Below are 1,095,314 nucleotides of genomic sequence, written 5' to 3'. Positions count from 1 at the left end.
ACAGTTAGGCTAACTCTCCAGCAAATGGTTAAATATATCCAAAAACAATCTCACAAACAAAAAGTGGGAGTGTATCAAAATGTAAAACAAAATGTAGGCCCGGTTTCATAGACAGGGCTTAGCCTAAACCAGGATTAGGCCATAGTTCAATTAGGATATTTAAGTAATTTTTATAAACATGCCTTAGAAAAAAAAACATTACTGGTGTGCATCTTGAGACAAAAGTCAGAGCAAGTTTCTTTCATTTGAAACCACTCAGACTTACATTTTAGTCTAGGACTAGGCTTAAGCCTTGTCTGTGAAACCGGTGGGTAGGCTATCAAAAAGTGGAAGTCAGGATTAGGCATAAAGTTATGTATTCAGAATCATTTATACATGAAAATCAACTGAGAATTGAACAAATAGTTGTAATCTCTCAGAGGAAGACAGGAATCATGTCTTTGTGGCAGTTTTTCTGGTGATTAAGGGATAATACAAGGCTTTTCACCTTACACATCAAAAATGCTATAAATACATCATGATATTTTGGGAGAAACTATGACTGCTATAGAGCAGAAGTACTAATTTTGTGATCAGCACCCCACAATTAGTATGAAACAAGTATTGGATTTCATTCAGCAAAAACAAAAAACAAAACAAAAACAAAAAAACAATGTTTTATGGGCTTTTACGCGCATGTATTGCACTCAACTGTCACACTTCTTACACGGGACACAGAAATGGATGTCACCCTTCTTTTTGTTCTTAGCTGTTAAGTCATGAAAAATGACATGGTAGAAAGAAAAGAGCTTTCTGCATTATTTTGACCTGAGGCACTTTTATTTTAACCCGTTTTTTTTTTTTTGTCTTTTTTTTTTTTACATTTTACATGGACATTCACATGTATTTCATTTCATTAAGAACATACAGTTTGAAATGAACACAAAACGCACACTGGCCATCATACACATGTGATGATGACACACTACTACAGTCAACTGAAGGCAATGGTTCTGTGGTAACATAGGCAGAGGGTGAACCAAGCCCAGAGTGAGGTTAAAAGTAGCCAAATGTTATCTATTAACTAGGTAATTTATTAACTAGGTAATAAACCGTGTCATAAAAACATGAAAAGATTCCAGGATCAAGGATGGTGGGCTCTGCATCTGCATAAACGATGACTGGTGCACCGATGCTAACATCATAGGCAGTCACTGTTCTCCCAATTTGGAGGCTCTTCTGTCTGCCTCGGGAGATTACCGTTGTTATGGTTACAGCTGTTTACATTCCACCGGATGCTAACACTAACACAGCCCAAAGGTACTTGCTGCATGCCATAAACTCCAATCAGACTATCCATCCTGATGCCATTCACATCATAGCAGGGGATTTTAACCATGCCGATTTAAAAATGGTTCTTCCCAAATTTCATCAACACATCAAATGTGTAACAAGGGGGAATAACATCTCGGCCAAGGCCTACTCAAATGTCAAGAAAGGCCACAGGTCAATTCCACTGCCTCATTTAGGACAGTCAGACCACCTTTCTGTGTTCTCAATCCCAGTTTACAGCCCCTTAAGAAAGAAAATTCCCACCACTACAAAGATTGTGAAAAAATGGCCGGGAGCCTCCTCTCAGCTCCAAGACTGCTTCAAATCAGGATCAGGTGTATACATCAACAATACTCTGCTATATTAAGAACTGTGTTGACAATGTCACTGTAGACAAAATGCATACAGGTTTATCCCAAATAGAATCTTTTTCTTATTACAAGCCAATTGTGCAATAATGAGTGCAATACAATATTGCGCTCTGTATCGCTCTGTACTGGTTTTTGTGTGTTGCTTGTCTTTGTATTGTATCGTTCATGGCACAATCTTAATTGTTGTTTGTATTGCAGACATGGCTCACATGGTATCACAGTGGTTTTCAAACCTCTCCATGAAGTACCCCCAGCACTGCACATTTTATATGTCTCCCTATATCTGACACACCCACTTCAGATCTTGTAGTTTAATGAGCTGATGAGTTGAATCAGGTGTGACAGATGAGGGAGACATACACAATGTGCAGGACTGGGGGTACTCCAGAACAGGTTTGAGAACTACTGCTGTATCATATCGTTAATGGTATGCGTTTTATTGTTGTCTGTATTGCAGACGTAGATGTTTAGTTGCACTAAGCTATATGTCAGGGCACTGTAAGGATTGCTCTAATTTCTCCTAAAGTCTCCTGTCCCCATATTGGGAGAAATCGGAAGTGCAGAGGTGTTGTGTGCACTGTGTGAACATGATGTTACTGTAGTTCTAGACTAAATGTGAATGTGCATTAATTCATCCCACTCACAAAAAACTGATTTAGTATATGATCCTCAGAATATGAGGCAAACCTGCAATAATTAAATATGTTAAATAACACAAATGTATCTAATTACATTTTATTAACCAATGTCTTTGCTGCTGACCTTTGATGATCCAGTTCAACCATACTAATAAGCAAAAATTACTTCAGATAAACTAACAATTGTGGTTCATTGTTTTTTTTATTGATGAAGAGTGTTGAACCTTCTTCCTGCGTTCTACTGTACAGACGTTAATTTACTTTTCCTTCAGCCTGAGGTTTACATATGAACTTCTTATATTAAAAACAATCAGGCTTTAAAAAGTAACGCGAAAGTACCGCAAAAGTAACGTAACGCATTACTTTCCATAAAAAGTACTAAGTAACGTAAGTTACTTTTTTAGGGAGTAACACAATATTGTAATGCATTACTTTTAAAAAGTAACTTTCCCCAACACTGTACAGTGACAATAAAGAATCTTGAAAAATATGTTTAATAGGACTGAATTTGCATTTATCTTGATCAAGTTCTCTTGATGAAGTTACCAATTATAATGCTTTCATTTCCAACGGTTATTCAAACAGCGAATAAATTATACAGAGAATGTGAGAAAGAACATTATACATTATTATAATTATAGCCTATTATTTATTTACATTATTTACAAAAAACATGACCATTGACTTCAGTTTAGCGCGAGTATCCATGGGTACCAAAGGCGTCACTTCCGCTATGCTCACCGCCATATATTTGTGTCCGATTTGACAACGAGCACAGCACATCATATGAGATTTAATAGATAATATTAATATATTAAAATAATAAATTACCTTTTACTACCGTTTCCCACAACACTGTCACAGATCCCTGGACTTGATTGACAGCAAATGTAACAGTTGGGCCATGTAAGGTCCTGATTACTTGAAAACTTAAAACTGACATTAGCTCAAAGCACTTTTGAGTCAATGATAGTGTAACAAGATAACGTTAGCTAGCTTACTACACAATCTGAATAATGTCAATTTAGCTAATATTACCACAATTTATAATTATTAATTCTTTCTGGACAAATTACTGTTTGAATAACGAACGTAGCTGCTCAATGAAGACTTTAAGACTGGCTAGTCTCGCTTCACAGTGAGTGAGACTCAGCTATTCCCTTCTCAGTCCTCCGTTAGCAAGTCAGTTTGGGTTAATGCAAACAACGCGATTACTGATCATGAGCCCAACATCCAGCAAGGAAGAATCTCCCTGAGGGAAGACGTCTTTCACTTCTAGTGTATTCTTAAACCTGGATTTCATTATTGAAGCACAGATTCAGGCACCAAAAGCAGCCCACACTAAGTTCTCTTTAATTAAAAATAAGCATTTTCATGTATTTATAGGCTACATGGCTGCAATAACATTTTAGTTCAAAATTTTGCCAAAAAATGCTTTACTGAGCATATATACTGAATAACAGTATACACTTAACTGCCGACACGGAAATAGCCTATGTGGTACAATACAAATATTTTAACGTCCTTTATTCTCCTATAAGGAATCACAATAGTCAATTATAATCCTTTTCTGAAGTTGGCAACCGTATGTTAGCTGCCAGTGGTGCCTTCTGATTTAAGCCAACAATTTATTCCGCCGATCTAACCTCTTTGGGATCGAATAAAATTGTAGTTCAGGGTTTTTCTGATGACTGTTGTTACAGCACAACATATCGGGCATACTGTAACCTTGTGAACCTTCTGGGAGCGTTTCATTTATCTTCCTCTGATAGTTGTGGCTGCTGTGACCATAGACTGACAGTTCGTGCAGCTGTGACTTGGACACAAAAATGGTGGCGATAAAACACTGACGTCACATGGAACCTATGGATAAGCACTCTCAAGAAAACCTCCTGTTATAATCAGTGAAGCTATACACTGTTTGATTAGTAAATCTCTTATCTATATTGTACGTACATCTGCACATTGTTGTTTATGATTAGAGAATTTGTGAGAGTCACCAGAATTCATTCATAAATGCAACAGAATCGTGTGATTGGTTATAATGCGCAACCTTGTAAACATGCATAAAAAGAAATATGATGCAACATCAGCAAATCCAAATTTAATGCCGCAACAGACACTTGTCATTTTATTCATGATAGCTGTAATGCATTTTGTTTAATTGTGCAGGAAGATTTTGTCCTAAGCCCCTGTTAATTTCCGAACCATGGCCAGTGGAAGGCTAAGCCTTGCCCAGCCTTACACAAGCTCTGCCTATATATGGTAACCTACTTTGCATTCACTCTTTTTACGCTTTTGTTCTTTTCCATCAGGACGAGTCTTTCTGAAACATTTACGGAAAAGGAAACAGCATGTTTTAATAACGAACGTAGCTGCTCAATGAAGACTTTAAGACTGGCTAGTCTCGCTCACAGTGAGTGAGACTCAGCTATTCCCTTCTCAGTCCTCCGTTAGCAAGTCAGTTTGGGTTAATGCAAACAACGCGATTACTGATCATGAGCCCAACATCCAGCAAGGAAGAATCTCCCTGAGGGAAGACGTCTTTCACTTCTAGTGTATTCTTAAACCTGGATTTCATTATTGAAGCACAGATTCAGGCACCAAAAGCAGCCCACACTAAGTTCTCTTTAATTAAAAATAAGCATTTTCATGTATTTATAGGCTACATGGCTGCAATAACATTTTAGTTCAAAATTTTGCCAAAAAATGCTTTACTGAGCATATATACTGAATAACAGTATACACTTAACTGCCGACACGGAAATAGCCTATGTGGTACAATACAAATATTTTAACGTCCTTTATTCTCCTATAAGGAATCACAATAGTCAATTATAATCCTTTTCTGAAGTTGGCAACCGTATGTTAGCTGCCAGTGGTGCCTTCTGATTTAAGCCAACAATTTATTCCGCCGATCTAACCTCTTTGGGATCGAATAAAATTGTAGTTCAGGGTTTTTCTGATGACTGTTGTTACAGCACAACATATCGGGCATACTGTAACCTTGTGAACCTTCTGGGAGCGTTTCATTTATCTTCCTCTGATAGTTGTGGCTGCTGTGACCATAGACTGACAGTTCGTGCAGCTGTGACTTGGACACAAAAATGGTGGCGATAAAACACTGACGTCACATGGAACCTATGGATAAGCACTCTCAAGAAAACCTCCTGTTATAATCAGTGAAGCTATACACTGTTTGATTAGTAAATCTCTTATCTATATTGTACGTACATCTGCACATTGTTGTTTATGATTAGAGAATTTGTGAGAGTCACCAGAATTCATTCATAAATGCAACAGAATCGTGTGATTGGTTATAATGCGCAACCTTGTAAACATGCATAAAAAGAAATATGATGCAACATCAGCAAATCCAAATTTAATGCCGCAACAGACACTTGTCATTTTATTCATGATAGCTGTAATGCATTTTGTTTAATTGTGCAGGAAGATTTTGTCCTAAGCCCCTGTTAATTTCCGAACCATGGCCAGTGGAAGGCTAAGCCTTGCCCAGCCTTACACAAGCTCTGCCTATATATGGTAACCTACTTTGCATTCACTCTTTTTTACGCTTTTGTTCTTTTCCATCAGGACGAGTCTTTCTGAAACATTTACGGAAAAGGAAACAGCATGTTTTAATAAAGAGGAATGTGATCAGTGCAGCAACTGAGAGTAAGAAGGCCACTACATCCAGGCAGTGGTACTGATACCAGCTCAGATCATGTGCCTGAACTCGGAGATGTTTAGCTCCTTTATGCCGCATCACAAATTCAATCCAGTAAACTGCATGGTCCAGGGGCTTCATTGGTTGATCATGATGAATTCTGGACAGTCTCATGATGCTCTCCTTGTACCTGAAGAGAGAAGAAATGGAAGCACTGCTTAACACAAAAGCTCTGAAAAATGACAAACACTTCTAAATTTATTATGTGACAAGCCATGCTTTGAACTAGAGACTTTTTCTATGGCATCAGGATTAAAGTGAATACTAACTGTGGTTGTTGTTTTCCAATGACCAAAAAGAAAACATTTATATACTCTAACAGACGCTGCTCAAATAAATTAAGGGAACATTTAAATCACACATTGGATCGCAAACTAAATATTCAAGCTGAACAACTTAATTTATATACATTGTGTACTTTGTTGAGAGCAAAATTATGTCACAATGAGTCAGTGGAAACCAAAATCATCAACCCATTAAGGGCTGGATTCAAAATCAAAGTAAAGGATTGTAATTACAGGCTGATCAAATGTGTGTTCATTTCATCAAAGTAATTCAAAATATAAGTCAGTAGTGTGCATGGCCCCCATGTGCCTATATGCACTACCTACAATGTCTAGGCATGCTCCTGATGAGATGGCCAAAGGTGTCCACCCTGTCTGTTGTCCTCTCAATGAAAAACACCACTTTAAGATAGCTAAGCTTGTTTCTGGAGCTTATCTTTTATTAAATAGAAAACTAAGCTTATTTCAGATTTATGAAATGTATGTCTTAACTCACAATGGATTATTTATGACAATCTTGAGAGCATCCACCAGGTCTTTGGACTGCATTGTGTCAATATCAAGAACAACAGCAGCTCCTTTGGTTTTCATGTGCAATAAGTTATCAGGCTGGTCACCCCACAGTGGCAAACCCACTATTGGGACACCATGATAAATAGCCTCATACAGTCCATTTGTCCCACCATGGGTAATGAAGGCCTTTGTTTTTGGATGACCTACCAGATAGAATAAAGTTTGTATCTATCAGACATCAATTAATGTTCTTCATGTATAATGAGCACAACATGAAAACATTTTCCTTACCAAGCAAATCATTCTGTGGGATCCAGTCATAAAGTCTTGTATTGGCGGCGAGAGTTTCTGGTGTTGTCCCATGATAACGCCAAACAACCTGTGCAAATGCACACATGGGGAATTTATTAACAGTTGCTCTAGGACCCTGAGCATAAAACACTGCAACGGGGCCTGTACCATGAAGCCGGATTAGCTGGCTAGCCAAGCAAGTTTCAGTTTAGTTTGCACCAATCCTGGGTTTTAGGTACCATGAAAGTGGCTTGGCTTTTAGCCGCGTTCATTGCCATAGTAACGTACACTCCACAGCTAACCTGCTCTGGGGTAGGTTATGTTCTGAGTTAGAGATCTCAAACTGAAATTGGACCAATCAGATGTGAGCAAAAGTGACACATGTCTGACACAAAAAAGTCACTCCCGCAGTTTCTCTTGCTCCAAATTAAAGGTCACTAGCACTAAAAAAGTTTATCTGGTCAAAACCAAAAATTTAGTTATTTTATATAATTATGATTTATATTATTATTAATCCATTACACACAAGCAATTTTAGTTTAACAGTTATTATAAATCATTTATTTTAAATGAATGTTAATATGTACAGATCGCATATAATATAAATAAGCTGTAGAATCAATAGATAACACTTTAAAAATGACTGTGACCTTACAGGTTCAAGTCTCTATCGCTGTATATTTCCAACTACATGAACAAACTTAACAAGTTTCACTTGTGACTGCACTGATAGAGCAAGATAATTTATTTTATTTGTCCTCTTTCATGAACAAGTACTTTTTTCATTGTAAATGCATTTAAATTCATCATATTCTTCAATCTCTTAACCTTTAGCAAAACCTTTAACCAAGGCTCGTGATTGGCTATTCCCCAGTGATGTCACACATTCATGTGCACATGCTCTACAAACTCAGGATCAAAGCCTGAGTTGACAAAGAAAGTTGATGATCAGCATCATGGTACCAACAAAGCCGGATTGGAGTGGTTTGGTTTTGTCAACTCGAAACTAATCCTGTACTTTGTTCATCTACCATCATGGTACAGCCCCAGGTTTATAGAAAAGCTGGGTTTTGTAAAATAAATAAATAAATAATAATAATAATAATTAATTGGTGATTGTTTCTCATGTGGACGTCTGTAAAAATAAATTTACATGGCACCTCAGTGATAAAACTCATGGATTCAGAGATAGTGATTTATTCACAGCGGAGAAGCGACCTCTGTGATCCTATGAACATAGGAATGCGCTGCTCACGTGGCCAGTCACATGATTGTCTGCTGTAAATAAAATGTCATATGCTTGGAATAATAAGAATAAATTCATATTTAATAATATCCTATTTATTATTTGATTATTTATATCTCCTGTTTAAAAATAGGAAAATTCTGTCTTGCATTTTATCTCTCAAAATGATGGATGTCATTAAAATTGAGATTAGCAGGAATAAGTTAATGCAACCTCTTATTTACAAAAGGTAAACATAAAGCTGCTTGGTTTATAATTTTATGTATGTAAATGTATGCCTATATAATACATATTTTAAAATTGTATTGCATACCTGTTGCTGACATAATGTCCCATTTCAAATGTTTACGCGCTTTTCTTCTCTTTCTTTTTGTTCTTAACAGCTCCCACTCACTGTGGTGGAGCAGTTATGAAATATTATTCTTATAAATACTTCACAGTGTTTGGCAGCGGTCAAAGGGGATTTAAACAATGAATTTTTAATCAGTTTCTTCTTGTAAACTCAGAGATGTGGATTTGGACGGCAACTACGGATTTGGATTTGGACGGATTTGGTGTTTGTCAAAAGCAGTAGGTAATTTCGAGATTTTTAGACGGGTGGTTGGCGAAAAACACTGGCATTCTGGATTTGGGTGGCAATAAAATCACAAACTCACCCCTGTAAATGCTGAAAATTGCCCCCATGATGTCCCCATGAGAAAAATTACTGTCCGAATCGACACAAGCCGAGGTCTCTATGCGTTACTGCCGGTTTACATTGCTGACAGAATGCAGTGTTTTATAATCTAGATTGTGAAAAGGGTGTAGCAAGCACACGCACTGTCGAGTCCAGTGCCAGTGCATTATGGCGCTTTTCCACTGCATGGTATGGCACGGTATGGTTCAGTACGGCTCACTTTGGGGGGGTTTTCCACTGGGTACAGTACCTGGTACTTTTTTTAGTACCACCTTGGCTGAGGTTCCAAGCAAACCGTACCGTTAGCAAAACATGACGTGTAAACTCTGCTGATCACTGATTGGCCGGAGAGAATCGTTACTGCCTGCGTCATTGAACTTGTGGCACAAGACACAACAGACCCGCTAGATTTAAATCAGCACAGCATGCGAAGGATCGAACGCAACTGTTTTTGAATGAGCGCACCTTTCTTTTAATAACCAAAAAATGGCTGTTTCATTGTCTGTTGAGGAAGTACAGACTGTCCTCTCGTTGAGAGCCGAGGAGCGGATCCAGCGAGAGCTTGATGGAGCGACGCGGAATTAAGAAGTTTTTCAGGAGTCACGGCAGTGCGGCTACGGCAGTAGACGTGGCACGACTATAAAGACACGTGAATAATCCCGCCCACTCTAAAGCGGTACTAAACTGCAGTGCAAACGCAAACCGAGCCGAACTGAACCGTGCCGTGCCGTTCTGAACCGTGCCGAGTCGAGTCGTACCACGCAGAGGAAAAGCGCCATTAGAGACCCACACTCCCACGAGACCAAATGGGCTGGTGGGGGCAGGTAGACACTCATGTGTGTGCGCGGGCGGGAGAATAAAATGCTTGCTTTAGTTAAAAATAACAGTGTTCTGTGAATGTTGATGCTTTAATAACAAATATTTATTGGGAGTTTTTATGCTGGGATTTCATGTAAATTTCATGGATGTAGCCACAGAAAAAAGTAACGTAACTAGTAATGCAACTAATTACTTTTGAAATAAAGTAATCTGAACAGTAATGCAATTACTTTTAAAAGGAGTAATCAGTAATCAGTAATTTAATTACATTTTCAGAGTAACTTGCCCAACACTGTTCATAATGAACTGTTTATTGCCTCATAAAATAATTATAAAATATATTAAGTACACGTGGTTTTAGAATTTGTGATTGAAATCTTTATAGACAAAACTGGCAGAAAAATATTACCGTGGTAGCTGTTCCATTGCTATAAAAAGGTAGTTACACACCTTTTGTGGGATCTGACCAAGAGCAGAAGCAATAGTGTTTGCTCTTTCCAATGTCAGGTTACCAAGCATGGAACCCAATGAGAACACAATGATGCCATGATCTCCTGAGCTCTGAACAAACTCCTCCATTTCCTAAAAGACAAACAAATGAGCACACACAGTCACAAAAAATGAAGTGGCAGTTTTAAGTGACTTAAACGTAACTGATTTTCCATTAGAAATGTCATGTCCAAGTGTGCCATGCATCTCACTAAATGGGACTGACACTGCAAATCCATTGTATCTGTTGAAGTCAAAGGAGCCAAATTAGATCCCTCTCCATTCATACATTCACTGACATGAAGTTTCAATGTTACTTGACGTTAACATTTAAAAATTATGAATGTTACATGTTTTAAAGCAAAAACATGTAAAAGGCATCAGGACTTTTCTAGAAAAGCATACATTTCAAAATAATATATAGCAAAGTCATTACCTTTGGCAGAGGTTTGGCAGGTTTGCAGTGTAGTCCTCCAACAAATTTAAAATTAGGCAGCAGTGGGCGAGGATACTCAAAATCCCAGTAAGTTCTAATCAATACAATGTCGGTTTTTCCAATGGTTTCACAAGCAGTTGTGGGTTTTCCTGTGACATCCAGAGATACATGGTGCTACTCAGTTGATGTACAGTAGGTCAAGTGTTCAAACATTTTGCTTTCTTCTGCTTTATCTACAGACTTCTACAAAGCTGGATCGTATAATAAATATTATTTATTAAAAAAAAACTTTGCTTAAGTTTTCAATGAATTATGAAAGCAGCTAGATGCAAAAATATAAAAGCCTATTTTTTTTTTATTTTTTTTAGTTTCTGAGTAAACAGCATCTCTAGAACAAGACAAACTATTGCAAATAAATAAATACTGTGAGTGAATGAATGACTGAATAATAACCCACCCAATATTTCAGTGTAGAGCCGATCCAAAGTAAATGTCATGCTCAATGGAAATATAGTCGTATGTATGATATAAAGGAGCATGTTTTCAACTCTCTCTGTGAAGCTCATATGATCGGTGAGGTAATCTCGCAAAGCGACCGCTGGAACGTAGGACGGCGGCGCAGGCATCTGACCGCAAAGCCGCTCTACTATATACGCGAACGTTGCACGCATCGAGAGGACGTGAGGGATATTCAGCTTCTGTGCCATCAAGTCAGAGAATGGCATCATCGGATCAGAAAAAAGTACATCATACTGGGATTCCTGAAGCGTGTGTAAAAGATCCTCATGAAACATGCCCTTGGATATATCAGCAAGGAACGCCATATAGTTGGAAATCACTCGCCAGATCATGAAGTCCCCCTTGTATTTGGTGGCTGTGTCATTCGTCCCGAGATGAATCATATCTCTCAACACAGCATTGGCCTCTTCTTTCTTCGTATTGACTTTATACACTTTGAAATCGAACCGCTCCTTCCGCGTGTGCGGTACAGTAGGTGATGCAGAACTGACCAGAACCGTCACACTGTGGTTACGATCGACCAGCGCGTCAATGATCACATGCATGTTGTGCCAGTGGCTGTACTCGCCTGGCATCACCAAAACCTTGCCAGCATGACCAGTTTCTACTCCACACAGCAGTACAAACACAACCAAATTTCCAGAAAGCATTGTAAATTATTTCTGCTTCTGTAAAAGTGCAGTGTGAGCTGGTGAACGAGGATCCAAATGTATAGGCTATGTGCACAACGGGATTTGAGCAAAGGTCACGTTTCATTATTGCTTTATCCTAAGTCCACCTTTTTGCTACACCCCATGACGCTTTGCACAATAGTAACCTCCATTTAACTGTAAACAATCAGAGAAAGCTGCCTTCTCATCTTCTTGTTCTTTTAGTTTCACGACTTGTTACAGACCATCGTTAAAGGTGCATGTACCGCCACCTACTACACTGGAGTGTAAGGTCAGTTGCATGTAAAAAAAATAATTACTGATTATTTTATATTTCTAAAATACATTTAATATCCAATTTCCTTAATGTTTTGATCATATTTTTTAATTATTTTTTGTCCTAAATTTCCTACATTTTCTTTGCATTTACATATCTCACATTTTTCTGTATTTTACCTATTCATTAGAAATAGCTTGCACTTTATTTTACAGTATGTGCTCTTACATGTACTTACAGTGTACTTACCTAAGAACGTACTGGAAAATATAAGATAATTACATCTGTTAGGTTAGGTTACAGGTATAGATTCAGGGTTAGTACCTAGTATGTACATGTGGAACAGGACTGTAAAATAAAGTGTTAACATAATGTGTTGTTAAGTCTAATGCATCTGAACCATAGCCTTGTATAAATAATTTATTCCCTTGTTTCAATTCTAAATGCTTTAAACTTAATTGATTTTTTAATATTATAAAGTTCTCCGCCTTTAATGTCTGAATCCAAGTCTTCTGCCAGTTTGTCAATGTTGCTTTTTAATTAATTTACCTTATTTAAAGACTGCCCCCACTGCGGGGATATGAGTCTCCGGACTCTCAAGCTCCTTGTGGCCATCGTCCAAGGCGATAGACTCGCCCAACTAGCTCTGCTAGAGTGCCTTCCTCTGCAGCCTCTTTCGAGCCAAGGAGGAAAGTGCAGCGAGTTTCTAATGCGGATCTGTCAGGATCAGGTGACGAGCCCGCGCTGGCTCAGTGCCCACGCGTTTCTCACCCCCTGCTGCAGGTCCCCTTCCAGTGCACTTCATGACTGCTGATCTCCACCCCTCCCCCGACGTTCAAGAAGTGGTGTCTTTCGGTGCCATGGAGGGCACTGAAGAGGAGGAGGATGCCATCTCGGTGGCAGCGTCTGTGAGAGAGGAGTGGTCCAACAGCCTGCTGGATTACACTGCACCCCACGGCAGCGACGTGGGGGACCTCCATCACAGTGATGTCGAGCTCCTAAGCGTCCTGTCCAAGGCAGTGGATGAGCTTGGTTTGGAGTGGGCGCCTCCTGCTGAGCCGGCCAGAAGCTGTCTGGACGAGTGGTACCTCCAGTCGGATCGCGGCCGAAAGGACACCCCGCGGAGGCCTGGCCCCTTTTTCCCCGAGGTGCACAACGAGATAAAAAGTCATGGAATGCACCACTCACCAGTCGGGTGCATAACACGGGATCCTCCCTCCTGTCTTCTGTGGACGGAGCTGAACAAGTGGGGTATGTCAAACTCCCCCCCGTGGAAGAAGCCATCGCTGCCCATCTCTGTCCTTCAGCCGCGGCGAACTGGAGAGTGAGAAACAACGTGTCTCTCCCCTCTAAACCTTGCCGCACCACTGCAAACCTCGCCAGCAAGGCTTTCTCCGCGGCGGGCCAAGCAGCTTCAGCACTGCACGTGATGGCGATACTCCAGGTGTATCAGGCCAAGTTGCTCAAGTCTCTGGATGAGGATGGGCTGGACCCTTCTGGGCTGGGCCCTTCTGGATGCTCCCGTGAATCCTTCAGGTCTCTTCGAGGCGGCGGTGGAGACGTTCACGGAGCGTTTCATTGAAGCGCAGAAGCAGTCGAAGGCCATTAGCTACTTCCTGTTCCCGCTCTTCCTCAGCACACCACGCAGGAAGACCACACGCCTCTTCAGCTGCTGTTCGGCACGAACATGAGCCGGCGGTGAAATCAAGACAGCTGTGGCCGAAGCGCCATCAGGGCTCGAAGGGCTAGAGACCCCGCCTGACAGAAACGGCGGGCCACCGGCACCGGAATCAAAGCCGCGTTCCTGATGCTGTCTCTCGGAGGAGGAAAGCTGTACCCAGCGCCGAAGACGAGCCACTGAAGAAGTCTGCTCGCTCCGCTGTGTGTGCTCACCACGCCCCCCTGCCTATTGCGGGTGGCGAGAGCAATTGTCATGTTTGTGTTTTGACTGTTCCACTATGCAGTGCAATAAAGTCGAAAAACATACAAAACTTACCTCAATATCAGGGCAATTTTCCTCCTCTCACTCCCCTCTGCCCCATCACTCACTCTCACACTCGTGAAATCAATAAAGAACGGCTACACGCTTCAGTTATTCTGCAGACCGCCCCGTTTCAACGGTGTGTAAATGTCCACCATACGGGAGCGGAATGCCTCAGTTCTGCGAGAGGAAATACACAATCTTCTCGCAAAGCACGCTGTAGAGACAGTGCCCCTCATAGACCGCTAGAGCGGCTTCTGCAGTCGTTATTTTCTGGTGCCAAAGAAAGACGGCGGACTCTGCCCAATCTTGGACCTAAGACTGCTGAATCGCACGCTTTCAAAGTGCTCGTTCAAAAAGATTACGCTGAGGCAAATCCTCTCACACAACAGACCGGGAGATTGGTTTATCTCCGTGGATTTAAATGATGCTTATTTTCACATTCAGGTAGCCCCCCGCCACAGGCGCTTCCTGAGATTTGCATTCGAGGGAATAGCGCACCAATTCACGGTCCTGCCTTTCGGCTTATCCCTAGCCCCTTGTACGTTTACGAAATGCATGGATGCTGCTCTCTCTCCTCTGAAGCAGAGTGGAATACGCATCCAGAACTATCTCGACAACTGGCTAGTCTTAGCCCGATCAGAGAGCGCGCTGCTCAGCGACTAGTTCAGATTCGTCGCTCATCTTCAGAGCTTAGGGCTGACTGTAAATATGCAAAAGAGCATGTTGGTACCAAGCCAGAACATCTCCTTTTTAGGAGTGGAGTTGAACACAATCAATATGCGAGCATGTCTGTCGGAGGGGCCCTCACAAAAACTGATCAGCTCTCTCGCAATCTTCAAATTAGGGCATTCTTCCCTGCTAAAATGCTTTCAGAGGACGCTCGGCCAGATGGCTGCCGCCTCGACGGTGTGCAAACTAGGGCTCCTACATATGCGACCGCTTCAGCTCTGGCTAAAGAGCCGGGTACCACAGAATGCATGGCGCACATGCACCTTGTGCATCAAAGTGACGCGCGACTGCTTGCATACTGTAATATCTTCAGCAATGACTGAACTGATCACACAAGATAACGGCACTGGTGGTTTATTAACATGGTTGTCAGAACAGAGCATACATGCACCATAGCGTTCTCTGACGCTTCTTTTTTGTGTCTCTCTTGTTACAGCACCCGCGTGATCCCCCAGGACACAGCACCTCCTGTGGTAGGGAGCGGAACTACTACACAACATCAGGATACCACATCCCTCCCCCCTTAAGAGGAAAAACTACTCCAGAGGTAAGTCACATACGTTCCTTCCCCAAAACTCACAAATGTACTGTAAAGATGACATTGTACTCAATATTGTCAACCTAGGGAAACAAAAAACAAATCAACAGGAACTGTTCTAGACAGTCTGATCACGTATTGAACAGTTAACACAGACATACATCTCTCATAACTCTTACATATTTTTTTTTTTTTTTTAAACTGATGCAACAAAAACCAACTAGGAAGGTGGGTAGACTACCATCCTTCCAGTGAGTCCCAGAGCTCATTCTTGCTCTGACTTGAGGGATCTCACTACTATGTCACAAAGTCTTTCAGGTAAGTAGGAGTCTGTTTTGTGCGTTCGGACCTGCGCAGTACAGGTAGTGGAACTACTCCTCTTTGTTTCTTGTCACCAACTGAAGGGTGTGCTTGGACTGTCTCAAGCACTCACTTCCTCTCTGATTGAAGTGGGGACATTTGAGTCTGCAGGCAGGGCCTCCACTGCTGTCTCTGAGACTGGAAAACTGGTAGACTCCTCCATCCACTCTGACATGCGCATCTCACTGCCCACAATAGTATGCCGTTTTCTCATTTGATCGACATGACGCCTAATGACTCGGCCATCTCCTGTCTGAACGGTGTAGGATACAGGTCCGGTGTTATCGACAACGACCGCTGGTATCCAACGAGGTCCATGACTGTAGTTTCGGTGTACACCTCATTCCCAGGAGAAAACTCCTCCACTTACTGTGAGTGTCATGTTGATCCTTTTGCTTGAGTTGTTTCTGACGTATCTTTGACTTCACATCAGGCAGCAGAAGATCCAATGTTGAGCGCAACCTCCTGGACATAAGCATTTCAGCGGGTGACAATCCAGTCGTAGTCTGTGGTGTGATTCTGTAATTGAACAGAAATCTAGCTAACCTGGTCTCTATGGTGTCTCCCTTTATTTTCTTTATTCCTGCTTAAGCGACTGTACAGCTCTTTCCGCCAGACCATTCGACCGGATGGAATGGTGCAGATGTTATGTGCTGTATGCCATTCAGTTTTAGGAATGCTTGAAACTCCTGGCTTGTGAAACAAGTTCCATTGTCCGATACTAGGGTCTGGGGCAAACCATGTATGCTAAAACACTGCCTGAGCTTTTCAATGGTAACTTGACTCGTGGCTGTACTTGCTGGGTACACATCCATCCATTTGGAGTGTGCATCCACAATGACAAGGAACATTTTTCCTAGAAAAGGGCCAGCGTAATCCACATGCAGTCTGCTCCAAGGTGTTTCTGGCCACTCCCATGGATGTAGCGGGGCTCCGGCTGGAGAATTCCTGTTTTCCTGACATGTAGCGCAGGACTGCACTTCCTTTTCAATTTCGGAGTCCATTCCTGGCCACCAGACGTATGAACGGGCTAAGCCCTTCATTCTAGATATTCCTGGATGTGTGTGGTGCAACTGTTTTAAAATGGCTTTCCTACCCCTCTGTGGAACGACCACTCTGGCTCCCCAGAGCACGCACCCATCCTTCACACTCAACTCCAATTTCCTCAGACTGTAGGGCTTGTACTTTACATCCACCTCCCGTGGCCAACCCTTCAAACACCAGACTAGCACTTGGGAGAGTGTTTCGTCCTTAGCTATCCACTGTCTCAGCTGCTTTGTTGTGATTGGTGGATCCTCCAGGACATCCAACATGAGAACCTGCTCTTCTACCTCCTCTTCCTCTGTCTGTGGCAGTGGCAACCTGCTCAACGCGTCTGCATTTGCATGTTCTTGCCCAGGTTTGTAGATGATCTTGTACTCATAAGCTCTGAGTAGTGTTGCCCACCTCTGCACTCTTGGTGACCCCATCTGTGGCACTGGCTTTTTTTCGTGAAAAAGTGATATCAGTGGTTTGTGGTCAGTGCTAATGGTGAGCGTTCGACCGTAAATGAATTTGTGAAACCTCTTGATTCCGAAAATGATGGCTAACCCCTCCTTATCGAGCTGTGAGTACCGCTTCTCGGCTGGTGTTAGCGTGCGTGATATGAACCCCAACGGCTTTTCACTACCATCTTCCATGACATGTGACAAGACCGCACCTAATCCATAAGGCGAAGCATCGCAGGCGAGCACTAAGTCCTTGTCCGCTGAATAATGACCCAGGACCTTTGCTGACTTCAGCAACTGTTTTGAGTTCTGAAAAGCTTCTTCCTGCTCAGGATTCCACGTCCACTGAACATCTTTCCTCAACAGTTTGTGTAATGGAGCTAAGCGTGTTGCTAAGCTAGGTAGGAACTTATTATAGTAATTCAAAAGACCTAAGTAGGCTTTTAACTCTGTCACGGAGGTTGGCGATGGAGCTTCCTCTATGGCTCTCACTTTGCTCTGCACAGGGTGTAAGCCTTCAGCATCGACCACATGCCCGAGGTATTCCACCTCTTTTTGCAGAAACACACATTTGCTCCTATGGAGACGCAGGCCAGCGTCCTTCAGCCGTCTGAGGACCTCTTCTAGGGTTCTCAGATGTTCAGCTTCGTCTCTGCCCGTCAGAATAATGTCATCTAGGTACACAGCTACTCTTGGAAGGCCTTGTAACAGATTTTCCATCGTTCGCTGGAAGATGGCAGGAGCTGAAGAAACTCCAAAAGGTAACCTATTGTAGGTGAAAAGGCCTCGGTGCGTGTTTACTGTGAGGTATTTCTTTGAAGCCTCATCCATCACAATCTGCAGGTAAGCGTGACTTAAATCAATCTTGGAGAACTGTTTCCCTCCTGACAGTGTATTGAACAGGTCTTCAACACGGGGAATGGGGTATTGCTCGAGTGAGGAGGCACGGTTAACCGTTAGTTTATAATCTCCACATATTCTGACCGACCCATTTGGTTTTAAAACAGGAACGATAGGCGGCCCATTCGGGCGCATTTGACGGGAGCTATAATGTCCTCTTTCAACAGACGCTCTAATTCCTCTTCTACTTTAGCTCTCAAGGCATAAGGAACTGATCGAGGCCTATAAAATTTAGGCTGTGCGTCAGCTGACACCCGAATGGTTGCTGTCATGCCTTTCAACATCCCTAACTCCTGCTTGAACACATCTTCATATCTCATGAGTACTTCTGGTAGATTCAGTGCCTCTGTTCTCACATTTTTTATTTCCTCCCACCTTAGCTTCAGAGCTTCCAACCATCCTCTTCCCAACAAACTAGGCCCAGTGCCTTCCACTACCACCAGGGCAATTTCCTTACTTGCTGCTCATAGTTGACTTCCACTTTTGCCACCCCACGACTTTGATTTTCTCCCGGTGTATGACTTAAGTGAAAGTTTAGTTTGCTTTACTTATGGACGTTGCTTCTCGCTCCACATCTCCTTGAATTTCCTCTTATTCATTATGCTTACACTACATCCGGTGTCAATCTCAAAATTCACTGTCTTCTTATTCACTTCCATCGTCACTTCAAACGGTTTTATCCTCTGAATTGAGGTCTCCGTTTCCATGCAGTTTAATGTGAAAACATCCTCTTCAGATCTATCACTATCCTGCTTGTCCCATTCTACATTATGTGATCGATGTGGACGTGAACACCGCCTGCTCTGTATGTTTTCTCTGCTCTGTATGCTTTCTTTTCACTGGGGTATGCACTTTCTTTCTTTTTATTACGGCAAGCCTTTGCTATATGCCCTATTTTCCCGCAATAGTGACACTTTGCCTCCTTAAATTTACACTCAGCTGCGCTATGCTGCTTCCCATGACATCTGTAGCATTCTCTTCCTGTCTTTTCCATTCCCCTCCTTTTTCCGTGCACCTCTGTCTTCATGCTGTTACACGCTAACGGTGTTTTATGGAGGTCTTGAACATTTTACTAGCAGCTTCCGCAGCCACTGCAATTTTGAACGCTTTCTCAAAAGTCAAATCTGTTTCGGACAGCAAACGTCTTTGGATCCTGTCATCATTAATACCGCATACTAATCGGTCTCTCAACATCTGTTCCAATGTAGTACCATAGTTGCAATCATGCGCTAATTGTCTCAATTCTGCTACGTATGCACTGACGGTCTCCGTCGGCTGGCGAGCACGCGAGTCGAATTTGTATCGCTGTACTATTTCGCCGGTTTTGGGTTGAAGTGCTCTTTCATTAAAGTTTTCAACTGGCCATATGTTTTCGAGCTGGGCTTATCTGGACTCACCAAGTTCCTTATGAGCTTGTATGTGGCTGGTCCCACCACGCTGATGAGGATAGCTCTTTGCTTCTCTCCGTCATCAATTCCGTTAGCTTCAAAAAACTGCTCTAGTATCTCACAATACTCTTCCCATGTCTGCTCCTTAACGTCAAAAACCGACAGAGAGCCTATCATCGTTGCCATCTTTGCTTTTTTTTTTTTTTCTTCGAACTAATGCTAACGTCAGCCTCTCACTCTCTCACCATCAGCTCACTAAACACAGTCAGTATCCTCCGCCTTTTAGATCGACACTTCTCTCATCCTTCCAGGATCCTCGTCGCCAATATGTAATATCTTCAGCAATGACTGAACTGATCACACAAGATAACGGCACTGGTGGTTTATTAACATGGTTGTCAGAACAGAGCATACATGCACCATAGCGTTCTCTGACGCTTCTTTTTTGTGTCTCTCTTGTTACAGCACCCGCGTGATCCCCCAGGACACAGCACCTCCTGTGGTAGGGAGCGGAACTACTACACAACATCAGGATACCACACATACGCTGACCCCTTGGCGCAATATGGCTCTGTATCGCCGGGGTGTTCTTATTCGCCAAGTGATCAGGAGAAAGAATGTTATGACAGATGCATCGAGCACGGGCTGGGGAGCCGTATGCGATGGCAGACCAGCCTTCAGGACATGGTCAGTAACGAAGAAGTCACAGCACATAAACTGTCTGGAGCTCCGTGCTGTACACCTAGTGCTCGAGTGCTTTCTCCCAGACATTCTTCACAGTCACGTTCTCATCAGGACGGACAGCATGACAGTGGTAGCGTTTATAAATCACCAAGGCGGTGTGAACTCGCGACCACTGCTGCGGCTGGTCGAGAGACTTCCTTCTGTGGGCAGATCGACACCTCCTCTCCATCCAGGCAGTATATGTCCCCGGACGCCTGAACTACAATGCGGACTTACTGTCGAGGGGCGGGGTAATCCATGGGGAGTGGAGATTACACTCCTTGACAGTCAATATAATTTGGAGTGTTTTCGGCAGGGCGGAGGTGGATCTCTTCGCATCAGTGGAGAACACTCACTGCCCACTGTTTTATTCACTGACTCACTCTCCCCTGGGAGTGGATGCACTAGCTCACAGCTTGTCGAAAGTACGCAAGTATGCCTTTCCTCCAGTGAAACTTCTGCCTTGCGTGCTTTGCAAAATCAGAGAGGAAAAGGAATCTGTTCTGTTAGTGGCACCGAAATGGCCCAATCAGCCGTGGTTCCCAAAACTGGTGGAGATGCTGGTAGCCCCCCCGTGGACTATCCCACTAAAGAGAGACCTCCTCTCTCAAGCACAAGGAACGATACGGCACCCAAATCTGGAGTCATGGAACCTTCATGTCTGGCCGCTCAACGGAGCTTGCCAGTAACAGATGCACTTCCTCAGCACGTGTTGAACACTATCTCTGAGGCTAGGGCTCCTTCCATGAGGCGTCTTTACGCACATAACAGCCTTTCACGCGCACGTTGAAAAACGCCCGATCGGCAGAAATGACCTGATCATACGATTTTTAAAAGGAGCAAGAAGGCTGAACCCTCCACGCGCTTCTACTCTACCCACTTGGTACTTGGCGCTTGTGCTTGATGCTCTCACGGGACCCCCGTTCATTCCCATACAATCAGCAAGCTTGCGAGCGCTCTCTCTCAAGACAGCACTCCTGCTCGCGCTGGCCTCTTTTAAGCGAGTTGGAGACCTGCAGGCGCTTTCAATTGACGACTCATGTGACTGCAGACTCACCTTGAAGCCTAGAAAAGGTTATGTGCTTAAAGTGCTTTTGACTCCATGTAAAGCACAGGTCATAACACTATCTGCTTTCCGCCCCGAAACACCGGTCAGGACAGAGCTGCTTAAAACACTCCTGCTGTGTCCTTTACATGCGGGGCACATTTATATCGAGCATTCTAGACAGTTCAGACTCTCGGAGCAGCTGTTTGTATGTTTTGGTGGACGTATAAAAGGCCTGTCTGTGTCCAAGCAAAGGCTGTCACATGGATCGTCAACACAATTGCTTTGGCTTATAGCTCTAAGGGGCGTGGAATGTCCTATAGGAGTTCAGGCCCACTCAACCCGCGGACTTGCATCCTCGTGGGCCTGGGGAAATGGCATATCTATTCAGGACATTTGTATGGCGGCAGGCTGGTCGTCATCCAGCACTTTTGCAAGGTTTTATAGCCTAGATGTGTCGTCGCTTGCCTCGCATGTGCTGTCAGTGTGAGCAGCATACGCGCCTACTCAGCCTCAGTTATGATCTGAGATGTGTATCAGTGGTTTCGACTAGTTCGTATACACCCTGTATTGATGCACCACCAATTCAATGCTGTCCCTATCAGTTTATCACAGTGTTATATATAGTTCACCACGTCTTTTAAGACTTGATCACCATCATACTTTGCTTATTGAGCACCGGTACGACCGTTGCATCATAACACATTTATTACAAATTAAACAATTTCAACTAATCTATATGTGAGAGCGCCGAAGCAGCCGCCATTTCACATTCTCTGTTTCAAAGGAGTTAACTCCGCCCCTGGTGTGACGTGGCATCGTATAGTTGCCCCCTGACTTTTACATGGTTTCAACTAGGTCCTGTAGACCTGAGCTGTGTTTACCATATTGGCGCTCTCATTATGGCTCCGAATGTGAAACTTGACATAACTTAGTCGAGTCAGGCTCCATCGCTGTGACAGCGGGATTTTATACGTTTCCATAGCAATGTAAAGTGACCGAATTGATAGGGAATGCTCTCAGTTACTCACGTAACCTCGGTTCCCTGAGATGAGGGAACGAGACATTGCTCTTATTGCCATGTCACCTAGCTCAGGATCTTAGAATGCCAAGTTGCTTCAGTCAAAGTTTCTGAATGGATAATGTACAATCGCTGCCTTATATAGAGTGGGATTCCCGCTCATATTTCACGCGCTTGAACGCCATTGGCCATAGCAATGTCTCGTTCCCTCATCTCAGGGAACCAAGGTTACATGAGTAACCGAGAGCGTTTCCCAGAACTCAACGCAGCGTTACATCACATTGTCATTCTCTATACAACATATTTTCGTCAGTGATAGAAATGATTTAAGACTGTATTTTAAGCAAGTTTAAGCAAGTTTAGTTTGAAAAAGTTTAATAGTAAATAAGACACAATTAGACTGTATTTGAATAAAATAATAACAATAAGCAGAAATATTCATTTGCAACAACTCGCAACGTTGTCAAGGTAACTTTTGTCCGCCATTCCCTTCGCCATGGGAGTTCCAAACGTTTATAGGAGACAGTAATGCCCTACACCTGCTTGAGCAGATGAAAATTGTAACTTAATGAGTGTATGACAACCAGAAAATGAACGTTTTTGTCTTCATTTGTATTGGGGTGAATACTTAGGGACATTTTGCTTTGTTTTGTTTGGATTCAGGAAATGTAATAAAATCAATTATATTGCCCATCCTCTCAGGATACCTGGAATGAGTGTTACAAGTACCCCAGGCACATCGTTTTTCCATTTTTTAAACATAAACCCCATAAAACCGATGCAAGCTTTGGATCTTCCAATGTTTCTCTATGGCGCTGAAACCTAAAGATGTCCAAGTTCCACTTCCCGTGCAACTGATACTCGACTGCCATTGGCTAGTCTGCGTTCGAGGGGAAGGGCTTAGCGATAGTTCAATTCAGAGCCAAAAGGTGTGTTCGACTTCATGCAGCGCCGCACAGACCTATCGGCGAGAGCAGCCGCTTGCAGTCGGGGGCGGAATTGAAAGCGGAGACGTGAAGTCGGACTCTTTCTGCTCCCGGTAGTGATGCTCTCGCGGTGTTTGGATACTCTTATCACAGATGAAGTGAATAACATGCAATATTTGTCAAATGCACGGACGTTTCAGAAATGTTTTCATGAGCAACAGAAACACTTTTTATATACTACTTAATACAGGGCCATCTATTCAAGAATAAAGTTCAACATAAACATGTACTATTTAAATACCAATAAGCCTTTATCAGTGTTTTTTTTTTATTATTAAATGTGACTCATTATAACATTGTGACTATACAGTAAAAAAAGCTTTTACTGTTCTAAAAACAGATTTGTGGGCAGTATTTATTTTATTTTTATGCAAAAATTATACAAAGGTTTGTACAAGCATATACAACTCACAACAAGTACAAAAACAAATAAACATTCATAAGAATATGTAAAGTGAAACAATTCATGCCAAGAGTAAAATTACAACAATTTAAATTAACAAAAAGCTTCATAGGTCTTTCTTGCTTTTTTATTCTTAATTTTCTCTAATGTAGTAGTACCATTTGTTTAAAATGTTCAAAGTTTGGCTTAGCTTCCATTTTTTCACACGATTGTGATATTTTCCTAGTAAAATAATATTTGTGAGCTGTATTGGAATTGAAGATGTTAGAAACACACATCATTGTTGTCATGTGGTGAATTTGGCCAATGGTGAAGCAGCTGTGTCGTCATCAGCGCTCCTGCAGTTGCTCTGGAGAAACTGGGCGAGCTGAGTCAGCCGGCTGCTCTCGAAACGCTCTCGCGGTACTTTGATGCCACACGTGACTGACGTGGCGTCGGCGCCGGTTCAAGTCGGACAAATTTTCTAACCGGCATGCACTTCTTCAAGTCAGCCGCCGATCGGTTTTCATGGCGCCGCATGAAATCGAACACACCTATAGAGAGAGACCACGATGTCTTTTACATTTAGTCATTTTGCAGACGCTTTTATCCAAAGCGACTTACAATTGGGGAATACATAAAGCGATTCATCTTGAAGAGGCAATCAGACAGACGAAGTGCTTGCAACACCAAGTCTCAGGCATTGTTCAAATAAATACAAACTACCAAAGGAAGGAATAAGTAAAGAGAATTTTTTTTTTTTTTTTTTTAAGTGTAGGATGAAGTCGAGTGCCGTCGAAAGAGATGAGTTTTCAGTTGTTGCTTGAAGATTGACAGGGATCCAGCACTCCGGATAGGGGTGGGAAGATCATTCCACCAGCCAGGAATGGTGAACGAGAATGTTCTGGAGAGTGATTTTGAGCCTCTCTGTGATGTTACCACGAGGCGTCGCTCACTAGCAGATCTCAGATTTCTGGAGGGGATGTAGTTTGTTAATAGAGAGTGCATGTAGGCGGGTGCTGAGCCTGTGGTTGTTCTATATGCAAGCATCAGTGTCTTGAACTTGATGCGAGCCGCGACTGGTAGCCAATGCAGGGAGATAAAGAGAGGTGTAACATGGGCTCTTTTGGGCTCGTTGAAGACCAGTCGTGCCGCTGCATTCTGAATCATTTGTAGAGGTTTGACTGTGTTTGACGGAAGTCCAGCCAGAAGAGCATTGCAATAGTCCAGCCTAGAAATGACAAGGGCCTGGACAAGAAGTTGTGCAGCATGCTCCGTCAGAAAGGGCCTGATCTTTCTGGTGTTGTGTAGTGCAAACCTGCAAGATCGAGCAGTCTTTGCAATGTGGTCTTTGAAGGTCAGCTGGTCATCAAAGATTACACCAAGATTTCTGACCGAAGTTGATGGGGTTATTGTTGATGAACCTAACTGGATCGTGAAGTCATGCTGTAGAGTCGGAGTGGCAGGGAGGACAAGAAGCTCAGTCTTTGCCAGGTTGAGCTGCAGGTGATGTTCTTTCATCCATGCCGAGATGTCCGCCAGGCAGCCTGAGATCCGTGCAGCTACCGTTGGATCATCTGGTTGAAAAGAGAGATAGAGCTGTGTGTCATCAGCTTAGCAATGGTATGAGAATCCATGTGCCTGGATGATGGGACCCAGTGATGTAGTGTATGTGGAGAAGAGGAGGGGTCCAAGAACTGATCCCTGAGGAACCCCAGTGACCAGTTGATGTGCTTCGGATACCTCCCCTCCCCAGGCCACCCTGAAAGACCTACCAGTGAGATAGGATTCAAACCAGCGAAGTGGAATGCCAGTGATGCCCAGTGATGAGAGGGTGGACAGGAGTATCTGATACACTTTTATGTAACATGGACTTTTACAATGGTAACTTAAGCCTAAAATATGTTAACAAGGCAGGTAAGGATAGCTGACCAAATTAATCCTCAAATATTAGTGGATTTGATCTTTTAAAAACAACACTGATACAGCTACATATGCTAAGTATACGTTATTTTATAAATAATGTAAATAAATTATTTTATTGTCTACCAATTACCAAAAATCGCAGTTCTGTCTCAATGTATTCCAATTGCCCGCTATGAACTTCCTGCAACTATTTGAGGTCTACGTGAATCACGTGACGATCGAGCGTTTTGAACTTCCGTTGTCGCAACTCTGTTTCTCAACGGCTCTGGTTTAATCTCGGCTATTCGGCTGTTTAAGGAAGTGACGTCTTTGGTCCTCGGACGTTTCCGGTTAATGTTCGAGCGCATTCAAAACAATGGCGGCAGGCGCTTGATACACAGTAGGATTGCGATAATTTATTTAATCCTGCTGTTTAAATTGTCAAAATTCAAATTGAGATCCTTGTTGCTCAGAGGTTCGGTGCTCCCTCTGGGCTGGAACTAACATTCATTTATAAATAATCGGAAATTAAAGGGTTAGATTTCCGAGAAACGCGCCTGGATTGCAGCAGTGAAGCGAGAAGCAGAATAGCAACTAGCAACTCTAGGATATAAAGCGAACATTTCCATTCAGGTAAGGTTAATATTGTCGTCGTCTCCCCATTTGATTATTTGTATTTCTTTATGTTAACTCTTCAAGTATGATGCAGCATTGTGTTTCCATCATTGTTTACATATACGCCTAGCGTTTTGATTCTTTTTTTAGTGAAAAAGGCCAAGCTTTATTTCCGTTTTATTGCAAGCGTTATGAGGGCTTCAGCTATCTTGTCAGCAGATAAATGCAGTGCGTAACACATTATAGAAATGTATACTGTATACTGTAAACTTGAATGTTGTATAGTGTAACAGTTAACTGCAGTAGTTTACAAAAGGTAACGGTAAAAAAAAAATGTCATCACTTATTAAGCTTGTCTTATGTTAATTCCAACATGTACTGATGTATTAAACAATAATATAATTATTTTTAAATATTGTGCATTAAATTAAATAATTGTTTTTCTACTTTTGTCTTTATGAAAGCCATCATCTGTAATGTCACAGTGCTACAGGGAGACAGGACAGTGCCAAACCACATGTGACATATGAACACTCAGATGTGTTTGAGAACATGAGAATGAAATGCAATGTAGTACTTAAAGCTGCTCATGGCCAGGCCAGATACTGACTGCTTCTTTTGATATTGATCACATATTAATAAATTTGGTGGAAACAGTTGAAAGTGAGAGTATGTCTGTTGTTTATATGCAGTATTGGTCAAAAGTCACACTATACATTACTATTAGTATTAGATTTATTACTATTAGACACATTACTATTTTTAATGTTTTTAAAAGACGTCTCTTATGCTCATCAAGCCTCCATTTTATTTGATCAAAAATACAGACAAAAACAGCAATATTGTGAAATATTACATTTTAAAAAAATGGTTTTGTTTTAATATTCTTTGTATTTATTTCTGTGATGCAAAGCTGAATTTCCATCAGCCTTTACTCGTCTTGTCACATGATCCTTCAGAGATCATTCTTATGTGCAGATTTGATATTTGGTTATTGTCAGTGTTGGAAAAAATTGTGTTGCTTAATATTTTTCTGGAACCTGTGATACTTTATACACAATTGATTGATTGAATCCTGGCAGGGATTTTCAAAATATAGAAATCTTTCCTAACAGTATGTCCTTACTATCACTTTTTTAATCAATTTAAAATCCTTGCTGAATACATGTATTAATATTCTTTCAAAAAATAAATAAATAATAAATACTGATCCCAAACTTTTGAACAGTAGTAGCATGTTGTTACAAAATATTTATATTTTAAATAAATGCTGTTCTTTTATTCTTCAAAGAATCCTAAAATTATAACAGGTTATAAAAAATATTAAGCAGCACAATTGTTTCCAACACTGATAATAAGCATATTAGAATGATTTCTGAAGGATCATGTGACACTGATAACTGGAGTAATTATGCTGTAAATTCAGATTTGATCACAGAAATAAATTATATTTTAAAGCACATTAAAATAGAAAACCATTATTTTAAATTGTAATATTTCAAAATATGACTCTTTTTGTCTGTATTTTTGATCAATTAAATGCAGGCTTGATGAGCATTGGAGACTTCTTTCAAAAAGTCTTGTTTTGTTTTTCCCGTCTGGTCGACGCTACAGAGCTCTGAGCACCAGAACGACCAGCACAGGAACAGTTTCTTCCCTCAGACAATCCATCTCATGAACACTTGACAATAATTGTGGAACACACACTATTTATACACTTATTTATCTAACACACATACTTGGTCTACATTTCAATTTGCACATAATATACCTGTACATATAACTGTCTATTGTAATATACCTGTACATGCAATTGTCAATTTGTATATTGTAATTCCTTATTTACTTGTTCTATTGTTTAATTCTTCTTTTTATTATCTGTTTTTTGTCCTGTCTCTGTCATTCTGTTTCACTGTGGAAGCTTCTGTCACGAAAACAAATTCCTCGTATGTGTAAACATACCTGGCAATAAAGCTCATTCTGATTCGGAAAAACATTAAAAATGGTAATAGTGCCCACACTTTTGACCAGTACTACTGTATGTGTATGTGTTTACAGTAAATGTGCATAAAAACATTTATACCCACATATATACTGTATTTAGTGTGTGTGCATTTAATAATCTGTTAATTCCACAGCAACAAACTTAACCAAACTAAGCACACATTTTAAAACGAATAAAATAGTAATAATGGCATGTAGTGATTAGTTTATTAGCATTCATATAGCGTTGTAATATACATGCATGTTCTTTAAAGCTGCAGTGAAACTATGTATTGTGAAAAGCGCTATACAAATAAATATGGAAAATAATATTTGCATAGATATACAGACTGACCCAGCAATGCAAGTGAAATGTCAACTAATCAGCTCCCCGGACATCTTGGCGACAAACCATGATAAGTACGGAAGTGACACTGTTTGTCTAGCTTCAGTTTAACCAAACATAAGACTGATGTCATCCATTGTACGAACAAATGATCCCAAACTTTCCGCTATGGAGTTAATTGTAAGCATCCAGACTGCGATACATTTACCACCATCTCTTGCATACACGCACAGGCAGCATCAGTCAGAGCCGCTTTGAGCTGTCCGGAAGACTACTTTTAATGCTCTTTGTAGGTTTGCACCTCAGAAATATTTAGGGTATTCCAATCACCGTTTATTTATTTATTTATTAAATAACTTAAATATTACGTTTTCGTTAAGACTAAAATAGTACGCGCTTGTTTTGAGAGATCTGAGATTTAAAAATGGCGCTACCGGAAATGCTTAAGGGTCAGACATACGCAGTAGAGTTCCAACGCCTTTGTTATTGTTTACGTCTTTGAAATGGTCTATAGGGATTGGGCTGCACTGATAAGCAACTCTGGTACCCCCTAAAAGACATGCCTAGGAATGCAGTTGTTTGCCTTCTCCAAGCCCACAAGACTCAAGTAGACTGGATAAGGAAACTCCCATACCTCTCCAGGATCCTTTTTAGGGTATAAAGTTGGTCCACTCTTCCACATCCAGAATGGAATCCATATTGTTCTTCCAGCAGTCTGGTATTGGCTGAGAAGTGTGATCCTTTGATTATTGGAAAACATCCTCCAGTCATCTGCATCCAAGGTCTACATGGGCCCCCCTCTCCAGCTGCCACCCATTGTGTAACAAGTGGTAAGTCCACAAGGAGGTGGCCCATGTTGTTGTTTCGGGTTGAAACCAGCCACCAGGTTTTCTCCCAGACCTGCCTCCAGGAGAGGACTCTGGTATCCCTACCGTAATCAAGGTTCCACTCTCTTTCCTGGTCATAAGCGACAGTGTTTGTCTGGCCTCTAACCTGGAACCAATTTACTTAGAAATCCCTACCAGGAGGCAATGCTCCAGACAAGTTCCCAGGGTTGCTGAGGCACTCAAACCACTCAACTACAATATGTTTATTTAATTTTAGCAAATTAGTGTGTTATCATTGAAATGTATACAGGTGCATCTCAATAAATTAGAATGTCATGGAAAAGTTCATTTATTTCAGTAATTCAACTCAAATTGTGAAACTCGTATTAAATAAATTCAATGCACACAGACTGAAGTAGTTTAAGTCTTTGGTTCTTTTAATTGTGATGGTTTTGGCTCACATTTAACAAAAACCCACCAATTAACTATATCAACAAATAAGACCAAAAAGACCAATTAAAAAAAAACATTTTTAGTGAATTGGCCTTCTGGAAAGTATGTTCATTTACTGTATATGTACTCAATACTTGGTAGGAGCTCCTTTTGCTTTAATTACTGCCTCAATTCGGCTTGGCATGGAGGTGATCAGTTTGTGGCACTGCTGAGGTGGTATGGAAGGCCAGGTTTCTTTGACAGTGGCCTTCAGCTCATCTGCATTGTTTGGACTCTTGTTTCTCATTTTCCTCTTGACAGATAGATTCTCTATGGGGTTCAGGTCTGGTGAGTTTGCTGGCCAGTCAAGCACACCAACACCATGGTCATTTAACCAGCTTTTGGTGCTTTTGGCAGTGTGGGCAGGTGCCAAATCCTGCTGGAAAATGAAAACAGCATCTTTAAAAAGCTGGTCAGCAGAAGGAAGCATGAAGTGCTCCAAAATTTCCTGGTAAACGGGTGCAGTGACTTTGGTTTTCAAAAAACACAGTGGACCAACACCAGCAGATGACATTGCACCCTAAATCATCACAGACTGTGGAAACTTAACACTGGACTTCAAGCAACTTGGGCTATGAGCTTCTCCACCCTTCCTCCAGACTCTAGGACCTTGGTTTCCAAATGAAATACAAAACTTGCTCTCATCTGAAAAGAGGACTTTGGACCACTGGGCAACAGTCCAGATCTTCTTCTGCTTAGCCCAGGTAAGACGCCTCTGACGTTGTCTGTGGATCAGGAGTGGCTTAACAAGAGGAATACGACAACTGTAGCCAAATTCCTTGACACGTCTGTGTGTGGTGGCTCTCGATGCCTTGACCCCAGCCTCAGTCCATTCCTTGTGAAGTTCACCCAAATTCTTGAATCAATTTTGCTTGACAATCCTCATAAGGCTGTTCTCTCGGTTGGTTGTGCATTTTTTTCTTCCACACTTTTTCCTTCCACTCAACTTTCTGTTAACATGCTTGGATACAGCACTCTGTGAACAGCCAGCTTCTTTGGCAATGAATGTTTGTGGCTTACCCTCCTTGTGAAGGGTGTCCATGATTGTCTTCTGGACAACTGTCAGATCAGCAGTCTTCCCCATGATTGTGTAGCCTAGTGAACCAAACTGAGAGACCGTTTTGAAGGCTCAGGAAACCTTTGCAGGTGTTTTGAGTTGATTAGCTGATTGGCATGTCGCCATATTCTAATTTGTTGAGATAGTGAATTGGTGGGTTTTTGTTAAATGTGAGCCAAAATCATCACAATTAAAAGAACCAAAGACTTAAACTACTTCAGTCTGTGTGCATTGAATTTATTTAATACACGAGTTTCACAATTTGAGTTGAATTACTGAAATAAATGAACTTTTCCACGGCATTCTAATTTATTGAGATGCACCTGTATATCAGTAATACATCAGCAATTAAAAAAAATTATATTCATAAGATAGAAGAGCCTAAATAGTTCACACAGTAGTTTATTATTCAATTAAAAAAAAAAAAAAAATACATATGACAATGCACAGCAGCTGTTTATTTACACATTCTCAAATCAAATTTAAACTACCTTCTTTACAGGACGGATCATTTACATTAATAAAACAAATCTCTTCACCACATTAATATTTCTTCGGTTTTCAATGTTCTCTTAGTGTTACAAAGTCAGCCAATGTCTGCAGACATATAAGGAACACTGAAACATTCCCACAGGGGCTTACTTTCGACTTTGTAGTAGCTTATGGCAACTGTAATGACCCATATTAACTGGAGCATAACTAAATACTTTAACTCCCATGATGCTTCAGTAAACTTGGATGACATCATCCCATTCCCTCACAGGCCAGACGCCATTCTCCTGTACGTTGAACGGAGAGGTCTTCCAGTCCCAGGTTTTCACAGGAACATTCCAGGTGGGTCCATAGTTGGCCATCACATAGTCCCCAGTTTCGCAGGGAACTCTGACCTTTAGCTCCATCAGCTCAGTCCAACACAGACTGAATCGTGGGAACACATATCTGTGAGGAAACAATACAAATAAAAGATATATTTTTTAAAAACAGAATTTCCACGAGTTCTAACAATGTTCTGCAACAGGTCCTGGGGTTCCAGAACATGCGTGACATAAATGACCAACACAGCTAAATTAGAAATTTTTTGAGCGTCATGAGGTTAGGGCTAAACTTTGTGTTTGTAGAAACAGTAACCCGACTTTGTATGCCTTTATTTAAAGTGCAGGGCAACTCTGCAACCCACACATCCAGTCTCATCTTCTGAAAGTTCACCGACTTTTTCCAGCTTGCCCTGTCAAAGATCATGTCTTAATAAAATTTTGAAAAATGTAACTTTTATATTGTATTTGACTCTTACCGGCGAGTTAAATTAAGATCCATACTTTTTGAGTGCTGGAATCCTGATATTGTCAAAGGGTTCACAAACTTATTTTTCCCACTACATGTGTCACTTACTTATATCTTTAAAATACTTCAATAAATCAAAATTCATTTGAAATCTTTGTTATGAGACATGGATTTAAGATAAAGATAAATGATTCCCTGAAAAATGTTACGAAAGGCATTTTGTAATTCAAAATTACCAACAAGCAATCAGAAAACATTGATGATTTTCACAAAGTTCTAGAAAAAGAAAAAAACAGACCGCAAACCCTGTAAATAGTAGAGGTCTTCATGGGTCCACTTGGATCTGAAAAACCTGAGATCTAACCCGAGACCTGAGCAGGTTTGGGTCCAAAACTTCCACAAGTGCTTCGGACACAGGTCGGGGTTCGGTATTAGTGGCCTTGGGTCTCGGCTAATTTAAAATAAATGTGCTTTTTCCAAATGGACCAAATAAGACCTGAATTCTTTTCAACTATCCCGGATGGCCAGCAGCAACTGAGATTTTAGCAGAAATACATAAGCAGTGGGTCCGGTGTAGTAATAAATAAATAAATAAATAAATAAAAGTAATGGAGCAGCGGCCAAATCAGTCAGCAGGACACCAGGGTTTTTCCTTACTGACTGCAGGCTGTGCACACATCAATGCCATTTACCTTCGGGTCCAGTCGGATTAGAAAATAGATGCCGTCGGGTTCAGGTCAGACTTGGGTTAAATTTGATCAGGTCTGTCTCAGGTCTGCATTTTCTTTAAAAAAAATAATTCATGCACGTCGAGTTCGGGTAAGAAGTGATTCGGGTCGGGTACAGATTTTAAAAAATGAGAAGACAATAAAACAAATAAGACATCCATTTAACAAAATTGTAAAACCTCTCTTATCTCATCACAGAGGACAACTGACAGGTTAGTAGGTGGTCTTTCACTGCTGACCTGAAATTGACAGTGATCACGAAAATGTACGAGACAAAACCTCTACCAAGCCATTATCAAAATAAGTGTTGTAGTGTAAATGCAGACTAATAGACCTGCAACATAGACCTAATATTTAAAATATTTTTTATTCGATTTAAAAACATTTAATGCATTATTTATTTATACTACTTATTATTATCAATAATAATAATTTCCTTATTTAATTTTATATATATATAGTGAGGAAAATAAGTATTTGAACACCCTGCTATTTTGCAAGTTCTCCCACTTAGAAATCATGGAGGGGTCTGAAATTGTCATCGTAGGTGCATGTCCACTGTGAGAGACATAATCTAAAAAAAAAAAATCCAGAAATCACAATGTATGATTTTTTTAACTATTTATTTGTATGATACAGCTGCAAATAAGTATTTGAACACCTGTCTATCAGCTAGAATTCTGACCCTCAAAGACCTGTTAGTCTGCCTTTAAAATGTCCACCTCCACTCCATTTATTATCCTAAATTAGATGCACCTGTTTGAGGTCGTTAGCTGCATAAAGACACCTGTCCACCCCATACAATCAGTAAGAATCCAACTACTAACATGGCCAAGACCAAAGAGCTGTCCAAAGACACTAGAGACAAAATTGTACACCTCCACAAGGCTGGAAAGGGCTACGGGGAAATTGCCAAGCAGCTTGGTGAAAAAAGGTCCGCTGTTGGAGCAATCATTAGAAAATGGAAGAAGCTAAACATGACTGTCAATCTCCCTCGGACTGGGGCTCCATGCAAGATCTCACCTCGTGGGGTCTCAATGATCCTAAGAAATTGTGAGAAATCAGCCCAGAACTACACGGGAGGAGCTGGTCAATGACCTGAAAAGAGCTGGGACCACCGTTTCCAAGGTTACTGTTGGTAATACACTAAGACGTCATGGTTTGAAATCATGCATGGCACGGAAGGTTCCCCTGCTTAAACCAGCACATGTCCAGGCCGACTTAAGTTTTACAATGACCATTTGGATGATCCAGAGGAGTCATGGGAGAAAGTCATGTGGTCAGATGAGACCAAAATATAACTTTTTGGTCATAATTCCACTAAACGTGTTTGGAGGAAGAAGAATGATGAGTACCATCCCAAGAACACCATCCCTACTGTGAAGCATGGGGGTGGTAGCATCATGCTTTGGGGGTGTTTTTCTGCACATGGGACAGGGCGACTGCACTGTATTAAGGAGAGGATGACCGGGGCCATGTATTGCGAGATTTTGGGGAACAACCTCCTTCCCTCAGTTAGAGCATTGAAGATGGGTCGAGGCTGGGTCTTCCAACATGACAATGACCAAGCACACAGCCAGGATAACCAAGGAGTGGCTCTGTAAGAAGCATATCAAGGTTCTGGCGTGGCCTAGCCAGTCTCCAGACCTAAACCCAATAGAGAATCTTTGGAGGGAGCTCAAACTCCGTGTTTCTCAGCGACAGGCCAGAAACCTGACTGATCTAAAGAAGATCTGTGTGGAGGAGTGGGCCAAAATCCCTCCTGCAGTGTGTGCAAACCTGGTGAAAAACTACAGGAAACGTTTGACCTCTGTAATTGCAAACAAAGGCTACTGTACCAAATATTAACATTGATTTTCTCAGGTGTTCAAATACTTATTTGCAGCTGTATCATACAAATGAATAGTTAAAAAATCATACATTGTGATTTCTGGATTTTTTTTTTTAGATTATGTGTCTCACAGTGGACATGCACCTACGATGACAATTTCAGACCCCTCCATGATTTCTAAGTGGGAGAACTTGCAAAATAGCAGGGTGTTCAAATACTTATTTTCCTCACTGTATATATATATATTTTTTTTAATAGTTTGAAATTTTGTTTGTAACTACTTTGAAATTTAAATAATTAAACCTTCTAGGCTGCTGAAGTCTGGGCTTTTTTTATTTATCTATTTATTTATTTAACTTGAAATGTTCCCATCATCTACATGGCATGAGACTTGCTATACTCCATACATCAGTACAATAAAAGCGCTTTAAATGGTTAGAATAGTAATTTTATGAACTAAGCCTGAAACGAAAAACCTATATCAGGGAGTGGAAATGGCAAATGAGCTGATGAATGATCCTCTGCAGCCATCTACTGTTGTAGTGGTAATTTCATGTCATTTTCACAACCTTTTTTCACCCCTGAAGAGTTTGCATCCCTGATCGAAAATAAATGTTTAATTGATACTAGAAAACTTTCTAATACTCACTTGAATTTTTTTCCACTCTTTGCCTGTGTGCCTCCATTCCAGACAATGTCACCTTCATCATAAAAAAAGAAAATGTCCAGTTTCACATCATTTCCCTGAAAGGAGAGCTCCAAACTATCCTCAACCTGAAATTGAAATAAAAGAAGGATGAAAATATGTCAGCAAATATCTGGGTCTTGATTCATCCTCAAAAGCAATCCTACTGACAGAATTTACATTTTGCGTAAACTATCACTTTAATTGTCAAAAATCATAATATATATATATATATATATATATATATATATATATATATATATATATATATATATATAATTTTTTTTTTTTTTAAATATTAGAGTTACATCCAACATGACTAATCTTGTTAACTTCAAAACTGAAAATCAGCTCTATAAATACCTTGCTGATGTAATTTAGTAATGACAATGCCTTACATATGAAATAATTGAATGAAATCAAGGAACACATGAATAGGCACTTAGACACACAATGTAACTTTACAGTAAATTTATACATATTCTGTCATGTGAATAGTTTAGGTTGGTTACTAGTTACTAAAACTGTAATTGTGAAAATTCTGAGAGCTGCAGGATTAAAGTTGATCTAGGTTTACACTAAAATTAAAAACAAGATTAAAAACAAATTTTTTAAACATTTTTAGTGTAACATAATTAGAAAAACCATGATTTAAATTGAGTTTAAAATCTTTAGAAGTACAACCCATTCATAGAATTTTTACTGACCAAATATACACATTTATAGGACAGCAACATTGTTTTCTTTACAGCTACAGTTTTGTGAAAAAAAAAAAATGCCCAATGAGCCAAAACACTAATTTCTTTATGTTTTATTTTTAGAATTCAAAAGTCTACCTGTCATGGTACTGCCCCACTGACAAGCTATTTTTGCACAGTTGCATAATTACGTCCTGTGCTTACAGTGTTTCTATGATGAATCCATCCAGAGCACCCAATATTGAATGTTTGGAGATTGAGATGGATTGTTTCTGCAATTCTGAACAGTTTTAAAGCAAAAGAACTGACAAAGCATTCAGAAATGTTATTTTCCAGGTAATAAATCACCCCTTACCTTCCCAAACTTGTGTTTCAGTGGGAGACCAGCCTTCTGAAATGCCGGCGTAATGTCATGCCTGTAATCTTTAATCCAAATGCCCAGATCAACGTCTTTACTGTAAGGAATGATGTTACACTGCCTGTACCAACCTGTGGGACATGGGACAGAAGGAGTTAGATGGGAGTTATTCAATCTAATTACTCACCGACTTAGTCTGCTCTTAAAATCTATAGCAGACCATAGAACCAATAGGAAAGTTAAGAAATTTGGCACGCAGGTCAAGGACAGCCTGAACATGTTACTTGGCATCACAAATGCAAGTGCAAATGGGATTGCGCTTCCATTTGAATTTTGTGAGGGTTGGGGCAGATCGCAGACAAAGTGAAACAGCAAATGGGTGACTTTCTATTGCCATTCCAAAATGACAGGGTCATAACTCAGAAGACATTGGAAATGCAATTGCAAATGGACTTTGCGTTTCCTTTTGAAATATGGCAGACAAGTTAAACACAGAAAAAAGAAAATGGAAACATAAATGCCTCATAATGCGTCATTATCATTCCATTATCACGCTATAAAAATTAAAGTAAACTTACAAAGATCAATACACAGGCTGCGATCCATTGTATTGTGAGTTTGACATATCAATTGATGCAAGTCTCATATTTTCAGTGTTGGGGGTAACGTATTATGAGTTAGATAATCAGATTACTTTTTTCAAGTAACTAGTAAAGTAACGCATTACTTTTTTAATTTATAAGAAAATAACTCTGAGTTCCTTTTTACTGTAGTTCTACCGTAGACTAAATGTTAACATGCATTTACTCACCTCACTTGCCCAAAAACAGATACATTACTCAAAATGAATAAAAACAGTGAAATGCAAACTCAGAATATGACGCAATAATTAAATGTTAACACAAATATCCCTTAATTTTTTTTCCCCCATTTAATTAACCAATGTCTGTGCTACTGAATCCAATTCAACCATACTAATAAGCAAAAATTACTTTAGATAAACATAACATTTGTGTTTAATTTTTTTTATTATTGCTGAAGAGTGATGAACTTTCTTCTCCTACATCTTATTCTTCATGCAATCCAGAACGGCAGCACAGCTGAAAGGTTTGTTTTACATAAAAAGTAACTAAGTAATGTAATTAGTTACTTTTATAGGGAGTAAAGCAACATTGTAATGCATTACATTTAAAAGTAACTTTTCCCAACACTACATACTGTATGTTGAGAGCCTCTTACCAAGACAGGTTCCACTGCTGAGCCAGAAAGGAACTCCAAGCACAGAGAGGACTTTGGAAGCAAGATGAAGCAGACTTTTAGCCCTCATCTTAAAGTCCATAGCCTCTGTAGAAGTGTCTTCTGGATACAGCTGCACAAAATTATTTTGACTTCCAATTAGTCCAATTAAGACATTCAAACACCTAGACATTTGGCTTTTATTTCCCATTAATCAACAGTACCTGGTAAAAGGCCTTGGCTTCTCTGCAGCGACACTCCAGAAAGCGACTGCTAGAATGCTCATGGAGGAAACGAGAGTAGTTTTTGGGGATTCTTACGTCAAGGCCATCAAGAGTGGTTAGAATGAGCTCTGGCCTGAAAAAAAAAGTCATGAAATTAAACAATGTATGTCAAATCTCCTAGAATTAGCTTTGTTTTGTTGTTTTTTTACATTTTTGTGGAAACTGTGGAGAAATGTAGCATTACATCACTTGCTCACCAATGGATCCTCTGCAGTGAATGGGTGCCGTCAGAACAAGAGTCCAAAAAGCTGATAAAAACATCACAACAATCCAAAAGTAATGTGTTCGTAAAACAAATCCATCAAGGCGTTTTAACTTTAAATTGTCACTTCTGGCCGGTGAAAAGTTCATCCACTGTTGTCCTCAAATCAAAATCCACATATTTGTTCAGGGATGTTTTGAACTGTTTTGGCTTGTTCAGACGGAATGACTTGAGAACACAATAATATAGACAAAGGACTCTTAGCAACGGTTTGAAGATGATGGATTTGTTTCTTACAGGCATCCTTCGGCTGCAAGATGTTAACTGATGGCCTGGAGTGGTGTGGATTACTTGTGAATTATTGTGATGTTTTTATCAGACATTTACTTAACTTGACATTTGTGTGTACATGCAATAATCATGACGTCACCTGTCATAGGCCCCAGCATGACGGCCAAAGTCCAGTTTTCCGAAAGGGGCAAATGTCCTGTCCATACTGCCTCTCAGTCTGAGAGGGCCGTGCCAGAGGTAATTCCCACTACGCTCGTACAGAACGACCACATGAACCAGACGGCTGTTAAAGCGGAACAGGAAGTGCAGTGGTATTTCTTTTGCCGTCAGATCATCCATGCTGATCAGTCTGGGGTCTTTCCCATGAATCTCCAGCAGCTCCAGGCCTCGCTCTGCTGCTGCATCCAATAAGGCGGCCTGCATATGTATAGAGAATTAACAATGTGTGTTGGGAAAAAGGTGAAGATCTAAGTCAAATCTTCCTTTAATGCCTAAAAGAGGCAATTATTTGCTTTTTCTACAATAATTCTATTGATTTCCTCACATCATATTTCCAGAGGTTTCCGAGAAGCGCAAAGGTGGTGAAGTCCCTGTGTGTGCAGAGGAAACTGCAGTGGGGCTCTTTCAGCTGACTGTCCCTGTAGAGAACTGCATCCTGGGACAGGAGGTTCAGAGATGCTGTGTCTACCAGAAACACAGGCAATTTAAACTTATAGACCAGTCCCAGGAACTTCTTCAGCAAATGCTAGATTAAAAAATAAAACGGAGAAAGCGAGACAAAATATTAGCAAATGACAGTCTCACACATCCGAGATTAAAACATTCTGCTGCCTTGTTGACTTTAATGTTTGAAATTGTTAGCTAAAAGTGTGGTGAGTTTTCTGGCTTCAGAAGGCAGGAGTGAAGTAAACAGTCAACATAGTTATGAAGTTCAGAGCGCATTTTATACAGTAACAGGCAAATATGATGAGGGTAGGCAGATTTTAGTCAGACTAACATAAAAAAAGATCTGACACAGGGTGGAGGAAAAACATTTACATCCCAGATGTGACAAGTGTGTTATAAGGGCTCTATGGCATATGATATGCGGTTCGATGTGGGTTGCTTGCTGTACTCACTTTATGAGAGACTTTTCTGGTTATATCATTTTTACTCTACTGTTCATTCTGTTTAGACTGCTGGGTCGGACGTATGTATATTCTTACTTCAGACTATATATTTGACTGAGATACCATAATTGTTTGTGGAGAATGATGTGTATTCTGAACTGTTTATTGAATTTGTGTTTACTGTTGATTGTAAAGCGCTTTGAGCTTTGGAAAAGCGCTATAAAAATTACACTTCTTCTTCTTCTTCTTCTTCTTATTATTATTATTATAAGGATGACGTAGGTTGTTGTATCCCTCTTGTCTTTCTGGCTGGTGAGCAGCAGCTACAACATTAACCCTAACAACACAGATTTCGAGCTTTTACAAAAAATCTAAATTTCACTCACCCAATGTGCCTCTTTTCCAGACAGATATCCTTTACTACCCAACGCGTCAAATCCATTCTGCAGTGACAGAAATAATTTCACTATATGCAAGACATCAATCAACAAAATTAGGTGCATCAGCCTTTAATTTATGATGACTTTAAAAATTAAATTAATTATAAATTAAGCACACGCTGTGACTCTGTGTGTGTGTGTGTGTGTGTGTGTGTGTGTGTGTGTGTGCGTATAAATAATATAGTATTACAATATTTTTATTAAATACAGTAATCAGTGCAATACAGTAAAGAAAACTGCCATTAATGGGAATATTCGTCACAAAAAAAAAATGTCACAATGAAAATTATATGAATATATACAGGTGCATCTCAATAAATTAGAATGTCGTGGAAAAGTTCATTTATTTCAGTAATTCAACTCAAATTGTGAAACTCGTGTATTAAATAAATTCAATGCACACAGACTGAAGTAGTTTAAGTCTTTGGTTCTTTTAATTGTGATGATTTTGGCTCACATTTAACAAAAACCCACCAATTCTCAACAAATTAGAATACTTTATAAGACCAATAAAAAAAAACATTTTTAGTGAATTGTTGGCCTTCTGGAAAGTATGTTCATTTACTGTATATGTACTCAATACTTGGTAGGAGCTCCTTTTGCTTTAATTACTGCCTCAATTCGGCGTGGCATGGAGGTGATCAGTTTGTGGCACTGCTGAGGTGGTATGGAAGCCCAGGTTTCTTTGACAGTGGCCTTCAGCTCATCTGCATTTTTTGGTCTCTTGTTTCTCATTTTCCTCTTGACAGATAGATTCTCTATGGGGTTCAGGTCTGGCGAGTTTGCTGGCCAGTCAAGCACACCAACACCATGGTCATTTAACCAACTTTTGGTGCTTTTGGCAGTGTGGGCAGGTGCCAAATCCTGCTGGAAAATGAAATCAGCATCTTTAAAAAGCTGGTCAGCAGAAGGAAGCATGAAGTGCTCAAAAATTTCTTGGTAAACGGGTGCAGTGACTTTGGTTTTCAAAAAACACAATGGACCAACACCAGCAGATGACATTGCACCCCAAATCATCACAGACTGTGGAAACTTAACACTGGACTTCAAGCAACTTGGGCTATGAGCTTCTCCACCCTTCCTCCACACTCTCGGACCTTGGTTTCCAAATGAAATACAAAACTTGCTCTCATCTGAAAAGAGGACTTTGGACCACTGGGCAACAGTCCAGTTCTTCTTCTCCTTAGCCCAGGTAAGACGCCTCTGACGTTGTCTGTGGTTCAGGAGTAGCTTAACAAGAGGAATACGACAACTGTAGCCAAATTCCTCGACACGTCTGTGTGTGGTGGCTCTTGATGCCTTGACCCCAGCCTCAGTCCATTCCTTGTGAAGTTCACCCAAATTCTTGAATCAATTTTGCTTGACAATCCTCTTCCACACAATTTTCTTCCACACTTTTTCCTTCCACTCAACTTTCTGTTAACATGCTTGGATACAGCACTCTGTGAACAGCCAGCTTCTTTGGCAATGAATGTTTGTGGCTTACCCTCCTTGTGAAGGGTGTCAATGATTGTCTTCTGGACAACTGTCAGATCAGCAGTCTTCCCATGATTGTGTAGCCTAGTGAACCAAACTGAGAGACCATTTTGAAGGCTCAGGAAACCTTTGCAGGTGTTTTGAGTTGATTAGCTGATTGGCATGTCACCATATTCTAATTTGTTGAGATAGTGAATTGGTGGGTTTTTGTTAAATGTGAGCCAAAATCATCACAATTAAAAGAACCAAAGACTTGAATTACTTCAGTCTGTGTGCATTGAATTTATTTAATACACGAGTTTCACAATTTGAGTTGAATTACTGAAATAAATGAACTTTTCCACGACATTCTAATTCATTGAGATGCACCTGTATATGTTCCCTCCATAAGTATTGGAACAGTAAAGACAAAATTGTTCTGTTGGCTGTGGAGTCAAGCTATTTGCAAATATGATTAAAAGATGAATGTGAGACAAAACTATAGAATGTCACTTTTTATTATTAGCTGTCAACACATACATGATTTACCAAATAAAAAGAACAGCACTTTTAGAGTTCATCCCACTCATTGATGTGAGCATAAGTATTGGGACAGCTGAAATTAAGGTAGATGTAAAAGATTAAAAGTAACTATTATTTAGTTGCAGATCCCTTGTGCACAATCACAGCAGTGAGTCTGCAACCCATAGACATCACCAGACTCTTGGTCTCATCCTTTCAAATACTTTTCCCAGCCTTTAATGCAGCCAATTCCAATTGTTGCTTGTTTTGGGGAGTTTCTGCCTTTACTCTCCTCTTCAGCTGGTGAAATTCATGTTCAATCGGATTTAAATCTGGAGATTGACTTGGGCAATCTAAGACTTTCCATTTCTTTGCCCTTATAAATTCCTTGACTGAACTGGCAGGTGTTTTGGGTCATTGTCGTGATGCAATATGAAGCACTTTCTGATGAGTCTGGTGGCATTTTCTTGAATATTGGTAGCCACGATGATTTTGTACCCTTCCAAATTCATTCTGCTACTGTCAGCATACATTAGGTAATCATTCAAATTGAGAAGACCTGTTCCAGAGACAGCCATGCATGCCCATGCCATGACACCACCTCCACCATGCTTTAAAGATGAGGCTGTATGCTTGGGATCATTTGTATTTGCCTTTTTTACTCCACACCTTTGCTTTCCCATCACTTAGATAAAAGGTTCATCTTTGTCTCATCGGTCCATAAACACAGTTCCAAAACTCTTCTGGCTCACCTTTGTGCTTTTTTGCAAACTCTAATCTTGCCTTTCTATTTTTGGTGCTGGTCAGAGGTTTGTATCTCGCTGTGTAGCATCTGTTATTCTGTGTCAAAGTCTCCTGAGGACAGTAGATTGTCAGAGCATCACCCCAGCTTTCTGGAAGTTGTTGGTGATTTTACAGACACATATTTTAGGGTTCATTTTCACAGATTTTATGATTTGTCTGTCATCAACTGTTGTTTTCTCAGCCGATCAGGTGGTTGCTGGTGTCGCTGGTGGTTTCCAAACTCTTGATTTCTCCATGCCCTTTGTTTTTGCTATAGCTCTAATTGCCTTCCTCTTTTCTTTTAGCAGCCAAATTGCTTGCTTTTCTCTCAAAGTCAGCTCCCCCGTCTTCATCCTGGTTTGTGTGTGTCGTCACCGAATGCAAGATTCAGAATACAGAAGCAATGGATATAACGGATACGACACATTCCCTGCTTTTAATATCTGAAGAATTAATGCAACAGGACACAGCTGATCACTCAGAAAGACCTGTGAGGCAACTGTTCCAATACTTCTGCTAACATCAGATAGAGGGAGGAAACTCTAAAAGTGCTGAACTTCTTAGCTGGTAAAATATCTGTGTTGTTGAATCACCCAATAATAAAACGTGACATTCTGTAGTTTCGTCTCATATTCATATATACAGATTTCTTGACTCCACAGCAAATGGAGCAATTTTGTCTTTACTGTTCCAATACTTTTGGAGGGCACTGTATGTATGTATAGATGTATGTATATGTATATATATTTATGACAGTAAAGTAAAATATTTTAGTTTTTGTGGTGGTTTTGTCTTGTCACCTTTGACGAATACTGTCTGTAGTTGAAGAGCTGGAAGAGGAGGAATATAGAGCTGGCAGCGATGAGGAGAGTCAACACAAATGTCCTGTTTATTCTAGCCATTAGTCCTGCTGCAGACATCTGACACACACAGGAGGATCATATCTGTGCTCATACAGACATAGCTGAGAGCAGAGGGATGAGAAAAACAAAAACGCATACCGGGTGACAAATCTGCATAACGTGGTATTAGAAAATATATTGTTATTATACAAAATAACTAGATTCTGCATTCACATAAATAATTAATGGCTTCTTATGCTTACCAGGAGCAGGAAAACGCTGAAAATCTGCTTTATCACAATCATTTATACAGTTCTTTATTCTGCCTGTGTTTTTGCCTCAGATTCACATACACTGCGACTGTGCGCCAGGAGGGACATCTGTAAAACGCGTTGCGAAAATAATCTTAATAGCCTGGAGGCGAGCGAGCTGTGCCAGAGCCTCTTTAAAGGTGAACTTTCAAGGTTTGTTAAAAATAAATAAATAAATAAATGAAAAGACAGTTTTTCATGGATGTCAACAGAGAGTAGACTTAATTAAATGAGAACTTGTGTGTTAATATTTAGTGTGTTTGTCATTAAATACTTACTTTTCATTAAGCAACATTATGAGATCATAAGGGAGGGAGGGAGGGAAGGGGGCACGGACAATTTTGCGACAGGTAGTGTTCAGTTTACGGCACTTCTCATTCATTTCTATGGTATCTGCAAACAGTGCTTGACAGTCGTAAAACGCCGAAAGATATTCAGTGAAGTCAAGGCTATAATGTTATTAGTTTATGAGGCACATGTGATCCATGACGCTCTCCAACGAGAGAGCCGTGGAGGTTGGTGTCTTCTTGCATAGTAAGAGCTCTGGCATTTCTTCCTAGGGATAAATACATCTTCTTTAGATTTTTTAGCAATTCACTATTAACTTGTCACATACTGAACTCTTCGCGATTGTTTATTCGTTTATTCCATTTAATTATTTCTCCTTAATCTCATACCCATCTCATCCGTAGTGGGACAAAATCCTTAAAACCTGACTCTAGATCTATCAAGGATTCACTACTGTCCTGTTTATAGCATGAAAATCTACATTTGTTTTTAAAGGTTTACATCCCTGAAAGCGATAATTACAAACTGGCACATTCATAGTTAATTTGTAACAGTAAGGATGTCGTGTGATCCACTTTATTGCTGTTTCGGGATTACAACACCAGATGGTGCCAGAGGCAGAAAAAGTCAACATTGAGTCAAACAGAAGTCTTTGGTGAGCTTTAATGTTTGGATTTAAGCTCATTAAGGATTGTTACATAGAAACAGACGGAGGTTTGATTATTAGTTTCTGCACAAATGCTTGACAAACTCTTAATTTATTCAAAAAAAATGAGACCTAAAATGACTTAGAAATCAACATAAAGCGGGATGACACATTTATACAATAAAATGTACAGTCCACATCCAAAATGATCCAGATATAATAACAGTTTATGACCGTGAGGGGACATTAAAAGCAGCTTTTATCATTTTTACAATTGTGCAAAGTTTTCCAGTTTCAAAATCAACAGCTGAAGGATGATCTACAGAGTTCAATATCAGTAGGAGTACAGTTAATGTAAAAAAGAAAATACCATAGAAAGGAGTTAGCAAACTCACACTAAACAAAACAAAACTAAAATGAGAATCAACTAGTGAAGGACAAACAACTCAAAAAAGCATGTCATCATTCAAACTAAAATCAGTAAAGAAAGTGCACTCAACTATTCCCTGATAAAGCGACTAGCTTTCCTGATGCAAACATCTCCTGATGAAAGCAAGTGTCTGTCAAAGAGAATGAGGTCTCTCTTCATAGGAACGTGAAGAGAAACATCTCTCCAAATTCTGCCAGTCAAAGCTGCGGCGATGATCTCTTTGTCCTGGAAGTCTACATGCCTCGGTCATCGGAAGTGTGTCCAGTTTTCAGAATGGTTTCCTGATTAGTTTTTCAGGTGTTTTGGGAAATCAGGTCACGGCATTAGGGAACTGTCTACTGAAGGCAGTTTATCATAGAAGCAGATATCACAGGCTACTGAGGCGTCCTGCTGAGATATACTGCTGTTCGATCCTCCCAGCCCATTTTCTGTCTTCTGGAAGCTTCTTACCGCACTAGGTATCTGCAGGCCTGTAGACAGAGTCAGACCGCCACACCACACCTGAAATACAAACACAGGCATTCAGGACACTCAGCCAGTCTTCGTTTAGCAGACCCTTTTAAAGAGATAGTTCATGAAAATTTGCTGAAAATCGAATCACCCTCTGGCCATCCAATATGTAGGTCATCAGAAATGTAGAGAAATGTAGCATTCCATCACTTTCTCACCAATGCAGTGAATGGGTGCCGTCAGAATGAGAGTCCAAACAGCTGATGAAAACATCACAATAATCCACAAGTAATCCACACCACTCCAGTCTATCCACTAACATCTTGTGAAGCCAAAAGCTGCATGGTTGTAATAAAGGAATCCATTATTAAGGTATTTTAACTAAAAAATATCCCCTGTTGTCCTCTCACATCAAAATACAGCTACATGTTTGCTGCTTGAGCTGTTCATATTTCTCTCCTGATTCAGATGGGATGACTTTTTAGCTGGAGGAAGTGTCATCATGGATTATGGGCTCATATTTTATCTGAAAGTAATGAGGTAGCACTTTATTTTACAGTCCTGTTCCTCATGTACATAATATGTACTTATTATAGTAATTTCAATAACTAGGTAATAACTAGGTACTAACCCTGAACCTAACCCTACCCCATGTAGTTACTAGGTATTACCAGAACTTTCTTAGGTATGTACACTGTAAGTACATGAAAGTACACATACTGTAAAATAAAGTGCAACCAGTAATGGTTTAAAGTTAAAAAACACCTTGATGGACTTATTACAAATACTCAGCTTTTCACAAGACATTGAATTATGTACTTGAGTGGTATGGATTACTTGTGGATTATTGTGATGTTTTTATCAGCTGTTTGGACTCTCGTTCTGACGGCACCCATTCACTGGATCCATTGGTGAGCAAGTGATGTAATGCTACATTTCTCCAAATCTGTTCCCAGGTAGAAACAAACTCATCTACACCTTGGATGGCATGAGGAAGAGTACATTTTCAGCAAATTTCCATTTTTGGGCGAACTATTCCTTTAATATAATTTATAACTTATAAAACACATCTTATATCTTAAACACATCTTTGAACATGTCACTATTAGTACATAAGCCTAGATCTTTAATCACAAAGCCACATGGCTCCAGTATGCTTGGTTTAAGATGCCAGTTTGTTTCTTTGTTGATAAGAACAACAAGAATGCAACTTTTTTTTTTACCTAGGCGATAGTATAGATACAGATCATATAACAACTTTGACATGAGCTGTGCGATAATGTATTTTTAGATTTTGCAACAATACAATAATTAAAGCAGTTGAGATTTGCTATGTAATATATTTATCTTTACGTGAGTATACTGCATAAAACTGGAAATATGTTTATATCCAACTTAATTTAACAAGCTGGCAGATTTTGAATGAAAAAAAAAAAAAGATCGAGCATTTGAGATCTGCTATGTAGTATATTTCATTTTAACACTGTGACACAGACTGATGTTGATATATTTTGTCAGGGAGAATTTGCGTTTCGAGACATGCACATGCACAAATGTGTGATCAGTTTCACTGAGGTCTATGGGAGTGTTTTAAATTTGCATGTATTTATTTAGATGCTTTTATCCAAAGCAACTCAACAATGAGAAATATTACAAGCAATTTTTCATAAGAGACTACAATGCACAATGCCAAGTTTACAGTATAAACTAGACTATTAGACAAGCTAGAGCAGACAGGAAATGTGGAAAATAAGAAAAAGTTATTTCTTTTTAAATTAAAAACATTTTATAATTAAATAAAATATTGTCAAAATTTGTGTATTTCTTTTTTCATTGTGGTGAGGGGGGCATGGTAAAGCGAGGTCTGCAGTGGGGGAACGAGTGCGAAGACGAGCGGTGATAAGGTCAAATGCATAATAACTAAGACCTGTCTCAAATTCCAGTGAACTCTCCGCCAATCTCTTGGCCATTCTTCTGCCGCTGGGGCAGCGGGGAGGCCTGGGCTGGCCTGCTGGAGATGCGGGGACCCGGGTCATTTCCAGGACCGGTGTCCAATGATGATGGAGGAGGGAACGTTTATCCGGGTCCCCGACTCCCCGGTGGCTGCCCTCGATCAAGCTGGGCAGTACCAAATACCTGTGAGTATTAAAGGGGGTACATATCGGGCTTTGGTGCATTCAGGCTGCAACCAAACCTCCATGCATCAAAGCCTGATGCAGCAAGGGGCATTGGATATGAGCCGCAAGGTTAAGGTGAGGTGTGTGCACGGGGATGTAGTGGACTACCCTTTGGTGCCTGTTAGTATTCAATTTCGGGGGAAAATGCATAGAATTAAGGTGGCGGTTAATTCCCACCTTAGGCATCCGCTGATTTTGGGTACAGATTGGCCAGTCTTTACACAATTATTGGGAGAGAAAGTGCTTGTATTATTTCCAACATTTAGTTCTAAATTAGTGTTACTCTCGAAGTGGCAAGGACCTTTCGTGGTTATACGGCGAGTTGGGGATCTCGATTATGAGGTAAGGTGAACGGACAGGGGTGATTCATGTCAGATCATCTCAACCTCTTAAAACGCTGGAATGAGGTGAAATCGGTTGAGTTAGCAGCGGCCATTTCGGTAGAGGAAGATCTCGGACCAGAAGCAGCTGTCAAAACCAATCCATTCGCTCTGGTCCCCGGGGGAGATCACCTCTCGCCGCTGCAGCTCACTGATGTAGCCAAGTTGCAAGCAGATTTTGCGGATGTGTTCTCCCCCCTGCCCGGTCGCACGGACCTCATACAGCACCATATCGAAACGATCTGCGGGGAATTGGTGCGCAGCCATTCCTATCGTTTACCGGAACACAAGAAAAAAGTGGAACAGGATGAATTAAAGGTCATGCTAGAGTTGGGAGTCAAAGAAGAATCGCATAGTGACTGGGCGAGCCCGATAGTTTTAGTGCCTAAAACGGACGGCTCGGTCCATTTCTGTGTGGATTACAGGAAGGTGAATGCAGAATCGAAATTTGACGCTTATCCAGTGCCCCGAGTTGACGAGCTGCTTGATTGGTTAGGTTCGGCTCACTTTTATTCGACACTGGATTTAACAAAAGGGTATTGGCAGATCCGCTTATCGCCATTACCCAAGGAAAAAACAGCCTTCACCATGCCGTTCGGATTACACCAATTTATAACTCTTCCGTTTGGGTTGTTCGGGGCTCCCGCCACCTTTCAGCGTCTCATGGATAAATCCTCCGGCCACATAGCGCATTTGCCGCTGCCTATCTCGAGGATATCATTATATACAGTAATGATTGACAGTGGTATCTGGAACATTTGCACGCTGTCTTGAGATCGCTGAGAGTGCCTAGACTCAAGGCGAACCTGCAGAAGTGTGCAGTTGGGCATGTGGAGGTACGGTATCTGGGTTTCCACTTGCGTCATGGGCAGGTGCATCCCAAATTGATAAGACTGCTGCGATTGCTGCCTGCCCAATTCCCAAGACGAAAAAGGAGGTGAGACAGTTCCTGTGGCTGGCGGGATATTATAGAAAGTTTATTCCTCACCAGCCCCGTTGACTGATCTTACTAAAAAGGAAGCACCAGATCCGGTTCAGTGGTCAGAGCTGTGCCAACAGGCCCTAACCAAGGAAAAGGCTGCCATGTGTGGCAGGCCGCTCTTACACTCTCCTAACTTTGATCTCCCTTTTGTTGCAGACCGGAGCGTCGTACAAGGGGCTGGGTGCAGTCCTGTCTCAGGTTTGTCGGGAGAGAGGACTGGCTGGTGCTGTATCTGAGCCAGAAGCTCTCAAATAGAAAGACCAGATATAGCACCATTGAGAAAGAGTGTCTGGCCATTCGGTGGGCTGTCCTCACCCTACGTCATTAGCTCCCGGGACGGGAATTCACTCTGTTTGGACCACGCTTCCCTCCAGTGGCTCCACCATATGAAGGATACCAACGCACGGATCACCCGTTGGTATCTAGCTTTACAGACTTTTAAGTTCAAGGTGGTCCACACAGGCCGGGGTGGGGGCTGCAGGCCGGATGGCTCTACGGCCTGAGTCAGGCGGTGGGCGTATGTGGCAAGGGGGGCGTGGTAAAGCGAGGTCTGCAGCGGGGGAACGAGTGCGAAGACGAGCGGTGATAAAGGGGGTCAAGTGCATAATAACTAACACCTGTCCCTAATTCCAGTGATTGGCGGAGAGACGGCTTTTAAGCAGCTCCCACACCTGACTGAGAATGATGGGAGGCAGCACCAACAGTGGACTGTTTGTTTTGACGTCGGCAGTGTGCCAAACGACTTTATTTTGTTATATTGTGGGACAATAAAACCTGTTTTCTCGCCACCCAGACTTCTTCGTCATTTCTAATCTAATGAACCCGTTACATTCATATTCACTTACAATACTCAAAAATGTCATGCTTATTTCTGGTTAACAGCATGAAAAACAAAACTTAAATATAACTGAACAACTGAAGGATTAAGGTTTCTGAAGTACAGTCCATGTGTTTTATTTTCTTTACATTTTTTGTCACTTATTCATTTATAACTTTTAATCATCTATTCATGTCATTTAATAAAGTGATCTTGTTGAGTGAGTGATTTAATTAATCATTCATAAAATGCCTTTTGGGAGTCACAACCACATTTAAATGTAAGAGTGAAGCCCTTAAACTATGGTTCAGTTTGTTCAGGTATTTAGTGCTGTGAAGAAGACTATTTAATCTTTTGACAAAGAAACATTAGCAACAATCAAACACAACCAAAGATGTATTATGTCTGGCAATTACCAATGTATGACACTACCACTACTGTAGTCATAAAGCAGCTGCAGCAATGCTTTATTTTACTCTACAGTGTCTTTGTTATACATGTTAAATGGACTTACAGTAAATTAACTAAACCAAACCCTAATAGTAATAATGACATGTCATCACTTAATTGTATAATTACACTGTAACAAGGACATGATGCATCAATGCATAGAGTATAATTTTCAGTGCATCATTTCTTTAAAAAAAGCTTTGAGAAGAAGTGGTGTTAATACTTCAGCACATGACTATTACAAGCTTATACTATTACAAACCTATTATTTGTAAACAATCAACACTCACTTTCAGTGTTTTTCATTTTTTCCCTCTTGCCTGATTCTATTACATCATCATCTTTTTTTATACATGAAAAATGGGGCATGGTTTGCATTAGAATAACCCATATTTGCATGTGTAAATAAAATGTTTGTACTCTAACTCACCATGAAAGCTGGCACAACAGGTTGGGTGAACTTCACTTTAAAAGTATGAAGCAATTGTTTATTTTCAGCATTATAGAAGGAAAGTTGGCCTGGAGAAAACAAACAAAAAAAAAAACATTAAAAATTAAGCTATTAATAAATAGCAGCAGTCACATTTACTTGCTGCAGTTATTCAGCACGAACCAGCTCACAAGAAAAGCATGAATGGAAATGGTGGAAACTCAATCTGTAGGTATCTGATTGCACATGTGAGAAACCTGAGGGTGGGCTATAATGTTCCCTATAGACTATGGCAGTCGTAAAAAATGGAGCATGACATGAACATACAACACTTAAGCTACCCATAATATCACAGAAGACATGGATAACAGAACCAAGGAATCAGGTGTGAGCTACTGAATCAATTTAATCTGACAAAAAAAATTATATATATATATATATATATATATATAGTGTTTGACCCTGTAAAGCCTGATATATGAAAAAACAATAGGCAGATTTTTTTTTTAAACAGAACAGTTTCTTGAAAATCTTTTTTTTTTTTAAGTTTGTGAAAAAAATTTAAAGTTACTCTTATGTTGACTTTACAGAAAAGATTTCACAGCAAAAAGGTGAACATTTTTACGATTATACTAAAAGGCCTTTAACTTGCCAAAAATTTAAAATTTTCAATCAGACGACAGAAGGCATGAAGTAGATTGTGTACAAAAACATTTCCAGCAAAAGTTTGATCATGTTTGTCATTTAGAGGCCTTAGAAATACGCCACAAAATATGATACAGAAGGCTTTATTGGATTAAAAAGTGCTATAAATTTTGCCATTTTAGATCAGATTTTGTTCATTACCCCGATCAAAGTCACAGTAGACTCCTATGCTGTCTGGTACCGGGATGTCCAGATTCTTTGCCTTATTGTTGTGTTTGGCCGCAAATGAGTTCTGCAGCCAGTTGTTGACGTGGATACACCAGGTGGTGTTGGTCTTCCCCAACTGGTCAAATTTCCCAAGGTTTCTGTAGGCCAAACCAAGACTGTAGGACTTACAGTCTTTCTGAGGCTTCACTTCCCAGTAATGTTGGCCAGACTCTATACTGGTGTCACCTAAACATGCATACAAACACACAGGTTTAATTAAAACAGTCTTCAAATTATTACAATGTCAATAAAGTGGCGTTATTCCAGTAGCCACTGTTCTGTGGATGTGTATTATATGTTGGTTTGAAGTCAAGTCACATATATATTTTAGAGCTTTAGGCAATACAGATTGTTTCAAAGCAGCTTCACCATAATAAACAAAAATAACAGTGTTAATGTTCATTAATTACCATTAAATTCAATTGAATTGAATTCAACTCAGCCTGTAAAGCAACTCTATAGAAGACAAGTGTCATTATTCAGCTCCATTCGGTTCAGTGTTGCAAAGTTAAATCATTCTTAATTAAATTCAATTTCAACTACACAGCAACTCTACAGAAGACAATACTGTCATAATTCAGTTCAGTTATTAAAAGCTGAATAATGACACCATTGTCTTTTGTAGAGCTGCTTATATCTGAATTAATCTAATTTCATAATTTGATGAACTTTGCACTTATCTAAATCGACACTGAATTGACTTTAGGTGAATAATGACACTACAGCTGAAACTGTATTTGCTTCATCACTGAAGAACTTTATACAATAAAAATAGTTTCAAATCAGCATCACAAATAAGTAAGATTGTTGCAAAGTGCTATATAAAAATATAGCTTGATTTGACAATTTAGAGTCAACGTTGATTCAATTTTATTCAATAACAGCGTCAGTGTTGCAAAGTTAATACATTATGAAACAAATTTGATTCAGCCAGTAAAGCAGCTCTACAGAAGACAATTGTCATTATTCAGTTCAAATTAGTTCAATGTTGTTTCAAAACAGTGTCACTGTTGCAAAGTCCATTAAATATGAAACATCCTCCATTTCAACCACAAAGCAGCCCTACAGAGTGCAATAGTGTCATTATTCAACTATTCAAATCCATTCAAGTTTTTTTCACATCTGTTTTCAGTACCATCAAATTAATGATATTACTGAATATTAATAGCCTTTTAAACCCCAACTTTTAAGAGACAGGGATAGTTTTTCCAAAATTGATGAAGAGAAGCATCAGTTTCCTTCAAAAACAAAGACATTCTTCCAAAATGATTCCAGTCTTTTGAATAGCATAGACACTTTAGGATTTCTAAGGCTGTTTTGGTACCCAATACTGTGTAGGACTCTCCAGTGAAGCGATCCCTGGCTCCTCTCGGGGCGGGTGAGCGCGTCACTGATGTTCTTTTAGGAGATGGAGTTCCACTTCTGAAACCATCAGAGAAACACAGACAGTCACTACACACACACTTGGGTTGAGGACAAAGATCAATCATCAAACATGCGCAAACACAAACTCCAAGTCCCACAACACACAAAGAGCAAGAGGAAGAGAAGAAAGTCACTGTCAGTTAGTTATCAAACACAGCATGTCCCTGTTTGTGATGCCTACAGCCGATGGGGGTGGGAAAAGAACTATGAAAAATCTAATGGAGAAATGAATGGAAAAGCAGTACATAACGTTAGCCACAGCAGCACAAATGACGCAATGCTACTCAATACATTTATTGCAACAAAAAACAGCAAAACTGCTATATATCTATATATCTATATACACTAATGGATGTGCATACTATGAATGGCTAGTGTAGATCAATTAGGCAAGAAAACTATTGGCAATTGATTGTGTATTTTGTTGTGTACTTGATGTAGGATTCAACAAAGTGCACAAATAAGTGTATTATTATTTAACACAAAATAATTCTGAATATTATGAAAAGGAACGATTAAACCCTTTGTGCAGGGCTCATGATCTCCCCTCCTCCATTAGCCATATGTCAGATCCCACATATTAGCATATGAATAGCTGGCCGGTGAAGGACGACCCACACATTGTAAATGATGGAGCATTATCACAAGGTTCTTGGCATACCAGATGGTTTAGTTACAATGCATGACCGGTGTAATTACATGCAAAATTGATGTTGTTCAGTGCACTTTGTTTGCCGTAATGGAATGACTGATGAGAAAAGCATAAGAGCGGTGATTTCAGACGAAAGCTTACTCACCACGGTCATAAGGATGTGAGCATGGAAAAGCAACTTTGTATTTAGAATTAAGTTGATTAAATGTTGCAAAACTAATATTTAGGTCATCATTTGATAACATTTCTTTTAAACACAGTAAGAAGTAGCCAAGTTTTAAAGAGAGAGGAGATAGCAAAGATGTCAGGTACAGGTGAGTTTTTGGTCAGAATCATTGTCAGAACTGATGATTATATATAATATAATTCTATTGAATCTACTTTCAGTAACACTTACAGCCAGCACATGCAAAATCCATAAGAGCACTCAGTTTAGAAACACAGAAAAAACCCTCAGAAGAAGACATTTCATAAATAAGGATCACAAGTAAGATACTGAATTTAGATTAAAATTGAAGATGCATTTCTTTCAAAATGATCAATAATTCATATTTTGTAAGCTTGGAACTAATATGTGAATTTCCTGAAAGATACAATGTAGATTAAAGTTATGCAGTGATCTGTAATCCTTTTTCATGAAACGCTTTGCTCAGATCTGTCTTTGTGAACACAATGCCTGTAGAGGAGCTGGTCTAAAGGGCTCTAGCTAGGCCAGCAGTAGCGCTTGGTTTATTGCTGTCAGAAAGAGCTAAAGACCACTGCTAAGAGACACACGGTCACCTTGACATATTCTTCAGATTGGTGAAATGTGCACTGCTGATTGTAGAAAAGGAAAACAAGAGCAGGGAGTTATTAGGGATGCACTGATGTTAAAAAACGAATTATTTTTATGTTATTGCCAATTCTACACTACTTTGTTGAAATAATTTAAACACTGTAAACTAAAATGCTAAAAGTGAATTTAGACATTACAATATTAAAATGTAGAGTATGAAGCATATTTATTTTAGACTAATTTTAAATTAGCATAGAAAAAAAGAAAAAAGTATTCTTGTAGCTTCATAACATTATGGTTGAACCACTGATGTCACATGGACTATTTTAACAATGTCCTTACTACCTTTCTGGGCCTTGAACGTGTCAGTTGCGTTGCTGTCTATGCAGGGTCAGAAAGCTCTTGGATTTCATCAAAAATATTTAAATTTGTGTTCCAAAGATGAATGAAGGTCTTACAGGTTTGGAACGACATGAAGGTAAGTAATTAATGATAGAATTTGGGTGAACTATCCCTTTAACAATAACAACACATTCCAGATAGGGCCTTACACTAACTGATGTGTTGATTAATAAATTACTAACAGCCAAAGTACTAGCAGCCGAACCTGAAAACCTCCCAACACACACCAGGTTTCAGTGTGATGAAGCAGAATTTTTTAAACTATATTAAAATCTCATCAAAGAGTACAAGAACATGTATGTTTCATCTCATCCATTGCTGACTCGATGAAAGAAAGATGCTGTAGCTTAAATTTCTTACCTGCCCTTGTTCTCCTTCCCTTTGACTTTGCTGTCTACTCCTTTTCCTCCCTGAGGATCCCATTCCACGCTCCTGTCCTCCACCTTCAGATTCAGATGAGATGACGTGGAGTCAAAGCCGAAGTTAAACGCTAACACAGAGAAGCACGACCATCAATATCACAGAAATACTAACAGGACAGTTCAATAACATATGTTTTTACTGATAAAACTACTGTTTAAAGGTTTGGGTTGGTAAGGTTGTGAAATAGATTTTAAAATTTAAAATAACTATTCTATTGTAATAAATGTAAAAAATAAAATAAAATCTGTGATCAAAGCTGAATTTTCAGCATCATTACTCCAGTCTTCTGTGTCACATGATCCTTCAGAAATCATTCTAATATGCTGATTTGATGCTTAAGAAGCAATGGAATTTTTTATGGAAACTGTGATCTTTGATGGATGTAAAGTTCAAAAGAACAGCATTTATTTGAAACAGAATTTTTTGTAACATAATAAATGTCTTTACTCTCACTTTTTTATCAACTTAATGCATCCTTGATTTATAAAAGTATGAATTTCTGTTAGAAATCTTTCTGACCTCCAGAATTGTACGTGTACATACACATGTACATATGATTTTACGTGCTTTAATACCTCTAGTTTCTAAGGTGACCGGATCCGAATAATCCCCTGCGGCTGCTTTGTTACATGCTCTTACCCGGAAGTTCATGAATTTGTTGTCAAATCTTAACCCTGTCAAATGAAAAGAGCAATCAGTTTTCCTAATGCACAAAAGTGGGAAATGTAAAATATTTTGAGCAGAACAGTGCTGTCAGCACCTTGTAGGGTGTACTCAGTGGTCTTGATGTTGTCCACCACCTCCCAGCACTGCTCATCCTTCACACGCGGCAGACCCTCGTGGTTGGTTTTTCTGTACTCTAAGATGTAATGGTCAATCTTGCTGTCCTCCACTGGCATTCTCCATGTTACGGTCACCTCATTATCTATGACCAGACAGTCCCCGAGCACTATCTCTGGAGCTCTTGGCACTATATGCAGAAAATCAGAACAGGGCATGCAGAATTTTGATTTTGATATTACCTTGAAGGAGTCATATCATACATGTTTTTGTCCACTTACTGGCATACATATTTATGTCTTGTGTTTTATGACCTATTTTCACCATTTAATAGGCAGTGTTTTATGCAGTGCTCAAAGAGTTGCAATGCTCAAAGCAAAAACAGCAATTTACTTGTACACTGCCGGTTTAAAGGCATTACAGGTAGGTAACATCTTATTGTCATTTATTCTGGTTTTTAACAACGGCATGTATTCTACTTGCTCCTTATTACAACAAAGTGACTCAACAAATATGGGCAGTCGTGTGCTTAAATGCATGTAACAACTTCATTTAATTAGATTGTCTTTTTGAAAAAGGGAGTAAGGTCTGAGATGTAAAAGCTACATTAAGCTGTTTTAGAATATTTACAGACAGGAATGGGTCTGGGTTACAAGATCTTTGTAATTCAACAGCAAATTACTTAATGCACACTTAATTTCCAAAAGTCTTAGATGCTTAACGAAAATATTAGTTTTAAGAAGGTTATTTTTTATTTGCTTGAAATGAAATCTGTTTTATTTTTCCCCAAGTTCTTTTCCATTTATTTTTTAATTACATTTTAATAGTTTAATTACATTTTAATAACCAAAAAGCATGTCTAATCAATTTAATTCATAAACTTTAACAATTTATTAATAATAATAGGGCCCTGAGAAATGTTTTGCAATGTTTTGTTTTCTCAACATCACAACTATATAGCATTTAAAATCAATTCTTCATGAACACATTTCAATTTAACCATGTATTACTATGTTTTTAGAAGGCATATGTCTTTTAAACAAATTAAAATGCCAACTGATGCCGTATGATACATAATTGGATTCTCAAACTTTATTGTCAGCCAAACTTTTTAGACATATTTACTTGAAGTAGCCCCTTTAAAAACAATCAATTATCCAATTCAAATCAATGTGGTAAACTAAAGTAACCTAAAAGTAATCAAAAAGCAGTCTGATTATATTAACTTCAATGTTTAATGTTATAGATTATGTTACTGACCAGAAGTTTTGACATATAATTTGCAATCAATAACTGACCACAATTTGTAAGTAATCAGCACCTACATCAACTTATTGGTTTGGAAAATTGATTACTTTTGCACTTAAAATTTCCTTCATTTTTCATTTGAAGACATGAGTAGTATGTCTCTCAGTAGTATGTCTCTATAGAGAGTCAAAAATATACTGCATATGAGATTGTCTTGTATCCTAAATATCCTGTTAAAGATCCCTGTCCAAAGATAACATCCAGTCATAAATAGCACCACTCTTCTCTTCTTCTAATGCAGCTACGCTGTACAGTAACTCTGATCCTCTCTCCATGCTTCTCAGGTTGGCTGGGGACAGATTTGAGTTTTATGTTTCTAAATTAACTCTGCTCAACCCATCCGGCTACACGCAAAAAACACGCTGTCAGGTCACCAAGTATCAGAGCAAAATACAAGGAGCCAGGGGTGCCAGTAGTGGGTGACCCACTTTTAGCCCACATGCTCATCTGCTAATACAACCCGAATTCCGGAAATGTTGGGACATTTTTTAAATTTGAATAAAATGAAAACGACAAGACTTTCAAATCACATGAGCTAATATTTTATTCACAATAGAAAATAGAGAACATAACAAATGTTTAAATGGAGAAATTTTACACTTTTATCCACTAAATTAGCTTATTTCAAATTTGATGCTTGCTACAGGTTTCAAAAAAGTTGGCACGGGGGCAACAAAGATTCAGCTGGGAGAACATCTAGCAACTAATTAAGTTAATTGGCATCAGGTCTGTAACATGATTAGCTATAAAAGGGATGTCTTAGAGAGGCAGAGTCTCTCAGAAGTAAAGATGGGCAGAGGCTCTCCAATCTGTGAAAGAGTGTGTAAAAAGATTGTGGAATACTTTAAAAACAACGTTCTTCAACGTCAAATTGCGAAGGCTTTGCAAATCTCATCATCTACAGTGCATAACATCATCAAAGGATTCAGAGAAACTGGAGAAATCTCTGTGCGTAAGGGAGAAGGCCGAAGACCTTTGTTGGATGCCCGTGGTCTTCGGCCCCTCAGACGACACTGCATCACTCATCAGCATGATTCTGTCATTGACATTACTAATTGGGCCCAGAAATACTTCCAGAAACCACTGTCGGTAAACGCAATCCGCCGTGCCATCTGCAGATTCCAACTAAAGCTCTATCATGCAGGGAAGCCATATGTGAACATGGTCGAGAAGCGCAGTCGTATCCTTTGGGCCAAGGCTCATTTAAAATGGACTGTTTCAAAGTTGAAAAGTGCTCTGTGGTCAGACGAGTCCAAATTTGACATTCTTGTTGGAAATCACGGACGCTGTGTCCTCCGGGCTAAAGAGGAGGGAGAACTTCCAGCGTGTCACCAGCGTTCAGTTCAAAAGCCAGCATCTCTGATGGTACGGGGGTGCATAAGTGAATACGGTATGGGCAGCTTGCATGTTTTGGAAGGCACTATGAATGCTGAAAGCTATATAAAGGTTTTAGAGCAACATATGCTCCCCTCCAGATGACGTCTATTTCAGGGAAGGTCTTGTGTATTTCAGCAGGACAATGCAAAACCACATACTGCAGCTACTACAACAGCATGGCTTCGTAGTAGAAGAGTCCGGGTGCTGAATTGGCCTGCCTGCAGTCCAGATCTTTCACCTATAGAGAACATTTGGCGCATCATTAAACGAAAAATACGTCAAAAACGACCACGAACTCTTCAGCAGCTGGAAACCAATATCAGGCAAGAATGGGACCAAATTCCAACACCAAAACTCCAGAAACCATGGTAAACATGCCCCCGTCCCAACTATTTTGAGACCTGTAGCGGGCATCAAATTTGAAATGCATAAAATTACATTTAACTTAATTAGCTGCTAGATTTTCTCCCAGCTGAATCTTTGTTGCCCCCGTGCCAAGTTTTTTGAAACCTGTAGCAAGCATCAAATTTGAAATGAGCTCATTTAGGGGCTAAAAGTGTAAAATTTCTCAGTTTAAACATTTGTTATTTTATCTATGTTAAAATATTGGCTCATGTGATTTGAAAGTCTTTTAGTTTTCATTTTATTCAAATTTAAAAAACATCCCAACATTTCCGGAATTCGGGTTGTAATAAAAATTGATTTTTTTTTGTATTAAAAGCACAATTCTGTTATTGGCTATTATTCAATATAGTTTTATCAGCCGATAGCATTTCAAACAAGGAAAAGTGCCGTTTTTAAAAGGAAAAAGGCAGATGTGTGGAAAATGTGTAATGGTAAAACATACTGAAGTAAACTTCACATTTGAGTTTCTGTATTCTGGCTGGTTATCAATATAAGCTGTTAAATAAATTGTTCATTTATGCTTGTGAAAGAACGAACGTCACACAAATCACAACTTCCATTTTATTAAGAAATTTTATCTGTTTAAATGGTTTTGTGCATTTTATCTAAATTAATCATGTCTTGAGTTTTGACATATCAGAGATGAGCTCTCTATACAGACTCAATCTCTAAATGACTGTTAATATTAACTTAAAAAAATATCCATGCAAATGTTAAGCTAGCACAGTCTTGGAAGATTACCTCAGTGTCAGCAAATTAATATTCATGAATTTTGTCTTATAATGGTGTCATATGACAAAGAAGCAGAGAGATACTTAAAAGCAGATAATTAGAATATAATCTAGATCAGGGGTTGTCAGACTTAGGCACATAAGTGATTAGACAGAGAGAAGAGTTATAATTTGTCTTGATTTGATATCTGAAACACTTAGTTTAGTATATCCTCTTCTTGTACTGTGATGATAGAGCTGAGAGGGGGTGTTATTTTTCAGTGCTATTTTTAAAAAGATTTATATGTCTGGATTTGGTGCATTTGTAGACCCGAAAGCCAGAGTGACTCACAAAAGTGCAGAGAGTCATCCTGACGCATGATTACACACACGTGAACAGCAGATAAAACAAGCAGTCAGTTCAGTGCAGTCACTCCACGCAATGAACCACAAATCAGTAGAGCTTATCATAACACATGCAAATATAAGTTAGGATACTGAATCATTTGACAGAGCAATTCTAAAACTAACACTGAACATTACAAAACAAATGCTTATTATAAAACGGATAGTTCCGGTCCTTGATTTTGATTGGTTGAGCCGCATTAGAAGCTGTTGTAAATTACTCTACAAACATACACCTTTGTTTACATCTGTGTGTTGCTCTGCAACCACTTTGTTGAAACCACAACCGTTTCTGAGGAACTACATTGTTTGGCGGAAGAATAATGTTTTTATTAATACCATTATGGGTGCCGTCAGAATGAGAGTCCAAAAAGATGATAAAAACATCACAATAATCCACACCACTCCAATCCATCAATTTTGTGAAATGGAAAACTGCATGTTTGTAGTAAAAAAAAAATTCACCTTTAAGACATTTTAATGAAGGATTTGTTTCTTACAAACACTCAGCTTTTCACTTCACAAGGTGTTAATAGATGGACTTGAGGCATGTGGATTACTCATGGATTATTGTGTTGTTTTTATCAGTTGTTTGGACTGACTCTCATTCTGACGGCGCCCATTCACTGCAGAGGATCCCCTGGTGAGCAAGTGATGGAATGCTACATTTCTATGATGAAGAAACAAACTCATATGTGACCCGTGCTGGCAAAATGAGTCGGAATGCGCAAGGGCTAATTTTAAGCTACAGACAAAAAAAGTGAAAAATGTAAATTTTGGTTGAATTTCAGGTCTTCACAAAAATGAGTTCATTAAGCCCTCGTCTAGTAATCCCAATGTTCCAAATAGAAATTAAACATCTAAAATGATCTTTATTTGTACAATTTCTAAGAGGAGTATCTTTTTCTCTGCTGCTCGCTTCTTGCGCTGCTGCTGACTCACATATGAATGACGCACATAAAGGCGCTTCCGCCAGCGTGCGATCCCGAAAAATATACACATACTGTATACACAGAATTACAGTATTTAAGTAGGCTATTCATGCAAACATAATCTGTTATGTCTTAAATCAACGTATGGGGAACTGTTGGGGAAAACGTGATGTGTAACATTATATTAGATCCGTGCAGTACAGTAGGACTTACTGTATATTCATTATTTCCATTTTTGGGTGAACTATTCTTTTAATAACTCTTTAATAATGCAAACTAAGTTTTGTACTGAGTACCTGTGAAAAGTGACAGGGTTTACTTATTTAGCTGGCACGAAACAAAAGATTGTAGGTAACTTAACAGGTTTTTAAAGTAGTCACGCCAACACATCAGTCACATGTAATATCTGAGTGTTACGTTTGTACTTTTAATATGTAAAATGGCATATTTTAGATGTTTCAGTAAACATAACAATAACATTCCTTTAAATGAATGTTAATATCCTTTGGGTGGGGAAACATTTGTATGATGATAAGAATTATAATCATCATATTTACAGAACAGATTATAGTAGATTCTTCTATGACAGGTTTAGTAACATAGGCACAGATGGCAGATGCTGCGTTGGTAACTCATAGGTTATATAGGTTCAAACTCAAGATGGGTTGATCCTGTAATACAAGCAGTTAAATAACATTAGTAATTAGCTTACCGGGGAGGAACTTGAGGCCCTGCAGAAGCTGTCTCTCTTGACTGAAGTCCACCATCAGGTAGGTCATATTATCTGTGGCTTTGGGCTTCATAGTCAAGCGGAAAGCAGGAGCCATTGTGACCCTAAAAGCAAAATATAATAGTTTAGATATATTTGTTATAACTACAGTTATAAGCTGAGTCGTTTCACTGCTCAGAACTTCGGGATCTGTAGAGTGCTGTATGGATGATTTACTATTGTAGGCCAAAAACCATAAAATACTTGGCATTTTACTGGGTTCATCGTCCCAAATCAATAAATTGTTTAATGGGTTTTTGGTTAAATGCCTGAAAAAAGGTCTGTGGTGAAAATTAGCTCAAGATATTTTCATGTTTTATTCTATGACATAAAATACATCAGTAATACCTTATGATTTTTTTATTTATTTATTTATTTTTTTCTTGTCTTAAAAAGGCGTTTGCTAACAAGTGTCTAAATGGGACAACCAGTCACCAAGCAGGTAAAATCATCTACTCACTAGTTCGCTTTAACAGCCTCATTGTGTTTATGCTCATGTCCTGCAAACTATTCTAACTCAAACTTTCAGTGAAAATGTTTTTAAATAAAGACTGAAAGACTTGTTGTAAGCTTAACTGGTGGTGAAACTGAAAAGTCATGTAACTGTGGTTTAGTCTGTTCGGAGCACAGATGTCCAAACCCGGGCCTAAGGGGCAAAGCTGACCCAAGATGACCATTGATTTGGCCCACCATACCATATCATGCCACACTGGAATAAAAAACAAGTAATTGGAGCATTTCTTCACTTCTAAATTTTCTTTGCTTTTTAACATTAGAGAACATACTGACCAACATACAGAACAAATAAATACATTTTAATATATATGGATATAATGCAACATTTACTTTTAGCCCTCTGCCTTTAATCAAGTTTGCTTTTTGGTGAAAAGTTTGTGCACCTTTGGTTTACAGCATACATTTAGTTTTTTTACTTCTGGCGACCGTTGGTAATTATCATGATAAACAACGTGTAAGAATAGGCCAATGGAAAAATCCCGAGGTGGTGCTAACATACTGGTTGGCCTACAAAAATGTCATCGCTGCAGCACTCTATGACCTATGTTCATGTTATTTTCACATTTTTAAGTACTCTGCGACATTTGGATCCCACTGATCAAGTGATTCATATTTGTGCTTCAGATCTCTGCGGCAGTTACAAACTGTATAACTTTCCTTGCATTTTACAAACCTTCGCAGAAAAAAAACTACTTATTTGCATGCTTCAGAGTCACTATATTTCATAAATCCATAAGCAGTGTGTATTCATTTCACTTCCCGTATTACAGCCTTCACATAGGTTGGGGTCTATGGAAATTATTTACCAATGTGGTGTAAGTAAGGTCTTCACCCTCAACAAATTATTTCATGAGAATCAAATTTGTAGTAGTTCCAAAAATTATCCCATTATAAATATATATATATATATATATTATACCTTTATATATATATATATATATATATATATATATATATATATTAGGGCTGCAACTAACGATTATCTTAATAATCGATTAATCTGTCGATTAATTTTTCGATTAATCGATGAATCGGATTTTAAAAAGAAAAGAAAAGCATTCATTTCCAACCCTTTATTCAAAAACAGAACTAAAATCTTTAGAAAATGCACAAACATGTTGCTCCTTGAACATCCCTGAGCGGTTATAATAATAATAAAATAAAATAAAATGGACTAACACAAAAACATTATCCTTTACTAACATAGTGTTTGAGTAAAGAAAACGCTGTACTATTCAAACACCAATTATTTATTCACCCTTGCATTGCGAAAAAGCAGAGATCTCATCTTCTCCAGGCTGTGCGCGGTGAGTCAATCTGAACGGAGGCGGGGTGAAGTTACGAGGTCTCGCTGAGAGCTCGATGATCCAATGGCGTTACGAAGTTTTACTGACAAGTTATTTTAATGCTTATCATTGGTTTACTATTTTTAAAACTCTCTGATTTAAAATAATAAAAACCAATTATAAGCGACTCAAGTTTGGATAATTTTTCACAGCACCTGACTGGGCTAGGGTATGGCAACTGCCATACTCTGCCATACGCAAACGCCGCCCCTGCTCCCACACCTTGATGACTTGGGTCGCACTGATTTCTCTGCCTCCGCTATGTATCTTTCCTCTACCGCCGCTCTTTTTGTTTTTTTTTTTTTAATAATCAAACGTCTCCGCGTCGCGCGACACAACGAATCGATTATGAAATTCGTTGCCAACGCTTTTAGTAATCGATTTTTATCGATTTAATCGATTCGTTGTTGCAGCCCTAATATATATTTATTTATTTATTTATTTTTGTTATTAAAGACTATGGCAGTTTCCCACGCCAAATAACTAAAGCTACTCACATCCTGCTCATGCCTCGCTCATGCAGTGTGAAACAGGTGCTGGATAGCAGTAAAATATAGTCTGTTAGCAGATTTTATTTCATTCATCTTACTCATTTTAGCACACCATAGTTTAGTTGACATCCCCATTGCATAAATGAATAATTTCATCACAATTTAGAACTGTGTAATAAGCCTTACCACTTCCAATAATCAGGCTGTATTAGATTAAATCCCAATGAATGTAAAGCTACAGCAGATAGGCTATATATACATACATATTTTTTCATCTTGAAGGAGAGTCTCTGATTACAAAGCATTGAGGCTGATTACACACACACAAACGGTATACACATAATGTGTATGGCAGAGGTGTAGATCTTATTTATGTTGCTGTATTTAATGCTACCCCTTCACTAGCAGGTAAGCTTATTGCTACTAAGTGTCTGAGGACCAACTGTGAACACAAAACGACAGTGTACATCCTATAGATATTCAGTGCATACATCACAAATAAAGCATGGCTAAAGTGTCTGGATGACCTACTTAAAGGCACATAGACCAACCTAGAGTCAGACACCTGCACACACACACACACACGGGTTGATCAACAGTGCAAAACAAACAATTTGAATGTATGTGTCATGCAGTGGTCAAACAAACCACATACAGAGAGTGGAACATATACTGTACCTATCTTTGATCTGTTTGGCAGCCTTGAGGATGAAGATAAAGAGAGGAAAAAAGAGCAGGTCGTTAGTATCGCCATGCAGGTGAAGTGTAAGCATGCAATTCGACTGGATATACATAACCACAGAAACGCACACACAGAGGGTAAATCATAAAGCACAGGATGATGAGCAGTTTATCAGATTGTTTTTATATACACATTAGTTTTTAATAGATTCACGTTTAATTAACAGATCATAGAAATATAAACTTCTGTTTTTCATTAGCATTACTTAGGTGAAAAATCAAGTTCCAGACAATAAGTAGGATTAGTATGTGTAGTTCTTGTTTAATTCTTGGCATTCTTTGCTTGCAGTTTTTAAATGAGCCACAGAAAATTAAATGGAAATTTGAAAAGACAACAAACCCAGCATTTTAATAAATTAAATAAATGATGCCTTAAGTTGCAAGTATCCTTTATCAAAAACATCAAACATCTACCTTTGTGAATTCCCCCTCATCTGTAATGTGCAGCGCATTATTAGCAAACTCCAAAAGTTCCTCTGCACTCTCTAATGCATTGGTGCTTTGGGTCAGCTGGTTCTGAAGAAGAGACAAAGGTTGATCATTATAAGTGTTTTTGAAATGATTTGTGTTAGCTGAATATATCTGGGCTTATTTTTCTAATTCAGAGAGTGTAATCTTTTCTATACAAAGCTTCCACTAAAATAATTAAAACTGGAAAGAAAATTAATAGAAACTAGACAGATATTTTTAAAAGCAAGTTTTGCACCAACAAAAAATGCTCCAAAAAGCCCAGCAGCGGTGTTCCTGGGATGGTACTCATCATTCTTCTTCCTCCAAACACGTTTAGTGGAATTATGACCAAAAGTTCTATTTTGGTCTCATCTGACCACATGACTTTCTCCCATGACTCCTCTGGATCATCCAAATGGTCATTGGCAAACTTAAGTCGGGCCTGGACATGTGCTGGTTTAAGCAGGGGAACCTTCCGTGCCATGCATGATTTCAAACCATGACGTCTTAGTGTATTACCAACAGTAACCTTGGAAACGGTGGTCCCAGCTCTTTTCAGGTCATTGACCAGCTCCTCCCGTGTAGCTCTGGGCTGATTTCTCACCTTTCTTAGGATCATTGAGACCCCACGAGGTGAGATCTTGCATGGAGCCCCAGTCCGAGGGAGATTGACAGTCATGTTTAGCTTCTTCCATTTTCTAATGATTGCTCCAACAGTGGACCTTTTTCACCAAGCTGCTTGGCAATTTCCCGTAGCCCTTTCCAGCCTTGTGGAGGTGTACAATTTTGTCTCTAGTGTCTTTGGACAGCTCTTTGGTCTTGGCCATGTTAGTAGTTGGATTCTTACTGATTGTATGGGGTGGACAGGTGTCTTTATGCAGCTAACGACCTCAAACAGGTGCATCTAATTTAGGATAATAAATGGAGTGGAGGTGGACATTTTAAAGGCAGACTAACAGGTCTTTGAGGGTCAGAATTCTAGCTGATAGACAGGTGTTCAAATACTTATTTGCAGCTGTATCATACAAATAAATAGTTAAAAATCATACATTGTGATTTCTGGATTTTTTTTTAGATTATGTCTCTCACAGTGGACATGCACCTCGATGACAATTTCAGACCCTCCATGATTTCTAAGTGGGAGAACTTGCAAAATAGCAGGGTGTTCAAATACTTATTTTCCTCACTGTATATGGGCGCTTAGTTTTTTCTTGTTTAATACACTTGGCCAAAATCTCAAATTAAGCGCTTATGCACATAATGCACAGGATATTTAAAACGTATATAGACAGCAAATAACTAATTCTTCTCCACTCTTCAAACACACAAAAACATTATCCTTTACTAACATAGTGTTTGAGTAAAGAAAACGCTGTACTATTCAAACACCAATTATTTATTCACCCTTGCATTGCGAAAAAGCAGAGATCTCATCTTCTCCAGGCTGTGCGCGGTGAGTCAATCTGAACGGAGGCGGGGTGAAGTTACGAGGTCTCGCTGAGAGCTCGATGATCCAATGGCGTTACGAAGTTTTACTGACAAGTTATTTTAATGCTTATCATTGGTTTACTATTTTTAAAACTCTCTGATTTAAAATAATAAAAACCAATTATAAGCGACTCAAGTTTGGATAATTTTTCACAGCACCTGACTGGGCTAGGGTATGGCAACTGCCATACTCTGCCATCATAACGCCGCCCTGCTCCCACACCTTGATGACTTGGGTCGCACTGATTTCTCTGCCTCCGCTATGTATCTTTCCTCTACCGCCGCTGTTTTTTTTTTTTTTTATGAGGCGCCAAACTCTGCTACCATCCGTGCGTGAGAGAGACCGAGTGTGTTCACTCCGCGCTCAACTAAAGTTTTTTTTTTTTTTTTAATAATCAAACGTCTCCGCGTCGCGCGACACAACGAATCGATTATGAAATTCGTTGCCAACGCTTTTAGTAATCGATTTTTATCGATTTAATCGATTCGTTGTTGCAGCCCTAATATATATTTATTTATTTTTTGTTATTAAAGACTATGGCAGTTTCCCACGCCAAATAACTAAAGCTACTCACATCCTGCTCATGCCTCGCTCATGCAGTGTGAAACAGGTGCTGGATAGCAGTAAAATATAGTCTGTTAGCAGATTTTATTTCATTCATCTTACTCATTTTTAGCACACCATAGTTTAGTTGACATCCCCATTGCATAAATGAATAATTTCATCACAATTTAGAACTGTGTAATAAGCCTTACCACTTCCAATAATCAGGCTGTATTAGATTAAATCCCAATGAATGTAAAGCTACAGCAGATAGGCTATATATACATACATATTTTTTTCATCTTGAAGGAGAGTCTCTGATTACAAAGCACTGAGGCTGATTACACACACACAAACGGTATACACATAATGTGTATGGCAGAGGTGTAGATCTTATTTATGTTGCTGTATTTAATGCTACCCCTTCACTAGCAGGTAAGCTTATTGCTACTAAGTGTCTGAGGACCAACTGTGAACACAAAACGACAGTGTACATCCTATAGATATTCAGTGCATACATCACAAATAAAGCATGGCTAAAGTGTCTGGATGACCTACTTAAAGGCACATAGACCAACCTAGAGTCAGACACCTGCACACACACACACACACACACACGGGTTGATCAACAGTGCAAAACAAACAATTTGAATGTATGTGTCATGCAGTGGTCAAACAAACCACATACAGAGAGTGGAACATATACTGTACCTATCTTTGATCTGTTTGGCAGCCTTGAGGATGAAGATAAAGAGAGGAAAAAAGAGCAGGTCGTTAGTATCGCCATGCAGGTGAAGTGTAAGCATGCAATTCGACTGGATATACATAACCACAGAAACGCACACACAGAGGGTAAATCATAAAGCACAGGATGATGAGCAGTTTATCAGATTGTTTTTATATACACATTAGTTTTAATAGATTCACGTTTAATTAACAGATCATAGAAATATAAACTTCTGTTTTTCATTAGCATTACTTAGGTGAAAAATCAAGTTCCAGACAATAAGTAGGATTAGTATGTGTAGTTCTTGTTTAATTCTTGGCATTCTTTGCTTGCAGTTTTTAAATGAGCCACAGAAAATTAAATGGAAATTTGAAAAGACAACAAACCCAGCATTTTAATAAATTAAATAAATGATGCCTTAAGTTGCAAGTATCCTTTATCAAAAACATCAAACATCTACCTTTGTGAATTCCCCCTCATCTGTAATGTGCAGCGCATTATTAGCAAACTCCAAAAGTTCCTCTGCACTCTCTAATGCATTGGTGCTTTGGGTCAGCTGGTTCTGAAGAAGAGACAAAGGTTGATCATTATAAGTGTTTTTGAAATGATTTGTGTTAGCTGAATATATCTGGGCTTATTTTTTCTAATTCAGAGAGTGTAATCTTTTTCTATACAAAGCTTCCACTAAAATAATTAAAACTGGAAAGAAAATTAATAGAAACTAGACAGATATTTTTAAAAGCAAGTTTTGCACCAACAAAAAAATGCTCCAAAAAAGCCCAGCAGCGGTGTTCCTGAATGAATCTGCATTTTTGAACAAATCAGTTGAGTGAATTATCCAAAGACACATTCAGTCAATTACTGAATCCATGAATTAATCTGTTTTTCAACAAATTAGTTGAGTGCATGATACAATGACTCGCCTATAAAGACCACCTACTGTATTAATGCAACTCACTGAAAAATCCTGACCATTAAGGAATCTGTTAAGACCTGAATCTACTTTGGGTGATCTGATCCCAAGTGAACAGCTGTAAACCCTTGGCAATTGCATTTGTCTCCAATGCATCTTCAGTGACCACTTATGCCTGGATTAAAGACCCATCTGATATCTGCTGAGCACTGAAACTGTCACTGTTGTTATTGAGCAAGATCAATTTCATGTTTGTGATACGAGTCATCCAGCTGTCGGTGAATGTTGTCAAGGCAGCATAAAGGTTGCTATTAAGAATTCTCAAATCCTTCAAGTGTGAGATTTAAGTGGTCTGATCCATAGATTCTTGCTTTACATTTCACTTTTACTTGCGCATAAAAATGAGTTGTAGAGAAACATGACATAACATAAAAAAGCTTTACCCTAAATGACCACTGAACTGGAAGAAATCTGCTCACTACACCAGAGGTTTGTTCAGCTCAAGCTCCCTGACCATCACACACTACCGCATTCTCATGCAAACTCCTATTTTAAAAAAACAAGGATACACAGTGTAAATTACAGATTTACTGTGCAGTGTAGGACACTTAATTGATTAAAATGGGAGTATTCGTGAAAGTGCAGAACTCGGATGGAAAGTCAATTAGCTCACATGTAAACCGACAGTAACCTGATTGACAGCTTCAGTAATTGTAACTATAGAAAATGGTTTAATGTTATCATTTTGCTCACTTTCTGTGTATAATTTATTTAAAATCTTTGTTTGTTGATGATGCAATGAGGGCCAATATGAAATCAACCTAATTCAACAATAAAAATACTGTACAGTGGTGTGAAAAACTTTTTTTCATTTTTTGCATATTTGTCACATTTGAATGATTCAGATAAATTTTTATATTACACAAAGATAAATACATAATGCAGTTTTGAAATAATGATTTCATTTATTAAGGGAAAAAAGCTGTCCAAACCTGCCTGGCCCTACGTGAAAAAGTAATTGCCCCCTAAATCTAATAACTGGTTGTGCCAGCCTTAGCAGCAACAACTACAATCAAGCGTTTGCGATAACTGGCAATGCGTCTTTCACATTGCTGTGGAGGAATTTTGGCCCACTCTTTTCAATCTCTTTGCAGAATTGTTTTAATTCAGCCACATTGGAGGGTTTTCAAGCACGAAAGGACTGTTAAAGGTCATGCCACAGCATCTCAATCGGATTTAAGTCTGGACTTCAACTTCGCCACTCCAAAACCTTAATTTTGTTTTTCTTGAGCCATTCAGAGGTGGACTTGCTGGTGTGTTTGGGATCATTGTCCTGCTGCAGAACCCAAGTGTGCTTGAGCTTGAGGTCACAAACAGATGGCCGGATATTCTCCTTCAGGATTTTCTGATAGAGTGCAGAATTCATGGTTCCATCAATTATGGCAAGTCATCCAGGTTCTGAAGCTGCAAAGCAGCCTCAGACCATCACACTAACACCACCACATTTGACTGTTGGTATGGTGCTCTTTTTATGAAATGCTGTGTTGGTTTTATGCCAGATATAACGGGACACACACCTTCCAAAAAGTTTAACTTTTGTTTCATCAGTCCACAGAATATTTGCCCAAAAGTCTTGGGGATAATGAAGATATTTTTTGGCAAATGTGAGACGAGCCTTCTTCGAGTGTTCTTTTTGGTCAGCAATGGATTTTGCCTTGGAACTCTCCCATGGATGCTGTTTTTGCCCAGTCGCTTTCTTATTGTTGAATCATGAACACTGACCTTAATTGAAACAAGTGAGGCCTGCAGTTCTTTAAATATTGTTCTGGGTTCTTTTATGACCTCCTGGATGAGTCGCCATTGCGCTCTTGGAGTAATTTTGGTAGGCCGGCCACTCCTGGGAAGGTTCACCACTGTTCCAAGTTTTCGCTGGAGTCCCAAAGCCGTAGAAATGGCTTTATAACCCTTTCCAGACTGATACATGTGAACTATTTTTTTTCTCATCTGTTCTTGAATTTCTTTAGATCGCGGCATGATGTGTTGCTCTTTAAGCATGCTACACTTTGTCAGACAGGTTCTATTTAAGTGATTTCTTGATTCAACAGGTCTGGCAGTAATCAGGCCTGAGTTTGGCTAGTGAAATTTAACTCAGCTTTCTAAAATAATGTGAAATAAAAATAACTTTATTTCGATAGTCCACTTTAGACATTCTACTAACTTTAAGTAACTTTGTAACTACATGTCAACTAATTCTCATTAATTTGCAACTACATGTCTACTAACTCTCAGTAGGGTAGGTTTAAGTAAGCTGACATACTTGCAAAGTTTCTCATAGTCAGTATGTTGTATGTTGTGGACCCATCAAAATAAAGTGTTAGAAGATATTAAGCACACAGTCTACTAATACTCTAATGACAGCTTGTTGACATTCAGTTGCAAAGTTACTTACTGTTAGTAGAATGTCTAAAGTGGACTATAGAAATAAAGTGTTACCACGTTAATTTAGTAAACATAAATAGTAAAACATATCTGCCATCACACTGGTAATCAGAATGTTTATACCAGTGCATCCTTAATATTAAATGTTCTGAAATAGGTAAAAAAGAAAAAAAGGCTATTACAATAATGGTCAATTTAGGAAGAGGAAAGCCATGTCTAGCTTTGCTTCACTGTCAATGACAAATATTAAGACAGTGGTGTATAAGATTGATTCATGTGGACAAAAAAAAAAAGTGATAAAACATATGTACAATTTGAAGAACTTTATGATTAAAATGAAAGACACACAGAAGCTACAGATAAAAAGAACCCTATAAAGGTTCCCGCAGCTGTCAGTAATGAACAACAGCCGGCGTGTTTACGTACTGTTACGCGGTTAAGGATGGGAAGGGTGCTGATGGCTAATCACTTATCTGAGCTCATTTCTCTCTCTGGTATTGTTCCTGTTCAGTGGACTTAGGCTGGGCACAATACTGCCATTACAGCACCATGACATCACCAGCCCAACCAAAGCCAACTACACACACACACACTTACCAGAAACTTAAACAAAAACACTGACTGCATGCACATGCAATCAAAGTTATGTGAAAACTAAGTCTATGATCCTGCTTGCAATATGAGAAGTGCTGGTGTTATTTTATAAGCATATACGCATAGGGCTGGGGAAAACAATGCATTAATTTCTGTGATTAATATAAGCTCCTTAAGTCTTGAAAATAATTACAAATACATCTTTCCTGAGAGCAGGCAACTGATAATGGTGTGCAGGTGTAAGTGCAGCCGGTACAATGAAACAGTGAATGGTTTATTAAATCATTAGGGATTCACGGACAGATCCTAAAGTGTTGATCCTCCTAATACTAATGCTGATCTTCACATAAAAAAAAAAAAAATAATAATAATCTAATAGTGTGACAGAGCAACAACACCTGGAATTAGTTCAAACTACACAAAGATGAAGCTAAATGTGGCATCTATTATAATTTATTATAATACGTTTACATGACGATTGTTATAAATTTATATAAATCAAAGTTATTATAAGATTAATCCGTTCTCTAATTGTCATTAATAAATGATAAACAGAAACAGTATACTACAAATAGACGACTTGTGTCTATTAAAGTCTAAAATTTCATGGATAAATGAGTGATTAAAAACCTTCAATTTAAAGGGATACTTCAGCCAAAAATGAAAATTACCCCATGATTTACTCACCCTCAAGCCATCCTAGGTGTATATGACTTTCTTCTTTCAGACAAATACAATCAGTTATATTAAAAAAATGTCCTTCCAAGCTTTATAATCCCAGTAAATGGTGGTCAAGATTTTAAAACCCCAAAAAATGCATCCATCCATCATAAAAAGTACTATACATGGTTCCAGGGGTTAATAAAGGCCTTCTGAAGTGAATCGATGCATTTGTGTAGGAAAAATTTCTATATTTAAAACTTTATAAACCGTAATCTCTAGCTTCCGCTATCTGTCATGCACACATTCACAAGAGAGTGGTGTTCATGGGGTAATTTGAATTTTTAAGAATTTTTTTTGCTTTTAAGAGCAATCGGTATTAGAATCGATATTAAACAAATATTATTTGAATTACTACTTATGTTGATTCTACATTAGTTTGGGGATTTACTACGTGTAAATACATGTGCCATTCCCAAAGTTGTTTGAGATAGTTACCTGAAGCTCATGTGATTTCCGGACTGTTTCCTGTTTGATGTTGTTTGTCATACTCTCCTTCATCTCATCCAGGATGGAGTAAAGCGTGTCAAATTCCTCCTCTAAATCCGACACCACCTGTGTGGAGTTGACCTGAAACATGACAAAATTTCAAAATGAAGGGAAACCAAAATCAGTTTACCACCGTTACTCTTAAAGTAATAAAAACTTGAAGGATTTGTTTGCCATCCCCACTCACACCACCAGCGACCTGCAGTAAAAATGTGACCTAAACTCATTCATGTTCAAAAAGGCTAGGCAACTTTCCAATGCTGCTAAAACGCTAAATCTATGGTAAATCATAGTCATCATGACATAAAAAGTTGAGATGCGTATTCATAATTATGATATAAAACATCATCAGAGATAAGAAGTTAAATTAATAGACATCATAATTATGACAAAAAGTCAAAACTATGAGAATATGGGACTCTGACATAAACTTGTTTGGTAATGACATTTGTTACTAGCCACCAGGATTAGAAATACCTCCAAGCAACTCTGGTGGTGTAAACCAGATTTGCTGCTGTATACAGTAGCTAATGTATACAGTGGAATACAGTGTTGCTGAGTTTGTATATCGTAACTTCATTTTAGAGTGCTTTTAGAGTACTCACCTGAACTTGACCCAAAGTGTGATTCAGCGTTTCAATGAAATTCTGGAGTTCTTCATTTTTGTTTGCTAATGTGGCAATTATCCTCTGTAAGGCATCCTGCAAAAAACAAACAAACAAATCATACTGATGCTCATTTAGCATTTGTCTCTTTGTTTTGTTGTATTTACTGTATCAGTCCTATTGCTTGTCATTTGTTACTTAGTGCTTATTTTATTGCTGACTATTTAATTGTCTTCAAAAATTCCTTGAGAATATTTTACCTACATTAGTTAGCCTTTTATTCATGTTCCACATGATACTAAAATTGGCATCAAGAATTGTGAGATTGCTCAGATATCTAAATACCAGATGACTATCACGATTAAAGATTCTGACTACAGAATCAGCCATATTGTTCATGCACCAATAAGGGCGTAGAACAGTGCCAATTACAGTGCCATGAAACAACATGAAACAAATTTTAATATTACACAAAGATAATGCAAGTAAATACAAAATACAGTTTTTAAATGATGATTTCATTTATTAAGGGAAAAAAGCTGTCCAAACCTACCTGGCCCTACGTGAAAAATTAATTGCCCCCTCCTGTTAAATCATGAAAGATCTGTGATTAATCACATTATTTTAGAAAGCTGAGTTAAATTTCACTAACCAAACCCAAGCCTGATTACTGCCAGATCTGTTGAATCAAGAAATCACTTAAATAGAACCTGTCTGACAAAGTGAAGCATGCTTAAAGAGCAACACATCATGCCGCGATCTAAAGAAATTCAAGAACAGGTGAAAAACAAAATAGTTGACATGTATAAGTCTGGAAAGGGTTATAAAGCCATTTCTAAGGCTTTAGGACTCCAGCGAACCACAGTCAGAGCCATTATCCACAAATGGAGAAAACTTGTAACAGTGGTGAACCTCGCCAGGAGTTGCTGGCCTACCAAAATTACTCCAAGAGCACAACGACAACTCATCCAGGAGGTCATAAAAGAACCCAGAACAACATCTAAAGAAATGCAAGCCTCACTTGTCTCAATTAAGGTCAGTGTTCATGATTCAACAATAAGAAAGAGACTGGGCAAAAACAGCATCCATGGGAGAGTTCCAAGTAAGGCTGCACGATATATCGTTTCAGCATCGATATCGCGATGTGCGCATCCACGATAGTCACATCGTAGGATGCGTGATGTTTAGTAGGCCTATACTGATCGTTATATTTATACTGATTGTTATCTTTGCTCACACACAGACACTGCGTCTACACAAGACGCGACAGCTGTACAGAGATATCCATTTTTAAATAAATTTAGTAGCAGAGCTACTGCAAGTGATTTTCAGCGCTGGAAATCCATTTATCCTTTGTTGAAACTTCCGCGTCATCGAGGAGAGCGCAGTTCACGGTTGCTTAGCAATGGCAGATGCCACGAAAGTGCAAGCTCCCGAGCACTTTGGAAGGAAGGAGAATGCGGTGCGGCTGGCGTTTTCCACGTGTTTTTAGGCAAGCCATGTGAACGGCCCCAAAGTCTGTCTGCACTGGACACGACAAAGCGACTCTGTGTCAGTACGTCATAAATAGAACGAGGCAGCATCAGTTTACTCGCAGGGATTTGTCATGTCGTGCCGCATCCAGTGTAGTCAGTCACACAGCATCACTGATTAAAATGGGTTCTATTGTATTTTGTTGCGTCCTGAATACTGTTAGACTTGCCTTAAAAATAGAAAGTCTATTTCATTTGTATCTTTGTTCTATTATATTTATCTATGCTTGTAATTTATTTCCTAATCTGATTTACTCACCTACAAAATCACCCCAATCATCGATTTTTTTTTTCTTTCCAAATAGAGCTATTTAAGTCATCTGGTGATTTTTTTTATCGCAATATATATCGTAGAAAAACTAAATATCGCGATGTGAATTTTTTTCCAGTATCGTGCAGCCCTAGTTCCAAGGCAAAATCCATTGCTGACCAAAAAGAACACAAAGGCTCGCCTTACATTTGCCAAAAAATATCTTGATTATCCCCAAAACTTTTGGACAAATATTCTGTGGACTGATGAGACAAAAGTTGAACTTTTTGGAAGGTGCATGTCCCGTTATATCTGGCGTAAAACCAACACAGCATTTCATAAAAAGAACATCATACCAGCAGTCAAATGTGGTGGTGTTAGTGTGATGGTCTGAGGCTGCTTTGCAGTTTCAGAACCTGGATGACTTGCCATAATTGATGGAACCATGAATTCTACACTCTATCAGAAAATCCTGAAGGAGAATGTCCGGCCATCAGTTTGTAAGCACTTGGGTTATGCAGCAGGACATGGATCCCAAACACACCAGCAAGTCCACCTCTGAATGGCTCAAGAAAAAAAAATTAAGGTTTTGGAGTGGCCAAGTCAAAGCCCGGACTTAAATCCAATTGAGATGCTGTGGCATGACCTTAAACAGTCCTTTCATGCTTGAAAACCCTTCAGTGTGGCTGAATTAAAACAATTCTGCAAAGAAGAGTGGGCCAAAATTCCTCCACAGTGATGTGAAAGACACATTAGCAGTTCTTGCAAATGCTTGATTGTAGTTGTTGCTGCAAAGGGTGGCACAACCAGTTATTAGATTTAGGGGGCCAGGTAGGTTTGGACAGCTTTTTTCGCTTAATAAATGAAATCATTATTTCAAGACTGCATTTTGTATTTAATCTGGTTATCTTTGTGTAATTAAAATTTGTTTGATGATCTGAATCATTCAAGTGTGACAAATATACAAAAATTAAAAAACAGGAAAGGGGCAAAAACTTTTTCTCATTACTGTATGTTGCTAAACTGCCAATTTAAAACCGTGATAACCCATTATTCTTTTGTGTGAACACTGTCTCACATCTTTCTACTTGCATGACACAAGTCTTGACAAGGTCTCACATTGCCTGGACAATGCCTTGCAATGTGGACAGCTTTTTAACATGCATTGCACTTCTTGAACCTCCAACTCTCTTATTTCCAGTTCCAGCCCCTCTTGTTTGCACTGGTGCTATGGAGAACCTCTGAGAATTTTGCCTCTGACCTTTCTTGCAGTTATTGCAAGGTCCTTTTTTGAACATTTTGTTTATTGGTTTTTTTTTTTTTTTAAGTTAAACACAACATACAAAATACACTGCCCTATAACATGCCCCAGACCTCCAAGTGCAACAAATAAGCGGTAAATAAAATTAAACAAGAAAACATAAGGCTCATCCATACATTTTCAATCTCTTTCATGTTCTCTGTAAGTCAAAAGCACACTACTTTTGTGTTATACTTGTAAACAGAATACCTTGTAATGTAAATCTGATTTAATGAAATTGTGCTATTTCAGTTATCAAGTCTAATGACCAAAGGATACGTTGCTTGTCCGCATTTATTTGATGGCACATCAATCTCAAGCTAATTGTATCCCATATCACATAACTGCATTATCCAAAATAAATCTATTAAATCTATTTTAAAATTGTATATATTTAAAAAAATAAATATTTAAAATATATTTTAAAACATATAAATTCACATATTCCTATTCATATGCCTTTGCTATAGCTGTGCTATTATAAAGCAGAGGAATTTTGACCTATTTAATATATATTCATCTCTGTCCTCTAAGGCTTGTTCACTGTGTCCCATATGGCAACTCATGTGGAAACTTCTCAGATGCTCTACTTGAGGAATAACACTGGTTTTTATTTGCTATGCAATACATAAATACAATAAAGATCGTCTTTAAAAACCAATACCACCAAACGGAGATCAATAAACCCTGACAGAATTGACAAATTTGGATACCAGGTCAATAACTGCCACCACAGACAGGGAGCCATAAGAGATGGGAGTTGGTCATTTGAAGTGTGCAGCACAGATGTATTATTTTATCTGATTGCTCTCTAGTGAGTGCCACCGCTGCAGGTTTCTATGACATGGCTATATGCAAAGATAATCAAATTTCAGTGGAGGGACAATCCTCTGGTCAAAGGAGGAAAATAAGTGAAAAGAAGAAGCTTGTGATCCAGTAACTTTGTGGATCAGGTAAGTCGCTGTAATTCAGAGCAGCTTAAAGGGGACCTATTATGCAAAATTCACTTTTCCTCTCACTCCTTTTTTATTCCCCATAAATCAGGTGTCGCAGAACAAGGCTTCGTTTGCAGAATCTATACAAAGTGACGTCACAAAGACCCACACACAACTGTTGACGGACAATGCCCTATTAGCACAGAGAACTTAGTTTAGTACTAGACTAGTACTAGACTACTAGTACTAGTACAGGACTAGATCTGCTAAGCACGCTGCTGCTGCTGCAGAGCAAGTATGTACTTGCTACTGTTAATTCATTTACAGACAAGCTGTTGTGAGAATGTAAGAAATGCTGTATGAATAGCCATGCATAAATCCTGTATCAGATCTAGACAGGTGGAGCTGGGGGAGGTAGAGGGTTGCTGCAGGACCAGCTTACAGTGAGCACTGAACCTGACTAAAAAGCTATTTTAATTAAATCAGAATCTCCACATATTTCTAATTAAGTCAGAATCTCCACAAATTAGAATGTGGTATTGTGGTATGGTCCGAAATTTTCACAGGTTGAAAAATAAATACGACCTCACGTTGTGTCAATCATGTTTACACACTGCCTCCAAAACTTTCGTCCGTCATAAAAAAATTTGGATTGCGTTCGATTTTCTTTGTTTTTCACATCCAGCAAGCATTTTGGCGATTGTAAAGTTCATCCACTTCATCTCGAAGCACAAAGCACTGGAAAGATCCTTGCACACTGAGTTCACAGAAACTGGTGGTCTTCTTTTTAATATGTGGCTCTATCACAAGCAAAGCATCAAACTGAGCCACTGACATTCGGAAGTAAACTTTGAATCACCCGTGATAATCCCACTGCTCCTTAATAAGGAAGGGGGACTCTCTTTCCTCTCTATATCTCAGGATTGGATGGACCCAATATTTTCTTATTTTCTTCTACTTTTTAAGAAGCAAGAGGACAACAAAATCATCCTCTCTGCTTGAAGACTACATATAGTACTGTTTTGCGAATTTTATCGCAACAGATTAATTAACACGCAATATGCAAGGTTTCTGTGCATGATAACATTTTTAGGATCACGAATACGAAAAAATGCATGAGAAAATTTCAGACTCAGTGTGCAAAGACCTTCACAGTGTACTTACACAAGAAAATAACTTTGATATAATATAGGTCATGGTTATCTTAGGGTTACTAAGTTATTATAATAAGTACACTGATGTAGAACAGGACTGTTAAATAAAGTGCAACCACTGTATTAGCATTTGTGAGATTCTGTGAGTTTCAGTTTGTGACCCTGGCTTTTTTTAATATTTTAATACAGTCATTCCAATTTAGAAAGTGTCACTACCTAGACTATGGTCTCTTTAGAGATGTTAAAGGACATGTGCTTCACATCCTCACTGAGGGCTATAAGCCTGCTAATGATGAAATCCTAGAACCTCATCACACTTGGCTGCAAACCACCCAAGTGCATGCTAAGCCATAAGGACAGCATCATCGACAAATAGCAGCTCAACAACATCCAGAGCCTTCTAGAATCTTAAGGTGAATATAATCCACCCCCTGCACCTTGCCACTCTTTTAAATTTTTAACTACCTCAGCAACTTCAGCCAAGGAAATGGGCAATAACTGCCCTGGGTCTTCCATCCCAATCTTAGTGTATGTATCAAATCAAACACACAGCCTTTCAAAGTATTCTCTGTTTGATAGTGTTTGCACTACTTCTCTCCAGAAGTTATGACCAATTAAAATAAACCTATTTTCTGCTCCTGGAGACCCACTGAGTTTAGCTCCAACCTTAATCAAACACACCTGAACCATTTAAACAAGGTCTTTAGGATCACTTGAAAATTTGAGGTTGGTATTAAACCTTGTAGGGCAATAGCTCTCCAGGAGCAGGGTTGAAAATCCCTGCCGTATTCTTTGAATTTGAGCCATCTGATGTTTTGCCACAGCCTTTTTGAGGCCAACCACAAGGCCAATCTGGGAGTCCTGTGGGTTAACCAATCAGAGACATTCTGTAGATGTTTGCAAAAGATGTTTTTTAAGATCCACAAGAAAAGGCACAAACTATCTGTAGTGACAAATGACCATTTTGTCCCTTAGAGGTGGTGTATTTCATTATTAATGTATCAAAGCATTAATGAATGCAGTGTTAAAAGTTGATGCTGTGTGACCCTCATGGAGGACGAGCTGAGCTATACTGTTTCATGTCTCTGTTGTTTTCTGTCAAGCAATAGCAATTATACGCATACGTACAAGCATACGCATATCATATGCATTTGGAACAACATGAGGGTGAATAAATAATGACAGAATTTTCATGGAATTTAGGGAAGAATGTTAAACAGAAATGTAACTAGTACTTTTAAAGTTGTTGTTGCTTCTGCTGTATACCTGTACCCTACCAACACTGAATTATTGATACTACATCCACAGGTTTCTGTATAAAATTCCTAGTGCTTGCAGGAGTGGCTGGTCGAAGAAACCTAATATGCATGAATAACAGAGAGGAGTAAATGCTTATCAGATCAGATGCTGTGAGAAAGAAGCATGCCATGATTAAGCAAGCTGAGGGATTAGTTCAGCAGAAAGGACTAATGATTTATTTCTTAAATACAAAATACCTATATACTATACTAAACATATGGAGTCAGTCATAATATTATCAGTATAGTGTGTTGACAAATTTCAATATATTTTAAGATTTGTGAATCTGCATTTGCAAACTTTCACATATTTCTCCGAAATTGTTTTGCTGAGGTAGCTAGTTGTTTTGTTTAATGAAATGATGTATGTTGGAGATCACACCATTATGCAAAAATCAAGGGCAGCATGAAAAGGTAGCACAAGCAAGATATGAAATGTAGGCTACCACGTATGTTAGGCTATGCCACTATATAACTCTATTATAATGTACTGCACAACTATTTCCTCTCAATATAATACACAAAAAGATAAACATTCACAGGGGTTAATAAAAAAAACCCTCTTCACAGAGATGACCATTTTACACATACACAAAGTCAACAATAGGGTTGAGACTGGATGACGTAGAGCATACTATTTTGGTCAGATGGTCCCTAATTCCCTCAAATCCACACCACACTCTATAGTCTGTGTCCAGAAGAGAGTGCTAGTTAAGGATAAAGGCTTCTGGGCCTAATCCAAAGACACTGCTCTCAGATTCAGACTCTAATCATATAGACACATCAAATACACAACCTTGCATTAGTTGGGTTTGTCCCAGCTTGCACTTCCTAAAACACAAGTAATCGACTGTGTTGTTGTCATTATCACAGCTAGGAATGCACAAGACGCATCTGAACTTACTCTAAAAGCTTATCATTAGGGCTGAATGCATCAGGTGCTCAACAAACCATTTTAGGTGAAATCAACACAAAATCATGCTTTTCAAATTAAATTAATTTATTGTTATATGAAGAACACAGTAATACTATCTATAGCAATACTGAATTTTTCATTATGCCTTCATCCTACACTTTTCTACTCTTCAGATGCTTTTATTGATCTACCTTCGTATCAGACCCAAACTTGTGATCTTACTTCAACTATGAAAATCAATCATAAAAATATTTGGTTACACTTTATTTGAAGATGTCCTTGTTACAGTGTAATTACACAATAATAAATACTGAGCGATATTAATTAACAACATGATAAACTTCTCAACATGACTCGCATTTAATACTGCTGAGGAGAGCATGTCTGTTACTATTGGTTAGGATTACTATTTGGTTTAGGGTCAGTTGCATTTAATTATGCATAAACGACTGTTAGTTCTATAGTACATGCAACATGTAATAAAAATAAAGTGTTACCAAATATTCACTATTACATGTTTAAAGTAAACAGAAGTAGTGACAGATCTTGTAGTGAAGAACATGCTTGAGATGAAATATGAGACGATGAGACATGTGATGTGTGAAGAAACACAAAGAAATAACCAAATAAACATCATGTGAGCAGGCCCTTTATAGGAATATTGGCACTGGTGTTTGTCTCGATCTGTTGAGGATGTTTGCCATTCAGATGAGTTTTAAAATCGCTAAAGATTTCGGTAACACTTTCTATGAAGCCTGTTTTTATAATATAAAAATAATGAGAGAGATATAGTAAGGTACTGTGCAGATCTTAAATCTTAAACAATGTCAAGCTATGATATAGCCCATTATAAATGAAGTAGATTTAATATGGTGTTCATTGTGTGTTATAAATAATCATACTCTTAAAAGTTATAACCACAAATACGTAAGTACTACAATGTATTATAATTATTGTTATGATTATTAATGAGATTTTATAACACATTACAAGGTTTTTTATAGTGCATTATGCATTCATTATAATGCCTTAAGAATACCCTTATAATGTATTATAAATGCTGGCTTCATAGAAAGTGTTACTAAGATTTCAAACACTTGAAACTGTCTGTCAGTTCCACAACTCTAAGCTTAGTCAACACAAAACTATTGAGAGGCAACTGCAAAGGGAAACATGAGAGGGTATAGCTGACCTAGTTCAGACATATAAGTCAGATTTGATTCTAACTATCTGTAATTTGCTCTATGACCACCCCAGATCCACACCTTGAAGTGCAGAATTAGAAACCAACAAACAATAAGGTCCACCTTTGTAATAGATTCACATGCTTACACTTTATCACTAAGGAGTTTATGGAGGCCAGTAAACCTGATCTAACTTTCAGGAGCTGCAATCTGATCCCCTCACGTTTCCTCTGACTGCCGGACTCCAGATGAGATGGATTTTGCATTACAGGTGAATAGAACGGCCACCCATTGAAAAGTCCAATGTTACACCCTGCGTCGCCTTTGAAAGCTGACTCCTTTGAAGACCCACAACGGTATGACCCACTTCCTGACAATACAGTCAGATTGCACTCAGATCATGTGCTATTCCCTGCCTCGATTAGACCCTGATATAGCAAACATGCGCATATGTGTATTTCCATGCTTATTTATATACAATATTCTCCCAAATCGATTCAATAATAAAAACATGACCACAATGAAGCAGCATTGCTGCTTAGTCATTACACACACACCATGCTAAACTTCTCAACATGACTTGCATTTAATACTGCCAAGGAGAGTAAGAACATTCACTAATACACAGAGATGCAACACACCCATGCGAAGGTCCATCACAGCTATCATAACATAACATGGAAGAATAACATAGAAAGTAGGAATGAAATGTCCTGTGTGTGTTTAGAGATCTGTTTCTGTTCATGTGCACATTGTTGTTTATTCCTCACTTCCCCTCTCTTTACTTCTACTTTTACTAAGTAAACATGGGAGCGCAGGTGCTATGCAATTACAAAAACCTATGACATACAATACTTACTACTCTTATGTAACCTGTATTTTCAGTAATGCTGGTTAAATGTTAATATATACAGTCATTTTACTCTCTCGTTATATAATCTGTATCGTTCATCAACATAACACATTTTTACAGAATGGGACACAACGTTGAGCTACTGTCATTTATATATAGCATAGAATATATTGGTATTATGTAACAAGGGCTCAGTCCAATGTAACGTAACACGCGACATTAAGGTAACATTTTCACAACCGGCAACACAAAACACATGGGTGCCAGTTTCAGTCTAATATAAATCCTCTTCCTCAATATAGCTGCCTACAGCTACAGGTCAAACACTATTTTTAAAACGCCAATGTCAATTCATAAAGGCCTCAAGAGCAGTTTTCACCAACAGTGAATATAGCATATTTGTTAGCCTACGTTTCATTGGTATGAATGTAAAGCAGGGTCTATTTACAGAGCCGGGCGATTATTAACGGTGCTGCGCATAAAAGCGATATGATAGAATAATAAACACATGATTCCATCACAATGGACCGCTGCGACATTTCAGCTCTTCGATTCCATCTAAACACTTTAAATGTTTGCCACTTACTTTCTGAGGGTCCATTACGAGGATCGCAGAAGAACTGACTTCAGCTCATGAACTGTTGAAAACGTCGCCTGCAATGAAGGCGCTCGCTGATTCCCTCTGGAACGAGGAGGATACTGAGCATGCGCAGTGTGTGTCTCTCACAGAGGACTACTATACGGCAATCTATGCGGCATTGCGTCACCAAAGTGTGTGGACTCGTCTCGGAGGAGGACCAAATGACTGTGACTACAAGGAGCCTGGTCGGGTTACACACCAGAGGACCTTCTCCTCTGGCTCTACACATAAAACATAATGTCAATAACCAGGTAGCTACGTTAAAATATTGATTGAACTATATGATTAAAGGGATAGTTCTCCCAAAAATGAAAATTCTGTAGCTTAATCATTTAGGCTACTCAACCACAAGCTGTTCCAAACCTGTGTGAGTTTCTTTTCTCTGTTGAGCACAAAAGAAGATATTTTGAAGAATGTTAGTAACCAAATAGATGAAGGTAGCCATTGACTTCCATAGTACTGAAAAAATAGTATGGAAGTCAATGGCTTATTTTATAGCTTATTATTCACATCTGCAGGATTTCCACCTATAGCTATTCAAGTCTGGAGGTCATGAAAACTTTTTTAAGGTGTTGCCTTGAGCATCACTGAATGTCACGAGTTAAAAAGTCACATCTCGACAGGCACTGTCACACTGTAAAAAAGAAAAGAAAAAAGAAAAGTTGAGCCAACTTAAAATTTTAAGGCAACCAGCTTCAGCAGATTTTTGAGTTTTCTCAACTTGTCGTTTTAAGTTTATATACAACAAGAATTTGAGAATCTCCCACAAAAATAAGTTGAGCAAACTCAAAAATCTGCTGAAGCTGGTTGCCTTAAAATTTTAATTTTTTTATTTTTTTTACTTTACAGTGTAGGAGTGAAATGTGCAGAAGATGTTGGATTAGCCAAAAATTACTAACAGCTTCCAAATGGTCAAACTTTTCCTTAATAAAAAACAACCAGAGTTATCCAACAATAAATATAAATTATCCAACAATGCACAAAAAATAAAGAATAAGCTACTGTCGACACAATAGCATGTTTAAACAGCTAAGGATAGTCTTACCACAAATAAGGTGACTAAATCTACACAGCACACAATTAACTTGAATCAATACACAAAAACACACCGGTCTGGAACAGAGTAAAAACAGCACATGCTTTAGTGAAGATCAGTGAGCATTCATTCACTCTTCCTCACCTCGAAGAGCAGTCGAGGAGTCCCGATAGAGCAGTGATGAGACCTGATCCAGAGAAAATGAACATCTACTGCCACACAGTGGATTTACACACACTAGACACACCAAGAAGAAACTTACGAACCATATAATCTTGTACATTCAGTTATTATTTTGTGTTTTGGCATAATATATGTAAACATCTGTGAAATATCTTCCGTACTAAATAAAAAAAACAAAAAAACAGTCTTATTTATTTTTTTAGTGACAAACATTGTGGTGTAAACTTGGCACAACTGTATATAATTCATAGAAAGGTGTTTTTAAATGTGTTTACATGAATTCTGTAGCCATTCAGTTTAAACTGAATTGTAAAATTACAGAATAGTATTTTACCCTTTTCAGAAATATTAATAAAAGCGATACCAGGTGTATTTTATATATATTCTACATATAAATAAATAAAAAGTTTGTGCCTTTTTTTAAAAACTTTTTTACCAAATCGGAAAGCATATTTATTTCGTCATTTAACACACTAGATATCATCCTGCTAAAAATCAGATCTAGATATGTTATGATTTAGCAGTAAATGCACACTATTATAAGCGAGAATATACTCTCATCTCCCCTACAGTATATATATATATATATATATATATATATATATATATATATATATATATATATGTAGGATAAGATGGGAAGAATCTCCAATTAAGAACAATGTCCGTAAACTGTAATACATTTAAGTTTAGCATGTAGAGGATAGTTATGCATCACCCAACACACACACAATACATTGTGGGAATTAAATGGAAACAATATAAAATGTATGTTGTAATGGCACAAAAAGGACAAATGTGACAAATAAGCTTTCCATTGATGTATGGTTTGTTAGGATCGGACGATATTTGGCCGAGATACAACTATTTGAAAATCTGGAATCTGACGGTGCAAAAAAATTTAATTTAATTTAAAATGAAAATATTGAGAAAAACGCCTTTAAAGTTGTCCAAATGAAGTTCTTAGCAATGCATATTACTAATCAAAAATTAAGTTTTGATACATTTACGGTAAGAAATCTACAAAATATCTTCATGGAACATGATCTTTACTTAATATCCTAATGATTTTTGGCATAAAAGTAAAATCGATAATTTTGACCCATACAGTGTATTTTTGGCTATTACTACAAATATACCCCAGCGACATAAGACTGGTTTTGTGGTCCAGGGTCACAAATATGAAAGGGGGCCATCTTGCCACACCACTGGGAGCATCTTTACATAACATTTTATCTAAAAGGCAAATTAATCCTAATAATTTTGTTTTCTTGGAAAAAAAAATAATAATAAATGCCATTAACTAAACTGGGAAAACTGTGCATCTTGGTAATGCAATTTTAATGAATTTACTGAAATGGAATATTTCATAAAGACAAATAGAAGCTTACAGAGAGAGGAAAGGCAGTAACTGTTACAATGCACGTTACAATATATATTATAACGTGCATTGTTGTAGGCTAACGTAATATTGAGATTTATTTATTGCCACTTGTCACTTTTGGTCTCTTTGTGTGGTGAAACTCTGTTTTCATACTGAACTAGGCACGGGATTTTTGGAGAAAATGGAGATACATATGGAGATATCTGCGGAATATAGTAGAAATTGTCGGCAGAGCTCCAGGCAGTCTCGCCCATTGAGCGACTCAGCCATTGGCTGCTTTACACGTCACTCAAACGATCAAAGTTGCAGTAAAGTAGAGGATCCAGTTTGGAAGAGGAAGTTGTCGGATAATTTGTGAATGCATTGGGACGGTGAACTGGAACTCGCCATATCTGGGAAAGATTGCTTCTTTTTTTTTTTTTTTTTAGCAGTGATTACATAGTTCGTCTTGGATCAGAATGGAAGGACGGCACGACAGTTCACCCATGGAGGCTTTCGACAAGGACGTTTTGGAAATGACTGTTGAAGATGTTTATGACATTTCTTACGTGATCGGCAGAGATTTATTAAAAGTCAACACAGGTAGCCGGGAATTCTCGGATTTACAGTTCAAGATCGTCCGTGTGCTGGAGATGTTTGAGACCATGGTGAACAAGTACAACCTGTCGCTGGAGGAGCTGAGGATGGAACTCGATAATATGAAGCGAGAAATGGAAAGAGTAGCAGAAGGTTCGAGTGGTGATGTTAACAATGTGAGTGGGTTCAAGTGGAGTTCAGTGTTTGTGCATCATTCTTGATGCTCCAGCAGGGTTCCTCTTAAATGAATATTTCCGGTTCAATACAAGTTAAGCTCAGTCGACAGCATTTATAGCATAATGTCGATTATTAAATTTAGTTTTTTTAACTCATCCATCTTTAAAAAACAACAACAACAACAAAAAAAAAACTACAATGAGGCGAGTGGGGAATAGTTCACTCCAAAATGAAAATTTGCTGATATTTGACTCCCCCTCAGGCCATCAAAGATGTATAAGTGTTGAGTGTATGAGTTCATTTCTTCATCAGAACAGATTTGGAGAAATGTAGCATTGCTCACCAATGGATCCTCTGCAGAGAATGGGTGCCTTCCAAACAGCTGAGAAAAACATTACAAAAACTCCACACCACTCCAGTTTTTAGATGAACAACTCCTTTAAAAGCGCAAATGTGAGACTTAGCAGCACTTGCATCAGTTGTTCTATTAAAACATTTGTGTTACTTGAATTGTAAAGCTGGTTAAATCATCATTTTTACAGTCGTTTTGGGGTTTATTATTGTGACACGTGGTTCTACTATTGAAACTGAGTATTTCAAAGTTTAAGGATTGGCTCTGTTTACTTCCATTCTAAATGCCTCATTCTAACCCAGATTTTTTGCTTTTTTTATCAATAAAAAAGGAGGAATGAGTGGTAACACGCTGTCAACATATTCCTTTGAATTTTGTATATTGCTTATGAGCTGAACCCCAAAAAGTCATCTAGATTTAAAGTAGGCATGAAATCAAAATTAACCCTATTTATTTTCTTAATGCATGTTAATGGTCTTAATCTTGTAGCTATGCAAGACTTACTATTTGACTAACTTAAATAGAAGGCTACAGTCTATAGTTTGTACAAACAGTTATTTATACTTAGGGCAGTATATAATATTTTATTCTTTTAAAGCAGACTGTTGGTCCAAACAAACTAGTCGTGGACTTAAAAGACCCAAACCGACCACGATTCACCATGCAGGAGTTAAAGGAGGTTCTGCAAGAGAGAAACAAACTTAAAGCCCAGCTGCTGTTGGCCCAAGAGGAACTACAGCTCTACAAGAGGTAAAAACATGGTTTCAGTGCTCAAATTATCAACTCAACTCATGTCTCTTTTATGTAGTTACCAGTAAACTGCTGTGTTTGAGTTACTCCATTATACAATGTGTTCTTTTCTAAATTTGTGCAAAAATGGAAATTTCTGACTTGTGTGTTGGTTTGTTCTAATCTCAACAGCAAATAAAACAATTCTGAGAGAAATTACATCATGCAATAATTCATTTGATATGAGTGGTCTCAGTCAAATTTAGCATCTACTGTGCTTGCAGTGGAGTCCTGGGCTCCAAACAGAAGATGGTGGAAGTAAACCTGGAGACCCTTCCTCAGTCAGAACCTGCACCCTCCAGCGTTACAGAGGAGCACAAAGAGAAGAGCACCATTCAGAAACTGTGAGTGCTTTTAAATAGTTTCGTCATTGTCAGAGCTTTGTGCAATTCCAGGTCAGTCATTTTGATATTCAAAGCATTATACTTATACGTTTATTCATCTGAAAGTAGGAGTTGGCTGACACACTGTTTTAACCCTTATGATCTTAAATAAATAAAATTTTAGTTCAAATATTCAGTTACGACATTTAGAAACTATATAGCCTATTTAATACTCTTTTTGACAATTACTTTTTTTTGGGGGGGGGGCAAATGGAACAGTCTGATTTAGTGGAACTTAGAATGATTTCTGATGGATCATGTGACACTGAAGACTGGAATAGTGATGAAATTCAGCTTAGACATCACAGGGATAAGTTACATTTTAAAATAGAAAGCAATTATTTTAAATCATAATATTTCACAATGTTACTGTATGTTTAATAAAAAAAAAAAACGTAGCCTTGGGACTTCTTTCTAAATTCTACATTTGATTTATTCCAAACATTCGATCAGTAGTTTAAATTGCTACTTAAAATACATATGTCAGTATTGTAAGGCAGGTGTGTGTACCTGTAAACCTGTTGTGTCTTGTAGAATTTCTGTACCTTTTTTCATTTATTGAAGACTCATGTGAGCTGGAAGGTGCAGCAGGTCTGGAGTCCTGCCCAGTGGAGTTTACCCTTCCACCTTGAGTTATACATTTGTCAAAATCATACAAAATATATTGCTTTAAAGCAGCTTTACAGAGGTATATGTTTCGGTGTCAATAGATTCACAAGAAATGTGCTTTAATGTCTTTGAGTGTCCAGTTAGGAAGCCAGAAATGGATTTAGAAAGGAAAAACTCCTGAAGATATCTAGGTATTGGAGAGAAAAACTTTGTTAGTTTGAGATAATCATTCTATTGCTGTATCTGTTCTGTTATATGTGACCCTCTCTGTGAAATCCAGGCTAAAGTCTCAAAATCTAATTATGAGATAACAAGCATCAAAGTTTGATTTCAACCATTAATTTCACTATGATTTCAATCTTTGACATGGCTTTACTCAGTCAGTATTAAAGATATAAAGGTTACATTTTCACAGAATGTTCTTTACCTTATGAAGAAACCAGATTTTATGCTGAAATCAGTAAATCACAAAAGAATGACTTTAGCTGGGTGTTCACAGAGAGGTTCACATAGTAATGTCTTCCAACCTTGGCACCCTTGATAATATGTATAATAATATGTATGTTTATGACATTTCTTTTGTGATTGGCAGAGATTTCTTAAAGTCCACACAGGTGCTCGGTAAACGTATGTCCACAACTCTGCATTAAGCCATGTTAAGCTGTTCTTTCTAAAGCTTTTCTGCTCTAAAGAAGAATGCTGTTTTAGATCTTATCTAGGTCTTTGTAACATTGACCATATTTTATGATTCTGTGTGTCAATGCTGCTGACAAATGGTCTCTCTCTTTTTCAGGTTCTCATTTCGACAAAAATAGTTACCAGGATTTAGTGCAAACTAAAACACATTTGAGACATGCAACCCTTCCAACAGGGTGAGGAGAGATGGGAAGTGATCCTTTTAATACTTCCAATTTCTGGCTGGAAATCCTTCACCTTACTCCTGCTCATTGTTTTTAATCGTGTACATTTTTAACTCTGTGATTGTGACAGTTCTCACTTTGTTCATCATTGAGTGTGAATGCAAACATGAATGACAAGATATCAAAGTAGCAAATGTCCCTCTAAACACCTCCCTCAGCTAATTTTCTGAATATTTGAAACACATATTTTCATTAACATTGTTCCACAGTATCTTTTACTGTAATATATGACATTAATAGAATCAATTTTATGAATAGTACAATGACACATTTAGGGACTATTTTGATGACAGTACTAAACCTAATTAAACTGGCTGAAACACATTGATTTGGTGTTTATATGCCATCTGAAGCTCTAAGACCTTATTTGAGAGCTTACTGAATTAGAAAACATCTTCAGACTGTATCTGTCGCAGGTGTTGACAAGCTTAAGGACAGAAACTATCCATATGATTATGCACTTTCTAGTCTTAATTTTAATAAACATGGGAACACAAGGAATTGTAAGGTTAAAATTGAGGTACTTCAACTAAAACACAAAAAAAGGCTGCTGTATGAAGTAATGTGCAGTGCACTGAATCTCATTAAGGTATGTGAAGTGGTAAATTGTCGGCCATATGAATGGAATAATTCACTATTATTGGCTCGCAGTATTCATTGTAATTAAGTAGTAGACTGGACAAATTTTATGACAGCAGAGACTTTTTCTGCAACACTAGGTATTAAGAAATGCTACTCTGAGTACATGGACCCTGTTGTTTGTACACAGATTACTGGAGTTAACTGGATTTAACGTGTAGTTGCGTAACAACATGAGATTGAATTATTTAAACTATATTTGGCCCTCTTAAATAAAAATAAAGAAAATGTACAACTTCTTCCATCTAACGTGTCTGATGCCGTCCTTTCCTCTATTTGTTTGTATTGGATGTTTCCTATGTCCTATATTTCCAGTATCCTTTATAAAAATGTTTATGTCACAAAGTTTTTTTTTTTTTTTTGTTGAAAGTATAATGGCTCTCTGAATTACATTTTAACAACCAGTAATATAAATTCAGTCAATTGTGTTTACAGAACTCAGTTTTCTAGTGTTTTGCACCTATTTTATGGTGGTAACTGATGTGTTTCTTGCAGCAAGTTACAGTATAAAAAAATTAGCAAGTGCATCACTTAGCCTTAGATTCTTATGATTGGAATTACAGGAGTTGTCATGGTTTTATGGTATAAGATTTGACATGTTATGCTTTTAAGATTTATTCATTACTTACAATTTATTTCAATTATAAATGTATTGGTGATCAAAAGAAACGGTCTAAAAACAACCATTATGTTTTTACATAAAACAAAAAGTTAAAGACAAAAGGATTCAAAACCAACAATTTCTTAAAAACGTGGTATAATTGCTTTGCGAATAAACTCTTAATTTTGCAAGTGTACAGCAACTACACCTATTTGAATATACTCATATCTTTAAAGTCAGAGGCTGGTATTCTTATACATGCCTTATTAAAATTAATAGTCTACCCAAAAAAAAAAAAAAAAAAAAAAAAAAGAAACTTTGCTCACCCTCATGTCATTACAAACATCTGTAACATATCTTTCTTGCGCAAAACAAGATATTTTTATCCATTGCTTTCCACTGAATAAACAGCTTAAACATACTTCAAAATATCTTTTTATCTTCAGAATAAAACAAAGTCCTAAATGTTTGGAATGACATGAGGGCGAGTACATTTTAATTGAGTAAAAGTTTCCAAACTATAAAAATGTTAAACACTTAGCTCAGAAGGTTCACATCATGCAGCCTCAACCCAGGATGTAAAAGTCATTTAAAAACAATTTTACATGTGCTGTGGGTCTTTCAAAACACCACACAATTCATTTTATGGTGCCACTTATTGCAGTGAAAGGTAACTCCAAACATCATTGCATGTCTATGTTATTCCATTAATTTAAATGCTATCAGAACAAGACAACTAAACTGAGTGAATTAATGCTTAAGCCAAGGATGAGCAGCGATGGCTTCTTTACTGCGGTCACCGTAATCATAAAGCAGCTCCTCGTCTACTTTTATGTCTCTGGAAGCCAGGAAGATGAGGTGAGGTGTGCCATTTATTTCATGCAGTTTGGTCCGAAGGTTGCCATTCTTACTGTGGTTGATCAGTCGGCCCAGACGGTCGGTTTCTTTGGTAGCATCCACACTAGAAAAGGACACAAACAATAGATTTATTAATATGTCTCTCCATTGACTCTCAGTTTCTCTCAATTCCAAGTAAAGGCTCGGACTAAATTGTGGAGTTCACGTCTATTCATACAGATTGCAATGTTTACCTCGACTCTTGCATTAAAGCATATCAATAGCCAAAGTAAAATTCAAAATCTTCACACCAGAAGACTTTTATGAAAAGTAAAAACATACCAAAATACTCACCAGTAGGTTTTGTCATGGTAGCGGAAATAGTACATGTAGCAGCCAGTGGTCGGGTCTTGAGCATATTGAGACTCTCTTGCTTTAGCATCAGCAATCTCTAACAATTCCCCATGGTACTCTACTACAAACTGGTCTTTCTGAAATGCTAGGTCTGCAAAAACACCTCTTCCTTTTCCATCAATACTTTTCACCTGATTTTGAAAATAAAGATGCTTAAACCAAAGCAATGAAAAGTTGTCAAGTTAAAATGTAGAACAACTGCTTAAAAAGCTTACCTTGAGCCCCTCTTCAACATTGTTTTTGATGAGATCATCAATGTTCTGCTGCTTTTCACACTGTTTGAACACAACATGTCCACATTTAGCTCTGGATTTAATAGAATAAACTTGGTTCAATGCATCAGTTATTGATTGGTTATCGAGATGGAGGTGTGGCCATCAATGTTCGCAGGGGCGGAGTTTTTGTGCACTAAGGGTATGTTTACACGACAACGATTGTACTAAAAAGCGAAACCTTTTTCCTTTGCATTTTTGAGAAGTTTCGCAAACAGACGTCAACTCATTCACATGGATCCCTATAGACTGAGCTAATATGCTTGGCATGATGTCACCCTTATCACAAATGTTTGTAGTTTACACAGAGATGATAAACTTGCACTTTGAAAACGGTCTGCACTTTCAGGCCTCCAAAATGCAGTTGACGTGCAAATTAATAGCCAAAGCGCATAAGTTTTCGAATTTTATAGAAAATGATTTTGCATAAAAGCCCCGTGAATGATTGAAGTAGTCTTGCTCGTCACCAGAAGGAAGTCTGACATTTTTACCAGAAGATCCAAGTATGTAATTATGATTTCAATTTTTTAAAGAAAAATACATTAATGAATCGTTCACAATAAGCTCTATAACATGCATTTTGCCCACTTCAAGAATAAATCATTTAAAAAAAAAAAAAAACACTTCAGATTCTGTTTACAGACCTTCAACTCAGCTTTGCTTTTCCTGCAACTTCTCCTAACAGGAAAATAATCTGTGACCTTTCGATTGGATTCAGACTCTTTGTTTTTCAATCTAAAAAAAAAAGAAAAACATTGTAAGAAGATTTTACTTCTCAGTGAAAAATTTTTTTTTCCCACTTATAAAACCAGAAAACACACAGACAATATTTAACTAAATCAAATAATAAATGACTGAAACAGTCAACTGTTTACTAGATATTTAAAACTAGACATACTTCTTGTCTTTTGACTTTTCACCATTTATCCTTTGCCCAGATTTTGTTTGCTTTTTTGTCCCAGACTCTTTATGAGGCACATCAGTCTGCTCATTATGTCCACAAATAAGGCTCTGTTTGGCAGTGTCCCCTTTTTTAGGTGCATTCGGCTCTACATCTTTGACTAAGCAAAGAAGGAAGAAAGCAGTCAAAGTAAAACCAACTCTGGAGAAAACAATCTGGGTGAAATCAAATGACAAATAAGTATATCGTTATTACGATTTAAACAAATACCTTCACTCTGTTTGCTGGTGTCTTTAGGTAAACGGTCCGTCGCTGTATTCTCGTCTAAAATAAGGGTAAGTGGGTTATTCCGGAGCGGCTTGTTTAGATTCAGACAACTATGTATTGTTGGCTGCCCTTGGCATGTCTGAAAGACAAAGAGACATAAATCAAATTAATTTATGAGGAAATACATTCTTAACGCGTTTAAGGCGAATAACGTTAGGTACACAACATCGCTCAGTAACAGTCATACAGTTCGTACCGAACGAATATAAACGCATTTCTCCTACCGTGGGTTTCCCGTCTTTGTTTTCTTTAGCTTCTTCTATTTTCTCGTTTATACTGCCGTCCACTGGTCTTCGTTTGGCAGAAGAGGACTTTTTGCCTGATGAGTACATGAACAATGCTTATTACTCAAAATTATTATGTTACGAGTTCGGTAAACGAATGATTGTGTGTGAGTGTCAGGCTAATTTGCAAACTTTTTTTTTTTTTTACCTTTTCCCATCTTGTATTGGATTTCTCACAACAAACGAAACGGATTATAAACACTACAGCATGCTGAGACAAAAACTCAGTCAGGCTGCCTGGGTTTTTAAATATCATTCGCAGCGTTCATTGGTCAAGCTCTTGAACAGTCGGATTGTGATTGGTTTACTGAAAGCGGAAGCAGTAAACTACTTGCGTCGTGCCACGTGACGTACTTCCGACATGAAATATTCGCTATTTTCCAGTTATGTAGTAAAACAGTATTTATAAATTGTGTATGTATACAAAGAGTACAAAAGAGAGTGCTTTTTTTAGTTATATTTTTTTAAACACCTGTCAACGTACTAATGATTTACAAATGTGGTAACTGTATTACTATGAAATTTTTTTTTTTAATAATCGAAAACAAACCACAAGTTTTGTACACATGCAGTCAAAGAAAAATTGCACAATGCTGTTATTTTAAAAGTTATTAATGTACCTAAACCTTGCAACATATGTTTAACAGGGTGAATTCTGCAAATAATTTTCATAATGCTATTTTTCTATCTATAGTTCTTCACTATAATTCTATACTTCAAATGTAATACTGAAATCAAAATGTGAAAGTACATGGTCTAACCATTAAGTATATTCAATATTTATTACATATTTAATTATAAACTACAGTCGCATAATTTCTGATGGACACTAATACATATTTTCTGAATAAGTGCAATTGTGTCACTAACAAAATTATATATATATATATATATATATATATATATATATATATATATATATATATATAGTGATCAATGTTTGTACTGTTTTAATTAATTATGCTTGAACATAATCACTTATGATAGTAACACCTAGCCGTTTATGAAAATGATTAATGAATGAATGAATGAATGAATTGAGAGTCTGCTGACATCAAAATTACTAAAAAATAGCAAAAAAAATTTTGGACATAATACCTTTTAAATTAATAGTATTTTGAATCCAACTGACAATAAGGATAATATTGGATGATTCAAAATCAAGTCAGTTTAACCCACCTTACTTGGGTTAAATGAATCTGACCAGAGAGGGATTGGTATCCTACAGCTGGACTGGTATGTGTTTCTGTTTCCTGTACAATCACACAAGTCACTGCTTATTCGCTGTAGATGCACTGTGTAGATTAGATGCAGATACATAAATCATCAATCAGCCTTTCTGTGCTCTTTGCATCTTTGTTTATTAACCAGATGTTATGTACTCAAGCTATGGCCTCTCACTTTACAGAAACCTTAGTTTTCATTTCAACAAAACCATGGAAATAAGAGCGATTTGCTCACAAGCTTAAAAGTTATTTATTAAACACAAAGTTAAAGGTTAATTGCTATAACAGAGCCAAGCACTGTATCCAGTTCTCCAAATCATACTCAAGTCCTCAATATCTTCATTTACAGCATACACTGTTAAAGCGATCCTGTCCACAGTGTATAATTAATACTAAAAGGGAAAAAAAGGTTGAAATCATGTGCACCTCAGCGTTTGTCATCTTGGTCTGAGTACAGCATCGCCTTGAATCGTCTCTTTTTTTCCACGTTTTCATTTACTTTTTGCCGTTTTTCCTGTTTCCTCTGTATGGATTCCTTTTTCATTTTCAGCAGTTCACTTTCCTCACCCTTATATGCAATTTCCAGTTTCTCGCGTAAAATCTCCCGTGCTCGTTTTCTGTTCAAATCCACCGATCTGGTCTGGTGACACTGCAAGAGAACATGAGATCTTTTTATTAAAGTAGTTTGGAATTGATAGATTACACAAGACTATGTTGGCTTGACACCAATGCATCATGGGTGCCATTCTCTGAGGGTTTTGAGACATCGCAACTTTGTCAAAAAATTAAAATTAGATATACAATTTTATTACTTAAATAACTTTTGATTAATAGGGGTTCAACTTATTCTATTCGTCTCTTTATTGATGGCCCATTTGTCAGGATCAACCATATTAGCTAAAGCTTTTTATCCAGTAATCCTAATTCAAAACCATTCATCCTCACCTAACAACAACACAAGTCAAATTCAAACAGCAACACACAAAACGGCCATCCTATCTTTTCAAGATTATTAAAATTATTTCCAATTTTCACAGATTTTCAGTTTAGATCTACTTATAACCACACTAGACTTTTTGTACTTTAGTTTTAATTAAGGAAATAATGCACTACTAATTTAAACCCGAAGTAAACATTTGATTGATCAACATTACAAATACAGTTTGATGAAATTAACAAAGAAAAGGCAAAGGGAGCATATTAGATCATCCATTTATCAATATCAATTAAAAACATACTCTGATTGGCACTGTTACGTTTTTATAGAGTTTTCTTGCTTGTAGAATATGGGAATTACTATTATTGTTATGCTAATCTCATCAATAAATGGGAAAATATATATCTATGCAGCAACGACCTCCGCATATACAGCAGCAATAAACTTACAGAGTAGTTGAACACCCACCAGATAACTAGTCAAAAGTTTAGCAACAATTCATACTGAATGAACTCACCTTCACGACGATACCCGTGGGAATATGCTTGAGCACCACGCAGTTGCTGGTTTTGTTGGTGGCTTGTCCTCCAGGACCAGACCCACGAACAAACTGTTCATCAAGGTCTTCCTCGTGGACTACTGGCAGGTCAATTTGGTATTTCTTACCAGCAGCGAAAACACACGGCCATCCTGTTACCCACCACGGCTGATGGAGTATGAGGCTCGTCCCTGCGTTCAGCGAGCCCCACTGCAGCTTCCAGACAGCGAAAAAGCGCTGGTGGACTAAAAGAGGCGAAGTCATCCTTCAAAGTTTCCCCTTGCAGCCACATAGAAGGCCACGGTTATACTGGTCGGAATATAAACCACGCATTCAAGTTACATCCCTGAAAATAAACTAACACAAAACTACCAATCTGACAGAAATACACAGCATAATGCACTGCCTGAACTTTACGAATTACTTCTTCTTTTAGTTTTAGATGATTCACAGACTGTGTTCATTCCGCCATCTACTGGGCTGTTGTCTGTTACGCAATCAGATTTTTTATTTTATTTTATTTTAACAGAACAATATAGACTAGCATATGTACAACTGTAAGTCCTTACGGACTGAGACATAGCTACTTAAAAATAATAATACTTAAATAATAATAAATAATACATTTTACAAAAATATGCAAAAATACAATACAAACAGGAAAATAATAAAAAATAAAATAAAATAATAAATAAAATACATAAACATTACAGATGGTTAAGCAAAATCAGAGTGATTAAACAAATCAAATTATCCTAGCATTGTAATTTTGCAATCAGGATTATGCTACTGCTGTTAATAATAATAATAATACATTTAGTATATCAATTTATTTATAAATAATAAAACTTAGAATTACTATATAATTGTGTACTGTGTAAATAATAATAAATAAGTCCAGTATTATGCAGTTAATGCAAATGATTGTAACTTTGCCAGCATAAAATAAATAAATAAACACGTGCAGTGCCAACAATGCAAGAAAAATCTATAGTTTATGTTCAAGGTCAAGGTCAAGTTTATTTATATAGCACCTTAAAAGCAACAAGTGCTGACCAAGGTGCTGCACAGCCAAAGACATCAGAAATAGCAACTAACAAAAACATTAAGACAATATAAAATTTAAAATCATTAAATATAAAAATAATACAAAACATCACCAAACAAAAGAAACAAACAGAAACAAAACAAAAAAGTATTTTCAAATTAAGCAAAAGCCTGAGAAAAAAAGTATGTTATAAGAGATGATTTAAAAGAAGATAACGTAGAGGATGATCTGATGGATAAAGGCAAAGAGTTCCAGAGTGTAGGACCAAGAACTGAAAAAGCTCTGTTCTCTTTAGATTTTAAATGAGATTTTGGGACAATCAATAACTTCTGAGAAGACGATCTAAGCGTTCTCGCAGGAGAATAGAAATGGAGAAGATCTGAAATGTAAATTGGGGAAAGACCATGAAGTGCTTTAAAAACAAAAACTAAAACCTTAAAATCAACTCTGAATTTAACAGGTAACCAGTGAAGTGAAGCCAACACAGGGGTAATATGCTCCCTCTTTTTTGTCCCTGTCAAAAAGCGAGCAGCAGCATTTTGTACCAGTTGTAAACGTGATAGTGAGAACTGGTTAATTCCGGCGTAAAGAACGTTACAGTAATCCAGGTTGAAATGAATGCATGAATAACAACCTCTAAATCGTTAAAACTGAGAAAACTTTTCAGCTTTCGAAGCCTTAAGCTGCAAAAAACTGGCTCTGACTACAGAGTTAATTTGTTTATCAAATTTTAATTCAGGATCAAAAATAACTCTGTTATGTTGTCTTCAAAAGGGCCCAGAGTAGGTCTTAAGTTTTGTAAAAGGTGAGAAGGACCAAACAACATAACTTCAGTCTTTTTTTGATTCAACTGTAGAAAATTATTTTCCATCCAATTCTTGATGTCCTCTAAACAAGCCAGCAAGGAGGACACTGAATCAGAACCTGGTTTTAGAGGAAAATAAAGCTGAGTATCATCTGCATAAATATGGTATGAAACTTTATGAGACTCAAATATAAAATGAAGAGGGAGCAAATACAGGGAGAATAAAATTGGACCCAAAATAGAGCCCTGGGGTACCCCACAAGTGATGGGAACTGATCTTGATGAAAATTCACCAATTTCCACCGAAAAACTCCTGTTTGTGAGATACGATGCAAACCAGTCTAGTGACAGTGTTAGGTCTTTGTGGCCTAAAATTTGTGTAATAAATTCTATGTTGAATTCAAACAAAATTTCTTTCTAAAGCTCCACTTTTTTTCTCACAATGATGGCTTTAAATCATATTTTGGGGGTAATTTGTACCAAATTTAATGTCAGATTAATTTGCGATGTCTTAATTAGTTAATACATAATTAGGGAGAATGCAGATGTGGGCCACTTTTTGTTAAACGTAATTTATTATGTTTAACTTTACTTTTAACGGTCCAGCTGTAGTATTTAAATTTGTATTCAATCAAAAAATAATAATTTGCAAGGTAGTCTTTTCTTTAAAAAATGATTAATGGCTGAATTTTTTTTTTTCCTCAAAATTTTATTTGAACATGTAGTACATTTTAGTAGACAACATGTTATGTTGCAAGTCACCCAACCAATATTTTTGTTTAAAATCTGGTTTGACAAAAATTGGTGAAATGATTTGTGCTTTTGAGTAATTTTTGAACATTTCCAGCACATTTTGGTCAATAGCTTTAATAACAATAACTATGTAAAATAATTTAGGCCAAAGAGGTTCAGTTGACAAAAAAATGTTCGAAAGCCTCTGATTTAGAGAAATAGTGTCCCTTTAATTAAAGACCAGTTATGCTCTGAAAGAGTAAACCCTCTGAACACAGTTCAATCAAGCTTAAACAGCCCACTTTACCTGCGATCACCCAATCTTATCTGAAAATCTTTATATAGATTTATTATTACAGATTCATTCTGTTTATTAGTACACTAACTTACATATGTAATTCAAAAAAACATTGAAAGCAGTTAAGATAACATTAGTTTGTTTAACATTTCATTAAACAATGTATACAAATAGCACATAATTCATGTTCGTCAGCTATTTTTGTTCCCCGGTCTGAACTTATAAAGTGGATGTTAGTCAACAAGATCATTAAAATTAATCTTGCATGTTCCGACTGATACATTGCATTGGGTCAGTAGGTCAAATGAATGCACTCATCTACAAATATCCTATTTTTAAGAAAGAAAACCAACATAATGTTTAAGAAAGATATTTTATTGATGTTGCAGCAGTCCTCTGTAATACCATCAGTTGATATTTAAGAGATGCTGAGCTTTAGTGGTAATGAATACTATCAGACTGCAAATGACCTTATTTACAAATAAATTAGCCATTAAGAAAGTCTTTCTATATTAACAGATAAACGAGAATCTTCCTGCTTTGACTTTGAAGAAAGGGGTTAATTAGCCTCATTTGGCTGCACTGTTACAATGAATTTTCTGCCAAAACTAAATATCGTTCAGCTCTGTAACCTTTCGGTTAGACCAGCACAATGATTATGCCTTGAATGTACTCCTTCCTGTACGATGTCTGAGAACAAAATGTCGTTCTGGAATCACATTTCTGTGACATTTATTCAGTGGAGAGGAATATAAAAGAACTAAGAAAGTAAGAAAATGGTTTAATTCTCGTAGAAATGCAGGAGAAGGCTTTGGACTGCCGTGGACTTGTCTTAAAATTGACACCTTGCTACCTATTGGTACCCAATCTCTTCTGGAAGGCATCACCATCTCCCTTAGTGGCTTTCTGTGTAAAAAACAAGAAAAAATGACAAATTTAAATACTTTTCCTATTCACAAAACATGAACAGAATGGTTCCCAAAAGACGCACCTTGTTGATTTCCTTGTGCCGATCCTTGCTGACAATTTCTTCTAAAATTTCCCCTTCACCTCTTACAAGCCTGCATGAAAGTTTATCAAGTTAATTAGTTTATTATTATTATTATTATTATTATTATATGATTTATTTTTGGCATTTTTTGCCATTATTGTGACAGGACAGATCATAACCGACACGAAGCGAAGTGGGAGAAGGGGGAGATCGGGAAAGGTCCCCGAGTCGGGATTCGAAAACAGGATGCCAGTAGTGCAATGGCACTGAATGCTGTATCAGCGCTGAAAATGTTTTCTTGTCTTGTGGATGGAGCAGGCTGATAGAAACATAAGCATTGTTCAGACTGTCAGTCCAAATCCACTTTTTGTGCATATCTGGTTGAAATCAGATCTAAATGACTGACTGTCCACAGTGTGTATCGCGACTGTTCATGTTTTCTACAAAAAAGCGTGAGAAAGTGGCATAAGTAAAAAAGCTACGCAAAATCCGATCTGAGTGGTCAGACTGAAGCGGATTTCCAGAAATGTGATTTGAATAAGATTTCAAACCACATATCCCTGGACCCTTGCTGGATAATCTTCAATTTGCGTACAGAGCAAACAGGTCTGTGATGATGCAGTCAACATGGGACTGTATTACATCCTGCAACATCTTGATAGATCTGGGAATTACGCAAGGATCTTATTTGTGGACTTCAGTTCGGCCTTCAGTACAATCATGCCTGACCTTCTCACAGACAAACTGACCCAGCTCTCCGTCTGTCAGTGGATCACCAGCTTCCTGACAGACAGGCAGCAGCTAGTGAGGCTGGGCAAACTCACATGCAGGACTCTCACCATCAGCTCTGGTGCCCCTCAGGGATGTGTTCTCTCCCCACTGCTCTTCTCCCTGTATACAAATGAATGCACTGCAAAAGACCCCTCTGTCAAGCTCCTGAAATTTGCAGATGACGCTACCATCAATCGAGATGAGTCTGCTTACAGACAGGAGGTTAAAGAGCTGGCTGTCTGGTGCAGTCACAGCAACCTGGAGCTCAACACGCTCAAAACAGTGGAGATGATCGTGGACTTCAGGAGAAACCCCTCTGCGCTCCCCCCACTCACCATCATGAACAGCACTATGACTGCAGTGGAGTCATTCAGGTTCCTGGGAACCACCATCTCTCAGGACCTGAAGTGGGACAATCACATAGACTCCATTGCTAAAAAGGCCCAGCAGAGATTGTACTTCAGCGGAGGAAATTCAACCTGCCACAGGAGCTGCTGAAACAGTTCTACTCGGCCATCATTGAATCTGTCCTGTGTTCATCCATAAATGTCTGGTTTGGTTCATCAAGAGGCTACAACATTTTTTTCTTTCTACACTTCTACGTCTGTATATAGTGCATTATTTAATTTTCTGCTTTTCTTATATTATTGTCATATTCCATCTCTACTGTGTTATTCCTATGTATGTCTGCACTATCATGTTTGCTGCACTATGTCCGTATTTTCTTCTGCACTGGAAGCTCCTGTCGTCAGGTCAAATTCCTTGTGTGTGTAAACATACTTGGTAATAAAGCTCTTTATGACTTCTGACTTCTGATATGAATGTAGCTTGAAACGGATTTGGATTTCATGTGATTTTTTTTGCTGTTCACACTTGCTAAATATGATCAGATTCCAATCAGATATGCACAAAAATCAGATTTGGACCGACAGTCTGAACAAGGCTTTAGACTAAGTAGGAATTTAACACACCTGGTTCGTCCAGTCTCGGGGTCCAGGACCCGACGGATGACGCTTTGCCTAGCCTCATATTCTTCCTTTGTCATTGGTCTCTTGGTGCAAAAACTTTCCTTCTGTTCATCAGTCATGACTACAGTGAGAGAGAAATGTCATTTTATCTCCAGCAAATTTTCAGTAAAAACATTTAAATTATTTTCTTTTTTAGATATTAAACAAAATATTAGATATGTTACTTGTGTATTTCCAGTGTGTAATAAGCAGGTGTGCACATACCGGGGCCGTGTTCTTTAGCTTCTTCATTCTGCCAGGTCTTCAGGTATGTTTGGGGAGTTTCATCAGAAACAGCATTTGATACGGAAGCTGCTGCTCTTTCAGCTTTCAATGCTAGCTTCTTTTGCCGCTTCTTTTCCTTTTTCTCCTTTTTCTTTTCACGCTTCAGTTTCTTAACTTCTTGCCGTTTCTTTTTTTTCTTGGCCTTTTTTTCTCTGGATGGGGAAGTGGAGCTGGAAGATGATGAAGAGCTGGAGGGACTTCTCCTTTTCATCTTTTTTCTGTCTAATTTAGTATCAGAAGTTGGGAGACATGTTATACGTGCACATACCGTCGCCACAAATATAGTATATGCAATAATTTATGAATACACAATCTATTACATGCCTTCTGTTGTCTGATTGACAGTTCTTTTTTTTTGAAATAAAATAAAAGTTTAGTTCTACTGTACAAACATTCACTTTCAGGTTGTCTTTGCTGTGAAATGTTTAGGCCTACTAATTTTATGAAGTAAATGTAAGAAAACCTGTAACATTATTTTTAATGTTTCAACATGAACACTTACTGGACTAAGGCAAATTAGGTGTACTTGATTATCCGTACATAATAAATTATGTAAAAATGTGAGTATACTATACTGAGAGCAGCACTTTCCCTTACCAGAGGAACGTTCATGTCTCTTTTGAGGGTTTGGACTGGATCTCCTGGCACTTGATGATGACAAGCTTCTGGATTTGCTCTCATCTCCGTGTCTGCTCTTAGATCTGCTATCAGCATCACTCCCTCCCATGAGTAATAATTTACTTGTGAAACAGTCAGGAAAGCTGTCCTGTTTTGTTACTGTTTAAAAGCAATATGATCTTGTTAAAAATTCAAATGCAACTGCTATCAAAGTGCAGATGAAAAACAACATAATAGTGCAATGTATACCAAATATAGAATGCTGGTAACATAATCCTGTTTCCACCATGGGATAAAAATGAAAATAATAATAAAAATGGGTAATTGCTATTTTTCCCCCACCCTTTTTTTTTTTTTTACTTTACTTTTTTACAAAACTGGTTCTAATGAACTAGTACGTTTGTCACACCACAACATTTTTAACATAATAATAACAATATTTAATTAATCACATTTAAAAAAAAAAAATTTATATAAAAAAAAGTTAATTGCAACTTTTTATCTTATAATTCTGACTCATTTTGCAATTGTGATTAGTGACTCTGGACCACAAAACAAATCATAAATTGCACGGGTATATCTGTAACAATAGCAACAACAATACATTGTATGGGTCAAAATGATCGATGTTTCTTTTATGTCAAAAATAGGATATTAAGTAAAGATCATGTTCCAAGAAGATATTTTGTAAATTTCCTACCGTAAATATAGTAATATGCATTGCTAAGAACTTAATTTGGACAACTTTAAAGGCGATTCTCTCAATATTTTGATTTTTTTTGCACCCTTAGATTCCAGATTTTCAAATAGTTATATCTCAGCCAAATATTGCCCTATCCTAAAGATTATTTATTCAGCTTTCAAATGTATCAATCAATAATAACAATAATAAAAAGACCCTTATGACTGGTTTTGTGGTCCAGGGTCACATTTTTTTCTCATAATTGTCTCTATATCTTGCAATTCTGAGAAAAAGGAAGAATTGTGAGATAAAAAGTTGAAATGACATTTTTTAAGTTTACCAGCTTCCAAGTATTTCATAAGAGATATACCATCAATTTACTTATTCAGGTTATACATTCCTGCAACAACCAAGCCAATGAGAGCAGTTGTGGGGCGGAGCAACGCGCGTAGACACATCCCAAAATGCAACCCTCCCTGTTCCATCGATGAATTGAGCATATACGAGTGCATACAAAAAAAATAGTATTTATCAATCTGCTTAGCGGCCCCTCACATTATGAAACAGCCTACTGCAGCTTGTTACAAGAAGAAATTGTGAATATTACACCTGGCACAGTTAAAAGTAAAGTCCAGTATGCCTCTTCTGCACTGCCACCTATCGTTTCGGAGACAAGTGCAACGGCGGGGACCTCGCTAGAAACTCGGCTAGTGTTTGGCGAAGACAATTTAAAGCATAAACAAAGTTTCAGAACCGCAGCACGACCGCAAGTGTGTACTGAGACAGACCCTGAGCTCCAGACGTGCTGAGTATTACATCTCTTCAAGTCTCTACTAATCGGACATCAAATGACGCCAGCACATGCTTCATTTTTCTTATAGTGACTGTATTAATGAACGTAGCCAATTAATACTTACTTGTTCACCAATCCAGAACGCTCTCTTTCTGCTTTTATAAGACCTTTAAACCAGTAGCTTGTACTTGTGCACTCTGCAGTCACATGAAACAACAGCATGCCGGAAATCCGTTTTCGTCGTCTTTTCAAAATAAAAGATCTCGCCCGTTCATTAAAAAAATAAAATAAAATACTTGCATAAAAACGGATGTGTTAAATACACTGTATTATATATTTAATGATGTGCTTTAAATTTATATGTATGCATTTGGCGGACGCATTTATCCAAAGTGACTTATATTGCATTCAAACTATGCTTTTTACCGGTTCATGCATTTCCTGTGAATAATGCTGCATTCACGTGCTATCGGGATTATCATAAATACGAGTTTCCTAGTCGGAAATTGGCCATATAAGGCCTCTCTAAGGCAGTTCATGTCCAATTTCCGACTAGAATGCTTGTATTTACGATAATTCCGATAGCAGGTGAATGCAGCATTAAATCCATAACCTCGACGTAGCGCCATGCTCTACTGTTTGAACTAGAGGAATAATACCAATATCACACATATTCATAAAATAAATAAAAATGCAACCATACCAACTCCCAGATTTTAACAGAAACTTAATTTAGCGATTCAAATATAAACAGGCTCACAGGATTCAAATAATACATCAGTCTACATATGATACATTTATTGTAGTGCTTTAAAAGGCATTACATGTTAATATGCAAAACAATTGTGATTTCAATAAGACTTAGTATATCAATATACACACAGCTAAAAAAAAAGCACCAACCTAGCAAAGATTTTATCTGAATTCAGCCAAATTTCCTCTCATTATCTGAGAATTCTGCATTTCCTTGACTATGGCACCATCAGCATCGCTCTTTGCACTCTCAAAGTCCAGACAGGGGGAATAAATAAAATAAAGCGATTGGTCAAATCAGTCACAAATATTCCTTAGATGAATAAACTGCTGCAAAGGTTATTTGGTCTGTTATCTTGTATGCTGATTTGCAAGTATTGACCAGTACTGAACATGTGACTCATTCCACAGATCCACATCAGTGCTGCAGGAACCTGTAGAAACACTGACTTCCGTTATTTTAGATTGTTCACATTTCTTGTGTTTCTTTACGAATATGAAATTGAAATGAAATATGCTGCAAAATGTCTGGCAATCTCCTATTATACTTAAACATACAAAAAAGCAAAGCTGTAACAGTGAAAACAAAAGTGAAACGTGTTTAATGCTTGGCCATGTAACTGAAAAATATACACTAAGTGTATGTTTTGTTTAAGATCTGAATGAAAAGAGCACATTCATGTTCTTAAACCTTTAAATATATTTAACTAGACTATGGAAAGCAAAAATAGCCATTAAAAATTTTGATTTTCCACTAGAAGACCCTCAAAATGAAGTCGGAGGGAAGCACAACGTGGAATGTGGAGTGAGCTGAGAATGAGGATGTTATGAGGACGCTGCCATTCGAACACGTTGAGGGGGGGTTAAAATTAAATTTTTTGCTGCCTTGATTGTATTTTTCATTAGCATGGCTACGGTCATGGGTCCAACACCACCTGGAACTGGAGTAATGTAGCTGGCCTTCTTTCTAACACCTGTGGAGACATAAAACAAAACTAGATGAGTAAACTTTGATGTAGGCTTGAGAAAGCCTTGTCTAAAAGTTTGAAATAACTCTGAAAAGCTTGAAGTTTAAAAGTTTCTCTGAGAAGTCGGAAAAAGTCAATGAAACCAGAGGTGTCATGCCCATTCAAAGTGAGGGGGCACGTGCCCCCTCAGATTTCTGAGCCAAGTGAGCCAGCTGCTGAATTCAAATCTGTGTTCGCGCTTTGGCTGGCACTGAGCCAGAGACAGACGCGTTTTTACAGCGCTGCATTATAACCAATCACACACGATTCTGTTGAGCTTATGAATGCAAAGGCCAATCAGAGATGTTCAGATGAGTCGTCGCTGAAACGCGGTGTTTTGTTCACTTGCTCGCTGACTGAATTATCTGGCGAATTCTCTCATCAGAAACAACAAAGTGCAGATACGAATGCAAGTAAGATATTCATTTCTCAGTGATTTTATGGGAGTTTTTGAAAGTGCCTGAACTCTGGCTAGACTGAATGAAAATGTTCTTTGATAATGTAAATGTTTTTTGCCCTCTGTAAAATGAAAGTATTATAATTAGTAACTTACAATATTGTTATTAAATTCACATTAAATACAGTCAGTCGTATTAAAAATATTTTTAATTGCATGACACCCATATTTGGTCCCCAAGTAAAAAAAAAGTCAGGTTTTTATGTGTAGTTAATAGATTACACTATTAGTCTACTTTGCCCATCACCCATTATAGATCAAATAACAATCTATAATGGTGCAAAAGGCATTTACTTAGGCCTACACATATTTGAAAATTGAGCTATTTCCTGATTGGAAAGATTTCGAATGAAAAGGAAAAAAAATAAATAAATTAAAACATAAGCCTATATCATTAATATACAGTACTATCGTGGCTGCTGTGTGTCACATCGCTACCATTTTTCTAACATGATTAAGTACATCGTTAACATGTCGCTGACATCATTTAACACATTGTTTGCATGATTTAGCACGTAGCAATAATGTTTCTAGCCCGATTTAACATGCCGTTAGCAAAACCGAAACGGACTCCCAAGATGCGGTTCAGGCTAAACCAGGGGTATCAAACTCAATTCCTGGAGGGCCACAGCCTGCAGAGTTTAGCTCCAACCTAGGGATGTAAAGATTACCGGTTTGAAGATAAATCATGATAAAAATCATTATCATTAAAAACATATTCGATTACCGCGATTTGAGCAACTCACGATAAATAAATATACTGTCCAGCATAAAGCAGAGTTTTAAGTAACAGTCTCACATGCGCACATTTTGAGTGAAAATAGGGTGGAAAAGCTGGGACGTTTTAAAAGAGTGCTGAGGGAATTATACACATGAATATACGAATTAATTAATTATATGAATGAACCTCTGAAGGTTCTGATTGACTTCAGAAACGATTCGATGGCATTTTGTTTTCATCTTCGCTCCATGTAATACCTAAAGGAAGTGTTCTTAATCGCAATACTGCTTCGTCTGCGGAGTTTACACAAAACAGCTGTAATTCAGCTTATCCATCAGTGCCACCTGCTGTCAGTGAGTGGATTTACAGAGACTTATATTTACATTCAGCCTGTGTGCAGTTTCTGTCTGGCCAAAAACGGACCGAATTTGCCTGCCCTGCTGTAAATTTTGACCGGTTGAGGAAAAACAAGCTTATGTGGATTCTACACATTTAAACAATTCAGATAAGTTATCTAGAATTATTTATGGAGCAGATAAAATACATATTAATCACTTATCATTTTGACTTAACCCTTTTCTTTATTTAAAGGCTGAAATGTGAGGTTTACCTTTTTATGAAGCTTTATTTGAACATTTACATTAGATATTTGAACATGCTATTAAACTGTTGTCAGTCAAGTTGTCATTTAAAATCCGAACATCATTAGTAAAGTTATTGTTTTAGTGATTATGCAAACAAAAAGTCATTTTATTTGTTGTTTGTTGATTTTTAAATATATGTGAAGGGATTTGTGCGTCTGTACTTTTTGAACATCTCCAGCACATTTTAGCAATACCATGATAATACTGATAATTTTGGTCACTATAATCATAAGAAATTTTCATACCATTACATCCCTACTCCAACCCCAATTAAACACACCTGATCCAGCAAATCAAGTCCTTCAGGATCAATTGAAAACTACATGGGTATGTGTGTTGGAGCAGGGTTGGAACTAAACTCTGAAGGGCTGCAGCCCTCCAGGAACTGAGTTTAACACCCCTGGGATAAAAGCAGATATTCAATGTTTAGAAATCCCAAACTAGAATGTCTTAAGAATATATGGTGAAGTGCAAGCACAACAATTCTTCTAACCGAGAATCTCAGAAATGCTTTTATCCCATTATTACACCAATAACAGTACTAGTTGCGCTTCCTTCTTACCTTCGAAGTCCACATCACCAACAAGTCTGTTTTTCCCAGTCAAGGGGTCCAATATTCTGTTGATTCCAACATCTATAACTGCTGCACCCTCCTTTATCATATCAGCAGTGATGAGGTTGGGAATACCTGAAGGGAGTTAACAGTGTTTATGAATCTGGGTCTCTATGAGCAGTACCCAATGATATACATAACGGTAAACATGCATTAAATGGATATTAGAAGAGGGTTTAATTAGCAAATTTAAATTTGAACCTGCAGCAGCGACGATAATGTCTGCGATCTGCGTGTGCTGACGGAGCTGTTCTTTGGGAGTGTAACGGTGGGAGATGGTCACTGTGGCATCACCTAAAACAAAAAAGGCTTTATAATAATTGCCTTGCATGACCAAAGCTCATCAGAACTGCACACAAATGTTTCTGCTTTGTCTCTCCTCTCCTCACAGACTCACCTCCTGGCCTTTCATGTCTGCCGTCTGTGTGTAGCAGCATTGCAATGGGCATCCCAACGTTCTTGGAGCGACCAGCAACTACCACATTCTTACCCAGCGTCTGTATGCCTATGAGAAAAGACAGGTTCAGTCAACATAAACATTCACAGCCACGTTGAATAAAATACCATCTGACATCAGTACAAATACAACAAGTTGTTCTCCTTGTTCTATTTCAAGTTGCCATCACAATGCTAGGTTGTTGTGGGTGGTTGCGAAGGTGCTCTAAAATACTTACTTGAAACACCCCCTTGGATTTTCAATAATTTAACAACATATTTGCATATTCACGGTTCTCTGATGTTGGTAAATGACATGCAGGTAGATAACGGATAAAATATTTCATCTTTTCTCAGTAAATGTTTTATTTTGATTGTTTTAATTTTTTAAAATTTATTTATATATAGGGCTGCACATCTTGGCCAAAAAATGTGTTGCAATTATTTAGTCATATCCACCTTTTTCTTGCTGTAAAAATGGGCGCGGCCATTTGTAAATTCTATGGGTCTAGCTTCTGGTCTCATCCATGTCCAGCTATTTTTAGCTGTACAAAACAGTTTGTTTTGCTGCTTGATATTGAAAATTGGTGTCTTACCGTATTATTTTCATGTATTATATTAATTATGAACACACTGGTTTGTTTACTGCACGTTGTTATTCTTCTCTTTATTTACCTACCTTTACCTTCTCTTTATTTATTTAGCAGCAAACGAACCGGAAGTCTCACCAATAGGCTTACTTCCGCGTTGAAGAAAAAGGTGGATATAGAGATTTCAATAGCAATTTGACATTTCATCTCAAATGAAAACCCCTCATAGTTGCTGCATATAAAAAAATATTCAATAATTATAAAAATAACTATTTTACACTACAGGTTACCAATGTTGATGTCTTAAATTCTTCACGTTCAAACATTTCAAATCAAAGTTAATTTGGTCGAAAAAATTCTGTTAATTCCATAAAATGTTGGAAATGATGTACATTTGTAAATGAAGCAAATGCACATTACATTTCTGAAATGCATGTTAAACACTCAGAGCAGAGATGGAGTTTGTGAAAAGAATTTACTGTGAACTGAACAGCATCAAAACTGCACAAACACACAGCACAACGGACCATACTTCGCTAAACTGCAGCCTTTTATTTAATAACTGTGATTTATTTCCATTGCTTTTTCATCACAATCCATGTCTATGGGATTTGTTCACAGATTTTAATATCTGCATCTGATTGCTTACAAAAGGTAATATAGCACACCATTCCTCAACAATCCACACAGTTAGATGTATCATTTAACCCCAAATAAAAATACAACATCCAACAGCTCCCAAACTAACTGCTGGGGTTCAAATGATGCCTTTATGATCCATTGGTTCAGTAATGGGTTTCTCACCTGTGCGTTTGATAATCTCCCAAACCCCCCAAGGAGTGGCAGGCAGCATAGTTGACTGATCCAGACACATGCGACCAACATTGACCACATGGAAACCATCAACATCTTTCCCTGGGCACACAGCATTGCATATACGTCGCTCATCAATGTGATCTGTGTATGAGAGGAAACCGTTTAAAACAACTTGACAATCCCATATAATTGGAAATAATATTCAAGTCTAGTCTTTTATGTCCTCTTTGGAAACTCTAGATCAATCTGGAATAAACAGAACTAAACAAAACTAACTGGTCAAAAATAGTTTGAAATGACCATAAAGTCTCACATTAAGCCTTAAACCAGGGGTGTCAAACTCAGTTCCTGGAGGGCCACAGCACTGCAGAGTTTCGTTCCAACCCTGCTCCAACACACATACCCATCTATTTTTCAAATAAGCCTGAAGGACGTGATTAGCTGGATCAGGTGTGTTTAATTAGGGTTGGAGCTAAACCACAGGGCTGTGGCCCTCCAGGAACGGAGTTTGACACCCCTGCCTCAACCTAATGCAATTGTTTCTAAAACCCATGTAAAATGTCCAATAACCAACAACTATGAGGGACTACATCAGCACAGCTATAGCTCTTCTGTTAACCTACCAGGAAGTGGTAGCTGCACCAACAGACCATCTACTCTGTGGTCTGAGTTGAGTTTCTCAATAAGGTCAAATAGCTCCTCTTCACTGATACTAGAAGGTTTCAGGATGGTCTCGCTACTAATGCCTACAGAGAATAAGAGAGAGCAGTGATACAACAAGCAAATATGTGTATTAAATAAAAATGTATAAATATAATATATGCGATTATAAAAAAGCATTTATGCCAATAGGCCCCAAAGTGCCACTCTAGTTAGATTTGCTTGTTTGAGTTTGTGTAGAGCCAAAGTGTAAGGTCCTGTAAGGAGTCACATGTATACTCAAAATAGACTTACATACTGTATATACAGCCAACAGTGGAAAGCGACACCCATCGCTTACATACTACAGCAATACTGAAGACAAAAACAGACTCATGGCTGCTTTTCATTTTCATTGACTATACCTTCCAATTCACCCATCTCATAATTTAATTTAATTTACAAATCTCATTTCAAGCATTCAATCTTAAAGGGATAGTTCACCCAAAAATGAATATTCTGTCATCATTTTCTTTTTATCAAAGCACAAATGAAGACAAAACCTGAGAAGTTTCTGTCCCTCCACTGAAAGTCCACACAACCAAAAATTGGATGAGTCAGAAAAAAGATTGCAAACGTAATCCGTATTAATTGAGTGGTTTAATGAAGAGAGAATTGCTTTGAACAGATTTAATTTATGGTTTTATTCAAATATAAATATTGATCAGCACACATAGCGCACATCAAATATGGGTTTCAGAAGTTTGTTGATCTTTCATCTTTGAAGGGCCAAATATGGGTGGAATGGGATTTCAATGGAAAGACAAAGATCTCTCAGGTTTTATGAAAAATATCTTAATTTGTTTTTGAAGAAAGCCTTGAATTAGCAAGGAACAACTTGGAACAAAGGTCATTGGTTTATAAGGACATGAGGATGAATAAACAATGACAGAATTTTCATTTATGGATGAACCCTTTAATCCTTTATGTCAAAAGTTTATGAAAAATCAGACAAGCATGTTCAGAATTTTAACTGGTAGATACACCTCATTTTACTTCAGTGAGCTGTGAAGAAAGGCTCTTCTCTCTAAATACTATTTTACAACCGATTTTGTACGAACAGGAAATTACTCCCATCTGGCACTGGAACATATCTTACCCACTTCTGCTGCTGCTCGGGTTTTATTGAGAACGTACGAGTGACTGGCTGGATTGTCACCCACTAACACTACACTCAGGTGAGGCCGTCGATTTCCAGCAGCGACCCACTCCTCCACGTCATCACGCGCCTCGTTGCGGATCTGCCGTGCCAGTTTCCTGCCTGAGATTATCACAGCCTCTTGTCTGGAAAATAAAACATTGAGGATTGGAGTGCATAATTTCTCAGCAGATAACTACAAATCTGCTTCTGCCATGGCTAACTTTGACTCAAATAAGTATGGAAAAAATAGTTTTTCTGCAGAATTTATCCGTTCATACAGTGTCCTCCAACAATCCAGATACCTACAATTGATACTGGGAGTCATAGCTGCGGTCTAAAGATAAGCACTGTGCTGGTGTGATAGACTAGTCTAAATGAAGACATACGGACAATAACTGAAGACAACATGACACTTTGAAGAATGTCAGAGCATTCTATTTGTAAAGTGCTTTGGAGAAAAGTGTCTTCTAAATTATTAAACAAATGTAGGAGCCTTGTTTGTATGTCAACAAAAACATCAATTTTAAAGAGAATTCTCAATTCAGACTTACTAAGGCATAAAATAACAATCCATGCTAATTTAGTATGAACATTTTTACTATTCTCAGCATTCATTTACAAAAGCCTTGAGCGCCGTGAAAGTGTTCATGTGCCTCCCTGTGTACATTCATTGACTTGACAATTATCAGTAATTATTATTATTTGTGTTCATTTTTTGAATGAGGTATTACAACTGATCTGGATATTCTTGAAACATTAAACATTTTGTGTGATTCTTCTACATAGCATGTTTTATTAAGAAGAAAGTGCATTTGAAACAGTGCTGGTCACGCGAAGCTTATGGGTTCGAATCCCAGATAATGCATGAACTGATAAAATGCATACTCTGAATGCAATCCATGTCGATTTTGCATATATGTAAACAATAAATGAATGATCTCTAGCCTTAACAACAACTGCTGACTATGGAAGATTTAAAAAGCCACACACTGTTTTTCCTGTGGTCAAAGGTGAAGAAGTTGGTTAGTTCTAAGGTAAAAAAGACAACATTAATATATGCATACTGAATGATACATATTTTCTTTTTTAAACTTAGTTACACAGGGGGAAACCTTAAATCAATGGCTGCTTGTATGCGGCTTAATTGAAGACGTCTCAGTCAAGTCATGTGTAGAAAATTTAGTCAGCACAGTTAAATTAATCTCATAAAATCACTGACCACGCGGAGCATAAATGAAAGCGGGTATGTGCTGAATTTGAGCAATCATGCACAACGATTACTTAAAAGTATGAGGAAACTCAACACATGAGCACTGAAATTAGAAGAGGAGTCCCTCTGTCGAAACTTGACACCGGCAGCGTGCAAGCGGTTTATGACATTACATCAGCCGGGAGCTCCGGGAGCCGGCGAGCCGCTCGGGGGCGCACAGCGAACTGAACAATTAAACCGGCGTTTGTTACATAACTGAAACATCGAGAGAGAAGTCGTAGATGACATGCTTTTATAAGGAAACTAAGTGTAATATAGTGACATAATTACACCAGAGGTATTACTGATAAAGAGTTACGATTCCGCTGTACATGACAACCGGTTTAACGAGAGCGGATCAGACCGCAGTGACATTCGTAGCCCGCGCTTATTCTGTCACTAACGACAGTAACGTTAGACAGCTCTCGGACACTTACCGTGAAGATGACAAATGAAAACTACATGCCTGATGGTGAGAATGCCGGCATAGTTTCCGCAATGCCCGGAGTGTAGCCATTGGTGGTTGATATAAATAAGAATAAAATATAAAAAAAAGATTGAAAACAGCTAAATCGAAGCTATGCGACCCAAAACAGACCGGGTGGAAATAAGGCAGAAAGGTGTGCACACTGTAATTCAGTATCGGTTTATAACGAACGTTGTCCCGTGCGTGGCTTTAGCGTCACTATATGATCCGCGAGGACAAACTAACGTTACCGCCCCTTTACCGAAACGCGCATGCTCGGTGTAACTACAAGGTTTTAGCTGCCAGGGGCTTTTTGATGTATAGTTTCACTAATAATTGTTTAGTAAGTGTAGTTATAAGTACCGAACAATTATAACAATATTATTCGCTCCGTATAAATGAGGAAGTTTGCACGTAACCACCCTCTTTATTTCTGTGGTTACATGGCACTCGCAGGGAACCAATCGTAGACATTTCCTGAGTCGCTACTTTCTACGCCTACTTATAGCTTTCGTCTGTGAAACATCGAACTTCGAAGAGTACTTGTAAATGGTGTTTAGTGGCCTTTGAGAATTAACTTTATAGCAGTAGCAGTTCGCATTGCCTTCTAAAAGTTGTTTTGAAGAGGGAAAAAACCGGAGATGAGTTTCTTATTGTAAGTATTTTAGTCGCTGCAACAGTGTGTTAACCTTTTCTTTCTTGCCACAATCGTGTATTACTGATATATTACCAAGCAGCTGTATATTCCCAGAATAATTAGTAATATGGAAGCACGTCCGTCCAAAAAAATGAAATAAAGCGAATAACATCTGCTCGCGCAACGTTGAACTTTCAACATTTCCGGTTGACATGTCTGTTCCTGTGTTTAGCATGAAAACTTCAACTCAGCTAGTTTTGAATTTTACTTTAATTTTTTTTCTTTTAAATTCTTGCACTCGTGCTATGTGGATGTGTTGTTTGTAGTCCGTTTAATCTCTGCGTTTTTCTAGTAGACTTGATTGGTGTGACACAATATGTGACTTTGTGTTGTAGTGGAAGCCGTTCATCAAAGACTTTCAAGCCCAAGAAAAATATCCCAGAAGGCTCTCATCAGTATGAACTGCTGAAACATGCAGAGGCCACCTTAGGAAGCGGAAACCTTCGAGCTGCTGTGATGTTACCAGAGGGAGAGGACCTTAACGAATGGATTGCTGTCAATAGTGAGTTTTTTTTAATTAAACAATTCAAATTTACATTAACTAGCATATGGAAGCCTAAAATACATATAATTACATCCCCAGTCATATCTCTAAGTGCACATGTGTTTACTCATATGTTTCAAGTAGCAAAAATAAAAACATTAAAAAAGAACAATAACAAAATGCGTATAAAATGCAGGTTGAAATAGAACAACACAGGCTTTTTAAAATGACATCTAATTTATCTTAAGAAGAAAGAGATTTGCTTCTTAAGATACATAAAACAAAATTGTGCGTTAAGGCGGATTTATACCACTTAAATTTATGTGTATGATACGTACCCATAATAATGATTGTTGACCATCTTTGACATTCTTGAGAGACCATCCACATAAACCAAAATATAAATAAATCAAACGAAGGATTACCAGTCTCAGTGCTTAACCAGATATAAAGAACCTGCCAGAACTGCAGTGTGACTGAACCAAAAAAGAAATAAACTCTTGATAGTTTCGGGCTCTTTTAAACAGAATCCACAAAGATTTATTTCAAAATGAAACCTTTTTCCATAAAATTTCAGCTGCTAGATAAACATTATTGATTTGAAACTATGTCCTTAATTTTTGGTAAAATTGGTCATTTAAAATGCCAATATTTATTTAATAGTGGAAGTGAAAGTGAAGTGAGGTGTGGCCAAGTGTAGTGACCCATACTTGGAATTTGCGCACTGCATTTAACCCATTCAGGTGTATACACACAGTAGTGAACACGCACCTGCAGCAGTGTATCAATGATAACAATGTATCGGCATCAAAAACGTTTGATGGTACATTTAAATCAGAAAATGACAATACCAATTACATTGTTTTACTTTTTATCACCAATGAACATGTCGCCAATCTTCAACTCGGATACCTTTAAATTGTGTCAACAGTGAGTTTGTGTGAGTAAGTATTTTTGAGAAGACAAACGACTACATCAATTAATTCATATGCCTTTATTTCAGCTGTGGACTTTTTCAACCAGATCAACATGCTCTATGGCACAATCACTGAATTTTGCACAGAAACCAGCTGTTCTGTTATGTCTGCGGGGCCCAGGTAAAATAAAATAGCTTCTTTTCAATGCTTTAGAATTTTCACTTAACCTTTGTGCTGTGCTGAAAATCCTTCACCTGTTTGGTGTTTCCAGTTAAAGATGACCAGCTTTTAAAAGATTTCTTGTAAATGTCTCATTATGCTATATTATCACAGAATGTTGGATTCAGTCTCAACTTGTTTTTCTTTCAAATAGCACAGGATTTGTATCTCTTTTTGGAACTGATTGATCGTCCGCCTTATTGATATAAGTTTATGCAAGTTTTTGAGTGAACATTGCCAAAATAATCCACAAATAATGCTTTATCATTCAAAAACTGAGGTGCACAAGCTCAGATCAATGAGGCAGCCAATCAATCAGTTCCAAAAAGAAATACAAAACCTGTGCTAATTGAAAGAAAACAAGTTGATGAACACCAAAAGTGTTACAAGGCAGGAAAAAAATTGAGATGTTGTTACAATGTCAAAGTCAGCAAGTTTTAGTCCAGCGTGATAATATTCACTAGCATTTTCAGGAACAAGTAAATCCTCTACGGATCAGAATGACCAGAATACAACATGAGGTTTAAACAAAATATGACATTTAGAAATTGAATAGGTTGAAAAATATGCTGTTATTATAAAAATAGTGTTGTTTTTGTCCAAAATTGAATTGCTTTTTCCTTAAAGGTATGAATATCACTGGGCAGACGGCACCAACATCAAAAAACCCATCAAGTGTTCTGCTCCCAAGTACATTGACTACTTGATGACCTGGGTTCAGGATCAGCTGGATGATGAAACTCTCTTCCCGTCTAAGATCGGTTTGTTTGATTCATTTGTTATTAATCGTTATACAGTGTAAGCTTGTCATACAGGCTCTCTCATTTCTTGAACTTTTTACTCCCTCCAGGCGTTCCTTTCCCAAAGAACTTCATGTCAGTGGCAAAGACTATACTGAAGCGTCTGTTCAGGGTTTATGCTCATATTTACCATCAGCATTTTGACTCGGTCATGCAGCTTCAGGAGGAAGCTCATCTTAACACCTCCTTCAAGCATTTTATCTTCTTTGTACAGGTCAGTGCATTAACACACATGTGTAGGTCATGAACTGATTACAATTTATACAATTTTTATTTTTATTTTTTTTATTTTTTAGGAGTTCAATCTCATTGATCGCAGAGAGCTGGCACCCCTGCAGGACCTTATTGAGAAACTAGGCAGCAAGGATAGATAGACGCTGGTATGAATACCGTATTGGTCAGCCTTAATGCATTTTCCAGAAAGCCTTTATTTGTCCTGTCTACTTTTTGGAGTCTGAATTTGCTTTGTGCACACTGATCGTCTTCGTTGTATCTCAGCTGTGCTTCCTGAAGCTCATAGAAGAAGTCATCCTGAAAAACTCTTGATTTATGTGTGGATTTTCTCTTTGTGTTTGTTCTGTTGTCAGTATTACACTGTAGCTTTTTTTTTTTTAAATGTATTTGTGATGTGGATATAAAACAAATATCACAGTTTAGTTTTGATGGAAGTAAAAATAAAACCAGCATTTGTAGTCAGTACTTTTATATAATGTGTGAGGGGAAAAAAAAAAAGATTAAGATGTATTGGAGGAAGGGATCAATATTACATTTTATTTTATACAAGTTTGAAAACAAATTATTTTTGATGTTTTCATTTTTATGTGATTGCATATTCAACAGTGAAGATTATTACAAGACTTTTAACAAAAATTTTGTTTGTAGGCGAATCTCGAGATTTTATATTCAGACTTTTAAGCAGTATTTCATGCATATTGGAAGCGTCAGGTTAATTTTATTTTTCCTTTTTTATTTTATTTCTACTCACAATAATGACTCTCTACCATGTTCATAATCAGATTTTCTAAAGCATTTCGTCCTGTTAATGTTTAGGTTATAGCCAGTGAATGTTAGTAAAAATTATCATTTGCCAAATGTCATTTTTAAACAACAAAATGGTTATTTTGTTTTTTCATGAATTACACTGTATTTTGCATTATTTGTATTAGACATCTTTTAAAAGATGCACTATAAGATGTATTGCAGTAAAATAATTTTATTTTTATTTTTTTAACGATATTGTGAGGTTGATATTTTTTACAAAATGGAAAAACCCCAACTTTTATTTTGAAACTGAAACTTTCCTCACCCGGAAGCACGTTTCTGCTGAGATGCTTGATGCAAATAAAATGGTCAAAAAGGTCTTATACATATATGAATGATGTAAATATTATTTTTGTGTGATGTCAGGGATTAGTATGAGAACGATAAAACGCCTTTTCTCGAGCTCTGTTTTTTACCGTTTTGCCAGCAGCCACATGAGTAGAAGCAATGAAATAAAGAGAGTCTCGATCGAAGGAAACATTGGTATGTTTTGCTTATTATAGTTTTTTTTTTTTTTCTCCTTCTTTTGCACATGATTCATGTTTACAATGGTTATATGAGTGTAATGAAATTTGAAAAATAATAAAGTCACAGTTATCCAATATCCAAGTTTAGTTGGTAATATAAGTGTGTGTCTTCTGAACATCCAAAGCGGTCGGGAAGTCAACATTCGCCAAGCTGCTGCAGAATGCAGGACAGGACTGGGAAGTGATAGCAGAGCCCGTCAGCAAATGGCGAAATGTGGACCAAACGACTCCGGTCAGTGTCACTACACTACTCCTAGACGACAAATCAACACTGAGACAGTGGAGTGAAGTGATATTTCACCCTCATAAATGAAGATCATATAGTGGCCGTGTATGCCAAGCTCCAAAAAGTACATAAAATAGTTAAATAGAGCCTGTATGATTTCACATAAGTCAATTTGATTGTTTTTGTTGTTAATTGTAACCAACTGGTTTATTTTTCAGCTATTAATTACAGGTGTACTTCATGATTTCAGTAACGTACAAAAAGCATCCATATAGTTCAAGTGTGCTGTTTTTAAATGCCACTTGTTTTAATGTTCTTTCTGCTCAATATGCAGTGAAATACGTCCAAATGCCTTTTGGAAGCTTGACTCACACAGTATGTTATGTGTTTTTTCTCTTCTGTGTAGCAGACAGTGGATGGTGCTCAGCCATCATCCAGTAACCTGTTAGAGATGATGTATCATGATCCAAAGCGCTGGTCCTACACTTTCCAGACGTTCTCCTGCATGAGTCGCATGCGCACACATCTGCAGCCCCTTGCTGCCAGATTAATGCAGTCCACAGGTACGCCGGTACAGGTGTACGAGCGCTCTGTCTACAGCGACAGGTGATGGATTCAAATTTTCATTGAGGCGTATAATTCATAGTTGTTTATATTGATCAGTAACTTTTTTTTTTTATTGATAATTTGCAAAAAACTTCAGTACTTCTTTTGATGATCTTTTTTCTTTGAATCAGATGAAACTTTGTTCCTGATTTTACATGGAAAAAAAGGTTTACCTTTGTGAAAAGTACACTTTAGCATACTTTAGCAATTAGTTGAGTGCTTAAAGGTTTTTTGACCCACTTAAAGTACTACTGAATGTACTGACAAGCAGTTGTTGTAAACTCAAATATATTTTGATGTTATTTCTAATGAGAATTGTTTAAATATATTTGTAATTACAAATTTTTAATGATTAAATTTCAATTCAGTACTTATAAAATATATTAACTTTAAAGGGATAGCTCACCCAAAAAAGAAAGTTTTGGCATTATTTACTCTCCCTCCACTTTTTCCAAACCTTTACGAGTTTCTTTCTTCTGTTGAACAAAAAATAATATATATATATAGAAGGAAATTGGTAACCAACCAGTTGACGGCAGCCATTGACTTGCGTAGTATTTTTTTTTTTTTCCATGCTATGGACGTCAATGGCTACCGTCAACTGTTTAGTAAATGACGAAAGAATTTTCATTTTTGAGTGAACCCTTTAAATTTAATATCAAACAACTCACTACATTTTATAATTGTAATCAAGTACTTTACCCCCCGGTTTCACAGACAAGGCTACAATACTAGCTACAATAAAGCTCTTAAAGCTACAATACTTTAAGATTTGAAGTAAACTGCAAATGCAAAACAATTAAGCACAATTCTTTTAGACAAGGGAATTATGATTCAATATGTTCATTTTCTTGGTTATATTTCCATTCTGAGTTTGTATATCCTCCTCTCTCAGGTACATCTTTGCTTTAAATATGTTTGAGCTTGGCTGTATAAACTCAACAGAGTGGGCTGTGTATCAGGATTGGCACTCCTTTCTTGTTGAGCAGTTTGGTCATCGAATTCAACTGGAGGGCATCATATATCTCCGAGCATCTCCACAGGTGTGCATCGTTTTCATTAATCGACTTGAATAATTAAATATAAGTTGATGCGTTTTAATGTTATGTTCTGCAGACCTGCATGGAGAGGTTAGGCAGACGAGGTCGAATGGAGGAACAGGGAATTCAGCTTGACTACCTTGAGAAACTCCACACAAAACATGAAGACTGGCTCATCAACAAGAGTACAAAGTGAGTGCTCTTACTTGTTAGTTGTATCACCATGCGCTAGCTCACTGATGGATCCTCTGCAGTGAATGGGTGCCATCAGAATGAGAGTCCAAGTAACAGCTGATGATAATATCACAATAATCCACAAATAATCCACACCACTCCAGTCCATTAGATAACATGAAATGAAAAGCTGCATGTTTGTAAGAGATAAATTCATCAAGATGTCTTTAAAAATTTTGCTTTTGGCCAAAATATGAGTCTATAATTAATAATAATGCTTCCTCCAGTAAAAAAATATATATTTTTAGAACTGTTTCAGACTGTTTAAAACAAATATTATTTGTCTTATGTGTATTCAATCAGTACCACTGCTGATACATGATTTTATTCAATTTGGATGAATCACGAAATCATGTTTTTGTTTTTTTGTTTTTTCATATATACACGTGTCAATAAACTACAGCGATATTCAGTATTTATGTTTATCCTTTAATAAATCACAACTGGATGAATAATACAAAGTACACCTTTGCATATTTCTTATGCTGATTTAGACCCTACAGTGGTGGCCAAAATGAATACAGTGCTAGTATTTTCACCAGCTAAAAAATGGTTTTAAGTCCGTTATTTCTATCTTTTGCTGTAGTGTGTCAGTAGGAAATATCAGTTTCCATTTCCATTTTTCCTGTAATTGTAATAATCCAGTGAGATTTTTGTCTGACAACAGCCAGTGCTCCACACAGAGATCTGATCTCATCATCATCCAGTCTGTCTGGAATCGCATGAAGAACCAGAACAAACTGAGACAGACTAAATCCAGAAGAACTGTGGCAATGTCTCCAAGATGTCTCAAGAAACCTACCTGCAAAGCTACCTGAAAAACTATGCTTAAGTGCACCTAGGGCAAAAGCTGCTTTAAACGCAAAGGACGGACACCAAATGTTGATTTAATTGAGTTAATAGAAGTTAAAGCTGCAGTCTGTAACTTTTTTTTGGTTAAAAATGATCCGAAATCAATATTTGAGCAAATACATAACCAGACCGTGTTGAAAACTATTGCCTTACTTTAGCCCGATTCACAACGGTTATCTTATAATAATGTTTTCTAACTTGAGTGGTACGGGTAGGTTTTCGCGGGAAATTCGAGCATGGCACTGCGTCATTACGTCTGTAAACATCACGATTGAGTTCCGGCTAGTAGGCTATCGCATGTGAGGATCCTGCAGGTGGCGGATCGTTTGTAGCCTTTTCTCACAGCAGCTGGAATAATTAAATGTATCATTTTGATGGTGGATTGTAATCCAGAAAGAATTATTTGTTCATGAAACACATGTGAATGAAATTAAATTATATTCCAGTTTTAAATGTGCTTCTGATTACAGATAGCCTGAGTTTACACAAGATTTGTATTTTAAAGAAAACCAGTTTGAACGGAACATAATTAGCTTTTTGGGTTAAAAGAATTTCTTAATATGAAATTCGAATTGTATGACTGTACAGAAATTGAAATCTACACGCTAATACACACTATACTCTTAGTCACGCAATGCTGGTGTTGTTAACATTAATAATTTGAGAATAAAGTATAACAATAATAATAATACTTTTCAAAACATTAGATTCATCTGCGCTGGAGCACAACCCACGCAAGGAAGATAATTCCACACACAGCTGCAATTCCAGGTTTTCAAACAGAGATGGCAACAAAGAGGCAAAACTTAGATTGCAGCTTCAATTAATAATGAAAATCTATGATATGACACTATTTTTGACAGCAACCTCATTTTACAGCATTTTTACACAAGTGCCTAAAACTTTGAACAGTACTGTAGCTTTGCAGGAAGGTTTCTTGAAGCATCTTGGAGACGTTGCCACAGTTCTTCTGGATTTATTCCGTCTCAGTTTGTTCTGTTTCTTCATGTCATTCCAGACAGACTGGATGATGATCAGATCAGACCTCTGTGTGGAGCACTGGCTGTTGTCAGACTCCTTGTGCAAACAAATATCTCACTGGATTATTACATTTAATGGCAAAATGAATGTTTGGAAATGTAAACTGATATTTCCTACTCGCACACCACAGCAAAAGATAGAAATAACTGACTTAAAACTATTCTTTAGCTGGTGAAAATACTAGTGTTCTAATCATTTTGGCCACCACTGTATTTTGCATATAAACCAGTGATGATGACTGCAGCCTGTAATTGATTTGTGCTCTTCTCTTCCCCATCATAGGGTTCATTTTGAGCACCTGGTGAAGCTGCCAGTGTTGGTTCTGGATGCTGAAGTAGAGTTTGAGAAAGACACTAAGGTTCAAGACGATCTCTTAACAAAGGTATGCCTTCCTCAGAACATCTCTTACGGGTTTTTAGCAGGTTTTTTCTGTGCATTACCTAAACCGTGTGTTTGCATTCGCTTTGCATAAAAGTGTTTGCTAGATGAATAAATGTACAAGCATTCTTTCTATTTCTATGCATGTTGACACCACATAAACAACATATTGAGTATATGTTTCCACCCTGATCCAGGTGACAGATTTTTTCAGAGTATTATAAATGACATCATGGGACTGAAGCACAAGGACCATTTCTTGACGACAGTAAACATCCACTAAGTATCTTGGAATGTTTGACCAAGTGGCAGATAAAAATGTTCTTTGCAGCAGAAGACCGTCATCTCTAATGCAGTTTTCTGTACATTCACAGTGGAGATGAAGTTGGTCTGTGGTTGGCAGTAGAGCACAGAAAACCCACCACGACCAAAAACTAGTTATATAAACAAGAAGTCATTTTGTTAGTCAATGCAGTGAAGAGTATGTGAAGATGTTTTGCAATACTGGGTAATAAAAACTGTACTGTGATGTGTATATGTGTGTATATGTATATATTTATATTTATATATATGTGTGTGTATATATATATATATATATATATATATATATATATATATATACACATATACACTATATATATGATATTTAGTTTGAGACCTAACTTGATAAACGGTTACTATTTTTAATAATTTCAATACATCTAAATACCTCATTTGTAGTAAAATCCACTCGATTGAAATAAGACATGAATGTGCTGTTAAACACACTGTAGTTCACTGGCTTTGATTCACTGATCTTTTATTTAAAGTGTTGGCTTCAATACCAAAACATATTGTTCAAATAAACATATAACATTATTGTTTTAAACAATTCCAAATTAAAAAAAAGTATGCTATTCAACAAAATACTAAATGGGACTTTTTAAGTGCAACACACATTTATTGATGAGGTCAGATTGCAGTTTTAACTTTTTTCTTCTTTGTTTTAGCCATCTGAGGCAGTGGCATTTTAAAGGCAGTCCTATAAACAGAAGAACACGGTGTTAAAGGTTGACTAAAAAAAATGGCAGAAACCATGTTATCAGACACAGTTCAAAACAAATGTTAAAAAGACTCACTCGCATGTTGTGCAAATTGGACTGAAGTTACAGAATACTGGTGAATGAAGAAAAGATGCAACAGTTAAACCACACATTATAACAATCTCTTCGCTATGTAGGATCTTTTGATACATTGCAAGGTCACAAAAAAGCAAAGGAGTTAAAAAGAAATATAGTTTGTACATTTTAAAAAGTTCAAGCTAATAAAAACTATTTCTTATGGCTGCAGCATGTAAATGACCATATTATCAGTTCACAGTGTTCAGACTGTAAACATGAGCAGTGCATAATATGAATATTTCCATTTTAAATAAATGCTTATTTAAACTTTCTATTCTTCAAATAACACTGAAAATCTGTTTTCAACATTGATATTAATCAGAAGTGTTTGTTGAGCATCATATTAGAATGCATTCTGAAGGATCACTGAAGACTGGAGTAATGATGCTGAAAATTCAGCTTTGATCACAGGAATACATTACATTCTACCATATATTCACATAGAAAACAGTTTTAAATTGTAATAACATTTCACAAGATTACTGTTTTTACTGTATTTTGATCAAATAAACGCAGCGTTGGCCAGCAGACGGACCTTCTTTAAAAACCTATTTAAAAATGTCACAGACCCCAAACTTTTGAACGGTTGTGTGACACACATCTGTGGTGAAACTCACATGCAGTAGACACAAGAGTCTGAAACAAGCCTAAATCTAACAAAAATACAATTTAAACACGTTTCTCCAAGCTGATAATCAATAAAGAGTAGATGACATACTTGACAGGCACACTGAACAGACATAGCCAATTTCAATCAGGTTGCGGTGGCAGAAGCAAGCGGCCCTGTAGTCTACGTGTACCGGAGGAGGCAGTAACAGCTGGGATCTCTGGTCTGCGTCTGGTAAAAATACCCACTGGCACACAACCAGCAGTTACAGTCTCAGCAAGAGAACATTTGAAATATAAAACACCATTAAATGACCTGTTAGGATACAGTTTGGATTGGGATAGTCCCAAGTTCAAAACTGCACAAATATCTCACCAACAAATACTGTGTGAGAGCGATCTTCTGAGGAATTCTGAGATACAAGCCTCCAGTTATGTCACAAGCCTGTTGAGAGACAAACAGAAGTGTGAATTGTTTCACACTTAATCAAACCAAATAATCAATCACATAATGAAAATTCAAATGTGCATCATGAATGCTGCGAATAAAAATAGCCATATTTAATTTTGACAGGAATGGAAAAAAAAAAGTCTGTGAAGGATAGAAGTACAGTGTTTTCATATTGTTTAACAACATACTGACTGTTCAGCTGACAAAAGTTTTAAAAGTTGTGAGTTGGTTTTAAAATGACATGATCCAGGATCTTTATACATTGTATGCCACTTTCTCTCATAGGCTCATTTTCATCCATGTTAAAATCAATATGGCATCTAACCTAAGGTCTTTCGTCAGATACAATCTGTTTGGCCATCAGGAAACAAAGTTTTGTTACCAGGATGTCACAACAAGCACTTACGAGAAAGAACCAATTAATGCACTAGCAAACAGGTCAACAAATGTTTGAAAAATTGACATTAATTTAGTTTAAAATAGAAACAAGTGCCGCTATAAATGATGATACTTGTTTCTACTTTAAGGTGAGACACTGCAGGCAAACCATTAAGACTGAGATTTAACATTTTGGACTATTTTGCCTCCATAACATCATTTCAGACTAGTGGAAAGAAAACATGCAAAATACACATTTAAAGGGATAGTTCACCCAAAAATGAAAATTACCCTATGATTTACTCACCTTCAAGCCATCCTAGGCGTATATGACTTTCTTCTTTCAGACAAATACATTCAGAGTTATATTGGGAAAAAAATGTCCTGGCTCGTCTAAGCTTTATAATGGCAGTGAATTGGTGTTGATATTCAATAGTCCAATAGAAGTCCAATAAAGTGCATCCATCGATCCATCATAAAAAGTGCTCCACACGGCTCTGGGGGGTTAATAAAGTCCTCCTGAAGTCAATCGATGTGTTTGTATAAGAATAATGTCCTTATTTACCTGTGTCCTACATCATCCACTGGAACGCCACTCTCTCGTGAACACGTGTACGACATTTAGAGGAAACTAGAGATTATGGATTATTAAGTTTTAAATGTAGATATTTTTACTTAAACACATCGATTCGCTTCAGGAGGACTTCATTAACCCTTCAGAGCCTTGTGGAGCTCTTTTTATGATGGTTGAACGCACTTTATAAAACTTCTATTGGACTATTGAATATCAACACCCATTCACTGCCATTATAAGGCTTGGAAGAGCCAGGACATTCTTTAATATAACTCAGATTTTATTCATCTGAAAGAAGAAAATCATATTCACTTAGGATGGCTTGAGGGTGATTAAATCATGGGGTAATTAAAATTTTTGGGTGAACTATCCCTTTTAAGTGTTTATTTTATTACACTATCAATTTTCATCTGTAGATTTTAATTACAACACATATCTTTAAAATCTTTGAGTTGTTTTTTTCTCATCTTCAGAAGCACTGACCTCAAACTTTACAGTTTTATACTTATCTATATTTTGCAGGATTTTATCGAGCTGTTTTTTCATATCTTTTGCACCATTTAATTAAACATTTTATTTCTAAAAATATGGATTTTTTTTTCTAACTGTTGACAGTATTTATTGATTTAAGGAGTGATAAATAAAGAGAAATCCAAAATCCCGTCTGGAAAAAACTTTAGTGTGTTGCTTTATCCAATGTTCAGGTTTTTGTTCTGGAAACGTATGCAAACTAGTGCATATTTACTTTAATAAGGCCTAATTTGCATTTCAGAAAACTCTTAATCAACTGGTGAAAGTATGGTGATATTTATTAGTTAACATTTTCACCCAATTCAGCTGCAGTGTCTTGCCTTCAACAAAACTGCTTCTGAAATAGTCAGTGCTTAAACCTTGTAGAAAGATACATAATCTATTCATTTGTGTGTGTGTGTGTGTGTGTGTGTTGTCTGAACAATCATTTGCACCATTATTTGAACGAGTTATCACTTTGCTACACATTAATGTATTATTTTTTGTGGTATCATCATCATCTTTACAACTTTCTCATGTTTTATTTCATATAATCTTAATAAAATACATTATATTTATCCACTATGATCAAACAAAATACCTGCTGCAGTAGTCCTGAGTCAGCGTCCAACACACAGGCATCAATCAGGATATTCTTTGAGAATGGAGAATCGAAGTTAAATAATGGAGGCATTATCCTATATCTAAGAATACAATCTATGATGCTAGTTTGTTTTTATTCCCACCTTCTTCTGTGCTGCAAAGATCACATTCATGAAGTTCATGTACTGTAATGTAGAATCCTCAGCAGCTTTTATTACCTGAAAAACAATGAAAAATGGTACTGCAGTTATACAACTAAACATTGCATGTTTCACTGTTAAACCCAAAGATGTTCTTACCAAGATCCTTGATTTCACGTCCTGTCCAGCTGTAAGTAAAAGCATGAGAGTTCAGCCTAAGAGTTAAAATACTGAGATCTATTTAAAACAAGCTAATTAAAACAGTTAGGAAAGGAGGAGTACCTTACTTTGCATTGCTTTACATAACCGTCACTCTAAACTATGGAACTTGTGTACAATGTGCTTAGATTTTATCGTATTGTGAAACATAATCCAGGGGAAAATGTGTATACCTTGCACATCCTTTGAGACTCGATGAATATCTGAGAGTCAAAAATTAAAGAAAATCAGAGTCTGTAGTTTAAATATCTAATTCACAAAACACTTTTAGGTCTAAATTGAAATAAAAAGAGAAAATCTGAGCTGCTGATCTGCATAAACCAAAAAAAAAAAAAAAAAAAGAGGTTGAGGATACAGCACAGAGCTTTGGCGAGTGATACGGCCAACAGGCTCTCTGTTTGACTGCCACTGACCTCTGCTGTTAATAAAGAAAATAAAAACATAATTATTCGCTTGTAATATCATCCATTAAAACAATACAACACACACACAAAAAAAAAAAACAGTCAAGAACGGCATTAGATATTAGGCTAGATGCATCAAACCAGCCAGCACAAGTAATACATGTATGAAACCAAGACATTTAGTTTAGTTAAAGGAATAATTCTCCCAAAAATGAGAAAGCAAAATGATGGAATAGGGACTCATATTCTAACCAAGCAATGACGTGAAGTTAAAAAAACACCTTGATGGATTTGTTTCTTGCAAACACACCGTTTTTCACTTCACATATGTGAATTGATGGACAGGAGTGGTGTGGATAATTGTGATGTTTTTATCAGCTGTTTAGTCTCTCATTCTGACGGCACCCATTCACTACAGAGGATCCATTGGGGAGCAAGTGATGCGATGCTACATTTGCCAAAGTGTGATTAAATTTTCAGCAAATCTTCATTTTTAGCTGAACTATTCCTTTAACCTGAATAATAATAATTAATTCATTAAATAACTTACTTCTGTCCATAAGATTCTTGATCTCTTCCGCAAAGAGATCATTGGTAACTGACAGAAGTTCATATTTGCCATCGCTACTTGTAGATATTTCATCCCCTAATTTCCACTGCTTACTTGGATATAGAAAGTGGCTTAAAAATAAAAAAAAATGATAGTTTTAGAATATGTTTCTTAAAATTTTCTGAGAATATATATTTATATGAACAGTTAACCGTTTACCTATTTTGATACAGGTTTGCAATGACGGCTAGTTTGTTGGTTCTTGACATCACTAAATGGGCATTTGCCAGGACCATCAAAGAGTCCAGGCATGTTGAAAGAGTGAACTATAAAAATTAAGGGCAATGAGGATAATCGTAATCACGAGGAAAAACATTATGGATTAGGGTTAAAATGACATGATATATTAATGAAAGTACCTGAGGTTCCCGCTGAGCTTGCTGGCCCCACCAAATAGGGTTGACATCTATCACAATGACCAGAATATTAATTTCGTCGTCTGCAAACATTAGTGACCGTGATTAGTGATTTTCACATACGACATAATGTTTTACATGTCTACTTTAAGAGCATCACAATTCATGTACTCCATTCAAACACTCTTCCATATATTTATAAGAAACAAATAACACGTTAAATGCACAATTGTTTACTTGTTAACACATTTTTAAAACATGGTCTATTTGATTTTACAAACCAGAGGCCATTATTGCGATTCCTTTATCTCTAAATCGCTATGTAAATTAGTATTTTCTCCAATATGTTAAAACTTGTGTTGTTCCGCCTCATAATGAGCTCTTCTTCTGTGGATTCACTGAAGGGTTTGCGAAGCAACTAAATAAGTGCACCCCGCCACCTACTGTGCTGGAGCAGAAAATAAGTTACTCTTGTAAAATAAATAACCACCCTTATTTCTCACCTTTTATTTCATATAATACTAAATATATCTATCGAAATAAATCGATTTATTTTGAGAATAATATTACATCTTCACATTAACATAGCTCAGAGAGAGCTATATTAATTCTCCATGCTGTTTTGCTCTAGTCCTGTAAGCGGCGGTACACACCAAAGATGGTCCATCCGTCATTAAGTAAGGAAGAAGAAGAAGAAAGTGCAAGTCCACTTGCTTACTGCATAGCGTTGATCATTCAAAATAAATTCATAAAACAAACATTATTCTGTTGACAAAGTCGCTCATTTGAAAGGAGTTGGTAGGATAAACCTTATTCTGTTGGCAAAGTCACAATATTTCATCGGGTTCAGTCTCATAAAGTGTCATGAGAGGACATTGCATCAGCAACGCGTTGTAAGAGAATATTTGCTCGTGAATCGCATCATTAGTCAACAGAGACGTATTGAGCAGTTTTAATATGGAAGAAGGAGGTGAGTTTTGAGAAAGACACAACGCAAAGTAATATATAAGAATTACAATAATGGGTCATGCCATTTTGCTACTAGCTGTGGTCTTCTGATCATCTTCTAGATTACGAATTCATAAATTATTCCGTTGCGATAATCAAGATTTTTCCATCTAGAAAAATTGGTAACACTTTACAGTAAGGCGAGGTCTCACATAGCATCAGTTAATGCATTGACTAATATGAACAAACAATGAGCAATATGTAATATATTATATGTTAATAATATGTTTACATCTTAGTTAATAGAAATGTAATTGTTAATTGTTTGTTAATCTTAGTTCACACACTTCACAGTGCATTAACAAATGTTAAAAATACAACTTTTGATTTTAGGAATGTGTAAATGTTGAAATTAAGGTAGTATTTATAACTGCTATAGAAGAACTGTTCGTTCATTGTTAGTTTGTGTAAACTAATGTAGGTAAATAAATTGAATAGTTAACTAATGGTAGCAAGTTAAACCTGTACTGTAAAGTGTTACAGAAAAAAACAACAACAAAAAAGCCCAGAATGTTAATGAAGTATTTATTATGTTTTGTAATATGCTTTGCCTTCCCATTCTCACAATGGGAATTTAATGTTGTTTACTTGCAAGCTCCATTTGGCCTGAATTGTGTTCATTTATTAATTGTTTTCCTCTCAGAACTGGTGGAATATTTCCGAGCGCAGATCAGAGAAGACCCAGATGTGGCTTCAGCGGTGGCTGCTATACGATCGCTGCTTGAATTCCTCAAGAGGGATCAAAGTGAGCTTTGTCTTGTTTTCAGGAAGGTGTTCAGGGTTATGAAATGCACATGTGAATCGATGCTTGTCCTTCTCTAGGTGAGACGATCCTTGGCCTGCGAGAGAACATGACAAAAGCCATACATAGACTAGAAGAGACGGATTCATCGGTGGCGGTATCATCTGGAGGAGAGCTCTTCCTGCGCTTCATCAGCCTCACCTCACTGGAACATCCGGTCGGTCCAACATTTCAGCCAGTCTAGTTGCTCTGTTTAATATTGCAGCTGTTTAGTGAATTAAGATCACATCACATTCCAGGGTTTAGATCTCACTGGCACTGCAGAGGTTCAAAAGAGACAAGTGTATTGAAATGTGAGAGCAATACTGCCTTCATCTGCTTGTCAGAAAATGCTGCTTCTCTTTTCGAACTTCACAATTACAAACGTGCCACGCAGTGTTCAATTACGTTTACATTGATGCATTTAGCAAACGCTTTTATTCAAAGCACTGTACAAAAGAAAATCTAAACAATTTATCAAAGGGCTAGCCAAATTCGTAGTATTCAGTGCTAGATTTATAAGGAAACTAAAATCTAGAGAATCGAGTATCATTAAGATGCTATCATTTTAATTTAATTATTTAGTAATATAGTTTATATGAATATAATTTGATTTAGTTTTTATTTTTAGATTTTGCATTTTCTTTTTAATTTTTTGTTAAGGTTTTAGTAATTCTGTTGTGTTTTTATTTGTATTAGTTCTTTTTAAAAATGTCAATATTTGTAATATGTATTTTCTTCATAAATAACTTTGTTATTTTTATTATAGTATATCAATTTAAACTAATTTTAAAATGAGAAATATTACCTTGGAAACTTGCTGGAATAAAATAAGTTAAAGTTTTTTAATATTTCAGTGAAATTTATTTCTGTTAACGTTTATTTCGTCTAACACATTGTTTTTATGGTTTTAGTTTTAGTTAATTATAATAATCCTGGTGTCACATTCAAGTGCATTGCAATTCAAGAGAATCGAAAACATAGATAATAATGAAATAGTATCATTAAATATCCATTGTTTTAAATGCTCTTAAATCACTGTAGTTGTTTTTATTTTATTTTAAGATGTTACTATGCACAATTGGCACTTCTGTTTTTCTTCTATCATGGCATGATCAACCTTGTTATGGTGATGGTTGCTGTTTCTTCCTTTTTCACAGGATCTCTCACAATGTAAGAATGTGATGATAGAGCGAGGTGAACTCTTCCTGAAGAAAATATCCCTGTCTAGGGGTAAAGTGGGTAAACTGTGCCACACCTTTATCAAAGATGGAGCTGTAAGTATAGTAGTAAGAGGAATTGGGGCATGTATTTTTGTCATTCTTTTGGTGACGTTCTGCTCATTTCTACCTTCCATCTGCAGAAAATCCTGACACACTCATCGTCCCGAGTGGTTTTAAAGGTTCTGGAAAATGCAGCAGCTGATAACAAACGCTTCACAGTATACGTCACTGAATCACAGCCGGATTCAGCAGGGTGAGTCTTTACAACACTGCTAGAGTTTCTCTTACTGTCTACTATTCTGCCCTACAAAGATAACATGCAGTAATACTGGAACTAAGCACAATGGCTTCAGATTTTTTTTTTGACTGAGTTTATAATTTAAGTAGTTTTTGCATACATTTTTAGCCTAGTAGTTTTCTATTAATGTACAACTATAGAGTAAGACCTTTTAGAATCATTATTGATACTTAAAACAGCAGTTTCTTCAAAGCTGTAAAAGCTTAAAAATCGTGAGGAGTATTCACATAAACAGTCTTGTTATACCTGTCCTGAACATAAACAGTTTATTAGAAAGTATTAGATCCATGCATTCGTTCTTAAAGGGACAGCTTGCTTTGAAAATATGTGTGCATTTTAGGGATGCACCATATATATCGGCCACCATATCGGTATCGGCCAATAAATGCTCATTTTTTCTGTTACCGGTACCAGCCCGATAAGAAAATTTGTCCGATATCTTAAAGCCGATAAATAATGCACTATTTCCTTCAGAGCCAATTCAGATGCGCGCTGTTCGCCATGATGGTTTTGAAATGCTTGAAATATAATTGGAATCACTTCGAAAAGGACAATACACTTAAATGCAACATGTGCAGGGCAAGTCTGTCATAAAGGCTACATAAAATTATAATGTGAACATTACTGTAAATAATGTTGTTGAATCTTTGTTCACGGGCGTGTTTTGTGCGTGCATTGAGCGCGCCCACAACAGAGCTGCACCTCTATGACAGTTAATTTCGCTTTTGCATTTGCAGCCTTTTGTGCAATTGTACGTTGTAATATTGTGTTTATTTTATGTATATGTGATTTAGCCTATCTCATATAGAATGCGTTTGGTTGAGTTAATAGTGTGTTAATAGAGCGCTTCAGTTTAGCGGCTCAGCGCATGCAGCTCAAACAGCACAACATTAAAAAGCTCAAACAGCACAACATTAATAACTACGATTGGGAATGTCATATATATATAACATTCTAATGAGAACATTATTATAATAAAACGTGAATTCTTTGGGTTTATTTGCCGTGTTTCAGCGCGTTGTTTCAAGAGCGCTTCCACAAGAGGAGTTACACATTCTGTAGCATGTAATAACTGTGTCATTTGTGTCAAGTTGTAATATTATGTTTATGTTGTATTAATATCAGATTAATCTCATAGGACGCATTTCCTTGAGTTAAATAAGCTGCCAGCAAAGCACAGTTTACCGTATTCATTCAGCTCTTTAGCTTCAGTGCGCGCAGCTTGAATGGCAGTACACAATATTAATAACTATGATTGGGACTGTCATATACATGACATTATAAGGAGAAAACTACTGTAATAAAAATAATTTTTGGGTTTATTTGCCGTGTTTCAGTGCGTTGTTACGAGAAAAGTTACCACCACTTTTATTTTTCTCTTATTATTTTCATCAACAATATGGTTTACAATTAAAATAATTTCATTATTGTCCGTGCGGAGGCTATTCCCGTTTTATTGATCCACGGTGCATGCATTTTGATTCTTTACACATGTAATGATGTCCAATGACTTATTATTTAATTTATTTGTAAAACTTTTTATGATGAAATTTGGTAATGGGAGAGTAATATTATTTTTAAAACGTACACTGTTCAAACTAGTCTGCTTATGTTGAAGTGTTTGGGATGCAGCTTTTAATAATGAGACCTTTTTGTGATCAGGCTTTCAAAAAGTATATAAAAATTTGGATATATCGATTGAAAGCCAACATATCGGTTAACGGCTTTCAAATATAAAGAATTATCGGTTATTGTATTGGCCCAAATTTTCATATTGGTGCATTCCTAGTGCATTTGTATATTGTTTACATAGTATTTTTTTATGTTAGTCTTTCTTTTCTGAATGTTTTTTTCCCCTTTTTGCTCCTTAGTAAACTTATGGCTCAAAAATTACGCAACCTCAATATACCCGTCACAGTGGTGCTTGACGCAGCAGTCGGGTAAGTTTCTACTTTTTTAAAAATTGTTTTTATGCCAAATTACCAATGCATTAATTCTTGTACTACTCAAATCAGCGTTCAATAATTGGTCATTCCAAAAACTATTAATCAGAAATATCTCTCATTCTCTTGATGGACCGTTTTAAGGTGAGCTTCAGCACCAAACTTTGGTTGTCGTGTTGTGGCTATACAATTAAAATGATTTGTTTTTGGTTGCATATAAACATTTGCTGCTTATTTTGTGTGATTTTTAAGGTACGTAATGGAGAAGGTTGACCTGGTAATTGTCGGTGCTGAGGGCGTTGTGGAAAGTGGAGGTGTTATAAACAAGGTTTGAAACATACATACTTTTGCTTCGTGTCTTGTTTAAAAAAAAAAAAAAGCATTTAGCTGTTATGTTATTATTGTTGTTGCATTCATTTAATAGATTGCTAAAAATATTTCATTTGTATTGCAGATTGGAACCTATCAGATGGCTGTGTGCTCCAAGGCGCACAACAAACCATTTTATGTAGTGGCAGAAAGTTTTAAGTTTGTGCGACTCTACCCTCTTAACCAGCAAGACGTACCTGATAGATTCAAGGTAAGCTAACTGAAGCGCTTGTTCAGTTGCACATATTATACATAATAGATGCATAATATTGCTCTCGTTTCTTGTCTTTCAGTATAAAGCAGATATCTTGAAAACAGTGAAAGATCTGAACCAAGAGCACCCCATGATTGACTACACCCCTCCATCCCTCATCACATTACTCTTTACTGACCTCGGTGTGCTGACGCCCTCTGCTGTCAGTGATGAGCTCATCAAACTTTACTTATGATGATGATGATGATGACGATGACTGCTATTCATAAAGCATTTGTATCATTGACACCAATCTGTATAAGACCACAAATGCACCATTAAATGAGAGACCTTTTATTGGGAAAGTATGTCACAATCCTGAAGTTAAGATTAAATTATCTGTTAAAAAATAACAGAATGGACAATTGATTATTTTCATGCAGCGTCTTTACACAGAAAACAATTTAAAGAATTGCTCATATTTACATATCAGTGATGGATACTGATTATTTAGAAACTTGTAATTACTAATAGTTATATGTAAATAATAGAGATTATAAACAGGTTAGGTTCAGATTCAGAAGTATTCAGTGCATGTGTGCACTTTTGATGAGGCTTCATTGGGCGTAACAATGGATGATATTATGAACAGCACACTGCATTATAATTATAAAGAATTATAAGGATTAATGAAAATTTTAAAAAAATATATTGTTTAATTGTTTAACTTATGCTTAAAGTTAATTATGGGTGTAAATCGGATGGTTCACCACGATATGATACGATATCGATTCTCATACCCAGCGATACGATATTTGCCAATACCTTATAAATTATACGATACGATTACGATTCAATTCGATACAGGAGTATATCGATCAATATATCGATATTATATAACTATTTAAATGCTATTTAAACTCACAAATGCAAAATATGTAACATGAACATTTATCTGAAATTTTTACATCCTGTACCTCAATTGGGACATTCACAACAACAACAACAAAAAAATAGGCCTACACTTTTATTTATTTATTTTGAATAATAAACAATTGGAAAAACAATTCTGACGGCTTCTATGGGCTCAGTGCTATTTTCTACAGATAACCAAATTACAAGCAATAGCAGAAAATACAATAGAACAAAGACAAGTTCAATAAACAGTGCTTTTCAGGGTTTTCAGCTCAGTCTAAAATACATTTTCAAGTACGCTGTAGAAATGTAATAATCAAATGTAAAATAACTGCATAGTCTTCACTGTATAAATTAAATATAAATTAATTTGATGTTACAAAGGTTATTTAGTCAGGAGCAGTAAGCACTTGTATTTTTCTTTGACAGCATTAGATTTATTATTGCTTTCACTTTATGAACGAAAGCACGGATTTAATGATACACATGCATTTTCTTTCTCAACTGTTCACGTTAAGACACATGCCTAACTGACTATGTTTACTAGGATATTCGTAAAAATATTGTAATTTTGTCTGTATTTATTCATCCATGCACAAAAAAGCGGAAGAGAGCTCAATTTAGTATTCGCGCCCGCGGTGTAGACACGGCTGTCTGTGTGCGTGCGCTTCAGATGTGTGCGCAGAAAACTTCTCATACAGCGCTCGACTGTTCCGCCAATAATCCCGAGCGTCTTTATGCTCGCTTTGTGCCTTCGGGCAGTCCTTATATCGAGTCCTGATACACTGTAAAAAGTGATAAGTTGACTTAACTTAAAAAAATTGAGGAAAACCGTTGCCTTAAAATTATTAAGTAAATAATAATAATAATAATAATAAAAAGTTAAGTGAACTTGACGATTCACTTAACTTATTTTTTAAATTATAATTTACTTAATAATTTGAAGGCAACGGTTTTCCTCAATTTTTTTAAGTTAAGTCAACTTATCACTTTTTACAGTGTACGTGAGTTTGAACGAGAATGCATGCCTTGGCGTTAATGAATAAACGGACATTATGTGAAAATGTGGACAGTGCCAAATTAAAGGTGCCTATTTATACTACAGATATCGATATTTTACACATGGCATCGATGCATCGTATTGTTGTATCGATCCATATCGATGAATCGTTACACCCCTATTAATAATGTACAACTAGTTAATTTAGCTTGATGCGTATTTATTCATTCTTATAACTATTTTGCAACAAATGTGTGTTATGGCAAGTTAAAACTAGGGTATTTAACGTTTTTTCATTAACATTTTTGTTATACGGGTTGAAAGTGTCAAAGTGCAATAAATACTTTGCATCATGCTACGCCATGCTATAAGCGCAGAACAAAAAGTGGTCCTGTGTGCCCAGCCCTACAGCACCTGGGGTGAGGACCCTAAAATAACATGGGCCAGTAAGGGCCTAAGTAACCCAGGCCAGGGTCCTCCGACAAATTGCCCTGATCATCAGCAGGGTCACGAGACGGTTAGGCAGACAAAATCCATGCCTGACGGGCGTCCAGTTTGTAAAACCTAGCAAAGGCAGACGCCGAAGACCAGCCAGCTGTGGCACAGATGTCTCCAATGGAGACTCCACTGGACCAAGCCCAGAAAGGAAGTCATTCCCTCGGAGGCCTTGACTCCAATAGGGCACTATAAGCCCACTGAGGCATAAACCAGTGCTATGGCATACACTATCCAGTGGGATAATCTCTGCTTTGTAACTGGTAGCCCTTTAGAGCAGCCTCTAAATCACACAAAGAGCTGCTCTGATTGCCAAAACTGGCTAGAGCACTCTATATAAACTCTAAAGGCCCTGACTGGGCTGAGAAAACTAGCCCCCAGATGGGTCTTTGTTCTGGACTGCACACCAGTCAGAGAATACAGACCATTTGAGGGCATGGAGGCATCTCGTAGACGGGGTTCTAGCCTCTTGACATGGTTTTGGCGACCCTCATGGGGAGCTGCAAAGGCTCCCATCGAGGGCCCACAGGTATAGTCTCCACAACTTGGTTTGGGGGTGCCAAATTGTCCCTCTCGCTGAATAGAGAAGGTCCTTCCTTAGTGAAAATAACCAAGGGGCTTTAGACAGCAGCTGAATCAACTCGGGAACCATGATTGGATCCACCAGTGTGGGGCCACTAGAAGTACTGAGCATCTGACCTCCTTGACTTTTCTGATGACCAGAGGTAGCAGAGCAATCGGGGAAAAATCGTATAGGTGCGCATTGGGTCATTTGTGGGCCAGTGTGTCTCGCTCCTTTGAGAAAAATATTGGGCAATGAGAGTTGTCTTCTGAGTCGAAGTGGTCTACCTCTGCCTTCCAGAAGACATCCCAAATCATCTGAAACCTTTGGGGGTGGGGTCTCCATTCCCCTAGAGGCACACTGCCCTGTTACAACATGTCTGCTCAATTTGTTCAGTTTGCCTGGCACATGTACAGCTCTCAGGGTGTGCAGGCTGCATTGTGCCCATAGAAGGAGGTGTCTCACCATTCTGTATATGTCTATGTCTCTGACCCGAGACTGCACTGGCTATTTATGAAGGCCACCACTGTCATGCTGTCCAACCAGACGAGGATGTGGTGTCCCTTCAGGGCCGGTAGAAAGGTTTTTAGGTTCAGAAAAAAACGTTATCATTTCCAGGAAGCTGATAAAAAGGCATTTCTCCAGGCTGGACTAGGAGCTGAACGCTGGTCTGCCCTCGCACAGTGCCCCCCAACCTGAGTTGGAGATGTCTGTCATAATTACCTTCCTTCTGAAGGTCAGTCCCAGTTGGACACCTGTCTCAGGTGAGGGGCCTTCCAAGGGGCCACAGTTCTGACACAATGGTGGTCATCTTGAGGCTGAGGCATCCCAGACGCCAAGCACGGGACAGGACACAGGATTTTAGCTAGTATTGTAGGGGCTAAATGTGGAGCAGGCCCAACAGAACCACAGAGGTGGTGGCCGCCATCAGGCCCAGCATCCTCTGGAATACTCTGAGAGGAAAAGAAACCCTTACTTTGAATGACACTGCTAGATGCTGAATTTTCAGTGAGTGCTCCAGTGCAAGCCAGGCCCACATCTGGGGAATTATACCCAGGAAAGCAACTCGCTGGCTGGGAGACAGGCACGGATAGGCACAGACCTCGAACTCTGATCAGGCTGTGACTAACCAGTCGTCGAGGTACTTCATGACACGCACTCTCTTCTGTCTCAGAAGGGAGAGGACAACGTGCATCCACTGGTGCCAGAGACAGTCCGAATAGGAGGACTGTATACTGGTAAGCCACCCCTTCGAACACGAATTTCAAGAACAGTCTGTGCTGGGGGCTATCTGGATATGAAAGTAAGCATATTTTATATCTACCAATAAGAACCAGTCCCCTAGGAAAACCTGCGTGAGGATCTGTTTCACAGCCAACAACCTGAATGGCTGCTTCATTAGGGCATGGTTCAGGTGCCTGAGATCGAGGATGGACCTGAGCCCACCGTCTCTCTTTGGAATGAGGAAATTGCGTCTGCAAAAGCCTGACTCGCTGAGCACTGGCGTTACCATTTCTATGGCGCCCTTCGCCAGCAGATACTTTACTTCGGATCGGAGAACATGAGCTTTGTCGTCCTGAACCAAAGTTTGGATCACATGCCTGAAATGAGGAGGTCTGTGAGCAAATTGGAGGGAGTAGCTTTGCAGGCTTTGAGTCAGTGGAGCCTTCAGAGCTGCAGCGTTTGGGCAGGAAGTGGCACATAACTTGCAACAACTGCGCTGTAGTGAAGTGCTCGATGGGGGAGACTGGGGAGTCGAGAAAGGCGACTTTGTCAGCGTGAGGTTTAAATTGAACATGCTATGGAGCAACATCCACATCTCCCAGTCCTGGATACATGCATACTCACGCTACTACAAACACACGTTTATGTACCCAAACTATTTTGAGTATTACAGGCTTTCTTTTTCACAGATATGAACTTTATCATCAGATCATTGAGGCCTATGAGAATAAATAGTTTTATTACCTTAGAAAGTCTATTGTTACATTACAAGACACTGAAAGTCCCTAGAGACACAGCTGGCACTTTTTTTAAAGTTATATTTATGGGCTTTTGCCGTTTTTTGATAGGACAGTAGAGAACACTGAGCAAACAGAAAAGCATTGGGTGAAGAGAGGGGAGTGGGATCGGCAAAGGACCTTGAGACAGGAATTGAACTCGGGTCACTGTAGGCACAGTTGTGCTATATGTTGGCACACTAACCACGAGGCTATCGGTGCCGACCAGACCTGGCAGTCTTAAACATAATTTTAAAATGCGTTGTACCATGAAACATTTCAGGGTGTTGAAGAAAAAGCACAATATCATAAAATGTTTGATTAGAGCAATTAAAAAACCCTCAATTTATGCAAGATGACCCGATGAAAGGAGGAAAAACTATTTCAATGCAGAGTGTAAGAGGAGCACTAAACAAGCATGTCAAACTACTTTGCTGGACTCCACTCTTGACCAGGAAGAAAATAAGTGGCTTCAATATGCTAAAATTAAGCAGAATAGACCTGTGGAGCATGTTTATGGAGTAATGAGAATATGTAGTCACATCAATATGTAGGCCTAGTCATTATTGCACACTGTTTCATAATGTACTACAATACACTGAGGTGCAAACAGTTTCTTCCAATTATTAATAGAACTGAACATCATTTACACTTATTGTAAAGAAAATACTATTTTCATTTAGCGTAAAAATAGCATTTTAAGTATATGCATTTAATGCAAATAGCCTTTTCATTCTTAATTTGGAAGAAAATATTTTGCAAACAGTTTCCGCCAATTATATTTAGAACTAAACACCATTTACACAGTGTAAAGAAAATACTATTTTCAGTTAGCGTAAATAGCATTTTAACACTATATGCATTTAAAGCAAATAGCCTCTGCATTTATAATTTGGAAGATAAATATATTTTTCTTCAAATCCTATAATAATAATTCTTCAAATCCTATAATAATAATTAAATACATGTATTTTCTTAAAATAATACAGAGAATAAGATGGAGAATAAAATGACAGCACAAAGTAATGCTATACAAGTTTGAAGATTTTAATTATTTAGTATTTTTTGTTATTTAGACAGACTAAAAAGAGGTATATTAGTTGCCATAAAAGACAGCACCACACTTAAAACTAAACATTTACATTTCTCAGGCACTGCAAAAAATATACCAATATCCCTCAAATTAATTTAGAAGATTGTACATTCAGTTCGAAAATGACAAATTAACAAAAACAGCTTTTATCAGTAGTATCAACCTGCAGTCACAATTTATAATAAGCTTTACAGTAACTAATTAATATTACATTACAAAAATTACCAATTCACAGTACAATATCAACAATAAACTCCTAAAAGTTACACTCAATTAAAACATAGCAAATGAACAAAATATTCTCCATTAGCAGAGTGGACTTGCAGTTACACTTAATAAATCTAAAAAAACATACCACACAGCTCAACTACTATCAGTTCAAATAAAGAAGTGTGTCAAGAGTACTACAGCTGTGGCATTTCAGAAGCTCTCTTTAACAGTTTGCCAACAGATGGACATAAGAGAGCCACATCTTCCAAAGCATCTTTGGAGAGTATGGCAATATCCACATAGTTTGCAGCTATGGCAGTGTCACGGTGTTTACGTTCCCATAAAAAGTAATCACCAAAAGCTGCTCCAGCAGAGAGACGCTGAAAAACGTTTTTACCTCTTGTGTCCAGGCACAGATTAATCTTGCCAATTAATATCAAGTACATTCCAGCGGCAATGTCTCCCTTTTTGTAAACAAATTCTCCTTAAAAAAAAACAACAACAGCAATATTACATCAAAATGTAAGAACAGGGGTGTATTCCAGAAAGCATGGTTAACTTACCGTCAGATAAACCCTGAACTTTCGGTTGATTAACCCCAAACCTTGCTTACTCGAAGGTATGTGGTTCCAAAAATGCATCCGGGAGTAAGTTCATTCAACTCAGAGTATGTTCCTGGTTAAGACTCAAGACATTCTCAACAGAGCGACGAATCTACGAGTCACTATGGAAACGGACGCTAAGAATAAGCACGCCATACTGCTTCTTTCTTCTTCTTCTGTTCAAAGGTCATGTAGGCCTGATGCTTAGTGCATATCGCCACCTAATTGATGGTTTTGCAATCATTTTAATTTTTTTTCCGTTTAATCTTTAATCTTTGAGAATAAGAATTATATTGTTTGTTTGATGCTAATTATATATTAAGTCATATCAGATATGTATTTTTATTATAGAAATACATTAGAGAAAATGCCGATCCATGTGTGAGATGATAATATAAAATGTAATAAATTATATTATTATATTAGCCTATATATATACTGTATATGTATATAGGCTAATATAATAAATTAAACATTACATTTTCATAATAGTGTTTTATAATTTATACAGATAACTGTTATATATGCCAATAAAATATAATAACCATATTAGAGCAATATATAGGCTAACCTTATTTATTACTTATATTAGCGCTTTATCATTAAAATAGCATACAACTATATATATATATATATATATATATATATATATATATATATATATATATATATATATATATTAGTAGGCTATATACATAACTGTATTGTAATAATATATAATATTGTGCGCCTATCTGTCACGCCCACTGAAGGCTCGTCAGTAGATCATACGTGCTCTGATAGCGCTGAAGTGAACTAACCCTGGAACATAACCTGCTCCGGAGCAGGTTATCTTCAGAGAGCAAGTTGCTATGGTTAAAGTAACCTCCGATTTTGGAACCGAAAGCTGAGGTTATCCGCTCACTTATCCTCAAACATATCCGGGTATGTCACATAACCTGCTTTCTGGAATACACCCCAGTTCTCCAGTAAAGCTGGCTATAGGCTTGGGACTGATCAAAGATTTAACAAATGCTCACCAACAGGGAAACACTGGAAGATAATTCTTGTTGAAAGCTCCCTCATGACAGGTTCTCTTAGGTGGGAGAATAAATGATGCTTCTTTAAATGCTGCATGCAGATTCTAAATGAAACACAAAATAGTAACAATGTGTGCAACATTAACACCACATGAGTACACAACATGGCCTTTGGACTACTGACTAGGAACATCTGTCTACTACCAGATAGGACATGACCTTGCAACCTGAGTTTTAAAGGGGTGGTTGACTTTTTTATTCTAGGCTTGATTGTGTTTATGGGGTGCAGTCTAATGTGTTAATGCTTAATTTAAAAAAAAAAAAAATTACCTTTATTCTACACCGCTCTGTCCCTTCTCCTAAACGCACTGATGATTTTCTGTTTTCATGAAGTCTCTCCCTCAGAAACATGCAATGGGCTCAGATTGGTTAGCTGGCCCAGTGTGTTGTGATTCGCTAAACCGCCTATAGTGCGCATTCAGAAATGTCACGCCCCTCACCTCAGTGGCATGCACTCTGGTTGTATTGTAAACAATGACGTTATCAATATTGCTTATCAATTTAAGCCCGAATGAGACCCAGAGAATATTAATGAAGAGGATCGCGCACAACCTGTGAAAGCACACAGCTCAGCTTTTGTTTGTTGTTGTCTCATACTTTTAGATTTGTTGTTATTTGTAAATGCTACTGTTTATGTTATGCTGCGTTCACGCCATTTCGTAATTACCGTAATTCCAAGATGACAACACATGATGTTCAACTCCGTGCTGTTCACGTCCTCGGACTGGGGATTATCCGTTTCTATAGCGACAGTCAACAAAATGAACCCGCATGAAAGAATGTTGAGAACAACAACAAAATAATAACAGTATGAACACTTACATAATATGTTTTTTTTATTATAGTACATTATAGTATCTATATATATTCATCTATTTCCTCTTTTTTATGAATGAATGAATGAATGATGCATTTATATAGCGCTTTATTGTGTATTGCAATACACCCAAAGCGCTTTACAATCATGTGGGGGGGTCTCTCCTCAACCAGCACCAGTGTGCAGAATCCACTTGGATGATGCGATGGCAGCCACAGGACAAGGTGCCAGTGCGCTCACCACACACCAGCTACAGGTGGAGTGGAGAGAGAGTCATAGAGCCAATCAAGTGGATGGGGATTATTAGGAGGCCATGATTGATAAGGGCCAGTGGAGGGAATCTGGCCAGGACACCGGGGTTACACCTCTACTCTTTACGATGAGTGTCATGGGATTTTTAATGACCCCAGAGAGTCAGGACCTCGGTTTAACGTCTCATCCAAAAGACGGTGCTTTTTTGCAGTATAGTGTCCCTGTCACTATACTGGGGCGTTAGGACCCACACAGACCGCAGGGTGAGCACCCCCTGCTGGCCTCACTAACACCTCTTCCAACAGCAACCTAGTTTTCCCAGGAGGTCTCCCATCCAGGTACTGACCAGGCTCAGCCCTGCTTAGTCTCCGTGGGCAACCGGTCTTGGGCTGCAGGGTGATATGGCTGTGGCCATATTTTAGAGCAGTAATAGCTTTCTTGAAAGCGCCGGCATTTTTCTCTGTTTCCGCGTGAGGTGCAGCGGTCACGAGATACAAGCAGGGTACAAGCCGTAGCTTTCAGAAAGCTCCCAGTTCACAAGTTGAAATTACGAGTTCTACGAGGACGTGAAGGTTTTTTCATGTTTGGCATCTCGTAATTACGGTAATTACGATATGGCGTGAACGCACCTTTAGCTTTTAATATACGGTTTTATCCTGATTAAAGTTGTAATAAAGTACGGCAACCACGTACGCATCCATGTTTAATGCTTCTCAGAGCTATGTGAAAATGATCTGTCTGTCTATACACATAAAGTGTATAATTGGAACAGTTCATTGTTGAAGCTGAGCTGATTAGCCGATGATCTGAATGAGAGAGAGAAAGAGAGAGAGATGCAGAGCAGGGGGACGTGAGGAACAGGATTAGAACATTGATTTTGAAACTTGTGAATCCATTAAAATCGTTAGATGACAGAATTGCGATTCATATATGAATAGATTTTTTCGTGCACCCCTAGTTTTGACGGCATGGCAACAACTCGTCCTCTTCACTAAAGCAGTGCAATATGGCCTCGCCCCCTTTGTTGCGGGTTCCTGGGACCAGGATTTATCAGGGTTTGTGATGTCACAAACCCGGGAAGTAACTCGTTGTAGTCCCTACGAGCGTAGTTGTAGGCATTAAACTGCCATAATTTTAAAAGATAATATCTCCGTTTTCTTTGAACTTTCAGCTTCGTAACTTTTCAGATATTGTTTATGCTCAAACAGCAACATTACACACTAACTAACCTTAAAAAAGTGAAAATCGCAATCAACCAGCCCTTTAAGGTAAAATTCCAGGTTATTTTACAAATGTGACCCTGGACCACAAAACCAGTCTTAAGTCGCTGGGGTATATTTGTAGCAATAGCCAAAAATACATTGTATGGGACAAAATTATAAATTTTTCTTTTATGCCAAAAATCATTAGGATATTAAGTAAAGATCATGTTCCATGAAGATATTTTGTAAATTTCTTAGCGTAAATTTATACAAACATTGCTAAGAACTTCATTTGGACAACTTTAAAGGCGATTTTCTCAATATTTAGATTTTTTTTGCACCCTCATATTCCAGATTTTCAAATAGTTGTATCTCGGCCAAATATTGTCCGATCCTAACAAACCATACATCAATGGAAAGCTTATTTATCAGCTTTCAGATGATGTATAAATCTCAATTTTGAAAAATTGACACTTAAGACTGGTTTTGTGGTCCAGGGTCACAAATATGCTTCAGTGTCAAAGCTCTTTCTTTTCCCCACCTTCAAAATCCAATCCAAATGTATTTGTTTACACAGTATTGTTGAGATTTTCTGTCTATGTCTCTTTTGTTGAACTTTATTCCTTTTGCCTTCCTGACTGATTGTTTCTTTACCTTCTTGGTTTGCTTTTTCATGTTTTTGCCAATTTAGAGAGTCAATGATTATTTTTGCTACAGCCAGTAACCAAATTCAAAAACATTTTAATGAAACTTTCTATCTCCTTTCATCATAATGCAGTTGATTACCACAGACAATAGTTTTGATTGTCTATAAAAATATTCTACCCAAAAAAAACTAGGTAGGCTTGTTTACCTTGACACAATGTCCATTTTCAGACAGCGGGGGACACCTTTGAACAAAACCTCAGCACATGTCCCTTTAGTGCGGTTCCACTGATAACTGTAGAACTGCGTCACTCGATTTTGTAATGTAGATGGGATTCTCTCATGTGTCAGATGTGCCTGAATAGTCTGGAACAGATGACAAGGTTATTGAGAAATACATTATTACAATAAATCAAACCCTCTACAAAGTCATACACACGTTAAATACAGTAACACTGTTCTCAAAAAAGCAGTGTTTACAATAACCTGCAATTTTTCCTCAAAGGCTTCCTGCCGTGTCATCTTGTTGGTTTGTGTAGCGACGAGAAGTCCCATTTTATAAATCACTTGAATTTTAGATAGAATCATTATCATGACACATGCAATCATTTCTACAAGGTTTGATGCAGTTATATCACCATAACCTGTTGTTGTATAAATCTGTAATATCCAGTAGGTGGCGTATCTATACATTTCAGTGAAGTCATAGACCTCTGTAAAGGAAAAAAAATTGTGCAGACATATTATTATTTTGATTGTAAAATATAAATTACAAAACAATTAAACACAATTCCCTACAACTGAGTCAGTTTGCAGCTTTTCCCATTAAGCAATGAGTTATGACAGACAGTGTTAAAATGTTGAATGTTCTGTGGCGAGTTGCCAGCAGCTCATCATGTGTTGCCCCTGGTAACACACACAAAAACCAGCTGAGGAGCAATCACCAAGCCCAGCTAATGGCAATTAGTCAATCTTCTAGACAAGGATTTAATCCTCAGTGGAAACAGAAGAGGGAGAAGTTCTTTTCTGGACTGAAGTGGCTTTTGTTTGCTTTGCCAGAGAGTGACTGAAAGCTGTTGAGTGTTATGGATCATTCACAGGTAGATCACTGCATATACTGATTCCTGCCTGCCCAGAAGACTCTTACCCACTCTCACATGGGCCTCAAACACAATCTCAATGGGAATACCCAAAAACAGTAAGGAGATATTTGAATTATTTATTAATAAACCAGTGTTTTCTGAGTCAGTGTCACAAAGATGAAGTTGATGATTCTGACTTGCCATCTCCTGATTGGGCTTGGGACCTGGGGCCTCGTTTATAACTGTTGCGTATGCCCAAAATCTGCCCTGAAAGAGGCATACGCCACTTTCTACTCAAAAGGTGAGATTTATAAAAACAAACTTGAAGGGAAAATTTGCACACATGCATGCAAACACTGACCCATGCGTACAAACTCTTTTTCCTGGAGTGAGAAAATTAATGAAGTAAACAATGATTTTAAACTCTGTTTTCATGTTGATATACACATTTTTATTCCTCTCTCATTAATTGAAACGAGGACTGAAATTACAAAGTCATTATGCAGAAGTTAAACCAAAATTATATGAATTTAGAAATATTTGTAGTGGATGCGCTTGATCGCTTTTCCTGTGGCATGCTATGTTTTAATGACAGCGAGGAGTGCTATAGGTGCACAATAATTAATCTTTAAACTAAACAACAGATCTCATGTTATGAGAATTTTTAGCAAGATCAATGATCAATGATGTGCACTTACTTCGATATTATGGCAGACACTGCTGGATTCGGTGGTCGAACAGTCCATTGTCTGATTTGAATCGGTCTAATGATAATAGCTTACTGTACAACCACAACTGCATGGAGGTGTACATCATGTGAAGGCATCTCCACAACATTATGAAAAATAGGCTACTACTGTATTTGAAGGATACAACGAAGAAAACGGTAAGATTTGCATGTTTCCTTTTTAAAATAATTTGTCAGTGATGCGCCAATTGTAGACAATTGTATTTACACTGCAATAAATATAGGCCTATCTGTTTCCACTAAAAATAGCTAAAAGATGTTCACTTTAACAGCAAAACTACATAAATTTAATTTGATTTGAATTGTTTCTAACAATTGAAATACTATTTGGCCAGTGGAAAGAATGAGATCAACTACATTCTAAAATATTTATCTGAGAACTATTTTAAACAGTTTTGTTTTTATGGATATTTTGATATATTTATTCTAAAACATAAGAATACTGGATGATTTAGCAACAAAAATTAATGTGTATGGCACAAATGGCATTTATAGTCCGTATCTCATATTAATGTCTTGTACCTTTGACGGTGTTAAACATGGTGTCACGTGTATGGGAATATGCATGCAAATTATATGCAGATGAGGTTATGCATAGTAAAACTAAGCTTTGTAAGCTCCATATATGGTGATTTCGGGGAGGAGACGGGGTGGAGATGCACGTACACACTAGGGATGTGCGGGACTAGTCGACTAAACGGTTCAGCTCCTGCTAGTCGACACTGAAATCAATAGTCGATTAAACGAGAGAAAAAAAATACCATCATTTTAACGTTACATTTAAAACATTTTAACAACAAGCTAAAATAAAACTTTTGAAAAATAATAAATTTCAAAATATTTAAATATTTTTAAAAGCGTATCGGCGGAAACTATATTTTTACCTCAGACGTCGCATGCCTTTTCTTCTCGTCAGTTGCGTCGAGATCAAAATGACCAGCAAAGAACCAGTAAGGTGTGGGATTATTTTGAATTAGAAGGAAACGGAAAAGTTTTGTGTAAACTGTGTAATGTCAAATTGGCTTACAATAACTCTACTGGAGCGATGCGTAATCATATTCAATACAGGCACGTATGTGTTAGCTTGAAGACAAAGCCAGCAAATGTCAATCATGTCATACACTACAACCCGCCGCTGAGGTCCGCGATCCCATCCGCGCCGTCTATTCCTCTAAGACCCACTTCGGTGGTGGTGCGGGATTTCCAGGCTCTTTTCGAAACGGTCTGCTTGCTTGTAGTTATCTCTCTGCATGCCTGTGACTTCAGTTCCTGCCGAGCGCGGTTTTTTTTTCAAGTGCAGAATCGCCTCTAGTCCCGTCTTTCGCCAGACCACATTAACATGTTAAATTCACTGAACAAATGCGCATGGTCTGAGTAAGTAAAACGAGCATTGTTTTGTTTTTAGACAATATAGCCAACATGAAGTACATTTTTAAAAGCCGTTTTAATGCTATTCCTTGATAAATGTTCCTTTTTTTTTTTTTTTACTTGTGTTTTAATATGTTGGCTAACGTTATATGAAAATGAATAATTCTGTCAGTCTATTTTCCATTTCTGCATTTCTCCAGCTGATCTGAATAAATAAGCTATGCACTGGTTTATGTTGAGTTATGCTCTTCCTTATTTTCTGTTTAACGACCGCCTAAAATTAAATGATGATAACGTGAGGCAACCATACGGCACAATCGTGACCTGTTTTTAGCAGATTTCATTGAGGGATTTGACAGTGTGATGCAAAGATTAAGTATATCAAGTGTAGGCTGTTATACACGCACAGTTTTTTTTCTTTTGCCATTTTTTGGGGAGTTTCTAGCTTTTAGACTAGTCGACTAGTCGGATACAAAACTTCGTTTAAACGACTGTCAAATTAGTCGTAGCGCACATCCCTAGTACACACAATCTTCCCCTGACTGGGATTTATAAAGGGATTTTTGCGCAGATTCTGGTGTATGCATGGTTTTATAAATCTGAAAACTTTTGTGCATACACAAAGAAGATGACATAATGTCGACTGCAGCCTCTGGTTCGGGTGACTGGTCAGCCTGCATGGAGTGTGAGGCCTCCCACAGTAAAGTGCGTGAGCCCCCAGCCCCAATTGATGAAGAGCTAGTGAAGATCCTGTCTGAGGCTGTACAGGATTTGGGCCTTGACTGGTTGCCCCCTGAGCAACCAGCCAAGAACAGGTTGGACATGCCGTATCTGCAGCCGGGCCGCCAGGTTGCCGCCCTCCAGAGACCTGCTCCCTTTTTCCCTGACGACCACGAGGAGATCTCACGGTCTTGGCGCTCCCCCTATTCGGGCCGAGCCCAAGCTGCGGGATTATGTATGTTCTCCCCTCTCGACGGAGCCAACCGCTGAGGTTATGCTAAGCCGCCGCCCATCGAAGAGGCAGTTGAGGCGCATCGTTGTCCATCTGCACACGTGTGTGTAAATCTTCGCCATCGCTTCCTTCGAAGCCATGTTGAACCATGAGCCACATCGCGGATAAGGTTTATATGGCAGCCAGCCAAGTGGCTTCCATGAGTCACACTATGGCCGTTCTCCAGGCTTTCCAGACCAAGATGCTGCAGAGGATGAGGAGGGGCCAGACTCTGCCGCCTTCAAAAAGCTGTGTTCGGCCACCGACTTGGCGCTCAGGGCCACGAAGAAGATGGCCCAGGGAATCGGCCACTGTATGGGCAGCCTCGTCACACTGCAGCAGCATCTCTGGCTGACACTGACTGAAATGAGGGAGTTGGAGAAAGCTCAGCTGCTGGACATGCCCATATCCCTGTGAGGCCTGTTCGGTGATGCTGTGGGCTCATTTTCTGAAAAGTTTCTGAAGGCCCAGAAACAGTCAAAGGCAATGAGCCACTTCTTGCCAAAGAAAGATCAGTCCAGATCCTCTCCTTTGCAGCGATCTAAACAGCTGCTCCTTCCTCGAGTGTGAGGATTGACCCGGAGCCAGCCGTGATACTGAAAGCGAAGCAGTTTCAGTATCCTAAGAAGATGGAGCCCTGTCCTGCAAGTGTTTTGCCAGACCCACAGCAGAGTTCCTGAGGGGGTGGTCTGAGGGGGAAGAGGCTGTCCGGGAGACAAACAACAAGTCGCTTTGCAAGAGAGTTTGTCTTTCTGTGTTGCACCCACCTGTCCCCTCGCGTGTTGTAGACTACAGGGGGAAATGTGTCAGTTTGTTGCCAATAAAGTTTGCACAAAAACACAAACCAAACACTGTTCAACAAAAGAGTTATTTTTCTCCTCACGATTGTTCCCAATTGACCTATCGGTAAGCACCGCCCCCCCTTAGTTACTGTTGCTCCCTCGGACAAACAAACGGAGTTGCTCACTGTCTTTCAATGACAGTTGCAGTGTGAAAACCTTGTCCCATGATGTTTTTGCACAATTTTGGACACAGAAGGCCACCAAATGGGAATTAAATATTCCATGGAGGGATTTATAAAATATTTTAAAATATATACGGTGGGTAACTCGAAGCAGGGTTTATAGATCACAATGCAAGCGGGAGAAGTCTCATATTACGGTCGGTCATCACGATCGCGGATGACAACATGCAGGATCAACACTGTTCATGTATCGCAGGGAACAATTAAATTAATGTATATTTAACCAGTTTAATATGGAGAGGCACTGAAATGTAGACCTTCGTTTATGTGTTTTTGACCTACACTGTACAAGACGCGAGAAGAGTCCGCTATTTAGGTTTGTACGTTAGCATGGACTCACTAACTTTAAAGTTAGCTAGTTTTAGCCAGAGATACCTTGCTAAAGCACAAAATAACATTAACGTTCTGCTTGAGCAAATGAAAACTGTAACTTAATGAGTGTATGACAACCAGAAAATGAACGTTTTTGTCTTCATTTGTATTGGGGTGAATACTTAGGGACATTTTGCTCTGTTTTGTTTGGATTCAGGAAATCTAATAAAATAAATGATATTTCCCATCCTCTCAGGAGACCTGGAATCAGTGTTACAAGTACCCCAGGCACATCGTTTTTCCATTTTTGAAGTATAAACCCCTTAAAACCGATGCGAGCTTCGGATCTTCCAATGTTTCTCTATGGCGCTGAAACCTAAAGATGTCCGAGTTCCGCTCCCCGTGCAACTGATACTCGACTGCCATTGGCTAGTCTGTGTTCGAGGGGAGGGGCTTACCGATAGGCCAATTGCATGATATAAGCAGAGACCTGTTTTCGAACAGCGCTCTGCAGGGCGCAAGGTCCACACACTCTCACAGTCTGAGCACGAGTGCTCCCCCAGCTCATGCCGGTGGACCAGTCAATGCAGAAGACATCAACGATACCACTCAAGTAGGGGTGGGCGATATGACCAAAATCTTATATCACGATATGACTAATTTTATATCACGATAACGATATATATCACGATATAGTATTTCACGAGTTCACACTTACATATATTTAGCACGAGTAACGTAATGCGTATTTGGCGAGTATGGTAATACGTTGTTGGCGTGCTGTCCTGGGGAAGGGCTCCGAGCTCGGGAATTGCCCGAACCCAGAGTACCCCCCTAGTGTGTTGAGAACTTTAGTGATAATAGTGGAGAAGGGGTGGTGGAGGGATGCTGATTAGCCGTCAAATGAATGGAGGTATGTCAGCTGTATTTATACCCGTGTGTTGATTAGCTTGATGGCGTACCACTTGTGTCTAATTAGGCTAAGTATCTGACGTGCTCCTCCCGAACTTTGTTAATGAAACATCATTTTTTTTCTTTTAAAAAGGTTTTTATGATATTAAAATATTTGATACCATAGAATTTTCATAATCCTTGTCACCAATGTCAATATCAAACTAATACAAACCTAAAAATAGACAAAAAAAAAAAACTCAAGCTCACTGAAAATAAATAAACAGTCAGTGATGAAATAAGTATAAGAAACTAATTGCAAGCAATAGGACAAAAAACTACAATAAATAAGAAACGCTAAATACATTGTGTAAATTAATTAGTCTTCACTGTGTTAATTATATCTATCTATCTATCTATCTATCTATGATAGATATAATTAACACGTGTATTATGTATAGATTCTATACACATATATATGTATATACACACACACACACACATATATATATATATATATATATATATATATATATATATATATATCATTATTTTTATTATTATTTCTTATTATCAAAGTTACAAAAGTGATTTAGTCAAGAGCAGTGAGAGATTTTCTAGCAATGTGCTATGATTAATATGAATGGCAGACAGAACGAATATTGGACAGCTTCCCCTTTAAGACCGAAGTTCGGATCCAATATACTGTTACATATGCGTTTTCTTTTAGCTGTTTCCTCTTTCTTAAGACCTAAATCACTGTCTTTATGAGGATACTTGCCAAGACGGGGATTGTGACACATATAAGTGTGTTTATGTAATCATTCAAAGTCAATAAAATAAAATAAAATGCGCGGTCCTCTCTAGAAACGGAGACGGCGCATGCATATAGCTCTGTTGTTTGTGTTTCAACGGCTTAAAATCGGTTGTTTTAAAACTGCAGTGCTTAAAAATGCGTGTCCTTGCTACAGATGTAGTCCCTCGTTTAGGAACGAGCTCCTCGTTTTGTTCTGGTCGTTCTCCACCTGGTTCTGTCTCCCCTTCACGCCCCGTGGGTGGCGTGTAAAGATCGCACTCATCCAAATGATTAAAAAGTATTACCATAAACAATGTATTTTGCGACACCACGAAATAAACGATAGAACATAATATGAAATTATAGACTTTTTATTTCGTCCATCCGATATATATCGTCATATCGCACAGCCCTACACTGAAGTGGTGGGAAGTTCCCCGTCATCAGACAGCGAGCTGTCCCGGACTTGTCACAAGGCACCTCAACCCCTCTCTCACTATACGGATGTGTGGCGCGCACTTCCAGGAGTGTCAGAATAGGTGCTGAACACGGTCACAAGCAGGTATAGGCTTCAGATTGCACGTAGACTACCCCGCTTCAGCGGCGTGATGTCAGATGTGACAGACAGGGATGCACTGATTCTGCGAGCAGAGATTCGCTTTCTTTCTTGGCAAAGCAGGCAATAGAATGTTGTGTGTTTGTTTTTGGCGCGATTATGATGATGTCACGGCAGTAGAGGCGGCGCAACTATAACGACACGTGAATAATCCCGCCCACTCTAAAGCAGTACTAAACTGCAGTGGAAACGCAAACCGAGCCGAACCGAGCCGTGCTGTACCGTGCCGAGCCGAGTCGTACCATGCAGTGGAAAAGCGCCATAAATGCAGTACTTTCCCCTCTCAGGCAGAGTGGAATTCGCATTCTGAATTATCTGGATGACTAGCTTGTTATAGCCCAGTCGCGGGACACACTGGAAAACCACATATGTCAGCTTCTAGAACATCTGAAGCATCTAGGACTGATGATCAATGTGCAGAAGAGCAAGCTTCACCCCATGCAGAACATCACATACTTGGGAATGGATATGGATTCGCAATTGAGAGAGTGTCTCTCTCAAGATCTAATTCAGTCTTTGGTCAGCTCTCTCACCTCGTTCAACCTGGGGAGAGTGGTGATTCTGGAATGCTTTCAGAGACTGTTAGGGCATATGGCGGCAGCAGCAGCTGTGGTGTGCCATCTCAGGCTTCTACATATGAGACTACTCATATTCAGCTGTGGTTGAAATCTCGAGTGCCACGCGGAGTGTGGAAGAATGGCCAGTTGTGCATCTTGGTGACTCGCAGATACACGAGGACGCTAACCCCCTGGTTCAACACGAGGATGTTCGAGCAGGGCGTCTCGATGGGTTGTCAGTAGAAAAGTCATCACTACGGATACGTCATTGATGGGCTGGGGAGCCCTTTGTGACAGCAGATCGGCTTGGATAATTGCACAAGTGAAGTGGCATATAAACTGCCTAGAGTTGAAGGCAGTGTATTTAGCTTTGCAAGGCTTTCTTCCACTAGTAAAGGATCAACACGTACTGGTTCAGACAGACAACACAACAGTGGTATCCTATATCAACCATCAGGTTCATGCTCTTTGGGCCGACAGAACTGCGGCGCCGACATGCTGTCCAGGGGTGGCCCAGTCAGGGTGAGATAAAAGAGATCTTTTATCTCAGGCAAAGGGCTCGATGTGGCACCCCAGGCGGGCTATGGAACCTGCATGTTTGGCAGGTCAGTGCGAAGGGCGGACGCTAAACGTATCTCAGCGAGTCTTGGATACAATTGCAGAAGCGAGAGCTCCATCTACCAGATGCCTATATAGTCTGAAAGGGAAAGTTTTCGCTTCATGGTGTGTGATGAAAGACAAGGATCCAGCCAGCTGTGACGTGTCTGTCATTTCTTCAGGACTGCTTGGATGCTCGACGCACGCCATCTACTCTAAAAGTTTATGTGGCTGCTATTTCGGCTTTCCATTTGCCTATCGGTGATCGTTCGGTTGGTACCCTAATATGTTACCAGTGTGGGATCTGTCCTTGGTGCTCAGTGCACTCTCTGAGCCACCCTTTGAGCCCCTGCTCTCAGCAGAGTTGAAGGTGTTCTCATTCAAGATGGTGCTTTTACTTACTTTGGCATGTGGTAAGAGGGTGGGTGACAAACATGCACTGTTTACGAGCACTGCGTGTATGGAGTTCAGTAAAGATGACTGTATGGTTAGACTGCAGGCTAGACGGGGGGGTATGTGTAGGCTGCAGGGGGTATGTGCCTAAAATGCTTTCTACGTCATTTAGAGTGCAGGTCATCACGCTACATGCGTTTGCTCCTCTGGATTCGGAGCTAGCGATACACCCACTATGCCCAGTCCGTGCTCTGCAAGCTTATCTGGAGAGGACTAGTCATTTTAGACTAGCGGAGCAGCTGTTTATGTTTCAGGGGCCGTATCAAAGGACCAGTGTCGAAACAGCAGCTGTCACATTGGATTGTGGAAGCGATCGCGTTGGCGTATGCTTCTAAGAACGAGGCCTGTCCGTGGGGAGTACATGCCCACTCCACAAGAAAAATGGCTTCATTGTGGGCTTGGGCTAAAGGTACCCAGGTGAAAAACAAGTACACTTCCATAATAAAGTACTAAAGGATCATTTTTAGTATATTAAGTACAAAATTAGTGCGCGAAAATAGAGCACTTTAAATACATTATGGAAGTGCACTTGTTTTTCACCTGGGTATATCGATTCAGGATATTTGTCTGGCAGCAAGTGGTCTTCACAGGACACCTTTGCCAGATTTTACAACCTGGAGATTACGTCATTCGCACCGCTCATTCTGTCTGTGCAGTGGACAGCGTTAGAATGTTACAACTACTGTAGATGTTTATCAACAGACACTCAACAGCTTGCCTCATATTCACATGCATATTGTTTACATCCTTTATGTAAACACTTTGCATGCTGTGTTCATCCAATCAATAACACACCGCAAATATGCAAGTAAGAGCATTAACCCAGGGTTTTGGAATGTACAATGTTTATCATCAGTTTATGAATACCCAGGATTAACTGTTAGCCCCAGGTAAATGTGAAATGTGAAATGTTAAACAAGATAAGCCAGGATTTAATTTATCCAGGGTATAGAATAGGCCCGGTTTAAATATTTAAAGAGTGAAAAGCCCAAAAGCCAATGATATTCTGGTGGTGATTTGAGAAGTAATGTAACAACCTACAGTATTACAAAAGGCCCAGGCATGGGAGATGGGAGTAAATCTGGCAGGAAGACTGCAATTCCCCCAAGTAGACCTGACAAGCCATACATAATGTGGTTCTGTGGTCTGATGATGCAAAGAAGATTATATTGATCAAACTTCCCAATGGGAAGAAAGATGCCACCAAGACCTTGAAAATATCAAAATCCTTTGCAAAACTGTCAGGAGAATGGGTGGCAGCCATGGCTTTTCCCTTTAGAGGTTGACTGTAGAGGATTCCTGGCCCAGTAGGTATGGACAATGTTCACAGCAACTGGACTAACAGGAAAGCAGAAAAAGGTAGCAATCCACAGGATGAGGTAGGCAACAGAAAGAGCCTCTTGTTGGCTATGGAATAGGAGAGAGAAGCAAAGCTGGAATCCAGGAGAAGATGGACAGAGATATGGCTGTGATCCCTGCAACCCCAATAAAGGTGTTACAAATGTTATACAATACAATATTACAAACTGGGGCTAATGGTTAGAGAGTCGGACTCGTAACCTAAAGGTTGAGAGTTCGAGTCTCAGGTATGGCAGGAATTGTAGGTGGGAGTGAATGTACGCTCTCTTCCACCTTCAATACCATGACTGAGGTGCCCTTGAGCAAGGCACCGAAAACTGCTCCCCGGAAGCTGCAGCATAAATGACTGCCCACTGCTTTGGGTGTGTTCACAGTGTTAGTGCGCGTTCACTGCTGTTCCCTGCACCCTGTGTGATATCAGCTCCTTCTGGCCAAGGCTACATACATGCAAGGTGAATGTAAGAGAAGCATCTCTCAGATTTAAGTATTCTTATGAATTTCTGGGCAACCAACGACTTCCAAGGAAGTCTGGATGGTAACCGAGGACGTTCGGTGACACTGGAAAGACTCCAGGAAAGATTGACGTAGGTGTATGAGGCCAAGAGGGCAGCATGCAATGACTGTGGCAACTTTAACATTTGAAAGGATACTATGGAAAATGTATTGCTTTTTTTCATGAATATATGGTTGCCCTGAAAAATGAAAGCTATATCATACAGTTGGAAAATGATGAGCTATATCACTGCTTAGTGACAATACACTTAGCTCACGAGACAATATTTTAACACTATTTTTAAGAAATTTTCAATTACAAAATATTTGTCTTTTAATCACAAAAAGTAAAAACAAGGCAGTTGTATTTTTAAATATTTTAACTAATCTAGGGCTATTGATGTATTCTCCTGTGTTGGCAAAGGTTTATAAATGCTTTACGTTACAAATCTAGTGAGATAATGCACACTGTTTTCCCAGATGAACGTTAAGCAATTCAAATTCACAGCATATGCAGAGGAAGAGTTTAGCCCCTTTCACACATACAGTCTTTACCGGTAAATTACAGATAAGTTACCATTAAGAGATCATGTGTGAACAGAACCTTTTCAAAAAGAGAACCAAGAATGGAATCGGGAATCTGACAACCCCCAATAAGAGGTTTAATGGATGATCTTACCGTATCAACCACAACCTATGTGGAGGCAAGGTGGGTATTGACAGGTCTTGACCATATGGCAACGTGGGCCAGAGTGAGGTTTAAAGGGGTCATCGGATACGAAATCCACTTTTACATGTTGTTTGAACATAAATGTGCGTTGGTAGTGTGTGTACACATCCACCCTATAATGATAGAAATCCACCCAGTGCTTTTTTTTAAATCCCCAATAATAATGATCACTTTCTCAGATCACACACCCGGAGCAGTGGGCAGCCAATGGGAGCAGTTGGGGGTTCAGTGCCTTACTCAAGGGTCTCACCTCAGTCGTGGTATTGAGGGTGGAGAGAGCGCTGGTTATTCACTCCCTTCAGCGACAATTCCTGCCAGACCTGAGACCTTTAGGTTACAAGTCCAACTCTCTATCCATTAGGCCACGACTGCCCCCAAAATACTAAAACGGCTTGCTGTGAACAGAGCTTTTTTTCCACCAAAGAGCAGCATGATTACAAATGTGATATTAAACCATGTGTAAATGCATCTAAATGCCCTTTCTAATGCAGCTTCTGTGTTTTCTCTGCATTGCAAAGATTAATTTTGTCTATATTGATTTAATTTGCTTGGTAACAGCCCAAATGACATATTATTGACTGATTCAATTTAAGAATTTGACTGAAAAGCAGTGTTAATTTAGTCAAACGAAGACGACGACGAAAAATATTCGTTAACGAACCTTTTTCTGTGACTAAGACGAGACATTGACGAGCTAAAACTAATATCTGACGATAAAAACTATGACAAAATGTATGCCGCGTCTTCATTAACAAGACGAGACGGGACTAGAATGTTATTTGAGGACTACCGGACATTCAAAATACATCCTATAGTTGTAAATTAACTCTTTTGTCTTTCAAAATGTGGATCCCTGTCACTAGATTGCAATAGGATGACGAGTTTGCATATCTAGTCTCAGTATGGCAGCCACAGTGGACGGATAGGCTACCAAAACGCGAACTAGTGATCTGAAACAATGGGTCTCAGCACCTGAGGGGTTAGGGATAGGGTGACCCAGGAGTCACAATTCATTGTCGTTTAACTTAAAGTTAGTGAAGGCGCGATAGGCAGAATCGCGCTGATAGAAACAGAAGTGCTCTCTCTCGCGCACGCTCCACTTCAGTTTTCATACAGCACATGATCAGTTCTCAGTGCTCGAATACACACACAGCAGTCCAAATGTCTATCGTGTAGAGTATCTCACGTAAATACAGTCGGTTATGGCTTAAGTGAACGTAAACAGGTGGGTGAAAACTGAATGTGTGTCAGTATTACATGCATATCTTCCATCTTAAAGGGACAGCATTCCTAATTAAATACCTATTTGTGTCATCAATGTTAACCAACAAAAAATGTATACTTAAGTAAACTTGCTGTATCTGAAAAATTAGTTTAATTTGGATTTCTACCAAAAAATGAAAATTGTAATAATTTATTCCAGTTTTTCCAAATTCAAACCTTGATTCAAATTTCTCATAAGCTCAATTGATTTGGTCTAAAGAGAGAATAATTAATGACTATTTTTGCTACCAAAATAAATGTTGGTAACTGCAGTTTGACTAAAACTAAAAGTTGACAAAAATGCAATGACTTTTCGTCGACTAAAACTAGATTAAAACTATGAAAGACTCAAATGACTAAAATGTGACTAAGACTATTAAGTATTTTCGTCTCAAGATAAAGACTAAGACTAAATCAAAAATGCCTGTCAAAATTAACACTGCTGAAAAGATGATGCACACTTTTAGAAAAAAAAGGTTTTATAAAGGTAAAAATGCCCATAAAAGGTAAAAATCAATTTAAACTTACTGGAAAAGATTAATTTCCATCACTGCTGTGAACTGATCACCACACAGAATATCAAAAACTAGGAGTCAGCTGTCCACGGTAGTCCTTAAGATCAGCACAATAACACACTCAGCAAAATATCATCTAATTATTGTTATCGATAAAATCCCAGAAAATATTGAGATATATTTGAGTCAATATCGCACACTCCTAATATATTTAATGTTTTGTTTAGAAAAAGTTTTAAGTGCCCTTTTTTCCACTTGTCCCTGCCCCTGCCCCTCAAAATGTCTGTGCACATCCCTGTGAGGAAGTACAGAACCTGGAAGAGGAAGGACAACGATCAAGAGCTGTGAAGCTAGCATCATAGGGAGCCTGGACCAAATGGGATCTTCAAAAGAGGAAAATCACATGGGCAGACCTATGGAGGCTCAAACCTTTCTGCGTCTTTTTCTGGCACACTTTCAACCCCAACAAATTTGCATAAGTGAGGATTGAGGGTGAGCCCACTATTAGGGTGACCATATGTGCCATTTTTCCCGGACGCATCCTGGCCAGGATTTCAATATTGCCTTAAATATCTAGGTTTTGGCTTTGTTTGCGTGCGGTTATGACATCGGTTCCTTATGTTTTCGAAACGCTCTTGAGGTACTTTGAATCAAAGCAATATAGAAATCCTGGCCAGGACGCGTCTGGGAAAAATGGAACGTATGGTCACCCTACCCACTATGTAAGCTTTGTGGAGAGCGGGGCACCATGGCACACATCTTGTCAGGGTGTAAAACAGAACTTTTCCAAGGATGATAAAGATGGCACCATGAAAGGGTGCACAGAACACTGGCTAATACTCTGGGACAAGAAAGATGCAAGAAATGGCAAACACATCAGAAACCAACATGAAAAACCTTCTCTCAAAATCTTTTGCAAAACTGTTAGGAGAAAAGGTGACAGGCATGGCTGTTCCCAGTCAAGGTTGGCTGTAGAGGATTCCTGGCCCAGTTGATCTGGAGAATGTTAATTGGACTAACAGGAACAGAGAGGAAGGTAGCAGTCCACAGGATTCGGGAGGCAGCTGAAAGAGCCTCTTGTTGGTTATGTAATAGGAGAGAAGAGCAAAGCTGGAAACCTGGAGGAGACGATGGGCAGTGATTTGGCCACCATTGCCAACCCACCAACAGGAGAGTGTTACAGTTCAGGGTCAAAATGCCCAAGGTGTATTGAAAACCATCTGATGACATTAGCTCCTTCTGGCCAAGGCTACATTCACGCAAGGTGAATGTAAGAGAAGCATCTCTCAGATGTATGTATTTTTCTCATTGGTAGAAATTTAAAGACATTGTTCTAACTGTGTGCTTTAAGGTCGTTTCACATTGAGCGTGATGCGAATCAATGACAAAAGGTGCTTTCACACAGTGCGAAACAAGCACGAAACAAAAACATCTGCGCCAAATTTTCTCAATCAGTGTGAAAGGGCCTTTAGATTATTAAAATCAGTTTCACAGGGGAAGAGGGGTGGGCCACACTGTTTGCCACCTCTGATGCCAACAGTCAGTCATAGCACTGGAATGAAGAAGCACCAAATTGCAATCTCCTCCACATTGGAAATGGATAAATGTACCCTTTCAACAGACATTCCTTGTTCTTTGTCTCCAGCCTGTGCAGTGGGACAGTAATGGACAAACCATGATCTTAATCTCTGGCCTGAGCAGTGAGAGACAACAGCAGATACAGCACATCCCAAGTAATTTAGTTCTTATGAGCATTTTCCACATTTGAGTTCAGTATGTTTTTAAACCGTGATTCCTCATGAGCTGACTCCTTTAAATCATCTTATGTTTTTATATATTTTTCCCTCACCTGTTTCATCAATCCATGACATTATTCCATGACTCTCAACAAATGAAATGCAGAGTACTGCTGCACAGTGGATGAAGAGGAAGGAATGTACAAAGTACTTGATCATCCTAATCCACATAAGACTGAAAACACAAAAAAAAAAAAAAAAAAGCAAATGTAACTGTTTTGCAAATGAAAAATTTACTATAATGCAATATTTTAATTAAATGTAAATCAGGTTAATGGACAAATATCACTAAAATACATACTTGTTTGTTAATGATTGTTCTTCTCTCCACATAAACACTAATAGTGAAATAATGCGTGGCAAGTGAGCAATCCGGACATAAATAATCATAGGCAAGAATGTCACCGGCTCCTTTTTCATCTGGCGAAAAATTATAAGACCATATGGAAATGAAAAGACCATATCAAAGACAAATCCCACTTTGCTCTTCATGTAGTTACGGGACGTTGATCTGTATTCTGAAACATAGGTTCCACTATCGTCATAATAACAAATGCGAAACTTCAGGATGATCTGAAAGAAATGTGGGAGAATTAAATTTCATGAGGCCTACATCCTTATAGTATCTCGGTTGTAATGTATGTGTGTTATGTTAGGGGAATAATCTGAGATTGAATGTAAATAAGTTATAATCTTTGGCTCACCTCAATTATCTGAAGGAACTCAACAACCATTGTGAGCAAGTATAAATAATAGTCAACATCAAACACAGTGGGCTACAGAGAGAGAGAGAGAGAGAAAGAGATGAGAGCCTTTTTCATATTTAGCGTTTGTGTCAGTAATTGATGTTTAACATAGAGGATCCTCTGGAGTAAGGAACTGTACAACAGACAGCGTAACTGTATGTAATAATTAGCTTAAAATAAACACCAATTCAAAAAAAGTCTCAAGAGTTTTGAATGAACCATTATAGGGCTTTTCACACTGTGCTTACCAAGGGTTATCATTGTTCTAAACTCACTTTTGCAGTGTTAACCTTGCATTGCGGTGCCAAATGTGTACAGTGTAAATTAATTACAATGTGTTACAATGTTCTGACTAGATGCTTAGCAACCACTGGACAGTGCACCAATCAATGCAACCAATGCACTGGACAGTCACAGAAACACCATTTGTTGTATAAAAAGTTGTTTCAGTGTTTGGGGGCAAAAATATCAAATGGTGACATAAAACATGTCAATCAGACCTTTTATAGTCCGAAAAGTCCATTTAGGAAAAACTTGACAGTACAGTCAGTCAATATAGCCTATTGAGGATGCACAATGCTAGAGCCTGTAAACAGGTCATGTGTTGCTTTCATCCAATCAATGATACTGACACCACAAAAATGTATATAAGAACGTTAACCCAGGGTTTAGGAATGTATAGTGTGAAACATCAGTTCATGAATATCCAGGATTAATTGTTAACTCCACATAGATAATGAACCATGTGAAATATGAAGCAACATAATCCAGGATTATGTTTTCCTGGGTTTAGAATGGCCCTGGGTTAACTATTTCAAGTGTGAAAAGCCCTTGTGTTTAATACACAGAGTTAAAAGTTTGTTCATATCCCTAATCCTAAAGGCCGCTTCACACCAAGAATGAAAACTAAAACCTATAATATATATTACACATTTAATATATGTTCTATAAACATAAGTGCAATACATGTGTTAAAATAGGAATGATTTTGATTGGTTGTCAATGTTTTTATCATTCATCAGCTAGAAAACAAATTCCAACAAGATTGTTTTTCTGTGTTGTCATCATTTTAAACCTCATATTCATATAGTTCTCAGTGTGAATGAGCCTTAAGAATTAGCAATAGTAATATGTTTAATGACTGAAGTGCAGCTTTGATAGGAAAAAAATCCCTATCTCTATCTGTCATATAGTGGCCCCAAAAAGTATTTGGACACTTTTGAACACTTTTGTATTTCACTGTATTACCTCTAACTAAGAGAACTGCTAAAATGCACAAGAGATACCATACACACCATGAATGTTATTGACCAGAAAAAAACTGTAATCAGCAGACAGGATGTGTACTGATAGATCACTCGAAAATTGTTCTCAGGATCAATGGTTTTGTTGTGCATTCTTCTCATGGTGTTGAAATTCTTCAGGAAGAATTGGATGAGCATGGATGAGATTGATGTGCATAGTCTAATGCCCAAAGAACGAGAACGGAGTTCAGCTCTGTGTTCTTCCTCAGCCATGTGTTCCCTATAAAGTTTTACACCTATAAGGACAGAAACACCATATTACATGTTGTGTTCATCAGATGAATGCAGATAATGCAGTCAAGAGAAATTTACTACTGGGATGTTATAGCATACTCATGACCTCAAGACACCTCTCACCACATTGGTGCTTCGTGGTCTGTGTTACTACTATTCTGCAGAAATATTTTCATGTACAAGATCTGCCTCCTTTCTGTTTTTTCTAACATTTGCTAGTCAGTCAGTGAGCAAAAATTTATCACTCTTTAGGCATCAAAAACTGAAGCATGACAAGTGGACAGAATGCACCAGACGACACTCAAACATATACAAGTATATGATGCTTCTGCTCCTTTTGCAACTGGCTCTGCATGAACTGTCGTAGTACATTTGCTCAAGTGCCCGTCTCCAAGCTCTAAAGAAATGTTTGTTTTATGCTTGCCAAATTATTAGAGACTCTATGATAAAGTGACATGGGAAAGAGTGGTAACCAGCGTGCTTTTAAGATTTCCTAATGAGCAGAGTGCCATTTTGCCCGATTTTACTCAGCAGAAGAGCACTTTTCAGCCTACAAAACATTTAAGAGAGCATAACTAAATAAAACTGTACATTTATTACAGAAATTTCCATGCCTTTTCCAATCATTCAAGTTTTCCATGACCATAATGTAAAATAGTTTTCCTGTTGGTTGAGGTTATCTAAGCCAAATGACCTAATGAGATTATAAAAGATTAACGCTATGTATTTATTGTGAGCAGTAAAGAAATTCTGGTAGTTTGCATGTCATGAATTGTGTGCCTGAACTTACATAAATTAAATGCATCAGTTCAACATTAAACAACTTACATCCAGTCCGAAGGAAAGTCTCTCCTGCAGAGCCAGGCTTTGTAAATGTGTTTATCTGAAGATCTCCTTTGTGTAACTGGTATTTCATCTCATCAGCTGCACTTTGCATTTGCTCAAAAATGCTAGGGTAACATTTCAATGCTTCATCAAGGCTTTTCTTCGATAACACATACAACTCACAGTTTGTTGCAGCTCTGAAAGAAATGGGAAAAATCAACAAGTTACATATACAGCATATTTGCTAAATATTTCATTACACTTCTATGGCATCTAGGGGTGTAAGGAATTAACAATGTGGATAAATAATGTGGACCCAAGCCATGTAATTCTTTGTTGTCATCATTTTAAACCTCATATTCATATAGTTCTCAGTGTGAATGAGCCTTAAGAATTAGCAATAGTAATATGTTTAATGACTGAAGTGCAGCTTTGATAGGAAAAAATCCCTATCTCTATCTGTCATATAGTGGCCCCAAAAGTATTTGGACACTTTTGAACACTTTTGTATTTCACTGTATTACCTCTAACTAAGAGAACTGCTAAAATGCACAAGAGATACCATACACACCATGAATGTTATTGACCAGAAAAAACTGTAATCAGCAGACAGGATGTGTACTGATAGATCACTCGAAAATTGTTCTCAGGATCAATGGTTTTGTTGTGCATTCTTCTCATGGTGTTGAAATTCTTCAGGAAGAATTGGATGAGCATGGATGAGATTGATGTGCATAGTCTAATGCCCAAAGAACGAGAACGGAGTTCAGCTCTGTGTTCTTCCTCAGCCATGTGTTCCCTATAAAGTTTTACACCTATAAGGACAGAAACACCATATTACATGTTGTGTTCATCAGATGAATGCAGATAATGCAGTCAAGAGAAATTTACTACTGGGATGTTATAGCATACTCATGACCTCAAGACACCTCTCACCACATTGGTGCTTCGTGGTCTGTGTTACTACTATTCTGCAGAAATATTTTCATGTACAAGATCTGCCTCCTTTCTGTTTTTTCTAACATTTGCTAGTCAGTCAGTGAGCAAAAATTTATCACTCTTTAGGCATCAAAAACTGAAGCATGACAAGTGGACAGAATGCACCAGACGACACTCAAACATATACAAGTATATGATGCTTCTGCTCCTTTTGCAACTGGCTCTGCATGAACTGTCGTAGTACATTTGCTCAAGTGCCCGTCTCCAAGCTCTAAAGAAATGTTTGTTTTATGCTTGCCAAATTATTAGAGACTCTATGATAAAGTGACATGGGAAAGAGTGGTAACCAGCGTGCTTTTAAGATTTCCTAATGAGCAGAGTGCCATTTTGCCCGATTTTACTCAGCAGAAGAGCACTTTTCAGCCTACAAAACATTTAAGAGAGCATAACTAAATAAAACTGTACATTTATTACAGAAATTTCCATGCCTTTTCCAATCATTCAAGTTTTCCATGACCATAATGTAAAATAGTTTTCCTGTTGGTTGAGGTTATCTAAGCCAAATGACCTAATGAGATTATAAAAGATTAACGCTATGTATTTATTGTGAGCAGTAAAGAAATTCTGGTAGTTTGCATGTCATGAATTGTGTGCCTGAACTTACATAAATTAAATGCATCAGTTCAACATTAAACAACTTACATCCAGTCCGAAGGAAAGTCTCTCCTGCAGAGCCAGGCTTTGTAAATGTGTTTATCTGAAGATCTCCTTTGTGTAACTGGTATTTCATCTCATCAGCTGCACTTTGCATTTGCTCAAAAATGCTAGGGTAACATTTCAATGCTTCATCAAGGCTTTTCTTCGATAACACATACAACTCACAGTTTGTTGCAGCTCTGAAAAAGAAATGGGAAAAATCAACAAGTTACATATACAGCATATTTGCTAAATATTTCATTACACTTCTATGGCATCTAGGGGTGTAAGGAATTAACAATGTGGATAAATAATGTGGACCCAAGCCATGTAATTCTTTGTATGTCAGCATCATAATTTTAAAATCAACATGAAACTTGACTTCAAAATAGGAGCAATATGCATAGCCTGGTCCCAGTCAGGATCCTGGCCACCAAGTAGTAAGTATTGCAGCTTGTTAAGTGTTTAATTTGATCAACTTCTCTGCTGTAGGATGCAATCTTGCTATTTTTTCAAAGATGAAAAAAGGATGCTTTAAATGCGTTCTTTACAAAATGATCAAAACTGGCATTAAAGGTAACTCCAAGCTTCCTCATTTTACTTTTAGTCTCCAAAACAGAGCCATCAACAGACAGAGCCAGGGAACCAGCTTTAAATATTTGATGACAGGAAACAAAAAAGCATGAATTCAGGTTGACCACTTTTCAGGAAAAGGAAATTATTCTTCATGCATGTTTTTACCTCAGAAATACAGTAAGAAAGATAACAGACATCAAGGTTTTCACCAGGTTTTGAATACAGATATACTGTACATAGATGAGAGTATCATCAGCATAGAAATGAGAGTGAAGAACGAGCGATCAGAACAGATGTCTAAGAACAAATAAATATTTAAATTTGAATTTTGAAAAGTAAAGGGCCTAAAACTGAGCCCTGAGGAACACCATTACATACAGAGCTAATCTCAGATCTGTAACCACCCAAAGAAATGAACTGCGAACAGTCCGTACAATTTAAACCACTTTAAAGCTGTTCCAGACACACCAGACAGACTTTTAAGACAAATGACCATTCGCAAAGACATGCCCACCCTTAGTTACTGTTGCTATCGCCGACAAACAATGCCGCTGTCACACTACACATCATGTTCTCACACAAACAACATTTGTGTTTAAGGTTAGAAGGGATACAGCTGCGGCTACTGGACATGCGAACATAAATATAGCGCAGTTTTTGTCATACTCTACATCAATAATTACTGTTTTTGCATTATTGTTTAGGGTTGGGGTAGGTGTAGACGTTAATAAAACACAATCTAATCCACCATTTTCTGAATGCGGACGTCTCTCCCGAATGGAACAGTGCTTTACATTTCCGGTCTCTGGTGTTTCTAGTCACATTGACATATTTTCCGAACCGATAATATAATGTGAAACCTGCGAAAATCGTTTAAAAAAAAAGCACATGCCACCATAGTTTCATCACTTTACAGTGTCACAATGACTGTCTTTTTGCAGTAAAGGACCTGTCATAGATTAATGAGTGGGAAGATGACATGAAGCGATGCGAAGTTAGCTGCATTGAAAACAAATGAAAGTTAGCTGCATTGAAAACAGATGAGCGTATATGTGCATATACAGAAGTTCATGGGATTTTGTCCACAGAATGATAAGAGCGCACATTATTTTAACATATTATTTTATTATTTCACACTCTGTATTTTAACGTAAGCACTGCAAGCCATGCGTTGAGAGCCTGGACATGGACAGATTTTCTGGTATGCAAAACAAGTACTCTAAAGGGGTCATTGGATGCAAAACTCACTTTTGTATGTTGTTTGAACATAAATGTGTGTTGGCAGTGTGTGTACCCAACCACCCTATAATGATAAAAATCCACCCAGTGGTATTTTTTTTTATCTTTATAAGTAATATCCCCTTTTTCAAATCAGGCCATTCTCAGCTTCTTGTCGGTGTGACGTCACACCAACAAAGGCCGCTCCCACGATAGGGGGATAGCGGCTAAATGGGGGCTCTTCCAAGATGGTGGTCGGAACAGACATTCTTTTTTAAGTGGAGTTAACTTTCCCGGCCTTTTCTCTTCTAACATTATTTTTATTATGTAATGACAACAAGATTTATATTATATGTGTTACGAATCCTGGGCCTGCTCTTCTGTCCGACTGCCACAAGAGGTCGCCCTACCATCATATTGACTTTCACACCACACATCACATCACAATGGACTGCATTTCCCATCAGCCATCTCACTAATCACACGCTCATCTGATCACACGCACACAGCTGTATCCAATCAGACACTCTTTATAAGCCTTGGACTTTCTTTCCCTCACTGCCAAGTATTGTATGCATTTATCGCTGCCCTACAGAGCCCCTGTTGGCTTCCCTAGTCTTGCCTTGCCTTGCCTCGCCTTTGTCGGATTGTGTTTTTCCCTGCCTGGACTATCGCTTACGTTTTGGATTACCTCTCCTGTCTAGCCCCTTTCGATACTGTTCGCCGATCATCGACCCATGCTTGTCTTTGTTTACTCTTTGTCTCGCCCATGTTATACCTGTTTGCCACTGTTCAACCCTGCCTGTTATGACCACGTCTCTTCTCATTAAAAGCTTGCATATGGATCCGCACGTCTCACGTCTCGTCAGTCCCGTAACAATATGAACTTTGTGTCAAATCACTGAATAATATTAACTTCTACGCCATGATTTTATTTCTCCAGACTTTTGACTGAATTGTGTAGAGTTCGGCCTTCAATGTTACCACTGCCATGGCGGGGAATGTAGAACAAAGTGCACATACAAAGTGAAGTACATTGCGACGTCAAGGATACTAATACTGAGAAGAGTAAGAGAGACAGAACAAGTAGCCCTGAGAGTAAGAAAAGAAAAAGTTCTCCTTGATTGATTTCTATAATTTAATTAACGAAAGGTCCGACAGAATTGAAGCAAGGTGTCTGAAAATGCTGTGCTCGTCGAAGATCTGCGGAGTAAAGTGGAATGCATTTACAACGAAATGGATGGTATTCGCATTGAAATGGATCATCATAAACAGAAACATGAGGCTTATGAACAAAAAATTGCGAAGTTCTATCTGACGTGGAGCACTATGGAAGGAGATGGAGTTTACGGCTCTATGGGTTATCGGAGAACAGCAAAGAGGATGTCAAGGCCAGAGTCAAGGAGGTGTGTCGGGCTGTAGTTCCAACCTTCAACACAAGCACAGTTGATATAGCTCATCGACTGGGCAGGATCAACAGTGAGAACCAGCGAGCGAGGCCTGTGATATTTCGTTTCATTTCACGTTCTGAGAAAGAAATTCTCTGGAAGGCAGCAAAAAACAGCAAGTACTTGAAAACTAGCAAGTTGCAGTTCAAGGACGATTTGACGGCCACTGATAGAGCAGCGAGACTGCAGTTGTGGCCAGAGGAGGAGCGCGCCAGAAAAGCTGGAAAGACGGCGTACTTTGTTGGAGCGAAGGCGTATGTGGATGGGATTCAGATTCAACCAAAAGACGACAAAATGGAGCTCTGATGAATTTACTGTTTTAGAAACCAGAGTAATACAAGAGAGGGAAAACTGTTGACTGTTGGCACGCCGTTCTAATGAAATTCCGGTGTTCAGGTAATGTTAATTAAAAAAGAAAAAAAGAAAAAAAAGTCATTTGTTTAAACTCTTATACTTTAGGATGTTCTGCACACACACACATATACACACATATATATATTTTTTTCTTCTCTCTTTTTGACATATCCTTCACTTACAATATATAAACTATATAGAATGTATTTTTTTTAATAAGTTCATATTCATTAACACAGAAGGGTCGACCGGGAATTGTTGTACTTTTTGCTTAGTAAACTAAGTTGTTCAATTTATTTTTAATCCTGACTTTTTATTTAATTTCTCTTAATGTTAGAGACATCCGCAATTTAAATAAAAGAAAGGCTATCTTTTTGTTTCTGAAAGATAAAAGGGCAAATTTGTATTTATTACAAGAAACATAGTTCAAAGGCTGATTATAATTTTTGGAAGAATCAGTGGGGTCAGGACATTTGGTTGAGTCATGGTTCAAATAGATCAGCAGGGGTCGCTATACTCTGAGGAAATTTCAGGGGAAAAAATTCTTCACAATGAGAGTAATAATAATGGAAGGTGGATAATGCTCATACTGGAGGACTCACAAAGCAATATATTATTGCAAATATTTATGGTACTAATTGCAAATCTACAAATCAGTTTTTACTTCATGAATTAGAAACACGAATTGCAGACCAATCAACTAAATACATGACTGCAAAATTTATACTTGGGAGTAATTTTAATGTTGTCCCAGATAATAACTTGGATAGATGGCCTCCCAAAGGAGTAAAAGATAATGCTAGTAATAAAATAATTTCTGGATTATGCAATAATTCAGGATTTATTGATGTCTGGCGAAAAATTAACACTCAAAAACTCTTATATAAGTGGCAGAATAGTGACTTGTCTTTGTGGTCTTGTATAGATCTATGGTTAATATCAGAGGAGTTGACACCCTTGGTAGACAATGTTACTACTGATACTGCAGTTTTTGCAGACCATAAATCTATTCGCATTTCTATTACCACTAATGACAGTGGAAAGCACATGAGTAGAAGTCGGTTTATTATTAAATGATGAATTTAAGTGTGATGTCTTAAGGATAATTGAAAAATACTATAAACAGGGATTAATTACTAACCAATATGGACTGCACTGGGAACTTATGAAATATAAAGTTAGGAGTTTAGCCATTAAAATGAGTAAAAGAAATTGCCAGAAATAAATAGACCAAAATACTACCCATCATCCAAGAGTTTGGTATCCTGTGTGTTAAAACAGATTTAACAGAAGAAGAAGCTCAAAATCTCATTAAATTACAAGAGGATTTAAATAAACATTATGAGGAAAACGCAAAAGGTGCTTTCATACACTCCAGAAGAAAGTGGCTTGAGCATGGTGAAAAAAATATATTTTTATTCTCTAGAAAAAAGAAATGGTGAAAGATTATCAATTAACAAATTATGCATAAATAATAATGTCACAGATAATTTACCTACAATCTCAAAACATATATCAGAATTTGATCAAACGTTATATTCCAGCTCTGAAATACAGTATTCCTTAATGGAATCCTTTTTTAGAAAACTTGGATAATAATACCTTTGTTAACAATGAATTTGGTAATATTTGTGAGAAAGAACTTAGTATTAGAGAAACGATTGACAATATTAAGAAAGGCATCAAATCTCCTGTTAATGATGGTCTCACGAATGACATTTTTTAAACTTTCAGAGATGCCCTTTCCCCTTTTATTTTAGCTATGTTTAATGAATCTATAATGAATGGAATTTTACCTCCTTCTCTTAGACAGGGGGTAATTACCCTAATCCCGAAGCCAAATAAGGATAAATTATCTCTAGATGGGTGGAGACCTATAACTTTATTAAACACTGATGCCAAATAGTTTTTTCTTATCTTTGCCAGCAGGCTAAAATTAGGGTTGGATTCTCTAATTGATCAGTCTCTGTCTGGTTTCATGAAAGGGAGACATACATGTAATAATATTCGTCTTATTCTTGAATTTATTGATTACAGGCACCTTCTCAAATGATGTCAACCTAATACTATTTATTGATTTTAATAAAGCATTCGATACAGTGGAACACAAATTCATGTTGGCAACATTAATTATTTTAAATTTGGAATTTTTTTTAGAAATGCGATTACAACCCTATACACAGAGTGCAGCAGCTCTGTTAAAATGATCAGGTGAGATTCTAGTAGATTTTTTTTCTATCTAGGGGCATTAGACAAGGTTGCCCGATCTCTTTTCTTTTTTTTGCTTGTCACACCGATTCTTTCTCGCTATGTAAATATGACATTTTTTTCAAGGTATCAACATTTTTGGGAATTTTAAACAATTCTGCAGAGGTCAGCAAAGCAATTAGTACCATAAATAATTTCTCTAAGGTATTTGGTCTCAAGCTTAATATTAATAATGTTAACACCAGCTCACAATTCAGTATGAACACATGGGAGTCTAGCCTAATGGTACACAACTTATAAAGTATCATGTTTTAATTAAGTTGTTATTTATTTATTTTTAATGTATGTGTACTTTAAAAGTACCATTATGGCAGTGAGAACGATCCTGAACTAAATCAGGAACTAATTTGCGATTTACACCTTTACAAAGCTTCTCTTGCACATGCAAATTTAATTTATGCTTACACTTATGTACACTTCCACAACTCTTGGCCAGTTTCTCACCCCCTCACGCAGTATTCGTTAAGTAAATGAGAAAGTCCTGAACATAACGTAACTGTTCAAGGAAGGCTGCAGAATCCTCTGCCGGCTGGTCGCTCCTGCTTCATAATAAGCGGTGCTCATGCTAATGCCAATTCTGTCCGTGTTTTGACTAAAGTAAATTTCTATTTTGGCAAATACAAACAACGTGATTATTTTTCATGAGTCCAACATCTCACTAATGCTCCTGCAGTATTTCAAGCTCTCATCAATGATGTTCTCAGAGATATGCTCAACCAATTTGTGTTTGTCTACTTGGATGATATCCTCATCTTCTCGAGTTCCCTACAAGAGCATGTAAAACACGTCAGTAAAGTTCTCAGATGCCTTCTTGATATTTATGTTAAACCTGAGAAATGTGAGTTTCATGTGACCGAAGTTCAGTACCATTTGTATCTGGCCATGCTTGATGATGAACCCTCAAAATGTTCAAGCAGTTGTGGATTGGCCCTCCCCCTCGTCGGTAAAAGAGGTACAGCGTTTCCTTGGCTCTGCCAATTTTTATCGCAAGTTCATTCTGAACTTCAGTACTGTGGCAGCTCCCTTTTCTGCCCTCACCAAGGGGAACACAATCAGCTTTTATTGGGGACCTGAAGCAAAGTTGGCCTTCAGCAAACTCAAAAGCCATTTTACCTCTGCACCTATTCTCATTCTCCCAGATAAACCCTTCATCGTGGAGGTCGATGCTTCGGATGTAGGGGTTGGAGCTGTTCTGTCTGGGGAGGACAACAAGCTGCATCCATGTGCATTCCTTTCCCACCCCCTTACACCGACTGAGAGGAACTATCATGTAGGGGATCAAGGGTTACTGGCAGTTAAGCTAGCACTTGAAGAGTGGAGGCATTGGCTTGAGGGGACCAAACACCCATTCCAAGTACTCACGGACCACAAAAATATGGAATACATTCAGCAGGCAAAGCGACTCAACCCCCGCCAGGCACGTTGGTCCTTATTCTTCAACTGATTCCAGTTCATCTTATCCTACTGCCCCGGCTCTAAGAACCTAAAACCTGATGCGTCGTCCTGAGTATATGTAAACACTCCTCAAGAAGATTCCATTGCATCGATTATCCCCAGTTCCAAAATAATAACTCCTATCAGGTGGGATCTGGAAAATCCTGAAACAAGACCAAGCCCGAGAACCTGACCCAGGAGGGGGGCCAAACCACTGTCTGTTTGTCCCAAAAGCTGTCCGCTCCCAGATCCTCCAGTGGGGACACTCCTCTCGTCTCACTTGTCATCCTGGTACTTCTCGCACTCTTGAGTTCCTCCAAAGATTTTGGTGGCCAACTATCAAAGAGGATGTGACATTTGTAAACGCATGTTCCACATGTAACCAAAGTAAAGTTTCTCACTGTTCTTCTCAGGGGCTATTGCACCCACTATCCATACCTCATAGACCTTGGTCTCATCTTTCCATGGATTTTATTACTGAACTTCCGCTATCAAAAGGCAACACCATTATCATGGTCATAGTTGATAAATTCTGCAAGGCTGCCCGATTTATTCCTTTGCCCAAACTACCCACCGCTAAAGAAACTGCTGAATTGAATTATGAATTATGAACCACGTCTTTGAGTCTTTGGCATCCCACAAGACATCGTCTCTGGGGGGCATTTTGTCAATCTCTGGGGGCTACAGTGAGTCTATCTTCTGAGTACCACCTGGAGTCCAATAGGCAAACGGAGAGGTTTAACCAAGATCTTGAGACTACACTGAGGTGTATGGCAGCTAACCCATCCTCTTGGTCTTTATTCATCATGTGGGCAGAATACGCTCACAATACCCTTCGCTCCCCTGCTACAGGCATGTTCCCTTTCGAGTGCCAGTTTGGGTACACCCCTCCACTATTCCCTGAGCAAGAAGTGGAGGTTGCAGTTCCCTCTGCTCAACAGTTTGTTAAACGCTGCCGCCAGACATGGAAAAAGGCCAGACTCAAGCTCCTTAAGTTCTCTCAGCAGTACCAGCACCAGGCTAATCGCAGACGCAGACCTGCCCCAACTCTGTGCCCCAGCCAAATATTCTGGCTCTCCACTAAGGGAACATTCCCTTGCGGGTGGAATCCCTTAAACCAGGCATCCTCAAATCTGGCCCACTCCTGCAGAGTTTATCTCTAATCCTAATCAAACACATCTGAGCATGCTAATCAGAGTCTTCAAGATCATTAGAAAAATCACAGGTAGGTGAGTTTGATGAGGGTTGGAGCTAAACTCTGCAGCAGATTGGCCCTCCAGGGAAATATTTGAGGAACCCTGCCTTAAACTTTCCCAGAAATTCATCGGCCCCTTCAAGATTGCCAGGAAAGTTAACCCAGTGACTTATCGTTTATACTTGCCTAAGTCTTTGAAAATAAATCCCACTTTTCATGTCTCACCATTAAAACTTGTTTTGTCTTCTTTTCTTGCGACAGGTAAACCTCCCCCTCCTGGTATCATCGGTGGCCAGTCAGCTTACACAGACCACAGAATACTGGATGTCCGTCGAGTATGTGGGTCCCGGCAGTATCTTGTGGACTGGGAAGGCTATGGCCCTGAGGAGCGCTTCTGGGTTCCTGCCAAGGACATCTTGCACCCCAACTAATTCAAGAATTTCACGCTCTCAAGCCCAGTCATCCTGGAGGGAACGTCAGGAGCCTTTCCTTTGAATCTTTGCTTGGTTATTGTTGTTCCTAAGCCAGTTGCTGCTGTAAGTCTGCTCTAGTTCTAACTTGATTGTTTTCCTGTTTATTTTTTATCTTTTCCCTGAGTTTTGGTTTTGGAGATTATTTTTCTCCTTTTGGATCCTTTTTTGACTGAAGATTTTTGTTTTGTGGCTTTCATTAAGAAAATGATTTTTGTACCCTTTTTACTATTTTTGTTAAACTCTTCTGAGTTAATTTAAGAACTCATTTTGACTATTGGGTTCAACTCCCTTCTGTGGTTCAGTGGTGGAAATTAAGACTCTTGCGCCAGAGACCCAAGTTCAAATATCGGCTCTGACAGCATTTAACCTGTAGTTACAAATGCAGAAATAATGTTTTGATATCTAAGATATCTAAAATGTTGAATACTCATTTGAAATTATAAAAAAAAAAAAAAAATCAAAAGATGTGAATGTGAAATGAAATTAAATGTGAAATTAAAACTGCCAATAGGTGTCAGTAAGTCACTGTTAATAAGTGAGTCATTGCGATTGAACCGAATCATTTAAACGGTTGATTCATTCAGGAATGAAACACCGTCATTGCTCAGAGACTCAAAACTGTGCTATGGTGGCTGTGTTTGGAACAATTTTTGTTGTCGAAATAGAGCAAAAACAGGCAATATGGTGTCTAAAACGTAAGTCTCTTAATTCCAGTTTTAAATGTGCTTCTGATTACAGATAGCCTGGGATTACACAAGATTTGTATTTTAAAGACAACCAGTTCGATGGGAGCATAACTTACTTTTTGGGTTAAGAGAATTTCTTAATATGAAATTTGAATGGTATGACAATTAGAGATTAGACTACATAAATTGAAATCTACACGCTAATACACACTATACTCATAGTCACGCAATGCTGGTGTTGTTAACAAGTACAGTAAATATCCACACCGGTGTGGTGACTGACAGCCACACATTCTCCTCAAAACAACAGATTCATCCGCACTGGAGCCATGCCAGAGCACAACCCATCCAAGGAAGATAATTCCACCAACAGCTGCAATTGCAGGTTTTCAAACAGAGATGGTGACAAAGAGGCAAAACTTACGGACTGCAGCTTTAACTTCTTGTTTATTTAACTGTTGTAAAAAAATAAATAAATCTATAAGTAATCATGCTAATTTTTGGAGAGAGAAAAAACCGCACTCTTCGTGTGATATTGATTTACTATATGAAATTACATATATATATTCTGCCCCTATATCTTCAATTTTGTGATCATTCAAAATGCATTTTAAGAGACTGAATCACACAGTGAAAGAATGCAATCTAAATGTGCGCGCGCCTTCCAGGCCACTTTCCTGCAGAGATTTGATCCAACCCTGATAAAACTCACCTGCCTGTAGCCTTCTAGTAGTCTTGAAGACAATGATTAGCTGGTTCAGGTGTGTTTGATTAGGGTTTGAGCTAAACTCTGAAGGAAAGTGGCCTGGAAGGGTCAAATTTGCCCACCCCTGTGCTAAACTGTCAAAGCTTCATTTTAACCACCAATACAACGATGCAAGTATTTACCTTACATCTACATGCTTGCGAAGGGTTGATGTCGAGATTTTATAAGCAGCTAGTTTGGTCTCCCTAGGCAAACACAGCTTACACTGCATAATAGAGCATAAATATGGCCAGGGGTTCACTTCATTTCCTTCGACTTCCACTTCAGCAGAATACGACAGAGTTTCATTTTCAGCTGGGTCTGCACCATAATGCCTGTCTTGTCTGTCTTTCTTGATTTTAGCCCCAGTTTTTTCTCCTGCCCATTATTTACTGCAGTAGTTTCCAGGGAGTGATTTTTTATATTTATTTTTTTTTACTCAGTAATTAATGTGTTTTAAAATGTAGCGAAGTACAATACTTCAAACAAAATATACTTAAGTAAAAGTAAAATTACAGATTTTAAAAATTACTTTAAAAAGTAGAAGTACACAAAAAAGCGACTCAATTACAGTAACTCGAGTAAATGTAATTCATTACATTCCACCTCTGCTTAGTTGGTATTGTGTTACAAATAAAACCAAAGAAGTGTCCTTTAAAATTGCTCACAGAATATATTCTGTTAAAGAAATAGTGTTTTCTTCTGGATATAGATTCATTTTTTTTTTGGAATGTCCCTGTTTATCTTTGTTTTGGTCTGAAATGTTACAATTTCTAAGTGTTAAAATGAACTGCATCCTAGTCTTAAATTTATCATTTGTTTTACTTCATTCAAATGAATATGACTTTTCTAAAAGGAAAATATTTATTGTTGATCTGTTTTTGCTATTAGGAAAATTTTATATTCATCAAACTAAATGGAGTAACTTAAAACCCAATTTTGCTCATTTTCAAACCACCTTTAAAGCTATAAAGAATCTATAAAGTCTTTAAAAAAAATCTTAAAGCCCAAAAAACTGTCTCTAATAAATGAATTTAAAATATGCTTGTGATGCCCTTTAATTTTCTTTCTCATTTTATTTTATTTTTATTATTTTATTAAAATTGTCTCAATAATATTGTCTTGTCAGTCCACAGAAGAGAGGGGCGGGGTGAGCAGAGCTCATTAGCATTTAAAGGCAAATGCAACAGAATGGTTCGCTCTAAAAAGGGCTGATTTTGACAAGGTAAAAGGAGTGTTTTTTTTACACTACCACTGAGAAATTTTAACTTAAGAATGTTATAGACTTCTCATTAAGACCCTACAGAATCATATCAACTTGTGGAAAATGGGCATCCGATGACCCATTTAAAGGAACTCCTTTAGCTTATTGCCATTACTGTGGCAGCCAACAACAGCACAGTTTAACCCTGTGCACATTTTATAGTTATATTGAAAAAGTTTCAATTCAGTCAATCTTTTTTACCCCGTTTTAACATGAATTTTTATGGAGACCGACCATAACTGTCGGGCAGTGGCTCTAAGGTCAAGAAGGATGAAAATGGAAATTGCACCAGAATCAGAAGCCAGATCACTTAACTTTGATAACTTTGCTCAAAGCCGTTTCGATACTGTGAAATTTATGAAAACCTGACTGAAGGAGTTCAAAGAGGTTACTGATGGTAAAATGGTTACACAAATGAGAGGCAACAACACGCTCAAGTATTTTTGCCCAAAATGAAAGATTTTAAATTGTCTAAGGCATCATTTTCTTTTTTCGGCATAGGATTTAAAGCATTTCTTAATGCTGCTGGAACAACCCCAGTCTGCAATGAATCATTTAAAATATTAAAATAGTAAGTATAGTAATAGTAAAATAGTAATAGTATCATAGTAAGATTTAAATAAACTTTGACATGAGCACTTAATACTTAGCCTTTCAGAGTATACACTATTTGATAGCATGTGCTAGGGCTGCACAATGAATCATATTTTAATTGTGATCATGATTTATGCTTCTCTGGATTTATTAAGCATAATCGCTTACAATATTTGGGTTCTGGTTATTTAACCTGAAAACATTTCATTTTAATTTTGCATTTGTGTTGTCTTGCATTGGTAACAAGCCTCCATAAGCTTTAATGATTTTGATCGCCAAATGTCAAGTTTAAATCTCTCAATAAGAGCTTTTCTTTTAAATGGATACATTTTATGCCCAGTGGTTTAATAACTCTTCCCAAACTGCCAAATATGCTCACGTGGCCTCTCTGCATTGCAGAAAAAACACTGAGCTGAAAACACCAGCAGATAGTAGCGATCTCCATTGAGCTATTCTGTTGTTGTTGTTTTTGGCAAAACAATTGATTGATCAATTAACCATTATTGTGCAGACCTAGAGTGTGTGAACACAGACGCTTATATGCACACAACAAAATTTCATGCCTGTCCAGTTTTTGTGCTATTCCTCTTATGGGCATCTATGTTGCCATCCGCAGTGGTGTTGTTGTTCAGTCTATATATTTAAAACTGTGAAACAGGTCTGGGCAATGAATGAATGAATGAATTTTTTTGCCGTAAAAAAAATTCTGACTGTGTGCGTCACATGCACTATACACATACAGTACCCTAGCATAGGGCTGGGCGATATATCTCATGCGATATGCATGTGCATCTTGTCAGTAAAGCCGGTTCCTTGATTAGCGGTAAATCTCCATCACCTGTTTTCAAATGGAGCGGCATTTAATACACGGAGCCGTAGATTCATTCATTATCGCAGATGAATCGCCTTCGATAATGAACGTGATATTGCGTAGCTTGTAAGTGAACTACGGCTCTGTGTATTAAATGCCGCTCCATTTGAAAACAGGTGATGGAGATTTACCGCTAATCAAGGAACCGGCTTTACTGACGAGATGCGCATGCATATCGCATGAGATATATCGCCCAGCCCTACCCTAGCATACACATTAACCAAAGTATACTTTGGGCTTACTACTTTAATGACCCTGTTGACACTTGGAAAACTTCCAACATGATTGAAATGTTCTCTGGCTGATGTTGGTGGATATGAAATGCCAATCCTGCCATAATTAGAAATAAATAAAGAAATGTACAAAGAAATGTAAAAAAGCAAAAATAAATAATTATTTATAATTTTATTTCCTTATTTATGTATTTTTTTTAATTTAATTTTCCACATTTATTTTTTGTAAATAAAAAAAGCAGATGTTCATATTAACAACTTCTTTAACTTGAGCAAACGCTGCTAATACACATATACATTTGTTAATAAAATGAAAACATGCATGTTTTAAAGCTAGTGAATAAAAGGAAACGATCCACCCGCATGCCTCTGCTCAATGACGGTGCCTGGATCAGCTGTGATCTGCGTCTCGGGCCAATGACGTCACTTCCAGGGAGGCATGCCCAGGCCTGTTGGACACGCCCCCGTCCCCTGACTCCACCCCCATGTCAAAACAGCGCCACAAAGTGAGATGCGCAGAAACGTGAAGCGCAAAGGCGAAAACGGTATGGCAAGCTCAAACTTGACTGAAACGCAAAATAAAAGCTGCATTGCAAATAAATTAGTAGATATGGCCATGGAAAATATGTATTGCAAAATCATTGCTTTTGCTCTGTTTTATTTATATTTTGCAATTCTTTATTTTTGTTTGCAAAACTTATTTTCTTTTTGCAATACTTCATTTTCTTTTGCAATTCTTTATTTTTCTTTGCAAAACTTATTTTCTTTTTGCAATACTTCATTTTCTTTTGCAATTCTTTATTTTTCTTTGCAAAACTTATTTTCTTCTTGCAATACTTCATTTTCTTTTGCATATATATGCGGCATTAAATTGACTCCATAAAAACCCGCCCTCCTCATTACCTTAAGGACAAAGAAATATATAAATAAATAAATTTAGAAATAAAGAAATGTGGAAATAAAGAAATTAATACGTAAATAAATACATAAATGTGAAAATAAAGAAATGTAGAAATAAAAAAAAAATTAAAAAAAGAAATAAATGTGGGGAAAAAATACATAAATAATAAAATTATAAGTAATTATTTATTTTTGTTTTTTTTTACTTTTCTTTGTATATTTATTTATATATTTATTTATTTGTGCTTTTTGACATTTCTTTGTACATTTATTTCTAATTATGGCAGGATTGGCATTCCATAGGTGGACTCCTGTGGCTTTTGGAGTGACCTATTCTTCTCATAATCTAGAGCGGTTAAGGAACTGAACCGATGGCATCTTACACAACTTCGCAAAAGCACCTTTAAAAAAATTTAAAGCAATACTAACCTTACTGTGGCAGCTCTTGGTTCTCCCAACAGCAAACTTTGCTCACCAAAATACTGTCCAGCTGTTAGTTTGAAAAGAACTGCTGTATTATCCTTTGATAAAACATCCACTTCTCCCTTGTGGATAAAATACATCTAGGAAAACAAAGCATAATTTTTAAACATAATTAGGGTTCAAACTGAAGAAAGGACGTCAAAACATGATTTGGGGGATGGGAGGCTTTACTTGTAAATATATATCAATAACTCTGCCTAATTCTAAATCGTAATGCATACCCAACATTATGCAAGAACATTATGTAAGTGTCTCCATAAATTGCACCCTGAACATAAACATTAACATGCTGCTACCCTTTCAGGCTTATATGGCCATTCAAAACTTTCAAATTTTCAAAAATCAGATGCACAATATGTTTCCAATGTTCTTGTAATAATAACCTCTGATCCGTAGTCATTTTTCTTATATATGAGATCATTGGCTCTGAACAGGGATTGGGAAATTCTTCTGGCTAATAAGCGAATGAAGCATCCATCAGTTTCTAACTCCTCCAGACACTCCTTTGTTAACATCGTCTCAAAAAATGGTCCCTGCAAACAACACCTTGTAAGTCTGAGAGTGACGGATAATTAGATCATTAAAATAATTTCAACATGTATTTAATTCCAAAAAAAGGAAAAATAGCAACACAAGCAAATTAAGTTGTCATTGAAGTTATTACACTGAGTTTCCCTGCTTTGGTTATTGCCGCAGGAGACAAAGGACATGTCTCAGATTCGAGCGTCTTCTTGATCTGGATATTAAGACCAAACACCTAGAAAAGAGATGATGAATTTACATAATTAAAGTGCCATTCTATAGTAATCTTTACATTAATAATAGTACATTTGGTCCCACTTTATATTAGGTGGCCTTAACTACTATGTACTTACATTTAAATTAATAATTTGGTACAATGCACTTATTGTGTACATACATGTTTTTACATTGTACTTATATTTTTAAAAATACCTACATGTAGTTACATCTGTAATTAATTTCTGCACCTTAACCCACCCTTAAACCTACCCATACCACCAAACCTGTCCCTAACTTTACCCGTATCCCACCTCAATAGCAGCAAAAGTGTTTTGCAATACAATAAGTACATTGTACTTATTTTTTGATGTAAGTACATAGTACTTAAGGCTACCTAATATAAAATGTGACCGTACATTTTACCTTTGCTATAAAATCAGCATAAAGAACTGTTGATATATCACCAACTAGTGAAGATGGCAAATACTCAGTCAGTTTATCCTGGTCAAATCCTTTTGTGAGTTTCCATCGAAATATGTAAAATCTAATTACACTGTCATATAAAGCGCCAGTTATTTTGTGGCTCTTACAAAAAAATAGAGAAAAGAAAAATTAGTTAATACAATACATACAATATACAGAAACATTCCAATCATTCCAACATAAATACATTATTATGAATAATTTCATTGATCAAAAGTTATAAAGAAATTTATAATGTTACTAATAACTATTTCCATTTCAAGTTAATGTTGTATTCAGGCTCTCGGTTCTTAAAAGAATCCTGTGCAGCATTGACAGCATTTGCAATCTAGCAGTCAGATATTCAGTTTCATCTTAGGCTTTTTTGCCCAGTAGTATCCATCTGCAGTCATGCAGTGCCAGATGTTTCAGGACACATGAGCCAGGCCACCCATCTAAAGGCCTGTTCACACCAAGGATGATAACTATAAAGATAACGATAGAGATATAGATTTAAAATCATTCTTAATATTAAAGAATAGCAAAGCCCACCCCACAGCTAAAGGCACAGAGAAACGATATCATTGGAATCACTTTCAGAACGTTTTTTTTTTTTTCCAGCTGATGAACGATAAAAACACTGACACCCGATCAGAATCAAAACTGCTATAACAAGATTGAAAATAAAGCAGCAGACACACGTGAGCTTAGAATAAACAGATGATATCGTCTGCTGATGTGGAAGCTAATATAGTTATCTTTATAGTTATTGTTCTTGATGTGAATAGGCCTTAAACCTGGAAGTGAGGGGCAGAGTTATTAAACATAACATGGCCACTTTATGTTTTAAATTCATTTATTATATATTTAATGCTTTGTTCTAATTCTATTACATTTATTGTTTGTGGGTTTATGCTACGGTACTCCAGAGCACTTTATGTTTGTTATTGGCTTGAGATAATGTGTGTTATGCATTTTTCATTTCACCTCTTGTAGGAACACACTACAAAATCTCATCGAAAATGTGCAAGATTCCAGAGACCCTTTTACATTTAATTTTTATTTGGGGAACACACAGAGACTTTTTTGATCAAATGCAATGAAAAAAGGGGACTAAAAGTGAACTATTCTTTTCATGAGTGATAGTTATAATAATTTCAAAAGTTGATAATTATTTGCTGTTTATTATTTCTAGTAAAGTTTAGTCATAATTTGAGTGATATTTTTGTTGTTGAAATGTCTTTTTAAGAAGTAGGTTACAGTTTTTTTTAACGTTTATTTTGAATTTAAAAATAAAAAGTATACTTGACATTAAATGTCCATTCTCTATGTCTTTAAAGTAGTTCATAGAATAGTTCACCCAAAAATGAAAATTCTGTTACTAATTACTCACCTTCATGTCGTTCCAAACCTGTAAGGTCTTCGTTCATCTTCGGAACACAACTTAAGATATTTTTGATGAAATCTGAGAGCTCTCAGACCCTGCATAGACAGCAACACAACTGAAATGTTCCCAGGTCCAGAAACATAGCAAGGATATCGGTAAAATAGTCCATGTGAAATCAGGGGTTCAACCGTAATTTTACAAAGCTACAAGAATACTTTTTGTGCGCAAAGAAAACAAAAATAATAACTTTATTCAACAATTCTTCTCCTCCTCATCCCATCTGCTGTGGCGCGCCGCCATTGTGGAGAGGGTCACAATGCACGTGCTTGCTTCCACTTCATGTAAACAATGCATGCACATGGCACTGCTGCTTATGTTAACACGCACATGCGTCAGCATGCATTTTACTGAGTCATTGCTAAGTTTCTGGACCTGGGAACATTGCAGTTGTGTTGCTGTTTATACAGGTCTGAGAGCTCTCATATTTCATAAAAATATCTCAATTTGTGTTCTGAAGATGAACAAAGGTCTTACAGGTTTGGAATGACATGAGGGTGAGTAATTAATAACAGAATTTAAATTTTTTGGGTAAACTATCCCTTTAAGTATTGTTACAAAATGAACATTAACTAAATATTATCTCGTAATAGCCTACAGTCAAATGGAATTCAGTATGCTACATGATGCTACATTTATTAACTACATTTATCTAAATGAGTATCAATAAATATTTTCAAAATCCATGTAAGAATAGCTTGTATTACGTCAATCAAAAGAAAGTTACACTACAAAACTGGAGGTGGTGTGACTCTAATATTACCAAATCTGTCCTAAACCATATGGTTCGCCTCACTTCCAGTTTGAGACAGGTGGCCTGGCGTGTGTGTCCTGAAACATGTGGCGCTTCTGCAGCATTTGTCCATTGATTGATAAAACTCTTTTCTAAAGGCCAGCTGCATCTTTGAGTCTTCTCTTCACAGTTAAAGAGACTCTGTACTCCCCATCTTGTTGTGGCACTTCTGGAGTGCCCAGTTCTCTCCCTGTCCATTATAAACCAAAATACTCAATACTTCAGCAACTGAAAAAAGTCATTTTTCCACCCTTCATTAAGCAGCACAATCACTTTCAGCCTTGCTAATAATAAGAAAGATTAAATAACACAAGGTATTCTAAGTAGATTGGCGTAATAGTTTCTGAAAATGAGGCTTTTCCATTAAATAAAAACTATTTCAAACAGTACTAATTTACAATATTACTGTTTTTGATTGTGGAAATTAATCAAATGATACACTGGTTATCAGTAAGATGAAACAGATTTTGTATGAAAATAAATACCTTCAAGAACAGTTTCATGCTCTCAGTTTTCTCTGTATAAGCAGCTCTCATAGCATCTGTGTTTGCCAGCATAGCAGTAACAGTGCCTGATAACCAGCCAGTAAACAGCATCGCAGCAATCATAATGAAACTCATGCCAGCTTTCTAAAAATGTGATTTATGCACAAAGAAAAGTCAGTGGCTGGAGATGCATAAAGCAAGCAGGGAGTCTCTATACATGCATAGCACATAGAAACATTGTGTAATTTATGGAAAAATAGGCTTTGTTTTATCAGTTAAAAAGAAAAGGCATAAAACCTAAACTGTAAAGTAGAAAATTGCAAAACATATTGTCAAAAACATACTATGCACTATTTCATCTCAAATCGAAGGAAAAATAGAAAAGATATGAATTATTTTCATGACAATTAACCATCCCGATTCTAATGACCATAAAGTAAAAAGCTTAGACATTTTTAGTTAAATTCATCCAAAGTTTTCCTGATTTAATACTTACCATTGCAGTTAGAGATGGATGGATGTCCCCAAATCCAACAACACATATTGTTGTGGTTGTAAAGTACAAGCTCATTAAATACAACTGCTGGAAATGAAGAGTGCCTGAAAGAACAAAAATCATCTGTTATTTTATTTTTTAAACATATACAGATTTATTTTTAATCTATCAGACATATGAAAAAGGATAAAACATATTCAATGGTCAAAGCTCTGAAGAACAATACGTACCAAAATCGACATCAAATGATTTGTCCAAGTGCCTCACCCAGGACAATAATGTACAATTGTGCTTTGTCACTGGTAATAAATAGTCACTTGTGTTTCCATAAAGGTCTGCAGCAGGGCATGCGCTTGCAAAGACGATACAAGTGGCGAAGTGCACAAAAAGAGCAGAATATACCAACAACTTCAAAACAGTAATGGTGTTCCTTTCAGCAGCAATGTCAACTTGCAAGAATGAAAATGCAAAGGGAATGCGATATAACTGGAAAATATGTGGAATCCTAAAGTATGCATAAATATGCAACGCTTCATTATTGGCATAAAATCCATTCTCATCAAATGGTGAAATCACAATCCAACCCACAAGTTCCCAAGGAAAGCAGGTTATGAAATCTACAAGGAAACCGGTTTTGACATAATGATGTGCTGTTTCCAAGGTGTCAACTTGGAGATCATTGTCTTCATAGAAAGCAACATGCATGCGGATATAAATGTCCACCCAACAACACAATCCAAGTATGTAACAAACAATCCACAGCTCCATTCTGAAGTGTAAAAATGCAGCAAGCAACGAGGTAATGATGCTGACAGCGATTGCTAAAATGCTCCGGAAAAATTCCCATCTTATATAAAATGCACTGCTGGGCAAAATGGCTTTCCTGCAAAAGTATATGAAGAAACATCATATTCATCATATCATAAATCATATTACTCAATAGATAAGTACTTGGATACTTACAATATTAGGGTGCTCAATTCATTTACAATTCAATATGCTAAAGCTTCCAATTTAGTGGAACAAGCAAATTTTATGATGTGAGGTACTGACATCTTTAAGAGTATCAGTAGTATTAAAACACCACAGTAGCACTGCATTTACCTCATTAGGAAAGGTGATGGGCATGACCACATGAAGAAATATGCAATGTGTCCCATTAAAGTCCTATGAAATCAAAAACAATAATGTACACTTAAAGGAATAGTCCACCCACATTATGTATTCAATCTCATTAAAAAAAAAAAAGTCATTTTTGTATGAACTATTGCTTTAGTTTATCAGTTTAATGCAAAAAAAGTGCAGACTACTTTTTTATGGAGAGCTTGGTTAACCCAGCCAATAAGAAATCATTAACTACAATTCTTCCTTTTTATTATACAGATGTTTTGCTAAACACTGACCCGATATCAGGTAAAAACTACAGAGACACAGGTTCATGGGTTCTCAGAGATCACCCCCAGCAGAGGAATTTCATAATGTTTTGAAACAGTTATGACGTAACGAAACCTCGTTACACTTGGCAGTTTTATACATGCTCCGAATCACTGGATCTAAACAAAGGATTTGCAAAGGTTTCAAAGCTTCATGAAGGAGTGCTTTTAATAGCACCCATCCCTAGCTGAACGTGTGAGACCAGAGTAATGCTATTATTGAGAACAGATTTTAAGAACCTTTCTGTTTTAATAAGATATTACTACTTACTGAAACCAGTTAGGAGGTGGGTGCCATTTTGTTTGGAAGAACAAAATTTTCTCTTTCACTTCGCAAGGAATTAAGGGAATTATTATTTTTTTTAGCTTATTATTTTGGCCTGACTCCCACCTTAATTATTTTGTGTTTCCGTTATTTTCTCTTATCAATGAATCTGACTTTGATTTATTTCAAATTAAAGTGTTGTTCCAAGTGCTGGGGCTGGGGCATTCTTTCCACTTTTTGTTACCTCTGTCCTCTAGACAAGAGGATTAGATCACAGCAAGTCAAAGCGTCTAATTTAATATATAAGGCATATGGAGGGAATGTGCATATTTTAAAATAAAAATATTACCTGCAAATACTTCAAGTAGATTATTGTACAATGAATTCTAATTCTTTTACTATATTACTTTCTTTTTCCTTATATAAATACCTTTATTATTTATACCATTAAATTACATACACAGGAATTGGACAAATATGGGAACACCCATTACTGTAGAAGTCAATCATCTTTGTAGTGAAAAAACCTTGCGAAAAAATACAGTGAAAAAACCTTGCGATTTTCTTTTATTTATCTTTTTGTTCTATATATTCCATAAGTTGTATATCAGTGTGATGTAAGTTTTGTTCAGCAGTGTTTAGTATGTGAAATGGGTAACTTGTCAGACATGCAAAAGGGCCAAAGAAATATTGCCTATTTCCCAGGTGTTCACATTATTTTGTCAAACCCCTGTACATGTTTACATTTTCACATCATCAAAACAATGTTCTGCTTACTTTGGTCTGTGTCGTTTCATTCGTCCCAATGGAACAGTTTCCTCCTCGGATCCAGCATACATTGGAATGTTTCCAAAGTCCTCCACATCTAGAAAGGTATTTGTATATATTTTATCACTTCTATTTTAGCACAATCCTTAAAGCCCTTTTACTCCAAAACCAGAATGGACATTCATCAGCGCACGCCACTGTTGCAAAGCACATAATGTGTATACCCCCTCGTGATAATAGTTTTTCCAGCTGGCAATGGCCTCTTTCAGCAGGAAAATGCAAACTGCTACTGCAAAAATTGTTCAGGAATGGTTTGAGGACCATGATATAGAGTGTTAAAGGATTTAAAGGATCTGCTGGTACTAAAGGATCTGCTAACAGAAACTGTTTTGTTTTATTTTCTGCGCCAGCAGAAGACAGTGTAAAGAAATACTCATTGAGAGAAGCAGTCTATCAGCGGAAGTTAAAAGCAGCTCGTAAGTGTATTCACTTATCTCATTAGTGTTTAGCGCAGTTGTCATTGCTAAGAAATGCTTGTTTTGTTTACTATGTTAAGATTTGCTGAAATCGCGTTTGGTCTCGTACTGTATCGCGTACCTTGTCAGTGTCGTGCACTTGCTTAGCCATTTGTTGTGATAAACAGGAAAGTGTGTCCAGCTGAATTAAATTAGTGTGTTGTTAGACAGGTATAAAAAGCTTAGTATACCACAGCAGCGGTCGCGGCAGCCGTCGTGTGAAGACCGAAGAGTGTAAAGACCATCGACTCTACCGAGCGACTCCACCGGGCAGGGACACCCGTATCACTACAGGTGCTGGTCATATAATTAGAATATCATCAAAAAGTTGATTTATTTCACTAATTCCATTCAAAAAGTGAAACTTGTATATTATATTCATTCATTACACACAGACTGATATATTTCAAATGTTTATTGATTTTAATTTTGATGATTAGAGCTTACAGCTCATGAAAGTCAAAAATCAGTATCTCAAAATATTAGAATATTACTTAAGACCAATACAAAGAAAGGATTTTTAGAAATCTTGGCCAACTGAAAAGTATGAAAATGAAAAGTATGAGCATGTACAGCACTCAATACTTAGTTGGGGCTCCTTTGCCTGAATTACTGCAGCAATGCGGTGGCATGGAGTCGATCAGTCTGTGGCACTGCTCAGGTGTTATGAGAGCCCAGGTTGCTCTGATAGTGGCCTTCAGCTCATCTGCATTGTTGGGTCTGGTGTCTCTCATCTTCCTCTTGACAATACCCATAGATTCTCTATGGGGTTCAGGTCAGGCGAGTTTGCTGGCCAATCAAGCACAGTAACACTATGGTCATTGAACCAGCTTTTGGTACCTTTGGCAGTGTGGGCAGGTGCCAAGTCCTGCTGGAAAATGAAATCAGCATCTCCATAAAGCTTGTCAACAGAAGGAAGCATGAAGTGCTCTAAAATTTCCTGGTAGATGGCTGCGTTGACTGTGGACATCAGAAAACACAGTGGACCAACACCAGCAGATGACATGGCAGCCCAAATCATCACTGACTGTGGAAACTTCACACTGGACTTCAAGCAACATGGATTCTGTGCCTCTCCACTCTTCCTTCAGACTCTGGGACCTTGATTTCCAAATGAAATATAAAATTTACTTTCATCTGAAAAGAGGACTTTGGACCACTGAGCAACAGTCCAGTTCTTTTCTCCACAGCCCAGTTAAGATGCTTCTGGCGTTGTCTCTGGTTCAGAAGTGGCTTGGTAGCCCTTTTCCTGAAGATGTCTGAGTGTGGTGACTCTTGATGCACTGACTCCAGCTTCAGTTCACTCCTTGTGAAGCTCTCCCAAGTGTTTGAATCGGCTTTGCTTGACTGTATTCTCAAGCTTGCGGTCATCCCTGTTGCTTGTGCACCTTTTCCTACCCAAATTCTTCCTTCCAGTCAACTTTGCATTTAATATGCTTTGATACAGCACTCTGTAAACAGCCACACCTTTCAGTAATGACCTTCTGTGACTTACCCTCTTTGTGGAGGGTGTCAATGTTCGTCTTCTGGATCATTGCCAAGTCAGCAGTCTTCCCCATTATTGTGGTTTCAAAGAACAAGAGATACCCAGAATTTATACTGTAGGGATGGTCATTTATTCAAACTCAAATGTAAATATTCTAATATTTTGAGATACTGATTTTTGACTTTCATGAGCTGTAAGCTCTAATCATCAAAATTAAAAGAAATAAACATTTGAAATATATCAGTCTGTGTGTAATGAATGAATATAATATACAAGTTTCACTTTTTGAATGGAATTAGTTAAATAAATCAACTTTTTGATGATATTCTAATTATATGACCAGCACCTGTATATCGCGGGAGCGGGTGGGTGCGGGATATAACCTCACGGGAGCGGGCCTTAAAAAACAGTCCCGCGCAGACCTCTAGCTGAGTCCTTAGCCATCTTCAAGAAACAGCTAAAAACACATCTCTTCCATCTTTATTTGACCCTCTAACTCTACCACTCTCTGTTCTAATTCTATTTTATCTGTCTTCTTTGTATCTATCTGACCCTCTAACACTAGCTTTCTTTTTTTTTATTCTATCTACTTGTTTTCTTTATAAAAACCCAAAACAAACAAACAAACAAACAAACACTTGCTACGTGTACCGCTTGCATATAGTTGCTCTTTTGTTGGTTTGATTGCTTCTATTGTCCTCATTTGTAAGTCGCTTTTGATAAAAGCGTCTGCTAAATCAATGGTTTTCAAAACTGTCCTGGAGGCACCCCTGCCCTGCACATTTTATGTCTCCCTAATCAGACACACCTAATTCAGGTTTTGCAGAGTTGAATCAGCTGTGTCTGATAAGGGAGACATACAAAATGAGCAGGGCAGGGGTGCCTCCAGGACAGGTTTGAAAACCACTGTGCTAAATAACTACATTTAAATGTAAAACATACCAAAATTCTAAATATGACTGTTATTTATTTGTTTTAAACTAAAGTGCATAAAATTATAAAATCAAAAGATTTGTAAAGGCTTCTCAGGCCAGTTGCAGTGCTAATGCTTTGTTTTAGTCATAATTTTTGTCCTGATGACAATATCCTTCAGTCAAATTCCTTAATTTTACTCAGTTTAAGTCTAAAGTGGCATCTACTTTTTGTTACAGCTTCAAAATTGCACTGGACAATGGGGGCCTTTAAAGTGTCATGAAATCCTAAAACACATTTTTTAAGATGTTAATATATATGCACAGGTTTCACATCAGTGAAAACAACAATAGCACTCATTATGTCTATTATTAAGGTAAAAGTGGTTATTTTTTGGAGCAATTTTGTTCTTCAGGTTCAAAAAGCAAAGTTGAACCAACGTCACAAAAAGTGACATATATGCGTTAATTTGCAGTGGTGATTGGCTGCCGTGGCTGGGGAGTACGCATCTACATCATCACTTTCCTGTCCTTTTCTGAGTATTATTCATGAGAATGAAGTCTATCGATCCAATCACTGCACTGTATTATGCATGCGGTTGTATTACAGTGGAGAATTCAAATCTCATGAAAAAGCTTCCGCACTGTCAGTTCATTTCTGTAAGCATGACCATAACAATATTTAATATGACAACACGTGGAGCTTTTGATCATGAATGCAATGACAAATGGATTATTGCACACAGCAAATGATACAGACCAAAAATTCAAAGAAGAGTAAACAAAAAGTAACTGGCTTTATTCTTTCTGTTTTAAAGGTATTTTAATATTAATTTGTCTGTGTAATGAGTGTGTTGTAGGCAGTGTTGGGCACGTTACTTTAAAAAAGTAATTAGTTATAGTTACTAGTTACTTCTCACAAATAGTAACTGAGTTAGTAACTGAGTTACATCATTATAAAAGTAACTAATTATCAGGGAAAGTAACTATTGCGTTACTTTAAAAAAAAAAAAATTCAAATGTCAAGTAACTTTGGATGCCCCCAATATTAAATATGTTAAATTAATGAAATGGACACTAAAAAGAATAAATTATTATTATAAAACTTTGTACATTAATCTACACTATTTATCTACTGACACTTAGTATCAGTCAGTCATGTATTATAATATAATATTATGATAATTTAATATTATATGATGATATAACTTTTGTAATTAGAATAACCAAGGATGAATGCATATTTGTCATCAATATAAAACGCACTAAGGATTAATGAGCTGCTGGGTTCATGAATATTAATCACGTTGTCTGCATTCGCTCGAATTTATTTGCTGAAATCAAAACAGGGACGATAATAGGTGAGCGCCAGCCAATGAGATTGTCGTTTGCGCATTAGCTCCGCCCACTACCAGAGAAACCGGCACTTTTCATGACACTTTAAGTCAAAAAAGGCTGAGAACCTTTATATCTTATAAAAACCTTGTCTTTCTTTGCCTACTAGTTAATTTACACAATAAATGTATATATTTATATAATATATGCTATGCATTTTTACTGTATTTTTAAATCTTGTTCCCATAGTTACTTAGTTTCACTGATTCATAAAGATAGGTAAGTGTTGAGAATATATATAATGTATGGAGTTATGTTTCTCAAAATACTCACAGCATTTTGTCTTCTTGGAAAATCTACGTCCTTGAAATGCCAATGTGAATTTTTGTCTCTGTGCAGCATCAGATTCTTTGACTTGGGATTGCCTTTTCAGTATTTTCTCTGCAGTCTCCACCAATGTCGTATAGCATTTTGGCTCTGATTGGAATTCATCAATTTGCCTAAAAAAAAGAAGAGTTTCCTGATAAAATGTTCTTTATCGTTAAAGAGATTTTACTCTAACATGTAATTTGTTTCTTAGTTTGTAAAACATACCTTTTAAGCAGGGGATATTTCTCAAGAAGTACTCTGATCTTGTCAAAATCAATGACTACAATTTCACAGCATGTCACAGCACGTACTGTCAATGTGGCTTGTTTTCCAAACAAAAAACCTGCCTACAGGAAAAAAAAAAAACAAAGAAAAGATTATTTATTTAAAAGATGTACACAAAATATCTAACACTACAGAAATTTGCGGTATACTGTTATTGACAAAAACACTGAAATTAAAAACATGAAATATTTATGTTGAGTAAGAAAGATTGTGGGTATTTGGACAGGCCCTGAAAATCTGAACAAGGTGTAACACCTATTTGTATGTTGACGACACCTCAAAGTGCAGGGCCTCAAGTGCCATTTGCCAATAAACTGGCATGATTTTATCCAGGTTTCAGAGTTCCTATAGCATCAGCCACTGATGCAGTGTCAAAGTGATTGATATTAAAGGGAACGATGTATTTAATTGTTACCTCTCCAAAATGCATTCCCTTCTGATAATGTCCAACAACTTCTGAAAGATCATCATTCAAAATCTATAAAATATTCAGTAAATAAATAAATGAATAAAATACAATTCTCAATGATTAAACAACAATGATTAAAATAATCAAGCCATAGGCTATAACCTATTTTGAGGTCTGCACTGAACTGCTTAATTTATGCTTTAATTTTAAAACCTAAGTGCATACAACTGAGATTAAATGTTTGTAAAGAAATAAACTTTATGAAAAATACTGACCTCACATGTTCCTCTTCGAATGCAAAAGAGCTCCCTTATGATAGTTTTACTGTACTGAATGATTTCCCCTTTAGGAAAAAAGTACATGACTGAAGTTAAAGCAAGCTCCCGTATAAATGACTGCCCAGCTTCTGCAAAGTAAGGAATCTGTAAAGAGGGAAAAAATGGAACAGTTTAGTTTATTTTGAACCAGCCCTCATCATAATATTCTTTGGCAAATGTGTAAAATGATTCTTGCCCCTCAACTTTCCAGAACAATAGTTTAAGGCTGTTTCTATACGTTATGGGCCAATAAGTAACAAAACATGGCAAATGCCTTTTTTTTTTTGTCAGCCACAAAAATAAATTTGTCCATGCCTTTATATCACTACTTTTCACTACTTTTATATCACTACTAAATACTGACAGTAGTTTTTTAACACCAAAAGAGGGTTTGTACTGGCCTAAATCTGGCCCTATGTCTTTAAACTAGATTATGATCAGTATTATCATTTAAATGCCAATTCCAAACAAATTTCTTTACACAGACTCCTCCCAGGAGTGACAAACCCAAAGTCTGAATGGAATTTTATGCATTAATCTTTAGACTTAAGCCCCAACAGGTTTTTGTGAATGTGCATATAACGCTGCTGGTTCAGATTTTCATGAACCAGTGAAATGGTTTTCTTATCCTTTCTCCTAAGGATTCAGGAGATCATTTATCACATGATTTGACCCTGCTCTTTTCATTCTCTTTCATGGAAGCCTTTGCGTCTCAAGGAAGCACATTTAGAAGCATTTATGAACAACAGGTTAGGTGGGGCTTTAGAGACATCTACCAATATATTGATGTGGCCTTATTTGGGTCTCAGAGGTCATCACTGCTGGATGCAATTCCCACAGCATCAGTTGCTGAAACAGCATCTTGGTCCCTTATTCAGGTAACTCAAACCTTTTTGAGTTTTTTTTTTAAACCCACAGACATTTAGTGGTTTAAGACATACAATTAGGTTACTTTTTGAAATAATTTAAAAAAAAAACACTGACCTGTGACAGAAGCTCCCCTCTCTCTGCCACGAGGACATTCTGTTTCAGTTCAACTGGCAAATCGTGCATTAAAAAATGTCCTCCTGGAAAAGCTTCACCTCTGATATGATGAAAACAAAAATATCAACAAATAAGGCTAATCAGTGTTGTAATCATTGCTGCTATGATTTTCCATAGTCATTGGACACATTTCAAATTTGCACCAGCTCACCAACTGCCATTGAGAGTAATTGGAATGCTAACAGATAACCATAATTCTAAACTCCTTAGCTATAACCAATGCTGCAGAGATTTACAAATATAGCAGGGGGAAAAGGCAAAATAAGTTAAATCATACTGATATTTGGCCCACAGGAGATCCATGTAATTCATGACTCTGTTCTGTAGGAAAACTGTGAGGTCATGTCGCTTCATGAAGTGACGCATTTCTGAAAATAGATTCTGGAAAGCCACCCTATGCAGAAAAAAAGAGCATCAATATGTGCATAAATTCAACTGAGAATTTAATAAATTTTCACACCACATTTTCTCTGAATTTCAGCATAGGTATCCAACCTGTCTGTCACAGGACAGACCATAGTCCAATTTCAGTCTTTCAGGCAATTTTAATAAAATATGTAACAACTGTTTTTTGCCTTTCTAGGACAGAATACTATTATCATTATTCTAAATTTAATTTTCTAAAATTCAGATTTCCATGGACATGGACATCTTTAATCAGATTTTTAATCAGATTAAATTTAGTGCATTGAAAAACATTTACCTCTTAGCATTTTCACCAGATAGAGTGGCAGAAAGCTGGCTAATAATATAGTTAAAAACCAGCAAGGCAATAATACCAACAACTGCTGCAAGACACTGTTCTACCAAAGAGCCAGGTACAATGTCTCCATATCCTGAAAAATAAATGTTGTGTCATAATGCTTAGTCCAATTTTGTATCATCAAAAAGAAGCCTATCCCAATCTCACAGGGATCATACACAGACAATTCACCTATACTACATGTCTTTTGATTGTGGGGGGAATTAACATGTCACAATTAACATTTTGGTTTCTTTTATAATTTTGTCTTCTTCAATCAGACAATGGCAGGTGGAGATTGAGAAAATGCTGTGCTGAAAACTGCTCAGAGTACTTATTCCCAATTCTATTTCATACCCTCTCACCTACCCCTTCCCCTTGTCCCTTGAAACAGAGCGTCAAGGGGTAGGGGTGAAAATATTGCCCTAAGAAATGGGACACCACTACTACACTGTTACAAGTTATCATATGTCGTCTAGCTCCTACAATACACACACCTATACTGGTGTGCATTAGAGTCTTTATTATTAATTTTACATATTAGAATCAGAATGAGCTTTATTGCCAGGTATGTTAAAATTTGTTTTAGTGACAGAAGCTCCACAGTGCAACAGAATGACAGCGACAAGAAAAGACACCGATAATAAAAAGAATAATATACAAATATATAAAATAGCAAAAAACACAATATATAATATAGACAATTATGTATGTACAGTTATGATATGTGCAAATTTGAAATGTAAATATGTATGTGTGTTAAATAAATAATGTATTATAGTGTTGTGTGTTCCGAGTTTATTGTCAAGTGTTCATGAGATGGATTGCCTGAGGGAAGAAACTATTCCTGTGTCTGGTTGTTCTGGTGCTCAGAGCTCTGTAGTGTCGACCAGACGGCAACAGTTCAAAGAGGGAGTGTGCTGGATGTGAGGGGTCCAGAGTGATTTTCCTAGCCCTTTTGCTCACTCTGGATAAGTACAGTTCTTGGAGAGTGGGGATGGTTGTACCAATGATTCGCTCAGCAGTCCGGACTACCCTCTGTAGTCTTCTGAGGTCAGATTTGGTAGCTGAGCTGAACCAGACAGTTATAGAAGTGCAGAGGATGGATTCTGGTATTGATTCCTAAACATATAGGGGGCTTTACCGATTATTTTCCTGGACATTTTCTTCGAAAATGAAATTTAACCACATTGTCCTCAGCAGCTCAGATGGAGGGAGTCTATGGAGACTCCTATGTTCATTGGTGCATCCCTAAACACAACACTTGTAATACCTCTTTGGTGCTGACATTGTATCTCCAGCAGCTACAGCAAGAATACAGAAATGGCGGACTGCTGTTTCTCATTCAGGGCTGTGTTTATGCTAATAGGGCAGAGAGCATCACAAATGGATGGGACATTTTTCCCTATGATTACGTGTACATAGAGAGAAATCTGGAACTGCTCCTTTGGAGAGACTGTTTATGATTTATTGTTATTATAAAGAAATAAGTGGGTGGATTTTTAACATTATAGGCTGGTTGTTTTCACACACTGCGGCCACACAACTGTGTTCAAACACCTTATAAAAGTGTTTTTTGCATAATAGGTCCCCTTTAAAGCTTAAAAAGACAGTCAACCATTCATTGCCATTACGTGAATGAGCACAAAAACATTTGTATGTGTTTTTGGAAAAAGAAAAAAGATATACTAACACACATCTTTAGAACAATTAATTATATTAATTATAACAACTGTAAAAACTGGAACAATGTGATATAGCCTTGTAAACAAAACAGTGCAGTCACTAACCAAATAATAATAGTGTTTTGTCAAAAATTATTTTAGAAGAGGAAAACCATTCTAGATCAGTCTGAAGATGAAAACTGACTGCAAGTAGTTTTTGTACTTTTATGTTTATAAATTTGGCCCATATATGCACAAACAGACACAAACATGCATGGTACTTACCAACACTTGTCATGGTCGTAATTGACCAATATGTTGCAGATATATAATGTTCAAAGTGGGACTCAGTAGATTTAAGCCCAGTATTCCACGCCCATGACTCCTCCTGACATCTTAAAAGTAAATAAAAGAATCAGTTCAGAATCAGAATGAGCTTTATTGCCAGGTATGTTTACACGTACAACAAATTTGTTTTCGTGACAGAAGCTTCTGCAGTGCAACAGAATGACAGTCACAGGACAAAACACAGATAATAAAAGAATAAAAATAGAACAAGTAAATAGGGAATAACTATATACAAATTGACAATTGTATGTACAGGTATATTACAATAGACAGTTTTGTATGTACAGGTATATTATGTGCAAATTCGAAGTGTAAACTAAGTATGTGTGTTAGGTAAGTGTATAAATAGTGTTGTGTGTTCCACAATTATTGTCAAGTGTTCATAAGATGGATTGCCTGAGGGAAGAAACTGTCATGTGCCTTGAATAAAGGCTTGAATAAATAGGAAATGTCTATAAAATTCTATAAATACTGGTATTTTCTTCCCTGACTTATAGGCTCACACTCTTAAAACACTTATTAACACCGTGTCTACACTGGATGCGACAAAGTCACCGCTGCAAGTCATTTGAACTTTGTGTCAGTATGCCATAAATAGAATGAGGCGCCACATCGAGTGTAGACAGTATCACTGATTATAATGAGTTCTATGGTGCACAAGATGGAGTCGGTCAGCTTCAGGCGATGCGAGTGTGTGCATGCTTCCGGTCTCTGCGGCGTTCACATTTACTGTAAGGGGAAACTTGGCTAGATATGTATAATTAATGTTTTTCAAAATAAATAGCAGATAATGCTATATTAAAGACAAGAGCAAATATCCTCCTTATATTATTGTGTACCTCTGTGTGGAAATTCATCAATATACAACGCGGAGATTACTTTATTCTTTCTTCTGTTGATTATGCGGTTCAGCGCCAGTGGTTACGGGGATCTTTTCATTCAAACACAAACCACTCAAATGTGCAATGCTTGATTTTGTTCCGTTTCCTGTGGACATGGCCTGTATTCTCCTTGTGTTTAGAACAACTCTATCTATAAGATCTGATAAGATCATGAGGTTTGCGACTGTCAAAGAGACGCTCAGAGATTTCAGCATTATGGACTCAATGTATGTTTTATTAACTTCATTTCGTAACCATATTTGTAACTGTATCTGTACATTTTAACATTATTTAATTATAGTATTTGCATTTAATAGTACAATTCCCTACTGTGTTTTTATAAATATATATCTGTTTTGTGAAAATGAGCATCTGTTGCATAAATCATTATCTGTCTGGTGTCTATAAGCAGCGCATACAGTACATTTTTACAAATTATTTACATTTATTAAACAAAACAAAACTTTAAATTAGTCATAACTTTTGTATCTTTTTACAGCCCACGTTTTCATCTAAAATATATTGATGCAAAGATAACTGTGTAAATGTAAAATATTAAAATATGTTGTGAAAAAGTTCGATGGAACAAACTGATTCATGTGCAGAATTGAGAAACGGATATTTATGAAGATCAATTTATGTCTCACAAAACCAATGTATTTTAGTAAAAAAATAAAATAAAAAAAATTGTAATGCAAACATTTTTGAGAAATAAGTCATTTGTACATTTACATAATCGTTAAGGAAAAAAGTCATTGTGTATGTATGTGAATGCACCATGAGTTCATCAACTTTCATTTCGTGAACAGTACAGATTAGTGTATTTCATTCATTCACCGAACCCAAACATAGATAAGTTTCAAATGCCTTCTCAATTAACAAACAGTATAGTAATAATATTAATGTAGACCTTAGTTGCATTTTACGTGACATTATAAATCCTGTAAACATAAATAGAAGGTAATCTTTGGATTTCTCTGGCTCTCTGCACTGGCGTTTAGCAAAACCGGAAGCAACTATGCGTACAGTTACTTTCTAGACCGGAAATCCAAGTTGGCAGAGATATGCAACTAGTCAATAGTATTTTGTCACGTAGCGCCGCTCGTGTCCAGTGTAGACATGGTGTAATAAGTTACACTTACCTTTCTTCATAGCAGGCAGACAGGTACAACAAGCCAGCACAAAAATGCACAGTGAAAATCAGGAGGAAGAGGCATTTTGTTGTCCTTTCTTCAAACAAGTTTTTATGTATGTCACATTCTTTTTGGCAGAAATACTGATAAATCTGTAACCACAAAACTATCGCTGTGATCAAGTACAAGCATAACAACACAACTACCCAACCACAAAGATAAAAGTCAGCATTAAGGTTCTGAAAAATGAATTTTCATATTAAAGTATTCAGTGTTGGGGAGTATTTAAATGTAATGGAATTACGTAATTTAATTACAAAATAAATGTAACTGTAATCTGTTACAGTTACTGAGTAAAAATGGGTAATTAAATTACAGTTATTGAACATGTTAACGATTACAAAGGAGGTTACAGCTGAATATTTTCACACACACAGATTTAATTGATTTCTTTCCAAAATTGCATTGACTGCTCTAAAATATGAGACACCATTGTTTCAGCACACAAAATATAGGACAATTTGATAACTGTTTTATTTCCTGGTTGACTTTATATATATGCTTTATTTTTTTAATTAACTGTTGTTGTTGTTTTCCAAGGCATTATTAGATGCTAGTGTTTCCTGTCGTAACTATGCAGAGATTTCAAAAATGGTATCAGAGCTATTAAACTATATCTTGTTATGATTTTAAATCTGTATTTAACCTCAGAACAATCTCAAAGTAAAAAGAGGTGATAAAGTCTGATTTAGTAGTGGCTGTGCTTTAACATTAAATTATAATCTTAATTAAGTGATGATGGATTCTGAAAGTCTGATGGTAATCAGGGTTGAGTCCTACTATAAGGTTAACCCTCCCTACTTTAAATGTTTGAAAATGAGTAATAGTTTAGAAAAATTTTGAACAATTTTCAAATCAAAAAGTAATCAAATGTAATCAGTTACATTCCTTTAATAAAGTAATTGAAATAGTTACACTATTTATTACATTTTAAATAGGGTAACTTGTAATCTGTTACCTATTGCATTTCTAAAGTAACCTTCCCAACACTGTAAGTATTACAATTTATTATTAAAAAAATTAAAAATAAAGAGAAAAAGGAAGGAAGGAGAAAATTTGTATATAGAAAAATATCTAACATACCCTGCGAATCCAAATGAGTCTATTCAGCCTGACTAGGCCTGAAATTGTCCAATGTTCTGCATCGCCGTAAGCAAAAACAATCAAATCCAAAGGTAAAATTGCAAGGACATCATAATACAAGTTCCAAGACTTTCGATACACTTGAAATATTGCTGCTAAATCTGTCACATGTCCTGGAGAACAACGAAAAAGATGAAGGAAATTTTAGGCATCAAACAATAACATTGCAAGTAATTATTAAAATGTAATTTTTAATACTTCATTTTCCTGTATATTACTGATTATAAAATTATAAAATGTCTATTATAGGAAACAACAAGCTACTGTGAAACACTTACTATACATGTCCACTGGCACAGAGAGGGAGCGCAGCTAAGTGAGAGTTGTCAATACTGTACTTTCAAAAGCCATTTGGGCTCATCATTGTGACTGTGGCTGATTTAGCAAATGTGAGTGACACAAATAGTGCAGCATGTTAGGGTGTATCTTAATCAGCTTGTGAATCAGTATATCATGTATTCAAAATTGGGACCCTGGGTACCCTGAGACACTGATTACTAAATTTCTGATGACATGACTACATGTGTTTTAAACCCTGACCACTGATATCTTTCTGATACCTCGTTTTGTTCTGTTACATATTCCTAAAATATTTTAGCTGACTTTTATTCATAAATATTATCTATATTATGTTTAATGCGTGTAGCAATGTGTGTTTATAAGGAAATACATGTAAATAGTGTTTTTCAGGTTTTGCACTTCAGAAATGTGAACATTGTGAGCTCAGTGCTCCCTGTTTTTGTGGTAATTTGTATTATTATTTTTTTTTGAATGAATGAATGAATGAATGTTTCAGTACATTGGAAGGATTCTGCGATTGACATAACATAGCCCTTAACATAGCTCACAGCCCTTAAAACCTCTGACTCTAAGCAATATTGCAATTTCAGTTTTATTTTGATTCATTTCAACTTTGAATTTATTATTTTTTTAATATTAATTTAACTAAAAAAAAAAAATTCAACCAATATGCCAAACAGAGGTCAGTCTTTGTTTTTTCTCATAACACATTTGTTCTGCAATGTTGTGCTTTGTGTTGTATTTGGTGTTAAGGGTCTCTTAGTTAAGTCACGTACCATGATTTTAAATAGAGTAATAGGCAACAATGCAATTTATGCTTTGATATACTCCTGCCATATACTCCACACCAGTGAACACATACGATTAGTGTTAAACATATTTTTCTGTTCACAAATGAAAATCAGTTTTAAGTTAACACATTTCTGAATAAACAATTTACCAAGATATATTAAATGTGCCTTTATTACAAAAATGAACATGTACATTAAACATCAACCTACCATCTTCCATAAGCACTCCAGTACGAAGATTTACTAGTATGTCAAATGCTGCAACAATGTAAATCAGGCCACTAACAAACAGGTAAAATGCAACCCAGCCTCCACTGAAAAGCCCTTAACAGGCAACAACAAAAATTACTAATATTAGACAAAATATTAAAAAGCCTAAGCACAGGACTTTGTGCCTTTAATTCACCAACAGATTAAATGTACTAGAATATTAATTACAATATTTCATTTTTACCATAACAAAACTGAGGCGTGTTCTACATTTATACTTTTTTTTTTTCATAAATGTTTTTTTTTTTTCTGAGTCAAATATGAGCATAAAGTCAAACCAAAAATAATTCAGACACCAGTGAACTACCAGTAAAATTGATTAAAAAAAAAATTGGGAACAAAAATTATTCAGACACTTTGACCTGACCATGTTTTGCTGAAGTGTTTTTTCTTTAATTGCTAATGCCAACTTTTTACACCACAGAATGAACAAAATTAAGCATTGCTTGGTAATTGACTGTTCGCAAAGAACTTGATTGACAGGCGATCTGACCAATCAGAACGTGTATATTATGTGCCACCATTGCTATCCGCCATCTTACCCGACAGCTACGGCCGGTCTCCATAGAAATCCATGTTAAAACTGGGTAAAAAAGATCGACTGAATTAAAACTTTTTCAATATAACTAATTATAAAAATGTGTGGAGGGTTAAGCTGTGCTGTTGTTGGTTGCCACAGTAACGGTAAAAAGCTAAGGTATTCCTTTAAAGTACTTGTTTTGCATACCAGAAAACCTGTCATGTCCGGCGCTGTATTGCACATTGCTTTTGTCACGAATCCGGTTCATGGTCTTCCGTCCACTCGCCATCGGAGGTCGCCCTTCCATCATATTGACTCTCGCACCACACAGACTGTTGCACGTCACACTGGACTACAGTTCCCATCATCCATTGCACTGACACAGCTGAATGCACTGATCACACAGCTGTCACTAATCACACGCTCACCTGAGAGCTATTAAACACTCTATTTAACACCCACTCAGATCCTGTTCAGATTGCCGAGTATTGTCTTGCGTTTATCACTCACCAAGTGATAGCTGCTTTACTGAGCCTAGTTTCTAGTTCTAGTTTAGTCTTATCATTTCATTTCATGTTGCCTTGTTTCCCGTTTCTTATTCCTGCCTGTGTTCCTTGGATTAACCCTTGTTTCACCGCTCGGACTCTGTTTGTTCCTCGTCTGGATTATTGCTCACGTTATCGGACTACCCCTCTTGTCAAGCCCTCTGGATGTTGTTTGCAGATCGAAGACCCACGCTTTTCCTAGGAATACTCGCGTCTTGCCGGTGCCATACTTGTTTGCTGTTGTTCGACCCTGCCTGTGTTATGACCATGTTTCATAATAAAAGCTTGCACATGGATCTTCACGTCTCACGTCTCAGACAGGAGATCTCTTCTCTGTCGGTGTGTTGTCAGTTTCCTCTTTGCTCTGCGATGTATTTTTCACTGCGTGAGAACATGTGTGTAGTGTATGGAAGCAGAATAATGACAATAGTTTTTGAAACATAAAGCATGCTGAATTCCACAAATCGAAAAAAAGATGCATTGCAATTAACAGTGCTTGCATTTTTAGGTCCTGAAATTTAACACAGTTGTTTATTTAAGCTGTGAATATTTCAATTCAAAATATTTCACACACATTTTCATAATTAAAAATTCAACAATTCATATTCACCTTCCAGAATTCACTTCCAAAATATTCAGTCTGTTTAAAAATACGATGTATAATATTCAACAGGCAAATTTCGGTCATTTTATTTCACTTTCCAAATTCGCTGCCACAAATTCAGTGGTTAAAATTCGGCAAATAATTCAGCGTTGCACATCCGGGAACCGCAGGAATAGCAGTAGAGCACCAATGCATGATCTTCAGCTGATGTCAGCCTCTCACCAGCAGGTGGCACAAGCCGCTGTTGATGAAGGCCATATGTGGATCAAGTCATTCATTTACAAAAACTGATTTGCAGAAATGGAGCAAGCGCTAAGTAGAAGTTTTGATTATCGGGGGCCAGTATAAACATGTAGAAATGCTGATTGTGTGTGTTTAATTCAACATCTTCGCTGTTTCCCGTAGCCTACATGCAAGCAGCTTTCTCTACCACAAAGGAGATTATAATGCTCTTTTACCCAACGCTGAAGTACAGAACTAACATTACATCTGAGGAAGACATATATTGCTTTCGATTGTTTAGTTTCTGTAACTTTGTATCATGGCTTGTGTGACGCTGTGATGAACAAGACACCCAAAGTGCTTGCTATTTAATACAAAAAGGCATACATTTCTACTTTAATATAAACATGTATTTTAGATTTTTATAGAAATATGACAACAATCACATATCTCACACAGAGATCGCACAGTCATAGTATTTGGGAATATTCAAGCACAATTTAAATACAATCACATGAAATCAGACTGGCATCAGGAAATCAGGCATGCATCTCGCGGTGATCGGTTCTGCGCAGATTTTGCTCATCTCCAACAAGCCTATTAAAAGACCAAGCTCAGATCTTACTGATGATGCAAACAGACGAGGATATGAATACAAGTTAAGGAACACGCACGTTAAACATTTGTGTCCAAAATTGTGCAAAAACATCGTGGGACAAGGTTTTCACACTGTAGCTGTCATTGTAAGACAGTGAGCAACTCCATTTGTTTGTCTGAGGGAGCAACAGTAACTAAGGGGGGCGGGTCTTACTGATAGGTCAATTGTGAATTGTACATACAGTAAGGGAGATACTGGCAAAATTTCACAACTTACTACAACCTGTGGAACATTAAAAAAAACCCTTTTGGTGAATTACTGTAGTTTTTAAAAATATATATTTGTGTACTGTACATACCATAAGGGAGATATTGGCAAAATCTAACCTGTAGTAAGTCAGTTTTGTATCTAGCAACGTACTACAACCGTTGGAACATGAAAAAAACCCTTTCCAGGGATCTTTTATAAGTAAATAATTGTGTACTGTACATATAAAGGAAGGTATTGTCAAAATCTCATCTGTAGTAATTCACTATGAGCAATACAAGCTTTACAATTTGACAGTGTGTTATTTTAAATGTTAAAAGTAATTTTAATTTAAATAAATTGGACGGTTTAACCCAGTCGGTGGAATTGTCAGACGGCCCCTTGTTTGCGATAGCGCGTCAATGTTTTCTCCGGTTTACATTTGCAGCATCAATACACCTAGACGGTTTTGAACAAATTTTTATGTCCATATAAAGTGGTTGCTTACTGTTAAAACTAATCGTGGTATTGATATGTTTGTAGGACTGTCGACTCTATAGATCAGTGGTAAGGGAAAGCAACGAAAATGCAGCGCGTTGAGTTCTTCTGACCTCATTTGCATGCCTGTATATAGTTCGCATAATCTTCAATAAAGTGTATTCTGAGATCTGAGGTCTTATATCACTGTATTAGATTGATCTCGTTGGTATCTGTTCCACTTTGAGAGGGCAGAACTACGTTCGTCTTGACTGCGCTTATTTCACTCCTCCCTCACTGCAGCCACCTACATTTTAGGCGAGGCGCATCTCAAACAAGTTTAATAGCTGTTATTGTGTTAGTGCACTACTGAGCCGCGTAATGTATTTCCTTTAACCGATTTCTGAGGGAAACAGCCTGAAACCTTGCGCGTTCGTTCATATTCTACATCTGCTTAACTGTCGATATAGTTCGCATAATCATCAATAAAGTGTATTCTGAGATCTGAGGTCTTATATCACTGTATTAGTTCACTGAGGCGCGTTACGCGTCGTTGGGGAATCCTGGAGTGTGACGTATGAGGGGAACCCCAGTATTACAGCACAGCGTCACACAAGCCATGATACAAAGTTACAGAAACTAAACAACCGAAAGCAATATATGTCTTCCTCAGATGTAATGTTAGTTTTGTACTTCAGCGTTGGGTAAAAGAGCATTATAATCTCCTTTGTGGTAGAGAAAGCTGCTTTCATGTAGGCTACGGGAAACAGCGAAGATGTTGAATTAAACATATACACAATCAGCATTTCTACATGTTTATACTGGCCCCCGATAATCAAAACTTCTACTTAGCGCTTGCTCCATTTCTGCAAATCAGTTTTTGTAAATGAATGACTTGATCCACATATGGCCTTAATCAACAGCGGCTTGCGCCACCTGCTGGTGAGTGGCTGACATCAGCTGAAGATCATGCATCGGTGCTCTACTGCTATTCCTGCGGTTCCCGGATGTGCAACGCTGAATTTTCTGCCGAAATTTAACCATTGAATTTGTGGGAGCGAATTTGGAAAGTGAAATAAAATGACCGAAATTTGCCTGTCAAATATTATATATCGTATTTTTAAACAGACTGAATATTTTGGAAGTGAATTCTGGAAGGTGAATATGAATTGTTGAATTTTTAATTATGAAAATGTGTGTGAAATATTTTGAATTGAAATATTCACAGCTTAAATAAACAACTGTGTTAAATTTCAGGACCTAAAAATGCAAGCCCTGGAAATACAAGGCATTAAAATGCAAGCACTGTTAATTGCAATGCATCTTTTTTTCGATTTGTGGAATTCAGCATGCTTTATGTTTCAAAAACTATTGTCATTATTCTGCTTCCATAGTAGTGTGAGAGCGGCATTGTTTGTCGGTCATAGCAACAGTAACTAAGGGTGGGCGGGTTTTGCGAACGGTCAATTGGTTGACCTAAATTTGTAATCCATCACATACCTTTCTATCAAATTTATCTGACATTATCAAGATGAATTTGTTCTGACACAGTTTAACTCTGAGTTATTGTCATATTTTATTACCATTTTCTAAACTATAGCGAATAAACTGTGATAATGTGAGAAATGTTAAAGGTGTCTGAATCAATTTTGGATTGACTGTATGTAATGCTGTTAACCTCTCACTAAAACAACAATGCTCTAAATTAAAAAGACACATACCCTTTGATTCTGCATTGCTGGTGAAAAAAAACACCCATATCTCCAGGAAAACTGAAACAGTGATGCACCAGAAAAAAAAAAACCTCCAGATCTTTACAAAAGCACTTTCAGGGTGTAAAGTTCTCTTCCAAAAAGACTAGAGAAACAGACAAAGCAAGTAAATATCGAATGGAATAACAATTCAAATATACATACATACATTCACAATACTCACATCAAATTGATGGGGCTGGTTTAAAACGTATTCCAAGGATGCTCCAAAAATCCTCTGGTCTTTTGTCTACAACAAATGTTTTGCAATCATACTTAGTATATCTGTACAATTATTAGAAGAAAAAAAAACTCTATTTCAAAAATATAGTGGGAGAACTATCCCGTCAAATGTGGTTTTTCAAAAATATAATTAAAGCGTGTGGTAAACATAACATGACGTTGATGTACATTGATGTTTTGTTTTCCAACGTAAACTGCTCACATTTATAACCCAAACTTTCTCGTCTAGTTACTTATTGAAAACATATGTTTTCAAAAATGAACATAACTGCTTCAAAATGTGGGTTTTGGGTATGGATGTGTCAAAGTATGGCCACATTATGTTTACCACAGGCTTTATTTTACTCATAAATTGAAAAACCCCATTATAAAACCCCATTGGAAAATCTCAAAGGAACCAGCGGCGCATTACACTTCTGGGTTCTGACGTCATAGTTCCCCTAGTCATGCGTAGCCAGACCTTCAGACTGACGGCAGAAGGTCTGGGAACCTTGGCCGCTTTGAATGGCCAAGGCCCACCCAAGAGGCCATATTTCGATTCGATTTGTGCCGCGTCATGTTTAGGGGCGTGGAAATGTTGCCACAGACCAGTGTGTAAAACTCTGACATATTTTAAAGATTCTATGCCGCGAACTTTACATTTTTCACATACTTTTGAAAATCCAGCGTTTAGTTGATCCTGATAAGCTTTCTTCTTTCGTGAGGGGGTTTGGTGCCACAGCATTTTTGTTTCCAGGTGGAACGTTAAAGAACATGACACACGCGTCTCCCGGAAATCGTCTCAGGTTACGTATGTAACTAGGGATGTGCGCTACGACTAATTTGACTGAAGTTTAAAAGTTTTAAAGTTTTGCATCTGACTAGTCGACTAGTCTAAAAGCTAGAAACCCTCAAAAAATGGCAAAAAAAAAAAAAAAACTGTGCGTGTATAACAGCCTACACTTGAAATACTTAATCTTTGCATCACACTGTCAAATCCCTCAATGAAATCTGCTAAAAATAGGTCACGATTATGCCGTATGCTTGCCTCACGTTATCATCATTTAATTTTAGGCGGTGACAGCCTATGACCTCATTAACCAGCGCGACCACAGTATAAAAGGGTGACGGGAGAACACGTCATTCGCTTCTTCGTCTGAAGCTTGCATCCGATGCATGGCAAGGGAACTAGAGGACACAGTGTCTCGTTCCCGTCTCAGGGAACCATGGTTACATTTCGAACTGCGTCCTCTAGAGGTTGCTATGGGGAACGGTACACCCACGCCGCCATGCTGAGGGGAGTGCCTGCCAGAAACCACGGCGAGCACTAAGTACCAACTCTACCATAGTTATTGGAGTTGGCCCTAGGACACCTTGAAGGCTGTCAGTTACATTATCCCCTTCGGCCAAGAGCCTGAACTGCATACCCAAAACAACTTACCTGTTAAGGGCTAAGCCGGGAAAGCTCGAGCCTAGGGCAGTGCTCAAAGGCTTGGAATCAGAAAAGAGACTCCTTCAAGGGGATACGACCAGGTGTCTAGAAACCAACCAGACCCTGGCCTGTCACCTAGGGGGCTACCACCTTGCTCAAAGAACTGACTCGACAGATCCTTGGTATCAACACCCTGCTCAGAATGTATCGACAGGGATACATAAGTTGAGTGGAGCCCAAGGTGAAAACCGGGGCCTAAACCAACTCAGAGAAAGGGAACAAAGCTGACAGCGCGTAACCCTTACCATACAGGATTTTAGAAAGTGCGCAGAATGCTTAGCTTGCACACTTACCACAACGTAGATTTTTAGAAAGTGCACAGAAGCCCAGCATGTGCACTTACCATAGCATGGATTTAAAGTACCGTTACTTAAGCGGTAACCAAAGCTGTCATTAGACAAGCCTAGGAACCTTATGTGACTGTGGCACACTCAGGGAGCGGCAAATAATTCAGTGGGAGACCGCGTGCTCAGAGCGCATGTAGATTGAAAGGCGTAACTCATAAAAAGAACCCACCATGCGAGGGGAGTATCGCCAGCTCAACCATGGCAGTCACAGAACAGACTCCAGAGCATCTGGTCACAGATGCCCAGAAGGGAGTGGCGTGCTTGCAAGAAACCCTTCATGGTGAGGGGAGCACAGCTAGCTCACTCAGCAAGTAACTCAGATGCTCAATCTGGGAGCGGTGTGCTCATAGGTGACCCTCTAGGGTGAGGGGAGCACTGCCGGGCATGACCCAAATAGAAGCAGTTTATCAGGGAGGCAGTGAGCGGCCCAACTACCTGATGTCACTTCCATGGAGCTCAAAAGAGCAGAGGGTTCAACCCCTAGCGAGGAGAGAGAGGAACCCAGCTCGACCAAAGTGAGAAAAAAAAATAGCCAGTGGCAGAGTACCTAGCTCTAAAGTAGAGAGGAGGACTCACACAGTCTGCCCAGGACCGGCGAGGTCAAAGGGACCCTCCTGCAGTGAGGGGAGCACAGCCATGTCCGGGGGGCAAATGGGACATCAGAAATGGGATCCAGCTAGAAGGGGATCACATATTTCTACAGGGAACAACAGGGTCCCAACATAAAGGCAACTGACCAAGGAGGTGACAGAGACGGGCCTAACAACTAAGTATTGTTGTAAATTAAGTTTTCAGGACCAGCGCTCTCGGCTCTCAAGCTGAGGTGGGCCATTAAAGCGCACACTGGGAAAGACTCATAGCTAACCCTCACAGAGAGGGGAGCACTTCTCAGCTCGACCAGAAGGCGGCACTAGATTAAGAGGAGTAATCCAGCAGGGCCCAGTAAGAGACGGTCAACTGGTGCAGTTGGACGCAATATCATGCTCTCAATCTTGATAGAGAGTGTAGGTCCCGTATAACCAGACCCGATCGGATCAGAAGTAGCGGGACCAAAACCATTCACGCATTCAGAACTACTGCTCCTTAAAGCCGAAGCAATAGGAAGGGTTTCCGCAGAAATACAACTCACTCTTACCTCAGGGAACGCAGTGTGCTCAAGCCCACTCTGCGGGGGGCGATAACTGGTACGACCATAAGGGCAGTGTGACAGGGAGGACCCATGGGCCTGACCGTTTATCGAACTGCAGAGTGGAATTAAGGAGTGTTGAGTCATTCAATGCCTCAGCAAGAAGAACTAGCTCAGAGAACATGTATGAAGGTTCAAATCCCAGGAGACCCCTCAGGGTGAGAGATGAGTAGCACAGGGGACCTAGCCAGGGGATAGGGAGCACGTCACAATGGCGAGCTCAAAAGAGACACTTCTGCAGTGAGAAGAGCACTGCCATGCCCGGGGCGCAGATTGACCGCAAATGGGACATTTAGAAATTAGATCCAGCTTAGAAGGGGATCACACATTCCAACAAGAAGCAACAGGGTCACACCATAGAGACAACCGGCCAAGGAGGCAACAGGGACGGGCCTCACAACTCAGTATGATTGCATATGGAGAGTGAGTCCCATTTAACCAGACCCGAAAGAGCCTGTAGCACAGTGGGACCCAACAACCCATTCATGCATAAAGAGCTACCGCCCCTTATGGTCAAGGCAGTCAGGAAGAGTTTCCGCAGAAACACATTTCACTCATACCTCAGGGAAATCAATGTACACAAGCCCACTCCACAGAGGTGCGACTCACTGGTTCAACCATAAGGGCAGTGTGACAGGGAGGTCCAAGTGGGCCTAACCATCTATCAAAACTGCAGAGCAGAGTCCTGCACACAGGTGGGTACCCGCGGGTACCCGACAGGTGAACCGCAAAAATTGACGTAACGGGTGGAATAATATTGACGTGTCGGGTGCGGTGCGGTGCGGGTCGGGTCGGACTGGTGACAAGCACGGGCGGGTTGCGGATACAATTATAACCAAGACTATTTCGACTTAATCCAGTACACGCTGATAGGCAGCTCCTTTCAAATTGTCCCGTGCTTGTGTTCACGCTCTGTCTGAAGACCGGGCTTCTACAGCGGGATTTGCAAACACTGAGCACTGTAGCCAATTGACAGCTGTATTGACATTGATTGACAGCTAGCCTTTTAGTCCTGTTTAAAATAGATTGGTCACATGTACGCAATAGTTTTATATTGTTTTTCACGTTGGATGTTGTGCGCTCTCTCTCTCTGTCTCTCTCTCTCTCTCGACACTGCTGCCAGTCCTATATATTTTTATGCAGTCTATAAAGTTAATTGTTTTTATAGGTTATAAAGGAAAAACTCATATTTGGCTTATTAATGTAAGCCCTTTAGACCTGTTTACAATATATAGTTCACATGTTCGCAATAGTTTTATATTGTTTACACGTTGAATGTTGCTTTCTCTCGCTCTCTGTTAACTTGTTGGGCTGCGTGTGTTAAATGTTATTATTAATTTTTAAACGCGTTAACGCATTAACTCAGAATGACTTGTTAACTGCTTGTTACATTAAAAATAAAACAAAAGTGTTTTGTCTGCCTTGTGTAGATTTAATGCGGGTGCGGTTCGAGTCGCGGTTTTTATGTCAAAAGGGTTGGGTCGGGTTCGGAATTAAATTAGTGTTGCTGTCGGATAACAGGTCGGGTATTCGGTTAACTACTGCAAGTGCGGGGCGGGTGCGGGCTTATCAAACAGGACCCGTGCAGGACTCTGCTGCAGAGTAGAGTTACTCGACGCCTAAGCGAGAAATTTATTACCTCGGAAATCAAGCCAGAACAGAAACCGCTGCCGCGACCGCGTCACTATTCTCGCGAGAGGCGAACACACTCATGCAAATGCTATCTACAAACTCGGGTAAATGGTGAAGTACTCACGCTCCGCCCACACACTAGATACAAACGCTGCTTTATCCGGCATATTGCATGCAAGATGAAATGGAAATGAAAATGACATTGAACATTTTCTAAAGACAGAAATACAGTGATATAAAAACACCCACGCCTCGTTTTGATTTTTAAATGTGCTCATGTTTATTCAACGAAGCCTTTTGGAAAATCGGTTTTGATATCGAAAAAGAAAAAGAAGTTTAGATATCGAAAAAGATATCGGTTTTGATATCGAAAAAGAAAAAGAAGTTGTTTTTTTCAGAGAGAAAAAAAAAGTAGGTTGTACAAGAATAGCCTATTAGTTATTTTATTCGTCTTGTCAAAATACTAAATTCGTTTAACATTTTGCTGTTAACATAGCAGGAAAAGTGTCGCAGAGAAAAATAAATAAATAAATAAATACGACACCTGTCATTTAAGCAAAATTGATATTTTAGTTATTGCGCTGTCTGTTTGGCAGAGGACAGAGCATCCTCACTTTGCTCCATCCTTATTCTGCTCTGTCACTCATCGACAACCTGCCTGTTCTGTCACCACCGGTAGGCTACAACCTGCTCGTTATGCACATGTTGTGCGCACAGCCCCTGCAAATGAAACACGTGATGCAGCGAGCATCGGTTCATGCGTGCAGCGCGTGCATAGCAATCATGAGGGCAGGCTGTACCAGTGGTCAATAAGAATAAAGCACAGATATGCTGTTCTGAAAGGACGTCGGGAACAGGATATTGTTAAACCGCCCGCTCCCGTTCAAATTACACCAGAGTTACCAACCGCTACCGTGTTATATTCGGGAATTTAATCGCGCGTCGCAAGAAATCTGGTCGGGAAAGCAGACCTCTAGACTTAACTGCTGCGGAGAAAGTGCATCATACAATTTGTTTTAAACATGTGACAAGCTTTATATGAAGGGCTTTAAAAAACTAGTAAGAATAGTAGCTTATAGTTTCAGTTTAAAGCGGCTCTTGACAGAAAGGCTGCATGTGAGGCTGACAGAGATGCTACTCGCCCTGTTTAATGTGTTTGAGATGTGCTGTTTTCCTTAATGCATAACTTACATTTCACAGGTATGTTCTCCATCTGATAATGTTTGAAAAGCCATGGAAATATTTCCACGTTGATGTCAGAAGTGTATGAGCTTTTGCTTTGCAATTCTCCGCTAAACTTCACAGACTTCGTTTTAGAATGAGCGCCGCAGTGCGCATGCGCGCCAAACAGACAGAGCGCAATAACTAAAATATCAATTTTGCTTAAATATTTGTAGTTGGACAATAAATGTGACATATGTAACATTTTAAACCAACAATACAAGTAAGTGTATTTGTATGATAGCACAACTGTAAAGTGTAATGGGGTAATCAAAATAGTCTTTTAATGAATTAGTCTGTGCTTTTTTATTATTTTCATTTTTAGTTTAGTAAATTTAACTTCTGCTTTAAAAGCATTATTTTTGTTTTTAGATTGCAATGTTGCAATGTTATAATGTAATGCGATTTTAACAATTTTTTGCACATAATATATGCCTACATGCTTACATTCACTTTATTTGTTTAATCCAAATACAAAATACGATATATAGCCTATACCGTATACCGCATATCAACCAAAAAATACTGAGATATGAATTTTTACTCATATCACCCAGCCCTAGTGTGATGTCTGAGGTGAGACTATAGTTCCCCCACTCTATAGCCAAATCAAAGCAGTCACTCAGTCACTAACCTCAAGGTTGATGCTTTGTTCCTTTTCAAATACAGCATTTTGTGGTACAGAGGCAATTCCATATGCACATGCTTCTCGTAGGGGATGCCTGAAATTTTGAAGATGTTTCTTGGCAGCTCTGGCAATCTCAAGAGCAGCTTTAGAAAAAGATATGAAACTCTAGTGTACTGTAATTTAAGACTCTTATAGTAAAAACAAAACATCATAAATCACAACGATTTAGAAAATGTTATTTTACCTTCAGGGTAGTCAGCAAAGAGTAAAAGCAAATCCTTGCGTTCCAAAATGATAATTTCACATTTTGTTAATGCACATATTGTAACATTTCTAGGGATTTCATACAGCAAATGGACCTGAAAAAATTGTATTGTATTACTGATGGTATGGCATTTTGTTCCTCTTTATAGTTCATCTTTTTTAGGTTTCATTTCCACCCTGAAATTGTGATATTTATTAACTTTCATTAAAGGTGAAGTAGGGCTGTAAGGATCACTGTCACAACCGAGTTTCTCACATGCCTTTGGGCAAACAGAAATTGTTATAGGGGATTACATTATTTAAATTAAAACCACAAATCCAACAGTGCGTCTGCCTATTATAAGAAACATAAAAAAAATTCACATAACTGCAGTTTGTTTGGTCACCATCATTTAACTTGTAAGAGATTATTATTGTTCACTGTAAAAAAATAAATTAAAAAATTCTGTAAAATTTAATACCGTAAGTAAATATGTTGGAGGTGCACACAGTGTCATTCACACAAATGTGACATTCCACATTCTCCATTAAAATACCTTCGAAATGATGTATGATTTGTTGGAATCGGACGAAAATGGACTGAGCTACACCTGTTTGAAGTTGACAAAGTCAGCAAACTCAATTCTGAGAAAAATCGAGTTAAAGTTTTCTGAGGGTTCCAAAGCAAAATTACTGCGCAAAATTGCATCTTTTCCTCCAGTTCTTTTCTCAATAAGAATTACTATATTACTAATCACAATATTGCTATTTTTATTGTATATTTGTTATTAAAGGGATAGTTCACCCAAAAATGGAAAATGTGCTGTTAATTTACTCACCCTCAGGCCATCCGAGATGTGGGTGACTTTTTTTCTTCAGTAGAACAGTAAAGAATATTTTTAGGTGAAACCGTTGCGCTTGGTGATTCATAAAATGCAAGTCAATGGCTACTGGTTTTTTAGATAAAAAAAAACATAAAAACAAGACCAAATCAATATCAGTTAGGGTTGCTTCGATTGATCGGGTACCGATCATTATCGGCCGGTAATCGCTTTGGGATGTTTGATCAGTGGTCTCTCAAAAAATTTCAATCTGCGTGCCGTGAGAGGTTTGGCACAACATGCAGCAGCACCGTCTCAGTCTCTGTCTGGCGCAGGTGAAATAATTATAATGCTGAAGGTGAGGTACAATTCATATTTATTCATTAAATAACATATAAAGTAATTTGAAACTTTGTGTGAGACATTTCATAAACAGCATGTGTGAATCACCGCGCGCGCTTTCCTTCTCAAAATGCACAAATGCTTCAAATCACATCGCATCTGCACTATAAGCGAGCTGCACGCTGCATAGTTGACACACAAATTGTCACTTGCACAATAGAGGCAGTGTCGCATCGTTACTAAAGTTTATAAATTGCTTTTCTAGTTAATTCTTGCAAGTGTTTAACCATTCAGCGATCGCGCGCTCTCCTGGAAACTGTGCGCTCATGCACACTCGTAACGCACACACATAATGCCAGGTTCACAGAGGTTACTCCATTTGCAGTGCGTGTTACAGTTATGTTATGCAGTTATGTTCGTGATAACATAAGAAAAGTAGTTTAAATGTTTTGCCACATGCTTGAGCAACTAAATATATAAATCTAGCAGTGGCCTAAATGCAAAAGTAAAAAGCATTGAATAATGTGTTCCTTATATTTATTGCATTTAAACACATCTACAAAGAATGTATTACTGTAAAAGAAAAAAAGAATCACAATGAAAAAGCATTTTCAGTAAAATGTGTGATAAAATAATGAGTAAATGTTGTGTTTGTGGTAAACAGATGGATCAGTAGTGGACTCCTGTGCTGTGTCTAAGCTTTTCTGCAACAATTGCACAATTGTAAAAACAAAAATGCACTGAATGATCAAACATTTAGGTGAGATAAATGTATATTTTTGAAAAAAAAATTTGTCTAAAAAAAGCCCCCCCTCCACCCCTCAAATTAAAAAAAATACTCTCTCACAAGAGTCACCTAAGAGGGGAATTCCCCCCATTTTCAAAAATGAAATTCAGACACTGAACAAATTCTAAAAATACTGATTGGAGTATCACTATAAATAATTCTACATGATAAAAAGATGGCTTTAAAAAGATTGGTATCGGTGATCGGATGGGCAGATACTGCTTTCTGTGATCGGCAATCGGTGATCTGCCTCAAAAATCCTGATCGGAGCACCCCTAATACCTATGGCTCCTGGCGATACATTGAGGTCTAACGAAGCGAAACGATCGGGCTGTACAAGAAACTGAACACTACTTACAACAGTAATACCTTTAAACCACAGCCTGGGCAACTGGCATGTTCACGACTATCTGTCGCATGACGACGGATGAGCAGGTGTATACTAATGTGAGCTGATGACGCTGTTTCTTCATGAGATAGAGGACATGTGTGTTTTATTATTTGTCAAAATGGTACTTAACTGTGCTGATCCTTGATGCTGGAACAAGTTTAAAAAAGTAAAATTACATCCGCGGGTGTGATCCCAGAGCCCTCTGTCTCACTGCTATTGCTCTTAGTTGGTACCCATAGGAAAAATGTATAGACCAATTTCATGCAGACGTCACAGTTACGTCACTCGCAGCTGCGCGCGCATTGTGGTGACAGAAACACACGGTAACAAGCAGAGTGAAACGGGAAAGATCCACACAGAATAAGAGATAAAATGTACTGTTGTGCCTTTGGATGTCAGAATCGGAATGCAAATAATTTTTTATAGAATACTGTTGTCAAAAACGCCATTTTAAGCTAAACGCAGCCGTTTAAACGGACAGACTAATGAATGAAACCTGCTATGATTACTCTACCTGTAAAGCATAAATTTGATTTAAACAATTGGTCAACATAATATAATATTATATTATATACATAATATTCACTTATACAGTTCAGAGGGAATATATTATATTTGTCCTACATTTACAGCATGAAATAGTATTTAAACCTATACCAATTTACATCACGTTACCTATTTTATCCCATCTTTTTTGAGACTTTTTTTTTTTTTTTTTGAGACTTTATATTTCGTATTTTGGACTTTATAACTCGATTTAACTCAACAATAGCGAGTTTGTCCATTCTGAGGGGAAAAAAGCCAGATGTGTGGGATATAACTCAAAAGAGAGAATGACCAGTTGATTTTTCTTATCAGACTGTGAGATATCATCTCGGAATTGCAAGAATAAAGTCAGAATTTTTAAATATTGAAATTTAAATTTGAACGCTGCTGCCACTTCCAGACAAAATAAATAAATAAATAATAAATAAAAATAAATAAACAATGACAGCTGTGGTTAAACGAGATAAAGAGCGGACTGGACAGAAACAATCATCAGAAAAGCTCGCGTTTGTAGCGCACACTTCTTATCAGAAAAGGTTCAATAAAGTATTGTCTTTTGTTGTTATGGGCGCGTCTAAAGATTTCTTATGGATCTCAGTACTATGTCGTGTATGAAATAATGTCTTCGTGCATGTGTATAAAACAACAAACTGACAATTTATATGCTTAATCATGTGCAATTGTATATACATTGTTATGAGTAATTGTGGCTGGAATAATAATGTAGCTTTAAAAATAGTTGCCTGCTGAAATTGAAATATATATTACATCTTCATAGATACACGGTGAGTTTGTCTTCACTATACACGTTATTTGTGATCACTCAAGCGGAGGTAATCCTGTCAGATCGTCCATCCTTTGAGTGAGTACAGGTCGGCCAATTTCGTCCGTTAAAGTTAACCTTTTTTAAATAACGCAGTCCCGGACAGTATGCAGGTATGCAGCCCTTACATATGCAGGTAAAATCGGAATTTCTCAAGTTATTGTTAAAAAAACAAGCTAACAGACTTCATAGCTAGCGTTAGTGAAGCGGTCAGGGAAGCTCCGCCCACAGAAAAACGTCACAATGTTTACTAACAGGAAATTGGTCTATTGCTCAGTGGTTGCTTTTCCTAAGACCACCAGAGTCTTTAGACTAGGAGAAAAATCTGAGCACAGTGTGTGATGTTGTTGAGATATTTTCTAAACTTTTGAGGAGACACATGTGAGAGATCCATAGTCTCTAGCTAAGGAGAAAAATCTGAGCGCTGTGTGTGATGTTGTTGAGATCTCTTCTAAAGCTTTAAAAGAGACAAATGTGAGAGATCCAGATTCTCTAGCTAAGGAGAAACATCTGAGCACAGTGTGTGATTGTGAGAATATTGTGAGAGTGTTAGAGTTTTTGTCTCAGGAGAGTTTGAGAAGCAGGAGCCTCAAGCAAAAATCTCCATTCGATCTTAATGTAAACTCATTTCTGTCTAGGAGAAATATTTGAGATGTTAAAGAGATCTCACTTTTGATTTTTCTTTCCTATGGGCGTATTCTGGTTCGATTAAGTACGGCTGTGCATAAAATTCCATGTCATCTTCTTTCACGTCGAAATCATCAGCCATTGTAACTTTTACTTTGTGAACTTTAAACATTAGCTCTGTTGTTGAAGCTCTCCACACGAGTCCTCTCACTCTCTCGTAAACAAACAGCATCAGCTAATGTGAGTACACGCCCGCGCATGCGTCGTCATGCAACAGAAAGGTTGTTCTCTAGTCTAGACAGTCATGAACGCGCTGACAGCCGGTTGCCCAGGCTGTGGATTAAAGATAATACTGTTGTAAGTAGTGTTTAGTTTCTTCTACAAACTGATCGTTTCGCATCATTAGACCTCAATGTATCGCCAGGAGCCACGGTATTGATTTGGTCTTGTTTTTATGTTTCTTTTTTTAGCTCAAAATCCAGTAGCCATTGACTTGCATTTTATGAATCACCAAGCGCAACAGTTTAACCTAAAAATCTTCTTTACTGTTCTACTGAAGAGAAAAAGTCACCCACATCTTGGATGGCCTGAGGGTGAGTAAATTAACAGCAAATTTTCATTTTTGGGTGAACTATCCCTTTAATAAGAACAAATGCAATAAAGCAGTAGAACAAATATAAGAAAGAAACAAATAATGCATTACCTTTTCCATTTTACATCTAGACAAAAGCATTCAATACTGAATATTTAAATACTGTAATACTGTGTATATGTGTATATTTATCGGGATCGCGCGTTGGTGGAAGCGCCTTTTATGCGAGGGTTCTGAGGGTTCAGAGAAAAGGTACTTCTCTCAGAAAACTTACAAATAAAGATAATATTAGATCTTTAATTACTATTGGAGCACCTCAAATTCGACTAAAATCAACATTTTTCACTTTTTTTTGCTGTAGCTCAAAATTAGCCTGTGTGCATTCCAACTTATTTTGCCAGCATGGGTCACAAATACTTAACACTATCATGGGAACACACAACACTAAAACAATGCAAGAATCATGAATTTAACAACTTAGATTTAACCTAAAACCCTAATGTGTTGATAACTGTTAAGAAAAACATTCATGTTAGCCAATTAACAGGTTTTTACTGTAGCATTTTATAGTCTTTTACAGTGATTTAAATTAAATATTTAAAAAAAATTTAATAAAAAAGCAAGCATTTCAAAATAAAATATATTTTAGTATATAATAATTTAGTATCTTTTAGTACATTTCAAACTACTATATTTTAGTGAATAATATATATAGGTGTTGGGACAAAAAAATGTGAACCACAATTAAACATTTTTAAAAGAGCTAAATGACTGTAAAGAGTTGTGAGAATATCTGAAGTGTCAGATCCGCGTCAAGTGCATTAGGTTTTAAAGTGAAACCTGCTGCAGTCTGTGACATTGATAGAAATAAAAGAACAAAAGAAAAAGAGAAATCACTCACTGCTCTGCTTGCTGATTAAAGGGGTCCTATTATGCTCTTTTACAAAGTCTTGATTTTGTTTTGGGGGTGTACTAGAACATGCTTTCATGCTTCATGGTGGTTCAAAAATCGCATTATTTTTCACATAATTTACATTATTACAATACCTTTCTCCCCAGCCTGGCACAAACGGCTAGATTAGTTCCGGGTTTGATAAGGCCCACCTTCCGAAAAACGAAATGTGTTGTGATTCGTTAGCTGTCCCAGTGCATTGTGATTGGCGAACAGCTTAGACAGTGTTTCAGTACTGCCCCGCTGCAAGTTTGTCAATATTGCCATATCAATTCAGATCCTGAGAATATTGAACAAGAGGATCGCACAGAACCTTTGCACGCTCGGATATTGCAAGACATATTAAAGTGGTAACGTATTGTTGTTGTTTTTTTGGCTAAATCACGTTTTAGATAAGATGTCAACAACAGCTTAAAAATAACTGCATTTACTATGTACAGATAAGTGCAATGATAATATGTATTATGTTTATTGTTCTTTAATTCTAACATTATAACATGAATTGCAGTGAAACTGTTATACAGTTGAATTTATTTACACCATAGTCCCACAGACTTACACTATCTGTGGCGGCATATATATGCAAATTAATTCTCTGCCAGCAGGAAGCGCTGTTGGAGTGGTAGAGAACGAGGTTTCCCCGGTAACGCTGTACACAAAGCAGCGCTCCAATCACAAACGCTGCTTTATCAGACATTACATGCAAGATTAAATGAAAATGGCATCCAAAATTTTCTGGAGATTTTCTCCCCACCCAATAACCATTCAAATTTCCGTAGGTGGGATTTATTTTAATGATATTCTAATGGGCCGCTTTGTGATATCACAAACACCAGAAAACAACGCTGAAGTCCAAACGAGCTGTTCGCTGTAGTTCTTGAAAAGGGATTTTTTAAAAACGAAATATCTCCCTTTGGAGTGGACTTTGAGATTTGTAACTTTGTAGATCTTTTTATCCCCAAACATGCACACTGCACACTGACTAAAATTCAAAAAGTGAAAAAGCATAATAGGACCCCTTTAACTTTTGTTGCTTGAATAAATTTATATTAAAATTATAGTTTATGCATATACAATTTATAGTTTATGTGAAGCTTTGTTTTAAGTTCTCTAACATTAAAAGTTGTTACATTTTTCAAAGCCTATTAAATGTTAAAAATAATAGCTTTCAATTATACTGCAATGTTGAATGGTTAATGGCTAAACTTAAGGGATAATGCATTTAATAGAGACATCAGCAATATTGGTATAAACTGACAGCTCCATTATTATGGCAACGTGAAATTGCTAAAGTAGAAAAAGTCGCATTAAGTATAAGTAGTGTTTAATTTACTCCTATTTACATACTGCATACTGCGTTTGATGAAACTATAATTATTGGTTAAATCAAGCCCAAGAGTATGGAAGGATATTCAGGGCAATTTTCAAAAGGAATTGCAAATTGTATTTTCAATTGCGTCTTCCATTTGTGGACGCATAAATCGTGACATAATCCAATGCAATTCCAAATCACCGTATGCGTTTTCGCGAATGCACAGTGAAAAGCGTTTGGTTAAAAGTGAACATTGACCTATTGTGCATACTGTTGTGGCTCCCGCTGCTAGCAGGGGATAAATGCTGCATTTGTGGTAAAAAAAAAAGACAGAATTATTTAATGTGCCAAGAAGGTTGCACTATCTGTTTGTTCACACAGGCATGAACTGATTGACAGCTGCCTTTCATGGAGCCTTTACCGATTACCTCCATTGTTCAAATCATTCGTCTGTGAGTGACGTCACCTCCCAATACAAACATGCCCCAAAGTATAGTCCCGCCACTGATATTGACTGACAGGTTTCCATTTAGAAATCGGAAATTCAAATGCAAAAGAATTGCAATTCCATTTGAGTTTTGGCAAGTTACATGCGCGATGCAGAGAGAGGGAAAAGGCAGACATGGTAATTAATATTGCTATTTAAAGGGGTCATCGGATGTGACATGCACTTTTACAAGTTGTTCAAACTGAAATGTATGTTGGCAGTGTGTGTACACAACCACACTATAATGATAAAAATCCACCCAGTGTTTTTTTTTTTTTTTTAATCTCGTTAAATCATTTCCCCTTTCTCATATCAAGCCATTCTCAGATTTCTGTCTGTATGATGTCACACAGACCCAGGCCCTCCCACGAGTGTTGATTCACACTAGCGTTTTACCTTAGTCAAAGAGTATAGAAGCCCAAGAGTAAACTCTGATGAGAAACTCATCAGCCAAAATGTTGGGCAATCCACTAAAAAAACTATTAGTGTGACAGTATAAATCTTACCTTTCATCATTTTCTCAAAGACAATTACAGGTAATTATTCACAAAAGTGTAAAAATATTGTGTGTTTTGAAGTGGGATGTAGCGCTATCTTATGCACCTGCTAACTTCAACTGTTCTTATTCTAGTAGTAAACTTAATTCCTTTTAGGAACTGCAGATCCATAGAAACCATAATAATGATTTATCTGGATATGACACCAAGTTAGAATGAGCTTATGCAAGTTTACACATTTACTATTACTATATAATTAGTTAATATTACTCCACTAGGTCTGAAATATATATTGTACATTTTAATCCCCTGGAACACACTACAAACATGATGCATTGCTGTGTCTGTCATAAAAAAATAATTACAACCCGAATTCCAGAAATGTTGGGACGTTTTTTAAATTTGAATAAAATGAAAACTAAAAGACTTTCAAATCACATGAGCCAATATTTTATTCACAATAGAACGTAGCAGGCATCAAATTTGAAATGAGCTCATTTTGTGCATAAAATTGTAACATTTCTCAGTTTAAACATTTGCTATGTTATTTATGTTCTATTGTGAATAAAATATTGGCTCATGTGATTTGAAAGCCTTTTAGTTTTCATTTTATTCAAATTTAAAAAACGTCCCAACATTTCCGAAATTCGGGTTGTAAATAATTCTGGAAAAAGTGGCTGTACATGTGTTTTTTTGTTGTTGTTTTTTTACATAAAGTTTTTTGTTTACAGTCTTCCTTTAATGGACATTAATATAAGACAATACAGAAAAAAACACTTATTGTCAAGCTGTTATATTTATTGTCCAACATCCTAATTTTTCTGTCATTAATTTAATTTCATATGTTGGTATTAATTCAGTGTTTATAATGCTAATACTTGAACTTAAAATAATTTCAACCAAAACTGACGGAGCTGCAAAAATGGTTACACTCACTAAGTGAATGAATCGTGTTTGTACCGAACTCTTATTACAAAGCAAAAACAAACATTCTCCTTCGATCCATGAACGTTTCTCTCAGTTAATGTGCGCAATCTCAAAGTCTGAAGCGTCTGTCATAGCAAATCAACACAAGCTGTTGTGAATAACTAAGCGAAGAGTCTTCTCATAGGATAAGAACACGCAGTCTCATGAATAGTTAAATAGACACCGACGCGTCATCGATGTACTATAGTCCATTGCCATGTCACAAACTGTGACGTCAACACAATGTAGATTTTAAACCTGGAAGATGAAAATAGCACAAAAAAGCTTAAAATTAACCAGTTTTCTCAAACAGTTAAAATTATCGGATGCTAATATTGTCTTCTATGATGTGCAACATAAACACCTCTGCTAAAATCTCAGAAAAAGTAGTCTGGGGTTTCATGACCTTTTAATTTACGTTTTTTTTAAACAAAGTAGCTGATATTTGTTATAGCGACAGCAAGAAGCTAGTGGAGTGCCGAGTCGCTTTCACTCCAAAATGGCGGAAGCGTAGGGCTGCTGCTGTTGCAATGGAACATTCTATTGGCTTTCACTTCTTGTCAGTATAAGTTCTTTGCCTTAGACCTGCCCTGAGTGAGCTGTCATTAGTCCACCATTGTTTCGATGCCGGAGCAGGAGTAGACAAGAATGGCTCCTAAGCGATTGAGGTGTTCTGTTGTTGGATGTAATAATGAAGATAGCAGTCGTCATTTACTCACGACATCTGAGCCACTAAAGACGCAGTGGATTACCTTTGTTTTTGAAGAGAATGCATACGCCGATCTACCTAAATGCATTTATGTTCGCACGGATCATTCGTGACCCGGCTTCACCTACAGAAAAAGTGAGTATAAGGTTTTTTATGAATCTTTGCAAATCGCCTTTCCTAATAACGTGCTAGTTAGCAAGTTCTGCGGCTAAAGTAAACAGTATCATGAGAACGGCTCGTCACCCCATGGAAGAGAGGGGCAGGGTGAGCAGAGCTCATTAATATTTAAAGAAACATGGACTAAAATGGCTTGCTGAAAAAAGATCTGTTTTTGACAGGGTAAAAAGGGTGTTGTTTTACCCTACCATTGAGAACCAAAGTATGTTATAGACTTTTCATTAAAACCCTAAAGAATCATATCAACTTGTGGAAAATTTGCATCCGATGACCAGTGGTGTATAAAGTACCTGAAAGCAATACCCAAGTAAAAGTACAGATATCTTACCAAAAAATGACTTTGGTAGAAGTTGAAGTCACCGTTTAGAATATTACTTCAGTAAAAGTCTTAAAGTACGTGATATTTATTGTACTTAAGTATGAAAAGTATTTATTAACACCTTAACTGTCACTCACAGTTTTGAACATAGACATTATAGTGCACTATCCAAACTTAAATTTTTATAATTCATGAATGAAAACATTTTGTAACATGATTTTGATGTACCATTTCCATGGTAATGCAATGTCTGATTTTAAAATGGGTTTCAAAGGAAGAATTTTGAGATTTTAAGTTTTCAACTGATATATAATTTCTTATGATTTCTAAAGTGTGATAGAGAAAAAGGCAACTAAGAAGACTTTCTGTGACAAAGGTCAGAACTCCTGTTATGATGTACATTTTTCAGGTCCACTCTTGTCATAAATTAAACTATTACTTTTCCTACATAATTTTTTATCCAAAAAAGTGGTAAAATACCTATTTAGGAGTCTTAGACCTTTCCAACGATATATAGTTTGTCATGATTAGATAAGTAAACGTAGGCGTCCCACAGAGGGGACGGTGACAGTTAAGAGGTTAAATCTTAAACGTACTTAAGTATTGAAAGTAAAAGTACAAGTAAATGCAAAATGGAAAAGAAGCAAATGAATATATATAAAAAAATATTCATTCAGCTTGAGTAGCAAGCCTGTGTTCAGTTTTAACTCTTTCTTCCATTTTGTATTTTTGGATAAGAATAAAAAGCACTTCACCCGGTACTTAGTGTCTTTCATTCCAACATAAGAAAATATTTCTGGAATCTGCATCTGAAATAGCATTTAGATGTATTTACACAGTTTATGTAACTCAGAGGGAACATGGATGTATTTAAACTGCAGTTACTTATGCATAAATAGGCCTAATGTTTTGTTTTTAACATAAAACGTTGAATACTGATATTTGAAATAATTTAAACATGAAAAAAAAAAATAGTCGAAATGTGAAATTAAAACCGCCAGTAGGTGACAGCAAGTGACTGTTAATAAGTGAGTCATTGAGATTCAACCGATTCATTCAAACGGCTGATTCATTCAGAAACAAAGCATTTGACTGTGTTAATGAGTGAATCATGTTGCTTTACTGAACTTGTATAAAATGATTATTAAATGTGTTCATGCTGATATCTGCAGAAAAACAGTACTCTTTGTGTGATATAGATAGATATAGAAGTTAACTATATTAAATTATATATAAAAAGCATACAGAAGCATCTTTGCCATCTACAATTTAGAATGCCTGGAATTTTGAGTTTTAATAGACTTATAAATCAACGTGCGTGCACTCTGTATGTGATTTGGTGATATAGCCTACTTGAAAATGTCAGATGGTGCTGTATCGCACACCCCAGACTCGACGGATGCTTCAGGGAAATGTATCGGAGTAAACGTATACATTTTAATTAGGAAATGTAGTGGAGTAAAAGTAAAAGTTGGCTGAAATATAAAAACTCAAGTACAGATATTCCCAAAAGATACTTAAGTACTGTAACTTTGTTACAATACACCACTGCCGATGACCCCTTTAAATATGACAGTCTCATAACTAGGGATGCACGATATTGGATTTTTGCTGATATCTGATATGGTGATATTTTTCAAATCATTTTGGCCAATACCAATACCAATATATTTCCTTTTTGTTTGGAAACAACACCAAGTCTCTCCTGTGCAGAAATTATAAGTAAAATATTTTTAATTTTGGTTAGTTTTTAACAAGAACTTATTTGTTAGAATTAAACCATTTTAATTTATTTTTGACAGCACATTGAAGCTTTGAAAATAACTATAAATAAACTACATCTCAATCGCTGCATTCCCCCCTCCCCCCAGAAAGATGTAGTGTTAACTCTAACACAGGTGAGTTAATGTATTCCTCTTATCGGCAAGAAATATCGGCATAATTTTTAATATCGGGCCGATGCCGATATTTACATAAAGCCATTATTGGCCGATTCCGATATCAGTCTGATAATATCGTGCATCCCTACTCATAACTCGTAAGATATGGGAAATACAGTTGCGAATGGACTTTGCTATTTTATTAGAAAATTTGCCAGTCACTGTGCGTTCACGAAAGTGAAAACGCAAACAGTAATGCAAGATTTGCAATTGGATTATCCAAAATTAAAATAAAATTGCCCTGAATATCCTTCCATACAAGTGCCACCAACAGGCCTATTATGAGAAGTGTAAGCAATTCAAGTTCAAAAACACGTGAATGACTTTATTTTTATAATAATGCATATCATTTTAGGACAGTAATTGTTCAATTGGAATTACTCCATTTATACTGTAAATGACCCTTTCTTTACATTTGAGCCCCTGCCCCCGAGGAACTGAGTGTCATACCTCTCCAAACAATGAGCCAGGTAGCAGTTTTGCCATTTCCTTCCCAGGGTTCTTACCAAGAACCTGAAAAATAGAACAAATGATGTTCAAAAATCCTCATACTTTGAAATACACTAAATTCTCAGTTGACCTCAAAGATTTATATTCAGGCATACCTGTACAAGTCCTTGCTTAATGTAATACAGTTTTTGATTAATTTCTCCAGTTTTAACCAGAATTTGTCCAGGACTGTATGTGCAGGCTTTTAATTTCAGTGCTAGAGCCCTTTTGAAGCCATCTTCTGTTTTTCTGAACAACTTAGCCTAGAAAGAAAGACAACCACTTTAAGATATACATAAAAGTCTTTGTAATCTTATTAATAGTTAATCAAAAACGTTATTATTATTATTAATATTATTATTATTATTATGGCCTAAACTACAGTAATTCATTAGATGACTCACATTTTCAATAACAGATTTGTAACAACAACTTGAAAGATCTGAATGCAGGACAAATGGGAGGTCATCCATAAGTCCTGCAATGTTGCGGCCCTTCTGGTGGAACCAAAGATTGTAATAATGTTTGTGCACCCATTCCTGGATTTCCTCTGGTAATCCCATTTGTCTCTTTGATTAAAAGAAGGAAAATAAAGATGATATTACTAGCAGAAATGACAGACTAATAATTAAAATCTTCTTATTACAAACCATGTAATGAAGAATAGCATCCACTCTATGGTAGAACCTTCCTCTTTGTGCAACCATATTGGATATAACTGAGCTCATGTCAGACATGCTGATTCCAAAGGAAAGCAATCCGAGGACCATCACAAATGATGCAACTGTGGCCTCTTCCAAATTTGTGGCATGTATATCTCCATAGCTGTTCAATATATTTCATGAGACAATATGATAAAAAATAATCTCTTATTACAAACAAAGAATATGTAAAATACAATATTTAAGGTACACTATGCTATGGCAATTTAAAAAAAAGCAAATAATCCATTCAAAATTCTTACAGCACCTTTAAATGCTCTATTTTAACACTCATTTGGGGTAACACCATGTCCTAACTACATGCGACGCAACTAGGGTGACTACCTGGCAACAGATCTGTTGCGGGACAGTAAGACAAGGCAGGTTTATTTATATAGCACATTTCATACGCAGTGGTAATTCAAAGTGCTTTACATAAAAGGAAGTAAAATAGTCATAAAAAAAATAATCACAAGAATAAAAACAAGGAATTAAAAATAATAATAATCACAAGAATAAAAACAAGGAATTTAAAAACAAACATTCTCAAGCTTTGTTCAAACTCTTCCGGGCTAAGTGAAAAAACCTTCCAAAACACCTAACTATTACACTACTTCACCCCCTACTTACTTTGACCATCATAAACCAAACAAATAGAACTCAGAGGTCCTACTTTTTAACTAAACCAACACACTTGTCTTTCTTTGCCCACGGTCTCTTTACCATCACAACACTTACTTTAGCCTTCTGTTTAAACTTTTAAAATGATATAAAACAGTTAAGAATAGAAAATGATTATACATAAAATACAGTGCAATCAGTTCGGACGTAGCACAGTGCTCATTCAACAAATGCACAGCTAAACAGATGAGTTTTGAGTCTGGATTTAAATGTGGCTAATGTTTTAGCACATATGATCTCTTCTGGAAGCTGGTTCCAACTGCGGACGGCATAATAGCTAAAAGCGTTCTGGATGAGCTTCAGATGTCTAATGGTCTTCTTTGGAAGGCCAGCGAGGACACCATTACAATAATCCACCCTACTTGTGATAAAGGCATGAACAAGTTTCTCCAACTCTCCAACATCTAATTCTTGCAATGTTTTTGAGATGATAGTATGCTGATTTAGTTACTGCTTTGACGTGACTACTGAAACTAAGGTCTGTCTCCATTTTTGACTTGATTTTTAGTTGTTTGACCCCTAGAGTCAAGGTATGCATTCACCTTGAGAACTTCATCTTTGTTTCCAAATGCAATGACTTTTCTCCTTGTTTAACTGAAGAAAATTCTGCCACATCCAACTGTTCATTTCATCAATGTATTGGAAGAGGGAGTCAATGGGGCTATAGTATAGCAATTTGGTTCTTTCTCATTATTTGACTTAGTGGGAGCATATACAGGCTAAACAAGAGCAGTGCAAGAATTGAGCCTTGTGGGACTCCACATGTCATGGACGTCCACTTAGACTTATGCTCTCCTATACTCACATAATAACCTCTCCCTTCTAAGTATGACCTGAACCATTTGAGTACCATCCCAGAAAGCCTGACCCATGTATCGCACCATGTTATGATCGACAGTGTCAAACGCAGCACTAAGATCTAGTAGTACCAGCACTTATATTTTGCCAGAATCAGAATTAAAGCAAATATCATTTATTATCTTAATGAGTGCTGTCTCTGTGCTGTGATGCACTCGGAAACCAGATTGAAAATTGTCCAGGTATCCATTTGAGTTTAAGTAGTTGTTCAGCTGATTAAAAACTACCTTTTCAATAATCTTATCTACGAAAGCAAGATTTGATATTAGTCTATAGTTGCTCAATATGGTGTTATCAAGATTGCGCTTTTTCAGAAGGGGCTTAAGACCTGCAGTTTTCAGGGAGTTTGGAAAAGTCCCAGAAGGAAGTGAGGTGCTCACCACTTCTAAGAGATCTGCTTCTAAACAGTTAAGCACACTTTTGAAAAAAGATGTGGAAAGTGTGTCAAGATAGCAGGTTGACGATTTAAGGTGCTGTACTATTTCTTCCAAAATTTTGCAATCAATCGCTTCAAAAACAGACATAGTTACTTCTTTTTTAAATTGCGGTCGACCTTGTGTGACCTCTGCATAACCAGAAGATGTGCCAATCGCCTTTCTGATATTATTGATCTTCTAAGAAAAGAAGGAAGCAAACTCATTGCATTTGCTCTCGGAGAGCATTTCACTGGGAATCTGACTTGGGGGATTTGTCAGTCTCTCAACAGTAGCAAAAAGAGTGTGAGTGTTGTTTAACTTACTGTTTACAAGGTTTGAGAAGAAGGTCTGTCTAGCTGTGGCTAGTTCCACATTGAAAGCATGAAGGTTGTCTTTATAGATGCTATAGTGAATATCAAGTTTCATCTTCCGCCACATCCGCTCAGCTTTTCTGCACTAGCTGCGTTTACATGGACCCTAATAATCCGATTGTAATAGGACTACAAGCACAATTGGAATAAAAAAGTCACATGTAAACACTTCAATCGGATTGAATTGGCCAGATCTGATTAAAATTTTGATCGGATTGTAAGGGGGGGTTTATTCCTTTTGTAATCCGAACGAGAGGACATGTAAACACTTGATCGGATTGAAAACTGAAACTGGAAAGTACTGCGCATGTGCAGTGACATAAAAATAGCGTAATGACGTATGACGTGCGGAACGAGCTGTTCTTCCTGGTGAATAAAAGTGTCATAAATGAGTGTCCAGTCATTCTAAAACGATGCTTTTGCTCAGCGTATGTGAAGTGGAGCAGGACAACGTCCCACCAGTCCTTGTTTAAGACTCTCATCCACAGACGACTGGTTTTGGGCACGGGAAGGGGCACTTTTACTGCTTTCTAAAGTAAGCAGCACTGCACAATAGTTAATGTGCTGGTCGTCGACTAATTAGGACCCAAAGTAAATAAATATCAAGTGTGCTTTTTAAAACAATACACAACAACAGCTGGAAACTCTGAATATTCATGCAGTGTGCGCATGTCAAAAGATTAAATCCGATCAGAGGCTTGTGACATATAAACACTCACATCAACCCGATCACTTTAGCGTTCACGTAAATGCTACGTTCGGATTCGTCAATCAGAATGAATTCATTCCGATGGAAGCAAAAAGTGTCCATGTAAATGTAGCAAATGTCTTTTCATACTCTGAACTGCTGTTGATTGTTGATTGCTGTAGATGTGATTTTGCAGTACAATGCGGGACACATTCATTTACTACTGTTATGCTATGTAAATACTGATTTACATCTGTTGTCATATGCACCAATTTATGTTTCACGAGTTCACACTTACCTATAATAAACTGAGTAAAGATAATGCGTATTTGGCGTACTGTCCAGGGAGAGGGCTCCGAGCTCGGTAATTACTCCCGAGCCCAGGGTACTCCCCCTATCCGAGGAGAGGGGTCCAAGTTCGGCATTTAGCCCGGACCCAGAGCGTTCCCCCCGAGTGCTCCTCCCCATGATGGGGTAGAAACGGGCTGAAGGTGAGGAGTCGGGGTGGTGGAGGGATGCTGGAAGACGAGAGATAATGAAGGTAAGACTGCGTTGATTATTTATAAGGGTTCTCTCTCATGCTGATTGGATAGGTGGTGTAATTACTGATGATGAATTGGCCGTGTTAATTATCTGTGCGTGCTCCTCCCGAAATTTGTTAATAGAACATCACTTCTGAACGCACACATGTAAGCGAGAGAAAGCATATCCGTTTTGTGTGAGAGTGAAGAGAATCCACCTGCGAGAGAAGAGATTTGTGCTCACGCATTTTGATTGCCCTCGCATTACAATAATGCGCTCTGGGCATTTCTCATTAAAATAACGCCATAGAAACCACCTCAAACGAACTATTAAAATAAGAAGAAAGTCGTGTCTGAAAGCAGCATCGATTTTTTAATTGGTTCAAATGAATTGAGAATATCGTGTTTTTCAGTGTGCACTCTACCTTTTCCCGTCGGTGGTGCTAGATCACTTGATGAGGTCCGCACATCCTTTGTGCGGAAACTTCTCCACCAAGGAATAAATAAAAAACTTTCTTAAAAAGGCAAAAAGAACGCATGCATGTTTTCTTAATATGACAATTAAAAACCAACAGACTGATGAAAATGCAGGACATTTTCTCAATATGCGACGCGCGGGACAAAGGGTGAAAATGCAGTGCGACAATGCAAAGCGGGATGGGTGGTCACTCTAGACGCAACAAGATTCCACACCAGATGTGACGCGACGCGACAGGATCACTCAAATATCACAGCCATTCAGAAGCATGAAGCGCACTGCACACCCAACAAAATGAACAAGCTTATAATCTAATTCATAAATATTAAAGTTTTTTAACCTTATTAAAAGTACATACTGAGTGACTCATAACATCTTTGATATGGAATACGCTTGTTGGTTCGTGTTGAGTTCAGAGTTTAACATACATGTTTTCTTTCATTTATTTTCAAGATCTGTTGTTGCTTTCAGTATGGCTATAAAGGTCTAACTGTCACGGTGCACACACACGAGGGAAGCGAGGAACACGGAGATGAGGATAAACTCAAATATACAGTCTTTAATCCAGACAAGACAGGGCAGACACACAGGAACACCGGGAGTAACAAGTAGACCAGATGAAAAGCAACTGAACAGGAAGGAACTAAATACCCAGGTTAATCAAACACACAGCTGAACGAAATCATATTAACTAATCAAACTAAACAAGGACAGGAAAATAACCATATAAGAACACAAGAGGGCGGGAAACACAAGTCAGAACTGACACTAGCAAAATAATATTTAAACTCACATTAAACACTTTTAATGAAGCACATTATCAGTACCTGAGATAATAGTATGAATGTTGTTGTTCCAGCCATGACGTTGCATAAATAGAAACGTTTCTAAAATAGAAATTCCGTGTGTTGCATTGTGGCTGGTTAGGACATGGTGTAAAGGGGCAACTTTGGCTAAAATATAACATCTGTCCACTATATCTCTCATTATTAAATTGGCAATGAAATGCAAGTAGCGTCATATCTTTTCTTGATTATTGAAAAAGAAGAAATGCAGGGCAGGGAATTCTGTCCGCTTGTTGACTGAATTTGGAGACGTGAGCATTAAAACATATAATGATGGGAGAACTTGCATATAAAACTTTTTAAACAGTACTCACCCTATGGAGCATAGTGTGATAGTTGACCAGTAAAGTGTTGTAGCAAAGAACGCCATGTCCGTAATTCCTGTCGAATTGGTTGAAACTGTAGAAATAATTATCCCATATTAATTAATATTATCCAAAATTATATCACTAAGAGATTTAAGCAGACATTTCACAAAGCACAAAATATGTCTATAAGGTGCAGTATGTAATATTGACAGCTTGCTGTTCAAGTGGCTACTGCAGTCCAAATGTAAAAATACTGGAGACTCTGCAGACTCAACGCTCATGTGGGTTACCAAATCGAAGACATGCAACTGGAACGAGCAACTTCCACAAAAGTTGATGAGTTGATTTATCCACATTTTAATATGTCTCTGGTCATACAGCTTTTTAGATGGATGGCATTTTAGTTCGGGGAGAATATGGAGTCTCTGACCCAGTCTCATTTTCTGGCTTCTACGGATGCAATATACTGTATTATCTGCCAAGGCGCCAACTGGCAACCCGGGGTGTCGAAATACTATTGGGTAAATTAACAGTGGGCAGAATCACATGGACCAAAACAGAAACAGACATTCTGACATGGAACACACATTTCAAAGTCGAATAACTTGATGTAGCATTGCTTTTCGGAGAAGTGTGTGAACTTAGTTTGTTTCCTCCATATCTGCAAACATATTATGGCATTTTTACACTTTAGCACAGTAAAAAAAATTACATACAGCACTGTGACGAGTGGGGCGGGGCCGATAGCCGTGGGAACGGAGTGAGGTTAATGATAATGAGTGACACCTGCGCCACTCACCGGTCTCGAGTCCCACGGAGGAGCTCCGGAAGGATAAAAGGAGGAGTGACGACAGTGGAAGACGAGAGAGGACCAGGCCTGGACTTTTATTTGTGTTTTGTGTGTGGCAGTTGTCAGTGAGGGGCTGCCGCTTTACTTTTGTGTTTGTTTATTTTGTTATTAAATTATTCAAATGTTCACCGGTTCCCACCTCCTTCATCCCGTTCTACGAACTGTGTTACAAGCACCTTTAGAGGGGTCCTATTATGCTCTTTTACAAAGTCTTGATTTTGTTTTGGGGGTGTACTAGAACATGCTCTCATGCTTGGTGGTTCGAAAATTGCATTATTTTTCACATAATTTACATTATTACAATACTTTCTCCCCAGCCTGGCACAAACGGCTCGATTAGTTCCGGGTATGATGAAGGCCTGCCTTCCGAAAAACAAAATGTGTTGTGATTGGTTAGCTGTCCCAGTGCATTGTGATTGGCGAACAGCTTAGATGGTGTTTCAGTACTGCCCCGCCCCCGCCCAGCAAGTTCGTCAATATTGCCAGACCCCGAGAATATTAAACAAGAAGATCACGCAGAACCTTTGCACGCACGGATATCACAAGACATATTAAATTGGTAACGTTATTGTTGTTTTTTGGTTTTTTTGGCTTAATCACGTTTTAGATAGGATGTCAGAAAGCAGACTAGCCAATGGCAGTCGAGTATCAGTTGCACGGTGAGTGGAACTCGGACATCTTTAGGTTTCAGCGCCATAGAGAAACATTGGAAGATCCGAAGCTCGTATCGGTTTTATGGGGTTTATGCTTCAAAAATGGAAAAACGATGTGCCTGGGGTACTTATAACACTGATTCCAGGTATCCTGAGAGGATGGGCAATATCATTTATTTTATTACATTTCCTGAATCCAAACAAAACAGAGCAAGTATTAAACCTCAATACAAATGAAGACAAAAATGTTCATTTTCTGGTTGTCATACACTCATTAAGTTACAATTTTCATCTGCTCAAGCAGAACGTTAATGTTATCTTGTGCTTTAGCAAGGTATCTCTGGCTAAAACTAGCTAACGTTAATGTTAGTGAGTCCATGCTAACGTACAAACATAAATAGCGAACTGTTCTTGCGTCTTGTACAGTGTAGGTCAAAAACACATAAACGAAGGTCTACATTTGAGTGCCTCTCCATATTAAACTGGTTAAATGAACATTAATTTAATCGTACCCTGCGATACATGAACAGTGTTGATCCTGCATGTTGTCATCCGTGATGGTGATGACCAACCATAATATGAGACTTCCCCCGCTTGCATTGTGATCTGTAAACCCTTGCTTCGAGTTACCCACCGTATTTATTTTAAAATATTTTATAAATCCCTCCATGGAATATTTAATTCCCATTCGGTGGCCTTCTGTGTCCAAAATTGTGCAAAAACATTGTGGGACAAGGTTTTCACACTGCAGCTGTCATTGTAAGACAGTGAGCAACTCCGTTTGTTTGTCCGAGGAAGCAACAGTAACTAAGGGGTGTGGGGCTTACCAATAGGTCAATTCTTACTTTTTAATGGAATACTGTAGTGTTTATTATAAATAATTTATCCGTGCACTTCATTATTTTTTTTTTAATTCATGTGCCTTTGTAATCTTTAATCAAAAATGTTAACCTCCCCTCCCCCTCAAAACGACTCATCTTCTCTTCCGGTCACAAGCGATGGCGCAAGGGCCGAGCTAGTGACATAAGGGTTAAACGCTGGAATAAACGACAGGGGGAAAAGCTGCTGATGCTTCACTTTATCGAAATCAATGCATTGACCAGTGCTGGCATGAGCCATGGGGGAATACACTACCCTTAAAAAATTTAAAGGATATTACCACAACATTACTCTTAGGACATCGCAAACTATTTTGTTTATGAATATGACTTAACCTGATGGAGGACGCGCTCGGTCATTCAGGCAGTCTATCTCTCTCTCTCTCTCTCTCTCTCTCTCTCTCTCTCTCTCTCTCTAACAGCGCGCTGTTAGGCGTGTTTTGTGCCGTTGATCGTCTTCGTCGCCGCCATTCTCAATAATGCGGTGAATCCAGTGGAGAGAAATCCCCCCACAACTAACTGCAAACTGGCATTCAGATCTGCCTCCATTTTGTTAGCAACGCCCCAACTTCCAATGATCCAATCAATTCTCACAGTAGAGAAAAAAAGACAATCATTACTTCCGTTTCATGCCGACTTTAAAAATAACTGCATTTACTATTTATACACCTTTATTTAACAAGGAAAAGTTTCACTGAGATTAAAATCTCTTTTCCAGAAGTATCCTGGCCAAGATAGGCAGCCGAGTTTGCATATACAAATAAGTGCAACGGTAATATGTATTATGTTTATTGTTCTTTAATTCTAACATAACATGAATTACAGTGAAACTGTTATACAGTTGAATTTATTTATACCATAGTCCCACAGACTTACACTATTTGTGGCGGCATATATATGCAAATTAATTATCTGCCAGCAGGAGGCACTGTTGGAGTGGTAGACTGCGAGGTTTCACCGGTAATGGCTGTACACAAAGCAGCGCTCCAATCACAAACGCTGCTTTATCAGACATTATATGTAAGATGAAATGAAAATTACATCCAAAATTTTCTGAAAACAGTCTGTTTCCACTGGGTTTCGATTTTGAGCCGTTCGTTGTAGTTCTTGAAAAGGGATTTTTTAAAAACAAAATATCTCCCTTTGGGGTGGACTTTGAGATCTGTAACTTTGTAGATCTTTTTATGCCCAAACATACACACTACACACTGACTAAAACTCAAAAAGTGAAAAAGCATAATAAGGCCTTTAAGGCCTAACACCTTAAAAAGGTGCTATTTTCACTCTTCTCAAATTCCCAGGTTTTACATTCAAATGTAACATTGATGGTACATTCAAGAGACAGCTGAAAACTCTTCTCTTCCAAGAGCACAACTGCATCCTACTGAAAAAAAAATGCTTTCACTTTTCCTTAATCCCACACTGTTCTGACTTGCACTATTCTGAACAATGTCTGAAGCTTTGTATTATTGGCACTTCTTCTGTTTATTTGCATGCATTATGGTGAATCACTTCTTGTATTGCTCATTTGTAAGTTGCTTAGGATAAAAGCGTCTGCTAAATGAATAAATGTAAATGGTACATATCAAGCTTAACATGGTGAATGGGTTAAGACGAGAATCCAGATGCTACACAGATTTTTTGTTTTACTTGCTTAATTAAATTTTATAATTTTTCAACCAACAGTCTTTTATACAAATGTTTAAATGGAGAAATTTTACACTTTTATCCATTAAATGAGCTCAATTCAAGTTTGATGCCTGCTACAGGTCTCAAAAAAGCTGACATGGGGGCAACAAAGGGCTGAAAAATCAAGAAATTTATAAAAGATTCAGCTGGGAGAACATCTAGCAACTAATTAAGGTAATTGACATCAGGTCTGTAACATGATTAGCTATAAAAGGGATGTCTTAGAGAGGCAGAGTCCCTCAGAAGTAAAGATGGGCAGAGGCTCTCCAATCTGTGAAAAAGTGCGTAAAGAGATTGTGGAATACTTTAAAAACAACGTTCCTCAACATCAAATTGCAAAGGCTTTGCAAATCTCATCATCTACAGTGCATAACATCATCAAAAGATTCAGAGAAACTGGAGAAATCTCTGTGCGTAAGGGACAAGGCCAAAGACCTTTGTTGGATGCCCGTGGTCTTCAGGACCTCAGACGACACTGCATCACTCATCGGCATGATTCTGTCATTGACATTACTAAATGGGCCCAGGAATACTTCCAGAAACCACTGTCGGTAAACACAATCTGCCGTGCCATCTGCAAATGCCAACTAAAGCTCTATCATGCAAAAAGGAAGCCATATGTGAACATGGTCCAGAAGCACCGTTGTGTCCTGTGGGACTGTTTCAAAGTGGAAAAGTGTTCTATGGTCAGACGAGTCCAAGTTTGACATTCTTGTTGGAAATCACGGACACCGTGTCCTCCGGGCTAAAGAGGAGGGAGACCTTCAGCGTGTTATCAGTGTTCAGTTCAAAAGCCAGCATCTCTGATGGTATGGACCATGGACCATGTTCACATATGGTTACTTTTTGCATGATAGAGCTTTAGTTGCTGCTTTATGTATTCCCCAATCGTCTGCAAAATGACTAAATGTAAATGTAAATGTGTAAATGTATGGGGGTGCATAAGTGCATACGGTATGCACCCCCTATATCAGGCAAGAATGCGACCACATTCCAACATCAAAACTGCAGGGCCCGGTTGCATGAAAGCCCTTAAGCTAAGAAATCCCTTAGTTATAAGGTTAAGGCAACCCTTAGTGAAACTTGGGTTGCAAGAAAAATCCTAAGGGTCAACTTAGGGCTGGGCGATATATCGCATGCGATTGTCACGCACATCTCGTCAGTAAAGCCGGTTCCGTGATTAGTGGTAAATCTCCATCACCTGCTTTCAAATGGAGCGGCATTTAATATACAGTGCTGTAGTTCACTGACAAGCTACGCAATATCGCGTTCATTATCGAAGGCAATTCATCTGCGATATTGAAAGCAATATTGCGCAGCTTGTCAGTGATCTACGGCTCTGTGTATTAAATGCCGCCCAGCCCTAGGTCAACTTAAGGAACCTTAAGGCTGTCATTAAGTGTTCCCTTAAGCGTTGCTACAAAGTCCTTAGTAACTATTTCACCTTGATAAATTTAAGGGACCAAAACAGTTCGCTTAAGTCATCTTAAAATCAGTATTTTTAAGATTTTTAAGCTCAAATGTAAGACTTAAGAAATTTTTAAGACCTGCACAAACAAAATACCATATGAGCGTAGTAGGGCAATGACTATGGTAACATATTAAACTCTAAAATGACTGTAAAAAGCATGACTTACAGGTTTTCACAAAACAATGTTTTATATAATTTTTTAAAGAAAATGGATGAGTTGTATCAATTATTATATTAAAGCTGCAGTCAGTAAGTTTTGCCTCTTTGTCGCCATCTATGTTTGAAAATTGCAGTTACTTGCGGAATTATCTTGCTTGTGTGAGGGAGGGGAGGGGGGCACAGTGGCACAGCTCCAGCACGGATGAATCTAATGTTTTGAGGAGTATATGTAGCTGTCAGTCACTGCGCCTGTGTGGATATGTACTGTTCTTCGCAATCACACATTAGTCTACGTCTTGGAATATATGACCCAAATAAGAATTTTCACCGTATATTGCCATCTGAACAAGTAAGTAACAAGTCAGTCACGTTTGTTCTGACCAACAAAAAGCATTACAATAAATCGCGCTTACAATGGTGATTTAATCTAACGATCGATTAGCTCGTCACATCAAACCGTGCAAATTATTATTATTGTTATACTTTATTCTCAAATGAACAACATCAGCATTGTGTCACTATGAGTGTGTCGCTATGTGTATTAGCATGTAGATTTCAATTTCTGTACAGATTAATCTAATTGTCATACCATTCGAATTTCATATTAAGAAATTCTTTTAACCCAAAAAGCAAACTATTCTCCCTTCGAACTGGTTTTCTTTAAAATACAAATCTTGTGTAAACTCAGGCTATCTGTAATCAGAACCACATTTAATATAATTTAATTTCATTCACATGTGTTTCGTAAACACATAATACTTTCTGGATTACAATCCGCCATCAAAATGATACATTTAATAATTCCAGCTGCTGTGAGAAAAGGCTATAAACGATACACCACCTGAAGCATCTGCACATGCGATAGCCTGAATAGTTTTGCTAATCTCTCAAATATAATAACCTTTCTATGTTATTGGGAATGAAATAAGAAAATAAAAACTTACATTCTGGCAGTAGCTGCAGCCAGTTCCCCGCTTTGGGGCAATACCTTACATTACCAGCATAAGTGGGCTCACACACCTGATGAAACCTGAAGGCACAACAAAACAATGTTACTTTTAGCTGTGCAATGTTTTATTCATGAGATATCTTGGAAGTAAAAATAACAAAAATTATTCTGTTCTAAAATTTTGTGATAGAAAAAAAAAGAGTACATTCCTGATAACAAAAAAATACAGTTCCATGCCAATACCTTCAGATAACCCAAGTGACAATGAAAAGAACCCATTAATAAATAGAATACTTGTCCATTTATCAGGCTTACCAAAGGCATGCTGAGGCTTGTATACATAAGGCCATGATGGAAAACACTTTGAAAGCTGTTAGATGAAGTTTGTTGGTGTCTGGTTCCTTACTGAACATGGCTAGAATCCCACAAAAACCATTAGCAGGTGTATACTGTATATCTGAATTATATAATTAATTATTTAAAGTATATAAATAAATAACTTACCTATTATACCAAACAATCGGACCACTCTCAGACATCTATTGGCATGCACAAACTTCGGCTGGGAGAAAGCCATTGTTAATGTTTCAAGAGGTAAAACGGACAAGAGATCCAGAAAAAACCATGTACTAAGGTATTTTTTCCGGACTCTTTTAGGGTCTGTTATAACCACTCCATGACTTTCATATCCAATGTAAAAGCGTGAAATGATGTTAAAGATGAAGATCAGATCAAGAGAGTATCTCGTGAAGATGATCCCTGGGACAGTAGAGTTGAAAAACAGCTGGAAAAAAAAAAGAATTGAAAAAAATGATTAGCTGTTATGTCGAATAGATCTAGAAATGATTAAGTAAGAATGATTCTCGGCAGCTTACTTAAAAGCGAGACTCATCAAACCACCGAGACATAGTGTAGACCTGTTCAGAATGAGTGTGTCTAATAGAGGATGAATTTGATATTATAGTTAAACCGATTGGAACACACCAATAGGGGGGATTTAAATAAGATTTGGGCGGCAAACTGCAACTGACTGCAACTTTTTTTCTGTCAACTGATATTAAATGACAATTGCTTCAAAAGCATACATACCTAATACAAATAACATGACAAAATGTATCTTCATACTTAGTTACAAATAGCATGAGAGAGGTTTATCTTTAATGTTACAGTTTTGTTTTTTATATTTTGCTGTCACAAAAGGCTATAAACGATACACCACCTGAAGCATCTGCACATGCGATAGCCTGAATAGTTTTGCTAATCTCTCAAATATAATAACCTTTCTATGTTATTGGGAATGAAATAAGAAAATAAAAACTTACATTCTGGCAGTAGCTGCAGCCAGTTCCCGCTTTGGGGCAATACCTTACATTACCAGCATAAGTGGGCTCACACACCTGATGAAACCTGAAGGCACAACAAAACAATGTTACTTTTAGCTGTGCAATGTTTTATTCATGAGATATCTTGGAAGTAAAAATAACAAAAATTATTCTGTTCTAAAATTTTGTGATAGAAAAAAAAAGAGTACATTCCTGATAACAAAAAAATACAGTTCCATGCCAATACCTTCAGATAACCCAAGTGACAATGAAAAGAACCCATTAATAAATAGAATACTTGTCCATTTATCAGGCTTACCAAAGGCATGCTGAGGCTTGTATACATAAGGCCATGATGGAAAACACTTTGAAAGCTGTTAGATGAAGTTTGTTGGTGTCTGGTTCCTTACTGAACATGGCTAGAATCCCACAAAAACCATTAGCAGGTGTATACTGTATATCTGAATTATATAATTAATTATTTAAAGTATATAAATAAATAACTTACCTATTATACCAAACAATCGGACCACTCTCAGACATCTATTGGCATGCACAAACTTCGGCTGGGAGAAAGCCATTGTTAATGTTTCAAGAGGTAAAACGGACAAGAGATCCAGAAAAAACCATGTACTAAGGTATTTTTTCCGGACTCTTTTAGGGTCTGTTATAACCACTCCATGACTTTCATATCCAATGTAAAAGCGTGAAATGATGTTAAAGATGAAGATCAGATCAAGAGAGTATCTCGTGAAGATGATCCCTGGGACAGTAGAGTTGAAAAACAGCTGGAAAAAAAGAATTGAAAAAAATGATTAGCTGTTATGTCGAATAGATCTAGAAATGATTAAGTAAGAATGATTCTCGGCAGCTTACTTAAAAGCGAGACTCATCAAACCACCGAGACATAGTGTAGACCTGTTCAGAATGAGTGTGTCTAATAGAGGATGAATTTGATATTATAGTTAAACCGATTGGAACACACCAATAGGGGGGATTTAAATAAGATTTGGGCGGCAAACTGCAACTGACTGCAACTTTTTTTTTCTGTCAACTGATATTAAATGACAATTGCTTCAAAAGCATACATACCTAATACAAATAACATGACAAAAATGTATCTTCATACTTAGTTACAAATAGCATGAGAGAGGTTTATCTTTAATGTTACAGTTTTGTTTTTTTTATATTTTTGCTGTCACACCACAGGACACATTGATACGTCAACTACCCATATATACACTGAACAAAATTATAAACACAACAGTTTTGTTTTTGCCCCCATTTTTCATGAGCTGAACGCAAAGATCTATGACTTTTTCTATATACACAAAAGGCCTATTTCTCTCAAATATTGATCACAAATCTGTCTAAATCTGTGTTAGTGAGCACTTCTCCTTTGCCGAGATACTCCATCCACCTCAGAGGTGTGGCATATCAAGATGCTGATTAGACAGCATGATTATTGCATAGGTGTGCCTTAGGCTGGCCACAATAAAAGGCCACTCTAAATTTCTCGCAAATGCAACTTTATATCTCGTATTTCTGACTTTATAACTCGATTTAACTGAACAATAGCGAGTTTGTCCATTCTGAGGTGGCGGTGGGGGTGGGGGTGGGGGGGGGGGGGTAGTGTGGGATATAAACTCAAAAGAAAGAATGACAAGTTGATTTTTCTTATCAGGATTGTGAGATATAATCTCGGAATAGCGAGAATAAAGTCAGAATTTTGAAATATAAACTCAAATTTACCTTTTTTATTCTATTCCATGGTTTCCATAGACCGCCACTTGAAAACTGTAATTTTCTGCCACCAGATAGGATCCGCCCACAAAAAACGTCATCACTGTTTGCAAACACCAAATTATAGTCATGTTGCTCAAAATGTATTATATAGTTCTCTGTGCTATAGTCTTACCGCAAAACCTCAAGTCATTAGTTCATCGTATAAGTCAGCGTTTCCTAATCCTAGTCCTCATATTTTGCATGTCCCTCTTAGTTAACACACCTGATTCAGATAACCAGCTCGTTAGAAGAGAGCTACGTGCATGAACTGTGTACCGATTGATATGATCCCTACACCGTGTTCATTGCTTCCTACTCCCTGAGCAGGGGAAATCTGTTGAAGTTTACTTCACTTCGGAACATTCATTCATGGATTTGCGCTTTGCAGCGTCTTCGCACACAGACGAGTGGACATCATATACCTCTGTAAATAAATACAATTTAAATTCACGTCTCGCACACTTTAATGCCCTTTGAATGGAACGTATACACTCGTTTTAAACTGGAATCACGGCGGAGTATCCAATGATGTCCACTTCGCAGGGCACTTATGGTCGAATAGAACAAACGTTGTACGTGATAAGAGATACATACGAAATATGCAGAGCAGGGGGGGGCGTGAGGACTGGGATTGGGAAACGCTGGTATAAGTCATTACGGTAAATGCAAAATGGTTGATCTAATTGTCATAAACTGTCAAGCATATTTTCTACACATTTCTATTAGACTTTTTATAAATTTGCCATGCATTGTTCAAGTGCATCTTGACTTTCACTAATGAAGAGATCAACCAATGACAAACCAGTTCTCTGAAATAGTTCAAAGTATCTCATGAACCTTCAATTGGAAAGCATATATAGACAGAAGATAACACAAGAGTTATAAATTCTGACAATGGTCTTTCTAATTTTTATTTTTGCCTTTGTGCCCATATTTCTTTTTCTTTTCTATTTCACAGTGTGTAGGATATCAGAGTGAATCAGACAATTTAAGATTCGATCAGAAATTGAAACATGAAAATTCCACAAAGAGGCCCAAGACAACAGGATGTCCATAAATCAGATCCCTAGCGCCAGCCCGTCTGAAGCAAGCCTAACCAACAACTCTTTCACAGAACAGCTTACAACATTAACACTAGGGATGTGCGGGTCTAGTCGATTAGTCGACTAAACGGTACAGCTCCTGCTAGTCGACACTGAAATCAATAGTCGATTACACAAGTGAAAAAAAACCCCATAATTTTAACGTTACATTTAAAACATTTTAACAATAAACTGAAATTATACTTTCGAAAATTTATAAATATCAAAATATTAAAATATATAAATATTTTTAAAAGCGTATCTGGGCGGAAACTACATTTTTACCTCAGACCTCGCATGCCTTTTCTTCATGTCAGTTGCTCGAAATGACCACGCAAAGAACCAGCAAGGTGTGGGATTATTTTGAATTATAAGGAAACAGAAAAGTTTTGTGTAAACTATGTAATGTCAAATTGGCTTACAATAACTCTACTGGAGCGATGTGTAATCATATTCAATACAGGCACGTATGCGTTAGCTTGGAGGCTAGCCAAAGCCAGCAAATGTCAATCATGTCATACACTACAGCCCGTCGCTGCGGTCCGCGATCCCATCCGCGCCGTCTATTCCTCTAAGACCCACTTCAGTGGTGGTGCGGGATTTCCAGGCTCTTTTCGAAACTGTCTGCTTGCTTGTAGTTATTTCTCTGCGTGCCTGTAACTTCAGTTCCTGCCGAGCGTGCTTTTTTGCAAGTGCAGAATCACCACTAGTCCCGTCTTTCGCCAGACCACATTAACATGTTAAATTCACTGAACAAATGCGCATGGTCTGAGTAAGTAAAACGAGCATTGTTTTGTTTTTAGACAATATAGCCAACATGAAGTACATTTTTAAAAGCCGTTTTAATGCTATTCCTTGATACACTTTCCTATTGTTTTTGACTTCTGTTTTAATATGTTGGCTAACGTTAAATGAAAATGAAGAATTCTGTCAGTCTATTTTCCATTTCTGCATTGCTCCAGCTGATCTGAATAAATAAGCTATGCACTGGTTTATGTTGAGTGTATGCTCTTCCTTATTTTCTGTTTAACGGCCGCCTAAAATTAAATGATTGCCTAATAAAATTAATACATTTTTGTCTCATTGAAAAACTCAATGCGAGGGTTAAATAAGTGATTGATGGTTGTCCAGGTCTATGCAATAGCACATATTGCTATAAACTTGGGATTTCACATTTTCATTCTCTGTGCAATGGCTCGTAGACACACAGTCGTTCAAGCTTTTCAGTTTGACCCAGAATCTGATCCGGATGGAGAAGCACCTGATGAAGAAGTTGCAACTCAGCGGCTACAGCAGGACGTCTTCGAATGGTTAGTTTAAAATATTGTGTCTGGATACGGTACTTTAGTTGGTTTATTTATGTATGCTGTTACAGTTATTATCATGTAGCTAATGCTAGCCATGCTAGGCTCGAATGAAGGAACTAAAAAAATACTTAGGTGTTCATTTGTACGTCCAAACACCGAGCAACTGCCATGCTTTGCTCGTTTGCAAGCCATGATGTCTCTCGAGGAAAAAAAAATATATTGCACTCGCCTCGCACGGCAGTAGCTCATTTTCTCATGGGCGGGCAAAGCAGAGAAAGGGGAGGTAACCTTTCCCCGTATGACAACATAAAAGGAAGATTCCAGATCGGGCCATCTAAACTTTCATTTTCTCAAAGGCGAAGCAGGATACCCAGGGCTCGGTTTACACCTATCGCCATTTCTAGCCACTGGGGGACCATAGGCAGGCTAGGGGAACTCATATTAACCCTTTAGGCGCCAGGGTTTTTTTTTAAAAATGGTGGATTTTGACATCAAGATTTCAAAAGCTTGTAGCTTGAAAGGGTTTAAAGATAGAGATCTACTGTAAATTAGAAAAATGTTGGGCATGACCTAAAGTTTATGTGGGGTGTAAATATACTCATCTAATTTGCATATTATGATGTCATCAGGGGGCGGTCCTCTTGAATTTCATAATATTCAGGAAATAGTAGATATTGAATTGATATTTGAACTTATTTGCATGTTTTTTTTAGTTTTTTTTAGTCTTTTTATCCTCATTCCACATGATCAGGAAAAGAGGAAACCAACAATAAAACAGGAGAAAGTACTAAATTATTACTATATTACTATACTATGTGTAAAACGCATGTGAACAGTAGTCTACTTTTTGATCAGTTCATCAGTAATATTCAGGAAATAATAGATATTGAATGGATGTTTGAACCTCATTCCAAATGATCATGAAAAGAGGAAATCAACAGTAAAACAGGAGAAAGTAGTAAATTATTACTATATTACTGTGCCATAGTAAAATACATGTACCTATTTTTTTTGATCAGTTGACCAGCTATCTGCCCAATCAGGTATCTAGGTGACAGTTTATAGTTCTTGAGAGTATGTACCTCTCATTGCATGGCACAGCGCACAGACCTGCCCCTCACTGACTGCACCTGTACTGTCTGCGGCGGCCCTTTGGTAGCGATCAGAAAAAGTCGCAATCTGGCCGACCATCAGCAACGCGATGCCTCTCCTATGGACACTAAGACCACGTCCACCCCTGCCACCCTCATCCCCGTTGGGCAAGTCTCGAAATTATCACTTGATGGTGCTTTGTGAACACTCTCGCCATTTACGGCGGCGCCATTGCGCATGTGAAGATGTACCAGGAGATGCGCGATCATTAGATGGCCGATCGTCATTTCCAAAGGCAAATATTCCCCTTCAGAGTCAGAATAGGCGAATAACATTTGCAACACGTCCTCACGGTACAACTTTTTATTAGCCATTTGGAGATTTTCTCTCACAAATCTCACAATTTACTCAGACGCTAAGAACTGAACTGCTTCCGCATCAATGACACGATAGCTCACTTGCTCTGCTATTTCCTCGAACAATTTTGGTCTAGAATCGAAGTACTACATGTCTGCCATCTAGTGGTAGGGAATACAAATGAGATACTACACCATATTAGGAACTACAGTCTGTTTAATGAAGTATGACGTCTTGTCGCAATTTTGCGACTTTGGCGCTTAGAGGGTTAATGTAAAAATTTCATGCCATGGGACCTTTAAACTGCCAATCTTGTTACTGTGCTATTTAATAGTGTTTTCACTATATTTTGGATTTTAATATCCAGTGCAGAGTTGACGTTATACTTATACCGTTCAGTGATCGGTGATCAGCCGTAAAACAGTGATTCTGTCCAAATTCCCTATAAACTCATAAATGATTCCCTTTGAGCTAAATTGACCTGTTTCCCTTACAGCTGTAATGTGTGTTTTTTTTAGACCACTAGTAAAAGTGTAACTGTGATAAATCATATCCAGTCTTTTTCAATAAATATCCCACATAGAGTAATGTGTAAATTTGTACTTTTGAAATGGATATAACAGAGTGCACTGTTATACTGACAGCATTTTGCATCTTGTATGTGAACAGTGAGTGCGTTTACATGCACAATCTCTTAATGCGATTATAATGAGATATTGACAATATTGCGATTAATCTTTACCTCATGTAAACGCAATACTTCGATCTAAATAATGCGATTAAGCTCATAATCGCAGCAAGCATAATCGTATTAACATACGCCGATTTTAATCGAAATATACAGGCATGTAACCACATTAATCGCAGCATTGCTGCTCTGACCAAAGTGCACATGCGCTTGTGACATACATTAATGATGTGACACGCACCTGTAATAATACGCAGATTAGAATTGATGGTGGGGAAGAAAGCATCGCATTCTGGGGAAAACACAACTAGCTGCCACCAGTCTTTGTTCCTTACCCTCATCCACAAACGGCGGGTAGAATGCGACGGCAGTATATAGGCAAACAAATTCTATCACATTTCTATGGCGCAGAAAATGCATGGAATACAGCCATACATCATTATGCATTAGACGTAAATAAAACAGCGGCCAGTAACACGCCTGCTCTTTCTGAGTCCATCATTTTGCTGTGCAGTGGGGTATGTGAATAATGGCAGTAAAAAATTAACCACAATTCTTAGCGAATAATAAGAATAAAGGAAATTGCATGTAAACGGGAGTGAAGAGCTTTGCTCTTGACATGTCAACATCATAATGCAATTAAGTCCTTACTCTGATTATTGGAAATAATCGCATTATTCATGCGCATGTAAATGTAGTCAATGACACAAGGACAATGTTCATTGACAAATACTTACTTCTGAGAGATGAACTAAAGATTTTGAGTAAGTTACAGGCTTTTGCAGGAAAAACATTGTGTGGTGCTGTTTGTACTAATTGTTTTAAGAAATGCACTAAAGCGACAGATAAACTGCATTCAGGTTTGAAACAATGGATCCAGAGACGTGAAGGAAGAGGTCAAGGACACCACAGAGGAGGAGGAGAAGGAGTAGGGAGCGGAGAAAGAAATGAAGGAAGGAAGTAGGAGGTGGCGAGGGAGTACGGAGAGGAAGAGGAGGAAGAGGAAGAGGAGAAAGAGGAAGTGGAGGAGGAGAAAGAGGAGGAGGAGGAGAAAGAGGAAGAGCAGGAGAAGAAAGAGGAGGAGGAGGACAACATGGAAGAGAAAGAGGAAGGGCAAGGACAAGCAGACAGTCTCATATACAGTGAGGAAAATAAGTATATGAACACCCTGCTATTTTGCAAGTTCTCCCACTTAGAAATCATGGAGGGGTCTGAAATTGTCATCGTAGGTGCATGTCCACTGTGAGACATATAATCTATAAAAGAAAATCCAGAAATCACAACGTATGATTTTTTAACTATTTATTTGTATGATACAGCTGCAAATAAGTATTTGAACACCTGTCTATCAGCTAGAATTCTGACCCTCAAAGACCTGTTAGTCTGCCTTTAAAATGTCCACCTCCACTCCATTTATTATCCTAAATTAGATGCACCTGTTTGAGGTCGTTAGCTGCATAAAGACACCTGTCCACCCCATACAATCAGTAAGAATCCAACTACTAACATGGCCAAGACCAAAGAGCTGTCCAAAGACACTAGAGACAAAATTGTACACCTCCACAAGGCTGGAAAGGGCTACGGGAAATTGCCAAGCAGCTTGGTGAAAAAGGTCCACTGTTGGAGCAATCATTAGAAAATGGAAGAAGCTAAACATGACTGTCAATCTCCCTCGGACTGGGGCTCCATGCAAGATCTCACCCCGTGGGGTCTCAATGATCCTAAGAAAGGTGAGAAATCAGCCCAGAACTACACGGGAGGAGCTGGTCAATGACCTGAAAAGAGCTGGGACCACCGTTTCCAAGGTTACTGTTGGTAATACACTAAGGCGTCATGGTTTGAAATCATGCATGGCACGGAAGGTTCCCCTGCTTAAACCAGCACATGTCCAGGCCCGACTTAAGTTTTACAATGACCATTTGGATGATCCAGAGGAGTCATGGGAGAAAGTCATGTGGTCAGATGAGACCAAAATAGAACGTTTTGGTCATAATTCCACTAAACGTGTTTGGAGGAAGAAGAATGATGAGTACCATCCCAAGAACACCATCCCTACTGTGAAGCATGGGGTGGTAGCATCATGCTTTGGGGTGTTTTTCTGCACATGGGACAGGGCGACTGCACTGTATTAAGGAGAGGATGACCGGGGCCATGTATTGCGAGATTTTGGGGAACAACCTCCTTCCCTCAGTTAGAGCATTGAAGATGGGTCGAGGCTGGGTCTTCCAACATGACAATGACCCGAAGCACACAGCCAGGATAACCAAGGAGTGGCTCTGTAAGAAGCATATCAAGGTTCTGGCGTGGCCTGCCAGTCTCAGACCTAAACCCAATAGAGAATCTTTGGAGGAGCTCAAACTCCGTGTTTCTCAGCGACAGGCCAGAAACCTGACTGATCTAGAGAAGATCTGTGTGGAGGTGGGCCAAAATCCCTCCTGCAGTGTGTGCAAACCTGGTGAAAAACTACAGGAAACGTTTGACCTCTGTAATTGCAAACAAAGGCTACTGTACCAAATATTAACATTGATTTTCTCAGGTGTTCAAATACTTATTTGCAGCTGTATCATACAAATAAATAGTTAAAAATCATACATTGTGATTTCTGGATTTTTTTTTAGATTATGTCTCTCACAGTGGACATGCACCTACGATGACAATTTCAGACCCCTCCATGATATCTAAGTGGGAGAACTTGCAAAATAGCAGGGTGTTCAAATACTTAATTTCCTCACTGTATTTCAGTTGATGCATGCCAGGGTTGGATCAGGCATGCAAGAGGATTTTACCCCCGCTGCCTGGCCAGGGCCAGTATAGCCTGTGATGTTGAAGATGTTCTTTGGCCTGACCCAGACCAAAGACGGGATGCTGGGGAAGAATAATTATTTTTGTTGTTGTTTGGTGTATTGTACTGAACTCTACAGTACATTAAATTAAGGAATAAAACACTTGGGGAGTACCACAAGTAACACTTATTTCCGGTTTTTGTAGTGTTGTTTTGAGTTTATCTCATCAGTGTGTAAGACTGTATTGTAGTGTGTGTGTGAGTGTGTGTGTTTTTGAGGGTTTGTGTGTCATGTCTGAGATCAAAGTTTGTTTTTTCAGCAAGATTGAGTTGTTTTGAGTGGAGAGCTTCATTTTGAACTGAATATAGGACGTTTGGGGAATTGAGGTAGAAGTTATGGATTTGTGTTTAAAGTTTTGCAAAAAAAGAGGCATAATTTCAAGAAATGTGTTTAAGCAATCGAGAAAAACTGTAATTATGAACACACTGGTTTGTAGTGCAAACAGTTTTACCGTTTACTGCACATTGTTATACTATCGTTTATATTGAATTTATTTAAAATATTCTTTTATTTATTCTTTTTTAATTAAGTATTGCTTTGTTGTCTTGTATTTTTGTGTACGAGTCCTCTATAGGAGGTAGAGCAGATCTTTGACTGCACTTACAGGAGATGGCATGCAAGAAAGGGCAGAGTAGAGGCCATTAAGTTTATGCTTAATAAACTTACCAACTTGTAAAAAAGCATTCATGTCCTCGTAGAACTTGTAATTACAACTTGTGAACTGGGAATTTTCTGAGAGCTACAACTGTAATGCCTGATCACCTCAGATTTATTAGGCACTGTTTAGGCATCAATAGTGCTGTAGTTCAGAGTCCAGTGTGTCCAAGCTCCAAGTAGAATATCACGTGTTGTCATCTCGAAATTACAGCATATTTGATTACACACACTACGCAATTGTCACACGTTAATGAGCACCGTTTTGCCTCCTATTTTGGGCATTTGATGATGTTTTATTAACAAAGTTCGGAAGGAGCGCGTCAGATACTTAGCCTAATTAACACAATTAGCACTCAAGTTAATCAACGATAGGTTTCACGAGTTCACACTTACATATAATAAATAGAATAAAGTTTATGCGTATTTGGCATGCTGTCCGAAGGGAGAGGTCCGAGCTACCCACCTATAGGTTAGGACAGGAATAGTTGTAAGTGCGGAGAAGGGGTGGCAGAGGGATGCCGGAAAACTGTCAAGGAACAGAGCTAAGTCTGCTGTATATATATACACACCTCTTATCTTGTTAACTGGGTTGATTACTGATTGATACTCTCGTGTTAATTAGGTTAATTATCTATCACAAGACCTGGCTCTCCGTGAGCGTCGGGTCGCAGTGGCAGGCCTTCAACGAGCCTGGGCCGCACCCCAGTTCTCACCGCAGCAAAGCCTCACTTGCTTCCCACTTCGGCTCAGCCTTTCACCGCAGCTCTTCCGGCTCCATATGCAACCGGGCCTCTAGCTTCTGTTTCCAGATGCTAGCGCGAGGCCGCCTCCGCTAGTGGCGCAGACCACCAGTGTTGACCAGTGTGATAAGATTAATTTTTGTTTTCTGGATAAGATCAACAGTGGAAGAGGAAAGTTTCACTGTTGATCACAGTGGACCAACAGTAAATGATTAACAATCATAGGTACAAACCAAATCTACTTTATTCTAAAGTACAACAGACTCCTCTCAAAGACTGAAAAACAAACGCAGTTCATTATGCAGAATGTCAGAGAGCACTGAAATCTGTTTCCAGGTCCAGGTTCTACAAGGACTTGTAGAAACTTCATAAATATCTAGGCCTAGACCAGATCTCAGTTTTGTTCCATGTTCACTTTTTTCACCAATACAGTCATTTCACTTTTTAACATTCTGCTTCTACATCTGCAGGAACTTTGCGGCTGATGGACATGTCAGATTGTCATCGCAATCTAGATCAGATCACAGTTTTTCAAAAATCAGTTCTCATCAACAGCGTTGTTTGTAATTTACATTTTTTTGTTGTTGGTGTTTTATGACTTTATTTTGATAGGATAGTAAATGGACAGGAAGCAGACAGGATTGGGAAAAGTCCACAAGACGGGACTCGAACTTGGGAAACCTGAAGCACAATGGCGCAACATGTCAGTGCGCTGCCCACGAGGCTGTTGGCACCAACGCAATTTAACATTTTAAGACTAACAACACTGTTCTGTGTTCTCATTTTTAACCTAATTCAGTTTAGTAATGGCACTGTATAATTATTAATTACGTGTTTTTATGGCCATTAAGACTATTTCAATTTTGTTGAGCACTCCCCAAACAAAGTCTAATCTCAGTGAAATTTGGTTTGTTTCCATTTTTCGTTAAGGGGAGTTGACTGGGTGAGAGCAGAAGGTTTCAAAAGTCCACAAATAAGGGCCACCACCTTATTGTAGAGTGCAATATATTACATTACTGAATTATATTATATCATATTGTGTGCAATATAATAAACCAGGGGTTATCAAATTGGGGTCCATGACTCGTAGCCAGAGGCTCCACGAAATGATTTCCATGATGTGGAAAATTTGGACAGAATTACAGAATCCATTCAAAAGATCTTCTTGACAACCCGTCATAATATAATACTATTGTACAATAGAATGTACTTCTCAAGTAATAATAATAATAACAATAATAAATTAAATCACAATTTTTATAGTAAACGTCTGCTGTACAGCACTTTGTTTGCCAATAATTAAAAGAAATTGTTACATTTTCATTTAAATTTCAAAAGATTGCATTTTTAATGTTTTATGTCCTTATTTGATTATCACAGTTTTTGATAATAAATTTGTATTAAACATAAATATAGAAAAATAACATCTGAATTCAGGAGGCACGTTAAATTAAAAAAAAAAAAAAAACATTTCATATGGCTACATTATTGTAATAATTGTAATAAAATATTAAGTTGTGAAAGTTTTATAAATTCTGTTGATTAGACATGCTTTTAGATTATTACAATTTAACAACAATCTCACTGAATTTGTAAATTGTATATGTTTTAATATTTAAAATAATTAAACAGGCTTTTTGATTACTACAATTTAATTTAACCATTAAAACAGACTCCAGTGAAATAAAAATTAAACATAATCCAGAATTTTTTTTTTTAATTCCTTACAAAATATTGCAAGCATATGCTTAATCACTGTTATAATTATGAAATTACAAAAGTCATTTATTTAATTGTCCTATTTTTGCATTTATTTATATTTCTGCAAGTTTGATCCTTTATATTGTCTATTAACAAGCGACAGACGTGCGAATAGCTCAACTGAACTGAAAAGGCTCATGAAGCCGATTCCCTTTTAATGGAATCGATTCCCAATTCCCAACACTTCGGAATCGATTCTTTTTGGAGTAAACTTAAGTCATTAAAGTTTTCACAACGACCCTAAGGTATTGACTCACACTAACAGACAAATGTCTGAAAACATCTTACCTCATACAGACACAGTGCTACTGATGCCAGGCATATTATGGAAATGAACGCATTCCACGCGCGGACGTTGTGCTGTTTGGGAGAATTAACAGACACCTCATCCTCCAGCTCCTTGGTCTCATGCGGGTCGTCGAGTGTCATCTGCAATAAAATCTGCGCTATTATTTCTGGAACACCATAAGATTAGCTACACCTATGTAGATGCAAGTTTTGACCAGTAAGTTAAGAGGAAAAAACAGTTAGTCCACCGTCCGTTTTCTGATACTGAATAGCCAGCAAGCGATAACTTAAAACCTTTCGGAATCAATTAAAAAAAAAAAAAAAAAAAACATAAATACATATAGCTACCACTGTTATGATAATTTGTCTGTATTTCACTAACTTTGCTTAGCTTGTACGCTTGAAAATCCTCATTTCTTCACATTTCGATCGGCAGTGACCGTTAAATCAGTTGGAAGTTTTGATTTATTGAATTAGATTGGTCGACGAACGTCACCACTTACGTCACACACATGGCTGCAAAAAGACAAGACTAAAAAATAAATAAATGAATGAATAAAAAAAATAAAATAGTTTTGTGATCGTGACGATGAGCTAAACCACCTATCACCACATATTAGTAGTAAGTGTGACATTATAAACATGTTAAACGTTAAACATTTAAAATAAAACAATTAGTATTGTCATAGTACTACAGATAATTAAAATAATACCTGGAATATATTATTACGACATACAAAATAAATAACAACTAAAAAAAAAAAAAGTATTTGTAAGCCTGTATGAGATGCCTGAGAAAGAGCTTCTGCAACTGAAGCGAAGTTATTTAGTGACCAATGGCTGTACTTATATGATTTATTTTGCAGATTAATTTGATTCATTTTAAGCTGTATGTATTTGCAGGCCTAATGTCAGCCAACTCCTATAGGAGGAAAGAAGAACAGTGCAGCCTCTAAAATGAGTCTTTATGAGAAGAGAGAAGAAGGGGTTTCAGATCAGACTAAACAAGCAGCAATTCCAGAACCCAGCTGTGTGTTTATGAAGAGTAACATACCTCCTGAATTCAGTGGTGGAACAGTGACCTCTGACCTTGAGTGAGACATGAGATTAAATCATAATAGCTTTTGCAGTACATAAGGATAAACAAAGATATGCTGGTTCCTTACATATTTTCACATCTTAGTTTGCTCTATCAATCAAAGGAGCATCTCCAGTTCATCAATGAAAAGTGACAATTCAATGAAAGTACATTTGACACAGTAAGAGAATTAGCAAATTTGCTCATTTAAACATTCTCATGAACTTTTATACTGTGAATGCTTCACTAATGTTTTTGCCATATAACATTTCAGGTATCTCTGCACTGACAATCAGACCCAGGTTCATTACAGATGAGTTTGTAAGCAGGTTCTGATTGGAGACCTAAAGAGAGTCAAAGACCTGCTCAAAACCAGCATGAAGAATAAGAGTTTATTTGAGGGAATTTCAACACAGCTGTACATCATACAGGGAGAGAAGGGGTGAATGGTGAAGAACATGAGGTTTTACAGTTGGAGAAAACAACCAGAACACAAGACACTCCAATCCACTGCAATGGCATCTTTAAACCCTTGCTTGAACCCGGATGGGAGAAAAAAGATCAAATCCAGACTTTTCTTACTAAAAGTATGCCTGGAAACAGAAAAACAGTCTCTGTACAGAAGTTTTTTCTGGACTGGGCAGAGGGAAAAGCCAATCAGGATGTTGATTTAATGATTCAAGATCATCAGTACAGTCTTCACAGGCTTCTACTGGACTTTCATCCTGAACTTCAAGATCTGTAATCAAAGTTATGAGGTCTGTAAAGTTGTGTTCATTTTTGATGGTCTTGATGAAAGCAGAATCACACTCATGTTTTCGTCTTTTTTTACAGTTTAAGTCACACTGTAAAAAGTGACTTAAAAAATTTTAAAAAATTGAGGAAACCCGTTGCCTTAAAATGATTAAGTACATAATTAAAAAAAAAAAAAAAAAAGTTAAGTGAACTTGACAATTCAATTAACTTATTTTTTTAATTATCATTTACTTAAAAATTTTAAGGCAACGGGATTCCTCAATTTTTTTAAGTTAAGTCAACTTATCACTTTTTACAGTGCAGACAGTGAGAAGGTTTGTGATGTGAATGAGTCTTCATCAGTGGGCGTGCTGATATCAAACCTCATCAGAGGAGACCTGCTTCCCTCTGCTCTCATCTGGATCACCTCCAGACCAGCAGCAGCCACTCAGGTCCCCTCAAAATACATCAACCATGTGATAGAAAATCAGGGATTCAATGACAAGAGTTTTGAGAGCACATTCTGTGTTTTTCCTCAAATGTTACAGTAAATTAACTGTTATAATATACTGTATTTTAATTCTTAACTTCAGCATTTGGTGTAAGTTGTTTATGGGCAGTGGTTTGCAATCACGTTCCTGGAGTAACATCTTTAAATTTCAAGACATACTTGTATTTTGTTAAATTTGAATTTACAGGTTTGATACCTCACTTCAAAATCAAGAATTGAGTTGGTATTTATTAGGCATTCAAATGGGAATTTTTGTTTATTTATAACCTTTTATATTTGTCTATAAAACTCACTGAATAATGTGCCTTGCTCTCTTTCAGTCTTGTAAAGGAGTTCAACATTTAATTCACTTCGATAAACAAATTATTACACAAATGTGCTAAAGCCAACATAGTCTTTTTTTTAATATCTTGACCTGGAATGCATTATTTAAAAAAAAAAAAAGTTACCAATACATGCCAAAATAATTTATGGTGGTTTCTGGAAATAAATGCTGTCTGATGAAGCAGGTTATATATCACATTAGTATGTTTATACACTGCATTGACTCTGCTTATAACGCTAACGCTGCTTATATTAGATGCAGGTGGCTGTTTTCACATACGTTTTCTCATAAATAAATTAGTATCGCAATAGGCAACAGCAATTTCAACCCCTCTCATAATCATTAAAAATGATCAGACAAAACAGCAACAACAGTGTGATGTAACTTGCATTCTATATGTACACAATACATTAAAGTCTGGGTTTATGACAGACAAGATAACAGGATCCGTGAGGCCCTACAGAAAGCGTGGCAGCTTTAAGGTAAGTTTTCCTCAGGATTGTCCATGAGAGACTTTATCCAGCTGGTGCCATTGATAAGTTTGGTGGTTGCGATAATGTACTCAGTCCCACTATCTTCCATATGAGACAAAAACCGCAGAGCAGCGATTTCAGCATACGTCACACCGCCAAGAAAGAAGACAAGGGTGGTTCTGTTTTCTCCTGGCTGACCTGCAAATTAAATAGAAGGAGAATGGTCTCTCAATCAATTATCAAAATAGAGAAATGTTACAACCATATGCATCACAACCTATTTATACACACTACATGTTTCAAAGCAGATTTACAGAAATAATATATAATAACGTCATAATATCCTGATAACTTATGGTCAAATTTCTGTGTGATAATATAGTTTACATTTTGTGACAATACAAGCAAACAGGCAGTTGAGATTTGCTATACAGCATATTTAACTTTAATACATGAATCGGATAAAGTTGTACATAATATATCCAACTTTATATAGAGAGCTGTATCCTTTTTTATATATTTGCTTTAAAGAATGTTATAAGGTGGGCCAGACACAATTCTATTGTATTTACGTAAATAATTATAAATAAATAATAAAGATAAACAGACGTATAAAAATGACAAATTTATTTAGTGCATCACAAATCGAAATGTTCTGTTCATGCATACTAAGATGCATACTTCAGTCTGCTCTTTTGTTGCCTTTTGCTTGTGGGAGCCAATTTTACAAGCTAGCTCGTTTATTACTATAAGATGGTTAAGACTATGATGGTTTTACTGATCTGGAATGACCATCATTTATGAAGTAAATCATGTCAACAGTCATCACTTACGTTTCTTGTGAAGGCCTGTGGGAACCAGCTGTCTTTCTTCAAAGTGTGGACCAGGCAAAATTTTCAGCACCTCCTCTATGCTCCTCCAACCAGGACGCGCGAGCACTTGTGTCAGACGAACACTGAGTGGCGCATAGCCACTGTACACATACGAGATGTCATTGGGGTTCTAAAGGACAGTTAACACGCATTAGTCATTCCCAAAACCACAAATAACATGCAGTCCTTAGAAGTGGCACAGTAAACTTGGAATTCAAACGGCTAAAAACAATAGGCTTTTGTGTCATCACATCAGGCAAATGTGTAAACTGTGCACTTATACCTATGCAAATATACATCCCACACAAATGCTGCTGTAAATCATTTCTCAAAACTAACTGCAATTTTCTAAAACATTTTCACAATCACTTTTAACTAACTGCTCACAAGGTCATTTAATGAATGTATGATGTCAAGTTCACCCTAGTAAAAAATTTATTGTATAATATATTTGAAATCCATTTATTTCATGCTAAGTATACTACAAATACATTTATGTATTTATGTACTTAATAAAAATACTTTTCAACTGTACTTTTAGTATACTAAACTGGTAGGCCTATACTTAAAGTCTGCTAAATTGGAACAACTAATGTTATACTTGATGCACTTTAATTGAGCGCAAGTAGTGCTGAAGTCCAACTAAAGATGCACTGAAGTATATTTGATTGTGCTAAAGTGGAACTATTGCAAGTACACGTTAAATATCTTGCATTTAAAGACTGATATTATTTAAAGATCATACAATCCTCATCAATAGTAACAGTAAAACACATTTTAGGCTTAATATTAAGAAATGTGTATTGTGCACTAGTACTCCAAATAATGTTTAAATATAACTTTTACATCAGTAAATCTAGAGCGATAGGTCCGTAAATATTTTAATAGATTTGAACCACACTTAGCATGAAATAAGTTTATTTTAAATACATTACTTTTTACACACAGGTGCCCTTGCAAAATAACCATAAAGTGTAGATCACTAAATTATTAATTTAACACTTGCCAACCACAGTGTGTCACAATATTTTCTGTATTAATTTTAAACAGTGTATTTTCATATTAGTAAGGTTTAAAACCCAGCATACTTGTGCTTGTGAAATATTTAGCTTTTAAAGTGTGCATGCACTAAATACGCTATTTGTTTTGATATTTTGTAATCTAACATAATGCCCTTAATAAATAAAATATGGTTTTCATGCTTTTAGGAGCTACTACAATATTATTATTATTATTTTTTTTTTTTAAATGACAATTTCTGTTTGTCTGTTTATTCTGAACAGCCTGAGATTCTGTAGCTACATGGACCCTTTACACTGACTTCGATGATGCATTTCCAGTTATTAACACCATAAATCTAGTTTTGTTTATTATTTTGTTGATCTAGTTTTATTATTAATGTAAGTTTTTCTAACACAACGGCTGACAGTGTGATAGCATATTTGACATCTTTCTCTCTTTTCACAGTAATCAATATCTCTAATTTGTCTTTTTTTCTCTCTTTCTTTTGGAAAGTCATAGAAACACTAATGTGGGTTTTCTCTTTTGCTATTGGAGCAAATAGGAACACAAAAATAGTGTTTCCACTCTTAAAAGTTTACCCAACTATGACAACTTCTGAGATCCAAGGAAATGTGAAAAGCGTCCATTAGTTCATAGCACTGGTTTGAATTTGGGTGGGGAACATTTGACCAGTGCCGGCCATTTTCAGTTATATAAACACCGAGAACCTTACTAAAAATAAACGACAGTTCAAACCTGTTCGTTGGCATCCTCCATCCACAGTTTGAGTGTTTTCCTGATTGTGGGGTAGTTGTTTCTCATGGTGCTTTGAGGTTTGAGTAACCCAACCTTTTCGATGTTCTTGAGGGTCAGAATGTGCTTGTAACCATATGTCTAATCCAACAAAACACAAACATGATAAATGTTTATGGCATTTATAATTCACTGCTATCATCACCACAAATACTGACTGACTGTTTCACAACTCTGATAGAAATTCAGTGATATCAGTGTTGCAATGTGATTGTTATCAAGGCACACGTGATTCAAATTCACTGTTATGGATTCACAAATCCATCTAAAAGGAAATAAAAGCAAACCACAAAGAAATTTCCTCTATCCAACCTGAAGGATCTCCTTCTTATAGTAGTCCAGGACTTTCTGTTTGAGGCCGTTGTTGCAGACAGACTGCATGCACACCAGTCGCAGGATTTTTATCAGAGGGTCTTTTTGTGCTATGCAGTCTTCTATATATGTGCTGACCTGAGAGTAAAATCACAATAACAACACGCTGAACAAAAAAAATGAATCAAACCCAAAATATTATCTAACCCCAGAGAATTTAAATGTACCATGAAAATTTTTTATTTTTCTCATAGTTCTAAAATGATTTCTAAAATATTAGAGGATGTAAGTGGACTTGTATATTAAACTTCATTCTTTTCTGTTTGAACAACAATTGTGGTCCATTGTATTTACACATGTAATATTTTGGACAAAGTAAGTACTCCCTCTTGCAGGACATTTAGTTCAATAGATCCATTGGTGAGCAAGTGATGTAATGCTTAATTTCTCCTAATCTGTTCTAAAGAAGAAACAAACTTATCTACATCTTTTTTTTTTTTTTTGCTATTCTACTTTCTAAAAAAAAAAAAAACCTTGCTACGTGTACTGCGTTAGGCTAACTGAGACTTATAGCACTTGCATATTGTTGCTCTTTTGTTGGTTTTGATTGCTTCTATTTTCCTCATTTGTAATTTGCTTTGGATAAAAGCATCTGCTAAATGACTAAATGTAAATGTACATCTTGCATGGACTGAGAGTGAGCACATTTTCAGCAAAGTTTCATTTTTGGGTGAACTGTTCATTTAACACAACAAAAGAACAGGGCTTTTCTTTTAAAGTTGTATAAATCATCAAAAACTAAAATAATTTCTTAAATTATACTGCATTCACATTGGAATCATAAACAAAACAAGGCACCTTGTCTGTGTCTACTCCAGTCATAAACTCTTGTTCAACAGTCAGACTGTCAAAGAAGTCTTCTGAGGCTGAAACACAGGAAAACAATGAAAGTTTAAGAAAAAATCCAAAACTGGCAAGTAAAAAACAAAACGTGAACTCATGTCAGGTCTCATAATATTATCATATAGTTTACCATAGAACTCCTTCAGTTTGCTAAAATTACTGGGAAACACCTTTACACAGTACAATGGAAGTCCAGCAACCACATCACATTTTGTGTTTTACTAAATGCTAATTCTTGATATCAGCAAAAAAACGATTACTACTTGTTGCAGAAATTCTAAAAATAAACATCATTGGTAGAATAAGCAATTGCACTTAAAGGGTTACTCCACCTCAAAATGAAAATTTTGTCATTAATCACTTACCCCCATGTCGTTCCAAACCCGTAAAAGCTTCAATCGTCTTCGGAACACAATTTAAGATATTTTGGATGAAAACCGGGAGGTTTGTGACTGTCCCATTGACTGCCGAGTAATTATCACTGTCGAGGCCCAGAAAAGTATGAAAAGCATCGTCAGAATACTCCATCTGCCATCAGTGGTTCAATCTGAATTTAATGAAGTGACAAGAACACTTTTTCTGCGCAAAGAAAACAAAACGACACAGAAGAGCGTATGCTGCTTGCGTCCAGCGGATATTCTCCAAAAGGGCGCTACGCTGAACCAGAGGAGACGAATTGTTGAATAAAGTCGTTGTTTTGTTTTCTTTGCACGGAAAAAGTGTTTTCGTCGCTTCATTAAATTCAGATTGAACCACTGATGACAGATGGAGTATTCTGACGATGCTTTTCATACTTTTCTGGGCCTCGACAGTGATAATTACTCTGCAGTCAATGGGACAGTCACAAACCTCCCGGTTTTCATCCGAGTTTGGAACGACATGGGGGTAAGTGATTAATGACTAAATTTTCATTTTGGGGTGGAGTAACCCTTTAATACTGGTTAATCCTCTAAATTTAAAGCATGAAAGGACAATAAGAAAAACAACAAGGCTGTACCAACAGCATTTCTAACCAGGCCATGTTTATAAATATCTATTGTTAAAATTAATATAGAAATTATAATTATAAGTTATAAAAAAAAGTATGTTATTAGTTGGTCACTCTATATTACTAGTCAGAATTCTCTTTTCTGTAAACTATAAACTAATAACTCTAAACCATAAACTAGTTTAAAATAAAATCAATTCCTTCTTTTTTGTGTACAAACTGATTAATGAGCTACAGCTGTTGTCTGTTGTAATTGACAGCGTTCCATAGACCTTAAGCAGAAAGTAAACAGAAATACTTCTTGAATTTCTGAACGTACAAATGATTGGTCTCAGACTTACTTGTTATGTCCTTAATGAGTTCAGCAATGGAGGTGTGATTAGCCAAGGAACCCCGAGCCGCCTGCATGTGAGGCAACTGGGAAACAAACTGTTTAATCTCTCCAACAGTTTTTGCATTGTGTCGCTCCTAGCACAGAGACAAGAATACCAGATCATTAATGGTAAACACTAGCAAATCAGCATATTAGAATGATTAGAGGATATTAGAATGAAAGGATCAAGTGACACTGAAGTTGCTTTAATGACACTGAAAATTCAGCTTTGATCAAAGGAATAATTATATTAAAAAATAAAACAGTTCTTTTGAATTGCAATATTTCACAGTATAACCGTTTTACTGTGTTCTTGATCAAATAAATGCAAACAGTTCACTAAAATCGTGAACAAGGGAAGTGGGAGGCTTATTTTCTTGCTAAATTTATTTAAAATCAGTAGTTCTTGGTTTGTCTCAGCCAGCAGACTTACAAAAGCAGCACAAACCTCAAACGCAGCTGATATAATCTTGGCTTTCTTGCTGAGAGCCGCTCCCACAGCATTGAAGTTCTTGTCCCGTATTTCAGCATAAAGCTCCTCGGCTGAGTTGAGCTGCAGTTTTTTTGGCTCAGTGGGGAGATCTTTCCCACCTTCTCCCTGTTTCTTCTGTGCAAACTTCTCAGGCGGAAGCTTCACATAACCTGCCAAAGCAAAAAGGGTATGACTACTGGAGAAAACAAGAGCTTATACAATCTTTATAGTGTTATAATTATGCATTTCTATTGGAAAAAATAAATCTTATACAATCTTTATATATATAATCTATATATATTTAAGTATTTCTTTTGTCTGAACAAATTTAAAACTCATTTACCATTGGTGATGCCAAAGATCTCATCGATAAGACCCTCATAGGTAAGTTGGGTGGCTAACGGTGTAAGCAAATCCACGTTGCGATCCAACAGGAGGAGGGTATCAAAAACAGGCAGGATTTGAGTATGACTCCCTGCAAACTCTCTCTTCATCCGCAACATCATGTTGGCCACATGCTGAGAAAGACACAGCCCAATACCACCATGCAACAAATTTTTTAAAATAAGAGAAATAAAAAGAAATAAATCAGTGCAATGTAAAACAAAACTACAACAAATGAGTACCACTGAGGAAGAACTAGATGCTAGACGGCATCAAATGTTTGAAAAGAATAGGCACAATTAGGCACAAATGTTTGAAAAGAGAAGGCAATGTTGACACAAATGCTTTTCTACTCACCCTTGCACACTCGCCTTTGCCAAAGATTTGCGGTATTGTTCCATAAAGTGCTTGCAAAGTCATGAGGCCCTTGGCAGCGTGATACAGGCTCGTCTGGTCATTCTCTAAATAACATTCCTTCATAATAGAAAACAGTTATGTGAACATCACAATCGGCTCATACATATGTCAGCACAAAGTTTGGCAAATATTTGATGTTATGAAATCACAGAATTTTGAACGAGACACTTTTGCAGCTTAACTTCAATAAAAATATAATCATATTTGATATGCACATTTCTAAGACCTCTAAGCCATCAATATGATCAAAATTTTACTAAAAAACCTGTTGTATACAATCTACTACATGCCCTCTGTCATCTGACTGATAATTTAAAATTGTTTAGCAAATGGTACAACTGTAAAAACACCCCATTCATGTTCACGTATTTTGCTGTGACATTTTTATTGATTTTTATAAAGTAAACACAACTTATGTTATTAATATTTCAAGATGAATGAAGCAACTTACTTGATTATCCATACACCATTTTTTAGAAAAATCGTGTTAAAATGTGAGGCTTTTATGGAAGGTTTATTTGTTCTACTCTCAATTATCATTGTGTTGCATTGCATTCAATGTTTTGAAACTACACAGCTTTTATCATCAAACTAAGAATTTTAAATATGATCTTTATAAGACACATTATTAGGAGATATACAGTGACAACTGATAGTGATAACATGATTTTATGTAAGTAGTCTGTTATATTGTTATAACAATGTCGCTGATTTAAATTACAAGCTATCAGCATTTCATCTTACTTTTTACCAATATAAATATTAGCATCTGCACTAAATTGCATAACTGTGCTCAGGCCTGTGAATAAATAAACTGTTCCATAAAAAAAATAAATAAATAAAATGTTGTGGTCTATTATTTCATGTGTCCGGCTTTACTCTATTAAGCTAAATATGCACAGCATTTGTATGAATTTAGAACTATCCTCTATGTTCCATAAAACCTTATTTATAATAATGTTATTTTGCATGAATATTTCTAGTCAAGGTCTGACTAATGCTGAATCAGAAATCCTTTAGAAGATGAATACAAATCCATAATAAACTTGACATTCAAACACAGTCTTACTCTAAAGGAACTCTCAGACTCCATGGAAAGAAGATCTCCATCATAAGGTATAAGGTCCAGAATGTATTCATCGATGTTTGTGAAAGAGTTCAGAACCCCTTTCTCTTTCAGCCGCTGCTCACACAGGAGACTTCGGCGAGGCACAAACAGGATGTGGAATTCTCGTGGTTGTAATTTATCCTCACTGCAATGTAAATATTAAAATGTAATATCATCAGCAATCACTGACTACTGCCAGCAGTCAATGCACATTATCAAAACTACCTTATTATTTCCTTTAATCAAAATATCTGTTTTTGTGGAAGCAAACATCCTCTCAAAATTAAAAATCAGAATATTCCATAAACAGCTTACAGTATACAGAACAAAAGGTGATGGACCCTATTGTATTTGTTCAGATTTTGTTAAAAGCTTATACTCGTCCCAGACCATTTGCTGGACTGTTCAGTTTAGTGCTAGTCCTGCCAAAAGAAATAAGATCTGTCAAATTTGATATGCTGTTTTGTTGACTTACTTTGCAACATTTTCTGCAATGATGTCCATCAATTCCAGCCTCGGTCGAACAAAAAAAACAATATTCTTGACGGCAGCGGATGGTATACGACCACCTTTGAGGGTGAACATTTTCTCGACTTCATGTTCCTTTTTAAAAATGAAATTAAGAAAATCACCTTCTTGAAAAAGCATTAAATAATCATTAAAGTAGCCTCCAGTGTCTTTGAAATATGAAAGTATATTTTGTCTACTATATGTGTATTTTTTGGTACAATTTCTCTCACCTTCAAAAGAGAATACTGAGCAATTAAGCCAAAAGGTCCAGTAAGATACTCGTCCCAAACAATGGCCTTAAAACAAAACAAAAAAAGCGAAAGCACATAAATTAAAGGATAATAAAGCTCTAAACGTTCCGTGTCGACCGACAGCATAACTGAACAATATTTGCATTTGTAACCACAACATACAGTACAGTTCACATTGTTTTAACACGATCAGTAGGTTTTGAGCAAATCTGAGAAAGTGACAGGTGTGACAGCAGTTAGAGACTAATCTGCATTAATATAAAAGCAAAGAGCTTTACCTTGCTTCCCGAACATTTATCTAAAAATTCGCGCAGGTCTTTACGTGCAGCTTCTCGTAAAATATTAAGGTTTACTCTGCCGCAAAACAAATGTGACGCCATATTTCCTGAGCCACAATCATATGACTTTCACGGCCTCAGGATGTCACATGATTCGTCTTTCAAAATAAAATCCAGCATATGTACATTTTATTTCAGTATTTTCCAATGTAATTTAACATAATTTCAATATTTAAAAATGTTTATATTTTATTATTTTATTAGTTACGTTTCGCGAAAATGATTTTGGATTTATCACGACTTTTACACACGCATTCTCAGCGTTTGTTTGTTGCCAAATCCACGGATTTGCGACCTATTTTCGTTGCTTGACATTCCGAGTTATTTGTTGTAAACGCCGCTAATTCTGGTAATACTGATATAATTCTGCTGTAAATGGATATACACCGATTGTGAATAATTATAGTGTCTTACGTAAACGCGCGGAGGTTGATTGGTTTTATGGCATTATTTTGCTCGCAAATATCTGGCAACAAGCGAGCGCATTTCTGCTCTTAAGTCCGAGCTCCTCAACAGTCTCTTAAAGGCAAGTGAGTGAAAATGTTGCGCACCGTTTTTTCCAGAACTTTTCCACAAGTTTTCCGTATTTCAGCATGTCAGCATTCAACGATTCCTGCACCGAACGTTCACCCAGACGTTCACTATAACAAGGTAACGACCAAATTCTGAGACTTCACATGTTTATTCAAACATGTAGAAAATGGCATGCATGTATGTTGTTCATAATATAATTCACATGTTTATTAAATTGTTTGCAGACTTATCATTACTTTAAAGTAGCATGACATAATTATGATCCTGTAATTGCTCTGCCGTAGAGTTATGGCGATTGCATTTAATGTAAATGACATTTTGCAGCAGGTTAATGAACTTGGCATGTTTTCAAACCCCGCTTCCATCGAGAAAATGCCATTCCTGGGGTTTATTTAACATATATAATATATAATACAAATTTACTTAATTTTACAACGCAGTGCCACAAGTGTCATAACTGGACATACTTGACAATCTTTTTATGAAACTTGTGAGGTGTGATCCATATTTTGCTTGTATAATACATTTATAAAAAGAATGGATATCATTTGTTTGCAAAAGGAAACATAAAGCTAAGACAGGAAGTGCATTTTTCAACTGACTCTAAAGCCATATCATTCTCACAGTTTTTCTAGAAATCGCATTTAATATGCTTATTACTGACTAAGAAATTATAATAAATTAAAATTACACCAAAATGTAAAACATCATTTCTATTATTTTACTTAACCTGTTGCATTATGTGCCATTGGTGACCATTCAAATATGGAAGAAACGGCACTTTTCAAGTTTTTTTTCTTCAAAGTTTGCATGCCTGTAAGTATTAAACATATCTCAATGCCCTTTTGGATTTTGGGTCTTAAAAAACTTTCCTTTTTGTATCTTCATTTTTAAGGCCCTATATGGTTTGGTTCCAGAGATACTGGAATTTTAATATGGCTCCAGGAGTAAGTTGTTAAAAATGTACACATTTTCAGTGGTCAAAAACCAAATGTGGGTCAATTTGGAAAAATATGATACTACTTTTCTTTTAAAGAGGAATTTCTGAAGAACAAATAATGTTGAAACTAGAGGTGTATCTCATTTAGTTCTGTCAAACAACTGCATTGAACATACCTGTCTGAGTGCCATAAATATTCTTTTTCCAAAGTTTGCATGCCTTTAGCTCAAGAAGGATTAAAGATATCGCAATATGATTTTAGATTCTAGTTCTTAAAAAATAAAAAAATTTTCTTTTGGAATCTTCATTTTCAGGGCCCTACATTTAGTCACACAGATCTGGGGATCTCAAAGAGGCTCCATCTTCAGATTGTTGAATTTTACCTATTTTTGTATATAGTCTCCCATAGCCAGACCTTCAGACTGACAGAACTTTGGCTGTTTTGAATGGCCAAGGCCTGCCCAAGAGGCCATATGACTGACAGGTAAAGCAACCAATCACGTTTAGTTTTGCGCCGGGTCATATTTAGGGGCGTGGAGTGTAAAACTCTCGGACATATTTTAAAGATTCTATGCCGTGAACTTTAAATTTTTCACATACTTTTGAAACTCCAGCGTTTAGTTGATCAGGATAAGCGCTCGTCGTCACCGTTGTCAGCTTTCTTCTTTCGTGAGGAGGTTTGGCTCCACGGCATTTCTGTTTCCAGGCGGAACGTTAAAGAACACGACACGCACGTCTCCCGGAAATCCTGTATAACTCAACCAATCCGATGGCGACTTCGAAACTCCTGAAGTGTTTCCAGATAAGTGTGCCATATGCATCCAACGTTCAGCCAATGTTCCGTGGTTCCTTGTATTATATTTAAAGCATAATATAATTTTTTCCAAAATTTGTGTGCCTGTAGCTCAAACTGTTTTTTTTTTTTTTCTAGGCTTGATTGTGTTTATGGAGTGCAGTCTAACATGTGTTCATGCTTCATTTTTTTTAAAAACGCATTATTTTTCATATAATTTACCTGTATTCCACACTGCTCTGTCTCTTCTCTGACAAACGCCTCGATTATTTCCAGTTTTTAAGCCCCTCCCTCAGAAATACGTGATGGGCTCTGATTGGTTAGCTGGCTCAGTGTGTTGTGATTGGCTAAACCGCCGAGCGTGCGTCTAAATGTCCCGCCCCTCAGCTCAGCGGCATGTGCTCCGGTTGTATTGTAAACAATGGCGTCGTCTATATTGCTTATCAAGTGACAGGACTAATCTGTGTTCCACATGTGCACATAACCAATCTGTGGGAGCCAAAATTCCTGCTGGTTGGTAGGGGATCAAATGCTTATTTGACTTACTAAAATGTAAATCTTTTTTTAACATTTGTATTCTGCTTTTTTCAGGATTTTTTTGTTTTTGTTTGATATTCTGTCTCTATCAGTTAAAATAAACCTACCATACAAATTATAACCCTTCTTTCTTTCTTTTTTAAGTGGGCAAACTTACAAAATCAGCAGGGGATCAAATAATTATTTTCCCCACTGTGCGTGCATGCGTATTTTATTTTATTTTAAATACATTTTATTTCAGCTATTTTTCCAAGCATCATTTCTCATTTTCATATAGCTTAACTTGAAATAACTAAAACAGAAAAAAATTGTAAAAGCAACACTGTAAATAAAAATAGGTGGAAACAAATTTTATTTAGAAGCTAGTCAATTTCACAATTAATTACAGAGAAATAGCAAGTAACGCATTGAATTAAACAAAAGATTTTGAAGTAGAAAGACTGAAAAGTATTTTCTTAAAATGTAATCCAATAATCTGTTTTTTAACTTTGAAAAACAAATTTAATAAAGTGTATATAGACATATTTGAAAAATGCTAATGCTTGACAAATCTAATAACACACAAAATGTTAACTAAAATTAAAATGACAATGGAAAATACAAAAATAAAATGTAATACAATCTCAATGATACCAAAACTAACACTGATTACATGAGACAATTTTACAGAACTGTTAAACTTATTGTGTAGAGTTTTTTTTTTTTTTATTAATCATCATTAATTAAAGTTATAGGTTCTTAATCTAGTCTTAATCAGGATTTGGAATTACAGTTATTAGTTTGTGTGTGACAAAACACCCTGAAAAACGGATACCTTAAAAACAGATTTGCATTACTTGATTCCAGTATGTTTGTATTGTTTGAAATTAACAATTAAAAATTATTGTTTGATTTCACATATCTTTTATGACATATTCATATTTTTATTATTCTGATTAATACAAAACTGAATTAAAGGGATTAGTCAGTATTTTGATGGTTCAATGAATGCCTTGTTTGTCTTCTGTTCTAATGAATTATTAAAAAAAAAAACTGAATCCTGACTCTTTAGACTAATCCCATACTACTCCTAACATACTATTTATTTTTTTTTTTTCTGGAATATACTTGTAACTATGTTTTGACACTTATCATAAGATTATTTCATGATATAGTATCACATTATCCATATTCATATTGTATTTTTCCTGCATATCATGCAGCCCTAGTTTTAGCTGTTGTAATTTATTGCCAGTGGCATGTAAATACTTGCTCTCTTATGTTTTTGTCCATTGATCTGCAATGTGAAAAAATACCAGTAAAAGTTGACTTTGACTTCAACATTTTCAAATGCCTGAGCATGTCAATGTGTCTCATTTTCTCTGCAGATTTTCATCAACAATGAATGGCACGATGCAGTAAACAAGAAAACTTTTCCAACCATCAATCCTGCTACTGGTGAGGTTATCTGCCACGTCGCAGAGGGCAACGAGGTAGGTGTTTGAATTTTGAATTTTAAATTCAAAATCCAAGTACATCTGTGCCAAATAAAAATGTCTTAAAGCAGCTGGTCTCAGCTGGTAAACTCTTGGGGTTTTGGACTCTTTTCAGCTGGTCAGGTTGAGAGACTGGCTGACTATCTGGTTAAACCAGCTGAGCATCAAGTTTTTTTTTTTTTCTCTATACAATAAATAGAAAAGGGCAAAGTCTCTTGAAGCAACATGATAGCTTTGTATGAGGAATAGACCTAAATTTAAGTTTCACTCCAGTGACGAATCAAATATGACAGGCCAAGGGCTGATTATTTTTAGTTTTACTGTGGTTAATGTGTTAACACATGCCAGGTGGTCTATAGAGTTTTGCACCTTTGCACCTAGATTGCACCTTTCATGACCTTTCAGCTACACTGCAAATCTGGATATAGAAGAACAGAACCATCCCATACCATACAGTAAAACTGCACATTTTAGAGTGGCCTTTTATTGTGGCCTGCCTAAGGCACACCTGTGCAATAATCATGCTGTCTAATCAGCATCTTGATATGCCACACCTGTGAGGTGGATGGAGTATCTCGGCAAAGGAGAAGTGCTCACTAACACAGATTTAGACAGATTTGTGAACAATATTTGAGAGAAATAGGCCTTTTGTGTACATAGAAAAAGTCTTAGATCTTTGAGTTCAGCTCATGAAAAATGGGGGCAAAAACAAAAGTGTTGCGTTTATAATTTTGTTCAGTGTGTGTATATATATATATATATATATGTGTGTATATATGTATGTGTAATTTTCTTAACTCAAATAATTTAATAAATTTTTAAAATATTGTAAATTTATTTCTGTAGTGAAAAAATAAATTTTCAAAATCATTGCTCCAGATTTCAGTGTCACATTATCCTTTAGTAATCATTTTAATATGCTGATTTGATGCTCAAGAAATATTTCTTATTATTATCAGTGTTAATTGCTTCATATTTTTGTGGAAACAGTAATTTTTTTTATTTTCTTTTTCTGGATTCTTTGATGAATAGAAAGCTCAAAAGAAAAGCATTTATTTTAAATAAAAAAAAATGTTTCTTGAGGAGCAAATCAGCATATTAGATTGATTTCTGAAGGATCATGTGACACTGAACACAAGAATAAAATATATTTTAAAATATACTCCAATAGAAAAGTTATTTTAAATGAATATTTCATAATGTTACTGTTTTAACTGTATTTCTGATTTTAAAAAAATGCAGCCATGGTGAACATAATAGACTTCTTTAAAAAACATATATATATATATATATATATTTCACCCACAAAAGAAGTAACAGTTGACAATAGCTATTGACTTTTATAGTATACTGTACTATGGAAGTCAATGGTTACCATCAACCATTTGATTACCAACATTTTCAAAATATCTTTCAAAATAACTTTAATTTGATTTGATTCCTCACCTGTGTTTGTTTAACAAAACCTCCTCCCTGCTCTCACTGATAAACATGCATCTGCTTGACTTTCCTACGCCAACATGGCAGATATAAACCAGGAGCTGGGATTAAAAATAGCTGTGCATATTTATTTAACACATCCCAAATAGCCAGCCTTAACTGAACTAACGTTACCTCACAAATATAATGTAATAAGCATAACTCAATAAAGACACTGCACAAAATACAGATATCCTAATGAGTTCATTTCAGTGCCAGTGTATATAAAGTAATGCTGCCAATGAAGTAATATGTCCTGATAGGGCAAAGTTGCATTAGATGGCCTGAATCATTCTCACATCAGCCATGGCCATCCATATGGAGTCTTGCATGGCATTTTCATGTTTCTCTCTCGTGTTGTTTTTGTTTTGTTTTTGCTTGCAGGCGGATGTGGAAAAAGCTGTCAAAGCTGCCAAAGATGCCTTCAAGCTTGGGTCTCCCTGGCGGCGCATGGATGCGTCCCACCGTGGGTTGCTCCTGAGCCGATTAGCAGACTGCATAGAGAGAGACGCTGCATATTTAGCTGTGAGTCACTCAAACAACCTTTGTCCTCGTTGACACTGAGCTGTTTTATCAAATGTAGAAAACAATGCTGTCAGTATGATTCAGCAAAATGAAAGACCAACAACAGAATCAGAAAAGGGGCCCAATTATATGAATTATACAATTTACATCTGAGCATTTCAGCACATTTTTTCTTACTCTTTCACTCACTGCTTGCTTAACTTCATTTAAGAATTTATTAAGAAATGGTACAAAATTCCAAAAACGTATTTGAATAAATACATGGATGGCCATTACAGAACACAAGGAAATATTAAAAATGAGAACGCCAACCAGATTACATATTCAACTGCAGACAAAGCTGATGAATGCCGAGAGTCTAATAAGAGTCTAAATACTTTGTACTAAGTACAAACTGAAGTTGTACTACTTCAGTATTAAGTTACAAAGTATTGTGTAAATTTGGAAAATATAATTTGGGGAGTCCATGTGATTTTTGATATTTTTGGTTCCTTTCTATAATTTCCACACTGTTAATTCATGGGTCCTGTCATTTTGAAACGCATCGAGTATATACAGTATATCAGCACTGATTTATACTTGATCTACAATAATACCACAAGATGTTAATATTACTTGTATTTCATTTAAATAGGAACTAGAGACTCTTGACAATGGAAAACCATATGCAGTCTCCTACACTGTGGACGTGCCCATGGTGGTCAAATGCTTGAGGTGAACTTGATATGATGAATATCATAATATGAAATCAATATGATGAATTGTCCTCCACAGTGTTTGCTAGTTGAAACTGAAATTAGTGTATGACATTTCCTTAATAATTGCTTTACATTAATATCACATTGCATTTTAGTCTAATGAAACCCCTTTCTCGGAGTTGCATAATTAGTGTCTTGCTTTTGCAAATTATTAATCACATCTGAGCAGTTCCAGCACTAAAAAAATATTTAGACCCAAATTTAAGATTTGTGTAGGCCTATTTAAATTGCAAGATGACACAGTTTCACCTTACATTAATGAACTTAATGTGATGCATATTTGTCAGTCATACATAAATTAAACAGGATTTCTGGGATGGTACTAATAAACTAATAAAATGTGCTTTAAATACACAATAGCCAGATTTATCTATCAGTATCATACATATTTAACTAATTAAAATTACAGCTGGCCATAATTGAATCATGTTCAATACTTTTTGTGTAACATATTTATTGAGTTTTTACAAACATCTTTCCCAACAACGTATCCCAGACAGGTAAAAAATAAATGTTCAATCCTTTGAATTAAATAAATGTAACTCTTTTCACAATGAACAGATTTATGCTGATTCTAAGCAATTTTAATTGCATTAAATGCATTTTGAAAATATAAATGTTTTAAATAAAATCAAATAGTTAATAAATTGATTTTAGTGCAGAAATAAATATTTTGTTTCATTTAAGTGTTACTGACAAATATGCATCACATTAAGCTTGATTGTTTGTTAAAACTGTGTAATCCAAATGGCTAGAAGTTTTATATGCAATTCAAATACATAAATCTTTAATTTAGGCCTGCCTTTTTTTTTTTTTTTTTTCTCTGTTGGGTGTTGGTTGGTCTGTAGGTATTATGCTGGCTGGGCAGACAAATGGGAGGGGAAGACCATTCCCATTGATGGTGATTACTTCTGCTACACCAAGCATGAGCCCATTGGAGTCTGTGGCCAAATTATCCCTGTAAGTATATGCTGTGGAATTTTAGAATTGAATAAGTATTTGCTGAGTAATACCTTTTTTTTTTTTTTTTTTTTTTCCTTCTTTCTTTCTTTCTTTCACATGTCATCTTTGTTTCCTCACACCGTCCTCCAGTGGAACTTCCCACTGTTGATGCAGGCCTGGAAACTCGGTCCTGCTCTGGCCACAGGAAACACAGTGGTGATGAAGGTGGCAGAACAGACGCCTCTCACTGCGCTCTATGTTGCCAGTCTGATCAAAGAGGTGAATGGCTTACCTACAATATATGTGCACTTAAAATAACATTATACATAACGATAAAAGTGCAAGAAAATGTGTTGAGCGCTGCAGTGATGATATTTTTGTAGGCCAGCAGTAGTTCGCATCACATTGATTCCTCTGACTGGATTTTTGCATTGGCTTTTGGATTATTGGAGAGAATATGCTCTGTGACTAATGAAAGTTTTACTCTTACATGCTGTTGTTCATCATGATAATAACAAATAAGCACAGCTCTTATGAATTTTGTCAGTCAGTAGAACTAAATAGTCAGTAGAAGTAAAAGGCTAAATGTTGGCTATAAACAAACTACACCACAGACCCATATTACTTTAACATCACCACTGTATTCTTTTGATGGTCAGACACGTAGACGAGCTTGATTAGTTCTTTATTCCACCACCGCGTGCTCTCCCTTCAACATGGGACTACTTTCGTCACATAATAGGAAGTCCGTGACTTCAAGGAACATGCCACATAACTCTACATCCCCCCCCTCTTTTAGTAGGGAACAAAGTAACAATGCAAAAGACAAAATTAATTCTGACCAACAACATAACATATGAATAGCAGAGAAACGGGTGCAAAAGGGGGGAACACCTGACTGCATAATATCACCTAACATGCATAAAGGAACAGAGATTTATAGCACATTTCAGTCAGGTCATAACATAGTCTTTGAAACGTTGGTTAGGACGGCTGACTCTTCCAGAACGAGTCACCACTGAACATTTGCCATCTGTGGCATTGTAACAGTCCATTTTAGGGGACTGCAGTTGCTGAATGGACCCCTCAGAATTGGGTGGTGTTGCGAGTGCCCCAGCATCGGTCACTACTGGGAGATCATCTTCAAAGTCAGCTGGAGGGGATTCTGAAATGTGGAGGAGATGTCGCCTGTTCCTGATATACTTGGCACCTTGTGATGTAATGACATAGCTATTTGGTTGCTCGGCAGGGGAATTCACGATTGCTAGTCTGTAAGAACCACGTGCTGTCTGCATCCTGACGGTATGCCCTGTCTTGAGTGCAGGGAGCTGGTGAGCATTTCTGTCATAATAGACTTTTCCCCTCATTCTCTGTTTTGTGATGGTTTCTTTCATGTCTGTGTGGACAACGGGCTGAAGCATTGGCTTGGTCACCGGGAGGAAGGTCCGTGTTTGCCTAGAAAAAAGGCGTTGTGCAGGGGACGGTAAACCATCAAGTTTACAGCAGCAAGTCATCATGAATGGTCAGCTTATCTCTCATTGAGAAGAAGGGAGGAAGTTCTTTCGAGGTGGCTGGCCAGCCATTCCTAATCATATCAGAAAGCTGTTGGCATGTGTCATCTTTTTGTACAGCAGCCCTGAGTTCATCTATGCGACGGGAGGAGAGTACCTGAACAGTCATGACCTCCAGTAGGTCATCTGTGAGTTGTGGGTCAGATGTAGAGAGGTGGGCTCGGGACAAGGCATCAGCCACAAACCACTCCTTGCCACGTTTGAAGATAATATCCAGATGGTAACAATGCAGTTTCATCATCATACCCTGTAAGCGGGGTGAGGCCGTGTGGAGTGGCTTCCTTAATATAGTTATCAAGGGCTGATGATCGGTTTCTACAGTGACTGGGCGGCCGTAGATGAAGTCATGGAATTTTTTTGTTGCAGACACGAGGGCCAACATCTCTTTTTCGATCTGAGCGTAGCGTGATTCAGTGGGCGTGAGGGCTCGTGATGCAAATGCTACAGGCCGTCCTCGCTGTAAGCATACTACACCAAGGCCATGTTGAGAGGCGTCTGCCAAGAGGACCACTGGTATGGACGTATCAAAATACTGCAACACTGGGGGGTTTGTCAAAACTTGTTTCAGTCTTGCAAAAGCCTCATCATGAGTCCCATGCCAGCACCACTCCACATCCTGATGAATCAATTGTCTCAAAGGACCGGTGATGTCACTGTACTGGGGAATGAATTTTGATTGGTAATTTGTCATGCCTAAAAACTGCTGCAGTGCATGTTTGTCCTGAGGTGTTGGCATTTCACATACAGCTTTAGTTTTTTCAGGGTCAGGTTTGACACCATCAGCAGTTAGCAGGTGACCAACGTATTGCACCGAATTGACTCTGAATTTGCATTTGTCAGGGTTGAGTTTCATGTTAATGGTACGAATTTTGTTCAGTACCTGCCATAAGCGATCGTCATGTTCTTTGTTTGTTCGGCCCCAGATGAGAATATAGTCAACTACAATTTCACAAGGCAGTCCAACAAACCATTGCTCCATTGATCTCTGAAACGCCTCACTGCCTGTTGAGATTCCATATGGCATCCTCAAGAACCTGTAACGGCCAAACGGGGACATAAATGTGGTTAATTTGGATGACGCTTCATCAAGGGGGATTTGCCAGAAGCCACATTTAGCATCTAAAATGGTAAACACCTTGGCACCAGGCATATCTGCAATGATCTGTTAAATTGTTTTTAGGGGATGCCGCAGTCTGAGGAGGGCTTGTTAAGATGAACTGGATATATGCAAATCCTCACTGAGCCATCTTTTTGGCTGCAACCATGGCTGATACCCACTCTGTTGCCTCGGCTACAGGTGTTAACACACCCAGCTCAGTCATGTGGTCCAGTTTTGCTTTGACTTTTTCCTTCATAGCTATTGGTATTTTTCGGGGTGCACAGACTACAGGGGTCACTGTATTATATGAGACTGGATGATACACAACTGGCAAGCTGCCAATGACATCACAATCAAAAAGATCTCTGTATTCACGTACCTCTGGTGCTTCTTGATGTAGCATGTGCACATCAGGTCCCAGCTGAATGAGTCCCATAGCAACGCTATCCTGCAGACCGAGAAGGGGTTTTACATCCCGATCCACTACATGCAATGTAAATTCCCCACAGATGCACTGCAACACTATGGTTCCTTCAGTGTCAATTGTCTCTCCTCCATAAGCCACAAGATTGACTTTCTCTGCTGTGTTGATAGGGGTTGAAGGATTCAAACCATTCAGCATTCGTTTGGATATGACATTACATTTAGCGCCCGTATCAACTTTTACTTTCAGTTGGCCATTTCCATTTTTCAATTTTAGTGTTGTGAAAATCTCACCCTTTTGACTGCTGAGATCAACAGGGTCACAGTAGAAAGTGTCCTGCAAACTGTTATCTGGTTGTGCATCCAGCTCATGCATTTTATCCCTTTGCTGGGTCCTAGGCTGGTAGGAAGTCTTAGCAGCTGTTGGCTGTGCTGCTGACCTGCAGCATCTTGCGAAGTGGTTTAGTTTACCACAGTTGTTGCAGCGTTTGTATGCAAAACATTTACTTTTCTCTGAAGAATGATGGTCATTGCAGTTTGAGCAATGTGTTTTCTGCAGAGCACATACCTGTGTCTTTTCTAAGCTCTCTCATACTCCTCTCTGACTGTTCGTGCAGCAAGCATAAGTTAATAGCCAAGTCCAGGGTGAGGTTTTTTAAATTTTATTTAAAAAATTTTCACAGAGTAACTGTTTGCAAACCGTGTCATTTTCTATACCGCAAACTATGCAGTCTCTAAGGAGATCATCTTGCAGAGATCCGAATTCACATTTCTTTGCCAGGATTTTCAGCGTTGAGACGTAAGCTTGTACAGATTTGCCAGGTTTTTGAACAGCGGTATTAAATGTGTCTATCCATGATGATGTTTTTTGCGGGTAAACACAATTCAGAGAATTTAGTTAAAAGTACTTCTGGATCCTCATGATCTTCCCCATCTGCATACACAAATGCTTCAGGACCGGCTAGGTTTAACAGCGTGTAGGCTTGTACTTTCTTTGATTTATCTGACCGGCCCGCATAGCAGTAGATGTGCCATTCCTTTTCAAACTTCCTCCAGTTATCGGCGACGTTCTCATCAAAAACCAATGGGTCTATACGGCGAGGTCCCTGGGCCATTTCATCCCACTTCTGACACCATGTATTCTTTTGATGGTCAGACACGTAGACGAGCTTGATTATTTCTTTATTCCACCACCACGTGCTCTCTCTTCAACATGGGACTACTGACGTCACATAATAGGAAGTCCGTGACTTAAAGGAACATGCCACATAACTCTACAACCACCAGCTTTTGACAACTTCTTCAGTCTTTATTTTAAAACATTTTCCCTGAAAGTTTGAGTTAGAATAGATCGTAAGTGTGTGATTATAAACACAATGAGGCTGTGAAAGCGACTAGTGAGTAGATGAGTTTACCTGTTCGGTGTGATGTTTGATGTCCCAACAATCTATATAGTCACTTGTTAGCCACCATCTTTTTCAACACTAAATCTGATGTTTTTTATGTTGTAGAATAAAACATGAAAATATCTTGAGCTTGTGTTCACCACAGACTTTTAGGCCATTCAATGACTCAGTATTTCAGAACCAGAATTGCTAAAATGTGAACTTGTTTCCAGATTTTAGCCTACAAAAATAAACCATCCCTGCATCATCTCTTAAGACCGTGTACAGTATAATTAATGATAAGAAGCCTATAATAGTGAAGCCATACTGAGTGCACTGTTGAAACACTAACAAGTGCACATTGTTAACGTGCACAAGATCACTGTCATTTTGATGATCATCTTGAGTGGTTACAGGTGGGTTTCCCTGCTGGTGTCGTCAACATTGTCCCAGGAATGGGTCCCACAGCAGGGGCAGCCATCGCATCTCACATGGATGTGGACAAAGTAGCGTTCACTGGCTCCACTGAGGTGAGAATTTTCTTCAGTAGTGGATATTTCTTGTAAGTAAAGTAGTATGCAAAAGTCTTCTTTCTGCACTACAGAAATTATACTTAAACCAGTTAACAAATTTCTGTCAGCATGGGCCATACCATATGTTGCTTTATGATATTTGCAAACTTGTCTAGAAATTTAAAAAGTGCACACTAAAGTAAAATATATAAATAAAACGAATGTTTTTTGTGAATAATCTACTGCGCCTGAGACTAATTTATGCACTTTTTAGTCAGAATGCCCATGTGATTATTTTGTTATGATTATTCTGTCATGTCATTCCGAATCCAAAATCTTGGAAGAAACATCACTTTCAGTGGAGGGACAGAAATCTCTTAGGTTTCCTTAAAAATATCTTCATTTATGTTTGAAAAATGAAGGAAGGTCTTTTGGGTTTGGACATGAGGGTGATTAAATGATGACAGAATGTTTTTGGGTGGACTGTCCCTTTAATGTCAGTTATGACTTAATAAATAACAAATGTCACCAGGTGGGAAAAATCTGATTTGTTTCAAAATCTTGGTTCTGTGTGGGGTAAAGGCAGCCCAAACATGTGACTGTATTTTGAATGTATGTTAATATTAATCAAACAATAATATTGTCTTAATTAACTTAAGTGTTCATTATTGCTATTTACATTTAATAATTTGAAGCAATGTATATTTTTAATTATTTATTTAAAGTTATATTTATGGGGGTTTTATGCCGTTAATGTGAGAGGACAGTGGAGAGCTGACTGGAAAGCATTGGGTGGAGAGAGGGGAGCGGGGATCAGCAAAGGACCTCGAGGCAGGAATTGAACTCGAGTCGCCGTATGTCGACGCACTAACCACTGGGCTGAGTTATTAATACTGAGCTATTTCAATGCTAAGAATCTAATAATTTTTATGATAATCTAATCTTTTTCATTTCGAAATAAAACTTGAAATGACTTAAAATATGCCAGTGCCATTGTTTTGTCTCAGATGCATGCTAATAATGTGTGGGTTTTTTTTTTTTTTTTTGGTTTTTTCTCAGGCACATTTATAAAAGCTACTTAATTGTCCTGATTGAAGTATGGCATAATCATGGCTTAATATAAGCCCTGTATATGAAACCAGGCCTATTTGTAATACTTAACTTTAATAATGAAATAAACAACTGTGCTCATTAGCATATTAGCAGCTACTAAATATCGCTGTGGTAGCAAAGATGGCATTTGGTCAGCATACCTAGGCTTTCGAATTATATTTGCAATTTACAGTAAATTTGTTTTGTTTACTGGAGTGTTTTACTGTCGTTTTATAGGTAGGTCACCTCATCATGAAAGCCTCAAGTACCAGTAATCTGAAGAAGGTCACACTGGAGCTGGGAGGAAAGAGTCCAAACATCATTCTATCAGATGCTAATAGTGAGTTCATGCACCTACTGCATTTTATTAAACTATTGGTGTTTTATATTTCTCTGGCAAATTAAAAGGGTCATGATATTTTATTATTTTCCAACCTAGGTCCACCTATAATGTTGTATAATTTTGGTAAAGTTTTTACAGATGTTATTATTTAGTAGTACATAACCATTTCCACCCTGTCTCTATCTATCTAAAGGCAGTGCTGGCCTGTCCCACAGGCTATACAGGTGGCCTGAGGGGAGATATACATGTAACTGCTGAATACACATTCTTTGTTCACCATTGTCAAAATGCAGTCAGCACACGGGCGACAGAGTTTACAAACAAACAAACAGACACGCAAGGACCTCATCCTTCAACACACAAACCACACTGACGGTGACGACCACAAATAAATATAGCTTTCAGTCACCAAATAACTTCAATCACCAAACATCAGTATAAACGCATACAGTGAAATAATTAAATTATCTGCATAATTTATTCATGGTGCATAGCATTGCTGGTATACAGAGTACTGTATTGTTCAGCAATTTCAAACCTTTTTAGAAGTGCAGAAGTTGTCGGAAATGCACAAAATGGGTCACAGAAATTATTTTGTGAGCACTTGTGATGGGTTTTTTGTGTTTAAAGCTCATTTGGATAGCAGAAACTGCAGTTCTGTTGCCAACGGCTTGTCACGTTTTCTCTGGGCAATGAATTCAGAGACTGTCAACAACATAAAGCCAAAGTGTGCAGTGAGTTTGGTGGGGGGTTATGGAGAATTAATGGGGGAAAGTCACGTGAGAGGAGGCAATGCCTCCATCGTGATATGATTCGATATGACTGGTTATGGTCTGCTGTGATTGGTTCATGCGATAAATCCCGCCTCTTGAGGACTTTGCTTGTTGATTTATTCACATTCACATCGTCCCAAACCTGTATGGCTCTCTTAGAAACAGTAGAACACAAAAGAAGATATTGAGAAAAATGTTCAGCTGTGTTAGATCGGGTCTCCATGCCAGATAATTAGTCAGCAGCGTTGTTAATACCCAAACCCTGTTAACAGCAAGTCTTGTCTGGTATCCAAAAATACCTAAAACGAGTGTCATTCAAAAAGTTGACAGAGGAAAGCCCAAAGAAGAGTAGAAGCAGGAGACGAAGTGATGGTAAAAAAAGTAACAGTTTATTGAACAATCTTAGTTGCATATGTCTCAATGTTCAAACTTCGTCTGACCAACAATAAATTCAACATGTACTGTTATACCAAAACTGCTTCACAGCAACATCCCATTAACCTTGGGTTTCCATAAATATTCCCTCTTATCTATCTCGTATTCATGCAGACAAAACAGTTCATGAAACCCCACAAACATGAGATTGGACAACAATGAAAATGCATAAGCTAGGGAAAATTAATAAGAAATATGAAATATAGAAACATCATAAGTGAATAAACAACAAAAATACTTAAATGATAAATTATAAAAAATAAAAAAAAATCATATGAATGACTAATGATTATGTAAATAAATGATTATGAATGAATTAAAAAAACATGAAAATAAAAACAACACACACAATTTGCATGTGAGGATCTAAGGATCCTTCAGCTGTTTTTGCCAATAAAATCTGTACAGTCCAAAACAATGATGGACACCAGTCACTTTCATTTTATGGACCAAGACCTTTTTCAAAATACCTTCATTTGTGTTCCACAGAAGTAAGAAAGTCATATAGGTTTGGAATGGTAAAATGTAAAGTTTTATTCCTCATGTCATGACCCTTTTGATCATTTTAATGAAACTATATTTGCGTTTGCAGTGGAGGAGGCAGTGGAGCAGTCCCATTTTGCCCTGTTCTTCAACCAAGGCCAGTGCTGTTGTGCAGGCTCTCGCACGTATGTACAGGAGAGCATCTATGATGAGTTTGTTGAGCGAAGCGTAGAGAGAGCTAAGAAGAGGATTGTGGGAGATCCCTTTAACTTCAATACGGAGCAGGGCCCCCAGGTACAGTTCAGTCATAAAGCTATGAAGCTTTTATACTGTGTGAAGGTGCATGCGTGTTTGTGTAAGGACTTCCTGTTGACTTCTTTTGTTCTTCTAAGAACAAACGCATAACTAATGTATGAAGCCCTCGGTCAGCGTAGTGCACTAATAATTATTTCCTCTCTTTGCTGAAGGTGGATGAAGAACAGTTCCATAAGATTCTTGGCTACATCAGCAGTGGGAAGCGTGAGGGCGCTAAGCTCATGTGCGGCGGCGGACCGGCAGCTGACCACGGCTACTTTATCCAGCCTACTATCTTCGGCGACGTTAAAGATGACATGACAATTGCTCGGGAGGAGGTGTGTGTGCTTTAATTAATGCATTACTATGGAAAAGGCCTTTCCATTCACTTCATAATCAACTTTTGAGCTCAACACTAAACTTCTAGACGAGATCTAGTAGGATTCCATTCATCGTGCTTTCCGTAAGCCTCCAGAAATGTTTATTTAATATTTCCTGAATAAATAATCAGTCTTAACTAAACAATTAGTATTAACGACAGTGAATAAATATTAACATAAGTAATTAGTGTTAACTAAACACATTTTGTGATTGGTAAATGACTGGAAAGGTTGAGATTAGGAAATTAATATTTATTTATTTTTTGGGAGGGGGGGATTTTTCATTTTATGTCTTGTAGTTGTCTAAAGTTATTTTTATTAATTTTTATGTCAGTTAAATAAGTTTAAAGTTGTTGTTGTTTTATATAATAATAATAATAATATTATTATATTATTTCTTTTAATTGCTTTTAGTTTAAGTAAACTATAATAATCCTGGTTCCAAATCTGTATAACTTTCACTCATCTTCAGAACACAAATAGAAATGTGTTTTCTCTCATTTCTGTCCATCCCTTGAAAAGGTTCATAAAGACATTGTAAACATAATCTACATGAATCGAGCAATTTTGTCCAAATCTTCTGAAGATGTGATAACTTTGATTAACGGATTTAAATTTAGGCTTTTACTCTCTTAACATCAAATAAGGTAATGAATTTTGATAACAGGAAAAGGAATTTAAAGAATTTATTTATTTATTTTTTGATTGTATTAATATTACACGGATGCATACTTCATCAAATGCAGTACAAAGTTGACGTTACACAAATTCAGACATGGCATCACTTAACAACCCCGATATGTTGGGAAGATCACCAATCACATCTCGCCACAAATCACAATATAACCATAATAATATGAATAATATTGTTAGTCTTTTTTTCAGATTTACCTCAAAGGAGCTACTGTATATCTGCCATTTTACATACACACATAATATAACAATATGGCACAATTTATGCCATGTACACAGGGAGGTGAATAGATGCATTTCTATTTATATTCTATCTATTCACACCATTTTGCCGTAAGATTTTCATCCAGTAAAATGATATATAACATGCTATGCCCTTTTATTACTGTCAGATCTTTGGACCTGTGATGCAAATTCTGAAGTTTAAATCTTTAGAGGAAGTGATTGAGAGAGCCAATGACAGCAAATACGGCCTTGCAGCTGCTGTTTTTACCAAAAACATCGATAAGGCTCATTACATATCCAACGGCCTGCGCGCCGGCACTGTGTGGTGAGCATGTGATGTGCTTTATTATTTCAAGGGGATATTGGTATATCAGACAGACACCTTTGCCGTTTTCTGAAATGTGGTTTGTGCTTATTTTATTTTCTTAGGATTAACTGCTATGACGTGTTCGGAGTTCAGGCTCCATTTGGAGGATACAAGGCCTCAGGAATTGGTCGTGAGTTAGGAGAGTACGGACTGGACAACTACACAGAGGTCAAAACGGTAAGCTTTTGCTATCAGATACATAAAAGTGCACTCATTATTCATAATTCGCTATTTATTGTAAACCATAAATGCTACACTTGTATCTGTCTTATAATATCCATTTGCCCAAACTGATTTCCCACTGTGAATGATTACTTATTTCAAATTAAAAGATGCCAAGTAGATTATGCTAGTTTTAAAATATTTATTTATTTATTCATTGTTTGTTCATGTAGTGTTTTAAATGTATATTTAGTCAACAATCTCCATATTGCAGCTCACTAATTCTGTCTTTTATCATTTACTAACTCTATTCCTCCACAGGTTACAATTAAGGTCCCTCAGAAAAATTCGTAAATGGATGAATTCATTTAAGGAAGCCATTTCCTAATTATAAGAGCCATGCCAGTCATTATTAAAATGTACTATGATTCTCATGCATTAACACAATTAATGTGTTCATTTCTACTAAAAAATCATATGCGTTTAGTACAAATTGTTCTGTAAAATAAAGTTCTAACAGTCATGATTGGTTAGTCACATACAGTATAGTTGATTTTACAAAAGATATTGCTTGATTATCCACCAGACAAAAGGAGGGAAAATGTGTATTGGGCTGACTTCATTCTGTTTATTTCAAGCATTATATAGGCAGCATAATTACTACAATCATTTGCATGCATGTGCTGATTTGTGAAATAAATGCTTCAGATTTTTGGTTTTGTTCATTCATTCATTTCTTCTCAATGTGCATAAATATTTGTCCTTTTCTGATCAAACTTTTTGTAATAATATACAGACAAAAATAAATGGATCAAACATATTTGATGTGTTTCTCATAAAACAAGACTTGCATCGTTTCATTTTGCTCAAGTAAATGTATGTTGATTAAATAATCTTTAGACATTTAAATAGACAAAAATACTGACGAAGAACATCACTTTTTTTGCAGCGTGATAAGAAGGTACAGTAAAAATTAATTCCGTGTGTAAAGTATTTGTGAATCTGTTTTTTTTTTTTTCTATTTATTTTTGGATTAATATCTGTTCACTTGAAATTATGAAACAAATCTAACCTCATACTATGGTGAAGACACGACACAAGGCGACCGCTCGAATTATAACTACTAATTTTCATACAGAAAATTTTATGAATGGCATTTTAATACCAAACAAGACACAAACCTCGCATTATTTTCAGTGAAGGTCGGCCTGACCGAGCTCCTCTGCATTAGGTGGCGGAATGCGCCCGCATAGCTGCTCGCAGAATGTGGCGTATAATAAAGAAGAACAATCTTCCCCAGCTTCGGATCAAAGGTAGCACTAGCACCTTAGCAAACAAACCCAGGATAGTATTTGGTCCCTATGGTGCTTTTCAAAACGCTGTTAATCGCTGAACGCTGGATAGGCGAGAGAAAATCGTAGAATCAAAGAGGTCGTGCTCGCGTGTAATGCGATGAGCGCGAGAATTAGCATCTGCTGTGAACGCGAGCTTCAGAGCTAACGGCGGCTGCTGCTGCTGCTGATGATAACGGGCAGCCGACAAGGAATTACCGCTTTTATCGTCCTTCGTCGGTTTTGTTGCTCTCTTGTCAAGAACACGGTTGGCAAATAGTGGCTGGAGGAACAGTAACGTAAACGGTGGCTAGTCTGCGCTAACGTTACTTTTGCCTGTGAAATGCATGCGTAACTTAAGATGTTAGCCGAGCACGTATAGCCTCAGAAACTCGCGTCTTCATTGCTTTCCTACTGTCTTGTGGAGTTTGACAGTGTAGTGCATTTAATGCCAGTTTCGCATTCAACAAGGAAAGGCGCTGGTGTTCCAAAGTTCATCGGACAGCATGGAAATTGTACATAAGAAGGTATCTTAGCGCTTAGACCTCATTTAACGCCAAGATTTAGGTAAGATCGCACCTGTACGAGCTTGTTGAAGCCAAAGAGTGAGTGTGTGTCACAGTCAACATCATGTCTGAGGACACCAGCATGGACAGATTCATAAAGGTAAGGCGGCTAAATAATAAACTAAAGTCTGTAGTTATGTCTTTTGTGTTTCTGCACTTTGCGGTAGTGAACTGCAGTCTGTAAGTTACATTATGCTGCTTGTCAAACGGCTACTAATCGAAAAAATACAGATACAATGCAAAACAAAAGAAATATCAATTTGGATTGAAAACATATATGCATATAGCATATTGTATTGAAGCTCCCACTATAAAAAGGCAATTTCAGTTAACAAAACAGTTGACCTAATAACAGTCGAACACTGTGTTCTGATATTACAGTATTTTTAATAATGAAGTCATTTTAGGTCATTTTCACTACAGTACATAACTGAGACGCGCGATGGCGCTATTTGTGTTTAAATGAAACTAGTGAAATGAAATGCTATTTAATGATTTTAGAATATGTAGCAAATAAAGAGCTAGGCCTAGTGCAAATATACCAGAATTTGCAACATTATAATAAGTAACATGAAGATATACTATAATAAATTAATACTAATAAGTACAGAGTACTTATATGTAATTTACTGTTATTATTATAGTAAGTAGATGCAACATTTGTAACGAGAACAAAGTGTTACAGAAAAAGCTAATCACAAGTCTGTCTATATTACAAATAAACAACAACAACAACATTACAAGATTATGGGGTACATGAATAGAGGAAATATTTCTGATCTTGCTCTTGTTTTTCTCCCTCTGTTTGTAATGTAAACAGGGATTCGGCAAAACATTTTCTCTCAGTACAAAAGTCTCTCTAGATTTGGAGATATGATATTTCCACAACAAGCACAGGAGTTAAAACAGCAGTCCAAAGGGACAGAACCAGTGTTACAAAATATCAACAGGACCATTTCTCCTATGATGATATTAGGTTATTGAAACTAGTAGTAATGAGATCTCAGAACAATATGAGACTGAATTGGAGTGTCAAAAAATAGGTGAGGCACTGATTGAGAACCACACAATGAACATTCTGGTTGAATTTCCAATAATTTAGATAACAATAAAGTGTGTAGTTTACTGTGTGGTTTGTTGAATGTTGTTCATTGCCAAATGAAACCCATACCGTAATTACTTTTATATAAAATTGCAGTAGTTATACCATGGCAAGACACCATAGGTTGATTAATCATAGTGCGTTAAGACATTTGGTTTGATTTACAAGTTTCCTGAAGTGTTATCTTGAAATCTGCACAAAAAGGCATTATCTAATTAGATATGCACTAATTTGCATACATTTCCAGAAAAGAAATGTGAACACTTGATAAATCGAGGTTCAAAGTTATTTCATTTTGAACAAAACAGTCAAAAATATTAAAACTGACAAGTACATGAAAAACACTCCGGTTAGTAAAGTTCCCAGAGAATAACAGGGACGAGCATTGCTTAAAACGCTTTGGGGAAACTCCTGTCTACTCTTAATATGCTCTTTAGTTACTCTGATAGTTCTCCCAAAGATTAAAATTACCTCATGATTTACTCACCCTCAAGCCATCCTAGGTGTCTATGACTTTCTTCTTTCAGACGAATACAGTTGGAGTTATATTAAAAATGTCCTGGCTCTTCCAAGCTTTATAAAACCAGTGAATGGGGTTTAAAATTTTGTCCATACATCATAAAAAGTGCTCTACACAGGGGTTTAATAAAGGCTTTCTAAAGTGAATCAATGCGTTTGTGTAAGAAAAATATCCTTATTTAAAACTTTATGAACTGTATTCTCTACCCTCCGCTAAGTGTCACACGTACGTTCACATGAGAGTAGCGTTCCAGCGGATGATGTACAGTCGTTAGGCCCAAACTTGAGGCAGGATGTGCTGACTAAAGGCAAAAGGAGAGCAGTCTTAAGTGACAGGGCCGTAAGTCGGCCAACTAGAGCGGTTCAAAGGTGGGGACCTCAAAGGTCTCTGAGGACCGTTGATAAGTCACAGGTCGGCACAGTATGAGGACAAGGCAGATTCAGTGTCCAAGCTCTCCTCAGGAATTTACTGACAAGGTCGTTTTTGCTGACTGACAGGGTAGTGCGAGAGCGTGATTCACCACGATAGCTGCCCCATATACTTTGATTGTGGAAGGGGTGCACCCCTTATCCATCAGAAAGGCTAGAATGGATGACCCGTCACATGAGCATGGGTCTAATTTCCAGACTGCACACCAGTCAGAAAATGCAAACACCTTAAGGGCATAGAGGCATCTCGTAGACGGGGCTCTAGCCACCATAATGTTGTTAGTTACCCTCGCTGAGAGCTGTAAAGACTCGAGGCCAAACATGAGGGTTCCACAGCTCAGGCCGGGGATGCCAGATCTTGTCTCTCACTTGGGAGAGGATGCCCTTCCTCAGTGGGATTTGCCAAGGGGATGCCAACAGCAGCAGAATCAACTCAGGGGAACCACATCTGGTTCCTTCAAAGTGGGGACACTAGGAGAACCAAGCATCTTGCGCCATCGAGAAGTAAGTTGGGCAACGAGAATTTGTCTTCTTAGGTGAAGAAGTCCATCTCTGCCCTCTCAAAGACCGACCAAATCATCTGAACTACTTGAGGGTGTAGTCTCCATTCTCCTGGAGATACATTGCCCCGGGACAGCATGTTCAGTCTGTCCGGCATGTGAGCTGCCCTGAGTGAACGCAGGTTGTAATGTGCCCATAGAAAGAGGTGTCCCACCCTCCTGTCGAGGGAGCGTGATGCGAGACCGCTGATTTATAAAGGCTACCACCGCCATGTTGCCCGAATGGACAAGGATGCGGTGCCCCTTCAAGGCCAGTCGGAAGCTTTTTAGGGCCAGAAAAACCTCCATCATCTCAAGGCAGTTAATGTACTGGGCTCTTCTACAGCGAAACAAGGCTTCTTCGTTCTACTTCAGAGTCCAGTGAGGAAATGATCTTTACGCTAGAGGAGAAAATTCTACCCGATGAAAATTCAGCGTCGAGATATAGGCAGTTGGCTCCGCCCGGTTTGACGGGCTGAAATGCTGTTTGTTCGTGCAGCTACACAATTGTGTACAAATCAGGCTTCTGTATTGAGAGTAAACGGGAGTTTCCCCAAAATGTTTCACTGTGGTTTTCTTTGAATTTATCATTTTCATTAAGGGCCTTAACTTCCAATGTAGTATTACCCCACTCAGAATATTGAAATATACAGCTTGCAAATCTAAAAGCACTTAATCAGTTGGCTTTAAGTAAATAATATTTTTAACAAATGCAGTAGGTAACACTTTACAATAAGGTTCATTATTTAAGATTAGTTAACAACATTAGTAAACATGAACTAAGAATGAACAATACTTCTACAGAATTTATTAATCTTAATGTTAATTTCAGCATTTACTGATGCATTTTTAAAATCACAAGTTGTTTGTTAACATTAGTTAATGCACTTTGAACTAACATGAACAATGAACGACTGTATTTTCATTAACTAACATTAACAAAGATGAATAAATAGTGTAATAAATGCATTGTTCATTGTTTGTTCATGTTGGTTAATACATTAACTAATGTTAACAAATGACACCTTATTGTAAAGTGTTACCATGCCGTATGATAATTTCGAATGGCAACAAGACCATTGAATGCTGAATTCAGTAAAATGGCAGTACATTTGACTAACGTAGTAATTTACTCTTTGACTTTGACTCGTGAGTCTGACTTTTCCCATTAAATACATGTTTTTTCTACTACATATTGTGTCGTTGACTTGTACATCATAACTCTTTTAAAACTGCTAGTCATGTCTATTTATATCTAACGTAATATGCATTAAAGCCTTTCAGTTTTATGCATCTCATGATGCAAAATGCAGAAACCAACCATTTCCAAACAGAGGCAAAGTAATCAATTGCATGTATGATAATTATGCATACTGTTTAAAAGTCATGCCAATGAATGAGTGAATTGAATGAACTGTTCCCAAACACCGAATGTTCTTGTTACAGGAGACATCAATCCTGGAAGAGTATAACATCAATTGGACACAGAAGCTGGGAGCTGGGATCAGTGGTCCTGTGAGGTATGCTGTTATGTCCAGTTTGAAGGTTATATTGAAAGGTCATTTTTGCATTAAAAAATATTTTAAATAAGAATTACATTGATTCAGCTGCAAATCTCCACTGGCAGAAGTAGTTAATAGCCTCTTTCCTGCAGTAGGAACTAACCTCTGTTTAAGGAAATATTTCTGAATCCTTTCATAAGCACCAGAACAAAAATCAACTACAAACATTAGGAGGAAAAGTTTGATGTATCAAGGAATTATTTAGGATTAATCTGTCCAGCATGTTCATCTCTCTATCATCATTGTATTGCATTGCATAATATGTTTTGAAACTATCATAAAACTAAGCATTTAAATCTCATCTTTCCAAAACATTATTGGGAATTGGTAATGTAAATAAAACTGAGGTGTTTTTTCCTCCATATTCTCACTATATCATACTATATGAGCAATAAAATAATTTTGATACGGTCAACCACCAGATCCTCCTGTCAACCCTATTGAGAAAGGGCATCTCAGGAACCGCACTCCAGTGAGTCTTACCTCTCAAATAGGTCCTTCAAGGTATCTTGGAGAGGTGAGGTATCCAAGTCGCAACATCTAGCTACTGGGGTGCCTCAGTCTACATGGCATCTTCTCTGTCTACATGGCATCACTAGGTTCTGTCATTCAGAAACATGGCTTTTCATATCACTGCTATGGTGATGACACTCAACTCTACCTCTCATTCCATCCTTATGATCCGACGATAGCTGCTCGCATCTCAGCATGTCTAACAGACATTTCTTGCTGGATGAAGGACCATCACCTTCAACTCAACCTGGCTAATACAGAACTGCTTGTAGTTTCAGCAAACCCATCACTTCATCACAATTTCACCTTACAGTTAGGCTCATCAACCATAACTCCTTCAAAAACAGCCAGAAACCTTGGAGTTGTAATTGATGATAAGCTGAATTTCTCAGACCACATTGCTAAAACTGCCCTGTCCTGCAGATTTGCTCTATACAACATTAGGAAGATCAGGCCCTTTCTTTCGGAACATGCAACACAACTCCTTGTTCAAGCTCTTGTTCTGTCCAGACTGGACTATTGCAATGCTCTCTTGGCAGGACTTCCAGCCAGTTCCATCAAACCTCTACAATTAATACAAAATGCCGCTACAAGATTAATCCTTAATGAGCCGAAAAAAACGCACGTCACACCTCTGTTCATCAATTTGCACTGGCTACCAATGGCTGCTCACATAAAATTCAAGGCATTAAAGGGATAGTTCACCCAAAAATAAAAATTCTGTCATTTACTCACCCTCAAGTAGTTCCAAACCTGTATGAATGTCTTTATTTCTGCCGAACACAAAGGAAGATATTCTGAAGAATGTGGGAAACAGAGCAGTTCTGGGGCACCATTGACTTCCATAGTATTTTTTTTTTCCTACTATAGAAGTCAATGGTGCCCCAAAACAGCCAGGTTACAAACTTTCTTCAAAATATCTTCCTTTGTGTTCGGCAGAACAAAGAAATTCATACAGGTTTGGAACTACATGAGGGTGAGTAAATGATGACAGTATTTTCATTTTTGGGTGAACTATCCCTTTAATGTTTGCCTACAAAATCGCATCTGGCTCTGCACCTCTTTACCTAAATTTAGTACTTCAGACTTATGTGCCCACTAGAAGTTTGAGTTCTGCAAGTGAACGACGCATTATTGTGCCATCCCAAAGAGGCACAAAATCACTTTCACTGATTTTTTCATTAACTGTTCCCTCCTGGTGGAATGACCTGCCCAACTCAATCCGAGCAGCTGAATCCTTAGCCATCTTCAAGAAACGGCTAAAAACACATCTCTTCCATCTTTATTTGACCCTCTAACTCTAGCACTCTCTATTCTAATTCTATTTTATCTATCTGTCTTTTTATTTTAAAAAACACACACACTTGACCCTCTGTCAATTGCATATTTATTCTCTAACTGCTAGCTTTTCTGGAAAAACTAATACTAGCTTTCTTTTTTCTATTCTATGTACTTGTTTCTTTAAAAAAAATAAATAAATAACCTTGCTAGGTGTACTGCGTTAGGCTAACCAAAACTTGTCATAGCACTTGCATGTTGTTGCTCTTTTGTTGGTTTTGATTGCTTCTATTGTCCTCATTTGTAAGTCGCTTTGGATATGTAAAAATAATGTAATGTAAATGTAAAAGCCTGATGGATCAAATATGACACTCAACAAATATACACATTCAAACTTAATAAACCTTTCAATAAACTGTTCCATTAAAACGATAGATATTCCTGCCTTACTGAGTTAAGATGTTAACTAGATTCATCAGTTGGCTATATACTAAAAGCCAGTTGATGCAGTGCATTCATATTCTTTTTTTTTCTTCTTCAGGGTATGTGTGAAGAAGTCGACACAAGAACGGTTTGCCCTGAAAATCTTGATTGACAGACCCAAAGCCCGCAATGAGGTAGTTAGTGTGTACCGTGTGCATGGTTTAGTTTCTTTTATTTGAAGAACGTCTCTTTTGTTTGGTGTTAGAGGTTAATGAAATGTCAGACTTTACAGAACATCTCCAAGTGCAACTTTAAATTCTCTCTTGTGATTTTTAATTGCAGGTCAGTCTTCATATGATGTGTGCCTCTCACCCCAACATTGTGAAAATAATGGAGGTGTATGCCAACAGTGTACAGTTTCCCCATGAATCCAGTCCAAGGTAGTGTAGTTCAACAGCTTCAGTGCACACAACACAGTGTTTCCTACACGTACAGTACAAGAAAATGTTGGCTAATGCTCTTAACCATCTTAAAATATAAATACTGTTTTCTGTGCTTCTCTCTGATAGGGCAAGGTTACTGATTGTCATGGAAATGATGGAAGGTGGCGAGTTGTTCCACAGAATCAGCCAGCACAAGCACTTTACAGAAAAGATGGCCAGCCAGGTCACTAAACAGGTACTGTCTTTACAGTTAAAGGCCGTACTGTTTAGGTAGCTCAGGTCTGGAGAGAAGGCACGCTTTTGTCTGGAGGTAATTTATAATATTCAAACTAATATAGTTTGTTTTGGTAACATAGCAGCTCATTTGATGGTGAAAGAGTAGCTAATAAAGATACTATTAGCAGCGGTTACAGTCCAAACCTCCAACAAAGCCTGATTGGTTGGATATTTGAGACCAGTGTCTAGGGCTGTGTGATAAATTATATCAAATATTGAGATGGTGATAAAAATTTATATGAAGAACAATAATAAGTTCTGGACATTTTCACTCAATATGGATTAATCACACAGCAGAAATAAAGGCGACAGCAGCCAGTCAGTTGCATGCCGTTAATAGGTCTGCATGTTCTCTGTGTCTCTGTGAATTAATGGCGTGGTTTTGTCACGGTTGTCAAACTCAAACACGTGACGCTCACAGTGATTTCAACATCCGCATTTCAAAGGACATGAACACATGAACTTCATCTCCAGAGCAGAATAATAGTAATATTTTAAAGAAATATCTTACAACTAATTTCTTTTTCTTCCATTTTTTAATTTATACAGTTATGTTGTGCAGCATCTTATTTGACATAAAATTAAAAAAATACTTTTTTGTTGCAAATTATATTCTTATTTAATTACATTTTAAAAGATCAAATTCTTTTATTAATCAATTTTATTAGACACCATTTTTAAAGATAAATTTGAATTAAGTCATTCAAAAAATGAAAAAATTAAATAGATGGGAAAAAATACAGAATTCAGGGAAAAATAAAATAATAAACCACAGCCATATCACCCTGCAGCCCAAGACCGGTTGCCCATGGAAGCTAAGCAGGGCTGAGCCTGGTCAGTACCTGGATGGGAGACCTCCTGGGAAAACTAGGTAGCTGTTGGTAGAGGTGTTAGTGAGACCAGCAGGGGGTGCTCACCCTGTGGTCTGTGTGGGTCCTAACGCCCCAGTATAATGATGGGGACACTATACTGACAAATGAGACGTTAAACCGAGGTCCTGACTCTCTGTGGTCATTAAAAATCCCATGATACTCATCGTAAAGAGTAGAGGTGTAACCCCGGTGTCCTGGCCAAAGTCCCGCCACTGGCCCTTATCAATCATGGCCTCCTTGTAATCCCCATCCACTTGATTGGCTCTATGACTCTCTCTCCTCTCCACCTGTAGCTGGTGTGTGGTGAGCGCACTGGCGCCGTTGTCCTGTGGCTGCCGTCGCATCATCCAAGTGGATTCTGCACACTGGTGCTGGTTGAGGAGAGACTCCCCACATGATTGTAAAGCGCTTTGGGTGTATAGCAATACACAATAAAAGCGCTATATGAATGCTTCATTCATTCATTCAAAATGTATTTCATAGGACGCTAAATTAAAGAGCCATTCTCAAGGTCTGACAAACAACAAACAAATGTGGAAAGCATTTCCTTCCCCATTAATGGTAATGGTAAATGAATTTCATGATAAATAACAGTATCATATGATGTGGAAAAAGTATTGCGATTTTAGTATTTGGGAAATATCGCCCATCCCTATCAATGTCCAAAACATGGAGAGAATAACCTTATTAAATCTATGGATGAATAAATATGTGCGATGCTGGGGAAAAAGGATTGCGTTTACAACTTCATGACACGTTTATTGACCAATGTATGACCTGACATGTTTCCATCAGTATGACTTACTTAGGGGTGCATAGATGACCAAACGATTGTTTTGTTTTGTTTTTTTCACTTATGCTGGTGATTTTATCTGTTAACAACGTAAATAACTTTTCATTATAAAATGAATAATCGCATAGAGTAAACATGGAATGTTTGACATATGACTAACTTTACAATAAAGTAAAACATGGGCCCTTTAAACAAGTACAGTGTTATTTTCAATTACATTATGACTAGTCTATTGTTTTTAGTAGACATATTGAAATAATAGTTGGTTAAAATTTACATCAAAACTTGTATATACATTAAGTAATTTCTTCTTCTGTCATTTACAGATAAGCCTTGCATTACAACACTGTCATTCATTAAATATTGCACATCGAGACCTGAAACCAGAGAACCTGCTCTTCAAGGACAATTCACTGGTGAGATCTGACACCTGAATAATATTCCATAAATTCATTTTATTTAATTGATTACAGTGTGTGTGTGTGTGTGTGTGTGTGTGTGTTTGTGTTATTTAGTAAGGACATATTTTGAATCATGTTTCTTATGTCTGACCCCATCAGGATGCTCCTGTAAAACTGTGTGATTTTGGTTTTGCCAAAATCGACCAAGGGGATTTAATGACCCCACAGTTCACACCGTACTATGTAGCACCGCAGGTAAGACCTTAGTGACTTTTTATAGATGTAAAAGTTGACCGTTCATAATTCTTACTTTCAAAGGGGTCAAATCATGAAAAATCATATTTCCTTGATCCCTTTTTCCTTGATCCACATTTCCTTGTCTTGATAATAAAGGGACAAAATTGCAAAACTGAACTTTTAATCAATTTATTTAATAGATGTCTGAACTGAATAGTGGAAGGAAAAGCCTACTGTGTCCATGGTCATGTTGTTTCATGGATTATTATAATTCTGGGACATAATTATGATGACAAAAATTTGTAAACATCCAAACTTTTGACTGGTGATGTGATATGGCCCCTTCAAAACATAAATTGGTAATGTTTTCAGTGTTTTTTCCCTCTTTTTGATGATGATGATCAATAAAAACATCCATCTTGACAGCCACGCATGAAATCTTTAATCAGTCCGAAACTTTGTGACCTAATTGACAAATATGAACTAACGTTCTTCAATAGGTGCTGGAGGCACAGAGACGCCACCAGAAAGAAAAGTCTGGAATTATACCTACCTCACCCACACCTTACACATACAACAAGGTAAACTTTGTTACTCAGTGTTATGGCTCATTCTTCAAAAAAGTTTATCCAAAATTCATCTTATTATATTAGTGCTGTCAAACGATTAATCGCATCCAAAATAAAAGTTTTTGTTTACATAAAATGTGTGTACCGTGTATATTTATTATTGTATATATAAATACACATGCATATATATTTAAGAAAAAAGTTTATATATTAAGAATATTTATATATAATGTAAATTTGAATATGAATTTAAATGTATACATGTAAATACATTCAATATATGTACATGTAAATATTTTCAAAATATATACTGTGAGTGTATTTATATATACATTATAAATATACACATTATGTAAACAAAAACTTTTATTTTGGATGTGATTAGTTGCGATTAATCATTTGACAGCACTAATTATCATCTATTTGATGTCCACTGGTCATTTTTTACAGTGCAAATACTCAGATCTTATTCTTCCTGTAGAGTGACAAGAATACGTTTTTGGATTTCAGCATTTATTACTCAATCATTTTGGTCTACATGCATGATTGACTTTTTTTGCTCTTTGATCTGTGCAATAATTAATACTTTTGGACATTTTGTATGTTTCCCTTCAATAATACAACTTACTTAGATGATTAAATCATTAAGAGAGAACTTTGTGAGGTGAACGGAGTGTGTTGAAGAAGATAGACATACAAAATGCGCAATGCTACAAGTGCTTGGATTGAAGACTGCTTTGCCATTATTTAACTTTTTTCCACATCAGTGTTATTTATTTCAGATAAATCATCTGCGATTATGTACGCAGTTTTGTGGCTCTGTGCAGTAAATGCTGCTCCATCTGAAAGCACGTGATGGAGATTTACTACTAATCACAGAACCAACTTTACTGACAGGATGTGCATGACTATCGCATTCGATTAATCGTGCAGCCCTAATTTGGGATTTGTTTTCAAATTTTTTAGTTTTGTTATTTGTCATTCCAATTTCACAAAGAAACATGCAGCATTTTGTCTGAGAAAGGACAACTTTTCATTTATAATTTGTCTCATTATAATTAAATCTCATTTTGTTAAAAAAAAAAGTGAGAAAATCGTATCGTGAAATCAGTATTGTGAATCGTATCGCATTGTGAGTTGAGTGACTCATTACATCCCTAGTTTCACATTGCCTTGTCACAAGAATTGACTGAAGGTGCTTAGCTTGCTAGCTGTGAAGTCAATGCATTCTTTCTTCCTTTTATTTTCCACTCTTTAGAGCTGTGACCTATGGTCCTTAGGGGTGATCGTCTATGTAATGCTCTGCGGATATCCTCCATTTTACTCCAAACACCACAGCCGTACCATCCCAAAAGATATGCGCAAAAAAATCATGACTGGCAGCTTTGACTTCCCAGAGGAGGAGTGGAGTCAAATATCTGAAATGGCCAAGGACATTGTCCGCAAGTGAGTGTCTTTCCATTTACTTTCTGTTTTGTAAAAAATACTTCCTTACTTATTTAGGGCCAAGAACAGAATGTACATAGACAAGTATTGAATCTTTTACTCTTGTGGCTGGGAGTCTATGGCATCCCCTAGATCTGTATGGTAAAACGGTTTGAAATTTGGCAGAACATTTAAGGTGAGTTTTAAAATCTTTGTTGCCAATTTTGATGCAGTTTGCTCAAATTCTCAAAAAATTCAAAAAGGCACACATCTGACGGGCAACAAAAACCTCAATGAGGGTGCTCAACTATTGTAAACAATAAAAAGAAGGAAAGGTTAGCACACCACAGATAATTTTTTATGTTTTCACAATAGGTGATGTTTGAGCCCTATGGCTCTTCATCAGACGGTTGTGACTTGAAGGGATACAACTGTGGCCGGAAATTAACATTAACGATATTAACGTTTACACTTACCCCCAACTCTAAACCTACCCCTTAAATAAAAATGTAATTATTTATTGCAAAAAGTAATTGCAGTGTGACAACAAATTCAGCTATATTGATGTGCACATGCTCAGTAGCCACAGCTGTATCCCTTCTAGCCTTAACCTCATCAGACTGATACGAAACGTCACCTGTGGTGAGAACATGAAATAAACATTTTTGCATTTTTGGACGTGTGGTTTGCCAACCTTTCATTCTTTTTAGTTGCTCAAATTCTCTAACGCCACTATGAGTATAGGATTTACATTGTACATTTATGCATTAAGCAGACGCTTTTATCCAAAGCAACCATGATTGGCGACTATTAACTATCTTTAGTCTATCTTGAAAAAATAATGTAGCTATGTAAATTTAGGTAAACTGCTGCTTAATTTCAGTGGTGTAAACCAATGCTTTTGTTACTCAGATCTAACATGTTTTGTTGCATTAAGGCTACTTAAAGTGAAGCCAGAGGAGAGACTAACCATAGAGGGAGTGTTAGCCCATCCCTGGCTCAACTGCACTGAAGCGCTGGACAATGTGCTTCCATCTGCTCAAATGATGATGGACAAGGTGAGCTCCAACTAAAGACAACATTTAAAAGCTTAGTTGAGTAGTGTCTGCCCATGTTAATGCACTCGTTGTAGACACAGTCCCCCTGGAGCAACATTTTCATTTTGTTTTTAACTTTATTATTGGTACATTTTAAATGTGGGTGGGAAAATGTTATGTTTAGTTGAACTTTAGCATCTTAACTTGTTCTGGTGTAAGTTGAATTTACAATCTGTAACTTTTGGCAAGCATCTACCAGAATGTATCTCAGAAATCTCAGAAAGACTTGTCTTGTAAAGCTGTATTGTTGCTCAAATAGTGCTCAATAATACTGAAATCCATTCAGATAAAGCCTGTGATTGGCCAGGAATTTGCTGTACCTATTCAGAATTTTGTGGAAGCTTCTATTTGCTCTGTTGTATTTATTTATTTATTTATTAATATATCTATCTTTTGGTGTGCAGAAATCCAAGCTTAAGGCTGTGAAGGGAGTGCAATTGTGTAGTATGTTTGTGCATGTTACTGGTAGGGGTAGGCGATATACCGGTAGACAAGATTAACTGGTAAAAATTTGTCAACCAGTAGAGATTTTGGACTATTGTCTCTATTGTGGTTACAGGTTCACGTGATGTTGCTGAGCTATGTGATCATGAAAACTTATCGTTTTCATGCATTTTGAAGCATTGCAGTTCCGGGCAGCTCTTAAAGTGACAGAGTCTTATATTTCTGCTTTGTCATTCATGTTAATCAAACAACAAAAGAAAGAAAATCTCTCACTGCTTATACAGTGTTTTATTACTTCATACAATGTATGTACCATTTCTTATTTATTTGTTCTACTATAGGTTTTTTTTTTTTTTTTTGGTTCTGTTGCTTGTAATAAGTTCCTTATTCTTATTTAATCTGTTTACTTGTATTCAGTGAGCTTGAGGTGTTTTTTTTTTTTTTTCCAGGCTAGTGTTAGTTTTTTGTGGTATTGACACTGGTGACAAGAATTATGAAATTTCTATGGTATTAAAATTTTTGATATCATACAGACCTCATTTAAAGCAAAAATAACTACATTGTAATATATATTGTTACCATGAAAGAAAATTACTCATATCGTGATATAAGATTTTTGGTCATATATCCCACCCCTAGTTACTGGTATTTCCGAAATATCTGAATTTGTTGTGCTAGGATTTCATATTTATTGTTTATATAATGCTTTAAACAACACAGATTGTTTCAAAGTAGTTGTATAGAAGTAAACAGTAAAATACCAGAGTTAATGGTGAAAAATTAATCAATTATGAAAATTTCAATTTCAGAGGTTAAAACTTGAACTCTGAATCGACTCTTTGTACAAAGAAGCATGAATGATTTCTCCTCATATCTGCTGCACTACCTTCCATATGTTGAATACTGTTGCTGTATATGCATAATCAATATAAAAGTTATGTGTTATATTGTTCATTCAGGCAGTTGTGGCCGGAATCCAACAGGCCCATGCTGAACAACTGGCCAACATGAGGATACAGGACCTGAATCTCAGTCTAAAGCCACTCAACTCGGTCAACAACCCCATTTTGAGAAAGAGAAAGCTACTTGGGTGAGTCTCTCATTTTTGTTGTGTTCCTTTTCAGTTAATTGACATTATTCTGTGTCTTTTATTAGCAGAATGCACTTATAGATCTGTGTTTGATTTCTGCTTCATGCAGCACCAAACCTAGCGATGAACTTTTCATCAATGATCCTGAGAATGAGGCTGAAGACACCAACGTGGCTCTGGAAAAACTTCGGGATGTAATCGCACAGTGCATCTTGCCACAGGCTGGTACGTATGGATATGCATTGTTGGTTTGTGGTGTTTATAATCCACAGGTTATTCTTCAATAACTCAAGACTGAGACAGAAGATAATTGTTTGACACTGGTCGTAATATTTTTCACAACGGTCCTCAAATCCAGAAGTGTTTGCTTTGAATGTGTAGCTTTCATAAAAAAATGAAGACACTAGATTTAACAATTTGCAGTATCTTTGTGCTGTTTTTACAGGTGACAATGAGGATGAGAAGCTAAATGAAGTTATGCATGAAGCGTGGCGATTCAATCGAGATTGCAAACTACTTAGAGATGGATTGCAAGGGTTAAGTTGGGATGGTATGTGTTTGTGTCTGTAGTTTATTTACTAGTAGCTTTACTGTGGTTGAAGGTAGAATAACATCCAACTTTTTACTATAGACTAAAATTTGAGGTGAGAGCTCATATCAAAAAGATTGAAGTTTGTCATTTGAATCAGTGGATTTTTAATTGCTAATAACCTAAAATGGTATCCTAATGTTAATATGTTGGTTATAAACAGTCAAGAGCAACATCAAATAAATGTCAGAATAGGTATTTTTGGTCAGAATGCTCTTGACCTTTTGATGACAGGATGGATAAAAATTAAGACTAAAATTGCAGTTCATGAAGGAAATACTAGTTACGTAGCAGCTAAACAATAGATTTACAGATTCAGGGAAGAGCTCGTAGGGTTTGGTTCTTTGTAAATCAAATGTAGGATTAGTGCTTTAGTTCAAAATCTCAATTACATTTTTTCTTTAAGCTTTCAAGTGTTTAAGATGCTGAATTGGTTATGAAGAAAGAGCTTGAAATGCGTTAATTTTGAAAGTGAATAAAAACGAAAATGGGAAAAATGCCTAACCAGTACTTGGCAGTAGCAGAAAGATTTGGTCAAGTCAAATGAAATGATTGTCAAATTAAATGTGATGTTGTAGACAAGTTGTTTTAAACTAACACTGGAAAAACACAAGCAGTAAGTATTACAAACTGCCGTCCTTGACTAATTAATTGCATGAATTTGATCAAGTATAATATCAACCTGTTATGTTTTTCTTTCTTCACAGGTAGATCATTTTCAGACAGAGTAGATCGCTTAAAGCTGGCTGAAATTGTCAAACAGGCCATTGAAGAAAAGACAAATTTACAGGACTCCCAATAGCAAGTGCTGTCATTTTAATCCCTTTTATACTGTTAATTATAATTGTCATTAGGCGTATGATTGCAAAACATGTTTTTGTATTAAATTGCAGACCTTTTTCCACGGTCATACTGTAGTCTGTTGTAAATCTCTAGCTGAAACCAAGTTGTTGTTGGTATGATTTGTTTTCACTACAGACTGCAGTAAAGAAATGTGTTTTAAAGAAATTGCACTGTTTTCATTTCTGCTTTTCATAATGAAAAATTTGAGAAAATATCTATATTAGATAACATTTTCTAATTCACCTTAGCTCAGTTAATTTAACTGAATCAAAACATGTTGTCACTAATTAAAAAGAAGAAAATAAGATAATGTTACACATTAAAAATTGTGGGATGCTAAATTGGTGTACAGTAATTCATGATTGGAATGCAAAATTTCATAAAAATGGATAAGTTAGTTTGTGAGTTAATTTGTCCTAAAATGTTTACCTTTTTACTATTAGCTGCACTGCCAGCAAACTTATGTTGTATTATCAGAGGATGCTTACAGTGGCACTTACAACGTCTGTCAGGTCAATGAAGATCCAATGAACGCTGTAGGAATAAAATAAACTTCTGTCATTTTGAATATTCTTTAGAGGTCACACTCTTTATGATGAATGGGTTTGTGTTTGTTTGTAAATTCTAGGATAAAACTGTTTTTTTGTTTTTGTTTTATTTCACAAATAGCAAATTCTCACCAATTTCTGTCTGGTAAAGCATTTAAGAACTTGCCATAACTGCAAAAATGTATATTCATCATAGAAATAGTTCCAAACATCTCCGAGCAACAGTGCAGTGTTTCATTCCTGAATGAATGTTTTTAAACAAATCATTTGATTCAATGATCCATTCATATAGACAATCGGCTCTTTTTAACAAATTGTTTGAATGAGTGATTCAGTGAATCCTTCATTAAGGTAGGAACCTGCCACCACCTGCTGGTTTTAGTGTCAGATTTACAGTATTCATCCATTGGCAGGCCTAAACCAGCCAAAGTACCAGCACAAAAACACACTCAAGATCATTTTTAGTTGCCGTTATCAAAAAAAATCCCAAAAGTATTGAGACTTTTTTTTTTTTTTTTTTTTGTCATTATCGTACCCATACATGTCACCTATTACAGCATTTAAAGCCATGAAAGTCATTGTGTAGGTAAAAGTTTCGGAGTATCTAGTAAATGATAAACAGTTTTATCATGGGACAACAAAGTTCACAACCAAAAACGGCGATTGATATGGGGTACATACACGAACGTTGTATACTACTCAAATACACCACCAACACAGCGGAGAAACATCCTCATCGGTCTAATGAGACGCCTTTTGGGCTTGGTAAGACTGATGGAAGGAGAGAGGAGAAGAAGAGCCAAAAGAGCTTCTGAAAGAGGACCGATCTCCATTTTCTTCAACCAGAGCCGCTAAATCTGGTTTAGGCTGAGAAGGAGAACCAGAGTGAGACAGAATGGTACAAATGCATCAGCAGTGTTGGGGTAATACAAGTTGAATAATAAGATACATTTTTTCAAGTAAACAGTAAAGTAAAACTTTACTTTTTAATTTACAAGAAAATGTTACTTTTTCAATTAAGTACCACCAGTTACTTTGTTTTCCCCTTCACTGACTGTCAGCTTTCCTGTTCCCATGTTGAGTTGCATTGTGTTTGCTGTGTAAACATGATGGTTATTCTGTAGTTGTAGACCAAATGTGAACATGCATATACTTGTCTCGCTTGGACAAAAACAGATTCAGTATTCCTCAAAATGAATAAAAGCTATGAAATGCAAACTCAGAATATGATGCAATCCTTTAATAATTCAATGCTAAATAACACAAATACTTTTTATGTGTTTAGTCCCATTTTATTAATCAGTATCTTTGCTGCTGACCTTCTAAAATCCAATTCAACCATACTAATAAGAAAAAATGACTTTTTTGTCAGAAATAGAACTTTTTATACTATAAACAAACAGGCAAGCCCAGCCCAGCTGAGAAATGTACTGAATTGCTTTCTATAAAAAGTAACTTAGTAACACAATCAGTTACTTTTTTAGGGACTAAAGCGATATTGTAATGCATTACTTTTAGAAGTAACTTTCCTCAACACTGTGCATCAACATGTCATGATGATATAAGTACTGATTAATGACTGATTCTTTAATTGCTGAAGCTTCTGTTCCTTTTACTATTTATATCAAAGAATAACTGTCTCATATACTGCAGCCATTATCACACCAAGTATTTTCTAGTGACAGTTTAAAGACCAGAAATGAAATCAATTTGAAGATTTTTGATCACAGCGTGATTTGAAAATAGCTTTTATTAGGTGTCATTAACAAAGTATGTGAGAATTTAAATTCACAAACAAATCAAATTGCATTATGTAAAGAAGTTTTTTTTTTTTCAGATGTCAAGTCAAAAGTGCTTGTAAATAAAGAAACACTCCAATTTGAGGATATGATATTTTATCAACGTTATTTATTTATTTGATTTGATTCATGTTATAGCTCCAACATCTGATGTCCTGGAGTAATAAGAATTAGAAAATGTTATTTTGAATTATAAACGTAAAAAATTTGTAAAACTGTATTTCATACTAGCTACCATTTGTTTCTTTTCATTAGGCCACATTTTGAGGCATAATTAAATCAGCCATAAAATCTGCTGGTCAATCAGGACACCATGGAGGTCAAACTGACTGACTTCGGGTGCGGTGCGCTCATGAAGAAATCACACTTTAAAGTCTTCTCTGGTATGTGTTACAAACTGTTAACTAGCTAGCAGAAACGCTTCCTACATCTAGTCAACACGCGGTGGAAATGAATTAAACATCAGACAACATATCTTTTCTTTAGGCACAAGAACATACTGTCCTCCGGATTACAAAATCAGTGGCAAGTTCCGTGCAATGCCAGTGACAGTGTGGTCACAAGGGGTCAACAAGGGAAATGGTGTGGGGCGATTATCCCACAGCCCACGACCTGTACATGATCACTGCCAACATCTGGAACAGTCCTGGCCTGTCACAAGGTGAGGTCTTCAGCAAAGTAGAAACCATGTGAATTCTAAATCACACACAAAAAGACCAATAGCTTTAAAGATCAAAAGGATTAACAATGCAGATTTATTTACTCCAATACAGACAATAAACTCCTTACTTTCAGTAAGACTTTAGTTTTCCCTTCTAAGGCCAGTTGCTGCAAGTCTAGTTGTTTCATTTGTGTGTTGCTGGCCATTACTGTTCTCTGAACTTTTTTTACTGAAAGTGAAAGCATTATTAAATCATGATTTGTAACAATTTTTTAAGTTTTTTTTTTTTTTTAAATATATCTGTTATATGATAACCTTTTGTGATTTATTTCAAAACAAAACATAATTAGCATTTTGTCTAATTCTTTAAAAACCACATGCAAATGAATCTCAGTTTTCTTAAATATAACTTTCTAAAAACCCTTTTAATATCATTTAGCTCCTCCCCTGTGCAGTACTTCAGCAACAGTAAATGCTGTCACTGTATGTGTGACACTCCACTGCTGTGAAGAAGAGGCATGGACGGCTTGGAAACATTTACTTTCCCATAGGATTGAACCATGTTTTAGGAAGAATCTTTTCTTTCTAATAAGACCAAAGGTTACTGAAAGAGGTAAGCTAACATTGCGTGATATTGCATATACATACAATTTTTGTCTTCAAATTTAGGACAAGGTAAAGCGGTAAAGGAACTGGAGTGAGTCCAGTTCTCACTATAAATTAAACTATTGAAATACATGACTTTTGCCTCAGTAAACTCCTAATTTGTTGCTTATTAATAGTTAGTACATAAGTAGTTAGGTTTAGGTATGGGTAAGGGATCTAAAATATGATCATGCAGAATAAGGCTTTAATATATACTTTATAAGTACTAATAAATAGCCGATATGCTAGTAACATGCATGCTGTTTAGTAGTGAGAAATGTTCCTTAAAATAAAGTGTTACCAGGGCAAGACCGTAAAGAGAGCACAGTGTTTTAGAAATTGTAGACTTTTCTGTATGTATTTAGTCATTTGACTTTAATGGTACACTGCAGAAATGGTGTTACACTTTATTTTAAGGTGACATTGTTACAATGTAAATACTGCGTACTATTAATAACTACATGCACTTACTATAGGGTTAGGGTTTGATTTAGGCTTAGTTGCTTGTAATTATGCATAATTTATTGTTATTATAGAAAGTAGATGTAACATGCAACTGTCATGTTAAAATAAAGTGTTACCAAAATGGCTTTTTGTTTGAACGTGTTAATCCAATAAATATATATATTTGAGACAAGATATACTTGATATATTAAGATACTACATCATTAATAACAGGATTTCCTCAGTGTAACAGGTGAATAATAGTAAAGAATCATTTTTTTTATTATTAATCATGATGGCATGGGGGTAAAGAAATCCAAACTTAATGTTATCATTTAAATGCATGCCATTCAGTTGAAGATTAACATATTTATTATGAAAACTGAATATGTTTTTGTGTTTCAGGTTATTATCAGCATGGTGACACATGCAAGTCTAATGGCAGAAAGTAACAGGACCAATGAGGTTGCAGAACTTATCTTGTGCAATAATGAAGCAAATATTTATGATTGCAATCAATCAGATCCCATGGGATCTCAAAGCCCAATCCCACTGACGGACGCCTGGCTGGTGCCAGTGTTTTTCACCCTTATTATGTTTGTTGGTTTGGTGGGTAACTCATTGGTCATCTATGTAGTCGTCAAAAACCAGCAGATGAAAACTGTAACAAACCTCTACATAGGTATAAAAGATTCCTTGTTTCTCCAAATATCATATTTACTTACTTGACATTAGTGAACAGTCTTTGTTTCTCTTCAGTTAATCTTGCCACCACAGATATGCTTTTCCTGGTCTGTTGTGTTCCTTTCACTGCCACTTTGTACAGTCTTCCTAGCTGGATATTTGGGGACTTCATGTGTCGACTGATCAATTACCTGCAACAGGTGAGAGCACTTTTACTCTCTATAATGTTTCTAGAGGAGAAAGACAAAATGTCATGCATGAAATGTCATATTTTTATGATTTACTACAGACAGAAAAATAGAAAAACAGATTTGCCCCACACACTTAATGGAGGAAAATGATAAATGATAATGAACCTAAGAGGAGGATTTTCAGAATTCAGAATTCTGTTAATGGTAATGTTAAGAACATCCAAATAGATAAGAAGTCTTAATAATTTAATGTTCAGAATTATATTAATGTGAGTTAAGAATGTTAATGTGAATAATGAGTTGTCTGTTTACAATTGAGACCAATTACTCTGAAACATTTTGATATTGAGATAATTTACCTTTCTTCGGAAATTGTGTAATTAGCATTCATTTGAAACAAAGTAAAAATAGAACCACCAAACACATGACTACATACAACGTCAACGGACAACATCCTACTGAACTAGGGAGCTGATTGAGAAGCACCCTAACTAATTTTCTAAATAAAATATGCAAATAGATTTTCAAAATGTTCCAAACCCAACAATCACTCAGAAACATGCACCTTGTTGCTAGGAGACATGTGAAAAATGTAAACAATATGTGTTCTAAAACTAGCTCATGTTTTATTTCCTCTGACACAAAGAAATCTAAGTCTGAAGTTTAAAAAATCAGAGTCTGCATGCATTATGCACTGTGATTTTGCACTATGCAATATCTGCAGACTGGTTCTAACTTTCTCTGACTCTGACGCAATTAGCGTCAAAGCATACAGAATACATCAAGGCAAAAATCTGGGCAAAAGTCGAGCATTCCTGGATAGAGTGGATTAAAGCACATGGATACTGGACTCTGGAGCAGTGGAAACCTGTTCTGTGAAGAATCAAGCTTCTCTATTTTGCAGACAGATTGTCAGGTCTGGGTTGGTGGATGCCAGAAGAACGTTACCTGCCTGACTGCCAACTATAAAGTTTGATGGAGGAGGGATAATGCGCTAGGGCTGTTTTTCAGCTAGGCCTCTTACTCCCAATGAGGGGAAATCTTAATGCTTCAGCATACCGAGACATTTTGGACAATGGTATGCTTCCAACGTTGTGGGAACAGTCTGGGGAAGACCCTTTTCTATTCCAGCATGACTGTGCCCCAGTGCACAAAGCAAGGTCCATAAAGACGTGGTTGGATGAGTTTGGTGTGGAACCCCCTCAACCCCACTTAACACCTTTGAGAGATTGTGAGCCAGGCCTTCTCGTCCAACATCAGTATCTAACCTAACAAATGCTCTGCTGGATAAAATGTTCAAAAATTCCCACAAAATCATGTATAAAAACTTCCCAGACGGGTAGAAGCTGTTAAAGCTCCGAAGGGGGACCAATTCCATATTAATGCCTATGTATTTACAATGCAGTATCATCACAGTCCCTGTTGTTGTAATGCTCAGGTGGCCCAATACTTTTGTCCATATAGTGTAGCTCTGAAAAAGTACTTATAGTTGAATGGAATGAATGGCTACAAAAGTGTCTAAACTGCTATATTATAGGCTACCTATACCATATAGGATGTGGAATATGGTTATGTAGTTTAGTCTTTTAAGCAGTCTCTTTGAATGATTTCACAGGTAACTGCACAGGCAACCTGCATCACTTTGTCTGCAATGAGTGTGGATCGTTTTTACGTGACCGTCTATCCACTACAGTCCCTCCGTCATCGAACACCACAGATGGCTCTGTCTGTATGCACCACTATTTGGATATGTATGAAAATCATTCCAATCAGTTTAAGTAGAATCACAATTTCAACGCTTTTGATATTTGTTTGACAGCTATTCATCTTATCATACAGTAGTTATACACTTTTGAAAATAAAGGTTCCAATAGTGGTAAAATATACAATTTTATTATCTTTCAACACAGGTTCGTTGCTGCTTTCAGTGCCAATAGCATTGTATCAGCACACAGAGTCTTCGTTCTGGTTCGGTCCACAGACATACTGCACCGAGGCATTTCCCTCTCTCATTCATAAGAGGGCTTACATTCTTTACTCCTTCTTGGCTGTTTACCTGCTGCCCCTGATCACCATCTGCATGTGTTACACTTTCATGTTGAAACGTATGGGTCAAGCCACGGTGGAACCTGTTCATGGCTGTAACCAGGTACAGATGTGATACAGTAGCATGGTTGCATTATGGAGGTAAACTTTTCAATGTAAATTCCTTATCAATTAAACATGCATAGAATTTTACGATATCGTCCCAAATTAGGCTATATTCAGAATTAAAGGGGTCATATGATGCTATTTCAAGTTTTCCTTTCTCTTTGGAGTGTTACAAGCTGTTCATGCATAGATAAGATCCCTGAAGTTGCAAATGCCCCCACATGTCTACGTCACGGTGTGGGGAGATTTGCAAAACACCGCCCAAACGTATATGCAAAGAAAGAGGGCGAGACCTTTATTCTCGCTGTAGCATTGTTGCTGCCACCGGCACCATGTCCTGGAGACGCTGTGTTTCGTTGTGAAAGCGAAACTACTTTGTTTGGGCTTCCAAAAGAGGACACAACTAGAAATCAGTGGTTAAGCTGTATTTACAACACTGTTCCAGAACAGTTCAACCCAAATATTAGAGTGTGTGCAGCGCATTTTACAGAGGACTATTTCCTGAAGCTGGGAGTAGCCTGCCAGCTGTGCTCAAAGGCTGTTTCTATAAAGTGGGGCAATTCCAACTTTGCAAGGACAGTCTGGTGCTTCTGACTCACAGCCTGTAAGTATGTTTTCATATTTAAATAATTTGCCACTGACTATTCAAACGCAAGTTTTGAGCTGTGTAGAGTAGTGCTTGTTGTTTGTCGTTTCTCCGATCACAAATGCAGACATGGTAATGTCTAAAAAAGACAGTATAAGTCATTATAATCAGTAATTATGTCCCCACTGGATGCAACAAATGCCTCGTTTATAATGGGTTTTATTGTTTTTGTGTTGTCGCGCCGGGACACGGCATCACAATGCGGTAAGGGGCAAAACATTTTCGTCTCACGCTTGAGGTATTCGGCCAATCACAACGCACTGGATAGCTGGCCAATCAGAGCATGCCTCGCTCTGTTTCGGCAAGTTTCAGAAAGGCGGGGCATAGAGGAGCAATAATAATGTACAGTATGTGGAAAATAATGTGTTTTTTGAACCTTAAACCGCATAAACACATTGCATTACACCAAATAATGTTCTTTTTAGCAACATCATATGACCCCTTTAAACTTTGTGAAAGTGCTGATCAAATTGTGGTAACTTTCTGAATCAGTGCGGCAACAATAAACATTAGCTGTTCTTAATGTTGTGAACTTTCAGAAGGGTATTTAAGGAAAGGTAGGGAAAAGGAAAGGATGTGACGTGTGGCCAAGTATGGTGTCCCATATTCTGAATTTGTGCTCTGCATTTCACCCATCCAAGTGCACACACACAGCAGTGAGTAGTGAACAAACACACACACACACACACACCGTGAACTCACACCCGGAGCACAGGTGCCACCCAACAGCATAACTTGAACTTGAATGATGAAACACCTCCACAAAAAGAATTATAGAATGAGTTGCATCACATCACTGACCACCTTTTCTGACAGATCCTAAATAACCAGTTTATCCTAAACCCTAAATAACTAGTCTACATTCTACCCTATATATCCAATAGTTTGTGGAGATACTAAATATTTTCATAAGTAATAAGAATTAGCTAAATAATTACATAAGTTTTATCAAACTATTCCAAATATACTCAAAACTAGTGATTTTAAACTGGTGGTTTGTGACCAATGAAGGGGTTACTCCTGACTTTAGCTCTGGTAGTGATGTGCAGGTGGGAAAAATGAAGAATGCAAATTTAAAAAATGAATGTGTGTTTATTTAAAAAAAAAAAAAAAAACTAACCCATGTAGTTGGGATAGCAAAAACAATAGACTTTCTGTAATGGTATTTTGGAACTAGTTTATGTGTCATAAGACAATATTGATAACTGTAAAGTTTTAATAATCATTCTAATTCTATGAAAATAGGTCAACATCACAGCTACAATGATAATGACACAGAAAAACGTTATTATTGAAATTTCTGAACAATTTCTTTCAGCTGATAAACAATAAAAACATTGACAGCCAATCAGAATCCATTCGACTTTAAAGAGTTTGAGCATTGTGGTTATTGTTCTGTGTTTATTGATGTGAACAGATCACACTGTTGTTAATGCTTTTACAAAATGATCAGTTTTCTTTTACAGCAATAATTTAGAATCACTGCACTTAACCAGGGAAAGAAAATGTTTTACATAAAACCATAATGAACATAATTTGTCTAAGACTGCTGTTGGTTTTGTAGCTGCAGACGTCAGCAGAACGGGTTGAAGCAGTGCGGACCAGAGTATCCAGAATGGTGGTTGTGATGGTGCTGCTGTTTCTGGTCTGCTGGGGTCCAATCCAGATACTGATTCTCTTACAAGCATTCTGTTCTGAAGATGTGAGTCACAGCTATACACTCTACAAACTAAAGATCTGGGCTCACTGCATGTCCTATTCCAATTCCTCCATAAACCCAGTGATCTACGCCTTCATGGGAGCCAACTTCAGAAAGGCCTTCAGAAGTGTGTTCCCTTTTATCTTCAAAAGGAACGCAAGAACAACCGAGCCTCTCCCCACCTATAACAGAGAGATGAACTTTCTTTCATCCTGACCTTAGAGGATATTTGGACTGGTTATGCATCATTATACCTTTGAAAGACAAAATCAGTAACACTTGATGAAGATGCACTCGGACTGAAACTAACAATTCAACTGGAAAATTCAGGTGATCAGTTTATTCAGTTTTTGAAACAGTTCTTTGAAATGATGAAGGACTTCAGCATACACTTCAGCATACTTTTAAAAAGATTGCTTCTTATGGAAAAACTGTATGTTTTCAGACACTTAATTACATGCTAATTGCAATTACCGTAAGTGAAAATGTATTATAGCTTAATTTTTCATTAAATGCAGTTAGCTGAACTTTATTTAAGTACATCTTTGTGTAATTTCATAAAAACTTCTATTGTCTTTAAAATATGGTTTAAGTGTATTGCAGAATATACTGACAAGCATTTATATTGAACTAAAACACTTTAATGTCATTTGAATTGAAAATTGTCATGTGTTTAAATAAATATTTGTAATTACAGATTTGTATTGACAAAAAACTGTAAAAACACAAACACTTTAAAATCACACTACAGTTAAAATTATAATCAAATACTTTACATGTGCTTTAGTATGTTAGTCAACACATCAAAATAAGTGATTTCTTTAAAGCACAACAAAAGATTGTTCAAACATACTGATTTAATGTACTTCAAAGTCAAATTATTAATTTGACATCATTACAAAGTGAACTTTTAAAAATCACGCCAAGAAATGTAGCTATGAAATTGTCTCAGTACACTTAAGTGGCCTTTTATGCCATTAATTGATATTATCTGCAAGTACAGTGTTTTAAAAAGATACTTTTGAAATTTCACTACAAGTGCACATTCAATGCAGTTACGCACACATCTTCTTTTTTATTTATATTTTTTAAAGGGTACTCTTTCATACAGATAAACAAAATTCAATGACAAAAGTACACACCAACATAGTTCTTTCTTAGAGGATATAAGCATGGATCATTTGAGTTTTCATCTCATGGCCTCTAACTATAGTGTCAGTTTTCTGCAGTCCATGCAAGATAAAAAAAAGTAGACTACTTAAAAGAAAGAGAAAAATGTAAAGACCCTTGTATTACAGTGCCAGTTTTTTGTAATATTTCTTTTCCACCCTCTCTGATGGATGGGGCTTTTAACATCTGGAGAGAACATGGTTTAGCTACAGTTGGTCAGTATACATAGCTAACAATTTTGCATCCTTTACATAACTTCGAGAGAATATGACTTACCCAGCTCCCATTTATTTAGATACTTTCAGATATGGTAACTTTATTCGTAAGCAATTTTCTAACTTTCCCTTTTTGCCAAATAAAAATATACTTGATGATATTTTAGACCTATATACCTCTTTGAAAGGGGTTATTTCTCAAATTTATACTATAATTAACACGAAACAATCCCCCTCAGTGCGCCCACTGAAGGCGCTCTGGGAGGAGGAATTGAATTTGATGCTTGAGGAGAATACCTGGGATCTAATTCTTGCCCGAATACACTCATCATCCATAAATGCTAGACACACTCTCATTCAATTTAAGCTAGTGCACAGAGTCCATTGGTCTAGAACTAAATTAAACTAAATATTCCCTGATTTTGACCCTACCTGCCTTCACTGCGCAACTGAACCAGCTATGTTATTGCATTCTTTCTGGACCTGTCTGGGTCTGATTTCTGGAGGAAAGTCTTTAGATGCTTTTCTGTTATTTTTTCTTTACCATTACACCCCAACCCCTTAACAGCATTGTTTGGCATTCTGCCAGAATCTGTCGATTTAAACACATTACAGGCTGACAGTGTAGCCTTTGCAACTCTACTGGCTAGGCGACTTATTCTTATGAATTGGAAGTCAGCAGCTCCTCCTCCTTTTCGCCAATGAGTTTTTGACTTGTTACTGTTATTTGGCAGTTTCGTTTTTGGCGTTTATAACTCTCAACGCTAGGTGGCGATGTGCTGTTACAGTTTCCAAGCCGCATCGAGTAGAAGAAGACTTCATCAGCTGCAGCCGCGCACAGGTAGGTAATCATATTATTGCTCATATTTTAGCACTTTTTGCAGTTATAGCCTACTAATAAAGATTTTAAGGCAATCCAAGATGTATCTTTTATAATGCAGCGTAAACTATTGATAAATACACTGACTTGAAATGTTTATCAATGCACTGATAAAGAGCGGCGAATCTAGTATAATATTTTACAATCACAAATCTCTGTGTGCTGTATAGACTGCTTTATTATGTTGTACAAACGTCCTTTTAAAAAAAATCCCAACCCATGGCCTAGGTTTTAAAGTCTGGTATCAGTCTGTCTGTCTGGTATCAGTATATAGTGCTGGGTAACTGACATGTGATCTGGATTAAATAATCAGAATCCATAAATTAAGTACTTGTAATTAGATTATATTAGATTTTAAAATACTCCTACACTTACTCAGACTACACTTACTTTTTTATTGATTGTATATTATTCACACAATAGCATTACATTATTTATAATGTATTTATTTGCCATAATTATTCTTTTTCATCTTTTAAATGTACCTTCTGCAACTTTCAGAAAGTCTTCCAGTTTTATTGACATCCACACAAAGACCAGTCACTAGTCAGGTGGCTATAATTACACAGAAAACTGAGAGGCCACACAGCACTGGATTTAAAAAAAAATGTTTAAGACAGCTTTTAATGAACGCATTCATTTTTATTTTAATTATTATTACTGTCTTTGTAAGAATTTTTCAAAAACATTAAAATGCACTAATTCATGTTATTTCTTATTTACATATGGGTCATTCCATGAAATCGGTGCCTTTTCCACTTGGAAAAATTGAAAAATAAAATAAGATTAATCAATATTTTTTAAATATCCATAAAGTGAAGACACCTTAAAATGACAAGAAATTGTATTGTGCCATCTCAGGCTGTTATAATATTTATTATTTTATGACTATTTTTCTACCTCGTGTGTTGATATTTTTGTCAACCCTGTTACTGACACAAGCATCACTAGATACTATAGTTTAATTAGAACTCATATGCCACTGAATGATACAGGCATTAGCTCAATAATATATAGAGGGTGACCTTTAAAGTGTTTGAATTTTACACAGACAATCTTTAAAAACAGGGTCAAACCTAATCAATGTCATCCCTGTTACCCACGTGTCAAAACATGTTACTCTAAAAAGTAACAGGTTTGACGATTTCAAACAAATTTGTTAATTGCTAGCTAATAGTCAAGTTCACAAAAGCACATAATGTACATTTTGAAAGGATTTTACTTGTAGATATTGATTATATTAAATGTAAAAAATAATTGTTTAAATTTACATTTTAAAAAAGATAACAGGATTGACACATTTGCATGTTCTCTAACTCTGGTTAATATTTACATATTTTTAGTAAGTTTTTTATTTTGATTGTTGTTCTACTAAAATTATTTATTTTCATTTTAGATATGATTTAATTAATTATTAGTTAGTCATTAAACTCACAAACTCCCTGCAGTTTCGTCACAAACATTTGACGTAATGTAATGTGTAATGCACTTCATGTTGTTAACAGCAATGATTGGAAAATATTTTCTTTCTCCTTGTAGTTTTATATCAATATTGTTCATGATTATCCTATAAATCAATGTGACAAACAACTTGGGTCAAAAGTAATCAAAAAGTATTCCAATTATATTACCAAATGTGTGTAATGTAATGGATTACATTACTAATTTTGTCATGTAAATTGGAATCATTAATGGATTACAATTTACAAGTAATCTACTCAGCACTGTCCTAATCTACAGTGGGGGGGAAAAAAATTATTTGATCCCCTGCTGATTTTGTACGTTTGCCCACTGACAAAGAAATTATCAGTCTATAATTTTAATGGCAGGTTTATTTTAACAGTGAGAGACAGAATAACAAAAAAAAAAAAATCCAGAAAATCGCATTTCATAAAAGTATTTGATCCCCTATCAATCAGCATGATTTCTGGCTCCCAGGTGTCTTTTATACAGGTAAGGAGCGGAGATTAATCTCAGTTTGTTACCTGTAGAAAAGACACCTGTCCACAGAAGCAATCAATCAATCAGATTCCAAACCCTCCACCATGGTCAAGACCAAAGAGCTGTCCAAGATCGTAGACCTACACAAGGCTGGAATGGGCTACAAGACCATCACCAAGCAGCTTGGTGAGAAGGTGACAACAGCTGGTGCGATTATTCGCAAATGGAAGAAACACAAAATATCTGTCAATCTCCCTCGGACTGGGGCTCCATGCAAGATCTCACCTCGTGGAGTTTCAATGATCATGAGAATGGTGAGGAATCAGCCCAGAACTAGAGGTCTGCAAGGGCTAAACTGAAGCCCGAACCCGGCCAGTACACGAAATTATCTGACCCGTCCCAAGCGGCACGGTTAAATTTAGAGCCCGAACCCGAAATCTTTTTTTTTCCACAACGAATAGACAATTAAAACATTTTTTAAAAAGGATGCTGTATTTCACGATTGCATGAAACGGTCAGTAAGCAAATACATGTAAAGAAACAGATTCATCAAGGCTCTGCCACTTCACAAGGTAAAAGAAAAACACCAGTTATGAAAGTTTATGAACATCAAGTGCAGCGGTCACACAAATTCTGCCGAGTTTTGGAATGGTTGTATAGGACAACACGATAATTCTTCCACCTTATGGTCATTTCCGTCGGTTAAGGCTCGTTAGCATTTGGCCTGCTTTAAATCAGACACAGAGATGTAGTGCAGTAAGATCACGTTTATTTGAATGAATTAATCATTTATTTGAATTAGTGAGTGAGAGACAGAGAGAGAGGGATGAAAGTTGCGTGTGTGAACCTACTTACTTCAAAAACAGCGATTTTACCCCCTCATTGCAGAGAAATAACGTTGCGAGTCAGTACCCTATCAAAGCTATTTTACTAATAAAAGTTTCCTTAAAACTATATGCAGTTGGCTTCGCTGCTTTCATAGACGCACGCACACACACATTATTGCACACAGATAGAGACACAACTCAACTCGTAGTGTTTGGAGGAGGAGGAATGCTGCCTATGACCCCAAGAACACCATCCCCACCGTCAAACATGGAGGTGGAAACATTATGCTTTGGGGGTGTTTTTTCTGCTAAGTGGACGGGACAACTAAGGGGACGGGACAACTGTAATATAATGCATCAAAGGGACGGGGCATTGAAGCCAGCCAGGGCATTGAAAATGGGTCGTGGATGGGTATTCCAGCATGACAATGACCCAAAACACACGGCCAAGGCAACAAAGGAGTGGCTCAAGAAGAAGCACATTAAGGTCCTGGAGTGGACTAGCCGGTCTCCAGACCTTAATCCCATAGAAAATCTGTGGAGGGAGCTGAAGGTTCGAGTTGCCAAACGTCAACCTCGAAACCTTAATGACTTAGAGAGGATCAATTTATACCTTTTTTTGAAATGCGTTTTTCTGGATATTTTTGTTGTTGTTCTGTCTCTCACTGTTCAAATAAACCTACCATTAAAATTATAGACTGATCATTTCTTTGTCAGTGGGCAAATGTACAAAATCAGCAGGGGATCAAATAATTTTTTCCCCCACTGTATATCTATCCATCTGTCTATCTAGTATCAGTATCTACTGTATCTGTATGTCTGTAGTCTCAACTACTTTGAACTACCTGGAAGCTGCCTAACAACCACCCAGAATGCCTTAGCAACACCCTAGCAACAATCTAGAATTCAGTGCCAATTGCCTAACCACTCAGCAACACTCAGTCTGTGTATATCACCGATTGTATGGTCTGTACCTTCAAACAAAAAGCTTTTGAAAGTATTTTAGGGCTGCAAAATAATTAATCGTGATTAACTGCATTCAAAATAAAACTTTATTTTTACATACTATATGTGTGTGTACTGTTTATTTATGTATATATATAAATACACACTCATATATGTATATATTTAAAAAATATTCGTATGTATATTTATACTTGTATAATTTATATAAATATTTTATATATCAATCTAACATGTTTTTCCTTAATATATACATATGTGTGTGTATTTATACATAATAAATATACACAGTACACACACATATAGTAGCCTATGTAAGCATAAACTTTTATTTTGAATGCGATTAATCGTGATTAATCGTTTTACAGCCCTAATAATCGTGTAAGCAACATTAACGTTTGTCAGATTATGCTTTTTAGTTGTGATGTTTGCAATACTGACACTTGCACATTTTCCCCAGTATTCATACCATGTCAGGAAGAGCTGGTGGACTCGGTGGGTTTGCTCAGATAACGGACTGTTTGTACATCGGCAACAGCAAAACAGCAAGCGACTCTTCGGTCATTCGTTCTCTCAACATTACATGTGTTATTAACACGACTCAGGACATAAGCAACACAAACATTCCCACTGTGGGTTACATGCACGTGCCTGTCTCTGATGATCCCGAATCCAGACTCTGTGACTATTTTGACACCGTTGCTGATAAGATACAGCATGTCAGTGATGAAGACGGACGCGTGCTGCTTCACTGTAACGCAGGCGTCAGTCGCTCGGCAACGCTGTGTCTGGCGTATCTGATGAAACATCGCCGCTTGACGCTAGCGGAGGCGCACGCGCTGCTCAAATCACTCAGACCCATAGTGAGACCCAACAGCGGCTTCTGGAGGCAGCTGATCGAGTACGAGCGCAAATTACATGGCAAAAATACAGTCAGTATGATAAACTCGCCTGTCGGACACATTCCAGATCTGTATGAGAGAGAAACAAGAGGCTTGATTCCACTTTAGGAAATGAATTACTAACCAAGATGTCTTTGTGTTTCCTGTCATTTCATTCATATGATTTGGGACATTTTTGTAGTGGATTTATGTATTATATTTTTGTCTGAAATGTATTTTTTTTTATATAATAAAGTTTTTGATGACCTGCAACAAAATGCCACAAGATGGCAGAAGATTTCACATTTAAATCCTGTGGCCTCTAAAAAGATTTTTACACTTAAACTACATTTCAAAATAAAAAAAAATGAAAGATTGCTGAAAATTTGCACACCCCGGCTCAGGCCATCCAATATGTGGATAAGATTTTCACTGGAGAAAGCATTATTATGAATCACGGACTCGTATTTTGGCCAGAAGCAACAGTTTAACGTTAAAACTTATTAATGATGGAATAGTTTCTTACAAACGCAAAGCCTTTGGCTGCACAAGACATTACCTGATGGATTGGAGTCGTGGATTATTGTGATGTTTTTATCAGCTCTTTGGACTCTCATTCTGACGGCACCCATTCACTGCATCACATGCATCCATTGGTGAGCAAGTGATGTACTTGACTTCATACATCCACTAAATATCATCTTGGGAGCAGATTATAAAAATTAATGCAAATATAGCTTAAAAAGTGAGGTTAGTTTTGATCATCTGGTTCTATATTTTTGTTGGCCAATACAATGATATTCAGATATTTTAGTCTGGCTTAAGTGTTCCAATACGTTTTGGGCCAGTGTATTATCAAAGATTGTTGTGGTTTAAACAAGAATGTTTTTATTACTAACAATATCCGTCAACAAAGTTCTCTTGTAAGTCCTGAAAGGCAAATACCTCCAATGAAAAAAAAAAAGTGCTACGTCACTGCGTCAGTGAACATTCAGTTTGGGGAAAAAAACATGGGCATCCTAAATTAACTTCCCATACACTGTGAAGTTGTAAATAAAACAAACATTATTAGAGTATGTTTTACAAGAAAAAAAAAATCAGTCTTTCCATTTAAAAATGTCATGTTTAATTCAGTGTGTTACTTGCTGTTTAATTAACTGTGAGACTTGCTGGCAATTTGTGGGTGAAAATCAAACATTAGTTAATATTTTATACAATTTCTATATATATAATTAATATTTTATATATATATATGTTATTCCTGTATGTATATATATAAAAGTTATTCCTGTGATGTAAGGCTGAATTTTCAGCACCATTACTCCAGTCTTCAGTGTCACATAATCTTTTAAAAATCATTCTAATCTGCTGATACATGCTCTTATGCAGTCAGCTACATACTTTTATCATAATCACAATACACACTTTACCCAAAGGGAAGTGAATACGGAAAGTTTTGAAGTTAGTAAGTATAAATTACTTTGCAATGGAGATCTACATAAATGGGAAAAAAGTTGATTTATAAAACATGTTTGATAGAACATTTATGATCTGATTAAATTATATATCTAGAATGTTTTTGTGTTTGGAATGTGTGTATTACCAGCAGCATTTTTACGGTGGCATGTGTTGAAAACTCGCACACCCTGTATGTGAATATTTGATATGTGGCAATAGTGTGATTGGCATGAAGATTGTTTCCGTGTTTAAGGTTTTTCTTTCTTTCTTTTTTTTTTTTAGTTTATGTGATCATGTGCTCTGGGCATTGTTAAAATATTCCATGTCTGTCCTGGAAATCAGAAAGCCCGGCCGTGAGGCTGTTAGGGGTTTTCCTTGTTCCTGAATCTATGAATATCAAGTCTACACAGTACTTTTCTACTGTCTTGTTTCCTGAGGCAAAACACACACACACACACACACACCCAAATGAAAGTTATTTAGTGAAAGTTATATAACTGTTATCTAATTTGGCTAGAAGATAATATATTATGCCATATTCCTTATCAAATTTAACATTCAAGTACAACTGACCTCACAAAAAAGAGGCCTGTGCATTTAATTTGTGTTTCATAGCAAATCTACCTTAAATATAGCAATAGCTTAAGGCCATCCAATACATTTCATTTTATTTTTCATACTGCTTCTTCCAACTCCCAGATATTACAGTTACGCTTGTAAGCAACACCAGGTCAAGCTGTGTATCGTGACACACTTATTTCAGTGGAAATTAAAAGGGGAAGAGAGAAAAGGGGTTTTTATTTTGCTATTTCATACAAACATATCTGTTTTGGATTCGAAACATCATGATAATGCCCCACAGCTTGAGGCCAAAGCATCTGTAATATCTTTATCCTTAGTATTATTTATTTATTGTTAGATATGCAAATGATATTGTATTTTTGTTAGTAGAAAGAAAATATACTGAATTTCAATAAAATAAATAATAATTAAAAAAAAGAACTGAAATACAAAGACTCGATCTCCACGTTACCTCCAAACACAGGTTTTCTGGATAAACCCTGCGGTCTGGTTGATCCCCATAGTACATTTTGGATCAGTTATCTGGAATGATGCATCAGATCACAAAGATACTAGCTAAAGTGTCCATTATAGGATTAGTTCACCCCAAAATGAAAATTTACTCTCCCAGGCCATCCAAAGTATAGATGAGTTTGTTTGCTCATGGGAAGAGAATTAGAGAATTGTAGCATTACATTACTTGCACTAATGGATCCTCTGCAGTGAATGGGTGCCGTCAAAATCAGAAAACAGTTGTGCTGCTTCATATTTTTGTGGACACGTGACGCATTTTATTTTTCAGGATTCTTTGATTAATAGAAAATTCAAAAGGACAGCATTTATTGAAATCTTTTGTAAATGTCTTAACTGGCACTTTTTAAATGCATAATTTAATGCACGGTTATTGAATAAATGTATTAATTTCTTTACAAAAAACACATGTGAACAGTAGCGTATGCACATGAAATTAAAAATCAAAGACTGAAAGGTGACTATTGTGTTAGAGCAGAGAACCATGTTCACCTTTCACCTCTGTGTCTGTCGTACGATGCTTAATTTTCTGCGTCCTGTTTATATTTTCATACTTCTGTTTTCCAACTGCATGAAAGATCATAGCTACTGTAGATGTGCTCAGATGAAACAAGTTTGTTTATGGGCTTTTTATATGCGTTTTAATGGACAGGACAGTGGACGGAGAGAGGAAGGAGGAATGCCATGACGATCTGGACTCAGATCTCACCTCCACTGAAGCAGCACATTAATAATGAACTATTCCCTCACCTCAAGTGCAGCACAGTTCATGGCTGATATGAAGCGATGACGTAAACTGTATTAGACAGCTCTTATAGGCAGTCCTTGTGCTCATTGTTCTCAGGCATACTGCCATTAATGAAGCAGGACAGTGTTTGATGATGCAGTGCTCTGATGCCGAAGTGACCTGACAGACGAACACATAAACATGAAATGTTATGGACATATTTGAACATCAGTCACGCATGTACTGTAACTCTTCCTTCCAAACTAGACAAGACAGAAAGTGAAGATGATTGAAGTTTGATACATACTGAGCAATTAGAATGGAAACATTCATAGGCTATTTATGGAAACTGGATTCAGATTAAAAACACGTCTGTGTATGCACATAATATTTCACAAATTCAGTCTGTATCACCATGTCAACTTTGTTCTTACTAAACAGTGAGCTACTTTTATTATTTCATGGCAATCACGATTATGATAATTATGTCTCAAAAGTATAATTAAAAAAGGACACTAATAGGTATAAGTAATTTATAGCTGATAAAATAACGCGATAGTTAATGAGACTTTCAGTTTTGACTAAATATTGCCTGTGTTGGAGCACAGCCTAAAAACCTTGATGCATGCTGACTGTCATCACAACGGCAGTTTAAACGACATTGTTACGGATAGTTTGGCATAGTTTCACGCATAATTTGACAAAATGTAAAATATTTCGGTCCAAAACAGGATGTCCTTGCTAATACAGACGGTTCTGTGAGCCAAAACAATGCGCCACTATTTTGTCATGCGTATGGTGAGGCGAGCGGTCGCTTTGAGCGCCGAGTATACATTAAAACATGACGAAAGTGTGACGCAATCGGGACGTAGCCAATTAAAATCGTTTTGTGATAAAGTGGGCGGGGCGTGCAGCTTATTATTTACAGTACTGCAATTCGAAAGCGCAGTTTGTTACTCCAGTGTCTCCTGAATAAGTCATTATTACTATTTTGGAATATTCTGGTAGCAATTAGAAATTTGTTACAACAGTTATTTGCTGTTGTTACATAGGACGGATTTCGAGAGGAATAGGGTTAATGTTAAATTGATTAATATATTTTTACATTTTACAATATGGACATTTTTGGCCAAAATAAGTCACAGATGAACACCACCATTCCGACTGAAAACTGGACATCTGTAAGTAGTTTTACAACATTTTACACAAACCAGAGCATGTCTCATAGTTAAACTATGCTGCAGACGCACACATGGAGATGTTTTCTTTAAATTATCGTTTTAAACTGCAAAATAATCACAATTGTTTAAAATACTTGAGAAATAATTCAAACACGCTGATAATTCTTTAGCATATTAATGAATCACGGACTTTCGTGAAGTATGATATTTCCAGACGCTTCATATCTGGGTCATGTTATCATAAGCTCATAAAAATAGGCTGTTGTCTTATGTTTTATGTTCTACATGCCTAAAATAAACACAGCCAGATTAAATAAACTACTTTTCTTTTCTTTTCTTAGATATACTCTATAGTTCGATGGATTCAAATAACAATGGCCGTCCTAAGGTATCTATTCATTTATTTTACTTTAGTTTTGCAGTCATTTATTAAAGAGACACGTATTAATAAATGTTTATGTCTTGTATACTTATTTATATTTACTAATAATTTGCCTTCCAGCATTTTAGGTGCTGGCTCCATAATCTTATGTGCCTGTTTAAAAGGACTAATAAGAAAACCAGAGGTAAGCCTCCATCTAATTTATATACACTGTGAATTATTAATAATATGTTCAAACAAACATGTCATTTTGACCACTGAAACAAACCTCTGTTTCAGGTGCTGCCGTTATTCTTGTTAAGTGTAACAGACCTGCTGTTAGCTTTGAGTTGGATGTGTGGAGGTCTTCTCTTCACCCAGTCCTGTAAAGCTTACGCCACCTGCTACAACCTCCACATAGTGGAACAGGTACAAAACCGACACAATATCATACAGAAATAATACTTATCACAGGCAGAAGAAGAGTACATTTATGTACATGCCATGTACACGCTTCTACTTCCACAAATAAAGCCACGTGCACAGGAGCAGTCATGTTTGATTGACTAGTGCATGTTCACAACCTTTAAAGGAATAGTTCACCCAAACATGAAAATGCGATCCAAATGTACTCACCCTCAGGCCATCCAAAATGTGGATAAATTTGTTTCTTCATCAGAACAGATTTGGAGAAATGTAGCATTGCATCACTTGCTCACCAATGGATCCTCTGCAGTGAATGGGTGCCGTCGGAATGAGAGTCCAAACAGCTGATAAAAACATCACAATAATCCACAAGTAATCCACACGACTCCAGTCCATCAATTAATGTCTTGAGAAGTGAAAAGCTGCATTTTTATACAAAACAATTGTTAAAATTGTTAAAATTAACTTAAAATTGTCACTTCTAACATTATAACATTGCTTTCTCTAGTAAAAAAAAAAAGTATTCTCGTCTGAATCAGGAGAGAAATATGCACAAACCAAGCATAGTTCCCAAGCCGAAACAGTTCTAAACAAATATTTTAGATATTTAGTATGATGTTAGACGACAACAGGGGATGGACTTTTCACTGGAAGAATTATAATGGACTATGTACAAATATTTTGGCCAGAAGCGGCATTTTAAACTTAATATTGGATTTATTTCTTACAAACATGCAGCTTTTCACTTCACAAGATGTTAATTGATGGACTGGAGTGGTGTGGATTACTTGTGGATTAATGTAATGTTTTTATCAGTTTTATCAGCTGACGGCACCCATTCACTGCAGAGGATCCATTGGTGAGCAAGTGATGCAATGCTACATTTCTCCAAATCTGTTCTAATGATGAAACAAACTCATGTACGGCATGGATGGGGGACTATTCCTTATTCATTTTAAATGCCATCAAAAGAATAATCACACACTTAGATGAACATTCTTTTCAAATGTTTAACAAGTCGTTCATTGTCATCACTTTTATTTTAACAAAAGCATGTTTTTTAATATCCATTAAAAACCATGCCATGTTACCAAAAAGTCATTTGTTTGGACAAGGTCATATCATGATATTCTTTGAAGCACCCTGGAGTATCATATGACTGCCATGACATATGAATATTGTAATTATTCAGTATGATACTGCTATTTGGGATTGCATAAAAATGGAAAGAATATGTGCTAAAAAAGAAAGAAACACAAATGAGGGAGGGACCATTCTAACCCTGTGCTTCCTCCCTGCCAATGCACTGCAGGCCTGAACATTTGTCTCTCATTATTGAGGCCTGCTTGTTTGGCATTTAACTAAAAAAATTCACAGGGAATAAAATCATGTGTACTTGGGCAGTTTCACTTCAAAAACAAGTTGTTCTCAGCTCAGACGCTAAAACCAGTTCGTTCTAAAGCGCAAAACAAACATGGAACTGGGACGAGTCTGAAAAGGAAGTGGAGCAGCAAATTTGATTCATATTCTTTGCCCAGATAAAATTAGTTCTGCCCCACTTTTTAAAGTCTGCACATGTTTGTTTATAACAGTGGATTGTCATGGGTGTGAGTGAACGTCATAGCTCAGTAATGTGTAGAGCCAAAGTTTTTAATTGGTTTGGTTTCTCAAGACTGGTAAGGCATTGCACTCAAAAATCTTCTTTATTAGATTTATTATGAGATTTGCTGTCATGAAACTGACCCAACTTGAAATGTAAAATGCCATCAAATGCCTGTGCTGATTTTGGTTTGTCTGTATCCAACAATTAATATTATACTAAACTGAATAAATTTATTGCAGTAAAAACAGTTTTAATAGTTATACTATTTCATTTAAAATAATTATTAACTAACTTTAATAACCTAAAATTAAACATTTAGCCACTTCAGCATTTTCCCCATTACAAAAAAGTAACATTGCATGAATGTGTGGCACAAAGTAACATCATTTGGACCCTTAAATAATCATTCCTTTTTCTAAATTTTTGCAAATATTGTTGGCTCCATTTGTCAAGCCCAGCTATTTAACACTGTTACTTACGTAAATGTAAGAATCATTTATTAAACAAATAATAGGTTTAGCCCCTATTTAAACCCCTGTTGTCTGTGGGAAAATGCCCAGTTTTTGACTTTTGAAACTGTTCGTCAATCCTCCATGTGGAGAAAACGCACTGAGGTTTGGAAAACCCTGTCTGAGCTCATGTGACACACTCACTGGTGACTCCACCTGAGTTTATTACAAACGTTTATATTTTTAGAACTCTAAAATAATCAAATGAATGATCAAAATGATCTGGTTTTATCTGTTTAGGTTTTCCTCTTCCTCGAGCATTTGTCTCGTCACAGGCAGCCACTGCATTGTGAAATATGGAAAACTAGCCTATATTAACATTGTCTCAATGTAATTTTAATCATGCATTGTAACATAACATTATAGCATTTTGTATGAACTGGTGTTATAGGATTTTTATGGTGCTGGGTTTTTTTTTTTTTTTTGTCATTTTTTAAGCTTATCGGCATCCATTCACTTTTTCATGAGCTTAATGTATTTCACTCACACTGTTAATGCAGTATTGCACTGAATATGATGCAGTGCTCTACTTTAGCCCACTGACGCATTTCACTGTGCATTTTTTACATAGTGCGAATCGTGTACATTTCTGTGACTGTTAAAATCAGGCAATACACACCCTGATCAAATATAACTAACAACTCTTGCAGTCAGCTGAGTTCAAACAAAACAGAAAGGAAAACCATGTTGGCATTTCTAGGAGAAAGATATGTTATCTTATCTTTCAGAAGTTTCTCAATCCTGGAATGTCATTCAGTGCATTTGCATTGCTTTGACATGAATGTCAACAAAGGTGCCAGAAGTCAAAGTCAATTTGCAACCCTGGTCTTGGATTGGTCCTGGATTGAAAAAGAAGTGTGCTTAATTGTATTGAATGTGCACTTGTAGTGTACTTCAAATCTTTAGTTTTAACTGTAGTGAAATTACATTTAAAGTTCATTTTTAAATGTACTAAATTGCAGCTTCATTGCTATAAATATATGAATATATATATATATATAAATACATGACATACAAGTTTCAATAGAAATGACATTAAAATAATATTTGAGTTCATACTATTAATGCTTGTCAGTTACATTCAGCAGTACACTTTTACCATATTTCAAAGGCAATAGAAATAATTATAAAATTATATATAAAGATGTACTTGACTGGGTCAAAAAAGCACTGTAGTTCAGCTAATTGCATTAATATAAATTCAAACTGTAATTAACATGCAAATACATTTCTAAAAACATTTCATTTAGTTCGTTCTTAAGTATATTCTTTTGAAGTACATTACGTCTGTATGAAGTCCTCATCTTATTATGAAAAGTTTGCTGAAGCGTACTTCTTTTTCACACGGGGAAGCCCCGACTGTACTCATTTACATGTCTCTCTCATCTCACACAGCCAGCTGATAACCTGAATCAGGTGTGTTCGATAAGAGAGAGATCAAATATAACACTTAGTACAGGGACCAATTCTTACTATTAACTAGTTGCTTATTAGCATGCCTATTATTAACATATTGGCTGTTTATTAGCACTTATAAAGCACTTGTTCTGCATGACCATATTCTACATCTTTAATCCTACCCAATATTACAAACTTAACAACTACCTTACTAACTACTAAATAAGCAGCAAACTAGGAATTTACTGAGGCAAAAGTTGTAGTTAATGGTTTGTTAATAGTGAGAATTGGACCTTAAAATAAAGTGTGACCAAAGTATGCCGTGTTGTGGGTATCAGGGTCAGGGTTGGAAAGCACTGCAATCACACAAACAAACAGTAATGTGAAAATCGTGGCTTACAGTATTGCGACAGCATGGTTAGAATGTGGATGTGAACTGTTACTAAAATATCTTAAACTTCATTAACTTCTCCATTTGACTTTCACATCCTACAGACGCTTTACATGGCCTCGTTCTTCTATACGCTGCACTATGTTTGGGTGCTCTACACCGGACTACTGGGGAAGTACAAGAGACTCAACGGTTTCCCTGGCGAGGTAATCAATTCACTATTATGAACACATTCATAATGGTAATAAAGCAGCATAAGATATTCTGCATGTAAACACTGGCAATGCTGACTAGCTTGTTTATTTCAGAATCCAGCAAACACAAGAAGCTGCAGATGTCTTGGTCCTGTACTGTCATGGTAAGAACATAAATTATATGAAATATCATTCAAACCGATATTAATTATAGATCTATAAACATGAATTTGTGTAAAGAAATGGTGCTGAAAATGGTGCATTTTACCCCACATTTGCAGTAAAAGCCCTTCAGTCTGGGGCAAAAGGCCTTAGTGTAGATATTGACAAACAAAAATTTACCACCATATCAAATAACCACAGCAGTTTCACTTCTTATTAATTCTTTGTATTTCATAACCTTTTAGCTAAATATTTTTTTATTGAGGATTGTTTATTGAAATGAATTCCGCATTGGAATTTCTATCACTATCTATTTCTATCACTGCAGTTCCCTTTATTGTTTATTATCATTAGCTAAAACTAAAATTATAAAGACAATTCAGAATTCATTACTTGAAACAAATGTTAACTGAAATAAAAATAAAATTTGAATTGCTTATTTGATTTCAGCTATTTGCCATTTCTCTTTTTTTTTTGTTTAGTTTTCACTTTAGAATAACTAATACTAAATAAACTAAAATTAACAACTAAAAATGATATACTGTGTACTTACTGATTTTACTGATTTATTTACATTTTATGCATCCAAAATCCAGAAATAGTACATATGCATGCACATTTGGAATATTATTTACAATAAACCCATTACTTGTAACCTTGCATACTATTTAGGGCAAATAGCATGCAAAATAGTTGAAAATTAGCAGAAATTATAAGCTTTTGGTTGACTGACTATCTGTCATGATCTCTCCATACAGTCTTTTGCCTTTAATGCTCACAGCGCCCGTGTTTGTAGCAGGAAATGTGTTTCAGTGTTACACAAACTTCACCCAGCCCTACAGGTCAGTGGAAATATGTTCACACATGCACATGAAATGATTAATAAACTGTACTTTCTTATTATTTATTACTTGGTCATCGTAATTTCATCAAGGCATCTTATTTGAATAAACGTATTATTATTAAAAGCGTATAGCATTCAGTTCAATAATTGCATCTAACCGTAGTTTAGTTGTTTGAATGCATTCCAGACAGTTGTTCAATATGATGTTAATTCAGATGTGATTGTCTTCCAGATGTTTGCTGATGCATACGGGGGCTGTGTATCTCACCTCAACTGTAAATACAGAAATGACAGCATGTAGTGTCATTCAAGACTACTGCATGACCATTTTCCTTACTACCTTCCTCATCACCTTCATTGGCATCACGGTGAGCCGTCTTTAACATTGAACATATCTTGATCTCATTTTTGAATATCTCTGTAATGTATGATTTAAATGTATACTACGGTTCAGAGGTTTCAACAGTAATATTGTCAAATATTTTTTCTTATGTATCATATTGTAAAATGTAATGTATTCCTGTGAATTTTCAGCATCATTACTCCAGTCTTCAGTGTCACATGATCCTTCAGAAATCATTGTAATATGCTGATTTGCTGCTCAAGAAACATTTCTGATTATTATCAATGTTGAAAACAGTTGTGCTGCTTTATGTTTTTATGGAACTGATACATTTATTCCAGGATTCTTTGATAAACAAAAAGTTCAAAAATGTCTATACTGTCACTTTTGATTAAATTAATGCATCCATGCAAAATAAAAGTTTTTTTTTTTTTTTTTTTTTAAATCTACTGAATCTAACTGAATTTAAACACACTACAAATGTTAAGTTTAGTTTTATTTAATTTGATCATGATTCAATGACAGAAAAAAAGACCGCTACAAAAAGATTTAATATGGTAACATTAGTAAATGCACTAGCTAACATTAAATTGCAATGTACAATACTGTAATTTTAATTTCCACATACTAATGTTTTTGAACATTTCAAGTTGATTAAAGCTTATTTTCAATGAAATCATGTTGTGATGGTAGAACATTAACCTAGATTAATAAATGCTGCAAAACATCGTATCACTATGTTCACAAAACTATGACGCAGCACAAATGTTTTCAACAATGATAATAACCAGAAATATTTCTTGAGCAGCAAATCAGCATATTAGAATGATTTCTGAAGGATCATGTGTCACTGAAGACTGGAGTAATGATGCTAAAATAAGAGGTGAAGCAAAGATCTACAGTAAATGCAGCATCATTTAATAAACACTAAACAAAGAAAATCCAAAAAGGCAGAAATACATTAAAAGCAATGAAAACCAAAACAACACATCACCTATACAATGGGAAGTATACACAACAACCGACAAAGGACTGAAACACGGGAGTATAAATACACAGGGTAACAAGAGGCTAATAAGTAACAGGTGAGACTAATGAATTATCATGGGACAAACAAGGGTGACTATGGAGACAAAGGCAACAGAGGACATGAGAACTAAACACAGGAAGACAGAACACAGGAACAATACTACAAAATAGGATTCAATAAAACACAAGACAGGGGAAAATTTAAAATACATTCACACAGAAAACACATTTTAAATGAAAAAATTCAAAAATCTCACAGACCCCAGACTTTTGAACGGTAGTGTAAGTGAATGTAAGGCTAATGATATATGATTCTCCGGTCATAACCTAGTTGTATTCCTCGTTTTATTTTTAGACTCTCATGTGTAAAACTCGCTCCCTGTACAAGCGTGTCATCACGTCTCAAGGTTTCTTTTGTGACAATCATTGGGAAACTCTGCGTCTCCTGGAACGGCGTATGCTGCTTTATCCCTCAGCCTTCTTCTTCTGCTGGGGACCAGGTGAGCACACATTATTATGTGTGTATATATTATTATGTATATATAAATACACACACATGCATGTATATATTTAAGAAAAATATGTTATATTTGTATTAGTGCTGTCAAATGATTAATCACGATTAATCGCATCCAAAATAAAAGTTTTTATTTACATAATATATCTGTGTGTACTGTGTATATTTATTATTTATATATAAAGACACACACATACAGTATATAGTTTGAAAAAATAAAATCGCACCCAGGATGCGATTTTATCGTGATTAATCGTTTTACAGCACTAATTTGTATATTAAATAAATTTATATATACATAAAAATACACAGTACACACACATATTACATAAACAAAAACTAATCACAATTAATCGTTTGACAGCACTATTAAATACATAACCAAATCTATATATAAATTCTCAATAAATCAAATTTAAAAAAATAAATAAATCTCATACATTCTAATTAATTAATTATTGCTTGTTACAGAGCTGGCCATATTATAACCATATTCATACTTTATGACTGAATACATTTGTTTTCACAATGAATAGGTTAGCAATTTGAATAAATGCATCCTGAAAATATGATTATTTAAAAAAAAAAATCAAATAGATGCAAATAATTTATAATAAACTTTGCCAGGAACTTACTTCTTTCATTTATGCATGATGGACAAATATGCATCACATTAATTTACTTAGTTTATGTTACAGCCGTGTAATGCAAATAGATGGAAATTTTCATATAATTCAAATTTAGGCCTAACTCTTTTTTTTTTTTTTGGAGTGAAATAAATCCACAGCTAAACACTCTATTTTCCGTGCTTTCCCTTTATGTTTTTTATGATCTCTTGTTTATTTCAGCAATATTTCTGGCCGCTATGATGTTGGTGAAGCCGGACATAATAGAGGGAAGGATGGGAGTCATTCTCTACATCCTACAGGTTCGCCAAAACACATCAAACTCCTAAAAAACAATGGCTTTAACCATACTAAGTTGCGAATGTAAAACGTTCCTGTTCTTTTTCTCGACAGGCCTTCACCTCTGCTTCTCAGGGTCTGTTAAACTGCCTGGTTTATGGCTGGACGCAGCAGCACTTTCGCTCTCTCAGCGGCAGCAACACCGTACAGGACGCCAACACCCAGACTCCCCTGCTGCGCTCCCAGAAACGAAACTACGCTGCTTTGCGATCTGCTGCATCACTCACCAATTTTGTCTGACAGAAAGACACGCAAGAGTCTCTGTAGTGCATTGCGAAGATGCTTTAAACCAAAGTGACTGAATCGAACCCATGACTTGGCTGTTGCGAGCGTCGTGCTCTACACATCGAGCTACCAGAGCCAATACAGCACACACTGCAGTGTCAGAAAAACTGAAGACTGAAACAAGCAAAATATCTGTGCTCTGTCATGCGTGAAGCCAACAGATGCGTTTGGTCTTGATGAAAGCAAACAAAGCAGAAGCCGTTTGTTTTGCTGTGGTATTACCAACACCAGATGAGAAGCTCTACTGAAAAGGGAGCTGAACGTTTCTTCTTCTACCTTGGTTTTGTTTTGAGATTTCAGATGCTGCACCTGCTGCTAGTTTCATCGTTCACCGTTTCATCATCCAGCTTCTATAATACTTGCTTTTGCAATGACACGATCGAGACTTTCAGATCGAGACGCACTGCTGAGCTGTCAAAAAGGGAAAGACCTAGGGGGATTACAGCCAGAGGGAAATAGCTCTGAAACAGGATCTGAGAGGACAATGCTGCTGCTTTCCATCCACAAAAAATGCGCTGAACCCACCCACACATAGTGGGTATCAATTACTGCTAAAGGAGCATGAAATAAATCATTTCCTCTTAATAAACAATACAGCTGTGAGCAGACTTCTCAGTGGATATTATTATTGAAGAATACAGCTGATGAGAAATATAAGTTGCAGGAAAAGTACCTTGTCAAGATAGTAGCAATAAAATAAGCATTTTTCTTTACAGTCACGGAAAACCTGGAGATGTAAGGGAAATATTTAGATTTTTAGGCTTGGTTCTTGGTTTTGTCATCAGTTACCCACCCTTGTGTCATTTCAAACCCATAAAACTTTTCTTTATCGTTGAAACACAAAGATAATGAAACTTGACTGATTTCTGTCCTTCCATCATCAGAGTAATCCAGTAATCCAAGCTTTCATAAGAGAAACAGTTACCAGAACAAACCTCATATGAATTACTTTTATGATGTCTCTATGAATTTGAGTCATCAAAGTTTCGTTTGTGTGACCTTTCGTTGGAAGGACAGAAATCTCTTAGGTTTCATTAAAAAATATTTTCATTGATGTTTCAATGAACAAAAGTAGAGTGACATGAGTAACTGATGACAGAGTTTTCATATTTAGGCAAACCCTTTAAAATATCTGTGGGAATTTCTGTAGTTGGTAACATTTTCTAGTTATGCTTTGTAAAATATGTTTTTGAATATTGGAGTGCAATCCCTGTTACATTTTAAAACTCCTTGTTTTGTTATTACAAACAGTTGGAAAAGTCATAAATGACATGTTGCACCGTTTTCCCCTTTTACTTTGACTTACATTTGTCCCATGACACAATGACTTAAAGCATTACTTTCATTTCCGAGCATTTTGTTGCATTTCATGTTGTGCGTGTACATAGTTTTTACACATTAAAAGTTGTTGAAAATGTATGAAACATTTTATTAAAAATTCATTAGGTGTTGATATTTTGGGGTGGTTGATTTCAAACAGGGTTCTGTTTGCAGATTAGCTTTTTTCGGAAAAAATTCAATGAAAAATGTGACACATTGAGACTACAGAAATTTCTTGATTACAGATTGCTTATAACTGACCCTTGTGGAAATCAGGAAGAGACACTTGTAAAAAAAAAAAGAAATCTTATTTCTCCTTCAATTTTCTGCAAAATACTGCCACCTGTTGAAACAATCCAACATTATTATAGGGCTCTCTCGAAACGATTTCAATGTTTTATTCATATAACAACAGTGTTTACATATGGAGGACCAAACCTGCAGAAATTAATAATAAATGAATGAATAAATGTAACAATGGGAAAATAAATATGGATGCATACAAGAGAGAAATATAACAATAAATACAAACAAATAAACAAACAAACAAACTAATAAATAAATTATGTTTAAATGAATAAAGGTATAAATAAATATGCGAATAAAGATAAAAATAAATAAATGTATAATTAAATAAATAAAAAATTAATTTAAAAAATAATAAATATAAAATAAAAAAATCATGAAGGAAAAATAAATCAATAAATAATGACAAAATTTATTAAGTTATTTATTGAAATATCTGCAGGTTTGATCCTCCATATTTGCAAAACACTTTACAGAAAAGAAATGAAAAGGCCTAAGTAAAAAACAAAAAAACAAAACAAAAACAAAAACAAACAAACAAAAAACAAAAAAACAAATATACAAGTAAAATCGGTCCGTGTACGTTGCGTTCATTCGTTTTTTGATTTAACATTGAAAAAAGAAACACGAGAAAACCGCACCATTTTCGTTTTTCGTTTTTTCAAAAAAAAGAAAAAACAAGAAATTGCCTTGATTTGCCGTTCTTACATTCAGGGGTAGAAAATGGATAAACAGCTTGAATGTTCGATTTCCACGTGTGGGCGGAAATGAAAAGCCCCTTTCCACTGATTGGTCAAGCAAGGATCAAATGGTGCCGTCATCATGTCGTCTTCAGTTTTGTGCAACAGAATAAAAGTGTTTATTGCAACTCCTACGTTCATCTCCCTCTCATCAAACAACCAGACTAACAAATGGCTTGACACAAACCATACTGGGGCAGCGCCTAGACAGGGCTTTACTCCTGTGTAGGCATAGATTCTATCTGACAAATATTAGGTGCTTATAGCAGAAATATGTATGTATCTCAGATCTACAGCCACGTTACCCTTTTAGTCTATTTCTTTGGCGCACGGCACATTTTATTTAGCCGTCCAGTTTTCAAAATCTGTGTGGCAAAGCTGCGTGACATTTACATTATAGTGAAGTGCAGACCAGTATCGATTTTAGTGTGAATCGATTTTAGTGTATCTTATCGTTTTGATTATTATTTTGATTTATTTATTTATTTTCATAGAAGTTTATACGATACTGTCATATAAATGCATTAACACAGCAATTTCATTATGGAATTAGGTTAATGTTTTAAACAAAAACATTTTGAATAGCCTACAGAAATATGGAATGAGTGACAAAATGAAACAATTGGATACTTGAATTATGAAGGTTACATCGCCAGTAGGTGGCGGCAAGTCATTGTGTTGATGAATGAGTCATAGAGTCATCAATTCAACCGATTCGTTCAAAAAGCAAATGGGTCATTGAACCACTCGCTCAAACGATTCATTCAAAGACTCGGATTCATTCAAGAATGAAACGCCTGTGTTTTGTGACTGTTTTGTGTCTAAAATGAAATCAATTTATACTCATTATTAATGAAACTGTACTGTCTAAATTAAAAGTTATGACTGCTGGATATACTAAAATCAATACTGCTCTGCGCTTCACTATAATGTAAATGCATTCGCCCCGTGTTGTCCAGTGCGTCACGCAGCATTGCTACACAGATTTTGATAACTGGACAGCTAAATAAAATGTGCGGTGCGCCAAAGAATTAGACTAAAAGGGTAATGTGGCTGCAGATCCAAGGTACATACATATTTCTGCAATAAGCACCTAATAATTGCCATAGAGAATCTATGACTACACAGAAGTAAACCCCGTTCATTTGTTAGTCTGGTTGTTTGATGAGAGAGAGATGCAGGAGTTGGAATAAACGCTTTAACAGCGGAGGACTCTTATTCTGTTACACAGTACTGAAGACGACATCATGACGGCACCGTTTCATTTTTGGCTTGACCAATCAGTGGAAAGGGGCGTTTAATTCCCTCCCACACGTGGAAATCGAACATTCAAGCTGTTTATCCATTTTCTAACCCTGAATGTAAAAACGGAAAAACAAGCCGATTTCTTGTTTTTTCATTTTTTTGAAAAAACGAAAAATGAAAATGGTGCCGTTTTCTCATGTTTTGGTTTTCAATATTTAATCAAAAAACGAATGAACGCAACGTACACGGACCAAAATCCTCACGGAAAGTCACTAGTGAACAAATGTGTTTAGAAATGTTCAATGAAAGTCAATAAGATCCAAAACTACAAAGGTTCCTTCAGAGAGAGAAAAAAATAATATCATGAAGACATTTATCCTAGAGTTTCAGAAGATAACTAACACTTTTCAATTTGTTATCAGATTTGCAAAGAAAAAATAAAACACGAAAAAGTAAAAACTGACTGGCTTTTATGCATAGGAATAGTAGCATTTGAATATTCAGAAACTCATGAATATTTAATGAAGCGAAACGCACGAGTCAATCACAGCAACGTCACAAACACATCATCCAATCAAACAGCCGAAAGCAGACGTTCCGAATACCGTGAGCCAATGAAAACGAGCAGGAAACTTGCACATTAGGTGTAATCATGTGTGAAGAGAATAATAGTGTCAGTCCAAATCACTTACAGAGAAGTAGGTCAAGTGGAGGAGTTTCAGAAAGATTTAAATCCCACGGCCATAATAAACAGTTTTATTGAAAACATGGAGAAGAAACAGACCATCAATTTCGGAGCGGGACCAGCTAAACTTCCACAGTCGGTAAGTGCATCCACAGAATATTGCTAAAAATTATTACACAGTAAAAGTTGATTATATTTTTGCAACACATTAGTTTCTGCGTCATCGTATTGAGAGTAACGTTAGCGTAAATAATGCTGCGTGATCATAGATCAGTACTCTGTACGATAAACGTTACATCATCTATCTGTCATCTATCAACTACAAACCACCACCAGTGTACATGCAAAACTGTTTTACGATGCTGAAATGTGCAAAGTCGTTGTGCATGATTTGGGATGCAGGTTTTGGATGCGTTATAAGCATTACAACAACACTCTTGCGTTTTGCTGGTCTGCATGTGCCAATGTTGCATCAGCCGCAACTTGGCATTCGGGTTCGCTGAAGAGTGCAACTCTGAGCAGGCTATATAAATCAGCAAGCATGCTAACATAAAGTACACTTCGTATATAGTACTACATATGTATTATATATGCATATAAATTAAATCGGATCAGAGCGCATTTAAATAACACAGAAATACATGTTTAGACTTGTTAGAAAAAACGTGAAAGATCAGGTTCTGCGCGTCTCTGAATAGTTTGCTAGTTGAATCGTTATTAGTAGCATGCCATTTCTCATTAGATCTAAGTCGCTAACTCTGGCCGAAGTGTTGCTGGTTGTTTAACAGAAATTCAGTATTTTATTTTATTTTTTAGCTTCGTCTCTTCATTGCTACCTGTAAATGATGAAGATGCTGAAAGATTTTCCTGATTGCATGGATGATTTCACATTAGTTTCACATAAGTCGTGTCCAGCCTTTTATCTTTCACTAAGGTTGATTTGGAGAAATGTAGCATTACATCACTTGCTCCCCAATGGATCCTCTGCAGTGAATGGGTGCCGTCAGAATGAGTCCAAACATCTGATAAAAACACCACAATAATCCACAAGTAATACACATGACTCCAGTCCATCAGTTAATATCTTGTGAAGTGAAAAGTTTTGTGTTCATCACTTCTGGCCAAAATATAGCCATAATAACGCTTTCTCTGGTGAAAAAGTCCACCCCCCTTTCCACCAACATATTTTGGCTTGTAAACAGTGCTTGGTCTGTGCATATTCCTTTCTTGATTCAGAAAAGATGACGATTCTTTTTTTTTTTTTAACTGGAGAAGGCAGTATTATGGGTCAGAGGACTCCTATTTTAGCTGGAAGCAACATATTGAAGTTAAAAGCATCTTAGTGATTAATTTGTTTCTGGCAAGCATGCAGCTTTTCACCTCACAAGACATTAATTGATGGACTGGATATTACTTGTAGATTATTTTGATGTTTTTATCAGCTGATTGGACTTTCATTCTGACGGCACCCATTCACTGCAGAGGATCCATTGATGAACAAGTGATGGAATGCTACATTTCTTCAAATCTGTTCCCATGAAGAAACAAACTCATCTAAATCTTGGATAGCCTGAGAGTGAGGACATTTTCAGCAGATTTTCATTTCTGAGTGATCAATTCCTTTAAAAGCCAGTTCTAAAAACCTTTTGTTTATGGTAGTAAAGACGAAGCAAACCTGTTTTGGATACAAAAAAAAAAAAAAAAATTAATAAATTAAATAAAATGTAATGGATATATTTCTATTCTTAGGTTTTGCTCCAAGCACAGAAGGAGCTGCTGGATTGCAGTGGCACTGGGATAAGCATTCTTGGTAAGGATCTGCATTTTTAATATATTAATTTCTGTGTGTAATGCAATGTTTCTGAGGTGTTTATTTCTCTTTTGCATCCAGAAATGAGCCACAGATCGTCTGATTTCTCCAAGATTATAAACACTACTGAAAACCTTCTCCGTGAACTTCTGTGAGTGTTTACATCTGTCTTTCAACTAGAAATTGGAGATGTCTTCATTTTAAAATCCATAGCAAATGTATACTTTTCATTCCCTCTGAACAGGAATGTCCCTGAAAACTATAAGATACTGTTCCTGCAAGGCGGAGGCTCGGGACAGTTCAGCGGGGTTCCTCTCAATCTGATTGGTCTGAAGGAGGACAGGTGTGCTGATTATCTGGTCACAGGGACGTGGTCTGCAAAGGCAGCCAAAGAGGCAGAGAAGTATGGAAAAGTGAACGTGATTCATCCAAAACTGGATAGCTACACCAGTAAGTAATTAGAGTATAGCTATATTTTCATTGCTGAGAGGTGCTTTATGAAGAACAGATGATCTTTATGAAAACAGTTAGTACAGTCTTGTGAAATCTGTTCAGTCTATCCTGTATGTTTTCCAAAATAATTGGTGTCCCTTGTGAAGTACACTTTAGCATACTTTTGCTTCGTATGGACACAGTATACTTTGAATGAATATACATAAATCAGCAAACTTGTTAAAATTTAAAATGCACTTCACTTAAGTAGGACTTTAGCACATCTTTACATGCATTTTCATAAGTGACTTTATTGTATTTGAAATATGGTTAAAGTTATTGCTTAATGTACTGACAAGCATTTATGATAAGCTAAAATATACTTTAATGCCATTTCTATTGACATTTGTGTTATGCATTTAAATATATTTGCAATTACACGTTTTGTAATGGTAGTTGCAATTTGAATTCATTTAAAATATATTAACTTCATATTTAAATTTATTTAACATTTGTTATTAAGTGGTTTACATGTCTTTTAGTATGTTAGTCAACACATCCAAACAAATGTACTTCTTTAAAGCATGACAAAAGATTATTAAAACATAAAGATTTCAAATCTACTTTAAAGCTTTTAATTTTACATTATTCCAAAGTCCACTTTTTAAAAGTCTACTTAAGTTCACATAGCCGTGAGAGTACACTTAAGTGGCATTTTATTTCATGAATATTATATCTGCAAGTACAGTTTAAAAATATACTAAGATGAAATGCAACCCGAATTCCGGAAATGTTGGAACGTTTTTTAAATTTGAATAAAATGAAAACTAAGACTTTCAAATCACATGAGCCAATATTTGATTGACAATAGAACATAGAGAACATAAGTGTTTAAACGGAGAAATTTTACACTTTTATCCACTAAATGAGCTCATTTCAAATTTGATGCCTGCTACAGGTCTCAAAATAGTTGGCACGGGGGCAACAAAGGGCTGAAAAAGCAAGAAATTTTGAATTCAGCTGGGAGAACCTCTAGCAACTAATTAAGTTAATTGACATCAGGTCTATAACATGATTAGCTATAAAAGGGATGTCTTTGTAGAGAGGCAGAATCTATCAGCAGTGAAGATTGGCTGAGACTCTCCAATCTGTGAAAGAGTGCGTAAAAAGATTGTGGATCATGCAAAAAGGAAGCCATATGTGAACATGGTCCAGAAGTGCCGTCATGTCCTGTGTGGGCCAAGGCTCATTTAAAATGGACCGTTTCAAAGTGGAAAAGTGTTCTATGGTCAGATGAGTCCAAATTTGACATTCTTGTTGGAAATCACGGACGCCGTGTCCTCCAGGCTAAAGAGGAGGGAGACCTTCCAGCGTGTCACCAGCGTTCAGTTCAAAAGCCAGCATCTCTGATGGTATGGGGTGCATAAGTGAATACGGTATGGGCAGCTTGCATGTTTTGGAAGGCACTATGAATGCTGAAAGGTATATAAAGGTTTTAGAGCAACATATGCTCCCCTCCAGATGACGTCTATTTCAGGGAAGGTCTTGTGTATTTCAGCAGGACAATGCAAAACCACATACTGCAGCTACTACAACAGCATGGCTTCGTAGTAGAAGAGTCTGGGTGCTGAATTGGCCTGCCAGCAGGCCAGATCTTTCACCTATAGAAAACATTTGGCGCATCATTAAAAAAAAATACGTCAAAGACAACAACGAACTCTTCAGCAGCTGGAAACCTATATCAGGCAAGTATGGGACCACATTCCAACACCAAAACTCCAGAAACTTATGACGTCGATGCCCAGACGTCTTCAAACTCTTTTGAAAAGAAGAGGAGATGCTGCACAATGGTAAACATGCCCCCGTCCCAACTATTTTGAGACCTGTAGCAGGCATCAAATTTGAAATGAGCTCATTTTGTGCATAAAATTTTAAAATTTCTCAGTTTAAACATTTGTTATCTATGTTCTATTGTGAATAAAATATTGGTTCATGTGATTTGAAATTCTTTTAGTTTTCATTTTATTCAAATTTAAAAAACGTCCCAACATTTCCGGAATTCAGGTTGTATACTACAACTGTACCTTTAAAAAAGAAATTAAGCGCACATATTTTTCAGAAGGAGCTGCACAGCTTTGATCATCACATGACTTGTAGTAATGAAGCAAACTTTATTTTCACAGAAATACCAGACTGTAGCACTTGGTCACTGAATCCTTCAGCATCTTATGTCTACTACTGCTGCAATGAGACTGTGCACGGCGTTGAGTTTAACTTCATCCCGGACACTAAAGGAGTGGTTCTTGTCAGTGATATGTCATCCAACTTCCTCTCCAAGCCGGTAGATGTGTCGAAGGTTGGTGATACTTCATGTTCGTCATCTTTATAATAAAACTAGCACAGTAGTTCATTATACTTACTACTATGGTATAGTAAATACTGTAGTTTTTCACAGATATCATGATTTTTAACCTAAATGGTTATTAATGCTGAGTCTCTGTTCATTTCTATAGTTTGGTCTGATATTTGCCGGCGCACAGAAGAATGTCGGGTGTGCTGGTGTGACAGTTGTCATTGTCAGAGAGGATTTGATGGGCAAGGCTTTGAAAGAGTGCCCTATTATACTGGACTATCAGGTGCAGGCTGGCAATAACTCACTCTACAACACTCCTCCATGCTTCAGGTATGGCTTTTCTTTGTTCATCATACTGTGCCTCTGTAGTCTTCATTTAAATTACTAACATTATTGTCAGTTCGCCAATTCTAATTAGCTGTAATCATGAAAAACAATTACTATAAAAACTTATATAGAAACTTATTATAGAAAACGGATTTCACAGTGAATGATCTAATTTTGAGCAGTAAGAAAATGTGTTTTAAGCTTGTTGTTTTGTAGAACATCACAGTTCTATATGATATGAGAACAGTAGGGCCTGTAGATGGGGAATACGTGTTATTTAATAAAAATATAATTATATTTTCAGAATGACATAATTTTTTTTCTCAAACATAGTGTGTGGGGTAAAATGCCCCCAGGGGGCAAAGGGCAATTACTGTAGTTATTCTGTTCTGAACATCAAATCCTTTTTCCATCAAATGTTTTCTAAATAGTTGGTTGACTAAAAATATTTGGACTTTATATTTAAAAATCACGTCAAGTTAGCATCAGGTAGCTAATTAGCTAGCCAGTTAGCATCAGCTAACATTTTTATTTTTTTCAAATAGGCTATTATAATTTTCTAATTCATAATTATTGATTATATTCTTTTTTTATTTTAAGCTAAAGCTGGCTGTACTCTGATTTTGCTGCAAATGTTTAAAGCAAATTGCTTTGTCAGACTGGGGGGCATTTTACCCCACCCATGGGGTGTTATATATTGACCACTTTTTATATATATATATATATATATATATATATATATATATATATATATATATATATATATATATATTGACCACTTTTAATAAGGTTTCATGGTTCTGTTTGCATCGTACCTAACACACTCAAGCTTCATATATTCGCTAAAACAAACAGCCTCGTGGCTTATTTCAAGATCTGTTTGTAGATCACTTTTCCAGCTTACTGGGATGTGAGAGAGAAACTTAAAATGTTACAAGACAGTACTCTCCTTTTCTCAGTTTTTTTTTTTTTTTTTTTCCAGGAACCCTTTTATAATTTTAGCGTTCACCTATTTTTCATTAACATTAATATGAACCGTTTTGTAACTATGACATGCTTGTTTTTCTTGCAGTATTTACATTATGGGTTTGGTTCTGGAGTGGATCAAGAACAACGGAGGGGCGGATGCCATGGAACGACTAAACAAACAGAAATCCGACATCATCTATGACATTATCAACCACTCCAATGGATTTTACTCGTCAGTGATTCCGTCATTATCTGTCCTAATGATCCTAACATTTCTAACTTACTGGATCACAATTTTGCAGATAAAAAAAATACTGTAGCAGGCAGAGCAGCCCTTACGAAAATTAACCGCGGATTTGTAGTAAGTGTAGTAACCATTGGCATATTGATTACCGTTTGTATAACCACAGTTTTACAACAAATACCATGGTTAAACTATAAGCTCACTGTTCACGATGAGCAAAATATTGGAAGAAAATTCTAAAATCCTACTGAATTGGGGGTGGGGGTTTATTTGACTATCTCTGAGGGAACTGACTGTCTTCAGAAAGTTTTTAGATGGTATTTTCTTTTCAACCTATATATTAATGTAGTATTTATAAGCGCAGCCCTACTTTGTTTACAGCGGTAACCAAGGGAGTGGTGTATTGCTGCTGTTCCATAAGCGCCACCTGGTGTCAAAGAGTGAATTTGTGTTCTTATTCAGTCCATGTGCTGTTTTTGTTTTGTGTAGTTGTTTTATTTAGCATAATTTCACAAAGTTAAAGTCAGACCATTCTGTTTTTGCTTTAAATTTTAACACAATCCAATTTACATCAAAAACTATCATGTAGCATGTTTGTTTGAATCGTGATTAAAATGCAGTGGTTCTGCAAATGTTCCATGCATTCTGATTAATATAAAGGTACAATCAGCGGGGGGGAAAATGTGATAAACTTCAGAATCCCATCACAATCCTAAAAAATGCGATGCAGATTTTTGGTCAAACCGCCTAGAACTAAATGCAATATTTTTGTCTACATTATAATCTCCCATACTCACCTTATTTATCACCTACCATACGGACTCTTTCAGATGCCCAGTTGACATGGCGTGTCGAAGCCGCATGAACGTTCCGTTCCGCATCGGAAAGAAGGAAGGGGATGAAAGTCTTGAAAAGGCATTTCTTGATGGTGCTTCTAAACTTGGCATGATCTCACTTAAAGGACACAGGTGTTGTATGAAAATTAGGAAAATATTACGTCTGTCTTTGTAATTAGTGATAATGTAGTTTGCATAGCTTGACAGAAAACATTTTCATTGGCTTTAATGGAAGAGTAATGTTGTACAAACTGCATTTAATAACTACTTATGTGTAATTTCTACATAATATGGACAAATTGTTTATGAACAAATCGGTGCTGGTCTGTCTGGGATATATCAGTTTACTTTATACACCTTATACAGTGAATAGATTCTGTTTCCTGCTTTATGATTGTTTCACTATGCATTTTCAGATCTGTGGGTGGCATCCGGGCTTCCCTGTACAATGCAGTGACTGTTGAAGACGTGAAGGCTCTTGGCGCCTACATGGAAGAATTCCTTAAGAACCGCCAGTAGCTTAAAAGCCTTTTTTTGAAAGTAGTAGTTTTTACTTGCATTGAAAACTGTTTTCTATACCTTTAAAATAGAGTGACACTTAACGAATTTGCAGCATTTATTGCAACAAGTCGTAGCAGATGAATGGACTATAATAAAACACTAATTCTCCTCTCATTTCAATAGCTAATGGTTGTCATTAAGTAAAATTACTTTTTAAACTAACAATTTTATTCAAATTGTAGTTGTGCCTTAATACTTGTAAAATTGTATTTGAATTGTTTTCCAAAACATTCCTTGTTTTACTAATATAAATGTGTGTTATTAGTAGCTGAATGGACCAAATACTGTGATACAAGCAAAAATAAAATAAAACACTACTAAACTCTACTACAATCACTGCAGTGTTTATTCCTGAGTAGAGATGGTATTCTAAAGACAAAATCAACATGCATTATGAATATTGATACAAGTATGTGAACTAATATTAATTCATTTTGGAGTATAGAATTATAATTTTCTCTTTTAGCATTAATGAATCCATACAGTAAAAGTGTCTGCCCAGGGTTGCCAAGTCTGATTTTCTGCAGCATTGGCCTATTTATAAAATGATGCAGCGTGTTGTTTTTTCCTAGTTTAACTAGTTTATACCACCTTTTTCTTCAACGCGGAAGTAAGCCTATGGGTGAGACTTCCGGTTCATTAGCCGCCATAGGTAAATAATGAGGAGAATAACAACGTGCAGTAAACGGTAAAATGTTTTGCACTACAAACCAGTGTGTTCATGATTAAGATAATACATTAAAATAATATGATAAGACACACTAATTTTCGATATCAAGCAGCAAAACGAACTGTTTTGTACAGCTAAAAATAGCTGGACACAGATGAGACCGGAAGCTAGACCCATATAATTTACAAATGGCCGCGCCCATTTTTACATCAAGAAAAAGGTGGATAGCTAACATAACTTATATTCAACTAAAATGTAAGTAAGTAGGTCATGGTCTAACCACAAGTAAGGATATTTTTTTCTGAAGGATGAGCATTGGTAGGGGCCTTTGAATGCTTTTATGAAATTGCTTGTAATGCATAACTGTGAATAAAATATTTATTTTAGGTATTGGTGTTTTTCTATAATTGGTCATTGGTCCATTTTAGCTAGATCTGGCAACCCTGGTTGTGCAATGCTGCATGTTTCAGAGAAATAAAATCCTGTCAGATGGTATCATGTGTAGGTATGTGTGTTTAGGATATGTGCCACAATGTATTAAAGTATTTTGTATCATGTAAATGTAAATACTGTGGTATTTCAAAGGTACCATGCACGTAGGGGAACAGCTTCGTTTACAAGCACGACCGCAGGTCGTAATTTAAAAGGTACTCTGGAAATAAATGAAACCAAGTTTAATAAGTGGCGATTTTTACTGGAAATAGGCACTGTCGTTTTAAATCACTAGAAGCAGCTTTTATTTTGACGTCACGTAGGACCCGGAAGTGGAAGATGAAAACAACTGCATATCGTGTGAAACAGCGATTTCAGTATTAAACGTCAAGTTTGTCACTTAAAAAGTAAAGTATTACCATTTTTCTTTATTTGTGCTTAATTAAGAGCAGCATGGTTAATTTTATTCTCTTAATCATTTCAGACAGATGAACGTTAGCTGATTTGACAGAAGTCTAGCCGGCGGAAGTGAGTTTGGGTCAGTATCAGACTTGTTAATGCTCTGGCACCTGCATGTTACGGTTATCAGGAAACTCGCGGGAATTTCACGGGATGTCGCGCTCACATTTATAAAGCACGACTGATTTTAGATTGGGTGAGTTCGGCATGTTCACTTTATTTAGGCTGTTGTGTTGTTCATGTAACATTTGACTCGTGCATGACACTCCTTCCGAGCTGCCCTTTGTCCTCGAGGGAAAGCAGTTACACAGCAACTCTGCTCGTTTTTTACTTCAGTGTTGTTATTTTGACAACATGCACGCATAAATGCTACGCGACATGTTTCGCTTTCTTTGATCCATAAAAATAATTCACACTGTCACAGTTAAAACAAAAAATATGTGCAAAATGGGAATTTCTGTCATTCTTTGCAACTAATATGAGATTCAAGTAATGTTACTAAACTTTGCGTGATCAGACCGGCGGCACGACAACATTCCTAGAGAATTTGTATGAATTACTTAATATTAACGATTATTACGCAGCTCTGCATCTTTAAAAATGCTGAAAGCTCCAGTATTTTACCTGATTTGATGATGGTAAAAAATAGTTCGACCACGTATATAAATGCATTTTTTGAAGTAACAAAAAGAGTCCAATGTCAAAATTTTCTCTTTTAATGACAAAAATAATTATTCAAAATGTATAATTTACCTTAAAATCAGCAAAGGATTAGAACAATTTATTAAAATACTCCATTTAATGTCGAAGACCTTTACATAAACACGTGCATAATAAACTAGCTTTTTTTTCTTCCACAAAATCTGTATTTTCTGTGGCTGCTGTTTTGATGTAGTAAAACACCCACAGATGTGGCAGAAAATTTCTGGGTCATCTTTGCAATTTCTTCTGTCACTGGCCGTAATTCTAACCTTAAGGAGATTAGGCCTAAAATGCCTTTGGAATCTTTATTATGTATGTGAAAATCATTTGAGAATTGGACAAATAGCTGTAATCTTTCTCAGAGGAAGACAGGAATCATGTTTTTGTGGCAGTTCTTCTGCTGATTAGGGGATAATACAAGATGTTTTCACCTTACAAATGGTTGTCGAAAGCAAAATTGCTACAGAATGCATCATATTTGATTTTGCTATTGAGCAAAATAGGCATCCCAAAATTAATATGAAACAAAGTGTCTGATTTCATTTAGCAAATATGATCACCTCACTTCACTTTATTGATTTGGCAATCCTCATAATCAAAATGACAGACAGTTTAGTGACTGTGAAGGGAGCGCTTTCTCATTACGTTGAGATTTCAAAATCTGTTTTTATTCTTCATCAAAATGATATTTGTTCCCACCCATTAATGCAGATCGACAATGGCTGATAAAGGAAACAGGAAGTTTTCTCCACGATACAGGAGACAGAAGGAAGCAGAAGAAGCTGAGAGCTGGAGGAGCCCATTGGGACGGGACAATGTGAACCATGAACGCAGTTACAGTCCTAAAACGAAGCGGGGTCACGGTCGAACCTTTGAAAGTGATGGCAACAGAAGAGCCAAAGCCTCGCTGCCGTGCAGCTCTCCTGAGGGACAAGCGTTCGGACAGAGTCCTTCTCACAAGGACCGAATCCAGAAGGGTTCACCTGCTGACCGGAGGAACTGGAGAGAGCGACAGCGAGATGGACAGAAACATGACAGGCTTGGTAAAATGCATTATAACCTGTCATGTAATGGAACAGTGAGATTAAAAATGTAGCTAATATCTGTCTACATCTTGTCTGTCTATCAGACAGCATGCAGAGCTGGAGGGAGAAGAGCAGAATTGTCTCGATTGAAAGCTGCCTCACTAGACGGGACATTTTACAGCTGTGCTTGGAAGCAGAAGGCCGTGATTGTGACCCTAAAGAGGTTTGTATAGTTAGAATAGTTGTATAGTTTGAGTAGTTCACCCAAAAATAAAAAAAAGGGCTGAAAAAGTATTCACCCTCAAGACATCCAAGATGAGTTTGTTTCTTCATCAGATTTGGAGAAATGTAGAACTGCATCACTTGCTCACCAGTGGATCTTCTGCAGTGAAGGAGTGCCGTCAGAATGAGAGTCCAAACATTACAGCAAACCACACCACTCCAGTACATCAATTAACATCTTCTAAAGGGAAAAACTGCATGTTTGTGTGAAACAGACACATTATTAAGACATTTTTAACTTCAAACTCTTGTTTCAAACTAAGATCAGTCCTCTATTGATAATATTGCTTTCTCCATTGAAAATGTTTTCTGAATCAGGAGAGAAATATGCACACATCAAGTACTGTTTAAAAGTAAAAAGAGTTCTAAACAAATATATGGTTGTATTTTGATGTGAGAGGACAACAGGAGATGGACTTTTTTTTTTACTGGAGGAAGCGTTATTATGGATTATGGACTTGTATATTAGCTGGATGCAACAATTTAAAGTTAAAATGTCTTCATGCTGGATTTTTTTCTTACATACACAGCTTTTCACTTCACAAGATGTTAAATGATGGACTGGAATGGTGTGGATTACTTGTATATTATTGTGATGTTTTTATCAGCTGTTTGGACTCTCATTCTGACGGCACCCATTCACTGCAGAGGATCCATTAGTGACCAAGTAATGTAAAGGGCTTTTCACACTGAAAAGCCGAAAGATCGGCTCTGACTCCATTTTATTATGATCTCGAATTTAAGTTGAAATACAAAATGGTTGTTTGTCCATTTTAATTGTTATTATTCTCTTTACTTTATATTTACTCGGTTCATTAGGAATCTATGTCGGTCAGGGTGCCTCACGTCGCCTGTTTTACGTAGAGCCCACAATCATAAACTCGCCCTCCCATAATAGTAATAGTTAATACAACTGAGTACAACTTAACTAAAGTCAGAAATCTGGAATCTCACCTGATGTGCCCCATGCTCCATCTAACCTGAGATCTAGTATGTACTTAACCCTGGACACAGATTTGCAGAAACATGCGCCTTCACTTAATCTACTTGAGAAAATAATTTCAAAGTCAGAATAAATCAAATGTAACAATTTATTATCAGTCAGGTAAATATGTATTATGCCAATTACATGGTCAATTCAAAGATGTCAAATCAATACAAGACATCAAATTCTTAAAGACATTTTCGGACATAAGGTAATTTGCATGAAAAACACTAAGAAATGACACCGTAATCAATTTATCTCTAAACTCTTAGGATCTGTATTACCTTTTTATGGCTGTCTGTCCTATTGTTAAGAGAATGAGACCTTTTTACCAGACAGAGACTGTGTCCTGTGTTTAGATGGAAATGAGGGGAGAGTGAGTGAAGGAAATGGATGGGTGAGAAGATGTGGAAACAGATGTCTGTATTTGAATACATTATGCGTGTACTGTCCGTGCCTGAGGTTCTGTAATTCTGACACGGGGTACTTTAAAGAGTACCGTCGTATTAATGTGCTACATATTTGCAATTATTAGTGCTGTGTATTTGTTACCATCGTTATATCATACAGTAGCTAAATACACTACCGTTCAAAAACATTTTGTAAGAAGTTGGAAAATTTGTTGTAAGAAGTCTTGCTCACCAAGGCTGCATTTATTTGTTAAAAAAGGACAGAAAAAAACAGTAGTATTCTGAAATATTATTTCAATTAAAATTTTTTGAATTTATTGAAAAACGATCCTGTGATCAAAGCTGAATTTTCAGCATCATTACTCCAGTCTTCAGTGTCACATGATCCTTCAGAAATCATTCTTATATGCTGATTTACTGATCAGGAAACATTTCTGATTATTATCAGTGTTGAAAACAGTTGTGCTGCTTCATTTGTTTATGGAAACCATGATACATTTGTTTTCAAAATTCTTTGGTGAATAGAAAGCTAAAAAATGTTTTGTAACATTACGAATGTCATTAGTCACTTTTATTCAGCAAGGATGGAGTAAATTAATCAAAAGTATTACAGTACTTCCTTTCACAAAAAAGTCTCATTGACCCAAAACATTTGAACAGTAGTTTACACTACATTGATCATATTTCTTCACATAATCTGATTTGGGTTCTTTTTATGCGTTTTTATTAGTTGGACATCAGTCTGAAGTTCAAATGTGAGAAATGTAAGGTGTGCTGTGAAGACATGTCACCAGCGCTCAATCACATCAGAGAAAGAGCCCACAGGAAGAAAGCCAAGGTAAGGAATCACATGTTACCAAATTATGATCAAGATGTTGGCGTACTCAAACATCTGTGCTTGGCATTTATAGTTGAAATGTGTCTCCTCTTTACAGGAACTGCAGAAGCTGACGCTGCTGTTGAACATCCCACCTCCTGGAAAACCCCAGTGTCATTCAGTCAGCTCGGCTCTGGAAAGTGTGGTCGCGGAGTTCGGTCTAAACGATCAGGATTTGAAACAGCGGCAAAACGTCCTCACTCTCATTGAGAAAGTCCTTCAGCCTGTCCTTCCAGGTGTGTGACAGCACAGCAGTAAATTCAAAGCTCACTGAATCCTTTATTCAATACCTCTGTATTCACGTTTTCTCTGCAGATTGCCAGTTCAGATTATACGGATCTTCCTGCACCAAGTTTGGCTTCAAAGACTCTGATGTAAACATTGATGTGAAGTTTCCATCCCATGTGAGTAGAAAGTGCTTATCACAAATATTCTCACAGCTTACATTTTAATATATGCTATTTTGGCCTATGAGTTTGATGTAAGTAAATGCTTTTATATTTATATTTTTTTAGGTTGGGTTGAGCCAACCTAAACCTACTGATTTACTGTTTAAGCTGCTTCTTCTTCTTTGTCTTCTGAGACTAAATTTTAAAATGTGTCTCCTCTTAGAGTTTTCAAGCTAGATCCATCAAACTCAGTTCAGACCTTCAGACTGGTCTGGCTTGTGTTGCTATATCTCTTCTAACTCACCGGATTTTCATAAAACGGATGATCAAAACCACTGAAAGTCCAATAGACTTTCACTGAAGGGGTCAGAACTTTTGTACGATAAGACTTAAAGGCCCGGTTTCACAGACAGGGCTTAGATTAAGCCAGGAATAGGCCATTGTTCAATTAGGACATTTAAGTGGATTTTGTAAAAAACACATATTTTAAGATATGTCAGTGTAATTATTTATTTATTTATTTATTTTTTCTTCAGTTAAAACAGCTCAGACATGCATTTTAATCTGGGACCAGGGCAGGCTTAAGCCTTGTCTGTGAAACCAGTGGATAAAGTGTTTAAACTGTCTATCACTAGCAAAGCTTAATGACTATCTTAGGACAACATGCTAATAAAAACATGCCAGCAACATGCTAATCATGCAAAAAACACATCAGCAACATGCTAAACATGCAAAAAACACATCAGCAACATGCTAAACATGTTAACAATCATGTTAGAAACATGCAAACAACTGGCTAGAAACATGTTAATCATGTTAAAACATGCTAGTAAAATGCCAACATCAATTTAATAATGCTAACATGTTAATCATGCTAAAAACACTTTAGCAAGATGATAAACATGCTATACATGTTAACTACAGGTTAATCATGTTAGAAACATGTTAGCATCATGCTAGAAACATGCTAGCAACATGCTAATCATGTTATGAACATGCTAGTAGCAACATGTTAACAATAATTAATCACATTAGAATCATTTAAACAACATGCAAATCATGCTAAATCTTGTTAGTGTTCTAGCAACATGTTATCAACATGCTAATCATGTTAAAACATGCAAGCAACATGTTAACAACCATGTTAAACATGGGTCACCAAACTTGATCCTGGAGGGCCGGTGTCCTGCACAGTTTAGCTCCAACTTGCCTCAACAAACCAGTCTGGAAATGTCAAGTACCTAGTAAGACCTTGACTAGCTGGTTCAGGTGTGTTTGATTAGGGTTGGAGCTAAACTCTGTAGGACAGCGGCACTTCAGGACTGACGTTGCCTATCCCTGATCTAATCTATCAAACTTTCAGTCTAGGCGTCCTCAAACCAATACTCATCTAATTGTTGTTTACTTATTTTTTAAACATTTGTGTCTGCATTATGAAATTCTAGCAAGACTTGCAGTGCCACAACAACTTGATTCAACCTAGCATGAAGTGAACTTTAGACTTTTCAGTTATTATAGGCATTACACAGTCTGTGTAATAAAGTGGAATGACACAGGGAAAAAGTATTGAACACGTGAAGAAAGGGAGGTGCAAAAAGGCATGGAAAGCCAAGACACCAGCTGAAATCTAGCAGTAATTAGAAAGCAATCCTGCCCCTTATCAGTGGAAATTAATATTAGTTGGTTCAGTCCCAACTGATGGCCTATAAAAAGGTGTCTCATGACCAACGTGACACAGAAGAAACATTTCATGATGGGTAAAAGCAAAAAGCTCTCTCAAGACCTTCGCAACTTTATTGTTGCAAAACATACTGATGCATTGGTTACAGAAGGATTTCTATACTTCTGAATGTTCCAGTGAGCACTGCTGGGGCCATAATCCAGAAGTGGAAAGAACATAATTTCACCATAAACCGGCCACGACCAGGTGCTCCTCGCAAGATTTCTGTAAAAATAATTTTCAGAAGAGTTGTCCAAGAGCCAAGGATCACTTGTGGGACTGCTTCAGAAAGACCTGGAATTAGCATGTATAATTGTTTCAAAGAAAACAATAAGTAATGCACTCGACCGCCGTGGCCTTTATGCACGCTCACCACGCAAGGCTCTGTTGCTAAAGAAAAAGCATGTTGAAGGTCATTTAAAGTGTTGCTGCACAACATTTAGTCAAGCCTATGAAATACTGGCAGAATATAGTCTGGTCAGATGAGACACTAATTGTACTCTTTGGATGCCATAACTGGAAACTTTCCATGGGAATTAACGGGAATATATGGGAATTAACGGGAATTAATGTAAATAAACTGGAAATTTGCTAAATTGCAGGAACTGGGAACTTAAATGTGGTTGAGAACAAAAACTTGCAGCATAATCTTGGTTAAAACAACCAGATTTAATGCAATTTCAGTTTAATTTCTACTCTACACATTGCTCAATCGCACACAGCACACTGCTTACTGCAGGGCTATCGAGGCCACGCCCCTTACATGCATTGTGCTTATCTACCATTACATGCACAGATCATTTCTTAAATCCTGCACACAAAATATCAAAATGTCCATCTTGGCAAGTATTCATATAAATTACATGAATATTACAAAAAATGTTTAAAACTTCCTTGTGCTGTGTGTAATATACTGTGCAACTAAATTAGGCTATACCATAGTAAAAACAAATACACTGATCGAACAAACATTTAGGTGAGATAATAATAAAACAAAAGTCTAAAAATGACCCTCCCCCCACACACAATCCTCTCTAGTCACCTAAGAGGGGGATTCCCCTCCATTTTCCATTATTTGTTATCAATTTTGGAAACAGTTGTGCTGCTTAATATTTTTTATTATTATTATTATTACTACCTGTGATTCTTTTTTCAGGATTCCTTGATGAATAAAGAGTTAAAAAAAACAACAACACACATTTATTTAAAATAGAAATCCTTTTTTAACAATACACTACCATTCAAAAGTTTGGGGTCAGTATCTTTTCTCTTTTTTTGAAATAAATTAATACTTTTATTCAACCAGGATGTGTTAAATTAATTTTAAAAAAGTAGTAGCAAAGACTTATATTGTTAGAAAATATAAAACTGTTTTAAAATATATATAAAATATATAAACTGTTCATAAGTTTTTATTCATCAATAAATCCTGAAAAAAGCATCACAGATTCCCCCCCAAAAATGTCATTTTTAAAATTTGTATTAGTTTGCATGCAAGTGAGCCTATGATCAAAAAAATATATATATATATATTTATGTTTGTATATGATTCAGTTTTATAAATTTCCAATTAATTCCCATAATTTCCTGGTAAGTTTCAAATTTGGAATATTTCCAAAGTTCCCCAGACGTAGTTCCCATGGAAAGTTTCTGGAAAACCTCCGGAAATGTACCGGAAATGTTCCGCCCCTTTGCAACCCTAGCCATAATACACACCATGTTTGGAGGTCAAATGCCACTGCACATCACCCCAAAACATCATGGTGTAGCACTGGCAAAATTCATATAGTTGAAGGAAGGATGAATGGAAAAATGTACTGTGACATTCTTGATAAAAATCTGCTGCCGTGATGAAGATGAAACAAGGGTGGACATTTCAGCGAGACAATGATCCCAAACACACAGCCAAGGAAACTCTCAATTGGTTTCAGAGAAAGAAAGTGAAGCTGCCAGAATGGCCAGCCAATCACCTGACTTGAATCCAATAGAAAATTTATGGAAAGAACTAAAGATCAGAGTTCATAGAAGAGGCCCACGGAACCTTCAAGATTTGAAGACTGTTTGTGTGGAAGAATGGGCCAAAATCACACCTGAGCAATGCATACGACTAGTTTCTTCCTCAGGAGGCGTCTTGAAGCTGTCATTACCAACAAAGGCTTTTGTACAAAGTATTAAATCAATTTCAGTAAGCGTGTTCAATACTTTCCCCTGTGTCATTCCATTTTATTACACATCATTTCTGAACTTGTTTGTATTGTTTTCTTTGTATGTATGGATTACTTGGGTTGTTACCGACATCTGGTGAAAATCTCATGTCAACCGCCCCTTTAGAAATATATTTAATGAGAAAAATGGTAACGTGTCAAATACTTTTTACCCACTGTATGTGTTTGAGATCCTTTAATTAGATTCCTTTCTCAACCCCCAAAATGGTCTACAGTTTTTGAGAGCTATTTGATCACGTTTTACAAAAATGCACAATTTTGAAGTTTGGTCAATTGTGTTTTGTCAAGTGTTTTCTAAACATTTCTCATCAGTTCCAGCATCCTGATGTTCTGCTCGTGGCTCAAGAGCATCTCTCTGAAAGTGGTAAGTTTAAAAGTGAAAAGCAGTGAAACAATGGACAATTGTAAAGTGTAAAAAGCATAGACTGCAGAAATACATTAGTAAGGAACAGTGTTTAAATTGGCTATGGTGAAAAAAAGAGCAGGGTATAGGTATCAGTTACACACTGATACTTTTTTTGCTATAGCTGATAAGCAATATGATTGTAATTTCATAAATGTATACTTTTTAAGTATTCAGAATAAAGCACCATCAATATAGAATATTTAACAATTTCCTTTTTTTGCAGCTCTTTTTGTCAATGTCGAGGGTGACTTCTATAGGAGGATGCCTGTAGTTGTGTGCAAAGAGAAATCTAGGTCTGTTTCCTTGCTTATTGCTCATTTACAAAGTTTATGTATGAAGCTTCTTAATGTGTGTATACTTAACCATGTAAATGTTTGGGGTCAGTAAGATATTTTTATAGATATTTTTTTTACTTTTACTCTGCAAGGAAGAAGACATTTATAATGTTGCAAAAGATTTCTATTTTAAAGAAATTATCAATTCATCAAAGAATCCTGAGAAAATTGTTTTTAATCATGGTTTCCACAAAAATATGAATCAGCATAAGTGATTTCAACATGGATAATAACATCACATGAATAATGCATTATTAAATATATTGAAACAATTATTTTAAATTGTAATATTTCACAATATTACTGTTTTTACTGTATTTTTAAGTATGAAGTTTTAAGTAATGCAGCCTTGCTGAGCAAAAGAGACCAAATTGTTTGACTGTAGTGAAAAATTGTATGCGGTTTTATTTATTTACTCTTTTTTTTTTTTTGTATCTCTAAAGTGGTCTGATCTGCAAAGTCAGTGCAGGCAATGAAAGTGCATGCTTGACAACAGCATATTTGTCTGAGCTGGTGAATCTAGAACCACAACTTGCTCCGCTGGTCATATGCTTTAGATACTGGGCTAAGGTGAGACTGGCATGTACACTTCCATTATTTTCAATAGATAGTTTTTAGGTTAAAAAATAGTGTCTCTTTAGGGTTTCTTTGTTTTTTTTTTTGGTTTTTTAACTTTCATGTTAAAATTCGTGTTTTAAATACAAAAATAAAAAAAATAATGATTTAACATGTGATGTTTTTTTTGTGCATGTGAATTAGGTTTGTTGTGTGGACCAGATGGAAGAAGGTGGACTTCCATCCTACTGCTTTGCCCTCATGGTCATCAGCTTCCTTCAACGACGCAAAGAACCCATCTTACCTTCATACCTAGAATCTGTGGTGTGTGTGATTTCAGCATTAATACATCAACTGATAAAAGTTTATAGGACCAATGCCTGATTATTGCAACTGGAACCTTATGAAGTGGTAAAATGAGACAATTTGCAGACAGCCGATCATTATTGCAAAATAAAACCCAACACAGTGATCAGGAACCAAATGCAAGTATTTCAGAGAGCTATGTAATAAACAGTATAGCATTTACTTCCATGAAGAGATCACCCATGAGACACAAAACTTAAAGGGATATATCACTCAGAAATGAAAATTTGTGGTTAATTTACTCACCCTCAAACCATCCAGAAAGTAGGTGACTTTTTTTGTAGAACGGTAAAGAAGATTTTTAGCTGAAACTGTGGTCCTTGTTTATTCATAAAATGCAAATCAGCGGCTGCTCGTTTTTTTGAGAATTAAAAAAAGCATAAAATGGAACACAAAATTAATACTTGTGGCTCCTGACGGTATGCGCAGGTCTGATGAAGTGAAATGATCAGTCTGTACAAGATACTAAATATTATTTACAACATTATTACCTGTAATCCAGAGCCTCAGGCACAAGTTCTGGAGTGACGTCTGGTTTGCGAACTAATCGAAAACGAATTCTTTTGAACTGGTTCTTTTTCCAAATTGGACTGAATCGTCTGAAGCAGTTTACGGCTCGAACAACACAGAGCTACAAGTTACTCAATCAAACCACACTTTCAGACACCTGACAGTCACTCCGACTAGAAATGAGCCAAAAACGGCGTATCTGTTCCTATGATGAATGAACTCATTCAGCGCTCCAGTTCCTCCAACAGTCACTGAACTGAGAAAACAGTTTGACTCGGACCGAAGACCGATGAGCCGCTGATATGCGCATGCGTGAAATTAAGGTTTTTATGGTTTCTCGTTGCTTACATAAAAAGGTGAGCTTAAAAAGACAAGTTTATTCACTTCATATGCTTTAGACAGGCGCTTTAAGAATATAATAGCGTATATGTTATGTCTTTGCGTGATTAAATAAATGAACTGGTGAATTGATCCATTTCATTGAAACAAACTGTCCGAAAGAACCAGTTCATGGAAAACAATCGGATTTACTGGTTTGCCTGAGGTTCTGGATTACAGTTAATAATGTTGTAAATCATGTTCGGTTTCTTGCACAGACCAATTATTTCACTTCATAAGGCCTCAATGTTTCATCAAGAGCCATGGGTATTAATTTTGTGTTCTCTGATATGTTTTTTTTATATTCAAAAACCTGTAGCCATTGCCAAGTTCCACGGTTTCAGCTAAAAATCTTCTTTACTGTCCTACTCGAGAAAAAAATGTCAACTGTTGGGTAAAGTTTCACTTTAAATTTACATTTAAATTAGAAACTTAATAGAAACCTTGTTTTCAACGTTTATTGTGCAAATTCCTGTAAGAACTGGTTTTCATTGTGAGGGAGTTTAATTCGTTTGATCTTTGAAGCGGCCTACAGTAAGATATAGAGACTGATGTTGTGTTCTGTTTTAGGTTTTGCCCATGAGTAAACTGAAGAGTTTCTCCTTAATTGGAGTTGAGAAAGGACATGTGCTTTGGGTCCATGATCAAACCTCAAATGATTCCTCTCAAGATGGAGACAAAGCTGTCAAGAAGGGAAAGGTGAGTATCTTCCCACTTATTCCTGATCTGTATATCACAGGCTTTAATTTGAAGACAACTTTGAGGTCAAGCCAAAAGAAAGTAAACAAAATTACTGCAAAATTTGTACATGTTGGTTCATAGACCTGATTTTATTTTTATTTTAAATAGTGTCCACTGGTTTTCAAAGGCCGTAGTCCTCCTGTACAGCTAGGGAAGCTTTGGGTTGAGTTACTACGATATTATTCACTGGAATTTCAAATACCTGAGAAAGTCATTAGCGTGCGCACAAACGGTGACCTGTGGCGTGATCAGAAAGACTGGCCCAAAAAGAGGATTGCAATAGAAGGTATGCAAGACATCATGTGATATTTTTTTAATACACTTCCTAGATATGAAACGCATCAATATTCATCCTTGTTTTCTTCTCAGATCCTTTCGCCGTTCGGAGGAACGTGGCTCGGACGTTGAATAGTCAGATGATGTTTGACTATATGTTGCATTGCCTCAAAACAACTTACAAGTACTTTGCTTCTCCTTCAAAAAGCACAGCAGGGAAAGTCAGCTCAAACAGTCGAACTGACAAATCTGTGAATGCTGTGAATCACGTTGATTCGGTGAAAAGAAGCACAAAAGTGCCAGATGTGAGATCCAGTCCGCATAGTGCAGAAGAGCTGGAGGACTCGGACTGCATGATTGAGCTGGAGCAGGATGAGGAGGAAGAAGCTGACTCTGACATGGAGACTGAGGTGTGTGATCGGAGTGAATGGATTGATTGTTATTATTAGGGATGCAACAATACCTTTTTTCAGAACCGATACGATACCAAAAATTCGGAGTATCTGCCGATACCGATCTGATTCGATACCAGCACAGTTTTCTTTAAATCAATGTAGAATTTCTATACCTTTCTATAATTTATAGGGTGAAGAAGAGGAAGATGAAGATGACATAGAGCTTGATGGATCTGGATGTGAACATTCCGGCGATGAGATCTTCCCGTTCGAGCGGGAAATGAGTGACGATATAGGGTCTGATGTGGCCGATCCAGAGGAAGCAGCGTCTATCCCAGCCAAACCCAAAGCTGAGTTTACCAAATCTGAATCTCCCATTGGAGCTCAGGCAGGCCCTGAAGGCTTTCAGTATGTCTTCAGCAAGCGCTTTTTCAGTAATGGCAAGGTAAACATTCATCCTTTTTTTTTTTTTACATGCATGGCTACTGAGTGTCAGTTTGCTATGTGAATCCATTAAATCACGTAATTACAGTCATGGCCAAAAATATCGGCACCCTTGGTAAATATGATCAAAGAAGGCTGTGAAAATTAATCTGCAGTGTTAATCCTTTTGATCTTTTATTTAAAAAATTCACACAAATCTAACCTTTCATTGGATAATAAGAATTTAAAATGGGGGGGAAATATCATTATGAAATAAATGTTTTTCTCAAATACACGTTGGACACAATTATTGGCACCCCTAGAAATTCTTATGAGTAAAATATCTCTGAAGTATATTCCCATTCATATTCACAATTTTGAGCACTGCAGGGTGATTCTGAACATGAAATTATCCAGCCATGGCTTCCTGTTTCACAGAAATATAAATAGGAGGGAAAACAAAGCCCAAATTCCCTTAATCATCCATCACAATGAGAAAAAACAAAGAATATATTTCTGATGTGCAGCAAAAGATAATTGAGCTTCACAAATTAGTGAAGAAAAGAGCTAGAGCAGTGAAAATTCCCATTTCCACCATCAGGGCAATAATTAAGAATTTCCAATCAACATAAAATGTTACGAGACTGCCTGGAAGAGGACGTGTGTCTATATCGTCCTAATGCACGGTGAGAAGGAGAGTTTGAGTGGCTAAAGACTCTCCAAGGACCACAGCTGGAGAATTTCAGAAAATAGTTGGGTCTCAGGGTCAGAAAACCTTTCTGACAAGAAATTGTCAAACAGCACCTACATCACCACATGTTGTTTGGGAGGGTTTCAAGAAAAATTCTCCTCGCTCATCCAAAAACAAACTCCAGCATATTCAGTTATCAGACACGACTGGAACTTCAAATGGGACTGGCTTCTATGGTCAGATGAAACTAAAAATGAGCTTTTCAGCAGCAAACACTCAAGATGGGTTTGGTGAACACAGGGATAAAAAGTACCCCATGTGTACAATGAAATATACTGCTGTATTTTTGATGTTGTGGGCCTATATTTCTGCTGGAGGTCCCGGACATCTTGTTTAGACACATGGCATCATGGATTCTATCAAATACCAACAGATTAAAAAAATCAATAAGTGACCGACTCTGTTAGAAATCTTATAATGGGCCATGTTTGGATCTTCCAACCGTACAATAGTCCAAACACAAACCTCAAAAACAACACAAAAATAGGTCACTGAGCACAAAACCAAGCTTGTGCTGGCCATTCCAGTCCTCTGACCTGAACCCTATAGAAAATGAGTGAACTGAAGAGAAGAAGCACCAACATGGAGCTGGGAATCTAAAGGGTCTGGAGTGATTCTGGATGAAGGAATGGTCTCTGATCTCTTGTCAGGTGTTTTCTAACCTCATCAGGCATTATAGGAGAAAATTTAGAGCTGTTAAACTGGCAAATGGAGGTTTCAAAAAGTATTGAATAAAAGGGTGCTGTTAATTGTGACCAATGTGTATTAGAGAAAAACATTTATTTCATAATGATATTTCCCCCCCATTTTAAATTCTTATTATCCAATGAAAGGTTAGATTTTTGTGAATTTTTTTTAAATAAAAGATCAAAAGGATTAACAATGAAGATTAATTTTCACAGCCGCCTTTGATCATATTTACCAAGGGTGCTGATATTTTTGGCTATGACTGTAGGGGTGTGCGATATCACAATTGTTGTTTTAATGATGTACGAGCTGACATGGTGTATGTCATTCAATTTGCAAAAAAAAAAAAGTAAAATAACCAAAACAAAAATAGTTACAAACAAACCTGGAGCAGAACATTTGTGTGTCTCATGGCAACACTGTAGTGTTTAATTCCTGAATGAATCTGATTTTGAACAAATTATTTTGATCTCATCTGATATATTATATATATATGTATGTATGTGTAAAAACCATAGACTGTTTAAAAAATAAAATAAAAATGGGCGACGCACTTCCTTCCACTATAGAAAAGTGAGGCTAAAACATCCCAGTATGGGCACTGTCAGTCTGCGCAGTAGTGATAGTGAGGTGGGTCTGCGGTATCAAAGTCCCGCCCAAACGCCCACAGAACCAATCGCAAGCTCACAATCATGACATCACACCATGTTTATATCGTCAAATAACTAGCTAAAACAAAAATTATTAGAAATGAACATTTGAACATACACCAGTGTTATAAGAATTACATAAAGTTAGGGGTGTGCGATATGACGATTTTTGATCGTGGACGATAAAAATGTCTCCACGATCTGTTTTTGAAGAAATATCGTAGTATCGTGCTACAGCGCACATTCTGTCAGCTGCAGTTCTTATTCCTCCGTCTCAATATACTGTACATTATTCGGATCTGCTTTAAAGTCTTGCCGGTTAAACGTTTTATTCATGCGTCGGTCTGACGTGCGCTTTTTCTGAGCCCGTACACCCGAAGCACGAGTGCTAAAGCCTGTCAAAAAGCGCCTGATTACTGAACTAAGTTATCTTGTGCACTAATACTGTCAAAACACACAAGGTTTATGTATAGACTCCGTTGCTTATGTCTAAAATGAGTAAGTAAACAGCTGAGAGAAAACGGATGCGTGCCTCTGTATATTAGATGCGTGCATGTCTTAAAGGGGCAGTACTGAACATGCTGCCGACTGTCATTAAAGGGATAGTTCACCTTAAAATTAAATTTCTGTCATTATTTACTAACTCGCATGTTGTCCCAAACCTGTATTAATTTCTTTCTTGTGCTGAACACAAAAGAAGATATTTTGAAGAATGTGGGTAACCAAATAGTATCTGGTCCACATTGACTTTTGATAGAAGGAAAAAAAAAAAAATTATGGAATAAGTCACTGGGGACCAGCAACTGTTTGGTTTTCCACGTTCCTCAAAACAGCATTTATGTTTAGCAGAAGAAACTCATTCAGGTTTAAAGAAACTTTTGAGTGAGTAAATGATGGTATAAATATAAAACACTTTTTATTTTGGGGTTAATTATTCCTTCAGTGTTAATAAAACACCAAAACACAAAGAGAAAAATCACTCACTACTCTTGACTGAAAAACGTTAATACAGTTGATTTAATAGGAATCAATCTATATAGTGTTTTATTTTTATATTTGTTGATTCAATTTCTCGAATGCTCCTGCTAAATACACCTATTGTACCTGAAAATAAAACAGTGTTTTATTTGTATTTGTATAGTATGTGTATTTGTAATGTGTAGCTTTGTACTAATTTTTTAATAACAAAGATAAAATAATGACAAAGATTTTTATCTTCGCCCACTTTGGCCTAAATACCCACCATTCTTTTTTAATATTTTTGTTATCTTGAAAGGTTTTGTCTTTATAATAGGGAAATTAGTTTGGCTGTAATGCTCAGACAACTTGCAAAATAGTAAAACCAACATGACAAAGAATCGTGATAAAATCGTGAATCGTGATTTTTCTTAAAAATATCGTGATATTATATTTTTGCCATATCACCCACCCCTACATAAAGTGATGGAAACTGTCTTTGGGAAAAAGAGATTTAAGTTTGACTCCGGTCCCATTCGTTTACAACTTTACATGAAGAGGGTGGGGTTTATAACCTATACTGCAGCCAGCCACCAGGGGGGCCAGCAAAATGTTTTGTGTGGCACGCTTGTAGAGAATGTACTCTTTTTGCAGTTGCAAAGTAATTACTTATTCAGATAAGTACCTACTCAAGAGAGTATGCAATTTTGGACGCATCCAGTTGATTGCTTACTTTCTAAATGATTCAGCTATTTTGAATGAATCATTTGATTGAATGATTCAGTGAATCATTCATTTATCCATTGGCAGGCCTAAACCAGCCAAAGTACCAGCACAAAAAAAGTCAGCAAAATATCATTTAATTATCATTATCAACCGTTATCAAATATCGCACACCCCTACCTGTAATTAGTGTAAAAAAAAAAAAGGTTTGTCATTGATGTCAGGCATTTAGCTGTCAAACAATTGTTGAGTAAGTACATTAAATATTTCTGCTGACATTTTTAAACTTTAATAATTTTGACGCTTAATAACTTCCTGCACTGACAATTACAGCACTTCTTCTGTCTTATTTTGTTTAATGTGGGTGATAGTTACAGACTAACCTTCGTTTTCTTTATTAGCCCCCTGTTCTGATATGCAGCCTTTGTAAGAGTGATGGACATTTGAAACAGGACTGTCCCGAGGACTTCAAACGAGTGGAGCTGAAACCCCTTCCACACATGACTCTAGACTTCATCAAGCTCCTCAATGAAGTCTGTGAGCAATGCTACTGTAAGTACAGGTCAATATTTCAAACATTATCTTCAAGACATTTCTATTTTTTTGATGTTGTTATTTTTGAGAACTAAACCAGAGGATGAAGAATATTATGGGTTTATGCAGACACATTTATTATATTGTAATAAGGGTTGCCAAGCATTTAAATATTAAATCTCATCAATTATGTGATGTGCTGATTAATTAATGCAATTAATTACAAATAAATAAAAATAATAATTTTGGCTGAGAAATTACCCCCAAAAACAGTATTTTATGTCATTTATGTGTTAGATGAGAAGTAGCTTTAGAAATAAATATTTTGATTCCGTATTGCATGAAGTATGATAGTAATTTATTTTTTTTTAAAGATTTATTTTTTGCGTTTTTGCCTTAATTTTTTTTTATAGGACAGTATAACAGTGACAGGAAGCAAAGTGGGAGAGAGAGAGGGGGGCTGGATCAGGAAAGGTCCACGAGCCGGGACTCGAACTCGGGATGCCTGTAGCGCTATATGTTGGCGCGCTGCCCACAAGGCTATCGGTGCCAACAACAACAAAAAAAGAATATTGATATGAAATGATTTAAAAAAATTATTCTCTCAATATGAAACGCATCTCCAGAGGGGGTTATTTATTTAATAAGAAAACATTTTTCTTAAATGGATACATTTTCTGCCCAGTGTTTTGCCAACTTGACAACCATGCACACGCTCTCTCCACACTATGGAAAAAGAGCAGAAAACACCGGCAAACCTGTAATAAGAAGTTTAGCGATCTCCGTTGAGATATTCTGCTCAAATAAAAGTGTAATAAGTTCAAGTTTATTTCTAAAGCACTGAATAAAACAACAACGTTGACCATAGTGCTGTACAAACAGTAACACAATGAGCAGGAGACAACATTTAAAAGGGATCATATCCATCTAAATGAATAATATAGCAGAGACCTTAAAAAACATTCATAATACATTTTAAATAAGATCAGAAGAACCATATATGACACTAGCAACCTTCGCACTTATCTTAGATCGAACGCTATCATAAAAAGGTATGTTTTTAAATGGCTCTTAAACTGACCGAGTGTCGGTACGTCCCTAATATAAAACGGCAAGCTGTTCCATAATTTAGGTGCGGTGACCGCAAATGCACGATCCCCTCTAGATTTCAACTTAGACCGAGGAACAGCAAGACGTTTCTGTGTTTGGGATCGTAAGGATCTCGTTGTCCTTTGTTCCTTGATTAGATACAGCCAGCTGTTTTCTTTCACACAGTTGTTTGTGCTGTTGGCTGTGACTGAATCGGCGAGTTAACCATATGACTTGATGTTCTCTTTATTTCTTAATAATTCTGATGAAATGTTAAAAAAAATTAAAATGACAATATTTGTGATTTAATAATAATGATTATATTTTGGAAAATATAATCATGATTAACCGTTTAACCATAATTGTAGAACCCTATTATGAAAAGTGACATACAAATAAATATGAATTGATCCATGTATATTTGACATTAGTACATACATCTAGATTTTTAATTGCTGTTTAACAAATGTTGAAATCTTGCTTGCACTATTTTTTTTGCATATAGTTTCAGTGATTCATAACAATGGTTGCATTCCTTTAGGTGACTTTGCGCCAGATGATGTGGAGGTGAAAGTCAGAGAACATATTTTACAAGATTTTGAGAATTTCCTGAGATGTCAAGTGCCAGGTAATGCGTCTTCGTCTAATTGTTTAAAACCTACGTATCTAAAAAAAAAAAAAAAAATTGGTAACGCTTTACTTTATGAATACCTTTATTTTGCATTATACATAATGTATGTTGTAATGCATTATACCTTTTCATAAATAAGTGTAACCAAAGTTAAAATGCATTATATTTATTATATTTTATTATATAAGGTTTGTTTGTCATGCGTTTAATGCATTATACTGTACTTTCTAAAGGTGTAACAATGAATAGATGAGTCTTATAATGTATTATATTTGTGGTTAGAAGTATTCATGAGATCATATAATGCATTATCAGGTGCATTACAAGACAAAATGAATGCATCAAAACTACTTTTATAATGCATTATACATAAAGGCTTACTAAAATAGTGTTACCAAGAATTTCACTTGGTGTTGTCATACACTGACATATTTCTTATGTCTACATACTACATTGCTGCATGACACAATGTCGAGGGATAATGCTGCACAAATCTCATAACTGTACATCTGTAAATATCATATCTGTATATTATAGTTATGTCTATTGTGAATCTTCATTTATTACAGTATTGTATCATATTTCAGTTTTATCCAACTTTTCCCTACACCCCATGATGCTTTGTGTAAATTTGAAGCTTTAAACAATCAGCTCTATAATAAGCTGCAGTAATAAACATTTTCAAATCTAGATGAAATGAGGTGACCTTATTATTCTACTCACTCTTTAACCATCGAATATTAAAAATAAATTATATAATATATATTAGGGCTGCACCGCGATTAATCACATTCAAAATAAAAGTTTGTTTACATACTGTATGTGTGTGTACTGTGTATATTTATTATGTATATATAAATACACACATTTATGTATATTAAAAAAAAATAAAATAAAAAAAAAAAATATATATATTATTCAAATACGCTTCAAAACGATTAATCGCAATTAATCACATTCAAAATAAGAGTTTATGTTTACCTACCATACATGTGTGTACTGTGTATATTTGTTATGTATATATAAACACATACATGTATTAAGGAAAAATTTGTTAGATTTATATATAAAATATTTATATATAATATAAATTATATACAAGTACAAATATATATATATATATATATATATATATATATATATATATATATATATATATATATATATATATATATATATATATATATATATATATATATATATATAATATTTATATTAGAGCTTCAAAACGATTCAAAGTTATTTTGTATGTCATAGAAGGACAGTACAGATGCTTATTTGTTAATGTGTATTTTTTAAACAGGAGCCAAGTTGGTTTTGTTTGGTTCATCCAAAAATGGGTTTGGTTTTAAACAGAGTGACTTGGACATCTGTATGACCCTAGAAGGCCAGGACACAGCAGAGGTACCGTGACTTATTCCTTCAATTGTACAGTACGAGGTCTTCATGACACACAGACAAAAAGTGTTCATTACAGTGAGTCTGAATAGTGTTGAAATAGTTAAACCTGTTCTGTATGTGCTGTCATTATGTCATTGTTTTTACAGCTATTACGGTGTTGCATTATGGCAACAAAGTTTTACTGTAAAAAGTAACTTTATACAGAAATATTTTTCACGTTAACACACATTGTGTGACTAAACTATTAAAACAATGAGTATTTTAACATTTAAGGATCATCCCCATTCATTTCCATTGAAAGTGTCTTACTGTAACCCACTGTAACCTTTTTGCTGTTTGTTTAAAGAAAAGTAGGCAAAAGTGGAAATTAATTTTTATTACTAATATTTTATAAAATTTATGAATAAATAATCCTGAAAAATTGTATATGTTTATTTAGGCACTTTTTAGACCGTGTTTGCACCCCTATTTTTAATTGATTGAGTTTCTGTTTCTGGTTCCTCTCACAGGGTTTGGACTCCATGGCTGTTATTGAGAGTTTGACTAAAGCACTGCGAAAACACCACGGTAAGGTCTCCGTTTTAGTTTTTGAGTGTAATTCTGAAATTGCTTGTTGTTTACATTTACTGTAGAGGGCAGGTGCTCATTTCATTCAGTGTTCTTGAATCACATTTTGCATTATTATGGAGTTTTGACATTTTCAGGAAGGGAAAGACTATATTGTTTCTTTATATTCCCCTCTCTGTACCTCTAATGTTGTTAATGGTTGATGAAATGACAAAGAGCCCGTCTGCTTCAGGCAACCTCCATTCACTTTAAATGTGTGTTGTTAAAATAAATCGGTGGTTTTGTTTTACACCCCATCTCTCTCTACCTCTGCCATGTCTATTTATCCATTCATTTTAGGCCTGAGAAACATCCTACCTATTACTACTGCAAAAGTCCCAATTGTGAAGTTTTACCACACCAAAACTGGACTTGAGGGAGATATAAGCTTGTACAATACACTGGTGAGAGAATAAACCTGACACAACATTATTTAATGGAAGTTCAGGACACTGAGTATTGCAGTTGTTTAAAGTACTATGACGAGAGTAGGACTTAGTTCCTTTCTTATTGCAAAAGTTTAAACTTTAGTATTTCAGCATTGGACAAGTGCTATGCTTGTTTGGGTTTCTTAATGCCCCTTCGTTTTTTTTTTTTATTACAGATTTTAATTTGTTCGGACATTTGTTTTGCAGCATCTAAAGCTCAATTTTTAAAATGTAAATAAATAACTTTTTTTTATTATTTCATAATTCATTATTTAGCTCTTGAAATGTGCCTGTATGCTGAAATAAATTCCTTTATTAGTGCCAGTTACTGCCCACTTCTGCTCTCAGAAGATACATTTTCCACACGCACCACATTTGTTAATTTCATGCCTGTTAATTCAGTACAGTTATTAGAGACTTTATAGTTCAGTAAAAGTCATTTAGACAATATTATATGTATTTATTATAATTATGTTTAAGGGGTTGGTTTTTGTCTTTCAGATATATTTAGTTTGTGTTTTTTTGTTACTCTCAATCTGGTTCTGATATTTAACTTGAACGTATCGCAAAGAGTCAGAAGTGAATGTCTGTTCATCAATCAAGTCAAATCAAGTATTTATGCATACAGTAGGTCAGGATGACTTCAGACTCACTTTAAGATTGTTACTTCTAACTAGCACAAAGTAGGGCTGGCAAAAAAACTTTATATCCCCAAAAATCTATTTAATCGAGGCATCAGTATTTGTATCAGTTATAGTGGCTTTCATTCATAGTAAAAAGACACCATTAAATACATTTTTTAAAATAGCAAATATGTAAAAATACTGTCTTGTTTCAAAGATAATTTGGTGACTTGTTGTTAAAATGTATATATGATCACAAACTTTAGGTGCAGTTATTTGAGATAAATTACAGAATTTTGTGCAGTTACTCTACTCACCTATTCTCCTGGTCTTTCTGTTGTAAATTTATTTATTTATTTTAATTTTTTAATTTATTTTTTTTAATATGTAATTTTTATCATTTAATTTGTATGTATATTGTATTTATTTTTATAATGTAAATGAAAAATATAGTGGTAAGTATTGCATATCACAGTGCTTTGTTTGGGTGCTTACTATAAAAACAAGGTACTAACCCTAATCCTCACTTTAAATCCATGCAAGTACACTGTAGGTGCACATATTGTAAAATAAAGAGCAACCAGGATTTTTCTCTTTTATTTCCTCAGGCTTTGCACAACACTGAGTTACTGGCATCATATGCTGCAATTGACATGCGGGTGAAGATCCTCTGCTACGTCATGAAAGTGTTCACGAAAGTACGTTTCACATATCGTCACTGCTTCAGTCATAGAGATCGTAAACATAAACGCCATGTTTGAAGCTAGAATTAGAAAGAATCCAGCAAGTTGCTTTTGGTGAAAAGATTGATCACATTTATCATGTGGAGAGTGATGTTTGTGATTTCAGGTGTGTGATATTGGAGATGCGTCACGTGGGAGTCTGTCTTCATATGCTTACACTCTAATGGTGCTGTACTTCCTTCAACAAAGAAGCCCGCCTGTTATCCCAGTTCTCCAAGAGGTGTCTTTCTTGATGATGATAACTTTTTCAATGACAGTTTCTTGTAATAAATTATTTAAATACAATGTTTTACTATTATAACACTTACACAAATATATTTAATTTTTATAAGTGCTTGTGCATTATTTCCTAAAAAGACGAATACAGGTTAAATTGGAACACTTATTATTATTATTTGTCATTTTGTGTATATTTTTTATATTGCATTAAGTACATCCTAACCTACTATATTATAGCAAGACTGTATCTGAATGGATTTTGTATATGTTTTTGTAGATGTATGTTGGGGAACAGAAACCAGTAGTCCTTGTTGATGGCTGGGATGTACATTTCTTTAAGGATTTGACGAACTTGGTGAGTGAGATTATTTTTAATAGCATAGCTGATTGTAATTGTAAAAAGTGTTTAACTTAAAATCACACTCTGCAAGTGAACCTGGACTTGAGTTTGGCTCCTATATCAGTTTTATTGTCCTAAATTATACTTTTGTACAACAGTAACAAATAAAAACTTTACATATTAGACTAGTGTAATCACTCACTAACTTTACTTGTGCAAAGTTCTAATCCAATATTACAACTTTTACAGCTTTCATGTATTTGCGTTTAAAGCCTACAGAATGCTGTTTTTTAGAGTACAGTACAGTAGTCAAGTCTCTTGTGTTCACAAGGCTGCATTTGATTAAAAATACAGTAAAAACAGTAATATTGTAAAATATTATTGCAATTAAGAATAACTGTTTTCTGTTTGAATGTATTCAAATGTATTTATTCCTGTGATGCAAAGCTGAATTTTCATCATCATTACTCCAGTCTTCAGTGTCACATGATCCTTCAGAAATCATTCTAATATGCTGATTTGTTGCTCAAGAAAACATTTCTGATTATTACAAAATATTACCGTCTAACTGGTTTAATACCCAATAAGTGTGGTATTGTTGTTGATTCCTAAGCATACATACTGGCCGGAGTACAAAAAGAACAAGGAGTCTGTGGGGCAGCTGTGGTTTGGACTGCTGCAGTTTTACACGGAGACATTTGACTTCAGGGAGACTGTCATCTGCATCCGCAGAAAAGAGCCTCTCACCACCTTCAAGAAGCAGTGGACCTCCAAACATCTAGCCATTGAGGGTAAGAGCAAATCAGACCAAGAACCTAAGAATATGCAGCAGTAACATCGGCCAGTACCTTTTCAAAAGCTACGCTTTTGTTAGACTTGTTTAGCCCTGAAGGGTGCATATTAGTACCTTTTGAAAAGGTACCACCCCAGTGACAGATTTTGCACCTTTTTTAAAATGACATAATCATTTTGAGTGATAAAATGAATGAAAAAAACAAGAAATAACATTTTGTACATATTTTATAATATACTTTATTAAAGTAGGCATAATGTAAAGCAATACTTTTAAAACTAATATTTGTGTGTTTCTTTTAGATCCTTTTGATTTGAGTCATAATCTTGGAGCTGGTCTCTCACGGAGAAGTATGTCATGTTTTTGTTTTTTTCTTTTACTGTTGTACTTAAAATCCTTCATTCATCTTTTATCGCGTAACGTAGCTTTATATTCTAATGTATAAACCTCCAGCCACCATACTTAAAAGAAACACCTGCATTTAGCTACTGTTATCCATCAGTGACCTTATGAGATTTATAACATTTCAGTATTCTAAGGGTTCGTTCACACAGAACGCGTCTTTGCATCTAAAAACATGAGACTCAGTACTTAGGAATGGTTTTTAAAAAGCACAGTGCAAAATGCTTCCTCCGCCTTGTTGCCGTCAAATATAATAGTTGCTATACCAGCTTGCTATTGTTAACAAAAGTTTGCAATGCTTGCCCCGCCTCCGGGGTCTTCTGATTAGTCCATTGTTTTGGAACTGACATTGAGCACTGCTGCGTGTAAAACGGCATCTAAAAAAACGCTGCAAAAACACAAGCACAACTGAACTGACACACATCTGTCTAGTGAATGCTTAAATGGAAAACAATTAAAAAGTAATGCATCGGAATGGAAAAACGCATTCTGTGTGAACGGCCCTTAACCGCACTTCTAAATATATAAATAAATGGTAGTCAACCATTACCCATCCCTACCTTTTTAAAAATGACCCTTGTCTTGATATCTTGTTGTCTAATACAGCGTTTTTACCATGGCTGTTTGTCTCTTATGTTTGCAGTGGCGAGTTTCATCCTGAAGGCCTTCATCAATGCCCGCAGAGTTTTTGGCACCCCCGTCAGAGGTTTCCCACCAGAGTATTCCAATAAAATGGTTTGTATCCTTTACCTAGACCATATACATTCTGGGACACGCTTTAGTTTGGTGACCTATTCTCACCGTGGGCGGGGCTAAAGAGTGACGAGTACTCGTGCACTGATTGCTAACAAAACACAGAAATTTGATGCCGTTTCACTTACCGTCTGCAGTTCCGAATCATGACTGAGGTCTTTTATCACTGGGACCGCTCCATCTTTCAGTTTTAAACGATGTGCAGATCCAGCGTCGAACTGGGCCTTGTTTATAAAACATTCGTCAACAAACACACTTGCAAAACTCCGTTGCTACCCCTGAAAAACAAACTGCATCCACTGTTTACGCAACTCTGGGTTCTTTGGGAAGCTGCACTTACAAGTCCTGTGCAGCTCTTCTGGGAGAAATGCCCATATAAGGAGTTCCACCCTTCATGACGTCATGAAGAGCCATGCTCGAAAAAAACGTGCCGAAAATTGTACGAAACTGGAAAGACCCAAATCATTTTTTGACACTTTGGCCATGTTTAGCATGAGAATCCAACTCTTTAACAGTGTAAATAACTCAACCCCCCTTTAACAATAGTAAGGAACTTGTTAAGTTTGGGAATGGAGTAGGGTTAAGGCATCTAAAATATGGTCATGCAGAATTTGGTGTTACCAAATTCTGTAAAATACCTTACAAAGTCATTGTACTTAATGTCGCTTTTGTGTTTGCAGGAGTATTTTTTTGACCCAGAGGTGCTGACAGAGGGCAAGCTTGCACCCAATGATCGCTGCTGCCGGATTTGTGGGAAGATTGGCCATTTTATGAAAGACTGTCCAATGCGAAAGAGGTAATTCAGCACAAGATCTGTTGTAGAGTATCTTTTCACCTTTTACCTTCATGAAAGGTTAGGTTATTTTTCATACTGAATACTATATTTACATTTTGCACATTTTTCCTTATTTCCTGCTACAACGATCCATAGAGAACATTTAAAAGTTTACCATAGGTACCATTTAAAAGTTTGGGGTCAGTAAGATTTTTAAATAGAATTTAACACTATTATTAAGCATTATTAAGGATGCATTAAATTAATCAAAAGTGAAAGTAAAGACTTTCAAATTGTTACAGAAGATTTTTCAGTTAAATGCTGTTTAAATGCAGCACAACTGTTTTCAACACTGATAATAATAAGAAATGTTATAAGAAATTTGTTAAAAACAACAACAGTAAAACTAATTTATTATAATAAGATAAGCAAAATATCTTCTGAAGTAAATCAGCATATAAGAATGATTTCTGAAGGGTCATGTGACATTGAAGACTGGAGTAATGATGCTGAAAATTCAGCTTTGCATCATATGAATAAATTACATTTTACAATATATTCACATAGAAAACAGTTATTTTAAGTTGTAATAACACTTCACAATGTGACTGTTTTTACTGTTTTTGATAAAATGAAAATAAAATAAATAAATCCTTAAATTAGATATTGGATGCTTTGTCTGATTTTTCAATGTTTCAATGGTTTGCTAAGGCAAAGACGTGACACTGATGGATTGTTCAGTGGACGTGATGTGAACAGACCCGACGGCAGAGTGATGACGGATGGCAGCCCTTACACTGACAGACGGCGACGGCAGAGGGAGGAGAAATGCTGTTATCTGTGCGGCTTCAGCGGTCACATCAAGAAAGACTGCCTGCAGTCCAAATCCATAGGTAACTGCGCTCATCACAATGTTTAAATCATAAGAATGTGGTCGGGAATCACTCATGTATTTCTCTTTGCAGAATCCTCCCCAAACACATACCAAAGAAGCTCTGCGTCAGACAGGGACAGACTAGTATGTCCGATACTGCCTCATTTACAGTTATCATTTTGTGCTAAAACTGTAGTTTTGGCTTGGAATTAAAATCCAGAACTGGATTCTCGTGTGTTTGCAGGACAGTCCTCAGCAGGACAGAAAAAAGAAGCGAAAAGCGAAGAGGATGGTTTTGGGTCCTGAAGCAGGTGAGCTGAATGTTATTGGTTAATTTTGTGAATTTAAGATCAGGCCATATACACACTGCTGTTAAATTCAGTGGTCAGTTCACCCGAACTGACCACTGAATCCACTGCTAATGATTAATGACGTCGTTTACCTTATGGTGTCTATATAACCTGTTTATATCACCCAGAGTTTTGACTAAACCCTTTTCTTAAAAATGGTTTAAAGGTTAAAATGTGAGGTTTATCATTTTATAACAAATGTTTATTTATTTTTTTTCAAAATCTTTTAAAGTTTATCTAAAGCATTTGTCGAAAGCTTTTTATTTTTCTGGATTTTTTTTTTTTTCTTCCTTCAGTTGATAAAGAAAACTGACCAAACAATAAAGTACAAGCTTTTGCTCAGACTTTCGAAGCCTCTGCTTGAAACACAATCCAATGTGAATTGAGAGTGGTTTATTTGACACTGGCAAAGGAGTTCAAAACACTGTCATTGGTCATGGAGCAGCTGCTGTCTTTGCTCCGTATATAACTGTTAATGTCCTGTTGTCATGCTTCCCTGTTATGTTGTAGGTAGTCTAGCCAGCAGAAATGCATCCTTAAATGAGTCTTTGGAGAACTGGAGCCCTTTCAGCTAAATCTTTTAAAGTGAGCCGTTTCTGGATCTACAGCAGCCGGAGCTCAGTATTATCATGAACCCCAGTTAGTACACCTTGATGAATGTGCCTTGTATAGGTGTCTGGTTTTTAGTTCAGTTTTTTTTCTAATTGTGAAATGAATGTGATGTTTCTCATTTTATCTGTTTTTATTTTTTTAAATTTAAGAGTCCAGTTGATTACCTTTGTAATTTAGATTGTAGCTCCAACGTGTGCTTTTGAATTCGCTTGAATAGTTTTAGTAAAAATTTTGCACAAATGTGTCTTGTGCGTGAACCAAGAAGTATTTTATTTTGTATAAATTGTACATAAAGAAATACTAGTTGGGGTCTGTGTATTTAAAATTATGCTGATGTTATTGCGGGTTAACTGTTGAGCTTTTTGCTTGTCATTGTGCTTTTTCAGTTTGGCTGGGCTTGGTTTTAGTTGCTATGTTTTATTTTATAGTTTATATTAGTGCTTTTGTTTTTTGCTGAATGAATTGTATATGTTTGGGGAAAATAGCTCCATTGCCTTCATTGCATTTGTTGCAATGTCAATAAACAAAACCAATTCCCTCCATATTCGTAATTTAACTCTGGTCCTTTTTTTTTTTTTTTTTTTTGATGACAATAAATGAGTTTTGTCATAGTGAGGTCTCTGTGCTTTGTGTTCTTGTAATGAATTTACATTGTCATACATCCTTGTCAATTTCTGCAGTTTGTTTTAATGGGTAGAGAACATATTTGATATCATTACAAAGTTTTTGTCACCTTAGTGAAAAAAAGTTTAGTGCATCCCATAACAAATGTGTTTTTAGAACTGATATCAGATTGGCATTTGACCAATGTTATCAGATAACGGTAAGCTATTACAATTCAGAGAATGCCACTTGAAATGTATCATATGTTATGTTTTGAACAGCTTAAATAAAAATGACCAGTTCTTGTGTGGAAAAGTTAGTCAGCCACCGTTTTTAATAATTATAGACTTTGTTCTTTTTCTCACGTTATCCTTGTAAATAATATTTCATAACACTGAACGTAGGCTAGCATGTGTCTTTAAGTATGATGATAGCTAATTAACTGGTGAGTTTGTATTGCGAAAATAGAATAAGTACATTTTCAACCGTAAATCATTTGTTTCAAAAATTATTTTAAACAGCAAATCGAAGTAACGTGGAGACAGTTTACTCGGTGTAAAACCAAGGGCCCCGTTAATCAGGTTTTCTATGGATACTATAGATTTCCACTTAAGCAATCCCAAGAATTTATAGATTTACGTTAACGGTTAACCGATTAGACCTTTTTTTTTTTTTTTTTTGTGAATTTGAAGTGCTTTCTGAGCCCCATGCGCCCCCAAGCGTACGATCCCTCATTGTGCATAGGACGTAACGTTAGTTATTAGAATCGGATGCAACGAAGTTTTTCTCAAGTTTAAGACAATTTACATCATAATCTTTATAATCGTTCGCTATAATATATTCTACAAACTAGACGTCCTCTTCTGACCTTACGTTATAATTATTAGTTGTGTAACAGACTCAGATTGTCACATGGTGCTAAATCCTACAGTAGCGATCGCTCATAGGCTTTACAAGCTGTCACTCAAACGACCAACCAATCGTGTGCGTCCGCTGAAGCGGGCGTTCCTTGCATTACCTCTGGTGTTTACATCCAAACACGAAGTACTTAAGTAACTTCAACATGTCAGCCTCCATAGCACGGGCGACAGTCAGGGCGGTTAGCAGACGGAAAATACTGCCAACAAGAGCCGCTTTAACGCTGGTGAGTGCTCGGTGTATGTATATCAGGATAAAGAAACCGAACAAGCATTTAGTTCTCAAATACTTAAGATCGCATACATGACAGATGACTTTAGTCGTAGCCAGGGCTCAGTTATCTGATTAATAACAGCGTAATAATAGACACCCTCGTCCATTCTGACACATCCAGACGGAGATTTAAATATAACAGCAGGTTAGATCTGACATCTGTTGTGGTTGTGTTGTTCAAGTTGACATCAAGGTCAATGTTTATGCGCAGGTTAGCCGTTAGCGGATGCTTGGAGAGCCGAATTAAGCGCTGATGTACTACGTTCCTGCATCAGAACCTTCTAGATTTACCTCGATGTGCCTTACAAATATCATTTTGTGCGTATTTAATAACAGCCGTTGTTGTTTAGGGTGAAGTCAGGAAAGCAGAGTTTTGGTGATATTATCCATGCTGCTGTGATCAGATAACTGCCCTGTCATTTAGGTTTGTTTTTAAAGACCCAGAATCTATCCAAATGTAGCATGCCACTGCTGTGACACAAATGTTTACTGAGTACTTGCTTGAAATTGTTTGTCTAACTACTTTCTGGACATGTTTATACTTTGATAAACAGTACAAAGATTGAACTTCTTGTGCAAGTGAATATGGCACTGTGGGGTGCTGAACAGTTGGTGTCTGTCAAAGTCATTTTAATTTTTAGCATGTGTATATCAGCTGTTTCCATGTATCTAAAATGACTTACAGTAGATTTTTTACAGTGATTAATTCACCTCTGTGAGGCAAGAAACCACAGGTTAACTGGGTGAAAATGTTAACTAATAGATAAAACCATACTTTGCCCGGTTGATTAAGTACATTACAACCGTTTTGGTTGACACTGTTTTCTGGCATGTAATGTTTAAATGATGCATTATCTAATTAAATACACACTAAATTGCATACATTTCCAGAGCAAAAATTTGAACTTCATATAAAGACATGCTCAAAATTCTTGTTTGACTTTGTTGACATATTTGAGTTAAAGGTTTTTACAGATTCAGTAAATCAGAAAATACTGTCAATAGACAGAAAAAAAATCACCATGTTTTTATTAAGTAAAATGTTATGTAAACCAGTGCAAATAATATATGAACTTGTAAGTGCTGTGTAAAAGAGACGAAAAACTATTTTTTACAATTTTTTAAACATGCAAATGATTAAAATAAAGGAATATTTTGGATGTTTTTCCCACTAGTCTAAAAGACATAGCCCAAAATTGATGAGAGCTTAAACCAGCAACCTATCTCAGTCTTGTGGGTGTGCTAGTTAGCCATTGTCAATGGAAGCTCAGACATCTTATTTATGTTTATAGCATCTTCTCTTGTGAAAAAGAACATAGTCGCATGTTAGTGAGCAGAAGGAGCTCAGACATCACACAAAATGGTTTCATCTGGATGATTTCATTTATCAGATTGCTCATATCCAGTCACCCAGAAATTCACCAGACAACACACCGCCAAAATCCCTGAGAAGCTGTTTGAAGCAGAAATATTTAAAAGTTTGGGTGAAAAGCACTTAAATTTGAAGGCTAGGAAGCAACAGGATAAACTATATTCTCTTTCATTTGGTTACTTTTTTTTTATTTAGTTGAAGAGTCTTCTAGTCTAGACATCTTCAATTGTTTAAAGCAATCTACTGTATTTCAAAAATATATAATTTGAATATCGTCTTCATAGCAAACTTTGGGGTGTAAATCTAAATTAGTGCTTTAGCAAATAACTTCTGAACCAAATGATGTTGACTTAACTGTATTTTGGTGAAAAAAGTCATCTTGATCATCTTGTGATTTGGAACAAATGTATCTTTTTCAAATGACATTTCACTCTGAGAAAGAAAGGTACAAGAACTGTTCCTGGAATGGTACCTTTGCAAAAAAAGGTATTAATATGTACCTTTAAGGTACTAATATGCACATTTTACTAGTAAAAATGGTACAAAAGTATAAAATAATATGGCTTTCTTTTGAAAAGGTACTGACCCAGTGACAGCTTTTTTGTCAAGTTATTACAATGCCACACTTTCTTTCATCTGCCATAAATAATCACTGAATGTATTTTTTTTTTTTTAATTCTCAGACGCCTTCAGCTGTGAATAAAGTCAAGCTACTTTTACAGAACAAACCAGAATATGTGAGTATTAGCTGTATTATTAGTCTGCAGCCTCAGTGATACATTTTTCCCGTCTCATTCTTTAGATTATATTTTCACCTGTCTTCAAACAGATCGGCCTCAAGGTTGGTGTTCGAACCCGAGGTTGCAATGGCCTCACTTACACACTAGACTATACTAAAGAGAAAGACAAATCAGATGAGGAGGTGTTACAAGATGGTGAGTCACACAATTACATTATTATATCTCATTTACACTACCGTTCAAAACTGCTCACCAAGGCTGCATTTATTGGATCAAAAATACAGTAAAAATACTGTAAAATATTATTACAGTTTAAAATAGCAGTTTTCTATTTGAATATATTTGTATAATGTAATGTATTTCTGTGATCGAAGCTGAATTTTCAGCATCATTAGTCCGGTCTTCCGTGTCACATGATCCTTCAGAAATCATTCTAATATGCTGATTTACTGATCAAGAAACATTTTTCAGAATACTTTGGTGAATAGAATGTTCAAAGAACACTTGTTATTTGAGATAATCTTTAGTAACATTATAAATGACTGATCATTTTAATGCATCCTTGATGAATAAAAAGCAGACTTTTAAATACTAGTGTGTATTATGTAACTTGCGCACGTGTACACAGAAATGTCATGGATGTAAATGTTTGTTCTCCAGGCGTGAGAGTGTTCATAGAGAAGAAGGCTCAGCTGACGCTGCTTGGCACGGAGATGGATTTTGTTGAAACGAAACTTTCCAGCGAGTTTGTGTTCAACAATCCCAACATCAAAGGGACGTGTGGCTGTGGGGAAAGCTTCAACATATGAACCTCGCTGCTTCATCTAAAGCTCGAGCCCTCCAGGACATCCAGTCCAGATCCTAGATTCAAACATCCATCTTGAAGATTTGTGGGTAAAGAGCTGGAGAAAGAGACTGATATTTAGTGGCCTGTTTGGCCATCATGTCCTGTGCTGCCTCCGGTCACCTCGACACAAACCCAGAAAAGCCCTGCTAACAAATACAATCGTTAACTTAACTTAAAAATGTTTTGTTTGTTAATTTCATTGCTTGTGCACACTTTGAGCAGCTTGATGTGTGTTTAACGTGCCTGTGTCTCACGTTTCAGTTACACTCCATGTTAGTGGTTATTTAAAGAGTAATTAATTGCTTCTGTGTTTTCTCAGAAAGTTGTGTGTCATCCAGTCGCTCTCATAGGGATTCATATTTGATAATCCAGTTAATGTGTTGTGAGGATTATCCTGATGAGCTGAACCTGCTGGATGTCGTAACACGTCCTCCTTGCAGCAACAACCTAAATCTACACCACAAGAAATCTGCACTTGCTTCCTCATGGCTGTTTTGTGCACATTTGGTGGATTGTGAACCAGCAGTGCAAATCTGTAATAATCTACATAATATTGAAAGGTTTCTCTGTCTGGTGGATGTTGAGTGAGTATTAACTTTGCAATTTTAGCATGCCACGTTTTGTCATTTGCTCTATAAAAGCAGCACAGGGACTGATGCCAAGTTTTGAAATGCAATTGTTTGACTTGAACTTGTTTTCTGTTGAAGTATGAGTGTGATATGTACATTACATAATGTAATTCCCTTCGACTGTCTTTTAACGCACAAATAAACTTCCATTCTAAATATAAGCAAGCTGGTTCTTGAATTAAATGCCTTTTATTGTCTTGTATGTGACGCTGTTTTCTAATGTCCCATTGCATTTTAAGATTACAGTCCATTCTTTGACAAATATAATTATTTTCTTAATCTTAATTAAAAAAAAAATCGTATTATTAAAATCTTGTTATTTCTGTTTGATATCACAGCAGTTACAGGTATGTGTTCATTTTATCAGTGCAGATAATCAAAATATTTGGTTTATTTTTATAAATCAGATTTTGTTTTATCCGCATGCATTGTCCAAATAACAAACCAACTGGTTCATAAAAACAACATTTAAAATGTTATTGAATAGAATTACCTATACGTAAAGTAATGGAGTAGAATTTATTTGTAAAAGTTAGGAATCAGTTTTCACTTAGAAGTTGCTGGTAAATTTAACGGCGTGTTTTCAAACAAAGTCTACACATAATTCTTGGTGGCTTTAATTAGAAATTATGGTCACACTTTGTATTAGGTGGTCTGGGTAGGTTTAACGGTGGGTTAAGGTGTAAGGGATGGGTCAACAGTGCAAATTTATAAATTTAATTGCAGAAATTAATTACATATATGTATTTTTAAAAATATAAGTACAATGTAAAAACATGTATGTACACAATAAGTTCATTGTACCAAATGATTAATTTAAATGTAAGTACATAGTAGTTAAGGCCACTTAATATAAAGTGGGACCGAAATTATTTTCTAATTATTCTTTTTCTAGTAAACTGACCTATCCTATCTAAAATTTGCAAGCCATCCAAGATGAGTTTGGTTCTTCATCAGATTCAGAGAAATGTAGCATTACATCACTTGCTCACCAGTGGATCCTCTGCAGTGAATGGGTGCCGTCAGAATGAGAGTCCAAACAGCTGATAAAAACATCACAATAATATACAAGTAATCCACACGACTACAGTCCATCAATTAACATCTTTTGAAGTGAAAATCTGTGTGTTTGTAAGAAAGAGACCCATCATTAATTGTGTGAACTCAATTCATTTCACTTCACAGTATCATACAACTGTCTAGACACATAAAACAACTGCATTGATGTTGGTATTTCTAATAAGGCTCAAAGATCAGTCTTTACTATCTGTTTATATCTTAACTGCAGCTTTGATGATAACTTATAAGGCCAGCTGCCACAATATATACAAGAACCTGCCTCTTTAGAGACTCCCACAGATATATATTAATATGCGAAGGGAGCTGATAAGATTTAGTTATTGCTGGACTGTTATGTCTGAATATGGTCCAGACAGGAAGGAAGGGAAAGACTTGGCTTTGCTCCTGGTTTCTTTTTGGACACAGAGTTTCCTCACAGCTGCAGGAGTATTGATCTCCTATTTCTTTCTGTCTTCCTGATCACACAGGTGTCCATCCGTCATGACTGGATTTTGCTTTTGTTGGCTTGCCTTTACTTGTCACTTCAGAAGAGTTTTATGTTTTTATTAGTTTTTCATCATCGCTAAATAACTGTAGGCTACAGGTGATCAGGCATCTATAAATAAAAAAGGAGCAAGTCATTAAAATCACTTAAACTCATTCAGCAACACAGGGATTTGTCAAGATTAATTTCGCCCTTTGACTAATGCTTTTGTAAATGAGCAAACTTGATTGTTGAGTCATTTAGGCCTATTGGATTTCAGTCTTTCTGATTCAAAATTTCACGTTTGTTTCACACGTGTTGCTTGCCATTCTCGAAATTATTAGAAACTTTCTCAAAATATTGAGAATATTTCTTTGTAAAATTTAGTAGTATTTGCATAAATACAGATTTTATCTGTGCGAAATATGCAATTCAATTAATAATACGATTGTTTGTGAAAAATGTTTTTTATAATTCATCAACTATTTAAAAATTGTTGAAAAGTTGTGAAATAGGTTATATTAAGGTGGCCGAGAGAGCTTCACAAAACACATGTAAACAGAAAAAGCACCTGAAAAGTTTCTTTGTTTGGTTGTGAGCATTTGCAGCGCGTGTCTTGTCAAACTGATGAAGTTGTTTTCTTAAGTTTTATTTTAAACTTTATTGTGTTATCCTTGACGAATTGAGTGTATTCACTACTTTTTTTGTCAAATAAACAAACAAACAAACAATTTTCAGGTGTTTTTTTTTTCTATTTTCAGAGCGTTGAGCTCTCTCGGCCACCGTATTATATATTTTAAATGTGATTGTTTTATTTATTGATTTATTTTTCATATAAAATCCTGCTTCATGCAGGTTTCCCCTGGCAATGCAGAAGCGACACCTGCTGCAGCTCCGGTGGGACTGTTGTCATGGTAACGCGTGTCCGCGGGCTGTGAAGCGCCCTACAGTGCGCGCTAAAACACCCGGGAAAGACCCCGTTTACAAGCACCATTTCACCTGACAACAACGCATTCCACTGAGACACTGCACGCTACAGCGGGACGATGATAACGAGGGGAAATCTTTCAGCACAACATCCATTCCTGCTGTAGAGCATCTCATGTGCGGCAGTTAAAGAGAAAGGAGTTTGTTTCTTCAGAGATGTCTGCGCTGAGTGACTCTGGCTTTGAGGAAGATCTTCACACTTCTGCAGCAGCGGCTTCAAGCGTCGAACTGACCTCAGACCAGCAGGAGTGTGATTATGAAGAGAGCTGCTTCATCATCCAGAGACACAATGAACTGCAGTTTCTAGCGCAGGACTGCCTCGCGCGACAACCGCAGGTCAGAAATGTCACCTTCAGTAGGCCTATTATTATTGCTAAAAGAAACGAATGCTTCTGTTCAGTAAGGAATTGGTTAAAAGTGACAAGTAAATACATTTATAATGTTAAACTTTTTTTTTTTTTTTTTAAATAAACACTGTTCGGCTATTCATAAAAGAATCCTGAAAAACAAAATTAGTTTCCACACAAATATGAAGCAGCACAACTGTTTTCAAAATTGATATTAATCAGAAATGTTTCTTGAGCAGCAAATCAGCATATTGGAATGATTTCTGAAGGATCATGTGACACTCAAGACGTGATAATGCTGAAAATTTTGCTTTACATTATATGTTACATTATATTCATAGCCTATAGAAAACACTTATTTTGAATTGTAATAATATTTCACAATATTTCTGTTTTTAATGTATTTTTTTTAAATCAAATAAATGGTTTAAAAAAAATCTTACAAACCCACAATTTTGAACTGTATGAGTAGAGGAAAATAATTTTAATATGTAATGCACTTCAATCAAGAATGGAATATATTTACTTTTTCTTTGCAATTTTATAGGCCTATCAGTATGGTACGAGTTAGATCAAAAGTAATCTAAAAGTAGTCTGATTATATTACCTAAAATGTGCAATTTAATGGGTTATGTTAACTACAATTTTTGTCATGTAATTTGGAATCAGTGGAATCAGTAAGGGACAATATATATTTGGAGTGGAAATGAGTGGAAATTAGTATTCTTGTGACAACTGGCCCCTATTATTATTGTTATTCTTGATTACTGTTATCACTTGATATTACTGTTTTACCTGTTAATTTTTACATGGATATTTAATTTCCTCACAGATTACAGCAGAGGCTCGCAGTAAACTGGTCAGCTGGCTCATAGCGGTACACAGACAGCTCAAACTGTCTTTCGAATCATGCTGCTTGGCTGTTAATATCATGGACCGTTTCCTGATCACAACCTCAGTAGCTGCAGACTGTTTCCAATTACTGGGAGTGACATCTCTGCTGATCGCCACAAAACAGGTGCAGTGCTTGTTTACTTCTCAGTTATAAAAAATAGCAATTACTTCTGGCAATACTGAAGGTGCACTTGTAGTGTATCTTAAAGAGCTCATGTCATGGATTTTTAAAATTATTTTTTATATGTTCCTTGAGGTTTACGTGGAGTGTTAATGAAGGGTTTTTTTGCAAAAAAAACAAAACAAATAATTTTGTGGAAAAATGACAACCCTCTGTCTAAAAACGACCTGTTTTTTAAGGGGATACTCCACCCCAAAATGAAAATTTTGTCATTAATCACTTACCCCCATGTCGTTCCAAACCCATAAAAGCTTCGTTCATCTTCGGAACATAAATTAAGATATTTTAGATGAAAATTAGCTTGTGACTGTCCCATTGACTGCCAAGTAAATTACACGGTCAAGGTCCAGAAAAGTATGAAAAACATCGTCAGAATACTCCATCTGCCATCAGTGGTTCAACCGTAATGTTATGAAGTGACGAGAATAATTTTTGTGCGGAAATAAAGCAAAAATAACGACTTTATTCAACAATTCGGAACCGCAACGTTCATTTTGGGGTGGAGTATCCCTTTAAGGCTTCTCAGTAATATGCCGCTGTTATGATTGGCTAACGTAATTGCATAGGAAACAGTTTCAACGTACCCTCGCTATTGCATGTGAGTGTTCTGACAATATAATCAAAATAAAACAGCCATTTCCAGACAAAGCATTATGAAATTATTTACTTATGGTTTGTGATGCAGTTGCACTCAGATATAGACCCCTTTAAAAGTATATTTAAAAAAAATCTATATTTGCAGATAACATATTAATGAAATAAAAGGCTGTTATATTTAAAAACAAGAGAGACCCATTCATTACTGTTTCTTAACACACTTAAATGCCATTTTAAATGTATTAAATTACAACTTTATAACAAATCTGTAATTACGAATATATTTAAAGGGGTCATATCATGATGCTAAAAAGAACATTATTTGGTCTATTTGGTGTAATGCAATGTGTTTACGCAGTTTAAGGTTCAAAAAACATTATTTTACCATACAATCTTGTTGCTCCTCTCTGCCCCACCTTTCTGAAACGCATGGGTTTTTACAAAGCTCATCATTCTGAAAAGTGTGGTGTGCTCTGATTGGTCAGCTATCCAGTGCATTGTGATTGGCCAAATACTACAAATGTTACACCCCTTACCATATTTGGAAACACACAGTGTCTCCACAACATGGTGGCGCCAGCAACCGTATATATATCTGCCGGCAACAATACTACAGCGAGAAAAAAAGTTATGCCTTTTTTCTTTGCATAAATATTTATGCAAATCTCCCCACACAGTGACGTAGCTATGTGGGGGCATGTTTGAATGAGGTGTTTTAGGAAGGTGTGGTTGAGTCTTCACTTTTAGAAAAAATATCTGTTTGGGTTTGAGACTTTAAACTTTGCAACTTTACGGATCTTATCTATGCACAAACAGCTTGTAACACCCCAAAGACAAAGGAAAACATGAAATTGCATCATATGACCACTTTAAATACACGACATACAATTGACATTGAATTTCAGCAGTACATTTTAACCATATTTCAAAGGCAATAGAAGTAATTATGAAATTGCATATAGATTACATTTAGTCATTTAGCAGACGCTTTTATCCAAAGCGACTTACAAATGAGGACAATGGAAGCAATCAAAATCAACAAAAGAGCAATGATATGCAAGTGCTATAACAAGTCTCAGTTAGCTTAACGCAGTACACGTAGCAGGGTTTGTTTTTTAGTGGTCGACCGATGTTGATTTTTTGACAGCCGATGCCGATACTAATATCTTGGAAAGCAGGGTGGCTGATGGCCAATATTAATTTATTTAAATTAATATTTAAGAAATTTGAAATTGTTTGAAAATGGATTAAAAATAAATGTGTAAAATGAACATACTTATACTTTAGAAGACAAAGTATTTTTCACAAATATTGAATAAAAATATAATTAAAAAGGAAGTAAACTCTGTAACCAGCAGGGGACTCAATCTGGGAAGTTTGTGTGCATTGGGAATCATATATATATACATATATATATATATATATATATATATATATAAGTTTGCAAGGTTTGTGAAATTAAATGATCATTAGTCATTCAAAGATTTTTTTAAAAGATATAAATGCATATTTGCTGAATGCAATTATTATAAATTATTATGTTTGACTTTCTATTACTAATAATATAAAAGCAATCGCTATAATACTTTTTTGTATACATTTTAATTCCTTTGTTTAACAGTTCAACCTGATTATTAGACAGACTTCTATCCATATTAGACAGAACTGTTAAACGACAACAGCGAACAAGAGGGAGAAAGTGAGCACTGAGTGCTTAGGTGCTGCCGTCTCAAAGGCATCGGCCGAACTGAAAAACTTATCGGCCAATGCCGATATTTGAAAAATGCCAAATATTGGCCGATATATCGGTCGGCCACTATATATATATATATACACGTTTTCATTTAATTGCAATTAACTTGCAATTAAGTGGCTAAAAACATTACGTTCAGTTTGCAATTAAGTATATTCTTTTAAAGTAGAAGTCAATATGCTGCAGTAGTACACTTTTTTTTCACTAGGGTAATACAGACATTTCAGGGACAATTGATTATGAAAATAGACCAATATGTAAATCTGAGTAAGTTGTGATTTTTGTGTTTTCCAGGTTGAAGTGTATTCGCCTCGCATCACACAGCTTCTGTCGCTTTGCTGCAATTCTTTTTCCAGAGAGCAGCTGTGCAATCTCGAATGCCTGATCCTTCTCAGACTCAATTTCAGACTGGCTGCACCTACCCTTGCTTTCTTTCTGGACTATTTCACCAGTCGCACTACTGGATATCAGACTGATGGAGCCATGGATAAGATGGTCACTACGCAGGACAGAAATGTATGGAAGGAGCCTGAGAAGAAGTGGAAATGGTTGGCATGCAAAGTCTGTGAACTGAGTTTGGCTGACTACACATTTAACAAGTATATGCCGTCTGTGATTGTGCTGTGTGCTATGAAAGTGGCAAAAGATCTGCTGAAGATGCATTCAGTGCAGCCCACAGACAACAACGCTGGCTCATCACAGACATTGGAGTCTTTCTGTTTTCAAGAGTACCCAACATTTGAAGCTCAGTTTTTGTTTCAGCAATGCACAGAAGATCTGAAATTGTTGGTCTCTCTTAATCAAGACGCAGTCCAGGACTTCATATCATTATAAACAATTATATTAGTTCAGTGGTTCTCAAACTTGTCCTGGAGTACCCCCAGCCCTGCACATTTTGTATGTATCCCTCATCTATCACACCTGATTCAACTCATCAGCTCATTAGTGGAGACTGCAAGACCTGAAGTGGGTGTGTCACATATAGGAAGACATACAAAATGTGCAGTGCTGGTGGTATTTCATGGAGAGGTTTGAAAACCACTGTATTACTTCATTCCACAAAATGATCACATTGACAGTTTGCTAAAACTTACTTAAGTAATTCACCTGAAGAAAGTTTGCAAAAAATGCAAAGATACTGTAGTAACGGAATTTTTGCTATACTTAATTTCTCTTGAATTTTCCTGAAGACATGTAATATTCCATATTCCTCAAAAAAGGGTGGATTTATAATACACATAAAACAACTTGTAATGCAGTCCAGCAGAATTTATCCCAAAAATTATTTAAGCAAAAGTAAGGTTTTATTTTAAATGTATGTGTATGTAGAATCCAACTTTTTGAATTTCTGTTTGTAAAATTAAATTGCAATTCATTAAAAAATCTGAACTGAGAGAATAGCATGTTTGGAGTCTTTTGGTCAATAAAGTGTCTTGCAGGCTTAATGATGTTGAAATGAATCAGGTTCTAAAAGCTCATAACATTGGGCTGAGGGAATCATCTTGTGTGATTACGGGATTGACTGATCACCTGTGGGAATTAAAAAACATAAGAAGAGAAGCTGCAAAAGTATGTAAAAAATATACATATATATATATATATATATATATATATAAATAAATGTGTTTCTTCATGGGAACAGATTTGGAGAAATGTAGCATTACATCATTTGCTCACCAATGGATCCACTGCAGTGAATGGGTGCCGTCAGAATGAGAGTCCAAACAGCTGATTAAAACATCACAATAATCCACAAGTAATCCACACCACTCCAGTTCGTCAATTAATGTCTTGTGATAAGAAAAGCTACATGTTTGTAAGAAACAAATCCATCAAGATGTTTTAAACTTCAAACCGTTTACCATATCTTTCATACAGAAGTTACTCTTTATTGAGAACTCGCTGTGCGTTGCTGCAGTCATCCAAGTCTAACTAAAGCAGTGATACATTGTAGTTTATATACATTTAGGGGGCAGTGCTTAGGAATGAAGACAGAGCACCTGGGTGACGACCTTAAACAAAGCATGCAAATGAAGTATTCAGGTATAGCAACCTGCCCCATTTAACCACTCCTAATCCAATCAGCATAACTGCCCAAAGATTGGGGCAGGGGCATCAAGAGCCATTACAAACAAAAGGTGAGATTCTCCGAGAATGGCTCATTGAGAGAACAGGAACTGGCAGGAACCTCTTGCTACAAACTTTGTTTAACAGAAACGTTCATCTGATGTCATCATCTTCACCATAAATTCTAAATACAATGTACCTAACTTTTTCAGTTTATATACTATTACACTGGAACCTAGATTTAACATTTGATAAATTTGTAATCCAACAGTGATCACACACAGGCTGTTGGTTTTCTAATTTACAATGCCTTCTACAGCCTCTTTGCAAAGCCTGCATTACATTGTGACAGATTTACAAAAATAATTTGCACTGAAATGTGCATCACAAAGATATGTTGCTCAAAATAGCCTTTAGCCACTTCAATATTTTAATGATTGAATGTGCATCGGTTTCTGATGTCAGAAATGAAATTTTTTACTTGATAAAGGACATTTTAATTAACTAAATTTACAGTATGTTTTCATAGTGTAATGAACTCTTTTATCCCTAAAGTTAAGTGAAAGATATGACACTTTAAAAAAAAAAAAGAAAAAAAAAAGCTTGTTAACGGATACCATCCGAGAGACATAATTATCTTTATTTTAGGATTGGGAATGGAATTTTTGGGGGATTTGCCTTCATTAGTTAACTGAACTTGGTAAGGAAAGCTCAGCGGTATTTGTTATAATGTGCTTTTCACATGTACACTCATCTACACTACTTAGTCAGTATGTCCACCAGAAAAACGTGATGTTTGAACAGAAGCAGTGCTCTTGCTTAGTATGCTGTATCTGACAGTCTCTAACAGCCTGGATATACATGTATTTTGAGAAAATTCATTCATACATATGAGTGCCAAAGTCCCTATAACAATTTGAAAAACCTGTAAAGAAATAATCTGTTTACCTATATTCTACTTAATATTATTTTGATGAAGTTTCTAACTGTTTGGTTGGTTTAAAATATAGTTACCTATCTCTATGATGCTGCAGGCCATGTTGAGTGGCTTCATGTCATGTCTTGCACAGGTCGGTTAGTCAGCAGACAGACAGGGCGTGGAGGAAATTAAGTGAAACGAGAAAATAAATGTGACACTGAATTCATTTGTTAGCAGATTGCAGTGCCAGATTATTTACTGTAAAGAAAACAAATAACAATGTGTTAGTTTGTTAGACCAATCAGACCATAACATTCTTATTTGAGCGTGTGAGGGTTTGAATTTGCCGGCCTGTTATTGGCTGGCGGTGTGTAAGGGGCGGGGCTTCAACTCAAATCACTCACCGCTCGTGACTCCTAAGGCATGTAGTCTGACGGTCTGACGCTGCTGTGAACCGTGAAACGGTTGGAGAGTGTGGAAACAAACTGCCCCAGTTCGTTAACGAGGAGAGCTTTTAATTTTACGGCTTTTTTCGTTAGGCTGTACCACAGACGGGTTTGTCGCTTCTTCTATTAGAGAGCATCTTCCCTGAGTTAACCGGACGGAAACCTACCCTTTAATGTATTCAGCGTGAGCCTCTCTATTATGTGTATACGACGGTTAATTTAACAGTATTTTACACTCTTATCGAATGAGCTAGCCATTCAAACCGGTAATAAAATGTCTGAGAAGATGTCAGAGAAGCGATACTCCAGCATGGATGAGTCCTCGCTCCGCAATCTGGTGAGTTCAGCTTTCAGAAATGTCACTTTTTTAATTTGAACAAACATTGTTTTTTTGGCTTTAGCATCACTTTAGTTTTTGACAAGAAGCTACGTGCTTTATCTAACGTTAGTGTTCACATCTGTATGATAAAATCTCCCCGTAAACAGAATATGCGCGCTCAAGTGCACGTGTCATGTTGTAAAACGGTTAAAAATTAACAATGTCTGTTAAGAAGGCTTATTATAGTTAAACCTTGGCAGTGACAACCATGATGAATCCAAAAACTAAGATTGGTCCATCATTTTTATGATTGTGACACCTGAGTTTACAGTTATAAATTGGAGAAACAAATAAACAAACAAAAAAAGCAATAAATAAATACTAAAAGCGGATTTATAATATCTGTATTAATATTAAGTGCTATTGGTATCAGTTTTTATCAGTGCGTTCTTAGATAGCAGACGAGACATGATAAATAATAAAAAAAGTACATTCAATCATTTTTTAAAATAAAGATGAAAATATTATATTTGAGAAGTTTGATTAAAATTGTTCATGTGATGAAGACTCTAGACATATTAATCTTGAGAAAAAGCTGTGTTGATGTTAAATGACCATTCATGTCTTGCTGTTAGGTGTGTATGATTACCTAATGCACCATTTTCAGCCAGTTCTCAAGGCATTTTACAAACCAAACAATAAAACAAACACGATATACATTCATACTACAGACAGGCAGAGCATGAGTCAGCAGTTCAGTCCAGAGTGATGGTACAAATTCACCAGACAGACCAAACACAATCAGTATGAGTGGAAAAATGAAATGTGCAAACAAGCAGCTGCACATAACAGAGCCTGAGTCAGTGTGCGTGATATGAGACTGAGAGAAACCCATGAAAAGGAACCAAATAAACAGATTAGGTGTGAAGCAGCAAGAGTTGTAGATAAACTTCCAGGCTGATAGATAGGTAGTCCTAAATCACTGGGACAAATTAGAGTCACAAAAAGTGCACATTTAACCTTAAATGTTCCAACTGTCACGAACAACCACCACAGCAACACCTTCAGTTTCACATGAATAAAAAAAAAAAACATCTGGTTTTTGGCTGTCCTGACAATCATGCTGCCCTAGGCCAGATATGAGGTGCTTGGAAGGGAACAAATCATTTTCAATGAGCAATTGTGTGAAACAGCTGGGAATGAGCATGAAGTGGGCGTCTGAGAGGGGCAACAGTGCCACCCTATACAGCTTCAAGTGTCGCCTATGCCAGGATTCATGGAGTGACAGCATTACAAAGTGCTTTATTGGTTAAAACCAGTGCATTCTTGTATATTATGAATACACAAAAAATATTTACTGTGTATTCTTTGTATTTTTCAAGAGTTTGTGTCGTATAAGCTTTTATGTGGGGCAGACATCCATGAGTATAAAAACATTATTCAGTTGAACAAAATTGGATCAACTTGATGAGTTGTAGCGCCATCGTCAATATACTCTGGCATTCTTCTTTTGTGGGCAAAATACTGAAGAATTCAGGTTTATTACAAAGATTTATTCAAACTAGTGGAATTTCATATCAATTTGCATTTATGCAATATTAGATAATATTCCAGTGTGAGTACAAAATCACAGCATTCAAACTGACAGTAAAACGATAAGAAGTAATTAAGTAATTAAAAGTATTTTTTTTTATACAGAATTACATGCTATTTGTCCAAATTAAAGTGGGGATAACACTCACAGTTTCACCCAATCTCATGTTAATCTTGAGTACTTATAGAGTAGTATTGCATCATTTATATCTCCAAAAAGTCTTTAGTTTTATCATATTTATAAAAGAAAAATACAGCTTTACGATTCTGTCCGAAAAAAGCTGAGCTCCTGGAGGCGTGCCGTGGGCGGAGCTAAAGAGTGACGAGCAATTGAGCACTGATCACCAACAAAACACAGACATTTGATGCCGTTTCACTTACCGTCTGCAGTTCTGAATCATGACCGGGATCTTTTATAGCTGGGACCACTCCTTCTTTCGGTATCAAACGATGTGCAAATCCAGCGTCGAACTGGACCTTGTTTATAAAACGTTCGTAAACAAATACACTTGAGAAACTCTGTTGCTGCCCCGAAAAACAAACTGCATCCACTGTTTATGTAATGCTGGGTTCTTCGGGAAGCTGAACAAGGTTATCTTTCCCTCACTTCTTAAACACACTAAAAACACACTTCTTTAGAGACATTGCAGTGCAGTGCAGCCGAATGAAGCGCGTTGATGTGCGTGCGCTTGCTCTCGCTCTGGTCGATGTGTGCACGGGCGCGTTCTTCCGGGAGAAATGCCCATATAAGGAGTTCCACTCTCGTTTACGTCAGCAAGAGCCACGAACGATAAAAACTTTTCGAAACTTATACGAACCCGGAAGTAAGATTTTTAGTTTCAAATTGTTTTTTGAAACTTTGAAACAAACTAGCAGCTATATGAGAGGTTTATTAATTAGCATATTAATAATTGGGTTATGGTGTTTCACACACCACATTATCTTGGATTGGCGGTGTGTCTTTCACAAAAAACATTGAATTATTTACTGTCATGGGTGAATTGTCCCTAAAATAGTTATAGCATATGCCAAAAAAAGTCCTAATAGAAAATTCCCAGTCAAGTACAGCATTACAAATTCCTACACAATTGAATAAGCTCTTCTGTGACTCGAGTCATGAGCTTCATAAAGCTAAATTGTAAGGCAGGTTTAAACCGTCAGTGTGTAAGGACTCATAACACAGAGCACAAAACCTGCATTCAGAGCAATAAGGAAAAATAAATATTGCCTGGTTTTTTTTTTTTCCCACCCTTATTCCTCTTTACATAGGTATGTTTACAGAAAGGCCATGGAACAATCTGGTCATGACAGCTTGAAGTGGTTAGGCTGATTTTTGTAACATGGGACAGTTCGTTTGTGGTTGCTGTGTCTCAACCATCTTAGCCAACTTGGTGGACTAACCTAACCTGGTCTACTTGATTAATCTAGACCCCACCAGTTTGTTGAGCATTTAGACTAAATAACGGCTAAAATGACCAGCTTTGACCTGTTAGAAAGTCTGTAAAATAGGAATGTCAAAAGAACTAGTTTGGTACCAATTCAAAACTAAAAATAAACAACAACACCACCACCAAAAGTGCTGTCTGACTGACTGAAGAGTTATATCAAAAGTTTATGGGCACAGATCTCTTGCGATTTGCTGTAATGTGGCTGCACATGCTGCACTCGGACAAAATGCCTATTATTATGTTGAAGTATTTATGTTAAAAACAATCTAAGGAAATGTAAATAGGGCATGTAAAACGGAAAACAACTCACTGCTCTAATTTAAGCTGATATTTGTGTTGAAATGCTGAAATTTTGGTATTGTGACAATCGTATTGTAAAACAAGCTGCTAATATAATAAGCTGGTTTTGGCTGCATTATGCTTTCACTACTGTTAAAAGTGTCGTGGGAGCAGGTGTGTCATGTGCAAAAACTATTCTTTCAAGATGTTATTGTATTCTGAAATTTTAACAGTCCTGTAAAAACATGCTAAACAGATTCAAGATTGATATTATTAACATTAGGGATTGAAATTACTTCATTTTCAGTTACCACATTTTTAGAGCTGGCAAATCTGCTAAATTGAATTTTCATGTGTGGTCCTGAAGGAAGTCTTTTTTCTCCCCCTGCAAATATTTTCCACTCTCCCCTTTTCACAATGTTTGGATGTCTCTGAGACGCGATTCCACAGAGGTCATGAGCGTCACAGTCCCTCATGGATTTTGGAGCATGTGGAGTTTTCTCCAACTTTCTTGTTCTATAGGGCTTATTTTTAGTTGTCTGTGAATATAGATTATCTTTCTTTTTTGTTCAAGATTGAAGAATTGAAGTTTCAATTAGTTTTTCATTAGGGATGTTTATTTATTAATGCTTAATAGTTGTTCTCCTCAACTTTGAAGGTATTTCCTGATATAGCTTCCCAAAGGACTGTATAATTGGTGTCTGTTTATGTTGAACTTGGAGGGAGACCACAATTGTCATTCACATCTCACAAAATTTGTTGTCCTGTAGGGTTTAAATCTTTTTTTTTTTTTTTCCTCGGGTTGCATTTACATTGCTTTTAAACAAAACATTAAGATGAATATCGGTCTCTCCATGAAGCAAAAATGTCTAATGTCTAATTATAGTCCATGTTTTTGTCATGTGTAAGTCATGCCTTGTGCAGAATGTATTGCCTTTGCCTATAAAAAATGTGCTGTTCTAATTTGAAAGAATCTACAACAAAAATTTGGACCCATTTTAGCATTATTCTGAACACAAACAGCAGACAGGCTAATAAAATTTAAATTCACTCTCTGACAGTAGATGGCGCTTATGGAACAGTAGCATTACAGCTGTTTCCCTGCTAACCACTGTAAACAAAGCAGCTGAAATGCTACTTTATTAGGCATTTTATACGGAGGGTAGGTGAAAAGAAAACTCCATCAAAACTTTTCTGAAAACAATCTGTTCCCCCTTATGCATTCATCTTATTCATTCAACCATCCATGTGTGAGACTCTTACTAATATTGCTTAATGCTGAGTATTATTTACCATGAGTTTTTCAAATTGCGATTAGTCCAATACGGTTTTAATAATGATTAAAATATGAAAAGGTCATACATGCTGACTTTTTTTCATGGTTAACTGCCAAACCATATCATCGCTAGTGCATTGATACATTTTTATATGTGAATAAAAGCCTAAGTGAAATCTGTTAATCATATAAAGCGATCATGTCTCTTCAGAAGACTTGGATTAAATTGTTCAGTACATATGGATTAGGTTTACGATCTCTTTATGAACTTTTTGGAAGCATCAAAAGTTTGGTTGCATGGACATTTAAAAAGATCTTTATTTGTGTTTCAAATATGATCACGAGGCCTATGAGTTTGAATGACATGTGGGTGAGTAAATGATGACAGAATTTCATTTTTTCATAAACATTCCCTTTAAACTATGTCATATGGACTCACCCACGTCACATCACCAATAGTCACTGTTGCTCATCTCAGATTGCCCGACTCACTGAAATTGAATTGGTTCCAGTAAAAAGATCTCTGATCAGTGGGAATCAGTCCTTCATTTTTAGTTTCTGGCTGTGGTAAAGCTCATGTGAATCATTTTGTCACGTGACTTGGCATCTGCTGCCTAGTAACTGCTCAGGTGCTGGATGAGCTCATGCAGGAAGTTTGAATGGGATCGCAGGAACAGAATTGGAGGTAGTGGACCGCGACACACTCTTTCAGGTCAGGAAAGTCAGGGTCTGTGTGTGTGTGTTTTAAAATATATTTTTTGAGCACTCTGGTTCTGGGGAGCAGGGATTGGGTTTAGGTGAAGTTAGGGAATTCTAAAAAAATAATTATTGTTTCTAAACTTTTCTGAAGTTGCACTGTCTCCTGTCTTTCAGCATTCAGTCCTACTCCAAACTCATGTCATTGGGTTGAGTCAGAAGTTATGTTGGACTGCTCAAACAGAGATGTTTGAAATTGAAGAAAGTGTTTTACAGCTGCAAAAATGAAACAATTCACCTTTAACATCAGTGCTAGTGAGCTGAGCTGTGCCTACCTTTTTTTTTTTGCTACAAGAGAAATTTAACTCCACAGAAACATCTGGTAGCGATGTTCTTTTTGTTGATGGAATTGCTGAAGTGATTGTTGTATATTTTATAAACACTAGTATTTACAGGAATCATCCACCATGGTTTCATTTCTATGCTGTTGTCATCTAACCCCTCTTGTAGTTGTCATTTTCTTCTGATGGATTTGTTGTCTGTGTTTATTTGAGCCAGTATGTTTCAAAGATTTGACAGCATAAATTTTGGGAAATCCATCAAATAATTTTTCTTTAGTTTCTTAATGCCACATCCCAGTACTTTGTAAATGTGTTTGTGTCCTGTGAACCCTGACACTGACCTTACATGACCTTAAATCCTCCAGTCAGATCAGATTATATATGAAAATATTTACTTTTTGTACATCCCTATTACGTATTATTGAGTCAAGTGAATTATGGACACTGCTATATCCAAACTATAAATAAAGTTTTAAGAGGACTTAAAGTTTGTTTTGTTTGAGGGTTTTACATGTGGAAACAGCCTTTCTGTTCCAAAATTGTACGTCAAAAAGCTTCTTTTACCTCATATGTACCACAAATGTCAACAAAACTTCCATGTGTGGTCATTTATATAGTGCTGACCCATTATTGTAAAAGGTGGCATTAAATATATTCTTAGATTTTAGCAATGGAAAGGATAATCCCACATTTGACAGCGACTACCTGCATACCATAAACGCACTATTAAGACTGTTTGGATAAACTAAATGAACTTGAATTTCCTTTGGAATTTTTAAGGAAGTAACGTCTAGGAAATGGAAATGTTTATGTTGGGTCTCACAGACATTGTAGGTGTTCCAGGTCATTGCTCATCTTCCTGAATGTGTCACTGATACCCTTACTATCTTGCTGTGTTACTTTGACCTTCACTTCTCTCTTATTCAGCCCTGCATCACAGTCTGGGGGCGGGGTTATGAGGCCTGTGTCCTTATATGGTCATACTCACGCTGAAGCTGGAATGGACTGCTGATTCACATCTCTCTCTCTCTCTCTCTCTCTCTCTCTCTCTCTCTCTCTGCTTTTGCATCTATTTCCATTACCAAAATTGAAAGTTTCCATCAGTCTGAAACTGCAGAATCGATCTTTGGCTAATTAATTAGTATAAAATGTGTGACTTTTTAGAAAAACTTTGCTTGTTTATATTCTTAAACTTAGTCTTCTCCACATGCTTTTGAGTGGTTTACTCATTATGCATCTCCAACACCTGTAGTCTCCACTGATCACTTGTGATCGGACCACCCGAGAGGCAGGGGGGGATTTTGTGAATTGGGGGCCCCAGGCAAATATAGGAATGAGGCTCTATACATTTGCACACATTTACCTAGATAAACCTTGAGGCTGAGGTTTATTCTTTCATGTTGTAGACCACGAAATATCAATTAATTAACCGTTGAGAGAGAAGTTTTAACAAAAAACTAAATAAATTATAAAATGATAAACCTCACAATTGAACCTTTTTAAACCATTTTAAACCAAAAAAAGGGATGAGTGCAACAAAAACTGCAGACTGGATTATTGAAAATGCACATTAAGTGCTTTTGGAACCTCAGAAATATAGCGGTTTCCCCAGTAACGGCTGTAAACAAAGCAGCGCTCAACTCATACTTTATCAGGTAAAATGAAAATGCCATCGATACTTTACTTTTCTGAAGACAATCGGTTTTCTCAATGAGAAAAGTGTAAAACAATGTAGCCTATATTGACGAGGAAAGTCCACTGATGAGTTACCAGCGTAATTTTCGTCATTTTAACTTAGGGTGTCAATCGATTAAAATATTTAATTGCGATTTAATCGCATGATTGTCATGAGTTAACTCACGAATGATCACAACTTAATCGCACATTTTTATCTGTTCTAAATGTACCTTAAATTAATACTTTTCAAGTTTTTAATACTCTAATCAACATGGGCATGGACAAATATGGATGCTTTATGCAATGTATGCTTATTATTAGTGAAGCCATAGTTAACACAGAGCATGAAGACTAGACAAAAGGTCATGGATGTTTTTCAAAGAACTTGTCCATGTCTATTAGACACATAAAAAAAGAACATAGAAATACCAGGTTCCCATTACTTCTCTTTATTTGCACTGAGCAATTTACTTACACAAACCTGTTTACATTTTCGCACGACAGGGCAGCTCACTTCTTGAACATGCAAAATGTACATTTATTATTTATTAATACATTTGTTTGCCTCTCTGTGCCACATACTGTATTTTGATGCAGCTAAATTCTCAATAAAACTGTTTTCATTGGTATATTTTGCTGTTTCTGTTGTCAGACAATGGAATGAATATGAAATAGTGACTGAAACGCGACCCATTAAGACTACGTAACCAGCTCTCCCTTCCAAGATGTTAATCTGCACAAAAATCCTGATTTATAATCGTGCCGTCGTCTGATAAAATCAAATAGGCTACACATAAGTTAAAGACAATAGCTGTGCTGTGATTTCGGCTATATTTGCATGTAAAATTAGAGAAGCAACATATCTGTGATTTAACTGAAAGCGCAGCTCCTTTCAGGCGCTTGCTGAACAGAGAGAGAGAGAGGTGTGTGCATGCTGGGAAAGAGAGACCTTGCGCTCGTGCGGCAGTCAGCTTCAGATGCATAATATTTTCAATTGCTACAAGCAGGATACACAAGAAGCCCATTCAACTCGGACATGCAGACGGTAATACACACCGTAAACAGCTACTGTTCGCGTGTCCGCGCTTAATGCGCATCTCGTATATGAAAAGCATTTTAGGGGGCCCTTGGCTTTTGGGGGCCCAAGGCAGCCTAATGGGTAAGTCCGCCCCTGCCGAGAAGATTGTTAATACCAGATGTGAATGCACTTATCCTTGCAAGATGCTCATCTACTGTGTTTCCATCTGTATTCATAAACAGGGAATTTGGTATGACAGTAGTAGAGGAAAACAGTGCAATACGTATGCTTCAGCAATACCAAAAAAGTGTCATGAAAATTTGAGCACTGCTGCTGAACTGCCAAACAGAGCTTTTCCATTTGAGTCTCCATGCTGTAATCCTACTTTCTTTTGCTGTCATTCAACTTTAAAATGTTGAATAAAATATTGACAACACACACTCCCAGACAAGCCTGTTTTCCAATACTTGGAGAAAATCGTAATTTTTTTGGGAGAGTTAACCCAAAAATTTAAATATACTCACTCTCAGGCTATCCAAGATGTAGATGAGTTTGTTTGTTCATTGGAACAGATTTGGAGACATTTAGGATTACATCCAGGGGCGTAATCCACAAGTGATCCAAACGACTCCAGTCTATCAGTCAAAGTATTGTCAGGAAAAAGCTTTGTGTTTCTAATAAATAAATCCATCAAGAAGGTTTTTTTTGTCCATAATCCATAATACTGCTTACTCCATTGAAAAACCTCAAAATCGGGAGAGAAATATGCAGAGGTTAAGCACCGTTCATTTTGATGTGAGAGGACAAAAGGGGTATGGACTTTTTCACTAGCGGAAGCATTATTATGGATTATGGGTGGGTTAAAGTTAAAACTCCTTAATGCTGGATTGTTTCTAACAACATAGTTTTTCACTTCACAAGAGGTAATCCAAGTCGTGTGGATTACTTGTGGATCATTGTGATTGTTTTTATCAGCTGTTGTTTGGGCTCTCATTTTGACGGCACCCATTCACTGCAGAGGATCCATTGGTGAGCAAGTGATGTAATGCTAAATTTCTCCAGAGTATATATATTTTAAACTAAAAATATAACAAAATAACTAAAAATATAATAAAATACCCAACTACATAATACTATTATTGTTAGAAATTGCAACAATATAAAAATAGAAATATAATACATTTATACATTTTAATATGAATTAAAACATAATAATATACAAATATGAAAAAATGAGTAAATACATTCTAAAATAATAAATAGTATTACAATTTATATATATATATATATATATATATATATATATATATATATATTATTTGAATTCAACTATAAATTTTAATTATAATAAACAAACAAATATATATTGTAAAATAGACCGAGAAACAATAAATGCATTAAACTAAACATTACAACTATAGCAAATTAATAAATCATATAAATGAAAAACTTCAAATAATGAACAAAACACAAATATAACAAATACATTAAATTTAAGACCATGGGAATCAGATAAGCCCTTTACACAATCTGACATGGCTGCGGTTGGAATTGAACTGCGGGTTTCGTCTGGCCAGAGGAGAACTGGCCCCCGACTGAGCCTGGTTTCTCCCAAGGTTTTTCTCCATTCTGTCACAGAGGGAGTTTTGGTTCCTTGCCGCTATCGCCTCTGGCTTGCTCAGTTGGGGACACTTCATTTCTAGCGATTATCGCCGATTTGATTGCACAGATGCTATTTAAACTAAACTGAGCTAAACAATGACATCTCTGAATTCAATAATGAAAGGCCTTTAACTGAAAATTTGATACTGTTAAGTGCTTTGACACAATCTGTATTGTTAAAAGTAGGGCTGCAACTAACGATTATTTTAATAATCGATTAATCTGTCGATTATTTTTTCGATTAATCGATGAATCGGATTAAAAAGAAAAAAAAGAAAAGCATTCATTTCCAACCCTTTATTCAAAAACAGAACTAAAATCTTTAGAAAGTGCACAAACATGTTGCTCCTTGAACATCCCTGAGCTGTTATAATAATAATAAAATAAAATAAAAATGGACTAACACAAAAAACATACACATGTATGCTTTACATCTGCCAAATATATAGACTTTTTGGGGTGCAAAAAATTAAATAATTTAACAACACTGCGTCGTTAGCGTTGGTATTGTATCAGACACTTGCACTTAACATTATATGAAAATCAAGCTCAAATGGATTTAATAATGTTTTGACCAGAGAATGACGGAGATGGAGTGTTTTGTCTGTCGTTAGAACGGCTGTAACTGTTATGCAGTGCATAAGTGCATTAAGTGCATTATGCTTTCATCAACTTTTACAGGTTATATAACTTTGATTGTAGCTATATGGGCGCTTAGTTTTTTCTTGTTGTTTAATACACTTGGCCAAAATCTCAAATTAAGCGCTTATGCACATAATGCACAGGATATTTAAAACGTATATAGACAGCAAATAACTAATTCTTCTCCACTCTTCAAACACACAAAAACATTATCCTTTACTGACATAGTGTTTGAGTAAAGAAAACGCTGTACTATTCAAACACCAATTATTTATTCACCCTTGCATTATATATATATATATATATATATATATATATATATATATATATATATATATATATTAATTGAATTCAACTATAAATTTTAATTATAATAAACAAACAAATATATATTGTAAAATAGACCGAGAAACAATAAATGCATTAAACTAAACATTACAACTATAGCAAATTAATAAATCATATAAATGAAAACTTCAAATAATGAACAAAACACAAATATAACAAATACATTAAATTTAAGACCATGGGAATCAGATAAGCCCTTTACACAATCTGACATGGCTGCGGTTGGAATTGAACTGCGGGTTTCGTCTGGCCAGAGGAGAACTGGCCCCCCGACTGAGCCTGGTTTCTCCCAAGGTTTTTTTCTCCATTCTGTCACAGAGGGAGTTTTGGTTCCTTGCCGCTATCGCCTCTGGCTTGCTCAGTTGGGGACACTTCATTTCTAGCGATTATCGCCGATTTGATTGCACAGATGCTATTTAAACTAAACTGAGCTAAACAATGACATCTCTGAATTCAATAATGAAAGGCCTTTAACTGAAAATTTGATACTGTTAAGTGCTTTGACACAATCTGTATTGTTAAAAGTAGGGCTGCAACTAACGATTATTTTAATAATCGATTAATCTGTCGATTATTTTTTCGATTAATCGATGAATCGGATTAAAAAAAAAGGAAAAAAAAGAAAAGCATTCATTTCCAACCCTTTATTCAAAAACAGAACTAAAATCTTTAGAAAGTGCACAAACATGTTGCTCCTTGAACATCCCTGAGCTGTTATAATAATAATAATAATAATAAAATAAAATAAAATAAAATGGACTAACACAAAAAACATACACATGTATGCTTTACATCTGCCAAATATATAGACTTTTTGGGGTGCAAAAAATTAAATAATTTAACAACACTGCGTCGTTAGCGTTGGTATTGTATCAGACACTTGCACTTAACATTATATGAAAATCAAGCTCAAATGGATTTAATAATGTTTTGACCAGAGAATGACGGAGATGGAGTGTTTTGTCTGTCGTTAGAACGGCTGTAACTGTTATGCAGTGCATAAGTGCATTAAGTGCATTATGCTTTCATCAACTTTTACAGGTTATATAACTTTGATTGTAGCTATATGGGCGCTTAGTTTTTTCTTGTTGTTTAATACACTTGGCCAAAATCTCAAATTAAGCGCTTATGCACATAATGCACAGGATATTTAAAACGTATATAGACAGCAAATAACTAATTCTTCTCCACTCTTCAAACACACAAAAACATTATCCTTTACTGACATAGTGTTTGAGTAAAGAAAACGCTGTACTATTCAAACACCAATTATTTATTCACCCTTGCATTGCGAAAAAGCAGAGATCTCATCTTCTCCAGGCTGTGCGCGCGTCAATCTGAGCACTCGATGATCCAATGGCGTTACAGTTTTACTGACAAGTTATTTTAATGCTTATCATTGGTTTACTATTTTTAAAACTCTCTGATTTAAAATAATAAAACGAATTATAAGAGACTCAAGTTTGGATAATTTTTCACAGCACCTGACTGGGCTAGGGTATGGCAACTGCCATACTCTGCCATACGCAAACGCCGCCCCTGCTCCCACACCTTGGATGACTTGGGTCGCACGGATTTCTCTGCCTCCGCCATGTATCTTTCCTCTACCTCCGCTCGTTTTTTATTTTTTTTTTTTTTTTTACGTTTTTTTATTTATGAGGCGCCAAACTCTGCTACCATCCGTCGAGAGAGACCGAGTGTGTTCACTCCGCTCCGCTCAACTAAAGTTTTTTTTTTTAATAATCAAACGTCTCCGCGTCGCGCGACACAACGAATCGATTATGAAATTCGTTGCCAACGCTTTTAGTAATCGATTTTTATCGATTTAATCGATTCGTTGTTGCAGCCCTAGTTAAAAGCGCTATATAAATAAAGGTGACTTGACTTGACTATATTACAGTATCACTTCTAAGTTTAATAATTACTTATTTAGTGTTGATCATATGGTTCTGTTTATAATGTTCATTATGAAGAGTTCACAAAATATTTGTAGCTCAAAAGCCTCTGCAGGTTTTCAAAGATATATTTATCTGGCGCTCTGTCTGAAATAGTCATTCTTCAGTCACACAGGGCATTAATATGGATGTATTGATAAGACGTAGGAAGTCAAATCTACCCGACACACTTGTTTCCTACCGATGATAAAACAACTCCATACTGGTGACTTAGGCCAAAATTGAAAAATGAGAAACACAGGCAGAGGAGAGATCTAGAATTATGTATTTTATTTCTTTAGTAATTATATACTTTATTTCTTACCTTAATTGCATTACATGAAGTTATGCTTTTAATCCATGTTGCCAAATAACATGTGGTTTGTGTGTGTCCAAAATGTGGAAGAATATGTTTCACAAATTGATTTGTTTTGAAATATAGTTATGGTTTATGGAATAAGCTTAGGTGCAAAAGCTGTTGTGAATCTGCTCACAAAATAACAAACAAATTTATACATTTCATTATGTAAATATGGCTCTAGAGCATTCACAGCTTATATGGACTGTACACACCATTACTATAGAGTGAATATAGAGAGTTTATGATTCACCTGCTGTGCAGATGACCTGCTTTTGTGTCTTCAGCTGGACATTCCAGGTCCTGACCTCAATTAGTGGATGAGAGTGTCAGTGGGTAAATGTGTCACCCTCTTTATCTAGGCCACTGTGTTTCTCATGTAGACATAGTTAGAAGGACAAACTGAAAATTTGAGACACTTTTTAATGATTATTTTTTCAAAGTAAATACATGCAGGTAAAATGAGTTGTAGGTCAAAGCAAATTTATCCAGGTCTAAAAATAAACATCAAGCATGTCGGTCAATTACCGTATGACTGTTTAGTCATTAATTATTAAATGCGTTTCAAAAATGTGAAATGTGTATCTCCATCATTTAACCAGTGTTGTAGATATTTCAAATTGTAGCTCGCGTATTCTGAAATATAATGTAGAGTTTATCTCAGATCCTTTTGTCTGGAGGATAATGTAAGTTAAAAGTAGCACATCTTACCCCACCAGCTCTTTTCCAATATAATCTTTTTACATGCTCAAAGTTGCTTGTTCTTTGTTTCTCCAGCTTGATAAAACTATCGACATGGACGAGCGGCGTCTGATCCGTACAGCGATCCGGGAGTTGCGGCGCTGTGAGATTGAAGAAATGGAGGCTGCGCTAACCAGCAAGCGCTTCAGACGTGCCCACCAGAGCAGACATGAGGATAAAGAAAACCAGTGTTGGTATGAAGAATTTGTTTCTTTATTATTTATGCCTTATCTGAAAAGCAAAATTTGCAAATACAAGACTGTTTATAAAACAATTTTGAATGTGAACTTGTTTGCTTGTATTTCTGCAGTCCTGATTTGACAGCTTCATTAGACATGCTGTCAGGGAAGATTCATGCTATAAATAACATCGAAGAACTTACTGGACTGGTAAGGCCACGTATGAAGACCTAAGCTGTTTATCTGATGCTGTTGTGTTGTTTCTGTCAACATTCCTTGAGCGAGATAGTGCTTGTAGTTTTCTGGAGATGGTTGATAAGTGTTTCTGCCCCGTATGGAATGTTGTCATATCACCAAAATCATGAAAAAAAGAAAAAACACAAACGGCGTACTGTAAGTTCTTTGTTAGTGTAAAACAAAAGGCTGCAAAGAGCCCATTTCAAATAAATACCCATTGTTCTACGTTAAGTTGTGAGGTTTATTGTTCTTGATAAAAAGCAATGAATGGAGATTGACTGAGGTATAATTTCTGTTAATCTGTGAATTATGTCAAGAACACATGCAAATTACATACAGTTCTTTGTTATAATGCGATGATTTTTTAGTGAAATGTAAATAAACTCTTACTTTCTGTAGTAATTTCCAAATTTATATTGTTTTTCTGTCTTGTTTTTGCAGTATGAATATGCAGAAATTATTTCCAGGACCCAAAAATGAAAATTTGCTGAAAATGAACTCACCCTCAGGCTATCCAAGATGAGTTTGTTTCTTCATGGAAACAGATTTGGAGAAATTCAGCATTAATCCAGGATACCCTGCAGTGAATGGGTGCCGTCAGAATGAAAGTCCAAACATCTGATAAAAACATCACAATAATCCACAAGTAATCCACATGGCTACAGTTCATCAATTAACATCTTGTGAAGCCAAAAGCTGCATGTTTGTAAGAATCAAATTCATCATGACTTATTCTGACGGCACCCAATCACGGCAGAGGATCCGCTGGTGAGCAAGTGATCTAATGCTACATTTCTCCAAATCTGATGAAGAAGCAAACTCATCTACTTCTTGCATGGCCTGAGGGTAGTACATTTTAAGCAAATTTTCATTTTTGGGTGACCCATTCCTTCAAATATGGTAAAATATGTTAATCAGAGCTGAGAGTACTAACCTTCATCTGAAACCTGCAAAAAAGATTATATTGAGGAATGTGTATTATACCAGTTGTGTGGAATTGTTTGAATTTTCTTTCAGTGGAATTCTGTGGGTTCACATTCTGTGTGGGCCTAAATATCAGTCATGTCAAGCTAAATACTGTTTTCGTGTGTCTTGCTCTCTGTTTTTCTTTCCTTCTTTCAAGTTACAAAGCACCAGTGAATATGAAGAGAGAAAACTCATTCGGGCAGCCATTCGCCGGCTCCGAGATGAAGAGATACGAGGTGAGATTCTATCTAAAGGGCTGGACAAATATCTCTATATGTCTGCGTGTGTTTACATTCCTCTGTTCTCATTCACAGGAGCATTAGAGAAGGTTCAGACCGCTGGCCAAAGAACAGAGCGACGACAAAATCCTCAGAACTGCTTTGACCTACAGGTGAGTAAATGTGGCGTGGTGAATATCAGGAGCGGTAAATCTCAGGGATAACTAGGCTTAAGTTTGGGGCTTAATGTGGAATGAGGAGAGATAAATCTGAAAACGCAGGACTGGAGATTTTTGGCCTGTTGAAAAGTTCAAGGATACAGTGAGACTGGGAATTAGAGCTTTCGTATTCGTTTTGTTTTTGGCCATCTAATCACAAAAATAAGAAGGGGTTTGACATTAAGCATTCTCATGTGGTTGTCCTTCGTTAAATTGAGTTATAAATATAATTATTTATTGTAGTTATACAAAACACATTTAGTTTATTTAGATTTTTCTTTTTAAATGAAATAATGAACAAAATAATAAAGTGTGATAATACTATTATATTTTAAAATAAAAAGTTAGAATTAAATACAAATACAATTATTTTATAGTAAACTTAATAAAATACTAATATTTACTTATATATGAATTTTCATCATTTTCAAACTTAGATTTAAAAAAATTTAATTAGTTAAATTTAATCAGTCAATTAGTATAATAAGACATTTGGGCTGTTACCAAACAAATTAAATCAGTATCAACAAAATTCATCTTTGCAATGCAGCAGAAACACAGAAGCTGCATCTGGAGTGGAATATATATATTTACACACTGTTAATGCAACTCTGAGGGACATGGAATGCTTTAACCTGCAGTTACAAATGAATAAATAATGTTTTGATACATAAAATGCTGAATACTGATATTTGAAATTATTAAAAAATGCTGTAAATGTGAAATTAAAACCACCAGTAGGTGGCATCAAGTCACTGTTAATAAGCGAGTCATTGCGACTGAACCGAATAATTTAAACGGTTGATTCATTCAGGCACGAAACACCGTCATGTTCCTCAGAGACGAAAAACAGCGCTGTGGCTATGTTTGGAGTTATTTTTGTTGGTGAAATAGAGCAAAAACAGGCAAAATGGTGTCTAAAACGTAAGTCTCTTAATGTTAACTTCTTGTTTATAGAACTGTTATCACATTTGTAATCATGATGATTTTTGAAGAAAAAAAAAAAACGGCGTTCGATATTAACTATATTAAATGATATAAATACATACATTTTCCTCCCCCATATCTTGAATTTTCTGATCATTCTTCATGCATTGTAATACTGAATCATGCCGTGAAAGAACGCACGTGAGCTAGTCTAATTTAGACGACTTTACGTAATTATGCGTGCACTCTGTAGGTGTGTGTGTTTGATTCTTGCAAAATACTCATTAAAACAGCAATTACAAAATTATCGCAAACGATATATAATCGCACACCCCTATAACAAAGCCTATATCACAAATAAAGGCAGTTATTATTGTTTTTGGTATTGACTTTTTCAAGTTACTTGTCCGATTGGGCAAGTAAATTTCTCTTTCACTTGCCCGTCCAAAACATTCACTTGTCCCGGACAAGCGTTAATGTCGAGCCCAATTACGTAAGGAATGGATCATTGTGCAATTTTGATTGATTGTTTGGGTAGTGCCGCACTGCTCAATTTCTAGCTCTGATAAATGCAACTTTATTTTAAGTTTGTTTAATGCAAAACAGTTTCTAAAATGTGTTTTTTTGTTTTGTTTTTTTGGGTAAATAATTTATGAAGTTTGTTCTTGTTTAAATGAAAGTTTGAAAAAAAAGTATTTGGAAACATTATGATTTTAAAATATAAAATAAGAAGTTTGCACTAAATATAAACAGTGATAATTAACATTAACAATGTTAATTAACATTAACATTGATAATAATAAGAACCATTATTAATAACTGTGCATTAATTATAATTGAGCAGCAAATCAGCATATTAGAATGATTTCTGAAGGATCATGTGACACTGAAGACTGGAGTAATGATGCTGAAAATTCAGCTTGGATGACAGAAATAAATTCCATTTTAATATATATTCAAATTGAAAATAGCTATTTTAAATTGTAATAATATTTCAAAATATTACTGTTTTTACTGTAGTTTTGATCAAATAAATGCAGCCTTGGTGAGCAGAAGATAAAGCACATTAAAAAAAAAAGTAATGTTTCCAAACTTCTGACTGTATATAAATTCCTCAAATGTATAAATTCTCAAAGTATGTTTAAAGAACATTTGCAAAAGGTTATTTAACAATGTGTCGGAAACTTGTGCTACTTATTTGTTTTTCAACATGTAAATAGGTATACTGGGTAAGTTAGCAACCTTCTATTCTCTCTCTCTCTTTTTTGGTTTCACTTTCTTTTCATTCCTCATCCCACGCACACACACACACACACACACGTGTGCATTTGTCCTTTAATGACTTTGTGGTGCCTCCTAGTTCCACTGACTGAAATGTGGAGAATGTTAAAAATTCTGCTTCTTTTACCTTAATCAGCCCACGTTCCTCTCCGCTCCTCTGTCATATTTGTTTATTTCACTTCTCTATCCTCAAGTTACTCCCCTCTTTCCATTGCTCTTTCTCAGACATTATTTCAGCCAGAATTTCTTTCTCATTCTGGAGGTGCTTGAAAATCAGCACCATTACATGTCTGTTATAATTGTTTGCAAACTTACCCACATCCAACTTGCAGAACATCTAGAACATTGACTGAAAATAACAGGTAACCAAAATGATGTGTTTCACGCAGGAAAGAAAGACTTGTACATGTGTATGAAGAGATCCAGTGTGATTGTATCGTCCTCCTCTGACCTGCTTCTGTCTGGCTCTGTTTTGATAACAGTCCTATCTGGAAAAATCTCCTATAGTAATATGGTAAAGGTTATTTAGGAGTCATTGAGGAAATGATACAATGAGCTAGCCGTCAGTCTGTTTTCATAGCTAGTTAAAACAACATTTGAAATTAAATGCAAAACTTCCCAGCCGTCGTCTTTCAGTTATGAATGGAAGATGCTCAGTTCAGTGGCAGCACACGAGGTGTTTATTATAGGGGGCGATATATGCTATTTTGCAAAAATCTGTTCTCAGAACAAAATTAGTCTCTAATCCAATGTTCTTGTTGTACAATTAAGGCCCTGATATGTCCAGCTTCTCACAGTTTTTAAAGGAAAATACTGTTCTTTTGAACTTGCAGTTCTTCAAATAATCAAAGCAGCACAACTGTTTTCAACATTGATAATAATCAGAAATGTTTCTTTGAGCAGCAAATCAGCATATTAGAATGATTTCTGAAGGATCATGTGACATTGTCATTTTAATTGTAATAATATTTCAGAATATTACTGTTTTAACTGTATTTTTAATTTGATATACATGTCTTTTAAATGGGATGCTGTAATCAGCACTTCATAATGAAGCACAGCAGCCACAATCTTGATTATTTAATTAATTGTGCATCCCTAAAATGTGTTTGACTCTCCTTCTTATGTGGAGCTCAAAAGTAGGTGTTTTGCAGAATGTTCATGTTGCTCTTTAATACAATGAAAGTGGAGTAAAAAAGCAAAAGTATGTCTCATAAACACAATAAAAGTAGTCCATGCATTTTTTGCACTATATTCTTAAGTCTTTTGAAGCTAAACAATAGCTTAAAGTGAGCAAGAAACTACAGTGTTTTACCTGCAGCTTTGGTCATTTATGTAGCATTTGAATTCTTGAAATACAATTGAGGTACAATAGAAAAAATGCAGATTTCATGATTGTTATTGGTCATATCTTTCAACAGTGGCAATGATGCAGTCTATTGTGCCATAAATGGCAGATAAAATGTGTTGAAATTAGGGTTGTTCCGATTCCGATACTAGTATTGGAAATTCCACCGATACCACAAAAATTCTGGCATCGGCATCGGTATCGGCGAGTACTTGAACCCAGGTACCGATCCGATACCATTTTCTTAAACAAGACCTTTAGTTATGCGCGCTAGCTTTGCTTAACGCTGCAAATCGGAAATCAATTCTCAAAGTATGTTTAAAGAACATTTGCAAAGGTTATTTAACAATGTGTCGGAAACTTGTGCTACTTATTTGTTTTTCAACATGTAAATAGGTATACTGGGTAAGTTAGCAACCTTCTATTCTCTCTCTCTCTTTTTGGTTTCACTTTCTTTTCATTCCTCATCCCACGCACACACACACACACACACGTGTGCATTTGTCCTTTAATGACTTTGTGGTGCCTCCTAGTTCCACTGACTGAAATGTGGAGAATGTTAAAAATTCTGCTTCTTTTACCTTAATCAGCCCACGTTCCTCTCCGCTCCTCTGTCATATTTGTTTATTTCACTTCTCTATCCTCAAGTTACTCCCCTCTTTCCATTGCTCTTTCTCAGACATTATTTCAGCCAGAATTTCTTTCTCATTCTGGAGGTGCTTGAAAATCAGCACCATTACATGTCTGTTATAATTGTTTGCAAACTTACCCACATCCAACTTGCAGAACATCTAGAACATTGACTGAAAATAACAGGTAACCAAAAATGATGTGTTTCACGCAGGGAAAGAAAGACTTGTACATGTGTATGAAGAGATCCAGTGTGATTGTATCGTCCTCCTCTGACCTGCTTCTGTCTGGCTCTGTTTTGATAACAGTCCTATCTGGAAAAATCTCCTATAGTAATATGGTAAAGGTTATTTAGGAGTCATTGAGGAAATGATACAATGAGCTAGCCGTCAGTCTGTTTTCATAGCTAGTTAAAACAACATTTGAAATTAAATGCAAAACTTCCCAGCCGTCGTCTTTCAGTTATGAATGGAAGATGCTCAGTTCAGTGGCAGCACACGAGGTGTTTATTATAGGGGGCGATATATGCTATTTTGCAAAAATCTGTTCTCAGAACAAAATTAGTCTCTAATCCAATGTTCTTGTTGTACAATTAAGGCCCTGATATGTCCAGCTTCTCACAGTTTTTAAAGGAAAATACTGTTCTTTTGAACTTGCAGTTCTTCAAATAATCAAAGCAGCACAACTGTTTTCAACATTGATAATAATCAGAAATGTTTCTTTGAGCAGCAAATCAGCATATTAGAATGATTTCTGAAGGATCATGTGACATTGTCATTTTAATTGTAATAATATTTCAGAATATTACTGTTTTAACTGTATTTTTAATTTGATATACATGTCTTTTAAATGGGATGCTGTAATCAGCACTTCATAATGAAGCACAGCAGCCACAATCTTGATTATTTAATTAATTGTGCATCCCTAAAATGTGTTTGACTCTCCTTCTTATGTGGAGCTCAAAAGTAGGTGTTTTGCAGAATGTTCATGTTGCTCTTTAATACAATGAAAGTGGAGTAAAAAAGCAAAAGTATGTCTCATAAACACAATAAAAGTAGTCCATGCATTTTTTGCACTATATTCTTAAGTCTTTTGAAGCTAAACAATAGCTTAAAGTGAGCAAGAAACTACAGTGTTTTACCTGCAGCTTTGGTCATTTATGTAGCATTTGAATTCTTGAAATACAATTGAGGTACAATAGAAAAAAATGCAGATTTCATGATTGTTATTGGTCATATCTTTCAACAGTGGCAATGATGCAGTCTATTGTGCCATAAATGGCAGATAAAATGTGTTGAAATTAGGGTTGTTCCGATTCCGATACTAGTATTGGAAATTCCACCGATACCACAAAAAATTCTGGCATCGGCATCGGTATCGGCGAGTACTTGAACCCAGGTACCGATCCGATACCATTTTCTTAAACAAGACCTTTAGTTATGCGCGCTAGCTTTGCTTAACGCTGCAAATCGGAAATCAATTCTTCTTTGCTGCTCAGAATGCAAACACAGGAAGAAGTACAAACGTGCTAGCACATTGCCAGTAAATCACTCGCGTATGTGACTAAATCTTCACCCTGGGCGACTAAATGGTATATAATATTAGCCACTGGCTAATAAATAATCAGATTTTACTCTCCAGTGTGTGAGTTGGAAGCTATGTATAAGTTTAGCACAGATATACTGTCACTCACCGAACTCTGACTGAATGCTTCAGAGTTTCACTCTCCGTCAAGCGATCTGTTTTTCAGTTCATCTGAATGGATGCGCAGCGCACCTGTATTTGACGTACCGTAAGCTCTAGTGTGAAGCGCACGACTCGCCGTCGCATTGCTTTTTTCTCACACGCAGAGAGAGAGTCTTACATTTAGTGCGTCAATTCTGCATGGTATGTAAACGATATTCTTTGTTGTATTTTCCTGTCAAAATAACGGAGTTCCTTTGGAATTCTTCAGCTTTTAAGAACTGCCGGGTTCTCCAGTAGTAGGCGGAGCTAATGCGCACACGACAATCTCATTGGCTGGCGCTCACCTATTATCCTCCCTTGTTTGATTTCAGCAAATCAGTTCAAGGAACGCAGACAACGTGATTAATATTCATGATTCACGAGTTTGTTAATCCTTAGTGCGTTTTATGTTGTTCTTAGTAGAATTCATAGTATGATTATTATCTTATCAGTATTGTTGATAGTTTTCCCCCCATATTTTACAGAAACACTGAATGACCAAAAAAGCACCACCACCAGTTCCGTTAAAATGACTGTATTCATACATGGTTACCAAGTTTTATTTTTAATTGCTAAAGTTATATCATTAAATAATACTCGATTATCATAATACATTTATAATGCTTGACTGACTGATATTAAGAGTGTACTTTTAGATATTTAAATAGATGTGCCATTTTCCAAACATTATATATTATATTTTTTTGTTTACTCGCCAGACTATATCTATCTATCTATCTATCTATCTATCTATCTATAAAGCATATGGTGAAGCACACCATAAAATAATTGTATCAATTCATACAGGTCTAGTAGTACATACAGCTGTATTACCAGATACACACCCAGGTATCGGATCAGTACTCGGTATCGGCCTAGGTATCGGAATCGGTATCGGGAAGGGAAAAAGGGTATCGGAACATCTCTGGTTGAAATAAACAGGGCTGAATGGAAGAATGGCCTTAACATTTACATCTGCTTTGTATACAGTAGTTTACTTTTGTCCCATGTAAGACTGTTTTTCCTGTGTGTTTTCCCTCATGTGCACCAGCAGAACTCTTGCCTTTGAACCTTTTCCTTCGGTGACGTGAGGTCTGTGCATTTGCGCTTTCATGTTTTGTTTGCTTCGTTGTGTTGTATCTCAGTTTGACATCTTTTCCTGTGCACAAAGATTGGGAATCATGGGACTCTGAATTCCAGTGTGGAGGCTGTTTTTGACCGTTTTTGTAAAATTAGTTTTGCAAGTTTATGAACTTTGCACATATTATTAGCCTATTATTAAATGTAGACTATATAGGAAGCTCTGAATATGAACTTTTTCTAATCAAAATCGATCAGTGCTATATTTCCTAAATAGATATTATTATTTCAGAAGGTTTAGTTTGTTTTTAAGATGCATGAAGGCACATGGATTTCAAGTTTGAGACTTGAGACAGTCCTTCACTGGTTTATCTGTTGACCTGCATTATAAAGAGAGGCAAGGGACTTGAGTTGAGCAGGAAGGGTGCGATGTGGGATGTGGGATGTGGGGAGGAAAAGAGTGGGAGTGGTCAGGAAGAAGGGGGAGTGGCCAGTGTGATTGTGTGTATGGTAGCCAGAGCTCAGTGACTGAGTGTTGCATACACACGTGTGGATTGAGAGCAGGGGCAGACAGGAACTCCACAAGAAGGTAAATGACTTTCAGAGAGTTTTAACCTGTTGTTATAAAAAACCTTAACACATTAATTCATACCAACAAAACAAACTTTTTAAAGGTTAAATCAGTAAGAAATAGCTCTTCAATGGCGTTAGTTGGTGTAAGTGTCATCATTTCTTTTTTGTTTTAAATAACAGGGATTAAAAGGCACTTTTTCACAGCTCAATTTTGAATGAATTTACTTTTGTGTCATGATTTGTCAAATTTTCACATCCACATAATATAATCAGATGTGTTTATATACATACATTTTTATCTATCTATCTATCTATCTATCTATCTATCTATCTATCTGTCTATCTATCATCTGTCTATCTATCTAGTTATCTGTCTAGCTATCTATCTATCATCTATCTAGTTATCTATCTAGCTCTCTCTATCTTTGTGTGTTAATTACTTTATATACTTTTTTGTATTTTTGAGAATTTTTCTGTTCATCAAGGCTGATGAAAAAAGATTTGATAAAAAGATACACAAATATTGTAAAATATTGCTGAAATTTATAATAATAATAATTTAAAATGGTTAAAATCATATTCTATCTGAATTTTATTTATTTATTTTAATTTTTTTTTGATGCAAAGCTGAATTTTCATATATATATTTTTGTGGAAACCATGATACGTTTTTTTCTTTGTAAAGATAGTTCATAAGAAGTATCATTTGTAGCATTGTAATTGTCTTTACTGCCAGTTTAATGCATCTTTGCTGAATAAAAGGGTTCATTTAAAGGGTTAAAAAAAAATCTTACCCCAAACTTTTGAACCGTTGTATATATGTGTGTGCATGGAATAAAAAACTCAACTTTTATTTACAAACTTTTATTTTGTAAAACAAAATCTCATACTACTAAAGTGTTCAAAACATTAAAAAAATTCAAAATGAAAATTTCCCTTCAGTTGTTTGAGAGACCGATTGCCGGTAAAGCTGACAGTGAAAATAGGGTGTATGGTCTCTTCATCTTGCATTTTGTGTGTGTGTGTGTGTGTGTGTGTGTGTCTGTTGGAGCCAAAGTGACAGGCCCCGCTACTGTATTTCACTCATGGTGAGTTAAGTGTGTGTGGTTCACCAGACTTATCCAGACGCTCATGGAAAATGACACTGACTGCTTCACACACACTAGATCTTACGAGCTTTGTGCACTCAGCTGCTTCAAAATTGGGCAGTTTAGAAGATGTACAGCTTTATGTGGCATTTATGGGGGTAAACATGTTTTTCATACAAGAAGGAGAGAAACAGAGATGTTGTGAGAGTTCAGGAGAGTCCATTTGGCCCACACTTTTCTGCGGTCACCATCTGAAACTCTTGCAGCACGATCGCTGGATTAAACCTGTCAGAAAAGACTAAATCAACCACATACACATGCATAGAGGTTTACAGTCACTGTTCACTCAAAAATTTGAATCAGTCATAAATTTTACTCTTAGAACCACATGCAATTTGACTGACTTTCATCTGTAGAGGAAAACTGCTCTTTTTGTATAATAAATGTGAATGGGGACTGGAGCTTTTAAGCACCTAAAGGACAAAAAAGTCAATAAAGTTGTCCATGCAGCCCGTGCACTATAATCAAAGTGGTTTAAAGCCATGCATAGTTTTAAGGAATAGACAAAATTTAAGCATTAATGCGGCCACTCTAGTTCACAGAATCTTTATTTTTGGGTGAAATGTTTCTTTAACGGCAACCTTGGTCTGAACTTCAGAAAAAGCCATTTCTCATGTGTTTCTCTGGCAGCCGACTTATAATTATAGTGTAGAAATATGAACGTGACTGCTGCTGAGCAGTTTCTGCGTCTGTTTGCTTTATATCTGGTTTTTATAGAGAGAAAAGCGATGCTTTGCTGTTGTTTGCAAGTAAAATCTTGCAGGTTTGCTGAGGGTGAAAATAGTCATGTTAGTCACCCATTTACATGTTAGGTTTAAATTGTTCTCTCAGACTAGCTTCCACGACTTCAGCTGGTCTGAAACACAAACACGTGACCTAGTGTAAAGGCGATTATATCCGTTTGTGCTGGGCTGCTGATTAACAGCGGTTTGGTGTTTATTGTACCATATAACTCTTAATCCTTTTACAGCAGGTAGACAAACTCCATTAAGCCAAAAAGACTTAAAGTCCAAGGCATTAAGCAAACACTAAACATCTTAGTCCATTCAGCCCTCTTTACGACTTTGCAGACTCAAAGGTTCGGAATGGTTTAACTTTTTGAAAGAATATTATTTTCTGTAATGCTGTGCTTGAATGAGCATCAGATGCTTAAAATTGAAGTTATTTGCAGTTGAAAGCCTGTTGTTTCTTTAAATAATTCGTTTTTTAAGAACATCTTTCAGTGCAGAATTGCAATTTTGCAAGTGGAAACAAATTGATGTGAATATTGTTGTTGTGTATACTGTAATTTCTGTGATATTTCAAACTCTTGTATATGTAAGTTTTCTTCTTTAAAAAAGTAGAAATTTGTATACATTTTTAAATCTCACAAATCTTTCTCAGAATTGAGAGGTTATAAACAACAGTTTTGAATTAATTTTTTCTCAATTAAGAATTTATAGGAAAGGATGCTATAAAAGCATCAAATTCTGTATCTCTTGATTTAAGAATGTTTAGATATTTGTAATGGAAAACAAGACAAAAACAATAAGTAAGAAAACCCCTTTTTTTGTGGTGCAGAGGCAATGCATTTATTGTAAGTTTGTTTATCTTTTTTTGCAGGACGGTCAAGAGAAAATCAAGGCAGAAGCACTCATCAGCCAATCAGAGAGAATTGAGAACCGCAGAGAAGGCAAGTAAAATCACACAAAACAATCTGTCAATCATCTGAGAAAAGAAACATTTAGAAACATTCCACATCAAGGTAGACAAGGCTGAGGGGGGCATTCCGCACCCGTAGAGATGTAAAGCTCATTTATGCCTGTCTCACAGACTTTCATCCCCCACCAGGTCAACCCCTATATTTAGACACAAAGTCTGTTGAAGTAAAACTCCTTTCCTGTGACCCTGACATTTGTGGTGTTAGTGGTCCTTACTCAGCTGCTCAACCCAGTAATTTTGGCCAGGGTGAGAGCAGGGCCAAGCGAAGACGGCCTTAATGAGTGCAGAAATGAGACCTTTCTGGAAGCCACCGTTTGTTATTCAGACAGAGACAAAGGAAGTTTGGGGCTGGGACAGGACGGGGAAGAGCATTTATACACAGTTGTTGTGGAGAATGAGGGAAGGACATGCTTTTTGTCTTGCACGTATTTTGAAGTTTGGCTCAGAGACTAGAGATGTTCCGATACCCTTTTTCCCTTCCCGATACCGATTCCGATACCTAGGCTCAGGGTATCGGCCGATACCGAGTACTGATCCGATACCCGGGTGTGTATCTGGTTATACAGTTGTATGTACTACTAGCCCTGTATGAATTGATACAATTATTTTAGGGTGTGCTTCACCATAGATAGATAGATAGATAGATAGATAGTCTGGCGAGTAATTTTAACAGAATTTAAGACCGGTGGTGGTGCTTTTTTGGTCATTCAGTGTTTCTGTAAAAATGGGGAAAAACTGTCAATAATACTGATAAAATAATAATCATACTATGAATTCTACTAAGAACAATATAAAACGCACTAAGGATTAACGAGCTGCTGGATTCATGAATATTAATCACGTTGTCTGCATTGGCTCGAACGGATTTGCTGAAATCAAAACAGGGACGATAATAGGTGAACGCCAGCCAATGAGATTGTCGTTTGCGCATTAGCTCCGCCTACGACCGGAGAACCCGGCAGTTAAGCCGAAGAATTCCAAAGGAACTCCGTTATTTTGACAGAAAAATACAACAAAGAATAACGTTTACATACCATGCAGAATTGACAGGCTACATGTAAGACTCCCTCGCTCCCTCTCCATCTCTCTCTCTGCGTGTGAGGAAAAAAGCAAAGCGACGGCGAGTCGTGCGCTTCACACTAGAGCTTACGGTACGTCAAATACAGCTGCGCTGCGCATTCATTCAGATGAACTGAAAAATATATCGCTTGACGGAGAGAGAAACTCTGAAGCGCTCAGAGTGTTCAGCGAGTGACAATATATCTGTGCTAAACTTATACATAGCCTACCAGTAAAATCTGATCATTTATTAGCCAGTGGCTAATATTAGACATCATTTAGTCGCCCAGGGTGAAGATTTAGTCGCGTATGCGAGTGATTTAACTTACTGGCAATGTGCTAGCACGTTTGTATTTCTTCTTCTCTGCTCTAAATAGTGGTTGCTTGTGTGGCAACACAGCACAACTTCCTGTCTTTGCATTCTGAGCAGCAAAGAAGAATTGATTTCGATTTGCAGCGTTAAGCAAAGCTAGCGCGCATAACTATAGGTCTTGTTTAAAAATGGTATCGGATCGGTACATGGGTTCAAGTACTCGCCGATACCGATGCCAGAATTTTTTGTGGTATCGGTGGAATTTCCGATACTAGTATCGGAATCGGAACAACCCTATCAGAGACTCTTTTTTTGAGCATTTTGAGTTAAGGACCAATAGAAATTTGATAAAGGTAGAACTTAGACTGTGTTCTAAAAACTTTTTTGCTCCTTTATCCTAAAAGCATTTTTTTGTCTGTCATAGCACTGTTGTGGCATAGTAGTATAGCGACGGTGTCAGGTGGTATTACAGTGGTACTTCAAAAGCATCAGGCTGCCAGTGCTTTTAACATAGTGGGTTAAAATGGGATGGTCTACCTAATAATAAAATGGTAAAGGAATGGGTCACACATATTATTTATTTTTGAGAATGCAAAAGGAGATGTTTATGAGATAAAATATTACAATTATGAGATTAAACGTCTTGATTATGACAGTCAAAATTATGAAACAATTCAGATGATAAGTCATCATTAGGACAGTAAAATGATGACATACTAAGTCATAATTATGACAAAGTCAAAATTATGAGCTGCTAAGTTATAATTATGACATAATTCAACATTATGAGGTGACTGCTCATAATGAGGTGACAGTATCTCCTTTCGCCTTTTTCTCATAATTTAAGTAAATTATGACTTAATTTTGACTGTTATAATTATTTTCTGTTATAAATTTTTCATCTCAATGACAAGTCAAAATCATCAAAAATATACTAATTCATAAAGAATAAAAGTCAAAATTATGACATACTAAACAATTACAAAATAAAGTCAACACTGAGGCAAAGTCATAATAATGACATAAGTTGAAATAATAGGTCACAATTGACTTAATATCTCATAATTTATACTTCTTTATGCCGTTAATTATGAGGTTTTGTAAGATTCAAAGTGCTTTTTTCTGTGACGAAAATGGGCTTCCATACAGATCCCATTTGTGTTTGAGTATATTCAAATTACTTGAAAAAACAGATGAAAGACTTGAAATAGAGTTAGTGCAATACTCAATGTAAATATAGGGTCAAATGGACTAGTGCTTTTTCTGTCATTTTTGCAGAGTAAACTATTCTTTCAACAAAAGTTACAATAAACCCATTTTCCATTCCAGCTAAAACGAATCTGTTTATCTAAAAAGATATGATTGAGGGACTGTTGTTGGGTTTGACATACACTATTTTCTAGCCTAGTATTTGTCTGAGAGTGTGGAGAGCCTTTCTTTGTGCTGAAGGAGAAGAATGCGTCTGGGGTTTGGATCTCTGAACTTCATTGCCTGCCACATCACTTGTGGTAAACAAAGCAGACAAGATGGTAATCAAATTAAGCACTCGACTGGGCCACAGTCTCAAGACCTCACAATAACACGTCTTAAACGCATCATTTAAATTCACTTAATTGAGCGAAGAGAGTCATTTAAGGGAGTTTCTGATTGATAATACCAATTGTTTCTTGCTATATACATCTTAAATTAGTTGCAATCTATCACTTTTTCTGTTTGTATTTGCAATTGTAAATGTAAAATCAGCAGCATCTTGCTATAAAAAAACGATCTTATAATTATCGTAACTCTTTCATTTAAGGAAACATTCTTGAAAAGGCCTTTTAAGCAGTACATCCTTGCTCTGTATAAGCAATGAAAAGAATGCAGTGTACATTTAGACTAAGCAACCCAAAAGCACAGACTGTACTCTGCTCCTTCAGAGATCTGAGAATGGTGGAAACAGAACGATACTTCCTGACCAGATGTGAAAAGTATCAGGATGTCGGCAAGACTACTTTCCTACAAATTACAGGGATCTGCTCAGAAACGCTGTTACCTTAAGAGCATTAGCTCTCTCTCATTACAGCTAGAGTCTGAGACCGATGCATGAATGTGAATCTCTCAGTTATTATCAGTGAAATGGCCATTTTTTTGTGTGTGTCACAATCTTAGCTTTTGTCACACTTTAAAAATCTCTCGGTTCTCAGGTTTGAATTTGGAAACTTTCAGTAATTGCTGCACAGTTTTAATTGTTTTAATAATAAAGAAAAGCTCAGGGACAAGAATCTTCAAATTTGAGCTTGTACATGCAAACGTGTAAAATTTTAAATATTTTGCTGATTGTCAGCTGAAGGTGGGGCTCTGAACGTGAGATGCTAATGTCACTTCCTGTGCCCACCATGTATTCTGTGTCTGGATATCTCTGTCCTCCCAAACATCGTTTGCTCTGAGTGTGCAAACATTCAGGAAATGTGAAAGGAAATGTCCTATCTCCACCCAGCATGCATAGCTCATTACAATAACCATCTGACATTCCTTTGGCTTAGTTCTGTTCGTTTTGTCTGTGCCTGGCTGCATAAATTTGCTTTTATGTGTGGTTAACCTAGTATTTCACCATACATGCTGGTGTAAATCTCGCAAGTCCCCTGAAAGAAATTTAGTATGCTGTATTCATCAATTCAGTATGCATTATGAGTATTTTTAGCTAGGCCTTGCCCTACAGTGCAATGCAATTCCTAATTGTCCCATATTTTTAAAATGCTAACAGAATCTGTAAACAAACACACTCACACACACACACACACACACACAGAGAGAAGAGTCTGTAACATTCAGGATCTGATAACCAATAAACCAAGAGAAATTTTTATTTGAAATACGTTTTCCAACAATCCAAGACTACTGTAGCATTACATGATTTTAGAGAAAAAATAATTTTTATAACTTTTTTTTCGCACTGGGAGATTGCTTGTTTTACTACTGTTCAAATGTTTGGGGTTGTTATGTTTTTTAATGTTCTTCTACTCACTAAGGAGTCATTTATTTGATTAAAAATACAGTAAAAACAGGAAAATTGTGAAATATTATTAAAATTTAAAATAGCTGATTTTTTTTTTGGAAATATTTTAAAATGTAATTTATTTCTGTGATCAAAGCTGAATTTTCAGAATCATTACTCCAGTCTTCAGTGTCACATGATCCTTCAGAAATCAGTCTAATATGCTGATTTGCAGGAAACTTTTCTTGATTATTATCAATGTTAAAAACAGATTTGCAGCTTCATATTTTGTAGAAACTGTGATCAATTTTTTTTTTTACAGATTCTTTAATGAGTATAAACTTCAAAAGAACAGCATTTATTTGAAAGAAGTCTTTACTGTCACTTTTAATCAATTTAATGCATCCTTGCGGAATAAATTATTATTATTATTATTTTTTAAAAATCTTATAGATGCCAAACAAAGTTCATTTTCACTAATCCAGGTTTTAAAATCAATAGTATGAACAGAAAGTGTGCTGAGGTTGAGACTTGGTTATTGCTGAAGTGGACTGAAATGAGATTGAATCCAGTGTTTTTTCTTGTTTTCTCATTTTGGTCCACTTAAACTGCTCTAAGGTTGGTTATTTTAAAGGAAACTGGTAAAAACACCCTTATTCTAACCTCAAAGATGCTATTTCAATGTACTTACAGTTATGTGTTTGTCTCTTCTCTTGTAGCCTCGAACCCTGACATGGTTTTAGAACTAGATCCTTTGGTCAGAGAGAAAGTCTCTTGCCCTCTGACCCAGCGGATCCAATGCGATCATGGCTCGCCCTCCTCAGAAGTCATTCCTTCATACCGAGAGCGTTCAGACTCCGGAGAATCGAATGATAGCAGCTTCCATCAGAGAAAGAGGCTGAACTCCAGCGCCTCAGACCGTAGCCATGACTCCCTGTCCACTGCTGAACCTCCTCTGAGGGACCAAAGCTCACGGTCAGGACCAACTGGAGAGGAAGTCAGGGCAGCTGTGAATTCAGAGGCTCCGCAGATGGATCGAGACCTGAAGAAACTTGACAACAGCGTGGAGACAACTCACTTTCAGAGCACAGCAGGTTCACAAGCATGCACACTGAATGAGACCAGTACAAGAGCTGAAGACATCTCAGCACAGAAGGTAAGCAGAAAAGAAAGGATTCTCATGGGAACACTTGTTCTGTTTGTTCCACCAGGAGGTACTATTTGTCTCTGTTTGAGATTGTCCTGTTTTATCTCTGTGAATCCATCCACCACTTGCTCAGACGTTCCTCAGTTCCATAACAATGTTCAGATGTGATTAAGAGAAAATCATTGGTGGTGTTTGGCTAAGAATCACTATTACTATTGATCATATTTAGGGTTATTGGGTTTTATCATTTAAGTGGCTTGTTGAAGAGTGTGTGCTATTACAATTCTTTTCTGGCTGACAATAACGGTCAAAAAAGTCCCATTGACTTAAATTCACGTGAGCCATACTGTATCTAGAGACCAGAATATAGATTCTACATGGTAACTTATGCTTTAAACCACTCCAAATTACACCATACTGTAACAAATCTTACAATATATAGTATAAATACATTACTGTTCAAAAGTTAGGGGTCGGATTGTTTTTTAATGAAAGAAGTCTTTTCTGCTCACCAAGGCTGCATTTATTTGATCAAAAATACAGTAAAAGCAGTAGTATTGTGAAATATTTTTTACAATTTAAAATAACTTGTCTATGTGAATATGTTTTAAAATGTAATTTATTATTGTGAGCAAGGCTGAATTTTCAGCATCATTACTCCAGTCTTCAGTGTCACATGATTCTTCAGAAATCATTCTAATATGCTGATTTACTGCTCAAGAAACATCTTATCAATGTTGAAAACAGTTAATATTTTATGGAAACTGTAATTTTTTAATTTAGCTTTTTTTTAAGGATTATTTAACATGAAATAATCCTGAAAATTTGTGCTCCTTAATATTTTTGTGGAAACAGTGCTACTTTTTGTTTTTTTTTATTTGAAATAAAAATATTTCTAACATTACAAATGTCTTTACTCTTACTTTTAAATAAACTTTTTTCCTTGCTGAGTAAAAGTATTAATTTCTTTCAAAAATATTTTTTGGTATTTAGTGTAACTCTTGATAAAATTTGATAAAGCACCTCTTCATGAATATAAATTAACATATTTTTACTGCTGTAAACAGACATTGCTGTTATTGTAAAGTGTTTTATGTCATGCTATGAGAAGTTGATTTAGAGTTTTTTTTTTTTTTTTTTTCTTAGATCACATCAGGTGGAGATGCTCTGTTGACTTCTCTTACTAATGGCAAGGATACAGGTGAGCATTTCTGCATGTCCCCATAAAACTACACCACAAAAGAAAGTTAACTAATGGTGGATTTACCTGTGCCCTAGAATTAGTTAATAATTAGTTTATTATTAATAATTACAGTTTCTCTATTCGAATATGACTTGCATGTATTGTATACCTGACAATATAGTTGGCCAGCAGCAAGTCAGTGTCCTTCTGCTTTTGTTTAAAGTATGGAGATGTCACCCTCTTGCAGTCAGCAGGCCGTATCCCAAGATCTTCACTCTTCCTTATGACCTAATAGGGCCATTACCACATTCACAAGCTTAGAGGCACGGTCCAGTGTAATGCTTTAATCAGTCTTTCCTGTCTCCTCCCCCTTCTGCAAAAACCAAAACATCCTGCATGACCCGTAGGGATGAAAAATCCCAAATGAGATGGAATTAATAACCTTAGATTCACAATTGTTTATTCTAGACACAATGAAATTAGATGGAGAGCAATTGAAGACTTTTAATTAAAGGGATAGTTCACCCAAAAAATGGAAATTCTGTCATCAATGTCAAACAAGTTGAGCATATTTGATATTATGTTTATATGTGAATAAAAGTCTAAATTAAATCTGATCATAATATAAGCAATATCGTGTCTTCAGAAGACTTGGATTAAACCGCTTGATTCTCATGGATTTCTTTATTAACTTTTTGAAGTGTCAAGTTTTGCTGGAAGGGACAGAAATCTCAGGTTTCATTAAAAAATATCTTCATTTGTGTTTTGAATATGAATGGGTTTATGGGTTTGGAATAACATGAGGGTAAATTTTTGGGTGAACTGTCCCTTTAAATCTTATGCTTTCCTGCTTTAACCAAAAACAAATTTAATAAAAATACTTTTTTCTTTTCAGATTTTAAAAACAAAGCCTCATTCTCTGGGCCCGTTATTCGTGCAAACTCTGTTCGCGACAGGATGCGCAAATTCACCGAACCTGTTACGAACGCACGTAAAATCAGCCACGGTTCTTCTCATTCTACAAACACAGTGTCTGCTGAGAGCTCCTGGGACACCTCGTCCTTTTCTTCCTCCATCTCAAAGAAAGAGAGGAATGTCACTGAGAACATGTTGGCCCAGCCCAAGCTTTTCTCCAGCCAATCACACACCGCAGTGGGCGGCTCACACGGCCGCACTGAAAATGTCAGTCGTGTGTGTGGCGGTTCAGAAGAAGTGCAGACTCCTGAGGGAGAAGCATCTTCAGGGACCCACGACACCCGGGGTGAACCTGAGTCCAACATGAAGACCTTCCTCAGCATTGAGATCAAAGATGGACGAAACCCAACTTCACATTCTTCGCTGTCATCGTCCTCTACAGCTGTAAACATGAGCCCTCGAATCATCACATCTGCTGCTCCACAGAGAACAGGTAAGCAAATGAATCAACTGATTCATAAAACAGATACGAATATACCTAATTATGCGTTTTGGGTCCAAAACAATTGTGGGGTTAATTGATAGATTTGCATGAACTGAAAAAAAAAAAAATATATATATATATATATATATATATACAAACATACATTTAATGCAATGTATTTTGCTTTGGAAAAAAGCATCTGCCAAATGCATAAGTAAATGTTCAATATATTGTAATGTTCAAAACATTGGGGTCAGTAAGATTTTATTTTTATTTAAGAATTGTTTTAGTTAATACTTTTATTCAGCATTAAACTGATAAAAAGTGACAGTAAAGACATCATGTTTCAAGGGATTTCTGTTTTAATAAATGAGTGATGTTCTTTTGAACTTTCTATTCATCAAAGAATCCTGAAAAAAATGAAAATACGAAGCAGCAAAATTGATAATAATCAGAAATGTTTCTTGAGCAGCAAATCAGCATATTAGAATGATTTCCGAAGGATCATGTGACATTGAAGACTGGAGTAATGATGCAGAAAATTCAGCTTTGATCACAGGAATAAATTACATTTTAACACACATTACAACAGAAAACAGCTATTCTAAATCGTAATAATATTTCACAATATTGCTATTTTCACTGTAGTTTTGATCAAAGAAATGAGACTTCTTTTAAAAACTTTAAAATATATTCACATAGAAAACAGTTAAATTATAATGATATTACACTGTACATTTGTGGCTAACAGCACAGGTTATTGTTTCGCTCATAACATCATATTCAAGCCATTCTCTCAGTAAAATGGCATCATGTTTTTTTTTTTTTCTTCCCTGAAATCTATGTTTGGCTTCACTCCAGAAAACTATCGCCAATATCTTTTTATTTGATTCGAGTAAGATTGGGACTACCAACCTTTCCTGTTGCAAACATTTTAGCAACACAAAAATTCTTGTGCTTGAGTGTTAATTTTAGACACATTTTATCTTTATGCACATATTTATATTTGTGTATCTGTAAATCTGCTGCACCATTATTTTGGTATGCATGTTGCCAGGATACGCATGGAAGATGGCAAATGTAAAAATGTAGCGTCGCCATAGACTTTTACTTCTCATCACAAATAAACAATTGGCACCAGTGCCAAATTTGCACAAAATAATGTTTATTTAAAGTTTATTTTGCATAATCACTGTTATAAAGATGACATCTTCAGATCATTGTTTTCAAACTTCTAAAACAATTCTGTTGATCTGCTTTGTCAAGGCATCCAAAAGAATGTATAAAATATCCAAAACACACAATGCTATTATATTTTTTTATATTTTAATGTCCATTTCTCACTGTTAACTAACTATTAACTACCTCAAACCCCTAATTTGCTGTTTGTTAATAGTAAGGTAGTTGTTAAGTTTAGGTATGGAGTTGATTAAGGGATCTAAAATATGGTCATGCAGAATAAGGCATTAATATGTACTTTGAGTACTAATAAAAAGCCAATATGTTAGCATGGTAGTTCATAGTGAAAATGTTCCTTAAAAGAGTGTTATATTTTTTGACCATAATCAATTCTAAAGGATCCTAATCCTAAGAAATCCTCCTAAATTTGAGCAAGTTTTTGAGCCCTGTTGGTTATTGTTTAATATCTTGTATTGTGTTAAACAACATATTTCTGTCAGCATTGATAGCCTGTTGATTAGCAGACTAATGTACCGTTCAATTGCACCTCTGGCTACTCGAGGTCGAGTCCTGACTCGTGGTCCTTTGCCAGTCCCATTACCAACTCTCCACCCCATGCTTTCCTGTCATTCTCTACTATCCTGTCCACTAAAAAGCATTAAAATAGCCAACACAAACAAAAAACAAAAACCAACAACGTGTTTCTTACTGATTAGAAGGAAATCAAAATTTTACATTTTCTTTAGGTTCCTAGAGCCCTCCTGTTGATAATCATAGTAGTTGAAAACTACTGTATCTAGCTCTTCATTTTTGTGTTAAGTTGGAATTTTGTATGAAAACTGGTATTAGGATTCATTCAGATTGGTTTCAAATGATGATTTATAAAAGTATTACTTGGTAATGAGGGATTTTTGCCTAAAGCCGGAAACACACTGCATGATTTTTTGCTGTCCCAGACGAAAGACTGGCATCGTGAAGCAATCGCGGCGATTTCTGATTGGCCACGATTATTTCACGATGCCAATCTTTTGTCTCGGACAGCTGAAAATTGTGCAGTGTGTCACAGGTCTTGAAAACTGGAAAGGGGGAAATGGAAAGGTAGTTACTATGCGTTTCACAGATGTTTTTATGGGGAAGGCTGAGTGAGCTGATGGAACAAATTGGAGTTCAAACTGTGCATATTCTCCGTTTGGCAGCCATGTTGGAAATTTTACCCTAAAATGAAATATTTCCATTCATTCCTTCTCGATGATTCAAGTAAAGTACGAGTAAGCCTATTTAGTGGTTTTGCATATAAACTTTAAAAGAATCTCTTTTCTGGAAACTGTTCTGGTTCCTTTAAGCGGGAGTGGATTTCACCCAGTGCTCCTGAATGGTATTTATGAATGTGAAATCACAGTAGTTCACCCGAAAATAATCTCATTTTAGATGGTTTGCACCCTTATGTCCCTTGAAACCCATAGTGTGTTTCTTTTTCTGTGGAACACAAGATTTCCATTCAAAAGGAACAATGACTAGCAAAAATAAAATTTTGCTTTTGCTTTAGGTTGCTTTACTGAAAGTCTTCTCAAGCCATATGTTAAATTTGTTTAAAGACTACTTATATATTATTGCATGACTATGTTCAAGGTCCCTTAACCCTACCCAAAACCTAAACACATCTTATTGAGGGAAAACTCAGTTAATAATGAATGTGTGTTCACTAATCTAAAGTGTTACCAAAAAGACCACATTTTAATTTCTTGGCCTCATCTGAGCAAAATATTTTCCCAAGTTGCAGTAGCGCTCTGAACTCTGTCGCTTCTTCAGAATCATTTTTGTGGCTTTTTTCTGAAGTGTTCTCGATGACACTGTGAATGTTAAGATTTGACCTTTTCTAAGTACTGTCTAGAATGGTTTATTCCAACTTCCACTTCCTGTCAATTGAACCAGCAGTCCATGATTTCGACTTCCAAACATTTGGATGTTTTGTATCCATTTCTCAATTTATGAACTAGACTTTTGTCTTCATTTTCACATGGATTGAAGCAAATCTCTTTATGCACTGATAGTGGGTCATGCAAGCAATATTAGCTAACTTATGTTGCACAAGTAACTGTAAGTTGTTACCAGACTTATTTATTTGTTAAGAATATCATTTGCATCATATTTTGTTTAGCATCCCCTAGGTTCTGAAATAATAGTACATTTCATTTGTAAAGCATTTAATTCACTAAATTATTCAAAATATACATGACCACATGGTTATTTGGGAACACTGTATTTAAAGTGTTACTTATAATGCATTAGATATTCATAATATAATGCATTGTATAGTATATTTTCAGAATTGAAATACAAAATATATTGAAGCATTATAAATGCATTATATTATATATGCATTATATATGCAAATTTCCTGTATTTTAAATTGTCATGTCTTTTAATGCATTGTACTTTCTAAAGGTGCAACAATGCTTAAGTGTTGATGTTACAATGCATAATTCATGTATTTGAAATACATGATAAATAAAGGCTTCAAGTAAAGAGTTAATAGTTATTTCATACGTAAACCATTTTTGCTTGCATTTCCATCAAAAATAGCTTATCTTTATACTGTTCCAGTGTATATAGGCTATACATAGCTATGCCATACCGTCACAGTGATATCCATAAAATAACCGTTGTATTTTGGTTAACTGGCATGTGTGCCTGAGGACCCCTGTCATATAATCATAATTCACATGCCAGTTCACCCTCTTTCACCTGCCTGATGCATAAACACAATCTCTATTCTCCTCATTTTGTCATATCTCTCTCTGTCTGTCTCTTCTCAGTATCATCAACAGACCGTATTTGTCAGAGTGCCACAGCTCTGTCAGATCTTCCTTTTTTGGAAGCGCTTTGCTCATCCTTGCTTCTGAAAGGTCTCGCAGGCAGTGGAAACGTACTTGAAAGCCTCAGGATATTTAATGATATAGACCTGCAGTAAAAGATTGTTTACCGTCTCACTGAACCACATAAGGACACTGACGTATTGTGTAATCGCTGGCTAACTGATGAAGATACCATAAACAGAGATGGCTGCTTTATTTAAGAGTCCTGTACACTCTCTGATTTCGTCAGCAGCGTGTTCTTGAACGAAGAGGTTTTTATTTGGGAATTTATTGACGTTTTTATGGCTTTAAACAAACCAGATTTCTCGGGATAAAACATGAAGGTTTCAATGAATACTATCAAGTTCTCTTGGAGAAACAACATAATTTAAATCATTAGATTGAAGAATGCAAATCTAGACATTCAGAGACGTTTTGTACACTAGTACATTTTAAAGTGTGGCTCGTTAAGATTTGTGCGTTTTTGAAAGGAGTCTCTTTATGATCACAAACCTGTATTTATTCAATCAAAAATAGAGTAAAAACAGTAATATTGTGAAGTATGATTACAGTTTAATAGAACTGTTTTCTTTTTCAATATATTGCGAAAATGTAATTTATTGCTGTGATCAAAGCTGAATTTTCAGCATCATTATTTCAGTCTTCAGTGTCACATGATCCTTCAGAAATCATTCTAATATGCTGATCAAGTAACATTTCTGATTATTATCAATGTTGAAAACAGTTGTGTTGCTTCATATTTTGGTAGAAGAAAATTTTATTTCAGGATTCTTTGAATAGAAAGTTCAAAAGAACGACATTAATTTGAAAAAGAAATCTTTTGTAACATTATAAATGTCTTAATGTCACTTTAGATCAATTTAATGCTTTCTTGCTGAATAAAAGTCTTACTTTCTTAAAAGTCTGACCGACCTCAAAGTTTTGAACGGTAGTGTCTTCAATTTCAGTAATCTGTACATGACAAATGAAAATGTATCGGTTAACATTTATTTTATTTCAAGGAACAAAAACCATATTTTTTATGGTTTTAGCTAACTATAATAACTGTGGCCAGTACACACCAATGTGGCAAGGAGTGCGTACTCCATGCTGAACAGCCAGAGAGCACGGAAGGCGCTGAGCAGTGTTTACATTAGCAGTAATGTGACCATGCTAATTTATGAGCCCTAAGTGGTGCCATTGTGGCAGCTTACATAACGGACTAAAGGCTCCACTTCACTCTCATCCACTCCAACTGAAGCTCTATTTAACATCTGAACAGTGCTGTGTAAATATTTCTTAGGGTGGTATGATGTTTTCAAATGTACACTGTCATTAGACATTCTTAAGAAGCTCAGTCTCATCTAAATCTTGTTAGTGTCTTAAATGTCCTCATTTTGCTGTTTTTCTATGTTCTCTCAGAGCTGACGTTTGGTTTAAGAGCAATGCCGTTCAAAGTGACCAGCTCAAGTCTCTCATCAGGATCCTCTGTTAAGGTATTTAACATACGCAGACTGTTTTAACACAAAACTATATTTGCATGCAAATGAAGTCTCTACTCAACATTTCTCTTCACCCCCCCAGGTCCACTTGTAATATTAGTCAGTGTTTTTTTGTTTTTTTTAACTATAAACAGTAATAATTAAATTTCTTCTGATAATGGTCCTTCCTCTCTCTGACCCTTATATTTAAACGGATCATTTTTTTTGCTGCTGTGCCTTTAAGACCTTCACATAAATTACATCTTAGCACGTTAAATGAGTGACAATACTTTGCTGTGTTAAGGTCCTTGCACACCGAGCATTTTTTCGTATTCGTCATCCTTTCCTATCAAAATGCTTGCTACGGAAGCGAAAACGGAGAAAATCGAACCTGATCCAAATTTGTTATGACGGACGAAAGTTTCGGAGGCGGTGTGTAAATGTTATTGACTATTTATTTTTTTTAACATGCGAAAATTTTGGACTCAGTGTGCAATGACCTTTAGGGAGACACTCCCCTCTTAACACTTTCTCAGCATAAACTTTGACACTTTAAATGGTCTGTAAACAATTCACAAAAGCTTCAGAAAGGAAGTGCCTCTGGGACCGAAGAGCTGTTAACAAACAGATATTTTCAGCATCAAAACATTAGAAAGCAGGTTGGCGCTGATAACCTCCAATGTACAGTATAGTGATATACCGATATACTATTGTGCTTCGGGCGTCCCGAGTTCAAGTCCTGGCTCACGGACCTTTCCTGATCCCGTACCCCAATCTCTCTTCCACTTTGCTTCACTCTCCTATCGAAATGAAGGCATAAAACCCCAAAAATAAATCTAAAAAAAAAAAGAAACTTTAGAGAGCAGCAGAAAAACACTGATAATCCATGTTCATACTAGAGCCCTGCTGTTCTCTTGACTGTTTTCTTAAACCCGCACATGCCCGCTCCCGCTGAATTTCTGACCTGGACCGCCCGCTCCTGCAACCTGCGTGTTCCACTCCCGCCCGCGCCCACAATGTTTGAGTCCACTCCCGCCCGCTCCCGCAAGATTTGCGTTGGGTCCCGCGGGAGCCCAAACCCAATGCAGCCCTCTAGTTCATACCTCAAAAATCATATTTTAAAATTTCACTCCAGGTGAAATGATCACACTTTTGTGTCTCAGGCCAAGAATGATCTGAACTGAGCATATGTTCTGTAGAAGACATTGCTTTAACTAACATAATATTTGTGATTGAAGACATTTAGGCCATGAGCATAATGCAGCTACAGTACATATCCCTGATACTCCTTAATCTCCTTCTCTACACAAAGTTTGGACATTCACTGTAGTGAGAAACGAGTTCTATGATTAAATTCAATCCTGAGTTAATGTAGTGACAACTACACTACTGTTCAATAGATTGTAGTCAGTATGCTTTTTCAAAAGTCTCTTCTGCTCACCAAGGCTTCTGAAAAATACAGTAAAATTTGATCAAAAATACAGTAAAAACAATAATATTATGAAACATTACAATTTAAATTAACTGTTTTCTGTGTGAATATATGTTCAAATGTAATGCATTCCTGTGATCAAAGCTGAATTTTCAGCATCATTACCCCAGTCTTCAGTGTCACATGATCCTTCAGAAATCATTCTAATATGCTTATTTACTGCTCAAGAAACATTCTTGATTATTAGCAATGTTTAAAAAACAGTGCTGCTTCATATTTTTGTGGAAACCATGATACAAGTTAAGAAGAGCATTTTTAAAAATAGAAATATATTGGAACATTATAAAAAATCTTCACTATTACTTTATCAATTCAGTGCGTCATTGCTGAGTTAAAGTATTCATTTCTTTAAAAGAAAAATCGTACTGACCTCAAACATTTGAGCAGTGTATGTGTATGTGCTTTCACTCATTCACACATCTCTCTGTTGCCAGATCTCCCAAGGAAAACAAAGCCAAAACAAGCGACTTCACCAAAATAAGCTCTAATACAGGACTCAGTTCTTTAAATAAGCATAAAACAACATGACTGCCCATTAATAAGCATCTTTATGACAAACTAAGCTTATACATGCAGACATGGCAACACAGAAATAAATGCACACTTTTTAAAAACAGCAACTTTTATGAGCATGAACAAAATGGGGCTCTCATGGCCTAATGGATGGGTTAAATACAGAGCACAAATTCCCAAGTATGGGTTACCATACTTGGCCACACGTCACGTCACTTAAAACACAGTGCCCCTGTTGACAGAGGTTTACTTAAAATTGTCTGATATAATACGTCTCTCAATTTAACGTTTGTCAAAAATTAGACACCAAACAAGTTATATAGTTGTTGTGTGAAATGTAAAACCCTTGATAGACATCATTGCAATTTTGGTAGTAACTCTGATACAATCCCACATTTAATTGCAGTTGGAACTCTTGATAATTTGTGTGTGTGTTGCAGCCATCCTGTCTCCCCAATAGCTAATACTGCACAGAGCATAATAAACACTTAAAAAGACAACATCTGCAAACCTGTAAACAACTGAGGATGACAGTCCTTGTGAAAATGAAGTACACTTAAACACTTTAGGAAAAGAGTATTTATGAAAACAATACAGATTGGATTATGAAAGTCTTCAGACATTTTTTTTTAAATTTCACACTTTGTTGCAGCCTTGTGCTAAAAAAATGTAAACTACTTTTTTCACATCAATCTGTACTCCTATACCCAGTAAGGACAAAGCAAAAAACTGATTTCTGATAACTTGGCAAATATTTAAAAATAAAAGTATCACATTGCATAATGCAGTACTTAGTTGAAGCACCTTTACAGCCGGCAATTACAGCTTTAAGTGTTTTGGGTTTGATGCAAAAAGCTTTGAACTCTACTTTTGGGGATATTCTGCCTTTCCTTTTTGCCGATCCTCTCAAGCTCTGTCAGGTCGGACGAGGACCAAAGGGGGACAGCCGTATTCAGGTTTGATTGGTACTCCAATCAATGTGTAGAAATATTCAGAGAAATGAGATGCACCTGAGCTAAATTTCAAATGTTTTAGTAAAGGTTCTGAATGCTTATGTCAGTTTGATAGTTCAGTTTGCTGTAATCACAAATCTGCTTGTCATAATGGGTTATGGAGTGTAGACTGATGTTAAAAAAAAATTATAATAATAGCAATTAGAATCTCTTTAGCAAATGGTTGCAACATAACAAAAATAAAAAAACTGGAAGTCTGAATACTTTCTGAATCCACTGTACTTCGGTGTGAACCGAATGTAATGTTTTTGGATATTTAATTTCATGTTATTTTCGATTATGTGCAATTTGGTGATTAAGTCTTGCACTTAAGTTGGGCTTAATCACATCTTTATATGTAAAATTATAATTACGTCTATTGACTTTGAAATATGGTTCAAGTGTACTGCTGAATGTACTGACAAGCATTTGTGGTAAACTAAAGTATATTTAAATATAATTTCTATGGGAACTTGAATGCCTTTTATTTAAATATATTTGTAATTACACATTTGTAATAAAGCTGTTATTTAGTACATTTTAACATCTTTAAATGTGTTCTCAAATAACACAATACAGTTAAAATTAAAATCATGCTTTAGGCCCGACAACTCTGTCTGGTCCACAAACTATGTTTCATATAACTACTCCGCAAACGTCCCGCTGCCCTGTATCTTGCTCTCTCATTGGCTGTAGGTCATTGCCGATGTGTGAACTCATTTCACACAGCAAGATTTTGAATCGCCGATGAGTCCAGATTTTTACCATGCTAAATATTTCATTATTTCAGATCGCGTCTTTGATAATTCACACTGCGTGGTTGTCACTCGCATGAATGAGCATCTGATTTCGGGAATTTGTCGGCGATTTCGCAAAACCTGTCGGCGAGTGAAAATCGGGGTTAAAATTGTGCAGTGTGAACTCAGCATGAGTTTGTTAAGAAACAGTCATGAAAGTGTCTCTTTAAGTACACTTAAGTGGTCTTTTTTTCATTCGTATTGTTATCTGCAAGTCCAATTTTTGAGTACTTTAAGTTTTAGTTTACTTCAAAACCTTTAAGAAGTACCCTACAAGTGCACATTCAATACAATTAAACACACTTTTTCACAAGGCAGGAAAAGCTGCTCCTATGTGCATAATTGAGGTAAATCGTTTGAAATATAGCGAAACATCACAACAGGTACAAGTAAACGTGTCTTTTGCTGGTAATACCTGTTGAGTCTGTAACTCATGTGGGGCAGTGTGGTAATCTTGTTAAAGGATAAGTACTGACGCTTCATTAGCAGGTTGACAAGGCTATTTCGCACAAATGAGGGATTAATATCTCAGTGTGAGAGCAACAGAAGAAAGAGAAAGCCTCGAGAGAGAACACACACAGCAGGAATCATGATTTGAAGGAAAACTTGTATACGGCAATCTGCGTCAGAGGTAAAAATGAGTAGGATTTGAAGAATAGAAAGTGATTGTTGTGTTGTATACTAGCAAACATGAACCGCTGGAGTTAATGCATACTCTGTACAGGTTTGGTTTAGCTTTATAAATACAGTGATAACTGTGATGACAGTCAAATGTCTAACAGCTGATCATAACGGATGCATTTGTGTGGTCATAAATTGGATGTTGTTTGCCCTTTTGCTTCTCTCTTCCTTTGCAAGCGATTTTCTGGATGGTGATTTGAGGTACAGATTGTACTAGATGTAGGTCAAACTGTTTAGCACTGATGGGACGGTAATTAGAAGCAGGGTTTGGAGAGACTTGATGAGAAAACCACAAGGAGTGGTGTGGGAAATAATCTACAGCTCTTCCGACCACAAATAACTGGAGTTTCCAGTGTGAAAGCAAAAATGCTGCTCAAGGTGAAAAATCACAGCCGATCAATATATGAAGGGGATTTTGGATCAATGATATTTCATGAGAAATTCAACACAACGTGACAAAAATAGAGATCATGACCACATTTGATTTTTTTTATTTCAATAGCTGTCCCTGTTTAGGACACAGTATAAGAGACAGTTGTCCTAATGATTTAAAAAAAAAAAAATTTTTTTTTATAATATTCTTTACATTTTTATTTAGTGTATTTATATACTTTTTCTTTTTTATGTGTAATCCCTTTTTACCCTGGCTGTGTGAAAATATCTAATACATGTCAATATATTTGACAAAAATCAACTTCTTATTAAAAAAATGGATGTCTAAATGTTTAATGCAGCAGCACAAATCTAATAATTATGGCATGTTTTATGGCACAGGTTTTAAAAAAATATACATAAATTTGATAAATTTATATGTCCAGTGAACATACATATTTAAATGTGCTATTCAGAAAGCTTCTAAATACAGTCACTGACTATTTCCATCCACCACACGATGCCAATCTGTATTTTTCGCAGCTCTTTCCTAGAAAGAAATAGTAGCTTTTTAATTTCATACGTGGATGCCTATAGGATGATGTTCCAAGCCAAACAGAAATTTTGAAACTTTTCCCGGCAAAGCACTGCTTGTCTGTTCCTTCCGGCTGTACGTACCTTACATTCTTCACAGGGTTTGTTTTGTGGCCACTCTTTTACAGCTTGCGGTGGTATATTTAGATGCTCTGTTTTGAACTATGCCGGATATTTTTAGTTGCATGGCTGTCAGTAAGTCTGAGGGTCAGGCATTGTTGCTTGAATGAGACCGGACTGATTGGAATAGCTGTCTGAGCCTCAAATATACGCGGACTCAGTCATGCTATTGAATGATCTGTCATTTGGGTCAAAAAGTTCAGAGGTGGTTTTGGTTACTCAAAAATCTGAAATGTGTCACAGCTTTCAATGAATTGCTTGTACAGAGCTTTATAGTGGAATATTTTATTTTTTGCATAAATTTGCATATAGATGCATTGTTTTTTAAATAATGATTTAGTTTAGGGCCATTCACACAGAACATGTTTTTCCTTTCCAGTGCATTACTTTTCCATTGTTTTTCTATGAAAATGTGTATAACCATCGCGCTTGTCTCGCGTCTTCTCACAGGTGACATACGCCAGATTTCATCTAGTCCATTTAAATCATTTAGTCCATTTAAGTCCCATCCCTTTCATACAATCCACTGCAAAATCACATTCAGATCTGCTTCCATACAATCAACAAACAATGGATAGCACCAAGTCCCTGTCCATTTTTTTTTCTCTCGATTATCCATTAGCCTTGAATGTAAGTCATACAGTATGTCAATATGAAAAAAGACCTGCGAGTACATCAGTTTCACTGCAAACTTCAGCTCAATAAAGAATAAAGAATAACACTAACAATACCAACAAGGTCTTGGGTTCTTAAGTAAAGTGCACTGATAAAAGTGGAGCTTGAATTCCTTATACAGAGTCACTTTTTATTGAAGTGTCTACAAAGACATCAAGCATAACTGTAGGAAAAACATCATATGAGTTTAATGTGCATCTTAGCCTAGTTTTGACGTAAAGAGGCACTAAATATTTTTGTTGCACCATTAAAATTAGATGAATCATAACTCTACATATAACTTAAATATTTAGGGAAGCCTGTGAGCAGGAGTAACATTTGGAATAAAACAGCAGATTGACTGAAACGCATCAGCAAGCTCAGATGTCAATCATTTAGACATGTATGATAATGTTGACATTTGCAATCGTTTACCATTTAATTGTGAGAACATTATGTGAATAAATTACTTTGTTAGCAGATCTTCAACACAATCCTGACTCAAACAGCACATCTGTGGTCATAATAAATAATGCCAATTCTTATGGTTTTTTTTTTGTTTGTTTGTTTTTAATGAGTATTTGGTAATACTAGTTTAGGGATTAATTCTCACTTACTGCTTATTAGCATGCATATGACTTAGGATTAGGAGTTTCATAGTTTATTTGAAAGTCATAGTTTATAGTGAGAATTTCTCCCTACAATAAAGTGACCCAGTTTATTTGTTCATCCTGAATCATTGAGATTAAATGTCATATATTACATAACTATGTTAGTTTTAGGAGCGCTTAAGACCTACTAGCTGCATTCTGCCTTAAGAACAAATGGTGCAACCAAATAAAGTATAGTAATGAACTAGCTAGGAGTTACTAAATGTGTAGTGTGGGCTTTAGGTTACAGTTAAAGTAAGAACTTACAAACGTCTGGTGCAACCCTACCCTGCTGGTGTAGTACATCTAGGGTTTAAGATCGATCAGACACCCTTTAAAAAAGCTAATAAACCATTTGTGCCTTGGATTTGCACTATGTACATGTGGTCACATTGTTCACCGCTGCTCTGCAGACTTTGTTCTCTGCTAGTGAAAGGTGTGAAGGACAAGAGCTCTAAAAAAAGAGAGCCGGGGGCTTATGGGTGATTGCCCACTGGAATAATGGCCACTGTTGATAAATAGATGACTGTGGCACCTGAGTTAGCAGGGGCTCTGGGGCCTCCAGCTGCCATGGCGACAGAATTCCAAGGCTCGCCATTGGCTGACGTGTTGGACAGCTGATGGGGGTCTGGAGTGAGGTATAAAGGGCTGGGATTTGTCTCAACTGGGAGTCGAAGTTAGGCATATTTTGTGTCATCTATACCTATTGCAAGGCGACTTGCTTTGATTGTTTTTATAAACTTAAATTTGTTGAGCTTTTGACGATTATTTGGCACCTGTTGATCAGTTACTAGAGAAGCAGCCAAACAGACCATGCCTGGTGTCAGTTTGGACTCTACGCCAGACCTAGGCGACCAAGTCAGTCTCCAGGACAATCTGGATCAAGATTGTGCCGAGTCAGGCCTAGAGGCTGTGATCGGAGACCTTCTGTTACAGACCGCTGCAGACGATGAAGATGAAAAAGCAACAGATGAACGTTTTTATGAGCTGGAACTCAATCTTCAGCGAGCCGTGCAAGATGTACATTGCGATTTGAAGGTTTTCGGCAAAAGTATAGAGGCCCGTTTGGAGGAAGCGACAGCCCAGGTTGCGCCTGTTGTCGAGGCCATTGCTGCCTTACAGCAGGAGAACTTGAGCTTAAGGATCCAGCAGGAAAAGCTTGCAAGGCAAGTAATGGCGCTTTGCGATGCCCTTGGACTGCCTGAACCAAAACTGACACAAGAGCAAGATGTGGATGCAGCAAACAACAATCCCTCTGATGGGGAAGTAAACCCAGTGCTACACCCTCCAACCTTTGCTGCCGTTTGCCACGCATCACCTGTGTCGTCTCCACCCGGCAGTGTCTCAAGGGAAAACAGCATGGTAGTATAAGTGGGGCTTTTTCCCAGACATTTAGCAGAATGTAAACATTAGTAGTTTTGATAAGGCAAAGAATCACTTTTGCAATTTAAAGTGAGCTAAAAACAGACTTGCATTGGGATATGAGCCATATCTAGACACCACTCTTTTGATTTGGACCAGCTTAATACCTAGAATCACTTACCAATGTAATTGCAATGCCCTGGCAGCCATCAGGAACACCTAGCATTGTGGTTTGTAAAATTATCTCATCCAGTAGTTGAACTGTGCTTTTGCTAAAGTAGTATTTTGCATATATGCTTATGAATGATAGAAAATTTTTTCGCAGAACAATAGCATGTTATTATATATGAATTTTCTAGCACAGTTGTTTTTGTCTCTTATAAAAAACAAAAAACAAAAAAAACACTCGAAAATGCAGACCCCGTTGTAAATAAGAGTGAAAAATCACTTATTAAAACTTGTTGTTTGTTCACTGTTTTTGTTGTTCTATTATTACCCCTTAGCAGATTTTGGGCCAGTTTTACTAACAGCTTGCGCCAGCGCAAACTGTCTTATGGTGTTAAAATAGTACTGTCAGGTTCTACTAAAGACCGCACAGTGATGAATTAGCGCTGAAAAGGCGTGGACACAGTTATTTTGCAGTGTACACTGAGACCAGTGTTTGCAGATGTTCAAGACGGCAATGTTGATTTATTGCAATTCAGTTTTATTTTGATTCTTTAAAATAAATAATCATGTGATTGCTCTCCTCACAAATGAACTGTGGCTTGTTTTTCGCTGGCATTTCTCTTAGATAATGAGGACTAGTGTGTTTTTGAGCCTACATTTAGTACGAGTAAAATACTTCACTGTTATAATCAGATACTCCATGACTTCAACTCAAGTTAAATTGGAATTGGTGACTTGTAATGGAGTCATTTTTGTTGTAAGGTATCTGTACTTTTACTTGAGTATGGTTTTCAGGTACTCCAGACATTTGTCTGATTGTAAACAATAATAGTTTTGCTAAGGTGAAGAATCACTTTTGCGATAAAGTGAGCTAAATGGGATGAGCAATATGTAGAGACCACTTGGTGTGGGTCTTTCAATTTTGGCCTGTTTATTTACTACTCAGAACACCTAAGCAAACTAAAAGCAATCCTCTGGCCATCAGTAACATCTAGCATTGTGGTTTGCGAAAAAATATTTCTTCACGTAGGTGAACTGTGACTCAGAAAGATGGATATTTTAAGCTTTTGCCAATTGAAACAAGTAGCATTTAGCATATTTATGCTTACCAATGCTGGAAAATAATTTTTCCTTCATGAATCTGCTGTCATCATTTGGATGGCTTTGGTTTTAAAAGCATAATTTTCCACTATGTATTATTATTATTAGTCATCTGCACTCGTGGTGAATAACGTGGAAAAATCTGCCAAGAAAACCATCTAAATATAGGGGTTCAAGTTAAAGATTTTCTTTCATTGAAGCTTGTGCCAAACTTTTTCCTTAACAAATAAAACATACTGTAAACTTAGCATCAAAGATCCCATCTGGTATGAATAATTAATTTTAACTTATGCTTCAAATAGATTTTACGGCTTAGCGCAGTACATTTGAAAACAAAATGAATCATATGGCCCATTTATGTCTGATTAATTGAAAGTCTTAGTGTCTGAGTTTGCTTCCAGGAAGAGATTTGATTCAGTCAGATCAGATTTTCCAGGGATCTCTTGATTTAGGGCAAGTTACGCTCTAGATACAGTACAAGTAGTTCAGTGAGCAGGAAAGTTAGTGGTAATTTAATTTTTAAAATAAAGTGCATAATAGAGTTTTAGATTGAAAACTAATGTTTGTGTAGCACTTAAAATATGCTTTAGTTGGTTAAAAGTGGGTTAAAACCCGTCTGAATTTACTAGTGTGAAGCAAAGCCTTGTTAAGCTGGGATTAGTAAGATGTAAAACAATGGTAACTCGTTGTGGCACAAGATTTGCAGTGGGTATTCGGTCTATTTCTGCACAAGTCTGTTGCAGGTCTTTGTATGTGTTTGGTGATGTAAATAATTGTGAATGAATGCCAGATTCTCATTTTAGGAATAGCACTTTTGCATTACATACCAGTGATTTTTAATAGGGCTGCCAAAGTTAGCACATTACCTTATGAGATTAATTAAATATGTCTAATGCTGTTAAATTCATTTAACACCCCTAATGCATTTACCTGATTTGACATAACAATTGCTTCATTGCGGGGTTTGACAGTGCGAGTGCTTCACTTGCATTTGTGATTTAAAAATAGATATGTGTGAACTGTAAAATGTATTTAGGAGCACATATGCAAATAAAACAATTTCCTGCAGGTATTTAAATCATTAATTTAAGTGGTCTTAAATATGGGGATGGAAAAACAGGAATCACGATACAGCTACTAAAACTAATGTAAATATTAAACTTCGAAAGACTACGATTTAATTTTGTAAATATGCGTGCTGCATGTTTCAAAGTAAAAATGTGCTGCTGTTTCATGTGCTACAGGCCTGCGCTTTCAGATCAGTACATAATCAATGAATACCATGCACTTATGTCAAATGATTGCTAATGATCGACTGTTGATGAATTATGACAATGTTTACCTTATGGTTTTTATATTGTAATATGTTTATAGATGAATATTAGAGTACATTATTTAACACATTGTTCAGTATATAGATTGTTTTAATATTATCAGCACAATAATCTGTTTATAACAGTTACACACACACACACATTAAATACAGTTTGAAGCTGAAGTATTAAAAAATCAACTTAGGAGCACAAGCAGAAAACACAAGCATCAATCTTTGCAATTTATAGATTGCAGATAGATTTAAAGTTGTGTGTTGTTTTTCATTTGTCACAAGCATTTTATACAGTCTGGATACCTAATTTTCCATTGTCTCAAGGTCTCTAAACACTCTCCATTACTAACCGTCCGTCCTGACCTGCATGTCTACGGTGCTTCATTGAAGCAGAGATCAGTGAAGCGCTGAGTGTGACGTGGATGAGAGGCGCTCAGGGACATTCACAGAAATCACTGAGCTCTCATTCCTGTCTAAATGTCAGCGAGCTTCCACGGCTTTTGTGTAAACACAGCTGTAGTCATAGATCAGATTCAGAAACATTCTCTCCCTTCCACCAGCCCCCTTTTTCCATCTCCTCTGTCTGCTGTAAGGGTTTCACTCGCTCATTGCTCTTTTTTGCCCATCTCTATCACTCCGCCAGTTTTATTTTTGGAAGGCTATTTTTATCGTTTCTGCTCTTAAATCCTGATGTCAATTGTGTTGTTGTCGATTATAGCCTGCTTTGGGGATTAGCTGTTCAGAAGTATAAATGTCATCACTGTGTTTTAGTGTCATAGTATAAGGTCTTAACAGGCATCTGTCTGTCTGTCAGCATTATATAGATATTCTTTCCATACACCAATGTAATGCATTTTAACATGATATAACAATAACTTTTGCGATGATTGTGCATCTGCAGTAACCTTTTAAAAGTTTTGAACATTTTACATGGTCTTAATTTTTTATTTATTTATTTTTGGCAAATTTTAAAGTTCAAATGAGTTCAAAATAAATATGAAAGACATTTATTGTTAAATATTAAATCAGAGAAATTTAACTAAGTTGAACAAAAATTACTGAAATTGAATGACTTTGAAGTGACTTCAGGTCTTCCTTAAGTTAAAGGCCATGTGTGGTGAGGCGACAGTGAAATTTTACGTTACATGATATACCATTGATAAGATTAATGGCAAATTATTGTTTGTTCAAATACTGTTTAATGTTGTCTCACTAATCCTCATGCAGTCCTTCTGTTTATTAGTAAATACAGTTGTTTGATAAAGGACAGCATGACTTTAGTTTTGCCAATTTAAATTATAAGTAGCTTAAAAAAAATCTAGAAAATTTACAATTAAAAAATAAAAAATCTGCAACTTTACCATAAAAATATGGTAGCAACATTTTAAGTTTTAAAGATTGAACTTAAATGTACAATAAAAAATATTTATTTAATTAACTGGCATAAACATTTAATGAAATATATGCCAATATACAGCAACATATATATACTAAAATCAGATTTCATCACGAAGAAGCTTTTCCACAAGCTGAGGTGAATACTAACGTGCAGAAGATGCATGCTTTCATAAACTCAAATGCAAATACAAAACACCATCATGGTAACACAAATGACATGAAATAATGTAATAAACATGTAATTATCAACAACCCAAATTAACTTCGAAAGAAGCTAAGAAGAACAGTTATTTAAATGGAAAACCATCAAATGTGAGCTGTCACACAGGGAATTCTGGGAATCATTTTTAAAGTGTACCTTCATAGTGTATTATACATTGTCTTTTATCCCCCTGCACACACAGATGGAGACGGAGCCCATATCTGTTGTGGGTGAATCTGTGAACGAGGCGTCCCGTGATGTCCCTGTGCTTCCTAACGGCTCATCCATGACCTCCATCAAAAATGAGGTTCAAAGTGATAAGCTGACCTCAGAGAAGCTGCAGGAGATTGAGGACGAGGAGATCCTTGACAAAATGGTACTTTATTTCTCCTGCTGTTATATACAAATATCAACAACAAAAAATGATCAAGGATGTGTTGTGACAAACTGAGGCATGATGCTCTTGCAGACAACACAGAACCCAAAAATGAAAACTATCATCATTTACTTATCTTCAAGTTGTTCCAAACCTATATGAGTTTCTTTCTTGGTTCTGTTGAACACAAAAGAAGAAATTTTGAAGATTGTTGGTAACCAAACAGTTGCCAGTAGCCATTGACTTCCACAGGATGGAAAAACTTTTTGGCTACATACATGCTTCAAAATATCTTTTTCTTTTTTTTTTTTAACAGAATGTTAATTTTTGGATGAACTATCAGTTTCAATTTGTCTCACAACATTCCTTGATTATGTTCCTTCCTCTTTACCACATAATGTTCCTGTTCTTTCTTTTAAAGAAATAAAAAGATATCAAATTTTACCGTTTTACTTTTAAAATACAAGTTCCTGGTATTATTGTGCATGATGGATTTATTCATTTTTAAAATGCTTGGCAGTATAGGAGTACGATAAATTGCTTTATTATTATTATTTTGATTATTATTATGGTCTGTTTGGGGTGGGGTTTGTTTGTTTTCACAGCTTGATGATTGTAAAGATTTTGAAGAAAGAAAAATGATCAGGACTGCGATGAGAGAACTACGGAAGAAAAAGCGAGGTGATTAATCTCTACTTTTGTTTTCTTGCACACCACTCATCTCTCCTTCTCTTCTTTCTTTGTTCTCTCTATATACTGAGGGGCGTCAACATAGAAAGTGTATCAGTTCACAGTGCTAGACAGTCTGTCTTCTTTACTTCCCTTTTGTTGAGTGCTGTTTCTCTCTTTTTGCTCTCAGAGACTAGGCTGGGATGCACACAGGAAGAAATGGGTAGGGTTTCTGGATTGTGTTTGTTTTTGACCTAGTGACCCTTTGCTAATGCCCAGGGCCTTAGTGAAGGGTCAGTTAGACTTCATTTGGCTATAGACTTGGTTTGTATTTGAAGATACGGTATGTAGTTTTTATGTGCCACGTGTGGTTTGTGTGATGCGTGTGATCTGGTCATGTTTTTTGATCATGCATGAAAGTATATTTGGTTATCATGTGGTACTGCTTGCTCTGTGTTTGCTTGATCAAATGTACACACAGTGCTATGATCATCTATGCTGTGGGGGTGTGCAATATTTATTATATGATTATATCTCTGTGTTTTCTGGGGTTTTGTCAGTAATTTGACACCATTTTGCTAAATTGGTGCTGGAACCTTGACTGGTTTAGACCTGTCATGTACAAGTTATGTGCAATACATATTCTGTGCAGTGATTTCCGTTTTTACCTTATAAAGGCATTTTCTTTTGACCATTTTTAGATATAAGCATTATCTTTTATGTCAAATTCTCAAATTGAATCAATAAAATCAATGGCTGTTACCAGTCAAATGAAATCAGTATCAACAAAAGTCATTTCTGCACTGCAAAGTGACATTTAGATGTATTTACACAGACTGTTTAATGCAGCTCAGAGGTGGAATGAATGCATTTCCACAAAGGCAGTGTAAATTATTTTCATTGCAGTTACAACTGCATAGATATGAAATTATATTTTAAAGATTAAACTAAAACTGCCAGTAGATGGTGATAAGTTTCTGTCTTAATGAGCGAGTGTCTGGGTCAGTCCTTCAGCTGATTCGTTCAAATGGTTGATTCATTCAGGAACGAAGCAAATGTGTCATTGATTTGTTCAAAAATGCATATTCTTTCAAAAACTAAACACTGCTATCTGTTGCTCAGAGGCACTTAGGGCCAGTTTTACTAACAGCTTGCGCCAGTACAAACTGTCGTTTGGCGTTAAAATTGTACTGTCAGGTTTTACTAAAGACGCGCAGTGATGAATTAGCACTGAAAAGGCGTGGACAGTTATTTTTGCACCTGACCTTATTGAATATGAATTTGTAGGAGTTTCCCTTTCAGACGCAAAAGTTATGGGAGGAGATTATTCAAATGAATCACGCAACGTGTTTTACTAACGTTTGTGCTCATCATATTACTGGCATTTGCACCATTTATTTAACGTCCAAAAAAACAGGTCTTAAGCTATTTTGCGCATTAAATGGCTGCGATTATTGTTGCTAGGAGGAGGCACTGCAGGGAACAGAGCATGTGGTAGAAAGGAGAGGATTTTTTCGACACGTATTCATTTATTTTGAATGCCAGAAGAACATATTATCCGAACATATCGTTTGCCAAGCCATGTTATTTTTAATTTGCTTCAGTAAATAAAAGACGACTTCGAACCCTCAATAGGAGTCAGCAATACCAGGTCTACCAAAACTTCTAGGAAACCTTAATTTTTTGGCCTCCAGTTCTTTTCAGCGTACTGTGGCTTCTTTATTTCTTTATTTGCGACTCCGCTAATTTGTGCTGCACTTGGTATATTGCGTTGATCGATATGTAAATGAGATGTTGCGTCTGTGTTCTTTAATTTGCGCATTCTTAGTAAATCACCTGCAGAAATTTCCCCTCCCATCAGCGCTGTTTTGGAATTTCGCTCTTGCACTAATTTGCCCTGTTTAGTAAAACTGGCCCCATAAAGTTCTGTTTTAGCTTTGTTTTTTTTTGTGAAATAGAGCTTCGATAATGATGGTAATATTGATGATATTGTTTTTAAAATGTAACTCACAATATTAGCCATATGTTTGTTGAACTACTGTAAAAAATCAATATCAATATCACAATTTTCAATCGTGCTGATATTCAGGAAAAACATGTCAGCTGACACATTGTTAAAACAACAATTGTGATATTGTGATAGATGGTAAATATTGCACAACCTTACTATGGTGTTAATGTAAGATGCTAACGCTTTTACACAAGTGCTTTAAACATGATAGTGATAGAGTCTGAAGTATGTGATTTCTGTGTCACTAGATTTGCTAAATAATTTTTTCAATTAAGTTTCTTGGATGCACTCCCTAGTCAGATCGCCCATGTTGATCATTGCAAAAGTGCTAATGTGGTCACATGTTTTGTGCATCCTGCACTGATCTATTCTCTATCTTCACCCTAACTTCTCTTCCTGACGCTGTTCATTTTGTCTGTGTCCTCAGACCAGAGAGAGAAGGAACGAGATCTGCGTCTGCAGGAGCTCAGACAGCAGCGGGAGGAGAAATCTCAGAAAGCCCGGGTGGGTGCAGACAACAGTGAAGTCGTGATGAAGAAGATTGAGCGCTCCACAGACGGCTCCACTATCAGTCACGTCACCAATCGCGTTTCCCATTCAGGTAGCACAGCAGTAATGTAGTGAACTCTACTTGGCTATATTTTTTTTCCCTCTGTAATCTACTTAAAATTTAAGGTTTATGTTCAAGATTTTGCAACAAAAACAATCATAGTTTTGTTTTACAAGACCTTGGGAATTAATTAATGTTTATTTAATATCAGCAGACAGGTCAGCAGACTCCTTTTTACATTTTAAGAGCCCTCGAAGAAAATGCTCACTAGTAAAACTCTCCTGTAAAATAATGAAGTATTAGTGTACCTTTAAAATTGCATTCAGGTCGGTTTTGACCTGTAAATTCGTTGCATGCATCTTAAAAATCAGTAATTTTTGGTACAGGAATAAAACTGTGGAAATGGGTTAAGACACTGTTACATTGTATTGTATCAATTTTGACCCGGATATTAACTAATGCTTTACACATGACTTTATGGCAACTTTTTATCTGTTGGTTAGATTTGTCTCAAAAAATACTTTTGTAAAGTATATTTAGTCTCTTTCCCATGTATCTCACACACTTTTAGGACTGATTTGTGTTGGTAAATGCACACAAATAGTTCAAAAGAATAAATGAATCCATTGATTTTATTTAACGTAATACTGGTCATTTTTAGATTAAAAGTTCTTATATTGTCACACTTTATTTTTAGGTCCAATTATCACTATTAACTAACTATTAACTATGATTTTTGCCTCAGTAAAATCCCAATTTGCTGCTTAGTAATAGTTAGTAAGGTAGTTGTTAAGTTTAGGTATGGGGTAGGATTCTAGAATATGGTCATGCAGAATAGGGCATTAATATGTGCTTTGTATATACTAATAAACAGCCAATATTCTAGTAATATGCATGTTAGTAAACAGCTAGAATTGTTCCCTAAACTCAATTGTTACCTGTTATACATTTCATATAAAGATGTATTCAACTAAAATTTGTCATATTGAAAAAAAAAAGAAAAAAAAATGTTTTTGTTCATGACAGTGGTTTTTCCGTAGTTCATGTAAAAATTGAAATTTCAAAGAATCTCTTCATTTAATAAAAATGGGAAATATTTGTAGTGTTATAGTAAAATACTCCTCTCTTATGATTGGCTGGTCACTTTAAAATGAGTAACATCACTTACAGCTGGGGGGGTCCAGTTTTTTTTAATGCTGCCTGATCCTTCAACAAGAGCCTCTTGTTCTGTGTGTAATTTGATCATGACACTGTCATTGCTTGTGTGTGCAGATGATAGTGGCAGGACGTCCCGCAGCACTATCATGGAATCCAGCTATGTTCAAAAGACAGACAGTAAGTTTAATCTGTTTGTACTCTGTATTCAGTCTTACTTTCTACCAGCACCCACTTCAAACCCACTTTTCTCTTATTATCTCATCAGAAGGCACAGTGCAAACAAAATCCTACAGTTACTCCAGCACCACGTCCACTAGGAAGGTTGGCAGGTGAGTGCTTTAAAGTCAACATGAACTCTTTTTGGTCCTGGTTTTATTTTATACACTGTAGTTAATTTTTTTTATAATTTCCAAATAATTATTCAGGCATTATATAACACTGTAATGCCAGTTAATGTAATACCGACATAAAATAAAATCCCATCCTACTGTACATACACTACTGTTCAAAAGTTAAGGTCGATAAGATTTTTTTTCTTTAAAAGAAATTAGGCTAATATTTTATTCAGCAAGAATCGTGAGTGTCAAGACTGAGGAGGAGGGTGCAGAAGCATCAACACTCTCCAGTATTTTGAGTTTGGACTCCAGTGCCCATTTCAACCGCTAGCTGTCAATATTACATACTGCACCTTTAAGGTCTTTCGTCATAGTTGGGTGATTTATTCTGAAATGTATTCTTTCTTATATACTTTTCCTCTCTGTTTCCTTCAGTGTTTTTGACCGTGAGGACAACACATCTCGTAGCTCCAGCAGAACATCAGCTCTAGACCGCAGACAGGCGGAGAGATCGGAGCTGATGAGGGCTCAGACGTTACCCAAAACATCTGCAGCACAGGCACGAAAAGCCATGATTGAGAAGCTCGAGAACACTGGAGGCTCCGGAGGGTGAGCCTGTGGTTTTCGCACACTTTCAGGCTCATTTAGCTGACAGAAATACCACCTGTTCAACAGCATTTCTCTTTCTGACTGTAGCAACTCAGCCATTACTCAAGTAAACAAGGTGCAGCGCTCCACAAGCTTTGGTGTCCCCAATGCGAACTCCATCAAACAGATGCTGCTGGACTGGTGCAGATCCAAGACCCGTTCCTATGAGGTAACTGGAGAAAATCAGATCCTGAATAAAAAATGAAACCTCAGTCATCATTTGCTCACCCTCAAGTTGTTCCAAAGCATTTTGGACGTTCTTTCAGTTATTTAGCATGTGCTTACAATTAAAAGTGAATGAGATATAGGGCTATCAAGCTCCAAAAATGACAAAGCAGCACAAACTGCCCTAAAAACAGTCCTCAACTTGGAATATAGTTCATTGGTGTGCTTTAGAAAGTACTAAAGTAGCTTCATATGAGGAACAGCCTGAAATAGAAGTCATTATTCACTCATTTCTAATTTCTTATTCCCCATTTTTTTTTCTTTAAGACTTGCTGTATTTGTTTAATTACACTACCATTCAAATTCCTGGGGTCAGTAAGTTATTTATAAGGGAATTAATACTTTTTTTTGGCAAGGATGCATTAGATTGATCAAAAGTGTCAGTAAACATATTAGTAACGTTACAAAACTTTTCTGTTGGAAATAAATGCTGCTCTTTTTAACTTTTTATATCAAAGAATCGTGAAAAATTAAATATATCATGGTTTCCACAAAAATATGAAGCTGTACAACTGTTTTCGCCATTGATGATAATCAGAAAGGTTTCTTGAGCAGCAAATCAGCATATTAGAATGATTTCTGAAGCATCATGTGACCAGAGGCGGACAAAGTACACACCTTCCTTACTTGAGTGAAAGTACAGATACCACTGGTCAAATACTACTCCACTACAAGTGAAAGTTGTAAAGACAGATTTTTACTTAAGTAAAAGTACAGAAGTACGTGTTTTTAAAAGTACTTAAGTATCAAAAGTAAAAAGTAAATGCATTGTTTTATTGTATTTTGCTTTTATTGTATACTTACAATACTTTATGCCACTAATGCAACCTACTGAATACACTGATTAGCTTGTATTATCTTTGGAATTAAGAGCTTTTATGTTACCAAACCTAGAAATGGAACAACTGAATGAAGATAATCATCTTTATTTTTTATCTAACACTCCTACAGCTACATTGAACTCATTTTAATACTTGTTTAAAAGTTACAAAGTTCTTTTTCAAAGAGATATTGAAGTCTATGATATGGTTCATTTTAGGCAAACAAAGCAAACATTGAAAAGAAAACAAATCTTTAGTATCCTCAGAAAACTGGAACATATTCTCTCAGTATGGCCATGGGTGTGCAGGTTGCACCAAAGAACCGTCTTTTTTAATTTTGCCATCAACTGATCAGTGTTCATAAAATGCTCAGAAATCAGTGAACTTCACAACATGTGGCTAGGGTTGAGTATTGTTTGAATTTTATCCATTCAGATTCTGATTCTGCTTTTTGATTTCAATTCTTATTGATTCCTAGTTTAGATTCCAAAGTTTTCATTTAGCCTACTTTTTGATCATTTGTTTACAAAAAAAAAAAAATATATATATATATATATATATATATGTGTGTGTGTGTGTGTGTGTGTGTGTGTGCAGTGTTTTGACAATAAAATAATTTTCAGATTTATATACTTCCCTGACCAGTTTTTAGCACCAATTTACCAGTAGGCCTAAGTTTATAGCATATATAGAGTAAAGTGAGGGCAGCGATTTTGACAGATATATTAGCCTACCATTTGTATTGCCATAAATCAAACTATAGTTAATATAATGAAACTATGGTAAATTGGTGGTGACTGAAGTTTTACTACAAATAGCATATGGTTACTATAGTGAGATAATAGTAAATTTGTGGATACTGTGATTTTACTGCAAATACCATAGTTACGGTTACTATAGTAAAAACATGGTTAATTTTCCAAAGGGCTTTAATGAGTTAACACATGCCTTTGTAGAGCGCTTTTAGCTGTGCAGTAGCGCGGACGTTTACATTAGTTTAGTGGTGAAGATCCCGAGGTTGCCAGATTTGCTAAAAGAAATCAGCCAAAAGCTAGGTGGAAAACTGCAGGCTTAGAAATACTGTAACACTTGGCAGATCGCAGGCTGGATTTTCGCAGAAAAAAAAGGTTCAGTGAATCTGAAAATGCACACACTGTAAAAACTGCTACATACAACGACTTTCTACTTGGGGACCTTGATATAAATGTAGTTGAGTAAAAAGTACGATATTTGTCTTTCAAATGTAGTGAAGTTAAAGTCGCAAGTTTCCAGAAAAAATAATACTCAAGTAAAGTACAGATACTCAAAAAGTGTACTTAAGTACAATACTCAAGTAAATGTACTTCGTTACTGTCCACCTCTGCATGTGACACTGAAGACTGGAGTAATGATGCTGAAAATTCAGCTTTGCATCGCAGGAATAAATAACATTTTAAAACATATTCAAATAGAAAACAGTTATTTTGAATTGTAATAATATTTCATAATATTATGGTTTTTACTTTATTTCTGATTCAATAAATGCAGCCTTGGTGAGCAGAAGAGACTTCTTTCAAAATCATTTAAAAATCTTACTGACCCCAAACGGTTGAACGGTAGTGTGCGTTCTTATTGGCAACCTTTGCTCTCTGTCTTCATATTGTCTCTCTCTCCTCCATTTCTTGAAGAATGTGGATATCCAGAACTTCTCCTCCAGCTGGAGTGATGGCATGGCGTTCTGTGCTCTGGTGCATAACTTCTTTCCAGAGGCCTTCGATTACTCCAGCCTCAGTCCCGCAAACCGCAGGCAGAACTTTGAGGTGGCCTTCAGCACAGCAGAGTGAGTCCAAAGTCGCATATACCACATGATCAAACACATACAAAAGAATAAGAACCAATAAAATGACAGACAAAAATGCAATTCAAATTTGATTTTCTGCACTATGGGGCGAATTCACTAAACAGTTGCTCCTGACGTCGAGCACAACCAGTCATGTGTTCTTCCTTGGTGTGTGCTCATATAGCACTGTTCATTAATACATTCTTACATTAACATGCTGCATTTAATGTCACAATTTATGAAAGAATATTATTCTTTAGTGACAAAACACACACACACAGTCCCTTCTATGCAAATAAGGCGTTTTAGAAACATCAGCCTCATGCAATTAATGTGTTGCTGTTACAGCAGATGGAAAGCTGGCAGCAAACAGTTATTTGTGTACAAGTGTTTAAATTCCGTTATAACCTGGCAAATATCCAGACGTGTCACGTGCACTTTCTGCATCTTGAGCTGATCAAGTGCCTGGATATCACAGCGGTGGAGCGAGGCTGTACAGTCTCAGTAAACGATGCCAGATTGAGGTGGTCTGCTGCGTCCACTACAGCCTACTGCTCAGAACAATCTGCAGAAATATGCTATTTATTTTCTGAATCAGATTTTGAGACCATGCAGAGAGCGTGTGCAAAATAGAGGCTCAACTGATTCTTAGTGAATTCCCCCATGTTTCTAATATTGTCAAACTCCAAATAACACACTTCGGCAAACAATCAACGTCAGTTTGTTTTAGTAACCTGCCTTCATATACACTATCATTTAAGAGTTTAGGATTGTAGGATGTAGGATTTAAAACAAATTGTTTTTGTAAGATGTCTCTTCTGCTCACCAAGGCTGCATTTATTTGATCAAAAATACAGTAATACTGTGAAATATTATTACCATTTAGAATAACTGTTTTCTATGTGAATATATTTAACAATGCAATTTATTCCTGTGATCAAAGCTGAATTTTCAGCATCGTTAATGCAGTCTTCAGTGTCACATGATCCTTCAGAAATCATTCTAATATGCCGATTTGCTGCTCAAAAATCATTTCTGATTATTATCAATGTTGTATAAAGTTGTGCTGCTCCATATTTTTGTGGAAACCCTGATGCATTTTCTTCAGGATTTTTTGATAAATAGAAAAAAAAAAAAAAAACAGCATTTATTTGAAATAGACACTTTTGTAACATTAGAAAGGTCTTTACTGTCTTTTTTGATTAATTTAATGCGTCCTTGCTGAGTAATTAAAAAGTAAATGCTTTTGTAAATGTTTTGCTTTGTTTCTGAGCCTGTTTTAATACAGCCAAATTTATAACAATTTCTTCTGATCTGCATCTCCAGTCCTCTCAGATTAATCATCTTTTAATAGCTGTCATTTCCTTGCGTTTGTTCCACTTAAATAACTAAGCCTTAATTACTAGCTTTTTAAATTATGATTTAAATTTCTCCTCTGCTTATTTCCTTTTTCGTTTCCCAGTTAACCTAACATTCATGCATTTCTAAATAAGAAACATCCAGCTGAACGCTCATGAGTTTCCCCAGAATAGTGTCTGCTAACAGAAGAGCATTACTCAAAGTCAGTATTGTTTGCTGACCTGAGAATAGGCCTTAACCTGCTTCCCCTTTGGATAGTCTGTGTCCAGGTAATTCCAGTAGACACTTTCTCATTTCATTTTCCTCCACCTGACTGAGCACTGGTTTATCTCACTACCCCAACTGTTGTCATCATTAAAGGCACCATCTGTTATTGCTGTTATGGCCTGAAGGTGAATTCATATTTGGTTATTTAAGCCACTGTACTGTTGTTTGCTAGTTACTAGTACTGCAGCGTTCAGCGGTCTCAGGCAGATCACGAGCTCTGCTGTAATCTTTTCCAATGGTAGTTGCCACATTGCGTCAATTATTTAAGGTCCTTGCACACCGAGTCCGAAATTTGTGTGCGTTTTTTTTTTCTTTTTCGTATTCGTCATCCTTTCCTATCAAAATGCTTGCTACAGATGCGAAAACGCAGGAAATTGAACCTGATCCAGATTTTTTTATGACAGACGAAAGTTTCAGAGGCAGTGTGTAAACGTGATTGACACACACCGTGATGTCGTATTTATTTTATAAAACATTTAGCGATCATGTGTTCAAAATATCTTTTTTTTTTAATATATATATTTATGGGCGTTTTCTGCCTTTATTGGGACAGGACAGTAGAGAGCTGACAGGAAAGCATTGGGTGGAGAGAGAGGGGGGCAGGATCAGCAAAGGACCTCGATACGGGAATCGAACTCGGGTCGCCATGAGAGCAGTTGCACTGTATGTCGGCTCACTAACCACGAGGCTATTGGCGCCGACCGAGAACAAAATATCTTTTGATATTTTTATTTTATTGCCCAGCCCTAGTCTGAATTAAGACAGTAAGCCAAAATTGAGATAACAGTATTTCAATAAAGTGATTTGTATTTGGTTGTAAACATTAGCATCTCTCTATATGCGTTACATCATTACATTCTGCGACAGCTTTAAGCTCTCATACTCCGACTTTCGACTGGAAAAAGTCAAATGAGAATGTGTCAAACTACTCCACTTCCGATGTTTAGAGTTGTGGGCAATAGTAGTTGGAAAAGGATGCAAAAAAAGCACAATTACAAATTATAAACCACTAAAGTACCTTTAGTGATATACCAATGGACTTCATTGGGATTCAGAAATTCAGATCTCACCGACTATTTATGATGAATAGTGGAACTCCTTTTTTAAAAAAAATAAAGGCTTTGTTTAAAGGTTCAAATTTGTTTTAAAACTTGAAATCCGCTGTTCATTCAGTTTCTAGTGGATAAAAAGTCAGTTCTCTCATATATATAATTTTTATTTATTTTTTTTACTATTTTTTCCTTCTTTTTTTTTTTTTCTCAATGAATATGCAGTTTCACGCAGTCATTCATGTTATGAAAGTACTAAACAGCGATTGACATTTGGAGCATTTGTTTCAGAACCTGGTATATTTTCTACATTTAGTTGAGATTGTTTAGGCATGAACACGACAGTCAACCAAAGGACCAAGTTTATATAAATTATCGCAGTTGAAAATCAAAAAGTGCCCTCTTCCCCCTTCTCTGAAACGGACATGTTGCAAGGATGCTGTCCCAACAAAGCCGTCATGCTTAAACTGATCAATTCTGTATTCTGACAATATGACAATGTTGCATTATGAAAGCGAACGGAAAATTCATCTTTGTAACCATGTAAGTCCCTGTTTTGAATCAAAAAACACTATTGGTGTTTTTTTGAAAACGCCTTAAGTCTCTTTGTGAATACCTGGCGTGATAGTGTTTTTTACAAGCATTAACAGATGTGTGCCTTTAAAGAGGTCAGTCTCCACCGCTCCAGCATGATCCCATCACTGAGCTTCTACAGGCTGTTTTACAGTCAGACAAACAGTGTTTGTCTGGAGACGAAGGGTTACTTTTTGCATTGCTGTTATTGTCTCCAATACTGTATGTTGGTGTTATTCACAGTCACTTTTGCATAATGAGATCACAGAATGGATGCATTGTTGCTCTTTTTGATGTTGTTTGTCTTTGCACATGTATTTGTTATGAATGTAAGGCACGAAAACACAGTTACATATGCTGTCATCACAGAGTTTAATGTTGGCTTTCTGATTTTGTCTTGTGTGTCTCATTTCTCTCTCCTCACTGGCCTTGTATATCCCACTTGTTTCTGTCCTTTTTCTGTCTTCTTTCCTTCATCTGTCCCCCACCTCGGCGTGAGAGTAGGAAGCTGGCAGACTGTCCGCAGCTTTTGGATGTGGAGGATATGGTGCGGATGCGGGAGCCGGACTGGAAGTGCGTGTACACGTACCTCCAGGAGTTCTACAGGGGATTGGTGCAGAAGGGCTTGGTCAAAACCAAAAACTCCTCCTAGGGTCAAAACTCAGAGCAAACGGTGAGAGCCAGATCAGATCTTTGAGGAGAAACTCAGCTGAGTCAATCTTGGGACTGCCAAGAATTAAACCTGATGGAGCAAACTAACCTTTAAAAAATAGATAATAAAATGAAAAGAAATCAAAGTAGTAGTAATGATCAGGACGAGACTGACAATTAGAGAATCAGGAAAAATTTTACATTAAAATTGATTTGGTTTTAATTGGCTGGAGAAATTGATTTTTATTGCGGAATTAAAATGAACTCATTTTAAAATGTAAAAAATAAACACATTAAATCAGTAATACCACATATACTGTGACCCCCAAAAAGTATTTGCACACCAAAAATGTATGAATATCACCGTGTTAGATATTACAATATCAAACAAGTGGCATTATGTTAAAGGTGCACTATAGAGCTGCACAATCTTGGGTAAAACTGACAGTGCAATATTTTGTTTTACTTTAGGGCTGTGCAGTTTTGGTAAAAAATGAAAAATTTGGATTTATACTTAAGAACTAACTCAAACCTAAGAAAAAAATTCTGCTTTAGTTTTCCTACAGTAGGCCAGTTTTCCTTAGTTTTCTTTTTTGATCCTTTCAGTATGACTATAAAATAAACATTTTTTAAATATTTATAATATAACATGATAAATGTATTGCAATAATACAGTAAAGTAAAATGTATTTATAGTACACTGTAAAATTGCAGTACTAATATGTGACCCTGGACCACAAAACCGTCATAAGGGTCAACTTTTTGAAATTGAGATTTATACATCATCTGAAAGCTGAATAAATAAGCTTTCCATTGATGTTTGTTAGGATAGGACAAAATTTGGCTAAGATACAACTATTTGAAAATGTGGAATCTGAGGGTGCAAAAAAAATCTAAATATTGAGAAAATGGCTTTTAAAGTTGTCCAAATTAATTTCTTAGCAATGCATATTACTATTCAAAAATTAAGCTTTGATATATTTACGGTAGGAAATTTATAAAATATCTTCATGAAACATGATCTTTGCATAAAATCCTAATGATTTGTGGCATAAAAGAAAAATCTATAATTTTGACCCATACAATGTATTGTTGGCTATTGCTATAAATATACCCATGTTACTTAAGACTGGTTTTGTGGTCCAGGGTCACATATTCACCTTTTGCTTTCAGAATTTAACCCAGTGAGCTTTTATTTTAGTGATTTGCTGGCAAATATATTTGTAGCGTGATTCAGACTGAAGCGCAGCACTGTTCATTTACTCGTGCAGCTCATGATAGTGTTTTATGTGTCTCAGAATCACTCAGTTCACAGTTAATTAACAAAGCTGCTCTAAGACTCAGAAACTCTGTAAATGAACACAGAGCTGTGCTTAACTCTAAAACATGCAGAGCATATTTAATTAATTATATATATCACATTATTACATGACGATTGAACTAAAAATGCAAAAGTTTTTCTTTTGTGTTTTTTGAAAAGTTCATGTTTTCGAAATGATCCCTGTTCTCGAATTTATAAAAAAGACAAAAAATGCTGTACTATGCTTCTATGCATCCCCCTCACAGCGTGGGGCCCGATGCGACCGCACCAGTTGCACCGCCCAAAGGACGGCCCTGGTCGTGTAAATGAATGGTCAAAATGCATAAAAGGTTTTGAGTTGAAAATTGTCGTGTAAACACCCATTCAGCCATATTACAATATTGATTTTATTTCAATATATGGTGCAAACTTAAGGTGCACACTGTAATTTTTTACTCAAGATGACAGGAAGATTTAATAAAAGCTGTTTTATTTCACACAGAGAGGCTGCATCACAGGTAAGAAATATTATTATTACATGATGAGCCAATTACTACTCACCTACACCTGTGTGAACTGACTTCATACAACCACTGAAAAACACCAGCTGGTTAAAAGTCACTGCAAGAATTCAGGTTGAGAAAACATCATATATTAGCATATGCCACTTGGTTTGATATTTTCAGATATTTCAAGTGTTACTTAGTGCCAAATAAAAGTCAACATATTAGATCCAGTTATTGCACACCTGGACATTGAGCTTAAAAGGTAAGGCCTTTTGGTCTCACACGCGCACCATGACAGGTATTGGTCTTTATCAGCGTCCTGTTAGCAAGTTTCTGACAATTAGCATAACAAAATATTGTGCGTCTGCCAGCTAACCTGCTTTTGTCGGAGAGAAAGCGTATGAAACGACAGACTGAAGCAGTGAAGACGCTGATGCCCAAACATGGTCCTGCTCATAGAGATGTGAAATGAGCCCATCAAAGCCTGGCCTGCTCAGATACACTGCTTTAGCTACCAGTGTAAAGAGCACATTGGACACTAAACAGAAGCTTGTTCTTGGCACATGCTGAATGTTTGCTATCACAGCTTCTAGAGATCTCCCTTTTGTCTGTCTTAGAAGAGTAGCAATGGGTAAATTATTCAGAATTCAGTACAACTTAACCTCTGTCTACAGCATCTTCCATGCTGTCAGTTACTGCAAAATCATTTCTAATTTTGTTAAAACAAGTTAACAGTAATGCACTTACAGTGGAAGTCTATAGAGCCGTGCATTTTGGAGGGTTTAAAAACAGAAAAGTGCATTTATACCAAACTTTATCAAGGACCCTCACATCAGGCTTATCAAACTAAAACTATATATATATAAATTCATTACTTGAAATAAAGTTATTTTATTTCAGTAAATGTTTATTTCAGCTAGTTGAAGTAAAACTGAAACTCAAACATTTAATTTAATAAAAAACATTGACACATTTTAAAGAAAAAAATGACAAAACAATGTTAGTTACCTAAAATTTAAATAAAAACAGAATATATCAAATAAAATCAAATTCAAAATATTAAAAATTATATACATCAATGATACTGAAATAACTTGATGATCCGCTTGCATAATATCCGACCCCGCATTTTCAATATAATATTTCAAATAGGTCAATATTTTATGTAGGCCCATTGATACTATGCATGATTTTTATTTTATTTTTTATATGCACATTTGGTTTCTATTTTTGAGGATTAAAATATATTTTGTATATTTTAAAAATAATATACAAATTAAATTATAAATATAATTTTTATATTGTAAAAATAAGTACATTATAAAAACAACTTTTAAAAAAAAAGTTATTTTTAGTATTTCTATTTTTATGTATTTTAAGTATTTCCACCTTTAAATTTTTTAAACACCCCATTATGAAATGTCCTGGTGTAAATCATCCTGAAAATTTGGAACTGTACACAGTTCATAACCAATTTCATGATAACATATATACTGTTTTATGATTTTATTTCGGTGCAGTGCCTCATCTCAAGTTGTGTTGTTGGAGCATTACTGTAAACACAGTTTTTATTTTTACACTTATTTTTTTCACAAACAAATCGAAATGAATTTCTGTGGTAATCGACAGCATGCTGTCAATACATTTTCACTGTACTGCTTCAAAAGCAGCGAGATGGTCCTCACTGCAGAACACAAGATCCAGGGGGTGTGGTTGGATCTAGATCCAACTCCTCCCACCTTACATTTACCTAAACCTACCCATCTTCACCCCCTGGATGTGGATCCAACCCCACCCCGCCCCCTGGATCTTTGTTCTGTAGTGAGGGGCTACTGAAAGCAGCAGGAGCTGCTTTATTCTCTTGTACATAGTGAGTAAATTCTCTGTATCAAATGACAGTGCTGCACCCTGTTGGTTAGGCATATCAACTGCACAGAGTTAGTGTAGACAGCATATAAAGCATCATTTCGTTTGCATTGTTTAATCATTTTTCTGTGGTTGTCTTTTCATTAGGGCCTATGCTAACTGCATGCCCCTGCTGGAGGTGGAGGACATGATGATCATGGGTAAGAAGCCAGACTCCAAGTGTGTGTTCACTTATGTTCAGTCACTGGTGAACCATCTGCGCAAGCATGAGATGATGATGGCGCGGGCGAAGCAGACCACTGGCTTCTGATGCTCAACACGCTCCAACAACTCATGTTTTAAACTTTTTTTTTTTTTTCTTTCTTCTGATCCTGTTACATTTCAACAGTTAAAACTGTGTTTACTTTCCAGACAGATCCAGACAACTCCTCCTGTAACAGTTGTAAAAACTCATTAGGTTTTTTTTTTTACACTAGTTTGTTTAAACGAACAGTAGTTTGCTCCAAAAAAAAAAAAAGTTACCAAAAAATGAAAATTGCAAGAAGTTATATTTAGTGTAACTCCCAAGATGCCTCTTACTTGATTTCATGTGCTAAAAACGAAACATGATTTTATGTTGATTGCCCATATATATGGTTTTAAAAGCTTTTACGGTACTGTTGCTGTTAATGGAGCTCAGACCTGCATGCTTTCACAAGCTTACTTGAAGTTTTAGTTCTGTTTCAAAAAGAAATGAAGGTTATATGTTAATTTGTATGCGATATTGTTTATTTAAAAACGTTGCAAAAATATTAATCTCACTGCTTGTTATGGCTTCAGCTGTTGAGTGCAAGATGCAGCTCATGTTTTTCACTTAATTGAAAGTTTGGTTTTACACTGAACACAGAGCATTGGATTAGTTTCTCTCCAGATATCAGACGTCTGCCTCGTTCTTCTTAGCGAGAATTGAACATACACATTTTGAAGTGATATCAAATACACAAACATGCATGTACAGATGCACTTATCATCTGTCCTTATTTATGGATGAGTATACTTTGGATTTGTTGATATTCCTGAACTTCAGGTGGACGCAATGAAGTTCGTCCCAAAAAAAAAGCTTAAAGGGTCTGTTTTTGTGCATCTTTACAACATGGCTTTCAGCCAGTAACAAAGTGTAATTTAAACAGTGTATATATATATATGAGTAAGCCTAGTCTTGAGTCAATTTGAGAAGAATAATATTTTAGCAGTAAATTCACCTGAAAAGGTCAGTGATGTTTATATATTTGGTTCTAAAGATGGTTGTAGTTTTAATTGTTTTAATGACTGCGCATAATTTAATTTTGAGGACGAAACACAGCTACTGCAGCAGCCACGCCAGAGAGTGACTTTGCTTGGTACTTGAAGGTTGCACGAGTAGAGCTCATTAACATTCATTCACACTGAAAGGTGAACGTTAACATTATAATGTTTGTACACACTCATTCAAAAACTATTGTTCACTCAGTATTTCCATACACCATGGTTTTGTATTGTAATCATTAAAACCATAAATGACACCAAAAAATGTGTTTGCCATTTATTGCATTTTCTGAAATGGGAAATCAAAAAGATTTATAATCATAGTGAGCGCAACAAGACTTTACAATGAGCTAAATGACTCGAGATCACTTTATATAAATAAATGTAAATGTTTTATTGATGGTAAAAAAGAAAAGAAAAAAAAGGCAAGTTAAATTGAGTAAAACTCCCAAAAAGCATACTACTGTATGTGTATAAAATGATCTGTCTGTTTCTAGATCTATATAGGTAGATGGATAGATATTAGTGCTGTCAAATGATTAATCGCATCCAAAATAAGTTTGTTTACATAATGTGTGTGTACTGTGTATATTTATTATGTATATATAAATACACACACGCATGTATATATTAAATATGTATATATAACATTAATTATACAAATATAAATATGTAACTATTTTCAAAACATATCCTGTATGTGTGTTTTTACATTGTATATACACAGTACACACACATATTACATAAACTTTTATTTTGGATGTTTAGTTAATCGTTTGACAGCACTAATAGATAAATTTTTTTTATTAATTTTTTTTTTTTAAAGTCCAAATTATGATTAGATGAGCCACATTTGAAGTAATTGTCTTACTTACAGTGAGGAAAATAAATATTTGAACACCCTGCTATTTTGCAAGTTCTCCCACTTAGAAATCATGGAGGGTCTGAAATTATCATCGTAGGTGCATGTCCACTGTGAGAGACATAATCTAAAAAAAATCCAGAAATCACAATGTATGATTTTTAACTATTTATTTGTATGATACAGCTGCAAATAAGTATTTGAACACCTGTCTATCAGCTAGAATTCTGACCCTCAAAGACCTGTTAGTCTGCCTTTAAAATGTCCACCTCCACTCCATTTATTATCCTAAATTAGATGCACCTGTTTGAGGTCGTTAGCTGCATAAAGACACCTGTCCACCCCATACAATCAGTAAGAATCCAACTACTAACATGGCCAAGACCAAGAGCTGTCCAAAGACACTAGAGACAAAATTGTACACCTCCACAAGGCTGGAAAGGGCTACGGGAAATTGCCAAGCAGCTTGGTGAAAAAAGGTCCACTGTTGGAGCAATCATTAGAAAATGGAAGAAGCTAAACATGACTGTCAATCTCCCTCGGACTGGGGCTCCATGCAAGATCTCACCTCGTGGGGTCTCAATGATCCTAAGAAAGGTGAGAAATCAGCCCAGAACTACACGGGAGGAGCTGGTCAATGACCTGAAAAGAGCTGGGACCACCGTTTCCAAGGTTACTGTTGGTAATACACTAAGGCGTCATGGTTTGAAATCATGCATGGCACGGAAGGTTCCCCTGCTTAAACCAGCACATGTCCAGGCCCGACTTAAGTTTGCCAATGACCATTTGGATGATCCAGAGGAGTCATGGGAGAAAGTCATGTGGTCAGATGAGACCAAAATAGAACTTTTGGTCATAATTCCACTAAACGTGTTTGGAGGAAGAAGAATGATGAGTACCATCCAAGAACACCATCCCTACTGTGAAGCATGGGGTGGTAGCATCATCTTTGGGGTGTTTTTCTGCACATGGGACAGGCGACTGCACTGTATTAAGGAGAGGATGACAGGGGCCATGTATTGCGAGATTTTGGGGAACAACCTCCTTCCCTCAGTTAGAGCATTGAAGATGGGTCGAGGCTGGGTCTTCCAACATGACAATGACCGAAGCACACAGCCAGGATAACCAAGGAGTGGCTCTGTAAGAAGCATATCAAGGTTCTGGCGTGGCCGAGCCAGTCTCAGACCTAAACCCAATAGAGAATCTTTGGAGGGAGCTCAAAGCCAGAAACCTGACTGATCTAGAGAAGATCTGTGTGGAGGAGTGGGCCAAAATCCCTCCTGCAGTGTGTGCAAACCTGGTGAAAAACTACAGGAAACGTTTGACCTCTGTAATTGCAAACAAAGGCTACTGTACCAAATATTAACATTGATTTTCTCAGGTGTTCAAATACTTATTTGCAGCTGTATCATACAAATAAATAGTTAAAAATCATACATTGTGATTTCTGGATTTTTTTTAGATTATGTCTCTCACAGTGGACATGCACCTCGATGACAATTTCAGACCCTCCATGATTTCTAAGTGGGAGAACTTGCAAAATAGCAGGGTGTTCAAATACTTATTTTCCTCACTGTATGTGCATCTGACTACATCAGTTGAATTTTATATCTTGTGTGAAGTTGTTGCAATGTAAACCACATAAATAGCATGCAGTTAAGCTTCTGAACTATTTCACTGCTGTTATTATTATTAATAATGTCATTATTGAACATTGGTCTTATCAAATTGCTCTTGCTGCTGACTTATCTTGCAGTACCATGATTTCACAACTTTCAAGACTTTAAAAGATACATGAACTTCCAGGGCTTTATACTTTTTCATAATTTCTTTTGTATAATAATAAAAATGAAAAAAAAAAAAAAAACACTCATTTGCTGTGATGTTTAAGCCATTTATTTTCTCAGTGGTACCTTTATGCTCCCACAGTCTGTTTGGGGGCCTGATTTGTGCCCATGAGAACAGAGATCATCAGTCCGCAGCCAGTCTCAGGCTTTTATAGCTGTGGACATCATTAACGTCCCCTTTGGGCAGAAATAAGGTTCTGTACAGAACAGTGTGAGCAAACAACCGTTACAGTTCACTGCCACAAACATAAACTACTCGCACACATGTTAGCTCTCGCACTTGCACTGAATTTCTAAATGCATATTTTCCAATCAGAGTTTTAACACCGTAACACCACTCATAATCAAATCAAGTTGCTGAAGGTGTGTTGACAGTATAGGAAGTATTTTTAAACAATATTGTGGCCACATTAAACTCTGGAGAGAGCGCGTCTGGCTCAGTTTCAGTTCTCACGGTAATTGTAAATCAAGTAGGTCTCACACCACCGGTGTCCCACGCCATATCTCTTACATAAGGGGTTACAAATCTGTGTGCTGGGAATCAGCCTCTGATTGGTCAGTATCAGTCTTAGGGGGCGGGACGGTGGATTGGCCCTCAAAGGGACTGTCTTTCGCTGGAGCGAAGCGGAACTCCTCTGGCACTTGGTCTTCGGGATTCTCTTTTTTATAAAAGCCCACTGTTTCCAAGAGTTTGTTTATCTCAGTGCGAGTCATTTCAGATAATGGGATTCTCTGAAAGACAAACACACAGCTCCGTTTATAAGTAAAAGAAGAAAAAAAGAAATGCATAGGTTATAAGGACAAGTGCATCACATCAGTTCTTTACAAATGTTTAAAAAAATTCTATTAAAGCTACAGTACACTGTAACTTTTGTCCCATCTAGTGGTTAAAAATAAAACTGCATGCGTCTTGCGTTTTTGGTTGTGCTTTACCCTGCGCCTCTCTGTAGAAGAATGTGCTTCGAGGCACCAGTGATACAGGCAGGGCCGTAGCTAGTGGGGTGAAAGGTGGTGACAATTCCCCCACCGCCCAGGGGGCCCCACAAAATCCAGGAATTATACTATATAGGCCCATGTTCTGTGAATAATTCTAATATTTTGTATTAGAATATATACTGAGATATGAAAACCACAAAAAAGCATGCAATTGGGTTAAATAAATTTTCTAATATCTGCTCCTCTACCTAGGCCTGTCACGATAACAACTTTTTGTTGTGCGATATATTGCCCCAGAAATAATTGCGATAAGCGATATTATTGTCATTTTAAAGACCATTTTATGTCACTGAATATATAATCATAATGTAACAGCATAATAATGCAAGAAGGCCTACACACTTCCAAATGCCAACAAATGTTTAATTCTAAAGAATATTTAGATCATGGAAATTAAGTATCAAAATATTACATACCTTTAAAATCTTGAATAAATAGTAAATAATCATTTAACAATAAGTGCAAAGTAACAAGTAGAAAAAAAGAAAAATGCACAAAGAACTTGTATGGAGATTTTTCCATCTACAGACTTTTCCCTGACTCTTTTCTCTGTAAATTAAGGGTGCACACTATTGCTGAAAAACACAATCACCACTTAGCTGTCAGATATCTGTATGCACAAAGGCACAGATTCCTAAACAAGACCATATCTGCAGATGAAACTTTTTTTGTAGAAGCAGTTTTTAAATTTGAACTAGCAACTTGACTACACCACGTTATGTACGAGAAGCTGCAAAAGACACAGGCGCAAGTGGAATTTACAAAACATGGTGACATTAATTTTTAAGTAAATATAATGGGCGATATATTGCGTCACCAAAAATTATTGAGGTTATGTACATATACTGCGCGATGAGTCAATATATTGATTATTGCGACAGGTCTACCTCTACCCTCCCGAAAAATGGTTTAGTCTGATACGAAGTATCCTCAGAAGTCCCACCCCAGATTGTGAACAAGACAACCAATCAGAGTTGAGACGTCAGATGAAGTTAGCGATGTACATTAGTGATGGGAAGTTCGGATCATTTTACTGACTCGGACCTTTGAGTCTCGTTCAGCAAAATGAACGAATCTTTTTTCGAGTCATTTCGTTCATTTTAGCAAAATATAATTAAAATGTTACGTGCTACTTCCCTAACACATCTACTAGCTACTTATGCAAATGTTGATCACACTACAAACAGTACAAAACTAATGCTATAAGAAACAGAAAAGATTAATTAATTGTTTACCTGGGTCTTCTATTATTAGCTCACCTCACCTCTTATCTGACAAGTCTTCGGGTTTGAGTCGTTCGTTCATCACGTGACAGCCTCATAAGCTAAACCTATGCAGTCAGAATAAAACTGACCGTGCAGCCCAAATCGTAAGAGTTAGAGAGCTGAAACTTGGTCAGATGGTTGTAGTCTGGCTCACTACTCAGGCGCAAAGGCTTTAGGCATTAGGTTTAGTAAAAAACCTTTATATGCATTTATTTGTTAACTGTTTTGTTATTTTGTAAGAAACACCTATTAGGATATATGTGGGCCACCCATGCTTGTATATTGTACAGTATATGATATGTGTGTGTGGGGGGGCCCACATCAATATTTTTTCAGGGGGCCCCCAATCCTCTAGCTACGGCCCTGGATAGAGGACACCTATTTGGGACGTATTAAATAAATAACGGTTTTTGTTCTGTTTTGTTTCGTTTATATAACCGGTTTGTCGTTTTGAATGATCCATGGTAATTTTTTCTTGTTCTTTTGACAAAAAAACATGCACGCGATTTCCCGCGAAATCCGTCCCGACAGCTCTAAAATTAAAATCTTAATCATGTTATATGCATATTGCATTTAACGCGGGTGAAAGCGAGTCTGATAGACTTACAGTCTTTATAATGGCAACTTTCACAACTGTTTTATGAAGTTTAATATATAAATTGTGTGTCTGAAAGGGAAACTCCTACAAATGCATATGCCACAAAAATAACTCTGTCAATGCATTTTCAGTGATTTGTTTTTTTTAAAGTCTGACAGTAGTTTATTAATACAAAAAGAGTGTTTGCTCTGACGCCAACTGTTAGTAAATCAGGCTCCGAATGGTTAAAAACATATCAATGCAGCAGACATCATGTAAGTGGCAATTTCCAGAAAAGACTTCTGACACTTTTGTGAGGGTTGCAGACAGAATAAACTAAGTGCTTGTGGTTTTTCTACACTGGCGTAGAAATGGTAGTCTGAGGTTGCTAATGCTGGTTTAAAAGGATGTTGAAACTATAATTACAAATTGCTAAGCACTGACATTTTACTTACATCTAGTTCTTCATAGTAGTGGTTGAGAAGGACAAGTTCAGGGTCGGCCCCAGGAATGTGCTTCATCACCAGGTTGTGGCTGAACGGATGAACGTTAAGGATATTCTAAACACTTAAAGCTGCCTGACAGATATCAGAAATAAGGATCCTGAGAATTACACCTGTCTCTGTCTCAGCCTTAGATTCCGTTAAGTTATCAATGTATAGATTTGCATTCCAGCTAAACAAAGAAATGATCGAAAGGTGAAGGATGTGGATACACCACTGGATATCACATGACAATGACCTGAACAGCTGAAAGTTAATCTGTTTTAAAGCTGTAACCCTGTAAAGGTTTCGTTGTTTTTGATTGAATTACAGAACAGACTGTAGAAAGCATGGTAACCTTAGCTGAAGCTGGATGTTGTAGCTTGAGAACTATAAGAGCTGCAGCAAAGACACAGAATATAAGTCTGGAGGGAAGTGAAAAGTGAGAAGGGAGTGGAAACAGTGCGAGACAAAACATTGTAAAAAGATACATTTAAGAACAAAAGGTGCTTTTCTAGATATATATTATAGATTAAACATAAGTTGCCTTTACAACATTAAGGAGCCTTAACATTTTGAATATATGAATGCATAAATAATAAATAAACATGGATACTGATTAAATGGAAAATAATTAATAATTGCATAAAAAATTTATAATTATTCATTAATGCAGCACTTTGTTACAGTAAATGTCTTGACATTTCTAGTCCTCTAATGTAGTAATTACTAGTAATTCAAAATACGATGGAATAAATGATCAATTTATTAATCTGGAAAAAAAAAACAATTTACAGATTGACAAATGAGATTTAAAATTATGTCATGTTTTATTACGTAGATAAATGTATCATAAATAATTCTAAAAGCAACGTTTAAATTGCAATAAAAAAATAATCTGTCAATTGCTTAATCCAATTTTTATTGTTATATTTAACAGCACTTTTAAATATAAATTAAATTCATTTTTCAAAAATGTCAATTTGATGGTCAGTTTGTAAAGTGTTTTATTTTCATTTTTATCGACATTTTTGTTTTCCATAACTGATTGACTGGTCATCTGGTGATTTTAAAGGATACTAAAGAGGAATGTCCTGGGTCACAAAGGCCTTGACCTGTTATGAATTGAGAGGAGAAAGAAGTAAATAATACAACATAACCAGATGAGCTGATGTGAAGTTTCCAGTAATACTTTTCATTACCGTTGTTTGTCTAGAGCACATGAATATCACAGTGATGATATACAGTATGAAGTGAATGTAAGCTTACCTCCCTCAGCCTATTCAGCTGTCATCCACCACACGTCTGGTGAAAGTTGAGAAATAAGATATGTAGAAACAAATAAAGTACACTTCTAGTCACTAAGTGTTGCATAGATTTTGTTACACGACTGTTATTTAGGCTCTCTAATCTGATTAGCCGTCAGAGTTCCAAGAGCACTGGTATGTAGTACAACAGCACTGGGACTTCTCATTCATGATTTTGGTGGGTTAAAGAATGGTTTCTGCTTCACTGTGTCTGTTGGTGACATTCAAAACTTGATGCTCTGGCATACAAAGAAATACAAAGTAACTTTTCAGATCAACAGCACAATAATGTGTGTGATGCTGCTGTTGTCCAACACTTTAATAATGAAAGTTAATAGAGTAAGAGATTTTGAACAAACAATTGAGTGAATGATTCAATGACTCAAAGACAATCACTTGTCGCCACCTAATAGTGTAGGGCAGGGGTGGGCAAACTCTGCCCTTCCAGGCCACTTTCCTTCAGAGTTTAGCTCCAACCCTAATCAAACACACCTGAACCAGCTAATCGTTGTCTTCAAGACTACTAGAAGGCTACAGGCAAGTGAGTTTTATCAGGGTTGGATCAAATCTCTGCAGGAAAGTGGCCTGGAAGAGCCAAGTTTGCCCAGCACTGGTACAGGGTGTAATTTTCAGAAAGAGCCACTGGAAAATCTTTACCACAAAAAATACACAGACTAAATATCGGCCTCAAACGCAAAATGAAAAGAGTGAAAGTCTCTGTGCTGTTGGAGTATATATCAGCACTCAACCAATTAAATTCAAAGACCAGAACTGTTGTTTAATTGTTTTTCTAAGAATATGTCCTATTTTTGGGTATTCAATTGTTTTCTTAAAGATTTTCCTCAGGCTAGACCTGACTTTTATTTTGACGTGAATTTCACACAGACTTATATTTTGACATATAATGTTAACAAACGAATTCTGCACCAAAAGCTGGTTTCATTTCGGAACGTATCCTTCACTACACTTAAGCATTAATCCATACACAACTACTTAAGTTTATAAAGAGTAATTAGAAGCCTTAACTAAAAAGCTATTTGAGCCATTACCAATCTCTTATTGTTCAACACTGAGGCAGCGCAGATTTACAACTGCTATTTCCTGAACGTCTCCCTTACTCTAGGGATTAGCCTACACCTTCATCAAAAACATTGCGTTCAAATGTCGGAGCTTCGCCAATCCAAACAAACGCCTAGTCACACAAGCAGGTTACAGTAAGTGTTTTCAGGTAAATTCTGATGTTTGCAAGCCGAGTCTGAGTCTGATACCGACCGCATCACCCGTTGGAGATTGAAGCAGAATGAAGGGTTTCACTCACCTCCACTCTGGCTTTTGCGAGACCATTGAGTTTTTTCGTGTCCACTTCATATGATAAGATGACCGAGGGAAACAGGGCAGTGAAGATCAGCGTCCACATGCTGCCGGAGACGATGCTCGAGCTCAAGCTGCCTGCTCTCCACACTGACTCTGCCACGTCACGGCGCTCATATTTCGCTTTCTCTTTTTTTTCTTGCTGTTTTTGAAGGGAACAGCTATCGCTATCTAGAGGCAGAGAGAGAAATTCCCCATAAGTGTGAAATAGGTGTAAACGGGAGCACGGATTTAGTGATAACATGACAGAATTTCAGTGTTTGCTCTGGGTTTGTGTGACAGTAGCCTATTTCACATGCTGAAGATTTACCCGCACAGTAGGCTACATGTTTAACAGATTTAGAAAATATAGAATACAGTAATTAAAATATACAGTAGCCTTTTATGTTATAAAACATGCAGATGTTTTGGAGTACACCTGTTGCACGTTTAAGTCATATTCCGTTTGGTTTACAAACCTTGCAGCCAGGTTTTAAAGAAATTAACCCACAAATGGAAAATTGCTGAATATTTATACACCCTCAAGCCATCATAGATGTACAGTAGACGAACTTTTCCATGGGAACATCACTTATAATGGATCCTCTGCAGTGAATGGGTGCCGTCAGAATGAGAGTCCAAAACAGCTGATAAAAAATCACAAGTAATCCACACCACTCCAGTCCATTAACATCTTGTGAAGTTAAAAGCTGCATGTTTGTAAAAAAACAAATCCATCATCAAGATGTTTTAATGTTAAGCCATACCATCTGGCCATATGAACGCTTCTTCCAGGGATAAAGTCTATCCCCTGTTGTCATCTCACATCAAAATCCACCCGCATGTTTGTTTAGAACTGTTTTTGACTGTTTTGGCTTTGTAAACAGTGCTTGATCTGTGCATTCTGGACAACCTTTTCGGAAACAGCAAAATTATTTAGCTGGAAGGAAAAAACATCTTAATGACGGATTTGTTTCTTACAAATAAAGAGCTTTTCCCTTCACAAAATGTTAATTGGTGGACTGGAGTGGTGTGGATTACTTGGATTATTGTGATGTTTTATCAGCTGTTTGGACTCTCATTCTGACGGCACCCATTCACTGCAGAGGATCCACTGGTGAGCAAGTCTGATCTGAATTCTGAAAAAGTCATATAACGTATGTCTACAGTAACAAAGTGTGATATAGGCGAACCTTGTTTTGACTTCTATAGCTCTTTGGACAAACATCCACATAATGGTGTTTTAAATAGACATGGGGTCTATTATCCTGACACCAAACTGCTGTGTCATTAAGGAGTATTCTGGGTTCACTCTGCCTGAACATCTCTCGAATACAAGGACGCTTACAAATGAGGCTTTGGAGCAGCCTTCTTTTTCACTGTATCCTATGCCTCTTATCCTACTGACTGTAACTCAGTACACATTCAACATGCTGTAGTTGCAGATGTCATTTGTAGCATGTTTATTCTTAATGCGTTGTACAATGAATTGTTAAAGATTACACATCGTCCAGTTGATCACCTTAAAGTCAGTATGAAATATTTTACTACCATATTGCGATGTAATTCTGAGTGAATCAAGAAAACAGCATAGAAATGACAAACCAAAAAGCAGATGAATACAGACCAAAAAAAAAACTATACACTTTATTGGATGTAATTAATTGCAATTTTTCCTTGTAGTTGTTATTTAATTAAAAAAATAAAATTAAAATGAAAAAAAAAATAATAGAGTGTGGAAAAAATATCTAGTTCGAACAATGTACTAATGGCCTAAATGCATGAATATTGTGTAGTGAGCAGCATTGCCTCTGTTTGTGCAGAAGCCGACGCTGTACAGAGACTCAAGTCTAGTGTGCACCAGAGTGTGAAATACTGTAGAAGACACTCTAACCAGTGGCAGTTTCAGCTTACATAATCACTCTCACAAAGACATAAACATCTTATCTTATTAAAATGGCTCACTTTCTGTAGCTGTATAATACAAAGAACACTACAGTCATATCTCATAATAAAATTTTGCTAAAAATCTTAGATAAACCCAATGCAACATACACGTATGCACATTACATATGTTGGTCTGAAGTGCTGAGGTGAGATATCACAAAGTGGTGACTTTCTTATAAGATGCTGTTATCAAATTAATAGAGAGTAATTAATTATAGAGCTGGCACAGCTGGAGAACAAGGAGGAGACAAAGAGTCTGGAAGCTTTGACAGAAGTACAGAAGGAAGGGCTATGGCAGGGGTTTTCAAACCTGTCTTAGAGGACCCCTGGCACTGCACTGTCTCCCTTATCAGACATACCCAATTCAGGTCTTGCAGTCTCTACCAATAAGCTGATGAATGGAATCAGGTATATTAGATGAGGGAGACATAAAATGTGCAGTGCTGGGGGTCCTACAGAACAGGTTTGAAAACCCCTGAGCTAGGGCTCTGGGTGGTATTAGGGAGTCTCTGGGGCTGAATGGAACTAGAGGAAGAGGGAGCTGGGTAGTCTAAAAAGCCAGACTTTTCCAGGGGAAAGAAATTCCAAGGCGGCGGCCTGGATAGGAGTTAACTCCGGGGTCATCAGTAAGATGGACAGTACAGCAAGCGCTGTAGGTGGACTTGGCAGCTGGCTCTGGCTCTGGGATGAACATGGCCTCTGACTGAGGGTCCATGATGGGCATGGGCGAGGACACCGACAATGGGTAGGGGAAGTCCAGGCAAAGGAGGATGTAGTTTCTCCATGTATTATTCTCCATTTCTGGCTTGTCCACATACCCATTATAATTGGAACAAACCCAAAATGTCGTCTTCAGGTTGGTGTCATCTAAGATGGTGCACCTCACCAAATCACAAAACCACAATGCAATGACAATGGAAACCAGACTTAAAGGGGTCATATGACGTTGCTAAAAAGAACATTATTTTGAGTATTCTGTGTAATACAATGTGTTTACACGGTTTAAGGTTCAAGAACATATTATTTTTCTACATACCATACATTATTATTTCTCCTCTCTGCCCTGCCTTTCTGAAACACATCGATTTTTACAAAGCTCATCATTCTGAGAAGTGCAGTGTGCTCTGATTGGCCAGCTGTCCAGTGCATTAAGATTGACCGAATACCTCAAGCGTGTGACGGAAATGTTATGCCCCTTAGCATATTTGGAAGCCTGCGTCTTGGAATATATGACCCAAATAAGAATTTTCACCATATATATCCATCTGAACAAGTAAGTAACAAGTCTGCCACGTTTGTTCTGACCAACTGAGGAAAAAAGCATTACAATAAATAGCGCTAACAATGGTAATTAAATCTAACGATCGGTTAGCTCATATCACATCTAACCGTGCAAATTATTATTATTTGTATACTTTATTCTCAAATTATTAATGTTAACAACATCAGCATTGCGTGACAGTGAGTATAGTGTGTATTAGCGTGTAGATTTAAATTTATGTACAGTCTAATCTCTAAGTCATACCATTCGAATTTCATATTAAGACATTCTTTTAACCCAAAAAGCAAACTATGCTCCCTTCGAACTGGTTGTCTTTAAAATACAAATCTTGTGTAATCCCAGGCTATCTGTAATCAGAAGTACATTTAAAACTGGAATATAATTTAATTTCATTCACATGTGTTTCATAAACACATAATTCTTTCTGGATTACACAATCCACCATCAAAATGATATATTTAATAATTCCAGCTGCTGTGAGAAAAGGCTATAAACGATCCGCCACCTGCAGGATCCTCACATGCGATAGCAGTCGGGATAACTTCTTTATGTTTACAGACGTGACGTAATGACGCAGTGCCATGCTCGAATTTCCCGCGAAAACCTACCCGTACCACTCAAATTAGAAAACATTATTATAAAATAACCGTTGTGAATCGGGCTAAAGTAAAGCGATAGTTTTGAACACTGGCTGGTTATGTACTAGCTCAAATATTGATTTTGGATCATTTTTAACCCCAAAAAAGTTAGGGACTGACTGCAGTTTTAATGTATGCTTAAAAAACTATACCCTCTGATTGTGATTGCCATGACAACGGCAAAGCCTTCTCAAGCGGCATTTCAGAAACAGTGCATGAAACCGATACTAAATGCTAAACCTTTAACCTTTTGGCTACCTCGCATGCTCTGGTGGAAAATGCAAATATTATCTATTATATCTATAGCGGTGCTTCAGCGGAATACCACGTGACAAGAGCGTTACGTCCGCGGCGATTAAATCGCTGACGAAAGCAACGCCAGCAGCGCTGCTGCAATAATGAAGCGCGAGCAGCAGTTCTGAAGGACAGCAGTGACCGTTCGCGTCTGTCATTGACAGCAGGCGCTGCAGTTTGTTTAGCGAAACCAATTCACGTCGAAGAACACCGCGACATCTGCAGATGAAATGCACCTGCCTTCAGCGACCCATTTTCTCTAAACCTCAAGGTCTTCGCCGGTAATGTAACAGGAAGAACGGGCGCTGATGTGACACATTGGATCTATCTATCGAGTGAACGCGCTTTCACATTTATCAGCTCGGACAGTATTGTCGCATAATGATGAGCTTTTTTGATGTCTGCGAAGCTATTTGAACACGAATATATTTATCAGTGAGTCTGTTTTCCAGCGGTGCCAATCATATTTCCTGTCAACATACCACCAGTTCTCTTCAGTCTGTCTTGAACGAGGAAATTGGGTAAGAAATAGACTGATGCAAGCACTATAATTGTTCAACTGTAATATGCAATAGAGCACAAGTGCAAACACGCTGAGGGCTTGCACAGATATGATTGATAAGTCGTACATAATTTAATAATATAATTGCCTATTATGTTATGTTATTATTATTACAGCTATGGTTATATACATTTAGATTGGACCCAAGTGCTGTGTCTTTGCTTCAGTGGTGTTTAACTGATACTGGATTGTTTACGTTATAATTTCTATTGTATGTTTTGTAAATGTATAAATGTGTGACACTAATCAATGTGTGTGTGTGTGTGTGTTTGAAAGAGAGAAATGCATGTGCATTTGTGTAATTGTGGCTTTATTAATCGCAAACAGCCTTTCAATGTAATTAGCGCTATCAGATATCTAATGGTTCAAAAGCTTCTTCATCCGTCCTCTAATAAAACACACACAGACACAGAAGTAGGTCATAATGCACATTATTGTAAGGTGACCTTCAGCAATTTCTCACTCTCCAACCTCAAGTGTATAGCTATGATTCAAAAGTATTAGAATATTTACATTGCATATATAAAACCACTCATAAAACAACAGTGCACCATGTGTAGTTAACAAATTTGCAATGATTTTTATTATACTTTTCCATGGACAACACAACATGTACAGTTCACTCAGTTGCTATGAAGTGATTGAATCCCACCCACCCCCACAAACGTCTAATTTTTCAAGCTTCTCTTAAGTTTTCTTAAGCTGCATGCATCTATTTATCTATATGTCTGTCTGTCTGTCTGTCTGCCCATCTATTTACAAACAAACACATACTCAAATGCAAACAATGATTCACTGCTAGAATTTTGCACGCATCCATTGATGTGGGTGTATGTGTGTATATGCATATTCAAATACATACACAATGAGTCATTGCATTCGGGGTCATTGCTTGGTGGAGTCTATATTTTTGTCTCTTTTCTTTTTCCTGCTGGTCACATGCTTTGCGGTATTCCACACTGATAAGCAAATATCTCTAGACGTGTGCTTGACTGTAACAATCTTGTCAATACAGTGAAAGCCGGTCAGGCAGGCAGGCAGAGCAGAGCACAGCGAGGCGAAGAGCATGTCGACTGTGCAGAAACACAGTAGACACATGACTTTGTATATATATTTGAAATTGGGTTGTTGGCTATTTGTCTCAATATTTAATATGCTTATAGGTTCAGACTAATGGCTTCGGATAATGGTGTTTTATTGTTGAAAGCGATACTGGAGGGTTTATTGATTTTAATCCTGTCATATAAAATAAAAGTCCGATTTATTTCTTTTTTTAAATAGAACAGAATTGGACCTTTAGCAAAAAAAAAAAAAAAAAAGATAAATCACGACTCATATAAATATACTGATATAAAACACCACAGTTTAAAATGCATAATATATCAGTTGTATGAATCAATAATATGTCTTAAAAAGGATGATATTTAAATGCTTAGTTTGAGAGATGAACAAGTAAACATTCCTCAAAAGCCTGATGACCATATTTGATACTCATATTTGAACATGACTTTTCAGTACAACTGGTTTTTCAAGTTTTGCTCATGCTGATAATCAGACAGTGGTGTTATTCACTTCTAGTGCACAGCAGCCACTTACCCTTTTAACATAACATAACTGTCATTAGTATATTGATGGATATACTGTTTCTGGTATTTGCATCACAACAACATCAAGACGAGTTCTGAAATGACTGACTCAACTATAAGCAGTGTTTCCTGTGGGTAGGGAACTTTCACAGCTGTGTCTGTTATCTAGTCTAGTTCTTTGTCCAGCCTGTCAGCTGTCATTTCAGAGAGAGTCATTTCAAACTAGAATAGACTCCCCTCAAGCTAGAGATGAAACCCATCACCTTGGAAGAGCTTCTGTGTGTTTAACTCTTCAGCTATCATGCCAACCAGTAAAATATTAACCGAGTGTTTTGTCTATGTTATTATAGTGTAATCATTTACAGGATATAATACTGTTGTAACTGAAAATTTATAAATTTTTGCACAGTAATGCTGAAAATGAGAATAAAAAAAACAAACTTCAATATAATATTAGTCACAGTATATCTGTTGAAGACTTTTTCAAAGGCAAAATTCTAAGATTATGCAACCCAGTGTCAGTACAACCCAATGCTGCTCATGTGGTTTTGGTAAATTCCTGTTTTAACTTAAAACAAACCAAAAGGATTACAGAGATTTAACCTGTTAAAATACAGCTGTCCAATATAACTGTTATTAAAACAAAAGTAATCAGTGGCCTAACTTTTGACCTCAAGTGCCCTTAATTGTGCACTTAAATGTGCACTTCAAATATTGTACTTGCAGGCAATATAATGTTAATGAAATAAAAGGCCATGATTTGAATGTGTTTAAAGAGAGACAATTTCATGACTGTTTTTAACACAAGTACTGTAAGTTGACAAAGTGCAATTTGTTATAATGTTAAATTCAAAGTTTTGCTTTAAAGTACTTTTTAAATTATGTTTCAATATACTTTTGTGGTTCTTTAAGGAAGTACACTTAATTTAATGTGTTGGCTAACATATTACAGCGCATTTAAAAAACTTGATTTTAATTTTACCTGTTGTATGTTATTTGATATTACATTTAAAGTTGATTTAGGTTACACTTTATTTTAAGGTGTCCTTGTTACAGTGTAATTATACATTTAAGTACTGAGTAATAGCAATTAACTGCATGTAATTGCTGTGGTTAGGGTTAGGATTAGGGTTTGGTTTAGGGTTACTTACATGTAATTATGCATAATGTAAAGTACATGTAACGTGTAACAAGGACACCTAAAAATAAAGTGTTACCTTAATTTATTTTAAATGTACTAAATTCCCTTCATTACAAAAGTGTAATTACAAATATAATTAAATACATGCCATTTCAATAGAAATGACATTAAAGTACACTTGAACTATATTTCAAAGATAATAAAATTATGAAATTACATTTTACAATTTCATTCAGATGTACATAAGTCCAACTTTAACTGAATGTAATAGAACTTTAAACTAAAATTCAGTACATTTTCATTTAGTTGTAATTAACATGCAGTTAAGTGTCTGAAAACATTAAAAACAGTTTGCACGTAAGTGTAATATTTCTGTAGTAAGTACACTTTTGAAAATTATGCTAAAGCGTGCTTCTTTTTAACAAGGTGTTGCTGTTTACATAATTTCTTTCAAACCATTTTGCATTTGGAAATAATTGGGAACAGTATATGAACGTTATATGTGGAGCCTTTATTTTGACATGCCATGCTTGTTTTTAAATGCCTTATTGTGATTTATTCAGGAGAACTTGAAAATGCAGTTAACAAGTAAACATAGTTGAAATGCACATGCTGATTGATCCACGGGTGTGCTTCATTTTGCTAGATAAGGATGGAGCCAGAGCAACAAATTCAAAGCCAGTGCAAGACTAATGATCTGGCATCATCTGGACAACCAGAAGGACCAGCAGATACATCGTCGTCCTCCACATCTTCTGCTGTCCCTTCTACACCACTGACGGCTCCAGCCAGGCCACGCCGGCCTCAAAGGAGCCAGCGAGTGGAAGGATCTATCGATGTATCGGAGCCCAAGCCTCCAGAATCTCCTAAACTGCAGCAGCTGAACAACCAGGCTGAACCAACCAGCCCCAACAGCTCCAGTCACCCCTCAGAACCTCAGCCTAAACTCAATGTTGATCACGGACCTCCAAGTTTGGCTGGACAGAAGTTTTCAGGACATACTGCAGTGCCTCGGAGCCACATTGCAATGAGGGCCGCCTCACTTCCTCAGGCCCCGTCATACAGACCACCACCTAGCGAGTCCGTCTTTCACCCGCAGAGGGCCCTGTCTGTCGCTGGGACCGCTGACACTCAGTCGCAGGTGGTGGAGGATTTCAGGTATGATTTCAACAATGTAGCTCACTTAAAAAGTGTTGTTATTTCTTGCAATTGCAAGTTTTTAATCTTGCAATTCTGACTTTATAACTCGCAATTGTCAGAATTGTGAGATAAAAAGTCACAATTACCTTTTTTATTTGTTATTCAGGGGTTGAATGAAGTGACGTGTGGCCAAGTATGGTGACGCATACTCAGAATTTGTGCTCTGCATTTAACCTATCCAAGTGCACACACAGTAGTGAACACACACACACCGTGAGCACACACCCGAAGCAGTGTGCAGTCATATTGCTGCGGCATCCAGGGAGCTGTTGGGGTTTGGTGCCTTGCTCAAGGGTCTCACCTCAGTCGTGGTATTGAAGGTGGGAGAGAGCGCTAGTTATTCATTCCCCCCACCTACAATTCCTGCTGGTCCATGAGACTTAAACCCGCAACCTTCGGGTTACAAGTCCGACTCTCTAATCATTGGGCCACAACTGCCCCGTCGGGCTTCCATAAAATAGGGCTGGGTATTAGGGCCGTTAAAATTTTCATTATAATTATCACAATAAATATCAATTTTTGTTTCTTTAAAGTTTAACGGCAGATTTTTTGACTGAGTTGTGGTTTTAAACTACAATTTATGTCAGGACATGACAATTGCTTGCCAAAATATGAGAAATGATGCATTTCAGCATGTTTCTTTACAGCATACCTTCAGATGTTCATTCGTGTTTTTTATGGTTTAAGTGGAAGGATGATCTTTTCACATGCCACTTGAACTACAGCAATCTGTTATGCCACATTAAAAAGTTTCAAAACAACATTTATTTTGTTTTGTGTAAATTTTTAACACATGTATAAACATATGTTTTTGATACCACAATGTATAAAACCAATATAATTTGAAAAGATTTATAAATAATTTGAGATTCCGTGGAACAAATTCTGTTTCCATGGTAATTACAGCTACTCTGACTGGTGGAGCTCTCTTTAGGATTATGGGTGGTGTAGTTCTTCACTAGAAGTGTTTTTTCTTTTTTAATCTAGTTCACAATTGCACTGACTGGGTGTCAAGCTCAGTTCCTGGAGGGCCGCAGACCTGCAGAGTTTAGTTCCAACCCTGCTCCAACACACATACCATGCAGTTTTCAAATAAGCCTGAAAGACTTGATTAGCTGGATCAGGTGTGTTTAATCTAACTGAATCTAAACTGTGCAGGGCTGTGGCCCTCCAGGAACTGAGTTTGACACCTGTGGACTAATGATTATACATAAGCATATACCATCACTTGATAACATTTGAGCTAATGGTTGGTCTGTCTTAAAAAATTGACATGCTGTCATTAAAGGGGACATGAACTGCATTTTTTTATTATTTGATAATGCTTCCTAAGGTGCACTTGTAATTATTTTAGTTAGATTTTTACATCAAAAATTGTCATAATTTGGTGAAAAAATGTTGTACTCTGATTTCATCCTTCTGATTTGAAAGCTCAGTTGGAAGGGGCGTGTCTGATAAATTTGAGAAGGCAAAAAAACAGGATTTGCCTGTGTATCTGTTTGTTGGTTCTCTTATTCTCTTAATATTTAAACATAAACATGCCATTTACTGTACATAGAGTAAAAAATGTTGCAAAATAGTGTTTTGTTTTAATGCAAATAAGTAAAGTCAAGTCACCTTCATTTATATTGCGCTTTATACAATACAGATTGTGCAAAGAAGATTTACAGTGTTAAACAGAAGAATAGGGTGTCAGTAATGCAGGAGGACAATAGCAAAGAGTTAATTTTTCAGTTAAAGGGGTAAGTTAGTTCTGATCTTATTACTGTTGGATGAGTGAGTTGATTAGGTCTCACACACACTGTGTTAGTGCAAGTTTAGAGCGCTGACACTCTTCACTAGCCTGTGCTGCAGGCTGATCCGTGCAGAAATAAGCTTGTATATGATATAAATAATCTTGGTATGTTTAATTACCAGCCCCTACTTTCTCAGATTGGCTTGGGTTGGATTAAAACTTCATGTTTCACTAGCTTTGGAAAATTCTGTACTGCAGCAGTGTTCAGAATCTCTGAATAAGGTGTGGATCTTCTCACAAACACTCTAAAAACTCATTTGGAAAATGGAAATACGTCATGAGGCTCAGTGCAAGTTGTCAATTTCTTAACATAATAATCAACTGTGAGGTCAGAGATGCAGGCAAGATTACATTTGAAGCACATAACATGCTTATTAACCTTTTGAGATATTCAAGAACATAAATAGATTTAAGTAATAAATCACCTAAAAATGAAAATTTGCTGAAAATGTACTTGTCCTCAGGCCATCCAAGTTGTAAATGAGTTTATTTTTTCATCAGAACAGATTTAGAGAAATGTAACATTACATCACTTGCTCATCAATGGATTCTATGTAGTGAATGGGTGCCATCAGAATGAGAGTGATAAAAACTTATAAAAATCCACATGATTCCAGTCCATCAATTAACATGTGAAGTGAAAAGCTGTGTGTTTGTGTGAAGAAAAGACATTTTCACGTTAAACGATTGCTTTTGGCCAAAATGAGAGTCCATAATCCATAATAACGCTTCCTACAGTTTAAAAAGTCCCTCCCCTGTTGTCATCTCAGATCAAATCAAGCCATATGATTGCTTACAACCATTTTGGACTGTTTTTCACTTATAAACGGTTCTTGATCTGTGCATATTTCTCTCCTGATTCAGATGAGACTATTTTTTTTCCCACGGGAGAAAGCAATATTATGTATATGGAGGACTCATATTTTAGATAGAAGCAAAAATATCTTAATGATTTATTTGTTTCTTACAAACACTTCTTCTTTTCACTTAACATATGTTAATTGATGGACTGGAGTCATGTGGATTACTTTGAATTATTGTGATGTTTTTATCAGCTGTTTGGACTCTCATTCTGACGGCACCCATTCACTGCAGAGGATCCACTGGTGAGCAAGTGATGTAATGCTACATTTCTCCAAATCTCTTCTGATGAAGAAACAAACTTGAATGCCCTGAGGGTGAGTACATTCTCTTTTTTTATGTGAACAATTATTTTGAAATTGATGTATATTTTACATTTAAAGAAATATGAGATTCTTCTCTCTCTTTAAAATAAAGGTTGAAACTGAATAGTGGAGGGATGCTTGTGGAATTCTTGAAAAATATACTGAATATTTATATATTCCTAGCATTGTTTGTATCTTCATCGAGATGATTTACTAACACATTTAACTGCAAAGGAGTGATGTGATGTGATGTGGCACGACAAAACGAGGTTGCTTTTGTGTGTGTGCAGTGTTGTGTGTAATTGTCCTGATGAGGTTCTTACTCCCTTTCCATTTCCATTTCTTTCATTTGTTTATTCACTAATATGCCGCAAGGATACTTGTTTGCACACAGTCTTTGCATGCTGCTTGTAAATTGAAAAGATGAGTTACAGGGCAAACCCACAATCTGTCAGTGTCAACAGTCACAGTGTTGAGCCGTGAATTACAGGAGAAAATACTCAGATTCACCTTATAATACAGTTGCATAATAATGCTGTTGGATGCGGTGCCTAATAACAACCAGCAGTAGAGACTTGGCGACTGTCAGTATGTGAACATGTGTACACAGATGACTGCTGTTCTCTAATGTCTCTTTCTGCCAAAAGGGTGCACATTATCACGTGGAACGTGGGCTCAGCCATGCCTCCCGACGACATCACTACATTACTGGGGCTGAATGTTGGTGATGGGAACACAGACATGTATATTATAGGGTGAGATTTCCATTGAGAGCTGCTGCTTTTCTAAATGAAAGGTGCTCAGCATGAAAAGTGATCACAGATGCATACTTAGAAATGTTTCTACTGACAGTTTCTCAGAAAATGTTGAAAATGTCTTTTGTTATTTACAAAGGTTACTGTTGAATTTTCAACAGCTGAATTTTCGCATGATCTTTCAGAAATCATTCTAATATGCTGATTCGCAGCTCAAGAAACATTTCTGATTATCATCGATGTTGAAAACAGTTGTTTCAAGATTCTACAATGAATGTAGATTTCAAAATAACAGAATTTATGTAAAATAGGAACCTTTTGTGACATTATAAATGCCTTTAATGATCTATTTAATGCATCTTGCTGAATAAAAGTATTCGTTTCTTTAAAAAGAGACACAGCCTTACTGAGTATGTGGTCAAGAAGACTTCATGTAACGGGCTTCAAATTGCATGATTCATAGACAAGGAAAGCATGATATTTTAATTTCAGTACCAGCAACGTCAGATCATGAGATTTTTTAAAACTTTATTCAGTATCCTTTTAATTACATCAGTAGGAACTCAGATCCATACTCTGGAGAGAAGACATTCTACTAGACAATCAAAATAATACACTGTCAGTTTTTGTAAAACAAGCTTTCATCAGAATAGATGGAGTTAGTACATTGTAATGCTATAATGTGAAGGTCATAATCTAGGACATGACCTACATAAACACACTAGAGATACGGTATAATCTACCGCCTGCCTTGAGGTCTATTCTACCTCTCCATTCTGATATTTTTCTGTCCTTTAATTTCAACTTCATCTCATGTCTGTATTTTCTTGCACCCTGTCTCAGCTTACAGGAAGTGAACTCAATGATCAACAAACGACTGAAAGATGTTCTTTTCACTGACCAGTGGAGCGAGGTCTGCATGGACGCTCTCAGCCCCTTTGGATATGTACTGGTCAGTAATGTTCCCTTTAAACACACACACACACACACACACATACACACACACACATACATACACACAAACACACACATTCATACAGTTGTCATTAGAGCTTCAGGGGTCACATTATGTAACAGTGACTGAGTGGCTGAAGATGAAAATCTCTTTGCTGGTCTTGCGGCTCATGTTTCTATTTTCTATCAGTTAGACTCCTCCTCATTTTATCTGCCTTTATTTTCTGTGTGGAAAAATAATCTCCTATGAAAACAGTGTTGCATACTATACATTTTCGCTTTATTTTTGCATTTTGTATGTAGTGTTTCTACACTAATTGATATATATAGATATATATATAAAGTATATACTGCAGGGTAGGCAGTAGGCTAGAATTTTGAACATCTTTCTCTGGAAGGATGTTAAAAATCCCATTTGAAATCACTTCTGCTTAATCACACTGGAAGTGGAAGGTCCAGTGGAGCCCACTGCATTGTTGGCAGTGTTATTTTAGCATTATTGATGTACTATTATAATCTTTGGTAATATTTTGAATTAGATGTTGTTGTTGTTGTTGTTTTTTTAGTATTTTCTGTTTTCACTTTACCTTTAGTGACGTTTTATTGTGCTGTCATTGTTATTACTTACAACTGTCATTGATATTATTTTTTTAATATCTATAAAGTTTTTATTCATTTTTATTTATTAGTTTTAGCATATTTAGTTTTGTTTATTCGGTACTTCAAGTTAAACTAAATGTAAATGAGAGATGCTGCCCTGGAAACTATAGCTGAGATGAAATAAGATTTATTTATATATATATATATATATATACACAGTATATTAGGGCTGTCAATAGATACAAATTTTTAATTGCTTTTTTTTTGTGTGATTAATCGCACATGAAATTAAGAATATACCATTTATCTTGCTTAATACGTTAATTTTGTTATTATTTACTATATCTAGCAAAGTAAACCAAAAGATTGAAGGGTGATTCTCACAAAACTGTATTTTCTGCAAGCTTATTTCAAGATAAATTTAGATATCTTTTCAAAAAAAGGACACTTGGGAGACTCCAAAAGGACACCCAAAGAACCAAATGATATAAGAAGTTCATATAATTGATACATTTGTGCACACTGACTAAACACAGCAACATACACAAGACAAAGCAAAACATTATCCTAAATGTGTGGAAACAACGTGAATGTACTGAAATGTGTCTGTGCATGAATACAACATATGACCTGTGCGTCAAGAGAGCTCAAACATGGTGTATCAGACTCGCGCGTGCTTACAACTCCTGTACGTCACCGCAATCGTCTTTACCTTGATTGCAATCCTCAACCATCAAAATTCAAACATCAAAAGAAGCTGGTTTGCTTTATTCAGCCGAGAAAACGTAGTTTGCATATAATACAATTGAGGGATGTTTTGACGTTACGTTCAGTCTGCATTTCACACTGCGCGACGCGTGAGTCAGAACAAGAGTAAAATCTTTCCGTGCCACGGGCATATGCCACTCGACATGTCACCATTATATGTGCATGGCACTCGAACAGGCACGGCCATATGTGCATGGCACTCGACCTGCCTCTCGACCTGTCACCGTTTAGAGGCAGCTGCCACCGCTATATGCGCCTGTCACCGGACTCAGCGCGACTATACGCGTCTGCCACTGGACTCATCACGGTTAAACACGCTCGCCTTGCGACCCGTCACAGCTGTATAAGCCAGTCACGGGACTCATAACCGCTATATATAAATGCTCTGAATAATAAAGGTTCTGTTTCGCGTATGGCCGTGCCGGGTCGAGTGCCATGCGCATATAACGGTGACAGGTCGAGTGGCATATGCCCGTGGCACGAAAAAAGATTTTACTCCCTCTCCAACAAGAGCTTGTGTTTTAAAGCAAAACACACTGAATTAATAATTCACTGAAAATGCAACGTAAGTATCTATTCTCTCCGCCATCTCTTATGTAATCAGCCTGGTTTTCTTTACATTAGCCATGTTTTGGACTGATTGCTTGAATGGATTCGCTTGCTGGATCACTGGACTGAAAAAGTTCAGGAAAAAAGGTTTAGAATAGAAATTGTGTTTAAGTAATTTTGCGTTAATTGCGTTAAATTATTTTAATGCGTAAAGGGTTTTGAATTACTCGCATGCGTTAATGCGTTAACGTTGACAGCCCTAATATATATATATATATATATATATATATATATATATACAGGTGCATCTCAATAAATTAGAATGTCGTGGAAAAGTTCATTTATTTCAGTAATTCAACTCAAATTGTGAAACTCGTGTATTAAATAAATTCAATGCACACAGACTGAAGTAGTTTAAGTCTTTGGTTCTTTTAATTGTGATGATTTTGGCTCACATTTAACAAAAACCCACCAATTCACAATCTCAACAAATTAGAATATGGCGACATGCCAATCAGCTAATTAACTCAAAACACCTGCAAAGGTTTCCTGAGCCTTCAAAATGGTCTCTCAGTTTGGTTCACTAGGCTACACAATCATGGGGAAGACTGCTGATCTGACAGTTGTCCAGAAGACAATCATGGACACCCTTCACAAGGAGGGTAAGCCACAAACATTCATTGCCAAAGAAGCTGGCTGTTCACAGAGTGCTGTATCCAAGCATGTTAACAGAAAGTTGAGTGGAAGGAAAAAGTGTGGAAGAAAAAGATGCACAACCAACCGAGAGAACTGCAGCCTTATGAGGATTGTCAAGCAAAATCAATTCAAGAATTTGGGTGAACTTCACAAGGAATGGACTGAGGCTGGGGTCAAGGCATCAAGAGCAACCACACACAGACGTGTCAAGGAATTTGGCTACAGTTGTCGTATTCCTCTTGTTAAGCCACTCCTGAACCACAGACAACGTCAGAGGCGTCTTACCTGGGCTAAGGAGAAGAAGAACTGGACTGTTGCCCAGTGGTCCAAAGTCCTCTTTTCAGATGAGAGCAAGTTTTGTATTTAATTTGGAAACCAAGGTCCTAGAGTCTGGAGGAAGGGTGGAGAAGCTCATAGCCCAAGTTGCTTGAAGTCCAGTGTTAAGTTTCCACAGTCTGTGATGATTTGGGGTGCAATGTCATCTGCTGGTGTTGGTCCACTGTGTTTTTTGAAAACCAAAGTCACTGCACCCGTTTACCAGGAAATTTTTGAGCACTTCATGCTTCCTTCTGCTGACCAGCTCTTTAAAGATGCTGATTTAATTTTCCAGCAGGATTTGGCACCTGCCCACACTGCCAAAAGCACCAAAAGTTGGTTAAATAACCATGGTGTTGATGTGCTTGACTGGCCAGCAAACTCACCAGACCTGAATTGTCAAGAGGAAAATGAGAAACAAGAGACCAAAAAATGCAGATGAGCTGAAGGCCACTGTCAAAGAAACCTGGGCTTCCATACCACCTCAGCAGTGCCACAAACTGATCACCTCCATGCCACGCCGAATTGAGGCAGTAATTAAAGCAAAAGGAGCCCCTACCAAGTATTGAGTACATATACAGTAAATGAACATACTTTCCAGAAGGCCAACAATTCACTAAAAATGTTTTTTTTATTGGTCTTATGAAGTATTCTAATTTGTTGAGATAGTGAATTGGTGGGTTTTTGTTAAATGTGAGCCAAAATCATCACAATTAAAAGAACCAAAGACTTAAACTACTTCAGTCTGTGTGCATTGAATTTATTTAATACACAAGTTTCACAATTTGAGTTGAATTACTGAAATAAATGAACTTTTCCACGACATTCTAATTTATTGAGATGCACCTGTATATATATATTATGGTTTACTTTGTTTCAAGCAATGATTTTTTTATGGTTTTAGTTTTAGTTAACAATAGTATTGCATACAGTGTACACACTTGCATTATGAAAGGAAAGGAAATTATAAGGAAAGGATATTATTTACAAGCATCTTCTATTCATACAAAAACTGGAATACATACTGCATGGTTTATAAACAACTTGCAGGAAATACGTCCATTTCTTCTAATTCACTTTCAGTCCACTTATCTCCTGTTGACTCATATATCTCTGTGTGTTTCTCTCTGTCTGTAGGTCACTTCTCAGAGGATGCAGGGAATGCTGCTGCTGGTCTTCGCCAAGTACTTTCACCTGCCGTTCCTGAGAGGCATTCAAACACAGACCACTCGCACCGGCCTCGGTGGGATCTGGGTACGTTATCTGCGCTTAGACCTTTTCTCTGGGTGCAATCTCATACTTCCCTTTCTGATGTAAATGTGCGGTTATTTGGTGGAATGCCACGTTTCTGTATCTGTATGTTTCTCAGCTGATATGTCTACCAATTTATTTTATCCTCGTGTGCAGATATGAAAGGTTACAGGAAGCTGTCAAATACCTCATGCTGTGCATTACTGAAATATTAATAATGTGCTGAACATCTAATGAATATAAAATTATGCCGTCATAGTGATAAACTCACCTCTCGCAGCAAGAATTATGGTGTCAAATTTTATAACAAAGTTAATGATTGAACTACCAAAGCCAGTTTTTCCCCTGGGTATTAATAAGTTATAAAGTACAATCCAAGTCACATTCATCTGAATTCATAGAGCATGAATGAGCATAAGCAGTCTCTAAATGGTTTGATGAAAACTGCAGGATACTTAAAGCTGCAAATAATCTCTTTTAAATCATTGATAAAGAATTTTAGGTAACATTTCACTTGAAGCCTTTGTATATAAAATGTATTAGAAAAGTGTTTTTGATGCATTAATGTCTTGTAATGCAACTTATAATGCATTGCATGATCTCATAAATAATTGTAAGTTATAATACATTATAATTATTAATTGCTGCATCTTTAGGAAGTATAATGCATTAAAACACATGAAAAACAACCTATTTCAAATGTCAAACATGGAATATGCAAATATTATAATACATTTCAACTTTGGTTGCAGTTATTAATGAAAATATATAATGCATTGCAATGTGCATAATGAATACTTTTATAATCCATAATATGTCAAAGTTATTGCAGAGAGAGAGAAAGCTTATTTTAAAGCAATTATTAAGTAATAATTGAATTATATAATTATAAATTAATTGAATTATAAATTAACCCAGACACTTACATGTAATCACATATAAAATGTTTAAATACATTTCATTCAGTAAAAAAATATCAAACCAAGGGGTTGAAAATAAATATCACAACCACACTCATCAAAGCCAAAAAAAATTCACACAAGTATAAGTTAGGTTTTAAATACTTTTTAAAAAAATATTTGAACATTGTTTTTTGTGTCTTCGAAATTCATAAATTGTAATTATGTCCAAATTCTTTTCAGGACCTCTATACAATTTAATACTCTAAAAACATCTAAAAACATGTGAAACTGGGAGACGTGATTGTGGCTTATTTCCTAGCTGCTACAAGGCAAATGATATAAAGATTGTGTATTTCAGCAATTAATATAGTTGGTAAAATGATATATTTGACAAATGACATTTTGACATTCACTCAGTTTGTCTCATAATCCAGCACAGCAGCACGTTTCATCAGAGGTCTCAGTTCTAATGACTGATTGCCATGGTTACCGCACACCTGTTCCATATTTGGATTAATTAGTTACCATTTCAGTTCTGCTCGCCTGAGTCAAGTTTTGCCTGCAGATTTTAAAGGAAAGATCTGCAGATTTACATTGATTTAAATGCATGTACATCACAAAATTCTGCACATCCACCAACCCCTGTGTATATTTTTATTATATAGTTTGACCTTCAGTTTCCAAAAAGACTGCAGTACTTTAAAGATATTTTACCATATACAATTCCACAGCATTTTGCATATACAGTCATGGCCAAAAATATCAGCACCCTTGGTAAATATGATCAAAGAAGGCTGTGAAAATTAATCTGCAGTGTTAATCCTTTTGATCTTTTATTTAAAAAAAAATCACAAAAATCTAACCTTTCATTGGATAATAAGAATTTTAAATGGGGGGAAATATCATTATGAAATAAATGTTTTTCTCAAATACAAGTTGGACACAATTATTGGCACCCCTAGAAATTCTTGAGTAAAATATCTCTGAAGTATATTCCCATTCATATTCACAATTTTGAGCACTCCAGGGTGATTCTGAACATGAAGTTATCCAGCCATGGCTTCCTGTTTCACAGAAATATAAATAGGAGGGAAAACAAAGCCCAAATTCCCTTAATCATCCATCACAATGAAAAAAACCAAAGAATATATTTATGATGTGCAGCAAAAGATAATTGAGCTTCACAAATTAGTGAAGAAAAGAGCTAGAGCAGTGAAAATTCCCATTTCCACCATCAGGGCAATAATTAAGAATTTCCAATCAACATAAAATGTTACGAGACTGCCTGGAAGAGGACGTGTGTCTATATCGTCCTAATGCACGGTGAGGAGGAGAGTTTGAGTGGCTAAAGACTCTCCAAGGACCACAGCTGGAGAAAATTTCAGAAAATGGTTGAATTGTCAAACAGCACCTACATCACCACATGTTGTTTGGGAGGGTTTCAAGAAACATTCTCCTCGCTCATCCAAAAACAAACTCCAGCATATTCAGTTATCAGACACGACTGGAACTTCAAATGGGACTGGCTTCTATGGTCAGATGAAACTAAAAAAATTCACTCAAGATGGGTTTGGTGAACACAGGGATAAAAAGTACCCCATGTGTACAATGAAATATACTGCTGTATTTTTGATGTTGTGGGCCTATATTTCTGCTGGAGGTCCTGGACATCTTGTTTAGACACATGGCATCATGGATTCTATCAAATACCAACAGATAAAAAATCAAGTTACTGACTCTGTTAGAAATCTTATAATGGGTCATGTTTGGATCTTCCAACTGTACAATAATCCAAACACAAACCTCAAAAACAACACAAAAATAGGTCACTGAGCACAAAACCAAGCTTCTGCTGGCCATTCCAGTCCTCTGACCTGAACCCTGTAGAAAATGAGTGAACTGAAGAGAAGAAGCACCAACACAGAGCTGGGAATCTAAAGGGTCTGGAGTGATTCTGGATGAAGGAATGGTCTCTGATCTCTTGTCAGGTGTTTTCTAACCTCATCAGGCATTAAAGGAGAAAATTTTGAGCTGTTAAACTGGCAAATGGAGGTTTCAAAAAGTATTGAATAAAAGGGCGCCGTTAATTGTGGCCAATGTGCATTAGAGAAAAACATTTATTTCATAATGATATTACCCCCATTTTAAATTCTTATTATCCAATGAAAGGTTAGATTTCACAGCCGCCTTTGATCATATTTACCAAGGGTGCCGATATTTTTTGCCATGACTGTATGTAACATCATTGTAAAAAAAGGACCATAATTTCCTTGTGTGTCCAATTAAAAGTGTGGTGACCAGTGTTATTTAGTATCATCTATATACTATTGCAGTCTTGGTAACACTTCAGAATAAGGAACACATTTTCTCTATTTTCCCCGAAAATAATTAATAAATTTCTGCTTATTACTAGTTAGTAAGGTAGTTGTTAAGTAAATTAGATATGGGGTAGGATTAAGGGATCTAAAATATGGTCATGCAGAATAAGGCATTTTCCCCTTGCTCTGTAGGGGAATAAAGGGGGCGTCAGCGCTCGCATGAACGTGTTTGGCCATTCGATCTGTTTCTTGAACTGTCATCTGCCTGCACACATGGAGAACTCAGACCAGCGCATGGAGGACTTCGAAAGCATTCTGCAACAGCAGCAGTTTGAAGGACAAGCTGGTACAGGCGTCCTGGATCATGAGTAAGACGCACACACACGCGCGCACACTATACAATTAAAGTATAAACACATTATTGCTATTACTGCAACTATATTTCATTCCCATCAGGACCTTAAGAAAGTGTGCCAAAATTCTTTGCACAATTATTATGATTCATAATTATTTATCTCACCAACAGATGGTGCTGTTGTATTATAATTCCCCCCAGGGAAGCATTTCTCAACTGTTTTTGCCTCTGGTTCCAGATTTTATTTTGGACATAAAGTTGTGACCCAACTGTTTTTCATGCAAAATTCTAATAAAACTACATGTATCTACAATAAAATATTAATTAATAATAATTTGTAAGATTTGTTGTTTTCTCATGAGATCGGGTTAGTAGTGTTGTTATGATTATGTGACCCGCTGCCCAAGGTGACACAATCCATGATGGAAGTAAATTAAAATAACCTTATGACCTTGAAATTTATATTGAAAACTGTATGATGTGACTCATGGACAAATGTTTGCAGTGTGGTTTTCTGGTTTGGAGACCTGAACTTTCGAATCGATGACCTGGATATGCAAGTTGTGAAATCAGCCATTGACAATAACAAACTGTCCACATTATGGGAAAAAGACCAGGTGAGTCCCTCTAAATGTCAAAGACTGTGTTTTCACAGATAACATTATGGCAATATTATGAAAATATGAAATGCCATTGAAGTCAGAGCTGTTTTGTACAAGGCATTTGGGTGCCCTTTAGTTTAGGTCATGATGTTGACAAAACAATGCAATATAAATGTTTGTTTTACCTATATATTTCTAGTATTATTAATACTGACACTAATTGTAGTTTTGTCCTCTTTGAATCTTCTCTCTCTGTGTCTTGCAGCTGAACATGGCTAAAGACAGCGAGTCTGTGCTTGAAGGCTTCCACGAGGGGCCACTTAAATTCCCTCCTACGTATAAGTTTGATGTGGGTACAGACACGTATGATACCAGGTAAAGAAACTGAATACATTTAGATCCATAAATTCTTAATTTCAAATCATGCTTCTAAACAGATTCAGATGGACTAAAAAGAGTTAAGAACTTGTAAAGGGCTCATTTTTTTTCTTTTCACATACATGCAGAAAATTAATTTGCTGTCAGAAAAAGCTGTTTCTGTTTCTTTTTTGACTGGGGAGGGAGTTATGACCTCTAAAACGTTGAATTTTATAGTACAATAAACTTTTTCTGTGAAAGTTTGTTTCCCCCACTGAATAATAATAACTTTTTATCTTACAATTCTGATTTAAACTCACAATCATGATTGTCAGAAATGTGAGATATGAACTCTCTTCTGACATTTTCTCGCAATTTTGACCTCTTTTCTAAGAATTGTGAGATAAAAACTTGCATTTATAAGTTAGAATTTCCAGTGCTGTGAAAAACGTTAGCTCACAATTATGAGAATTATGAGACATACTGTAAAATCGCAGTCGCTAGAAAATAAGTAAGAATTGTGAGTTATAAAGTCGCAGTTTTATTTTATTATTTATTTTTTATTCTCTGATATACAGTATAAGCGAATATACTATTCCTGCAAATCTGTAGTATTTAGTTCCTGCAGTGCTACTTTTATTATTGAATTATTTATTATTTATTAAGTGAATCTTTATCTTTCTTAGTGGTAAAAAGCGTAAGCCAGCATGGACTGATCGTATTCTTTGGAAATTGAGGCCGATGGCTCAGGTCGGCAACAGCATGTCGAAGCGCAGCTCCTTGTCAGGTCTAACCAGCGGAACTTGTGTGTCACAGCATTTTTACCGCAGTCACATGGAGTTCACCACCAGTGACCACAAGCCCGTCTCCTCTATTTTCACTCTGCAGGTAAGCACGCTAACATGGCTCTAGTTATAATGACTAATTCCTTTTTTTGGGTAATATGAAATATCGAGAGATTGAGTACGGTGAGATTTGCTCACCATCAGGCCATCCAAGATGTAGATGAGTTTGTATCTTCATAGGAACAGATTTGGAGAAATGTAGCATTACATCACGTGCTCACCAATGCATGATCTGCAGTGAATGGGTGCCGTCAGAATGAGAGCCCAGACAACTGCTATAAACATAGCAATAATCCACAAGTAATCCACACCACTCAAGCCCATCAGTTAACGTCTTGTGAAGCCTAAAGCTGTGTGTTTGTAAGAAACAAATCCATCAAGACGTTTTAACTTTAAACTGTTGCTTCCAGCTAAAATATGAGTCCTCTAACATAATATTGCTTACTGCAGTGAAAAAGTCATCTCATCTGAATCAGGAGAGAAATATGCAGTCCAAAACAGTTCTAAACAAATATGTGGGTGTATTTTGATGTGAGAGGACAACAGGCGATGAAATTTATTGCCAGAGGAAGCGTTATTATGGATTTTGGACCTGTATTTTAGCAGCTTTGGTTTGAAGTTAAAAACATCTTAATGATGGATATTATCTGATGGACTGGCATCGTGTGGATTACTTGTGGATTATTGTGATGTTTTAATCAGCTGTCTGGACTCTCATTCTGACGGCACCCATTCACTGCAGAGGATCCACTGGTGAGCAAGTGATGTAATGCTACATTTCTCCAAATCTGTTTCTATGAAGATACAAACTACATCTTGCATGGCCTGAGGCTGATTACATTTTCAACAGATTTAATTTTTGGGTGAAGTAGTCCCTTAATGCCAAGCTACACATTGAATACTGATATGAATGTACTAGGTTGCGGTTTCACCTGTCACGAATGTATACACTTTGAGAGTAACTTTCATGCTGAGTTTGTGCAATGTGTTTAACATGTGATGGTCCTTGCAGTTCCCATATAGGGTGGACATGCCTTTAGTAACAATCTTTGTAGAGGATGAATGGAGAGAGATATCAGATGCAGTGGCCAAATTCAAGGTGGCAGCCAACTTTGCTCGAAGCTCTTGGGACTGGATTGGTCTTTACAAGGTTATTTCATTCATTTCAACAGTTCTGAGCATTTATATTATTTATAACATTTTTGTCCCTTGATTTGTGTTTTTTAAGTACAAAAATGTATTTTCACAGGTTGGGTTTAAACATCATAAAGACTATGTGAGTTATGTTTGGTCCAAGCAGGAAGAGTCTGATTTTTTGAGACAAGAGCACCAAGTAAGGGCAAATCATACATCCATTTAGTTGCAAGAAAAAGACATTCACTGGTCACACTTTATATTAGGTGGCCTTAACTACTATGTACTTGCATCAAAAAATGAGTACAATGTACTTACTGTGTTCATATTGTATTGCAAAACACTATTGCTGCTATTGAGGTGGGATATGGGTAAGGTTAGGGACAGGTTTGGTGGTATGGGTAGGTTTAAGGGTGGGTCAAGGTGTAAGGGATGGGTCAACAGTGTAATTATAAATGTAATAACAGAAATTAATTACAGATGTAATTACATACATGTATTTTTAAAAATATAAGTACAATGTAAAAACATGTATGTACACAATAAGTGCATTGTACCAAATGATTAATTTAAATGTAAGTACATAGTAGTTAAGGCCACCTAATATAAAGTGGGACCCATTCACTTGTATTCATTAAGTCACATATGGAAGCTTGTGAATTTTAATTATGAGTTTTTGATTTGGAACCTTCAGGTGATTTTTACCGAGGAAGAATTGCCAAGGGATTCTGGGGACTTCATACTGGGTTATTATAGCAACAATATGAGCTCCATTGTTGGCGTCACTGAGCCATTCCAGGTAATTTCAGTCTCTTTAACTCTTTAATTCCAGCATGTACTAAATATGCACCATAAAACTCTTCTCAGATACTTGAAGTTTTTCTTAAGTTTGAATCAGTTGTCAACTACTAAATGTATTTTCTTAATTTGAAATAAACCTGAAATGATGAAGAGCTTTTAGGCTTGGGGTGTCACCTGTGGTGAGAACATAGATGGATATTTTTCTGCTTTTGGAAATGTGGTGTGCCGACTTTACTTCTCCTGTTTAAATAACAAAATAATAGATGAAAAAAATGTAAAAGTTAAAAGACTCAAACAAAAATTAAAAAAATTGCTTTTGGAACTAACTGAAATAAAATAAGATTTCGGTCGTAAGAATAACTTTTTGTCGTTGTTGCTAATTGTTACACTTTCTGGACTGAAGCAATTTAGGTTTACTTGATTTTTCATACATCATTTAAAAAAAATCATGTTAAAATGTATAAAATATGATCCATCAGGGTTTGTAGTGGGTACACTACAAACATTATATGTTTTGCATGTAAATATTACATATTGCATTATATGTTATACATTTAAAAAAAAAAAAAATCTCAGTAAGACATTATTGAGAGGTAAAGAGGGACTGATTTTTGTATGTATTTTATGTAAGTAGTCCGATCCCATTGGTTTACATTAGAAGCTATTTGTATTTCATCCTACTTTTTGTCCATATAAATATCAGCATGTGCACCAAATGTATATTTTTGCTGTTTTTCCTCAAGTATGAGCTCCATATTCTACAACAACAACAAAAACAACATTTATTTATAAAGCACATTTAAACACAATATAAATTGATCCAAAGTGCTGTACAGTGTGTACAAGCAGGTCTACACAATAAAAAATATCACACTATATGCACCATAAAAGCCTGATGTATCAAATATGATACATTTTATGTGACGTTTTTGAGATTTAAAAAAAACATTTTTTTTGTCTAAATGTTCAATAAATGGTAGATTTATTGGAATCTTTTATATGAATATATTTTATATTAATGGTAATTTAAATACAAATTGTATAATATACTATATAAATACCACAAATTTTTTAAATTAAGTTAATGTTTCTTGTCTTTTAATATCACCTAAGATTCAACTGCCAGCTTCCGCCACAGCTGGTCTGAGTCCGTCTGACAGCTCCGACTTCACGTCTGATGATGAGGTGAAGAAGAGCGACTCCTGTGACTCCATCCCTGAGACTGAAGAGAAGCAGAGCAGCAGCTGGAGCTCCAGACGAGCCAAAGGGAAGACAGCAAACCCCAACGAACCGCACTCCAAAGACACCTCTGCACATTCCAGCTCCAGCAGGCCAGCCGGTGGGACCGCCGGGTCCTTCGCTGACCCCGTCGCTACGGATGACAGCTCTAACTCAGGAAAAGATGCAACCAAGCCAGAGGAACCTTAGCTAAGCACAGCACCTTTTCTGGAGAAAGATATCAGCTCGAGGCTGGGGTCGCAGATTTCTGCTGGGTCTGTGATGTCGTTGTACATTTACTGTCCTGTGATGTTGTTTGGAGATGTTGTCTTATATGTTGCAGGGCAGAAGTAAGCGTTTAGTATGTGGCTCCCTCCAGCAAACACAAGAGGGCAGACTAAATTGTTTGTGCCTGTTCTGTGTAGTCATTCTATTCATATTCTTCTTCTCCTATTCCTCTCTAACTGCACAAGACTAAATCTGAAACACTAAGAAATAATCTTAGATGTACATGCACAATAATATGTGATTCATGGATTTGGTTTTCCAGAATCAACCAGGGTTTAATGCACAACAGAACACAATTCTGGTTCTTATTGGATTTACTGGAGCAGATCCACTAGGTTTTCCAGTGCTCTGTTCCAAACTCTAGTTGAGCTGTCTATATAGGCATCATTAGCTATGTTTCCACCCAAAGTTGCGAATTTAATTTATGCGCAAAATTGAAATAACGCACAAAACTTTTATGAATAAAGCACCATTTACATCCAGCGAGATGAAGAGAACTAAATCGTAACTTCCTGAAAACTGGTGCCACATATCACTAAGAAAAGGCAATTTGCTGCAGTAGGAGAAGCCACTGTGGGTCTTTTTCATCAAATAAATTACTTACGGCTCAGAGCACGCAGACAAAATGCAATAAACACAGTCATGGCATCCTGCGTTTGGAGGCAGATGCCTGCTCGTTTGGAAATGCAGCTGTGAAAGACAGTTCTGTAAGGTTATCATACCGAACTAGTTTGGCGACAGACTTTGGCTCAAGCTTGGTCCGCTGGTTAGTCCAGTGATGCCGTCTCATTGTGCAAAGTCACATGACTTTTTTGATGCACATCAAGGAATTTATTCATAGTTTATGCACATGTTTTCTTATCAAGATAAAAAAAAAAACGTATCTGCCTCAATTGATTGCATACATTTTTAGAATTTTTGCGCATCTTGGTATTTCCATCAAGTGTTTTTTTTTTTATGCAATACCCCAAAATAGGTGGATGGAAACATAGCTATCGACACGCACCAGACTCCCAGTTTTGATGCTGTCTGGTAAGATATCTTGTTTTGGCAAGGCATCTCACCCCTCAAGGTTTGGGCAATTCCAGCCTGCACTGTGAGAAATACTGATAAATATTTTCAAATATTAATCAATTCTGAGTAAAACAGCTCTGTCTCAGTGACTATTTCAGGCAATATTTATGTGTGCTACGTAATTTGCTATATCAGAATAGCCTCAGACTCTATCTGAGGTAATCAATTGTAAGCATTAGTCAGGTTTCTCATAGGAAGTGGTGCATTAAAAGACTTACATTTACGTTTAGGACACTGCCTTGTCAGGTAGCCGCTTAGGTAGTTAGCAGAGAGCGAGGCAGTTCACTAGGATTTGGAGCAGAGCTCGTGACTTTACAGTGTCTTGCCATAGAGGATATCGAGAATACCCTGCTGAAGGTGACATGCTGTCATCAGCACCTTATTATGCCAGGGAAAAGTGTTTGATAACAATACACATGCTCTGAAAAGGCATATATTTACTCTCCTCAGGTTCTTGAAAGGCAGACACACATAAAGGGATGACTCTTGGCTAAAGCTGCACTCGGTAAAGTAAAGTACAGTTTGTATATTATTCATGTCCATTATCACCTTAATCAACTGTTAGCATTTAACGATATTATAGGACAATGATGAAGTCTATTGCTCTCAAAGTTGTGACTGCTGTGCCGTCATGTTCTTGTGGTTAATGTTCTCAAAAATAATTTCAAAGTAATGTCCAGCTCCTTGACCTGCTAGTTTAAAGTCAACATGAAATGCTGTTCACAAACCAATATTGCATCATGTATTTTAGAATGAAACAGGATAGTCAATGAAAGAAAATGCAAGGCGTGCTTGATTTTTATTAATCAGGAATTGACTGGATTGTGAAAAGTGGGTGTTATTGGCTGGTGTTTTGTGAGAAATGTATATCAGAGGTGGAGCAAATAATTACACTTTTATGGAAGAATATGGACAGGCATTTCTTTTAATGTAACATTCACCAGTCAATGAACACAGAACACATTTTTGTGTTTAAAAACGCAAGACAGAACAGTGGGGGGAAAAAATTATGCAGGGATGTGTTTTTAAAAGATGCACAACTCGGAATTCTGTGTCATGATCGAGATGCTGCAAAAGATACAAGTGCAACAGTCAAAAACGTCCGTCTTACTACAGTGGTATGCAAAAATATGTTCTGTTAGCACAATTGTCAGGAACATCATTTGGTGCATCTTTATGTAGAAAACAATGGAAAAGAAGTGCAGAGGAATGCAAAAATGCATTTTGTGTGAATGGCTCCTTACTAACTTACTCCTTAGTGCAGCCATACTAACTTTTTATTACACTTGAATGGAAGAATTTGAAGAAAAACATTTTTTAAATATAACTTTGATCAGTGACTCCTGCACTATAAGGGCCTGTTCACATAAAATGTGGTTTTGCACTTGACAGAGGGCAGTAGAATGAAAAATGCACACTTTTAACTTGAATATTGTTTTTTTAAAATGCTGTGTCATGCGATTGACGCTGCAAAAGACATGAGAGCAAAGGTCAAACATGTTTGTCTAGTGCAAAATGCATAAACGCATTCTATGTGAACAAACCCTTAAGTACTGTTCAGAGTAACTTACTTTTAATTACTTTAATGGAAGAACATCAAGACAAATATTTAAGGTAAAGTTCACCAGTGACTTCTGCACTACAAGGTCCGTTTCACACAGAATGTGTTTTTGAGTTTTTAAATTCAAGACACAGGCCAGTATAATTACGTAAAGCACAGGTCTGGAGACATGTTTTTTAAAAAGTTGAACAAATTTTAAATTTTTAGAATGCCACGTCATATGTTCAAGTATAGGTCTCTGCAGCAAAGTAATGGGAGTTACCAGATCGGCGTGTTTTTTGACCATGTTACTTGATTGGCTGACGTCATAGTGACGGCTCGACATGACAAATCCCCGACAGTAAACTGCTTCCGTGTTCTATTTATGAGGTATTGACACAAATTTCAAATGATTTTCAACAGTCGCTTTGTCCCGTCCAGTGTAGACAGACCACGAGAGGACAGCTGTTGCGTCCGGTGTAGACACGGTGTAAGCCTTCTTTTGTTCTGCAGACGTTTTCCTCTTTTGTTTTTTATCCCCCCTCTCTATCTTTCTGTCGTCGCTCGGAGTGCACTGAGTGCTCTCTCCTCTGCATCATGAGTAGACACGCCCCTTACTGCTGATTGGCTACAAGTATGTTTTGTTACTCGGCCCGAAAACTAAAGCGTTTTTGAAAAAATACATACTCCACCTTTAAGGTGCGTTCGTGTTTAAATCGCTGGAGTTTGCCAAACCAGGCATTCCTGTATTACAACTCAACATCACATTGCTGCGTATTTATATGAAGTTAAACTCTGCTCAACTTTATCGCATTGACAGCATTTTCACCGAATGACTTTCAGTTGTTTCGTTGGTTTGCAGAATTGTGCAAACAGCATCCATTTTGGTTTCATGTTGACTTTAAACGATGATTGCATGGTTTCTATCTGATCTTTAGTCTGATTTGTGCCAAGTATTGTATCATGACTGTACTTGTGGTAGGAATCCTAGCATATGTGTTGTCTAGGGCTTTCTAGGATTTATCCTACATGGTAAGATCTCTCGTCTCCTCTACATCTCTTCTCCTTTCTCTGTGTTTCCTCTCCTCTCTCATTCCTCATCTTGTCTTTTTGTCTCCAGTTCGACCCCTCCAGGGTCACGGTATCTGTTTTGACGTCGTCTACAGGGCTCTACTAAGTGCTCCGATATCGTAATCTATTGGATTAGTAGTTCGTAACCCATAGAAATTTTGTACTATGACTACTTAGCCTTAGGACACGTGGCGTGCTGTCTCACTGTTTACATGGTTAGCTGAGTGAGAGTATAAGCGTGTCAGTGTATATGTTTTTGCATGGACGTGTCATGGATATTCACAGTATCGTGCTGTCTGCCACCTTTCAATATTGTAGAGGTGTCGAGAAGTGTCACTTCTAGATGGAACAGAGAAAATGTGGACGATGGAAGACATGAAATAGTCGTTCTTTTACATTCTACACGTTTTTAAACTAATCTTTATAGTTTTCTGTAGGAATATCTTTAAAATCACAATCTGGCATTCTGGAACAAGATATTTTTTACTAGAAATACTGTAAGTTAAAAGTCTATAGCGAGAAAATGGCATTTTGACAAAAGTTGAGGCAACTTAATTCTAGATATTTGTATGTGTTTTAGATACGTGATCTCTATTTTCTGTAGGACCCTCACATCACTTCTCATGTCTGATTTCTTCAAACCCAGTTCATTTGCAACACTGCGAGTTGCCAAAAAGAAACCAAAACCAGGATCAGGTGTGTTAATACTCATTATATTTTTATACTCCATTAGCCATATAAAATTTAAAAGCTAATATGAATAAGATGCAGTATTGGAAAATTCACTTTCCTTTCAAAGCCAAATAAATGTTTTGCAAGTGCAAGTGTTGGATACTTTGAATAATTTTGGTTGTCATGCATTTTTTTTTTTAATTATTATTATTTTATTCTGAGAAATTAATATATAAGCATGCCAAGGGAATGTTATTAGCAGAAATGAACTCAATGATTATTATTAGATGATATGTGGGTATATAGATCCAGTATGTAGAACAGATGACAATCAGTGCCAAAACAGAGAAGAAACTTTAAGATTATATTTATTTTCTTATTCGTGCCATTATGTGCATGTCAGATTCTGCTGGTCAGCGTGTTCATTTATAAATCAGAATGAAGAAGGTGATTTACGGTTATATTGAGAATATGAATTTAGAATTTTATTTTCCTTTAAGATTTTTCAGTTCTGCCTCTTTATTGTTCATTAAAGCAAATGTCTCATACCCATTGCCGTTTGCTTTATAGTCACCTTGATTATAACAAAACACTTTTTTGGACTTGTATTGAGCAGAATGTTTCGATTTGGTAGACTTGTGAATCACTGTTCTTGGTTGTCGTTGTATAATGGTGTCTTGCCTTAGACCACTGTCAAATATTGGTGTCAAAATGAAAATAAATCCTTTTGAAAGTGGAATATTTTCATTACTGTTTCATGAAGACAATTTATAACCTACTCTACATCTCAAAGGTTTAGGGTCAACTGACACTTTTTAAAAGAAATAATTCAGCAAAGTACATTGAAGTTTTAAATTGTAATAATATTTCACAATATTAATATCTTGTACTGTATTTTTGATCAAATAAATGCAGCTTTGGTGAGCAGAAGAGACTTCTTTTAAAAGCATTAAAAAAAATCTTACTAATTCAAAATTTTTTAAATGGTTGGGTAAACAACATATTTTGAAGAATCTTTATGCAGATCTTTTTCTTGTTTCCTGTATCTGGTTAAATGGATCTGTCAAGATGAGAACATTTTCATTTTTCAGAATTATCATTTTTGTTTGAGTTATTATAAACTAAGAAACAAGTTTGGCAGGTCATGATACCTCATGTGTGTTCCTCATCTGACACTTGATGGATACCAAAGTGCAATGGTTATGTCTTTAATTTTTACATAGTCCATACACTATATTACTGTTTAGAAGATAATAATACAGATCATTAGACCCAGAGAAAAAATATGGACGCAATTAAAGTCTGCTGAATTTCATTCAAAACTGTAAACAATTGAATGAACATTGCGATTTTAATAACAATGCATTATTATTATTTTTCATTGCCGTAATGAGAGTGAGAGTGGTTGCATTCCAGCAGGCTTTATTTTCTTTACCATTTATTATTTATACTTTTGGAGGTGTTTTGGTTTTGAACAGTATAGTGTATTAAGGTAACCAACACTACACATTAACAAAATCAAATTCTGCTATATAATTACTGAAAACAACAACAAAATTGATTTTAGTGAACAAAACTGCAATTTGTGAGTAAAACTGGAGGATCTTGCACCTCTTAAAGTTATTGCCGTTCAATCAGTTAGTTATGCTGCAGGGGTTCTGTATTTCCCCTCATTATTATCATATGTTTGAATCACACTCCATTCACAGAACATTCTGGCAAGATTGTGTCAAAGTTATGAATAAATGTTCTTCCAGTAATGTTAATCGAAAAATAGAATAACACTAATAATAACGAGAATAGACAATAAATAAAAATAACAATATGGTAATAAAATGATAGAGAAAACATAATAGATAAAATTATGAAAGTGCAAATTTGCTATTTACAGATGGAAAGTTTTGAGAAGTCATTTACAGACTTTAAAAAAATCATGTTCATGGATAAACCATTTAAAACACTGCGATGTTCCATTAAAATAAGGATTATCCATTCTGTCCATTTACTTTATTATTATTATTATTTGTAATGTTCGCAATTTTTAGAACAATTTTAAACTCAACATTTTGCACATTCTGTGAAATTCAGAAATAATATTTTCATAACTTAGCAAAAAGAACACATTTTTTTGTTTACTTGAAATAGGAGAAATATTCAGTTGACTCGAGAGATTACACAAAGGAGATACCACAGTGTTTTACTGGCAATTAGATTCAACATGTTATTGAAATGCAAACCTGACAAACAGTTTCCACATTCAAGTAGAAAGCAGCTTACATGACTGAATAGCTGCTCGAGGTGTTACCAAAGATCTGATTTGCTTAAAAAAGGATTTCACGGTAAGGACATCACCTCTGAGAAAGGCCAACGCTGAGCCACTCCTGCATTCATTAGAAGCAAGTAGAATTCAGGCATTTAGCAGAAGCTTTTATCCAAAGCAACTTACGGATCACTAATTACAGTCCCTCTGGTTAAGAGCCTTTCTTAAGGTCACAATGCCAACAGCTCAAGTATCGCTACATTTGGAATTCAAACCTGTGACCTTTCAGTAACCATTCTTTGCAGTATACTAAAACACGAAGTTCTCTGGAGTTGAGAGAATAAATCGTACATAGTCAAAGGTCATAGAAATATTAAGTTAAATAAAAAATGGCCAAGTGAACCTGCTCACCCCACATTAGAAGTAAAATGGTCATCTTATGGGATTTACAGTGGTAAGAAAAAGTATGTGAACCCATTAGAATTGGTTGGTTCTCTGCATTAACTGTTAATGAAATCTTAATCCAAATCACACTCTTAAACAAACACATTGTGCTTAAGCTAATAACACAAAAACGGTTATAATTTTTCATGTCTTTATTGATTTCATGTGTTTACAGGACTATGTCAAACGTTCATCATTTGTCCTCAGTGTGAAATCATGGATCTCAGAATCATGGTTGTGAAAGGTTCAAATATACTGGAAAACCAAAGAATGTGAAGAGACCTGAAGGATTTTTAGCACACAGTTTTAACTGCTCGGGACAAACAAGAGACTCGTGAACAACTCATGTATCTCATCAAAAACAGTTGTTAATCATCCAAGAAATGATGTACAGTTCACTTACTTTTTGCACCATTTTGCCTTCAGAACTGCCTTAATTCTTCATAGCAAGGTGCTGGAAACATTCCTCTGAGAATTTGGGTCATATTTTTTGTCTGCACATCCAGGATGTGAATCTCCTGTTCCACCACATCCCAAAAGCTCCACTGGATTGAGATCTGGTGACTGTGGAGACTATTTGAGTATAGCGAACTCATTGTCATGTTCAAGAAATCAGTTTGAGATGATTGGAGTTTTGTGACATTGGTGCATTATTCTGAAGGAAGTAGACATCACAAGATGCATGGTTTTGTAAAGTGCTCTGATTTACATGTTCTGATGCATTACCGTAAAGATGAAACAAACACGTTGTGAATGAAACCACATTATCAAATCCACAAGACTAGACTTGTCTTTGAGTGAATTAAAACTGTCAGGCATCAGTGTTGAATAACAGGGGTTGCCTCATATAACATAACTAAAGAAAACTTCCCTCAGTGTTATGTAATGCTAATTCACAGGGAGATTGATAAGAAAAACACCCCGGGCATAACAAGTGTTATCGCGGAAATGTCTGTATATACAGTACAAGTGTGCGATTATATCAGTGTTTGTCGCTCGTTTCTGATGCAATACTTGGCTGGATTGAGAGGTGTGGTATTAAGCAGTGCCATTGTGTGGGAGATTTATGTCTATAAACTGCTGTCTCATCCTGACCGAGTAAGGACACACATAGTCTGATTTGAAAATCCGTCTTTTCATGCGTCATAATGAATGCAAAAAACCTGAGTCATCGTTAATTTAGGATTGCATTTGAGTCTGAATTAATGCTTTAATATGACACAACAGATTTCCAAAGTAAAATGTGTGTCATGTGTCTGTTAATCAGTCTTTACCAGTCTGATTCATCAGAAGTGTTAATACTGACAGGAATAACATAAGAAGGGTGGAGTGCAGAGGGAAAATCTATGATGATGCAGAAAAATGCCGATCTGTGACAATCGGTCTAAATTTGATTTGAGGCTAATTCTCAAATCCAGACGCGGACAGTAACTAAGTACATTCACTTGAGTATTGTACTTACTTTTTGAGTATCTGTACTTTACTTGAGCATTATTTTTTCTGGAAACTTATGAATTTAGCTTCATTTAAAAGACAAACATTGTACTTTTCACTCCTCTATATTTCTAACAAGGTCCTCGAAGTCGAAAGTCATTACAATGTAGCAGCTTCAGTGGGTGATTTTTTTCTTATCTAAAACGCGACTTTCTTTTATTCAAACAGTTTATCAGTAATCACTCTTGTAGGGCTACATGAAGTGAATTCCCAGCATTTTTTAACACTGACCAGTTGCAAATGTGATATTTATTTACAACAATTTAATAAGAAGAAGTTCATAATGGGGTATATCCCTTACCAAAAAGTAGTACACTTCAAGTTTATTTTATTAAGTAACGTTCAAGTATATTTTTAAGTATACCTTATGTAGTAAGTACACTGTAAAAAAAAAAAAAGTTGAGCCAACTTAAAAATTTTAAGCAAACTCAAAAATCTGCTGAAGCTGGTTGCCTTAAAAAAACTAAAACTTTTCTTTCTTTTTTTTTTTCTTTTTTTTAACAGTAAAAAGTAAAAGCACAGTATACTTTTATTTACTAGAAAGTGGGCCAATTTAGTCCGAAGGAGTATTGAAATAGTACAAGTATACTATTTCAATACTCCTTCGGACTAAATTGGCCCACTTTCTAGTAAATAAAAGTATACTTTTAAGTATACTTAAAGTATAACAGTAGTAAACTTTGAGTACACAACTAGTTTACATCAATGTTTTTAGCTTGCACTGCAACTATACTAAAAGTGAACTTATAGGTATACTGAGAGTTTACTAATTAAATACTTGTAGCTTTTTAGTATAGCCTCAGTAAACTACTAGTTTAGTAGTTTTATACTGCAAGTATACTCTCAAGTTTTCTTTAAGCATACTTTAAGTATACTACAATGTCCCTATTTAGGTATTAATTTGTATATATTTTGTAATATGAATATCTGAACATACAAAACATCAAAAGAAAGAACAGATTATCTGCTTGTAAACAAAAACATTTTATTCTAGCTTCATGCATTCTTTTTTTAAACACTTGAATGTGCGTAAGTTTCATAAATAAAAAATAAAGAAATAAACAACAATTTGAACTAAAGCTGAAAAAAGACTATGAATTGGATTCAGAATGATAATCAAAACGTAGATGGAGTCGATCAATACCCCAAAGCTTGACAGTCATTATTACCTCTTCATTGGTCGACATTTTATTCCATAACGTTACACAGTTTTGATGCTGTTTTATGTCTGATGATCGTGTTAGATTACATGTGGAAGCATCTGTTGTTTCAGTTTCTTCTTCACTTGTGTTTTTTTGGAAATTCTGTACTGAAGATGTGTACTAGTGCCCCCTACCGTATAACAAAGAAAACACGGATTCTAGGAGCACAAGTATAGCTCAAATATATTTAGACTTTTTTTAAGTATAAGTCAAGTATACTTGAATGTAATTTTAAGTATATTTCTGAGAAGTACATAAAAAGTAGACTAAAAGTACACTTTCCTAATTTAGTTTAAAGGAAGTATACTAATAGCACACTTGAATAAACTTCTTTTTCGTAAGGGATATTAGACACAATATTGTCTGATTTTGCTAAATTGTGTTAGTAAAAATATTACCTATAAAGTCACAGAAGAACTGTTGTGCGTCTCCTAATAAAACACAACAGGTGTTGGACTTGAAGCAGCACTGCACAGATGGTTCTTTGTATGACATCAAAGTACCGCCAGAGCGATTAGAGAGCATTTTTGAAATTTTTGTTTTGATGTCAAATAAGTCTTGCTGTTTTGCTTTTTTGTAAAGTTACACAGCTGTGTTGCTGGGTTTTAAAGCAGGTTTGATTTTTTTTTTCTTCCTTATCACTGTGCATTTCAGGAATGCACTGTATTTACAGCAATTTCACCGTCCACTCTGTTCAAATGTGGATGAACGGATACACATAGATGTGTGCAGCTGTCAGAGCTGCGTGAGATCACTACCATCCTGCTTTTGTGGGGGTGGGTAGGGGTTTTTAACATAGGTTTTTAACATTGTAAAAGCTCTTTATTCCAAAGATACTACAAGCTAGTCAGTGTATTCAGTAGGTGTAATGTACTGTAAGTTGCTTCAGAGGTATTGCAAATTTTACATACAACAATAATAAAACAGTGCATTAACATAAAAAAGGAAATTAGGTACTTAAGTACTTTTAAAAGCAAGTACTTCTGTACTTTTACTTAAGTAAAAATCTGTCTTTACAACTTTCACTTGTTACTATATTAGTATATTTGACCAGCAGGATCGGTACTTTTACTCAAGTAATGGAGACTTTGTCCGCCTCTGCTCAAATCTCAGAAATTTCAAGAATATTCATGGGCTATAATTCATCCTAAAAACTAAAGTATATAAGAAAATAAACCCTAATGGAATGTGACAAATATCACACATTACTGCAGTGATAATATATTATTATTATTCAAAATTGCAAGTATACAGTTCATCACGGTAGTTTTGAATGAAATTCTACAGGCTTTAATTGCTTCCATTTTTATTATCTCTAGGTGATTGTTTCAGTCTAATGACCTGTATTATTATCTTCTAAACAGTAATATAGTGTATGGACTATGTAACAATTAATGACATAACCATTGCACTTTGGTATCCATCAAGTGTCAGATGAGGAACACGCATGAGGTATCATGACCTGCTTTTAACTGCTGTAGCCTAACTTGTTTCTTGGTTTATAATAATTCATTGAAAAATGTTTAGAAATTTTGAAAAATCGAAGTGCATCGAATTTGAGATTGAATTTCAGATCATTTAAGTACGGCTTCAAAAGATTTGGAACATATTGCACAAATAATGTGGACTACTGATTTTTTCCCTTTATGGTAACTTTCATTAAATGGAAATCATGCATAAACATTCTTCAAAATATCCCATTTTGTTCACACACTGATGCAATTTTTAAATGTTTTTAAAACAAGTCTTTTATGCTTATACCAAGGCTGCATTTACTTCAAAATACAGTAATATTGTGAAAATACTATTGCAATTTAAAATAACTGTTTTCTGTTTAAATACATTTTAAAATGTAATGTATTCCTGTGATTAAAGCTGAATTTTCAGCATCATTACCCCAGTCTTCAGCGTCACATCCTTCAGAAATCATTCTAATACGCTGGTTTGCTGCGTATTTATTGCTCTTTACTGTCACTTTTAATCAATTTAATGCATCCATGCATCTTTCAAATAAATTTAAATAAAATATAAAATAAAATAAATCCTTCTGATATCATTTCTGAATTTTTGAATGAAGGTACAAAAGGTACTGATGACATGACTCAGGTTAGGAAGCTCATTTGAGAGGATGTGACAAGCTAATGTTCAGAGATGGCTTCAGTTTAGATCAATATCAGTGCTTTAGCAAACTGTGACTTTGCTTCAGCTACGTGTCTTTTTCAGCACTGAGACATAATGGGCAGAAATTGACAACGCTCTTTCTCCTCTTGGCCATTTTGATAAAAGAGACAACGTTTAAGTAAGAAGCAGACGTACAATTTACCTTTCTTCAAATCACATCAGGACAGCTGATAAGGAGCTAAAGCTGTAGGGCATCCGTTTTATCTGTAGTAATTGCATTTTGGTTTTCCTCTGAAGCCAACATTATGTTTAATCGTGTTTTTAAGTGTTCATTGTTAGGTTGCGCAAGACTGTGTGTTCACATGCATTTCATATTCATATACAATAACGTTTACATGACACTCCAAGGTCAAATAATTAAATATGGTACTCGTGATTTTGTCATGGTGCATTCTGGTACTTTCTGTTTTGTAGTAACCTATTAGTCCATTATCATATATTGTAACTAGTTATTTGTTATCACCACAGGTTGCACAAGAGTGTGTCACATGGATTTCATATACATATGCCATGTTGTTTACATGATACTCCAATGCTCTTCAAAGAATAAGATTACCATGGTACCAAATGTCCAAAACATGGTAATTTGCGTACACATTTGGTTAATGCAGTAGTCTAGTGTATTAAAGTGTGTGTGAAACATAACAAGTAATGGTTAATGATGGTTTTAAGTCTTGTGTCATATGTTGATTACATAATACCCCAATGAATTTCAAATAATATACCTTAGGCTACATGTCCAAAAACATGGTAATCAGACAAATTTATTATTAATGTAGGCTACTAGCCTATATATTATAGTAAGTGTTTGTGAAACCATAATGGTTAATGATATTTTTAAGTCTTGGTTATTATCAACAAGAGTTGCGCAAGAGTTTGTTCATATAGAGTTAATGGAACAATATTTACATAGGCTACCATAAAAAAAAAAAAAAAAAAGATATGATATTTTTGTGTGTGTCTGTGTTAATTCGTACCTTTTTAATGTTTTCAAGTGTTTGTTATAACAGCACGTTACGCAAGTTCATGGACTTCGCAGAAGATGCAATCCCATGCAAGTTTGCGTCATCGTGGCATATTACCATGCTGCCCCACAGATTTCTGTGCCAAACCCCCCTCCTCCCGACATGGTATCGTCCTGTCCCCTGAGAGGACGACTGAGTGCGGGCCCCTCATGACGCGAGGCGGGCCGCTCCATAAATACTCTCACGTTCCTCGAAGGGGTGACACTTTTCCTGCATTTTCCAAACGGGTTACAGCAAAAGAGAAACTAAAAATGATGAACGGAGAGATTAACGGTTTCCACAACTCTCTTATTGAGGAGGACTGCTTCTTGTTTACATCGGAGTCCGTTGGAGAGGGGCATCCAGGTAAAACGTCCAAACAAACTTTGGGGCGACTTTACAGTAGACTCTTCAACTTCGCTATTATATAACAGCACCTGTTCTGCACGTTCGCACTGTACTGTCACATTATTATTCTTATTAGCTTTTTTTTTCTTCTAACCAACAAACACTACTAAAGCAACTTTGTATTTGCTTTTGTTTGGAAACATGTCAATTAATATATCTCAATGCTCAGATTAAATGAAAGGTGCGTCTCTATGTAGGCTACTGTAGATTTGAAAACTATTGTACTTGGTTTCTATGGCTGTTTGTCAAAAAACTAGTGAGCGGCCATCCTAGACTGCATTTTAAGCGCAATAGTCGCGTTCAGTTTATCTCAAACACATGCACACTCATCTCAGCTCACACCGCAAACACCTCTCATGCCCATAAAGATAGTCAAGGTAGGCAGATCAGCAGGTTTTGAGACGCAGCCTCGCGCAACACGTTGGATCAAACATGAGGTCTGAGCGCAGACTCCGCCCACCGTGAAAACTACGCTGCATTTGCCGCCAAAGTCTGTGAAGACTGGGAGCCCAACCCCCCTGCTCCTGCAAAAAAAAAAAAAAAGAATTTTTTTCACAATTTCAGTTTAGTTTTAGTTTTAGCAAGTTCCAACTTATATATATATATATATATATATATATATATATATATATATATATATTAATCTATTTTAGTTTCAGTTTGGTAATTATAGTTAAACGGCCAGTCAAAAATAAATAAATAAAACAAGCAAGGCCTTTTGAATTTAAGAGAAAACTGGAGTTCAGAATAACTGTACCTTAGAATACAGAATAGCAAGTGACTGGATCATAGACAATGTAAACATTTGTTAGAGCAAAATTGATATATAAATTTGCATGAATGAATAAATAAATACATACATGGCTAAGTTGTATGTACCAATGAAAAGTCATAATTTATTCTTCAAATACTGGTCCTTTAAATGTGAACCATAAAGACCACAGATGAAATTAAACTTTTTAAACTTTTAACTTTTTTATTGTGCTGTGCTTTTATTGTGTTGTTTGTGAAATAACCATGTACAATATATAGGCTGTTATTTATTCAAAGTTTGCAGAATTATAATTTTTTTGTATAAGCTTAGTGTATTTGGTGCTAGTTAATTCTCAAGCACAAGTGGTGGATAACAAGCAAATGCAGTGTGGATTTTGACAAATCTATATAGAATAGTAATGAATTTTCCTGTTTTCATTGTACAGATAAGATATGTGACCAGATAAGTGATGCCGTGTTGGACGCTCACCTGAAGCAAGACGCAGATGCAAAAGTGGCTTGCGGTATGTTGACTTTGATTGCTGTGGATTTTCAGTATCATTGAGTGAATATTTGCCTGAATATTTTGCATGTGTCCTTTTCCAAAATCATGAATAAGAATGTTTCATGGACTTTTTGTTCTTCTTTTTTTTGTCTAGAAACTGTAGCCAAGACTGGAATGATTTTGCTGGCAGGAGAGGTGACGTCTCGTGCTGTTGTTGATTATCAAAAGGTGGTCCGTGATACCATTAAACACATTGGCTATGACGACTCATCCAAGGGTTGGTTTGAGGATACATTTTATTATACATGCTGCAGCATTTACCATTCAAAAGTTTGGAGTTGGCAAGAGTTTTTGAAAGAAGTCTCTTCTGCTCACCAAGGCTGCATTTATTTAATCACAAATATGAAAACAACATAATGTAACTAAATTATTACAATATTGCATTATAGTAATATTGTGAAATATTATAACTATTTTTAAAATAACTGTTGTATTTGAATATTTCTGTGATCAAAGCTGAAATCCTTCAGAAATCATTCTAATATGCTGATCAAGTACCATTTCTGATTATTATCAGTTTTGCTGCTTCATATTTATGTGGAAACTGATACATTTTTCTAATTGAATAGAAATTTCAAAAGAACAGCATTTATTTGAAATAGAAATCTTTTGTAACATTATAAATGTCTTGATCATTTTAATGCACCTATGCTGATAAAAGTTCTTTCAAAAAGAAAAAAAAAAGTGAATTACCCCAAACCTTTGAAGAGTAGTGTAACTGGATGTGTGGAGATTTTACTGTAATGTAATTGAAATAGGAGCAGATGAACGGCCATTAAACTCTTCCAAATTCTCTCTCTTGAACCCATAGGCTTTGATTATAAGACCTGTAATGTCCTGGTGGCTCTGGAGCAGCAGTCTCCAGACATCGCCCAGGGTGTTCATTTGGACCGCAATGAAGAGGATGTTGGGGCCGGCGACCAGGTAAGTCAGTGCAGTCCTAGAACTGTAAATGCAACACTTTTAATAACATTTAAGTATTAATATTCTCTGTTTTGTGCTTTATTTAGGGTCTAATGTTTGGTTATGCCACTGATGAGACAGAGGAATGCATGCCACTCACTATCGTGCTCGCACACAAACTTAATGCCAAGATGGCTGAACTGCGGCGTAACGGCACCCTGCCCTGGCTCCGGCCGGACTCCAAGACTCAGGTCTGCTAAACAGCATTTCAAAACACAAAAATGTGTGAAATTGAGCTTGCATAGCTAGAAGTGTTTGCATGCAGGTACTTGTGAAGACAGCGTTTTCTGACAGTGCAACATGACTCTTTGAAAACAGGTTACTGTGCAGTACAGACAGGAGCGTGGCGCCATGCTGCCGGTGCGCGTCCACACTATTGTCATCTCTGTGCAGCACGATGAAGACATCTGCCTTGATGAGATGCGTGATGCTCTTAAAGATAAAATCATTAAATCTGTGGTGCCCTCTGTTTATCTGGACGACGATACCATTTATCACTTGCAGCCCAGTGGTCGCTTTGTCATCGGAGGCCCTCAGGTAGAGACCGGTTTTGATTTTGGTGGAATTTCTAGATTTTATTGAATTTTAATGAATCGTGAAGTGTTATTTGCTTTTCATATACACTGAAATCAAATATTGTGTTTTGGTCCATTTTTGGTCCATTTTTATCCGCTGTTTAAAAAGCGTCAGGTAAAAAACATTTATTGTAGCTTATCAAAGCTAAAATATTAAATGGGAACTTATGAAATAAAAGACACTAAGTTTACTCAAAATTGAAGACTTGAAGGAGAGTTTCTTCATCTATTCGAGTTTCACAGTCAAAAAAATCAGAGGTTGTTAGTTTGGATCTCAATTACTAGCCTGCAGCACTGAAAAGAAGTGCAAGAAACCCATTTTACCAAACATAACAAAAAGGCAGAGGCTATTTAAATTAAGTACAAATAGCAATAAATACTCCTAAGGACAAATAATGTTTGATACTATTTATATTTATTTGTAGTTGTTTGTACTACATGTACATTGAATGAAATAAAATGGCATGTAACACTGAATTAAACATTACGTTTTGAAGTAGAAAGTATTTAAAACAACTTTCCTGTATAATGTTTGTTTTATTGATAACTATGCAAAAACATGAAAATCGAAATGCATGGAAATTATTAGATTTCTCACATATTTTATATACATGAATGTCAGTGTTTTTCATAGTGTCAGTTTTTGGTAAACTGCGTGGAAACCAATGGGGAATCAGTTTGACCAGAGTACCCAGATTATTAACACAAACGGCTCTTTCCACTCACGCAGGGTGATGCCGGCCTGACTGGTCGTAAGATTATTGTCGATACCTATGGCGGCTGGGGAGCCCACGGAGGAGGAGCTTTCTCTGGAAAGGACTACACCAAAGTGGACCGTTCTGCGGCGTACGCTGCGCGCTGGGTGGCCAAATCTCTAGTGAAGGCTAAACTGTGCAAGCGTGTTCTTGTGCAGGTAAGTTGGCCAGATACTTTGCGTTTTGCTCAGAAAGTATAATCCTTTGAATCTGAAGTTCATTCATATATGAAATTGCGTTCACAATGATGCAGGTTTCTTATGCCATCGGAGTGGCCCATCCTCTTTCCATTTCCATCTTCCACTATGGCACATCCCAGAAGAGTGAGCAGGAGCTGCTTAAAATTGTCAAGAAAAACTTTGATCTTCGTCCAGGAGTCATTGTGAGGTAACAGCTGCTCTCTTAACACATTAGCCTGTGATCGAAGCCTTTCATATTCCTTCATCTCTCAGCTTGACACAGATTGGAGTGAATCATTCATTTTTCTTCTGCTTCTGCCTGTGCTTCCTTTTTCTTTGGGTCTTTGCATCTCTTGATTCAATCAGAAAGCTGATAGTAGTTCTAGCAAACTCATTCAACTTTTTCCAAGTAATTAGATTCAGGACAGCACAAAAAGAGTCGATAACAAAATAAAAGCAAGAAACAAACTACAGGAAAGGGAACAAACACATAGTGAACTACAGTAGTGTTTAAAAGTTTGGGGTCTGTAAGATGTTTTTAATGATTATGAAGGAAAGCTCCTCAGCTCACCAAGTCTTCATTTATTTGATCACAAATAAAACAGTAATATTGTGAAATATTATTACAGTTTAAAGTAATCTTACGGATCTCAAATATTAAACATTTAGAAACTGAAAAGTACTACTGTAAAACTAAGACTAAATTACTTGAATTGTCATAGTTTTCATTACATGATTGTTATATAAACTAAGAGATAATGTGTGAATATTAATACCAAAACAGGTAATAATAACACACATCTGCAGTCAGATAACTGGTATTTTAAGGATGTTGCCTTAGAAGGTTGCTGCAGGTTTGGCACAGAGCCATCATGTTTCCTCTCTGGATTCAAAGTGAACAGGTTCAAGTGATTAGCTAGTGTTTGCTATCTATCAGGCTTGCTCTCTAATTTCATGCTGCAGTTTCCTTCTTCAGGCCAACTAGTGAGGGTGACGGTAAGTGAGCGCTTCATCTCTTTTCTGGCTGGCTGGGTGTTCAACTGTGCGCTTGAAGTATCATCTACATGATTCATTCATGCAGTTGTATTTTGACCAGTCAATAATCCACGGCTGATGTGTTCTAGGGAGCTGGAGCTGAAGAAGCCAATATATCAGAAGACTGCTGCTTACGGCCACTTTGGCCGTGAATCTTTCCCTTGGGAAGTTCCTAAAAAGCTGCACTACTAAACCGTTTGTCAAGGTTTTTCCTCTCTAGGCCTGTTGGCGTATTCTACAGAGAAGCCCACATGGTTTACGAGGAGAAGTCTGGTTATTCTGGTACAAGTCCTGCTGGTCCACCTTATTTAAATCTTTTTCCTTTCATTTTCCCATCATGTTGCATTCTTAGTCTTTTTGAGTTTCAAAGGTGATTATGATTAATCAGCATTAGTATAAAGTTAATCTACACAGATTAACACATTAATTTCAATCCTAGGAATTGTAAACTGGTTGGCCAGTATTAATTACGGATTTAATTTTATGCAGAATTACCAAGCCCTTTACCACTGTATCATAAGCATTCCCAACTGTTTTAAACTTGTGTATTTATTTGTGCTGTCCTCTATGTGCATGTATTGAATTCTGTAATCTGGAGGTCAACTCTTATGCTGTATGTCGCTGTAACTTCTCTCTAGTGCTCTGTGGTTCCCAAGTGTCGTACAGAAAAACTTGGACTCAGCCACAAGGAAAGTGGCTGCTCCAGTGCCATTTACTTTGGCCAACACTAATGCATTATTAGATGCTTATTGTCTTTCTTCTTTCAGTCTTTCCTTAAACAGAGGGATAGCAATTTTGGCTGGTGTTGTACAGAGAAACTAGCCTTGTTTACATGCATTCTCTCTGTCTGTCTGTCTCTCTCTCTCTCTCTCTCTCTCTTTGTCTCTGTTTCTTTACCTTCTTCCAGCTTTAATTTATTTTTAACAATAAAATGTATTCTATTATGGCGTAAGGTGTCATCGTCTTTTTTTTCTCTCTCTCTTTGTATATAGAAATATATACATATACAGTGGTGTGAAAAAGTGTTGGCCCCCTTCCTGATTTTTTATTTTTTTGCATGTTTGTAACACTTGAATGTTTCAGATCATCAAACAAATTTAAATATTAATCAAAGATAACACAAGTAAACACAACATGCAGTTTTTAAATGAAGTTTTTATTATGAAGGGAAAACAAAATCCAAACCCACATGGCCCTGTGTGAAAAAGTGCTTACCCCCTAAATCTAATAACTGGTTGTGCCACCCTTTGCAGCAACAACTGCAATCAAGCGTTTGTGATAACTGGCAATGAGTCTTTCACATCGCTGTGGAGGAATTTTGGCCCACTCTTCTTTGCAGAATTGTTTTAATTCAGCCACATTGGAGGGTTTTCAAGCATGAATGGACTGTTTAAGGTCATGCCACAGCATTTCAATTGGATTTTAGTCCAGACTTTGATTTGTCCACTCCAAAACCTTAATTTTGTTTTTCTTGAGATATTCAGAGGTGGACTTGCTGGTGTGTTTGGAATCATTGTCCTGCTGCATAACCCAAGTGTGCTTGAGCTTGAGGTCACAAACTGATGGCCGGACATTCTCCTTCAGGATTTTCTGATAGAGTGCAGAATTCATGGTTCCATCAATTATGGCAAGTCATCCAGGTTCTGAAGCTGCAAAGCAGCCTCAGACCATCACACTAACACCGCCATGTTTGACTGCTGGTATGATGTTCTTTTTATGAAACGCTGTGTTGATTTTACGCCAGATATAACGGGACACACACCTTCCAAAAAGTTCAACTTTTGTCGCATCAGTCCACAGAATATTTGCCCAAAAGTCTTGGGGATAATCAAGATATTTTTTGGCAAATGTGAGACGAGCCTTTGTGTTCTTTTGGTCAGCAATGGCTTTTGCCTTGGAACTCTCCATGGATGCTGTTTTGCCCAGTCTCTTTCTTATTGTTGAATCATGAACACTGACCTTAATTGAGGCAAGTGAGGCCTGCAGTTCTTTAGATGTTGTTCTGGGTTCTTTTATGACCTCCTGGATGAGTCGTCTCTTGGAGTAATTTTGGTAGGCCGGCCACTCCTGGGAAGGTTCACCACTGTTCCAAGTTTTCTCCATTTGTGGATAATGGCTCTGACCATGGTTTGCTGGAGTCCCAAAGCCTTAGAAATGGCTTTATAACCCTTTCCAGACTGATACATGTAAACTATTTTGTTTCTCATCTGTTTATGAATTTCTTAAGATCGCGGAATGATGTGTTGCTCTTTAAACATGCTTCACTTTGTCAGACAGGTTCTATTTAAGTGATTTCTTGATTCAACAGGTCTGGCAGTAATCAGACTTGGGTTTGGCTAGTGAAATTTAACTCAGCTTTCTAAAATAATGTGGTTAATCACAGTTCTTTCATGATTTAATAGGAGGGGGCAAGCACTTTTTCACACAGGGCCATGTGGGTTTGGATTTTGTTTTCCCTTCATAATAAAAAACTTCATTTAAAAACTGCATGTTGTGTTTACTTGTGTTATCTTTGATTAATATTTAAATTTGTTTGATGATCTGAAACATTAAAGTGTGACAAACATGCAAAAACATTTTAAATCAGGAAGGGGGCCAACACTTTTTCACACCACTGTAGGTATAACTGGCCATGATCTTTTTGGCCTTAGGAATTAGGTTTGAATTGTATATAATAAAACTATTTATTTTGACGAAATTAAGATGGCCATAAATGAACTATTTGGTTTAACAAATATTTACTGATGTCAGATAAGATACATTATATGGATGGCCCATGTTTGATATGACAATCCCAAAGATTTTTAAGAGATAGTACAACAAAAAATGAAAATTTGCTGTTATTTTACTGCTGCTTCACTACCGCAAGCATAATCTGTAGCACTACGACTGTGACTGTAATGTCATAAATGCGCTAAAAATAAATAAATACAATGATGATCAATTCACTTTTTTTATTGAAAGAAAAGGTTTGAAATAAACACATTTTTCATTTTAGTAACCAATGGCTCCCAAGCCATTTTATACCTGTGGCAATGGCAAGCCGTTTTCAAATTTAATCTATAAAACATCTAGTTTCATGCTACTAGAACTTATTTTTTAGCTACTAGTATCTATTTCATTAGGTACTACTGCTTATTCTTTAGCAACCAGTACCTTTTTAAAAGATGCTAGCTCTTATTAAATATTAGTTCTTATTTATTAGGTACTGGTACTCATAGATGCTAGTAAATAGAGACTATCACTGTAAAAAGAGTGCATTAAATAAGTACAAGCTAGCAAGGGAAGGAATAAGTAAGGAGAAAGAGTTATTTATTTTTTTTTTTATGTGTAGGTTGAAGTCAAGTAGTGTCGAAAGAGATGAGTTTTCAGCTGTTGCTTGAAGATTGACAGGGATCCAGTACTCCGAATATGGGTGGGAAGATCATTCCACCAGCCAGGAATGGTGAACGAGAATGTTCTGGAGAGTGATTTTGAGCCTCTTTGTGATGGTACCACGAGGCTTCGCTCACTAGCAGATCTCAGACTTCTGGAGGGGATGTAGATTCTTAATAGTGTGTGCATGTAGGCGGGTGCTGAGCCTGTGGTTGTTCTATGAGCAAGCATCAGTGTCTTGAACTTGATGCGAGCTGCGACTGGTAGCCAATGCAATGAGATAAAGAGAGGTGTAACATGGGCTCTTTTGGGTTCCTTGAAGACCAGTCGTGCCGCTGCATTCTGAATCATTTGTAGAGGTTTGACTGTGTTTGATGGAAGTCCAGCCAGAAGAGCATTGCAGTAGTCCAGCCTAGAAATGACAAGGGCCTGGACAAGAAGTTGTGCAGCATGCTCCGTCAGAAAGGGCCTGATCTTTCTGGTGTTGTGTAGTGCAAACCTGCAAGATCGAGCAGTCTTTGCAATGTGGTCTTTGAAGGTCAGCTGGTCATCAAAGATTACACCAAGATTTCTGACCGAAGTTGATGGGGTAATTGTTGATGAACCTAACTGGATCGTGATGTCATGCTGTAGAGTTGGAGCGGCAGGAAAGACAAGAAGCTCAGTCTTTGCCAGGTTGAGCTGGAGGTGATGTTCTTTCATCCATGCCGAGATGTCTGCCAGGCAACCTGAGATCCTTGCAGCTACCGTTGGATCATCTGGTTGAAAAGAGAGATAGAGCTGTGTGTCATCAGCGTAGCAATGGTATGAGAATCCATGTGCCTGTATGATGGGACCCAGTGATGTAGTGTATGTGGAGAAGAGGAGGGGTCCAAGAACCGATCCCTGAGGAACCCCAGTGACCAGTGTATGTGCTTTGGATACCTCCCCTCCCCAGGCCACCCTGAAAGACCTACCAGTGAGATAGGATTCAAACCAGCGAAGTGGAATTCCAGCGATGCCTAGTGATGAGAGGGTGGACAGGAGTATCTGATGATTGACAGTGTCAAACGCGGCAGATAGATCCAGCAGAATGAGGACTGATGATTTGGAATGGGCTTTTGCAATTCGCAGGGCTTCAGTGACCGAGAGAAGTGCAGTCTCAGTTGAATGGCCACTCCTGAAACCTGACTGTTTAGCGTCCAGTTTGTTGTTCTGTGAAAGAACCAATGAGACCTGGTTGAAGACAACACGTTCAAGTGTTTTCGCTATGAATGGAAGGAGAGAGACAGGTCTATAGTTCTTCTGGAAAGTTAGTACTGGCGAGCTGTTCAAACCTCTGAAACTCCAAAACATCTTTATTTTGGCCAGATTTTATTAGAAATAGCATCACACCTATTTATTGTTCAATTTTTGTTTTTCAGTTTGCTGTTCAGTGGAGTACCGCAAGGATGATATACTTTTGGTCACAGACCTTATTTACTGTAGTTATTATATAATAAAATACCTAACTACATAATACTATTATTGTTAGAAATTGCAACAAAATTAAAATAGAAATATAAACTTTTGAACTGCGGGTTTCGTCTGGCCAGAGGAGAACTGGCCCTCCGACTGAGCCTGGTTTCTCCCAAGGTTTTTTTCTCCATTCTGTCACAGAGGGAGTTTTGGTTCCTTGCCGCTATCGCCTCTGGCTTGCTCAGTTGGGGACACTTAATTTCTAGCGATTATCGCCGATTTGATTGCACAGATACTATTTAAACTAAACTGAGCTAGACAATGACATCTCTGAATTCAATAATGAAATGCCTTTAACTGAAAATTGAGTGTTTAATCTTATCATTATACATTACTGACACTGTATCTTTCAATTTGATACTGTTAAGTGCTTTGACACAATATGTATTGTTAAAAGCGCTATATAAATAAAGGTTATTCAAAAGTCAATGGAAAAATTCTATTTGTGTTTTGTTGAGGGAATCAGACAAAATACACCATCACTGCTGTGTCTCTATTGGGTATTTATTATTTTCAAGATGGGACTTCCTTTATGAGAGCTGCCTTATTGCATGTTGCAGTTTCTCTTAGTTATAGTAGCAATCTTTGCTTCCAAACTAATTTTTGTTTTGGTTCTTCCTCCCAAATTCCCCTGTACAGTAATTCACAACCAGCTTACCGGTTTATCTTAGTGGTCATGACTTAATAGTGTCCACCTTTATGAGCAAGAGCAGTCAGCTGATTTGTGATCTGCGCTGTCTCAGCACATCAAGTTTCCTCTGCAGACCATCATCTGTCCCTGCTCCAGCTGAATGATGTACAGTGAGGAAAATAAGTATTTGAACACCCTGCTATTTTGCAAGTTCTCCCACTTAGAAATCATGGAGGGGTCTGAAATTGTCATCGTAGGTGCATGTCCACTGTGAGAGACATAATCTAAAAAAAAAAATCCAGAAGTCACAATGTATGATTTTTTAACTATTTATTTGTATGATACAGCTGCAAATAAGTAATTGAACACCTGAGAAAATCAATGTTAATATTTGGTACAGTAGCCTTTGTTTGCAATTACAGAGGTCAAACGTTTCCTGTAGTTTTTCACCAGGTTTGCACACACTGCAGGAGGGATTTTGGCCCACTCCTCCACACAGATCTTCTTTAGATCAGTCAGGTTTCTGGCCTGTCGCTGAGAAACACGGAGTTTGAGCTCCCTCCAAAGATTCTCTATTGGGTTTAGGTCTGGAGACTGGCAGGCCACGCCAGAACCTTGATATGCTTCTTACAGAGCCACTCCTTGGTTATCCTGGCTGTGTGCTTCGGGTCATTGTCATGTTGGAAGACCCAGCCTCGACCCATCTTCAATGCTCTAACTGAGGGAAGGAGGTTGTTCCCCAAAATCTCGCAATACATGGTCCCGGTCATCCTCTCCTTAATACAGTGCAGTCGCCCTGTCCCATGTGCAGAAAAACACCCCCAAAGCATGATGCTACCACCCCCATGCTTCACAGTAGGGATGGTGTTCTTGGGATGGTACTCATCATTCTCATCAAACACGTTTAGTGGAATTATGACCAAAAAGTTATATTTTGGTCTCATCTGACCATATGACTTTCTCCCATGACTCCTCTGGATCATCCAAATGGTCATTGGCAAACTTAAGTCGGGCCTGGACATGTGCTGGTTTAAGCAGGGGAACCTTCCGTGCCATGCATGATTTCAAACCATGACGTCTTAGTGTATTACCAACAGTAACCTTGGAAACGGTGGTCCCAGCTCTTTTCAGGTCATTGACCAGCTCCTCCCGTGTAGTTCTGGGCTGATTTCTCACCTTTCTTAGGATCATTGAGACCCCACGAGGTGAGATCTTGCATGGAGCCCCAGTCCGAGGGAGATTGACAGTCATGTTTAGCTTCTTCCATTTTCTAATGATTGCTCCAACAGTGGACCTTTTTCACCAAGCTGCTTGGCAATTTCCCGTAGCCCTTTCCAGCCTTGTGGAGGTGTACAATTTTGTCTCTAGTGTCTTTGGACAGCTCTTTGGTCTTGGCCATGTTAGTAGTTGGATTCTTACTGACTGTATGGGGTGGACAGGTATCTTTATGCAGCTAACGACCTCAAACAGGTGCATCTAATTTAGGATAATAAATGGAGTGGAGGTGGACATTTTAAAGGCAGACTAACAGGTCTTTGAGGGTCAGAATTCTAGCTGATAGACAGGTGTTCAAATACTTATTTGCAGCTGTATTATACAAATAAATAGTTAAAAAATCATACATTGTGATTTCTGAATTTTTTTTTTTAGATTATGTCTCTCACAGTGGACATGCACTTACGATGACAATTTCAGACCCCTCCATGATTTCTAAGTGGGAGAACTTGCAAAATAGCAGAGTGTTCAAATACTTATTTTCCTCACTGTAGATTACAGTAGATACAGTATTTCTCTGTCAATGAAAAATACACTTTTTTAGTGTACAGCTATGAATAATATGTTTTTATACATACCTTATATAGCTCATATTATGATATAGACAGGTTTTCATTTAGTTTTCATTCATTCATATAGAAAAGCTTTCATTTTTTTCAAATATAGTGTAATAGTGTAATTATTTTGCATTTGCTCATGTTTATACAGTATATCTTCTCACATGATAATTCAGCATTTGCTTTATGCGCTTATTGGTGAATCAGTAGTTGCACCAGTTACACTAGTGCTTCAGACAGTTGCATGTATGCAGAATCATATTCATATTTTGCTCTTCAGAAACACGGTTCTACAGTTACACTGTAGCAGTGAGCAACCATGAATAGCATGTGTGCTCAACTTACGTCTAGTGTGCTTATTTTCCAAATTTAAATATTAATCACTGAACAGGCCCCACTGCCAAGGGAACACCCTGAGTGTGTATCAGTTGCTTATATTTATATCAGTGGCTTGTACAGTACTGATATGTGCTGACTGATGTGAAATAATATCTTATATCTTTTACTGAAAGATATAAGGTTGTCAACTAAATTAAAGGTTAGATCATAAACTGTCAGGCAGCATGTTGATGCACTGATGCAACAAAACAATACAGCTAGTCATAGGAAACTACTTAAAAAAAAAAAAAAAAATCCACCTTTCGTGGAATGTTATCACTTATTCCAGTAACAACTTTGAATTTAGTGAATGGAAATACTTTCTGACCTTCACAAACATCAGCTCCGTTTGGAAGTTTCACATACCGGCCATTATTGCATCATCCACAGTTACTTGACAGCCTGAAGCCACGTGACAAAATAGGAGCAAGAACACACTACACTACACAGACAGCTTGATCCGAATGAAATTCTCACTGGACTGAAAGCGATAATGCAGACCTGAAATAATCCAATCCGTCGGAAAAAACATGTAAACGCTTGAATAAGACTTCTCAATCAGAATCAAAAATACCTTACGCACATGTGCAGTGCATTTGCGTATGTTTATTTACATCGTATGAACTCATCAGTGGAGGAGACTGCATATTGAATAAATATTTGCTAAAGACACAAGTGCTAGCTTTATTTTAGATATGTCATCAAGGCAAAAACGAATAAATAAATAAATAAAATTTAACTAACTAACTAAATAAAAAGTTAAATTAAAATAAATATAAATTAAAATAACAAAAATACAAAAATTTAAAACAAGCAAGCAAACAAACAAAACGAATTAATTAATTAAGAAGTAAATAAGTATATTTAATTAATTAATTCAAAAATGTTCCCTACACTCAACAGTCACATGCTTCCCTCGTGACTGGTTTTCCCTCAGCTGTAACATGGAGCGGTGGGTGTATATTGAGATATGCTGAGAGCACTGAGACACAGGACAGGATGTCAAGAAGTAAATATCACGGCATGACATACAACTGGATTATGTGCAGCGAGAACAGGTGGAAAGGCCAAGGCATTTTAAACTTTTACATGCACCAGACTCAAGATCGGTGTCTTAGTATCTATGAAATCACACAACTAAACAAAATTTTAAACTAAAACGTCTTCAGTAAATGAAAAATGCAAATAGAATATGCATTTAGTACTATTATGAATACTGTTTCAGATTTTTGTTTAGAATTAGATAAATTTTTTATGCAACAATTTAACTGCAAAAATACAATGTGCACATAAAATATGCTAAGGAAGAGAGAAACATCACTTTTACTATTAAAATCCTGCAAAATCACAACGTGGAGACACGTGCAGGGGTGTGTGTCAGACTCCTTACTGTCTTTGGTTTCTGAGCATCCAATCAGGACATGGAGAGACGGGTGAGGTCAGTGGGTGGAGCTTGGATGCATGGGAATGTGTACATTTGTCTTCTCTCACAGGAGGGGCGAGCACACTCTCTGGAGAGGGTGGGGGGTGGGGTTTGGATGTTTATCCAGTGTCAGCCTCACTCCCTTGAAGGGCCTCTAATTCCTGTGGTAATGGCCCCTCCTGCGGAATACTCTTATGTAATCTTTGCATCAAACACAAATTCTGATGAAGTACCTCAATTTTATAAATAACAATTTGGTGCGGGAAACAGTATCTTAAAAAATAGATTCCTCTAAAATCTGCTCTAAAAAAGCTCTAAAATCTGATTGGGTGAAATGAGACATTCAAAACTGTTGTCAAGTTGCCAATATATACAAAACTGATCACACAGCAACTGAAATCCAGGTCGGTACCTGCCGATCAGGGCTGACACTCCCTAACATACTGTAACATTACATTATGTAAATTTTGTTTATTTAAAAAAAAACAAATGTTAATGAAAAAAAAAGGACACTTTTTGACACTCTTTGACAATCTGTATTGTTAAAAGCGCTATATATATAAAGGTGACATTACACCTGTGGGTATAGCTCTAAGTTTTGTCGCAATAAACAAGAAAAACTAAAGTAAAAACTAATTTTTTTATTTATGTGTCCATCTGCTGTATACATGTGTACCACGAACCACATTCATCCACGCAAAGGAGCAGAGGCGAACATTCTTCTGCACGACGCATGCATTTATTTTTTAACCACTAGAGGGCCAAAAATTACATTGTATAGATTTAATATAATTATATAGGGCCAAAAGTCTTTAAATGGAAATTTGACTGTGTCAACATGCACGTGCATGTTAACAGAGGAACATGCACAGCAGCCAATGAATTGCAGTATTTGAGTTGTTTAGTTTAACATTCTTTCTCAGGTCAAAAAGTCTTAATTTAAAAAGTCGTAATTAATGTTACATTAATGAATTTACTCTAACACAATAGATATCAGTAAAGCAACGCTATAATAAACTAAAGAAAGGATTAATATGCGGGTAAATCTAGAGATAAATTTTCTTTAAAAAGTATTACACGTTCAAACGCGGCCAGAATGTGCGCCAGTTGAGAGACACATTCAAACTTGTTGTCTTAAAACGGTAAAACTGTGCATGTTAGGATTGCATTGGCAGATGGAGGCCAGAAGTGATGAAGGAAACCGCTGATAAAAGTTAAAGAGCGGTTTATTTGTGCCACACTGTGAAAGTCAGACAATAAAAGCGCAATAGAAACAAAATAAAACTGTACAACATTTACTATATCCTTTAGCGAAATTAAGATCAGCCACACCAACCACACGTACTACCCACCATACTGAACTGTGGTTCTGGAGCCATTTTATAGACTTGACTCCTCCTGGATCATACCATTCTACAGGTAAGAATTCTTTGCATACACATATATAACAATAATAAATAAATGAAAATAAAACATAAATCTATATTTTCATAACATAGCACATAAACATCAAAAACAATTCAACAAACAATTTTTATATTATATATATAGATGTAACATATATATACAGGTGCTGGTCATATAATTAGAATATCATCAAAAAGTTGATTTATTTCACTAATTCCATTCAAAAAGTGAAACTTGTATATTATATTCATTCATTACACACAGACTGATATATTTCAAATGTTTATTTCTTTTAATTTTGATGATTAGAGCTTACAGCTCATGAAAGTCAAAAATCAGTATTTCAAAATATTAGAATATTTACATTTGAGTTTGAATAAATGACCATTCCTACAGTATAAATTCTGGGTATCTCTTGTTCTTTGAAACCACAATAATGGGGAAGACTGCTGACTTGGCAATGATCCAGAAGATGAACATTGACACCCTCCACAAAGAGGGTAAGTCACAGAAGGTCATTACTGAAAGGTGTGGCTGTTTGCAGAGTGCTGTATCAAAGCATATTAAATGCAAAGTTGACTGGAAGGAAGAATTTGGGTAGGAAAAGGTGCACAAGCAACAGGGATGACCGCAAGCTTGAGAATACAGTCAAGCAAAGCCGATTCAAACACTTGTGAGAGCTTCACAAGGAGAGAACTGAAGCTGGAGTCAGTGCATCAAGAATCACCACGCTCAGACGTCTTCAGGAAAAGGGCTACCAAGCCACTTCTGAACCAGAGTCAACGTCAGAAGCATCTTAACTGGGCTGTGGAGAAAAAGAACTGGACTGTTGCTCAGTGGTCCAAAGTTTAAATTTTACATTTCATTTGGAAATCAAGGTCCCAGAGTCTGAAGGAAGAGTGGAGAGGCACATAATCCATGTTGCTTGAAGTCCAGTGTGAAGTTTCCACAGTCAGTGATGATTTGGGCTGCCATGTCATCTGCTGGTGTTGGTCCACTGTGTTTTCTGATGTCCACAGTCAACGCAGCCATCTACTAGGAAATTTTAGAGCACTTCATGCTTCCTTCTGTTGACAAGCTTTATGGAGATGCTGATTTCATTTTCCAGCAGGACTTGGCACCTGCCCACACTGCCAAAGGTACCAAAAGCTGGTTCAATGACCATAGTGTTACTGTGCTTGATTGGCCAGCAAACTCGCCTGACCTGAACCCCATAGAGAATCTATGGGGTATTGTCAAGAGGAAGATGAGAGACACCAGACCCAACAATGCAGATGAGCTGAAGGCCACTATCAGAGCAACCTGGGCTCTCATAACACCTGAGCAGTGCCACAGACTGATCGACTCCATGCCACACCGCATTGCTGCAGTAATTCAGGCAAAAGCAGCCCCAACTAAGTATTGAGTGCTGTACATGCTCATACTTTTCATTTTCATACTTTTCAGTTGGCCAATATTTCTAAAAATCCTTTCTTTTTATTGGTCTTAAGTAATATTCTAATATTTTGAGATACTGATTTTTGACTTTCATGAGCTGTAAGCTCTAATCATCAAAATTAAAAGAAATAAACATTTGAAATATACCAGTCTGTGTGTAATGAATAAATATAATATACAAGTTTCACTTTTTGAATGGAATTAGTGAAATAAATCAACTTTTTGATGATATTCTAATTATATGACCAGCACCTGTACAGATATAACAGATGGAACATTTAGTGAGGTCACACACAACATGACATCTATTGCTATTTACACGATGCAAATTGCGGCTGCCTTCTTAATAAATTATATGAATCAGATGAACTTGAGAATGTGGTTATTTCTAATAAGAATGAAGAGATATAAGATTATATTTACAGTTGAAAACTGCTGCTGAAAACTTTTATTGACACACATTAAGCATGCAAACCATGTATCTGTACATAGACTTGAAATATAGAAGATGTAAAATCCTGAATATCAAACACACAATATATTTTTGCTACACAGATCCGTGTATACATGATTGTGAGTGCCGGAAAACAAAACGGTTAACATGGCGACTGTGAATGTGCGTAACATGGATGCATGCACTCAGTCTGGGTATAGTCACAGGCTTATACAGTGACAGTGCATCTTTAAATACTAAAGAAACAGAGAGAAAACTGATGACTTAACACAGCCAGAATGTGGGTCTACACATAAAAAAATAATTGGTTTCAAAATTCCCACGTTACGTGGACGAACACGGTGAAACTTCACAAGCTCCTTTTAAAAACTTTTGGCCCAAACTACCTTCCATAATAATATACGAGTGACAGTATCATGAAAATCATTGTGACACTGAATCACATGACATGCCTCTAACACCAAGCTAATATTGTCTGAACCAGTATGAACTTGCTTTCCTATATTAGTCTATTTAGGAAGGTCAGCAGATCTTAAGTTGGCATTTATTGTTCTCATAATGCTTATTAAGAGGCGAGCATTTCAGGTGTGTGTGTGTGTGTGTGTGTGTATGTATATGCATGTATATAAAATGTTGGGAGTGGGACGTTCTTTGTTTCAAATCACATGAGCCAATATTTTACTCACAATAGAACATGGATAACAATGTTTAAACTGAAGATTTTTACAATTTTATGCACAAAATGAGCTAATTTCAAATTTGATGCCTGCTACAGGTCTGAAAATAGTTGGGACGGGGGCATGTTTACCATGGTGTAGCATCACCTCTTTTCAAAACAGTTTGAAGACCTCTGGGCATCGAGGTTATGAGTTTCTGGAGTTTTGGTGTTGGAATTTGGTCCCATTCTTGCCTGATTTCCAGCTGCTGAAGAGTTTGTGGTTATCTTTGATATATTTTTTCCATTTAATGACACGCCAAATGTTTTCTATAGGTGAAAGATCTGGACTGCAGGCAGGCCAATTCAGCACCCAGACTCTTCTACTACGAAGCATGCTGTTGTAATAGCTGCAGTATGTGGTTTTGCATTGTCCTGCTGAAATACACAAATACATGCAAGCTGCCCATACGTACTTATGCACCCCCATACCATCAGAGATGCTGGCTTTTGAACTGAACGCTGATAACATGCTGGAAGGTCTCCCTCCTCTTTAGCTGGAGGACACGGCATCCGTGATTTCCAACAAGAATGTTGAATGAAGACTCGTCTGACCATAGAACACTTTTCCACTTTGAAACAGTCCATTTTAAATGAGCCTTGGCCCACACAGGACATGACGGCGCTTCTGGACCATGTTCACATATGGCTTCCTTTTCACATGATAAAGCTTTAGTTGGCAACCGCAGATGGCACGGCGGATTGTGTTTACCGACAGTGGTTTCTGGGAATATTCCTGGGCCCATTTAGTAATGTCAATGACAGAATCATGACGATGAGTGATCACGGCCATCCAACAAATGGGCTTCGGCCTTGTCTCTTACGCACAGAGATTTCTCCAGTTTCTCTGAATCTTTTGATGTTATGCACTGAGATGAGATTTGCAAAGCCTTTGCAATTTGACAAGTATTCCAAAATCTTTTTACTCACTCTTTCACAGATTGAAGAGCCTCTGTCCATCTTTACTTCTGAAAGACTCTGCCTCTCTAAGACATCCCTTTTATAGCTAATCATGTTACAGACCTGATGTCAATTAACTTAATTAGTTGCTAGATGTTCTCCCAGCTGAATCTTTTCAAAATATCTTGCTTTTTCAGCCCTTTGTTGCCCCCGTGCCAACTTTTTTGAATTTTTGAAATGAGCTCATTTAGTGGATAAATGTGTAAAATTTATCCGTTTAAACATTTGTTTTGTTCTCTATGTTCTATTGTGAATAAAATATTGGCTCATGTGATTTGAAAGTCCTTTAGTTTTCATTTTTTTCAAATTTAAAAAACGTCCCAACATTTCCGGAATTCGGGTTATATATGTATGTATATATATATATATATATATATGTTTACATTTAGTCATTTAGCAGACGTGACTTACAAATAAGGACAATGGAAGCAATCAAAAGCAACAAACGAGCAATATATATATATATATATACATATATATATAAATATATATATATATACATACATATAAAAATCACTAATAACTGTTGCCTTCAGTTTTATTTAAAGAGCCTTACTTTGGTGAGTTACCTAGCATAAAAGCACCAACCAAGAATACAAGCTCAATGAATGAAGCTCAGAAGCAGTTAAAGAAAAATGTATTTTTGCACAATGTAAACATAGTGCACACTGCCATCATCTGTCTGTATGGCAGAATGAAAAATTCATCCTGAAATCAGCATTCATACTGTAGTCTAAACAATACCACAAAAGTACAGTTGGAATACATTTACAAAAATAAAAATCTACCTGTACAATGAAGAGCTGAAAAAAGACAGAAAGAGAAAAAAGACACATATCGGTCCTTTTTTGTTTGCACAACATCATGAGCACCAAAAGAGGAAAAGATTATATTTATATCAGTATATCAATATAAATATTTATGAACATGAACATAAAGGGAAAAGGCAGATATCCAAATGCATGGATATCCATATCAGAGCAATGAGGACCTTATTAGTATTCTTTAAACTTAGCTTGAACTTCCTCAGCTATTTCCACTAGCATCTACATCACAACAATAAGATGACTCCTTCAAACCTTCCCTTATACTAAACAGACTGGAGGCATTCGATGTTTGGTTTAGATTTTAGATTTAGCCTAAACCGTATATAAAAGCACTCTTATCTGGAAGCAATGTACATCTTGCAGTTATAAAATCCCATCAAAATACGAGTGCCAGCAAGTCACCTCCGTTGTAAAAAGCGCCATGGCCAAGCTGCACAACATTTGCCCAACATCTTTCTCAATTGTGAAGTGAGGAGTGACGAGGATTTCAATTTCCAGTTGAAAGAAAAATTCAGGTCCTGTTTTCTGTATATTACCAAAATACATCCTATTTTAGATCAAACAAGTTTGATTTCATGCTTAACAGTGTCATTTCTCTTGAGGTTCGAGTCCACTCTCTTACAAGAGCTGCACCTTCACATATTATGATACATGGAATCTCCAAGACATCTGTGAATGCTGCATGCTTGGTGCCATCATACAGAAATGCAGTTCAGTTTCATTTCTGGCTCAGTGGTGTCTCAGTAACTTGCTCTGTAATTTACTTTATTTATCTCCACAGCGTTTGTCCATTTCTTGTCCCACACGTGCCAACAGCGCCGCCCTCATGGCTGAGTCCAGAACGTTCTTTTCTGCCACGCGTTGCACAATAACTTCTGGCTTGTCCTCCTGGTTGGAAAAAAAATATTTAATTATTGCTTTTTTGCTTTATCACATACATTAGGATGACAATTAACAATAACAAATCTATGTCAAGCTAAACTTATTGTATAATGCTTTTCACAACACACATTGTTTCAAAGCAGCTTTACACAAAATCATTGTTAATGTTTATAATATCTTCATGTCTTATAGCATTTAGAAGATTTGAGAAAGGAAACAATATAGATTTCATTTTGCAACAATATGTGTTATTGTGCAGCTGAGATTTGCTATAAAGTATATATTTCTTTACATGTGTATACTGTATGTATGGTGATAACCTTGAACTTATATATCCCACTTTATGTAAAGACCTGGGTGATACTTACAATTTGTGAAAAAGTCAGGTAGTTGATAAAAAATCATTTCAAATTTGATACCTGCTACAGGTCTCAAAAACGTTGGCATGGGGGCAACAAAGGGCTGAAAAAGCAAGAAATTTTGAAAAGATTCAATTGGGAGAACATCTAGCAACTAATTAAGTTAATTGACATCAGATCTGTAACACGATTAGCTATAAAAGGGATGTCTAAGAGAGGCAGAATCTCTCAGAAGTAAAGATGGGCAGAGGCTCTCCAATCTTTGAAAGAGTGCGTAAAAAGATACGTACTGACGTAAAAAGATCTGTAGTAGCTCAAAGGGGGAGTCCTTCAGGGCTCTCAGGACCGTGGGCAGGTCTCACACAGGGACCGTGGTGGGACCGGGGCGGATTAAGCCTCCTGGATCCTCTCAGGAAACCGAACACTAAGTCGTTCTGGCCCACAGACTGTCCAGCTATAGGAGCATGGGAAGCTGCTATAGCCGTCACATAGACTTTGAGCGTGGCAGGGGAGCGGCCCCTGTCCAAAAGCTCTTGAAGGTAGGAAAATGTCACCGATGAGTCACATGAAACTGGGTCTTCGCCACGGGTTGTGCACCATGCGGCAAAGACTGACCACTTAAGGGCATAGAGGTGTATCGTAGATGGGGCCCTAGCCTGTGAAATAGTATTCAGGATGCTCTCAGGGAGATGCCCAGAGATGCAGAGCCCACTGCTCGGGCTGGGGGTGCCAATTCGTCCTGTTCGCCTGAGAGAGAAGGTCCTGCCTCAGGGCAATGGGCCAAGGGGCTGCTATCAGCAGTTGAGACAGCTCCGAAACCCAAAGCTGGTTCCTCCAGAGTGGGGCCACCAGAAGGACCCTGTGTCTGTGTTCCCTGAATCGCCTGATTACCTGAGGGATCAGAACGATTGGGGTAAAAGCATACAGGAGGAGGTTGGGCCAATTGTGGGCCAATGCATCCTCGCTTTTCGAAAAATAAGTTGGGCAGTAAGAGTTGTCTTTTGAGGCAAAGAGGTCGACCTCTGCCCTGCCAAAGATCTCCTAGATTCTTTGAACCGTTTGTGGGTGGAGCATGCACTCCTCTGAGGGTACGTTGCTCCGAGATAGCAAGTCTGCTCCTTGGTTCAATACGTCGGGCACATGTGCTGCCCTCAATGAACGCAGGTTGAGATGTGCCCACTCCAAGAGGCGTTTTACCATCTCAAAAAGGTTGAGGTGAGCCTGCCTTGGCGATTTATATAAGATACCACTGTCATGCTGTCTGAGTGGACAAGCACATGGTGTCCCTTCAGGTCCGGTAAGAAGGTCTGAAGGGCTCGACATACTGCCGTCATCTCGAGGCAGATGATGTGTAGCCAACCTTCTGCATCCGACCAGGAGCCGAAGGTCAGTCTGCCCTCACACAGAGCTCCCCAACTTGTGTTGGATGCATCTGTCGAGACAACCTTCCTTCTGTGAATCATGCCCATAGTCACGCCCTGCTTGAACCACTGCAGGTCTTTCCAAAGGGCCAGAGCTGTCACACAGGCCTGGCTCACCCTGATACGCACGCATCCGTGACGCAACGCATGGGGTGGAATTTGTGGTTTCAGCCAGTACTGAAGGGGTCTCATGCGAAGTATGCCAACTGTAGTAACGGCGATACAGAGGCCATGGGGCCCAGCATCCTTTGAAACGCTTTGAGGGGGTGAGAGGCTCTGATCCGAACACCGGCAGATCAGAGCGCTGTGGGAAGAGCGAGCATGCTGTTCTGTGTCGACGTGGGATCACTCAAACTCGGTTGCTCAGCTCTGTGGCTCTGTTGTTTCTTTCTCCGAGCTTTGCTGAGAGAGGAGAAATGGGAGAGTGGAGCTGCCTTCATTGAAGGTGATCCGAGAGTGGAGAAGAGCGAGACTCATACTCTAAGTGAAAGCATTCCTTCTCAGTGAGCGCAGTCTCTGTGTGGACCTTATCCAGACAGGCGACGCACTCACTGCCCTTCTGCATCGTGCAGGATTCGATTTTAATTTACTGCACGAACACTGCGTGATTGTAAAGGCTTCAGTTCTCTGAGAAAAAGGAGTTTTCTCCAGAACAAGTGAAGTATATAAAGGGAACTCGTAATTCTAAGAAGAAAAGTCACAATTACTTTTTAGTTTTTAGTCAATAGCAGAAAAACAGAAATGCAAGACATAAACCCATAATTGCAAGATATAAACTCATGATTCTGAGTAGAGAATTCCAGATTATGAGATACAAACTTGCAATTGCAAAAAAGTCCAAATTGTGAGGAAAAATGAGCAATTACAGGCAGAAACAGGCTTCCATAAGAATCTTAATATGACCCAATACAAACCTTGTGAACAATGAATGATGTTATTTGCCCGTTGTCAGCTTGATAATCGAGCCAGAATAGCTCTGTGCCAGTGTTTTCCTGCTCTGTGCCAGAGCTGCTCTCATTCCAGTCCTCTGCATTCACACCGGGTTCAGATCCATCTGAAACAAAACCAATAATCCAAACATGAGCATAGCGGCAAACATCAAACTCCAACATATCTCTACAAGTCAAACTTTTTGTTAATTATTATAATTATTTATTTTGTTAATTATTTAACCCTTTGCGAACCTGGCCCATAATATTTACAATTACTACCATTATAAATCCTTATTTAGCTAGTTATTACCCAGATGCATTAGTTAATTTCTGATGATTTATTAAAATATATATTTTGTTTTAATTGTGTAATTTTTCATTTATTAAATCTACAAAGTAAAAATAATAGTACTGTCAAAGCAGTGGCTCTCATACAGGGGGGTTACAGGTCTGTTCTGACATTAAATGCAAAGTAAAGTGAAAATAAACATAATTTGTCAGTATTCTGGCACAAATAGACTTGCCCCCGGTTTCACAGACAAGGCTTAAGCCTAGTCCTAGACTAAAATGTAAATCTGAGCTGTTTCAACTGAAAGAAACTTGCACTGACTGATCTTAAAACATGTCAGTGCCTTTATTTTGCCTTAAGATGCACACCAGTAATGCTTTTTTCTAAGGAATGTTTATAAAAATTACTTAAAAGTCCTAATAGAACTATGGCCTAATCCTGGCTTAGTCTAAGCCCTGTCTATGTATATGGCTAAGACTAATACAACACTAAGCCCAGTGTTTATACGATGTCTTGGTACAATTCGGCTCCTTTGGATTTCCAAAATTGTCAAAAATCTGTGTTTTGGCACTGTGTTGATCCTCACTGGATACTAAAACAAAACCAGTTGAAAACAACTTATCACTTTACATTGTGAAATAATAAATGAAACTCTTTCTACCTATGTAACTTACTCTGGTGGCGTGGGTGGTACACCTGACGGTCGGGTCTTCGTGGACGCCGAGGGGTGTTGGCGTGCCTGTGCTTCTGTTTCTCCTTAGCCTGTTTTACCTCTCTGTCATAATCATCCCTGTAGAAAGATTGAATATTAATGTATAATTAACCCATTGTCCAATTGATAGTTTTAGTGCTGTCAAACGATTATAAATCGCATCCAAAATAAAAGTTTTTGTTTACATAATATACGTGTGTGTACTGTATATATGTATTATGTATATATAAACACACACATAAAGTTTATATTTTGAAAATATTTACATGTATATATTTATATTCATATAATTTATATTATATATAAATATATTTAATATATAAACAACATTTTTCTTAAATATAGTCTATACATGCATGTGTCTGTCTTTATATCAACATGTTACAATTGTACACACACACAAATTATGTAAACAAAAACTTTTATTTTGGATACGATTAATCGTTTAACAGCACTAGATAGTTTATACTTTTTTTTTTTTTTTGCAATTCATTGTAAAAATGTGCTCTTTCAGCTCATGGTCCACCTGTGAAATCTTTACTGATTTTTATAAAGTAAATGAAAGAAATACTTTTATATTGTTAGTAATAGTTCAGGATAAACATTATTGGACTGAAGCGACATAAATTTACCAAGCATTTAAATATAGTCTTATTAAGACACATTATTGAAATATATAAAGTGACATCTGATATTTATATGCATTTCAAGTAAGTAGTTTGTTAAAATGATCTCATTGATTTACATTACAAGCTATCAGAATTCCATCTTATATTTTGATCATATCAATATCAGCATGTGTTTTTTTCCGCCATATTTTCACTATATCATACAATATGAACTATAAAATCTTGATGTATCAAATATGCTATTACACAAAAAACACATGCAAACATTTTTTTTAAAGATTTTCTTCAATGCTTTGTAAAAGGTTCAATAAACTGTTCCATTTCCAAAAAAATATTATTTTTGTTTCTGGAAAAGATTTAGTATGCCAGGCATTACAGGGTTAAGCTTACGAACTACATATTAATAGGTTTCGCAGAAGAGGGCCCAAAACAACGTCCTGAGAAAACACAATTAACTAGCCACTAAGTTACTATGAACTGACTGTTAGCGTGTGAGAGTGAGCAGAGACCTGGCGATCTGATTCCTCCTGATGTGCTTCAGGAAGCCGTGGCTCATGTCCAAGCGCCCGCCGGGCTTGTATTTGACACTCTCCCCCTCTGCATCACGCAGGACCTCCATGGCTCTGCTCTGTAGATTAAATTATTCTCAAAATAACTCCATTTTTAGTACCATGATAATCATTCCCTTTACAACATCTCTCCAAACACTGGGGCCAAATACAAAACACGGTGGCCAATAAAATACGCACTCTTAGTTATCGGGGTTGTTTTGTTTTTTTTCTACAAACGTTTGCGCTTGTATATTGTTCTTCCTACAACCCAAAGTACGTATTTCTATGTTATAAAGTTTAAAACAGGTAGTTGGTAGTCCAGAAAGTACATTACAGGACAAAGCCAGTGTTTAATTATATTTCGATCCCGGGTTATTGTATCCTTGGCCACCGATTTTTGGAGCGGAAGTGAGGGCGGGAGTTTTGTAGCACTCGCAGAAGGCGTTTGAAAAGTGTTCATTCAACACTGATTTCACTAGAAATTGACTTGATATTAAACGTAAAATGATTGCAGGCGTGAAACGGGAGAGGGATGTTGATGAAGACGAAGAAGAAGGTATATTCGGAGCGTTTTTGAGCTTGTTAGTGAATCAGCAGTGTAGAGAAAACGGTTTAAAGAACACTGGAGGCCCATGTTTTCAACGCAACGTTAACGTTAGTTGCTAAAATACATGTACTGTTGTGTATTTAGCAGATGCTTTTATCTAAAGCGACTTAGAAATGATCAAAAATACCAAACAAGCTAAGTTATTTATCTTAAGGAGATCGTAAGTATATGCTCTCACCTGTGATGGAAAGGTGCTTTGCGCAGGAAGACAGATGATCAGATGTGTTTAATATCTATTCTGCGTATCATGTGTTTTGGGTGACTTGATTTGTAAAATAGAAACCTTTATTTAGTTCAGTTGTCAAAATTTAAATGAAATATGACTTTTTATGCATACATTGAAAACGGTGATAATGTATATATAAATATAGAAATGCTGTGGTTCCATATGTATTATTATAATTAATAATTTATTGTAATGTTTGCGGGTTAAACTGAACCTAACCGAAAAAAAAGTCACCAAAAATCACTTTGTGAAAAATAGTAAATAGGAATCATTGCAAACCGAAAAGAAATTAAAACCGTATTATATCACCAGAAAAGTGACATTTTGTTAAATATTTAATGCTTTTTGATTGTGTTGAATATTTTCGTTTTCACAAGCTGTATATACTGTATACATTAAACACTTTTTTTCCTCAATTTTCAAATGTTGTTTTTTTTGCTATGTATTTTTTTGCAATGTTGGTGAGGTTTTTTGCAGTGTATTTGCAGGCTTTTTAAGCTTCTTTAAAACTGGGCCATTTTCTGGGGACAAACACTAAAGATTGGGACTGTCCCTGGAAAATGGGGACACGTTATCACCCCAGTGTGTTGATATTCTCACTGAATGGAATAGAGATCTTTATGTTTGGATGTTATTAACCTAGAACTGAAAGCATAGGATTCAACATGGTTTTCACATGTGGTCTTCACTTAATTTCAGAGGTGCGTGTGAAAATTGGTCGTTCTCATGGTATTGAAGATAAAAGAAGCCGCCATTGTCCATATCTGGACACGATCAACAGGTGATTATGACTTTAATTAATGTTAATCACTATTGTTGCTCTGCTATAACACTCACTCTGTTCTTGTCTTTTCTTAGGAGTGTTTTGGATTTTGACTTTGAGAAGCTTTGTTCAATCTCTCTCTCACACATTAATGTCTATGCCTGTCTGATCTGTGGGAAATATTTCCAAGGTAAGTGTGCCAGGTAACCTTGTTTTTATATATTTTTAACCTTAGTTTTGTAATCTTCTTAAGTTAGTGTCACACGATTTCCCTAGTGTGTTTCATTATCATTCTGAAAAGCCAATTATAGTGTAGTCTGTATATTTGATATTAAAAAACCCAACTATATTTGATATTATCTGAGCTTATGCACCTCAGTTTGACTATGTATTCGATGTAAATTTGAAGCACATTACGTGTTGTATTTTATTTCTGTCAGGTCGAGGTCAGAAGTCTCACGCGTACATCCACAGCGTTCAGTTCACACACCATGTTTTCCTGAATCTCCACACGTTAAAGTTTTACTGCCTGCCAGACAATTATGAGATTATTGACTCCTCATTAGAGGACATTACGGTGAGTACAGTCAACTTCTGACACAGGTTTCCTTCAATCAGTTGATTGTCAGTATATTATTACTGTTTTGTCTCATTACATTGGTAAATGCAATGACATTTTACTTTTGTCTCAGCAAATCATGTGCTATAGAACAACGATGGTAAAAGACTAACATCTCTGATTTCTTTTTTTCAGTATGTGCTGAAACCCACATTCACCAAACAGCACATCGCTGGTTTGGATAAGCATGGAAAGTTGTACAGAGCCTACGATGGCACTACCTATCTGCCAGGAATTGTGGGTCTCAATAATATCAAGGCCAATGACTATGCTAATGTGGTTTTGCAGGTAAGATGAGCAACCAGGTATTTATTTTATTTTTTTATGTTAAAATGCTTTCTTCTCTCACAGCTTAAATGATATGGATTTAAGTGAGCTGTCTGTGGGTTGATTTTTACACTTTATTTCATAGTGTCTTTTTTACAATGTAGTTATTCATTTAAAGTGCCCCTATTATGGGCTATGAAAGGTTCATATTTTGACTTTGGGATTCCCCAACAACAGGTTGACATGCATGCATGCACTTTCATTATTTTATAATATGCATTTATTATTACCTTATTTGCTCAACGACTCCCAAACGATTCACTCACTCAATTCATTTTTCCAAACCCCTTCTTTTGCATGACGTTAATCTGTGGTGATTGGTCCGATTGGTCGATTTCATTTCCGTTTCTTCATGCATGTAATGCTTGATAAAGCAGCATTTGTGAGCACCGTGCTGCTTTGTGAACAGCTGTTACCGGGGAAACAAAGAATGAATGTTCATACAAGTTCAAATACATTTGAAAATTGAGATTAGATTTATCGATTAGTAAAAATATTTATATGAACCTGTTTGTGTATTTAAGACGCATTTAGTTTAATAGTATTATTACAGAAATCCTACCTGTATGACTGACAGATATACATTACATTAGGTTTATCAGTTCATGTTAAAACAATGTAATCCAAATGTTCCAAATACATGAATCTTACATTTAGGGCTAAATATTGTTTTGACTGTACTATGTCGCCACTTGTTTTTTTTCCCTAAGGCATTGTCAAACGTGCCGCCTCTACGGAACTACTTCCTTGAGGAGGACAACTATTGCAGAATCCGCCGGCCGCCAGGTGACATCATGTTTCTGTTGGTGCAGCGCTTTGGGGAGCTCATGCGCAAGCTCTGGAACCCGCGCAACTTCAAAGCCCACGTGTCGCCACATGAGATGTTGCAGGCTGTGGTGTTGTGCAGTAAAAAGACCTTTCAGATCACTAAACAAGGTATAACACCAAATTCTGTATACTACTGTACTGAATGTTGTGTGCACACTGCCAAATAAGCTGTTATTAGGTTGTTGTCAAACGATGTTGCTGTTGCATGTTTAATTTAGAAAGTGGTGGTGTAATATGAATAGTCTAGTAGTATGCCAATCAAACAGCAGCCTCTGTTATTCTTATTAGACAGAACTTGTGGATTTTAACCTGATGTTGTGCTTTTTGCCCTCTAGGGGACGCTGTTGACTTTCTGTCCTGGTTTCTCAATGCATTGCATGGTGCTCTTGGTGGGACAAAGAAGAAAACATGTGAGTTTTGTTTTGATGTAGATTTTTAAAAGGTTTGTGTGCTAGTTCTCCTTCTGAGGTATATATTCATAAGTAAGGGGTAAAATCAAATCTTCAAGAAACGGCTAAAAACACATCTCTTCCATCTTTACTTGACCCTCTAACTCTAGCACTCTCTATTATAATTCTATTTGATCTATTTGTTTCCATTTTTTTTTTTTTTTTTATTTAAAAAAAACCATGACCCTTTAAGACTTAGAACTGCTTGTTTTCTCTTTAAAAAAGACCTCTAACACTAGCTTTCTCTATTCTTTTTCTATTCTATCTATCTGTTTTCTTTTTATCTATTATATAATTAACAAAAAAAAAAAAAACCTTACTACCCTAAACTAACTGAGACTCATCACAGCACTTGCTTATTATTGCTCTTTTGTTGATTCTGATTGCTTCCATTGTCCTCATTTGTAAGTCGCTTTGGATGAAAGCATCTGCTAAATGTCTAAATTTAAATGAAATCAACTCAGTTGGCAGTTTTCTCTTTCACAGCCATCATCTCCAAGGTGTTTCAAGGGTCCATGCGAATCTTCTCAAAGAAGCTTCCTCATCCAGATTTGGTAGGCGTTTTGTGCTTAAACCATTTAAGCAGTTTAGAAAGCCTTTCTTTGTTATTTTTTGGGATTGACAGCACCTTAGGAACAGTGACACTTGTGCTGGCATCCAACAAGTCAATAGAAAGTATGGGGGAAAAAATCTGTATTTACAATGTCAGATTCGAGAAATGATAGTTTCCGTGCTTGTTTCTTACAGCCTGCAGAAGAGAAAGAAGCCTTTCTGCTTAAGGACGAGTACCAGGAGAAGATGTCTGAGTCCACCTTCCTGTACCTGACGCTGGATCTGCCCACCGCACCCCTCTACAAAGATGAGAAAGAGCAGCTCATCATTCCTCAGGTTCCTCTCTTCAACATCCTGGCCAAGTTCAATGGAAACAATGAGAAGGTTTGAATTCATTTTCACATTCATTTTTTTGGTTTGCTTTTATAATATAATTCTTATATTTATATTCTTTATTATCCACTCAGCATTTTCAATGGCACTTGTACATTTTTGTAGAGACAAAGGCAAAATGCTTGATATTGATTATGCTAATTAAATTCATGTAAAATGTTATATACTTATTTTTATTTGTGAAAAAATAATAGGCATTATATTATTTTATAAATCATTACCTTTGCCTTTGTCACAGGAGTACAAGACATACAAAGAGAACTTTCTGAAAAGGTTCCAGCTCACCAAACTTCCTCCGTACCTCATCTTCTGCATCAAGCGATTCACAAAGAACAACTTCTTTGTGGAGAAGAACCCAACTATTGTCAACTTCCCCATCACGTATGTGACCACCAATGCTAAGGATAATTTAAGTTACACTCTTAGACATTTCTATATTCTCTGTAAATGTATTTTGAAATATTCTTGTTGTGAAAACATTCATGCACAATAGGAATGTTGATTTGCGTGAGTACCTGACAGAAGAGGCGCAGGCCACAGAGAAGATCACTACCTACGACCTGGTGGCCAATGTAGTTCATGATGGAAAACCCACCGAAGGGTCCTACAGGATTCATGTTCTGCATCATGTGAGTGTGTTACTAGCACCTGATTCCATTCAGAGCGTGCCAGTTCTTTTATTGGGATGGTTTGTATAATATGGGTGGTTTGTGATGTTTGACAGGGCACAGGGAAGTGGTACGAGCTTCAGGACCTGCAGGTGATTGATATCCTTCCCCAGATGATCACGCTCTCAGAGGCATACATACAGGTTTGCTGCTCGTTACTTACATTTGTCATTCACTAAGTAATGAGGGTGGCTGAGAGTGATGTCTATCAATAAGTGGATATTACTGGTACATGAAAATTGTAGTTTTGTTTAGGGATGCATGGTATTGGATTTTTCCCGATAACCGATATGCCGATATTTTTCAACTCATTTTGGCCGATAGCCGATGACGATATATTTCCTTTTGTTTGGAAACAAGAAGTCTCTCCTGTGCAGAAATTATAAGAAAATAATTTTTCATTTTGGTTAGTTTTTAACAAGAACTTATTTGTTAGAATTAAATAAACAACAATGAAGTTATTTTATAATGACAGTACACTGAAGAGTTGAAAATAACTATAAATAAACTATATTCAGTTGCTGCGGGGTTTTTTTTTTTTTTTTTTTTTCTTTTCAGAAAGATGCAGTGGTAATCTTAACATTTTATTTTAAGATTTAACATTTGTAAATGGTCTAAAGTAAGAGTTGTAAAAATTCTGAAAATCTGTTAGAGCTCATAATTTGTTTAAAAATATAACGTTAAACATTAATGAATAAATCAGTATAAAATTATTTTATTTAAGTGACGTTTTCTTTTTTGTTCATGTAAGCTGTAGCTTCTGAACTTTAAATCAAAACATACTCATGATTTTATGGCATCAATTACTGCTTTATTTAAACAGAAATGCAGTCTAAATATTATTTGTGTATTTTGCTTTCATTTTATTAGAAGTAGGCCAACAGCGCCCCATATGGAACTAAAACTGCTTACCGAACAAGCATTAGGACCCCGGGGAGGCTGCCGCTGCACATGCTATTACTGTTGACTCTATCACACACCGAACGTGCCATTCTGTACTTTAATTTTCTGTTTAAATGCAGCGATCCAAAAGAGTGAATCTAATCATCATTCAGGCAAAACTTTCCTTCAAGAATGAGCCACACTGTTGACGTGATCTAATCGCTAGCACACCTTGAGCACATGTGAGTTAATGTATTCCTCTTATCGGTAGGGCTGTCGCAGTGAAGGAATTTCCCTTGTGGTAATTTGGAGTGGCTCAAAAGCGCGGTTTTATCGCCAGATATATATATATATATATATATATATATATCTCACCAATAATATATCTGTGTATGTGTTACGATGTAAGGAATTCAGAAACTGAAACTAAATCGCGTTGAAACAGGAAGTGAAGTAAACAGAAAAGAATGACAACCTATTTTCACAAATATACACGACTCGGCCTGAAGGACAGACGCAGGTAATTGCACGCGCTCAGTCGATCTCGCGCTCTCATTCGCAGTCTGTTTAGGCTTGTTAAGTGCAAATCTACTGAGCCTTTGTACAAATCGGCATGGTACCTTATTTAATATTCAGTACACATGCACGAAGTGTAAAACGAGAAGGACTTAACCTTACGAAAAAGAAAACATGCAAATATCGTGGTTGCTGCATTCCTCTGCGCTTATGCTCGTCAATAGCGTGATATTGCGGTTATCGCTACAGCCCTACTTAACGGCAAGACATATCGGCATAATTTTTCATATCGGGCCGATGCCGATATTTACATTTAAAGCCATTATCGGTCGATTCCAATAATATCGTGCATCCCTAGTTTTATTGACAGAAACCTGATTTGGTTTGCTTTTGATGTTTTGGTCATGCAGCAGCTGCAAGACCCTTGATTCACAAGTCACATCCTTCACGCGAAAAAAAAAAAAAAAAAAGACCAATGAAAAATGAGCTTCCTTTTAAACATAACACTCCTTTTGTTATTTTTAGCACTGGTTGATTATCAGAAGTGCTGGTTCCCTCTCTCTTCTTGACATCTGTTAATGAATAATGCACACTTTTTCTTTTTTTTTTAAATGCATTTTGAAGTACTGTTGTGGACCCAATCTTATTAAAACATATGGGTGCTGTAGTCATTGCTATCCGGAAGATTTTTAAAAATCTATGTATCACAGGGTTTCTACAGATTTAATGAAGGTAAATTTAAGAATTTAAGACTCAAGATCTTTTCAAGACCAGTTAAAGAAAGTTCAAGGAAAAATTGAAGGAAACTCAATACTTTAATGTTCTTTAAATGCAGATGTCTACACAGCGAAGTTGTGTTAGCAACGCTTAAGGTTTGAAAAGACGCCTTCCAACCAGTGTTATTTTAGTCACTGAGATACTGTTAATATTTTTTGAAATTAGTTTTTATTCATATTTTAGATGTTTATAATTAGATTTTTTTTTTTAAATTAACGTTCATTTTGTGGTTTTTGTAATTTTAACATTTAAAAAATATGTAATGTATTAAATTACTTTTAAATATGCAATTATTATAAAATGTTCATTTTAGTAAATATATAGTTTCTATTATATTTATTTTGGTGTTTTACTTTTTTTACTACATCATTAACCTAAATGAACATTTTATGGCAGCAACTATTTGCACTAGCAATAGATGCTGTTTACACTGTGAAAATAGCAATGGATTCTATTTACACTAAGTGAAAATAGCAGTATTTTTTAGTGATATGCTATTTACACTGTGCCAATAGCTATAGTTTCTATTTACACTGTTAAAATAGCAGGTTTTCTGCTGTTTATAGAACCTATTGCAAATAGTGACAATTATCTGCACCTCAGTATTGTAGTACACTATAAAAAACAGCACAATAATATTGTATTGAATGTAAATTATAATTTAAATTCAAATTATTAAATAGATTCCACCACATTGGGACAATAAAGCCCTCCCTACACCTACCCTATACTTTATTTTCAACTTTTTATTTACATAATTTTATTGAAAATAAATGCCTTTACCATGTGATTTGAGATTTGAAAAGGGAGGAGAAAAAACTTCAGCAAAACTTTGTCGATTGCATCAAAAAGTACATGCTTTACCATCTACGCCACTGGAGCTGATGTTGGCTGATCATCTTTTTTGTAGTGTTGAATAGCCCAATAGCCTCTGCCAACAAGGCGGACTATTTGCACTTAGTGTTAATAGACACTAAGAAAATTTATTGGAAAACAAGACCAAATAACAGAGGAAGGATATTTAATTTTTTACAGCGCATGCAACATTTAATGTCATGGCTGTATGAATTTATTTTCTGCTCCGATTTAAAGACATTTTCAAAGCCTTGATTTGTGGAAAGGTAAATAAAGACTTTTTGAGAGCTGAAGAAACCCTGTATTATGTGTTAAAGATCTTCTAAATCATAGAAAGTTGATGTTTTTGAGGCATCTCTGCATCCCTGCCTTATTTCACCAGATTCTTCTTTTGCAGATTTGGAAGAGGCAAGATAAAGACGAGGGAGCAGAAAGTCATACAGGGGCATAGGAGGCCCAAAAACACAGCATTGGAGAGATGCAAATGAAATTTCTGTTTCTGTTCAGGCCTGAATGTGCACCAAGCCTTTAAGAATGAAGAGACTGAGTTACAATGAGAGACGACATTAAACGAAAACCCTGATGTGTTCAATTTCATGTAACTGCTGAGAAGTCTGTAAGGTCAACACAACACATTTCTGTGTTCCGCTCTGATCTTTTTTTAATTATTTCAGTTTGATTGAGACTGTTCCTTTGCCTGTGATGTTTGGCGGTTTGTAGAATGAGACCTTTTATTAAAGTTTTCAAGACTATATACAGTGTCTTTCATTCAGCTCTTTAGAAAACATGTATTGTGAATAATAAGCTAGATTGAAGCCTCCAAAATTAAAGTAGAACATATCTGATGTTGCGTTTATTCTAGAGTTGCTCTAAATTTAAATATAATGGAAATTGAAAAGAAGCATTTATGGTTTTGTTGGTGAAATGAATAGAATTCATTTGATAGTTGTGAACAACACAAAGATGACACTTTTATATGGTATTCTACCTTTTTTTTGAGAGATTTATTAAATGTTTTCAGGTATATTAGAGAACATTATTAAGGCCTTCATTTGAATTGACAAACAGAAATGTCATTCCGTTTTCTCTCAATCAACTGCTTAGAATGTCTTTAAAATATTCATCTGTACAGTTTATATCTTGTCATTTTAACACAAATAATGTTACACCAAATGCAAGCTATGTTAGGATTTCCTATGTTAAGTTGACTAGTTTAATGTTTACTCGGTGAGCTTAAGAGCATGGAAATACAGATAAAGGACATAATTGATAGGAAGTAGTTAAGTACAGGTACATTAAATACAAATTGGCACATGAAGGTCACTTGAAACTGATTGGACAGTCATTGTCTCCATATTTACTGTATGACTCAAATTTCAATTAATTTTGTGTGTGGCAAGGGGAGTGGATAGACAAATCTTGGTTAAGTACAGTAAAAAGTTGTTTCTTTTCTGATCTTTGATTCTTGCCCGAACGATCACTTTCATTTGGGTCCCTTGCAAAGGTAATCTTCCTGTTGATAACACAAAAAACAAAAAAGCGTTACTCATGTCTGAATCTCTCCAGACCTGCTAGAACACATGAAGTGTTCATCAACCCCAATGTAAAATTAATTCAAATGAGAAGTTATTACCTCACATGCAGTAAGCGCTGGATGTTTCCCATCGCTCTTCAGGAGCCTGTGGCCATGCAGTTTCACGAACCCTTCACACTAGGAGAGAACAAGGAGAAACACTCCAAAGAGTCAAACCATTGCATTTTTAGTAACGCATGTGGCATTATTGTATATCACTGCAGGAGATTGTGTCAGATACTCTATGAGTACTTAACGTGTGAATTCAAATAATGAAAGAGGTTTCAATATATCCTTCATTGCTCAAATCATATAGATTTTTAAAAGAATTTGGTCCTAAGAAGTCTCTAACTATGTGCTAACATTAAAATTAAAAATGTAATACAATGCATTGTATACATGCATTTTTGGCATTGTACTTAGTTTTAAAATTCCTGTATGTAACTACTTATGTAGTTTCTGTAATTATATCTATAATTACATTGTTGACCAAACCTGTCCCTAACCTCGATAGTGACAAGTGTTTTGCAATACAATATAAACATTAGTGCATTCTAACAGTTTTATGTAAGTACATGGTACTTAAAGATATCTAGTATACAATGAGAACAAGGTTTTTTTTATAATGTATTGTGATGATTACTTGAGGAATAGCGTTAGGGTGGAGGTGGCACATCTTCTGGAGCAGGTCAGAGGTCTGGATCTCAGTGGTATTGAGACCCAAATGAAACTGGGAGAGGACTGCAAGTATCTTACAGGACTCGCAGTCTGATACTGGAGAGGACACATCAAATTCATATTAAGAATGATCTCAGTGTAATTTACACACAGAAAGAATGATTCTTGAATTAATTCTGGTCTGAGAAAGTCAAACTTTTCCATGGCAAGCACCAAGAAATTTAATTCTGTAAAATTAATAGATAATGTCCTGGTAACAAATTATCATTAGGCTAATTATTTTTTACAATGCATGAGCAAGCGATTCGCCTAATTGAAAATAATGAATGTAATTGCACAAATTCTTATGAATTAGACACTAATTGACCAAAATGTAACATTTTTATAAATTGCCTTAAGATTTACATTGATTTGGCAGATGCTTCTATCCAAAGTGAATTCAAGGTGCACATTTTTATTTCAAATTTCAAACTTTTCTTGAGAATCGAAAACCATGACCTTGGCGTCGCTTGTGCCATGCTGTACACTTCTGTTTGAGCCTCGGGAAGAAACATTGCATTGCTCTGCTGTCACTCATGCTACTCACATGACAGTGGCGTCTCTGGGAAAAGACACAGGCCCAGCGCAGTGCAGATGGCATGTGGAGGGAGGGAGGACAACAGCAGATCAATCAGCTGCTTTCCGTACGTTTCTATGAAGCTGTTACATGTGTCCTTATATTGTGAAGGCAAATAGTCACAGATTTTCTCCAGGAGGTTCACTATAGCCTTCTATAAATCAAACAAGCAAAATGGAAAATAATCCAGGAGCAGTTTATATTCTGGTATTTTGGCGATTGATTAAATTATGAATATTTTACACTTAAAATGTGAATGTGATTTCCAACAGAAGAGTACTTACTTCAGTTCTCTCTTTAGGCAACATGCTTTCTATTGTCTTTATGAAGAAAATACAGAAGTTACAGATGGGATTGAGTTGAACCTAAGAAAAAGAGAAGTAGTAGATTTTGAGAGTCATGGCAATCTTATTAAATGTTGCGTTATGCACTAAATAATCGTCTGAACAGAGCTCTAGCTAATGTGTTTTTATGACTAACATGGTCTCAAACAATTAATCTTGTTTCCAAGTGAAACCTTTTTCGAGTATTTACAGTACTAGTCCATTATTAAATGAGTCATATATTGGTATAGCACTTTTACACGATACACATTGTTTCAAAGCAGTTTATTTTACCTTAATGACTTATAAGCTCTATGCTATAAACAGCAGTTTAGAGCTGAGCGATGATATAAATGACAAACCAGATGAGATTTGCTATAGTAATTATCGCCATTCATTTGAGTGTATGGTATGTATGTGGGTAAAATTGGTTATACATATACTTTTCTTTTTTTTTTCTTTTTTTTGCAGTGATATTGAGTATAATGACATTTGCATGTGTCATCATAATAAGATTCCAAAAATCAAGTGCTCATAAGAGTATATTATGTTTTATAATGCTCATAATCAGATTACAGTTACTTGTTATGGATTACATGATTACATATTGTTCACACAATGGCAGTAAATCATTCATCATTTATTGATTCTCCATTTTCTCTTTAGAAATGTCCTCTCTAAAGATCCTACTGTGTCATACCATTTAGCTTTGACTATATTCACAATATAGAATTATCATGTAAATAATTCTGCAATACATTGCTTCCTCTTAAGCAATTAGACTGTGTGAAACAAATAATTATGCAGGTTAAAACACTGAACACTGGTGAAACAATGTCTTAATAGCCAGTAACCTTCAGTAACTGTGGATTCTGGACAAAAATATTACAAACGTGAAAGACTTTGACATCTAATGTCATTGTTTTCATGCTTATTAATGTTTGTTCATATTATTCAGGGTATCCCAAATGTTATCTAAACCCCTCTGACATATATTCAAATATTAATTTGAAATATCTCTGAGGAAGTTAATATTTCAAATTAACAACACATTCTAAAAGTAACCTAAAAGTAGTCAGAATACATTACCTAAAATGAGTAACCTAGATTAGGTTACTAACTACAGTTTTCATCATGTAATCTGTAACCAGTAATGGACTACAATATGTAAGTAATCTACTCGGCTCTGTTTATTGGCATTGATGGTGCTATGAAGAACCTTTAACATCCATGTAAACTTTCCATTGCACAAAAAGTTCTTTATAGTGGAAAAAGGCACTTAAGATGATTAAAAAGTTCTTCAAAAATGTTCTTTTAAGAATTACTCACTTAAAGGTTTTTTGGGAAACCAAAAAACCTTGCTACGAAACCCCCCCTTTTTAAAAGTTTAAGGTGATGTGTATCACTGCCATGATTTTGGTTGTATTGTCCACCCCTAAGCAGCTTCATGTCAGTTGACAGGCATGCCATAATACTTTTACCTTTAGTACCCAAGTGTGCAAGCAACTTAACAATCCCATTTGATGGTGGATGTTGGAAAAAATCCTCAAAATCTTTTACACACACACACACACACACACACACACACACACACACACACACACACACATAAACTTTGACCTAACTTGTACCTCTTGACTAGTTCCTCTTGAGGGTTTTGCATAGAGAAAACCATGCTCATTCAGGCCAACAGTGAGCTTTGATGGTGCTTTTCTCTTAGACTGGCTGCCACACAGTCCCAATATTGTGCATATGTCAGCATTTTGATTCTGTGATGAGGGCAAAAACATCTGTTTTTTAGTGTATGGATTATATTACTCATGTTTAGATATTTTAGAAATTTAGATTTAAAAAAATACATTAAGTCAGATAGTCAAAGTCAAACTGGGATGATAAATCTCCATTGTAGTCGGTTATGGATAGCACTGCTATATTCTGCCAAGTGTTTAATATAATAAATAAATATTGTTCTGGCTACTAGAATCACCCACTGTCATGATGTTAAGCTGAGAAGTACTCACTGCAAATGCACTGAAATGTCTGATGATCACATGCACGTATGTCTTTGCTCCATCCATACACAAAGGGATGACGGGGTGTTCATAACAAAACTTGTCCAGAGCTTTTTCAATGAGATGCTGTGAAAAGGGAACAATCAAGGTCAGTGTACAAAAAACTCCAAATCATTCATCACAATGAGCTTAAAAAAAAACATGTAATTCAGTGGAAAGATCAATTCAATGCAACTTAGTGACAGACACTACCTCACATGGCTTAACTGCCATACGAAAGTGAAAGTAGCTTTTTAGTTTGAAAATAATGCAACTGCAAATTTCACTTCTCTAAAAAAGAAATTAGATATGAACTGCCATGAGATTGTGTTGTACAGGAGGTATTTACTAGGCCTGGCATATAGAACGCAAAGAAAATGTATAATTCAAACTATGGACTAAAATTACTTAAACACTGATTTACCAATTCAGTTCAATTCAATTCAACGACTTTTGATAAAATCTAAGCATTAGTAAACATCACAGACATAATTTCACCTGTGAGTCTTGACTGGAGAGGACTTCTGTCAACAACTGTACAATCTTCTTGCAATCGGTGCACATGTTCATCTAAAGAAAGAGGACAGAGGAATATCATGGTGTCATTAAAGTTATATTTTTTGGACTATTTGATGAATAAAACCTGACTAGATATTTAACCAAATTTCAATATCAATGCATTTCATGGCTTAGTTTATTGGCTGCACTGTAAAATGTGCAAAGGAATAGTGTATACCATGTGATACTGTTTCTAACATAAAACCACAAACTCTCACAACCTCTATTTTAGGGTTGTATGTGTAAAAGAGAAATCTATCTCTACTAGAAAGAAGGAAGTGTAAAAATTCTCAGATCTTCTTTTAAGTTTCACAGTTCACCTTATATATAAGTATAGCATTCTGCAGCCTGCAACCAACCTTATACAAATTCATAAGACAGAATAATAAATGTAACATACAATTGATCTACTAATGGTCCAAGTGGAGTAAAACCTGATGAAGTAACCTCAGTAGAACCTGAACCTATGTTATCGATGTGATGCTTTCCAGATTTATTGTTATTTATAAAGATTTGGATCAAGCGTGTACCTGTGTGAGGAATAATGTGTAATGTTATTTTTAACAATGCATCTCAACAACCTTCACTGCAATATAAGAAATAAAGTTAGCAGTCCGTACTTGCAAATAATAAATAAAGATAAATGATCAGAAACAACTAGGTTCTATATAGACAAACAAACATATTTATATATATTTAAATAAGTAAATAAGACCCTTGGTATATAATAATAATAATAATTGTAAATTCAGTTGATTACTACACACCGTAGTCTAGTATGTTCAATTTGTCTTTTTTTTTCTTTTTTTTTTTTCCCATGGGGAGAAAACAGTATTAAGAGTAATCTCGTCAAAAACGTAGTTGACCCGAATGCAAAACCTGGTCGTTCATTTAAAAAAATTGAAATTAAAAGTCTATTAAATGTAATTATATAAATTAACTTAGTGTATGCCAGTAGTTTATAATATAAACAAAAATATAGGTTATGCAATCAGGTAGCTGCAGCATTCTCAGTTTATGAACAGTGTAAACGAACTGATCCACGTAGAATATTTGAAGAGTTCAGATGCAAAAGCCTCTAAATGCAAAAGTCTGAAATTTTCTTCTTAAATGAGAATTTTTATCAGGCTCCTATTTGTAGGTTCAGTAATTTTACTCTAATGACAATGTATAGGTGCTTTTCCATGCAAAAAAATTGAAATAACTGAACAGAAATATAGCAGCCTGACAAAAATGCTCAATTTAGAAGAAAATTTCAGATGGCACTTAAAGGTTTTTGCATCTGAACTCTTCATTTATTTTCATCTGCATTTTACTGTACATGCAAGTTGTTGTTTTTCAATCATTGGTCACTCACCATGGAAAGGCTGGGTGTTTGTGGTTCTGTGAGCTGAAGGTCTACACTTCTTGCCCATCCTATAGAGAAGCCAGAGCATGTAAAGTATTTAAATAATTAATATGGAGTTTTATGGAAACAACTTGACTTAGAAACACCATGGAAATCGACTGCCTTCGAAAAACTGAAGAGCTAAATTTGAGGTATATTGAAGTCTATTATTTAAGTCTAAAATCTTCACTTAACTCCTAACTTAATCATTTTTAGTAATATTAAGCGTTTTAATTATTCAGTTTAATGGTTATGGTCATGCAAAATATAATTTAGCTTTATTTAACATTTAAAAACTCTTACCTAAAGTCAAGGTAGAAGTGAAGAGAAAAAAAGTGATGCAGGCAAACATGATGCTTTAATCAGTGCTCTGGAGTGAGAAGTGCAGTCAATTACCACAAACTTCTGTGTTGAACCGATGAGCCGACCAAATGTTTTATAGTATTTTAATGAGGAAGTAGCTAGTTTAATCACCAGCCAGCAACAGTCTCCCTGATTCGCTAGATAGGTCTAGTGTCATAGGAAGGCTTACATGACTAAAAAAAAAAAAAAAACCCTTCCATTCATTGGTTATTGTTAACTAGTCACAGGTTATGGGCTATTTTGTATTATTTACCTTGTACTTATTAGGGGTGCCATGAACAGAGGCAGGGGCTAATTTGGGCAGTTATTGGCAATTTTATTTTAAGGAAATATCAGATTCCTCCAAAATAGATTTTGCTTGAGGATCAAGACAGACATATGAAAGGTTAATAAACAACAATAATGAATTGTGTATGAACTCGTTTGTTCAACAGAATCTCTGCTTGGACAAAACAATAAATGAGTTTTTAAAAATAACCCCATTTGAAAGTTTACATATTGAATCTTAATACTGTGTTGTTACCTAGATGATCAACAACTGTTTTTAAGTGTTGTGATGGTTGTTCATGAGTCCCTTGTTTGTCCTGAGCAGTGATTTACTGTAGCCTATAATAAAATTATTAGAATTAGTTCCCGTAATAGTTCGTCCTTTAACCTCTATATTCCTACATGTATACAAGCTTAGAGCCTTTTTATTCTTACACTTAATGCAATTAATGAGTTGATCTCCACCTTCTTCTCAACATGCTTCATTACATGAGGTTATGATATTTCCACTCAGTATCTGTCTCATTTCCTGGAATCCACACGTACCAGTGGACCGGACCTGGGCCGACAGTATGTTGCTATCTGGGTGGTTTGAAACACTAAAACATAAAAGGATGATTTGACTGAATTGTGTCATTCAAACAAAAATCTCAAATTTCATTATATTTTTCATTGGTGAATAACTGGTAAGTACTTTCTGGAATACATTCAGACTAGAGTCAGCTTATTATTATTAGTGAATTATGTGTAATATGGAGGCCTCAAAAAGTATTTTGACAGTATTTTGAAAGTATTTTAAGGCATTGTTGTACAGTTCAGAACATGTGAAATAAAGAATAAGAACAACAAAAATAGGATTTTGATGTTTTTATAAGCATCTTTGTCTTCCAGAAAAATACGAGGTTTGAAATAAAGAAAAGTGTCATAAGCTAGAGGCTAGAGTTTTGTTATTTTTGTCATATTATTTATGTCATTTTAAAGTCAGTAATAATAGTCTAATAACAATATAAATACTAGGCCTAATAATGATCTTGATGATGATGATAATATGATAAATTTAGCATTATTAGACATTGTTTTTAAGTTTGTGAAATTCTCCTGCACTCAGCTCTGGTTGAGCCTTATGGCGCGCGAAACTCACCTTGTAAGGAGGAGGCTACAGTGTTATCAGCAGAGTTACCGTGATAGCGTGTGATAGAGTTGATTATGGGACAGCGACTGTATCGTAGTGAGAAAGCGGAGGTGTTGAGTGTTTGAACAGGGTCAAACTCAGTACAACAGTGACACCCACCGACCACACGGCGGAGCCCACCCTCGTCCTGACGAAACGCCCGTGTTTATCGGTGAGGGAGGCGGGAAGGAGAGAGGGAGAGCGAATGCAAGGAAGAAGAGGCAGAAAACGAGGGGTTTCGGAGGTTTGCTGCTTTATTCCTCTTGTTTCTTTTACCCCAAGTCCATCAAAGCTCAGAGAGAGCAGAGAGAGCAGAGTGAGGTGAGGTGGACCAGGACACTGATGAGGTCCCATCCAGGAGGTGTAATGATGGTAAATGACAAGCTCTCAACATAAAAAAGTCTCTTTATCATTTACACACATTATATAAAAGCACCATCACAACTTATTAAAATGTAGATTGATTACTTTTTTTAATGTGATAAATATTATATTCACACACACACACACACACACACACACACACACACACACACTACCAGTCTAAAGTTTTTGAACAGGATGATTTTTTTTTTTAAGAATTCTCTTCAGCTCACGAAGCCTGCATTTATTTGACCCCCAAATACAGCAAAAGCAGTAATATCGTTATATAATTTTACTATTTAAAATAACTGCTTTCTATTTGAATATATTTTAAAATGTAATTTATTCCTGTGATCAAAGCTGAATTTTCAGCATCATTACTGCAATCTTCAGTGTCACATGATCCTTCAGAAATCACTCTATATTATAAGCATTCTTATAGCTGATTTGCTGCTTAAGAAACATTTTGATTATTATTATTATTATCAGTATTTAAAACAGTTAAGTAAATATTTTCAGGATTCTTTGATGAATAGAAAGATCCAAAGATCAGCATTTATCTGAAATAAAACGTTTTTGTAACATTATACACTATACCATTCAAATGCTTGGAGTCAGTATATTTGCTAAATACTTCTGTTTATTAAGGATGCTTTAAATTGATCAAAAGAGATGGTAAAGGCATTTATAAAGTAATGTTACAAGTTCTTCTGAACTTTCTATTCATCAAAGAATCCGGGAAAAATCAGAATATAAGAATGATTTCTGAAGGATCATGTGACTGAAGTAATGATGCTAAAAATTCAGCTTTGAAATCATTAGAATAAATTATATTTTAAAGTATATTCAAATAGAAAACAGTTATTTTAAATCGTAAAAATATTTAAAGTGTCCCTATTATGGATTTTTGAAAATTACCTTTCATGCAGTGTGTAACAGCTCTAGGTGAATGAAAACATCCTGCAAAGTTTTAAATTTGAAAGTGCACCGTGTATAAAGTTATTGCCTCTCAAAAGAAAGAGTTCATTTTTAAAATGAATCCCAAGCCATTTCATGTTGATCTCAACATGAAACATTAGCATATTGCATATTATAATTGTGTTGGAGGTCTCTCAGTAGGTAATTGAGAAGAGAAGAGAAGACAAGAGAAGTGAAGAGAAGAGAAGTAGAGGCTGACATTTTTTCGGGAATCCCGCGGGATGGGAAACAAAATCGCTTCGAATCACGTGATTGGGACGGGACAGGAAAAAATGTCAGCGGGAGTGGGCGGGACCGGGAATAGTAATGATACCCAACTTTATACACAAATATATATTTTATATAAATAAACTATAAACTGTATATTTTAATTCTGAACTCAATTCTAGTTGCCCTGTCTCGCTCTCCTCCTGTTTGCTTTGGTATGGCTGGTTAAGTGAATGACACAGTCCGTGACGGACAGATCGTTAACGGCTGGTCTATGTGGTAATACACACAATCATTCATCGACCTCAAATATGGCTTTTCATCTGAAAGATGTATGTAGTAGCAACTTTACATGGCCGCTCAATATGATGTTAACCTAGAGAAATGTGCGCTATTGAAGTGTTTGTGTGGAGAGTGGAAGCTGAATAGCGCGCTCGCTGCAGGACAGGCGCCGGTGCGCTCACTTGCTCTTAAAATCTCCGTAATTTTTGGTCATACAGATAAAAGTAGCCTAATACATCTTTCGAATCTGTAAAGACTCGTTTATTTGTGTACACTCAGAATAATACGGAGCCCTTTAAAGGACATTGTGGTGGGAAAAATTCGGGGAGAGTGGAAAAAATTCAGGGTGGGAGGAAAAAATATTTTTCAAATGTTTTGCGTTCTCTCGCAAAACCGCAACAAATTCTTCTTGTTTACTTTACAGCTTGCAGTGGTTACAGCTCGTATGTTCACAATGGAGCGGTTCATAGAGTTTTATTTTAAACTTGGACTCAAATAAATTAATAATTTGTTCAAGGCACGGTTTTGGGACATAATGCAACTTTAATGTGGCTTAATGTTTTAAAACAGTGACTTGGAGGAACAAATTCGATAATAATAAAAGCTGATAAAATTATTAGGCTAATATTAATAACCTTATTAATAATATTACTAGGCAGAATAGCCCAGAATATGAACGCAACGCCCTGCACGTAGCCTAAGCTTTTTCTCCCTCATAAAATGCTTAAGGTAGGCTATAATGAAAACGGTGATTTAAAAATACCAAATCTGTTGCATTCATATTCTGGGCTATTCTCCTTTATTAATAGTAATATTATTAATAAGGTTATTAATATAAGCCTAACAATTTTATTAGTATTTATTATTATCGAATTTGGTCCTAATGTCACTGTTTTAATACATTAAGCCACTTTAAAGCGTTTTAGAATGTCCCAAAACCGTGCCTTGAACTAACCACTGACTGACTGTATTTCTTTATGAGTCAAAGTTCAAAATAAAAACTTTATGAACCACTCTATTGTGCACATATGAGCTGCATGAACCTTTCATTATAGCCTACCTTAAGCGTTTTCTATGGGGAGGAAAAGGCTTAACGTGCAGGGCGTTGCGTTCATATTCTGCTTTATTAATAGTAATATTATTAATAAGGTTATTAATGTTAGCCTAATCATTTTTATCAGGATTTATTATTATCGAATTTAGTAATTTAGTCATCGAATTACATTTTGTGTTTTTATTCATTTAACTGACAGATTTCGGCCAAAAAAAAAAGAAAATTAAAAAAAAAAAAAAAAAAAAAAACGGGAGTGGGAGGGAATGGGAGTAATTCTTCCGGGAGTGGGACGGGACCAGATTTTTCCTCAGTTTTTTTCGTGGGATTGGGACGGGACGAGATTTTTTTTTTGTGGGAGTGGGACGGGAGAGGTTTGAAATTTGAAAATGCACTCCCGTGTCACCCTCTAAAGAGAAGAGAAGAGGGCCATCTGTGCATCTGGTGGGCTGACACTCCATCCCTCCAGCCTTAGCATCTTGCAGGGCTGGCAGGCTTTGTTTGCGTCTTGGTTTGAGGCACTAGTTTTAGCATCTTGCGGAACTACATGCCTAGGCATGTGTATGCTAAATAGTTTGTTTAGTTTTAGTTAAGTTAGTTAAGTACTGCACCATCCAATCATATTTTAATAATGGAATACCCAAGAGCTTCCCAGAGCTCATTTTTTTCAGCTGCTTTGGGCCCAGAGATATTGTCAGGGCTGCTCCAGAAATCACTGTGAAATCTCCAGAAATCGCCCCGGAAGATTTCTGATGCTGCTGCTCCAGATCCTGCTGAGGACAGAGAGGACAGAATCAAAGGAACCACAGAGGTTACTTAACAGGGCACATTTTCAGAGCCACCCTGGTCCCAGAGCTTCTTGGCCAGGCCTGCAGGTTCCTGCTGCTGCAAGCCCCGCTCTGTGTCATGGCACATGGCAGTCACAGTTGCAAAGCTTTTTAGAGGTTCCTGACATGACAGCCTGGGTCACACTAATGCCCGCTGGTGTCCAAGCTGCTCCATTTCCAAAGCTCCTCTCTCACCCTCCCTGGTCCCAGATGTTCCCGCTAAAGCTGCTCTGGTCCAAGAGGATTCTGTCAGAGCTGCATTATAGGATCCTCTCACAGCCCCATTGTTCCCTGTCATTGATTCCATATTACACCCGTGTGCCTGTGTTATTTTAATAGGAAAACATCTGGAAATATTACTATTATGCTTCAGTTCTTGAGAGGTAAAGCCTTTTGTTTATATTTCTCACTTTGAATGTTAATTTGAATAATAAACTTGCCAGGTAAGTAATGCCTTGTAAGTACAAAACAAATAAATAATTACAGGATTTAAAGGGGTCTACGGGAATAAAAAAGAAGGACATTTCTATCTTTCAGTTGTTTCATTTAACATTTCTATCGTAAAACAGTTTAGCTACCGTATACCTTATATCTTACCTCGCATTCTTTCACCCTTAAAACTGCATCGTGCTGGAATTGCAATCGTGCTTTTGTATTCCTAAACACATAGATCCATGCTTTGCAGCATGAAGAATATCAAATATTGGGAACGTGCCACCCTCAATGTCTACAGATATTGCGTTAATTTAAACAGTACACAACGATATCATTCATTGTCTTTTTACTCAATAGTAAAATCTCCCTTCATTAAAATATATATTTCTGGTTAAAAAAAAATCACAAAGCTCTAAAAATAAAGAAACGTCAAACACATTTGCTGATCATCATGTGTAAATGGTAAGATACAAATAAATAATTAAAAAAATAACTCCAGAGTGATGATTTGGGGACCATAGCGTCCTGGTGAACCCATATACAGGGTTCTCAACTCTGGCCCTCAAGGTCCACTTTCCTGTTTAGCTCCAACCCTAATCAAACACATCTGAACAAGCTAATCAAGGACTTCAGGTTTGCTAGAAAGTTACTGGCAGGTGAGTTTGATCAAGGTTGGAGCTAAATTCTGCAGGAAAGTGAACCTTGAGGGCCAGAGTTGAGAATCCCTGCCATATCACTGCAAACCCCATAATGGGTATTAATATGTGTTATGAAACTAAAACTGCATTTAAAGCTGTTTAAAGGACATTCTCCAGATTACCAAAGCTTCAAACGACATATAATTATGGTTACATTATATATAAATATATATGTGAAGAGTTCATTTGCAAAAACAGATAATTCTCACAAATCATGTTTTTTCATTGTGCATTCCAATTAATCTCAATGAAATTGCAGTTGTTGTTCTTTTTGACTAGGTTAAAAAAACAAAAAAAACAAAAAACTAATACAATAAAACACAATAAAAACATAACATAATAAAACATGATTTTTGAAATAAAAAAAATGTTTTTGCAAATAAACTCTTATACACACACACACACACACACACACACACACATATATATGCTATTATTTCAAGGTTCAGTTGTCACTATTAACTATTAACTACAACTTTTGTCTCAATAAACTTTAATTATTAATTTGCTGCTTATTAATAGTTAGGCAGTTGTTTAGTTGGGATCAGAGGATTGAAAATATGGTCATGTAGAATAAGACATTATTATGTGCTTTGTAAGTAGGCTTACCACTAAAAAGCCAATATGCTAGTAATATGTATGCTAGTTTAAATTAGAATTGGTCCTTAAAATGAACTGTTACCATTATTTTAATATTACAGAATACCTGATTGCCATTTAAAATATAAATAAATAAATACCTAATTTGATTTAAAAGTAGTCACATTCGCTGTTAAAAACATATTGCATAGTGATAATAGCCTTAAAATAATAATTCCTAATTTAATTTGGCCTGTACTGAATCAACAAGATCTGACTTTGGGTGGCCCAAAATCAAAGGATGTCGCTGGCACATTAGAGCACGAGAGTGTCACGCCTCGAGCAAATAAATTCCTGCACAGTTTCGAGAAACAGTGAACTTGACAGCTCTGCTCTCCTCTGATGTGCCTCATGGATCAGAGGGATTCCGCGGAGACTACAGGATGACAGGGGTCATCAGGGGCCAGCTGCACACTTTAAAAGCGCTGTCCACAGCTCGGCCACCCCGATCACTCGAACCTCAGACGAGCCAGGAGGAGGAATCGGACGCGATCGATCGGTTCACAATTGAAAACTGTATTGATTCGCAATGGAAACCCAGCCAATCATATTGCTCGCTGTCTTGGTGGTTTCCTTGATGCACGCTGGCTGCGTGAAGGTCGATAATCGCGGCGCACTCATGGGAGAACATCTTAAAGTCTTCGCAGGTTCATATTCCGACTTCAGTCTCCAGTCGTATCCGAGGTACCCGCTGTACATGATGCAGTTATACAGAGACTTCAGCGGGAAGATGGCAACTACTCCAGCCAGTGTCGAGAACCCAACTCTTCATCAGTCTGACTTCGTCCTAAGCCTGATTGCACAAGGTAAAACACATTTCGCTTTAATCTGCCTAAATTATTTTTGTATGCAAAATGTACTTAATGATACAACCATGACATTTGGACATGTGCTATAATAGTGGTACCTTGGTACAGCCTATACCTTTTAGAAATGACTCATCAGCACCATAGTTTGTATTTCATTAAATTTTTGTATTTGGCAGACTCTTAGATTGCATTCAATAATAGGCTACCGTACATTCTATCAGTAGCCTACATGTCAAGTACCATACCAACGTACCATGATATTGCATCCCCCTACCAACTGTACCAAATAAATTTGCAATTTGTCAAGAATTAGCCTATAGGTCCGAATACAAGCAAGCAAGCAAGGTTTTTCGTGTTAGTAACTAGCACGTGAATATCTTGATATTCAATAAAAGCACATGTTTTTTTTAAGGGGAGTAAAGCTACAGCATCTGGGGTACTTGTGGGCTCATTATCAGGTCCGTCGCTCTCGAGCTGTCTGACCCTCAGCTTTTACAACTCAGTAGTGTCACAAATGCTTATTCAACTTTAAAGAGCTGGCTGTTTTATGTACACGGGTGTGTATTAGCCCTTCAGACGTCTGTTTGAACGCGAGGTTCAATACACATCGCTTGTCAAGCAGCTCGTCCTTCCTGACAGTGTGCTGACATTTGGCCGCGCCGCGCCGCGCCGCGCTGACAGAAACTGTTGCGGTACTGAATCAAACTCACGAAGCCTGGTGAAGATAAACTGACTGCATTTCACTACCGAATTTGAATGATGAATTTTTTTAATAATCACTAAAAGTAATGGGAAGTATAAAAGTAAAACTTTATTAGCCTTCAGTAATTGAGAAAAGGTAAATATTTAGCTATGCTGAATGCACAATTCAAAAGAAGTTTCTACATTTTCTTCATGAAAATATAATTTATTATATTATTTACTTAAAATTTTGTCAATGACTTTAGGGGACGTTACTTGACTTGTTCTTCTTAGCCTAGGTTAAAATAGGTCTATTTTACTAGAAGCAAATCGAAGCAATGAACTAGTAGCCTATGAATTTTTTTTTAAAGGAAGATAATGTCACTTAATTAATATGTTAATAGCCTAATATATTTTTAATTCCTAAACTCTAGCCTACTGATTTTTTTTTTTTTTTTTTTTTTTAGAAACGTGTCAGTTAATTCTTAAAATAGTTTGGAGCATTTCCTTGTGCTTCATCAACCTTTGAACGCAAGAAATCTTCTTTTTTTGTGAATGCTCCATTAATTTCTGTGCTAAGTAAGTTTATCTGACCCAATGCTAGTTTAACTGCATGAGGTGATTCAAATATTTTCTGTTTATTTTCCAGACTGTCATCAAATTGGTGAGAGATGGTCCATCACTTTCGACATGTCTTCCCTCTCAGCGAGTGACAGCATTCAACTTTCAGAGCTCCGCATCCGTCTGCCAGAGTTTTCTGCATCAAGACGCGTTATTGTGGACATTTTCCACTTACGTAAACAGGATTGTGAGTCTGATGTGTTTTGTCACCATAAGCGACTTTTTATAGGCAGCATCAAGTCTGTGCCTGGCACTTCAACATCGTCCTGGAGAGTTTTCAATGTCACGGAGCTGCTCGAGCACTGGTTGAATCAGAGAACAGAGGCACCTGAACAGATCCCGACACCTGATGCCGGAGAGGACACCGGAAGCGGGGAAGACTTACCTGAACCTGTTACAAATACCTGGCAAAGAAAAATCCAGCATCCCACAGCAGAACGAGTTATGATTGTGGTTTTCTACAAAAACAAACTTTCCCACAGTGGCCAGCAGCGTGCCTCCAGCTTGATCAATACAGTGGAGCACTCCAAATATGTCGTCCTGAACCGGGCACCAGACGCAGCTCAAGCTCGTCGCCACAAAAGGAACCGGGTCGAAAGGATGCGCGCTACGGATGATAGAAACGCGACGCGAATAGTATCACCTCTAGAGCAACAACAAGGTTCACTTTGTCGTCGAGTTGATATGTGGGTGGATTTTGATCAGATTGGATGGGATGAATGGATCGTGCACCCTAAGCGTTATAATGCTTACCGCTGCGAAGGAGAATGTCCAAGTCCGTTGGATGAGTCTTTCAACCCAACAAACCACGCTTATATGCAGGTGAGATACTCAACAGTAATTCAATGTCAAAAAAAAAATTTAGCAACGGGAATAAATGTTTGAAATGAAACTAGGCTACTTGTTTCGTAACATTCAGATAGGCCTAACATTCAACAGTTCCTATAATTCACATCATGAAAATTATAAATGTAATGCTCCTTAGCATTCATATAAAAATGTTTTTTCTAAACATACACTGTAAAAAGTGATAAGTTGACTTAACTTAAAAAAATTGAGGAAACCGTTGCCTTAAAATTATTAAGTACATAATAATAATTAAAAAAAGTTATGTGAACTTGACAATTCAATGAACTTATTTTTTTAATTATCATTTACTTAAAAATTTTAAGGCAACGGGTTTCCTCAATTTTTTTAAGTTAAGTCAACTTATCACTTTTTACAGTGTAGCGTTTAAATAAGGGATAGTTAATGGTACTATGTGGTTGCTAAAATGTTACTTTCTTTTTCCAGAGTTTGTTGAAGCTTTACCATCCGGAGCGCGTTACCTGTCCGTCATGTGTTCCGACGCGCCTCAGCTCACTCTCCATGCTGTACTATGAAGGCGACGGTGTGGTCATGCGCCACCACGAGGACATGATCGTGGAGGAGTGTGGTTGTCAATGAAGTGTGTTGCTGTGTTGTCATAGAAGTCTGATGATGCACTTTCAGTGGGCTACTCTGATAACACTTTGTTTTTGGAGAATTTCAAATGAGAACCACTGAAATACTGTGCAAAATATGGGAATATTTAATATTTAAAAGCAATAAATTTTAAGGAGTGTATATTTTTAGTTAATGTATATAGGCTATGAATATATTTCATTTAAGGAAATGTGATATGTATTGTGATAAAATGTGATGTGAAATGTGTACATGTTTTTTTTCCGGGTTTTTTTTATCAGCAGGCTTGATAATTTTTATATAAAACACACAAAAAATAATAAAGCAAAAAAATATTTCTTATTTTTTGTTGAGTTTGTTCTTTGTAGTTTGTATAATCAGCATTTTACCGATTTATTATTTGTATATTGGTTTACTCATTGTTCTTTAAATCTAAAATGTTTTTAAATTGAAAAGAAAGACCGATAGCTAGTAAAAACGGACATTTATAATGCTTGATGACATTGGTAGCTATACAGTTAAATTATTAAAGGAATTGTTCACCCCAAAAAAGGAAAATTGTCTGAAAAGGTCATCCAAGACATACATGAGTTTGTTTGTTCATCAGAACAGATTTTGAGAAATGTAGCATTACATCTCTTGCTCACCAATGGATCCTCTGCAGTGAATGGGTGCCGTCAGAATGAGAGTCCAAACAACTGATAAAAACACAATAATCCACACCACTCCAGTCCATCAATTAACATCTTATGAGGTGAAAAGCTGTCTTTATAAGAAAAAACTCCATCATTAAGACATTTTTAACTATGAACTGTTGCTTCCAGCTAAAATATGAGTCCTCTGTCCATAATATTGCTTTCTCCAGTGGAAAAAGTCATTTGATCTGAATCAGGAGAGAAAAGTACACAGTAGACACAGGCTATTAGATATGCGTAGTTCTAGACAGTGGGTGGATTTTGATGTGAGACGACAACATGGACTTTTTCACTGGAGGAAGCGTTATTATGGATTATGGACTGGTGTTTTGACCAGAAGTGACAGTTTATTGTTAATATAATGATGGATTTGTCAGCCTACAGATCCTCTCCACCAGGATGGGAGCTGTGAGAATAAGTGTACTAAATGCTGCTAAGAAGGAAAAGTATTTGAAGGGGTGGGTGTTATGTAGAGGTGTCGGGATCATCACATTATGTTTAGATGTCATTATTAGAGTTGGGTGGTCTGCAAGGTTGGTGCGCAATAAAGCTGCCGTCAGGCTTTGTGTCATGGGTAGCCCAGATGTGATCCTGTTAACACGTTTACTATGTCAAGTTGCTTCACTTAAAAGGGCTTCAGGATTATAAAAAAAAAAAAACTGCAACCAAGAGAAAACAAGCATTCAGCTGTTTGGACTCTCATTCTTGATGGCACCCATTCACTGCAGAGGATCCACTGGTGAGCAATTAATGCAATGCTACATTTCTTCAAATCTGTTCATATGAAGAAACAAACTCATCTACATCTTGGATGGCCTGAGGGTGAGTAAAATTTCAGAAGATTTTCATTTTTGGGTGAACTATTCTTTTAACGCAACATATTGCAACTACAAGAGAACAGTAAGTAAAAAAAAGGGTGACCACAAAAATCCATTTGTGAGTTTTTATTTCTTTATTAATTCTGTAAATGTATTTTCAGCTGGTGTACAGGGTTGAATATTTCTATATATTTATATAGACATTTAAAATCTTGTCTGATTCAAAGACCTATAGTAGCAATAAAAATAAATACATAAATAAAATGAACTTTAAAGAAGCACAATGCTTCTATATTCCCACAGGCACCCCCCTGAAGTCTTGTTTGCTAAGATGCTATAAGTACATCCATGACATTAAAGTATTCCCAAGTTCCCAAATAGCAGATCATAAATTCCCATTTGCAAGTGCAAAGCATTCTAATTAAATATAATTACATATACGTATTAAAAGATGTATTAAAAACATCTTTTCTGTGCAAGTGTGCATTTTGCATTCCTTTTTCATAAGTAATATGCTATTGCGTTTATATTGATTTCAAATCATTCAGTAGTAAATAGGAGTATAAATATTCTGTCATTTTGCAACAGTTCACATTTTTGCAAGAGGTTGGTTTAAACCATTTCTTAGACATCATACAATTGCATTGCTAATTTGTCCTATCCTTGCTGCCATACTGGAATGGACCGTCCCAAATACTTTACGCAGCCACTGTGATCTGTGCGGTTCAACTTTTGTTCAGGGAGGGACTCGAGGGAGGACCCATCTCACGCCAGCAGAGTGACTGCATTCATTTTTTTTTTTTACTAGAAATTCAACCTTAAGTGTTGGAAATCTCAAACCACAGAAATGAGAATACCTGAAACTTGAAGAAAAAAAAAGAAAAAAATAGGATATGAATAAAGAGCTTGTTGAATTTTATATCCAAGCTCAATAAAAATCTTTTAATAATCCATCTGTAGAATTGATGATTAAAAATATAAAATAATCCATTTTAATGGAAGACATGCATTTATTGTTTATGTCTTTATTATTAATGTGCATCCTTACATTATATGATTTAATGAACAACATTAAAAATGTTGAAAGTGATGCTTGAAAATGTAGATTTAGTCTTATTCATGTGACTTGAATGTGTTGCACAAATAACCACAATGCAGATTTAAATAACAATGCTACGGTATAACATAAAATGCTACAATAAGTGCCCTATATTTGGTATTAAGCTCTCATGTTATCAGAATCTGACATTTATTCCCATACATATGAGATGCTTGATTTGAGGTTTTTCAGATTATTTTGTGTCATCCTCTAAATTCACTGGATACTCTCAAAATGAAGTCTGTATGTTGTACTCAGATGCTACATAAATTGAGAAGTAAATAACTGATCTAAAGTTAGACTGTTGCATGGAGGCCATGCAGTCAGGGCATCAGTAAAGATGATGGCCTACCAGTGCTGCGGTGATCACTGTTTGCATAATATAATACAATGAAGAGAAGTGCATACAACTACAGCTGTACAACTGGTCTGGCTGTTGTTGCTAAAAACCTCCGCAAGAAAGATACAAGTGGTTGAATTGCTGGGAGAGAATAACCTAAATGCAGATTCAGAAAATCCACATTATATTTAGTTTGTGCATGTGTGTGTGCGTGTATGAAGTCAGCTCTGTTCTGCTGTGGGACAGTGAACAGTCTGATCACAGTGCTCAGTGGCTACGTGTCTTCATCAAGCTTAAGAGAGGCAAAGAATGTGTCTGGAGCGTTGCATGTGTGGAGTGCCTAAAAATGATTACACATCTAATCATATCAGTGAAAATGTTTGGCATCAAAAATGAAAACCAATACAGATTGTGTTGATTTCCCTAAAAAGAATATATAGTGCACACCATAAGTATTAGCATCATCTGTAACGGTGAAAAACAAACTGTTAACAAATGTTGTCTGTTATGCTGAAAAGATGAGAAAAAATCTAACCTTTCAGTAAAGTTAAAATATTATTAGTAGAAGTAGTAGTAAATGTTTCGCCAATATGTTTTGCAAATTTCGCAAAACAAGCAATCTAATTGTCATTAATTCTCATTTAGATTTATTTTTTAATATATATATATATATTGTACCAAAATTATCTAGAACGTTTGGAGCTCATGAGTTATATAAGGCAAACACATCAAAATATAAGCCTTATTTAGCACGGGGAGCAAACACAAAAACTTAAAAGGCAATATGTGGGGAATGTGTGGAAACATGACAAATGGATGCACTTGGTCACTAATTCAGATTCCACTGCAGTTGTCTATGTGTGTACAGTATGCTTGTATTGTGCTGATGACAATATTTATGCATAAAAGTATACTTTGGGATTAAGTTACAAATGGATATGGAATATAAGGGATTTAATATTGTGTAAGAGTATAAAAAGAGCTAAGGATCCTGAGGAAGACTCTCAAAACTGGACATACTTTCCCTTCAGAAAAGAGAAAACTGAATAGAAATCAATGGAAGGTGATAACTGCAGGGATGTCAATAATTGTGACATGTCTAGGAAAAACGATGTTTAAAAGTTAGTGAGTTTAATGCATTCAATTTGAATATATAGAACTGGTTTCACTCTCCTATAATGTCTTCTTGACAAGTGTAACAAGTAGGCCTGTTTTTAGCAATGTGACGTTATCAATAAAACAACACTTTACAACAAGGTTAATAACACATCAACTAACACTGAATAATTTGTTACAGTATTTATTCATCTTTAATAACATTAGTTAATAAAAATCCTGTTCATTGTTCATGTGAGCTCAAATCTGTTAAATATTATGAACAGATACAACTTTGATTTGAATAAAGTATTAGTAAATTGAAACGAACAGATTAATAAATACTTTAAAAGTAGTTTTCATTGTTAGTTCATGTTAACTAATATAGTAAATTATTATTAACAAATGGAACCTTATTGTAAAGTGTTACCAAAAATCTTTGCAACGTAATTTTTAGGTTTTTATTCATTAATAATATATGCTGAATTATTACCTACAAAACAAATCACAAGTTTAATTATGAATAATCTATTGCCAGCCTTTATCTACATTTTACCACTAATTTTACTTCAATGAAAGGTTAGACTTTTTAACTATCATTTATAACAAGAAAAATAAAAATTATTGCTTTTTTGGTTCTAAGGATTCAGAAGAAAGTCTTCCCACTAGTGGTTATTTGGAATAAAGCAAATGCTGAAGGTGGATAATGCAAATGTTAATATAACGCTTATAAGCTCCTCTGTGCATATCGAGTTATTAAGAGGAAGCTCAGGGTTCATATACACAGAGGTATGCAATGTATATAGAACAAAAACAAAAATCTTGCTGCAGCGCTGCAAACGTGTACATATAGAGCCCCACAGTGATTTTAAAATATGTCCAAAGTACTGTATCTCACTGAAAACATTTAAACTGCACAAATTGTAACCCTTGAGCCTAGTATATCTCAGGCAACACAGGACTTCACAGCTCATTTGCTACACAATTATACCTTTACGATGCACAAGACACGTACTATTGGACTGAACAAGAATTCAGGAGCAAGTATTGAGACAGCAGCATAATCATCGCATAGGTTATTGTCATTTTTTGGCTGTGGAAAAGAACACACGCACACGGAGAGTACATTCACATCATATTTGAGTGCATATGTATAATACCAGTACAAGAGGGTCAGACTCCTCCTGGTGGGAATCCTTTTCGGTAGTAGTGTGTTCTGGACTCGCTTGGAAGACTAAATTTCAGGAAACTCTTGCTGGATTTGACTAAAACTAGCTTTCATGTCCCATGTGCCCCCATACCACGATGTTAAGTGTATGCATCCATTTGGCCAAAGTCCTTCCCCCCCCCCACCATTTTACAGCCCTTGCAGTACGACAGTATTTTCTCACCTCATGATTGCTTGCAGTCAGTGCTGTATGTAAAGGCAGGCCATGCGACAGCACTTTCACATGCTGATATTGAGATTACAGGAAGCACTTCTCAAATGCTTGCTTTTTTTCATTGTTTGGTTTCATTTTATAAGAAATCATGCCTCTAGCCGCTAGTGTTTGTTTTGCTTGTTACAAAAAGTCCAAAAATCTCTTTTCGTAGTTGATATCCATTGCCTATCGCCAGTGCTCTAGTTCAGTTTTCTTCTTTATTTGACGCCCATCATGTGTCAGTGAAGGATGGTTTGGGTGTAGGTGTCAAGTCCTAGGTTGGAAAAATAGAAAGGAAGGTTACAATGAATCTGCGATCTTACAAGAATCATGACATTCAGACCAAAATAGGAGCTTGACGTGGTCTATGTTTTGCAGTATGGTAGCTGGTCCAAGTTGGTCTACAAGCTCAAAACCAGATCTGCTATAGCTGGTAGTTCAACCAGATAGTTGCCATAAATGACCTTCCTATTTAAACTATACTTTTATATAAAAAAAAAAAAAATACAGCATGCTTTTATACAGGTCTGAATGACACCAAATACCAGTTAACAAAACTTGAAGAAATGTGTACAGGATCTTTGAAAATCTACAATAGGATAAAATTCCCAATAAGATAAAATATCTCAGCAGAACATCAAAATGATTTTTTAGAAAGTTAGGAAAAATGTGTGCTTTTAGTACTCTTATAATAAAGGTTCTTTATTGGTATCAATGATTCCATCCATGGCACCTCTGCAGGTTCCTACTAGAAAAAGGTTCTTTAGATTATTAAAATATTCTTCACACTAAGAAAGAAACTAGTTCTTTTAACAACTGTTCACTGACAGGCTCTTTGAGGAACCAGAAATTCTTTAATGGCACTGCTGTGAAAACCCATTTTGGAACCTTTATTTTCAAGAGTGTAGCAAGACATTATTCCAAAACCAATATAATTTTCATAAACATTATACAACATCCAACAAGAATCCAATTTTCTGTCATTTCAATTCTTCATAGAGGATTCTTATCAGATCCCATTAGGATTCCAAATTATGAGAGGATGGGAATAGGATCCTGTATACATTCCTTTATAGTTTTTTTTTTTTTTTTTGACCATAGGTAAAATACATAATCAAGAGTTATTCTGTAGCTAAAAGGGAGGGAGGGCAGACAAATGCTAACTGGACACTTTCATATATTAGTTTGAAATGGATAAGATGTCAGAGGAGTTTAGGAGTTAATGCAGTGAGGTGATCTGTGGGTTTTTAATAAAAGTACAACACTTATAGCATAACTGAGGGCACACTTTATACAAAATTAGTAGATGTATCTCTATGCCTAAATAGTTCATTTTTATTTATTAACCCTAGCCTTGCTCAATCAGCTGATTTAGGCCCCCATTGCTTTCACTGTTGAATAAACTATCAGAGACATTGTTCCATTCAAACGCACTTACTAGCTGTAAATAACCAAGTTATCAATATATTTCTGGAAAATAACTTCTATTATTAAAAATCCTTATACATTTACAAAGCTGTAATATTTGATGCCCTCAATACTGCTGGATTATTAAATACTATATTTTAGTTTTCTATATTTTGATTAATCTTAGAAGACATCTAAATTCAAACAACCTTAAACTAAAATACCTGGTTCATTCTCAGGAACGGTGCATTATGTCCCCATGAATTACTATTATTATAATAATAATAATAATAAATACAGAATGTAGTCAAATAATTTATTAAAATTGTTTAAAATATTATTTTATATCAGCGTATTAGTCAATTTATTAGTCAAATTCATCAAACCTTGCAATCTACCAAAATTCTTAAATTCTTCATTTAGTGAAATTATAATATTTTATATAAATAATTATAATAACTGATACTAAAAGAATTTATAGCTGTCTAAAGTATCTTTACCCGTTTAGAAGTTTATGGATTCCTGGTTTTAATGCACTACCATTCAAAAGTGTTTTTTTTTTTTTTTTATAAATTCAGCAATTATGTAATAATTTGATCAAGAGTGAGATTTATAATGTTACAAAAAACATTTAAATAATTGCTGTTAAAAAAATAAAAATAAAGTATCATAGCTTCCACAAAAATATGAAGCCGAACAACTGTTTTCAACATTGATAATCAGAAATGTTTCTTGAGCAGCACATCAGCATATTAGAAAGATTTCTGAAGCACCATGTGACACTGAAGACTGAATAACGATTCTGAAAATTCAGCTTTAACTTCACAGGAACAAATTACATTTTAAAATATATATAAAATGACATTTAATATTTTAAGTTTCACAAAATGACTGTTTTAGTATGCGTTTATCAATCAAATGCAGCCTTGGTGAGCTTAAGAGGCTTTCAAAAACATTAAAAATCATAAAACCCACAAACATTTGAACAGTAGTATAGTACTTTATGATTAGACTTAGTAATGATAAATAACTTGGCTCAAATTACATATTTAGGATTAAGGGTAATTGTTTAAGAATCTTACACTGAGAAACCCATATTTGTTGATCACTAATGGTGTCTATAATACTTAAGGCCTGAACTGGAAAAATATGATTTCCTGAAATCTGATTGAATCCCGTTGGTTAGCAGGATTACATTAGCACAAAGTGCAGCAATGTCCTGTACCTGCAGGGAGGAGTGAGGCAGACTCACTGCTTTACTCTCCGCAGACTCGCACATTTGACTATTTGAGCACCTCCCCTCTTCACATCCACAACATCCGGCTACGGTGGAGAGTAGGTGGGGCGGGAGAGGAGAGGAGCGGAGCAGTGGAGAGCAGCATCCAGGGGAGGACAGAGAAATGAAGGGACGGGAGCGTGAATGAGCAGAAACAAGGAGTAACGGAACAGATGGAGAGGGCAAAGTGAAAATTAGGTGACGTGTTAATGGAAAAGTTATCAAGTTCAATAAGCAGAACGTGCAATAACACACAAAACAAGAAGATAGCATGGAGAAGATAACAGAAGAGAGACACGGTTCAGGGGGAAATAAATAGGAGAGGATAAAGAGAACAGGAGAGAGAGAGAGAGAGAAAAAAGCAAATAGCATCAGAAAAGGCCAACACAGAAGGACGGGCACAGTCTGGGCAAAGTGAAGTTTAATTCAAGTCGAGCGTATACAGGGAAACTTGACATCAACCATAGAGAAACGAATGATAATGAACATCAAATGAAGTTATCAATGAGGGTTAACTGGGACGCCCATAAAGAGGAATCACATATGAACCAACCTGGTGATGTAATTTCCTCTACAAGGTCTACAAGACACAAGATATACAGTGCATAGTGCTTACTACACTGTAAAAAGTGGTAACCTGCAATAATTACCTTATAAAGATTTTTCTTATATTTCTGCCTTAAAATACTTTTGCTGGTATTAATGTATATACGTTGCTTTAGTGATGTTACACAATATGACTTCAATAAAACTGGTTATTTTTAGGTTACCATTTTTTCAGTGCATTTTAAAAATAATATGCGAGACAATATGCAGTATGAAACACAGGTAAATTTCATTTAAATAAATTAATTCAGCAAAATGTCTCATCACTTGTCAGTCAGATTAAATAAGGAGTAATGAAAAAGGATGTTAAATAAGGGTTGATGATTTTGGAAATTAATACTTCTGTATACCGCAAATTTGGGCAGATGTAATAGGTCAGTATTCCATGCACATAGATGTTTTGCATAATATACTGCAGAAATAGTAGTATGAGTAGAGTAGCATGGTAGAATATAGCATATTATATTCTCCGAAATGCAACATTCAGTGTTATTTTTTCTCCAAATAACACTGAGCATCATTAATCTTGGTTCTGACTGATTCCTCTTTTTGGAACGGAAAGAAATTCAGGAAATGAAAAAAGTGCCCAAAAGAAAGAATAATGATGCACTGGGGTGAAATTAAGCACTATAATCCAATGATATGATTACCAATAATGACCAATTCAAATCTGACTGGAGTGCCCCAAAGTGATACTAAGCCATCACTTTAAAAAAAAAAAAAAAAAATATATATATATATAAATAATATAAAGGACAATTATGATAAATAAGTCTAAAACTTCTAATATTAAGGACCATTTTTAATAAAATTTCTATACAAGCTTACTAGCTTCTCACATCATCCAGAGCATATTTTGTCCTCCCAACACTTTCAGGACCTTGGAACATGCTATTTTTTTCCATTCAAATGTCCTTTTCCTCAATAAGCTGAAGAACTCTCGTTGCATTTCTTAAAGGCGAAGTGTTTAATTTCCTTTAAAGGATTCATGGAGCATTCTTGCAGATACATTATCTCCAGGCTGCATTTATAGGCTGCATCTTCTATAAGATCTACAAAAAAACAAACAAAAAACAAAAACAAAAAAAAGAGACAAAACTTTGGTGTTTCCTGGTCTAAGCCTTCAAGCATCTATCAGTTTGCTTATTCTCCTTATTCTCAAACCACACTCTGTCAGCCCAGCGAACTCAAAAGCCCACCTTGCTGTCACGGCCCAGGACGGCATAGCTCATGAACTGTTCTCCATCAACGTCTGCCTCATTGATATCCTGCGGCAGCCCTTCTATGATGAGCTCCTGTCTCCCTTCCTCCCCTTTTCCTCTCCGGACCACCTTCCTCACAATCTATGTCACGGATGGGTGAGATCATTGAGAATCGGTGGATGAGCAGAAGGTGCATGAAAAGGAATGAAGGAGAGGAAATGAAGAGATGGGAAACAGTGTAAGAAACATGCAAAAGTAATGTCTTAGGATGTTTGACAGAAAGGAAACATGTTCTTTAAAGTTGCACTTAATGTAAAATTGCGCAAACCATCTATTTTAACTCCGGATATGCTGAAGCTCTCAAGAGCATCTCAACATAACAGTGCATTTCTTTGTCAATTATCATTAAATTACTGTTCGAAATGTTCGAAAATGTAGTGAGCTGCCTTGCTGTCTACTATCTTCGCAGACGCTGTCCTAACCCCATATGTTAGGCACATTTAGAGTGCTTTACATAGACAGTATCTCTTTCACTCAACATACATACACAGTGCCTTGCGAAAGTATACATACCCCTTCATTTATTTCACGTTTTGTTATGTTGCTGCCTTATGTTAAACTGCTTTAAATTACTTTTTTTTCCCCCACATCAATCTACGCTCCATACACCATAATGACAAAGCAAAAACACAACTTTGTAAATTTATTAAAAATAAAAAACTGAAATAAGTACATTGCATGAGTATTGAAACCCTTAACTCATTACTTAGCTGAAGCACCTTAACAGCCTCAAGTCTTTTTGGATATGATGCGACAAGCTTTGTACATCAGCATTTGGCAATTATCTGTCATTCTTCTCCTCGCCTCTTCACCTCTCAAGCTCTGTCAGGTTGGAGGGGGGCAGACGCACATTTTCAGGTTTCTGCAGAAATATTTGATTGGGTTCAATCCCAGGCTGTGGCTGGGCCACACAAGGACATTCACGGAGCTGTCGACAAGCCACTCTTGCTGTGTTTAGGTTCATTGTCCAGTCTGAGGTTCTGAATGCTCTGGACTAGGTTTTCATTAAGGCTATCTCAATATTTTGGTACATTGAGCTTTTCTTGTACTCTGATGAGTCCCTCAGTACCTGCCGCTAAAAAACAGCCCCACAGCATGAGGCAGCTACCACCACACTTTACTTTTGGATGGTACTCTGCGGGTGATGAGAAGTGCCTGGTTTCCTTCAAACATTATGCTTGGAATTGAAGTTCAGCAAACCAGAGAGTCTTGTTTCTCACAGTCTAAGGGTCCTTTAGGTGCTTTTTTGCAAATTTCAAGTGGGTTTTTGTGTGTCATCACGGAGGAGAAGATTGAGTCTGGCCACACCGGCATAAAGCCCAGATCGGTGGAGTGTTGCAGTGATGTTTGTCCTTCTGTAGGTTTCTCCTATCTGCATATATGATCATGAAGCTCAACTAGAGTGACCATCAGCTTCTTGGTCACCAGTCTAGACAAGGTCCTTCTCCATCAGTTGCTCAGTTTGGCCAGGAGGCCAGCTCTAGGAAGAGTTCTAGTTGTTAAAAACGTCTTCCATTATGGATAATGAAGGCTACATGATTCTGTGAACCTTCAATGAAGCAGATTTTTTTCTGAACTCTTCCCCAGATGTGTGGCTTGACGCAAACCTGTTTCTGAGCTCTACAGGCAGTTCTTTTGACCTCAGAGCTTGGTTTTTGCTCTGATATGCATTTTCAGCTGTTAGACCTTTTATTAAGATGTGTGAGCCATTCCAAATCATACCCATTCAATTGAATTTGCCACAGGTTAACTTCACTTGAAGTGTAGTAACATCTACAAGCAATATGAATGCTCCTGAGCTAAATTTCAACTGTCCCAGATAAGGGTTTGAATACTTATGCAATGGAATCATTTAAGTTTTGTATTTTTAATAAATTTGCAAAGATGTTAAGAAACTGTTTTTTGCTTTGCCATTATGGTGTGGTGTGTGTGGGAAAATAATTTAAAGCAATTTAACATAAGGCAGCACAAAACATGAAAAAATGAACTGGTATGAATACTTTCACAAGGCACTGTATATATATACACAGTGCCGTGAAAAGGGTTTTGCCCCCTTCTAGTTTTTAATTTTTTTTTGCATATTTGTCACACTTAAAAGATTCAGATCATAAAATAAATTTTAATATTACACAAAGATAACCTGAGTAAATACAAAATGCAGTTTTTAAATAATGATTTCATTTATTAAGGGAAAAAAGCTGTCCAAACCTGCCTGGCCCTACGGGAAATAGTAATTGCCCCCTAAATCTAAAAACTGGTTGCGTCACCCTTGGCAGCAAAACTGCAATCAAGCGTTTGCGATAACTGGCAATGAGTCTTTCACATCGCTGTGGAGTAATTTTGTCCCACTCTTCTTTGCAGAATTATTTTAATTCAGCCACATTGGAGGGTTTGAGAGCATGAATTGACTGTTTAAGGTCACGCCACAGCATCTCAATTGGATTCAAGTCTGGACTTTGACTTGGCCACTCCAAAACCTTAATTTTGTTTTTCTTGTGCCATTCAGAGGTGGACTTGCTGGTGTGTTTGGGATCATTGTCCTGCTGCAGAACCCAAGTGAGCTTGAGGTCACAAACTGATGGCCGGACATTCTCCTTCAGGATTTTCTGATAGAGTGCAGAATTCATGGTTCCATCAATTATGGCAAGTCATCCAGGTCCCGAAACTGCAAAGCAGCCCCAGACCATCACACTAACACCACCATGTTTGACTGCTGGTATGATGTTCTTTTTATGAAATGCTGTGTTGGTTTTACGCCAAATGTAACGGGACACACACCTTCCAAAAAGTTCAACTTTTGGTCGCATCAGTCCACAATCTGCCCAAAAGTCTTGGGGATAATCAATATATTTTTTGGCAAATGTGAGACGAGCCTTTGTGTTCTTTTTGGTCAGCAATGGATTTTGCCTTGGAACTCTCCCATGGATGCCGTTTTTGTCCAGTCTCTTTCTTATTGTTGAATCATGAATCGGTTCTTTTATGACCTCCTGGATGAATCGTTGTTGCGCTCTTGGAGTAATTTTGGTAGGCCAGCAACTCCTGGGAGGTTCACCACTGTTCCAAGTTTTCTCCATTTGTGGATAATGGCTCTGACTGTGGTTCGCTGGAGTCCCAAAGCCTTAGAAATGGCTTTATAACCCTTTCCAGACTGATACATGTAAACTATTTTGTTTCTCATCTGTTCTTGAATTTCTTTACATCGCGGCATGGTGTGTTGCTCTTTAAACATGCTTCACTTTATCAGACAGGTTCTATTTAAGTGATTTCCTGATTCAACAGGTCTGGCTGTAATCAGGCTTGGGTTTGGCTAGTGAAATTTAACTCCGCTTTCTAAAATAATGTGGTTAATCACAGTTCTTTCATGATTTAACAGGAGGGGGCAATTAATTTTTCACGTAGGGCCAGGTAAGTTTGGACAGCTTTTTTCCCTTAATAAATGAAATCATCATTTAAAAACAACATTTTGATATTTACATGAAATATCTTTGTATAATATAAAAATTTGTTTGATGATCTGAATCTTTTAAGTGTGACAAATAAGCAAGAAAAAAAAAAAAAACAGGAAGGGGGCAAAAATCTTTTTACGGCACTGTATATACAGTATGTGCCCAACCTTAGAATCTTAAAGGCCTAAATATTTTTGAGTGCACCCTAATAAGCATAAGAATACATAGTAGACACAATTATTGGGTATAATAAGCAATTTCATTATTTTTTTTTAAATTAGTAAAGTTCACTACTCAAATAAGAACATAGACCCCTTTATCTTTTTTAGGGTTCTTAGACGCAAAAGTCGTCATAGTTGGGTAAGAAGTTTAAATGGAAATGGTGAACTAACGACCTAACTAATTACCTAACTAAATATCCATGGTGGTCAGAAGAAAGAAAGATGTCACATTTACAGCCTAGGAAGTTGAGTAGGTCTTGTTTTTAAAATTTGTTACAAGATATTCACAAAAGAAAGAAAGAAAGTGATTAATACATGTAATACTGTAATATGACACAAAGTATGGTGTATATATGAATTTTTGTTAAAAGTAAAAACATAATCCGAGAGCCCTTGTACTTCATCACAAATATCTTAATTTGTGTTCCAAACATGAACGAAGGTCTTACAGGTTTGGAACGACACGACGGCGAGTAATTTATGAAAGTATTTTCATTTTTGAGTGAACTATCCCTTTTAATAACTGCAAACGGTCTGTGAAAAGGGTCAATTCCTAGTTTCTCTCTGTGCCATCTTGGGTGGACTTCTTTCACATTTTTACATTTGTCATAATGTATTCTGGGATTGTCTTCTCCGAGAACGATACATGAGATGCTTCCTTAGAATTTAGTCTAAATGAGGTAGCCTACTTTTTGGCACAGCAGCTACCTGAAATGCTGTCTACGTGGGCAGCTCATTAGGTTTTGAAACGGAGCAACAAACCCAACCATGTTCATTTGCGCAGCTTAACAAAATGATTGTTGAGATGCATTTGAAATGGATTTGGAATGGTAAATGAAAAAAGCAGGATGAGACTGCTGACCTTTTTGGTGACGATGTTGCCATGCTCATCTGTAAATTGCTCCTCGCTCACTTGCTCTCCCGGAAGATCCTCTGCCTCATCACCCTAGGTGAGATATGACAACAGCAACTTAAAAAAGCGACATGGTCTATTGTGTGCTTCACGCACTCTTCGATTTGATATGCTCGCAATCGTCCTGTCTATAGTCAATAATGGTGATGATCCGCGATCATGCAAAACTAAGACTTTGATGCAGAGGCTAATGTATCTATCATGAGTAGGATACATCTCCGTTTACCAGTGTTTCCAGCTGGTATTGTGAATTTGTGATGCAGGGTGGTAGAAATGCCACAATTTAATGATTAAATGCAGAAAACAAAAATGTGAAAAATTATTTAAAATTAGTCATTAAGTTTTACATTCATTATATTTACTAGGACATCTACAAAGTATTGTACCTTTTTTCAATATATATCAGAGTATTTTTAACTTTACTATATTCCAAAGCATAATATTGTACTTTTTACTCCCTTACATTTCATTAAAAAAAATATCGTTCCTTATGTCAAACTGAAGAAACAGACACCCACTCCCAGATGTGATCATGATATCTATTCTTTTCAGGTTCGAAAATCACCATGAATGATTCATTTTACAAAACTGATCTGATTGCAGCGGTTGATGATATAAATCAATAACATTCTTCCTAAACCGTTAACATATTTTGCCCCATGTTATATCTGTTTTTTATTGTCACCGCACATTTTGTTTTTCTTCATTTTAAAATAGTATATTTTATTTTCACTTGTTTGCACACTTGCACAATAACTTAAGTAGATATTATAAAATATTGAAGTTTAATATTTTGACAATGTATGTTTTGGTAATAAAATGTATTTATTGCAAATTTGCAGATCAATACTTGTGTGTCTTCCACTAATCTTCCTTATTAAATTTAAATAAATATATAAAATAAACAAATATTGTTCATCAATCAGTATTTTTTACTTTTAATTCTTAAGTACATGTAAAATCGAGTACTTTTGTACTTTTACTAAAGTTAAATTAAAAAATTAGAACGTATATTTTTTTTAAAGGTCATATTATGTCAGGGTAGCTGTACTTTTACACAAGTACTTGATTTATGTACTTTGTCCACCACTGAAATTATCTAAATTGACATGAGTAATACATTTAAAAAAAAAATAATCTTTTGACAAATAAGAGGCTATTGCATTTTAAAACGTTTCCGACCTTTATAGACAGGTTTGAAAGGATACAATACTCCACAATATATGTGACCCTGGACCACAAAACCAGTCTTAAGTTGCTGGGGTATATTTGTAGCAATAGCCAAAAATACATTGTATGGGTCAAAATGATCGATTTTTCTTTTATGCCAAAAATCATTAGGATATTAAGTAAAGATCATGTTCCATGAAGAAATTTTGTAAATTTCTTACCGTAAATGTATCAAAACTTAATTTTTGGTTAGTAAAATGTATTGCTAGGAACTTCATTTGGACAACTTTAAAGGTGATTTTGTCAATATTTAGATTTTTTTGCACCCTCAGATTCCAGATTTTCAAATAGTTGTATCTCAGCCAAATATTGTCCGATCCTAACAAACCATGCATCAACGGAAAGCTTATTTATTCAGCTTTCAGATGATGTATACATATTCTGAAAAATTTACACTTAAGACTTCAAGAAACATTTAAAAAGCATGTCATGTCCTTCAGGAGGTCAGCAAACAGGAAAGGTTGGCAATCTCTTAGATCTTGTATAAATATCTAACCTATAAAACAGTTGATGTAAAAAAAGCATAAGAATGTGTATGAGGAATGCAGGAATGCAACATGTGCCAATGACCAGACTAACTCAAATACAGAGACTCAAATACAGAGCTTGTAACATCCAGTGCTCAGTTAATATTCATCCTAATGTTCTATAAGAACAATCTCACATTTCACTCACACCGAACCAACTATAGCTGTTCACTGTACTACTGTTCTTACAGGCCACTGGCATTTCATGCTTGTTTGCAGAAGTGCACTCAAACGAGGTCAAATGAAACAAACCAGCCGCCGAAGTGTCACTGTAATCCCCTAGCTTTACAACCTACTACAGCTGAAGTCTCTGCTATTTCTCTTTTATGGCACTGTCTTTAAGAAATATCCCAGATTATATATCAACAACATTCGTCGGTACCTTCAGTATAACTCTGCGGCGCACAACTCGAGTGGTGACGTTTTCCTCTTCATCAGTCACACCTTCATTCTCACCCAACTCACGATCCAGCTGAGTGTGAATGTAGGCCAGCACTGATCGGACAGAGCTGCTGGCGATATGCAAGACGTTTTGGCAGCTGATGACCATGAAGGCCAACAGCACGAAGCTGAACAGCAGCTCAGTCACCAGTGCCCACATAGTGTGGCAGTCGCTCTCCCACAAGCACTCAGAAACACGCTCCAACAGCGAGGTGAGGTCCAGAGATTTGGGGAAGGATGTAATCTTCCCCTAGTTTCCGTCTTCCACTCGGTCCACAGCTTTCATTTAAAGAAAGCAGGCAATTCTTAATCTGAGCCTATTCCTTCCTCTGTCATTTCCACATTCAGCTGTGTTGGGAATGTGGTTGGCTTTAGCTTCCTTTTTTGACTGCACTCTCTCTCTCGCCCTCTCTCTCTCAGCCTTCCAAAAACATCTCCCTTCTGTCTAGTGTCTGATTGCACATGTGATCTATATGCTTTAAATACCCACAATGTGAGGACAACTCTCTTGTTGTGGCTCCTAGTTTGTGAGTGAACAAACAGCTGCTAACATTTCAACAACAGCATTTTCACACCAGGTGCCTCCTTTGGTTTACATGTGGTATTATACACAGTTAAACTAAGCAGACATATGCATTAACTACAGACACAATAGAACCTTTCGTCAGAATGCTTATGTCAGATTACTTTCAAGTTTCATGTTAATTATTAAAAACAAAGACCTTTTTTTCCTCAGATGTGCACTACTGTTCAGGGGACAGTAAGATTTTTTAATGTTTTTGAAAGAGGTCTCTTATGACTGCATTTTTGATGAAAAATACAGTAAAAACAGTAATATTGTTGAAAACAGTTGTGCAGCTTCATAATATTTTTGGAAACTGTGATCCATTTTGTCAGGATCGATAGAAAGTACAAAAGAACAGCATTTATTTAAAAGTCTTTTGTAGCATTATAAATGTTTTTACTGTCACTTTCACATCAAGTTAATGTGTCGGTGCTGAATAAAAGTATTATTATTAAAAATAAATAATAATAAAAAAAGTTACTGACTCTAAAATATTGAACAGTAGTGTACATTGTAAGTGCATTTTTCATGCAAATGATAAAAAGTCAGTTATATTCCTTTATCATTTAAGCACAATTTTCACAGCTAAAAAAAGCACACTATATATCTTTGAGAAACCATTGTAGTTTATGACCTTACTGTCCATGCTTTCCAAATCCAAATATAACATTCCTCCCCCCACTAGCCAGTGCAGCAGGAGCAGCCCTTTGGATGACACAAGGAGACAAGATCTGTTTTTAGAAACCAATGGGTTGTGTCCTTCTAGGGGCTGGCTGTACTGTATGTGTGTGTGTACGCATGTACACCAGGTATTCCCTATGTTATGTCCTCACTAGGATCATAATACCAGTCATTTTTGACTTTGTGTGGACATTTTTTTGGTCCCCACAAGGAAACACCAAGCTTATAAATCTCATACAGAAGTTTTTTGAAAATCTAAAATAGCAGAAAGTTGTGTGTGAGGGGTAGGTTTAGGATAAATAAATACAGTCTGTACAGTGTAAAAACCATTATGCCTGAGGGATGGCTCTATAAAACATGAAAACCTGTGTGTGTGCACGTGTGCATATTGCACCACGAGTAAGTACAAACAATTGTGTATACTTGAGTTTCTATCAGCCTTACGGGAACAAATATTTTTCAAAGCTAATTATCCACTTATTATAAGCCACTTTGGGCTTGTTTTAATAGTCACTTGTAATATGGTCTGTCACAGATGGCATTTTGGGCTTGCTGGTGCTTGGTCTTAACGTCATTATTCATTGTTTTAATGTGTTTTACCATTTCCTTCCACTCCCCACCCATTTCGTCACCTAGCCCAATGATGCATAAATTCACACTGTTTTTCAAATCTAGTCACAAAATATTAAAATGACTGAAGGCTAGTAAGTAATTCTCCTGAAGTACACTATGCAACATTTTTAAATAGTAAACAAACCAAATCACACAAACAAAGCCTGCTGTCTTCACTACAAAGGTGTAAAACAGCATGATTCGGAAAGGTGCAAATGTTGGTTAGCATACCACTTAATGCCACTACAAATTACTTTTAGGTTTGAAAATGCTTTTTAAACAAGTTTGCAATAAAAGCAGATTTTTTTTTATGGGGAGATACCAACCTCCATGGCTCTCCCACTGGAGAAAGTCTGCCTAACATCTGCCTTGATAACCAGTCTCATTATAGCCTTGAGGTCATTGAATTGCAGTTAGAGTTGTATGACAGACAGTGTCATAGAATACCAAAGAAATTTATAAAAAGTTCCATAACCCAGTCCTACCGGTGGCAGAATTATTTGTGACTTCATGTCAACTTCATCCATCATATCATTGCAAGTCAAGGCAAAAACAAATAATCAATACATGACAAAAAATGTCCATGATATGTGAAAAAAAAACTAATTAAATCAGATAAAATGAATCTGAATCAAGTTCCTTCCCAACTCTTACCTGTCCTCTTAGACGCATGTCCTCCCAAGCCCGAATGTTAGCTGTTCTGTGCGGGAAGCCTAGTCCTTTCTCAAAAGGCTGAGTTCCCTGATAATGCCCGTGGATGATCTCAGAATGCCCTATGTCCCGCACTGGTTCAATTAGGGCTTCCTGGGCTAGGCAAGACTGCTTAGAATCACAGTCCACTGTGGCTCGTACTGATGACATCATAGACTCCATTGCCTGTCTAGGAAGAGAGCATTGTAGAGATCCAACTCTGTTCTGGGTTTGTTCTGGGGCTGAGTGCCAACCAGGAGCCCCCTGATCCTGTAGATAAGATAGGAAGGACCCACCACTTAACCTGAGAAATGAGACAGAAAATTAGAAAGAGGTAATGACAATGTAGTTGGCAGTAATCACTATGAGTGGAAGTAACTTTACTCTGTTCCAAAGAACCACAGATAGTCAGTGAAAAGAAGTTATGAAATAAACACAGGCCATGCAATTCATCATTCACATAAAGTCTCTATGAAAAGGTTTGATGAGTGCAGTTGTCTTTCCTGTGTTGATGTATTTCCTATTGCAAGGGTGTCCAGTCCTGCTCATGGGCGGCCACTAACAGAGTTTAGTTCCAAGCTGCTCCAAAACACCTACCTGGAAGTTTCTAGTAATCCTGGAGCCCTTGATTAACAGGTTTAGGTGTATATAATTAGGGTTGAAGCAAAACTATGGTCATCTAAACCTGTTTCTGGAAGGCCACTGACCTGCAGGGTTTAGGTCCAACTCTAATTAAACAGCTAATCAAGGTCTTCAGATTCACTAGAACAGTGGTTTTCAATCCTGGTTCTGGGGACCCACTGCTCTGCACATTTTGTATGTCTCCATTATTTAACACTGATTCAGATCACCAGCTGATTAGATGAAAGCTCCATGAAATCAGCTGAGAGTGTCAGATAAGAGAAACATGTGCAGAGCAGTGGGTCCCCAGGACTAGGATTAATGCTGCATTCACGTGCTTTTGGAATTATCATAAATACAAGCTTTATAGTCGGAAATTTGACATGAGAGGCCTTTTATGGCAAATTTCTAACTAGGAAACTTGTATTTTTGATAATTCCGATAGCACATGAATGCAGCATAAAAACCACTGCACTAGAAACCTCCAGGCAAGAGTATTGTGGCTGGTTGGAGCTAAACTCTGCAGGACAGTGGCCCTCCAGGAGCAGGATTACACACCCCTGTCCTGTTGCAATAGAAAGTCGAGGTGTGATGTATCAATGGGCTCATCCTTTTTCATTATATAACCAAAAGCAGAAAACCACACTTGATGGTTTGTACCTTAGACCAGGGGTTTTCAAACCTGTCCTGGAGGACAACCAGCCCTGTACATTTTGTATGTCTCCCTCATTTAACACACCTGAATCCACTCATCAGCTCGTTAGTAGAGACTGCAAGTACTAAATTGGGTGTGTCTGATTAGGGAGACATACAAAATGTGCAGGGCAGGGGGTCCTCCAGGACAGGTTTGAAAAGCACTGCCTTAGACAAACACAGTGAGTGACACTTACATTTTCAGTCATTTCATTTGCAACCAGTTTAAATTTGGATACAGATGAGTATAGCCAACCGAAGACAAACCAAAGAACTACAAGCTATTGCTAGTCAGAGGCAATTGGTATAGAATCAGTGTCCAATCTTGCTCCTGCAGGGCCAACTTCCAGCAGTATTCCAACCCAGCCCCAATTAAACACCTGAACCAGCTCATCAAACTCTTCAGGATCACTATAAACTTCCAGGCAGGTGTATTAGAACTAAAGTCTGCAGGAATGTTCCCTCCAGGAGCAGGATTAGACACTCCTGGTATAGACCTAAAAACTTTCAAAACTATTTTATGGAGTTTTTGTCTACAGAAAATCTTTTGGAAAGATGTTTTGTCAGTTTAACAACTGGCATGTTGTTAAATAACAAAACAATTCATTTAACAATTTGCACTTCTATCCCTCACTGCCTGGTTTTCATTCCTGTCAAAAATTAAATATAACACTACCCTGATGAAAGTCTATTTATAATTTAGCATGAGGGGCTGTTCTCATTCTAGAGGCTGAAACTTTTTATAGTGGGAGATCATTAGTCATTAATATTTTCAGTCCATTTTCCCAGAAGAGAAAGAGGAAACTCTGTGGTTTGTTTGATCATCTCGACCAGCCCAAAACAACAATGGGTCTGGGACTGAACTATCATGGTGTGGAGACAATTTAGAAACAGTGCAGTTTTTTGCAAATCCATTTGGTGACGCTAGTAGCATGTAAACGACACATATAAAGATGACACATATTCCTGGTGGGCCCCCTAAAAAACATTGGCAAGAGTCTTTAAAATCAAGAGTTGAGAATGATTGCCTGATGATACTTCCTGAGGAATATATAGCAAGTATATATAATATATATAGAGTCCCTACTGGTCAACAAAGTAATTTAGAGTCTAATGGACAACTCACCTGTCATCACCAGGATCTGCCCGTCTTCTTAGCACAGGTGACTCACTCATTCGAGCATAAACTCGCTGTTGCCCTGAAATGAGAGATATGCTATCTTCTACGTTTGTGTCGTCACCTCCTCCTTCTCCCAAACCTCCATTGGAATCGTCTTTAATGTTGTTGACTTCTTGACCTACAGCACCTTCTAACCTCTCCGACCCTTGACCTCTGTCCAGAGCATTGATGTTGACCCCTTCGCTCAGACACAGCATCCCAGCAGCGCTGTAATCTGAATCCGCCCCAATGGATTGATCCTCAAGTAGCTCGATGGAACCACTTAACCCTCCCTGAGCAGCAAGTCCCACTGGTCCGTTTGCACCGGGAGTCCCGCTCCTCGAGTGGCCCAGGCTCCTGTTCAGTAGCGCTTCGGAATCGTCAGCATTGCTGCACTCCAGTGAGGAGTCCTCTACGGCCACAATGGAAGGACTATTGCCTGAGGGCCAAACCTGTACCTCAGACATCTCCATGAGTGTGTCCTCTTCAGTGGTAGCGATGGGTGCACACTCCATGCTTGACACTTCCTGCCAGTAGGGCTCATTGCCCAGTGGCGAAGGTAGACTGTACTGCATGGAGGCCGGTGAGACTAGTTCTTCCTGTACCACCAGCCCGTAACCTGGAGCGACACAGAGAGAGGCACACTGATACAGGCCCCCACTGCGCCCCCCCAATCAGCCCCCCACACAAGTGAACCGAGGAGGGATGTGCTCCAGACCAGGGGGTTAGGGAAGGGACATTGGAGAGCAAGCTGCAAGATTGGATATGGCTAAAGCTGCTGTAAGCCATTTCTTGTCCCAAGTACCTGACAGATATCACTGAAATCGATGCCCTGAAATTGTCTATGGGCACATGAGTGCATCTTGCACATGGTAACCAATCAGAGAACTCAAAGATTTCAAATAATTGAGTTTGCAGACATTGGATTTGCTGCTAACAGCAAATGCAGTGGTGCAGCATCATACAAAGTTGCAAGGCATATCTGGAGGAAGTAGGGAAGGTGGACAGCATTGTTTACAGCAGCTTTGGGCCAGCAGCAAGAGCACAGGCAATTGTGGTAGCACCAAGTATGCAATTTTATAAGACTGTCGCTGCCCCACTTCTTGTCACAAGAGATAAAGGGGGTTAAAGAGAACCTTTCAACTGTCACCAACCAGGAAGTAAAAGACACCCCTTCAGAACTGTGGAGTTGGGGCAGAGCACCCTGTACACACATGCTTCATCTTCCATGCTCTCATTCTCTGAGTCATGACATTTTAGCCTCTATCAGACTAAAGAGCATGCATGCAAGCAACCAGCAAAGATCAATAACCATTGTTCACATGAAAAAGGGTAATGTCTTACACATACACAACTGTCAAAAGTACTAAACACATACAGCTGAAATGAACTCATTACAATTTATGTAACTTTGATACAAGTCATATCCATGTAGTTTATGAGATTTGTGCAGAAAAATGGTAGTAAAGTGTGAAAACACATTCTCTGAAACTCAACTTCAGTTTCAGACATACTTCTCAACAAACTGGAAATTACATAGACTCCAGCCTTAAAAGGGAAGTGTGTATTTCCACTGCTCTATTTGTTTGCGCAAAAAATGGGCTCAACCAATGATAGAGTGCTGGTGCGGGACAATCTGGTTGCCTAATCAATGGCTGTTCGACCAATGGAAACATATTTGTTTATTTATTTATTTGTTTAATTTTGTGACTGTAGTCGTGCAGAAATTACACACTTCTCCTATAAATGACAACAAATTTGCAAACAAACAATAGCTATACACATATACATGTAGATATGGATAGCAATATATAGATACTTTTATAGATACCAATAAAAATCATTGTGGCTTAAAAGAAAAAAATAAAATAAATAAAAAGTAGTAGACAATGAGTGTGTTTTCATGTTAAGCCAACAGTATGTAAGGTCATGTGAGCATCTTAGTACTATTTTATTATTCATTGTCTGTTTTTATAAGAAGCTCATTTTGGTGGTTATAAGGGTTCTGTTGTATGTGTAAACACACTCATTGAGAGAACTGTCAATAAACTCAAGTGACACTATACTCTAAAGAGAAAGATGTGTATTGTCAGAGAGAGAAAGTTATGTGTATTGTCCAAAATAACATTCTTACTCTGATATAAACAATGGACCTTATTGACTAGTCTGTTTCCTCTCCCCAGTTTTACGACCCCCGTACAGATAAGACCTCTCATACAGAGCACACTACACACGCCAAAGAGATATATTAACCACATGGCCCTGGAATGGGAGTTCAGAGGGTGGATAAACTCAATCATGTGACCTCATGCCTGTGTAGTTTCTTTGAAAAATCGCAAACACTTTACAGGATGGTTCCATTTGTTAACATCAGTTCACTACATTAGTTAATACGCATTAACAATTAAAACTACTTCTAAAGCATTTATTAATCTTAGATAATTTGAATTTTAACATACTCATGCATCATTAAAATCAAAAGTTGTAATGCACCTGAGCTACTGTTACAAATGTACTGCTCGTTGTTCCTTATGTTATTTAATGCATTAACTAATGTTGATTGATGGGACCTTACTTGTAGTTACCGAAAAATCATTTAAGGTTAAATGGATATTAGTTGGAATTCAATACTGTTACAGACATCTATTTAATAATCTAAAATAAATAAATGGCAATGTATAGTGATCAATGAATAACTCATTTGCAGAAAACATTTTGTATGTTATGCAGCTACAGTATTATGTACAAAAGCCCTAAAAATGTAGTATGTATACTATGTACAGGACAGCATCCATTTGAGTACATATATTTCAGTACTACATTAGCTCTTGTGCATTTTGTGTGCATTAAATGCCTTTTATGACAGACAAAGAGTGGGAAACAGACATAGACATACAAAATACACTCACAAAGACACAAACGAATAAGGCACAATCACAAGCTTGTGAGGACAGTAAAGTAGCCACAAAAAAAAAAAACAATAGAAAAAATTCTGATAGAAAAAACAAACAAACAAACAAACAAGCCAATCCATAACATGTTATGTATAAACAGAAACATAACATCCACTATCACACAGAAAATAATTGTGAACAAATAGAGAAAAGATTTATTTGTATAAGTATTTAAAAAATATATATATAAAAATAAAAACTTATTGTGAGGAGTTTAACAGGATCCCTGAATTCACAGGTAATAGAAAGACATGAGGAAAATGACAACATTGAATATAAATAAGTGATTGTACAGTGACCAAGAAGGTTAAAAAGAAAGGTAACAAAGAAACAAACATATTTCTGTGCTCCTCAAGCAAAGAGCTTAACAATGATCAAAGATTGAATAGCACCAGCAAGGACTTCATGCAGCTGTAACATGCCATGCAAGTTCCATTGTTGGACATCATGCCAAAAAGTGATATTTTATTTGAAGGGCACCACACATGGAAGATAACATATGCCGTAAAGACATTTTAGTGATAACAGAATATATTTACTCCCTGAACTGCACTCTTTAAGGTTAGGTGAAGTTAACTTTACCAAAAGAGTGACTTTATTTTGTTTCACTTATCTTTATGGTAATGCATGCACCATGTGAATTGTCATTGTGTCCTGTTTCAGAGCCCTTCAAGCTAAAGTTTTATTGAAGTCTCCATGGAGAAGCATTCATGCTTTATGCCCTCCTGTGATACATGCAGACAGGGTCCAAAATTAACCTAAGAGCCAACTGTGAGTAAAACTGGATTTGGTGCGTAAATACAACAAAGGCACTGACCAGCTGGTTGGTTACCTAATGGTTTGAATCTAATAATCGGAATTTTGCTTATATACATCATATAAGTCTGCCAAACAAAACACGTGTTGTAGTATATTTATGTGTTTTCTCTGTGTGGCAACACATATGTTAAATAATGCTTGCATCAAGTCACCAAAGCTAAAGTGGCCAAATAGTTTAACTGTCATATAGGGTCAAACTAATTTGAATGAAATTAATATAATTTATAATAAAAAAAAAAAAAAGAGAGAAACATACAGTTTCATAAAGATGTATGGCCACAAAATTATTACCAGCCACTGGCAGATGTGGCAGAAAGTTACTTTTGGACCCTGCATGCAGAAATTATGGTATGAGGTACATCCAAGAAAGTGCCACAAGAGCATGTAAACAGGCCTCATAGCAGAAAGACAAGAAAGGGTTGTTTGGGTGAAAGGAGACAGAGCGAGAGAGAGAGAGAGAGAGAGAGAGAGAGAGAGAGAGACAGACAGAAAGAAAAGGAGACAGGTGAGTCAGAAACACCTCCCTCCTGTAGGGGGCGCTAAGCATACAACTGGTGATGGAGGGGGTTGATCACAGAACAGAGCAACAACTTTCCTTTTTTTGGAGGAGGGAAGGTGGCTTGGGGGGAAAAAGAAAACACACGACTGGTCTGAGGACAGAGAGATAAATGAGGGCCAGAGGTCAACATGATGTCTGTATGAGGTCAAAGGTCAGAGAGGAGGTGCATAAGAGGAGAAGGAGAAGGAGAAGGAGAAGGAGAAGGAGAGGAAGAAGGCTGGGCTGCATGTGACATATCAAGAAAGGGAACAGGTTTAATGCTCTACTGAATAAACAGAGAACTGCCATTTTGCCCACTATTCCAAAATGTCACTCAAAAAAAGCATGGTTGTCCCTTTTAAATTTACTAGGGTTTTGTGAAAATATTCTTGTTATTCATAGCAGACTATACTACACAGAGATGGGGACCATTAAAATTATGCTAACGTGAAAATAGCTTTCATTTGAGTATCTCACTATGGATACAAGCATTCATTGTATTCCACTGAAGCCCCTACTCCATTGATGCTTGTGTCTAGGAGTCACTCCACACCCCTGCATAACAATGAGTGCGTTCCACTTTGGTTTTAGGGTATGTTTACATTTGGAGTTCAGTTCTGTTGGTTCTGGTACGGACAAAAATATGTTTAGTCCCGATTCGCTTAGCAAAGTATTATTTTTAACGTCAAACCAAAAGGCATAAGGATATAGTAACAATGCCTTTGGTCCTTTCATTCTAGAGTTCAACTGGAAGTAGACCGAGACTCCCTGAAATGGTGGGGCTTGTTTGGTGCACACTGCACACCAAGGTGCAGATGGCAGCATTCACATTTGAACCACACTAACAGGGCAATCACACAAGAATTTTGTTTTAAACGAACCAAACCAGAGTTTAAAGACCCTAACGTCCCTAAGTGCTTCCCCTCGGGGGAAACCCCACCGCCATTTTAAAGTGAATTCCACTTCATCAAGTGGATAAGGGAAGTTTATATGATAGAACCTTGACCCCTCGATTTTGACAAAGGGTGTGAATCTACTCATAAGTACAATTATTTTGAGATTTATCTACATAATACTTGTAGCTAACTTTAGGATGACAGTTTTTTACACAGTGACGTTAAGTGCATTTTTATCATTTTTGTTTGTGCAGTTGTTTAAATTTTCCTTAGTAATCTAAGCATACATGTAAACTTATGGAATGGTGCATAAACAACAGATAAGCAAAAAGAATAATAATAATAATAAGCACCATAGCACATTCCAAGTGATCAAGGGCGTTCCAATTCGACCCACTGCATGGGTTCTACCAGTAGTGGCCACTCATATACAACATAGGTAATGATGTACAGTGGTGTGAAAAAGTTTTTGCCCCCTTTCTGTTTTTTTTTTTGAATATTTGTCACACTTGAATGATTCAGATCATCAAACAAATTTTAATATTACACAAGGATAACCAGAGTAAATACAAAATGCAGTTTTGAAATAATGTTTTTATTTATTAAGGGAAAAAAGCTGTCGAAACCTGCTTGGCACTACATGAAAAAGTAATTGCCCCCTAAATCTAATAACTGGTTGTGCCACCCTTTGCAGCAACAACTGCAATCAAGCGTTTGCGATAACTGGCAATGAGTCTTTCACATCGCTGTGGAGGAATTTTGGCCCACTCTTCTTTGCAGAATTGTTTTAATTCAGCCACATTGGAGGGTTTTTGAGCATGAAAGGACTGGTTAAGGTCATGCCACAGCATCTCAATCGGATTCAAGTCTGGACTTCGACTTGGCCACTCCAATTTTGTTTTTCTTGTGCCATTCAGAGGTGGACTTGCTGGTGTGTTTGGGATCATTGTCCTGCTGCATAACCCAAGTGCACTTGAGCTTGAGGTCACAAACTGACGGCCGGATATTCTCCTTCAGGATTTTCTGATAGAGTGCAGAATTCATGGTTCCATCAATTATGGCAATTCGTCCAGGTTCTGAAGCTGCAAAGCAGCCCCAGACCATCACACTAACACCGCCATGTTTGACTGCTGGTATGATGTCCTTTTTATGAAATGCTGTATTGGTTTTACATCAGATGTAACGGGACACACACCTTCCAAAAAGTTCAACTTTTGTCAACTTTTGTTTTCTTTTTGGTCAGCAATGGGTTTTGCCTTGGAACTCTCCCATGGATGCCGTTTTTGCCCAGTCTCTTTGTTATTGTTGAATCATGAACACTAAATTGCACTAAATTGAGGCAAGTGAGGCCTGCAGTTCTTTAGATATATATTTGGATAATGGCTCTGGCCGTAGTTTGCTGGAGTCTCAAAGCTTTAGAAATGGCTTTATAACCCTTTCCAGACTGATACATGTGAACTATTTTGTTTCTCATCTGTTCCTGAATTTCTTTAGATCACGGCATGATGTGTTGTTCTTTAAGCATGCTCTACTTTGTCAGACAGGTTCTATTTAAGTGATTTCTTGATTCAAGAGGTCTGGCAGTAATCAGGTCTGGGTTTGGCTAGTGAAATTTAACTCTAATTTTTCACGTAGGGCCAGGTAGGTTTGGACAGCTTTTTTCCCTTTTATTAAATCATCATTTAAAAACTGCATTTTGTATTTACTTGCATTATCTTTGTGTAATATTCAAATTTGTTTGATAATCTGAATCTTTTAAGTGTGACAAATATGCAAAAAAATAAAAAAAACAGGAAGGGGGCAAAAACCTGTTCACAGCACTGTAGATCCAAGTCTATAAGACAGAGGTTAGTGAAGGAAGGCCATAAAAATTGAACTGGATCACAGCCAGAGCCATTTGATTATTCAAAACCCTCTTTTCACATCTCTCCTAAAGACTGATTTTTGACTAACTTTTGTCCCAGAGAAGCAGAGGACAAGTAGTTAGAAGTAAATGGTTGTGACAACACAGAAAACACTGGCTAGCAGGGGAAAACTTATGCAGCTCTACCTCTAAAGCACAAAATCTCTGGCAAGGACACACACTAGAGTTTCTAGTAGACGAACATTATGGCTACTTTCAGATTCTGGTTGAAAAAACACATGTTTGTCTGCTGCTGCCATCTTTTTATGTTCTATCCACATTTTTCCTAATGAGCCTACTGTGTCATAAATTATTGGAGACACTTCTGTTTTGCGGAAATTCCACTTAAAAAGGCTGCAACAAATCATTTCTAATCATAAGATTGTGCTACAAATAATCCTTATCCGTAATTTTGCTGCGGATATAAGGAGGATCTTTAGTTTCTGTTTAAACTATTTTATAGAAGTCAGACTTTTTGTGACAGGTGGGATTCAGCTTACAGCACTTCCCATTCATTCCTATGGTATCCGTAAACGGTGACTGACTCTGCGGTCCATTCAGAAGGGCTCATCCCTATGCCCTAAACCCTTCAAAGGGTTTACCCTCCGGAGTGAGATCTTTGAAGGGTTGAAGGGTGTAAGGGACCAAACAACTGTTTTTTGAAGTGCCCAAACGGAGGCGCCATCATCATGGAAAGAATCAGCGCAAAGGATCATGGGGGCCCGAAGTGTCCATCAGTTGTACCCTTGAAGGCCCTGTGAAGTGGCTAGTTTTGAGCACTTCAGTTTGGAACGACCCTTCAATATGGCGGCCATGATTGTTTTCATTCCGAAGTGTCCTTCGAAGGGCGATATATCCCGTTTGGAATGCACCGTCAGTGTCGCTCAACTTTGACTAAAATTCAATGGCATCGAGGCTATAATGTGATTGGTTATCAAGGCACACGTGATCCAAGTTGACCGTTATGCTTTCTCCAATAGTAAGTAACACAGACCCTCTCATTTCCTAATAGTAAGACAATTTCTGGTTTAGCTACAACCCTAATTAAACACACCTGATCCAGCTAATCAAAGTCTTTAGTGCTAGAAACTTCCAGGCAGGTGTGTTGGAGTTGGTTGGAGCAGGACAGTGGCCCTCCAGGAGCTGACTTCGACATGCATTTGACAAGTTTATGCACAAGATGCACTTTGTGTTGTTTTCATTTTTTTTTTAAGGCTGTTGATTTGATGACCTCATATGGAAAGAAGCTATTTTTTGGACTCTATCAAATACTGATGACTGATTCATTGGAATTTCTGCCACTTTTTCACCTGTTCAACATGAGCCTTCTTATCTTTTCTCAGTAATTGATTTAGGCTGGATATTGTGGACTAATTATGGACCACACAAGTTTTCATCAACTGGATTTTAAAGTAAACAAATGAGCCTGTAACTTTGACTCACCGTGATTGATATGTGTAAACTCTAATTGGCCGAGCTGATATTTTAGAACTTACTGCCTGTTCTCAGACTTGTTATTATTTCTGATTGTGATTTAGTACTCATCACTGGATCTCTGCGGTCATGTTGATATATTGTCATAGCACACTTCTGCCCGTGTTCATTCCTTGTGCATTTATTGTATGCTGGTCTCCCACAAACTAAATTATCATATTTGCAGTTGGTCCATAATGATGAAGCAAGGCTTTTAACCGGGTAAAGGCACTGTCAGGTTTAGCACCCCAATTTATTATTGACCATTTTCATCTATACTTTACTCTACTCATGACTAAAATCTGAGGGTGACCAAGCCTTTTCTGTGATAGTCTGGAATTGTCTTCCTTACCATGTGAGGTAGGTTCCACTAAAATGATGGTTGTCCTTGTGTTGATATTTCTCAATTTGTACAGCATTTTGTGTCAACTTCTGTTGTTTCAAATGTGCTAAATAATTAAAGGTTGCCTTGACTCTATGTCTTGGCTTAAACATTAATAAATAGTGATAGAGTGTCTTGGTTTTTGTTAGCACTGTGTGTGGTACATAATGAAAAGCATACTCCTCATGCCAGCCATTAATCCCTCATTTCTGCCATATGTCAGCAAGAACACGACAGGTAGCATTTCCTGCAGAGCTTCCCATCACAGCAGCACCAAGCTGCATGTTTAGCTTTACAAGTACAGTATTCCTCTAGTCTTCCCTTCATGCTCAGCACAGAGGAGGAAGACAATAAAATACAGTGCAATGTATTTCTCTTCCCTTTGAAAACTACCTGCAGCAGGAGCCACTGAGCAAGCGAGTGAGGTACCACCTCCTTACTTTTCAATACTGCCATCATTGCAGAAATGGCAAAGTCTTGCTATGAAAGGAAGATATTACAGAAGAAAAATAGCAGGTAAGAAAGTGCTCCTAAAATTGGTTGCCGTCACATGTAGAAACAAACCTTTCACAAGCAATCGCCCATCCAAGGGAGATCCATGCTCTGGGTTAATGGGATACTCCACATGACCCAATAGGGCCTTTATTGAACAACTCAGGAGTACAGAGATGCCACAAGCTCTACATTCCCATCAAAAGCAGACAGTTTGCAGTTAAGCCTAACTAAATGGGCTTCCAATGCATTTACTGTCTTTCAGGGACTTGAACTCCACTTTAGTGCTCACTAATTACCACTTATCTGGGACAATGAATCTGCCATGCCAGAAAAGACACAGTGTGATCAGGCAGTGAAACTAGTGAGTGTTGTTAAAGATCTTTTCCCCTGACTTTAGAGATGCACTGAGCCATGGAAAAGGCCAGAGCCTCATGGTCATACAGGAGAAAAGGTGGCAGCTTCATCTCAGTCTATCATACAAAGGAAGAGTCCTGGATGTACCAGTGATCCCAGAGGGGATTTTCTGCACAGTTTTGATACACATGCTGAAGTGATATAAGGAATAAGAGGAATGACGAGGCTCTACAGCACTTCTATCTACCAAGGAAGACACGATCTGTACCTCCCACATCACCCTGCCAAACTGTTGTATAGGTGGCAATAAGCCATATGCATACTTGTTGGGTCAGAGTGGAGTCCTATCCAAAGATTTGTTTACTTGCTACACCACTGAGGGATAAACCAGGAACTCTCCTCACTAGACGAGCGAGGAAATAGAAGAGGGTAGCTGCCTGGGTTCCCTCTGCAGGGCAATAACCAAACAAGTCGTGCACAGTTTCACAGTGTGAAACATTGCATAGCAAAAGAATCCACAAACTGGCAAAACATGCGGAGAGCTGCTCCCTTCAAGGTGGTGAGTCACTCAATAGCTGTCCCAACACAGGCTGCTTGCACATTCTCAGTGCAGTGCACAAAATCTCTAGCAGCTCCACCACTAGATGCCACCACGGTGCTGTGCATAAACAATGGTGAGCATGCATCAGGTCTCAGGCTACAGTCAGGTCGCTCTCTCACATGCACAGGGTGTGGACCTGCTCTCTGGAAGCAATAAATTTGACAGGGAATGGAAACTGAGTGTGATCGAACAGATTCAGAACCATTGGCCAAAGCCAAACCTGGGGAAGACAATCACCAAGCATCAACTTTTGCACTGGATAGTGGAAGTGGTGGTCTTTCTCGCATATTTCAGAAGAGAAACACATGGACACTCTAGCTTTCAGAAGAGGCCCTATCTGGTTTAATGAGCACATTCAACAAGGGAATGAATTCTTGGGTTCTGTTTCAGGGGTTGCAATATAGGATGGCTGTGCAGCGGTGTGGTGTCTGCACTGTACAAGGCTTTATGAATGAAGAATAAATCGAGGAAGAAGTGCTCTTTTAAAAAAATACAATGATGATAACCACATTACTTAGAGGTAAGGGGTGACTAGACACAAGCATTGTATTTGTCAGTAAAAGGGGCTGGCGTAATGAAACAGGCAATTTACAGAAGGGGCATATAAAGTAATGACACTCCTCACTACAGTAAAGTTCTCTCTACACTCTATTCATATATAAGTGTGAGCCACTTCATCAAAGTCAATGTCCTTGTGCTGAACACTGTGATTTAAAGGTTGTGGCTGATGGTCACAACAAGAAGATTTGTTTAAAACAGAACCATTACAATTAATATCTTAATATACTTTTGAACAAGAACTAAATCCTTTTAATCTGAGATCTGATATCACTTAAATGATTCATGACATGAAGAATATAGTTTTCCCTGATCTGTTGAAACTTCCTCCCCAATTAAGAGTGTTAACTGAAACAAAGCTGCAAAACAACTTTTCTACTTTCACAACTTTGTGACATCAAATGAATGGATCAAGTGCATGACTGCCTCCACAGCAACACATTTTTGCCAATTTTTGTTATTTTTTTAACATCACCTGGTGTACTAAGGAAAGGGTGGGACAGGCGCTACTATTTCAAAGGTGCTTAAAGGTGGGGTATGTAGTTTTTCAAAAACGCTTTAGAAAACGAGTCGGGGCTGAGTACCAAAACAAACTTGTAGCCAATCAGCAGTGTCTACTCATGATGCGGGGGAGAGAGCACTCATCAGTGTACAGGACAGACATTAGCCGAGCCGAGCAATGACAGAAAGATAGAGGTGGCAGATAAAAAACAAAAGAGGAAAACGTCTGTTGAACAAAAGAAGGCTTACACCGTGTGTACACTGGACGTGACAGTGTTGCGCTGCGCCGTGCGGCAGCAGTTTACTGTCGGGATCCAGTGTAGACAGCATTATTAGTGATTATAATGAGTTCTATAGTATTTTGTGGCGCCGCACCGCTCACGTCCGGTGTAGACACGGTGTTAGTCACAATAAGGCAAGAAGTAGGACCCGTGTAAATATCGGATCAGCTTTCCAGCGCTCGAGATAACTGAAAGAGCGGGAAGGCCTGCGATCGGACGCCGAGGTTGCTTTGTTTCTTCTCGATAGGTGAGTAACATTGGTTTTGCTTTGTTTCACAGAACTAATCGTTGCCTGGGATGCGTAATGCGTACGTATGTGTGGGGCGGAGCTATCAAAATAGGGGTGAGATCCTTTCGGGGTAGGGGCGTGTTTGTTTTGGTGATTTCAAATATCAACATTGGCTACCAGAAATCGCTTACCCCACCTTTAATGCAGGATTTGTGTCCATCTGTGCCGTTTCTTAATTTTTTCCCCTATGCTACTGATTGACATCTTTGACCACTTCAACATATCTCATGCCATAAGATGCTGTTTAACAGTTTAATTATTAAGAGTGCATCTTGAGAACCATGACTGCTGTTCAATAATGTGTTATTTGTTGTTTTCTTTATTTTTATCTATATTTTTCTTTATTTCAGTCTAGGATCTGTAGCAGTTTGAGATGTGTAAACTTCACATAATTGTGTTTATTTATGATTATTTACTGCCATATACTGTAATCTACATGATATGGCAGGGTATTGATACATATTTCCTATGCAAAGGGTTGTTACCCTGTCATGACAATGGGGATTTACAGTGAAGTCATAAAGCACAAGAAGCACAATAACAGCATCTTTAAATCAGAAGGACACTGAGAAAGTGGAGAATGGTCATGTATTAATAAAATATTATCATGTATGATATATACAATATACATTATAAGTGAACCTCAAGGAAAATAATACAATAAGAAATTGTGTCATGACCCTTTTAGTGGCCCTTCAGGGTGATATGAATGTATATTTTGCACTGGACTTTACCCCCTCAGCATCTGTAGAACTAACATGTTTTACTCTATACTAAGGCTTTCAATCGTAAAGAAGTGCATCTCTCTGTACGAGTAAAATATATGCATATGATAATGGTTCCACAAAAACACAGGAAGCATGCTACTGAATTAACTGATATCTGGAATTATTTAGGTTACCTTTGTTAATGGTAAAAGGAACCAAATTTCATCACATATCAGGTAGCCAATGCACAGAAATTATAACTGACAGGCTATATAACTGGGGTTAAATACACCTTAAGCTGTATTGGCAATATCTGTTGCATGCTGTTGAAAATGTTAAATTGTCAAGTTGTCTAAATTATCACTGTGAGGTGGGACTACTTTTCTTTATGGACTTTTGATTACCTACATTTTTCTGATGGGTGGAGCTTTTTTCCCATGTAAAGATTGTTTTATGGATAGTTAAGTCAGAGACCGTCTTCCAGGTCAAATGTATTGAAAACAGAATTCAGTAACAGGTGAAACAAAGGCTGTTGTGCCTGATTGAAAGTGATTTAAGGAGATGCAACATTTGCCACCATTTGGTCCATTTAAATATCAAATAGTTACTGTCTGTAATAAAACATGGGAAGTGTTTCTGTGATGTCAGGGTCTTTATATACTTGGTAACAATGTGCATGTGAACCAAGACAACTGATAAGGCTTTGCCAATCACAGTGAGTTTTCCTTTCTTATTGAACCTATGATTGTATCATGCCTCTTCACAGTATCTTTGTGTGAATATCAAGCAACAGTGGTCATGACAGGAGTTACATTTGTACAGACAGCATTGGTAAGTGATTTTTTCACATTGTGGATGTACAAGATTTAAGTTTTCACTCATATTTACAAAACTTGTATACTACAAGCCACAGATACCGTCAGAGCTTAAGTTGTATTTTACCCAGTAATATAAATGTAACTGAATATGTAACTTAGAGTCAGTCAGTAGTGTGACAACCTTCATGGTTTGTCTGATGCTTAATGTTCATTTAGACATACAAGAACATCTCCTTAATCTCAAAGATTTCACAATTTCAATGGGAACAGAGGATCTTTGAGGAGTTTTAAAACATTTCCCTGAAAACTAGTCAAAACATTTGGACAGGCTAAATCGAATAGCAACGTAACATAGTTCTGGAGGGGTGTCTTCAGTTCTGGTCCTGGTGACAGCAGAATTGGAAGAGGAAATGTTAAGTTCATGGCCAAAATGTAGGGGGGACAAGGGTTTGAGCAGAAAAAACTGCAGCAGATTATCAACTGGATGAGAGGAAAAGCCAGCTCTTGGAAAAAAGGATTATGTGTGACAAGTGAGGAATGTTTCACAAAGAAATGTCTCTCACTTACCATTTGTGATGCCAGGAGATAGATGGTCTCTCTCATGAAGCCTAGACCTGGAAGCATCTTGTTCCCAGCCCCCCTGCTGACCTGTTGGTGGTCCCTGGCCCTCCAACATGTTCACAATGTCCATTCGGTCAATGCTCTTGAGGGCCACGTACAGGTTGTCCACTACAGTGGTGAGAGACACACAGATGGAGGAGAAATGGAGAAGGGGAAGACAGGGTAGTTGGACATAAAGGATGAGGACAGAGACACACCACTGACAAAACCAAAGGATTTCAAGACACTATTAGGAAAGACATCCAAATAACAATAATTTCAAAACGACATTACGGTTAAGTGTACAAATCTTTATTTACTCTTGTTATTCAAAATAAGTAGATTTTAAGTAAACTGTGCAAAAATCTGTCTCAGTCACGTGAACTTTTCTTTACAGCCACCATATTTATCACAATCAGGTGGAAAGCAATGGCAGAGAATTAAAAAACAAAATCCCACAAGCTGTATCAAAACATAAAGTCAATGATATACAGTTGTGTTCAAAATAATAGCAGTCCAACATCACTAACCAGATCAATCACTGTTTTTGGTAGAAATTATAGAAGAAAACAGAAAACTACCATTCGAATGGATCAAAGAATAGCCAAAATGGCAAAGACTCAGCCAATGATCAGCTCCAGGGTGATCAAAGAAAGTCTAAAGTTACCTGTGAGTACTGTAACAATAAGAAGACGCCTATGTGAAGCCAAGCTATCGGCAAGAAGCCCCCCGCAAAGACCCACTGATGAAAAAATGAAGAGGTTACAATTTGCCAAAGAACACATTGTCTGGCCTAAAGAGAAATGACGCAATATTTTGTGGACTGATGAAGCAAGATTGTTCTTTTTGGGTCTAGGGGCCACAGACAGTTTGTCAGACGACCCCCAAACACTGAATTCAAGCCACAGTACGCTGTGAAGACAGTGAAGCATAGTGACGCAAGCATCATGATATGGGGATGTTTCTCATACTACGTGTTGGGCCTATTTATCGCATTCCAGGGATCATGGATCAGTTTGAGTACATTAAAATACTTAAAGAGGTTATGTTGCCTTATGCCGAACAGGTAATGCCCTTGAAATGGGTGTTTCAACAAGACAACAACCCCAAACACACCAGTAAGTGAGCAGCATCTTGGTTCCAGACCAACAAGATTAATGTTATGGAGTGGCCAGCCCAATCTCCAGACCTTAATCCAGTAGAAGACTTGTGGGGTGACATCAAAAATGCTGTTTCTGAGGCAAAACCAAGAAAAAATGTGGTATTGTCCTGGGCTGGAATACCTGTTCACAGGTGCCAGACTCCATGTAACACAGATGTGAAGCACTTCTCAGAAACCGTGGCTATACAACTAAATGTTAGTTCAGTCATTTACAAGAAAGCTAAATCTTTTAGCATTTTTCTGTTTATACAGTAAATGTTTGACTATGTAAAGAAAAATGCAGACACAGCTATTTTTTTGAACAGCCTAATATTCATTTTTGTTAACTTTCTGTAAAGTAATAACAGATTTGCTAAATTGTTCTTCATGTTTTGATTTAGAATAGAATGTGCAATGTTCCCAATGCATTTGTGTGTATTGAAGTAAAAGTTATTATAAGGATTTTGAGCTTTACTCGCTTTTTAAACACACTGCTATTATTTTGAACACAATTGTATAGGAGGAAGTCTTGGGCGGACTATCATGTGACCAGTGCGCTTTTCCTCATTTTCACCTAACAACACATCTGCATAAAGTCGGTCAACAGCCAAATTCTCACTCTTAATTGTCTGTGTCTTTCTACTTTCATTGAGAGTTATTAAGCAGATGTTCTCTTTCAGTCAAGTTCTTTTTTCCAGTTTCAGAATTTTGCAAACTATGTAACCCCTATTAAGCATCCAGAGGTAGGATGTGCACCAGTTTGGCAGTGTTCAGTGTTCTTGTTTTAGGAAGTTTTATTTTGACAAAACTTGTGAGGTTGATGGAATAGGGTCTAATATTACCCCCAAGAACTTGGGAAGGGGGAGCAAGGGCAAGCTATGCCGATTTCTCCCATGCTTCTTCTTCTTAGGGGGCTGTCTACACCCATAAGGTGTTGCTGAGGTGACAAGCCCCCTGTGGTGCCGTGGCACTAGAAGCGTGCAACAGGCAGACTGTTGCCTGGATTCACCTGGTAGGTGCCTAGTGATGAGGTAGGCGATTGAAGCTTTAAAGGGATAGTTCACCCAAAAATGAAAATTCTGTCATTAATTACTCACCCTCATGTTGTTCCAAACCCATGAAAGACCTTCGTTCATCTTCAGAACACAAATTAATATATTTTTAATGAAATCTGGGAGCTTTCTGACCCTCCATAGACAGCAATGCAACTACCACGTTCAATGCCCAGAAAGGTAAGGACATCATTAAAATATCATTTTATGAAGCTATGAGAATACTTTTTGTGCACAATGAAAAAAATAATGACTTTATTCAACAATTTCTCTTCCGTGCCAGTCTTCGATGTGCATTTACAAGAGTACCGTGACATGGTATGCAGGCCCAACGCATGGCATGTTCAGTCACAGATGCCCTTGAGCTTCCACAATTAATCCCACAGCCGGTTTGGTGCACTGTGTTGTCCCCATGACAAGATCCATTGTTGTGTGTATTTCCTTCCACTAGTCCCTTAATTAAAGGTTTTGACCAGGTCAGCCGGGAATATGCCATGGTAGAGTCAGCTGTGCATTTCATTTAGCTAACTGGGCCTAGTCCTCTACAGCCGTCATTCTTCTGGGGTAGTTAGGAGACTCAAATCTCAATTAGTCCCAGTCAATAAGTCCACACCTGGTGCAAGTCCTTCCTCTCATATGATTGCCACACGCATTTGGGCAAGGCTGTATTGTGTGGCTTGCTTTGTGTGCAGTGGAACTCATTATAATGAGGAATGTATAATTCTAGCTAGCACAGTCCTCTAGCAAGCTGAAGTGGCTGAGGCACCTACTCGAAAGAAAAAATGTTGCATGTAACTTCCAAATAACCTGTTTGCTAGCTGTGGCCAGAGTAATGGACAGAAATGGAAGTAGTACACAAACATCACAACTTTCTGGTTACTGAATGATTTCCTCAGTGCTTCCTCATTGTTTTATTAACAGTTTCCTCCTGATACACTAGCAATCAAGAGCTTGAAGAGTGAGTCTTGAAGAGCTAAATTCTGAATGAGAATTGGGCTGCTGGCCAGCTTTATACAGAAATGGGCAGTTCTCACTGCTTAAAGATCTTCAAGTGCAGTCGTGCAAGGACACAATACCCATAGAGTGTCTGTGTTGAAATTACTTGACTGATAGAGGACTGACAATTATTGTCCAGCTCTGATCTGAGCCACATATCACAAAAGCAGATTGTTCTTCACGGTGATCTGTGTAACCATGCATTTTTGGGGGGTGTCTCCTACACTCCTACACAAATGATTAATAAAATCATTTTTAGATTGAAAATAAAACATCATGTGTTTCTTGAATATAAATTATTCTCTCATTAGCCCGATTCGGATAGTAACTGTTTCTCATGGGGACATAAGCAATTTTTAACATTTACAGGGGTTAGTCTGAGATGTTATCTAGAATGCAGGTGTTTTTCTTCCACCACCCGGGTAAAAATCCCTGGCCAAATTACCTACTGTTTTTTGACAAACACCAAGGTTCTGTGGTAATTTAGTTGCCATCTGAATCCACATCTCTGAGTTTACAAGAAGAAACAGTGTAACTGTTGCACTTTGCTGCAATTTGCATGCATATTTATTACTGGGAAAAAAAATACTGAAATGCTAGAAAGTATTTACAAGAACAATATTTCATAAATGCTCCAAGACAGTGAGTGGGAGCTGTTAAGAACAAAAAGAAAGAGAAGAAAAGCACATTTGAAATGGGCCATTATTATGGCAGCAACAGGTATGTAATTTTAAAATATATATTATATAGGCATACAATCACATACATAAAAAAATTAATGAAGCAGCTTTATGTTTACCTTGAGTTTGCATTAACTTATTTCTGCTAATGTCCACATTTTGAATGACGTCTATCATTTTGAGAGATTAGATAGAGAGAAAACCATTTCAACTATATATTTTTAAACAGGATATTTAAATAAATAATAAATAGGATATTATTAAACATGAACTTATTTATTCTTATTATTCCTAGCACATGACAGTTTATTTACAGTGGACAATCGTGACTGACCACGTGATTCGTTGGATCACAGACCTCGTTCTTCTGCTGTGAATAAATCACTATCCGAATCCATGAGTTTTATCACTGAGGTGCCATGTAAATTTATTTTTACAGACGTCCACATGAGAAACAATTACCGTCCGAATAGGACTATTGACATCAAACCTAATCACTGATATTTCAACGTGACATCCTTATCTAAATGGAGTCAACAAGTGGGGTGCAGCCATAAGGTGAAACTCTTAATTCAACAACAGTTATTTCTACCTCTGATTTGAAAAGGGTTCAGATATGGGGGCATGGAAAGCATTGGCAAGATGGGAAGGTAGAGGGGTGGTTAGAGAGAGGAGACTGCATGATAAGGGGAAGGGGCCTGAAGCGCAGCAAGACTGCTAATTTGCATACCCACAATCTGGGCACTCAGTTTCTAAAGTTTCATAAACAGAAACAAAAGTTTAGCTACCTTTGTTGAATCCCACAGCGCTGCACATTAAAAGCATGCTGATATTTCTAGCAACAAATATGGCAGCATGTTCACATAGTTACGTCACATGAGACAGATGAATAAGGTTACATTTGCTCGCAAATAATTTAGGTATTCTTAGGATCATTGTGAATGGACACTATGGCACTCACTTTTGGCTCTCTTCCCCTCTCGAGCGGCCCACAGGTTGAGCAGTGTTGAGCTCTGCTCTAAAAGGGAGTTGGGATTCTCCACACGGATCTTATTAATTTCATCTACATTAAACTGCAGTTCACGTCCCAACTCTGCACAGGAATTAGATATGATACATTATGCCCCGGCATGAATTAATATGTTCCTTCACTATTAAATGACTCATTTTAGACTAAATCATAATTTGCTTTAGTATGAGGGCTACATTTGTGCCACTCAATAAAAGACTATTATGATTGACAAATCAATAATCAATCAAATATGAATTGTATAAATTGGTGAATACACAGATACATAAAGTAAAAAATAAACAATTCCACAATCAAACTATGAATCAGTAATCAATGTCAAAATAAAAACAAGTGGACAAAGCTAACATTTTGAAAGCACTGCACATTTATTTTCTTTTTTCCTCATAGATTTATGCTGTAGTGCTGTATTTATGCTCCACTTTTCTTGAAGAATATGCAAGTTTAAGTTTTTATGTTCAAATCTGCATATGTAAATTAAGTGTAGGCAGGAGCGGGTGTTTTGACAACAACTGCAGGCAATGGAATTGCAGTGAAATAAGAAAAATGTGCATTTATTTGCATTTATGATATAGAAGTATATGACATGATTTGACATGCCTCCTTCAAATTCTCACATCATTGCCACATTTTGTACAAAGGATATATTTAGTTAATTCAGTTCATTTAGAAACACTTAATCTTCTTTAAGTGTTAATTTATGAAACTACTCTTTATCTGCACTAATTTTTCAATAGATTTACTAATTTAATCAATTGATTATTGATTTGTCAATTAATTCATCACTTGATTATTACGTTGCATGAATGGGCCCCCATATGAAGTCCCTAGCATGAAAAAGTTTAGCTTGTGCAAAATGATCTTTTGTAAAGCCAAATAAATAAGCCAATGGTAGTCAGTATTTAATCTCATCTGCACATGCTAGACAATGTGAAATGTTCTTGAGCTTTGCTAAATTTGGACCTTAAAGTAAATGACTTGTCAAAACATTTTGTATTCTATATATAGCAGAGAAATAACATTCAGATATGCCTTGACAAGACATGACCAGTTAAGCATTATGCTTGTTAAGCGAAAGAAGTGCATTCAAACCCTCACACTCACCAGCCCAGCTCAGGCCTAGCTGTTCAGCTATTAAAGCCATCTTTAACTCCGTCCTTTCCATGGCGCTCAGTGATGCTGCAGAAACCAGACCATCATTGGCTCAAGAGTTCAGCAATCTGATGCTGCAGCTCACATCTTATTCAAAGCAGGGTCAGGCAAAGGTTGTATGAGATTTGGGGGCTTAACATGCAGGAGATGTCGGTGTGGGAGCAATCTTACCCATGGCTGGTTCATTTAGAGCACTGTATCTTTCCCTCAGAGCCAAAGGAGTCAGAGTTCTCCTTCGCTCATCACATCCTATAATCTGTTATAAAGAAATAAACACTGTTAGAGAACAGCTGTAGATTTAACTATATACTGTATGTGAGCATCTGTTTGTGTAGGAAATGTAAACGTGAGAACAGTGATTATCAACATTTGCAATGTTACCTTAATGCATGGCGGCATGGTAACGTTGAGGTTGCACAACACATGTTGACTATCTTCGTATTTGGTTGATTTGCGCAAGAAAGACAAGAAACCAGAGGGATCTTTACTGCTGTCCCTCACCTGGGGAAAGGAGAAAGAGGTGGATATACCAAGAACATGTGATGATACAGGCAAATTTGTTCATAAATATTAAATGGCAAAGAAAACATCATGCAGTGTCTTCTTTCTGGAAATATGGTTATGACTTTTTTTTTCGTGGGCATGAAAAGTTAATTTTTTCTTTTTTTCAGCAGAACACAAAAGAAGTTAACATGCAGAGTGTCCAATTTCTTTTGTGGATCCTCTGCAGTGAATGGGTGCCATCAGACTCGTATATTAGCCGGAAGCAAGGTTTAAAGTTTAAAACGTCTTGATGGATTTGTTTCTTACAAACACGCAGCTTTTGGCTTCACAAGACGTTAAATTATGGATTGGAGTGGCGTGGATTACTTGTGGATTATTATGATGTTTTTATCAGCTGTTTGGACTCTCATTCTGACGGCACCCATTCACTGCAGACGATCCATTGGTGAGCAATGCAATGCTACATTTCTCCAAATCTAATGAAGAAATACATTCATCTACATCTTGGATAGCCTTGGATATTACTTTAAACCACTGGAACACTTGCATCATAACCAATAAAAACTGAACCTACATTTTTATGACCTAGTTCACTATAGGTGAATCTATTTTGGAGGAAATAAGGTGAAAATGTATTGAAACTGGCTGTGATGACGTTACCTTGACAGACACAGGCAGTCTGTTGTCTCTGAAGGCTTGGAAGCTGAAACAGCGGGGCTGCTGTGCTGCCTTCCTTATGGGAACCAAGTTACCTGAACACTCCAAATACAGCGGCATTCCCTCCATGACCTACAGAACATACGGCAACCAGCAGATGCATCTTAAATTAAACATTTGATAATATCTAGCAAAGTCAACATGAAACATCAACAACACCTTTGCTTCTGTAATGTCACATATTTAAGAATATTCAAAGAGATTAAAAAACCTGTTCATCTGAATGTGATTGGATTGTGATAATGCAAGTCAAATGCAAGTTTGTGCTAGATTATGGAGAGTTATTTGTTTCATGAAAGACTACCATCTGGGTATTGTTTAATATTATTTTGGTAACACTTTAGATTAGGGAACACATATTCACAGTTAACTAAGGGTTTTCCCTCAATAAATTCATAATTTGCTGCTTATTAATAGTTAGTAAGGTAGTTAAGTTTAGGTATTGGGTCAGGTTAAAGGATCTAGATTATGGTCATGCACAATAAGGCATTGATATGTGCCTAATAAGTATTAATAAACAGCCAATACGCTAGTAATGTTAATAAGCAATTAGTTAATAGTGAGAATTGGTCCGTAAAATATTATTATTTTTATTATTTTCCCCACCCACGACATGATACAAAGATTGGAGTTGTTTTGTTTTTGAAATAAAACAAAGATTTTAATATGTTTTACCACAAATACTATTTCAGTTTTTCAAATCTTCACCTTTAGTTCAAAGATATTTGCGGATTCTTTTAATCTTTTTATTTATTTTTTGTGAAATGTACTTATAATTTTTGAGACTAAATTGTTTCTACTTCAAACTTTTGTGAGTTACTATGTTTGTATGATGAATTATTATTTTTAGTACTTTAGTTTGGAATAAAGTGCACTGAATATTATGTGAATTTAAATTTTTTATTTCATACTGACTTTAATGGTATTTCTTTCCCTGTTCTTTCAGATGCTGTTTTAGGTTTAAATGTAAATGATAATTTATTGTAGAAATAATGCCAGTTGCTGTAAACACATGGACGATGACACAATAGATGCATTATTATTTATTGTCTATATGAAGTATGTAACACACTATATCATATGACCTCGATGTCTCTACTGCGTGCCACTTCAGTAAAGTTCTCGTGCTGCTCCAGGGTTTTGTCCATTTTGTCATCAGTCATGCAATAACAGCGGAGTCGACCCTCTCGTGCTTCATTCATCTTTGCAAAAACTACAAACTTGGCCATGTACGGAACGGCTGACAGCTCACGGTACAGGAGGTTGGCAAAAGACACGACCTCTGCAGTCCGAGGACAGTCTGCCAGCCAGAAACTGTAGGAGAGCAAAACAGATTTGAGTCACATTTTTAATACGACCAAGGTTGAATAATAACATATTACTGTGAAGACGACACACATTGAAAACTTCTGAAATACCCTAACATGTGATGTACAGGTTATGATACTTACCGAGCAGAGACATTGGTGGTGAAACTGGCGCAGTCATTGGCATATATAAGTTTGGTGGTGCCAGTTATATCTTCCCACTGGGCTGGAGCTGTGCCGCCTATGAAATGTAGAGAAAGTAAATATGCAAAAGACGTGTCTTTATTTTAAAGGTGCTTTAAAAAGAGCCTTGCTCAGGAGCCGTTTTTGATCATTCTGGGCAATGTGGTTTTAAAATGATGATAAATGCTTAATAATAAACCCTAATGCTTAAATTGATCACAATTTTTTTTTTTTCTCAACATTTTCTAAAGAAGTCTCTATTTTTTCTTAATCTTGAAAAACTATTTTTTTAAAGCACCACAGCCTCATTATTTGATAGTCAAACTATGAATATAGCTTCCTTAGTTGTATGTGCACATTATACTGGGATAAGAAGTATATTAACATTAAAGCAACACACTACATCAATTTGAACTAGTTTTCCCAATCAGTATTTTTGGCTTGTTCTCTAGTAAAAATATGTAAATATCCTTAAAATAAGATTATTGAGAAGGAAAATTCTAATTGATTTACAACATTATTACTATTCATATAGCATTATAGTATTTATTACTATACTGTATATAGCATTGTAGTATTTATTAATGTCAAATTAGTTGTATTTTTTAGATTTCATTTGAATTGAAGTGTTAGTATTTTTGTCATTTTTATGCGTTGTTGTTTTTTAATATGTATATTTAGATGTATTTGTGTTTTGAGTAATTTTAGTACTTCTAATTTTCATTTTTTTAAGGTGTTTTTTTTCATCTAGTATTTATATTTTCTCTTATATATCTTTTCCATGAATGAAAACAATTTTTAAAATAGTTTTAGTTAAGAATAACACTGACTTACAATTGCATAAATGTGACCCTGGACCACAAAACCAGTCTTAAGTGTCAATTTGAGATTTATACATCTATTTGAAAATCTGGAATCTGAGGGTGCAAAAAAATCTAAATATTGAGAAAATCGCCTTTAAAGTTGTCCAAATGAAGTTCTAGCAATGCATATTACTAATCAAGTTTTTATACATTTATGGTAAGAAATTTACAAAATATCTTCATGGAACATGATCTTTAATTAATATCCTAATGATTTTTGATAATTTTGACCCATACAATGTATTTTTGGCTATTGCTAATGTACCCCAGCGACTTAAGACTGGTTTTGTGGTCCAGGGTCACAAATCAGAAAAAAAATAATTTCTAAGATTTTCTATATTCTATAGGACAAGAAAAATAAACTTAAAATACATTTACGTAAAGAAAAACTGCTTAAAGGATGCTTAGATATTTTCACAAGAAAATAATTATCAAGATTTTTTTTCCCAATGTAAAAATGTTTGGCTGATTTTTACCGATGACACTGCAGAGCAGGCGGAGGCTGGTAGTGTCACCCTCGCCAGCGTCCCGTGGACTGTCCCTCCAGGAGGGAGGCACTGGAATCCTCAGGCCGATGGGACGGTGAAACTTGCGCCGACGAGGCTCCACTGTCACCACAGGGCTGAACGTGGCTTGGTTTCCCAGAAGCTTAGCCACCAGCTCATCAGGGACTGGCTGTGCCTGAGTGCCGAGGATGGAGGGGGAGAAGAGACCATAACAGAGTGGTAGAGCACAAAGTAAAAGATAGGGGTGGGGAAGAGCAAAGGTAAAAGAGAAGAACATGGAATGAAAGTCAGAAGAAATAGATTTGGTAGTGTGAGCAATGGTATATTTACATATGAATGCATGAGAGGGAGATTCAGTTCGGAAATGTGTGCCAAACATATTTTCATGAGAGAAATCAGGGAAAAGAACAGACAGAAAGGATCTCAGTATATTTCTGTTTTCTTCTTATTGCAATTATTGCACAATGCAATTCAAGACACCAAATTTAGCTTGTCAATCATTCTTATTTATTAACTGGAAAAAGAGTTACAAACATTATTGAACCAAAGCTGGTGCAAAATTAATTCACTTGCCGTACAAGACACAGACACAACAAGTTGACCCTGTATTGTTCTAAAGCTTTCGAAGATCTTTGAGTGTGCAGTTCATTATAATAACTATGTTATTTATTTATGCGCACCCTCAGGCCAATATATAGGTGACTTTTTTCTTCAGTGTCATTGAACCGACCTGAGAAATCTTAAGATTCTCATATTGAGAAAGAATATGAGAAACATCTCAAAGACAACTGAAAAATACTTCTGTATGTTATTACGGCAAAATATATGAACTATTAAGGTCAATTTCATTTTATGCCACCTCACAATAACTGACTTCCTGTCATCCAGTGTTTTAAACAACTAAATTTTTTTTTTAAATGAACTGTTTATAATTCAACACAATGGGAACTGATCAAGTTTGTCAATACATTTAGAGTTTTCAATTATTAGGTCAATTCTCAAAAAGAAAAAAAACAACAAATATGAAGTAAAACAGAAGAATAATAAAGTAACAAATGACACAGATGATTAAACAAATAATGGGTTAAAATCAAGAAAAAAAAATCAGCTTTGGCATGAGCTGGTTGTTACACTTGCAGGGCAAAGAAAACAGAAATAAACACATGCATGATCATTTCATTCTAAGTTCTAGGTTTTGACATTTCAAATATAAAACTGCATTTAAATTTTAAAAAATATCTTTGTGTAGCTAATAAAGTTTTTAAAAAATCTAATAAAAATTTCAAAAGGTAGTACAGTAACTCAGTAAGACATTTTATGTTATGAAAGTTTGCTTTTATAAGGTGCTTCAGATATTTGTAATAGTACAGAAAATGTTCATCATTCCATTTTAATGAGCTACAACTTCCACGTCTTTTATCCTCCTCAACTTACAATTCCCTCAATCAAAACCTGCAAAACTTTCATCCATTCTCAACTTTCACTGTTTCTATGCACTACTGTTTACTGCACTGTAAATGTGTCTATATATGTTCATCTTTAGAAATAACCTGTTTCATTTAAGCAGGAAGTATATCATACCATCACATACTATACCATATTTCATCATTCATTTTTACCATCATCAAACTCAGTCATCGAGATGTAAACAACTTACAAAATTACATTCATTCACATTCCAAAGAAACAAGGTAAAGTTAGCTGAGCCCATAATTCATTTTGAGAGATGAAAGATGAGATGTTTCGTCATGTTCTGTGTCTCATGACAAGACAGGAAAAAAAAAAAAAAAACTAAAAGCTGTCAGATGCATTATGATAATATGCAGGAGATAAGCTTCCTTCATTTTCCATCACATCTTCCTCCTCATCATCCTCCCATCTCACCTGCAGTCCGAGACGGACACGCTTGGTGACGGCTGTCTCAGGAAAACTGGCCTGGACCAAGGGCACCAGCTTACTGGTGAGATAACCCCCTTCCGGGCCAATCAGATCGTTCTCCTGCTGGATACGGGAGACCACGGCAAAGTAGAGCGGGAAGTCGGTCGAGATGATGCGCCTGATTCTTTTCTTCCCAAGTTCCTCCTGACTCTCAAGGTCTTAAGTGTGCAGTTAATAGAGAAAAGACAATAAAAAGAACAACATTTGCCAATGAATGTCTGTCTGTAAAGGAATAGCTGACCAAAAATTCAAATTTGCTGTAAATGTACTCACTCTCAGGCCATTCAAGATATAGTTTGTTTCTTCATCAGAACAGATTTGGAGAAATGTAGCATTACATCATTTGCTCACCAATGGATCCTCTGCAGTGAATGGGTGCCGTCAGAATGAGAGTCCAAACAGCTGATAAAAACATCACAATAATCCACAAGTAATCCACGCCACTCCAGTCCATAAATTATTATCTTGTGATGCAAAAAGCTGCATGTTTGTAAGAAACAAATCCATTAAGACATCATTAAGATTTCATTAATGCCAAAATACAAATTCATAATCCATAATAATGCTTTCTCCAGTGAAAACATCAATTTCCTGTTTTGGCTTGATCTGTGCTTATTTCTCTCCTGATTCAGATGAGACGACTTTTTCTCTAGAGGAAGCAATACTATGCATAAAGGATTCTTTTTTTCTTTTATTTTTTTTGCCAGAAGTAACTGTCTGAAGTTAAAAATGTCTTAATGGATTTGTTTCTTATAAACAAGCAGCTTTTAATTTCACTAGCTGTTAATTTATGGACTGGAGTGGTGTGGATTACTTGTGGATTATTGTGATCTTTTTATCTGCTGTTTGGACTCTCATTCTGACGGCACCCATTCACTGCAGAGGATCCATTGATGAACAAGTGATGTAATGCTAAATTTGTCCGAATCTGTTCTCATGAAGAAACAAACTCATGTACATTTTGGATGGCCTGAGGGTGAGTACATTTTTGGGTACTCACTACTTAACAACAAATGTAACTGTATACACGGTAAACTGTCAATACAGTATAACCAAATTTATATCACTTCAAATTACAGCAAGAATTAGTACACACCTTCATCCATGCCATTGAGGATGGTCTCCAGGACCTCGTCACCATAACGATTACGATGCTCCTTCCAGACTGATCCGTTCTCGCTCCTCAAGACCACAAGTTCACGATCTCCCCTACCAAGTGCGGCAAAATGGGGAATCTCCACAATCACAGGCCTTCAGGAGCAATGCGAGCTGTGTTAGTTTGCAGTCTCAGTTTGTTAAAAAAATCTTGCTTTATCAGCAAAACTGGTTTCCTCACCCTAAGAACTGCATGCTAGCTGGACCAAGAGAGATGATACGGCTGGCGAGACCCTCACCCTCCACCAGAGGAGGTGGTGTGGCAAGTTTCTGCGGCTTCACCAGGCGGCAGGTGATGCGTGTTGGAGCGGCACAGGTACGAGGAGGAATGATGACACGCAGGCCATTATGCCTGCTGCCTCTCATTGAGCCGCCACGAGCATCTACCATGAAGCTCACCAGGAACCTGCAGAACCATAAGGACAAAGACAATTTCAAATATTTGATTCCTCAAAAATGAGCACAATATTTCAGGCAGAGGCAGGAAACTAACCCGGTGTGGATGGGGCTTGCTACTGGACTGACATTGTCTGACGTCTCTGTGGCCGGACTGCTGGGGATCAGTGAATCCTCATCATACTCCTTGGGCAAAGGAAGTGGGGTGTGCTGCTGTAAATGTGTAGATGTGTAAAAATGATTAAAAAAAAAACAATAATAAAAATTAGTCAATGCTAAAAAAATAAATGTAAAATCTGCATTTGGCTAATAGCTCTTAAAAAGTGTTTTGGTGGTAACATGGTACAATAATGCTTTCAGACAGTAATGTCATTGTACAGGTGCATCTCAATAAATTAGAATGTCGTGGAAAAGTTCATTTATTTCAGTAATTCAACTCAAATTGTGAAACTCGTGTATTAAATAAATTCAATGCACACAGACTGAAGTAGTTTAAGTCTTTGGTTCTTTTAATTGTATTGATTTTGGCTCACATTTAACAAAAACCCACCAATTCACTATCTCAACAAATTAGAATACTTCATAAGACCAATAAAAAAACATTTTTAGTGAATTGTTGGCCTTCTGGAAAGTATGTTAATTTTCTGTATATGTACTCAATACTTGGTAGGGGCTCCTTTTGCTTTAATTACTGCCTCAATTCGGCGTGGCATGGAGGTGATCAGTTTGTGGCACTGCTGAGGTGGTATGGAAGCCCAGTTTTCTTTGACAGTGGCCTTCAGCTCATCTGCATTGTTGGGTCTGGTGTCTCTCATCTTCCTCTTGACAATACCCCATAGATTTTCTATGGGGTTCAGGTCAGGCGAGTTTGCTGGCCAGTCAAGCACACCAACACCATGATCATTGAACCAGCTTTTGGTACCTTTGGCAGTGTGGGCAGGTGCCAAATCCTGCTGGAAAATGAAATCAGCATCTCCATAAAGCTTGTCAGCAGAAGGAAGCATGAAGTGCTCTAAAATTTCCTGGCAGATGGCTGCGTTGACTGTGGACATCAGAAAACACAGTGGACCAACACCAGCAGATGACATGGCAGCCCAAATCATCATAGAGTGTGGAAACTTCACACTGGACTTCAAGGTACATGGATTCTGTGCCTCTCCACTCTTCCTCCAGACTCTGGGACCTTGATTTCCAAATGAAATGCAAAATTTACTTTCATCTGAAAAGAGGACTTTGGAGCAATGAGCAACAGTCAGTTATTTTTCTCCACAGCCCAGGTAAGATGCTTCTGACGTTGTCTCTGGTTCAGAAGTGGCTTGGTAGCCCTTTTCCTGAAGACGTCTGAGCGTGGTGACTCTTGATGCACTGACTCCAGCTTCAGTTCACTCCTTGTGAAGCTCTCACAAGTGTTTGAATCAGCTTTGCTTGACAGTATTCTCAAGCTTGCGGTCTTCACTGTTGCTTGTGCACCTTTTCCTACCCAAATTCTTCCTTCCAGTCAACTTTGCATTTAATATGCTTTGATACAGCACTCTGTAAACAGCCACGCTTTTCAGTAATGACCCTCTGTGACTTACCCTCTTTGTGGAGGGCGTCAATGTTCGTCTTCTGGACCATTACCAAGTCAGCAGTCTTCTCCATTATTGTGGTTTCAAAGAACAAGAGATACCCGGAATTTATACTGAACGGATGGTAATTTATTGAAATTCAAATGTAAATATTCTAATATTTTGAGATACTGATTTTTGACTTTCATGAGCTGTAAGCTCTAATCATCAAAATTAAAACAAAAAAAACTTTTGAAATGTTTTACTTTACATGCAATGAATCTAAAATATATGAAAGTTTCACTTTTTGAAATAACTTACATGAAAAAAAACTTTTTCACGACATTATAATTTATTGAGATGCACCTGTATGTACATTTTTTTATACAGTACAAACTACACTAGCATGATAAAAGTAAAAAAAAATAAAAAATGTGTAGGCATGGTATTATATGGTAATCCAAGGTACTTCAAAGAATGTTATAATATGGAGCCTCTTTTATTTTAGGTGGCTGTAACTACTATGTATTTACATAGAAAAAAAATTCAATATACACTACCGTTCAAAGGTTTGGGCATAGTAAGGTTTGTAATAGTTTTTGAAAGATGTCGCTTCTGCTCACCAAGACTGCATTTATTTGATCAAACAGACGGTAAATATAGTAATACTGTGAGACATTACAATTTAAAATAAATGTTTTCTACTGTAATACATTTTAAAATGTAATTTATTCCTGTGATTAAAGCTGAACTTCCTGCATTGCTGCTCCAGTCTTCAGTGTCGCATGATTCTTGAGAAATCATTCTAACATGCTGATTTGCTGCTGAAAAACATTTGTGTTGAAAACAGTTGTACCGCTTAATATTTTTGTGGAAACCCTGATGCATTTTTCAGGATTCTTTGATGAATACAAATTTGATTTATTTGAAATAGAAATCTTTTGTAACATTTCAAATCTCTTTACTGTCACATTTGATCAATTTAATGTGTGTGTCAAAAAAACTTAGTGACCCCAAACTTTTGACATTTTAAAATGTAAGTATAGGAGTCAAAGATACCTATGAAACTACACTGTAAAAAAAAATCCGTAATTTACAGTAAAAAACTGCCAGCTGTGTTTGCCGGAATTCTACCGTAAAATATACGGTAGCAACATTTTAGGTTTTACGGTTTTAACTTAAATTTACAGTTAAATACCGTAAATTTCATTAACTGATATAATGTTAATATACCAACCTATTGAAGTACTGAAATCTGTTTTGTACCTTTGAAATACACTGATAACCACCAAATGCAGGTGGTGATGAAAAAGTCACATGATGAACCAAAGCCCATCACAAGCAGCTTTTAAATAATAACGCATATAGAAGGTGCACAGTGTCATTCACACAAACATTAAACACCATCATGGTGAGTCTCATTAAACTGAAATAAACATTAATTTAACAACATTAGATGTAACATACAACCCTATTAAACATAACTGATAAGAAAAAACTAAGAAGAGACCTAGTTATTTCAAAGAAAAAACATCAAATTCAAACTAAATTTGAAATGCAATTTCACTTCCAAAAGCGGTATTTCACCGTAAAATTGTCTGAAATGTCTATTACAGTTTTTCACCGTATATATTAGGGGAACTTACCGTTAACCATTTAACAGGTTTTTACCGTTAAAATCACGGTCATTTTTTACCATGCACTCATTAAAAAAACAAACAAACAAAAAAAACATTCACCTGCTCCATTTCATGTTCTTTCAGCATGACTGTTTCAGGAGACACACAAGGGATCCTTGGAATAGCAGGAGAATTATTCCTAAGAAATACAAGTTAGAAATAAGTCTGACACAAAGGAATATGTAAATGACAGTTCCCCGGTCCCATCATAATTAATCTCGGTGGCCTTTCCTCAGTTTGGGCTCTGATCTTTTCTATTCAATCTGGTTTGAAATATTCTTGGCAATTTCTTCCAGCAACATTATGAATTTATAATCCCCTCTACTTTATACATGTGTCTCTTCTTGTTAAATCTGAATAATCTTCAACATCATCACTGCAACTCTCCCTCGTACTCTAGAACATTCTTGGGGGAAAGGAAATCCTCATCATGGTCCTTTAAGTCCTCCATCTTCAAATACCTGGCACCTTCGTTCCCCAGCAGCTCCTCGCCTGCCGCAATGAGGGGATGAGAAAAGAAAAGAAAAGAGAAAAAAGAAGATTTAGTGAAAAACATGCTGTCAATTGGAAATGAACCCTGACTGGACAATATGGAGAGGATATAAATGGATTGAGAGCTGTTGAGTGAGTGTAATATGTTATGACAGTGACAAAGAAGTACCATGGTACTAATAATGTTCTTTTTAAGTACCTGAGTACTATGTAATCACCATGGTATTCATTCAGCACCATGGTATACCAAAGGACAATGGTATAACCAACACTGTACCATGGTACTGCCACAGTACTTTTTTAAAGGGAAAGTAATGCAGTAATGTAATCAGATCAGAAGTGAGATATAAACTTTCCGTAATCACCGTCACAATTACTTTTTTGTCATTACATTGCATTTACAATTTTAATGAACAATGATTCATTTATAACCTAAACGTAACATTTTGAACAGAACTGACAATTTGTAATACCTTTGATTGTCCGAAATTAACGTGACATGATTACTGTTCGAAAAAGTAATTAGCATGTATTGACTAATTACTTTTTGCAATAACCTCCCCAACACTGATTGCAAATGAGTAAGAATGAAGAAAAAGGAAATATTTGTGATGGACATACTGCAACAAAATATATCAAAGCAAATTCATGAGAAAACTTGTGTGTGTGTGTGTGTGTGTGTTTTAATATAATATTAAATTTACTACAAATCAGAGGCATGCATGACCTTCAAAACACAATGCCTCCACTGATATCACGCTGCTAAATGCATAGTCATATAGTATATAAACTGTGCTTGTTTTCATTAAAAAGGAGACATTAATCTTAATTGTGTCTATTAAGGTCTTTATAAATCATCCTCTTGGGAAGTTGTTTTGCAAACACAATGTAACTGGTAGAGCATGAAAATGCCTTTTTTTTTTTTTTTTACTTAATCAACAAACAAGCATTTCAAAAAGTTCAAGCACTTTAAAGACAAATTAAAACTTTAAAGCCAAATTAAAAATGTTTTTTATATTGTATCTAGTACCTGTACATTTTACCTGTATATGAATATACTGTATGTTTGTGTGCCTAGTATATATAAACACATATACTAAATATAGCATATACACATATATATTGTATATAGCAAATGTATATAGTCAATACAGTGGGGCAAAAAAGTATTTAGTCAGCCACCAATTGTGCAAGTTCTCCCACTTAAAAAGATGAGAGAGGCCTGTAATTTTCATCATAGGTATACCTCAACTATGAGAGACAAAATGAGAAAAAAAAAATCCAGAAAATCACATTGTAGGATTTTTAAAGAATTTATTTGCAAATTATGGTGGAAAATAAGTATTTGGTCAATAACAAAATTTCATCTCAATACTTTGTTATATACCCTTTGTTGGCAATGACAGAGGTCAAACGTTTTCTGTAAGTCTTCACAAGGTTTTCACACACTGTTGCTGGTATTTTGGCCCATTCCTCCATGCAGATCTCCTCTAGAGCAGTAATGTTTTGGGGCTGTCGCTGGGCAACACAGACTTGCAAGATTTTCGATGGGGTTGAGATCTGGAGACTGGCTCGGCCACTCCAGGACCTTGAAATGCTTCTTACGAAGCCACTCCTTCGTTGCCCGGGCGGTGTGTTTGGGATCATTGTCATGCTGAAAGACCCAGCCACGTTTCATCTTCAATGCCCTTGCTGATGGAAGGAGGTTTTCACTCAAAATCTCACGCTACATGGCCCCATTCATTCTTTCGTTTACACGGATCGGTCGTCCTGGTCCCTTTGCAGAAAAACAGCCCCAAAGCATGATGTTTCCACCCCCAGTAGGTATGGTGTTCTTTGGATGCAACTCAGCATTCTTTCTCCTCCAAACACAACAAGTTGAGTTTTTACCAAAAAGTTCTATTTTGGTTTCATCTGACCATATGACATTCTCCCAATGCTCTCTAGCAAACTTCAGACGGGCTGGACATGTACTGGCTTAAGCAGGGGGACACGTCTGGCACTGCAGGATTTGAGTCCCTGGCGGCGCAGTGTGTTACTGATGGTAGCCTTTGTTACTTTGGTCCCAGCTCTCTGCAGGTCATTCACTAGGTCCCCCCGTGTGGTTCTGGGATTTTTGCTCACAGTTCTTGTGATCATTTTGAGATCTTGCGTGGAGCCCCAGATCGAGGGAGATTATCAGTGGTCTTGTATGTCTTCCATTTTCTAATAATTGCTCCCACAGTTGATTTCTTCACACCAAGCTGCTTACCTATTGCAGATTCAGTCTTCCCAGCCTGGTGCAGGTCTGCAATTTTGTTTCTGGTGTCCTTTGACAGCTCTTTGATCTTGGCCATGGTGGAGTTTGGAGTTGGACTGTTTGAGGTTGTGGACTTTTATACTGATAACGAGTTCAAACAGATGCCATTAATACAGGTAACGAGTGGAGGACAGAGGAGCCTCTTAAAGAAGAAGTTACAGGTCTGTGAGAGCCAGAAATCTTGCTTGTTTGTAGGTGACCAAATACTTATTTTACAGAGGAATTTACCAATTAATTCTTTAAAAATCCTACAATGTGATTTTCTGGATTTTTTTTTCTCATTTTGTCTCTCATAGTTGAGGTATACCTATGATGAAAATTACAGGCCTCTCTCATCTTTTTAAGTGGGAGAACTTGCACAATTGGTGGCTGACTAAATACTTTTTTGCCCCACTGTATATATACTGAATGGTGAATCTTAATTTTTAGCATTGGATTTGCATAAGTGAAGCCATGTGAAGCACATCCATGTGAGAGCCTGGATGCATGTGAAACATTTTCAGGACATTATGTAAACACACCTTTAAACTCTGTAATAACACCAGGAGCTGAAAAGTAGTACTGTCCACAGTATAAAACCAGATTTTATATGACGAGTTGATTCTACAATATGCTTTTTAAAAAAGTGGCGTGACACTTTGTACATTACTGATTTTGCCAATCGTAATTCTGAAGAAATGAACAAATGCATGAATATAATGTAGTGATATTATATTTATATAAGTACTTAATCAGCTTTTCTGTCTTGTAAATTTATTTACAACATAACATAAGCAAAACTGCACAAGATAACACTTTCAGAGACTATATCTCTAATTAAATTTGTTTAAGTATTCTTTGTATGTCTTATCATCTTATGCAGTTTTGCTTCTCAAATAACTTTATAAATAAATATGTTACTGGACAAAAATGTAAAATAATATATAATAATACATCATTTTTTCTCCCAATATTGACCATGAACCACCACAGTGCATGATATCTGTTTTACTGAGAGGACTAAATCTGTGCTTCTTTAGAAAAAAAAATGAAAAAGGAGATGTAGCAGGTTAGTGGGACAGTTAAGTGTTCTGGAACAGTTAGACACCTTCAGGAATAAAAGCAGGCTTATTAACATCAATGCACACATGCTAATGACACATCCATTATAATTTTCAAAGTGCACCAGAGAATGACAGTGTTTGTGTGTGTGTGTGTGTGTGTGTGTGTGCTTGAAATGAAGTCACTGATGATGGTCACCGCACAAAGAAGAAAGAGGGAAATTCATACCTAACGTAAGCTGCGCAATTCCTAGAAAAACCAAGAGCAGGATGCTCTTTAAATGCCCACTCATTTAAAGAAATTAAATTAGTCCATGTCTTGTAATTCTAATGAAAATGATGCTAACAACTCTCAAACAGAGCATAATATTACACAGAGAGCTGATTTACCTTCATCTTCAGACACATCCAAGATCTCATCAACTGTCTCAGGGAAACTCATGCGATGCTTTTCTGTGGTGGTCTTAAAGGAAAATGTTCATTACAACACATGACTTTCTACATAGTCTTTTTTATTTGTTTTACAGTAGCCATTGTCTGAGATTAATTTTGTGAAAGCTGCAACTCACCATGGTAACTGTCTCTTCAGTGACCAGTTTGAGCACATCAATGACTGAGATGTATCCAAGGCGCTTTGCGATGGCAAGAGCTGACGTGCCATTCTGTAGGAGATGGAAATGTTTTTGTGTGCATTTGTCAGTGTCCAACTCCAACATATTTTAAAATGATGTTAATCAGTTAAAAGAGGTTGGGCTCTTACAGACGTAATTTCATTTGGTTCTGCGCCATGTTTGAGGAGAAGCGTCACAATGTCCGTATGGCCCTGCTGAGCAGCCTGATGTAGCGGCGTATATCCCATCTAACAGTTCCAAAAAGAGGACAGATTCACTGTCAGATTTCATAAGAAAGAAACACCTCTTCTCTTGCTCCTCAAATGTGTGTCCTACAGAGTTTCATATCCCAATATTGTCTTATTGTGCTCGAATATAAACAAATTGGTTCTACTCTTATTCCAAGGAATAGCAATTCAAGCAAGAACATCTACAGTAATTTGAAAAATGAAACAACTTACAATGCTAAACAAAGCAAAACCAATCTTTCATTTACCCTGGTCTTGCAGTTTACATTGGCCTGTTGCTGTAAGAGGAACTTAACCATCTTGATATTGCCATAATGACAAGCCACATGAAGTGGAGTGTAACCCATCTGAAGAGAAATCAACAATGATTGTTATCATCAATATTAACGTGAATCATTATGTACACTCCGTAGAAAAAACATTGTGTTTCATTGTAAGAAATGCAAGTTTTTACTCTTGTGGCAGCGTAGACGGATGCCCCATGTTTCACTAGTATATCAGCAATGCCAACATGCCCCTCCTGAGCCACGAGGTGAAGAGGAGTCAGACCACTCTGAGGAGAGACAAGAGATGCATGTCAATATATGGACATAAAGCAAGATATTGCATGCTATTCGCAATGTGTGCATGTGTGTTTATAATGTTGAGAGAGGTTCAGCTTGAAAAGAGGTGAGTAGAAATGTGAATCCTCGTGATTTGACTCATTTAACATCTTTTTGCTGCCATGCAAATACTCGCATTCAAGGAAATGTAAATTTGCTTTGTTTCTGCTCTTTTCATCACTGAAATTGCTTTTGGAAGGGGGAAGACTATGGTTTAAAAAAAAGGATGCAAAAATTGAAGTACAGTGATCTTACCTTATTGCCCAGATTTACATTGGCCTGCTTTGAGATAAGCAGCAACACCATGTCTGGTTGGCCCTCTTGGGAGGCTAGGTGTAACGGTGTGACCCCTTGCAATGACTCAGTATTGGCAGAAGCTCCATGCTGCAGTAAACTGCTCGCTACCTCCACCTGGTTCTGCTTGGAAGCAATGTGGAGCGGAGTGTAGCCATTCTGAGGAGAAAGAAATGAGCAAGTTAACAGGTTAATGCACTTCGTGTCTAGAACCCCCCCAGTTTTCAGTGTGTAAAGAAGGGCGATAAATAGTCATACCCGAGCGGCACTATGTGGTGATCCACCTTTGCTGAGCAAAAGATTGACCACATCAAGGTTGTTATGATGGACGGCCACATGCAACGGTGTGAGTCCAACCTATAAAGGAGAAGACGTCTTACTTCACTACCATCGATAAAATCAAATGAAAATGCAATAGATACAGTACGAATGATGAAACGATACTACACCATTTGTAAAAAAGAAGCGTTTAATTGTATTGATTGTGCACTTGTATTGTACTTCAAATTATAAAAGCAAATTTAAAAACATACTTGCAGATAATATAATATTAATGAAATATAAAGGCCACTTAAGTGTAATTACAGAGAGATACTTTCATGACGAAAGTACACTTAAGTACACTTTAGAAAGTGAACTTTGTCATTTTAAGGTAAGTTTTAATGATCTTTTAAAGAATACACTTATTTTGATGTATTGATTAACACACTAAACCAAATTTGACTCTTAAGTACATTATTTCTATATTAAGTTGGCGTACTCTATTTAAAAGTATTCTAAAGTGTACTTTTTCACAAGAGTGCTGATAGATCATTTGGACATCTTAAAATGATCGTTTTTAAAATCAACCAACAGCCTCGTCAATGGACAGAGATAGCACTAATATTTTTTAAGTCAGTAATATGTTACACGTTCAGTTGCAATTAGATTATATTTGCTGACTTTACATTTTAATTACTTGGTTGTGTGTGTTTACACATTCGGTCAACCACTAATGCTAACAATGTTTCATCAGACAGAATAACATTCTATAAATACATATAAACACATGCATGCGTGCAGCTGATTCATACTTTTCCTGCAGCGTTTGGGTTGGCTCCTCTCTCTAAAAGCAGCGCTGCTACATCCACCTTCCCGTATTTGGCTGCTACATGAAGGGGAGTGAAGCCTTTCTGCATGGCACCAATCAAACAGCATTACGGTTTCAAGAGAGAGTCTCAACAATTTTAATACAATAAGCAGGTGACCTTGGTTTCGGGCAGCACTGTACCTTGGTCATTTTGGTGAGCTGGGCGTTCATGTCCAGTAGGATGCTGGCAGTTTGTGTGTGTCCCTCACGGGAAGAGATGTGCAGTGGAGTGTGTCCTGCTGTTGTGGTGGAGTTGGGGTTTGCCTTGTGCTCCAACAGCAGCTTCACCATCTCGTTGTGGCCCATGCGGGCGGCACAGTGTAGCGGCGTCTGGTCATCCTGGTGGAAGTACAGGTTGATACAACGTTTTCGATAAGTGATGCATTTTTTAAAAACTAACAGTGACACTGAAACAAATGATAATTTGGACCAACTTTTCAAAAAAAATGTATTTGTTTTTCTCACATTATATTTAATTTGGTTTAAACCTTACATTTTGATTTAATAGGTACGGCAACAAAGCCTATTTTTGTTTTTTAACATAAAATGAGACACCCATTTAACTGATCGGTGCTATCTCAGGGAAGGAGAAGTCAAATACTAATAAATGAAAATACAAAAAAGTGGTCACATGATCCACAGGAGTCCATTTTGTTTCCACTTTCAGGACATGTGCATACGCCACATGACTCCCTATTCACCTTCATTGGAAAGTAAAAATGTATTTTCAAAAACTTTACATGATATATGATTACTAAAAACTGCATGTTGCCTCAGGCCAGGGCAACATTGTATCGTAACTGAATCTCATAAGGCCATGCAGGCATACTAGGTTAGAAAACAAGTATATGATATTTGTAAGGAAAAGAGTTAGGATTATCTGAATGTATTTGTATTTGTGCATGATTTTGTAATGTATTTGTAAGAATAGTAATTCACATACTAAATATGCACATATTCAGATTTTTCTGTTGAGAGGAATTGCTTCCTCAGCTTTCACAAGCAATGAGGTGTCATTAGTGAAGGAGATTGTACATGTATGTGCTTGTGTGTGTATGTGCATGCTTGTAAGGATAAGGTGCAACACTCATTATAATATTTTGGTATGACAGCAGATATGAAGGTTTAGTTATACTTGTGATTCACGATGGTACAATGTTGCCTGATAGCAACAGCTGAATATGAAATGTTACTTTTTATTTAATATGAGATGTGCAATACATTACAAACTAAATAAATCTGTTTGTTCAAGTGTTTGGTTAAAGAAATTGATGTTTTCAATAAATATATTAATTTTTTCTGCATAAAAAATGTCAAATGTTTCAATTTGTTCGTTGTGGTACAAAAAAAAAAAAAAAATTAAAAAATTATGAAAATGTTTATTGGTATTGTTATAGTGTCCAATTTTAAGCAGGAAAAACATCATACAATTTTATCCTCCTTGATATCATATTGCGTACCATAGTGGGTTAATAAAAAAATATGCACTTTCCTAAAGACAAAAACATTTGTATAAACTAAAATTCATACAGAGTATGCTATATGGTCTTTATTTATTATAAAAAATATATATATTGATATATTTTCTTTAGTCATAAGCCAAAATGTTACTTAATGTAGGTCAGTGTAATAGTTTATTAATAAGGTTTACTTACTATAAATAAAGAAGAACACTTATAAAGCTCTTAATGTTTGTTGTGATGTCTTTTTAAATCATGCATCATATTTTCTGTTATGTAAGGAGAAGGAGAAGAATACAACACAATAATTTCTACGTTCAGTAAAGCTAGCCAGTGTGTGTTTTTCACATCAAAACTCTGGTGTCACCTGAAAATACTATTTAAACAAAACTGTTTCTTTTATTTTGTTCTATGGGGAGTGATATTTGCTTTTAGACATTTGAACAAAAAAAGGTTTAAAATGGAAACCATGATTTTCGAATAGACTAAAATTAAGATGCACTTTAAATAAATGACATGGTTATTTTGCTGTTTTCTGTGTACTATTGTATTATTTAAACTTTTTTTCTCTCTCTCTCATTTTGCTTGGCTAAGCTTTAAATAAACCCCATTTATACAGTAAAAACAAACCTAAATTTTATTAAATGTCAAACTAAATTAAAAACATTCAATGAAATGCACCTTGGCTTTGGCATCCACTGGAGCTGCATTCTGCAACAGGAAGTCAGCAACTTCACAGTGACCAGCTCGAGATGCCATGTGCAGAGGTGTTTCAACTTTCTACAAATACAAATTAACATACAGGTACGTGATCACATACAGTAAGAGTACAGTACAAGCACAGCTTGCAGTCGAAACATATATTCAATCAGAAATAAAAGAAAATGTTGCTTTCAAAAGGTGAAATTCCATGTCTATGTGGCCTCATTGTAACATACTTCAGTGTGCACCTTTAACTGCTGATATTGCTTACCACATTTGAGGCATGTGGTGAAGCTCCTTTTTGCATCAGTATCTTCACTATATTCAGATGACCCATGAAGGAGGACACGTGCAGTGGGGTCAGTCCTGACTGTTGGACAGAAAGCAAACAGACACAGAGAACTGAACATTATGGCTGCATGAAATGTTTACATAGATATCCATACTAGGTAAATGCTACTTAAGGGAATATTTCTCCCAAAAAAGGAGCATTTGCTAAATCATGTGGATTACTTATTGTGACGTTTTTATTGTGACTTTTGGACTCTCTTCCTGACGGCACCCATTCACTGAAATGGATCCATGAAGAAACAAACTCATTTTCATCTTTTCATTTTGAAGTGAACTATTCCATTTAAATGTGTGTTTTTATTGTTCTTGAATTGAAATGCAATCATAAATGACCACTGTTTCTGTTTTATGTTTTGGGGTACTTTTATTGTGAATCTGATCTTAATTGTTGTTCTACTGTGAAATGATCCTGTTGCTCACCTCGGTTACAGCCTCCAGGGATGCAGAATGCTTTAACAGTAGGTCCATTACACGCATGTGGTTCTTCTTACAGGCAATATGGAGTGGTGTGAAGCCATTCTAAGAATGTCATGAGATATTTATATGCAAGTGAACAGCTTCTAGATATTTCAAAACAACATTATTATCATGCACTTTAGTTGTGCCATGTGTGTCTTTTAAATGCGTACTAACCAAAGCACGGGTGTTTGGTTTGGCTCCTTTATCCAGGAGCACCTTGGCCACACGATGATGTCCACAGTGTGCTGCCACATGCAGTGGGGTCAGGTGGTCTAGAGTGATGTCATCAATCTCGGCATTGTACTGTAATAGCTGTCTGATACAGTCCAAATGATCGCCCTGGGCTGCCATATGTATTGGAGAAAGGCCATTCTGTGCAGTGAACATATGGGAACATTTAGAGCTGCCAATGGCATTTTCTTTCAAATTTATAGCAATCAGGTAGGGTTTTTTCATTCGTATGACATAATTTTTTTTTATGTGTTTTAAGGTTGTTGAATAGCATTACTTCATTGAAGATTTATGCATTATTTTATTTGAATTACATATAAAATATCCATCCATTTAGATTATACAGTTTAACATAAGCAAACTAATAACTTAATGTAATGCATATTTGGCGATAAAACAGAAAGGAGACAGGTCAGAATTCTGTAGAAGTACTAATAAATTGAATGTATTTTAAATTCACAGTAACCAGGTTTATATATTTATTGTCAATAAATTAATTTTCAATCTCATATTTGAACTACAGTAACTGAATATTGATTGCTCCACAACTAGCAATATTTTAACCACCTTCATATTTTCTAACTATATAAATTTAGTTGTTTTCACAATAAACACATTTCCACTGATTCAAGTAAATTGAAAAAACAAAATGCATTTTGAAAATAGTATGATTATTAACATTAACCCATTTCTTACCTGTTTCATTAATGAACATTTTGAGTATAAACTGACAAATATGCATCACATTGAATTTATTAGTTTGTTTAGGTTAAAAACTGTGTAATCCAAATAGATGGATATTTTATATGCAATTCAAATACATAAATCTTAAATTTAGGCCTAAATGTATTTTAAATGGATTTTTTTAATTAATGCATTTTATTACATTTGCACTGCTGACACAGTATATTGGGAACCACAGTGTCAATAATAATTTCAGTCAATTCAGATCTTATTATCAGAACAAATATTCAATCAAGATATGTAACTCTTTCCACTTTGTTTCTCATTTGAAGCATTACTTTTCATAAAATAAAATGTAATACAAAGCCAATAATGTCAGGTTTATAGAGAAATTCGGTTACACTTTATTTTGATAGTCCACTTTAGACATTCTACTAACTATAAGTAACTTTGTAACTACATGTCAACTAATTCTCATTAATTTGCAAATACATGTCTACTAACTCACAGAGTAGACTGTTAGGTTAGGTGTAGGGTTAGTAGAACAAGTTGACATATACTTGCAAAGTTTCTCATAGTCAGTATGTTGTATGTTGTGGAACCATCAAAATAAAGTGTTAGAAGATATTAAGCAGACAGTCTACTGATACTCTAATGACTGCTAGTTGACATGTAGTTGCAAAGTTACTTACTGTTAGTAGAATGTCTAAAGTGGACTATCAAAATAAAGTCTTAGCAGAAATTCTTATAAAATAAAAGCCTCATAAAAACAATAGCTTAAACTTTATGTTTTATGTTTACACTACCAAATTCTTCACAAGTTGGTGAGTTGCTGAGGGTCTTTCTTTCTTTCTTTATTGTGCCTATGGTATATGCTTACTTTGGTCTTGGCCTGTATTGGGGCTCCTTGGTCCAGAAGGATCTCGATTATTCTTACATGGCCATTTCTGGCAGCACAGTGAAGAGGAGTCAACTCATCCTGTCATAAAAATAAAAGAACAACAAATGTGTACACAAATTCTCTGTCATTAAAGTTTAGAATTGTAGCTTGCAAACATACTTTTGTCTTGGCATCAATCTTCGCTCCTCGGTCCAGCAGAAGTCTGACCATGATAACATTTCCTCTCCTGGATGCAATATGTAGAGGTGTGATCCCGTTCTGAAAGAAGGCCACATTAGTTTGTATTTAACTGTAAACATGCAGAAGTTCAGTGTAGAAATATTTAAAAGACAGACCTTGGGTGTGAAGTTCACATCAGCTCCTCTGTTTAGAAGCAGCTGGGCAACATTCAGGTTTTCATAGTGGGCTGCGATATGGAGTGGTGTGAAGCCTGTCTGCAGAGGATCATGGGAAACTGAGTAAGTAACCAGCACACTTTTCCTTGTAAAATACTGTTGTTACTCTGAATGCTTCATTATCAATGCAAAAATCCATTAACTGTATGCATTACTGTTTAAAAGTTTGCTCATGTTTTTGAAAGATGTTTCTGCTCACCAAGGCTGCATTTATTTGATTAAAAATACAGTAAAAACTACAATATTATGAAATATTATTACCAGTTGGAATAGCTGCTTTCTATTTCAATATATTTTAAAATGTAATTTATTCCTGTGACGCAAAGCTGAATTTTCATCATCATTACTCTTATGTCACATGATCCTTCAGAAATCATTCTGATATGTTGATCTGCTGCAAAAAACATTTATTTTTTATTAGCAGTGCTTAAAAGAGTTATGCTGCATCATATTTTTGTGGATTCTTTGATGAACAGGAAGTTCAAAAGAACAGAATTTATTTGAAATAGAAACCTTTTGTAACATTATAAATGTCTTTCTTTACTGTTACTTTTGATTAATTTAAAGCAACTGTATGTAATTTTAATTTTACCTTGAGTACGTAAGTTTGGTGAGCAGGAACGAAAGTGAGTGAAATGGGAAGCTTGCTTTACAGCAGGAAACAAACACACGTGTACAGCTATCAACTGTATTTACGATAGTCATATTAAAGATAATTCCACTCACTCCAAAATCGCTAAAATACACAAAACTTCTCACAGTTCCTTTAATGCATACTTGCTGAATAAATGTTATTGTTTATTTAAAAATAAATAAAATTAAATAATAAAATCCTGGTTAATATAATCAGGCATTGGAGGCGGTACCATACATTGTATAATATGAGAAGAACAATAAAAAGGTTTTCCATCAGTTTACACAAACCTTGCTTAAGACATCAGGATTTGGGTCATTCTGTAAAAGCACAGCGGCAGTTCGGGTGTCATCGTTTCGGGCAGCGATATGCAGTGCAGGAAGGCGGACCTTGCCCTTAGTACCGTGGTTGATGAGCAGGGCCACCACATTCTCATGGCCCTGCTGAAGAGCCACAGCAAGAGGGGTAAAGCCATCCTGCCAGAAAGACAAACACAAGACACATGATATTTTTATGTGAACATCCATATTTCTCTCAATAACCTGTGTGAAAATGGCAGGTTAAGGTGAGGTTTGCAATATTTGCTGGCTTAATGCTAAAAGTTTATACATGACATACAGGTTTTAATAAACTGCATGTAGTGTAAGTCATTACATTTTCATTTTATTCAAATTACATTCAGGTTGTACTTCTAAGTACTCTTGTTTAAAAGTAGGGCAGAATTACCTCAGTTGGAATGGTTTGATTGGCTCCATTATCCAGGAGAAACTTCACAACCTCCAGGTGATTCTCTTGTGCAGCCATGTAGAGAGGAGTGAAGCCCTTCTGTGGCAGACAGACATAAACACCCATATGCAGATACAATACCAAACTAACACAAGCACACAAATACACAAATAACAATACAAGCAGACAGATTTTAGTTCGGAGAGCAACACTACAGGTATATACATTCAAAATCACTGTACTGTTCAAATGAAAACATCCAACTGGGGAGAAAAAAAAACATATAAACCCCATTATGTATTGTGCTTTAGGTCAACATTAGGTGAATACTCGCAGATAGTTGAATATTAGTAACCAACCCCTTATTTGCCCACCTGAGACTGAGCATTGACATTGGCTCCATAGTTAACCAGCTCTGTGACCACCTGTTCCTGTCCAGCTAACGCAGCGATGTGAAGAGCTGTATTTCCTTTCTATGAGAGAAATATTAGTTTAATGACACAGACCATGTTTTTCTAATCATATGCATTTAAAAAAATCATTTCCTGGTGCAATAGTAGTGTGCTTAATTGAAATGACATTAAAGTATATTCTAGTTCACCATATGCTTGTCTGTACAATCATATTTCAAAGACAACAAAAGTAATTATGAAATTACATAAAAAGATGCACACAACTGCTACTTAAATGGGGCCAAAAAAGCACTTTAAAGTTCAGCTTACTGTATGAATTTAAACTATAATATAACTTTAATTAATTACAAATAACATGCAATTAAGTAGCCAACAACATTCCATTCAATTCACACTTTAGTACATCATTTTAAAGTATATTATATCATACTCTTTTTAAAAGTATGCTAAAGTGTACGTCTTTTACATAATGTTTTTTTAAGGTACATGAGATGAAATTAAGTTCTTGTAACTTCTTAAGTGCTTCATGAATGTGAACCAAAAAAATTTTATAAATACTTGAACCCCTTACGTCACACTTAAAATCTATGGATATCATTGTATTAGGTCAAATATAACAAATATAAGTGGTAACACTTTACAATAAGATCCCATTAGATAACATTAGCTAACACATTAACTAAAATAAATTTTTAATCTTTTGTAATGTTGTTTAATAAAAATACAATTCTTCCCGTTAGCGCAGGATGATAAAAAAATATAACAGTTACAACATTTGATTTTAAAAACATATTAGTACATGTTGAAATTTTTGAAACATTAAGATTAATAAATGCTTTAAAGGTATTTAGTTCTTTAATCTAGTCAGTGCATGGTAACTACTGTAGTTAACTAATGTTAACAAATTGTAAAGTGTTAAAACATCAAGTGGAAAAACAGCACAAGCACAATTTTCAAGCACAATATTCCTCAAAAATTAGGGAAATATATAACAGATGAACATGTTCAAAGTTAATGTGATGGTTCCTCTGCTGTGATACTTGCACAAAATTGAGGGGAACTAATTTCAATTTCAGATCAGTTAGTTAAATGTAAATGTGAAACAATTCAGAAGAGTGTTTTCTAGAAGAAGCTCTAGCATCTAACGCAGTGAAAAAACGTTTTCATATCCACAGTAGCTCTAACTCTTACCTTTGTGGTCGTCTCAAGAACAATACCATGGTGCAGTAGTTCCAGCACCATTTTAACATGGCCTTCTTTCGAGGCCAAGTGCAGCCCGTTGAGTCCATTCTGTGAAGGGAAAGAGACATCAGAGCAAACTCACTCTGGACGTGATCTAATCTCAAATCGAACGGTCAATGTGGTCTGGTAACGTCGCAAAGAGACTTAAAAGGGGATGTGAGGGGTTTGTAGATCACTCCGCCTATCACAGAAGCATCGTCAAATAACATCAACCGATGATGATGATGGTGATGATAGTGGTGGTGGTGATTTAGGTGGATGGCAGGCCGGTGGTCTCTCTGCTGGGAAGAATACAGGCCATGTGGGATAGGTCTAACCTCACACAGCCTTCCTTCAGCCTCACAGGACATGTGAGGTTGGACCTTTCTCACATTGCTGATATTATCCCCTCTGAGTGTAGAGACCACTCACCCCATCTCAATGTGATTCAAAGAAAGAAACGAAGGAACAAAAGAAAAAGAATGGATGGATGAAGAAATTCCAAACAGTTATAAAGCTGCATCAGAATATCATACAACAAATGTTGCATCATATGGAGATGAGGAGATGTCAAACTCTGGGTTTCTGTTATTGGAAAAGGTGTGATGATCGATCAACTTGCATACCTTATATGGCCTGTCATATACACTGAAAACTTTGTTTTATATTAGTCAGTAAATGTTAATAGACATTTACAGTATATGTCTGATTTCACTTGCTACTGTAGTTTCCTGTGATGTAAATCAATATATTGAACACTGACAGAACAGCTTCTGGTCTCTCTGTTGGTATACATACAGCTGAAATAAAATATAAATATTAGATGAAAAACTAAAGCCAAATAAAAATTTGAAACTAAAATTGCACTAAAATTGCTAATTGGAAATAAATAAAATATTTTTGATATACGGTAGTTCTAAGCAGATTGCTAGTGTTCGATTCCAAACAAATGCAAATATCCAAACAAAAATATTTTCTTAATTAGTATATAAAAAGATAAATGCATCTTTAATTTAATGGACAATATATTAAGGCAGAGAATATAGAAAGTATAGGTACACATATCAATGTACTATTTGTTTGTTTTTGCAGTATAGCCTACATGTGTCCTATAGCTCAAGGTTCCTTGCAGCAGGTTTTTGAAAGAACTCAGCAGTGCATGTAGACTTGGTCTCTCCAGAGAGCTCTGTGGACCTGCTCACATGTTTGCTTCAGAATGACAACTAAATGGAGTAAAGTGCTGAAGTCATCACTCACAGCACATGCAGTCATTAATCAAAGGGCAATATCATTTCAATTACTGTTCTGATGCATGCAGGCCCACCACACAGCAGAAAATGTCACTGTACAAATTAGGCTAAAGGGAAAAGAAATGGACTCGATTGCATCTACTGCACACACACAATAAATTCTGTGCAGAGTTCACGCACGGAAACAGAGAATTATTTCCAATCATTTTTCCCCAGAGGTCCACTAAGGTAAAGTAGGTACTTTAACACAAATATCAGGTGAAACCATCAGGCCTGCACCATGTATGCATGCTCTTAGATGATCAAAGAAGAACAATTATGAAACCTGAACGCTTAGCTGCTCTCCTTGAGCTATATTCACAAAACACCTTAAGGTTAAAAGTAGCTCCTAAAACCAGCTCCTAAATCTGTGAAAAGTTAAGGATTGTTTAATTCTATTGCTATTTAGGAGAACTCTTAAAAATACGGCCCTGATCTTCATCACCCAAGAATAGCATTGATGGCATCAACTGTTTTTGTGGCGTTGAAAACCACTCTTAGCTTGGCCAGGAAAAGCATTCAATACCAAACCCCTGGGCTTGTCTTGCAGTTCCTCTCTGCCCAGCGCTTCACCATCTCTGGAGCAAATTCCAGGAAAATATGGATCTTCTTCCCATTATAGGTAAGGTCCTTCCACTCAGCAGATCCCCTTCCTTCTTAAAAATATAGCATCTTGGCATTGATGCTTCCAATCTTTAACATCCGTGGAAGCTTTACACTGTACAAAAGATTTTTATAATGGAAAAGGCTTTAAAAATGTTCTTCGCACTAAGGAAAAAAATGTTCTTTTAGGAATGGATCACTGAAAGGTTCTTTAAGGAACCAAAAATTTGGGGAACTTTTTTTTAAGGGTGTGGAAGCTTTCCATTCCAAAAGGTCCTTTATACTGAAAAATAGGTTCTTCAGGTTATTAAAAATGTTCTTCACACTAAAAAAGTGGAAATGTTCTTTGGGGGACCACAAATGATTCTTCTATGGCATTGCTGAGAAAATCCCCTTTTGGACGCTTTATTTTTATGTGTTTAAAGATTGTTTTTGCGTCACAGAAATAATGAAGTGTGCAAAGTGGTCCCGTATCATCTGGCCCTGTGTACTCTATATTTATCAACTAGAAATATCACATCTTTCAAGAGCTCTGAGAGCACATTATGTCTTCTAGAGCACCCCTTAAGGTTTATCTATAAAAAGATTAACTTCTACAAACAGACATTTCACCTCCGAATGAAGCCTGGCTATGTCCCAATCAGACAATTAATCAGACATGTTTATTCCTCTTGAGGAATACGGGGAGTTGAGGAAGTCTTACCTGATTGGCTGTGTTGATGTCGATGCCATTCTTGATGTGGTCTAGAGCCTTTTCCAGATTACCTGAGCGAGCTGCACGGAGGAAACTGGTGGCAGCATCAGCCTGAGAAAAAAATACAGGAAGTAATACCGGAGGATAGAATTGAAAAAAATAAGAGTTAGAATTTTTCATGACTTAATTATATCGTAAAAACTGTATACTTTTTGCCAGCCATCCGTATTTCATAGACTTGCAACTTCATAGAATCTCACATGTGAAGAGTGTTAAAAAAGATAACAAATGTGACAAAACGTTTGGTTAATAGCAGTGTCAATTTTTTTTAAAGACTGACATTGAAGTAAAACAACAACAGCAACAACAACAAAACGGGGCAAAACCGGAAAACACTGAAAATTCAAACAAATTAAAGGACAAAGGCTTTTCAACATTAAATATATACTTAAATACATATTTACAGCATGCACACACACACCTGAGTACAAAGATAACATATAAAGGTCCCATGAAATTAATTTACTATTTCCTTCCAAGATGCTCTTTTTTTTTTTCCCTGGATGAGAAAGACAAATGTACGCAAATGTGTACTTTGTATTTTGTCGATTTTAGGAACACAACAGTCAGATTACCTCAAAGAACAGACACAGATTATATAACACTGCAAAAGGAAAGAGTAAGAAGGATCAGAGCAGTGGCTAGAAAGAAAAAATACTGGAAAAAGTTCATTCGTATTTTATCGACCGTTAAAACTTTAACTCATTTGTTCAAATCAACCGATTCTCAATAAAACTCAAAACCAAAGCACAAAGACAGAAAGAGAAAGAAGCTGATTTGTTTTCTATTTCTATTGCTGTGACCTTCCTAACCTTATCACATTCATCTAAATATAGAAAATGTCTTTTACTAAAAAGCAGAGAGTTTTTCCTCTTTTCAGCAGTGCATCTTCAAAATCATGTTAAAAATATTTGGCATAAAGACTCAAATAATAAATAAATTGTTTTTGTTATACTTAATCACAATTTCAGTAACACAGGCTGCAAAAAAGCACATTCTCAAAAATGTCAAAACAAAACATGCTGGTAAAAGGGGTTCAGCCTAGAAAAAAAGTTTGGGCACCCCAGTCCTGAGATAAGAAGCTTCACTCAGTGAGAACTGAACCATACGATGGTTTCTTCTGTCTGATAAACACACTCAGTGTAGAGAGAGGTTTTCACACTTTCAGCCAAACATCAAATTATTTCTAAAAAGCCCATTTCTATACAATACATGCACATTTACATAATTCCAGAGCAGCTCTCTTAGATTTGAATCCATCTGGATTCAATTGCTTCTGTGGCTTAAGTGCATTTGAACAGATTTTCACATCCTTGAGACTGAGATGTTGTTTTGAATCAGTGTAAGTTGATTGTATCTGTTGAGTTGTTGCTGTGGTGGAGGCAGTGGGAATGTGTGAGAGTGTGAGAGTGTGTACCTTCACGAGCAGCAGGGCTGGTTCACTGATCAAATATACTTGACAAGTACATGGAGACATGGGCACACACAAAGTGTGAGTTGGCATGGGGACGACTTATGACCTCCTAAGAATTAGGAGCACAATTTTTCTCCCCCATCACTTTGGCTGTGTCAGAATTCACATACTACACTAAAGGGGTTTGGGGTCAGTAAGATTTTTCTTTTTTGATAGAAATTAATATTTTTATTCAGCAAGGATACATTAAATTGATTTAAAAAAAAAAAACTCTATTTCCAATAAATGCTGTTCTTTCGAACTTTTCATTCATGAAAGAATCCGATGAAAGCAAACTGTATCAGTTTCCACAAAAATGCAAATCAGCACAACTGTTTTCAACATTGATAATAATCAGAAATGTTTTTAAGCAACAAATCAGCATAATTAGAATGATTTCCGAAGCATCGTGTGACATGAAGACTGGAGCAATGATGCTGAAAATTCAGCTTTGCATCACAGGAATAGATTCCATTTTAAAACATATTTAGGTAGAAAATAGTTCTTTTAAATTGTAGCCTAATAATATTTCACAGCATTACTGTTTTTACTGTATTTTTGATTAAATAAATGCAGCCTTTGTGAGCATAAGAGACTTTCAAAAATATTAAAAAAATCTTAGCAACCCCAAACTTTTTACTAATAATGTATAATATAATATAAAATCATGGATTTTGCTGGACATGGGACACTCTATGTAGTAATAGTGTGAAGATTGTGTAAGTTTTGAGTTTGAGGTTTTTTTATGCATATTTTTTTGCACACACACACAACACACACAATTATACAAATTTGTGTCCTCATATGTCACAAAAACACGCACATGCGCACACACACACACACACACACACACACACATGCGCGCACACGCACACATACACACTTATTTATTTATTTTCCAGTTATTTATCTTAACACCACATGCTATGTTACACAGTCAAAACAAAAGGGATGGCATCATAAAATGTCTTATATTTCAATATTTTAAAAGTCTATTTAAAAAAAAATAATAATAATTTAAATTAAAAAAAATAGAGCAAAGATAATGTATTTAATCAAAATCACATGTAATTACTACCTATTCCAGTAATGCATTTTTTAACCCTGAATTGAGTAACCATTTTTGGAGTCCCCTACATGCGTAAGATGTGAGGTCACTGTACACAAGTGTGTGTTTGCAGCAGATAAGGCAGTGGAAGCGATCATGTAGACCACACCTAATTCTTAGCCTCTGGCTTGCTAAATTCTCCACACCTCTATGCAGTGTACCATTATATGCAAAGAGAACAAGCATGTTGTTTTGACCCTTCCAGTTCAAAAAGAAAACGGCTTTGGTAAAAGAAAGCATAAATAAAGAATGAAACATAAAATAAACCTCCTCATACACAAATTATTAATATTTCAAGATTCATAAGCCAGGCTGCCAGAATTGATAGGCTTTCTTGAAAATTACATCCCAACATCAGGAAAGATGTACTTTAGAAACAAAATTAACATTATCATTTATTAGAGTAGTGCAGTGCTGTTGATTCCTCATTGTGAATTATAAAGCTTTTGATGAACGATCTTGCAAAACGATGTTAACAGTTAATGCAACAGTTAATAAAACCTCATACAATGATATAAAAAAAGATAAATAAGCACGTCAGCACCCATCCCCAGCTTTCCTCCCCTCTCTAAGAGCAGAAGTACTGCAGCAGACAGGATGACATCATCACTGAGACGCAACACTGCAGTGTGTGTGTGTGTGTGTTTATGACTGCATCCGAGAGAGAGAGACGGAGCGAGTGGACGAAGGAGTCTTTAAATTCACCTCTACTGAGAAACACATACAAACAAAGGCAAACACACAGAGAGAATGCGATCTATCACAATAACTGTGCTTGCACAGCAAACAACAGCCGCTCATACAAGACCAGGTGGTGATGCGTAATTCCCACGGAGGGAAAGAGAATGAGATTATCACAACACAACACCATAAAATTCAGCTCATGCACATTAATGCTTTGCTATGTTCGTGTACACCATATATTATGAATATATACTTAAATCCTGTGTGACTATTTCCTTCAGATGATGCATTTGGGGCTCATTAATCAGGATCATAAATGAACATATGTGTGTGATGTTGGTGTGTTTTGGACTAATTGCTGTGGAGAGGTAAACTATCACTCATCATAAACATTCATATTTGCGAAATGCATAACTATTTCCATGCATGCACGGGGACACAAAAAGACAGGTTTCACTGACTATTCCTGCATTATATAAGATGGTGAACAGATAAAAAGTGCAAATGTTAAACAGTATGCTTGTGGAGATGTTTGCAACTGAATGTTAAAAGAATTATAATCTGCTGGAAAAATAGCCAAAGTCCATTTAATTTTAAAATACAGTTAGCTGTAGTCACATTTTGGCAATACTTGTGAATGTGATTATTTTAATGTGTTTTGTTCCACACGTTAGATTTTAATAACAGTAAAGTATGCGCCATTTCAAGAAACTAAACAGTAAAGCAAATCCTAACCCTAACATATAGTAAGCACATGTTGTTAATTACAGTTGCTCGGTACTTTTTTGTGTAATTTCAGTGTAACAAGGACACAATACAATATTTAGTGTTCCCAAAATGTATCTAAACTGCATCTAAAAATCTGTAAATCACATTGCATCAGATACAATATCAGATAAATATTACAAACAAACTATACAAAGAAAACATTTCACAAAATCAAAAAAGCTCTACATTTTAAAATATTAAAAATAGATAAATGGACATGTTGTTGTTGTCAGTATACTGTAGTATACTGCATACTGTAGCTGTAGTGAACTTGAAGGGAATCGATTTTATACATCCTCTAAAATCACCTTGACATCAGTTGAATAAAAGTAATTGCAAAATGGCTCAGAAAAAAACTAAAAAACATTTGTTTGGAGACAGCACTTAGTTTGAGATTTAGCAAATGAAAGATGTGTCCAAATATTTGAAGGACCTGTGAAATCTTCATCTAAGAACATACAGTATCTGATGTGAATTTCCTGTTATTCTTGTAAAAAAAAAAAAGAAGGTGAGACTTTGAGTTCCTCATTTAGAGGTTCCCTGTGCCCTATTCAGCAATCTATAAACCAAGTGCAAAGGTGTTTGTTTGTGCCACAGCTACACAGATCACAAAACAAAGTACTGCACAATGTGAAAGTCTCCATTAACACCTTCTAACTGTTTTTAATCTCATGTATAAATGTGAATATTTTTCTTCTTAGTCCTCCTTTTAAATCCTATGCAAATTCTTTACATCAGTGATTTGCCCTCCCTTGCACGTTACGTAAATAATGAAAATCTTTAGGGCATCATTTGAGAGAACATTTGCCAACAATGCAGTTTCCTCTCTCTCTTGACTACTGTAAAATACAATTTAAATTATTAGAGAAAATATGACTGCGCATAATAGTTTCCTGTGAACGGGGCAAAGCAATTTTAAAATATAGCTGACTGGATGGCTGCTTAATAAATGTAGTCACATTTTTGTAAAAAAAAAAAAAAATGTAATGTGTCTTGTTACACAGGTTGCATGTATTTACTATAGTAATAACAGGAAATTATGCATAATTTCAAGCAACTAATGGTAACACTTTAGTATAGGGACAAATTCTCACTATTAACTAGTTGCTTATTAACATGTCTATTATGAACATATTGGCTGTTTATTAGTACTTATAAAGCACATATTCTGCACGACCATATTCTACATCCCTAATTCTAAACTTAACAACTACCTTACTAACTATTAATAAGCAGAAAATTAGGAGTTTATTGAGGCAAAAGTTATACTAAGTTAAGTTATAAGTTAACACTAAAGCAAACTCTAACACTAATTAATATTACTCTGCACTTTTTTGTGAAATTACAGTGTAACAAGGACACATTTAATAACTGTTACATTTTATTTTAGTGTCCTTGTTACAAAGTTATACATTTAAGTAATGAGTTATATGAATTAACTACATGTATTTACTACTGTATATGGTTAGGTTTAGTAGTTATTGTTTTGTTTAGTGTTAGTTGCATGTGATTATCTATAATTTATTGCTATTACTAGTAAATACATGTAACACCGTAAAATAAAGTGTTACCAAAATAGCATTAAGAATATATTTAGTGACCACAAAACATGTTTGCATAGAGAATTTTGAGGCAAAAATCAACTGGAAACAAGTTTCCAGAATCTAACATCTAACAAAAACAACAAAGAAGATGAAGGAATCTTCAGGAAAGTTGTACTTACTCCACAAATGATGGTCTTGGTTGGCATCCCAGTACACCTTCTCTCTTTCTCTCTCTCTCTACGTCTTTTGCCTCACTGCTTTCCAGTGTTACACTATCTGGGTGTAGGGGTCCGGGCACTGCCCCTTTCCCCCTGCACACAAACACACACACTTGTGAGCGGCTGGGTGGGGCTGGGGGCTATGAGGCCAGAGGGCTTTATCTCCAGAGGAATGCTGTCAATATCGATACACACACACTTTTACCCAAAACTAGATAATGGCATAAGTCTCTCTCCTCATTTTTCCATTCCGTCGAGCGTTCTCGATCTGCACAGACCTGCTCGATGCATTCTGACAAGCAAAGGACCCTTCTGAATGAGCCTTTGGGAAAAGGACACATTATGTGTGTGTGTTTGTGAGGTTTGGCACTGTTTCAGTCTGCAGAAGGACTTACAGTGACAAAGACCCTTGGAGGGGTGGGATGGGGTGGGGTGGGGGTACTTCAGGAGCACCAAGCCTGGTGACAATGGCCCAGACACGGATGGGGAGGGCATGGTGTGTGTGTGTGTGTGTGTGAGGGGGGCCCAGTCTCTTTCAATAAAAGATCTGTCACTCCCAGCCTGAAAAGGCCCCTCCATCTTCTCTCTCCTAGGCCCATGCTGGGAAAAGCACATCTACGCCAATGGTATGCACCCAAATAAATGTGCATCGCAGAAGTGGACGGAGCAAAACTACACCTAGAGCTCAGGTTATCAATTTAAATGGGAGAGTTTTCTAGTGAGCAGCTTGATATGGAGGAACTGGGATTACTATGGTGATTCCCTCTCTAGGGGATTTATTGCAGTGGCAGTGAATCACACGGCCCTTTGAGGGGACTCAGGAATCAAGAGGTGATTCAAAGTACTCTTCTTTGATTCTTTCAAAGAAATAACAAGAGCTATTCCTGCTCTGCAGTACATTTTTATGACCCATTAATACACTGTATGAAATAAAGTAAATAAAAGCACTGTATCAAAGTATATAAAACATGTAAATGCAGTGTAAATTGCATGCATTTTAAAATGCATGTACGTTTAAATAATTTTTTTAAATAAAAATGTTTTTAATTGTGAACTGTACTAGCGATTTCTGAGTAAAAACTGTTTAGATCATTTTTTTTTTCTGAGTAGTAATAAACTGGGTTACACTTTATTTTAAGGTGTCCTTGTTACATTGTAATTACACTGTAAAAAGTGAAAGTTCACTTAACTTAAAAAAATTGAGGAAACCCATTGCCTTAAAATTATTAAGTACATAATAATTAAAAGAAAAAAGTTAAGTGAACTTGACAATTCAATTAACTTATTTTCTTTAAATTAACATTTACTTAATGATTTTAAGGCAACGGGTTTCCAAATTTTTTTTTAAGTTAAGTCAACTTATCACTTTTTACAGTGTAACTTTTTTTTAGGCTCCATCCTTTCCTTGCATCCTGTTCATTTTCTTGTCATTTTGAAAATAATCAAATTATAATTAATAAAGTGCAGTGTTCCAAACATATAATGTTATACTTAATTATTTATATAGAAAAGACCAACAAAGTTAACTGACTAGAAATGAACAATACAGGAATGGAATCTAGTGTTTTTATTATAACAACTATTTTAATCAAGTACATTTAATTATCACAATAAATTAATGTAAGTTTGTAAAAATGTCTTTGTTTTCTATTAGTGTTAAAACTCACCGTGGTAATGGGGTAGGTTGAAATACAGTATCTACTCTTTGTGCCTGACATTTAATTATGCAGTTTGGGAATAAGCAGTCGATTTCTAAATTACAAAATTTATTTGTCATGTAATTATGGGAATATCTTGGTAAAAAATCTTGGTAATGCAAGTGCACTACAAAGCCTGCTGTTCTGATGTAAGCACTGTAGATTCTAACCTGTTCACCTGCAATGCCCTGAAATCCCAGATTTATTTCACAATAAATGTTAAACTTAAAGAACTAGTTCACTCCGTAATGAAAATTATGTCATTTACTCACCCTTATGTAGTTCCAAACTTGTATGCATTTATTTGGAACACCAAAGATGTTGTCCATATTGTTTCAAACCCCTTTGACTTTCACTGCAAGCATAAAGGAAATGGAAACATTTTCTTTGGTTTCCCACAGAAAAAAAACAAAAATAGAGTCATACAGGTTTGGGACAACATGAGGATGACTGAAAGTGAATTTTTAATTTTGAGTAACCTTTTGATAGTTACAGTTAGAAAAACAAAATACTTCTGTAAAAAGTTCAAAACCATGAAAACCATGGGCAATGAAAAGAAATATTTAGAAATGTAAACACCATCTTTTCAATAGACTGTTGTTACTTAAATTGCATGTTAATACAATGCCAAAATTACACATATCATATCATTGGTAAAATAAATAAATAAATACTAGTATCAGCCACTAGAGGGCGCCTCATTTGTTATGCGTGACTAGTGCAAGCAGAACTCGATGAGGCTATGAGTATTCTGTGCTTCTGTTGTGCAAAGATGCTGCATTGTCCTCATGTTTTGTTTCAATTTCATCTAAAATCACCCTGACATAAATCAGGTAATACCTGTCAGGTAATTGACTGCAATGCTGGATACTTACATATTAATGTGGAAATAATAATCTTTGATCTCACCGCTTTTTCTGCTGTCTTATACATTATGTCTTAATTTGCATCACTTATAAACACATAAATCAGAAATCGTTACATAATCATAAAAATATGATAAATAAAAATTGAGTTCTCCCCAAAGAAAAGCTTGCAGTAATCTCACTGAATAAAGTAGCTACTTAATACAACTAAAACAGCCAACCTCTCTCATCAGTCCTGCATTCTAGATCTATCAGCAGCATTGAACACTGTGAATCCTCCTTTTTACTACCAATGAAGTAGACATTACAGGCTCAGAACAGAACTAACCAAATACCATGAAAAGGATCTGCTTCATCTCCACACCAACTTTGTGTTCAACCAGGATCAGTACTTGGATCAACACTGCCTTCACACCAAATCACTTAGTGAAGTTATCACCTGGAAATGTATTTGTGCATGGATAAATGCCCATCATCTGAAGCGGAATTTACTGAAAACCACACTGCTGTTCATCTTGGCCAAGAAACACCCTTGCCAAGACCTCGTCATAGACAACACAGTCATTTCCCCACATAAAGCCAAGAACCTTGGCGCCACACTGGACAACGGTCTGTCATATGCATCCCACATACTATCCACATTCAGTGTGCAAAAACAGCAGGAAACAACATATTGTCACTGGAGCAGTACCCTCAAAAGGATTACATAAGATGCTTTCACACTGTGTAGTTCTAGGAACTAGTCAGCAGGGTTGTTCCTAGAGAACCAATTTCTCCCTCGGGTATTTTCCTGGTTGCATTCACACCGGTAGCAGGAACTCTGAAGCGGCCGACAGCAACGTCTTTATTCACGGCATTTACAAACATCAACAACCAGTGAATGGAGAACGGCGTGATCGGAGCTGTTTTTGTTGTGTGTTTCGTGATAACGGAGATGCTATGTAAGAGAATAGTTTACGTGATTGAAAGAGCATGAAAATCTGACTAAATCTCCTATGACAACTTGCAGTGTTACATATCATCGAAGCTGAGAAAAGAACACAGCGCTTTAATAGCCAAACTATTAAAAGAACACATGGCGTTATCTGCATTTATGCCGTAAATATTTTTACACAACTTTTTAAAAATGCCAGGTAGCCGGTGTTTCGTATGTGTTTGACCAATCAGCATACACTACGTCACTGATAGTTCTGATTTAGACCCTACTCTGAAGTATGAGCTAATTTAGTTCCCCTAAACGGAATTCCTAGAACTGAATACGTTCCTAGTTCCTGTGGTGCCAACATGCCAAAAAGCAAGAACTTACACCAATAGTTCTAGGAACTATGGAAAGGTTCCTCCGGTGCGAAAGCACCTTTATTTACCCCTAAAAGGTTCATAGCAGTACCTTAAGAATGTATTTTACTATTACAAACATGCAACTTTTAGGGGCAGATAAGGTACAAAGTTATCCTTTTAAGGGTACTGCCCCAGTGACAAGCTGTTTTACCTCAAAAGGAACAATTTTTGCACATTTTTTTCTGGCAGCTAAGCCCTAGTCTAAAGTGTTACCTCTTTTCCTTTTTAGATGATTTTCTGAATTGCTGTTGATCACAATTATCTTACATACAGTATGAAACTAAAGGACAGAAATCATCAGCCACTATGCTGACATGCTCTGAGATCCTGGTAAGGAGTTAATAGCGGTTCATGGTCAGATAGAAAGATGTGAGTCCCAGCATCCATATTGCACTCGTAATACATGGTGAGGACTTCCTCCATGTTCATCCTTACAGCAGGAAGATGATACAAAAGAGCTTAGGTGGAGTTTGTTTAGTGGAAACATGAAGTAAAAATCCATAATACAACATTTGATCAGTTCAATCCTCTTTGGAATTGTCTGGTGTCTTCAACGTTGCAAAAAGCAAGCAAATTTGTAGTTAATGTCTTCAAAAACATCCTTACCTTCATGTTTTTCAGCTTTTAGGTCACCATTTTTGTTTCCTATATTCCACTTTCTTCAGTTGAGTGACTCAATCCGCTGTTGGTCATCTAACCCTGGGGTTTCCATTCCTGGTCCTGGAGGTTCTGGTCCCAATATACCTGCCTTGAAGTTTCTAGTATTTCTCCAGACCTTGATTACCTTGGTTCAGGTGTGTGTAATTGCGTTTGGAGCTAAACTCTGCAGAACAAAAGCAGGAATGGGCAACCCTGACCAAACCCCTCTTGAGAAGATTATTTGACATACTGTAGCCTCTTCTACGCTTCTTTCAACACCTGTCCTCCCCATTCAATATTCATACACTGTTTCTTAAATGAGTGGTATTGCCATCTTTGGGACACAAGTATATAGCAGAATCTATCTCAGATTTTGTGCCCACTTGGAACCACAATTAGGTTTGAGCTGACAAGAATGTTGGAAATGTAGTGCATTTGCTCCTTTCAGGTACTCTTGAGGACATCTTGATCCATCTCTTCAGAGCATACGAGGCAACATGTTCTGCACATGGTCTCCCATTCCAAGAGAATAAAGGCTTCAGATGACGAACCAGCCTGAAGTTTAAGCAAGGCTAAAAGTGATAAAGGCATGAAATCCTCTTTGGTCCTGCTGTCATCTCATCCTTTATTTACTTTGTTTCGACATTTTACCACATGTTGCTCTGACATACAACCACCGTCAAATACTCCTTGACATTGAACTACAGCAACAACTTCATTAACTATAGCTTACTCCGGGAGAGATTCTGCAGAATAAAAGCAGTAAAAGCAACCAATGCATAAACAAATGTCATGGGATGTGCTTCAGAAGCAAGCAAGGCTGTGGTTCATGTATAGCAACCACCCCTGCCAAGTATCCTGCTAGTTAACATCCATTCCATGGAAGGCAAATGGGGCCTATTCCAAACCAGGGTTAAATAATGGGATTTTAAAAACTGCAGTATTGTCTTCCTGATCAGATAAGGAATGGCTGACTTCCTTAATCAGGCTCCCTTGATGTTGGATTTTAAGTAGGACATGGATCCTGGATCAGCCTCGTTTGTTACTCCTGGTACAACATTCTCATTAATCAATTGTAGCCCTTTTACTCAATTAAAACCATAATCAACCTCTAAAATCTGAGAGAAATTATGGTCGAAAATGTTCAAGCCACTAACCTCAACCCATATCTTAACCCTGAAATCTAATAGCCGTCTTGTTTCAGGACCTAAAAGGATAATAATGTAGGAATACTTATGTTTGGCCTAGACCACACAATATAGTATTCGTCAGTTGATGCATTCTGTGTTCGTCACTAGAGCTAAATTAAACAAATTGAATATAAGAGACCTTTTTCTTAGCATTTAGTGTAACAATACAAATATCACTGTCAAACCTGGTGTGCTTAAACCTGTGTCTCCCCTGAATCTTATCTTTCTGTCTGTCGTCAACTGTCCTTGTGAAATGCATCCATGGATTTGCTCATCCATCAATTCATCTGGCTGCCTGTCTGTCTGTCTATCATCTATCTACAGCATCACAATATCTGTGCATTTTATAACAGTCCTTAGATTCTAAACATGCAAATTTTGCCATTTCTATTGCCTATATTTCTAATTAAATCTAATCTTTAAATGAATTATGAGTTTTAGTCATTCTAGAGGAATGTTGAGCACAATATTCTTTACATATCTAAAACCTAATTTAGCAGTGAGGTTTTTGATATGGTTTAGACCCTTGTGAAAAAAGAAATACACTTGAATGTGCACTTATAATGTACTAACCTGAGAACACTTACAATAATGTAAACTTAGATGTTTTACTTCAAAGTACATTTGAATTAATTATGTATTTATTATCCTTTGATTACTTGAAAGTACTTATTTTGATGTGTTGACTAGCATACGAAAGCAAATGTAAAGCACTCGATTTGATTTAAAGTTCATATGAATTTAAATGCACCAAACAGCAACAACTTTTTTTACAAATGTGTAATTACTAATGCATTTAAATACATTACACACATGTTTAGAATTAAGTGTACTTGTTTTTCACAAGAGGACTCAATCACACATTTTGTAATTTGAATTTCAGTTCTAGTTGGATGCATCTGTACATTTCTAAACAGTACTTTAGCAGGGTAATACCTAGATTTTTCTGTTTGATATCTTGGCAAAAGACCACTAAAAGGAATTATACAGAACACCATCTATAACTTTGCTCTGTTTCTATGCTCACTTTCAGGTGTATTTCAACAGAGTGTTACATACTGTCTAAAAGAACAACTCTTACACAAATGAACACAAACATAAAAACACCCAAACATCTCACATTGCACACAAAGCATACTTATTCATTGAGGGTCAATTACTGTACCTAAGCAAACAGCAAAATAATTTTTGATACACATGTGCAAGAAAACATGACATTGATTGATAAATGCAACATGAGTCAATCAGAGCTACTAATACAAGTATCAGAGAACTTGACATTTAACACTGACTTTGATAAATCTACCTTATACTTGTGTTAGAATAGAAAACATCTGATCAAAGAAACACACAGACAGAACAACACAGGGCAGATTCATATTTGTACAGAATTAAACCACGTCTACACTGGAAGTGACCAACATTTGATCATGTTGCAATGAAACATCTTGGAAGGCTGTACACCACTTCAGTCACTAACCAGAGACTAGCTGTGAGCTTAAGACTAAACTCAGCGACAATAAAATGGGTGAATTTATGTATGCATGTATGTATGTATGTATTTATTTATTTATTGTTTTATTTATTGTTTATTGTTGCAGAGCAACACAAATTTTGTCCATCAACTGCAAGCAGGTAGTTGACACACTTTTGAGAAGTCGGCACATCCTATGCTATGCACTGTAAAAAGTGACAAGTTGACTTAACTTAAAAAAATTGAGGAAACCCGTTGCCTTAAAATTTGTAAGTAAATTATAATTAAAAAAAATAAGTTAAGTGAATTATTATTAAGTCAAGTTCACTTAACTTTAAAAAAAATAAAATAAAATCATTATTTACTTTAGGAAACGGGTTTCCTCAATTTATTTTAAGTTAAGTCAACTTATCACTTTTTACAGTGCATCTAAAACTATATTAAAGAGTTATTGCTAATTATTTTATCATTATTATACATGCAGTTTCTATGATTATCAATATATTAATTCACAGACTGCATGGAATATTTGAAAATCCATACTGCAGAACCATGTCAACTGTGAATAGTGGAAAAACCTGACCAGTTGCAGGAAGATACACACTTCCCATCCTACATTTATATAACTCTTATCCAATAATCTTGATGTTGACTTAGAAAAATGTCCACAGATTTTATGCATCAACTACCCAGGTGCAGACCATGTTCCTTGCAGTGTGAATGGCGTTGTTGATAATAATGGACATGGCTTAGTTTTGTTGTATAGCTCACTTTCAGTGTGGATATCTTCCAGCCTCTAAAAACGTGTCACACTGTTTTGCATTTTGTGTTTTGTGCTTGTTTGGATAGATAATTTAATAAGAATAATATTGAGAACAGTGGGGTAAGATGTGCCACTTTCTGGCAAATTTCTTCTAAGCAAGGTAAAATTGGTCACACTTTATTTTATGGTCCAACACTTGCTATTAACAAACTATTAACTATGACTTTTGCCTCAATAAAATCCTAATTAGCTGCTTATTAATAGTAGTTGTTACATTTAGGTACTGGGTAGGATTAGGGATGTAGAATATGGTCATGCAGAATATATGCTTTATAGTGAAAGTACTAATATAAACAGAAAATACTGTATGTTAATAATAGGCATGCTTATAAACAACTAGTTAATGCTAAAGTGTTACCGTAAAATGAACACACCTCAATACATTTTAGGACATTTATAGTTTATAGTTATAAACTGAAATAATAAAGCTTCAGCCTACAAAAAAAAAAAAAAATAATAAAACTATAAATAAATAAGTACATAAAACTGTGACACAACATTTCCCACATTAGGAATACATTTGTCATGTCAAGGGGGTTAGTTGGTTTTAATTTAAAAAATAAATAAATAAATAAATAATACACATCCTAGTCTTCTTTTTCTGGACATTATTCACATGTCCTGTCAGAATCAGTCAGAATATTTGAATAGAGTCATATAAATGTATTTAGTATTTAGTATTTCTATTATTAATTCTAAATCTATTTCTAGTACTGCATTTAGAGGCTATGGAGACCCTGAGATGACAAGGTGATGTATAAAAAATGAGATGCACTTTTCTCATTTCTAAATGTGCTTTCATTGGACAAAAATTGTGCATCTGTTCTCCATTTAGAGGGGCAGCAAAACATCCACCAGTGACACATCTTACCCCACTCTCAACAACCTTGAGCTCATGACCACAAAAAAACTAAAAATCTCACCACGGTTTAGAATTATGATAAAAAGATGACTTGGAAATCTGTCTCAATCCTCCTTTCATTCAGAGAAATATATAGAAAAACTGGGGACTTACCTGAGACACAGATAGTCAAAGCATTCTTTAAATAGAAACACTAACACTACACTAAACATCAAATCCACAACACAGCACACACACTATGAAATGAGCACTATCACGACACAAAAACACGTATAGCACAAACACAGGAGCACAGATGAAACAAACTGAACCTCACTCACCACTCAGATTCAGCTCTCACGGCACAACATGGACGTGGATGTGGATAGTGTATAAACATCAACACACGTCAGTGCATGCAGAGGTGTCTGGATACAAATATGTTCACATGATAAAGTGTTTGTGAATAACACATGTGAAAAGTACACTTAAGAACCCACAGGTAAAATAGCTTTGTTTGACTTCAGCCTTATTGTATCCTACCCATACAGTGCATGTAGTTTATGTTATGTTAAGGTGATGTGTTGGTAATTTTTTTTGCCCGTGGACTCTTTTATGCTGTGAGTACACTGATAAACGCAAAAATAATCCACACATCACAAAAACGGAACTCAAAATCTGAACGCAACCAAAAAATCTCAGAAAACGACCAGGTGAAACAAATAATAAACAAAGAAACCAACAACAACAAAAAAACTTGTCCAGCCTGGACCACTACCACATCTACCGTTACTTAAAAAAAAGCCAGCTTAACACCAAACAGTAATACGAAACTCTCAAATAAAACCACAGTTTTGCTAAACTGAATGTTACATAAAAACTTTATGGTGCCAAAATCAAATTCACAAGAAAAGAATGCAGATGAAATAAGAACCACTACACCAAAAACACTAACAACAATGACAGAAGCATATCTAGTGACAGATAATGTCCATATACAATATGTATATGTATATAGATATATATGAGAATAAAAATTTAGATATATGTTGCAGATATTTACTGTTTCATCATAGTGCCACACTCCCTGGCCATCCGGCAGCTCAGAGCTCACACTATTGTCCTGATCGATTAGCCAGCGATGAACGACGTGGGCCTAAAAGGACACACGACATAAACACAAGAAGCCATTAAATCTTCATACTCTTGAGGTAAAAGGAGAGAACGAGAGACAGATTTAGATAGAGCGACAGAGAGAGAGACAGAGCTGGAAGAGAAAAGAGTCCCATCTATTGCTTAACATGAATGAAAGAGCCTACGCTTGAATTAGTCAAGTCATATAATGAGAGAAGGCAGACAAACATGAAAAAGAGAGGCAGAATGAGAGGAAAGTGTAGGAGAACAAAGGGACACAAACAAACCCGAGGTAAATTGATAGCTTAGAGGACATTTCAGATTCTCTGGTAGGTGTCGGTGAAGTATCAACTGTTTATATCACAAAAAAAATTCCTTAAAAGGAATAAATTCTATGAGAAAGTGTTGAGATCTCAACTGTGTTTTTTCTGCTATAGAGATATATATTATAATCATCTTCCAACTATTATGCAAACTGGATAGGATTATAAAGAGTTTTGCTCTGAAAGCTAAAAATACAGTATTACACATTCACACCAGTGAGATAATGAACATTCTGTATTTGTGATCAATCGCATTCATTAATCACTCATGTACATCATTTGAAATGATGAAACGATTATATAATTTAAAAAAAGACTTCAATTTCAAACCTTAAAATGAATAACAATCGATTATGAATAAATTGTTTTTTTTTTGGCCATGGGAAAATGGTTGTTTAGATAGATCTGATAATACAAATATAAAGCTGTAAAAATGTAATACAAATATATTTATAATAAAATGGATATTTTACATTTCTATAGCTATAATATTACTGTTAGACACTACCAGTTTTCAGAATGTACACAAATGTACAAAAAGTACTTGTTTTTACCTGTAAATGTTACATATGAATACCTGCAATGAGATCAGGCTGACTGTGTCTCTGTGTCTCCATCGGGTTCGCAGTGGTTTAGTGTACATTTATCATAGGGAACATTTAAATTTAGTAGGGCTCTAGCTGTAGCTGACTTTTCTTAATAGTGGTCACCAAACCCCTTAAATTAAGAAAACCATAGAACATGTGCAGTACATACTAGAACAATGGTGCCAGGGTAAATATTTGTGTGAACAGAAATATTGGTGTAATGACTTTTTTTTTTTCTTGCACCAGCAAATGTTGCTGTTTTAACCCTAGCTTGGGCGATTCTGTCAAGCAATGGCAAACTTCATGTTTGAGTGATGCAAAACATGGAAGAAGCTCCAAACGCAAAATGCAGAGATGAACCATAGCAAGGTTCATTGAGAAAAAGCACCAAAAAACCCCCCAAAAAACCCAAAAAACTTTAGATCACTGGATTTTACAAATAACAGGAAACTTGGGTAAGTAAACGACAACAGATTTTCATTTTTAGGTAAAGTAAGCTTTAAATGCAAACCTCTTAAATGAGTTGATAACAGGACCAGAGTGACATTATGGGATGTGTGAATAAAAGTAGCAAGAGTGACATTTTTTTTTCCTTTTGAAAATGAGATGTTTCTAATGCCATTAATCACTCGAAAAGTGCATATTTCGTTTCTGCTTAGCCTAATGAAGGCTCCACAAAACACTTTCATAACCTTTAGGAACATTATGTTCACATGATATGCAACACACTCACACAAAATACGTTCCTCAACAGAAAGTCACTCGAAATACCCAAATTCTCTTACGCTGCAGACTATAGCAAAGGACAGTCACAGTCAGCCAATAAGGTCAACGAGAGAACAGAACATGAGGAAGGGATAGTTGAAACAGCTGCAGTAAAGGACGGTGGCAGCTTCTCCTTTAAATATTTTCTATAGGTTACAAAAAGAAGGTGAAAGTAGGAATATTTTCTGTATTTAATAACTTCAATTGCTCTAAATAATAGTGGTAGTTTAAATATCTCAAAATCCTGCAGCCCCAAATTCACACCACTAGTTGAGACAGAAGTTCACGTCAGACTGTTTAAACAGTCTTAAATTCAACAAATGTCCTACTTATAGTTGTCTCTGCTGGAAAAGGAGAAAGCACTTGACTGAAAACACTCACTGTAAAAAGTGATAAGTTGACTTAACTTAAAAAAATTGAGGAACCCGTTGCCTTAAAATTTTTGCCTTTTTAATTTAATTTAACAGTGTAAAAATATTGCTCAAGTTCAGTCAGGAGGTGTGCATTACATCATAGAATGAAGCCTGTGATTCAGCAAAAATTCGCATTATTTCAACTCATTTTTTTTTTCTTTTGTTGATTTTTATTTATTTTTTGTTCCCTTTCCTTCTTGAACCCCTGATGGAAGGAAAGAACAATCCATAAATCCATAAAACTCTCATTAATATCTTAACGTTTCCTTTTCATTCATACAGACTTACCTTCTGTTCTACAAAAGTTGAACCTGAACCACTCCAAATTAGCACTTTTTGTAAAAACTACAAGAAAAGCAAAGCAAAGGTTTAAAAATAACACAAAATATTAGTGTCTAGACTCTATAACTATTATGTGAGCTATTTCAGAAGAAAAAAAAAAAAACAGAGTCAGCAACATCTGTTCTGCAGAGAACAATAGCAAAAGCCCCATGACTCCTATATGGACTACCATTAACACTGTAACACAGACTTCATACATCATTTCTCCAATGCAGTTCACCTGCTATGTGCACCAGTATAGTGACGTGTAGTGATGGGAACTCAGATCCTTTTCTGTGAACTGGTTCTTTTGGACAGTGCTTCCATTGATTTGATTCACTAATGATTCATTTATATAATCATGCTATGACATCACGTATACTAAATTATATTATTAAAGCACTCAGTAATGACAGAAACATGGATGTGTTACATGTTCACGCATTCGCATATCAGCGGCTCATCAGTTCTTCGGTTCGAGTCGGAACTATTTCCTCACTATTTCCTCCACCAGTAACTGTTGGAGGAACTGGAACGCTGAATGATTTGGCAAAAACCAGCATCATAGGATCATAAATGCCAGTATTTTGGTTCGAGTTGGAGTGACTGTCAAGTATGTCTGAAAATGGGTTTTGATTGAGTAACTTGTAGATCTGTGTTGCTTGAGCCACAAACTGTTTCAGACAGTTCGATTTGGTGAACCACTTCAAAAAAACATTCCGTTCACATACTGGAACTCACTAGTGCTACTGTATGCCATGCATTTGGTGGTGTGAAAAAAAAAAGTTGAGCGAACTTAAAAAATTGTTTTACCAGCTTCAGCAGATTTTTGAGTTTGCTCAACTTATTGTTGTGGGAGATTCTCAAATTTTTGTTGTATAAACTTAAAACGACAAGTTGGGAAAACTCAAAAATCTGCTGAAGCTGGTTGCCTTAAAATTTTAAGTTGGCTCAACTTTTTTTTTTTACAGTGTGGTACATACTATAAATCTCTAATTAATCAGAATCAGCTACTTGATGAATCAAAAAAATCTTGCCTACCTCACTGTTCCATTATTAAGAACTGCTGCGATCACTCCAGATCTTTATGTTTATTTCACCGAAAAATCTAATTCTGACATTATTTACTCGATATGACCATTTGTTCAACAGTGGGAGACAGAATGAGACATTTGAAATACTCGATATGGTCTTGCTTTTACTTGCAGCTAATTATTGATGACTAGAACCTTCAAAAAGGATGCAAAAGCACCATAAATTTATTATTAAAGTGGTCTATATGACTTGTGCATTGTTCCAGGTCTTCAGAAATATCATTGACACTTTATTTAGAGCCCTGTTCCGTGTGTGCATACTATGTGCTTGTTATAGCAATTATAATAACTGGGTAATAACTAGGTGCTTACCCCGAACCTACCCCTAAGCCGTTACCTTATACTACCCTGTACTTTCTAACTAGACTTTCATTTCAATTACACTTTAAACTATCATTAATTGTACATATTAATTATTTGGGTAGGGCCCACCACTTCATACAAACCGCACAGGTGAACGACAATTTATCACTGCAAAAAATATGTATAGAACCTAGTATTTTGAAGTTCGTCCTACTAGATAAACATACTATGTAAGAAAGTGCATTATAGATGCCTTCTGTATATTTGTTTGAACGCAATACTTGTGAAAGAGTTAATGAAGATGCAAAAGGTTTATAATAAGATGACGGGGGATGGGCTCCGCAGATTTCTCCCTAATGAATAATTCAGTAGTAGAAGCTGCCAGCTCCATGCAGACTTACTGCATCAGCAAACAGTTCAGAGGTACAGCGAGCTCACAAACAGACAGCGGAGGAGAAAGCAGAGAGAGAAGAAGGGAGAGCTGATATAAGTCTGCCTTTAGATATTCAAACTTACAAAAGACTTCAAGTAGAGCCCCAGCTGACAAGAAACTGACAAAAATTATTTAACATCACTGAATCCACCTAAATGCAGTGATTTATGTCAACAAATCTAATTTGGTAACCCTTTAGATTAGGGAACACATATTCACTATTAACTAAGAATTTTCCCACAATGCACTCCTAATTTGCTGCTTGTTGATAGTAAGTTAGTTGGGATCTAAAATATGGTCATGCAGAATAAGGCATTGATATGTGCTTTATAAATCCTAATAATCAGCCAATATGCTAGTAATATGCATGATAATAAGCAACTATTTAGTAGTGAATAGTGTTTCCTAATCTGAAGTGTAACCACAAGCTTTTTATGTGATATTGTAGAAATATCTCTTTGAAGTAACAATTGTAAGTTATCACTGTTTATAGGACAGTAAACTAAATGTAGGTATTTATTCATTCAATACAGTATCTTTGTGAAACGCCATTTAGTCTTAGTGTGAAGAGGGGCTAATGAGATTTATATTGTGTAAATCATCATGTCCACATTTAAATTAACTGTCTGTAAACTTTAAGTGTGTTTAACAGCCAAAAACATTGGCCAACATCAAATGACATTTCCCTGTTTTCATAAAACACAAGTAGAGAATAACACTAATTCTTGGTATTGGCCATTTCTTTTAGTCGGCAATTGGATCATGAGAACTATACCAACAGATCAGTCTGATTCCTGAGTGGTTCATTGGAAAGAACTGTCACAAAAGAATGATTCTTACACAAATCAAATTGATCCAACTCACTAACCAATGGCTTACTGGAGGAAAGATTATCAATGGACAAAGCTATCACACAAAGCAATCGTACGTCTTCATAAGACTTGGAAGTCATATGGTACTTTTTATCTTTATTGCTTTCTTAAAGATGAAAGTGCTAAAACCATGCATGTAATGAAACTTGGGGTGTATTCACACCAGGAAAGTCCGCTAGTTCACTTGCTTTGGTCCGGACCAAATACAATGTTGATTGCTTTTGTTTGGTGCGGTTCGCTTTCACACCGCCCTTTTTGCAAGTGAACCAAAAAAAAAGTAAACAAAACCACATGTGTGCTCAATGTCATTCATTCATTGGTTCATCCATTCAACCGTACCAGAGTTCCTTGGAAGCGGACCGAGACCACCTCTTCAGCTGGGTCTCGGTACAGTTGTTTGGTCCGCACCCGAGTGCGATTGATGTATTCACACCTGCCCAAAAGATCCGCACCAAGGGGTGAAACGAACTCGAGTTCGATTCAATCAAACCAAACAAGACAGGTGTGAATACACCCTTAAATGAATGGATGTGGACTTTCTTTTGCAGAATACAGAACTTGAGTTTGGTCACTTCCACTGTGGCTATAACTGTTATGCTGGTCTAAGCTCTTCTTTTTAGACAATGTCAATGTCAGCAGTGTTTTTAACTCAATCCTTTTATTATTCCTACAGTTAGTAACACAAATATAATTACTGTATATAAATTAGTTAAAAAGTTTGGGGTCATTAAGAGTGGTTGTTGTTGTTGTTGAAATAAATTAATACTTTTATTTAGCAAGTTAAAGCATACATTAAATTGATCAAAAGTGACAGTAAAGACATATAATGGTGCGAACTGAAAATTCATTATCAATTATCTAATTATTTAAAAAATTAAATACAATAAAAATAATAATAATAATGTAACAGTTTATTTTTAAAACATAAACTGTACATTGTTTTAAATATATATTTTACAATTTCTCTCTTTTTAGAGGTAACCCTGCAATTGAGCACCTCAAATTATCATATTATTTAAGTTAATGTTGACTTTCATAGACAAAAAATAACAATGTGCAATATATATATAGGACCTACTATAACATTTCTATAAAAAGAAAGTTTTTACACAGAATTAGCTGTATAATCCAAACAGAGCAGATGGTTCTGTTAGAAGAAAAAAAAAAGAGTTGCTGACAGAGGATGAGAGGAATTTCCTACAGCAGTTGTTTATGGTTTATCAGTGACTTACAGAGGCGCGCTTACCCGCCCGACACTCTAATCGAGCTCTCACGCTCTTTTTTTTTTTTTTTTTACATGAGGGAAGCCCGTCTTTCCCAAACTATTTTTATCAGGCAGGGCATTAGCATGATAAAACATTGGCAGAAGAATAGACAGTAACAAAGAACCAATGCACAGATTTTCAGAGCCTATTTTCATCTTTCCTTCCCATTTTGCATGAGAGGCCTGGGTATTATTCATGTCAGAGCATCATAATTGCCTTTCAAACCACTTCTTTTGTGCTCGCTCTTGAGTCTTAGCAAACGCCTTTTCAGACTCGTTCTCTCTCTCTCTCTCTCACACACACACACACACTCACTCTCTTTCTTTTATATTCACATATACACACGTTGAACAGGCACACACTCACACGTTTGTTTTTGTGAAAAGTGGGGACATCCCACAGGCGTAATGTTTTTAGGCTGTGCAAACTGTATGTGCTATTGCCCTACACCAACCCTACACCTAACCCTACCCCTTACAGGAAACTGTGCTATTTCAGATTTTCAGTACACTCCATTCTGTGTGATTTATAAGCGTTTTGAAAAGTGGGGACATGGGGTAATGTCCTGAAGAGTCACCTTCTCCTTGTAATACCTATGTCATACCCTTGTCATTATACAAATTAATGTCCTCATTTGTCACAAAAACGCGCGCGCGCACACACACAAACACCTTTTATAACTCTAATTTTTTAAATAGTATGAGTGGTTGACATGACTTGTATTTTAGAAGGTCTGAAAAAGAAGTGTGTTTAATTGCATTGAATGTGCACTTGTTGTGTTTCAAATTTTACAAGTATTTAAATAAAAGACGTACTCGCATTTAATATTATATTAATGAAAAAAGGCACTTTACTAAGATTCTTAACACACTTTAAAAAGTGCATTTCTTAATATTGTCAAATCAAAAGGTTTAACTTAATGTACACTTCAAATAGTTATGTATTAATAATCTTTTGTCATGTTTTAAAAAGTACACTTATTTTTATGTATTGACTAACATATTAATTATTGAATAGTGATTTTAACTGTAGTGTGTTATTTGATATTATACTACAGGGCTGTTGAATGCTTCAATCTGATTGGTTGATGAACATTCTAAGGTGTGCAATTATATTTAGGGAAATGCACGGCTAAGGTTTTCCAGGCAGGTTTTAACCGCATTACATGTCCATATCACTTTGCCAAATAATTTCAGTTATTTCAAAGGTCCTTACAGCCTACAACAGCAAAATAACCAAATCCCACAACGACACTGACAAAGCCAATAAATATGGACAAAGACATGTGCACATTGTGTGCAGGGATTAAAAAAAAAAAAAAAGATTTTGATGTACTGTAAGTTAGTCTAACATTTAAACTATTTTATAATTGCACGTTTCATTTCTAAATGTCTGAATGTCTGAACTGTAATACATTACAAGTTGCAAATAAAGCACCCAGTGGACCAACACTCACTGCATTGATCACAATGGAGATTCATCTACCAAATATGCTTGGACTACTGTAACTCAAACATGTACACCATTAAAGCAGAATAATGCAGAAGGTCATATGAAATACATAGTTATTAAATATGAAATGTGGTTGCTAGGGTGTTCCAGGTGGCTGTTAACTGGCTCAAAACCAAAATACCCATTCCAATATCAGTGATATTCTGGTCTATCGGGATCATATCCCTCCTTCAATGCACATTAATGAGATTTTTTTCAACCATTTTGTCTCACACCGAGTGTAAAATCTGAGCGCTTAATAGCATAGTTCCCCTTTGTAGAGACAGATGAAATGTTACACCATTGTATACACATTTTGTATTCAAGATAAACAGCAACACAGACAATAATACTTGCATATTAGGTATAATAATGCAAATTACTTTTCTCTAAATAAAACTGTTCAGCCAAACACATCTCTATTTAAGCATTCCCCGCAGTTCTTTTGACTTTGCTGACACGGCCTGCATGCATATGAAGAGCATTTCTAGCCATCCTAAAGCCCATCCATCAGCTGCTCTCCTCTTACAGTTATTCCCTCCACAGATTACACACACAAACACATGCTGAAACACACGCGCACACACACACACACTTGCTTCGCCATACAACAACAACTTTTTTCACACTCTAAATAGGATAAAAGTGCATAGCAATACATTGCATTAAAGTTTTGGCACCAACTAAATGCTTTTGCTAATATGAATTCTAAATCTAAACGCAGAGATGGGAAGTAACGAAGTACAAATACTTTGTTAGTGTACTTAAGAAGATTTTTCTGTTATCAGTACTGTGCTTGACTATTTATTTTTATGCAATATATTTTACAGTTAAAATTGCACTCATTTTTTACAGTGTAACAATTTTTCTTACAATCCTTACATTTTTACACAAATATCTGTACTTTCTACTTCTTATATTTTCAAACCAGGCTCATTGCGTGCCTTTTTCAACCTATTGTAATACAGAAAACACGACCTCCCCCAAGCACCATAGACATAGGCTAATCTACGCAGCTACCACGAAGCAAGGCAGAAAAGAGAAAGAAGAATAGCTAACATTATGGGACAGACACATAGGTATGTATAGGTAGAAGCCACATTCGATGGCTCCAAGACACGTCGATGCGTCGGCCATCTTGGAACTAGGGGTGTTGAAATAAATCGTTGCATCGGACGTGGACCATTCTGCATCGATGCAGTAATAGACCATAATCGATTATAGCCTAATGGCGTCACACTCTCTATTTTTAAATCATATGGCATGTGTGCACACTACAGACAATTGCAGAGGGCTTCATTGCACATGCGTTGAGACACGTGCGTATTGCTTGACAGCAGTGATGGGAATAACGGCGTTATAAATAAACGGCGTGATTTTTTCAGTAACGAGTAATCAAACGAATTACTGTTTCCCCCGTTACAACGCCGTTACCGTTACTGACAATAAAATGCTGCGTTACTATAATTTATAATATTATTATTATTTTATTTTTCAGTTTATCTGAATGGATGCACAGTGTTGTATTTGACATACCGTAAACTCTAGTGTGAAGGCGCACGCCTCGCCGTCGCTTTCTCTCACACGCGCAAAGAAAGATACAGAGCAAGAGAGTCTTTCATAACATGCAGAAGTGACGCGCTACATGTAAACGATATTCTTTGTTGTATTTTCCTGTCAAAATAACGGAGTTCCTTTGGAATTCTTCAGCTTTTGAGAACTGCCGGGTTCTCTTGTAGTGGGCGGAACTTATGCGCAAGCGACAATCTCATTGGCTGGCGTTCACCAATTATCGTCCCTGTTTTGATTTCAGCAAATCAATTCGAGCAAACGCAGACAATGTGATTAATATTCATGAACCCAGCAACTCATTAATCATTAGTGCATTTTATATTGTTATTAGTAGTAGAATTCGTAGTAGTTTTGTTATCAGTATTATTTTTAGGGTTTTTTTCCCCCTTTTTTTATCGAAACACTAAATGACAAACAATATCTTAAGCACCACCACCAGTCCTAAGTTCAGTCAACATGACAAATAATTACTAAAGTTCTATCATCATATAATGCTAAATTATCATAATATCAGATTATAATGCTTGACTGACTGATGCTAAGTGTCAGATATTTTTTATAAAAAAAAACTGCCATTTTACAAAAATAAGCTTTATATATATGATTGGTTGATAGTATACTATTTAATATATTGAATTTGATAGGTGTCTTTCACATTGTCTCACAGAAATATTAAAATAGATTAGTGTACAATGTTTTATAATAATAATTTATTCTATTTAGTGTCCATTTTATTCATTTAATATTGGAGGCATCCAAGTTATTTGACATATTTGAACTTTTTTTTTTTTTAGTTACTTTCCCTGGTAATTAGTTACTTTTATAATGATGTAACTCAGTTACTAACTCAGTTACTATTTGTGAGAAGTAACTAGTAACTATAACTAATTACTTTTTTAAAGTAACGTGCCCAACACTGCTTGACAGTGCTTCCACCCGCTGTTATTTTAGTCTTTTACTTTAGATAATGCTTTCATTTATGCTGTTTTTTTTTAATGCAGTAAGTATTAGTTGAATGAAACTCACGTACTGATAGACTTTAACGTGCGCTTTTTGTTTGTTTGTCCTGAAGCTCGCGGCTGCGTTTAAATGTAGTTGCATCTCCGAATACTTTTATGAAATTGATGTAAACACAGTCAGTTATGTTTTCAGAACAGGACAAAACATCCGATATTTATCGAAATAGATCTGTGCATTAGTGTGAATACAGCCTATTAAAGCTGCCACTGTCTACTTAGTTCCTATTTGGAACAGTCAATGTGTCGTCACTCACAATAAAACTCAATAAGTTTTAAGGTGCCACAACATTTCACAGCCTCTGGTTGTAACAATATATTGTCGCAATTGTATGTTTATTGAATTGATGTTTCATCAGGTAAAACATCTCTGTCTGCATTTTATTCAGCTACAGGGATAACTGGATGCCTTTGTCCATATAAGGGATTTCCTGGAACGTCAAAAATTATATTACTTCTGTGAGTCTGGCTTGTGGAGTTTCTGACGATGTTGTCCCAACTAGTAAAACACAGTTGTCTGAACAAAGAATTTCATATTGTTGAAATGTTAAGGCTTTGTGAGTTCCCAGCATGCATTGCAGCATGAATAAATTATGCAGTTACTGTTATATGGTTATTGTTTTGCTGTTTGCTGACTTCATTTAAACTTTTTTGTCGTTGTTTTATCATTACTGTTATTTGTTGTACTTTGATGTAAAGAGCTCATCTTTTTAACATTTGTTGATTGCCACCGTTCTTATAAACAAAGACAATATTGCCTACTTATTAGACTAAATTATCCATTAACATTTGTCATTAGTAAGCAAACATAAATTTGATGTGGTGACTTTTTAAATATTCTTTTTTTCTTCCAGAAAACAATAAATTACCTCAATGACAGTAATTGTTGTTTCATTTGCTGTGACAAGAATTTTTCTATTAGCAAAATAAGACAATCAGCATTGCACGAACAAACAAATACACATTGGCTCAACAAGGTATCTTTACCGAGCAGATCTAAAAAAACTATTGTTGAGAGAACTCAAATGTCTTACTGCATCAAGTTGCCTTATTTTTTACATTTTCTCAACTCATTGATCAAAATCCGATCTGGACATAGTCTTTGACAAAAAACGTGATAGCGCATGAAGGAAGAATAATTTTTTGTTTTGTTTTAAAGCTTAAAGAGGCTCTGCTCTTTCTTTTGACATATTGCATGTTCAGATATTCATATTCACAAAATATTCTGGGGGCCATGGAAATTTTGTGAAAATGAATGAATGGCCTTTTTACTCCTGGAAGCCGACTTACAGCACAATACAGAAAAATGTCTGAATAAAACATTTTGACTAATTTAAAGGGTTGCTCCACCCCAAAATGAAAATTTTGTCATTAATTACTCACCCTCATGTCGTTTCAAACCCGTAAGACCTCCGTTCATCTTTGGAACACAAATTAAGATATTTTTGATGCATTCTCAGAAATGGAATTAACACGATCAACGTCCAGAAACGTAGCAAGGAGATTGGTAAAATAATCCATGTGACACATCAGGGGTAATTTTACAAAGCTACGAGAACAGAAAACAAAAATAACAACTTTATTCAACAGTTCGGCTCCTCCACCGTAGTGCCATTTTGGAGAGTATCCACTGAACGCAAACAGCGTATGCTGTTCTGTGTCAGCCGCACCACACGGATACGTTTTCTACGTTGATTTACACTCTGATTTGAACAAAAACAGCGTATCCATTGCTGTCTATGGGAGGGTCAGACAGCTCTCAGAATGCATTAAAAGCATCTTAATTTGTTTTCCGAAGATGAACGGAGGTCTTACGGGTTTGGAACGACATGAGGGTGAGTAATTAGGTGACAAGATTTTCATTTTGGGGTGGAGTAACCCTTTAATTGTGCTACTAATGCTCTTTTTAATGCATTTATCATGTTTAACTGCATTCAGCATTCTGCAGACTCATAAATAAATAGAAGATGGGAATAATCTGGATTTAGAAGCTGTTCTGGAGTCACAGACATACTCTCTGGTTACATACAGCATATTGATGCATATTAATGTCCTCTGCGCTGCAGCTATTTTAGACCACTGCAGTGAACACAAACTACATACATGCTTATCAGCATTTTTCTGGTCACCACTGAGACCATTATCACACAGATACTCACATACACATGTGTGTGAAACACTACACACACCTGAATACAATACAATACCGATGAATATTTACTTCCTGATATATCGAGCAGTTCATGTCCAGCCAGAGGGATGGATCTGATTACCATGCTGACAAACGCAATCAGCAACTTTCAGTGAGCAACCTCCCCTACCACACACACACACATACACACACACACTGCAGATAAAATTCTGCCCGAGTTACCAATGTGACTTCAGATCCGTAGATAATGTAGAAACCAAGCTTGTTTTTTAGTAGGCAATACTGATTGGCCAAACACCCAAGTACCCATAAATTATTTGAAACAAGTAATTATACAAATTTGCTTCTGCAATGTGATCAATAATTCTCCATTTGTGATCTGTTATGCACACTTTTGTATATGAATGAATATTGTCTGCATTACTTGTGACAAGTAAGCTGATTTCCTTCTGAAATTCTCATTAGTGTAATACAGTGACTGCTGATTGATGATGATAACTGAATTAATTATTTAAATAAAATACACATATAAAGTAATAGCATACAGTAGCTCATATAAGTTGGTCTTGGAAGAATTTGATGGGAAATGTTTGGGTTCATATTGAAATCTTGCATTTTTTTTTTTCAAGAAGAGTAGTTATTATGGAAGTTACTTTAAAGAATATACTTCATTGTGTGCTGAATGATAATGTTAAAGTGCTTTTTCATGGCCCACTTATGTAGGGCTTAAACATGTCTTTATACGTAATTTCATAAGTACAATTTTTTTTTTTTTTTTATATTCTTTAAATGCACTGACAAGCATTTTTGGTAAACTAAAAAATGAATGTCAATTCTATTAAAATTTGTATATCATAGATTAAAATATACTTGTAATTATAAATTTGTAGTTATGAATTTGCAATTTAGGACATTTAAAATATATAAACTGTGTAATATCAAATAACACACTACAGTTAAAATTATAATCAAGTACTTGACGTGTTTTAGTACATTAGTCAACAAAATAAGTGTACCTCTATAAAGCATGACAAAAGATTATTAAAACGCAATATTTTAAAATGTTTCTCAAAGCAAAAATTCCAGTTTTACATTATTACTCATATTAGTGCACTTCTTAAAAGTCATGAAAGTGAACTCTCTTTAAGTACACTTAAAAGGCCCTATATATCATAAATATTAACTGCAAGTGCATATATATTTTTTTTTAAAGAAAATACTTTAAAAATTTGAAGTAAAAGTGCACATTCAATACAATTAACTGCACTTCTTTTTAAGGACATAATGAGAGACATTCATGATTGCTGGAAACTTTTTCCAAACAGTCTCAAATCACTCTTGATGTAATCTTACTGGAGTCATGGGGAAATTGTTGAGATACTTCAGAGATCTTTAAAGATGTTCTGAGATCTTCATGACACTGTAGTGTTCAGATGACCAGCGCTGTCAGCTTTAAAGGAGGAACTGCTGACAGTGTTGAAGTGAGTGAGGAAGTACACTGTGAGTGAGTTTAGCTCTGAATTAATAATAAATAAGCATTATCGCTCTCCTTTTCCTCCTTCTCAAACATAACGTCTGAAAAATGTATGTTCCAGTCAGGTCCACTTATGTGAAACACTGCAGATTTACACTGAAGACTGTCACAGTCCGTTATTTCTCAAATCAAAACTACATTAATTTAAATTTAAGATTAATTAGATTAATATTCAGTGTATTCAGTTGTATATTTTAGAAATGTTGTCTCTAGTATCTTTAGCAGTAATCCGTCCTCATTATCTGTTTTATTTAGTTATCAGCTATATACTCTAATTGAGGGGACTCTCTCGCTCTTATTATTATTTTTTTTTTTAACACAGTGCATAGGACCGGATGAGGAGAATACATGTTGAAATTAAGTATATTTTCATTTTAATGATTATATTTTAATGCTGTTACATGTAACATTTAAAAAAGTTTCTGTTATGTTGAAATTTTTTATCATAATGGGTTGATGACTGCTTAATGCCAATGACAAGTAATATCTTAATTGTTCATTAAATTTCCATGCTAATTAAGTTCCTCATCTATTATAGCTGTTCATTTGAACTGAAATAGATAAGATTAATTGTTTCCGGGGTCACCACTCCATTTACGAGTGAGTTATAAATGATTTTTTGATTGTTGGTTGTTGAATCTAAAATCTCCAACTAAACCGTTACCTGACGACCCACTGGACTTGTAAACAGTCACGCAAGTACACTGCTGATCTGATATCACAGATATTGACTGAAAAGTGCTGGAGAATTTTTGTGCTGTCAACATCTTACCTATTTGCCGACATTCAGGGCTGTTAATGGTGTATTGAATGGCTGCCAATACCTTAAGGAGCCACTGTGCCAATATGCCAGCTAGATCTGCCTCACTTCTCCTTCTGTTCTTCCATATGCATTGCTGCATTTTCTAATTAATAACGCATACACCTATGCCTTTGGGGATGATAGCTTTGTAAAACCATTACATTCTTTCCAAGATCCATCTTTTTCACTCTTGTTGTCAGTGATGGTCACATGCTAGAGGTTACTATTCCTGCCAAATCTTTTTGCCAACTATCAGCTTCTGTCATCATAAAATAGGGTTGGGATAATAATACACATCCAAATACAGTGATAATTTTTAACCATTGTGCAGCAATTTAATAAAAATACACAGAAGTACTTTATATATATATATTATAATTATATATTAATTATACATTATATATTAATGCTACACAATTTTTAAAGTAAATTTACTTATTTTTATTTGTTATTTATTTAAGTCTTGGATATGTAAAATTGTAAATTATAATTGTATGAATTGTAAACATGAATGAAATCCTGAATGAAAGTCTATTAAAAACACATGCTTTTATGACTTTTACTGGGATTAAATATTGTGGATTTTAGTCAGTTTCAATGGGAATACGTTTGTGCTTAAGGTCCTGAATACAACTACTTTTGTACCAAGTTTCCAAAATTAGGGCTTGGAAACTTTTTTGAACTTTATGAACTGCACGCAATAGGAGATTTTATATCTAAATCTGGTTGTCTCATCTAGGTACAGAAGCTAAGAATGGGCCATGGACGGATCTTAATGCAAGATGATGGAGGGATGGCAATAATCTGTGAAACATGCAAAATACTGTCCATCTGTTTGTGCTATTTTTGAGGGCTTACCTTTACATTACAACACTCCATTTGTGATCATGCCAAAGATAAGCCTCTTTAGATCTACAATCTCCTGACATTTGAAAGAATACATGGTGCTACATAATACTGCCTTCAAGATTTAGGAGAATATATTCTTGTTAGTTCATAGCTGCTGGAATGTTAATATTGTGCTACTTATTTGTCATTAATGGCAAAACAGTATTTTGTCAGTGTTTTGTTATCACATGCTTCAAAATATTACAGAATTCAGCAAGTAACACATAATCTTTGCATTTGCATTTAATTTATTTGCATCCATTGGCTCAAACGGAAATGAGATGAAAAGCAACTAAAAAAAGAAATAACTCATTTTCCACCTTGCCTTCAACCCTCCTCCTCCGTTTTCACTCTAAATGAATAGAGAAATCCATAACTCTAAATAATTTATGGCACCGCATAAGACGATTGCAGTTTTGATCACTGGAATGGAGGGAAAGATAAATAATTGCTTAACTGCTTAACTATATTTTAAGAAATCATCTCTTACACTTATGCTCATTTGCAAAATTCACATTTACTGGTCAAAATTCAAAGAAAAAGTGCAAACGTATGATTTTATAAAACACTAAACTAAACGCTAAAATCTAAACTTACCAAAAAAAAAACAACAAAAAAAAAACATTAGCACTATTCTTAATTTTCATTGAAAGATCTGTTTGTTTGTTTTGAGATCATATATATATATATATATATATATATATATATATATATATGACGAACTGAACAAAACAGATTCAAACCATAATTTTTATTAGACTAATAGATATATATATATAAAGACATTTCAATAAATTACATGGTCATTTTACTTATTTTTTCAGTACCTATTCAGGTTCATTTCAACCCTCTTAGAAGTTCAGCACTTTGCAAAGCATTGCACTTTCACTGACTGCATTATCAACTCTGTATTTAGGATCTAGAAACCCTGCTTTTTAAATAGCTTCATCAAATCTTCATTTAAAAAAAAAAAATCAACTGCATATAGCCAAAAGTATGTGAACTTCCCCTTGTAATTATTTGGTCTGGTGCTTGCAGTAATATCATTAAAGCTGAATGCTGCACCATAAAGTAACATCTGAAACATTCTGTGCTTTACACTTTTTTGCAACAGTATACAGGAAGGGCTTTTTGTTGCAGAATTTTTCGTTCAATTTTTGAATGTCATTGCATGGTGTAGTATTCAGATGTTTGTCACACCAATGAATAGATATGGTTGTCCAAATACTTTCAGTGCGCTCTTCACACTGTTGGTTCTACTGTGTATAACTCACTGAACTAGACAGGACTGAATGCCATAAGAAGAGGTTTGGGCTCTTCTTTATATAGTCTTCTACAGTTCATCGCTCCAAATTTGCACTTAAAATGAGTAAAATTTCATTCTCTCATTGCAAGCTCTTCCTGATGTCCTATGTTGGCAAGTTATGAAAAATAAGTCACTAACAGTAATGCATTATACTAATAAATAATCTCCCCAAAAGCAATCAGCTTGATAGAAAGTTCATATAATGCAAGGAAGCAAAATCAGCGGTCTACAGTGAGAAAACTCAGAATAAAATGGAACTGTTTAGTTAGAAGATTGTTTTCTCCATGCTTTCAAACAATTAGAAACAGATTGCTTAATTAAATGTCACATGACAGTATTATTCAACTGTCTACACTAAGAGCAAGTAATGTGACAAACTAGACAGTTTTCTTTGTCTGCATTGCACGTGATGGTGATGAAAGAGCCGAGTCAGACTGAAATCAAGTGGGATTGTGGGATACAGTGAATTGGGTTTTTGAAAGCACTAATAACCTGTCTGAAACTCTTATTGGTCAAATCAAGAAGGGCTTGTTTAGAGCGTTTTAATGAGTGTAGGCAGACTAGGGCACTACCTAAAAAGATGGATCATGAGTGACCAACATGAGTGTGCACACAAAATATGAAGAAACCTTTTGTACACCATTAACCTGCAATTGTAATCCTTCACTCTTTAAAATAAAGCTACCAGAAGGGTGTTTTCACAGTGATAGGAGAACAATTTTAGTTCCCCAAAGAACTTTTCAGTATACAGTGAAATGGATAATAGAACCAATTTTTCTTAATGTAAAGAACTTAAATTTTTTTTTTTTTACTATAATGAACTTTTCGTAGAATGGAAAGTTTCTATGGATATTAAAGGTTCTCCATAGATGTCAATAAAATACTATTTTAATCTTTAATACTATTTACACTCAGATCAAATAGCTATCCTATTTGTCACAACTGTTCCATTTACACTTGGCCATATAAATGTGTCTCCACAAAACAAATATAAATTTGTTATCTTCAGTTCCTGTGCTACATGCAAATTCAACAGAGATCACGTCACCAAAAACAACAGATATGCTCTAGATTTTATTTATCATAAACTGATTTCAAGATCAAAGACCACAAAAGTTGTGATTTTGGGAGGAGTAAAATATGTGGCTTCCTTCAACAATGACCTGCCCAGTTGTGTCTGGAATGCACTGTGGATGCAATCAGATTGCAATCCATTGCGAAGGCATTTGCAAGTTTTTCTGATAGCTATCCAATCAAAGAAAATGCATGAAGTGGCTAAGTGTATAGACCCTTATTTTAGCTGTTTTCTGTCTCATCTAACCCCATAATTGTTTTGTTTTGTGTGTGTGTGTGTGTGTGTGTGTGTGTGTGTGTGTGTGTGTGTGTGTAATAATGTAGTTAGGTTGATTCATTTATGTTTTTGTTTTTTGTTTTTTTTTCACCATAGATGCATACAGAAGGATTTCTAAAAAGCCGTATTTTCACATGCATCTAACACTAGTCAGTAATATTCAATGCTGATCAGTCACTTTTAGACTTATGAATTCATTGTTTATTATTTGACATAATTTCAACATTTACTTTATATATTCAATTAATAATATAATGTAAAACATTTAAATGGACTGTTTACTCAAATGAATACTAAATTAATTATACAGTGTCATCCTCTTATTGTTCAAAATGATAATTATACATTAGGCAACTATGCAGATTGGAAATAAAGAATAAAGTAATATAAGCAGAATAAAATCTCAAAATCTCTGTGAGAAGGGAAAATAAAAATTTTGTGTGCAAATATTTCATTCATTTTTCTTAATTTGATATTATTTTCCAATAAACCATACATTTGGAGCTTGTACTTCAACCTCATTTTAATCCAATTAGACTTAAAGTGTCACTTTCTCAAACCCTTTTATTTACCTCCAAAGTCACCATTCACAGCACAGGATCCTGTAACTCTGCTACACTTTCACATTTTCATCATTTTCCCCCTCAATGGCAAGCAAGTCACTCATATGGATATGTTAACTATGAATGGAGCAATAGAGATAATACAATAATTTTCAATTAGTGAAGAGACATCCACTTTAAAATCTGCACTAGAAGAAGTTAAACGTGTAATAAGAACAAGTTACTAAGAGAGGAGGGCAGAAAAAGAGTGAAGAGGACAGAGATAAAGTTGCTCACATTTCAGCAATTCAGCAGAAAATGGAATCACATAGAGCCAGCAAAAATGAAGATGTAGGGAGGGGAGCTGGAGGAGAGAAAGAAGGAAAAGGAAGAAAACACAGCCAAATATGGACACTGCATATGTTCAGTTTATAGTTAGAATCAAATGTAATGCTCAATATCTGTAGATATGCTTGTTCACAGTGAGACAATAGCTCACAGTGATCACAACAACTTAATAGTAAGATACTTTCTGGGCAATATCTAGCATAAGAATCAACTAACAAAGAGGGAAAAACTAGCAGCTACACCAGAAGTTGGTTGGTATAAACATATGTATATAAGTTAGTTCAGTGATGTTAGATAATATTTTTGCTTTGAATAAAACCAGTTAATTTCAATGTTACAATTTTTTTGAGTGTTGCAGCCTAGCCTAACCTAGCCATACCCCCTTTAACTAACACAATTGTGCCATTTTAAATAATTGTCCTTAGATAAAACCATTTGAGGAGAATAATTCAGTGAATACAGCACATATATATTATTAATTCACAATATCTCATATAAAAAGTGACTGATTAAGGCCAGGCTCTTGTAGATGCAGAGAACAAATTAACTGTCACAACAGAAAAGCCTTGTCTATATTCTGCAAGCAGCATCAGAAAGTTGTGAACACAGAAAAATCAATTATTTTTTTATCCTATTTCATTTTCTTTCTTTTTTTTAATATTGAAAAGCACCAACACATATCCATCACAAAAATACTCTAACCTTCATGCAGGTTAATGCTCATGCTGAGCCAGATGCTCAGTCTGAGGGGGTGAATGCCAACTTGTCATGGTACAAGGACACGGGAGGACATTTACAGATTCTAATGCATAAAAATATTGGCTTTAAGAGCCACAATGTAGACTGAGAATATATCAAGCAGGTCTGGGATCGAGTCAATAGATTAAACGTTAACACACATACTGTACACGCACAAGCATGCAACCAGAAACAGATCCATCAAGTTGCATCGCCTCTCCAGCTCCAGCATGAATCCACCTGTGAGGCAGCAGCGCGCCTGACGTAAGCGAGCGCCTTGCACCGATCAAAAGCAGTGTGAGGCACAGAGATATCACCAGGACCATCTGGAGACAAACCTACTACTCCTATAAATGGACACAGAAGATTTGTAGGGATGGAGCTGGTTCATTTACCAAGGCAAGATGTCCTAAAATACGCCAGCAGAAAATCAAGGAATGTGGGGCTATAGCCATACAAATAAGAACCTGGAACTGCCAAAGGAAATAAAATGACAGTTCTGATTGTTAACGTAGTATTAGTACACTTTATTAATCGTTAGTGGTGTTAGTTAATGCAATCATCACTATTGTTGTTGCTCATTCTTAGGGTTGGCAATTTGAATTTAACACAAATTACAAAACTTTGGCATGTAACAAACCTCACAGTGTGTGCTTGATATATATCTGATATGCAGTTATATAGCTGTGCTGCTTAATATTTTTGATGAAATCATGATACATTCTTTCAGGATTCTTAGAAAGTTCAAAATGTATACAGTATATAAAAAAAATTAATTATTTTATCAAGCAAATCTACATTTTATTTTTTGTTAAAAGTGACATTTATAATGTTCAAATGAAAGCACTTCTGTTTCAAATAAATGCTCTTCTTTTGAAAATTGTTCACAGTTTTAACAAAACCATTCTGTTTCCATCACTGATAATATTTTTTTTTTTTTCCTTGAGCATGCATTTCTGAAGGATTATGTTACACTGAAGTCTAGGGTAATGATGCTAAAAATTCACCTTTGCATTACACAAATAATTTAAACCTTAAAACATATTCAAATAGAAAACTATTATTTTCAATTGTAATAATATTTCACAATATTACTGTTTTTACTGTATTTTTGATCACATAAATGCAATCTTGGTGAGCAGAAGAGACTTAAAATCATTAAGAAATCTTACCAACCTCAACCTTTTTGAACAGCACTGTAATTTATTCAAGCACAAATAAATAAATACGAGAGCTAATCAGAATACTGAAATACCCAATGCATAATTAGTGAAAGAGTCACTTTTAAAGTTGACATATGCATGCAATACTAATATGCCAAAAACAGAAATAATCGTGCTAAAACAGAAATCATTTGTTGACAAGTGGTGCGACTACTTTTCTAAGCGATCAGACTTTTCAGCTGGACAATAAAGCATATACAATCATGGGGGACCCAAGCCATATCAAAGGTACAGAGACTTAGTGAGTGGCCATTAAGCCCAACCCAGCAACCATTCAGTACACCCTAGCAATCGCATACTGTAGCAACATGTAAAAAGCAATGCTCAGAACACCTTAGCAAACTGCATAGTAACGCCCTGGCAACCACCCAGAACACCCTGGCATTGTGCAAGGTAAGCACACATTTTCTTTAGAACACAGAGAAACCTAGTTATTGTATTTTCTTTCATTTTAAACCACCTAATACATTTTGTTGATGTATATTGCTGTTTGGTGTATTTCGATGTTAATTAAGAGTATTCTGCCTTAAATACATCTAAAGCTTTATGTCAAAGTCATTTTGAGCCTATTTTTGTGCATAAGTTGAAAACTGATGTCACGTGGAAGATACATTGCCAGTTCAACTCATAATTTAACACACAGCAGGAGTGTCAACCTCGTGTACAAGCAGCAGATCAATTTCACTGCAGACACGGCAGCTGGAGAGGAAAGCACTGCGTTTACCTTGAGGGAATCCATTATCTGCATCATATGTTAGGATAAGGCAGGGTGGAGAAATCTGAGAGAATTCAGTGAAGCACTAGCATGAGCCAAAACCTTTTGTAAAAATGTTTTTGGTAGATACTACCTTCTTGACAGAGATAATGAGAACTTCGAAGGAGCTTCACTATTTCGCCTACAGCAACTTCAACAAAAAGGAAAATGTATGTGTGTCTTTGTGTGTGCTGTGTTTTATTTAACTTGAAAAGTTTCCAACGTCCTACTCATAAAATTTAATGCACTTCCAACTTGGCCTGAAAATTTCAAACTTCACTTTTCTGAAATTAGCATAAAGGATGGTGCCATCATGGTTATGGTTATTGATGTTCTTTCACTTTTATGCAAATTAAATTAAACAATGAGGCAAAATTTCAATGTTAAATTATAAACAGTTTGCAGAGTCAGATATCAAGGAGATATCAAAGAGAAAGGCAATATGACCAAAATCTTATATCATGATATAAATCATGTTATTTCACAATGACAATATATCAGAATTTATTTACATTTTTTTAAGATATCAAAATGTTTGATACAATTAATTAATTAATTAATTAATGTATGTATGTATGTGAAAAACTCCAAGCACCACAAAAAATAAATACTACTTAAACATAGTGTTCACTGTGTAAATTGAATATACAGTTGTGCTCAAAATTATTCATACCCATGGTAAATACAATCAAAGGCGGCTGTGAAAATAAATCTGTATCATTAATCCTTTTGATCTTTTATTTTAAAAATGTACAAAAATCCAACCTTTCATTGGAGAATAAGAATTTAAAATAGGAGAGAAATGTCATTATGAAATAAATGTTTTTCTCTAATACACATTGGCCACAATTAATCATACCCTTTTATTCAATACTTTTTGCAACCTCCTTTTGCCAAGATAACAGCTCTGAATCTTCACCTATAATGCCTGATAAGTTTGGAGAACATCTGACAAGAGATCAGAGACCATTCCTTCATCCAGAATCACTCCAGACCCTTTAGATTCCCAGCTCCATGTTGGTGCTTCTTCTCTTCAGTTCACCCACTCATTTTCTCTAGGGTTCAGGTCAGAGGACTGGGACAGCCATGGCAGAAGCTTGGCTTTGTTCTCAGTGACCCATTTTTGTTTCGGTTTTGATGTTTGTTTGGGGATCATTGTCCTGTTGGAAGATCCAACCATGGCCCATTATAAGATTTCTAGCATGGACGGTCAGTTTTTAATTTTTTATATGTTGGTATTTAATTGAATCCATGATGCCATGTATCTAAACAAGATGTCAAAATTCAACTAATCTCTGCAATTCTGTGGTCCTTGAAGAGTCTTTGGCCACTCAAACTCTCCTCCTCACTGTGCATTAGGACGATATATCCGATATTTCATTACGATGACACACGTCATCTTTCGGACAGATTTGTAATATCTTTAGTTGATTGGAACTTCAATCAATTTAGTTGATTCCCTGATGGGGGAAATGGGGATTTTTAAAGCTTTAGCTCTTTTCTTACAGCCACTTTCTAAATTTGTGAAGTTCAACAATCTTTTGCTGCACATCAGAAATATATTCTTTGGTTTTACTCCTTGTGATCAATGATTAAGGGAATTTGGCTGTTGTGTTATAATCCAGTGAAACAGGAAGCCAAGGGTGAAAAATACAAATATGGGAATATATTTCATATCAGATATTTTAATCATTAGAATTTCCAGAGGTACCAATAATTGTGGCCATTGTGTACTAGAGAAAAATATTTATTTCCTAATGTGATTTTCCCCCACTTTCACTTTTTTTTTAACTTCAATTAAAGCTTTTTAAAAAAGGACTTTTTAAAAAAAATTTAAATGAAATATCAAATGGATAAACAATGCAGACTTATTTTCATAGCCTTCTTTGATCATATTTACCAAGGGTATGAATAATTTTGAGACCAGCAAGATTTTCTCTCTTTTGTTGTTTATGTTGATTAACATTAATGACACAGACAGCAGCAAGTTTATTAGGCTGCGGTCACTTTAAGACTGAATGCACAGATCTGATGTGCTTTTTTTCTGAACTGTTTACATTCACTTAAAACTTTGTGTTTATGAGGATACACATGGAGACAGCAATTTGACACATACAGTAAGTGTGTATATTTGACAGTTCAAGCCCATAAAGAGTTCAGTTCAGTACTCAGATGCTGTGTGAAGCTTTATGTTTTATGTTTTATGTTTTATGTTTTACGCGTTTCAGGTGTGCACGCTCATATTTTAGAAATCATATTTTAACTTTGTTTTGATTGGCCTTATTGAAAAGTAAAAAATAAATAAATAATATAGCCATGTAAAATGACCCACTGAAAAACTAAAAAGTAAAATGAACTACATGAAAATATTACTGAAAGTTCACTGTACGTAAAAGAATAGGTTGACAAACTCATAACTAATTGTAGTAAATTGAACTTAAACTGAATGAGTTGCAGCACATGGGAACACTTTCAAGGGAACTCGCACTGCATCCTCTAGAGGTTGCTATTGGGAACGCTGCCAGCATGTATCTGAGGCACATGTCTACACACGACAATAACAATAGCCAGCAACAGCTATGAAGTCACTGACCATAATATGAAATGGCACTGGAAGAACACGTCATCCTCTTCTTTGTCTTCAGGAGATTGTTTGTTTGTGTACGTGCAAAGAATGTGACAACTATGAAACAACCAGCCAGTTGTTTAGGGCCATTTTTGATGTCTTGAGCATAGGATGTAGTCAGGCCTTCTCTCACTTCAGAGAGTCGTTGATATTTTGTTGATGAAGAGAGTCTCACTTCTGAGGCCTCCATTCTTAAAACTCGGTCAGGCAGTGGTTGTTGCCTTGGCTAGCTGCTTTTACATGTGAGTGTCATTAGGCTTCCACTCACTGTAGTTTTTCTGATGATGCCTCCACTCCTTAGCGCTCCACCTGGATAGCAGTTTCAAGTTGTTTAGGCTCTCTGTGAGCCTCCTCAGAGAAACTGTCTTGAGCTCTGTCAATCTTGCAATCAGTTGTTGTTTGGCCTCCTCTCAGTCTGTGAGTTGTTCGATTAGGCATCCACTTTCTGTGTTTAGCCCATTCTGACTTTCAATGTTGAGTTGTCAGGATTCTTGTGAATTCTCCACCATTTTAAAATTTTTGGGTAGGCCCTCTAATCTAGGCCTCCCCTTCTTTTCTAGGGACTTTGGGTTGTAAGGCCAGCTGGCCTCCTCTATTTTGGTCCCTTTTCTCCATCAAGTTGTAAGGCTCTTTGTAAGCCTTGTTGTTGGAGAGCCCTAAGTTGAGTTTGGCTAGTACTTCTTTGCTCTTAAGCCCGAAACACACCAAGCTGATGCTGACAAACTAGTGGCGGCGAAAGCAGACTGCGGGGTCGGCTCACGTCGGCAGCGTCTGGGTCCAAAGTTGCCCTGACACACCAAGCTGACTCTCGACACCCGACGGCCAAGTAGCGCATCCGTTCTGCTCTTTTCTCGTGCACTGGTTCGCCAGCTGATCAGCCAATCAGAATGATCAGATGGCCCGACTGACTGACGAGCTCCGACGCTTATTCAACATGTTGAATTGGCCGGAAAAAAGCCAACGAGGACCAACTTCAGCCAACGGTGTATGTTCCGGGCTTTAGGTATGCTTTGCAAAATATTCTGTTTCCTGGGGATAGGAGCTTGATTGTACTCCCTTCTTGCTCCTGGGGGTTGTTTGTAAGTACTTCACTATCCAGAACGGTGCTAAGGTTAGCCCAGAGCCCTGAAGAGCTCTTTCTTTGTGGAGGACAGGCTGTTGGCTCTTTACTTAGTCTTCCTGTCTTCCTGAAGCTTGGACAAGCCTGCAGTTTGATGAGTTGTTAGGCACTCATTGAGCATTCTTGTCAAATTGCTGCCAGCCAAAAATCTTCACATTACAGTATCAGGTTGCTAGGCCTTCTGTAGACATCCCTGATAGTAGGCTTGCAAGGCTTCTCTTTAGCCGCTTTGATACTAAAGGATATGGTGCTTGGTCATGTAGCAGATTTATCAATAGATAGGCTCTAGTTGAGTGTCCTGATTAAGCCACACCATGTCATGTTGTTAGGCTCGATATGAGCCTCCTTGATAAGCTGCCTTGACTCTGATGCGCAGCTTTATTAGGTTGCTAGGTTCCCTGGAAGCCTCCCTAATGAGCGACACTTTAGGCTGAGCTCAGCAGTACTCCCCTCTCTCTTGAGAGTCTTGAGTGTGCTTCTCGCAGTACTCCTCTCACTCTAGAGGATCGTTATGCTGAGTACTCCGCTCCCTAAGAGCTCTGTGCTGTAGGTCATTAGGCTTTCTGCGAGCCTTCCAGAAAAGCCACCTTTAAGGTATGGCTTACAGTGCTCCCCTCACTCTAGAGGGTTGTTTCACTGAATGCTTCATTCCTTAAGGCGGTGAGTGCCACAATACTCCCCTCATTTTTAAGTATTTGCTCCTCTCACTTTAGAGAGTCATTAAGCTGAGTACTTAGCTCTTTGGAGTTCAGTGCTGCAGCTGGTTCAACTTGTTAGGTTCTCTGTGAGCCTTCTTGATAAGCTGCCCTTTAGGTTATGCTTGGCAGTACTCTCCTCGCTTGTAAGGGTTATTAAGGTAGTGAGCATGAAAGTACTCCCATCACTTTGAGTGTCATTATGATGGGTACGTGCATCTGGGAGCTCTGTCATGTGCATAGGTTAAGCGGGTTTAGTACTGCTCTCGCTTTAGAAGGTCGTAATGCTGGGAACTTCACTCCCTAGAGCATAGGTTGTCAGGCCTTCTAGCCTACCTGTAACAGCTTTGTATGAGCCTGGTTCAGTCTTATTGCAGGTTGAGTGTGATACTCCCCTTGTGTTATCTCCATGCTATCAAGGATTCTTTGTGAAGCCTCCTTGATTAGCAAACCTCTGTCTCTATTAACAGTGGAAGGTATTGCCATTTCACTAGCAATTTCCCTTTCACTGGACATCTAAGGCGTCTCAAGCCATAGATTCTGCCCTTGGCAGACAGGTCATTGGCCAATCCTTTGACCTCTCTAGGAGTTAGGGGTAGACATGCTAGATCATCCTTGGTGACAGGCGGGGGTCTGGTAGGTATATAATACCCAGACACCTGACCATATCCCCTTGAAGGAATAATATTCCTAATATGTAGATTTGATTCCAAGCTTTTGAGCTCTGCCCAGGTAAGTTCCTTTAGGGCATGCAGCTTGGGCTTTTTGGCCAAAGGGGTTAATGGTACTGACAACCATAAATGCATCTGAGGAGCGACTGCGATGGTCTCCCATGGAGTTGGCACTTAGTGCTTCCCTTTTAGGCAATATGGCATGCATTCCCATCAGCATGGTAGAGGTTGTTAAGGTTATGTTAAGGTTTCAATCTTCACCGCATTTCTTTAGTATGCATAAAGACACAGTTTTACCATGTTAAGACAACAAATCTGAATGTGTCTCACAACAGGCACACTTTCTGGCTGTGTTCAAACATGTTATACTTTTTAAAGCGGATTTACCTCCATATTTACCCACATATTAACCATTTCTTTAGTTTATAGCTGCATTGCTTTTACTTATATCTACTGTGCTAATATAAATTAATTAATTGAACATATACTTTTCTACCAAAGAAAGAAGGTTGATCTAAACAGGACATAACAAATAACATCAAGACTGATATCACACACAGCGTACCAATGCATTATCCCTCATGAACAAATATAACGTCTGATGTTTGCATACATACATACCAGTGTACCATTACGGCAACCTTCAAGAATAAACATGACATTTGATGTTTGTATTAATATACTAAAGTACCATCATGTCACATATGCAAATATAGTCTCAAATACAGCAGTTCCATTGGCTGCTGTACATTTTGTCATGTTAATGTGGACAAACAGTTGATACTGTCAAATTTCATGCATTCCATTCAAAGTCTTTTGGCCCTACACTCAGCTCGCACAAGCCCCTTTTGCATGCCACAAGGTGGCACCGCTGACCCCATTGTTTCACAGTTGAAATAGAAACTGATGCGAAGAAACAACATCAAACTACTGGAGATGCAACAACAATAGATACCCACGTAGACATACATGTGTGAGGGGTTTAATAAGAGATAAACGAGTACAAAGACATTTTTTCATCAGCTCTATCTTCTGGAGAGAAATATTGCAGACACTGAATAAAGATTAAACTTTCTAATGCATGTGTCAAGCACCTTTGTTCACACCAATTGTGCCTTATTGCGCTTTTCCACTGCATGGTACGGCACGGTACGGTTCAGTACGGCTCACTTTTGGGGGGTTTTCTGGGTACAGTACCTGGTACTTTTTTTAGTACCACCTCAGCCGAGGTTCCAAGCGAACCGTACCGTTACCAAAACGTGACGTGTAAACTCTGCTGATCACTGATTGGCCATAGAAAATCGTCACTGCCTGCGTCATTGAACTTGCGGTACGAGACACAACAGACCCTCTAGATTTAAATCAGCACAGCCAGCGAAGGATCGAACGCAACTTTTTTGAATGAGCGCACCTTTTTTTTAACAACCAAAAAATGGCTGTTTCGTTGTCTGTGTTAGGCGGCGTAATATAACAACACGTGAATAATCCCACCCACTCTAAATCGGTACTAAACTGCAGTGGAAACGCAAACCGAGCCGAATTGAGCCGTGCCGTGCTGTTCTGACCCGTGCCGAGCCGAGTCGTACCACGCAGTGGAAAAGCGCCATTACACATCCTGAAATGTGAAGCCAAAACATTTTGATCGCCCTCTTGTGGCTGGCTACAGAATAGGTCATAAACCCTGCATGTAAATGAATGGGATGTAAACCAACCTAAAAAATGTAATTACACCTCAAAACATTTTTCTCAAATATAGTTTCTGTCATTGTAGGTAGTTCTTCTCACACGATGTATGTTCAAGTGTTTGTTTTTTGGAACCACTTTATATTAGTGGACAGACTTACTATTTTTACTGCAGATTAGCGTGAGAGTACAATTAAATAAAAGTGTTGATAGGAGTGTAAAGTTCTGCTGGTTATTACTAACTATGCGAAAATTAAAGAACACAGATGCAGCCAAATCATTTATATAATGACTAACACAATCTAAAACATGCTTTTTTGGCATTAAATAATGGCCCAAATACTAATAAACTGACTACTTCAAAACTTTGTAAATCACGTTGCATGATTCATTTAAGTAACCTCCCCCAGCAGATGGTTCTTACATGTTATCAAATGCAATATATTTTGAAATGCCGCGAGTTCAGCTGTATGCAAGTGTTCACATCAAAACTGAAGTATGCTTTGGGTTTTACAGTAAAGCAAACATTTAAATGTTTTATTAATGTTTTATGTTAATCGTGTTTCTAAAATGTTTCATTACATTAACAAAAATGTCTGTAAATACAGCATTGTGACTTTGAACAAACATGGTCAGACAAAAGCAGATGCTGAAGAAAGTGCTAAATGATGAATTCTTCACACCAGTCGTGGTATTATTCTCCACTCCCCTCCTCCACCATGCCTGTCTCCTGTCAGCGTCTGATCCATGACGATCTGTTTTGGTCAGTCTAATCTCTGTGTTCTTAATGTAGAGCTTTATGAAAGGACTGGCATATCAGAATACCATTTCTAAGGAGGGATTATCATTCCCTGGCAGATGGAGTCAGAGGGGGTTGAGAGGGAGACAGATACAAGATGACATGGGTGAAATTGTTATGATGTACAATATAAAAGTGGATCCAGACAATGTTAATGAAGCTACTTTATAAATGGGCCTTGCCAAGCTACAAGCTACTCATAATTTCAAGTAGCTGCTCTTTTAAAAACGCAGATTTTAAATGACAAGCTGTAAGTAGCTCAGTACACTAAAGGTACTCGGTTCACCCCAAAATTAAAATTTTATCATAATTTACTCACCTTCATTTAGTTCTAAACTCATAAGATTTTCATTAATCTTCGAAATACAAATGAAGATATTTTTTATAAAAATATATATTTGTGTCCCTCCATTGAAATTCTATTATAATAATATGTGTTATGTGTTAAATAGTTCATAAAAACATGATTAGGCTTAATGACAATCCACATGAATTGGGCAGTTGAAAGTTTTGAGATGCTCAGTTGTGCTTGAGAACTAATATTCTCTTTATATTCTCTTATTTATTATTTTTAGGTTTATTCTCTTGCGTAAAACAAGTATGGATGATCTTTGCTTTACCATATTTGATGTTCTCTGTGTACAACATATGCATTGATGAATGTTTATAATGAAAGAGTAAATCAAATCTGTTCATCATATAAAGCGATTGTGTCTCTTCAGAAGAGTTGGATTATACCGATGGATTCATACGGGTTTCCTTTACAGTCTCTTTTTGAACAACAAAGATTTGGCATACAAGATTTTTAGTTAACGCACAGAAATCTTTCAAGTTTCAATCAAGATTAATTAAAAATATCTTCATTTTTGTTTAAATAATCAAAGATAACTGAGTGAGTAATTAATAACTTTTGGGGGGGTCATCAGTTTGAAGATAAGCTATGGTATTTTTCGCCACTGGTGTCACAAAATAGAATAATAAACAAAAAATAATAACTGTTGTAAACAGGTTCCCCAAAACACTTCCCGATCAGATCAGCAATATATACAATATAAATACACAATATATTGCATTTGGTTAGTTATGTGAAGACTGGACTGGAACAAATGTAATGTAGCAAAGTAGTAATATCAATAAAAAGTGAATTAAATTTAAAGCTGAATCATATTTTCTCAAATCAATTCTGAAGTGCATAAAGGCCTTCCAGAGGAAAGTATGGCACCAGAAAACCAATAATCGTATGTGATGCTGAGATCAGATCCAAGTAATCAGAGAAACAGTTTTCCCGTGACAGCTGTCATACTGAGCTTTGATTACATTACTCTGATATTTAATTGACTCAGTATGATGGTGTGTGTTTTGAACTGCATTTCTTAAAGGTATAGTTCACCTAAACATGAAGACCTGTCACCAATTCTTTCATAAGAAAGTAATTAAGAGGAATTGTGCAAAGTTGTTTTTCACTGATAATATTGCCTTGCCTTGAATTCTCGATACAAATCTTTTAAAGATTCAGATTTGTTGCATTTTTGAAAAACCTCAAGCATCACTGAAGTTTGTTGCAGTCCTCCACCTTTTTCTTCTTATATGCCGCCTCCATATGCAAAAGTGTACAAACCTCTGTATTCAAACCACTGTTTTAGCATATCGTGAATGTATGCTGAATGCACCGAGAGAGGAAGGCAAGAGAATGACAATGCAACTTCATTTTAAGAATTAATAAAATTTAATAACGAACACTGACTATTTGTAGTCATACTGAGAATGAATAGATGACAAACTTTTTTCAGCTCTAATGTCTATTCTGCTATGTTCATGCCTTTTAAACGAAATATTCTAAAGCATTTATTAATATAGTTAATTTCAATACCCACTAATACATTATTTAAAAAAGCTTGTATCTGAATGAAAAATGAACAGTTACATTTATTACCTAACTTTAAAGAAGATTAATAAATACTAATTAAAAAAACAAAAAGAAAAACAAAGACTAATAAAAACAAATTAATTGAATAGTTCATTTTATTTAATGCATTAACTGGTAACCTTTACAATAAAGTTAATTAGTTAACTACATTAACTATGTTAACATGAACTACGAATGAACAATACTTCTACCGCATTTATTAATCTTAGTTAATGTTCATTTCAGCATTTACTAATGCATTATTAAAATCACAAGTTGTGTTTGTTAACATTAGTTAATGTACTGTGAACTTTTTTTGAGTTTGCTCAACTTATTTTTGTGGGAGATTCTCAAGTTTTTGTTGTATAAACTTAAAACGACAAGTTGAGAAAACTCAAAAATCTGCTGAAGCTGGTTGCCTTAAAATTTTAAGTTGGCTCAACTTTTTTTTATTTTTTACAGTGCATGAACAAACAATGAACGGCTGTATTTTTAACTAACATTAACAAAGATTAATAAATAGTGTAATAAATGTATTGTTAATTGTTCGTTCATGTTAGTTAACACATTAACTTATATTAACAAGTGACACCTAATTGTAAAGTGTTACCCATTAACTAATGGGACATTAAAGTGTTAATGTTAACAACATTAGTTAATGCATTAACTAACAATGACTATTATATTTTTACAGCATTTATTAACCTTTTTTAATGTTAATTAATAAAAATGTTCCTGTTCATGTTAGTTCAGTGTATTAACTAATATTAACAGATCCAACTTTTGATTTTAAAAATGTATTAGTAAATGTTGAGATTAACTAAGATTAATAAAAGCTACAGATGTAGTGTTCATTATTAGTTTATGTTAACTAATGTAATTAACCACTGTTAACAAATGAAATGTCGTAACACTATTTTAGGGACAAATTCTCACTAATAACTAGCATGCATATTACTAGCATATTGGCTGTTTATTAGTACTTATAAAGCACAAATTAATGCCTTGTTTTGCATAACAAAGTTTAGAACACTTAATCCACCCAATACCTAAACTTACTTAACTACTATAAGCAGCTTTATTGAGGCAAAACCTTATTGTAGTGTTACATCTTTTCTTTCTAAGTGCATGAACTCAATCTCTTCCATTTCCATTCCAATACAATTATTCAAAGTTAGCTTTCTCTTTCCCATAAATACACACACATACACACAACCCCCACCCACACACACCCTTCACTCAATTAGAAAGGGTGGTAAAGGTGGAGTTTGAAAGAGGCCTACACTCAGCTATAAATATGAGTGAGTGATGCTCACAGTGTGCTGAGTCATGTGTCTGCAGGCCGAGCACAAATCCCACTGGACCACTAACAGAGTGACAGAACCCTGCAATCTACACTGATATATAGAAGTTGTGCACCATTAAGAAAATATGACTTATCTATCTATCTATCTATCTATCTATCTATCTATCTATCTATCTATCTATCTATCTATCTATCTATCTGTCTGTCTATCTATCTATCTGTCTGTCTGTCTATCTATCTATCTATCTATCTATCTATCTATCTATCTATCTATCCATCCAACCATCCATCCATCCATCCATGGAAGTCCCAAGGGATTTTCAAGCAGCTCTATTAGAAAAAGATTGCACAAATCTGACCTACATGAGAGGTCAGCAAGACAGCATACAAGCACAAAAAAGTGTGGCATCCAACTTCTGGACCAAAATGGATTTTGTCTTCCAGGACAGATGCTCAGGACAGATGATTTAAAAGTGAAGCTGCTTGGCCACGCTTTCAAACTGTATGTTTGATGTCAAGATCCTCATGCTAACTGTGGTGGAAGTATTGTGATTTGGGGATGTTTCGCAGCTTTAGGGCCTAAACAACCTTACCACCATAACGTCAGCTACGAATTCCACATTATACTAAAGAGTGCTTGAGGAGAATGTGAGGCCTTCTGTAAAAAAACTGAAAATTAACCATAAAGGTGCAGCATGTAATATTGACAAATAGCGGATTGAAATGGGTACTGCAGTCCAAATTCAAAATACTGGAAAATCCTGCCCCTTCCTACTCAGACTCAACTCTCATGCAGGATGCCAGACTGAGGACATGCAACAGGAACAGAACGGAAGGTGACGAGCCTTGCACTGTTGTAGTTTGTATGCTGGCTTCTATGGCTGCAATACGCTGTTGTTTTTTTGTTTTTTCCACCAACTGGCAACCCAGGGTGTCAAAATTCTATTTGGTAAATTAACAGTGGGCAGAATCACACGGACCAAAACAAAAACAGACATTCTGACAAGGATAAGTGGCAATAACTGGCTGTAGCATTGTTTTCTGGAGAAACAAGTGAACTTATTTTAGTATTTTTATGCTTTAGTACAGTCAAGAAATTACATACAGCACCTTTAAGTGGCCCTATCAACATGAAAATGACCCAAAACATGCAAACAAATCAACACAGGAATGGTTTAGAACATATATCTATATTGAGTTGAGTGGTGCATAAACATAACCACTATGTTAAGACTGTTTCTTATGAATAAGTCTGATCAGTCTTTTCAGATTCAAATTAGACCAATTTGCTTTATGTAACTAACATAAAGACGTTTTGACCAGAGAAAAAAAAAAATTGATGACTAACATGTAACTTATAACTTGATGCAACCAGACAATGACAATGATAATCTCAGGTACTGATTATGTGCTTTATTTAATGTTGAATGTGTCTATTGTCTAATGTGAGTTTGAATATAATTTTGTGTGATCTTTGAAGCCATACTGAAAGTGACAATGAATAATTAACCCCAGATCATGAAAATAAAGAAAACATAAATTTGAAAGCTGTAAACCCAGTGAGAACAACCAAGAGTATTCCATGACAAAGACATGTTTTGGCCACTCAGTATGCATTTTTAATAATGTTAAATCTATTTCAATATTTATGAAATAGATTATCCATTTTGTTGCAAGTGCAGAGTGCTTGCAGAGAGATCTAGCTTTAAAAATCATACCATATTTAAAGAATAGCAGAGTCCACAGCTATAACAATATCAGCACAGAGGAACGATACAGTTGGAATCATTTTTACGTTTTTTTCCAGTCAATGAAAACATTGTTGACCAATCAGAATCCATCCTGCTTAGAAGAGCTCCAGCATATAAAGCGGCAAATGACAAAACTGCAGAGTGATTATAATAAACCGAATGTTATTGTGGATGCTAGTTATCATTATAGTTATCTTTATAGTTAATGGGCCATAAGAGTAACGTCTGAACCATGATTTGTTCCTAGCATGTAGTAGGTAAAAAACACTATATGTGAAATAATTAGTATGTCCAAATTTGTATTAAATGTAGTATATACAGATTACTACATGAAGTTTGAAGTTTGCACCTTGATAGATAATGATAAGAAATGTCTACAAGAAGTTATTTCTGCCAAAGAGGGCAATACCAGCTTCTAAATGTAGTATAATTTGTTTTCTTTTGTCACTGTTATTTTTTAAATCATATAATCTTCACCCATCAATACTGTCCAAATAAAGTATTTTACAGCACTGTATGCTATTATTCAGTTTGCTTGTCTATCCATCCATCTATCCAGATATAATAATCATGTAGCATCTAAGCTACATATTATTGACAAGTCCATCAGCTTCAGTAAGCATTATCTGCTTCAGAATTGATGATCGTGATGCTTAGCTCAGCACCGAGGTCTTCTGGAATTGTCTATAAAGGCAGAGAAGACTGAGGTGAGAGGCTAACTGCAATGTAAATAATCTGTAAAAAATTCAAAAGGTCAAAAATCTTAAGATGCAAAACGTGACATGCCTGGCAAATATAAGAACACTAGGGACTTGACTTTGACGTGAGTTGCAATTTTTAATGTGCAGAGACAACTGTAAGTATGCAGTTGCGACACAGAAAATAAGGTACAAAAGCTGTCACTGTGGCGGTTACCTTACAAAAGGTACTAATATGTACACTGCAGGCAATAAAATTAACACTTAAATTACCAAAACGCACCCTTTAGGGGTAAATAAGGTACAAAGGTACCACTCACACAGTTTTTATACCTTTTTTTCTGTATGCTGACCTCTTAAACAATCCGAACACTGTAACTCTGTGGCACTTTCAAAGCATTGCTCTATTTAATTGTGCTGTCCGATTTGTCTTCTCAACTAATGTTTGAAATTGTTTGGAAGAGTTTTAATTATATTTTAATTACATTCAAAAGCTCAGGTGTGTTCCCAAGACACTGTAGAGATATATCTGCTACACAAAATAATAAACACAATACAGCTAAATCTAAATCCGGAGGATCGTTTATTTCAGTCTTGTATATCGCCATATACAGCCCTAACATTCTTTCCCTTAAAGCATTAAGGCATTATAAATATAACAGTATGATGTTCTGTAAAGTTTTATGTAAAGCACTAAAATAAATTTGACTGATTTTGAGAAACCTCTTGAAAGTCATTAATTTTGGTGCCACTTGTGAAAGCAGTAACCACTGCATGTGCCCAGAATGACGTTAATGAAAACGTTTATTTATTCAAGCTGGATCTGTCCCAAAAACAACTGCCTTCAATTTCAAAGAGCTGCCCTTGCAAATATATTACTTAAGGAAACTTACACTTAATTTGTGGCAAATCTGCTGCAAATAGAAACCACAAAGTTCATTTATTTTGGAAAATAGAAACTTGTTTCAAATTTTGTCCAGTGTTCACCCTAAGCTGAAAGAATGCTATAACATTGAAAACAGCAGCCTGCAAAGACCTGAGAAACACTGCATAGCAATGCGCTTCAACGCACAGCCTGTTGCAACATCTGACTTCATACATCATTTACAAACCTAAAGTTCTATAAAGGTAATTGTTAGCTGGCAACTGTCAAAAATGAAATGTTATCCACAGTACTGTGAGAGGCCAGCTGGCTAGCTGGACTCAACCACACTGGTTCATAAAGACGTTGCTTCAACAAATGCAATCAAAAAAATTGATAATAAATAACATTGGCAGTATTGTGATTTCAACACTTGCGTGTTTATCATCCTAAACCACAAAGAAAAATCAAAATAAAAAGCATATTAAAAACATGCATGTTTGCATTAGAACATTTTACAATATTGCATTATGTTCGATTCTTTGTCTTTGTGAATTACATGTTGCAATGAAATATGCACCACTGTTGGTGGAAGATTAAAGAGGTACAGTGTATACAGTGATAGACAAGACAAATAGATGGTGAAAATGTCTTGCCCAAGGGAAGCACAAAGCAATAATTCTCCATCACTTAGCATATAAATCATGCTTAAGTAGCATGGAAAGAAAAATCACAAAAGTGCTGGATCAGCACAAAAAAAACGAAGACCAAATACAAGACAAGCTTTGAATATAACTGAATACAATGCATAATATATGTGTATTTGTGTGAGGGAGTTAATGTATCAATGCAAGATTGTTTCTAGGTTTTTGAAACACAATATTATAACAAACCGCATAGAACTGCAAAGAACAGTACTATATATTTTGTGTGAAATTTAGTTTGATGATCTCACCTGTAACTGTGGAGTTTGGCTCAACTATACTCAGATTCAAAGAAAACTGTGAAAATTGATGCTTAAAACCCTTTTGAAGCTGTTGCTCTCGGTTACAGTATCATTGTAGATATTGCATCAGCGTACAAGCCACTTTAAATACATAGATTCTCAAATCAATTACAATGTTAAGCAAGAATTGTGGCTTTATCCAGAGTGGGAGTGTGAGACTGTATACAAGTGCAATTAATGAAAGACAATCCACTAGGGAGGAAAGATGTGTGAACTTTAAGTGTGTGTGAGTGTGAGAATGTATGTGTGTGTGAGTGTGTGAGTGAGTATGAGAGAGATTAGTGCAGAGGATTTCAATAGCCTTGTTTATGAAGAATTTGGTGGAAAGTTATGTATAAGTAAAACAAGGTATCCTCAAAACTGTGCAAACACTGCAATACAGTACTTGGTGAGACTTCATTTTGATGAAGACAGCCCACTAACACCTTTTGGAAGATCTTGCATTTGATTGCTGCTATTCAAAATGACTTTTAAGGCATCCTGCAAGGCTCGGAGCTGGAATGAAATATGCCTAACCATAAATATTCAAATGATGCAAGGAAAATAAATATGTGTGTGGCAGAAACACATCCGTTCACTGCAGGTATATCAAACACTCTACACTCTTTTAGAGTGCATTCTTTCCCATAAAGTATAGATTGGTTATATGTACAGTCATGGCCAAAAATATCGACACCCTTGGTAAATATGATCAAAGAAGGCTGTGAAAATGAATTGTTAATCCTTTTGATCTTTTATTTAAAAATTCACAAAAATCTAACCTTTCATTGGATAATAAGAATTTAAAATGGGGGGAAATATCATTATGAAATAAATGTTTTTCTCAAATACACGTTGGACACAATTATTGGCACCCCTAGAAATTCTTATGAGTAAAATATCTATGAAGTATATTCCCATTCATATTCACAATTTTGAGCACTCCAGGGTGATTCTGAACATGAAATTATCCAGCCATGGCTTCCTGTTTCACAGAAATATAAATAGGAGGGAAAACGAAGCCCAAATTCCCTTAATCATCCATCACAATGAGAAAAACCAAATAATTTATTTCTGATGTGCAGCAAAGGATAATTGAGCTTCACAAATTAGTGAAGTGGCTTTAAGGAAAGAGCTAGAGCAGTGAAAATTCCCATTTCCACCATCAGGGCAATAATTAAGAATTTCCAATCAACATAAAATGTTACGAAACTGCCTGGAAGAGGACGTGTGTCTATATCGTCCTAATGCACGGTGAGGAGGAGAGTTTGAGTGGCTAAAGACTCTGCAAGGACCACAGTTGGAGAATTGCAGAAAATGGTTGAGTCTCGGGGTCAGAAAACCTTAAAAAAAATTGTCAAACAGCACCTACATCACCACATGTTGTTTGGGAGGGTTTCAAGAAAAATTAGCTCATCCAAAAACAAACTCCAGCATATTCAGTTATCAGACACGACTGGAACTTCAAATGGGACTGGCTTCTATGGTCAGATGAAACTAAAAAATGAGCTTTTAGCAGCAAACACTCAAGATGGGTTTGGTAAACACAGGGATAAAAAGTACCCCATGTGTACAATGAAATATACTGCTGTATTTTTGATGTTGTGGGCCTATATTTCTGCTGGAGGTCCTGGACATCTTGTTTAGACACATGGCATCATGGATTCTATCAAATACCAACAAATAATAAATCAATAAGTGACTGACTCTGTTAGAAATCTTATAATGGGCCATGTTTGGATCTTCTAACTGTACAATAATCCAAACGCAAACCTCAAAAAAAACACAAAAATAGGTCACTGAGCACAAAACCAAGCTTCTGCTGGCCATTCCAGTCCTCTGACCTGAACCCTGTAGAAAATGAGTGAACTGAAGAGAAGAAGCACCAACACGGAGCTGGGAATCTAAAGGGTCTGGAGTGATTCTGGATGAAGGAATGGTCTCTGATCTCTTGTCAGGTGTTTTCTAACCTCATCAGGCATTATAGGAGAAAATTTAGAGCTGTTAAACTGGCAAATGGAGGTTTCAAAAAGTATTGAATAAAAGGGTGACGTTAATTGTGGCCAATGTGTATTAGAGAAAAACATTTATATTTTCCCCCCATTTTAAATTCTTATTATCCAATGAAAGGTTAGATTTTTGTGATTCTTTTAAATAAAAGATCAAAAGGATTAACAATGCAGATTCATTTTCACAGCCTTCTTTGATCATATTTACCAAGGGTGCCGATATTTTTGGCCATGGCTGTATATGGCTGGAATTCACGAAAACAATTTGTCAGCATGTTAACTACTTGTTATTAAGAGATTATGTCTTTCCATCAGAAACAAATCACTGGGCCTATAGATATTTTCCTTAAAATTCTTCTATACATTTTTTATTTTTAGCATTCAACTCATAATGAAACTGACAATCAGTCAAGAAACTGACAGCCTCAAATAAGTGATTTCTACATTGAACACATGGAGAAATCAAGGGAGAAAAAGGGATTACTGATATCCTACCGCAGATCCGGGCACACAAGCACCCTCCTCAGCAAGGTGCTGTAATATGAAACTCTGCAGTGAAAATGGTTTAAGTGTTACAGCTAAACAGCAGCGCATCTCCATGCAGACGAGCAAAATGAAAGTGTAACAAAGTCTACTGACATAAACCTCTTTTGCTGTACCACACCAGTGTAAAATGCTTCTAGAGAAGCACTGTTTGATTTTAAGAGAGAAAACCTTTAACCCTTTGTTTCTATACACATGTAATTTGTTAAAACAGACTGGTTTCTTGCTCTTCTGTGTGAGTGAACAAGACTACTCATGCCGTATGTGCATTACTTTTAATATGCGGTGCATTTTATTTAGTGCATTACATTTAATACAACCATATTTACATCTATTTCATTTAGCACTTAATTTAATCATTCATATACTATTTTTAAATAAATGAAAAATTTGCAAAACATTTTGTATGCATATGAGATTCTTACAGGAGACTCTTGTTTTGAGTGAAATCAACTGCTTGTATGCATGTATGGATATATGTACTATTTGTAGGTAGTTTAGCTCAAAACTGTGCTTTAGTGATACATTATTACACATCCCCTGCTTTTCTGGCATATTATAGATTGAATAGACTGAATATCATTTGAATTATATGATAACTGATCCTAATTTAACTGAATTAATATTTTTTTAAATAAATATAAGACAAAATATATTTGTAAACAGGCGATTATAACAACTGACTTAACACTTTTTGGAGTGATTGATATAATATTTGTGTATGTACTAAATCTCAAACTCCTGCAAGGCTGATGCTTAAAGGGATAGTTCACCCAAAATGGAAATTCCGTCATCATTTACTCACCTCCAAGTTATTCCAACTCTGTATGAATTTCTGCTGAACACAAAATAAGTTATTTTGAAGAATGTGTGTAACCAAACATGTAATAGACCCTGCTGACTTTAATAGCATGGGAATAAATACAATAGAAGTCAATGGGGACCACCAACTGTTTGATTGATGAAATGTATGAAATTAATACAGGTTTGGAACAACTTTAGGATTAGTAAATGATGACAAAAAATCATTTCTGAATGAACTATCTATTTAACTCAGCAAGGTCGCTTTGTTTGAATTGTTGGTACATTACCTATACAGATCTGCATCTTCTCTCTTTTTTTCATGCCCATCAGTGTGTATAGAATAAATGCAGTTTCAATGATTTCTTATTAATTTCTTTTAATTTAACATTATTTTTATATGAAAATACACAAACTATAATAGTATGAAACATAAAAACCATTGCTGGGATAATTCCAACGGACTCTCGTGTTGGGCCGTTTTGTGCCAGCGGACCTTCACGAGGGGAAGCACCTCACCTGTACATGCACGTGTAAACAGCAGCGGATGCCTGGCCCTGCGTGTTCTGCTGTTATCCCAGCATTAATATCCCAGTGCTGTCCCCCTCCCTTCATCCGCTGTCAACTTATCTTTCCCTACCTTGCGCTTTTTATCCCGCGAGCGGCTCCTTTTCTTCGCCTTCTCCTCCTCTTTCTCCTTCCGCTCCTGTTCGGCGAGCGCCTCTAAATCCTTATTCTTGCGCAGATGTTTGGCGGCTTGTGCCATAGTGCCGTTAACAGCCGGCGAGCGCCGTGACGGGCTGAGATGGCTCTGTAGCTCCGGTGATGGATGCTGGTGGTGTGGATATTATCTCAGTTCCTCTCATCCAGTCCTGCAGCACTGGAGTGAGCGTGTGCGCCGCGTCTCTCTCTCTCTCTCTCTCTCGCTTCTCTGTCTCTCTCCTCCGCTGCAGCACTAGTTAGTCAGGCAGACAGACCTCAGAAGGCTTCATTGAGAGGGATACTGCTGCAGTACTGCGCACCTCTCTCTCTCTTTCTCTCTTTCTCTCTTTCTCTCTCGCGCCAATATTCTCCTGTGTCTTTTTTACGTCGATCTCTCACTCTCGCGCCACTCCTCAACCTGCACACGTTTTCCCTCTTACATGCACCTTCTTGTGTTATATCCTCTCTGGCGTCCTATCTGCAGCAATTGAGCAATTAACAAACAAATAGAACGACAAAAACAGAAGCTTTCTGGTGGGCTGCATCCATTTTTGGGACCTTCATAAATCAATTCTGACAGCAGCAAACCTGTATGGCATTATACCAGCAACATGGGACACCCATGGAGCAGCTTGTTACTCACTCTAGTGGGTTTGGGATGGACTTTTACAAATTAACTGAATACATAATCTAACTGAATTTAATATATATATTTTTTCATATAGGCCTACATACACTCTTAATTAGGTTCCGTTTCACAGCGATGCTAAGAGAGAAGAACCTTTTGTTTTTGGTTCCTCAGAGCCCCATTTAGTGAACAGTTCTTAAAATAACCGTTTTTCCTTCATGCAAAGATCATTTTAATTATCTAAAGAACATTTTTGTTCCCTCTCTCCCCTTATTTTGCAAAGCTGAAGTAAGCTATTTTATCTACAAATGTGCAAGACTTCCGATTCATTAGCTGCGGTAGGGAAATAAATGCCATGACACTCTGTCTAGATCGTGCAGGCTGATGGGTCCTTAACGCAAACTGATGATATTCACAGTGTTAAACTACTTGGCACAAGCTGATTGGTTCATGTTGCATACGCAGCCAATGTGCTTGCAGCTTTACATTTAGCGTTCACTAGAGCATTTAACAGTGCACTTTCAAAGTTCCTCTGAACCCTCCACCTTCCCCAGCTCCACCTGTATAAATCTGCTATGGGTTATTTTATATGCTATTTGTCCAGTAGCAGTATGTCTTAAATACTCACAGAACCGTATTAGCGTATGCATTGGCAGTAGCAAGTTCCTGTCTACAACAACAGCAATAACCAACAGCAGCAGCAATTCAGGAGCGAAGCAGATATATTCCGATCTACAGCCATTACCATGCTAAAATCTTCAGAGAGTTGTCATGATAAAACTAAGGATAACAAAGAGCGGAAAACTAAATAGTGCTAAAACTATTTGCGCTGCAAACCAGTGTGTTTATAATTACAATAATAAAAGTAATATGATAACAAATACCAATTTGCATTATTAAGCCATATAACGGAGAGTTTTGTTCAGCTAAAATAAATTGAAGCGAATGACACCGGAAGTCATGTACATTGTAGTTACAAAAGACCTTACGTTAAAAATAAGGTGGATAAAGAAACTTTCTTCATGGAACCATAGATGCTAATAAAGAACCGTTATTTTTAAAAACTGTTTAAAATCAGTTTGGTGCATACTGTGTAACTAAATAATATTTCACTTTTGGAGATTTATTTTGATAACTGCGTGCCAGAAGAGGATGGGATTTTCCCAGCTGATTCTAGTTGCTTAAATATCTTCAGTTTTTCCTTGTCATAGTCTCCTTCGGCTTGCTCTAAGGCACTATTTTCAGTTTGAAACAATATGTTTTTTTAAAATCAAAACTGACCTGACATGATTAATATTGTACACATCGAAGCAGCCTTTGTTCTCTGCACACCTCAGTCTCTGAAAATAAAGGCGAAAAAGCTTGTTTAAGACACACTCATCAAAGAACGCTCCCTCGTTCCTGCCCCCTCCCTTTATCCAATAATGCAGCGAGAAGGAACCATGTGGAGCCTATGTAGACAGGAATACAAGATTTGTGCATGTGTGTGCAGACACGGACATTTTGTGCCGAAATGGAACAAAACGATGTTGAAAGACTCAATACACAGAACTGTAAGCCGGTGTAAAGGTTTCCTTTGGGATAGTCGCGTGGGGAGGGGAGGGGGCTTCTTTTGTTTTTCGATTTCAGAGAGCATCTGCAGTGTGTATCCTGGAAAACCTGCACCTGTTCGTTCCTTACTCTCTCTCTCATAAAATAGCTCTACATCTCTCTCCAATCCTACTGCAATCTTGCTGATGCAAGCAAAAAGAGGCTTTAATGACCCACATCCCCTTCCAAATGTTCAACGCTCTTAAATACGTAAAGGAATATAAGCAAAATCACAAATCTGATAGTACTGTATCTACACCTTCTCAGTTTTTCTTGGGTCCAGTATAGACTGAACATATATACGGATAGCTGACATGAAATACTTTTGCATGTTCTATAATGTAACATGCTGAACTTTCCAAAAAAAAAAAAAAAATTTAATTAAAAAATTAAAATGCACTTTGCTCATTTAAAAAAAATAAATAAAAAATAAATTATTATAAAAAAATATATATATAATTTATGAAGCTCTTATGGCCTCATATTAAAGCAACTGTATGCAGTTTTGTGTATTTTTGCAACTTTGGGGCCCCCTACATTTGTGATTGAAATTCTCTCGTAAACACACACCATTGTCCTACAGTGGATTGCTGTTACATGTGCATTTGTTCCGATCGTTAAGCAATCTGGCCTTTTAGCAGAATTTCGTACCCGCTTACCAAACTTACATTCTCAAAGAACAGACATTGAGTGGAGAGTGGCGAAAAAACACAGAAACCATTCGCCTTAATAAGTCAGTGTACCATCAGAATGAAATTGAAACTGATATTTTACATTTAAAATTGTTTTAACTGAAGAACTATGTGGAATATTTGGACTTTTAAAAATTAAAGTTGTCACTCCACAGGACTATTTAAGATGAAAGTACAAGGGTGATGAAAATGGTGGAATTTTAACCGAACCTGTAATATTTTTGTATTAATTCTCTGTAACTTTCACAAAAATCAGAGTACACTGACCACTAGAGGGCAGTGCACGTAGGGTCAAACTCTGTGGCACTATGGCTCTTTCTTGGGACCAAGGGAAGGGTTAAAGGTTTTACAGGTTACATGACCACTTTAGCCCCTACTGGTAGATACAGTAACTACGCCAGTAGCCAGCAAAAAGCATCCTTTCTTATCATTCAGAAATAATCTTTCATCATTAATATCCATTCCAGAGTATTTGTTCTAGATTTTTTATTTATTTATTTATTTTTTATCACAAGTATTTAATTCTTATGCATGATACATGTAAGGATCTCAAAAGGGTTGTGATGCAACTATCTGTAATGTGCTCTCTTCACACTGAGCAAACTCCCACACAAATGCTGTTCATAGAGCATATGTTTAAAAATTCAAGTTGTCTTTAACATTGATTATCTTTCAAGGAATGTTATAACATTTCAAGAAATATGATAAATAATGCATGAAGTGGATCATGTTTGTAAAGTATTATATCTTAATTGTTTTTATAATTGGTAATGCTTCCTAGATTTGAACAAATACACTACAGACACACACTTTGTAAAAACAAATAATGCTCACAAAGGCTGTTTATGTGTATGTTGATCAAAAATACAGTTAAATAGTAATATTTTAAAATAACTGTTCTATTGTATTATATTTTTATGAAATGTAATGCAACAGTTTTTCAACAGCCATTACTCCAGTCTTCAGTCTCACACGATGCTTCAGAAATTACCAGATTACCAGAGATATATAATTGTTAAGATTACAAGAATTTATAATCAATTTAATGCATTCTTTAAAAATAAAATAAAATCTTTCTGATACTAAACTATTGAACAGTATAGTGTAACTAACCTTAAATATTAAATTAACCTGGGAGATGTTAAAAAAATATCTAACAACTGTAAATTAATGTTTATATTTAAATGTTACTGTTTTGGTAACTTAATACTATTTTTTTATATTGCGCCTGGTATTGCTTATGGCTGTGCAGTCTGGTGAGATAGATAAGGATCTGTCTCAACAACCCCAAATTTAATGCTTTACATTATACTCTATCATATTGCTCTATTTTCTAATGAGAATTAATTATAATGTAAGGGTAATGTAAGTTACGTAAGTTTACCTTTAGTACCAGTAACAAATGAGATTTCCCCTTGTGTGAGATAACTACACCATTAATAGAAAACTACCGTCAGGTGTACAGCGTGATCATAGGCTTTAGCAGGGTAGCAGGTAGTGGCTTATAGCTAATTGTGGCAGTTCTCAGCCGGTGTAGAGCTCTATCAGAAGACATTAGGTGCATCTCAGTACTCTAATTGATGCTTCCTTATTTCCTCAAGCCCGTAACTTGGAAATCAATCACAAAGTGTGATGTCATACAGACATATCAATTCTCTAAAAGAGGAGGTGAGGACAGAAAGGAAGCTTCCAGGAGAGAGGAAACACACCATCATATCTGGAATATATCTGTTGTTGACATGTCTGTCATGTTTCATCACCCTTCACATCTAGCATAACAGTTTTACTGTTATATATTAAATAAACCATATTTCACATATCTCAATAGTGCATCTTTCTTTATTCAGGTTTATTAATAATGTTATGGATTGTCAAGCCCTAACATAATGGCAGATTCCTTGAACCTTTACAAAAACGTAGCTTTAAAAATGGAAGGACACTCCATTTTGTAAAGACATATTGCTTGATTTTTTCCACCCTCGTATTTCATCCTTGATGTTAAATTCTTCAAGTAGTAGTACATATAGGCTACAGTCGTGTTCCTCAAACATATTGTAGATGACATATCATACATATTTGTCATATATGCCTCTCTTATTCCTTTGTAAGTGTGATAAATGAGGATTGGACAACACAATTTAGGAGAAAAACAAGCTGAAATGCTTTAATATGTAAATGGGTGAAAAAGAAAAGAATATTAACCTTTCTTTCTTTCTTTCTTTCTTTCTTCAAAGTTGTAACTGCGATGCCACGTGACATGATAAAAAATCTTAATCAAAAACCAAAACTTATTATTTTAAATAGCTTACGTTTTATTTATTTGACTAGGTCTGATGGTATATGCAGCAGACAGCAACACGTGAACTCGAGTGGACTTTGGAAGCAAACTCTGCCCAGAGCAACACCATGCTTTTGATGCCATTACTGAATGCCTTGGATGTCAAGAGTTGTTTGGGACTTCTTCTCATATCGTTACTAATTTTTGATTTTTGGAAAAGTAAGAATGCGCCGAACTTTCCACCAGGACCATGGAGTTTTCCGTTTCTTGGCAACGTTTTCCTCGGTTTCGACTGTCGTGCGATGGACGAGGTACAAGTTTCAGTCTTATTTCTTTCACACACGTTAAAGAAGAGCTCACAAAGATGCTTTCTGAAGCCATGATGATATATTCTTAATGTCCATATATAAACCACAGACTGGCGCAGTGCAACCGTGGGAACAGAGACGCTTTTGTCAGCATAGTGTTTATTTCAACACAAGCGCTTGCAGTTGCGCTGGAAACAGTTGTGTACAGACATGAATGGTGAAAACACTGATATTGTTTTAAATCTTTCAGTTAGTTTGTTAGGTTGTTAGGTTTTTGAAGTCATCATATAGGCCTATACTTAAAATCTTAAACTGTAACTAATATGAAATAAAAGGCCACAAAAAAGTAGGCTAGCCTACATGACATAATATATTTAAGTAGACTTTTAAAAAGTGCATGTCAGATGAAAGTATATTTTAAATCATTGTCTTAATCCTTTGCTTAAAGTACACTTATTTTGATGTCTTGACTAACATAACCACAACACCAAAAACAAACAAAAACAAAAGCAAACACAAAACTGCAACACCAAATTGAGCCACTAACGAAACGATTAGAGCAAAAACATGAGAGACATTATATTTTAGCTTACCATTAAGGCTTGTCAGTGCACATTATTCATATTTTAATACAATAGTCAATGCCCTGACCCAGATAGCACACGTACGTCTGCAAGATGTCTGTTAAAGATCTGTTGATCTGGAAAGCATCTGCTGTCTATAAACGTCTGACAGACATCTGTAAGATGTCAGTTTTACATACACTCTAAATCATAAACATCTTAAAGACATCTAATAGACGTCTATTTGACATCTAAAAGGAGACGTCCTATAGACGTATTGCAGATGAGCAAACAGCCTAAAAAATACGTCTTGCAGATGTAAATGCAGACATCAAATAGACGTCTCAGAGATGTACGTGTGCTATCAGGGGATAGACGTCTATTTGACATCTGCATTTACATCTGCAAGACGTATTTTTTAGGGTGTTTGCTCATCTGCAATTCGTCTATAGGACGTCTCCTTTCAGACGTCAAATAGACATCTATTAGATGTCTTTAAGATGTTTATGATTTAGAATGTATGTAAAACTGACATCTTACAGACGTCTGTCAGACGTTTATAGACAGCAGATGCTTTCCAGATCAAGAGATCTTTAACAGACATCTTGCAGACGTACGTGTGTTATCTAGGTGGAAGAGATGTGTAATGTATGTAATTTGTTGATCATACAGGTGGCTGCAAAATTTGGCAACATTTTCAGCCTCAGAGTGGGCTATGACAAGATTGTGCTAGTGTCTGGATATGAATGGGTGAAGGAGGTTTTGGTGACACAAGGAGACTATTTTCTGGACCGGATCATATCTCCTCCTTTTAAAGAAGTAGTTCAAGGAAATGGTGAGCCTAGTTTTTCCTTGTGTGTCAGGAATTATTGATAAGAACCACAAAAAGTTTACCTGAATCTCTGACACCAATACCCAGTCACTCCATGAATAAGAGTTGGCAAATAAAAAATAACCTTTTTGTGCAGGCATTTCTCTGAGCAGTGGATACAAGTGGAGGAAGCAGCGCCATTTTACTGCCTTTCACCTGAAGGCCTTTGCAGAGGGCAAAAATGCTTTGGAGCATCACATTCAACAAGAATGCATCTGTCTGTGTCAGAGCTTTGAGGAAGAGCAAGGTGCGGTGCTGTATTTAGCTGTGTCTCTGGTAGTTTGCCAAATCCACTGCTTAATGCTGCAAATTTAAACTTTAAATTCAATTTCATTATTTACTCACTTATATATTGTTATACCCCATTTTTTGCTAAAAGTAACAATAATATTACTTGACAGGAAGCCCCTTCAACCCTCATGACATCCTAAACAATGCCACTGTTCATGTAATTGGATGTTTTGTGTATGGGAAGCATTTTGATGACAACTTCACTGACTTCCAGAACCTACTTCTCAATTCAGACTCCATGTTCATAGAAAATATTCCACAAATTCAGGTACTTTTTTCACTTTTTCTTCTGTGAAATATAGAGGTTTTGTTTTTCCGAATACACTTATTTAAGCTATTATTTCGTAAATGAGTTGACATGGTATGCGGTAGGCTATAACGCTTACCATTTCTTATGTGAAATAAGATGATGTTAATGCAAATTTTCTGTTTTAATATATTTTTAGTTTTACAATGCATTTCCTGGGATTGTCAAACGTTTCTATGGACCACATAAAACAGCTTTATTAAACTATGCAAAGCTATCAGCCTTCATTAAGAAACAAATTGAAAACATAAGAAGGATTGGGATCCTTTTGATCATCGTGATTTCATCGATTCCTACATTGAAGAGATAGATAAGGTAAGACAGTGAAGACTCTTTCACTGATTATTTATTGATTCCTAAAGTACTCTGTGGCAAGCATTATAATATCATAGTTTTTTTTCTTCATCTAAATTCAACACAAAATGGCATTCACAACCTATTTTAGGGCTTGAAAAATCAGAGAAAGGAAAGTTGTTTTAAAGGTAAAACAAAGTTATATGTTGTAGTGTAAAAGTTATATAGGCTATCCCCCGGTTTCACAGACAAGGCTTAAACCTAATCCCAGACTAAAATGTAAATCAGAGCTGTTTCAACTGAAAGCGACCTGCACTGACTGATCTTAAAATATACCATTGCCTTTGTTTTGTCTCAAGATGGACACCAGCAATGTTTTTTTCTAAGGCACTTTTATAAAAATTATTTAAAATTTTCTAAATTGTCTAAATTGATCTATGGCCTAATCCTGGTTTAGTCTAAGCCCTGTCTGTGAAACCAGGCCCATATGTTTGATAAGACAAACATTTTCTTTCTTTAGTACACAATGAAAACAGGAACATGCATTAAGAGAGCACATTTTGGTTTCATGTTGACTTTAAATTAGTATGAATATCAATCATAATCTCTGCTATGCTTTGACAGAATGAGTTTTAAATCTGGTCCAGTGTGTCTGAATCATGGTTTTGTTTTAGAGACGGAAGGATACAGAGGCTGCTTTCACTGGGGATAACCTTGCCTGTATCACTGTGGACCTACTTAAGACTGGGACGCAAACCATGACTGACACCCTACGATGGGCTTTACTTCTAATGATCAAGTACCCCAACGTCCAAAGTAAGTGAACTTGAAAAGATCTATTCTGTGAAATCACCATATAGATTTATAGTAATAGACTTACTTAATGAATAGTTAGCCCAAAATTAAAATTTGCTCGAAATTTACTCACCCTTAGGCCATCCAAGACGTAGATCTTAGATTGTTTCTTCTTTAGAACAGATTTGGAGAAATTTAGCATTAGATCACTTGCTCACCAATGGATCCTCTGCAGTGAATGGGTGCCGTCAGAATGAGAGTCCAAACAGCTGATAAAAACATCACAATAATCCACAAGTAATCCACACGACTACAGTTCATCAGTTAACATTTGTTTGTAAAATACAAACACATCATTAAGATATTTTAACCTTAGAACAATTACTTTTGGCTAAAATATGAGTCCATAATCCATAATAATGGTTCCTCCAGTGAAAAAGTCCATGCCCTGTTGTCGTCTCACATTAAAATACAGCAACATATTTGTTTACAACTGTTTTGGACTGTTGTCGCTTGTTAATGATGATTGATCTATGAATATTTCTCTCCTGGGTCAGACGAGATGACTTTTTCACTGAAGTAAGCATTACAGACTCATAATTTTAGCTGGAAGCAACATTTTAAAACATCTGAATGATTTTGTTTCTTACAAACACGCAGCTTTTGGCTTCACAAGTTATTAACTGATTGACTGGAGTGGTGTGGATTAATGTCATGTTTTAATCAGCTGTTTGGACTCCCATTCATGGTACCTATTCACTGCAATGGATCCTTTGGAGAGCAAGTGATGTAATGCTAAATTTTTCCAAATTTGTTCTGATGAAGAAAAAAAAATCATCTTCATCTATAATATTAATATTAATATAATTCATGATGTGAGTCACAATAACCTTTACTACATGTGGTTGTTAACATAGCCACTAAATTGCATGATTGTTGTCATTTTTCACAGAGAAAGTTCAAGATGAGATCGACTGTGTAATTGGGAAGTGGCGGCAGCCATGTTTGGTAGACCGAGCCAGTATGCCTTACACAGACGCAGTTCTTCATGAGACTCAGAGAGTGACCAACATCTTCCCTCTGACTGCGCCCCGTCTGACAAGTCGAGACTCAATACTGGCTGGATACTTCATTCCTAAAGTACTTCTGCTCGGTTGTGCTGTTGTTGTACTGTTGTTGCTCTGATGAAATTTGCCATGGTAGCACTACTTGGATTGTTTTCTCCTTCGGGTTAATTGCTTTTGCTTGTATTTATTTGCTTTGGGTAATTTGTAAATTGCATTGGGTACGTACAGTATTGCAAACTTGAACAAGGTTTGTAAGGAAAAGTGTTTAAATATTTTTAATAAATTAATTTTTCTATATCAATATTGGTAATAAGTGGATCATAATGTTTTAGATATTTTTCCAGCTTTAAAGAGAACCCTTATTCTGATGTGTTGACTAACATAAAACACATGTACAGTACTTGATTATAATTTTAACTGTAATATGTTATGACATTTACAGATAATGTTAAATGTACTGATTTGCAACAAATTATCTTATCAATAATTTGCAACAATATGTGACATACTCATTGAAATAGAAATAATATTAAAATATATTTTAGATTACCATTAATGCTTGTTAGTATAATCAGCTGTACACACAGGAGTAATTACATATAAAGATGCTTACTTATGTCCTATTAGGTGAAAAAAAACCCACTATTAATTGCATTTAATATAAATTTTTGTAAATGACATGCAATTAAGTGTCTGAAAACATCACATTCAGTTCACACTTAAGTATATTCTTTTAAAGTATATTATTTCCATAATAAGTACTCATTGTAAAAGTATGCTAAAATATACTTTTTTTTTACAAGGGGATTTTCATCCATAGGTATGGACGTTTGGCCTTGCGCTGATGAAAATTCAAACTCTGGCATTATATTATATATATGGCTGTAAATATATGAGTATTTTTTCTCTGTTTCCTTTCACACAAGGGCACACTGGTCATCTGTAATCTCTCCTCTGTGCTAAAGGATCCATCACAATGGGAAAAACCAGATCAGTTTTATCCTGAACACTTCCTAGATGACCGAAGGAATTTTAGGAAACGGGAAGCATTTTATCCATTTTCGGCAGGTAGACGTTCATTGTATTTCACTCACACTTACAAATTATGTTTTAATGTAAGATGACGTGTGCATACATGTGTCCTGCCTTTACATTTGTCCAGGGAAAAGGTCATGTTTGGGTGAGCAGCTGGCACGAAATACACTCTTCCTGTTCTTCACTTCCCTCCTCCAGAGGTTCTCATTCTCAGCTCCTGAAGGACGAGGACCTCGCTTTAAGGACCAGGAACAGGTCAAGACGTCCCAAGAACCCTCCCAGATCTTTGTGTCATTACGTTGATAGAAAATATAGGAATCACATCTGAACTGATACTGAGTTCTATTAATAGATGGATGTTATGTTAATACATGCAGTAAAATGCAGTCAACATGCAGTACAATGTTTAGATGAAATAATATATCTTTGCATTATCTCTCTCTCTCTCTCTCTCTCTCTCTCTCTCTCTCTATCTAGCTATCTGTTTGATTCTTTTCAGTATGAAAAGATTTATTTGATGGTGATGAAGTATATGCAAGGACATATGCATTATTAATGTAATTATGTTTTTTAATATTTAGGCTGTAAAATGTTAATACAATGCAAATGTGAAAATTATTCTATAAATTGTGTAATTGATGCAAGATCCACTTTATTCCCCAGAAACCATTCAACAAAGAATGAAAAAATACCCTGTTGACTTATGCACAGTAGATATTTTCCTGTATTTCAGTGATATTGTACAATTGCTATACATTTTGAAAATGATCCCTTGTAAAGAGAACATCATTTTAAGATCAGTTTTGAAACTCTGGGAAGTAATAGGTGAGCTCAGAATTATGAAAATCTGACAAGGTACATTATCACCACCAGATGGTAGTAGAGCATCTCTTGAGACCAAACAAACTCTTAAGAACCCCTCTTTCTCTGTTTACTCTTTAGCAACAGTAAGTTTCTTCCAAAAATGCAGATTCGTTGTGTTGTGAAAAGGCCAGAGTCGTTGCAGTCGCTCTCGTGGCAGTACAGTTTACTGAAGCAAGATGATTTCTGCCCAAAGTGGACACAATCCTTTGTGGTGAAATTCAAGGTTTTGCTTGACAAATATTCTATGCGCTGAAGTTCATGTATCAGGGCGCTGCTTCAGGGCGCTAGTTTAATACTGCACGAGCTTTTCACACTCATACAACACATATTTCACCTTGGACTAACTGAAGAAGAGTTTTTATTTTTTATTATTGGTGTATTTTACGAGTTTAATTAATGTGCCATGCCGTTTGTGGAGTTCGTCGCAGGATGGATTTCAGGTAATTCTTAACTTTGGCTTTGGAATTCTTAACATGTCTGGTTGAAATAACAGGGAAAAACATTTGCTAACAGATGACTTTGAACCAGCTCGGTTTTATCAGCCATTAACTGAGAAGTTATAAACATCACGGTAGTACCGTGATATTCTTAACTTTCTTAACTTAGCTTTTATGTGACAGACACAATTAGATAAAGTGTAATAAAATAATCACTTAAATGTGTAATTTAGATTTTCTTTCCACTAGTCTAAAGAAAAAAAAAAAACAAGGTTATAAGAAATATAGTCATTACTCTGTTACTCTATTATAAATGTTTCATAATATCAGACTGCAAACTGTTCAATGATTCACAAATCAGGTGCTGTTGGTTTAGCTGTTGGACACCCTTTGGACACAGTAAAGGTGAGTTTCTTTAACAATAGATTTGAAGTATGTGTGATTTGCTGGTTTTCAGTCACTGACACTACTAATGCAGTTGATGCCTTTATTTTGATCATAGGTGCGCTTGCAGACCCAGGCTGTGTATAGAGGGATATTTGATTGTGTGGTCAAAACATACACACATGAAGGAGTAAGCTATCAGAAACTACACTGTACATATACTGTATATACAGTACATATACCAAGTCGTGCTCAAAATGATTAATACTTTTGGTAAATATAATATAAAGGCGGCTGTGAAAGTAAATCTGCATTGTTAATCCTTTTGATCTTTTATCTTAAAAAATGTATAAAACTCACTTTTCACTGGAGTATAAGAATTTAAAGTCTTAAACTCTAATGCTTGAAAAGATTAGAATTAGAGAATATCTGACAACAGATCAGTGACCATTTCTTCATCCAGAATCACTCCAGACCCTTCAGATTTCCAGCTCTATGTTGGTGCTTCTCCTCTTCAGCTCACCTCACTCATTTTCTATAGGGTTCAGGTCAGGGAACTGGGATGGCCATGGAAGAAGCTTGGTTTTGTGGCCATTTTGTTTTTGGATCATTATCTTGTTGGAAGATCCAACATTAGTCCATTACAAGGTTTCTAGCAGAGGCAGTCAGATTTAGATTTTATGTCCATTGGTATAGAATCCATATAGGTATTGGTATAGAATCTATGATGCCATGTATGCCATGTATCTGAACAAGATGTCCAGGATCTCCGACAGAAAAATAGGCCCACAACATTAAAGATACAGCAGTATATTTAACTATACACATGGGGTACTTTTTTTTTTTTTATCCCTGTGCACACCAAACCCATCTTGAGTGTTTGCTGCTAAAATGCAAATGTTTTAGTTTCATCTGACCATAAAACAGTTTGTTCCAGTAGTGTCTAGCAAATTAATATACTGGAGTTTGTTTTTGGATGACAGCATTTTATTCTCTTGATTTTTTTTTTTTTTTGAAACCCTCCCAAACAACATGGTACTGTTTGATCATTTTTTTTTAGGCTTTCTGAGACTCAACTATTTTCTGCAATTCTCCATCTGTGATCCTTGAAGAGTCTTTGGCCACTCAAACTATCCTCCTCACCTTGATAGACAAAGCAGACACACGTCCTCTTCCAGGCAGATTTGTAACATTTTCTGTTAATTATTGTGAATTGCAGGCAGTGATTTGAGCCATGTTTGACTCCAGAGGAGGAGATGGCGGGTGAGGTGTGACATGCGATGAGAGCATACTCTCCCTTGATGTTTGATGTACGCGACCATTGTGAAAGTGAAAGTAATGTGTGACCAAGTATGGAAGTACGGAATTTGTGCTCTGCATTTATCCCAGAGCAGTGGGCAGCCATTTATGCTGCGGTGCCCAGGGAGCAGTTGGGGGTTCGGTGCCTTGCGCACCTCAGTCGTACATTCACTCCCCCCACCTACAATTCCTGCCGGACCTGAGACTCGAACCCACAACCTACGAGTCCAACTCTCTAACCATTAGGCCACAACTGCCTAGTTGCAGTGTTGTCCATCCAGAAGAGCACATGCCTACCCTGAAGCAGCCCTTCAGGTTGATCGCTTCAAACCAATCCTAGGTCTGAACACATGAAAGAATGTGTTCTGTATCAACATCCTGAACGGGAGCTTGTGAAGGGCCTGATTTAAGACACGCAGTTCCAAGATTGGTTGTTTTTGGATCACTTTTCTTGTGTTCCTTGGCTGTAAACCCTGACTTCGTCTCAGCCAGAGGGACAGGCTCTATTGTATTCTTCACCAAAAGGACTGCAATCTCCTCACGTCCTGCAAACGTATCCTCTTGGCATGTGGTGAAGGAGAGTGCTGGGACTAGAGGTCTTCTCGTGTCCTAAAATCTGTACCCGACCCAGATCACTTACCCGAACCCGACGTGCATAAATATTTTTTTTTAAGAGAGAGACCCATCCCGAGACAGACCTGATGAAATTAGACCCGAGTCTGACCTAACCCGATGGCATTTATTTTTAACCCGACTGGACCCGAATGTAAACAGCATTGACATGGGCACTGCCTGCAGCCCCGCAGTCAGTTAGGATAAAAATCCCAGTGTCCTGCTGACTGATTTGGCTGCTGCTGCATTACTTTCATTTATTTACTTTATATTTTTGCCTGTCTGATGGATACATTATTTCTGAGTTCGACTTTCAGTTGTGACCGGATTTGAAAACTGAATGTGATAGCTTGAAAAGAAGCAAAGCGATAGCCTAATAAATTTTGCGATTTAACAACGTTATTTACCTAGTAAAGAGCTTCTGCACACAAAAAAGAAAATCCCTGCATGAACACCTCGTGTAAAGCTTCTTAGAGAGTAAAAAGGCAGACTAAAGCCATATTCAACTTATTTTCTAACATGAATAAATGTAACTAAATAATTAAATGTGATAAATAATTATTCAAGAAATATTATAATTAACATTATTATGAGGGCCACTGTAGATCTGCAATCCATTCCTTCAGTCCCCCGTTTTAGACCGATGTGGGGTCCCATACCCCACGTCTGGTCTATCAAGTGAGGTCACTACGGAAAGTACATTTCTGACATTTCTAGTAATAAACACATTCTTTCATACAAATACTTCCCTTATATGTCCATCTACTTACTTATTCCCACTATTTCTAATTGCACTAGTCTTTCTTCACATAAAAAGTTATGTCCTTTCCAGTGAATCATTCTGTGTGTCCCTCTAACTGGAAAAGTGTCCTTCATCCATATATGCTTTCATCAACACACCTTTGTAAATACCTCTCTTCCTACTACAGCTACTTCACACTTACTTTTTAGACAAAACATTTAGACAACAGCCTTAAAAATAAAGTTGCATATTCATTAACAAGATTTAACAAATCATTAATATATTATGAAAGAAAAACTGCGTGCACAATAAGTAATTCATTTTTATGACCCTTTAGATAGAAATTTGCCTTGTTTGTTTTTACATGTCTTATACAGACATTGCTTATAACCTAAATACTAGGATAAATACACTGGTTTTACAAAAACTATTATTTCCAATCTATTATATAGTGCAAGAAGAGGGATTGTAACTCCACTCATTCATTCCCCCATTTGAAACCATGTTGTGTTTCAAAACAAAATGGTAGTCTTACTAAAAATAAACAAACCAAAAATAAGTAAGACCAAGATTGAGCCATCTTTAAAAATAGAAACAAAAGTAATCATAATCATTATTTCCTTGAAAACCTAGAACAGTTCCTAGTTTATTACTTAATAGCCCTTTTATTAAGTTTTACTTTCACCACGGATCCATTTGCAGTCATCACAGTCCACATGCTATTTAAACATAAATTACATAAACCTAAACTTGTCAATGTTAAGAACATTTGGTCGAAATGACATTTTAAGTATTGAAGTGTATAACTTCAAAAATACAACTTACTTGTTCACTTATTGTCATGCATGTATTTTTATATCATGACATTACTGTTAATCATACTCAGTGCCTTATTTTATTTTATTTTTTAATGCAAATCTCAATTATCATACCATATTGCTGTACTCAGGCTAAATTAACGGCACATTCAGAAGCAAATCCTCAAGACCTCGTGTAAAGTCAATTTAGTTCTCACTGTCTTGTCAGTTAGAAATGCGTACAGGTCAGCTATCTGATCAAAGTCTTAAATCCCTTCAATCGTATATGTCTTTTGGCAGTGATACTTATCAAATCAAAAATGTTATAAACTGAACAATAGCCGACTGATTTCACAATCCTATCACCATTTAAACAATACTAATGCTCAGATCTAAACTGTCAAATATTCATTAAAGAGACATCCTCAGTTTCTATAAATCTGTTTTGAAACAGTATAAATTATCAAAAAGCCCTGTCAGCGTTCACAATAATATTAATTTAATTTGACTTGACAGGTGTTCATAAACCGCTCTGTAGATCCTATTCCAATTTTGTTATTTTAAACATTAACTTCAGCTGCTATATTTCCTTTAATTAAAACCTTTTGTTATTGTCTTCCTCCATCAACGGGTTAGCCAGCAGATCCAAAAGTTTTTGTTAACCTATCTCTGTTCTACATAACCCAAACTATTGCGTCACTCAAACCTTGAGGACACACACAGACAGCCTTATAGCTGCTTTGCCTTTAACCCATATTACATGAACTGTGTTTACTCCTTTGTCTTCCCACCAGCCTTTCTTTATGTGAGGGTGCTCTCTGGATAATTTGGTTAGTGACTTAGCCAATGTGTCACTGTTTCTCTGCCGTCAAGTCTAAAATATTTACCTTTACCAGTCGAATAACAAAGTGTTAACTTGTTTAAATTTAGACCCTCAGTTGAATTTAGGCATGGATTTTTAACCCATTATGGACGACAATCTTAATTTTCACAAATCCATAAACACTCTTAAACATATTAATTCAGAGAGTGATTCAAATCAGCATTATTAAGGCCAAAAGAAGTCGTTATTACCAGTAGCAGACAGAGCTGGATAACCAATCCAGTTAAAGCTCGTCCCATGTTCTGTATTCTCTTTTCATCAGATTATATAAGAATTATCGACTTCTGTAAAGTTTGCCATTTCACTTAACCCACCTGTAATGATAAAGCACTCATTCCAGAGGTTAGTGACACAATATACGCAAAACACAAACAGAATTGTCCCCCAAAATATAGAATAGTCATCCTCACACTCGCACATACTAGACACATGAATATCGAAGCAGCTTATATATTCAAGGTTTGCTTTTGGTGTTAAATCAGAAGGATTTAAACAACATTTTTCTGTCAGTTTTACCTAGTTTGTAGCTAGTCTCTTATCTAGTCTCAAAGTTTGCCTGTTCATTAATGATTTTTATTTTGCCAAAATTTTTTTTTTGGTCTTAAAATCATTGCTTTGTTTTGGTTACTCTTGCTTAGCAGGCCGATAAGAGAAGCAGAGCACCATCCCTGCCTCCACTCAAGCAGTCTCTCTCTTACTGTGCAAATTATCATTTGACAGTTTCACCAAACTTTAACTTAGACTATAATATCAAATTCATTACAACATATAACCCTTAATCTTTCAAATAGGTTAAAAATCTCAAATCTCAGTTTACACTGTTTAAAATACATAATGCTAGGAGCATTTCTTAAAATAATTTTTATCTTAAATGCTTAATTCCCTTAACCTTTGTTATCCAAACCATCTCTTGAATCTGCAAAAGCAGTCTTCATTTTTAGCCACCACCATGTCTTGTAATCATCTTATGCCATGCCTAATGACCTGCATGAGTAAAAACTATGATATAGACATATTAATTCAATATCATCTCAGCCTCATAAGAAATTTTGTCTCATAATAATGGCTGTCATCACATGGTCTCAGATGGTTCTTGAAAGCCCATTGCCATTAACTCTTTATAAATAAGCTCCTTTTCCTCAGGGTGTGATCCCCTGGCATAGTTGCATCAAGTTGTGGACGCTTGTCTCAATGAAAAACAAGCCATGAAGGAATGCAGTTGTTGGTGATCAGGTCTGGAGGAGCTCACATTTTTGAGGCAGATTGCTGTAACTTCTTACAGTTCCCCTCTTAACGATGCTCTAGGCCTATCAAGCATCCGCTCAACTCCACTACCATCTCACATATAACACCACCCTTCTGGGCAGGTGCCCAGTGGCGGTTGTCCCCTATTGGCCAGAAGAATTTATTTCTTAAATGCATTGGGCAGTTGAAACATTTAACTACTCATTGCCAAATAACTACCAATTGCCCTCTTAATGTATAAAATCTGAATTTCTTGTAACATGTCCTTTAACATCTCAGGGTCTATGATTTTCAACTGAAACACTGTGCTTTACTATAAATAGCTTACCACTTATGACACAGGCTCAGATAGCAGCATTTAGCTGACTTTGAATGAGAGAGAGAACTCTGAGGGATTCAGGACTGGTAGCAATGCATTTATTAACTTTTAACATAATTTCATTGTACTATCATTTTACTCAAGCCCAGCTTAAAACTTGTCAGAAATGACTTGCATTTTCAAATAAACATCTTTCTTTTTACTTTATTTTTGCAACTCAAAGGTTTCTTCAAAGTTAGTTCTTTTGCAGTCCTTGTCAGTGCATTGTACATCAACATGTATTTATTCATTCACGTAATTCTGGCCATGGCTTTGGAATTTCAACAATGGTTTTAAATCTATCAGGGGTTATCTGACCCAGATATGTTACTTCGGGTCATGCTAGCATGCTTTCTTCAAAGTTAACTTTGAAACCCCTGTTTATGTTACTTGTTTACAACATTATCAGCTCATATATAAACAATAATTTTTCACTGGAAATGGGCATTTGGCTATGATGCTGAGTGACTACATTTTTACAGTCCGACAGTAAAATTACTCTCTTGCCCAAACATCAGTAAATATAGAAATTACAAATTTTCCACTCTGAACATGTCTCTGTTACTTGTACAGCTTGAACCAGAGTCATGGTGGGGGCCAGCATGAGATAAAAACAACTGTTTCATTGCAGTCAAATGCAATCTTATATTCTAAAGCATAACATAAGCTTCTAAGTTTTTCCTAAATGCTACCGCCAATTTTTGTGCCTACACAATCTTTTAATCAACCCAGAATTCTGTTCAGTATATTATTAGAGCTTGCAACAGCGACTACTTTAATCAGATTAAATTATCAATCAGTTACTTCTGGGATTATTTTTAACAAATAGCCATTTTACACATCTGAAGATAGGCACATGCATTTAGAAATTTGTATCTTTCTGGTTCTTTCTTTGTTTAAAGCCAATCAAGTTTTTGTTTTAACTTTCCAATCAGAATCAAAGCCTAGACTCATAATTCTTTCAATGAATTCAGAGAATATTTTTAAGGTCAGAGCTTCAGAACCGAGCTGTTTACAGCATGCTCTCTTCTGTATCATTATTTCTATCAGGGCTGAGCAAGTTACCTAATTTTTCAGCCATAATTCTAGCACAGTTGAAAACCAAAACAGATTATAACAGCAAGAGATTGAGGCGGCGATCTTACCAACAGCACTTGACTTCTGCGTGATGAAACTGCAAAGTATATTCCAGAATTTCTATATACCGGTCCAAACCAATTAGGGTCATGAAAACAAAATTTTAGCTCTTTCGGGGTTGTTCCTGATGCATCCCAGATCAATCAATCCTTGCCGTGACTTATATATATGTGTTGCGTCCTGTGACGTAATTTGTGCTGTTCTGGAGTCAGTTAAGAGTTTTTTTTTGGTATGTTCTCTTCTGTGCTGCTGCTTTAATAGGAGTTGATTACTGGCACCTGATACTCGTTTGCTGATGACCAACTAACTCCTCATTCATTGGCTCCCTCGGAGAGGAAACCAGCTATAAGAGCAATCAAGAAAGCGCAGTTGAAAAGAAAGAGGAAAGGAGGCTTGAGCCATCTCTCTCTCCACATGGACCTTCTCTGCAGCCCCAGACTTAGTTAGTTAGTTAGTTAGTTAGTTAGTTAGTTAGTTAGTTAGTTAGTTAGTTAGTTAGTTAGTTAGTTAGTTAGTTAGTTAGTTAGTTAGTTAGTTAGTTAGTTAGTTAGTTAGTTAGTTAGTTAGTTAGTTAGTTAGTTAGTTAGTTAGTTAGTTAGTTAGTTAGTTAGTTAGTTAGTTAGTTAGTTAGTTAGTTCAATCTGTGCTAGAGTTCAAGTTAACATACTGTTGTGCTCCTGTCTAGATTGTTAAATCTAGCTCCTAATAACGCTGACTCTTTGATAGTTCTTTATTTTATATTTGTTAAGTTTTTTATTTTATAATTTGTAGGGAGGTGGGTGCCATTTTCTTTTGTCAATCCTTTTGCCTCTGTTTTTGGGTAAGTTAGGGAGTTAAGGAAGTGCTATTGTCTTTTTGTTAATTTTATTTTCCCCTGTGTTAGGTTTAAAATTGAGTAAGATTCTATTTTGTTTGTTATTTTGGCCTTGCCACCTCCTGAAGCTTATTTGCTTTGTTTCTGTGGTTCTTTTATGTAATAAATCAAAATTGTAGTAAATCTTTTAGTGGTTGGCAGTGTTCTTTAGGGCTGGGACTGGGATGAGAGGCTCCATGTGGACTTTCCTTTCATTTTGTTATGTATTCCTTAATTCCCCTAGACTAATTATAGAATGGGAACGTAACAATATGGATATGAGTATTTATTTTTCAACTATTTTTAACACTAATTTTGGTTACTCTTTTCCCTAACCAACTGACCTGACCTGATCGCTAAACTCGGGGCGCCCCTGTCTGAGACGGAAGGAATAGAGAGTTGGTTGAGCGATTTACTCCCCTTCTAGCGTCTTACATTCTCTCGGTATTTCATATACCTTCACACAAATGCCCTCTCTGGCTTTTACGGCTCTCAATGCCACAAATGCACTATTTACCTTTACGGCTCTCAGTGCCACACAAATGGAGAATGCGTTTTGTCCACCCCCCGGACTGTACCTTTTCCCCTCACAGAAAGTACTTCAAATTGTGGTGCACACCTCTCAACTCCAAGTCTACTTCTAAGACCTATAAGTGTGCACCTGTACACCTTTTCTACATACACAAGGTAACTTAACATTTCAGGTGTACCTCACTCTATGACACCAGTTTATCCAAAACAAATTCATACAAAAGTCTGGTGTCCCTCACTCACGTCTGAGTGAGTATCGCTCTCCCTTCTCCCACACTCCCTCCGCCACACACAGTCCCTAACCAAGAATAATTTTTAAAGATCAAATCTTTCTTTCCTACCTTCTTTTGTTGATTGATCAGGGATGTCACTTAAGAAAGATTGCCCGCACATCCTCCACCATTACTGTAGGGGAATTTACAGTAAAGACCCTCGGACCAGGTGTGTTGAATGAAGACCAGAAGTCAAAAGATTTGATCAAAAATGAAGAAAATTTACTGAAGTTAGTTTGCAGTTTCATCAGCGGAAGTCAGCTTCAAGACTCACAATCGAGTTCGTAGGCCGCTCTCTCTCTACATCTAGCTGCAAAGACAGACATTCACACACATAGGCACAGAACACTTGTCTCTACTTCAAGGTTGCCGGGCTCTGCCCTGAATATTATCAAATATGGTTAACTACACACACAACGAGATCAGCTTCTTAGAGAGTAAAAAGGCAGAATAAAGCCATATTCAACTTATTTTCTAACATGAATAAATGTAACTAAATAATTAAATGTGATAAATAATTATTCAAGAAATATTATAATTAACATTATTATGAGGGCCACTGTAGATCTGCAATCCATTCTTTCAAAGTCTCTTCACATCCTGATAGCAATCATTAAGTTAAGTGTACTTAATGTATTTATATATTCTGTGGAAGGCGTAGGACCTAGAAATGTTTGTTACGAGCGTTTTGATTGACTTTCCTACCTGCCTGTCAACATACAGTATCTCACAAAAGTGAGTACACCCCTCACATTTCAGCAACAATTTTAGTATATCTTCTCAAGGGACAATACTGCACAAATGAAACTTGGATATATTTTAGAGTAGGCAATGTGAAACTTGTATAGAAGTACAAATTTACTGTCCTCTAAAAATAACTCAACATATAGCCATTATTGTCCAAATAACTGGCAACAAAAAGTGAACATGTCAAAACCGTGTCCAAAGTGTCAATATTTTGTAGGGGCATCATTGTTATCTAGTACTGCCTTAATCCTCCTGGGCTTGGAATTCACCAAAGCTGCACAGGTTGTTGCTGGCATCCTCTTCCACTCCTCCATAATGACATCACGGAGCTGTTGGATGTTAGACACATGGTGCTTCTCCACCTTCTGCTTGAGGATGCCCCACAGGTGTTCAATAGGGTTCAGGTCTGGAGACATACTTGGCCACTCCATCACCTTCACCTTCAGCTTCATCAGCAAGGCATTTGTCATCTTGGCAGTGTATTTGAACTTACAGGATCGCAATCGGTCTGTCAGGTGACGTCACACTCACAGGAATCGAAGTGCATTTTGGGTATCGCCACCATTTGTAAGGTATCAAAGCCGAGGGCTGTATCTGAAATCGCCCCTATACCCTCATTCGCTATTCCCTACATTCTTCCACTCATACAGTTCACTTGAAGGAGTGAATGAAAACGAGTGAGTGAATTCAGACACTGAGTGCATCGGAAGGACTGCCGCTTTGCTTGCTGTTTAATAACCATTTGAAACGGGCAGCTTCAGTAGTAAGATTAAAGGATTCATCTTGAACTCTGTCACGGAAATTATGTATAAACCTCTATAGAAAACCTACTGATCGAAACACACTTTTGCATGGACAGAGTTACCATCCTACAACGTTGAAACGTAGCTTGCCTATTAGTCAATTTAATCGGATACGTCGAATTTGTAGTACTGAACAGTCATATACACATCAAAGTACTGATTTGATTAACAGATTTAGGGAGAGGGGTCATAATGAAGATTGGATACAGTCCGCAAGTTAGAGATTTGAAAATGAAAATCAAGAGACATCTCTACATAAAAAACGGTTAAAATCAGAAAACAAAACCACTGTATGTGCTGTTCAATATTCTCCTATTTGTTCAGATATAAAAAAGATCATAGACAAACATTGGTATATTTTAAAATCCGATCCTCTCCTTAGTGATACTTTTGAGAAAACACCAAGATTTGTGTATAAACGCTCTCCTAATATACGTGATCTTCTTGCAAGAGCTGATGTTAGTTCATCTGTAGAACGACCAACTCGCTTTCTATCTATCCCTTCGGGTAATTATGATTGTGGTCGTTGTGCCCAATGTAATTTTACTACAAAAACTAAAGTTTTCTCTCATCCTCATTCAGGAAGGGATTTCAAAATTAAGGGTGTTATCACATGCAGTACTAAAAATGTTATTTATATGATAAAATGTCCATGTGGGTTAGCGTATATAGGAAAGACACAACGTGCTTTAAAAACAAGGATTGCAGAACATCGAAGTAGTATTCGCACTAATTAACCAAAAAACTTGGTAACAGTACACTTTAATTAAAAAAAACACAACCTTTCCACATTGAGGTACATTGGAGTTGAACACGTTAAAGTACCCAGGAGAGGTGGTGATGTCAATAAGATTTTATTAAAAAGAGAAGCTAATTATATTTACATGCTGAACACTCTCTCTCCTAAGGGTTTGAATTTGGAACTTGATTTTAATTCATGTTTCTAAGTGATATTCTTTGTGTTGAAAGGCGAACTTTGTTGATATAGCTTCGTTTGTACCTTAATATATATGTTGTATGGCTATGAGTTGCTTGTCTTTGGGACGGACAACTGTGAATTCTGGGGGAAGTGGGTGATGTTCTATGGCTGTTTGGATATTTCCTGACTTTGTGTTTGTATTCAAAAATTCTTGCCCTAATGTGGTTGTTTTAATTGTGATACAGCTGTTCACATGATTGACGTTGATTACCAACAGGTGTAATCAATTGGAATACTGCTTGAGTCTTAGTACTTATTGAGCTGTTGCTTTTGCTTGTATGTGTTTGCCTGACGAAGGTCTCTGGACCGAAACATTAAATAAAGGGAATAACAGTGTGCAGATCTTTTTTCCACTTTTTAAATCCATAGTTAAACAATTTAATAATCATTATACAATGAATTTGTACCTGTGTTGTATTACGCCGTGGACGAGCACCTTTAAAATGAATGGATGATTCAGCTGCAGGCACTATCTTCTGGCGAGACGCGGGAATTCATTCGGCGCACGACTCTCACAGTGCATTATGGGTTATCACTAGCCATTGAGTGTACATCGGTTGTACACTCGTTTTTGTGGTGCATTGTGGGATTGAATGAGTGCACTCGAGAACGTCCACTATGGTTTCGGACACCAATAAAAATGGCTGACGGAGCAACACTGTCTTTCATTCCAGATTTTTCTCCAATCACGGCAAAAAGAAGTGCATTTGCGCCAATTAGGAAGGAAATGAGAGAAGCTGGCATCCAGAATTTTCTTCTTTATCCTGCAACACTGAAGGTCATTCTCCATCAAGATGAACCTAAAATGCTATACTCCCTAGAAGAAGCAAGAGTTCAAAGAAAAGATGCTCTAAATGATTAGGTGATTGTGTCTTTCACTGTTCACTTTAATGTTCACTTCTTAATTCATAGTTACTAGAAGCTTTCATTGTGCATACAGTATCGCTTACTGATTATGATGTTATTTTATTTATGTTTCTAGTTGTATTCCTTCTCTCTCTCTCTCCTTTTTTTAAATTAATTAATTTATTTTTATTTTTAATAGAGATACTACTTAGTCAATACGTGACTATGGGGCCAATGTTGGTGCTTCAGTAATGTGCAGGTATTTGTTGACGCCACGGATCATACTAAGGGGTGCTGGCAGATCAAGGTTTGTTCTTGGTTTGATCTGCCGTAGTTCATGGGAATATATTTGTTTTTTTTTTAATAGTGACGGGAAGGGTGGGGGGTGGTTTAATGGTAGACTCAACTGTTTTTTTTAAAGGTAGACTCAACTTGTATTTTGTCTTATTATGCAGTAATTTACAAACCCGATTCCAAAAAAGTTGGGACACTGTACAAATTGTGAAATAAAAACAGAATGCAATGATGTGGAAGTTTCAAATTTCAATATTTTATTCAGAATACAACATAGATGACATATCAAATGTTTATACTGAGAAAATGTATAATTTTAAGGGAAAAATAAGTTGATTTTAAATTTCATGGCATCAACACATCTCAAAAAAGTTGGGACAAGGCCATGTTTACCACTGAGTGGCATCCCCTCTTCTTTTTATAACAGTCTGCAAACGTCTGGGGACTGAGGAGACAAGTTGCTCAAGTTTAGGAATAGGAATGTTGTCCCATTCTTCATTAGGTCTTCTTTGTCGCATCTTCCTCTTTATGATGCGCCAAATGTTTTCTATGGGTGAAAGATCTGGACTGCAGGCTGGCCATTTCAGTACCCGGATCCTTCTTCTACGCAGCCATGATGTTGTAATTGATGCAGTATGTGGTCTGGCATTGTCATGTTGGAAAATGCAAGGTCTTCCCTGAAAGAGACGACGTCTGGATGGGAGCATATGTTGTTCTAGAACTTGGATATACCTTTCAGCATTGATGGTGCCTTTCCAGATGTGTATGCTGCCCGTGCCACACGCACTCATGCAACCCCATACCATCAGAGATGCAGGCTTCTGAACTGAGCGCTGATAACAACTTGGGTTGTCCTTGTCCTCTTTAGTCCGGATGACATGGCGTCCCAAAAAGAACTTCAAAAAACGCCTGTGCTTCTGGATCATGTTTAGATATGGCTTCTTTTTTGACCTATAGAGTTTTAGCCGGCAACGGCGAATGGCACGGTGGATTGTGTTCACCGACAATGTTTTCTGGAAGTATTCCTGAGCCCATGTTGTGATTTCCATTACAGTAGCATTCCTGTATGTGATGCAGTGCCGTCTAAGGGGCCCGAAGATCGCAGGCATCCAGTATGGTTTTCCGGCCTTGACCCTTACGCACAGATATTGTTCCAGATTCTCTGAATCTTTGGATGATATTATGCACTGTAGATGATGATAACTTCAAACTCTTTGTAATTTTTCTCTGAGAAACTCCTTTCTGATATTGCTCCACTATTTTTCGCCGCAGCATTGGGGAAATTGGTGATCCTCTTCCCATCTTGACTTCTGAGAGACACTGCCACTCTGAGAGGCTCTTTTTATACCCAATCATGTTGCCAATTGACCTAATAAGTTGCAAATTGGTCCTCCAGCTGTTCCTTATATGTACATTTAACTTTTCCGGCCTCTTATTGCTACCTGTCCCAACTTTTTTGGAATGTGTAGCTCTCATGAAATCCAAAATGAGCAAATATTTGGCATGACATTTCAAAATGTCTCACTTTCAACATTTGATATGTTATCTATATTCTATTGTGAATAAAATATGTTTATGAGATTTGTAAATTATTGCATTCCTTTTTTATTCACAATTTGTACAGTGTCCCAACTTTTTTGGAATGGGGTTTGTAGTTTGATACCTATGACTGACCTTAATATTCTGAGTTGTAATATTAATGGCCCTCATAAACTTACAGGTTTTCTGGATTTTTTGCGAAGAAGAAAGATTGATATAGTGTTAGTTCAAGAATCCCATTTGAAAGAAGAGGATATTCACAGGTGTAATAATAAGTCTTATGAAGTGGTATCTCACTCATCTTCGGATACTAAAACCAAGGGTGTCCTAATATTGGTGCGGAAGACTTTAAATATTACTATTTTAGATAAAGATTGTGATACAGACGGTAGAATAACACATAAAAACAATAGTGGAGAATAGGAATATTGTATTTCTTTCAGTTTATGCCCCTTGTACTCCTGACCCAACTTTTTCTCTGCTTTGTCAACCTATCTCTTGAAATTTTCAGATTTTGAAATTGTATTGGGTGCAGATACGAATTCTGTAATGTTGCATATCCTAGATAGATCTGGACCAAAGGAATCACACTCTCAAGCTTTTTTATTTTTTTTCTGAATATGAATCTGTCATCTTCTCCTAATTGTATCTTTAGGCACGTTTTCGTATTGTTTTTTGGGGGGGGAGTGCCCCTCTCTCTCACCTTTTTGGTCTCCGCTCTCACGGGGCCTGTTATATTTGTTGGGTACTGAGATATGTTTGACTCCGTGCCATTTTTTCATGAATGACTTTTGGGACTTCACCTTGTCCGTCCAACAAAGATGTTTACTGTTAGCTGCTCTCACAGCAGCAAAAAAATTGCTAGTCAACCGTTGGAGTCCTCCTCATACAATGGACGGACGAACCTGGACTGTGTATTTGTTGGACATTGTCTCGATGGAACTCTCAACTTCTCGTGTGCATGGATCTAGTGTGGAAACTGTAAGTTTGTGGCATTCAGCTTTTGATTTTGTCATCGTTTCTGGAATCCTTGTGAAAATCATTTTATTGTGGGTTGGGGTGGGTTCTGAATTTGCACAGTTGCTTTTTGTTTGTTACTGCTGTTTCAGGAAGAAAATTTAATAAGTTGTTAAAAAAAAGAAAACAAGCAGTTAGTAAATTAATAGAGTGAGTCTAAAAGGGGCAAGTTTTTTTTTTTTTAAGAATAGAATTAGAATAGAGAGTGCTAGAGTTAGAGGGTCAAATAAAGATGGAAGAGATGTGTTTTTAGCCGATTCTTGAATTAGAAAAAATTTCTACAAAAAGTTAATCACTTGAATGACAGGTCTTCTTTTTTCCTTTTTCCCCAGTTTCGTGGATTTTTTAAAGGCATGTCATTTCCTGTCGTCTCTGTTGCCATTAGCAACGCTGTGGCCTTTGGTTCATACAGTAATGCGCTGGATTACCTTACTCGGTCAGGTAAACACAACAACTCTGACCAAAGCAAGCGGGCGTCACTCACTGCTGTGTTCATGGCCGGGTGTTTTTCAGGCTTAGCACAGGCAAGTCTGGGCATCAAGCCAGCAAAGTCCAAAAGAATCTAAAGCAACACATTGCATGTCACTAATTTGTGCTGATTTTATCCACTCTCACAGTTGTTTGTTACAGCTCCGACAGACCTGGTTAAAGTGCGTCTGCAGAACCAGACGAAGTCAGGTAGGAATAAGTACAGAGGACCCATACATTGTATTGCTGTGATCTTGAGAGAGGATGGGGTGAAAGGCCTTTTCAGAGGAATTTGGGCTCTTGCCCTGCGCGACGTGCCTTGTTATGGACTTTACTTCCTGCCATATGAGCTGATCTGCAGGATGCTGACTGAGAAAGGGAAGCAACCTGGTAATTGTGCATAAATAAATATGTTAGTATATTGTATTTGTAAGTTTATATTTATGGCTGTATATTATATACAAATATATATATATATACACACAGTGGGTACGGAAAGTATTCAGACCCCCTTAAATTTTTCACTCTTTGTTATATTGCAGCCATTTACTAAAATCATTCAAGTTCATTTTTTTTCCTCATTAATGTACACACAGCACCCCATATTGACAGAAAAACACAATTGTTGACATTTTTGCAGATTTATTAAAAAAGAAAAACTGAAATATCACATGGTCATAAGTATTCAGACCCTTTGCTCAGTATTTAGTAGAAGCACCCTTTTGATCTAATACAGCCATGAGTCTTTTTGAGAAAGTTTTTCACACCTGGATTTGGGGATCCTCTGCCATTCCTCCTTGCAGATCCTCTCCAGTTCTGTCAGGTTGGATGGTAAACGTTGGTGGACAGCCATTTTTAGGTCTCTCCAGAGATGCTCAATTGGGTTTAAGTCAGGGCTCTGGCTGGGCCATTCAAGAACAGTCACGGAGTTGTTGTGAAGCCACTCCTTCGTTATTTTAGCTGTGTGCTTAGGGTCATTGTCTTGTTGGAAAGTAAACCTTCGGCCCAGTCTGAGGTCCTGAGCACTCTGGAGAAGGTTTTCGTCCAGGATATCCCTGTACTTGGCCGCATTCATCTTTCCCTCGATTGCAACCAGTCGTCCTGTCCCTGCAGCTGAAAAACACCCCCACAGCATGATGCTGCCACCACCATGCTTCACTGTTGGGACTGTATTGGACAGGTGATGAGCAGTGCCTGGTTTTCTCCACACATACCGCTTAGAATTAAGGCCAAAAAGTTCTATCTTGGTCTCATCAGACCAGAGAATCTTATTTCTCACCATCTTGGAGTCCTTCAGGTGTTTTTTAGCAAACTCCATGCGGGCTTTCATGTGTCTTGCACTGAGGAGAGGCTTCCATCAGGCCACTCTGCCATAAAGCCCAGACTGGTGGAGGGCTGCAGTGATGGTTGACTTTCTACAACTTTCTCCCATCTCCCAACTGCATCTCTGGAGCTCAGCCACAGTGATCTTTGGGTTCTTCTTTACCTCTCTCACCAAGGCTCTTCTCCCCCGATAGCTCAGTTTGGCCGGACGTCCAGCTCTAGGAAGGGTTCTGGTCGTCCCAAACATTTTCCATTTAAGGATTATGGAGGCCACTGTGCTCTTAGGACCCTTAAGTGCAGCAGAAATTTTTTTGTAACCTTGGCCAGATCTGTGCCTTGCCATAATTCTGTCTCTGAGCTCTTCAGGCAGTTCCTTTGACCTCATGATTCTCATTTGCTCTGACATGCACTGTGAGCTGTAAGGTCTTATATAGACAGGTGTGTGGCTTTCCTAATCAAGTCCAATCAGTATAATCAAACACAGCTGGACTCAAATGAAGGTGTAGAACCATCTCAAGGATGATCAGAAGAAATGGACAGCACCTGAGTTAAATATATGAGTGTCACAGCAAAGGATCTGAATACTTAGGACCATGTGATATTTCAGTTTTTCTTTTTTAATAAATCTGCAAAAATGTCAACAATTCTGTGTTTTTCTGTCAATATGGGGTGCTGTGTGTACATTTAATGAGGAAAAAAAATGAACTTAAATGATTTTAGCAAATGGCTGCAATATAACAAAGTGAAAAATTTAAGGGGGTCTGAATACTTTATGTATATATATAATATACACATCATTGCTTTTTGTTGATTTTGATTGCTTCCATTGTCCTCATTTGTAAGTCGCTTTGGATAAAAGCATCTGCTAAATGACTAAATGTAAATATATATATTATTTTATTAGATTTGTAAGTTTATATTTGTGGTATATTGATTTATGAAATATTCTAAAATATTTACATTTACATTAACCTAATGTCCCATTAGGTTACATTAATTAATGCATTAACTTATATTAACTAACAATGATAAAAACATTTGTTACAGTAATATTCTTTAATGTTATTATTGTTAGTTCAAGTCAGCTCAGGTCCATTAAGTAATACTAAAACTTTTGATTTTAATAATGCATTAGTAAATGTTAAAATTAACATGAACTAAGATTAATAAATACATTTAAATTTAAAATAGGTTCCCTTTCAAAGTGTCTCTCGACATTGCGTACAACTTTGCTGACGCACTGGGGAAACACCTTTCTCCTTAGAATACTGAAACCTGATTCACTTAACGCCATTTCTCTGCAATGGCTAATGGTGCTCAAACTTGCGAAAATTGGGGGGCGTGGCACCCCTTATACTACAGTGCTTGGCAGCATTTTTCTCAGAATCATTCTTCTTCACCTCAATTATTTGGAAGCCTCTCCTTCATCGTCGAGTCATCGCAAAAGTGGATATATTTCAGTACTCTTCAGCGTTTCTTCAAGTTGTGACATGTCATTTAAACTTTTTTCTTTATGCTCGGGACCTCTAGAGCTCCCTGATGATCATGACAGGTGTGTCTTCTGCCTGGGCCGCGCCCACGCAGAAGCCGCCATTGAGGAGCCCAACTGCCCTCGCTGCGATGCCATGTGTGTCAGGACTCTCCGTAGAAGGCGACGCGTCTACCCAAAAAATAAGAATAAACCCATCCGCCGTCCTTCTCCTCTGCTGCTCTGCCGGAGCCGCAAAAGAAGAAGCGATGGCCACTGGTCGTGGAAACCAGCACTGCTGGCAGCGAGCTCACGCCGGCGCAACACCAGTGTGCCTCCTACTCTCCAGACCAACTCTCTCCGGTGTATTATCCAGAACCCCACTACCGCCCCCCCAATGAGCGCGGGCAACTTCATCTCTTTCGGTGCACCTGAGAAAGAAAACCGCGACGATGCAATGTCCACTGCAGTGTCAGAGTCGGAAGACTGGTCCAGCCACGTGGAGGAATCCGACTCTCAGCGCAGCGAGATTTACGAGCCTGGTCACGTAGATCAAGAGCTGCTCTGCATAATTTCTAAGGTGGTGAAAGAGCTCAATCTAGAGTGGTCCCCTCCCACGAATGCACGAATGGTTTCTTCAGCCCAGTCGTCGCCATGAGGCTGGCCCACAAAGGCCTGCCCCATTCTTCCAAGCGTACGAAGAGGTATCCAAGATGTGGCACGCCCCGTATTCAGCTTATACCATGTGCCTATACGCTCATAAATGGAAAGTTTTCACGAATTGGTGCAGCTCAAAGAAAGTAGATCCAGCAACCTGCTCGATCTCATTCTTTCTGTCATTTTTACAAGAGCGCTTGGATGTCGGCCGCACGCCCTCCACGCTCAAAGTATACGTAGCTGCGATCTCAGCCTTTCATAATGGTATTGACAAACAGCCAGTTAGCAAGAACTATTTAGTGGTTAAATTTCTCCGCGGCGCGAGGCAGCTTAATCCTCCCCGCCTGACCACAATCCCCGCCTGGGACTTGACTTTGGTCCTGGATGCCCTGACACGCCCCCCTTTCGAACCGCTGCAATCAGCCTCACTCAGGGTACTCTCTCTCAAGACAACGATTCTGCTTGCGCTTGTCTCTGTCAAGCGGATCGGGGATTTACATGCTCTTGAGCTTTGGTGTTAATGACTGTAAAGTCATTCTTAAGCCAAGGAAAGGCTACGTGCCTAAAGTGCTTTCAACACTGTTCAGGAGCCAAGTGATAACTCTCTCAGCTTTCACCCAGAACGAGCCTGTGGACGGGGAAAACCCCCCTCCGCAGCCGCTTTGCCCTGTGCACACTCTGCGCATCTATGTCGAGCGCACCAAGAATTTCAGACTCACAGAACAGCTCTTTGTGTGTTACGGCGGTCGCACTAAAGGTCTACCGGTATCAAAACAGAGGCTATCTCATTGGTTCGTGGACGTGATAGCCCTGGCTTGTGACACACAGAATACAAATTGCCCCATCGGGGTGCACGCCCATGCCACGAGGAGCATCGCTTCCTCTTGGGTGTGGGCAAGGTGTATATCTATGGAGGAAATCTGCTCGGCAGCAGGATGGGCCTCGCAGAACACCTTAGCCAGGTTTTATAATTTGGACGTTTCTTCGCTAGCTTTTCGGGTCCTTTCAGTTCAGGAAAGCTAAGCGAGTTAAGATCTCTTATTATTACCACTGCTATTACTTGGCTGTTGTGGTTGGCATTCTACGGAAGCAATAGGAAGCCCCACCCCCTCGCTCATGGTGCGGGTTTCTACTAGGTCCCCCTAGGGAGGGGGGTATGGGTCATCGTCGTATCTGCGAGTCATCTGTGTCACGTCACTTGTAGCGTTTCTTTCCCTGTTGGCAAAGGAATGGACCCGCCCTACTCTGCCTCTGATTGGCTTACCTTAATGTTCTTTCCCTCATCCAACCAATCTCAAAAATTCGAGTGCTGAAATGAAGATTTACAGTGGTTTATTTGCCCTGACTAAGTTCATGTAACATCTTAATAACAATCCTTGTTGATTGTAGACCATAGTTGTCGCTCAAACGTCTTTTAATCATATAAAGGTGTTTATCCTTGAATGGTGTACTGCGAAAAATGCTTTCCTACTTAGAGTTTTTGTCTTGTTTCTAGTTCAAATATCTAAAAAACTCTTAAATGAAGAAGCATTTTCTAGACAAGGAAAAATTAGTTTGTCACCTTTTTCACCCCTGACGAGTTTGCACCCCTGTATTCTCACCATGGTTATTGCTGTCGAGCCTCTTATGTTATTCTCTGAAGCACCGTGTCGGTCGCTCGCTGCATTAATGCAATGTATCATATATCACCGGCTCTGTAGCCCTTGAACTCACATTGCGTCGTTCCAGGACACTCTATCGGAATGTGCGGTTTTAATATATGTGCGTTTGCTTTTCGATAGGACTCACAATGCACTGAGCCGCTTATAATATTATCTCAATGTGATTCTCTTGTTAGTAAGCGCTGACTGCCATGGAACGTTCATTATCATTCAGTGACTACCTGGGCCCCACCCTCCCTTCTAGAGCATGGGGTTTCAACCAGGTCCGCTGACATGCAAATATAGAGAACCTTTTCACTTGATTCTGATTGGCTCTAGCGAGTCAATGCCAAGGGATATCCCCACCTGCACGGCGTGTGCCCTTTTCTACTTCAAACTGCATTGTATCTCCGCTTTTAGCCGAAAGACCTTTGCAGAAGACACAGCGTGACAGTATACGTTCCGCAATGCGTCAGCAAAGCTGCACACAACGTCGAGAGGCACTTTGAAAGGGAACGTCCCCGATTCCTGAACGTAACCTCGGTTCCAGACGTTGCGTTCATACCGTGTCAACTTCACACAGGTCTTATTCTATTCAGTCTAAAGATTCTGAGGAAAATGGCGCCAAGCACTGCAGTATAAGGGGTGCCACGCCCCCCAAATTTTGCACGCTTGAGCGCCATTGGCCATTGCGGAGCAATGGCGTAAAGCGTATCAGGCTTCAGTATTCTAAGGAGAAAGGTGTTTCCCCAATGCATCAGCAAAGCTGTACGCAATGTCTCGTTTCCTTCTCAGGGAACCGAGGTTACGTTCAGTAACCAGGGACGTTTTAAAAAATGTATTTATATTTATGGTATATTAATTTTAGCTATAATAGAGTAGCTTATATGTAATATTATATATTACATTCTTAAGCTTGTAGTCATGGCTGTATGTTATATGTATTATACAGGTGCATCTCAATAAATTAGAATGTTGTTGAAAAGTTAATTTATTTTCGTAATTCAACTCAAATTGTGAAACTTGTGTATTAAATAAATTCAGTGCACACAGACTGAAGTAGTTTAAGTCTTTGGTTCTTTAATTGTGATGATTTTGGCTCACATTTAACAAAAACCCACCAATTCACTATCTCAACAAATTAGAATATGGTGACATGCCAATCAGCTAATCAACTCAAAACACCTGCAAAGGTTTCCTGAGCCTTCAAAATGGTCTCTCAGTTTGGTTCACTAGGCTACACAATCATGGAGAAGACTGATGATCTGACAGTTGTCCAGAAGACAATCATTGACACCCTTCACAAGGAGGGTAAGCCACAAACATTCATTGCCAAAGAAGCTGGCTGTTCACAGAGTGCTGTATCCAAGCATGTTAACAGAAAAAGTTGAGTGGAAGGAAAAATTGATTCAAGAATTTGGATGAACTTCACAAGGAATGGACTGAGGCTGGGGTCAAGGCATCAAGAGCCACCACACACAGACGTGTCAAGGAATTTGGCTACAGTTGTCGTATTCCTCTTGTTAAGCCACTCCTGAACCACAGACAACGTCATAGGCATCTTACCTGGGCTAAGGAGAAGAAGAACTGGACTGTTGCCCAGTGGTCCAAAGTCCTCTTTTCAGATGAGAGCAAGTTTTGCATTTCATTTGGAAACCAAGGTCCTAGAGTCTGGAGGAAGGGTGGAGAAGCTCATAGCCCAAGTTGCTTGAAGTCCAGTGTTAAGTTTCCACAGTCTGTGATGATTTGGGGTGCAAAACAAAATACTTCGTGCATTCGCATATGACCACAGAGAACTTTGAACATGCATGCTACTTAATTTTTAACTTATTACCTTTAATTCTCAGAGGGTTCTTCAAGTAAATATATTTTGGGAATATACATTTGGGAATCCCCGCAGTACATGTAAATAAGAAATAACGTGAATGTGTGCCTTCCAATGAATTTTGAAAGCCTTCCAAAGACATGAGTGATAATTGAGTGATAATTGACTGGGTGATAATTTAAAAAATCTGCTGGTGTTGGTCCATTGTGTTTTTTAAAAACCAAAGTCACTGCACCCGTTTACCAAGAAATTTTGGAGCACTTCATGCTTCCTTCTGCTGACCAGCTTTTTAAAGATGCTGATTTCATTTTCCAGCAGGATTTGGCACCTGCCCACACTGCCAAAAGCACCAAAAGTTGGTTAAATGACCATGGTGTTGGTGTGCTTGACTGGCCAGCAAACTCACCAGACCTGAATTGTCAAGAGGAAAATGAGAAACAAGAGACCAAAAAATGCAGATGAGCTGAAGGCCACTGTCAAAGAAACCTGGGCTTCCATACCACCTCAGCAGTGCCACAAACTGATCACCTCCATGCCACGCCGAATTGAGGCAGTAATTAAAGCAAAAGGAGCCCCTACCAAGTATTGAGTACATATACAGTAAATGAACATACTTTCCAGAAGGCCAACAATTCACTAAAAATGTTTTTTTTATTGGTCTTATAAAGTATTCTAATTTGTTGAGAATTGGTGGGTTTTTGTTAAATGTGAGCCAAAATCATCACAATTAAAAGAACCAAAGACTTAAACTACTTCAGTCTGTGTGCATTGAATTTATTTAATACACGAGTTTCACAATTTGAGTTGAATTACAGAAATAAATGAACTTTTCCACGATATTCTAATTTATTGAGATGCACCTGTATATGAAATTAAATGTATAAAAATTTTAAATGTAAAATTCTTATAAAATATGTATATTCATATTAGAGTGTTTTATGTTATAATTAATGATGTAACGATTAACCGTGAGCCTGTTGAAAATCGATTCAAATATGTGACGATTCAAATCGGTTGAGATGCTAAATAAATCGTGATTCAGTTAGGGGTAACGTTAGGAGTTTATATAAATGTATGTCTGTGGAGAACTTACCGTCTTTAGAAAAGTTTAGATGGTATTTTTTTCTTTTCATCTTGCCTCTGTATAATGCATATTAAAGTTCTTATGTGCAGCGGAAACCAAGGAAACACTTTAAGCGCCACCTGCAGGCAGAGAGTGAATCTGCATCTCATTCTGCTTGTCTGCTGTTTCATTTCATGCAGATACTTTTTATGTATAGTTTCACAAAACTGAAGTAAAACCATTCTGTTTTTGATTCAGATTTCGACATTATATAATCTAATTTAGATTAAAAATTGCTCATGTTGCATGTATGCAGCATATTTGTTTGGATCATAATTAAAATGCAGTGGTTGCCTCTAATTTTAAATGGAAAGAGCACAGACAAAGCCTTATTTTGTTTATATGAAGAGATTTCTTTTGTGTTACTTATTTATTTGATTTGGGGCTTGTTTTAACATTTCAATTTAGTTTTGTTATTTACGTTTACATTATATTTAAATTTTGTTATTGAGCAGACGCTTTCATCCAAAGCGACTTACAAATGAGCACAATAGAAGCAATCAAAACCAACAAAAGAGCAATAATATGCAATAAATAGTGTTATATTTCAATTTCACAAAGAAACGTGCAGCATTTTGTCTAAGCAATAATAAAAGGACACATTTAATTTATAATTTGTCTAAAATCTCATTTTGTTGAAAAAATCGTGAATCGAATCGTGAAATCAAAATCGCGGTGAAATCAAATCGTGAGTTGAGTGAATTATTACATCCCTAGTTATAATGTTATTTATTTTTATGCATTAATTATATGTATAGCATATTATATATTAGTATATTTGCAAGTTTATATGTATAGCTGTATATTATGTATATTATTACATAGTATTCCATTGTATATGTATGAATACCGCTCATCATTCATTAGGATTTATTATTTAGTTAAGTTAATAATAGTTTGCAAAATGCATGTTCAGGAATCCCATACATTTTCATAGTGATAACCCGAGTAATAATATGAAGATGTGGTCTTCAGGTAACACTGTTGTGCTGGTGGCCGGTGGTGTTGCTGGCGTGGTCACATGGGCCTGTGCCACTCCCATGGACATGGTGAAGGCTCGACTGCAGATGTGTGGCGGCGGCGGTCGCATGTACAGCGGTGTGCTGAACTGCATTACTGTGAGTGTGCGTGAGGAGGGCATGCGGGTCTTCTTCAAAGGCCTTCTTCTGAACAGCGTGAGAGCGTTCCCTGTGAATGCCGTGACCTTCCTCAGCTTTGAGATGCTGCTGAGAGCCATGACCGACTCACCTCAGGACTGAGGACAGCTGCAGGATGACAGATTTTTGTAGGCCAAAACTCAGAAACGAGTTCGCAAGTTAGCATTTCCATCGGTTCCATCATTCTTTGATGGGTTTTTACTTTGATGACAGACTTTACTCGGGCATTACCGAACGACCAAATCAACGAGATTGGTCCACTGGTTAGTCAAGTTTTCCCGTCCCATCATTCAAAGTTTTTGTATAAAAACATGACAGAAGGCAGAGTGAAATAAATTATATGGAGAGAATGTATGATTGAATTTCAATGGTTATGCAAACAAAAAGTGCATAGTGCGAATAATTTTACTTGTTGTTTGTGTACGAGTACTTTGTCCAACAACATTTCCAGCACATTTTAACAATATTGATAACCTGATCATTTTCTTTTTTTTTTTATTGTTTGCCCACAAAATCAAATAACATTAACAGCATCACATCATATATTCATATTACAGAATGTACAAAACCCTAAAGATAAGAAGTGAAAAAAGCACACCATTTTAGAACATTCTTTAAATAAGAATTATACAAAAATTAAAGGAAATTAAAAAACAGTCCTGTATGTACAACAAGAGAGCTCTTTTATGCATTTCCAAAGGGAGACCATATCAGCCAGAATTTGTCTGATTTTTTATGTTTATCATAAGTAAGCTTTTCAAGTGGCAACCGCGTAGCAATCTGTGATATCCACATTTTGAAAGATGGAGCCTGTGATGCAGACCAAAGTAAGCTAAATATACCAGGACAATAAATAACTGTATTGCATCTTTTTTAAACAAACTGTTCACATTAAGATTCAATAAATATAAAGCTGGGGTCATATCAAAGTTTAGTTCAAGAAGATCTTTCATTACCCTATGTATTTTCTTCCAATATGGCAAAATTTTGTCACAGTACCAAAAACAATGAATGAATGTGCCTTTATCTTTTTACACTTTTTTAAACAGGCCTGTGGCATTTATAAACATCTTCTTAATACGCATCGGTGTAAGATATATCCTATTAAAAATTTCAAGTTGAGCTCATGGATCCCAAGAGAAGTACATTTCGGATACATAATATCACATACAATAGCCCAGTCATTCTCTTCAATGGTTTGACCAATATCCTTCTCCCAAACACCCTTCAGTCCCAGCAAGGCAGAAGTGCAATTACTAGACAAGATGTCTAGATATGCCCTTGATATTAATCCCTTTAAACAAATTGGATTCAGTAAAAGGTCTGTTGTTTCAGTTCTCAACTCTTCTTTGTCTATCTTTGGTTTTAAAAAATGTCGCAATTGAAGGTATTTGTAAAAATTGGACTTTGGAACCTTATATTGCTTTACAATCTGCTGGAAAGACTTTAGGGTGCCCTCTGAAAATAAACAAGATATTTGAGATATTCCCAGTTTCAGCCGTGCTGAAAGACCAATCTTCTGCGACGTTAAAGGCAAATCGGGGTTAAAGGAAAGTGGGGAAGACAAGGAAAGAGAGACAGAAATTCCTAAGTATGTCCTAATATCCCTCCAGGCTCGAAGAGTGTTTGATATGGTAAAATGTTCCGAAACCTTTTTTATCTTTGTATAGTTCTTAACAAATGGCAAAAATCTAATTAGTAATGGGGCGCAAGCTGTTTCTTCCATCTTATACCGAACAGAATCAGTCCTCTCACTACACCAACTGATCATATTTGTTATCTGGGCTGCCCAATAATAAAACTGAAGATTTGGCAGAGCTGTCCCACCCTTATCTTTTGGCTTCATTAATTTGGAAAATTTGATACGTGGCCTTTTATTATTCCAGATAAACTTTGAGAGGTGTTTATTGAGATCTTTGAAAAATGAACTTGCTAAATAACTAGGTATGGATTGGAATAAATATAAAAGCTTGGGAAATACATTCATTTTTATTACATTTATTCTCCCTATGAGATTGGGAGTATGCACCATGTTTTCAAGTTAAGCTTGATTTTCTCTATAAGAGGAATATAATTATTATTTATAAGATCATTAAGTGAAGCTGTGACGAAAATGCCTAGATATATGAAGCCATTTTCTGATAACTGGAAAGGGGAAATTAATTTTAGATGTTCTAAAGAAGAGACATTTAAAGGTAGTGCAATGGATCCAGAAAGACCACTAATAAGAAATACATTTCAATAATACTGGAATAGATTGCTCTGGTTTAGACATAAATATAAGTACATCATCAGCGTAAAGTGATGCTCGATGAAAAGTTTGAAATTCTAATTGTGAGGCACTGTTTTGTGAACAATAGAGCGATTCATAGTAGGATCGAAATGCATCATAAGTAAAGGATCGTATGTTGTGATTGCACAGATTGTTTCTTTTAATCTGATATGCTAACAGTCTACCAGATTTGTTTGCATGCTCATAATAATTCTGTTTGGAAAGAAACAGTAGTTTTTTAATATGGTTAGTGTGATCAAGATTAAGTTTGGCCCTAGCAAGGCATAAAGCAGACCAGTTGAGTGGGGGTTGTACTATGGAGGTGTTCTAGTCTTTTAACCTCCTTTTCTAAATCTTGCCGTAGATATAAGGGCTTTCTTATGTGCAGCAGTTTAAGAAATAATGTATCCGCGTATTGTAGCCTTAGCTGCATCCCACATTACTGCAGGGGAAACAGAGTTTTTATTATCTGACCAATAATTTTGCATTGAGTCCCTTACAACGTTGCAAAATTTGGGGTCGGACAGCAAGGAAGAATTTAGTTTCCATATCTTGCTTCTTGGTCGTGGGGTTTCTAATGTAATATCTATTTGAACCGGAGCATGATCTGAAATGGCGATTGAACCAATTTGACTAAAAGATGCAAGATTAAAATGAGTATTTGGAATAAAGATATAATCAATTCTTCGAACCATGGGGATTGGAGTAAAATGTATAGTCTCTTGTGAGAAGGTTCATTTCTCTCCAGCTATCAATTAAACTGGTCTCTTTACATCATTTTTTGAGAACCAAAGAGGATTTAGGATTGACTAGAGTACCTGATGAAGATTTGTCTAGTCTTTCATCCATCATGCAATTGAAGTCTCCAGCACAGATTCCTAGACCTTTGCAGTGTTCATTGAATAACAAAATCATTTTGGACATGAATTTGGGAGAGTCTTCGTTAGGTGCGTAAACATTGGCCAAATATAAGGCCTGTGACCAAAATAAATCTACCCTCAGGATCTCTAACTGGTTAGCTAGGCATTAAGAATAACACTTGACCCACCCAATCTCGATTCAATTTCAGATGCTCACTATCCGATAGATGAGTTTCTTGAAGCATGGCACCAGTAACTTTTTCCTTTTTATCACATGCCATAATCCTTTAACATTCCATGTCATAAATCTAGCCGAGCTCCGAGCTCTGTATTACAAAAAGGTGTGAGAAAATAAGAGACTGTTAATGTAATTTTAAACAAAAAGATAAAACTACAAAAGTTTCTCAAGGGCAAATTTTTAACATCAAAAAACAGGTAACAAAAACTCAACTCCCTCTCCCCCACCCCCGGCTCTGTCCCCAACTGACAGGGCCAACTAAGTCCCCCTAAGCCTAGGTCTCTGCACCCCATTGGACTCGGGTAAAAAAAAAAGTTATACCTGTTACCAACATAAGGTTCAGGATCATATCTATTTTGAGAAACGCTGCGTTAATCCGCTCCAGTAAAATAGACAATATCTCGGAGTAGGCTACTCATACAAGAAACAATGACGGAAAATATGAACAGTCACATCTGCCGTTCCGAACAGATTAAAAACGAATAAATGGCATGTGAGAACCTGAGAAAATTAAAGTCACTACACCTCCGAGTATGGTAAAGATGAGAGAATAAGTAAAAATCCCTTTATCTCTTATCTTGCAAAGTGTCTATGAACTCTTCCACCGCGGCCGGAGTGCTGAACATGCGAAGCTCCGAATCATGAAGACAACGCAACTTGGTCGGGTTCACGAATCCACGGAACATTTCGACTAGAATCTTCTTCACAACGTCGAATTCCCTCTGTTTCGTCATCACATCCACTGAAAGATCTTTTCACTCTAAGGTTTTTTCAGTGCTGCCTGTAGAAATCTGACCAGTACGCTTCGTGGTGGGTCACTGACTCCTGGAGCAGGTCCGAGCGATCGGTACGCTCTCTCAATCTCAAGCCTGAGATCAAAAGAGAGGTCGAGCCATTTCGGTATCATTTCCCTCAGGAATTGGGGGAGCGGAGTAGAGCCCTCAGCTTTTTCGGGTAAACCGACGATTCTTATGTCTTCCTCGATTTTCTATGTCATCCACTGTCCGAAATCGCTCACTCGTTCACTCATTCACTAATCCCGATATAGTGTAAGGCAGTTGAGTGGACTATATCAGAAGGAGTGAATGAAATGAAGTGAACGGATTCGAACGGTGACGTGTACCCTGCGCGTGAGACTTGGCTGTTGCAAAAACATCTTATGTAGCCTACTTTTATATTTTAAAAAATAATATTAATATAATTAATATTAATTTATATTGTAATCAGCTTTGGTTTCAGTATATTATTAATTTTTTTTGTAATGCTTATAGCCTATGTTCATAATCATTAAATACTATTACAAAACACATTAACACGTTCATAATTTTATGTATTTATTGTTTGGAGTATCTTGCAACTCTACCGAGCAGCGTTTTGGCATGACATTTTTAAATATCCACCAAATTATCATTTTTGTAAATTAAACGGCATCTCTCATTCAAACTCGCTCGCTCCCGCTCTCTCTTCCAGCTCGTCGTCGGTTCTCCGCATTGGATTGTTGGAAATAGTGCTTCAGCGAGTGTACATCGGTTGTACACTCGAAATCAGAATGCATTGTGGGTAAAAAGTAGTGAACGAATGTAGGGAATGAAGTCGTTCACTCAGAATTCGGACAGCACTACAAAATGGCTGACACCCGATATAGTGCACTATAGTGGATAGGGAGCTGTTTCGGACACAGCTACAGTTTTCGTCAAAGCAGACAGTTCACTCTCGCGGGCCTGCAGAGCGTCCTCTGTGGTAGAGATTCTGTTTTCAGCTTCTATTAAGCGGGATTCACTCTTAGACACTCTTTGTAACAAATTGGATTAAGTCTCATGAACTGCAGAAACCGAGGTCGATATAGCATTGAAACGACCATCGATATTCCCCAATCTGGTGCTAAGCGCTCGTATTCCGTTCAAAACTGGGTCCGTTTGCCCCGTTGAAGTAGAAGACGTTTCTGCTGCTGATGCAGTTTGTTTCTTCTTTTTCTGTGACCGCGAGCTTGCGAAAAGTGGAAAGTCCTTTTGGATCTGGAGTCTCGGACATGTTAGTCGTGTGTTAAGCTTTTAAATTAAGAGATTCTTTAATTTAAATCGAGGAGGGTAGCAATTTATTAAACAATCAGGAGCGAAGCTACAATTTAGGCAGCCATCTTTTCCAGCGTCCGCGAGTCCGTTTTACAATATTTTCTGCAGTAATCCAAAAGCCAATGGAAAAATCCTACTGGGATTTTGTTGAAAGAATCAGAATGATGCGAACTGATGTGTCGGCCTACAAGAATATGTCATCACTGCCTTTGTTAGTGCCTATAAATAAGCTGTGTGCTGATTTTGATTTCCTCTGGCTTGCTTAGTTGGGGACACTTAATTTCCAGCGATATCGTCGACTTGATTGCACAGATACTAATTAAACTGAACTGAGCTGGACAAAATGCCTTTAACTGAAAATTGAGTGTTTAATCTTGTCATTAATTATTGACACTATTTTCCTATTTGATACTGTAAAGTGCTTTGACACAATCTGTATTGTTAAAAGCGCTACATAAATAAAGGTGACTTGAGTTGATTTATCCAGTGACTTGAATAGTTGGATTGTGTTCATCAAATGTTTTGTGACAGTGTCGTCTTGTTAGTAGTAGCAACATAGCACTTTTACTGATGCTCAGCGAAATTTGTGGGCAAAACCCAGTCATTTCACTAGGGATCCACGCTATCTCGAGTTTCAGTGAGAGTGAAAAGATTCCACACTCAGATTTCATTCACATTTACATTTACATTTACATTTAGTCATTTTGCAGACGCTTTTATCCAAAGTGACTTACAATTTGGGGAACACATGAAGCGATTCATCTTGAAGAGGCAATTCGACAAAGGAAGTGCTTGTAACACCAAGTCTCAGGCATTGTTTAAATAAGTACAAGCTAGCAAGGGAAGGAATAAGTAAGGAGAAAGAGTTATTTTTTTTTTTTTTTTTATGTGTAGGTTGAAGTCAAGTAGTGTCGAAAGAGATGAGTTTTCAGCTGTTGCTTGAAGATTGACAGGGATCCAGTACTCCGAATATGGGTGGGAAGATCATTCCACCAGCCAGGAATGGTGAACGAGAATGTTCTGGAGAGTGATTTTGAGCCTCTTTGTGATGGTACCACGAGGCGTCGCTCACTAGCAGATCTCAGACTTCTGGAGGGATGTAGATTCTTAATAGTGAGTGCATGTAGGCGGGTGCTGAGCCTGTGGTTGTTCTATGAGCAAGCATCAGTGTCTTGAACTTGATGCGAGCTGCGACTGGTAGCCAATGCAATGAGATAAAGAGAGGTGTAACATGGGCTCTTTTGGGTTCCTTGAAGACCAGTCGTGCCGCCGCATTCTGAATCATTTGTAGAGGTTTGACTGTGTTTGATGGAAGTCCAGCCAGAAGAGCATTGCAGTAGTCCAGCCTAGAAATGACAAGGGCCTGGACAAGAAGTTGTGCAGCATGCTCCGTCAGAAAGGGCCTGATCTTTCTGGTGTTGTGTAGTGCAAACCTGCAAGATCGAGCAGTCTTTGCAATGTGGTCTTTGAAGGTCAGCTGGTCATCAAAGATTACACCAAGATTTCTGACCGAAGTTGATGGGGTAATTGTTGATGAACCTAACTGGATCGTGATGTCATGCTGTAGAGTTGGAGCGGCAGGAAAGACAAGAAGCTCAGTCTTTGCCAGGTTGAGCTGGAGGTGGTGTGCTTTCATCCATGCCGAGATGTCTGCCAGGCAACCTGAATTGCTTCACGTTCAAGCAATTTTTTATTTTAATGTTCTTTAAATGTTTTTGAGTGTTTCAAGTCTCTTAGGTTTTTATGCTGACCCAGGCTGCATTTATTTGATCAGAAACACAGTAAAAACTGTAACATTGTTAAATAGTATTATAATTTAAAATACCTGTTTTCTATATGTAAATGCTGTGAACAAAGCTGAATTTTCGCACCATTACTCCAGTCTTCAGTATCACATGATCCTTCATAAATCATTCTAGTCCATTTATAATGTTACAAAAGCATTTTAGAATGATTTCAAGGATCATGTGACATTGAAGATTAAAACAGAAGCCCTAAATCCTATTCATATTTTTGCTTTGAAAAGTTAATATAAGTGTTTTAACAAAAGTACAAACTGCACACTTATGCATTTATAGCCCATGAATACTGTTAAACCTAGAACATTACTTAAAATATAAATAAAACTTCATGAAGTAACCTGCCTGGTTATTGTTACAAAGTTACTACAGGAGCTGGTTTCAACATAGTCACTCTAATTTTTTATTCGTATTACTATTATACATTTATTATATTCAGATTGTATGTTAAACACACCATTGCAGCTTAATGTGCAGTTAACTAAGTAAAACATTTATAGATAAAGAAAGTATAAACCTTGTGGCTCTATCAAAGACATTACTCTGTTTAACATAACCTTTTTAAAAATACATTTAAAAGCAACTAAGTAAATACGCCACATTTTTATGGAAAGCCATTGACTTATTAACAGTAGCTTTTAAAAATCTCTAAAAATGTTGAACAGTTATCCTTTCAATATACGAGGTGTTTGCACATACAAGAACAGTGCCCTGAACAGAAATAAAACACACACCAAACATCAGTTGAGCCTTTTATTTCATCCAGTCTTTCCTTCCTACGCCAGAGACATTTATTGCAATGACACTTTCCGGCTTGACAATCCTGTTTTTGTGTCCTTCATTTTCCTTACTCTTTTTCATAAATTCATTTCATCGATGCCTGCTCAGTGTTGAACAAACTTGGGCAATTTAATCGGTGTTTCAAGGTTGCTCTTTTTTAACGAGTTGTTTGCTTGTCTTAATGTTTCTGTGCTGCTCAAACCCACCAGTCTCTTTCAAGCAACAGCCTCAAAGACCCTTACAGAGGCCCGTTTCTATCTTATTATTCCCTTACAATTTTAACAACAAAACCTTGCTACTAAATACTTCATTGATGGGTTCTGTGCTCTAGTTAACAAAAGGTATAAATAACACACATCTATTAATACATTTTAAAATATTACCAACTAAAATCATTTATTTTTCATTGGTCATTTAGTTTTTGGAAATGGTTCCTTGTAGTCCATTTAATAGGTTTTCAACAAAATGTCACATTTCCTATCCAAATGAGAATTTGGTTTTAAATGAGCTAAGCCATTAAAACAATGGTCCTAAAGTATATTTATTAATATGTAATAAAATATTACTAATGCCTATTTTTTTTTTTTTGTGGAGTGAAATACTGGTTTCATAAGATTCCACTATTAATCAGGATATGTTGTTCTTTAATGTCAAAACTTTTATTATTTTTGACTATTCATAATTTTTACTTTTTAATTTTAACAAACTATTGCCCAGTGAAAAATGAAAAGAAAACATCTCAGTGCTCATGATTTTTAATTTCTGAATTTTAAAATTCATTTTTAATGCCACAACACCATGACACGAGACAGAAAAAAAAACTAAGTCTATAAATCATCATCATCCTCTATATTTTTGTTTTAACTTTCAAATTAGCAATTTAATAATTGGTTGACTGTCAAATGCCTGACTAAATGAGACATTTTAGCCTGTCGTGAAAATACACAGAGTTAATCTCATCAAGCACCTCTCTTAACATGCTGGTCCCGTACTTCACTGATGGCTTCTCAGTATTTGTTTGCATTCATATTCATCTCAACACATACAAATATGGTCTTAAAAACATCTGATTTCTCAATTCTTCCATGCATGTTCCCATTCTCTGTTTGGTCTCTCATCTTGTAATGTTTGTGTCTGGTCATGTAATATTAAGTGCTGATCTTTTCTCTGTTGTTTGCATGTCATTCTTGTGTTACCGCAAGACTACAGTCCAGTCTGCTGCTGCGTTGACCCCTGGCTTACGTAGAGTCAAAACTGCAAGTGTAGAGTCAAACTCAAACTCTAAAGCCGACTCTGTACCATCTGAAAAAGAGAAGAAAAAAAATAATTAACTCCATATGTTGTGCAAAATCAGTGGTTCTCAACGGGTCTTATTTCAGGGGCCTGTACCATGAAGACGGATTAGCTGGCTAGTCAGGTAAGTTTCAGTTTAGCTTGCGCCAACTCTGGGTTTTAGGTACCATGAAAGTAGCTTGGCTTTTAGCTGCGTTCATTGCCATAGTAACTTAACCTGCCCCGGAGCAGGTTAGCTGTGGAGTGTATGTTCTGAGTTAGAGATCTCAAACTGAAATTGGACCAATCAGATGTGAACAAACTGACACGTCTGACACAAAAAAAGTCACTCCCCCAGTTTATCTTGCTCCAAATTAAAGGTCACTAGTACTAAAAAAAAATGGTCTGGCTTTAATGATAATTACATTACTTTATATGATTTATATTATTATTAATCCATTACACACAAGCAATTTTAGTTTAACAGTTATTATAAATCATTTATTTTAAATGAATGTTAATAGATACAGATTGTATATAATATAAATAAGTTGTAGAATCAATAGATAACGCTTTAAAAATGACTGTGACCTTACATGTTCGCGTCTCTATCGCTGTATATTTCCAACAATATAAACTAACTTAAGTTTCACTTGTGACTGCACTGATAAAGCAAGATAATTTATTTTATTTGTCCTCTTTCACGAACAAGTACTTTTTCATTGTAAATGCATTTAAATTAATCATATTCTTCAATCTCATAACCTTTTGCAAAACCTTTAACCAAGGCTTGTGATTGGCTGTTCGCCACTGATGTCGCACATTCATGTGCATGTGTGCCACAAACTCAGGATAAAAGCCTGAGTTGACAAAGAAAGTTGATGATCAGCATCATGGTACCAACAAAGCCAGATTGGAGTGGTTTGGTTTTGTCAACTCGAAACTAATCCTGTAACTCTGAATTTGTTCATCTACCATCATGGTACAGGACCCAGATTTACTTTAGACAACTCAAAGTATCAAAATATTTATTGTACAAAAGTGGAGAAAAAAAAACAAACAAACTGAAATGTACTTTTATTACCAAGAGCCATTTGTGACCCTGGACAACAAAACCAGTCTGACTAAATAAGCTTTCCATTGATGTATGGTTTGTTAGGATTGGACAATATTTGGCTGGGATAAAACTATTTGAAAATCTGGAATCTGAGGGTGCAAAAAAAATCTAAATATTGAGAAAATCACCTTTAAAGTTGGCCAAATGAAGTTCTTAGCAATGTATATTACTAATCAAATTAAGTTGAGATACATTTACGGTAAGAAATTTACAAAATATCTTCATGGAACATGATCTTTACTTAATATCCTAATGATTTTTGGCATAAAAGAAGAATCGATAATTTTGATCCATACAATGAATTTTTGGCTATTGCTACAAATATACCCCAGCAACTTAAGACTGGTTTTGTGGTCCAGGGCCACATTTGTAAATGTAAGTACAACTGTGTAAGTGTTTGGTTTCTAAATGCTGTCAGCAGCCAATAAATCAATAAATAACTGCACAAAACATTTTTGACAGCAAAAACCATTATCCTTGCTGTATGTGAATCCTTTTTTAAAGGGATAGTTCACCCAAAAAACAAACTTCTCTGTCATTGTCATTTACTCACCCTCAGTTTGTTCCAAACCTGTGTGCGTTTCTTTCTTCTGTTGAACGCAAAAGATACTATTTTGAAGAAGGCTGGGAAGCAAACAGTTGGCAGTAGCCATTGACCTCCATAGTATTGAAAAATGGATACAATTGACTGAAATGGATACAGTCAACGGTTACCGACATTCTTTAAAATATCTTCTTTTGTGTTCAGCAGAAGAAAGAAATTCACACAGGTTTGAAACAACTTGAGAATGAGTAAATGACAGAATTTTCATTTTTGGGTGAACCATCCCTTTAAACAGTCCCTTTTATCTTTTCTTGCATCTTTTGTTCAAGTTTGTTGCAGCGAAGTTCTACCAAATTATGTCTTTTAAATTTGGTTTCATATTTTTTGATTGCATGGCGTTGGACATTAAGGGTAGGTTTTAGTGACAATGATCATTGTACTTAAAACTGAAAAATTTCACATACAGAAAACAACACTGATGATCCCCGTTCACACAGATCCTCGAAAATAACTAAAAACACAGTATTATTCATGCTAGGCCAGTAGGTGGTCACTTTGTAAAGAAACACTACACGCTTGCACACATTCCTATAGACTGAACATGTAATATGAATGCACATGACGGCATTTTTCACAAAGTCAAATTTTTGTAATTTTCACAGAAATGAAAATGGTACCATTTTAAACATGCAATTTGAAAACTCTTTTCAAAAGGTTACGTTTTCAGCTCCTCGAAATGCCATTGTTGAGTAAATCAATGACCAAAATGCATTAAATATTTTCCCTATTCAGTGTCGTGTAAACACCCCTAAAAACAAAAATATATGGAGAGCATTTTCTCCCTTTTATTTAGTAAGCCTATTATTTTTCTATTATTTTAACTGTTGCTTATCACATTGTTTGATAAGAGCCTGCATGGTAGAAGCTTGTGAGAATGCCAAAGCAGATTGCATGACATTTTTACCCTATGGAAAATCATGAGTAATTTATCATACGCAAGCCAACAATATTAGCAGTTAACCACTATAATATAACAGTGACACTGACCTGCATTTTTCAGTGTGGCAGAGGACGGTTGACTCCCTCCAATGATCACAATCTTTTCTATCCAAGAGGCAGTGGAAAACTGAGAGTCTGGGGCCAGATTTCTGAGGAAACAGAAAAAAAAAAAAAACAGATAGATGATGGACCAAATGCTAAGAAACGGCATGGCAATCTAAATTTTTAACACCAAGAAGAGCTATAAAGAAAAAGAGTAGAGATGTTCCGATACCCTTTTTCCCTTCCCGATACCGATTCCGATACCTAGGCTCAGGGTATCGGCCGATACCGAGTACTGATCCGATACCTGGGTGTGTATCTGGTAATACAGCTGTATGTACTACTAGACCTGTATGAATTGATACAATTATTTTATGGTGTGCTTCACCATATGCTGTATATATAGATAGATAGATGAAAAATTAAAATGGCACATCTATTTAAATATCTAAAAGTATACTCTTAACATCAGTCAGTCTATGATAATTATTATGATAATCAAGTATTATTTAAATGATATAACTTTAGCAATTAGAATTAAAACTTGGAAACCATGTATGAATACAGTCATTTTAACGGAACTGGTGGTGGTGCTTTTTTGGTCATTCAGTGTTTCTGTAAAATATGGGGGGGAAACTATCAATAATACTGATAAAATAATCATCATACTATGAATTCTACTAAGAACAACATAAAACGCACTAAGGATTAACGAGCTGCTGGATTCATGAATATTAATCACGTTGTTCATGTCATTGAACTGATTTGCTGAAATCAAACCAGGGACGATAATAGGTGAGCGCCAGCCAATGAGATTGTCGTTTGCGTATTAGCTCCGCCTACTACGGGAGATCCCGGCAGTTCTAAAAAGCTGAAGAATTCCAAAAGGAACTCCGTTATTTTGACAGGAAAATACAACAAAGAATATCGTTTACATACCATGCAGAACTGACGCACTACATCTAAGACTCTCTCTTTGCGTGTGAGGACAAAAGCAAAGCGACGGCGAGTCGTGAATTTCACACTAGAGTTTACGGTACGTCAAATACAGGTGCGCTGCGCATCCATTCAGATGAACTGATAAATAGCACAGATCGCTTGACGGAGAGTGAAACTCTGAAGCGCTCAGTCAGAGTGTTCAGAGAGTGATGATATATCTGTGCTAAACTTATACATAGCTTCCAACTCACACACTGGAGAGTAAAATCTGAGCATTTATTAGCCAGTGGCTAATATTATATACCATTTAGTCGCATTATAGAAGATTTAGTCACATACGCGAGTGATTTACTGGCAATGTGCTAGCACGTTTGTATTTATTCTTCGCTGCCCTAAATAGTGGTTGCTTGTGGCAACACAGCACAGCTTCCTGTGTTTGCATTCTGAGCAGCAAAGAAGAATTGATTTCCGTTTTGCAGCGTTAAGCAAAGCCAGCGCGCATAACTATAGGTCTTGTTTAAGAATGGTATCGGATCGGTACATGGGTTCAAGTACTCGCCGATACCGATGCCAGAATTTTCTGTGGTATCGGTGGAATTTCCGATACTAGTATCGGAATCGGAACAACCCTAAAAAAGAGAGCAGACAGACCTGGAAGACAGCGTGTTGGCAGAGAAAGACAGATGTCTGTGGACAAACTGCTTTGCTTCTTTATAGTTGAAGGTATGGAAGTCATCAATGTACAGCTCTCCTTCAGCAGAGCCCTGAAGCACAAGACAGCAGTGAATGTGAAGCGCTACTAAACACAGATGAAAACAATATCCATGTACAATGTCAAATATGAAAAGTTGATTTCTGTTTGGATTTCACTGCTGAATACGTGTGTATAGGAATCAACATTTGCTTGAAATACTTCACTGCATGTTAAAGAGAGTAAATGCCAATCCAATTGAAAAACTTCACTGGGTTAGTGAACATTGTTCAACGTGTGTTGGTTTCGACAGATTTTTTTTAATGCTCAAGCTACGCATTCTGATTCTGGTTTCAATACTTTCATCATAATAATATATTAAGTACAGATTCTGGAACTTGACAGGCGATTTGTATAAACTGTAGTTTGAATATTATCTTCTTAGTCGTTTAAAATATTAATGCAATTATCAAAGTTTGATAAAAGGTTGAAAACCATACATGATTTGTTACATTTAATTATGCCATGGTCTGTCTGAATACTCGATTCTGATTGGCTGGCAGGTGTTGATTAAATTCGTTTAACTGCACAGGTAGTTCCAGGTCAGTTTAATCACGTTCTATATTAATGCGCTTCCTATAAACATTGGTAACCATAGTAACATACAGTTAGAGTTGAATAGTAATACAGATGAAAATAACCGTCATTTTTATCGTTCCGGTCAAATATGGCAGCGCAAATATTATTAACATCTTTAATATGTGAATGCTGGGAAATGACCATGGCATAAACGGGATAATCAACGGCTAGCTGTGCATTAAACGATTTGAATGCACTTCGCGGAGGCAACCACCCTCCGCTGCGCGTTGGGCGGTTCTTCGCCTCCACGTCATGCATTCAAATAGTTTAATGCACAGCTAGCCGTTGATTATCCCTTACTTACCCCTTAGCAGATTTTGACTCGTACATACTAGGATACACTGAATCACCTGAGAATTGAGAGCAACATAAAGAGTGTATGGGTCATTCTCCATGCACGACGAAGATCTCCTAACACGGTCTTTCCTGCAGATAATGGACCCTCCTCGCTGGAAAACTGGGATCTGTAACATGAGAGAGAGAAAGTGGAGACACAACACATAAAGGCAGGATTTAGCTGTCTGACTGAAACACGAAAGTTTGCTGCATTCATAGAAAACACTGAAATAAGTGCATAGGAAACCTTTGTAAAGTAAAAATCCATTTGACCTGTCATGGTAAGGTCTGAAAATCATCTGAAACGAATTTGAGTAAAAAAGTACATATGTCTAGACTCACAGAGCTCATGGTGACAGGAATGTAGAGGCTCTGATCGCCATCATGCTTCTGGAAAGTGTGAACATCATACCAGACCTACAAGAGAAGCCCAGAGGAAGTGTTTGAGACTTTAGAGAGACTTGGAAGAGATAAAAATCCATTCAGACTGTGCCATTCAGTGTTGAAAAACGCATTACCTCGCCTTTCCCAGGTAGATAGGCAGTAACACCAGTAGCGCCCTCATCAGTGACAGGATGCACCAGCAAATCCTTCCCTATGAAGGGAAATAGACCTGTTGACCTACTCTGCAACATTTATTTGGGCTAATTATAATTTATGTATAAAAACTCACCAATCAAGTACTCATCCTCAATTGAGAAAGTGGCGACATCATCAGGATACTCTACCCATAAAGGTCTGTAAAAGAGTTAGAGAATCAATTATACGAAACCTCTAATTAACACTGAGAGAACGAATGCAATTCAGATTTTGATAATAGCAGTTTTCAAACAAAGTTAATTCACAAGAGTGCAGAATCGATCTGTTGAGCGCATGGACTGAGCAAAACTCTGCGTTTTCAGATAACTAATCTGAATGCTTCTGCATTCATGTGCTTATAACAAAAATGTGTGTGATTGATTATAATGCTCGATGCAAAAAAAAAATAATAAAATATCTGATGCAACATGAATGTAATGCTGCAATCAACTCTTCATATATGTTCACATTTCACTTTAATCATGAAAGCCATAACTTTTTTGCCCTTTATACTGATTTGGGCAGAGGGCATATTTTTGTTCATTTTGATAGCATTTTTCCCCCAAGTCCCCACTAATTCCAGACCCTGATTGTCTTGGGCTGACTCACCTCATAACAGGCTGTCCGGTGTGGTGTGCGTTGTAGAAAAGCTGGTACCAGTATGGCAGGAGAGCGTATCGCTGGCGTATCGCCTCCCGGATAAGGGCGGTGTTCTCGGGTCCAAACAGCCAGGGTTCCCTGCGGGGTGTGTCTATGTGAGCATGTGCACGGAAAAACGGCTGGTAAGCTCCCGCCTGGTACCATCGCACCAAAAGCTCAGTGCTGGGATGTTTAAAGAAACCACCAACATCAGCTGAGGAAGAGGGAGATAGGTACAGCATGAGAGGTTACCGGCAGACAAACAACAGGCCATACAGACGTATTATTATTATTAGAGTAACATACAGTAGTGGTCAAAAATATATATATATTTTTTTTAATGTTTCCAGTCATTCTCATTTACGGACTAAAAAAATATTATTGACTGACCCATAATGTTAAGTTTTTTGTGTAGAATGAAATAATTTGGAGAAGGCGATTAGTCACCAGAAGAGACAGACGGCAGTGCGTGTGTGCGCTGACGCGGAAGCGTCTGCGGAAGCGTTCAGCCGTCGTGTTCAGCCTCCTCGTGTGAAGACCGAGGAGTGTAAAGACCTGCGACTTTTTCCTGTGCGACTTGAACCGAGCAACGACACCGAGCTACACACTTAAGTATCTTTTTTCCTTCCTCACTCTGCTCTCCTATCCTCTTTCCTTCTACTTCTATCATGCGTCTCCAAAACATTCCGGTTCTCTCTCAGCCACGCTCTAACATCACCGCAGACGGCAACGTAATACTGCTAACCCACGCCCTATCTCTACATCTTCCACTACACCTCTGGCTTTCTCTGTGGGTCTCTGGAATTGTCAGTCAGTCAACAAAGCTGACTTCATTTCTGCCTTTTCTTTAAAATCCACTCTCAGCATCTTGGGCTTGACTGAGACCTGGATTCGTCCAGAAGACTCAGCAACCCCAGCTGCTCTCTACTAATTTCTCTTTCTCTCATACTTCGCGTCAAGTTGGTCGGGGTGGGGTACTGGCCTGCTCGTTTCACACAATTGGAAATACTCAACCCACTCTACCCTTTGCAATTACAACTCATTTGAATGTCATGCCATTACTGTATCAGCTCCGATAAAACTCCAGATTGTGGTAATCTACCGTCCCCTGGACAAATTCTAGCCACCTTCCTAGAGGAGCTGGACGGGTTGTTGTCCTCTTTGTGGAGGATGGCATTCCACTCTTAGTCTTTGGTGATTTCAACATTCACCTAGACAAGCCTTATGCTACAGACTTCCACTCGCTACTAGATTCATTTGATCTCAATCGCCTTACCACTACTAGCACGCACAAATCAGGCAACCAACTTGATTTAATTTACACACGCAATTGTACTGCAGATAACATTCTGGTACAACCGCTACATATCTCGGACCATTTCTTCATTACATTTACACTACATTTTGCTACCCGTGTGCCACCAACCCCTACCGGTTACTTTTAGACGAAACCTCGCTCCCTTTCTCCTTCCCATCTTTCCTCTGTAGTATCCTCCTCTCTTCCCTCACCTACCCATTTCTCATCTCTGGATGTAAACGCAGCTACTGAAACTTTATGCTCTACCTTAACTTCTTGTCTAGACGACATTTGTCCTCTCTCCTCTAGGTCAGCACAGACTGCCCCTTCTAACCCCTGGTTATCTGATGTTCTTCGTGAACATCGGACTAAACTCAGAGCGGCAGAGAGAAAATGGCACAAATCAAACAACCCGTCGGACCTGAGTAGGTATCAGTCTCTGCTCTCATCTTTCTCTGCTGATGTCCACACTGCCAAATCCTCACATTTCCACAACAAGATCAACAGCGCTCCAGACATGCGTAATCTCTTCAGAACATTTTATTCTCTCCTCTGTCCCCCTCCACCACCTCCCACCACTTCTATTACAGCTGATGACTTTGCTACTTTTTTTACAGACAAAACTAGATCGATCAGTAATCAGTTCTCATCTCCACGCACACAGGACCCCCAACCAACCACTTCCACTGCTAAACCTCCCATTTTCTCCTTCTGTCCCCTGACGGAGGCTGAAGTATCCAAACTTCTCCTCTCCAACCATCCTACAACATGTCCTCTTGACCCAATCCTCGCACCTTCTGCAAGCAATCTCTCCCACGCCTACCGACACTCACACACATCATCAACACATCCCTCCTCACAGGCATCTTCCCCACTGCGTTCAAGCAGGCTCGGGTAACCCCACTGCTCAAAAAACCTACATTAAACACTTCTCTTATAGAAAACTATAGACCTGTCTCTCTCCTTCCATTCATAGCGAAAACACTTGAACGTGTTGTCTTCAACCAGGTCTCATTGTTTCTTTCACAGAACAACAAACTGGACGCTAAACAGTCAGGTTTCAGGAGTGGCCATTCAACTGAGACTGCGCTTCTCTCGGTCACTGAAGCCCTGCGAATTGCAAAAGCCCATTCCAAATCATCAGTCCTCATTCTGCTGGATCTATCTGCCGCGTTTGACACTGTCAATCATCAGATACTCCTCCACTCTCTCATCACTGGGCATCGCTGGAATTCCACCGCTGGTTTGAATCCTATCTCACTGGTAGGTCTTTCAGGGTGGCCTGGGAGGGAGGTATCCAAAGCACATACACTGGTCACTGGGGTTCCTCAGGGATCGGTTCTTGGACCCTCCTCTTCTCCACATACACTACATCACTGGGTCCCATCATACAGGCACATGGATTCTCCTACCACTGCTATGCTGATGACACACAGCTCTAGCTCTCTTTTCAACCAGATGATCCAATGGTAGCTGCAAGGATCTCAGGTTGCCTGTCAGACATCTCGGCATGGATGAAAGAACATCACCTCCAGCTCAACCTGGCAAAGACTGAGCTTCTTGTCTTTCCTGCCGCTCCAACTCTACAGCATGACATCACGATCCAGTTAGGTTCATCAACAATTACCCCATCAACTTCGGTCAGAAATCTTGGTGTAATCTTTGATGACCAGCTGACCTTCAAAGACCACATTGCAAAGACTGCTCGATCTTGCAGGTTTGCACTACACAACATCAGAAAGATCAGGCCCTTTCTGACGGAGCATGCTGCACAACTTCTTGTCCAGGCCCTTGTCATTTCTAGGCTGGACTACTGCAATGCTCTTCTGGCTGGACTTCCATCAAACACAGTCAAACCTCTACAAATGATTCAGAATGCGGCACGACTGGTCTTCAAGGAACCCAAAAGAGCCCATGTTACACCTCTCTTTATCTCATTGCATTGGCTACCAATCGCAGCTCGCATCAAGTTCAAGACACTGATGCTTGCTCATAGAACAACCACAGGCTCAGCACCCGCCTACATGCACTCACTATTAAGAATCTACATCCCTCCAGAAGTCTGAGATCTGCTAGTGAGCGACGCCTCGTGGTACCATCACAAAGAGGCTCAAAATCACTCTCCAGAACATTCTCGTTCACCATTCCTGGCTGGTGGAATGATCTTCCCACCCATATTCGAGTACTGGATCCCTGTCAATCTTCAAGCAACAGCTGAAAACTCATCTCTTTCGACACTACTTGACTTCAACCTACACATAAAAAAAAAAAAAAAAAAAATCTTTCTCCTTACTTATTCCTTCCTTGCTAGCTTGTACTTATTTAAACAATGCCTGAGACTTGGTGTTACAAGCACTTCCTTTGTCGAATTGCCTCTTCAAGATGAATCGCTTCATGTGTTCCCCAAATTGTAAGTCGCTTTGGATAAAAGCGTCTGCAAAATGACTAAATGTAAATGTAAATTTGCCTTTAGTTCATTTATGCCATTTAGGACTTGACAAAAAGTTATATTTTTCTTGCTGTGTAAAAAAAAAATACTATATTGCATCACTGTTTTCTTGTGCCGAGTATGAACATCCTTTCTGTATATTCAGTTATTATACACTAAAATGCAACAGCGGTGTGCAAATGCTACAAAAAAATAAAAAAATGCCACAAATACCAATCACAAAAATGTCCTGGTGGAAATACGATTAAGATATCAGTAAGGATTCATAGTACAAAAAATAAATAAATAAAGTAAATAACACAAGTAAATGTTCCTACTCTTTTTCTAATTCAATACAATGTATTTACATTCGTACTGCATAATTAATTTGAGTGAAAAATGTTTAAATTAACAAGAAATTTTTTTGCTGTCAATTAACGAGAGACATTAGCAAGTTCACTTTTGGTGGCCATTATTTAAATATGTGAGCAGTTTTATTTACCCATTGCAAGCACTATCATGTAATTTCTCATTTGCACCATCAGCATGTATACTAAAGGTCAGCACCTCTCATCACTAACCTCCACAGAAAGAGATGCCCACTAAGCCCAGACTCAAGCACATGGGGATGGACATCTTCAGATGACCCCATTCAGCAGCGTTATCTCCAGTCCACACCGCACCTGAGCCACAGAGATAGGAATCGGTCACTAAACGCTCCAGTACAAACACAAACAAGGCTTGCGGCGACGTGAATGTGCCTCTCACCGTAACGCTGGGATCCAGCAAAAAACGCTCGGGTCAGAACGAAAGGTCTCTCCACTCCTCCTGAACGCTGAATCAGGCCGTCGGCGGTCGCCTTTTGCTGGTACACAAAAATATTGTTAAGAAAGAAACAAAGAACCACTTTTCACCAAAGCCACTTCGGTCTTTCCCAGCCCTTAATTTTCCTTCTCTGTATCACACAAATCTTTTAATACAGAGTTTCTCCTCTTTAACATTTTATCCAGACCAATTTATACATATGTATTAGGGCTGCCCTCAACTAAAGATTTTTCTGGTCGACTAGTAGTCATTCATTTTAAGCAATTAGTCGACTAATCACATGTTTATATATTAATAAAACCATATAATTCATAATAATAATGAGCCTTTAATTGCCTAAAGCCTATCTGCGCTCAAGTGCACGCATAAAGCTTGCCACAGCACACCGGCAGAAGAAATGGTTATGAATGCGTTAAGGGAAAAAAACAGCAAGAAGTCTGCCTTAACGTTATAATAATTCTTTATTAAGTGTTTTCTGTATTTTCGACACCGACTCGTCATCTCCACAGTGGATGTGCACATTTTATACGGATTACATAAACTAAAAAATATTTGTTTTTCCATTTGAATTGGTTTATTTAAAAGTAGACATTTTCTATAGACTAGCTGTAATGATCTGTCCATCATGGACTACGTGACCTCGCCAGTTCCTGTGGCGCCAGATTTTCTGCGATTAAGCGACTAATGAAATATATACAGTCATGGCCAAAAATATCAGCACCCTTGGTAAATATGATCAAAGGCGGCTGTGAAAATTAATTCTGCATTGTTAATCCTTTTGATCTTTTATTTTAAAAAAATTATTCTACAAAAATCTAACCTTTCATTGCATAATAAGAATTTAAAATGGGGGGAAACATCATTATGAAAAATGTTTCTCAAATACAATTTGGACACAATTATTGGCACCCCTAGAAATTCTTATGAGTAAAATATCTCTGAAGTATATTCCCAGGGTGATTATGAACCTAAAATTATCCAGCCATGGCTTCCTGTTTCACAGAAATATAAATAGGAGGAAAACAAAGCCCAAATTCCTTAATCATCCATCACAATGAGAAAACCAAAGAATATATTTCTGATGTGCAGCAAAAGATAACGGAGCTTCACAAATTAGTGAAGTGGCTTTAAGAAAAGAGCTAGAGCAGTGAAAATTCCCATTTCCACCATCAGGGCAATAATTAAGAATTTCCAATCAACATAAAATGTTACGAAACTGCCTGGAAGAGGACATGTCTATATCGTCCTAATGCACGGTGAGAAGGAGAGTTTGAGTGGCTAAAGACTCTCCAAGGACCACAGCTGGAGAATTGCAGAAAATAGTTGAGTCTCGGGGTCAGAAAACCTTTAAAAATAAATAAAGTCAAACAGCACCTACATCACCACATGTTGTTTGGGAGGGTTTCAAGAAAAATTATCCTCGCTCATCCAAAAACAAACTCAGCATATTCAGTTATCAGACACGACTGGAACTTCAAATGGGACTGGCTTCTATGGTCAGATGAAACTAAAAAATGAGCTTTTTAGCAGCAAGATGGGTTTGGTGAAGACAGGGATAAAAAGTACCCCATGTGTACAATGAAATATACTGCTGTATTTTTGATGTTGTGGGCCTATATTTCTGCTGGAGGTCCTGGACATCTTGTTTAGACACATGGTATCATGGATTCTATCAAATACCAACAGATAAAAAAAAATCAATAAGTTACTGACTCTGTTAGAAATCTTATAATGGGCCATGTTTGGATCTTCCAACCGTACAATAATACCAACACAAACCTCAAAAACAACACAAAAATAGGTCACTGAGCACAAAACCAAGCTTCTGCTGGCCATTCCAGTCCTCTGACCTGAACCCTGTAGAAAATGAGTGAACTGAAGAGAAGAAGCACCAACATGGAGCTGGGAATCTAAAGGGTCTGGAGTGATTCTGGATGAAGGAATGGTCTCTGATCTCTTGTCAGGTGTTCTCTAACCTCATCAGGCATTATAGGAGAAAATTTAGAGCTGTTAAACTGGCAAAAAGGTTTCAAAAAGTATTGAATAAAAGGGTGCCGTTAATTGTGGCCAATGTGTATTAGAGAAAAACATTTCATAATGATATTTCCCCCCATTTTAAATTCTTATTATCCAATGAAAGGTTAGATTTTTAGTGAATTTTTTTAATAAAAGATCAAAAGGATTAACAATGTAGATTAATTTTCACAGCCTTCTTTGATCATATTTACCAAGGGTGCTGATATTTTTGGCCGTGACTGTATGTATAAACACTAAATTCTAATACCATTTGTGACCCTGGACCACAAAACCAGTCTTAAGTCGCTGGGGTATATTTGTAGCAATAGCCAAAAATACATTGTATGGGTCAAAATTATTGATTTTTCTTATGTCAAAAATCATTAGGATATTAAGTAAAGATCATGTTCCATGAAGATATTTTGTAAATTTCTTACTGTAAATATATCAAAACTTAATTTTTGATTTGTAATATACATTGCTAAGAACTTCATTTGGACAATTTTAAAGGCAATTTTCTCAATATTTAGATTTTTTTGCACCCTCAGATTCCAGATTTTCAAATAGTTGTATCCCGGCCAAATATTGTCCGATCCAAACAAACCATACATCAATGGAAAGATTATTTATTCAGCTTTCAGAAGATGTATAAATCTCAATTTCGAAATAAATTTACACTTAAAACTGGTTTTGTGGTCCAGGGTCACATTTATTTTGTCTAGAGCTGTTGGGTAAATATGTATACAGAATACAACACTGATAGCAGGGCAAATTTACCCTGTAATTTAATAATTGTTTTTTGGAAAGTATCCAACCTCTGTGAGTTTGCAAAAACATGCTCTTGTGTATTTTTTACATGAGCCTGGCTGTAAAGAATAAAACACCTTTTTAGAATAAAACACTGATATCTTATCAAATATTTACCTTAATTTGTCATTGTCATTTTTTTTTCTTTCCTGGGTGGGTGAATCTTTAATATTTTTGAGAACGTGATAAACACCATTGCATTTTAAAAAACTTAACATTGGCAAAATTAAACATACATATTCAATAATAATTGGAGACACTGACCTAATTGGATTATCATAATGATAATCATAAATAAATCTTAAAATTATTTAAAGGTTTGCTCAATATTAAATGTTAAATATTTTTATTTCTTGTAATTTTAGGGTTAAAATGTGGTCTGGACATGTGGGTATATGTGAGATTGAATGTTTTTTGGAATCAAGAACTTATGTGGCCATTAAATATATGAATAAAATACATAAATGAATAAGCAAACAAACAATCACAAAAACAGTTTTTCTTACCACATAGAGGCCATAAAGATTGTGAATGTCTCTGTGCTCCCAGACACCATGAAGTGCATCTTTGTGCATGGTGACCTCAGGCCCATTAAACACAGACGGCTCGTTCATGTCATTCCAGATGTACTGATTCGCCATGGAACCCTAGACAAAGACACACAACATTTAATAATAACACAATACTAAAATCAATGTCAACAGTTTTTGAAAGACAATCTAATCAAATCCAGTGGTAGCAGCTGTTCAGAAAGCCCTCACCTCATACTGGTCATAGGCAAACTGGCTGGCCCACCAGGCTCTCATCTCAGGGTTTGTGAAGTCTGGATAGCCCGAATTACCTTCAGCAGAGAAAACAATGCGTTTCAGATCTCTGAAGAGTTCGTCACATTGATTTTAAGACAGCTGGATGAGTAGCTACACACCTGGCCAACACCAGCCTTCATAGTCTCCTCCATCTTTGTTTTTAACATAAAAGTTTTTGGAGCGAATCTCATTGTGAATCTTGTAGCTGCTGTCCACCCTGATGTGAGGATCTACAATGGCCACTAGCTGAGGAGACAGAAAAAACAATGTCACAATGAATTTATTAAAGTGTATAAATATAATTTATTTGCGTAAACTTTTCTTTGGAAAACTTAATGGTCAATAAAGTTTAACAATCACATTTTGACATACAGGTGCATCTCAATAAATTAGAATGTCGTGGAAAAGTTCATTTATTTCAGTAATTCAACTCAAATTGTGAAACTCGTGTATTAAATAAATTCAATGCACACAGACTGAAGTAGTTCAAGTCTTTGGTTCTTTTAATTGTGATGATTTTGGCTCACATTTAAAAAAAAAAAAAATCAACTCAAAACACCTGCAAAGGTTTCCTGAGCCTTCAAAATGGTCTCTCAGTTTGGTTCACTAGGCTACACAATCATGGGGAAGACTGCTGATCTGACAGTTGTCCAGAAGACAATCATGGACACCCTTCACAAGGAGGGTAAGCCACAAACATTCATTGCCAAAGAAGCTGGCTGTTCACGGAGTGCTGTATCCAAGCATGTTAACAGAAAGTTGAGTAGAAGGAAAAAGTGTGGAAGAAAAAGATGCACAACCAACCGAGAGAACTGCAGCCTTATGAGGATTGTCAAGCAAAATCGATTCAAGAATTTGGGTGAACTTCACAAGGAATGGACTGAGGCTGGGGTCAAGGCATCAAGAGCCACCGCACACAGACGTGTCAAGGAATTTGGCTACAGTTGTCGTATTCCTCTTGTTAAGCCACTCCTGAACCACAGACAACATCATAGGCATCTTACCTGGGCTAAGGAGAAGAACTGGACTGTTGCCCAGTGGTCCAAAGTCCTCTTTTCAGATGAGAGCAAGTTTTGTATTTCATTTGGAAACCAAGGTCCTAGAGTCTGGAGGAAGGGTGGGGAAGCTCATAGCCCAAGTTGCTTGAAGTCCAGTGTTAAGTTTCCACAGTCTGTGATGATTTGGGGTGCAATGTCATCTTGCTTGTGTTGGTCCATTGTGTTTTTTGAAAACCAAAGTCACTGCACCCATTTACCTAAATTTTTGGAGCACTTCATGCTTCCTTCTGCTGACCAGCTTTTTAAAGATGCTGATTTAATTTTCCAGCAGGATTTGGCACCTGCCCACACTGCCAAAAGCACCAAAAGTTGGTTAAATGACCATGGTGTTGGTGTGCTTGACTGGCCAGCAAACTCACCAGACCTGAACCCCATAGAGAATCTATGGGGTATTGTCAAGAGGAAAATGAGAAACAAGAGACCAAAACATGCAGATGAGCTGAAGGCCACTGTCAAAGAAACCTGGGCTTCCATACCACCTCAGCAGTGCCACAAACTGATCACCTCCATGCCACGCCGAATTGAGGCAGTAATTAAAGCAAAAAGGAGCCCCTACCAAGTATTGAGTACATATACAGTAAATGAACATACTTTCCAGAAGGCCAACAATTCACTAAAAATGTTTTTTTTTTATTGGTCTTATGAAGTATTCTAATTTGTTGAGATAGTGAATTGGTGGGTTTTTGTTAAATGTGAGCCAAAATCATCACAATTAAAAGAACCAAAGACTTAAACTACTTCAGTCTGTGTGCATTGAATTTATTTAATACACAAGTTTCACAATTTCAGTTGAATTACAGAAATAAATGAACTTTTCCACGACATTCTAATTTATTGAGATGCACCTGTATTGTGAAGCCAGTTATCTAATAAGGAAAAAAAAAAAAAGTAAGGCGTGACTTGATTATCCATTAATTATTGATTGGATAAGATATCATTTCAGGCACTCACTTTGCGTCTTTTGTCCATAAGGCCCTGCAGCATTTCTTTAGGTTGGGGGAAATTGCTGGGATCCCAGGTGAAGTAGCGCTTTCCATCTGCATGTTCAATGTCCAGCCAAATGAAGTCATACGGGATGTCATGCTCATCAAAGCCCTGATCGACAGTCTTCACATCCTCCTGATCATTATAGTTCCAGCGGCATTGATGATATGCCAGCGTAGAGAGAGGAGGAAACGACTGAGTGCCTAAGAAAGAGAGGGTTATGTTTAGGAGGAGGATAAAGGCAACACTTTCAAACAACCGTATGAACACAGAATAAAGGACATTATACCACTAATAATGATTCAAAATATGCATATGATTTATGGATTCAAAGTGTCATGTGAACCTAGTAAAATGTAATCTTGTAAAAAGTCATATCTTATTTTTCAACTAAAACCATATTGCATCCGATTAATAACTTCTCATTAATGAGCAAACATTACTACATTTATTCTAATCTATTTTTTGTTAATTAAAAAAAAAAAAAAAAAAAAAAAGACATTCTTTGAAATTAAAAAAATTATACATTAACTATATTATGAAAGATAAATTGTATTTAATTCAAAAATTTTGTTTTAATATATTATGTGAAACTTATAAGAACATATAATCTGAGAATTACCAATATTAACTCAAAAGAAAAGATGAAATTCCTCACGACTGATCAAAAACAGCCCGAATGTATTAAATCTACATATTCATTTTCTAACAAAACAAATTATGGAGTAACAGAATACTTTCAATCAATTTTTCATGCTGCAACGGTTCATAAATATCCATGCATATTAATGTGTCTCAACAAAATTCAGTTCCAAGTGTGTGTGAGAGATACGGTATATTTTACAAAATTATTTTGTAAATTAATAATCTATCTCAAAGTCAAAAAGTTATCATCTGTATTTTAATAGTCTTGGTTTATTTGCAAAGTTTGGTTCCCCTACTAAATCCTAAGCAATTGTTAGACATTTGTACATACTGTATCTCTTCCAGGTCAAAATGGAACCAAATGCAATATTTGATAAAGCTAAAGTAATATTCCAGGTCATTCTCAACCTACATACTACAGGCATTTGATCAGCTAGAGACAAAAAAATAAGGAAAGTCTGGCCACGCCCCAAGTCACGCCCACAAGCCACACCCCCAGGACTTATAAAAAATATATATTTTAGCACATTAAAAGATATATCTTATATTGTAATAATACATTCTATTGTCCTGTAAAAAATAAAAAGCAGCATTTAATAATCATGATAACAATAAAACATATTATAATAAAGTACTATAATGTATTATAGTAAAGTATATAGAATTATTATTATTATTAAAGCACCTGCAAAAAGTTTGGAAACTTTACAATTATTAATGATTTTGAAATAAATATCTTCTGCTCAAAGCTGAATTTATTTGATCGAAATAAAGGAAAAAAAAACTAAAAAACAAAACAGTAATATTGTGAAATATTACTAAAAATAAAAAAAACAAATTTTAATAAATTATAAAATGTAATGTTATTCCTGTGATTCCTTCATTACTCCAGTTTTTAGTGTCACATGATTTTTTAGAAATCATTACAATTTTTGACTCAAGAAACATTTCTGATTATTATCAATGTTGAAAACAATTTTGCTTTTTCATATTTTGTGTGGAAATGGTGATGCACTTTATTTTTCAGGATTTTTTGATAAATATAAAGTTTAATGAACAGCATTTATCAAATATATTACATTTGTTAATGCATTTATTAAATCAAAATCATTTTAAATGTCTTCACTCACTTTTTAATCACTTTCATGCATGAATAAAATAAATTCTCTCTTTTTTAAATATTATACAAATGTTTGAGTGTTATCGTTTCCACAAAAATAAGCAGCAAAACTGTTTTTAACATTACCAATAATAAGAAATGTTTCTTGAGCAGCAAATCAGCATATTAGAATGATTTCTGAAGGATCATGTGACACTGAAACTGCTCTTTGTAAACAACTACAGATTTATAAACGTTTCTAATGATGAATATTGCGTTTCCAAATGCAAATTAAAGCGGCTCAAACCAAGCGCAGCGCAGTAACAATGAATCGAAACTAAAAACAGTACTGTAACAGCAGACACCCTGACATCACATGATCACCCTGATACCATAATGTCATAATCACGTAATTTGTTTTTATGGGTCTGCTAACTGAATCATGAAAAGCATGTAGGAGTTTTGAGATCTAAAGGCAGTCGGCAATATTATGGCAAGCATTTCTTCAAAATGTCATACGGTCTTGAAAAATATGAGGGTGAGTAAATGATGACAGACTGAGTGAACTATACTTTTAAGTTGAAAACAACATGAAATGTCCTATACAGAAATTTTTCCCAAGTTTAGCATTAACACTGCATGCAGTGAAGTGTGCGGTGGCACTTCCTTTTCCTGTGTGTTTGTGTACCTGTAAGCGAGGCATACTGAGTGAAGACATCCACAGGTTTTGGTCCCAGCATGATAAAGATATCAATAATACCACTCTCAGATATCCAGCGTACATCCGTCTGAGGAGCTTCACTAGAAACTTGTACGATGTCCAGTATTTTTCCAAACATTGTCTGAAATATGGATACACATTTAAAGCAATTGTTATAAAACATTTAAAGAAGTGCACTGATACCAAAACTGATGCACTTGATCAAACAAACGGTTAACATCAGGCAATATTGCAATGCTCTCTGATATATTGTGCTTCCCTAATTTGAACATTAACCTTGTCAACCAAAAGCATTAGACAACTTACAAAAACAAATAAAGAAAGAGCAGGTTGCTCACTCTCACCCTTCCTGCTGTATTTGAGCTGATGTCCACCCACGCCTCTGCTGCATTGAGCCAGAAGATGCCCATGGTGCGGTCAGTGCTATGAGATATGAGGACAGGAACTGCCCCATAAAGGGCCATTGGGTTGTGTAGCTCATACTGAAAAACATCCAAGTTGTACAGCCGATACGGGTCTGATCCACTATGAAAACAACATAATGTTTTAGTGGAACACTACTGTTTATGTGATTTAGTGCCAGCATGATAAGCTAGAAAAAAAACAACTAATAAATGATAAGCTGGTGCCACATAATGTTTCATAGTAATGGCTCTTCATTTAAATATATTCAATATTCAGTTTACATTTGGCTGGTGGACAGCATTGCTAATGGCAAAACCAGCACTAGCCTGCAATAATCACCCTGGACCAGCATCAACATTTAGTGTATATTTATATTTGAATTCATGTCTGCATTTGAAAAAAAAAAAAAAAAAAAGTCCTCATTTGCTGGTTAATCGTTCACCTAACAGTTCATCTACCTCAGGCCATCTAAGATGCAGGTGAGTTTGTTTCTTCATCGGAACAGATTTGGTTAGCAATTGCATCACTTGCTCATCAATAGATGCTCTGCAATGAATGGGTGCCGTCAGAATGAGTCCAAACAGCTGATAAAAACATCACACTAGTAATCCACACCACTCCAGTCCATCAATTAATGGCTTTCAAGTAAAGAGCTGCGTGTTTGGAAGAAACAAATCTAACATTAAGGCGTTTTTAACTTTAAACCGTTGCTTTCTCTAAAATATGAGTCAATAATCCATAATATTGCTTTCTCCAGTGAAAAAAAGGCCTTGTCTGAATCAGCAGAGAAATATGCACAGATCAAGTATCGTTTACAAGAGAAAACAGTCCAAAGCAGATCTAAACAAATATATGGGTGTATTTTGATATGAGAGGATGACAGGGGATGGATTACTGGAGGAAGCGTTATTATGGATTATGGACTTGTATTTTAGCTGGAAGCAACTATTTAAGCAACTAAATTTTTTTAGAACTCATCTGTTTAAATTATATTGACCCTTAAAGTTCTGCATAATTAGAGCGTGGCCAGTTGAGTGACAGGCGGATTGCTGCTGCTGTCACCACTGGCGAGCTAGGTGGGCGTGGTTTCAGCAATCAGCTCCACCCATGTACCGCCTTTTTGCCCATTTTCGATTATCCGGGAGTTACGCGTGGTGACGCGCCTGCGAAGATGGTGGCGGTCGCCCACTTTAGGCTTCAAAAATGCTCTTCAGAAACCTACGGGTGATGTCACGGACACTATGTCCATGTTTTTACACAGTCTATGGTTAAAACGTCTTAATGCTGGATTTTTTTATTTTTTTAAACACAGCTTTTGACTTCACATGATGTTAATTGATGGACTGGAGTGGTGTGGATTACTTGTGGATCAGTGCCATGTTTTTATCAGCTGTTTGAACTCTCATTCTGACGGCACCCATTCACTGCAGAGGATTCATCTGTAATCAAGTGAAGCAATGCTAAATTTCTCCCAATCTGAAGCAGCAAACTCATCTTGGATGGCCTAACAGGGAGTACACTTTCAGCTGTGGGTGAACTATTCCTTTAAGTTGCTTGTGTGCCCTGCATCAATCTCATGCAAGTGTAAAAACTCACTCTGTGTTTTTCAGTTTGAGTGTGTCTGCGTGTTCCGGAATGCCATAGATGTGTTCCACACCGGGTAGAGAAAAATCTAAACTAATAGACGATGGACCTGAGTTGAAATGAAGATAAAAAAAAAAAAGATTAAACAAACAAAACACATTTGACTGGAATTATTTCACCAATATTACACTGAATATGTTATAGAATAAAATTAGAAAGATTTAACCACATTCCAATATACCATTGGGCTTTGAATCAGTATGAGATTTAAATGTTTCCTCCCACATGCCCGGTTTATCCTCTTCTTCTATCTGTCCATCCTAAATAATAAAAAAAAAAGATAAAGAAAAAAAGCCAACAGGTTAAGTTTGTATGGAAAAAAAGAAAAACGTTTAATTTTTACCACTAATAACATATTGTTGCAGAGCTCAAAGCTAAAAAATTCAAATGTTACACTATCTAGGTATTGTTAAACAAATACAACAGGGTAAGAGAAGTTTAGCTGTTGAAAACATATCTACACACACCTCATCGGTTTGCTGCTCCACATTCTCCTGTTCTGTTGCTTGCTCCGACTCACTTTTACTGCAAAGCAGGCAAAGTTTCTCTTAAAACATATGTATTGGTACAAGTAAACAAGTTTAAGGAGAGTGAATTAGAGATGCACTCAATGACTCATTGATAATCAGACCAATACAATACCTGTACTTGACAACATTTTGCAATTAAACAAATATATTGTGATTCCACGACAAAACAAACACTGATTTTTGTTATACGAAAGTTACAAGTTTGCTTTGACTGGCCATTGATATTAAATGCATGCTAAACAAAGCATGGTGTCATCCCGGTAAATACCACTTTTCAAATAATATTCTGGATGAATATAATTGTGTAGTTGTTTAACAATGGTTTTATTAAACTATCTGAGCAAAGGTGGATGGAGTTAATGAAACGGTGTTTGTGAAGAAGGTTGGCTATTTGCACAGTGTAAACGGACACATTAAACACTACAGGTGCATCCCAAATCACATACTTATGCACTATTCTATGATGTTTTGTAGTATGAATAGTGCGAGTAGTGTGTTCACACTGAAAATTTCAAAAAGTGGAACCTAAATAACCGAAAAAGTGTGGAATGTTGGACACTTTATGCACTCAACTGTCGCAACTTTAATTACGTTGCGAAGGGGGAGGGGCTATCAGACTCTGATTAATAATGACAAAATAACCTTATAAAATTCATAAACTACATGGTTGAGTGCATAAGTGCATCTTTTTGGACGCAGTTTATGATTCACCTGTAAAAACAGTAAAATGCACCTCTGGGGTGAATGCATCTCATAAAAAAAAATTAAAAAAATTATAATAAGAAAATAGATCACTTGTGCCAGGAGCACAGATGGCAAACTATAGGTTAAATACTAAGGCTGTGATATTTGGAACTGGCAACATGTTTGTTGTACAGCAGCCTGTCAGTCTGATACAAAAAGATTTACATTAAGTTTCAAGATTAACATTTCTCAAAAGCAAATATACATTTTTGGGAAATGTTAAATAACTTTGTTGTTTTTATTTTGTTTAACCAAATAGTTTCATGGTCAATAAATGTTTATGGTAAATATTTATGATCCCCCAACAACTGGCAGTGCAACAAAAGGTACAGGTTAAACACAGCAGTGTTTGAACACACAGTTTATGACTATTAATGAAAATACTACAAAACTAATGGCCGTAATATTAAAATCAAATCTAAACAATGATCACTGGTACACTAAAGATTTTAGGTACTACAATTGTTATTTCAATCTAGAACACACATATAATTTAATACTAAATCAAAAGCAAATTGTACACTACTGCATAAAGTGAGCATGCATAATTTGGGGGTAATGCAGATATTTAAACAACTATTGATTAAAACAAGTTAACAAATGTTAATTAAACATTGGGTTTAAAGCAATAGTTCACCCAAAAATGAACATTTCCTGATTATTATTTCCTGGGAATGGTTAAATATTGGGAAATTTTCATTTTGGTGGGAACTATTCCTTTAAGTAAAAGAAATGTAAATCTAAGATTTTATTTTATTTTATTTTTTACAGTCAAGAACTGGACAAATGGATGTTACCTAGAGAACATGCTCTTGAGCGAGTCCCACATGCTACCAACTGTGCTACTTATTTTATGAGAGATACTGCTGAGCGGGACAGAAGAGAGGAAAGTTGAGAAAAAGAGGGGAAGGAAAATAGAATGTGATGAGAATTTCAGTAAAAAAACATTTACAACCGTATTTCTGAATGAAATGTCTGACACAATTACTTGATCTGTCCTTATCTGAAAGACAGAAATCTCAGAACCCAGTATTTAAAAAATTAAGTGTCATTTTATTCTCAGAATAAAATAAGATCAGACATCAGTCATATTGCTCTTTCAACAGTACAACACACAACAAACCAACCCAAATGGTGACCATTTAAAAAAAAAATAAATAAAAAAAATAAATCCCATTCAAAATTATTGACGTTTGTTGAAACACTGTACCATGGTTCCAAAGTTGTGTGTATATAATGCTTATATATGCTTCTGTGGAATTAGTAAATCAATGCAGTTCCTGTTCAAAATCAAGTTTTGAAGTTATGTATAACTGTAGTTTGGAATAAAAATCTAAGTATATTTTTATTGTTATAATCAATGGAGGCTTTTATTTAACAATTCCACATGGTTTTGTTGTTGCGGTTTCATCCAAATAAATGGTTTTAATACTGTGATTCATCTCAGAAATTCTTAGAATTCTTTATTGAAGACTTTTTGGAAATTCCCATGAAGATGATGAAAGGGAAAACCAGAGCTAAGGTCACTGAAAAAAAAAATAGACGATCACTGATGTGCTTAACTGGGCTTAGATGAAAGAAGTTCTGCTTTAACAGAGTTAACGCAGACAGGGAAAGCCAGAAATGAAAAAAGAAGTAACAGCAAGATAAGTAGAAAGTGAGAGATTAATCCACAGATTTTAATCAGCGGGAACACGGGGGAAAATGCATTCCAGCAGCAACAAACCCCTTTTAATTTTAGGCAAAATTCTTGGCATCTGTTATTCCAGCCTTAAGGGGTTTGTTGCATCCAGGCCCTGATGCACTTCATGAAATGTTTTTAATTTTGAAAAAAAAAATTTTTTTTTTATATATTTATATCTTAATTGTCATGAAAATAATGCCACAATACAAAAAGTGTTGATGGTCTAAAAAACAGGCATCATTTTCTTTGTGGAAAATAATATCTTTGTTTTTTTTTGTCCTTCTGATTTTGAGGTGAAATATGACCAATAAGGCTGCATTTACACTGGCACACAAAAATTTTACTCGCATGTGATACAGATCTGATATACACGCGTAATCAAAAATCCACACAAGATCCTATTTTTCACATTCGTTCTCAGCAACATCCAATTGTGGTTTCAAAGTAGATACATTTCTGACATCTGGACATCTGACTTAAACACGTAAATTTGATTCCCATTGCAATTCCAAGCCATTTTAAGATGAGGAGACACATTTGCCCACAGAGATAACTTCTCATAATGTAAAATTATGAAGCAGATGTTGCCTGCATGCTAGAGATGCAACAATGCACCCCAAGACAACTGAAAATCGATACAAATGTGTGACGATTCAAGGAGGTTGAGATGTTAAAATGAACCACGCAACACAAGGGAGTCATAAAACGAGGTGGGAGTTTACATGAATATTTTTTTCTTATAAAAAAATCAGATATGGTCAAAAGATTGGTTCTGTGCATTAAGCCTTGCAGTGTAAATGCAGCCTAAATGTATTGGTCTTGCATTTAGCTGCAGACTACATAACTGCAGTGTATGCTTCTAATAAACAGAACATTACTGTGCATTGGTGTGGATGCATACATATAGTCATAGGTTAGGATTTTGTTATCATTTTTGGTGTGAAGACTGTGTGTATATGAAAGGTAGAAAGAGTGAAAAAAATATTCAATTAATCAGAAATTCAGCCCAGGAAAGCAGTGCTAACTTTTTAGCATTACGTATTACTTACTGAATATTATTTCAGTATTCAATTTTCATATTTATATAATGTGGGTAGAATCGGTTATGAACTTCCTGAATGTGATGCCCTTTCTGCCCGCTTGTGTTGTTGGACTCACGTGTCCTTGCGTGCTCGTAGGTGCTCGAAGGCCAGCAGGCCACGGGAGTTGAGTGACATGAGCACTTGAGGACCCTCAACGATGTCCAGCCGAAATGGCTGAGCACTTACGATGAGCCGCTGATCTTTGCCACCCAGAGACAACACCAGACTATTCTCATCCTGAGCCACCACTGAGAGCCTGAAGACAGACACAAGACATGGTCACACTTTATATTAGGTGGCCTCAACTACTATGTACTTACATTAAAAAATAAGTACAATGTACTTAGTGTCCATACTGTATTGCAAAACACTATTGCTGATATTGAGGTGTTATATGGGTAAGGTTAGGGACAGGTTTGATGTTATGGGTAGGTTTAAGGGTGGGTTAAGGTGTAAGGGGTGAGACAACAGCATAATTATAAATGTAATTACAGAAATTAATTACAGATGTAGTTATTTTTAAAAATATAAGTACAATGTAAAAACATGCATGTACACAATAAGTGCATTGTAGCAAATGATTAATTTAAATGTAAGAACATAGTAGTTAAGGCCACCTAATATAAAGTGGGACCCAAGACATTCACCTGTTAATGTGTGAATAGAACAGCATAGCTCAATGTTGATCATTTTTATAAAGATGACAAACTGTCCCAAATTATAATATGAAAAATTGAACCTTCTCTAGACAGATAAGAAAGCACATTACAAAACACAAGAAGCTTTTAATGGACAATATTTGGCATTTTTAAATTACCAGTATCGGCCGATAAATTGTTCAGTTTGGCCAATTAGTTTTGGAAGCAGATTTTATTTTGACAGCACTAAGAATGTCAGTGCCTGAGCGCTTTAAATCTTTATAAACTCTATTTGAAACTATACTGCACTATATCCAACTATATTATCATATTCATGTCACTGCACAAAATTAGTTTTACCTCTTTATTTTGAGAAAATTTTCACAAACTTACAAGATTACTGATTGCACTGTTCTTTATCAAGTTCAAATATTTTTTCTTATACATTTTACAATCAAGTGTAATGTAGTAAACATGTAAAATAATTCTAAATTTCATTGCAGCAAATGTTATGTACATTAGTTCAGTTAAAAGTGTAATATCATGTCTATCAGCCACCCTCTCTCTAAATGCTTTTGACCTCTAAATTAGTTTTTTGACCTGATTTACAGTCTAGTAGAAAATCTATTTACAAGTTCATGCTAGTTACCAAAAGTCAGAGCCAGTGCAGATTTGAGTTGACAGATTTCAGAGAAAATCGTACCGTGTATGATGGTCACAGACTTATTTTCCTTCAGACTTTGATTTCATCCAGTTAGAAGAGATCAAACATCTTTGATACTTTAATTTACAAAGTCATCAAGTAAATGGTTTCAGATTTTAAAAGTCATATAGTGTATTCCAGCCTTAAGATATCATACTGGCCATCAAACAATCCACACCGGTCGACCACTAGGGTCTAAGGTTCATTTTAAAATGACAAAGGACCTGACTCAGTTTACAAATGTCTAGTTGTTTCATCTGTATGCAGTAAAAGCAGCTCTGATGGTGTATGTAGCCTTGACTCACATTTCAGTAATGGGATCAGAGATGAGAACATCCGGAACCTCGTAACGAGGCTTAAGTGGTTTGAGTTCATTAATCTTCACCCGTGTCATGTTGCCCTGCAGTCTGTACAGCTCAAGCAACAAGCGAACCTACAAACAAATGCAAAGAGTCTCAGTTCTTCCACACTGTGGAGCACAACATTGACCAGACACTTTTTCAGAAGTCGTGGCAATGGAAACATTTTTTTGCCATCAAATTCATTTCTGACAAATTCTTCAAAAAGAAAAAAATTATTTCTCTGATACATAATGATTCTCTCTTCTACAAATCTTAACACTCTTAATTAAAGCATTAAGAATTATGGAAAGCACTTCTTGTTTATTGCTTGTAACATGTTTCTTTGTTCCCCGTTATTAGTTTATATTTGCTGTTTTATGGCTATGTTTAGCTAATTAATAATTCTCAACATACAATTCTTTTGATTTATTATTACTTTGAAATTAATTTAAAAAGTGCATAAATGAATAAGTCAATAAAGTCATTATTAATGTAGATAAAGAATTATTTTAGATTCGGATTATGATTAACAGAATCTGAATCAGATCGGATTCCCACCGCTAAGTTCTATATCTTAAAGTCGGAATCAAACAGCAATCATATTTCTTCCCTATTGTGATGTATACCTGATTAAAACGACTTCTCAAACAAGAAAAACGTGTAAAATGGGACTTGATTTTGTCCCTGTGAGTGAGAGAGATTATTGTCTTGAATTATTGCCTTCAGAGAGTAGATGTTGTTGTGAGGTGGAGGGTAAATCAGCGTTTTTGAAAAAGAGATTACGAGGGCACATGAATACAAAAAAATTTATAAATAAAAATGATGTGCATGGATAACTCATTTATAATAAATGTTGCAGTTAAATTGAATAATCATTAAAAACAAGATTTGTAATATTGATTTCACTGTTACTTTAACCCAAACAGTCAACTTTGAGATGAATCACAACATTTGTTGGTAAGAAACTGCAATGAATCGTTTTTGTATTTTTTGTGACCTTGTTGTTGTCATTGATGAGCTGCAGGGTGAGTCTGGAGTTGCTCAGCTCCAGTGTATCCAGCAGAGCTCTGTACGGAGACTGACTCGGCTTCAGCTCCCTCTGACGCCTACAAATCATTCATAAAACATCAGACATGTCACATTTGCGCATCATTCTGAATGCAGATATGGCTAAACACTGTATCTGATGAAAAGGCTTTGAAAGTAAAACAAAAGGACTAATCACATCTGTCTAAAAAAATCATCTACTGTCTCAGGTTTCCTCATTAGCTAGTTCATTCCTAATGTTAAAAATTGTCAAAAAACAAAAAAAAAACAAAGGTTATTTTCAACTGAGGTGACTAAGTCCATTTGAAGAAAACTTGCAAGTATACTTGCCATATAAAATATATTAAACTAGTAGTTTACTAAAGTATACTGCAAAGTGTACTCCGTAAACTCAAAAGTATATAATTAGTAAACTAGTAGTATACCTACAAGTTCACTTGTAGTGTAGTCACAATACTAAAGAAACACTTGTTGGTTTACTATTTTACACATTTTTGCATTTTAAGTAAGGCATGCACTGAAAAATAAAAAAAAATAAAAAAATCAGTGACATACAACATTTTACAAAATTCAATGTCTGAATTGTACTGTAAATTTATTAAAAAGTTAACTTCAGTAAGTTCAACATTTACAAAAATCAACCATGGTTTTACTAAAAAAAAAAACTCTCATTCAAAAAAACATGGTTATAATAATTAAACCATGGTAACCAAAAGTGAACCATAGTTTAACAATGGTATTAGTAAAACTGTGATTATACAAATGGGAATCAATTTTCGTTAAGGGAAAGTTCATTGGACAGCAACTGTTGTCTAATTTCATTAACTAGTCTTCCTGCAGGGGGAGCGTGTTGGCTCAGTAACTTAAATCTTCTGTTAAGTAACACGCTGTTGTTTTTGTCTTAATATTTAAGACATTTGTAAACTACACTACACACATATTAATTCCAAGGATCGATAAAGAAAATACAATGATATTTCCCTCACAACCACTGTGATTAGGCAATCCTGAGCAGCACTTAGACATATCACATGACTGCGTACATACATTTTCGGATTCCCTCTGATTCATGTTAATTGTTCCAGGTTGATCAACTTATACATAATATAGTGTACTCATCATACTCACTTGCAGAAGGCGCTCTGGTCGCATGTTTTAAAATTGCTGCGGTCCACAGCCTGAGCGCTCAGACACAACAGCAGAATCAGCGGCAACAAACTGAAAGACAATACCACATCCTTCACAAAATATACAAAACAGCAACCCGTGCACACACTATTACTCAAGCCATTTAATACTCATTAGAAACACGAGTGTACGTAATTACGGTAACTTTTTAGTATCACGCCATTTACTATACCATTGTACCGCAACAGTAATGTTACTCTTTTGAGGAAAATCATAGCAAATATTTCTGACACCGTGAGGAATAAACTCACAGGCTGCGAGGCCATTTAAGTATTTAATGAGCATACCGAATGGGTAAAGTAAAAAGAGCTTTTCAAATGTGTGAGCCTTTTAGATTTTATTTACACATAATCCTATTACCCTGCCTGAGCGATACAATACCTGTCACAGGAAGCCGCCATCTTGCCTCCGTGTGAACTTTGCCCTCCGCGCGCGTCCAGTCAGTTCAAATGCCTCGTACACGTGGACCTTTTCAAGAAAGAAAGAAATAAGTGTGTGTGTGCTTTCGGCTTTTATATCATCAATCGTGAAAAAAAATGCGTTCGCTCTCATTTACACATGGCGTGCTACAGCGACTAATTAATTGCAAAAAATTTCGCGCCATGGGTAGGCAGGGCTTCACTGTTTCATCAGTGGTCTGGATCAAAATGATACTGACAAATATAAACATTTCACTCAGTAGATCAGAAGGAAAGCATTTTATTTTAGCAGCATGCAATAGGAAATGGTGGGCAGTTTGGGACTCATGTCATAGGGGTCGGCACTATTACAAGGTTTAAAAAAAAAAACAAAGAAAAACAAAATAATTCACAACTTAAGTAGAGGAGAACAAGTTATTTTCACACATTTACGAACAGGACATTCAAACCTAAATCATACTTTACACATTATAGGGAAGCATAACACAGGTTTGTGTGATGTATGTTTAATAGAGGAGACTGTAGAACATGTTTTGAAGAAATGTAAGGCATATGAAAAACAAAGGAGGATTCTTAAGGAAGAATTACAAGCAGTAGGGTGCCAGGAGGAATTCACTATAGCCAGTTTATTAAATGATGGTCCAAATTCAGGAAAACAAATAAATGCAGTCATGATTTATTAAGAATAGTAGGTTATATAATAGAATCTTCACACTCCATCACAGTAGGTGGCGGTATGCACCTTTGAAGTTGGTTCACAACCTGTCATTAAACCAAAAGAAGAAGAAAATAACATTAGAACTAATATTAGGTAATAGAAAATTCAGAAGAATGATAATAATTTATTTAAGGGACACGGGAATTTCCATGAGAATTTAAGAATTTTTTTTTTAAGCCTTCTCATTGTCACTCCACACTCCAGTTCAGTTGGTCGCGGTAATGCACCAAAAGTTGGCTTGCCCACCGCCAATAAACACTATAAGAAGAAGAAGAAGAAGAAGAAGAAGAAAATGACATTGAGCCTGCGTCCCAATGTGCATACTATCCATTCTAAAATCTATATGATTAATAATTTTCAATACTATTTAGGGCAGATAGTGTGGATAGTATGCACATTGGGACACAGGGTGAGAAACTTTATTTGACCTTGAAATAGTCACGAATTTGATAACTTTCAGGCTAGAATTAAACCAGAAACTTTACTTTTAGTTAGACCATAGACTGTACTATGTCACATATTCCCCGTTATTTTATTATTCGCTGCTCAGGATGGACCAATTACAGTCGTTTGTGGTTACATAATGATCCATTTTTTTATGGATCCAGGTTTTGTTTAGTAATTGTTGGTGTCAGTTTCACTAATTGTTGTTTTCAATTATTATTAAATGTAAACACTTATAATTTAATGTACAGATATTTGCAGAAAAACAAATAAGCAGGGTTTACTCCTATACATTCAAACGCTATATTTAAAGTATTTATTTGCTTACCTGTGCATAATAAAACAAACTGGATACAATGTAAATGATTTTACTTGATAAATTGTTTAGTAATAATAATAATAATAATAATAACAATTCTTTTTTACAAAATATCTGGACTTTTAACACATAATTTAACACTTATGTCGCCACTGCGTCATTACTTGAAGTCGTCAGTTGATTGGACGGATGCCTTCACGTGACGCTGAAATGACGACACCACTAGTATAAAACACCGCGAGCGGCCATCGTTCTTTCTCTACTCTACTGCAGCGCTGAGGAAACGTGTTCGATGGTATGTGAACTACAGAGTTCATTTTGAATCTTTTTTTTTTTTAAAGAGGTTAACTTACGTAAAATAGTTTTATGACGCATAGTTTGTTTTGAGTGAGTTAATGAGATTAAAGTACCTTTTTGTGTGGCCTTTTGAGTGCAACCCTCCTTCTTGGCATACTCGTGGTTTTTTTGTACCCTTGTGTGTATGTGTGGAGGAATAATAGAGCCAGTGCAATGTCTTCGGTACCAGCATGTTTCCCATCGGCTGGTTCTATCCTCAATCACTGGAACACCTTTTCGTTTTGATTCACTTTAATGCCAGTATCCGCTTGCTGTTTTGTAGTAACTTGGGTGTTAAGCTTTGAATGTTTTGTAATGTCTCATCACTTGTTTTCTAACTTAAATTTGTCCTTATTTCTTAGGTTTCATGATAATTGTGACCCCTGGAAGTTTCTACTGAAGTAAAGCTGGCTTCTGAAGTTCTGGGAATGGTGGTTTTGCTTCCACAAGCGTTGGTGTAGGTGCTCAATAAATTGTATCTGGTTCTATTGTATGTTAAACCTGTTGCAACTTGTTCAAATTGATAGTTTGGTTTATTTATTTACCCTGTATTGGCATACAGCCCTATTTTTGCCATGTTAATATTTGCTATAAGCTGGACCAAGAACCTTATGCGTTTCTGTATTTTGAGTACAAGTTCCAATAAACGGTGTCTTTTAATCTCTGGCCTGCTCTTTTTTTACATGTTTTTGGGTTTCTTAAATTTGTGATGACTGGTGTCCACTTGTTTTTGCAGTCGATGTTAACTTTAAATATCCTCATGACTCTTCGTACTTGTTCTGTAGGATGAAAGCAATTGGTGCATTTTTGCACATTTGTCAGTTTAAGAGATGCAAGTCATGCCATATTGCAAAGCAATATGTGCTAACACTAAATGTGATAAACCTAAGATATAAAAAAAAAAATAGACATAGACATAAACCTAAAACACTGATTTTAATTACATTTTCCATAACTTCATTGTGGTATCACAATGGATCTCTTCCTATTAAAAGGGACAAGTTAAGTTATTTTCTATAAGTTGCACTAATTCTGTCAATTTTCTTTTTTTTTTCTTTTCTCCAAAGGTTCATTGTGCAATATTAAGCTCATTCTTAAACATGACATTGTTATTGAAAAACTAGTGTTGCTCAGCGAGGCTGATTAGAATTGTGAAGTACAAGACTTGTAGGTCTTAACTCCACACAGTTTTGTATCACCAGTCATTTGTTTGATTGGGGAAAGCTGTTAGACTTTTGTTCATGAACAATTTGAACAATAGGAACCTGAAATGTGGTGTTTTTTAGCTCTAGTTACAGCCCAAAAAAGTCTGTACACTTGTCTCCTTTAAGTGAAAGTTTATAAAGAAAAAAGTATTTTGCAATACTCATCTGTGTAAACTATTTTATTTAGTTATGTTGTGGTGCATTTTGCTACAATTTCTAAGCATAGTTTCATACCACAAAAGGGTTCTAAAACTGGACTGTCATCTGTCTTACCAGGAATCCATGATTGCTTGCAAATGAAAATAAAAACTGGGAGATGTGCTTTAAAACAGATTTTATTGTCTAAGAAACTGCAAATTTAAGTTTCACTTTTTATCTAAGTGACAAAATCAGACAGAATGATTACGCAAACAAACGGCAAGAAATTATTCAACGATCAGACGGACGTTTAGACGTCAGATTATGAACGAGGTGTTTATAGACCTGTGTCAGTTTTAGAGTTGATGTGTTTAGAGTTGTCCTTTACTTTGAGGCAATTGAAAATGTTATGTGTTTGTGGGGACTTTTCTCCCTGCATTTCATTTTAAACGTAAACGTTTCATGTGCGTCGTCTGATATCACAGTTGATGGTACAGTGGTTCTAGCGGCGCGGATGTACTTCTCTACATCTGCAGTCTTTGTTGGCGAGTAGATGGTAACTCATTACTTACTCTAGTTTAATTTGCATATAACAGTAATTTGTTATCATGAATGCTGCTTCCAAACAATTTAGAACATGTGCACATTTATTATTCTTGGATGTCGCAGTATCCATTTAATTTGCATGCCTCTCTAAGTCTGACCAGATGTAAGAAACATTTTCAAATCACTGCACATCAACTCAAACTTTCTGTTCGTTGTAAATGTTACCGGATCAGTAAAAATGTGCAGGCCTAGTAAGCGATTCAAATATTTGTGTAGTATGATGATACAGCCACAAGGTGGAGCCAAGCATCTTGCCACCGAAAGTACTGGCAAATGCACACAAATACAGTGTGTTTCTGGGTCTTTCTTAAAATAGGTTTAAAGTGTTGTTGAAGTATAAAAGCAAACTTTAAACTTGAACTTTTAAATGTTATTCAATGATCCACGTTAGAGATATTTTACTGCACATGTCATTAATATATTCAATGTATTTATTGACCTGGTATGGTATTGATACAGCCACTGCTAAGGATCAGTGTTGCCAATTTAGCAATTTTGTTGCTAAATTTAGCAACTTTTCAGACTACCCTAGCAACTTTTTCTTCCAAAAGCACCTAGCAACAAATTTAGCAATTTTTAAAAAATTATTTGGCAACTTTTAGCAACTTTTGATAAGTGACTCAGACAACAAAAAGACACACATCTTCCATCCAAATTGCACAAAAAGAAAACCAAAGATGCCTAGCAGTACACACATCACGTGAATTGAATTAGCCGCTATTTGCATTTCTTCAATATAATAATAATAATAACAACTGAATAATTGTTCATTTATGATAGGCTACACTTTGTTATAGCTTGTACTTGCGATTGTTGATCAGTTAGTATGCTGTAAGAAAAATGGAAAATATAAGCTACTAGTAATTTTCCAGGACGTTATCCATTATCCATTGTAACCCTGTAACCCGAAAACACAATGCGTAATTTAAAATGCAGGTAAAAAACCAATACGTAAAATTCTTTCATATTAACATAGTAGATTGTGCCCTATTTTTACAGCCTTTTCTTGGAGTGTAGCACACTAACTACTAATACACTGCTTAAAGCATAATTGTTGAGAATGTGTTATATTACTAGTTTACTAGCTATTGAAAAAAAACAAAAAAACTTAAATTGTAATCATTCAAAAATGTGTAAGTGTTCAATAATTCAATGTTTTTTTTTAAATATAGTTATTTATATTTTAATATTATATTATGCATATTATTTTACAAACAAATCTAAATGAACATATATAAAATATATATTTTTGTTGAGATTTGATGTTGTGACACAATTTTGCACCGTGATTACGCAATGAGGTCATCGTGCAACGTCATTTAGCAACTTCTAGCAACAAATTGACCTTCCCTTAGCAACTTTCTCTGAAAATTAGTTGGCAACACTGCTAAGGATTACATGAATAGGATATAGCTATCCTCTTGATAGCTGCTGATATCATGCAGGTGCAGAACAGACAGCTGTAATTTGTGTGGTGTCTTCAAGTGCAAATTTTTGATCCAGTAGCAGCTGACACGAGGCGACAGCACTGTCGGCTTTTGTCACCGCTAGTTTTTTGAAGTCAGCTTGGTGTGTTTTTTTTAGCTTTAGCGCCATAGCCCACTTATTCCTCAATGCTGCAGCCACAGTTATTCCTCAGCACCATGACTGACCACAGGACCATCTCAAAGCCAGAGCCACAGTCTAGGGCAGTGTCAATACCACAGTACAGGATAAGTCAGTTAAGTACAGTTAAGTATTTTTAAGTTGGGTGTACCTGAGGTGCCTGTCTTGGCCATTTCACCTGAGGTACCTGTCAAAGCCTACGCTTCCTGTCACCATGGTCTCAGCACTGCTCACCCTCTGTGTCATGGCCACAGTCCAGGAGGCCATAGCCTAAGTATCACTCATTGCTGCGACCACAGTCCAGGCACCATTCAGACCTGTGTGCACAGCCCAGGCCTCCCTCAGTGCCATGCCTATATAGCCCAGGCCCTGGCAGGACTATGACCAACCACAGGACCATCTCAGAGCCAGAGTAAGTGCTTTTAAAGTGGTCAGGTAAGGTCTCTGTAGCAATTTAAATTTAAAATGGGGTGATATTGTATTAATTATCACCCAGCCATAAACATTATACATATTTGTGGCTTATAATTACAAAATATGCAGTATTCTCTATATGTGCTGGCCAGAGGAGGATGGGTCCCCCTTGCTGAGTCTTGGTTCCTCCCAAGGTTTCTCCCTACATTTAATCTTAATTTTGTAGGGAGTTTTTCCTTGCCACTATTGCCTTTGGCTTGCTCACTGGGGGTATTAAAACACTGTAATACTGCCTTGAGGTGCCTGTCTTGCCCACTTCTCCTGAAGTACCATTTAAAGCCAGTGTTCGCTGTCACCACTGCTGCTCTTCCGTGGAACTTGAGACCGGTGTGTTGCGCAGGTGTTTCTCATTGCCATTGGTTCCACAGGCCTCATTTCATTCCCACAACTCTCAGTCCCACCCTGCATTCCACATACACCCATCGGCCAACACAGGCAGGGGATACCCTCAAGACTGTGCTCACTCCTTCTCCACCGGTGAAGGGGCTAACACGGCAACCTTGACGCCTGCTGGTAAGGACAGATGAGGCGAGAGAAAGGAGATGAAAGGAAGAGTAGAGACAAAAAAGAAAAGGAGAGAGAGAGGAGAGACGAAAATATAGAAAAGGTTCAGCTTTGCAGACACACTGCTGCTTGGTCCTCACTCCATTTCCCATGACTCTCGGCCCCGGCCTGCTTTGGATGAGGGGGGTATGTGGAAAGAAGGCCAGGGCCGAGAGTCATGGGAAATGGTGCTAGGGCCAAGCAGATGTATGTCCGGGGAGCTGGACCAATTTTTGTACCCTTTTTGTTTTTTTGTTTTGTTTTTACAAAGGCTTTTTTGCAGTCCATTCCTTCGCATCGCATGCTCCTCACCATTACAGGGAACAGCAACAAGCCCTGGCTTCTGGCGAATGGCAGCCACCCCTCCATGACCTGGTGGATGGCAACGAGTTGATCTGTACCTCCCTCCTTGTCTGGTCTTCTCTATCTCCACTGTTATCATTCCTCCTATATTTTCCTGGAGCTCCTCCATGGAACTTGAAATCCGTGTGTCAAACAGGTGACTCTCATTACCATTCATTCCACCAGTCTTGCTCCATTCCCACGGCTCCACCCCAGTTGCCACAATTATTATAATGGTTCATCCCCCCACTCCTCCCACAGCTCAAGGCGTGCCACGGCCAAACACAGGTCCATCACAGAGCCAGAGCTACATCCTAGGTCTACCTCATCGCTACAGTGCAGGTCAATCTCCAGTCTATGGCCAGCATTGTGCAGAATCGTGCTACTTTCATGCTGCTGCCTTGGGTTGTTTTATTTTTGGTCCACAGGTTGAAGCGAAACCCCCTCCCCCCTGGAACACGAGGTTTGGCCAAAGTCAAACACCCTGGAAGGAGGTTTTGACCCCCCTGGAACATGATTATGGACTGGTTTTGATATTTTCCCCCGGAACGCAATTGCTCTTGTTTTGAGTACTGGTTTTGTTATGCAGACCTGGCAACCTATCTATGGCCATGGCCCATCTGCTGTGCCCATAATCTCATGGTAGAAATAAGCCATTAACTATGTCACATAAAGTATGAAAAAAATAAATAAACCACCTCATGTTTGATTTGCAATATTTCAGCCTACACTGTTATTGCCATCATAAAAAATGCAGAGATGTGGTCAGATTTTATTTTTTATTATCTTGAAGATATGTTGGGAGAGTAAAAACAGTTGAATTTATTCTGAAACTCATGTCATACATTACATATTTACATTATTTTTTACTTTTTAAAAACTTTTGTCTGAACTTGAATGAAAAGGTCATTGTATCTTACCTTGTATTTTAAACCCAAATTGCATTTTCTTGTGGTTGCAAACGTGAAACATCCTTACAATGACAAAAGATAAATGCACAGATATAGATAACAGTAGTAAGTAAAACTCACAAAACCTTCTCTGCAAATGGACATGCCTGTAATGTATTTAAGATGTAGTGGTGTTAAAACAGACAGATGCTTTAGATGATAAATTTGTGATCTCCTGAAGCAGTTCTTTCACAGCTTTCTCCAGATTCACCAGCTTATTGACCTTGTCTTCGAACAGCTTTTAATTTTCATCTCAACTATAGGTGAATTTAATTGAGAAGATTTAATCTAATGTTTTTAGTAAAGACTACTTAATTTTAAGAGCAATGAACCATTAGGTAAAGTTTACCTAACATTTGTTACATTACTCAACCAAGATCTTACGTGAGTAAAACTGAGTAATATCATCCCTTGATTGTTACTGTAAAAGTGTTTTTTGAAGCTAGTATAGCACATGTTTGCAATGGTGTAGTAAGAAGTTACCACTGCACTGACATTAGCACAGGTATTGCTCACTGATTTAAGCATCATTCACTATAAAGCCTTCATTCATATAAGCTTCTTTCATACAGCCAACAAACTTAACCACAAGCTATTCTCTTCAGCAAAATGGTAACTACAAAAGCTTCAACATAGCAGAAACTCTTTTAAAATGTCAAACATAACCAAGCAATAAACACTATCAGGTATTTCCCTTTAATCAAAAGAAATAAAATGGCACTTAATTTCAGAATTTACTCTCCTGATCCAGCCCATGCAAAGCATATCGGTAACTAAAAATACACTGTCTTTCAGTTAAAGCAACAAACATGATTCAGGTAATCCCAAGCCAAAACAAAGTAAACACTTTCTCAATCTAAAGCATTCGGTAGAAATAATCCCATATATGCAATCTGGTTTTATGAAAAGGAAAAATGAGCAATATATCAAATAACATTCACATTATTTAGATTATTCTGATAGAATACAGATGTCACAGTAACATAAAACTAAAACTTTCTACAATGAAATAAACAGCCGTGTAGCTCTTGGCAATTAGTATTTCATCATGATTTGGTATTAAAACTATTAGGTATTAGATACGAATGTCCCATTTCCCCTTTTTTATTATTTGGCTGCAGGATTATTATATTTTAAAGTTGTGCATTGTTCTGGTATTGATGGATAGGTGGGAAGTTAACTATAACACATGCATTGTTTTGAGGTATCAGTCATTCAAAACGTGCATCCCAAATTAAATTGTGCTAAAAATATTTTTAGCACAATTTAATACCCTAACTTGTGGCTACCCCATACAGACAGGTGAAATGTCTCGCTCTGTTTATCCTACAACATATCTTTGTTGAATTTAGCACATGTAGATGTTTCAAATTCATATGGAAAATTTATGGAATAGTTAAATCCATATGCAGAGAGAGGCTTGAATGCCTTAAAAATTTATGTGTGCAAAAGCCCGAATTCCGGAAATGTTGGGAAGTTTTTTTAATTTGAATAAAATGAAAACTAAAAGACTTTCAAATCACATGAGCCAGTATTTTATTCACAATAGAACATAGAGAACATAACAAATGTTTAAACGGAGACATTTTACACTTTTATCCACTAAATGAGCTCATTTCAGATTTGATGCCTGCTACAGATCTCAAAAAAGTTGGCACGGGCCAACAAAGGGCTGAAAAAGCAGGAAATTTTGAAAAGACATCTAGCAACTAATTAAGTTAATTGACATCAGGTCTGTAATTTGATTAGCTATAAAAGGGATGTCTAGAGAGGCAGAGGCTCTCCAATCTGTGAGAGAGTGCATAAAAATATTGTGCAATACTTTTAATAACAACATTCCTCAGTGTCTAATTGCAAAGGCTTTGCAAATCTCATCATCTACAGTGCATAACATCATCAAAAGTTTCAGAGAAACTGGAGAAATCTCTGTGCGTAAGGGATAAGGCCCGAAGACCTTTGTTGGATGCCCGTGGTCTTCGGCCCCTCAGACGACACTGCATCACTCATCGGCATGATTCTGTCATTGACATTACTAAATGGGTCCAGGAATACTTCCAGAAACCACTGTCGGTAAACACAATCTGCTGTGCCATCTGCAGATGCCAACTAAAGCTCTATCATGCAAAAAAAAAGCCATATGTGACCATATTCCAGAAGCACTGTTGTGTCCTGTGGGCCGAGGCTCATTTAAAATGGACTGTTTCAAAATGAAAAAGTGTTCTATGGTCAGATGAGTCCAAATTTGTCCTTCTTTTTTGGAAATCACGGACGCTGTGTCCTCCGGGCTAAAGAGGAGGGAGACTTCCAGCGTGTTATCAGCGTTCAGTTCAAAAACCAGCATCTCTGATGGTATGGGGGTGCATAAGTGCATACGGTATGGGCAGCTTGCATGTTTTGGAAGGCACTATGAATGCTGAAAGGTATAAAAAAGCTTTTAGAGCAACATATGCTCCCCTCCAGACAATGTGTATTTCAGCAGGACAATGCAAAACCACATACTGCAGCTATTACAACAGCATGGCTTCGCTGTAGAAGAGTCCGGGTGTTGAATTGGCCTGCCAGCAGGCCAGATCTTTAACCTATAGACCAGAGGACATTTGGCGCATCATTAAATGAAAAATATGTCAAAGACGACCACAAACTCTTCAGCAGCTGGAAACCTATGCAAGACCTAGGCAAGAATGGGGCCAAATTTCAACACCAAAACTCCAGAAACTCATAACCTCGATTCCCAGACGTCTTCAAACTGTTTTGAAAAGAAGAGATGCTACACCATGGTAAACATGCCCCGTCCCAACTATTTTCAGACCTGTAGCAGGCATCAAATTTAAAATGAGCTCATTTTGTGCATAAAGGTTTAAAATTTCTCAGTTTAAACATTTGTTATGTTATCCATGTTCTATTGTGAATATAATAGAAAATATTGGCTCATGTGATTTGAAATTATTTTAGTTTTCATTTTATTCAAATTTAAAAAACGTCCCAACATTTCTGGAATTTGGGTTGTATTCATCAGCTTTTTTATTTATCTAACTATATCAGTTTGTGAATATTTCAGTTATTGGAGTTAGTTTAAACTTTATCTTTAAAATCATATTGATAAAGCAAGTCATAAATTTAACCCCAATCCTAAACTGTTTACATTAGGATTACTAATCTCTAGTAATATTAACCATATGAGACCACTTTAAACATTCAATCTGCCAAGCCTCCACAAACCTCACCTTGAAGGTCAGACGTTTTTGTATGGGTCTCATTAATGTACATTGTAATAAATAATAAATAGTGGTTACATTTGTGTTGTGATATGATGAGATTTGTGAATATAGACAATGTCCATTAGCCTACATGTACATTCAGCAATGCAATTATGTTTGTCACGTATGACGTGTTTCTTCCTCTTCTTTTATAGTCGTTTCTTCAACATCAATTGTACAATTTTCTGAGCATTAGCAGGCTATATTTTCAAAATTCATTGATAAAATGCGTAGCCAAAACAATAAACAAACTTGTGAAACATTAGGCTATTCTTCCACTTGTTGTTGTTGTTTTTTTTGTTGTTGTTGTTTTTTTGTTTTTGAGAACCACTAACGACCTAAAAAGGGTGAAGCGTGGGAAAGACATCTGACCTTCATTCCCTGGCCACAATATGGTTTATTGCGTAAAGAAATTCACGCTTCTCTGATTCAAACGGATGGAAATGCGCGTGCCAGTCGTTAAGTCATGTGGTCTTGACACTTGCAAGACAAAATTGTGAGCCCACGACGTGTTAAACCAGGCAACAGTTTAGCCTTTTGTCATCATTAGCATCTCTCTGATGTCTAGTAGTTTTTCCCAAGAGTTAAGCGTCTAAACGGAATAAAATTATCCCAGATTTTGAAGTTGCACAATAATCAACACGAGAGCAGTAGAAATGTGTCCAAACAGTAGATATAGCCTATAGACTTTTTTTTTGTGCATTTTTTTTTTTTTTAACTTTTGATTATGTCAAATGGAAACACTGTGATTTGAGACATAATAATGTAGCCCACAGAATCAAAAGTTGACCAAAGCCGCGTGCATATGATACGCATCTACCTCACAACCCTAATCCTACCCGCTGCGTATCATATGCACGCCTAAATCCATTTTTTGCGTAGTACGCCAAATCGAAACATAAACTCGTGCTGTTGATAGTTATAGGCTGGCATGTCAATATCATTGTTTAGGCGGATGTCTCCAAGGTGCCAAGGCACGTGGCGCCTTTTCGCACTTTTTATTTATTAGCATGAGCAGACAAATGAGCAGAGGAAACCGGAGGTGTCAGAACAGAAGTCGTGTAGAAGTGTGCCGGCTATTTGGCGCCTCAAAAACTGACACTTAAGCGTCACATTTGGTCACGCGCATTTCAAAGGGTTCGATGATCAAAGTCGACTGTAAATGTGCGGCGCGTGCTGATGCTGAAAGCGATCTTAAATGTTAGATGTTAAATCTTCATGAAATCAACGATTAATATATATTTAAAAGTAGGCCTAACAATAAACAAATACACAAGAACATTTCATTTTTAAATTTTAATGATGGAATGTATGTTTCAATCCCCCAAATATATAAAAAAGGAATGTCATGAATAAATAAATGTGCAAAATAGATAAATACATACATCAGCTATGTATTACAAATGATCATACACCCAGCACAGACCATTCAAAAGAAAAAAATCTGTGTAAAAATATATTGCATAATTTATCAAACACTATTTACACATTTTACAATTCCAACGTGATGTCAGATGATAAAATCATTACACATATTTTTTGAAAATACACATGTCTCTCTGCAGCCTATAATTTAGAAGAGATGAACCATGTTTAATGATTACACAAGCCCAGCATTTTGAGTCCATTTCTCTGTAAATGTCTTTAATTTCTCTCAAGGCCAAGGCCTCCAGACAGTCTGGCTGACTGGTGTCTGGTGTTGAGATGTTGGTGGGGCTGTCGAATGCAGTGTGTTGGAGTCTGTGCTTCTGAATGGAATCCTGTTCTGTTGAGGCACAACGTTTCTGCTAGCTGTTGGAAGTCCTTGTTTGCAGACAGAGTTCTGCTGCAGATGATGCTGTGCATTTGAATCTGGAACCTGCTTTCTGGACGAGTTCTGGATTCTGACAGGCAGTCGAATGGTGGTCGACATGCAGGGCTGGGTCAGACGCTGACACAGTATGGCGGTTACTGAACCTTCCAGTCCACGGGTCTTACCTTCATCTGACAGGAAGCGGGCTGCTTTCTGAAGACACGATGAAAAGCCATCCATAAACTGACGCTTTTCTCCACCTTCCACATCTTTTGCTTTCTTGGCCTGAGCGACTGAGTTTTGCAAAAACAGGACGGTGTATTCCAGGATCTCTGCTTTCTCTATTCTCCTTTGAGCGGGACTCTGCAAAAATATCAGAGGAGAATTTAGAAACACGGACTTAACTGAGAACATAGGTCTATAACTAAAAGATGACATTATGCTGAGAAAATAAAAAGTATGGTGTTCTTACATTGTGCTCAGGGCCTTGCAGAAGCAGCGTTCTCAGGTTCTCCAGACTCCGATTCATCCTTTCTCTTCTTCGTCTTTCTACCTGAGGTTTTAACAGCTGCAGGAAACATTACAGACCAATGTCAGTGGACAGGTCAGGTTATATTAAAATTCACATGCCAGTCTGCTCAGTGTGACCTCTGTTTGTTAGAATGCACAGAAAAATATATATATAGCCTATTTACCTTTCTGTCCATTTTAATGGTCTCAGTCTCTCCGAGGTTTTTCATTGCAGGTGTACTCCAAACAGTAGTTTATATCAGAGATGATATAATCCTTTAAAGGTCCAAGTTGTCTTCTATTAGGTATGCTGGAAAAGAACTCTTTTCGAGGTGCGCAGACAAGTGTGAGATACCAGGCCAAAGCTGAGCGCACGTATTTATAGGCGTTTGGCGCGTGGTTGACAAGCCACGCCCACTCTCTGTTACAGACCAATCATAGAGGCGCAGTGTTCTAATGCACTGCTTGTTCCCAGCTAAAAACCCAAGAACGAAACACTAAAAGGATTTAGGGTATAATATTAAAAGTCATTATAATATATAAGCTTATATAGGTTGTATCCATTTACTATTAAAGATGGACAGAAGTTTAAACATTAGATCGAGGTCATTAAACCGTGATCGCATTCGGGCTATAGTGTATTGGCCTACATATTTAGCTATTAGAAATGGGCCTAGGCCTACTAATTTTTTCCCAATTACGTTTGTGCAGTTTACTGTAGTTAGCTAACATATAATCTGCACTGAGACATTCAGGGCAGCCTTAGATCAAACGGATTGATGGAACACGCGCACCGACACCTATAGACTTCCGTGGGCACGTGTGTGCATGAGAAAACAAGTGTCACACTGACAATAAATATGCATATCAATAGCCAATAGCCCACGCGCCGCTGGCCAGACATGCCATTGGAATAACAAAAAGAAAAATAGCTACTTTCTTTTACTTTTCAAAGTCTTATTTCCACTGTTGCATTAGGCTATAGCCTATGTGCGTCAGCTTGGTTTCGAAATTTTGCCGATTTCGCATATTTTAACTTTTGAGAGATCCTAATAGGCCTACATGTGCCACATATTTAAAGCAGCTTAAAACAGTAACTCAACAAAAAATAAAGCTTGTGTTACAGTGATTTACAGGAATTACAGGAATTTAAAATCGAGGGGAAAAAATAGGGCAAGCGTTTACACACTATGCGTAATAATAAATGAACCAATTGAATTTTCACAGTGCCGTCTTGTGACTGCACTTTTTAAAAAAAAATAGGCTAATAAGTGTGTTTTGCTAAAAAAAAAAAAAAAAATAGCATGGGTGTGAATCATTAGGGGGTCGCAAGGAAACGTGTGCTCACACCTCTTTAATTCAGGATGGCGCGTGCCGCGTGGCAACTTCACACCTGTGAACAAAGCAAGCGTGAGTGAACAATTCACGTGTGCATATGAAAGCGCGCGCATGTGAAAAGCAAGCAGTCCTGGTTTCTTGATTATTAATGGCACTGAAACCACTGTGTAAATAGGCTCTTGTTCATTAATTTTCTGAAGATACATCTCTTGTTCTTATTCGTCCAAAACTTCGCTCAACGCCGTCGAAACTGCAATGATTGGTTTAACATGACAGAACGTGTCTAACCGTGATAGTTCCCACAGAAATTTACGGCCGTTTGTTCACCGGACAGCCCAGTTGTCTATTAGGTTGTTGGACATAACTAGAGAAAAAAATTGTCACTTAACCACTTGGTCAGTCAAAGCTGCCATCCTTGCTGACCTCTATAGGCTATGTCCCTTGGGGATGTCACTGCATGACTCAAGACCACTGGTAATCACTCATAATGCTATTATTACTTGCTGATATTACTTTTGGGGATACGTTTCAAAGAATGGAAAAGTTCAAAGAAAAAACAAAGACATTTACCAAACTGTGATCATATAGAAATGAACTTCATCTCCATGCTACATCCTATAGGCCTACTCAAGTTATCGCAGTAAGTTCATGATGACCTGCTGCAGAGAGGCAAGTAAAATGGCAAAACATTCATCCTGATGAAAACAGAGACTATGTGAACGCAGGCTGTATTTCCAATGCACATGTTTATTGAAGAGAAGCGTGGGAACCTTCTCTTTGTCTGCTGATAATGTACATATTCTGACAGGTAATAAAAAAGGACTGAGGTGTCGCTCCGTGTTACTAGGTGAGGTGTAAGTTGTTCGTGTTATTGGGAGAGCGTGGCTAGAAGCTTGTTCCCATCGTAGCACTTTTGAAATGATTGCCTGTTGGTTATGGGCGCATTTTAAATATTTACACAATTGCATGCCCTTTGGGTGCCCTTTGTGAGACATCCCTAAAGAAAAAGCCTAACAGAATTAAAGATCATTATTCTTAGGTGATAGGCTCACTGCATATTGTGACATTTTCTATCCTTGGAACATTAGTAGGCTAATAGTAACGCAAGCCAACCCGACCCTAAAGTAGGCCTACTGATTACTGAAATTACCTTTACTTGTGCCCACAGTGAGACTTTTGCCATAAACCGAGTTTTTTATTTTATTTTTTTTTACTTAGGCTATTAGGTACAGTCAGCAGATTAATCATTCCGCGCTGTTGTTATAGTTTATTAAAACGAGAACCATACGTATAGCCTATCCTTAGAAGGACCGTCTCGTCTCGTCTGCTCTTCTCATTCGCATGCGAGCAAACACATCGACCCTCACACTATAATGGCCCATGCACGTGCCATTTGCTTTAATCTTCACCTTGTGTATGCAGATTAGGTCTAACGAGGGTCGCAGAGTACAATCTGAAGAAAGCCACGTAGAAAAAAAAATCTAACTTTAGACAGTCTTAAAGGAAGGAATATCACCGCAAACTTCTGTAGGTTACGTACGTAATATCACATTAAATTAATTACCTGGTGGACAGCGATTTATAAATGGCTGACCGCAAACACCTCCAAAGTGATGAAAATAACGACTATATGTGAACGCAGACTGCACTGTGTTCTTGTGGAGTGAAGCGTGGGAACTGGGAACCTTCTCGGGGCTCAGAGAAAATGTACAAATTCTGACAGGTAATAAAAGAGCTGAGGTGTCTGCAGTCCGTGTTACTGGGAGAGCGTGGTTAATAGCTGGTTCCCATCATAACACTCTGCCAAATAGCCTGCCTCTTGGTTACTGTCAAGCTTTAAATATTTACACAAGCGCACAAAAAATTAAAGCAGGTCTCTTAAAAATAAACGTTCCAAAAAGGGGTTTTCATATTGATTTTGGAATCACTTTGGGTTCCTCAAGGAAGCTTTCAGTAGGCCTAATCATTTTTGCTAAGTGAAGATTTGAATAATCTTAAGAACACTGAAATATAAAGACTTTTTATGTAGCTAGGCCTAATGGAAAGATCCCATGGATGTAAAAGGTTCTTCATGTGCAAATAATGAAACGTATATATATTTTTTAAATGTAGGCCTATCACAGAAACTGATAGCCTATTGTCTTTTTAATGTTGCAAAATTTGAAAAAGTCCAAAAATACAATTTTATGAAACCCAATCTAATCTAAATGAATCCAACCGAAATAAATTAATGAAATCAAACGTTTGACATCCCACCCAGAGTGGCCCGTCGCCCACGCTTCATACAGTCAAAGCATCCAAGTTCACAATCTTTCAGGCGACCACTCTTCTAGAATAAAGTTACAGAAAATATTATATTTTTGTTCTAATATAGGCTAACTCGATCTTAGCAACTATCTGGCACCCAGTAAACGCTATTTTCCTCGCTACAAACCTAAACCAACCAGCAGGCGGCGACGGCAATCAGTAAAGAGTTTCGTTTGTCCAGAACACAGGTTCACTGACACACTTTAGGTCAGGTGTTAACAAGATGTGTCAAAAGAACCAGAATAAGAATAGCTTCACGCAGAGAAGGACGTGTGCTCTTTCACTTCTATACGAACTGGTTACAGTTTCCCACGGGAACCGCACTCTCAGTAAACCGCCTCTTATTATTGAGCGCTTCGGAAATAAAATATTAGGCTGATTAAAAATAAAAGCTATAAAAGCTCTTCATTAGTAAATAATTTGTTAAAATGTGGAGAATGGAATACATGCATCTCATACACATAAGCCTACGTATAGGCTAGGCCTAGACTTAATAAATTATAAAGCTAATCGTTTGTTTGTGTGTGTGTGTGTGTGTGTGTGTGTTCCTTTCGATCAAGATTATTCGGAATAGGCTACTTCGTTTTATGCAAAATGCACAATGCAGAAAAAGGTTATTTTTGTTGGTTCTTTATTCCACTTTTTTCCGTTTCTTGTTCTTTCAAAAGTTTTCATAAATTTAACAGAGAGGAACTGCCAATCAGTTAGGCCTACATTATAACACACCCATAATGACGGACTGTATCATAAAGTACTTTCACTGGAACTTGGGCTATATTACATCTGTTTTGTGTTTCTGTCTTGTCTTTTATTTGTTTATTTGTTCACATCAGTATTGAGTTATAATTGTTGTTAATCATCTTGCAACACAATTGGAAGTTTGCTGAGGCCCCCTAGTGGGAAACCACTGACATATATAGGAAGATGCTATAGTGTTTAGACCTCAAGGTAGAGATGGTCTACGTATAATGTCTCTTGATATCGATATAGAAGTAGGCTAAAAAGGTATATAATTTTCCATCCATAAATGAGCACTAAGTGGTTACTAACAAGAGCCTCTTAACGATCCACATCACGTGTAATAACATTACATGTTTGTCTTCTATAACTGAATAATCCCTATACGTTTTTGAGCACCAATATTTCTGAATCCCCGTCTTACCAAATTTAATTTACTTACAAATCTTTAATTTTCAGGTTTTACGCCATTTTCATCTTGGTGGGAAAAACTCCTGGACATGTTGGCAAAATGAAAATACGTATAAATAGAACGCCAAATAAACACAAAAACTCGTGGTATTGATACGCAAAAATGGACTTTGGAGTGCATATGATACGCACGTGTTTGGCGTGCATATAATATGCAGGTTTCGCGTGCATACGATACGAAATTTGTTGGCGTGCATATGATACGCAGTTTTTGCGTACATAATATGATAGGCATCTACCCCACAACCCTAATCCTACCCATTGCGTAGCATATGCACGCCAAAGTCAAATTTTGCATATCAATACCACGAGTTTTTGTTTTTATTTGGCGTACTATTTATAGGCCTACTCACTTTCATGAGATCGGGTTGAAATTTCGACCAAGTTCAACTCTTGAGCTGACCGTTCCCTGACGCACTTAAATTCCCCATCAGCCTGGTCCGTTTTATTATTCTCTCTGTCATGGGCTATTGTTCTAGACTTTTCGATCGCGTTTACTTGCCCACTCAGAAACAGCTTGTCCATTCAGACGACACGTGCTCACACCATGACTGAAAGCGTGGCTAATTCACACCTCTTTGCAACAGGCGTTCAGGTGCCGAAAGTTTCCACGTGCCCGTTTGCTCTGTTATTAAGTAATGGTCCAGCAGGTGAGGGTGCATTTGACTGGTCAACGGGCCATCAGACTGTGCGGACGTAGGCTATCAGAAACCAACATGGTTTCTAAATGGTTTTGCATTGAAAAGGTGAAATGATTCTAAACTAGGGTGAAGTCAGCTAAAATGGGCCACGTTTTGGTAAATGTCTTATAATACCATCAAATAAGCTATGCATGAGATCTAATGATATTCTTATAAATTAGCATGGGTCTCTTAAACATATTTATATTTTTTAAATGTGAAAAAGTATAAAAGTTTTAAAATTATGAGAGTTAGAGTATCAGCAGGCACCTTCTTGAGCCACAGCACAACATTCAGGTTAAAATGGGCCAGCTGTTCAGTTAAAATGGGCTAAAATAAAAAGAGAACAACAAAGGTAATTTCAGCTTAAATCATTTTATTTTTTACAGTAAATTGACACTATTTGGTCTTTAGTGTGCCATATCAACGCCATAAATGTATTTCATTAAATAGAAAATGTAATGAATATTTAATTAAACAATGCAATTAAATATGAACTGATCATGTTGTATAGGTGTGTGTTTCTGTGAATTGGTGTCTTTTGTGTGCATGTATGCGTGTGCTTGTATTTTTTTTTTTTTAAAGACTGTTAAGATTATGTACGGATACATATCTAGGCCTATAAACCATTTTCACCCTCAATTTCTGTGTAAAAGTGTGTGTGTATGCAGCCCATTTTACTGACATCTTCCTTTCTTCCCCTTTCTCTTCTCTCTTCCTGTCTCTCTGTTTCCTTTCTTTGCTTGTGCTCCTGCCATATTGTCTGCAATGCAATTTAAAAAAAGACTGTTAAGGTTTTGTATGGATACATATCTAGGCCTTTAAACCTATTTTCACCCTCAATTTCTGTCTAAAAGTGTGTGTGTGAGTGTATGCAGCCCATTTTAGCTGAAAATTGGGGCCCATTTTAGCTTAACCAACCATTTAAAATGACCTTTTTCACAAAAATCAATGTTTCTTTTATAAATTAATCTTTTTTATTTGAAAGAGCATGTCACAACATTGTTCATAAACCTTTGCTTTGCTGGTAAGCTTACTTATAATTGCTTCAGTACCCTTATTAGTGATTAACTAAATTTACTATGTCAGGCTCAATTACCTTACAATTTCTCTGACAAGCTTCATGTAACACTCTGTCCTGCCCGCCTTAAAAAACTCAGACCAATAAAAATTATTGTTACATGTCAACAAGATCAGTTATTGTGATTTTCTGTAAAAATGTAAAGAGATACAGTATGATGCTACAACCTTATTTGCCCCATTTGACCTGATAGCCCATTTTAGCTGACTTCACCCTACTGCAACTTTGCATATTCCATACAAAACAACTTAATAGCCCGATTTACGTAAAAATCACGGCGACCTTACATAAGTCACATATGCCTATAAGATTTCTCTGTCTTGGACCTTGATATGTTAGCCTATTCTGCATGCCGTGTTAAAATCTCGTCTTAAAATCTTAAGTGCGACATTTGGTTTGAATAATACTGAGTTTTCTGAGTCACTCTAAATCGCACTGAACTATAAAGCCAACTTATAGGCTAATTGTTGTATTATTATTATTCTTTTTTTTTTTTTTTTTTTGTAGGCCTAATTGAGCACCCCCATTGCAAGCCATATCTTGTCCCTCCCCGTGCTCATGCGTGCTCTGGTTACAAAAACTCGCGACCGTTTGTCCATAGGAGACTTCACGCCAAATTCACTGCTAAACAAGACGTGTCAAAAGAATCATATACTAATGGAATTATGAGCAAGGGTGTGTATGCCACCACTCTACATGACCAAACATTAAACTTTCCCACGGGATTTTTCTTAAGGTTGGTCATGAGGCATGATGGGCATGCAGGGGTCAAAAAGTGAAGCAAATGTCAATTTATGAAGCGCATCGTGTTTTCCATTTGACCTTGTTGTTCACTTTAGGCAATGCCAAGGATTATCAAGTGGCGTTTTGCAACATCGATTTGCTTTTCTCCTTGAAAAATATTTTATAGACTTCAGAGTTTTTTGTTTAAAGAACACTCACCGTGGAAAAGCGGAAACTCGGAACAAGCGCACATATTGGCCTGTGCAGCCTGTAGATAACAATTATGAACATAGTTGGCTTTCGGTAGACTATAGCTTAGAGTCAGCTATGTTTATTTGGTGTTTATTCGTTTTTGCCCTGCATCGATATAAGTGTCGGCCCGCTTCAGGTGTGAAGGCAATGCACGAAAATCGTTGAGCATCCAGGCTAATGAAATTCTAAAAGCCTCCGAGATGTTTGAGGACTCTAGTCTGGCGGTGTTAGTGTGAGTGTGTTCGTTTTTACACATCTGCCGTGCCATAATATATTCTGTTCCCACGAGAAAAAACTGAAGTGTCCCATAGCACTTACACAGCGTTTTTGGTTCTACGAAAATTAAGCTTGAACAAAAGAAAAGTGAGACATTAATCATAGAGCGACATTAGCTTTCTGTCACACTGAACAAAATATAGACTAGGCCTATATGGCATTTGAAGCTTAAAAAGAAGAAAAAAAAATATATATATATATATTTTTATTTTTATTTTTATTTTTTTAAGCTTCAAATGTTATATAGGTTTAAAAAAAAAAAAAAAAAAATATATATATATATATATATATTTTTTTTTTTTTGCATGGACCGCATTTAGCGCTTTTTATGGTCGTGAATTATATTAAAACACAAGCTTTCAGTAATAAATAAATAAAATGAAACATTGTTTTTGAACGTAGGCTACTAACAGAATTGTTAGATAATGACAAAGTAGGCCTATGCTATAGTGGTTATATCTGGTGGGCTTGAGGTCGTGATCTGTGAACGGGAGGAGTGTGTTGGTGAATTGAGTGTCAAGAAGTTTGCGTTCAAAATGCACTGAAATGACTCTGTATTGACTTATTGGCGCAATAAAACGAACAAACTAGTCCATAAAATCATAAGCGTTCTATGACTACATTACTGGTTATTCTAAACAAACTTCTAAAGTTGAGATAGCCTAGGCCTATATGCAGTTTTCATCGCGTTTATATTCACAAATAAAGCTTCATAAGACACATTATAACTGCTGTTATATTTTACTGTTAAATAAGTTCGCTGGAACAAAATGTGCGGTAACTGTTAGCTTAATCGATTTATAGTTTCTTATCTTGGAATATATTAAAAGGTCAATTGAGTGCAGCAGAAAGCCATAAGGGGGATACGACCATACGGTTCGAAACGTCACTGACACCTCGTCGCCAATGACAAGCCAGCATCCCCAATAAAAGCGAGAGTTTGCGAGGACTTTTACCACAGTAGAAGAATTTTCTTAAGAAACACAGACCAACGGGAATATACGTTTTCAGCAGATCATGGTTCCTCCAAAAATGGCAAGTCGACGACCAACGAAAAGAGTGAGTAGTAGCCTAGCCATAGTTAAAATACATGGTTTCTCTGTGAGAGGCTTAATTCTTTCTCAATTTTCATTTTTATAATATAGAAGAGATTTAATTTTTTAAGATTTCTAAGGTTTTCTTTTTAATTCAAACTGAAGTTTTAGGGCTTTACATTTGAAATATAAATTAAATATGTATTGTGATTCGTCTAGATCTTGAAACCGGCTATAGAGAAGAAACGGAGAGACCGGATTAACCAGCGTTTAGATGAGCTGCGAACGCTTCTCCTTGATAACACTCTCGACACGGTAAGAAAATAAGACTTTTTTTTTCTTTTCAGTTTTTAATCCTTTTTGATATAAATAAACATAATGAAATGTTTGAGTAATATAATGAATAATCGCTTTTACAGCGACTTCAAAACCCTAAACTGGAGAAGGCTGAAATACTGGAATTAACTGTTGAATACATTCGGACAAAAGCCTCAGTTGCGAGAGATAGGCCTAGTCAAGGTAAGTTTTCTGTCTATACTTGAGTAATTTTTTTGCATATAAACACTATATTATGGCCTTATAGTTGTGTAGAGCTCTAGATAAAATGCTAATCGATTTGAGTTACACATAATGCCTCTAAGTTTGATGATTCTAATCGATTTTGTCTCTGTCTCTTTCTCTCTCCCCTCCTGTTTTTATTATTCTCAATTCCTTAATCTAACCCAAAATAACTCCATATACATCACTCTCTGACTTCTCATTTTGACAATCAATAAACTAAACCCATTTTTTTTCTCTTAAAATCCTCCTTAACTCTGCTTAAATTCTTGATCTTTCTCAATTTCTTGATTCTGTTCTCAAACATTCCTTTAAATGAACCTTCAATAACAACCCTAAATCAACATCTCATGTTATTCTATCTCACTTTAACACTTTTTACTTTTTATACCTTCCTGTCTCGGCTCTCCTTAACCTCACCCTCCACCTCAGGCAACTCGAACAAAGACTCAGACCCACATGATGCTAACGCTCCGACTCTGCTCTCGAGGAGACCCCACATACCCTTCGCTTCAGTCCCCGAGCCCATCAATGTCCAGAAGCAGATCCCCTCCAATCCTATCTACAAAGCTGGTTTCAAGGAGTGTATCTCCCGCCTGGCCAGCTTCATCGAATGTGTAGAGCCTTCCCAGCGAGACAGCTTCATTCAAGGCCTGTGTCACCACCTTGACTCCTACAGCAGTACTCTTTCCCAGTGTAGAGTTTCCAGCCAAGCTGCCCACCATCCATGGATCCCAAATGCGGAGTTGACATGCAGGACGGACGTCCATGCGATAGGACCCATAAGAACCAGCACAGAGCCATTTTCCTACACCAACAGTTTGTATCCTCAATCTTTTATGCTCCATCCCACAGGACAGGCCATGACACATCCCTACCTCTCCCCTCCATACTCCCTCTCTCCTCCACCCTCTCCTTGTTACACAAGTAGCTCTCCTCCCTTCTCTAGCTCTCCCACATACCTCTCTGTCCCCTGCCATTTCCCTTTCCCTCCCACCATCTCTCCACTCTCCAGTGACTCTTCATCTTCGTCATCATCATCCTCTCTCAGTCTCTCGGCCCCTGCTCTGCCTGTTGCCCCAGGACCTCATGTTCAGGTCTCAGTGGGCTCCCCCACTCCAGTGCGACCCACTGGCTCATCTCCCTCCTGCCAACCCCGGACTCTGAGACGAGCTCTGTTCCAGAACCAGCCACAGTCTGTGTGGAGGCCCTGGTGAGCAAAACTCAAAACACTTACTGACTCAAAGCAACAGCTTCCCATCAGAGTTCTTCAGGAGTTGAGGATGCTTGTGAAAAAGGCTGGTCTTCACATGGAAAAGACATGGAAGCGAGTGTCCTGTGCATGTGTTAATCACACATGACTTATTGTATACAAATTGTGTAAATATATTTATTTGTTCCCTATTGTACATTGCAAATTAATTGTACTTTTTTCACGAAATAAATCTATATAATTTTGTTAATTTCTATCTATCTATCTATCTATCTATCTATCTATCTATCTATCTATCTATCTATCTATCTATCTATCTATCTATCTATCTATCTATCTATCTATCTATCTATCTATCTATCTACCTACCTACCTACCTACCTACCTATCACTGAGAAAATAAACAGAGCCTATATCTATCTGTCAAGTTTTATTTATGTTTTAAATGAATTATCTTATACTCATCTAAAATACATTGATTTGATTAGAAATACAGTAAAAACTGTAACACCATTTCCACAAAAATATTAAGCTAAATATATATATATAAAACTGTTTTCAACATTGATAATAAGGATATTAATAACCAAGTACCAATAATAACTGATGATAATTGAGAATCAAATCAGCATATTAGAATGATTTCTGAAGGATCATGTGACACTAAAGACTGGAATAATGATGCTGGAAATTCAGCTTTGCATCACAAGAATAAACTATATTTTAAAATACATTCAAATATAAAACATATTATATTATATTTCTCCAGTTACGGACAGTTCATGGACAGAAATTTTTAAAACAAGATTTTAAGAACATGTGAGGCAAAAAAAACAAAACAACTCTATACTTAGTAGTATCTCTCAGGACACTGCTATGACATGTCACCAGCCAATAAATTCATCTGCAGAAAACATCTGTTAGTGTACTGATGACAGAGAGACTGGGCCTATTAGCCAAGCACTCTTTCTCAGTAACTATTGAGTCAAAAGTCCATTTACATATGGTGTTTTATCTTGCAGTGTTTTTTTTTTTTTTTTTTATGTTGCTTTTAAAAAGGAATACAAACCACAATAGCATGCACTCAGCCAATCAATTATGTATAAAGGTTTATTTTTCTTAGTACAAATATATATTTCATAAATGTCAGAGCGGGGGAAATGATTGCATTCATGAATATACACAATTTATTAATTAAAATATTTGTAGACCCAAAATAATCACCTTTACATTCAACACGGTCGCTGTTTTATGAACAGTTCTGTTATTTGAAGGCCTATGACAACGTGCCCCAGAAATGTGTCATGTGTCTACTCAAAGTCTTTTTTGCCCTCTGCTGGTCAAAGAGACTTACTGTTATAATTTATCCTCCTCCTGCAAAGTGCAAACGGAAAATGCTGCATCGACTGTCACATTATATCTACACCAATAGGAACAAGATTCTCGCTTGATATATTACTTACCTTATAGCATTTCGGGAAATTTTGAAGACATAGTCTACGTCCAAGTTAATTTATACTTTTTCTGACTATCGCAGCTGCTACTTGAGCAGGATGAACTGTTTGTGATGTCTATAATGTTGTTTGTGAGTTGTTAAAACAGTTATAAAGTTTTCTTTTTTTCATTTACATAGGTTCTTCTTGAGGACTACACAAATGTGCTCGAGTAAGCGCACTAGGACTACAAATCCCAGTCACTCTATATGCCATGCACAGCAACCACACGCGGGGGCGGGAACCACAAAGCTTCCGCTTATAGCTTAATCACATTCAAATACAAGCAATCGCGGACGTAAAGCGGCTGGTGCTAAATAAGTAATCAGTCTTCAGTTGCAGAGTGTGCATTTGAGGTTACTGCCTGTCAATCAACTATTAAAAATGTCGTTTATTTACATGCTGGATAGAAAAGCTATGGGGCATCTTGTGCTTGCCTGTGAGGAAGTGTGCAGTGTATAAACAACAGCTCAAAACACACATGAACAAAACCACGCTCTTATTACAATGCAATAAATTGAAACATGCGTCATATACGGGAGGTTTAACGAGGTCGCTGCGGCAATTCGTGAGGTGATGAAGCCAGTTTAATAATGTTGACTTTTATGAGCAGGCACATACTTAGGGCACCTAAAAAGTGGAATCTAGGCTAATCCCTCCCTACATATTCGATGATTGGGCAGTGAAACGAGGGTCTCCGGAATACGCGCGTACTATTGGCTGGTTCAGCTGCTCGTCGCGACGTCATCAGGCGCTCGCGATATATAAAGCACTGAAAGCCCCGTTCCTCACAGTGAGATTCTGCAGCTCATTAGTAAGTTCAGTCGAGTAAGCGCAGTAGTTTAGCTGATCAGTTAGGGGTTAAAAAAATAAAAATAATAAACAGAAAACGACCATTGTGGTCAGTACCTCCAAACAGCCTGCCGATATTCTAAAATAGAGTTCGTTTGTATTTCACTAAGCTTTATTTTAAGGGGTGTGTCCTCTGAATGTATTATTTTGATTGTGAACCTGACGTCAGCGGACAGCTGTGTGTACTGGCGCTTTCAGTGCAGGATGTGCAAGGACAGCAGTCGCTACACTGACCAGGCTGTTGTGGGTTTTTTTTCGTCCGCTGGAGAGGGAGGCAGGCACTGGGCTGTGTACCTTTAAGAGAGGGCGGAGAGAGAGTTAGAGCCCCGGGCTGTGTGTTGAGCACAGCACTGAGCCTGTTTAGGTATCTCTTCGTTTTCTCTCTTCTGTTTTCTTCTTGCACATTTTACTGTGTTATGTATTATTCATGACTGACGCTTGGAGGCGGGGTTTGTACAAAGTATCAATAATAACAGCAGTGTCGAGGAGGCGGGCACGCTGACACTGAAGGTGGGTGGACGTTTTGCGAACGCTGACCTAACATTTACTTTCTTTATGCACACTTGACACATGTTGTCAGGAGCTGACATCAAAGCGAAAGGAAACGTTAAGTTCTGTGCATTTTGGGCAAACGGCATTTTCCTTATTCAGTGTAATTGGTCTTTTATAACGGTAGTTATAAAGGGTTTTATCTATATGGTTTTATAACTTATATATATGAATGGTTCTGTTGAATCTTGTTATCTTAAGCAGAGCACTGTTTGTATTGCATTGAAATAATGTTCTTGTAACTGGATAGTTAAAGGACATCAAAATAGTCCTCTTGGAAACTTTGTGCTCTTAAAAGATCTAGTTTTGATCTTTATTTCTTTCTTTCTTTAATATATTTAATACAATAGTAAATGAGATGCACACAGATTTGCTAAATTTTAATAAACAATGTCATTTGCCCAAGGTTAACATAAATAAATAGGACCGTACACTACATAGTCATTTCAGTTTATCTAATAATAAACTTATTTTTTTAATCTCAAAATAACCAAATATGATCTGACAGATATATTAGTATGTCACTAATTAGGATCTTTTAGGCTTTGATCTAAATGGTAAAATTCTAGCAGGAAAATGGTAGCCTATCATGTTTTGAGTAGGTATAGTAATGATTTAGCAAGTTCTTTTATGTGGGCTTTGTGGATGATTGCTTTTTGCTTTCATTTCAGATCCATGTCTCCTCCAGAGTCAGCCTGAAACATGATAGAGATGTCATTTGACAAAGAAACTGTTTTATCTTGTGAGGGGCAAACAGACCCCACTTCCCAACAGCACTCAGAACTTACTAGAAATGATACCAGCACTCTCCATCCATCCGGGAACACCACAGTTATAAACCTCACCAAAGAGGCCAGTGAAGAGGCAGGAAGTGAGACATCACTGGAGCACAGAGAGAAAACTGCTACCCCAGATAACAATACTCAGAGTGAAAGTGGGGTAGTTGGGGTCGAATCGTGTACAGAAACTCAAAATGGCACCCAGCAGCCCAAACCTCAACAGCAGAAAGTTAATAAGCGCCGCAGCACGATGAGTGCTGGATTCAAACACCCTGGTTATGGTAAACGACGACGCCGTGCCAACTCTGAGAGCGAGTCCGTCCTGCCAACCAATTTCCTGCTGGGCGGGAACATTTTTGACCCACTCAACCTTAACAGCCTTTTGGATGAAGAGGTGAACCGGGCTCTCAATGCAGAGACGCCCAAATCCTCGCCATTGCCAGCCAAAAGCAGAGATCCTGTAGAGATCCTTATACCCAGAGATATCACAGACCCCCTGAATCTCAACTGCCCCAGTGCAGGGGACAGCAGTCCGTTGGTGTCTCCCCTGAAAAGTGGTGGAGGCAGGCGAAGACATCGTAACAAGCACCATGGAGCGAGCACTGGAAGAGTTTCAGGTGAAGGAATAGTCGCACAGATGGATTTACCAGAGTCTAATGGCTGTGCTGCAGGACAAGATGAGGGAACAACAACGCTCTCCTTAACGCATTCGCATCCAGGCGCAGTAGCAAACACACTTGTTCTTGAGCACCAACCCCTATCGGACTCTACTCTTGAGGCTCAATGCTCAAATAAGCCTAATTTAGCCACAAATGGCAGTGAGGTGAAGGAGAAAACCGTTGATGCATCAACTGCACCTTCATCCACTAACCCCACCAACCCTCCATCAAGCAGGCAGCGCAAACGCAGGCGTGCCGGAAACAGATTGGAGAATGCAGATAGTTCAAATAGCATGAGAAATTGGGGTCAGAGATCTGGGAGACATTTTCAGCCCTCTCACACCCCAGGAATGGGCTCTCGCAGCGGAGCTGCAGAGAGGCCTCAACAGCATCCAAACCATTGGAGGCCGCAGAACAACAGCAACCAGCTCCCACAACAGACTAAAAAGAAGTTTCATTATGGCAACTATAACAAATACTATGGTTATAGGAACCCAGGGCTGAGCGAGGATCCTCGTATCCGTGTTATGGATCCTGAGTGGTTCAGAGGAAAGGAGGTATTAGATCTGGGTTGCAACACTGGCCACCTGACTCTATCAATCGCCAAAAATTGGCGACCGGCAAGGATTGTGGGCTTAGATATCGACGCAGCGCTGATACATGCCGCTCGGCAGAATATACGCCACTACCTCTCTGAGGTTCAAACGCAGCAGGCCCGCCGTTCTGGGGAGAATGGGGAGGGGAATCGAGGGGAAGGGAAGGAGAGGATTGACGAGGATTTAGTAGAAGAAAAGAGTCAGAGGAAAGAGAAAGACGAAGAGAGTTTTGTTGTGAAAGAGGAGAGGGATGAGAAAAAAACAAAGCATGTGGATGAAGCGAATGAATGCATGGTTGAAAAAGGAATGGAAGTTGGTCGAGAAGAAAGGGAGAATAAAACGACAGAGGCTGACCAGGGAGAAACGAGTGGGAAAATGGAAGATGAAACATCGACAGGTCTCCCTGATGGAAAGCATTCATTCCCTGTCTCGCTCCGGATCTCAAGAGGACCCATAGCTGGTCCCCCTTTGCCTGAGTTGATCACAAACAGTCTCCCTCCTGGAGATTTCCCTGCCAACGTGACCTTTGTCAAGGTAAGATTGTTTTGTTTTGTTTTTTGCTGCTTTTTTTAAATTGGAATTCACATTCAGTAGACAGGAATATTTTGCTCCAAAGCTCAATTAAATTGCTGTATCAAGTATGCCTGATGTTATCATCTTTATGCAGTTTAAAAATAATCAGCATTGAACTTAATTGAGCTGAATAAAAACACCATTGTCTTCTGTAAAGCTGCTTTCCGGCTGAAATTTAATGTTTCATAATTGATGAATTTTGCAATAGTTTATTACTGTAAAGCTGCTTTCTAACAATCCGTATTAAGAAATTCTGTTATAAATGTGACTTAAAAAGTAATGTACAAAATGATATACAATAAATTAAACAATACAACAAAATATTCATACATTATGCATGCACTCATGTTTGAGTAGAATGGCATAGCAGCAGTAAATAATACTAGTTGAGTATTGAAAAACAATGAATGCAAAAAATGTTCTGCGCTACACATTAAATGCATGCCAGCCTGTCATTCATAGTAGTTTTAGCTGTTAATTTGACTTTTATTAAGCCTGTGCTCTGTTTAAAGCACATAATTGTGTCAAGAAGTAATAATAATATTTATTTCAATAGTTCCAGCAACAAATGAAGTACACTAGGCTCCCAGAAAGTAGTTGTGCAGCATAGCTAAAGATGAACTGGTGTCTGATGATCTAGGTCTTTGATCTCTTATCTGGTTCTGCTTTTCTTGAGTACATGCGTATACATGCTTACCCAAGAGCATTTAAGCCTTTATCTTGAAATGTTGAATGTGAAAACCTGTAGACCTGGACTGAACCAAGCCACATCCGAGGACAAGTGTGTCTTAGAGATTTGGCTCTTTTGACTTGGGCCAGTAAGAAGCCACCCACGACACCTTAGCATCTGTATTGCAATGCAATGTGAATAAAACATTTTGAACAAATTAGGGACCAAACAGCATTATGCCAGCCACCTTGTACCATAGCATCTTGGAGGTAACTTGTGAAAGAGGTGTGGCATGGTAACGTTTTTTGATGTGTATGTTTATATGCAAATAATACTGTTAGGCACCTGTCTGTCATTTTTCATAATCCTCTGTTTGTCTGACCTGCACAGGGGAACTATGTGCTGGAAAGTGATATGTTGCTGCAGACACAAAGGGAAGAGTATGATGTGATCCTGTGTTTGAGTGTGACAAAATGGGTCCACTTGAACTGGGGTGATGCAGGACTCAAACGGCTCTTCCAGAGGGTATACAAGCACCTGCAGCCAGGAGGACTCTTCATTTTGGAGCCCCAGCCCTGGAACTCCTATGGCAAGAGAAAGAAACTCACTGTAAGGCCCTTTTTTGTTGTAATTGTATCTATTCAGCCAAAAGGTCAGACAAACCATTTGATGTTCAAACATTGTGTTAACATGTTTCTCAAATGTGTGTCCTTTGAGCAAAATTGTGATCTGATTTTGTTGAAAGGAATGATCTGTGATGCATATGCACTGTAATTACAATTGCATAATGTTAAGAATTTAATGTTCTAAAATATACCATTTTGAATATAGAAATATGAAACCTAATGGGATAATCTCATGATTTACTCGCCCTCAAGCCATTCTGGGAGTATATGATTTTCTTCTTTCAGATGAATACAATTATTAGAGTTATATTAAAAAATGTCCTGGCTCTTCCAAGCTTTATAATGGCAGTGAATGGGGTTTAACGTTTTGAAACGTTTAACGTGTCCATACATCATAAAAATTGCTCCACACGGCTCCGGGGGGTTAATGAAGGCTTTCTTGAAACAAATCAATGTGTTTTTGTAAGAAAAATGTCCATATTTAATATTTTATAAACCTTCTCTACTGTCGTACACGTTAACGAGAGAGTGGTGTTCCAGTGGATGACGTAGGATGTAGGTGTAGCGTAAGCTCTAGTGAGAATATTCTAGTCTTGCAAGAAACAAGTTTTGTTTACAGGAGCACAGGAAGCAAAGTTTCCTTTGTTTAGCAAAGGAAAACCAGTCTCCTCTTGGCTTATATATCGAAATCTTTCAGCATTTTTCTTAACAAATCCTTGTTTTTTACTTCTAATTTGTGATTTGTGTTTTGTTTTGCTCTCTCCTCTGCGCTTCCACGTTCATTACAGAGCATGTGAGCGAAGCGGAGCGGTGTGATGCTCAGCTCAATATTCTGCTTTGTGGGCGTGCGCTTCGCTCAGTCACTCACGGCCAAAGCAAACGCTCCGCTAATGTTCCACTCACGCTCACCGGTAAACTAAACCACACTCCAATTTCTCCAGTAGGCTTAATTGTTTTTGTTTTTTTTCCTGTTTATAATGAAATTTTATTAACTTAAATGTATTAAATTAAAATTATTAATTTAAAAACGTGTCTCGTTTTTGAAGCCACTTGGCAAACCTTCCTAAAAAAATTAAATAACCGAAATTTCCATGAAAACACAGATTCAGTTATTGTGTAACTGAACATTCAAAACGCAAACAAACACAAGATGAAATGCACATAGAATTTCACAAAATACACCTTGCTTATCAGGCCCATGAAAAGCACACACAAGATGAAATGCACGTAACAGATTATTTAGTGGCATTAAATAAAGAAACACACTTTCTAAAATATAGACCAAAACTGCAGAGAAATGCGGTTTATTAAAACGTTTGTTAATCTTTACAGGACTTTAGAATTTACTTTTAGAAACATTAGACAAACTATTGCTTATTCCACAAGTTTTCGAACTAGCAAATTACCGAAGTGCATTTTGGGTTGAGCGAGCGGAGCAGAATCTTCAGAAAGCCATATTTTAAATATGGATCTTTTTCTTACTAAAATGTATCGATTCGCTTCAGGAGGCCTTTATTTACCCTATAGAGCCATGTGGAGTACTTTTTATAATGGATGGATGCTCTTTATTTGGACAATTGAATATCAACGGCCATTCACAGCCATTATAAAGCTCGGAAGAGCCAGGACATTTAATATTACTATAATTGTATTCGTCTGAAAGAAGAAAGCCATATACACCTAGAATGGCTTGAGGGTGAGTAAATTATGGGTAATTTTCATTTTTGGGTGAACTATCCTTTTAATTCGCCAGTAGATATCTTAATGAGCGAATCACTGAATCATTCACTCAACAGATTCATTCAAAATGTGTGATTCATTAGGAACAAAGCCACTGGTCATTGAATCATTCACTCATCAGATTTCTTTGAAAATACTTCTTCCTTTTTCCTCCCCCAAGCCCCCATTAATTTCAGACCTTGGACTGAGGATGTGATATGGAGCAGATAATAACTTTTCCAAAGATGAGGCCACAACCAATACACTTTGAACAGACAAAAGTGGGCTGTTTCTAGACTTCAAAGGCCTAGTCTCACACTAAGAAGATCAGATGTGGAATGTAGTGCAGAGCCATCTAAACCCTTAAAAGCCCTGTAGCAGCATTTTGAACTAAATGTAGACAGTGATCTCCGGTCATCCATACTGAGTTGCAATAATCAAGTCTAGAGGGAAATGAGGCATCTAATACAGTCTCCATATTTTTAATTGATAGACTTGATTTTAGTTTAGCAGTAGCCTCAAATCTTGAGGTGACTCAAAGATGACACCACGACAGACTTGCGCAAGAAAAGATTAGGTGTTGTTTATGTGTGATGCAAAGTAAAATGACCTCAAAACTAGCACATTATGAAGCAAATGCAATAGCAATATAAGACACCAATGTTCAGTGTAGTTCATTGTAAGTTAATGGTTTGTTGGAACGTGACAAAATAATACAAAATTTAACTGACATCACAGGTGTGCATATATCAGTGCATGCATTATCGAATTTAAAGCTGGAAGATACAGTTTTAAAAGTGCAATTAAGCCTTTTGTCACACATTGAGGCATTTTAAAGTTGGGCACTTCTTGTTGTTTAACCACATGCATTTTATTTTATTATGGTTTAATTTCTCAGGAGACCATCTTTAAGAATTACCACAGCATCCGGTTAAAACCGGACCATTTCTCCTCCTACCTGACTACTGAAGTGGGCTTCTCCAGTTATGAGCTCATCGGAACGTCACAGAACTATTCTAGAGGTCAGAGCTTTGAAAGGCCTTTCAGTTCCTCCCTATGATATTATGATATAATGTCAATATTTCTAACCCTCAGTTTGTCTTCTCTTAGGTTTTCAGAGACCAATCTACCTTTTTCACAAAGGACCCTCACCTCAAAAGTGATGCCACCAGTTCAACCACCAACTTTGAGAAGAAAACGAGACTGGATTGGATTTTGAAAACAACCAGCATTTGAAGCCACTGGAACTTTAAGCATTTTTCTTTGATGGAAGACTTTCCATATTTTGAACTCTTAAATGGAATCTCATTGGTGCTGAATAAGAGAAATTGTTCCCCTGCCTTTAAAAATAAAGGAAAACCCATCGCAATATTTTTCAAGGACTCTACTGAAGAATTAGAGATGCCAATCAGAGTTTTCCCTACTCAAGCAAGCTGTTTTTACCCCTCATAAAGAGAATGATCTTGTGAACAAGCACAATGTTGAATCCAGTCAAATCACACAAAGTAATTTCTAAGCTCCTGTTAAACGCTTAGATTAAATTTGTTTTTCATTTGGAATGAAATTCCTAAAATGCAAATTCCTGAGCAACTGTGGCTTCCTTACTAGCACACAAAACTGGTAAACGACCATCTAGAATTTAAATGTTTGGTGGTTGGGTATGTGAACATTATCTTTTCTCAAAAGGAAAGATTAGAGCATGTTACCAGATGTCCAGTTTTCAGATTTTTGCTGTTTTGTTGTTGCTGCACTGTTGTATACAATTTATTTTTTTTCTTTACCTTTTGAACAAAGCATTGCTATTAACAGTTCTAGCATCTGTCTGCCCATCAGCCATTTTCCAGCCTGCATGGCTGCCATTTATTAACAAATACCAATAGCTTAATTTTAAGTTCATCAATTATATTGCCTGGTATAACATGACCGTAATTTTGTCCTTGGCAGTTTTGAAGCTGCAGGTTAGCTGATATGCTATGATGAAGTGTTTACTGATCTAATGTCCCTAATAAAAGTCCAGAAGGATGTGATTCCTTTTTGGTGTGGTGGGTCATAGAGAATGATGTTTAAATATTTTTATTATTTTTTTTTTAATCTGTTTTGTTTTGATTCTCCAGCTGTTAAAGTTTAACAAAATCCGAGGTACGTTTTGTAAATTGTTTGTCCAGAGTTCTTGTCACAACTGAGGTAACCTTGTTGTTGTTTTATTCCTATTGAAAGGTTTGCACTAAAACGAGAGAATAAATTTGTCTCCCACATTTGTATTTTCTTGTGCAAATGTAAAGTTGGTGTATTTCTAAAAAGGGTTCTTTTCATTCAAAGGACTCCTAGAAATTGAAAAATAAACTACAAAATAACATGAATTTGCAATGCTCACCCAGTTTTTAAAAAAATATATAACTTCAATACTTAGTTGTTGACCTAGTTAATAATTATGGAAATTCATGGGCCGAGCTGTTGTGTTAAAATTATGATTCAGCAATGACAAATGGCATTGTAACATGTTACCCAAGAGTAACACATAAGGGATGCTGCTCTTTCCTGGTTTATTATTAAAGTTCTAAATTGTATTCAATGCAGTGTGCAAATTAACACTGTGTGATCTCCTCATGCTACATAACTAATTGCATTAAATATTACATTACATCAAGGTTTCCCAAACTGGGGTTCATGATGTCGCTGTAGGAGGTTTGTGAGTTTAATAAAAAGCTAATAATTAAATCATACAAATGTAAAATGAAAATAAATCATTTTAATGTAACAACAATCAAAACAAAATACCTCGTGCATTCGCATATGACCACAGAGAACTTTGAAGAACATGTTACTTAATTTTTAACTTATTACCTTTAATTCTCAGAGGGTTCTTCAAGTAAATATATTTTGGGAATATACATTTGGGAATCCCCGCAGTACATGTAAATAAGAAATAACGTGAATGTGTGCCTTCCAATGAATTTTGAAAGCCTTCCAAAGACATGAGTGATAATTGAGTGATAATTGACTGGGTGATAATTAAAAAAAACAAAAACATTAGTGTTCATCAGTAGCAATGCTGAAATGTTATCAGTTGTCAAATGCTGTGTAATTATAGCCACCTGACTAGTGACTAGTCTTTGTGTTAAATGTCCACAAGACTGGAAGATCATGATGTATATAAGTGGTAGGGTATTTTAGAAAGATAAATTTAAAAGATTAAAAATAATTTGGGAGAATTAATTAATTATGAATAATGTATTGCTATTTTGTTAATAATATCATGTAATCAATAAAAAAGTAACTGTAGTCTACGTATTTTAAAATAATACAAATTACTTAATTTTTGGAATCTGATATAATCCCAGTATCCAGCACTGGTATTATATCATTATTCAAAATGTTGTCGAAGCAGATGGATTTGTCATGTGGTATCTGCTACTTTTCTCAGCGCTGGGTAACCAGAACAACAGCTGTTTATGAGGACCATTGTTCTTCTTCGATTCATTTTATAAAGCTTCCCTGGAAGAGTTCCATTTGTATAAGCAGCTACGAGACAAAAGGAAATGTTGGATTGAAACTATCATACGAATGTGTACAATGCTAAAAACCGCCCTGAGTAATGAATGCAGATCGATTGAAAATTAGTAAACGACTTTTACCTCATAAGTAAAAGTTATTACCCACCACATTTGTCACTCAAGCAATGCAGAGTTTGCAGTGACACTTCACAATATATTGCGCTGAGCCTGTTAAACGTAATACTATTACTGAAACGGTCAAATAATTTCCCCAAACTCTGTAGATAGTTTCCGTAAAATGTTGCAATATTCCAAACGACCACAAGATGGAGCAATCTTACAAAAAAACAGGTGTTTTTGTAACAAAATCGGGAAATTGCTTTATCTTGCCATTCTACAGCACAAACGTTACCAAATATTGTCGTTACCTCAGTAGACATTTCATTCTACAATATAACCAATTTAAACATAGCCTATTGCGTACTGACGCATGTGAGTGTGTGAATAGCCAGTGTAAAAACGCTTCTGTATGAATGCAGATTCACTTCTGTCTGTTCACAGCAAGGCAGTGTGTGAACACACATTTCTGACTGAAGATAATGTGTGTGTTAAATATTAATGCCCCCAGCCTACCCAACACGTGTTTGTGTATGTATGTGAATGTCATTTTATGACAAACTCCTTTACTCCTTTATGAAAAACTTCATATATTAAAACCCAACTGAGACTCAACATCACTGCTCCACTGTCTCTCTCACACACATGCAGAGACACACCAATCCATATACAATTACAACTACACATCAGAGCATAAATGCACAATAAAGCAAATGAGTATGTGCACATTGAATTTCAACAGACACATGCACTTATGTAACAGTGATGTAGTAGGAGTGAAGATGTATGCTCAGTCCATTTAAAGGCAGATTTGAATTAAACCAATAAAAACACTCATCTGTGTTCATTGTCTTCTTTCTGTTTTAACAACACCCAATTAAAGCATGCATACTGTCTATTGCTTTCTCTCTCTCCTAGCACAGTCCTGACATAAAAGTCATAGCAGCTCCACACAAAACACTATTGTACTTCAATAACTCAAGTGTCATGGATTCATGGATTGGTAGATGCAGATGGTTTGGATTACCTTCATTTAAAACACTGTTCCATTAGCAATGAAACACTGTTTGAATAAAACAGTCTGAATTGTGAAGTATTTTTATTTGTAGTTGTGTTGAAATATACACCGCCCTGGAGAATGAAAATGTGACAACCCATTTATTGCACAACCATTGACTCTTGACTGGGTGGAGATGCTGATTGAAAGGCTTTGAAGCTCTGACATACCCCTTGACTGACTTTAATGGTACAGTCCACTGTCTTAAAGGCAAAGTGATAATTAAAAAAAAAAAAAAAAAGTCGTGCACAGTGTGTTTTTACTCAAATGGCTATTAATCTGTCTCATTCTCATCTCACTGGTCAGCACTGGATGGATATGAACATATATATGGAGAAAAGACTGAAGTGTTGTTAACACAAAGGCATAAAAAGAAGCAAATAAGATGACAGTGTCACTAAAAATAGCCTCATCTTCTCTCAATCTCTCACCCTCCTTTTCTCTCTCACCACCTCTCTTTCTGTTTTCTCTTGTCTTTTATTTCAGAGAGCAAATAAAATGAATGCAGTGCCTTGTTGCTGTCTTCTTTCTGTCTCTCTTTGGGTTTTTTCAGGAATAGCATAGTAGTCATTCTATTCATGCAGTACACAGTATGTATAGTATGCAAATTTTCAGTGAAAGACATACTTGTACACTATCCGCTATATAAGCGCACTAGTGGATTACTGTATGGCACAATACTACATTCAGCCTTCTTTTAAAATCAGTATTTTTTTTAAATATTAAATAATGCAGTGAACACTGAACATATTTGTCATATGAACTGTTACATTAAGTTACATATTTAATTCAGCAAATGGCATTCAGTCATGGCCTTTCAACCAGGGTCCCACATCAGCAGGGGGCGCTGATGAGATGCAAAACACTGTACTTTTCATTGTTTTTTTCTTTTTTGTTGGAAATATTCTTTCTCATGTGATTAGTTTCACAGTTATTATTAATCATATTAACTGCCAAATTACAATAGATAATGCCTATAAAGGTGAGAAAAAAATTACTGTAAAATTAAAAAATTATGTGACGAATCTGACGAAAAGGGGTTTCAAGCATGAAAACCATTAAAATTTAATACAGCTGTTTTTCGTACAAAATGTGTTTAACCTTATTGTTTCTGAGCAAAAAAAAAAAAAAAAAAATCTGCAAATAGAGAAAAAAAAATATTTACACAAAAAAAATGTCATTCAGAGTAACAATATGCCAAAAAATCTTGTCAGTCATATCAATCACAAATTCTCAATTTAAGGATCACAATGCAGCCCCCCAAAACTTTACCAATCTTTGCCATTATCCTTCAAAATATTCGATTTTATCCATTTGTCAGCGGAACATTTTTTAATGATTTAAAATACAATTTAGTATGACCACTTATTACTTTATATATTTTAATTAGGCGAGTAGCCCACCGAATAAGTAGCCTACGTAGCCTATCTTTACATTTTATTTTATAATATGCTTATACAGTAGGCTATATAAACACTTTTGTAAATTTAATTTAATGCAGATGTCTCGTCTTTGACCGATATATTGCTAATTTGCAGCATTTATATCATTTACTATTAATTTATTTTATCATAGCTCGTGTTTATTTTATTTCTAATAACAACATTTTTATTGTTTAGTTTTAGTTAAGTATAATAACCCTGATTGTAGGATACATTGTCCCACACAGTGTACTCTGCAGTGTTATGCTGCAGATGCAAATGCTGTAGGTCATCCATCCGCGGACTCCCTGCGAACTACCTTGCACAGTAGTACACGTTATTTGTCGCACACTGTCTCGCATACTACCTTATAAGTATGCAGTGTAGAGCGCGGCACGCAGTTGGCACGCGGCCTGCCAGCTCGCCGATTTCACTGCGTTTTCTAAAGCCACGGCCACACGACAACGGCCCGGCTATTTACACAGAAACAACTCTGCAGCGTTGCCAGGGCAACGGCTACCGAAAGCCATGACAACCAGTGTACCCTCGTCATATACTAGTCTTCCTTTCTTTGTCTGAGTTCCCGTCTTCGCGTATTCCTTCACATCCGGCGCTTTTCTTGAGTAATTTCGCTCTTTAACTGTCATTCCCTCTCTACACGCGCATCTTCACCTCCCCTTCCATCTTTTTACGTCCCCTCCCTCCGTGCGCGCTCTCTCGCGCGCTCTCTCTACATCTTCTGCCGCTTCAGTCCGTTCCCTCTTTCTTTTCTCCCCTTCTTCGTCACCTCGTCTCTGCACTCATCCTCCCCTGCCCATCTCCTTTCATTTGCTCGTATCCTCTCCTCCATCTCTCCGTTTCGTCTTTTTTTGTATCTCCCCCCATCGATAGGCTACGAACGCGTCCCTCTCCTCGTCCTTTCCTCGTTTGCTAAATCCTGAAGGCAGACCTCTCTTATTCTCTCTCTTTCCGTCCCTCCCCCTTCCTCTTTACGTTTCCCCCTCCCTCTATACTCTATTTTCCTCAATGCTTAAGTCAGTCAAAAGAGATACACTGAAGAAAAGAGGGGCGAACGGCGGGCGCTGAGAGAGAGACAGAGAGAAGGAGAGAAGCTGGAGGGAGAGAGGGGAGAGGGGGGAACGGGGGTTTGGATACATCTCCACCTGTCTTCTCTCTGCCATGGACTGCCTCTGCATAGTGACCACAAAGGTAAGCCAGTTCACCCTGTCACGACCAGAAGCACGAGTGTGTGGTGTGGGCGCGCTAGGGGAAAGTTTATCGCATCTCCTGCTGGTGCGAGCTGAAGGGAGCGTTCTGTTCCGAGCGATATTCATGGGTTCAGCACTTCTTTGTTCTTCCGTCTGATCTGACTTTCTCTCTCACCCGAGCTCGCTCGAATTGACACGAATCCCAGGCTGTTTTATAATAGGAGCGTGCATTTGAAATGCCTTACGCGTTTTGTGGCGCGTAAGGACGGGACGCGTTTTTGCGTTTCATGAGAGCTGGACGCAGCGCAGAAGCAGAACGCTCGCGTTCGCGTGAACTTCTTTTGACTCGCCTCGCTGAAAAACACAGCGAGACGCCACTACTAAACTGTCAAAGAGCTCCATCTGAGCGTGTATGTACATGTGTACAACAATTAAACAATAGCGCAGCGGAACGCAAGAACGCGTCTCTTGTGAACGGAGTGTGAAACTGCGGCTCACACTCGGGCATACCGTGGTGCAGTGACAGAAATGAACTTTTTTTTTTTTTAATAAATATATACATATGAGGGAATATTTGCCCCATGGAATTGGCTTTTATTTTTTTTTTAGGATGTTGATTGTCTAACCGTATACAAGCTCGCATTATTTTAATCGAATAGTTCATCAATTTAGTCCTCAATCTGAACACTACTGACGCTTCAAATACAAAGTAGCTGCAGAAGTGCTTTCTACTACCTACTTGTACAGTAGAATTTAATGGATCGCTGTTTTAAGTTCTGAATATATTCTTAGTTTTGTCCTTTTTAAAATACACTTCTTTTTAGCCGCACATTGACAACACTTACCTCAGAAACACATTGTTTGACAGCTACAAGGCAGTACAGAGTCTTCATTGCTTCTCATTCAATAATTGGATAGGTTTGATAGAATATTGCAAAATATATCACTTTTTTTGATAAGAAACAGATATAAAAGACATTTTACCACATTTTTTTGTCAGTTTCATTGGCATTGTGGTTCATTTCTGACCCTGCTGTGGTGCTTCACAGATGTGTGATGCTGTCTGTGAGGAGGAGGAGGAGGAGGAGGAGGAAGTAGAGGGCTTACAAAGGCTCAAAGAAATGAAAAGGAAATGAGAGAAAAAAAGTGAGATCTGTTAAATTATAGAGAGAAGGACGTATGTGTGTGGGAGCCAGAGAGTGAGAGGTCAGCTACAAGCAAAAGCTTTCATTAATAAATGCTCGCATGTGATTTGTCATCTAACTGCAGTTAGCAGGCTGTGTGTGTGTGTGTGTGTGTGGAGGTGAGACACATCCCACTGCTCCTGACGGTATGTGCCTCTTTGCCCATGTCGTGTTGCTGGCAGAGCACTCCGAATGGTTTATGTAACGTTGGCTGGTGCTTTCTCTCCTGTGCTGGTGTCTGTTCCATCACTTTTCTCTCTTTCGTTGTCTTCCGATTGACTCCCACCTTGCATGCTCCTCCTAAACACTACCATGACCTCACTCCCAACAGACCTACTGCGCCCAATGTATGAGTGAGAGTCAGAAAGGTACAAAGAGAGAGAGAGTTGAAGAGAGAAATTAGCGCAGTGCCTGCTTTTGTGTGGGCTGAGATGGAAATGGTGCACTGGTCTTTGGATGTACGCTTATTAAAGACCATACTGTGTTTTTAGCGAGGATCCCAATTGTATTGCTCTTTCTGCGAGGCTTATGTTATGTTTCGTTAAGGATCAAATTATTCTCAGATGTTGAAATTCCTCAAGAGTAATACAAATTTAGCTATAAGCGTCAATTGACACACAGTACTCTAAACGAATGTGGAAAGCTTAGATAAAGGAAATGTTCCGAAATCTCTGACTAGCAAGGTGCTATCTTGGCAAATCTGAACACAGTTTGAGACACTGTTGAGATCTCTTCTAAAACTCTATATGAAACTTGAGATTGCTAGGTTTTTTAATTCAGGAGAAAAAGCTGAGAGGACTTGAGCAAAATTTGTGTTTCCAATACTGTCCGGAAGAAACAGATGGCTCCTTTGGATGTAAAGTTATCCGGAAAGTTTCACACTAGACTCACAATAACTTCCGGACACCAAAATGATGTTCTTTCCTCTGCTATAGCCTTTAAAACATCTAGTATTATTAATGGTTCATAATCAGCATCTACATTTTAATTAGCATTAGTTTTGTATGCACCGCAGAATAGGCCTACATTTGCTTATTTATTATGGCTTACAATTAAATCATTTGTGCAGACAAACGGCTAATTTGAAGCACTTTGCACCTATAGTAAGTGCACTAACTGCTAATGCTGATTATTCCCTCTTGTAGTTTTCTTAATTACTAACATTTTCTTACTTAGGGGAACAAATGCTTCAAAATTAACAACTTAACGCAGTTATTTATCACTATTGCTTTGTTTTTCTTAATTATGGGGCAGTCACACTACACGTTTAGTAACATTCACTTCCATTTATACATATGCAAATGTGGGAGACCGGAAACAAAGTTTTGCATTTCGCTGTGTTCCAAAGTTCAAGTGTGGTAAACTCTGACCTGCAAATTTTTACATGAAGATGTGTGACAAATACATAATTGATATGTTATGGTGTGTAGGTGTGCAGTGTTACGGGAAAGTGGAGTAGACTGGATATTTTCACATGTTGGATTTATTAATATTTGTCACATGTTGAATTTATGTTTTAAAGATGCGTGACTCGATATCAAAATAATATAATATCGCATCAAAGTTTAGTGTATTTTTATTACCACACTGCTAAGATAATCTAATCAATAAACAATTTAATATCTCTTGTGAAAAAGAAGTATGTTTGATTTTGAACTTGTAGTGTACTTAATATTTTAAAATCTTAAAGTATATTAAAAACACCTGCACTTGCAGTTAATACAGCATTAAAAATACAAGGTCATGTAAGTATACTTAAAAAGAGTACACTTTTATGACTGTTTCTTAACGCACTTAAGTACACTTGTACCACTTTTGCTTCAAAGTACTTTCAAAATAATCTTTTATTGTGCTTTAAAGAAATACACTTATTTCAGTGATTTGTTGAACATGCTAAATACACATGAAAAGTTTATGAATATAATTTTAACTGTAATGTTATTTAATATTAAATTTAAAGTTTATATTTTTTAAATGTACTAAACACATTTTGATACAAATGGAATATATACTGACATATATATTGTTATTTTAGTTTGCCATAAATGCTTGTCAAAATATTTAGCAAAACAATTTAACCATATTTCAGAGACAAAAGAAGTAATTTTGAAATATAAAGATGAACTTAAGTATTGTTTTCAAAAGCACTCTTAAGTTCATATGATTGCATTTAATATGAATTTAAACTATAATACATTATCATCAAATTGTAAATAGTGTGCATTCAAGTTTTCAAAAGCATTATTCAGTTTGATCTTGAGTATATTTTTAGTTCAGTAATACTCTTTTTATAGTATGCTACAGTGTACTTCTTTTTCACAACAGATACCATAGTGCTCACTCACTCCAAAGAATAGCACAAAATTATGATGTTATTGTAAATGAAAAAAAAAATGCAGTTTTTTTTCAATATTATGATGACGAATGTCCAAAAAGGTGTGGAATTGCCACCGTACTTTTTAGTTTGTGAATCTCGTCATCATCCTTGTGTCCCTCGGTGTATCCCATCCTTACTCAGCAATTTCATGAGTTTTTGTAACCCCCTTTGTGATCCATAAAGTTTGTTGTACATTATGTTCCTGTTTCATTGAGTTGCATTGTGGGTGAATTATGTATCATGCCAGCGTACATCTGTGTGTGTGTTATGTTTCCTCAGCATGTGTCCTATTTTGTTGTGTTAGAATTTTTTTTGTTTGTGTATAAATGTGTGTGTGTGTTTGCTCATCTGTGGCCACAGATGCATGTGAATGTCACTCAGTTCCTGTTGGCTTCATTTGATTTAAGCCTGTTCCCTTGGCAACAGAAGCAGGCGCCTGCTCGTCAGTTGACAGAAGCAGACAATATGAAGTGGGTAGGAGAGATGAGCGAAGAGAATGATAGAAAAGCTTTCTGTGTATTTGTAAAAGTGTGTATGTGAGAGCGGCTAAACTGCATGTATCAGTGTGCAGTCTCTACCCATGCTTTAGATTGTTAGTGTTTATCTGTAGATGGGCCATTTATTGTGTGTGTGTGTGTGAGTGTGTGTCGACAGAAGTGGAGGTTTACCCTTTGAAAGCCTCTTCAGTTGGACTGAAACTGGATCTGTCCCTGTGGTGACTGAGATTGAGCCAAATCTGGCTCCACAGACTGTGACAGTGGATGAATCTACCTCATATCGACCAATAAATGTCTCTCCCTGCATTTAAATGGAACTTTTTGTTGCAACACAATATTATATTTACATTTATTCCTTTGGCAGGTGCTTTAAAAGCAACCCACAGTGCATTCAAGACATGTTTTACCAGTATATGTACTTCCTGAGAATCAGACTTATGACCTTGGTGTTGTGAGCGTCGTGCTTTAACACCTACAGGAAATTAAAGTCTTTGTTGCAAGTATTTTATAATTTTGTCAATGCAGCAGGTTTGTCATTTACACTTTTAGTGAAAAACTGACCAGGATTCAACCAGCTGTTTAGAAAAGCATTGCTGAGGCTTGAATGACATGTACATGCAGAAATCCAGAAAATATTAATTATTGTAATTTCTGGGCAGAAATGTCTTGATCACACAGTGAGGTGGTTCTTATTGTGGTTCAAGTTCAGGTTAAGGTTTAAAAGGCTGAGTGTTTTGTCAGGATCTACACCGGATGCAGACGCTCTGTGCGCTGCAGGACCAAATCTGTGGAGCTACCAGCTTCATACATTTGAGATCACTTGAAATGAGCACAAAAAGTTTATTTGAATCTTTAGAAAACATATAAAAAAAAAAACAATGTATTTTTGTTGAACATCACTTGATACATCAGGCTTTTATGACTCATACAGTATGATATGCATGGGACAAAATGGAGATCATCCTCATTGCTCAGTTTTATTCAGAGGCCCAAACTGAGCAAAAATATGCAATTTGGTGTAGATGCACATATTTATATGCTAAAAAGTAATATGAAATTCTGATAGCTTTTGGTGTAACTCAATGAGAGTTTATAAGGATATGCTTACATAAAATGTATATAATTATCAGTTGTCACCCAATAATATGTCTTCGTAAGAAAAAGCTCTATATTTTTTATAGTGGGGGAAAATATAGAATGCAGTGCATACAGTGATGACTGAGAGATAAACATTTCTCAAAAGCCTGATACAGCATTTGATACTCACATTTTAACATGATTTTTGTAAAAAAAAAAAAAAAAAAAATAGACATATATTTTGACACATAAACTTAATTGCTTGGGTCCATTCATTTTAAAATAATACAAACAATATTAACGTTATTTAAAAGTTATTTATTAAAAGATATAGAATTAAAATGACCATGACCTGGATGATTTTGAAATTATAATCAAAGACCTTTTTTCTTTTTTCTTGTTAAAAATCTTGTTTCTTGTTATCAATTCAAAAGAAGGCATGTAGTAGATTGTGTGCGACAGCTTTTTCAGCAAAGATTTGGTTATGTTGATCATTTAGAGACCTTAGAAATGTGAGTATCAAATATGATACAGTAGGATTTATAAGTTTAAGATAAAAAGTATATATTTTTTCATCACGTATGTTCTCTGACGAACATTGTTGCCTGTTTCTATTTTTATCAAAAGAAGATCCACAATACATAGAGTCTTGGTTGACCCAAAAATAAAACTTCATCGTCATCATTTACTCACGCTGTTCCAAACCCATATGCCTTTCTTCCATGGAATACAAAATACAGTCTTAAAGAATGTCCAGGCTGCCAACTTTCCATGCACCTAAAGCCTACAGTGACACAATTCCTCTCAAGTCATACAGTATGTTAGCTTGTGTGAGGAACAGACCCAAATACAGAGAATTGCCTGAAATCTTTTTCTCAGCGACAGCTCTCAAATCCCATTCACACTTATTTAGTCATGGCACATTGTGTTTAGATGTACAATGACATTTTTTGCCACTGATGTAAAATCTCCCACACCGACTTGTCTTGGCATGTACGTTTGGATTTCAGTATATGGATGAAAGCAGTGGTGGAGAAAATTTTCATTGAACAGTGATTCAAGATTGTGTTTTGTTGACACTGTGCTGGCCGATATGACCAAATTTTACTGGACTTTGTGGATGTAGCAGTAGCAAACAATGACTACGTTTACATGGACATCAATATTCAGATTTTAATACGATTAAGACAATACTCTGATTAAGAGTCTACCATGTAAACAGAGATTTTTGATGACCTTAGTAAACACAAATCGAATTAAGACATGTGGAGTATTCCTATTTTAGTCGCATTATTGAAGTGCAGTACAGACATGTAAACACCTTAATCACACTATTACCATCGTGTAGGACTTTTCGCCGCATTTTGCGACAGGATACACACACGACAGTGTTCAACCGTTTGACGGCAAATAAAAGAGTTTCAACACCGCCGTCGTCTGTATGCGCGTACAAATAATTAACTGCACTTGAAGCTTTCATAAAATTAAAAATTAAACACCCAAACCTGTATATGGCATCATCACGAAGACTAACTATATGTTCATACGTGAAATTCTGGAGGAGACGTCGGATGGAGTCGCGTGGTAACGTAATGACACATGCCATTAATCGATCTATGTACTCTAACATGTAAAACGGGAACATGAAAGGATTATTCTAAAAGCAACTCATGTAAACACCTTAATCATAATATTGTCTTATTCAGAATAAAGTAAATAATTAGATTACTGATGTCCATGTAAACGTAGTCATTGTCTCATTGAAGAAATTGTGCAATTCAGTCATTGCAGCCACGACATTTACTCCACCAGTGAAAGTGTCCAATTACAGCGGGTTACTGGGGTAAAGCGAGTAGTATTCGATGGGACATATGATCTCAAAATATGATCCCTAAGAGGCTACGCACGGCAACCGTGTTTCATAGGCTACTGATATGACTGGAGTCTTCATCTCATGGGTGTAATAACAACAGCAAACAGATTGGGAACGACACAAGAGTGAGTCAGTATTCAGTAATGACAGAATTTGTGTCTCGGTGAACTTTCCCTTTAAACAATCAGTGTGGGATCAGCACATAGTCATTTCAGAGGTGACAATGTTAGTTGAAATTCCTCAATAAATTAGGCTACATTCTTTTAGACAGAACAAGATGCTGATGAAATGTGTATTTGAATGTCTGACCTTAAAACAAACTGCAACATATTTTCATAATTTATACTTACAAATACAGGTGTAGGTGTGTTAAAATCCTACTTTGAGCATAACAGTAATTTTCCTCCACTGAAACAAAAAAATGATTGGATGAACAAGCATTTGCAGAAGAACACTTTTTACAACAATTTCATCTCTTATTTCTGACCCTCTTGATGACACATATTTAGAAGAGTAAGAGGAGAAAACAGTGAAAAGTGTTTTTCTGAGAGATTTTGGGAGAGTTTAAGACAGTGTGATTTATTCACAGCTTTTGTTGTCGGTATTTACAGAGATTGTTAAACAAGTGCTGCTGCTGCTGGTGACGGCTGTCTCAGTCTCATTCATCCGCACTTTATTTGGTACAAACAGCCAAATCCTGTTTTTTTTTTTTCAGCCATCACAAGGTATATTAACAGTCATGCTAATGACTGTGAGTGAGATATTTTGACCAAAGCATCATAAGCATGTGGTCCTGTTGAACACTTAATGACCCTTGCTAAAAATCAAGTATACTTTTAAAAAGAGTATGTATTATGGAAATAATATAATTTAAAAGAATATACTTGAAGAATACTGCAAACAGAATATAATGTTTTCAGACACTTAATTGCATGTTAATTGCAATATGTGTAATAGTTTAAATTTGAAATGTAATTAGCTGGACTTTAGAGCATTTTTGACCCACTTATGAAGAAATTGAATACATCTTTAGATGTAATTTCATAATTATTTCTATTGTCTTTGAAATATGGTTAGAATGGCAAGCATATGGTAAATTAAAATATAATTTAATTTCTGTTGAAACTTGTATGTCATTGTAATGATGAAGTTGCAATTCAGTATCTTTAAAATATATTAACTTTAAATGTAATACTGAACAGGATACTGCAAATAAAATTACAATCAAGCACTTTAAGCTTTAGTAAACTCTTAAAAATAAGTGTACTTCTTTTAAGCACAACACAAGCCTATTAAAACTTACAATTTAAAATGTACATTAAAGTAATCTTTAATTTGGCATTATTACATTTTAAAAATTTAGTTTAATGAAGTTTAAGAAACAGTGGTGAAAGTGTCTTTTTTAAGCACACTAAAGTAGCCTTTCTTTAATATTACATTATCTGCAAGTACAGTTTTCTTAAAAATATACTTTTAAGATTTGAAGTATTCCACAAGTGCACATTCAGTACAATTAAACAAGGATGCTTTTAGCAATTCACCTTAATAAAAACTGGATGTATAATTATTAATTTATCATAATGACTTTAGCTGACTTGCTGAACAAGATTATCTGTAGGTTTGCCAGGAGTAGCTGACATGAAAGACACACTGAACATTTTTTTTTAAGGTAAGTGGTTGCAAACAATTTATTTTAGCTACATTTAATTTAAAAAAAATATGTTGAAAGTTAGTCAACTAAATTTGTTTATTTAAATGTAGCTAAAATAAATTGATGGCAACCACTTACCTTAAAAAAATTGAGTAAATTCAATGAATCATTTTTTTCAGTGCAGTTTATGTTAAGCATTTCTCAAGCATTTCTCATCAAGTCCAAATGATCTGAGCTACTCCATATACTGCATGTCCACATTTGTTTGTTTGTTTGTTTCTTTCTTTCTCCTTTTGAAGAAACATCTGAAACAAAACTGATATTACAAATGAAGAAGGAGGAGGAAAAAAACTGCAAACAAACCTAACTGGTTTGTTTGTATTATGAAAAGCTAAGTTTGAACATGTGGAAGCATTAACAGATTTAAGAGCTACAGGCAGAAGACAAGATTTTGAGTGAAAAATAACTTCAGGCTTTTCCTTACACAAGACTGAAGAACTCGGTTAATTGCTTAAAACTGAATGAAAGATTCACGCTCACAGACCTAACTGCCTCTTTGAGTGATGCATCTACTAAAAATGAGATAGCGTAAGCATTCATCGAATATTAAACCGAGCTGTGCAATGTCTTCATTTTTAAATAAGCTTGTCCACAGGATAACATGTTAATTAGCTGATGGATCGATGAGTAATATGATAAATACAAAATCTGTATCTACCGAAAGAAACAGTTGACTCCTTAAGGTTTCTACACCAAGAACAAAGAAAATATCTTCCTCGTAGAATGCTATCCTAAAATGTATAGGTCACCAAAAGTAATGACTTTTCCCCATGACTGGTTAAACAAAGAGATGGTGTTGCTTGTGCTTGTGTGATTTTTTGTGTGTGTGTAATATACAGTAACTCTTAAAAATACAGGTTCTTAAAGAAATATTCCAATAGAAGTTAAGATGAATTGACAGCATTTGTGGCATAATATTGATTACCACACACAAAAAAGTTAGACTAGTCCTGCATGTTCTTTAATAAAAGTAAAATTCAATATCTCTATAACTCTATAATATCTCATAAAAATTTGCATGCATTTTGAAAGATGCCACTTGTGTTTGTTACATTTACTGCTAAAGGTTTTGCCATTTACTGAGAAATAAGCACTGTAGTCATTACAGATTCACTTGGTTCAGTTTTAAAACTCAAAACTTGATTTTTCTCTATACAAACGATACGAAATACATAGTGGTAGTAAAAGTACTATATAATATTACTGCCTAAAGCATTAATATTGAAGGAATAGTTCACCCAAATTTGGATTTGGGATTTTCCATGGGATTCCATCACTTGCTCACCAATGGATCATATACTGTGAATGGGCGCCGTTGGAATGAGAGTTCAAATAGCTGATAAAAAAAAATCACAATAATACACAAGTAATCCAGTTAATCCGGTAATGTATTGTGAAGCGAAAAGCTGCGCGTTTGTAAGAAACAAATCCATCATTTAGACATTTTTAACTTCAAACCTTTGCTTCTGGGAGTTCTGGAAAATAATTTCTCTCTTGGGGACAATAAAGTTAATCAATCAATCAATCAATCAATCAATCAATCAATCAATCAATCAATATTGCTTGGTCCAGTGAAAAGTCATTTTGTCCTAATCAGGAGAGAAATATGCACAGATCAAAAACAACATTTACAAGCCTAAACAGTCTAAAACAGATCTAAACAAGTATTATGGATTAGGGACTTGTATTTTGGCCAGAAGCATTTGTTTAAAGTTAAAACGTCTTAATGATGGATTTGTTACTTACAAACGCATAGCTTTTTGCTTCACAAGATGTTAACTGACGGGCTTGAGTCGTGTGGATTACTTGTGGATTATTGTGATGTTTTTATCAGCTGTTTGGACTCTCATTCTGACGGCACCCATTCACTGCAGAGGATCCATTGGTGAACAAGTGATGTAATGCTAAATTTCTCCAAATCCGTTCTGACGAAGAAACAAACTCATCTTCATCTTGGATGGCCAGAGGGTGAGTAAATTCTCAGCAAATTTTCATTTTGGGGTAAACTATTCCTTTAACAAATTGAACCTTTGTTGTAAATCATTACTAATAAACCTACCCTAAAAAAAAGTTCACTACAGCAAAAGCGAGACAGCTGGCTGTGGAAACCACTATATATAATATACATTAGGATTTGGGTTAACAATTAAGATAACATTTTATACATGTTAGATGTGACATTTGGATGCCAGTCTGAAACCAGTTTTGTGAAGCGAAAAGCTGCGTGTTTGTAAGAAATGTCTTCATACAAAACTACCAACTGACAACGCAAGTGTTGTACAAACGCAGTCACATTCTGTTTCGGACGTACCCATTTGCTGTCGGCTATGAGGAGGAGGACACATGCAGTGAAGAGTTCTGTGATGTACTGTGGTAACAGAACTTTTAAAGTGATTCAAGACAGACTGAAGAGCGTCGCCATGGATATTAACAAGCCTTTTTTAAAAAACGTTCACACGTCTGAGAGAGTGAGAAAAAGCTGGAGATTGGCACAGTGTGTGATTACGTCGATAAAAATAAGTGTGTGTGTGTGTGTGTGTGTCTGCATATGTGTTTGTGATAGTGTGTGTTAGTCTAAAGACCGGCTGTGACAGGGCAGGTTTGGCTAACATACAGGAGGCAGATGGCCTATTTAAAATGGAAAGGACTTCACCGGCGGGCCAAGTATTCTGATGTTCGCCCTCCATGATTAGGCTCTCAAAACCCATCAGCCCATTAGATCCAGACTACCCAGCATTTCACATGTCTCACACACTCACATCAACACTTCAGTGTAGATGGAGGGATGGATCCGAACTTTAAATATAACTAGGATGCACTGATATTGAAATTCTAGTTGATATGGTAACTCGTTTTTAACTATTGTATGGTAACTAAAGGCCAGTGTAATTTTAAATGCTACTAATGGCATCAGGTATTAAAGCATTGCATCTATCATTTAAATCTATATAGATAACTGTATCATATTTGATATGCAAATTTCTAAGGACTTTAATTTACCAACATTTTAAAAGCTTTGCTGAAAAAGAAACTGCATGTTTCAAATGCAATCATCTACATGCCTTCTGATTGATAGTTCATACTTTTTAGCAAGAAAAAGACCTTTTAGTAAATTGTAAAAATGTGGTTCACGTGTCTTTCAGCTGTGAAATCTTTACTGATTTTACTGAAAGTTTACATAAGATTTTTTATATTGTTAGCAATATTTCAAGATGAACACTTCCTGGATGCAACTTATTCATGAGAAGCAACTTATTCATGCGTAATTAAAAAACAAATCATGTTAAAATGTGAATATAATATGTGATGCATTTAAATATCATCTTACTGAGACATATTGGGAGATACAGAGTGACAACTGATATCTATATAATTTTATGTAAGTACGGTATTTTGTTATAAAGATTTCATTGATTTACATTACAATCTATCAGAATTTCATCTTACTTTTTGAACATATAAATATCAAGATCTTCACCAAATTTTATATTTTTGTTCAATTTGGTCCTCTGAATAAAAAAGTGTTTTCTCCTCCTCTAGTATGAGCTCTTTTTTTTCCACAATATCATGCTATATGAGGAGTAAAAGCCTTGTTTATCAAATCTGATTCCAAAAGTCACATACGCAAACTTTTCTTCATATTTAGTTTCATTAATATATATATATATATATATATATAGACTATTGTTTCATATGCTTCATATTTCTAAAACCTGGCATACTGTACAAAAGATTCGACATGAATTGTCTAAAAAATAAGCTTTGATATTATGTGCTTGTAATGTTTGCCTAAACAGATGAATTAAAAATATATACATTGCATTCAGTATAAAGTATTCAGTCCCTTTCATTTTTTCCATATTTTGTTATGTTCAGCCTGATGCTAAAATGCTTTAGATGACAATTAAAAGCAAGATTTGTGATAACTTTGCAAATGTATTACATTTTAAAATGTTTAAAGATTTTCTAATTATTCTTGTTTGTTCAGCTACATGTTTAAAGAGCATGCAGGCCAAGTTTGCTTCAGTGGTTCACGAAAAGTTTTTATATTTTAAAAATATATTTACTTGTTGTTAAGCAATCAAAGTGTTAACCTATATACCCATAATAGAGTGATGTAAATAACATGTATGCAAAATTTGGTAGCTTTACAGCACACAGGGATGAAGTGGTCAATGTGGTCACCAAAATACTATCATGCATGCCTGAAATTCAGGTTTGTATGTTTTTGAGAGACAGAAACAGAGAGAGAACAAAGATGAGAGTGAGGAATGACTGCAGGGAGAAGAAGAGAAAGATGAGAGACTGGATTCGCTGCTCACTGAAGCCATGAGCATGATGTAACCGTGATGTATCTCTGAGAGACATTCACATTGATCCTGTCCATTGATAAACTGTGGCATGTGTGTGTGTGTGTGTGTCAGTTTGTCAGCATACTCGTCTGCTCTAAGGTCTCTGAGTTCATCGGTACTCTCAGAATAAAAGGTACAAAGCTGTCTCTGGTGTGGTTCCCTGAGGTACAAAAGCTAAAAGGTACATCTTTGTACCTTATTTACCGCTAAGTGGTACATATTAGTACCTTAAAGTTACATATTTGTATTTTTAAAGGATATACTAGTATCTAAAGTGTACATATTAGTACACCTTAGTACCTTTTGAAAAAGGTTCCACCCCAATCACAGTTTTGGTACCTTTATTTCTGAGAGTACATCATATTATTTTGCTCTTGGTCATTAAAGCCATAACAACTTTTGTGAAGTATGTTATTCCCTATTGTGAAGTATATCTGAGTGAAACAAGAAAAATGTTGGGTGGAACTTGATTTTGTCCATAGGAAATTGAGTGAATCGTTGGATTGTTGTCATTTGCTAATAAAAAATGTGCACCAATAAATAACTTAAAATAAATACTGCAATATTCCATGCAATAATAAGAAATTAGAATTTTGTGGTCATGGTGACTTTGTTGTTTCTCCTAGACAACAGTGAGATTAAATGAATTGCAAATAGTCTCTTGCTTCTCATGTGCTTCTCAAAAAAAAAAATGTGTGATTAAATGTGTGTCCTCTCACATTTAATCTGAGAGGTAGATTTTGAGCTCAGATTTGCCAAAATACCAAAGTCTGCAGTCAGAAATCTGATAAATTGCAGAGAATGTAAGCACATTGATTTTACAGCTATTTAAAGTACTTTTAGTTTATTCAAAATGCATAATTTTTAATTAAATGTGTTTATTTTTTTCATTTATGTGAGATGAAAGAGCTCAGAGCCAGTTTCCTTTAATCTCTTTCTAATAAAAACTGCTTGACATTGTAATCATATCATTTCTTCTAGAAGTCGGCATGATAACTTATGTAATTTGGAGCTCTCTACTACACAGACAGCACATCTATGCATCATTTCTCTCACTTTGTCCGCCATCTTGGTTTAATTGTTTTCATTGAGCTCATCGCAGTGCATTCTGGGATCACTTTATCTTGGAAGGATGCATGCGATGCTCTTTTAGGATGTATGCAGAAAATATCTTTGGGAGAAATCTTTGTGCCAGAATCATGCCTGTAAATGCTGCTTCTGTAGGCAGCTCACTACATTTTTGGAACAGAGCCTGTGTTTTAACATGTCCTGTTTTTTTAATTTATATTTTTGCTTCTCTCTGCCCTCTTTGTACGTTCTCTCTCTGCTTTCCTTTCTCGCTCATTATAGCGCGTTTAGATGAATAATACATGTAAGAGATGTAAGTTGGTGAATGTCAGCAGCTGTGCTGATCTGTGCCATGTCCAGAGTTGCTGTCATATACAATCTTTAGTAAACTAGGGTGCACCTAAACTACATGGCTGTTCATTTGCTAAAATAGATCTATGGGTACATACTAAACCAAAATGATTTTTTAGGTGGCATAGCATTGCATATTTAGCTACCACCTCCACGTGAGTGAGTATGGCCATGTTCAGGATTCAAGCTTACTACAGTACTGCGTAGAATACATTGTGCACTTCCTACTACTGCTTTAAAATAGTACGTGAGACAGTAGGCATTATGCAACGATAAATGTGTCAAATAATAGTTAGCTACGTAGTTGTCACAAACGGTGACCATCTGTCTGGTTTTAGGTAGGACAGTCCGATTTTGACTGGTTTTGAACTAGCTGCGCACATGTGTCCTCCTTTTAAGATCATGACTGTTTTATACTTTATCTCAGGGGTCAGCAAACTTTTGGGCGTGAAGTGCTATTTTAAATTTTATTGGTTAATCACCGTGCCAATAAGCCCCCCCCCCACCTCTTCTTTTTTAAATAAATGCTGTATTTATACAGTACATAATAATTTTTAAATGCTCAGATAACAATTTGTTTTTGATTATCATACAAATATTGCAGAATCTTAAATATTTCTTTAGACTTTGAATAACAGATTTAAAGTGTTACCCTACTGAACACCACTGTGTGTGTGTGTGTGTGTGTGTGTGAATGTTGTTCACACAACAACATCATTGTGATTTGTGTGTGGAATGTTAAGAACTTTTTTATACCGACCTAAAAATAACCAGCATTTAGGCTATAGCAGTAAAATCTAGTGATGACAGAAATGAAACTTTTCAAAGCTTTGAATCATCCGTATGATAGGCTATGTTTATGTTAATATTAAGTGATATGCATTTTACACACAACATTGTTTTTTTTTTGCTCTATTACGCCTATGAAAATACTGCTGCAGGAGTCCAAACAGCAAACCAGTCTTTTCTTCATTAATGATTATCATTTTTGAATGAATCGGGTTGGAAAATGATTCAATTAAGCCCATTTAGGCCTATTCACACCTGGTCACTTCATGTGTTTTCTCTGATTTGATTTTACACTTTGACTTTACACTTGGCCACATAAATGTGTCTTCGCAAAACAGATATAAATCCGGTCTTCAATTCCTGCGCTATATGCAAATTTAACGGAGTTAATGTTAACGAAAGCAACAGATAAGCTCTGCATTTTATTCATTATCAGCTCATTTCAAAATCAAAGAACGCAAAAGGAGAGTGCGCAGCATCAACACTGGAAAGATAGGTTAGTCTCACTACTTTTAATGAAGTTGATTGTGTGTTGAGTGTCAGTTTGCATGTCGGCTTGCTGGCTATATCTGTGGCTATGCGTCTAGCATTAGCACTGTCATATCTGACTATAACATGCCATATAGTCTATAAAACGCTCTCACATGTTTATTATTTTAATATTTTGGGAGGAGTAAAATTTGCATATGTAGTTTCAACAACCAGATGAATTTACACTTGTCCAATTTCGTCTGGAATGCAGCCCAGATCACCTCCTGAAGTGGTTTGAGCGATCGGATTAAAATGCATCTCGAAAGCGTTTTGGAGGGCATTTATAGCTATCCGATCAGAGAAAATGCCTGAAGTGACCAGGTGTAAACAGGTCCATTAGGACAATCACTTGCTTTGTTCCAAATGTATCTGCCATTTTGAAAGAATCGGTTGATTTAATGAAGATGACTTGCCGCCACCTACAAGCTAGTGTAAGTAAAGTTTTTCATAAACATTTTTTGATATACTGGTTGAAAGTTTCTTCACAGACAGATAACAATCAATAATTAAAGTGGTCTATATATATATATATATATATATATATAAAAGCCTCAGGACCATAAAATATTTGTCCAATCATTGCAATTAGGTCCTTGGCTACTGTAGCAGGCTGAGCCAGATGGTGTTTATCCAGTGTGGAAAAAGAAATTCAGATTTCGTTACAGAAGTGCAAGGCAAGATTTGAAGACTTGCCAAAAATACACAGACACAGACAGTGGGGTAAAACAATGGTAAACACTGGCCATCAACATTTACAAATTTTACAAGAAAACATGCTTTATTTTTGTAGCTCTGCTAGTTGACACTAATAGCACAGAAACTGCAAACTCCTCCTTTAAAATATACATTCAATATTTCAAACATTTCATATTTCTATTTAGCATATTTTATATTTAAAACATTAATTTCATATAACATTTTTTATTCATTATGCCATGAATACATTTACACTGAAGTTGCGTAAATACATTCATGGCATCTCTGAGCTGCATTAAAGGTGGGATATGTAATTTTTCAAAAACGCTTTAGAAAACTGATTCGGGGCCAAGTACCAAAACAAACTTGTAGCCAATCAGCAGTAAGGGGCGTGTCTACTCATTATGTGGAGGAGAGATGGCGGATAAAAAAACAAAAGAGGAAAATGTCTGTGGAACGATAAGGCACGAAGTAGAACCCGTGTAAATATCGGATCAGCTTTCCAGCACTGGAGAGAACTCAAGGAGGGAAAGGCTTTGCTTTGTTTCTTCTCGATAGGTGAGTAACATCGTGTCTACACCGGACGCGCTGTGCTGCAACAGAACACAGCAGCAGTTTTCTGTCGGAGATTTGTCTCGCCGCGCAGCATCCAGTGTAGACAGCATTACTGATTATAATGACTTCTACAGTATTTTGTCGCGCCGCTCACGTCCAGTGCAGACACAGTGTAACATTGGTTTTGCTTTGTTTCACAGAACTAATCGTTGCCTGGTTTGCGTAGGCTACGTAGGTGTGGGGCGGAGCTATCAAAATAGGGGCATGTTTGTTTTGGTGATTTCAAATATCAACATTGGCTACCAGAAATCACTTACCCCACCTTTAAACAGTCTGTGTAAATACATCTAAATGCCACCTCAGCTTCTGTGCCTCTTTTGTGGCGTAAAGATGGATTTTGTTGATATTTATTTCCTGTAATTGATACTTATTTTCATGTGTCTTATTATTCGGATTGCATTTTTTTGAATGCACACATTTAAAAAGGTTAGACAAGTTGCCCTGAAAAGCAATTTTAAGGGAGCAATTGAAAAGTTAATTTCTGCCACTTCTTATAAGTTTGAGATTATTTTTCATTTTTATCCTGTCTTCAGTGAATTCTGCAAGTGTGCTGATTTTTGGTGTTATAGAAATGGCCACATTACAAATTATCTTCTTGGAAATAAGCAGTTATTTTCTTTTTTTAATTCCTGAAATGTCTGAACTTTTGGCAGTCCAATGAAATAATGAGTCAAAATGAGCGGTTAAATTTGCAGCCATAGTTATTTGTGGTTCATTTGTCACACGTCGGAAAGTGGAATGTCGCATCAAGCACTTTGCATTGTTGCGCACATTCTAGCAAATGTAGAAGCTCGTCCGGATGTTCAGCATGCTGTGCACACTGTACATACTATATGCCAAAGAAATGGAGTACTATGTAAGTATGCTATTTCAAACAAAGCCAGGATGGGCACTGGGACATGACATCCAACAGCTGGAGTCACTTAGGAACTGCTACAATTCTTAGCCTTTTCATCACACACACACACACACACACACACACACACACACACACAAAATCAAACTGGCTTAATTATTCATCCATGCCTCCACAGCTCTCAGTTCAGTTTAAGATGACAAGTGTGTCATGAAACAGTGTGTCAGAGTTTTTCCACATGTGTGTATGTGTCAGGGCTTGTTTAAGTAGGATGCATGTGGGTGAATGCGTGTTGGTGTGCGTGTGCCAGCGCGTACATGCAACATAGCCAAGTCTGTAGGCAGCAGTGTGTTGATTCACAATGGAAAGAGTGTGCATGGGCTCGCCGCTGCGTTTGTGTGAGTGTATCTGTAAAAGAATCGAACATTAGCTCATATTTCGAGACACTTGAGATGGTTGTGAGTCAGATGTGTGTGTGTGTGTGTGTGTGTGTGTGTGTGTGTGTTTGTTTGCATGTGTGATGGTAAAGCTTTCTTTTGTGCAAGATGTTTTCAGATGTGAGAAACAGGCTGTTAGCATGTTGTGCGAGTGTGTGTGCGTGTGTGTTTGAGCATGTGTAACGCTCCTATAGTGTGTCTGTGATGTCAGCAGATAAAGTAGAGAGGTCATATTTGATCTCCCCTCAAGGACACTGGTCTCTGTCTCTCCTTCTCTCTTACTCTATCTGGCAAAATCAGAGATTCATGCTGCCAGTTGTGGCCCTGTGTGTGTCCAGGTTGAGCCATCTCTAATCTCCACCAAATGCATTTTTTATCATTTGATGTCCATACATGCATACTCACACAAATACTGGCATATACAGTTGTGCTCAAAATTATTCATACCCTTGGTAAATATGATCGAAGAAGGCTGTGAAAATAAGTCTGCATTGTTTATCCATTTGATCTTTTAAAGAAGTCTAAAATAAAAAAAAAAGAAACAAAAGAAAATGTAATAAAAATTAAAAAAAGAATTCTAACCTTTAATTGAAGTAAAAAAAAAAAGTGAAAATCACATTAGGAAATAAATATTTTTCTCTAGTACACAATGGCCACAATTTATTGGTACCTCTAGAAATTCTTATGATTAAAATATCTAATATGAAGTATATTCCCATTCATATTTGTATTTTTTATCACACCAGGGTGACTAGGAACATCATTTGTCAGACACGACTGGAACTTCAAATAGCACTGGCTTCAATGGTCGGATGAAACTAAAAAAGAGAGCCTTTTAGCAGCAAACACTCAAGATTGGTTTGGTGAACACAGGGATAAAAAAGTACCCCATGTGTACAATGAAATATACTGCTGTATCTTTAATGTTGTGGGCCTATTTTTCTGCAGGAGGTCCTGGACATCTTGTTTAGACACATGGCATCATGGATTCAATTAAATACCAACATATAAAAAATTCAAAACTGACTGTCCATGCTAGAAATCTTATAATGGGCCGTGGTTGGATGAGGAATAGGGCGGGGCTTGACGGGGCTATAGCCCCATCAGAAACTTGCTTAGCCCCGGCACTGAACCCTATAGAAAATGAGTGACGTGAACTGAAGAGAAGAAGCACCAACATGGAGCTGGGAATCTAAAGGGTCTGGAGTGATTCTGGATGAAGGAAAGGTCTCTGATCTCTTGTCACATGTTCTCCAAACTTATCAGGCATTATAGGTGAAGATTCAGAGCTGTTATCTTGGCAAAAGGAGGTTGCAAAAAGTATTGAATAAAAGGGTATGATTAATTGTAGCCAATGTGCATTAGAGAAAAACATTTATTTCATAATGACATTTCTCTCCTATTTTAAATTCTTATTCTCCAATGAAAGGTTAGATTTTTGTAAATTTTTAAAATAAAAGATCAAAAGGATTAATGATACAGATTTATTTTCACAGTCAACCTTTGATCATATTTACATGGGTAAATGTATATGTATATGGTATATGGGAACTCTCCATACGGGCGTAATTGTTTTATACTTAACTGATCATATTTTCTATTGCCTAATCCCACCCCATACATAACCCTCACAGAAAAATATAAGCATTTTTAGTTATACTCATCTGTGCCACACCGATGTTCACTTTAAGATACGATGAAACAGTAGCATTAGATCTTTTCTTCCGTATTGTGGCTTACATCTAAGTGTAACTGTTTATAGAAAAAGAAAAATGTAGGGTGGGCACTTGGTTCTGCACTGTAAAAAGAAAAGTTGAGCCAACTTAAAATTTTAAGGCAACTAGCTTCAGCAGATTTTTGAGTTTTCTCAAAAATCCACAGGAGTATCTTTGCTGTGTTAAAAGCTCTAATTCTGCACTCAAAATCTCCTGAGACGTTTCATCTTACAAGTTTGGAAGTTGTAATTACACCATGATGTGAGTTCAATTGATTTTGGTGGGCAATTTTATATTTCTTTCATTTAACCTACTGACAAACAAGCTATTTTAGTGCTGCTGCAGCTAAATGAAGAAAAAGGTGCACATTAGATGTGTAATTGTTGCTTCATCTACCACAGAGAATGATGGGAAATGTAGTTTTAGCAGACCTGTCACCTCATAAATCGACTTTGAGTAGCATATTGGCAAGCCTTATCACCAATCATTATCAAACCTTTACAGTTATCTTAGAACAAACTTTCTTGGTTAGCCATCTTCACCCAGTTTTGCTGATGAACAGGACACAATGGGCAGATGAAGATTAATGTCAACTGTACATGGAATGCATTAAAGCTAAACTGTACTATCAACAGTTACAACTTAATTATGACAACTACAATTACCTTACATTAGCTTCCACCAGATCTTCAATTGACACCAATTCAGAAATTCCAGACTCAAAATAGTTTCTACTTGCATGTGTGGAACTTTAATTTTGGTACAAAATAATAATTTTGTACCAAATAATTTTGGTACAAAGAAAATGAAAAGAGCGGGAAATTTCATTTTCATCTAAAAACAAGGACAAGAAGCTTTTTAGAACCGCTGCTGCACAAAGTGAAGAGCAATGAAGTGAAAATGATGGCTAATTTATTTTGCCATGACTGCCATTCTTCTGTTCTGGTAAGCTTTATAGATATTTTTAATCAACAGTACATGAAATACAAACTAAACTGAATAGTCAACCTTCTCAATTACAACTCCCAGCAATAATTAGCTGCTATTTTTGTGATTTTAATCAGTTTTAGTTTTCTTTAATATTTTGCTTTATTTTTATTTCCATTTTAGTTTTTAGATTTTATTTATTTCCAGTTAATAATTTTAGTGCTTCATCTAAACTTATTTCAGTAAGTTGCCAGGGCAGCATTTCTAATTTTCATGTTTTTCATCTAATATTTATATGTTATTCCAGCTTTATTTCTATTAACAAAAAAGCTCTTAATAGTTTTTCTTTTCACACAAATATGATTACGGGCTACGATATTATTGAACGATATTTATTTTTATGCTTTTCCTTGCACAATGCTATGTTATGACCTCAAAAGACTTTCATCATAGTGCATGATTTGTAAACTAATAACATTTTGATGTTTGCATCAAATAACTAGCTTCATATGTATGGCCTTTCTGATATTGTAAACATGCTCAGTAACTCACCCGGTAGAACGTTGCACTTGAAATGTGGAGCATTTGACTATGAATCCTGGGAAACATGAACCACAACACTAGATAAAAGAGCTCAAAGACTTGTAGAAGCAAGATAAAATACCATGACTGCTTTCACTAATCTCATGTTTGCTTTAGTTTAGTTTAGTTTAGTCAGATTCAGTGTAAGGGGTATTGTAGTTAACTTTTTAGCACCAATCACCTTCACAAACATCTGTTTTTGGTCAAACTGAATGCACTTTTAGCGCCATTTACTGGACATTTAACTTTGAAAGTGTTGCAAACGTTCAAGAAGCAATGTAATATCATTTTGTTGAAATGTCACCACAGGCACCTTTTTTCCCCCAATGAGCCTGGGCTGAAATGAGCTAAATAAGTGAAATTATTTTGCAAGCTTTAGCTTTGTTCTTCCTCAGTGGTGCACAAGATGTGTGCAGACTGAAGGCTCACAATCATGACTTAATTATGACTGATACCAATTAGCTCCCGTCATGATTTTATTAATACACATTCTTCCAGCTTGGAAAGTGAAAGCTTAAAGAAAATCCCCAGTTTCCCGCTGGTAATTAAAAACTTGTGCTGTTCATGTGCACTCATCAATATGATCATTCTGACATGATTTTAAGGAAGCAAAAGCTTAGTTATGCTAAGCTAAACTACAGGTCACATCCAGTGATGTACTCACACACATATATGATGTGTGAACAAATTCCCACACTTCAATGCATTGGGCAGTGATGCATAAGGCAGATGTGTGGTCCTTAATGCATAAAGTATTCATTCACATGGTTACCAGACAAAGACATGCTAACATGCATAGCTTATCTTTCTTTGGCGGTTCTCAGTTGAGATGTACTTGTAATAATGTCCTACCATTCCCACTCATCTAACTGGCCTTCTCTCTTTCATTTATTTCCCTCTGTTCTAATCCACCCATCCTTTCTTTTTTCTCAGTGAGTCTCCTACACGCATACATCAACCTTCAGCACACATCCACTGCAGAGGTGCATCCTCCATATTCAAACACCACACACGCGCACTTTAGACGCGTGATCAGTCTTTCTCACGTCCTCTGCTGGAAAATTGATCACACATAAAAAGCTCATTAAAAGAGTCGCTCACCCAGGCATTAAAATTCTGTCATCATTTACTCACCCTCATGTGGATGCAAATCCAGATTAAAAAAGGAAAAATGTAGAAAAATGTGCTAGAATCTATTTTTCATCAGTGAATAAGGACTCACTTCCATATATGGTGTTTATATTTTTCAATATACTGCAATATATGCATGGACCATGTATACATAGTGAAAATGTTAAATATGTAAAAAATTAAGATAAAAAAGTGCTACAGTTTTACATGTAATACCTTTTATTGAGAAAATTAATTCATTTCACTTTCATGAGTTAACACATGGGCTTACATGAAGCTAAGCACATGCATAAACTTATATCTCACTCTATTGTTTGCATAGTTACACTTTTCATGTATGAATATATGTGTGGTGCTTTATAAGAAAAAACATGTTTACCAAAAACATCGATATTTTAGGGTTTTTGGAGAAGATTTTACCAATATAAATATATAAAATATACAAACCCGATTCCAAAAAAGTTGGGACACTGTACAAATTGTGAATAAAAACAGAATGCAATGATGTGGAAGTTTCAAATTTCAATATTTTATTCAGAATACAACATAGAGGACATATAAAATGTTTAAACTGAGAAAATGTATCATTTTAAGGGAAAAATAAGTTGATTTTAAATTTCATGGCATCAACACATCTCAAAAAAGTTGGGACAAGGCCATGTTTACCACTGTGTGGCATCCCCTCTTCTTTTTATAACAGTCTGCAAACGTCTGGGGACTGAGGAGACAAGTTGCTCAAGTTTAGGAATAGGAATGTTGTCCCATTCTTCATTAGGTCTTCTTTGTAGCATCTTCCTCTTTGTGATGCGCCAAATGTTTTCTATGGGTGAAAGATCTGGACTGCAGGCTGGCCATTTCAGTACCCGGATCCTTCTTCTACGCAGCAATGATGTTGTAATTGATGCAGTATGTGGTCTGGCATTGTCATGTTGGAAAATGCAAGGTCTTCCCTGAAAGAGACGATGTCTGGATGGGAGCATATGTTGTTCTAGAACTTGGATATACCTTTCAGCATTGATGGTGCCTTTCCAGATGTGTAAGCTGCCTGTGCCACACGCACTCATGCAACCCCATACCATCAGAGATGCAGGCTTCTGAACTGAGCGCTGATAACAACTTGGGTTTTCCTTGTCCTCTTTAGTCCGGATGACATGGCGTCCCAGTTTTCCAAAAAGAACTTCAAATTTTGATTCGTCTGACCACAGAACAGTTTTCCACTTTGCCACAGTCCATTTTAAATGAGCCTTGGCCCAGAGAAAACTCCTGCGCTTCTGGATCATGTTTAGATATGGCTTCTTTTTTGACCTACTGTATAGAGTTTTAGCCGGCAACGGCGAATGGCACGGTGGATTGTGTTCACCGACAATGTTTTCTGGAAGTATTCCTGAGCCCATGTTGTGATTTCCATTACAGTAGCATTCCTGTATGTGATGCAGTGCCGTCTAAGGGCCCGAAGATCACGGGCATCCAGTATGGTTTTCCGGCCTTGACCCTTACGCACAGAGATTGTTCCAGATTCTCTGAATCTTTGGATGATATTATGCACTGTAGATGATGATAACTTCAAACTCTTTGCAATTTTTCTCTGAGAAACTCCTTTCTGATATTGTTCCACTATTTTTCGCCACAGCATTGGGGGAATTGGTGATCCTCTTCCCATCTTGACTTCTGAGAGACACTGCCACTCTGAGAGGCTCTTTTTATACCCAATCATGTTGCCAATTGACCTAATAAGTTGCAAATTGGTCCTCCAGCTGTTCCTTATATGTACATTTAACTTTTCTGGCCTCTTATTGCTACCTGTCCCAACTTTTTTGGAATGTGTAGCTCTCATGAAATCCAAAATGAGCCAATATTTGGCATGACATTTCAAAATGTCTCACTTTCAACATTTGATATGTTATCTATATTCTATTGTGAATAAAATATAAGTTTATGAGATTTGTAAATTATTGCATTCCTTTTTTATTCACAATTTGTACAGTGTCCCAACTTTTTTGGAATCGGGTTTGTAAATGAATACAAATATATGAATATATACATATTTACCTCATAGTGTCAGGCTTGTGTCTGTCGTGTATTGTGTATCGATGTCTTGTTCCTGTGTGTCTCTTCCCTGCTGTGTGTTACCCTTTTTGGATTTCATTAAAAGACCGGTTTTTCAGTTACTCCTCGTCTCCTCGATTCCCTTGTGTGTGCTGATCGTGACAGAATATCGGACCAAAACAGTAAGCGGCGCCCATTCTCCCTATTTTGTTTTTCGTTTATTTAAAGTTTTTGGTTTGTTTCTGGTTTTGTTTTCCCCGCGGCATGGAAGTCGCCGCTCGTCCTTCCGCCATAGCCCACGGACATTCAGCGTGGGAGTTCGGCGGGATCACCACGAACGCTGCGAGTCTGCTGGTCGCTCGTCAGTCAAGTTCACCGGCTGCTACAAAGTTAAGCCCGCTGGCTACGGCTCACTTCAGCTCCAAAGTTTGCTCCAGTGTCCTGACCAAGAGTCCAGTGCAGGCTCCAGCCCCTGACCAGAGTCAAGTCATTTTAAATTCTTGTTGTGTCCATAGGAACATTTTTAATCCGTCTTGTCTTGTCTTGTCTTGTCCATGGAGACTCGTCTGGTGCAGGCGAGTCTCCTCTAATTATGGCCACGGAGGCCATTCCCAAGCCGCCTGCTTCTCCTGTTGCTGATATGGAAGCGGTTCCTGAGTTTACACTGTGAAGGTCCCTGACTCCACGTCCAGCCCAAGGAGGGCTGTTGTACTTCCGTCATGCCCAGTAAGGACCTCAGATTCCGAGCCTAGCCCATGAAGGGTTCCTGTTCCTGTGGATAGCCCCGAGAGGGCTCCTGTTCCTGATTTTAGCCCACGGAGGGCTACTGTTCCTGAGTTTAGCCCATGGAGGGCTACTGTTCCTGTGTTTAGCCCATGGAGGGCTCATGTTCCTGAGTTTTGCCCTTAGTTCTCCTCAAGTTATTTTTGGGAGGGGAGCTAAGAGGATCTGGTCGTAGAGGCCGGCGCCAAGGATGAGGCCATGGATGTTAGGAGGCGCTGGGACGAGCCTTCCGGGAGGGGGGAGTTCTGTCAGTCCTGTGTCCTGTCTTGTCTTGTGGTTTTCTGTCTCGTGCTCCCTTTGACTTTGTTTTACCTCTTGTATGCCCATATTTGGTTTGGTTCCTGTTCCTGTCTTTATTGTTTCATTATCAGTTAATTATGTCCCACCTGTGTTTGATTAATCATCTCGTTTACGTTTAGTATATTAGCCCTGTGTTTTCCTGAGTCTCGGGTCCGGTATTAACGTCGATGTTTTGTTCCTGTGTGTCTCTTCTCTGCTGTGTGTTACCCTTTTTGGATTTCAATAAAAGACTGGTTTTTGAGTTACTCCTCGTCTCCTCGATTCCCTTGTGCATTCTGATCGTGACAATTAGTCCCAGCTGTGTTATGATTTGATTCCTCCTGTGTTTAATTAATTACCTCGTTTAGTCCCTGTGTTTAACCCCTGTGTTCCCCATCGTCCAGCGTCCGGAATTAACGTTGATGTTGTGTTCATGTGAGTCTCTCCCTGCTTTGTGTTACCCCTGTTGGATTGTGGATTAAAGACTGGTTATTTTGAAGTTTATCTCTCGTCTCCTGTTCTTCGTTTCGCCACAGAAGGCAATCAATATACATCAATATATTATGAATGCTATTATTTAATTAAATGACACAGTTACATTGTGTAAAATCTCTCTGGTGTTCTCATATAAATACATGTGCATTTATTTTTTACTAGTAAAAATTATTTATTGAACATTTTTAAGGAGTACAGACTTACATTCTAAAAAACAAGTTACACAATAAAGTGCATACATTGTAGGGAAAAGCTGACGATCGTTTTGGTGTAAATAAATGCAGAGATGTGCGTTCCATTCAGGATTTACTTTCAAACTATTTTCATTTAGAAATAGTACATTTCACAAATAATTACAAAGAAATGGCTAATAACACATTAAATTAAACATGAATCTTTGCAGCTGAAAAACTAAACTAGTATTTTCATGTAAAACATAGTCCATCAATCAGTCAATTGATGAATCAATTGTTCGATCAATCAATCAATCTGTCTATTTATCAATCTATACTTTAAAAATGATTAAAACATTTTTTTTAACAGGACACTCAGTGGTATCTGAGTGAATGTAGAGTGTAAACAGAATTGTAGTGTTAACTGAATCGGTTGGCTTAGGGCAAAGTTAATGCGCAAAATTAAGTGGGAGAAAGGTCATGGTTTGGCAGGGCACGTTCCCATCTCAACAGGCTGCTGTGTAAGTTCTGTCTAGGCAAGGTGAGACAGGACAGGGCTCACTTTTTAACAACGCAAGCTGCCACTGTCACAGCAGGTGGCCCGTCTGGACTTTCCAGAAATGAAGACTATAACTGTATCACAGAGACACACTAAGGTTAATAAGTCCAGTTGTCTTCTCACATGGCAGTTATTAGTGGTGTTTTCTTCTCAAACATTACTAACAACATTATCAACAACACTCTGACTCTGTTTTTAAGGCAACTGAATGCAAAAATCGGGAATGAAATAGTGGTGGAGTTATTGAAAATAGTTTATACCACAATAGTAGAAGAGGTAAATAAAAATAATGACAAACCAATCTGTGTGAATAGTGCAGATAGCACTGAAAAAAATAAGGGGAGAAAGTAAACAGATAAGATAGATAGATATGCAGATGATAGACTCATTATGTCAGTGCACCGAGGAAATTAATAGTTGGATATGCTGTAACAATTCTTCCAATTAAATAAAGACAGTACAGATGCATGTGAAGATGATATACTCAAGTTTGAATGCCTAACTTGAATTCAGAGGTCTAAAGGCTGAAAATTAAGTTTTATTTTAGAATCAGATCAATAGCAATAATATATCAACCATTTCAGAATGATTGCAGTTTTTATATAGCCTTATATCCAAACAACATCTAGACCTAATTTACACATTTATTACCAGTAGTCTGTTTCCTTCCTTCCCAAAAATACCAGTAGACAGTTGCAGCTCATATAAAACGCTGTGGCTAGGATCCTCACTACAAGCAAAAAATTTAGCACATCACCCCAGTATTTAGGTCTTTACACTGGTTTCCAGTCACATTTGGAAGGGATTTTAAATAGTGGCCAACACATATTGATTTTCTGATGTCCGATATCTCAGAGAGCAGGGTGGCAGATAATAATTTAAACTTGATAAAAAATAAATCTCTTAAATAAACAGATTTCTTCAGATGGCAACTTCTTGATTCTGTAATCATTTTATAGTGTTTTTCACAAATAAGGAAATTGTTAAAAATACAAATAAAAAGGAAGAAAACACTGCAACCACTCTGTATAATCTGGAAAGTCTGTGCACACTGGGAATCATATTATTTTAAATAAAGACCAGGTAGTGCTAAGTTTACATAAATAGGTCTTCAAAGCACCCCTGAGATGAACAACCCAAGGTTGAGGAGAGCTGCACTTTCCACCACAGGGCTGTCATCAGGGCCACTCCGTCCCCCAAAGGAGGGGCGGAAGGAGAAATATTCAAAGAGTTCCTTTTTGGAAAAACAGCAAATGGCCCATTCCCTTGGTCATACAGCAACCGGTGCACACAGCCCTCATGGCCATGACGCCTGCACACCGAACGCCTGCAATCTTAGCTGTCTACTCTTGACTATGGCCCTCTCAAACCCGCAGCCAGTTTAAAATGATGCATCTTGAGGATGCACAGCCTCCTCTCCTGTTGCAGACTAACAACGATGTGGCCTGCGGAGCAAGGTTAATATCTTTTATTACAACCATTAACATAGACCGCAAAGCCTTCCAGCGTGGCACCTCACCATGAAGCACCCACCATAGGTAGCCAAAAGTGGTTGCTCCCTTGGTGCCCCTTGTGTGGAGTTTGGGGGGCTGGTCAGCACTCCACAACATATCACAATAGTTCATCAGGACAATCCGGCTTGGTTATGCGATTCAGTTTGCCAGGTGCCCATCCAGGTTCAGCGGGATTCTCTCACTCAGATGCAAGAATGCTGCTGTCCTGCGTGCCGAGATTAAGCAGTTTTTAATTGTGCCTTTCAAAATGTTGAAGCACATTCTCTGCGTTAAACATCAAGATTGGTTTGGGGCTATAGACATGAAGGATGCATACTTTTATGTCTCAATTCTTCCTTGACACAGACCATTCCTTTGGTTTGCTTTTGAGGGTCAGGCGTATCAGTACAAGGTACTCCCCTTTGGGCTGCACATGTCATCTTGTGTCTTTACGAAAGTTGCAGAGGCTGCTTTTGCCACAACAGCAGTGGGGCCACTGCAACAGGCACGCAGCCTCTAGACTGTGGACAGGGTGTTGGCACATCAACTGCCTGGAGTTGCTGGCTGTGCTGCTGGACCAGCAGAGGTTTCGCCATTGATTCAAACAAGCATGTGTTGGTCCGGACGGACAACACTGCAACGGTGGCGTTAATAATAATAGCGGTACATAATTTTCCAAAGAGGTATGCACTCTTGTCACATTTTGCAACTTGTCCGCCATCTCCTGAAGTCACTGTGGGTCACTCACATTCCAGGTGACCTCAATCACCCGGCAAACACGCTTTCATGACAGGTTGTGCTTTGCGGAGAGCAAAAAAAACCCTCTGTGGTACTCCCTGACCGGAGCTCTCTGCTCAGTATGGATGCCTTGGCACACAGCTGGCCCTGGGGTTTACTCAAATATGCATTTCACCCAGTAAGCCTGATTGCACATACACTGTGCAAGGTCAGAAAGACACTAGATCTTGATGGTTGCGGCTTACTGGCCCAACTGGACCTGGTTCTCGGAGCTCATGCTCCTCTCCACAGCCCTTCTCTGGTGAATTCCCCTGAAGAAGGACCTTCTTTTTCAGGGGCAGGTCACAATATGGTACCCACTGGAGGTGGTCCTCCTAACCGCACTCACCTCCATCAAGACGGTTGTGGTCCTACAAGAACTCTTTGTGCCTGGAGTTCAGCCCAGCAGACTCTTGGGCTGATGATACACAGGGAAATTTCTCGAGCAATTTTGCTGGGCCAACTTTTTTTGAGCAATGTTGCTTGGACACTTTCCCACTGAGAATGGGTAACAAATTTCTATTTGGATACTTTAGATCGGTCATGGGCCCTGTGTCTCACCTGGTTGCCCATTGACAGCGACATTAACCAAAGTTGCCCAGCAATATTGCTCAAAAATTGCCATGTGGATCATCAGCCTTACTTTATTCTGAGACCCCGGCCCGGCTATGTGCCCAAAGTTCCTACTAGGGGCCAAGTGGTGAACCTGAAAGGACTTCTTCCTTGTGAGGCAGACCCAGCCAGGGTGCGGGAAGTGGGGGTGCTGAGGGTGCTGCAGCACCCCTGTTTTTGTGTGGGCAACTGTTTAATTAATGGGAATATTAAAAAAAAAAATCGGAGTGTCTATTTAAGTGCAAATAGCCATGTTGTTGGCAGAGGCTATTTACACTAAGTCCACTCACAAACTTATGATTGGGATAGTCAAATTTGCAATAGACGGTCGCCAATCGTCAGATTGTTAAAGTGTGTGCTACCGTTCTTTTGACACGATCGACCGGGGTTCGAATCTGCCTTTTGGCAAACTTTTTTTTCTCCCTTTTTAAATTTCAAGGAAATAATCAAAAAGTTGAACATAAAGTATCGGGTAGGGTTAGGGTAGGTGTAGGGAGAGCTTTTGTCCCAATAAGGTGGCATCCATTTAATAATTTGAAATAAAATTTAAAAATTACACTCAATAAGTTATTGCATACTATTTTATAATGTATTACAATGCAGAGGTGCAGATAATTGCCACTATTTGCACCACAATTAATCATACCCTTTTATTCAATATTTGCAATAAGTAATCAGCAAGATCCTGCTATTTTAACATAGAATAAATAGAATCTAAAGCTATTTGCACTCTGTAAATAGCATATTACACAGAGTAGGATCTAAAACAGTTTTTAAGAACTACTAGTGATGTAGTGTATGCTGATTGGCCAAACGCATAAGAAACACTGGCTACCTGGCATTTTATAAAGCCATGTAAACATATTATTTACTCCACAAACATGGAAAACAGCGATAACAGTATTTACCTGTTGTCTGCAGCGTTGTGTTCTTTTCTTAGCCTCGATGGTATGTAACACTGCAAGTTGTCATAGGAGATTTAGATTTTCAAACTCTTTTAATCGCGTAAATTGTGCGTTTACATTCTATCTCTGTTATCACGAAACCCACCACACACATCAAAAACAGCTCCAAATGCAGCATCCTCCATTTACCGGTTGTTGATGTTTGTAAATGCCGTGAATAAAGACGTCACTGTTGGCCGCTTCAGAGTTCCTGCTGCTGGTGCGAATGGAACAGGAAAACAGCCCAAAATAGTTTCTCTAGGAACCACTCTGCTGGCTATCACCTAGAACTAAGTTCCTAGAACTATGATGTGCGCAAGCGCCTTTTGTCTGCTTTAGTAGGCAGCAGAAGGGGAAGGCTGTCTCTGAACAGAGGTTAGCCCATTGACTAGTGGATGCCATCCTGTTGGCATACCATAGTTTTGCGAGATTTTACAATCTTTGGGTTGAACCAGTTTCAATCTGAGTGTTATTGGGCATGATGAACAGGTAAGCTTCAGGCAAATCTGGCTGGGAGTAGTGCTTGCACTCAGCACCTCTTCCCTCTCTGAGGTAATAATGTGCTCTTTTCTATGCGTGAGTTCTCCATTGGTGAACCTTGGACACAGTCTTTCAGTGGAGGAATCCAGCAACCAGGAGAAAAAGTATTTACATTTGCATTCTCTGATTAAGCACTAGGAAGCACTTTACCTCACAGAGACTACTGCGCTATTTTATTTCAGTTAATGTCCTTTTAGCTTTACATTTCCTTTTATGTATTTTAATCCAATTTTACATTTACACAATTTTATTTATTTTCTCTCTCTCTCTCTTTTTTTTTTTTACATTTCTAAATGTCCACATACTTTTTATTCTTTATTTAATGGTTTTAAAATAGACTTGTTTCTCTTTGTTTTTCCTTGTGTCAGCACTTTAAGTTGAATAAATGTGCATTGTCTTAAAGCATTAAACTAACTCATTCTGCACATTTTCCATTATATATTATTCTTAATACCATGCGTCTTGTTAAAAAGAGATGTTTTTACATTTCTAAGCAATGAGACAGAAGATTTTAGCGACTGATGACTCACTGACGATAAAAGGCTGAAAAATAGCACACACTTAAAATGGAGGTGGGACCTGAGATGTATCACTGAGGCTCTTTTGACATGGTCCATTAAGCAATCACCTAGCAACCACCAAGAACATTCTAACATTTGCATAGAAACATGCTACAAACTCTCCAAACCTCTTAGGAACTGCATAGTAACACCTTGGCAACCACTAATAAAACCCTTGCATAAATTTTTGGTGACTTTGCACATACATGCACTACTGAAATGCAGTGCCGGAGCACTGAGAGATTATAGAGAGTACCATACAAGTGTCGTGGTACTCTCGATAATGGCAGAGGAGGAGAAGAATTGTTGAATGTTGTTATTTTTGTTTTCTTTGCACACAAAAAGTATTCTTGTAGCTTCATAAAATTAAGGTTGAACCACTGACCTCACATGGACTATTTTAACAATGTTCTTACTACGTTTCTGGGCCTTGAACTTGTCAGTTGCATTGCTCTCAAAGCTCTCGGATTTCATCAAAAAAAATCTTGATTTGTGTTCCGAAGATGAACGAAGGTCTTAGGGGTTTGGAATGACAAGAGGGTGAGTAATTACTAACAGCATTTTCATTTTAGGGTGAACTATTCCTTTAATGTTCTAATTCCAAATATTTAAGTTGCTTACCATTATGCTTACCATGCTGTCTTCAGACGGTGGTGTCCATACCAGAATAGTTTTCAAGCACTTCCCATGCAGCTTGGGATCTGACATAACTGAATAGTGTAACACTCAGCAATTAACAACACACACACATTCTGAGTCCATAATTAAGAGATCAGTAGCTTGTGTGGTGAGTTTCTGAGGATGCTGCTGTATTGCTGAGTCACTCACTGCCACTCAGTGGCCCAGCACGGAACTGTAGCATCAGCAAGCTGCTTCAGAATCACTAGCAGCACCTGCAATTCAGATAACACATTGTGCCTCTTAAGGGCTCATCATTGTCATTCTTTGGTAAGAGATTCCCCACCCCCACACACACAAAACAGCTTGTGGAAGAACCAGATGTTTGAGTTTGATAGCAAAAGGAAGGGGCATTCAGCAAATGCACGATTGTATACAATCACAATATCTGCTGCTGTTCCATTTTATTGTCAGATGAAGGATTGTGCGTTGTGTTTGAGGGAACAGTGTGTGATACAGATGTTCTGAATATGAACATAAAAAAATTACAGTTATTGAAGTATTGGTGCTAGAGAACACACTCACAAATAATGAGAGAATTAACCTTTGATTTACGTGGTTTGTTTGTTTCTGACTTTTTATCTTCATGTTCCTCTTATGGGTGATGTGAGTTGCCTAGCAACCGAGCCCTTGGGTCCCGATTGTTGCCATGACAACATGGCAGGGTATCATGTAGAAAATAGAGAGAGGGGGGAGAAGGAATGAGAAAGATAGAAATGAGCAAAAAAAAAAAAAAAAGAATGTATGAGTGTATTCATATGATAATAATTATGTACGTATGAGCAAGCATGGAGAAAGATGGAGATGTATAGCGTTAAATAGAAAGTGGAGAGAGGAGAATTCATCATATTAAACACAATGAGAGACAGGAGATGACCTAATCATAGATAACCAAAAATGTCTGTAAGGGGGCGTACTCGCACGTAGATACTCGAAAGTATGACATATTCATAAGGAATTAAATGCCTGGCATGAGTAACAGGAAATAGCATCAGCACACATGCATTTTTACTAAAGAAAAGATGAGAATGAGAAATTTGATTTGTTCCTCAACTGCCAGACAGCAGTGAGATTAAATGGACACTTTTTTTTTTTTTTTAACGCTAATGCATTCTCATTTTTTTCTTTAGAAAAATATCTTATTAATTTCACAGTTTCAGAAGAGATCTCAACAATGTCACAAACTGTGCTCAGATTTGCCAAGATCTCAATATGATCTCAACAATTTCTTACCAAATTCTCCCAAGATCAATATCTGGACTGTGCTGTCCACTTTCATTTTATAGCTCTACACCCTTTCTTTACTTTATATCAGGAACATTCTATTTTGATTATATTTGTGTTTCTTCTAAGATGTTTTAGGAGAAACATCTTAAACAAGATTATGGTCATGTATTACATATTTCTGTCCTGTCTCTTGTCATGTCCTGTCATGTCTTTTCTAACTATCATGTAATGTAGAGATTAGTTGTTTTTTTATCCTGTCTCATCTCACCCTATCATATCCTATCCTGCTTACTGTCCTGTCTCCTATCTTATCCAACTATGTCCCATTCTGTCCAGTATGGTATGCATTGTTTTCTGTCCTGTCCCATCCTATCCCATCCCATCCCATCCTATCCTGTCATGTCCTGTCCTGTCCTGTCCTGTGTCCTGTCCTACCCTATCAAAACACATCCGGTCTTGTCTAGTATACTATATGTTGTATTTTGTCCTGTCCCATCAGATCCTATCCTTTCCTGTCCTGTCCTGTCCTGTCCTGTCCTATCAAAACACATCCAGTCTTTTCTAGTATACTGTGTGTTGTATTTTGTCCTGTCCCATCCATCCCATCCTATCCTGTCCTGTCCTGTCCTACCCTATCAAAACACATCCAGACTTGTCTGTTATACTATGTGTTGTATTCTGTACTGTCCCATCCTACCCTATCCTGTCCTGTACTGTCTTATCCAACCATATCATGTTCTTTCCAGTATGGTATGCATTGTATTCTGTCCTATCCCGTCCTGTCCTGTCCTTTCCAACCACATCCAGTCTTGTCCAGTATGGTATGTATTGCATTCTGTTCTTCTCTTATCCTTTCTTGTCCCAATCCATCCTAGCCTACCTTATCCTCTCCTCTCCTGCCCTGCCCAGCCCTGCCCTGCCCTGTCCTGTCCTGTCCTTATCTTATCTTATCTTATCTTATCTTATCTTATCTTATCTTATCTTATCTTATCTTATCTTATCTTATTCTGTCATGTCGCATCATGTCCTATTTCCTGTCCTGTCTCTTGTCTGTATCCCATCCCATCCCTTTTCTAATGATGTCCTTTGTTCAGTAATGTTCAGTGCTGTATGGGGTCTGTTTTCTTCTCTTCTCGTTTGGCTGGAGGCAGAATCATAGGCCGCAGGGCTATAGGCTTGGCATAGTGTTTGTTTGTTTGTTTGTTGTTTACTGTTCCTTCTGTAAGTGTTTAATACTGTTTATATGCTTGACTTTGTTTACAGAGGTGGTCATTAGTTATCGCTCCCATTGACAAACCACTCAGCATCATTAGAACGACACAAATATACACACACGTGCAGGAAAAGGTCTGTTTTCCTTCCATCAATTGACCAGGAAGTTCATAGATCAGAAAGTACATCAGTTAAAAAAATGCAGAAATGGTTTGCTTATTTAAATATAAAAATAGTTTATGTTTGTATACTGGAACAACATTTACATTTAAGTCTTTCTGTCTTACAAATATACAGTTTCCACTGACCTTTTGTAGGAGGATCTTGTCGTTTTTATGTAATATCAGTCTTACAAGCTTACATTTCATACAAAGTTTTGTATCCATCAAAAAGTGTATGTTCCTATGATGTATGTAATAGTTGCTTCTCTTTCCAGAATGACTATATTCAGATGAAAAGGTCAGCCACTGATGTGTCACACTGTCTATAACAGAGCTGTTAGTTCAAAGTGACTATTGTTCAATGATTGCTACATATTATGTGCATATAACAGTATTTTAGCAATGGGCCCCTCACAAAGCATAAACATAAAAGTACATCTAAACAGAACAAGAAGCAAAAATATTTACACAATATACAGCAAACACAACATAAAAACAGGCCTAAACAGCATATTCCAGAATGATAGCACTGATCAGCATGTATACGATGCACCAGACAGAATGAATACTGTATGAGAAAAATAAAACATCTAAAAAGGACTCGAAATTTAGAAAGCATCTGATACTCAATAAAATCTTTAGTTCCCGAATTTTCAATCCACCAGCTCTCTGTTACAGATGAGGAATCCAAACAATTTTCTGTTTTGTTAAATGGCCATGCTTCTTTCTCTTTTAGAATTGAAACCTGATTCAGTAGCAGAACACCTTTAAGTTTTATAAATCACAAGAAAACAATCTGAAGCATGTGCAGCTGGTTTCCTGGGGAAATGTGATCTTTTCATTTTATAATACCTTCTTCTTTTCCAGCTTACTGTAATGTGCAGAGATAATTTACGCCATGACACTGTCAAATATTATTATTCTTTTTTTTTTTAGGATCCTGACCTGGTCAACACTGACCAATGGCAGACTGTTTGAAAGTGTCATTTTATTTATTTTTTTGCATCTTTGGATTGTTTTGTTCTTGTAGTGGCACAGAAATCACATGCATTTCCTTTAAAGACCCCAACAAATCACTTTCATGTGTTGATGGATTTCCTAACAGGAGTTTGGGGCAGGATGTATAAAATTAATTATTTCTTCTTTTTTTAACATAGGATGACAAAAAAACATTTTTTTTGGTCAATTTTTGGTACAATTTAAATATCTTACTGAAGGTGAATTCTGTTAACCCATAGGAGTACTAGCATATGCACTGAAAAAATGATACTTTGGACAAATAAAATACTGTAATTTGTTGCTGGCAAATGTAGTTTTTCTATAATTATATTTATGGTTTGGTTCAAACGATTAAATTTTGATCCAGTATTAATAAAATATATTTATTTTTCTAAAGACAATAACTTTCATACAAAGCAAAAAGATTTAGCATTTTAAAGACCATTTACTTAATATATTTTCTTTAGATAGAAATAGTTGTTACTTAATGTAAGTTTTTTATATTTTTATACATTTTACAACTTAATTACCTCAGCTAAATTACACTGAACAAAATTATAAACACAACACTTTTGTTTTTGCCTTTTTCATGAGCTGAACTCAAAGATCTAAGACTTTTTCTATATACACAAAAGGCCTATTTCTCTCGAATATTGTTCACAAATCTGTCTAAATCTGTGTTAGTGAGCACTTCTCCTTTGCCGAGATACTCCATCCACCTCACAGGCGTGGCATATCAAGATGCGGATTAGACAGCATGATTATTGCACAGGTGTGCCTTAGGCTGGCCACAATAAAAGACCACTCTAAAATGGTCCGAAAACCAGTCAGTATCTGTGTGACTACCATTTGCCTCACGCAGTGCAACACATCTCCTTCGCATAGAGTTGATCAGGTTGTTGATTGTGGCCTGTGGAATGTTGGTCCACTCCTCTTCAATGGCTGTGCGAAGTTGCTGGATATTGGCAGGAACTGGAACACGCTGTCGTATACACCAATCCAGAGCATCCCAAACATGCTCAATGGGTGACATGTCCGGTGAGTATGCTGGCCATGCAAGAACTGGGATGTTTTCAGCTTCCAGGAATTGTGTACAGATCCTTGTAACATGGGGCCGTGCATTATCATGCTGCAACATGAGGTGATGGTCGTGGATGAATGGCACAACAATGGGCCTCAGGATCTCGTCACGGTATCTCTGTGCATTTAAAATGCCATCAATAAAATGCACCTGTGTTCGTTGTCCATAACATACGCCTGCCCATACCATAACCCCACCGCCACCATGGGCCACTCGATCCACAACGTTGACATCAGCAAACCGCTCACCCACACGACGCCATACACGCTGTCTGCCATCTGCCCTGTAAGGTGAAAACCAGGATTCATCTGTGAAGAGAACACCTCTCCAAAGTGCCAGACGCCATCGAATGTGAGCATTTGCCCACTCAAGTCGGTTACGACGACGAACTGCAGTCAGGTCGAGACCCCGATGAGGACGATGAGCATGCAGATGAGCTTCCCTGAGATGGTTTCTGACAGTTTGTGTGGAAATTCTTTGGTTATGCAAACCGATTGTTGCAGCAGCTGTCCAGGTGGCTGGACTCAGATGATCTTGGAGGTGAAGATGCTAGATGTGGAGGTCCTGGGCTGGTGTGGTTACACGTGGTCTGCGGTTGTGAGGCCGGTTGGATGTACTGCCAAATTCTTTGAAACGCCTTTGTAGATGGCTTATGGTAGAGAAATGAACATTCAATTCACGGGCAACAGCTCTGGTGGACATTCCTGCAGTCAGCATGCCAATTGCACGCTCCCTCAAAACTTGCGACATCTGTGGCATTGTGCTGTGTGATAAAACTGCACATTTTAGAGTGGCCTTTTATTGTGGCCAGCCTTAGGCACACCTGTGCAATAATCATGCTGTCTAATCAGCATCTTGATATGCCACACCTGTGAGGTGGATGGAGTATCTCGGCAAAGGAGAAGTGCTCACTAACACAGATTTAGACAGATTTGTGAACAATATTTGAGAGAAATCTTCTAAATACATAATTGTTTTTTGTGATGTCTTTTTAAAATATGCATCATATTTTCTTAATTTTTGTACTAACAAACAAACAAGTAAATAAATAAATCATACATACAATGCTATTTAAACAAAATAGTTTTGTTTAATTCGTTCTATGGTTTATTGGTTAGACAAATAAAAAATGAACTGTAAATAAATGACAGGGTCGTTTGTGGATGACCTCACGCTAACAGACTAAACGTCACAAAAGTCCAATGATTTGATTTCATGGGGTCTTTATAGAACCCATAAATCAATACGCTTATTGGAATACATTAAACTTACAATGTAACATTTGAATCATTTTCAACTTTTTAAATCTCTATCTCATGAACCTTCAACAGTGCTCTTTGCTGAACCTAAAGTGCTACGAAGATCCATTGAAGAATGTATATTTTTAAGAGTGTGTAAAGCGCATGCATGATGGGGAAATCTTCCAGAAAGCGTAGGTGAGATCGTCTCTCATATCCCTCCTCTCATCTCTCCCACCCTCTCTCCTTTTCTCTCTGTCACAAACCTGTTCAGTGACTCAGAGGTGGAACAGTCTGCCAGGTTCCTTTGTGTTCCTAGACCCACACCAACTCTCCCTGCCTCTCTCTCTTTCTCTCTCTCTCTTAACCACTTGTCCAGCCACTGTATCTTTCCCTCACTTTTCATCCCTCTTTTTCCCCTCATTGCGGGCATTTTGGTCGGTTGTTTGTGGCTGATGAGGGCTCGTGCTAAGCTTCCTCTGCTCTGCTCATGTGTGGTACGTACATTTTTCCTTCCAGACGTCTTGCTCTCTGTCTTGATGGCGCAGAGCTGCTGTTGCATGTTGTTTATATCTTCACTGCGTGAATCTAGTGTGCGTGTGTGTGTGCGCGAGTCTGTCTGACTAACTGGGATAAGATTTATGATGTGATGCATGTGTGTGTGTGCCTGTTGACACAGAAGGAGCACGGCTACATACACGTGTGTGAATGCATGTGTGGAAAAGAGACAGAAAAATGGAAAACACGAAGCTAGAAAAATGAAAGCCAGGACGAGCAGCCATAAAATGCATTTATGCATGGGACGATGTTGCATACATTATCAGATTGTTTGTTTGTGTGTCTTTGAATTTTTGGTTCACAGACATGTTGACCATAGATTATTGAACAACATTTTTTGGAGCGTTTCTGTGCGTGTGCGTGTTCTAGACAGCCTAAAAGTCTGCGTCTGTCTTTTTGCCCCTCTCATGTATGACCGGAAGTAAGCAGGGTTTGTGTTTTATATCTGATTTTGTGTGAATGTGTGGTAATTGCTCAGTGAGATTCCATACGTCTGTAAATATAAATATTCTGATTTGGAATCGTTCTTATGTCAACACAGTTTGCTGAATAGACAGAAATCTGTGTGTATGGCAGCTCAGAGGGGCTGTGGGGCAAAAGCGTCAGTTTGGCATGTTGACTTGATATCCATCAAGCTGTAAAGCTCTCTACCCCCCAGTCATTTTTTTCCCAGACGAAATAGCATCGCTAATGTGGGCATATAATATTCATTGGCCTCCTTATTACTGCACAATGCTGTAAAAGCAGAGAGTGAGAGAGAAAGAGAGAGAAAATGCATAGACAATATACGGGAAGGATGGAACAGGCAGGGGACTTAAGGCCTAAGTATACTTCGTTTTTGTACACGTACGCTAGCGTATGCGTACAGTTCAGGTATGGGTCATTCTTCAATTGGGCTGGCAAATAAGAGGCAGAATTTGTAAAAATGCTTGTTTGCTTTTTTCTAATAAAATATATTGCTATGCATTTAAAATTAGTTTAATATGCTATATCCATTCAAATGAAAGCTTAAGAACATTCAGATTTTTAAATAATTTCAATCAAACACTGGTGACAAAGCCACTTATGTCTATGTCATTTTGAAGTAACACCACAGACTTTATATTGCAAGTTACTATAGGCTCTGTGGTGTTACCAGAAAAGACAGTAACACCACAGACAAATCGGCATAAATCTAGACTTTTCTAAAATGGAGGCTGCCATCATGATGATTTCAAGATCAGGGGACATTTTGGAAATATTAATAAGTATGTATTTATCAAAATTTTGATTAAAATATGTAAAATCTGCAAGTTATCAACATAACACCACAGGCACTAATAAAGTGCGACACATGAAATTGTCAGAAATTTAGCTAAACTTAAGAAAATTAATAAGAAAGAATGTATTCCCCATGCACCCCTCAGATCAACCATCACCTGCAGTAACCTTTACACACAGGAAGTAGTCCAAATAGCATTCCCCCTTTTCTTAAAGGGGAAAAATCCATTGTGGTAACACCACAGACATGAATTTATATTCACAGGATAACCACTTTATTTGTGTTAAAATGTTATATCGTTGCGATTACATTCCATGATACCTCTCTAAGGTATGGCGGGAACATCCATATTTTGTTACAAATGCAATCTCTCAAACTCAATTAAATATGTATTTTAAAACAAAAATGTAACTATTAATAGTGCATAAATTGTGTTTACCCTACAGAATACAAAAATGCAAACATTTTATAATTGATTGCTATTTAAAGTTTATTTCAACTGTTGTAAAGTAGAGGGACACCACTTGCCACCACAAATGAAGAATGACCCGTATACTCCATTTGAAGTTGTACGCAAACGCAGACGTTCAAAGTACAAAGTACGTGCGGTTACAAAAATCGGGTGGTGCGCGTACAGTACGCGCGTACTGTTCTGATGATCACAATGGATTCAAATGGTTAGCACGTTGCTAAGGTACATATGCAATGGTACACACAAATATTTGGTAATATATATATATATACATATATATATATATATATATATATATATATATATATATATATATATTTTTTATTAAGTTCTATTATTTTATCAATACTAGTATTCTCAGTATTAAATTTATTTGTTAATGTATTTATTTATATGATTTAAATGGAATAAATAAAAATAGTAAAAGAGGTGTAATGTATTGTAAAGTAATGTATTTGAACTATATGCAAATAATATTTTGATTTTAAAATATGCATACATTTAATCTTATGCTTAACATGCAAATGGTTCTATTTATGTTTCTTGTCTCATCTGATTCAGTTACTAATTGCATTCCATGTATCACATAAATAATATAGGCTATTTTGCCAAATGTAACAAAAAAAGCAGAATAGTTTGCATCACTACAGTAGATATTATTGACAGTCATTTAACATTTATACTGTAATTCTTACCTTTCGGGCTTTCACTGTAACTGAAGCTTCTGTCAACTGTAAACTCCACCTTCTTTGATTTGATTGACGTCAATGATGAGTGATATTAGACTGCTCAGACAGACCAGCCTAAAACTTTTTGTCAAATATTTGGAGCAGTTTGGCCATATCTGTTTATATGGTAGTTACAGCCTTGTAAAAAAGGTACAAAAGCTATCACTGGGTTGGTAGCTTTTCAAAAGATACACTTTTGTACCTAAATGGTCCATATTGGTACCTTAAAGGAACATATTAGTACCTAAAATGTACAGAAGTGTATAATGCTGGTCTGTCTGTGATGCTCTTAAATGCTGTCAACGCACTAGTTTTGGTAAAGTTTTGCTTTTTTATATTGTTCTATCCAGTGGGGTGTAAAGAAAGTGTTGTAGACTTGCAAACGGCTATTTTTCAGTGCAAATTAAAGAACTGAAAGTTGAAAAGAGGAAGGAAATGGCTGAGAGAGACTTATACTAGTTGGCCCTGTATGTCACACTGGATTGAGTGTTTAACAGTACGTCAGAGTTGCACGTATTCATGCATTTTATTGGTTTAGATATTCACATGAACTATTCAGTATAGTTCTATTTGGACAGCAGTTGTTTTTCAGGGTGACATCTGTAAAAGAACATTAATCATGGTTTGTCTGTGATAAAACTCATCTGCATTTAGAAGCCAATTAATTCACAGGCACAACACAGTTGCTTTGTCTGAGGAACGCAGAAGTTTTCCTCATGCATAGTCAATCACATTACCATATTCCAACATGACATTAAGGAAGCGACACTGGACAAGTTTGCCTGCCTGCTGCTGCTTGATTCTCTTTTCCTCCTTTTTATGAATTTTCAGTCACTGTGGTGGGACAACATACTTTTTACTCGGTGTTATATTTTTCAAATAAAGTAAAACAATAATGACGGTATTCACTACTGTTGCAAAGTTTGGGGTCTGTAAAAAGGGTTTTGAGGCTGCATTTGTCTAATCAAAAACACTGAAAAACAATTTAAAATTGATGTTTCTATTTGAATATATTTTATATGTAACTTATTTCTGTGATTCGAAGCTAAATTTTAAGCAGCCATCACTCCAGGCTTCCAGCGTATGAGCCTTCAGAAATCGTTCTAATATGCTGATTTGCTGCTCAGGAAACGTGAGTATTGACTAATGTTAAAATGTATTTATTATTTTTTTTATAAACTTTTGAATGATAGTGTTCATAACTAAAACAATTGAGGGAATTTGACCCATGAGAGTTCAAACAGCTCAACGGGTTATGCTCTGACTCACAGGACAGGAAAGGAGGAAGAATTGCAACAATCAAAATTGGAGTAGAGAACCATCGTATTGGTCTCATATCCTGTATGTCAGAGGTGGATTTGAGTTTTGCCACACTGGCCTGAACAAGAGCAGCGAGATGTGAATCTGGTAACTGCGGTAATAAAGCACAAGTACAAGAGCAAATGTTCATTCCAGTCTCATCTAAACATGCCTGAATGGGCTAAGGTTGGATTAATTATTGAAAAGTTTAATAGAGGGATTCTTACACATGCTTTTTGGTGATTAAAAGAGCATTTTCTAGTCACTATATGTTATATTTTGGATGCTGGTTTCAGCAGAAGCAAAATTCTGGGAGAACAATACAGAAAAAGCTGGTCCTGAATACTGAGTGGAGCTTGGCATTAAAAATACACAACTTGTGTTGTGTGCATATGCATTTATGGATGTATTTGTGTGCGCTGTAATATAAAATCATTTCTGCCGAGTCATTCTCCACCAAAGTTATAAAATGTTCAGTTAAAGAGATAGTGCCCCCCAAAATGAAAATTACCCAATGATTTACTTACCCTCAAGCCATTCTAGGAGTATATGACTTTCTTGTTTCAGACAAATACAATCAGAGTTATATTAAAAAATGTCCTGGCTCTTCCAAGCTTTATAATGGCATTGAATGGGGTTTAAGATTCTGAATCCCAAAAAACTGCGTCCATACACCATAAAAAGTGCTCCACACAGCTCCAGGGGGTTATTAAAGTCCTCTTGACATGAATTGATGCGTTTTTGTAAGAAAAATTTTAAAACTAAAAAAAAACAAAAAACTTTATAAACCACAATCAAAAGTTTCTGCTAATTGTCGCACATGTTAACGAGAGAGTGGCGATCCAGTGGATGGTGTAAGAAGTAGGACATATGCATAGCGTGACAATATGCTAGTTTCGTGAGAACCAAGTGGGAGATTTTGTGGGAGATTCTCAAATTTGTGTTGTATAAACTTAAAACGACAAGTTGAGAAAACTCAAAAATCTGCTGAAGCTGGTTGCCTTAAAATTTTAAGTTGGCTCAACTTTTTTTTTTTTTTTTTTTTTTTTACAGTGTACGCTGAAACACGGCTCTCTCGTGATGACATGCATACATGATAGCTAGGGGAAGCTAGAGATTACGGTTTATAAAGTTTTAAACATGGATATTTTTCTTACACAAACTCATCAATTCGCTTCAGAAAGCCTTTATTTAACCCCCTGGAGCCATGTGGAGCACTTTTTTTTTTTATGATGGATGGATGCACTTTATTGGACTTCTATTGGACTATTGAATATCAACAGCCATTCGCTGCCATTATAAAGCTTAGATGAGCTAGGACATTTTTTAATATAACTCTGATTATTTTCGTTTGAAAGAAGAAAGTTATATACGCCTAGGGTTGCTTGAGGGTGAATAAATCATGAGGTAATTTTCATTTTTGGGTGAACTATCCTTTTAAGGATTCTGTTTGTGACTGAAAGTGCACTCAATAAATCTGTTATAGTCACACTGCAGACAAATATTAGCCATACAACCAACGATAGCAATGAAAGGAGTAATATTTCCAAAATAATAAGATGCAGATGAAACTACACTTAAGTATGACACTCTCTGAATCAGATGTGCTCACTGAGAGAGCTCACCTGAGTTTTTTTCTCCATAGTTTAGGAGTGTTTTTGGAGTCCTAAGACTGTTCACTTTCATCACTAGTGGCACAAAATGGAATTCACAGCAATTCATTCTTCTCTTCACATAGCACTGTCACTATTCATTGCTATAGATTCACTCTGTTGTTGAGATGCAGTGATATGCCATTGATCAGCAAACATTGATAAAACATAAAGGAATAAAATTGAATGCAATGGTTAGTGGTGTTGTATCAGAGTTGTATTCACTAGAGATCCTCCAGACATCACTTCAGACACTTCACACATACACAATGCACTCCAGACATCATGCAGTGCATTGTGTATTCCTCTACAGTTGCTCTTTCAGTGCATATATAAAGAATGTCAATAAACAGCTCATTTTAGAGATTTTATTCAAGTCAGAAATATTATTTAACTACAGTATGTGCATCAGTTTTATGAGTGAAATCAGGAAGAAATAGCTCTTTAATGTCAGTGGTGTCGCTACGGCATCTGTCAGCAGGGCTAATGGGGTCATGATTAACCAGCAAAACCTTGCCCTCTTCCAGCGGCCAAAAATACTTGCTCTGTGACATCATTTCCTGCTGACCTCTCAAACCATGTGAGGCCAAATGCATCCCATTCTACCTAATAGAGCTGTTATTTGAAAATCTAAATAGATAAGTCTCTGAGGGAACATTTAAAGACCTACCTTTTTTTAGGAATGTTGTCGATAATTAAGACAACTTTAGCATGGTGACTGGTGCTTATCAGTAATGAGACTTCATATAAGAAGATAAAAGTTGGAAAACTCTTTACACTGTTGTGCAAAAGTTACATTTTAACATGTAATAATATTTAATAATATTTCACAACATTTCTGATTTTATTGTATTTTTGAACATATAAATGCAGCTCTGGTGAGCATAAGAGACGAAAGAATTCAAAAACATGAATAAAATCTTACTGATGTGAACTTTTGAACAGTAATGTATGTGTATTTGAATAAATGACTATATATACTAAATGTATTGATGAGCACAATTCTGAAGTCTCAAGGCAGCATAGTAGAGTGAGTTTTTTCATGTATAAAGTCTATGTATCTTTGATTCAGAGGAGTTTTTGCATAAAACATCCCGCTGCTTTGTTGGTCTTTGATGTTGTGTTGTGCATTTCCTGCAGCGACAGCCTGCATGAGATCCATCATATATTTGTGGCGGGTTTCATATGCATTTTTCTAAGAATGTGCCCTTAATGAATATTTCAGCAGTGTGATTTCATATGAAATTCTGCTCCTGCTTTTAGACTACGACGTTAGTCTAATTTATTTAAATCAGGAGATTATAATTGAAAGCTTGTCTGTAGATAGCTGTCTGTTTGAACAATGAATGCATTGTTTTTCATTTGTGGGTGTATATGTGAGATCTCCTCTTCTTATAATGACAGACACATAAATACACACATACATATACATACAGGCTGCCAACTCACTAACCGCTAGGGAATCCCCGCCCCTGCAGATGTTACCATGGCAACGCTTTCCAGGCTAGGGCAGGAGTCCCTCTTTCTCCACTCTTTTAGTTGGACAGGAAATATACAAACTGCCAGCTGCAGAGTACACTCGCTCCTTTTGCAAAGCATTCTGGGAAAGGAGGCAAGACCATAGATGTGTAACATACAGGAGATGCTATACAGCTCCACATATGGACATAAACCACTCGTTTTCCATTTTATTTTTAGTTTTACTTGATAACATCAAAATCTGAAGACAAGGCCGTGTGAGAGAGCAAAATAACAACTTTTATCTAACATACAGCATATTGTAACAGGTGCTGGCATAGAATTGAGATTTGGGTTCTACACTGCCTAGATCTTTACAATTGAAAAAACGAATGAAACACAAATATGTATTATGTATAAAATATATATATATATTATTAATAAATAAAATAATTTAAAAATATGTGATATTTATCTCTGTGTCAGATTAAATCTATGCTGCCTGCTTACTTTGAAAGCTTTACATATTGACAAATTGAGTGTAAAGGGGATTTTTCTTCAGCCTTCACATTATAAAACTTTGTTTCTAGCATATCGATATCCATAGAAACTGAGTGTTCAATTGGAAAGATACACACAATTAACACATCACACACTGACAAACCTGAACCTCTGCCCACAACTACCAAGATTTTAATCTGCTGATGTTTTCTACTAATAACTTAAATCATTATCACTCAATAAAGGCAAGACACTACAGGTCTTTTCATGCACTGGTAAATTTTGAGATTTTGAGTTATTTTGTCACTATAAAATGTTTTCTAAAAAAAAAAAACCTTCCAAACTATACATTTAAATGATTATTTCATTGTACTTTATCTGTTTACGTCTGAAGATTTCAGATTCATTAATCTCCACTTCAGCAACACTTCCATAAACCAAACTTTGCAGTTATATTTCTAACCATATTCTGATAGTTTGTTCATATATCATTCACTGATTAATATAACATTTTATTCCTAAATTCATGGTGAAAATTATTATTATTTTGTCTCTTCTGTCTCTTCAGTATGAGAAAAAACCTCTGTAAAAACCTCTAATATGTCAACCAAATGAAACAAGAATTCTGAACCTGCACTGTAAAAAAAAAAGTTGAGCCAACTTAAAATTTTAAGGCAACCAGCTTCAGCAGATTTTTGAGTTTGCTCAACTTATTGAGAGATTCTCAAATTTTTGTTGTATAAACTTAAGTTGAGAAAAATCTGCTGAAGCTGGTAAAAAAAATGTTTTAAGTTCGCTCAACTTTTTTTTTGTTTACAATGTCATCATGCAAATTAGTGCATATTTAATTTGATAATGCTCTGTTTGCATATTTAAACAATTTCAACATGGAATTAAAAAAGAAATCTTAATGTGCTGTAATTATTCTTATTATTCAACTTGAAAAGTATGGTGATATCTGTTAGTTTTATTATTTTACCCTGTTCACCTGCGGTGTCTTGCCTTAAAACTATATAGAGTTTTTAAACATTTAAGCAATATTTTAAAAAGCATGAATGTCATGGCAGTAATTAACAAATGTTACACTTTATTTTAAGGTGTCCTTGTTACAGTGTAATTATACATTTATGTACTGAGTAATATTAATTAACTACATGTACTTACTATATGTTAGGGTTTGGCTTAGGGTTACTTGCATGTAATTATGCATAAGTGTTATTATAACAGTAAGTACATGTAACGTGTAACAACGACACCTTAAAATAATGCGTTATCAAGGTAACAAAATATCAAAGAGGAGCTTATTTTCAAGAAAGGCATCACAAGCACACATTTCAAGCAAAATATTTCACAAAGAAGAGCATTTTGTTAGGCTTTGCATGATAAAGCGTACTGTTTGTTGCAGATAGAAAGTGTTTTGTTAAAAGTTACCAGTTTTTGCGAAGTCACCGAGCACCTGAACTGATTTCCCGGCATGCATCTACTAAAAACAGGCTGGGGTTGGCAAATGTCACTTGCTTCAATACTTTATTCAGACAGTGGCTTAAGTGTCCACACACTTCTCAACTTAATCTGTGAACAGTAATAAGCTGCTGCTTGTATGTAGTGTGTGCGCATGTTTTGTGTGTTTGTATACTGTACCAGATGACAGTCCTCGTGCCACCGCGGGCATTGAAGCTGTGTTGTAGACTTACGTCATCGACGAGCAGCAAGTCTTGCGCCGCAGTCGCTCCTGAGATGAATGCACAATACTGCCTTCACCTGGATCTCTAGCGCCGCCGAGCGAGCGACGAACCGCTTACAACAAACCTAGTAATCATGAAGCAACTGAGCTTTTCGGTCAAATAAAGAAAGAAAGAAAGAAAGAGAAGTACAGATAACACCACCCTTTCTTGCTGAGAGTAAGCGCTGTGAAGGATACAGTAACAGTGCGCGCTCTGAAGACTTGCCTGTCAGCACCATGGACAGCTCACAGCGTGCTGCCGCCAGCAGAGGGCGCTGTACACTCATGCGACACTCCAGACCTGTACATTGGCATTTTTACGCATGTAAAATCGTCAAATGAGCAGTTTGGTGAAACACTTCCGCTTCGATATGTGCAGAATGTGTTCATTAATCATTATTGTGTAGATTGTTAAAGTGTGTCTACAAACCATACTTTTGTGAGCTTAAGTGAGCTAAACTTGTCAAAACGTCCACATAAACCTAATTTTGAGGACGTGCTCATTTGTGAAACAGTATAAACATAAAATAAAAAGTTTTTTTTTTTTTTTTTTTAAATTGTGAAAGTGCAGAGGTTTTTATTAAGTTTATTAAAACGATAAAAATCCACGGAATGTCCCCATTTAGAGAAATTTTCCACCAAAACAACGTCGTCATTGTACTGTAAATCCCTAGACTTTTACCCATTTAATCCCACCGATCACTATATCATTTATAAAGCTCTGTTTTAGTGCATTTCCTGCAAATATGGAAAAAATAAAGGGTCTCAATTAAACATGGTTAGTGCAAATTGACCAGAGTAGTTTATTTCCTATTTGCACCATAAGATGATGATGGCTGCTCCAAAAACAAAAGGCTAGTAAAGTATGTTAACATAAAAATATGACAAAGATTTTTGGTCCACATTATCTTTAAGGTGTCTAGTATTAATATATGAATTGACAATTATTACATTTTGTTGAGTGTCCTCATATAATCAGTAAACATGTTGATGGTCACAATTGTGATTGGTGGCATAACAGTGAATGTAGGTCTAATTTGCAGTTGTTAGTGAAAAATGCACTAAAATCACAAAATATTGCACTAAATAAAAAGTTCAAATGTTACAAATAAGTTACAGTACTAATGTTGCAATACTGGTAGCACTCATATAAAATGGTGCTTGTTTGTTATTCGTATGTTTCGCCAGTGAAGCCCGTATTGAACATGCTAAAGCGTCTTTGAAAGTGATTCAGAGGCCACTGGTCGGCGTTGTTCACTCATTAGTGTTCATTACACAGAACTCCTCCCCGTCACCGTTTCACCTCCCACTCAGCATCAGCAGCATTGAGGATGAAAGAGTTTAGGACTTGTCTCGCTATTTGAATACAGCGCGCTCCTCCCACACGGTCGCGAGACTCGTCACGGTTCCTCTTTGGCCACGCGCTGAGCGGAGCGCGGGCGGCCGGTGATCGGTGTGTTTTGTGTCTATGGGTGTCGACGTGATGTCTCCTCCTCTGAGGAACCTCAAGTGCTTTTCACCGGTGATGTGCCAGTGTAAACTTATATGTAGCAACCGTACGCTTTCGCTCATGTTCGGCTGTAAGGTAAGCCGGGGGTGCGCACGCGCCCGTTTCTGCTGGTTTTCTTGTGGATAGGATGCTAGAAAGGTGATACATACCGTTGGTGACTGAATTCTCCCATGTGTTACTCCTTCAATTATGAAAATCGCGGTTGGTTAAAGGAATTATGAATGAAAAATCGATTGTGGTGCGTTTGTGATCGCTCGCGTGGCATTTACAGTATGCCATTACTGTACATCACCGGTTCCGTTGAACGAGGTTTTGCAATTAGGCGACACACGCACTGCTACAGTAGCCTACAGTTAAAGAGGCTTGTTGTATGGTAGGATGCCATAAAGCCACCTGTCTCTTTGCAGATGCACACATGCCAAAAACATTGGAAGGTCGATCAGGGATCTTCCGTTTCAGTTCGTGAAAGGCAATATGGCTCTCTACAATACACCATAAATGGCCGAGCTCAAAGCTGAACAAACCATATAAGGCGATGTGAAGGTTCACGGGAGAGTAAAAAAAAAAAAAGCAATCGCACATTTCCGCCCTTATTGTCCTAAACACACACACACACACACACACACAAAACAATTACCACATGATGCCCAAATAGCGGGGCATGTTGTCACACTGTATGGGATGAGATAAAACAAAAACAAAACAAACAAAATTGGAAAAAATTACATTAAAATTTTGAAGCATTGTTTTGGCTGACTGAATTTGTAATTCATTAATTACAACATAAAACATATGTGACAACTTTCCCCATCCTGACATTTATGGTTTTCATGCTTTGAGATCAGTTCAACATAATGGACCTCAGTGGTAACCTGCAAATTTAAAGAGCTATTTTAACCCATAAAATACCCACCTAATTTAACCCATAAAACGATTTTGATTGTTTAAATTGATGTAGGTTAGTTCAGTGATGTTAAATAATATTTATGACTTAAAAATGTTGATGTTATTATTTTGAGTAATCACATTCAATGAATGTTTTGTCACACCAGTCAATTGAATTGAGGAAATCTTTAGGCCATTTTTCCTATTGGCCATGCGAGGGTATTCTGGGTTATTTTTATTTTCAAATATTTTTGCCCATCTGACAATAGTATCTGAGTGTTTTTCACTGTGTGTTTCTGAAAAACCGTATATGTCATCATGTCACTTGCAGCCTCACATAGTATACTGTGTGCGTTTGACTAGTGTCTGTCTCAAAAGGAATAGGTTGCCCAAAAATGAAAATTTGCTCAAAATGTACTCACCATCAGGACATCAAAGATGTAGATGAGTTTGTTTCTTCTTCAGAAATTTAACATTACATCACTTGCTCAGCAGTGTAGCCTTCAGTGAATGGGTGCCGTCAAACAGCTGATGAAAACATCACAATAATCTACAAGTAATTCACACGACTCCAGTCCATCAGATAACATCTTGTGAAGTAAAAATTTGTGTGTTTATACAAAACAAATCCATCATTAAAACGTTTCAACTTAAAACCTTAGCTGCTGGCTAAAATACAAGTCCTCTAATAATTGCTTTTTGAAAAAGTGCCCAGTCTGAATCAGGAGAGAAATATGCACAGATCAAGCACCATTTACAAGCCAAAACAGTTCTAAACAAATTTGTCAGTGGATTTTCAAGTGAGACGACAATAGGGGATGGATGTTTTCACTGGAGGAAGCGTCAGTATGGATGGAGGACTCGTATTTTGCCAAAGGCAACGGTTTGGAGTTAAAAATTAATGAAGGATTTGTTTCTTACAAACATAACTTCACAAGACATTAACTGATGGACTGGAGTGGTGTGGATTATTGTAGGGTGACCATATGTGCCATTTTTCCCGGACACATCCTTGCCAGGATTTGTTTGGGCTTTGTTTTCCTGTTTTCATGCTTGTTGAAGGTAATGATCGAAATGTAGTTTAACCAATAACATGCAGGCATTGTACATAATGGGCCAGTCATGGTGTGTGTGTGAGAAAGTGGGATCTACGGTCAAAGCCATGCAATTACGCGTACATTTTTGGTGTGTTTGACTTAAAAGCAGCGTGGCTCAGACCGTTCAGTGTTTGACATCAAAGTACCTCGAGAGCGTTTTGAAAGCATAAGGAACTGTCTGTCTGCATACACAAACAAAGCCAAAACCAATATTTTAGGCAGTATAGAAATCCTGGCCAGAAAAATGGCACGTATGGTCACCCTAGATTATTGTGATGTTTTTATCAGTTGTTTGGACTCTCAATCTGACGGCACCCATTCACTGCAAGAGGATCCATTGGTGAGCAAGTAATGTATTGCTACATTTCTCCAAATCTGTTCTGATGAAGAAACAAATTCATCTGCATCTTGGATGGTCTGAGAGTGTATTCTGTTTCTTTAGTATCATGAGTATTTTACATGTTGAGAATTGATACATTATAAACAGTGTTGAAGCTTTAGCCATTAGCTGCTAACTGGTGAGGTTCTAATTCTGATTCACAGAAGTTTCACTTTGGTTCATGATTATGTTGAAGTTGTTATGTTATAGAAAGCAAACTTAGCCAAACCTGTTCCTCTTATGTAAACAGTGTGAATGTGTGAACTGACTGCTTAGACCATTGTAGCAATAGATGAAGGAGCATGTGCTTGGATTGGTCAGGATGCTGTGTGACTGGAGCTGCAGTTTTGTTCTGTGTCAGATCACTGTGATTTGAGCAGGGTCGATACTTCCTGTGGAATAGATCGAGACACGGATAGTGGCTAAAATGATGACCTTGGGAAACATGATGGCATGGAGAGGGCTGTGCCATTGAAACGCTCTGATAAAACGAGAGATGTGTAATGCATTTGTATATCTGATAATTCATATCTCTCACTTTCCATTCTCTGTGTCTTACTGTATTCACAATATTCACATGATGTTTCTTGGCGTAGTTGATTTTGTAGGGATTTATAGGGATAGTTCACCCAAAAATGAAAATTCTGTCATTGATTCTGTGTTATCAATGTTCTTACTATCTTTCTGGGCATTGAACGTGGTAGTTGCATTGCTGGATATGCAGGGTCAGAAAGCTCTTGGATTTCATCAAAAATATCTTAATTTGTGTTCCGAAGAGGAACGAAGGTCTTACAGGTTCGGAACGACATGAGGGTGAGTAATTAATGACAGAATTTTCATTTTTGGGTGAACTATCCCTTCAAGGACACACATTTATTGACTGTGCACAAAAAAGTTAAAAAAGTTTGGACACACTTGACTAGAATTTTTCTCATTAAACACCATTTGATATAAAGGCTTATGGGTCCCACTTTATATTAGGTGGCCTTAACTACTATGTACTTACATTTAAATTAATCATTTGATACAATGCACTTATTGTGTATATACATGTTTTTACATTGTACTTATATTTTAAAAAATACCTATATGTAATTATATCTGTAATTAATTTCTGTAATTACATTTATAATTACACTGTTGACCCATCACTTACACCTTAACCCACCCTTAAACCTACTCATAACATCAAACCTGTCCCTAACCTTACCAATATCCCACCTCAATAGCAGCAATAGTGTTTTGCAATACAGTATGAACACAATAAGTACATTGTACTTATTTTTTGATGTAAGTACATAGTAGTTAAGGCCACCTAATATAAAGTGTGACCGGCTTATGCTTGAGATTAGGTTTGAGGAAAAAAAGTACAGTACCTAGCATGAATTTGAAACAAAATGAGTGAGTTTTGTGCAGAGCCTAATTAATTTTAGTATCAGCCCTGAAACTAGGAAAAGAATGGTTACTTTGAAGAAGAAGCTAAAGTAGTAGATAATACATGTAATTTTTTGGACACATTGTGTTATTTTATCATTTTGATGACTTTAATATCTGAACAGCTCTTGTTGGCGATAAAGAAAGAACAGAACAAAATTAATATAAAGAGAACAAATGCTGTAGAATAGAAAACAGCATCAGACTGAACACATGCTCAGGGGATCATCATATAGTGCTCTGATATGTTGTCTCATATATTGATTATATTGATATAGCTTATAGAGTTTCTTAAGAATGTATTCAGCCTCATCATTTATTTAAAAGTCTGTTGTGTTGCAAAGTTTGTTTAAAGCATATTTGCTTACAAGACTGAGCAGTAGGACTTCACTTTTTACTTGTCCCACCATAAAATATTATAAATGCTGGATTTAGCAAAGAGTTTTAATACCTGTCAGAAAATATGACAGGGGCCAAAGGATCTCTGCCACTGAACTACAGCAGGACAGTTTTTTAGCTTTTTAGCTTCTCAAACAGATGTTTTGTTTATACATTCAGTGTTTCTTGGTCCTCAGTACAAGTTTGTCAACAAAATAATAATTATTATTTTTTTATTATTATTATAGATTATAGTTGAACTACACCTGGCAACAACACAATGGGTCTCATTCACTAATAATTACATCAACGAAGACAAAAACGTATGGTATTTAACATAATACAATGTCATAGACCATTATTTTACATAGACCATATCTTACTTATCTTAACCGTGTTTTTACGTTTTACTATTGCCAAAAGGTAACAAACTGTGTTACACTGTATGGTAACAACTTTCTCTCTTTTACCGTCTTTCACTCTCTCTACTCCATCATTACTCCTGGCTGATAAGGCTTATTCTTAGCCTCAGTGATTTTTCAAATCCACTAACCTTAAGTATTAAACTTTGATGCAGAATTTGTGCTGCTCTGTTTGTGCTGCTGACATGAATGATACCTCAAATCATGCTGAGGCGAGATATGCTATTACTGTTCTAGGCGATTAGCCTTCCTTCATAAGGACACATGCGGCTGCAATTTTCACAAGGCAATAATCTTGATAAAGCGGGGGGTAAAAAATTCCACAGGCTTGCATTGAAGGAGCCATAACAAGATACCGGTGCTCACACAGAAAGCGGTACAATTCTAGTTCTTAAACTGATGTTTAGTCCTTCTCTCTCATTTTTCACAGCAATTTCATTCCTTGATCGTATTGCTGCTCTTTTTTTCACCACTAAATGCGTGCCAAGAATCTGCTTCATCATTTTTTCTTTCTGTATTTGTCTGTTTCATTTTCTGTCTTCTTTCTGCACACTATTGTATGCATTGTGATAAAATGAGTCCAATCCGTGATCACTACTGTCATTTAGGATAAACGTGCCCTCTACACACAAACACACACACACACACACACACACACACACACTCTCTCAGAGAAAGCAGAATCAGGTTTTCACAAAGAGTCTCCATGAATAATAAATGATGTTGGATTAATTTCTCACTGCCTGTCTATCTCTCCGTCTGCCAGTGTTCAGATTCCACACAGCAGGCAACAGTTAGAAAGGCCATTTATACACCCTGTTAGTATAAAATGCTTGTTATGCTGACAAAGAAATCAAAATGGTTCAACTTTATGTAGTGTAACAACAGAGTTACGAGAGGCAAAATCCCATTTGTTTTATTGTCAGAGAAATAGCTTTCAGTGAACCTTTCAAGATACACCTACCATTAGCTTCAGGGTGTTTCTCAATGGCATACCCTTCTGTAGAAGCCACAAGTCAGTTTTTTAAACTTTACTTAAAAAAAAACACACACAGCATTTTCAGATTCCTGATGGGGAACTGTAATCCCAAAGAAAGTTCCACAGGACTTTTTTTTTGAAGCCCAGTGTAGTAATTGTTGCTGTGGAATCATGCCAAAAGAGCTCAGCAGTGGTCAGTTCCATGAAGTATGGCGAATGATGTAATGTCATGATGTAATTCTTATACAATCTTAAAATTGTCATGGAATGCATTTTCAGGTCTTTATATTAGAGTTGGGATACTTGTACTCAGACTTTAGTTATGACTGAACATGGACTCGGACGGACATGGGAGGACATGGACTCAGACTCAAATTAAGATATAAAGACATAAACATCTCCCACTCAAACTCAGTTAATTAAGGCCCAGGACTTGACTCGGACCCAACCAGATGGACTTGGACCCAAAAGTACTTTTTATTATGTTTCTGGATGTTAGCTGGATGTTATTTTTGTTTCTAATTGCATCAAAACAGTTAAAAAAAGTTGTAAAAATTGCCCTAATTTCCTCTCTGCCATGAACACTTAATTTCAAGGGGCGTTACCGCCTTCAGAAACACAAGTGAACGGCCACGGCTGTGATTGGAGAATGTAATCACACTGTTTCAATGCATGTGTGCATGTATGTTTTGATTCTCAAGCCAGCATATATGCTGTACATGGTTGAGCTCAAGTCAGATTAAAATGAACCAATGCAAAAACAAAGATTGCCTCTGGGAACAAAGTACTTGGCACTGAGGCAGCTTTCAATACAGAATATTTAGAAAAACTGTCAACGTGTTAAAAATAAGAGTGAAAACATTCTTCAGCCATGCATTTCTAATAGTTTGATATTCTTGAAAAAAATATGAATATTTTTGGGAATACAAAATATTCTTTATAGTATTCTTTATTCTATATAACTTTATAGTTAAGTATACTAAGAAGAATTTTATTCTTAAGAATGTTTTGTGAATCTGGCTCATGATTTCCCATAAGACTATGATAACACTCAACAGAATGATTAGAGCATGTAATGAAATCCATACTGTTTATGAAGCTGGACAGATAATCTTTAAATCGCTGAATGAGGGAAGAGGTTGTGTCTGTGTTATATTTGGTGGTATGTGATTCCTGTTGTTCTTTCCTTTAGATTACAGGAGATGTGTAATGTAAGCCAGGTCTCATGGGGTTTGATGGTGGCGGTGTCAACCGGTCCGCTCTTTCTGTTCATATGGGAATTACATGTGGATAGCTCAGTAAAACCACCCCTTCACTGCTGTATTTGGCATTTAAGGTCCCACTCTGAGTCTTTTGAATCTCATGGCTAATATTAGACTGTTAAATCGTCTGTTGGCATGATGTAGCCTGGGTTTGCGAGAAACTAGCGATTGGAGATGAGTCACAGTGTTATGATTTCACAAAGACAGTGAGGGAGGCTGAGTGTTTAAGTCTCAGATAGACTTTGACCATCAGCATGAACTCTGGTCCACTTTGCAGGTTATTCTAGCCAATAACTACTTACTCAGACAGGAAAAGATGGTTTGACTGACATGAAAATTGGCTTTTCATAGACTGCTTCCTTTTTAATTTAAAGTCTATATGAAATAATTGATATCACAATAGTATGCAGTGTAGAAAATCATGTTTTTCTGTTTAAACCTGTTTTGTTCAGTTTGTCTACAAGCAAATCACACTCTTCATAGAACAACTGAAAAGGAACAGTTTATTTTCTTTTTAGTGTAATATGAAAACATGATGCATATTTGTAATCTTTCAAAAGTTGCCTTTATTTATAGTACTGTATATACATTAAACACTGACTAACAAAATGTTTTTAGTTTTATCTTACGTAAAAAAAAAAAAAAATCATATTTTTGCTTAATATTAAATAAAAGTTTAAAGTTTGAACCAAATCATTAATATCATTTAAGAAAAACTAAAAAAGTTGGCTCTAAAAAAAATTTAGTACTTTTGTAAAATTGGTCCAAAGTATCATTTTATCAGTGTAAGTTTGTATGTAAGTTTGTAATAAGAATTTCTCTGCAGAAAAGGGTTGTTTTATTTTACATTGTCCTTGTTACAGTGTAGTTATACAATAAGTAGTGAGTAAAATAGATTAACAATGTTTACTTACCATAGTGTTAGGGTTAGGATTTGGTTTAGTTGCATGCAATTAAGCAAATTTACTGTTAGTAATATTGTAAGTACAAGCATGTAAAAAGGACATAAAAAGTACTTACTCTTTCACATTCAAAACTTTGAAAACAAAGAGAAATCAGACTGGAGTCTGCCAGAATGAAAGTGCTTGTTATGTTTGTGTGCATTCTGCATCAGGCGGTCTATGAACAGACTGTGGGTGGGCCCTGTTTCTTCTCTCTGAGAGCATAATGATGTTCAGAGTCCTCTGCCACCCCTCTCTCGCTCTCTGTAATGCATGCTGGGAATAGATTTGTGCCAGACAGTTGTGTGGAGAGTGTTTGGTATCACTCTTGATGCTATGACGTATGCTTTTGTTTCCACTCTCCAGTTGTTTGTTATTTATTACCCATAAGAGTTTGTTATGTGCACACAGAGCCTGCAGGGAAACATTTCCTCTCCCACTGCCACTGCCTGCTGTCTTTTGTGTTCTCAGAATATTTTAAAACATTAGCTAGTCTTGTAGTTAAAAGTGGCTAAAGTAACAATTTTTCATGTGTCCCATTCATAGATAGTGAACCCACAATTAAAGTTTGTGAAGATTGCAAGTACAGTGCCCTCCGCTAATATTGGCACCCTTGGTAAATATGAGCAAAGTGTGTGTGACTGTGATAATAAATCTGTGTTGTTTATCCTTTTGATCTTTCATTCAAAATATTCACAAAATTCTAACTTATCATTGAAGTAAAACATTTGAAAGTGGGGGGAAATTCTCATTGTGAAATAAATGCTTTCTCTAGTTGATGTTGGCCACAATTATGGCACCCAATTATTGCAATGTCCTACTGCTCTGAGTTTTCTCCTATAATGCCTAAAGAGTTTGGAGAACACCTGATAAGAGATCAGAGACCATTCCTTCGTACAGAATCTCTCCAGATCCTTCAGATTCACAGCTCCATGTCGGTGCTTCTTCTCTTCAGTTCACCCCACGCATTTTCTATAGGGTTCAGGTCAGAGGACTGGGACGGCCATGGCAAAAGCCAAATTTTGTGCTCAGTGACCCATTTTTGTGTTGATTTTGATGTTTGTTTTGGATTATTGTCCTGATGGAAGATCCAACCACGGCCCTTTATAAGATTTATAACAGAGGCAGTCAGGTTTAGATTTTTTATCTGTATTTGATAGAATCCATGATGCCATGTATCTGAACAAGATCAGAAAAACAGGCCCACAACATTAAACATCCAGCAGTATATTTAAACGTGGGCATGAGGTACTTTTATCCCTGTTTGTACTAAACCCACCTTGAGTGTTTACTGCCAAAAAGCTGTTTTTTTTGTTTCATCTGACCATACAAGCCAGTGCCATTTGAAGTTGCAGTCGTGTCTGATAACTGAATATGCTGGAGTTTGTTTTTGGATGAGCGAGGAGAATTTTTCTTGAAACCCTCCTGAACAACATGTGGTGATGTAGGGGCTGTTTGATATTTTTTTAAGGCTTTCTGACCCCAAGACTTAACTAATCTCTACAATTCTCCAGCTGTGATCCTTGGGGAGTCTTTGGCCCTCAAATTCTCCTCCTCACCATGGATTAGCACAATATAGACACATGTCTTCTTCCAGGCAGATCTTGAGGTGATTGGAACCTCTTAATTATTGCCCTAATGGTAGAAACAGGGATTTTCAATGATTTAGCTCTTTTCTTAGAGCCACTTTCTATTTTGTGAAGCTCAAAGATCTTGTTCCGCACATCAGAGCTATATTCTTTGGTTTTACTCCTTGTGATGGATGATAAAGGGAATTTGGCCTTTGTGTTCCTCATATTTAGCATCCTGTGCAACAGGTCGTCATGGCTGGACAATTTCATGCTCCGAGTCCAGGGCCTGAATTTAGTTTTTTAAACTGGGGGTGAACTCCCCCCTTACATGGGTCACATGGGGGGGATTTATAGATTCGGGGGATGAATTGACATCGGGGCTAAATTAATCGTCTTCATTTATTTATGTCTACAAATTTTAATGTATGGTTTTTAAAACCGCTTAACAAGTTTTGATGCTCTCCTCCAAATTGACATTAGGAACTGTATTAAAACTATTTATGAATGCCTTTCACAATCAGTGTATTTCATATATTCCAGTTCAATTACTTCTTACAGTTTTTTTTTTTAAATTCTTTTTTTAATTTTTATTTTGTTTTATACAAAACACATCATGATCTCCTTCAAACTGACATTAAGAACTCAACTAATATATGTCACTTAATGTCTCATTATTTTGAGTTGCTTTCAGTTTTATGCCTTCTGAATGAAGTAATGTCTCAGCTTTCTAAGATATGGGCTAATTATTTTTTTCTAATGTTTAATCAAAAATTACGATCAAAAATTAGCCATCCCATTACAGGGTGATATTTGACTCCTTAAAGTGATTTACAGGGGAATTTTATTTTTATGGCATTTTTCTAACTTTATTAAAAGTATGTCATCTTTTTTGTTAAATTTTTAAAAATACATATTTATAAGCTTTTTAAAATTTCTAATTAGAATAAGACTAATAAGATATCAATCAAATTAATCAGTATTAACAAAATTAATTTGTACAGAGGTGGAGCAGAAGAACACAAAAGTGGCTTGTAGGTGTATTTTCAGACGTTTAATGAGCCTCAGAGTTGGTATGAGTGCAATTAAATTTATAAATTCATGTTGAGATTAATATTTTAAATATACAATTTGAATAGGTTATAGAAATATTAAATTATTTGAATAACTGAAAGATACGTCAAAATTTAAACAAACTGCCAGCAGGTGGCGACAAGTCACTGGTTTGATCACTGAATCATTCATTAAATTGATTCGTTCGAACGGCTGATTCATTCAGGAATCAAGGAAGTGACTGTCTTTATGAATGGGTAATTGAATCATTGACTCACTAGATTCGTTTAAAAACGCCTGTTCATTCATAAAGGAGATGCCGCTGTGTTTGAATGGAGATGCGCAGCGGCTCAGCTGTGGCTATGATTCAAACTATTTTCATCGAGGAAATAGAGCAAAATCAGGCAACAGTGTTATAGTCAGACAATGTAAGTCACTGAATATTAACTTCTTGTTTACTGAACTGTTGTATTAAATCAATATCACATTTACAAACTCCCTTACTAATCATTAAATCTGTCACTCTCCTTAGTTCATCGCGATCTCACAAAGTTCCATTATAATCAACAAAGCTCTCTACACTGCATAATGAATCTCTTATTTACATTGTGTATACTTTGTTCGTTTATGAAAGGATTCATGAGATATGTTTGTGACATTACTCAACTCTGCAAATCTAAAATAAATATTTTTTCATAGTCGCACGCAGTAGTTTGCGGCTCAGAATATAAGAGCGCGTCACACAGCCTTGTGAATAAGATCAGAGCGACGCAGGCCGCGGAGAGCACGCCGATGCTGCAGGACTCAGCCACAGTCAGAGAACACCGGTGCAGCGCTGTTTGTTGAATTAAATTCTAAATTATAGACGGACTGTTTGAACCGGTGATTTCTTTTTTCGCTGCTGTGGATGTATTTCATAATTTGATCTGAGATTAAGCAAATATTGTGCGGGAATTTCTCGCATTATAAAAGTTAAATTTGCGGGAATGGTTTAAATTATGCGCAATCCCCGCAATCCCGCACCGAAATTCAAGCCCTGGAGTCACCCTGATGTGCTAAAAAATTTAAATATGAATAGGAATATACTTCAAATATAGATATTTTACTCAAGAATTTCTAGGGGTGCCAATAATTGTGGGTAACATGCATTGGAGAAAAAAACATTATTGATTATTATTGATTTTCTCCCCACTTTCAATTGTTTTACTTCAATGATAGGTAAAAATTTAGTGAAATGTTTGAATGAAAGATCAAAAGGATAAACAATGCATATTTATTTTCACAGCCACCTTTGCTCATACAGTGGGGCAAAAAAAGTATTTAGTCAGCCACCAATTGTGCAAGTTCTCCCACTTAAAAATATGAGAGAGGACTGAAATTTTCGTCATAGGTATACCTCAACTATGAGAGACAAAATGAGAAAAAAAATCCAGAAAATCATATTGTAGGATTTTTAAATAATTTATTTGCAAATTATGGTGGAAAAATAAGTATTTGGTCAATAACAAAATTTCATCTCAATACTTTGTTATATACCCTTTGTTGGTAATGACAGAGGTCAAACGTTTTCTGTAAGTCTTCACAAGGTTTTCACACACTGTTGCTGGTATTTTGGCCCATTCCTCCATGCAGATCTCCTCTAGAGCAGTAATGTTTTGGGGCTGTCGCTGGGCAACACGGACTCCAAAGATTTTCGATGGGGTTGAGATCTGGAGACTGGTTAGGCCACTCCAGGACCTTGAAATGCTTCTTACGAAGCCACTCCTTCGTTGCCCGGGCGGTGTGTTTGGGATCATTGTCATGCTGAAAGACCCAGCCACGTTTCATCTTCAATGCCCTTGCTGATGGAAGGAGGTTTTCACTCAAAATCTCACGCTACATGGCCCCATTCATTCTTTCCTTTACACAGATCAGTCGTCCTGGTCCCTTTGCAGAAAAACAGCCCCAAAGCATGATGTTTCCACCCCCATGCTTCACAGTAGGTATGGTGTTCTTTGGATGCAACTCAGCATTCTTTGAGTTTTTACCAAAAAGTTCTATTTTGGTTTCATCTGACCATATAACATTCTCCAAATCCTCTTCTGGATCATCCAAATGCTCTCTAGCAAACTTCAGACGGGCCCGGACATGTACTGGCTTAAGCAGGGGGACACGTCTGGCACTGCAGGATTTACAGTTCTTGAGATCATTTTGACCCCACGGGGTGAGATCTTGCGTGGAGCCCCAGATCGAGGGAGATTATCAGTGGTCTTGTATGTCTTCCATTTTCTAATAATTGCTCCCACAGTTGATTTCTTCACACCAAGCTGCTTACCTATTGCAGATTCAGTCTTCCCAGCCTGGTGCAGGTCTGCAATTTTGTTTCTGGTGTCCTTTGACAGCTCTTTGATCTTGGCCATGGTGGAGTTTGGAGTTGGACTGTTTGAGGCTGTGGACAGGTGTCTTTTATACTGATAACGAGTTCAAACAGATGCCATTAATACAGGTAACGAGTGGAGGACAGAGGAGCCTCTTAAAGAAGAAGTTACAGGTCTGTGAGAGCCAGAAATCTTGCTTGTTTGTAGGTGACCAAATACTTATTTTACAGAGGAATTTACCAATTAATTCTTTAAAAATCCTACAATGTGATTTTCTGGATTTTTTTTTCTCATTTTGTCTCTCATAGTTGAGGTATACCTATGATGAAAATTACAGGCCTCTCTCATCTTTTTAAGTGGGAGAACTTGCACAATTGGTGACTGACTAAATACTTTTTTGCCCCACTGTATTAGTGGAGGGCACTGTATTTAATGATCCATTCAGTATGGAAAAATGCAATGTCGTCTACTAGTGTACTGTATGTAGAGTACATAGAGAAAACGAACAGTCACTGTCTGGTCAGTATCTATATCTGTGAAATTTACAATAAGAAGTGGTAGTAAATAATTATATATGCATAGCAAAACATATAAATGTTTTTTTATATATGTAAAAAACAGTAAAAATAAAAAAAACTGTAAAATTATATATTCATAACTGAAATAATGATAATATGCCATTACCAAGTTACTAAAATCTGAAAAGCCACATAATGAATCAGAGTTCATCACAAGTAGTTTTATCACTAAATGTATAGGAGGTGAACGGTGTCATGCACACAGATACACTATTCACTGTCATGGTAACACACATGACAGTAAACTAATGCAATAAACATTCATTTAACCACATAAGATGTAACATATAAACCTAATGCACATAACTGATAAGAAAAATCAAGGAAACAATTATTTCAATAGAAATCCATCAAATGCGAATTATCACACAGAGAATTCCAGGACTGTCAACTTATTATTTTTTTCCCCCTATAAATAGTAAAATTACTTGTTCTTTTTCACTTCCAAAACTGTACTTTTAACACTATTTTACTGTAAAATTACATGAAATGTTCTGATGTATTACAGTTTTCACCATAAAGAGTAGGGAACTCACCCTAAACCAATTAACCTTTTTTTGTTGTTGTTGATATTAATGTCAGATAGGCCTATATTTTACATATTTTCCAAAATCACACGAGAGCCATCGCCGAAATCTGAGCCGGTGAAGGGTTGCTGTTCGCGGGGGAAGTGCGAACTTCAGACCGCCGCCTCGCGTTTCACTCGTAGACATTATGCAAGGCAAAAGGTGTTTCCTTTATGCTATACAAGGCAAAAGGCGTTTTGTCAGCAGTATTTGTCTCATTGAGGCTAATGCAGAAGGTGCATGTGCAAGTAATTACTGTGGACTTCTACCTCAGTTTATATGCAGCTGGGAATTCCTGAGAAAAAGCCAGAACAGACCAGACCAGAGAACTGTCACAGGGAAGCGCAGACCTTTAGCAGGCGATAGCAGAGGCACAGCGACTCTCCTCAGGCAGTGCCTCAGGACGGGATAGAAGGCTTTCTGAAGTCTAGAACTCTGGAGAATCTCTGGTGCAAAAAATATGTTGAAGTGTTGCTGTAATTTATGTGGGATTTCTTTCCAGGAGCTGCCAACAGACTCTTCTGACAGAACCCGAGAAGAGTGATATAGCATTTCTGAAACACTGCAGACCTGTTGCAGTTTTGTGCCTTGATTATGAAATCGTCTTGCTAACAGACTAGACTAGTCTCACATACTATTACGCTGTAAAATAAAAAATAAAAAAAATAAAATACAATTTTTTTGAAGTTGCAAATCAATAAAGATTATTGAAGTAAGTTTACAAGAAAATACTATTTCAGTTTTTCTACTTAAAAATTTCACATTTAATTCCATGCGTTACTTGTCATTTCTTTGTAATTATTTGTGAAATTTACTAGCAACTTCTGAGTAAACTGTTGAAGTATGTGGACTGTGCATTGATATTAACTGATATCCTCTTGAAAATCTTGAAAATTTAAGGACTGAAACATATCCTATGCAAGCACACTATTGTTTGGGGTCAGATAAGATTTTTTAATGTTTTTGAAATAAGTTTCTTCTGTGCACCAATGTTGCATTTACAGTATATGTTAAAAAGTACAGTAAAATCAGTAATATTGTGAAATATTATTACAATAAAAAAAAAAAATGTTTTCTTTGTGAATATATTTTAAAACACCCCCATCCAATTTAGTGATTAAAACTGTCACTCACCGCAAGTTGACAGTTTCACATGACTTTGAGCCATACTTGTAATCTTGATTACATTGTAATTATTATTTAGATTAATTATGTGGCTCTACTGCAGTTATTGAACCTCTGAGCTGTTAAGCTCATTAGAGCATGAACGGGACTGCAGACAGTCTTTACATTAGCTCTGCTTATACTGATGGTCTCCGTTGTAACAGTGATAAAGTAATAAGCCGGCGTTGTTGGCAGGCTGCAGCGATGAGGGAGTTGAGCATAAATACCTCGGAGGCTTTTAGGCACAGAGGAGCGTAAGGGAATGAAGTGGGAGGCAGTTTGTAATATTATAGATGCAGGAAGTTCATATCAGTTGCACATGTATTGGTAATGACAGCATTGGTAAAAGTCAAAGCTTGCAGTGTTTGAGTAAACACATTTCAGTGATGCATTATGATGAATTTCCCTCGACAGCCTAGACATTTCTACAGACTACCAGAATGTTACACAGAATTAGTTGGAACAGCTAAATAAAGTCAATGAAGCATGAACCAAGTTTTAGTTGTCGAACACTGCAATGTGCTATGACTGAGTACACTTTGCTGTTTAGGCAAGTGTTTTTGTGTGAGTGTGTGTGTTTTTCATCTTTCAAAGCTTAATGTTGGCCAGAACATTTGTGCAAGCCTCTTTAGGATTGGTTTTATAACTTTGATCTTTATGAATCATATGTATTTAGGCAACACTTACTGCATACTGCATTTGCTCCTCAGCCCATTTGCATCTCTCTTTGCTTTATTCTTTGAAAGGCTCATGAATGTGAGCAATAAAGTATGTGTAAATATAGTGGGTAATAATTAGACATGCACAGAATCTACACACATTTTCTCTCCTAATTGTGACCCTGGACCACAAAACCAGTCTTAAGTCGCCGGGGTATATTTGTAGCAATAGTCAAAAATACACTGGTTTTGTGGTCCAGGGTCACAATTGTGGTGTGAAAACTGCAGATTAGATCGGGTTATAGTGAAACATTTTTAAAAAATAATCAAATTGGAGTTTTGTGGCTTTTAGTCCATGTATACATTTATCTATTTTTTTGTCCAATAAAATACCTCTTGAATAACAAGAGTAAGAAATCATAGTTCACAGTTTTGATGTAAACCAGGGGTCATTATTTAAACATGTTGCCATTCATAAAGGTTTTCATAAAATTATCAAATTTTAATCAATGTGATTCATGTTATACCATTATAACACAATCACAAATTTGCTAGTTTGATTAGTAACATAAAAATAGTGCAGAATCTTTGTCATAATAATTGTTTAAAGTTGTTTATTTTGAATTAGATTTTAAATACCACGTTTCTGGTGTTTATGATGAAATATCCAACATTCATAGTTACTTTTCTTTCTTTCTTTCTTTCTTTCTTTCTTTCTTTCTTTCTTTCTGCAGAACAAACTGTGAGCAGTGTTATATTAGTATAATTGATATACTATTACAGTTTTTGTTAATATTTTGAATTATTATTTTTTTGTTTTTACAACTTCAATTTTATTTAAATATTGAGTTTTTTAAAATTTCATTTATATAAATTTTTGTTTATTTTAATATGTCAGTATTAAAGGTCGACCGATTCATCGGTTTTGCCGATTAATCGGCACCGATAGTTGATTGCCACAACTATCGGTTATCGGCAAAAATCCATGCCGATAGTTTTCCGGTTTGCAACCGTTGCCGGAATGGCTGAGAAGGGTCCGCTGGCATTATACAGTACGAGAGCGGCCTCTAGAGGCGGAAATCACTGACAGCACGTGTTGTTTATTCCCGCACAGAGCGGGAAACTCCAGACGCGCATTTAAATACAGCCGACAGAAAAGCCTGCCGCGGAACAGAAAGCCATTCACATAGTTCTATTAAATTACATTATATTTGTCCCAAATCGTTGTGAATGTATATAATGACTTCACCCTAGGCTATAAATTATGTATTGTGCATTTTTTAGCAAAACGTTTGTCTTTCTGTGGCTCTAATAAAGTCGGTATGCTTCATGTAGAGAGCTGTAATAGATCGCGCATTCTCTTTCCACTTGCTCTGTTTTTTTTAAACACCGAACTTCAAACTCATTTATGCCACATTGTTCATTCTTGAAGCAAACTTATGTCTGTTTGGTGATTTAAATAAATTGTTTTAGACCGCCACGTGATCTGAACGCAAAGCGTCTGGTGTGTGTGTGCGTGTGCGTGATACCTCTGAGTTCTCCTAGACGCAGCGCTGCTCGACTAACTTTTTTTTTTTTTTTTTTTGATTAGATAATTATCAAATGTTAAAAAATAGAAGCAAATAAAGTGTGTAAGTACACATACAATATCCATATGTATGTAATTTTAATGCTATGGCCTTGTGTAGATATTTAAACATGGCCATCTTTAAGCATGACTGTTGAAATTAAATGGTAACATTTAACAATAAAAGTCCATTCGTAGCATTAATGAAAACTGTAGAAGTATTGTTCCTTGTTAGAGTGTTTTCATTTCAACATTCACTGTTAGCTACTAATAGGCTATATTTTTACATTTTAAAGTTTCTTCTTTTAACATTAGCAAATTATGAAATAACTTTAATGATCAATATAGTAAATAATATTAATATTTTTATTCATTTACAAAGTATGGTTCAGTACTGTTGCTGCTTTTTTTTTTTTTTAAATAGTAAAGCACTAGCTCTCTTTCAGTATCCATTTTGAAAACTATCGGTTGATTAATCGGTATCGGCCAGTGTGGTCCAACCTAGCTATCGGTATCGGTAAAATCCACTATCGGTCAACCTCTAGTCAGTATAGTTTTTATTATGTGCCTCCATAAATGCAGAAAAACCTCCATAAAGTCTCGAGACATGTTTTTTAAAAGTTGAACTTACATTACGTTTACATGGCTTTCTAAACATGCTGCTCTCTTGCGTGAGACACGAGTGCAACGGTGATAGATGTCCCTCTAGAAAATGCGATAATATGTGTTCTGTGTGAACGGCTTGGTTCCTGTTTTGAGGTAAACAACATCTTCTCCACACTGATGTTCTCTTTTTCCGCAATATTTTGAATGAGCAGTGCCGCATCCAGTGGGTTCAATTGGATAGGCTAAAAAAAAAGCATTATAATGCAACGACACCTACATAGTTATCACATCTTGTGTGCCACATATAAGGCTGCCTGACGCACATCTAAAATTTGAATGTAGCGTTTTTGCATTCGAATGTGCATTTTTATTTTAAATTCGACAAGTATTCTAAATTCAATTTTTTTTTGACAGCCCTAATTTACACACTCGTGCCTTCGAGCTGTTGTATAAACGCAATATCATACTCATAGCCGTGAGATATGGCTGTATATCGGCATGCTGTGATTACCTACAGCACTTGTGCCTAAGGCCTTACAGCTATCTACTGTAAGAGAATTCTACTACAGAATCGCAAAAATACACAAAACTACATACAATTTAATGTAATTAATTCCCTTAAAGTACAGCAAGTTTATTTGCTTAAAGATAATCCTGTTTCAATCCTGTTTCAGCAGGAAGTACGTCAGTAAAGGAAATAAAAAGGTGCTTGTCAAGCTCTTTCATGGGGCTTTTAAAATGAGCTGAGAAAAGTAGACTCTGTAGAAAGTATCGACAACTGAAAGCATCATCAAATTAAATATTTAATAAAATGGAATTCTGTGGCTGCAGATAGTGTAGTAATGGGTACTTGTCCTGCTGTGTGTGTGTGTGTGATTATATATCTCCTCACAGATCCTTTGAACACTGGTGTTAGTTCCCACATACTGTATTGCCTCTTTATTGTCATTATAGATAATTTACCATAGATGCTGTTTATCATAAACTGCAGAGTTTGGTAGGAAGTTTCTCAAACGTACAGTACATATTATCTTGGTAATTTGGACGAACTGGATAACGTTTGTGACAATCAAGTTAATAACAGACAGGATTAAAATGATGAAATGCTCACAGAAGTTACAGATAAGTTGTGTTAAAGCTGAGAGGTGCATTTTTTTATATGTTCATACTCTTATCTCAGCTTAAAAGCAGGGACAACTAAGTAAACCATTTGTAGGTGGATTCTCTGAAAAATGTAAAAACATGATTTTTGGCAATCAATTTGAGATAAAATAAGGTCCTCTCCTTGGATTTAAGACTTGTCACACTGCAAATGTTCAGTTATTATAATATTCTTTTGTTCTATTCTGTGTTCATTTTATCTGCACATTTGTGTTTTTGAACTTGTCTGTTCCTGCATTCTCACTCAGTCATTGTGCTGTTGCTGGCTCATTGTAATGTGATCTTGCTGACTGTACCTCCCATCTCCTCTCTGTCTTTTCTCAATCCTGGTTAGACTGAAGGATTATTTCTGTCTGATCTTGATACAAACAAAGCCTCAAGTCACTTCGGTTGGTGGCCATCTTAGCAGCACCTCCAGACAACTGGTGTAATGCAATTCCTGTCTGCTTGAAAGGGAAACGAGCAAAATATCCAAATCTGTTTGCCAACAACCTTAAATTTCAGTTGCAAGTCAAATCAGAAAAGACTATTATAAACGGAGCTTTTGCTCAAAACAGGCTGAAAATGCATTTACATTGTTCTAAAAGCACACTTGGAAGCATATATTTTTCAGGAAACTATGGTGTACTGTTCATAATCTGATTATAAATGATAAAATAATATGATCTGAAAAACATTAATTCTAACCTCACATACTATTCAGGATATATAAATAAGATAACCGGTCTTCCTCAAGATTACCCAATTTACTTACTGTCAGGCCGTCCAATATGTAGTTGAGTATTGTTATCATAGGAACAGATTTGGAAAAATTTAGCATTCCATCACTTGCTCACCAGTGGATCAGAAGTCCAAACAGATGATAAAAAAACACAAAAAAACACAATTAATCCACACCACTCCAGTCCATCATTTAATGTGTTGTGAAGCGTTTCTTACAAACACACAGTTTTTGGCTTCACAATATGTTAATTTTATGGCCTGGAGTGGTGTGGATTACTTATGGATTTTTGTGATGTTTTTACCAGCTGTTTGGACTCTCATTCTCACGGCACCCATTCACTGTAATGGTTCCATTGGTGAGCAAGTGATGTATTGTTTCATTTCTCCAAATCTATTCTAATGAAGAAACAAACTTATCTACAGCTTTGCCCTGAGAGTGAGTACATTTTCAGCTGACTTTCATTTTGGAACTATTCCTTTAATTATAAGGTGAGACATATTAAGAATTGTGATTTTTCTGTCAGTGGCATATTTAGTCTTTTATACACGTTTATGTTATGTCATCAAGCATTAGATTTTCTGAGCACTAGTGGTAATAAATGTTGTAATGTTTCAATCCAGCTGGTATTCACACTTACATGAGCTTTGATTGTGGGAAGTCTTCTAATCTTTAATTTATTCTCTGCTTCAGTGTGCAGATGCAGACAAGAGAAAGACGGGCTTGAAAGAGATGAGAAATGCATTACTCAGTTTACCCTGAGAATTTTCTTCAGGGTCATGTTGTATCTTGTGCCATTAGTTTGTGTTCGTAGAAATTAGGAGACTTTTTGTGCAAACCAAATATAATGCAAAGCTGCAGAATGTGGTTTGAGTATGTGACTCCTTCTCTCTTGTTCTCTCTGTAGAAATATCGTTATCAGGATGAAGAGACTCCGCCCTTGGAGCACAGCCCCGCCCACCTGGCTCACAGCAAGAGCGCTGAGATGCTTCACATGAGCGATAAGAACCTGGCTGCCATGGACTCCATGCACAGTTACGCCCCACACACACACATCTCACCAATAAAGGTACAGACAGACACACACACACAAACAAAGGATTGTGCTGCTAATACTGTATGCTTCTCAATGTAAGATTTTATTATTCAGGTTTTGCTGTTTTCTAAGCTCAGGAAGCCTAGTGGAGTTTTGAGTTTCTATTCTATTCTATTCTATTCTACAGGTTAGGGATGGGCGATATCTTATTGTGTTTGCTATATACCGATAAAAATTCTCCCCACGATAAGAATTAGTCTTCCCGTGATAATAACGATAAAGCCTAGTTGTTTACATATTTTTGTGTGCGACCGTGTGGAGCGACATGGCAGAAGGCAATTTTGCATGTGTACGAGTACACAGATGTCATGGTTCGGGGGTCACGGTTCGATACAATTTCGGTACAACAGGAAAAAAACAACAAATCTACTATGCTAGGTTTCTTTTTTTTATTTATTTTGAACAGACGGTAGTACAAATTAAAAAAAATTTCCACCTAGATGTGAAAATACAAAATATTATATTAAATTATAATGTTATATATATTAAATCTGGAGTACATGCATACAAGGAATAAATACTTGAAATATATTTGATTTAGTTAACAGATAAACAAGGGAAAAACAGTGCGACGTGTAACGTAGCCTGTATATGCCTGTATATGTTTCAGTTCATTTTTGTGACACGCTTAATTTGTTCACAGAAAGGAAACTCAAATGGCAGAAAGATTGAGGGTGAATTGGCCTGTATTTGTTGTAAAGGTCCTTGCACACTGAGTCCAAGATTTTTGTATGCATTCTTCCGTTTATTTCATATTCGTCATCCTTTCCTATCAAAATGCTTGCTACAGATGAGAAAACAGAAAATTGAACCTGATCCAAATCTTTTATGACGGATGAAAGTTTCGGAGGTAGTGTGTAAACATGATTGACACAACGTGAGGTCGTATTAACGTGCAAAAATTTCGGACTCAGTGTGCAATGTCCTTTAGGCCTCATGCACCGAACCGAGATGTCCGTACCGTGATGGTTCGGTACAAATACATGCATCGTTACACCCCTACAGAATAAGTAAGAAATCATACTATTTTATAGTATTGTATACAGTGATAAAGACTATGTCGGTTAACATTGCATTATAAATATATTTTATCTTTATAAAAAATACCCAAGATTGCTTGAAGAACACAGATAGAGCATATATTGTCGCTATCGTATGTTTATTGTCTTCAAGTTTCCTCATTTAAAATTTCTCTATCTGCGCTTTATTCAGCTACAGCGATAACTGGATACTTTTGTCCATATTAGGGATTTCCTGGAGTGTCGTCAGTGCAATTACTTCTGCGATGCATACGTGGAGTTTTTGCGCAATTTCCAGTATGAAATAGTAATTGCATTATTTGTGTACTCAGTAATGCTCACAACACCAGGGTAAAAATAGGAAAGATAATACTTTTCTCTAAAAAATGGATTTTCTTTTGTCTCTTAGTGGATGCATAAGATTCCCTGAATTATCGTCATTGATATTGTTATCGCAATAAATACCAGAAATTATCATGATATATTTTAAGCCCATATCGCCCATCCCTACTACAGCCACAACATTGTTAATTTAGTATTATTTATATATTGTTATTCATTAAAATTTTCAATTAGCTTATATTTAGTTTAAGATTTAGTATTTTGCTATCCACTGTCATTTTTATGAGTGTTTTTGGTAACAATTTAAGGACCAATTCTCACTATTAACTACCAGCATGCATATTTCTAGCATATTGTCTGTTTATTAGTACTTATAAATCACAAATGAATGACTTATTCTGTATGACCATATTTTAGATTAATTAATCCACCACAAACTTAACAACTACCTTGCTATTAATGAGCTGTAAATTAGGAGTTTATCGAGGTTATAATCATACTTAATAGTTAGTTAATAGTGAGAACTGTATCTTGAAATAAAGTGTGACTGTGTTTTTATGTTCTTATCATTTTTTATTTCAGTTTTAGTTTTAATAAATTTTGTGCTACAACTTATTTTATTTTAAACTTCAGTTAGTTGCAAAAGTAGAATATCAAATTTTTGTAAAGTTTTTTTTTTTTTAAGTACATTTTTTTTAAATCTAATATTTATATTTTTTGAAACCATTTTATAATTAATTAAACCATTTTAGTTTGGGACCAATTTTCACTATTAACTATGACTTTTGCCTCAATAAACTCCTAATTTGCTGTTTATTAATAGTTAGTAAGATAGTTGTTAAGTTTAGGTGTGGGGTAGGATTAAGGGATCTGAAATATGGTCATACAGAATAAGGCATTAATATTGCTTTATAAAGACTAATAAACAGCTACGTTCATATCTGAATTATAATCATTGGTATTTGTGCACTTGAGTACAATCACAGCATATGTTCTCCATTTGACCTCAGTTTGGTCTAGCAGAAACAGTTGTGATGTTAAATAGATCTAATTTGAGATGTTTACTTACTAGCACACACAGATAAACCACTGTATAGTATATTAATGCATATGCATATACAGCTATTCACTATGCAATGTGTGTGTATCATCGCTGTTCTCTTTGTCTTTGAGAAAATATGAATGTTTTGCAAGAGTTATCCACACAATCGATCCATTGTATGTTTATGTGTCTGTTTGAACTCTCTCATACTCTGGCCTACTGCTCTATATTCATCTATGGCAGCGGTGTCCTCTTCTCTACTATTTGACTGTTCTATTCCTCTCCCTGTCTTACTGTCTCACCGTCTGACCCCTGTGTTCATTTCCTGCCTGCTTTCCCCATTTCCTGTGGCTTCGGTAGGTGTGTGTGTGTGAGTCATGTTGTGTGTGTCAGACTCTGCGTGAGTTCTGTGCACCTCTGCTGTGTGTAGGCCGATCAAACCCGTCCAAACACTCTGGACTGTTTCTGCAGCCCCCACTGGCTCTCCAGCACATTAAACACACACACATACTTCCGTCTTGCGTAATTTCTCAACACAGATTCACATACAGCACAGAGTTTGGCACAGTACCAATTTGTTCCATTTTTGCAGTATTTATACAGTATACACAATATGTTCTAGATTGTACTGTACATTTACCTAAATGTGCCAAGTACACGGTGTGAAATACTGCAGTTGGTCTATCCAGTGTGACCACAGTTTTTAGTATCTTTCATGAATTGAACTGACAAATGTTATATTTTTGAACAAAATATGCTTGATATATGCCATTATATAGTATACTTACAGTAAGAAGTATGCTAGCACTGTCAGTCTTACAAACTTCATCCTAGTGTGACATACAGTACCTTCAGGGTTGGGAAGGTTACTTTCACAACACATGCTTTAAATAATAATTTGTAATGTATATTGATTGATTACTAAAGTTTAGTAACTTAATCTAAGTACTTTGGTATAGAGTCCTTTGGAATACTTAAGTTAAGGGGCATATTAACTTGTTTTTATGTTAACCACCTCTAAGTAAAGATGGGTGGCATGAATGCATTTAAAGCAATTATAATTGCATAAATAATATTATGAGATTAATGTTTTGACATGATCGACCAAAGTTCAAATCTGCCTTTTGCCGAACTCATTTTACTCCCATTCTTCTCCCTTTTCCCATCACATATCAGATCGGAAAGGCATCTGAAGAGTTAGTGCCTAGTGCGGTTTGGTTCCTGAATGAATCTGCATTTACTCCCTACGTCACTGCTGCCATTGTTAAACAGGCATTGTATTGATATCTATTGCAACCAGACATTGGTGGAAGTGTAGTGTAAATAGACACTCAATTGATAGTTTTCACGTGACGTCACACCCTTATAGGAACGCCCACCTGGCAGGCAAAACGAAGCTTTGCTCCACTGACCGCCAGCTATTTTTAAGCAGTTTGCATCAAGTAATAATGTAGTAAAACGCAGATATTAAAAGGCGAGATTCAGTGTACACCTTATTGATGATGCATATTTTGTACAGGCAAGAGGATGAAGCCAGAATATAAACGCAATGTGCAAAGTTTCACATTAAATGGCTTCCCATAGAAAACCATTAGAAGGAAAACACTGAACCGTTAAGCGGACTGCGTTCATATTCCGGCTTCATCTGCTTGCCTGTGTAAACTATGCATAGTGATTACTGAATTTGATCTTTTAATATTACTGTTTTAAATATATTAAGGCACTTTAATTGTTTTTACAACGTTTTGTCACACTGTTTATGATTGAAATATTGCAGCGGGTGCTTAATATGGATTGCAAATGGCCAAAACGTGCATTTTGTTCTTAAATACGTTTGTTTTATTCTTTTGAGAGGTGATCTAAATATTTGCGGCTGGGAAACAGATGAAAAACTGACACACTTGTGCTGCAGTTCTATGGATGTTTTGCCCTCCAAGTCTTCGAGCCGGTCACGTGACTGAAAACTATCAATAGACACTCATTTATTGTAAATAGACACTCTGTATTTGGAACTATTTTTGTTGGCGATATAGAGCAAATCAGACAATGCTGTTCTTTAATGTAAGTCACTTAATATTAACTTGTTTTGTTTCTAAATGAATCCAAGTATGTATCGCTCAGAGACCTGCAAGTGGGAGGAACTGCAGCCCGGAGACCTCCAAGTGGGAGGGACTTACGCCGCAAGTAGGTTGGGAGAGGGTAGGTTTAGGGTTGGGTTTGGTGTAGACGATATTAACAAATCCCACCCATTTGCAGCTGACCCTGCCATTTGGAGCTGGCTCCGACCTGCGTTTATACCTAACTCAATGAATCAGCCATTTTGAATTAATTGTTTGAATGAATGATTCAATGAATCACTCATTAAGACAAAGGCCTGTCGCCTCCTGCTGGCGGTTTTAGTGTCATATTTTGCATTGCTTCATAAAAGCCAGACTAAAATATTCCTGCTCTGACCCTCCTCTGCCCCTAATATAGCAATATACTGTTATAATTTCTATGTAGATCCATTTATGCCACCTCTGAGCAGCGTTAAACTCTTTGTGTAAAGATTTCTAATTGCCACTTCAGAAGCGCTTCTGTGCCACCTATGCAATGGAAATTCGCCAATGGTTTTGATAAAAGCTGTTTTGGACTAATGAGGAAATTTTGAGTTCTGAAACTTATAGGACGTTTTTGTTATTTTCAGTGTATGACCCCTTTAATTTTTTGAACAATTCATGTGAAAACATTCCATTGAAGAAAAACATTAGCATTGAACATTGACTATGCATGCAAATATATGTGAGAGATTGAGAGCTTTCAGAAAGATCGACGAAATGAGGCAGAAAACAACACATTGCCCAAAATACTGACACACAATATACTTATGACATTTCGACTGACCTTGTAAATAATTTAACAGGCATGAGGAGAACTAGCCACCATTTATGACTCAATAATCATATCAGTATCCACGGCAGATGATAAACCATAATTCACTACCTGGAGTGAAGCACACAAACATATGTGACATATGTTCTTAATTATGCATCTCAGCAGCTGGCTAATATGTTTGGTGTAAAATCACTTTAGCATGAAGATCATTTACATGCTTGTGTTAGTTGTGTTCAGTGTGTCAAGGGCGTTTGGCTGGATATGAAGGTCAGAAAGCAAATGACTGCTCCTCCTAGCTTTGCTCTCTCTCTCTCTCTCTCTCTCTCTCTCTCTGTGGTACAGTACCATCTGTCTTCATGTGAAACATGCCTGTGAAACACAACACGCAAGCATCCACATATATAATCCTAGGTTACTTTTACTGTAGTGCTTCAGTAATACAGTATCTACAGTACCAGTGCATTACAAACAAATCTAATCATCAAAATGATCATTATTAGTGCTCATTATTTTGTATGTAACTGTATGCACTAAATTTGATTAATAAATGATGCATTACAATGCATCAAGAAATTTGTATGTATTTTCAAAAACATGCCAAATATAGTTGTATACATTATAATTCTAATATAATTATAGTAATTATTCAGTTCTGTAATCAGTGCATTCAGTTTTAATTTTTTACATCAATGCATTTGTAACCCCTACTCATTTGTATTTAAACAAATATGTAAGGCAGTGAATGTAGTTAGATGAACGAAGGTCGCTCTGTTTATATTTATGTTACATGCTGTTCACTTTGCATGACACACACATACACACACAGAGTATGAATCACTTTCATGTGGTCATATGACACATCAGAGCTCCTACATGCCTCCTTCTGCTATTCCTGTTAGTATTCAAGCAGTACAAATAAGCCAAATAATTCAGAACCTCCACAATAAGCTTCATATTACATTCATCTGAATATAATATAATGAGACTGGATGATGTAGCTGAACAAATGTCAGTATTTTTCAGCCCCATGATGATATTTAGTGTGTGCCTTGATAATGATACCTTTGTTTTGCAATGATTTGTAATCAGAGATCACTAAAGTGTTTGTATGTACAAAAAACAATGTTGATTATACATAAACTTTTAAGGCTACAGTGTGGTCACAACATGGTCATAACCTTTTCAGAAGCTGCATCTTAAGTAGTATATATTATTGAATATTTACATAGACTGTTCAGAGGTGGCATGAATGCATTTACACTGCAGTTATAATAAATACTATGAGATTAATGGTTAACACCTGTTTTATTTTATATATATATATATATATATATGAATTTTGTTTTAAATGGAATGATATGCTAAACATTAAACTAAAACTGCCATTAGGTGGCAGCAAGTCACTGTCTTAATGAGTGAATCATTCAACTGATTCATTCAAGTGGCTGATTCACTCAGAAACGAAGCAAGTGACTGGATCAGCCTTGATACGTAGCCTTACAAGGATGCGTCCTTCCATTTGAGAAGCACCCACTGTCCTTATGAATGCATCACTGACTCAATTAGTTTAAAAATGTGGATTCATTCAGTAACGAAACAGCGCCGTGTGTTGCATGGAGACGCACAACAGTTCTGCTTAGGCTTTGTTTAGAACTATTTTTGTTGGTGACATTTTGCAAAAACAGACAATATGTTGACAATATTTTGTCGAAAATTTAACACAATGTTAACTTCTTGTTTATTAAACTGTTGTAGAAATCTCAAAAATCTTAAAATCTTAAATCTTGTATAAATTAGTAGCACATTTGTGGTTGTGCTCATGTGATATTACTAAACTACATCATATAAGAGACAAAAAATTCTAGGTAGATGGCTCGATTAGTATTGTCTTATAATTGTAAACCTGTAAAATTGTCAAATGTGAGCACTGATGTGAGGCATGATATTGGTGCATAAAATAAAATGTGAGGCATGATATTGGTGCATAAATTTGGGTTTATATTATTGCATATATATTGCATATAAGTTTTAACTTATTTTGCAAATTATTCCAGGCAGAGGGAGCAGCAAATTTAAATGCCTTTTTCACCAGTTCAGTTCGCACCACTGGAACAGACAGTAAGAAAAATTCCTAGGACCGAAGACCATAACTACCTTCATATATTTTTACAGATGTAGGCCTGAAGATGAGTGAAACAGTCCCAGAATAGATTTATAAATAAGAACCTGCCAGTGTTTTAGTCTAAAAATTGACAAAGCAGATCATCCAAATCAAGCATACAACACACAATGAGGAGTGAGAGTTTTAGATTTTTTTTAAAATCTCAGTGCACCATGATAAACAGCATGTAATCACTGAGAAGATATATGCAAACACACTGTATGGCAACACCATAGTCTAGTATAGACACGAAAGTGTTGGCCGGGAGCCGATTCTACAATAAAATACCAGTTTCACTTTCAATCTTTTGACCAGTTTGCCGAACATGAGGGACAAAGGAAAGAGAATCATCAATTAAAATCCCAAGATACCTATACTGAGACACAAACTCAATCTCAGAACCTTAGGAAGAAGTGAGAGATAGAAGATTATGAGGGATTGATTTTGTATTAGAAAACATGCTGTTATATCAGCATTTAAAACAGGTTTTATTTCAAATAAATGATGCTGAACAATATTAAAAGTAAGCTGCAACTGAGAGAGAGCCAGATTGGGTGTGGATGCTGAACTGTATATAACTGTATCATCAGCGTAATAGTGAAAATTTGAATTATGAACATTTTGATCAAGATTATTAATATATGAAGTAAAAAGGAATGGTTCTTGGACTAACCCCTGTGGCACACCTTCAGTTACACTGAGTGAACAAGAAATAGACTTTCTGTCTATACACATTGAGTTCTGTTTGAGAGAAAATTATTAAACCAACCAATAGCATGTTCAGATTATCCAATACTGACAAGTCATTGTAACAGTAAGATATGACCAACAGTATCAAATGCTTTGGATAGATCAATGAATAAGGCTGCACAGTGTTGCTTGTTATCAACAGATTCAGTGAAATGATTTAGTACTTTTAAGGCTGCCATAGTCTTAAATCTAAATCCAGATTGAAAACCAGACAGGATATCATTAACAGAAAGTCCTTCAATTGATTGCAAACAAAGGTTTTAAGGAATCTTTCCAGGACAGACAACTTGGAAATGGGCTAGTAATCATTTAGGTGTGTGGAATCTCAACCTTTAAATGGGAAGAACGAAGGCTGATTTCAGTATAAGTGGAATTTCTTTAGTAACAAGTGAAAGGTTAAAAATGTCAGAATCGGGGCAATAAAAAAAAAAAGTCAAAGGCGTGGCAATAAAATCCCTGCTAACTTTAAAATATAAGATTCCAATTCATCAGGACCTGACGATTTTGAAACATCTAAAAATTTAAGGGCTCACCAAATGATTAGCTAGACACGAAACACATTTGATTGTATGGTAACCCTTCATAAAACTTGATGGAAGTTCTGTACCTTTATTATTTTCTGTTAATGATTTGTAACCCTGGGCCACAAAACCAGTCTTAACTCGCACGGGTATATTTGTAGCAATAGCCAACAATACTTTGTATGAGTCAAAATTATCGATTTTTCTTATATGCCAAAAATCATTAGGATATTAGGATAAAACTTAATTTTTGCTTAGTAATATGCATTGCTAAGGACTTCATTTGAACAACTTTATAGGCAATTTTCTCAATATATATATATATATTTTTTTGCACCCTCAGAGTCCAAATATTGTCCTATCCTAACAAATTTATTCAGTTTTCAGATGATGTATAAGTCTCAATTTAAAAAAAAAAAAATTTACCCTTATGACTGGTTTTGTGGTCCAGGGTCACATTTGACAGTTTTCCACAATTTTGATGAATTGTTTAGATGGTTTGTATTTCAACTTTAACTCGGCTGAAATCAAGGCAATCTGAATTTAAATTTTACTACTAACTTTATAGTAGTAGTTTAAACATACTACTGCTTACTAAATTATTAACTAAATTGACAAAACAAAGGGTTAAAATGATTTTATTATGTAATAACAAGAAACTACCAATGTAGGAAGCTGGTTGATGGACAGCCGTAAGTTTAGTCATCATTATACACAAACATTTGACAGAAAAATGATAGAATTGGACGATTAGAATGAGGTATTATGACTGATCAGAGATCTGTCTGATAAAACGCATAAAGTTTGGTTTAATTAGTAATATTTTTATTGCTGAACTTCAGCGAACCTCTGGGAGTTTGACAGTATTTATACCTCTGTGAATAAAGGAGCAGGGAATTGGAGTAAATGAGACACACATTCCTTTGGGAATCTTTCAGTCATTTGGCTCTCAGGATGGATTTGGGTCAGGAATGAATCTCAAGGGCTTCAGAAGGAGTGAGCGATCATCCTGCAGCCTCAGGGAATGTGTAATATGAGATTTTCATCTGCCTGTTGAGAGCTCTTATCTTCAGAGTTTATTTTTGGAACGCACAACACTTCATACATGTTAAGGATTTTTCATGCTGTGAAGCAATACCTGAAGCAATTTACTCACTCAAAACGGAACAACGTTGCCATCTGCTGTTAATGCACAGAACAACAGTTGGCTTTCAGGACCGGGGACAGATCCAGATTACACTGTTATGATGTTGTTTCCCTATAAAGGGGAAACAAACATAGTGCAGACTGTATTGTTGTATTATGTTTTGGTTTTCCTTTCTTATTTTCAACCTTTTCCAATGAAAGGCCAATTCCTGTTATGCAGTACCTGTATAAAAAATAGTAATATACTTGTATATTCATTCAAAGAAATTGCTCACCAACAGATCCTCTGTAATGAATGGGTGCCGTCAGAATAAGAGTCCAAACAGCTGATAAAAACATCACAATAATCCACAAGTAATCCACACCACTCCATTTCATCAGTTAACATCTTATGAAGTGAAAATCTGCATATTTGTAAGAAATAAATCCATCATTAATGTGTTTAAACCATTGCTTCTTGCCAAAATACGAGTCCATAATCCATAAAAACACCTCTTCCAGTGAAAAAGTCCATCCCCTGTTGTCCTCTCAAATAAAAACACCCACTTATTTGATTGCAACATAACTGTTTTGGCTTGCAAAACAGTTGTCTGATTCAGACAAGATGTTTTTGTTTTGTTTTTTCAGTGGAGAAAGCAATATTATGGATTATGGACTGAAGCATCAATTTAAAGATAAAAACATCTTAATGGTGGATTTCTTTAATGAAACACTCAGCTATTCGCTTCACAAGATGTTAATTCATGGACTGGAGTCATATGGATTACTTGTGGATTATTGTGATGTTTTTATTAGCTGTTTGGACTCTCATTCTGACGGCACCCATTCACTGCAGAGGATCCAGTGGTAAGCAAGTGATGTCTACAAAATCTTGGGTGAGTACCTCAGAAAATTTTCAATTTTGGATGAACTATTCCTTTAAGATTTTCATCAATAAAATCTGTGCAATACTGTACATATGAATACATGTGAATGAATACATATGTTATGAATACATAAACAGGTACTGCATTGTTTGAATGAACCTAGACATGTTCTCCTCACTTTTTGGGGCTGTTTGCACTTTTCCGTTTCCTTTTATAATCTAATTTACACTCTTTGCATGAGTTGAAAAAAGCAGCTCTTAGATAAGCACCTTCATGACTCTGATGTCAATCTCCTGTAGATCCTTATTTCTCCAGCTATATCCCATTTGTTTTTTGTCCCCAGTACAGAGCCTTTGATGGGATGCAGTAGTCATGTTTATTGAGCTCAGAAAAGCAACACACTAACTGGAAATTTCTTTAAAATATCAGTTCATTTCACTAGCACCTCATATGATTCAGCATGAAATTTGACTATTATAGTAATTACAAAATCCATAATCAACAAATTTATATTACTACTGTAGATGTCAGATTGAATGCATCAGTGGTTTATGATGCTTTATAATGTATTAATTGTTTATATCAAAGGCTCTATTTCAATGTTTTTTTTTTAATTATTATTCTGTGGGTTTGTTGTTGAGTTATCTGCCCTCCTCTCCTGTTTGTTTTCACAGCCAGTGTTGCTGTCCTCTGGTCAAACACCTCTGTACACCTCTGCGGTCTCCACACTGGTAAGAACACCGATGCTTTGCTGCCCCTGCTGTCCAGGAGGCAAAATTGCACCCATAGGCTGCAGTAACTGCTTGTGTACTTGATCATTTCATCCTTTCTCATGCCATTTCATCAGTGGCAGCCATATGAAATCATTACGACCATTGAAATAACTCACAAAATCATCCTCATCTGGTTGGTTTCATCTATAGGATTGGTTCTCAACCTTTTTGACCTGAAGGCCTGCCATACTGGCTAAGATATTTCCTCTGGTATTTATGCTGTAATTATGACAACACTGCTTGGTTTATTTTATTTTTTTTAATTACCAGAAACTGGGAGTGAGACATTTAGGTCCCACTTTATATTAGGTGGCCTTAACTACTATGTACTTACATTTAAATTAATAATTTGGTACAATGCACTTATTGTGTACATACATGTTTTTACATTGTACTTATATTTTTAAAAATACAACAATCATGTAATTACATATACAATTACATATTGTTGTATTTTTATCAAAAATGATGATCCCGCACACTATCGGTCCATGCTAAATATAGAAATTTATTACAAAAAAAACAGCGACGTCGCTGTTTTTTTGTAATAAATTTCTATATTTAGCATGGACCGATAGTGTGCGGGATCATCATTTTTGATAAAAATACAACAATACAATACAATAGGGTTAGGCTAACCCTAACCATATATGTAATTACATCTGTAATTACATTTATAATTACACTGTTGACCCATCCCTTACACCTTAACCCACCCTTAAACCTACCCAGACCACCAAACCTGTCCCTAACCTTACACATATCCCACCTCAATAGCAACAATAGTGTTTTGCAATACAGTATGAACACAATAAGTACATTGTACTTATTTTTTGATGTAAGAATATAGTGGTTAAGTTTATTTTGTGAATCTATAAGATTCAAGATTCTATATGCTTTTCACTATATTGCTTACAATAAATGTCATAACAGAACCCGGGAGTGTATATTTATTTACTTGGTATATTTATTTTGGGATTCTATAAGATTCAAGATGCTGATTCAGCTTTTTTTTTTTTATAAAGTTATTGGCAGGAAAAAAAATATGGTTTCAGATTACTTCTTGACTGTATTAGTCTTTAAATTTTTATTAATTATTACATTGATTGAATGAATGAGTGAATGAATGAATAATTGGCCCCCTGGTTTGAGAACAAATCATCATCATTGCCATTTTGATAACATTACTGAAAAAATTAATCACCCTTTCATTGTGACGTTGCTCTTCACAGTGACATCATCATGATTGTTTAATTGTTATTATCTTCATAAAGGACACTGGACTGGCTCATCAAATTGCCAAGTCAAATTTGTTTATATAGCACTTTTCACAATACACATTGTTTCAAAGCAGAAAATCATGATGTAAATGTTTATAATATTTTAATATCTTCATGCCTTACAGTCGCATTAGGCACATTAGAGCTGGGCGATAATATGGTTACATTTTGTGATGGTATATATATATATATATATATATATATATGTGTGTGTGTGTGTGCGTGTATATATTGAACGTTTTGACCACTGTGATTTACTTACTGATGAAGCAAATCGAGTTGAAAGTCATAACTTGTTGAGTAGAGGTGACAGAAATTGTTGTGACAAGTTAAATGGATGAAGACAAAGATGGTGTTGTAACATGGTGACTGATTTTTTTACATTTTTTTTCTTTTTTCTGTATTGCACATCAGCTTGCTTTTACAGTGGCTTCCATCATATTTCTATATGGTATTTCTCTGTCGCCTTTAGTCATCATTTTCTCTGTGCTGTCAAATCTTCTGCAGTAATATCAGCAAACTCATCACTCTGCTGCACAGTATCAACTTTAAACAACACACACACACACACACACACACACACACACACACACACACTCACCGGTATATCCATACAGGTACACTTTTATATTCTCTCTGCAGTTTCAGCCTATTATTTCTGACAGCTCATATATCTGCCCAGAACAGTGTTGTTTCCTTCTAGTTCTGCTTATTGTCACGCATAACCTAACGTCTGCATAACACGTGTGTTCTGAGAGCTTCTGTATTGGATAGCCAGACTTCAGTTTTCATTAAAATGCTAAACAACTGATGAACAGTTTGTCAGATACTCATGTTTAATGATGCTGCTTCAGTTATGCAAGTTCTGTAGAGACACTAAGAGTGCGTGAGAGATCTCAGTTTGATTTCATAAGTCAAAATACACAAGGTACTGTATATGAAAGAATAGCAATGATTTATTGTCATGATTGTTTTTAGCTTGGTTCAGTGTATTGAATTGTCTTTAAATGCAGTGCCTTAAAGGCTCCTGTAGAGGACAGTGTGCTGTCATGTTGTATGTCAGCTGCTGACTAACAGGTCTGTGAGTTCTGCTGCTTAACGAGGGTACACTGATACATCTACAGGAAGTGATTAGCCAGTGGCAGGAAACTTGAGATTGTTATGCTTTGAACAGTTATGTTTCATTGAAGTATCTATTTTGTTTCGTCTAAAATGCATTAAAGGATATAAAAATAGACAGATAAAATTAGATCACTTGGTTCAGGAGTTCATATAGTCATTTTAGACTTTGGATCACAGATTTTGGTATCTTGGCAATTCTGAGTACAGTTTAAGATGTTGAGATCTCTTTTGAAACTCTATAGGAGACACATGTGAGATTATTGGGATCCTTTCCTAAGAAAAGAATCTGAGAAGCAGGAGATTTGATTTGCTCACTTACCACAAGTGAATAGGCTAAAAACTACTGTCAACAACTTAAAATAAAATAAGATACACTTAAAATAAAATACACTATGCTTTTAGGAAGAAAATGCCATTTAAATTTGTGTAAATGGTAACACTTTAGAATAGGGAACACTTATTCACTATTAACTACAACTTTTCCCTCAATAAATTCCTAATTTGCTGCTTATTAATAGTTAGTTAGGTAGTTGTTCATTTTAGGTATTGGGTAAGATTAGGGATATAGAATAAGGTCATGTAGAATAAAGCATTAATATGTGCTTAATTACTACTAATAAATGGCTAATATTTTAGTAATATGCATGCTAATAAGCAACTACTTTAAGAGACCCTAAAATAAAGTGTTACCCACTTTATTTTAAGGACTAATTCTCACTTTTAACTAGTTGCTTATTAGCATGCATATTACTAGTTTATTGGCTGTTTATTAGTATTTATAAAGCACATATTAATGCCTTATTCTGCATGATCATATTTTAGATCACTTAGTCGTTAAACCCCATATCTAAACTTAACAATTACAAACTATTAATAAGCAGAAAAATAGTAGTTTATTGAGGCAAAAGTTGTATAGCAATTGTAATAGTTAGTAACTAAAGTGTGACCGTGGAAAGGAAGAATATAGGCTGTTAAAAAAAAAATTATATGATCAGCAAGTGGTGGCAGATTATATTTTTACATGACTTTAACTCTTCAAAATAAATTGAGCAATTTCAATTTCTTTTTTATAAGTTATATGAAAATCAACCTGATTATTTAAAGATAGTTTAATGTATTCTAAGTTTAAATTACTTGTACAACCAAGTTGATTACACTTAAAAATTTAAGGCAGCATTAACTGAACATTTAGTTGAAATAGGCAGAACTCATTTATAGTGTAGGAATAAAACTGCAAAGTTTGCGGTGAATAAATGCTTCTCAAGTGGAGATTTTTGACTCGGTAAAGGAGAAAAACACTCTTTTAAAGATATACTGTACATACAGTGCTGTAAAAAGGTTTTTGCCCACTTCCTGTTTTTTTTTTTGTTTGTTTGTTTTTGCATATTTGTCACATTTAAAAGATTCAGATCATCAAACTAATTTTAATATTACACAAAGATAATGCAAGTAAATAGAAAAATCATGAAAGAACTGTGATTAACCACATTATTTTAGAAAGCGGAGTTTAATTTCACTAGCCAAACCCAAGCCTGATTACTGCCAGACCTGTTGAATCAAGAAATCACTTAAATAGAACCTGTCTGACAAAGTGAAGCATGTTTAAAGAGCAACACATCATGCCGCGATGTAAAGAAATTCAAGAACAGATGAGAAACAAAATAGTTTACATGTATCAGTCTGGAAAGGGTTATAAAGCCATTTCTAAGGCTTTGGGACTCCAGCGAAACATGGTCAGAGCCATTATCCACAAATGGAGAAAACTTGTAAGAGTGGTGAACCTCCCCAGGAGTGGCTGGCCTACCAAAATTACTCCAAGAGCAATTTTTTGTTACCAGTAAGTTACTGTAATTAAGATTTACAGTAGCAAACTGTATTTGATTTACAATTGAAAACTGTACTGTTTTACAGTAAATTACTGTAAATAAAATCCAATTCATCAGTATACTACTGTAATTAATTCATTTTAATATAGATTTCATTAGATTGTATAATTGTTTTATATATAATTCATTTGATTTTTACTCTGCATAGGTACTACTGGCATTCAATTAAAACATACACAATAATCACAAAATATCAAATTCTTTATTTAAAACATTGCATGTATAACACTTAAAAATACAGACTTCCAATGCTGGAACAGTGCATCTTCACCATTTCTCCTGTCTTAGGACGTTTGCAGTGCATTATGTTGTGTCCTCTGGATTCATCCTTACAAAGAATCTTTAGGCCATAATTGGGAAAAAAGACAAACAGCCAAAGAATACATAGCTATCTGCAAAACACAGGTGCTGCTCCAAAACATGGCCACCATCTTTGCTCACCATCCACAGAAATGTCTTCTCTGAAAAACAAGAAGAAGAAATAGCACACTTTTAAAAGGCAAACCTCATATAGAATACACAAATCTCTCAAAACCACAGTTGTTCTCTTACCATGAATTATCAGTCTCAGGGTGGCTGGCCTGCTCATGTCTTTCTTTATGCTTCATTGCAGTTGCCTTTAAAACACAAATACAAAAAATGCAGTAAATCTTAAATTCGATTAAAAACCATAACAAACTAATTCTAAAACTAGAAAGGCAGCTAGCCATAAAACTAGTTTAACCTAGCTAACATACAATTTTATTTTCTCAATAGGCTACTGGCCAACATTAACTACTAACACCTGAACTAAATTTCACATTAGTTAACCTAATGTTAATTTAAGATAACTTATATAACTTAATTCAATAAGATGACAAAAGTCGTTTGAAACAACAGCACAGTTTACCATGGTAAAGTTCTGTAACCGGCATGTTGACGAGTAAATGTTACTATGGGTTAAACTGGGGTGCAAAAATCTGACACAAACATACATATACGTTTACCTTGCTTGCTGGTCTTATTCTCTCATAGGTTGCATCGACACACAGCGTAGATGTTCTCCGGAGCTCTTCCACTCTCGCGGGTTCATCCCCGGGCAAAACCGCAACTCGGCAACAGACAACAGACAACAATATAGAACCCATTATACATATTATCTACAGTGAATGCGGACAGTAAACTGATGCCCCGGTATATTTCTGACGTGCAGATGTACTCCAAGCGCTCGCGCTGTTTCTGACACGAAGTACAAACAGATTTTTCCAATCATTACAAGCGATGTAACACATCCAGTGTAGTCAGTCCCAAGCTGTTGCGGTGTTGCACTTAACACTTAACAAGCCTAAACAGAGAGATCGACTGATCGCGTGCGATTACCTGCGTCTGTCCTTCAGGCCGAGTCATGTATATATTTGTGAAAACATGTTGTCATGTCCAAGGAAAGCGAAATCTGTTTTAGCATCGACGCTCTGCTGGTCAGCTGAGCCTTTAAAAGTGGCGCTCAAAGTTAAAATGATTTAAACAGCGTGTTTCATTACAAATCTCTGAATGAATCAGCGCTTTTGAACGTGTAGTTGAATGAACGGTTTAAAGGCTCACTCAAAGACAGTCTCTTGCCGCCACCTTGAGGCGAAACAATGAAGCTGAACTGACTGACAGCCCGTCTAGAACACGCAGGTGAAATATCAACAGAAAAAGTATCTTGTCAGTCAGATTCGAGGATCAGAACTAACTGTTATATATATAGGCTAACAATATACTAATGATCTTATTGTCAGGTTTAAGTTTTGTTATGTAGACCGTTATTTTGTCATTCTCTTCTGTTTACTTTACTTCCTGTTTCAACGCGATTTAGTTTCGGTTTTATTGGTTTCTGAATATGACCTCCTTACATCGTAACATACACACGCAGACAGCCCTAACCTCAATGGAATGGCGCCAAAGAGACCGTTACAGCAAATACAGTAGTAAACTGCAATTTAAAAAATACAGTAAGTCTCTGTATGTGGGATCTGACGTCACTGAAAATTCCCATGATGCAAAGGGTACTCATCCAGGAGGTCATAAAAGAACTAGGGATGAGGCAATACTCCTACCTCCTGATTCGATACTATCACGATACTTAGGTGCCGATTTTATAAATATACACATACACAGTGTATATTTAAAGTACCTTGAACCATGAAACTTTAAAGTACCGAAACCCTGAACTTGCACATGAATATAATAGTCAAATGTTCAACAAAATGATTAGAAAAAATACTTTCTGAAATAAAATAAACTGCGATGTTACTTTGTATACCATTTTAGTCATGTTTAGTCATGTTTTACTAGCAATTGGGATTGAAAACGTGAAGGTACAGAAAGAATTCTGGAAGAGGTTTGACCCTCTGCCTCCATCATGGTTTTGCTTTCTCGTGCCGGCTTGAAAAGTATACGACGTCATCTAATGCAGCGGCACTGCGCACGCAGAACGATCATTGTATGACATCAAAGCACCGTGAGAGCTACAGAGAACAGACACTCCGCATGCTTTCGAATCACTCTCGCGGTACTTTGATGTCATACGCTGATTGTCTGCACGGTGCTGCTCCAAGTCAAACACACCTATACATTTCGCCCTCCGTTGGAATTACAAAGCGATAACTTCTCCCCACCACCTTTTAGGAAAAATAAAATAATGAAATATAAATCGATTCTGAGGTAAACCAATCAATTTTTAAATCGTTTAAAAAGAATCGCGATAGTTAGGTGAATAAATTTTTTTCTCCCACCCCTAAAAAGAACCCAGAACAACATCTAAAGAACTGCAGGCCTCACTTACCTCAATTTAGGTCAGTGTTCATGATTCAACAATAAGAAAGAGACTGGGCAAAAACAGCATCCATGGGAGAGTTCCAAGGCAAAAGCCTCTGCTGACCAAAAAGAACACAAAGGCTCGTCTCGCATTTGCTAAAAAATATCTTGATTATCCCCAAGACTTTTGGGCAAATATTCTGTGGACTGATGAGACAAAAGTTGAGGTTACACTTTATTTCGATAGTCCACCTTAGACATTCTGAACTTTTTGGAAGGTGTGTGTCCTGTTACATCTGGTGCAAAACCAACACAGCATTTCATAAATAGAACATCATACCAGCAGTCAAACATGGCGGTGTTAATGTGATGGTCTGAGGCTGCTTTGCAGTTTCAGAACCTGGATGACTTGCCATAATTGATGGAACCATGAATTCTGCACTCTATCAGAAAATCCTGAAGGAGAATGTCCGGCCATCAGTTTGTGACCTCAAGCTCAAGCTTGGGTTATGCAGCAGGACAATGATTCCAAACACAGCAGCAAGTCCACCTCTGAATGGCTCAAGGAAAACAAAATTAAGGTTTTGGAGCGGCCAAATCAAAGTCTGGATTTGAATCCGATTGACCTTAACCAGTCCTTTCATGCTCGAAAACCCTCCAATGTGGCTGAATTAATACAATTCTGCAAAGAAGAGTGGGCCAAAATCCCTCCACAGCGATGTGAAAGACTCATTGCCAGTTATCACAAACGCTTGATTGCAGTTTTTTGCTGCCAAGGGTGGCACAACCAGTTTTTAGATTTAGGGGGCAATTACTTTTTCACGTAAGGCCAGGCAGGTTTGGACAGCTTTTTTCCCTTAATAAATGAAATCATTATTTAAAAACTGCATTTTGTATTATTTACTCAGGTTATCTTTGTGTAATATTAAAATTAGTTTGATGATCTGAATCATTCAAGTGTGACAAAAATGCAAAAAAAAAAAACAAACAACAAAAAAATTAAAAACAGGCAGGGGCAAAAACTTTTTCACACCACTGTATATTGAAATCTACACATGCAAAGAGATAAAGTGTAAGAACATAAACACTTAAACACTTAAATGTGTATTTTGGATTTGTTTCCTTTTTTGGAGGTAAAATAGCTCCAAATGTCAAAATTGAAAACAAAAACAGTGGTTTACCCAGAGTGTCTCCCCTCAATCTCACTGCTGTCTAGGAGAAACAGTTGAGTTATAAAGTAGATTTCACTGTGGAAATGGGATCTTTCCCATATGGACGCACAGCACTCACGAACATTTCAAACAGGAGGTTGAGACAGTTATATTCTGGTGTCCATAGCAACAGAACTGCTGCTGCTGATATTAACACATTTGAAGTGCCAAGAAGGCAAGTGAAATCATCATAAACTCTCTCTCTCTCTCTCACACACTCTCACACACACACACACACACACACACACACACACACACACACACACACTTTTTCCATTTCTAAATGACAGGCTGTAGGATGAGAGGTAGTGAGATGAGGAGAAAGCGTGGACACACACACATACACACAAACACATCTTTTGAGTCACAGCAGGATACAGGAACCAGCAAGCACTGAACACTCATCCACAGAGAACATGGAATGAATGAGGAGTACAAACGAATTATGTAATCATAACTAGATCAAAACTAGAAAAAGAAAAATGACAAATGTGTCTCTTTAACTAACTACACAACTGCACATCATATGAACAGTCAGTAATGATTCCAATCTGGGGTTATTTTCATTCATTAAAACTAAAACCATAGGAAAATCCATTACATGAAATAAATATTAACTTAACCAAAATATTAAAATAACTTATTTCATTGCTGCTGCTTGCCAAGGCAACATTTCTCATTTTCGCTTATTTGAAGTAAGATAATTAGGATTACTAAAAAAAACTAAAACACACAACTAAGACTAAAACGGAAACTTAGTTAAAACTATGGCAAAAACACACAACAAAATTACTAACACTTTAAAATGAAAATAAAAACAGAAATTATAAAAATAAAATCTAATTCAAAATATCAAAAAAAATGCTGAAATACTGTATTAATGATGCTAAAATAACACTCCCAGAGTTCTTTGGTTGTTTGACTGAAAAATGTAACATTTTGGTATGAAGCTTGGTAAAGGTTTTGGCACGTGCTACGCACACACAAAAAGGGTGAAATTTGAAAAGGTTAAATGGTCCTGAAAAAAACCCAGACACATTTGTACTTTTTGCGGTCAAATATGACCACATTGGAAATGAACAGGAAACATAATTCAACTAGTGGAAATGTTTGGTACAGCATCCAAACAAATCTTTCTGAAAGCTCATTTTTTGATATCGACCTCGAATTTGAAACACAAGTTGTTTAGATATATGGCTTTGAGTTTCTTACTGTTTTAGTAAAACATGTTTTGAAAAAATATATCTTTTACACATTTTTTAAAAACAATAACCTTAAACTTGTAACGTGTTTTCTTTAAAAAGAGACCAAACGTAAATCTGTGCTCCAAAGCATCAAAGATTTATGACAGTTAAAGTTGGAAATTTCCTTTTCAGGTCTATGCTCAAAAAGTGGTTAACAGTTGAAAGTTTGTACACAAAACTTTATTTCAAGTCAGATTGTTTGTCAAGTCTGAAGTCTGATTTGTTTTTTTGAGTGCAGTCAAAACAGCATAACAGAAATGTGTTGTCTTTGCATTATTTCTCTATTTCTTTTGCCGTGATGCAGTAGATTTAGCTAAGCTAATGGCAAGGAGTAAGAAGCAGTCAAATGAATTAGCAGGTGCGTGCCTTGCGCATATGAATATATGTGTGAGTCTGTGGGTGTTGTTATTGCTGCTCTAAACATTATATGGACAGACGCAGCTCTGTTGCGTAACAAGCTCTGCTGTGACCGGAGCTCTAACTGGCAGTTAGTTTGATAATTTGCATATCTTTATAGGCTTAATGTTACAACACAAATTGCTTTGCAGTGGCATCCTTAAATTACAGCAGTATGTGCATCTTGGAACAATGCAGTTAATGAATTATCTTACTGTTCTCTTATAAATGATAGTGAATAAAGAGCTGAGATAATGAAAAAGTAGAAATGGATTGAAGGAGAGGGACATGTGAATGGACTACAGGGGAAAATGATGTTAGATGAGAAGGAGAGCAGGAGGAGCTGAATGATGGAAGTGAAGATGAGTCCAGAGGGAAAGCCTGGGAGATAATAACCGGATCTAATTTACAAAGCCCTGATACTGTAGACCGCAGTTTGTACCCGAATTTAATTTTGCCCACTTTGAATCCCACAAAGGTTCATGGAATTCAAAAGATTAAGAGGGAACCACTGGGCAGGTGGCAATTTCAAACTGATAACTCATTAACGATTTTAGTTGTGTTAAATTTCTAATTTCTAAATCTTACTATTTGTTGCTTATTATAATGTGTGAGACGTTTCAGTGATTTTACCACATCAGGTACCTTTACTTTTGTCTGTCCCTTTAAAAGTGTGTCACTAATGGTGTGTCCAGGTGGCTAAATGCTTGAGTCTGGCCATCAGTTCAGCAGTGTGTGTCTTTGCCAGCATGGCCGTCTGTGTACCAGTGGGGGCGCTGGAACAATGCTTTTGTGGCACGAAATGCAGATGGAGGGCAGGAAGTGATTTTCTACATAGGAAGCACTATCACAAACTCAAAATGTGTATATTTTGCATTGTTTATGGTTGCTCAAATGGATCAAACTGACAACCACAAGAAGCTTTTACTGTGTACAAAATTTTGTTCATAAGGGGGAAAAAAGCAAGAAATTAACTGAAAAACGCAGGAAAAAGTGGCTTGTAAACCTGTGATAAACTGATGCCAGTGACATCTGTTTAGTGATTACATGGAAGTACCATTTGCTTGCTTTATAGACTATACAGTATATAAGCAATTCAGAATTTGAATAAAAGTTTTGTTTTTCGTTCTGCTACCAGGACCAACCGCCACATACCCTGTACATGTAGCAAAGTTTCAGGACTGACATATCACGCATCCTTCATATAAATGCGGAAGTCACTTTCGAAATAGCTTGTTTGCAATCAGGCTTACTTGCTTATATCTACCGCCTCGATGGCAGGCAAGTATTTGTATTGTGTATTACTTTTTTAATATTTATATTTACTTTAATTTTACTTTTTATAACTTTGGTAATTTTTTACTTATTTTGTTTCAGTTAGCTAGCAAGGCAACATTTCTACAACACATTTCTAATTTTCATTTTTCATTTTTTGTTTAAGTCATTTCTCTTTTAATATGTTTTATTTTTATTATTATTAAAATATTTCAGCTTTATTCCACTTAAAATATTATTTTAATAGTTTTTGTTAACAGTAACACATGATTATAGTGCAAGAATTTATCCATGTTACTTCTGATCAACCACCTGAACACCAGTGTTATTTTAGTATCATTGAGGTACTATTATAGTTTTTATTAGTAATTTGAATGCGTTTCTATTTTAAGTTGTAAAAAAATATATTTAGGCATGTCTGTACAGTTTTTATTTCTGTTTTAATTTTAGTAAAATTTTGTAAAACTAAATGAAACTGAAAATGAAAATGTTGCCTTTATAACTAGCTGAAATAAAATAAGCTTTTTTTTGGTTAATTATTAAATTTTATATTAATTATAATAATTAAAAAATATTAATTACATTTTAGTAGCATTATTTTTATTTTTTCAGTTACTGTACTTCTTGTACAAGTAAGAAAAATGTTTTTTTTTTATGGTTTTAGTCTTAGTTTCAGTTATATAACAAAGTCCCTTTAAGACAAGTCATTTCACTCTGCGGTAAAGTTCATTAAAAAAAATAAAAATCCACTCTGTACCCATCTTTAAAATGCGTCTCGGGGACACAAGTGCAGTTCCTATCTCTCTAAATGGGGAAACATCAAATTTCCTAAAACTGTTCACCAAGCGTGCGATTAAATTTCATATTTGAAATCACTAAATCTGATAACAACTGACTTATTTTTCAGGCTTGACCAGCCAATGCGCATACGCAGTCCTAGCGCATCTCAGAACGCTGACTGTTTCTACACCGGAGCTTAGTGCAATGACTTCATGAATTGGCGATTGGCTCTTTTATTGAGGAGGCAGGACTATTCCGCCATATTGAGCATTGCACTTTCTCCACTTCATAAGTAATAGAAGTGCACCGTCTTTGGTATATCTGAAGTCTTTGACTATAATAACCCTTCTGAACTCCTTAGCAACCACATTCAGCCATAGCAACCATTCAGAGCACCTTAGCAACTGCATAATGACGCCATGGCAGCCACTCAAAACACTCTAACATCAAACCATCTTTGGACAAATAAGCAGCACTCACATTTTCTTCATAAAATGTTGAATTTCAGTTATCGTTTTCGTTTTTTTCTTCCCATCCTGTGGCAGCTGTAGGGATGTTACGTGGTGTGTGCATGTGTGTGTTCGTGTGCTCAGTATTCTCTCTTGCTCATCACCCACCACAGGTTCAGGAAAGCTGTTTATGTGTGTGTTTGGAAGTGATTTGATTACCTTTTGCTACAGTGATCTCCTCTAGGCACTACACTTCACACTCTCTCTACCTCTTTTGCATTTTTCACTACTCCTTTTACAAAAAATATGTGTGTGTTTGTGTGTGTGTGTGTGAGAGAGATGCTTCTATGTCTATTCAAAGGTTCTTGCTCACTAATGAATGTTTAAAGTTGTCCCTGCAGCTCTGAGGTAATTACTGAATAGACTTTTGCTGAGACAAATGGTCTGGGGATCCAACGCAATACACAGAGAGAGAGAGAGAGAGAGAGAGGTGGGTGGAAATGGAGGCAGAGAGAAGGACTGAGATAAAGAAGGGGGAAGGAAGGAGAGAAGAGGAGAGTCCATGTGATTTCTCATTTAGGTGAGCCTGTCAACTTGGAGTGTCTTACGTAATACCGAAAAACACTTCTGTGGTGAAAAGCATTGTGGGCCATTTGTGTTTCCTTAGGTTAAAGAGGTTTGGCTGGCATGCAATTTATAATGTCACATGACCTCATTACAATTCACGTTGACATCCAGTTATGATTTCAGATGTTTTTGCAAATTATTTTGCATTTTTATCCAATTTTGTGTCAACAAATTTGAACTTTTGGCAGTGAGGACAAATCATGTGTGAATTATATCCAGTTAGATTTCAGAGTCTGAATTATTAATTGTATAAAAACATAAAAAAAGTGAAACAATAGTGTAATTTATTTGAAGTGCATTTTGATATTGGTTTAATAAAAAAATATGATGCATATGAATGGAAGCCCATTTCCGCCACTGAATAAAAAGTTTTTTTCAACTTTTGCAACTTTTTTTCTTAGAATTACATGATAGAAACTCACAATTGTGAGAGTCAGAATTGTGAGATAAAAAGTCACAGTTACCTTGTTTTATTTTTTATTCAGTGATGGAAACAGGCTTCCATATTTTATATATATTTTAGAAAGACATCCTAACAAACATTACAGTCTTTCGAAGTTGTTTCTTTCATAAACTAAACATTGACTCTTGAGTGAAAGTTGTAAAAAGCCCGCAAAAATTATTGACCTGCCCTAAGTAACATTTTGGCTTGTGCCTAAAATATATATATATTGATTTTATATATATATATATTGAGTATATGCTAGTTTGTGTTAATATGTTTTTGTCATTGGGAAATAAATAAATATATATATATATATATATATATATATATATATATATATATATATATATATATATATATTTGTTTAATTAATATTAAATTAAGGTTTAAACCAAAGCATAAATATAATTTGAGAAAAACTATAAAATCGGTTGTAGAGAATTTTTTTTTTTTTTTAAATTGGTCTAAAGTATTTTTTTTTTCATTGCTCTGAACACATGCTGTTTCCGTTAAAAACAGTTTTCCATTTTTAACAGATCCTTTGTTTTATTTTCAACACTCTTTTCATCTTTCTTTATATTGACCTTTGCTATTAACCTTTACTGTTAACCTCTGACACGGCTATCATTATGCGTAGTAGGCTATACTAACCATTGTACATCTGTCAGATAAGCACAGAGAGATGATGCACTGCATCTGCTGACACTCAGGCTTCCAACCTTTAAGCAATATTTATGTACAAGGGGAGGCGGTTAAAAGCAGGTCATTATCGTAGCTCTTATTTCCCAAAGGACATCTCTCTTGTGCATTTCTAAGCTGGGCTGGATAATTCAACGCTCTCTTGGAATGCTGCGTGACTCCTCAGTAGTGCATATTAGCAGTAAGGATATAGCCTAGCATGTGTAATGCTCTGGAGTGCAGTTAGCTTCAGTAGATGGCTGCAGATGTGCTGTCTCAGCACTCTCAGTGTCACACAGTCTCTGCAAATGAACCGGAAATACACAGTCGAGTATTGCTGAGTATTTTAGCACACCGTGACAGAAGTGCTGTGGTAGTACACAGATGGTAATAGAGTACTGCAGCGATGATGGGTTTTTGTAGGCCAAAACCAAGAAATGAGTTAGCATTTTAGCATTTCTGGTTTTATCATCCTGACATAGATTTTTTGGTTAAATGGCTGAAATAAGGTCTGTGGTGAAAACAAGCTCAAGATATCTGCACGTTTTATTCTAACACATAAAATACAGCAGTAAACCCCCCTTGTGACTTTTGAAAGCTTTTTCTTGTAAAAGGTGGTTGCTGGCATGTGGCTAAATTAGATCACAGAGGTTGTCGGGATATCAAACGTCATCATGCCAAACAGATAAACTCTCTAGTCGTGTTCACAGATCTTATAAAGTATTCTAACTTTCAGTGAAAATGTTTTAAAATAAAGATTGAAAGAGCTGTCAGAGGCTTAATAGTGGTGACATTAAAAGTCGTGTGAATTCGTGTGATTTTTTTTCATTGTCATTTACAATAAACTTTAATGACATATTATGTATTTTATAGAGCTATAAAGTCTGTATTGCTGTATTTCGGAGAAGTTCTCGCGCCATCTCTCCTCGTTTCGCGGGAGAGCGAGCCGCTCGTTGAGCGTCATGTCGCGTGCGCTCGTTGTCGAAATACAGCCATATTTTCACGAATAGTTCTTAAGCCGTCAATAAAGCCAGAAAGAAAATGAATAATACGTTTGTGGACAGTATCAGCGTGTCAGTGGCACAGTGCACTTCATCTCACACTGTGGCAGACGTTTGCGGTGACATTGTAGAGTTCCTATATGCCACTTTACACAGTTTTCGATTCTTCTGTTTAATTGACCTATCGGTACGCCCCGCCCCTCGAACGCAGACTAGCCAATGGCAGTCGAGTATCAGTTGCACGGTGAGCGGAACTTGGACAGGTGTCGGTGCCATAGAGAAACATTGGAAGATCCGAAGCTCGCATCGGTTTGATGGGGTTTATGCTTCAAAAATTGAAAAACGATGTGCCTGGGTACTTGTAACACTGATTCCAATATAATTTATTTTATTACATTTCCTGAATCCAAACAAAACAGAGCAAAATGTCCCTAAGTATTCAACCCCAATACAAATGAAGACAAAAACGTTCATTTTCTGGTTGTCATACACTCATTAAGTTACAATTTTCATCTGCTCAAGCAGAACCTTAATGTTATCTTGTGCTTTAGCAAGGTATCTCTGGCTAAAACTAGCTAACGTTAAAGTTAGTGAGTCCATGCTAACATACAAACCTAAATAGCGGACTCCTCGCGTCTTGTACACAGTGTAGGTCAAAAACACATAAACGAAGGTCTACATTTCAGTGCCTCTCCATATTAAACTGGTTAAATGTACATTAATTTAATCGTACCCTGCGATACATGAACAGTGTTGATCTTGCATGTTGTCATCCGAGATCGTGATGACCGACCGTAATATGAGACTTCCCCGCTTGCATCTGTAAACCCTTGCTTCGAGTTACCCACCGTATTTATTTTTAAATATTTTATAAATCCCTCCATGGAATATTTAATTCCCATTTGGTGGCCTTCTGTGTCCACAATTGTGCAAAAACATCGTGGGACAAGGTTTTCACACTGCAGCTGTCATTGTAAGACAGTGAGAAACTCCGTTTGTTCGTCCGAGGGAGCAACAGTAACTAAGGGGAACGGGGCTTACTGATAGGTCAAATTGTGTATTGTTTAGCCGCGATGCCTCCGTTTGGCGCTAATTGTGTTGTAAGACATAAGCCAAATAGTTTCTAAAGTTGAACTGGGTGTGCCATGAATTAAGCCATTGTAAAATGCAGACAATCCTCTAAACGCACATCTTTAGCCTACACATAAGCGTCAAATCCCGTCTAGTTACACCGCTGTTGCCACGAATAAAATCTGCAGTGGCATTCATAAGACTCCCTACAAAAGCGATTGACCGCTTTAAGTCGTTCATAATTGATTATTACAGCTTCACGTTTGTAACTCAATCCTCTGGTGGCTTATTAACTTTCCAACACGCGTCTCGAGTTCCTCGCGTTGTTTTATTCAGTCATGAGTGAATGTCTTTTTTATTTATTTTTTGCCACTGTCACATTGAAAGCGCAAGCGTGTCTCTCTTCCTCCTCCTCCTCCCCTCCTCCTCCTCCTCCTCCCGCGCGCTTGTCGTGTGGAGAGCTGCGCGCTGTCGGTCTGAACGCTCGTCGGTGTTCCGCGCTCGGCCAGGATGTTTGTGTCCGTCTGGTATGCCAAGAAAATGGGCCGGCGTTTTATCAACAACGTCCGGAAAGCTAAAAAACAACGCCACCGGATAATGGTAGGAGATTACGCCTTTCTGTCATTTGGTTTTGCAGACTGTTAGTCAGAATATCCTGACGGAGCTTGTGCACTTCTATTGAAATTTCTACCCTAATTTGGAAACAATCCTAAAGGATCCTAAAGGGATCAAATAAGATCCTATTGTGTATAAACTAATTGCTACAAGATTCTTATTTGATATTATAGTATATGGAGACAAGTTTAGGAATAATAATGTGTTTATTAGAACTCTGTCTCTTTCTACAGAACAGTTAAAGGAAATCACAGGGGAGCTTTTAAAATCATGAATGATTTTCTTTACCATCCCTTTTGATGTTCTACAGGAGCATTTTCATATCCTTGTGGGAATCATAATAGTCCTATTGGGAACCATGTGTTCTAAAATATCTTTATTTTGTCTTACATATAATGTGAGGAATGACACTAATCAGAAGCATCCATAGACTGGTCTCTGTTCACAGCAGACGGATGGTGCTCAGAGGCGCCTAGTGCGTCAGAAGTTGCAAAATGTGGAAAGTTAAAATTAGGGTGTCTGTGTGTGAAATGGTGCTTCCGACAAATGGCACAGTCGCTTAAATAATAGATGAGATGATTAATGAAACCCAACGGATTAAATAAAAGGATAAAAATGGGGCACCTGGACATGTCAATGCTTCATGATGTTTTAGGTGTAACTGCTTTTGCAGTTTATTTTGATGGGGGGAAAAAGCATTTCTAGGTAGACGGATAGATTTTCCATTTTTCTCTGTAAAAGATTTAGGAGACAGGAGAATTTTGAAACAGCAACTATATCATTATAACAAAACTTGTAGTACTCTGTCAGTGGAGGATGAAAAGAGACAAACACAATAATAACTGCCAAGAACAGATTGTTTGTTTGTTCCTGCCCTGGAGTGTGTGAGTGGGTGCATGCGTTTTCTCTTCTCATTGGTTTGTATCATAAATTGTGGGTGTCACTTCTGTCTTATTGTTATTGTGAAACGTTCATTTATTTATAAGACTCTCAGAAACAGAGGGGATTTGATGCTATGTACAGTACGTCATCTTCAGGTACATTCAGTGACAAGTGGAACGACCCAAAACATACCCTACGCAAATAGGTAACATCTGTGTCTAGCTATGCAAACTTCATCCATTATTGCATTTTGTAATGTCCCAGACCACAATTCATAATGCAATGCAATTTGGGTAAGACCAACATAGTTTAATGGCATAGATGTTTGAATGTGGCTATCACCTTGAGTTCTGAAGTTTTGTAATGGTTACAGCCTCTCAAAAGTGCATGCGTTATGTTCAGTGGGACTTGCCAATTATTTTGTGAAAAGAGACCGCAAGTTCTTTTAACCTGACATGATGCTCATGGTGCAAGATGCTAAAAAACAGTTCTCAGCATCCAAAGACTATTATTATATGAACTAACAATTAAGAAATGGTGCACTGCTTCGATGTGAATGTCCCTCAGTACAATTCAGGGCAGATTGTTTTGTGGACTTTGCACAGAGGCTGATATTGAATGATGAGGCTGTGTAAACTGCAAACATGTGCAATAAAAGCTGCCTATGAGTGGTTATTTATTGTATAATGAGTTGAGCACCCGTTAACGAGACATGTCACACAATCATGTTGGAAAAGTAACATGGAAGATTTTTACACTTAAAAAGTTGGAACACAACCCCAAATATCAATCTTTAATCCACGTAACTTCACTCAGAAAAATCCAAATGACATCTGGTTATAAATGTATAATATTTTAATCTTTTGATCTAAAATGAGTAGTTTACGGTTATCCAATTAATGCCCGTGAGCACTTTTTTTGAGTGTATTGTATTGTGTGTATGTGTGTGTGTGTGTGTGTGTGTGTGTGTGTGTGTGTGTGAAAAAAATAATAACATTTTTCCATTATTTGTTTAAATTTTCATTTCCTTGTGATGGACTGGCCACACGTTCAGGGTGTCCCCCGCCTGTTTGCATAAAGCCCCTTTTTAAAATGTTTTTGGCATGCATTGCACATTTACACATTTTAGACTTCAGACTTAAAGTTTCTTTTAAAAGGAATAGTTCAACCAAAAATGGAAATTTGAGGAAAATTTACTCAATCCACATAAATGCTTTCCCCAGTGAAAAAAGAAAAGAAAAGCTGAATCAGGAGAGAAATATGCACAAATCATGCACTAGTAGTTTACAAGTGAAAACAATCCAAAGCAGTTCAAAACAAATATATTGGTTGATGTGAGAGGACAACAGGTGATGGACTTTTTTACTGGTAGATGAGTTATTATGCATTATATACCTGTAAGGGACAAAGCAATGGTTTAAATGGGGGCAGTCGTGGCCTAATCGATAGAGAGTCGGACTGTAACCCAAAAGGTCGCAAGTTCGAGTCTCAGGTCCGGCAGGGATTGTAGGTGGGGGGAGTGAATGTCCAGCGCTCTCTCCACCATCAATACCACGACTGAGGTGAGACCCTTGAGCAAGGCACCGAACCCCCAACTGCTCCCCGGGCACTGCAGCGTTATGACTGCACACTGCTTTCCGAGTATGGGTCACCATACTTGGCCACACATCATGTCCTTTCCTTTCCTAAAGTTAAAATGCCTTTATGATTTGTTTCTTACAAATTGATGGACTGGAGTTGTATAGATTACTTGTAGATTATTGTGATGTTTTTACTAGCTGTTAGGACTCTCATTCTGACGGCACCCATTCACTACAGAGGATCCATTGGTGAGCAAGTTCTGTAATGCAAAATTTCTCTAAATCTGCTCTTGAATGGCTTGAGGGTGAGTGGATTTCCAGCAAGTTTTCATTTTTGGGTAAACTACTCTTAAGACAGATTCCACAAATACCTAACAAAAATATTATCTATCCTTGTCACACTCTGATCTCTATTTTTATTGGCTGTTGAATTCTTACTGTTACTTCTTGGTAAGTGCCAATTGTGATGAAAACATTCATAAAATTCATGAAATGAAACATGGGATTGTAATTATATGGGGTGCTTTTCTGATTGTTTGCATTTCAGTGGTGTTTTCAGGTGCGTATGAGGTGTAGGAGGGGATTTCGTTCTTTTTCCACACACACACACACACACACACACACACACACAGAGTCTCTGAGTAGGAGTTTATATAAGTAGATTTTGTTGAAATGCATGTGTGCTGTTTCTGCCCAATGTTGTGTATAGCATCACCCTCAGGTTTGCCTGTGTTGCCAGTTTTAACATTCAAAACGAACATGTCATTCAGAAGAACTCAAAACATACAGTATTCATGCGTAAGCACAGCTCGATAATGTCATGCTCTCAAATCTGTCGGTTTGTGTAGCATCCTTGAAGCAAATACAATGGCAGTGTATTAGTGTGTGTTATAGGTGGCGTGTTCAGCAGCACAATTTGTGTGCGTGTCCTGTTTTCTGTTTTGACTAGCAAATATAAAGTGCAGGCTTTTAGACTGATTATATTTTAATTAATTTTTGTGCATCTCATTTTATGGATTAGTTGCACTCTGACTTTGGATTAATTTGTTGAATAAATGTTTATTGAATGTGAATATTAATCATTTACTTCCTGTAAATTGTATTTAAAGCCGAAGTGTGTCATTTTTCTGGACAGTGCAGTGTTTTCTGAAGTGTGTAAAATATGTTTCTCCTATCCAAGCTTTTTATGCAGAGCCAAGTGAGCCATTCATAGGTTGATTTCACCAAAAAGTGTAATCTAAATTGTTTGAACATCCCAACTATAGCCTGTTATTTACAATTAAATTAAATGTATGATAGCTGAAATGTATATTAAATGAAATAAATTTTTGACTCACTGAAGTAGGACTGAATTACATTATGTAATTGTCTTCAAAATATACAGTAAGTGCACTATTGAATGTACTGACAAGCATTTGTGATAAGCTAAAAATACTATAATGTCAGTTCAATTGAAACTTGCATGTCATTTTAATATAATTGTCATTACACATTTGTAATGAATTTGCAATTGAATACATTTAAGATATATTCATTTAAAATGTAATATCAAATAACACTACAGTTAAAATTATAATCAAGTACTTTACATGCGCTTCAGTATATTACATAACATCAAAATCAGTGTACGTTTTTAAAGCACAACAAAAGATAATTAAAAAATAGTCATTTAAAATGTTCATTAAAGTGAAACTTAATTTGACCCTTTTTAAAAGTCTACTTAAGTGTGTTGAGAAACAAAGTCATGAAAGTGTGTCTCATTAAATACACTTAAGTGGCCTTTTTATTTCACTAATATTATATTATCTGCAATTACATTCTTTTGAACATAATTTTAGGATTCGAGGTACACTACAATTCAGTACGAATAAGTGCACGTCCAGGTTGGAGCAAAGACACTAATTTATGATGTTTTTACTTACTTACTACATTGTCAGAAGTGTCTTTTTCCATTACCAGCGAAGAACACAGACCATAAAATGCGAGTAGAAGCATGCTAACATGCTGCCTATAGCCTATCAGCGTGCTGTAGCATAAATGTGTAGCTAGCTGGATGTTGGCCATTTTGGGATGAGAGAAGGAGGGCTCCATGGTGACCAGCTCCCCCTCACTGGGAAAAGTACAATGTGCTTCTGAAGAGAGATATGATTGATGGCGTAGATTAAAGGGAGCGAGAGAGAGAGTGGGAGGAAGTGTTGATACATAGAAAAAAGAGGAGGGACGATGTACGTTGTTGAGAAAGACTGAGCCAGTGAAGAAGCGTGTGAGCTTATCAGAAATGTATGCGAGGATAGACCCTATTGATTGTTTTATAATGACCAGTTCCAGTGATGCATAGTGTTTGTCAGTGTCAGTGATGGGAAGGTACTTTGAAACTAGGTTTGGGCTTTGGATGGCATATAGCTTGCTTCAAAAAAATAATACACACCACATGTTCACCATAAATTAATCATGATGAAGGTAATTTATTTGATTAACAATCTGTTAAGAATCCATGTGATTGCATTGTGTGAGGAACACAACCATATTCTAGTCTTTAAAGATTGTCATAATTGTCAAATCGCACACTTGGTAACAATTCTAAATTTGCTGCCTCACAAAGCATTACGACAAAGGTTTATGTCAGTGAGTTAAATACTTGTTGCATATGCTCCAATCTGTCATCTGCTTTGTCACCGACTGCGATATGCCATGTTTTTGGTGATGTGCATTTGAATGAGAAATGCGTGCCTTCGCTGAGTAAATCGGGATAAGATTTTCAGTAGTTACCTTAAATTTTACTTTGTGCCTCACACAAAACTATTGTATACTGCACTTCCAATACAACACATCGTCATTTGGACTACTTTGGTTCTACTTTTTGCCATTTTTGGAATAGATGGTAACACTTTAGATTGGGGAACACTATTCACACTTAACTAGTTGTTTATTAGCATGCATATTACACATTGGCTGTTTATTAGTACTTATAAAGCACACACTAATGCCTTATTCTGTATGACAATATTTTAGATCCCTTAACCCTACTCCATACCTAAATTTAAATTATTATGATTACACTTGTCTGTTACTTTTGTCTTTATAATGTACACTCATTGCCAAAAATATCGGCACCCTTGGTAAATACGATCAAAGAAGGCTGTGAAAATTATTCTGTATTGTTGATCCTTTTGATCTTTTATTTAATAAATTCACAAAAATCTAACCTTTCATTGGATAATAAGAATTTAAAATGGGGGGAAATATCATTATGAAATAAATGTTTTTCTCAAATACACATTGGACACAATTATTGGCACCCCTAGAAATTCTTATGAGTAAAATATCTCTGAAGTATATTCCCATTCATATTCACAATTTTGAGCACTCCAGGGTGATTATGAACATGAAATTATCTAGCTATGGCTTCCTGTTTCACAGAAATATAAATAGGAGGGAAAACAAAGCCCAAATTCCCTTAATCATCCATCACAATGAGAAAAACCAAAGAATATATTTCTGATGTGCAGCAAAAGATAATTGAGCTTCACAAATTAGTGAAGTGGCTTTAAGAAAAGAGCTAGAGCAGTGAAAATTCCCATTTACACCATCAGGGCAATAATTAAGAATTTCCAATCAAAATAAAATGTTAAGAAACTGCCTGGAAGAGGACGTGTGTCTATATCGTCCTAATGCACGGTGAGAAGGAGAGTTTGAGTGGCTAAAGACTCTCCAAGGACCACAGCTGGAGAATGGCAGAAAATAGTTTAGTCTCGGGGTCAGAAAACCTTTAAAAAAAATTGTCAAACAGCACCTACATCACCACATGTTGTTTGGGAGGGTTTCAAGAAAAATTCTCCTCGCTCATCCAAAAAACAAACTCCAGCATATTCAGTTATCAGACACGACTGGAACTTCAAATGGGACTGGCTTCTATGGTCAGATGAAACTAAAAAATGGATAAAAAGTACCCCATGTGTACAATGAAATATACTGCTGTATTTTTGATGTTGTGGGCCTATATTTCTGCTGGAGGTCCTGGACATCTTGTTTAGACACATGGTATCATGGATTCTATCAAATACCAACAAATAATAAATCAATAAGTGACTGACTATGTTAGAAATCTTATAATGGGCCATGTTTGGATCTTCCAACCGTACAATAATACAAACACAAACCTCAAAAACAACACAAAAATGGGTCACTGAGCACAAAACCAAGCTTCTGCTGGCCATTCCAGTCCTCTGACCTGAACCCTGTAGAAAATGAGTGAACTGAAGAGAAGAAGCACCAACATGGAGCTGGGAATCTAAAGGGTCTGGAGTGATTCTGGATGAAGGAATGGTCTCTGATCTCTTGTCAGGTGTTTTCTAACCTCATCAGGCATTATAGGAGAAAATTTAGAGCTGTTAAACTGGCAAATGGAGGTTTCAAAAAGTATTGAATAAAAGGGTGCCGTTAATTGTGGCCAATGTGTATTAGAGAAAAACATTTATTTCATTTATTGATATTTCCCTCAATTTTAAATTCTTATTATCCAATGAAAGGTTAGATTTTTGTGAATTTTTTTAATAAAAGATCAAAAGGATCAACAATACAGATTAATTTTCACAGCCTTCTTTGATCATATTTACCAAGGGTGCCGATATTTTTGGCAATGAGTGTATATATTTATGTATTTACTAAATGATTAGAATTAAGTTTAGAGATAGGAAAAAATCTTTCTCAGTATTGTATAATGTAACTAAAGTTGTTTATATATATATTTTTGGTTTATATATTTGGTTTTTCCTATAGTTAAAATACATTTACTCCACACTTTGATTGACAGCTGTCACTGCCTCTTAGTGACCGTGTTTACTCCTTTCTTTTCAACCATTGGATAGGATTTTAAAAATGTCTTATGTATTTGTGTGAGGCGGGTTGCTACTTCTGACGAAGCGCTGTTAAATATGGGTGAAACTACACCGCAACAAAAAAAAAGATAAAAAGCTTTCTTAAAAAGGCAAAAGAACACATGCACGTTTTCTGAATATGACAATTAAAGACCAACAGACTGATGAAAATGCGGGATATTTTCTCAATATGCAATGTGTGGGACAAGAGGTGAAAATGCTGTGCAGTACAATGCAAAGTGGGACGGGTGGTCACCTCAAGCACTCCCTCATGTTTTCCTTCTGTTTTCACTGTTTCATTTTCTCATTTTCTTTTTTTAATTCATCTTCATTTTCACCCACATATCCGCTCCTCTCCCTTCTCCTCTTCATTTGCTGCTCCTCGCATTTCCCTGGTTGGCTCTCAGTTCATTTTGCTAATATCTGCTGCACTCCCTTCAACCTTCAAATCCTCCGAGGGTCTCGCCAACGCCTGCTGAATAAAGGCTGATGGTCAGCAATATTTGAGTAAGTGTGTGGCCTGCATTTGAATGTGTATATTCATATTTTGTAGTCTAGGATAAACCTACATGAAGATTTAGTTTATATTTAAGTTAAGTAAACATTTTGTCGGTGCATTTGATTCCAAAGAAAACAAATCTTACAGTTTCTTACTACTTACAGTGGTAAGAACACTACATAATGTGTTTTTGCATCTAAATTTAGCTGTCAGGTTCTGACCTGTGCTTCACCTTCCCATGGCCAACAGACTGAAATAAAGCGGTTTTGACAGCAAAACCGCACACCACAAACACACACATAAACACATTATTTTTGACAGGCTACTATAAATGCTATATGCTGTATTTTACGCTGACGTTGATGTACACCCACCTTCATTCTTTGCTTTTATTGTTATGCAATGACTCCTGGGTAATGTGAGGAATCAACATTAAGCCCTCCCGTCACGTTCCTTTCAACCCACTGCACACTTTCTCTAGCTTATCCACATTCAGCATTCTTCCTTCCCTGCTGGTCTAGTTTCTCACTATACTGTGCATCTCTAACTAGCTCATTACCCTTTCTTACTGTAGGTTCTGCATTGGTTCCCGTTACTACAGACAGTGAGGTTGTGTTATTATATTTGTATTTAATGAGCAAGTAGTTTTAAATACCAGTTAAATCAAAGCCTTGCAGCGGTAATTTATGTTGACTTCAAGTCATGACAGAATATATTTAATATTTAAGACATATGACATTAAAACATGTGAACAGCATTTCCTTTAAGCCTGGACTTTTTGGATTGGCAGCTGAAGAAATCAAGCTAATTGGTATAGCCTATTAGTCATAATGAATATAGTGTATTTGTCAGAAGGATCATAACGAAATGTTAGCTTAATTTTGTACTCATTTTTGGAATATTTGGAATATTACAGCTCGTAAAAAAATACTGCATTTTCATAATTTTCTTGAGAATCAGGGTTCCTTTTGAGCAATGACTTATCTTTTTGACCAGGACTTTTCCAGTTGTTTGTGTTTATTTATTTATTTACTTACTTACTTACCTACCTACCTACCTACCTAACCCAGTGCTAGAAAGCACAATTTGGAATTCCATCCATCTTCCAAACTGCTTGTCCTCTGTAGGGTTGTATTTATTTGTTTATTTATTCATTTTGGATACTTTTATGTATGTATGTAATCATTTATTCATGTGTTTATTCATACACTCATTTATTTATTTACATGAAATTACCCCATAGCAGATCTGCACAGGTGGAGCTGGGGAAAGTGGAGGGTTTCTGAAGTGCGCTGCAACTACTACAGCAAGCACTAGCAAAGTATTTGAATGTTGAGCAGTGAGCTCATTGGCTGCTGATGCAAAAAGAAACTGCACCATGTCAATATGATTATATCAGACAGATTATATCAGACTGAGTGAGATTGTATCGGCCTGTACCATTTAGAGTTTCATGACAGAACTTTGTATTTATTTATTTTTTGACATTTGGAGATCTGGAAATCACTATTTAAAATCACACTATGTCCTGTCTGAAAATGAAGAATTCCGGAAGCCTCTGTTGAGTGCTGCAGATGAGCTGTTACGTCGGTGTGCTGTGTGACGCGTGATGCATGTGGCTGAGTTCAGCCAGTATGTAACCCACTCGAGTGTAGGAGTACCTCGTTACCATGCAAACGTATTCATCAACACAGACAGAGAGTGAATCTTTTAAAGTCTTCTTGTGATTTACTAACATACTGACTACAGTAACAGTTCATATGTTTACACCATCCACAGAAATAAGGATGATAATGATGACCTGGTAGTATAATGACAGAAAAATCTAATGGCTGGAAAGCAGATACTGTTTTAAGCAGAGGAGACGTTTTCCACGACAAACTGACAACTGTGTACCGAGAAGATTAGGCAAATAGTCTGGTGACGTATGTTGCGTTTCTCAATATATATGCAAATTTCGGACTTGCATCATCAGTAGTTCGGACTTCGCAAGTTCGACTCGGGCTCACGCTCGTGAACTCCCGGGGATGGGAGGACGCAAGTCCGGTAATTCTACAAATGGAACAGCAGCATACTTGATAACATCAGTCAGCTTGCCTCGGCTACTGCAATTTTCCTCACTGTATTTACAATAAGACGAAATATGATATCAAACACCACTGCCTCTTTTCGTTTTCATTTAAACATATTAATAGCTGCGGAAATGTAGTTCAGGGAACGTACATTACAATGAAACAAAATATTATATCAAACAGCATTGCCTCTTTTCATTTTCATTTAATAGACATATTAATAGATTAATAGAATAAAGACCAAAGATTACCTGTTAGATTTACCCAAAGCGAATTATATCTCATGTTTAACCACTTTTGGTTTGGAGTTTTTGGTTCCTTGCCGCTGTCGCCTCTGGCTTGCTCAGTTGGGGACACTTAATTTCTAGCGATTATCGCCGATTTGATTGCACAGATACTATTTAAACTAAACTGAGCTAGACAATGACATCTCTGAATTCAATAATGAAATGCCTTTAACTGAAAATTGAGCGTTTAATCTTATCATTATACATTACTGACACTGTATCTTTCAATTTGATACTGTTAAGTGCTTTGACACAATCTGTATTGTTAAAAGCGCTATATAAATAAAGGTGACTTGACTTGACTTAACTTTATTTAGCCTATTTATTTATCAGGATTTTTGTGCAGATTAACATCTTGGAAGGGAGAGCTGGTTATGTAGTCTTAATGAGTCGCGTTTCAGTCACTATTTCATATTCATTCCGTTGTCTGACAACAGAAACAGTAAAATATACCAATGAAAACAGTTTTATTGAGAATTTAGCTGCATCAAAATACAGTGTGTGGGCACAGAGAGGCAAACAAATGTAATAATAAATAATAAATGTCCTGCCCTGTCCTGTGAAAATGTAAACAGGTTTGTGTAAGTAAATTGCTCAGTGCAAAGAAAAAGAAGTAATGGGAACCTTTTTCTGTTCTTTTTTTCATGAGTCTAATAGACATGGAAAAATTCTTTGAAAAACATCTATGACCTTTTGTCTAGTCTTCATGCTCTATGTTAAGGTTTCACTAATAATAAACATATATTGCATAAATCATCCATATTTGTCCATGCATGTTGATTAGAGTATTAAAAACTTGAAAAGTAGGCTATTAATTTAAGGTACATTTAGAGCAGAGAAAAATGTGCGATTAAGTTGTGATTAATTGTGAGTTAACTCAATCATGCGATTAATCACGATTAACTATTTTAATCGATTGACAGCCCTAATGCGAATATATGGTGGTTGAAATGCAATGCTGCGTGAACTCAACCAGTCTTTATTTAGATCTTGGTTCCTGTGGTGGAAACACACCGAGCACCGGCCCAAAGTCCCTAGTTCCTGGGAAAAGTTCCTGCGGTGGAAACGGGGCTTTTATTTGAATAATCCTCATTAACTAGAACACTCTCAGCTTCCTGTTTCCCATACAGTAGGTGCTGCTCTATAAACGTGTTAAATCAGGGGTCCCAACCTTTTTTACACCGCGGACCGATTACGGTTTGAAAAAAATCTTGCGGACCGGGGAGGGGGGAGGTTGTTGTGGATAGGGTCTTTAAAACAGCTCTATTCATTTATACTGTTATCAGCACATGTTGAAGTAGATTCGTCTCTTGTCTCTGAGATAATATGCGCTGTTAATGCAGCGTTAGAAAACTCAGTCAGTTTTTTTACTTTCACTTTCTGTATGACTGAAGTTAAGATGTTCACTGGCATAACTATTGCGCAAAGTTTGCACGTTGCTTGTGTGATATTCATTGGCTCGCCTTCTACTGCATAAACTACATGAATACATGAAAGAGGAATCAATTCGGTTTGCCGCAGTGTCTGAAACGTCTCTTGTGCGCGCTTCGGGTGTGTGCAAGTACAGCGCGCAAGTAACAAATTGAGTTCTGTTTCGTTTCTACTTGTGGTTTTAAATAGATTGAAAGTGTAAATTGGCAAATTAATGTGCGAATCACATGCCGAACGGTGGGGTCTGGACCTGGTCCGTATCACGGATCAACTGCGATCCGTTTAAGCCATATGACAGATCAGAGCAATCTTTTATTTACTAATTTAACCATCGTCAAATTGCTACTCGATATCAATCGCATACAACGAAAATAAAGAGTAATTAGAAAAATCATTTACGCACAATAAATAACAGAGCGTCATATCTATACACATTTTCCCCAGAACTTTCTCGCGACCCGGTAGGAATTCTTCCATGGCCCGGTAGTGGGTCGCGACCCGGTGGTTGGGGACCTCTGTGTTAAATGACTGACAGGCAGAAAGATTGGTTAAACCAAGTATCCAACTGCAGCCCATGATCACAGTTTTACAGATTACAGAGCTCACACTCTCAGAAAGAAAGGAAAAAAGCTGTCACTGGAACTGTCACCTAAGTTACAAAAGCTAAAAGATACATCTCTGTACCTTATTTACCCCGAATGGTACAAATTAGTGTGTTAAAAGGTTAATTCACCCAAAGAATTCACCCTCGTGTCATACCAAGACCTTTGTTCATTTTCAGGACACAAATTAAGATATTTTTGATGAAATCTGAGAGCTTTCTGTCCCTGCATAGATAGCAATGCAGCTACCATATTCAAGGCCCAGAAAGGTAGCAAGGACATTGTTAAAATAGTCCATGTGACATCATGGTTCAACCTTAATTTTATGAAGCTATGAGAATGAATGTGTTCAAAGAACACAAAAATAACGACTTTATTTAACATTTTGTTTCTCTTCCGTGTCAGTCTTCAATGCGCGTTCCACAAGAGTACCACATGTGCGCAAAGGTGCACGCTGCAAAAATTATGAGGAAACGATAGCGGGTGGAGGATATGGTTTTCAAGCAAAATGTAAAAGTAAAGTAAAAGGCTGCTTCTTATACCAGAGAAGGTGAACGTGTTGGTTTTCTTGGCAAAAAACATGCAAGCACTGTCACCAGCAGCCAATTTAGTTTTAATTTTCTTTTTGCTTTCATTTTGTCTTTACCTGACGTTATACTATGGAGAGTGTTTTATTTATTTATTTTATTCCACAGTGTTTGCTAAACTTTCTGTAATTTATTAGCCGATATGTACTACAGCATGTGGTGTATATATTTGCCATGCTGCGTCTTATTCGTTTTTGTGACTAAACGCTATATAAGCTAGTTTGTCACTGCACTGTTTTATTGCTGTTCTGCTTTTCATTAAGAATAATAATGAATCCATCTTTCTAGCATTCATTTTACTCTTAGAAAGTGAACGGTGTAAGATTCAATTCAATTCAATTCTTTATTGTCATAATAATTAATAACGAAATATCGTTAGAGAATCCCCACTGCATAGCAATGGTAACAAAGTGCAAAGTGGTGCAGTCCAGTCACAGTTATTTTTGTGGTGGGATGTAATGTGTGCCTATAGATATGGGCAGAATGGGGGGAGATTGTCTGTTTAGCAGCCTCGCTGCTTCTGGGTAGAGGCTGTGGGCCAGTCTGGCTATTCTAGCGCATATGGACCTGTACCTTCTACCTGAGGGCAGCAGATGGAACAGGTGATGTGCAGGATGGTGTTGGTCGACAGGTCGACAGGTCCTCTGATACAGTCACCCCCAGAAATTTAAAACCTGTCACTCTCTCCACCACCTCATTACCGATAGAGAGTGGAGAGTGTTTGTATTGTCCAGTTTTGCGGAAATCCATAATAATTTCTTTGCTCTTCTTGATGTTAAAAACCAAGCTATTGTTGTCGCACCAAAGTGTTGTACCTCATTCCTATATGGTGTCTCATCGTTGTTGTTAATGAGCCCATGCACCGTGGTGTCATCCGCAAATTTGACAATATGATTTGATAGGAAGATGGCACAGCAGTCATGTGTACAAAGGTTGTAAAGCAGTGGGCTAAGCACGCATCCTTGTTGGACCCCGGTGTTAGTAAAAAGGGTTGAGGACGTGTGCTCGCCAATTCTCACACACTGTTTGCGATTAGTTAAAAAATACACCATCCAATTGCATAGCGTGGTGTTTAGTCCCAGGTTGTTAGGCCGGATTGTGTTAAAAGCCGAGCTAAAATCGACGAAGAGCATCCTTGCATAGGTGTTCTTAAGGTCTAGATGTTCCAGATGTAAGTGCAAATGACAATTATCCTTTCTTGTAAAACTTAACACCAAGACCGCAAAATCAAAAAGTCCTGACCCCATCTCCCCCCTCCAAAAGGGTGTTACAAGTTTTGTTGCAAGTTTATATACCGGCGTGAAAATTTTGTAATATAATATAACAGCTAAATTCAGGTGAGGCTGCTGTGAAACTAAGGGGCTGCTAAGACCTAGATGAATCCACCGCTGGACTGTTGAAGAAATCAGTTAAGCAGAACAAAGTACGATTATGCAACTGTTCCCATTTAAAAAGTTTAGCGTAAAGCATACCGTACTGAATTTGTGCATCAAACATAAAAGTATGGCTTGAAGTTGTTTATGTAAATTGTTTGGCTTGAACTTTTCATATGTATTAGTGGTTTAATGATGAAGTGATGTTTTAAAATTCTGGTTTGGGTGGCTGTCAGCACAAGCAGATTCCATTATTATAATAGTGCACAGACAAAATAGAGACAGGACAGGAAATGATGAGAGAAGTTAAAGGGATACTCCACGCCAAAATGAAAATTTTGTCATTAATCACTTACCCCCATGTCGTTCCAAACCCATAAAAGCTTAGTTTGTCTTCGGAACACAATTTAAGATATTTTGGATGAAAACCGGGAGGCTTGTGACTGTCCCATTGACTGCCAAGTAAATTACACGGTCAAGGTCCAGAAAAGTATGAAACACATCATCAGAATACTCCATCTGCCATCAGTGGTTCAATCATAACGTTATGAAGCGACGAGAATACTTTTTGTACGGAAATAAAACAAAAATAATGACTTTATTCAACAATTAGGCACCGTAATGTCTCCTCTGCGTCACCGCAGCGTCATTTTGGAGAATATCCCCTGGACGCAAAATGCGTACACTCTTCTGTGTCAGCCGAGACACAGGGATACGCTGTTTGCATTCAAATCAAAGCATAAATTGACGTATAAGATGTATCCCTGTGTCGCGGCTGTGTAGGGTTGCACCAGCCTTAGTTATTAGTTAAATTTGAACTTAAAGGAGTTATGAAATGTAGAATCAAAATGTTCTTCATATTTACAATTACACAACAGTTTGTTCTGGCTCTCAAATCTGATTGGCTAAGAGGTCTTTCTAACAATGAGATATTCACAAAGTACAGTCACAGGAACAGTTTCAGCATTTGTATCAAATTTGTATCAGACACAACAGTCATGGGAATTTTATTGTCATGATTAAATTATTATTAAATTATTAATATTTCCAGTCTTCTGAGGCAAAAAGATTGATTTGTGAGAGGAACAGATGCAATCACCATCTCCATCCACTGTAAAGCTCAGATCCTGTGCACAAATTCAAAAATTACTGTGATTATATGTTTATATGTATGTTGGCATTTATTATGCTTGTACATTTTTATTCAATTTTTTCACCTTCCTAATTTTGTAGCAATTTGACCCTTGTATTGTACTTTGAGATGTTTATTTTTTTTTTTATTATGTTTTGTAAAGTGCATTAGCCAACTATTGTTGCTAGTTCTGTCGTTACCGACATTGTTGAACGATTCGATGTTTCCCGAAACCACAGTTCAAACAAACATTCGCAAACAGCGTTGCAAACTTACGTGGTTGGAACTACAGCTCTCGACCTGTAGTTAGTACCTGCATATGCACATGCAAAAAAGGGAGTATGAGATAAGAGGAAACCCGTGATGAATTAAACATCAAATACAACAAATTGACAAGAACAAAAAATAGTAAATTAGTCATCAGGTGCCGTGTTGAACATAGCAGCATCTCAGAGATCTCGAATCAATTATTTAGCAGACATTATTACTCCACCACTTGCGTGTGATGCCATTAACAACGGCCCTATATTGTTGAATTAATGTGGTTCAAACGACGGAGACGTGACTGTGTTCGGGAAACAGTCGTGACTGGCTGGTTCGTTTCTTCAACAATGCATCATACTATGGTGGTTAATCAGCGAGTTATGTCATTGTAGGGGAAACGCACCCCTGTTTGTGTCTGTGTGAACTTTGTTTATGGAGTATAAGGTCACAAGTCTGTGACCAGATAAAAATGAAGACACAACCCAGGCTCATTCAATATACGTGCCACTAAATACATTTCTGCAGCACCATTATTAAATACCTTACTGCATGTTTCGCAGCAGTTTAAAAGTAAAATGTCCAATGAGTGGCTCTAAAACGCAGTTTCAGTACGTGACCCTGGCACCTTTTTGTTACGTTGATATAGGTACGTATTGCTGTGTTTGTGTTACGTTGCTTCAGGTACGTATTGCGGTGGTTCATAATTCAAATATCCGAGGAGTGTCGCTAAAAGTTAATGCTCTATCGTGTTGGAACCCTAAACCCACCCGATAGTGTTAACAAATGCAAAAGTGATATAAAAATGCATTTGTTGATGCAGCCGTGCTATTTTAACTTCCTTATGCGGATTTGAGCTGTTTTGTTGAACCGTAGTTTCACAGAGTGCAACGCCGTATCATTGTGAGCTACCGAGCAAACCTACTGGGTTAGAAAACTCATGCATATAAAGCTGGATATGTGACGCTAACCTTCAAATGCATCAGTTTTAAAATCTCGCAGCATGTTAAAACAGTTTTGAATTCATAACATAATATTCCTCAAGTAATTATGTGAAAATTAGGCTTTATTAATCGATACTATGGACCTGCAAATCATACTTTGTGTGAAAAGGAATAAAAGTTGTGGGAGTTCTGCCTCTAGTGTTCATTTCAACTGTAAACTGCAGCGATTCGTATGTATAAGTAAGTTTTTTTTTTTTGAGTTTGCGGAAATGTTGGTAGAGGCATGTATTTCGAATGAGCCTATGTTGTGAAGACGACATGCCCTGTTTACCCATTAAAGGAGGCTAAAACGCAAAAGCACTCTAATTTTAGCACTCAACACCGACTTTTATGGACATGCATAACATCATGTCTCCTCAGTGTGTTTACTTTTTTATAGGAGTTTTTCTTCTGTTTTGGTCTATTTCTTTTTCTGTGACATGGATAAATTGCAGGTTGCAATTATCAAGCCGTCTTAATAAGTGAAGAGAGGTGGAGAGAAAGAGAGAAAAAAGGCTGGAGAATGTGGAAAAATAAACAGATGTTTCTTATAATGAGAGGACGAGTGTGAGCAGCAGACAGCTGTGCTATTTTTACCCTCCCACAAACGCTTCATCTCCACACCACAACACTGACCTTCAGTACAGCTTTACTTTTACTAACAGTCAACATTTTCAGCAAGAGTTTTCATGTTTTTGAAAGAAGTCTCTTTAGTTCACCAAAGGTCAAAATCAAAAATACAGTAATAACAGTGATAATGTGAAATATTTTTACAATTCTAAAATAAAATTAACTGTTTTCTATTTTATTACATTTTAAAGTATAATTTATTCCTGTGATGCAAAGCTGAATTTTCAGCATCATTACATTTTCAGTCTTTAGTGTCACATGATCTTTCAGAAACTTGCTGCTGTGAGCATGTAAGAAATACTGCTGCTGCACATATAACATACATGAAATAACCCCCTATAGCATACAAGAATCACCTCATAGCAGATCTATACAGGTGGAGCTGGGGAAGGTGGAGGGTTTCTGAAGCACGCTGCGAAACTGCTACAACTAGTCATATATTTGAATGTTGGGCAGAGAACTCTTTGGCTACCGATACAGGAGAGAACCAATCAGCTGTGCCATGTGATAATGATGTCATTAGGTCAGATTGAGTTAGACCTATCGGACTACGCCATATAGAGTATCATGCCAGAACTCTGTATGTGCAACGGAAAACATTACAAAGTATACTACAGTGTTATGTGATCCAGTTATTTTGCCAATTTTGTTGGATAAAAATTCTGTTGAATTCCTGTTTATTTGCCACACAGAAAAAGTCATTGTGAGCACATTGCATTGTGGGATATAGTAAATCTGTTGGGTAAATAAATCTAATGGTTTTCTTAAAGTTGTAGGAAGTGAAAATGATCAAATAAAATGTGATAGGAGAAACAATTATAAATGAACATATATGCTACTTCAAAGTAAATATTCAAAAGCAGCTGCAAAATGACTATAAACACACACGTTTGATCCTATTCCATCACAAACAGCCTAAATTTAGGCTAATGTTACATGCTGGAAAAGTTGTTTATTCCACTTATTAATAATACATTATTTTAGATTAGATTAAATTAGATAAACTTTATTAATCCCCAAAGGAAAATTAAATTGTCATGGAAATTAAAATTAAATTTAATATGCCTCTCATCATGCCTAAGAGCTTTAAAACACACCAAACATGGTAAAATCACTGTAATGCACAGCCTTTCTTAAACACAAGTAGTTTCCTTGTGCATCAATAAATCTTTTTTTCTTTAAAACTCCAATGATAATTATATTTAATCATTGTCGGATTATGTTTTGAATCACGAGAGACAGATGTGACTCCTACATGAGGCTGTGTAAGTGTGTTAGTGAGTGAATATGTGCTCATTTTCCCTGTAGCAAGATAGAAATACTCTGGTTACGTAACGTTGTGGAAATCCTTGTCTGCTACATCTATGTCTTTGTTACCATCATTGTCATCAGTATTATTGTAAAAACAGCATTTGAATAGAGAGTTGAGAAATAAAACTTGCTGAAGGAACAGACAGAAAAGGTGAAATGAAACGAGGAGAGAAGAAATGATTGGAGGGTAGGAGGCTGATTTCATGCTTTAGCTACATCTTCTCAGGCTAATCAACAGACTACTGCAGCACAACAAATCACCAGAAACCAGAGAACCAACGAGGGAGAGCTGAGAGGAAGATGAGGGGGAATAAGGTGCAGAGAAATCCAGTGAAAAACAGAGCAGACAGAGAGAGAGAAGAGTGCAACATTGCCACCCACTCACCAAGATTCAATCCAGTTTCTCACTTACCCATCTTCCATTCTTAAAGGGACAATTCACCTAAAAATGAAAATTCTGTCATCATTTACTCATCCTCATGTTGTTCCAAGCCTGTTTGCGTTTCTTTTGAAGAATGTACCAAACAGTTGATGGTAGCCATTGACTTCTATAGTATTGAAGTCTAGTTCCTGCCAACATTCTTTAAAATATCTTCTTTTGTGTGTGAAACATTAAACATGCACATGGAATTCTGTAAAGCAAGTGAACCAGAAGGTTTAAAAGCAAAAAACACGAAAATCATATTTTATTAATGTGCTCACATGAGTTCTTGAGTAAATGTGTGCTCTTTGAGGACGGATTTTCCAGGTGGATGAATGAATGTCTGGTTGTGTTGCCAACATAATTCCTGTGGGTGGTGTTTGCACCATGTCAGCAGTGCTTTACAGATCCTTACGTCATGCATGGATACTAAGGGGAAGTTAGCGAGTTTTTTTAGATTTTTTATTTTATTTTATCAAAGCAGCCTTATGCAATGTTTCAATATATTTGAAAAGTGTGAGAGTTTTACACATTTATTCCATTTACCTGGTAGGATTCCGGTGCAGGTGTATTTACTGTAAACGTGATTGATATTCGTTTATATGTGCTGAGGTACACATTAAAATAGCTGTCTGTGGTAATTAGCATTGCATGCCCTATGCTTCTCAATTGGTGGGTCACAGTTTGTTTTGTGCTGTGAGTTACTGGCCAAGAGTTCAAAATTCTGAAGGCATTTGAAGAGTTCATTTACAGAAACGGATAACTTTTTCTTTTAACAATTTTCAAAAATCATGTTTTTTCATTGTGCATTCAGTCAATCTCAATCAAACTGCAGTTTGGTTATTTAGATTAGGTTAAAAAATAACAAAAAAATGCAGCTAACTAGCACAATAAACATGATAACATTTTTTTTTTTTTTTTAACTAAAAAAAACATGATTTTTGAGTTTAGAGTTATCTGTTTTTGCAAATAAACTCTTCATATAGAGACAAAAATTGTCAAAATTCCTTTTCATGTTATTTTAATAATTTTGCATATTTTGGACCAGTTCTTCCTTTGTCATGCTTTAAAGAGACTTATTGATGCGTCAACTAACAAGCATGGGTAAAGTACTTATAATTTTATAGTTTATTTATAATATTTTAACTATTTGATTTTACATTTAAAGTCGATACATTTTAAAAGAACTAAATCATAGAACTAAATCTGTGCATATTTCTCTCCTGATTCAGACGAGACAACTTTTTCACCGGAGAAAGCTATATTGTGGGGAGAGGATTTGTATTTTATCCAGAAGCAATGGTTTGAAGTTAAAAAGATCTTAATGATGGATTTGTTACTTATAAACATGCAGATTTTTGCTTCACAAGTCATTAACCAATTGACTGGAGTGGTGTGGATTATCGTGATATTTTTATCAGTTGTTTGGACTCTCATTCTGGTGGCACCCATTCACTGCAGAGGATCCATTGGTGAGCAAGTGATGTAATGCTACATTTCTCCAAATCAGTTCCCAATGAAGATACAAACTTTGTAACAAGCAAACTTGTCCTTTTTTTGTGAACTATTGTCACTATTAAACTTTATTCAAATGAGGGAACCAATTGGTAAAGCATGGCTGCAAAGTAATAAGTTGTGGGAATTAAGGGTGTATCCCATTTCTCTGTCTTACCCCTTCCCCTTAGTTTTGCGCGTTCACGTGAGAGTAAGGGCTATCCCAATTCTCGTTTTGATCGAGGGGTAGGGCTAAGGGGAAGGGGTAGATACCCCTTAAAACCAAGCATTTTCGCGAGCTTACTTGAAACCAAGGGGTACCCAGAACACACTGCGCAACCAGCAACAATCAAGTATTTTCGGCTTAAATAATTTATTTAAAAATTACGACAGTCTTGTTTTGTGCTCTAGACAGTCCTGTACATATATATTTGCAACCATGTTCTTAATTGAAACGTTTTAAAAAAATTGCTAGTTTGCTACGCTAACGTTACATTGCTGATTTGCACAAAAGTCCCGCAGACTAGCCTTGAAAGGACTCCATGCATGTCTACAGTTTTAACAAGTTTGTGAAACGATCCAAAGTTTGTGATCAACACTTGTCGGCTCTGATGACGTAGCAGCCAGCTAACGACGGTATATGATGACGTAATCGTAACCAAGTGGTGTCTCATTTCATAGGGGTATGTTTTCACCCCTAGCGCTTACCACTCGGTTTTGAGGGACAAGGGCTAGGGGTAAGACGAAGGGGAAGGGGTAAGACAGAGAAATGGGATTCACCCTAAATCTTAATTCGTGGCCATCTTTTTTTTTTCTTTTGTCATGTCATGCGCAGTGCTCTGGCTATAGTACTGAAATTCTATCTGTTCATCATTCAAGATTTCAGTAAAGACAGTAAATCTGGTGGGCTGCAGAAAGTCTACATTGGGTTAGCACTGGAGATTTCAATTATAAACCATGCAATAAACATGAGAAAAAAGCCAGTATGGTGTTCCATTGTAAAATGGGTCATATGCAGGAGTATATTAGTTGCAATAAAATGGTGTTTTTTTTATCATATATGATGGTAATGCTGTACTAATCTTTGAAGTATGTTTTTGGTAACATTTTAAGCACCATGGCCTATGAAATGAATACCATTATATATATCAAAATACCATGGTATTATCTGATACCAGCACATTATAGTATATGATACCATACTGTTTTGTACCTTTTCTATTTCATATGAAAATTCATTACATTGCTGTTTACCCTTGTGAAAATGCATACTTTCAAAAAGAGCATTTATTACTGAAATACAAAAAATACACTCAAGTGCAAACTAATTGTCAGTCCTCTGTCGTGTGTGTCATGTGTTCCCGCCTCTTGTCTCCTTATTTGGTCATGTTCCTGTCCTTGTTAAGTGTGATTATTAGTTAAGTCTTGTCCAGCTGTGTTTTAGTATTTATCAGTAATTGTCATGTGTATTTAGTTCCTGCCTGTTCAGTTAGTTTCCGTCTGGTCTACTCGTTATTCCCCGGTGTTCCTGTCTGTGTCAACCTTGCCATGTCTTGCCCTGATGTCGTCATTAAAGACTATTATTTTGAAGTTTATCCTCGTCTCCGTGTTCCTCGTTCCTCCCTGCTGTGTGCACCGTGACAGAAGACCAGACCTAAACAGTAAGCGGCGCCCCTTCACCACGTTTCCATTTTTGAAAGTCTTTTGTTTTGGTTCCTATTTGTCTGTCTGTCCCACGGCATGGAAGTCGCCGCTCGTCATCCTGCCGTAGCCCACAGCAAGTGCCGTGAGTCCATTGGCGAGCCCCTCCGGTCTGCCACCGTTCGCGGGAGAATCGTCGCTGCCGTCCGCGGCTCTCTCTAGCCCGCTGTTCGCAGGGATTTCATCGCCGCCATCCGCCAGCTGTGGCTGACTTTAGCCCGCCGGCCGCCGCTCACCCTAGCCCGCCTGGAGTGCATGTGGCTAGCCCGCCTGGAGTGCAGGCAAGCCCGCCTAGAGCGCATATGGCAAGCCCGCCGGCCGCCGCTGACTCCAGTCCAGTACCGGGTCCCAGTGGATCGAGTCCACACGTCGCGGCCAGGAGTGCCGTTTTTAGTCTTGTTGTGCCCACAGGAGCAGTTTTAAAATAACCTTGTCTTGTCCATGGTGACTCATCGTGGGCAGGCGGCTCCTTTAGTTGTGGCCGCTGAGGCCATTCCCAGCCGCCTGCCCCACCTGTCGTGGAAGTGGAGGCGGTTACTGAGGGACCCTGTGAGGGCCCCTGACTCCTTGTCATGCCCAGAAGAAGCCTCAGCTTCCGAGCTAGCCCAGGAGGGCTTCATGTTCCTGTGGGCTGTCCTGTCTGTGTGTCTGGCCTGTCCTGTTCCTGTCCTGTTCCTGTCTGTTTAGCCCTGGAGGGCTATCCTGTCTTGTCCTGTCCAGTGTGTTTGGCCCCAGGGGGGAGTCATGTCAGTCCTCTGTCGTGTGTGTCATGTGTTCCCGCCTCTTGTCTCCTTATTTGGTCATGTTCCTGTCCTTGTTAAGTGTGATTATTAGTTAAGTCTTGTCCAGCTGTGTTTTAGTATTTATCAGTAATTGTCATGTGTATTTAGTTCCTGCCTGTTTAGTTAGTTTTCGTCTGGTCTACTCGTTATTCCCCGGTGTTCCTGTCTGTGTCAACCTTGCCTTGTCTTGCCCTGATGTCGTCATTAAAGACTATTATTTTGAAGTTTATCCTCGTCTCCATGTTCCTCGTTCCTCCCTGCTGTGTGCACTGTGATACTAATATTTTAAGACACATAATTCCATGCTATTTACAATTAAATGAAACTGTATTATAGTTAAACTTTATATTAAATGCAGTTAGTACTTTTTAAACTCACTTAAGTAGGTTACATCTTTATGTATAATTTTATAATGACTAATTATTGTCTTTAAAATACAGTTAAAGTGTACTGCTGAATGTATTGACAAGCATTTATGGTAAACTAAAATATACTTTAATGCCATTTCTAATGTAAATGTCATGCATTATTTGTAATTACATATTTGTAACAATTGAAGTTGCAATTTACTCCAGTGCAGTGTAAGTGTAAGTATTGGTACAGTAAAGACAATTTATTTGTTTGCTGAGTAGTCAAGACATTTGTACTGTAAATATGATTAAAAGATGAACATGGGACAAAACTACAGAATGTCACATTTTATTATTAGCTCTTTCAACACACGTTTTACCAAATTAAAAAAAAGGCAATTTTAGTGATTCATCCTCTTATCTGATGTGAGCATATTTCATCCTCTTATCTGATGTGAGTATATTAAGTACTGGGACAATTGAACTTTGTTTTTAATCATATTTACAGATTTACTGACTCCACAGCAAACAGAGCAATTTTGTTCTTACTGTCCCAGTACTTATGGAGGGCACTGTACATTAAATGTAATATCAAATTAGTTCAAATTAATTGACACAAGATTGTTTAAAAATGTCTCTTACTTAAATTAAAACACACCAATTTAAAATGTCTCTTAACTTTTAAAAGTGCACTTAAGTGTTAATGAACTGTCATGAAAGTGGGTAAAATTTTATTTTAAGGTGTCCTTGTTACACATATTACATCTACTTACTATTATAATAACACTTAATTATGCATAATTACATGCAAGTAACCCTAACCATACAGTTGTGACTCTGGTGTCGAGGAAGGCACACGATGACAATGATAAATCCAACAATTTGTTTAATAGCATCGAAGATGATAGCTCATTCAGATGAGGGGTAGACACACAACAATCTAAACATAATACTGGACACTGACTAGCACAAAAGAGTGACTTTAAATAAGGCAGGAAACTGATGACACACATGTGCAGAGGATGAACTAATAATGACAAAACGAGAACAGGAACATAACCAAATATGGGCACAGAGGGAAAAAACATGACATGCAGTCCATGGGGTGTAACAACAGTAAGTACATGTAGTTAATTAATATTACTAATTAAAATAAAGTGTAACCAAAGTGAACTGTCTTTAATACACTTAAGTGGCCTTTAATTTGATTAACATTATATTATCTGCAAGAACAGGTTTTTTTAATATAGATTTGAAGTACACTACAAGTGCACATTCAGTACACCTACTTTATAATGTGCAATTCACACACTTGTCTTTAGAAGTAGCCCATACGAAGGATGTGCATGTGTTTTGGACTGGACAGCCATAAAAATGGTTGTTTAGTTTACATGTTAGATGTTGAGGGTCAGAATGGCTCGCCCACAGCACGCACGCACGCACACACACACACTCACACTCATGCTCCTTCTCCCTGTGGCTGCATGGAAATGCTCATCTCTTTCAGATATGTCTCTCGTTTGACAATCGAAGCCGTGGGGCAGTGAGCACTTGAATGAGTTTCTGACAGCGTGTGTAGTTGAGTGTGTGTTAATGTGATCATGTGGGTGGCTGCAGCGCCCTGTAATAAAAGGCAGTAGTTTGGAACTGAGCTGGAGGGCATTACTGCTTGTTTGTGTGTGTGTGTGTGTGTGTGTGTGTGTGTGTGTGTGTGTCTCTAATCACGTTTATTGGAAACCAATAGAAGTGCTAGCAGATGTTACAGCTGTAAAAGCTTGTAGTGTGTGTGAGTTGTAATAGAGGGTCGTGCACGTTGTAGTACAACTTATCAGTAGATGTATGTGATGTTTGCTTTTACATTTTTTCAATGGAAAGACCTGCAAAACTGTTCAGGCTCATAAAAATTTTGACTGTTTTGAATATAATACTGGTTTACTGCTTATACTGTATATATGTTAGACTGCCTACTGTATAATGCACATTTCAAATAGTTACATTGTTGTCACCTAATATTGCATGTCTACTTTGGTGAGTTGTGACTGGTCAGTTTGGGGCCAGTAAAATTTTTATTTTATTATTTGAAAGAAATTAGTTGTTTTATTCAGTGAGGATGCATTCATTTGATCAAAAGTGAAATTTATGTTACACTGTTTATGTTACAAGTTTTTATTTCAAATAATGGCTGACATTTTTTTTTATCATATTTTCCACAACGATATAAAGCAGCACAACCGTTTTCAACATTGATAATAATCAGAAATGTTTCTTGAGCAGTAAATCAGCATATTAGAGTGATTTCTGAAGGATCATGTGACACTGACAGGAGTAATGATGCTGAAAATTCAGCTTTGATCACAGCAATAAATTGCATTTTAAAATATATTACAATAGAATCAGCTATTTTAAATTGCAATAATATTTTCAGAATATTATTGTTTGTATGCATATTCGATCAAATAAAATCCATCCTTGGTGAGCAAAAGAGACTTTAAAAACATTCAAAAATGTTACCAACTTCAAACTTTTGAAAAGTATTGTAGCAGGTTAAGATATTCAGCATACAGAAAAGTTGCTTACTGCGCACAGTATGCATACTGTGTCCAGCAAATTAAGTACAAGTAGTACCGTGGTGCATTCCAGACAGTCATTATGTCTAATAAGCACTGTGCTGAACATTCTCTCTTTTCTCCTTCAGGCGAACTCTCCACCTGTAGTGGTAAATACAGACACACTGGATGGCTCACCTTACGTAAGTATTATGCATGTTTTAGCCTTTAAAACTAGAAATAATTAGTGGAGCAGACATGAATGATACCTCAAACCAAGAATTCCCTGACAGTGACAATAATAATGCCCTGGCAGCCACCCGCAGTGCCATTGTTGCAGCTCACAGCACCCTAGCAACCACATATCAAGTTTTGGGTTTTGGTACGGTGTGATTTTGCCATGTTTTGTTGATCCTGGAAGAACAGTCATAACCCACTAAATCTAACCCTGACCATAATTTACCCTAAGTAATAGCTAAATAAGAATGTTGTAGATGACTCTAACTCTGGTGTTAGTAAATGTATATTTGCATGTCTGTTACTGTATAATGCATTTCTTGAGCTGACATGTCTCAGAGGTTCTGACATTGTGCTTGTGTTGTCTTGTAGGTCAATGGAGCAGAGGGAGAGATTGAATATGAAGAGATTACGTTGGAAAGGGTAATCTTGCAAACAAGTACAGTCCTGTATTTTTTGACACAAGTCATACTTTGAATGGGTGCTGTTTTCAGTTTGACAAGGTACTTTTTGATCAAGTAATATATTGTGAGAGCAAGATTTGACATATTCTTGTGAAAAAGAACTATTCTTAATTATATTGTATGCGTACTTCAAATCTTAAAAGTATATTATTACACAACTGTACTTGTAAATGATATAATATGAATTAACCAAGGCCACTAACTTAAAGAGAGACACTTTGATGACTGTTAACACACTTAAGTACACTTTTAAAAATTACACTTTGTTATAATGTCAAATTAAAAGGTTTACTTTAAAGTACATTTTAAATCATTATGTTTTAATAACCTTTTGTTGATTACTAAGGGGGGATATTTAATTTGATGTATTGGCTAACATAGTGGAGTACTTGATTATAATTTTATTATAAGCTAATTTAACTTTAGTGTGCTATTCAACATGACATTGAAATATATTTTAAATGTATTCAATTGCAACTTCATTAGAAATATGTAATAATATGTAATAAATACATGGCATACAAGTTTCAATAGAAATTACATTAAGGTATATTTAAGTTTACCATAAAAACTTGTCAGTATGTTCAGAAGTACATTTTAACTTAAGACAATAAAATAATTATGAAATTATATATAAAGATGTACTTAAGGGGATTCAAAAGCACTAAGTTCACCTTATTGCATTAAACATAAATTTAAACTTAAATACATTTTCATTTAATTGCAGTTAAGTACAGTCAAGTGTCTGAAAACATCACATTCAGCTCACACTTAACCATATTTCAGCACAGCCTTGTGGGCAGTGTGCCGACATACAGCGTCGTTGCGCTATGGGCATTCCGAGTTTTAATCCCGGCTCGAGGACCTTTCCTGATCCTGTCCCCTCTCTTTTCCACTTCGCTTTCTGTTAACTCTAAACTGTCCTATTCTCATGAAGTCATAAAAAAATTATAATAATTCTGTATATAATTATTAAGTATATTACTTCCATAATATTCTTTTTTACAATGAATAATTAACATGTTTCAGTGTTAATAAACTGCATTTGATATCTAAAGCTAAATTAATGTGAAAGCTATATGTGAATATATGTTGGCACCCGTAGCAGAGCTTCACTGTATGTAAATGAGCGACTCTCATTCTGTCGAATGAGCCAGACATGTGTCTATGTGTGTAGGGGAACTCTGGGCTAGGCTTCAGTATCGCCGGAGGGACTGATAACCCTCATGTCGGAGACGACCCCAGCATCTTCATCACCAAGATCATTCCAGGAGGAGCTGCTGCACAAGACGGGAGACTCAGGTAACACACTTGTATGTGGATTGCATACACAATGGCCCCAGAAAGTATTTGTACACTTAAGTCACATTTATAAATGTATAATGTCATTGCAATAGATAACATTATTTGTTTTATCTTGAAAATCCCTTTTGTGAAATATATAAAAGTACTGTACTTCACTTGCTTTGATATTTTCTGTCTAATGCAATGATATTCATATGTTTTAAATGTGACTTAAGTAGGGATGCACAATGAATCGTATTTTAATCATTATCAAGATTATTATCAAGATTTCTGCTTTTCTCTGCGATGTCTGGCAACTGGTTATTTATACTGAAAATGTGTTAATTTAATTTGCAATTTGCATTATCTTGCATTGGTAACAAGCTTTCATGGTTGTGGTTGCCAGATGTCAAGAGCTTAAATCCCCCAATCAGAGATTTTTCGTAAATCATTTTCTACCCCGTGGTAGAGGGTGACACGGGAGTGGATTTTCAAACTTCTCCTGTTCCACTCCCACAAAAAGAAAAATCTCGTCACAATCCCACGAAAAAAATGGGGGAAAATCCCATCCCGTTCCAATCCTGGACGAATTACTCCCATTCCCTCCCACTACCTTGTTGTGCTTTTTTGTGCTTTTTTTTTTGGCCGGAATCTGTCAGTTACAGTAAAAATACAGTACAGATCACAGCGTACCCACCTTAGTTGAATAAAAATCCAAAATGTATTTTTTTTGTTATTATATTGAACTGGAAGCCAGCTTAAACAATTCTGCACACACATTAAATTTCATGTAAATCATCCATGCTAACACACATTTTCTATTAGAATTTTTTTCATTTGAAAGTAGACATTTCACTCTCTATAGATATATTTTTCAAGTTCACAGAGACCTAGACGGCAGAAAGCGCATCTGGTTTGCTTTAATTACTTTACAGAAGCACAACGTTTCGTTGTTATTCTGAGTGTACACAAATAAACAGAGTCTTTACAGATTCGAAAGATGTATTAGGCTACTTTTATCTGTATGACCAAAAATTACGGAGATTTTAAGAGCAAGTGAGCACACCGGCGCCTGTCCTGCAGCGAGCGCGCTATTCAGCTTCCACTCTCCACACAAACACTTCAATAGCGCACATTTCTCTAGGTTAACATCATATTGAGCGGCCATGTAAAGTTGCTACTACATACATCTTTCAGATGTAAAGCCATATTTGAGGTCGATGAATGATCGGTGAGCATTTGGATGTCCTGCCTGAGTGTATTACCACATAGACCAGCCGTTAACAATCTGTCCATTACGGACTGCGTCATTCACTTAACCAGCCATACCAAAGCAAACAGGAGGAGAGCATAAAGAGACAGGGCAACTAGAATTGAGTTCAGAATTAAAATATACAGTTTATAGTTTATTTATATAAAAGATATATTTGTGTATGAAGTTGGGTATCATTACTATTCCCAGTCCCGCCCACTCCCGCTGACATTTTTTCCTCTCCATTCCCAATCATGTGATTTGTAGTGATTTTGTTTCCCGTGACCCGCGGGATTCCCGAAAAAATGTCAGCCTCTACTTTACTTAATATTCACAACCTGGCAACCATGAGCACGTGCTCTATCAGCATTTTGGAAAAAGCACTGATGAGCTGAAAACACCAGTAAACCTGTAAATTGGAGTTTAGCTATCTCTATCACTAACTTCTGCTCACATAAGTGTAATACAGTCTGTTTTCTTTCACTTCATTTTTTGTAGATTTAAAGCTGCAGTCCTTAACTTTTTTTGTGTGTTCAAAATTTACAAAATTAATATAATAAGCGAGTACATCATGAATCCATTTTCCAAACTGTGTTTTTGACTTATCCTGAATCACTACGGTACACCTATAATAAGTTTTTATATTCAGACTATTTCAGACTGGTACTGGTGGAACTGCTGTGGAGTAGCCCAGTACCTGCAAGATTCATCATAGACATAAACAGAGAGAAGTAGTAGGCGCACACAGTTCTGTTTATTAACCGCTAGAGCGCCAAAAGTTATGGACTGCAGCTTTAAATTTTTGGTCACTGTATGTGTCCTGTATATGGACATGCATGCTCACATTCATAATCACATAGTTGCAGTTAAATATCTCCGTGGATGTACTAGTGATGCATTTATAATGGGACCAGCTGGGGTTCCTGCTAACAAATGCAGTTTTACCCCAGAGCATTCCAGCACATCCACACACGCGCGTTTGCACACAAATTCACTCACATTGCAGGAGAAATTAAGCAGACAGAAATAGCACTGAAGAGAGAAAGAAAGACAGAGAGAGAGAAAGAGAAGCGATAGACAGAAATAGCAGCTTGAGAGCGGTAAGTTCACCTGAAAATGAAAATTCTGTCATTATTTCCTCACCGTCATGTTGTTTAAAATGAATAGAGTCGAATCTATTCAGTGATCCAATTAACGCAGCAGTCAGAGTGATCGGTGCTGGAGTGGTTCACAGCTCACTGGAGGTGAAGAATTATGATTTATTTCAATCTGTTCATCAAAATCATACGGGTTTGTAGTGACATGTTGGTTAGTTAATAATGAGGGAACTGTTCACTTTAACCACACAGCCACACAGAGTCAAATACACACACACACACACACACACACACACTGTCAGAGCTGATGGACTGTCAGCTGTTTTATGCTGTCCTCTGCTCTTCTCTGCAGACAGTTGGGCTTCATTACTAATGGCAGTTCTGGGACCAAATGGACTGTAGTTTAGCGAGAAAGAAGCATTTTTCTTTCCCCCCACAGTGTGATTTTACTGTAGAATGCAAAATACTCACTATTTTAGAGTTAATTTGTAATACTTTGAAAAGATACTTTATGTATCTTCATTCTCTGCACTGCAAGTACTTACATAGTACAAGCAAGTTATCAAATTATTATATAATACACATTAGGGGTTGAACGGATTGTAGTTGATCTGTGACCCACGGTTCTACACGCAAGTGATTTGCAGATTAATTGCAAAATTTAACATCATAGAGTTAAATTTTATCATTTATACGTGTTTTGTCTTACCAATTTACACATTCAAGCAATGTTAAACCATTCCAGTGAAAGAAGAGGCAAAAGAGAACTCGATTCAGTACTCCTGCAATTTTTTTCTGTGCACACAGCGTTCAAACACCAAGTTGATTCCTATTTCATATCTCCTTGCATTTAAACAGACACACACACATAATTTTTTTTACAGAAAAATGCTTAAAATGCTACAGTAAAAAGCCTGTTAACTGGTTAACCCAGGTGAAAAATAAATATATTTAAATTGTGCTTTTTCAGACACACTTAATATATTTAAACTATACTAAGTGCATATTAAATGTATTATTTTGAAACAACTTTAAGTATATTAAGTGTATTTCAAGATATGTTTAAGTTCAATTTTAATCTATTTGCAATATATTTCATATATTGAAATTGTGTTAAAATGGAACCACTTTAAATATATTTAGTGCAATTTAAGTGTATTTCCAAAAATACATTTAAAATGTACTTTTAGTACTTCATGAACTACAGTTAGAGTATATTTGAAGCATCGTTTTTAATGTACTTCAAGTACATTTCAATTGTATTTCAGCTCATTAGAAATGCATTAGCATTACACTACTAGTATATTATAAAGCTACTTTTTTCAGCATATACACACGTACACACTTTGATATCTAGAAAACTTTAATGTATTATATATTGTTGTGTACATTACAAATATTCATAAAGTACAGCAGCATATATACCTTGGTGGAAACCCCCCCCCAAAAAACATGCTATTAAATGTATTAAAAATGCACTTGAAATACAAGTATGTTTATAGTATTTGTATTACTACAAACATACTCAAGTACATTTTAAAACATACAAAAACATTATAATAAATGAAAAAAGACTGAAATGCTATGGCAGAGCTATCTTATCAATTTGTGGAACATTTCAGTTATACCTGTATTACTGAAAAGTACAGAATTTTACATCATTGAATAAATAAAAATTACAATGCAATTTTCTGAAGAAAAAATAAAAATAAAAATTTACTGAAAAACAAAGTGCAGAAGTGAATAGCTGTGTGTGTGCAAAGACTGAAGAAAAAGATGATAAAGTTCAAGCAACAGAATAGGGAGGGATGGAGGGGGTTTTGGAGTTGGATGAGATGGCGGCGTAGGGATGGTGAGAGGCAAAAGTGCAGGGATGATGGCAGGATGTGGCGAAGGGATGGTGATGGAAGGATGACGATGATGCCCTGGCGGCTTAGATGGTGTTTGGCACATGGCACAGACCCAGAGCATCCCAGTGCTGACAACACACGGCGGAGTCGAGGGAGCGAGGAGCCAAGATGTAGATGGTGTGGCTGCCGACATCTGGGGGCCGACCGATGGAGACAGAGCTGGTGGATCCGAAGGCGCAGACGGAGGGCCGATGGAGCTGAACGTTGTCACAGGTTCCGGAGACCTGGGCACAGCCGCAGCAACGAGCATCGTTGGTGGAGCCAGAGTACCTGAGGACTGGGGCGGTGCAGGTGTGACCGAGGGCCGCGGTGTATCCGATGGGAAAAACCCACTACAGCCAAAGAGGTGGACGGTTGGAACGCAGCAGATGGCTTGCAAGTCTGTGGCAGAAGTAGAGTGACGACTGACCAAGGGGTAACCGGTGGGACGAGGTCACTTCTTTGAGTACGACTGGCATTTTCTGCAACTAAGGGTTTGCAATTCAGACACTGTAGTATTTGAAGACTGCTTTATCACAGGATCTGTGAAAGGGAAAAATAATTGATATAAAATTAGCCAATAACAGTTTTGCATTGATGATGTATTATAATTTGCATTGATATTCATTAGAATTTAGTTTACCTTTTGATAATATCCTCATCAAGCTTGACATATGAGTGTCCATTCTTATCCTCTTGTATGTCGTCACTGTACGGCACTCTATGAGTTACATTGAACATATGATTAGAAGAAGCCCAACAACAGCTCTTACAGTGAGCAGAGTTCAAGTACAAACTCACTGATATTATTTGATAAGAAATTATTTCAATAAAGCAACCTGTGAGTATTACAGGGTATGTTGATAATTGTGGTTTATTGTAACCTAGGATATTTCACATGAATATGTCTGTTGAAGTAATGCTAACATACACTCTCTTCATCTCTGTTGCCGCGATTAAAAAAAAAATTATGAATTGTCCTAATCATCCAAAACAAAAAAATTGAAATACATTTTTACATGAATGACTAAAAGGAAGCACAAATTAGCCACCTGGAATGGACACATTGCTAACGTTTTTCTTCCAAGATTGACCGAATCACCCTCCATTAGGCCTGATTCAAAAATCTCTATAACAGAGGAGATACGACATTGAAATATACTTACTATTCCCATCTCTGCACTCAGATTTCAGTTTGTCTTCTATAGCAGCTGATCAGAAAAACAACAAATGTTAATATTCCACACACACACAAAACAAATGATGATTGATGATTTGTTTTCTTTTTAAGAATGACAGTATGCTGAGTACAATGTTCCCAACAGCATCGTAAGCTTCAGTACATCGTAGACCCATTGAAACCAGTGGAGCTACGATCAACTTAGGTTTACGATGCTTTTGGGAAACGCAGCCCAGGTCGGTAATATAGTCAAAAACCTTCCCAGCCTCAGCAGTTTCAGATGTACTGTATGCTCTTTTATAAGCAACCCTTCTTACAATTTGATCTTTGTTCTTATCTGTAATGAGAAATAGAAAATAAAGGAGATAAGATTGTCAAGCTTGAACAAATATAAACATCTATCAACGAACACTACCACAGTTGGTCGATCAGCTCAAGACAAAGTAATCGTATGTTCATAATCATGGTTTTTCAAAGATCATTAACCTCATTACCATGAAGCCAAATCGTTCAGGAAATCAGAACTAAATACACAACTTCATTTTGCAAATAAAAAATGTTAATGTTGTACATGTTATAAAGACTTTTTTTTTTCTGCCAATGCATGTGTCAAAAACACGACTGGTACAGACAAATAATGTTAAATAAATTTCAAATCTTACCTGAAGTCAGTCACAGTGAGGTTCCAAAAGCCAGACGCTATACACGCTTGCAGAAGCTGGTAAAAATAAGAACATACCGCTATATTTTCTAATTAATTTCATAGTTCCCCCAAAACAATTTGAATTCTGTCCTCACTCACCCTTAAGATGCTCCAAACCATCTAAGACTTTCATTCATCTTCGAAAGAAAAGCGGAGATATTTATATGAAATCTTTATGTCCCTCCGATGAAAGACGATTCACCAAAGATGTTCACGTTTCAAAAAGTTAATCGCAAAAAAAACAAAACAAAACATCGCCAAAGTAATCCATATGAATTGCGTGGTTTCCTCCAAGTGCTCTAAAGATACACGATCGCTCTATATAATATAACTGTTTAAATTTAGAGTTATATTCACATTCAAGGGACATTTGCACGCACATCATATTTGATTTACGAATCTCGCCGGTGCAAGCTCATTATCATACGAACCAATCAGAGCCGTTCAATGGCTCTGGAACCAATCAGGTTTAGTCAGTGTGTTGTTTGAATTTAAACACAAAACGCAATATTTATATATTTTTTAAGCATTTCAGATATGATGTTGAAATCCTTTCAATCCTTTCAGTAGTAGCTTATTACAATTAATGTATCATGTAATGGACAACAGCCTAACATTTTAAGTAAAACTGAACAACATATTAAACAACATATTTTAAGCATTGCAATGCTTAATAAAAGTTGACAAATGGTTATACATTGTAAATGTTAAAAAAAATGTTTTGTTTGTTTTTCAAATATCGTACTTTTCCAAATATTAAAATTATAAATACATAAATATTTAAAATATATTGCAGTAGGCCTACACATGGTTATAAAGTACATTAAAAATTCCCACTAAAAGTGTAATCATTTTGTTATGTTCTTACACAAAGTTAGACATAAAATATACTTTAAGTAAGAGTAACAAGTGTGTTTTCTGTAAATACACTAAAATGTCACTAAAAGTATGCTTACGTTTAGTATATTCCTTAAAAGTGAATCTAAGAATATATTTATTAACATAGTATTTCTACTATACTTTTTAGGAATATATTAAAAGTATGCTAGTGTTTAGCATATTCCTTAAAAGTGTAACTAAGCATATATTTATTACCAAAGTATTTCTAGTATACTTTTTAGAAGTACATTAAAAGTATGTTTGTGTTTAGCATATTTCTTAGAAGTATAATTAAGCATATATTTAATACAAAAGTACTTCAAGTATATTTTAATGCACTTCAAATAAGCATGTTGGGAATACAAATGTATTATAAACATACTACTTGAATTTCAAGTATATTTTTTCACCAGGGAACTTTAAGTTACCTTATCATATTCGGTGAAAAACTTTCAATGGCTACCACTGTAAAATTTTACTTATTTATTTATTGGTAAAATTTATAAAACAATGTCAAATTTAAGGATTTTGCATGTAAAATGAAAAACAGTAAAAGGACATCCCTAAAAGTCCCTGCATGGCACATCAAATATGAATATATTTTTTTCAATAGTTTTGCTTCTTCTCATTTTTTGTTAACAGTAAGGTATGTCAGAGTGTTTTGTTGTTGTTACATTTTCTGTTACAAGTTAATGATTATTGGATTTGTTTTGTGATGTTTGTTACTTTGATGGTGTTTTGTCTGTTAATGAGCATTGACAAAGTTTTATGAATTTTAACTCATTATTTGGCTTCCTTCCAGCTGTAGTAATTTATTTTCTGTTAGTGCATATTAAGGTTATATATTGGTGTTTAACCAATTAATGAAATATATAGTTAAAAGTCGTAAAATATACAGGTGCCAACATGCCATCCCGTAATACCTGAAATATTGTATTGAATTTTTTTAAACCACAGCTGCCGTTTTGTTCCCCATAAATATTTAACAGGATATTTATACAGTGCTAGGAATATGGTTGGTTGACAAGAGATATTTGTATACTTTATTTATACACTTATTCACTGCACTGTAAAAAAATATTCCATAAAATTTACGGTAAAAAAAACGGCAGCTGTGGTTGCCGGAATTCTACCGTAAAAAATACGCTAACAACATTTTAGGTTTTACGGTTTTAACTTAAATTTACAGTTAAATACCGTAATTTCATTAACTAATATAATCTTAATATACCAACCAATGAAATCTGTTTTGTACCTCTGAAATACACTGATAACCACCAAATGCAGTTGGTGATGAGAAAGTCACGTGATGAGCCAAAGCCCATCACAAGCAGCTTTTAAATAATAACATATATAGAAGGTGCACAGTGTCATTCGCAAGTACTAAACACCATCATGGTGAGACTCATTAAACTGAAATATGCAATAAACATTAATTTAACTACATTAGATGTAACATACAACCCTAATAAACATAACTGATAGGAAAAACTAAGAAGAAACATCAAATTCAAACAAAATTTGAAATGCAACGCAGGGAATTCTGGGAATGCCAGTTTACGGTTTTTCCCTGTACATTTTACAGGAACTTACCGTTAATGTCACGGGTTTGTGGTTGTGGCGTGAGCGTGAGCGAACTTGAATATAAATCAATGACGAGAGAATCAAAAGCTTCAACGCACTTTTTCCATTTAATGAATATCATAACTGTGGAACATTATGACATTACATTACATTAATCATGGACAAAGACAAAGGGAGAACTGAGGACTTTTAAAGGAGAGAGAACAAAAGAGCAAACAACGTAATCAAACTCAGGTGGGGACAATGACAGATAATCAACTAACAAGGAACGGAACTAAACCAAATAAGGACAACGGGGATTCCAGACAGGCAGACATGTAACAGTATCTCCCCCTCCCGGTAGGCGCATCCCGCGCCGTAACAGTACCAACGGGGAGGGGGGGTGGGCGCCCTGGATGCCGGTGCAGGACGGGGATACTGGATACTGAGAAGGCATCCAGAGCGGGTCAGGGGACTCCGGCGGCCATGGCAGGTCAGGAGGCTCGGAAAGCCAAGGCGGGTCAGGAGGCTCGGAAGGCCATGGAAGATCCAGGGACTCGGGAGGCCTAGTAGGAGCAGGGAGCTTGAGAGGCCTAGGAGGAGCAGGGAGCTTGAGGAGCCATGGCGGAGCAGGGAGCTTGGGAGGCCTAGGAGGAGCAGGGAGCTTGGGCACCCAGGACGGAGCAGGAGGCTTGGACGACCATGGCGGATCCGAGAGTTTGGGCGCCCAAGATGGAGCAGAATTCACCGGGGAATAGCCCCCCCCCAAAAAAAATTTTAAGGGTGAAATTAGGGGCTTTCTGTCTTAGTGTGGACTCTTGGGGGCGCTCTGGAAGCGCAGACTCTTGGGGGCGCTCTGGAAGCTCGGACTCTTGGATGCGCTCGGGCGGCACGGAGCTAGGGAGGCGCCTTCTTGGCGCAGGCACAGGGGGGCGCTCTTGAAGCGCGGACTCTTGAATGCGCTCGGGCGGCGTGGAGCTGGGGAGGCGCCTTCTTGGCGCAGGCACAGGGGAGCTAGACGGGACCAGCGGAGGCACAGGAGAGCTGGACGGGACCAGCAGAGGCACAGGAGAGCTGGACGGGACCAGCAGAGGCACAGGAGAGCTGGACGGGACCAGCAGAGGCACAGGAGAGCTGGACGGGACCGGCGGGCTTGCCATACTTCTCGGCGGGACAGCCGCACTCTCTTTCGACGGGACAGCCGCACTCTCTTTCGACGGGACAGCCGCACTCTCTGTCGGTGGGTTTGCCGTGACCGCGGACGGTGGCGGGAATTCGTGGGTCGCCGCTGACGAGTTGGTTCCGACTCGGGCCCGGACGCTTCCCAGACACCGAAGAATGGCCTCTCTCCAACACAATCCCGTGGTGTCTGGGAGGTCCACGGGATAGTGGAAAGTGGCCCCGAGCAGGAACATTTCAATGATGGTGGAATCCGCCAGCGTAATTTTCTCGACGAGCTCACAAAACTCACACGCAAATGTGAAAAAGGGGAGATCCAGGAGGGTTAGGGCGGCGACTGCTTCCACGAATTCCATCTTCTGTCTTGGTCCGTGATTCTGTCACGGGTTTGTGGTTGTGGCGTTAGCGAACTTGAATATAAATCAATGATGAGAGAATCAAAAGCTTCAACGCACTTTTCCCATTTAATGAATATCATAACTGTGGAACATTATAACATTACATTACATTAATCACGGACAAAGACAAAGGGAGAACTGAGGACTTTTAAAGGAGAGAGAACAAAAGAGCAAACAACGTAATCAAACTCAGGTGGGGACAATGACAGATAATCAACTAACAAGGAACGGAACTAAACCAAATAAGGACAACGGGGATTGCAGACAGGCAGACATGTAACAGTTAACCATTTAACAGGTTTTTACTGTAGCATTTTCACAGTTTTACCGTTAAAATCACAGTCATTTTTTACAGTGTGTAATTAACAGAAGAATAACAGAATCAATGAGGCAAACTTCAAGTATGAGACAAATTCAATAGCTTATTGTTATACAATTGTTAATAGTTTATAATATGTGGAAGCAGCTGTGCACGTGGTCACTAGTATCTTGTGTAGATTCACTCATAGTTTCAAGGATGTGGGCATGACATGCAGCCTGTCTGTGTCAACATTTGTTTAATTGGACTAGATTCTACAAAGTGACAGATACATTTGTGTTAAAATACCGCATTTGATTTGACAAATAAATGTTCCTCAAAAGCCTGATGGGTGATCATTGATACTCACATTTTAACACGATTTTTCTAAAATATTATGTCTAATAGCCAAGTAAACCTGCTTCAGTCCAGTCTAGAAATATTACAAACAATATAAAAGTTATTCTTATATTTACTTTATATAAATCATTGAAGATTTCACAGTATAAAGACACATGAATGACCTGAAGAGGGAGTTTTCCAGCTCTTTTCTGGGTAATGTGTTTCATAGTGTGTGGAGAAGTTGTTGTAGTCCATGTAGACTAAGGAATAGGCTAGAGCTGACAAAACAAAAACATCTAAAATACTTTAATTCTGTTTTTCTACTTTCTTGGTGGTCAGTGGTAATTAGAGGGCTTCATGATGAATATTTATGAGCAGTTATTTCCAGAAAGCTGTATTGACAGTCAGTCATGGCATGATGGCACTTATACTCCCACTCTCTGTAATCTCTGCTTTATGTTTCTGGATGACAGCACAGCTAGTGCTGCATTTGCACTTCTGAAAGCTAAGGAATATTTGTGGTGTTTTGTCGAGTTGTCAGTTTCAGTGAAATGTCTTTTGTCAGATGGTGTTGAACTCTGTGAGAAAATGCTCTGCTTGAGAAAAGAGCAGGTAAAAAGCGAATATGGTATAGTTTACTGTACCGTCATAAACACGATTCCAGTTGCATAATGCTGCTGTATTAAACAATTCATCAAAGAATTACTATTATTTTATCACATGTTCACGTCTTGTTCTTATCTTGTATTATTTTTCTTCTTCTGTGTAACACAAAAGAAGACGTTTAGTAGAATGTCCTGGTTGCTGTTTTACATAATATGAAAGTAAACGAGGCCTGGTGCTGTTGAACTCTACTAAGGACAAAATATACTGTAAAATGACTCATGTACTATAACACAAATCTTCTAAAGTCATACAATAGCTTTGTGTAAATACAAGCCAAACTTTAATCTCACCCTCCCCCGTAGCTTTCAAATCTCAAAGCATGATGTAACAAGAATTACCCAAATAAGGCAAAAACAAGACGACAGAAACAAATGTCAGAAACAAATGTCACGGGTGAACACAAAGCACATGGTGCTTCACAAAAGGGTTTCAAACAAGCGTATCGAACTGAATCACAATTTCAGTGCATTTGTGTTACAGTATGTCATACTGTTTCTATTTTATTGTTTTATAAATATTATTGGTCACACTTTATATTAGGTGGCCTTAACTACTATGTACTTACATCAAAAAATAAGTACAATGTACTTATTGTGTTCATACTGTATTGCAAAACACTTTTGTTGCTATTGAGGTGGGATACGGGTAAGGTTAGGGACAGGTTTGGTGGTATGGGTAGGTTTAAGGGTGGGTTAAGGTGTAAGGGATGGGTCAACAGTGTAATTATAAATGTAATTACAGAAATTGATTACAGATGTAATTACATATAGGTATTTTTAAAAATATAAGTACAATGTAAAAACATGTATGTACACAATAAGTGCATTGTACCAAATGATTAATTCAAATGTAAGTACATAGTAGTTAAGGCCACCTAATATAAAGTGGGACCATATTATTTATACATGTTCTTGGTGGTTTATCACTAGGGTCAAAGTGTTAGATGCAATTTTATTAACACATGTCCTACTGATCAAACATGTAGTACTTACAACTAATGTTTCAAATATTGCAATGATTCATCACAAGGATTCACCACTGATCTGTTGATCCGATGAAACTGATCTCTGATTTTGTAATGTAGGTTCAGTTTTAATTGCAAGTGATATAGTTCTTTTTTTTTTTCAACTGGCCTAGTTAGCCAAACTGTACCTAAAAACATAAAATAAGCACTACAGATCAATAAAACAAATTCTATTTATATTATATTAAACACAAAAATATACAGACACTTCATACGTTAACCCTGTAAAGCCCTGACATGAAATAATAGAACAATCAGAAAAAAGAAAATTTGTTTGTTTTTTAATCATACATTTTATATCTCTTTTTATCATGTAGTATAATATGGAGCTTAAAAACACCTCAGTTTTATTCAGAGACTCAAACTAAGCAAAAATATGCAAATGTTATTTAGCGTATAATGGAAAATTCAATCTTTAGTATACCAGGCAGTATAATAGACTATTTACATAAAATGCATATAAATATCAGTTGTCACTCTTTATCTCCCAATAATTTGTCTTAGTAAGATGATGTTTAAAGGCTTAGTTTTATGATCAAAGCTCTGTAGTTTTTATTGTGGAGGACAAAACAATGATGAGGCAATTCAATACTGATTGAGAGATGAACAAATAAACGCTCCTCAAAAAATAAAAATCAAATATGATGCAGCAGGCTTTATAGGGTTAATGATATTTAATGATTTGTACATTGTATTTAATAGATTTAACTGACTTTGCAATTCGTTTGTGAATTGTTTTGTACAGTAAATAATTTTGCAATTGATTCAAAGTTTTACTATGATCACTATGATTTTTAACTGAATTAATAACGCAAGTCATAAACACAAAGCTTGGCACAATACTTAACAACAAGAACTTTCAAAATAAAAAACATATCAAAATACATGTACTCCATGAAACCAGTGAAAAAAAAAAAACCTTTTAAAACAACCAGAGGTTCTGTCACTGAAATTTTTCAGCTGTGGATGCGATAAAATACTTCATTTTCAGTTTTCAGCAGAAAGAGAAAATATGATGAAACCCATAAACCATCCAATAACATTATTTTTGACATAGAAAAAAGCAGCATGCTGGATGAAATTGAAAACAGAACTTGTTTATTATACATTGACAAGTCTGTCATTGGATTCTGGAGCTGATACAAGGCAGAGTTAACACTTCTGACAGTCAGCCAAAGGCCATGTTTATTGTCTGATGTCCATAATGTCAAAATAGCCAAATTTTAGTCCAGTTTTTTCATGTGTATATACTGCCTTAATGTGCTGCAGTATGTAAACAGACAGTATATTTGTTACGGGACTGACGAGACGTGAGACGTGCGGATCCATATGCAATCTATTAATGAGCAGAGGCGTGGTCATAACAGGCAGGGTCGAACAGTGGCAAACAGGTATAACATGGGCGAGACAAAGAGTAAACAAAGACAAGCGTGGGTCAACGATTGGCGAACAGTATCAAAAGGGCTTGACAAGAGAGGTAATCCAAAACGCAAGCGAGAGTCCAGGCAGGGGAAAACACAATCCGAAAAAGGCAAGACAAGGCAAGACTAGGGAAACTAACAAGGCTCTGAAGGGCAGCGATAATGCATACAATACTTGGCAGAGAGGGAGAGAAAGTCCAAGGCTTATAAAGAGTGTCTGATTAGATACAGCTGTGTGCATGTGATCAGGTGAGCGTGTGATTAGTGAGATGGCTGATGGGAAATGCAGTCCATTGTGATGTGTGGTGTGAAAGTCAATATGATGGCAGGGCGACCTCTTGTCGGACAGAAGGACTCGTAACAATATTAGCTGTATGGTTGTATATTCTGTGAGAAATAAAATTTCTCTAGACAGCCAAATTTAACTTAATATAATTTGAACATAACATCTTGTGTGCCAGTGTTGCCAGAAACAAAAAAATGAAAAAAAAATTTTTAAATTCAAAAACTCAAATTTTGAGGCAGCTGTCAGTTCAAAGGTTCATATATGGCTGAGCACTGGCAGCTTCTCACAGATGTTGCATTATTAATTCCTTATTTCCATTCCTTTCTCTTTGTCTTAGAGTAAATGACAGTATTCTCTTCGTGAATGATGTTGATGTTCGGGAGGTGACCCACAGTCAGGCGGTGGAGGCTCTCAAGGAGGCAGGCGCTATCGTCAGACTCTATGTATTACGCAGGAAACCCGTTGCTGAGAAAGTCACCGAAATCAAGCTCATCAAAGGGCCAAAAGGTATGGACTTTATAGTTATAGTAATAAAACATATGTGATTATCAAAGATGCACTAAGTGATCATTGGTTTGGCAATACAACATTAAAGTGCCCCTATTATGGATTTTTGAAAATTACCTTTCATGCAGTGTGTAACACAGCTCTAAGTGAATGAAAACATCCTGCAGAGTTTTAAATCTGAAAGTGCACCGTGTATAAAGTTATTGTCTCTCAAAAGCATGAGTCGACTCTGAATCATTGAAACGAGTCATTTTTAAAACAAATCCCAAGCCGTTTCATGTTGATGTCAACATGAAACATTAGCATATTGCCCGCCCACTTGTTGGTCTTTTCGCGTTGGTCTGAATGAAAATGCAAATTCATTCTTTGCCACTATAGGTGCCGCTTTTGGAGCGGTAAAATAGCTGTTTCCCTGGTAACGCTGTACACAAAGCAGCACTGAGCTCACGAACGCTGCTTTATCAGGCATTACAGACATGATGAAATGAAAATGGGACCAATCGGACCAATCACCGCAGATTAGCATCACGCAAAGGAGGGGTTTGGAAAAATGAATCGTTTAGCAAATCGTTTGGGAGTCGTTGAGCAAGTAAGGTAAAAATAAATGCATATTATGAGAAAATTTAAGTGTTTTTTGACCTTGCATGCATGTCAACCTGTTTTTGGGGATCCCAAAACCAAAATATGAACCTTTCATTACCCATAATAGGGGCACTTTAATATTGGATGTTGTAGAGGGGAGGATGCAGCGTCACACAAAAGCAAAAGTTTTGTTTACAAGATGACTTAGGCTCTATTTATCACTTATATTTACTCATTTAACAGATGTTATTATCTGAAGCGACTTACAAATGCAGAATACAAAAAAGTGATTCATCACAATAATTTAAGAACCTGCTGTGAGCTGTAAGGTTGTTAATCCATCGTATATTTTTTGGTCGAAGCTATTCGTTTTCATTATTTCAACAGCAGTGGAATTTGGGGTTAGAAACTACATTACCCAAGATGCTGTGCAGAAAGCTCCATCAATCAGAGTTGCAGCGAGTAAACTGTGCTAAAAGAGCTTGAAAGGGAAAGCCTAGTCCCATGAAGCAAAGTGAATGATGTAATCGAGTCGGTCTCATTACACTCAAAATCACTAAATATATGAATATATATGCATATTTTGCAGTAAGCTTAATATATATAGTATATATACAGTATATCAATAAAGATAACTAGGCCTATAATGATAATTATATTAGCGTCCACACAAATGCAAGATAAAGTTCTGTTTGTTATATACAGTATCTCACAAAAGTGAGTACACCCCGCCCTCACATTTCAGCAATTTTAGTATATCTTCTCAAGGGACAATACTAAGCAAATGAAACTTGGATATATTTTAGAGTAGTCAATGTGCAGCTTGTATAGCAGTGCAAATTTACTGTCCTTTAAATATAACTCAGCATATAGCCATTATTGTCTAAATAACTGACAACAAAAATCAGTACACCCTAAGTGAACATGTTAAAACTGTGTCCAAAGTGTCAATATTTTGTAGGGGAACCATTATTATCTAGCACTGCCTTAATCCTCCTGGGCTTGGAATTCACCAAAGCTGCACAGGTTGTTGCTGGCATCCTCTTCCACTCCTCCATAATGACATCACGGAGCTGCTGGATGTTAGACACATGGTGCTTCTCCACCTTCCGCTTGAGGATGCCCCACAGGTGTTCAATAGGGTTCAGGTCTGGAGACATACTTGGCCACTCCATCACCTTCACCTTCAGCTTCATCAGCAAGGCAGTTGTCATCTTAGCAGTGTGTTTGGGGTCGTTGTCATGTTGGAAAACTGCCGTTCGGCCCAGTTTCTGAAGGGAGGGCATCATATTCTGCTTCAGAATGTCACAGTACATGTTGGAATCCATGTTTCCCTCAATGAACCGCAGCTCCCCAGTACCAGCAGCACTCATGCAACCCCAGACCATTTAATGCTCTTGGCCAGGTTGTCTTCAGCAAACTGTTTGCAGGCTTTTTGTAAGCCAGCTTCAGAAGAGGCTTCCTTCTGGGATGACTGCCATGCAAGCCGACTTGTTGCAGTGTGCGTCGTATGGTCTGAGCACTGACAAGCTGACCTTCCACTTCTGCAACCTCTAAAGCAATGCTGGCAGCACTCATGCATCTGATTTTCGAAGCCAGCTTCTGCACCTGAAGCACAGCACAAGGATCTAATATTTTTGATTGACCCTTCCGAGGCCTGTTCTGAGTGGAACCGGTCTTGAAAAACCTCTGTATGCCACTGGCCACTGTACTGTAACTTAGTTAAAGGGTGTTACCGAACTTCTTATAGCCTCGGCCATCTTTGTGGAGAGCAACAATTCTAATTCTCAAATCCTCAGAGAGTTCTTTGCCATGAGGTGCCATGTTGAACGTCCAGTAGTCAGAATGAGAGAATTGTTCTCAAAGCACAAAATTTTACCTGCTCTAAAGCAAGATACACAAATTTGTATAGTCCTGTCAAGCAGACAAAAACATGAACATGATGAATAGGACATGTGGCTTTGCATGGTTAAAGGATGTATAGCTGTTATCACTTAGGGTGTACTCACTTTTGTTACCAGCTTTTTTGACAATAATAGCTGTATGTTGAGTTATTTTCAGAGGACAGTAAATCTTTACTGCTATACAAGTTGCACATTGACTACTCTAAAATATATCCAAGTTTCATTTCTATAGAATTGTCCCTTGAGAAGACATACTAAAATGGTTGCCGAAATTTGAGGGGTGTACTCACTTTTGTGAGATACTGTACATGCGCTGCAGTTTTGTCATTGCCACTTTAAATGCTCAAGCTCTTTATAGGTTTAGTTCGACCAAAAATGAAAATTAGCCTATGTTTTACTCATGCTCAAAGCATCCTAGGTGTATATGACTTTATTCTTTCAGACGAATCCAATCGGAGTTATATTAAAAATTGTCCTGGCACATCTATGCTCTATCATTGCAGTCGGTGGGTGTTTTTGTTCAACAGTCCAAGAGACGTTAAATAAAGTGTGCGTATCCATAATAAAAATTGCCTCACACGGCTCCGGGGCGTTAATAAAGGTCTCCTGTAGCGAATCCATGTGTTTTTGTAAGAAAAATATATTCAAATGTAATAAACACTTTTTTCTCACTTCCACTGACTGTTGTATGCGGAAGCCATGCAGGCAGATGACGTAGGGTTGCATAATTCCTGGAACTTTCAAGACTGGAAAATTTCCATGGGAATTAATGGGAATATATGGAAATTAACAGAAATATATGGGAATTTATGAGAATAAACTGGAAATTTGCAAAATTGCAGGAACTGGGAACTCAAATGTAGTTGAGAAAAAATCTTGCAGCATAATCTTGGTTAAAACAACCAGATTAATGCAATTTCAGTTTAATTTCTACCATACACATTGCTTAAGCACATGCACTCAGCACACTGCTTACTGCAGGGCTATTGAGGCCACACCCCCTACATGCACTGTGCTTTCCTCCATAACATGAACAGATAATTTTTAAATCCTGCACACAAAATATCAAAGTGTCCAAGACGGTGCCAAGCCGTTTAGAGCTTTATAAACCATTAAAAGAACCTTAAAGTCAATTCTGGTGTAATGACATTAACGTCAGTGTGATGTGTTCATATATTTTAACCCCAGTCAGGAGTCTGGCCGCTGCATTCTGAACCATTTGAAGTCTAGAAAGTGAACCTTGGCTTATCCCTATATAAAGTGTGTTGCAATAGTCAAACCTTGAAGTAATGAGGGAATGAATAGCCCTCTCAAAGTTCTTAAAAGACAGAAAAGACTTCACATTTTCTGTGTGCCAGTGCTCTTAGATGGAAGAAACTAGATTTGACCACAGAGCTGACCGGAATGTCGAACTTCAAAGCACTATCCAGATAGACTCACAGGTTTTTTACACAGGATTTCTAAGTCTAAGCAGTGTTTATCTTGTTTTAAGGGGAGATAAATTTGAGTGTTGTCTGCGTAGCAGTGAAAGGAAATGTCATATTTCTTAAAAATTGAACCTAAGCATATGGCAGCATATAGATGGAGAATAACATTGGAGCCAAAATGGAACCCTGGGGAATTCCACTCGTAAGTGAAGCTGTACTAGATACAAAGTCCCCAATATTAACTGAGAAAGTTCTGTTTTCAAGAAAAGACTGAAACCAATTTAGAGCTTTCCCTTTGATGCCTGCGCATTTCTCTAAACGTGACAACAGGACAGTATGGTCGACTGTGTCAAAGGCAGCACTTGACAATACGCCATTGTAAGGCTTGAAGGGGCCATGACAATTTTTTATATAACTCCGATTGCATTTGTCTGAAAGAAGAAAGTCATATATACCTAGGATGCTTTGAGGGTGAGCAAAACACAGGCTAATTTTCATTTTTGGGTGAACTAACCCTTTTAAACAAGATGGATTTTGATTGTCTGTCAATGTTTTTTCATTCATCAGCTGAATTGTTTTTTTTTTTTTTTTTTTAAGTGATTCCAAGATATTGTTTATCTGTGCTGTCATCATTATTGTTGTGATGTGGACTCTGCTACAGTATTTAGAATGATGTCTTTATCGTCAGTGTTACATTTATCATCCTTGGTGTTTTTTGTCTGATTTTCAAAAATCTTATCACTTTATATCACCTTAACACTTTTTCAAAATCAAAAGGATAAAACCTGGAACCAACATTGCTAAAAAAGTGGAAGCCACTATTACCCTCTATTAAAGGTATAGTTCACACAAAAATGAAAATTCAGTCATCGTTTACTCACCATCAAGTTGTTCCAAACCTGTATGAGTTTCTTTCTTCTGTTGAACATAAAAGAAGATATTTTGAAGAATGTTGGTAACCAAACAGTTGACATTGGCCTTTGACTTCCATAGTGTATTTTTCTTACTATGGAAGTCAATGGCTGCTGTAAACTGTTTGGTTACCAACATTCTTCAAACTACACACAGGTTCAGAACAACTTGAAGATGAGTAAATGACAGAACTTTCATTTTTGGTTGAACTATCTATCCCTTTAAGTGGTTTTGCAACTGTCAGAAAAACATCCAAATTGTTACTTAGTGCATCTTTTTTTTTTTTTTTGAAAGCTGAAAACTCTGTTCATAAAGAGAAATGTCACTTGTGCCTTTACTGTCCCAGGGCTAGGCTTTAGTATAGCGGGTGGTGTGGGGAACCAGCATATCCCTGGAGACAACAGCATTTATGTCACAAAGATCATCGAGGGAGGAGCGGCTCATAAGGACGGGCGACTACAGATCGGCGATAAGATACTGGCAGTAAGACAACACATATACTAATGAGGACTGACACGTGTAAAGATAGTCTGTATTAGACTGAAGCAACATCATAGCTGTAGCTGTGCTGTAGTGTGGTACTGGCTCTTCAATGTCGCCACCTGCTGCTCGCAGGAGGAAATACAGGCAGGTTGTGCATGTAAGAATGCAAAAGAAAAAAGCAATCAATTTAATTAATTTTGTAGTGTTTACTTTGTAGATAAATCCCAGATTTTCTTCTATTTAGTTTGGTGCCACTAGTGATGCAGAAATTGCAGACTGCAACTTTAAACAACTTTAATATCTATAATATCCACAGTTCCAACTTTTCTGATTTTAACTTGGTATGCCTTTTGAAAAAGAAGTACACTTTAAAGAAAGTAGTATAATAATAAGTATAACAGAGGTAATATACTTCAAAATAATATATTTAAGTGTGAACTGGATGTAATGTTTTCAGTCACTTAACTGCATGTTAGCTCCATGTAAATGCAAATGTATTATAGTTTAAATTTAAATGCATATAATATAAATAATAGTATAATATAAGTAAATTGGCCTTTGTTAACTGAATTAGAACTTAAGTACTAATTTATGTCATTTCTAAATTACTTATATTGTTTTTGCTGCCAAATGTAATGTCAAGCATTTATTGTAAACTAAAATATACTTTAATATAATTTCTGCTTTATACTTTTGTCATGTATTTAAATATGTTTGTAATGATGAAGTTGCAATTTAGCAGTGTTATTATTAATATTTTGAAAGTTTTTATTTTTCTATGTTCTTTTAATTTGTTAAAGTTTTAGTAATTCTATTGTAATTTAAATTGTGTTTGTTTTTATATGACTATATAGTTTTTATTTATTTTTGGTAACACTTTATTTTAAGGTGTCATAATACAGAGTAATAACCTAATTAAGTACTTAGTAGTAGCTGATGTACTTACATGAAACAAAATGTACTTACCATGTAACTAAGTTATGGAACAGCCTGTACTTACAGTTTCTAATTATGTAGATGTAATAGGCAGCTACTGTTACACATATGTAACGGACCGAGTCTGTTACACAGCTACTTGTACACTTAAGTACAATCTTGATACACTTTATTTTAAGTAGCTTATGGCTGTGTAATATTCTGTAACTGTAATGTAATTAGAAAGGTATTACATGTATTTAAGCTGTGTACTGGTGGGTTAAATCAAACTAAGGTGCAGCTGGATAAGATGTACAGTATAGATACACATGAAGTACACTTATGTACAATCTTGATACACTTTATTTTAAGTAGCTTATGCCTGTGTACTTACATTTATAATTACGTTGTATAAAGTCTGCAACACATATGTAACAATCTTTTGGTTACATAAGTAGCTGTGTAACAGATCTGGTCTGTTACATATGTGTAACAGTAGCTGCCTATTACATCTAACTTAGTTACATGGTAAGTACATTTTGTTTCCTATAAGTACAACAGCTGCTACCAAGTACTTAATTAGGTAATTACTCTGTATTATGGGCACCTTAAAATAAAGTGTTACCTATTTTTTCAGTTTTAGTTTTTGTTATTTTAACTTATTTTATTTCAGTTACATTTTATTTGAGTTAATGTTTATTTCATTTTAAGTAACAAATATGTATTTTAATGGTTTTAGTTGTAGCTACAGTTTTAGTTAACGAAAATAACCCTGCAACATTTAGTACATTTAAAATGTATTACATTTAAATGTAATGTCAAATAACACACTACAGTTAAAATTATAATCATGTACTTTACATGTGCTTTAGCATGTTAGTCAACATCAAAATTAGTGTACTTTTTTGAACAGATTTGAATAGATTATTAAAACTTAATGATTTCAAATGTACTTTAAAGTAAATTTAAAATTTTACATTATTACAAAGTGCTCTTATAAAAATGTACTTAAGTGTGTCAAGAAACATATTCATGAACGTTTACTGTAAGTACACTTAAGTTGCCTTTTCATTTTATTAGTATTATAATATCTACAAGTAAAGTTTTTTAATTATTCTTTTAATATTTGAAGTACACTACAATTGCACATTCAATACAATTAGGTGCATTTATTTTTCACAAGGGACACCTGCTCCATAATATCAATCTCTGCATCTGCAGGTGAATAATGTGTGTTTGGAGGACGTGATGCACGAGGATGCGGTGGGCGCACTGAAGAACACAGCAGAGGTGGTCTACCTCAGAGTGGCAAAGCCAAACAACCTGTACCTTACCAACAACTACAACCCACCAGACCTCACAAGCAGTGAGTATACAGCACACAGAATTGCTGTTTCACAGAAAGAACACTGCAAAGTATGCTTCAAGTAAAACTCTATAATAATGATGAATCCAGCTTTCACTCACTTCTTGTGTGTGTTCACCCTTCAGCGTACTCTCCGCATCTGGACACAGACCTTGGACATCCAAACTTCCTGGCTTCGGATTACCCACAAGCCCTCACTCCCACCTCACCAAGCCGCTTTTCTCCTGTGCTGCATGGCTTGATGGGAGATGATGACTTACCCAGGTAACACGCTCTGAGTAACTGTAAGCTCATGATTCAGCAGTTCCTGCACAATTGTAATAAATCATTATTACAGTTTTTATTAACATTTTGAAGTAGCTTATATGTGTTTCCGTTTTAATTTTCAATTTTGTGTTAATTTGATCATTTTTAGTTTTTTTTTATATATATATTGTGTTGATTTTTCATTCAGTTTTAGTTTTCATTTTAGTACATCAAGTTAAAGTAAATTAAAATGAAAAATGTATCTTTGGCAAGTAGATTTTTGTAATTACTATTATTATTTAATTTTATATCAGTTAATGTTTATTTTATTTCAAGTAATATATTTTTTAATGGTTTTAGTTTTAACTATAATAAGCCTGCCTTCGATAAATAAAATACATATTAATCATCAGCAGCAGAAGTTAAAAATTTAATTTTAGATTTAGGTCACACCTATGATGTAAACAGCAGCAGAAATTGTACTGCCAGATTGTTTTGAGGGCTATGTGACATTTATTCACTAAACAAAAATGATTGAGTGATATCAATGACACTTCCTGTTTGGTTTCCCCAGTTACATACAACCACAAAGCCCTAGTGCTAACATTTTTAATAATATTTCTTAAGCACATGGCTACAGAGTCCCTTTTAGACCAAATAATATACCCAAAAGCTGTTATGTTAAATAATTATTAATATCGTTTATGTTATATTTATTATTAGCTATTCAAATAAGCCTAGTTATTCAAATGAAGTGCTACACCAGTAGGTGGTGACCAGTTCATTATATTACTCAGTTAAAATATTAATTCAGAGGCATGTGGAAAATTCATTACCCAAAAGTAAGTTGATAAGTAAATCATTTAAGATGAGATCAAGTTCTGCCTGAATATATTTGAGTCTGTCTAATTTTTTTCTCCCAACATTTTGTCCACAAATGACAATGAAGCAGGGCCTGACTTTGACAAATTTATAGAACAAGGAAAATAGAAATGCGAATGAAAAAATGAATGATCTGTTTCAGTAAATAGTGTTTGGAAAATTATTTTGCTAGTGTGTTATAGCCAATATGCTCTTTACAATGCATCATTTTACATGTGTGTGGTCAACCAATATTTTAGTCAATTTGATACTGCTTTAAACTACCAATAAAAGTGTAGTGTCAGGTCTTTTTAATACATTGCAACCTTATTTAAATCAATTCTGCAGATTTCCACAGATTTTCTTCATAGAGCAGAAAATGTTTACTGTGTCTAATTTCGTTCCTTGCCACTGTGCCTCTGGCTTCCTTACTGAGGGACTGAAGGACTAAAGAATTATGGAATAACTTTCTATCTAGAAGCTCCCTGATAAAATAATGTGGGCAATATAACCAGAAGCTTATACCACAAAATGAGTCATTTTCTATCACAATAATGATATATTTCACAATATAGTTATACAATCTGAAATTAGTTTTGTCATTACACTGAAACTTTAGTAATGAAATCAGTAACTGCAGTAACTTCACACCTTTTCACCAACTGGTTACACTCAACATTTCATATTTAGTTATATTTTCTTTGTTGCTCTCAGAATTATGAAAGCTTATTTTCACCACTGAATAAAAAATAAAAAGGTAATTGTGAATTTTTCTGACTTATTTCCTGCAATTGTGAGCTTAAATCTTGCAATTCTGACTTTTTTTTTCAGAATCGTGTGATATAAACTCGCAATTGTGCTTCATAAAGTCAGAAATTGAAAATATCAGAATTGTGAGCTGACTTTTTTTTCCTCAGAATTGGACTTTATAACGCGCAATTTTGAGTTTTTATCTCGCAATTCTGAATTTATTTCTCGCAATTACAAATTTACATCTCAAAATTGTGGCATTTTTTTCTCAGAATTGTTGTCATGGTTATTGACTTTTTGTTGGGTTTCCCGTGTTGTCCTGAGTTTCCTTGTGGATTTATTATTAAAGTACAGTAGTTGATTCTGCTTTGTCGTCGTACGCTTATTATTGAGCGCTGTGTGTAACAATTGCGAGATGTAAATTTGCTTTTCTGAGAAAAAAAGTCCAAATTTGAGATAAAATGTCAATGCTAATTGGAAATCATAAGACATTATAGAAATAACAATACGATTTTCAGTAAAGCTGTTTTGAAATAGTGTGAAAAGCTCTATACTTGATTTAATAAAAGAGCATGCTTTAGCTAAAACAGCTATCTAAATCAACAATAGTTTAAAAAAATTATAAATTAATAAATGTTAGCTTGCAAGCATAAATGTGCATCAAATCACTCACCATATCTGACTGACAGCACTGTGCCGCTGTTTCAGGTTCAGTTATGTATGAAATAATGTGTATTTAAACATTTATTATCATTCTGGAATTCTTTTGTAATTTATCTTTACCTTCTGTTATTTCTTCGCTCTGTCTTGTGTCTCAGGGACCCGAGGCGTGTTGTGATCCACAGAGGATCGACGGGTTTGGGGTTTAATATAGTTGGAGGAGAGGATGGTGAGGGAATTTTCATCTCTTTCATCCTGGCAGGAGGCCCTGCAGACCTGAGCGGAGAACTGCGCAAAGGAGATCAGATCTTAAGTGTGAGAACATGCAAACATATACACATGTACTCACGTATGAAAAGCATAATCGCAGTTTGAAATGAAAGGCTCTGTTTTCACATGTGCTTTTGCATTGTGGGGATTTAACCAGCAGGTGCAATCAGAACAGAATTTAAAATGATGTCCCTGACAACTACATTTAATAATAGCCATGATGTTGGTCAGTAGATCAATGTGTTTAATGATTAGTTATACATACTGTATGTTTTAATGGAGACTTCATCCCATTAATCCTGACAAGCATCTTTGTCCATGTACTGCATCATAGATATATAGTATATACTGTACCTGACAATCAAAGACAAAGTGCAAAGTATAAGACACAAATGGTCTTTACACCGAAAATAGAAAACAAAAAAATCCAAAACATCTATATTGTGCATTTAGCATGCTGACTGTCATAATATCAATATGCCTTTTAAGAGACAGGAGTAATAACTGCTGAAAATTCAGCTTTGCCTTTTCACAGGAATAAATCACATTTTAAAATATGTTCAAATAGAAAACAGTTATTTTAAATGGTAATAATATTTAACAATATTGCTGTTTTTTACAGTATTTTTGGTCAAATAAATGCAGTGTATATATATATATATATATATATATATATATATATATATATATATATATTAGGGATGTTCATTTTAACCGTTTAACCGTTAACCGACCGATAAGAATTTTGACCGATTAATACAATCAGTTAAACGGTTTAAAGTCACTTATTTATTTATTTATTTATTTTTTCAGTAATTTATCAAAATATTTTAAAAAAGGTTTGCTGCATGGTTAAAATAAGCTACGCGTATAAAAAAAAATATGTTTTTTTAGAGAGAGAGAGAGAGAGAGAGAGAAAAAACATGTCGCCTATAAGTCGCATTTTATTATTTCACTCAGAAATAGGCAGACGCGAATTACAAACATTATAATAAACACTGTAAACATATAGGCTATTTTAGTTCCCCTCACTCCTCAATAAATCCTTTCAATTAACAGTAGGCTATTTAGAAAAGAACAAGAATTAAAAATGTAAGAAGCTATAGACCTAGCTATATAAACGACAAACCAAAACAAATTAATTTAGGCTAAACGAAACTGAAACCAATGTTGGGTCTCTCGTTCATACAAAATCAAATGTTTCCGTATTCGTGATGTATTTGAATGCCAAAATATTTACCTTTTATGTAGCCTAGGCCTACTTCACTCGCGTTCCAATATCCACGTAAAACAAAACGTTTTGCATAACTTCACGGTGGTACGGTGATAACGCTTAACGGCACAGATTTTACTACATATTTAAACTGAGCAGTGTGTTTTTTTTTTTTTCATATGTTTGACAGATTTTTATAATGATAATGAACAGGCTGCATTGTCAAGGTAGAATGCTTAGCTGTGTGCGTGCATGCGGCGCTGGAGCAATCACTTGATTCCCCCCCTCCCCCCCTCCCCTCCCTTTGTAACAGTGGAAGCAACTACTCCTTTTAGTCATGAAGATAATCGGAATTGTAAAAGGTTTAAAAAAATAGGATGCCGCTTTTTGCCGTCTGGTTTCCTTTCGCGCACGAAAATCTGCATAGGCTACTTGTTGCACAGTTTTTCTTTCGTTTTCTTAAATTATGATTTAAGTGAAAATATATTTCTCGTATAGGCCTATTTATTCATTATAATATATAGGCTATATAGCGCCTAGCTTTATTATGTTTTTCTCCACTGCGGCGCTGCAGGTGCGTGATGTGATAGCTATGATGACCATGTGAATCCTCTGTTGTTTGCTGCTTTTTGCGCATGCAAAATGAATCCCCAGAAAACAAATGTTAGTATTTTTAACGAGTCACAGACACTTATTCTTTCTAATTTAATTCAGTTCTAATTTAAAATAATCTTGTCGGTTAACGGTTAATAATCGGTTAATAATCTGTTAACGAGAGTCGGTTGTCGGTTAGGAAAAATAACTGAAATGAACATCCCTAATATATATATACATATATATATATATATATACAGCGGGTAAAATAAGTATTGAACACGTCACCATTTTTCTCAGTAAATATATTTCTAGTAAATAAGTTGCTGCTGACTTCACCATATGTCGGAAACAACCCAAGTAATCCATACATACAAATAAAACAAAACAAATAAGTTCAGAAATTAAGTTATGTCTAATAAAATGGAATGACACAGGGAAAAATTAAATTTATGTAATACTTTGTACAAAAGCCTTTGTTGGTAATGACAGCTTCAAGACGCCTCCTGTAGGAGAAACTAGTCGCATGCATTGCTCAGGTGTGATTTTGGCCAATCTTGAAGGTTCTGTGCTGTAAAAAGTGATAAGTTGACTTAACTTAAAAAAATTGAGGAAACCCGTTGCCTTAAAATTATTTAGTAAATAATAATAAAAAATTAAAAAAAGTTAAGTGAACTTGACAATTCACTTAACAATTTTTTTTTATTATTATTTACTTAATAATTTTAAGGCAATGGGTTTCCTCAATTTTTTAAAGTTAAGTCAACTTATCACTTTTTACAGTGTTGGGCCTCTTCTTTGAACTCTGATCTTTAGTTCTTATTTTCTATTGGATTCAAGTCAGGTGATTGGCTGGTCATTCTAGCAGCTTTATTTTCTTTTTCTGAAACCAATTGAGAGTTTCCTTGGCTGTGTTTGGGATCATTGTCTTACTGAAATGTCCACCCTTGTTTCATCTTCATCATCCTGGTAGGTGTTGGGACTGAACCAACTAATAACCAGCTAACTAATTCCCACTGATTAGGGGCAGGATTGCTTTCTAAATATTGCAAGATTTCAGCTGGTGTCTTGGCTTTCCATGCCTTTTGCACCTCCCTTTCTTCATGTGTTCAATACTTTTCCCCTGTGTCATTCCATTTTATTACACATAACTTAATTTCTGAACTTATTTGTTTTGTTTTATTTGTATGTATGGATTACTTGAGTTGTTATCGACATCTGGTGAAAACTTCAAGTCAACAGCATCTTTAGAAATACTGAAAAAAATGGTGACATGTTCAATACTTATTTTACCCGCTGTATATATATATACAGTATCTCACAAAAGTGAGTACACCCTTCACATTTCAGCAAAACTTTTAGTATCTCTTCGCAAGGAACAATACTACACAAATGGATATATTTTAGAGTAGTCAATGTGCAGCTTGTATAGAAGTACAAATGTACTGTCCTCTAAATATAACTCAACATATAGCCATTATTGTCCAAATAACTGGCAACAAAAATCAGTACACCCTAAGTGAACATGTCAAAACTGTGTCTAAAGTGTCAATATTTTGTAGGGGCACCATTATTATCTAGCACTGCCTTAATCCTCCTGGGCTTGGAATTCATCAAAGCTGCACAGGTTGTTGCTGGCATCCTCTTCCACTCCTCCATAATGACATCACGGAGCTGTTGGATGTTAGACACATGGTGCTTCTCCACCTTCCGCTTGAGGATGCCCCACAGGTGTTCAATAGGGTTCAGGTCTGGAGACATACTTGGCCACTCCATCACCTTCACCTTCAGCTTCATCAGCAAGGCAGTTGTCATCTTAGCAGTGTGTTTGGGGTCGTTGTCATGTTGGAAAACTGCTGTTCGGCCCAGTTTCTGAAGGGAGGGCATCATATTCTGCTTCAGAATGTCACAGTACATGTTGGAATCCATGTTTCCCTCAATGAACCACAGCTCCTCAGTACCAGCAGCACTCATGCAGCCCCAGACCATGAAGCTACCACCACCATGCTTGACTGTAGGCAAGACACAATTTTCTTGGTACTCCTCACCAGGGCATCACCACACATGCTGGACACCATCTGAGCCAAACAAGTTTACCTTAGACTCATCAGACCACAGGACATGGTTCCAGTAATTAAAGGGTTAGTTCGCCCATTTAAGACATGAAGTTGTATGCAATCCTTACCAGCACTATAGTGCATACACACTGACCCACCCTTTAGTCACCTCCCTGGTCAGAGTTCTGGCCGCTGGAAGTTTTTCAAGATAGTACTCCCGGTTAGTTTCCGGGGCCTCAAAACTGTGCGTTTTTACGTGAAAAAAGTATTTGCGTTTCAAAGCTTGAATAATTTACATCACAAAAAACACGCCTGACAAAATTCATACCTCAGTTTTAATCGGCACTATTTTCTTTCCATTTCTATCAATCCGCGCTGCTGTCAACGTCAACAGTGTGCACGTTCAGATCAGCTGTTGATAGCGCGACTCGCTGACAACATGTCTGACTACGAAACTTCTGATGACGAAACCAATTTTAGCACAATGTCAGACGGAACAGATGATGATGAAAGTAATTTTAGCACAACGCCAAAGGGATACCTTTATGAACCGGAGTATACATGATTTCCACTGGAGTCTAAACATCAGCTTGTTTACCGTACAGTTTAGACATTGGATCATAAAGTTAGTAAATAGAGCTTACCCGTGGTACTGGTACAGCAAAACTCTTTATAATCATTTTCTTTCTTTTTCCTCCTTGGTTGGGGATGTAATCGTCTTCGCTGAAGTGAGCACTGCACACACGGAAATCCTTGATTCTCGATATTTTAGCTCCCGCAGAGTAGCCGATGGCAACCAGCCAAAGCTGTCTCGTAGCTATATCCGAAACTGGAAAACGATGGAATCTGAACGGTGATCCCGGCACATTCTTGTGGTCACAGCCTGGGAATTTACAAGTTCGCACCATTGTTCATTTTCTACTTTTTATGTCGTTGTCATTCGATTGTGTAAACACTAGCTGATCTGAACGTGCGCACTGTTGACGTTGACAGCAGCGCGGATTGATAGAAATGGAAAAAAAATAGTGCCGATTAAAACTGAGGTATGAATTTTGTCAGGCGTGTTTTTTGTGATGTAAATTAATCAAGCTTTGAAACGCAAATAATTTTTTCACGTAAAAACGCACAGTTTTGAGGCCCCGGAAACTAACCGGGAGTACTATCTTGAAAAACTTCCAGCGGCCAGAACTCTGACCAGGGAGGTAACTAAAGGGTGGGTCAGTGTGTATGCACTATAGTGCTGGTAAGGATTGCATACAACTTCATGTCTTAAATGGGCGAACTAACCCTTTAATGCTCTTGGACAGGTTGTCTTCAGCAAACTGTTTGCAGGCTTTTTTGTGAGCCAGCTTCAGAAGAGGCTTCCTTTTGGGACGACGGCCATGCAAACCGATTTGTTGCAGTGTGCGGCGTATGGTCTGAGCACTGACAAGCTGACCTTCCACTTCTGCAACCTCTAAAGCAATGCTGGCAGCACTCATGCGTCTGTTTTTCGAAGCCAGCTTCTGCTCCTGACGCACAGCACAAGGTGTTACCGAACTTCTTATAGCCTCGGCCATCTTTGTGGAGAGCAACAATTCTAATTCTCAAATCCTCAGAGAGTTCATTGCCACGAGGTGCCATGTTGAACGTCCAGTAGTCAGAATGAGAGAATTGTTCTCAAAGCACCAAATTTTAACAGCTCTAAAACAAGTTACACAAATTTGTATAGTCCTGTCAAGCAGACAAAAACATGAACATGATGACTAGGACATGTGGCTTTGCATGGTTAAATGACGTATAGCTGTTTTCACTTATGGTGTACTCACTTTTGTTGCCAGCTTTTTTGACAATAATAGCTGTATGTTGAGTTATTTTCAGAGGACAGTAAATCTCTACTGCTATACAAGTTGCTTACTCATTGACTAACATTGACTACTCTAAAATATATCCAAGTTTCTTTTCTATAGAATTGTCCCTTGAAAAGATATACTAAAATGATTAACAAAATGTGAGGGGTGTACTCACTTTTGTGAGATACTGTATATATGTATAATTATTTTGTATTTTAAAGGGATAGTTCACCTAAAAATGAAAATTTTATCATCATTTACTCAAGTTGTTGCAAATCTATCTTTCTTCTGTTGACCAGATGCTGATGTTGGTAAACAAACAGCTGACTGTAGCCACTGACTTCCACAGTATGGAAAAAAAATACTATGGAAGTCAACGGTTATCGCCAACTGTTTAATTACCAACATTCTTCAAAATGTCTTCCTTTTTGTTCAACTGAAGAAGGAAACTTGTACAGGTTTGGAACAACTTGAGGTTGAGTAAATGACAGAATTTTCATTTTTGGGTGAACTATCCCTTTAAGAGCTGTTTGAATTAATTCATGCCAGCATACAGGGATCTGAATAATAAAATACAGTAAAGAAAAGAAAAGTATTACAATGCAACAGTATTTATAATAGAATAGCATTGCTGCTGTTTTCTTGTTGAAATGTAGTTTGGCAGTAATGTTACAGTAATATGTTATGGCTGTAGTAATGTGTGAGATATGCGATTGTAATGATATGCATGTGTTTCTCAGGTGAATGGCGTGGATCTGCGGGCAGCTACACATGAACAAGCAGCAGCTGCCTTGAAGAATGCAGGACAGACTGTAACCATCATTGCTCAGTACAGACCAGAAGGTCAGAACCTACACACACACACACCTACCTGACTGAACACACTGGGTCCAAAGTTGACTCTTGCCAAATGCGGGTAAAATGGACAGTGTTTTAGGTATTTTGTTAAATAGTGCAAACACATGTATACATTTTTAATTCTGGCATAAGTGTTCAAATACATTTTGGAGTATTCCTACCATTCCTCTACCATTTTTTTTTTCTTTTCAACCGATTTATTCATCAAAAAAATCCTGAAATTCTAAAATCCTAAAATTATGTTTTCAACATTTCAATTAATGATAAATGTTTCCAGAGGAGAAATCAGCATATTAGAATGATTTCTGAAGGATCATGCGACACTGAAGACTGGAGTAATGATGCTGAAATTTCAGCTTTGATCACAGAAATAAACTTTTATAATATATCCTTTAATAAAAATAAAAAAAAAATGTATTTTTGATTAAATAAATGCAGCTTTGGTGAGCAGAGGAGACTTTTTCCAAAAACTATTTGAAAATCTTACCGACCCCAAACTTTTGAATTCTGATGAATATTAGACTCTCACACACATCACATCAATGTCCAAACTGACACAAATGGTTGATTTCTCATGAATGTAGCTCTTATGTGCTGTGCAGTGTTGGATAACAGTTGTGTTTGTTTGTTCAGAGTACAGTCGTTTTGAAGCTAAAATTCACGACCTCAGAGAGCAGCTGATGAACAGCAGTATGGGCTCTGGAACAACTACATTGCGAAGTAACCCTAAACGAGGATTTTTTATCAGGTAAACATACAACATACACTACAACTACAAAAAAAAGACAATTCGACATTTCAAAGTACACTTTTTAAAGTGCACATCAGTGTGTTAAGAAACATTCATGAATGTGAACTCTCTCTTAAGTGGCATTTTATTTCATTAATATTATCTGCAGTTACAGTTTCTACAGTCTTTAAATATACTTATAAGATTTTAAATGCACTGCAAGTGCACAATCAATTATTTTTCACAAGGGTGGATTTCCTAGATAACCTACTACATTTGTCAAAATGGTCATAAGCAGAGCACACTGCATATACTGTATCCCATAATCCACTGCACTCAACTTGACCTTCCATCTCCAGTGTGATGAATGAACTGAATGCTATACAGACTATATACCACGATTTTTACATCTCTTTCTCAATATTTATGTTTAAGAGGCAACATAAAGGGATCATACTGCATACTGTTTAACATAGTCCACACTGCACAGTATGCAGAAAGCAGAAGGCTAGTATTCCATTCTGAACAGAACCAAAGATTAAAAAAAAAAAAAAAAAAAAGGGTAAAATAAAAGGTCCGTGTTGCTCAATTTCAACCCAATTCCATGCTTTTCCTTTGATTTTTTCCTTTTTAACCCCCTGCCCCTCTCTCTCTGTCCTCCTTTATCCTCTCTTTTCCCCATGACTTATGTTCTTTCTCTCTCTGTCGTTTGGCAGGGCTCTGTTTGACTATGATAAGACAGCAGACTGTGGTTTCCTGAGTCAGGCTGTGGGCTTTAAGTTTGGAGATGTGCTGCATGTTTTGGACTGTGGAGATGAGGAGTGGTGGCAGGCCTGCAGAGTCAGCCCACAGGGGGATGAGGAGGAGCTCGGCTTCATCCCCAGCAAGAGGAGGTGTGTGTGTGTGTGTGTGTGTGTGTGTGTCGCTGCTTTCTATTGTGTTATCTGCTCTGTTGTCCTTGAACAAAATAATATTCAAGCAGCTTAAAGAGGCGTTTTAGCTTTTAACACTCTCTCTCTCATTCTAACCCACTGTTACAAGGACGTGCTCTAGAGACGTTTATCCGCACAAACATTTCTCTCCAGTCATTTTAAAAGAAAGTTCTGGGATAAATACTTCATTTAAGTGGCAGCATATGAAATGTTAAAAAATCTTTCTGACTCCCTCAAAACGAAAATTGCAGGAACGAAAAAACGAGGCTGCATTTATTTAATCAAAAATACAGTAAAAACAGTAATATTCTGAAATATTATTACAGTTTAAAATAAATGTTTTCTATTTTAATATATTTTAAAGTGTAATTAATTTCTCAGTATTATCATTTACAGTACATTTCACATTCATGTTACATTTTCAAAAAATGCAAAAACAATATGATTTCTTAAAAAAACTACTTTCTTTTTTTCCCCCAAAATTTTATAATTGTATCTTATCTGTTAGTTGCCAAGCTTAAACATTAAACATAATATTAATAATTACAAAGAAAATCATGTTTTCCCTGGCGGTGAGTTTGTCAACTATGTTACGGACAAAGTGTATGGGTTGACGGGTAACATGGTTGACAATTTCATCATTTTGACTCATTATTTCTAAAGCAGGCCTTGTCTGGTCAAGCAAATGTTATTTTCTTGATCAGGTTAAAATCAAATTGTAATACTTACTTGAATAAAAATCATAAAAATATTGCAGACTCACCTAATTCAAAAAGCGAATGTTGTAAAAACTGCCATTTAAAGGACACAGGGTGCACAAAATATAGTATGTATTCTCTTAATGGATAAAATATATTTCTCTAGTCTTCAGTGTCACGTGATCCCTCAGAAATCATTTAATGTGCTGATGCGATGCTCATGAAACTTTCTGATTATGTGATCTTTTAAGTATTAATGTTAAATATAGTTGTGCTTATTATTATTTTTGTGGAAACCGTGATACGTTAAGTTTTTCAGGATTCTTTTCCGCATTTAAACAGCATTTATTTGAAATACAAATATTTGTAACATTATAAAAGTTCATGAAAAGGAAAAAGTTACATCACATACATTCTGGTATTCATATATGAATCAGGCAGAAGTAAACAGGTTTATCGGCTTTACATTGTCATGACAGAAATAAGAGATTTTATTAAATCTCATGTTAACGTATGTTTTATGACTATAATCTCAAAAGAATATGGGACAAATTCACTAACATTTGTGACATTTTTGCATGTGCTATGTCAGATCAAATGTACGATTTCATTTACCACCTGGAATCCAATTTAACCAGGTGCTTTCTGCACCAGGGGTGTGAGATATGTGTCGGCTATGATAATATCTTAATTGCTGTTTTAACAATGTGTGAGATGACATTATCCAGTATGTCACTCACTTCACAAAAGCACACCATGAGATTCCACGCATTCACTGCATGATGTAGCCTGTTATAATCCAGTTAGCATGCCCTCAAAATGTAAGATTTTTGGGGGGGAAATTCGTTTTCTTTTATAAGATATGGCAGTTAAGCAATATCACACAGTCATATTAGCAGTCTTGGTAAAGTCTCAGAATCACTTACAAGATGGTGAACTGCATTTTTTTCATTTTTGTGGAATTCCCCCCTCAGTGTTCATTTTCCTGTTTATATGTGTATCTATATATCTTCTGTCATTCATTCAAATCAATCTCTTCCAGGGTTGAGAGAAAAGACTGGTCGCGGTTGAAGTCAAAAGAAAGGGTAAGATCCTTGCTAAAACACAAACAGCTGCTTGCAGTTCATCCCATTCAAATATTTTTCTTTAAATTACTCCAAAAACATTTGGCAGCTCTCCTATGAGATTTGTTTTTCTTCTCTATAATCAGTTGTGATGTGTTTAGAGTAGCAGTGGTGTGTGTTTGCAGCCCATGGGAGTCTATCAAGCAGTTGTTTCATGAAAGCACTGAAACTCCTGGGCATTGTGAGCTTGTTCTGCCTGTAGGGCGCATGCTGTAGATACAGATCACTGCACTCACAAACACACACATGCATTCAGCACATGTGCTCAGTGCTCTCTGTAGGTTTTCCTGGGAAATTGTTTTAAGCTTCATATCTTTTACCTGGGCATTTCAGCATTGTGGTGGTATTCATATATAAAATCCCTTAATTGTCATTTGCAGAAAAAAACTTAAATGCACAGGGAAAACGTCCATATGCTCACGTTAGACTTTGTTACATTTTCTTTTCTTTTTTCAGATGCCATTTTATTACCTTGTGGGAAAAAAAAGTGTAATTGCATTGAGTATGCACTTTTAGTGCAAATCTTAAAAGTACTTCAAATCTAAAAAGTAAACTGTTTATATACTATATTTTTAATAAAAATAAACTGTACTGTCAGATAATAAAATATTAATGAAATAAAGGTTGGGATGTCCTAAGCCAATTTAAAGGATTGGGATCGGGGCCGATTAAGCATTTTTTTTAGGGTATCCTGAGCCCGATCCTTATTTTACATCAGCTGTCATGCCGGTGTTATGCAGTAGGTGGTGTTGCAAACTTTCAAGTGGGTTTGTCAACTGCCATTAAAAGTAAACGAAAGCTCTCAAATGTGTGTGCGTGACACACGAGAACCAATGAGGTCTGTTCTAGCTTGTTACAGACACGTTCGAGCTCTGTGATTGGCCCTGTCCCAAATGTCACACTTCATGAGTACTTGTGATGAGGCAAAGCTCGACAGCATACTTCCACCCAAAAGTCAAAGCAGTATTACGTCATGAAAGTGTGAACTCAGAGGAAGACCTCGAGGGTTTAAGGTGCAATTTGGGACAGGGTGAAGTGTATTTGATGCATACTTTTATAACAAATCGAATGTAATTTATTTACGATTTATTTTTATATAAAGATGTACTTAAGTCCTACTTAAGTGGGTTAAAAGCACTCTAAAGTTCAGCTAATTGCATTTTAATATGACTTTAAACTATAATACATTTTCATCTAATTGCAATTAGCATGCAATTTGATGAAAACATTACATTCTGTACACACTTAAGTTAAGTATATTCTTTTAAAATATGTTATTCCATATTAGTAAATTGTATAAGCTTTAAAGTATACTAAAGTATACAAAAGTGTACCTTTTTTCACACCTATATTTTTTAGTTACTCAATAAATATTATCATACTGACAGGACTTGGGGGCAGCATTAGCTCTGTGTCTCATACACTTTTATTATTGGCTGTTAACCCCTTTAGGCCACAACAAATGTTGCAATAACTGGTTGTTTCCATCTAAACTGATGCAGGAAACAGTCTATTACAATTTAATAAGCATTGTACCCTCTATATCATTTTGACAGGACCGAAGTCGAGACAGTATAGGTTCACAGGGTGAGTTACAACTGCACAGTAGAGCCCTGAATACTGATACAGAGTTAAATGTTTTGTTGTTGCATGTATTACAGACAGAAACTGATGTATGTGTATTTGTTTTCTTTCAGGAAGGGAAGAGCCAGTACGGAGTTACGAGACAGTTGCACAAGTGGAAGGTTGGAAGTCACCATATGTTGTGTCATTTTATACGCTGGCTCTGATCCAAACCGTAGTGAGATGCCTTGCGTTCTGCGGTATATGTAGGCAGCATCCTAAATGAAATAAAAACCTCATACTGTATGTGATTCAGTTCAGACACTCTACATATATAAACAGCAACCACTCAAACATATAGACCTTTTTCTGAACGCGGAAGTCTCCCCCGATTAGAACGGTGCTTTACATTTCCGGTTTCTAGTCACATTGACATATTTTCAGAGCCGATAATATAATGTGAAACCTATTAAAGACATTTTTTTAAAAAATCATGTGGCGCCATTGTTTCATCACTTTACAGTGTCGCATTGACCGTCTTTTTGCAGTAAAGGACCAGTCATAGTTCAATGAGAGGGAAGATGACATGAAGCAACGCGAGGCTATAGCTGCATTGAAAACAGATGAGTGCACATACAGCTCCCGATCGGGGTGAAGTTCATAGGATTTTGTACACAGAATGATAAGAGCAAACATTATTTTAACATATATTATTATTTCACACTCAGTATTTTAACTTAAGCGCTGCAAGCCACATACAGTGCCTGACAAGACAGTACAGCCAACAACAGCACAGCGACCCATTATATGTAGTTATATTGAAAAAGTTTCAATTCAGTCTATCTTTTTTTTAAACCCGTTTTAACGGATTTCTATGGAGACCGGAACACGAGAGCACCCAAACGAAAGTTAGAATCCATCATGGCGCCGCTCATCGGTTATTCAGGAAAAAGGTCTATAGCACAAATGAGAGCAAGACAAATTCACACTAATGCTGAAAGTAGATTTTAATATTTTGACTTTTGATGTAAAACATTATATTTTCAGATGTAACTACTCTTATTGATACTTTTCAGTACTGAATAATATTATGTTCACAAAACAGTTTTCATGTGGGGAGTATGAACTGTGTAGGGTGATTATTAGAACGAGTAATCAACTAATCTTCGATTATTTCACCGATTAATCAGTAGGCTTTGATTAATTATTTAGCTTTTGCAATTTGAGTTATACATATTTTATACATATTCATATACATACATAGCTGCTTTATAGCAGAAAATCCAAGTTGTAATTCTAACCGAAAAGGACACTGATATGGTTTATCATGTTTAATAATGCCCATTTTACACAAGTTGATATGATATTTTAGGTTCTTCATGAAATGTTGGTAACTTTGGTTAAAATTCCTCGATGGCCGTGTAAAGCCACACCCTTTTTACCATGTCAAAACGTGACTTTACTCTGGTGCCAATTGCCTGTTCACAAAGACCCGCCCTCCTTAGTTACTGTTGCTATCTCTGATAAACAGTGCCTCTCTCACATAACACGTTCTCACGCAGTGAAAAATACAATCGCAGCACAAAGAGGAAACTGACAACACACTGACAGACAAGACAGATCAGGTTGCCTCTGGGATGAAACAAGATCTCAGGACTCTCAGCTTTCAAATTTTGCCATTTTTAAAGAAATAAATAAAACAATAAATACTCTTTTGTGGCTCTTTAATGACAGATATTATTATTATAAGTATTGCCTCAGTTAAAGCGGTACATGAACCAATCATCTTTTCATATTTACTTAAAGTATGAAATGAACATGAGTGAATATCAGAACGTATTTTAATTCAACCGCGGAACACACCATTTTTCAAGTTTAAGTCCACCGAAGTTAATCTACTCTCCTGTCTGATTTGTGGTTGGGATACAGCTGCGGCTACTAGGCATGCGCACATCAATATAGCATTTTTTTGTCACACTGTACAATAATAATTGCATTATCGTTTAGGGTTGGGGTAGCTGTACACGTTAATAAAACACAATCTAATAGGTAGAAATTTTAATTTATTGTTAGTTTCTAGCTGTAGCTGTTGGACAAGATGGCGGATTCGGAGTTATGATTGCAGAGATGCTTTCTTAACTGCTATTTTCCAACTTTATAAATTTTATTGTGTGTTTGTTTTGTTATTGAGAAGAAAGTTCGAAGCACATATTGCACATTCATCTAAACACTGCTCTCTGTAGCATTTGGATGTTTTCGATAACATTGTTTGAGGATATCCTATTTTTTTTTTCCCTAACCAAAGAATGAAAGAAATTTGCTGTGAGAATATCAGGGCGTTTTTTTTTGTTTGTAATTTTGTAAAACTTTCCCACGCTCTGCTGGTTTGGACTCATTTGCATGTGTCATAAGCGTGTCTTCTTCTATTGGATTGCGTCAGGGAGGGCTGAATTACAGTCTTGCGCTACAGCTACACTGGTCAAACGTGTTATTGCAGACCCTTGATTGGGGTCAATGAGATCAAATGATTATTTGACAACAAAAATATTTGACGGCAGTTTTTATTGTCAACATTGTCGATGATGTCGACTAATTGTTGCAGCACCAGAAAAGTGGTCTTTGTAGGCAGCTTACTGGAGTTGGGAACTGAGCCACTGATCTTTCATATTGTTGCTGTTATTTCTCTTCACTTCCATTTTGTACTCACATAGTCTCTCTTGTGTCTCTCATCCTGTTCAGTGCATTACGCGAGGCCGATCATTATTCTGGGCCCGGTGAAGGACAGAGTGAATGATGACCTGCTGTCTGAGTTCCCAGACAAGTTTGGCTCTTGTGTCCCTCGTAAGTATTCTTCAACTCTGTTTTCATGCTCCGATGCATATTGCTCACAAATATGACAAGAGCCTTCTAAACATCAGCCAAAAATCTGATTTGGCTTTATGCACTTTCTGGGAGTTAGGGTGCAAAGTTTGTGAGGTTTGAGGAATCCAATTTTGAGGTGTATCCTTGAGCACAAATAGGGTCCTTTGAAATTCATTTAATTTTTTCCTGAATTCAATTTTATTTTTTAATTGTTCTGGATGTCATTTTAATGATTACATTAAATTTTAGTAATCAAAAAAAGTGTAATTCATTGAAATCATGAAACTTACACAATTTGACAATTTATTAATTACATTTTTAACACTTTTTTATAATAGAGTTATTTATTAATTTATTTTGTATAAAATTCTGTGATGTCTCTTTTTTTTATTATTTATGATTCAATTCACATTCAAAAATGGTGGTAATCAAATAAAGGCTTAATTTTATCAGAGTAATTCATCTTTTAAAATGTAATCATATGAAAATTAAAAATTCCTTCCTTAAAGAGAGGTTTATTATTAATCAAGTGAAATGCTCATGAAATGACTCACTGCAGCTCTGGAAATAAAGTTCACGTGTTCATCTCTACATATAGTGAGAACACAACAAGCGTCACACATGCTTGAGTGTGTGCCACACAAAACTGCACTATTAATTCCCACAGACTTCATATTTAAATAGGTTTAAAATCCACAGACACTAGCCCATGTCATGATTTGATTCAGATAGCCCTACTTTTGATTTATTCATCCAAAATTTGCCAAATTCCATTTTTATGACTGGATTTCATGATTCTGTCCGCATTTTTTACATTGCGGAAATCATAAGGCCCTATACATATGTAATCTAATCTTGCTGTCACAGTTGTATCTGAAAAAACCTATCAGTCTTCAGAACCTTTTTTTTTTTCTATGAAGAGTCTTATCACTTCTAAGAATAAAAATCTCAAACTAAATTAGCCATTTTAACACAGCTGTCACATTAAGTGTAACTGATGACATCATCTTGTAAGTATGACATCGCTCTTCTCAGATACGACACGACCCAAGCGGGAGTATGAGGTGGATGGGCGGGACTACCATTTTGTGTCATCACGGGAACAGATGGAGAAAGACATTCAGAACCATCGTTTCATCGAGGCGGGCCAGTACAACAGTCACCTGTACGGAACCAGCGTTCAGAGCGTCCGAGAGGTGGCGGAACAGGTTAGATCTGAGTTTTGGACAAAACAATAAACTTGTGTATCATTTTTGTAAATCTTAATATGGATGTCTGTGTGTTTGTGAGCAGCAGGGAAAGCACTGTATTCTGGATGTGTCTGCAAATGCAGTTCGTAGGCTACAGGCTGCACAGCTTCACCCAATTGCCATCTTCGTACGGCCCAAATCACTGGAGAATGTCCTGTACGTAACGACAGACAACTGCACATATACTTCAAATCCACTCAAAATCCTCCTGTTTAACAACAGTGTTGTAGTTAATGCATTACAAGTAACGCAAGTTACATAATCAGATTACTTTTTCGATTAACTAGTAATGCATAACTTTTTAATTTACAAGAAAATATCTGAGTTACTTTTCAAATAAGTATGAGAAAAACTTGCAATAATTACGTGTTAAATAACACAAATATGCATTTATGTATTTAATCCCATTTTAGTAACCAATGTCTTCGCTTCTGACCTTCGATGATCCAAGTCAACCGTACTAATAAGCAAAAAATAACTTTAGATAGATGTAACATTTGTGTTTCATTTTTTTATTGCTGAAAAGTGTCCTATTCCTGCGTCCTATTCTTCGTGCAGTCCAGAATGGTTTGAGCTGTGCCTTCTACTGTACAGACGTGAATTTACATTTCATTTCATTTTTGTTGTGAAATGCTTTTACCTTTGCCAAAAAAAAACTTTATATTAAAAACATGCAAGCAAGCCCATCCCAGATTTAAAAAGTAACTCAAAAGTAAAAGTAACACATTTACTTTCCATAAAAAGTAATATAATTAGTTACTTTTTTAGGGAGTAGCACAATACTTTTATGCATTACTTTTAAAAGTAACTTTCCCAGGACTGTTTGACAACAGTTAAATGACAAAAAACAAAAAAACAAAACACTGTTTAAATTACATTTGATGGGGTTTCTGCTGTTTTATCCAGAGAGATCAACACACGTCTAACTGAGGAACAAGCCAGGAAAGGTATGGACCGCGCTATTAAACTGGAGCAAGATTTCCTGGAATGCTTCTCTGGTAAGACAGTCTCACACGTAGTTCTCTATTGTCCTGGAGGAAAACTCTTACATTTATGAATTACTAGGCAATACCTACTGTAACTGACATGGAGTTTTATTATTTACATGAGTTTTCCAGGTCTAGAAATCAGACTTTTGTATTTCAATCATGACAACTCTCTGAATGGTTTTAGCAGTGGCGGCGTTTCACAAAACCATAGGGTATGGCGCGGGGGGTTTGATGGGGAGTGGAAGGGAAAAAAGGGGAAAAAATGTAATAATTAAACAACACTGCGTCGTCAGCATTGGTATTGTATCAGACACTTGCACTTAACATTATATGAAAATCATGCTCAAATGGAGTTAACAATGTTTTTGACCAGCGAATGATGGCGATGGAGTGTTTTGTCTGTCATTAGAACGGCTGTAACTGTTATCTGTGGCAGCAAGTGCATTGCATTATATGCTTTCATCAACTTTTATAGGTTATATAACGTTGATTGTAGCTATATGGGCACTTAGTTTTTCTTGTTGTTTAACACACAAAATCTCAAAAGAAACGCTTATGCACAGGATATTTAAAACGTACAAAAGTATAGGCTATTGGCTAGATGTTAAATAACCTAATTCCTCTCCGCTCTTCAAACACACAAAAACATTAGCCTTTACAGACATAGTGTTTGAGTAAAGAAAATGCTGTACTATTCAAACATCAATTATTTATTTACCCTTGCATTGCGAAACAGTCTGTCTCCAGGCTGTGCGCGGCGTGTCAATCTGAATGGAGGCGGGGTGAAGTTACGAGGTCTCGCTGAGACAGCACCTAACTGGGCTAGGGTATGGCAACTGCCATACGGAAATGCCGCCCCTGGGTTTTAGCATAAACAGTGTTATGACAGTGCTAACGTACTGTATTTGGTCTTGGCGGACTGGATCTCCTATGCATGCTGCTGCTGCAGAGCAAGCATGGACTACATAAATACACAGACATGCTGCTGTGAGCAAGTAAAATATTCTGTTGCTGCATAAATAGGGATACATAAATCCCATAGCAGATCTAGACAGGTGGAGCTGGGGAGGTGGCAGGTTTGAGATGCAGGTGTGCTGCAGGACCAGCTTACAACAAACACTGAACCAGACTATTTCAATATTGAGCAAGCAATCTAATTGGCTGCAAAATCAGCTAAGGCCAATCAGCTTGTTCCACTTAGTAAATGATGTGATTTCTATCAGGCTATATGTAAAGGCCCGTTTAGTCCTCATATATCTCGATTTTCCAAGACCATGGTGACCCTTATTCTTTAAAGAAAAAGTTGTAGAGGCGGTCCATTAAGATGACAAATATCATATTTTAAATAATTTTAAGACATATTGATGTCCCCTTGGAAATTTCCAGAGGCCCCCTTGTTACGTAGGCCTACCCCTGATTTAAACAGAGCATTGCATGAATTGGAGAGTTTATGCAAGTTTTTATGAGCTATTTCACTAAAGAGTTTATTGACTTCTACACAGACGTCACATTAATGCAACAATTTGTTACATTATTACATACAGTCTAAAAAAGTGCAAAATTGTACAATAGTATCCTTTAAAGGGACAACTTTGTTCCTTATCTACTCGGAAAAGGTCCATTGTAGTTCCTTCAATATACATATTACTGCTATGCATCTTTCAGGGCGAGATATGCTACAAAGTTGCCAATTTAAGGGTACTGCCATAGTTAAATGTGGTTGTAGCTACAGTTTTTGCTATTTTTCTGACAGTTACAATCATACAACAATGTATAACTGCTTCACATAACTTTTCTTTTCATTTTACACAAAAATTGTGCTTGTGTTGCAAGAATGATGCCCATTCAAGGTACATCGATATTGCACATCTTTAATGTGCACATCTTCCATAATCTTCACATAATGTAATGAATTCTGCTCATGCTTAGATCTCGAAGTCATTGGTAAATTATCAAACCGCTTCAAATGTAATACCTTTTTACATGCCAGTTGGATTTCAGTTCAGTTTAGATGTTTGCATAATTTATTCGAGTAAATCCTGCAATGATTTATACCTGCCATTCTCTTTCTGTATCGCAGCGATTGTGGAGGGCGACAGCTTCGAGGAGGTTTATCATAAGGTGAAAACTGTGATCGAGGAGCAGTCAGGGCCTTATATCTGGATTCCCACCAGGGAGCGTCTGTGAGAGTCCACCCAGAGCCAAACCACCTCGCCCAGTCACCATTTGGCCTGCCTGCCCTGGACTGTGGAGCTCCGACTCGTAGAGCTCGCGAGAAACAGACAGAGAGAGAGAGGGAGAGATGGAGAGAGTGAAAGCGAGGGAGAGAAGTCACAGAGACACCAGGAAATGATGGAGTGGAACAGCACAGGAGCTGGCCACACCGCATCTGCCTCTCTTTTCCTCCTTTTCCTAGCTTTGTAACTTCCTTTTTCTGCTTTTAACTTCCTTTCTCTGCCTTTCTCTCAGTCCTTCTCTGTTTCTTTCCGGCTTTCTCTCGGAATAACGTCCTTTCACACAGGACTGGTGAGCTGTTTTTACTCTGTCACGAACTGGGATGCTACAAAGAAATTTTGTATATTGTCAGATTCCCTCTCGCTCTCTCCGAACAAGACAGGAAGTGGAGAGAGATGAACGACCGCCTTGGCTTTTACTGGAATGAGACGTTCAAGAGCTATTCCTGATCAAAGGAGCTTGTTTTACAGTACTAAAGGAGAATTGAACTGAAATATGAAAGTATATTTATCAGTATCAATAATGCGCTGAAATCTTCAATATCAAAGATATTACGACTACTCAGAGACTGACGTTCACTCACAGTTATCAGCATCAAGGGCGTTTAATTCCTTTTAGAAATTTGAAGTGCTTGACAAGTGCTTCCTGAAATGCAGGAAGTACCGAGCTGGCGAAACTAAAACGTTTGCCTCAGTCCTTCGAATGTTCCCCTTAAATAGTTTGCAGCTAGTTCATCACTTTGAATGGATAATAAGGAAGGAAAACGGGAAGACGCAGACTGTGACTTTCATTCTGCACATCATAGAAAGCCACACGCTTGATATTCCGGGGTCTGTTTTCTTTGATTTTCTTGCGCTTTACATGTAAACATGCACATTTAGACACACGCCAACATAGATTTTGTAATGTTTGCCTTCTTCTATCTGGATCTTCTTGCAACAGCCAGATTGATATTTTCCTTTGAGCTGAAATTTATTTGCTCGGTTGGATTATTTCCCTGAGTGCCACAGCTCTCAAACACAATGACTCCAGGCTGCTCTTTAATGTGCAATATCGGGCTCTTCCATAATCTTCTCATAATGTAACGAATTTTAGCCATGCTTAGATCTTGAAGTCATCGGTAAATTATCAAACCGCTTCAAATGTAATACTTTCGCCATTTTTTAAACAGGATTTCAGTTAAGTTTAGATCACACTCATGTGCTGAGTGGCTACGTTCACACCACAATCCAATTCATTATATATATAAATTATTGATTTAAATCAATTTTTTTAAAATTATTATAAATGATATATTCAGTAATTATATTGGAATATTTATTTATTACCTATTATTTATTTAACACCTTGCCTTCCTTCATGCCAGTGGTTGTTTTCACTGTTCTCTGTCTTTTTCACAGCAAAGGTAAACCAAGCATCATATTATGACAAGTAGTAGCTTATTTTAATGAAATATAACTTAAAAATTATTTAAATCTCAAATATTTCATTGTAGAATAGTAGATGTTCTGTTATTGGCCCTTTTTTTTGGAGAATGCTTTTCTCAGATGAGCTCAGGATAGTTCGTGAAGGCACTGGGATGGTGTATGTATTTGTGGTGTCATCAGAAAATACAACACAGTCTCATGGCGATTTGTAACTATTTTATGTTTTGGTGAATTGGTGGCTAATTCATATGAATTTGTACCAACCCATTCATACAGTTTTGTGTGATCACCCTACTCGCAGTTAAAGAGTTAGTTCACCCAAAAATGAAAATTCTGTCATTAATTACTCACCCTCATGTCGTTCCAAACCCAGAAGACCTTCGTTCATCTCGAAGACAGAAATGCAACTGCCATGTTCCCAGGTCCAGAAACGTAGCAAGGACATCGATAAAATAGTCCATGTGACATCAGTGGTTCAGTCATAATTTTATGAAGCTACGAGAATACTTTTTGTGCGCAACGAAAACAATAATAACATAATTTATTCAACAATTCTTGTCCTCGAGTTACCGTCTTCCGCCATTGTGGAGAGTTCCCCAGAACTTAATCAACGTAATCAGCATTGTTTACGTTCAGCATGTACGCACTTTATCCTGAACGTAAACAACGCTGATTGCGCCAATTACGTTCTGGGGTACTCTCCAAAATGGCTGAAGACGTTACCTCGGGGACAAGAATTGTTGAATAAATTACTATTTGTTACGTTTCTGGACCTGGGAACATTACAGTTGCGTTGTTGTCTACGGAGGGTCAGAGAGCTCTCAGAATTCATCAAAAATATCTTAAATTGTGTTCCGAAGATGAACGAAGGTCTTCTGGGTTTGGAATGACATAATTAATGACAGCATTTTCATTTTTGGGTGATCTAACACTTGACGTTTAGGGGTGGAGCTTTGTGCTTTTTTCTAACAAAAACGTATGTTTTCGTACAATCTACATCGTATGAATTCATACAAAATTGCCACCTTGTGAAATAGTTATGTTTTCTCATAAGATGGGGTTGAAAAATCCGCAACGTCAAGTCATTTTTCTGTGACTCCAGAGTGATTAGTCACGTGGCGTTTACAGCTCCAAAAAAAAAAAAAAGAAAAAAAGTTGGATCAGAGTTGAATTCAATGTGATTTTTTCGTTTGCCCCATTCAGGTGCAATGTGAACGTAGCCTTACTGGCCTTTCATTCAGCCCATCCCTAAACTCTCCAGACACACACACACACACACAAACAAACACACAAACACACACAAATACTATCAGGAAAATGGTGTATTGTACAAAGTTTTTTTATGCTGTGTATCAGATTATAATTAACTCTTGTAATCAGACCAATGAGGCTACTTTGATGCATCTCAATGGCCAATCAGTGGACATCATCACACCAGTTAATTGGTGGGTCGATGATGCTGCCGTCACCGAAGTGAAGAGGATCGGGTCTTAATGATGCTGGAGTTTTATTGGAATACGATCGTGGGTTCATTATGTTTGATGAGATAAATTAATGACTGTAATGCCAGAGAATAATCAGCTTAGCTAGATAAGTTTAACAATCCAAGCCTGCCTCCAACTAATTACCCTTCTCAGAGTGAAATACTCATTTGTAAACAATTTTACCCATAATTCTGAGGGTTGACAAAGCGCCCACTTCAACTCTGGCCGACATGAGAATGGCAGAATGATAAATTGGCTTTTTTACCCTTTTGTGCCGTGACAGCGATGCGGTAAAAATCGATACAGTGCTTTAAGCTCAGAGGGCGTCATATTCAAGGTCTAAAGTAAGGATGAAAACGATGGTTTGTCCAGAATGCGGTCCAGGGGTTTGCATTTGATTTAGTGAGATTTCCTGTAAATCAATGCCATGAACATTACTATGGTGATTTATGGAAACAGACTTTGATTGAGACTATTGTGATTGAAAAAAACTGGCACCATTTGTGTCAGGTCAAAAAAAAAAAAAAAAAAGAGTCTACTAAGAAGATGAAGTGAAACACATTTGCACTTATTAAAGGGAAGATTTGATCAGACGTGATGAACAGAGGGTTTCTGGTAGAAAGCAGAGGAATACAGAGCGATCTGGTGGCTTGTTTACTTTCACTTATTTTCTTTTGACTTTTTGCGTTTGAATTTCGATATTTCCGTGTGTTTGGAGTGCAGTGACAGTTCTTTTCTTGCCGTTATTTTTATTTATAGATTTTATATAATTATTTAATTGTTTACTGCTTTGTTTACATCTGGGTTTTGTGTGAAGACTGAGATGCTTTTGCTGTGGTTTCCAAAGTGGAGCTGCACACAATCAAATGTGAAAACTGAAACTAAAAATTTAACTTTACTGTGAAATTAAATAATAATAGTAATAATAATAATAATAATAATTACAAAAAAAGAAAAAAAAAAAAAGAAAAAAATAACTTGCACGCATTACACATACTGATGCTTTTATAAACATAGCCCATAAATAAATTTCCCAAATCATATTATTGGCCACATGAGAAATGAAAAATAATAGCGTATATTGCGGTTTGTATGAGCTGCACAAGTGTGTGCACACACACATACACACACACACACACACCACACACACAATATATTACCAAGAGAAATATATGACCACTCTTACTAGAATGAATTGAGTTGAATTTATTTATTTATTTATTTGAAAGAATCAAATGTATTTTATCGATTTGTATTTGCCATAACATATTATTCTAATTATCCTGAACAGATTGAACATATTGCTTTTATTTTAAAAAAAGAATAATTATGAAAATACAACAATGCCATCTGATGCAAAGTATATTTAAATGATTTATCTAAAAAGAGAGATTTACCAATGACAGTATCGGATTATACAAATGTTTAATTTCAGTGAGATGCTTGTTGTAAATTAGCTACAAAAATAATAAAACTAATTATGTTAACAAGTGTTCTGTTGAAGCTTTTGTTACGGTGTGAATGGGTAATAACAGTGTGGCTGTAATCTCAGTTGCATACTACCATACTATGTATGCATACGATTTTTGCAGTATGCATATTGTATTCCAATATGTAGATGAGTTTGTTTGTTCATCAGAACAGATTCATAGAAATGTAGCATTACATCACTTGCTCACCAATGGATCATCTGCAGTGAATGGGTGCCGTCAGAATGAGAGTCCAAACAGCTGATGAAAACATCACAATAATCCACACGACTCCAGTCCATCAATTAACATCTTGCGTTTGAACGTTTTTACATACATTTTTGCAGTTTTTATTAGCAGAATTATTTAAACGTAATCAACAAATTAAGAAAAGGGTTGCAACTCATTCTGGATTCATCCATTACAATGAAAATGGGAGGTCAAGTTAAGCAATTTGCAAAGGCACACATACAAAATTGAGAGCAATAGTAAGACTAGTTTGTTACTCTGACCAAGTATCATAAGGTCACTGTGTTGTACCAGCCAGCAGGGTGAGCTGTCGAGCTATATGTCAACTTCCCTGTGCACTTCAACTGTCCAGAATTTTCCAGGCCTCTTCTGAAAACCTGATTCTGTATTTATTTGATACTCATTTAATGTACTTTTAACAAATGCTTGAACAAAAAAACTGTCTATTCTGTGCTTGCTCAGCTATGTTAAACTTGAATGTGTATATATTTGTTCTGTCTCTCCATCAACTAAGGGGGTTGCACCCTCTTCCTGTGAGGAAGTCGAACAACAAAGATGCTTCCTTACCGCCCTGATATACAGTTACCTGTGTGAGAGTGTTTTTCATGGCTGCTGCTAACCTTCATGGCACGGCGGATGAATTAGCAGCCAAAATGTGGCTTTCAACTTATCAGTGCGGTCAACGTAATTAGCCGCAAAACACACACAAACATAAATTTTGTGGTTTATGCATATCATCACTATTTAAATCAAGCAGACATGGTGTGTGTGTGGGGGTGTGTGCAGTACTACAGCAGGTGAAATTAAATCATATGGTGAGATTACAGTGTGAAGGACGGATTGGACGTACGTGTGTGTGTGTGCGCGCGCGTGTGTGTTGAGTCTCACCTGAGGGAAGCATTCAGACTGTCAATTGCTTTATTTATCAGCTATGGCTGTCAGAAAGCATTCAGTCATGCCTCTCAGTCAGACTAAATGTGAATGGAACAGAGAGAGAGAGAGATGACTGGAGTATAAAAAAGAAAAAGACTGGAAAAGGGGTCAAGGAGAAACATAAAGAGTGAGGAACATTAAATGCTGTTTTCTAACAAACTTGTGCAGAGATATGAAAGAAAACAGATTGGGGGTTTATCTTAGACTAGTGGTGTTATTATGTATTCATGATGAAAATTAAGGAAATCTAATCACGCAAAAAGAGTAGTTTGCCTAGAATTGACAATTATGTCATTTATTCACCCTCATGTTATTCTGAACATGCATTACTTTACTTTCTTCAATGGAACATAAAACATGTTGGGCAGAATGTTATGGACTGACAGCCTCATTCTTCATTAACTTTCATAGCATCATTTTTCATTATTATATATATATTATATACCGTATACACACACACACAATGAGAGTGAGCAGTGAACAAGGCTGTCATTCTTCCTAATATCTCCTTTTGTGTTCTACAGAAGAAAGATATATGGGTTTGGAAGAACATAATGGTGAGTGAATGATTCTACTAAATCAAATTTTCATTTTTGGGAGTAGGCTACCATTCCTTTGACATACAAAGAACTGAAGAAATGAACATTTAAAATGAATCTTATATAAGTATGAAAGTAGAACAGTAAAATGAAAGATGATAAGCAAATGGCTTTATCCTAAATACAAACAAAAAAGTGGTTTCTACATGCAGTTTATCTTTCATTTCATTATCATTGTTGATGTTGTCTGTGATTTATTATTGATTTTTAATACAACTGGGCATTGAGGTTATGATTTTTTAGTTTAAAGCCATAGAATGCATTGATACAATATTTTAAATTGTTCTCTGATATCTACATAGAAGGTATGTGGATTACGTAAGGGCAAAAATCTCCAGAAAAGGTTTTACATGTCTATTTACAACCCTAGGGTTTTCTCCCTAGAATGAAATGGTCTGTTATTACCTTATTTGGAAGGGTCATGAATAATAAGGTTGAGCTCTGCTCTGATTGGCTGTTTCACAGTGCTGCTCTTTTCAGTAGCTCACACAGCAGGAAGGAAACACAGGGAAAATATATATTTCAATACTTTCTCGTGCAGTTATATCGTTGGGTAATTATACTGTACATAAAATGCGGGCATCAGGGAGCCAAAACTCCCAAAAATGCGGGGTACTGAAACTGCTTTCGAATGCACGATCGCTTTTTAGTTTCACTTTCGAGATTCGCGATCACACATACTATGTTTATACTATGGAGCGGCAGTACTTACCACATATTTTACAAGATCAGATGATTGTCAGTGGTGCTCAGGATCTGTAAATCACTTGTCATCATCCTCAGTCATCTCTCCTTACTCTGTTTATGTTGTAAGTGAAATCTTATGTACTGTAATGTAACAGGCTACCGCTAGAAAGAAGCTAACCATGTCCCTTTAGTGGCTTGTGTTATTTTATTAGAATGCCTTATTTGCTTTCCGTGCCTTTCTGAATACAGACACCAACCCATCCCTGCACTTCACATCCCCTGCACAGCCTGGAACATAACATTTATTTCCATGCCATTTTCGCTGTTGTCCTCATTTGTTTCTTCACAATACCTGCAGAACTTCTGATGATTCGGCTGTGCAGGTTCGGCTGGCGGCTGGCATAGAACATGGGTGGGTATATGCAAATGTTGGGGGCGTACATATTAGTGATCCCGACATTTTTCAGTGGTCTTTTGCATTCACGAGATTTACATTAGGAGGAAACAATGGTGTCTGAGGCTCACGGTATGTCATTTCCATGTACAGAACTGTTATTATTCAACTATGCCAAGGTAAATACAGTTTTCAGCACCCAGACCCTTCTACTACGAAGCAATGCTGTTGTAATAGCTGCAGTATGTGCTTTTGCATTGTCCTGCTGAAATACACAAGACCTTCCCTGAAACAGATGTTGTCTGGAGGGGAGCATATGTTGCTATAAAACCTGTATATACCTTTCAGCATTCATAGTGCCTTCCAAAACATGCCAGCTTCCCATACCGTATGCACCCCCGTACCATCAGAGATGCTGGCTTTTGAACTGAACGCTAATAACATGCTGGAAGGTCTCCCTCCTCTTCAGCCCAGAGGACACGGCATCTGTGATTTCCAACAAGAATGTCAAATTTGGACTCATCTGACCATTGAACACTTTTCAACTTTGAAACAGTCCATTTTAAATGAGCCTTGGCCCACAGGACATGACGGCGCTTCTGGACCATGTTCACATATGGCTTCCTTTTCGCATGATAAAGCTTTAGTTGGCATCTGCAGATGGCACGGCGGATTGTGTTTACTGACAGTGGTTTCTGGAAATATTTCTGGGCCCATTTAGTAATGTCAATGACAGAATCATGACGATAAGTGATGCAGTGTTGTCTGAGGGGCCGAAGACCACGGGCATCCAACAAAGGCCCCTTTGGCCTTGTCTCTTACGAGATTTCTCCAGTTTCTCTGAATCCTCTGATGATGTTATGCACTGTAGATGATGATATTTGCAAAGCTTTTGCAATTTGATGTTGAGGAACATTGTTTTTAAAGTATTCCACAATCTTTTTACTCACTCTTTCACAGATTGAAGAGCCTCTGCCCATCTTTACTTCTGAGAGACTCTGCCTCTCTAAGACATCCCTTTTATAGCTAATCATGTTACAGACCTGATGTCAATTTACTTAATTAGTTGCTAGATGTTCTCCCAGCTGAATCTTTTCAAAATGTCTTGCTTTTTCAGCCCTTTGTTGTCCCCGTGCCAACTTTTTTGAGACGTGTAGCAGGCATCAAATCTGAAATGAGCTCATTTAGTGGATAAAAGTGTAAAATGTCTCCGTTTAAACATTTGTTATGTTCTCTATGTTCTATTGTGAATAAAATATTGGCTCATGTGATTTGAAAGTCTTTTAGTTTTCATTTAATTCAAATTTAAAAAAACATCCCAACATTTCTGGAATTCGGGTTGTATATTAAAACCACACTAGATAAGATATCTTTCTTATTAAAAAATAAAATGTTAAAGGAAGAGTGCAAAATCCATCTTCCAAAACATGTCTTTACTTAAATACACTTTGATAAAAGAATAATTATGATTTAAATTTTAGAGCTGTCAGGATGGATTTGGCGGGATTTGCATACTCATCCATCCATGCATATCCAAAAGTAGCTGTGGATAGCTTGAAGCTGAAAGTTTGTTGTTAAAACGAATGAGAAAAATTGGTCATGGATCATTCAAAGTGCCAAAACTCATTTGATTTATCAGTTGTATAATAAAGAAACTGTTATTTATGTGCCCATCCGCTGAGATAAGATGGCATGTATGTGTACGCTGATACCTCAAACCGAGTCGAAGCACAACCAAAACAATGTTCTTCCTCACGATTCACGCCGTCGTGTTTTTTTTTTTACCACTAGAAGGCAAAAAATTTGCGTACTTATGATAGCCTATTTACTAGCTGCTATAACACTATAGAAAAACCAAATGTGCCAAAATTAAAATAAATAAATAAAAATCTTTGGTGAAATTGCTTTATTTAAGGATATCAAAAGTTTTGGACAGAAGTAATTTTTGTTTTTCATCTCTGTTTTTAGTGTTTATTTAAAACAAGACAAACCTGCTATTATATTCATCTCTAATCTGTTTTTTAGGTAGCCTAGTTCTTCAATGCTTTGAAAACTAGCAGAATACACTAAACCAGTTTTAAATTCCAGTTGCGCAAATAGGAAGTGTTGTGTAATATTCTATGACATTAGCGATGTAATTTGCATTAATTAGTTTAATGAATTTCAATGAGAAACAGGTGAATAAAGACTGAGAGTCAATGTTTAATGTTCAGAAATTATTTCAAGAAATGTAAAGCATTTTGGCTCATCTATTTGTCTGTGTGTGGAGGGAGGGGAGTGTTGTGTTCATCTCTGTGTTTTTCTGAAGGTCTGAATGTGTTTCTTCATTATTTTGTCCACATTGCTTTGAACTATGCTGTATAGCTGTGTGTTGCAATCAGGGCCGTCCCAAGCATGGGGCCTGGTTGCAATGTGTTCATTGTTAAACAACATTAGTTTATTTTCAATTCTTAAAAAATGCTAATATTTTATTTGAAATATATATATGTATTATTGACAAAATATTTCAGTTTGTCTTGCATATCATATTGCATAGATCAGAACATTTTAAGCTGTCATCATGTTACAATGCGCTCCTCAGATGTTACAATGTGTCCCACATATGGGGCCTGTAAGAAGAAAGTATACACTGTAATTACAAAACAAAATCATAACAAAACCATATTTGTACTAGACAAGTGTGAAATTAATTTAAGGGGGGAAAACAATGATACTCTGAACCCCATTTACACAAACCGAGAAAGTTAAATGTTGTGCCCCGCTCTCGCCTATATTTATAAGTTATATTATATGAAATAAGTAAGGATTAGATTTCTGTAAACAGAATGGGTTTAAAATGCACAGTAACCAGATTTAAATGAATAAATCCAATTATAAGCAAACCAGTCTCGTCTCATATATTTGATGTAATTGAATATTGCTTGTTCCACAGCTAGCCGTATCTGAACAATATTCATAGTCTTAATCTTAACGATTTAATCTTAACAAGACATTTATGCACAGGAATAAATACATATTAAAAATATTATTTAAATAAAAGCAAATATGCAACAATATATAATTGTATATATATATATATATATATATATATATATATATTGTTATATATAATACATAATATACAATGGCATTATTATTATTATATTTTTTAGCGTAACTGGCAGACTTGGCAGTGCGGTATTGGAAAAAAATGAACGGTATCACCTCACCCTAGCTTATAAGTAATTCCTAATGGTGTTTGTGGTGGAGGGGAACCTTCCCACACACACATTCCCACAAACACAGTTTCCAGTGCCTTCTGATTGGGTCATCTGCCCATTGTTTGAAACAGGAAATAGGTCATGCGGTGTGAACAGTAGGGGGTGGACGGTGGTAAACGTGTGTGGGAAGGAGCTGCTCCATTGCCCTTTCTCTAGATGGTGTCACAACTCAGCTTGTAAAAATGGTTCTTCAATGTTCCAGAACCATTATCTTTTATCAAGAACCAGTTTGAGTTGGCTATCTGAGATTGAAATTTCTGAAATGTGTCATTTTTCAATACGTTATTTAACTATTCTGTCCTCTGTTTCCTGCAGCCTTCAATTTGAGGACTCTAACCAGTTTAACTATTAATATTTCTCAGGTTTCAGGTTGTTCTTTCTGCTCTTGAGGTGTTTGTAGTCAGAATGGGGTCAGTCTAACAGAGCAGCAGTGTGTTCTGGGTAATCCTGCAGGGAGAGTGAAACCCACACAGATGTTTCTTTCGGTATGCCATCAAACAGGTATGATACTGATACCTGTCAACAGATCAGGTTGAAACAAGGCTTTTGAGAATGTGCATGTATGTGTGTGTGTGTGTGTGTTTGTCCCACAGACACACAGAAAATTCCCCTCACTACACCTCTCCATCCTGGCTGGTCACCATGGCAACAGAGCATTTTCATGTGTCGTCTCCATTCTAACATCCCTAATTAAAATGGGTCTGGTTGGGTGTAAGCCGGCGTGTATGTTTTGCGCAGACATGCGTGCCTGTGTATGCAGATGTTTAAAGGCCACTAAGGAAAAGTACATGTAGCAGGTTTGCTGCAGTAAAACTGAAAACAGACAGAAACATTTACATAACATTCTTGAGGCGATTACTCCCTCTGGCACAGAACACCAACAACACCTAAAGTGTGTGCAATCCATCAATTTAAAAAAATAAATAAATAAAAAGATTAACTAATTGCCCAGATTTATGTAAGTAATCATAATTAATCATATCTAACATTAAAATTTGTAATCATAAATGTACTTTCACATTGCCAGAAGTGCAAATTATCAGGTTGACCTTATTTATATAATTTAACATTTTAATTTAAATGAACGTGAACACATTATTTTTCCCACCTCAAGTTATATGTAAGCTATAACAAACAGATATCTATCAAAATAATTAGTTACAGCATATGTATCCGTGAGATTTTCAGATCAGTTTTTTTTAAGAAATCCGAAAGATAAATTTGTGCTTTGCTTAAACCATTTCCAGCTAACAGGGAACATTCTCAGCACTAATGTTCTGGCAAGTTTCTCTCACAGTTATGAACAAACATTTCTTCCAGTAACGTTCATAGAACATTCATTCAATGTCTTTAATAACGTTTCCAAAATGTTAGCACAAAAACATTATTTATAAAATTATTATTATTAACATTATTTATACAATTATTTCAAGAGAAACATTCCCATAATGTTTACAAAAACTTTTACTATTAAAGTAGTTTTCTGTTACTATTAAAAGTAATGCGTCGCAATATTGCGTTACTCCCTAAAAAAGTAAGTAAATGTGCTACTTTTTATAGAAGGTAATGTGTTACGTTACTTTTGCATTCCATTTTGTCATCTGACCTGAGCTTGCTTGTTTGTTTTGAAATATAAACATTTCTATTTTCGGTAAATGTATAGGCCCTTTCACACCAAAAGTGAAATGACTGTATAATTTGAAGGAATGTTTTCGTATTTATTTTTTACAGGTGCTTTACCAGTATTTTGAATTTTACACTTTTAAAAAGAGTTAACAAATGTCCGTAAAATGAATGGATAATGTTGTGTGTAATGAGCTGCCAGTAATTTTTCTGTTATTTTATGGATTTATTTTTTTTACAGTGTAGTCCATTTTTTTATCAGGTCAAGGCAAAGATACTAGTTCATAAAATTGGATTAAATACATCAAGGATTTTTTGTGTTAACATTTAATTATTGCAGGTTTGTGTCTTATTTTGCTTTTCAGTGTCTTTATAAATTGTAAATTGTTTATAAAATGAGAAAAGTAAATGCATGTTCAGATAACCATCACGTTTACACAGCACACACAACGCCTTTGCACTTACTGCCAATTTATCTCAACATGAAGTTATTACTTGAAAAAGTAACTCAGATATTTTCTTGTAAATTAAAAAGTAATCAATTACTTTACTAGTTACTTGAAAAAGTAATCTGATTACATGACTCGCATTACTTGTATGAGTTACCCCCAATACTGTTCATAAATAATGTGAGCTTTAGACTTAATGGGAACTACTGGGAATACTTTTGTTAGCTGGGTTTATGTCATTTCCTAATAAAACAACTTTGTTGAAGGCGTTTACTTGAGCATATTCATCAGGTAGGTGTGCGATTATGCAGGAAAAACACAATCAAGCTCATTTTGTAAGTAATTTCTAGTGTTCTCTGTGGGTTGTAGTTTTGCTGATCCCAGTGTTTACCCCCTAATATTTAATCCTAACAATCCTAAGAGAAAACGTGGATACGCTTCGGATAAAAGATAATTAAGTCACTTATTATTGAGGCAATTACCCCATAGTAATCAAGGGCACATTGCTCATGGTTTGCGCAAAATGTGGTTGCTGCATATGTTGTCACTAATGTCAATATGCTACATTTGATGCCACTGATGTAAAACCAGGCACAATGCATCTTGAACTGGTGATGTTTTGTCTAAAATTACTTAAAATATTAAGTTTTTAATAAAAAAGATCCTTTTAAAATGCAATTTTGCCATGCAGATGTGTTTTATCAAAAGTGTATTAAGTAGTTTCTTAGCTAGCATTAGTATTGCTGTTCTTTGTGTACTCTAAGAACTGATACCACTAATGGTGTTAGACGCATGATTGTCTCATGATTGAGTTTTATGTAAATTACACTGATACTAGTGTGTTTTAGAGAGAGGTCTACACAATAATTAACTTACCTTCCAACAAAAAAAGATGTAACATGAGCAAAACTCTGGATTTTCTTGGTCATCAAATCTTGCCTTGTGTATGCCGTACTGATATTTACGCTTGTGTGTATCTTAGTAGCAAGTAAACATGATACCCATGACTGTAAATTCCAGGATTGTCAGTTGTCACTCTATATCTCAATAGGCTGATGATCATATTTGATTTTTAGGGTGTGATCAGTGCTAACAGGTGCAACTGCTCATTTCACTTGAACTGTAGGTAAGAGTATAAGAGCGGTCGGTTGGGTGCGATTATAAGTGCAATATCAAAATTACGTAAGACAGTATATGTCACTCCTGGACTGTGTGAAGAAAACTATAACAATACAGCTTCCTATCTGTCTTGTCCCTTGCCTCACACACACTGTAGCTGAACTCGTCCATTCACGCTTTCCTCTCGCACCTCTCTCCCTGTGACTCCCAGGTCTTCACACCGGGTTTCTCCTCAGACACATTTGTCATTATCCCACTCTTCACACTTACTGGAATCCAGCACACACTCCAGACGTAGAGAGAAACTTCCACTGAGAATTCACCAGTAGCTGACAACAGACTGATACTACAATGATCATTATCATCAGTGGTGTTTGCATTGACATAAAAGTCAACGTGAAACAAAATTGTATGTTGCTAATAGAAAGGGATGTCAGCCAAAATGAGAATTCATGAGGCAGATTTGTTTTGGCAAATTTGTAGCTAACATGTATGAATTTGTATGATCACATTTGTATATTTTCATACGATCTGCTCATGCCCCTTGACTGTTATAGGGTTGGGGTTAAGGGTGGGCCTCTCTGGTTCATATAAAATATGAAATCGCGAAACTCATAAAATAATTACATTTACCAGTGAGATTAGGTTGCTATAATAACAGATTACAAAGACATTTTTTCTTTTTGGAACAACAATGCATTTTCCAAGGACAATATAGTGTAGCAAAGAATAAAGCACTAAGTCACTTTTAAAACCAAGCAGCTTTATGTTGGTCAGCGCAATGAATTCACATGACCAACTTGAACATGAGCAAAATCTTCATGGGAAACGTTTTGCATGGATTCCTACTGAAATTAATGGAATTTGCTGTAAGATTTCCAGCACAATGGTAAATGTAACCACACCTTAATTTGTATGTTTAAAAATAAAACAGGATCCATTTTGATTCTGTGTTGACTTTAAAAGCAGAGCACTAGCAAACCTCATTTCATTTTGCCTCAAATTTTGGAAGCAAACATGACCGTTTCGGGCCTCCTCCTCCTCATAATCATTGCATGAATTTAAAAACAAAGTGGATAAAGTGGATGGAGGGAAGGGCATAACGCATGTTTGGCTATATGCTCCATGTTGTCAGGATAATGTTAGCCGAAATGGAAAGCCAGAGTAAATTGCTACCTGGACTCATGGCATTTATTATATTTTTATTAAAGGTTATGAAGAAATGGAATATCATACACTAATGAATAAAAGATGTAAATATGCTCATTTTGTTTTCAAGCTGAAAACGCCAGCTGAAAACTGGCAATGGCAAAAAAGTTAGTATAATATATGCATCTCTTATACATGCATGTGTGGAATTAGGTCTGGATTCACAGCAGAATGGTGTCTAGACCCATTTACTCACCAAAATTATGACTATATACATTGTTTTTGAGGGAGGACAAGAAAGCTCAGACGTTGAGTTCCAATCATAGTGAGACACTTTTGCTACTTTGTCACCCATAAGCAGCTTATACAGGAGATCTGTGACAGTAGCCACATTAAAGTGTGAAGACATGTCTGTGTGCATTCTGTGATTAAATGCTGTTGCTGTGCTTTGACCTATTTATTTGAACCAGCATAATGAACATTTTCCATAAAACTACTTAATGTTGCATACATATCAGACAATACCATAGGCTATATATGCATTGCATCCAGCCTTGTATGTACTGGCATGTTTAAATGCAATGAAAACGTATCTTTCAAAACTGTCTTTCAAATTTACAGTAATGGCCATTTCTGTTTGGTGTCATCACATATGAATACCATAAGCTTAAAAGAAGAACCTCATACACATTACATGAGGTAGACTCAGATTTCTCACACTTGATCGTATCGTCCTCGTCCTCAAATACTTGTTAAACATAAAACATGTCACGGCATGATTTCGCTTCCTTTTCCAGTGGCTCTTCTCTCAAAGGCCCTCACACTTTCTCCCTCCAAGCTTTTTAAGTCTCACACTTTTCCTTCATGGCCTTCCTGCAGTAGCTAATGGTTTACAGCGAGACGACAAGTGCTTGAATTAGCATGACAAGAACCTGAGTGAATGTGCAATCCTTGAGCCAAATAACACGCCGATCCACATAGGTGTGATGAAGAGGGCTCCAGAGATGCATTAGCATCGGAATTAAAGAGGGGAAAAGCTCCCAGTGTGTGGTTTCATCTTACTTTTTAAAGAAAAAAGGTTGTGACAGCTTATTTGAAGCAGTTTTGCTCTAAAGTCAGTAGTTGCTGTGGTCTGGGTTTTCAACAGAAAGAGCTGATCCAAGCGCTGATAAGACTTGTTTACAAAAAGTACTGTGGTGGTACCATGGTACAGTGATGGTATCAGATGGTAATGCCGTGACAGTCTGATATATGCCCACCATGGCACTAAATGATTATCATTCACCGTACAGTGATTTTAAGGAACTCAAGACTTTTCCATAATTTTGCCAGCCAATCATGAATAGCAGATAAGGATTTCGATGACTTTTCCAGGCTAGGTGAATATGGTAGCTTACATGCCAAAAACAGCTGTTGCAATGAATTTCAATATTTGACTTTTTCTTAAGACACTAACCAGGGTTGCAGGACTAACATTTTGTCACAAGGAAAAAAGTCAGTTTAAAGGTTTGTCTAAAGAGTTTGCTAATCACTGCAGGCAGAGCAAACAAGAAAGGCATAACTTCAAGATGAACTAGTGCTTTACACAACTTGCAAACAACGACCTAACTGGATGGACAAAATATCATCGTAAACGCTTCTATTTTTCGTCCAGATTGGCTTTTTTGACCGGCGTGGTGAATTGGCCTATTGGAGGGGGTGCTGGTGGAGGAGGTGCTTGAGAGGAGGAGACTGCTCTTCAGTCGCATTGACCACCTCACATCTACTGCGAGCGGCTGAAGACTCAACGCCTCGTACCAACTTCTAGGATTTGCCGAGATTTTTCTCCCCATCTCGAACGCGCATGTTTTGTTATTATCTTTGCTTGCGTTCGCCACTGGATAAACAGCACGGTGTTCGCTCGTTGAGTTGGCGTATGATCGCATTCAAGCATCGCTTTTATTTCGCAGGATATTCATGTTTTTAAAGATACAAAGGACGCGGTGGATTCGCTGACGGAAATCAGAATTCTGGCGCTGGATGAGGACGTCGATGTGATTTAAACCCGAGCCCCACGCGAACATTTCTTTTCGCACTGTCAGTAAAAGAAGTGGCCTGACGGATTTGTTTTATTAGGTGGATTTTAAAAATCCATCCCATTTCAGAGTGGGAAATTAGGACAAGTCGACCTACACCCCTCACAAAGGGGTTCCAGGCAGCCGAGCGTACGGCATGTTGTTGCTCCGTATGTTTTTGGCAAAACTGGCACATGTTTGCGTGTAACCTAGATAGAGAGGTGGCTTGAGAGATTTTGTTTGGCTTTGCGTTCTTTAATATGGACAGTATTCTTCTCATTCGGTTAGCATATAAAGTTTTGAGTGATTTTTAAATCTCCATTTTTCTCTAAATCTCTATTTCTATAACAAACTTAACTGATACAGTAGGCTATTAGATTTGGTTTTTCTCAATTTAATTAGGCTAAACTGTTCTCGTCTGAAGTTAAGTTTTTTTTCTCTCTCTCATGACTTGGTGGCTTTTCTCGGTGCTGTGACAACTCCCACCGTGCGATTGTTTTTTCCCGATGGGTACAAGACCCAGCTGACGATTCTTAAACCTTTGCACTGTTTGCCCATCTTTGTAAACATTCACAAGTAAAACACTCGTGATTCCACGATGGAGCTCTTCTCCAGGAATGTGGCCGCGCTCTGGATTATCCTGCTGGAGTTCCTGCTCAGATCAGTGGCTGAAGAAGGTAACTCAATCATTTTATTAAACGCAACTACCTGTTGATTGCTTATAGAGAAAGATGTGTTGTTACATATAAAAGTGTCATAACATTGGGTGTTAACCTATGATATATATATATATATAAAACAGAAGCAGTGTTATTTTATTCACTATGCAATGTTTTGACTGGGTATTATGCCCATTCTTCTGTTTTTACAAGGTAATACGACTGAGGCCCTTACTGAGAAAGCATTCATAAATCCATGTATTCGATGGCTAGTTAGCAGTACTCTGGGTTATGTCTAGTAGGCTAAAGACTTAATTTATTACTCACGGTCTGGTCTATTACTTTGTGACCAGAGGCACTGTGAGATTGAGGGTTTGTAAAACGCTTCTGTTTATTGTAGTTGGCGTAATGTTTAGCTTTATTGACGCAAAGAACAATTGAATAGACTGGATTTGTTGAATTTTTTTTCTCCTAAAGGAATCAGTTTTTACAAAAAAAAAAAAAAAAAACTCCTCCAAACGGGAAGGGTGGGGGTGCTGCTTTAAAAGTAGCCTAATAATTATCTCCCTGAAAGTGGGGATTTAAAGTAAAGATTTTAAAAGAGCATTTATAATGGTTACTCCCCTACTTTCACATTAATTGCTTTCAGAGTTTAAAGTGTCCTTTAATAATCAATATAATTACTATGCTCCTGTAATCACTATAGACTGCACTTAATAACATTGATTTCATTCTTAAGCCATTCTCCTTTGTCTTCTTTCCTTTCTGAAAATCGCCGTTGGGTGGATCAAACAGAAGCACAATAAGTGCATCTCAAGTAACACGCAAATGTTAAATTACAAAGAGGATGAGCGATATATGGATGTCTTGGGTCGATAGAAATTTGAGTCCTGTATTGTCAGGGGACATTCCATCCAGTAACCTCAATAAGTAGTCATTTTGATCAATAGAGTGATGAATGGCTGCTCACGGAGGTTTTCAGTCTGCAGTGGCAAATACAGAGAGAGGTATATGTTGCTAGATTTGGCTAAAGGTGACTACGTACCTGTTGTAAGTCTATCAGTTTGCCGCAGGCTGCTTAATCGACGGCGGACGGACGGTTCGGATTAGTTCCGCATTACATGGCGCGGTGCACACACCTGCTCCCCGCTCGCCGAAATCAATTAACCGACCTGTGTGACAGACACACGCAGGTGATGCTCCTCCAACAGCAACACTGGGTCCAATTAATGAGTTATTGACGCATTTCTGTCGCGTTAATTAGCTGACGAGTGTCAGAAATTCCGTAGTTTGCGCTCTCAAGTGAGAAGGCGATAAAGCGTTTAAACCGGAACTGTGAGGCTGTCTCGAGCTGTAGAAGAGATCTGTTATATGCTATTTGATGTAAAAAACTTTAATGTAGCCTACTGGCCACTAAGCAGTATTTTCATTGTTTAATTAAGACGTAGGCTAGCTATATTTTTATACAACTAAAATGTTCCTTCGGTAAAATTAAACCTCTAGATTTAGTTCTTCGAATATTTTTCTCAATATCTCTACATAGAATTGTCAATACGGAAAATATTGGTTTCCAAGGATAAAAACGTTTTGTCCCCTACCTTAAAATCAAGTCAGAAATACTTTCTGTGCATGACATCGAGCTTCTCTGGTAAATTCTCTCCTTTGATAAGTTCTTTAACAATTTTTGGAAAGTGTAATGGAAAGCTGCTGGATAAATTTAAAAAGTCGTAAAAAAAGTAGTTTAAAGAAAAGATAGTTTTGAAGTTACTCATGTTTTGACTGTTTATAGGCCCTCCCTCTGTTTTGATTAGTTTGTTGCTTGTGTCTTGATGGCTTTAATTAGCATTTCTTTTTATTTCTGGTTTTTACTCACCTTTAGCAAGTGTTAATTCTGGCCACCGTTTCATACCAGAATATTGCTAAAAATCAAAACGACCGATTGGGTAACTGTACCTGGTAATTCGCTGAGATGGGAGTTGGGGGGCTGGGGGGAGTTGCTTTGGCAGTTGTAAAGACTAATATGGTGAAGTCAGTAACAGAAGCAGCAGGGGAGATTGGATTTGATTCTGTAGTAACTCAAACCCCTGCGTGAGATTAAACTAATGCCAGATCTGTGAGGATCACTGAACTGATCTCTAATTCCCTTTGTGAGGAAATATCAGCTAAAAGAGAGAGAGGTAACAATGGCTTTCATGTGAGGTCAGAGCTCAGGAACTCTTCTGTCTTCCGTCTTCTTTTACCCTGGAGCAAAAAAAGAGCTTATCCATTCCACCTTCTGTCACTTATTCACTTATTTCTCTCTGTCTCACTCTTCTCATCTCCGTCTCTCTTGTATCTCTCCATCATACGCACATGCATTCACTCTCACAGTCATGGATTGGCTATGTTTGGAATGGAATAGAAGCATACAATGTGGTGTATACTGTATGCTGCTTTGTGACACAGCATACAATGAACTTTTCAAGTGGTATCACATGGCCACACTACAAGCAAGTTTTGGTAACGCAATCATGTCTCTCGCAACAGACAAAATCAGCAAGTCATCTAAGTAATAAGTGCATTCAAGAAATTTGCTTACTGTGCAAAATATTCATACCATAATAATAGTAAGAATAATGGATCACACTTTAGTTTGGGGACCAGTTCTCACTATAAATTATGAAATTTGCCTTAATAAACTCCCAATTTGCTGCTTATTAATAGTTAATAAGGTAGTTGTTAGGTGTTTAGGTATGGGGTGGATTAAGGGATCTAAAATATGATCATGCAAAATAAGGCATTAATATGTGCTTTATAAGTACTAATAAACAGCCAATATGCTAGTAAAATGTATGCTAATAAGCAACTAGTTAATAGTGAGAATAGTTTCTTAAACAAAAGTGTTACCAAATTATGTTATGATTGTGTACCATTTTTAACATACATGTTTAGTGGCATAATGATGCAAAAATCAATATTGATGCAGAACACTTTTTATTCTTCTCTCTTCTTTTTGTGGTTCACTTGTTCTTTTTTGGCTGTGGTGAAGTTTCCTCTACTTCTCTCCCGCTGCAGAAAAGCACATCCCTCCTCAGAAATCCTATTAAATGGAACTGATTTTTATAAGACAGGGATTTGCATTTAAAGCGGTGCTCTCCTCTCTCCCCCGCTCCTCACTCTCTCTTTGGTTGTTAATCCTGTGATTAGCCGCTTGAAGATTTAAACTGCAGCTCCGCGTCTCATCTCTAATCATCAATCCCGCACCTTTACTCTCTACAGAGTTACCACAGTATGTTTGTCTCAAACCCAGAGAGCTTCCAGTTGCATATGCATGGTGGATCTCATGTGGAAGGAATCCTTTTTCAACTTTTATTCTTTCATGTGTGTTTTTTTGTGTTTGAGTGTGTGGTCTGCAATTGCTCCGGTTGCCGATCCAAACACTGTGCAGATTGATAGGATGATAACAGTGCTCAAGCAGCTCTTGTTGGGATTGGACTCCCTCTCTCTCTCTCTCTCTCGCTCTCTCTCGCTTTCATGTCTCTTCAGCCAGTGCATCAGTGTCAATACCGTCCTGATGGATGAGGGGCTGACAGCCTAAGAGTCTCTCGTTTTATCTTTTTTCTCTCTATCTCCATCATTCCCTCCTACACGCCTCTAAAAGCGGTTGAGAATCACCGTTTAGCATGAGAGGAGACCTTTGACCTCACAGAGGCAGACACAATCAGTGTAGAAAGAAGAGAACCGATCAGGTGATCGAGGAACTCCAATAATGCAGTGGGTCATTTCTGTAAGTGGACCACATTTGTGTGGTGACACATTTCATAATAGAGTTGTAGAGAAAGGTTTGGAAGGAGCATGCTCATGTAATCCCACCAATTACAACTTAATAGTGGTCCAGGATTGATTGCAGCCAACTCATAGAATCGTTTGGAGACACTTTACAGCCCTGATGGGATTCTTGGCAACCCTCATGCACTGCAAAAATGATATTCTCAGTCTTGTTTCCAGTAAAAATGACTAAATATCTTTAAAATAAGATAACTTTAGACAAGCAGCAAAAATTAAGTAACATAATCAAATTGGTTTTTAGAGAATCTTGAGTTAAGTTTGTTCCTATCTCACTGGCAAATCATTTTATGTTGTTTTATGGATGATTATATATTTGTGGAAACTAGTTAGTGGTAGTAATGTGCGAGACTAGTTGACTAAATGGAGCTGCTGCTGCTAGTCGACACTGGAAGTACCATTCGACTAGCCAAAATTCAGTCATTTTAATGTTATGTTTTTAAAAATACATTATTGTAAAAAGTTAATACACCTTCAGACCTTGCAAGCATACATGCATTTATTTATTTTTTCATGTTATCTCTGTATAATGTCTAATAAAATAGTTTTTTTAAACACAGTGCTGCTTTGGTTACAGAGGTAAACGTGGTAACTGCTGCATTTCTGCTTGTCCAAAAGTGCCATCTACTGTCAAGGAGTACATCTTAAAGCTTTTGTTGCAGTCGGTGTTGCAAATTTAACCATCTGATGGAAAATGAGAACAATTAGGATAATAAGGTATCTAGAATTATTTGACTGTTTGATTCGTAGATTAAATATTTCAAATGGATCGCACATATGTTTTTGACTGTCTTCTGAGGGTTTCGTACTTTTAGACTAGTTGACTAGTCGGTTACAAAATTTCAGTTTAAATGTCAGCATAATTAGTCAGTGCACATCCCTAGTAGGATGTTAGTGGTGATGACGCTGATTAGTTCTGCCTCTAGTCAACGCATCAGGTCTGTTTTAACTAGCCGTTTCAACCATCACAACTTGAGGCTTGAAAGATTAGATCACTCAAAAAAATATTCAGAAAATTGTCATTATTTACTCACCCTCTTGTCGTTCCAAAGCCATAATACTTTTGTTCATCAACGAAACCCAAATGAAGAGATTTTTAATGATCTTTCAGAGATTTCTGTCCCTCCACTGAAAACTCTCAGGTTTCATTAAAATGATCTTAGTGTTTTGAAGTTGAATGAAAGTTTCGTGGGTTTGAAATAACACAAGGGCTAGTAAATGATGACAGATTTTTCATTTTTGTGTGAAACAATCCTTTAAAACAGTTTACTCAAGTAGAATACGTTCCAGCATCCTTGGTCCTGGAACAACATTCTTATTAATCCAGGATTTTGGGGTTAGGCTTTGGTTTGCGGTTAGAGGCTTGAACAACTGCCTATAAAGTTTGTAGCAGCACTAGGGTCATGATTACAGTTAAAACTATGAGTGTTTGATAGTAATGTTGTTCCTAAACCAACAAAAGACTTGTCCTGCTTGTGTAAATGTACCCTTTGCCGGAGAGTCAGATGCCGCACTGTTTGTCGTTTTCACCCTTAGGAGTGATATTTTTCCAGCCTGAAAATAAGTCCATTTACTCTCTGGTTTTCAGGTCTACTGGAGATACTGCATAGAAATGAGCTGCTAGTTCTGGTATCAGTTGATTGAGCAGCTCTTGAAATATACTTTCGCAAAACGCTTGGCTTGTGTGACACGTAATATTCCACACTACACCAAAATGAGATTGTCTGTTTATTGATTAGGTGCTCATATCAGAACCTGAATTCATTCTCTTCAAAAACAAAGCTTAATTGCACAACACCTTTTATATATCAAACTATAAAAGCTGTTTTGATTATGAAAACCCTATTTTATATCCACTTCACATATGTTTACTTTGCTACGCCAGTACGTTGTTTAGTGTCTGTAAACATCTCACTTTCTGTCCATGTCCGATTGTGAGCTCTAAAGAGTTCTTGAACTCTTTTAGCCTGCTTTGATTCATTACATCTCTGTTCATCTCTCAGGCGCCTATGGGATGAAAAATTACTTGACCAGTTTTCTCGAAGAATTGTGTCATGTACATCAACAAATCTGCAAAACAGTCATGCTTTGCAGGAAGTTTTGTGAAGAGATAAACAGAGCAGTGTGTTTCCATGTAAGGTATATGAACCTTTCAACTAATCTTGTCATATATCACGTTATACTTTTCAAACAAAGCTGAAGCTTTCTCGTCTGAGTTGCGTGTTAGTTCCCCCATTAGGGCGCAGTGTGAGATCTCTCTTATCCCAAAAAAAATGAGCCTCATTCTGTGCCTCTCCTGAGCTTGCACTCCCCCACTTGCCCCCCGTTGGCGACTGCACATTCAAAGCCATTCGTCTTCTCTGCAGTTCACAGCACGTGCCTCCTGCTTCTACGGTTTCTCTCTCTCTCTCCATCCTGTATACCTGTGTAACCCCCTTCATTTCCTTCCCAATGCAGCCTTGCTGGTTGCGTTTTTGTTGTTTCTTAATTAAATCCATAACCAGCCCTAAACCTAATACTAATATATGGTTGGTTGATAGGAATGATGTACACATCCTTCTTTAATAAATCACATTAAACGCTATTAACATGATTCCTTGTGAATTAATAACCCCGATTAATGCATTCACAGATAATTTACTCAAGAAGACCCTTTGTTAAGACTCATCATTAAAAACAGAGAAGAGACACGTATTTCTGAAAGATCTGCACTGAGGTGTCTGGGTGCTCTTAAAATAGGTCAGGTGTGTGTGTGGAGCGGATTAAGTGTGGGCATCGACAAAAACATGGAAGCTTGTGTTCCCCACATATAAGCTGTGGTGTCCACAAGCATTCTGGGTGATGCTTGGACATGTTTAGGTTTACATACACACTTTGTAAAAACTGTAGTTGTTGAGAGAATGTAAAAATTCAACACAACTGTATTCAGATTTTAGGTTGTCTTGACTATTGTTTTAGTTGTCCCACATTACACTCCCATTTGCCAGTTTGAATTAGTTTGTTTACTAAATGCAGAATACCCCATTCAGCCAGTAAATTCCTCAAGGCAACTACAGGTTTCTTGTTCAGCAAATTTTCAATTAGTAACACATTTAATATGTTAAATGAACTATGGTGAGTTTGTTTCTGAAAGTTCAATCGCCTTACAAAACAGATATCTGGGATATTATTTTAGAAGTTTGTATATAGACTTTAACGGGATACTCCATCCCAAAATGAAAATTTTGTCATTAATCACTTACCCAAATGTCGTTCCAAACCCGTAAAAGCTTCGTTCGTCCTCGGAACACAATTTAAGATATTTTGGATGAAAACCGGGAGGCTTGTGACTGTCCCATTGACTGCCAAGTAAATTACATGGTCAAGGCACAGAAAAGTATAAAAAATAGAGGTGTAACAATAAATCGATTAATCTAATGCATCGCAATTCTCTCTGAAATTGATTCTGAGCTTAGTTTTAACAGCAGATGGCACTGCATGCTTTAAGAAACAGCTTGCTTTCAGTTCCTTACACACACACATCACTTGAACTTAAAATAATCATTCATAAAGTTCAAAACGGTTGAAGCGAAATACAAGAGTGTTCACAGTGGGTTGTTTTTACATTAATCTTGCGTCATAAAAGCATAAAAGAAGTGCAAGTACATTTAACCACTCAGCTTCTTCGTGAGCATTTGAGTGTGCAGTTAAAAACTAGCCTAGAGCGCCATCTGCTGTTAAAAACTAAGTTCAGAATCGAATCGAGAGAATCGCGATGCATTAGGAAAATCACAGAATCGATCCATTAATCGATTTATCGTTACACCCCTAATAAAAAACATAGTCAAAATAGTCCATCTGCCATCAGTGGTTCAATCTGAATTTTATGAAGCGACGAGAATACTTTTTGTACGCAAAGAAAATAAAAATAACGACATTTATTCAACAATTCGTCTCCTTTGTGTTTCTCTTTGTCAGCGTAGCACCATTTTGGAGAGCATCCGATGGACGCAAAGTGCGTACGCCATTCTCTGTCATCAGTAACACATGGATACGCTGTTTCCATTCAAATCAAAGCATAAATAAACGTACAATACGTATCCATGCGTTACTGATGACAGAGAATAACGTACGCACTTTGCGTCCATCGGATGCTCTCCAAAATGAGAGACAGAGAGGAGAACACTTGTTGAATAAATGTCGTTATTTTTATTTTCTTTGCGTTCAAAAAGTATTCTCGTTACTTCATACAATTCAGATTGAACCACTGATGGCAGATGGACTATTTTGATGATGTTTTTTATACTTTTCTGTGCCTTGACTGTTTAATTTACTTGGCAGTCAATGGGACAGTCACAAGCCTCCCGGGTTTTCATCCAAAATATCTTAAATTGTGTTCCGAGGACGATCGAAGCTTTTATGGGTTGGGAACGACATGGGGGTGAGTGATTAATGACAAAATTTTCATTTTGGGGTGGAGTATCCCTTTAACACTTGACACGCAAACTTCAAGACAAAAAATGTATATTTAAAAAAAAATAAATAAATTTGCATTTGGGTTTTTATGTAGTTTAACCCCTTTATTTTGTGTTCTAGTCATTTTGTCTCGGAGAGGATTTTCTTTTTCCTGAAAATGCTAGTTATTGTTATCGCATTGGACTAAAACCTACTAAGTTTTCTCACACAGGACATAACCCCCCCCCCCATTTTTACAAAAGCTACCACTTGGAATTCTACACACATTTATTTAGCTGAATGAGGACATGTCGAAATTATTTTTATATAAAGATAATTATAAATACTACAGATTAACTCACACCCTAAGTATATCCCATTTCCATTTAATTAAAACAGAAACATTTAATATATTACACATTAGGACGTCCCCAAGGGGGAATGTTTGTCATATTTAGCTCACTTCGTGGGGACAAATTTGTCCCCAAAGAGTAGCTAAATAAACACACACATGAATGAAGCATCATACGAAGTCATAATGCTTCACTATAATGTGTTTTTATGATTTTTTTTTCTGTGTAAGCACAAATGGTTTTGTCATGCTCATGCTCTCTGATCTTCACTGAAAGCTTGGTTAGAAATTGAGGGATCAGAAAAGAAAGGAGATGGAGGAAACAAAAGATTGAAAGAGGAGAGTCATGCAGAGAGTGTATTATGTATCAGATATCTGCTGGGGTTATGCTGGGCCAATGTGTGTGTGTGTGTGTGTGCGCGTGTGCAACAGACAGGAACAGTCTGCTTTTTCTGTTCACACACCGATCAAACCAGCACGCCTCTTGGCTCCCACTGACACTTACTCAATGAGTGTGTGTGTGTGTGTGTGTGTGTGTGTTGGAGTGGATATGATTAAGGGTCAGTTTGTGTGTGTGTGTGTGTGTGTGTTCGTGATGCACCATGTGAGTAGCCATATGGGGATGTAATGATAATAAAAGCTGTGATGGTAGCTGATGGCCTGCACATCAATACAGCTCAAGAGTTCAACAGATTGCAAAGGAAGTCCTTGGCTATGCTGGGAATGAAAGATTAGCTTACAGCATACTGTGCACTATATACTGCACAGTACACTTTTGTGAATAGTTTTTACTTTATCGAATTTCGTGTAAAATATTTGAACGTACACAAGCTTACCAATTAATAAATCAAAAGCAGTTGATATTACTTCTGGTTTATTCATCAAAGGAAAAGTAAAGTCAAGTTGAGTGCATTGTACAGGAGTATATATGAACGATTTGGCAAATGTAGATGGTTATTCAGATGCAAACAGGAATTCAGATGTTGTGCACAGTAAATACATAGTAGGCTATAAGTGTTATGATAATCTCTTTTTGGACATGGGTGCTTCACATTTAAATGCATGTAAACTTTACATTTAAGGCCCAAAACCCAATTTTTTTTTGCGACCCAAGCTTGACTTCAAAAATCTTCCAAATTAAATTCTTAACGCAATGCAAGAACATAAAACATTCTTTGCGTTAACAGAAATTAGCCTATAGCCTACATTTAGCTTTCTACTTCTGCCAGTTGTGCTTAGGCTTTAAATTCCTAAAAGTTGTATTCTTTTGTGCAGATTTCCATGATGAACAAAACATGTAAGAAACATAAACTTTTGCTGGTCACGGAGTTTATTTTCTGCAATAATCCAAAAGCCAACGAAAAAAAAAAAAAAATATATATATATATATATTTTTTTTTTTTGAGGAAACCAGGGTGATGCAAACTCACGGGTTGGCCTACAAAAACTTTTGTACAAAAACTGTCACCTCAAGCACTGAAGTTTGCTACTGCCAGAGTAACGCAATAACGCAAGTTAAATATGTACATCAGACCATATGCTTTCAACGAACCTGGCAAACATTTGCGTTTGCATACTTAGAGTATGTTTCAGACTTTACAGTGTTTTGTGTCCAAAAGCAAACAATTCCTGTCTTTTTCTCTCTTTCTTTGTAATTTTCTCCCAACAGCAATACAAGTGCAAACACTGTCTAGCGTGCGTTTGCTGAAAGGCTGACTGCTAGGAAACAAATCCACACTCAAAGATGCGTCAGCCTAAATGAAATATGTAAACAAGTTGAGACGAGAGAAGTATTGTTCATTCGTTTAGCGTGGACTTAGGAGCAGTTCGCTTTCCATTCACATGTCCCTGTCCGATGATGCCATAGTAACAGGAGCAAATCATTACTCATGGTGGTCTCTTTCAGAGACAAAGCCTTGTTTTCGACAGCTTGAGAAGTTGGATTTTGTCTGTGCAAGTTGCAGATGTTTCATCGCTTCACCGAGTTAGGCGGTTGATAGGTTGGATTATCTGCTTATGTTGTAAAAGGTGTGTTTTGTTAAAACTCGGTAGCCAACTAAGATATTAAACGAGTCTTATTTTTGGTGACTCTTTCTTAGTGGTGTAGAAGCTAAGAATTGGATGGTCAACTTAAAGTGTACTTAAAGAAAGACTTTCTAAGGTGCACTTTGTAATAAAGTTTTGCTTTAAAGTCATTTTTTAATAATCTTGTCATGCTTTAAAGAAATACAATTATTTTGATGTGTCGATTAAACACATTAAGCACTTGATCATAATTTAACTGTAGTATGTTTTTTGATATTACATTAAAAATTTATATATTTTAAGTGTACTAAACTGCAACATCATTACAAATCTGTACAAAAATGTAAAATAAATGACATACAAGCTTCAATAGAACATTTAAAGTATATTTTAGTTTATTATAAAGGCGTGTCAGTAAATTCAGCAGTAAAAAGACAATAGCATAATAGCATATAAAGATGTACTTTGGTGGGTCAAAATAGCAATCTAATGTTCAGATAATTGCATTTAATGTAAATTGCAACTACAATAAGTGCTCATTTAATTCTAATTAACATGCAATTAGGTGTCCGAAAATATGTTCTAAGATCTCTTTTCAAAAGTATGCTAATAAAAAAAGTGTGAACGTGTACTTCTTCATCGGACAGTGAAACTAAATATTCAACAAGAAAAACTAGGTTTTTGATTGAAAATAGGTGTTACATATGAATGTGGTCTGGTGGTTAGAGAGAATGAAAAATAAGAGGGCTTGATGATATTAGCCGGAACAAAATATCATTCGCACTTGATGAAAGATTACAAAGAAGAACTTTTGTTTTCTTTGGAATGACTTGTCGCGTACAGATGAATTGTGCACAATAAGACCAGAAACGTTTACTGAGAAAGTAAATATGGTTCGTTTTGATCTCCAACTAATCGTTTAGACAGCGATTTTGCAAGTGTGTGGTTTTGTACATTCCTAGTAGAATCATCTGTAGTCCAGGTGTGCTTCAGTAATGAACCATTAGACACACAAACACGCCGTCACGCTACAGTACTCGAATTAAATGCTCATCTCTCTTCACTATCTGTTCATCTCCATCCATCTCGTCCTAATCCATGTTTTCCCTTTCATCTCCCCTCTGCCATTCTTTCTCCTTGGCCTCCTTTTTTCACCCCTTTCCATTTTCCATCCCTCCCCCTCCTTTCAATTTATCTCCTCTCTCTCTCTCTCTCTCTCTCTCTCTCTTCCTCTCTTTCAGTAATTGGCACTGTCTCTTTTCCTTAATTAAAGTGAAAGACTAATTGTAGCCTGGTCTGGTCTTCTGTCATTTACCTTTGAGAGAAAGTGAGGATGTGTCTATAATTAAAGAGGTTTGGAGTGCACACAGGAAACACTCAAGGCATGATATCAGCTCAAGGTCACGTACCACAGTGTGTGATTTACATTCAAGATTCCTGTAAGAAAAAAAAAAAATCCTCAACTAAATATCTCAACTGTTATTCTTAGCTATGAGATTAAGTAGAGAGTAAATTGAGACTTTTTACAATATCGTCTTCAACTTTGCTCAAATCTCGCAAAATACCAAGGTCTGGATACTTTGATTAGAACTTTGAGACATTTCTTATTAAAATCTCCTAGGACTAATTGAGGTTGTTGTCTTAGTTGTCTTAGTTTATGTCATCAGTTTACTGTATCTCTACTGTATCTTTACTGTATCTCAACAATTGTCCTACTCGATTTTAAAAATTACAATTTTAATGAATCATTTTGAGAACTCCTCAAGTTTCCCAGCGTTGAAAAGCAACCTCTGAGCAATAAAATTTTCCACTGAGCTTTTCTAGACACACACTCATACAGAAGACAGACATAAATGTGAAGCAGACAAACACTCATACTTTATTTGCAGAGGTGAGAAACTAATGAGACGCTCATACATGCTGACATGCTCAGACACAAATGTAGAGTCACGTTTGCCATTATTCATACAATAAAAGTCAGGAGATATCAGACTGTTCTCACACACACACACACACTACTGTTCAAAAGTTTGGGGTCAGTTAAGAGTTTTTGTTTGCATGTTTTTGAAAGAAAATAATTATTTTATTAAGCAAGGATGATTTAAATTGCTCAAAAGTGTCAGAAGGACTTTTTTAATGTTACAAAGGATTCTATTTCAAATAAATGCTGTTATTTTGAACTTTCTATTCATTAAAAAATCTGGAATTCTCACCGTTTCCACAAAAACTTGAAACCGCACAGCTGTTTTCAGCACTGATAATAATAAGAAATGTTGCTTGTGCACATGATTTCTGAAGCATCATGAGACACTTGAAGACTGGAGTAATGATGCTGAAAATTCAGCTTTGCATTTTAGGAATAAATGACTATTTATTGAAATGGAAAACAGTTATTTCAAATTGTAATAATATTTCAAAATATTACTGTTTATTGTATTTTGATTGAACATATGCAACCTTAGTGAGCAGAAGAGACTTCTTTCAAAACCATTTTGAATAGTGCTTTTGAACAGTAGTGAACACACCCGGTCAAACCTACGGTTGTCACAAAAGCTTCAAGTTACCTTTTATTTCCTAACACACTGGAATATTATATTGCTCTTTCAAAGCTGAGCAGGGATAATGAAGTGCACAATTTCTCAGATTCTCTGATCGCTCTCTTAAAATTCCTTAAATAATTATTGTATTGGCTGGATAAAATAGCTCATATGTAAAGAATTTGATGGCAAGTGTTTATTTAAAATTTCTGATGTTTTATTGCAGACATGGCATTTTGGCAAAATGGAGTATAGTTTGAGACATTAAGATCTCTGAAACTCAGCACGTGAGATTATTAGGGTCTTTTAATCTCATTGCTTCCTAGGAGACACAGCCGAGATGTACAAGTCTCACTTGTGAATTTGCTGCAGGTTTATCACTGAAGTGCATTTAGGTTAGATTTGGTGTAAGAGCTGTGCGGTACAGTGTGTCTGAACAGGAGCACTGCATTAAACGAGTACAAAAAAACAGGCTCGGACAAAAATTGCCCACCAGGAGCCTAATCCATCAGAACAGCAGCCGCTACTGATGATATCAGGCCAGAGACTCACGGACAGATGTGCAGGTGTGTGTGTGTGCGTGTGTGCGTGCGTGTCAGGTGAGTGATAATCCTGGTGTCAACTTTAGAGTCTCACTGTGTCTAACCTATTTTTCGAGACAAGCCATAAGGAGAAACACACTTTTTCCTGCTCCATTATAAGTAATGATAGAGTAGACAGCAGGATATAGCCCACTGTAATTACATACAGGCGCACACACACTGATCTATCACCTCACACACTGTAGTTCTCACTAACCTGGTGTTCATACACACAAACTTCATGGATGAATCTCCAGTACATAATTCATACCAACAAGAAAATAACTAAAACAAATAAAATAAAAACAGCACAGAAGAAATTAAAATGAAACTTATTTTATTAAATTTTTTTGGGACAGTTAGGATTTATGCATTCAGAATTTTTACTTGTACTTTTTATTTTCTATTATACAGTTTCTATATCAAAATACAATATATACAAAACAAAAATGGTACTATTAACTATAAAAACTAAATATAATTCATTATGTATTCACAACAGTGTTACTTTAATATTATTTCTATACTATTATAATTTGTATTAATATTTTGAATTAACCTGTATTTATATTTACAGTTTTCATTTTATTTTTTTGTTTAATTTTTAGTAATTTTATTATTTGTTTATTGCTTTTGTTTTAAATATTACTCTGTTTAATTAACTTTTTTTTTTTTTTCATTTTTTATTTATTTCCAGTTAGAATTTGCTTAAACTAAAAAATCTGAAACTGAAATGAATTTTAAAAATATTTAGATTTAATTTTATTTCATCGTAGTTTTCTTTAACAATAATAACCCTGATTAATATCATATATTGCAGTAGTGAATTATTAATACCAATATTTGTTTTTAATATAGTAATGTTAACAGGATTATATACAGTATATATATTACACAAATGAGCGTTTGAGGGAAAAGTAATTTTCATGGAAATCTCAACTAAAAGCAAGCTTCATGTTTTTTATGCAACATATAATTTCTTTTTCCTTTCTTTTTTTTTTTGTGGGGTGAAATATGTTCTCGACAGGTTTCATGAGATTCACCTGTATGTGTGCATGTGCATTTTAATGTAGATGAGTCTGTAATTTGTTTTCCCTCTGAACTCGGAGCAAAACTCACAGTGGGAAATCACCGGCAGAAATCTGTCCTGTCTCATCCCTCTCTCTCTCTCTCTCTCTCGCTCCCTGTTCTTTTGCTCTCATCTCCAAAAGCTCCCACCCTGTGTCCTCCCTCGCCCGGCACTCTTCCCCTCTCATCCCTCTTTCATCCTCCCCTCCGGCCTCCCGGGCGCCGCTCGCTTTGATTCTCCGAGCTGGACGGCGGTTATCAGCCGGCCGCAGCCTCTCCACATCAGAGGCGGGAGAGGGATGGAGGGAAGCGCGGAGAGATAAAGAGTGTGACGGGGACATATGGAGTTATTGAGAAGAGAAATGGAAACGGACGGATGGCAAGAAAGGAATGTGAAATTTGAAAGCAGGAAAAGCAAAAGTGATGGGGAGAATAATGAAAGTGAGAGGGAGAAATGTCTGGAAGATGGATGGCGTTAGGGAGGAGTGTGTGGAGGTGTCACTGAGTGAGAAAGAGCACATGCCAGTGTTCTCCCTGAGGCCCTGCACGCTCAAATAACGATTTTTGATTTTTGTTTTGAATATTGATTCGATTCTGAGGTGAAAACCAACAACAGGAAGCTTCCAGACCCCAAGACAAGTTCCGACCCAGATACATACAGATAGAGGCTCACCGGGTGTGTCGCAGTAGTGTACTACTATACTACTCATACTAGTCTTGCAGTATGTATACTTTATGCAAGTATGCTAATTTTCTGTACACACAAAATACGGATCAAATACTGCATTTGCTGAACATACAACCAGAGTTTACTGTTACTATCATATTATTACACACTATTAAAGTATTTGTTAAATTATATTTCATTTTTATATTTTCTGTTTTCATTTTATAGAGTTTGTGATTTTACTCGTTTTTATGTTTATGTAGTATTTATTGAGTTTTGAGTTATTTTAGCACTTCTATGAAACTGAACTACTAAACTACTAAGATGAGTTAATTTTTTGAAATTTAATTTTAATTTACATAACAATTTTTAAATTGAAATAATACATTTTTATTATGTTTTAGTTTTTAATTTGCACTTCTTTATTTCTAGCTATTATAGTACTTCTACTAAACTGAAATTAAAAATGTTGTCCTGGCAACTAGATGAAATAAAATATGTTTTTTACTATTTTATTTTCAAATAATATATATTATTACATCTTTTCTTTTTAAATGCTTCTAATTGATATTTTGAACTATTCATCCATGAATATGTTTGATATTCGTTTTTTTAACCTCATAATTTTTTATCAAAATGTCATAACTTGATCTTCCAGTGAAATGAGAGACTTCTCTCTGGTGACATATGCAGGATTTCTCCAATCACTTAGTCCCCTTAAACCCCGCCTCTTTCTTACAAGCCAATCAGATAGAACTATTTTCCTGCCCTACTTCTTTCTTTTTTTTTTTTTTTTAAAAAACATTTCACAATACCAAAAGAAAAAAAAAGTAGTGCTACTTCAGCTTCTTTGCGACTTCAGAAAATGAATATTTTTATTCACAAAATTAAACATTTAACATAGTAATGTCATGTAGCGCCAATGTAGCATACTAAAGTTTGAAATTGTTGACTGTTTTACATGTTAGACATTATAAAGTATATACTGCACAGTGTGTAATATTCATTCGGAACATAACCAGTGTTCTCCCTAAGGCCATCTGCGCTTAAACGTCTTTTTCTTCATGTCATTGATGCTTTTCTGTGGTATAAACCAGCCAAAAGCTTCCAGTCCCCAAGACAAGTCTCGACCCAGATACATACAGACAGAAACACATCGATTCCATCTCTGTATGCTAAACTCTAACACTCATGGGAAAAGCACATGCAAAAAAAAGAGCAATAAAGGTGTTCCTCCTTAGAGACAAGGATAAGAAAGGAGTTTGAACAAATAATGGCAGTAGAGAGAGAGAAATATATTCTGTGGTAGTATTTTTAGATCAAAGGATCTTTGTGATTGGAGCCGGTTTGAACCGAGCGGTGGCTTCGGGTGGTCACATGACCAGCACAGCTCCCAAAGCAAGAACCCCAGGGCCAGATATGTGCACGGAAGTCTGGAGGGGGTGACTGAATGAATGCCTGATTAAAACTCATCACCACCATCAATAAGTAATGACCAACAGCCAGTTCAAGCAAAAATGCAATCAAGAGCAGAGAGAGAGAGAGAGAGTGGAAATGGATGAAAGGAAGGATGTTCACTGGAAATTAAATGACCATTCATCGCTGGGTTGAAACTCTATATAGTGATTTTGTATCGTCGCTGTATATGTGTGCAAGTGTAAAATTAGGCTATGCCCTTGTTCCCATGTCCGTCGGTTTCCCTGTGGGATACTGCAGCTATGCAAGTCGGTATGAGAGGGAAAAACGCCCATAGTTTCTAGATTTGTTTTTGCCAAAGCTTCTGCTGGCCATGATTTGATAACCAAACCATCGAACCTCAGGGAACTTCCCTTGCCCTCTGTGCGCTCGGAGGAAAAATGTCATTGCTCAGATGTTGCCGTGTCATACCGTGCTGAAAAAACAGCAGATCTGCGTGAATTTCCATGGGTTTTAATGGTCGCTGCTGCTTTTGCTAGTGGAGCCAAATGCTGTGGTGAAGCTGAGGACTGAGGAAATCTTGATTTGAAGCCACACTTGTCAAAAAGCGTCATGAGGACTCTATGTAATATTGAATAACACGCTACAGTCAAAACTATAATCCTTTATTTTACAGGTGCTTTAGTATGATAATCAACATTTCAAAATAGGTGTGCTACTTTAAAGCATGACAAAAGATGATTTAAAATGTACTTGAAATGTTATTGACTATTACAAAGTGCACTTTCTAACGGATAGTGCACCCAAAAATGAAAATTTAATCATTTACTCACCCTTAATTTGTTCTAAACCTGTATATTTTGAAGAATGTTGGTAACCAATGTTGGTGGTAGCCATTGACTTCCATAGTATATTTTTTCACACTATGGGAGTAAATGGGGACCAACAACTTTTTGGTTACACACATTCTTCAAAATATCTTCTTTTTTGGGTGAACTATCCCTTTAAGTGTGTTAAGAAACCATAATGAAAATGTCTCTCTTTAAGTACACTTAAGTGGCCTCTTACTTTATTAATATTATATTATCTATAAGTACAATTTTTGTAAATATACTTTTACTTATATACTTTTTAAGATTATACTACAAGTGCACATATAATACAATTAAAAAATAAAAATCCAAACCTGTATATGTTTCTTTCTTCTTTTTAACAAAAAAAGAAGAATGTTGGTAACTAAACAGTTTGATGGTCCCCATTGACTTCTAACTTCTATAGTGTGGAAAAAAGGCTACCTGTTTGGTTACCAGCATTCTTTAGAATATCTTATTTTTTAAAATATACTTTTAAAATTCAATACATTCAGGTGCACTTCTTTTTCACAACTGGAGATATTAAAGATTGTGATCACATTTTTTTTATTGATTTATTCATTTCTTTTAACAAACGGCTCTCTCTAACGTGTGTTTGACAGAGGTCCTGATGAATACAAAGACAGAGACATCAGATCTGAAGTGGACAACATACTCTCGCTCTAAACCTGAGGTGAGACCTCCAGCTCCAGCGTCTGACCCTACATACAGAGCAAAAGCTCAGTGCAGACTGAATATTATCACAGCTGATCTCCACTTACCAGTCGGTCTTCATGTGTTTCTCTTCTATGTGCAGTGGGAGGAGATCAGCGGTCTAGATGAGGATAACAACAGCGTGAGGACCTATCAGATCTGCCAGGCTGACGCCTCGTCCAGTCACTGGCTGCGCAGTAAGCTCATCGAGCGGCGAGGGGCATCGCAGGTGTACGTGGAGCTGCTCTTCACCATGATCGAATGCTCATCGCGGAGCACACACCACCGATCCTGCAAAGAGACCTTCAACCTTTACTACTACCAGAGCGACACGGATGACGCCACAGCAACCCACCCAGCGTGGATGGAGAACCCCTACACCAAGGTGCACACATGCAGACAATCATACGCACTCCAATACGCATGGAAAATTGCAGAAATTAGAGATGTTATTGATGTTACTGAAACGAAAATTTGATAGATTTCAGGTATATATAACTTAATATCTAATATCGTTTCTCCTTCATTTTTTTTTTTGAGAATTTAAAAAGACACAAATATAATAATTGTAGACATACCATTGTGAAAAGAAGTACACATTAGCATACTTTTAGAAATCTAATTTAATCTGTTTTTCAGACACTTAATTGCATGAAATTACATGAAAACGTTTTATAGAGTTATATTAAATGCAATTCGCTGAACTTTAGAGTGCTTTTTGACCCACTTCTTAAGGACTTATGTCCTTTTTATATAATTTCATAATTTCTATTCACAATGCATCTTTAAAATATGGTTAAAGTGTACCGAATGTTGAATGTACTGACAAGCATTTATCATAAAATAAATAAAATCTACTTAATTGTCGTTTCTACTAAAACTTGTATGTCAAGTATTGAAATTTATTTGTAATTACACATAATGAAGTTGAAATTTAGTACATTTCTAATATTAACTTTAAATGCAATATCAAATAACACAGTACAATAAAGCACCTTAAATGTGACCCTGGACCACAAAACCAGTCATAAGGCTCAATTATTTTTAAATTCAGATTTATACATAATCTGAAATCTGAATAAATAAGCTTTCCATTGATGTATGGTTTGTTAGGATCGGACAATATTTGGAGAAACAACTATTTGAAAATCTGGAATCTGAGGGTGCAAAAAAATCTAATTATTGAGAAAATCTCCTTTAGCGTTGTCCAAATGAAGTTCTTAGCAATGCATATTACCAGTTAAAAATTAGGTTTTGACATATTTATGGTAGTAAATTTACAAAATATCTTCATGGAACATGGTCTTTACTTAATATCCTAATGATTTTTGGCATAAAAGTAAAATCTATAATTTTGACCCATACAATGTATTTTTGGCTATTGCTACAAATATACCTGTGCTACTTATGATTGGTTTTGTGGTCCAGGGTCACAAATATTCTTTCATATGTTAGTCAACACAAGACTATTTAAAAAAAAAATATGATTTAAAACATACTTTAATTAACTTTAAATAATTATTGAAAATCTCTTGTGATTTATATGAGATCAAGAAAAAGCCTCAATTTTCTCTCCATTTAATCTCAATCCTGGAAATATGAGGTCGGTTGAGGATTTCTCATTTAGTCTCATTGCTGCCTCATAGGAAAAATCTAAATGTAAAAGATCACCTTTTTTTCTCTCTTATGGGTCTCACCAGCTTTTGCCGTATATCTGTCTCCATTTAGGTGGACACGGTAGCCGCGGACTTCCTGCTGCGTAAAGGTGGAGAGAAGAAGTTTAATGTCAAAACTCTGCGTTTGGGCCCTTTGACCAAACGGGGATTCTACTTGGCGTTCCATGCCCAGGGTGCATGCATGGCCCTTCTATCCGTGCGCGTCTTCTTTAAGAAGTGTCCGGCTCTCACACGCTCACTATCCGTCTTCCCGGAGACAGTTCCACGCTCGCTGGTCCAGGAGGCAGTGGGCCAGTGTGTGGCCAACGCAGCACAGCCTGGACCCAATCCCAGACCGCCCAAGATGTTCTGTGGAGAAGATGGACAGTGGGTGGACCAGCCCACCACCACCTGCACTTGCCTGCCGGGCTTCGAGGCCAGCCATGGAGACCTGGAATGTAGAGGTGAGTGAGAATAGAACGGGCTTCTCTGAAGCTAATTGGAGCTCTTTGTAAAAGCGATGAGCTGGAGCCAAAAATATCGCCAAATTTCAGTTAAATTAAACAATGCTGAAAAATTCTTTGATGTATCTTACAGTGCTATTTAAATATCACAGAATATTATACACTCATTACATCAGATTCTGATGTGCTTAATATATTGTGCTTCTATAATGTGACATAAATTTTATTCTTTGAAGTACTTTAGAGAAGCATTTTAATCAAAAGTTTGGGGTTTTTGGATTATGCTCTCCAAAGCTGCATTGATGCAATGCATTAAAAACAATAATATTGTGAAATATTATCACAACTTAAAATAACTGTTTTCTATGTGAATAATATTTTTTTTAAATGTAATTTTAGGTCAAAGCTGAATTTCCAGCATCATTACTCCAGTCTTCAGTGTAACATGATCTTCAGAAATCATTCTAATATGCTGATTTACTGCTTGAGAAACATTTAATATTAGTATTAATGCAGAAAACAGTTGTGCTGTTTAATATTTTGAAACACATTATGGATTTTTCAGGATTTTTAATGAATAGAAAGATTAAAATAACAGCATTTGAAATCTTATGTAACATTACAAATACCTTTTACCCCCCAAAATAATATATATATATATATATATGAAGAGTTCAGATACAAAAGCCTCTAAGTGCCGTCTGAAATTTAATTTTCATCGAAAATTTCAGGCACCTATATTTAGGTTCAATAATTTTACTCTAATGGCAATGTATAGGTCCTTTTCTATGCAATTAAAGTGTAATAACTGAACATAAATATAGAAGCTTGATAAAAACGCTCATTTTAGAAGAATATTTCAAATGGCACTTAGAGGCTTTTGCATCTGAACTCTTCATATATATATATATATATATATATATATATATATATATATATATATATATATACCATCTGATGATTAAAAAGTGGAGCATTTTTAGTTTAATGTCATCTGTTAACTAACGATAAATACTATTGTTTTACATTTTTAACACAGTCCGATTAAATAATGAAACAAGATATAAAATAAATTCACAAACTTTCAGTTTGTCCCATAGAAAATAGAAGGTCAGGTTGAGCACATTGCATTGTGGATAGAGTTTTAAACAGTGTGCTGTGGTTCAATGATACACATTTTGACAAATGTAGCTGGTCAGCTGGGTTTTCCATGCATACAAAACAGTTTCTTACTGTGCCCAGTATGCAGCAGAAAGCAAACCATTCAGAACATAAACTTCCATCTTTATACGTACTATCACAAATGTATGTATGAACCTGAGAGACTGTCAAGTACAGAATATTTTGCACACACACGCAAACATACCGCTATTCTACCTTAAGAGTAAGTCTTGAGGACATTTATACTGACAACGGCTGCAACTTCAACACTGATAAGAGCCCAGAGAGACAGTAAAGGACAGATGGGACTGAATTAGACAAAGACTGTGACACTTGAGAAGAAGGGAAAACACTGACTGAACGCAAAGCAGAGCGATAGAGGTGAGATGAAGGTCTCACAGAAAAGCCGTTCAGACTTGAGGAAAGAGACAGGAAGTGGTGACGCTCGCAGTGGAGAGATCAGGAGAGAGGATTACGGTGTATTTCATCAGTGTCCTACGGCTGGACACATTTTCATTCGCTATTACATTACATTTACGTTTCTGCATATATCAGACACTCTTATCCAAAGCGACTTAAGCTGGTGCACACAGTACACGTCTGGCCACAGCACTGCCATTTCAGACAAATTGCAAAAGCGTTCTTTTTATCAAAGGGCAAAATCACCAGTCTTTGATCGTTTAATGTGACATGCTCATAAATGACAGATTGCCTTTCTGATAAATGTTGGTCTTCAATGGGTCTGATATTTTGGGTCACAAGACCTCCAGTGTGATTGCATTTATGACTGCTATCTTTTGAAAAATGAATAAGACCACAGTGACACAGATCAGACATATGCTAGCTTTAGAACGTTTGGGATTGGTTTAATTAAAAATCGTATTTTTATTTTATTTATTTTTAATGTTGTTGGAAGAAGTCTCTCAAAGGCTGCATTTAAGTGCAGTAAAAATAATATTGTAAAATATTATTACAATTTAAAATAACCATTTTCCATGTGAATATATTTGAAAATGTAATTTATGTCTGTGATCAAAGCTGAATTTTCAGCATCATTACTCCAGTCTTCAGTGTCACGATCCTTCAGAAATCATTCTAATATGCTAATTTACTGCTCAAGAAACATTTATTATTATTCAATGTTGAAAATAGTTCTTCTACAGTATATCCACATTCTTTGAGAAAGTTCAAAAGAAAATAAATTAGAAATACTTTGTAACATTATAACTGTCTATTATAAATGTGTCCTTACTGAATAAAAGTATTAATTTTGTTATAAAAAAATTAAAAAAACAGTCCCCAAGCTTTTGAAATAGTGTAAATATATGCTTTTGATTGTGACAGAAAATAATTTCAACTTGTGCCTCAGTTTGTAAAGAAGGCACATTTACATTAATTAATTTACAATGGAAGCCTAGTAGGCAATTATACAGCTCCGGAATAAATATACATAAATTATTTCATTTTCGTTGTTTCAGAAGTGGAACTAAAACAAAAACAGGAATAATTGTAATGCAGCTAGGTTCATCCGTTCATCATCTTCAAAATGACAATACAACTTCATGCCCATGAAACATAAAACTCATTTTTAAGCCCCCAGGCTCGGATTCTATTGTAAGTTCATGACTACAAACACATTTTTCTTCATTTTTACAACACTCAGCGACTCAAAATGATTTTCTGTGGTAATCGGCAGCATATGTTGCACGTGTGTAGGTTGACCGGGAAAAGGATTTACCCAGGAAAATTCATTTAAGGACACGACTGATCTACTTTAATTCATGTAATCGCCATCTCTCAGTGGAGTGGATCAGTCCAAATCCTCCCAGTTTTCAAATATGACTTCAGCTCTTTAATGAAGTTTTTTTGCAATGGGTGGGGTGTGTGAGTGTTAAAGGCTGTACTCGTCTGTTAAACACTGCAGCTGTGCTTTCTGTGGGCGTGAACCCCTGGAGTTCACACACACACTCAATGACTTACTCAGCATTCATCCACTCAAACACACTACATCTGCTGTTCATCCCTTTCTTTCACACACCCACACACACAAAGGCGGCGCAAAGCCATAATAGTGGCGCCCGAGGGCAGGGATGTGTCCAGTACAAAGGCACTCTAATGACATGACCAATTAGGTATGGGCAAAGAGAAAAAGAGAAAGAAAGACAGAAAAAAAGAGAATCCTGCAGTTTATTGGGCAGGTGAAAAGCCGAATGGAAAGTGTGTGGTCACGGGGTCACAGGTGAAGGGCTGTGAGCCCAGACAAGAAGTGTGTGTGTGTGTGTGGGTGTGGTGAACGGTACTAATGACTCCAATTAACCACATGCAGATTCACACATGTACAATCTCTTCTTGTTAATTGTGAAACTGTATGGCACAGTATAAAAGTTTTAAAAGACTTTTAACTGTTTTTGAAAGAAGACTCTTCTGCTCACCATGGCTTCATTTATTGGATCAAAAATACAGTGAAAACAGAAATATTGTGAAATATTTTTACAATTTTTCTATTTGAATATATTTTCAAATGTAATTTATTCCTGTGTTGCAAAGCTGAAACTACTGAACAGTAGTGTAGTAGTGTTTTTGTTAACTTAAAACCATTATGTATAATGCATTATAAAGGTATTCATAAGGTGCAACAATGAATAGATAAGTATTATAACGTATTAGAATTGTAGATCATGCAATGCATTAAAAGATGATTGCAACACATAATTCATTCATTAAAACTACTTACATAATGCCTTATATGTGTGTGTGTGTGTGTGTGTGTGTGTGTATACATACATATATACATGTATGTATATATGTGTGTGTGTGTATATATATATATATATATATATATATACACCTGTGTTTTCAATAATCACATTAATATTATCATACACTTTTCAGAATACATTTTCTAGCTTTATTTAGATGGAATTAGTTTTCTAAACAATATTTAATAAAGCTGGATGCTTGTAATTTAATGCACAGATTTTGATGGGTTTGGCCTCTTTGTAGTTGTTACTGTGAAGGGAGTTTCTGTTGTCTAGATCTGGTCATTATAGACAATCATGTTTTCTGAATGTGAGCCTCATGAAACCCAATTAATTAATTATGCAATTATACAATTATGTGTATGATTAAGGAAAGGAATGAAATAAGATAAGGATCGTACCTGACGCTGCTCTGAGCGGTATCAGCAATCACACACGCTGTATTCATGTAATTTTCTTTTAATGTCAGCAGGACTGCCAGCAGTGCTCGCAGGACCACCAACCCAGAAAGTTTACAAAAAATGGTTCTCCAGGCAGTTTAACAAGAAAATTAGCTTTAGTTATAGTATTCAACGAAGGTTTAAAATAAATGAGGAGAAGAGTTGTGAAAACAATAACATAGCGCAATCACAGACATTCTTATCTGGACAAGATTAGTTTTCTCTGAGGACCCTCTGGTAATAATAAAAAAAATAAATAAAAAAAAACACAAGTAATTTGCTCAGTAATATTTTCCTGAGGTTGTGCAAGAAAAACAGATATGTTCAATTTGGATGGGATTAAAATCAGTGTGTGTATGAAACTCAAATTTGCCATGAGCAAAGGTACTCAGAAGTTACATGCACTACCGTTCAGTAAGATTTAAAGTCAGTACTTTTTTTTTGTTTTATTCAGTAAGGATGCACTGAATTGACAAGAAATGACAGTAAAGTAATCAAAAAATTTATTAATTATTTTTTTCAAATAAATGCTGTTCCTTTGAACTTTCTGTGCATCAAATAATTCTGAAATAAATGGTTAAAATAATATGAAGCAGCACAACAGTTTTTAACATTTCTTAAAGGGGTGGTTTACTGCTTTTTTTCTTTGCTTGATTGTGTTTATGGGGTGCAATATAACATGTCTTCGTGTTTCGTTTGTTAAAAAACACGTTATTTTTCATATATTTCACCTTTATTGTAAGCCGTTTTCTCCTCTGTCATTTGAACGACCGGTTGACTTCCTGATTCTATGAAACCACTCCCTCAGAAACAGGCGATGGGCTCAGATTCGTTAGTTGGGCCGGTGTGTTGTGATTGGCTGAACGGCGTACTGCACATTGTCCGGAAACTTCACGCCCATTACCTTCACGGGCGACAGCTGCATGTGCTCCGGTCAAATGTAAATAATGGTGTCAATATTGCCGTATCAGTTTGAGCCAGAATCAGACCCAGAAAGCGGTAATGAAGAGAGTCAAGCAGAACTTCCGCAAGCACGGCTCTTACAAAACGTTTCTGAATGGAAGTTTGCTGTTGTGATTACATATAATTAATTCATATAAGTTCGTACACGTTTGTCTTATACACACAAAATAGCATCGAACTAACTGGCTACTATAACCAAACAGCGTTGGCTTGTGTTTACGTTCTTGATCAAATCGAAAAATTACGTCATAAAGTATACATGGAAAATACATTTACAAAATTAGTACATAATTACAAATTCGGGTCCAAAATGTTTGTACGCGTTTGTCAAAGACACACGAAATAGCATTTAACTAACTGGCTACTAAAGCCAGCGTTGGCATTTGTTTACGACCTTGATAAAACTAAAACATTACGTCTGAAATTATACATGCAAATACATTTAAAATTATTAAATCTTACTTACAGGTTGTGGCCCAACAACTGCTGCCTCTGGTTTTAAAGTTGGAACTGCTCCATGTTTTAGTAATAGTTTCTGTGTGAATCCGGCATTGAACTCGTGTAGATTCTGGAAGCTGTCTTCTGTAAAATGCGCAGCACAGAGAGCTAAATTAGGATTGTAACTGTCAGGAACATAATCAAACATAAATTTGAACCATTGTTGATGAACTACAGCATCCGTAAGAAGCCCGAACACAGAAGACCTGACAGCTGGGTGAAAATAACACCGTTTCGATGGCATGGCTACAACTCTCCACTATAACTCTTCCTCTTCGACAAAGCCGCAGAACAAGGCCTTGCCCCCTCTTTGGCATGTTCCGGAGGGAGGGGTTGATGCAAATTTATGGGTTTTTTACGTATGCAACCCGGGAAGTATCTCGTTGTAGTCCCATATGAGTCGTTTTTGTAGGCATTAAACTTCCTGATTTTTAAAAGACGATATCTCCGCTTACGTTGAACTTTCAGCGCAGCAACTTTGCAGATACTGTTCATGCACCAACAGCAACATTACACACTATTTAAAATGAAAAAAGTGAAATCGCAGTAAACCACCCCTTTAAATCGTCTTATTAGAATGATTTCTGAAGGATCATGTGACGCTGAAGACTTGGAGTAGTGATGCTGAAAATTCAGCTTTGAATCAGACATAAATTACATTTTAAAATATATTCACATAGAAAACTGTTATTTTCGTTAATTTTAATAATATTTCACATTATTACCGTTTTTACTATATTTTTGATTAAAAAAAATGCAGCATTGGTGAGAAGAGACCTCTTTCAAAAAAAAAAAAAAATGTACCGATTTCAAAATTCTGAACGGTAGTGTACCATTTTGTTTAAAAATGGTACAGAGTCATAATTTATACATTTCTTAATCTGTCCATCCGTAGTACACATCCTCAACAAAAGACACTGATATGGATGTCAACAGTAATATCTTTTTTGTGTCTGTAAAACCACCAGAGGCCTGAAGATCTTTATCCTTCAGCGAGTAAATTCACAGACGTTCATTATGGAAACGTCTCAAATGACAAACACTCACACACACACACACACACACACACACACACACAGAAACCAGTGTAAAACTGCTTTAACTAGGAGGATAATTCAGACCACATGTTTTGGTCTGAGTGAAACTGTTGTTAATCAAATCCAGATGTGTTTCCATCAATACGGGGGTTGTGGAGAACTGATTATGAAATGAAACTGGTCAGGGAAGCTTGTCTGTAAACCCGTTTTTTTCCTGTCTCATGAGACCCTGCATTACTCGTTCATACGTGTGTGTGTGTGTGTGTGTGTGTGTGTGTGTGTCTGTATGTGTGTCAGAGAAAAGACCACTAAAGTTTCATGGGTGACCTGCATGCATGTGGGTTTTATCTACTGAAAGTGTGTGTTTGTGCGAGGTTATAATCAAGTGATTGAGTAGCTAAACATGCAGAAGAACATGATCATATTTCATATCATACACCGGACTTTGCCACACAGAGATTCAGAAGCGGTTTAAATCCTGAGTCAAACTATCATCAACTGAAATAGACACCGGCACATGTTTAGATTTGTTGTCTAAATGATTGTTTAAATGTTGACGCAAAAGGACAAATGAGCTTTGTGCTTAAGTTCTTGAGAGAGAGGACAGAATGTGTGTGTATCTGTGTTTATTTGATGGGAAAGTGTGTTTGTTTAATGATAATACAGCACTCATTCCCACAAAACCTGTTGTTTCTCTGTGGTCCAGACAGGTTAATGCTGGTTAGTGCTGGTTTAACTAGCAAACTAATATAGCCATGTGACAATTAGCAGGTTAAGCTCACGACTAGCATCCAAAACACAACATACCCTACTGTTTTTTTTTTTATATAACTCTTTGTCTCATTCTCTCTGTCCAGCATGTCCTGTGGGTCATTTTAAAATGGAATCTGGTCCTGGCCCTTGTTCTGTGTGTCCTGACTCCAGTCACACAGGAGAGATGGGATCTGCCTCCTGCGTGTGCCGCCCTGGTTTTTACCGTGCCCCTACCGACAATTCAGATACACCCTGCACACGTGAGTACAGCTCCTTTCCCTCAACCATATAAAGACTGCTCGATCACATTTGATATGCAAATTTATAAGGCCTCTCAATTATTAACATGATCAAAACTGAAAAACATGTTTTACACAATCTACTACGACTTCAATCTATCATGAATCAAATGTCTTTTTGCTGTGAAATCTTTACTGATTTTTATGAAGTAAGTGTAAGTATAAATTTCATATTATTAGCAATATTTCAAGATTAACATTTCCTGAAGCAAGCTTCATTTTTAGATGTTAAAATGTGAGTATCAAATATGATCAGCCCTTTGAGGAACTTTTCTTAGTTCATCTCTCAGTCAACATTATGCATTATATGTTTTACCCCTCAATAAAATCTTCAGAGCTTTGACCATAAAACTAAGCATTTAAACATCATCTTACTATTATTGGGAAATAAAGAGTGACAACTAATATTTCTATGCATTTTATGTAAGTAGTCTGTTATACTGAAGATCTAATTGATTTACATTCTTACATCGTTTTGGCCACATAAATGTCAGCGTTTGCACCAAATTGCATGTTTTTGCTCAGTTTGGGCCTCTGAATAAAACCGAGGTGATTTGTTTACTCATATGAGCTCCATGAAATAAGCCATAAAAGCCTGATGCATCAAATATGCTACTCAGCAAAAAACACATGCAAATAAACCTTTCCATTTCAAAAAATTAGATTTTTCTGACTGATTTCATATGTTCATATTTCATATTAAACTTCCCTGTCTTTGTCTTCTTCTAATTCCATACTAATCTGCTCTCCCACTTCTTGTGGTCTACATTGACTGTTCTGGTTTTTACGTTGCATTTTGGATATTACAGATATGAACTGTGGCCATAATTCAAACGTCCTGTGCTTGTTGTCCTTGTCAGGTCCGCCCTCGTCCCCGCGCAACCCTGTTCCCCAGGTCAATGACACATCTCTCACGCTGGAATGGAGCGAACCGTTAGACAGCGGGGGCCGTTCGGACCTCACTTACAGCGTGGAGTGTCGAATATGCTCGGCTCCTGGGGGCCCCTGCATGCCATGCGGGGACGGTGTGAATTACCGCCCGTCCCAAACTGGGATCCAGGGCCGGCGTGTGAGCATTTGGGGTCTCCGACCTCACACCACCTACAGCTTTAGCGTGATGGCCCTCAACGGGGTCTCTCCTCTGAGCCAGCAGGGCCCCGCGGGGGAGACCATCAACATCACCACCAGCCCCAACGGTGAGACAGAGAGATAGTGAAGGTGCATATGAGTGAAAGTTGTTGTTTTAGTTGAGTGTGTTAATTGCTCGTGTATGTTGTGTAGTTCCTGTACTGGTGTCAGGTTTGAGGAAGGTCACAGCCACAGAATCCAGTCTGACGCTGCACTGGAACACACCGACCCAATCACACTACAGGATCCTACAGTACCAGCTACGCTATTGTGAGAAGGTAAACTACCACACTATACTACACTGTACAACATTACGCTATGCTAGCTTAATTGTATTGAAAGTGCACGTACAGTCTTAATGGTATATCTTTCAAAAACTGTATTTGCAGATAATGTAGTATTAATGAAATAAAAGGCCACTTAAGTGTACTTAAAGAGAAAAATGTTCTTTACACACTTAAGTACACTTATAGTACATTTTAAATCGTTATGTTTTGTTGTACACTTATTTTGATCTGTTGACTGGACTAAAATGCAACTTAATTACAAATGTTTAATTACATATGCATTTTAATACAGAACAGTCAAGTTTCAATAGAAATAACATTACAATATACTGTAGTTTACCATAAATGCGACTGGGAAAAGAAAAAAACTACTACACTAAACTACACTACTACACAAGTCTATACTGCACTGTACAACACTACACCATACTAGAAGTACTTAACTGTATTGAATGTGCACTGGTAGTGTACTTTAGATCTTTAAAAATCTATATCTTTATCTATTCTATTCTGTTTTGAAATCTAATAATTTGTATTTAAAAAAAAAAAAAAAAAAAAACCTTTAAAAAGTGTCAAATTAAAGTACGTTAAATCATTGTTTTAATAATATGTTGTTATAATAATATGTTGTTTAACTGTAGCATATAATTCGATATTGCATTTAAAGTTAATACATTTTAAATGTTCCAAAATGCATCATCTTTATTTTAAACGTGTACTTACATATACACAATATGCAAGTTTCAACAAAAATTACATTAAAGTATGTTTAAGTTCACCATAAATTCTTGTCATTGCATTTGGCAGCAAAGGTGATAGCAGTAATTATGACTTTTACATATAAAGATGTACTTAAGTCTTTCGAAGTGTGTCAAAAAGCACTCTTAAGTTCAGCTAATTGTATTTAATACAAATTTTAAAGTAATGCATTTTTTATTTAATTGCAATTAACATTTAATTTACTGTCCTAAACATTACATTCAGGTTGCACTTATGTATATTCATTAAAAAATAAAATAATAATAATAATAATAAGTAACAGCAATACATATTAAGTAATAAAAATAAGTGTTTTACTTACACACTTTACCTCTTGGTTACAGAAAAAAACGTGCACACAGCATTTACTCAGGAAAATGTGATTTCTCATCACTGTAATTCAGTATTTTTTACCTCCATTTTCTCTGCTCTCTTCTCTATTTTTATGACCTCTCCCTATTTCCCTGTCTCCATCCTACCCATTCGTTCCATCTTTTTCTCAGCGCTTGTGTTTTATTGATCGCTCTCTGTGGCACAGCTCACTGTTTACACCACAGACCTGCCAGACTAATTAACAATTAATACATTAAAACAGCTCAGAAATGGTATGTGAAGAATCAATCAAATGATTTTAATGGAAGATACTGGTGTTTGTTCTTTTGACAGGAGCGCGGCTCTGAGGAGAACTCCTGTCATTTTATGGAGAGTAATATCAACGAGGTCGTATTGAGCGACTTGCGCAGGGCGACACAGTACGAAGTTCAGGTCCGCGCTCGCACCTTGGGCGGCTATGGCAGCTTCAGTCCAGCTGTCGTCTTTCGGACCCTGCCTGACGGTAAGAAAAGTTGTGGTCAGAGGCACCAGCTCAGTGTTGTGGTAATTTATTAGTGCCCAACTTTTTGTGCCCCAGAGTTTTGTTTGAGAAGGCGTTTTATTGATTTTTTTCCTACTTGTGTAGATCGAAGCCAATTTTTTTTTGAGATTGTATCGCACCTTTTTCCCTTTTTAAACCATCTCTCTCTCACTCTGGCTGTCTGCCTCTCTCTGTTTCCCTAGAAGATGATTCCTCGTCTCCGCTGCTTGTTACCGGGATCCTTATAGCCATGGGCATGCTGCTCCTCATCATCGTCATTGCTGCTGCAATCTACTGTATAAGGTACAACAAGAGACCAACAAAAAAAAGAGAGTGTGAGGTTGTTATAATTGGGCCTGCGTGGAAACTATGAGCGCAGAAAGCTCAGGAGATTTCCACAGCTGTCATTCACACATCCCCTGTCCATCGCATGCTTGCTTATTAAATATTTTGGCTATTTTAATGCTTTCAGCAAGCACTAGAAATCTTAGCAGTGTCTAACACATTTTACCATATTTAAATGTGCTGTTTTCAGTGTTGAGATACTGTCTCTTATATTGGGTAAATAAGAGGCAACAATAAGTAAGCCTTTTGTAGGTTGAACCTGAACACTGACTTTGTGACACTTTCAAAAAAATTGCATTTCTAATAACATTTATTTTATGTCATGTGGTTCAAAAAATAGCATGGGTTTAGGAATACCTGTTTTATTGAATAGTGAATGTTGGGCATTATATGGGAAACCTGTTCAGAAACAGTCATTGTGTTTGCTCAAATGATAAATGTTGTTATTGTTAATTAAAACTAAAACCAAGGTTATCATCATTCACTAAAACTAGAACTGAATTTTAAAAAAAAAACATTTTTGTTACTTGAAATAAAATGAACACTAACTGAAATAAAACAAAATATAACTTTTTTTGCTAGTTGCCAAGGCAACATTTCTAATTTTTGTTTAGTTTAAGTACTGTAATAACTGCAATTAAATAAACTAAAACTTAATAAAAAAACTATATAAATATCAAAAAATAATAAAAATTACAAATTCAAAATGAAAATAGAAAATATTAATATCTATTTCAAATATTAACTAAAAGTATAATATTATATCAATGATACTAAAAAAAAAACTGACTAAAACTATTTTTAAAAAATCCTTTTCTGTAATTAAAGCTAAATACAACTAAATAAAATAAAAAAATGTGATTAAAAACAAACTTGCAGCCAAAAATTAGACATGTTGTCTAGGCAATTAACTGAAATAAAATAATTTTACGTAGAAGTACTAAAATTACTAAAAATGAAATAAAAAAATTAAGCTAATTAGAAATATAAAAACTAATAAAAATGACAAAGTATATAAAATTACTAAATCCATTTTTTATAAATATTGTAATAGTATATAAATAATATTGTAATAACACAGCAAATGACACACCTCATCTTTACATCAATTTTGCACTTTACATCAGAATTGCATAGATTTTTTTCACGCAGCCAGAGTGGAAAAAAAATGGTAATTCTGTGTGGAACTAATTAAATGAAGTGACAATGACTTAATTTATCTCTAGCCTTTCGTATACCCGTTTGAGCTTAAAGACCTAATGTAGTCTTCCAAAGTGGTCAGACTGTCCTAACAGTTATTTCAGCTACATTTGCGGGAACTGTGTGAGAGAGAGAGAGAGAGAGAGAGAGAGAGAAGAGAGGAGAAAGGGGAAGTGGATACAGGATGCAGTAGTCCCACCCCAGGCTCCACAGGCCAAATCAGCAAAACAATAGTCGTGACCCTGGGGTAGCGCACACACACACACACTTCTTTAAGTGCAAGTGTACTTACACAATGAACAAACTTTTTACATTCTTACACTCCAGTGGACACGCAAACTTAAGATATTGCTGATAAATGGGACGTATGTAAGCCCATGTATGCACAGTTAAGATTAAAGGAGTGTGCCTGTTTAGGGGTTTACATATATTGTTCACAATTGCACACATTATGTATACAAACTTTCACACCCAGTTAAACGGAGAGTCCCTACAATCAATCTCACACACACGCACACACCGTGAGCCTCCGGTCCAGACCTGCCATCAGCATTGGGTGGGACAAACGCGGCTATTTTAGTCCTGGGAAATCAGGGAGAAAGATAGATGTGGAAAAAGTTTGTTGCTATTTTAAATCACTGCGGTTCTGTTATCTTTTTTTAATTTTTTAATTTTTTTTACTTTTTATTTTATTTTATTAACTTTTGTTTTAGATGTTTCTCCTAAAATGCTTTAAGATAAACAAAAATGAATCTGAATCAACTTGGGTGTTTTTAGGGTAACAAAAACAACCTTAATTTTTTAAATCTTGTGCAGTTATACTTCTCAAGCCAATGTATTTCATTTTAAGAATGACTTTTAAGCAACGTCTCCCTTTTCTATTTAACCTTAAGTTACAAACCAATAAGGTTCTCTAAATAAAATTTTGAGCCACTAGCAAGCATCCAAAACACAAAGAAGGAACGAGAAGGACATTCTGTGAAAAGAGAGAGAAGAAAATAACAAGAATAACAAGGAGAACGGGCTAGAACAACTTGAGTAATTTAAGATGGTGTTAGAGTATAATACACTATGAAATGGTCTGAATAAGGACCCAGAGCCTGAGGTGAGAAACAGACACACAGGAAGAGGAAGAATGGGGTGGAGAAAGGGATTTTGTATGCATTCAATTCATTCTTTGCTCAGAGTTATATGACAACACAGGACAAAAACAAACATGAAACACAACGAGCATAAAGCCTCACGCTGTGCCCAAACCAGGCATGACAGAACAAGCTTCCAGTGTCAAGTATTTTTCCGCCCTTGCTAAAAAACAACAGACTGCACACAAAGTTAACAAAAAAACCTGACTCCCAATTGATGCAATCTAACATTAGCATGTGGCTAAGCTAATAACACAATGCTCACATGGAACACATGGTTATTTAGAATCAACTTTTCTTATTTAATCAGCAAAATCTAAAAAGAGTTTTGTATTTGTCACCAATGTTTACCATCAAAAGAAGACCTACATTGGTAATGTTGTGTTTAGATCATACAGTAGACACTGACTCGCTTTTCTGTTCACAGGAAGCAAAGTCATTTCAAAGATCCAGAAATGAGTGACAAAAATGGCCAATATCTCATGGGTCAAGGTGAGCACAGCAGCACACACACAACATCTTGTAATTATGCATTCTGGTTAAGTTCTAGATTTTTTGATTAATGGAGTAACTGATCTTTTTCTCTCTAAGGAGTGAAAGTTTACATTGATCCATTCACTTATGAAGACCCTAATGAGGCCGTGAGAGAGTTTGCTAAGGAGATTGATGTCTCATGTGTCAAAATTGAGGAAGTTATTGGAGCAGGTAAGACGTAGTCCCTTGCAGAGTTTCTTCTTTTTGGGCATATTTTGATTTCAGACATTACAGTCACATATTTGGTTTCAGTCATTTGAAAGATATAACAAAAGCTTGCATGCTATGTTGAACTCTTGACCTGCTTCTTTGATATTTGACATACAGTCACATTATTATTTATATAGCGCTTTATAAGATAAAGATCGCTTCAAAGCTGCTTCACAGTATTAAACATGAAAATAACACTGTTAATTTTATGAAATTCTTCGATTTCAGCTGTAAAGCAGCTCTACAGAAGACAAGTGGCACTGAACTAAACTGTGCAGAAAATGTTTCAATTCAGACTAATAACTGTGACAGTGTTACAGAGTTCATAAGTTATGTCGAATTCAACAGTAAAGCACTTCTACATAAGGAAATCGTGTCATTATTCAGCTTAATTTAGTTCTGCGTTGTTTCATTTCTGTTCAACTGTGTCAATATTACAAATTATGAAAAGTTTAATATAGCTATGAGAGTTCTCAAAAATAGACACCAAGCAACCCTAAAAAAAGTCTTGTCTTGTTGCTCATGGCTTATTACAGTCGCAACTTATTAGGGCTAAAAAATGATTTGGATGAAAAATTTCCAAAGCTGAGTCACCTGTTTTGCTGTTCTCAGGCGAGTTTGGAGAAGTCTGTCGTGGACGGCTGAGGATTCCTGGGAAGAAGGAGAACTATGTTGCCATTAAGACTCTTAAGGGTGGATACACAGACAAGCAAAGGCGGGACTTCCTGTCTGAAGCCTCAATCATGGGCCAGTTCCAGCATCCCAACATTATCCACCTGGAAGGCATAATAACAGCCAGCTGCCCGGTCATGATCCTCACTGAGTTCATGGAGAATGGAGCTCTGGACTCCTTCCTGAGAGTAAGTATGCGCTGGATCTAATGCTACACATTTTTTGATGAAACCATCTCATTGGCTCTCGTACACAAAGACTGATTGACATGGATCTTTCTTTCTCTCCAGCTCAATGACGGCCAGTTTACTCCAATACAGTTAGTCGGCATGCTACGCGGCATCGCGTCAGGAATGAAATATCTCTCTGAAATGAGCTACGTACATCGTGATCTTGCTGCACGGAACATTCTCGTCAACAGTAACTTGGTCTGCAAGGTGTCTGACTTCGGTCTGTCGAGATTCCTGCAAGAGAATTCGTCTGATCCTACGTACACCAGCTCACTGGTAAGATCAAATGCTTACGCAGCGTTAAGTACTTCACATGAAAAATCCAAGCAAGCACGTCTAGCAATACAAGCATCATGATTTATTCTGAAATGCTTTTTTTCAGGGTGGTAAAATTCCAATCCGTTGGACGGCACCCGAGGCCATTGCATTCCGTAAATTTACCTCTGCATCAGATGTATGGAGTTACGGAATTGTCATGTGGGAAGTGATGTCGTTCGGAGAGCGGCCATACTGGGACATGAGTAATCAAGATGTATGTGGTTGTGATGTTTGACATTTTAATGCGATTGCATTTTGTTTTACATCAAATTTTACAATAGAAATTTTGTCCACTACCAGTGGTTGATAGTTACTTTTGTTATGGCCAATAGGGAAAATGTTTGCAGATATTGCTTTCCGTTACAGTTATAGTTCAAAAGTTTGGGGTCAATAGGTTTTTTTTTTTTCTTGTTGTTGAAGAAATTAATGATTTGTATTCAATATAATGTAATATTTCTTGAGCAGCAAATCAGCATATTAGAATGGTTTCTGAAAGATCATGTGACACTGAAGACTGGAGTAAGGATGCTGAAAATTCAGCCTTGAATCACTGAAATAAATTAATTTTTTAACTTATATTCAAATAGACAACATCTATTTTAAATTGCAAAAATATTTCACAATATTACTGATTTTATTGCATTTTTAATCAAATAAATGCAGCCTCTGTGAATTAAATAATTTATTTTTATTTTTTTCCAAAAAATCTTACCAACCCCAAACGTTTGAATGGTGTACATTACAAAAAAGAAGTTTACAGTATCAATCAGAATGAAACAATAATATTTTAAAAGGGCTAATATTGTCATTATACACGTGTTTTCAGTAATGTACTGTTTCTTCCCTTCGTTAACACAATCTGTTTTACCCAATCAGGTGATTAATGCCATTGAGCAGGATTACCGGCTGCCTCCTCCTCCTGACTGTCCCACTTACCTGCACCAGCTGATGTTGGACTGCTGGCAGAAGGAGCGGACGGCACGGCCACGCTTTTCCAACATCGTCTCAGCACTCGACAAGCTGATTCGCAATCCTGCCTCGCTTAAAATCACCGCCCAAGAGGGGGCAGGGTACGTTTCATATCCATTACATCACTTATCATTTCAGTTGCTTCAAAAAGCCACAGCAAAAGGTCCAAAAACCACAAAGACCTGGCAAATAAATCTACTTTTTTTCAATGTGAAGCATGCATGAAATTGCCAATTGATGTTTTGATTTAGAATCAAATACATTCAAGGACACTTGCTATTGGTTTTATGTTACTGTGTCAACTCAAAATCAGTGTTAGACAGTAACAAGATTACTGAAGAATACACTGCTGTGCAAAAGTCTTAGGCCATTAGCATTTTCACAGACAAAAAAACTAATGTAAGCAATGTGATTACAGTAATGCATTTACCCAACAATGCTTGTCAATCAAGAACATAGCAGTTCCTGTTTTAGGTTTAGTGGCATCTCACACTCTGTCCGTCATTTCATTAGCTTGGCTCTTGTACACACAGTATGGCCTCTTGTATGTTAGTCTTGCCCCTCCCCTCTCAGCATGTCGGCCTGTCAGTCTGTCAATCAAGACTCAGTATGACCACATATCTGTCTGTCACATTTTTGTCTTTGCCCTCCCCCTCTCCTCAAGGGAAAGCTGTCAGATTCTTCCTCTCTTTGGCAGTCTTTCTACAGCTGTGTTCCTGCAGGCCTACTCAAGACATCATCTTAATGTGGACAATTACATGCATTTTAACACTTGGCTCTCTCTTGCTCCTCAGACCCTCTCACCCTCTGTTAGACCAGCGTTCCCCTCTGACGCCCGCATCCTGTGGGACAGTGGGAGACTGGCTCAGGGCCATTAAGATGGAGCGTTACGAGGAGAGCTTTCTACAGGCTGGGTACACGTCCATGCAGCTGCTCGCCCACATCACCACAGAGTGAGTGAAGATAACGGCACCTTCATTCAACAACATCTTTCATTTGTCAAATATACTGAAATCCAGTTATAATAGACAGCAATACAGTACTTAATTACAAGGAAGATTAAAAAATAAGAGTAAATAAATAAATTTGCAGTTAATAAATAAAGACATAGAAACAAAAATTTAGAAGTATTATATATTATATTATATTATATTAATTATATTATATTATATCGTATTGTATTGTATTGTATTGTATTGTATTGTATTGTATTGCTTATTTTGAACATATACTTCCATTCAAAAGTTTGGAGTTGGTAAATTGTTTCTGAAGTCTCTGAAGTTCACTACAGCAGTATATGATTAAACATTATACATATACTGTATTTTCACTAATATATCATTTGTCCCTAGAACATATTCATTTCATTTACTCATTTGCACAATTTGTTTTACTCAATCAGGTATTAAAATAAAAACAAATATTATTAAAATGTAACAAAGTTAAATAAAAAAAATTAATAAAGAAGATTATATTACATTACATTAAATTACATTAAACACATTTTTGAAAGAAATCTCTTATTTTCATCAAGTCTGCGTTTGAGTACAAATCTATCCATTTAATTAATAAAAGAATGGTTTTCTGTTTGAATATATTGTAAAATGTAATTTACTCCTGTGATGACAAAGCAGAATTTTCAGCATCGTTTCTCCAGTCTTTAGTGTGACATGATCAAAAATCATTCTAATATGCTGATTTGTTGCTTTGAATTGAACTGGTTTAGAAAAGTCGACGCTGACTTTTGACCAATGTAATGCATACTTGCCGAGTTAAATTATTTAAAAAAAAATTGAATCCAAACTTTTGAACTGTAGTGTATATCTTTATTAATTTTGAATATGTAAACACCACAATCTAATCTTTTCTAAGCTCATCTCTGCTGTTACATTAAAAGCTAAGATCTAATTCTTTATTAAACTTTTATTTCTCTCTGTTTCTGCCTCTCAGGGATCTGCTGCGTTTGGGAATAACTCTGGCTGGTCATCAGAAGAAGATTCTGTCCAGCATTGAGGCTCTTGGGGTTCAAAACAAAACTCCAGGAAATGTGCTCTACTGAGTGAACCATCCACACACACAAACGCTTGTTGAATTGCCTAAGAACCTTCATGTAACCTACCCACTCACAATCAGGAACATTTGTACTTCCTTTTTTACCGGGTCACTTAAGGATCAAGATGGCTTACTTGCTTCCAAGACTACCTAAAGGGAACCAGTCCAGGAACCTGTCGGAACTATCACTGTAATACCACTAATATTACAAAGCTTCATTTGTGATATCAAACGGGTCTCGTAGGGATGTTACCTCCACCATTTCAACATTTTTGGGAGCCACATGATGTAATCCAAAAGGAAAGACTTGCTCTGACATCATAATGCAAAGACAGTGATGAAGTATTTCCATTTTTGCAGAGTATTTTTCTAAAGGAGACTTTCATACTGAAGAGACTGAAGGAGGATATACAGCAAAAGATGAGAAATATGATCTTTATAATGCAAGAATTTGGATACAAGTATCAGATTATTAATGATGACTTCTTCATCCTTCGTATTAAGGATGTGCTGTGCGTGAACGGACACAAACTCACACACACTAAGTGCCAAGTAATTGGTATTTTGTTTTTAAAATGATGCACTCTGTGTGTGAGTGTGTATGTGAGCAGCAATAAGAAAAACAAGCACAAAAGTCTTAGCACTTTTTTCTGAAGAGAAAGACATGAATGACGTAGAGTTTCCATTGGTGGATAAAATATGCGAAATATACATGCTTATACAAATACACACACACACACACACACGCACACATAGATATCTGCAACACTTGACTGGCACTAAAAAGAGACCAAATAAAAGACTGTCTGCTGTTTTATGAGTAGCCGAAAGACTCAAAACGACCTTTGAACGTGTGCCATACTGTTTTGTTTATTACGGGAATGTTGTGCTGGTTTGACTCACCAACTTGAAGCTGGTGTCCATCATCAACTAACCACAAGTTTCAAAAGCCACCCTTTCATACCACACGTGGGTTTATGGATTGGAGGATTTGGTCTTCACATTGGAGACCCACAAGAACAAACCAGGGACTTTTATTCTGTTGCCTCTTGTTTTTGTATAAATATATCTTGATTTATGTAAAAAGATTCATTTTCTTTGTTAGTGTAATCTGGGTTTCTGTTACAATAAAAATATACATTTAGTCTTGTTTTGAATAGTTTTCTTTGCTTCTTGCTTCTCTTTTAATAACACAAGGAATCACATTGGTTTCTATTTATGTCAAAAAAAGGTACAATGTACCTGTTGTGTTCATGTTGAATTGCAAATCACATTTTCTGCTATTTTCTGCTATTTAACGCTTAAGGTTAGGTGGTTTGGTGGGTAGAGGTGGGATCAACAGTGTAATTATAGATGTAGAACTACAGAAATTAATTAAAGTTGTAATTCCAGGAAGGTATTTTTCAATGTAAAAGCATGCATGTATGCAATAAGTGCGTTGTATTTTGTTGGTAAGGTGAATAAATGTTACCAACTTGAACCCGTTGCGAAATCTGCATGGGGAAATCATTCGCCCCCAATTTCCAATCGCAGAATTCACTGAACGGTAAATGTGACACATCTGTGAGGTAAGAAGGAAGTATGATAGATACTATTATTTGTAAATACCAGAGGAACTGTTGAGAAAAATAAAATGTGGTAAATTCTGTCAAAATTTGACTGTGTGTAGCACCTTCTACTCTGCAGAACCTTTTTAGGCTCCAAAATGTTGAGAATGGGTGGCTGAAGTTTATTTTTGAGATTTAGATTCCTGGTTATTTCAATCTGATTGTAACCATTTGAGTGCCACATTTCGTATTGTAGATTGTTTATGAACATTTTGCAATGTTATACAGATTTCCAAAGAGAATGTTACTGAATGGCGGGGCATCAAAACCTGTAAGCACAGCAAAGGGAAAGCTAAAGAGCACATTTGCATATGCTTTCAAAGCACAGCAGAAAAGATAAACTGTTGAATTAAGAAGGCTGTTAAATTCTAAGGGTCAGAGAGAGTGTAAAAATGGTCATGAAAACTAAATTATGCCTGTTTTTGGCACATAAAATCTTTCACAGACATTCTAAGTCGACCTCAGAGAAAAATCTAAATAAATAAAAAAAATGGATATGACCCTTTTAATTCTTGCTCTCTTCCCGTTTCACAAACTTTTTCCCAAGTTCCTCCTTGATCCTTTTATCTGTGACTGAATATGCCGCTGTCTGCGTGCACACACACACACCTGACGGATGCATATTTCCATAATTGTTTTGGGGTGATCCGATTTCTTGGACATTCTAGTTTTAAGCATTCCTCCCTGAAGAGACAATGACCTTCTCTGCTCTGCAGAGGTGCGAGTGAGATTTGGGAATGGGGCTTAGAGTTCCCTTCCCCCCGGTTTGTGTCTCTACACCAATGGATCTCTTGTCCCCAATCCCTTCAGAAGAAAGAACCGGTTCTTTCTCAAGACTCCTTGAAAATGTCCTTGACTTAAACCTTCCATCTTCTTGTGACTTCATCTCTTTTTTTCTCCCATGTTGCAGCTTCCTTGGTTGTCTCTCTTTAAGTTAATTTATCCAATTCTTGCAAACACATTTTGTATGAATTTAGTCAATTTAGTCTCATGGAAACATGTACAGGTAAACTTACATCCCAAAATAAAAATAAATAATATATTGCATAAAGAAACAAAGTAATTTAGAAACTAAGACTCAATTAAAACAATTAAGACTGTTTACAGTCATTAAGACTGATAACAGTCTTAATGACAATTATTAGTATTTTCCCCTGAAATTCATTAATGGAGAAATGCGCCTTGATGGTTTACTTGTTTGTTTCTCATTCTCAAAGCTAATTATCTATAATATGTACTCAAAGATAATTATCCTTAGGCCCTCATTGCTGAAATGGAGTAAATGGATGAAAATCAATGTCCCAACTACAGATACACCAATTAGTTTAACCTCTATCTTCTTTCATCTTCTTTTTCTAAAAAGATAGATATTCACACTTTTCTGATCAATCAGTTTTACAAGTAGCATTTCAAGATGTAGCCCAAAACAAATATAGAATAAATATAAATATGCTACCATTTAGATCGTAAAATTACGGTATGTATGTTCAGTTCACTAGATTTGTCGTGACCACGAGTTTACACTTGGCATTACCAAGCGATCATCGTGATCTGATCAAGCAGATCGGATCATCAGTCAATCAGAAGACGTCCCGTCTTGTTCACTGTGTAAAATAACTTTGCATCAAAGTAAGATCAATATTTATAATGCATATTGATATTGTATTGATGAAATGTTTAAGTAATTATGTTTTTAATATTATTCAAAAGTAAAAAAAAAAAAAAAAAAAACATTCTGCATATCAGTTATCATAAATGTGTATATAATATTGGTAGATCTCTAGTCTGGATGCAATTCTTGTACTAAAATTGACATTAAAAGCAGTACAATATATACTACCATGGTTTTATTAATTCATTTATTCAGTAAGTTTTTTGGGCGGTGTCAAAAATTATGCTATTTTGCAGCCTCAAAAATGCTTTTTAAAAGTCAAAAAGCTGTCAACATTTCAGAATCAAAAAAAGAAAGAAAGAAAAGAAAAGAAAATTATGCTATTTTCTTATTTGATTCTGAAATGTTGACAGTCTTTTTAGACATTAAAAAAGCATTTTTGAGGCTGCATCTAATCCAAGTTGTTCATCTGTAAGAAACTGAAACAAGAAACTACTGTCAAATAGAAATAGTATTAATTATGGGTCCATATTATTAGGGTGGAGGAGTGAACAAGAGATTATGATTGTCCTTACTGTGGTAAGCTCTTCTGAATGCTTCAGCAAATTATATGTTGCTGCGTGAAGTTTTCGGGGTCTATGATTGTCTGTCTTAGCTGCGTGTGTTTGCTCCAGGAGCCTTTATCTTTTGAGGAAGAACACAAAGCACATTCCTCAAGTGTCCCACCCAACCCCCATTCCAATCTTTGTCTTTAAAACAATGCCTGCCAGCCTCTCCTCTTACCATGCATCCCTTTGCAGGACAAAAGACAACAGTCAGCACACTCTCTCTTCCTTAACATATGGATTTATCATTTTCCTCAGTTATTACTCAAGCCAAAATTCGGAACATCCCAACTTTAACAGCTGTCCAGATGAAGCGTCTATGTGCAAGGGTTGTTGTTATTAGGCTTGTCATAAAGCGAAATGAAAAATATGTACACGAAAAGGAATAGAAATAAGTATGTTTTAAAAGTATGTGCCAAACTACATTTCAAAAGGGATAATATTCCATTGACACTTTCAGTTAAAGATATTGTATCATTAAATTATAGGCTGAAAAACACATTTCTAAAAGCCAGCATAGCCTTCAGTTTTAAAATGGAATTTTGTGGCTTTTACTCCATATCTGTAAGCTGGCTATTCAATGTGAACATTATGTCAATGCTAGTTAGCTAAATTTAGTACAAATCATTGATTGGTTAGGTTAGTTAGGTAACTCAGTAGATGTATTTGATAGTCGGAGTAGTGAAGGATATGAATAAAGTGTAAAATAAATTACACAGTTTACAGATGATGCAAGCAGTGCTTATTGAAGTATGCTTTGCTGTCTCACTGGTGGTTGGCAGTAGTTTGTTATTCATGCCCTTATTATGATCAAGGTATAAGAAATGACAGTCATAATTCTCTGAAATAATACATACAGGAACCAAGGAATGTAACAACACCAAGAAAACAAATTATGGAGGATATTTTCTAGAAGTTATAAGCATTGTGGCAAAAAACTGTATATCTTTGGAACACTAAGTGGTGCTGCCTTCCAAGTTCTCATATAGCTTAATGTTATGCTGTCAGTGATCCCTACCAAATTTTTTTCCAATATGTCAAAGTGTTTAAAAGATATCAATATTTACAAGAAAGTCTCAAAATGGTGCATGGGCAATTTGTCCACATCTGGCAATATTACTATAAACACACTCAGCAGGACTCAAGGAACCCACAGACAAACATTTCACAGGTTATAAGCAAAATATTTAAGATTTCATGACCTGTAGGTGGCGCTGTCATTAAATTTAGCAGGTATCCTGAAATCATAGTGCTAATGAAGCATACCTGAAATTAAAACATATGTTGCCATTTCCAGGACGAAACGTTAAATTTTTTTTAACAAAATAAAAGTGAATATTTGAATTGATGGTAGCACTACAGAACTGGTTTGAGAGACCTTAAAGTTGGCCAGGGGTCTATTCATGACCCCCCTAATAAAGTGTGCCAAATTTTGTAATTGTCCTATAAACAAATCTAAGACCTGCAATAGGAAAGGGAAGAAGAATAGGAAGAAAACTAACCGATGCTATAGGGCTACAAACGTTCGGTGCTTAGCCCCTATACATACATCAAAACAGGAAGGAAAATTATATTCCCCAAGTCTTTAGTTTCAGGTTTTTAAGATGAGTATTGTGGCTCAAGATAGAAAGCAAACAAAACAGAAATAATTCCTAAACAAATTCCTCAAATATGGTGGTGATTGGGAACTAACAACATACAGTCTTTGTCAAGCAGTTGAGTTGGTTACTTTTTGTATAAAACCCCTAAATTATGTGTTTTCTTAAACAATAAAAATATAATTTCATAACATGTCAGCAAACACCATGTTCTTTACGTAATGACAGATATCGCTCTCAGTTTTTAAACCTTTTATATTGTTACTCCAAACTTAGCCAATCCATTTTATTTTCCAATCAAAATGTGGGTAATGACATGTAATTCTGCGACTGAAAAAGCATTCTCGTTGACAAACACTCTGAAGCACTGTAATTTTCTTTTTGAAGTCTCTTTGTTTTATTGGTCTGTTTTATAGGAGGTCGTTCTTTTGTGTTTTAGTGTGCGTTTAGTGTATACTTCTGTGTGTGACACACTTGTCAGAAGGACGTCTCTGGTGCCTGAGTGTTGACAGAATGTGCATGTGACCTTTGTGTGAATGGCCATCCATTATAGAACGACGGGGACGATAAGGACAGAGGTCTGTCCTATTAGAGAGCTCTGTCTGTCTGTGTGTGTGTGTGTGTGTGTGTGTGTGTGTGAACACTCAGCTCTTTATGTCTAGCCTTCATTCTTGTGTGCACTGAAGCATATGGGTAGACCTGACTGAAGAGGGGACGTAAATAAGAGTGATATAAAGCCAGACTCTTTAAAAGGTGTGTGTGTGTGTGTGTTTGAATGGTCTGTGCATTATTAACATTCCATGCTTTAGGGGCATTCATTGGTCATTATAAAGGTTAAAAGAATGTTCTGGGTTGAAGCTTTGTGGACAGCACCTGTGACACTGCTGATTGACACAGAAAACTATTGCGACTTGATTTGTGTAAAATATGGAGGAAACTACACCATGTTACTAATGCATAGTCACAAATTAATCCACTGAGAAAAGTTGTCCTACTTACAAAAAAGATGATGTAGCAGAGCTGGGACAGGCCTTCGAAGTCTCAAGCCACTATGACAATTCTGCCAAAGACAGTTGAACAAAAAGGCCCTCAGCTATAACAGTGTGAGCTGAGTACTTGGGCCCTGGGATCCCCCAGAGCATGTAAACTTCAGCATACTAGTTGATGATTTTGTGATGAGGATGGCAAGAAAGAAATACCATATAAGAAAGCTTGGCCTGAAAAGCAAGAGATTGTATTCTCACTTCCTAACTGTCCTAAAAATTGTTTTGGTTGGGCCTCCAAAAATGTATGCTCAGGGGCTGGCTCTGCAATCTAGACAACTTTACAGCTCAAACAGCTCACATTATTACATGGTACTCATTATTAAAGTACAAGCTGCACATTTCTGCTTTTAAACTCTCCTGTACACTTGGCTGATAGTGCATTGAAAGCACATTATTATGACAAGACTTTTCACAATTTTTTGAGTGGTAATGGACAGCATATCTCAGGCTCTGCTATATGAAGTCATAACCACAACTCAAGGCCATAACCATGTCTTGAACATGACCAAACCAAGTATTTAAGAGATTTAAAGGGATCGTCAGGAATGAAAATAAAACCTAGAATTTACTGTAAAGTAATCCATTCAAACCAACTTTGCAAATATTTAGCAAATACTAGGCACACACTCTTTCTCATATGCCTATGCTGAAAACAGCTCTATTAATATTTATTGTCACAATCAATTATGAATTACATGTACAATCATAGCCTGTATTATCCATGGACACTTTTCATATTTCTAGGATTCTCCGAAGTCGTCACAGTTGGGTAAACTCATATAAACTGTATTGGTGAACTACAACAAATATCATTTTTGCATTCCTATTTGATCCAATAGCAAAATTTTAAAAACCATGATAGTATTTCTAAGACTTTCCAAAAGAAGAAAAAAAAATAGATTGAGAGATTTATTACATTAGTCAGAAAAGAAAAAGATGTCAAAGACTTGTTGCTCTCACTGTCTATGGTGGTTACGGTCATGTCACAACTCACAGTAGCTCATCCCAACCAGGAAGAGTCCAAACTCCATCAGATAGAGCAGGCCACGCTCAGCTGTTTCACTTCACTCTCAGCCTAAGGTTATCTTTCCTTCTCTCCATCAATCTGTCCATGCCTCCCTCAGTCTGTGTACGGTTTAGTGTTTGCTGACCTCTATCATTCTTTCAATCAGTCTGTCTTTGCTTTAAAGCCCAGTCTATTTGTCCTCTTTCATATCACTCCATTTGTTTTCACTTCCTCAATCCGTCTTCCTTGTCCACACATCCACCTCATCAATCTGTTTCCCTGTCCTCCCTCTGTCCACCTGTGGTAATTCAGTCTGTTTTCCCTCTACTTCCCCACCGTCCCACTCTTCAGTAATTTAACCTGGCTGGGAGCCGTACGCTAATGAGAGGGTAATCAGAGGGATTTCAGGCCCCAGGCTTCTGCAGGCCCTCAAGGACCCGAGCTCGGTGGAAACTGCACAGTTAAGACTGTCTTATTAAACTTCCCTCAAGGGGCCAAAGCTTCACACACGGTCTCAGTCCCACAGTGAAGAATGCCATTGTCAGCTGACCTCTGATCCGGGCGTCTTTCCTGCAGATCAGCAAGTCTTAATGTGATTGTCTTGACTGCTCAGACTCGGCCCAGAGCCCTGCCCTGCTTAACCTGGGTGGGGGGTTGGTTTTAAACTCTGATACGGGATCAGCTTTAGCCAGTCTAAATACTTTCTTATCCTTGTAAAGATATATAGCATAAAGATATCAACATACATCCCCATTTGGGGAAAAACCACAGTATGCAGGGCTGTTAAGTACCCTCAAACAAACACAAGAACACCCTCAGATAAAACCATAGAGCGGTGCAGTGATGTATTTTTGTAGGCCTACCCAGAAGTTCACATCACCCTGGTTCCCTTTACAAAATCCCAATAGGATTTTTCATTGGCTTTTGTATTATTGCAGAAAATAAGCTCTGCGACCAACAAGTTTATGATTCTTATGCATTTTGTTCATCGTGATAATCTTCACAAATGAACAACTTTTATGACCTTTAAAGCCTAAATACAATCAACAGAAGTAAAAAGCTAAACGTAGGCTATGAACAAACTACCATGGTCACATGACTTTAGCATCACCAATAGGCTTCAAAAACTCTTTAAAACATTTTCCCTGAAAGTTAGAATAGTTTGCAATGTGGTTGTTAAAGTGGACTAGTGTGATGGGTTTACCTGTTAATGCCCCCTACAACCTCTTTAGTCCTATATAGCCACTTGTTAGCAATCACCTTTGGAAAAAAAAAAAAGTTGCAAGCGGGTATTAGAGATGTATTTTGTCATAGAAATTTTAAATTAGAAAATTTAAGTTTTGAGAATTGCTAAAATGCCATTTAGTTTGCAGGTTCTAACGTACAAATATATTACCTGCAGCACTTTATATAAACACACTGGTGAAAGATTTGGCCAAGTGTCTTCATTACCCATTTACGGACAGCTGCTTTCAGACACTGCACTCAGATTGTCAGGGACTATTTAGCGCATTATTTTAAGCGTTACAGCGTTTTGTGTAACATTGCACCTTATTCTAGTACTTACCTCAGCCTTTTTGGGGTTGTTTGTGGTGGTGAAGCCATTTGAATCAGTTCAGTTTTGAAACTGGAGTAATCATTCCATTAATGTAGTAAAATTTAAGTTGTATTTGAACAAAGTTCTGAAAACCACAGCTGTTGGTTTAGTCAAGTGTCACAGATGTTTAGCGTAACAGAAGTGGCTCCAACAACCATCACTAGCTGACAGTTAACCATTAACCTAGTCCTAACCACCTCAGGAGAGTTTTAAACCATTGGCCCTCTCCCACCAGATTAAAGGAAATACAGTTACACATTTTTCTTGAAAAAAGGTAAAAAAAAAAAATCTTTATTTGGTAAACAAGTGCACAGATAAAACTACATGGTGAATAAAAACCCATTCAAGTCCCTGCATCACTTCTTTCCTCGTCTCCCTGGGGCTTTTGTAACGGCTGCAGCACCTTTCTCTCCCGATTCACCCTCTTCTGTCTTTGCAGTTTTCTTTCCGGCTTTCTTAGCTGCTGGTTCCTCAACTCCTTTTGATGCTTTAGAGGCTTTTTTAGCTTTGCTCTGTTTGGGCTCAGTTGCACCCTCCCCTGCAGCATTCTTCGCCTTTGGCTTCTTAGCAGGGGCCACCTTTGAGGCAGTGCCTTCTCTCTCAGGCGTCTTAGGCTTGGCATCCTAAGAGAACGGGAGGAACGATAGAAAGGGGGTGGGTGTGCATTCAGACTTCACAGCTGAGAGTGTCTGCTCATGTAGACTGTGAAAATAAGATAGAACTCACGTCTGCAGCCTCCTTTTTCTTTGTGGACTTTTCTTTGCTTGCTCCTTGGATGGAGGAACGGAAGAACACCCAACATGGTAAAATATTTGCCAAAAGGCATGTTTACGCTCAATTAAAAAGAATCCACCATTAAAAAGACTAAAGCATTCACAAACAACTGCCATAACTATCATTTTGGTACAGACTAGACTTACAAATAATGAACAAGGGCTTTTAACTCTAAGGCCGTTTACACCACTAATGAATTTTATGAAGCCTAATGATTGGTTTATAAAAAGGGCTGTCTTTTGATCAACATAACTACAGTGCATATTTAAATTTCAGATGGAGTTTGGCTGGATGTAAACTCCGAAAAATTCATTGCAAGTGATTCAAGAATCTTCCACTGCATTTAAGTTGCAAATAAGGAAAACAGCATTTCAGTCTTTCTACCTCATTTTATATTTAATGCATTACTTACAAATTCCTTTGTAATTAGAAGTGTACTAGCAATATCCGAGGGACTTGTTTTAGAGTAAATCCTAAATTTAAGAAAACGTTGTAGAACTTAAACTTTACCTTCAACCTTGGCTTTAATTGCCTTAGCTTTCTTAGGTTTAGGTGCTTTCTGTACATTGGGATCAGCATTTTCCTTTGTCTGCACCTTTGCCTCCTTTACTTTGGTCTTGGCAGCAATCTGAAATAAAGAGACATGGCGACAATCGTATCAGAAACCCTAACAATGATTCATATAAAAGGGATGCAAGAAACTGGAAGTTACCCGGAAGCGTCCTTGGGCACCTGTTGTTGTTGACCCAGAATTTGCAGGTCTCACAAACACACCAGTCTCGATGCCTTTGTTTAAGGTTCGACGCACCATAAACTTCACCCTCGTCTCATCCACGGTTGCGTATTTCTCCTTTATATAACCCCGGATAGCCTGAGCCGAAACACCCTTTCTGGAGTCCAGCTCTTTCAGAGCTTCTTTCACCATCTCCATTGTGGATGGGTGTGGAGAAACTTTCCGTCCAGTAGCCTTAGTGCTTGAGCTTTTAGAAGCAGCTGAAGCAAGATTTAAACAAGTCAAAAGAGGAAAACAGAAATCATAACCTACTAACCAATCCTAATAGGAACATACAAGAATTAATTTAGGACTTGGAAAATCTCACAAAACTGCTTACAAACCTGTTTTTGTTTCAGTTGCTTCATTCTCAGAATCTTTTGGGACTGCAGCAGCTGGCTCTGCGGAAGCTTTTTTAGGAGGCATTTCAAAAACAAAAGTGAGGTCAATAAACTAAAAAAAAAAACTTAAGTCACTGCAGCATGAGTCCAACTAGCTTGTGTGTCTGTTTTATTAATGGAAAGCACCCTCTGTTGTTGTCTGTCACCTGTTCATCATTAAGTCGTTTGTCCCCAATTAATTAGCCACATTAACATGATTGGTTGAGTTGTCAGAGAAATAATTATCACAAAGCTTAAGTGAAAATGTCTGTTGTTTCCTTTCCAAGTGTTCTGTTTGTGTACCTTGTAAAAAAAATTCTAGAAGAGCTTTAACATGACAGATCCTTTGATTCTAATGAGTATTTTCTCTGGAATATTGATACTTTCGGTTTTATTTGTTAACATTACGTTACAAAGGTTAGTAAACATGAGCTAGCAAAGAACAATACAGCATTTATTAATCTTAGTTAAGGGTGCTAATGAGATTGCTAATGTTTTCTTTTAATCATTAGTTAATACACAGTGAACTAACACAATAAAAAGGCTAACTGTATTTCAAATAACTCATTAACAAAATGCTGTAAAACTATAGCTCATTGTTAATCCAGGTTAGCAAATCAATGCATTAAATAATGTTAACATATTAGAACTTATTGTGAAATATTACTCCAGGGGCCTGTTCCATGAAGCCAGTTTAGTTTGCACCAGTTATGGGTTTTAGGTACCATGAAAGTGGCTTGGCTTTTAGCTGCGTTCATTGCCATAGTAACATACACTCCACAGCTAACCTCCTCCGGGGTAGGTTATGTTCTGAGTTCAAGATCGCAAACTGAAATTGGACCAATCAGATGTGAGCAAAGTGACACATGTCTGACACAAAAAAGTCACTCCCCCAAGTTTATCTTGCTCCAAATTAAAGGTCACTAGTACTAAAAAACAATTGTCTGGCTTTAATGATAATTACTTTATTAAAGTTGTTTTATATTATTTATACAATTATATGATTTATATTATTATTAATCCATTACTCACAAGCAATTTTAGTTTAACAGTTATCATAAATCATTTATTTTAAATGAATGTTAATATATGGGTAGTTGACAAAAAAAATTGGACTGTGTCCTATGGTGTGACAGCAAAAATGTAGAACAAAAAAACTTAACATACAAATAACATGAGAAAAATGTATCTTCATTCTTAGAGTTACAAATAGCATGAGAGAGATTTATCTTCAATGTTAAAGGTTTTTATTTATTTATTGTTTTACATTTTTCCATCACACTATAGGAAACATTGATACGTCAACTACCCATATACAGATCGTATGTAATATAAATAAGTTGTAGAATCAATAGATAATGCTTTAAAAATGGGTCCTCTTTCATGAACATGCTCTTTTTTTCATTGTAAATGCATTTAAATTAATCATATTCTTCAATCTTTTAACTTTTAGCAAAACCTTTAACCTTTAACCAAGGCTCATGATTGGCTATTCCCCAGTGATGTCACACATTCATGTGCACGTGCTCCACAAACTCAGGATCAAAGCCTGAGTTGACAAAGATGATCAGCATTATGGTACCAACAAAGCTGGATTGGAGTGGTTTGGTTTTGTCAGCTCAAAACTAATCCTGTAACTCTGAATTTGTTCATCTACCATCATGGTACAGGCACCAGGAATTCTACCATAATAAATATTACATAATGTATATTTATCCATCTTCCTGGATTAGGCTATCTGATTATGATTCTAGAGTTGATAACAATTTATGATACGTTTCCTCCTCTCTCCTCCATGTTTGAGTGGATGAATGTGGTTCGATGCAGCATTCTACAGAGATTCTGGACATCTTATCACAGCATATGAACAAATAAATAATGTTTTTTTTGGGGGGGGGGTTTCACAACCGGTAATTTTCCTGAGGTTTGACGTTTTGATGATCCATGGCCAATTTTCCTCGTTCGTCGTGACTACAAACTTTCATTTTCACGCTACTCAAAACCGGAGCTACTTTTCTTCGTGTATGACACGCAAGAACGAGTAATGTATGCATGCAATTTCCGGCGAAATCCGTCCTCACAGCTCTGAAATATAAATCATTATCAGTTATCAAAGTGTATTTGGTTAAAGACATATAGTTTGGAAGATGGGTTTTTGCACTCTGTCATAACATTTTGTTTATAACAACAATGATAAAAAGTTACATAGTTCAATGTTCCTTTGCACTTTATTGCATTTCCAAAAAAATGTTTTCCCTTCCAGTAATGTTATGATTCATCCTGGAGCTGGCTGGTTTGGTTCAAGGCTCTTTTATTGAAAAATTGTTAGAAATCCCTATGAAGAAAATGAATTCGGAAAAGAAAAAAAAAAAAATCTGGAAACAAGGCTGTTGAGAAAGTCACTGCTTTTCCTTCAGTTCTCTCTCTTTCTTTTTATGTAGCACCTCATCCTTTCTGTTCTGCGTTTACAATAATTCTTGTCAGAAACTTGTTTACCATAAATTCTTAAACTCCCCAACACTGACCACTGCTGACCTACAGCCTAAACTCCTCTTTGAAAAGTTAACCCTAATGCAAATAACCGCCATGCAGCCAGAACGTCTTATTAAATTTGATTTACTACCTTGTTTTGGTCCTTTAAAATTACTTCAGCAAAGACAAATTGACTTTGCCAAGGGTCGTGAAGAAAGAAAGGTAGAAACAGAAAATTGTTTCATTTGGAATTAATCTGGGAAATAAACTATAACTTATCATATGCAATTACAAACAGTGGATTGGATTTAGTGATAGATGTGTAATCAGGGAAGCGCTGATTAATATTACAATGAGCTGAAGTATACTGCCTTTGTCTCATGAGTTAATTTGATCATGATGTGATCTGTCTGTCTGTTTATTATTCATTAGGCAGTAACGCATGCTAACTCATAACTGACGACATGTAGATCTGTCTAGTACATGTGCGATTTTCCATACGTTTGTGTGCACACACACATACGTTAAAGGAGGATCATTTGGTTTTGATTTTTCCCAACATCTGGTTACAATGTGACTGTTTGTCTTTCAGTAAGTGCCGTTTGTGTTGGATTTGTATGAGTGTGTGTGTGCAGTGAGTTTGATCTGAGTTCAGACTGCGCTTGTGTGTATACATGTGTTGTGTAGATCACAGGGATTTTACCCTCTCTCTCTCGATCCACACATGCTTTCCAAGTGAACGGCTGAAATTCAAATATATACAAAAGACACTTAAGGCTGGAATACACTACACAAATTCTGCCTAGATTTTTGTCCCGATTTAAAGTCTGGATAAGTCAACACTAATTGCTGAAAGTCAGAACTAGTGCATGTTTGAGTTTTCACAGATTTCATAGAAAATTGCATGGTGTATGTATGATTCCATCCTGTGGGAGTACAGTGCCGTGAAAAGGTTTTTGCCCCTTTCCCATTTTAAAACATTTTTTTTGGCATATTTGTCACACTTAAAAGACTCAGATCCTCAAACAAATTTTAATACTACACAAAGATAATGCAAGTAAATACAAAATGTAGTTTTTAAATGATATTTCATTTATTAAGGGAAAAAAGCTGTCCAAACCTACCTGTCCTTATGTGAAGAATTAATTGCTCCCCTCCTGTTAAATCATAAAAGAACTGTGATTAACTACATTATTTTAGAAAGCTGAGTTAAATTTCACTAGCCAAACCTAAGCCTGATTACTGCCAGACCTCTTGAATCAAGAAATCACTTAAATAGAACCTGTCTGACAAAATGAAGCATGCTTAAAGAGCAACACATCATGTCGCAATCTAAATAAATTCAAGAACAGATGAGAAACAAAATAGTTGACATGTAATAGTCTGGAAAGGGTTATAAAGCCATTTCTAAGGCTTCGGGACTCCAGCGAACCACGGTCAGAGCCATTATCCACAAATGGAGAAAACTTGGAACAGTGGTGAAGCTTCCCAGGAGTGGCCGGCCTACCAAAATTACTCCAAGAGCACAATGACGACTCATCCAGGAGGTCATAAAAGAACCCAGAACAGCATCTAAAGAAATGCAGGCCTCACTTTAAGGTCAGTGTTCATGATTCAACAATAAGAAAGAGACTGGGCAAAAACAGCATCCATGGGAGAGTTTCAAGGCAAAAGCCATTGCTGACCAAAAAGAAAACAAAGGCTCGTCTCGCATTTGCTAAAAAAATATCTTGATTATCCCCAAGACTTTTGGGCAAATATTCTGTGGACTGATGAGACAAAAGTTTAACTTTTTGGAGGGTATGTGTCACGTTACATCTGGCGTAAAACCAACACAGTATTTCATAAAAAGAGCACCATACCAACAGTCAAACATGGTGGTGGTAGTGTGATGGTCTGGGGATGCTTTGCAGCTTCAGAAACTGGATGACTTGCCATAATTGATGGAACCATGAATTCTGCACTCTATCAGAAAATCCTGAAGGAGAATATCCGGCCGTCAGTTTGTGACCTCAAGCTCAAGCTCAATTGGGTTATGCAGCAGGACAATGATTCCAAACACACCAGCAAGTCCACGTCTGAATGGCTCAAGAAAAACAAAATTAAGGATTTGTAGTGGCCAATTCAAAGTCCAGACTTAAATCCGATTGAAATGCTGTGGCATGACCTTAAACAGTTTTTTCATGCTTGAAAACCCTTCAATGTCACTGAATTAAAACAATTCTGCAAAGAAGAGTGGGCCAAAATTCCTCCACAGCGATGTGAAAGACTCATTGCCAGTTATCACAAACGCTTGATTGCAGTTGTTGCTGCAAAGGGTGGCACAACCAGTTATTAGATTTAGGGGGCAATTACTTTTTCACGTAGGGCCAGGCAGGTTTGGACAGCTTTTTTGCCTTAATAAATGAAATCATTATTTCAAAACTGCATTTTGTATTTATTTGTGTTATCTTTGTGTAATATTAAAATTAGTTTGATCTGAATCATTCAAGTGTGACAAATATGCAAAAAATTAAAAAACAGGAAGGGGGCAAAAACTTTTTCACACCACCGTATATCAAACATGTTTGACAATTTTGAGCCGATTTTAGAAAACAAATTGTTTTCATTTGTCATGCATCTGCTAACAAGAAGTCACATGTTTCTGCGTGAGTTTGTAGTGTTCGGAATGATATTCCGAATGACATGGATGTTCCCAATTGGAGGTTTTGTCATTTAGCTATTTTAACTTATGGGGACAAATTTGTCTCCAAAGTTTAGCTTAAGACATTTTCTATGTTACTTTAAACGCATTTCTATAGGGAGTGTGTTGTGTGGGGGAACACATTTCTTCCAGATTAGACGTTTGGCTAGGTGTTATCTGGACGAGTGTACAGTATAAATGACCGGCGCTGATCAGCGATGCCTGGGGAAGTCACAATCTCACTATTTTCTCACAGATGTGTTTTGCGCAAAGTGAATTATGGATATTTTGACCTTTGCAGGCTTATTGGGGCCCCCAAGACACCATTTGTGTGTGTGTAATTGTGTCCTCTCCTTTACCCCACTCTCTTTTTCCACAGTAATAGAAACCAGGTTTATCTTAAGTCACAAAACCAGCTCACTGCCCAGAAACTAAAGTAATTTTTTTTTTTTAAACATGAGCTTATAAACCCCATGACATGAATCATACAAAGTATGTCTATGCTGCTTCTGTCTAAAGATGCTTTTTTAACATAAAAAAATGGTAATGTTCTAACTTCTAGTTTGATTGCTAATTTATTAGTTTATCTCATATTGTTTTTTTAAAAACGTGATTTCTGTATATTTGGTATAAAAATAAAGGCTCTTTATTGACATTTATGATTCCAAGAAGAACCTTCTTAATGCAAAAAAGGTTATTATTTTTTTGGTTCCAAAAATGGTTCTTTGTTAACATCGCTGTAAAAAACCCATTTGAAACCTTTCTGTTTAAGAGTGTATACTTAGCAGATGAATTTCATTTAACTTTTTGTTGTACCTGCAGTTGTAAAGCGCTTCTTCTCTTTGATTAACATGCTTCTTATGGACGTTGTGTTTATTCAGGTGCTAGTCTTTGTATTGGCCAGTACAGTGATTTGTGTGCTTTATAATAAGATGTTTTGGAAAGAACACATCTGCTAAAGATGAACTTTACAATAAGGTACAGTTTGGAGTCCCTTTGCAAGCTCCACCATTCAACCCTGTTACCAAAGTTATAGTAAGAAGAATTATATAACAAATATTTTTATTTTTCAAACCATTTGTTGGCAAACTAGCCATACTGAGCCAGTTAATTTCGGCAAAATATTCAACCCTGTTAATGATTATGATGTCATTTAATTATTATTTTTTCAATATAATTTAGGGTTTTAAACTGTTCTCAGATATAAACTTGGAAAAATAGGCGTGAAAAGGGCGAACTTAATATAAAAATGTCAAATAAGACATAGAGCCTAATATTTAATTTGACCTCCCGAGGTAAACAAACATCTTTTTTTATGAAGATCAAGTACCTCCTTTGCTTTTTGGAGAAACAAAATAAACACTGACTTTAGGTCATATTTGAAACATTATTTGTGAAAAGTCTATCTGAGAAAATTATGCATTAATAAAAGAAACTTATTTAACATCAAAATTGTATTGTTAACTTTCTGTTACTGTGCTGGCTATAAGCAAGCAAACAAAACAAAAACAACAACAACAACAAAAAAAAAAACAGACCTGGTGAAACCATTTGAATAATTTCTTAAAAATTCATTTCCCAAAAGGACGCTTTTGCAGTGATGCCACGGAGGAATCATTTTTGGTCCAGTAAAGAACTTTTCAGTGAACAGTTTTTAAAAAGAACTATGTTTTTTCTTAGTGTGAAGAATATTTTAATAATCCAAAGAACCTTTTTCCACTGTAAAGAACCTTTAGTGCATTCTATAGATGTAAAAGCTTATTTATAGAACCAAAACTTCCAACAAAGAACATTTTTATTTTTAAGACATATTTACATGTATTCATTTAGCAGACACTTTTATCCAAAGTGAGTTACAAATGAGGAACATAAGAAAAATTACCAAGAACATGACAAGAAAAAGGATGAAAGAAAAGAGGAAAGAACGACAGATTGTAGTTCCTTGCATTGCTAAATGCTAAACAATCTTTAATTGTCTTGATAAGAATTTTTAAATTCAATAGGCCATCTGTTACTCAAATAAAAAAAGGAATTACAATTTTCAGAAACAGCAAATTCAGTTAAACAGAGTCAGAACAAGTTTTACAGCAAATCTATCTTGTTACTTATAATTTTTTTCCACCTCTCTGCTGTCCTACAGTATCAGTTAAAGGCAAACATCCAATAAAAATAACAGGGAAACCTGTTAGGGCCAGCAGAATCCCACACTGGGGAGCAGCATCCACAACATGTCCTGGTGACCAGCTGTAGTGGCCTTTAAAGCACAGAGGTCTAGGGACTAAAGGATTTGGCTGACATATTCACACGTTGGGGCAGAAAGAGCAGCAAATTCTTTAGCTGCCATTGCTTTTGAACACCTGCATTCCTCTAATGCTTCTGTATCAGTTGTTCTGTGTGTGTGTGTGTGTGTGTGTGTGTGTGTGTGTGTGTGTGTGTGTGTGTGTGAGAGAGAGAATCCCAGAGGACACTGGCCCACAGTGGGGACAGCAGCTCACCGCAGTAATTGCATTCTTCCCCTGTTGAGACAGAGCTGGTGGAAGAATGAGGAAGAATTTTGCTTTTTCGCCACTGCACCATTATCATGCTGCCACTTCCTCTGAGGGCCTTTCCCTCTTTCATCTCCAAATGTTAATATGTCACTGGATTCAGTCTATCGCCCCTGACACACACATTCCCTTAACAATCTCATTCACCCTCATATCTGTATTGGGGCACATAGTTGACCTTTCTGTCTCTCACTAGGGGGTTCAAATCCTTACAGGGCCTGAAACGTTGTTTTCTTTGACTGTTTCTCCTCTCTAAATTTCACATTAATTAAATAGTTCACCCAAAAATGAAAATTCTGTCATCATTTACACACCCTCATGTCGTTCCAAAGCCGTAAGACTCTGGTTAATCTTTAAAACACGAATAGAAGATTTCAATGAGTTTTCTGTACCTTCCATTGAAAGTTCGGTTAACTAAAATTTAGAGGATCTAAAAAGGTCATAAAGGCATCATTAAACAAATCTAAATGAATCGAGTGGATTAATCCAAGTCTTATGAAGAGATACGATCACTTTATATGATGAACAGATTTCAGAATTTTGGTTACCTGGACTTTTTTAATGGAGGGACAGAAACCTTTCTGGTTTCATTAAATATATCTTAATTTGTGTTTCAAAGATGAACAATGACATGATGACAGAATTTTCAGTGGGGCGAAATAACCCTATAAAGTTTTTATTAAAATGACAAAATTGTGCATTCTATATTGCCAGCAGCTGCATACAATGAGAAATTGGGAAAAATAAGTAAAATACAGCTGAACTGAACACATATCTTTAAGTCGCTTTGGATAAATTATTTATAAAATGTTTATTTTCTGATAAATGCATAAATGTGAATCTCAGTGTGGTGGAAGAATGTGGAGATGTGCTTCCATCCACAGAGAGCGTGTGTATGGCCATATGGCACAGATACAGATTTTGTTTAGGTTGTGTGTGTGTTTGTTTGTGTCTAAGAGAGAGAATGTGAGAGTGTGTTAATGGTTTCACTTCAATCACTTCTTTCTCATGAATAATAAGCCAAGATAAATAGTGTGGAGTTATTTATGTATGAGGCTTTGGTTCACTCCCAGAGATTTTATAAGCCCTTCCCTTCCATCAGCAGCTGTGTGTTTGTGTGTGTGTGTGTGTGTGTGTGTGTGTGTTTATTTGAGCATTCTGACGATCTTCATTCTGCATTCAACTCACATTTGGAATCATTTTCTTTACGGATACTTACATTCACATATTCTGGCAACATCATCATCATGTTAGCATTAGTGCCAGGATGACTTTCTCAGCTGTCTACTATGCGTTTACTTTTTATGCTATGATTTGGCTTTTCCCCAAATAATATGTTGTTACTATTTCCCCTGCTGGTGAATCTATCTACAGTAAAACCGGATTCTAACTGTAGATGGTTTTACATGGGTTCTAGTTATGGTTATTAACTAGTCCAAGTTAGTACAGATCTACCTAGTTTCTTCTTTATTTACTCATGCTGATTTTGTTCCAAACCCAAAAGGCTTTTATTTATTTTTTTATGTTTTTTTTTTTTTGCCTGTTGAAAATAAATGGAGAATTTTCAGCATGTTTTGAGCAGATCAATTTAAGTTGGCATTATTTTTTCCCCAGCAAAGTTTTTGACAGATGTCTCTGCAGAAATTTCACTTATTTGGTCAAAAACAGTAATATTGTGAAATATTATTACAATTTAAAATAATTGTTTTCTGTTTTAATACATTGTAAAATGTTTTTTATTCCTGTAATTCAAAACCCAATTTTCAGGATTATTACTAGTCTTCAGTGTTACACAGTCCTGCAGAAATCATCCTGGTTTGCCGCTCAAGAAACATTTCTTGTATTATAAATGCTGAAAACAGTTGTGCTGCTTAATTTTTTGTGGAATCATTTTTACAGGATTCTTTGATGAACAGGAAGTTGAAAAGAGCAGCATTTATTTGAAAAAGAAACCTTTTGAAACATAAATGTCTTTACTGACACTTTTGATCAATTCAATGCACCCTCACTGAATAAAAGTATTAATCTCTTTTTAAAAAATCCCAACTTTATGAATGGCAATGTGAATTGTCAACGTTTCATCTCAAATTTGCTCTGTAAAAACATGACTCATATTAGACATATTATTCTTGCAGGGTTCCCTCTCCTTGCTTTCTTCCTCATTTAATCTGACTCTGTCGTTTCTTCCTCCCTCTCCAGCCTCATGTGTTCCCTTTGGAACGCTCCAGTAGATGATTACAGTAATTGACTGCAATGACTTCATCTTTGTTTATCTAATTGAAGCCCCTCATACCAATAAACCCAAATCCCTGTTGGGATTTGTGTGTGTGTGTGTGTGTGCACGCTTGTGTGTGGGCGAATACTGTGCTTATTTAGTGTAGAGGGTTAATTTTTCACATACACAATTCTCATGCTTCACTGAATAAACAACTTATCTCAGACATTTTCATTTGATTCCTTAGGAGAATTAAAAATACGGTAAGTGAGACAACTGTTGACATACATTAAGAAAATGTCAGTGGTGCTTTCCCATGGAAAACTTGCAGCAATATACATTGGTGAAAAAATGAGTATAAACTGTTGGTAAGTGGGACGGAATGAATTTTGACATGTTTCTTCACAATTCTATTTAAAACTGTCCCAAAAACAAAGCTCCACTTATATACTTATATATGGACTTATATAAGAAAAAATATCCAAGTTAATCGGAAAATCTGAGGTGGGTAGTAACTGATGGCATGTAATTTGGATTACGTAATCAGATTCCAAAAATTAAGTACTTGTAATTAGATGCTCAGTAAATGTGTGGTAAACGATTACAGTTCTTTGATATCGGTTAATATCGGTTATATTTTCTTTCTCTCTTATATTGATTTTGTTTTATATCAATATAACCTACATTTAAATCAAGTTTGATGAAAAGTGATCTAAAAGTAATCTAAAATGTAGTCAGAATACATTACCTAAAATGAGTAACCTAGTTTACATTACTAACAGCAGTTTTCATCATATAATCTTTAACCAGTAACAGACTACAGTTTGTAAGCAATCTATCCAGGTCTGCTAAAAATATGGTAGATGGCAACCATTGCTAAGGTAAGACTGGTCATTAAACTGAAATGAATGCTGATTGCAGCTGAGATCATTTGGTCTTGGAAGAATTTGATGAGAAATGTTCATTTTGAAACCTTGGAGTATCTCAATAAATCTGAGCACAGCTTGAGACATTCTTGAGATCTATTCTGAAATTCTAGATGAGACACATGTCAGATTACTTGGGTCTTTGGAAGAGTAAACAGAAGTCTGTATTTGCTCTGTTCAATTCATTTTTTTCTTTAAAAGTTTGTTTCTTTTCTTTGTGTCTTTCCCCTGCCTGTTCTGTTCCTGCTAATTAATTTCTGTTCTCTTCCTCTTTTTCCAACATTACCACAGCACTGATTCAACAGCTAGTTTCAAATTGTGAGGGTTAGGAAACAAAACAACTTGTGTTTCTCTAATAGCAGATAAATGAATGAAGCCATTTAATGCTCCTCAATGTCACCTCATTCATTTCACGGCCAACTTCACACATATCGCCGAGAAACAACCTTCATACCACCGCTGTTAAGCTCCAGTCAAAAATAGTTTCTGAGTTTAATGCAGACATTATTTTCTATTAGTCTAAGGAGGTATTTTTCTTTGCTAGTGAAAACATTTTCTCAGCCGTTCGCTGGCAGAGTGAAACCCTATAGTTCAATGAGACAGGAGGTCTTCCTTTCTTTCTTTCACTCTACATTAGTCCATTACTTGTACACTTCTGTCAAACGCTCATATACTTATCCTAATATACCATAACTAACATGTACTTAATTCCGCCTTTTAGAAATATTGGACCACAGTACAAGCTACATGGGAAAAGTAGCTTGCTGCATTGAAGCCACCTCATTTTTATATGTGAAATATTAAACTCAAATTCTAATATTTGTTTACTAAAAGAGGTACATTGCTGCCAACAAAAGGCGGGTGGGCGGGAGCTGTAGATAATAAATATTTACCCAAATAGTTTGAATTAAACAAATATTAAACAATTACAGGGTAGTTTTCATAATTTACATGTAGTTTGCCAGTCTACCTGTCACAAAAACCCTGTTAATGCTCTTATAAATCAACAACTATATTCTATAAAAGACCTTTACAAAATTGATCTCATGGGAAACATTACAATGTTGAAAATGAGGACAGACTTTTTCCACATAAAAGCAATTCTTTCAGGCATCTTCTCCTTGGTCTTCCGCTCAAGTAGTTGTTCTGTTATAGATATCCATTTTATAGTGAGACATACAGGTGCATCTCAATAAATTAGAATGTCGTGAAAAAGTTTCATATATTTTAGATTCATTGCATGTAAAGTAAAACATTTCAAAAGTTTTTTTGTTTTAATTTTGATGATTAGAGCTTACAGCTCATGAAAGTCAAAAATCAGTATCTCAAAATATTAGAATATTTACATTTGAGTTTCAATTAATGACCATCCCTACAGTATAAACTCCGGGTATCTCTTGTTCTTTGAAACCACAATAATGGAGAAGACTGCTGACTTGGCAATGATCCAGAAGACGAACATTGACGCCCTCCACAAAGATGGTAAGTCACAGAAGGTCATTACTGAAAGGTGTGGCTGTTTACAGAGTGCTGTATCAAAGCATATTAAATGCAAAGTTGACTGGAAGGAAGAATTTGGGTAGGAAAAGGTGCACAAGCAACAGGGATGACTGCAAGCTTGAGAATACTGTCAAGCAAAGCTGATTCAAACACTTGTGAGAGCTTCACAAGGAGTGGACTGAAGCTGGAGTCAGGGCATCAAGAGTCACCACGCTCAGACATCTTCAGGAAAAGGGCTACCAAGCCACTTCTGAACCAGAAACATCGTCAGAAGCGTCTTACCTGGGCTGTGGAGAAAAATAACTGGACTGTTGTGCTCAGAGGTCCAAAGTCCTCTTTTCAGATGAAAGTAAATTTTGCATTTCATTTGGAAATCAAGGTCCCAGAGTCTGGAGGAAGAGTGGAGAGGCACAGAATCAATGTTGCTTGAAGTCCAGTGTGAAGTTTCCACAGTCTATGATGATTTGGGCTGCCATGTCATCTGCTGGTGTTGGTCCACTGTGTTTTCTGATGTCCACAGTCAACGCAGCCATCTACCAGGAAATTTTAGAGCACTTCATGCTTCCTTCTGCTGACAAGCTTTATGGAGATGCTGATTTCATTTTCCAGCAGGACTTGGCACCTGCCCACACTGCCAAAGGTACCAAAAGCTGGTTCAATGATCATGGTGTTACTGTGCTTGATTGGCCAGCAAACTCGCCTGACCTGAACCCCATAGAGAATCTATGGGGTATTGTCAAGAGGAAGATGAGAGACACCAGACCCAACAATGCAGATGACCTGAAGGCCACTGTCAAAGAAACCTGGGCTTCCATACCACCTCAGCAGTGCCACAAACTGATCACCTCCATGCCACGCCGAATTGAGGCAGTAATTAAAGCAAAAGGAGCCCCTACCATGTATTGAGTACATAAACAGTAAATGAACATACTTTCCAGAAGGCAACAATTCACTAAAAATGTTTTTTTTTATTGGTCTTATGTAGTATTCTAATTTGTTGAGATAGTGAATTGGTGGGTTTTTGTTAAATGTGAGCCTAAATCATCACAATTAAAAGATCCAAAGACTTAAACTACTTCAGTCTGTGTGCATTGAATTTATTTAATACACGAGTTTCACAATTTGAGTTGAATTACTGAAATAAATTAACTTTTTCACAAAATTCTAATTTATTGAGATGCACCTGTATATATATATATATATATATATATATATATATATATATATATATATATATATATATATATATATATATTACATTTTGTGACACTTTTAAAGTTAAATGTCCAATGAGTGGTGCTAAAAGGTTAATCGCATTTGAAAGTAAATGACCACTTATGCTAAACCTAACCGATAGTGTTAACAAATGCAAATATGAGATAAAAACGCATATGCTGAAGCAACTGTGCCATTTTAGCTTTTTACAAGTGTTTTATTAGTTGATAATCTACCGCTGTATAATCACAGGGAGAGGATAAAGCTAAAAAGCTAAAATTAGCCTTGCACAGTCTTATATACTCTCCGCCTAGGCCTACTGTATGTCCATAATCATCATTTGAAAACGAATAAAGGTCATTGGTGTTTTACTGCCTCTAGTGGTCATTTCAGATGCAAACTGCAGTGAACTGGACTGTACATGTACATTTTTGGAATTTTGCAAAAATGTGGGTAGAGTCACATTCTTCTAGGGAGCCGATGTTGATTTCTATATAAGCTGTAAATGACATCTGACTGTCAGAAAATTCACAAAAGCATTTTATTAATAGGGATCAGAGCCATTAATAACCACTAGTGAGCCTGTTAGATTAGCATACCATTAAACTGTGATGTTTTCGAGTGTAAATTGATTATATAAAGTACACTTTTGCATTATGTAAAGTATACTTTGGCATATGACCTAACAAGCATTTCTGGTAAACTAAAATATACTTTAATGTTGTTTCTACTGAAACTTGTACGTCATGTATTTACTGAATATACTGAATAACACACTACAGTTAAAATTATAATCAAGTGCTGTACATATGCTTTATTACAAAGTGCACTTTTAACTGTGAATTTAATTGTGTTAAACAGTCATCGACAAGCACAGTTTTTAAAATATACTTTTATTTTTATTAACCAGAAAATGAATTAAAAGGATTATCAATGTGAATATAACCATTTATTTTAATCAGTTATTCTACCATTAAAGTTACGTATATAACTGTGTGTGCTCAAATATGAAGAGCTGCCATTAAGAGAAAACATATGATGATCTTGTGCTAACATGTGATGAACTAAGTCCTCTTTGTGTTAATATTATACTGTCATCATATGAGGAAATATAGATTGGAGTCAAAAGTTGATAAACAATAGTGGCCTGTGCACTGTAAAAAGTGATAAGTTGACTTAACTTAAACATTTTTTTAAGTAAATGATAATTATTATATACTTAATCATTTTAAGGCAACGGGTTTCCTCAATTTTTTTAAGTTAAGTCAACATCACTTTTTACAGTGTATTATATATACCTATTGTTCCTGCCTGGGGTAGAGGCCTTTTATATAGTTTTTTATATAGAAAACTATATAAAACAGTTTGCAAAGACAGATTCTACAGTTTCTCTGCAAAGTCTCTCGGCTTCATTATCTCTGATAATGAAGTCTTCCTTCTGGCATCAAAACCCTAAGACTTCAAGAGTGATCTTTCACAGAAGCCACCACACAAGTACACATCTGATGCAATTCAGCACAAACATTTTTTCAATCTGATAGTACTACAGACACATTAACACATATTAGATGCATTTGTGATATAATTGTCAAAGAGTAATTAAATATTGTAGTGTTTGATAAAGCACCATCACAGCCTTAAAGCTTTAATACGATTTCAACTTGAAAAAGTCTCCACTCCACCATTGCTGGTACATGTAGATAAACAACTACACTTCTTTGCATTCAACATAGATGTAGTAAATGAGGAACCTACAACTGTAAAGAACCCAGAATGCACCTCGCAACTCACTTAATTGGGTTAATAGCACAGAGAACCATTTCAGCAAGAGCAAAAGCGAAAAAAGAGGGAAAATGTGAAGCTTCTGTGAGAATGACACATCACAGGTAGTCTGGAGACCATTACCCTCCTGCTGCTACCTGCAGCTAATGTTTACCACTCTTCAGCACTTTGTGGCCTAGTCATCTGTGAAGATACCATAGTATCTTACTTCTGTCTACACGTCTTGCTTTTTCTCTATTTTTAAAAGAAAAAAATCCTCTTCCTTTTATGTATGCAACACACGCATTGCTATGGTCCAATCAAAGAGCCAGCGGCTAAAAATAGAAATGTTTAGAAATGTCTCTGAGTGGCATGAAAAAGCACACTTTTCACTTTTAAGTGGCAATCTGGTTTTGAGGACAGGTTCAGTCAAACTGTCCTTCCAGACAGTCTTTTTAAAAGCTTGAGCTGAAGATACAATCACACAGATGCTGTGAAGTGATTTCATTGATTATTGGTGCCTAGCAGCGGAGTGTCACATGTCTGTGAGAGTCATAAGGTTGAAAATATTCATTTCAAATTTTAGTGCTGCAAAATATGCTACGTTTTCAAAGAGGATGTTAGATGATTGATAACTCAAAAAATATAGACTTGATGATATCCAGTCTCTAGAAATGGCACAGGACTGTAAGTCTATGACATTTTAGTGTCTTTTTTTATTAAAGGATTTATGTTTTTGTTACCTGGCTCTTTGCTGTTTTTTCAAAGTCTTGATTTCTGGTAAATTGCATAGAAACCAATGGGGGTCGATTTGACCCCGATGTAACAACTGATGTAACCAAAATTTGTACCGCCTTTCCAAAACCCTTCCATGTGCGTCAAACTGAGCCCAACACAATATGAGGATTAAGAAATAATAGGAGGTTTTCACAGCAATGCCATAAAAGAGCCATTTTGGATTTCTCAAAAAACTTTTGTGGAACGAAAATGTTCAATGGATGTTAAAGGTTCTTCAACGAACCATAAATGCCAATAAAGAACTGTCTATACAATAGGATACGTTACCTAACGAAGTGTAAGATTTAGTGTAAGAGGGTTTGAGTCCTGAACCCTCAGTATGCATCAGCAATAGTGATGTTTGCTTTGCAAACACCACCAGTTAATTTCTTAATGCAAAAGATAGGAAACACAGTGTGTTAAGCAAGGCATGATACAACAAGTTTTCAGCATAACATCATTTTTCTGTTCTCTGAGAAAGCAAAAATGCTGCATGAAGCACAAAATAGCAGAAGATATTTGATGCTGCATTGTCATTTTAGACAAAACTAACCTCCCTAAAATGGTGCAACAAAATTGGAAGCACAGCATAGGATGTCATTATAAAGTGTAGCATTAAGATTTGTGTTTATAAACAAATGGAATTACTTGAATAGCCAAACTCAAAATTACTCACAAACTTAGGAATTACTGGAATAGGCAAATTAATCAGAAGGGGGTGTTCATATAATATTGGATATAAAGTGCATCACTGAAAGTGAAATCTTCTGGTCGCTTTTCTGCATCTCTCCGTGTGAACAGCTCCTGACCCTGCTTTATCTAATTGGTTGGGACATGGTCAGGCAATGGTATCTTACCTTTGACCACGAGATTTTGAAGAACTGGTAAACTTTTCCTTGAAGTTTAGCTTGGTTTTGAAATTTGATACATCCGCATATTTCTGCGATGTGGGCGATGGCCCTCAAGGCTCTCTGCGTTTTGCCAAGCGTTTGGAGAAAAAAGAAAGCCCAAGTCTCTGGGGTACATAGGCTGTGCGCTGAGCTTTTTCCAGCCTCATGTCTGATGTCAGATAAGCAGTTCATGGCTCATTAAACACACACTCTTTGCAAACCCTACAAACACAACAGAAGAACATTGCTCTGATCACTTCAAGCTGCATGTGGTGTATGAGTGTATGCTGGTGTGTAAGTACTTTAGTTAGAAATTAGCTTTTGGTGTTATTCACAAAATTTTGAGTTTGAACTCAAAGGGACAGTTAACACGAAAATGAAAATATTGTCATCATTTACTCACCCTCAACTTCCTTTGAACACAAAAGAAGATATTTTGAAGAATGTTGGTAAACAAAGAGTTGCTGGTAGCCATTCACTTCTATAGTGAGTTGGTAAATTAATTACATGGAATTACATAGTATGGAAAAAAATACTATAGAAACCAATTCAGCCAAAATTTTAATAGTTATTCACTGAAAATCTTCCATTCTGTTGCATCCCTCATTCTCTGTTCCACATGCTTAATGCAACACTGTTAATGTACTAACTAATTAATCGGGTGGTAATTTCTAAAGTGTACTGGATTAGAAAATACTAAAACACCAGCACTCTCTATTCTATTTCTATACTATCTACCTGGTTTTCTAATTGCATAAGTCCTACTTCAGTGTCTCTTTTAGTATACTCTTTTAAAATATATTATTTCTGTCATGTTTTTTTTAATGCCAAAGTATACTTTATATAATTAATTTACACTTGCAAACATCACAGTTTAATGGTATGCTAATCTAACAGGCTCACTAGTGGTTATTAATGGCTCTGATCCCTATTAATAAAATGCTTTTTTGAATTTTCTGACAGTCAGATGTCATTTGCAGCTTATATAGAAATCAACATCGGCTCACTGGAAGAACGTGGCTCTACCTACATTTTTGCAAAACTCCAAAAAATTTAAAAAATGTGTCCTCACTAGCAGTCTCTATTCTTTTTTCTATTCTATCTACTTGTTTTCTTTTTTGTTTTATCATTAAATTATAAAAAAAGAAAGGAAGAAGGAAAGGAAAACAACATGAGGTATAAGGTAGAATGTTCATAAAACAATTTTATATGTTACATGTACGACTTAAATAATTTAATATTTTAATTTAAAAGCAAAAATGAGTACATTTTTCTTTTCTTTTGCTCTCTTTTCTTTTACACTTATCTTTTGCACTCTGTCTAGTTGATGCGATGCACACATTAAACACTGACTTCCTGTTAGAACAAGCCTTTTTGGAAAATGGAAATACCTGAATTTCCAACATTTCCTGACAAGAATAACTGTAAGCACTTCATGTGTCAAAAAGTTATAAAGTTATATATCTATAAACTGTTCCCATGCTTTGTACAACTAATGACTTGGCATAATGTGTCAAGGCACAGTTTTTGGAAACAAATATGAATCTGGTCATAAATCCAAATAAGATTTCATGGCATCAGCAGGCAGCTGAATATTTTCAGTGAATAAAAAACATGATTTTGGTCTGTTTCCTGCACAAAGCTATCGTATGCCTTAGAAGACTTGGAATGTAGTGCATATGTCAGTATAGTACATTTATTTTAATTGCCACAGATATATAGAGATGGAATTTGGGTTTAGCATGTAAAGCTTAATAAACAAACTCCAGATGGTCCAAAATGCAGCAGCTAGAGTTCTTACTAGAACCAAAAAGTATGACCACATTAGCCCGGTTCTGTCAACATTGCACTGGCTCCCTATTAAACATCGTATAGATTTTAAAATCTTGTTAATTACTCATAAAGTCCTGAATGGTTTAGCTCCTCAGTACTTGAGAGAGCTCTTATCGCATTATAGTCCTCCACGTCCACTACGTTCTCAAAACTCTGGCCGTTTGATAATACCTAGAATATCAAAATCTAATGCGGGCGGCGGATCCTTTTCCTATTTAGCGCCCAAACTCTGGAACAATCTACCTAACACTGTTTGGGAGGCAGACACACTCTGTCAGTTTAAATCAAGATTAAAGACACATCTCTTTAACCTGGTTTACACATAACACACTAATACACTTCTAATATTCAAATCCGTTAAAGGATTGTTAGGCTGCATTAATTAGGTCAACCAGAACCGGGAGCACGTCCCATAACACCCAATGTACTTGTTACATCGTAAGAAGAATGGCATCTACGCTAATATTAGTCTGTTTCTTTCTTATTCCGAGATCACCGTAGCCACCCGATCCAGTCTGTATCCAGATCAGATGGTGGATCAGCACCTAGAGTCGAACTTTACAGCCCTGAACATCAGCGGAGATCAGGACACCTAGATGAGCCCCAGAGACTGATCCCCAGTGAGGACCTCGTCACCTAGACAGCCATTGGGACAAGACCACTGGAACCAAATGAGTCCTTTACACAATCTGACTTTGCTGCAGTTGGAACAACCTGCTGGTTCATCTGGCCAGAGGAGAACTGGCCCCCCGACTGAGCCTGGTTTGGAATTATTAAAGGATGGATGGATAGACAAACAGATCCATAGAGGAAAACACTGGAAAATAGCTGTAATCTAGAGCTCTCACAGACATCTGTCTTTGCTCAGACACTGTGTATGAAAACAAATAGAGACACATTTATAGTGAACAACGGTCAAGATGGGAAGATTCCTTTCCACACAACACGTGGAAAGTTATGTTCTGATGAGATTAAGCGTGTTGACAATAAAGGATGCCTTTTGTTTTAACATAACAACACTACCTCTTGTGGAGAGGGGGGTTAACATTAACATACAGCAACCCCCCAGGCAGGAACTGCCTTAGTCTCCCTCAAATTTATAATTCATGGAAGGATAAGGATATCAGCATTTCATGGATTAAAGACTGATCCAATAACCATGTGGTCTTTCACTGATCACAGTTCTTCATTCTTGAGACCTAAGTGTGAACAATCACTCGCTACCTCAGACTGACCAAAACGGTTTTACCTTGTCTAGAGGGGGGTTAACATTATCATACTGTAACCCCCACCCAGGAACTGTTTTGTGCTCCCTTACACTTATCAATTCGTGAACAATCATAAATCCCCCTCACAGTTTTGCCATGTGGCCAAAGCCACAAAGTAAACCTGCATTTTCACATGCATTCACACAAAAAGGACACAAAATTGACTAAACCTTCCTCATATCAATTTAAAGAACTGTATGTACTTAATAAGTGCTGTGTGTGATACAACCAGGTAGGCAACATTACCTATTAATGTATATACTGTATATATGAATGCAGGGGTCAATGCTCAGCATTACCCATTGGTGTTTGGTCTTCATATTTTCAGCACAATGTCCAGGTTATTCTGGAATTGGTATGGAAAGTGAATTATGCATAGGAAACACTTTAAAGACATTGTTCCAAATGTGGACTTTAAGCTATGCAAATAGATCTCATGCCAGAGAGAGGCCATGCCATGGCCACCTCTGACAGTGTCAGCCAATCAGGATGCTGGATCTGAAAGGTGCCAACTTGCAAACCCCGCCTTCTCAGGCAAGGAATAAAAGGTTCTCTCCAAGATAAAGAAGTGTGATAAGTGGGGTGGTCGACCTGCGCTAAGTTATGCTAAGCTAAGTTGTTCCAAGGAGAAACAAGGAAATTCTGCAAGAAGCAAGTTTGGGGAGTTCAGAAACTGCCACAATAACAAGCACAAGCTTAGTGCCCCCATCTTCTGCAACGACTTCAGAATCTTCTCTTCAGTGATCCTCTGCTTGCGAGTTCCAAGCTGCCAGGATATTCTCCAACGACCACAAAATCATCTCTTCAGCGATCCTCCGTTTGCGAGTTCCAAACTGCCAGGATATTCTCCAACAGCTTCAGAACGTCAGCGATCCTCCCTCCTGCGTGTTCCAGGTAGTCCAGATCTTCTGTACAGACTTCAGAACCTTCACCTTCAAGGCTCCGGTTTGCGTGTTCCAGACCAAAGAATGTTCTCGGTGCTCAGGAGTTCATCGTCCAACAGTGCTTCGTGTTCAAGACACACCTTTCCTTCCACTGCGACGACAAGTGGAAGACGTCGCCGCTCAGACTCAGCACATGACCAGGCAGAACGTAAATATCATTCTTTGCAGCAAACCAGCAAACTTCCGTTTATCTTTCCATAAGATAACATCTATAGTAACCTCCAACTCAGTCACTTCCATTTATCCATCTTTGCACTTTATCCATTCAGTATCCATTTAGTAGATGTTAGTTACTCTTGTCTATCCCTTTGTTAATAAAACCCCTTTTTTATTACACTTGTGTCTTCCTTGTGTTGATAATACAGTAAAAAGGCTCTACAAATTAACGATATCTCACAAATCCTTCAGATTGGTCAGACTACAACTTCCTATAATTTAATTGTAATTCTTATTTATTCAACAATCTTCCATGATTGTTCTTTATTGTCAAGGTGCAATTCCTTGGCTTGTGCCCCGTAAAATAGTATGACCAAGAATAAATATTAATATTAATGTTTAAGCCCAAAGCCATTACACTGGTGGTGCTACTTAAATCTAAAATCACCGTATTTAGTGGTTAGGCTGTCTAACTTCTGATATCACTACACATTGATATTCAACATGAACTCAAATTTGAACATTTGCTTTCTTGATGCATATTCTAGGCATTATTATGCCCAATTCATAGGTGTATGTTGTTCGCAGCAATAATGGCAAAAATCTCTAATATTTTTAATCCCCTACAAGCACTCAGTTACATTCTGGCATGTAACACCCACTTTCATTATCTAATCAATAGAGCACTGCAGTGACAATGTGTTTTTGTAGGCCAACCTGTAAGTTTTCATAACCTAGTTCCCTTGACAAAAACCCAGTAGGATTTTTCCACTGACTCTTGGATTATTGTAGAAGATAATATCTGTGAACAGGAAATGTGAATACAATGTTTGTTAACTTTAAAGCCTAAATAAATTTCATTCAAACTTCATTGTCACCACCACCAATAAGCTTCTGACAACTCTTTCATTCTTTTTCTTTAAAAACACATTTTCCCTAAAAGTTTGAATTATAATAGTTTGCAAAAGTGCTATTATAAACAAAATAAGGGCTGTTATGGTGGACTAGTGAGTAAATGGCTTTACCTGACTGAATGACATTTAATGTCCCAACAGCCTCTGTAGTCCCATTTAGACACATGGTAGCCACCGCTAACCTTCTCACAAGGGGTTTTACTGATGTATTGCACATTATAGAATAAAATGTGTAAATATCTTGAGCTAGAGTTTACCACAGATCTTATTTCAGGCATTTACTCATGAACTTATTCAAAAAAACAATTTACTTCAGAATGATGGAAGTTATAAAATGCACGTTTGCGGCTTTTGGCCTACAAAAATACGTCATCCCTGCAGCAACTCTATTCCAGATGGATACAATTAGGTCACGGCCTACATTTTTTCCATTGAAATTTCCCAGATTATGAAAGCAATATGGGTTCCGATCAGTGTTTCACTTCGCCTTTAAGCTCTATGGCCAATACTTTTCTCATCTCTTGACTTTTCAAGTCATTTACCTTTCGTGCATGCTTTAATGTAGGTCTTCACCTGAGCTCATTTTCTTTTCTGATCAACTGCTAAGTATGTCATTGGCATAGTATTTATTTTCTTTATATACAAATTTGAGCCGAATTTAGAAAGATCAACCAATCAGTTAGTCTAGAAGAAGATCTGATTGGCACTGACCTTCCAGTGCATGCTGGGATGTGGCTGAACCTTTATAATCCATTGTGCCTTGTCCAATTACATGTTCACAAATGTTATTTTTCTGCTTTCCTGCAGTAACACTTCTGCTAGTTCTGTGCTATTGCTTCGAAATGTAGTAATGCAGTACCGCTAACATCATCGGTTCCTTTAAAATAAATTGCTTGCATTTTGCCTCATTTGCAAGTGGCTTTGGATAGAAGCGTTTGCTAAATGAATAAATGTAAATGTGAACCAACAATGCATAAACACAGAGGACTGCAGCCGTCTGAAATGTCCTTAGAACAAAAGGCCTGTGATTGGTGTGCATCTAGTGAGTCACCAGGTCACCCAGAAATTGCACTCCAAAATCAATTCATTTAAAACACTTGATTAAAACAGCATGCTGACATCCTGACAGCGGTTTATTAAAGATGAATGCTGCACAGGCTTATATTGAAACACAAATCCTGGTGGCATTATCACTAAAGAAGGGTGCTATTATTCATTGAGCACAATGGGCTGAGAGTTGTCTCCAGTACAGATCTATAAAATGTTGCACTGAAATGTTTGTACACGTAGTAGGAAAAGGTCACACATGCACACAGCCCTTAAGCTTGCAAAACCTGCAGGAGTTGTCCTCAATCTCAGCAGCATCTCACAGCCAACTGACCCATCGTAAACTAAAAATGTTGGGCTTCTCCACAGGGAATCCATGTCCAATTTTACTGTGTGTGTGCGATTTCTTTTCTGCCACCTCCATGCTCCCTGTCGGAGGGTGAAAGGGGAAACAGGGAACTTCAAACCAAATATGAGAAAACACATTCCTCAGAGGAAGTTTGAAGAGTTTGTGAAAAGGTCGAGGACAAAGTTCAGGAAATGGACACACTCAAGGGGGAAGGACTGAAGACTGAGAAAGAAAGAAGAGGAAGAGTGTTTGCGGTGTCTTGGGCTATTTGTCTCTTTAATGAATGTGTGTGTTTTTAGTTGAATCTTCGCTCACCGTGTCTCACCCCACCGCTGTGAGCCCGTGGTGAAAGCATGTTTGTTTTTCCCCTTCATGGTCACATCCTCAGAAAGAAAGAACAAACACAAGAAAAAAGAATGAATGAATGAATGAAATTGTTTACGATATGGGGAAGAAACTTATTCTATGACAGTACGCCAATGCAAATGCTTAACCAACATTTTTACCAACGCATAGCAAGAGTGCAGCACACATCCTTGCATAACTGTGGCGATAACAAACCACAGTATCTCAGTTATACAAACAACAGTAGTGATTGGTCCACTTTGTAACCCTAGGATGATAAAAAAAGATAAGAAAGAAAGTCCGTGGTAGCTTCACATCCGTTGGGAATGACTGTAATAGAGCCTGATTGCTTGAAACTTCTAATGAAAGTGGTGAGGCTGGTTACTCAAACAATAAACCAAAAGTGAATCTACTGATCCAAAAAACCTCTCCATAATGTATTTGTTTATCCTGTCCCACCATGACAGATTTCAAGAGAACTCCTACAAATGTTTATTAACTCCAGCTGCAACAAAAGCGCCTGTCTATTCGTCAACACTGTTGTTGCTTCTCCAACGATGTATTCACTTAGGTAAACAAATGTGATCCTTTGCACACGCTTTTGCTTCTGTAGTCCATACAGTCAACTCACATTCTGGCTGTATATTTGCCATTGTGAACAAGAAGTGTTCTTAAATGTATTGTGGATGTGCACTTAAAAAAATTAAGATAAAATAATATTAATGAAAAAAAAAACATTCAAATGTATTTAATAAGAGTACACATTTATGACTGATTCTTAACACACTCAAGAACACTTTTAAAAGTGCAATTCATGTTCATGTGTAATTACAAATTATTTAAATACATAGCAAGTTTCAATAGAAATGACATTAAAAGTCTTAGACTATTAGTATTTCCACATACACAAAATGGTTTTTGTTGTAGTGCGTAGGAGATATCAATTTACATTTCCAAACATAATATCTTGCCATTAATTGTAATCCAGTGAGATTTTTGTATACACAAAGAGTCTGACAACAGCCAGTGATCGCGTGCACTTCCTGGACATTTTATTTATGAGCAGTCGTGATACATACAAGAGTGCGCGTAAACGTTGCCATTTTCACCTTCATGTGTTTCAGATAAAACTGATAGCGCTTTAGCGTTACTCACTGGAAAATTCACTTTTAAAGTGTTTGAAAACATGCAAGATGTAGTTAAGTCCTTCATAAGTGGGCCAAAACCACTCTAAATTTCAGCTTGTTGTGTTTAATACAAATTACTATACAACTATAATACATTCATTCATTTAATTACGATTAACATGCAATCTGAAAACATTACATTCAGTTCACACTTAAGAACATTCTTTTAAAAGCATATTTTTTTCTGTAATAAGTTCTCTTTTTAACAGTATGCTGAAGTGTACTTTCACATATGTGCAAAACATTTGCAGAGACACTAACGGCATGTCCAAGTTTACGTCTGTAGTCTGGTTTACATGATTTCCCCGTTCTTTGTATTCACTTAATTATTTCCTCTTTTCTCCAGCACTGTGAAAAAAAAATAAAAAATAGTCAAACAAAATATAAAACAAAAAATAAAATAATAATAATGACATATACTGCTTTTTTCACTTAACTCTCCTACAGTTTCATATCTGCTTACAGTCCTCAAATTCATAATTACAGATACATCTCCATCAAAACACAAGCCTGAAATCCAGCAAGGAGCTCTTCGAGAGAGACTTTCATTTCGCTCATCTCTACCATTCCCTCTTCTTATTACACTTCTTCTCATCCCCTCGGCCTCTTGTTGTTTTTACAGCAAATTACATCCGATAATTGAGCCTGTGTTCCCTGCGTAGAGTAAGATTGAAATCAAATTGAGAGGAGATGTTTAAGATGTACCCAAATTGAGAGCTGTGGCTATTGGTGTGGAACAGAGGTTGTTGAACACACACACAAACTCACAGCCCAGAGTGTGTGTGTGTGTGTGTGATGGCTAGTGTAGACTGTTTCTAACTATAGATTATCTGTCAAACTGAGCTGGTATGTGTGTTTACTCATAAACCCTGAACACGCGCGGCTGGGCGTCGTGTTACTTGCTTACAAAAATGCGTAAACTTCCTCGGCTCTCCTCAAATTGTAAACAAAATCGCAAATGACGCTCTGTGAAGTTACAATGAGAACATTTCCTGCTCTGAGATTGAAAGGAAACAATAACCCGCCTCATGCACCTCTGGCAGTGACATCTAGGTAGGAGGCCAGAAATGTCATGTTTTGTCATGATGGGGCAGCAATCGGGTGTACACAATCAATCATATGAAAATAAACAATGAAACTTTTGCACAGCATGTGGTTGTGTGCTCGTGTGGCACACAGGTTTGAATGTGGTTTGCATCATGTCCTGCTCCCATTGATCCTCTCTCTCCTACACTTCTCTCTCTCTCTCTCTCTCTCTCTCTCTCTCTCTCCTGCATTCCTCTATTGATACCATGAAATAGATATTACAGATACCGAAAGTTTTGATCATTTTTGTCCATAGCTCATCTTTGTTCTAGAGTTCTCTTAAAAGTTGTCACTTGTTTGTTCGGAGCAGTGTTATTTTAGTTATACAAATAGTTAAACTGTGCTATTTGCATTTTATATATATATATACTGTGTATATATATATATATATATATATATAAATTTTTTTTTTTTTTTTTTTTTTTTGTTGCCTCAATTTATTTTTCATTTCAGTTTTAGTAATTCTAGTACTTCAGCTTATATTTTATTTCAGTTAGTTTCCAAAGCGACGTTTCTCATTGTCATTTTCAAGGGACTTTACACAATCACACATTTTCGACTAAAAACGGAAAACTATTTATGTGTTTTAGCAATTAATTTACACGACAACAGCATTTTGGAGGCTTGAAAATGCAAATGTTTGAAAAGCGTGAATTTGGTAAAATGGTGACATTATATATGCATATTGCATGTTCAATCTATAGGAATATATAAGTGCGCAGGCATGTAGTGTTTCTTTACAAAGTGACATCTGCAACTGCTGGCCTGACATGAATAATATGTTTTTAGTAGTTTTTGTGGATCTGTATGTACATGTATTTTTATTTGTATGTATTTTTAGTACAATCACTGTCATATGAACGTACCCTGAATTTCAGACAAATGTAATGCACTATAAGAGGTAAAGGTTTTGCTGGTTAGCATTGCCTAGCTAGCTTGCAGGTAAATAATTTTATTTTTATTTTTTTCTGTAAACAAATAAACTGAAGTTATTATATTACTGTAGATTTTGCACCAGTTTCCACTGTTTTAAAGTCTGTTCAAATCACTTAATTGTCATGATACAGGGACTGCAATATGAAAGAGGCTGTTGGGTAATGTAATAAAAGTGTTGAGGCTGAATAGTATACGTCAATACAGGAAAGCAAACCACAATCTTCAAGCCATTTCATGGGATCTCTAGAGACAAAAACTCTTTCTTCCACCAGAGATCTAAATGCCATTAGATTATCCACTTTCCTATTACAAAAATACAAGTAAGCTTCATTAAATTCAGACATACTCATTTAAACCGTTTAATTTTTACATAAACTCAAGAAAGGAACACAGATGCATTCCTCATTGATCCCACAGCCAGATTACAGCTCCAGCCGCATCAATCCGGACTTCAACCCAGTGTTTATGGCAAAGACTTTGCAAGATAACAGCCCATCTCATTCTCATTACGCAGAGATTTTAATGGGCATTGCTCACAGCGGGTGGTCCGCTGGCCCTGGACTTCAGTGATGGATGAAGGAAGATCACGATAAAGGGAGAACAAAAAGATCTTGGATGTGATTTTGAGAATTCTAAACATAAAAAAATGTACAAATGGAAGATTTTTTTGTTTGTTTGTGTTATTTTATCTCACAATCTCATTATAAAGTAAAGACCATTTAAATGAGGCTTGATGAGTGCAGTTTGTTTTCTTGTGTTGATGTATGCATGTTCTTGTGTTGCATTCAAGCATGTCAGAACATCATGTTTCTGTAGTTTCTGAATGATCAATTGCATGGAATTTACAGATCGGTAAAAAAACAACAACAACTGTAAACACTCTTCATCGCAAGACAAATCAGTCAATAAAACAAATCAATAATTTTGATCTGTTTTTCTAGATGAGAAAGTCTGAGGTGGACTGGGGGGTCCTGGATCTCCCATATGAAAGAACAAAAGATCTAAAATTGAAAAGAAATAAATGAATCAACAAATTGAGGGGAAACCTTTTTATTGAACTGGGGGGAAAGTACTGCCCTGACACAACATGATTGTTTGTTTTTTTGGGGGGGGGGTTTTCCAACCTTCCCAATCATTGATCTGAAACCAATCCAGTTTCCTGACTAAAACTTTTAAACACATCTAAAACACACAAAATGGGACAGTTGTATTATTATAAACATAGTATCTCCTTATAAGAGTTTCAAATCTTTAATTTATGAATATGAACACAGATCTCTGTGTTTGAACAGTCAAGTAAATATTTTTTTTTAGCACACAGGCAAAGCTGAGTCCACCAATACTTTGAGATCAAAGGAAGTTAACCAAGTCAGTGATATCACTAAATAAAATAGAATACAACTGCATCTCTTTCCTGTAATACAGTCAGTGGAATTGCAGGTTGTTTTTTTTTTAGTTTATTACAGAAGTACAGAAGTGACCCACCTATGATTGGCTACACTAAAGCAAAATTGATTTATTTACATGTGCATGTCCTTAATTGTATTGAATATGCACTTGTAGTGGTACAGAAGTTTCTACAGAAATGACATTAAAGTGTCCTACTTAAGTGGGTGAAAAAAGCACTCTAATGTTCAGCTAATTGCATTGAACATAATGTAAACTTTAATATTTGAATTAAATTGCAGTTAATGTGCATTTACAAATGTCCGAAAACACTACATTCAATTTGTGCTTAACCCTTGTACGTCAATAATAATAAGAAAATGTTACACATAGGTCCATAGTGGACAAAAATGTCCACGTCAAAAAAACAGTCATATAAATTTGAAACTTGGGAGCACAGACTTAAGTTTGATCTCATTTTAAAGAAGACCCATGGCAGATTATTGTTGAAGTAAAAAAAGTTTAAAAAGTGAAACCAAAAAAAAAAAAAAAAGTTATAGAAGTTTGTTTATGAAAATGCTTTATGAACAATATTTTATATAAAATATATATTTTATGAAACATGTTGAACTCTAAATCTGATAGAAAATCAAAGCCATGAATCTAAACTAGTTGTGTTCCAAATTTGAAGTTGATATCTCAAAAAATTAGCTTTCAGTAAAATTTTGTTTGGGCAAAATACATACTTTATCGCTCTGACGTGTCAATAACTCCTGCCCACTAAAAGCTCCACAAATATATCTGCATACCACGACAATATATAAATGATATAGAAAACATTCAATTGATTTACACTTTATATCATCGCCAGCATATTGTCATATCACTATAGCAAACAGTAATGCTTAAGGTTTAATGAGCACATTTGACTAGCTAGTTGATAAAACCAAAATCTGACCAAAAAAGCTACTACTATAATTTTTATACCCAGGTTTCTGAATTGTGCAGGCCACAAACTTTAAACATGGTGGAGGGGAAAACAGTTGCTGATGAGACAGGTATGCTTTTTTCCCCACAAAAGCAAGATCACCTTGTTTTAATGTTGAAGTCATGCACATAGTAGTGCAATAACCATTTCAAGCATTTTGTATGTTTTATACACAGTAAAACAGCATGCATTTAACTGAAAATCCAGAATCATCAACAAGCTAACTATAAAGATAGCACTGTGAATGTTTATATAGTTTTCAACGAATGGGATGCTACATTTTATTCAAAATTAAATATCTTAAACATCTACAATTTTGGCTTCAATAAGATTTTCCCAGAAAACCTGGCGTCCTCCACGATTCCTATTCAGTCCAAATAGCAAGCACTTGAATGCGACATGCTTGTAACCAGGACTTCTGAAATTGGAAGTAGGAAATTTTGATAGCACACAAAGGCAGTATTATTCCTTATTTCCTTACAGGAATCCAGAAAATGTCATTACCCAATTCTAGATGGAGCCATACAGCTGCAGCTCACATGCATGAAAAGGACAAAAATGTCCAAAAGGTCACACAAAGGTTAAGTATATTGTTTTAAAGTGTTTTATGTCCGTAATAAGTACTATTTTTAATATATGCCAAAGTCAACTTCTTTTTTACCCATATAATTCAAACACTGTACTAGCTAATAGGATAAAAAGTCTTAAAAGCCCAATTTCGCTTTCATGGGGCCTTTAACAGATTTGGCTTGGATTTCAGTTATAGAGACAGAAAAATAGAAAGAGAGAGAATGCCTGCGTTGCAGTATTAGTGAAGCGTAACAGACACAGTGAGAAAAGAAAAGTGAGAGGATTATTTGGGATTTTGCTGAGGAGAGAAGTGCTGGAGGTTTCAGTAATGAAAAATTTGAGTATTTGTGTGTGTAAAAATATGTAGGTATTTGTTTGCCTGTATGGATTATCCTGTGTGTGTGTGTGTGTGTGTGTAAGATTACAATGCAGACTGCAGGTCTGCTCACATCTGCAGCCAATCAACCTCTACAGTACACCAAACCAGGAAATCACAAACAATAGGGGACTGGGCTACTGCCAAACACTCTAAGTGTGTGTGCCTTTCTTGTACAATTCAATGCAGTTTTCATGTGTAATAACTTATGCAATACGCAAATTTTACAAGGGCGTTCTTCTGGGTGGACTGTTTAAAGTGATTTCTGTCTCTTAATATGGGGAGTAATGGTTGAGATTTGTTTCTAATAATTGCACAAACGTCAACACTCTTAAAGACAAAAGACACTTTCAGAAGACACAAAGCATGCGTAGCTAGGTTTTGTGAAACACTTGTGATATGTCAGTCTAATTAAACAATGACAGTATTTATTGTTTGTCAATGCATTGTCTGAATCTGATCTTAACAGAAAGCACTCAAGTGGTTTACTGTGACCTGTATGATCCTCAAAGCAAACAGAATTTTGACGTTCACGAACCACAAGGTAAAAAAGTGGCATGTAAAACAATGCAATAAAATAAAATAAAACAAATAAGTAAATAATAATAATGTGGGGGAAAAAAATATGATTAGCCTATATTTTGTAATTACTTTAATGGTTATGAAGTTAATGTCAGGTGGGATGAGAATTTAAATTTTTGGGTGAATTATATGATTAGAAATAAAAATGTGACTCTGGTGGCAATTGGGAGCCAGTGGAGTGGGTCCAGTAATAATAATCACAAAAATTTGGGGAAAATGTTTGTCAGCAAAAAATTCTACCTTAATTATTACATTTGCATAAATTCTGGAAGAAGAAAAAAATAGGAATTTAAAAAATATGGAGAAAAATTATGTTAGATAAAATGTGACCCTGGACCACAAAACCAGTCTTAAGTCGCTGGGGTATATTTGTAGCAATAGCCAAAAATGCATTATATGGGTCAAAATTGTCGATTTTTCTTTTATGCCAAAAATCATTAGGATATTAAGTAAAGATCATGTTCCATGAAGATATTTTGTAAATTTCTTACCGTAAATGTATCAAAACTTAATTTTTGATTAGTAATATGCATTGCTAAGAACTTCATTTGGACAACTTTAAAGGCGATTTTCTCAATATTTAGATTTTTTTGCACCCTCATATTACAGATTTTCAAATAGTTGTATCTCAGCCAAATATTGTCATATCCTAACAAACCATGCATCAACGGAAAGCTTATTTATTCAGCTTTCAGATGATGTATACATCTCAATTTCGAAAAGTTGACACTTAAGACTGGTTTTGTTGTCCAGGGTCACAAATCAGGATTTTTGAAAGTACATAAAAAAACTAAAATTTCTTTCACCTTACGGTTTAGGAGTTTCATAAAAAGTCTATTTGTCTTAAAATCTTACTTTTGAGGTTACTGAAAAATAGTTTTCAAACACTGTTGAAACATTCCTCATGCATTATTTAGAATTATATCCATTTCGTAAACAGTCTTTTTTAGACCTCCAAATCTTTGTTGTGTCTTTGTTTGGGTGGCGGGGGTGGATGGTGATTTTTCAAGCCCTTAATTAGTAGGGGTCAGTAGGGGAGTCAGACCCCCCGAACTTTACGGAAAACTTTGCCTCAGCTGTTAAACATCTTTAAGCTGCCATTGGTCTGTGAAGATTGCATAATACAATTATGTATGCTCTGGGTTTTCCACCTTGTTTGAAGTGGAAATCTTTTCTTCATTCTGTTTGTGAGGTCAGACACAACAAAAAACTCAAACACACAGAGCTGAATTACAGAGCTGTTGCAAACACATCCACATCCCTATGATGGCTTCCTAACTGCTCTCCTTAAACAGCTGAATTGCTCACTTAAATAGTGTTCTAAGAGCCACTGTGTGTCACAGTCTGCTGTGGTGACTGCGTTGTTACTTATTATAATGAACTGAAGTTGTCTTCCAGTTCTAATTCTTTATGGACTTTCTCTGTTCCCCTGTTTTATTGACTTCCAGCTTTATCCAGGCTAGTCATCATGCTCACAGCCTGTTTGATGCAAATTGCATACAAAAATGGCAAGAACTTTCTCTAAACTGAAAGCCAGTTTGGTTGGCTGGCTTCATCTAATTAACAGCAAATTCCATTGAAAAGTGAACATCAGCATTCCCTACTGGCTCAGCTAAAGAGAGCTCTCTTGGTCTCACTCCACAGACTACTTGTAGCCACCCAAATTCAAGGCTTTAACATTGACTTTTTACGACTGCCCTCCAACCTCAATAAACACCTATATGTGTATTTTTCCTCCTGCCATTTCTAGTAAATCAACAAGTGCAGTTGAATGATTGCTACTTAGTGTCATGGGAAAGTTACTTTTAAAAGTAATGCATTAAAGTTTTGTTACTTAATTACTTTTTATGGAAAATAATGCATCGTAGCAAATTAGCTCAAAGGGAAATGTATATAAATAATTACAATTAATTATGATTAATTACAATTATTTATATCAGCTGCCAGTAGTAACTGCAGCAGAATTAAATTGCCATCAATAATCTGTTCGTCCAGCGAACATTCAGTGTAATTTCATTTCAACTCTAAGAAAGGATATTTTTGTGGCCACAGAAAATGACCTTCTTACAGTACTAATGCATTAGAGCATGTAGCTAGATCAGAATCAGAAAGGGACATTATTCACAAGCAGGACCAGAAACTCATGTAATTTGCGCACAAAAGTTTTATTAACTAAACGCTAACACACATAACTAATCTAAACAAACAAACATGCAATCACTTATACATGGGGGAAGGGCAAGTGAGACTGGATGAATGAAGCCATTAGAGAAACAGGGAATGAAGCTATGAAAAGGAGTCAGTTAACCTTTGAGTGAAACCATCGGTGCCGTTTTACAACGGGGTCTATAGCTTATACTAAACTTCTGTTTTGTTTAGTTAAATATACGATACTTGCATTGCCTTGGTCATTGACGAGTGTCCGGATGCAGTCTCGGATGAAAGTCTTGGTGGTTTCAAGGTTTGGACTTGCAATCACGTTCTTCCAGGTTTGAAGAGTGATGAACTCCAAAGATGTTCTGACTCGATGGTGATTGGGAGTTTCTTCCCTGGTGGAAAGTGAAGAAGAGCTAAGAAAGACATCAACTGAGATCCTAGGATCTTTCGTGAATGAAAAGTCAAGGCCGAAGCCTGGCACAAACTTAAAGGTTCCAGAAAATTTCTAGCTCAGCATCCCCATTAGGGATGTGCCCGAAGCTGAATACCTTATTCGGAAAGGCACGGATAATGGTTTCAAAATGAATAAAGGATTTATCCGAATAACAGAAAAAATATTCACTGGAACAGCACTACATTAGTGAGGTCTGCGGTTTTTAAGATTTGTGCAATAATAATGGCTAGTACTGCTTTGATAGCGTTTGACACAGATATATCATGGTGATCATTGTGTTTGTCTAACGAATGTGGTCTCCTCAGCAATAAACTATCCGCGCGCTCCTTTTTTGATTGCTGCCTGTCAGTGCTGGCGAAGCAGTGTTGCCAGATATTGCTACAAAAAAACAAACATAACCAATCTCCTGAAACATGCACCAAAATAAGTTATTTTACAAATAGGATACAGATTCTCTAACCTCAACCTTCATCTTCCCACTCTAATAATGCCCTAATTACTTAATTAACGCTGTTACATTAAGTATTAAAATAAGTCCAGCGACGCTTATAATAACTAGATCTGGCAACAAGGCGGAGCGGAGCGGAGGCTGCACTTGCGCCAAGTTCCTTCACTCCTGCATTTCGCAGCTGCTGCGAGTCAGCCACATTAATTTATTCAGCGACATGATTTTAAATAATTTTTCTTATGTTCTCAAATTGTATTTTTGAACATGAAACATTTACGGAGATCTGGACCTCATAGCTGGCTATGGGCCTGGATGTGTAAAGTGAATGAGTGTAAACTAGCCTATATGAATGAAATGAGCGCAAATCTAGCCGAGTTGGAGTCTATGCGCGTCTCTCAGAGCTTTGTCTGGAATTATATCAACTCGACAAAAAAACGGTCCTAACTTCAAAACTTTTCTAGTTTTCTAGTTCTAGTTTTCTAGTTACATTATTTTTCGTGAATGGCATTACATTTAATTATGCAAGACCAAGAAAAGCCATGTTTGATCAAGGCTTTTGGAGGGTCCAAATGAAATGAAATGATCACAGACTCCCGCAACACATGATCTTAATTACTTAAAGTTCAAGCGAGCTTTATTGTAATTCTGCTATGAGTAGGCTACTGAACACTTTCTTTCCATTTCTATTTTTTTTTTCAGCTTCTTTTTTTCTCCTAGTGCTCTTATTTAAGATTGTGGATGCTTGTCTCTTGTCAAATTTGTACACAAAGTTTCAATGGAAAATAAGAAGAATAAAGTTATTTTTCTTTTTTGATAAAGTTTTAAATAGAAGCTAGACATTTACAAAGTTATAATTTTAATAAAAAATATATATATATTTGTTAAATGAAAACTACGAATCGAACAGATTTGCGTTTAAAATGGTATTTTCATGTAATTTGACGAACTTGACTATGGGACTTAGCATCCAGAAGACGGGAAGGTGATGAGAGATGAGTGAAGAGACTGAAAAGCGCAGCAGGTCACTGAAGTGGAGTTCTGTGGAGGTCACACCTCTCGGGGGACTTGCACTTTTGGAGGGAAAGTTTATGACTCTTTGTCTTAGAGCATGGTATTTTGTAGAGATGTACCGATACCCTTTTTTACTGGAATGGGCTGTCTGAGCATGAGATGGTTCGCTCCATCACATATGTCTGAAGTTGAACATGTGTGCTTGTAGTACCTGCACCATGTTCCTCATCATGCTCCAGCAGGATTTCTTCAAACAGGCCCTTCAAACTACAAGCCCGTTGGCAGGGGGGGTTCGGGTGGTTCGAACGAACCCCCTCACTGCCAAAAGGATTTCTATATTTTATCCACTCAATAGTCTACAATATAATAGCCATATAAACGTAGCGTAATTATAATAATAAAACATAGTGGGATATTCAGTGATATTGGCTGTGCAATATCGACTTTTGTGATTGGCCAAGACCGGCAGACTGGAGCCAATGGAAATGCTTCTCCTTCGGTGCGCGTCTTATTCCTCTGAGAACTTCAAAGCAGACCGCTTGAGGTAAATTATCTGGAAGAATACAGAGGTAAAAATTCAAAATGTGGAGGTTTGTTTTATAATATATGATAGACTGACAGTTAAGTAACACAACTAAGGGATCTGTTCAACTGAATATTATCACGATTTCAAATGTTACATTGCATTTATAGTTTAATAAACAAGTAGCCTAATATGTAGTCACTTACCATTTAGACGCAATATTGACGTTTTTGTTCTATTTCACCAACGAAAAAAGTTACAGAAGAAAAGCAACACTCAGCACGGTGTTTTGTTATTGAATGATTCATCATTTTGAACGAATCGTTTTAATGAATGACTCAATGATTCATTTATTAAGACGGTCACTTGCAGCCACCTATTGGCGGTTTAGTTTCATGTTTAAAAGTAGGCTATCGTCGTCGTCGTTGTTTTTACATTTGTTTAAACATCAATCTCATAAATTATTTATTACAGTTGTAATTTTGCAGTGTAAATTATTTAATTTGATTGATAACAGCCCTTATTATTAAAACTGAATTTGATCAAATGTAAGAATTTGACATGAAAGATAAAGCTTAAAAAGATAAAGTAGCCTAGAAATAAATAATTTTTAACCTTTAATATTAGAATGATGTACCAACTGGGGTTCCTTATGGTTTACAGCATTAGTTGAGAGATATTTTTTTCTTTGAAGAAATTTGCGATGTACTGTACCTGATAGGCCACAACTTAATATTGAATCAAATTGTGTCAATAAATGTTTTCTTTTTATTTATTTTTTAAATAAATGTATTGAAGCAAAATGTTTCTTGTCAGGATGCACCAAAATGCTTCATTTGGTTAAAATCATAAACATAGTCTCATGGGGGACAATGCCCCAGACACCCCTACAACAAATTACTTCGTAAACATGTCACCTTTTTCAGCACTTTTGAGTTTGCAGGTCTGTAGTATTATTTACTATGATTTACCGTGTTTCTAGCGTGATTTACCATGATTTACCACATTGCTAGCAATTGTGTGAAGTGTCAGTACAAATGAAGTGATAAACTCTGTGAGAGTGTTATGTCTGTAGCGAGAGGCATTGACAGAGTCAAGAAATGATGATGAGAAGAATTATTATTAATTAATATTAATATTTCAGTAATGTTCATTAAATCTATTCTGTTGTTAGTGTGGTCTTTAAACTTATGAACTGTGTATGGACTGACAAAGGTGTTACATGAGGAAGCAATTTGACAACAATGCAGTAAATATTTTAGGTGCATCAAAAAGCGTGCTTGTTAAGATACCAGCAAACAAGCTCATCCAGCACAAATTAGTGCATAAAAGGTCACCGAAATGAAGTATTTGAACCTCATAATTAAATACAAAAGAAGGAGAAAAACTGCAAAAAGGTCCACTTTTTGAAAAAAAGAACCCCCCCTTTCAATAGGCTGGCTACGGACCTGAGCTACTCTCACTACTGCTGCTGCCGCCTACCTGCACATCCAATCGTGCCGTTTTTGGGGGATTTTCCGCTATTGTCTCTGCTACAGCTGTGGTGGGCATTTTCAGTGACTTCTCAATCTTATCCATCTCTACTGTCAGAGCATCCTTTGAATGATTGATGTTGTCCGCACTTGAGAAGTATCTGAAAGAAACAATAATTAAAAACAATAAATAAATGTAACAAATAAACAACCTCCTCCAAAGTTGCCTTTGGTGTGGTCACAGACTTAATGCAATGAAAATAGCATTTATGCAGTACCATTTAAAATAATACAAAACATTAATTTTAATAGACATACCTGACTTTGAAACGTGGATCCAAGAGAGTTGCAACTGCATACAAGAGATCTTCTTTGATGGTTGCGAATCGTTTCTTGGCGGCCTCAAGAAGGGTAGTTTTCATTGTTTTTATACCGGTGTCCTCCTGGCTCTCCCGAGCAAGTAGCCGTTTTAGAAAAGTAACTGAGGGGATGTCTTCCGATACAGACAAGGTGGAGGAGCTAATCTGTTTGGTCAGTTCCTCAAATGGTGCCAAAACAGTGACAGTTTTTTCCAGCAAAGCCCTGGCTTACTGGCTTACTGGTTGGCTGTCAATGTGGCTGGCAGGTCATGATCAGCTCCGTATGCTGAAATTGGTCGCTTCTGCTCAAGTAAACTCTCTACCATATAAAAAGTACTATTCCATCTTGTCGCCACGTCTTGGTGCAAACGTTTGGTGGGCATTTTTAGATCCCTCTGAATATCCCCCAGGCGCGTTGTGGCCAATGGCAAGTGTTTGAAATGGCCGATTATCTTCCTATAGTTCGCCAGAGCATCACTCACATTTCTCTGTGATAACAGGCCTTCGTGTACCACCAGTTGGAGCGAGTGTGCGAACAAAGCACCCCAAACTCGACACACCCATCTTGTCCATGGCTTTTTTCATGTTGCTCGTGTTGTCGTGCAAAATAACATGAACACGGGACTTAGAGATATTCCACTTCACAAGCATCCCCTCAATTGATTCAGCTATGGACTTCGTGACCCACGAAATTCGTTAGCTTGCAGCACTGCACTTTGAAGAGTAAAAGATGATTGCGTCACTGTGTCCACCCAGTGTGCTGTCAAACTTAGTAAAGACAGCGGGGTCGCGTCGCAGCTCCAGATATCGGTAGTAAAGCTGATTGATTGCACATCTTTTAGTTTACATGAAATGTGTTCACGCACTGTCTCATATAGCTTAGGGAGCGCTGTTTCAGAGATGTATTTGCAACCAGGCAAACTGTACTGGGGCTCCAAATGTTCGATTACGCGGCAAAATCCCACTGACAATGGCAGGTCATCCAGAACAGTAAACTCGATAATTTTGTCGGTTATCTTTATCGCTCGTTGACTGTGTTGTAAAAAGTTTTCTCTTCGTTTGAATGAAGCTTCCAAAGTTTGTTGAGTCTGGCACAACTCATCCTTCTCTGCCCTAGCTTTTGTGTAACCTACGGGGTGACATGTCTTCAAATGCTTTATTAAGTAACTCATGTTAAAATTGCTAATACTTGTGCCTCCCCTCGAAATTGCAGTATGGCATATGAGACATGTCGCCATTTCACTGGCTGGTTGGTCCAGTCTGAAATACTGCCAAAACGCGGACATACTGCTAGCACATTTGTATTTCTTCTTCACTGCTCTAAATAGTGGTTGCTTGTGGCAACACAGCACGACTTCCTGTGTTTGCATTCTGAGCAGCGAAGAAGAATTGTTTTCGATTTGCAGCGTTAATCAAAGCTAGAGGGCGCATAACTAGGTCTTGTTTAAAAAAATGGTATCGGATCGGTACATGGGTTCAAGTACTCACCGATACCGATGCCAGAATTTTTGGTCCCTCTTTATATTAAGTGGCCTTAACTACTATGTACTTACATTTAATCGGAACAACCCTAGTATTTTGCATATGTAATTTGATTGGGTGTTGATGTAAAAACTACTAAAAATTCTTAGAACACTAATATGTTGCATAGGTATAAACATATAATATACACTCTCAATTAGATAATCTGAAGACGAATTCACAGAGACCAAACATGGTATAGGTGAGGTTACATTAACTAGTGATCTATCATCTAGCATGCATAAAACAGTATACAAACCACAAGACCATATACAAGGAGGTAGTAATCATACACAGAGCATTATGTTATTTTATCTCACCTGGTCTGAGGTTGCTTGTTTGATTTTAATATACAAAGGTTCTATTTTTGGCAAATGTAAAAGCCCTTTCATACCAAAAGTAAAATGAATAAGCCTCAGGCTGAAGGAATTAAATACATTAAGAATTTTTGTGTTGACATAATTAACACGAGTTTGCTGTTTTTATTAATTTTGAGGAATAATAGTATAATTAAGGAATAATAGTAATTCCTCTGAATTTCATGCTATTACGGTAACAGCTCCTGTAAAACTCCATATTGTAGTAATTTTTCACCCTCCTGGTCAACTGGGCACCCTCATGCTGGATGGGCTGCTGTCCTCATTCCCTGGCAGTTGGCAGTTCACTTCTAGTCTATGGTGACTTCAACATTCATCTAGAGAAGCCTTATGCTGCAGACTTCCACTTACTCTTAGCTTCAGTTGATCTCAAATGGCTTACTGCTATAAGCATTCACAAATCAGGCAACCAGCTTGACTTAATTTACACACACAATTGTACTGCAGGCAACATCTTGGTAAAACCCCTACACATCTCTGATCAATTCTTTATCACATTAAACCTACATCTTTCTACCTGTGTGCCACAAACCCATCTACCGGTTACTTTTAGGCAAAACCTATGTTCACTTTCTTCCTCCCATCTTTCCTCTGTAGTGTCATCCTCTCTAAATTAAGAAGTAATGTGTTATTTTACATAACTCATGTTACTCGTAATGCGTTACCCTCAACACTGGCTACACTTTCCGGAACCTTCACACTGTCTGTTCCTCTGTGGTGGAGGAACCTAACAAGCTCCACCTGATCTGCCTTAGACCATCAAAACTTTCAAGAAACAGCTAAAGATATATCACCTACACAATCACTTATATAACTTGCAATCATAAGCAAGTCGTTTGGGGAAGTCGTGGCCTAATGGTAAGAGAGTCGGACTCGTTATCCAAACGTTGTGAGTTTGAGCCTCAGGTGTGGCAAGAATTGTAGGTGGGGGGAGTGAATGCACAGCGCTCTCTCCACCCTCAATACCTTGTGTGCACTTTGGATGGGTTAAATGCAGAGTGCAAATTCCGAGTATGGGTCACCATACTTGGCCGTATGTCACGTCACTTTCACTTTCAAAGACACTTCCTGTAACAATTTTGTTCACTCCTTTTCTTTTTTCTCCATTTATGTTCTAGTTTGGGTACTAATCGAGTTTATACTTGAAACTTGGCATTGTGTGATGCTCCTTATTTATAAGTCATTTTGAATAAAAGCATCTGCTAAATGTCATGTAAGTGTGCAGTTCCTTGGCCAAAATAAAAGTAAAATATGAAATAAACATTAGTCAAAAGTCTCAGCGGACCTGCCGACCTCCCATTCTGTGTGTGTGAGGTTTAATTGAGTTGTTAAAGAATGTATTGTTTCTGCTTACACTGTAAAAAAAAAAAGTTGAGCCAACTTAAAAGTTTAAGGCAACAAACTTCAGCAGATTTTTGAGTTTGCTCAACTTGTTGTTTTAAGTTTATACAACAAAAATTTGAGAATCTCCCACAAAAACAAGTTGAGCAAACTCAAAAATCTGGTAAAAAATGTTTTTGTTTTTTTTACAGTGTAGTTGTTGTTGACCTAGAAAACATCCCAGTACAGGAAGAGAGTGGGAAATGGTGGGTATAGGGAGAGTAGCTGAATGTTCTGGGAGAATGGAGAGGAGTGATCTTTGTGCCTATAGTATCATTTACTTTTCCAGCTGCCCCAGGAGCCTGTCATGTCTCCATGATTAACATTTTAAATCACAAACTGTAGCTAAAAACATACATTACCATACAAGATCCTAGCTTTTCACACACATGCATATTTGCAAAATCACTGTTGGTACGTGAAATATGATGTGCTGTAAAACTGAACAGAGATCACCCCTGCAGGCATTGTCATCTTTGGCTTCAAAATCTATCAACCATAAATTAAGATCTGTTTTCAATAACCATATATATATATATATATATGTGTGTGTGTGTGTGTGTGTGTCTCCACAGGGTATTTTTATTACACATCTGGCTGGAAACCCCATCTAAAACTAGCTTATTATGGTGGCTTGTTTAACATGGTTGTAAAAAATCTTTTTGGACTGGATTTACTGGGACGTGAGAGGTTAGAATATCATGTTCCAAAACCCAGCCTGACCACCTTGAGCTGGAATGATTTTTAATTTTTTTGTTCAACATAATGCACATCTAAAAGAGTGAAATTGTGTAAAATATGCATAATTGCTTTAATGGGTATGGTTATGGCTAATGTCAGGTAGGATATGGTATTAACATTGAACATACAGTATATTTGCATTCACATGTATGCATTTATTTACCAAATGCTCTTATCCAAAACTATTTAAAAAAGAGGAATTTACAAAAGAGCATTGGTTTAAAGTTGTTGTGTAGTTAAGTGGTAGTTGAAGAGGCATGTGTTCAGCTGTTTCTTAAAAGCTGTGATGGTTTGAGCAGTTTGGGTGGAGGTTGGAAGCTCATTTCACCAGAGAGGAGCAGAGAGTGTGAAGGTTTTGAAGAGTAACTTTGTGCCTTGAAATGAAGGAACAACGAGGAGGTGCTAGCTCAGTGACTGTACCTGGCAGGAGGCAACACACCAGGAGCGTAGCCAGAAAAGAGACTCTGGATGTGCATCAGAAAAACTGGGTGTGCCACATTTACTGTCAGATTAATGTGCAAAAAAACAAAAAACAAAAAAAAAAAGAAACACCAAGACTGTGTATTACTAACATTACAGAACAGAACAGACTGGGCTGATATAGCCTGTAAAAATATATAACATCTCTAATTACGTAGTCGGAAGGAAAAGGTGCATTTCTTTATTAAAGTTCATGTGGAGATGGCGAGTGCAGCATCGCATTCGGCAACTTTATCTTTTCAGCCGACACTGACTGAGAAGAAATCACTAGTTTATTAACAAATAATTAAAATGTTTTCTTTTCCCTTTCAGCCAACATATTCATAATCATTAGCCTACTTTTGCCATTGCAAGTTTTATACGTGTGCTTGAGCGCGGAATAGGCTATACGCCTATATATTAAAGGACAGTTAGTAGCCTAGGTTATTATATTAATCAATTTGCGTGTGACTAGTGAAATCTTTAGTGGTGGACAGGCCTACTTGGCACAAGGAACTGATCCATTTTTAAAATAAAATGCTGATAATTCGAAAAGTGCGCCTGCTAATCATGTCACGTTATATTGCAATGCACAAGTTATGAATGCGTAATAAGTCAAATGTTTTTATTTTATTTCATTTCTTATGGGTGCTATGGCAGAGCTTTGGTCTTTCTTGGGGGTGCTGAAGCATCTGCTAGCCCCTCCTTAGCGCCTCCCATGTTTATTACGATTAAAATAATAATAATTCTGCATCTGTTTTTAGGTGTTCCAGCTGCCACTGTGGGTGGCACCGGCACACCCTGGCACACCCGTGGCTACGCCCCTGCAACACACACTTGTAAAAGTCTTCATTTAGAGTCAGAGGAGTAGGAACAACAGCTTGTCACTGGGGCAGTACCCACAAAGGGACACATTTATACCTTCATTACCCCTAAAAGGTATATATTAGAAACTTAGAGTAGTAAAATGTAACCTTAAGGTGATAATATGTGTACTCTTATGGTACTATTATGAACCCTTTAGAGCATAGCGTACTTCAAGAGGTGTCTGATATTTCTGATGTTATAAAGGGTGATCATGCACAACCAAATTTCTTGAAATGTGGGTGGTAAAGCTCAGATGGCCATCAAGCACTAACCCCAGATTCCTTGCTGTCCTGGTTGGAATTAGTGTTGTAGACCCCAATTTAACAGTAAAGTTACAGTCAACTGGCAGGTTTGCAGGGATTACATGTTCGAAAGTTTGGTTTGTAGTGGTTGGTAGTTTTTATGTTCTGTTGAACTGAGTGTTGTTTTTTGGATGATTGAATGCAGTGAGAAATCTGTAGTGAGAGACGTGTTGATGGTGTGAGTGAGAGCTGGGAGCAGTGTTGTGGAGATCTCTAGTTGGAGGTGGAATGGGATCAGGTCTAAGGGACAGGTTGCAGGATGGCTGGTACAGAGAACTTTGGAGACCTCATTCTACGTGAGAAGAGAGAAAGAAGAGAAGAGTTGCATGTCTGTGGGTGGAGACTGGCTGTGGGTAAGTGATATAGAGAACTGCTTGCTGATGGTTGCCACCTTATCAGTGAAATGGGTGACAGAAGCCCCATTTCCACCGCAGGAACTTTCCTCAGGAATAGGGACTTTGAGCCGGTACTCTGTGTGTTTCCACCGCAGGAACCAGGATCTATATAAAGTTTCGGGTAAAAAGTTGCTCCTCAGAAAGTCCCTGCTCGCGAGGTAGTACTTTTTCAAAGGTCTGGAACTTTCAGGGGCAGGACTTGGGCGCTGAGCATGCTAATTGGTTGAGTTCACACAGCATTGCATTTCAACCACCATATTTGCATAATTTTTAAAAAATATTACTGTTATTGTGTCATGACATGTAGCTTGAAAAGTATTTCAGGCCAGAAGGTAGTTTAAATCTCAAATCTGCGGTTTATTTATAAAGACACCGCCTATTTGTAAATGTGCTTCACAGATTTTGGAGATGTGAGCTCCACGCAATCACCGGGTGCTCAGTGCTCATGTATCCCGATGAGAGCAGCCTCACCTCGTCTAGTCCTTCTGACATTTGCCGCTGGCTCTGATGTCTCTGTAGTGGTTAAACATAAGATGTAATTCATCTTGGGTATATCGAACAGAAATCTTTGGTCTTTGGTATTATTCTATTAATCTATTAATATGGTAAAATGAAAATTAAAAGAGGCAATACTGTTTGATATAATATTTTGTTTCACTGTAATGTACGTTCCCTAAACTACATTTATGTGGCTATTAATATGTTTAAATGAAACATTTACATACAGTGAGGAAAATTTCAGTAGCCAAGGTGAGCTGACTGATGTTAATACGCTGCTCTTTGCAGAATTACCGGACTTGTGTCGTCCCGTCCGCAAGAGTTCACACTCCCTCCACTCCCTGTTTCTGGTTTTGTTTTGGTAGTAAGAGAGCTTGGTTTAATGGTTGTAGAAGAGCATCTGTGATCCAAGGGCAGAAGGGTGGTGACTTGGAGCTGAGAGGACATACAGTATTGTCAAGGCAGGATGTGGAGCAGAGAGTATTATAGCTTGATTGACATCAAGAGAAGTGGTTGGTGGAGGGAAGAGATGCAGACACAACTGAGGAGAAGTGTGTAGGGCAGAGAGAGAGAGAGAGAGCAGAGGTTAAAGCAAAAGGAGACCAGAGGAGGAGTCAGTAGGGAGAGTAAATGGATATAGACATGATCAGAGAAATGTAATGGAATAAAAAGATGCTTGTCACTGATAGAGTTACGTGCGAGGATGAGGTCCAGTTGTTTGATTGCTTTGTGTGTTGCAGCCTTGCAGGGGTGGTCTTTTTTTGTAAGATCAAATGAGGCCAGAAGAGCTAGAAAGTCAGCCGCTTGAGGTTTGTCAAGATGAAGGTTGAAGTCACCAAGGACCACTGTGCCAGCGGAGCACCAACCTCTGGGAAAGAGGACAGCAGCATGTCTAGCTCTTCCAGAAAGTTGCCCAGTTAAACTGGAGGAACATAGATAACAGCTAAATTAATTTTGGCATTTTCAGTAACAGTAATGGCATTATATTTAATAGATGTGTATGTGAAGAGAGAGGAGTGACTTTCCAAGAATTGAAAAAGAGCAAACCTGCCCTCAACCCCTACATGTTCGAACAGGGATGTGGGAGAAATCAAACTCAATAGTGAGGACTGAAGGAGTCGCTGTGTTGTCTGCTGAGATCCATTTCAGTCAAAGTAAAGGTGGCAGTACATGACATGGCATAGTGTGATTAGGGTTAATTATGCACATGAGCTTGCATGAGTCTTATAGGTTCGTTATTCTTTGCCACATATAGCCAACTTTGAAGATTGTCTCTGTTTGTCAGCTTTTTTGGTTGGATTTATTTTTTTATTTTTTTCAAGTAAGCTTGTTGCAGTGCATTATGGGATTATTTTCTCCATGAAGGATGCAATCTTAAAAACTGGCCAAAAGAAGGTATCTTAGAAGGCAGCATTATTATGCTACCTAACTTTTGGATTAGTGTTTGAGTTATAAACACTTCTAAGGACAACTTACAATGCTGGCTATGCTTTGTCTAAAAAAATATACTTATATCTTGCAAAAGGAATGCAAGGAGAAATTTGTAAAGGATAAACCATAAAATATCAAAGCAGTTTTCTTATAGCAACAACAACAATAACAATATATATTTTTTCAGGATGAAATGTAACCTGGGTTTCGAATGCAGGTGGATTGTAGAAACCATTGGCACCAATGATGTCTACGATTAACTTAGGCTCACAATATTTTGTGCTGCCCTTAACATATTTTTTGACAGGTTTGTGAAATTTACCCCATAGCACTCCAATATAAAACCAAAAAAAAAAAATCAGGACACATATCTTCCAAAAGCATCATTTTGATTATTAATAGGATAAAATGCCACTGTAGAACATTATGAGGAAAGCCTTTTGGAATTTCTAGAACCTTAAGCCAACTTTCTTTCTTTTTTTTGCTCATTATGATTTGGAACAGAATTAACATGCTTCTACTAGTGCCACAATAATAAACAGATGTTTATATACTAAACCCCATTCCATAGACACATGCACACACACTAACCGTTCTCGACTGACAGTTCTATCCAAAACTACTCACAGACCACTTATTGGAAACAGATGGCTGAGTTTGAGAAGTTCCCGGAATAGAACATAAACATTTTAAATATGATGTACAAAAATGTTGCTAAGTAACTATAAACAATAACACTGTGGAAAGAAAGAGTTAATTTGTCTTTCAACGTCTTCTGAAGGGTCGTCTTTGTAATCGTCTTAGCTCAAGTATTTGGACCCTTCGGCACATATATCATGCACCATTTGTGCTGCTACTTTTTGTACTTTTAATCTGGTAGATGATAAAATGGAAAAAAGGAGGGACCATAGAAATTTTATAGAGACTTGTTGTTGTTTTGAACCGGTAAGCAGCAAGAAAACAGTGATATACTAATGCTGCATTCACGTGCTATCGGAATTATCGTAAATACGAGTTTCCTAGTCGGAAATTGGCCATATAAGGCCTCTCTAAGGCCATTCATGTCCAATTTCTGACTAGGAAGCTCGTATTTACGATAATTCCGATAGCACGTGAATGCAGCATAAGACCCTGGTGAGTTTTGCATAAACGCCACTCATATTTTCTTCTGAAAATGTTATCTAGACGAAGTAATCTAATCTAGAAAATTTGGTTTTACATATTAGAGTTTGAAACCCAAGTGCCTCTCTTGCTTCTATCTTCTGTGCCTTTGCTGTTCTGTTGTTTGTTTATCCTTCAGGACACACACTCAAATATGGCTGCCATCGTTTCTATTGGATTTGACTTTAGACCACAATCCTAGAGAGAGAGAGAGAGAGAGAGAGAGAGGAACAAGAGCAGAGGAACAATTTATCTTTAGCTCTGAACCCAAGAGAGACTTTCTGTGTGTGTGTGTGTGTGTGTGTGAGAGAGAGAGAGAGAGAGAGAGAGAGAAGAAGGGAATTTAAGAAGTAGCGCATAGTTGCCACCTAGTGTAGATATGAAGGTAGTGTCACTGCTTTCTTGACTAATTGTTGATTTTAATTTTAGATTTTGCCATCCAAACATATGCAGAAGAAAACTTTACTGAAAAGAGGTTGCTCTCACATAATTCATGCTACTTAATGGAGTTCCCAGCTATGTTTTACTGAAGTATTGGGGTAGTGTGAGATGTTAAAATAGAGACAAACAGGACAACTGTTGACAAAGTAAGAATTTACAGGCAGGGGCGTGTTTAGTGTTTTGGGGGCCCTCAGCAAGTGGTCCCCCTCGGTAAACCCAATTGCGTGGGTTGCATGGTGCCTAAACACACTACTGTTTATAGCTTTAAAAATAAATGTGGATAGCATCCCTTGTCAAAAAGAAATCCACTTAATTGTATTGAATGTGCACTTGTAGTGTACCTCAAGTCTTAAAAGTATATTTTTAAAAACTGTAAATAATAAAATATAAGTGAAATAAAAAGCTACTTACAGTAAGTGCACTTAGAGACACTTTCATGACTGTCTCTTAACACACTTAAGTACTCTTTTAAAAAGTACACTTTGTAATAATATCAAATTAAAATGTTTCACTTCAAAATAATTTTTTTCATGCTTTAAAGAAGTACAATTCTTTTAATATGTTGAGCACATGATTAGCACATGATTACAATTTTAACTGTAGTGTGCTATTTGATATTACATATAAATGTAACACATTTTAAATGTAATTGTAATTTTAAATCTCATTATAATCACAATTAGAAATTGTGAAAATTTACATGAAATATAGGATTCAATGGAAATTATATTAAAGTATATTTTATTTTATGTTTTAGTTTACCAGACCATATAAAGACAATAGAAGTAATTATGAAATCAAATATACAGATGTACTTAAGTCCTAATTACCAGTAAGTGGGTCAAATATTTCATATGAATTTAAACTCAAATCCATTTTCTTTTAATTGTAAATGACATGCAGTTAAATGTCTGAAAACATTATATTCAGTTCACACTCAAGTATATTCTTTAAAAAAAGTGTATTATTTCCATAATACGTTCTCGTTGTAATAGTAAGCTAAAGTGCACTTCTTTTTCACAAGCAATATCTTGTAATACTGTGCTATTATGTGACTTCATGAGAAATGTTTGAGACACTTGTGATCTCTTCTGACTGTCTTCTGACATGTACGGTAATAGGTGTTTTCTCAGAAGAAACAGTCGAGATGCAAGAGACTTTTTATTCCCTGTTTAACCTCACTGCTGTCTAAGAGAAACAACCAAGATATTAAACATCTCATCTGTGATTGTTCTGTCCTACAGGATGTTTGACTATTTTAATTTAGATTTGGACAAACAAGGCCCCTCAGGTGATCGAGTCAAAGAGAGGAAGCATTTGTGTGTGTGTGTGTTAGCAGGCCGATGAATAACTGTGTTTGTACCGCCACATTCACCTCTCCCCCTGTGTCTTTCTATTGTGTGCGTTTCTGCTGAGTGCTACAACTGCAAAAATATCTGTGACACTTCTCACTGTGGGAAATGCAGCAAGGCCACGACCATTTATCAGCATGTCCCGCTATACTGGATGCGTTTACTGTATGTGTGTAAGTGGCTATGAATGTCATCATCTGGGTCACCCTATACTTAGTGCACTTGATTGGTGTGAGAGAGCGTGAGACAATGAGGAGAAAGAGAGAAAGCAAAGCATGCAAACATAAAAAACAGCTTGCTCACACCTGGAATGTTGCAGGCAGGTGCATCACACACAGTCAATATAAATTAGTCTCCTACACCGTCGTAGTTTGCACAACATCTTATATATATTTCATCAGCAATGTTTCAGCTATGCAATGATGCCTGAAGAAGAACTTATTCAAGTCTCATAAACAGAGATTAATATTAACAGGTGTATTATTAATGGTAAAACCATGGTAGAGTGATTTATGCTATTGTACAGAGTGATTACCATATTCATATACCTATAGTATTGGTTATCCAAGCTGCTTATGGATAACTTTAAGGATTATTACAGGACAATTCCCCTCCAAAAATTACAAGTGTTATTACCATTCTTATAAAACATGTGCCAAAAGTTTCTTACAAAACAGTACTTTGCCCATCCTAAAAGTAAAAACATAAACAAACTGATAATCTTAGTGTGACACATATTCGTTAATCTTAACCTCTTAACTGTCACCGTCCACCCTGTGGGACGCCTACGTTTACTTCACTATTTTACAATTAAATCCTAATCTAATCATGACAAACTATATGTCGCTTGGAAAGGTCTAAGACTCCTAAATAGATATTTTACCACTTTTTGTAAAAATTATGTAGGAAAAGTAATAGATTAATTTATGACAAGAGTGCACCTGAAAATCTACATCATAACAGGAGTTCTGACCTTTGTCACAGAAAGTCTTCTTTTTTGCCTTTTTCTCTATCACGCTTTAGAAATCATAAGAAATTATATATCAGTTGAAAACTTAAAATCTCAAAATTCATCCTTTGAAACCCATTTTAAAATCAGACATTGCATTACCATGGAAATGGTACATCAAAATCATGTTGGAAAATGTTTTCATTCATGAATTATAAAAAAATAAGTTTGGATAGTGCACTATAATGTCTCTGTTCAAAACTGTGAGTGACAGTTAAGGGGTTAAATAATAAAAAAAATACATAAATGAAACAGGTTAGATTTCTGTAATAGTACTAATCAACTAAATGTTTTATAAATACACAATTACCAGGTTTTTATATTTATCATTAACAAAACCATTCTCTTTCAGTCCCTTATTTTATCTAACTGCATATTGCTTGTTTCACAGGTAGTCATATTTTAACCATTTTCATGCTTTTTAAGAAAATAATAATAATATATGTAATTGTTTTCGCAGCGAACAGATTTATGCTGATTCTAAGCAGTGTGAACAAATGCATTTTGAAAACATGATTATTTAAAAAGAAAAAAGAAAAAAAAATCAAACATGCAAATTGGTAATAATAAAGTAAAGATTTTTGAGAAATCTCACCTGTTTCCTATCTGTTAAATAGCATATATGTGTGTCCGATGCATTACATTAAGTTTATTAGTTTCTTTATGTTAAAACAGTTTAATCCAAATGGACAGAAATTTTATATGCATTTTAAATACGTAAATATTAAATTTATGCCTAATTTTTAATAATTGTATTTTTGAGTTTAGCACATGACATAAAATGGTACTAAAACTGCTGTGACCATTGTAAATGTCCAAAAAAACGTAGTATCATGGTACCATATACAAGGTACTTTTTTGTAAGTGAACCCATGATACTACCATGGTACATGCCTAAAAGTCTTGATATCACCACAGTGCCATGTCCAAAAAACATGGTGTTATTGATATTTGATATTTAGATCAGTAACAAAGTGTAAACCACAGAATGCGAATTCTGCACCATTATACCAAGTCCAAGAGCATAAGCTCTAACAGAAGATTCTTTGCAGTGGAATGGTGTGGTCAATGTCTGACCGATGCTTTCCTCTAGTCAAAACTCCTTTGAGTAATGACAAACACAGTCATCCTGTCAGGAGCTGTAGCGGCGGGCAGGGTGTGTGCCAGAGAAAGAGTGTGTGTGTGGAAATTACATCAGCAACCACAAACCTGACCCTGCCAGACAATAAAGGTCACTCTGAGTGCCAGCCACCAAAATGGGAGGAAGAGGCAGCCTTTCATTCCTATTCTGTCCGTTCTCTTGTGTTTTATTCCTCTGAGTGAAGGCCTTCCTGACCTCTGCATGCAAGAACGAGCGGTAAGGAAGTCTAAGCTACTGTATGAGCACTGTGGTCTGCAGTGAACCACACACACACACACACAACATAATGCTACTGATGACATATAGCTTCCTGGTTTGTACTTCTTGTACATTTACATACAGTAGCTTCAGAAAGCTTTGGACATTTTTGCAATGACTATTAACAGCAGTAACTGGGTCCAAGGTAACTCTTAGCAAATTTAAATAAATAAATGAATAAAACTTTGGACCAACTTTAAAAAAAAAAAAAAAAATTAAGATTAGCCATGCTTATTATTTTTTCTCAAATTATGTTTGGTTCAAACCTTACATTTTGTTTTAATTTTAATCAAAAATAATTATATTAATATGTATTTATAAAAGTAAAATGTCAAGTAAAATGTTTATTATAAATACCATATACCATATGTAATTAATATATTTTCTTTTACATTTTTTAATATCTATTTACAACTTAATTTCACCATAAGCTAAAGCTACAAAACCTATGAGAGTCGAAAAAGTGTTGTTGAATTTACTTTACATTATAGAAATAAAGTCAACTTTGAAAGATTGTAATGTCTGTTGTGATGTCTTTTTGAAATGTGCATACTATTTTATATAATAAAAACCATAATAATTTCTACATTCAGTAAAGCTTGCCAGTATAGCAAGTAAAGCTTGCCAGTATTAAGACTATTTAAATATTTATTTTTTTTAATTGAGAGTGTTATTACAAATGGAATAAAACCATGATTTTTGATTATAACAATATAAAAATGTGCTTCAAAAAAACATTCACACAGACTTTTTTTCACAGTGGACAAAGTCAGTTCCTCGCTTATTCACTCAGGCGTTCTACCAGAAAGTGTCAAAATACTTTATCTCTCTTTAAAATAAATGCTACACATTATAATATTTTTTTTCTAATGCATTTGAATGGCATTCAGTTTTGTTTTATGTGCCCAAAGACGTATCGGTGCCACTGTAGCTACATCTGATTTATTTTCATGTATTTTGGTGGGTTCAAAGTGTCATCAGTAGACAATGTAATCTTACTGATTAATGAACAATGGTCAGAAAATGCATATAACTGTGCACATTCAGTTTTATATCAGGTCAGGGAGGTTATCTGAGCAATGCTGGGAAAAGGTCAAAGGGCAAATCACACAACCAGGCTAAGAGTAACAGGCTGAGAGTTCATCAAGTTCACTGACCTATATCAGTTCATCTACCTATAAATGAAAGAATTGTAATTTGCATTAGATGCATGTTAATTTATATGATTAAATTACATATTCAAAACCCTGAATCTGTCTGACTGAATCTGTGATCATTTCTGTCTCTGATGATCTTACAGGTCATTCTGAAAGAACAAATTGTGTCATGTAAAGTAAACTTATAGAAATATCTCCTCCTCAGTTTTAGGTAGCAGTTGGAATGTGTCTGCCCCGTCTGAAGTCCCCGTTGTCCTTATTTGGTTTAGTTCCGTTCCTTGTTAGTTAATTATCTGTCATTGTCCCCACCTGAGTTTGATTACGTTGTTTGCTCTTTTGTTCTCTCTCCTTTAAATATCCTCAGTTCTCCCTTTGTGTTTGTCCGTTATTAAGGTTAAGTTGAGTTTAAAATAAATGGGAACAAGTGTGTTGAAGCCGTTTCGTTCTCCCGTCTTTCTTTTATGTTCATTCCGCTTACGCCACGAACATACGCCCCGTGACAGCAGTGAACATTGTGTAGGGGACCCTGTGAATCAGAACACAAGATTTTTTTTTTCATTTGTTCCTTTGACTTTGTCAGCTATTTAGAATATTAGGCTGCAGGTTTTCCTGTGTTGAATTTAAACAACAACAGAATTTGCAAATTGTTGTTAAAAATATATATTTTTTTTTTAAAAGTCAAAAGGGCTAAAGGTCAATCAGTAAACAGTCAATAACAAAACAAAGAAGCTAGAAAGCACAGCTTTTGCAGACAACTAGGCAGCATCACATTTTGTTGATGTTTTTGTTTATTTCATTATTTGTGTGTGTACAATAAAAACTGTTACAGATATTTTACATATTTATTTTCAGTGTAAGAAATAATTAGGTGTGAGAAATCATTGCTGCATAATTGTGTTTTGTTATTGGGTTTTCCAAATAAATGTGTAATAAATAATACAAACTCACATTGTGACATTGAGACGCATGACAGCAATAGATTATAAAGTCTGATTTAGAGCGATTCATTCAAACTGAAATATTTCTTTTCAGTGTTTGCACTGAGGGCAAATATTACATTTATTTTTAGGTTTTTACTTTTTAAAAAGTGTTGCATAAATTATTATTGCATGATTATTTTTATGTCCCATTTACTGTCACGTTGTGCTGCATATAAATGCACAAAAATGAAGATGAGTGTTTCAAAAATCTTTAATCCAACACACAGGCAATCCAAACACAGGGTAACACTGACAAGACTGGTTAACTAAAACTGAACACACAGGAACTTAAATACACAGGCTAATGAGGAGACACAGCTGAATGAGAGAGCAAATCAAATCAGCAACCATAAGTAACAGTCAGGGGAAAGTTGCACATGTAAACAAAGTCCAGACTGAACTGAAACCGTGACAGTCACACAAGACAGCTTTGAATTTATTTTGAAATCAAAATGAAGGGACAAGTACCATGCCACTATAAAGTATAAGAGTGTTATAGAGGTTTTGAGAGAATTTTCATTTTGGGGTTAACAAAGACTGATTACAGTTTGCATAATGTGGCATTTACATAAAAGCACTATGGTGGTACCATGGTACAGTGATTGTATCAGAGAGTAATACCTTGGCATTGTGATACACTGATCAGCCACAACATTACCAACACTTGTGTGGCCAAAACCTCTCTGATGCACTGAGGAATAGACTCTACAGGACCTCTGAACATACCCTGTGGTATCTGGCAGCAAGACATGAGCAGAAGATCCTTTAAGTCAGGGGTTTTCCACACTGGCACCTGACGAGTTTAGCTCCAATCCTAATCCAACACACTTGAACACGCTAATCAAGGCCTTCAGGATTACTAGAAAGTTACAGGAAGATGAGTTTGATCAAGGTTGGAGCTAAACTATGTAGGAACGTAGGCCTCAAGGGTCAGAGCTGAGAACCCCTGCTTTAGTTAAGGCGAGTTTATTTATTTAGCACATTTCATACACAATGGTAATTCTAAGTGCTTTACATAAAATTAATTGAAATAATCATAAAAATAATCACTACAATAAAAGCAAAGAATGCATTTTAAAATGATTAAAATGATTTAAAATTCATTAAAATGGATAAGAATACAAAAAAAAAAAAAAAATGAAGATACATAAAATGCAGTGCAATTATTCAGATATAGCACAGTGCTTATTCAGTAAATGCACAGCTAAACAGATGTGTTTTGAGTCTGGATTTAAAGGAGACCTATTATGTTCCTTTTTACAAGATGTAATATAAGTCTCGTGTGTCCCCAAAATGTGTCTGGGAAGATTCAGCTCAAAATACCCCACAGATCATTTATTATGTCATTTTGAATATGCCTATTTTGAGTGGAAGAAGAAACACACTGTTTTCGTGCATGCCTCTTTAAATGCAAATGAGCCGATGGTCCCCGTCCCCTTTTCCAGAATATGGCTATGCCTTTACAGCTGGTATCTCAAATACTCTGCTAAAAAACATCTGTTCTGGTTCTGATTATCATGTTTATCGCTGCTGAAATCATGCGTTTTAAACCATATTAGTTTAAACTTCTGATACATGGTTTTCTGAGCGCACACATCCATCCAAGCACGCGCACAGAAAGCGGCTGTCACACGACATCTGACAACTAAACTTCTCTTTCATGTCTTATTTAGCTGTAACTGTCAAATACACACAAGATTATGTTAAAAACACACATGAGTTACAAAAACTGCTGGTTATGTCTGTGAAGGTAAACAGCTGGGAAAGAAAATCATGTTTATATTAGAGCTATGTGGCAGCAGCGTAATACACAGTAAATAAATCAATAAATCCACTGCTCTCTTATCTCCTCTGAGTCTGGGACTCTAAGTAGTGTTCTGTGCTCTTTAGTGCAGCCAAAGACAGAACAGTTAGCATGCTTTGCTCGAACTTTCGCCATAGCGTTAGAACTGGTACACTGTTGCCGCTTGCGAAAACACAATGGCGGCGATGTGGGTGGAAACTTGCAGAAGGGGCGGTAATGTTATAATAAGATCCCCTTTCTACATCACAGGAGGAGTGAAATCTGATGCGCTCGTTTTTTCCCACAAGCTTGCTGAGAAAGGCTTACCAAAAAAAAAAATTACTGGGTTAATCTTTTTTCATGTTTCCTGGGTTGGTAGATGCACCGGGACCCAATTGCAGCACTTAAACACGGAAAAATTCAGATTTTCATGAAATGTCTCCTTTAAATGTGGCTTCTGTTTTAGTATATCTGATCTCTTCTGGAAGCTGGTTCCAACTGCGGGTGGCATAATAGAAAAAGCGGACTCCTCTTGTTTTGAGTGAA

General features: G+C 36.7%; 41 protein-coding genes, 4 long non-coding RNA genes, 1 other non-coding gene and 2 pseudogenes across 92 annotated transcripts; 27 read left to right on the top strand and 21 right to left on the bottom strand.

The window, feature by feature from the left end:
- Nucleotides 1-4,762: 4,762 nt before the first annotated feature.
- LOC131541436 (UDP-glucuronosyltransferase 2A1-like) lies at nucleotides 4,763-12,240 on the bottom strand. Its single transcript, XM_058777164.1, has 6 exons — nucleotides 11,259-12,240; nucleotides 10,802-10,950; nucleotides 10,327-10,458; nucleotides 7,136-7,223; nucleotides 6,828-7,047; nucleotides 4,763-6,177 (listed from the first exon to the last, which is right to left on the bottom strand). Exons 1-6 carry the CDS (start codon nucleotides 11,968-11,970, stop codon nucleotides 5,880-5,882), a joined length of 1,599 nt encoding a protein of 532 aa, XP_058633147.1. The 5' UTR covers nucleotides 11,971-12,240; the 3' UTR covers nucleotides 4,763-5,879.
- Nucleotides 12,241-15,919: 3,679 nt separating this feature from the next.
- LOC131540799 (uncharacterized protein K02A2.6-like) lies at nucleotides 15,920-20,466 on the bottom strand (annotated as a pseudogene).
- A 2,309-nt stretch (nucleotides 20,467-22,775) lies between these two features.
- On the bottom strand, nucleotides 22,776-26,349 carry LOC131541371 (uncharacterized). Its single transcript, XM_058777078.1, has 2 exons — nucleotides 25,566-26,349; nucleotides 22,776-25,367 (listed from the first exon to the last, which is right to left on the bottom strand). The coding sequence occupies exon 2, from the start codon at nucleotides 25,309-25,311 to the stop codon at nucleotides 24,559-24,561; it is 753 nt and encodes a 250-aa protein (XP_058633061.1). The 5' UTR covers nucleotides 25,312-25,367; nucleotides 25,566-26,349; the 3' UTR covers nucleotides 22,776-24,558.
- Nucleotides 26,350-31,257: 4,908 nt separating this feature from the next.
- fktn (fukutin) lies at nucleotides 31,258-43,852 on the bottom strand. The gene is made up of 9 exons (XM_058775873.1): nucleotides 43,719-43,852; nucleotides 40,105-40,161; nucleotides 39,154-39,354; nucleotides 38,749-39,026; nucleotides 38,057-38,189; nucleotides 37,836-37,965; nucleotides 36,594-36,727; nucleotides 35,505-35,629; nucleotides 31,258-31,954 (listed from the first exon to the last, which is right to left on the bottom strand). The coding sequence occupies exons 1-9, from the start codon at nucleotides 43,836-43,838 to the stop codon at nucleotides 31,741-31,743; spliced, it is 1,392 nt and encodes a 463-aa protein (XP_058631856.1). The 5' UTR covers nucleotides 43,839-43,852; the 3' UTR covers nucleotides 31,258-31,740.
- Nucleotides 43,853-45,004: 1,152 nt separating this feature from the next.
- Nucleotides 45,005-84,618, bottom strand: fsd1l (fibronectin type III and SPRY domain containing 1-like). 3 transcript variants are annotated; one of them, XM_058775874.1, is made up of 14 exons: nucleotides 84,468-84,618; nucleotides 74,460-74,555; nucleotides 73,804-73,935; nucleotides 69,160-69,261; nucleotides 68,684-68,706; nucleotides 62,340-62,461; nucleotides 56,471-56,680; nucleotides 56,286-56,384; nucleotides 55,648-55,777; nucleotides 54,891-54,926; nucleotides 53,358-53,455; nucleotides 51,968-52,219; nucleotides 51,122-51,210; nucleotides 45,005-45,936 (listed from the first exon to the last, which is right to left on the bottom strand). In XM_058775874.1, the coding sequence occupies exons 1-14, from the start codon at nucleotides 84,480-84,482 to the stop codon at nucleotides 45,751-45,753; spliced, it is 1,590 nt and encodes a 529-aa protein (XP_058631857.1). In that variant the 5' UTR covers nucleotides 84,483-84,618; the 3' UTR covers nucleotides 45,005-45,750. The 3 variants fall into 3 exon arrangements, with proteins under 3 accessions (XP_058631857.1, XP_058631858.1, XP_058631859.1); XM_058775875.1 differs by lacking the exon at nucleotides 54,891-54,926; XM_058775876.1 differs by lacking the exon at nucleotides 54,891-54,926 and having other exon boundaries at nucleotides 53,358-53,452.
- A 2,798-nt stretch (nucleotides 84,619-87,416) lies between these two features.
- Nucleotides 87,417-92,486, top strand: rilpl2 (Rab interacting lysosomal protein-like 2). 2 transcript variants are annotated; one of them, XM_058775981.1, is made up of 4 exons: nucleotides 87,417-87,876; nucleotides 88,831-88,979; nucleotides 89,243-89,362; nucleotides 90,804-92,486. In XM_058775981.1, the coding sequence occupies exons 1-4, from the start codon at nucleotides 87,583-87,585 to the stop codon at nucleotides 90,823-90,825; spliced, it is 585 nt and encodes a 194-aa protein (XP_058631964.1). In that variant the 5' UTR covers nucleotides 87,417-87,582; the 3' UTR covers nucleotides 90,826-92,486. The 2 variants fall into 2 exon arrangements, with proteins under 2 accessions (XP_058631964.1, XP_058631963.1); XM_058775980.1 differs by having other exon boundaries at nucleotides 87,418-87,876; nucleotides 88,828-88,979.
- Nucleotides 92,487-92,514: 28 nt separating this feature from the next.
- Nucleotides 92,515-95,694, bottom strand: kmt5ab (lysine methyltransferase 5Ab). The gene is made up of 8 exons (XM_058775978.1): nucleotides 95,354-95,694; nucleotides 95,146-95,240; nucleotides 94,865-95,000; nucleotides 94,592-94,754; nucleotides 94,338-94,428; nucleotides 93,637-93,696; nucleotides 93,362-93,552; nucleotides 92,515-93,131 (listed from the first exon to the last, which is right to left on the bottom strand). Exons 1-8 carry the CDS (start codon nucleotides 95,361-95,363, stop codon nucleotides 92,921-92,923), a joined length of 957 nt encoding a protein of 318 aa, XP_058631961.1. The 5' UTR covers nucleotides 95,364-95,694; the 3' UTR covers nucleotides 92,515-92,920.
- Nucleotides 95,156-98,356, bottom strand: mtrfr (mitochondrial translation release factor in rescue). The gene is made up of 3 exons (XM_058775982.1): nucleotides 97,886-98,356; nucleotides 96,858-97,080; nucleotides 95,156-95,240 (listed from the first exon to the last, which is right to left on the bottom strand). Exons 1-2 carry the CDS (start codon nucleotides 98,168-98,170, stop codon nucleotides 96,859-96,861), a joined length of 507 nt encoding a protein of 168 aa, XP_058631965.1. The 5' UTR covers nucleotides 98,171-98,356; the 3' UTR covers nucleotides 95,156-95,240; nucleotide 96,858.
- A 2,792-nt stretch (nucleotides 98,357-101,148) lies between these two features.
- Nucleotides 101,149-106,204, bottom strand: arl6ip4 (ADP-ribosylation factor-like 6 interacting protein 4). Its single transcript, XM_058775979.1, has 6 exons — nucleotides 106,061-106,204; nucleotides 104,441-104,620; nucleotides 103,784-104,065; nucleotides 103,523-103,640; nucleotides 101,781-101,850; nucleotides 101,149-101,695 (listed from the first exon to the last, which is right to left on the bottom strand). Exons 2-6 carry the CDS (start codon nucleotides 104,568-104,570, stop codon nucleotides 101,639-101,641), a joined length of 657 nt encoding a protein of 218 aa, XP_058631962.1. The 5' UTR covers nucleotides 104,571-104,620; nucleotides 106,061-106,204; the 3' UTR covers nucleotides 101,149-101,638.
- Nucleotides 106,205-106,700: 496 nt separating this feature from the next.
- Nucleotides 106,701-115,728, bottom strand: mthfd2 (methylenetetrahydrofolate dehydrogenase (NADP+ dependent) 2, methenyltetrahydrofolate cyclohydrolase). Its single transcript, XM_058775566.1, has 8 exons — nucleotides 115,499-115,728; nucleotides 113,771-113,955; nucleotides 112,596-112,718; nucleotides 111,961-112,113; nucleotides 110,529-110,636; nucleotides 110,333-110,425; nucleotides 110,081-110,206; nucleotides 106,701-107,663 (listed from the first exon to the last, which is right to left on the bottom strand). Exons 1-8 carry the CDS (start codon nucleotides 115,576-115,578, stop codon nucleotides 107,515-107,517), a joined length of 1,017 nt encoding a protein of 338 aa, XP_058631549.1. The 5' UTR covers nucleotides 115,579-115,728; the 3' UTR covers nucleotides 106,701-107,514.
- Nucleotides 115,729-116,021: 293 nt separating this feature from the next.
- Nucleotides 116,022-120,016, top strand: mob1a (MOB kinase activator 1A). Its single transcript, XM_058775573.1, has 6 exons — nucleotides 116,022-116,182; nucleotides 116,560-116,726; nucleotides 117,712-117,805; nucleotides 118,472-118,605; nucleotides 118,695-118,858; nucleotides 118,941-120,016. Exons 1-6 carry the CDS (start codon nucleotides 116,169-116,171, stop codon nucleotides 119,016-119,018), a joined length of 651 nt encoding a protein of 216 aa, XP_058631556.1. The 5' UTR covers nucleotides 116,022-116,168; the 3' UTR covers nucleotides 119,019-120,016.
- Nucleotides 120,017-120,037: 21 nt separating this feature from the next.
- Nucleotides 120,038-125,222, top strand: dguok (deoxyguanosine kinase). 3 transcript variants are annotated; one of them, XM_058775571.1, is made up of 7 exons: nucleotides 120,038-120,168; nucleotides 120,338-120,444; nucleotides 120,848-121,044; nucleotides 121,940-122,087; nucleotides 122,161-122,276; nucleotides 124,494-124,593; nucleotides 124,787-125,222. In XM_058775571.1, the coding sequence occupies exons 1-7, from the start codon at nucleotides 120,045-120,047 to the stop codon at nucleotides 124,811-124,813; spliced, it is 819 nt and encodes a 272-aa protein (XP_058631554.1). In that variant the 5' UTR covers nucleotides 120,038-120,044; the 3' UTR covers nucleotides 124,814-125,222. The 3 variants fall into 3 exon arrangements, with proteins under 3 accessions (XP_058631554.1, XP_058631553.1, XP_058631555.1); XM_058775570.1 differs by having other exon boundaries at nucleotides 120,845-121,044; XM_058775572.1 differs by lacking the exons at nucleotides 120,038-120,168; nucleotides 120,338-120,444 and adding an exon at nucleotides 120,456-120,562 and having other exon boundaries at nucleotides 120,845-121,044.
- Nucleotides 125,223-125,362: 140 nt separating this feature from the next.
- Nucleotides 125,363-131,023, bottom strand: gtf2h3 (general transcription factor IIH, polypeptide 3). 2 transcript variants are annotated; one of them, XM_058775568.1, is made up of 13 exons: nucleotides 130,882-131,023; nucleotides 130,604-130,683; nucleotides 130,404-130,510; nucleotides 130,185-130,315; nucleotides 129,586-129,648; nucleotides 129,404-129,433; nucleotides 129,171-129,199; nucleotides 129,015-129,089; nucleotides 128,870-128,923; nucleotides 126,732-126,800; nucleotides 126,468-126,603; nucleotides 125,708-125,744; nucleotides 125,363-125,610 (listed from the first exon to the last, which is right to left on the bottom strand). In XM_058775568.1, exons 1-13 carry the CDS (start codon nucleotides 130,889-130,891, stop codon nucleotides 125,541-125,543), a joined length of 891 nt encoding a protein of 296 aa, XP_058631551.1. In that variant the 5' UTR covers nucleotides 130,892-131,023; the 3' UTR covers nucleotides 125,363-125,540. The 2 variants fall into 2 exon arrangements, with proteins under 2 accessions (XP_058631551.1, XP_058631552.1); XM_058775569.1 differs by having other exon boundaries at nucleotides 129,586-129,645.
- Nucleotides 131,024-131,261: 238 nt separating this feature from the next.
- Nucleotides 131,262-136,833, top strand: eif2b1 (eukaryotic translation initiation factor 2B, subunit 1 alpha). Its single transcript, XM_058776146.1, has 9 exons — nucleotides 131,262-131,570; nucleotides 132,252-132,353; nucleotides 132,431-132,567; nucleotides 133,550-133,666; nucleotides 133,753-133,865; nucleotides 135,782-135,850; nucleotides 136,106-136,181; nucleotides 136,308-136,433; nucleotides 136,516-136,833. Exons 1-9 carry the CDS (start codon nucleotides 131,558-131,560, stop codon nucleotides 136,669-136,671), a joined length of 909 nt encoding a protein of 302 aa, XP_058632129.1. The 5' UTR covers nucleotides 131,262-131,557; the 3' UTR covers nucleotides 136,672-136,833.
- A 5,590-nt stretch (nucleotides 136,834-142,423) lies between these two features.
- On the bottom strand, nucleotides 142,424-254,877 carry LOC131540740 (uncharacterized). The gene is made up of 43 exons (XM_058775965.1): nucleotides 254,785-254,877; nucleotides 254,403-254,543; nucleotides 242,311-242,590; nucleotides 242,122-242,221; nucleotides 240,476-240,561; nucleotides 233,838-233,922; nucleotides 228,615-228,789; nucleotides 228,369-228,533; nucleotides 228,081-228,227; nucleotides 227,926-227,988; nucleotides 215,189-215,303; nucleotides 214,951-215,087; nucleotides 208,401-208,466; nucleotides 208,187-208,322; nucleotides 203,194-203,307; nucleotides 201,833-202,005; nucleotides 200,699-200,841; nucleotides 198,613-198,722; nucleotides 196,625-196,757; nucleotides 196,199-196,315; nucleotides 195,862-195,961; nucleotides 194,836-194,982; nucleotides 194,567-194,629; nucleotides 194,092-194,213; nucleotides 193,831-193,997; nucleotides 189,260-189,347; nucleotides 187,889-187,951; nucleotides 187,015-187,667; nucleotides 186,785-186,888; nucleotides 186,289-186,432; nucleotides 183,528-183,689; nucleotides 183,028-183,120; nucleotides 182,747-182,896; nucleotides 182,310-182,443; nucleotides 167,628-167,821; nucleotides 164,919-165,163; nucleotides 163,582-163,653; nucleotides 163,179-163,450; nucleotides 162,931-163,052; nucleotides 147,774-148,000; nucleotides 147,496-147,653; nucleotides 144,312-144,415; nucleotides 142,424-143,174 (listed from the first exon to the last, which is right to left on the bottom strand). The coding sequence occupies exons 2-43, from the start codon at nucleotides 254,541-254,543 to the stop codon at nucleotides 142,885-142,887; spliced, it is 6,360 nt and encodes a 2,119-aa protein (XP_058631948.1). The 5' UTR covers nucleotides 254,785-254,877; the 3' UTR covers nucleotides 142,424-142,884.
- A 1,910-nt stretch (nucleotides 254,878-256,787) lies between these two features.
- Nucleotides 256,788-266,356, bottom strand: vps33a (VPS33A core subunit of CORVET and HOPS complexes). Its single transcript, XM_058777478.1, has 13 exons — nucleotides 266,208-266,356; nucleotides 265,909-265,974; nucleotides 265,644-265,771; nucleotides 265,130-265,313; nucleotides 264,001-264,117; nucleotides 263,603-263,777; nucleotides 263,236-263,429; nucleotides 262,756-262,882; nucleotides 261,382-261,449; nucleotides 260,524-260,661; nucleotides 260,155-260,292; nucleotides 258,358-258,526; nucleotides 256,788-257,722 (listed from the first exon to the last, which is right to left on the bottom strand). Exons 1-13 carry the CDS (start codon nucleotides 266,307-266,309, stop codon nucleotides 257,529-257,531), a joined length of 1,800 nt encoding a protein of 599 aa, XP_058633461.1. The 5' UTR covers nucleotides 266,310-266,356; the 3' UTR covers nucleotides 256,788-257,528.
- Nucleotides 266,357-266,739: 383 nt separating this feature from the next.
- LOC131541617 (aldehyde dehydrogenase, mitochondrial-like) lies at nucleotides 266,740-285,201 on the top strand. Its single transcript, XM_058777481.1, has 13 exons — nucleotides 266,740-266,918; nucleotides 270,439-270,543; nucleotides 272,410-272,550; nucleotides 273,185-273,264; nucleotides 274,157-274,268; nucleotides 274,401-274,529; nucleotides 279,145-279,258; nucleotides 280,570-280,672; nucleotides 282,476-282,660; nucleotides 282,834-282,998; nucleotides 284,126-284,283; nucleotides 284,388-284,502; nucleotides 284,809-285,201. Exons 1-13 carry the CDS (start codon nucleotides 266,808-266,810, stop codon nucleotides 284,839-284,841), a joined length of 1,551 nt encoding a protein of 516 aa, XP_058633464.1. The 5' UTR covers nucleotides 266,740-266,807; the 3' UTR covers nucleotides 284,842-285,201.
- Nucleotides 285,202-285,679: 478 nt separating this feature from the next.
- On the top strand, nucleotides 285,680-301,993 carry mapkapk5 (MAPK activated protein kinase 5). The gene is made up of 14 exons (XM_058777482.1): nucleotides 285,680-286,484; nucleotides 290,420-290,493; nucleotides 292,868-292,943; nucleotides 293,092-293,189; nucleotides 293,319-293,427; nucleotides 295,460-295,549; nucleotides 295,694-295,789; nucleotides 296,272-296,352; nucleotides 297,599-297,786; nucleotides 298,703-298,823; nucleotides 300,266-300,396; nucleotides 300,506-300,621; nucleotides 300,842-300,946; nucleotides 301,693-301,993. The coding sequence occupies exons 1-14, from the start codon at nucleotides 286,449-286,451 to the stop codon at nucleotides 301,785-301,787; spliced, it is 1,416 nt and encodes a 471-aa protein (XP_058633465.1). The 5' UTR covers nucleotides 285,680-286,448; the 3' UTR covers nucleotides 301,788-301,993.
- Nucleotides 301,994-302,441: 448 nt separating this feature from the next.
- On the top strand, nucleotides 302,442-311,732 carry kiss1rb (KISS1 receptor b). Its single transcript, XM_058777484.1, has 8 exons — nucleotides 302,442-303,299; nucleotides 304,431-304,836; nucleotides 305,276-305,449; nucleotides 306,331-306,607; nucleotides 306,685-306,809; nucleotides 308,416-308,551; nucleotides 308,711-308,949; nucleotides 311,162-311,732. Exons 4-8 carry the CDS (start codon nucleotides 306,343-306,345, stop codon nucleotides 311,510-311,512), a joined length of 1,116 nt encoding a protein of 371 aa, XP_058633467.1. The 5' UTR covers nucleotides 302,442-303,299; nucleotides 304,431-304,836; nucleotides 305,276-305,449; nucleotides 306,331-306,342; the 3' UTR covers nucleotides 311,513-311,732.
- Nucleotides 311,733-313,415: 1,683 nt separating this feature from the next.
- On the top strand, nucleotides 313,416-320,490 carry zgc:153044 (uncharacterized protein LOC751678 homolog). Its single transcript, XM_058777483.1, has 2 exons — nucleotides 313,416-313,522; nucleotides 317,753-320,490. Exon 2 carries the CDS (start codon nucleotides 317,763-317,765, stop codon nucleotides 318,300-318,302), a length of 540 nt encoding a protein of 179 aa, XP_058633466.1. The 5' UTR covers nucleotides 313,416-313,522; nucleotides 317,753-317,762; the 3' UTR covers nucleotides 318,303-320,490.
- A 1,645-nt stretch (nucleotides 320,491-322,135) lies between these two features.
- On the top strand, nucleotides 322,136-332,942 carry tmem116 (transmembrane protein 116). Its single transcript, XM_058774600.1, has 11 exons — nucleotides 322,136-322,631; nucleotides 322,973-323,019; nucleotides 323,134-323,197; nucleotides 323,293-323,421; nucleotides 327,424-327,525; nucleotides 327,628-327,677; nucleotides 328,434-328,517; nucleotides 328,752-328,887; nucleotides 330,247-330,391; nucleotides 331,257-331,336; nucleotides 331,428-332,942. Exons 1-11 carry the CDS (start codon nucleotides 322,566-322,568, stop codon nucleotides 331,611-331,613), a joined length of 1,089 nt encoding a protein of 362 aa, XP_058630583.1. The 5' UTR covers nucleotides 322,136-322,565; the 3' UTR covers nucleotides 331,614-332,942.
- A 2,964-nt stretch (nucleotides 332,943-335,906) lies between these two features.
- psat1 (phosphoserine aminotransferase 1) lies at nucleotides 335,907-343,819 on the top strand. The gene is made up of 9 exons (XM_058777657.1): nucleotides 335,907-336,093; nucleotides 337,704-337,764; nucleotides 337,846-337,915; nucleotides 338,009-338,214; nucleotides 340,380-340,552; nucleotides 340,710-340,879; nucleotides 341,949-342,077; nucleotides 342,920-343,057; nucleotides 343,342-343,819. Exons 1-9 carry the CDS (start codon nucleotides 336,037-336,039, stop codon nucleotides 343,442-343,444), a joined length of 1,107 nt encoding a protein of 368 aa, XP_058633640.1. The 5' UTR covers nucleotides 335,907-336,036; the 3' UTR covers nucleotides 343,445-343,819.
- Nucleotides 343,820-344,911: 1,092 nt separating this feature from the next.
- On the top strand, nucleotides 344,912-373,903 carry tut7 (terminal uridylyl transferase 7). Of its 2 annotated transcripts, none has more exons than XM_058776556.1 (31): nucleotides 344,912-344,995; nucleotides 345,073-345,126; nucleotides 346,461-346,792; nucleotides 346,879-346,997; nucleotides 349,182-349,289; nucleotides 349,387-349,564; nucleotides 349,644-349,732; nucleotides 353,975-354,026; nucleotides 354,292-354,361; nucleotides 354,847-354,973; nucleotides 355,163-355,282; nucleotides 356,783-356,911; nucleotides 357,062-357,239; nucleotides 357,323-357,639; nucleotides 357,815-358,069; nucleotides 362,217-362,367; nucleotides 363,980-364,066; nucleotides 365,373-365,473; nucleotides 365,980-366,037; nucleotides 366,377-366,480; nucleotides 367,736-367,825; nucleotides 367,977-368,090; nucleotides 368,367-368,444; nucleotides 369,043-369,220; nucleotides 369,525-369,572; nucleotides 370,268-370,359; nucleotides 371,058-371,173; nucleotides 371,864-372,045; nucleotides 372,118-372,170; nucleotides 372,271-372,337; nucleotides 372,887-373,903. In XM_058776556.1, exons 3-31 carry the CDS (start codon nucleotides 346,468-346,470, stop codon nucleotides 372,949-372,951), a joined length of 3,651 nt encoding a protein of 1,216 aa, XP_058632539.1. In that variant the 5' UTR covers nucleotides 344,912-344,995; nucleotides 345,073-345,126; nucleotides 346,461-346,467; the 3' UTR covers nucleotides 372,952-373,903. The 2 variants fall into 2 exon arrangements, with proteins under 2 accessions (XP_058632539.1, XP_058632538.1); XM_058776555.1 differs by having other exon boundaries at nucleotides 345,073-345,243.
- A 680-nt stretch (nucleotides 373,904-374,583) lies between these two features.
- Nucleotides 374,584-378,531, top strand: isca1 (iron-sulfur cluster assembly 1). Its single transcript, XM_058776349.1, has 4 exons — nucleotides 374,584-374,735; nucleotides 376,838-376,891; nucleotides 376,984-377,089; nucleotides 377,555-378,531. Exons 1-4 carry the CDS (start codon nucleotides 374,655-374,657, stop codon nucleotides 377,701-377,703), a joined length of 390 nt encoding a protein of 129 aa, XP_058632332.1. The 5' UTR covers nucleotides 374,584-374,654; the 3' UTR covers nucleotides 377,704-378,531.
- Nucleotides 378,532-380,796: 2,265 nt separating this feature from the next.
- On the top strand, nucleotides 380,797-386,059 carry LOC131541196 (cyclin-O protein B). Its single transcript, XM_058776787.1, has 3 exons — nucleotides 380,797-381,236; nucleotides 382,080-382,265; nucleotides 384,967-386,059. The coding sequence occupies exons 1-3, from the start codon at nucleotides 381,057-381,059 to the stop codon at nucleotides 385,504-385,506; spliced, it is 906 nt and encodes a 301-aa protein (XP_058632770.1). The 5' UTR covers nucleotides 380,797-381,056; the 3' UTR covers nucleotides 385,507-386,059.
- A 2,000-nt stretch (nucleotides 386,060-388,059) lies between these two features.
- smtnb (smoothelin b) lies at nucleotides 388,060-458,497 on the top strand. 7 transcript variants are annotated; one of them, XM_058777599.1, is made up of 21 exons: nucleotides 388,061-388,441; nucleotides 402,473-402,630; nucleotides 402,747-402,825; nucleotides 403,976-404,054; nucleotides 404,133-404,209; nucleotides 414,569-414,638; nucleotides 419,736-420,172; nucleotides 421,310-421,364; nucleotides 422,242-422,754; nucleotides 428,202-428,275; nucleotides 440,886-441,059; nucleotides 441,665-441,740; nucleotides 441,919-441,951; nucleotides 444,167-444,340; nucleotides 445,562-445,624; nucleotides 445,713-445,776; nucleotides 446,218-446,391; nucleotides 446,479-446,599; nucleotides 449,144-449,295; nucleotides 453,048-453,216; nucleotides 457,014-457,152. In XM_058777599.1, the coding sequence occupies exons 1-20, from the start codon at nucleotides 388,379-388,381 to the stop codon at nucleotides 453,193-453,195; spliced, it is 2,784 nt and encodes a 927-aa protein (XP_058633582.1). In that variant the 5' UTR covers nucleotides 388,061-388,378; the 3' UTR covers nucleotides 453,196-453,216; nucleotides 457,014-457,152. The 7 variants fall into 7 exon arrangements, with proteins under 7 accessions (XP_058633581.1, XP_058633584.1, XP_058633583.1 ...); XM_058777598.1 differs by lacking the exon at nucleotides 453,048-453,216 and having other exon boundaries at nucleotides 388,060-388,441; nucleotides 457,014-458,497; XM_058777601.1 differs by lacking the exons at nucleotides 453,048-453,216; nucleotides 457,014-457,152 and adding an exon at nucleotides 450,758-453,041 and having other exon boundaries at nucleotides 388,060-388,441.
- Nucleotides 402,535-403,515, bottom strand: LOC131541686 (uncharacterized). The gene is made up of 3 exons (XR_009271558.1): nucleotides 403,356-403,515; nucleotides 402,819-402,940; nucleotides 402,535-402,667 (listed from the first exon to the last, which is right to left on the bottom strand). It is a non-coding gene; the product is annotated as an uncharacterized LOC131541686 (long non-coding RNA).
- Nucleotides 458,498-460,873: 2,376 nt separating the features above from the next.
- Nucleotides 460,874-467,006, bottom strand: selenom (selenoprotein M). Its single transcript, XM_058777608.1, has 5 exons — nucleotides 466,805-467,006; nucleotides 465,449-465,484; nucleotides 465,260-465,294; nucleotides 464,153-464,231; nucleotides 460,874-461,591 (listed from the first exon to the last, which is right to left on the bottom strand). Exons 1-5 carry the CDS (start codon nucleotides 466,901-466,903, stop codon nucleotides 461,379-461,381), a joined length of 462 nt encoding a protein of 153 aa, XP_058633591.1. The 5' UTR covers nucleotides 466,904-467,006; the 3' UTR covers nucleotides 460,874-461,378.
- A 3,609-nt stretch (nucleotides 467,007-470,615) lies between these two features.
- Nucleotides 470,616-498,251, top strand: inpp5jb (inositol polyphosphate-5-phosphatase Jb). The gene is made up of 13 exons (XM_058777607.1): nucleotides 470,616-471,518; nucleotides 474,933-475,444; nucleotides 479,095-479,202; nucleotides 480,046-480,154; nucleotides 484,222-484,338; nucleotides 487,748-487,923; nucleotides 488,416-488,527; nucleotides 488,778-488,887; nucleotides 489,556-489,757; nucleotides 490,727-490,864; nucleotides 490,964-491,047; nucleotides 491,543-491,647; nucleotides 492,763-498,251. Exons 2-13 carry the CDS (start codon nucleotides 474,939-474,941, stop codon nucleotides 493,075-493,077), a joined length of 2,082 nt encoding a protein of 693 aa, XP_058633590.1. The 5' UTR covers nucleotides 470,616-471,518; nucleotides 474,933-474,938; the 3' UTR covers nucleotides 493,078-498,251.
- Nucleotides 498,252-506,276: 8,025 nt separating this feature from the next.
- mat2ab (methionine adenosyltransferase 2Ab) lies at nucleotides 506,277-512,274 on the top strand. Its single transcript, XM_058776154.1, has 9 exons — nucleotides 506,277-506,463; nucleotides 507,705-507,782; nucleotides 507,918-508,040; nucleotides 508,635-508,747; nucleotides 508,834-508,977; nucleotides 509,105-509,323; nucleotides 510,092-510,274; nucleotides 510,370-510,503; nucleotides 511,420-512,274. The coding sequence occupies exons 1-9, from the start codon at nucleotides 506,370-506,372 to the stop codon at nucleotides 511,520-511,522; spliced, it is 1,191 nt and encodes a 396-aa protein (XP_058632137.1). The 5' UTR covers nucleotides 506,277-506,369; the 3' UTR covers nucleotides 511,523-512,274.
- A 13,786-nt stretch (nucleotides 512,275-526,060) lies between these two features.
- On the bottom strand, nucleotides 526,061-532,298 carry c05h2orf68 (chromosome 05 C2orf68 homolog). Of its 2 annotated transcripts, XM_058777022.1 has the most exons (5): nucleotides 532,000-532,298; nucleotides 530,824-530,939; nucleotides 529,843-529,982; nucleotides 527,568-527,610; nucleotides 526,061-527,154 (listed from the first exon to the last, which is right to left on the bottom strand). In XM_058777022.1, the coding sequence occupies exons 1-5, from the start codon at nucleotides 532,107-532,109 to the stop codon at nucleotides 527,036-527,038; spliced, it is 528 nt and encodes a 175-aa protein (XP_058633005.1). In that variant the 5' UTR covers nucleotides 532,110-532,298; the 3' UTR covers nucleotides 526,061-527,035. The 2 variants fall into 2 exon arrangements, with proteins under 2 accessions (XP_058633005.1, XP_058633006.1); XM_058777023.1 differs by lacking the exon at nucleotides 527,568-527,610.
- Nucleotides 532,299-532,436: 138 nt separating this feature from the next.
- Nucleotides 532,437-541,255, top strand: usp39 (ubiquitin specific peptidase 39). Its single transcript, XM_058777020.1, has 13 exons — nucleotides 532,437-532,597; nucleotides 533,574-533,655; nucleotides 533,733-533,827; nucleotides 534,078-534,214; nucleotides 534,392-534,544; nucleotides 535,294-535,519; nucleotides 535,747-535,821; nucleotides 536,347-536,414; nucleotides 536,608-536,796; nucleotides 537,044-537,186; nucleotides 537,299-537,434; nucleotides 537,530-537,616; nucleotides 540,901-541,255. The coding sequence occupies exons 1-13, from the start codon at nucleotides 532,546-532,548 to the stop codon at nucleotides 540,952-540,954; spliced, it is 1,497 nt and encodes a 498-aa protein (XP_058633003.1). The 5' UTR covers nucleotides 532,437-532,545; the 3' UTR covers nucleotides 540,955-541,255.
- A 233-nt stretch (nucleotides 541,256-541,488) lies between these two features.
- sftpbb (surfactant protein Bb) lies at nucleotides 541,489-548,136 on the bottom strand. Its single transcript, XM_058777021.1, has 10 exons — nucleotides 547,993-548,136; nucleotides 547,660-547,718; nucleotides 546,243-546,314; nucleotides 545,715-545,831; nucleotides 545,325-545,462; nucleotides 543,655-543,735; nucleotides 543,341-543,524; nucleotides 542,720-542,850; nucleotides 542,137-542,214; nucleotides 541,489-542,016 (listed from the first exon to the last, which is right to left on the bottom strand). Exons 1-10 carry the CDS (start codon nucleotides 548,039-548,041, stop codon nucleotides 541,987-541,989), a joined length of 939 nt encoding a protein of 312 aa, XP_058633004.1. The 5' UTR covers nucleotides 548,042-548,136; the 3' UTR covers nucleotides 541,489-541,986.
- Nucleotides 548,137-555,187: 7,051 nt separating this feature from the next.
- spaw (southpaw) lies at nucleotides 555,188-558,615 on the top strand. The gene is made up of 3 exons (XM_058777003.1): nucleotides 555,188-555,776; nucleotides 557,110-557,903; nucleotides 558,375-558,615. The coding sequence occupies exons 1-3, from the start codon at nucleotides 555,500-555,502 to the stop codon at nucleotides 558,525-558,527; spliced, it is 1,224 nt and encodes a 407-aa protein (XP_058632986.1). The 5' UTR covers nucleotides 555,188-555,499; the 3' UTR covers nucleotides 558,528-558,615.
- Nucleotides 558,616-560,148: 1,533 nt separating this feature from the next.
- Nucleotides 560,149-686,089, bottom strand: ank1a (ankyrin 1, erythrocytic a). 21 transcript variants are annotated; one of them, XM_058776096.1, is made up of 45 exons: nucleotides 685,861-686,087; nucleotides 644,602-644,694; nucleotides 628,845-628,946; nucleotides 626,220-626,318; nucleotides 624,990-625,088; nucleotides 624,616-624,714; nucleotides 624,180-624,365; nucleotides 623,196-623,294; nucleotides 623,020-623,118; nucleotides 622,840-622,938; nucleotides 621,219-621,416; nucleotides 621,006-621,104; nucleotides 620,506-620,604; nucleotides 620,214-620,312; nucleotides 618,214-618,411; nucleotides 618,017-618,115; nucleotides 617,202-617,300; nucleotides 616,905-617,102; nucleotides 616,502-616,600; nucleotides 616,296-616,394; nucleotides 615,949-616,047; nucleotides 615,758-615,850; nucleotides 615,579-615,651; nucleotides 615,418-615,438; nucleotides 611,753-611,849; nucleotides 611,418-611,496; nucleotides 608,229-608,341; nucleotides 607,917-608,141; nucleotides 607,677-607,831; nucleotides 606,527-606,738; nucleotides 604,613-604,817; nucleotides 603,235-603,331; nucleotides 602,869-603,097; nucleotides 601,727-601,855; nucleotides 600,944-601,063; nucleotides 600,734-600,818; nucleotides 600,515-600,589; nucleotides 599,342-599,473; nucleotides 594,479-594,640; nucleotides 580,310-580,961; nucleotides 577,834-578,173; nucleotides 573,073-573,156; nucleotides 568,481-568,624; nucleotides 566,625-566,722; nucleotides 560,149-564,266 (listed from the first exon to the last, which is right to left on the bottom strand). In XM_058776096.1, exons 1-44 carry the CDS (start codon nucleotides 685,984-685,986, stop codon nucleotides 566,648-566,650), a joined length of 6,084 nt encoding a protein of 2,027 aa, XP_058632079.1. In that variant the 5' UTR covers nucleotides 685,987-686,087; the 3' UTR covers nucleotides 560,149-564,266; nucleotides 566,625-566,647. The 21 variants fall into 21 exon arrangements, with proteins under 21 accessions (XP_058632079.1, XP_058632083.1, XP_058632078.1 ...); XM_058776100.1 differs by lacking the exon at nucleotides 566,625-566,722 and adding an exon at nucleotides 568,121-568,333 and having other exon boundaries at nucleotides 608,229-608,344; nucleotides 685,861-686,086; XM_058776095.1 differs by having other exon boundaries at nucleotides 608,229-608,344; nucleotides 685,861-686,086.
- A 5,099-nt stretch (nucleotides 686,090-691,188) lies between these two features.
- LOC131540798 (cytochrome P450 2J2-like) lies at nucleotides 691,189-697,280 on the top strand (annotated as a pseudogene).
- A 97-nt stretch (nucleotides 697,281-697,377) lies between these two features.
- On the top strand, nucleotides 697,378-723,268 carry LOC131540214 (solute carrier family 25 member 45). 5 transcript variants are annotated; one of them, XM_058774780.1, is made up of 8 exons: nucleotides 698,322-698,347; nucleotides 698,445-698,516; nucleotides 710,259-710,446; nucleotides 710,630-710,689; nucleotides 713,111-713,244; nucleotides 713,613-713,804; nucleotides 713,898-714,138; nucleotides 722,760-723,268. In XM_058774780.1, the coding sequence occupies exons 5-8, from the start codon at nucleotides 713,155-713,157 to the stop codon at nucleotides 723,041-723,043; spliced, it is 807 nt and encodes a 268-aa protein (XP_058630763.1). In that variant the 5' UTR covers nucleotides 698,322-698,347; nucleotides 698,445-698,516; nucleotides 710,259-710,446; nucleotides 710,630-710,689; nucleotides 713,111-713,154; the 3' UTR covers nucleotides 723,044-723,268. The 5 variants fall into 5 exon arrangements, with proteins under 5 accessions (XP_058630761.1, XP_058630764.1, XP_058630763.1 ...); XM_058774779.1 differs by having other exon boundaries at nucleotides 710,630-710,737; XM_058774778.1 differs by lacking the exons at nucleotides 710,259-710,446; nucleotides 710,630-710,689; nucleotides 713,111-713,244 and adding an exon at nucleotides 697,378-697,945 and having other exon boundaries at nucleotides 698,304-698,347.
- A 7,654-nt stretch (nucleotides 723,269-730,922) lies between these two features.
- On the bottom strand, nucleotides 730,923-762,028 carry ganaba (glucosidase II alpha subunit a). Its single transcript, XM_058774776.1, has 25 exons — nucleotides 761,833-762,028; nucleotides 761,392-761,481; nucleotides 760,214-760,322; nucleotides 759,181-759,308; nucleotides 757,611-757,790; nucleotides 755,566-755,631; nucleotides 753,962-754,019; nucleotides 753,676-753,754; nucleotides 753,447-753,543; nucleotides 751,790-751,970; nucleotides 751,413-751,566; nucleotides 748,948-749,183; nucleotides 747,058-747,184; nucleotides 746,894-746,973; nucleotides 746,639-746,779; nucleotides 743,253-743,349; nucleotides 743,066-743,167; nucleotides 738,730-738,973; nucleotides 738,215-738,279; nucleotides 738,060-738,136; nucleotides 737,884-737,958; nucleotides 737,556-737,669; nucleotides 736,527-736,639; nucleotides 734,943-735,043; nucleotides 730,923-732,264 (listed from the first exon to the last, which is right to left on the bottom strand). The coding sequence occupies exons 1-25, from the start codon at nucleotides 761,850-761,852 to the stop codon at nucleotides 732,155-732,157; spliced, it is 2,844 nt and encodes a 947-aa protein (XP_058630759.1). The 5' UTR covers nucleotides 761,853-762,028; the 3' UTR covers nucleotides 730,923-732,154.
- Nucleotides 762,029-763,441: 1,413 nt separating this feature from the next.
- On the top strand, nucleotides 763,442-764,347 carry LOC131541384 (uncharacterized). Its single transcript, XR_009271484.1, has 2 exons — nucleotides 763,442-763,646; nucleotides 764,050-764,347. It is a non-coding gene; the product is annotated as an uncharacterized LOC131541384 (long non-coding RNA).
- Nucleotides 763,789-763,922, top strand: LOC131541781 (small nucleolar RNA SNORA57). The gene has a single exon (XR_009271591.1). It is a non-coding gene; the product is annotated as a small nucleolar RNA SNORA57 (small nucleolar RNA).
- A 1,127-nt stretch (nucleotides 764,348-765,474) lies between the features above and the next one.
- LOC131540200 (uncharacterized) lies at nucleotides 765,475-769,292 on the top strand. 2 transcript variants are annotated; one of them, XR_009271211.1, is made up of 4 exons: nucleotides 765,475-765,586; nucleotides 768,530-768,757; nucleotides 768,862-768,942; nucleotides 769,029-769,292. It is a non-coding gene; the product is annotated as an uncharacterized LOC131540200 (long non-coding RNA). The 2 variants fall into 2 exon arrangements; XR_009271210.1 differs by having other exon boundaries at nucleotides 768,862-769,292.
- A 4,844-nt stretch (nucleotides 769,293-774,136) lies between these two features.
- her7 (hairy and enhancer of split related-7) lies at nucleotides 774,137-780,454 on the bottom strand. Of its 2 annotated transcripts, none has more exons than XM_058774751.1 (4): nucleotides 780,317-780,454; nucleotides 775,295-775,432; nucleotides 775,072-775,167; nucleotides 774,137-774,962 (listed from the first exon to the last, which is right to left on the bottom strand). In XM_058774751.1, the coding sequence occupies exons 2-4, from the start codon at nucleotides 775,337-775,339 to the stop codon at nucleotides 774,462-774,464; spliced, it is 642 nt and encodes a 213-aa protein (XP_058630734.1). In that variant the 5' UTR covers nucleotides 775,340-775,432; nucleotides 780,317-780,454; the 3' UTR covers nucleotides 774,137-774,461. The 2 variants fall into 2 exon arrangements, with proteins under 2 accessions (XP_058630734.1, XP_058630735.1); XM_058774752.1 differs by lacking the exon at nucleotides 780,317-780,454 and adding an exon at nucleotides 779,935-780,269.
- Nucleotides 780,455-780,548: 94 nt separating this feature from the next.
- Nucleotides 780,549-786,174, top strand: her1 (hairy-related 1). The gene is made up of 5 exons (XM_058776464.1): nucleotides 780,549-780,613; nucleotides 783,806-784,034; nucleotides 784,229-784,324; nucleotides 784,429-784,528; nucleotides 785,000-786,174. Exons 2-5 carry the CDS (start codon nucleotides 783,993-783,995, stop codon nucleotides 785,782-785,784), a joined length of 1,023 nt encoding a protein of 340 aa, XP_058632447.1. The 5' UTR covers nucleotides 780,549-780,613; nucleotides 783,806-783,992; the 3' UTR covers nucleotides 785,785-786,174.
- Nucleotides 786,175-788,048: 1,874 nt separating this feature from the next.
- On the top strand, nucleotides 788,049-796,551 carry mepcea (methylphosphate capping enzyme a). Of its 2 annotated transcripts, none has more exons than XM_058777180.1 (5): nucleotides 788,049-788,489; nucleotides 789,346-791,242; nucleotides 792,342-792,560; nucleotides 795,195-795,318; nucleotides 795,407-796,551. In XM_058777180.1, exons 2-5 carry the CDS (start codon nucleotides 789,377-789,379, stop codon nucleotides 795,457-795,459), a joined length of 2,262 nt encoding a protein of 753 aa, XP_058633163.1. In that variant the 5' UTR covers nucleotides 788,049-788,489; nucleotides 789,346-789,376; the 3' UTR covers nucleotides 795,460-796,551. The 2 variants fall into 2 exon arrangements, with proteins under 2 accessions (XP_058633163.1, XP_058633162.1); XM_058777179.1 differs by having other exon boundaries at nucleotides 788,050-788,635.
- Nucleotides 796,552-800,940: 4,389 nt separating this feature from the next.
- On the top strand, nucleotides 800,941-976,756 carry LOC131540853 (disks large homolog 4). Of its 5 annotated transcripts, none has more exons than XM_058776150.1 (22): nucleotides 800,941-801,594; nucleotides 872,066-872,227; nucleotides 883,650-883,706; nucleotides 926,557-926,610; nucleotides 927,017-927,067; nucleotides 928,286-928,410; nucleotides 942,907-943,076; nucleotides 948,248-948,384; nucleotides 950,521-950,665; nucleotides 950,791-950,929; nucleotides 953,341-953,497; nucleotides 959,889-959,991; nucleotides 960,640-960,754; nucleotides 961,453-961,629; nucleotides 963,409-963,451; nucleotides 965,047-965,077; nucleotides 965,188-965,235; nucleotides 967,793-967,894; nucleotides 968,951-969,123; nucleotides 969,209-969,321; nucleotides 970,072-970,163; nucleotides 972,235-976,756. In XM_058776150.1, exons 1-22 carry the CDS (start codon nucleotides 801,565-801,567, stop codon nucleotides 972,339-972,341), a joined length of 2,331 nt encoding a protein of 776 aa, XP_058632133.1. In that variant the 5' UTR covers nucleotides 800,941-801,564; the 3' UTR covers nucleotides 972,342-976,756. The 5 variants fall into 5 exon arrangements, with proteins under 5 accessions (XP_058632133.1, XP_058632132.1, XP_058632130.1 ...); XM_058776149.1 differs by lacking the exon at nucleotides 800,941-801,594 and adding an exon at nucleotides 840,552-840,716; XM_058776147.1 differs by lacking the exon at nucleotides 800,941-801,594 and adding an exon at nucleotides 851,276-851,456.
- LOC131540855 (uncharacterized) lies at nucleotides 888,259-889,604 on the bottom strand. Its single transcript, XR_009271349.1, has 3 exons — nucleotides 889,023-889,604; nucleotides 888,589-888,653; nucleotides 888,259-888,497 (listed from the first exon to the last, which is right to left on the bottom strand). It is a non-coding gene; the product is annotated as an uncharacterized LOC131540855 (long non-coding RNA).
- A 12,251-nt stretch (nucleotides 976,757-989,007) lies between the features above and the next one.
- ephb4a (eph receptor B4a) lies at nucleotides 989,008-1,030,286 on the top strand. Of its 2 annotated transcripts, none has more exons than XM_058776038.1 (17): nucleotides 989,008-989,962; nucleotides 1,008,324-1,008,394; nucleotides 1,008,518-1,008,799; nucleotides 1,010,143-1,010,533; nucleotides 1,018,249-1,018,404; nucleotides 1,019,304-1,019,639; nucleotides 1,019,725-1,019,849; nucleotides 1,021,284-1,021,452; nucleotides 1,021,677-1,021,773; nucleotides 1,024,585-1,024,649; nucleotides 1,024,749-1,024,862; nucleotides 1,025,514-1,025,761; nucleotides 1,025,864-1,026,079; nucleotides 1,026,186-1,026,335; nucleotides 1,026,998-1,027,191; nucleotides 1,027,885-1,028,043; nucleotides 1,029,041-1,030,286. In XM_058776038.1, exons 1-17 carry the CDS (start codon nucleotides 989,884-989,886, stop codon nucleotides 1,029,147-1,029,149), a joined length of 2,961 nt encoding a protein of 986 aa, XP_058632021.1. In that variant the 5' UTR covers nucleotides 989,008-989,883; the 3' UTR covers nucleotides 1,029,150-1,030,286. The 2 variants fall into 2 exon arrangements, with proteins under 2 accessions (XP_058632021.1, XP_058632020.1); XM_058776037.1 differs by having other exon boundaries at nucleotides 1,021,674-1,021,773.
- An 8,152-nt stretch (nucleotides 1,030,287-1,038,438) lies between these two features.
- On the bottom strand, nucleotides 1,038,439-1,040,191 carry LOC131541173 (protein B4). The gene is made up of 5 exons (XM_058776753.1): nucleotides 1,040,104-1,040,191; nucleotides 1,039,700-1,039,980; nucleotides 1,039,498-1,039,615; nucleotides 1,038,940-1,038,983; nucleotides 1,038,439-1,038,836 (listed from the first exon to the last, which is right to left on the bottom strand). The coding sequence occupies exons 1-5, from the start codon at nucleotides 1,040,183-1,040,185 to the stop codon at nucleotides 1,038,570-1,038,572; spliced, it is 792 nt and encodes a 263-aa protein (XP_058632736.1). The 5' UTR covers nucleotides 1,040,186-1,040,191; the 3' UTR covers nucleotides 1,038,439-1,038,569.
- Between the last annotated feature and the right edge of the window lie 55,123 nt (nucleotides 1,040,192-1,095,314).

The sequence above is a fragment of the Onychostoma macrolepis genome, chromosome 05 (genome assembly GCF_012432095.1).
Source record: "Onychostoma macrolepis isolate SWU-2019 chromosome 05, ASM1243209v1, whole genome shotgun sequence".
NCBI classification, from domain to species: domain Eukaryota; kingdom Metazoa; phylum Chordata; class Actinopteri; order Cypriniformes; family Cyprinidae; genus Onychostoma; species Onychostoma macrolepis.
The sequence above is the reverse complement of the archived record's forward strand: the minus strand, read 5'-3'. Positions and strand labels throughout refer to the sequence as shown.

Bases quoted from the DNA above. Each gene is read 5' to 3' on its own strand.
- c05h2orf68 (XM_058777022.1), bottom strand. From the start codon at position 532,109: ATGGAGGTCCTGCGTGATGCAGAGGGGGAGAGTGTCAAATACAAGCCC. The intron at 530,940-531,999 runs GTCTCTGCTCAC...ATCTTTCTACAG, and splicing joins AGGAGGAATCAGATCGCCAG to GGATGATTATGACAGAGAGG. The intron at 527,611-529,842 runs GTTTGTATTGGG...TTGCTTTTTCAG, and splicing joins CATCATTCATTGTTCACAAG to CCCTTTGTTGCCCCCATGCC.
- mat2ab (XM_058776154.1), top strand. From the start codon at position 506,370: ATGATGAACGGAGAGATTAACGGTTTCCACAACTCTCTTATTGAGGAG. The intron at 508,978-509,104 runs GTCTGCTAAACA...CTTTGAAAACAG, and splicing joins GGCCGGACTCCAAGACTCAG to GTTACTGTGCAGTACAGACA. The intron at 510,504-511,419 runs GTAACAGCTGCT...GATGTGTTCTAG, and splicing joins CGTCCAGGAGTCATTGTGAG to GGAGCTGGAGCTGAAGAAGC.
- LOC131540853 (XM_058776147.1), top strand. From the start codon at position 851,340: ATGGGTGTCGACGTGATGTCTCCTCCTCTGAGGAACCTCAAGTGCTTT. The intron at 960,755-961,452 runs GTAAACATACAA...GTCGTTTGGCAG, and splicing joins AAACGAGGATTTTTTATCAG to GGCTCTGTTTGACTATGATA. The intron at 970,164-972,234 runs GTAAGACAGTCT...TCTGTATCGCAG, and splicing joins TTTCCTGGAATGCTTCTCTG to CGATTGTGGAGGGCGACAGC.
- fktn (XM_058775873.1), bottom strand. From the start codon at position 43,838: ATGTCTGCAGCAGGACTAATGGCTAGAATAAACAGGACATTTGTGTTG. The intron at 40,162-43,718 runs GTGACAAGACAA...CTGTCACTGCAG, and splicing joins ACAGACAGTATTCGTCAAAG to AATGGATTTGACGCGTTGGG. The intron at 31,955-35,504 runs GTGAGTATTAGA...GTTTCCTCACAG, and splicing joins AAGAGTGGAAAAAAATTCAA to ATATGTGTTCCCACGATTCA.
- gtf2h3 (XM_058775568.1), bottom strand. The intron at 128,924-129,014 runs GTGGGAATAAAA...CCATTCTCAAAG, and splicing joins TCTTTGCAGCACAGAAGAAG to AATATCCTGATTGATGCCTG. The intron at 125,745-126,467 runs GTATGTCATCTA...TTCATTCACCAG, and splicing joins CTGTTCAGTGTGCCTGTCAA to TATTCTGTAACTTCAGTCCA.
- dguok (XM_058775570.1), top strand. From the start codon at position 120,045: ATGTCAGGGATTAGTATGAGAACGATAAAACGCCTTTTCTCGAGCTCT. The intron at 120,169-120,337 runs GTATGTTTTGCT...GAACATCCAAAG, and splicing joins CTCGATCGAAGGAAACATTG to CGGTCGGGAAGTCAACATTC. The intron at 120,445-120,844 runs GTCAGTGTCACT...TCTTCTGTGTAG, and splicing joins ATGTGGACCAAACGACTCCG to CAGACAGTGGATGGTGCTCA.
- usp39 (XM_058777020.1), top strand. From the start codon at position 532,546: ATGATTGCAGGCGTGAAACGGGAGAGGGATGTTGATGAAGACGAAGAA. The intron at 534,215-534,391 runs GTGAGTACAGTC...TCTTTTTTTCAG, and splicing joins CCTCATTAGAGGACATTACG to TATGTGCTGAAACCCACATT. The intron at 537,617-540,900 runs GTTTGCTGCTCG...CTTCTTTTGCAG, and splicing joins TCTCAGAGGCATACATACAG to ATTTGGAAGAGGCAAGATAA.
- LOC131541371 (XM_058777078.1), bottom strand. From the start codon at position 25,311: ATGAAAGAACATCACCTGCAGCTCAACCTGGCAAAGACTGAGCTTCTT.
- inpp5jb (XM_058777607.1), top strand. From the start codon at position 474,939: ATGGAGCCAGAGCAACAAATTCAAAGCCAGTGCAAGACTAATGATCTG. The intron at 484,339-487,747 runs GTACGTTATCTG...CTTGCTCTGTAG, and splicing joins CCGGCCTCGGTGGGATCTGG to GGGAATAAAGGGGGCGTCAG. The intron at 487,924-488,415 runs GTAAGACGCACA...AAATGTTTGCAG, and splicing joins ACAGGCGTCCTGGATCATGA to TGTGGTTTTCTGGTTTGGAG.
- mthfd2 (XM_058775566.1), bottom strand. From the start codon at position 115,578: ATGGCTACACTCCGGGCATTGCGGAAACTATGCCGGCATTCTCACCAT. The intron at 112,719-113,770 runs GTAAGATATGTT...TATTCTCTGTAG, and splicing joins CCGAGCAGCAGCAGAAGTGG to GCATTAGTAGCGAGACCATC. The intron at 112,114-112,595 runs GTAGGTTAACAG...TCTCATACACAG, and splicing joins GGTGCAGCTACCACTTCCTG to ATCACATTGATGAGCGACGT.
- LOC131541436 (XM_058777164.1), bottom strand. From the start codon at position 11,970: ATGCTTTCTGGAAATTTGGTTGTGTTTGTACTGCTGTGTGGAGTAGAA. The intron at 10,951-11,258 runs GTGGGTTATTAT...TGGATGTCACAG, and splicing joins GCTCTACACTGAAATATTGG to GAAAACCCACAACTGCTTGT. The intron at 6,178-6,827 runs GTGAGTTAAGAC...TTCTCTCTTCAG, and splicing joins ATTGTCATAAATAATCCATT to GTACAAGGAGAGCATCATGA.
- LOC131541173 (XM_058776753.1), bottom strand. From the start codon at position 1,040,185: ATGCCTCCTAAAAAAGCTTCCGCAGAGCCAGCTGCTGCAGTCCCAAAA. The intron at 1,039,616-1,039,699 runs GTAACTTCCAGT...TCTTTATTTCAG, and splicing joins GTGCCCAAGGACGCTTCCGG to ATTGCTGCCAAGACCAAAGT. The intron at 1,038,984-1,039,497 runs GTAAAGTTTAAG...CCTCCATCCAAG, and splicing joins AATTAAAGCCAAGGTTGAAG to GAGCAAGCAAAGAAAAGTCC.
- her7 (XM_058774751.1), bottom strand. From the start codon at position 775,339: ATGAAAAACCTCGGAGAGACTGAGACCATTAAAATGGACAGAAAG. The intron at 775,168-775,294 runs GTAAATAGGCTA...TGTTTCCTGCAG, and splicing joins CCATTAAAATGGACAGAAAG to CTGTTAAAACCTCAGGTAGA. The intron at 774,963-775,071 runs GTAAGAACACCA...ATATTTTTGCAG, and splicing joins TGCAAGGCCCTGAGCACAAT to AGTCCCGCTCAAAGGAGAAT.
- her1 (XM_058776464.1), top strand. From the start codon at position 783,993: ATGGTTCCTCCAAAAATGGCAAGTCGACGACCAACGAAAAGA. The intron at 784,325-784,428 runs GTAAGAAAATAA...TCGCTTTTACAG, and splicing joins TTGATAACACTCTCGACACG to CGACTTCAAAACCCTAAACT. The intron at 784,529-784,999 runs GTAAGTTTTCTG...CCTCCACCTCAG, and splicing joins GAGAGATAGGCCTAGTCAAG to GCAACTCGAACAAAGACTCA.
- tmem116 (XM_058774600.1), top strand. From the start codon at position 322,566: ATGGACATTTTTGGCCAAAATAAGTCACAGATGAACACCACCATTCCG. The intron at 322,632-322,972 runs GTAAGTAGTTTT...TTCTTTTCTTAG, and splicing joins CGACTGAAAACTGGACATCT to ATATACTCTATAGTTCGATG. The intron at 328,518-328,751 runs GTCAGTGGAAAT...ATTGTCTTCCAG, and splicing joins AACTTCACCCAGCCCTACAG to ATGTTTGCTGATGCATACGG.
- LOC131541617 (XM_058777481.1), top strand. From the start codon at position 266,808: ATGTTGCGCACCGTTTTTTCCAGAACTTTTCCACAAGTTTTCCGTATT. The intron at 282,999-284,125 runs GTGTGTGTGCTT...TATTACTGTCAG, and splicing joins TGACAATTGCTCGGGAGGAG to ATCTTTGGACCTGTGATGCA. The intron at 284,503-284,808 runs GTAAGCTTTTGC...ATTCCTCCACAG, and splicing joins ACTACACAGAGGTCAAAACG to GTTACAATTAAGGTCCCTCA.
- eif2b1 (XM_058776146.1), top strand. The intron at 136,182-136,307 runs GTTTGAAACATA...TTTGTATTGCAG, and splicing joins GTGGAGGTGTTATAAACAAG to ATTGGAACCTATCAGATGGC. The intron at 136,434-136,515 runs GTAAGCTAACTG...CTTGTCTTTCAG, and splicing joins ACGTACCTGATAGATTCAAG to TATAAAGCAGATATCTTGAA.
- LOC131540740 (XM_058775965.1), bottom strand. From the start codon at position 254,543: ATGACACTCGACGACCCGCATGAGACCAAGGAGCTGGAGGATGAGGTG. The intron at 196,758-198,612 runs GTAAGTACCATG...TTTATTTTTCAG, and splicing joins TACGACCATGACAAGTGTTG to GATATGGAGACATTGTACCT. The intron at 163,053-163,178 runs GTATGTATTTTA...TTGTGTTTTCAG, and splicing joins GAACAATCATTAACAAACAA to TCTTATGTGGATTAGGATGA.
- kmt5ab (XM_058775978.1), bottom strand. The intron at 95,001-95,145 runs GTAGGAGAAATG...TTTGTCTTTCAG, and splicing joins ACAAAGACGGGAAACCCACG to ACATGCCAAGGGCAGCCAAC. The intron at 94,429-94,591 runs GTATGTCTAGTT...TTTTTTTTTTAG, and splicing joins GAAAAGTCAAAAGACAAGAA to ATTGAAAAACAAAGAGTCTG.
- smtnb (XM_058777598.1), top strand. From the start codon at position 388,379: ATGTCTGAGAAGATGTCAGAGAAGCGATACTCCAGCATGGATGAGTCC. The intron at 445,625-445,712 runs GTAAGTTTAATC...TTATCTCATCAG, and splicing joins CTATGTTCAAAAGACAGACA to AAGGCACAGTGCAAACAAAA. The intron at 446,600-449,143 runs GTAACTGGAGAA...CATTTCTTGAAG, and splicing joins CCAAGACCCGTTCCTATGAG to AATGTGGATATCCAGAACTT.
- mapkapk5 (XM_058777482.1), top strand. From the start codon at position 286,449: ATGTCTGAGGACACCAGCATGGACAGATTCATAAAG. The intron at 293,428-295,459 runs GTACTGTCTTTA...TGTCATTTACAG, and splicing joins CCAGCCAGGTCACTAAACAG to ATAAGCCTTGCATTACAACA. The intron at 300,947-301,692 runs GTATGTGTTTGT...CTTTCTTCACAG, and splicing joins GCAAGGGTTAAGTTGGGATG to GTAGATCATTTTCAGACAGA.
- kiss1rb (XM_058777484.1), top strand. From the start codon at position 306,343: ATGGTGACACATGCAAGTCTAATGGCAGAAAGTAACAGGACCAATGAG. The intron at 308,552-308,710 runs GTATGAAAATCA...CTTTCAACACAG, and splicing joins ATGCACCACTATTTGGATAT to GTTCGTTGCTGCTTTCAGTG. The intron at 308,950-311,161 runs GTACAGATGTGA...TTGGTTTTGTAG, and splicing joins CTGTTCATGGCTGTAACCAG to CTGCAGACGTCAGCAGAACG.
- mtrfr (XM_058775982.1), bottom strand. From the start codon at position 98,170: ATGACTTCGCCTCTTTTAGTCCACCAGCGCTTTTTCGCTGTCTGGAAG. The intron at 97,081-97,885 runs GTGAGTTCATTC...GTTCTCTTGCAG, and splicing joins CCACGGGTATCGTCGTGAAG to TGTCACCAGACCAGATCGGT.
- rilpl2 (XM_058775980.1), top strand. From the start codon at position 87,583: ATGGAAGGACGGCACGACAGTTCACCCATGGAGGCTTTCGACAAGGAC. The intron at 88,980-89,242 runs GTAAAAACATGG...CTGTGCTTGCAG, and splicing joins GAACTACAGCTCTACAAGAG to TGGAGTCCTGGGCTCCAAAC. The intron at 89,363-90,803 runs GTGAGTGCTTTT...TCTCTTTTTCAG, and splicing joins AAGAGCACCATTCAGAAACT to GTTCTCATTTCGACAAAAAT.
- arl6ip4 (XM_058775979.1), bottom strand. From the start codon at position 104,570: ATGGGAGGGAGTGATGCTGATAGCAGATCTAAGAGCAGACACGGAGAT. The intron at 103,641-103,783 runs GTATGTGCACAC...CTCTCACTGTAG, and splicing joins AGCTAAAGAACACGGCCCCG to TCATGACTGATGAACAGAAG. The intron at 101,851-103,522 runs GTGTGTTAAATT...ACTTTCATGCAG, and splicing joins CCCGAGACTGGACGAACCAG to GCTTGTAAGAGGTGAAGGGG.
- ephb4a (XM_058776037.1), top strand. From the start codon at position 989,884: ATGGAGCTCTTCTCCAGGAATGTGGCCGCGCTCTGGATTATCCTGCTG. The intron at 989,963-1,008,323 runs GTAACTCAATCA...TGTGTTTGACAG, and splicing joins CAGATCAGTGGCTGAAGAAG to AGGTCCTGATGAATACAAAG. The intron at 1,008,800-1,010,142 runs GTGCACACATGC...GTCTCCATTTAG, and splicing joins TGGAGAACCCCTACACCAAG to GTGGACACGGTAGCCGCGGA.
- tut7 (XM_058776556.1), top strand. From the start codon at position 346,468: ATGGCTGATAAAGGAAACAGGAAGTTTTCTCCACGATACAGGAGACAG. The intron at 358,070-362,216 runs GTAAACATTCAT...TTTCTTTATTAG, and splicing joins GCTTTTTCAGTAATGGCAAG to CCCCCTGTTCTGATATGCAG. The intron at 368,445-369,042 runs GTGAGTGAGATT...TTGATTCCTAAG, and splicing joins TTAAGGATTTGACGAACTTG to CATACATACTGGCCGGAGTA.
- sftpbb (XM_058777021.1), bottom strand. From the start codon at position 548,041: ATGTTTGCCTGCATCACTTTTTTTCTCTTCACTTCTACCTTGACTTTA. The intron at 546,315-547,659 runs GTGAGTGACCAA...CTCTTTCTTTAG, and splicing joins AAACACCCAGCCTTTCCATG to ATGAACATGTGCACCGATTG. The intron at 542,215-542,719 runs GTAATCATCACA...GTTCTCTCCTAG, and splicing joins ACCCTAACGCTATTCCTCAA to TGTGAAGGGTTCGTGAAACT.
- mepcea (XM_058777180.1), top strand. From the start codon at position 789,377: ATGATAGAGATGTCATTTGACAAAGAAACTGTTTTATCTTGTGAGGGG. The intron at 791,243-792,341 runs GTAAGATTGTTT...TGACCTGCACAG, and splicing joins CCAACGTGACCTTTGTCAAG to GGGAACTATGTGCTGGAAAG. The intron at 792,561-795,194 runs GTAAGGCCCTTT...TTAATTTCTCAG, and splicing joins GCAAGAGAAAGAAACTCACT to GAGACCATCTTTAAGAATTA.
- ank1a (XM_058776095.1), bottom strand. From the start codon at position 685,986: ATGGCACAAGCCGCCAAACATCTGCGCAAGAATAAGGATTTAGAGGCG. The intron at 617,103-617,201 runs GTATGACTATTT...CTTTCTCCTCAG, and splicing joins CACCACATAGTGCCGCTCGG to AATGGCTACACTCCGCTCCA. The intron at 573,157-577,833 runs GTAAGAGTTGGG...TATCTCACCTAG, and splicing joins ACATGCGTCTAAGAGGACAG to GGTGATGAGGCAGAGGATCT.
- spaw (XM_058777003.1), top strand. From the start codon at position 555,500: ATGGAAACCCAGCCAATCATATTGCTCGCTGTCTTGGTGGTTTCCTTG. The intron at 555,777-557,109 runs GTAAAACACATT...TTTATTTTCCAG, and splicing joins CCTAAGCCTGATTGCACAAG to ACTGTCATCAAATTGGTGAG. The intron at 557,904-558,374 runs GTGAGATACTCA...TTCTTTTTCCAG, and splicing joins CAAACCACGCTTATATGCAG to AGTTTGTTGAAGCTTTACCA.
- mob1a (XM_058775573.1), top strand. The intron at 117,806-118,471 runs GTAAAATAAAAT...TTTTCCTTAAAG, and splicing joins GTTATGTCTGCGGGGCCCAG to GTATGAATATCACTGGGCAG. The intron at 118,859-118,940 runs GTCAGTGCATTA...TTTATTTTTTAG, and splicing joins ATTTTATCTTCTTTGTACAG to GAGTTCAATCTCATTGATCG.
- isca1 (XM_058776349.1), top strand. From the start codon at position 374,655: ATGTCAGCCTCCATAGCACGGGCGACAGTCAGGGCGGTTAGCAGACGG. The intron at 376,892-376,983 runs GTGAGTATTAGC...GTCTTCAAACAG, and splicing joins TACAGAACAAACCAGAATAT to ATCGGCCTCAAGGTTGGTGT. The intron at 377,090-377,554 runs GTGAGTCACACA...TTTGTTCTCCAG, and splicing joins TGAGGAGGTGTTACAAGATG to GCGTGAGAGTGTTCATAGAG.
- vps33a (XM_058777478.1), bottom strand. From the start codon at position 266,309: ATGGCGTCACATTTGTTTTGCGGCAGAGTAAACCTTAATATTTTACGA. The intron at 263,778-264,000 runs GTGAGTAGAAAA...TGTCTTTCTCAG, and splicing joins GCAAAGGCGAGTGTGCAAGG to CATGTGGCCAACATGATGTT. The intron at 262,883-263,235 runs GTTTGTGCTGCT...TCTCTGTGCTAG, and splicing joins TTATATCAGCTGCGTTTGAG to GAGCGACACAATGCAAAAAC.
- LOC131541196 (XM_058776787.1), top strand. From the start codon at position 381,057: ATGTCTGCGCTGAGTGACTCTGGCTTTGAGGAAGATCTTCACACTTCT. The intron at 381,237-382,079 runs GTCAGAAATGTC...ATTTCCTCACAG, and splicing joins GCCTCGCGCGACAACCGCAG to ATTACAGCAGAGGCTCGCAG. The intron at 382,266-384,966 runs GTGCAGTGCTTG...TGTGTTTTCCAG, and splicing joins TGCTGATCGCCACAAAACAG to GTTGAAGTGTATTCGCCTCG.
- psat1 (XM_058777657.1), top strand. From the start codon at position 336,037: ATGGAGAAGAAACAGACCATCAATTTCGGAGCGGGACCAGCTAAACTT. The intron at 337,916-338,008 runs GTGAGTGTTTAC...CCCTCTGAACAG, and splicing joins AACCTTCTCCGTGAACTTCT to GAATGTCCCTGAAAACTATA. The intron at 340,880-341,948 runs GTATGGCTTTTC...TTTTTCTTGCAG, and splicing joins AACACTCCTCCATGCTTCAG to TATTTACATTATGGGTTTGG.
- LOC131540214 (XM_058774777.1), top strand. From the start codon at position 713,044: ATGAATGACTTTTGGGACTTCACCTTGTCCGTCCAACAAAGATGTTTA. The intron at 713,245-713,612 runs GTAAGTTTGTGG...CTTTTTCCCCAG, and splicing joins ATGGATCTAGTGTGGAAACT to TTTCGTGGATTTTTTAAAGG. The intron at 713,805-713,897 runs GCAAGTCTGGGC...CCACTCTCACAG, and splicing joins GTTTTTCAGGCTTAGCACAG to TTGTTTGTTACAGCTCCGAC.
- fsd1l (XM_058775874.1), bottom strand. The intron at 73,936-74,459 runs GTGAGTACTCTA...GTCATGTTTCAG, and splicing joins ACACTTTGGGTCAAGTTCAG to GTCAACTCCACACAGGTGGT. The intron at 52,220-53,357 runs GTACCAAAACAG...ATGCATGTTTAG, and splicing joins AGAGTCCTACACAGTATTGG to GTGACACCAGTATAGAGTCT.
- ganaba (XM_058774776.1), bottom strand. From the start codon at position 761,852: ATGGCGGCTTCCTGTGACAG. The intron at 759,309-760,213 runs GTCACAAAAAAT...ATTTGTTTGTAG, and splicing joins TCATCAATGACAACAACAAG to GTTCGCTTGTTGCTTGAGCT. The intron at 751,971-753,446 runs GTGAGTTTTTAC...TTGTTTTCATAG, and splicing joins CTCAAACTGAAAAACACAGA to TGGATCAGACCCGTATCGGC.
- zgc:153044 (XM_058777483.1), top strand. From the start codon at position 317,763: ATGTCAGGAAGAGCTGGTGGACTCGGTGGGTTTGCTCAGATAACGGAC.